Source organism: Physella acuta, unplaced genomic scaffold (assembly GCF_028476545.2).
Source record: "Physella acuta isolate Inbredline_101_S28 unplaced genomic scaffold, ASM2847654v3 ptg000890l, whole genome shotgun sequence".
NCBI lineage: Eukaryota > Metazoa > Mollusca > Gastropoda > Physidae > Physella > Physella acuta.
In genome coordinates this window covers 157,124-1,282,105 of record NW_026732407.1, presented here as the reverse complement: position 1 = coordinate 1,282,105, position 1,124,982 = coordinate 157,124, and the positions used below count along the sequence as shown (strand labels likewise).

Below are 1,124,982 nucleotides of genomic sequence, written 5' to 3'. Positions count from 1 at the left end.
GGAGAGGGGGGGGGGGACTTCATTCCTTGGGTACATCAGCTGTGTGGAGAGGGGGGGGACTTCATTCCTTGGGTACATCAGCTGTGTGGAGAGGGGGGGGGGGGAAGGGGGGACTTCATTCCTTGGGCACATCTGTGTGGAGAGGGGACGGGGGGACTTCATTCCTTGGGTACATCAGCTGTGTGGAGAGGGGGGGGGGGGAAGGGGGGGACTTCATTCCTTGGGTACATCAGCTGTGTAGAGAGGGGGGGGGGGGAAGGGGGGGACTTCATTCCTTGGGTACATCAGCTGTGTGGAGAGGGGGGGGGGGACTTCATTCCTTGGGTACATCAGCTGTGTGGAGAGGGGGGGGACTTCATTCCTTGGGTACATCAGCTGTGTGGAGAGGGGGGGGGGACTTCATTCCTTGGGTACATCAGCTGTGTGGAGAGGGGGGGGGACTTCATTCCTTGGGTACATCAGCTGTGTGGAGAGGGGGGGGGGGACTTCATTCCTTGGGTACATCAGCTGTGTGGAGAGGGGGGGGACTTCATTCCTTGGGTACATCAGCTGTGTGGAGAGGGGGGGGGGGGGACTTCATTCCTTGGGTACATCAGCTGTGTGGAGAGGGGGGGGGACTTCATTCCTTGGGTACATTAGCAGTGTGGAGAGGGGGGGGGACTTCATTCCTTGGGTACATCAGCTGTGTGGAGAGGGGGGGGGGACTTCATTCCTTGGGTACATCAGCTGTGTGGAGAGGGGGGGACTTCATTCCTTGGGTACATCAGCTGTGTGGAGAGGGGGGGGGACTTCATTCCTTGGGTACATCAGCTGTGTGGAGAGGGGGGGGGACTTCATTCCTTGGGTACATTAGCAGTGTGGAGAGGGGGGGGGACTTCATTCCTTGGGTACATCAGCTGTGTGGAGAGGGGGGGGGGGGGGGGAGACTTCATTCCTTGGGTACATCAGCTGTGTGGAGAGGGGCCTGGTACATGGGTGTTGGGGCTGTGAGACTTCTGACAACCAGCCACTTCCAGGATGCCATATTGGTCAGATGTCACACAGTCATTTGGTTGAGTGACGTCACCATACGGGTTTCTCCGAGACTTGTAGCAGACGAGGCTATCTTCCCTTACAACACATACACAGACCTTTGACTTCCCATTCAAACACCATGGACTAAACAACCTGGATGAACTTCCTCTCACTTCAAGCACCTAGATGAAACTAAGCCAACCTTTTTCTCCATAGCAACACCGAGACCTCACAATCTTACCACATACCGCGTCATGATTCAATTATACATTTGCACCACTATTTATTCACACTCAAACCCACCCATAACAATGGGCTATAGGCTATAACCTACATCTGGCTTACTTAACTTACTTGATTTACAAGACGCAATCACTCTAACATATATTAGACTATGGAGCCATTAGTTTTATTAGATTTATTGATTGGAAATAGAATCGAGTAGTAAGTACAGTGGCGGAACTAGAAAAAAGGGGCCACCCCGCAAAAAAAATTTTTTAGGCCCCCCATCCATATAAATATATAGGCCTATATATGTATATATATATATATATATAAATATATATATATATATATATATATATATATATATATATATATATATATATATATATATATATATATATATATATATAAATATAAATATATATATATATATATATATATATATATATATATATATATATATATATATATATATATATATACTCAAACACAAAATACGAACATAGGATACTTATTTCTGGCCTGTTCGTGTTTTGAGAAATACGTGGGTTTTTGTTAATTAAAACAAATTACAACATCATGTCATGTGTGTAAGTGCATTAGTCTGTTTTGTGAAAAGGAGTTATTTATTATGTCTGTCGTAAGTCCTTTATCAACATATCGGTCAAAAGAATATAAAACATGAAAGCTTTCTGTAAATAATGGTGTCTCGTGTCATGTTTATTTTTATGTTTTTTTGTATTTGTTTTATTAATTTTAAATACATTTTCTTTTTATACAGTGTCATTCTTTAGTAAGTAATTTATAAACAAATAATAACAAAGAGAAGTAATTGCTTTTTAATTTGTTTAGTACAAATCTATTAAAAAGAGGCTTATGAGTATCACTATTTGACTATTTAAAAAAGGGAAATAAGTCATGGAAGTTGTTTAAACGTTTGCTTATCTTTGAGAAGTTTGATTGTAGGAGAAAGAGGACTCGGCTTTCACAGTGGTTTAAAAACGAAGGAAAAATGAACGTGGGGTGGTGTATATAGAATAAAGATAATCCAACCGCAGCTACGGTAATCTTGTTTACAAAACAAACATTAAGTCAAAAATGCAAGAATTTTTTTTTAACTATAACAATTTTTTTTATGGTCAGCCGTGGGCCCCTAAATGGCGTGGGCCCCCCCCGCATTGCGGGGTCTGGCGGCACTGTAGTTCCGCCCCTGAGTAAGTAGTAGACTTGTTCATATTGAATGCAGTTCATTGTTTATGTTCACACTCAATGACCTGCTAAACCAGGCAAATATTCCATGTGTATCCACTCTACTTTATGGAGTCAGTTGCTCCATTTTTTAAAATTGTTTTAAACATATGAAGGATCACCCTCCTCTCATGTTTCACTACTTAAATATCACATGTGTATCCACTCTACTTAATGGAGTCAGTTGCTCCATTTTAAAAATTGTTTTAAACATATAAAGGATCACCCTCCTCCCATGTTTCACTACTTCATGTTTTTGTACCTCAGGGGGCATATGGCTGTAAACTTGACCATTTATTATACATTTGACTTTGAAAAATTCTGCTTTAACACTAGATTTTATCTGTCTGAACTTGTGCTAATAGTTCTGAGCAAAGTGTGACCTAACCTCTGTATGTGCCGAAAAAATAACACATCATGTGTCATATGTACTACACACCCTGTGTCACACACAAGCACAGCTACATGTGCCTAAAATAACACATCGTGTGTCATGTGTACTACACACCTTGTTTCACCCACAAGCACAGCCTGAGTACGACATTACACCATCAAATGGGAAAATATTTACTTAGCGCTCTTCTATTTTAGGAATTCGATACAGTTTAATACATATTTTCACGGGAACTGTCCACGGTTTATTTTGCGAATTACGGGGTGAATACTTGAAGTCTAGTTTAATATTTTGTTCTGCAAATGTCAGACTTTTTCAAGTAGCTCATCTGTGTGGGCAGTACTCAGAATCCGCGTGGGCCGCATTCAGGATTCCTGTGGGCCGCACTTAGTATCCGTGTGGGCCACGTTTAGATTCATCTAGAGCCGCGACCAGGGGCGTAGCGAGGGGGGGGGTGCGGACCGCACCGGGTGACACCATTTAGGGGGGTGACACCAATGCAAAAAATAGCAAAATATATAGAGAAAAATTTTCGGGGGGGGGGGGTGCAAATCGAAAGTTTGAGGGGGGGGGAACAAATCGAAAGTTTGAGGGGGGGGGGGGGTGCAAATCGAAAATTTGAAAGTTTGTCCCCGGCGGGAAGGGTCGCTACGCCTCTGGGGGGGGGGTGACACCATTAAGTGCCGCACCGGGTGACACCCGTCCTCGCTACGCCACTGGCCGCGACTACTTTTCAGGGCAGTTTCCCTGTGGACAGCATTTTGTTCGCTTGACAGCACTTTTTTTCTGGACAGCAATTTTCTGAATGTGTCTCGGTTCTAAACTTAGCAACCATTTTATTTTTTGTGTTTCTAGTGGACTCTGGCTGGTAAAACGTAAAACAAATGTGAGAAAAACCAGCAAGAAAAAAAGTTTCAGAAACTGTTTAATTAGCCTTTAGACGTTACATTGATACAACCAGTCAACATTCGTACTACAACGCGGCTCCTACACAGTGTGTAGCTTGTTGACTACTGCACCACTGAAAGCTGAAGAGTTCCTCAAACGTCTACAACGGTGCACCTCCAAAACGGCCCGGGACAAATCGGCCCCTTCAAAACGGCCCCGTTAATATGACCCCGTAAAATCGACCCCCGACAAAAAGATCCTGTCAAAATAGCCCCGTCAAAAGGGCCCCGACTTATATTAATGTTTAATTTACAACAGTAAAGATGTTGCTTAAAAGCTAGCACAGAAGTGTAAATGTATGATATTAATGATGTCTACAGGATAACGACATTTTGTTTTGATAACCTACAAGCATACTGCAGGTAGGGATGCATAGCGTGGACCCCTCTCCCCACACACTTGAGTTGGAACCGCCCTTCAATCAACTCATATATGGAAGTCATAGATAGATTGCCCTTAAATTAAAACATACTTTTTCTTATAATAGATAAACTATTATAAAAATAAGGCCTGCCGAACCAGAGATGCATACGTTGTATTACATAAGAGTGTTGGATATGCTAACTCTAAAGAATATTGATGAAGGGGTCCCAGTGGCAGGTGTCGTATTCAATGAGACTGTTTTGCCGGGAGACTTAGTCTCTACAGAAACCGTATTGTCAGTGGTCCTTTTGTTGGGAGTCAAATTGACAGGAGCCTATTTGTCGTGAGCCAAAATGACGGGAGCCTATTAGTCGTGAGTCGTAATAGCGGGGGCCGTTTTGTCGAAATGACGGGAGCCTATATGTCGGGAGCCTTATTGACTGGAGCTCTTTTATCGGGAGCCTATATGACGGGAGCCTATTTGTCGGCAGCCTATATGACGGGGTCCATATGTCGCTGGCCTATTGACGGGGTTGATTTGACGGGGCTCTTATGTCGGGGCCGATTTGTCGGGGTCGTATTGACGGAGCCGTTTTGTCATTGGCCGTTTTGACGCCGCACGGTTTACAACAGTGGAAATAATAATTAGACCACGTAGGTCTCTATAGTGGTACACATTTTCAATTCAAATCACAATTTTACATCTTAATGGTCTCACTGGAGCGTATCAAAGCATACTGTTAATATGTTAATAATTAACTGCATTCACTCATAATCTATGTCACTTCTAACATAATATATACACATACAAAGATATGAAATAAATGTACAAGGCATTTTAAAATGTTCAGCTTTAAAGTACAAAGTAAATAGCCCAACACTAGCAGGGTTGTATACGCTATCAGTGCTGGTTATATGTTTGTGATCGAACTGACAAAAATACTGTGTTACAAGCTACTGACAAAAATACTGTGTTACAAGCTATTGGCAAAAATACCGTGTTACAAACTATTGGCAAAAATACCGTGTTACAAACTATTGGCAAAAAATATTGTGTTACAAACTATTGACAAAAATATTGTGTTACACGCTATTGGCAAACATATTGTGTTACAAACTATTGACAAAAATATTGTGTTACAAACTATGGCAAAAATATAGTGGTACTAAGGTAACTAGGTTATATATTTTGATGATGTTATGATGAAAGTGCAATTTATTGGAACAAATATTTTAAATAGTCTTGTAAATATTTCTTAGCAGACACGGTAGTAGTAGTAGTATACAGATTCATTCTTTAATTGTATGTGTGTGTATGTGTGTGTGTGTGTGAGTGTGTGTGTGTGTGAGTGAGTGTGTGTGTGTGTGTGTGTGTGTGTGTGTGTGTAAAGGAGATGGGGGGATAGGGGCCGATGCCATGCACACCTGGTGAAGCCCATGGTATTTTATTTCAAGACACTTCTGTTTGTAGATCACGTGTAGCTACGACACTCTGAGTAGCACGTGAGCTCAATGTTAACTGTTGGCTAACTTGAGCTAGAGGAAAACTCCTCTATATATTACCGTTACATAGATATTGATGGGCAAGGTACTAAACTTCACTGTGCGCAAATATTTCGAAGGTTTATAAGGTTACTTGCTGGTTAGGCCTAGTGTTTGAATTCAAATGACACACAATGTACATCTTTGTCTACATAACAAGACACGCTGTCTACATATGCATCAGCACAGCATAACACACATTGCAAGATACGCCGTTTGGATCCCCAAAATAGTTTTGTTTTTAATCTAAATATTATTATGTATCTAGAGGAAATATATGTGTAGTTAGACTGAAGATGGAAGGGTTGTCTTGGGAGGCTGCAAAATTAACAGTCAGAGACAGGACAAAATGGAAGGTTATGGTTGAGGCCCTGTGGTCCCACAGGAGTAAAGAGGATAAAGTAAGTAAGTACATGTGTAGTATGTTTTGAACTAAAATCGTGAGGTGGGGAGAAATGAACCATTTGAAGCTAAGCCAACCAGTGAAGCCATGAGTGACTAGAAATAAAATATTACATATATACACCACATATTCTTATGGGGGCTGGCCACAGCTGACCAACTGAGTCTGGAGGTTATACCAGCGCCAGTAAAAATGTTCCAAAATTTTCAGCTCTCGAGAAATGTATTATTTTGTCTACAGCTCGCGAGAAATGTATGCTTTTGTCTACAGCTCCCAAGAAAAGTATGAATTTTTCAACATCTCACAAAATGTATGATTTTGTCTATAGCTCTCGGGAAAAGTATGATTTTGTCGACATCTCACGAAAGGTATGATTTTGTTGACAGCTCTCGAGAAAAGTATGATTTTGTCTACATCTCACGAAATGTATGATTGTGTCGACATCTCACGAAATGTATGATTTTGTCTACAGCCCAGGAAATATATGATTTTGTCGACATCTCTCAAAAGCCGTCCAATTGTCTACAGCTGTAAGAGCTGCCCATGACGAGGGCCGACGTTCACCGGTACCCTCCGATGTTGACTGTGTGCTCCATGGCCTTTCTCCTCAGCGCCGCGATGCTGGAGCCACGCCACGACTCCTCCACCTCCGACAGTCCACACTGCAGGCCTGATGACGTCAGGGTGGGGGACGGGGAGTTGCCGGACAGCCCGCCCCCGCCTCCCCCAGACCCGCAGGACGGGGGCACCATGGAGTAGCCCGTGCTGTAGGCAGACGGCGGACTCCCGTTGCCCATGCCCAGACTGTTGCCGAAGCTCATGGGGCTGGAATGGTTGCCGAGAGAGTTCATGGACATGCTCGTCTGGATGCTTTGTCTAGGCCCCAGGCTGGCAGCCGACAGGGCCAACGGGTTCATGTTGGTGTTCATCTGGGCCATGGACGGCCACCGGCCATCTGAAGATGGGAACCCACAAAACGCATCGCCCATGCTGCCGAAGGGGTTAAGGCCGGTGGAGGGGAGGAGGGCCCCGGGGCTACGGAACACGTTGGTGGCCTTCTTTCGCTTCTTCCATTTGGCCCGGCGGTTCTGGAACCAAACCTGAAATAGAAACAGACATTGTTTTGTTATTAGCTGCAAACACATAGAAACAGACATTGTTTTGTTATTAGCAGCAAACACATAGAAACAGACATTGTTTTGTTATTAGTTGCTAACACACTTTAAAAACTCAGGTTAAAAAACAACAAAAATAAATAGAAACAGACATTGTTTTGTTATTAATAATTGCAAACACAATTTTAAAACTCTGGTTAAAAAATAAAGAATAAATCGACAGACATTGTTTTGTAATTAGCTGCAAACACAATTAAAAAACTCAGCTTAAAAAAATAGACTCAACAAAGTCCTAGCATCAAAACATGCTGGGTGTATTCTAGGGCTATCAATGTTAGCTGCTTAGAAAAAAAAAACAAATCGAAACATTGTAAAAGTCGGAAAAAGTCTTTCCAAATGGAACTATGAATTCACTTTCGACGGTGTCTTTTCACCACTCTCCATCTTACTATTTATGTGACGTTTATTATCGTGTACTATCTTCCTGACTTTTCCTTGATTAATTAAATAACATAATGTATTCCATGCGTCATGCTATGTTGTTAGTCATCTGATCACGTGGGCGCTTGTCTATGATGTGGGTAGTCACGTGGCGATCACGTGGGTCACCTGATATCCTAATCTAAGAGCGTGACGGAAGTGACAGCCCATCCTCACGGTAAACAAGAGGAGTTATCCCCACTCTTGGTTTACTTTTTGAGCCCGTGTTGACCCGAGCAATCCTGCGGCTCGCATTACTAAACCATTAGTAGTAATTGACCCCTATCATTGACCCCTAGCTCTCCTCGCGGGATCCGAGGCATACATCATGATTTAATATCATCCTTGTTTCAACGACGTTTGATGGCGACACTTGAAGGCTGTTAACAAATCGTCAACAAATTGACCCTTGACAAAGGATTCGAACATGCCTCCTTCCCCACGTCACGTGCCGGGCGCGCGCTACCTATTCATCACTGCGTCACTATCACTCGAATTAGAGGCGATCGTCTGCATGCCTTCCCGAACCTTTTAACAGAGCGAGAAAACGTTTCCGGTTGTCCGCGGCTGTTGCGTGCGCACGACGTATACGTCATCGTGTAAACGAGACGCTGATAGGACGAACCCGCCCGCCAGACGTCGCTAGGGTAGAAATTAATAATTACTTTTCCGGGCCACGATGGAATCTTACCAGTCACATGACCGTAACTTGACCGTTATGGTCGTTAGGTAACGACTGTTTGTGGGGGAGGGGAAGGGAGGGAGCAACGTGTGTGTGTGAGGGGGGGGAGGTAGTCGATGACAGGTACGTGTGTACAAACGATTGACACTTTGGCTTCTATTGTCTGTCGTCTGCTGACACAACAATGGCTACTTTTCCATCAGTCGTACCGCCATTATAAAATCATTAATTCCACCGCTAACTACAGTTACCCGACCCAGCAGGGTACGCAGGGGGAGCGGATCTAAAGGGGCGCTTTTTCGAAACTTATTTCGCTAAAAATTTTAAACAGTCATATTTGTCAGTATTTTTTTTTTGGTCGGCACCTTACAAGAATTTTTTCATGCACCATGTAAGCATATACTACTAGACTAGAGCTAAACCATGACACCATTTACACTGCGCCTTCAAGTTTACAGCGGGAGTCGAACTTTTTCCCAACATTCGAGCGCTTGTCGCAAGTGTCCATTCGGAAAAACGACATGCGAGGAAACAGCATTCGGACAAGTGTCGTTCGAGACCCTTCTTCGACATGTATTCGCATTATAAAAATTAGCATTATAATGCATTTTGGTGATTAAAAAAACAACCCGACGGTTAGTAAGAGGGGTGTTAAGTTTAAGTCAACCGTATAGTCTCTTTGCTTACGTGTCTATTGAATAGGAAATATTATCAATATTGATACATATATCAATTTATTTATAAAGTTTGAATTGTGTTATTAAATTTTGCGAAGTACTCTACAGACACAACCACAAACAATATGGCACCTTTATTTCAACTTACTAATGGACGAACTGCATAGCGGCGGTCAACATGCGTTTGGCGATAGTAGCAACCATTAGTTGTAGTGCGGGTTGTCAGATAGTTAAACAGGTTGGCTAGTGCAGGTTGTCAGAAAGTTAAACAGGTTGGCTAGTGCAGGTTGTCAGAAAGTTAAACAGGTTGGGTAGTGTATGTTGTCAGAAAGTTAAACACACAGACATTAAAATAAAACAGACTCGTATAAAGTCTTGTGTTTGGTCCCCGGTTTATAGCACGTATCAAGTCCCCGTCAGCTCTGATGTTATGACTTTAGTTATGGTGAGTTATGGCATTGTACCGACACACTACCCTTTATTCCCCAAAATCACAAAAAAACTCTTCTTTCTCTGCTTTATTGGTCGTTAGAATACGCTGTGACAAAAAGGTTTAAAAACCACTGAAATTCTAGTAAACAAAATGAAAAGCCCCCGGTAGGCATAAAGGATAGATATGACACACTTTTGTGAATTGTACCTAACAGTTTGGACATTCCAATTAGTGTTTAAATATCTTCATACTTGTTTTTAATGTTATTAAAATTTATGTGATAAAAAACTTGATTATGTACTTTTTTAAAAAAAACAACACTTTTTCTACATTTTCTAGTATTTTGGATATTATAGTATTTTAAAATACTCAACAATATTTTAAAGAAAAGCCAAAACAATTGTCTTGCTTGTCGTCGCTACATCATTACGAAGATTTTAAAAATTGTGAATTACCAAAAATGCGCGCAAATGTGTCGATGTTAATGGGATTTTTAATTCTGGCACAGAAACGCATGAAACCGCTTTTAAAGATACGAATACAAAATTACCAAAAGATAATATTAAAAGATCTAGGTCTAGATCTGACACTACCAAATATTACCACCAAAGTCGGATAGTCAAAAGTAAACAGAAATATAATCTCGAAATAGACCTGTCATGTTAATATCTTCTGCATTTGCCCATTTTATCACATACATTCTTGAAATATTAAATTTCTAAATATATGTACGTTGTAATTTTAACACTTTTAATAAAGTTAATATAAATAACCTTCATAAACAGCTTTTAAAAGTATGGGAACTAAAAATAACAATCAAAGCAGCGAGGGACTTTACTACCTTCAACACCCACACCCCCCCCCCCCCCCCAAAAAAAAAAAAACAAGAAAAAAACAACAACAAAGAATTATATAAAGAAAAGAAAATTAATAAAACTGCCTGCCGACGCCCATCCTATAAGAAGGACGACGCCTACTACAACTTTTACAAGCTGACACGTCACAACCAACGAAAAATGTTCACACCTTTGAGCTGGCCACAATAGATGGGACACCACATGTTTCACTAGATAAAAGATGGTCACAGCGAGACATCCTCCTGCGGTACGACCCTGGTAAAAAACGAACATGTTCTACAAGACCGCTCTAGGTACCATCAGACACGGCCTAGACTAACCCCCCCCCCCCCACCCCACAAAGATAAAAATTTCACGGGGTGTTTTTGGGTGTAGACGTCTGCGACTTTGGTCTAGCTGTATGCACATCCAATGTACATCCAGCGCCCTCTACATAACACCTGGTTAGTTTAGTTTGGCTCATGCTACAGGTTAGCTTGTTACAAAATTCCGGGGGGTTGCGGACCGCACCGGGTGACACCATTTAGGGGGTGACACTAAGGCAAAAAAATTGCAAAATATATAGAGAAAAGTTTGAGGGTGGGGTGCAAATCGAAAATTTAAAAGTTTGTCCCTGTGAAGGGTCACTACGCCTCTGGGGGGGGTGACACCATTAAGTGCCGCACCGGGTGACACCCGACCTCGCTACGCCACTGATGAGTTGTAAAATTAAACTGACGTCAGGAAAAGATGTCTATTAAATAAACCATATATTTCTTAACGTACTATTGGCTATAGATTTATAGATTTACAAACAGAAGATTTTTTTATTTATAATCAACTTATTATAACACTTTAAAAGCATGAGACACCCGACATGTACCCCCACCGTATTCCATTCACCAACAAATCTGGCAGCTCCAAGTACAAACTTTGTTTGTTTAACTTGGACATATTGGCCAGATTTTTAAAAGTTTTTTTTTAAAAACTAGATCTATATCAATTAGATAAATGTTTCTGAAATCTTTTATTCAAAATATAAATATTAAGAATAAAAAAAAATACCAGTGCACCGATAAAATGATTAAAAATAGTTTGATACCCAAAGTCAGAAGCTGTCTCATATGTCTTAAACGTTGAATTGTCTCGAAAGTTTCAACTTTTGAAATGTCTCGGAAACCTCAACAATTGAAATATTTACCTAAAATTTATTGTCTGAACAATTTAAAATGATTTTTTAGTCACCACAAAGTTTTTGTAGCCAGGAAATTGTTGCATTGTGATGTCATTTCTTGAACCATTTTAAAATTTTGAACTTTGACCCAACTTTCACCCCAGGTGGAATAATGTCTAGATATTTCGACAAACTGAATAATTTCATGGATTTCTATTGGCAGATCAGCAGATCAATACCACACGCTAAGAGCTGATCATGAAACATATTGATCCAGCCAGCCCGACCAATCAGCTTCTCTCGCATTGACGTGGGGGCGTGGCTCTCGTTGATTGACATGCTAGATGAGGCTGATAAATAATATCCCAAGAATAAAAACTTTTCTATAGCGCTGCTTGCTAGACGGACCATTTTGTTGAGCTAATACAATAAGCTACAGAGCTAAACGGCGGTTATAATGAGAGCATGAATAACTACATTGTAAAGACAAGAATGGGTTCAATAGAGAGTTCACACGGAAAGAATTGGTTGTTTCAAGCTGTTGAATACAGCCCATTCTGTTTGTATAGTTTACCACTGTGATAAACCTAATGAGTAATACGCTGAATAGGCCGTGATTGGTAAAATAAACGGACAATAGATTTTGGTGGTCGTCCATAAAAGTCGCAACATTCTATAGAGGGGAGGGGTCGGATATTTGTGACAATGTGTGAGGAGGGGAAGGGATTTAGGAAGTGTGGGGGACACGCTATGGCAGTTAAAAAAAGTAATGTTAGAAGCTATATTTTAGCCGTTATTTCTCTTTTTCCAAAAGACTCATTTGTAAATTTATGAAAATTGATTCATGTAATCAAAGTTGACCAAGCTCAACACTGGACAATTTGCCGGCCACTGGACTAAGAGAATCAGCTGTTTGCCGGCCACTGGACTAAGAGAATCAGCTGTTTGCCGGCCACTGGACTAAGAGAATCAGCTGTTTGCCGGCCACTGGACTAAGAGAATCAGCTGTTTGCCGGCCACTGGACTAAGAGAAGCCGCGTTAGCTTACGAAAGAGACAACACTAGATGTTGACATCATGAGGAAGTGACGTTATGAAATGCTAATATCATGAGATGTTGATATCAAGAGATTTTGATATCAAGGGAAGTTGATATAATCCATTCTATTATCTATTCTCAAGTATCTATTCTATAAACATTCTATAATGCATTGTTTAATCCATTTAATAATCCATTACACAATCGCTCTATACATCAGCTCTAGTCTATGCAGAATATTGATACATCATCATCCTGTTGTCATATTCCGCGGGTTAGTTTGTCTAGTTTCAACATTTTTCAGTTTCTCATTACTGAACATTTTTTGTTCACATGAAGAAAGCCTGCGAAATTATGTTTGAAACTAAAAATAAATAAAAATATCGACCCCTCCCTCTCAATTTTGGTAAAACACTCTACTGTCCGAAATAACCACTGACCATCCTCCACATAACCACCCCACCAATAACTAACCAGTCTAGCAATAACCACTGACCATCCTCCACATAACCATCCCACCAATAACTAACCAGTCTAGCAATAACCACTGACCATTGTCCACATAACCACCCCACCAATAGCTAACCATTCTAGCAATAAGCGGTCCGCGAAAAACCGGAAGTCACAGATCAACCCTCCCGGTGCAGCCGATCAACCCTCGCGGTGCAGCAGATTAACCCTCGCGGTGCAGCCGATTAACCCTCGCGGTGCCGCAATCTCCCAGTTTGATTTCCTGGCCGAAGAATGGTTGATACAATTTATGTTCCCGCCTCGCTTGATTAAAATCTTTGATTAATACTCCTCCATTCATTACCATTTTGGTGGCGATTATTAAACTGAAACCACGACGGCGTTACGACTTATTTGGTTTATTTGATTGATTGATTAATTTACTCTATCCAATCAATGGCTCATCGATTCCCGATCTATCTAAGACTTGGTCAAGACTTTAGTTTCTCCCATGTGAGCTAGTTATTTGGTCTATTGTGAAAAGGTTTTGACTGAGTGTTATTTATGACTGTGTTAGAAGTTCATGTGTATATTGTGAAAAGGTTTTGACTGATGTTATTTATGACTGTGTGATAAGTTCCTGTTTATATTGTGAAAAGGTTTTGACTGAGTGCTATTTATGACTATGTGATAGGTTCCTGTGTATATTGTGAAAGGTTTTGACTGAGTGTTATTTATGACTGTGATGGAAAGTTCCTGTGTATATTGTGAAAAGGTTTTGACTGAGTGTTATTTATGACTATGTGATAGGTTCCTGTGTATATTGTGAAAAGGTTTTGACTGAGTGTTATTTATGACTATGTGATAGGTTCCTGTGTATATTGTGAAAGGTTTTGACTGAGTGTTATTTATGACTGTGAAGGAAAGTTCCTGTGTATATTGTGAAAAGGTTTTGACTGAGTGTTATTTATGACTGTGTTAGAAGCTCATGTTTATATTAATCCACGACTTCAAGACAACGTGAGGTTAAAGAGAGGAGCTTAAATTTATATTTCCTCTGGTCCTGGTTCCCTAGTTCAATAAATACTCACTACTTGGTGTTTGAGAATCTAGCCCTCCCCACCATCAAAATTCCGTCCATTTTCACAATGTAGGCCTATAGGCCTACACATTATTTTACAACAAAAAGCTACAATTCCCCATCTGCCTTAGAGTTCTTTTAAGTTTTTTTAATTAAATGTATAGAGTGAAGTTTTGTGAACTAAGAAGACTGAAATCCAGAGTTACGATAAAAAAAAACGATACTAAAAATTGTTTTAGATTATTTTAACATGAAACTGTGACGCTGTACAAAACTTTGTGAAGTATATCGGTACATTTAAGGCATAAATCAGACCTGAGGTAAAATAAAATAAAACGACACAGATATTCACATAAGTTAACTGTTCGTATGAAACATAAAAATGGACCGCATAAAATATTGGAAATCTGGTAATAATTTGTTTTAGATTTAAGTCAGTTGTTTTAGTCTTTCTTTTTATTCATCAAATAAAAATAACAAAATATAAAAAATGTTACTATATATCCTGTAGTAAAATTTTCGTAAAAGAATCTCCAACAACAACTGTTGGTCATTAATTGAAGACAGCAAATAATGGCCACGATTGTATGACTGAAAATGTGTATCGACACAAATCTAGGACACCAAATGTACATCAACATTGTCGTACGTCACAGCTTAAATAAAACTAACCACATGCATGTGCTGGTTGTTTGTGTACCTCGGTTACCATGGAAACACATGATCCCCTCTCCTCGCTAGACGAGTCTGGCCAGGTAAACGGCCAAGCCAGGAGAGGATAAACAGGTTGATGTCGTCTGGCACCACTGTCCCCAGCAGTTTTATGGTGCCAGCCTATTGTGCTGGTCAAGCACTGATGGACTGATGGTTCCAGCATTCAATGGGGACTGGCGGCCAGTAGACGATTTAAAGACATGCAGTAAAAAAGTGAGGGGGGAGGGGTGACTAGCAGAGTCGGGAGGGGGGTGTAGGTGAGCAGGAAAGGTCATGACCTTCTTAGTCGTGACACGTCGAAAATGGCGGATAGTTGACTAACTTCTAGAGGTCACAGGTGGTGACTGCGACAGGTAAGATACAGGTAGCAGGTGCTAGACTGGCAGGTAAGATACAGGTAGCAGGTGCTAGACTGGCAGGTAAGATACAGGTAGCAAGTATTTGTAAGAAACATTTGCAGGTGTTGTCGTCGTATAACTATGGGAGACCAATGGTCAAACGTACCCCCAAATCTTGTTAAAACAATCTACGACTTCAAACGTTTTCTGTTATATCCACATTTACGTTTGTTCACCACGAGAAAGATTCCTTGAATCTTGTTTACAAACATAAACTAACACTTTGTACGCCGATCCCAATAGATCATAGGACCGATGTTTATTTCACGGAACACACAAAACCTTTGGACCAAATCCGAGCTCAGCCCTCCGCAAAATCCGCGACGATTTCAAGTCAACATGGAGGGATATCAATCATGTTTGTGGTTCTCCTCAAATGTGTCAAATAATTGCCGCATGCGTGGGTTAAAGCACCCCCCCCCCCCACCCCACACACTCCATTCATCTTGGAGCCTGGGGTAGAACAACGAGGAAAAGAAAAGGGTTGTGAATGGGCGAGCAACCCGAGTCTCCAATATTGATGTTTCGCGACAAGAGATCACGCGAATCAGGGCTGCGGTAATCGCCCATCATGGAAGCTTTCACAGTCACGGGGGGTAACTCTAATGAAGATGTTTAAAAGGAAACCAGAGTCGCGTCCCCTGACAACTTGCTTTCAACTTTTCACCAACAAAGACGTCTTGAAATAAAGGCAAAGAAAATAAAAAAAGACACAGGGAGTTTGAAAAATATGTCTGAAGGTTTAAAGATCAAGTTACTAATATTTTTTTTTTTTGGATTCATGACAACACAATACGTGACCGACAAAGCTGACACGGTTTTTGAATGACCCACAGGTCAATGTCTTCGTCATCAGAACGTGGCAGATCTGACCGGTAAGTTTTACTCCAATCAATCAGGTGACCCACAGGTCAACGTTCTGTGTTGACGTCATCATGACGTAGCAGACCTAACAGTTCAGACCGCAACTGCGCGCATATTTGTAAACGTGAATTGTTTTTCAATAAATAAAAAACTCGTTTCAACCTACAAAAACGTTTTCAAATCATACGTTACAATGTTTAATATAATAACATATTCCCCTATGTGCCAGAGGAAGAGGTCTACGCCACTGTACCCACATTTAGAGCCGCCCCTGCACGCCTCTCGCTACTGGAGTGTATCTCCAACACTTCCAACACCCCAAATAATGACACAGGCGTGAGTCAAATACAATTTTGTTGTAAAACTGACTAAATGTGACTAACTGTGACTAAATGGCTTTGATCTAGTTGCAGCAAACACGATCCCTAGCTGGGAAGTTTAGACATTATTGTTGTCTACCTGCCCCACTTAATTAAGTAGACGTCAACTAATTAGGCCGCGTGCAATCGCCGGATCATTGAGCGCGAGCCTGTAATCAAGCGATTTGTCAAGAGCCCCGTACACCCACAGTAGGTCACGTGGCAGCCATTGTTGGTGAGCGCTTAATGAACTCGATAGCTTGTTGAGACCCACGGTCCGTGGTGCCGCCCCAGCCTGCACGTGCCGCCACGCCCCACCGCCCCGGCGCCCGGCATACGTCATCACAGGAAGAACCGGAAGTAATAAACTTCCTTATGAAACACACTCAACTGTGTCTTAAGCTCCACCCGTCTTTTATATTGTTCTAGAAATTAATCTCTAAACAATCGACTTATTATGGTCCTTGTATTTTGAGTACAGTATAATAACGCGGGGTGGGGTGGTTTAAAGGGAAAGAAGCAAGACGAGACTGAGCCAAGTTTTGGTTGCGTCCCCTGTGGTGTACATACGTCTAGCTGCACGCAACTCTAGTGCTGGTATTTGCATGCAGATGGGCCCGGGCTCGCTATGGGGAGGTCCCAGAAGTGGACAGTTACGCCTTTACATAATGAACGTATTAACTTCTGCGGGCCGCACGCTCTTTCTCTAATCCGCTAGAGATGGTCTCGGTCTCGTCAGGATGGGGATGAGGTGCCAGACTTTGCGTGAGGGAGGGGAGGATCGCTGCTTGTTGGCACCGTCGGTTGGCCCGGGGGTCCTCTGGGGTCTGTCACGTGATCGACCCCCTTCGTTTTGTCGGTCAGGTTCCGGCTAACCCGCGAAATTAGCATTGATTAATTCGGAAATTGCTTTGTTGACAAGCGAGTGGTTGGTGTGGGGGCTGGTGGGTGGATGGTGTGGTAGATGGTGTGTGTTGGGTATCTTTTACAGAACAAACAGCCAATCGAAAAGCGTATGTTTCGGTGCCCCAATTTACCGTCCGCCATATTGAACTTTGCGTTGAAAATGGGAAGCAACTCTTAAGCAGTTAAAAAGTAAATTTGAAAACGTTGAACAGTAAAACAAAAATATTCCAAGTTTAGTTTACAGACGGGTGATCCTGTTTCCTGTTTAAATATTAAGATGTCTAAAATGTGTCAAACTACAATACCTGCCTCTGAAAAAAAAAAAGGGGGGGGGGAAGGTACGGGGGGGGGGGGGGCGTGTGTGTTTTTTGTCTGATTTTATTGTTTGGTTAAAAAATACTAGCTAATCATTTAAACCTTATTTACTCATCCAGAATTACATCTGCTCCTACGGTTTAATATTTTCTACGTTAGTAATTAATTAGTTTCCATATTCAGGTGTGTTCACACTTGCTGCCAGCCATAATATGGATGCTGGCGAGTTCAGCCTCCGCTGTTTGTATTCAAATATCCGTCAACCTGAACACACCTACAACACCTGGCAAACTGAACACACCTACAACACCTGGCAAACTGAACACACCTACAACACCTGGCAAACTGAACACACCTACAACACCTGGCAAACTGAACACACCTACAACACCTGGCAAACTGAACACACCTACAACACCTGGCAAACTAAACACACATACAACACCTGGCAAACTAAACACACATACAACACCTGGCAAACTGAACACACCTACAACACCTGGTACACTAAACACACATACAACACCTGGCAAACTAAACACACATACAACACCTGGCAAACTGAACACACCTACAACACCTGGTACACTAAACACACCTACAAGAACCTGAACACATTTTGGGGTCGAACACACTATGATGAGTGTGTGTGTGTGTGACGTTTTGTGATTTTATGTGATAAGGCAAGGTTAGAAAATATGTGTGGCAATGTTATGTAAGCGACCATCTTGATTCTAATCTACCTAAACCAGGGGTCGGCAACCTTTTGAGACGAAAGAGCCAAAAGTTACAATTTACAACATTATCCGGTTTTTAAAGAGCCACTAACATTTTTATGTCAATAGTATCTGTGTTTAGAGTATATATATATATATATATATATATATATATATATATATATATATATATATATATATATATATATATATATATATATATATATATATATATATATATATATATATATATATATATATATATATATCAGGGGCGTAGCGAGGGGGGGGGGGGGCGGGGGGTGCGGACCGCACCGGGTGACACCATTTAGGGGGGGGGGGTGACACCAAGGCAAAAAATAGCAAAATATATAGAGAAAAACTTGAGGGGGGGTGCAAATCGAAAGTTTGAGGGGGGGGGGGGTGCAAATCGAAAACTTGACGGGGGGGGGGGGTGCAAATCGAAAGTTTGAGGGGGGGGGGGGGTGCAAATCGAAAACTTGAAAGTTTGTCCCCGGGAAGGGTCGCAACGCCTCTGGGGGGGGGGGGTGACACCATTAAGTGCCGCACCGGGTGACACCCACCTCGCTACGCCACTGTATATATAATCCTAAACAAATATCATACTATATATATATAATTTAAAATAAATAGCTTTGAATATATGAGATAATCTCATTTGAATTTGTGTTGAGAGGATCTACTTTGTAAGTCAGAGTACTTGCATTTGTTTTGAATAGCTCAAATTTCTCAGTGAAAACACCCTTCATTTTGTTTATAATAATACTGAAGTGCTTGTATAGTAGCATTGGTTTCCTAACTATATTTTTTTTCGGATTTTTCGTAATTAAGTTATTTACCGCTCACCATGTATTCAACAAAAAAAAAAGTATTTTTTTTTCCGAAACAAACCACTTCTTCAAGCAAGACATAGGCTAGATTTTCCTTTCAGTTTTTATACTTAGTTGGTTTAGTTTCTTTTTGGTATCCACTATGACGTTGAATGTTTCAATTCGGAATGGACAATGTAATAGGAAGTAAACTGAGATAAGGAGTAACTAAATATTCTAATAGAATAGTGAATGTTTTTGTTTATAAATATTGTTATATCGTTTATTACCGAGTGTCGCAGACTAATATTTGTATGAGTTTTGGAAATAAAATAAAATACTATTAATATTTTTGCATGGAGATGAAGAGCCGCAACTGGACACCAAAAGAGCCGCATGCGGCTCGCGAGCCGCAGGTTGCCGACCCCTGACCTAAACCCGTCAGTTGAATGGCTGGATGAGTGCGTCGACTGAACTGGTTGTTTCATGTTCCATCTCTATATAGTTACTATATAGGTGACCAACAGGTTTTAACTAATTATGTGTTTATGTGTTTATGTGTGTTTGGGGGGGGGGGGGGGGTTGGTCTAAAATAGTAAAAATATGATATGTGTTTGTAATATAATATTGGTGATCCGCTAAAATGGGATTTTTAAATCTAAGTTCAGCGGGACAGCGATATCACGGCAGTTGTGATGATCTAATGGGTACATTGAGTATGGGGGGTGGGGGGGGGGGGGTGGGGTGGGGTGTTGGGGTGGGTGTTGGGTGTGAGTGTGTGCGCTAACCTGAGGAGTGGTTTATCTCACGTTTACACAAGTTTTGAGAAAACTATAAGTTTAATACTCCCGTGTTGTTGGGTGTAGGTTGAGGTTGGGCTTGCCGGAACATTTCAATATGTGATAGAAAAAAAAATCCAGCTCTCACTCAATGTGTACACACATCGTGCTACACACATACTGCTACACAGATAATGATACACACAGAGCGTTACACGCATAGCGCTAAACATAGACTGGTTACACGTAGGCGGGCCACAGGTATGCGGGCCACAGGTATGCGGGCCACAAGCAGGCGGGCCACATTTAAGAGGGCCACGCGTATGTGTGCTGCACATAGGCAGGCTTCACGAGGCGTGTGACATTACATACACACACATTACATAGCTACACACGAGCTACACACGAGCTACACACGAGCTACAGACCTGAACTCGCGACTCCGTCAGACCAATGCGCAGGGCCAGCTCCTCCCTCATGAAGATGTCCGGGTAGTGCGTCTTGGTGAAGCTCCGCTCTAGCTCGTTCAGCTGCCCGGGGGTGAAGCGGGTCCGGTGCCGCTTCTGTTTGATCAGTTTGTCCGAGTCGCCGGAAGTCACAGGACTCTGTGACGTCAAACTTCCGGGCAGGAGACTGCTGAGGTCTTCCGCTTTCTTCAATCCTGAAATCAATGCAAAAAAAAAAAAAAATCAGCTATAAAAGAGAAGATGATGACCAACTTACGAACCCTATTACTTAACATACGCAAAGACAGATAATGCACACTTTCGCGTGGATTATGGGGTAAAATATTCGGTAAAACCTTAATTTAGCGTCGGAAATTATCGGGTAATGTTTGTTGAGTTTCGGTAACTAGAGTTACGGTAAACCATGGTTTATTTGACCAGAAATAAAAATAAATTGAAAGTCGATTGTAGTAAATTAATGTTTTAATTTTTTTAGTTTAATCGACAAAAGGTAACAAGAATAAATATAATAGTAGATTTAAATTAGTAGATCTAAAAATACAAAAAATAAAACATATATTAATATAAATATAGATCTAAATACTGAAGTCAAATGTAATCATTTTTGGGCCTAATAATGTTTTTGGCTTGCAGCGGATTTGCGACCATTAATTAATTAGATCTAGATCTAGCTAGATATCTAGCTGCTAGGCCAAGTAAAAAAATCTAGATTACAAAAATAGTAAAAATGATTACAAAATGTAAAAATGATTACAAAAATAAATCTATCCAAATTTTAAACATTCTGTATAAAAATAAAAGATGACGCCAAATAAAGTATGGTTTACAGTACTTCCGGTGAATTCCGGAAGTGTGTGACAGACTTTAGCATTGTTTTACTGTTTTTTTTTACTGCTGTACGATTCCGGAATAATAACCGACGCTAAACTAAGGTTTTACCAAATATTCGTTTAACTTTAAAAAGAATCGAACTCATACACGCAGTGTCACTCGATAATGTTGAGCAGAAAATGAAAGCAAAAATGTGTATATATTAAACGGGATTTTTAAAATTGAAAATAAGTTATTTTCGGCTGATTAGGTTTTTATTAATCTGAGTTGAGGCGGGGATGACCTTGAACTCCGATGGGGTGCAATAAATGGGGGAGGATGTCTGGTAAAATAAATTTTGTAATACTGCACTGTAAATTAGAACACAATAACGCACCTTGTTGTTGTTGTTTTGGGGTTTAAAGTCCGCTTTCAAACTTACGTTTATATCGCAGACTATTTTTGGTGGTTAGTTCGTGGTTTTTGTGTATATACAGTTTGGTTTCATTTGTTTTCCTTTCATTTTTGGGTGTAGTTTTTTTATTGTGCGGGATTTGTATTTTGTTATTGGGTGAATATTATTTTTTCTTTACAGCTTATTAGACTGATTCTTCGGTTTTGTGCACATATTTTTTTACCTGGCTAAGCAGAGTGGATGGGGCGTCCATAGTCAGTAATGTTTCTGTTGTTAGTAATGGGTTTTTGTTTGTCTGGAAGTAGTTGATGAGTTCTTTTCTTTGATTGTTGTATGCCTTACAGTGTATTAGGTAGTGGTCTATTGTGTTTATTTCATTGCAGGTGTGGCACCATTTCTTTGTGTGAATGAAGGAGGCTGAACCTAGACGCAGCCTTGTAATTTTTTTATTAATGGGTGGCCGTTGGTCTTCTGTAACTTGCAGTCTCCCGTCGGGTGGACGTAGTATGTTGTGGGCGTGCCTACCCTTGTCGCTTGCGTTCCATTTTTGAATCCATTCTTCTTTTATTTGTTTCTTTATAGTAGCCTTCATTTCGGAATAGCCTATTCCCGTTTTCACAATAGCTCTGGATTCCACTCCCTTTTTTGCAGCTTTGTCGGCGTTCTCGTTACCTTGTATGCCGATATGGGAGGGAATCCAGATCATTTGCACCGAGCGACCCCTTTGTTTCCACTCGGAACATTTGTGAAGGATTTCTTCTACAATGTCTTCCCTGCAGCATTCTCCCCCTTTTATGGCCTGTAATGCTGACAGGGAGTCAGATATGATGCTGATGCTGGTGTGTGGGGTTGTTGGGGTGTACTCGAGGGCCATAAGGATGGCCGTTAGTTCGGCAGTGAAAATGGAGGCGCCGTCTGTCAGCCTAAAGCTTTTGGAGTGGTTGAGGTGGGGGATGTGGAACCCTGCTCCCACTTTCTCGTTTATTTTTGATCCGTCTGTGTAGATGGTTAGGCTATTGGCTGTTATCCTTTCTATTTCATTTGAAGCCTCAATACGGGCCATTACTGGGTCCTCTTTTTTATTTATCTGATTGTGCAGGTCTGTGTGTAATGCTGGGGATGTCAGTTCCCAGGGGGGGACTATAGGTTTGTGGATGACTAAGTTTTGATCCGCGATTGAGGTTTGGTTGCAGGATTCCAGTTCCCCCGGTGTTTTCCAGCTGGCGGGGGGGCTGAATTTCCCAATGGGGATTCCCCATGCCCTGGGTAGCACTGGTAGGAAGGCCGCTGAGGTTGGGTGGTTTTGATGTTTTACTTTGGCCCAGTAGTTTAGCCTGAGTTCCTTCCTGCGCTTACAATTAGTTCCTATTATGTATATTAAACTATTGTTTCTAAACTATTGGGTTAAAAATAATTTAAAACATTATAAAATATTACAAAACAGTATATTTTTACAAAAATTGAGCATGTAGCGCACATAAATTATTTCCCAACTCTAGAGCTAATTAAAAATAAAACTTTCAGATGGAAAGTCTTCTTATTTTTATGGTTTTAAATTTTCTGCCTCGAAATAAAATAAAGCGGGAGTTAGCTCCCCTAATGCTTTTCAAATGTTCGTATGCAACAGATTGGGTTGGGATGGTGCTTACAGTGTAGTCGGGCAAATTGTGAGACGAAATCTTAATTTTTTTTTATAATCAAACACGTTAAGGCGAAAAATTCTCAGAATATTCTGTTTATGAGAGTATGATACACAACAATCAAATCCTTAAAATTTTTTGAGAATCTGGAAATCGAGTAAAGTGCCCCCAATGTTCAAGTTTACCAAGTCTGTTCAATGCTAATACAATTATTTTCGTGATTTTCTTTTCCTATTTCAAAGACATTCCTTGACACAAAATTAATAGAATATTTGCTAAGGTAGATTAACAAACCGAAAACCCCAATATACAAGCTATCAGCCAATCAAACTCGCGCTGTAAAATACCATAACTCAATCAATCAAAGCTTCACATAAAAAAATCCATTATCTGCTCGGGTCGTTAATGACATTCATTATTCTGGCTTTTTGTTGTCTTTAAAGCTATTAGGTTTTTTTTTTCACTTTAAACTTTCTGCCGAGCTCGAATCAAAATTAATTTAGTGGTGACCTCTGTGAACTCTCTAATGGGGAACAAACGGCTGTATGATGTTCAGATGTTGGGGAAATGTTGGAGAAACGTTGGGGAAATGTTGGAGAAATGTTGGAGGAATGTTGGAGAAATGTTGGGCCACCGCTATATGTTAGGTTTATTTAAAATGTTGGAGAAATGTTGGAGAAATGTTGGAGAAATGTTGGAGAAATGTTGGAGAAATGTTGGAGAGATGTTGGAGAAATGTTGGAGAAATGTTGGAGAAATGTTGGAGAGATGTTGGAGAAATGTTGGAGAAATGTTGGAGAAATGTTGGAGAGATGTTGGAGAAATGTTGGAGAAATGTTGGAGAAATGTTGGAGGAATGTTGGAGGAATGTTGGAGGAATGTTGGAGAAATGTTGGAGACATGTTGGAGAAATGTTGGAGACATGTTGGAAACATGTTGGAGACATGTTGGAGAAATGTTGAAGACATGTTGGAGGAATGTTGGAGAAATGTTGGAGAAATGTTGGAGAAATGTTGGAGGAATGTTGGAGGAATGTTGGAGAAATGTTGGAGACATGTTGGAGAAATGTTGGAGAAATGTTGGAAAAATGTTGGAGAAATGTTGGAGAAATGTTGGAGACATGTTGGAGACATGTTGGAGAAATGGTCGAGGAATGTTGGAGGAATGTTGGAGAAATGTTGGAGGAATGTTGGAGGAATGTTGGAGGAATGTTGGAGAAATGTTGGAGACATGTTGGAGAAATGTTGGAGACATGTTGGAGACATGTTGGAGACATGTTGGAGAAATGTTGGAGGAATGTTGGAGGAATGTTGGAGAAATGTTGGAGACATGTTGGAGAAATGTTGGAGACATGTTGGAGACATGTTGGAGGAATGTTGGAGGAATGTTGGAGGAATGTTGGAGAAATGTTGGAGAAATGTTGGAGAAATGTTGGAGAAATGTTGGAGAAATGTTGGAGAAATGTTGGAGAAATGTTGGAGAAATGTTGGAGAAATGTTGGAGAAATGTTGGAGAAATGTTGGAGAAATGTTGGAGAAATGTTGGAGAGATGTTGGAGAAATGTTGGAGACATGTTGGAGAAATGTTGGAGACATGTTGGAGACATGTTGGAGGAATGTTGGAGAAATGTTGGAGAAATGTTGGAGAAATGTTGGAGAAATGTTGGAGAAATGTTGGAGAAATGTTGGAGAAATGTTGGAGAAATGTTGGAGAAAGGTTGGAGAAATGTTGGAGAAATGTTGGAGAAATGTTGGAGAAATGTTGGAGAAATGTTGGAGAAATGTTGGAGACATGTTGGAGAAATGTTGGAGACATGTTGGCGACATGTTGGAGGAATGTTGGAGAAATGTTGGAGAAATGTTGGAGAAATGTTGGAGAAATGTTGGAGAAATGTTGGAGAAATGTTGGAGAAATGTTGGAAAAATGTTAGAGAAATGTTGCAGAAATGTTGGGCCACTACTGAATGTTAGGTTTATTTAAAATGTTGGAGGAATGTTGGAGAACTGTTGGAGAAATGTTGGAGAAATGTTGGAGAAATGTTGGAGAAATGTTGGAGAAATGTTGGAGACATGTTGGAGAAATGTTGGAGACATGTTGGAGACATGTTGGAGGAATGTTGGAGAAATGTTGGAGAAATGTTGGAGAAATGTTGGAGACATGTTGGAGAAATGTTGGAGACATGTTGGAGACATGTTGGAGGAATGTTGGAGAAATGTTGGAGAAATGTTGGAGAAATGTTGGAGAAATGTTGGAGAAATGTTGGAGAAATGTTGGAGAAATGTTGGAGAAATGTTGGAGAAATGTTGGAGAAATGTTGGAGAAATGTTGGAGAAATGTTGGAGAAATGTTGGAGAAATGTTGGAGACATGTTGGAGAAATGTTGGAGACATGTTGGAGACATGTTGGAGGAATGTTGGAGAAATGTTGGAGAAATGTTGGAGAAATGTTGGAGAAATGTTGGAGAAATGTTGGAGAAATGTTGGAGAAATGTTGGAGAAATGTTGGAGAAATGTTGGAGAAATGTTGGAGAAATGTTGGAGAAATGTTGGAGAAATGTTGGAGAAATGTTGGAGAAATGTTGGAGAAATGTTGGAGAAATGTTGGAGAAATGTTGGAGAAATGTTGGAGAAATGTTGGAGAAATGTTGGAGAAATGTTGGAGAAATGTTGGAGAAATGTTGGAGAAATGTTGGAGAAATGTTGGAGAAATGTTGGAGAAATGTTGGAGAAATGTTGGAGAAATGTTGGAGAGATGTTGGAGAGATGTTGGAGAAATGTTGGAGAAATGTTGGAGAAATGTTGGAGAAATGTTGGAGAAATGTTGGAGAAATGTTGGAGAAATGTTGGAGAAATGTTGGAGAAATGTTGGAGAAATGTTGGAGACATGTTGGAGACATGTTGGAGACATGTTGGAGACATGTTGGAGGAATGTTGGAGAAATGTTGGAGAAATGTTGGAGAAATGTTGGAGAAATGTTGGAGAAATGTTGGAGAAATGTTGGAGAAATGTTGGAGAAATGTTGGAGAAATGCTGGAGAAATGTTGGAGAAATGTTGGAGAAATGTTGGAGAAATGTTGGAGAAATGTTGGAGAAATGTTGGAGACATGTTGGAGAAATGTTGGAGAAATGTTGGAGAAATGTTGGAGAAATGTTGGAGAAATGTTGGAGAAATGTTGGAGAAATGTTGGAGAAATGTTGGAGAAATGTTGGAGAAATGTTGGAGAAATGTTGGAGAAATGTTGGAGAAATGTTGGAGAAATGTTGGAGAAATGTTGGAGAAATGTTGGAGAAATGTTGGAGAAATGTTGGAGAGATGTTGGAGAAATGTTGGAGAAATGTTGGAGAAATGTTGGAGAAATGTTGGAGAAATGTTGGAGAAATGTTGGAGAAATGTTGGAGAAATGTTGGAGAAATGTTGGAGAAATGTTGGAGAAATGTTGGAGAAATGTTGGAGAAATGTTGGAGAAATGTTGGAGAAATGTTGGAGAAATGTTGGAGAGATGTTGGGGAAATGTTGGAGAAATGTTGGAGAAATGTTGGAGAAATGTTGGAGAAATGTTGGAGAAATGTTGGAGAAATGTTGGAGAAATGTTGGAGAAATGTTGGAGAAATGTTGGAGAAATGTTGGAGAGATGTTGGGGAAATGTTGGAGAAATGTTGGGCCACTACTGAATGTTAGGTTAATTTTAAATGTTGGAGAAATGTTGAACAGCCCAGGACAATTTTTGACATCATATTTCCAGTGCGTGGATTTTCCTCTGTAGGTCTGTATGAAGTGTCCATGCCTGGCATTAATAGAGGAAGACAGACATGACCAGTGACCGCGTGAGCTGAACTTTTGTGGTAATAGAATTGTTGATGTCGTGCCAGATGTTTCTTAGTTTGCTGAGTGCTGTAGTGGTTGTAGCACTTCTTGTAGGTATTTCTTGTTTCGCGCTATGGTTATTTGGGCATATCTTGCAAGCATTTCTTGCTTCGTGCTGTGGTTGTTTGGGCATATCTTGCAAGCATTTCTTGCTTCGTTCCCTCTTTAGATAGTATAGCGCCATGGTACTAGAATGAATGAACTTCCTCCAATATTTGTCAAGTTACCCATATATCAACTACTGTACCAGTTGGGTTGTTGGTCATGATCATTTTCTCGTCACAATTGATTTCCATGCCGTATGTTGTTGATGTCTAATCGATCTATCAATTCTATCAACTCGCATTCACTGTCTGGTATGGGTTCTGCGTTGTCAGCGAAGCGTAGGTTGGTAATAATCGGTCCGCCTGATTGGTCTATCATCGCGTCAGTAATGTCCCTGTCTAGACAGCTATTGAAAAGGATGTTAGATAGCAAGCAGCCTTGCCGGGCGCCTATTGTTGTTCTAAACCATTCGCTAATAGTCGTGGTGAAAACTACTACGCCGGTTGCTCTCTCGTAATGTTTAAAAAATAATTCTGAGGTTTTCGCTGATGTTGTATTTGTGCATGATAACCCACAATGCATAATGCCATGCTCTGTCAAATGGCTTCTTAAAGTCTAGGAAAATGTGGTAAAGATGTTGCTGGTGTTGTAGATATTTTTTGCAAATTACCTTCGATTGAAGATCTGCTTAGTTGTACTGCATTCCTGTCTAAGTCTGCCTTTTCTTCAGCTAATATATTTTCAGCTTGCGGCTTTAGTCTGTTGAGAATTATCTTTTGCTGGATTTTGCTTGTGTGTATTACAATAGTTTTGGCAGTTTTTTAAGTTGTCATTCTTTGGGTTGATGATAAAACCAGACTGGGTCTACAAAATTTTACGTTTACTTAAAAAGTTGGAGAGGTGTTGAACACTACCGAATTTTACGTTTACTTAAAAAGTTGGAGCGATGTTGAACACTACCGAGTTTTACGTTTACTTAAAAAGTTGGAGAGGTGTTGAGCTCCACTGAATGTTTGGTTTATTTCATCTGTTGAGTTCTTGAACAAGTCTAAGTAGAAGTTCGACAAGAACATTTTAATTAAAGCCCTGAGCTTTTCTTTTGATCAAACATTTTGAAACACTTGGGTAGGACTAAAAAAGATAGGATTGAGGTTTCGTTAATTTTTTTTTTATTCGACAACATTCTTTCCGTATATTTTAAAGACTGAAATAATATTGGTACTTGACAAAGCATATAATTTACGATAGACTTACTTTGATGGTACGCGCCATCAGGTAACTGAAACATTACTTTGTTTTATTTTTATTACGGTTTCTTTTAAGATAACATATCAAAGAGGTAATAACGTGTCGCTACAGATGGAAGTCATTATTTTACTGAGTTCACGTAAAACGTTTTCCCGTGAAACTAAAGACATGCATTAAGAAGGAGCTTAATATGTATTTGATACATAAAAAAATATTTTCCTTGAATATTTTCTGTAGAGTGTTTTCAGAAACACTGAGAACAGGAGCTAGTTAAGACAAATCCAGGATTTGTGAGGTAGGAGGGTTAATCCAGGATTAAGACTAATCCGTATGTGAAAACAATTCAATGCCACCAGAGCCATTGTGTGATTTAATCAGGGAGGGGTGGAATCGGGATTTCTAGAAAACAATTATTTTATTTTTTTATGTTTTTTTGCGAATGCAGTTATAAATTGTAGATATCCATATCAAATTATTATGGAATAAGTGTTAACTTAATCTAATTATTTTAATAAAATTAAATTCTCACCCGTAATAGAAATATCAGGCACTTTAGCTCCCAGAAAGTAGGACAATTGCAAGGCTTTGAAGATAACTATAACTAACACTAGTCTGTCATGTACTCTACCACTAAAGATAGATAACTAGTCAGTTTCTATAGGTAGCACAAGGTAGCACCAGGTAGGTTAATATCTTATCACCTATATAGCAGCCACAGGTAGCCAAAGAACTAATCAATCTTTATACACGGCCTATGGTAGCCAAAGACATAATCAATCTTTAATGGTAGTCTAATAACAAATTAATGATAACAGGTATTCTTATTGCTTATCAGCCATTTCCGGGTAGGCCGATAGCCAATCAACCATTACTGTTAAACAAATAACGGATCAATTGTAGGTGTTACCATGTACCGTATCTTCGAATATCATCAGACATGTTATGTTAAATCTTTGAAATCAGACTTTTGAAAAGTAGAGCTTTGATAAAGAATTGTGAATATTTGAATTATGATAAGCTTTAGAAGTATTAGTAACTTCATTGTACATAGCTATCACAATTGTAATTGGATTGCAGCTTATATTTTGAAAATATCCTAACAGTGAACTACATGTATTCGTACAACAGAGACAAGGCAAAAAACTGGACAAGTTGAGCCTACAAAAGCACGTCATATTTTAGACCAAAGTGAAAGGTAAAGATCATTTTGCGACCATTTTTTTTCCAGAAATTCACGAACCGAAAATGTAATGATTTGTAGAGTATGACGCAGCTTACATAGTATAAAGCAGCATACAGAAATGCTGAAGCTTCAGGGTGACAATCAGCATACGGTCAACTTAACCACAGTCGGGCTATTCATCTTTACAGATCCATGTCAAAAAACAACTAAGTCCGAATGTTTCGGATACAGGCCGATGTTTTTAGAACAAAGGCCGATGTTTGTTTAAAAGAGCAAAGACTTGACACTTTTAAAGATAGGTCGTCACGTGAAGCCAATGAAGAGTGGCAGCGCTAATATTGGGAGCAGTTAACTCCTAATCAGGCCCAAAGGCAATCATGTCCTCCGCCGTTTAGGACAAATAAATTAAATAAGGCCAGGCTTCTAAAGCGCGTGCTAGCGATCGGTCTCTCCACAAGGCGGAAAATGAAAGGTTCGCCTTGTAAACGGGATCGCTGCTCGGTGGATAAGTATGTCTGAAAACAGCTAAGTCACTGAAGAAATATACAATATTATCTTACCACTGTCTTGCATTAAACTATGATGGTGATGGTGATGGTGATGGTCTCCCATCATTGCGTTAAGGACTTCCCGCTCGTCTCTGCTCATCTTGATTATCAACTGATTTGGAGTTAAACTGAGCCAGAAATTAAAGGAAAACTCATTTCAAACCAGATCGCTCAACAGTTAACGTTCGGCCAGATCCGGCTTCTCATTGGTCCGGACGGTTGCCGGCTAATTTGTTAGGACACGCCCCTTTGAACTTCGATCTCGAGCTTCAGAGGCTGCGGGGATAGATCGATAAACTGGCGGTTACTTCAGTCCCGGCCAGCGGAGCCCGACACTTGGTGGTCGTCTGCTGGTGACGTAGGGTCGTCTGTTGTGTCTTGTGTAAATATTGTTTAGCCGTACCATAGGCAGCCAATGCCCGCGATGTGCAAGGTAAACCTCGTAGACACCATGTTGTAAGGTGTTCGTTACACCATTCAGTGAGGTTTTCCAAACACCATTCTTTGAATTGTTCTAAAAACCATTGAGGTGATCTACGAATCATTCATTTGGGGTGTTTTATAAAACCGCTCAGTGAGGTGTTCTAACACTATTTCACGAGGTGTTCTAAACACCTTTCAATGAGGTGTTCTAAACACGTTTCAGTGAGGTGTTTTTAACACCATTCAGTGAGTTGTTCTAAACACCATATATTGAGGTGTCCAACACCATTCCGTGAGGTGTTCTAACACCATTCCGTGAGGTGTTCAACAAAACTAGCCGTGAGCTATTCAACTGCTACCTAAGTGCTGTTAACATTTCGCAGTTATACGTCCAACTGACCATTCCCTGACCATTCCCTGACCATTCCCTGACCATTCTCTGACCACTCCCTGACCATTCACTGACCACAGCCTGACAATCACTGACCACCCGTTCTTGTCAAACCACCGATGGCTACTCGACGGTCAACACACTCCATTGTACACTGACGTAGGTATGGTCAACACAACAGCTGTGATACGAAAACAAAAAACATCAATACAACCAGTCGCCGACCAATCAACGACCATCAACATGCGCCATCTTTGTTGAACGTTTTACTTGCTCAGTGTCTGTCACGCAGAAAGCGTCTAGGCGTAGGTTCAAATCCACCCCAAACACGGCTTAAAAATAAGAGCGAAACTTTTACAATTTGACTCATTCATTGCTTTCTTTTAACTTTAAAATTTTAAATATAGACAAGAGTGTTCAAATTTTTTAGTTACTAATTAAAAAGAAAACATAAGCAAGTAATTTCTGTTACTTTTAAAAGAATGTCAAGATTTTTCCATCAGCTAAACTAAAATGCATGTAATAGGTTAAGCTAAAAAAATAACGTAACAAGAAACACGATATATATATATATATATATGCCATTGTTTTGAATTCGCAATATAGCAATAAGGAAATGCAACAATTTAAAAACAGTTAATGTAAAGCTTGAAATCCCTCGACAAATTATTTTTTAAATTCGCTTTTCAAATAAATTTAAAGCGGGATTTGCATCCCCCCTCCCGCCAATAAAAACGTTATCAAGAAAAATCTATTTGCTGTTCAAATACATCAATCTTGTTCCTGTGTAGACGATAACATTGTCTTGAAGGTTTCTAAATGTTGATCGGCGCTTCTTGTTGTCTTTGACAATGTCGATGTGAGGGTAGGTGTTGAGGGTGGTGGTGGGTGTAGGGGCAGTAGAGTTGCTCTGAAATTTCTGAAAATAATGTAGATTTATAGAAAGGCAACAAATCTTGTGCCTATTTAAAATTTGTAAGATATATTTGATATTAGTTGACCAGCCCTCAATAATTTGTAAGTGTATTTTTATAAGTATGTACAGACATGAAGGCCACCCCTCCTTTCCCAAAAATATAATTAAATATCTGGTCGACAAAGTCATTATATTGCCTAGCCCTAAGAGTTTAAAAGTATAAAGTTAAAGGAGCCACTCCATCGGCAGTATGATGGGATTTATCATATTTTGAAAACATTCTATTTTTAGACCGTACACATCAAGTCCGGTTAAACGGAAATGACCATACGTCATGCGCAGTGAGACAACAAGAGACAAAGTAACGAGATCACGTGTTAAATGACCTCTAATTAAGTTGTGCGTCATCTGACCAGCACTGACCACACCCTTTGTTAGCGGCTACTTGTTAGCGAAGCCGCCAACCATCACACTGTTCATTAGACCTCTCGGCCGTGGTCACCATCTCTCAACCCGTGGTCACCATCTCTTGACCCGTGGTCACCATCTCTCAACCCGTGGTCACCATCTCTCGCCCCGTGGTCACCATCTCTTGACCCGTGGTCACCATCTCTTGACCCGTGGTCACCATCTCTCAACCCGTGGTCACCATCTCTCGCCCCGTGGTCACCATCTCTTCCCCCGTGGTCACCATCTCTCAACCCGTGGTCACCATCTCTCAACCCGTGGTCACCATCTCTCGTCCTGTGGTCACCATCTCTCACCCCGTGGTCACCATCTCTCGTCCTGTGGTCACCATCTCTTCCCCCGTGGTCACCATCTCTCACCCCGTGGTCACCATCTCTCGTCCTGTGGTCACCATCTCTCACCCCGTGGTCACCATCTCTCAACCCGTGGTCACCATCTCCCCACCTGTGGTCACCATCTCTCCACCCGTGGTCACCATCTCCCCACCTGTGGTCACCATCTCTCACCCCGTGGTCACCATCTCTCACCCCGTGGTCACCATCTCTCACCCCGTGGTCACCATCTCTCAACCCGTGGTCACCATCTCTCGCCCCGTGGTCACCATCTCTCAACCCGTGGTCACCATCTCTCGCCCCGTGGTCACCATCTCTCACCCCGTGGTCACCATCTCTCAACCCGTGGTCACCATCTCTCAACCCGTGGTCACCATCTCCCCACCTGTGGTCACCATCTCTCCACCCGTGGTCACCATCTCCCCACCTGTGGTCACCATCTCTCACCCCGTGGTCACCATCTCTCACCCCGTGGTCACCATCTCTCACCCCGTGGTCACCATCTCTCAACCCGTGGTCACCATCTCTCGCCCCGTGGTCACCATCTCTCACCCCGTGGTCACCATCTCTCACCCCGTGGTCACCATCTCTCAACCCGTGGTCACCATCTCTCACCCCGTGGTCACCATCTCTCAACCCGTGGTCACCATCTCCCCACCTGTGGTCACCATCTCTCCACCCGTGGTCACCATCTCCCCACCTGTGGTCACCATCTCTCACCCCGTGGTCACCATCTCTCACCCCGTGGTCACCATCTCTCACCCCGTGGTCACCATCTCTCAACCCGTGGTCACCATCTCTCGCCCCGTGGTCACCATCTCTCAACCCGTGGTCACCATCTCTCCACCCGTGGTCACCATCGACCGCAACCACTTGGCAGTTGTAAGCCACTGCTATTTATAGCTACATTACGTTATATGGCGAGTTGAAATTTAGAGGGTAAATATATGTATCAGATAGATCGTGGTTAAATAACACAGAATTGACGTTAATTATAATTAATTAATATTATTAGCTTAGATTGAAAATTGTAATGATGGAGACGTAAGACGTTTGTATTGTAAACAACAACAGTGACGATGGTTGGTTAAAACACAAAGGTGAACGTCAATACAGTTTCATGATGTACATTAGTACACAGTTTTATGGTGTACATGTACACATACAAAGACGTTAAACCATGTTATGTAAACATAATCATTTATATATATATTTTTTTAGTTTGGCTTTTTAGACATTTTTTTATGTATTCCTAAAGTGTCATGCATTTTAGCTGAGCATAATAGATGTAGTCACATACATGCAATACACATAACCAATCGGCGATAGGACATAACACAAATACATTACGTAGTACATAATATGACACAAGTACATAATGCAGCAGATGAACTGACATAAAACACCATGAAATGGTGACACCAAATAACATTACACCTTGTCTAGTGTCACCACGAAGGCTGCTTTGAATTTACACTGTGTCACCACGAAACAGAGTAATACAAGAATTACAAATTGGCAAAAAAATTCTATATCACAGCTAACATAAGGCATTTATGATCTATGCATTTCAGCGACTATTAAATATATCAACGTAGATTTGAAGACAAAGGTTATCTAATGTAAAAGTATTTAAAGGCTGAGTGTGTCATTTAACATCGCGAATGTGTATCTCATAGAATGTTCTCGTACACCTGGGATCTGCCTAAGGTACTTCTAGTGTAAAAGTACGCAGTTATTTTACATAATTTTTTTCATTAGGCCTGAAAGCAACTAATGAGTTGAATTAATCTTTGGTTTATGAGCACATGAATGCGCGCGCCGATGACACGACTGTTTTAGTTGGCGCGCAATGATCGCATTCATGACTCCGGTTATAATCGTCTGCTAGCGTCTTGAAACAGCAGACGTGAAATGAGAGCCGATAAAATAGTTGCGATAATTTGATTGCGGATCTGGTCCGTGGGTTCCAGACTTTGATTGGCTCGCGGGTTCTCTCATTTCCGACCCGGCGTCCTGCCCATGACGGAGCGGATTCATTAAGTTTTGAATACATTCGGTACGGAGACAAAATGTCGAGACGGTCGTAGGAAACTTTTGTCGTGTTTTCGTTTTGTCGTAGGCAGAGATGAGGGGGGTGGGGGTGGAATTGGCATTCTGGGGACCTAACGGATACATGGCCATTGGTCAGCAGTACCATGGACATTTGGCAGCAATTGGCGAGTATTCTTACGGCTATTGGCTAACAGTGACAATGCCATTGATCAACACTAACATTGACTTTGGCCAACATTAATGACACTGAAGGCCAAAAGTACCACAGCCATTGGCCAACAGTATCATGGCTTTTAGCTGGCAGCACCATTTATATTGACAAGTAAACATACGCCCATTTACTAAAAGAAACACGATCAATGGCAAAAAGCAACAGCGCCACTAGTCAACACCAACATGGCCATTGGCCAGCACTAACGACACTTAAGGCCAACAGTCCAACGGCCATTGGCCAGCACTAACGACACTGAAGGCCAACAGTCCAACGGCCATTGGCCAGCACTAACGACACTGAAGGCCAACAGTCCAACGGCCATTGGCCAGCACTAACTACACTTAAGGCCAACAGTACAACGGCCATTGGCCAGCACTAACGACACTTAAGGCCAACAGTACAACGGCCATTGGCTAGCACTAACGACACTGAAGGCCAACAGTCCAACGGCCATTGGCCAGCACTAACGACACTGAAGGCCAACAGTACAACGGCCATTGGCCAGCACTAACGACACTGAAGGCCAACAGTCCAACGGCCATTGGCCAGCACTAACGACACTGAAGGCCAACAGTCCAACGGCCATTGGCCAGCACTAACGACACTGAAGGCCAACAGTCCAACGGCCATTGGCCAGCACTAACGACACTGAAGGCCAACAGTCCAACGGCCATTGGCCAGCACTAACGACACTGAAGGCCAACAGTACAACGGCCATTGGCCAGCACTAACGACACTGAAGGCCAACAGTAATAACGCCAATCATAACCTCGAACTGGTCTCTACAACGACTTAGTTTAGATACGGGTGGGTGGGACTTCTAAACCACAGGTTCCCAAACTGTTTCTAGAGGCGACCCCCTTTTATACAAGCCAAGTGTCCAAACAGTTCAATATGCAATTTTAACAAGATAATTATTCACTGAGATTTTATTTTCTAGAATAACTTAATTTGTATATTATGTTCGATAATTAATTTAATGAGATGTGCGAAATTGCTTGCTATGTTCTAGCCTCAAAATTCGCCAACGACAAGTCATTCTCAACATTTAATTAATTAATTTCTTCTGTTATTAAACAAAGAAGTGTTGAAAATCCACTGTCACGGAAATATGTAGACTCAAACTGAAATGAACAAGTAAAACGCATTCGTCGTTATTTTTGGATATGAATGTTATGTAACACACCAAAATTGTGTGAGCAGGTTTTCATTAAACAAGGTCTAATTGATTCCACAAATCCAAGAATTCTTGTTGTAACTCACCATAGATGCTGGCACATCAATGGAAGCAGAGAACAAATTACGTGTCAATATAGTTTCTTCTTTCAGCTCACAGAAGTAACGCTCGAGTTTTCAAAGGATTCGAGATGCCCAGAAATCACCACTTTTAAATTTCTATTTATTTTACATTCGGATTCATCGTCTATGTACAGTTCTTTAGCCATACAGGCATTCAGAGCTCTAGATTTGATGTAACTTACTACTTTAAAACTTACCGAATCAAGTAACCAACGGAATGAATCAGAAGTCTAGCCAGCAAGAACAATCAAGCTAGGTGGTTCCTTTGATTAGGTAAACAAATCTTTTACCTTTTTCCGAAAGCCCGAGTTTGACACAAACATAGACGATGTACCATCCATACAAGCTTCACATACATACATTTTTCCATTTTAATCCTCATTAAAAAAGTTATTTCTTTTCTTCATTACATCTTCACTTTGTCTAGTTCACAACCAAATAGAAACTCATCTTTAATATCATCTGAATGAATTTATTTTATTCAAACAATCTACAGAAAATACGAGCCTAGGTCTGTTGATTCGTCATATATATTCATGTCTGATATACGTTGCTGAATAGTATTATTAAACTGTGATATGCTTTGCTTCTTTAATGCACTGGAGTCCCACGAATTGATTAATTACTTCACTCTAGTCACAGGAACAGTCTGACATGCATCCAACCCACCCTTCTGCAAAAATCTTATAGCCATACATGCGCGGACCCCTTATACCTACACGACAAGTACCCATCAGAACACTGATAGAGTAAACAATACCCCCCCCCTCCCCCAACCCTCAACAGATAGACCCCCGCATTAAAATGGTTATAAATGTGTTTTGATTGGACGTGGAAAGTACATTGTTAATGACACTTTTCTATACTCGGTTGACGTGTCCAAATAGAGCTACATTTATCATCAAAATATTTACATTTTGGAAACGTTCTTGTAATGTGTAGACTTGGATAAGTAAATCCGACTCACACAATCTATTTGAGTACCACCGACCTACGCAGCTTTCATGACCAAATAACGACGCCCCCCCCCCCCCCCCCCCCCCCCCATAGTTCTTACAGTTCTGGTCAGCTGTTCCGCCATGTTGGACTGCTCGATCACGTGACGACACCAGTCCATGACTTGATCCCACCCTGTCGTCATTAGCCCCCCCCCCCCCCGCCCCCACCCCCGCAATAAATTTGAGCAGGAATCAAATGAAATCGCTGCCTCGTGCTATTGCGGGCCATTAAGGCAGGGCGGGGAGCGGGGGCGGGTGGGGGGAGCAGGGTTTTCCGTTCATTACAGGCGATATAGAGTCAATCTTGCCGACAACCCGAAGACAAACAAATCCGGACCTTCGATATTTCCACCCGACCCATGATCTATCGGCCCCCCCCCTCATGATCTATCGGTCCCCCCCCCCCCCAAGCGGCTGTCGGACCCGCCGCAATCCTCCGGCTCCCCGAGCAAGCGGAAGTAGCCGGCCTAAATAAACCCTGGCCCGCCGCGGACTGCCCGGCGATGCATTTAAAATACTTTTATCCAATTAAAGTCCTGACATCTCCGCGCGGGCGACTAATGGTTCAAAGCCTGGCCTGATGGTGGTGACTAGGGGTGAATACGGCTGGGCCAATTAAAGGGGAGACAAGGAGAGAGAACTCCGGCACAAAACAAGATTAATTCCCCTGACTCGTGCGGCACAGTTATTGCAGTCCATCTTAGCCAGAGGAATAAGGGCGGCTGACAAACGAAAATAAAACTTCAATTTTCATCCCTGACGGGGGACAAAGTGCTTGCGGAGAATCGCTCAACACGTGCAGCATTGCCGGCCGTTGATGTAGGGGACAAAAGCATGGCCACGGGCGAACCTGCCGTCAACAGTCCGGTTACATCCCTTACATCTCCATGTCCAGGCCTGGATGATAAAAGCAACAATCGACCGTGTAAGTGTAAGCAGTCCCTGCTGGATAGATGGGCTGATGTTTTGATTTAAATCGTGTTTCTCTGATGGCAAATTGCGGGACGCTTTTGTCGCGTTTTGATGGAGTTAAGCTTTTACATTGTGACGTAGATGTTGTTTGGTTGTGTTGTGGATCAAACAGGACGGACATGCAACAATGACGGGTGATTGACGCAAGGGGGTATGCACCATAGATGGGTGATGGACATTTGGGGTAGGCCGAATAACATGAAGGGAAGTTGGAAACATGGAAGATACAACAATGATGGACGATAGACTTGAACGATTGATGCATGTTTTTCATTGACGCTCAACCGTAAATAACGGGTGAGCACAAAGTTCAAACGAGGAAGATAACGGCCAATTAATAATATAGCGTCCAACCATTATGGCGAGGGCAGATAACTCAGCTAATACAGCGATGGTAGATAACTCGACCAACCATTATAGCCAGGGTTGGTTGATACTCGTTCATACATTATTTTACAATATTTTCAGGTTAGTTTCAGAACTAACCATATATATATATATATATATATATATATATATATATATATATATATATATATATATATATATACATATATGTATATATATTGTCTAGATAACAACAATATTGACCCAGGTGACAAAAACAGATAAAATGACCCAGGCGACAAAAAAAAAATGACCCAGGATGTAGAGATAATGACCCAGGTAACATAAAAAAATGACCCAGGCGACAGAGAAAATGACCCAGGATGGAGAGACAACGACCCAGGTGACAAAGACAATGCTTGATGTGCGGACACTAAAGGTGACGTCATTAAATGATTGTCGCCGCTACCGATGACCTAATTACCACCTCAGATGACGACACTTATCGCCATCTAACGGTGCGAGGTCAATGAACCGTGCTAGATGCTCTAGGCCTGGACTGAGACCAAGCCTCATCTAACCCTTGATTACACGACCACTAAGTAGTTGAAACATCCAGTCCTGCTCGGGCGGCCGTTTTAAAACATCACTGGGGTAACGGTGGAGGTTATTTGACCGTGCACAGTGGGACCTGGGGTGAGGGGGGGGGGGTAGACAGGGTTGGCTCCACCCTGGTCTGGGACAGTCGTCACCCTGAGCAAGTGTCAACCCGCCACTGATTTAGCTATGACCAATCTGTACTGACCAATCAGGGCTATGACCAGTATAAAAGTGGCCAACCTGGACAGTGGCCCATGGTTTATGGCCAACCTGACAAATTACCAACATGGCGTATGGCCAAGCAGTACGATGACCAACCTAGACAATGACCAACCTGGCAAGTTGCCAACCTGGACAATGGCCAACCTGGAAAATGACCAACCTGGCAAATGGTCAACCTGGACAATGACCAACCTGGCAAATGAGCAACCTGGACACTTAACAGCGGGATGATCACGGTACTTACAAGCAACCACCGCTGTCGTCACTGAGCAATGACGTAGCACGACTGACGTCATAAACCTAACGTACCTGCTACCCACGAGAGAGACGGACCGTTAACCCCCAGAGACACCTAACCCTAACGACACGTTAAGTTTCCAACTGAAGCCCACACGTCATCATTAACTCACACTCTGCTATTTACGGCGGGCGAATTTCCCCCGAGACCTTTAAATGTAGCGGATCGGTCACAATTTTGTCAACTCATAAAAAATATCAAAATTTGCGGGCGAGTTTACGACGCGAATAAAATAATCTTAAATTAAATTTAATTAAACCATCAATCCAAAATAAAAATGTATTTTAAAATTTTAAATCAATAATTTCAATGTCAAACATTCTGTGTTTTGATTGGTCCTTTTATGTATGAAGACAACGCCCACAGACATTAGAAAAAAAAAGAAATCCTTATTTAAAGTATATCATGGGAGAGTACCCGTTTTTGTGCGTGGCTATTTGAATGTATTGTGTACCACCAGGTTAAGTTTATATCATCGTTTAGTCACGTGCTAATATTTTGTCACCTGACGGTACACCTTCAACTTTTGACGTCACTTCCCGTAAAAACTCTTTTTTTTAGAACATATAATTTGTTTATTTATGTCCCTTGACCTCTGACGTCCTTGTTAATTAAATCAATTCATTAAGTAAACAAAAGAGCGAATACAACGCTGCCATGCCAAGAATAAATCTTCTTTAGCAAACAGCGACCTCTAAGTCGGGATTTATAAAAAAAAAATGTGAAATGTGTTTATTTAGAAAAAAAAAGACTTTAGATTCGACTAAAACACGCAGACATATTCTTCATTTAATTTTCTTTTGTTCCCTATCGTTGATTTGTTTTTTTGTCGAGTGCCCCCCTCGCCCCTCCCTCCCCCTATGAATGGAGCTCTGTTATTTTTCGCCTTTCACCCGCGGATCAAGCGAGACACGGAAATGAGGCTCATAGCCAGGGGCCCCACAGACCCGGATGTCCGCCGGGCGAGTCCATTGTCCGCAAGCAAACAGCGGAACGGTAATACGGAGGGTGAGGAAAATTCATAACCCGGGCACTCACACCGTCACACGGACCACGTGACTTGATCGATCCCCCGCGCACGTGCAGTTATTATGAATCTGTTTAAAGATGGCGGCTGGGGGGAGTGAAGTAGTTTTGTCAGGGCGAGCAAACGAACATCTTTTGACTAGGGGGTGGGTAAGGGGGGATGGGGTTAAAAGGGCGTTTGGGTGGTCATGGTAGGGGGTGCCTGAAGTGATGGCTGTAGGTGCGGTTAATGGGTGATGGATGGCGTTTGTTTATTGGTGGAGTATCTGGGGATGGGAAATAGGGGCTGGGGAGAGGAGGGTATGATGGACTACTAGCACACCTGTAATATTGGAATATTGGGATGGGGATTTTATTTACGAGCCTCGATCTGAGCTTTGTTTACATCACACAAGACGTGAGCTTGCATACATTAACGTGACGCCCAGGTAAAGTCAATATCTTGGGAAAACAGCCGCACCGAAACGTCAGGCCAAGAAAAACACTGACAGTCCTAGCGGGCGCTACTGACGGCTGAATAGACCCATGTCGACGGCGTTTTTGTACGAAACAAGAAAGCGAAGCAACTCTTGTCGCTTTTGTGTCATTATCAGGCGACCATTTTTTAATTTGTTGGATGCACTTAATTGTAGAAACAGCGGAGATGCCCCCGGCATCTTTTGTCGTACGTCAACCTCTCCGTCAGGCGCGTGATGGCAGAAGTGGCCAGGGAATGGCGCCACGATACGGGCGATCGGGGCGGATAGGTGTTCTTTACTGGCAAGGTGGTCGGAGCTGTGGCACTTCTCACGGCTTCAGCAGGGAATTCCCGTTTAGAGATGTCTGTACCTAGTTAAGTTAGAGGGAGATTTTTATGGTTTTGTTGTAGTTTTTAAGATCAAAGTGGTGAACTTTTTTTTTTCATTAAAAAAGTTTAACGAATCATGTAATTACGTTGTTGTAAAAGTTAGGCCGACACATTAGGATAGTTTAAAAAGAAGAACAATAGGTTACTTGGTTCTACTAGGGACAATAGAATATCTGGCTCTAAACCCCCTCCACCGAACCCTAGTACTTGCTTTAAAGATAGATGGATGGGTGGATGGGCGGGTGGATGGGTGGGTGGGTGGATGGGTGGGTGGATGGATGGATGGATGGACGGACGGACGGACGGACGGACGGACGGACGGACGGACGGATGGACGGATGGACGGATGGATGGATGGATGGATGGACGGACGGACGGACGGACGGACGGACGGACGGACGGACGGACGGACGGACGGACGGACGGACGGACGGACGGACGGATGGACGGATGGACGGATGGACGGATGGATGGATGGATGGATGGATGGATGGATGGATGGATGGATGGATGGTTGGTTGGATGGATGGATGGATGGATGGATGGATGGATGGATGGATGGATGGATGGATGGATGGATGGATGGATGGATGGATGGATGGATGGATGGATGGATGGATGGATGGATGGATGGACGAAAAAACTGGATGATGGTCGGATAGTAAAGTTGGTTGGACGGATGTTTTTTATGTTTTCGACTGGTAAGTAGTCTTTCCTTCACATGTGAACAACAATCAGTGGTTAACTAACAATACCCAGTGAGATCATTTAGAAGAACTAGAAATGTTGATGAGGTCAACAACCGCCATCATTGTGGTAAACACCAACATTCAAGTGAAGCGGGAGGGGTGACGGCCGATGGGGTGGGGGGGGGGGGGGGAAGCTGATTATCAAACGATAAAAACACGGCCACAATAAACGAGACTTGATGAAGTCGGGGTTTGTTTTTTCCCCTCGACCATGGGGGTTCCTGCACGTGTGTGTCGTGTGGGCAGAGTTTCAACCGCTCACCAGTCGGGCTAATCTGTGAGTGAGTGAAGATAACATGCTTTAGACCCGTGTCGTCAGATAGTTAGCGGTTCAAGAAATCATTACTGCTATACGTGAGACTAACTAGTGGAGCGTACATCGTACTTGTAATTAAATGAAATAGTAATCAAACGAATTACAAATGTGGTATCGTTCACTCGGCTTATCATTGTAAGTCACATACAGTTAAAACGAGGTTATTAAAATTAATGGTGAAAACTAAACACGTTTTGTAAAACTTTAACTATATGGGAAAACAAAAAAGGCAGGCAAAAACAAAAGTAAGAAAAAATCCGCTCAGAGAATAGACGTTTGATACCGGTAGAGGCTGAATATATAAGAGGAAAGAGAGAAATGGAGAGAGGACAGAGAGAAATAGACAGAGGACAGAGAGAAATGGAGAGAGGACAGAGAGAAATGGAGAGAGGACAGAGAGAAATGGAGAGGACAGAGAGAAATGGACAGAAGACAGAGAGAAATGGAGAGAGGACAGAGAGAAATGGAGAGAGGACAGAGAGAAATGGAGAGGACAGAGAGAAATGGACAGAGGACAGAGAGAAATGGAGAGAGGACAGAGAGAAATGGAGGGAGGACAGAGAGAAATGGAGAGAGGACAGAGAGAAATGGAGAGGACAGAGAGAAATGGACAGAGGACAGAGAGAAATGGAGAGAGGACAGAGAGAAATGGAGAGAGGACAGAGAGAAATGGAGAGGACAGAGAGAAATGGACAGAGGACAGAGAGAAATGGAGAGAGGACAGAGAGAAATGGAGAGAGGACAGAGAGAAATGGAGAGGACAGAGAGAAATGGACAGAGGACAGAGAGAAATGGAGAGAGGACAGAGAGAAATGGAGAGAGGACAGAGAGAAACGGAGAGGACAGAGAGAAATGGAGAGAGGACAGAGAGAAATGGAGATAGGACAGAGAGAAATGGAGATAGATGATCAAGGAGATGTTTGGTACATGATCAGCCCAAGATAGACAGGTAGAAAACAGAGTGTATAAAGCTAGTCTCCTTTTAGCTTGAGTTAAATGTCTGTCTAAAGCTAGTCTTCTTTTAGCTTGAGTTAAGTGTCTGTCTAAAGCTAGTCTTCTTTTAGCTTGACTTTAATGTCTGTCTAAAGCTAGTCTTCTTTTAGCTTGAGTTAAGTGTCTGTCTAAAGCTAGTCTCCTTTTAGCTTGACTTTAATGTCTGTCTAAAGCTAGTCTTTTTTGAGCTAGTTAAATGTCTGTTTAAAGCTAGTCTTCTTTTAGCTTGAGTTAAATGCCTGTCTAAAGCTAGTCTTCTTTTAGCTTGAGTTAAATGTCTGTCTAAAGCTAGTCTCCTTTTAACTTGTTTTAAATGTCTGCATAAAGCTAGTCTCCTTTTAGCTTGTGTTAAATGTCTGCATAAAGCTAGTCTTCTTTTAGCTTGTATTAAACGTCTGTCTAAAGCTAGTCTAATTTTAGCTTGAGTTAAATGTCTGTCTTACGTTAAGAGATCTATATCTTTAACACAAAACAACTGCCGTGGAAAACAGTTTAACTGGACAAGTTGGTGGGGGGGGGCATATCTTCCACATCTGCCATAGATCATGTAACAATAACGCAACATCACACTTGAGAGATACTGTACACCAATGTCAGAGATTCACAATATCTGTAATAGCTTAGCTACCGGATATTTTGAAATTTAAGCGGCGTTTAAAAATAATCACCGTAATCAATTTTTAAATACGGCATGTTGTGTTTTAAAATTGTTTAGTAAAGCCTCTTTTGTTCGAATGGATTACACGTTTTCTTCTCTTTCTTAAGTTGGTCTGGATTATAAAAACGCTGAGCAAATGAAGTGTGTAACTCCATCTTGGTGACCTGACAGTGATGGTGACAGTGAAGGTGACAGTGATGGTGACAGTGATGGTGACAGTGATGGTGACAGTGATGGTGACAGTGATGGTGACAGTGATGGTGACAGTGATGGTGACAGTGATGGTGACAGGGATGGTGACAGTGATGGTGACAGTGATGGTGACAGTGATGGTGACAGTGATGGTGACAGGGATGGTGACAGTGATGGTGACAGTGATGGTGACAGTGATGGTGACAGGGATGGTGACAGTGATGGTGACAGTGATGGTGACAGTGATGGTGACAGTGATGGTGACAGTGATGGTGACAGTGATGGTGACAGTGATGGTGACAGTGATGGTGACAGGGATGGTGACAGGGATGGTGACAGTGATGGTGACAGTGTGACACCCATCACAGGTATCACACATCCAACAGCACGAACGGTAAAATGTGTTAGCCACGATGTAGAAAGACGCTTTAATTAACCAACGCTTTAGTAACGATGCCAATCAAAAGGTAGGCACATTCGAGAGGTGCACAAAATAGGCCACCCCCCCTTACCTCCCACTGGCTACGCCGCTGAAAGTCATTGAGAACATGTCTAGGAGAATCTTTGACCAATGATCTTGGACAGTCTTACAGTGAACGGAGAACCCTCATACAACACGGAGAGTGGAGAGTCCTCATACAACACGGAGAGTGGAGAGTCCTCATACAACACGGAGAGTTATCATACAACACGGAGAGTGGAGAGTCCTCATACAACACGGAGAGTGGAGAGTCCTCATACAACACGGAGAGTGGAGAGTCCTCATACAACACGGAGAGTTATCATACAACACGGAGAGTGGAGAGTACTCATACAACACGGAGAGTTATCATAGAACACGGAGAGTGGAGAGTCCTCATACAACACGGAGAGTTATCATACAACACGGAGAGTGGAGAGTCCTCATACAACACGGAGAGTTATCATACAACACGGAGAGTGGAGAGTCCTCATACAACACGGAGAGTGGAGAGTCCTCATACAACACGGAGAGTTATCATACAACACGGAGAGTGGAGAGTCCTCATACAACACGGAGAGTGGAGAGTCCTCATACAACACGGAGAGTTATCATACAACACGGAGAGTTATCATAGAACATGGATAATGCTGATAGAACAAGGAGAGTCCTCATACAACGTAAAATCATGTTTCGACGATCAAACTGGGACACCCTTATAAAGCCATCTTTAGAATGGCGTATCCGTATAAAGTCATCTTTAGACTGGATGATCCCTATGAAGTCGTCTTTTGACTGACAAATCTCTAAAAGTCACGATTAGTAGACCCGTAAAGCAGTGTTTCTTCCAGACTTTTTTCTCCGGGGGGGGGGGGGGGGGCACTTGATATTTTCGGGGGGGGGGGGGGGTCACCATTTTCTGGGGGGGGGGGGGGCGGACACTGGTAAAAGTATATATTATGTACTATATAAATTCCATTTCTTTCGGGGGGGGGGGGGGGAAGAAACTCTGCCGTAAAGTAATATTTACACTAGAAGACCATTATGATGAAGTCATGTTCGGCAGTACCCACTTAGTGGCTGGCAGGTAGCAGTAGTGCGAGGACCTGGTCACGTGATGTCGCTTCTTGCTGTGACGTGTGACCCCCCGGGAGACAGCGCCATGTCACGTGGTCAGCGGTTGATACCCAGGCGGGTCATGCTGGTAGCTTTTACCCTCTGGTTCTAGTGACGTTGGAATGTTGGTGTCTCATAGGGGTCTGGCTGGCATTTTTAGGGGTCACAGGGATCTCATATCGATAATGGTATTGAAGGGATCACACATAGGTCTTACTGGTATTTCACAGGACTGTGGTCTTACAGGGATAACAGAGATCTCATAGGGATCAGAGGGATATCAAAGGGATCTCATCGGGATGTCATAGGTTACAACAAGTTATTCGTCCAGTAAACACGCCCCCTCCCCCTTCCTGACCACTGTAATGGCAGGACAGTGGTCGCTCACTCATCTCTCCCCCATACTGTGGTGTCAGGATAGTGGTCACTTACCACCCCCCACTCCCCATACTATGATACCAAAACCTGTCCTTAGCCCTCGCCGAACGAGATTAAAAAAAAACGATTAATATAGAACATATTATTTGTATCCAGTATCCGCCCCCCCCCCCCCACCCCGGGAAATTAAGTCCGCCGCTTTTCATCAAGTGCCCCCTCGGAGAAAAAAAACGCTCTGATGGTCTATGTTACTGAGCACTGCTTTTTTTCATAAAAATATAATGCTGAGAGGATAATATTTCACATTGATCTCACAAATGGATCTGGCCAATTCTTTTTTATGGGTGACCCAGTCTTTCAGAATCATAAATTCACCGACATCTTGCATAGGTCATGGCAATTAAAAAAAATGCCTCTCAGTCTTTTTTCTTTAGCCCATTAGAGACAATTTTTCCCTTCTCAAATTTTTATCAAAAAGTCTGTATGCTAATTCCATGCAAGTATTTTTTTTTTTTTTTTTTTTTTACAAATGCAGTGCATGCTATTAGGCGTCAATGATTTGATGTCATTTTAAAACTTTTTTTTAAACTCAGACTGAGACGGTTAAAGTTATTGATTTTTGTTTTGATCAAATTTAAAAAAAAAATGTAATTTAATTCACAGAATCAACTGGAAACATCCCATGAGTCTGAGATGAATGGTGATCAAAGTGCAGTGATCAAAAGTAAGATGAACAATGTTGAAGGTGCCAGCACTAGTTTCATATCAAATAATTCAAACAATGAAAAACTTTGGCTGCTGCTTACAAAGACAAGGACAACATTAACACACATTGAGTCATTAGGTTAACACTGCTATTGATTTAAAATCGGATGTGTCCAAAACATCACGTTTTGTGAAACTAGAGTTTCTGTGTTAACAGATTAGAGGAAATAAACATCCCAAGCTAGGGATTCTGGTCAGTTTGGACATCAAATGTCTTGCCAAACTGAAGGAAGGGATTCTGGTCAGTTTGGACATCAAATGTCTTGCCAAACTGAAGGAAGGGATTCTGGTCAGTTTGTACCTCAAATGTCCTGCCAAACTGAAGGAAGGGATTCTGGTCAGTTTGGACATCAAATGTCTTGCCAAACTGAAGGAAGGGATTCTGGTCAGTTTGTACCTCAAATGTCCTGCCAAACTGAAGGAAGGAATTCTGGTCAGTTTGTACCTCAAATGTCCTGCCAAACTGAAGGAAGGAATTCTGGTCAGTTTGTACCTCAAATGTCTTGCCAAACTGAAGGAAGGGATTCTGGTCAGTTTGTACCTCAAATGTCCTGCCAAACTGAAGGAAGGGATTCTGGTCAGTTTGTACCTCAAATGTCTTGCCAAACTGAAGGAAGGGATTCTGGTCAGTTTGTACCTCAAATGTCTTGCCAAACTGAAGGAAGGGATTCTGGTCAGTTTGTACCTCAAATGTCCTGCCAAACTGAAGGGATTCTGGTCAGTTTGTACCTCAAATGTCTTGCCAAACTGAAGGAAGGGATTCTGGTCAGTTTGTACCTCAAATGTCCTGCCAAACTGAAGGGATTCTGGTCAGTTTGTACCTCAAATGTCTTGCCAAACTGAAGGAAGGAATTCTGGTCAGTTTGTACCTCAAATGTCTTGCCAAACTGAAGGAAGGGATTCTGGTCAGTTTGTACCTCAAATGTCTTGCCAAACTGAAGGAAGGGATTCTGGTCAGTTTGGACCTCTAATGTCCTGCCAAACTGAAGGGATTCTGGTCAGTTTGTACCTCAAATGTCTTGCCAAACTGAAGGAAGGGATTCTGGTCAGTTTGTACCTCAAATGTCCTGCCAAACTGAAGGAAGGGATTCTGGTCAGTTTGTACCTCAAATGTCCTGCCAAACTGAAGGAAGGGATTCTGGTCAGTTTGTACCTCAAATGTCCTGCCAAACTGAAGGAAGGGATTCTGGTCAGTTTGTACCTCAAATGTCCTGCCAAACTGAAGGAATTCTGGTCAGTTTGTACCTCAAATGTCTTGCCAAACTGAAGGAAGGGATTCTGGTCAGTTTGTACCTCAAATGTCCTGCCAAACTGAAGGGATTCTGGTCAGTTTGTACCTCAAATGTCCTGCCAAACTGAAGGAAGGGATTGTGGTCAGTTTGTACCTCAAATGTCCTGCCAAACTGAAGGAATTCTGGTCAGTTTGTACCTCAAATGTCTTGCCAAACTGAAGGAATTCTGGTCAGTTTGTACCTCAAATGTCCTGCCAAACTGAAGGAAGGAATTCTGGTCAGTTTGTACCTCAAATGTCCTGCCAAACTGAAGGAAGGGATTCTGGTCAGTTTGTACCTCAAATGTCCTGCCAAACTGAAGGGATTCTGGTCAGTTTGGACCTCAAATGTCTTGCCAAACTGAAGGAAGGGATTCTGGTCAGTTTGTACCTCAAATGTCCTGCCAAACTGAAGGAATTCTGGTCAGTTTGTACCTCAAATGTCTTGCCAAACTGAAGGAATTCTGGTCAGTTTGTACCTCAAATGTCTTGCCAAACTGAAGGAATTCTGGTCAGTTTGTACCTCAAATGTCCTGCCAAACTGAAGGAAGGAATTCTGGTCAGTTTGTACCTCAAATGTCCTGCCAAACTGAAGGAAGGAATTCTGGTCAGTTTGGACCTCAAATGTCTTGCCTTTCCGGTTCTGAGCCCAATAGTGGTGACGTCACTCCAATATGATTGTAATTTTTACTTTCTCGTATGCGAGTCTTTGTGTGTGTCTGTGTGTCTGTCTGTGAACAGAATAACTTGAGTATGTAAAAATTGATCAAAAAGCATGTCCCGAGTTGCCATCCCCCGTTGTGATATAAAATATTCGAGAAAGTTTACGGGAGATCACTTCCGCTTTAATAATCTTAAATACAAAAAATTAACGTTCTCATGATTTAAACTACTATAAAACAGTTATGTTGTAAATATTGTTGTTGTTCATTTAAATCTATAATATAAGCGACCTGGTAGTGTGCCATTCAGTCCGTCCGTCCGTCCGTAAGTTATCGCTATAGATTTTGGAACCATAAAAGTAAACATTACATGCCGTGATTTTACCTGCCTCGAGTGGTGTAGGATTTTTTAATATAACGACTTAGATTTTTTTGATACTCGGCAAAGTGTTACTCTATTGCATACGTCAACAAATGAACGTGAAAAAAATATTAAATACACGCACACTGATAAGACATGTTAAACGGATCAATGTCAAATACTATTTTCGCTTGTATGACTAGAAAAATAGATTCATTCTAATAACAGTAGGGTCGAATAAAACAAATAAATTAAAATGTTTAATAAAATAAAATTAAATTATGCTAGGGGAGGTAATTTAAAAAGAAATTAAGCTCACGCTAAATATAGTTATTTAAGTAAAAAATAAGTGAATGCATATTGCGAGGACGTCCATGAAGTAATAATTGTTGGAATAATAATTAGCATGGATTGATAAAGTGCAATGTGGTAGGTAAAACACGGATATTTTAAATTATGCCTTTTGATTTTTTTATACACTGATTACTAATTATTATTTTTAATCAATAACAGTTTAGAAGCCGCTCCTAAATGTCCTCTATGTTTACTTCTATCTTTCGGTTTGCAGACAAGCTGGAGGTATTATAGTCGTTCACTAAATTTAATTAGGCGCGTCCGCAGGCAACTCGGCAGGGTTAAATATTTCGCCCTGGGCTATCCTGTAAGCACTATGGCACCTACGTTCGTTTTAAACTGTACAATAGGCTATGGATAAGAAGGGTTACTAAAGTCTTTTACTAAAACGAATCCAGTGCATCCTGCGGCGCCTCAACAGAGTGCTGTTTGGCGCCAGGGTCTCCCCATGAGCGCTATGTGTTTGTATTTGTGTTTGTGTTTGTGTTTTTTTTCGTTTGCGTTTTGTTTGCGTTTGTTTTTGTGTTTGCATTGTGTTTGCGTTCTGTTCCCAAGTTGGTACATTTAAAAAGATTCACCTTGGCGGAAAACTGGTATGCAGCTAGTCTGCAATATAAGCCTCCACTGTCATTTCGCAATGCCGCATTTCTGTCATCGGATTATCCAGATCCACACCAATGCGACGCACACGTCAGCAGAGGCGTAGCGACCCTTCCCGGTGCCCGGGGACAAACTTTCATTTTAGCGCCCCCCATATATTTTTTATATTTATAATGCAAAACTGCAGCTAAAAAGAGCTTTTAATTTTTTTTTCCAAACCATTTTGGCGCCCCTAGTGTCGGCGCCTGGAGACACATGTACCCCCCCCCCCGTCGCCACGCCTCTGTCTATCAGAGCGTTGCCCTATTTCTACCACCGTAGCCAAGCACGGGTACAAGCTAGTTTCATATAAAGCGCACTCTTCCGAACAATGAACGGACAGTTGACAAGAATTGCTGTAACAAGCTGTACAAATAGTTCAAAAGTTGGGCGCATAAGAAAAGACCTAAAATCAACAAAATTCATTTGTTGTTTGAAATTCAGTACATTTTGTATTTAATATAGCCATTAGTAGTTGATAAGCATTAAAGTCAAGTGATATTTATTATATATATATATATATATATATAACTTGTAATCATAAACCATACAATCATTAAAACATCAAATATAAATATTTAAAAAGTAAATAAATGAAAAAACAGATTTTCTATTGTGTTTTCATTAATGACATTTAAATTTGAAACCACTTTTGAAACATATTCATCAGTTTTCTCCCTTGATTAATACCACTTTCAACAGTTATCATAGGCCAAATTTTTAGACCCCTAGATATATTTTTATAATTAACAATCGTAAAATGAATAAGTCGTAAAGTCTTTTCGGGTTAATGACCTCTAATTATGTTGACTTCTTCGCTTGCTTACTAAAGAGGTAGGCCTATTAATTTTATTAATGAGGGGGGGGGGGGGGTGTTCATAAATAACGTCACAAATTGATTAAGATACCAAAAGTCGACGGACATCAGAATAGATTTCAGACAAATCAATTGCAGTTATTTTAAGAAAAATTGCAACCGAGAGGGGTTGTAGACTGTGGGTGACGTCATTTGGCTTTTGTGAAGACGTGTGACGAAAGGGGGGGGGGCATGCCAAGAAATTCTGCTTGAAGGCAGTGTTTCTTTCAGACTTTTTTCTCCGAGGAGGGTGGGGATGGGGTGGGTGGGGGGAAGAGGGAGAGGGGTACTTGAAATTTTCTAGTGGTGCTAATACTGATAAAAGTATTTTTTCTAAATAAATTCCATTTGATTCGGGGAGGGGGGGGGGGGGGGGTGGTGGTTAAAGAGATGCCTGAAAGAAACTCGGTCTGAAGGTAATACGCTAAAGGGCGGCCCACCTAATCCCATGGAGCCAGTAGATCGGGTCTCTAGCACACGGGGCAGGGGTGCAGGCAGTGCCACAGTGTCCAGTGTCCTCCACCACCCACGCGGTCATGTGACCAGGAACGCTCAGGGCTCCCCATTAGCACGTAGAATTCCCCAGACCCTTTCATAAATATTACTTTGATGCTAAACCTTGTTACTGTATCTTTAGTTATCCATACTGTTAACCCAAACCTAACCGTTAACTTCCTAGGGCTTTTAAAAACTATAGTAAGGCAAGGGAAATGATCATGATTTCTTTTATAAGATATATCAGACTAAGTTCTTTCCCTTTGACTGTCAATGTCTTAAGGGAAAGAACAAGTCACATTTATTGATATGAAAGATTAACCTGATAATTTCCCTTGCATTACTTGAATGCGTTCTGCAGAAAATTAGCTTTTTACGTAGCAATTTTAAATTAGTTAAAAATATTAATGAAATATCTGTTAAAGTCATATTTTACGTCCCATAGCATTGTCATCGTATCTTAATCTATGTATCAAATTTGAAAGAAATCGTTCCGCTGGAAAAGGTCAAATTTTGGCAAGATTCGACCTAGAATACGCCAATAGCACAACAGAAAGGCGAAGCAAGTTAAATAAAAGTTTGTTTAAATTTTAAGAAAACGTGTTTTGATAAAAAAAAAGCTTTTAATATGCACTAAAATGTATAAATAGATATTTGTCTTTAAATTTATAAAAATACAACACTATTCAAATGACCATAAAGAATGGGTCTTTTATTACATTTCAGTGTGGGATTAAACACTGCGAACCCCACATTTCTTTTAAAGTTATTTTAATATTGGTGCATTGTCATATTTATTTTCTTCTTTTAAATGCTTTATTAAATAAAAGCTTATTATTATTAAAACGATTTTAATTTTCAAAATTGTTATCACAATTGATGTATGCAGGGGCGTAGCGAGGGGGGGGGGGCGTGGGGGTGCGGACCACACCGGGTGACACCATTTAGGGGGGGGGGTGACACCAAGGCAAAAAATAGCAAAATACATAGAGAAAAACTTGAGGGGGGGGGGTGCAAATCGAAAGTTTGAGGGGGGTTCAAATCGAAAATTTGAAAGTTTGTCCCCGGGAAGGGTCGCTAGGTACTGAGGGTTGACACCATTAAGTGCCGCACCGGGTGACACCCGACCTCGCTACGCCATGCAACTTTTCATATATTATGTGTAAAGGGAAGTAACAATAATTATCAGTTATATTTAGTAAAACAAGGATTACTTCTCTTTAGTAAGACGTGACTTCTGAGTTAGGAAAAAAGGGAGGGGGGGGGGGGAGTGAATTCAGCTTGAGAACGTTTAACTGTCACATAAACACTTGTATTACAAACATGGTGATTCAAACATTGTGTTGCAAATTCTGGTGATATAAATTCTGTTGATGCTAATTCTGGTGACACAAACATGGTGATACAAACATGGTGATATAAAGTCATCAACTAGGACTTCCCTCACCTGACTTAGATGACTTTTCTTGACTTCCCTCACCTGACTCAGAAAGATGACTTTTCTTGACTTCCCTCACCTGACTCAGAAAGATGAATTTTCTTGACTTCCCTTACCTGACTTAGAAAGATGGCTTTTCTTGACTTCCCTCACCTGACTTAGAAAGATGACTTTTCTTGACTTCCCTCACCTGACTTAGAAAGATGACTTTTCTTGACTTCCCTCACCTGACTTAGAAAGATGACTTTTCTTGACTTCCCTCACCTGACTTAGAAAGATGACTTTTCCCGACTTTCCACAACTGACTCAGATGACAATAGTGCGCCACCTGGCCTTGTTATGCTTGACTGACTCACCAGGTGACAATGCCAATCCTCACCCCCCCCCCCCCCCCCTCACACACACCGGGACAACTCCACACGTTCCCAGTCTCCTATCAAATTATTTTGTAGCTAGTAGCGATGGACAAGTACATATAATGCAGCTAGTAGCTAAAGACAACTGTATATATAATATAGCTAGTAGCTATAGACAAGTAGATCGAATGAAGCTAGTAGCTATAGACAAAAGTAGATCTAATGTAGCTAGTAGCTATAGACAAAAGTAGATGTAATGTAGCTAAATACAACAGCATATATAATGTAGCAGGTAGCTAATGACAACAGAAAATATTATTTGTATTAAGTAGCTAAAGACAACAGCATATATACTGTATCTAGCATCTATAATGTAGCTAGCAGCTATAGCCAACAGCAGCTATAATGTAGCTAGCAGCTATAGACAACAGCAGCTATAATGTACCTAGCAGCTATAGACAACAGCAGCTATAATGTAGCTAGCACATATAGACAACATCATATATAATGTAGCTAGCACATATAGACAACAGCAGCTATAATGTAGCTAGCAGCTATAGACAACAGCAGCTATAATGTAGCTAGCAGCTATAGACAACAGCAGCTATAATGTAGCTAGCAGCTATAGACAACAGCAGCTATAATGTAGCTAGCACATATAGACAACATCATATATAATGTAGCTAGCACATATAGACAACAGCAGCTATAATGTAGCTAGCAGCTATAGACAACAGCAGCTATAATGTAGCTAGCAGCTATAGACAACAGCAGCTATAATGTAGCTAGCAGCTATAGACAACAGCAGCTATAATGTAGCTAGCAGCTATAGACAACAGCAGCTATAATGTAGCTAGCAGCTATAGACAACAGCAGCTATAATGTAGCTAGCACATATAGACAACATCATATATAATGTAGCTAGCACATATAGACAACAGCAGCTATAATGTAGCTAGCAGCTATAGACAACAGCAGCTATAATGTAGCTAGCAGCTATAGACAACAGCAGCTATAATGTAGCTAGCAGCTATAGACAACAGCAGCTATAATGTAGCTAGCAGCTATAGACAACAGCAGCTATAATGTAGCTAGCAGCTATAGACAACAGCAGCTATAATGTAGCTAGCACATATAGACAACATCATATATAATGTAGCTAGCACATATAGACAACAGCAGCTATAATGTAGCTAGCAGCTATAGACAACAGCAGCTATAATGTAGCTAGCAGCTATAGACAACAGCAGCTATAATGTAGCTAGCACATATAGACAACAGCAGATATAATGTAGCTAGCATCTATAGACAACAGCAGCTATAATGTAGCTAGCAGCTATAGACAACAGCAGCTATAATGTAGCTAGCAGCTATAGACAACAGCAGCTATAATGTAGCTAGCAGCTATAGACAACAGCAGCTATAATGTAGCTAGCAGCTATAGACAACAGCAGCTATAATGTAGCTAGCACATATAGACAACATCATATATAATGTAGCTAGCACATATAGACAACAGCAGCTATAATGTAGCTAGCAGCTTTAGACAACAGCAGCTATAATGTAGCTAGCAGCTATAGACAACAGCAGCTATAATGTAGCTAGCACATATAGACAACAGCAGATATAATGTAGCTAGGAGGTCTCTCTGTCCGCAACATTTTTGAGGCTATGTGATCAGTATGTTCAGTGCTATATGGAGAACTTAAAGATATGGGCTTTTGTTGAAAATATTATGGTGGAGGTTTTAAATGTATAAACTAAATATTATTTAAGGAAGGAAAAATAAACCGGGAGTAATCTCCCCTAAACTTTCTCGAATATTCTTATATAACACTACGTGGGATGGCAACTCGGAATATAGACATGATTTTTAATTACTTAAACAGTACTCAATTTATCGTGTTTACAGACACACACACCGACACACAGAGAGACATACACACAGACATACGGACAAGATTGCTAAATTATATTTTCCCGTATCAGTGAGGTGTAAAACGTCGAGATTTCCAAAAATCTCGATTTTTTTTGCACGATTACAAGACTTTCCCTATACTTCGTTTATACGAGAAAGTAAAAAGGCATATTCGAATGTAGAAACACATTGTTACTTTCTGAAATATATGCAATTTTCTCGGCCAAAAGTAATACAAATTACTTTAAAAAACAACATAATACCATTGAACAGCCGGGTTTTTAATAGCATCATTTAAGTCTCTTAATCAGTGTGTGAATTTAATATTGTAATGTTTTGACTAATTTGGTTTTTCTAATAGTCATTGGTAGCATATTTTATTTTAAATGTGCCGGATTTTTAGCTATTAAGTTATTTTTTGCTTTGTCACTAATATCGTTCAACGTGTAGTAAAGCACATTGCATTTTGATCAATTTTTATCAAACAAGTATAACATTAAAATATAGGCCATAGAGGCCTATAATTCACGTGTAACGGGTACCGACGGCTATTTTAATAATAGACGGCCAATACCAACATTTTACGATGTTTAAATTTGGACGGTAACTAATGAATTATTAAGATATGCAAGATGGACGGCCAGTACCGACTTATAGAGCCACGCCAAGCGAGTGAGATAATCCCAGATAATCCTCCAGATAATCCTCCAGACACGGCTAATTATTTTCTACAACCTCCTGCTGCTCTCTGCTTGATATCTGCAGACGTTAAACACAACACAGTCCGTCCGCATTAACACAGTTTAAACACACACTGCTTGATATCTGCAGACGTTAAACACAACACAGTCCGTCCGCATTAACACAGTTTAAACACACACTGCTTGATATCTGCAGACGTTAAACACAACACAGTCCGTCCGCATTAACACAGTTTAAACACACACTGCTTGATATCTGCAGACGTTAAACACAACACAGTCCGTCCGCATTAACACAGTTTAAACACACACTGCTTGATATCTGCAGACGTTAAACACAACACAGTCCGTCCGCATTAACACAGTTTAAACACACACTGCTTGATATCTGCAGACGTTAAACACAACACAGTCCGTCCGCATAAGCTAAGGCTAAACACAGTTTAAACACACACTTCAATCCTGGAGGCTGTATTTAAATGAACACATTAAGGGGGAAGTATCACCGAGAGGGAGAGAAACTAAAAACGCGTAACAAAAAAAAAACTATCACACATATTTAAGTAAAACTTTTACCTTGGTCATACAATTCTACAAATATATTACAGCATTCAATTTGTTAAGCATGTATAACGTCTAAAATTGTTTAAAAACATACTTTATAGATTTTTGCAGGATTATAAACATTTTGTTAAAACTTTTACTCATATAATTAAAAATTGGTATAAATATTCCTAATAATTAGTTAGACATCTTAATTCTTGAACTCCTACTAAAATTTTAATTAAGAAAAAAAAAAAAGAAGAAAAAAAAAAAAAAAAAAAAAAAAAATAACATATTAGTGTTGATATCAGTAAAAAAAAATAAATCAAAATAACATTAGTAATGCATGTAGATCAAGTGACTGATTTAAAAAATCATCATAATGAAATTCTTGCAGTCCCGGCTTAAGATAATATTAATACTAAATTTAATTTTAATTTTAGACTTAATTTCAGAACAATCGGTCTCTATTTGGGGAAACTGTATCTCTGATAAAAAACATTTTCTGGGTCGTATTATTTAAACATTTTTTCCCCTTTATATAAAGGCTTTCATTTATATGCACTTTTATAGGTGTAAAATGGTAAAATGTATGTGTGTATGTAGTTTCTTTTGGGCGTATTATTTCGTCAATTTTTCGTGAAACTTCAAATCGTTAAACACAATTTAAACACATACCCATTTCATGGCGGCTCTTTCTAAATAAAAAAAAAAAGTTTAAATGTTTAATTTAGCTCTTTGAACGAATGTATACCTTACAACTCACAAAACACAAAAATTTAACCTAGCAACTAACAAAACACAGAAATTTAAAACTTACACCCAGAGGCGTAGCGACCCAGCCTGGCGCCCGCGGATAAACTTTCAATTTCGCGCTCCCCCCCCCACCCCAATATATATTTTATGTTTATAATTCAAAACTGCAGCTTACATGAGCTTTTAATTTTTTTTCCAACCCATTTTGGCGCCCCAAGGGTCGGCGCCCGTGGATATATGTGCCCCACCCCCTTCGCTACGCATCTGCTTAAACCTTACAACTCACAAAACAAAAATTTAAACCTTACAACTCACAAAACAAAAATTTAAACCTTACAATTCACAAAACAAAAATTTAAGCCTTACAACACACAAAACAAAAATTTAAACCTTACAACTCACAAAACACAAAAATTTAAACCTTACAACTTACAAAACAAAAATTTAAACCTCACAACTAACAAAACACAAAAATTTAAACCTTACAACTTACAAAACAAAAAATTAAACCTAACAACTCACAAAACAAAATTTTAAACCTTACAACTCACAAAACCAATATCTAAACCTACAACTCACAAAACAAAAATTTAAACCTTACAACTCACAAAACACAAAAAATTAAACCTACAACTCACAAAACAAAAAATTAAACCTTACAACTCACAAATTAAAAAAATTAAACATTACAACTTACAAAAATTTAAACCTTACAACTTACAAAACACAAAAATTTAAACCTTCAACTCACAACTCACAAAAATTTAAACTTACAACTCACAAAACAAAAAATTAAACCTTACAACTCACAAACAAAATTAAACCTTACAACTCACAGAACGCACGTGTACGCTCCCCGAAATACGCGTACAATTTTAACGACATAACTCTACCCCTAACGATTCTGACACGCTAATCGTTGCCACCCCAAGCCCCGACCCCGGGGCTAACGATTTCATAACTTCGATCAGGTTAGGGTTAAGTTTCACATTAACTAGGAATGTTGATGCGGGATTTTCACAGTTAAGTTTATGTAAATAATGTGATTTACACTGCAATGTTAGGGTAGGTAATGTGCTGATGTAATGAACACATTGACTGCGGCGTTGTCTTGAAATAACACGTCAACTATGCCAAGGATGTGCCAACACAGCCGCTGTTACAGCGTTTAGAGGAAGTGGGACGTTCTGATGTGTTCATTGTGGTAACTGTAGTAGTCGTTCGTGATTGTCGTTTGTATAAGGTCCAAGTTGGTTGTTAGCAACTGTTAGTTACTGTCAACTGTAACTGACACTGTCAACTGGTACTGTCACTGTCAACTGTCAACTGTAACTGTCACTGTCAACTGGTACTGTCACTGTCAACTGTAACTGACACTGTCAACTGTAACTGTCACTGTCGACAGTTAATGTCAGTCACTGACGATTTTCACTACGGCCAATCACTGAGATGAAAGTCAAATTTTTCGTATTAGAATATCTGCCGTCTGAGGTTAGTTGTTTGATGTTATCTATCTGAAATTATCTGACGCAGATTAGCTGTCTGAGGTTAGTTGTTTGATGCTATCTATCTGAGATTATCTGACGCAGATTAGCTGTCTGAGGTTAGTTGTTTGATGTTATCTATCTGAGATTATCTGACAGAGATTAGCTGTCTTTGGTTAGGTGTTGTGTGTCTGTTAACTGACCGAGATTATCTGTCCGAGATTAGCTGACCGAGATAATCTGTCTGAGATTAACTTGCTTAGATTAGCGCCGTGTAGCCAGACAAGCCGACAGCCACAGATATTGTAGACAGCCACAGATATTGTAGACAGCCACAGATATTGTAGACAGCCACAGATATTGTAGACAGCCACAGATATTGTAAGATAATTTTCAGCTTTTGCCAGCCCGCTTGAGTCAACACGAGCTAATGACCGGATGACCACGTGACCAGCGCACGTGAGGCTGGACGTGGTGAGCACAGTTGGCGCCTTATCTTACTCAAACAATGGCGGCTGTCTGCCGTCAGGAGATCATAGAGTGCGGAATGTGTGGAGGGGAAGTGTGGAGGGGAAGTGTGGAGGGGAAGTGTGGAGGGGATGTGGGGAGAAATGTGTGTGGGGAGGGAAGTGTGGAGGGGATGTGGGGAGGGAAGTGTGGAGAGGTTGTGGAGAGGGAAGTGTGGAGGGGATGTGGGGAGGGAAGCGTGGAGGGGATGTGGGGAGGGAAGTGTGGAGGGGTTGTAGGGAGGGAAGTGTGGAGGGGATGTGGGGAGGGAAGTGTGGAGGGGATGTGGGGAGGGAAGTGTGGAGGGGATGTGGGGAGGGAAGTGTGGAGAGGATGTGGGGACAATATATATCACCATACCCTTAAAATATAACACCACACACCCTAACAATATGACACCACACCCTCACAATATGACACCACACCATCTTAATATGACACCACACACCCTGACAATATGACACCACACACCCTGACAATATGACACCACACACCCTGACAATATGACACCACACACCTTGACAATATGACACCACACCATCTTAATATGACACCACACACCCTGACAATATGACACCACACACCCTGACAATATGACACCACACACCTTGACAATATGACACCACACCATCTTAATATGACACCACACACCCTGACAATATGACACCACACTCTGACAATATGACACCACACTCTGACAATATGACACCACACTCCCTGACAATATGACACCACCACACACCCTGACCCCCTGCCTCCAGCATGAAGCTCTCTTGATTTGAAACTACTGACGACTGAGCAACTTGTCGACGTAATGGACTTGAAGCACAACACAAACACAGCCCAACACGTGAGCTGTTTGGGCGTAATTCGATTGGCCTTATCACTCCATGCTCATCCCAGCTCGCGCAAGATGCGCGCAGGAAATTGCCTCCCCCCAAGAAGCCCCCGACGGCGGAAGAACTCTGGCGGTTATCCGGCCTAAGAACTTTGTGCGCGTGCGTGATTGTGAGCTCTTATCGTGGGAGATTAGGACAGACTACATTTTCATTATGATTCGTTTAGTATTTGTGGTGAGTGCTTAATGCGTTTTGTCTTTCAATCAGGCAATCGATAAAAGTGGCGCGTTATCAGGGGGTCCAGACGGGGAACTGTGGCAGTGTGGGGGGGGGGGGGTCGGGAAGGGGGGTGGGCTGGGGTAACGGGTAACTGTCTCACAGTCACATGACATGGCGCGTGGCGGTTTAATATTTTAATTAATTCAAGAGACAATTAAATTTTAGTCTTTAAAAAATGGCAACGAGGAATCATTTCATGAAGCTTAACAGAATAACGAGGTAGTTGTGTGGCGTCCGGTATGTAATGATGTAGCATCAGATCTGTGGTAAAATACCACTAAGTTGGTTCCGATCAAGGACAGAGTTAAGGTTCTTGAGACACAGCACACAAAGAGTATGGGACGGAGTGGTATAGTAGTAGAGCATAGATCATTACCCTTAAGACCAGAGATCAGTGCACTGTTAAGGGGCGTCCCTGAGTTCACCCAGCTGAAATGAGTACCTGACTCGGGGAGACGTGAGGTCAGCTGAGCACAGTGCTGACCACACCATCCCATCCTATATCGAGGTAAAAAACAGATCGACTCTACTTCACCTGTCTAATGGAACATCTGTTCTCTACTGCACTAGCGTGGGCGTTCACGTCTATACTGAGTGCTTTAACTATACACATTTTTATATGCTATCAACTCAGTCGAATTGATAACAATATTTCAAGAAACAAAAAATATTGTTTGAATTTTAAGTTTTCGTTTAAAAAAAATTAAGCCTAAATTTTACAAATAAAAATCAACAATTTTAATATATTTAGAATTACATATTTTCGAATTTAAAAACAAAATAGTCTCATAACAAATATTTTGGTCAAGGGGGTACACGGTACAACTAGTGTTTAATTTTATATTTCGTTTGAAAACGTGAGATCGGGGGATTAGTTAAAAAAATAAATGAGCAGCTCTAAAATTAGGATCTGGACGATGAACTAATTAACTGGAAAATGTTCCAGTGTTGAAGTCACCTCCAGCTGGAGTAAAAAAAAAAACTAATTTGGCTTTGTGTAGGTGCTGTGATGAATAGAATCGTGTTATCGGAGTGAAGATTCGATTGTCTCCCTTCCACGCCAGGGCCGGTGACTCTATTATCTCGGTTATTTGCCCCTGACAAAAGTCACGGGCTTGAGAGAGCCATTGGACATGGGCGGAGAGGTCAATTTTAGTTGTAGGTCAAGGTTAGTGGCAGTTGGTACTCACTGATTGGGTATGGAGTGGGTCATTTTCGAATGAATAATCCTAATTAAGGATATCGGTTGTTGCTCTGTGTGTGTTTGTGTGTGTGTGTATGTGTGTGTGTGTGTGTGTGTAGTGCTGGACAGACGGAAACAAATCGTTAAGTTAATGTGATTTAGCAGGCGTTTAGTTTGCACACAGACATACAGTATACTGATTGGTTTAGGTAGAGAAAGGCTAAAGGTCATTTTAACACAGACCTACAGTTGACCTCTGACAGACCTACGGATGACCTATAACAGACCTATGTAAGACATATGACAGACGTATGACAGACATGTGACAGACCTATGATAGACTTATGAAAGACCTATGACAGACCTATGAAAGACCTATGACAGACCTATGACAGACTTATGGAAGACCTATGAAAGATCTATAACAGACCTATGAAAGACCTATGAAAGACCTATGACAGACCTATGTAAGATCTATAACAGACCTATGAAAGACCTATGTAAGACCTATGACAGACCTATGACAGATATGTGACAGACCTATGCAACACGTATCAGATCTATCATCTATGACAAGCCTGATCACACGAACGACGTCACGAATTTTTTATCATTTAACCCCCCCCCCTCCTCCCGGTCATACATCGCTACATAAGTACTAGCCTTACTTCCCCTGGGAAGTAACGTAATTTAATAATGTAAAAGGTATTTAAATTTAAATAAGTTAGTAAAGTTTCCCTTTCAAACCTGACGGTCTATGGGGCAAGTGAAGTAGAGTTCACTTGTTTCTGTGACCTCGGCATATGAAGAGATAGTGTGGTCAGCACTATGCCCAGCCGCCTTTACTTTCCCTAACGTGAGTTAGGTACCCATCAGAGTTGGGTGGACTCAGGAACGGTCTACTGACTTGAACCCGGATTCGAACTCGAGACGTACGGGTTAGAAGTCCAGCTCTCTACCGCTAGACCACTCCGTCCCATTTTAATTAATTTTAATTAAGTGGCTAATTAAAAGGTATTTACATTTTAATTAAGTGGCTAATTAAAAGGTATTTACATTTTAATTAAGTGGCTAATTAAAAGTTATTTACATTTTAATTAAGTGGCTGATTAAACATAGACAGTTCTACACCTCAAAAATGATTTTAAACTTCTGTCAGCCAAGGTGAAGGTCATCCCTGACATTTGGTTCCGCTAATAATTTTTTTTTATTGGGGCCAATGCCATAAAGTGATCAAGGTTTGGGGCCAATCTTTCACAAAATGTAATCAAGCGAAAAATTAATTTCAATCGTTTTTAAACATCAAAATTATTGCTTTATGACGTCAGCCGCGGCTAATAAAATTACACAATTTTACTTCCGTTAAATGGAGTTATCCCCCATGTAATTGTAGCCAATAAGAAAACCAGAATTTGGAAGAATTCAATGGGCATTTAAAAAAAGGAATCAGGGAAAACAGAGGGTTGAAGCGAGGCGGTATTGAGAGGAGGTGGGTGGGGTGGGGGGGGGGGGGGGGAGAGGGAAAGTGATGAAATTGAAAAGAACGTTAGCCGCAAGCAGTAATGGATGACAATAGAGCCCGCTAATAGCCAGGCAGGCGAGCCGGACAGTTTATTAAACTGATTTAGCCGGCGGTGAGCGGGGAGAAAGGGCCCAAATGAATTGGAGATAATTTCTAGACCGTGAGTTAAGCGGTCCTGTTTCTTTAACTCTCGTCAGCGTCACAGCCACGACCAGAGTCAGCGTCACGGCGAGGCGAGCGTCAGCGTCACACACGAGCCTGGCGAGGCTTTGATGGGCGAGCGCGTGGTGGTGGCAGATCGCGTGGTCGGTCAGGAGGGGGGGGGGGTCTGAATAGTACTTGAGGGGTGGGGGTGGGGAGAGGGGGCTGAATAGTACTCGAGGGGTGGGGGGGGGGGGGGGGGGGAGAGCGGGAGCTGGGGAACAACTGCGTTAAATACGGGGTAGTGGGAGTGCTGAGGAGGTTGCGCTAGAGTCGGCGGGGAAGGGGGGAGTGGAAACTAATATTGTCTGATTATTGCTGGGAATTTTGTTTTGGAGAGGGGGGGGGGGGGAGGGTGGGGGGATGTTGCTATGGGACTGCGTGGTCAAGTTGTAGAGCGCACCACTGTTAGTCCGAAAGTCTGTGATGAGTACCCAACTCTAGTGAGTACCCAGCTCTGATGAATACCCAGCTCTGATGAGTACCCAGCTCTGATAAGTACCCAGCTCTTATGAGTACACAGCTCTGATGAGTACCCAGCTCTGATGAGTACCCAGCTCACATGAGTACCCAACTCTAGTGAGTACCCAGCTCTTTTGAGTACCCAGCTCTGATGAGTACCCAGCTCTGATGAGTACCCAGCTCTGATGAGTACCCAGCTCTAATGAATACCCAGCTCTGACCACCCTGTCGATTATGGGGGTAGGGATGGGTTTGAGTGTGGGGGTTTTTAGGTTCAGTGGAAGGTGATGGGGTTTAATGTTGAATACATGTTTAACACCGGATAAAGAGAGAGAGAGAGAGAGAGAGAGAGAGAGAGAGGGGGGGGGGGAATTCGGCTGGGTAAGAACAGGGTAAAGGGGAGGGGCAAAATGTATGCTAAGAGAACGGGTTTGTTATAAACTGATTAATAAATATCCGAGAACGTTAAATGTTGCTGATGTGCCGTACGTGATGCGGTGTGGTGGTGTGGCGGTGTGGCGGTGTGGTGGTGTGGCGGTGTGGTGGTATGGTGGTGTGGTGGTGTGGTGTTGCGGCCCTGTGGTGGTGTGGTGGTGTGGTGGTGTGGTGGTGTGGTGGTGTGGTGTTGCGGCCCTGTGGTGGTGTGGTGGTGAGGTTGTGTGGCCCTGTGGTGGTGTGGTGTTGCGGCCCTGTGGTGGTGTGGTGGTGTGGTGGTGTGGTGGTGTGGTGGTGTGGTGGTGTGGTGGTGTGGTGGTGTGGTGTTGCGGCCCTGTGGTGGTGTGGTGGTGTGGTGGTGAGGTTGTGTGGCCCTGTGGTGGTGTGATGGTGTGGTGTTGCGGCCCTGTGGTGGTGTGGTGGTGTGGTGGTGTGGTGGTGTGGTGTTGCGGCCCTGTGGTGGTGAGGTTGTGTGGCCCTGTGGTGGTGTGGTGGTGTGTTGCCCCCACATAAACAAAAAGAGCAAAACAACACAGGAAGAGCTAATCCAGAGAGCTAACCCACACATAAGGATCTAACTCCTAAAAACGGAGATTAACAAGGCCGAGCCTAACAACCACGCGTGACAGCGTGACTTTAATAAATCAATCATGCGAAACCTAATAGCACAAGTCACGTGATCATCACGGGTATCACGTGACACACACCAGATGTTTGTTGGCCGTCTCAAGCACTTGTTTGTCACATTAATCTTGGTGGCTCATAGTAGGTTGGCTCATTGTAGGGTGGCTCATTGTATGGTGGCTCGTTGTATGGTGGCTCATTGTAGGGTGGCTCATTGTAGGGTGGCTCATTGTAGGGTGGCTCATTGTAGGGTGGCTCATTGTAGGGTGGCTCATTGTAGGGTGGCTCATAGTAGGTTGGCTCATTGTATGGTGGCCCACAGTAGGTTGGCTCATTGTAGGGTGGCTCATTGTAGGGTGGCTCATTGTAGGGTGGCTCATAGTAGGTTGGCTCATTGTAGGGTGGCTCATTGTATGGTGGCCCACAGTAGGTTGGCTCATTGTATGGTGGCTCATTGTAGGGTGGCTCATTGTAGGGTGGCTCATTGTAGGGTGGCTCATTGTAGGGTGGCTCATAGTAGGTTGGCTCATTGTATGGTGGCCCACAGTAGGTTGGCTCATTGTAGGGTGGCTCATTGTATGGTGGCCCACAGTAGGTTGGCTCATTGTAGGGTGGCTCATAGTAGGTTGGCTCATTGTATGCACATCTAGTGGGTGGCTCATTGTATGGTGGCTCATAGTAGGTTGGCTCATTGTATGGTGGCTCCTAGTAGGTTGGCTCATTGTATGGTGGCTCATAGTAGGTTGGCTCATAGTATGGTGGCTCATAGTAGATTGGCTCATTGTATGGTGGCTCATAGTAGGTTGGCTCATAGTAGGTTGGCTCATAGTAGGTTGGCTCATTGTATGGTGGCTCATAGTAGGTTGGCTCATTGTATGGTGGCTCATTGTAAGTTGGCTCATTGTATGGTGGCTCATAGTAGGTTGGCTCATTGTATGGTGGCTCATAGTAGGTTGGCTCATTGTATGGTGGCTCATAGTAGGTTGGCTCATTGTATGGTGGCTCATAGTAGGTTGGCTCATTGTATGGTGGCTCATAGTAGGTTGGCTCATTGTATGGTGGCTCATAGTAGGTTGGCTCATTGTATGGTGGCTCATTGTAAGTTGGCTCATTGTATGGTGGCTCATAGTAGGTTGGCTCATTGTATGGTGGCTCATAGTAGGTTGGCTCATTGTATGGTGGCTCATAGTAGGTTGGCTCATTGTAGGTTGGCTCATTGTATGGTGGCTCATAGTAAGGTGGCTCATTGTAGGTTGGCTCATTGTATGGTGGCTCATAGTAGGTTGGCTCATTGTATGTTGGCTCATTGTAGGTTGGCTCATTGTATGGTGGCTCATAGTAGGTTGGCTCATTGTATGGTGGCTCATAGTAGGTTGGCTCATTGTATGGTGGCTCATAGTAGGTTGGCTCATTGTATGGTGGCTCATAGTAGGTTGGCTCATTGTATGGTGGCTCATAGTAGGTTGGCTCATTGTATGGTGGCTCATAGTAGGTTGGCTCATTGTATGGTGGCTCATAGTAGGTTGGCTCATTGTATGGTGGCTCATAGTAGGTTGGCTCATTGTATGGTGGCTCATTGTAGGGTGGCTCATTGTAGGGTGGCTCATTGTAGGGTGGCTCATTGTAGGGTGGCTCATTGTAGGGTGGCTCATTGTAGGGTGGCTCATAGTAGGTTGGCTCATTGTAGGGTGGCTCATTGTAGGGTGGCTCATTGTAGGGTGGCTCATAGTAGGTTGGCTCATTGTAGGGTGGCTCATTGTATGGTGGCCCACAGTAGGTTGGCTCATTGTATGGTGGCTCATTGTAGGGTGGCTCATTGTAGGGTGGCTCATTGTAGGGTGGCTCATTGTAGGGTGGCTCATAGTAGGTTGGCTCATTGTATGGTGGCCCACAGTAGGTTGGCTCATTGTAGGGTGGCTCATTGTATGGTGGCCCACAGTAGGTTGGCTCATTGTAGGGTGGCTCATAGTAGGTTGGCTCATTGTATGCACATCTAGTGGGTGGCTCATTGTATGGTGGCTCATAGTAGGTTGGCTCATTGTATGGTGGCTCATAGTAGGTTGGCTCATTGTAAGGTGGCTCATAGTAGATTGGCTCATTGTATGGTGGCTCATAGTAGGTTGGCTCATAGTATGGTGGCTCATAGTAGGTTGGCTCATTGTAGGGTGGCTCATTGTAGGGTGGCTCATAGTAGGTTGGCTCATAGTAGGTTGGCTCATTGTATGGTGGCTCATAGTAGGTTGGCTCATTGTATGGTGGCTCATTGTAAGTTGGCTCATTGTATGGTGGCTCATAGTAGGTTGGCTCATTGTATGGTGGCTCATTGTAAGTTGGCTCATTGTATGGTGGCTCATAGTAGGTTGGCTCATTGTATGGTGGCTCATAGTAGGTTGGCTCATTGTATGGTGGCTCATAGTAGGTTGGCTCATTGTATGGTGGCTCATAGTAGGTTGGCTCATTGTATGGTGGCTCATAGTAGGTTGGCTCATTGTATGGTGGCTCATAGTAGGTTGGCTCATTGTATGGTGGCTCATTGTAAGTTGGCTCATTGTATGGTGGCTCATAGTAGGTTGGCTCATTGTATGGTGGCTCATAGTAGGTTGGCTCATTGTATGGTGGCTCATAGTAGGTTGGCTCATTGTAGGTTGGCTCATTGTATGGTGGCTCATAGTAAGGTGGCTCATTGTAGGTTGGCTCATTGTATGGTGGCTCATAGTAGGTTGGCTCATTGTATGTTGGCTCATTGTAGGTTGGCTCATTGTATGGTGGCTCATAGTAGGTTGGCTCATTGTATGGTGGCTCATAGTAGGTTGGCTCATTGTATGGTGGCTCATAGTAGGTTGGCTCATTGTATGGTGGCTCATAGTAGGTTGGCTCATTGTATGGTGGCTCATAGTAGGTTGGCTCATTGTATGGTGGCTCATAGTAGGTTGGCTCATTGTATGTACATCTCGTAGGTTTAAAAAAGAATTAAAGTTAAATTTTATAAATATAAACATATGTGTGATATTTATCAAATTTGAATTGATTAAGAATGTTTAATTGGTAATACAAAGTTCTAGTTAATATTTACATTTTTCGGGCAAACGGCCTTCGAGCAAGTGGCTTTCGGGCATTTGTCGCAATCGGGCAAGTGTCCATTCGGGCATTTGTCCATTCGGGCATTTGTCGCATTCGGGCAAGTGTCCATTCGGGCATTTGTCCCATTCGGGCAAGTGTCCATTCGGGCATTTGTCCATTCGGGCATTTGTCGCATTCGGGCAAGTGTCCATTCGGGAAATCGGCCTTTGGGCAAACGGCATTCGGGTAAGTGTCTTTCGGGAATTTGTCGTAGACCCGGTTGGCTCATTGTATGCACATCTAGTGTGTTGGCTCATAATATGCACATCTTTTGGATAGGCTCATTGCACTTACATCTTTTGGGTTGGCTCATTGCACTTAAATCTAGTGGGTTGGTTCATTGCACTTACATCTAGTGGGTTGGTTCATTGTACTTAAATCTAGTGGGTTGGCTCATTGCACTTACATCTAGTGGGTTGGCTCATTGCACTTAAATCTAGTGGGTTGGCTCATTGCACTTACATATAGTGGGTTGGCTGATTGCACTTACATCTAGTGGGTTGGCTCATTGCACTTAAATCTAGTGGGTTGGCTCATTGCACTTACATATAGTGGGTTGGCTCATTGCACTTACATCTAGTGGGTTGGCTCATTGCACTTACATCTAGTGGGTTGGCTCATTGCACTTAAATCTAGTGGGTTGGCTCATTGCACTTAAATCTAGTGGGTTGGCTCATTGCACTTACATATAGTGGGTTGGCTCATTGCACTTACATCTAGTGGGTTGGCTCATTGCACTTACATCTAGTGGGTTGGCTCATTGCACTTACATCTATTGGGTTGGCTCATTGCACTTACATCTAGTGGATTGGCTCATTGCACTTACATCTATTGGGTTGGCTCATTGTACTTACATCTATTGGGTTGGCTCATTGCACTTACATCTAGTGGGTTGGCTCATTGCACTTACATCTATTGGGTTGGCTCATTACACTTACATCTAGTGGGTTGGTTCATTGCACTTACATCTAGTGGGTTGGCTGATTGCACTTACATCTAGTGGGTTGGCTCATTGTATGTACATCTAGTGTGTTGGCTCATTGCACTTTCATCTAGTAGGTTTGCTCATTGCTCTACCACATGACCCATCTTCCATCTCGACTGATGGCTCATTGCAAATCTCCCATCTCTAGTTAGTCTGTTCACCTGTCGATATCACGACACTCCAGAAAAATATTACTCACCCCGACTCATTTAAATTGTATTAATAAATGTTATCTGGCGAGCAAGTCTTACATTCCCATTTACATTCTCCCGATTGTTTTATTAGATTTTCAGTGAGCACGTCCCCCCCTCCCCCCAAGCCACGGTTTCACCGGATGGATTATCCCATTGTCTGGCTAATCCAGCGGTCTTTCATCTGAAATCAACACTGCATTAAGTCCGTCTCATTAGGCCCCGATCTCACACCTCACGCCGGCACAGGTTGGCTCGAGCATACGTTTCATCATTCATCCAAAATATTTGATTGTCTCATTTGATTTTCTACTTTAGGTGCGCGCGCGAGATTGTACCATCTGCCAGCTCCCCGCCCTCCCCTCCCCCCGCTGTTGATGGTGTGATAATAGAGGGATGATATTTGATTGGATACATTTTTAGCATACATTTGGTCCTCGTTCAATTTACATAAAATATTTGTTTCTGTAATTTTTGTATACATTACGGTAGAGATACATTTTCTAGTCACGCCAAACAGGATACGCTGTAAATTGTAAAGCACATTAATCAAGCAATACATGAGCATACAACGATGTATTAAAAAAAAACCGATCGCTGTAACTAGATCCTGTTTCAGTCTGATTAATATTTAATTAAAATGTAAAAAACCCTCATTAGTTTAACTTAATCTTTTATTTGGAAACAAACAACTGACTTAGATCGAGAAAACTCAGAAAATGAACAACTGACGCCAGAGATTGACTTTATATAATCGGAATCTCATATCTGAGAGAAATCAATATATGACTGGAGTCACAAAGTTAATCTGACTTTACGTGTACACATCTAATTAACAACAGGCTGCTAGGTTTATCAACAGGCTGCTAGGTTTATCAACAGGCTGCTAGGATTATCAACAGGCTGCTAGATTTATCAACAGGCTGCTAGGTTTATCAACCCACATGACGCACACAACCTCACCTCTAATACTCATCTGACGCCAACACCTACCTACATGACGCAGACAACCTCCCCTCTTATACTTATCTGACGCAAACACCTACCCACATGACGCAGACAACCTCCCCTCTTATACTCATCTGACGCAAACACCTACCCACATGACGCAGACAATCTCCCCTCTTATACTCATCTGACGCCAACACCTACCCACATGACGCAGACAACCTCTCCTCTTATACTCATCTGACGCAAACACCTACCCACATGACGCAGACAACCTCCCCTCTTATACTTATCTGACGCCAACACCTACCCACATGACGCAGACAACCTCCCCTCTTATACTCATCTGACGCAAACACCTACCCACATGACGCAGACAACCTCCCCTCTTATACTCATCTGACGCAAACACCTACCCACATGACGCAGACAACCTCCCCTCTTATACTCATCTGACGCCAACACCTACCCACATGACGCAGACAACCTCCCCTCTTATACTCATCTGACGCAAACACCTACCCACATGACGCAGACAACCTCCCCTCTTATACTCATCTGACGCAAACACCTACCCACATGACGCAGACAACCTCCCCTCTTATACTCATCTGACGCAAACACCTACCCACATGACGCAGACAACCTCCCCTCTTATACTCATCTGACGCCAACACCTACCCACGGGACTCTACGTCCTCCACCAGATAACTCAGCTCGTCCCCCCACCCCCTCCCCTCTGTATTGTTCAGTAACAGTTGACGACATTAGGATCTACATTGGGGTGGATCTACTTAACCATTGTTGGATCTAATTAACCATTGTTGGTGTGGATCTACTCAACCATTGTTGGTGTAGATCTACTTAACCATTGTTGGTGTAGATCTACTCAACCATTGTTGGTGTAGATCTACTTAACCATTGTTGGTGTGGATCTACTTAACCATTGTTGGATCTACTCAACCATTGTTGGTGTAGATCTACTCAACCATTGTTGGTGTAGATCTACTCAACCATTGTTGGTGTAGATCTACTTAACCATTGTTGGTGTGGATCTACTCAACCATTGTTGGTGTAGATCTACTCAACCATTGTTGGTGTGGATCTACTCAACCATTGTTGGTGTGGATCTACTCAACCATTGTTGGATCTACTCAACCATTGTTGGTGTGGATCTACTCAACCATTGTTGGTGTAGATCTACTCAACCATTGTTGGATCTACTCAACCATTGTTGGATCTACTCAACCATTGTTGGATCTACTCAACCATTGTTGGATCTACTCAACCATTGTTGGATCTACTCAACCATTGTTGGGGAGTGGGTCTACTTAACCATTGTTGGTGTGGATCTACTTAACCATTGTTGGATCTACTCAACCATTGTTGGTGTGGATCTACTCAACCATTGTTGGATCTACTCAACCATTGTTGGTGTGGATCTACTTAACCATTGTTGGATCTACTTAACCATTGTTGGATCTACTCAACCATTGTTGGTGTAGATCTACTCAACCATTGTTGGTGTAGATCTACTCAACCATTGTTGGTGTGGATCTACTTAACCATTGTTGGATCTACTCAACCATTGTTGGTGTGGATCTACTCAACCATTGTTGGTGTGGATCTACTTAACCATTGTTGGATCTACTCAACCATTGTTGGTGTGGATCTACTTAACCATTGTTGGTTTGGATCTAATTAACCATTGTTGGTGTAGATCTACTCAACCATTGTTGGTGTGGATCTACTTAACCATTGTTGGTGTAGATCTACGTAACCATTGTTGGTGTAGATCTACTTAACCATTGTTGGTGTAGATCTATTCAACCATTGTTGGTTTGGATCTAATTAACCATTGTTGGTTTGGATCTAATTAACCATTGTTGGTGTGGATCTACTCAACCATTGTTGGTTTGGATCTAATTAACCATTGTTGGTGTAGATCTACGTAACCATTGTTGGTGTAGATCTACTCAACCATTGTTGGTGTAGATCTACTCAACCATTGTTGGATCTACTCAACCATTGTTGGTGTAGATCTACTCAACCATTGTTGGATCTACTCAACCATTGTTGGTGTAGATCTACTCAACCATTGTTGGTGTAGATCTACTCAACCATTGTTGGATCTACTCAACCATTGTTGGATCTACTCAACCATTGTTGGATCTACTCAACCATTGTTGGATCTACTTAACCATTGTTGGATCTACTTAACCATTGTTGGTGTGGATCTACTTAACCATTGTTGGTGTAGATCTACTTAACCATTGTTGGTGTGGATCTACTTAACCATTGTTGGATCTACTCAACCATTGTTGGTGTGGGTCTACTTAACCATTGTTGGTTTGGATCTAATTAACCATTGTTGGTGTAGATCTACGTAACCATTGTTGGTGTAGATCTACTTAACCATTGTTGGTGTAGATCTACTCAACCATTGTTGGATCTACTCAACCATTGTTGGTGTAGATCTACGTAACCATTGTTGGTGTAGATCTACTTAACCATTGTTGGTGTAGATCTACTAAACCATTGTTGGATCTACTCAACCATTGTTGGATCTACTCAACCATTGTTGGTGTAGATCTACTCAACCATTGTTGGATCTACTCAACCATTGTTGGATCTACTCAACCATTGTTGGTGTAGATCTACTCAACCATTGTTGGATCTACTCAACCATTGTTGGTGTAGATCTACTCAACCATTGTTGGATCTACTCAACCATTGTTGGATCTACTCAACCATTGTTGGATCTACTCAACCATTGTTGGATCTACTCAACCATTGTTGGATCTACTCAACCATTGTTGGATCTACTCAACTATTGTTGGTTTGGATCTACTTAACCATTGTTGGTGTGGATCTACTCAACCATTGTTGGATCTACTCAACCATTGTTGGTGTGGATCTACTCAACCATTGTTGGATCTACTCAACCATTGTTGGATCTAATTAACCATTGTTGGTGTGGATCTACTTAACCATTGTTGGTGTAGATCTACTCAACCATTGTTGGATCTACTCACCCATTGTTGGATCTACTCAACCATTGTTGGTGTGGATCTACTCAACCATTGTTGGATCTACTCAACCATTGTTGGATCTACTCAACCATTGTTGGTGTGGATCTACTCAACCATTGTTGGATCTACTCAACCATTGTTGGTGTAGATCTACTTAACCATTGTTGGATCTACTCAACCATTGTTGGTGTGGATCTACTCAACCATTGTTGGTGTGGATCTACTTAACCATTGTTGGTTTGGATCTAATTAACCATTGTTGGTGTGGATCTACTTAACCATTGTTGGATCTACTCAACCATTGTTGGTTTGGATCTAATTAACCATTGTTGGTTTGGATCTAATTAACCATTGTTGGTGTAGATCTACTTAACCATTGTTGGTGTAGATCTACTCAACCATTGTTGGTGTAGATCTACTTAACCATTGTTGGTGTGGATCTACTCAACCATTGTTGGATCTACTCAACCATTGTTGGTTTGGATCTAATTAACCATTGTTGGTTTGGATCTAATTAACCATTGTTGGTGTGGATCTACTCAACCATTGTTGGATCTACTTAACCATTGTTGGTTTGGATCTAATTAACCATTGTTGGTTTGGATCTAATTAACCATTTTTGGTGTGGATCTACTCAACCATTGTTGGATCTAATTAACCATTGTTGGTGTGGATCTACTTAACCATTGTTGGTGTAGATCTACTCAACCTTTGTTGGATCTACTCAACCATTGTTGGATCTAATTAACCATTGTTGGTGTGGATCTACTTAACCATTGTTGGTGTAGATCTACTCAACCATTGTTGGTGTGGATCTACTCAACCATTGTTGGTGTGGATCTACTCAACCATTGTTGGTGTGGATCTAATTAACCATTGTTGGTGTGGATCTACTTAACCATTGTTGGTGTGGGTCTACTCAACCATTGTTGGTATAGATCTACTTAACAATTGTTGGTGTAGATCTACTTAACCATTGTTGGATCTACTTAACCATTGTTGGATCTACTCAACCATTGTTGGATCTATTTAACCATTGTTGGTGTAGATCTACTCAACCATTGTTGGTGTACATCTACTCAACCATTGTTGGATCTACTTAACCATTGTTGGGGTTAGGTTAGGTTTAGTTTGCCTGTCCCCCCTTCTGTATCATAGGCCGCTGACAAGAGCTTTCCAGACGTCTCTGTCCAGGGCTAGTCTCTCCAACTGTCCCCACGTGTATCCTGTCCTGGGCTAGTCTCTGCAACTGTCCCAGGTGTATCCAATCTTCTTGGTGTCTTCTTCCAGGTCACGTCTCCAGGTCTTTCTTGGTCTGCCTCTCCTTCTCCTGCCCTGTGGATTCCAGGTAAGGGCCTGTGTTGTTATGCTGGATACAGGCTTCCTTAGTGTGTGGCCAATCCATTTCCATTCTCTCTGGAGGATCTCTACTTTAGCTGGCAGTTGATTTCTCCTTTGCTATAGAACATCATTTCTCATGATTTTAGGCCAGCGAATTCGCAGGATCTTTCTGAGGTACGAGTTTATAAATGATTGAATTTTCTTCTTATTTATAGCATTTATCCTACCCGTCCCAGCTCCATAGAGTAAAACGGGTTTTACTATTGTGTTGAAGATCCGGATTTTTATTTCAAGGGTTAAATCTCCAGAACCAATGTTGGTGTGGATCTACTAAACCATGAGTAGATTTCACGTGAAAATTTTGTCTACTCTATCAAACACAAGATTGGTTTTAACAGTCACTCGGTAATTAAAGTCAGAATATAAAAAACAAATTTATAGACATGGTACAATGGGTAGAGTACCGTGATCCAACAACAAAAGTGTTGTAACACAACACAACACACGGTGGTACAACAAGTACTGTTCCACAACACAACACACGGTGGTACAACAAGTACTGTACCACAACACAACACACGGTGGTACAATAAGTACTGTACCACAACACAACACACGGTGGTACAACAAGTACTGTACCACAACACAACACACGGTGGTACAATAAGTACTGTACCACAACACAACACACGGTGGTACAACAAGTACTGTACCACAACACAACACACGGTGGTACAACAAGTACTGTACCACAACACAACACACGGCGGTACAACAAGTACTGTACCACAACACAACACACGGCGGTACAACAAGTTCTGTACCACAACACAACAAACCTTAGAGTAGTGCACCTAGTATGGAACAACAAGACAACATACACACCCACTTACCTCACATACCCACCCACTTATTCTACCTTGCCCAACCCACTTACCTCACATACCCACCCACTTATTCTAACTTGCCCCACCCACTTACCTCACATACCCCACCCACTTATTCAACCTTGCTCCACCCACGTATTCTACCGTGCCCCACTCACTTACCTCACATACCCCACCCACTTATTCTACCTTGCCCCACCCACTTATTCTACCTTGCCCCACCAGTGTTCCCTCTAAGCTGCGCGGTTGCGCGGCCGCGCAGTAGTTTTGAACCTGCCGCGCAGTCCTTTTGTAAAATACGTATATCTTTATTCAAGACTTTTAAAACACCACGCACACAAAATACACGTTGCACACTAGCCTTTTCCCCTTAGAGGGAATGTTGTGCCCCACCCATTTACTTCACACACCCCACCGACTTATTCTACCTTGCCCCACCCACTAATTCTACCGTGCCCCACCCACTTATTCTACCTTGCCCCACCCACTTACCTCACATACCCCACCCACTTATTCTAAATTGCCCCACCCACTTACCTCACATACCCCACCCACTTATTCTACCTTGCTCCACCCACCCACTTACCCCAACTGCCCCACCCACTACCTCACTAGCCCCACCCCACCCCTCCTCCTCCATTGATCTCACAGATCTCTCCAGGATGGAACCCATTATCTCACAGATCACATGACTTTCCTCATCTCAAAAATTGAACAACGCGATGAAAAAGTTTCCTAACATTCTATTTACGAAAAGTGTTTAAAATTCATCCCCTAGTTCAACACTTTATTGTGTTAATTAAAAATGTGCTAATTAGAAAGAGATAAATTGGTCTAAAGTTGGAGTAGCGACGAGTTATTAAAACTTGATTTGTTCTCCATTCTTGTGTTTGGTCCCCCCCCCCCCAGCACCGCGCATCCTAGTGGCCAGACAATATTGGCAATTAGCTTGCCGGTTTGGGCGTTGTGTAACCGCTGAGGGGTGCTGGGACAAAGCCAGATCGAGGCTAGTTCTGTGGTTGGCAGCCTCGACAATTAGACTCCCATTGTCGCGATATTAGAGGGGGGCTCGTCAAGAGAACCCCTAGGATGGCGCCAGTCTTTTGCAGCGACTCATGGTGAGCATGTGTGAGTGTGGATGTTGGTGTGGGGGTGTGTGTTTGAGAAGAGGGTGTTCATTTTTTAGTTTAATTATAAACTGCCACTCGGCTCAATTTTTAGGGGTTTGGTTGTTATTTCAAGTGGATTTGTTTGGTTACACTTTACGTAAATAAACGAGAACACAATCCATAAAACGACCATATGCATTTACCAATGACAAGATTCGTCAACGGCTGACCACCAAATGTTCTTTAATTAAGGTGACCATCTATCTTAGCATCATTGACGATCTCTATATCCATAATTTAGTCATCTCCAATCAAGCCAGACGTAAATCCCATAATGCTATGCTCCTCATAAAATGGTTGCCGGTGTTCCACTGAACAACATAATAAAAGCTTTCGTTTTGAGCAAGAAATAAGGCTTAACTTAACAATTCTGTGGGGAAAACACATCAAATGTCTTACACCAAACACAGTTACTACACTCAACAGTGGCTACCATCAACAGTGGCTACCATCAACAGTGGCTACACCAAACACAGTTGCAACACTCAATATAGTGGCTACCCTTATAACAGTGGCTACCTTTATAATAGTGGCTACACCAAACACAGTGACAACACTAAATATAGTGGTTACCCTTATAACAGACACTGAGAACGAAGTAAAAGCTTTCACTTATAGATTTCTAACTTAGAGACCTATTTTTTTAGCATGGGGCCTGGGACTTAAACCTCTATTATTGGGACCCCAAAAGTCCACCTCTAACATATTGACAGGATACTTCAAAAGTCCACAAACACACCTCAATACATCTCTCCCACTAACTGTTATAAATGGTTATACGTGTAATACATTGTCCCTGTAGTACTCTTACTTGTGTAGGCCTATGTTCATAATATGCTAATTCAATGCTCAGTCATCAGAATCGTAATCAATGCTCATGAACCAGGCAGACTGGAATAGGGTTCAGGGTCGAGCCATGTCACGTGGGGTTCAGCCAGGCTTCTTTTTTCTGCTCTCACTAAACCCCATTGTCCCCCTCCCACAATAGCACACTGCCTTTTGGTAAAGTACAAAAAAAGGCACTAAATAGTTGATGAAAATGTAATCAAAGGCCAAGAAAATATGACCTAATACATTCTGTATGCAGCCACGTTTCGTCTCTTTTAAGGCACCATTTTTAAATTCTCGTGTGTTTAGCAGTCAATTCCTCACATAGTTTAGTCAACCAGCTGTCCTGTTAGCTGTCCTAACTGTCCATGACAGCACAGTCTTGAGAGATATAAACAGGACAGCGTCTTGTCGTAGTTAACTCATGTTCTCTTTACTACTGGTATGGGACTGTTTCAGTACAAAAACACGTCAACTACCACTAGCCTTTACACAGAACCTGAGGCTAGAAACGTACCCGTAGAGGCCGACTAATCATACGTCACACAAGATGGCGGCTGAAGCGAGAGGCCTAACAATGATGAAGAAATGTACCCCGCCGTAGGTAGGGGGGGGGGTCTCATCTTTTTAATATCCAGCAGACGACGAGGCCGTGAGGCGAGCAGACGACACCTACTTTTATTACCATCTCATCCAGCTAGGGGCTGGATCGTACACCAGCTGTGAGGGGTGGGGGTCGGGGGGTGTCTAATATCTCACTTTACTCTAATTCTATCCCCCTCAATACAATTTGACGCTGATTAAATTTGATAGCGTACAACCCCGGGACCTGTTGTCCGACCACGCCCCCTACGCCAGTTTGAAACCCCTACACCGGAAGTCTAGAAGCTGATGCTAATCCCGCAGCCAACGGTGACTCGGCGTTATTATTGGGTAACTGAAGAGCTCCCAGCCGACCAATCAGCGCGCTCACGTGCAGGCAGTCAATGATGGCGGGCTTGTCCGTAGGACTTGATTGATTGCTGCGCTCTTGTCGACGGGGTGGGCTTGCTGTAATGACGTAATTAGCGCGGTAGTTTGTCGTCTGATGTCTGTCTTACGCTGATCATTTTGTCAGAGAATTGCAGGCGTATAAAAATGATACCGACTTGTCAACCGCTTGTCACAACAACGTCAAGTTTCCATGGGATTTGGAGTTTTTTCTGACAAAAGTTTGACGGTTAAGTTGGGTCATTTATAGGGTACAATCAAGTGATTACATGCAGACAGGATTCTTGATTCAGATGTGTTTCGTAATCTTCTCAACAGTTCTGTGAAAATTGGAAGCATTCATAATTGTGTGACATATTAAATTAATTAATTAATTAGCGTTGTATTAACGAGCGTGTATTAGCGCGGCAATGGAGACGAAAGCAACCTCACCACTGATGATTACACCGCCGACATCTGCCTCCCCGGCATCTGTGTCGTCTGCCTCCATGACACCGTCTCCAGAGCTGGCCAAGATGGTGCCAGAGATGGAGAAGATGTCCCCAGAAGTTCCCCGACCCCCGGTCAAGAGAGTCGTGTCCTACAGTATTGACAGTATCCTGGGGGTCAGCTCGTCGGATCAGGTGTCCCCTGGGTCGGGGGACGGCTCGAATTTCGACTCGGATCATTCAGGTAGTGTACAGTGTCTGTGTGTATGTGTGTGTTATGTGTGTGTGTTATGTGTGTGTTATGTTTGCGTGTGTGTGTTATGTGTGTGTATGTGTGTGTGTTATGTGTGTGTGTGCCTATCTCGTTTCTTTATCTGACTTTAAAGACTTATTTCCGTTTGAAGGGCCAAGACTAGATTTTTCTATTCGGCCAAAACTGGGCCAACATAGTTTTCCATATGGCCTAGACAAGATATCCATATGGCCAAGACAAGACATTTCCATAGAGCCAAACCTGAGCCTACATAGTTTCCTCTATGGCCATGACAAGACATTTCCATAAGACCAATACTAGAATGCTTACAGTAGCAGGGTGTAACCCTGACTCTCATAGCAGGTTTACAGCAACAAGCTAGAGTCACTACTGACAGAGTAAGTTTACAATGACAAGCTAGATCCCTTGACTGACAGATTAATTTTACAATGATAAACTAGAGCCCTGATTGACAGTGTCAGAACTGTTACATGTTGACACCTAGTGACACTGTGACAGTCATGCTGTGGCGACACATAAAACCAACCCACCACGAACTTGACTGCAGCTGCCATACAGCCCCAAGTTTGCCCAATAAACATTACATCCTTCACGTGAAAACCGTCCCATCCACCATAGCTAGTTAGACTACAACGACAGCTAATTTACATTTAATTGGTTGGTCGAACCATTAATACACAATAACACATAATTTAGTTTGTCTAAGTCCAGATTTAATGTGTTTAATTCCCATACACCTAAACTATGTCTACACTCTACATCTAGGGCGTGTGTTAAGCCAGATTCAATCATTGAACTTGATGAGAATTTCAGTTTTGTCGGCATCGTTTTGAGCGTTAGTGGTTGGTTTAGCATAGCATAAGGATACAGTTTGGTGATGTATCTGGTCGAATTCTATTTGGTTGTTCGCTCTTTTTTTGGATCTTATAAATCTCAAAACACAAAGCTACCTAAATATTTTCGCGGTCTGATAAGCGTTATCCTTTCCTTGTGCATGTCCTTAGTTCCAAAACTAGAACAAAATATATCAAACAAGAATACACTCGAAGGAAAATATTGCTAAATTATTTTTTCCAACACTAGTAAGAGTATACACAAATAAATGGATATTGGTTTACAAAGTTGAAAAAAGAATTGTAAAAAATGTGTTTAAAAATTAATACCAAATATGATCTATATCATCACAGACCTAAGTAATACCAAAAGTGATATATATCATCACAGACATATTAAAGACATTCAGTTAACGCATTAACAAACCGGCTTCAACGAGCCTGGTGATTATAAAATTGTTATATGTTTAGTACATTCGCTTTCTATAGGGGTAGTTAAAGGAGCTGACATTTAATATTTTTTTATTTGTAAACTGGAAACATTTGAACAAAACTAAAAACATAGGTCTAGTGTTATTTTATTTTTCGCAACTGTTTTAAGAAAAAAATCACCACATTCGTTAATAAAAGAAAACATGACAAGAATTTCTAAAAAAAAACAATACTATTGGTGTTTGGGTATAATTTGTCCAAAATCTAAACTTGATTTGACAGGTAAAATTGATCAATTAAGTTATTAATAACTGTTAAATATTATAATTTTTTTTTCGTTTAAACTACGTATTTGTCTTCGTTTATGTACTATTGGAATTATGTGTTTATAAATTTTCATGCACTATTAGGATTATGTGTTTCTAAATGTTTATGTCCTATTAAAATCGTGTGTTAACTTTTATGTAGGCCTACTAACGAACTGTATTGTTTTAATTAAGTGTGTAAAAATGCATATGTGTACAGCTAATGATGTTCACTCAACATTTTAAAGCTAATGTTGAATCGAATTGTTGAGACATGTTGAAACTAAGTTTGAAAAGACTGTTGATGGAAGTGTTGATACGAGTACTGTGGCTATCTATCAGTAAAACATTTTTTACCGGCTGTAATTATACTAATTACATATGTGATGTTAATTTTAAAAAAAGGAACAGATTATTCATCACAGATAAGAAGATATACCAAATCTAAGCCTTAATAATTTACTTATGTCCTGTTCTTTGACTGGAAATTGTTGAAACACTATCTCATTATGTGATAAATCAAAAGTTTCTTATGTGCTTAAAAAAATATTGTTTTGTTATTGGACATGGCTGTTATGTTATTTTGAGGACCTCATATTGGATGTTAACAAGCACCGCTAGAATTACGTGACTGTAATATTTTCTTATCCTGCTGTCAAATGTATGGCAAGGTGTGGTGGACTTCTAATTAAATAACTGGTTAAACGTTTTTAAAAGCACTAAAGTTTAATATTTTTAAAAGAACTAAAGTTAAATATTTTAAAAGAACCAAAGTTAAATATTTTTGAAAGAACTAAAGTTAAATATTTTTAAAAGAACTAAAGTTAATTATTTTTAAAAGAACTAAAGTTAAATATTTTTAAAAGAACTAAAGTTAAATATTTTTGAAAGAACTAAGGTTAAATGTTTTTAAAAGAACTAAGGTTAAATGTTTTTAATTGTTTTTAAAAGCACTAAAGTTAAATGATTTTAAAAGAACTAAGGTTAAATATTTTTAAAAGAACTAAAGTTAAATATTTTTAAAAGAACTAAAGTTAAATATTTTTAAAATGTTTTTAAAAGAACTAGGGTTAAATGTTTTTAAAAGAACTAAGGTTGAATGTTTTTAAAAGAACTAGGGTTTAATGTTTTTAAAAGAACTAAGGATAATTGTTTTTAAAAGAACTAAGGTTAAATTGTTTTTAAAAGAAATAAGGTTAATTTTTTTAAAAGAACTAAGGTTAAACAAATGTAAATGAACCAGGGTTAAATATTTTTAAAAGAACTAATGTTAAATGTTTTTAAAAGAATTAAGGTTAAACGTTTTTAAATGAACTAGGGTTACAATTTTTTAAAAGAACTAAGGTTTAACGTTTTTGAAAGAACTGCGGTTAAACTGTTTAGGATTATTATGATTATACGTTACATGATAACTAAAGATTACCAGCTTTAGGAAAACAAACATTAAATGGTTAAAGAGGACTACGTTTACCTACCAATGTTTTGTTCCAAAATGTATGTACACAGTTAATTAAAAACGAGTTATAATTAGTGTGTGTGTTTGTGTGTGTGTGTGTGTGTGTGAGTATGATCTTTAAGGCAATCATCACACGTTTAACTCGATTCTATGCGGGTAGACACTTGTCAATGTGATGTCAACAACTTCTACCGAGCTGATTTGTTTCAAACTTGACGCGTCGGTCAAGATCCTATGGCAATGTGATGTGATATGAACTTCGACATAATTAGATTTCTAATTAATTAAAAATTTTTTAATTGCAAATAAAATACTGATGGCACATTCAGTGCGTTTAGCACGCATTTTTTTAGTCATGAAATTTTTTAATATTAAAATCTGAAAAGCAAAAACAAATAGGGCCAATTCTGTTACAGACGCACTAAAAATAAGAAAATAAAATGATTTACTTGAAATAGAATAATTCACCACAATTTATATTACTATAAATAAAAGAGGGGTTCGCTCATAAAATTTTAGTATGGATATTTAGTTGCAAATAAAGAGTATTTGAATACCGTGTGCATTATTACATAAAAGCTTGTTATTAAAATGTTTTTTTTAATGTTTTTTTATTTATTTAACAGTGACTGTATTTCTCTGTACAATTTTGTGTAGGCCTATTGATATATAAAGATGAACCTATCAATTTATAAAAAAACGTATTCAATATAATAATATAATAGCGAACTACGGTCTATTATCCTTATAATCTATTGTTGAGTATAGATTTATTTTGATGTTATCTTTACAAATACAAACTTGAAAAAAAACATAGCCAAGTATAAAAACATGAACAGAAGCATCCAACCATAAAAATAAAACACACAAATCGCCTATACTGAACTAAATGAAAATATTATTATATTGGGGGGGGGGGGGGGTTTACATTAAATATCAAATTAATTTTATCAACACAGAAACCAAAAGACGTAGGCTTAGTTAGGTGTGTTTTTACTAGAATTTTCTATTCTACCGGTGTCTGTGTGAGTAAAATAAAATCAATTAATGACATCAAGGCTTATAATCAATCGCAAATACAGAGGACAGTAAACTTGTTTACAAACATTAGTGTCTTAGATGTCTAAAGTAAAATTGTAAACTTTTAAATTCAACTAAACAACGTAAAGGGGAAGTAGTTTTGCTTACAGGTACTTGAACGAGTTCACAACTTGTAACATTAAAGTATAACTGAGGTTCTGATGTGTGACTAAAATAAATGATTATAGCCTTTCAGTTTTAGACGACTCAACCTTGACCTTTTTCAAAAGTAACCTTTGAACCTTTCTGTATCCAGCAGTTTCCCCAACCACATCGTACCACCACACCAACCACACGAGCAACGTCCTGGCCAGCCACACCATCAACTACAACCACTACCATCAGCACCACTTCAGCCAGCACCACCAGGATATCAAGCACCATCGATACGGACCAGACGACACCTGCTCTCCACCCCATCACCATCTACCATCACTCTCACCATCACGCCAGACGCCAACATCACCCAAGCGGAACCACTCGGCCTCACCACCGCTGATGGTGCACTCGTCCCCCGCCCCGCACAGGATGGGGACACCATCCCCACCCCATCACCATTACTCATCCGACAGACCAGCTTCAAATGATGGTAGCCACTCGCGGCTAAACACCTCCGACTACAGGTGAGTTACATAGTTACAAACACATTTGTTACAAGTGAGTAATGTTGATGACGCTGACTCTTAATTTCTCTCTAGTTCACAGAATAAGTTTGATGACGCTGACTCCTATTTTCTCTCTAGTTCACAGAATAAGTTTGATGACGTTGACTCCTATTTTCTCTCTAGTTCACAGAATGAGTTTGTCAACTGTTGATGACACTGACTCCTATTTTCTCTCCAATGTTGATGACGCGGACTCCTATTTTCTCTCTAGCTCACAATGAGTTTGATGACGCTGACTCCTATTTTCTCTCTAGTTCACAGAATGTGTTTGATGATTCTGACTCCTATTTTCTCTCTAGTTCACAGAATGAGTTTGGCGACTCCGAAAACATGGACGACGACAGTTCGGGAAAACCCAGAAAAATTCGGAGAAGTCGAACAACGTTCACGACATTTCAGGTAGGTCTACACTCTCTTTACATGTGTGTCGTATTACTGTAGAGCAGGGGTTCCCAACCCTGTGCCCGCGGGCGTCATGGCGCCCGCTGAACGATTCTTATGTGCCCGCCTCTCACTATTCGACAGAGACAGAATTTTTTTCATAAACATTTTTTAAAAATATGATTTATTTTTATTCATTTGTTACAGTTTTAATTTTTAATACACTCCTAATTATGAAGCTCTGGCCAATGAAATGCAATACCAAAGATCACATTGACTTTATTATATTTTTTAATTAAATGTGTTCTTTGTATTTATGTGTTTTGTTTACTTTCTTTACGTTTAGCAAATACATTTCTCTGTGTGCAATTTGAAAAAAAAATGCCAAATAATTTTATTATTTTGAAAATTTTTTACATTTTTTTTATTAATACATTATGACTATAAGAAAATAAAAAAATAAGAAAATAAATTATGGGAAAATGACAAGTTATGGAAGGAGTTTGTTGATTTAAAATAGGTGTTGCCCGCCACCCTACCGATATTTTAGAATGTGCTCTAGAGTAAAAAAAAAGTTGGGAACCCCTGCTGTATAGTCTACACTCTTTCTTTACATGTCTTTCATTTCACTTTAGTATGGTCAACTATCTTCCTACATACGTGTCATACCACTTAGATTTTATGAAAAAAATGTCTTAAAGCTTTAGTAAACTTGAATGTCCCTATTCTGTTCTGTGAATGTCCCTATTTTGTGAATGTCCCTATTCTGTGAATGTCCCTATTCTGTGAATGTCCCTATTCTGTGAATGTCCCTATTCTGTGAATGTCCCTATTCTGTGAATGTCCCTATTCTGTGAATGTCCCTATTCTGTTCTGTGAATGTCCCTATTTTGTGAATGTCCCTATTTTGTGAATGTCCCTATTCTGTGAATGTCCCTATTCTGTGAATGTCCCTATTCTGTGAATGTCCCTATTTTGTCAATGTCCCTATTCTGTGAATGTCCCTATTCTGTGAATGTCCCTATTCTGTGAATGTCCCTATTCTGTGAATGTCCCTATTCTGTGAATATCCCTATTCTGTGAATGTCCCTATTCTGTGAATGTCCCTATTTTGTGAATGTCCCTATTCCGTGAATGTCCTTTTTTGTGAATGTCCCTATTTTGTGAATGTCCCTATTTTTTGAATGTCCCTATTTTGTGAATGTCCCTATTTTTTGAATGTCCCTATTTTGTGAATGTCCCTATTCTGTGAATGTCCCTATTCTGTGAATGTCCCTATTCTGTGAATGTCCCTATTTTTTGAATGTCCCTATTCTGTGAATGTCCCTATTCTGTGAATGTCCCTATTCTGTGAATATCCCTATTCTGTGAATGTCCCTATTCTGTGAATGTCCCTATTTTGTGAATGTCCCTATTCCGTGAATGTCCTTTTTTGTGAATGTCCCTATTTTGTGAATGTCCCTATTTTTTGAATGTCCCTATTTTGTGAATGTCCCTATTTTTTGAATGTCCCTATTTTGTGAATGTCCCTATTCTGTGAATGTCCCTATTCTGTGAATGTCCCTATTCTGTGAATGTCCCTATTTTGTGAATGTCCCTATTTTTTGAATGTCCCTATTCTGTGAATGTCCCTATTCTGTTTACCAGCTACACCGACTAGAAAGAGCTTTCGAGAAGACCCAGTACCCGGATGTTTTTACACGTGAGGAGCTGGCCATGACCTTGGACCTAAGTGAAGCCAGAGTGCAGGTGAAACAGAGTTAGATCAACTTTAACTGGACATTTTGTAATCTGGACATTTTGTTATCTGGACATTTTCTGAACTAGACATTTTGTGAAATAGATATTTGATGTATACCAGACATGTATTTGAACTAGATATTTATACAAACTGGACTTTTTCTAAAGTAGACAATTTTTGCAAATTATCGTTTTTTGAACTAGACCTTTTATACGAGCTAGATATGTTTGTAAACTCGACATTTTCTGAACTCGACATTTACTGAACTCGACATTTTCTGGACTTGACATTTTCTGAACTCGACATTTTCTGAACTCGACATTTTCTGGAATTGACATTTTTTGGAGTAGAATTTTTTTGTTAACTTGACATCGACACGAAGTAAATACAGTTGTGTGTGTGTGTGTGTAAGCCTACCATCTCACGCAAAAACACACACACATACATACACATTCATCACATCCACTGATACACATGTAGATACATAATTCCCACCTTTAGACCTCAAATAGATCACGGTACACACAATCCCCACCGTGAGATTATGCTGTGCTTGTGATCACAGTTCTTGATCAACAGTTTTTCTTCCAGACTTTTTTCTCCGGGGAAGAAGCACTTGAAAATGAAAATTTCGGGGGGGGGGGGGGGGGGGGCGAACTAAAATTTTCGGGGGTGGGGGGGCACTGTCAAAAAATATATAGACTTTCTTCTAAGGGGGGAAGGGATTTCCTGGAAGAAATTGTTGTTAAATTTTATTTGATTCTCTGAAAATTAAAGTAAAGTCGGACCTTCCCCACTCCATCCCCCTTATCTCTTCACACATCTTTTCTTCTCGAATATTCGAATATCTTCTTGCTTAAGCGGGTTATTTACACGAAGCTCCGTGGCAATAGCTCTCAAAGTTAAAATCTATACAAATTAAATTAAGGATCAACTTGAAGGGATCGACCCCCTATCTCTCGAGTAGGCGAAAAATAAAACAACAACTGAATACTCGCATCTAGAGGGGAAACAAACAAACAATGAACACAGCTCTCATACAGTGACGGTCTATGTCCCACGTACTTAACTAAAAGAAAAAAAAAATTACTAGCAATTTTACCCGGACGATGTACGGGCAGCTTAGTATAGCTGAAGTTGTTAATGGGAAATTGTACGAGATGAGAAGGAATGTACTCTGGAGCAAGCCCTGTCGGCTGGGGACAACATCCCCTCATGTCATTGTTGTCTTGGGACAACATTGTTGTCTCATCTTGTCAACTAGATCTCCGTTTTATTTCGATCCCGCTCTACAACAGTGACGCCACGGGGAGCCGTCTTACCTCACCACAGAGATGCCTCCCCCCGAGCACCCCCGCACACCTCCTTGCCTCACAGTTGGGGAGTCCTCCCCTCGAGCACCCCCCGCACACCGTCTTGCCTCACATTTGGGGAGTCCTCCCCTTGAGCACCCCGCACACCGTCTTGCCTCACATTTGAGGAGTCCTCCCCGCGAGCACCCCCCACCCCAAATTTCTGCTCTGTTGAACAGAACACAACAGCTCCAGTGGTAATCTCGTTGAGATTTTGAACCTGCACCTTGACCTAAAGAGCTAGACAAAGGTGTGGGGGATCCCGGCACCCTGGGAGGCTACTACAGATCTCAAAAACCCTAAAGCAGGAGACAGCCCCGGGGTCTGAGCCCGGGCCTAGCAGGGGGGCGGGCCGGGGAAGGAATTAAACGGGTTAATTGAAGGTATCGTTGTCGAGAGCGGCTGGATTTGGTCATGTGAATAGACGCAGCCTTCTGCTGCATGTGGCTGTAACCGTGGAGGCGTGGACACGACGGGCGTCACGTGACTAGAAGTGTGAAACACCTGAAGCGTTGGAAAGGTAGAAGGCTTTCAGAGATGATTTGATGATGAGAGTTTGAGGATGTCACGGATGATTTGATGGTGATGACGAGGAGGTGTCATATCGGGGACTCGACGGGTGAGTTAACTTCTCGGTCCACTCGCCAGAGATGACCGGGGTCAGCTGCAAATAATACCAGCTCGTTGGTCAGATTTACTTCCGGTGTTGAAAATCTTTCATTAGGAAGTCCAAAAGGTGCGGACGTATTCACAAATTCTAACAATAACCCATAATTATTATCCCCCTCCACTCGTGAATTGGCAGTAGTTATAGAAATAATGTGCGATGTAATTAATTTTACGATTAACTTGCTAGAATAAAATAAAATTAAAGATATCGAAGTAGGAAAATGTTATTGTAGGAGACTAACCCATGTTAAGACCAGATTTTTATTTCAATAAACATTGTGTTAGCTGACTGCGTGTTTTAAATAATGATTTTTTTTCCCATTGTCATAATTAGAATTGACCTCTGACCTTCCCCCAATCAACGATTAATCCGATTAAGTGAAACTTGTGTGAAGCTCACCACGTGGTACCTGCACGCGCCCACAGGGGAGTTAAGTTACCACGGAGACATGCGCAGTTCATCCCAGCGGTCGGGGAATTAAGGGAGATCAATCTAATCGTTCAGTCTATTTATAGCTAATCTAAGGGACACAACTAGGAATTAACTTCCAAATCGGACTAAAAAAAAAAAAAAAAAAAAAAAAGACCAGCGTAAAAAAACCACCATAATATTAATAAATCGAAGAAGAAACTAGATTTTATTTATAGTTTAAAACCGTTGCTATAGAAACGATTCAGCGGTACTAGAAACATTTATTTTTAATGCGTGATTAAACGCTGTTTTGTTAATAAAAGAGCCAAATAACCGGCCTTTTTGTCTGTAATAAAGAGACTAAAACGCCGGCGCCACTCGAAATTCGGAAGTTGTCAGTTTACAAGAAGAAGCTGCGTCGTCTCAAGTTTAATTTGAAACTCGGTATGGGGGGCGGGGATCAATGAAAGACTGGCTTAAGGGGAGATAAGAGGCCGAAAAATGTTAGGGGAGGAAATTAGGTTTTCGGCTTAGGTCACTGGGATTTTGTGTGTGGTTGTGTGGGACCAGAGTTGGGTGTGGTGTCGTGTGGGGGTGAGGTGTGGGGCTGAGGTGGGATGGTTGATGTAGAGAAAGTTTGGGAGGAGGGTTGTGTGAAGATGGTTATAAGAAGATGGCTGTGGGAGGATTGTTGTGGGGAGATGGTTGTCCAATTCTGAACGGAGCAAAATTGACCTATTGAGGTCTTAGAATGACGTGTTAGAGGTCTTAGAGTGACCTGTTTCTACCTCAGTAACCTCGAGATAAACCATTTTCTCCTATCTTCATTGCTCTCGAGTAACACAGCCATATTTTTCTATCTTATATAATACAGCCATATTTTTCTCTTATGTAACACAGCCATATTTTTCTATTTTATATAACACAGCCATATTTTTCTACCTTCTGTAACAACCTTATGTTTCTACCTTCTGTAACAGCCATATTTTTCTACCTTCAGTCAGCCATATTTTTCTACCTTATGTAATACAGCCATATTTTTCTATCTTATGTAATACAGCCATATTTTTCTGCCTTATGTAATACAGCCATATTTTTCTATCTTATGTAATACAGCCATATTTTTCTACCTATTGTAACACAGCTGCCATATGTTTCTACCTTCCAGGTGTGGTTCCAGAACAGACGAGCCAAATGGCGGAAGCGAGAGAAAGCCCTGGGCCGGGACAGCCCCACCTTCATGCAGGGCGAGCCCCCCTCCTCCCTCAGCGACATGATCAACCTCGCCCGACCCTTCGGGCTGCCCTCGTCCCTGGAGCCCTTCTGGGGGAGCCGTTTCCCCAACCTGACGGGCGTCCATCCCATGATGGCCCTGTCCCACCCCAGCATCAGCGCAGCTCAGGCTGCTGCGGCCGCCTACACCGCTAGGTACGTGCTCGTTAAAGACTACAACGGCTAGACACTTTCAACCACATGCTTTACGTGTTCATTACAAAATGGAATTATGAAAAACCCGATGTTATTAATAGATAAATGAAGAAAAAACCGGGAATTCCCTGAAGCTATAAAAACCTGTGAGCATAGACTAAACAATTACAAAATTAGCTGATGTAAATAATGGGCGCATTGCCGGGAACTGTGCGGTTTGTGTAGACTAGAATACCACGAGTATATAGAATAGTCATTGAAAAACGATTGGAATAAGTTGTAAAAAATATTCTACTGCTGTCGACTGACTGGCTCGTTCAATCCGCAGGTCTCAGTACGGCGGTCTCCTACATAGCTACATGCTAAACCCAGGCCACGGCCCTCACGCTCAACCCTCGCTGTCTGGCCTCGTCCCATCCACAGTTCCAGCATCTCTGGCACCGTCCGTCTCGCCCAGAGTCACCAGCTCATCTGTGTTTGATGACATGCGCAGTAAGGTGAACGGAAGTAGCTCGTTTGATGACATGCGCAGTAAGGTGACCGGAAGTAGCTCGTTTGATGACATGCACAGTAAGGTGACCGGAAGTAGCTCGTTTGATGACATGCGCAGTAAGGTGACCGGAAGTAGCTCGTTTGATGACATGCGCAGTAAGGTGACCGGAAGTAGCACGATCTCGAGTGCGTCCAGTGTCGAGTCACTAAGACAGAAGGCCAAGGAACATTATGCAGAGATCAGATACACTGACTCCTGTATGCTCAGTGTTTAACCTGACTCCTGTGTACTCAGTGTTTAACCTGACTCATGTGTACTCAGTGTTTAACCTGACTCCTGTGTACTCAGTGTTTAACCTGACTCCTGTGTACTCAGTGTTTAACCTGACTCCTGTGTATTCAGTGTTTAACGTGACTTCTGTTAGCTCAGTGTTTGACCTTAGTGTTAAACCTGACTCTAACGTTTAACGTGATGTAATATGTGCAGGCGACATATAAGGACCAAAGTGCCCTCAAGATACATGTACATCTAATATACAGTACTGTCAGTAAAGAACGACATTTACAAACTCTACAGGTACATCAACTATACAGTACTGACAGTAAAGAATGACTTAAAAACTCTAGAGGTACATCAGTACTGGAACAAACACAATATTCACTTGATATTCAACTCTCGGAGAGTTTTTTTTCCTGCAATAAACTGTGTATCTATTGTGGTGTGCAATGTAGACTGGTTTTTTTGTGTACAGTGACGTAATTACTTATTTTTTAATGTCCGCCCACATTTTTTGTGTGACGTCACTTGACTGTGTGACGTCATATGGTTAGGTGACGTCATATGGTTGGAGAAATCCCATGTCATCCTGACAACTTTTTGAGCATGAAACTTTTGGTTTGGTCGAAACTTTAGCCCATCACAGCTGGGGCAAAATATTTATTCATACTCAAATACATAGGCTACTCTACATACAGGGACACTTTCATATCACTACACACAAGCTAACCCACGATGACCCCCCCTCCACACACACACGCACAGGCACACCCAGGTTTCATCAAGTTCAACTGCCCAGTTCCGTTCCCCAACTACCCCCACACAAAACAGACATATTTACATACTGAACAGCCCATCATCCATTCTTTTCACTGTTCATTCATAGGCTGTTTAGTGATGATTACTTTGCCCGATCTATGTGTGATGATATTTGTTACTTGAATCAACAATCAATAAATTATGACAACATACCATTTGTCTTGATCGTTCTTTAGTATGCTTGTGTAAGCACGGCTTGGTGTTGTGTTTGTGTTGTGTTCAAAGCGTGTAGTAAGCTGCTCAGGGCGTGTTTGTTAGGTCAAGCACAGAAGACTAGATACAGTAGAACCCAACCCTCTGATAAACCACATGTTTTATAACATCTAAATTGTTTGTTAGAACTAGATACAGTGAAGTAAGTAGAACCCAACCCTCTGATAAACCACATGTTTTATAACATTTAAATTGTTTGTTATTGAAAGCATTGTAAGCGATACGAGCACACTGAGGTCAATATCTGTAACAACGATATTTTCGATAGAAAGTTATTTTCGGGGTTCATGGGCGGCGGTGTATGTGTGTGTGTGTGGGTAGGGCGGGGAGATTTCATACTCCCATAACTCCGCTTACCTATACGACTGAAAGAATTGTAGAAAATACAATTTGACGTTAAACAATTACACGCCACAAAGCTAAACAGTGACGTCACAATTACAGTAATTACAGAATCAAACAAAGCTCATTAGCCAGGCAGACTGGAATAGGATTAAGAATCTTTAATCCCGTGTTACCAGCCGCCAAACACGAGGTTTTCGACACGCTTGCTCCTGTCCCCTGGGTATATTATGGTTACCTGGTTTGGACGTGATGAGCAGTACGGGGTGGGGGGTGCGTGAGGGACTTACACATTGCAAAGCTATCCACACAATCTCGAAGTCAGAATGTTATTTGCAAAACAAGTAAACGTCACAAATTTGACAGAACGTAGTCACATCTACCAAACCATGTTGGCAAAGAAGTAAAAAAGCCAAAATGGGGTTGATTAGACCCAACCCGTGCAAACAACAAGTAACATCCCTGGACAGACATTACATTGTCTTCATCAAGGGAAAGGGGAAAGTAGGTAGGACAAATTGTTTTTTGGAAAAATCATTTGTCAGTGATGCAGAAGAAGAATGAATGTCGTGGGGCCAACTTGGAGGAATGTCGTGGGCCCAACTTGGAGGAATGTCGTGGGGCCAACTTGGAGGAATGTCGTGGGCCCAACTTGGAGGAATGTCGTGGGGCCAACTTGGAGAAATGTCGTGGGCCCAACTTGGAGGAATGTCGTGGGCCCAACTTGGAGGAATGTCGTGGGCCCAACGGAGGAATCGCCCACAGTCCAGTACGACGGAGAGGTGCATGGTTGCGACTCTATGCTCCACCTCACAGGAATGACTGTCACATCTTGTGGTGATGTATTGTGTATGAAAGATGAATACGTGGAACGGATCACTGCGTGTATGTATCATGTAGTGAGACGCGAGGCCGGGTGTGTTGACGTGTATGTTGTTGTACGGAGTGAACGAGGGTACAAGGGAAGCGACTGGTCGGGTGACAGTGGCTGTGTTGTGAGCGAGAGAAAGATGGCGTGTAGGAATGAATGCGGAGGACAGTTGAAAGTTGGAGTGAAAGCAAACAGGTTAATGTGGGACTATGGGCGCGTTTGAAGAGAAATAAAGGATACTGTGATACCTAGCCTCAATCGTGTTGGTTGTGCATTCTTTGATATTCTGACACCCTCACACATCTACTTTACACTACGTGTGACCATTTTACTTTCCCGTATACGGAATATAAAGGATCTACTGTAAACGTGCGAAAATCTAAATCGAGATTTAAAAAAAATACCTAGGTAAAAGATACTATTCCCTTGATTTTGTCAAATTTTAAGTGATTTCCGGTGACTGTAAGTCGTACTTTACGCTGTTTCCGATATCTCAAAAAATCATAAGAATGTGATGATTTTAAAAATCACTTTTGTGAGCAATTCTTTTTTTTCTTCCACACGACTCTATTCTATTTAGTGTGTATAATAGAGCGGAGAATTAGTCTTTAGGATGGCGTGTTTCGCCCCGTTTAGGATTTCTCAAAGACCTTCAGTTTGATAAATTTATATCATATTCTCATTATTACATTCTAAGAAATATGTTATGTTTTCTCAAATAACGACCGTTTTTTTCCACAAACTTGTATATTTCTATAGCCCAATTACACCGAAAGTGCCATCCCCCGTACGATTATAAAAGAATATACGAGCCTTATTAATTTATAAGTACTTTTTTACCTCTTTGTTACCTCTTTATAGTTTTCTTTTACCACTTTGTAATAACTAAATCAGTTTGTAACACTTTGCTGACAAATATAAAGCCAGAATAGCAGTAAAATGACAACACCGCATTGAAAAGTATAGATAGACGAATATTAGCGCATACATAAAAAAACATTTTCCCTATTTTTCAATTTTCTTTAACTCGGATGGGGTGGGGGGCAGGGTGGAGAGAGAGGCACGGCAACGTTTTTACGGCAACAGTAAAATATATGTTAGAGATTTATAGCGGCGCTAGCAAGAAAGACAATTCCATAGAAGCGATCAAGTTCTGGCCCCTGAGTGAAATGTTCGTGTACACAAGAGGCGGAGGGAGAAGATGAGAATTACGGGGACAGCACCCAGCCACGAAATCGAGTTAGAAAGCCATTTATCTCCAATAATGGACCAGTAATCAAGAAATTATCGCGTTATCTCGCCTAATGGCTGCCGTCATTATTCCCCTCAAATTTGCAAATCTCTGTATAAATATTGTGGAATTGGCAAACTACATTGGCTCAATTGAGCTAACGAGCCAATAACAAGAGGTGGTCCCCCTTGGTCTGCCAATGACGATAGGTGATGCTCTCCCCCTGGTCGGTCATTTTGTCTCTAGCGCCGACAGGCCGGACGGAAGTCGTGGCGCTTGAAACCTAGCCAGCGGCCAAACATGCCTATTAGCCCCGGCCACCCCCACCCCCACCCCCTCTCTCACTGCGACTACAGTTGACTCCCAGCCAGATTGAGTTTAGTTTTTCTTTCTCTGTCCAGATTTTTTTTTTGTACGGGAATTTGATGCAATTCTGGCCAATTTCAGCCTGATAGAAAAATGATTTCGAATGTGTTGGGGCTTTATTGCCGGTGAAAGGGGGAGTAATTTGTGCGGGGATTCCTCGTGAAGAGATCTTTGATACAGTTTGCTGGGATTGGACCAGTGCCACTTGTGGAAATGCCCTCGCCACACGTCTTTTTTTCTTTCATCTCACGAGTCATTCCATATTTTTACTCACGAGTCATTCCATATTTTCCTCTCAGAATCTCCGGACAAGTTTGGCTATTAATGTGATGTTTTTTTTTATATTAGCCGGATGCTGGCCATTTCTGATGTTATATGTTAGCCATGTATACAGTTACATGTTCCTGGTGTGGTTTCTACTGTTATGTCCCACTGACGACAGTGTGGCCATTTCTGCTTTCCTGTATTACTGGCGAAATGTTGGCCATTTACAGTGTTATATTATATAGGGATTAGGGGAGACGATGGGCGCGGGTTTTATGGAGTTTGTGCAGGAAAGGACGAGATATATAATCTTAACAAGCTGTATGGTTGGTCAGTTGGTCAACCAAATGTATCGTAGCTCAGCTGAAGGCCAGTTTTTTTGCTTATAGAGACGTTCTTTGGGATTTGAACCCACGTCCTAATGTGACAAGATCCCCCACCCAGCCACTGGGATATCTTTAGTTATCCTACGTTTTCAATCATTTGACTCCAGTACAGAGCACACTCATATTTCAAGATCTTTGGGTGTATGGTGCAGAGGAAGCAGAGTTGTCCTGAAGGACCATACTTTGCTGGTATGTACGGTTACACGTTTGGCTATATACGCAATGTAGTGTTATCTCCGTATATCTGCTTCTAGCAAAGTATTGCTCGGAGAAAATCATATTAAGTTAATATTAAGATTTTCATAAATGCCACGCATGTTGCAGAAGGATTAAACAATTTAATGGCTATTAAGATTTTCTTTTCGGCTTTCTTAATATTCTCGTTTAAAAACAAATCATCAACCAAATTTATGACGTCAAAGTTTTTAAAAAGTAATTTACAATCTGTCATGTTTTAATTATCTGCCCCTTCCACCCCAGTTTGACATTTGGCTAACCTCCCCTTTCATGACCTTTCCCTTGAATTGATCAATTTAATAAACATGTATGAATTTTAATTACACCCATCAATTTACCGGCCTCCACCAGTTTTGTCTTTAAAACGAGTTTGGGCCCATCATATCCGCAGGCGTCTCCAGGAATTTTAATTCCCGCCTAGCTGTGGGCACCATCGCCCAATAAGAAGCGGCCAACAATGCGTTAATAATGGATGGCGCCCTAGTTGTTTGCTTTAAATAAAGTCCCTTGTCCCCGTATTAGCCGACCGGGTTGGTGATTAGCAGGGGGGATAAGATCTCACTTTGTTTGGGGAGCTTACGACGCTCTAGGCACACAACATCGCCTTGATGAGTTGTTCGCCTTATTTATTGCTTCTAACGATGCGCTCCCTTTAAAGACCGTGCTAATACGATTTTATCTAACTATTAGGTCTAATTATAGAGGAAAGCTAGTCCAAGCGGGCCGTTCTTTGAACACACGGGCTACAGGGGCGTGGAAAATCAGGGGCGGAAAAATTGGCACTCTAACTAGACAGGAGAAAACAGACAATTGGACAGGTCAAAGGGAGAAAACAGACAATTGGACATCCCAGATAGAGAAAACAGACATTAGGACATCCCAGATAGAGAAAACAGACATTAGGACATCCCAGATAGAGAAAACAGACATTAGGACATCCCAGATAGAGAAAACAGACAATTGGACAGGTCAACGGGAGAAAACAGACATTTGGCCATGTCAAATAGAGAAAACAGATGGCCTACGTATATTACATGAGAGGTCAAAAGTTATGTACACTAAATATGCATTCTGCAATTTTTGTTCCCCTCAAACTCCTACACGCTACAATAATGTTCCCGACATTCTACTACATCACACAGACATGTTACCGACAATCTCCTACATCACACAGACATGTTCCCGACATTCTCCTACATCACACAGACATGTTCCCGACATTCTCCTACATCACACAGACATGTTCCCGACAGTCTACTACATCACACAGACATGTTTCCGACATTCTCCTACATCACATAGACATGTTCCCGACAGTCTACTACAAACACAAAACGGTTCCGACGTGTCCATGCAGCCAAAGGTCCCAACTAAAACAACTTTATGTTTTATTGTTCCCACTGAATGTCCCATTACAAAATTTTGAAAAAGATTTTAACTTAAACACTTTTTTAAAAATCAAGACTCAATACACTTAATAATCCAAAACATCCAAATTTGAAAGTTTCCCTTAAAGTTCCTCCCTACCTCCCCCCCCCCCCCCACCCCACTCCGCCGCGAGGAGGCTGAAAAATTTAATATCATCCTTCCAAATGAAATGAGTCCGGCAACCAAGGCCCACAACTCCGGGCCCTCCGCTGTATTGGACATGGAGTGGTTGCCCCTGGCGGAAGCTGTGAGCTCCTATTGCCAGCATTGCTCACATTTGATTAGAAGGTAACGTCTCGCTAAAATGTCAATATTTGCATCCAAATGACGGTAATCAATTTCTAAGTGCGTCGTTTTGTTGGGGCCAAGAATCAAGTTATCTTCTCAAATAGTCTGCCGACATGATCACATAGGGAGGGGAATTCTTCTCTCACAGACTTTATATGCAGACAATTCATGCAGACAATTCATGCAGACAGTTCATGCAGACAATTCATGCAGACAATTCATGCAGACAATTCATGCATGCAGACAATTTATACAGACAATTCATGCAGACAATTCATGCATGCAGACAATTTATACAGACAATTCATGCAGACAATTCATGCATGCAGACAATTTATACAGACAATTTATACAGACAATTCATGCAGACAATTCATGCAGACTATTCATACAGACAATTCATGCAGACAATTCATGCAGACAATTCATGCAGACAATTCATGCAGACAATTCATGCAGACAATTCATGCAGACAATTCATGCAGACAATTCATGCAGACAATTCATGCAGACAATTCATGCAGACAATTCATGCAGACAATTCATGCATGCAGACAATTTATACAGACAATTCATGCAGACAATTCATGCATGCAGACAATTTATACAGACAATTCATGCAGACAATTCATGCATGCAGACAATTTATACAGACAATTTATACAGACTATTCATGCAGACAATTCATGCAGACATTTCATGCAGACAATTCATACAGACAATTCATACAGACAATTCATGCAGACAATTCATGCAGACAATTCATACAGACAATTCATGCAGACAATTCATACAGACAATTCATGCAGACAATTCATGCAGACAATTCATGCAGACAATTCATACAGACAATTCATGCAGACAATTCATGCAGACAATTCATGCAGACAATTCATGCAGACAATTCATGCATGCAGACAATTTATACAGACAATTCATGCAGACAATTCATGCATGCAGACAATTTATACAGACAATTCATGCAGACAATTCATGCAGACAATTCATGCAGACTATTCATACAGACAATTCATGCAGACAATTCATGCAGACAATTCATGCAGACAATTCATGCAGACAATTCATGCATGCAGACAATTTATACAGACAATTCATGCAGACAATTCATGCATGCAGACAATTTATACAGACAATTCATGCAGACAATTCATGCATGCAGACAATTTATACAGACAATTCATGCAGACAATTCATGCAGACAATTCATGCAGACAATTCATACAGACAATTCATGCAGACAATTCATGCAGACAATTCATGCAGACAATTCATGCAGACAATTCATGCAGACAATTCATGCAGACAATTCATGCAGACAATTCATGCAGACAATTCATGCAGACAATTCATGCAGACAATTCATGCATGCAGACAATTTATACAGACAATTCATGCAGACAATTCATGCATGCAGACAATTTATACAGACAATTCATGCAGACAATTCATGCATGCAGACAATTTATACAGACAATTTATACAGACTATTCATGCAGACAATTCATGCAGACATTTCATGCAGACAATTCATGCAGACAATTTATGCAGACGGCACAACGCTATGATGAAACACACACACACACACACACACACACACACACACACACACACATACACACGCGCGCGCGCACACAGTTCTAATTATTTACGAGGCAACACTTTTGTTAACTAGTCCTTCCATCTGATTCATATACAGACCCGTAAGCTATGTAAATAAGATCATTTCTAGGGTACAAATACAGACCCATAAGCTATGTAAGCAAGGCTTTATATATTGTACATATACAGACCAATAAGCTATGTAAGCAAGGCTTTATATATTGTACATATACAGACCAATAAACTAAGTAGCCAAGGCGTTATATATTGTACATATACAGACCAATAAACTAAGTAACCAAGGCGTTATATATTGCACATAAACAGACCAATAAACTAAGTAACCAAGGCGTTATATATTGCACATAAACAGACCAATAAACTAAGTAACCAAGGCGTTATATATTGTACATAAACAGACCAATAAACTAAGTAACCAAGGCGTTATATATTGTACATAAACAGACCAATAAACTAAGTAACCAAGGCGTTATATATTGTACATAAACAGACCAATAAACTAAGTAACCAAGGCGTTATATATTGTACATAAACAGACCAATAAACTAAGTAACCAAGGCGTTATATATTGTACATAAACAGACCAATAAACTAAGTAACCAAGGCGTTATATATTGTACATAAACAGACCAATAAACTAAGTAACCAAGGCGTTATATATGGTACATAAACAGACCAATAAACTAAGTAACCAAGGCGTTATATATTGTACATAAACAGACCAATAAACTAAGTAACCAAGGCGTTATATATTGTACATAAACAGACCAATAAACTAAGTAACCAAGGCGTTATATATTGTACATAAACAGACCAATAAACTAAGTAACCAAGGCGTTATATATTGTACATAAACAGACCAATAAACTAAGTAACCAAGGCGTTATATATGGTACATAAACAGACCAATAAACTAAGTAACCAAGGCGTTATATATTGTACATAAACAGACCAATAAACTAAGTAACCAAGGCGTTATATATTGTACATAAACAGACCAATAAACTAAGTAACCAAGGCGTTATATATTGTACATAAACAGACCAATAAACTATATAAGAAGGGCTTTATATATTGTACATAAACAGATCAATAAACTAAGTAACCAAGGCGTTATATATTGTACATAAACAGACCAATAAACTATATATGAAGGGCTTTATATATTGTACATAAACAGACCAATAAACTATGAAAGCAAAACTAAGTGTGGATCTTATACAGACCAATCAACTATGTAAACAAGACTGTAGGTACTGATGGGTACAGTTTGACATGGTTACTAAGACACTGTATTTAACTACACAACAGGCCAAACTCAACACATTTTAAAACAACGATTTACTCAGCCTGTTGTTTTTAAAACAATATATATATATATATATATATATATATATATATATATGTAACTAGGGGAAGTTACCAGACATAAGAAAGCGGTACAGCGCTGTCAACTTTGACACGACTGATGTAATAACACAGGTGGTGGCTGATAACGATCAGAAAGCCAGGGCGTAGTATCTCGGGAAGCGATACGAAAGACGGTCTGTCAACTTTGATGTGACAGGATGCAGATGGCTTATTAAATCGGACTGTACAACAGAAGCGGCGTAATGCAACGATTACGATTACGAGTATGATAGGACCGAATATGATTACGATTATGAAGGGGATAAATAGGAAGGCGACGGCTGGTTCAGTCTCTCTCTCTCGCTCGCTTTCGATCAGTGAGTCAGTGTGGCAGTTGGTTATTGAACGGGTTAGCCGTATTGTGTTAAGAAGGACGTTAGACATGTGTATTCAGTTAGATGAAGCCTAGTGAGGACTGTTGGGGGTCCGTTGATTCAGACTATTATTGTGAAACATCTCTCTTGATTCATTATATTATTGTGAAGCATTCTTTGATTCATGTAATAAAAGGATCAATAATGAACCTGCATCTTCGAGTATCTATGCTGTGGTCAATGTTGTGTGGAATGAGTGGTTAGACTCGGGAAGGTCACATTTGGCGTTGTCGGCAGGGTAGCCAGAGACTCGTTACATTTGGCGTTGTCTGCAGGATAGACTCGGGGACTCGTTACATTTGGCGCTGCGATCAGGATGAATTCAACGAGACTTGCCGCTTTAGGCACCCATAGTCAACCTAGTTCATAACTGTGTTTAGTGTGTGTGTGAATTCGGACATTCAGGAACAGTGAAAACTGAGGAACGAGGAAAAAATTTTTCATACACACACGGTAAGAAAGAACTCTTTTTTTTTACTAAAGGAATAAAATGTCTACTCTGGACGAGAAGCAGACCCATACTGTGGTCCTGCCCAGAGAGTCCCACATTAACAAATTTTACGGGGACGGTGATCCAACTTTAACCAACAGGTTCAGTGAGGAGGTCAAAGCGGCCTGGGCCTCGAGAAACATGTCACCAGAGGAAAGATTAAGACTGCTGATGGGCAGTATAGGAGAGACGGTTAGGGCAGAGGTCAAATGCCACGATAAAACCGTCCAATCAGATCCAGATAAGGTGTTGGATCTAATTATGGAGACCTTTGGGGAGAGACGGTCGGGATCGCAACTGCTATCGGGGTTCGTAGGCTTAAAGCAGAGAATGGCGGAGAGTGTGATGGAGTATTCACACCGAATAAACAGGGCCTTTGATTCGGTAAAGGGCAAAACACCTGACATTGATGTACGCCTACTGAGGGACCAGTTCATCGAGGGGCTAGCAACCCCGATCTTAAGGAGAGAGTTGAAAGAGGAGGTCCACAAAGACCCGCAGTTGACCTTCCTTCAGGTCAGGAACTCAGCGATCCGCAGGTCCGAGGATGAGGACCAATCGAACTGTTCGGTGGACAAAGTCTCTGTGCCGGAACAGAAACAATCCCCACCCACGGGGACCGGCACGGTGGAAACCATGATGGCTCAACTGTTGGCCCACCTGGATAAGGTTGACCAAAGATTGGAGAGGTTAGAAAGCAGGTCAACAGCTGAGAATCAGGAAAAGAACGGGACAAAACAGAGACAGGTTCGACGGCCGCGACCCGCCGGTCCATCACTCCGGTGGACGGCTGACGGTCGACCAATTTGTTTGTCCTGTTCACAACCCGGACATATGGCACGGTACTGCCAGGGAAACGGTCGTCCTCTGTAAGGCAGGGCCAGGCTACAGAGGGGCGAGGTTATGGCCCAAGAAGCAAAATGATGGGAGTCTGTCCCGAAATGGTGATTACGATTGGGGACATCGCGGTGAAGGCAATTGTGGATACAGGCTCCCAGGTGACGACAATCACGGAAATTTTTTACACCAAATGGATGAAAGGAAAAGACCATAGGTTGAGGTCTGACACATGCATGCGCCTGACGGCAGCTAATGGACTAACCATTCCATACTGTGGTTATTTTCTGGCGGATGTCGTGGTGGCGGGACATAGGTTGAAGCAGGTTGGGGTGTTCGTTACGAAACACAACCTAGAGACAAATGTGTCAAATATACCCTGCCTGTTGGGCATGAATATTCTTGGCCAGTTGCCAGAATTTCTTACAAATATTGTCGGATCGACCACACCAGGTCGGGGATCCAAGTTGGCCAGGTTTGCCAAGACCAGAGGAAGGATATCAGTCCCGGCAAACACGGTCAAGGCAATCACATTACAAATTGGTGATAGAAGCGTGAATGGTGATGTGATGATAGAACCATGTGGCGCCGCACTGAGGGCAGGCGTCGTGTTACTGCGGACATACACATCAGCGGAGAAGGGACTAGTTCAAGGATTAGTGGCAAATGTTTTGGATGAGGAAATTTTTATACCGCCTAATACTCTGGTAGGAGTACCACAGAACGTCGAGGTACTAAGGTCGGCACAGTGCATCGAACTGAGCAATACCAGCAGTAATGAAGTAACAATTAGGTCGGTCAATGTGACGGCCGAGGTGAAGAAAGAGGATGGCCGATCATATACATTCCCGGAAACTGAGGACCCAAAACTAAATGAATTGTTGAATAAGTACAGGGATATATTTGCCTCGTACGAGGGTGATTTGGGTTACACGGAAGTAATAAAACACCAGATACCCTTACTACAGGACAGGCCTGTGGCGCAACCTTATCGAAGATTACCACCAAGTCACTACTCGGCGGTGAAAGCACACCTGAACGATCTACTAAAAAAGGGAATTATTACAACCAGCACTAGCCCGTATGCGGCACCGATAGTAGTGGTAAAAAAGAAGTCAGGGGAGATAAGACTGTGTTGTGATTACCGGAAATTGAACAATATCACAAGAAGGGATGCATTCCCCTTGCCTCGTATTGATGAATGTCTTGATGCGTTGGGGGGAGCAAGATTTTTTTCTACCTTGGATTTGGCTAGCGGCTACCACCAAGTGGCCATGCACCCCAACGATCAACATAAGACTGCATTTATTTCTCCACTGGGACTGTACGAGTGGACCCGTATGCCGTTTGGTCTAACTAATGCGCCTGCTACATTCCAGCGAGTAATGCAGAGTGCTATGAGTGACTTTCTATTTCAAATAATGTTGGTGTACTTGGATGATATACTAGTTTACTCAAAAACTTGGGAGGACCATCTAAAAAGATTAGAACAAGTGTTTCTCCGTCTTAGGGAGATAGGAGTAAAGCTGAACCCAGACAAATGCTGCTTCGGTCTGAAATCGGTACATTTTTTGGGTTATGTGATTTCGTCGGATGGCATCGCCACTGACCCAGATAAAATTGCAGCTGTTAAAGAATGGAAACAGCCAACAACTACAGTAGAGGTCAGATCATTCTTGGGCTTTGCTTCCTATTATAGAAAATTTGTGCCTGGTTTTGCAAAAATTGCCGCACCATTGCATGACTTGGTAAACAAAATGACAAAGAAACACAGTAAGGAGAAAAAGAAAGGTAAAACACAACTGATAGGTGAATTATGGACTGAGGAATGCCTGAACTCGTTTAAGCTATTGAAAAAGGCTTTGACAGAGGCGCCGATATTAGGATACGCAGACTTTGACAAACCATTTCGGCTAGAAATTGACGCCAGCTCTAAAGGTCTGGGAGCTGTGCTATCACAACAACAAAAGCAAGGTTTCAGGGTTATTGCTTATGCCAGTCGAGCTCTGAAGGAATCAGAGAAGAACATGACAAATTACAGCGCCATGAAACTAGAACTTTTGACATTAAAATGGGCTGTGACGGAAAAATTCAGGGACTATCTATTAGGTGCTAAATGTGTGGTATACACTGACAATAACCCCTTGAGTCACCTAAAGACAGCAAAGTTGGGATCCATCGAACAGCGATGGGCAGCAGAATTGGCACTCTTTGACCTAGAGATAAAATATCGCCCGGGGCGGTCCAACGGCAATGCGGACGCCTTATCAAGGAATCCTTACGAGAGACCGGGCGATGAGGAAGAAACGCTGACAGGAATATGTGAGGTCAGAGCGTCAACAGATATCCCTCACGGGGTGCAAGCGAGGCAGAACGGACAGACCGGGGTGGAGCACATTTCCACAGAGCCCGGACATATGGACATTGGTGATTTTAGTTGCCTTAATCACAAAGAAATAAGAAATGCCCAGAGAACGGATAGTGGCTTACAGCCGCTGTTGAAACACGTCCAGGAACAAAAATTCCCAGGAAGAAGGGAAAGAGAACAATTTGGTCGAGAAACAAAGAAAATACTGAGTCAGTGGGACCGTCTCAGTATACAGGATGGTGTTCTCATGCGGAGAATTCATGACCAAATTGATGGGACAATACACCAGGTGGTGGTGCCTGGACAATTACGAGAAGAAGTGCTAAGGTTGGCACATGACAGGGCAGGACACCAGGGTCAGGACAGGACGCACAAAATATTACGACGGAGGTGTTACTGGCCCAATATGGAAATGGAGGTCAAACGCCATTGTGAGGCTTGTGTGAGGTGTCAGCATGCGAAAATGCCAGTTGTCAAAATGAGACAGCCATCGGGACACCTATTAGCGACAAAACCACTAGAGATTGTGGCTATGGACTTTACGTCGTTGGAGCAATCATCGGATGGGACGGAACATGTGTTGGTAATGACTGATGTTTTCACCAAATGGACTGTGGCGGTGCCCACACGAGATCAGACTGCCAAAACAGTGGCAAAGGTCTTAATAGAACATTGGTTCATCAAATATGGCATACCAAGACAATTACACTCTGACCAAGGAAGGGCCTTTGAGTCAGAAGTAATTAACCAACTGTGCAGCCACTACGGGATCAACAAATCTAGAACAACCACATTTAATCCGAAAGGAAACGGACAGTGCGAGCGGTTCAACCGCAGCATGCATGATTTGCTGCGTACTCTAGAACCTGAACAGAAAAAACGTTGGCCTGATTTTCTCCCAGAGTTGGTATATCTATACAACTGCACACCCCATGCCACAACCGGCTTTTCGCCACACATGTTGCTGTTCGGACGGGAGGCTCGACTCCCCCTTGACTTGTTCCTAGGAAAAAAGGAGAGTATGACTGGCTCATACACTGCACTGGAATATGTGAATGAACATATGAGACGAATTAGAGAAATGTACAGGGTAGTACAGGAAAGACTAGAACATGAAGCACGGCGAAGGGAACCGCCGGTACAGACAAAGGACCCGCCACTCAAACTGAACGACAGGGTATTACTGCGTAGCCACCCGTTAGGCAGAAACAAAATCCACGACCTCTGGGGACAGGAGATATGGCAAGTCGTGGAGATGCCTAAAGTAGCAGGTGGCCCCTTTAAGATAAGACCCATCGATCACACCAAACCGGATCGGTGGGCGAATATTGCTCAATTAAAGAAATATTGTCATAGTCAAGAAGAGCAGTTACACACAAGGAAATCCAAGACAATTAGGGAACCGGAAACTATAACGGAAATTCACATACCCATCCCGGAACCATGTCACCATCAACAGCGCAACAGCGATACACAAGGGGAGGATACCGGCAACAAGGAGGATCCCGGTCCCTCCAAAAGCAGAGAGACAGTAGACCATCAGTTAAGTGGTCCGCGGAGAAGTTTGAGAAACAGAAAGAATACGAAATTTTTTGTCAGCAACCATCAATTCTTTCATGGTCGCGCTGGTATGAGAACAGACTGTTCAAAAAGTCATAAAAGTGAACTGGTGAAGGCACCAGACGAAAAAAGGTGGATGTGAATTCTAGAACTGTTTTGTGTCTGAGGAAGATGATGTAGACACATTTGATATGTGAAATAGGGATAACGGTCAATCTTATACGAATGTGACGACATTGACAGTGAGTGGAACAATAAATTTTTTTACGGTGGTGCGATTGACTTTGAAGGACTGCACCTGCCAAGCGTTGTTTGTGGTTGATAACACACAAAAAAAGGCAGGGGTGGATGTAACTAGGGGAAGTTACCAGACATAAGAAAGCGGTACAGCGCTGTCAACTTTGACACGACTGATGTAATAACACAGGTGGTGGCTGATAACGATCAGAAAGCCAGGGCGTAGTATCTCGGGAAGCGATACGAAAGACGGTCTGTCAACTTTGATGTGACAGGATGCAGATGGCTTATTAAATCGGACTGTACAACAGAAGCGGCGTAATGCAACGATTACGATTACGAGTATGATAGGACCGAATATGATTACGATTATGAAGGGGATAAATAGGAAGGCGACGGCTGGTTCAGTCTCTCTCTCTCGCTCGCTTTCGATCAGTGAGTCAGTGTGGCAGTTGGTTATTGAACGGGTTAGCCGTATTGTGTTAAGAAGGACGTTAGACATGTGTATTCAGTTAGATGAAGCCTAGTGAGGACTGTTGGGGGTCCGTTGATTCAGACTATTATTGTGAAACATCTCTCTTGATTCATTATATTATTGTGAAGCATTCTTTGATTCATGTAATAAAAGGATCAATAATGAACCTGCATCTTCGAGTATCTATGCTGTGGTCAATGTTGTGTGGAATGAGTGGTTAGACTCGGGAAGGTCACATTTGGCGTTGTCGGCAGGGTAGCCAGAGACTCGTTACATTTGGCGTTGTCTGCAGGATAGACTCGGGGACTCGTTACATATATATATATATATAATTAAAAAAATTAAAATAGTTTTAAATATGAAATAATATTTACTCATATAAAAATACACGTTTTCACAGAACATAATAAAGTATTTTAGCTACCTCTGCTAAAATAATGAAATTATTAATCAAATGTTTGGTTTTCAAATCCAGCAATTCCATTTGAAGCGGACTAGCATCAATTTCAAATGGCTCAATGTTGATCTCATTTGTTTTTGTGTTTAGAGGATTTACTATGAACGCCATAGTACTTGTGTGTGTTTTGAATTGCTTAAACCTCTCAGGAATCCATCCTTTATTTTGTTTATATTAATGCTGAAGTGATTAATGTTAACAGTTACATTGGTTTCATCACGATATTTTTAAAGATAAGAGTTCTTCGAAGTTAGGTAATTTACCGCTCTCCGTGTCTTTAACAAAGACAAGTATTTATTTTTTTCGAAAGAATCCACTTCATCCATCAAGGTATAGGCTGGGTTTTCCGTTCCTTGCAGTATTACATTTAGCTCGTTTAGTTTCTTATTGATATTCACCATTACGTTGAATTTGTCAATTTAAGAAGGAAACTTTAATATGAAGTAGATTGAAATAGGGAGTAACTAAATATTCTAATAGAGCCGCATCTTGACGTCAAAAGAGCCGCATACGGCTCGCGAGCCGCAGAGTGCCGGCCCTTGTGTTAGACCAAAATTAATTTGTTAAACGCAATGCGAGCATCAACATTAATTGTAAATGAAAGTTCGGCGTTAGCTTTAATGATTTATTTATTTGTAATTCCTATGGTGTCAGTTTTAAATGACCCCATAACCCATAGTTATATAAACGGATAATCTTGTATATTAAATTCTAGTAAAAGTATTCCAAAACAATATACATATATATATAAGATTATAGAACATAATTTGTTTAATGTATAATTTTAGTTAAATATAAGCATTGAGATATAAGCATAGTTTTAAGCAATTTCGTGACATATTTAGAAGTTAATTCCCTTGAATCTCAAATTATTGTAAATGGGAGGTAAACATGAAATTGTTTTTTTTTTAATTACCACGAGGAATTAATTAAATGAAGATATTTAAAATTTTGAAATTATAAATGTTCCGCTATAAGAGCACACGGTCGAGAGTATACTTGAGTCAATCCCCCCCCTTGCTACTCTACCTACAAAGGTCACCTCAATTGTCTCATACGTTTTCATGGTTCAACATAGAAACAAGCTTCAACGTAAAAACAAGAAATTTACGTCAAATCGGTGAAAGCAACGTGTGCGTGTCGTGAGAAAGACAGCTGTCCATAGCTGTCCATAGTGTGTTTCTGGACACCCCTTGCCAATGGCACAGAATATATATATATATATATATATATATATATATATATATATATATATATATATATATATATATATATATATATATATATATATATATATATATATATATATATATATATATATATATATATATATAACACAAACCTAACTTAAAACTCCAACAACAAACTCCCCCTCCCAACACCCAACTCACCTAACTTTAAACTCTAACAACCAACCCGACCCGACCCAACCCAACCTTGCGCCCAACCAATTCTAATTGCCGTTGACCGCCCAGTTAAGCACGGTGAGACGCCAAATTTGAACTTGATTGTTCTGATGTGTTGCCTCACTTCATAGTGCATTCAGTCGTTCAATGGGGGGTGAAATTTGCACAGTTTAAGCGCCTGTGCAATCATTCAATAAATCACAGAGTTTAATCAACCGCGGAATAAATGATTTAAGGATTATAATTTTTATTGGGCAATCATATTCCACATTGATGGTCAACCAAAGGTTATGGGCTGACAAAATATAACGAGGCGGATGTTGAAGACTCACATACTTAAACACCATTTATTAATTCCTCATTATGCAGCAGATCCAACTAGATTTAATTATCAACAAAACTAAAGCAAAAGTGATGTATGTGAGCAATAATTTTTTAATTCAAATGTTATACTGGCAAAATAGTAAGGGAGGTAACTGCGTATATTTAATTTTTTCAAAATGTTTACTCAAATAGCCTCCCATGTTGCTGATATACATTGTCAGCGCGCTTCAGATTCATTTTAGAAAATTTTAAATTACGTAACAAGGGAAATAATCAAGTATATTCTAGATGATCATACAAGGGTAAAGTTATCTACGCCTGACGTAGCGTTGTTTTACTGAAAATGTAATGTTTTGTCGGGAATTAAAATCAGCATGCGCTAAAGCACAGAGCTGTAAAGCATACACAATACTAAATATAAATACACTGAAGTGCACTGAAGTATATATTGATACATTGAAGTTAACAAAGTACTCTCAAATACGCTTTATTGCATTTAAGCACAATAAAGTAAACAGAAGTGCGAAGTACATATGAGTCAGTGTCTACCAGACTTTTTCCTCCCGGGGGGGGGGGGGGGGGGGGGGGGGGCACTTGATATTTGGGGGGGGGGGGCGGATAACATTTTTCGGGGGGCACACACGGGTAAAAGTATGTTTTCTATATAAATTCGTTCGGAGCCCCCCCCCCCCCCCGAAGAGATGCCTGTAAGCAGAGGCGTCGCGATGCAGGGGCGGGGGGCGCGGACCGCACCGGGTGACATCTTTTAACGGGCTAACACCAAGACAAACAATTGAAAATTTGAAATTTTGCCAGTTTAATTAATGATTAATTAGAAATAAAAAGTCTTATTAAGTGCAAATCAAAGATTCCGATACAGGGGAGGGGGTGACATCTAGACGTATACCTGCCAATTATAGAGAAAACAATTTTACATACAGCTGTTACAGCTGTATTAGCTACAGCTATATATATATATATATATATATATATATATATATATATATATATATATATATATATATATAAACTGATACTTGTTTGGGGGGGGGGGGGGTGACACCATTAGGTGCCGCACCGGGTGACACCCGACCTAGCAACGCCACTGCATGGAAGAAACTCTGAATGGAGTAGTCTACATAAAAGAACATACAAAACAGTCCATATAACTACATGCTAATACATGAAAAACATCAAATGCACCATCCCACAGTAAACAGTTACCTGTAGTTTCAAGGGTCTAGAGCAGATAATCAACAGTGATTCAACTGTGGATGTTTAGTTTTTTCTTATAAATCAGAAATTATGACAGGTGGGCACATAGATGGGCGTATTTACAGATGGGCAAATGTACATACAGATATATGGGCGTAAGAACAAATGGACACACGGACATATGGACACACGGACGTATGGACACACGGACATCAGGACACCATAACACACAGATACATGTACATACAGACATAAGGAAACGTGGGCATAAAAACAAATGGACACATTGACCTACGGATAATATAGACACACTGACATCAGGACAAATGGACACATGGACACACGCACTTAAGGAAATATGAACACATGAGCATACGGACACATGGACAAACGGACACACAGACACATGGACATGAACTAGAATGGTGTAGAATGATGCTCTTAATGACTAGCTAGGTAATTAAATTTAGTCTGCGAAAGATTCTTCATAATTACTCCTCATTAAAGATTTCTTAGCTAGGTTTTTAATATCACAACAGCTTGATTCAAAGCCACACCACAAACACCTCATTAAATAGCTGAGTCACCCCCCCCTCCCAATAGCCAATAGAAACACGCGAAAACAAATAAATAAGTCCCATCCTCTTAACATAATAATGTATTATTTTTAAACAATGTGTTAAGAAATACTAAATGTACGTAAAGTCATATTTCGTGCAGGGTCCCCATTCAAGGGATGGCGTGGCCTAACGGCAGAGAGCTGTCCTGCTAAGCCGAGAGCCTCGAGTTCAAATCCTGTTTCAAATCAGTGGAACGTCCTGAGTCCACCCAACTCTGAATGGTACCTAACATAAGTTAGGGAAACAAAGGCGGCTATCTGTTCATATGCCATGGTCTCTGAATCTGCCCCATGTGTGTCGGGCACTCCTCTTTAGTGACGCCCTATGTATGAGACAACTCAGACCGTTAAAAACACCAAATTATGATGTTTACAGTTTCCGATTCCAAGTTTTTTTTACTATTTTTAGTGTCCCACATCAGGCGTTAAGTCTTTTTCTCTGCTCGAAACTGCTGTCTGAGTGTCAGACTAAAACATGACATCAATAATTGTTTCGTTTCTTACCACTCTCTCAGCGTTTGATTTTTTAACTTTATGACGTCATTCATTACCTCACAATACTATTTCATTGAATTGTTTGGTTCATGTACTGTTGAAGTTCTGTTTAGTTATAGTTTACTTGTTATTGTATTGGAATTTATTACAACGATATAATTTTACCTATCTTTAATTATCTTATAACACGATATTATTTCAATGACGTTTTTTAAAATCCAAGAATGTAACAAATGACGCATTTTGAAATTATGCAGCTTTAATTATACTATTGTAATGAGTAATATTTGAAACTACAGTGAACTTAATGTTTTTATTGTATTGATGCTGTTGTATTAAATGAAAGAAACACATAAGAACCAGTCAATTCACATGTAAGTTTAATAATATGAAGACATGAATTCAAGTTGAATTGAACATGAAGTATAATGGACCCATGCTAACGTTTGAAGTCCCACAGAAAAAGAGCAAGTAACTATTCATGTGGTAAAAGTTAAATACAAATTGGTTACACAAAGACGTTTGGTGCCTGTTAAATTTGGAACAAGGGCGACAACTAAAGCATTCTTTTAAAAAAATTAGTCCGTAGTTTAGTCTTAGTTACGTTTTCTTATTATCATAACAAACGCCAAATTTATTATTAATTGTTTTTTTTTCGATTACAAATACATCGGTAAAAAAATCGTCCTAAGCTTTGCCCATTGAACATTGACTAAATGTCACTTATATGTCAATCATGAAAAAAACATCGCCCTTGGAACAACGACAATCATTTATTACACAACTGTCATCTTTTGTGAATCATCGCACATCAACATCATACATCGTCTGTAATATTACACGCATGCTGTAATGACGTGGGTTTTATGAATGATGTTCCCTGACATCAATGTCACACATCACTCGGGATGGGGCTGACATCAACCAGCATACATCACGCAACATCATTAGGCATGGTCACACACACATCACACATCTTACATCATGACCATACATCACACAAACATCATCATGGTATGCACATCAAACAGCTTGAACCGTGGTCATACATAATACAGACATCACCATGGAGAAAACACAGCACACATCTTTCATCAAGGCCATAAAATTTCACTTTATATTCACATCATTTTCATTAAACTACATCATTCCAGTTTCACTATATATTCACATTTCCATTATACTACATCACTAAAAGTTCACTATATATTCACATTTCCATTAAACTACATCACTAAAATTTCCCTTTATATTCACATTTTCATACTACTACATCAATTTCACTTTATATACATGTTTTCATTATACAACGTTACTACAGTTTTAAGTTATATTCGAATTTTCATTATATCACATCACTACACTTTCGTAATATAAAACAAACAAAAAACAAACAAATTCACCTCTACGCTCCAATTAAAAATCAACTCAATCCGCTTAGAGACCATTAACTATAACCACCAGACATCTAGCTACCATCACATATATCTACCATCGCACAAATCACTATCACATATAACTACCATCCTTTCACACAACACCATAATATAAAACCATCATAAATAACTATCACCACACATAGATATCATACATAAGTACATCTCATAGTACCATCACACTAACACCATCACACATATCTAGCATCACACATAACTACCATCACATATAATACCATCACACATCGCCACCATTACACAAAACACTTTAAAATATGACCATAATAAGTAGCTACCATACCACATATGATTATCATACATAAGATCTCATTGCACCATCAAACATAACTACCATCGTACAAAACTACCATCACACATATCCACCTTCACACACAACTACCATCACACATATCCACCATCACACGTAACTACTATCAAACAAACACTATCACACTAACACCATCACACAAACACCATAACACATATCTTCCATCACACATATCCACCATCACACATAACCACCATCACACATATCTACCATCACACACATCCACCATCACACACATTCACCATCACACATATCCACCATCACACATATCCACCATCACACATATCCACCATCACACATATCCACCATCACTCATATCCACCATCACACATATCCACCATCACACATATCCACCATCCATCTTTCGCTCCAGACTTTGCACGTGCTCTCGAGCACGCACGCGCAGTGAGGCTATGCTGGAACTTTTATCGGCTGAGTAGGCTCGCTCGTGCGTCCTGACGTGCTTGCCGTGTAGCGGGCTCAACATTTCCGACAAAGTGTGTAGCTGTGACGTCAGGTTGTTGCAGTGTGACGTCATACCCGACGAAATGTAATCCGAATACGACAGAGGCGATGTCGGACCGACAACCGATGACGTCAGAAGCGGCGTCGCTTGTCCCATGATGGACGGGGAAAATGACGTCATTGCCGAGGTAGCCAGATCGCCAGCTGTACTCATTATGGGCGGGGTCAACCAGGGGTCAAGCGGAAGTGACGTAGGCCCGAGTGAAACAGGCGTCATCATCATGGAGACAGAGGGTACGTTCAAAGTTTCTGGAAGTTTCCCGTATTCTATCTTCTCCTGTCGCCGCCATTTTGCTCGTCTGTTCTGGAACCAAACCTGGTGAACAAAATGTGAACAAAATGTGAACAAAATGTGAACAAGATGTGAATAAAATGTGAACAAAATGAGAAACAAAATGTGAACAAAATGTGAACAAAATGTGAACAAAATGTGAGCAAAATGTGAACAAAATGTAAACAAACAAAATGTGAACAAAACGTGAACAAAATGTAAACAAACAAAATGTAAACGTATGTCAACAAAACGTAAACAAAAAGTAAACATAACGTAAACAAATTATAAGATGTGTAAGTTGGGAAAGTGGCAATAATTTGAATAGAAGAATTTATCAGTTTTCTAGTAAGGTATCAAACAGTCCGGTTTTTATTAATTTCAACTTGAAGGAAATTTGACTAGTTGGATGCTTTTCTCTCGGTTTTTCTACTGTAAAAGAATAGTTTAATCGATGAGATAGTCCACTAACGCTTTCTATAAATAGGCGCATCTACTACAAATTAAACGTAACACGCCCAACACCCCACCCCCCATCATACCCCATAAAATGGTAATGGTGATGCCCATTGAAGCCAATTAATTACTGATTAATAAATGACGTTTATATTTCGCTCATACAAACAGTGCCGGGGTCATGTTATTTAGCGCCCTAGGCTAAACTTATTAAAACGCCTCATTTCACACGAATTAATTGATAAAACATTTTTTAAGAAAACTATTAATTTATTATAAATTGCATAAATGTTATATGTAGAGGTGGAAGCGTAATCACATTCTATTGAAATTGTTGATAAGTCCACGAGTCTACTTTATGACATAGCCCCCCCCCTCCCCGGGAGAAAAAAAGTCTTTATAAAAAACACTGAAAAAAACACTGCAGACATTCCAAGGTGAGTTCCAGAGTCCAGAACGGACCTTACCTGTTTTAAGCTTGACTGTCTTTAGTTATAATTGTAAAATGTCTATATTGTGTGATTATGAAATGATTTTTTGGTTTCGAAAAATAAAAGTTTACAATTGTTATAGATTACAGCATACTATTGTTATATATGAATTCTTTAGGAGAGGGTGAAAAATATGAAAAAAAAACAACACTTAATTAATTAGATGATTTATTTGCGACTAAGACGATTTTAGATATCTCATACTGTATGTCTACTAATATTAAGTATTGCAATCTATTTATTTTTCAAATTGATAATGCTAAAAAAACAACCCCAAACTGTTTTGTTTAGAAGTTATGCTCTATATAATTATTACAATAGCAAATAAAGTTGTATTCATAAGTAAGCGGTCAACAAAGGTAATTTGAAATGGTAGTTGAGTTAAGCAACGAATTATCTCCCATTTGGAAATCCAAATACCAAAATTTTATTCAAGGGAAATAACTTTTACAAGAATAACTAAATTAATCTAATGTAACTAAGACATTCTTGAAAAACACAATATTCCTCTTTAAATCTCATTACATAATCATTATACCTAATTTTTGTATACTAATTATGTAACCTTGTCAAAACAATATATTTTACCAACTGACTACTTAATTGTAGGTTGTTTGAAAGTTTAAACATAGTAGCTTTGTTATAACATAGGCCTACTTCTATTCAATATCAATGACATGCATTTTATTGATAAACCGGCAATATCCTATTTATCCATTTAATTTTGGATCCCAAAAATAATGGGACGCATTTCCAAAAATATCAAATACTGGTAACTGTTTAAGAAATTGCAATAATTATTGTTTAAATATTAAAATAAAATAATTTGGCAAAAACAAAGTTTATAGTTAGTTATGAATTCTAGCCTATATAATATTATATATTAATTCTTTAAGAGTGGTAATGTAGATTCCTAAAAAACTCATGATTTTTCAGCTAGAGAACGCCTACCTTTCTTTGTAATGTGTTCCGTACTGAATTGAAATCATCTTACTCACGATAATCTCAACTACTCGTTATACTCAAACTCTACTACATTCATTCACAACTCATATCAAACTTCGATACCCAAACATATTTAGACTCGATGCTCCAGAACTACGACACCACCTCGCTTAACTTCACCAAGCTCTACAAGCGATACTCCCAATCAACAAAGATTTAACTGGACCCTCTAATACATGATAACGGTCAACACACTGCTATACCTTAATCCCAGACTCCTGAGCAACAATATTTCATCACCTACATTTTCATTTCTCTACTACCAATCAGATTCCACTAGACCTACAACTACACGACAACAGCCAAATAAAAAATTCGATACTTTGAACATCCCGTCATTACAAAACTATACACCAGAACAGATTTCTAATTCAAAGTAAGAGAAAACGAGGCTTACAAGCCCGATTAAAAACCAAAATTGTACGTGTTTTGGAATGCCCCGTCATGCGCTGGAGCGATCACTAAATCAACCTTAAAATAAGATAACCGTTTGAAATGTTCAAAATTTAAATTACGGACTTATTTAAGCGTTTTCTACATCAATTATTTAACACCAAAATAAAAAGCATAGTGACTGGTAAAAAGCGCCACGACCTTTCCAAATTAGGGAGGTGGGGGGGGGGGGGGGGTGGGGGGGTGCATTTTCACCAATAAATGTAGGCCTATATAGACCTAATTTGGGGGGTGTGGGCGCAAAATTAATAGTTCGCCCTGGGCGCCGTAATAGATCATTACGCCTTTGTATAAAACCATCCATAGTTTACAAAAGATAGAGTTATTAATTATTACGAACTTTTTGATAATGACGATTTCACAATTTTGCGCCCCCCCCCCCCCCTAGGGATGGCGCCCTAAGCGACTGCCTAATTCGCCTTATAGGTAGACACATCATTTCAAGACAAGTGTTTTTGAGCTGTTCGTGGAGTTCAAAATACAAGAAAATAACTGGCGCAGAAAAAAAACACGTTTTTATTTGGGAAGAGATGAGGAAAGTAGAACACATGGAAGGATGTTGTAAATGGCTTCTGCTCTACCGGAACTTGAAAAATCAACAACCAATGGTGTGTTGATGCCACGCACTCCAACATACGGACACACTAACACGAACACACACGAACACACCTACACACCAACACACGGACACACCAAAATACGGACACAGCGACACACGGACACACGGACACACGGACACACCACCAAATTGACACATCAACATTGATACACCAAAACACTGACACACCAAAACACCAACACACGGACACAACGACATACGGGCACAACGACACACAGCCACATCACCATACAACCACACTACCACACAGCCCCACCACCACCATACAACCACACTACCACATAGCCACACCACCACCATACAACCACACTACCACATAGCCACACCATCACACAGCCCCACCACGACACAACCACACCACCACACAGCCACACCACCACACAGCCACACCACCACACAGCCACACCACCACACAGCCACACCACCACACAGCCACACCACCACACAGCCACACCACCACACAGCCACACCACCACACAGCCACACCACCACACAGCCACACCACCACACAGCCACACCACCACACAGCCACACCACCACACAGCCACACCACCACACAGCCACACCACCACACAGCCACACCACCACACAGCCCCACCACCATACAACAACACCACCACCACACAGCCACACCACCACACAGCCCCACCACCACGAAGCTGTAACACGACTAACAGATGTGAAGCTCGGGAAAAGACGGGGGCGGTACCGCGGGCCGACCCACAATTAAACTTCATAAATAGCAACAAAACGCAGGGGTCCGCCATTGTTGGGCGCGGCCAGGGAAGGCTATGAGGAAATGGACCGTGCGGACAAGAGCTAATTACCAGCTGACATAAATGGTCAGTGTCGGTCAAGCTTTGGTCAGCTTGACCATCCTCTGATCAATGGGCTGAAATTGGAGTTAAAGAGGTTTTGAAGCTGATATCAATAGCAGGGGAGCCGTGTGGGGAGCGAGGGCGCGGCGCCCTACACGCTAATTACACTGCAGCCTCTACCCACCAAGAGACCCTTATTTTGGTCCGGGATTTTCCAATTAGTTCTCTTTGCCTAGGGAGATCGACCTAATTCAGCTGGCCGTAGGCGCGTCCCGACACTTCATCTTTAACCGCTTTTCTTGCCTTCCGACCCAGCAGTTCACCGTCTAGTCAGGCAACGTGCCTTAATTTGATTGGACGGTGGCGGCCTCGTGGCTTCAGACCCCCAACTCTTTGTTACTGCACAAAATGGGGGTGGGGATGGACGGTGGGGAGTGGGTCCTGGGTGAAGTTAATAACGGCTTTACTCCCGAAAATCTGTAACGACATTAGCGACGTTTCACTTGATCCCAGAGCCGGGGAGGCCCGGGTTACCGCCCCTGCTTTCAGTCACTAAAGACCTCATAATGGAGGTAGCAACGAGTCGACAGTCCCTAACTAAGGCAAATGGGATTCATTTATCTCCCCTGGGACGGCCAAATCTTCTTTACTCAAAGGATTAAATAAAGGTGGCAGGATTTTACCACTCAACGTACGCGCTAGTGGACGGTAGAAAATATTTATCTTAATTTTATACAAAAAAAGGGTTTTAAAAAATGTCCCAAAAAAGTCACATTTATATTCCCCCCCCCCCATCCTCCATCCCCACTTTCCCACCCTACCGCCATTTACCCCCTCCCTCCCCCCACCCAACTTTCCCAGCCTACCGCCCACACCCCCACCATCCCCTAACCCCCGACCCCCCACCCTCTCTATATGCCAGGTGATCTTGTCAGCAGACGACCAGATTACGTCTTTTGTTGTCATGTTGAGGACATCAGTATTCAAATGCTCGCGTGTAGGACATTCACTGCTCACCATGTCCTCTTGTGTAGGACATTCACTGCTCACCCTGTCCTCTTGTGTAGGACATTCACTGCTCACCCTGTCCTCTTGTGTAGGACATTCACTGCTCACCCTGTCCTCTCAGGTAGGACATTCACTGCTCACCCTGTCCTCTTGTTTAGGACATTCACTTCTCACCCTGTCCTTTTGTTTAGGACATTCACTGCTAAATGTTTGTAGGACATTTACTGCTCATCCTGTCCTATTGTGTAGGACATTCACTGCTCACCCTGTCCTCTTGTGTAGGACATTCACTACTATATGTTTGTAGGACATTCACTGCTCGCCCTGTCCTCTCATGTAGGACATTCACTGCTCACACTTTCCTCTCATGTAGGACATTCACTGCTCACCCTGTCCTTGTGTAGGACATTCACTGCACACCCTGTCCTATTGTGTAGGACATTCACTGCTCACTCTGTCCTCTTGTGTAGGACATTCACTGCTCACCCTGTCCTCTCGTGTAGGACATTCACTGCTCACTCCTGGCGTGTAGGACATTCACTGCTCACCCTGTCCTCTTGTGTAGGACATTCACTGCTCACTCCTGGCGTGTAGGACATTCACTGCTCACCCTGTCCTCTCATGTAGGACATTCACTGCTCGCCCTGTCCTCTTGTGTAGGACATTCACTGCTCACACTGTCCTCTTGTGTAGGACATTCACTGCTCACACTGTCCTCTCATGTAGGGCATTCACTGCTTACCCTGTCCACTTGTGTAGGACATTCACTACTATATGTTTGTAGGACATTCACTGCTCACACCGTCCTCTCGTGTAGGACATTCACTACTATATGTTTGTAGGACATTCACTGCTCGCCCTGTCCTCTCAGGTAGGACATTCACTGCTCACCCTGTCCTCTTGTGTAGGACATTCACTGCTCACTCCTGGCGTGTAGGACATTCACTGCTCACCCTGTCCTCTCATGTAGGACATTCACTGCTCGCCCTGTCCTCTTGTGTAGGACATTCACTGCTCACACTGTCCTCTTGTGTAGGACATTCACTGCTCACTCCTGGCGTGTAGGACATTCACTGCTCACCCTGTCCTCTCATGTAGGACATTCACTGCTCGCCCTGTCCTCTCATGTAGGACATTCACTGCTTACCCTGTCCACTTGTGTAGGACATTCACTACTATATGTTTGTAGGACATTCACTGCTCACACTGTCCTCTCGTGTAGGACATTCACTACTCGCCCTGTCCTCTTGGATAGGACATTGACTGCTCACCATGTCCTCTTGTGTAGGACATTCACTGCTCACCCTGTCCCCTCCAACACAGAGGGTGTCATGTTCCACTTGGATTCATTTGTTCCGCCTGAGTTACCTCCAACGTAAGCATTACCACGCTGATTACCTCCCCAGTCTCAACAAGGTCAACAATTTTGTTAGAGTTACCCCCCCCCCTCCCTGATAATTGTTCTATGGTTGTCGTTGACGGAGTCGTCCACCCCCTCCCCCTCCTCCTGTTTCAGTTGGTCAATAGCTTAGTTTAATCCGGTGTACGGATGACAGCAAGTGGCCCTCACACTGACAGCAAGGATGGCCAATTTGTGGCCAACCCAGGTGCTGACAGTTGTGGCCTGTCTGACATCAATTTGTCCCCCGTCATCCAGCGCAGCATCCGTCATCCAACACACCGTACAACACCCCCCCCCCCCCCCCACCCCATTACACTAGACCAAACAAGAATTAAATCTATTCACACACAGGAGCTATTTACATTAATTATCTAATCACAAATTGATATTAAGTCAAAATAATTGCTTCTAGGCCAATCAGGAGAGTAAAATTGGAAGTGGGTGCACTTTAATAGAGACGAAGTGCTCACACTCAGAGAAATATCTGATTTGACACGGGCGATCTCTGTCATATTAGACAGCGTAATTCGGAGCAAACGATGACAAATATGACGTCGTAATTCGAAGCAGACGAACCACGCCGCGGGCGAAAAATTTAATAAAATTATGGTCATTAATTAATTATAGATCATCAAAGGAAACTATCGGTGTGATTTTTTAATGAGCAAAAAAGTATGACATGTTTCAGTGATTTTTGGATTGGTGGGATATTTTGTGATCGGTGAAGCGGAACGATGACGGGGAGATAATTGGTGAGTTGTTCGATATGGTATCAACACAAGTGGCATACAGATGTTCCACATGGATGATTCTAAAACACAATTAGCATACATGAAGGTACACATCAGTGGGACATAAGGAATACATGATAAACAAGGGCTGGTGAGAAGTAGAGAAGAATTTTAAAAATCAGGTTGTCTGATAAAATAAAGTTCAGTAAAGCAGAGGTCACTAGGGTGAGCAGTGATAAACAACAAAAGGTCGTTATAGGTCAATACAGAAAGGTCAGAGTGTATCACGACGCCAAAAGAACAATAAATTTTAGCAACAAGCATTTTTCTGAGGGTAAGCTCCCCTAATTAAGAACGATCACTCTTTAATGTTTAAATTAAACCCGTTTTTGTGTGTATTTATTCTCTAAATCTCCCTATCCAAGCCACATATTTTCGCATAAATATATCACAAGTGAAACAGTTGAGTGTTTAGGTACTTCCAGTGTGTATACATTATCTGTCATTTTCCGATCATTAACGTATTGACAATTATGTTCACAAACATGTTCATGACCTTGCTACTCTAATGACCTTACTACACAAATGACCTTTTTACACAAATGACCTTGCTACTCTAATGACCTAATTACTCAGATGCTCTCACTACGCAAATGACCTTGCTACACACATGACATTGCTACACACATGACCTCGCTACTCTAATGATCTAATTACTCAGATGACCTTACTACGCAAATGACCTTACCACTTGGCGTCACCGAGGACGTCTACAAATGACCTTGTTAATGTACGACAACGAAGACATGTACGTGTCTAAATGACCTTTGACCCACCTGAACCCTGACCTCCGGAAGCTTGATCTTGACGGCCAGCTCCTCCCTGCTATACACATCCGGGTAGTGCGACTTCTCGAAGGCCATCTCAAGCTCGTACAGCTGGAAGGTCGTGAAGGTCGTTCTGTTGCGCCGGTGCTTCTTCTTGCACTTGCCGCGGCCCTCGTCAAGGTCAAGGTCATCCTCCTCGTCCAGCTCGCCGGCCTCGTCCGTGTCGGTCAGCGAGTGGCCAGGGTGATTGTGGGGATTGTGGGGGTTGGTGTGGGGATTGTGGGGGTTGGTGTGGTGATTGGAGTGGTTATTGGAGTGGTGATTGTGGGATGTATTTGTCTGATTGTGAGAGCTGTTTGAGTGATTGTGTGAATGATTGTTTGACTTGCTATGATTGTGATGAGGATTGTTGGAATGATTGTGGGTGTTGCTGTGACGATTGTTGGAGATGTTGCTGTGTTCTAACGACCCGTGATGCTGATGGCTGCTATGGTGTGTAGCGTGTCCGTGTAGGGAACTGTTAAAGTGTGTAGTGTGTAGCGTGCTGCTGTGAGTACCGGACGAGAGCTGCGCGTGTGGTGATCTGCTCACACCGTCATCAGTTTTTCTCCTACCAGAATGTACGTGCGGGTCGCTCACTTTACCGTGGGTCACCGAATCTGCAAAATTAAAAAAAATCAAAAATTAAAATGCGACCTTTAAATGACCTTGTCATATATCTGTACCTTCTAAAAATACCGAAAATTATCCCAATTACGCTTTCACGTTGATTGTGTATACAAATATTTGCCGTAAAGTAGACTTTGAATACATAAAATGTATCCAACTGTTAATAGAAGCAGACACCACTAGACCAAGAGATATTTTATTTATCATTCATTAAAACCTCTACACAAACCGCGCGAGTTAGGGCGCCCAATGAAGAACCACTTATCTCTGATATTCTATAGCCTACACCCACTTCTCACTGGACCAGGAAACAAGCGGGACATTTCCCATCAGACACCAGGTACTCCAGCCCCCGACCACACGATTCACGCTTCACGGGCCCAACTCAATGCCTACGGACCCAGGAATTCCAGTATATGATTCTACAAGAAGTCATTGGCGCGTCGGATCTCAGATTTCAATTTGTCTTCAAGAAAACAAACCTTGCCATTGTGTACAGTACAAGTGCCATATTTATAGACTTATACGTCTCAAATCTTTCAATAGACTGATGGTTTTCTCGCAAAGAAAACATAGAAGTTTTGAAAATTGAGACAAATAGCCAGGGGATTTCTCCGGGGGACGGGGGAGGAAATTTGTTGCCATCGCCCGGGGCAAAATTTTGACAACTTTAGATTTAATGGATGGCGGTTGGAAGAGGGCGTTTGTTTTGGTTGTAGGTAAAGTAGCCGATTCTGGGAGGGAGATAATTATGTCATCGGTTGTTAAAGGACATTATAAGGAACTATGCTGAATAGAGGGAGGGGGGGGGTTATGATTTTAGTTTGGTGGATGGGGGTGTGTGAAGGTGGTGTTCGTGGGGTAAGTTGAAAGGAAGGGTTATGGGAACGAGAGCATATATATATATATATATATATATATATATATATATATATATATATATATATATATATATATATATATATATATATATATATAGTTTAAAGAAACTGGTCTAATGTACATGTCCCAAACAATTAATGTTATTTCAGACTGCTGCCCAGATTGAAAACCAATGGAGTAGATAATGAGACAGTAATCATTTGTATTCCAAGTATTTTTACACCCGCCCTACTCCTACCCCCCCCCCCCCTACACACAGAGTAACGCATTGATTGGCTGTAACGGCTACTTACAAGAACACACGGCGAAACCGGATCCGGGTGTCGGTTTCCGCTCTCCGCCGTGGCCGGCTGAAGAGCTCCCCTGCGGTAGCTGGCCCGGGGCTGATCACGCACCTTTGTGCGGCTCGGCTCCTACCGTCAGGCCTGGCTCCTACCGGCAGAGCCAGCTTTTCACGTGTTCTGGCGCATGAAATCACGTGGACGAATGATTTCTCCTTGAGCTAATTAAATTAGAGCTGACGAAAGATAATGCGAGGCGAGGAATAAACCAAGCTTTGTTCAGCGCGACCAACCAGCCCATTGGGGTTTTCAAAGCCTCCATTTTTTTTTTTACTTCTGTTAAATATTGTTATTGCCTCAACAAAAGATGGGGCTGCCTCCCGTTGTATTCCCACCCCCTCGCCCCAACTACCCACATTTTCCCCAACATAGAACGTATCTCCCCCCTCCCCCACCCGCACGAACATCTATGACAAAATGGCGGGGTTGGAATTAGCCCAACTTGCCACGGATTGTTCCCCTTAGTGCCGGCTGACAGTCGAACCGGCGTCCCGGCTAGCCGGCATAGTACGGCCTGGGGCCTGATGACAACGGCGACCATTGTAAACATATTATTTGCTGCAAATATACGCTCCTTGCCAATAGGAAACGGGAAAATTAGTGTAATTAGTTCTTTTTTATCGGTTTGACAAGTTTCACTGAGGGGCCCAATGAGGGGGCCCAGACCCCGCTGAGAGCACCATATTTTCAAGAAAGACTCCAGGAGGTGCCCCGCGTTTCTATGGAAGCCTCGGCCGCCGGTGAAAGCCTGCGCATGCGTAGTTGAGTTGAAATCAGAGACGGGCCGAGCGATTTCCCCCATCTATACAAACATCAACCCCGCCCCCTACCAGACAAGCAGCCTGAGGATTGTTCGCCGGGGTATATTCAGCGCCTGTCGGGCGATTGTTGGGTAACACATTGCGAATAGACAACTAGTTTTGTATTGAGTGCAAACTCTGGAAATAATCGAATAATTATAGGCATTCCATGTTTTTGTGTGCGCTAGATCGTCTCAAAGTTTTTTCAAAGTCTACACAATTTATGTGATCCGGTCCCACGCGTGGTACCATTTTGACCCTCGTACAAGCGAGTCCTTCAGCGACGGCAGACGACGAAATGCCGAATAGCAATTAACCGCGTGACGAGGTTTTCTCGAACATTCGTTGTTTTCTGTGGAGACTGGAGTGGGTATGAGGTGCCGACGGAGTCGGGGCGGAAATACAACGGCTGCTAATGAAGACAATTATTTATTGAATTAATAATTGCACGCGGAGCTACCCGGTAATTAGACGGAAAAATAAGTTTAATTACCGGTAGACGTGTGACAGTAATTATACGGGCATCCTCCGGTAGCAATCTGGCTACCTTGAGAAAACACACTTTTGGCTACCATCTGATACATTGTTGGCCACCATTTGATACCATTTTTGTTGCCTTCAGAAATCAAAGATTAGACTAATATCTAAACACAAAAATGTAGCTACCATTTGATACCACTTTTTTTAGTACCTTCAGAAATCAAAGATTAGACTAATATCTAGACACATAAATTTAGCTACCATCTGATACCACTTTTTTTTTGCTACCTTTAGAAATCAAACATTAGACTAATATCTAGACACAAACCATCTTAAACAAGCATTGCGAACTTTGGATGACACTTGTATTTAGTAGCATCCAATATGTTGAATCCAAATGTAGTGGCTACGACTTAACACATGCAGACAAAGGGCCGGCTATTTTTAACATGGGATGGTACCTTCAAGTAGACCAAGGTCTGGTACCAGGTTCGAGTGCACCTAGCTCTGACTCAGGTCCCGGAAAGGAAAGGGGACTAAACATACTGAGGTCAAAATAACCATTAGCTCTATGTGCCAATAGGGAAACCAAGCACTGACTACAGGTATTATAGCAAGATACTCTTCTGTTCAACTTAATCGTTAAGGAGCAAGAGAGAGGAGAGAGAGAGAGAGAGAGAGAGAGAGAGAGAGAGAGAGAGAGAGAAAGAAAGAGAGAGATGAAGAGGGAGAGAAACATATCGCCTCTCTACAAAACAGAAAGCGCAGCCAATAATAAATAAAAGAAACACAATCGGCTCTATCAATTCGTATACATCATTTGACTCAAAGCTAATTATCTTACACCCGTGGGTGTCCACCAGTGTTTCTTTCAGGCATTTTTCTCAGGGTGGGGGGGGGGGAAGCGGGGATCACTGCTTGAAACTTTTGAAGGGCGAAGCACTTAAATTTACGGGTGGGGTGTGATCACTGGGCGGACACTGGTCCAAATATATATTTTACATATTTATTCCGCTGGGAGGGGAGTGTGGAAGGGGCGTCGACGTGTTTCGGAAAGAGAGGGCGATCCCCCCCAGCCCATCCCCCCCCTCCGAGAAGAAGCCCGACAGAAACTCTGATGTCCACATTTCTCCCCCCCCCCCTCCCCACCCATTTTAGACCCGAGGGTTTTTAACATTTTTGTCTTCCTTCCCTAGAGCCCAGGTTCCAAACTTGATACTGACTGGTTAACAAGCGTTAACGGCTTGACCACACCATCCAGGGACACAGTTTTAAAACCAAACACGACTTGGTCGAAGTCACCGTTAGATGTAGTTAAATATATTTAATCAACAGTTGTTGAATGCAGTTATTGGACGTAGTCAAAACTTCTATTCAAATGTTTTTGTCAACAGTTGTATTAAAACAGTTTAGTCAAAATCTTCACCAAAAAATGTAGTCAAAGTTGTCGAAGCGATCTCATAATTTGTCATAAATTTCAAAACTTAATTTTAACTTCTAAATTTTATTTTAACAAAATGCTCTTATCTTTGCTATTTTTTTTTTTTTTTTTTTTTTTTTTTTTTAAAGTTCTGATGTTGTTTTACGTTTTCAAACACCTTTATGGAGTTTGAGTATCAAAGTCAACATTTTTCAATGATGCTATTTATCAGTTTATCATTAATTAAAAAATGATATTAATCCCAAGCATCCACATGTAATTAGAACGCTGTTGAAACAATTAAGGACATCCCAACCTTTCAAACAAAACGTGATATCGCAGTCGTTTCCTTAAACAATAATTTGCCCTTACAAATATTTATACATATAGCCTTAAAATAATGTATGCGATAAACTTTGTTAATACAATTATGTATTTAAGATTAGTTTAGAATTGATTAGAAAATTTCAAAAATTTTGATACACATTGTTTTTTAAAACTTAAATATGCACGCACTGTCGTTTACTTTTATGGTTGCTAGTTACTAAAAATAGAAACAGTTCTAGGATACACAACTCCATAGCTGGGGACAGCAACCCATCTAGGAGAGACAACTCGATAGATGGGGACAGCAACCCATCTAGGAGAGACAACTCAATAGATGGGGACAGCAACCCATCTAGGAGAGACAACTCGATAGCTGGGGGCAGCAACCCATCTAGGAGATACAACTCGATAGCTGGGGACAACAACCCATCTAGGAGAGACAACTCTAGTTAGCTGGGGACAGCAACCCATCTAGGAGAGACAACTCGATAGCTGGGGACAACAACCCATCTAGGAGATTCAACTCCAAATTTAAAAATTGCGGCCTTGTAGTTTTTTTTTAATGGTAGAAGGCTATAGAAGCAAATCCAATAAGAAAAGCAGACTGAAACATCTATTGGCAACTTTAGAACGTTTTCGTCGATGATTTTAGATTTGTGTTCAGTGTGATTAAAGCATCTTAGATTGTAAACATTAGATTCTTGTTTTTACATTTTTAACAACGTGACAGTTCATAGTTTAGATAGTTATATGATGTCTAACAGTTAAAAAGCAGAACTAGAAAAATCTATGTTGGCTTTACTTGTTTCAAGTATTGAATAATGAAAATAAGAATTAAAGTATTATTTTTTATAGTCAAGAACTTCTGTATCTATCGAAACAATGTGGTTATTATGTAACATATTCAACGTTTTATTTGTGAAATGTGTACCTTCAGATTGCCGTGGGTAAAGGTAAACAGCAGTTACACAACCCAGGTAGTGATTTAAATTTGTAAAGGAATCAATTGCTAAAATTTGGGCAACATAGAAATGTGGGTATGTTTAAAAATGTTTCTGCAATACCCGTCTTGTTAAAGTGGAAAAACTGCGAAGAACAAAACCCTCCATGTCACTATGATACTAAATCAATTAAAATGCATTTTGAAAACGTTAAAGATTGTATATTGAAACAAATATAAACAATACAGAGAAAGTACGGACTTTGTTGTTTTTGGTGACAGCAGAATTTGACACTTTAAAAATTGTACAGGTAAGTCAATACTTCAGTTTTGTCAATAAAACAATGTTAATATATCACAACTAGTCCATCCACCAAGATTGGTGAGTGGGACACGATTTTGAAGTAAAAAGAAAAGTTTTTTTTTTGTTCGTTCCCTCATTTGTATAGCCTTACAATTTATAAACAAAATTAAATGAAAGCAAGTTATTTATTTTTTTGGTTGTGTTTACATTTGAATATAAGACAGTAACCTAGACATGTTGTGGTCAAATCACCTTTGAAATACTTATTTTCACTGGCTATTTAATTGACCACCGTTACTTTTGTGTAAAGCCCTTCCGGTAAAGTTTTGCTTAACGGCTTTTGAAAGAGTTTTAAAAAAATATTTTTATATTTCCTACTTAAAAATCTATAATTATTATCTAACGCCGAATTCTCGGTAATTCATTACACACACACCTGTTTTTACTTTCTTAACTAACTGGCAACCACAAAAAAGGGTTGCGATTATTAAAAAATATTTCATATCAACCTGAAATAACAATAACAAAAATAGATCGACTTAGTTAAAAAGTGATAAATATATCTAATTAAGTTCTTATAACTTCCCTGGTTTAAATAACACCTCTACAATTTCACACACACACACACACATATATATATATATATATATATATATATATATATATATATATATATATATATATATATATATATATAGATGCATAGTTATGAATAGAACAAGTTATGCAGCAGTTTCCTTTTTAATTATCGAGAGTGATTGTTTTTAAAATCCATATTTTTTGAAGCCAATTGTAAACTGGACATTCCAATAGGATTGAACACGCACCAATTAGTTAGTTCAAATTTTCTTGTTTTACACCATTTTTAAACTTATATTAAAAGACTTTTTAAAACTACATCCAAAGCCACTTTTAGAATTATGCTTAAAACAAAAGCGCTGTTTAAAGCAATCTTAAAGTAATTTTTAAACCACTTTAGTCACTTTAATTATCAAACCTTTTTAACACAAATTCTAAAACCTTCTTTAAAATCAATTTAAAACCTCATGTAAAACCACATTTTAAAACAACTTTTAAAACCACATTTGCAAAAATATTTAAAAACCACACCGAAATAATTTTAAACACCACTCTTAAAACCACCCACAAACTTTTAAAAGCCATTTTTCATTCCACATTTTAACCACTTTTCATACCACATTTTAAACCACTTTTCATACCACATTTTAAAACCACTTTTATTACCACATTTCAAACCACTTTTCATACCACATTTTAAAACCACTTTTCATACCACATTTAAAACCACTTTTATTACCACATTTCAAACCACTTTTCAAAACCACTTTTATTACCACTATACGCTGGTGACGACTGGCGACCGGAAGTGGCCCCAGTAAGTGACGTTTGTCTGGAGTCCTGGACATCGTTCTGATAGTGAGCTTCTGATTGGCCAGACAGACCTAAGATGGCGTCAATGCTGTGGAACCTTGTCGTTGCCATGCCAACACTGGCCATCGTCCAGACCACCTGACCGGGAAATACAAATGTTAGGTAAAATACGTCATCACGCTTTGGGATGTAAGCTGTAAGGACGCTAGTGTAAGCTGTAAGGAGGGTAGTGTAAGCTGTAAGGACGCTAGTGTAAGCTGTAAGGATGGTATTGTAAGCTTTAAGGACGGTATTGTAAGCTGTAAGGACGCTAGTGTAAGCTGTAAGGACTGTAAGGACGGTAGTGTAAGCTGTAAAAACGGTAGTGTAAGCTGTAAGGACGCTAGTGTTAGCTGTAAGGACTGTAAGGACGGTAGTGTAAGCTGTAAAAACGGTAGTGTAAGCTGTAAGGACGCTAGTGTAAGCTGTAAATGGATTTTTTTGCCGACATCGCTACTATTATTGAGGTTAGGATTATAGTAAAGGATAAAGTAAAGGATACAGTTAACGATAGAATAGAGTGACAACTAACATATTCAAAGTGACAACTAACAAACGTGACAAATCACATATATAAAACGACAAATAACACATTCACTGTGAAAAATATACACTTTGACAACATATACACAATAATAAATAACACAAAGTGACAAATGACAGATAATGTAAGTTAACAAATGTAAGTAATGATAAAACGTTAACGGACACAACAAAGTTTGATAAGATGGCTCCCATCATTATTGTTGACATGGATAAAATCGTCTTTTTGTTTTTACAATTTTGTCTTCATAGGGGCAGTAAAAAAATAGTTTTAATCTTAAACTTGAAATTTTTTAGTATTGTAAGATTTTATAAGAATCAATGATATGAAAGTTGAAAATAAATGAAACTTGAATATTTGTATTTATTTTCACCAAGCTTAAATTTTAACCGAGTGATTTACATTTGTAAGACGAGCATTGATTGGCTGTACATAAACTCTGTGATGCAGTGTTTCTTCCAGACTTTTTTCTCCGAGGGGGGGGGGGGGGGGGGCGGTAGACTTTCTTTGGGGGGGGGGGGGGGGGGGCGGAAGAGATGCCTGGAAGAAACTCTGCTGTGATGGATCTCCTAAAAACAGTACATCCTAGAAATTTGTACTCAAAACTTTGCCAATAAAATTGGTTCATAAAACTATGTCGTTACTTTTTACATTTTAGTGATAAAATTTAAAAAAAAATCAATTGTTTTTGGCTTTTAAATTTTTTTTATTAGTTACCGAAAATACTAAAAACATCAAATACATGAAATCTTTCGTAAAGCAGGACAAAACCCTTTGTTTTTACTGACAGCGCACACGATTTTAAAAATATTTAATGAAACTTTCGAGACTTTCTGCGTTTTGGGTCCGTTTTGTTTCGTTTATTTGTAAAATACATTTTATTTTTTACGGAGATCGGTAAAGCGGCTGATGAAGTATGCATTGACTTGGGTCAGAAAACAGGAGTCACTAGGGGTCACTAGTTGACCTACAACCCACTCATCCCAAGTTAGTTACACTTGGTCCTCTCTACCCGAGAAAACCCACACACATTAATTTCCTGTTTAAAACGAATCGATGTACCGTTAGATACATTCATTATTTATTTCCTATTCCCTTTAGCCCTTTGTTTTATAGATTAGTATGTTTTTTTTTAAATCATACAATTTGGGGAATTTCAAAATGAAACAGTCGGTAAATACAGAAGTAATTAATAATATCTCATCACTAGAGCCGAAATTGTGTAATACCCTAATTAGGAGACTAGAATAGCTTAAAGAATGAATCAATTACTAAAGTGTAAATGGAAAATATGAATAATAAAGTAAATAAAGTTCTATTTGGAACCGGACGGTCAATGGGGCAAGTGAAGTAGAGTTGACCTGTTTCTGTTATTATGTAATCAGCACTAGACCCAACCGCCTTTAATTTTTCCAACTGTAGGAACCCACCAGAGCTGGGTGGACGTTCTACGGACATTACCGGATTCGAACTTGAGACTTCCGAATTACAGACATATGCTCTACAATTAGACCACACCGTCCTCAAACGCTGTATAGCGGATGTTTTATAGTAGAACAATTTTAGGTAATAACAAAACGTTTGCTCTAAGTAGTGCCTAAAAATGTGTGAGTTGTATTACTCCATCGAGAGCACAATGTGTTATAGATTCGACTAACAATAGACGTGTATTATGTGTTTAACCCTACGTATAAATAGCTAATATATATATATATATATATATATATATAACATTATATATATTCATATATATAGTGAAGAGGCAAGAAGGGAAACAAACAAAAAATGATCAGTTGTCAATCAAGAATAAACAGCCGGAATGTAGTGGACCTTACTTGGAGGAATCGCCCAAAACTGAGTGCGATAGAGTGGTTGTTTTCCTGTACTAAACAAGGAGTCTACATGAATGATAATGATTATGATGATGATGGTGATGTTGGTGATGATGACAATCATGGTGATGATGCATTTCTTATTTCTAATTAATAAATTTGTCAAAAAATTATATAACATTTTAGACCTGTATAGCATAAAAAGCATAATAAGTTTATACTTAAACGATTACAATAGGTAAACAGAGAAACACACTTTTTGGTGACGTATGGTATTCGTGTGTTGTACGTCAGGACCGCAGGATGAGACTGACTAGAGAAAGGTCAACTGCTGGTTCGGGGTCCAAACATTTAGAGAAATGGTACCGTCCTAGTTAAGATGGACTATCCTTAAACTTAAAACACAAGTTACAATTAAAATACATATACAATTTTACAAAATGTTTTAAGGATTTATTTTATAAAATTGACCATAGCAGAGATCTTGAATACATTTTGTACTTTGAGGCTAGACTTCTATTTATATCTAAAAACCCAATATGTTAGCTTGGCGTATCACTTTTGTAACTCAAACTTTGATTGGCTGTTATTTAATTAGCTCCACCATTAGTTTTGTCCTAAACTATTGTCACTAATTTGGTTCGTTGCATTATAGATAGTTTGTTTTTGCGCATAGCACTTTTTATACAACAGTATTGATTTTCTATTTTCAATACTTTGGTGTGCGTTTTCGATAAAACCCTATAATTTACACAGCTGAACGCAAACATGATTTTGTTTTTATTATCGTAATCGTGTTGCGTAGACAAAAAAAAAATCAAATTTCTTTGGCTTTAAAAAAAAACAAACTTGAAACCACACCGGATAACGGTCGAAGGCCAACGCTACATACAGAAGTCAAGAGGTCAAAGTCAGTAACTCACAGTAACAAATACACCGAATCTTTACTGAAGGAGTAGAAAATACAACGGGTGGCGGAGTGATCTAGCGGTAGAAAGCTGGACTGCTAACCCGTAAGTTTCGAGTTCGAATGCGGGTTCGAGTCAGTAGACCGTCCCTGACTCCAGTATTCCTGATGGGTATCTATCTCACATTAAGGAAAATTAAAGGCGGCTGGGCATAGTGCTGACCACACTATCTCTTCATATGCCGCGGTCACAGAAACAAGTGAACTCTACTTCATTTGCCATATATACTTTACTTACTTTAGAAAATACACAAGATAACGTTATTGTGGGCAAATGTTTTAATAACTCTAAAATTATTTAAAATATTTTATCACCTTTAAAAGTAAATTGGGACTATTCAGTTACCGTTTAGCATTGCATTGACAAATTCTATGATACTTTTTGCAACACTGTATTCACTCATTTGTAATGTATTATGTATTGATGCTTTTGCAAATTTTATGTGACCATTTGTAACACTGTATACAATAATTTTCTGATACTTTTTGTAACATTAGATTCATTCATTTTTAAATAATTTTTGCAGCATTTTATTCACAAGTTTCATCATACTTAAAAAAATATATTCCCTATATACTTTTTGATGAAATTAAAAATTATAAATAAATGAAAGCGTTTTAAGTACAACATCCATTATCAAATTACCCTTTGGTTATATGTAGTCACCAATTTAACTAAATAAGTTCATGACATTATAAATAGATGATTATAATAAAAATGTTTGAACAGTTTGGTGTGAAGTAGGCCTACATGACATGGTTACGTTATCGAAAGCCACGTAACATTAAAATACATTAAGAGTTTCATTAATTTAATTTAATGAAATTGAAAATGTGATTAACAAAATAAAATAAAGAAGAATTTTAGTGTATTTTTAAAGCATAAAAATAGAATAAATATAAATTATACAGATCACAAATATTGTCAAACTGATTTAATTTTGTAAAAATGAAAGAATATAAAAATATTTGAATTTTACTTGATTTTTAAAATAATATTTTATTGGTTTTTGAAAGCATCCTCATCTTTCAATACTCTTAGACATTTTTATTGCTCCCCTAAACAATATTTTTTTTATTGGGGGGGGGGGGGGGGGGGGCACGTGCTTTCCATGCTCATCTCTTTTGTGTCCATTTACATTGAAAGATATACACTGTGTACATATTTTGTTTTGTGTTCATTTACATCATTTACATTGAAAGATATACACAGTGTACATATTTTGTTTTGTGTGTTTACATCATTTACATTGAAAGATATACACAGTGTACATATTTTGTTTTGTGTTCATTTACATCATTTACATTGAAAGATATACACAGTGTACATATTTTGTTTTGTGTGTTTACATCATCTACATTGAAAGATATACACAGTGCACATATTTTTTTTTAAAAATATTACTTTCAAGTAACTTTATATTTGTCAATTGATGTCTTTAACACACTGAAAAAATCTCATTATTCATAGACTGATAAAATCTGATAATTCTTAGAATAATAAATCTTATATATCATACAAAGATAAAATCTCATAAATCATAGAAAAATACAATTTTATAAATCTTACAAATATTAAATCCAATAAATTACAATTTTCAAAGCGAGCATCGTAAAATTCTCGAATGTTTTCTAATGTTTTCTAATGCGCAATGCAAGAAATCTTGGTTAAACGAATTGACATACAACCTAACTTGTCGTAGAATAAATGATCTATACTAGAGTCAGAAAGGCTGGATTTTAGCTATTGATTACTAGCATATAGCTGTGTATGGCTGCAGCAATTACAAAAAGCAGCAGTGCAGCCAAGTGAAGCCATAACGTTGATTTTCTCAAGGCGAATCTCTACCACATCAGACCTTCAGTCTATCTAGATTTCTGTTCTTTGTCTTTCAAATGTCTTATTGTTTGAGGTGTATAATTTTCTTATGTCAGTGTTATGTCGCTGTCACTTATGTGCTAGTAGCTGCATGTTGAATTCAATTCTTGTCACAATAATTTTTGTTACATATGTCTTTTCACATTAATTTCGTGTAATCGTGTCACATTATTGTCTTGTCTCTTTGAATTCTTATCATAATATTTTCTTGTCAAATTAATTTTTTCATTCTTTAAATTTTTAAAGTGTTCTTTTCTTATTTACTTTTTTCATTGTCCCTTTTGTACATCATCATATAAATTTTCGTGACGTGATTTCTTTGTCACATTAAGTTTTGTGACATTAGTACTTTTAAATTAATTTTTGTGGCGTTAGTACTTTGTAATATTAATTTTCTTCTGTTAGTATTTTGTTACATTAATTTCCTGTCACATTAATTTTATTATTGTAAAATTTTCTTGTCACATTAATGTTTTGACATTAATTTTTAATTTTAAAAAAAAATTGTATTAATTTCTTAAATTTTGTCACATAGCTCTGGTCAAAACCGTTTTGTCACTTCACATTCTTGTCACATTATTTCTGTTGACTTTGGTATCTTGTCACATTAGTTGATAGAATGCCATTTTGTTCACAACATAAAATGTGATATTTTTTTAAAACTGAACCTGACACACTAATAAAATACATTATATCATATGTAATTGAAATTTTTAAAATTCGGTTACATAAAGCAACTAGATTTTAAAGTGGGCTAAATAAAATATAAAAAAAACCTACAAAAAATAATTGCTGCGAAATGTAAAAATATTCATATTTACTTTTTTTTTTAATAGCTAAAATTAGACGTAATTAGTCTATTGATTTACCCACCTATCTGTCTAACCACACATTCACTCATCCATCAACCCATCAAACTATTACATCTTCCAACCAATCTATTCACATATATTAGTAGCTTTATATATATATATATATATATATATATATATATATATATATATATATATATATATATATATATATATATATATATAAATAAATAAATATATATATATATATATATATATATATATATATATATATATATATATATATATATATATATATATACATATGTGTGTGTATATATAGATACATACATTTCTATGTTTATATTTATAAATGAATATGTATATATATATATATATATATATATATATATATATATATATATATATATATATATATATATATATATATATATATATATATATAATTTATGTATGTATGTATGTGTTTATCGTAAAATATTATAATGAGTAGGGATTTAAATTAGATTTGAAAATTTAAAACAAAATACGTAAACATTTTATACAAATTAGAACAATTAGAATAAAAATTTAAAAGCTTCCATTTTGTTTGTTTATATTTGTATTTATCCTATCAAAGTTTTTGTATCCGTTTGTTTTCGACAAAATATCCAACTAAAATTACTTAAGTTTAGTGACAACGCTACTGATTGATTTGTCGACTTTGATTAACAAGATATAAACATTAAAAAATTACATAGTTGTAACATCGCAGCTTACTTGAGTTGTCATTCATTTTGAAAAAGTTATCATTTACTTTTAAAAGCAGAAAAACGTACATTCAATGATAAAAGCAGAATTATAAATACAATGAAAGAAAGATTCAAAATATCTCAAAGAAAAGCCTTACAAAAACAATCTATTTTTTAAAATATCATTTTTGTACTCACTTTTTAGGGCCGTGTTGTGTTTTGTTGTCTTCTTATTAAGTGATGAGTTAATTACATCAAGGTTTTAGTCCACTAATTGAATATCTGTTCACCAATGTACCCACAGTTACTCGCGTTTTGAGACTTCAACAATATTTGTTATACATTTGTTGCTTTGTTTCGTAGGTTCAACCATACGATGTTTATCACCAGAGGCTAAGTTTTTAATTGGGCCGCACATCTGTGTGTCGTGTTAAATATGATCTCGAGGTATTCGCTGGATCAAGGAAGTGACGCGGCTAGGCAAATCTGCTAGGAAACTTTTACGTCGCCATTATTCGTCCTGTCACGTGTCACCCGCTCGCGCTTCTAATCTCGGACCCCCTAGTGCCGTCACTGGCGAGGGGAGGAGCCTGGGGCTCCCAAGGGTGGGTGCGCACCCGGGAAGAAGGGGCGGGGGAGGGGGGATTTAAAGAAAAACATAATGAATAATAGACGATAGTACGGGTGCAGGGATCCAATGCTATCGAGATTGCTACAAACACTCTACAAGTTCTCCAGTAAATTGTTCAACATTTTGTTCAATACAAGTTCTATACAAGTTCCATAGACTTGTCGTCCTAACGATTCAGCCGCCCGCATATCTTAATAACACTTGTTAGTTTAAGAGGCTGGAACGTCGAGTTTGGGATCAACAGAAGCGTTCATTCGTGCTAGACGGATGGCGACTGCCTGGCTACATGATAACTGGTCCTTCAGGCTAGATGATAACTAGCTACATGATAACTAGTCTTTTAGGCTACATACAAGAGATGTTTTGTTGGCTAAAACATATACACGACATTTTGGCTACATCAGATATACGACATTTTGACTACATTAGATATACGACATTTTGACTACATCAGATACATGACATTTTGGCTACATCAGACATACGACATTTTGGCTACATCAGATACACGACATTTTGGCTACATCAGATACATGACATATTGGCTACATCAGATACATGACATGTTGGCTACATCAGATACATGACATTTTGGCTACATCAGATACATGACATGTTGGCTACATCAGATACATGACATGTTGGCTACATCAGATACATGACATATTGGCTACATCAGATACATGACATTTTGGCTACATCAGACTTACGACATTTTGGCTACATCAGATACATGACATATTGGCTACATCAGATACATGACATGTTGGCTACATCAGATACATGACATTTTGGCTACATCAGATACATGACATGTTGGCTACATCAGATACATGACATGTTGGCTACATCAGATACATGACATATTGGCTACATCAGATACATGACATTTTGGCTACATCAGACTTACGACATTTTGGCTACATCAGATACATTTCTGTAGTCTGTATTCTGTCCGTAGTCTGTCCGTAGTCTGTCCGTAGTCTGTCTGTATTCTGTCCGTAGTCTGTGTTGAGTTCTCTCTATTTCAATAAAATATGAACAAGCCTGGAAAATGCCTGATCCAACTCCGCCCTAGTCCTAAAGTGACACGCTTCTACCGAGTCTTAAATAAACAACAGATATAACCATAAACAACCAATGTGCGTAGTTTAAAAAGCTCGGTTAGTGTGCAAGTACTACGGCAAATCACATACAACAAAACACGAACATTGTCCAAGTTGGTCTAAACTCTATTGACGCAAGCAGATGTGTTTAAAAAAGATACTCTTTCTGACCTGATAGTCCATAGTGCAGATGAAGTAGAGTTCACCTGTTTCCATGACCTCGGCATCTGAAGGGATAGTTGGTCAGTTCAATGCTCTGGCCGTCTTTACCTTACCATAGGGTAAGTGATGTATCCATTGTAGAGGGGAGACTCCAGTATGTTCTACAGGGGGGGGGCGGTATGGCGTGTGATAGGGCTACTTCTTCATTCACAAAGTCAACTCTTCATTCACAAAGTCAATTCTTCATTCACATAGTCAACTCTTCATTCACATAGTCAACTCTTCATTCACAAAGTCAACTCTTCATTCACAAAGTCAATTCTTCATTCACAACCCTTCATTCACAAAGTCAACTCTTCATTCACAAAGTCAACTCTTTATTCACAAAGTCAACTCTTCATTCACAAAGTCAACTCTTCATTTACAAAGTCAACTCTTTATTCACAAAGTCAACTCTTCATTCACAAAGTCAACTCTTCATTCACATAGTCAACTCTTCATTCACAAAGTCAACTCTTCATTCACATAGTCAACTCTTCATTCACAAAGTCAACTCTTCATTCACAAAGTCAATTCTTCATTCACAACCCTTCATTCACAAAGTCAACTCTTCATTCACAAAGTCAACTCTTCATTCACAAAGTCAACTCTTCATTCACAAAGTCAACTCTTCATTCACAAAGTCAACTCTTCATTCACAAAGTCAACTCTTCATTCACAAAGTCAACTCTTCATTTACAAAGTCAACTCTTCATTCACAAAGTCAACTCTTCATTCACAAAGTCAACTCTTCATTCACAAAGTCAACTCTTCATTCACATAGTCAACTCTTCATTCACAAAGTCAACTCTTCATTTACAAAGTCAACTCTTCATTCACAAAGTCAACTCTTCATTCACAAAGTCAACTCTTCATTCACAAAGTCAACTCTTCATTCACATAGTCAACTCTTCATTCACAAAGTCAACTCTTCATTCACAAAGTCAATTCTTCATTCACAACCCTTCATTCACAAAGTCAACTCTTCATTCACAAAGTCAACTCTTCATTCACAAAGTCAACTCTTCATTCACAAAGTCAACTCTTCATTCACAAAGTCAACTCTTCATTCACAAAGTCAACTCTTCATTCACAAAGTCAACTCTTCATTCACAAAGTCAACTCTTCATTCACAAAGTCAACTCTTCATTCACAAAGTCAACTCTTCATTCACAAAGTCAACTCTTCATTCACAAAGTCAACTCTTTATTCACAAAGTCAACTCTTCATTCACAAAGTCAACTCTTCATTTACAAAGTCAACTCTTTATTCACAAAGTCAACTCTTCATTCACAAAGTCAACTCTTCATTCACAAAGTCAACTCTTCATTTACAAAGTCAACTCTTCATTCACAAAGTCAACTCTTCATTCACAAAGTCAACTCTTCATTCACAAAGTCAACTCTTCATTCACATAGTCAACTCTTCATTCACAAAGTCAACTCTTCATTCACAAAGTCAATTCTTCATTCACAACCCTTCATTCACAAAGTCAACTCTTCATTCACAAAGTCAACTCTTCATTCACAAAGTCAACTCTTCATTCACAAAGTCAACTCTTCATTCACAAAGTCAACTCTTCATTCACAAAGTCAACTCTTCATTCACAAAGTCAACTCTTCATTCACAAAGTCAACTCTTCATTCACAAAGTCAACTCTTCATTCACAAAGTCAACTCTTTATTCACAAAGTCAACTCTTCATTCACAAAGTCAACTCTTCATTTACAAAGTCAACTCTTTATTCACAAAGTCAACTCTTCATTCACAAAGTCAACTCTTCATTCACAAAGTCAACTCTTCATTTACAAAGTCAACTCTTCATTCACAAAGTCAACTCTTCATTCACAAAGTCAACTCTTCATTCACAAAGTCAACTCTTCATTCACAAAGTCAACTCTTTATTCACAAAGTCAACTGGGCTAGGTGGATAGGCCACACGTTAAGGAAATTGACAACAACTATTACTAGACAAGGTATTTCCGCAGTCCACGCGTATACAATAAATTTCAAATTTCAAATTTATTCAAATTTATTCAAACAACGGTTACAATTGTAGGCACAAAGGCCTTTTTTCACATTGGCCGTTTAAACAAATAAAGCAATTCAATAACACATAGCAGTAACACATAGCACTGAAAACGTGGAATAAAGAAACAATGGTACATAGCTATCATACATAATGAGATAAAAAAGAGAATATAATAGATGAATGAGAAATGTTACAATGAGTCAGTTAGGTCATTAAATAATTTTAGTTTTAGTTTAGATTTGAATATATTTTCAGATCTAGATAGCTTTATTTTATTAGGAAGATTGTTCCACAAATTAGAACCAGAGTAGGCGAAGCTATGTTTTTGGAAAAAGGTTGAATAAGGGAATGGTAAATTAAGACGACGATTTAATTTTATGTTAAAAGAAAATAGATCTGATAAGTAAGAGGGGGCTGTTTCGTGGAATATTTTATATAAGAAAATTGATTTAGTATATATTATCTTTTTATTTAATGGAAGTATTTTAGTAGTAAGAAAAGAATCCAGACTACTAGACAAGCCAGTAACCAGTTTTATAGCCCTTTTTTGTAAAGAAAGAAGAGGACGCTGCTTAGATATAAAGCTGCCGCTCCACACTACAGAAGCATAATCCAACCTGGATTGAATAAAAGCCTCATAAAAAACCAGCCTGCACCTATAACGCGGAGACCCAAAGTCACACGGTGTAAGAAAATAAAAAAAATAAAAAAAATGAAAATTATTGGGAAAAGTGGAAAACAAAGATAACTAAAGACATAAAACATGGAGAAACGTTGTACATTGTGTATTTTCCATTGAGATATGAAGATGAAATCTTCGGTTTTACATTCAACAGGATCTCTTGCTAAATGTACGATAACTCTGGTATAAATTAGTGCTAAATCTACAGTCATCCAGTAAAATAAGGGTGGTTATATCTTTAATCACCACGATAATTAGCTTTCATTATACTTGAAAAATAACTAATTAACAAAAGGCTATAACTTTGTGAGCATTTGGATTTTGTGTTTTAAAACGACTTTATCTTCGAGTCAAATTATTTTAAAAATCATCTTTCTTTATATTTTAAATCAAAGGGCCATTTGATTTAAATGTACTGACAAAATGGTTGTTTCTTTAGTTTAATCATCCATAGTGACTCAACATGTCTTGTAATCATAGGGAATCTCAGCAAATATTTCTTGCAAACTTCCAAGTTATTTTATTTTACAATACAAAAATTACAAGGTGTGTAAACCTTCAAATATTTCTTTCTGGTGATGTTGTGGGCGGATGGGTTGGCGCAAGACTGCTAACCCGCAAGTCACGAGTTCAAATCCTTTTCTCCTCAGCTAGGGATAACCCAGGTAGGATGGAAACTCCTGAATCAAATAAGGAGGGATAGGATAGGCGATAGGATAGGCGATAGGATAGGCGATAGGATAGGCGATAGGATAGGCGATAGGACCCCAATTCTTGGGTTCCTTATTAATTCCTCAACAACCGACGTTGATACCAAACGTAGTGCTTAGCATTTCTATGGACTAAATGAGCAAACTCAAGAGATAATATGCTTATGTATGGATTTTACATTTGATGCCTAGGTGCTCGCCTAGAAGAAGGTGCAAAATGTGTCGGCTCACATCGTCTCGATGTCCAAAGGAAAGAAAAATATAGGCGATTTTTTATTTAATTAGTTAAAACCAGTAATAATTTACGACCATAAATTCAGTACAGATTTTAATAAGTAGGAACTTTATAGAAAAGGTATCTTGTACAACTCCTAAAATAGACTCTAGCTATCTCGTGCTAGCTTCGCAAATCTCTCAACTTTCAACCATAAAAGCGTCCCGAATCAGCCAGCATCCCATGCATTAAACAGTGTATTCACCCCAGAGGCCTAGCGATTCATTCCGGCGCCCGGGGCGAGATATCAAATTTGCGCCAAATGAGCGAAAAAGCGCCCCCACCCCCTATTTTAGTAGTCACTTTCCTTGATAGCTGTTATTATGATGTCACAAAAGTGAAAAAGGTTAAGTTAGGAAAGCAAAGCAGTAGTCTGTTTTTACTTTCTGGTATATACGAAGTATAGAGAAAGTCTTGTTTACGTGCAAAAAAAAAAAATCGAGATTTTTGCAAATCTCGACGTTTTACACCTCACTGATACGGAAAAACATAATTTTGCAATCTTGTCCATGTGTGTGTGTGTGTGTGTGTGTGTGTCTGTCTGTCTGGCTGTCTGTGTGTAAACACGATACCTTGAGTACCGTTACAGCTAGGTTGATGAAATTTCATATATAAGTATTTTATAAAACTCGTAGATCCGTATCAACTTTTGAGCAATTTCCGATAACCGAAAGTGGTACTTTTTCTTCTTTGAACTTTTCAAAAGACTATAACTTGAGTACTAATCCAGATAGATAAATGAAATTTCACATGTAAGTAAAAAATCTAATTCTCTACCTTCTGTCAAATTTTGAGTAATTTCCGTTGACCGGAAGTACTAATTTACGCTATTTCCTATTTCTCGAAAACGCATGTAAATTTATAAAGTACTAATAATATTGCGCACTAGTATGCACATTTTGTTTTGGCGTTCGCTTGGTGCGCAATTCTTTTTCCTACTAGATTCTATTCTATTTTTACAAGCTTTTATTTAACTCACTTCCTCTGTCGTCCCCAGTCTGTCTGTCGTCAGTCTAGATAGAAACGCAGGAGTCAAAATTCGGAAACTTCTACTTGACCGATACGATTCACATTTGACACATGGGTCAAGACATGAAGACAATGCAATCTGAAATTAAATTTGTCTTAATTGGATGCCTAATTAATTTTTTATGAATTAATTAAAATTTGGACCGAATTAGTAGGCATGTCTAGCCAACCACACCACACGCGTCATCACGTTTAATAGCTGCGCCATCACGGTACGTTCAATAGCTGCGCTATCACGTTCAGTAGGCGCGCAATGGTTTTTAGTCATGTAACTCTATTGTAAATAAAACATGTAAAGTACTGAAAAAAAATTCATAAAAAACGTTTTAATAACAAGCTTTTATGTAATAATGCACTAAAAAGTAGAAAATAAATTATAGACTACTATTTAAATAACTATAAAGAAAAGCGTGGGTCACTTTAGTATCTATTGGATACCTTTACTAATGTTAAGGAAGACACCCAAGCTTTTCTTTATAGTTATTTAAATAGTAGTCTATAATTTATTTTCTACTTTTTAGTGCATTATTACATAAAAGCTTCTTATTAAAACGTTTTTTATGAATTTTTTTAAAAGTTTAAGTAAACAAAAATCATGTCTATATTCCGAGTTGTCATCCCATTAAAAAATTCGAGAAAGTTTAGGGGAGATCACTCCCGGTTTATTTATTTTTAATTTAGACTGTTTATCATTCAGAAATACTGATAAGAACGAGATTTTAAATAACTTCTACACCGTTTCACGCCCCCATAGGGTCGGCGCCTAAGGCGGCCGCCCCATCCGTACTCCCCTGGCTACGCCTCTGCCCCCCCCCCCCCCTCAAACGACCGACACGGTATTGGACTATACACAAGTTAACAACAACTGGAACACATTTTGTCGCAAAGATTTTCGTCACATTTTTTAATTCTGGAATCTCGTTCTGCCTGAGTGATTTGTCGTCTGCGCTCGTTAGCATTCCTGTACGTCTGTCAATTATGTCTGCCTGATGTCTGTCTGCCACGTCTGGCTGCCAGTACCGCTATGTGCATAAAGAAACGTGTTAGGTAAACTATTCGATTAGCGCCATCTTTCACTGATCCGGCGAGATCGCAGGTAATTACAGGTAATTATTTCTTTTTGATTGCGGCTCAATGTTGACGGAGCATTCACTGCTTGTGACAGCGGAAACATGTAGGGCTACTATTGGCTACATGATTGTCATGGTAATCAGGTAGGCTACGTGTGACGGCAATCTTTGTGGCTACGTGTGACGGCAATCTTTGTGGCTACATGTGACGGCAATTATCGTGGCTACATGTGACGGCTATTACTATTGGCTACATGTGACGGCAAACTTTGAGGCTATATGTGACGGCAATTACCGTGGCTACATGTGACGGCAAATATTTAAGGCTACATGTGACGGCAAACTTTGAGGCTATATGTGACGGCAATTACCGTGGCTACATGTGACGGCAAATGTTTAAGGCTACATGTGACGGCAATCTTTGTGGCTACATGTGACGGCAATAACCGTGGCTACATATGACGGCAAATGTTTAAGGCTACATGTGACGGCAATCTTTGTGGCTACATGTGACGACAATTACCGTGACTACATTTGACGACAATCACCATGGCTACATGTGACGACGGCAATCACCATGGCTACATGTGACGACGACAACCACCATGGCTATATATGACGACAATCACCATGGCTATATATGACGGCAACCACCATGGCTACATGTAACGACGACAATCACCATGGCTACATGTGACGACGACAACCACCATTGCTACATATGACGGCAACCACCATGGCTATATATGACGACAATCACCATGGCTACATATGACGGCAACCACCATGGCTACATATGACGACGGCAACCACCATGGCTACATATGACGGCAACCACCATGGCTACATATGACGACGGCAACCACCATGGCTACATATGACGGCAACCACCATGGCTACATATGACGACGACAACCACCATTGCTACATATGACGGCAACCACCATGGCTATATATGACGACAATCACCATGGCTACATATGACGGCAACCACCATGGCTACATATGACGACGGCAACCACCATGGCTACATATGACGGCAACCACCATGGCTACATATGACGACGGCAACCACCATGGCTACATATGACGGCAACCACCATGGCTACATATGACGACGACAACCACCATGGCTACATATGACGACGACAACCACCATGGCTACATGTGACGACAATCACCATGGCTACCCCGATGTACCACGACAGACTCCGGCCGGTGTTGGCGTCTGATAATTTCTGCCTCTAGAATTAACCCCGCGGTGTGTCTGGATTTGGTGACGTCTGCTAGAGCCCGCTGAATGGCGAGGGCAGGAGAAAAAATGACAAGTCTCTTGCCACGGGGCTACTGCTCCCTGCGGAGTTTTGATTGACAAGAGTCGCCGACCGCTAATAAGGTGGGCGGGGCCAAGGAAATTAATTACGAATAAATAAGCGGCTCTAGAGTAAATGATGTCTGTGTCGTGGATTAGAGGGGGGGATGGGGTGGGGGGGGGGGGGGGGGATGAACGAGCTCTGCTTTATAAAGAAATATTTGGCTGTGGGGGCGTTTAGATGGGCTGGGGATTTGTTTGTGTATTTTCTTAATCGAGAAAAATTGCTAGACGTTTTTTCATTGGACGGATATACGCGCACTGGGAAGACTCAAAATTAGAGTTTTAAAAGGTGGGAGGGAGCGGGGTGGAAGGAGGGGTGTGAGGGGGGGGGGTGATTATGTGTTGGTGTAAAAAGTGGCGGGGGGGGGGGCGGCTGATGACCAGGTAACTGAGGTAAACTTTATTTATACTCACAAGCGAGACAGTAATTACATAATTAATGGCATGACGTCATTGGTGTATAGCAAGTTAATTAGATACAAAGTATTAGTGACTACTTTTGACTTAGTCCTCTTTGCTCCTTATTGAACATAGGACCGGTTTTTAGTACTTTATGGCGATTAGCCTCGCATTTGTTTTAATGAAGAACTTGAGCATCAATGTTTTACTGTATACGTTTAATTTAATTTTCCTGCAAATTTCTAATGGCGCCATCAGTTTAAAAATAGATCCCTGACCAAACTCTGATGTGCCAAGCTTGACTCTTTGATCCTTAGAGCCCCCTACCCTATTAGTCCCCCACCCCCTAACACCTCACTAATGGCCGTTAATCAATCCTCTCTCAACCCGCCCTAATCTATCCTCCTCTCGAAGTCTGCGAGACAAGGTTAAGGAAGTCACGCTAAGTTGGCCGCTAGACTGGAGAAATTTGTCTTGACTGCGCCACAGCACTGATGAAATTAGTGCCCGGGGACGGGCTAATCCCCGCGTCTCACCTTGCACTTTCGATCACCGTTCGGCTAATGAACACAGGGGACGCTACCGCCGCTGTACACATAAGTCACGGGATGATGGCCCTTGCTTTGTGCGACATGTCCTTAAATACGGCGACATTTGTCCAACAGTTTTATTGTGACTCGAAACTATGGGGCGGTGACAAAACAAAAATGAAGCCCCTACTATCTGGGTCATTATATATATATATATATATATATATATATATATATATATATATATATATATATATATATATATATATATATATATATATATATATATATATATATATATACCCACCCGGTTTCCACTTGGAAAAAGGGCTCTGCATGAACTATGACACCACCAAATTTCCTCCCCACAAAAACTTTCGGCACACGTGACACCCCTAGAGCCTCTACCACCCCGCCTCCCCAAACACGCCTGATAACCTTCCCCCCCCCCCCCCCCCCCCCCCACGCAAACTCTCGTCATAGCCCACGAAAGTTGTTGTAATATAAACAGTTTTATCGATACAATTACTAAAAATTAAAATGTTAATTTATTGACACTGTTAGAGCTGACAAAAATAGTGGCTATATAAAAACGTGTTGTTACATTACGCAACACCAATAAGCCCGTACCCCCCCCCCCCACCCCAAAAATAGTTTATCCCTCTTTTAATTCCCGCAACCCTTCAGTAAATCCCATGTGCTGCTTGTGGGATATTACGTGGAATGTAAATCGTAATTGTCATTAATTATATTATACAACTAACTGATGTTTTAGTAAAGAAGGGAGGTAAGCAAAATTTCATTCAGCGTCAAAATAAAGCTATACCCCCCCCCCCCACGGCAATATGGCCAGCCACAAGAATGGTCCCAGTCAGTTTGGTCCCACAAATGGCTATCGCTGATGACGCTCTACAAAAAGGTCCCCCATTTAGGCCCGCGACAATGTCCATGGTAGAGCTGTGAAATACAATTAGGAACCCGTGGAGCATCCAACCCTCGGGGTTCACTGCGTCCAAACCTCGGGGTTCACTGCATCAAACCCTCGGGGTTCACTGCATCAAACCCTGGTCACTCAGCTCCCAGCGTGAGTTGATCAACCGCCGGACATTTAGCTCAATCGGAATATTAAACGGGGCCGTGTGGAGTTTCGGTAGAGAGTTCAGCCGCTAACCCGCAAGTCTCCAGTTCGAATCCCGGACATGCATCTATTGGACGCCCCTGTATCTACACAGCCCTGATAAGAACATGCTAGGTTAATGTGAAAGACGCATGGGCATAACACTGACCACACTATCCATTCAGTTGCCGTGGTCCCAGAAACAGGGGAACTCCCCCAGGATAGCTTAGCTCGGCCAACCTATCTCTCCATTGTCTCTCCCAGGATAGCATAGCTCGACCAACCTATCTTTCCACTGTCTCCCCAGGATAGCTTAGCTCTGCCAACCTATCTTTCCACTGTCTCCCCCAGGATAGCTTAGCTCGACCAACCTATCTCTCCATTGTCTCCCCAGGATAGCTTAGCTCGACCAACCTATCTTTCCACTGTCTCCCCAGGATAGCTTAGCTCGACCAACCTATCTCTCCATTGTCTCCCCAGGATAGCTTAGCTCGACCAACCTATCTTTCCACTGTCTCCCCAGGATAGCTTAGCTCGACCAACCTATCTTTCCACTGTCTCCCCCAGGATAGCTTAGCTCGACCAACCTATCTTTCCACTGTCTCCCCCAGGATAGCTTAGCTCGACCAACCTATCTTTCCACTGTCTCCCCCAGGATAGCTTAGCTCGACCAACCTATCTTTCCACTGTCTCCCCAGGATAGCTTAGCTCGACCAACCTATCTCTCCATTGTCTCCCCAGGATAGCTTAGCTCGACCAACCTATCTTTCCACTGTCTCCCCAGGATAGCTTAGCTCGGCCAACCTATCTCTTAACTGTCTCCAGGATAGCTTAGCTCGGCCAACCTATCTCTCCATTGTCTCCCCAGGATAGCTTAGCTCGGCCAACCTATCTTTCCACTGTCTCCCCAGGATAGCTTAGCTCGACCAACCTATCTCTCCACTGTCTCTTCCAGGATAGCTTAGCTCTGCCAACCTATCTTTCCCTCTAGTACGCGATCCATACACCTTCCAAACGTGCTGCTATAGTATCTTGTATCTTGAACAGTGGCGGAACTAGAAAAAAAGGGCCACCCCGCAAATAAAGTTTTTGGGCCCCATATATATATATATATATATATATATATATATATATATATATATATATATATATATATATATATATATATATATATATATGCAAAATACGAAAATGCCAATATAGAGTACTCATTTCGGGCTTGTTCGAGTTTTTTTTTAAATTAAAAAAACTTACTTTTTAAAAATTTATAACAAGTTTCAACAACACGTCATTTGTGTGAGTGCTTATTAGACTATTTTGAAAATCTTTTTTTTTTTTTTTTTTTTTAAATACTTTTATTTGCAATTAAAACAAGTACATCAACATCAAATTTTTTAACATAATTTTGAACACCAAATGAAAACGAAAGGTTTTGCAAATGTACATAATCAGGGGTCGGCAACCTTTTGAAGCGGAAGAGCCAAAAGTTACAATTTTCAAAATTTCTCTGGTTTTAAAGAGCCACTAAAAATTTTTAAATTCAAATATTTTATTTTTTATTAACATTATTAGTATTTGTTCAAGGAGCTGGAGAGCCGCATCTTGATATCAAAAGAGCCGCATGCGGCTCGCGAGCCGCAGGTTGCCGACCCCTGTACATAATGAATATTTACATGATGTCATGTATTTGATTATAAAAAAATCTTTATTTTTATAAATTATTTTTGCTATATATTGCTGCCTTCAAGATAGTCGGTCAAAAGAATATGAAGCATGAAAGCTTTGTATGTATAATGGTTTCTCGCGTTATGTTTATTTTCATGTTTTTTCGTATGTATATTATTAGTTTTAAATACATTTCCTGTTTATGCTTTGTCATTCTTTATTATGTATTTTTGTTTAAAATAATAATTAAAAGAAGTAATTGCTTTTTAATTTGTTTAGTGCAAATCTATTAAAAGGTGCTTGAGAGCACACATATTTGACTATTTAAAAAAGGGAAATAAATCATGGAAGTGGTTTGAACGTTTGCGTATCTTTCACTCGATTCATTTATTTTCAAAAGAATTTTACCGACAACAACGTGTGTTTGATTGTAGGACCGGGCAGATGGGGCTCGTTAGCTGGGGACAGCAACCCATCTAGGAGAGACAACTCCAAAATTAAACAGCTACTGCCTTGTAGTTTGTTCTTGGGTGATCAAAGGCTATGGAAGCAAATCCAGAAAGAAAAGCAGGCTGAAGTCGGAGTCAACGGGCCATCCAGTATGGCGCATAACATGCTGGCACGCACTGCTTAATTTTATGATGAAGGAAAGAAATAGGACTAACAGAAGTGGCGTCCTGCCTGTGGAATCCCGCCGCGCAGGTAGGGGGCCGGGCTCTCCGCCTCGAAGGAGCCCACAAAAGCGAGCTGGTGGTTCCTCTATTCTTGCCTGGCCAGCCAGGGGCAAGGATCAGAAGGTAAATTCTACTGGCCAAAATAGTGAGGAAAACAACAAATTACTTGTTATCCTGCAGTGGAATGCAGAGGGAGTTCATAAAAAAAAGGAAGCCTTAAAAATATTCCTACATGAAAATAAAGTAGACGTTGCTTGTATTCAAGAAACTCACCTCAACAACAATCTTCGCTTCTCTATTAGAGGATACACCTGCATAAGGCAGGACAGGGAAAACAGACCTAAAGGAGGTATCCTCATTCTCATAAAAAATGACATTCCAACAACAGATATCGTTATACCAAACTCAACAGCATCTGAGATAATGGGCACCAAACTCATACTTGCAGAAGGTAACCTAAATATCTTCAATTGCTACTGTCCTCCTGATAAGGACCTAGAACTGGACCGCATCTCCCTGCCAAACAGCGAAGAGTGCCTGGTTGTGGGAGACATGAACAGCCACTCCCAGAGCTGGGGTTACCCTGACCTCAATGCTAAAGGAGAGGAAATTGAAGAATGGCAAGCAGAAAATAGGCTCATCCTTCTAAATAAACCTGATGACAAACCAACTTTTTACTCAAGGTCTTGGTTAACCACTACTACCCCCGACCTAGCTTTTGCTACTAATGGCATATCCAAAAAATGCAAAAGAGAAGTTGCAGATCAACTAGCCACTAGCGACCACCGACCAATCCTGATCCAGATAGAAACATCAAACAGGCCAATTGAAGCCTACCCCCGCCCTAGATGGAACTACAAAAAAGCTAATTGGGAGCTCTTCTCTTCCCTCACAGACTCCTACACAAGACCAATCAACTGTAAAACCAAACAGGTGAACAAGTCATACACAGCCTTCTCAAAAGCAGTTCTGTTAGCAGCCAAAAAATCTATTCCAAGGGGAGCAAGGAAAAATTATATCCCAAACTGGACTCCAGACCTCCAGATACTCCATGACGAGACAATTGATGCTAGAAACATTGTTGAAGAAAATCCCACTGTAGAAAATAACATAAAATTAAAATCAGCAAACGCAGTCTTTAGAAAAAAGTATCTAACTGCATTGAGGAAAAGCTGGCAAGAAAAAACAGAACACCTCAATGTAGATAGAGATGGTCATAAACTATGGAGTATTGCAAAAAGGCTAAACCAAGAAGAAAACAGAGCTACTCCCATAGTCATCGACATTGAAAACACGATCAAAACAGAAAAGGATGCAGCAAAAGAATTTATAACCCACTTCAGCAAAGTGGGACAAATAAATATCAGCCACCAAAGAGTAGAAGAGGTTAAAAATCAAACTGAAGTTAAAGAAAAACTACAGAAAGTCTCTCCCCCCTCCTCCACTGGAATGGTAGCTCGAATTAGCAAGAAGGAGCTCGGAGAAGCAATGAAGCTCCTCAAACTTAAGCAAGCTCCAGGCCCTGACAAAATCTCAAATGATATGCTCATGCACTTGGGCCCCAATGCTAAGAAAAAACTGCTCCAAATATTTAATGCAAGCTGGAAATCTGGGAAAATCCCAAATATTTGGAAAAAAGCAATCATGATACCTGTTCTAAAAATAGGAAAACCCAGGAACAAAGTCGATAGCTATCGCCCAATAAGTTTAACAAGCTGCGTTTGTAAACTGATGGAAAGAGTAGTAAACAACAGACTGACCTGGTTTCTAGAATCGAACAATCTACTAGCAGACGAACAGGCAGGCTTCAGGAAGTGCAGATCTACTGAAGACCAAATCACCTTCATTTCTCAGGAAATAGAAGATGGCTTTCAAGAAAAAAAACCAACCTCAATAGTGTGGGTCGACTTTGAAAAAGCCTTTGACAAGGTTTGGGAGCAAGGCTTAATTCTAAAGCTAATAAACCATCAAGTATCTCATAACATGCTAAACTGGATAAAAGGTTACCTAAGCAACCGAAAAGCATCAGTCTCCATGCAAGGAAAAAGAAGTCACACAGTAACTATAAAAAATGGAGTACCTCAAGGAGGAGTCTTGTCTCCTACTCTCTTCCTCATTTATATAAATGACTTAAATGAAAACATCCCAAGGAGAGTAAAAAGAAGCATGTTTGCAGACGACCTTTCACTAATCAGCACAGAGGAATATATTGGTACCTCAAAATTTCGTCTTCAAGAAACACTTGACAAGCTCGGCAAATGGACCAAAAACTGGGGCTTATCCATCAATACCAAGAAAACAACTTATTCAATCTTCACCTTATCAACTAAACATCAAAAAATGAAACTTACCCTAGAAAACCAAGAGCTAGAAAAAAATGACCACCCCAAATACCTAGGAGTCACTTTTGACACTCGACTTACCTGGAGAAAACAAATAGAAAACACACAAAGTAATGGGATCAAAAGACTTAATCTAATGAGGAAACTGGCAGGAACAGACTGGGGAGCAAATCACCACATCCTGAAAAAAACCTACACCAGCTATGTGAGACCTACGTTAGAATATGGTGCTTCGGCTTGGGGCTCAGCAGCAAAAACAAATATTAGCAAAATTGACAAAGTTCAGAACATTGGTTTGAGAATAATGACAGGAGCCATGAAAACAACACCCATAAATGCTATGGAGGAAATAGCCGCTCTTAGCTCAATAGAAGAAAGAAGAGAATCAAAAATCCTCACTCATTACACAAAGCTAGAGGCACTTGAAAACCATAACCTAAAACAAAAACTCCAGAAACCCAGTCCATCAACCAGACTACAAAGAACAAGTTTCATCAAAGAAGCAAAGAATCTGAAAAAGAAATATGAAATCGAAAATATTATTCCTGAAGCAATAAAAACTCAAAACCTCTCCCCGCCTTGGATCTCCCACTGTCACTTAACCATTATTGACTCAATAGACACCATAGGAAAAAAATCTGACTATGATCTAGAAGAACTTAAGAAAATAACAAATAAACACATTAAGGATCAGTACCCCAGCAATACCTGGATTAGAGTTTTCACAGATGGCTCAGCTGAAGATGCCACAAAAAACGGCGGGGCTGGCATCCTAATTGAATGGCCAAGCGGAAAAAGCCTGGAAAAGGCAATAGCCACAGGCAGCCTATCCGACAATTTTAGGGCAGAAAAAGAAGCTTTAGAACACGCAGCAAACCTCCTGTCAGAACACCCTGAATCACCGAATAGTCAGATTGTATTTCTTACAGATGCCAAATCAGTCCTGCAATCCCTACAAAATCCGGAGTCCTATATTCAAACACTCATGACAGCACTAGAGAGGCTAAAAAATACCTGCAGCAGAATTGTGTTGCAGTGGATCCCGGGCCACTGCCAGATCCAGGGTAACGAGATCGCAGACCAGCTGGCAAAAATTGGGGGAAAGAAACCACAACCGGAAATTTCGCTACACCCAAAAGAAATAAAAAGAATAATTAAACACAAACAAACGCAAATGTGGTCTGTCACACACCCTCACTACATTAAAGACGACGGCTATTACAATTTAACACGAAAACAACAATACATAATCTTTCGACTTAGAACAGGCCACAACAGACTAAATCAACACATGCACAAAAAACTGAAGGTTGGGTGTAGCGAAATGTGCCCTTGTGGCAAGGCCCCGGAAAACACGGAGCACGTACTCCAGGATTGTACTCTGTATAGCCAGGCAAGAGGCAGACACTGGCCCCAGCCCACCCCACTCAGGGAAAAATTATATGGGACACCTGACAAACTGGAAACCACAGTCCGGTTTGTCCATGAAGTTGGACTTGTTGTCTAATTCCTCCACCATAATCAAAAATTAAGAACGAAGAAGAAGAAGAAGAAGAAGATTGTAGGAGATGGCGTCTATAGAATAAAGATAATGAAACCACAGCTATATTCTTTTTATAAAACAACCTTCAAGTAAAAAATGCAAGAGTTTTTTTTTAACTGTAAAAAAATAATTGATTATTGTCGGCTGCGGGCCCCTAAAGGGCCCGCCCCCCCCCCCCCCCCGCATTGCGGGGTCTGGCGGCAGTGTAGTTCCGCCCATGATCTTGAACACTGTTTTATTGAATTTCATCTCTGGTTTCCAGACACAGGACCGCCTTCATACACATAACAACCTCTACATACCAAATGTGTTGCCGCTATTTTATAAGCTAGTTAACAACGTAGGCTACTATTAGATTTATAAGCAACGCACGAACTATGTACCTGTCGACCCAAAAAGATGCTAACATAACGATTCTGGTCAAGTCTTCACACTGAAAAAGTTACTTTATGTAGTTGTACACACTGCAAAAGTTACTTTATGTAGTTGTACACACTGCAAAAGTTACTTTATGTAGTTGTACACCCTCAGAAATATGGTGCTCGACCTTGTTGTCGGTATAAACATTTTCTTTTTTTTTTTGGTTCAATTTTACCTACCACTTATGGGGGGTAATTCCACTATTTTTATGCACACGGTAATAGTAGAGTTAATTCCCCTGGTCTAAATTCGTTTTTTTTTTTTGTTTACAAATGCAGTGAAATATTCAAGTTGTCATAAAATCACATTTAAGTATTGGGATATCGTAAGAAATAAGAGCTCGTGGATGTTCAAGTTTTTCATAACATCAATGACCAGATATCTTCTTTTCATCCCAGCAGTTCTGATAAAAGTTGACAACCAAACAGGACTGGTAAAATTTGCTTTGAGCCCAAATAGTTATTGCTGGGGACACCGAGTAAAGGGACACAAACACAGATATTCATCTTACTCCGATTTGGGTTATTCCTGGTAGTTGGTCCATGAACTTCGGCTAGCTTGTAATGTAATGGAGGCGACCGAGTTAGTGAGAATCCTTACATCATATTGTTGTCATTGATATGAAACGTGACTTTTTTTTTAGATTTAGCAATCATAGCGACCGTAAAATAGATTTTTTTAAAAGTATTTAAAAGCCTACTAATAATTCAGAAATTTAATATTTTTAGAATCAATGTTATAAAAGTTGCAAATCCAGAGAACTTAAAAATATTTTTTTTTAGTTTAAGGCTACATTTCTATTTATTTTCATCAAGCCTAAGTTATAACCCGAAGTTTCACTTTCGTAAGACAAATCTTGAGTGGCTGTACAGTACATGATCTTCGAGATAGATTCTCTTAAAACGCTACTTTATAAAATCACATAGCAATTTTTGTGTACTCAAAACTTTGCTGCTAGAATTTTTACATACAATTATTTTTTAAACCACATGATCTAGTTGAGCAATGTTTGTTGTTATTGTCAGTAATAAATGAACACAAATTGTTTTTGACTTTTAAAAACAAAACAAGTGTTTAGTTACCGTAAATATAAAAACATCAAATACATCCAATCCTAATATAGAAAAGCCCATGTGTGCACTTCTCTCTCTCTCTCTGTCCGCAAAATATTTTCGCATGATATCACATCAGAAACTTCAGCGATATTTGGAGATCTTAATACAGACTTCTGTTGAAAATAATATGGTAGATGTTTTAAGTGTATAACCACAATTTTATTTAAAGATGAAAAATAAAAAATAAAGGCATATTCGAATGTAGAAAAACAGTTTTAATTATGCAAGCGGAAAAGTGTTTATAATTGTGAAAAAGAACGCATAAAACAATGACGTCACACGCCAATTGTTTACAGTAAGGAAAGTACACAAATCTCATGGCGTCATCTTCCGATTTTAGAATATAAAGAAATGAGCTATTTCATTCAAATTTGATTTAGATTTACGTACGCTATGAAATGTATTCAATAAAATTTTCTCGGCCTGAACTTATAAAATTTACATGGAATCTAGATCTAGAGATTCTAGAACTAGACTAGATCTACGGCAAAACTAGACGTAAACTCTAAGATCTAGATTTAGACTATCTACTCTAGATTCTATTCCCATAATACATTTCTGTATTAAACTATTTCAGGCCTTAATTATTTTATGGAAATCTTTATTTAGCTATGAAATTGACTAATTTCGGATAAAATTTTGAAATAATAGGGCTATTCGCGTAAATTAAGTTTCTTAAATAGGTATTTTATTCTTTATGATTCATAAGGTGCCTACATAGCTGAGATGAGAGTGTAATTGGTACGGGTTCGAGACACACCAAGTCAATCTTTATTTGTTTTCAACTTTTTTTTATAGGTTGATAATGAAGTTGCTTATCGGGACTTGGCGGGACACGGGGCAGGTGAAGTAGAGTTAACCTATTTCTGTCTTTTTAGCATATGAAGGGATGGTGTGGTTAGACCCATGCTCAGCCGAAATAGGAGTTTTTAAAAGTCAAAAACAACATAACTACAATTGAACAGCCGGGTTTTTAAAGCAATCTTTTAAGTCTCTTAATCAGCGTGTGCATTTAATATGGTATGGTTACCGATGAAGAAATGAACTATTTTAATTAAATCTAAATATCTATACATAAAAACCTAATAAAAATAAATCACTTTAAAAACAAGAAGAATACCATTGAATACCATTGAATAGCCGAGTTTTTAAACTGAATCATTTAAGTCACTTAATCAGTGTGTGCCTGTGTTATGTTAAATGTGTCGGATTTTTAGCTAATGAGTTATTTCTTTGCTTTGTCACTAATATCGTTCAGAGTGTAGTAAAGCACTTTGCGTTTTGACCAATAACTATTTTATAAATTATTGTTCTCAAACAAGTACAACATTTTAAAATATATAGGCCTATAACTCACGTGAAAACGGTAACGATAGCTAGTATTAAGTAAAGTCCAACAAAATTCAGAATTTTATAACATATTTATTTTTGTAGCATCGTACATGATTTTAAAAATAATTAATGGGCCTTTCGGATAATTTCTAGGCTATTTGTTTGGGTCCATTATCTTCTCCTTTCTAGTCAACATCTTTTTTTCAGATGTAACAAAAAATTCACACACCATCACCAGCTTACCTGACGGATCGATTTATTCCTGATTTACTGCTGCTAATAAACAACGTTTTTTTCACTTTGTTATTGAATATCTAAATTGATTGTAATGACTAATCAATTATAAAATAAGATTTAAAGGGTTTGTTTTGGGTTGCCGTTGGAATTGAATTTATATTTAAAGTTTGAACAATAGATGTATTACAACCACCCAACCATCCAACCACCCGACCACCCAACCACCCGACCACCCAACCACCCAACCACATAACCACCCAACCACCCAACCACCCAACCACCCAACCACCCAACCACCCAACCACCCAACCACCCAACCACCCAACCACCCAACCACCCAACCACCCAACTGTGCCTGAGTGTTTCTGTTACAAGACTTATAATCCGTATGTTTGTGTATGTGTGTGTCAGTATGTCTGTGTTTGTCGTTGTGTGTGTCGTTAAGTCTGTGTGTGTGTCGTTGTGTGTCTGTTACAGTCTCTGTCTGAGTTTGTGTGTGTGTGTGTCTGTATATTTTTGTGTGTTGATATGTTGGTGTGTTTGTGTGTTAAGGCATACTAAACTCACCTGTAAACCAGACAATTTACCTGGCTGTCTATCGAACACGGTAAACGCTGTTGATGTTTGTGTTCACTGACCTGATAAACGTTGTGATCAGTGATGCGTGTAGATCTACCTGCTACATTGTTTCTCTTACCAACACTACATCTCAATGTAATCGTCTCTGCCTCTAGTCCCGCGGTGTAAGGATATCTGATGAGCTTGAACTTCACCAAATATAGCGAGAGAGTTCAATCTACATGTCATATGTCTTGTATGTCTCGTACGTCAATCTATGTGTCATACGTCTTGTATAGATCAAATAGTCAATCTACATGTCATATGTCTTGTATAGCTAGTACGTCAATCTACATGTCATATGTCTTGTATATCTCGTACGTCAATCTACATGTCATATGTCTTGTATATCTCGTACGTCAATCTACATGTCATATGTCTTGTATATCTCGTACGTCAATCTACATGTCATATGTCTTGTATATCTCGTACGTCAATCTACATGTCATATGTCTTGTATATCTCGTACGTCAATCTACATGTCATATGTCTTGTATAGCTAGTACGTGGAGTGTTATCCTTCGCTTATGAGCCTGATACTTTCTCCAGTGTAAAAACGTGACAACTCATCACTCTCTAAAATCTATTCAAATGTAATCAACTCTAAACTTCAACTGCCAACGGTTCGACCTTATCCACCTCCTACTAAAACCATCTACACGACTCCATTCAAAACTCTGGTTCAACTCACGTGATTTGGGCATCTCGCTTCTTATTGAAACTACCCATTGTTCTACTGGTACCTACCTAATGACCACTCGCTTCCTAGTTAAAACTAACCTCTCTGCTATACATGGCCTATCTTGTAGCCTCAACTAGCGTCATCACAATATCCCTCTACATTGTGTGCAGTAAGTTAGTTAGCCAACTTAGATGTATTGTGGCTACAACCAAACTTTAAATCAAATGATTATAATGGACACATACTGTGGCGTAACCAATACGATCCAAACGAAGACAACAAAAGCTGACTATATCTCCAATACACGTTTGTTATGTAAAACCTTCTTAAAGTGCATCTAAGGGACATCACCCACACAAATTACCGTCATTCCTATTATATCCCTTTCTTCCGGAGTTCCGGCCCTTTATTTTTCCCCTTCTCGGCGAGCCACACAGCCCGCACGTCTTGAGCCGCGGGCTGGCTCTGGCCCTTGAGCCACGAGAGCCAACAGTGAACAGTTGAGACCTGCTAAAGTGGCCGAATTAGCGGGCTGTTGACTACTGCTGGCCACCTAATTAGCAAATTAACGTCCCGGGCTAGGGTCTGCTACTCGCAGAGTTCTAGCCAGACCCGACCTTTACGTGCGGGGTGAGTACCAACGTGCCGGGCTAAATGGCAGCAGTGAGTTCTGGGGATAGGAATAGACTGGTGAGGTGACCAGGGGAGTGGACAAATGGTAAGGTAACATCTGGTCTGTAAATAGACTGGTGAGGTAACATCTGGTCTGTAAATAGACTGGTGAGGTGACCAAGGGAGTGGACAAATGGTGAGGTAACCTGGTCTGTAAATAGACTGGTGAGGTGACCAGGGGAGTGGACAAATGGTGAGGTAACATCTGATCTGTAAATAGACTGGTGAGGTAATATATGGTCTGTAAATAGACTGGTGAGGTAACATCTGGTCTGTAAATAGACTGGTGAGGTAACATCTGGTCTGTAAATAGACTGGTGAGGTAACATCTGTTCTGTAAATAGACTGGTGAGGTAACATCTGGTCTGTAAATAGACTGGTGAGGTAACATCTGGTCTGTAAATAGACTGGTGAGGTAACATCTGGTCTGTAAATAGACTGGTGAGGTAACATCTGGTCTGTAAATAGACTGGTGAGGTAACATCTGGTCTGTAAATAGACTGGTGAGGTAACATCTGGTCTGTAAATAGACTGGTGAGGTAACATCTGGTCTGTAAATAGACAGGTGAGGTAACATCTGGTCTGTAAATAGACTGGTAGAATAAAGGCAAACAGGCTGATAATCCATAAGTTGTATGTCTTATTGAATATCTAATAGCATTACCTTACAATCACTAATATGTGTGATGTGGACATTACCAAACATCGACAAACATCACCCAACATCACCAAACATCACCCAACATCACCCAACATCACCCAGCATCACCCAACATCACCAAACATCACCCAACATCACCAAACATCACCCAACATCACCCAACATCACCAAACATCACCCAACATCACCAAACATCACCCAACATCACCAAACATCACCCAACATCACCCAACATCACCAAACATCACCCAACATCACCAAACATCACCCAACATCACCCAACATCACCCAACATCACCAAACATCACCCAACATCACCCAACATCACCCAACATCACCCAACATCACCCAACATCACCAAACATCACCCAACATCACCCAACATCACCCAACATCACCAAACATCACCCAACATCACCAAACATCACCCAACATCACCCAACATCACCCAACATCACCCAACATCACCCAACATCACCAAACATCACCCAACATCACCCAACATCACCCAACATCACCCAACATCACATAACAACCCGCAACATGAATCTACCATAACAATATCGAATGCCCAATAGAACAGCCGAATGTAGACTTATTTAAAACTTGAAACATTTCCTGTCTGATGTTTTTGTCAACATGAGTGTCAAGGAACACTGTCAGATGACACTGTCAAGTGACACTGTCATATGACACTGTCGAGTGACACGTGTCGCCATCACTTGACGATTGCTTCAAGTCAGGAACTCACCAAATACCAGCCTCGTTCTTTGGCTTGACGTGGCGGTCAAGAGAACATTTTCTCTGACATTTTTCTCAATGTTGTTGACTGGACAGTGAGTGAGGGGGTGCCAGTCAATGGCATGGGGTGGGAGGGGGGGGGCTTCAGTCAATATAATGGGGGCGGGGGCGCCAGTCAAGATGTACTCAACCTTTTTTATCCATTGTTAAACGCGCAGGTCATTTGACCTTTAACGTCCAAGTTCCAATGTATCTCAAAAACTAGTACTCAGACGGCAGGATCTTTTATCGGAGTTAGTTAATTCCTATTGCAGGCGTCAGCAATGTGACCGAACAGCTTATACATCTTTTCTAAATAAATGTAGTATCACATTAAATAAAATATACATTACACAAATACAAATAACGAGAAACACAAACACACGAACACATAACGTGCTTAGTGTCAACGTATGTGTATGAATAAGACTACGTGCTCACTTTTATAACTCCTGTATGTGAAGTTTCAAATCACTTTGCTTTTAAACACACTTCCGTGCCAGATAAACACAACACCTCAACATTTAAACACTTGCCTGTGTTTATTTACTGCTTCGTGTGCTCTTCAGTTTTGCTTCATTTTCAGTTATAATTTTTAACTCATTAATTAAACTAATTAGCTTGCTCATTAAACACATGACCTGCTTTATTAAACGCATGACCTGGTTCATTTAACACACGACCCCCTTCATTAAATTTATACACGCATGAATTTGATCATGAATCGCACACACTCATTACCTGTGTGATTGAGCACAACACTTGATAATTTTTTAAACGCATGTGTTCATGAACGCATGATAGTTAAACACCCGACAGTGCTATTCCCTCGGCCAGAGCTATACAACACTTAATCAAGAACGGTAACCAGCGCTGATCTCTAGGACTGACGGGTAACTCTGGCAGGCAATACTGTGTGAGTTATCCCTCTTGTGAACTGACAAGTTGAGTTCACCGTTGAGGGATGAGGGGGGGGGGGGGGAATCTAAGCTGTCATTATTTGATTGAGTGGACATTTCTTTAACTGTGCTGACCAGCCGCTGTATGATAGGAACTTACATGTGTGACTTTTGTAAGAACATGGACATTTCACATTTGTGACTTTTGTAATGACATGGACATTTCACATTTGTGACTTTTGTAATGACATGGACATTTCACATTTGTCACTTTTGTAATGACATGGACATTTCACATTTGTGACTTTTGTAATGACATGGACATTTCACATTTGTGACTTTTGTAATGACATGGACATTTCACATTTGTGACTTTTGTAATGACATGGACATTTCACATTTGTGACTTTTGTAATGACATGGACATTTCACATTTGTGACTTTTGTAAGCATACGGACATTTCACATGTGTGACTTTTGTAATGACATGGACATTTCACGTTTGTGACTTTTGTAATGACATGGACATTTCACGTTTGTGACTTTTGTAATGACATGGACATTTCACATGTGTGACTTTTGTAAGGACATGGACATTTCACATTTGTCACTTTTGTAAGAACATGGACATTTCATATTTGTGACTTTTGTAAGGACATGGACATTTCACATTTGTGACTTTTGTAAGGACATGGACATTTCACATTTGTGACTTTTGAAAGAACATGGACATTTCACATTTGTGACTTTTGTAAGGACATGGACATTTCACATTTGTGACTTTTGTAAGGACATGGACATTTCACGTTTGTGACTTTTGTAAGAACATGGACATTTCACATTTGTGACTTTTGTAAGGACATGGACATTTCACATTTGTGACTTTTGTAAGGACATGGACATTTCTCGTTTGTGACTTTTGTAAGAATATGGACATTTCACTTTTGTGACTTTTGTAAGAATATGGACATTTCACTTTTGTGACTTTTGTAAGAATATGGACATTTCACTTTTGTGACTTTTGTAAGAATATGGACATTTCACGTTTGTGACTTTTGTAAGAATATGGACATTTCACGTTTGTGACTTTTGTAAGAATATGGACATTTCACGTTTGTGACTTTTGTAAGAATATGGACATTTCACGTTTGTGACTTTTGTAAGAATATGGACATTTCACTTTTGTGACTTTTGTAAAATCATGGACATTTCAAACCTGTGACTTTTGTAAAAACATGGGCATTTCACACTTGTGACTTTTCATAGAGTATTTACATTTAGCCCATGACATTTAAAGAACATTAGATTCGGTATAAAAGATCTTAAAATCTTTTCCTTCACTGCCTAACTGGAGTCTGCAAATATTGCAGTTGACGTCAAAACAGCCTAATTGAAATCTGCAACTATTGTAGTTGATTTCTCTGCCTAATTGGAGTCTGCAACTATTCACCCTCAAACTCCCACCTCTTCATAATTACCTCTTCACATTTTCGCCTTTATAGTTGAGGTCATCAAATGTGTATCCTCTGTTCTCGGGGGTACGCTGAGGTAAAACAATGAGGTATTGATGAGGTAGACATCGAGAGGCTGAGGTGAGGCTGCCAAGACGCAGGCGCGGATAACTCCAATTGTTGATCCGACCTTTTTATTTATGAATTGTCTCCCCCTAAATCTCCACTCTAGAGGGGTTGGCTCTGACAACAACAAGCGCGGGTACCCGGCCCAGGATTTCTTCCAGATTTTCTATCACAAGACACAGCAAGTGTGGAATGTGGGGCATCCCCCACCCCCCACGGGCTTACTGACGGTACTGGGGGGTGTGCTTTGACGATACCGCGAGAGTTAGAACACCACACCTTTAACTGACACCTTTAACTGACACCTCTATACCACACAGTGTGGCAGACACCATCTAATGACACACCTCTATATCACACAGTGTGACACCCACAGTCTAACGACACACCTGTATCAGGCACATACCGAAACAAAGTCGCACACCCTATGTTAGTAGATTCCACACTTGTCTAGTCTAAACTGACCATCAGATTCTGAACCAGCTGAGTTTTAGCCAGTTAAAATCTAGTTGAAAACTCTTTTTGTTACAAATGAATTGTAAACTTTATTTAACAAACTTGTGAAACTGATAGAAAAGATTCTTCTTCTTCGTTATAATGTGTATTATTGGGGGGGGGGGGGGGGGGATTTCTACAGAAGAATTAGAATGCTATTTTAAAAATCCTTTGTGAAGGGTTCTTTTTTTTGTATCCTCAAATAAAGTCGCATGCACATTTTTATTAAAAATGAAACTTTTAAAAATGCTGTTTTAAAAATTGTGTTGGTTGAAAAAATGTTTTGTCTTGTAAAAATAATGAAAGGAAAACTCCTTTGTTGTATTATTAGCACCTGAAACGACATCTGCTCTGTCCTTAAAGAATTAGACGCTAGTTTTAAATACGGAGTTAAGTCCCTGCAAACGTGTTTTAAGTTAGGTTTTAAAAAATCCATATCTTTAAAAAGAGTTTCAGGGAGAGTTTTAAAAAACCCGTTTTTAATAAACAGCAGATTGTAAAATGGAAAACAAATCAGCACATTTCAATTTGTCGGATAAAAAAGTATTTAAGAAGCGTAGTAATTCCTGCAGCGCTGAATTCATCAAACGGACAGTGAGTTAGTTTCACATTGTGATGCAAGAAAGTTTACAGTTAAAACTTGGTTTTCAATGCTGATTGCCGGTGAACGCAATAAAATCCTTCAATAGGAAGATTGGGAGAGCCGGGAGATGAAAAGAAATTAGGCCGTGTAATCGGATTGTTTGAATCAGCGGGAATATGATTTTATTTCCTGATTCATCTGCCGGACAATTATCACAGTTTGCGTGCTAGCACGCGCTGATGTGAGCAGTTGATGTGAGATTTTCCACTCTTGATGTGTGAGCCGGGGGTTCATGCATTCTGCGTGTGTCTTCAAGGTTGGTTCTACATCATGATGTCTTCAAGGTTGGTTCTACATCATGATGTCTTCAAGGTTGGTTCTACATCATGATATCTTCAAGGTTGGTTCTACATCATGATGTCTTCAAGGTTGGTTCTACATCATGATGTCTTCAAGGTTGGTTCTACATCATGATGTCTTCAAGGTTGGTTCTACATCATGATGTCTTCAAGGTTGGTTCTACATCATGATGTCTTCAAGGTTGGTTCTACATCATGATGTCTTCAAGGTTGGTTCTACATCATGATGTCTTCAAGGTTGGTTCTACATCATGATGTCTTCAAGGTTGGTTCTACATCATGATGTCTTCAAGGTTGGTTCTACATCATGATGTCTTCAAGGTTGGTTCTACATCATGATGTCTTCAAGGTTGGTTCTACATCATGATGTCTTCAAGGTTGGTTCTACATCATGATGTCTTCAAGGTTGGTTCTACATCATGATGTCTTCAAGGTTGGTTCTACATCATGATGTCTTCAAGGTTGGTTCTACATCACGATGTCTTCAAGGTTGGTTCTACATCATGATGTCTTTAAGGTTGGTTCTACATCATGATGTCTTCAAGGTTGGTTCTACATCACGATGTCTGACTACTGGAGCAGAGAAAGTGTGTTAGCCCTGGGCATTGGGTCTATCAGCGTTCTGCCCAGGGCATTGTCAACAAGCATTCTGTCCAAGTCATTAAGTCTACGAACATTCTGCCCTGGCATTTATTCTACAAACATTCTCCCCTAGACATAGCATACAAACATTCTACCTTAAGCATTAAGTACAAGCATTTTACCCTAGGCATTAAATCTATAAGCATTCTGGATTGGAATTAAGTTTACAAGCATTCTGCTCTAGGCATTCAGTCTACAAGTATTCTGCTCTAGGCATTGTCTATACACAATCTGCCCTAGGCTGTAGAAGATCAAACGATATACATTACGTAGATAGACTTGAGCAACGAGCAAAGCTTGAAAAAACGATATATGTAGACATTGTAAGGTAGACATTGTAAGGTAGACATTGTAAGGTAGACATTGTAAGGTAGACATTGTAAGGTACACATTGTAAGGTAGACATTGTAATGTAGATATAGTTATGTAGAAATTATGATGGAGACATTATGAGGGTGATTTTTTAAAAATTGGTACTCTGATTAACTCATCTGCTGAGGTTACAGTAATAGGTGAACTCTACTTCATCTGCCACATGAACCGCCAGGTTCTAAAGAGTTACTAACTTTTATTCTAATAAATCAGACCATTGCTGGACTAAAAATGTTTAGATCGAAAGAGGGAGAGGGGTGTGACGAGATTGGTGTGTAAAGGGGTGTGAGGGAGGGGTGAAGATGTTTTCTATCCTCAAACCTAACACCCCCAGCAACTCCCCTGCTCTCCCCACACCCCCACACCCCCACCCCACATCGGAACCAGGCTGTAATCGATCACGTGATTTATTATAATTGCCTTGTTGATTCAGCCTTGATATGATTTGAACAACTCGATGGGAACGTTCCTTGTGTATGTAGGGGAGAGGGGGGGGATTAATGGAAGATGTGTAGCTTAGGCATTTTTATGGGGCAGGTTTTATGTAGGGCATTTAGCTCATGGGTGGTGTCTGTATTTTGGTATATTTAGTTTTATGTAGGGCATTTTCTCATGGGTGGTGTCTGTATTTTGGTATATTTAGTTTTATGTAGGGCATTTTCTCATGGATGGTGTCTGCAGTGCCATAAACACTAGCCATCTCCAACATTCTCTATCAACACTCGCCATCTCCAACACTCGCCATCAACACTCGCCATCAACACTCGCCATCAACACTCGCCATCTCCAACACTCGCCATCTCCAACACTCGCCATCAACACTCGCCATCAACACTCGCCATCTCCAACACTCGCCATCAACACTCGCCATCTCCAACACTCGCCATCTCCAACACTCGCCATCTCCAACACTCGCCATCTCCAACACTCGCCATCAACACTCGCCATCAACACTCGCCATCAACACTCGCCATCTCCAACACTCGCCATCTCCAACACTCGCCATCTCCAACACTCGCCATCAACACTCGCCATCAACACTCGCCATCAACACTCGCCATCTCCAACACTCGCCATCTCCAACACTCGCCATCAACACTCGCCATCAACACTCGCCATCAACACTCGCCATCAACACTCGCCATCAACACTCGCCATCAACACTCGCCATCAACACTCGCCATCAACACTCGCCATCTCCAACACTCGCCATCTTCAACACTCGCCACCAACACTCGCCATCAACACTCGCCATCTCCAACACTCGCCATCAACACTCGCCACCAACACTCGCCATCAATACTCGCCATCAACACTCGCCATCTCCAACACTCGCCATTAACACTCGCCATCAACACTCGCCATCAACACTCGCCATCAACACTCGCCATCTCCAACACTCGCCATCAACACTCGCCATCAACACTCGCCATCAACACTCGCCATCAACACTCGCCATCAACACTCGCCATCTCCAACACTCGCCACCAACACTCGCCATCAACACTCGCCATCTCCAACACTCGCCATCAACACTCGCCATCAACACTCGCCATCAACACTCGCCATCTCCAACACTCGCCATCAACACTCGCCATCAACACTCGCATTCAACACTCGCCATCTCCAACACTCGCCATCAACACTCGCCATCAACACTCGCCATCAACACTCGCCATCTCCAACACTCGCCATCAACACTCGCCATCTCCAACACTCGCCATCAACACTCGCCATCAACACTCGCCATCAACACTCGCCATCAACACTCGCCATCAACACTCGCCACCAACACTCGCCATCTCCAACACTCGCCATCAACACTCGCCATCAACACTCGCCATCTCCAACACCCACCATCTCCAACACTCGCCATCAACACTCGCCATCAACACTCGCCATCAACACTCGCCATCTCCAACACTCGCCATCAACACTCGCCATCTCCAACACTCGCCATCTCCAACACCCACCATCTCCAACACTCGCCATCAACACTCGCCATCAACACTCGCCATCAACACTCGCCATCTCCAACACTCGCCATCAACACTCGCCATCTCCAACACTCGCCATGAACACTCGCCATGAATACTCGCCATCAACACTCGCCATCAACACTCGCCATCAACACTCGCCATCTCCAACACCCACCATCTCCAACACTCGCCATCAACACTCGCCATCAACACTCGCCATCTACACTCGCCATCAATACTCGCCATCAACACTCGCCATCAACACTCGCCATCTCCAACACTCGCCATCAACACTCGCCATCAACACTCGCCATCAACACTCGCCATCAACACTCGCCATCAACACTCGCCATCAACACTCGTCATCAACACTCGCCATCAACACTCGCCATCAACACTCGCCATCTCCAACACTCGCCATGAACACTCGCCATGAACACTCGCCATGAACACTCGCCATCAACACTCGCCACCAACACTCGCCATCAACACTCGCCATCTCCAACACTCGCCACCAACACTCGCCATCTCCAACACTCGCCATCTCCAACACTCGCCATCTCCAACACTCGCCATCAACACACGCCATCAACACTCGCCATCAACACTCGCCATCAACACTCGCCATCTCCAACACTCGCCATCAACACTCGCCATCAACACTCGCCATCTCCAACACTCGCCACCAACACTCGCCATCAACACTCGCCATCAACACTCGCCACCAACACTCGCCACCAACACTCGCCACCAACACTCGCCATCTCCAACACTCGCCATCTCCAACACTCGCCATCAACACTCGCCATCTCCAACACTCGCCATTAACACTCGCCATCAACACTCGCCATCAACACTCGCCATCAACACTCGCCATCTCCAACACTCGCCATCAACACTCGCCATCAACACTCGCCATCAACACTCGCCATCAACACTCGCCATCAACACTCGCCATCTCCAACACTCGCCACCAACACTCGCCATCAACACTCGCCATCTCCAACACTCGCCATCAACACTCGCCATCAACACTCGCCATCAACACTCGCCATCTCCAACACTCGCCATCAACACTCGCCATCAACACTCGCATTCAACACTCGCCATCTCCAACACTCGCCATCAACACTCGCCATCAACACTCGCCATCAACACTCGCCATCTCCAACACTCGCCATCAACACTCGCCATCTCCAACACTCGCCATCAACACTCGCCATCAACACTCGCCATCAACACTCGCCATCAACACTCGCCATCAACACTCGCCACCAACACTCGCCATCTCCAACACTCGCCATCAACACTCGCCATCAACACTCGCCATCTCCAACACCCACCATCTCCAACACTCGCCATCAACACTCGCCATCAACACTCGCCATCAACACTCGCCATCTCCAACACTCGCCATCAACACTCGCCATCTCCAACACTCGCCATCTCCAACACCCACCATCTCCAACACTCGCCATCAACACTCGCCATCAACACTCGCCATCAACACTCGCCATCTCCAACACTCGCCATCAACACTCGCCATCTCCAACACTCGCCATCAACACTCGCCATCAACACTCGCCACCAACACTCGCCATCTCCAACACTCGCCATCAACACTCGCCATCAACACTCGCCATCAACACTCGCCATCAACACTCGCCATCTCCAACACTCGCCATCAACACTCGCCATCTCCAACACTCGCCATCTCCAACACCCACCATCTCCAACACTCGCCATCAACACTCGCCATCAACACTCGCCATCAACACTCGCCATCTCCAACACTCGCCATCAACACTCGCCATCTCCAACACTCGCCATCAACACTCGCCATCAACACTCGCCACCAACACTCGCCATCTCCAACACTCGCCATCAACACTCGCCATCAACACTCGCCATCAACACTCGCCATCAACACTCGCCATCAACACTCGCCATCTCCAACACCCACCATCTCCAACACTCGCCATCAACACTCGCCATCAACACTCGCCATCTACACTCGCCATCAATACTCGCCATCAACACTCGCCATCAACACTCGCCATCTCCAACACTCGCCATCAACACTCGCCATCAACACTCGCCATCAACACTCGCCATCAACACTCGCCATCAACACTCGCCATCAACACTCGTCATCAACACTCGCCATCAACACTCGCCATCAACACTCGCCATCTCCAACACTCGCCATGAACACTCGCCATGAACACTCGCCATGAACACTCGCCATCAACACTCGCCACCAACACTCGCCATCAACACTCGCCATCTCCAACACTCGCCACCAACACTCGCCATCTCCAACACTCGCCATCTCCAACACTCGCCATCTCCAACACTCGCCATCAACACACGCCATCAACACTCGCCATCAACACTCGCCATCAACACTCGCCATCTCCAACACTCGCCATCAACACTCGCCATCAACACTCGCCATCTCCAACACTCGCCACCAACACTCGCCATCAACACTCGCCACCAACACTCGCCACCAACACTCGCCACCAACACTCGCCATCTCCAACACTCGCCATCTCCAACACTCGCCATCAACACTCGCCATCTCCAACACTCGCCATTAACACTCGCCATCAACACTCGCCATCAACACTCGCCATCAACACTCGCCATCTCCAACACTCGCCATCAACACTCGCCATCAACACTCGCCATCAACACTCGCCATCAACACTCGCCATCAACACTCGCCATCTCCAACACTCGCCACCAACACTCGCCATCAACACTCGCCATCTCCAACACTCGCCATCAACACTCGCCATCAACACTCGCCATCAACACTCGCCATCTCCAACACTCGCCATCAACACTCGCCATCAACACTCGCATTCAACACTCGCCATCTCCAACACTCGCCATCAACACTCGCCATCAACACTCGCCATCAACACTCGCCATCTCCAACACTCGCCATCAACACTCGCCATCTCCAACACTCGCCATCAACACTCGCCATCAACACTCGCCATCAACACTCGCCATCAACACTCGCCATCAACACTCGCCACCAACACTCGCCATCTCCAACACTCGCCATCAACACTCGCCATCAACACTCGCCATCTCCAACACCCACCATCTCCAACACTCGCCATCAACACTCGCCATCAACACTCGCCATCAACACTCGCCATCTCCAACACTCGCCATCAACACTCGCCATCTCCAACACTCGCCATCAACACTCGCCATCAACACTCGCCATCAACACTCGCCATCTCCAACACTCGCCATCAACACTCGCCATCTCCAACACTCGCCATCAACACTCGCCATCAACACTCGCCATCAACACTCGCCATCAACACTCGCCACCAACACTCGCCATCTCCAACACTCGCCATCAACACTCGCCATCAACACTCGCCATCAACACTCGCCATCAACACTCGCCATCAACACTCGCCATCTCCAACACCCACCATCTCCAACACTCGCCATCAACACTCGCCATCAACACTCGCCATCTACACTCGCCATCAATACTCGCCATCAACACTCGCCATCAACACTCGCCATCTCCAACACTCGCCATCAACACTCGCCATCAACACTCGCCATCAACACTCGCCATCAACACTCGCCATCAACACTCGCCATCAACACTCGTCATCAACACTCGCCATCAACACTCGCCATCAACACTCGCCATCTCCAACACTCGCCATGAACACTCGCCATGAACACTCGCCATGAACACTCGCCATCAACACTCGCCACCAACACTCGCCATCAACACTCGCCATCTCCAACACTCGCCACCAACACTCGCCATCTCCAACACTCGCCATCTCCAACACTCGCCATCTCCAACACTCGCCATCAACACACGCCATCAACACTCGCCATCAACACTCGCCATCAACACTCGCCATCTCCAACACTCGCCATCAACACTCGCCATCAACACTCGCCATCTCCAACACTCGCCACCAACACTCGCCATCAACACTCGCCATCAACACTCGCCACCAACACTCGCCACCAACACTCGCCACCAACACTCGCCATCTCCAACACTCGCCATCTCCAACACTCGCCATCAACACTCGCCATCTCCAACATTCGCCATCAACACTCGCCATCTCCAACACTCGCCATCAACACTCTGCATCAACACTCGCCATCAACACTCGCCATCAACACTCGCCATCTCCAACACTCGCCATCAACACTCGCCATCAACACTCGCCATCTCCAACACTCGCCACCAACACTCGCCATCAACACTCGCCACCAACACTCGCCATCAACACTCGCCATCAACACTCGCCATCAGCACTCGCCATCAACACTCGCCATCTCCAACACCCACCATCTCGAACACTCGCCACCAACACTCGCCATCAACACTCGCCATCAGCACTCGCCATCTCCAACACTCGCCATCAACACTCGCCATCAACACTCGCCATCAACACTCGCCATCTCCAACACTCGCCACCAACACTCGCCATCAACACTCGCCATCAACACTCGCCATCAACACTCGCCATCTCCAACACTCGCCACCAACACTCGCCACCAACACTCGCCATCAACACTCGCCATCAACACTCGCCATCAACACTCGCCATCAACACTCGCCATCAACACTCGCCATCAACACTCGCCATCAACACTCGCCATCTCCAACACTCGCCATCTCCAACACTCGCCATCAACACTCGCCATCAACACTCGCCATCAACACTCGCCATCAACACTCGCCACCAACACTCGCCATCAACACTCGCCATCAACACTCGCCATCTCCAACACTCGCCACCAACACTCGCCATCTCCAACACTCGCCATCTCCAACACTCGCCATCTCCAACACTCGCCATCAACACTCGCCATCAACACTCGCCATCAACACTCGCCATCAACACTCGCCATCAACACTCGCCATCAACACTCGCCATCAACACTCGCCATCTCCAACACTCGCCATCTCCAACACTCGCCATCTCCAACACTCGCCATCAACACTCGCCATCAACACTCGCCATCAACACTCGCCATCAACACTCGCCATCAACACTCGCCATCTCCAACACTCGCCATCTCCAACACTCGCCATCAACAATCGCCATCAACACTCGCCATCAACACTCGCCATCAACACTCGCCATCTCCAACACTCGCCATCTCCAACACTCGCCATCAACACTCGCCATCAACACTCGCCATCAACACTCGCCACCAACACTCGCCACCAACACTCGCCACCAACACTCGCCACCAACACTCGCCATCTCCAACACTCGCCATCTCCAACACTCGCCATCTCCAACACTCGCCATCTCCAACACTCGCCATCAACACTCGCCATCAACACTCGCCATCAACACTCGCCATCAACACTCGCCATCTCCAACACTCGCCATCAACACTCGCCATCTCCAACACTCGCCATCAACACTCGCCATCAACACTCGCCATCAACACTCGCCATCAACACTCGCCATCAACACTCGCCATCTCCAACACCCACCATCTCCAACAGTCGCCATCAACACTCGCCATCAACACTCGCCATCAACACTCGCCATCTCCAACACTCGCCATCTCCAACACTCGCCATCAACACTCGCCATCAACACTCGCCATCAACACTCGCCATCAACACTCGCCACCAACACTCGCCATCAACACTCGCCATCAACACTCGCCATCTCCAACACTCGCCACCAACACTCGCCATCTCCAACACTCGCCATCTCCAACACTCGCCATCTCCAACACTCGCCATCAACACTCGCCATCAACACTCGCCATCAACACTCGCCATCAACACTCGCCATCAACACTCGCCATCAACACTCGCCATCAACACTCGCCATCTCCAACACTCGCCATCTCCAACACTCGCCATCTCCAACACTCGCCATCAACACTCGCCATCAACACTCGCCATCAACACTCGCCATCAACACTCGCCATCAACACTCGCCATCTCCAACACTCGCCATCTCCAACACTCGCCATCAACAATCGCCATCAACACTCGCCATCAACACTCGCCATCAACACTCGCCATCTCCAACACTCGCCATCTCCAACACTCGCCATCAACACTCGCCATCAACACTCGCCATCAACACTCGCCACCAACACTCGCCACCAACACTCGCCACCAACACTCGCCACCAACACTCGCCATCTCCAACACTCGCCATCTCCAACACTCGCCATCTCCAACACTCGCCATCTCCAACACTCGCCATCAACACTCGCCATCAACACTCGCCATCAACACTCGCCATCTCCAACACTCGCCATCAACACTCGCCATCTCCAACACTCGCCATCAACACTCGCCATCAACACTCGCCATCAACACTCGCCATCAACACTCGCCATCAACACTCGCCATCTCCAACACCCACCATCTCCAACAGTCGCCATCAACACTCGCCATCAACACTCGCCATCTTCAAAACTCGCCATCTCCAACACTCGCCATCAACACTCGCCATCAACACTCGCCATCAACACTCTCCCCCCCCCCCCACCCCCAATCTCCCCTGAAGGTTCCAGAAATGTACCCGGCTACCCCGACATCACCCACGCTCACTGAGTCACGTGTCTCCCGTAAGGTCTGCTCTGGCAATAAACAAACCGAATCCGTAAAACAAAACTAGCAGGGCGATTGTATTTGTTATAAAAGATCAAAAGTTATCGCGAGATGATCTTCGGATCTTTGGATCTGATTTAAACCACCGATTTACCCTTGGACTCGTGATTCGCTGTTTGAGGGTGGTGGAGGGGGGGAGGGGGTGTTGAAATCTGAGACGTCTGTCTCCTAGATTTGTCTTGTTTCTGTCTCAGTCTTCCTGCCACATCAATGTCTGTCTACTGTACAAACTATTTAAGTTCTGCTATGTTAAACAACATTTCCTGTCTCAATGCGCATGCGCATTAATTTATTGTATCACATGATGGTAGGCTACGTAGCTTTTGTTGAAGACTGTAAGAAAGATTTGAGCTCTGGTTTACTGTCTGTTGTAGGGCTCCACAGGTTCAAGATGTCTTTAGGCCTTGGTTTCTTTTGCCCATTGTCACTTGTGGCCATTGTGACTTGTGGCCATTGTGACTTGTGGCCATTGTGACTTATGGCCATTGTCACTTGTGGACGTGGTGTTTTAGCTTCAATATCACTACCTCTGATGACTGGCTACTTCTTTTTCACTACCTGTCGACTCGCAACATGTTTTATCTCTACCTGTTGTCTCACTACCTGTTATCTCATTACTTCTAACTACCTGTTGTCTCACTACCTGTTGTCTCACTACCTGTTGTCTCACTACCTGTTGTCTCATTACCTGTTGTCTCATTACCTGTTGTCTCAGTACCTGTTGCCTCACTACCTCTTGTCTCACTACTTGTTGTCTCACTACCTGTTGTCTCACTACCTTTTCTCACTACCTGTTGTCTCACTACCTGTTGTTTCAGTACCAGTTGTTTCACTACCTGTTGTCTCACTACCTGTTGTCTCACTACCTGTTGTCTCACTACCTGTTGTCTCACTACATGTTGTCTCACTACCTCTTGTCTCACTACCTTTTCTCACTAGCTGTTGTCTCAACCTGTTGTCTCACTACCTGTCGTCTCACTACATGTTGTCTCACTACCTCTTGTCTCACTACCTTTTCTCACTACCTGTTGTCTCACTACCTGTTGTCTCTACCTGTTGTCTCACTACCTGTCGTCTCACTACCTGTTGTCTCACTACCTGTTGTCTCACTACCTCTTGTCTCACTACCTGTTGTCTAACTACCTGTTGTCTCACTACCTGTTGTCTCACTACCTGTTGTCTCACTACCTGTTGTCTCACTACCTGTTGTCTCACTACCTGTTGTCTCACTACCTCTTGTCTCACTACCTGTTGTCTCAATACCTGTTGTCTCACTTACTGTTATCTCACTACCTGTTGTCTCACTACCTGTTGTCTCACTACCTCTTGTCTCACTACCTTTTGTCTCACTACCAGATGTCTCACTACCTCATGTCTCACTACCTGTTGTCTCACTACCTGTTGTCTCAATACCTGTTGTCTCACTACCTGTTGTCTCAATACCTGTTGTCTCACTACCTGTTGTCTCACTGGAACTGTTTCAACCAGTTAAAAACGCCATAAATAAAACAAGAGAATCTAAAAATAAACTTTGAACAGATCTTCATTGTTGTCATTATCTGGCATTTACCTGGCTTAAGCCGGATTATCCCTAATCCCCCCCACACGTTAGTTCTCGCGGTTGCCCGTTTGTTTACCTGATCACAACATCACCACAATCTGACGACAACCTGACGACAACCTGACCACAACCTGACCACCCCCATCCCCCCTACCATCTCCCCCTCCTCCTATGTTATTACCTCCTTTTGTATTGCCAACCTGTTCTACCTATCAACCGTTTGTTGTACCGGAACTTTAGCCGGCAAATCACGGCATTTCCGGGTCCTAGTTAATCCTCCCTTCCACCGTGACACGTGCCGGTGTTGTTGGGATGACGTCACATGTGCCGGTTCCGATATGATACCTGATCTAGCTATTGTATCCCTGCAACCAGCCCCGCCCCCCGCCAACTTCCGGACACCGGAAAACTAGAAGAGACTGAGAAAATAAACCAATCTGTCCAGCAACACGCCACGAGGGGGATGCTGGTATTTAGCGCTGAATTTGTTGGTGCTAGCTAGATGACCTAATCCTTTAGTGCTAGGTAATAAAAAAAAAGAATGAACTAGCTAGAAGACCCTAGCTAGAAGAGCCAAACAGGTGCTATCTAGAAGCCCACCAGCAGGTGCTAGCTAGAAGCCCACCAGCAGGTGCTATCTAGAAGCCCACCAGCAGGTGCTATCTAGAAGCCCACCAGCAGGTGCTATCTAGAAGCCCACCAGCAGGTGCTAGCTAGAAGCCCACCAGCAGGTGCTAGCTAGAAGAGCCAAACAGGTGCTAGCTAGAAGCCCACCAGCAGGTGCTATCTAGAAGCCCACCAGCAGGTGCTATCTAGAAGCCCACCAGCAGGTGCTAGCTAGAAGCCCACCAGCAGGTGCTAGCTAGAAGCCTACCAGCAGGTGCTAGCTAGAAGAGCCCACTAGCACAGCCCCAGCTGTGAGCCCCAATGACCACGTGTAATGCACGCGATGTCTCGTGTTAGAATAATTCCTAAGCTGTAATCAATACATGAAAAGATCACCTAATTATTAGCCTCGTTATAAAAACAAGTACTAGATTTTTGTCAAATTATCAATCAATAGCCGTGTTATCTACCCCTTACAAAGCTTACAAATCAAATCCACATTATAGAGGGGAGGGGTGAGCAGGTTTCCATGTATAAACATTGGGGTCGTGTGCAAATGTTGTGTTGGCTTGTGGGACAGGTTGAACAGCAACATAAAGTTCAACCACCCCCCCCCCCCCTCCCCAACCCCTGGAGGTTAGGGCAGCAGAACAAAGAAAACCAAATTAGAAAAATAAATATTTATATCAACATCGGCCCACACACAACACCTCGCGTTTGTGACGTCATGCGGGAGGTAGCTCACTGGTGACGTCATCGTTCGTCAGACTGGCGTTTTGTGTCTTGGAGGTGTTATACAAGTGTCTCATATCGAGAGCATGGTGAATGGAACCTGCACTTGATTCATGGGACCTGCACTTGATTCATGGGACCTGCACTTGATTCATGGGACCTGCACTTGATCCATGGGACCTGCACTTGATTCATGGGACCTGCACTTTGAGACCTGCAATTTATGCCCAGGGCTAGAGACCTTCTCTGTTGCATGAGACTTGCACTAGGTAAAACGCAGAAACTTGAACAAATGTATATTCATGTGAACAAATTATACAAATATATATAGTGCTAAATGAATTATATACATGTATATATAGAAAATGTTCATGCTTTGCCCAATTATTTGCATATATTTGAATATATTTCTTCTGTGCCAGAGATCACTGCCAGTAACGTCGGTTGATTTGTGTGGTCAAGATTTTACAATCACCAGGTGTTTTTTATTTATTTATTTATTTTTTAAATTTTTTTTTTATAGTCTAGCTTTGTAGGTGCAGATTTTTCTAAATTAAATATTATTTTAAAAAATTAGCAACAGACGGTTTAATGAGCAGACGCTGTCTAACAACAATGGCAGCAGACGGGTGAAACCACGTGACATCATTGATGACGTAGAGCCACGTGACCTCCTTAATGACGCTGCAAGTCAAGAAAACAACCGCCATTTTCCCCCTGTAAAAAACAAAACATCAAGTTAAAGACTGTCAAAACAATCCTTCCCGAACTCGTCAGGCAAGGCGCTCAAGGAATTGTAAGAAAAGCTGGTCTATAATTAAAACATGGTTTGGAAAAGTGCTTCGAGTAAAGGGAATCTTTAAAAATAATAAATGCCTAAACGCCGTCCTTGTCTGTTCGGGTCTATGTTTGTTGACGTGTGGTGAGTGTTGGACATTTCGACTCGCGCGTCTTGGAGTGTTTGGGGTGCTAGAGTAGAGCAAACAGACTGACGTCAGCTTCAACAACAGGTACAGCCACTACCTGTTGTAGCCGACTACACGAACCCCGGCTTGGCGGGAATTCATCGGCTGCAAGGTTCGCTTAGGTAAAAATGTTGGTTGCCGTCTGCCAGGGGGAAATAAAAAGTAGGAAGGAACAAAACGAAACAAATCCAGTGACAACATATTTGTTCGCGGTTTCTTTCAACTTGGGTTTTTCTATCGGCAGGCGCAAAAATAAATAATAATTAATAACTGCACTAGTGATCTAACTAGCTGCGTTTCGCGTTAATGTTATGCCACTTGTGTCTTTGTTTATTAGCACGTGCCTAAACCAAAATGCGTTGAGTGGGTTTAGAGCTTTACTAATGGTAGGTGGGTGGGTTACAGGTAGGGGCGTGTCTACAGGTGGGTGGGTTACAGGCATGGGCGTGTTTACAGGTGGGTGGGTTACAGGCAGGGACATGTCTACAGGTGGGTGGGATATAGGCAGGGGCGTGTCTACAGTTGGGTGGGATATAGGCAGGGGCGTGTCTGCAGTTGGGTGGGATATAGGCAGGGGCGTGTCTACAGGTGGGTGTGATACAGGCACGGGGCGTGTCTACAGGTGGGTGTGTTACAGGTAGGGGGCGTGTCTGCAGGTGGGTGGGATATAGGCAGGGGGCGTGTCTACAGGTGGGTGGGTTAAAGACAGGGGCGTGTACATGGGGATTTGGATACAGGCAGGGTCGTGTCTACAGGTGGGTAAGATACATGCAGGGGCGTGTACAGATGCTTGGGTTACAGGCAGTGGCGTGTCTACAGGTGGGTGGATTACAGGCAGGGTCGTGTCTACAGGTGGGTGGGATACAGATGGAGACAGGTGATTTGAAGCAGATAATTGGTCGCTGGAGGAAATTGACCATCTAGATGAGGACATGCTGCACCAAGGAACCTTTGAACTCAAGCGTTTTCAATCTATGGTGTGCTGTCAATAAATTAAACTGTTCAGTGGGATGTGTCAGTGACATCTCAGTGGGTTGTGTCAGTGACATCTCAATGTGTTATGTCAGTAACATCTCAGTGGGTTGCGTCAGTGACATATCAGCGTGTTGTGTCAGTGATTCATAAAAGCATGCTGTGCATGTTGTAGTACTTCACCAAAGCTTTTTTTCTTCTCTTTAGCACTGCTATGTCGTATATGTGTCTGTCTGTATGTTAGCCCCTCCTATATGTGCCTGTTAGCCCCTCGTATATGTGTCTGTGTGTATTACTACCTCATATATTTGTCTGTGTCTGTTATCCCCTCGTATATTATTATGTAACCATTATGACGTATGTCCTCAATGTCCAAGAAAGAGTTGTCTTTAAACCGTAACATAAATAATCTACAAATTATTAAAATGACGTACATTAAATACATGTCTTTCAGTAACAAATTTCATCATTGCACGTCATTGATTCAAAGTTTATCATCAAAAGGTCAATTTAATTAAATGCCAGATTTATTTTAAACACACGCTAATGATGCTAGCATTAAATGTCAGTTAATGTAAAATTAAATGTCCCTATTAATAATTGAATCTCAAATTTGAATAAATAAAAGATGACATTCAACCGCTTTCTGCTTCCCCCCCCCCCCACCACCCCACAGCTTTCAGCATTATTGAAGGTCACCTCAAAACATAAAGTTATCTTCAAGATATTGAGTGGGTGTGTGGGTGTATTGAAATCTGTAAGTGGGTGTTGGTGGATGTAGGTATGTGTGGGTATATGTGGGTGGGTGTGTGTGGGTGTGTGGGTGTGTGTTGGAATCTGTAGGTGGGTGTTGGTGGCTGTGGGTATGTGTGGGTGTGTGGGCGTAGGTGTGTGGGAGTGTGTATGCGTGTGGTGGAACCTGTAGGTGGGTGTAGTTGTTGGTACATATGACTGGATCTGGTACACTAGCTGTGACCAGCTAAATTTAAGAACTCTTTAACTCCAGGATCAAACCTCACGTATTGGGAGTAGACCCCCCACTCCACCCTTCTCACATATGTAAACAAGATTTGACCGACCCCTCCCCCAAATATAAACACGATCAGACCCGCCCCTCCCCCACATATAAACAAGATTATCTTGGCTCAACTCTGAAGACCATCTTGTTTACATGTTGAAACAGAAAACGGATTTTCCCAAATACCCGATTCTGTTTCCGTTTCCTTTGTCTTAGTTTCTGTTTTTATTTACGTTGAGCCGACGCTGTCCTTTCTTCTCACCATTGGATGCCGGGCATAGTTGAATTGTTCTCTGTTGTCAAACAAATCAGCTCTGCTCAAGTGAGTTATTTATTTGACCGAGTTCTGCAAACTTTTTTCAACATTTTAGATTCGGGTCGGACGGTCACCGACAACAGTCACGGCCGACTCTTAACATTCATGATTAATGTCAACGGCGTCACGTTGTATTAGTTGTCGATAGACCAGTGGTCCCTATTTTGTTGGTGGTGTACCCAGAAACATAACCACAGATGGGGTGTGTGTAAAAAAAAATAGAACAAACTTTTAGTCATGCGTTTAGTTTTTGGTATTTTGGAAAGTTATTAATGCATTGTATTTTTGTAAATATGTTTGTTACAATGTATTATTTTGTCTAAGTCAGTGGTTCCCAACCTTTTTCGAGTGGCGACCCCCTTTTATAAAAATTAAGTGACCCGCGACCCCCATAGAATTAAAAAGCCGAAATTAGTATGGAAATTAATAAGCACTAAAATAAGATTTTCTAGTAGACTTTCAATATGAACTACTCTTGATAACTGTTTTAATAGCATGAGTAAAATTGCATACTATTCACTAAACCTTCGTGGTTAAGTTTTTAATTTTTAAAAAAATTTGTTAACGCCAACCTATGTCATTATAATAATCTTAATTTTGTTTTTAATCGAAGAATAGTAATGAAAATATATTCTCGAAAAGTCAATCAATTTTACGTTTGGGTATGAATGGTGAATACTACACCAAAATTGTGTCTGCAGTTTTTCATCTTACACGGAATCATTCTGCAAATCAAAGAATTCATCTTGTAATTCATCGGGAATGCTGGCAACATCAAGGGAAGAAGAGATTGGGTAATGCGTAAATGCAGATTCTTCTTTTTTCAGCTCAGAGAAATAGCGATACAGTTCGTTTTCAAGAGATTGAAGATGCCCAGAAATCGCTTCTTTCAAAATTTTAATTATCTCACAATCAGATTCATCTACCACACCGCAGAGTTTCTCAAATTTACAATATTTCCAAGATTTGTTTTCTTTACCGATTTTGCAGCTTTGATACAAATGCCCCGAGATTATCATGGAAAGTTATAATATTCGTTCATTTTCCCCGAAGCTTCAGATTAAGCTTATCTTGATGTTCGAACATATCTGCTAGGTTTGATTTTCTCTCCAACCAGTCTATGTCGTTTTAAGTATACCAAAAAGTCTTGTTTCCTTTGCACTCACAAGAACAATTTGATTTCAGATTTCAATTCAAAAACACAATTTACAACATTTCGTTTGACAGCCAGCGTACTGTAGTGTAGAAGAGCAGAACCTCGTGATCTATATTAATGTTTTTGCTCAGTTCTTTGAAGGCTCCAGATTTTATATAATTTACTACTTATACTAGCAATGGACTCTTGATGTCGATTGGTTAGGGCAGTGGTTAGGGAGCTAAATTTTTTCTGTTTTCTGAAAGCCCGATTTTGGCGCACCATCCTGTACAAACCCCCACAGCCGTTCTAACCCAATTTAATCATCCAGTTTCAAAAAAGGATATTTATTTTCTCCATGCTATCTTCACAAAAGAGCAAATCTTCTTTGCTATCATCCGCATGAATATAGACACAGACCAGCAACTGCGAACACGAACTCACGTCTGTCGAATTATCATCTTGAAAAGCAAACAATGGTGAAAGCTTAATTTCAATAAAAATGTGTTATTTAATATTTACGTACATGCAGCGTTTGATGAGATTTTCTCCTATTGTTTTTTTTTTTTTTTGCTTGGCATTGTCTATCGCGACTTCATTTGATGCTTGCACTAATGCTGGTGAAAACTTCCTGTTCGATCAAGTCTCTGGCGTTTGCAACTAGCTTCTTATCGACGAAAGAACTCCATATATTTTTTGGTGTGTTCCGAATGACTCGTCTCAAATGACGTTTTAGTTTTGAAGATTTCATAGATTCGTGACTGAGAACAACTTTGTACAGTGCGCTTTGTTTCTTCTCTATTACATTTCCAGTGATGTTAATGAAGCCGAATTTCAAAAATTCTTCTAAATATTTATGTTTTGTTTCAAATTACTAAGGTTTAGTATATCAGTTGGCGACCCCCGAGAAAGACCTTCGCGACCCCCAGGGGGGTCGCGACCCCCAGGTTGGGAACCCGTGGTCTAAGTAAACAAAAGTTCAGGATAAAAAGAAGGATGAATGAAGATTCTTCGACAGATTGTTTTCTTTAAAAAAACGCAGCTATGGATGAAAATACACTTTAAAATAAAATGTCAAATCAGAGATAAATTTAACAACATAAAAAAAAGAAACTTAAGTTTCGGCATAAAAAATTCATGTCAAGAAAATATTCAATGACAAGTTAATTCTCTCATCTAAAAATTGTTTTATTTTTGTGTAATGGAAGAAGCTTGTTAATTGGTTACTGTCATAGCTAGCAGGTTGTGATGTAAGGTAGCAAGGTATACTTACATCATTACACCTGCTAGCTTGTATACACTAAATTAAAGAAAGGTATGCTTACATTATTACACCTGCTAGATTAAAGACACTAAATTAGTGAAAGGTATGCTTACATTATTACACCTGCTAGAATAAAGACACTAAATTAAAGAAAGGTATACATACATCATTACACCTGCTAGCTTCTATACACTAAATTAGTGAAAGGTATGCTTAAATTATTATACCTGTTCGTCCCTATATACCACATTAATGAAAGGTATACATACATCATTAATGAAAGGTATTGAAACATCATTACACCACATTAATGAAAGGTTTTGAAACATCATTACACCACATTAATGAAAGGTATACATACATCATTACACCACATCAATGAAAGGTATAAACACATCATTACACCACATTAATGAAATGTATAGAAACATCATTACACTACATTAATAAAAGGTATAGAAACATCATTACACCACATTAATGAAAGGTATACACACATCATTACAACACATTAATGAAAGCTATACACACATCATTGCACCACATTAATGAAAGGTATAAACACATCATTACACAACATTAATGAAAGGTATACCCACATCATTACACCACATTAATGAAAGGTATACACACATCATTATTGGCAGACGTAGACAGTAAGTTGGACGAAGATAATGGTTATTAAAAAAAATCAAAATAAAACAACAGCTGGTCAGGTAAGAGATGTCCTATTGAGAGGACGAGCTGCCCTATTGAGAGGACGAGATGCCCTATTGAGAGGACGAGATGCCCTATTGAGAGGACGAGCTGCCCTATTGAGAGGACGAGATGGAGGACGAGCTGCCCTATTGAGAGGACGAGCTGCCCTATTGAGAGGACGAGCTGCCCTATTGAGAGGACGAGCTGCCCTATTGAGAGGACGAGATGCCCTATTGAGAGGACGAGATGGAGGACGAGCTGCCCTATTGAGAGGACGAGCTGCCCTATTGAGAGGACGAGCTGCCCTATTGAGAGGACGAGCTGCCCTATTGAGAGGACGAGCTGCCCTATTGAGAGGACGAGATGCCCTATTGAGAGGACGAGATGCCCTATTGAGAGGACGAGCTGGAGGACGAGCTGCCCTATTGAGAGGACGAGCTGCCCTATTGAGAGGACGAGCTGCCCTATTGAGAGGACGAGCTGCCCTATTGAGAGGACGAGATGCCCTATTGAGAGGACGAGATGCCCTATTGAGAGGACGAGATGCCCTATTGAGAGGACGAGCTGCCCTATTGAGAGGACGAGCTGCCCTATTGAGAGGACGAGCTGCCCTATTGAGAGGACGAGCTGCCCTATTGAGAGGACGAGCTGCCCTATTGAGAGGACGAGCTGCCCTATTGAGAGGACGAGCTGCCCTATTGAGAGGACGAGCTGCCCTATTGAGAGGACGAGCTGCCCTATTGAGAGGACGAGCTGCCCTATTGAGAGGACGAGCTGCCCTATTGAGAGGACGAGCTGCCCTATTGAGAGGACGAGCTGCCCTATTGAGAGGACGAGCTGCCCTATTGAGAGGACGAGCTGCCCTATTGAGAGGACGAGCTGCCCCATTGAGAGGAGAGCTGCTCTATTGAGAGGACGAGCTGCCCCAATGAGAGCCGCCCTAATAGTGTCAGCCACCCTTAAACCAATTCTCCACCCACAATTCTCAATTAGCGGGAGTCACGTGGTCCACACATGTCGAGACGGCACCAGCGACATGAAGCCAGTATTTGCTCCCTCTTCAATTATTACTGAACTAAATCTCTACCGTCACAATATCGATCTCTGATCACAAAAAACGCTGACGTCGGCACAGATTTGAGGGGATTAATTATAAATTAATCTCTGGTAATCGATAAACTTAGCCCTAAACGATCGTTATGGATCTCTTGCATTGTCCTGTTGCTATTCAGTAATGGAATTCTGCATCAGTTTACTTGGTAAAAAAATTGTCTTAATAGTGGGTTTTTTTGTTACACTGTGGGGGTGGGGTTGAGGGGGGGGGGGGGGTCTCATAGCATGCCAAACATGGAGGAAAGAAGGGAAAAATTTACAAGGGGTGGGGATTAGCATCACATCAAGTCTCAGTATAAAATCTGTATTTGGTGAGGTCATGACATTGACTTTCAATAGTCTAATGATTGTACTTTTCATATTTGGAAGCTTCTCATGTGAACGTACCTTTATCTTCCCTTCCTCAACATCATACTTCACTCACACTGTATGGTAAATACAGACGCCATCACCACATACAAAACAACAACCAGATGAAACAACACTACAACCACACCAGACAACACAACAACCACACCAGACTACAACCACATCAGACAACACTACAACCACACCAGACAACACAACCACACCAGTCAACTCTAGAACCACACCAGACAACACTACAACCACACCAGACAACACAACCACACCAGGCAACACAACCACACCAGGCAATACTAAAACCACACCAGACAACACAACCACACCAGACAACACAGCAACCACACCAGACAACACAACCACACCAGACAACACAGCAACCACACCAGACAACACAACCACACCAGACAACACTACAACCACACCAGACAACACAACCACACCAGACAACACTACAACCACACCAGACAACACTACAACCACACCAGACAACACAACAGCCACACCAGACTACAACCACACCAGACAACACCACAACCACACCAGACAACACAACAACCACACCAGACAACACAACCACACCAGACAACACTACAACCACACCAGACAACACTACAACCACACCAGAAAACACTACGACCACACCAGACAACAATACAACCACACCAGACAACACAACCACACCAGACAACACAACAACCACACCAGACAACACAACAACCACACCAGACAACACAACAACCACACCAGACAACACTACAACAACCAGTCAGGGAAATACAACTGCTGTTCCACCACTAAACACCCCAACCCCAACATTACCACGTCACGACTTACCTCCCTTTCTTCACCCTACTGTTAGTTCTCTCCCCTTTTACTAAAAACTCTGCCACTACAGCTAAAACTTGAGGAAGGAAAAAAAAATGGATACTTTCCCCTTCCACTTTGTGTCAGTCTACACGCCATTAACCACAGTGGTTACGTTTCAATTCGACTGTTTTTTCAGACACAGCAAACTTGAACATGACAAAATTTCCAACGTTTTAAAAGTTGAGCTCTAAAAAATTTCTGAGAGAGACTAAAATTGGTCGGGGTTTGCGTAACTAATGTGTTTAGTGTTGGTCTGCAATGGAGAAATCAATGGTGCAGGGGGCAGGGGGGGGGGGGGGGGGGCTTAAGGAAACATGAAAGGTCTGAGTTGTTCTGAAATAGAAGAATCTATACTAGTAGGAAGGGAAGGGGTAGGAGTTAAATTTAGAGAGGGTATAAGTGGGGGTAAAAAAAAAAGAATCAATGCTCATTAGGGTGAATGGGTGGCGGTGTGGAGGGGGGCGGGGGGGGGGGGGGTTCAAATAATTTTAGAAAGTTTTGATTCTATCGTATAATATCGTGCCTACATTACAGCTGTCTGTTTTTATTGGGATATAAGTATAACAACCGTCATATTGTGAGAACAGTATAACAGCCAGTTCATATATGACGTCAGTATAACAACCAAATCATATTGTGACTTTAGTATAACACTACAGATTAGTCATGTTGTGACATCGGTATAACAACCATATTGACATCAATATGATAGCAAAGTTGTATGTTCCTATATTAAATCTTACACTAACGCCACTATTAAACAACTGACTTCCATTCTTCTAGCTGTCTTTAAATAGCCGTCATACAATACTTGCACTTTTAGAAGGAAATGTAATGCTCTAATTTCATTGGCTGGTTGCGTATCATGTGACCACGTTATGAATGGGTTTAACTGAACAACAAATCGTGTTGATTCACAAAAGGCTGGACATTATTTGCTATACTTTACACGAATGACATATATTTTATGACTGAAGAAAAACAATGCTGATTTTATACACCTAATTCTCAAACACGAACTTATTAATTCGCACATGCAGGCAGGGTATACATATCTATTAGACACGACAGCACATATAATTAGCTTGATTGCGTGACAGGACATATGTTTTGCTTGTTAAAACCTTATACTATAACTTATTCAAAATACGGCGCAAATTCTACATTATTCGTAAAACTTAGAAAACTGAGTAATATCTACAATCTACGTAAAATCTAAAACCTGCATAAAAATCTAAAAACCTGCGTAAAATCTAAAACCTGCGTAAAATCTAAAACCTGTATACAAATCTAGAACCTGCGTAAATTCTAAAACCTGCTTAAAGCCGGCGTAAATTCTACGTAAAACCTAAAAAATCTAAAACCCGTGAAGTCTGAGAAAGAACCATATCTTTGATAAAAATAACACTATGACGCTACACAGCGATTGATCAAAGAATACACAATAAACTAGACTGATGAAACAACAAGACCGTTTTAAAACATACAACAATGAGACCTAATTGAAATACAACAATAGAACAAGATAAAAAAAAACATGTTTTCCTGAGTGTCTGAGTTTAATGTGATGTGGACGCAAAGTTCTCATCAATGGAGCCTCGCTTTGACGTCTTCAATTATCGACAATTGATTACTGGATGCACGCATGCGCGGTGGAAGCGAGTACAGTGATGAGCTGATATGAGCGGAGAATTGGGTTATAAGGACACTTGAAACAGGCTACATGACACATTAGTGGCATATGACAAGTAACATGACACATTATTGGCATATGACAAGTAACATGACACATTAGTGGCATATGACAAGTAACATGACACATTAGTGGCATATGACAAGTAACATGACACATCAGTGGCATATGACAAGTAACATGACACATTAGTGGCATATGACAAGTAACATGACACATTAGTGTTGTGTTGTTGATGATGTAGTATTGTGTAGTATTGTGTTATGGTGTTGATGGTGTTGTATTGTGTGGTGATGTTGATGATGTAGTATTGTGTGGTGTTGATGATGTAGTATTGTGTGGTGGTGGTGATGATGTAGTATTGTGTGGTGTTGATGATGTAGTATTGTGTGGTGGTGGTGATGATGTAGTATTGTGTGGTGGTGTTGATGTAGTATTGTGTGGGGGTGTTGATGATTGTAGTATTGTGTGGGGGTGTTGATGGTGTAGTATTGTGTGGTGTTGATGATGTAGTATTGTGTGGTGATGTTGATGATGTAGTATTGTGTGGTGATGTTGATGATGTAGTATTGTGTGGTGGTGTTGATGGTGTAGTATTGTGTGGTGGTGGTGATGATGTAGTATTGAGTGGTGGTGTTGATGGTGTAGTATTGTGTGGGGGTGTTGATGATGTAGTATTGTGTGGTGGTGTTTATGATGTAGTATTGTGTGGCGATGTTGATGGTGTAGTATTGTGTGGTGATGTTGATGGTGTAGTATTGTGTGGTGGTGGTGATGATGTAGTATTGAGTGGTGGTGTTGATGGTGTAGTATTGTGTGGTGATGTTGATGGTGTAGTATTGTGTGGTGTTGATGATGTAGTATTGTGTGGTGTTGATGATGTAGTATTGGGTGGTGGTGTTGATGGTGTAGTATTGTGTGGTGGTGTTGACGATGTAATATTGTGTGGGGGTGTTGATGATGTAATATTGTGTGGGGGTGTTGATGATGTAGTATTGTGTAGTGGTATTGATGGTGTAGTATTGTGTGGTGTTGATGATGTAGTATTGTGTGGTGATGTTGATGGTGTAGTATTGTGTGGTGGTGTTGATGATGTAATATTGTGTGGGGGTGTTGATGATGTAGTATTGTGTAGTGGTATTGATGGTGTAGTATTGTGTGATGTTGATGATGTAGTATTGTGTGGTGTTGATGATGTAGTATTGTGTGGTGATGTTGATGATGTAGTATTGTGTGGTGATGTTGATGGTGTAGTATTGTGTGGTGTTGATGATGTAGCATTGTGTGGTGATGTTGATGATGTAGTATTGTGAGGTGATGTTGATGATGTAGTTTTGTGTGGTGATGTTGATGATGTAGTATTGTGTGGGGGTGTTGATGTAGCATTGAGTGTAGCTGATGTGCTACTCTTCAACACACAAAAGTAGTACAATAGAGTCCTTGCAAACACGTGACCTAAATCACGTGATACCTACGCCCGCCGCCACAGTGGTGTACATCAGACGTAAACACAATCAGCTGTTCGCCAGCGCTGGACGTGTTCACCAGCGCTGGACGTGTTCACCGTATGTAAAGAATCGCGACGGCGGAAAAGGAAAAATATGTTAAAAAACTTGAACTCTTAGGATTTGAAGATCCTTATACAGTTATTGACAGTTTCGTGGATAATATAAATATGTGGCCGAAATTTCTAAATAAAAATACTGTTAGTAATACCGTTTGCGTTTAAGTAGACGAAGCTGAGCAAATGCTGTAATATATTAGAGGTTATCTACTGTAGCAAACGTGAGACCACTTAACTCCTACAAAACCCACACTACAACGGCTAATATAATCCATGGGTAATAACCAATCTGGGTAGCATGTTATACAATTTAAGACCCTTATAATCCAGCAGGCAAGTAATCAGACACATTAATACTGACGTTCAACCCTCATGATGGCTGCCCCCACCTGTATCTAGCCCACAATAAAACCAAAGAGGAGTCTGCCTTGCCCTCCCCTGAAAATGTCTCATCTCCGTGATACCCAGCCCCACAGAGATAGTATTTCTTATATAATTTTGACCCTCAGGGCCCAGCAGGGAGAACAAAGGGGAAAGTCCCACTGCTCTCCCCTCAACACTTCTCACCTCGGTGTCATGTTATGTCATTTATAGCACACACGGCTTATCAGGGGAAAGCATTAAGGCATTAAGAATCTTAACTCTGGACAGCTACACACTAGTATACTAGCTACACACTAGGTGCCTACTGTAAACTACTAGACTGTAGGCCCTATGTAGACCTGCAATTGTATCAATTGTAGACTGGGTCCATTGTTATTATTCTAAACCATCTCACTTATAATGTTTCTAGCTTGATTTGTTTCTTTTATAAACAGTGGATTTAAAAAAAAATTTAGCCTAATCATTAACCAAATAATAACAATGTGGTTATTTGTTGTTGGCTGGTATGATCTAGATTGTACTACTAGGCTACAAAAACTTAGTAGACCAATTACTAGATATGAATTTGAATTTAATTAAACTCAGTCCAGTATCAGATACATATTGCTGTAAAAAGACAACAAAGTAGGTAGGCCTTAGTAATTTATTAAAGCCTTCTACTACAATAATATCAACTACATGCTTGTATAAAGTTTATACAATTTAATTTAAGTAGCAGATTCTAGATCTAAGTCTAGTCATATAATCTATTTCAATTTCAGAAAATTTCGTTTGCTAAAAAAATGATTAGATAATAGAGCGAGATTTTAGATCTTAGAGACAATTAAATGCTTTATTAGGCCTATTATGACTACTTTTGATTTATTATGGGTGTATTTTGAATCGAATGTAGATCTAAAGTAATTAAATTTAAGTAAAGAAGTAGATTCTAGATTCTATGTCTACCCAGCGGAGCCAGGTATTAGGCCTACTATTAGATCTTATTATTCTTATTAGCCTATTACTTTTGACTTTGTCTTTTACTATTAGTATTTGTGAAGGTCGAGCATATTTGTTTTATTAATAGTTATCATTTATAATTAAAATGAAGTTTATTATTTTACTGTCCTTACATGAAACAAAGTATCGAGAACTGCATTTGATCAGATTCGGCTACTTTAACTCTAAACGCAAACAGTATTACTAACAGTATTTTTATTTAGAAATTTTGTCCACATATTTATTTATACGAAACTGTCAATAACAGTATAAGGATCTTCAATTCCTAAGAGTTCAAGTTTTTTAACGTATTTTTCCTTTTCCGCGGGTGCGGTTCTTTACATACAGTGAACGCGTCCAGCGCTGGTGAACACGTCCAGCGCTGGCGAACAGCTGATTGTGTTTACGTCTTGTGTACACCACTGTGGCGGCGGGCGTAGGTATCACGAACGGACGTGACGTCATATGAAAGGACTCTATTAAAATGTAGCCATTAAACAAGGAGCTTTGATTCCGCCACAGTAAGGTCAAGTCTGTTGACGGCAGGTCATCATGACCCTTAGGTGAAATATACCTGTCTATTAGCATTTTAAAATAATTTTTTCTTAAAGATTTAGCTTGAATTATTCATTGATTTATTTATGTAAAATTTTCTTTAACGAGATCTTTGTTTTACATTAGTGTTGGTTATCTTAACATTTCAACCATATGAATTCGTCTCAGCAATATAGTTATGACTGACATAATTCGGTGATTCTTGGTACAGCCGAGTCCATACAACAAAAACTGGTACAGACGACTTTGGTACAGTAGAGTTGGCACAGTAAACATGTTGTACACATACACTGGACAGTACACGCAGCACAGGGAGTTGGTACAGCACATGTTGGTGACCGCACGATATTTCTCGGTGATACCTAGGCAGTAGCGTAGCCAGGATCGTCTCATTGGGGGGGGGGGGGGTCAAATTTTTAACCGGGGACAAACTTTCTATTTGCACCCCCACCCCCTCAAACTTTCGATTTACACCCCCTCATACTTTAGATATATATACCGAGGGGTCAATGGGGGGAGGGGGGTTATGACCCCCCCCCCAACCCCCCTTGCCTACGCCACTGTACCTAGGATCTGATTCATATGAGTTATAGTATTTTATTCTTGTTTCATTGTTTCACTTAGTTTAACGAGTTTATTTTATCTGGACACCATGCTCGAGTTGAATTAAGTCGTATCGATGTGTGTACTTAAATATTTGTTTAAACAACCAGCAGTTTAGTTTTTCCTAGCGTGTTACCCCCCCCCCCCCTTCCCCCCTCCCCCACCCACCCGCTACTTAACCTTTAGAGTGGGGGCAGGGTGGGGACGGGACGACCCTTGACAGGCGACCTAATAGTATGGGGTACAGGCCACCGGAAATAGCGTCTAATGAGAGCTTCTCTTGATTGTGTTTGTTTAGCTGGACACATTACCTGATTGGGCAGCAAATTTGTGTAGACTCACTGCGAGTTTGGGCCGCGCAAACAGCCCCTGTCAGAACACTGGAGATAAGGGCACACAACCCTCTGCGTGCGAGTGAACTTACTGTAAGGGGCACAACTCCGCATCTAATTGGAACCCCGGGAGGAGACTGGCCATTAGATATCAAGTATTTATAGCGGTGGTCAGCAAACCTTGTTACGGTCATTAGGGGGTCTCCGTGGGTCTCAGTGGGTCTCCGTGGGTCTCTGTGGGCAGTGCTGAGGTCAGCATAAACACCATCAATCTTTTGTCAATCGTGCGAGTGGCCCGGGGAATACCCCGGGGGTGAGGGGGCAGAGAATAAATTTGGCTTTTAGCCGCTTCCAGTGTTGGTCAGCTTCATGACCATAAGTAAGTGTTGTCAGATGTCATCTTTATGGCTTTTACACTGGATCTCGTCAAATGGCTATCTATATGGTTTTTACGTTACATGCAAAATAGCTATCTATATGGTTTTTACATTAGATGTAGTCAAATGGCTATCTATATGGTTTTTACGTTACATGCAAAATAGCTATTAATATGGTTTTTACGTTAGATGTAGTCAAATGGCTATATATATGGTTTTTATGTTAAATGTAAAACGGCTATCTGAATGGTTTTAACGTTACATGTAAAATGGCTATCTGTATGGTTTTATGTTAGATGTCAAATATCTGTCTGTTTGGTTTTAGATGTCAAATAATCACCTTCATGGCTTTTACATTGGATGCCAATAATAGTTCTTACACCAGATGTCAAGTGGTCATCTATTGTCTCCTACAACAAACAACAGCAACAACACAACTCAACAAAATCTAGCTTCTGTGTATTAAAAAACCTACTAATTCCTTATTTATAGAAAGCTAGTAAAATCACAGTCAGTGTAAACGGTTTTCAAGTTATTCTATGTGTTGTACTGCCGCTAATAAAACATCTAGAGCTGTTACATACATTGATGAAATGCTTAAATACGCAGTTCATCATTTATTGTTGCCGGCGAGCTATTACAGCAGTTTATGTCAACTCATGTTTTATGTCAACTCATGTTTTATGACAACTCATGTTTTATGTCAACTCATGTTTTATGTCAGCTCATGTTTTATGTCAACTCATGTTTTATGTCAACTCATGTTTTATGTCAGCTCATGTTTTATGTCAACTCATGTTTTATGACAACTCATGTTTTATGTCAACTCATGTTTTATGTCAGCTCATGTTTTATGTCAACTCATGTTTTATGTCAACTCATGTTTTATGTCAGCTCATGTTTTATGTCAACTCATGTTTTATGTCAGCTCAAGTTTTATGTCAACTCATGTTTTATGTCAACTCATGTTTTATGACATCTCATGTTTTATGTCAGCTCATGTTTTATGTCAACTCATGTTTTATGTCAACTCATGTTTTATGTCAGCTCATGTTTTATGTCAACTCATGTTTTATGTCAGCTCATGTTTTATGTCAACTCATGTTTTATGACAACTCATGTTTTATGTCAACTCATGTTTTATGTCAACTCATGTTTTATGACAACTCATGTTTTATGTCAACTCATGTTTTATGTCAGCTCATGTTTTATGTCAGCTCATGTTTTATGTCAGCTCATGTTTTATGTCAACTCATGTTTTATGTCAACTCATGTTTTATGAACAACTCATGTTTTATGTCAACTCATGTTTTTTTGTGAGGTCATGTTTTATGTCAACTCATGTTTTATGACAACTCATGTTTTATGTCAACTCATGTTTTTTTGTCAGGTCATGTTTTATGTCAGCTCATGTTTTATGTCAACTCATGTTTTATGACAACTCATGTTTTATGTCAGCTCATGTTTTATGTCAGCTCATGTTTTATGTCAGCTAATGTTTTATGTCAACTCATGTTTTATGTCAACTCATGTTTTAAGACAACTCATGTTTTATGTCAACTCATGTATTATGACAACTCATGTAATAACCTACCCCCCCCCCCAACTTGATTCCGGACAACTGAAGAGACACCTAGCGGGCGATTATTTGCTGCTTCTCCACCCCCACCCCTGTCTACTAGGTCATCTCCACTTCACTGCTTCTCACCCCCCCCCCCCCCCCGGCTTCTTGGTTACCTCCCCTTCTAACCTCTGTCTACCTGGTTACCTCCCCTTATAACCTCTGTCTACCTGGTTACCTCCCCTTATAACCTCTGTCTACCTGGTTACCTACCCTTCTAACCTCTGTCTACCTGGTTACCTACCCTTCTAACCTCTGTCTACCTGGTTACCTCCCCTTCTAACCTCTGTCTACCTGGTTACCTCCCCTTATAACCTCTGTCTACCTGGTTACCTCCCCTTCTAACCTCTGTCTACCTGGTTACCTCCCCTTCACTGTTTCTCTCCTCTGTCTACCTGGTTACCTCCCCTTCTCTCCCCTGTCTACCTGGTTACCTCCCTTTCTAACCCCTGTCTACCTGGTTACCTCCCCTTCTCTCACCTGTCTACCTGGTTACCTCCCCTTCTAACCTCTGTCTACCTGGTTACCTCCCCTTCTCTCCTCTGTCTACCTGGTTACCTACCCTTCTAACCTCTGTCTACCTGGTTACCTCCCCTTCTCTCCCCTGTCAACCTGGTTACCTCCCCTTCTCTCCCCTGTCTACCTGGTTACCTCCCCTTCTCTCCCCTGTCTACCTGGTTACCTCCCCTTCTCTCCTCTGTCTACCTGGTTACCTACCCTTCTAACCTCTGTCTACCTGGTTACCTCCCCTTCTCTCCCCTGTCTACCTGGTTACCTCCCCTTCTCTCCCCTGTCTACCTGGTTACCTCCCCTTCTCTCCCCTGTCTACCTGGTTACCTCCCTTTCTAACCTCTGTCTACCTGGTTACCTCCCCTTCTCTCCTCTGTCTACCTGGTTACCTCCCCTTCTCTCCCCTGTCTACCTGGTTACCACCCCTTCTCTCCTCTGTCTACCTGGTTACCTACCCTTCTAACCTCTGTCTACCTGGTTACCTCCCCTTCTCTCCTCTATCTACCTGGTTACCTCCTCTTCTAACCTCTGACTACCTGGTTACCTACCCTTCTCTCCCCTGTCTACCTGGTTACCTCCCCTTCTCTCCTCTGTCTACCTGGTTACCTCCCCTTATCTCACCTGTCTACCTGGTTACCTCCCCTTCTCTCCCCTGTCTACCTGGTTACCTCCCCTTCTCTCCCCTGTCTACCTGGTTACCTCCCCTTCTCTCCTCTGTCTACCTGGTTACCTCCCCTTCTCTCCCCTGTCTACCTGGTTACCTCCCCTTCTCTCCTCTGTCTACCTGATTACCTCCCCTTCTCTCCTCTGTCTACCTGGTTACCTCCCCTTCTCTCCCCTGTCTACCTGGTTACCTCCCCTTCACTGTTTCTCTCCCCTGTCTACCTGGTTACCTACCCTTCTAACCTCTGTCTACCTGGTTACCTCCCCTTCTCTCCCCTGTCTACCTGGTTACCTCCCATTCTCTCCCCTGTCTACCTGGGTACCTCCCCTTCTCTCCCCTGTCTACCTGGGTACCTCCCCTTCTCTCCCCTGTCTACCTGGTTACCTCCCCTTCACTGTTTCTCTCCCCTGTCTACCTGGTTACCTCCCATTCTCTCCCCTGTCTACCTGGGTACCTCCCCTTCTCTCCCCTGTCTACCTGGTTACCTCCCCTTCTCTCCTCTGTCTACCTGGTTACCTCCCCTTCTCTCCTCTGTCTACCTGGTTACCTCCCATTCTCTCCCCTGTCTACCTGGGTACCTCCCCTTCTCTCCCCTGTCTACCTGGTTACCTCCCCTTCTCTCCCCTGTCTACCTGGTTACCTCCCATTCTCTCCCCTGTCTACCTGGGTACCTCCCCTTCTCTCCTCTGTCTACCTGGTTACCTCCCCTTCTCTCCCCTGTCTACCTGGTTACCACCCCTTCTCTCCTCTGTCTACCTGGTTACCTCCCCTTCACTGTTTCTCTCCCCTGTCTACCTGGGTACCTCCCCTTCTCTCCCCTGTCTACCTGGTTACCTCCCCTTCACTGTTTCTCTCCCCTGTCTACCTGGGTACCTCCCCTTCTCTCCCCTGTCTACCTGGTTACCTCCCCTTCTCTCCCCTGTCTACCTGGTTACCTCCCCTTTTCTCCCCTGTCTACCTGGGTACCTCCCTTTCTCTCCCCTGTCTACCTGGTTACCTCCCCTTCTCTCCCCTGTCTACCTGGTTACCTACCCTTCTCTCCCCTGTCTACCTGTTTACCTCCCCTTCTCTCCCCTGTCTACCTGGGTACCTCCCCTTCACTGTTTCTCTCCTCTGTCTACCTGGTTACCTCCCCTTCTCTCCCCTGTCTACCTGGTTACCTCCCCTTCTAACCTCTGTCTACCTGGTTACCTCCCCTTCTCTCCTCTGTCTACCTGGTTACCTCCCTTTCTAACCTCTGTCTACCTGGGTACCTCCCCTTCTCTCCCCTGTTTACCTGGTTACCTCCCCTTCTCTCCTCTGTCTACCTGGTTACCTACCCTTCTAACCTCTGTCTACCTGATTACCTCCCCTTCTCTCCCCTGTCTACCTGGTTACCTCCCCTTCTCTCACCTGTCTACCTGGTTACCTACCCTTCTAACCTCTGTCTACCTGGTTACCTCCCCTTCTCTCCTCTGTCTACCTGGTTACCTCCCTTTCTCTCCCCTGTCTACCTGGTTACCTCCCTTTCTAACCTCTGTCTACCTGGGTACCTCCCCTTCTCTCCCCTGTCTACCTGGTTACCTCCCTTTCTAACCTCTGTCTACCTGGTTACCTCCCCTTCTCTCCCCTGTTTACCTGGTTACCTACACTTCTAACCTCTGTCTACCTGGTTACCTCCCCTTCTCTCCTCTGTCTACCTGGTTACCTCCCCTTCTCTCCCCTGTCTACCTGGTTACCTACACTTCTAACCTCTGTCTACCTGGTTACCTCCCCTTCTCTCCTCTGTCTACCTGGTTACCTCCCCTTCTCTCCCCTGTCTACCTGGTTACCTACCCTTCTCTCCCCTGTCTACCTGGTTACCTCCCCTTCTCTCCCCTGTCTACCTGGTTACCTCCCCTTCTCTCCCCTGTCTACCTGGTTACCTCCCCTTCTCTCCCCTGTCTACCTGGTTACCTCCCTTTCTCTCCCCTGTCTACCTGGTTACCTCCCTTTCTCTCCTCTGTCTACCTGGTTACCTCCCCTTCTCTCCCCTGTCTACCTGGTTACCTCCCTTTCTAACCTCTGTCTACCTGGTTACCTCCCATTCACTGTTTCTCTCCTCTGTCTACCTGGTTACCTACCCTTCTAACCTCTGTCTACCTGGTTACCTACCCTTCTAACCTCTGTCTACCTGGTTACCTCCCCTTCTCTCCTCTGTCTACCTGGTTACCTCCCCTTCTCTCCCCTGTCTACCTGGTTACCTACACTTCTAACCTCTGTCTACCTGGTTACCTCCCCTTCTCTCCTCTGTCTACCTGGTTACCTCCCCTTCTCTCCCCTGTCTACCTGGTTACCTACACTTCTAACCTCTGTCTACCTGGTTACCTCCCCTTCTCTCCTCTGTCTACCTGGTTACCTCCCCTTCTCTCCCCTGTCTACCTGGTTACCTACCCTTCTCTCCCCTGTCTACCTGGTTACCTCCCCTTCTCTCCCCTGTCTACCTGGTTACCTCCCCTTCTCTCCTCTGTCTACCTGGTTACCTCCCCTTCTCTCCCCTGTCTACCTGGTTACCTACACTTCTAACCTCTGTCTACCTGGTTACCTCCCCTTCTCTCCTCTGTCTACCTGGTTACCTCCCCTTCTCTCCCCTGTCTACCTGGTTACCTACCCTTCTCTCCCCTGTCTACCTGGTTACCTCCCCTTCTCTCCCCTGTCTACCTGGTTACCTCCCCTTCTCTCCCCTGTCTACCTGGTTACCTCCCCTTCTCTCCCCTGTCTACCTGGTTACCTCCCTTTCTCTCCCCTGTCTACCTGGTTACCTCCCTTTCTCTCCTCTGTCTACCTGGTTACCTCCCCTTCTCTCCCCTGTCTACCTGGTTACCTCCCTTTCTAACCTCTGTCTACCTGGTTACCTCCCATTCACTGTTTCTCTCCTCTGTCTACCTGGTTACCTACCCTTCTAACCTCTGTCTACCTGGTTACCTACCCTTCTAACCTCTGTCTACCTGGTTACCTACCCTTCTAACCTCTGTCTACCTGGTTACCTACCCTTCTAACCTCTGTCTACCTGGTTACCTCCCCTTCTAACCTCTGTCTACCTGGGTACCTCCCCTTCTCTCCTCTGTCTACCTGGTTACCTCCCCTTCTCTCCCCTGTCTACCTGGTTACCTCCCTTTCTAACCTCTGTCTACCTGGTTACCTCCCCTTCTCTCCCCTGTCTACCTGGTTACCTCCCCTTCTCTCCTCTGTCTACCTGGTTACCTCCCCTTCTCTCCCCTGTCTACCTGGTTACCTACCCTTCTAACCTCTGTCTACCTGGTTACCTACCCTTCTATCCTCTGTCTACCTGGGTACCTCCTCTTCTCTCCCCTGTCTACCTGGTTACCTCCCCTTCTCTCCCCTGTCTACCTGGTTACCTCCCCTTCTCTCCTCTGTCTACCTGGTTACCTCCCCTTCTCTCCCCTGTCTACCTGGTTACCTACCCTTCTAACCTCTGTCTACCTGGTTACCTCCCCTTCTCTCCCCTGTCTACCTGGTTACCTCCCCTTCTCTCACCTGTCTACCTGGTTACCTACCCTTCTAACCTCTGTCTACCTGGGTACCTCCCCTTCTAACCTCTGTCTACCTGGTTACCTCCCCTTCTAACCTCTGTCTACCTGGTTACCTCCCCTTCTCTCCCCTGTCTACCTGGTTACCTCCCCTTCTCTCCCCTGTTTACCTGGTTACCTCCCCTTCTAACCTCTGTCTACCTGGTTACCTCCCCTTCTCTCCCCTGTCTACCTGGTTACCTACACTTCTAACCTCTGTCTACCTGGTTACCTACCCTTCTAACCTCTGTCTACCTGGTTACCTACCCTTCTATCCTCTGTCTACCTGGTTACCTCCCCTTCTCTCCTCTGTCTACCTGGTTACCTCCCCTTCTCTCCCCTGTCTACCTGGTTACCTCCCCTTCTCTCCTCTGTCTACCTGGTTACCTCCCCTTCTCTCCTCTGTCTACCTGGTTACCTCCCCTTCTCTCCTCTGTCTACCTGGTTACCTCCCCTTCTCTCCCCTGTCTACCTGGTTACCTCCCCTTCTCTCCTCTGTCTACCTGGTTACCTCCCCTTCTCTCCTCTGTCTACCTGGTTACCTCCCCTTATCTCACCTGTCTACCTGGTTACCTACCCTTCTCTCCCCTGTCTACCTGGTTACCTCCCCTTCTCTCCTCTGTCTACCTGGTTACCTCCCCTTCTCTCCCCTATCTACCTGGTTACCTCCCCTTCTCTCCTCTGTCTACCTGGTTACCTCCCCTTCTCTCCTCTGTCTACCTGGTTACCTCCCCTTCTCTCCTCTGTCTACCTGGTTACCTCCCCTTCTCTCCTCTGTCTACCTGGTTACCTCCCCTTCTCTCCTCTGTCTACCTGGTTACCTACCCTTCTCTCCCCTGTCTACCTGGTTACCTCCCCTTCTCTCCTCTGTCTACCTGGTTACCTCCCCTTCTCTCCTCTGTCTACCTGGTTACCTACCCTTCTCTCCCCTGTCTACCTGGTTACCTACACTTCTAACCTCTGTCTACCTGGTTACCTCCCCTTCTCTCCTCTGTCTACCTGGTTACCTCCCCTTCTCTCCCCTATCTACCTGGTTACCTCCCCTTCTCTCCCCTGTCTACCTGGTTACCTCCCCTTCTCTCCTCTGTCTACCTGGTTACCTCCCCTTCTCTCCTCTGTCTACCTGGTTACCTCCCCTTATCTCACCTGTCTACCTGGTTACCTACCCTTCTCTCCCCTGTCTACCTGGTTACCTCCCCTTCTCTCCTCTGTCTACCTGGTTACCTCCCCTTCTCTCCCCTGTCTACCTGGTTACCTCCCCTTCTCTCCTCTGTCTACCTGGTTACCTCCCCTTCTCTCCCCTGTCTACCTGGTTACCTACCCTTCTCTCGCCTGTCTACCTGGTTACCTCCCTTTCTAACCTCTGTCTACCTAGTTACCTCCCCTTCTCTCCTCTGTCTACCTGGTTACCTCCCCTTCTCTCACCTGTCTACATGGTTACCTCCCCTTCTCTCCTATGCCTACCTGCTTACTTCCCCTTTTTGGCACCAGACTAGAACAATCCTAATTGCTGCATAAGAAGATGTTCTTTGATAGACGAATTGTCTGCATACTCTCGCAGTCCAAGCAGGTTATCACAGGGGGGTGGGGGAGAAGGAGGTAAAAAATTTCCCGGGGAAAAAACTTCAATTAAGATTTTTTTAGATTTTGTTTTGTTTAGAAATTGATTTTTCAATTATTCCATTAACTGCACTATGCCTTAGAAAATGATGAATATCAGGATAAAGCAAATAATCCAAGAGATATAATGATTAGTGTAATGTAATGGAACGAATAATCTCTGCCCCATGATTAGTGCATGTAGTGGAACAAATAATCTCTGCCCCATGATTAGTGCAATGTAGTAGTACGAATAATCTCTGCCCTATGATTAAGGTAATTTGGTGGAGTGAATAATCTCTGCCCAATGATTAGTGCAATGTAGTGGGACGAATAATCTCTGCCCTATGATTAAGATAGTGCGATGATTTCTAATTGCAATGGAAATATTTGATTTCGTCACATGTAATCATGGTGAGACGTTAAATTTCATATATCCAAATATCGTACACATGTTGCATAACTTCTCCCACACATAGTCAAGTTTTCTCCCCAAACTTAGCCAGATTTCTCCCACAAACAGTCAAGTTTTCCCCCCAAACTTAGCCAGATTTCTCCCACAAATAGTCAAGTTTTCTCCCCAAACTTGGGCAGATTTCTCACACAAATAGTCAAGTGTTCCCCCCAAACTTAGCCAAATCTCTCCCACAAATAGTCAAGTGTTCCCCCCAAACTTAGCCAAATTTCTCCCACAAATAGTCAAGTTTTCTCCCCAAACTTGGGCAGATTTCTCACACAAATAGTCAAGTTTTCTCCCCAAACTTAGCCAAATCTCTCCCACAAATAGTCAAGTGTTCCCCCCAAACTTAGCCAAATTTCTCCCACAAATACTCAAGTTTTCTCCCCAAACTTGGGCAGATTTCTCACACAAATAGTCAAGTGTTCCCCCCAAACTTAGCCAAATTTCTCCCACAAATACTCAAGTTTTCTCCCCAAACTTGGCCAGATTTCTCCCACTCTCCAGCAGTCTGTAATGGCCACCTAATCCAGATATACACCGTGATATATCCAGATATACAGCGTGATATATCTGCCCCCTATTGTAGCCTCAGGCCGCGGGCAGGATTTGGTTCACTTATTCCAGCATCTGTGGCAGTTTATGACGTATAACTGTCATTTATGACACTTTATGACATCATAAAGATGGCTAAAGCTCATATCACTACCGTCAACATATGTGTGCTGATACCTTATGAGGACTTCTTAGGCGTCACGCTTCGATGACGTGGCTCAGTTGTGACGTCATGTCAGCTTGATGACGTAAAATCTGATGTTGGTTGACGTAACACTAGGTATTCAGTGAGATATGACATGATAAGGTACATAGTTGCTTGCTGACAATTACGGATACACAAGGAATGTTGATAGACAGTTACACAGTACATCTTTACACACTACATATTGACAGATAGGTAGACTCTACATATTGACAGATAGGTAGACACTACATATTGACAGATAGGTAGACACTACATATTGACAGATAGGTAGACTCTACATATTGACAGATAGGTAGACTCTACATATTGACAGATAGGTAGACACTACATATTGACAGATAGGTAGACACTACATATTGACAGATAGGTAGACACTACATATTGACAGATAGGTAAACACTACATATTGACAGATAGGTAGACACTACATATTGACAGATAGGTAGACACTACATATTGACAGATAGGTAGACACTACATATTGACAGATAGGTAGACACTACATATTGACAGATAGGTAGACACTGCATATTGACAGATAGGTAGACACTGCATATTGACAGATAGGTAGACACTACATATTGACAGATAGGTAGACACTACATATTGACAGATAGGTAGACACTACATATTGACAGATAGGTAGACACTACATATTGACAGATAGGTACACACTACATATTGACAGATAGGTAGACACTACATATTGACAGATAGGTATACACTACATATTGACAGATAGGTAGACACTACATATTGACGCAGACAGACATTACACATTACATATTAGCTGCCATATAGACACTATATTTTGCCGTCTAGAAGTTTCCAAGAACATTTTATCTTTACAACATACCCAGAAAAGTTAAACACCACTTTGTCTTAATGAGGAAACCGGAAGTGTTGATTCAACAATCTAGGTCACGAAAAGCATGTCGGGATAAAACCGTTATTTGTTTACATTTTTCCCCAACAAAAATAGAAATAATAAAAACATGTTTGGCTGTGGATTGAACAGCAAGGTTGGAAGATGTTGGTCGCCATATTTACACACGTTTTCTCATTGCTAGAAAATAATTTCCAGATAATCCGCGGAATATCCGGGGGGCGGAGATCTGTGGCGGGTTATCTTAGCTTGTCGTAATGTCGGTGGTTTTTGTAGAGACGACTTCTGTAAGCCTTGTATCAACACTTAGCTGGGTGGATTCGTGGGGACATCATTAAATGTGTGGGTGTGTGGGCCGGTGTGTGGGTCGGTGTGGGGAGAGGGGAGGGTGGAATGTAGCCAACTACAGATTCAACACTTAGCTGGGTGGATTCGTGGGGACATTAAATGTGTGGGTGGGTGGGTGGGTGTGTGTGAGAGAGGGGAGTAGAATGTAGCCAACTACGGATTCAACACTTAGCTGGGATGAATTAATGCGGCCATCATAAAACGTGTGTGGGTGTATTAAGTGTGTGGGTGTGTGGGTATTTTAAGTGTGTGGAGAGGTGGAAAGAATGTTGCAAGCTAAACTATCAACATTTAGCTAAAAATAACTTTCTGTCGCTATTCTTGTGATGGTGAGTGTCACGCTCATTAGCAAGAATAAATCTAGTTTTAATTATTCATGACTAGGGACAATAGCCACGTCTGGAGATAAAAGGTGCAAATGTTACTGCGGGTTTAGCTTAACGTTGTAGTAGGTTTAGCCCAACCTGTTTGCAGGTTTAGCCCAACCTGTTTGCAGGTTTAGCCAGACTAGCCGAGTGGTGTTGGTAGGCCTACCTCTGTATTTTTGGTGCTGTTTTGTAAGTAGCCTCAGTCTGACTCTGATTTTACTAGTAGCCTCGCATTGACTCTGTTGTATTAGTGAATATATCTCACGTAGCCTCGTTCTAGCGTTTACCTGCATCATGCGGCATCACGCTTGTATTGTGGGAGACCGGCGCCCGGGGGGTGGGGGGCGTACCTGTTGATTTAGCACCTGGGGCTGAGAAGTGGTCCGGTCACGTGATCTCTGTCAATAGCTGGGGTGCGGGGGGGAGGGGATGCGGGCTGGTGGATCTCCTTGTCTAAATCGCGAGACATCATCGGCGTGGACGGGCTACATGACGCCCCTGGCGGCGATTTATTTTGAAAACGACTCCGGCTTGTTTCATTTCTCCAACAAGGGATTATGGGGAATCGACCGGTGCCGGGGAATATGAGAGCCCGCAGCCTTATGCGAGGGGAGATAAGCGTCAAAGATAATTTGATTCGTCCAAGGGAGCTCACTCTCGCGTAGAAGAGAGTTACAGTTCGTGGAGAAGTGTTGGCATACTCGCCTATACAACAGTCGTTTAGATTACTCTGTCAGATTAAACATCAGAACATCGAGTAAAAATAATCTCTCTATCTGTTTGAAAACTGTTACGACTTTTTTTTTTGTTTTATTTCATACAAAGTGAAATCTTCAAACAAGAAAAATATACCCAGTGCTTCTTCCTTATAAAGCTTGCTATAGCTTTATATTTGTCAAATAAAAGAATATCAAGATGAAAGAGCTTTGATCATTTGTAGTAGCTCAGCCCCATAATGCACCTCATCACGGTCGAATGCGCTGAGCTGCGTTTCTCGCTGGATGCGCACATCACCTTTGATCGCGCGAGATCTTCAACAGAACTGCAATTTCCGCCCACAGCAAACTCTCGCAGCGGCCGCGATAAAACGAGATGACTTTAACGCTCTGTGACATCTTGTATTGAAATTGGCACAATCATGGATGTTGAGTTCGATCTTTAATGCGCCTCAATGCACCATTTGGTAATTAAAAGTCGAAAGGAATTTTTTTTAATCTTAAAATTTCGTCAAGGTACAAAAATGTACAAAATAAAGCGACCCAAGCTTTTCTTGACAGTTATTTAAATATAATACTGCAGCATCATATATTTAAAGAAAATCGTTAACTATCTACATTTTGGTACATAATCGTACTATAAAAGCTTGTTTTTTTAAATTAGTTTTTTTTTGCCAGAAATATCCTTTAGAACCCCCCCCCCCTCTTCCCCCCTCATGAAAACTAACTTCCCCTTTAAAAATACGGATCCACACCATCAGACCCCCACCTCCAGAACCGAACTCAGTGCATACAAGTTAGCTAGTCCACTTCCTACCAATCGACTGCATGCTCTCTTGAAATATGGTATTGGAGCATGTATATGACCCCTATATATTAAAGCATATATTTGGCCCCATCCCTTCATTAAATTTATATTAGAAATGATGTTTAAACATATATTTAACCCCATCCTTTCATTAGAAATAATATTGAAACCTATATTTGACCCCATCCCTACATGAGATTTGTGATTTGATATTGAAGCCTATAGTTCACCCCATCCCTACATGAGATTTGTGATTTGATATTGAAGCCTATAGTTCACCCCATCCCTACATGAGATTTGTGATTTGATATTGAAGCCTATAGTTCACCCCATCCCTACATGAGATTTGTGACTTGATATTGAAGCCTATATTTGACCCCATCCCTACATGAGATTTGTGATTTGATATTGAAGCCTATATTTGACCCCATCCCTACATGAGATTTGTGATTTGATATTGAAGCCTATATTTGACCCCATCCCTACATGAGATTTGTGATTTGATATTGAAGCCTATAGTTCACCCCATCCCTACATGAGATTTGTGATTTGATATTGAAGCCTATAGTTCACCCCATCCCTACATGAGATTTGTGACTTGATATTGAAGCCTATATTTGACCCCATCCCTACATGAGATTTGTGATTTGATATTGAAGCCTATATTTGACCCCATCCCTACATGAGATTTGTGATTTGATATTGAAGCATATTTTTCTTGCAATAGCGCCATAGAGCAGCACCCCAAAAAGAACATTCTGGACAAGATTCTAAGAGACCCCTGCTGAGGAACTCCACCAAAAAACCCCGGCCATCCAAACTCATAAATTACTGGATAATGAGATCGTGCATGAGAGAAAAATTTGTTCCAAATCTAGCATAAAAAAATCTTCAATAGCCGGAGAAATCTATAATTAGATTCGTCTGTAATTATTCGAGACGGGTGGGAGTGTGGAGTCTACTTGCCTCATTAGCCCATTATAAACTGCAGGGCGCCTAAAGTCGATTCTCTAGTGTCTTTAAAGTCGGATACATTTTCAATTTTTGCGTGATTGCGACAAAAAAATCAAACTTTAAAGTTGATAAAGTGCTTTTCATTTGATCAATTTGTAACGCTTCATTAATTATAATTGTCCCTGTATAATTATGTTAACCTTACACTAAATGATATGTAGATTACGTTGACTGGGAACTTAATTAGTGGGGGTGTGGGTGAAAAAATATCAAAGTTAATCAAACACATCAGCCTATATTCGCCAAAATCATGTGCCTATGTTTACCCAACACATATGCCTATCATATTTTCTACACGTCAGAAACCAGTGTTTCTTCCTGACTTTTTTCTCCGGGGGGGGGGGGGGGGCACTTGAAATTAATTTTCGGGGGGGGGGGGGTGGGGGGGGTGGGGGGACTCTGTTAAAAGTATATATTTTCTATATATCTTTTACTAGTATAGACACATGAAAAACACTTTTTTTAAATTCCGTTTCAGGTTGTTTTTTTAATAATCGCTTTCAAAATAAGTAGGTATATCGGGAATAGAGCGAAATTATTCATCAGTTTCGTCACTTCCGCCTGTCTGTGTCAAGGTAACTTAGGCCGCAGGATGCTAATTATAAGAGCCCTTTTTTGGAGCCATTCTGACACCTCCCGTGTGTAGGCTGGTTCATTATTCATGGCTCATCTTATCATCGAGGCTGGCCCATTAGATTACACAAAACTCGACAATCATCTCAGATATTGAACATGTGGATTAGATTATCCCAATAGGATGGTAAGGCTGGGTAACAATTATTTATTGACCCCCTCCCCCATACATGGTTCAGTATGTCACATCAGATCTGTGATATGATTGGTTGATAGAGACAGCTATTTCTGATATAAATGGCTGATAGAAACAGCTATCCTAATATATAAAAGCCCATATGCGCACTTCTCTCTCTCTCTCTCTCTCTCTCCCTCTCTCTCCCTCTCTCTCTGTCCGCAACAGAATCTTTCAGCGATATATGGAGATATTGAAACGGACTTTTGTTGAAAATAATATTGTAGATGTTTTAAATGTATAAACAAAATTTTATTTAAAGAAGAAAAATAAAAAATAAAGGCATATTCGAATGCAGAAAAACAGTTGAAACCGGAAACGTGTTTATAGTTAGGACAAGAACGCCAAAATCGATGACGTCACATGTCATATGTTTGAAGTACGGAAAGTACACAAAACCAATGGCATCATCTTCTAATTTTAGAATACGAAGAAATGACTATTTCATTAAAATTTGATTTAGATCTATAGATTTATTTATCGAGACGTAATTTATGAAATTTATACAATTTCCTCGGCCAAAACTAATAAAATTACTTTAAAAAACAACATAAATACCATTGAAAAGCCGGGTTTTTAAAGGAATCATTTAAGTTTTTTAATCAATGTATGCATTTAATATGGTGTTCTGTTGACTAATTATGTATATAATTTGGTTTTATTATTTCTAAAAGGTATTAGTGGCCTATGTTATTTTAAAGGTGTCGGACTTTTAGCTATTTAGTTATCCATTTGCTTTGTCACTAATATCCTTAAACCTTTAGTAAGGCACATTGCGTTTTGACTAATAACTATTTTATAAAATATTCTTCTAAAATGTATACCATTAAAAATATATAGACCGATAATTCACGTGTAACGGGTACCAACGGCTAGTCTGTGATCTAATTGGCTGATGTTTGGGGATCTGTTTTACATATTACAATTACACCTAGATACAGCTTCACCTAAGATGATCATCATAACTAGTTCCAACTATATCAAGTAAAGTTCTTTCAGATGGTACCATCATAACTAGCTCCAGCTATATCAAGTAGAATTCCTTCAGAGGGTGCACATCATAACTAGCGCCAACTATATCAAGTAGAATTCTTTCAGATGGTACCATCATAACTAGCTCCATCTATATCAAGTAGAATTCTTTCAGATGGTACCATCATAACTAGCTCCAGCTATATCAAGTAGAATTCTTTCAGATGGTACCATCATAACTAGCTCCAGCTATATCGAATAGAATTCTTTCAGATGGTTACCATAAAAAAATCAGTTTTTGCTAAAAAAAAAAAGAAACGAAACCCTTTCATACTTTGGTCACATTATATGCCATTCATTGGTGTGTGTGTGTGTGTGTGTATGTGTAAGTAGGTGCTTAAATCTTGCGACAAATGCATCGATTTTTGTTCACGCTTTCCAGATATATTCGGCTACAAGGGTTAAGCAAGAATATCTATATTAAAAAATATGAGGTAGATTACTGTTATTTAGAGGTATTCAGGAGACACTAACTGAAGAAACACACATAACTGTACTCAGACAGAATATTACACACGTAAATACACGCACAAAACGCACACACTGATATAACACGCACTCACGTTTGTGTTTAGAAAAATTTCATGTTTTACTTACATTCTTTTACCTGAACTCATCTCAACAAATTATGTTGTTTTTTTTGCCTTACTTGAACAAACTGATATTTTTAGCTGGCCTTACCTGAACAAAATGATATTTTTACCCGACGTTACTTGAATAAAATGATATTTTTACCTGAACAATATGATATTTTTACCTGAACAATATGATATTTTTACCTAGCCTTACCTGAACAATATGATATTTTTACCTAGCCTTACCTGAACAAAATAATACTTTTACCTTCCCCCACCTGAACAAAATAATACTTTTACCTTCCCCCACCTGAATAAAATAATACTTTTACCTTCCCCCACCTGAACAATAGGATATTTTTACCTAGCCTTACCTGAACAAAATAATACTTTTACCTTCCCCCACCTGAACAAAATAATACTTTTACCTTCCCCCACCTGAATAAAATAATACTTTTACCTTCCCCGACCTGAACAATATGATATTTTTACCTAGCGTTACCTGAACAAAATAATACTTTTACCTTCCCCCACCTGAACAAAATAATACTTTTACCTTCCCCCACCTGAATAAAATAATACTTTTACCTTCCCCCACCTGAACAAAATGATATTTTTACCTAGCCTTAACTGAACAAAATAATACTTTTACCTTCCCCCACCTGAACAAAATAATACTTTTACCTTCCCCCACCTGAACAAAATAATACCTTTACCTTCCCCCACGTGAACAAAATAATACCTTTACCTTCCCCCACCTGAACAAAATAATACTTTTACCTTCCCCCACCTGAACAAAATAATACTTTTACCTTCCCCCACCTGAACAAAATGATACTTTTACCTTCCCCCACCTGAACAAAATAATACTTTTACCTTCCCCCACCTGAACAAAATTATACTTTTACCTTCCCCCACCTGAACAAAATAATACTTTTACCTTCCCCCACCTGAACAAAATAATACTTTTACCTTCCCCCACCTGAACAAAATAATACTTTTACCTTCCCCCACCTGAACAAAATAATACTTTTACCTTCCCCCACCTGAACAAAATAATACTTTTACCTTCCCCCACCTGAACAAAATAATACTTTTACCTTCCCCCACCTGAACAAAATAATACTTTTACCTTCCCCCACCTGAACAAAGTAATACTTTTATCTTCCCCCACCTGAACAAAATGATACTTTTACCTTCCCCCACCTGAACAAAATAAAACTTTTACCTTCCCCCACCTGAACAAAATAATACTTTTACTTTCCCCCACCTGAACAAAATAATACTTTTACCTTCCCCCACCTGAACAAAATAATACTTTTACCTTCCCCCACCTGAACAAAATAATACTTTTACCTTCCCCCACCTGAACAAAATAATACTTTTACCTTCCCCCAACTGAACAAAATAATACTTTTACCTTCCCCCACCTGAACAAAATAATACTTTTACCTTCCCCCACCTGAACAAAATAATACTTTTACCTTCCCCCACCTGAACAAAATAATACTTTTACCTTTCCCTCACCTGAACAAAATAATACTTTTACCTTCCCCCACCTGAACAAAATAATACTTTTACCTTCCTCCACCTGAACAAAATAATACTTTTACCTTCCCCCACCTTAACAAAATAATACTTTTACCTTCCCCCACCTGAACAAAATAATACTTTTACCTTCCCCCACCTGAACAAAATAATACTTTTACCTTCCCCCACCTGAACAAAATAATACTTTTACCTTCCCCCACCTGAACAAAATAATACTTTTACCTTCCCCCACCTGAACAAAATAATACTTTTACCTTCCCCCACCTGAACAAAATAATACTTTTACCTTCCCCCACCTGAACAAAATGATATTTTTACCTAGCCTTAACTGAACAAAATAATACTTTTACCTTCCCCCACCTGAACAAAATGATACTTTTACCTTCCCCCACCTGAACAAAATGATACTTTTACCTTCCCCCACCTGAACAAAATAATATTTTTACCTTCCCCCACCTGAACAAAATAATACCTTTACCTTCCCCCACCTGAACAAAATAATACTTTTACCTTCCCCCACCTGAACAAAATAATACTTTTACCTTCCCCCACCTGAACAAAATAATACCTTTACCTTCCCCCACCTGAACAAAATAATACTTTTACCTTCCCCCACCTGAACAAAATGATACTTTTACCTTCCCCCACCTGAACAAAATGATACTTTTACCTTCCCCCACCTGAACAAAATAATATTTTTACCTTCCCCCACCTGAACAAAATAATAACTTTACCTTCCCCCACCTGAACAAAATAATACTTTTACCGTCCCCCACCTGAACAAAATAATACTTTTACCTTCCCCCACCTGAACAAAATAATACCTTTACCTTCCCCCACCTGAACAAAATAATACTTTTACCTTCCCCCACCTGAACAAAATAATACTTTTACCTTCCCCCACCTGAACAAAATGATATTTTTACCTAGCCTTAACTGAACAAAATAATACTTTTACCTTCCCCCACCTGAACAAAATGATACTTTTACCTTCCCCCACCTGAACAAAATGATACTTTTACCTTCCCCCACCTGAACAAAATAATACTTTTACCTTCCCCCACCTGAACAAAATAATACTTTTACCTTCCCCCACCTGAACAAAATAATACTTTTACCTTCCCCCACCTGAACAAAATAATACTTTTACCTTCCCCCACCTGAACAAAATAATACTTTTACCTTCCCCCACCTGAACAAAATAATACTTTTACTTTCCCCCACCTGAACAAAATAATACTTTTACCTTCCCCCACCTGAACAAAATAATACTTTTACCTTCCCCCACCTGAACAAAATAATACTTTTACCTTCCCCCACCTGAACAAAATAATACTTTTACCTTCCCCCAACTGAACAAAATAATACTTTTACCTTCCCCCACCTGAACAAAATAATACTTTTACCTTCCCCCACCTGAACAAAATAATACTTTTACCTTCCCCCACCTGAACAAAATAATACTTTTACCTTCCCCCACCTGAACAAAATAATACATTTACCTTCCCCTCACCTGAACAAAATAATACTTTTACCTTCCCCCACCTGAACAAAATAATACTTTTACCTTCCCCCACCTGAATAAAATAATACTTTTACCTTCCCCCACCTGAACAATATGATATTTTTACCTAGCGTTACCTGAACAAAATAATACTTTTACCTTCCCCCACCTGAACAAAATAATACTTTTACCTTCCCCCACCTGAATAAAATAATACTTTTACCTTCCCCCACCTGAACAAAATGATATTTTTACCTAGCCTTAACTGAACAAAATAATACTTTTACCTTCCCCCACCTGAACAAAATAATACTTTTACCTTCCCCCACCTGAACAAAATAATACCTTTACCTTCCCCCACCTGAACAAAATAATACTTTTACCTTCCCCCACCTGAACAAAATAATACTTTTACCTTCCCCCACCTGAACAAAATGATATTTTCACCTAGCCTTAACTGAACAAAATAATACTTTTACCTTCCCCCACCTGAACAAAATAATACTTTTACCTTCCCCCACCTGAACAAAATAATACTTTTACCTTCCCCCACCTGAACAAAATAATACTTTTACCTTCCCCTCACCTGAACAAAATAATACTTTTACCTTCCCCCACCTGAACAAAATAATACTTTTACCTTCCCCCACCTGAATAAAATAATACTTTTACCTTCCCCCACCTGAACAATATGATATTTTTACCTAGCGTTACCTGAATAAAATAATACTTTTACCTTCCCCCACCTAAACAAAATGATATTTTTACCTAGCCTTAACTGAACAAAATAATACTTTTACCTTCCCCCACCTGAACAAAATAATACTTTTACCTTCCCCCACCTGAACAAAATAATACTTTTACCTTCCCCCACCTGAACAAAATAATACTTTTACCTTCCCCCACCTGAACAAAATAATACTTTTACCTTCCCCCCACCTGAACAAAATAATACTTTTACCTTCCCCCACCTGAACAAAATAATACTTTTACCTTCCCCCACCTGAACAAAATAATACCTTTACCTTCCCCCACCTGAACAAAATAATACCTTTACTTTCCCCCACCTGAACAAAATAATACTTTTACCTTCCCCCACCTGAACAAAATAATACTTTTACCTTCCCCCACCTGAACAAAATGATATTTTCACCTAGCCTTAACTGAACAAAATAATACTTTTACCTTCCCCCACCTGAACAAAATAATACTTTTACCTTCCCCTCACCTGAACAAAATAATACTTTTACCTTCCCCCACCTGAACAAAATAATACTTTTACCTTCCCCCACCTGAATAAAATAATACTTTTACCTTCCCCCACCTGAACAAAATGATATTTTTACCAAGCCTTAACTGAACAAAATAATACTTTTACCTTCCCCCACCTGAACAAAATAATACTTTTACCTTCCCCCACCTGAACAAAATAATACCTTTACCTTCCCCCACCTGAACAAAATAATACCTTTACCTTCCCCCACCTGAACAAAATAATACTTTTACCTTCCCCCACCTGAACAAAATAATACTTTTACCTTCCCCCACCTGAACAAAATAATACTTTTACCTTCCCCCACCTGAACAAAATGATATTTTCACCTAGCCTTAACTGAACAAAATAATACTTTTACCTTCCCCCACCTGAACAAAATAATACTTTTACCTTCCCCTCACCTGAACAAAATAATACTTTTACCTTCCCCCACCTGAACAAAATAATACTTTTACCTTCCCCCACCTGAATAAAATAATACTTTTACCTTCCCCCACCTGAACAATATGATATTTTTACCTAGCGTTACCTGAACAAAATAATACTTTTACCTTCCCCCACCTGAACAAAATAATACTTTTACCTTCCCCCACCTGAATAAAATAATACTTTTACCTTCCCCCACCTGAACAAAATGATATTTTTACCTAGCCTTAACTGAACAAAATAATACTTTTACCTTCCCCCACCTGAATAAAATAATACTTTTACCTTCCCCCACCTGAACAAAATAATACCTTTACCTTCCCCCACCTGAACAAAATAATACCTTTACCTTCCCCCACCTGAACAAAATAATACTTTTACCTTCCCTCACCTGAACAAAATAATACTTTTACCTTCCCCCACCTGAACAAAATAATACTTTTACCTTCCCCCACCTGAACAAAATGATATTTTCACCTAACCTTAACTGAACAAAATAATACTTTTACCTTCCCCCACCTGAACAAAATAATACTTTTACCTTCCCCCACCTGAACAAAATAATACTTTTACCTTCCCCCACCTGAACAAAATAATACTTTTACCTTCCCCTCACCTGAACAAAATAATACTTTTACCTTCCCCCACCTGAACAAAATAATACTTTTACCTTCCCCCACCTGAATAAAATAATACTTTTACCTTCCCCCACCTGAACAATATGATATTTTTACCTTCCCCCACCTGAATAAAATAATACTTTTACCTTCCCCCACCTGAACAAAATGATGTTTTTACCTAGCCTTAACTGAACAAAATAATACTTTTACCTTCCCCCACCTGAACAAAATAATACTTTTACCTTCCCCCACCTGAACAAAATAATACTTTTACCTTCCCCCACCTGAATAAAATAATACTTTTACCTTCCCCCACCTGAACAAAATGATATTTTTACCTAGCCTTAACTGAACAAAATAATACTTTTACCTTCCCCCACCTGAACAAAATAATACTTTTACCTTCCCCCACCTGAACAAAATAATACCTTTACCTTCCCCCACCTGAACAAAATAATACCTTTACCTTCCCCCACCTGAACAAAATAATACTTTTACCTTCCCCCACCTGGACAAAATAATACTTTTACCTTCCCCCACCTGAACAAAATAATACTTTTACCTTCCCCCACCTGAACAAAATGATATTTTCACCTAGCCTTAACTGAACAAAATAATACTTTTACCTTCCCCCACCTGAACAAAATAATACTTTTACCTTCCCCCACCTGAACAAAATAATACTTTTACCTTCCCCCACCTGAACAAAATAATACTTTTACCTTCCCCTCACCTGAACAAAATAATACTTTTACCTTCCCCCACCTGAACAAAATAATACTTTTACCTTCCCCCACCTGAACAAAATGATATTTTCACCTAGCCTTAACTGAACAAAATAATACTTTTACCTTCCCCCACCTGAACAAAATGATATTTTCACCTAGCCTTAACTGAACAAAATAATACTTTTACCTTCCCCCACCTGAACAAAATAATACTTTTACCTTCCCCCACCTGAACAAAATAATACTTTTACCTTCCCCCACCTGAACAAAATAATACTTTTACCTTCCCCTCACCTGAACAAAATAATACTTTTACCTTCCCCCACCTGAACAAAATAATACTTTTACCTTCCCCCACCTAAACAAAATAATACTTTTACCTTCCCCCACCTAAACAAAATAATACTTTTACCTTTCCCTCACCTGAACAAAATAATACTTTTACCTTCCCCCACCTGAACAAAATAATACATTTACCTTCCCCCACCTGAATAAAATAATACTTTTACCTTCCCCCACCTGAACAATATGATATTTTTACCTAGCGTTACCTGAACAAAATAATACTTTTACCTTCCCCCACCTGAACAAAATAATACTTTTATCTTCCCCCACCTGAATAAAATAATACTTTTACCTTCCCCCACCTGAACAAAATGATATTTTTACCTAGCCTTAACTGAACAAAATAATACTTTTACCTTCCCCCACCTGAACAAAATAATACTTTTACCTTCCCCCACCTGAACAAAATAATACCTTTACCTTCCCCCACCTGAACAAAATAATACCTTTACCTTCCCCCACCTGAACAAAATAATACTTTTACCTTCCCCCACCTGAACAAAATAATACTTTTACCTTCCCCCACCTGAACAAAATAATACTTTTACCTTCCCCCACCTGAACAAAATGATATTTTCACCTAGCCTTAACTGAACAAAATAATACTTTTACCTTCCCCCACCTGAACAAAATAATACTTTTACCTTCCCCCACCTGAACAAAATAATACTTTTACCTTCCCCCACCTGAACAAAATAATACTTTTACCTTCCCCTCACCTGAACAAAATAATACTTTTACCTTCCCCCACCTGAACAAAATAATACTTTTACCTTCCGCCACCTGAATAAAATAATACTTTTACCTTCCCCCACCTGAACAATATGATATTTTTACCTTCCCCCACCTGAATAAAATAATACTTTTACCTTCCCCCACCTGAACAAAATAATACTTTTACCTTCCCCTCACCTGAACAAAATAATACCTTTACCTTCCCCCACCTGAACAAAATAATACCTTTACTTTCCCCCACCTGAACAAAATAATACTTTTACCTTCCCCCACCTGAACAAAATAATACTTTTACCTTCCCCCACCTGAACAAAATGATATTTTCACCTAGCCTTAACTGAACAAAATAATACTTTTACCTTCCCCCACCTGAACAAAATGATATTTTCACCTAGCCTTAACTGAACAAAATAATACTTTTACCTTCCCCCACCTGAACAAAATAATACTTTTACCTTCCCCCACCTGAACAAAATAATACTTTTACCTTCCCCCACCTGAACAAAATAATACTTTTACCTTCCCCTCACCTGAACAAAATAATACTTTTACCTTCCCCCACCTGAACAAAATAATACTTTTACCTTCCCCCACCTGAACAAAATGATATTTTCACCTAGCCTTAACTGAACAAAATAATACTTTTACCTTCCCCCACCTGAACAAAATGATATTTTCACCTAGCCTTAACTGAACAAAATAATACTTTTACCTTCCCCCACCTGAACAAAATAATACTTTTACCTTCCCCCACCTGAACAAAATAATACTTTTACCTTCCCCCACCTGAACAAAATAATACTTTTACCTTCCCCTCACCTGAACAAAATAATACTTTTACCTTCCCCCACCTGAACAAAATAATACTTTTACCTTCCCCCACCTGAATAAAATAATACTTTTACCTTCCCCCACCTGAACAATATGATATTTTTACCTTCCCCCACCTGAATAAAATAATACTTTTACCTTCCCCCACCTGAACAAAATGATATTTTTACCTAGCCTTAACTGAACAAAATAATACTTTTACCTTCCCCCACCTGAACAAAATAATACTTTTACCTTCCCCCACCTGAACAAAATAATACCTTTACCTTCCCCCACCTGAACAAAATAATACCTTTACTTTCCCCCACCTGAACAAAATAATACTTTTACCTTCCCCCACCTGAACAAAATAATACTTTTACCTTCCCCCACCTGAACAAAATGATATTTTCACCTAGCCTTAACTGAACAAAATAATACTTTTACCTTCCCCCACCTGAACAAAATAATACTTTTACCTTCCCCTCACCTGAACAAAATAATACTTTTACCTTCCCCCACCTGAACAAAATAATACTTTTACCTTCCCCCACCTGAATAAAATAATACTTTTACCTTCCCCCACCTGAACAATATGATATTTTTACCTAGCGTTACCTGAACAAAATAATACTTTTACCTTCCCCCACCTGAACAAAATAATACTTTTACCTTCCCCCACCTGAATAAAATAATACTTTTACCTTCCCCCACCTGAACAAAATGATATTTTTACCTAGCCTTAACTGAACAAAATAATACTTTTACCTTCCCCCACCTGAACAAAATAATACTTTTACCTTCCCCCACCTGAACAAAATAATACCTTTACCTTCCCCCACCTGAACAAAATAATACCTTTACTTTCCCCCACCTGAACAAAATAATACTTTTACCTTCCCCCACCTGAACAAAATAATACTTTTACCTTCCCCCACCTGAACAAAATGATATTTTCACCTAGCCTTAACTGAACAAAATAATACTTTTACCTTCCCCCACCTGAACAAAATAATACTTTTACCTTCCCCTCACCTGAACAAAATAATACTTTTACCTTCCCCCACCTGAACAAAATAATACTTTTACCTTCCCCCACCTGAATAAAATAATACTTTTACCTTCCCCCACCTGAACAATATGATATTTTTACCTAGCGTTACCTGAACAAAATAATACTTTTACCTTCCCCCACCTGAACAAAATAATACTTTTACCTTCCCCCACCTGAATAAAATAATACTTTTACCTTCCCCCACCTGAACAAAATGATATTTTTACCTAGCCTTAACTGAACAAAATAATACTTTTACCTTCCCCCACCTGAACAAAATAATACTTTTACCTTCCCCCACCTGAACAAAATAATACCTTTACCTTCCCCCACCTGAACAAAATAATACCTTTACCTTCCCCCACCTGAACAAAATAATACTTTTACCTTCCCCCACCTGGACAAAATAATACTTTTACCTTCCCCCACCTGAACAAAATAATACTTTTACCTTCCCCCACCTGAACAAAATGATATTTTCACCTAGCCTTAACTGAACAAAATAATACTTTTACCTTCCCCCACCTGAACAAAATAATACTTTTACCTTCCCCCACCTGAACAAAATAATACTTTTACCTTCCCCCACCTGAACAAAATAATACTTTTACCTTCCCCTCACCTGAACAAAATAATACTTTTACCTTCCCCCACCTGAACAAAATAATACTTTTACCTTCCCCCACCTGAATAAAATAATACTTTTACCTTCCCCCACCTGAACAATATGATATTTTTACCTTCCCCCACCTGAATAAAATAATACTTTTACCTTCCCCCACCTGAACAAAATGATATTTTTACCTAGCCTTAACTGAACAAAATAATACTTTTACCTTCCCCCACCTGAACAAAATAATACTTTTACCTTCCCCCACCTGAACAAAATAATACCTTTACCTTCCCCCACCTGAACAAAATAATACCTTTACTTTCCCCCACCTGAACAAAATAATACTTTTACCTTCCCCCACCTGAACAAAATAATACTTTTACCTTCCCCCACCTGAACAAAATGATATTTTCACCTAGCCTTAACTGAACAAAATAATACTTTTACCTTCCCCCACCTGAACAAAATGATATTTTCACCTAGCCTTAACTGAACAAAATAATACTTTTACCTTCCCCCACCTGAACAAAATAATACTTTTACCTTCCCCCACCTGAACAAAATAATACTTTTACCTTCCCCCACCTGAACAAAATAATACTTTTACCTTCCCCTCACCTGAACAAAATAATACTTTTACCTTCCCCCACCTGAACAAAATAATACTTTTACCTTCCCCCACCTGAACAAAATGATATTTTCACCTAGCCTTAACTGAACAAAATAATACTTTTACCTTCCCCCACCTGAACAAAATGATATTTTCACCTAGCCTTAACTGAACAAAATAATACTTTTACCTTCCCCCACCTGAACAAAATAATACTTTTACCTTCCCCCACCTGAACAAAATAATACTTTTACCTTCCCCCACCTGAACAAAATAATACTTTTACCTTCCCCTCACCTGAACAAAATAATACTTTTACCTTCCCCCACCTGAACAAAATAATACTTTTACCTTCCCCCACCTGAATAAAATAATACTTTTACCTTCCCCCACCTGAACAATATGATATTTTTACCTTCCCCCACCTGAATAAAATAATACTTTTACCTTCCCCCACCTGAACAAAATGATATTTTTACCTAGCCTTAACTGAACAAAATAATACTTTTACCTTCCCCCACCTGAACAAAATAATACTTTTACCTTCCCCCACCTGAACAAAATAATACCTTTACCTTCCCCCACCTGAACAAAATAATACCTTTACTTTCCCCCACCTGAACAAAATAATACTTTTACCTTCCCCCACCTGAACAAAATAATACTTTTACCTTCCCCCACCTGAACAAAATGATATTTTCACCTAGCCTTAACTGAACAAAATAATACTTTTACCTTCCCCCACCTGAACAAAATAATACTTTTACCTTCCCCTCACCTGAACAAAATAATACTTTTACCTTCCCCCACCTGAACAAAATAATACTTTTACCTTCCCCCACCTGAATAAAATAATACTTTTACCTTCCCCCACCTGAACAATATGATATTTTTACCTAGCGTTACCTGAACAAAATAATACTTTTACCTTCCCCCACCTGAACAAAATAATACTTTTACCTTCCCCCACCTGAATAAAATAATACTTTTACCTTCCCCCACCTGAACAAAATGATATTTTTACCTAGCCTTAACTGAACAAAATAATACTTTTACCTTCCCCCACCTGAACAAAATAATACTTTTACCTTCCCCCACCTGAACAAAATAATACCTTTACCTTCCCCCACCTGAACAAAATAATACCTTTACCTTCCCCCACCTGAACAAAATAATACTTTTACCTTCCCCCACCTGAACAAAATAATACTTTTACCTTCCCCCACCTGAACAAAATAATACTTTTACCTTCCCCCACCTGAACAAAATGATATTTTCACCTAGCCTTAACTGAACAAAATAATACTTTTACCTTCCCCCACCTGAACAAAATAATACTTTTACCTTCACCTACCTGAACAAAAGAGGCGAAACTTTTCTCACCCGAGACCCGGGCAGAGATCAATATTTTGACACCAATAACCGGCCCTGAATCAATACCTTTTACACCTGCATCCCCCACCTAATCGATACCCCTGTACCACGTGACCGACAACCTCAGGTACTTTGGCATTCATCCCAGCGGCAATAAGTCAAATATCCCTGCCCCCCCCCCCCCACCCCTAAACCTGAGACTTCACACTTGCTATTTTACAGCGTGTCCGAATCTTGGAGAGTTTACACCAGGATGGGATTGACACGGGCCACTGATGCTGATTGTTGGCCCCAGGGATGACCGGCTGTGTCCAGGAGACTTGGGACATTTTCAAAGAGACCCCAACTCTATACTGAAATTTTCAATTTGATCATTGTGCACATTTCCCCCATCAAATTGAATTGTACGCTTTGGTACGTATGAATGAAAACGATGAAATCAGGAAACTCCAACCAACTGTTTTTAACATTATCAAAATACTAATAGGACTATTATTACAGCATCCTCTGGGGAGCCTACCGGTATATTTTCCTGTGGGCCCACCGATAATTCCCGGTACACCAGCGGGCCAGCCCACCAATGTTGGCGACTGACGTAAAATATTTTACACGTTGGCAACTGTCACTTTAAGTAAATACATTGGCGACCGACACGTTTGTTGTTGTACTAAGCTTTGGAGAAGATACATTTGGTGAACTGGACATTTGAAATGTCTTAAAATATAGGAACTGTCACGTGGGTCCTGTGTATAGGACCTATCACGTGGTCTGTCACGTGGGTCGTGTATAGGAACTGTCAAGTAGGTCCTATATAGGACCTATCACGTGGGTCTGTTACGTGGGTGGTGTGTCGCTATTGGTTAATTTTCTCAGCCCTGATTGTTCCATTAGTTTGAGGTCTATAGTTTCACGTAGCCATAGCTGGCAGTAACAATAAGGTGTGACTCACTGGGTACAGGACACTAATACAGGTCGCTTGAATTGATTTCTTCTAGTAACTAGTCACTCGACTTTAAAGCCACAGTGATATTAGAATGTTTGAAATCATCAGCAGTCATTTTTTATACTTATCAGAAAAATATCTTTATTTTTTTGGAAACGATGCTTATTTTTCCCCGCTAATGCATGAACATTAGGTTGTCGTGTTAGGGTGTGTTTACATCATTTAGTTATCTCCCCTTCCATCTACAGCAAGTTGGGCCGTCAGACTGGCTCAAACCGTGTCATGCCGTTAGACAAGGGCTCGGTTATAATCAACCACTGACCTTATATATCAGACACTGACCTTCAAACAACCACTGACCTTCAAACATCCACTGACCTTCAATCAACCACCGTCTTGAAATCAATGCGAGTGACGTGTGTCAGGCTAAATAACTGGTGTCTGGAATAATGGTCGTCTGGTCAGCTCCGTGAGCCGTCTGCCCACCGGACAAGCACGTGATTAAAGTGTCCCCGGTCTCTCTCGCCTGGAGTGGACAATTCTTTAAGTCTCTGGACATTTTTCTCTTTAAGGTTAAGCTGACACACAGACGTCTGCCACTAGCGACCTGATGACGTCTGCCAATACTAACATGACGTGTACTAATAGCACCAACGTGACGTCTGCTAAAAGCGATCACGTGACGTCTGCCACTAGCGACATGTTGACGTCTGCCACTAACATGACGTGTACTAATAGCACCAACGTGACGTCTGCTAAAACCGACCACGTGACGTCTGCCACTAGCGTCATGTTGACGTCTGCCACTAACGACCTGATGACGTCTGCCACTAGCGACCACGTGACGACTCCGACAACCTGGTTACTATCAGGATCAAGTGGTTCCAACCAGGCGCCTGGTTATGAATACAGTCGCACCAAAAGGCGGGCAATGGGGCTCCAGGGACCGGCTGCCCATCCATAAACCAAAAGTCGACCCCCACCACCCCCCACTACCCACACAAACAGATTTCATTCCCAGACAGAAATAAGATATACACGACTTGTAGTACTCACATAAAAATGGCGCTACTAATCAGAAATGGATTTGAAAGAATTAAAAAGATAGTTTTATGAGCAGACAAAAAATAGACCATGCCGTCTAGTCTGGAAAAAAAAACTGAATCACGTCGATACATCTATCACAAAATGTCTGAAAAATTATAATGTGAACTAAGCATTAATTATAGCTTTCTATTTTTTCATGTAATTATTTCCCTTTTTAAGCCAATACTGTATTAATTCCCTTTCCTTGCCCGCGGCGAATGTGTTTGTCTATAAAATGACATCAATGAAAATCGCGTGGATGTTCGAGAGATGTAATGATACGACGTGACACGCTTTTAAGTGCAGCAACATTTTTGTAATCATCCATCAATCAAGGTGTTTAGTTTTTAATTCAGTTGCAGGAATCTGTAGCTTCTTTTCTTGATTCAGCTACATATCTGTAATATTTTATATCGATTCAGTTGAAAATATCGGTAATAGATCTATTTATTTGTCATTAGATTTATAACTACAACACATTTACAACACATTTACAACACAACTACATACACAACTACAAACACAACTACAAACACAACTACAAACACAACTACAAACACAACTACAAACACAACTACAAACACAACTACAAACACAACTACAAACACAACTGCAAACACAACTACAAACACAACTACAAACACAACTACAAACACAACTACAAACACAACTTGTAATCTAACGCTAACACACGATTGTAACAAATCCCTCAACAAATTGTAACAAACCTCTTGTGAATTAAAAAACCAAATCTCTCAACAAAGTGTAACGAATCTCTAAACAAAGTGTAACAAATCTCCCAACAAAGTGTAACAAATCTCCCAACAAAGTGTAACAAATCTCCCAACAAAGTGTAACAAATGCCTCAACAAAGTGTAACAAATCCCCCAACAAAGTTTAACAAATCTCCCAACAAAGTGTAACAAATCCCCCAACAAAGAGTAACAAATCCCTCAACAAAGTTTAACAAATCCCCCAACAAAGTGTAACAAATCTCTCAACAAAGTGTAACAAATCCCTCAACAAAGTGTAACAAATCCCTTTAACAAAGTATAACAAATCCCCAACAAAGTGTAACCAAACCGCAAGATTTGATGACGGTATTGACAAACCTGAGACAAGCTGGAGGAAAGAGCCGGTGCAAACACTTCATCTTTAACCGTCACACGGTCGGCAAACACGTGATAGGGCCTTACAGAACAGGCGGGGACCTTATGTAATGGTTCTTACATCACGACTAGGGACCTTATGTAACGGTCCTTACATAACCTGGGACCTTTGTGTAACGATTCTTACATCACGACGTTGGACATAATGTAATGGTCTTACTTAATGACTAGTGACCTTATGTAACGGTCCTTACATAGCCTGGGACCTTGTGTAACAGTCCTTACATAACGACTAGGGATCTTATGTAACGGTCCTTACATTACGAGCAGGGACCTTATGTAACGGCCCTTACATCACGACTAGGGACATAATGTAACGGTCTTTACATCACAACCAGAAAAAAATGGGCGTTGTCCCATATTTATACTATGACTTGCCCAATGTTAGACCACCACCCGCCCTTATAAAGCTATAGTTTCCTAGATAAACACATACGTGTTGTGTTTAAACATGACTAGTTAAACACGCAGTGTTGTGTTTAAACATGACCTTGTCATCACAATCAGCGATGAGTTTTGTTAAAGTAAAAAAAAAATCACTTATCTCCTCTAATTTAAACATAAGTTTAAAAAAATAATTTTTGCATGAAAACCTTGAACTACTATATTTTATAATATGATCCATGTGTTGGTCGCCTAGTTGGGGGGTTATGATCTGCTGTAAGGAATACAGAGACCTCAAGATACACTAGTATCTGTCTGATGGGGACAAACAGATGACATGAATCTCGGTGATAGGGGGTAGGATCTAATAGCTCAAGAGGTTAGATGACGGTTTATTTTGTGTGGTGATTGTTGATGTGGTGATGTTGATGTGTTTTTTGATGTTGTGGTCATTGATGTTGTGGTGGTGATGAGTGTAGAATTAGTTGTTGGGGTGGTGGATGTGTTGGTGGTTGATGTGGTGGTGGTGGTTGATGTGGTGGTGGTTTATGTGATGGTGGTTGATGTGGTGGTAGTTGATGTGTTGGTGGTTGATGTGGTGGTGGTTGTGGTGGTGGTTGATGTGGTTAAGATTGATGTAGTGGTGGTAGCTGTGGTGATGGTTGATGTGGTGGTGGTTAATGTGGTGGTGGTGGTTGATGTGGTGGTGATTGATGTGGTGGTGGTTAATGTGGTGATGTTTGATGTGGTGGTGTTTGATATGGTGGTGGTGGTTGATGTGATGGTGGTGGATGATGTGATGGTGGTTGATGTGGTGGTGGTGGTTGATGTGGTGGTTGATGTGTTGGTGGTTGATGTGGTGGTGGTTGATGTGGTGGTGGTTGCTGTGGTGATGGTTGATATGGTGGTGGTTGATGTGGTGGTGGTTAATGTGGTGGTGGTTGATGTGGTGGTGGTTGATGTGGTGGTGGTTGATGTGGTGATGGTTGATGTGGTGGTGGTTGATGTGGCGGTGGTTGATGTGGTGGTTGTGGTAGTGGTTGATGTGTTGGTGGTTGATGTGGTGATGGTTGATGTGGTGGTGGTTGATGTGGCGGTGGTTGATGTGGTGGTTGTGGTAGTGGTTGATGTGTTGGTGGTTGATGTGGTGGTGGTTGATGTGTTGGTTGTGGTGGTGGTTGATGTGGTTGTGATGGTTGATGTGGTGATGGTTGATGTGGTGGTGGTTGATGTGGCGGTTGTTGATGTGGTGGTTGTGGTGGTGGTTGATGTGGTGGTGGTTGATGTGGTGGTGGTTGATGTGGTGGTGGTTGATGTGGTGGTGGTTGATGTGGTGGTGGTTGATGTGTTGGTTGTGGTGGTGGTTGATGTGGTTGTGGTGGTTGATGTGGTGATGGTTGATGTGGTGGTGGTTGATGTGGCGGTGGTTGATGTGGTGGTTGTGGTGGTGGTTGATGTGGTGGTGGTTGATGTGGTGGTGGTTGATGTAATAGTGGTTGATGTGGTGGTGGTTGATGTGGTGGTGGTTGATGTGGTGATGGTAGATGTTGTGGTGATGGTTGATGTTGTAGTGGTGGTTGATGTGGTGATAGTCGATGTGGTGGTGGTTGCTATGGTGGTGGTTGGTGTGGTGGTGGTTGATGTGGTGGTGATGGTTGATGTGTTGATGGTTGATGTGTTGATGGTTGATGTGGTGGTGGTTGATGTGGTGGTGGTTGCTGTGGTCTTAGGTGGGTCGTTTGTCAATGGTTGATGTTGTAGTGGTATAATGTTTAGCATTTATTTTGTTCACTATTGTTTTTAAATCATCACTCTCTACAATATCTTTAAAAATTGTGGATAGCTGATAGGATAACATCCCCTTGTACATTTGTCCGATGGGTGGCAAGTTGCTAGAGAAACAACACAACAACAGTCTAGCGCTACCTTTAGAGAAGGTTTGACAGTTTCAATAGGTAGATACAGCATCAGGTCTGCAGTAGAGTGGTCGTTTATGCACCTACCACACAATCATACCCCCACACAACCACACCCTCACATGCCCCACACCACTCCACCCCAACACAGGTGTAGTCCAAGGTACGGCTAATCCAACACGCTAAAACCTCCCGCTGTTAATTGTCAGCTAAAATAATGTCAAACACAAACCTTATTCAGTCACCTCATGCCAAGTTTAGCATCACCAACTTTATAGTTTCAAACTTCACTTTAACTTTTTTAGAGATAAAATAGCAACAGTAACCCCCCTTTGTACTCTAGCAAGACTTTTCAAATCTTCTAGCAGTCTGTGAAAAGATATCATTGTTGCTAATTGTGCAGTGAAACTTTGACTGATACAGCTGAAGGTGGGGTGGGGTAGAGTTTATGTGCACGTGTCTGACGGAGACCAATCAAAACAAAGAGCTATTTGAGTTGCGAGTGAGCTCGACTACAATATGAGTTGTTGGGCTTTAGTGGCCGGGGCGTGTATTTATCCCAGGCGGTGTTTATTTAGGTGCCTATTGGTCGACACGTGTCTAGAGCTGAGCTCACGTTTAGCTTACGTTTAGCTCAGGTTTAGCTCAATGTCTAGCACATTTCACTTTCAAGACAGATGTTGGTTGGCATGGCCGAATGTTGAATGGGGTTATGGCCCTTGTATTAGTTGTATTAGTAAAATGTGTCGGTTTGATTGAGGCCCTTAATTCATCTATTTATTAACTACCTCACCCTACGTTTAGGCCCAGTTATTGAAATTTAACTGAGATCTTGAAGTTTAAATTAGATTTAGACCAGTCACCTCACCAATAGACCAGTCACCTCACCAATAGACCAGTCACCTCACCAATAGACCAGTCACCTCACCAATAGACCAATAGACCAGTCACCTCACCAATAGACCAGTCACCTCACCAATAGACCAGTCACCTCACCAATAGACCAGTCACCTCACCAATAGACTAGTCACCTCACCAATAGACCAATAGACCAATCACCTCACCAATATACCAGTCACCTCACCAATAGACCAGTCACCTCACCAATAGACCAGTCACCTCACCAATAGACCAGTCACCTCACCAATAGACCAATAGACCAGTCACCTCACCAATAGACCAGTCACCTCACCAATAGACCAGTCACCTCACCAATAGACCAGTCACCTCACCAATAGACCAGTCACCTCACCAATAGACCAGTCACCTCACCAATAGACCAGTCACCTCACCAATAGACCAGTCACCTCACCAATAGACCAGTCACCTCACCAATAGACCAGTCACCTCACCAATAGACCAGTCACCTCACCAATAGACCAATCACCTCACCAATAGACCAGTCACCTCACCAATAGACCAGTCACCTCACCAATAGACCAGTCACCTCACCAATAGACTAGTCACCTCACCAATAGACCAATAGACCAATCACCTCACCAATAGACCAATCACCTCACCAATAGACCAATAGACCAGTCACCTCACCAATAGACCAATAGACCAGTCACCTTACCAATAGACCAATAGACCAGTCACCTCACCAATAGACCAATAGACCAGTCACCTCACCAATAGACCAGTCACCTCACCAATAGACCAATAGACCAGTCACCTCACCAATAGACCAGTCACCTCACCAATAGACCAATAGACCAGTCACCTCACCAATAGTCCAGTCACCTCACCAATAGACCAGTCACCTCACCAATAGACCAATCACCTCAACAATAGACCAGTCACCTCACCAATAGACCAGTCACCTCACCAATAAACCAGTCACCTCACCAATAGACCAATAGACCAGTCACCTCACCAATAAACCAGTCACCTCACCAATAGACCAGTCACCTCACCAATAGTCCAATCAACTCCCTGAAAGATCAGACTAGTCATTAATAGACCGCCCACTCACAAGCAAAACACACCCTCTCCAGATGCCCCACCCCCAACAAAGCCTAAGTCTTCAACAAACTCCCCGAGAAATAAACAATTCTCCGTGCTCCCTAAATAGATGTTGCCCTCCGTGCTCCTTAAATAGACGATGCCCGTGGACAAGAAGTTTACGTAACACTTGACGCCGCCCCTAAATGAGTTGAATCTTCATTATCTCCTGCAGACGATGGTCGGAGGTTTTAAAAGACAGCACTGTGCGGTATCTATGTAGCGTCGGGTTTTTTTTTTATTTGCAGCCAAATCGGATTTGCTGTTTGGCAGATCATCGATAGTTGGCCAGAAAATTAAAGTATGGTGGCCACATTTGGCGTGACGACTCATCGACCGTTGCTGCGTATGTTCCTTGTGGTTCCTAGAGGAACAGGGCGTTGTTACAGAACAAATATAACAATGTCCTATAGGACTAATGTAACATGATTTACAACAGTGTCCTACAGGAATAATGTAACATGTTTTACAACAATGTCCTACAGGAATAATGTAACATGATTTACAACAATGTCCTACAGGGACTATTGTAACATGATTTACAACAATGTCCTACAGGACTAATGTAACATGATTTACAACAATGTCCTACAGGACTAATGTAACATGATTTACAACAATGTCCTACAGGACTAATGCAACATGATTTACAACAATGTCCTACAGGACTAATGTAACATGATTTACAACAATGTCCTACAGGACTAATGTAACATTATTTACAACAATGTCCCACAGGACTAAAGTAATATTTGATTTACAACAATGTCCTTCAGGACTAATGTTACATATTATTTACAACAATGTCCTACAGGGGCTAATGTAACATGATTTACAACAATGTCCTACAGGACTAATGTTACATATTATTTACAACAATGTCCCACAGGGGCTAATGTAACATGATTTACATTAATTTCCCACAAGACTAATGTAATATTTGATTTACAACAATGTCCTTCATGACTAATGTTACATATTATTTACAACAATGTCCTATGTCATAAAGGCTATATGTTACACATTAAAACCCTGTGCTATTTGGAGTACTACATATGCATTAAACCTAACAAGCTAGATATCTCCACTAGTCCTAACCTGCCTAATATCTTCACTAAAGCTAATCGACTCAATATTTGCACTAAACCCAAATGGTTTAATATCTGCATTAAACTTAAACCTTCCTAAAACTTCTCACGGCCTTGTCTAGAATTGAGTTACTAAAAATATGGCTGGCCTTGTCGAAGTATGAATATAGCTGGAGTACTCAGAATGTATAGATGTAGAACATATTCTACAAGATGTATTAGATTTGGCATCACACAGTTGTATACATTGTTTACCTTGTCAGATCATTTGTTTTCTAAACTAGCTGATAAAAAATGTGGATTTGCAAGTAAGAATCAATCGTTCAACAGCTTGGTTAAATGAACACAAATCTGAACAAATGTTCAAATATTTCCCCAGGGACGGCAACTCACAACATCTGGTGCGTGAAGCTTTAGGTTCAGACAATGTTCATGTCACGGTTGAGTGGGTTTATAGTTTAGTCACAGTTCTCTGAACAAGCTTACATAAGCGTGAAGTGTTTGCTATATGTTGAGTTTTTATGTACATATTGCACTGTATGACACATTAAACACACACATTGATAAGATTTTTTTCATATACCAATGACATATACAATTTTTTTAAAAATGCATACAGCATTAGTTTCAATAATTTGGATTCAATTTAAATACGTTTAGAAATTTGAAAATACTGAAGATATTCTAAAATAACTAATATAAAACTGAATATTTTATCCTGAAACATAATTTAAATTACTGAAAAATAACCTTAACTAGCCAATAAACTACTGAAAAAATATCTTAAAATATCCTATAATCTACTAAAAAAAACGTATTATAAATGTCCTATAAACTACTAAAAACTTATCCTAAAAAGTTCAATAAACTACTAAAATCTAACAGCAATACTTGACATAAATACTTTATAAACAGACATCTTGTAAACAAATTGTTTGCCAGATTTAGCAAGACACGTCCCAGAGCCATGAGACATGTAGACACGAACGGGGAATCCATTGAAGCCAAGTGTTGAAGTCCTACATTCAAACACTCTCAGCAACCCCCAGCGCATAAATACAAATGTGAATTTAATTCGTCTCGGCTTGGAACGCCAGAGTCCCCGTCTAGCTAATCGATCACCAATGGACCAGTAACTGCCCCGTCTACAGATTAGTCGTGACTGAGTGAAGACTCCGTGTCTTTGAATCCGTCGTCGCTTCTTTGTTCGCGTCCCTGCCTTTTTCCTCGCGGTGAAAACCTGGTTAGATTGTATTATATTTGTCTCCGACTAGTCTTGAAAACCTGGCTAGATTGTATTATATTTGTCTCCGACTAGTCTTGAAAACCTGGTTAGATTGTATTATATTTGTCTCCGACTAGTCTTGAAATCTGGCTAGATTGTATTATATTTGTCTCCGACTAGTCTTGAAATCTGGCTAGATTGTATTATATTTGTCTCCGACTAGTCTTGAAAACCTGGTTAGATTGTATTATATTTGTCTCCGACTAGTCTTGAAAACCTGGTTAGATTGTATTATATTTGTCTCCGACTAGTCGTGAAAACCTGGCTAGATTGTATTATATTTGTCTCCGACTAGTCTTGAAAACCTGGCTAGATTGTATTATATGTGTCTCCGACTAGTCTTGAAAACCTGGCTAGATTGTATTATAATTGTCTCCGACTAGTCTTGAAAACCTGGCTAGATTGTATTATAATTGTCTCCGACTAGTTTTGGCTTCAGCCATGCAACATTTTATACACTTGGACATGAAGATATTTCACTGTTAAAATAGTCGCATACACATTCAGGCTATTTGGACATCAAATTTTGTCACCATTAAAACTACTGATCACCATTATGATGGTATTTTATTTCTGTTTTTTTATCCTCTCGATTGTATTTCTTTCTAGTTTTGGATTTTGTCAAGTTTTGCTACTTATCAGCTATCTACTGGGACCTTACAGATTGCCTACTGTAACATTGAATTGTCACCTTTTAGTCAGCATGTCACGATTTTAACTGTTACTATTATATTTGTGTCACCATTACGTTTGTGTCACCATTACGTTAGTGTCACCATTACGGTGTGTCACTATTACGTATGTTTGCTTAATTAAGACCATACAGAGTATGTGACACAATGAAGACCATGTTACCATAACGTAGTGTGTCACCATTAAAACTATGTGTCACCATTAAAACTATGTGTCACCATTAAAACTATGTGTCACCATTAAAACTATGTGTCACCATTACTAAAGTCACACTTTTCCGGCTAAAAAACAAACTTCACTTTTCGGAAATCTCCAATAATATGAAACCATCCTATTGGGTTGTGTTTCTATGAATGGGTTGTGTTTCTGTGGATGGCCCAGTCTAGCCCAGCAGGGAGCCAAGTTTGTGGCCAGCACTTTATGATTTATGCCGGGCCATCAGTATAAACATGGCGACGTCTGCCCCCAAGGGCAGTAACTCTGCTTCAATAGGATTTAATGTAGAGAGAAAATAGAGTGCTGTTACCACCGAAATAGGAGTTGTGTACCCTGAATTCCATTCCACCAGTTCAAGCTGAATGTACGGACCAGATAATATATATATAGACAGCACCACGAGAATGGGAATCTCATGGTGAAAAAATATTGTGAACTCAAAAGAGCTTCAATGCGATCAAACGCTCGCTAGAAACTTGTTATTTAATTCTATGACCAGAATTTTTAAATATGATATGCCAAATATTTTTTATTGTTTTAAATTAACTAAAGGCAGTGGAGCAGGAAAATATACGCCACGATTTTAGTCGGCGACATAAGTGGTTTATGTTTCTAAAGAATTCCGTGAAATCGGAATCATACTAGTCAAATACATTTTTAAAATGCTAAAGGTTCCTGATTTTATTAAAGCCGGTAAGGTTACGACAGTCTGTAATGTCACGAGACAGAAGCAAGACAGAACTCGTCTTTGTCTTACCAGCTTACTTAGGTCACTTGACTTAGGTCACTTGACTTTGAAATGATGACTTCATGTATGAACATCCACATCTATTGCGTCATCGTATTACAATGGTAATTTGGGAGTTCGAGGAATGTCACACTATGTTTAAATTACTAATTAAAATGACAACTAATTAAGAACAGAACCCTCACAATACTAAACGTAAAAGGTCGGGAACAAATTATTAAAGCTAAACAAATCTAGAACACAATAACAACACTTAAATTAAATCAAGAACACTAATACAACTGAACAGACATCAACTTCACAATACCAAAGCTAAAAAATGAAAACTTTATAATAAAACGGATAAAAAATAAGACGACTAACAAACGAAAACTTCCAGGAAATGGTTTCCTAAAACAAAAGTAAAAAGTTTGTTTACTTTATGTCTTGTCTCAAATTTCCTTGCTTGAAGTTACCATCTAGTTGAAGCAGAAGATCTGGGACCACAGTAAACACCCACCAAAACTTTGTTTACATTTGATTTGTAAACAACAGTAACTTAATGCGGTATGGTGTAGATGAGCTGGTGGTTTTTTACTGCAGTTTCTGTACAGCTACACCTTGCAAACAACAGATTACTTCAATATTTCCTCGTAGTTTAGGGCGAGGGCAAATTAGCAGTATGGATCAAAACAAAGGATGAAGGAATTTATTTGAGCTACGAGGGCGCATGCGCGATAACTCCCATCATTCAAACATGGCGTCGGGTCCGGGGTTAGTCCGAGATTTGCATAGATCAACTCGGATATCAGACGAGACTTGTGCAAGTCGTAAAGGATCTTCTCACTTGACTGACACTCATCAGGGGTGACTTAAGTCAGGGCTGGAGCTCAACTCTTGACTCAACGAGATCTCGGCATCGAGATGAGATTAACTACGTCACCGTGTGAAGTTAATCCGACCGATAACCTACCCGACCCGTCACCCCGCCCCCTTCTCAGTTAATCGTGATCAAATCTGTAATTAAACCGTCGTCAGCACAAAGTTTAAATTTTACAACTCACACAAGTCGTATCCATAGCAACGACTTCCCTTATTTCTCTCTGTTGCTTTCTTTCTGTATTTCTTCCATTTTACTTCTGACCCACAGATAAACGTTTCTTACTGACTCCACATATTTTGGTTTATCAAGTAAAGAAGGTTTAAAGCCAACTATATTTGATGTATCAAGTAAAGAAGGTTTAAAGCCAACTACGTATTTCACATAATGTCGGCTTAGCTAATATTTTCATCCACTTTTTGTTCGCGTTTGTTTCATTCTATGCTGGTGAGTAAACCTAGAGGTTTAGAAATAAAATTATTGTTGAGTAAACCTAGAGGTTTGGAAATATATAGATGTCACTGTACGTTGGTAGATAAACCTATAGGTTAAGAAAAAAAATCGTTTGTGAGTAAACCTAGACTTTATAAATATTTTTTTTGTTCTTGAAGAAGTTTGAAGGAAAGTTCCATGGAAATATTGAGGTTTTTTTTTAACCTTGGGTTAAACACTATCAAATCTGCGGTAAAAACACAAGGTACTCGTGACGTCATCGTACTAGGCAACACGTCACGTCGCGTGGTACACAGTATGAACGTAAACAGAAGCCCCGTTGTGATTATCAAAAGCCTAACTCTGCAGTTCAAAACCAGATCACGTGATACACAAATCCAGCAGTATAAAAACAAAACGGTCCGACCAAACAAAGAACTGCCGCCTACCTGAACCCTTTCTTATCCCCCGCCCATAGCAAGAACGATAATCCAATTTCACGACTTAATCCAATCTGTAGCGGGCCTTCGGTTCACTAAGTTTTGGAGAGTTATTTCTATTCGGAATTCAGGACAATATTTTGTTGTTGAAAGTTCGGCGGCATACTTTTGTCATACTTTAGTCATACTTTTGTCACGCTTTTGTCATGCTGTCTGTTCCTCTCCGCGCCGGTTCCACTTTCTCCATGCTCCAGCGGATTATCAGCCACACTCCAGTTCCCCGCACCTCTTGAACTTCCAGACACAGTTCCCTGAAGACTCCCATGTCTCACCTGCCTGCCTTCGCTTTATTTTGTCTCGCGTCCATTCACATCCAGCTTTACCGCGGAGTTCTATAGGTTTATATATTCTACCAGACCGAGCGACACTTTCATAACACAACTTCAATATAGTTTAGATCTTTCTAATCCTTTCTCGCGTTTTTAAAATTCTCCGCATGACTGATTTTAGGTATGGATCTAAGAAGAAGATTTGAAATGTATTTACAATGTTATTATTTCAAGTGTACTTTGACTGGACGGTAGAGCGCTCGTCTGCTAACCTAAAGTCGCGAGTTCGAATCTTGGTTCACTTGCTACATGGAGCGTCAGGTTAGAAAAGGGAATTTTACTTTTGACTACACCTATTGTAGAGGTATTAAAACTTATGTTACGGCCGTCGAGAGAAAAAGTACAGACAGATGAAAATAGTAAAGCAGCAGCAATTTTAAACACATTTCTTTGACTATGATTTCATCAATGTGACTTAAGTTAGTATGATGTTAACTTGACATAGGAATGACATCGTAAATATGGCATTGCGGCATGGCACAAAAACGGACAGAATTAATGCTTGGCCAAAATTATAACTAAAACCCGGTTCATAACCAGGACACAAAACCCTTTAAGAAACCCTTAAACCCTGAAAAAACACACTTAAAACCCTGAAGTAACCCGCTGAAAAACCCGAAAAAATCCACTTAACAAAACAGAACAAACACTTAAATAAAAAACGCACCAAACTCCTAAAAACTCGCACCAAACCATGAAAAAAACATCGCGCTAAAAGTGTAAGCTAACCAGTCGTGTAAAAAATATCTATGTAATTTTCGTATCACTAATAGGGGACACATACATGGGGGGGGGGGGGGGGGTTGAGGGGGACAAATTGTTATGGCCCCTGTGCTTTATTTAACATTTCCCGCCCATTGTTTGAGTAAACTATCCGATTGTCTGCCCTTGCTCGGCACTTTTGTTTGTAAGCAAAGATGATTGGCTAACAAATGCACTTCCTGCGCGGGAAACAAATCGGGAAATTTTCCAGTTTTTGGGGGTAAACAGGGTGACACATTTCTGCGCAAATAGTTTTTGGAAACTGCATGTACAATTATTTAACTGGAATGGATAAACAGTTGTTGATTGAAAATCTACACTTGAATCAAAACTTACAAAAAAACCAAATGTCTGCCAAATATTTAACTGAACTAATTGGTCGTGATGAGAGTGTGTATGTGTGTGGCGCGTCGTGTGGGATCTTAGAGCAGACGTTGAACTGGATGCTGGACAACTGCTGGATATTGTGACGTAACGACTAGCTAGAGTTCTGCTAGAGGATGTGACGTAACAGAAAGGTCGGATGGTCGTGGTTTGAGACAAGCGTAATGACGTAATCGCTGGAATACAGTATCCCGGAAGCGACGTTAAAAACTTCTGGTACTTCCGGTCACATGGAGCAACTGAAGTCTGGCCAGTTCCAGAAACTTGCTCAGCTCACGTGAAAACCCTGCTAGGATACGGCGGCTGGCACTAAATGAGTACTGGTCCAGTTGTAAGCTTCTAGACTTAAGGCTGTGAACTTCGTCTATCAGGGGTTCAAAGTTCAACGATGATTGATATAGGTCTTTAGAAAAAGCCTGGAGGTGGGAGGGCATGGAATAAAGAAAAAAGGTGTGTGTGGGGGGGGGGGGGGTGGGGGGTGGTTTTACATGGATCCCAACTTGCTCACCCTAGCTTTACCGATACAAACATACATATTACATCGCCTACATTCTGACATATTTGCACACCAATCAACCCCACTTACATAGACAACCTTACCTCCAATAGTTGCTCACATTAAGATATCTGTAATCTCTCTCTCTCTCTCTCTGTCTCACTCAGTCAAATAGTTGCTCACATTAAGATATCTGTATACTTTCTGTCTATATCTCTCTGTCTCTCTCACTCAAATCGACCTATCGTCCATTACTCACTCACAAGTATATTCGTGGACTCTACACCCTCCCACACAACCCCTACACACAACCCTCACACACAACCCTCACACACAGCCCTCACACACAGCCCCCACACACTTATCTTTTACTACTCACCCAAGCAAAGCCGCACACAGGTATCCTAATTACTCCCACAAGACCCCCCCCCATTTACCCACAAGTACTCACACAACCCCACACGCTTACCCACAACTACTCCTCCAAACCCCCACACACTTACCCACAATTACTCACACACAAGTGCACAAATCTTTAAACAAACACTCACCCTATGTAAAAGCTGTCTGACAGTTAAGGTAAAAACGCAAATCATTTGAGGAAAAAAAAAACGCAATAATCTTGACAATTAGTGAGGCTATTGGTGAGGTGGAGTGTGGGGTAGGGGTGGGAAGCTGAGGTGGGGTAGGGGTGGAAGGTCATAAACAAAGGGAGAGAAGTGCCATAAACAAAACAGCTCGAGTTGTTACCCCTGCCGTCTGCCACATTGAATTACAAGGACGCCGGTGTGAAGGTTTTGGCCGGAGAGATTCAGTGTTTATCTACACAGGTTAATTAGAATATGCAATCAGCAGATCATGGTATGGGGTATGAAATCACAAAAACAATAATTACCAGCTATAAAGGGAAATAACTTCTTTGACGTCATCAAAATAGGGCAGTAGATCTCTTCTCATCACGTGACTAATAACTTTCTTCTGTCTGTCAATGTTTTTACAGTGCTTTAGTAAAGATAACATCCTGTTCGTTTTGTGAGGTTAAGCGAGTCGTTCGTTGATTTAGGGAGTTCGTTAAGCGAGTCGTTCGTTGATTTAGGGATTTCGTTAAGCGAATCGTTCGTTGATTTAACGAGTTCGTTAAGCGAATCGTTCGTTGATTTACGGAGTTCGTTAAGCGAGTCGATCGTTGATTTAGGGAGTTTGTTAAGCGAGTCGTTCTGTGATATGACTTGGTTCGTTTAGCAGGATGCATCTTTTAAGAGAAAAATTCGAATTCGGTTTTGAACGTCGATTCTTTTATTTGGTGTGGTAATTTACTATGTGTGGGTTGTCACAGTGTGTGGGTTTATACAGAGTGGGGCTCTATACAGTGTGTTGGTTTATACAGTGTGTTGGTTGGTAAAGTGTGTGGTGTGGGTCTATATATTCTCTAGTTTCTGTTAATAAATATATGGCCATTTTTAATTAAATTGTGTTGTTAATCTGCATAGTATATATATATATATATATATATATATATATATATATATATATATATATATATATATATATATGTATATATATATATATGTTGGGCTGAAATTGATAGCTGGCCCACACATATAGTTAGTTGAAACCTAAGATACCTAACATGTGTTTCCAATACAAGAGATTATCATGTTCCGGAGTACTGTCAACATTCTAACTGACCAAGTTCCACTTTTCAAAATTTGATTTTTATACTTTTTACAGCATTTTTTAAAAAGTTTGTTTACTTTCTAAAACCTTGATTAAAAACTGAAATAATTGTTTGAAATTAAAATAATTTTTGTGTGTACTTAAAGCAGCGCCATGTTTGTTCTGCCTGATTGATTAGTTGAGTAAACAGGCACGTGCATTCACCACTCGCAGCCAATCAAATGTCTTTTATTGTTCTTTCTCTGGCTACCCTCCAACTCTGGGGAACAAATGCTGCTCTAATTGTGTTAGAAAATATCTGCTGGCTCTTCTGGTGACCTTGTTCTGTCCACAGTTTACGCTCGTTTCGGTGCATCTATACATACATATATACATACATACATATACACCTATACATATATATATATATATATATATATATATATATATATATATATATATATATATATATATATATACATGTGTATATGTTTTTGTATTATAAATATGAGTGTATAAATTCGTATATACCATATATATATATATATATATATATATATATATATATATATATATATATATATATATATATATATATATATATATATATATATGGGATATACGAATTTATTTATTTATTTTCGCAAATGTATATTATTTACCTATTTGTTCATACGTAAGTATGTATATATATATATATATATATATATATATATATATATATATATATATATATATATATATATATATATATATATATATATATATATATATTCGCATATATAAATGCGTGTGTGTCAGAAAGAGAGTGGGTACGTGCATGCACGTGACATACATGACATACTCCATAAGATCGATGCTGCAACAAGATACAACCCGCAGATCTCCACTAGTCCAGGGAGGATAAAGTGGACACGGTCCACTGCTCACCCCACAAATTGTGCTCACACCGTGACGTCAGAGATGTTGTGATGTCACGTGATAAGCAGGAAGTGGTCACGTGTTAGCTGAAAGTTGGTCGTGCAAGAGTGAGAAGTACACCAAGATGGCGGCTGGACTAGCAGTAAACTTTGATGTGAAGAGCTCTCTAAGCCACGCCTTAGATATCACGTGACCTATCAAGGAGGATGCACCTCTCCACACGTGACTGATGCCACGTGACCGCCGTGATGTTGTAATCACCACATAGTGTGACATATGCAGGTTGCGATGTGTTTCACCTGCCGCATATTTTGTTATGAGGTGGTGTGGACTGGAGTTACGTTTACATCTTCAGTTCATAGAACGTCAATGAGTCAACTCAGCCATAATAGGTACCTGACGAGTTAAAGAGAGTTAAGACGTCTAGGCACACTGTGTTAAGAGAAACAGATGACCTTGATCTTGTCGGACCAAAGGATCATCTGGTCTGAAATAGAACGCCACTGCTTATGTTTACCTCATTAAAGCCATTCGTGCAGTAAAATAAAAAATTGAAAGTTCAGTTTTTAAGAAACAATATATTTTCAAACAATCTGCAAGCCAGCATTTTAAAACACGAGAAAAATTAAATTTTTATCCCGATTTAAATCTGCCAAGAGTCAAATTTCATCAACTTATTTCACTTTGAAAAAAAATCTGCATTGCCTCATTCCTATTAAACCACTCAGACTACTATCCTATTAATTCAGTCAGCTAGTATCCAATAAATCCACCCGGCTGTCTACACATCCCCCCTCCCCACATAAACTACCCCAAGAAACACTTGAAGCAACCCCCCCGCCACCCCCCCCCCCCCCCCCATCAAAGGTTTCTTGTCGCGTCGACTTGACGATCCATCGTTTGAAACTTAGCAGCAAAACGGATGCTGTTGTTGTCTTCTAAACGATACACTTTCCCTGATGGATTGCTTTCGTTAGCCAGACAATAGCGGGGTACTGTGGCTAAATATCTCTGTGGAACACATCTCAGCTAATGATGCTTTTATCCCGGGGAGATGGCCCAGGTTGTTTGGGTGGTGGTGATGTGATGAGGGGGGTTTAGGTGGTGAGGTGATATACGTCATGCGCAGGGTAGTGACACAGTAATCCTCAAGATGGTGAGCAAAGACATTTGCTCTACAGGATGGTGAGCAAAGACATTTGCTCTACAGGATGGTGAGCAAAGACATTTGCTCTACAGGATGGTGAGCAAAGACATTTGCTCTACAGGATGGTGAGACATTTGCTCTACAGGATGGTGAGCAAAGACAATAGGTCTACAGAATGGTGACACGGGACAGGTATTATATACGCGAAAAAGCAACGTGTATTTTGTGTGCGCAATGTTCTATAAGTCTCACACAAGGTACATTTAGTTCACAGTATGACGGAGCGGCAGGTCCAAAACTACTGCCCGGCCGCGCACCCGCGCAGCTTAGAGGGAACATAGATGGTGAAACGATACAGGTAGTAATCAGGATGGTGATACTGGGCACGTGATCCACAAGATGGTGACATGGGACAGGTAAGTAGTCTAGACATATAAAGTAATCGTACAGGTGGTATAAAATGGTGGTAATAGAATGTTATCTGCAAACTAATGTTGTTCGTGATGATTTTATAGATGTTAATGATGATTTTATAGATGTTCATGATGATTTTATAGATGTTCATGATGATTTTATAGATATGTCTACGCTGGTCACACACCCCCCCCCCCCCCCCCCCCCGGGTCTAATGTACACGCTAACCCGTATAAAAAATTCATGGCTTTTCGTGCGGCAATACCCAGCCCCGTTTAGATAGAGAGTTAAGTAGCTCGGGGCTCGGCAATAAAATAGTGCTGAGTTATGCCCCTGCTTGCTCTCTCTCTCTATTCGCTCCCCTGTGTACTCACCTCTCAGGAGAGCGATTCATACAGACAAGCATCAAACAAAATATTAATGAGCGATTTCATTCTTTATGTCTTTTTAATTACCCCCCTTTAAAATAAACACTTAAAATAACGAGCACACATATGGAAGCAATTACCGCAGTAGTAGGTCTTACCGCAGTTGAAAGGGTTTACCTGTAAAATTATAAAACTGCTAAAAGCATCTACATTTGATTTTTTTACTATCTAAGTTTGGAAGCCTCCCATCACAATCTAATAGGTTCTCGCTGGGGTAGGATTTACGTGAATGAGTTGTCTCCCATCCAGGTATTTATAACCTCACTCACAGGTCTTAGGACGTTGGCCACAACCAGGATGACCTTGTCGCCGATAGTATAAAGACATTTGTCATTCCTGAATTATAAACTGCCAAATTTGAAATAAAGACCTTCGTCATTCCTAAAATAAAGTTGACGCACCTGAAATAAAGACCTTTAGCCGCTGATGAAATAAAGACCTTTGTTTTTCCTGAATTAAAGTAATCGAATCTGAAATAAAGACCTTTGCCACTTCTGGAATAAAGACCTTTAAAGTCTGGAATAAAGATCTTTACCACTAGAAAAAATACTTTTGTCATTCCTGAAATAAAGTTACCACACCTGAAAAAAAAACTTTTGCCACCGCTGTAGAAAAGACCTTTTTCGCTGCTGAATTAAAGGACCTTCTCTAGGATTTAGCTTTATATATTTCTTACACGTGGGTATATTTTAAGCTTGAAGATGTGAACTATTCGTCTACCGACGTAAGGTTAGAGGAAAGAATGAGCTGAAACAAACCAGAGCGTGACCTGATTCAACAGGAGAAGAAATTGTTTCACTGCGACATTGACGGGAAGAGTACGGTAAACATTTCAGGTCATCGGAAATTTGACACGATAATGTGTTCAGGTCATCGGAAATTTGACACGATAATGTGTTCATCACAGCTCAGGGGGTGGGTAGTGTAGTGGGGCAACTTCGGGGAGGTGGGGTGGGGTTGGGGGGGGGAGGAATAATCTGATGGAGGGGGAGGCGATCTAATGGTGGAGGGAGGAGGAGGGAAGGTCATTTTGTGGGGGAGGGGGACAACTTCAGGGGGGGGGGGGGCGATGCGGAGGTAAGATTAGATGGTGGGGGCAACTTCAGGGAGGATGCGGAGGGAAGGTCTGATGGTCGGGGAGGGGGGGGGGGACAACTTCAGGGGGTTTTCTGAGGGGATATTTCGAAATGAAGGGACGTTGTAATTAAGGGAGGGGGGCAATTCAGGGAATGTCTAAAAGAACATCTTGAGGGGACTGTCCAAGGGGAATGGGGATGGGGGGGGGGGGGGGCAACACCAATGAGCTGTCTAATAACATCAGTCAGGACCACCTGTAGAGAAACAGAAGGACAACCAGTAGGACAATTATTGATGAAGGTACGGTGTAAGATGGCATACAACAATTAATTAAAATTTTACTACTACTCCTAGTCTATTTTTGGTTAAATCCGTCTACTGATTTCCTCAATGACAAAGGTACACACTTCCCTTCCCTCTGTTTTTGCACCTCAACCATCTCAGCACTTGCCTTCATCCATTCATCAAACGACCGCACCATGCGACGTTTGCGCACCGTCTTCAACTTCATCTACCCTTTTTGCGCTACCGTTCGGAAATTCCCGTTGTTTAAGTTTTCTCACAACAAGTATAGCCACTTTGTGTCAACGAATGTTCGTTAAAACTTCGTGTGCCGAATGTCAACTAACATAGTCTGGGCGTCCTCACAACACAAAGGTTGTCCTATGTCCTGAAGGACTTTGTCCTGTAGTCTACATAAGCAAAGATCCCGTACTACTTTACATGACTAAAGAAGATGTGGAGGTTTCAACTCGTCGTGTTCAGCTTCTCCGATTCAATATTTGTCTTCAGTAACGAGAAATTCTTTGATGTGACGTCGCTGTGTCGCCAGTGTCAAGGGTGTCAGCGCTACTTCAGCAGGAGTTGTCGTTACTGGTCCAAGAATTGTCGTTACTGGGCTAAAAGTTGTCGTTACTGGGCTAAAAGTTATCGTCACTGGACCATGAGTTGTCGTTACTGGTCCAAGAGTTGTCGTTACTGAATAAAAAAATTGTCGTTAGTGGTCATAAAGTTATCTTTAATGAGCTATAAGTCGTCCTTATTGAGCTGAAATGTGCTGTTACTAGTCAAATAGTTATCATCACTGAGAGATGTAACAGCGCCATGCCTGAATAACTTCACATGACTTAGTACGGTCACTGTGATAACATGACTTACTTTTCCCGTCATCTATCAAATAAAGTTCCCTTATCTGCCAGCAGGTGCGATAACTCCACCCACCTGTGCACCCAGGTATCACACGCCGTATCCAGCTACATCCACTTCACATTTTAGCACCAGGTTCACAACAAGAAAAAAATGTCGGGTTAGTGTCACTAGGTAAACTTGCCCCCTTTGATCTCTGAAGAGCTGTTGTGTGTAGTTTTTTTTAACCAGTCAATGTAGTAGATTAGCCGCTTGGAGGATTTTAATTCATCTTAGGAACATTAAAAAATGCTCATTTTTTAATGCGTGTAGCACATTTTTAACGTCAATATCATCGTCGATTCACCTTATTCAGCTACAGATCACAACACACTTTGATACGTGTTACATCAGCTAATTCAAAGTGTGCGTAGAAGTTATGGGGTTTTCACTGTCGTCTTTACTTTACCTCTAGATCACACATCTAAACCACACATAGATATTACACCTTTATAGCGCACATCTATAGCACACCTCTATAGCACACCTCTACACAACACCTCTACACAACACCTCCGCAACACCCCTCCACCCCTCCACACCAGACCTCTACACCACACTTCTACGCCACACTTCTATGTCATACTCTACGACACACCTATGCACCACACATCTTCACTATTTTACCTATACACCACACCTCCACACCACACCTCCACACCACACCTCCATACCTCACCTCTGCCACACCTCCACACCACACTGCAATATAATCACTCCACTGCACTTCACCATCAAACTAAAAAAAAAATCCCACACCATCATCATACCCTAACCGCAGCAGCTGCCTTCCATTAATACACCCACACTGTAACCCACACTTTAACCCACACTTTAACCCACACTTTAACCCACACTTTAACCCACACTTTAACCCACACTTTAACCCACACTGTAACCCACACTTTAACCCACACTTTAACCCACACTTTAACCCACACTGTAACCCACACTGTAACCCACACTGTAACCCACACTTTAACCCACACTTTAACCCACACTTTAACCCACACTTTAACCCACACTGTAACCCACACTGTAACCCACACTGTAACCCACACTTTAACCCACACTTTAACCCACACTTTAACCCACACTTTAACCCACACTTTAACCCACACTTTAACCCACACTGTAACCCACACTTTAACCCACACTTTAACCCACACTGTAACCCACACTGTAACCCACACTGTAACCCACACTTTAACCCACACTTTAACCCACACTTTAACCCACACTTTAACCCACACTTTAACCCACACTTTAACCCACACTTTAACCCACACTTTAACCCACACTTTAACCCACACTTTAACCCACACTTTAACCCACACTTTAACCCACACTTTAACCCACACTTTAACCCACACTTTAACCCACACTTTAACCCACACTTTAACCCACACTTTAACCCACACTTTAACCCACACTTTAACCCCACTGCATTACCTTTGCACCCTTCCTCACTCACTCCTTCTTAATATCTCCCCAAGTTTTTAGTTCAATCACTCCTGAAGATGGATATTTCCTAAATGAAAATTGGCTCGTGTTGTTGAATTCCACGTTTTTCCTGCCGTCAGACGGGAGACAAAGTTTTTTTTTTCTACAGGTGTGTGAGCATTGTGCCAGCGGAGAAAGCACTCCCTCCCTCCCCTACACACCCCACCCAACCCTCCTTCCCCGCAGTACGTGGATGTTTTCCCACCTTAAAACTAAGAAAATTCAAGATAAGCCGGGATACTCTGACTTATCCTTCCCACGAATCCCCTCCTCCCCCTCCCACCCTCTATCGAGTTCGTTGCGTTGATTACCTCTGGTTTTAGATAAATCTTTTCGTTTTCATTTTTTACCCCTCCAAGTTAAATATAGTCTTAAGTGCCGGCTCAAGAAATGGCGCACGCTATAAATAGATGGGGTGATGACTTCAAGCGGCCAGTGTAATAGTGGCCCTAATCACCGAACATAGATTTGTAATCAAATCTCAGTTTCAGCATTAAACACCGTTGGGGAATTCCCGAACGGTTTCGGAACACGGAGCCCGTTGATGAATCATTTCCCTGGCTTGAAATAAAACAAGGGCGACTACCACACAGGTATTTCACCAGGGGAGGGAACACGGGGTGAAATTTAAAACGGACTGGGTGCGCTAGTCACTGAGAGTTGTAGCAAAACTTTCTGATAAGATTTGGTTTTTTTTAACTTCGGCCACCGTGTCTGCCGTAGTCAAATCGTTCTATTTTTAGCATGCGAATGCTTTAATGCAAAAATCGAGACAATATTTGTGTTAATAATACAGGGTAATCACATAAAAACTTAACTAGTGCCCCATGCTGGTATGGCGTGGGTGTGTGCAGTGTACTACTGCAAGCAGTCTTGACCAACAGCGGCGTAGACAGAAGTGGCGGAGGGGAGGGGCTGGGGGGCTAGAAACCCAAACACCCCACCCCACCCCCTCCCCAAATTCAATAGTCCTGTCTACATCAGTGTTGACCAATGCAACATTTGTTGAACCTCTTTTGTCTGGCTGTTGTTTTTTTTAATTTTATTTTACTTCCTGGACCTAATAGTGCATGTTGGTAGAATACATTCACTTTGTGGGGGAATGTAAAGGTGGGGGATGGAGTTTTAGGGACTGGGTGAGGGAATGTTTAAGGGACTGTTTGAGAGAATGTGTAAGAAATGTCAAATGAATATATTATGGGAATGTGTGAGGGAATATGGGAGAGAAATGTAAGAAAAATGTGTGTGTCAATTCAATGAGTGAGGAGCTGTGTGAAGCCACGTGTGAGTATTCCCTATGTGTGAGTATTCCCTGTGTGAGTACTCCCTACGTGTAAGTTCATGGACATGCGCTTGTATGCATGTGCGGTGTGAGTGAAATCAATACCAGACCGTATCACCTGTGTATCTCACACCTGAATCAAGATCGTTCAACTTCATTTAAAACGGCATTAAAATCTCATTAAAACTGGCCAGGCACGTAATGGCTGGTCATAACACTATGCCAGATAGGCGTTCAACAAAGTATCTGTCTTGTCAGTGTTTACTAATGCTGCTAGCTGTGTTGTGATTTCTTAAAGCTGGTCGTCGTTATTGTGTGGACTATCTGTTTGTATTATGGGAGGTAGAGGAATGGTGGGCAAATGGGAGGTAGAGGAATGGTGGGCAAATGGGAGGTAGAGGAATGGTGGGCAAATGGGAGGGAACGGGATTGTGGGCCGAATCTTGCTATGATGGCAGAAGTTGTGTAGCAGATTTGTTGTAATTATGTAGTAAAATGTAGTATTCGTAAAACAGTGTAGTAGAAATGTAGGTGTTGAATTCACGCAGGTGTATGTTATTTAGATATTTGAAAACATAGTCAACACATTGAGTATACATTTTATAAGGTATACATTCATAAAGCATACATTTTATACGGTATACATTTCATTAAGTTTATTTTATAACGTATAATAAAATATTTAATAAAATATACTTTTCTTATAGTTTACTTACTACTTTGAACCAGATACGGACCTAGACTATTTTAACACTTAGTGCCATGAATACGTTTGGCACTATTTCCATTTTTAGGGAATTTTTTTATTTTAAATGAACCAGTTGAAAGACAAGCAGTTTTAGTCAAGAGCCAGTTCGGTTAGTTGTGCATAAGTTGAACATTTCGTTGGGTTTGTGTATATCGGTGAATGTTCAACATAACGATGTAGTTGTATGTGTATCGGTGAAAGTTTAAGTTTCACATAACGATGAAGTTTTTGTCATATCGATAAAAGTTGAACATACAGTGGAAGTTGTATGTATATCGGTGGAAGTTTAAGTTGAACATAACGATGAAGTTGTATGTATATTGGTGGAGGGGTAAGTTGAACATAAAGTTAAAGATGTATGTATATCGGTGTAATTTTAAGTTGGACATACACTGGAAGTTGTATGTATATCGAGAATCGTTTAAGTTGAACATAACGATGAAGTTGTAAGTATATCGGTGGAAGTTTAAGTTGAACCTACCGTGGAAGTTTGTACCAGAGCGACTGAGTATTGGTTTAACGTTTGTTGACTGTGGGTCACCTCAGTGGCGTAGCGAGGTCGGGTGTCACCTGGTGCGGCACTTAAGGGTATGACCCCCCAGAGGCGTAGCGACCCTTCCCGGGGACAAACTTTCAAATTTTCGATTTACACCCACCTCAAACTTTCGATTTACACCTCCCCCCCCCCCCCCCCCCACTCAAACTTTCGATTAGCACCCCCCCCCCCCTCAAGTTTTTCTCTATATATTTTGCTATTTTTTGCCTTGGTGTCAACCTCCTAAATGGTGTCACCCGGTGCGGTCCGCACCCCCCCCCCCCCCCCTCGCTACGCCTCTGGGTCACCTGTCCACTTCCAAAGTACATGCTAGAGAACAATCCAGAAGTTTAAAGATTGTGTAATGTAATGTCAGCTTCCATGACATGTGCTCTTATAGTGTGGGAACGGCTCGGTATATTCTAGAACTTTTATTCTTGTGACAGTCTATACAATTTGTTTTTCAACAAGTTTATCATACACGTGAAGATTGCATCAAGATGTGTGAGTAAAGTGTGGTATTTGATGAAAACTTGCAGATGTCAAAACGGACAAAAGATTTATTTAACTGAAGTAAGGGAAAGGGAAGCAACTGATCCCAATACCCACATAATTAAAAGTTTCCTTCTTTTGTGCATTGAAAATAAAGAAACTAAACTTTTTTTTAAATTACATGGTATTAACATATAAAATTAACCTTTTTATTTTACACACAATGAAATTTTATAATATTTAATGATATTACAATTTAGTTGTTAGAAAAAAAACATTTTCTTACACCCAAATTTTCCACTCCAGTTGTTTTGTATATTAAAGCTAAATTTCGCTGGTTTGATCAATAAAACATATGGAATTCTCTTGTTACAAAAATATATTTACCATTTTTTGAGGAAGCAATATGTCTGACAATAAAACAGAGAACTAGAACACAGACTAATAGCACTCACACAAATGACGCGTTGTAAAAATTAAAAAGAAAAAAAAAATTACCATTTTTTTTACTTTCTCGTATATACGAAGTATAGAGAAAGTCTTGTAATCGTGCAAAAAAAATCGAGATTTTTACAAATCTCGACGTTTTACACCTCACTGATACGGAAAACAATTTTGCAATCTTGTCCGTACGTCTGTGTGTCTGTGTGTGTGTGTGTAAACACGATAACTTGAGTACCGTTACAGCTAGATTGATGAAATTTCATATATAAGTATTTTATCAAAATCGAAGATCCTGATCAACTTTTGAGCGATTTCCGATAACCGGAAGTGGTACTTTTTCTACTTCGAATTTTTCAAAAGCCTATAACTTGATTACTATTTCAGATATATAAATGAAATTCCACAAGTAAGTAAAAGATCTAATTCTCTACCTTCTGTCAAATTTTGAGTAATTTCCGTTGAGCGGAAGTACTAATTTACGCTATTTCCGATTTCTCAAAAAACGCATATAAATTTATTACTAATAATATTGCGCACTATTATGCACATTTTGTTTTGGCGTTCGCTTGGTGCGCAATTCTTTTTTCTATGAGATTCTATTCTATTTTTTAAAAGTTTAAGTAATTAAAAATGATGTCTATATTTCAAGTTATATAAGAATATTCGAGAAAGTTTAGGGGAGATCACCCCGGTTTATTTAATATATTATTTTGTTGTAATACTTTTATTTTCAAATATACCATCAGCATAATCAGCATTTACACATAGTTCAAACATTTTAAAAAATTATCATTACATGGACATCTTTACCCATCTTTTTTTTTTAAAATGTACCATCTTTACTGTCAGACTGTGTCTCTGATGTAGATACATCATTACGATTTTAATACAGAGTTAAATTTTAAAACTTATTTAGGTTGGTTGGGTTAGGTTGGGTTGGGTAGGGTTGGGTTGGGTTGGGTGAGGGTATAGTAGTGAAGGTAGGGTAAAAAAATCGGAACTCGTATATTTAAATGGCAATGTCGGCGTGAAAATATGTAAAACTGCTATATACGGATGTGGCATCTGGCTATTTATGACTTAACCAGGACTGTGATACACACATTAACCAAAGTCGTCCTGGTTATGTGGAGCTGGGGGGACCGGTGGTAGGGTAGAGACAGTGACTGGGGTACCCGATGGTAGGGTGGGGACATTCTCTGGGGGTACCCGATGGTAGGGTAGAGACAGTGACTGGGGTACCCGATGGTAGGGTGGAGACATTCTCTGGGGGTACCCGATGGTAGGGTGGAGACATTCTCTGGGGGTAGAATGGTAGAACACAGTCACTGGAGGTACCCGATAGTACGGCAGAGACTTCACTGGGGTACCCGATGGATAAGTGTAGTACCCGATAGTTGGATGTCCATTGAACCAGCTGCAGTCTTGGCTGACCAGCTGCGATCCTAGCTGACCATCTGTAAGTTTTAAACTGTCAGCAGAGCGAGTTTGTCCGAAAGTCGGTCTGCGCGTTCTGTGACTGTTGTTGTTAGTCACACACCGCTGGTGATGTTGTCACGTGGTGATGTGACTGTTATTGTTACTCATACACCGCTAGTGATGTTGTCACGTGGTGATGTTACTGTTGTTGTTACTCATACACCGCTAGTGATGTTGTCACGTGGTGATGTTACTGTTGTTGTTACTCACACATCGCTGGTGATGTTGTCACGTGGTGGTGATGTGACTGCTGTTGTTACACACACACACCGCTGGTAATATTGTCACAGGCAATCATTAAAAATGTCATTTGTTGGGGGAGTGGTTACACTGTGTGACTTTGATTCAAGTTTTTGACGTTTCATTGCAGTCAGTTCATTAATATGCAGCAAGCTAACAGTACAATGGGGATTTTGATGCTTCGTGTGCTGTATCATGTCATATGTCATACATTGAGTGTCATGTCATATGTCATACATCACGTGTTGTGTCATCTGTGATTCATCAAGTGTTGCACCTCCCACTTCAGCATCAATCATCCCACCACTCCCAAACCACCTCCCCTCAAAATTATTAACATTATTATTGAATCCTTTTTTTATTTTCCGTCCCACACGGCCCAACTGTCCATTCTTCAGCCTCGATGTCTTCATTGAGGATTTCTATGACAAATTATTTATTTACCAACCCGGCAATATACATGACCACACTGACCCCGGAAATATATCTGGCCACCCCGGCAATATACCCGGCCATCCCGGCAATATACCTGGCCACACTGACCCCGGCAATATACCTGACCACACTGACCCCGGCAATATACCTGGCCACCCCGGCAATATACCTGACCACACTGACCCCGGCAATATACCTGACCACCCCGACAATATACCTGGCCACCCCGACAATATAACTGGCCACCCCGGCAATATACCTGACCACACTGACCCCGGCAATATACCTGGCCACACTGACCCCGGGAATATACCTGGCCACCCCGGGAATATACCTTACCACCCCGGCAATATACCTGGCCATCCCGGCAATATACCTGACCACACTGACCCCGGCAATATACCTGGCCACCCCGGCAATATACCTGGCCATCCCGGCAATATACCTGACCACACTGACCCCGGCAATATACCTGGCCACCCCGGCAATATACCTGGCTACACTGACCCCGGCAATATACCTGGCCATCTCGGCAATATACCTGACCACCCCGGCAATATACCTGACCACACTGACCCCGGCAATATACCTGGCCACCCCGGCAATATACCTGACCACACTGACCCCGGCAATATACCTGGCCACCCCGGCAATATACCTGGCCACACTGACCCCGGGAATATACCTGGCCACCCCGGGAATATTCCTTACCACCCCGGCAATATACCTGGCCATCCCGGCAATATACCTGACCACCCCGGCAATATACCTGACCACACTGACCCCGGCAATATACCTGGCCACCCCGGCAATATACCTGGCCACACTGACCCCGGCAATATACCTGGCCATCCCGGCAATATACCTGACCACCCCGGCAATATACCTGACCACACTGACCCCGGCAATATACCTGGCCACCCCGGCAATATACCTGACCACACTGACCCCGGCAATATACCTGGCCACCCCGGCAATATACCTGACCACACTGACCCCGGCAATATACCTGACCACACTGACCCCGGCAATATACCTGACCACACTGACCCCGGCAATATACCTGGCCACCCCGGCAATATACCTGACCACACTGACCCCGGCAATATACCTGGCCACCCCGGCAATATACCTGGCCATCCCGGCAATATACCTGACCACCCAGGCAATATACCTGACCACACTGACCCCGGCAATATACCTGGCCACCCCGGCAATATACCTGACCACACTGACCCCGGCAATATACCTGACCACACTGACCCCGACAATATACCTGGCCACCCCGGCAATATACCTGGCCACCCCGGCAATATACCTGACCACCCCGGCAATATACCTGACCACCCCGGCAATATACCTGACCACCCCGGCAATATACCTGACCACCCCGGCAATATACCTGGCCACCCCGGCAATATACCTGACCACCCCGGCAATATACCTGACCACCCCGACAATATACCTGGCCACCCCGGCAATATACCTGACCACCCCGGCAATATACCTGACCACCCCGGCAATATACCTGACCACCCCGGCAATATACCTGGCCACCCCGGCAATATACCTGGCCACCCCGGCAATATACCTGACCACCCCGACAATATACCTGGCCACCCCGGCAATATACCTGACCACCCCGACAATATACCTGACCACCCCGGCAATATACCTGGCCACCCCGGCAATATACCTGACCACACTGACCCCGGTAATTTACCTGACCACACTGACCCCGGCAATATACCTGACCACACTGACCCCGGCAATATACCTGGCCACCCCGGCAATATACCTGGCCACCCCGGCAATATACCTGACCACCCCGGCAATATACCTGGCTACACTGACCCTGACAATATACCTGGCCACCCCGGCAATATACCTGGCCACCCCGGCAATATACCTGACCACACTGACCCCGGCAATATACCTGGCCACACCTACCCAGGCAATATACCTGGCCACACCTACCCCGGCAATATACCTGGCCATCCTGGCAATATACCTGACCACCCCGTCAATATACCTGACCACACTGACCCCGGCAATATACCTGGCCACACCTACCCAGGCAATATACCTGGCCACACCTACCCCGGCAATATACCTGGCCATCCTGGCAATATACCTGACCACCCCGTCAATATACCTGACCACACCTACCCCGGCAATATACCTGACCACCCCGGCAATATACCTGGCCACACTGACCCCGGCAATATAACTGACCACCCCGGCAATATATCTGGCCACCTCGGCAATATACCTGACCACACTGACCACGGAAATATACCTGGCCACCCCGGCAATATACCTGGCCACAATTCTGGCAATTAAATCATTTCGACATGAATAAATCAGGCATCATTATGACGTAATGGCCAGCGGTCAAAACTAATTAGCTCAAGATATTTCCTGATGAGCTGATAAAAAACCTTAATGGAAATAGGATGGTTCGTTTAGGGCTGTTTATGGTGGATGTGTAAGGCATAACTGTGTGCTGTATAGGGCATGGCTGTGTGATGTATAGCTGTGTGATGTATAGGACATGGCTGTGTGATGTACAGCTGTGTGATGTATAGGACATGGCTGTGTGATGTATAGGGCATGGCTGTGTAATAATATAGGGCATGGCTGTGTGATGTATAGGACATGGCTGTGTGATGTATAGGGCATGGCTGTGTAATGTATAGGGCATGGCTGTGTAATGTATAGGGCATGGCTGTATAATTACTGTATCGTTATAGGATAGGGCTGCTTTCCTGTATATTGTAAATAGCTGGCAAAATAATTTCTATGACATCTGTTTTAATGCAGTGTTGCTTGCGAATAGATGGACAGAAAATCAGAATAAGGCTATGTTGTGACCTTTTTCATGTTCCCATACAAAGCAAGAGATTTTTGCGAATCTTTTATACAAAACTTGGCTGGGGTATTGTAAAAAACATTTTTTCTGTATCGTTAATGCATCAATTATATTTTATTGTAATATTTGTAAAAGCCAGAATTCGTGTGAATGTTTTCATGTAATTTATTAAGCGGGCGTAAAAGGTGAAGATTACACTAGGGAAAATTAAAGGCATTACGCAATAGCCACATTTTTCATTTGATAAACAATGGTGGAATTTATATTAATTTCACAATACGTAGCTCGCAGTAAATTCTCAAAGTATAGAACGCAATGTATTTAAAATTCCTAACATGTAATATATTCACAATTTGCAGTTTGAGGAAAAAATACCTTAGCTAACAAAGGCGACATTCTTTTCATTTTTCTATCAGTTTTTTCCTGAAACTATTTCAGCATTGAAGTTTGCGAATGTATAGGCCTACTAATGTCAAGTTCACTAATGTTGACACCCCCACCCCCTACCCCCATACACACACACACACACACCCATACACACACACACACCGAGACAATAGACGTGACATCTGTTCTACAAAGCGGCCTAAAAATTGTCTGTCTTGGCGTGTAGATAAAGATGAGTGCATCAGACAGACTTTACAGGTCAGACGGTGCATACCCCTGGCTATATTCAGACATAGTACAATTTAAAGTAGATGTGTGGGGAGCTACCAATTTAATGTATATGTGTGGGGAGCTACCAATTTAATGTACAAGTGTGGGGAGCTACCAATTTAATGTATATGTGTGGGGAGCTACCAATTTAATGTACAAGTGTGGGGAGCTCACAATTTAATGTAGATGTGTGGGAAGCTCACAATTTAATGTAGATGTGTGGGAGACCTCACAATTTAATGTAGATGTGTGGGGAAGCTCACAATTTAATGTAGATGTGTGGGGGAGCTCACAATTTAATGTAGATGTGTGGGAAGCTCACAATTTAATGTAGATGTGTGGGAGACCTCACAATTTAATGTAGATGTGTGGGGGAGCTCACAATTTAATGTACATGTGTGGGGAGCTCACAACTAATGTACATGTGTGGGAAGCTCACAATTTAATGTAGATGTGTGGGGAGCTACCAATTTAACGTAGATGTGTGGGAAGCTCACAATTTAATGTAGATGTGTGGGGAGCTACCAATTTAATGTAGATGTGTGGGGAGCTCACAATTTAATGTAGATGTGTGGGGAGCTCACAATTTAATGTAGATGTGTGGGGAAGCTCACAATTTAATGTAGATGTGTGGGAAGCTCACAATTTAATGTAGATGTGTGGGGAGCTCACAATTTAATGTAGATGTGTGGGGAGCTACCAATTTAATGTACATGTGTGGGGAGCTCACAATTTAATGTAGATGTGTGGGGAGCTCACAATTTAATGTAGATGTGTGGGGAGCTCACAACTAATGTACATGTGTGGGAAGCTCACAATTTAATGTAGATGTGTGGGGAGCTCACAATTTAATGTAGATGTGTGGGGAGCTCACAATTTAATGTAGATGTGTGGGAAGCTCACAATTTAATGTAGATGTGTGGGGAGCTCACAATTTAATGTACATGTGTGGGAAGCTTACAATTTAATGTAGATGTGTGGGGAGCTCACAACTAATGTACATGTGTGGGAAGCTCACAATTTAATGTAGATGTGTGGGGAGCTACCAATTTAATGTAGATGTGTGGGAAGCTCACAATTTAATGTAGATGTGTGGGGAGCTACCAATTTAATGTAGATGTGTGGGGAGCTCACAATTTAATGTAGATGTGTGGGAGACCTCACAATTTAATGTAGATGTGTGGGAAGCTCACAATTTAATGTAGATGTGTGGGAAGCTCACAATTTAATGTAGATGTGTGGGGAGCTACCAATTTAATTTAGATGTGTGGGAAGCTCACAATTTAATGTAGATGTGTGGGGAGCTACCAATTTAATGTAGATGTGTGGGGAGCTCACAATTTAATGTAGATGTGTGGGAGACCTCACAATTTAATGTAGATGTGTGGGAAGCTCACAATTTAATGTAGATGTGTGGGAAGCTCACAATTTAATGTAGATGTGTGGGGAGCTCACAATTTAATGTAGATGTGTGGGGAGCTACCAATTTAATGTAGATGTGTGGGGAGCTCACAATTTAATGTAGATGTGTGGGAAGCTCACAATTTAATGTAGATGTGTGTGGAGCTCACAATTTAATGTAGATGTGTGGGGAGCTCATAATTTAATGTACATGTGTGGGGAGCTCACAATTTAATGTAGATGTGTGGGGAGCTCACAATTTAATGTAGATGTGTGGGAGACCTCACAATTTAATGTAGATGTGTGGGGAGCTCACAATTTAATGTAGATGTGTGGGGAGCTCACAATTTAATGTAGATGTGTGGGGAGCTCACAATTTAATGTAGATGTGTGGGGAGCTCACAATTTAATGTAGATGTGTGGGGAGCTCACAATTTAATGTAGATGTGTGGGGAGCTCACAACTAATGTAGATGTGTGGGGAGCTCACAATTTAATGTAGATGTGTGGGGAGCTCACAATTTAATGTAGATGTGTGGGGAGCTCACAATTTAATGTAGATGTGTGGGGGACCTCACAATTTAATGTAGATGTGTGGGGAGCTCACAATTTAATGTAGATGTGTGGGGAGCTCACAATTTAATGTAGATGTGTGGGGGACCTCACAATTTAATGTAGATGTGTGGGGAGCTCACAATTTAATGTAGATGTGTGGGGAGCTCACAATTTATATACATGTGTGGGGGAGCTCACAATTTATATACATGTGTGGGGAGCTCACAATTTATATACATGTGTGGGGGAGCTCACAATTTAATGTAGATGTGTGGGGGACCTCACAATTTAATGTAGATGTGTGGGGAGCTCACAATTTATATACATGTGTGGGGAGCTCACAATTTAATGTAGATGTGTGGGAAGCTCATAATTTAATGTAGATGTGTGGGGAGCTCACAATTTAATGTAGATGTGTGGGAAGCTCACAATTTAATGTAGATGTGTGGGAAGCTCACAATTTAATGTAGATGTGTGGGGAGCTTACAATTTAATGTAGATGTGTGGGGAGCTCACAATTTAATGTACATGTGTGGGGAGCTCACAATTTATATACATGTGTGGGGAGCTCACAATTTAATGTAGATGTGTGGGAAGCTCACAATTTAATGTAGATGTGTGGGAAGCTCACAATTTATATACATTGGTGATTTGCATGTGTGGGACCTCACGTGTTTCGTATGGGCTACAACGCGGTACCCATTTTTTAATGTATGAGTGGGGTTATGTTATATACAGAGTTAATATAGGGGAGTCGAAGTAATATAGTGGAGCTAATGTAGTGTAGGGGAGCTAAATCAATATGGGGAAGCTAAAGTAATATGGGGGAACAAAAGTAATATAAGGGAAATAATAATATAGGGGAGATAATTTAGTGTTAGGTAGCTTAAGTAATATTGGTTAGCATAAAAAATGAAGAGCAGCTAAAGAAATATAAGAGAGGTAATGTTATATAGGGGAGTTAAAGTAATATAAAGGAGCTAAAGTAGTCCATGTGGCCATTATATCAATAACGTAATTAACATCCAATATTACATTAGCTCCTTTGTATTAAATTATCTCCCTTGTATTGTTTCATGGTTCCTATATTACATTACTACATTAGACGTAACTTTATAAAGCGAATTTATTATTTTAAATTTGTCCGGAGCTGATGTAATACAAGATAAATAATATGTAAAGAAGGGTCGATAACTCCAACTGTTATCCTCTAATCATACATATCTATCTAAAACATCAGGAATATCCTCGCGACAAAATGTCGTATTCAGACGACAAGTCTTCAAATTACAAAATCGTCAAGTTTTTTTTTAATCTTCAGCTGGTTTAAAGTGCCAAGTTCGTGGCCTTTAAAAATCTCCGTGAAATGAATTTATAAAAACTTGCCAAACTGAGTTTAATCCGTCTATTTGCGAGAGATGAGAGGATTAGGGGGGGGGGGGGGACTATTCCATGTGTACCCAGGGGATTAGTGCCGGGACTTGAGATCCCGCGGGCTACACGAGGGCTACACGAGGGCTACAGGAGGGCTACAAAGATGGCGATCCCAGCTGTACATTGTCGTGTTTGCTGATCGGAGACGGAACAATGGGCGCCGGTATTGGGGCAGATCGGGGAATTATCGGGGCAAAAGTGTTCTCGTTGGCCTGAGGAATTGTTCTGGTTGGCCTTCAATTGTTCTGGGTGGCCTCAAGAATTGTTCTAGGTGGCCTCAAGAATTGTTCTAGGTGGCCTCTACAATTGTTCTAGTTGGCCTCTACAATTGTTCTAGGTGGCCTGAAGAATTGTTCTAGGTGGCCTCTACAATTGTTCTAGTTGGCCTCAAGAATTGTTCTAGTTGGCCTCAAGAATTGTTCTAGTTGGCCTCAAGAATTGTTCTAGGTGGCCTCAAGAATTGTTCTAGGTGGCCTCGAGAATTGTTCTAGGTGGCCTGAGGAATTGTTCTAGTTGGCTCTACAATTGTTCTAGGTGGCCTCAAGAATTGTTCTAGGTGGCCTGAAGAATTGTTCTTGTTGGCCTCAAGAATTGTTCTAGGTGGCCTTCAATTGTTCTAGGTGGCCTCGAGAATTGCTCTAGTTGGCCTCTACAATTGTTCTAGGTGGCCTCTACAATTGTTCTAGGTGGCCTGAAGAATTGTTCTAGTTGGCCTCAAGAATTGTTCTAGTTGGCCTCAAGAATTGTTCTAGGTGGCCTCTACAATTGTTCTAGGTGGCCTCTACAATTGTTCTAGGTGGCCTGAAGAATTGTTCTAGGTGGCCTCTACAATTGTTCTAGGTGGCCTGAAGAATTGTTCTAGGTGGCCTCAAGAATTGTTCTAGTTGGCCTCAAGAATTGTTCTAGGTGGCCTCTACAATTGTTCTAGGTGGCCTCTACAATTGTTCTAGGTGGCCTCAAGAATTGTTCTAGGTGGCCTCAAGAATTGTTCTAGGTGGCCTCAAGAATTGTTCTTGTTCGCCTCTACAATTGTTCTAGTTGGCCTCAAGAATTGTTCTAGTTGGCCTCAAGAATTGTTCTTGTTGGCCTCAAGAATTGTTCTACGTGGCCTCAAGAATTGTTCTCGTTGGCCTCTACAACTGTTCTAGTTGGCCTACAATTGTTCTAGTTTGCCTCTACAATTGTTCTAGGTGGCCTCAAGAATTGTTCTAGGTGGCCTCTACAATTGTTCTAGGTGGCCTTAAGAATTGTTCTAGGTGGCCTCAAGAATTGTTCTAGTTGGCCTCAAGAATTGTTCTAGTTGGCCTCAAGAATTGTTCTAGTTGGCCTCAAGAATTGTTCTTGTTGGCCTCAAGAATTGTTCTAGTTGACCTCTACAATTGTTCTAGTTGGCCTCTACAATTGTTCTAGTTGGCCTCTACAATTGTTCTAGGTTGCTGTTGATGGTTAGTTTAGCGTTGTTGTAGCTGACTTTAAAGGATAATTCGTGCGTCAACCACTGAAGAAAAGTGCAGCCAAAATGAACGACTTGAGTGACCCATCGGAACAGACAGCTGACCAAAAGTACGTATGTAACGATGTCTCACCAACAGTACGTATGTAACGATGTCTCACCAACAGTACGTATGTAACGATGTCTAACCAAGAGTACGTATGTAACGATGTCTCACCAACAGTACGTATGTAACGATGTCTCACCAACAGTACGTATGTAACGATGTCTCACCAACAGTACATATGTATCTATCTCTGGCCCAGTTTTATTTGACAAAACTATCTCCAATTAATCCATTTCCTGGCACACGACTCTACAAAAAAATTCCACCAATCAAATTCCTGATGTTGAAGCTAACTAATGTCCAGGGCCTTATTCTACTAATTGGACCACAAGCAGATATAATATGCTAATTAGGGTTTCCATTTTGCTGACGTCACAGCGTGAGGGCACTACTTTTCCACGCGTCCTCATCTGTGTGAGTGCTGAGGCTTCCTGCATTACCGGCGATTAAAGCGCCGGGTGACGTGCTCTGGTCCGGCATGACCGTGGCCCAGGTGACGGTGGCCCAGTGTGCCGGTGGCCCAGTGTGACGGTGGCCCAGGTGACGGTGGCCCAGCGTGACGGTGGCCCAGCGTGCCAGTGGCCCAGCGTTCCAGGGACCCAGTGTGACAGTGGCCCAACGTGACGGTGGCCCAGCGTTCCAGGGACCCAGTGTGACGGTGGCCCAGCGTGACGGTGGCCCAACGTGACGGTGGCCCAGCTTGCTTGTCTCGTGATGTCAGCAGACGACCATCTATTATGCAGCAGATAATGGCCCACGTGTATCGAAAGGCGGGCCAATATCAGGATGGTGCTGGTTATACAGACATCGGCATAATTCCATTAAATTAACTTTAAACAATCGGACATAATAGCTGTAGTGTTGAGATATAGTTGCTCGGTCCTAATATAGATGTAGCGATTTGCAATTTGTGACTGAATGGGAAGTACTGCGAGATATTGGTTTTATGGTACTGAGGAAAACATCCCAGATTTAAGGATTATCCTACTTTTGTTTTGTAGCTTAGGTAAAGCTTGTAGTTAAGCCAAGATAGGTATGTGTTGTGGTTTTATCGAAATCAATTTGTTTATTTGTTATCCTTCTTGTTACCATGGCAACCAAGTTGTTATAAAATGGCATCATTACTTCAAGTTAAAATTTCACGGAATTCCAGATTCTATTTATTTTCTGACACAGCAGATAGTAAACCTAGCTAATCTACAACTATTTTTTTTTTGGGTGGGGGGGGGTGTCCTAACCAGCAATCAGTTTTTATGACAATTGTTTCATAAAATATGACACTATTTATGTATAAACTAACAGCCGCTACAACCTAGTCTAACTAGCAGCAATTCCAACCACAAGCTAATGATAAACACAAAGAGACTCCTTTTGTCCTTGCATCTCTCTGTTCCCACTAGCCCACAGACTGGAGATGAAACATCAAGAGACTACCATCACCCCATCAGATTAGTGACACACCATCCACAGATGAACCATCAAAACACTACCATCACCCCATTAGTGAGAAGAGCAACTGGACGCCTCACACTAACACCACAAGAACCCTGAGCCACTTTGTAAACGGTTCTCAAGTTATCACAAGAGTGTCCGGAGAGTCCAGGGTGTCCGGAATGTCCAGTGTCCAGAGTGCCCAGAGTGTCCAGAGTGTCCAGAGTGTCCAGAGTGTCAAGAGTGTCAAGAGTGTCCAGCGTCCGGAGTGTCCAGTGTCCAGAGTGTCCAAAGTGTCCAAAGTGTCCAGAGTGCCCAGAGTGTCCTGAGTGGTCTGAGTGTCCTGAGTGGTCTGAGTGTCCTGAGTGTCCAGAGTGTCCAGAGTGTCCGAAGTGTCCATAGTGTCTAGAGTGTCCGGAGTGTCTAGAGTGTCCTGAGTGTCCAGAGTGTCCTGAGTGTCCGAAGTGTCCAGAGTGTCCAGAGTGTCCGAAGTGTCCATAGTGTCTAGAGTGTCCGGGGTGTCCAGTGTCTAGAGTGTCCGGAGTGTCCAGAGTGTCCAGAGTGTCCAGAGTGTCCTGAGTGTCCAGAGTGTCCTGAGTGTCCGAAGTGTCCATAGTGTCTAGAGTGTCCGGGGTGTCCAGTGTCTAGAGTGTCCGGAGTGTCCAGAGTGTCCAGAGTGTCCAGAGTGTCCTGAGTGTCCTGAGTGTCCAGAGTGTCCAGAGTGTCCAGAGTGTCCAGAGTGTCCATAGTGTCTAGAGTGTCCGGAGTGTCTAGAGTGTCCGGAGTGTCCAGAGTGTCCTGAGTGTCCAGAGTGTCCTGAGTGTCCAGAGTGTCCAGAGTGTCCGGAGTGTCCAGAGTGTCCTGAGTGTCCAGAGTGTCCAGAGTGTCCAGAGTGTCCATAGTGTCCATAGTGTCTAGAGTGTCCGGAGTGTCCAGAGTGTCCAGAGTGTCTAGAGTGTCCGGAGTGTCTAGAGTGTCCGGAGTGTCCAGAGTGTCCAGAGTGTCCAGAGTGTCCAGAGTGTCCAGAGTGTCCAGAGTGTCCAGAGTGTCCAGAGCGTCCATAGTGTCTAGAGTGTCCGGAGTGTCTAGAGTGTCCGGAGTGTCTAGAGTGTCCTGAGTGTCCAGAGTGTCCAGAGTGTCCAGAGTGTCCAGAGTGTCCATAGTGTCTAGAGTGTCCGGAGTGTCTAGAGTGTCCGGAGTGTCTAGAGTGTCCGTAGTGTCCTTAGTGTCCGGTGTCCAGAGTGTCCGGAGTGTCCAGGGCTGTTACGCCAGTCCACTAACACAGGCCATTAGCAAACCAAACTATGGTCCAGGCCCAGCTATCAATAATTGCCACCCACCCATTTGCATCGGATTTCTCCCCAGAGTGGGGCCGCCGCTGGGAGAGAGTATTTTCCGCATGGAGGCATAGCTCTTCCGCTAGTTTCCTACGGGAGCCCTTTGAAAAACTGATCGAATGATCGAAGCTAATGATTAGATTTCCCTGTTCAGGTCGAGAGGCAAAAAGCCGTTTAGTTGTTTATTAAGATGGACGTCCATTGACTACACTTACACAGATGTGAGTATTACTCACGTACACTTACACACGTGTGAGTACTTTGCACTTTTACAAGTGTGAGTAAAACGCACTTTCATACGTGTGAGTATAGTTTACTTCCTAAGTGAGTGCGATTCACGTGCACTTTGATATGAACATAAGTTAATTTTAGAACGCATGATTGGAAGTAAAATAAAGCTTTAAATAGTAAATAACGTGTCATTTAGAAGGCTAATCTGTTTGACAGTCCTATCTATGATGCTACAATTCTACTACTGGTATTACAAAACCATCTCTGGTGCTAAATGTCCATATTTAGTGATACAAGAACACTTTTGGGGCCACAAAGGACGACGTTCGGTGCAATAAACCCACTTCTAGTGCTACAAGCTAACATTTGGGGCAATAAAACCACTTTTAGTGCTAAAAACCCACCTTGGTCCTACAAGCCCACCTCTAGTGTTGCAAACTACCCTGTGGTGTTTCAAACCCACCTCGGAAACAACAAGCCCACACGCTGAAACAAAAAACCCACCTCTGAAACTACAAACTCACCTCAGAAACTACCAACCCACCTCTGAAACTACAAGCCCACCCTCTGAAACTACAAACCCACCTCTGAAACTACAAACCCACCTCAGAAACTACAAGCCAACCTCTATTGCTACAAGCCCACCTCTAGTGCAACAAGCCCCTCCCCTTAGGTGCAACTTATTTCCCTCCCCCCCAATGTTTATAGCCCCCAGCTGAGTTTGAAGGTTAATCCAACGCTGATTGCTATAAAAAAAAACATTTTTTGTTTCTGTAATTTATAGCATTTCGTAATGTTCCTTTTCCTCTTCTTTTTTTTTCTGGAGTATATTTTTCTATTTTATTTATCTGATTTATCTCCCTGCTCGGCAGTTGGGCAACAATTGTCATATTTCTCCCACAAACAGAGAGAGCACACTTCAACGTTTTGAATTAGCATTATTGATGGTTTCAAACGAATCACTTTTCTTTGTCGGCTGTGTCATTATAATATTGTGTGAAAGAATAAAGAGATTTTTCCTTTCCGGCTAGTTCAGCTTGACCCGTGGGTTTAAAATATTTTCTTTATCATCAACTCTTTATCTGACATTCAGCAGTTAACATATATTAGAGCACATATTTTATACAATAAAAGTTGCATATTTTTACAGTGCTGTAAAGTTTTCAACACACTGGTGATGGTGCTGGCAAGCTTTGAAGGTCAAGTATACTGTCAGGTCGAATTGCCAGTATCGCTACACACCTGTTTTTCGCTCACAACATCCCCGCTGTCACTCGACCAGTCGCTTCCCTTGTTACCCTCGTTCACTCCGTACAACAAAATACACGTCAACGCGCTACTATACTATAATACACACCCGCAGTGATCCGTCCAACGTACACACTTTTCATACACATCACATCACCACAGGGGCGACACCCTGAGTTACAACATCGCGTGTTGCCGAACTAACGCCACCACTGTCCACGAGACTGGTCTACGAGATTAGCACCCCCCCTCCGATCTACCTATCTTGTCATTTGACTGGTCACACCGCTATGTGACTACTTACCTGGTAGTTCAGTACTCACCTGAGCCTTGAACCAAAACCTTTTAGCTCGCACACCACGGTGTAGATGTCTGAGCTGTTGTATGTCATCACTCCAAGCTCCTTCTGTGGTATGACATTGATGAATCCTGTCCTCCCACCCCGTAAGTTGATGTTTAAATAATCATCAAATTATCAACCTCCCACCCCGTAAGTTGATGTTTAAATAATTATCAAATTATCAACCTCCCACCCAGTTTAAATAATCATCAAATTATCAACCTCCCACCCCGTAAGTTGATGTTTAAATAATCATCAAATTATCAACCTCCCACCCCGTAAGTTGATGTTTAAATAATCATCAAATTATCAACCTCCCACCCAGCAACTTGATGTTTAAATAATTATCAAATTATCAAGTCTAAACAGCTTCAGGACCATCAACAACGGACACCTACTAATGTTTAAATAACTACCGCATCACTCCACTACTTGATGCTAATATACCCCCCACCCCCACCTCCACCCCCACCCCCTCCACAGATCCAGATCTAATTAACCGTCTTATCGTTGTCTCCCCTGACGTGTATTTACCTTGTTAGAACTAAAGCAGTAGCCGTAGGGTTATCGCCCCTCGCTCCCCCACCCCACCCCCCATCCACCACAATTAATGGTCTGTTTATGCCACACACGATAGGTCCCGCCCGCCCTTGACAGACGCTTCCATTCCAGAACATTCCAGACTTAACCTCGGTATACAACCACCCCTCCCCCCACCACCAGCAGTAAACCTTTTGATGTGGCAGAACATCCCAAATCCTACCCAACAGAACGCAATGCCCTGGAACGAATCCCAGCTCGCGTGTTGCAACAATGTAACAACATGCATCCTGGTATGCCGGTCTCATCTTCTCCCAGCATTCTCCGAGAGAAGGTCTCCTGACCTTTGTCGAGGATCTGACAGTCTGGTGCCATGCAGGTCCTGGGTGAGTGCTGTTTACCAACGTGCAGACGGAATGTGGACGTGTTCTCCATTTACCCAAAGCAAACACGACCCGCAACTCTGATCTCCCCTCCAATTTATTATGTCCCCTGATGTAGGTTTCCTTTTAGCGTTATTGTTAGAGGCGTGTGGCAGGTCCCAATATCCTACATTAATAACTTTTTAAATATATTGCCATGTACGCAGCGTGCAAGACATGGAAAAAAATCTGGCAAGCAATCTGCAATAAATTTGATTGGCTACGAACCTGTATGCCAGGTGGTCGACATGTTTAAAGCTGAAGATGGGGAGTGAGTGGATATTAAAAGAATGGATAATTTTTTTTAAGTGTGGCTATGATGTCGAAAGGGAGACAAGTTCTGATTAAGACAATTTGCGGAAACCTCCATGGAGGGAGCAGGCACCAGATTACTTGCCCCTGGCTTACACGGTGATGGGACAATGACGTCACAGTGGATGAGAGCATGTCCGATCAAAATAGAGGACAAACGCGACGATAATGACGAATAGAGGACAAACGCGACGATAATGACGAATAGAGGACAAACGCGACGATAATGACGAATAGAGGACAAAAGCGACGACAATGACGAATAGAGGACAAACGCGACGATAATGACGAATAGAGGACAAACGCGACGATAATGACGAATAGAGGACAAACGCGACGACAATGACGAATAGAGGACAAACGCGACGATAATGACGAATAGAGGACAAACGCGACGATAATGACGAATAGAGGACAAACGCGACGATAATGACGAATAGAGGAGAAACGCGACGATAATGACGAATAGAGGACAAACGCGACGATAAAGACGAATAGAGGACAAACGCGACGATAATGACGACATATAGCGCCTTAATTATTACTTGATTACAAAAATACAATTAAGCAAAGAAAAAACATAAGATAAATCTCTTATCACAAGTTTTTATCAAAACTAAAAAAAAAAAAAAGTTTCTGATGTAACAAACTTCAATCGCTTACAGATCTGATACCATAGCTTGAAATGTTTTTTTTAAATCGTTTTTTAACAAACACCGAATTCTAGGATAACTATAACAAAAATATAAACAAGTATCTGTTGTGTTGCAGACATTCTTCGTGGTCAGGAGTTTGAGTTAGAAATGTAAAAGCATAAACAACTTTACATGTATAGCAAAATTCTTTTTCTGTATAACAAAACTTTCACCTGTATAACAAAACTCACCTGAATAAAAAAACTTTCTCCTGTATAACAAAACTCAACTGAATAAAAAAACTTTCTCCTGTATAACAAAACTCTTAACCTTTATAACAAAACTCACCTGTATAGCAAAGCTTTCAAAAGTATAGCAAAACACATCTGCATAACAAAACTCACCTGTATAACAAATTTTCTCCTGTATAACAGCATTTTTCCTGTATAACTAAACTCACCTGTATAACAAAAACTCACCTGTATAACAAAAACTCACCTGTATAACAAAATTTCACCTGTATAACAAACCATCAACGAAATGATGTTCTCGCACATTTCACGTCGACCCATCCAGGTATAAGATCCCAGTGACAGAAGTTGATTGCATGTAGCCTTTTGATTTACAGCAGGTAGGTAATTAACAGTGACCACAGGTTTATCTGCAGACAGGCGGTACAACACAGGAGACGATGATTGGCTTTTTACCTGGCAAGGTTAGAGGTCCATGTTTTCAAACGTCTTCCCCGTGATAAATGTGATCATTAATTAAAATAAGTCTTTAAGCCTCTGACGTGAATACCATATCAAATCTACTTCAGTGAAATGTCATACATTAGCCCTAGGGGGATCAGATTACTTCAAGGTTTATTTTTAACCAAGTTGGATTGAAAAAAAAATTGTTTACATTATTTCATGGAAACTGGTGAACATTGTTCTAATAAGAGAATAAATATGCTCAAAAGGTTATTAAAAGTTTTATAATGAAAATAAAAGTATATGAAAAAAAATTGAATACATATTGCCATTAAGCATTTGGATTATTTTTGTTTTCGTTTTTAGTAGAACACAAGAAAGAATCGACTTTTGCAATGAGAATTTCGCTTAAAATTGCAACGTGTATAACGAGCAGCAACAGTTGGCATGTCTGTAACGGCTACCTGCGATTATAATCTTTCAATTTAAAATTTAGATTACGATTTAATATGTCGTATTTTACATTATAAAATTATGTCATTGTTTGTTTTAAAAGCATTGTTTATACTTGAAACAAAAGAAACAGACACTTCTGTTTTAATAAAAAAAAATTCATTAAAAACGTTTTAATAACAAGCTTTTATGTAATGATGCACTAAAAAGTAGAAAATAAATTATAGACTACTATTTAAATAACTATAAAGAAAAGCGTGGGTCACTTTAGTATCTATTGGATACCTTTACTAATGTTAAGGAAGACACCCACGCTTTTCTTTATAGTTATTTAAATAGTAGTCTATAATTTATTTTCTACTTTTTAGTGCATCATTACATAAAAGCTTGTTATTAAAACGTTTTTTATGAATTTTTTTTTCAGTACTTTACATGTTTTATTTACAATAGAGTTACATGACTAAAAACCATTGCGCGCCTACTGAATATCACGTTCAGTAGGCGCGCAATGGTTTTTGAACGCAGCCATTACGTGATGGCGCAGCTATTGAAGGTGATGACGCGTGTGGTGTGGTTGGCTAGACATGCCTACTAATTCGGTCCAAATTTTTATTAATTCATAAAAAATTAATTAGGCATCCAATTAAGTCAAATTTAGTTTCAGATTGCATTGTCTTCATGTCTTGACCCACGTGCCAACTGTGAATCGTATCGGTCAAGTAGAACTGTCCGAATTTTCACTCCTGCGTTTCCGTCTAGACAGACAGACCGACGAGGAAGTGAGTTAAATAAAAGCTTGTAATAAAATATAAGCAATTTCTAACTTTTCTTAAATGAAAGGTACATCTTGAAATACCAAGGTTATTAGTAACGAGAAAAATGGCCCGTTGAGGAAGGATACACCGGGCGCTAGGTTGATAGTGCTGTCTCTTTTCTCTAAACTAAAACCAACCCCCCCCCCCCCCACACACACACACCACCCCCCCCCACCCCCCACCCCACACCCACCCCACACACCAGCCCCCCCCCCACCCCACCCACCGCCACCCACCCCCACCCCCCAAAAAACATGTCTACCGTCCCATTCAACGAAATATAATTATATACTTTTTCCAGTGTCCGCCCCCTCCCCGAAAATTTTACCCCCGCCCCCGAAAATTTCAAGTACCCCCACCGCTCTCCGGGGAGGAAAAAGTCTGAAAGAAACACTGGTGTCGCGCTTAGCCACTACGCGAAGAATTGCATTAAAGAAATTGCGAGAAAACCACTTTTTAGATTAGACACATTAATTAGGCGGTAATTTTATTATAGAGTATCGATGAGGAAACCACCGCCCCACCCACCCCCCCCCCCCACTCACACCTCCCCCCCCCACCCCCCACCCCCCCCCCCCCACTCCCAAAAAAAACATGTCTACCGTCCCATTCAACGAAATATAATTATATACTTTTTCCAGTGTCCGCCCCCCCCCCCCCCTTCCCGAAAATTCTAACCCCGCCCTCGAAAATTTCAATTACCCCCACCCCTCTCCGGGGAGGAAAAAGTCTGAAAGAAACACTGGTGTCGCGCTTAGCCACTACCCGAAGAATTGCATTAAAGAAATTGCAAGAAAACCACTTTTTAGATTAGACACATTAATTAGGCGGTAATTTTATTATAGAGTATCGATGAAGAAATTTCTTTTGAGTTGGGGAGGGGGGGGGGGGGCTCAGACGTTCTTACGCGGGGGGTGGGGCTTCGCCCCTACCCGAAGAATTGTATGCAAGAAACTCTTCACGCAAACCATTAAGATTAGACAACATTTCCTTTTTATTCAATGTTAACGCGAAAATCAATGACGTCATATTACTGTGAGCACTCTCTGGGTTTGAGATTATTTTCTACTCTGTGCTAAATGTGTCGACGTCATACTTCGTTTTTCGAATTACTGTGCATGTTTTTAAATTGCTTGTCTTTTCTCTAGAGCGTTCTTGTCAGACAGATAGATAGATAGATAGAGAGACAGCGAAACTATTATTATAGACGAGAAAAATGGCCCGTTGAGGAAGGATACACCGGGCGCTAGCTTGATAGTGCTGTCTCTTTTCTCTAAACTAAAACCAACCCACCCCCCCCCCCCCACACACACACCACCCCCACCCCACCCCCACACACCACCCCCCACCCCCACCCCCCACCCCCCACACACACCGCCCCCTCCACACACCGCCCCCCCCCACACACACCACCCCCCCCCCCACCCCTCCACCCCCCCCCCCCAAAAAAAAACATGCCTACCGTCCCATTCAACGAAATATAATTATATACTTTTTCCAGTGTCCGCCCCTTCCCCGAAAATTCTACCCCCGCCCCCGAAAATTTCAAGTACCCCCACCCCTCTCTGGGGAGGAAAAAGTCTAAACTAAAACCACCCCACCCCCCACACACACCACCCCCCACCCCCCACACACACCACACCCCCCACCCCCCCCCACCCCCCCCCCCACCCCCCCCCCCCCAAAAAAAAACATGTCTACCGTCCCATTCAACGAAATATAATTATATACTTTTTCCAGTGTCCGCCCCTTCCCCGAAAATTCTACCCCCGCCCCCGAAAATTTCAAGTACCCCCACCCCTCTCTGGGGAGGAAAAAGTCTAAACTAAAACCACCCCACCCCCCACACACACCACACCCCCCCCCCCCCCCCACCCCCCCCCCCCCCCCCAAAAAAAAACATGTCTACCGTCCCATTCAACGAAATATAATTATATACTTTTTCCAGTGTCCGCCCCCTCCCCGAGGGGGGGGGGGTCTCAGACATTCTTACGCGGGGGGTGGGGCTTCGCCCCTACCCGAAGAATTGTATGCAAGAAACTCTTCACGCAAACCATTAAGATTAGACAACATTTCCTTTTTATTCAATGTTAACGCGAAAATCAATGACGTCATATAACTTTGAGCACTCTCTGGGTTTGAGATTATTTTCTACTCTGTGCGCTAAATGTGTCGACGTCATACTTCGTTTTTCGAATTACTGTGCATGTTTTTATTTTCCTTGTGTTTTCTCTAGAGCGTTCTTGTCAGATAGATAGATAGACAGACAGCGAAACTATTAGTATTAACGAGAAAAATGGCCCGTTGAGGAAGGGTACAACGGGCGCTAGGCTGATAGTGCTGTCTCTTTTCTCTAAACTAAAACCAACCCACCCCCCCACACACCACCCCCACCCCACCCCCCCACCCCCCACGTCCCCCACCCCCCACCCCCCACCACACACCACCCCCACCCCTCACCCCCACACACCACCCCCTTAACACACCGCCCCCCCCACCCCCCACACCCCCCACCCCAAAAAAAATGTCTACCGTCCCATTCAACGAAATATAATTATATACTTTTTCCAGTGTCCGCCCCCTCCCAGAAAATTCTACCCCCGCCCCCGAAAATTTCAAGTACCCCCACCCCTCTCCGGGGAGGAAAAAGTCTGAAAGAAACACTGAAACCAACCCACCCCCCACACACCACCCCCCACACACCACCCCCCCACCCCCCACACACACCACCCCCCCACCCCCCCACACACACCACCCCCCCCACCCCTCCACCACCCCCCACCCCCAAAAAAAAACATGTCTACCGTCCCATTCAACGAAATATAATTATATACTTTTTCCAGTGTCCGCCCCCTCCCAGAAAATTCTACCCCCGCCCCCGAAAATTTCAAGTACCCCCCACCCCTCTCCGGGGAGGAAAAAGTCTGAAAGAAACACTGAAACCAACCCACCCCCCCACACCCCCCCCCCCACACCCCCCCCCCCCACACCCCACCCCCCCCCCCCACACCCCACCCCTCCATCCCCCCCCCCCCCCCCCCCCCCCCCAAAAAAAAACATGTCTACCGTCCCATTGCAAGAAAACCACTTTTTAGATTAGACACATTAATTAGGCGGTAATTTTATTATAGAGTATCGATGAGGAAATTTCTTTTGAGTTGGGGAGGGGGGGGAGGGGCTCAGACGTTCTTACGCGAGGGGTGGGGCTTCGCCCCTACCCGAAGAATTGTATGCAAGAAACTCTTCACGCAAACCATTTAGATTAGACATTTCCTTTTTTTCAATGTTTACGCGAGAATCAATGACGTCATTACATTACTGTGTGCACTCTCTGGTTTGAGATTATGTTCTACTCTACGCTAAATGTGTCGACGTCATACTTCGTTTTTCGAATTACTATGCATGTTTTTAAATTCCTTGTGTTTTCTCTAGAGCGTTCTTGTCAGACAGATAGATAGATAGAGAGACAGCGAAACTATTATTATAGACGAGAAAAATGGCCCGTTGAGGAAGGATACACCGGGCGCTAGGTTGATAGTGCTGTCTCTTTTCTCTAAACAAAAACCACCCCCCCCCCACACACACCACCCCCCCCCCACACCCCCACCACCCCAACCCCCCACCCCCCCCCACACACCACCCCCCCCCCCCACACACCACCCCCCCACCCCCACCCCTACACACACCACCCCACACACACACCACCCCCCACCCCCCACCCCCCCCCCAAAAAACATGTCTACCGTCCCATTCAACGAAATATAATTATATACTTTTTCCAGTGTCCGCCCCCTCCCCGAAAATTCTACACCCGCCCCCGAAAATTTCAAGTACCCTCACCCCTCTCCGGGGAGGAAAAAGTCTAAATTAAAACCACCCCCCCACTCACCCCCCCCCCCCCCCACACACACACCACCACCCACCCACCCCCCACCCACCCCCCCCCCCAAAAAAAGCATGTCTACCGTCCCATTCAACAAAATATAATTATATACTTTTTCCAGTGTCCGCCCCCTCCCCGAAAATTCTACCCCCGCCCCCGAAAATTTCAAGTACCCCCACCCCTCTCCGGGGAGGAAAAAGTCTAAATTAAAACCACCCCCCCCCCCACTCACCCCCCATCCCCCCCCCCCCACACACCCCCCCCCCCCTCCCCCCACCCCCCACCCACAACCCCCCCCCCCCCCCCCCTAAAAAAACATGTCTACCGTCCCATTCAACGAAATATAATTATATACTTTTTCCAGTGTCCGCCCCTCCCCGAAAATTCTACCCCCGCCCCCGAAAATTTCAAGTACCCCCACCCCTCTCCGGGGAGGAAAAAGTCTAAATTAAAACCACCACCCCCCCCCCCCCACTCAACCCCCCCCCCCCCCCACCCCCACCCCCCTCAGACGTTCTTACGCGGGGGTGGGGCTTCGCCCCTACCCGAAGAATTGTATGCAAGAAACTCTTCACGCAAACCATTTAGATTAGACAACATTTCCTTTTTTTCAATGTTTCAATGACGTCATTACATTACTGTGTGCACTCTCTGGTTTGAGATTATGTTCTACTCTACGCTAAATGTGTCGACGTCATATTTCGTTTTTCGAATTACTGTGCAGGTTTTTAAATTCCTTGTGTTTTCTCTAGAGCGTTCTTGTCAGACAGATAGATAGATAGAGAGACAGCGAAACTATTATTATAGATTATGTGTACATTTATTATTGATGTAACAAATAAGTTTCAAATTATGCATTATAATTAATTAAAATTTATTAACTTAATATTTTTGAGCAAGCGCCTTTCGGTTGAGTGTCTTACGGCAAACAAAGGTCACCCAAGAACTAATTCTATGGGTGTTGTTGTGTTGTTGTGTTGTTGTGTTGTTGTGTTGTTGTGTTGTTGTTGTGTTGTTGTGTTGTTGTGTTGTTGTGTTGTGTTGTTGTTGTGTTGTTTTGTTGTTGGTTGTTGTGTTGTAGTGTTGTTGTGTTGTTGTGTTGTTGTGTTGTGTTGTTGTTGTGTTGTTTTGTTGTTGGTTGTTGTGTTGTGTTGTTGTTGTGTTGTTGTGTTGTTGTGTTGTGTTGTTGTTGTGTTGTTGTGTTGTTGTGTTGTTGTGTTGTTGTGTTGTGTTGTTGTTGTGTTGTTGTTGTGTTGTGTTGTTGTTGTGTTGTTGTGTTGTTGTGTTGTTGTTGTGTTGTTGTGTTGTTGTGTTGTTGTGTTGTTGTGTTGTTGTGTTTTTGTGTTGTTGTGTTGTTGTGTTGTTGTGTTGTTGTGTTGTTGTGATGTAGTGTTGTTGTGTTGTTCGTTGTTGTGTTGTTGTGTTGTTGTGTTGTGTTGTTGTTGTGTTGTTGTGTTGTTGGTTGTTGTGTTGTTGTTGTGTTGTTGTTGTGTTGTGTTGTTGTTGTGTTGTTGTGTTGTTGTGTTGTTGTGTTGTTGTTGTGTTGTTGTGTTGTTGTGTTGTTGTGTTGTTGTGTTGTTGTGTTGTTGTGTTTTTGTGTTGTTGTGTTGTTGTGTTGTTGTTGTGTTGTTGTGTTGTTGTGTTGTGTTGTTGTTGTGTTGTTTTGTTATTGGTTGTTGTGTTGTAGTGTTGTTGTGTTGTTGGGCGAAGACTGTAAGTTTCCTTTTAAAAAAATTATCAGTAGATTTTTCCCTAAACAAAGATAGATGCTAATGGTTAAAAAAAATTCATGTACACATTTTCACAAAGTTAGATGCGGATATTTTAAAAATTCATTAATAAATTTTCCCCAAATAAAGTTAGATGCTAGTGGTTAAACAAAATTCTATACCGGATTTTCCCCAAACAAAGTTAGATGCTAGTGGTTAAACAAAATTCTATACCGGATTCTCCCCAAACAAAGTTAGATGCTAGTGGTTAAACAAAATTCTATACCGGATTTTCCCCAAACAAAGTTAGATGCTATGGGTTAAACAAAATTCTATACCGGATTTTCCCCAAACAAAGTTAGATGCGGGTGGGTGACGTATGAAGATTTTCCCCAAACAAAGTTAGATGCGGGTGGGTGACGTATGAAGATTTTCCCCAAACAAAGTTAGATGCGGGTGGGTGACGTATGAAGATTTTCCCCAAACAAAGTTAGATGCGGGTGGGTGACGTATGAAGATTTTCCCCAAACAAAGTTAGATGCGGGTGGGTGACGTATGAAGATTTTCCCCAAACAAAGTTAGATGCGGGTGGGTGACGTATGAAGATTTTCCCCAAACAAAGTTAGATGCGGGTGGGTGACGTATGAAGATTTTCCCCAAACAAAGTTAGATGCGGGTGGGTGACGTATGAAGATTTTCCCCAAACAAAGTTAGATGCGGGTGGGTGACGTATGAAGATTTTCCCCAAACAAAGTTAGATGCGGGTGGGTGACGTATGAAGATTTTCCCCAAACAAAGTTAGATGCGGGTGGGTGACGTATGAAGATTTTCCCCAAACAAAGTTAGATGCGGGTGGGTGACGTATGAAGATTTTCCCCAAACAAAGTTAGATGCGGGTGGGTGACGTATGAAGATTTTCCCCAAACAAAGTTAGATGCGGGTGGGTGACGTATGAAGATTTTCCCCAAACAAAGTTAGATGCGGGTGGGTGACGTATGAAGATTTTCCCCAAACAAAGTTAGATGCGGGTGGGTGACGTATGAAGATTTTCCCCAAACAAAGTTAGATGCGGGTGGGTGACGTATGAAGATTGAGGAGATGGTCAGTAATATGACAGATCTAATTTCAGCTTGGCTGAAACTGACGTCACATCCTGTCAGCCAGTCGGACCCTAACAGGTTATATATTGGGTGTTTGTCAAATCTCGGGTCACGTGGGTGTCTTGTTTTCCCAAGGGCTAGGGTTGGGGGGGGGGGGCGAAAAGAATAGGATGGTGGGGGATATTGGAGGGGTGGGCACACAATAACCGGAAGTGACAGCAGGGACCGATGAGAATATTTGGACATCTCCGGGGACTGATCAGCTTTATCGATCTATTGGGGTCACTTTTCTTCAATAGTGGTCAGTTTTCTTTAATACTGGTCAGTTGTTTTCTTCAATAGTGGTCAGTTTTCTTTAATAGTGGTCAGTTGTTTTCTTCAATAGTGGTCAGTTGTCTTCAATAGTGGTTAGTTGTCTTTAATAGTGGTCAGTTGTTGTCAGTTGTTTTCTTCAATAGTGGTCAGTTGTTTTCTTCAATAGTGGTCAGTTTTCTTTAATAGTGGTCAGTTGTTTTCTTCAATAGTAGTAAGTTTTCTTTAATAGTGGTCAGTTATCTTTAATACTGGTCAGTTGTTTTTAATACTGGTCAGTTGTCTTTAATACTGGTCAGCTGTCTTTAATACTGGTCAGTTGTCTTTAAAAGTGGTCAGTTGTTGTCAGTTGTTTTCTTCAATATTGGTCAGTTTTTTTCTTCAATAGTGGTCAGTTTTTTTCTTCAATACTGGTCAGTTTTCTTCAATACTGGTCGGTTATCTTCAATACTGGTCGGTTATCTTCAATACTGGTCGGTTATCTTCAATAGTGGTCAGTTGTTTACTTCAATAGTGGTCAGTTGTTTACTTCAATAGTGGTCAGTTTTCTTCAATACTGGTCGGTTATCTTCAATACTGGTCGGTTATCTTCAATAGTGGTCAGTTGTTTACTTCAATAGTGGTCAGTTGTTTACTTCAATACTAGTCAGTTTTCTTTAATATAGGTCACTTTTCTTCAATACTGGTCAGTTTTCTTCAATGCTGGTCAGTTTTCTTAAATACCAGTCAGTTTTCTTCAACACTGGTCAGTTTTCTTCAATACATCAGTTTTCTTTAATACTGGGCAGACTTTTTTTAATGGTGGTTAACTTGTTTAAAAGTTAAACTTAGTACAATTATTGCATTTAAATTGAACTTACTAGCGATGTACTTGTCTCCTACTTCCCTCTCCTCCCCCCCCCCCCCCCCCCCCCCGACAACGTAAGAAAATATTTAACAAGCCAATAGCTTAGGTAAGTCTTATTATATGAAATATTTTACACTAAGGCATGGCGACAATGCACCTTCGTCACTGATCTTTACAAAAACATTATTTGTCTTATATATTTATTTAAAAACTTTTCTAGACTAAAATAGTTTTTTAAATATATTTTAAAACTTCTTCACACAAAAATAGTTTTTTAAAAAGAATTTTTAAGAACTTTAAAAAAAAATTTAAAAATGTTTCTAGACTTCCAAAAAGCGGTGTGAGACTTGCATAAAAAAATGTCTGGTCGCTTCTGGCAAACATCGAGAATTTCAAATGAGCTTTAAAAGTACAGTTGGGGAATTGTTGCAAGTGTCTCCACATACAAGTTCACACAAACTATATTATGTGGGTACTGTAGGAATAAAATAAACTTTAATTTCTAGTTCAAGTTAAATCCGATAGGGGGGGGGGGGGGGGGGGTAATTTCCCCGAGCGTCGATTTCCCAAATGGCAGTTTGTTGGATAGGATTTTACCAAAAAAGACAATATTATAATTTATTTTAAAGTGCGATAAGACTGACCTAAAGTTAGTAAAGGTCAAACTCAATTTTTTAGAAAAAAATCCCAATTCTTTTTTTTAATGGTTTGCTTGTGATAATTTAAAAAAATTAACATATAGTCTCAATAAATGATAAACAAAAAATGTACAATATATTCCAGTGTTTTTCTTAACATGAGACATCTCGCTAATTACATGTTAATTAAGTTATTATATCAAACTCAAAGACACAATAAACCGACCACACAATCACGTGGTCTAAAATTGATATTTATGAAGCGATTTCCACATGATAGCAACCCAAAAAAAAAAAAGATAAAAATATTTAATTAATTAATTAATTAACTTAACTTGGCCAGGAAATGCTGCAGTAAATGCTCATTATAAATTCTACGACTGACGGTCAAAAGGAAAAAAGCAAGTATGGTAATCGATAACGCTAATCGATGTATGATAAACTACCTTCCAGATATTGGTCAGTAATTTTAGTGTAAAAGTTTGTTTACTAATGCCATGTTTACATAATGTATTTTGTCAAGCATGTACTCTAGTAGATTTTGTCTTCTAGAGAAAATGGATGAAAGAAATTTTTGTTAAATATCAATTTTAATTTTTTAAATTTGTATATACTAAATGTTAAAACTAAATTTTGTAACAATGTTCTGAGGCGTCGGTAGCTACTGGAAAAAAAATATAATATTTACTTTTTTAACATATAGTATACATCATATCAATATAATATTTTCGGTCAAAATTATTTTTGTGTAATCGGCCATTTGTAAATCGTCTGTTACCGTTATTTAGACGGGACGCCATCACTATTATCATTTAAATCTGATGTAATGTATGTCATTTAGACCTGATGTCATTTCTGTCATTTAGACCTGATGTCATTATTTTCAATATCAGTATCCAACGTCATCTTTTTGTCATCAAAATCTGATGTCACCAGTTCTCTAATTCAGGCCCAATACCGCACCACCCACCATCCACCATCCACCATCCACCACCCACCACCCACCGTCCACCAACCACCATCCACCACCCACCAACCACCACCCACCACCCACCACCCACCACCCACCACCCATCACCCTCCACCAACCACCAACCACCCACCACCCACCACCAACCACTTCACGGTGAAAATCGATGTCCTCCAAATTTCTCAATGACATGTCGCAAACCAAAAACTATGTAGGCGGATCATGAAAATTTTTTTTTTCAAATTTCTCACCTAATGCTATAATTGGAGGATCATTAGTGTTTATGAACGTTTATATTTTTAATGTAAACAACTATAATAGGACAAGGTAAAAAAAATAATCCACTTAAAATGTGAAAGCTTGAAGTAAAATAGCACACAAAAAAATTTGAAATGTTCTCAATAAAAAAAATCTATTGAAGCATAAAAATGATGGGAAAAAAATTAGGAATTTAAACCGATATTTGCAGTATTAAAGCAGGCATTTGGTGTTGACTCAATATCCTCATTTCGTAATTATAGTATGTCGTATTATAGGATGTCGTAATGATAGAATGTCGTATATTTAAATGTTGTAATTTTAAAATGTCGTGTCTTCGGCAAAATAATAAACACCCACCCCAACTGAACATCAAACAATTGTTACTCAAATAACTAGTTATCAAACAATTATTACTCAAATAACCAGTTTTCAAACAATTGTTACTCATATAGCTAGGCATCAAACAATTGTTACTCAAATAACCAGTTTTGAAAAAAATAGTTACTGTTCCTGAATGCTGAGAGAGTGACCTCCCTTATAAAAGCTCACAATGCTAATCGCTGCTATAGAGTTGACGGAATCGCGAGGTAAAGATACTAGCTGGTGTTTGTTGGTTACATACATCATTACATCATTACATTACTGGGTCGTCCAGGTCGTGGTGTTGGTCAGTTATATATATATATATATATATATATATATATATATATATATATATATATATATATATATATATATATATATATATATATATATATATATATATATATATATATATATACGTGTCTGAAGCGCACAATCTTTGGCTGATTGAGACTAATGAGGTTAAACGATGTTTTCATTATCGGCAACAGGTGAATGACGTCACACCTGGATGACCAATCATCTTTAAAGTTGCATCGACCCAATCAAACAATCCAATACAAATGTTTGTTTTAACAAACTTAATCTGAAGATTCACATTTCGTGGGTTTGTAACTCAGTTTGTCCACATTTACAGAGAATTTATTTTTTCGTTTCTACATAAATTTCCGATGACGGTACACAAATATCTAGTTGTATCGAATCTGATAATAAATTCGTCATTTGTTTTAAAATTCATTTTTAAATCACTATAAACATTTACAGAATGGAAATAACCAGATAGGATTCAGTCTGCTAAGTTTGAATTTCATGAACATATTTTTGTAATTTATAAATCAGTTCAACATTATACTGACAGAGAATACTCTCAAGTTCATAAAATTTTATATTTGCCGATCGGGTTTAAAGCTAAAACTTTATTATGGGTATTTTAAACATATTTTAGAACGATTAAAAAACCTAAATACTGATTTATTATATTTTTTATTTAAAAAATATTAACATAAACAAAAATAAAACCTTTTGCACCCGAAGTAAATTCTATTAAATATATTTTAGCAAATAACGCTTCACCGTGATAGCCAAAGAACAATATTGTTTTTATTTTTATTGATTTAAAATTTTTTTGTTATTATCAATGGTTTTTTTTTCTGGTTTAATTCAATATTTATAATCCATTATTCTGATGAGGAGAAACCGTAATTAGTTTTTGTTAAGTTCTCCATTTTCATACTCAATTTTAGTTTTCAAAATAATAGAATGTCTTTTATAATACACTTTAATTTATACACGACATGCCGTTACAACCTATTCTAAACCTATGACTAATATCTCATAGAACCTCTCATTACAACCTATTCTAAACCTGTGACTAATATCTCATAAAGCATGCCATTACAACCTATTCTAAACCTGTGACTAATATCTCATAGAGCCTCTCATTACAACCTATTCTAAACCTATGACTAATGTCCATATAGCCTCTCATTACAACCTATTCTAAACCTATGACTAATATCTCATAAAGCATGCCATTACAACCTATTCTAAACCTGTGACTAATATCTCATAGAGCCTCTCATTACAACCTATTCTAAGCCTATGACTAATATCTCATAAAGCATGCCATTACAACCTATTCTAAACCTATGACTAATGTCCATATAGCCTCTCATTACAACCTATTCTAAACCTATGACTAATATCTCATAGAAAATCTCATTACAACCTATTCTAAACCTGTGACTAATATCTCATAGAGCCTCTCTTTACAACCTATTCTAAACCTATGACTAATGTCCATATAGCCTCTCATTACAACCTATTCTAAACCTATGACTAATATCTCATAAAGCATGCCATTACAACCTATTCTAAACCTGTGACTAATATCTCATAGAGCCTCTCATTACAACCTATTCTAAACCTGTGACTAATATCTCATAGAGCCTCTCTTTACAACCTATTCTAAGCCTATGACTAATGTCCATATAGCCTCTCATTACAACCTATTCTAAGCCTATGACTAATATCTCATAAAGCATGTCATTACAACCTATTCTAAACCTATGACTAATATCTCATAGAACCTCTCATTACAACCTGTTCTAAACCTATGACTAATGCCCTATGTGACTTGCCACAATGTAATTAAACATCACGTGACTGGTGACTGTGACTCTACATGACCGCCGTAATGAATTGACTTGATATCTGCCCATCAAACCGCGCTGCCCGCGAAAAACGAAATAAGATAGCTAACCGATCGATCGTCGATGATTAATGAAATTTGTGACCATTGAATGATTTCAAACAATATTCGCAAGAATCGAAGACTAGCGATAGTCAGGATAACAACGGTTGATCGATATACACACGGACAAGCCAGGTCATTAGCCAATAAAATCAGGGGGGGGGGGGGGGGTTGGAAGGGGTGGGTGGCAGAATTTTTCTCCATGTATGACATGCCCATGCTGAGCTACACGGGTGGATTCTATTTTTATCTCGGGACTCAGGAGACAAACAATGGCTTTTTTTATTAAGAGAAAATTGTTGAATCACTCCACATGGTTGTGTGTGGGTGTGTGTGGCGGTGTGTGTGGCGGTGTGTGGCGGTGTGTGGTTTGCTGTGGCTGACTAACTTCTTGTGATTAATCTCGAGCGCTCCGAGTTGGACATCAATAAGGATGAGCAAACTTTCTGCTGGCCCCGTGGGACGGGTCTCTGACCCCCACCGGGCAGGTGGATCTCTAAATATGAGATGGGGTGTGTGTGTGTAAAGTACAGGGGGCGGGGGGGGGGGCTTTTTTAATCATCATCTATCTGCCGGAGATGGCAGGAGAAAATCTTTTACCCCAGAACTCCGGGTCAGGAACTTTTTTTTTTCCCGTCGATTCCAAATTCTTTGACAGTTTTAAACCAATACTTTAGCTGGGAGTCTATTGAGTTGGTTGTATTTAAGGCTTGACGGTTGCTCTGTACACTTTCTTGAAGAGAGCGCGCTGTTTGTGTATATAAAGAATGCAAGGTGTCAACCTTAAATTTGTAGAAAAAGCTTCCCATTCTCGTGTATAAAAGCTGCCAGGATTCTAAAAGTGCTATATGGACTTTAAAAACTTCTTCCGCACTCGATAATTCAGGGTTGTAAAAAATGTCGAATGACAAAACAACATGAAAGAAATATGATTATATTGCTAGTTAATGCATATCGTTTAATAATTTAGCACGTAATTGTGTTAGAGGCGATAAGGCGGCAATTTATTATCTTGGTAAACATGGGCTATAATAAAATAAGATGGGGAATCTGTAGTTCTCGGTCACATCAGGGGCGGTTCTATATATATATATATATATATATATATATATATATATATATATATATATATATATATATATATATATATATATATTATAATTGTGACCATGAAATTAGGACCAATTCTGTCATACGAATTCATACGCAGTTGAAACTCATACACCTATACGACAATAGTTTAGAAAAGAAACACAAGTTAAAATACTGGTAAGATAAAAGTTTTAAATAAGCCTTGGTTAAATCAGGAGACTATAATTAAAAGAACCATTAATTTTCACAAGACCACGAGCTCGCTAGACCATAAGGCCACCGAAAATGACATACTGACAATTTCCGTCAAGTTTTGAGTTACCTCGGCAGAAGTACTCAGACAAAGAATAAACAACTGTATGTTCACACGTGCATCACTCAGCTGTAACACGGATCAATTATGTGCTGTCTAGTCTACAAGGATGAAATGTGAACTGTTCACACCTAGAGATATGCAATACTTTCACTTTATACCTCGAGCGGGAAAAATAGTTTCTCTACTTCAGTGTGTATATGTATCGCAAAAGATTCTATTATTTCCAATGATGACCGTTTTTAAAATAAAATTGAATTCAGAAGTTTTTTGTTTTTTTTTAAATTAAAATTCAATATTTTAATATCCAATCTTCAATTACGACTAGTGTAAGTGTAATTAGATTTCTAGCATTAGAACAAGAATGGCTATAACATGACGTCATGATGTGACCCATATTTCTGAGGGCAGTCAGACTTTGTGTCACTGTCGGTTCTTTGACAATTTGTGGTGCTAGTTTTTGTTTGACTTGACAATTTGTGGTGCTAGTTTTTGTTTGACTTGACAATTTGTGGTGCTAGTTTTTGTTTGACTTGACAATTTGTGGTGCTAGTTTCTGTTTGACTTGACAATTTGTGGTGCTAGTTTTTGTTTGACTTGACAATTTGTGGTGCTAGTTTTTGTTTGACTTGACAATTTGTGGTGCTAGTTTTTGTTTGACTTGACAATTTGTGGTGCTAGTTTCTGTTTGACTTGACAATTTGTGGTGCTAGTTTTTGTTTGACTTGACAATTTGTGGTGCTAGTTTTTGTTTGACTTGACAATTTGTGGTGCTAGTTTTTGTTTGACTTGACAATTTGTGGTGCTAGTTTTTGTTTGACTTAACAATTTGTGGTGCTAGTTTTTGTTTGACTTGACAATTTGTGGTGCTAGTTTTTGTTTGACTTGACAATTTGTGGTGCTAGTTTTTGTTTGACTTGACAATTTGTGGTGCTAGTTTTTGTTTGACTTGACAATTTGTGGTGCTAGTTTTTGTTTGACTTGACAATTTGTGGTGCTAGTTTTTGTTTGACTTGACAATTTGTGGTGCTAGTTTTTGTTTGACTTGACAATTTGTGGTGCTAGTTTCTGTTTGACTTGACAATTTGTGGTGCTAGTTTTTGTTTGACTTAACAATTTCTGATGCTAGTTTTTGTTTGACTTAAGATCGTGTAACTGAAAAAAAAATCAGATTTTTAACACTTGTATACAAATGTTGTTTTGTTTGACATTCACCAATAGCTACCTACCGTTCATAGCTGTCGATCGTCCACAACTAGCTACCATCCATAGCTAGCGACCAACCACATCTACCTACCATCCATAGCTAGCGACCATCCACACCTCCCTATTACCAGCAACTGTCTACCAACCATAGTAGACCATCCGTAGAGCCACCAGCAGCCAAACCTAACGAACGGAGAGCCCCATCTTGTGCCCATGAAGGTTTGTGTTTGAATCAAATTTGTCGGATTACTCCGGGCCTTGGACGAGTGTGGAAGATCCGAGCCCGTTGGGATACATTTATAACTGGGCTGGTGTCAGACAGAAGATGAGGGGGTTGTGTGTGTGTTGGTGTGGGGAGGTGGCTGTGGTTGTGTGGGTTTGTGTGTGTGTGATGATGTCAGCGGGTGGGTGGTTAGTAAATTGCTGGGTGCATGGCTTTAAACAAAGATTGTTGCACTGTCAGCAGAAACAGAATTGGTGTGTGAATAGCAAACAAAATTGGTGTGGGGATAGCGAAAAAGAAATGTGGGGTTAGCTCTCTGAAGCTCGTGCGGGAATGGCAACAATACAAATAAAGTGCGGGTTGTTTTAGAGATATTGTCATTATTTGGTCGGGTAGAAACAATCATTTTTGTGCGGGTAAATTGTGTATGTGTGAACAGTAAATACACATTTTCTATACGGGTAGCAAAAAGAAAGAAAAAAACGTTGCACTTCTTGATGTTTTATATCATCAAAAATGTCACCGAGTGAGAAACTGGATAAAACAAAGGCACATTTTTGTCTTGAAAACTTTTAAATTAGGAAAAAAAAATGTGGATTTAGTAGCTTTGCTTGAAGACAGTTCTAGGCTTACTATTTAAACTATCTCGATAAAAATCCAGCTACGTTTGTTTTAAAAAAAACGTTTACCACGAACGCTATACAATGATTCTACCTAAACAACTGCCCCATGAATTGTATATCAACTCGTTAATGTTCGCTCCTCCACCGATATAAAGCAAATGTGTGACGGAGATGGTAGCGAAACAATTGACGTCAATTAAAACTGAGACGTCCGTTAAATAATTGAGTTCAATCTTCGGCTGGGTCGGTTTCGATGCTGTTTTAGATAACAGTGTTATATTTAACAGGTTCAGTCGGTTGTGTAGGTTTAGTTTAGATAAGAAAAGCAGGCTTCACCTCAATATAACAGCTGTAGTGTAGTTGATAGATACGAATAGCAGGTTTTACATGAATATAACTCTTGCAGTGAGGATGCTGATAAGAATAGAAGTTTCACCTGAATATAACAGTTGCAGTGTAGCTGGTTGATAAGAATAGCAGGTTTCAAGTTTTAGTTCGCTCGTTTTTTACAGGCGGTTCTAAAAATAGCAACTAGACCACACCGTTTCAGCCAATCAAATCAGCAGTTGTCACTTGCAATTAAAGTAACATTAAACTTACTTATAGCGCGGAAATGGGTTCTTTGTGGATACTGCTTGTGAGAGGGTTGGCGGAGGGGGGGGATTAGTGGGTACTGCTTGTGAGTGAGTAGATGGGGAGGGGGGGTGGTTTAGGGAGTAGGTTGGCTGGTTCAGAGGCGGGTTGGCTGGATGGTTGGTGGGTTGATGTGTATTCGAAGATTTCAATGTCGCCAGTGTGGATATGTATAGCTTTAGACAGGTCAGGCTTGCAAAAAGTAAATGTGGGGCAGTGAGGTGAGCTTTCACTGTTCTCTGGCTGCTTGTGTGGTTCGTGTGGTTCGTGTGGTTGATTGGCTGTCCGTGTGGTTCCGTGTGGTTGTCTGGCTGTCCGTGTGGTTCCGTGTGGATGATTGGCTGTCCGTGTGGTTCCGTATGGTTGTCTGGCTGTCTGTGTGGTTCCGTGTGGTTGACTGAGCCGTAAATGCGTGTGTGTGTATGGGATGGGGGGGGGGGGGCAACCTGCAACTGACATGTCAACTTTCAAATCAAACCTAATAAAATACTGACATATGTCCTGTTAATTAAGCCAGGTGTGTTACTGCAGATTTTATAACATATATATATATATATATATATATATATATATATATATATATATATATATATATATATATATAAAATATAACTTAGATGGACACCATTTTATCTATGACGGTGTTCTAGTAAAACTTAAATGGCCACCATTTGAACTATCTGACGTGGTGTTCTAATATACCATCTTATCGCCACTCAGACCAGCCCACGTGATGCGCACTAGACGTGCAACTCTGCTGCAGGTAGCACCGTGTTTCTGGCACCCGACTGTGCTGATGTTCACATAAATCAGCCACGTAGACGTCCACTGCTAGTGCATACAAGATTGCTTCACAACTTCAAATCGCTCTAATCCAACCTCTCACACCAAGAAATTTATAACCACGCCTCTTTATTTGGGATTCTAAATATAACGACAAAATGATTCTTGCTTTACGATACCAAACTCATTTAGCGATACCAAATGATCCTTATTTAACGATACCAAATGACCCTTATTTAACGATACCAAATGACCCTTATTTAACGATACCAAATGACCCTCATTTAACGATACCAAATGACCCTCATTTAACGATACCAAATGACCCTCATTTAACGATACCAAATGACCCATATTATCAAATTTTGACCCTTTATTTGCAAACACGTCCTAAACTACGAAAACAAAATGAGCCAAATTATAGTCTGGGCGGTATTTGGAACATTTTTTATATTATTTTTATGTCCTACAAAACTCCCGTGGGACACCAAAAAATCGTATCTAATTTTTTTTTTACTTTCTGTCGGTATCGCTTTGTTTGGGTTTGGTTTAGATTTTAACTAAGGCTGTAACCAGCGCCACGATAAAGGTTATGGTCAGTGCAAGTGTTATGGCTATGATTAAGGGTAGTTTTTTTTTTCAGGGGTGTTGGTAACAATATTAGCTACATATAGTTTTAATTTCACCCTTCTATCGTTGTGTTGTACTAGATGAAAGGCTAGACTAGAGGTAGGAACACTCCCATGATGAACTTATGAAAGTCTAAACCAGAGGTAGGAACACTCCCCTGATGAACTTATGAAAGTCTAAACCAGAGGTAGGAACACTCCCCTGATGAACTTATGAAAGACTAGACGAGAGGTAGGAACACTCCCCTGATGAACTCTGACCCCTGCAATGACGCGAACATTTATTTTTTGTTCCATGGCGCAATGAACTGGATTAATCAGAGCTCGTTTGATCACCAGCCCACCATTAAACCAATCAATAATTAAGCCCGCCAACACCTGGACTAATTACTGAATTAACCAGCAAAGTACCCGGCTGTAGCACTCAAATGTCAGACCGCGAGGACGGACCTGCATTTTTCATGCTCACCCGAACCTGAACACATGGGTCTGTAGTCGACATGAACTGAGGTCCGTGTTCCAAGCTTTAATGGCGGTCCTACGGGCGTCATGTGACTCGTGTACTAAGGAGTATCACGTGATGGGGTAGGGTCTTGTGACGGTATATTCCACCCTGACCCGTGCATATAGGGCAGTTTTAAGTCTAGTGGCGTGTTGTGAGACGGGTGGGATTAAAACAAATGAAGCAATCATTTTGACGTCATCCTTAGGACTTATCTTTAATTGTTTCGTTAATTGATTTCATCTGAAGTGTTGAGTTCAGAAACTTCTACCATAGCTCCTTGTTTCTCTCTCAACAGAGTCGTATTTGGATTTTTTTTTTACCAGTCGGGATGCTAAAGTATTTCTTTTGTTTGGTTAACTTTTGGAAATTTTTGTACAGTTTTAGGTCCTGGTGTTGGGTATTGTGTATGGGTATTTCAGTGCAACACTGATCGCGACACGGCTGTGTGGTATTGTGTGGGGGTATTATACAAACAGTAGTGTGGTATGTCTAAGTGAGCTAGGTCCTGATACAGAACACGTGTGTCTGTGTGTGTGTCTAGATGTGTCTAGACACATGATCACGGTGCGTGTGTGTGTGTCTGTGGGTGTGTCTAGACTAGGGCTACATATGTGTCGTGACACAGAGACAGGGGTGTGTCTAGAACCAGAGATAGAATGTGTCCAGACACAGAATTATGGGATGTGTCTCAGCATCACTCGCGACGGGAAATACCAAGAGAAGATAACTTTATTTCCCAAGATTTCCCTACACGCAACCCAGCACTGCTTGTAAGGCAAGAAATTCTGAAATAATCTAGAACGTGTTCCAAGTGTGTTCCAGAAAAATTTTTGAGGTGTTCCGGAACATTACTTTGAGGAATACCAGAACAATTTTTGAAGAGTTCTAGAACAATCGTTCTAGCCCAGAGTTCCTGTAAATAAAAGCATCAAAGCCACCAGACTTCAGAGCCGTTCTAACCAATCAAATCTCAGATATCGATCAGCTGATTTCTTTCATTGGCAGGGGAAGTAATCATGTATTGACTCAATGTCTGCGACTTAAACCCAAGTCATGGCACCGTTTGAAGTGGCCCCGGCCACCCGACATGGCCAGCATTCAAAGATTTTGTTTTCCTTCAGGGCCGTAAAAAAGAAATGAATAAAAATAGTTTTTTCAACTCCAAAAACTATTTCCTCCGTTCGTCGGCGATTGGTCTCCTGCGAGATCTAAATCAAACAATGGAAGGTTCTGGCTCTTATGTCGTGGTCGTGTCTGTTTGCTAAGGTCACCATTAGCTTCCTTCAATCTTGGTCACCATTAGTTTACATGGTCACCATTAGTTTCTTTCAACCTTGGTCACCATTAGCTTCCTTCAACATTGGTCACCATTAGTTTATATTTATCTTGGTCACCATTAGTTTATATTTATCTTGGTCACCATTAGTTTATATTTATCTTGGTCACCATTAGTTTATATTTATCTTGGTCACCATTAGTTTCTTTCAACCTTGGTCACCATTAGTTTCTTTCAACCTTGGTCACCATTAGTTTCTTTCAACCTTGGTCAACATTAGTTTCTTTCAACCTTGGTCACCATTAGTTATATTTATCTTGGTCACCATTAGTTTCTTCCAACCTTGGTCACCATTAGTTAATATTTATGGTGGTCACCTTGAGTTTACGTCTGCTTGTCTTGGTAGCCAATAATCTCTTCCGTGATCACCACGAGATCACCATGAGATCACCATGAGATCACCATGAGATCACCATGAGATCACCATGAGATCACCATGAGCTTCTCCTTACGCCTATCATGGTGTCCAACAGATGCCCTTAAGTATTTCAAGTCCACTGAAAATAATAATCCTGCACATTTTAAAACTTATAGGCTTAGTAGGTCGTTTTTTTTTATTATCCATGCATTTTGAAATAAATAGCACCCCTCACAATGCTGGCTGTAAGAAAAAAAAGTAAACTTTCTTCAGTAGATTCAGTCATGTCGGCACCTGGACCATGGGGGCGCCCAGTCTCATCGGCGCCCTAAACCCAGACATATCGGCGCCCTAGACAAAGTCATATCGGCACCCAAGACCCAGTCATATCGGCGCCCTAGACCCAGTCATATCGGCGCCCTAAGCCTAGCCACGGAGGCGCCCTAGACTTAATCATATCGGCGCCCTAGACCCAGTGATATCGGCGCCCTAAGCCTAACCACGGAGGCGCCCTAGACTTAATCATATCGGCACCCTAGAACCAGACATATCGGCGCCCTAGACCCAGCCATGGAAGCGCCCTAGACTTAATCATATCGGCACCCTAGACCCATGCTTGTTGCCCCTACTTTCTCCCCCCCCCCCTCCTTAAATCTTGTCCTTCTTAACCTTTGACACGAGACGAGCTGTTCCTACCTGCACCAGACAACAGACTTGAATAAAGTCACGTGTCTGTCCTGCACGATTGACCACGGGTCATCAAAGTTCAAGTGATCAAAGAACGACCACTACACACGTTTTCCTAATTGAAACACGCGGGTGGCTATAAATAGCAAAGGTAATCCCCCTCTCGCGAGAGACGATCACGTGACCAGCGCCGTGTTTATTTACCTACAATCTCCGCGAGCTGTTGTCCTTCACCCACCACGGAACATACACAAACCGAATTTTTCGGATATTTCCGATTCCTATTTTTATATATCTGGCTGGATTTGTTTGTTCTTTATCATCTTTCACTGGGCGCGCGTGTGTGTGGGGGGGGGGGGGGGGACCTCTAGGGAGGGGCGCAGCTCTATATCCCCAGCCATTGCCTCTCGGTATGAAAGAAAACAAAGCATTTTTTTATCCCCTGGTTTGAAGGCGCCGACTTTGATCAATGTCAGGTTTTATGATTATTAATGTACGTAGCTTCTTGCTGTGATGAAAGGCTGAGGAATATGCTGGGGCCGCCTAACAAATGGAACTCTTTGAATTCATTAGTTATGAAGATTCATGAATCTTGCAACACACACGGTACCAGGGGGATTTCGGCCAATGAAAGTCGAGAGAATTAAACTGGAACGGAAAATGGAAAAAAATTGACAAGTTTCCAGACCGTGTTTTTTTAAAACAATTTGCCTCGATATAGAGAGCTGTGTTAACGAGATGATCTATAGCTGGTGCCAGCAGCTCCTAAAGTGGTGGTTCTACAGGGTGTTGTCCTGACGCTTTTAGTCCTAGTCTCTTAAGGCATCGGCCGATGGTCTCTCCTAGTCCTACAACCTCTAAGTCCTTGTTTAACAGCCTTTAAAGTCCTAGTTCTGTAGCCTCTAAAATACTAGTCATACAGTCTCTAAAGTTATCGTCTTAGAGACCCTAAAGTCCTAGTCCCACAACCTAGTCCTACAGCCTCTAAAGTCTTTGTTCAACAGCCATCTAAAGTCCTAGTCCTACAGCCACTAAAGTCCTAGTCCTACAGCCACTAAATTCCCAGTCCTACATCCCTAAAGTTCTAGCCTTATAGTCTCACAATCTAGTCCCACAGCCTCTAAAACCCAACAATTCAACTCATTAATCCAACTCATTAAACCATTAATCCCGAGATAATGAAAAACGTCAACCGAACCTTTTTCTTGCCATCCCACGTTCAGCGGGTTGTCGGGTTGTCGGGTTGTCGAACTATGACAAACGTCCAAGAAAAATGGTTAGAGGTTGCGGCACCCCCACTCATGCAGGGTGGGGATACCGTCCGTCTTTGCTGGTCTTGCAACCTCGAGTGGGTGGTGTGGGGGTGGGGGCGGGGCGGGGTGTGGGGGAGTGGTGTGGTGGGGGTAGATGATAAAAGGTTCAAGTTTTCAACATATCCACGCTTATATTGATGCAACACTTAGGTGGTGTGTGTGGGGGGGGGGGGGGGCGGTGTGTGGGGGCGGTGTGTGGGGGAGACGATAAAGGTTTAAGTTTTCAACATATCCACGCCGCTTATATTGATGCAACACTTATGTGGACTGAGTGTGGGTGTGGCAGTGGGGGCGGGGTGAGGGGAGACGATAAAGGTTTAAGTTTTCAACATATCCACGCCGCTTATATTGATGCAACACTTATGTGGACTGAGTGTGGGTGTGGCAGTGGGGGCGGGGTGAGGGGAGACGATAAAAGGTTTAAGTTTTCAACATATCAACGCTTATATTGATGCAACACTTGGGTCGCTTTTATAACTTGTTGACCTTTTTCAGAACCAATCATGCAAGTAATAAAATAAATGAATCGATATTGATCTGTGAATGTCGTCAAGTGTTCAGGAAACGATGGAAGTTTTCCTCCAGTTGAAAAGTTCCGCTGGGAAGTTAGGGGGGGTGGCTAGATGTGTGTGGGGGGTTTCTAGATGTGTGTGTGTGGGTTTGGGAGTAGGGATATATAAGAAATGTAAACTGTGAGGTGGGGCATCTCGGGAGGGCATTGTGACGGGGCATTTAGGCAGTGTTTCTTCCAGACTTTTTTCTCCGGGGTGGCACTTGAAACTTTCGGGGGGGCGGTAGACTTTCTTCGGGGGGGGGGGGGGCGGACACTGTTAAAAGTATATATTTTCTATATAAATTATATAAATTTAATTTCGTTCGGGGGGGGGGGGGCGGTAAAAAATTTTCGGGGGGGGGGGGGGGGCTTAGCCCCCCCGAAGAGATGCCTGGAAGAATCTCTGCATTTAGGTAGGGCATTGTGGCGGTGCATTTAGGTAGGGCATTGTGGTGGGGCATTTAGGTAGGGCATTGTGGCGGGGCATTTAGGTAGGAGATGTGGCGGGGCTTTTAAGGAGGGCATTGTGTTGGGGCTTTTAAGGAGGGCATTGTGTTGGGGCTTTTAAGGAGGGCATTGTGGTGGGGCGTTTAGGTAGGGCATTGTGGCGGGGCATTTAGGTAGGGCATTGTGGCGGGGCTTTTAAGGAGGGCATTGTGTTGGGGCTTTTAAGGAGGGCATTGTGGTGGGGCATTTAGGTAGGGCATTGTGGCGGGGCATTTACGTAGGGCATTGTGGTGGGGCATTTAGGTAGGGCATTGTGTTGCGCTTTTAAGGAGGGCATTGTGTTGGGGCTTTTAAGGAGGGCATTGTGGTGGGGCATTTAGGTAGGGCATTGTGGCGGGGCATTTAGGTAGGGCATTGTGGCGGGGCTTTTAATGAGGGCATTGTGGTGGGGCATTTAGGTAGGGCATTGTGGCGGGGCATTTAGGTAGGGCATTGTGGCGGGGCATTTAGGTAGGGCATTGTGGCGGGGCATTTAGGTAGGGCATTGTGGCGGGGCATTTAGGTAGGAGATGTGGCGGGGCTTTTAAGGAGGGCATTGTGGCGGGGCATTTAGGTAGGGCATTGAGGTGGGGCATTTAGGTAGGGCATTGTGGCGGGGCATTTAAATAGGGCATTGTGGCGGGGCATTTAGGTAGGGCATTGAGGTGGGGCATTTAGGTAGGGCATTGTGGCGGGGCATTTAGGTAGGGCATTGTGGCGGGGCTTTTAAGGAGGGCATTGTGTTGGGGCTTTTAAGGAGGGCATTGTGGTGGGGCATTTAGGTAGGGCATTGTGGCGGGGCATTTAGGTAGGGCATTGTGGCGGGGCTTTTAAGGAGGGCATTGTGTTGGGGCTTTTAAAGAGGGCATTGTGGTGGGGCATTTAGGTAGGGCATTGTGGCGGGGCATTTAGGTAGGGCATTGTGGCGGAGCATTTAGGTAGGGCATTGTGGTGGGGCATTTAGGTAGGGCATTGTGGCAGGGCATTTAGGTAGGGCATTGTGGCGGGGGTTTTAAGGAGGGCATTGTGGTGGGGCTTTTAAGGAGGGCATTGTGGTGGGGCATTTAGGTAGGGCATTGTGGTGGGGCATTTAGGTAGGGCATTGTGGCGGGGCTTTTAAGGAGGGCATTGTGTTGGGGCTTTTAAAGAGGGCATTGTGGTGGGGCATTTAGGTAGGGCATTGTGGTGGGGCATTTAGGTAGGGCATTGTGGCGGGGCATTTAGGTAGGGCATTGTGGCGGGGCTTTTAAGGAGGGCATTGTGGTGGGGCTTTTAAGGAGGGCATTGTGGTGGGGCATTTAGGTAGGGCATTGTGGCGGGGCATTTAGGTAGGGCATTGTGTTGGGGCTTTTAAGGAGGGCATTGTGTTGGGGTTTTAAGGAGGGCATTGTGGTGGGGCATTTAGGTAGGGCATTGTGGCGGGGCATTTAGGTAGGGTATTGTGGCGGGGCTTTTAAGGAGGGCATTGTGGTGGGGCTTTTAAGGAGGGCAAGGCATTTAGGTAGGGCATTGTGGCGGGGCATTTAGGTAGGGCATTGTGGCGGGGCTTTTAAGGAGGGCATTGTGGTGGGGCTTTTAAGGAGGGCATTGTGGTGGGGCATATAGGTAGGGCATTGTGGCGGGGCATTTAGGTAGGGCATTGTGGCGGGGCATTTAGGTAGGGCATTATGGCGGGGCTTTTAAGGAGGGCATTGTGTTGGGGCATTTAGGTAGGGCATTGTGGCGGGGCATTTAGGTAGGGCATTGTGGCGGGGCATTTAGGTAGGGCATTGTGGCGGGGCTTTTAAGGAGGGCATTGTGTTGGGGCTTTTAAGGAGGGCATTGTGGTGGGGCATTTAGGTAGGGCATTGTGGCGGGGCATTTAGGTAGGGCATAGTGGCGGGGCATTTAGGTAGGGCATTGTGGCGGGGCATTTAGGTAGGGCATTGTGGCGGGGCTTTTAAGGAGAGCATTGTGGTGGGGCATTTAGGTAGGGCATTGTGGCGGGGCATTTAGGTAGGGCATTGTGTTGGGGCTTTTAAGGAGGGCATTGTGGTGGGGCATTTAGGTAGGGCATTGTGGCGGGGCATTTAGGTAGGGCATTGTGTTGGGGCTTTTAAGGAGGGCATTGTGGTGGGGCATTTAGGTAGGGCATTGTGGCGGGGCATTTAGGTAGGGCATTGTGGCGGGGCATTTAGAGAGGTTATTGTGGCGGGGCATTTAGAGAGGGCATTGTGGCGGGGCATTTAGGTAGGGCATTGTGGCGGGGCTTTTAAGGAGGGCATTGTGGTGGGGCTTTTAAGGAGGGCAAGGCATTTAGGTAGGGCATTGTGGCGGGGCATTTAGGTAGGGCATTGTGGCGGGGCTTTTAAGGAGGGCATTGTGGTGGGGCATTTAGGTAGGGCATTGTGGCGGGGCATTTAGGTAGGGCATTGTGTTGGGGCTTTTAAGGAGGGCATTGTGGTGGGGCATTTAGGTAGGGCATTGTGGCGGGGCATTTAGGTAGGGCATTGTGTTGGGGCTTTTAAGGAGGGCATTGTGGTGGGGCATTTAGGTAGGGCATTGTGGCGGGGCATTTAGGTAGGGCATTGTGTTGGGGCTTTTAAGGAGGGCATTGTGGTGGGGCATTTAGGTAGGGCATTGTGGCGGGGCATTTAGGTAGGGCATTGTGGCGGGGCATTTAGGTAGGAGATGTGGCGGGGCTTTTAAGGAGGGCATTGTGTTGGGGCTTTTAAGGAGGGCATTGTGTTGGGGCTTTTAAGGAGGGCATTGTGGTGGGGCGTTTAGGTAGGGCATTGTGGCGGGGCATTTAGGTAGGGCATTGTGGCGGGGCTTTTAAGGAGGGCATTGTGTTGGGGCTTTTAAGGAGGGCATTGTGGTGGGGCATTTAGGTAGGGCATTGTGGCGGGGCATTTAGGTAGGGCATTGTGTTGGGGCTTTTAAGGAGGGCATTGTGGTGGGGCATTTAGGTAGGGCATTGTGGCGGGGCATTTAGAGAGGTTATTGTGGCGGGGCATTTAGAGAGGGCATTGTGGCGAGGCATTTAGGTAGGGCATTGTGGCGGGGCTTTTAAGGAGGGCATTGTGGTGGGGCATTTAGAGAGGGCATTGTGCGGGGCATTTAGGGAGGGCATTGTGACGGGGCATTTAGAGAGGGCATTGTGGCGGGGCATTTAGGTAGGGCATTGTGGCGGGGCATTTAGGGAGGGCACTGTGGTCGGGCAGTGAGAATGTCACCGACTTCAATTACGCTGACCTGTCAGACTGGAGGTAAAAATCTGTGTGGGGAGTGTGTGGGGGTGGGACGATAGTGGGGGAGTCAAGTATGAAAGAGATAGCATTTTTCGTGTTAGCTAGTTTGAAAGCTAGTCTATTAAGTGTGTGTGTTTCTTGACGTGTGTAGATGTATGTGTTTTTGCGTGTATGTGTATGTCTTTGTAAAATTAATCTATTTTGAGTTGGGTTTTTTTGTGTATGAGCTAATTATCTATGTGAAAGTTATTTTTCTTATAAGAAAGTGTGTTTCTTTGACAGTTTTTAGTTGTTTTTTTTTCCTCTATCCAAATTACATACTGGAGATATGCCTGGACAACAAGGAAAGATTTTCTTATCAGTGAGTTGTCTGTGGAAGACCAAGACGTTACAAGCCTCTAGTATTATTTATCTAGCACTAAAGTGGGGGGGAACCTGATATACGAGCTACAGAACCCGACACGTGAGCCAGCCCAAGTGACTGCTCACCTAGAGCTGACGGTGTTGCACTGGATGCTTGGTTTACTACTTCACGTGTGGCTGACTTCATATCAGGTAGGAGCAAGTATCGATACTTGTGGTATCGTAGGTGTAGTCGGTATCGCAGCTGTACTAAGTATCGCTGGTCCAATCACTTTCATTTTGAGATTCGGCTATAGACTAACAATAGGCAGATAATCTATATACTACTAAAAGTCAAGTTTGTTTACATGTTTGAATATTTATTTGTTTTTTTTGTTTGTTTGTTTGCCTGATCGACTATCTCGCATGGTTGCACTCATCGTGGAAAGCTGTAAAATAGTATGTAGGTAGAGAAACAATTTTGTTTTAAGACAGACTGTTAATCACAAATTTATTTAAAGACGTTAATTAATTTATTGATTTATTCATAGTTAAATTAACCGTATTTTTTTAAAAATGTTAATACTTTGAATAAACTTTGTGGGGATAGTGACGTCCCTTGATGTGTTTACATTTTTGGTACAATAAAAATGGCGGACCCCATCATAGACTTTGTGGCCCATTCAAAAGTTTCACGCGTTACAAAGCTAATTTTCTGCCGGCTATAACTTAAACAATACGGCCGTTTGCTGTATTTATTACGTTCCAACACTTATATCAATTTTAAACTGTCTTTTTTCATTTAGTTTTACAATAAATTTCTCTAGATCTAAAGATCAGCTGTCGAAGGAAAGTTATTTATAGATCTAGATCTAGATCTAGGTCAAATCAAATCTAATTTTCTGTCGGTCATAACTTTAACAATACGTCCGTTTGCTGTATTTATTACGTTCCAACACTTATATCAATTTTCAACTGTCTTTTTTCATTTAGTTTTACAATAAATTTCTCTAGATCTACAATCTGTCCAAGTAAGTTATTTATTTATAGATCTAGATCTAGAATCTAAATCTAGGTCAAATCAAAAATTTATTAGTTATAGATCTTAATACAAACCAAAAAAGAAACGAGACTTAAGCAAACCAGTCGTAGATCTAGAATATAGATAATTCTATCTAGATTTAGATAATAATGAGTTTCTATATACTAAAATATTTTGGCCGATTCTAGTCGGAATAAGATACGCATGTGATACGCATGCGCAATGGAGAGAAACTACGACTTAGCGGCGATGTTTTCGATGGTACTGCGCATGCGTGTGTTTACAACCGCAGAACCCTAATACCAACCAGAACCCTAATACCAACCCTAATCCTATCCTTAACCCTATCCCTAATCCTAACCCTAGCCCTAATCCTATCCCTAACCCTATCCCTAATCCTATCCCTAACCCTCATTCTAGCCCTAACCCTAGCCATAGGTCACTGCGCATGCGCAGAACTATCTTTTGCCGAAAAATCTTATTCCGAGTAGACACTTCGAAATATTTTAGACCTTTATTGTTTTGTATAAATCTTTGTTTTGACTAGGCCCCTATGCAAATTTTGAAGTGCTGGAGTCAGGACCTAGATCTATTTGCGTAGCTTAAGATTCATACGCGGCTTCTATACCACTAAGTGTGCAAAATTATAGACGTAAACTCTAGATATAGCTCAGTCGTATATCTAAAATATAGATAATTCTATCTAGATTTAGATAATAATGATTTTCTATATACTAAACTATCTTAGACCTTTATTATTTTATATAAATCTTTGTTTGGAATATGGTAATTTTGAAATGCTCGCTCCGGGCCTATCAGCGTAGCTAATGATTAGATCTAGATCTAGCAAGAAAAACTAAACTTAAGACCTAAGCAAGCGAGTCGTAGAATATAGATCTAGATAGAATTATCTAGATCTAGCTAATTTCAGAACTTCTTTATTTTATATAAATCTTTGTTTGTCTAATTTAAGATTAAATTTAATTTGAAAGTTACTACTACTAGCCTAATATCTAGATCTATGCGCGGAGACTCAAAAGTATAGTATAAAAATTCATTTGTGACGTCACGAGTAAATAGCTAAGTTGGTAGCGTAGCCCGCTCTCATTCGGGTGGCACAGGTTCTAGACCAATATGTCAATGATATTTTTTTTCAATTTTTTTTTTAGATGTGAATGATAAAGTTGCCTATCTGAACTTGCCAGGATACAGGGCAGGTGAAGTAGAGTTCATCTGTTTCTTTGTCCTAAGCATATGAAAGGATAGTGTGGTCAGAGACATGCTCGGCTGGAATCGTTTTTTAAACGATAGAAACATGTTGTCTGAGACTTGGCGGGACACTGGGCAGGTGAAGTAGAGTTGAGTAGGTCACATGTGACGTCAGTATATGAAGGGATAGTCCGAAATCGGTGTTTTCGGTGTTTTTAAAAGATAAGAAACATATTTTTGAATGTGGGGTCTGTTTTTTGTGACGATAAGTGACACTGCAGTAGCGTAGCGAGGAGGGGGGGGGGGGCGGGAGGGGAGGCGGGGGGGGGGGGGGGGAAGGGGAGGCGGGGGGAGGTGGAGGGGGGAAGGGGGGGGGGCGGGGGGACATATGTTGGGGCGCCAAAATGGTCTGGAAAAATAAATTGAAAGGTTGAGGGGGGTTCAAATCGAAAGTTTGAGTGGGGGGGGGTGCACATCAAAAGTTTGAGGGGGGGGGGGTTGAAAATCGAAATCTTGGGGGGGGGGGTTAAAATCGAAAAGTTTGTCCCCGGGCGCCGGGAAGGCTCGCTATGCCTCTGAGTGACAGACGTGATGTTTTTTGATGGATGACCCCCGAAACCCACAGTTATCCAACGGATGACGGGTATTCTAGTTGTTTTTAAGAACTTGCAAGCTACCTTTGAGTTTTAAAACACATTTTTTTAGTCTTACTTGGTGTAAACTCCATAAAGAATAAAAGTATTTTTCTTTAAACATCATTCCTTTTAACTAAGATATAGACTTATTATTTTACATTTAAAATTCATAATCACTAAAAGTAGAAAATAAAACAAATATCAACAAAATTTAATAATTAAAAAATATATAATGCACTGAAAAAATAAAATAATACAAACTTTCTCGTAAAATGGCTAACATATTTAAGCGACGATTGTTTTCAGTTGCCAATTCTTACTTAAATCAACATTTATAAATAAATCAGTTGGTGAAATCATTATCGTATGCTGTTGTTTTGTTTTCACACAGATCTGTTTATATTGTTGAACTCAAGTCTGCGAGCTAAACAAATCAACCTACGCGGGAGGCGGGACTTGGTATAGGTCAGTGTGGTACATTAGTAATTCAATATCTAATTTGTTTGGGTGATTTTTTTAAATATTATGAAACGTTTATAGTTACACGGTTTTTATTACGAACTTTTCAGCGTAAAGGTTGATTATTGTAGTGATACTACTTAAAGCAGCTGAATTTGCTTGTGAAATATCGGCTAGATATTGTTGTAGGTTTACTGTTAGACTTGATTATGGAGTGACATTTAGGTGTGATTGTAGGTTGTCTGTTATAAATGATTGTACGATGTCTATTAGGTATGATTGTGGAATGTCAATCGGATATGATTGTGGAGTGTCGTTGAGATATGATTGTAGGCTGTTTGTTTGAAGTGATTGTGGGTCGACAATCAAATATGATTGTCGTTGAGATATGATTGTGAAAACGTTACCATGGTGATACATGTAGACTGTTGTGTCCATCTCACACTAAGTGTTCGTATGGGTGAGGTAATCAGCTACACCATTGGTGATAGCCATGGTGAGATGGGGTGAGACATGGTGACTCAAGAGGAGACATGGTGAGACAAGGTGACTTTAGAGGAGATATGGTGAAACAGGTGACTAATGGTGAAACATAATCATAAACTGTCACATTTTTGCAGTACGTATACATTAAGTTGATGACCTTTCCATCGCCAGTAGACAAAAGTGATTCGTCCAGATTCTGACCTTTCCAGAATGTACAATATCTCGGTGCCAAGGAAACGTCTAGACTATCTGTGTTAATCACACAATAAAAATAATCGAATCCAATGTTTGTAAACCTAATGTAAATTTGGTACAAATACGATTACTCGGCGGCGCTATTTGTGGAGCTAAATATGCGTGTCATTTGATTGCAATATTGGACAAAGTAAAGAAAACACTATAGGCCTATGTGGCTATTTTCTATATGTAGCAATATTTGGGGGTATATAGAAAAAATGTGGGTATATAGCAGAATGTGGATACCCAAATGAATATATTTATCTGTGTACCAAACTGTCAATTGTGAAATGTGTATAGATTTACTGAAATGTGCACCAATGTACATAAATGTGTTTATATGGGCTGATATATGAGTGTATATACAGACATGTGATATACTGCAAAATACATGTATGTACATTAATATAACTTTATGTTTAGATGTACTCAAATATACTCGAATGTACATAAAAATGTGTATGTGTAGATGTACTATGCGTGTATGTACAGAAATACGTGTATGTAAACGACAGCTTAAATTTGTTCGATCAACCGAGGTTTGAACAAAACGTCTTACAAGCACGAGTGTCGAAGAAAGCGTCCTGTATTGATTGGTTGTATTGTGTTCTCAAGGTCACGTGGTCTATTGATCAAACCGAAATCTCACACTAACAAAGTATGATTTACGTTTTGTATACTTTTGCTTGAATCGGCTGCCTATACAGTTAAGCGAACAAATTTAAGCGATCGTATAAAAACAGGTCTTTCTCATAGTACTAGAATTCTGGAATTGTTGAATAACTGCAGGTTACATCACTTAAATGGGCACAAAACATTAGCATGTTAGTCGATTGTATTTGTTTGTAACATTAGGTAGTTTAATATATTAGTATGTAACATTAGGTTATTTAATGTATTAGTATGTAACAGTAAATAGTTTGATGAAAACTAAGAGGGTAATATCTTGTCTGTGGTCGAGCATAGTTCTTAAGAAAATAACCTGCAGTGTATAGAGAACAACGTCTATTAATATTTACAAAAGTAATTCAAGTAAAATGTCCAATTTAATACTTGATATCGAAATGGCTTAAAGGATTCATGAAGAAAATTCAATAAGTATTTAATGAAATGTATGTGATTGTACAAGTAAATGTCCAATAGAATGTCCAATAGAATGTCCAATAGAATGTCCAATAGAATGTCCAATAGAATGTCGAAGAGAATGTCGAAGAGAATGTCGAAGAGAATGTCGAAGAGAATGTCGAAGAGAATGTCGAAGAGAATGTCGAAGAGAATGTCGAAGAGAATGTCGAAGAGAATGTCGAAGAGAATGTCGAAGAGAATGTCGAAGAGAATGTCGAAGAGAATGTCCAATAGAATGTCCAATAGAATGTCCAATAGAATGTCCAATAGAATGTCGAAGAGAATGTCGAAGAGAATGTCGAAGAGAATGTCGAAGAGAATGTCGAAGAGAATGTCGAAGAGAATGTCGAAGAGAATGTCGAAGAGAATGTCGAAGAGAATGTCGAAGAGAATGTCGAAGAGAATGTCGAAGAGAATGTCGAAGAGAATGTCAAAGAGAATGTCCCTACAAATGTCCACCAGTCTGTCTAAGGTGTTCTAGTAAGTCAGCGATATTTCCCCTGGGTGGGGGAAGTGTTGGAGTGACACCAGCGATCACGTGACATTTTTAAACCAACGTCTCAACAGGGGCACTAACGCAGCTTGCTATGTTAGGACATACAGGGACAGAGTAGAGTAGATCTGGTATTCACTCAAATAGTTCAGTGATAAATTTCATGTAACTACCACAAATCTCATGTAACTACCAAATATTTCATGAAACTACCAGTCAAATATTTCATGTAACTACCAAAAATTTCATGAAACTACCAGTCAAATATTTCATGTAACTAACAGTCAAATGGTTCATGTAACTACCAAATATTTCATGCAACTACCAATTATTTCATGTAACAACCAAATATTTATGTAACTACCAAATATTTATGTAACTACCAAATATTTATGTAACTACCAAATATTTCATGTAACTACCAAATATGTTATGCTACTACCAAATATTTCATGTAACTACCAAATATTTCATGTAACTACCAGTCAAATATTTAACTCAGTTTGGCCCCAGCCACTACTTGTATCCCTCGAGACCTAAGAATCGATTCCCTTTTAGATCGTGCTGCTGTGCAATAGCCCAAAACGAATCGATACCAAACTCTCCTTCAGGAAAGACAATATTGGTGAGAACAAGATGGCTGCCCTCAATTCTCACGTGTTCTTTAAATCGTCTGCTTAACCTCATCAATTAGGAAATCAATTAACCATGGACGATGACGCAATTGTCGCTTAGCCACTAAAAGTCTGTGATTAGTGACGTGTATAAAATTAGTGTCAGGAAATCCCATTGAATTCTGACGTCATCTCTACACAGACCTTGCTAAAAATAGACCGCGGACAGACAGGCCGAAATGAAGGCACTAAAAATAAGATTATATATCAATAAAGGAAATGAAGACCCGCTTTTGATGGGTGCTTCATTTTTTGCCGTCGTCAATGGACTAGACGCCGCGTCAGACAAAATGGCGTCTTAATTTACAGACGAGGTCAGCGTCGTGTAATCCGTAAATAAAACAGCGGCCATCTTTTTTTTAATACAACATCAGCCATGTTTTTTTAATATAGCAGCGGCCATTATAGCAGCGGCCATGTTTTTTTAATATAGCAGCGGCCATGTTTTTTTAATATAGCAGCGGCCATGTTTTTTTAATACAACAGCGGCCATTTTTTTAATGCAATAACGGCCATGTTTTTATTTTACACGTTTTTCCTTACATTTTCTATATTCTTGTATTTGTATTAATCAACACTCTATGCCACCCCACCCCCCCAGTTACCCTCCCTGCCACCACACCTATCTACCCTCCCAACCCCTACCCTATTCCATCCTCCCAGCCACCCCCCTGCCACCATGCCCATCCCCCACCCCTTGCGACCAGCCTCCCACGCCCCCCACCCCGTCACTCCCAGCTATATTACTGCCAGCTATCTGCCCATTTGTTTTAATTAAGAAGACAACAAGCTTCGTAATTAATTTCCCGAAAAAAGTTAACAATCCTTTTTCGAGTTTTAAGATCATTATTTTAATTGTTTTACGGGACGCCTAATTACATTATTGCTTTAGCTTGGCGTGTCACAAAATATTTTTTTTAAATATTGTAGTGTCATGATAACCTGACAAGGTCATTTGTGTAGGTCATATATAGGTCATATAAATATTGATGCCTTAAGGCAGAGGCGTAGCGACCCTTCCCGGCGCCTGGGGACATACTTTCAATTTGGCGCCCCCCTCGGGAGCAAATTTTCGATTTGCACCCCCCCTCGAACTTTTCATTTGCACCCCCCCTCAAACTGTCAATTTGGCGCCCCCCCCTAAGGTCGGCGCCCGGGGACATATGTCCCCCCCGCCCCCCCTCGCTACGCCTCTGCCTTAAGGTCAATATTGTAGATGGTAATTACTGTCATTAGTCAACACCGTAGGTCTTCTAAGTATCGCGTGGTATTAGTCGGTCATAGTATTATTAGAAGGTCTTGACGATAGGTCAATGACCGAAGGTCATAACGGTAGGTGAATGATTGAAGGTCAATACGGAAGGTCAAAACTATTTTGGTAGGTACAGGAGTTCATATAATCCAACCAATAACGGCACACGATGCCCAGTCCCGGGGGTGTGAAGCACGTGTCAGCATACCTTATCGCCCCCCCCCCCCACCCTAATCAGGCAGCAATAAAACCCCACCGCCAGGGGGCACTATCTGACCACGATAACACGTGATGTGGCAGCCATATTGTATTGGAACTATGAACGTAGAATCTATCTCTGTATGAAAGTATCTCTCCCTTATCGGCAGCGGGAGGCCGGCCATGCCTGTCAGATGCCCGGGGGTGGGGTTATAGTGTACTCACCCGACCTGGATGGATGGACACGCGCTCTAGCGTCTCCTCCTCGGGCGTGCACGTGATGGGTACGGGCGTCACGCAATGGAAATAAATCTATTTATATCCAATACATTAGACTATGCCAACCTCTGCCAACCTATAAATTTATTTCATCCAATACATTCAACTATGCCAACCTATAAATTTATTTACTCCAATACATTCAACTATGCCAACCTCTGCCAACCTGATGTAGTTGACCAACCCTTTCAACGGCATGCCACACATAGACTTCACACTTCCACATTCACATCCCACACCCTCACCTCCACACATTCACATCCCACACACTCACACCCTAACGAAATTTAGTTTATATTATCGGTTAATCTCATCACTGAATATTAAGTCTAACATATCTGAGTGTGTAAGATCCCACACATGTATGTAAGGTCCCACACACATGTGTATGTAAGGTCCCAAACATGTGTGTAAGGTCCCTCACGTTTCTGTGAGGTCCCACACATTCATAGCTCAGCCTCTCTCTCTCTCTCTGACTGCCTTATCTCAAGAATCTATGCGGCGTAAATATTATCCCAATAGCACATTATCTTCCAATAAAATAACAATACGATCAAACTACTCCAGTAAATTGCTTGCTAATCTCATCTATTGTTAAAAAACTCTTTTCTAGGATTTTATTTTATACAACTTTTTAAAAAATCCTCACTTATTTAATTATTTATTTTTTGCCCACACCTCATCAAATTAGCGTTTGCCTAAACACCAACTGTTGTTGTTGTATACGCTGGGGTTATTCCGTCGTGTTGTTATTCCGTCGTGTCGTTATTCCGTCGTGTCGTTATTCCGTCGTGTCGTTATTTCCTTAGTTCGTTAAACCGTTAAGTCGTTATTCCTTATGTCCTTATTCCATTGCGTCGTTATTACATTGTGTTGTTAATTCATGGTGTCATTGATAAATTAATCCATTATATCGTTAATCCCTTGTGTCGTTATTCCATTATGTCGTTATTCTATTGTGTCGTTGTTGCCTAGCGTCGCCATTCAACTAAGCACCTTCCTGTTGCCGCTTCTACCCAGCGAATCACCAAGAAGACAGTAGGGTTCAGATCTGCTTACTCGATTTGTCTCGTGTCTCCCACAAGTTTAAGCTGCTACTGACTTGACCACACCTCCTCCAACTATCCACACATTTCGACTAACTTTTTTAAAAAGTGTTGTTTAATTTAGTTTAAATAAGACAGGGCATGTGGTCGTTTGGTAGAGCGTATTATCAAAACGCCGAAAGTCTCGAGTTCGAGTACTCTGATAGGGACTTAACAAAGGTTAGAATATGAAAACAAATCGGCTTGATATAGAACTTCTCATTCTTTATCTTCATTTAGCGAATAAGTTCATCTGCTCTAATGGTCGCTTGGTCTGAAAATTCCCTCCACTTTTGTATTAATGAAACATTGAACCTATCTAAATGAGAAACTGAGACCCATATTCTACAGACATGAAAGCTTACATCAGCCATCTTGGCCTAACATCGCCAATACAAATCGATAGACTTAACTGTTGTGGCATATACCCCACCATTTGCTTGCAATAAAATTGTTGTTTTTTCCAAGCTCCGCTCCCGCACAGGAAGTGCGAACCACTATATAGGTCAGCGTCTAGGTCAAGGTCAGCAAGATGGAGGTGTTCCATGGTGTAAATTGTAACAATGGCCTAATTTAGGGTAGATAAAAAAAATTAATGACAAATATTTTTATCTCAACAATTCAGCAGAGCAGAATAATTGAAAATATTTTTTTTACTGATGTTGATTGTCCCTATGGAAATCAACAAATATGCCCCCCTCTCCCAAAGCAGCTAACATATAACTCTAAAGCTAGCAAAATAAAATTGATATAAACATCTTGATCCGATAACATAGAACTTATATGACAATCTAAGAGATATAAACTCAAAAACAGATACATTAGAAGAATTATATACCTCTAAAACAGATAAAACCCAACACTTTTAATGCTTTTATAACATCTGCCATATGACACCATTAAACAGCTGACGCGCGCTCTAAAGCAATTAAATGACACTGAAATGTAAACAAAAACAGAGAAGAATGTTGTCACGTGACTAATTTTGTCATAAACTATAGTGAAAAGACAATTTTCAAACAGCCAGCATGGCAAGTCTACCATTAGCTGCACTGGAGAGACAAGCACAAATTGACATAATTCTTCAATGAAAACGAAGCATGTCATTTTTTGTGACATGTTGGCTACGAGCAGAAAAGCACCGCCGTAAAGAGCAAGCTAATTAGCCCATGCTCTTAGCATAAAGCCATTCAGTGGAGTAATTGTGACAGCCCTTGAAAGGATAATCAACACTACAAAATTAATCAAGAATATTGGGCAAACGTCCTTTCAACAGGACGCATTTTCGCGAGCTTTGTAAGTTGTTGTTGAGTATTCATGACGTAATACAAACTTGAAAGCACATAGCCAAATGCACCATACGTCGATGTTATATAAACAAACATTTGGGCGCTCAAAAGTGAGTTGAGCGTGGCTCGACAGACCGGATGTGACGTCAGCTGGCTTTTATTCCAACAAGAAAATGTTTAACCAATCGTAAAGAGGCTCCCATGTCAGGCAATATGATGGCGTCTGCTGATAAACCAGCGCATGTCGATGGCTACTTGTCCTTGAGGCCAAATGACCTTTTACATACGACCCCCACCATTTGCATTCTACCCCGTGTCATTTGCATTTGACCCTTGTCGATTTCCATACGACCTTGTCCATGTCTGTTTGACCCCTATGTGCTGCTCATTAGTAGGGTATACACATATAAGTTAATGATACATTCTACTTACGGTTGGTACTGCAACACACATATGCCTCTTGAAATTGTGCCATAGGTCAAAAATGTAACGTGTGGTCACCTTATTTGACCTGTACAGTGTGGCTATGTGGTCACCTTATTTGACCTGGACAGTGTGGCTATGTGGTCACCTTCTTATTTGACCTAGACAGTGTGGCTATGTGGTCACCTTATTTGACCTAGACAGTGTGGCTATGTGGTCACCTTATTTGACCTAGAAAGTGTGGCTATGTGGTCACCTTATTTGACCTGGACAGTGTGGCTATGTGGTCACCTTATTTGACATAGACAGTGTGGCTATGTGGACACCTTATTTGACCTTGACAGTGTGGCTATGTGGTCACCTTATTTGACCTAGACAGTGTGGCTATGTGGTCACCTTATTTGACATAGACAGTGTGGCTATGTGGACACCTTATTTGACCTTGACAGTGTGGCTATGTGGTCACCTTATTTGACCTAGACAGTGTGGCTATGTGGTCACCTTATTAGACCTGGACAGTGTGGCTATGTGGACACCTTATTTGACCTAGACAGTGTGGCTATGTGGTCACCTTATTTGACCTGGACAGTGTGGCTATGTGGACACCTTATTTGACCTGGACAGTGTGGCTATGTGGTCACCTTTATGTATTAATCCCAACAACATTGTTAGACAAAGTCAGACATCGTGTGTTTGTAAACAAGTTGTTTCTGCTGACATGGCATTGGTTTGTTGCTTATCTGACATGTGCTGACATCTAGCGTCGAATGACACACCACATGATCACATCAAATTTTGGCGTAATGATATCTAGAAACATTTCCCGCGTGATGAAAAGTTCCTGGTAAAAGTTGACCAAACCAGAGGCGTAGCGACCCTTCCCGGCGCCCGGGGACATACTTTCAATTTGGCGCCCCCCTCGGGAGCAAATTTTCGATTTGCACCCCCCCCCCTCGAACTTTTCATTTGAACCCCCCCCCCCCCCTCAAACTTTCAATTTGGCGCCCCCCCCCTAAGGTCGGCGCCCGGGGACATATGCCCCCCCCCCGCCCCCCCCCCTCCTCGCTACGCCTCTGGACCAAACGAGTCCATACTCACAGATAGCTCCGTGTTACGTCATTCTCTACCTCATATACAACCAGCTAGTTAACATATGGATGGAAAAATATATGCTAATTAACTGTTAATGATATGCTACAACAAACACCTATGACACACGTGTCAATCACTACCTACAACATCCATTTGCTAGGCAAACAAATTTCAGACTCAACTGCGAGTAAAGTTTAGCAAGTTATATAAGTCCTGTATATTTTGTCAGTTTAAAACCCCGACCCACGAAAATACGTTGCACCAAAGAAAGCTGATATTAGTCGTTGTGAAAGTTCGTGAATACTTCAATGCCGACCTTGTAATGACCCTGAAAAAAGACCCACTGACCCTAAAAGAAGACCCACCGACCCCGCAAAAAAGAAGACCCACCGACCTCGCAAGAAGACCCACCGACCCTGAAAGAAGACCCACCGACCCTGAAAGAAGACCCACCGAACCCGCAAGAAGACCCACCGACCCCGCAAAAAAGAAGACCCACCGACCTCGCAAGAAGACCCACCGACCCTGAAAGAAGACCCACCAACCCTGAAAGAAGACCCACCGAACCCGCAAGAAGACCCACCGACCCCGCAAGAAAGAAGACCCACCGACCCCGCAAGAAAGAAGACCCACCGACCCGCAAGAAAGAAGACCCACCGACCCTGAAAGAAGACCCACCGAACCCGCAAGAAGACCCACCAACCCTGAAAGAAGACCCACCGACCCTGAAAGAAGACCCACCGACCCTGAAAGAAGACCCACCGACCCTGAAAGAAGACCCACCGACCCTGAAAGAAGACCCACCGACCCTGAAAAAAGACCCACCGACCCCGCAAGAAAGAGGACCCATCCATCCTGCAAATCCGTAAAAGCTCTACATACACCAATCAAAAGATAAACACCCCCCCCCCCCTCGCCATCTTGACTCCCCCACAAACTCCCTAACGACAACCCCCCCCCCCCCACCCCTCCAACAACGTCTGTGCCAGATAGAAATAAACCAGCCCTATCAAAGCAAGATTTGCCTGGCCCTCATGAGAGATTTGCCTTACCCTCACGAGGCAGGGCCACATTTATATCCCCGCCATTACCACCCAACATTTGACGCAATGGAAACTTTCTGTTTGCCCCAGCCCCGGGGTCGATAACCACACCTTAATGGGGATACACACGGCTCCGCTCTGTCCACGTGACAATCGCTAGTCGAGCGTGCCGTGACAATGTCACATTTATCACCTGCTTATGTTTAAACAGCAAACAGGTTAACTGTCAGAGAAACTCGGCAGGGTGTAATGGGCAGGGTGCCAGGCGAAGGTGTGACTTGGAACCTGAGAAACAATTCTAAGACATCAAAGTCTTATCGTTGTATCATTTAACATGGGGTTTTAAGTTTTAGTGTATACACACACACACTATATATATGTATATATATATATATATATATATATATATATATATATATATATAAATATATATATATAGTGTATATATATATATATATATATATATATATATATATATATATATATATATATATATATATATATATTGTGTGTGTATGTCTGTGTGCTATTGAAAAGACTGTGAATCAGAAACCCTAGCTGCGCCACTCCTGTAGATGAATGATGACTTTGAATACGTTCCGAGACAGGTGGAGCTGTAAACACTTATATGCATGAGAGTCGCTAATTACATTCAATGCATGAAATGCTCCAACTGTGGTAAGCTCTGAAAATAGATCTTCTAGGAGATTCTTGCCGTTTGTTTACACCCAGCAAGTTTGTCGGCAACCACAGACACTCTAGCCTTGCCGACCAAAGAAAAACTGGAGTTGGCAAATCGAGGTTAAAAAAAATCTAAGGCTAATTAGTAACTTAAGTAGGGCTGGCGTAGCCTTCGTCTATCATGGGATGGGTTGTCAGGTTGTCGGGTTGTCAGGTTGGCTTGCTGCGGTCCATAGGGGATAGGCTAGATGTTGTTGTTTCAGATACATTAGAGGATTGCAGATGTAGCAGTCACTGTCAGATATTTGAGAAAATTATAGATGTAAAAGTGTCAGATATAGATGTAGCAGTCAGTGTCAGATATTTGAAAAAATTATAGATGTAGTAGTTACTGTCAGATAGCAGTCACCGTCAGATAATGACAGATACAAGAGGTAACGTCAACTGAAGATGTACGAGAAAAACATCTCAAGTACCGCTCTATTAAAAGATGATCGTATCTGCTGCTCCAACCTACAGGGTTGATCGATACACTCCAACCCCCAACAACCACTCCAACCCCCAACAACCACTCGAGGCTGTCTCACGACGATACACCACTCGCCTCAGCCTCGGGCGTACACTCCACCTCCACTCCACGCCCCGCTAGTATTTTGATATACTCCCATATCGAGTACTGTTGTGAGTCATAACTACAGACACTACTCATCTTATATAGACATGTCTGGATTCTCTGACAAGACAGGACATTTACTTGTAATTAGTGACTCACTTGATAGAGAACTGCCCCCCCCCCCGAGCATTACCCCACTAGAACACTACCCCCCCCCCCCCCCCACTTAACCTGAGCGCCATCAAAAACGCCCGGCCACTGAAATGCTCCGATACAGCGGTGTGCCATAAGGGACGCTGGAAACTTAGGTCGTGAAATTTATTCACTGGTAGAGTTGCGTGGTATAGACACCACGTGACGTATAGATATTTAAGCGCGTGTAGGACAGACATATGTAGGTCACGTGGTTGTTTTATGTTCTTGTGAATTTATGTTTTGTATTGAATAATCTGGGCTATTTGCTAATAACATTCATGGGGAAGTTGGTTTCCTTAGTAACTAACTGAAATCTTAGCTCACTAATTTATCATGTCAATATTTTAATTCTTTGTTTAAGACTTAAGTTACCACAGGCTTCGTAAGTCCAAGTGGATCACTGTATATCGAAAGTAAAAAAACTACGAATGTAAATTGCCGAATTTTGCCGACTTTAAAGTACCAAATGTTACATATGTAAAGTACTTAATGTTACTTATGTAAAGTACCAAATGTTACATATATAAAGCACCGCAAGCTACAAATATAAAGCAATAAATGCTACATATCAAAAGCACCAAATGTAAATCGCCAAATTCTACCAATGTAAAGCGCCAAGTTCTACCAATGTAAAGTACCAAATGCTACCTATGTAAAGTACCAAATGCTACCTATGTTTAATACCAAATGCTACCTTTGTAAAGTACCAAATGCTACCTATGTAAAGTACCAAATGCTACCTATGTAAAGTACCAAATTCTACCGAAACAGTGAATGCCACCGATGTAAATCAAGTGCAGACTTCAGTAACAAAAACAATCACAAAAACTGAAGCTAATCCTAACTCCGCTTTAGGGCAGGATCGATTCTCATTATTCTCACCCACTTAGCGGTATCGATATCGACTGAACTCTTGTATAAGCAGGTGTAACGATGTGCTTTACACAGATTTCGACAATTTATATTCGATTATTGACTCCTTCCTTCGAGTGTGGGTGGCCAGTATTAAAGTGTTTTCAATGGCAGAGAGTACGGGCCATAGGCCAGAACTGGTGTGGCTGTTGAAGGCCATAGGCCACACTTGGTATGGCCAAACTTGGCGTGGCTATTGACTTGGTGTGGCTGACTTGGTGTGGGCTGACTTGGTGTGGGCTGACTTGGTGTGGCTGTTGACTTGGTGTGGCCTCACTTGGTGTGGTTGTTGAGGACCATAGGCCACACTTGGTGTGGCTGTTGACTTTTTGTTGCTGTTGACTTGGTGTGGCTGTTGACTTGGTGTGGCTGTTGACTTGGTGTGGCTGTTGACTTGGTGTGGCTGTTGTCTTGGTGTGGCTGTTGACTTGGTGTGGCTGTTGTCTTGATGTGGCTGTTGTCTTGGTGTGGCTGTTGCCTTGGTGTGGCTGTTGACTTGGTGTGGCTGTTGACTTGGTGTGGCTGTTGACTTGGTGTGGCTGTTGACTTGGTGTGGCTGTTGACTTGGTGTGGCTGTTGACTTGGTGTGGGCTGACTTGGTGTGGCTGTTGACTTGGTGTGGCTGTTGACTTGGTGTGGCTGTTGACTTGGTGTGGCTGTTGACTTGGTGTGGCTGTTGACTTGGTGTGGCTGTTGTCTTGATGTGGCTGTTGACTTAGTGTGGCTGTTGTCTTGATGTGGCTGTTGACTTGGTGTGGCTGTTGACTTGGTGTGGCTGTTGACTTGGTGTGGCTGTTGACTTGGTGTGGCTGTTGACTTGGTGTGGCTGTTGTCTTGGTGTGGCTGTTGACTTGGTGTGGTTGTTGACTTGGTGTGGCTGTTGACTTGGTGTGGCTGTTGACTTGGTGTGGCTGTTGACTTGGTGTGGCTGTTGACTTGGTGTGGCTGTTGACTTGGTGTGGCTGTTGACTTGGTGTGGCTGTTGACTTGGTGTGGCTGTTGACTTGGTGTGGCTGTTGACTTGGTGTGGCTGTTGACTTGGTGTGGCTGTTGACTTGGTGTGGCTGTTGTCTTGGTGTGGCTGTTGACTTGCTGTGGCTGTTGACTTGGTGTGGGCTGACTTGGTGTGGCTGTTGACTTGGTGTGGCTGTTGACTTGGTGTGGCTGTTGTCTTGGTGTGGCTGTTGACTTGCTGTGGCTGTTGACTTGGTGTGGGCTGACTTGGTGTGGCTGTTGACTTGGTGTGGCTGTTGACTTGGTGTGGGCTGACTTGGTGTGGGCTGACTTGGTGTGGCTGTTGACTTGGTGTGGCTGTTGTCTTGATGTGGCTGTTGTCTTGATGTGGCTGGTGTCTTGATGTGGCTGTTGTCTTGGTGTGGCTGTTGACTTAGTGTGGCTGTTGTCTTGATGTGGCTGTTGACTTGGTGTGGCTGTTGACTTGGTGTGGCTGTTGACTTGGTGTGGCTGTTTACTTAGTGTGGCTGTTGACTTGGTGTGGCTGTTTACTTGGAGTGGCTGTTGACTTGGTGTGGCTGTTGACTTGGTGTGGCATCACTTGGTGTGGCCTCACTTGCTGTGTGCTGACTTGGTGCCGCTACCAGAGTTCTGCCACTTGTAATCTGCCCATTCAGTAGCTGTGACTCACGCACACTTCGAATGTTGTCACCCACCTCGACAAGGGAGAGGCTAAAAATAGATTTAATGGGAGCATTTAAAACACATGAGTACAAACAAAAAATGTGGAATCCGAGGTTCTCAATCTGTGGCAGCAGATGGCAGCCATGAGTGTCTGTATATACATACATATATATATATATATATATATATATATATATATATATATATATATATATATATATATATATATATATATACTGAGTATTTATACATGTATTTAAGTACTAATGAATAAAGGTAAGATGAAAAAGCAATTACATCTAAATTTAATAAAAACAAACAGCTTTTCCGAACAAAATTCCATCTTCATACCCCCCCCCCCCCACACACACACACACAAAAGGTAGAACCGCCTTGGGACATTCATTCAGATAGTTCTTGCATAAGAAAGTCAATAAAGTTTTTAAAAAAATTATTGAGCACTAAATAGCAGGCTTGTAGAAAGCTTATTTAAGTTCAGCCAGAGAAATTACTTTTTGTTTACATGTTATGCTGGAGAGGTTACATTTGTAAGCTTTGGGTAGTTCAATAATTTTACGGCGTTAGTTAGACATTGTCGAAGTAAATAACATTGTAATTGTTTGATTTTAGACGCGAGAAAGCAATTGGTTTTTTTTAATGGGAAGATTAGATTTCACATAGTTTATTTTTATAGTTGAATGAAAACTATGTAGCTATTGATGGATATAATCCAGGTAGCCATGTCTGGATATAATCCATGTAGCCACTGGTGGATATATTCATGTAGCCATTGATGGATATATTCATGTAGCCATTGATATAATCCAGGTAACTACTTGTGAATATAATCCATGTAGCTATTGGTGGATATAACCCATGTAAGCATATCTTGATATAACCCATGTAGCCATGTCTGGATATAACCCATGTAGCCATGATATAACCCACGTAGCCATGATATAACCCATGTAGCCATGTCTGGATATAACCCATGTAGCCATGATATAACCCATGTAGCAACGATATAACCCATGTAGCCATGTCTGGATATAACCCATGTAGCAACGATATAACCCATGTAGCCATGATATAACCCATGTAGCCATGTCTGGATATAACCCATGTAAGCATGTCTGGATATAACCCATGTAGCCATGTCTGGATATAACCCATGTAGCCATGTCTGGATATAACCCATGTAGCCAAGTCTGGATATAACCCATGTAGCCATGATATAACCCACGTAGCCATGATATAACCCATGTAGCCAAGTCTGGATATAACCCATGTAGCCATGATATAACCCACGTAGCCATGATATAACCCATGTAGCCATGTCTGGATCTAACCCATGTAGCCATGATATAAACCATGTAGCCATGTCTGGATATAACCCATGTAGCCATGTCTGGATATAACCCATGTAGCCATGATATAACCCATGTAGCCATGATATAACCCATGTAGCCATGATATAACCCATGTAGCCATGATATAACCCATGTAGCCATGATATAACCCATGTAGCCATGTCTGGATATAACCCATGTAGCCATGATATAACCCATGTAGCCATGATATAACCCATGTAGCCATGATATAAACCATGTAGCCATGATATAACCCATGTAGACATGATATAACCCATGTAGCCATGTCTGGATATAACCCATGTAGCCATGATATATGTAGCTAATGAGTTGCTATACGGTCGATATCAGCTAGAACGATCACGTGATTGTTCACGCATCAGCGCCCACGACCCGCGCCCGCTCCCTTACACTGCGCCCTATTGTTGACTCCATCATCTGTCACCCCATGCATGAATCACCACTCAACAGAGACACCATTTAAATTAGGCACCCCCCCCCCCTCCACTGTGATTCTAACAACATGTGTTCAGCTAACATTTAGATCAAATCCTTCCCAGCCTTACAATAACAACACCAAAAAGCAATTAAAAATCGTGTCCATCTGTCTGACCAAGCGATGACCTTAATTCGATTTTAAAACGATTCCGCTAGAACGCTTCAATCTTTCAGCCCTCAACCCTGGCCTCGATTTGCGCGCCGACAACAAATTGTTCTGGCAACCTGATATACTTGACACGCTATAGTGTGTAGTGATCGTTTTGATTGGATTTGTTCATCCTTTACCGTATATATTCTAATTAGATAGAATAAACACAATAAATTGGATCATTGTGCACGTCGGTCATTACATTACTGTTTAATATCGGAGAAATAATTCCAGTGCGCATGACCAGACTACACTGCAGCGCGTGGCAGGAGATGCCCCATGACCGATAGAGTGACCCCAAGAAGTAAAACATGTCTAGACCTTTCCATGACAGACTGTTGTTGTCATTTGTTTTGACTGAATTCGGTGGGTTGCTGTATATTATTAACTGAGTTGTTTTTGTATTGTCTAGACGGAATGTTGTGAGTTGTTTTTATTTTTGTATGAGTACTACTCAGTGTAAAATACCGATATCTTATACACTACTATTTAACCTAAGTCGTCTGATATGCGTCAAATAACGTATGCATTGAGATTATGTACAAAAATTGAACTAGATGTTTGAATATTTTATCATGAACGCTACTAGAAGATAATTGTTCATCACAAATAAAGACTTTTATTTGCATTGCAGTTGTGATAAAATATGTTGGATGTATATTTTTTTTTCTTCTGATCAGGAATAAGTTGTTAAGCCTTCAGATGAGAGAATATTTATTTATGTAAAGGGCCGTTCAGAGTCAACTAATGATCTAGTTCTGGCTCTTTTTGTGATCTATAATGTAGAGCAGAGACGTCAATATTTAATGGTGTAAATTGAGATATTTTAAATGAGCACTGTGTGTTAAGTGTGTGGGGGTGAGGGTTAGGGGTGGGGACTGTGGGGGTGAGGGTTAGGGGTGGGGATTAGTTGATTTGAATGCCATGCAGTAATGGTGTTGGACAAGAAAATGTCAAGATGTGTTTAAGGCTTGAGCAAAGAAAAAATGCATTTTAGTCTGACATTGATGTAATTTTAGCTAGCGCATGGAAAACAAAGCCTTGTCTAAAACTAAACCTGCGCCTCATCTAAACCTGTGTCTGATATAAACCTGTGCCTGATATAAACCTGGAGTGGACTAGCTTCTGTGTTACATGAGCTTATAACACAGGACCGTGGAAAAAACAGGACAATATAAAACAGGTTCCTACAAAATAGGACAATATCACAGGACAATATCAAACAGGACCCTACAAAACAGGACAATATCAAACAGGATCCTACAAAACAGGACAATAACAAACAGGACAATATCAAACAGGACAATATAAAACAGGATCCTACAAAATAGGACAATATCACAGGACAATATCAAACAGGACCCTACAAAACAGGACAATATCAAACAGGACCCTACAAAACAGGACAATATAAAACAGGATCCTACAAAACAGGACAATATCACAGGACAATATCAAACAGGACCCTACAAAACAGGACAATATCAAACAGGACCCTACAAAACAGGACAATATAAAACAGGATCCTACAAAACAGGACAATATCACAGGACAATATCAAACAGGACCCTACAAAACAGGACAATATAAAACAGGATCCTACAAAACAGGGCAATATCAAACAGGACAATATCAAACAGGACAATATAAAACAGGATCCTACAAAACAGGACAATGTTAAACAGGACAATATCAAACAGAATTATATCAAACATGCCCGTACAGGACTGTATCAAACAGGACAATTTCAAGAATAAATAAAGCATTCAAACACCTGGTGACAGTAAAATAAATTCTGATCTTAAATCTGTGACCTTCTTAAACTTCTTCAAATGATTTTTTGCACATCACAACGTACTCGTGAGCGACCTAAATATTCCGTCTAGCATCGTCCAACCTTTTTTATTTTAATTACCGACGTCTTTCACCGTCTTCCCTCATATTTTCTCCTGCAATCTTTGAGTCATTTCCTGTTCGATGATTGCAGTCATCGCTTCACCTTTAGAAAATTGTATACAATTATTGTCTAGAAAATACACACATTCCTTTATCCGGGTCTTGATTTGTAAGCAAATTCTAGTATTTAGTTGAAAATCTGCGCAGGGTGCAATTAAAACAAACAAAATGTCTTATTTTAAACAGACTAATTCCTTAGATTTAAAAGTATTTGCTTTTCTCTCAAAGACGGGATACTTTTTAAACATAAAAAACGTGTTTTTTTCCCCCCAAAGGTAGATTAAAATACTTTCCTGTCGTAAAATTAGTATCCGCCCACTTTTTGGTTTAAAAAAATAAGCCAGTAAACTTTACCAACCTATTTGCTTAAACCCGGCGCATACCTAGTCGATCTAAATTTACTTTTCGAAAGCTGGTAGTATCGTCCCACTCGCGACAAGGTAGGTTTCACCCCTCCGTGGTCGCCCAGCCAGCCTACCCGCCTTCACGCATGGCGGGCCGTCGCGCGGGGGCCGGCGGGATAGAGCAGACGGTCGCGGTGAGTTTTGTACTGCGCCGTACTACCGTGGTGTAATCCGGCAACATTTGAGCAAACTTTCTCTCACGATACACGTGGATTATATTTTTTCTCCTTGGATTTAAGTAATGTGCTTTCTTAATACTGGGATTTTCGGATACTGGTGAGTAATCGATTCGCTACAGCCGTCCAGTTGAATAGAATCCTTATAAAACGGTTTCTGTGTATTTCTAAATGGCCTGCGCCTAAACTGGCATTTAAATGTTCCCAACTGGCGAATGGATTATTTTTAAAAGGTTCGGAAAGTTAAAATTTTCTCGTTAGAGAAGTAGTTGGCACACAATATTGTGGGGGGGGGGGGGGGGGGGGTTAATACCAGGAGATTAAGGCTAGTGAAAGTTTAATGAAGGGTATTGGTTTGGGTTTACATTTACTTGTTCTCGGCTAATTGCTGTTTCTTATCGCTAAGTTATCACAATTTGTGCGGCAATCGTTCTTCAACATATAGATCTAGAGCCTAGTCAATATAGATCTAGATCTATGGGGTTTATGGGGTGTTTTAGTGTGTGGTTGAAGGATTAGGCTTAATCGGGTGGTAGATTAGTTAGATAGATTAGTGAGGTTAGTGCATCGTAGATAGTTCAGGTTAGTATAGTCGTTCTATAGATGCTTTTTCGCATCTAGATATAGTAGTTTAGGATTAGGGTTATGTGTACATGTAACCTCTAGAACAGTTGACAAGAGACATATGACATGCAGATCTAGAATCAGCTATAGACACAGGACATACAGATCCATAATCGGCTATAGAGTCTATAGACATATGACATACATATCTAGAATCAACAAGCGACACATGACATACAGATCTAGAATCAGCTATAGACATATGACATACAGATCTAGAATCAACAAGCGACATATGACATACATATCTAGAATCAACAAGCGACATATGACTTACAGATCTAGAATCAACAAGTGACATATGACATTCAGATCTAGAATCAGCTATAGACAAATGGCATACATATCTAGAATCAGCTATAGACAAATGGCATACATATCTAGAATCAGCTGTAGACACATAACATACAGATCTAGAATCAGAAAGAGACTTATGACATACAGATCTAGAATCAATAAACGACAACTATTTTATCTCTACGATACACATAATCTAAACAACACACATCAACATAGTTTATAAAAAACACATCATCATCTATCAACATTCATTATCATTTATACAACATCCATTATCCTGTATACAACATTCATTATCAGGAACACAACGTCAAGTCAATTTCTACTTCTGCTCCGTGTATCAAGCCAATCTCCATTCCTTGATTCATCCTACACAATGTTCTGCAGTCCTCGATACGATATATACACGTGTTTATCGCTGATAGTACGAATGGTGCAGAAATATCATGCTTTTCGCTTCTTTTGTCAAACAGTTTAAAATATTTTACTTTGTCAAAAATACTTTAAATAAGTTCTCAGAAATTGTCGGTGCCATTAATTTACAATTGAATTGATAGACCACACATAACATTGCAAACTTAGCTATAGATTTATTTATTAAAAGCAGTTATGTCTTTGGTTGCCGGTATCAATAGTTAAAATAAAGCAATCGCTGATAAAAGCAACAAAGATGTATTGTTGTTGTCCATGTATGACCTAATTTATTGATGTAGTTGAAGACCATTAGTCTATTTCTGTTTTCCTTCGCCCTAGTAGTTACAGAAGTAGAGATGGCTAGAAGATTGAACAGTAATTGTGTAATTAAAATCTGGCAAATCTAATCAACAAAGCTGCTGGTTCGGTAAGCTGCAAGCTTTTTCTAACAGTTGGTAGTCTGCAAGGTAACGGTTAGTGGTCTGTAGATTTACAGTCGATGGTATGTACGGTAACAGTTGGTAGTCTGTAAGGTAACAGTCGATGGTGTATAAGGTAACAGTCTAAATGGTAGCAGTTGATGGTCTCTAAGGTAGCACTTGGTCTATCAGCTAACACCTACTGTATGGAAACCTGGTCACATGTACGAAAGATATCCGTGTTATGTACTAGATCACAGTTGCCGGCCCTAGAAACCATTTTGTGTAAGATGTAATTAGCTTTTACTCTCTACCCACTAGACCTCATGAGGCTGAGCTATCCATTTCTTCCCCACAAGTCTATTTATAACCACAGCCAATGTATCGGTCCGTCTGGTCCATTTAGAGAGGGATCAATGCTAGAGTAGATGGGTGTGTGCTCGACATTTTACTTACTGGGGGGGGGGGGGGTGGACATTTTACTTACTGGGGGGGGGGGTGGACATTTTACTTACTGGGGGGGGGGGTGGACATTTTACTTACTGGGGGGGGGGGGTGGACATTTTACTTACTGGGGGGGGGGGGGTGGACATTTTACTTACTGGGGGGGGGGTGGACATTTTACTTACTGATGGGGGGGGTGGACATTTTACTTACTGATGGTCTGGGGGGGGGTGGACATTTTACTTACTGATGGGGGGGGTGGACATTTTACTTACTGATGGTCTGGGGGGGGTGGACATTTTACCTACTGGGTGTGTGTTTGGTGGGGGGGGGTTGAAGGGTGTGTGCTGGACATTTTACTTACTGGGGGGGGGGGGGGTATGGGGTGGACATTTTACTTACTGATGGTCTGGGGGGGGGGGTGTGGTGGACATTTTACTTACTGGGTGTAGGGGGGGGTGATGGATATGTGGTGGACATTTTACTTACTGATGGTCTGAGGGGGGGGGGGGGGTGATGGGTATAAGGTGGTATGTGTGTACACATAGATAAGTCCCTATAGAAAATATATGAATGTGCAAATAGGGATTGGGGAGATATACGTGCACATAAGTACAGAAATACATACATATAAATGTGTACATACTAATACATACATACACACACACATATATATATATATATATATATATATATATATATATATATATATATATATATATATATATATATATATACATATATATATATATATATATATATATATATATATATATATACATATATATATATATATATATATATATATATATATATATATGTGTGTGTGTGTGTGTATTTAAAGCCTACATATTCAAGTGTACGAGTATACCCCCACAGACACCCATCTCCCAACCCGCGCGATCCGTGTGTGTAGATCGCGGCCGTGAATGAAGCTGTCTATGTCACTAATCTCCAAGGTGTTGCCCAAGTTCCTGGCTGGACTTCCTTAATACCGGACCGGGGAGAAAAAAACTCTAACCTAATCTAAGATGCTCTCTCCCCGTGGAGAGGAAAAATTCTCGAGTTCTTTTCAATGTTTTAGGGGGTGGGGTTTAGGCTGGGGCGAGGGGACATAATCGAGTGATGATAAAGTTGCGACCCATGCAGATGCTCCACTTAATTGCAATTTTCTCCCGGCCTGACGCTGATGTTTGCACAATTTTCTCTTAGCCTGCACATTTTTAAAGACATTTCTCTGCTCATTATTTTGCCATTACTAAAGCATATTCGTTATTAAATCTAAACCTTAAATTGACCCTAATTTTTAAAATGATGATTGGTTTTTGTTACTGTTATCAACTACCGATTGTCTCATTAAATCTTAAACGTATCAGTGGTTCTTCTCTCTCTTCCACAAAAAAACAAAACAAAAACAAAAAACAAAACAAAAAAAATAATTTACTGTGTAGCTGTGCTACAGGTATTGGGTGATGTTGTCAAAATCTTGAGAGGTTTTATACTGGAATATTTATTGTGTTTAAGTTGATGAGACTCAGAGTGGACATTTTAGGCTAATGACTGGACAGTTTGAGCAACTTTAATACTCAACCGATGTGGTATTAATGTGTCAAAAATGTATCGTTAAAATAAAATTGTGAGGGAATTCTAGTTTTAGAGATCTTTGTTCTATGATGTAATTTGGTGTTAGCGTGGATCTTTGCTACTGACATGTTAGCGTGGATCTTTACTTCTGACAGATGTTAGCGTGGATCTCTACTACTAAATTTGACGTCTCCTAAAGCTATCCTAACCATCTGTTTACAACTCAAACAACGGTCACTGTGATTTGCCTACACACACTATAGGGCGCCTACGGCAACGATTGATACATTCCATTGTATAATAATGCCTAACTCATATTTTTGCCAGGATTGATACAATGCTGTATAACAATGCCTACCTCATATTTTGCCAATCGGCACAAATTTGGTTTTGGTGTAGTGTCAACATAAGCCCTAAACACAATAGCGTTGTCGATCTATTTTTAGCATTCTGCTTTATGTACTCAGCAATGTTTCGATGTGTGTACACCACGTGACCACAACGACCGCACGTAAAGCGTCACAATAATACCGTTGTTCTCCCGGGGGGGGGGGGGGGGCACTCGGACTGGGTATACTTTCATATACAGGCATTGGCCGTTCTAATGAATAAACAATACATGGGGGGGGGGGGGAATTATCGGCAGTTGTTGGCGAATAATTTGTTTCTCGAAGCGAACAAAACAAAATTTCAACACGCTAGTCTGTGTAGAATGGTGTAGGGGTAACAGCAGTAAAATTCTCATAATTTTTTTTAAAGATAGTTTTAGTGTGTGGGTTACGTTGTGTGTAAATCACGTTGTGTCAGTTGTGTGTGGGTAACGTTGTCACAGTTGTGTGTGTGGGTAACGTTGTCTCAGTTGTGTGTGTGGGTAACGTTGTCTCAGTTGTGTGTGTGGGTAACGTTGTCTCAGTTGTGTGTGGGTAACGTCTCAGTTGTGTGTGTGGGTAACGTTGTCTAAGTTGTGTGTGTGTGTGGGTAACGTTGTCTCAGTTGTGTGTGTGTGTGGGTAACGTTGTCTCAGTTGTGTGGGGATCACGTTACCAAATTTGTGTGTGGGTAGCGTCTCAGTTGTGTGTGTGGGTAACGTTGTCTCAGATGTGTGGGGATCACGTTACCAAATTTGTGTGTGGGTAACGCCACGTTGTAGGTCTCTTTACTACATGGTGTGGGGGGGGGGGGGGGCTGTCACGTTACTAGTGTTCTCTCTCACCTCAAATCAGGTACCCGTTGTTTAAAGCGGGTATCACGTGAGTCGAGTGACTAAAAATAGCATCACGTTTCCTTTTCTACCCTGGCTATCTTATAATGAAAGACTTTTACAGCTGAAATAAAGACTACTTGCTGTCGTTATAAAAAAAAAAAATTCTGTTACATGTACGACCCTAGGCTATGAACATATTCCGTGGGTTAAGAACAAGCTACAACACCAGAAAAATCCTGAGATACGAACATGATTCTGGCTGTGGGTGTTTAATGTTTCCTGTAAGAGAAGTGCGAATTGTTGACTAAAAGAACCCATTCGAGCGGAGGTAAGTTGATATCGTGTGCAGACAAAACGGTTGTATCTACCTCAGCGTCTACCTCAGCTCTACCTCAGCGTCTCACGTTACCCCACCATTAGGCGAGAGTGTTAGGTAAACTAACATGACATTCCTAGAAACGTCTGCTGTCTCCTGCGGTTACTCAACCCCGGCTTCACACCTACTGTTCTATTTATAGAACTAATTGGGTGCTGTTTTACCCGTGGTCTGTGTGTCGCAGACATGGATTAGTGTGGGTCATTAGTCCGGGGGTCTCAGGGGACGTCTTGAAGTGGACAGCAGCAGCAAATCCTTGACAGACTGGTGGCTGGTAGACTAGACAATTCAGTTTGCTTGAGTTATGTGCCGCTTAAGTTGAACTGATGTTGCTTGGTTTAACTTGGATCATTGTGTTTTGGCTAAAGTAAGACCATTGTGTCTTGGCCAAAATAAGACCATTGTGTCTTGGCCAAAATAAGACCAATGTGTCTTGGCCAAAGTAAGACCAATGTGTCTTGGCCAAAGTAAGACCAATGTGTCTTGGCTAAAGTAAGCCCAATTTGTCTTATCTAATATTGGACCAGTATGTCTTGGTTAAAGTTGGTCCAGTGTTCTGGCTAATGATAAACCGGTGTGTCTAAAGTTTGACCAGTGTGTCTAAAGTTTTACCTGTGTGTCTAAAGTTTGACCAGTGTGTCTAAAGTTTGACCAATGTGTTCAAAGTGTAACCAATGTGTCTAAAGTTTGACCAATGTGTCTAAAGTTTGACCAGTGTGTCTAAAGTTTGACCAGTGTGTCTAAAGTGTGACCAGTGTGTCTAAAGTTTGACCAGTGTGTCTAACGTTTGACCAGTGTGTGTAACTTTTGACCAGTGTGTCATGATTAAACTCGCCATCTAAACGACAATAGGATTGCCACTTGTATGACATGTAATTTGTTCAAGATTTAGCTGAACAACACAATTGGAGCTTCCAACAATGAGCTTAACTTTCTGCAACAATGAGCTCTAGGTTTTCAAAAACAATTAAGAAAATGTCAGCAACGAAGAATGAAGTATTATTATCAAAATAATTTTACGTTGCTTTGTCTTAATGGCATCGATTTTTACATTTGCAACAAAATAACGTTTGCTGTAGTTAAACATGTCTGCTTTTGAAACTGTATTGTGACTATGTGAGATGGCTAGCTGATGTGGTGTGGTCAGATGATGTGGTGTGTGGTCAGACGGTGTGGTTTGGCAGTTAAAAATGATGTTACGCTAAAAAGGAGAAAGTGTGTTCTGATTTTGTAACAATGAGATTGGACAGAAAGCTCGAAGTCGCACTTTTTCATATTGAATAGTAGATTTGAACCTTATATTTAGCAGGGATTTTGCATAATATAAAGATATGGGCGTGGGTATTGTTTGGATGAGTCTAGATCGGTGTTAGGGGGGGTAGGTTAGTGTATAGGTGGGGGTGGGGCTGGGCTAGTGTTTGGGTGGGGCTAGGTCAGTTTTTGGGTAGGGCTAGGTCAGTGTTGTAGACGGGGTGGGGCTATTATAACAGTAGTCATGTATAATGATATGGTTCGGGCGATCAGTACATCAGGAAAATAATCTTAAACAGACTACATCGTGACATCATTTTAGGGTTGTTCGTCTTCAGATCAATGGGTTTGTCTCAGCAGCATTAGAATCTATAGAACGGTCCAAGATCTATAAGACACCCTTAAACCTATTGGGCCAAAGGACTTCTATTCGTCTAGCAGAACTCTTCACACGAAAAATACAATTTAACTTCCGTGCACTCCGATTGATTAGGTTGGAGGAGGGACTAGGATAATAAGATTTTTTTTCTCGCCATTTTCTATGTGAGTGGAATATATAACCTTGTATGTAGGGAAGGGGTAGGGTAAAATCCTGTCACGTCATGGGGATCCCACGTGACCAAACAAGATATAATCACGTGAAACTTAATCTCGTTTTGATCTATAGGGGATTATACCTGAGATTATCTGCAGGTAAACATTAAAACATGATCCGCTGGTGAGAGTTTCTAGAGGGGCGGGCATGGATAAACTTCTAAGCCTGTGATCCCCGGGATCTTTAGCTGAGGGGTCGGTCTCAAGTTTTAGATCCCCGGGATCTTTAGCTGAGGGGTCGGTCTCAAGTTTTAGATCCCCGGGGTCTTTAGCTGAGGGGTCGGTCTCAAGTTTTAGATTCCCGGGATCTTTAGCTGAGGGGTCGGTCTCAAGTTTTAGACCCAGGTTTTATGTGTTACATATAGGGGACAGTAAATAGTTTTTAACACCCACATTTTGTGTGTGGCTACACTGAATGCTGTACGGCGTAGGTTGGATTTGTTCGTTGTGTTCGATGCTCTGATGTTGTGGTTGTAGTTTTGATGATGTTGTGGTTGTAGTCCTGATGATGTTGTGGTTGTAGTTTTGATGATGTTGTGGTTGTTGTCCTGATGATGTTGTGGTTGTAGTTCTGATGATGTTGTGGTTGTAGTTCTGATGATGTTGTGGTTGTAGTCCTGATGATGTTGTGGTTGTAGTTTTGATGATGTTGTGGTTGTAGTTTTGATGATGTTGTGGTTGTAGTTATGATGTGGTTGTGGTTGCAGTTATGATGACGTTGTGCTTGCAGTTCTGATCTTCTTCTTCTTCGTTCTTAATTTTGAATATGGTGGAGGATTCAGACAACAAGTCCAACTTCGTGGACAAACCGGACTGTGGTCTCCAGTTTGTCAGGTGCCCCATATAATTTTTCCCTGAGTGGGGTGGGCTGGGGCCAGTGTCTGACTCTTGCCTGGCTATACAGAGTACATTCCTGGCAGTTCTGATGATGTTGTGGTTGTTGTCTGATGTTGTGGTTGTAGTCCTGATGATGATGTGGTTGTAGTCCTGATGATGATGTGGTTGTAGTCCTGATGATGATGTGGTAGTAGTCTGATGATGCTGTGGATCGCAAACACACAATGACTTCACGTCTGTAGCAAGAATTTGTCTCACGTTACAACTAAAGTGGTCATGCGGTACACTAACACGGAGGTGCTTGGATCGAATACTGCCCACTCTTATGTAACTTTAACACGTTTGTAGAGATAACAGATGGTCGAGTGATTGCAGACCCCCCCCCCCTGCACACATCACCTGCCGTAGAGACCACCCTGACCGGGTTAGGGAAGTTTACATTTAGAAATATGTAACGGCCATGTAGAGTTACCTGCCCTCAGCGAATCAGTAACGTGAGGAATATGTCGGTTTTATTTGACATTCACGGGTCTAACGGGTTGCGTTTGTTTAATTACTTGCTCTGGTCTTTCCCACTGTACCTGATGCAATATGTAACGCATCCTTGTAATACAATCTTTATTGTTATCTCCCTTTCTGAATTAACGTTCCTGGAAGATTGTTCTAGAACAGTGGTTCTTAACCTTTCTTGGGGTACCGAATCTCACCAGTTTCAAATGCGATTTTACCGAACCCTTCTCGATTGTTCTACAGTCCGCACTAACAAACTCCGGTTGTGAATACTATGACTCGGGTGTGTCTTGGCCCCCACCGAACCCCTGAGACTGACTGATCGAACCCCTGGGGTTTTATCGAACCCAGCTTAAGAACCACTGTTCTAGAATAACTAACAAAGGCTACTATTACAGAATAGACCTCGTCAATAAATACGCATCGACATTAAATTATGTCATTATTGGTCTCATTAAATCGTTACCCATCAATATCCACGCCCACTGTCACTATTTCTAGACCGTAATTGATTGTCTTTTTTATACTGATTTTATGGCGTAAAAAATGGCGTCTGGCTAAGAACGAAGATATCACTATATGTATGGCCAGACTTGACCCTCCCGTGGCTGGTCACATTGTGATAGCATTACTCCATTGACCACAGTAATCTTCTCTTATAAGTGACCACTACTATACCGTTCTAATCACGCAAAATTCTGTCTATGAACTGACCACACATGTACAGCACTCCATTACAGACCACATTGGTACAGCACTCCATTACTGACCACATTGGTACAGCACTCCATTACTGACCACATTGGTACAGCACTCCATTACTGACCACATTGGTACAGCACTCCATTACTGACCACATTGGTACAGCACTCCATTACTGACCACATTGGTACAGCACTCCATTACTGACCACATTGGTACAGCACTCCATTACTGACCACATTGGTACAGCACTCCATTACTGACCACATTGGTACAGCACTCCATTACTGACCACATTGGTACAGCACTCCATTAGTGACCACATTGGTACAGCACGCCATTACTGACCACATTAGTACAGCACTCAATTACTGACCACATTGGTACAGCACAACATTACTGACCACATGGGTACAGCACTCCATTAGTGACCACTCTCCTATTATAAACCTCACTCTAACATCCTATTACTGACCACACTGAATTACCTCCCTCTGCTGACCACACTATCTTGTTTCACAATGCATTTTATCACCTCCCCACCTCCTCAATACCCCAACACCCCCCCTTCCACAGTAACTGATGTGTTCCACTGAAGTCAATACCACCCCCCCCTCCCCTAGTCCTCAGCCCGACTGGTCTAATTTGGGTCGTCTAGTCCTGCTGACGGAGTAAGTGACCACTGGACAATAAAGTCTACGCTTCCTTTCTGGCGTTGATTGCCTATTACGTCACCTCTCCTCTGGCCGCTGTGGACACCCAACTCGTAAATTTCCATTTGTTTTTTCAGCCTGGGACAATCAGTGGAGTTTGGGAATCGAATAAGGAAACAATTTTAGTCATAACGAAACATCGGCTGCTCCTGCCCGGATTTAATCACATTTTCAAACTAGATCTTACAGCGGGATTGGAAACTTCGGGTTTTCTCGGAGCTGGGGCAATGGCGGAGTGTCTTAGAGTAGGAGTGCTACGTTTTTGCCGTCAAACTACGGAGTGTTTGTCTAAAAAAAATGTAAAACGTTCACAGAACCTGAAAAAAAGTAAAATCTGAGAAACTTATTTTACTTTAAATTTGAAATCAGTGAGGCGGTCTTTACAGAAATAATGTAACAAGTTAAATGATTTATATCTATCACACAACAATCTCGTAACATTCTTTGAGAGGGCTGAGTATTCCAATAAATCAATCTCCACCACACATCGATTCTTGACCTACCAAAAATATTCCCATTTAAAGCATTCGCCCCGTAAGTCGTGTTGCCTAGTGTACCCATTGAACTCATCCTATGCTTGATAAATATTACTAAATAAAATATTTATACTAGACAACTTCCCTGTCTTTAATAAACTAGCATTGACCTGCTTGACCTAACAGCCGTTAGATAACTAATGAAACGGATTACCTGGATAAAACGAGACAGATCTACTTTTGATAAAGTGCGTTGATTCAGGACAGAGAAGTCAGCCAGTTTAGACAACAAACGGTATGCGAAGAGTTAATTTAGTTTGTCATTAATGTTTCATAACGTTTTTAAACTTGAAAGTAGATGGAAATGTGGCTTTATTTGTTCTGACAGAATTAAAAACTTTTGATTTGGTCTGTGCATTTTGTCAATTGTGTGTGAGATTTTTTGGCCGTTTGTGCTTGAATTGTGTGGGTTGTGTGTGGCTAGGATTATATGGGATGTGTGTGGCTAGTATTGTATAGGTTCTTTGTGGCTAGGATCGTGTGGGTTCTGTGTGGCTAGGATCGTGTGGGTTCTGTGTGGCTAGGATCGTGTGGGTTCTGTGTGGCTAGGATCGTGTGAGTTGTGTGTGGCTAGAATTGTGATGGATGATTGTGGCTATGATTCTCTATCTTGCTTGTGGCTAGGATCTTGTATGTAGCTTGTGATTAGTACTGTGTTGTCCACACAAGCAGGTTACTTGTCACTATCAGGTGAACAGCTCTATAATCGATTTATTAACTGTGCACAGACTTTACCAGGTGCATTACCTGCGACTGCACCTTGTATACGATACTGTTGTCTGTAGGTGTAACTGTACATATAGGCTGGTGAAATATGTTGCCCGGATAGTTTGGTGCATAGAATGCTGACGTAACATAGTTAAACAAGACCATCAATTGTTAGGATTTTTGTCCCGGTAAATTAGCCTTGTGTCACCACTATGTGATTTAGTCATGTCGCACCACCATGTCATTTAGCCCTGTTGTACCCCTGTTTAACATATATTATAAGCTACCACTTGATTTAAACCATTGGCGCTAACTAGTGTATCGACGTTGTCATGTGTTGTCTAACCTGACTTTATATTATGCAGGACATACCTCTGTAACATACCTGCTAGAATCCAAGTCCTGACTGTGTAACATACCTGCTAGAACCCCAATTATATCTTTGTAACATTTTTTCTAGAACCCCAGTCCAACATGTACAACATACCTACTAGATTCCAACTCCTACCTGTGTAACCTACCTGCTAGAACCCAACTCCTACCTGTGTAACCTACCTGCTAGAACCCAACTCCTACCTGTGTAACTTACCTGCTAGAACCCAAGTCCTACCTGTGTAACTTACCTGCTAGAACCCAAGTCCTACCTGTGTAACTTACCTGACATTGACCCTACTCCTACCTGTGTAACATACCTACTAGAACCCAACTCCTACCTGTGTAACCTACCTGCTAGAACCCTAGACCTACCTGTGTAACATACCTGCTAGACCCCCAATCCTACCTGTGTAACATACCTGCTAGAACCCAGTCATCAGATTCGATATAAATTACGGATTAAAACCAAAGATTAAACAAGCGGGCCTCAGATACATAAACTTTGATCGATGTGGGGAGAGATTATATTTTACTGCCGGTTAAACCAAATATTCCAAAATGTTTCTTCTTTGATACTGTTTCGTAATCATGTTGTTGTCAATATTTCTCTGAGGTTTGAACCATGGTCGTTGAGAATGTGCCAAGGTATGCTGGACATTGACCCTTTTTATTTCTTGGCTGGTTGTTGACATCAGGGATCAAAGTGTAACACAGTTAACGTATAATACATCACATCTGAAACACAGCTAACTGTAACACACGTATAACACAGCACGTATGTTACAACTCCCATAAAACACAACACACTCACATGTAACACATCATTCCGGTAGCTCACCTGTATGCAACACACCTGTAACATAGCACACATATACAAGTAACACAGTACACATCTAACTCAGCACAGCTACGTGTAACACAACAACCGTGAAACACAGCAACATAACGACAGCGCAACTGTAACAACACACCTTCATGTATTATGGATACCTGTAACATGCATACCTGTAACACGGCACTTTTCCATATCACACCTGACTATTTAAATCCCAGTAGCACTAACGAGTTTAGCGATACAGGTACACCCAAACGTTCAACGTGTCACAAGATTTCCACTATCTCCCTCTCGCTCTAAAATTCTTTCACTAAATCCGTCTAACACGTACTCCAGGTAATTAACTCTATTTCTGATGTGTATAGCAGACAATTTACCTGGTATAAATGCATGTCATGATTTCCTGTGTAATTTTTGTGTAATCGAGGTATACAACACGAGGCTAATAAATTGTGAAAAACCCGGAAGTGATGTATTGTGTTCGCGAGACACGCAATTTTTAAATTCATTTTGGATTCCAATGTGGAGAGCTAAATGCTAATGTTGCCGGCTATGATTTGTGGTGCAGAATAGCAGTCTGAGAATTTTAAATTTTTGATGGTTGGGGTTTGTGGTGTGGTGTTCAGCGGTAGAGTTTTTGTTGGGTTCAGTGGTTGGGGTTTGTGTTGTGTGTTCAGTTGTTGGGTTTTTGTTGGGTTCAGTGGTTGGGGTTTGTGTTGTGGGTTCAGTGGTTTGGCTTTTGTTGAATTCAGTGGTTGGGGTTTGTGTTGTGTGTTCAGTGGTTGGGTTTTTGTTGGGTTCAGTGGTTGGGGTTTGTGTTGACAGTTGTGGGTTCAGTAGTTGGGTTTTTGTTGGGTTCAGTGGTTGGGTTTGTTTTCACTGTTTAAGGTGTGTGTTGTGGGTTCAGTGGTTGGGGTTTGTGTTGTTGTTTTGTGTTAGGTTCAGTTGTTGGGGTTCGGGTTGTGGGTTCAGTGGTTGGGGTTTGTTGTGGGTTCAGTGGTTGGAGTTCGTGTTGTGGGTTTGTTTTGGGTTCAGTTGTTGGGGTTCGGGTTGGGGGTTCAGTAGTTGGGGTTTGTCTTGAGGGTTCAGTGGTTGGGATATGTGTTGTGTCTAGTGGTTGGGGTTTGTGATTAGTGGGTGGGTTTTTGTTGGGTTCAGTGTTGGGGTTTGTCTCGATGGTTTAGTGGTTGGGGTTCGTGTTTTGGGTTCAGTGGTTGGGGTTCGTGTTTTGGGTTCAGTGGTTGGGGTTCGTGTTTTGGGTTCAGTGGTTGGGGTTAATGTTGTGTAACTGCAGGTGTCGAGTTATCGTCGTGATTAATCAACAAATTGGAGCGACCATTCTGTATAGCAGGCCATTGGAGCAAAATGTGTAAAGAAACGTATCAATTAATTATTTCGCCGTTTTTACTGCACCGTTTTTAAATATTTCATTAGGGCCTGCACTAGTAAAACTATGATGAAACTTGGACACCTTTGTTGGCTGTACGCTCCGGCACTGTGGTGATTAATCCACGTGTACAAAACAATAACGCCACACACTCCCCCACACCCTCACCGCCCCGCACCCTAGTTGCACAAAGCCCGGGATTGGACAGTCACGCCTAGCAGATCAGTCACTGCAGTAAAGAATTTTTTAATGAACGCGGAAACCGCTAGCAGGAAAGGTTTGATAGTATCTGTTTGCACAGGAGGGTGGGGGTGGGGGGTGTGTTGGTGTCATGTGACTAGCCCATGTGACTCACTCTCTGCTTTGTTCATGTTTGTTTACAAATTAATAGCGAGCACCTGATTACAAACACATACACAAACACGCGTACACACATTTACTGCCATGTACGAACACACACACACACGTCAGCATGTGCACACTTCCCCATCGAGGTGCACACACACACAACACACCACACACAACACACCACACACAACACACCACACACAACACACCACACACAACACACCACACACAACACACCACACACAACACATCACACACAAAAATTGCATTAGACTCTTCCACCTTCTTAAAATCGCATCTCTCAAAAGCTGCTTTAACTGTCTGCTTTAAAAATAACTAGTTCAACCTGCGTTTGGCATACATTTCCCATTGTCGGTTGGGCGGGTGGGTGGGTGGGGGGGGGGGGCACAGGTTGTGTAGGTATCAGTCTCAGTTGAGCAGTTTAAAACCACGAATTTGAGCAGTTTAAAACCACGAATTCTAGCAGTTTAAAACCACCGCTATTTTTTAAACACTTGTGACGCGCGCTGTGTCTTCTTATAGCGCATTTGTGTGTTTCTAAGTGCTGTATTTGGTTTGGTAGTGTCACATATTTTCTAATGCGCATATCTTCCGGTGCGTTGTGTTTTATCAGACACGTGTTTTACACGTGTGCATTATTCGTGAGTGCTCTATGTTGACTCTGTCACCGGATGAAAGTTTTCCCGCTCTCAGGAATGTTTCCTGAATACATTTTTGACTCTCGTCCAGCGCGGTCAGGTGCGAGATTTGATTGAGTTGGGTCACGTGACTAGCTCTAATATCCCAGGCTGTGTGCAAACCAAATAGACACATTTTTACGGTCCATATCCTAGTACCAGCAAACAAAGTTCGTTACCGAAATTCCTGCGACCAACGACCAACGTCCCAACGACCACCGTCCGAGCGACCAACGTCCCAACGACAAGCGTCCCAGCGACCACCGTCCCAACGACCAACGTCCCAACGACCAACGTCACAACGACAAGCGTCCCAGCGACTAACGTCCCAGCGATAAGCGTCCCAACATCCCAACGACTAACGTCCCAGCGATAAGCGTCCCAACATCCCAACGACTAACGTCCCAGCGATAAGCGTCCCAACATCCCAACGACTAACGTCCCAGCGACCAGCGACCAACGTCCCAACGACTAGCATCCCAGCGACCAACGTCCCAACGACTAACGTCCCAGCGACCAACCGCTGGTTCCAGAAGATTCAGTCAAGCGTGACGATGACTGTGCGAGAACGTGAGTCATTTATTGCCGGCTCGCGTGATTAGCATGCGCAGCCTTTGTCGGCGCGCGACGTCCAGCGGCGGATATCCATCAGTGTCACGCGACGTTTGGGGTCAATGAACCGTGATGAAGGTTTGCGGTGGGGGCAACGTAAATGGGCCACAGCGGGTCGGATTGATGGACCGTTTACACATCCGAAGGTTAACCTAACCATTGCGAACCCTACCAATTAGTCATACACATTCGAAGGTTAACCTAACCATTGCGAACCCTACCCAATTAGTCATACACGAAGAGCCGCATACACTTTTTTAAGCCGACAATTTAGGCCTAGGCTTATCTCCTTGACAATATTAGTGTCTTATATATAGGTGATGAGTGTTTGGGATATGTATATGTTACGGCATACACTAAATAGTGAGACTACAGCTTCGTATATTTTTAAGCGGGTGACTGCGATTTTTTTCAATATTCCATTATAAATTCCATTGTAGTTATTGATTTTGTTCTAATCAAAGTTACCATCTAAAGGTTCATGTTAATTTTGTAAGATCTCCAGATTGTAATTCAACACCAAAGTACAGCTTGACAAAGTAGATTACATGGGAGGAAGGGGTGGATAGAGGCGTTTATAATTATGGAAAGTTAAATTTAAAAAGCTAAATTACTAATGCACAGAAGGTATAGGGCTGGTAAGTAGGTCACCAACCAGTTCTACGGCTCAATAAAACCTGCATGAGCCATAGAACTGGTTGGTGACCTACTTACCAGCCCTATAATAGCCGTCGGAAGTCAAATCTAATTGCTGGTCAACAACTAGCAGTAGCCAACAACGACAAAACCAGCTTTAGCAACTATTTCCTACAAAACATTTTTTTACCATTATCCAATATTGCTTGCTGACCATGTACAGGTAGCGATCTAAGTTAATTTTTGTTTTAAGATTTATTCAAACAAAAGCAGAATATTTGCAACCTCTCATGTGCCACTTTTTAATAACTAACACTTTACACACCTTATAACATTACCATTGCACATTTACCACAATAAAACATACGACTCTACACTTACTACCTTATAAAATTTGCAACTTCAACCACTACACACTTACCGTCATAAAGTATCCACCATTCTATACTTACCACCATAACACACCACCATAAAGTATCCACCATTCTATACTTACCACCATAACACACCACCATAAAGTATCCACCATTCTACACTTACCACCATAACACACCACCATAAAGTATCCACGATTCTAAACTTACCACCATAACACACCACCATAAAGTATCCACGATTCTAAACTTACCACCATAACACACCACCATAAAGTATCCACGATTCTAAACTTACCACCATTCTACACTTACCACCATTCTACACTTACCACCATTCTATACTTACCACCATAAAGTATCCACCATTCTATACTTACCACCATTCTACACTTACCACCATTCTACACTTACCACCATAAAGTATCCACCATTCTACACTTACCACCATTCTATACTTACCACCATAAAGTATCCACCATTCTATACTTACCACCATTCTACACTTACCACCATTCTACACTTACCACCATAAAGTATCCACCATTCTACACTTACCACCATTCTATACTTACCACCATAAAGTATCCACCATTCTATACTTACCACCATTCTACACTTACCACCATTCTACACTTACCACCATTCTATACTTACCACCATAAAGTATCCACCATTCTACACTTACCACCATTCTATACTTACCACCATAAAGTATCCACCATTCTATACTTACCACCATAAAGTATCCACCATTCTATACTTACCACCATTCTACACTTACTACCATAAAGTATCCACCATTCTACACTTACCACCATTCTACACTAACCACCATTCTACACTTACCACCATTCTACACTTACCACCATTCTACACTTACCACCATTCTACACTTACCACCATTCTACTTGTAACACCATAAAACGCCACCGTATAAGTTCTCCCACTCTCCCCCACCTCCCGGCAATCAATAAAAAGACATCGATATTTTATCGTCTCGTTTAAGAACGTCTCTGGACAAAACCAATTGGCTAATTGGGGGCACCTTCTCGCGGCTGAGATGCACCCCACTCTCTAGCCCCCAGCTCCCACTCCACTCCCTCACCCCACTCCCTCGCCCCCAGCCCTCACCCCACTCCCTCACACCCAGCCCTCACTCCCACCCCCGCAGCAGATTCCCTAGCCTTACCGTGTCAGCGAATCTGTGGGAAACGCCCATGTTCCCTTGACATGGCCCTGGGGCCTCCATGTCATGTTTCCTGTGATTTAGTTAGCAGCTAATTAGTGATGCGTTTAAATACCGTTCTAATCACGTGACAGAACGGCCGATGCATTTATCGGCCCACACGTTTGTTTAAATATGTAACAATTCTATTCGGTCACGTCCAGTGGGTCAGTAATCTATGGCTCGAAGTTTGGGGATGCTACAATGTATATGCTATCAAACAACGGCCTTAATTCGTGAATAATCTACGTGTATTATTTTTACAGAAAAGAAATAATGCATACATCACATAACCCCTAAAACACGTAGCTTATCCCCTGAAACACATCACAACCCCTAAAACACACCACATAACCCCTAAAACACATCATATAACCCATAAAACACATCACATCATCTCTAAAACACACATTACAAATCTTCCTACTACACGACAACCCATCCAAACAACAAGTCCCAGAACCCATAAACATATTTCACACAGCACCTGAACCCATAAACATATTTCACATAGCACCATACAAACCTTACATAACGTCTAGACAGAGACCCTACACTTGCGACATTTGCCATCCACTCATTCTTTAGACACGACATAAGTTATCCACACAAGCTTAAGACGTATGTCCTTGACTGTCCAGCCCCTAACATGCCCCTCCCATTACCAGCCATCCCCAACCCGATCTGACTGACCTTTGTCCAGCATCCTGGTGCTCTAACCCTGTGTTTCATCTCCTCAGATTCCAGACACAGCGACACCAAAAACACATCGCTCAAACACCGGCTAATGCTCGGATAGCGAAATCGGATCCTGCTGTACAAGTTGAAGTGTCTAGAATAGGATCGAATCCATCATACTCCACCTAATAGTTTTTCCCCACTACTGATACAAAAAAATTATGTGAGTAATCGATTACTGGAGATCGTCTATACAGAGCTGATGTCTGGCTCCCAGACTACATGTCATCTGATATCTCAATTCTGACATCTGATGTGTGGCATCTGATTTGTGGCATCTGATTTGTGGCATCATGCCGATATACCTTCAACGAGTTCGCCTTCTGCTCTTCTTTGTTTAAATCCAGTGTTTAATATTCATGTGGATCTAATTTGTGGATCTAATTGGTGGATTAGCTTGTGCCGTATCGTGTCGTACATCCAATCTATCAGGAATCGCGTGTACCATTAGCTATTTATAAGTCACATATCCAACTAACGTCTAAATATAGAACCAATACCGGTCATATAAAAGTGTTGCAATGGCATTTAAATATATCTCGTGCAATTTATTGTATAACGTTTAAAAGCCTAGAAAATAATGTGTGCTAGAGAGCGAATGTTGATTGTTGAAAATGTTAACCTAGCCGTAAAGTTGTCAAATAATTTTTCATAGCTCAATAGACTTTAAGAGATCTTTATCTATCGGGGGAACGGATCGTTTGAAAGACGTCGGGCCTATGTAATGAACAAGGCCGTCTCGAAAAGGCGCTAAATGCCTCTTTAGTGTGCCGATGTTCACAACTTTAATGAAGCGAGGAGAGCGTGGCCAAAATCGCATATCTTTGAATGTTTTTTTTATTGAACTAGTTTTTTTTTATATTAAAGTGTAGGGGGGATCAGTGGTGCTGTTGCGTTAGGTTTTAGTGTGTTTTTTTTCTGTTTAAAGGTTTTGACAAGGCGGACACGTGACTAGTGTGGTGGGGGTAATGTGAATTCTGGGATACATTCGCTGTAACAGCATGGTGATGGTCTTGTGTTTCGGTCACGTGATGAAGCTACCACGACAGATGTGGTGGTCAGCTTTCTGCAGGTGAGGCCCAGTCGATATGGAGTACACGAGCCCCGGTCATACGCCGCTGTGCTTTTTAGCCCTCGTGACGTCATTGGCTTACATTATGACCTTATCGGTGGCCTTGACCAGTGGTCAACAGCACGAAGCAAGGCATGGACGCCACAACTCGTACCGGAAATACAAAAGTAAGTCACCAACAGTGTTGTCTCGATGTAGTAAGAAATGTAATGTCACTTCTTTGTATGACAGAATTACAATCAGGCCTAACTTTATTTTATTTGTTTAAAGCTTTAACAATAACATTTCTCTAAAGTTTGAAGTTCCATCTTTAAAAAAAAATAGAAATACTTTTAATATTTTGGGGAAATATGGCTGTGCACTTAATTTATTGAAGTATCAAAACAATTTCCTATTCTTATTTTTAAAATGGTCAAATCGTATGCCCTGTGTCTATATAACGTGTCATTAAATGTGTCCGTTGGATTAATGTGTCTATACAGTGTGTCTGATCACAAAAAGCCCACAATAATTACAACACTTAAATGTACATGTAGATCTACTGATCATTCCTAATCGAATAACACACCGATACTTCAGTTGTAGGATAAAGTGTCTTTAATGATTATAATTTTAAACCCACGCCCCCTTCACTAACAGTATCAAATAAACAATTTGTAAATAGCTGGCATTTCTTCTACAGATTTCTAATGTTTATTCTTTGTTTTTTTAAAGGGTATGATTTTCATTTACAAGCTGACGATAAAATATTTGATTTAATTTAAAATTACCGTAAAAATGGCAAATGACGCACACAATAAAAAAACAAGGCAACTGGAAGCATCGAATAGCTTATTACGTATTTAAAACTCAGCCCATAGCGCGGAATCTGGAATGCTAATGAAACATAATTATTATATCAAAACCTCGGGCTGCATGAAATTAAAAGATCTTTAATTAGATTCACGTGGTCGTTGTTGTTGATGTTTTCGATGAATAATGTTGGAGGTAATGGAGGATAGAGTCAGGGTAACCTAGACAACGTTGGCCAAGTTTTGATGGCCCTGTCTGATTGGCCAAGTTTTGCTTCCCAAGTTTGTTGGCTAAAGTTTACTGACCAGGCTATGTCCCACTGATTACCTTGACCAACCCCCCCCCCCCCCCCTGCCCACACTTATGAAAATTGTGCTGACTAATGCATTTCTATTACTTTATTAACACATACACCACCAAGTTTTAATCAAGAAAAAAATCGAATACCAAGGGCGAGCATCGCGATAAAACTCAATTACCTCCCCATTTCCATCTACTTGTCTACGCTACCCTCGGTTAGCATACGATCAACTGCACTCGCTACCCTAATGTCTTCACCCAAGGCTGCAGTTTTTGTGCGAGTAAACAGCTTGAGTCACCTCCCCTGGGGACAGATGGGCTACTGGGTTACTCGGGTGATCCGGTCAAAAATTGACGGATGGCCTACTGGGTTACTCGGGTGATCCGGTCAAAAATTGTCCGGTTTTATCAGATCGAGTGAGTTAGGTGCTAATGTAAAATGTCCGAGTATGTTCGCTAGTCAAAGCATACGCCAGTGCCTGCTGTGTTCCGCAGCAAATAATTAGAACAGAAAATTTGATTAGGGAAAATAGGTAATTAGGGTTTAGTTTGATGTGGCTAAATTGGGGCAGTGCTGCTCTTTATATCTCCCAACCCCCCCCCCCCCTTTACTTTATTCCTCTTTTACGTTAAGCCTTTGCTCACTTATCACATTCTCCCCACCCTCATCAAGGCTCATAAACTCCCTCTCTGTCTCCTCATTAATCAGCCAACAGCCCTGACAGCCCTCTCGTCAATAGCTTGACGACTTACTCCCCTTAGAGTCGTCCTGATCCACTTCCAAACATTTCCAAACCAAACGGGAATCTCCGGTAGTTCAAAGAGTCTTTGAGTCCTAATCTTGTTTGGTGTGGACATAGTCGCCTCACCACCCCCTCCCTAGACGTGACAAATTTGATTTAACAACAAGTGAGCACATGGTTCCTACAGTAAGGCCGACTGGTATAGTAGGTCACTTACTGACCAGATGTCAACAAATGGACACATGTATTGGGTCACTTGCTGACCAGATGTCAACAAATGGACACATGTATTGGGTCACTTACTGACCAGATGTCAACAAATGGACACTTGTATTGGGTCACTTACTGGCCAGATGTCAACAAATGGACACATGTATTGGGTCACTTACTGGCCAGATGTCAACAAATGGACACATGTATTGGGTCACTTACTGACCAGATGACAATAAATGGACACATGTATTGGGTCACTTACTGACCCACTGACCAGATGTCAACAAATGGACACATGTATTGGGTCACTTACTGACCCACTGACCAGATGCCAACAAATGGACACATGTATTGGGTCACTCACTGACCAGATGTCAACAAATGGACACATATATTGGGTCACTCACTGACCAGATGTCAACAAATGGACACATGTATTGGGTCACTCACTGACCAGATGTCAACAAATGGACACATGTATTGGGTCACTCACTGACCAGATGACAACAAATGGACACATGTATTGGGTCACTTACTGACCAGATGTCAACAAATGGACACATGTATTGGGTCACTCACTGACCAGATATCAACAAATGGACACATGTATTGGGTCACTTACTGACCAGATGTCAACAAATGGGTGTCACTTACTGACCCACTGACCAGATATCAACAAATGGACACATGTATTGGGTCACCAGATGCCAATAAATGACGTGTTGAACAGCCTAGGTTCACAAAATGATGTAAGTATCACAAACCAGCATATCCCAAGAAAACTAGTCCCATGACACAGCCATTCCCTCCCTCTGCCTCTACTTACTTCTAATCCTCCGTTTAATCACGTGACCAACTGATCAAGCTGCCACACTGTACCCTACCCCGAACATAACCCCATCATCACGTCCATAGATATGTGGTAGCCTCACGTCCAGTTTTCGATGACCAGTACCTACATTTTGGACAGGTCAATAGCTTCATGGATTACTTCCCTATGAGATCACTCCCCTCACTCACACTGCTACCCCCCCCCCCTCCCATTACTCATTTCATTTCCTGTTCGATCCCACCCCCCCCCCCCCACCCCACACCCACACCTCCTACCTAACCTTCAGGCAACTATTTCCCCAATGTCCCTCTTCACACATCTCCCCTTCATCGCCCCGTCTCCCCTAATTTAATAATTACCTGCCAGTAGGTTGGTGAAAGCATGCATGAGTCAATGCGCCAATTAAGTCTAATTACAATTACCATTGTTAAGTTTGATCAGATATACCGCCGGCTAACGACTGGTTACTAGTCACGTGATGAAGGGATAGCCACTGTTATAGCCACTGTTTAGCCATTTTTACGTGGTTAACCACGGTTTAGCCATTTTCATGTGCTATCACACCGCTGACCTACAATCATATGACATCAGACAAGTAACCAACAGGCAGACGAAAAAAGTCAAATGGCATCACGCACATGACCAACAGTCAAATGACATCAGGCATACGACCAACAGCCAAATGACATCAGTCAGACGACCAACAGTCAAATGACATCAGAAAACTGACCAACAACCACATGACATCAGACAGACGACTAACAGTCAAATGACATCAAACACGTGACCAACAATCAGATGACATTATGCAGCTGACTTATACTCTGTTACGATCACCTAAGATCCAGCATTAAACCCTAGCAGACGTAGACAAACGTCCAATGGGATGGAGTTTGACGATAAAAACCAAATCTTGTTTGTGAGTATTTTTAGCCTCAAACGTAAACAATATTTTTTTTTTTGTTTCATGTCTTCTCGTGTTTTATTCAGCGAAAGCTAAAAATTATCCGACTTTTTTAAAACCCCGTGATGTCTTGGCTCAAAATATCTGTTGCGTAATTAATGCTGATTCAAGCATTTGTCCCAATGTCTCTATGGAGCGCTCTGAGTTATCGTTACTTGATCGAATTACTGTTACTTGATCCAGTTTTGACAAAGATCAAAATATAGCATCCTATATTCGAGGCATGGGCTCAAAGTCTACTCCATGATAAACTATATACATACATACATATTATACGTGTGTTAGTGTATCCATCCATCCTTATATACAATTATACAGATACATTATATCCTTGAATACATACATATACTTATTTTACATGTCATACTTATTCATATTCGAATACACGTCTTATACATTTATGTATAGATACACACATAAACATGACATATACTTACTTGTACTTATACACATTGACACGATATATATATATATATATATATATATATATATATATATATATATATATATATATATATATATGTTTTTGTGTGTGTGTGTGATTGCATATACGTGTTTGGAGTGTGAGTGTATGTGCCGATAGGTATCTATGTATAATTATTTGCGTACATATTCAGCAGAGATAGTAACTGTTGCCAATCGACCACTACCATTTTTTCTATCCTATTACCATGATAAAATTAATGGTAAACAGTGTTGTCTTGGCAAGATATAATCTCGGGACCATCTCTCACGGCTATTTTAAGCCCTCGCTATAAAAGTTCATACTTTCATGCGGTATTCACCCCCATCTCCCACGCCAACATCCCCCAACCTTACCACACTCCCACATCCCACCCACACATTACAAACCCACACACTCACACTATGAAATTATTTTATTATCGAACCGCTGCGTTCCTCTCACAGTCTCGCTTTGATTTCGGTCTTTTGTCAAATTCAATTATTGCTTGTTTACTGTCTTCTGTGGCCTCTGCAACACCGCTGCTGCTAGTTTTGGCAAGCCGCTATCTATATTTACCTCATCCTTTTCGTTTATCACATGCAATAAAGCAGGGTGAGGGGTGGCTGCTATTCAATATTGGGGTCTGGTTTTTCTCCAAATTTTGCTCTTTATTCTTCCCTCCACACCTGAGAAATTGTTATTTCACACTTTTAACCCCGAATTTCCCTCCCATCAAACTCGTGTTTCTCCCCACTTTAAAGCCCTCGTGTATTTTCCTGTCTGTGTGGCCGGACAAAAATGTCACGATGACATGGGATGTCACGTGATTGTAGATATTGACAACTGGGTGACAGGTTGTTATCATATCTCTACATTCTCCACATTTTTATTGGGAATTCCTTATCTCTTAAAATAATTCTCCAAAAATCTACACTCTCCCTAATATCGCTTCCACGTAAGCCTCGCCCCCCCCCCCCCCCCATTTTTCCCCTATAAACCAACCCACCGAACCCCCAAATCACCTCCTCATTAAACTACCCCTCCCCTCAAAACAAACACAACCCCCGCCTTCAAAAGCCCAACATCACACACACTTTTCTAAGCCTACCAATACAACCCCCATTTTAAGCCCATAACCATCCCCCAACCCATTATCCCTTTTAGCTGATCCCGTTCCCTCCCTCCATTTGATCTGATCCAGCCCCCCCTCCCCCACCCTTATGATCTGATCCAGACCCCCACCCCACCCCCTTCCCCCCACCCTTCTGATCCCTCCCTGTTTTACATTACAAACGTTTCTTCCCGATTTCTGCAACCGCCCCGCTCTCTCTGATCTATTGATTTGACAAACCTCTTTAAATATTTCAATCGCTCACTGATTGGTATTCGCTTGTCTTTTGTTCGGCCTTCATTTCCCATTCAGGAAATCATGGTGTCACTGCTATGAGCAAATACCCTCAGGGTGTCGTTGGCCGTTTGTCTGTGGGATTGGTGAAATCAGGAAGACACAGCTGTTTCATGTCGTGCAGGCTGTGATACTGTTTTAGCCAATACAGACAGGACGTGATGCTGTTTCATCTATGTAGATGCATTTTGTAACATCCAGTGTTTGGTGGTATAAAATCTACAATGTTGTATCAATACAAAGTCCACTTTACCATTCTCCGAAAAATGCCATTATGGCGGATACTATACCATTCTGCCGTTCATGTTCCCTCTATGCTGCGCAACCGCGCCGTAGTTGCGAACCTGCCGTGCAATCATTTTATAAAATAGAAATATCATTACATAACACTTGGAGAACACCGAGCACGCAAAATATACGTGGCAATTTTGCTTTTTCCCATTGGAACGTTGGCTACCACACGATCACTACCATTTTGGCCGCTACCACAACAATTACTCTACCAATAGACCAAGGTCTCAAGACCACCACAGTCTACCCATACATCTAATTCTACCATGGACCATAGGCTCGGCTCACGATAGTATCCAATAATTTCCAGTAATGGTAGAGAGCTCATCGGTATCTGAATAACTGATAATGTCGGTCTAATGTCTGTCTAACGTCTAGCTAATGTATAGCTAATGTCTAGCTAATGTCTGTCTTATGTCTAGCTAATGTCTATCTAGTATCTAGCTAATGTCTAGTTAATATCTGGCTAATGCGTATGTTCTCGGACTTTTTCTGTTAACCAACTTCAACAAGCCTGACTTACACGTCACCTATCACTTATGACAATGGTTTCAAAATTTCCCTGACAAGTTCATGGACATTTCCTGACAACTTTATGGGACCGTCATCGCATCAGATATTGTTTTCACAATTTCTCTGACAACTCTGGAAAATCTTCAGTTTCTTTGGCCAGTCTTCGTGTCTGTTCTGTCAATTTTTCAAAATTTACCCGGCATTTTAAAACACTAACAAACAACTAATTTTGACAGAGTTTCTTTAAAAGCTCGGATCAAACACTGACGCACGAGAGAAATCTATCTTCCTATTAAAACCCACCACAACCTTCAATATTATTGTTCTACAAGAACACTATAAAATGCTGCTGGCAGTTTTACCTGAAATCTCATACCTACTAACGAGCTGTATTTCAAAAGATCTGACGTCATCAACCACCGTCTACCATTCCACACAATCAATTAGTGATCCTGGTAATGAATAGTTTTCAGTACAATTAATTGGTGGATTTTTCTTTGACAAGTTTGAACAATTGATTCCCGATACCGCTGATGCAGCCATCTTTAACTCGTGTTTCTCGCGGCTCGCGAGTTTGTTTTGTTTTGGTGTAACGCGTGTCTGCTTCCGGTTATCTAAGCATCCAATCAAAGAGTCGATCGTCCACCGTCTGTTTGCAGGTGGCAGATGGTCAGTTTGATTGCCGAGTCTCTGGTGACGTCATCATCATTTGGGTCTACCTTCTGTTTCTGCAAATTGAAAATAAAATTCTGCAGACTGTTACATATATTTTACCTTCGATGTGTGTTATAAAGCTACATGTATTCATCATTGCTGTGTGTTATAAAGCTACATGTATTCACCATTGATGTGTGTTATAAAGCTACATGTATTCACCATTAATGTGTGTTACAAAGCTACATGTATTCACCATTGCTGTATGTTATAAAGCTACATGTATTCACCATTGCTGTGTGTTATAAAGCTACATGTATTCACCATTGCTGTGTGTTATAAAGCTACATGTATTCACCATTGCTGTGTGTTATAAAGCTACATGTATTCACCATTGGTGTGTGTGTTATAAAGCTACATGTATTCACCATTGATGTGTGTTATAAAGCTACATGTATTCACCATTGGTGTGTGTGTTATAAAGCTACATGTATTCACCATTGATGTATGTTATAAAGCTACATGTATTCACCATTGCTGTATGTTATAAAGCTACATGTATTAACCATTGATGTGTGTTATAAAGCTACATTGATGTGTAAAGCTACATACATCGATCATTGACGTTACAGCTATATGTATCGACCAACATTTATTGACGTTTGTAGAAGTCACACGATGGTGGTCTAGTGGCAACTTCGGTCATAATTTAGTTAATCGTTATAGGTTCAAACACCGCCTCTTCCATTAACTTTACATGAGTCAACTCAGCAATAATTGGTTTCTAACTCATAAACAAACCCTGAGAACAGAGATAAACCACAAATATTCCTCCTACCAAGTGTGTTAAAACAGATACACTCTACTTCAACTGCTCTATTTTCCCACCTGCTGGGACTGAGGGTGAAGGCTACTGTTTCCTCTTTGTTTTCCTCTAAAGAGTTTTTTTTTTTAAATCCCGACCGACAGTACGGGTTTAAAAATAACTCACCTACTGATTGGCTACCTGTAAACAAGGTTTCCAATCTGTGCTTCACACAAAGGCCCCTGTGTGTTTTAATTATAACAGGAGGGAGGGGGGTGAGGTGAGCGTGGCCCCACCCTGGATCTACCTATTTGTGGGTAATTTAACGGCGCTGTTTGCGTTGATTGGGATTTATAAAACAAAAAGAAATGCAGTCAGTTTTTTTAAGTTGGAATTGGCTGGTTTGTGATCTGGTGGCTAGTTGAGCTGACTGGATTAGAGATGGATGGTGGGGATGGATGCTGGTGACCTGAGTTGTCAGGTGACTTGGAGTGATGGTGACACGTGAACTGAGGTGTATGGTGGTGGTGGTGACTAGAAATGGTGATGACTGGTGGAGACTGTGACTTGTTTTAAAGTTGGCTGTTGATGGCAATAAATAACGCAAGTATATTTAGACCTTCTAGCCTCGAACACATTTCTTGCCCAATGCAAGTATCTTAGTTAGACCTGCCAAACTTGCACAAACCCCGTGCCCTAATGCAAGTAGACCTGCCAACAAACCCCGTGCCCTAATGCAAGTAGACCTGCCAACCTTGCACAAACCCCGTGCCCAAGTAGACCTGCCAAGCTTGCACAAACCCCGTGCCCTAATGCAAGTAGACCTGCCAACCTTGCACAAACCCCGTGCCCTAATGCAAGTAGACCTGCCAACCTTGCACAAACCCCGTGCCCTAATGCAAGTAGACCTGCCAACCTTGCACAAACCCCGTGCCCAAGTAGACCTGCCAACCTTGTACAAACCCCGTGCCCAAGTAGACCTGCCAACCTTGCACAAACCCCGTGCCCTAATGCAAGTATCGTCTGCTCCAGACCCCACCTGGTGCCATGAACGGCCCTGTGAGCTCTAAACACAACACGACCTACCCCGCACGTGCAACACCTCAAGGAACCAATCAGCAAACAGTTTACATCCATTACGGCCAATGAGATGCCGTTAATTAAGAGCTGACGGAACGGTTACCTGACAATGGCGGCCATGTTTGTAAACACTCCGTCTAGGTTTCAGGCATATGTTGACCCGATGCCTCGACTGACTGGTGGTAGCAAACACGGGTCAAAACACGGGTCATAAAACACGGGTCGTATATGGGGGTCGGGGGTGGGGTTCTAAAGCTGACCCGCTGTTTACTTCTTGTTTAATGAATATGTCGCACTTTACAACAACAAATGCAGTCTGGACACTGGCTCAAGAAAACTTCACTCCTAGGGGGGGGGGGGGGGGAGTATTTTTGTGCGATTCAAGCACTATGCAGATGGCCGCCGACAGAGATTGTCTTATTCCCTCTGATGTAACAACAGAAAGACAAGCTCCACAATAAATTATTGTTTTACTAGAACAAAAAACAAGAAGTGGCCAAGAAACTTGGTATTTGTTCCTTAAAAAACGTATTCTTAAAGAACTAGGGTTTTTTCCAAAGATCTGTTGGGCTCTTTCCACGTTTGGTGATGTTTACAGGTTATAATTTGTTGTTCTTTCCACATTTGGTGATGTTTACAAGTTATAATTTGTTGTTCTTTCCACATTTTGTGATGTTTACAAGTAATAATTTGTTGTAAATACAACTGAGTTCATCGAGGCTTGTTTATCGTCTGCAGTAGACCGTGTAATTTGTTTTACGTTTTTTTTAGCCATGTTTGATTTGGTACATTAATTGTAATTACGTGCAAATGTTACAGTAGCTACACGTTTTAGCTGCTACTGTAACATTTTTAATCACATGCAAATGTTACAGTAGCTATATGTTTTAGCTGTGTATTTGTTTTTAAACCAAAGAGATGTCTAGACCTCACATTAGCTGTAGCCAAACATGTAACAGTTTCTTAAGCCATAGTTGACATTGTCGTGTATTTCTTTAAGAATCAGCCAGGTTCAATCGATGAAGGACTCCACACAGCGTTATATAGGTCACATTTTTTCAGAATACTCGAGCCTGTTTCTTACCCATACTCAAACACCACATTAAACCTTCACACCACACACAACACACACACCACACACGTCTCCCACCGAACCCGTACTGATCTCATCAACTCTTCCATGTCGTTGGTCGGTAAATACGCCCCCTTCTTCTATAAGATTGTCTTCATTCCTTCTGTAAGGTTATCTCCCCTCCTTTTATAAGGTTGTCTACCCTCATTCAAGATAGTGTAAATTAACTACCGTCTTTTAGATCACTGAACTTAAACCCTAGAAAGTTTACAGGAATACTCCACCAAGGGCGGCCACACAAGCAACTCAAGCAACCAAACTTTCTTAAATAAACAAGCCGCCATTTTGTTTTTAGTCCTCCACACCGGAAACTGTTTCACAGCAGCCGACAAAAATGGCCGCACAAATCTGAGCAAATAAGAGGAACTATCGATATTAAATCCGTTTGTTCTGACGTCGAAGGCAGCGCGAACTAACCAATCAGAACTTGGCTCGTGCTTGGGACGCGATATTACAACCGGGGTATCGTAATACGATTTTATCGCTGCTTCGTTCGGTATCGAAAGTGTATTTATGGTATTTACCAAGCCATAAGCATGGCGTGGTATCGAAAACACTTAAGTTGATTATCTGCGGAAGAGGAAATGGACAAGTTATATATAGCCGCGTATGTACAAGCTGGCTCCTGGCACAAATAAAACGTGCTGAGCCAAATTTCAAAAATGGTGAGCCAAATTTTTAAAATGTTGAGCCAAATTTCAATGGTGAGCCAAATTTTAAAAATGGTGAGCCAAATTTTAAAAATGGTGAGCCAAATTTTAAAAATGGTGAGCCAAATTTTAAAAATGGTGCGCCAAATTTAAAAATGGTGAGCCGAATTTTTACCTAACATTCACCAGATTTGTTTTTATCCATTCCTGAAACAAATCTATCCATACAAAAAAATCTGTCCATACAAAACGTTTGAAAGAAATCAAGTATTATGGTATCGAAAACAAGCCATTTGTTATAAATCTATCAATTATCGAGTACTTTGGCGGAAGAAACGATTTCTTTACTTTCAGCAGACGACTGAAGTAGACCCCCTACAGTTGAAGCAGACGACAGCAAAACAAGACAGTAAAACTCTTGGTTGATGCTTTATTTCCGCCAACAATCACATAACGGAGACGCCTCTGGAATTGGTTATTTCGGCTCGCCAGAGCCTCAGTCCTAGCTCGTCCCAATTACTGTCTCGCCTTCATGGGTCCCACAGAGCTAGTTTCTCCCGTCCATAGTTCAGTCTTGTCGGACAGATTCAATAAACATTAAGTCTTTAATGTGGACTTAAAGCCAGTCCTGGGCTGGGACTTGATTCAATCAGACCGTGTGTACATGTGTACACAGAGACGTTTTTTTATGTACACACAGGGACATGTTTTATTATGTACACATAGGGACATGTTTTATTATGTAGACATAGGGCAGCTGTTGACATTGTGTACATACAGTTTGCAATAGTTGACATTGTGTACACACTGGGTCAGTTCGTTGATTATTTTATGTACACCTTGGTTCAGATCATTGGTTTATATTATGTACACTAACATGCGTACACATCTGTCGGTTCATTGGTTAAATAATGTGTACAGACAGCAAGTGACTACTGTTCAGGCAACTGGAGACAACTATTTAGGATGACCAACCACTTTAGAACCGATACAATGTTGAAAAAGAACATCTGAACGACAGCAAATCTTACACCATTACTTACAACATCACTTACACCATTACATCAGTCCGCCTGCTTACACCATTGCAGCTTACACCATTACACAAGTTCGCCCTCTAACACCATTACACCAGTCCGCCAGCTTACACCATTACATCAGTCCGCCCATGTTTGAGGTGCTACACGCCATGTCTGAACGTTAAGACACAAAGATTGAATGCTGCAGCTTCAGATTTCAAAAACCTTTTTCCCTTGTGGATGGGAGATCGGAGACTCGATATCCAATAGTGACGAGTTGTTCGATGTGAATCGATTACTCTTTATGCGATATCGATTTGTTTTATTTAAATAGTGACTTATTATAACTATTAACAGCATCGAATACCGTTTTGACGGTATTGGTATCGTGTTGACAAAATTCTACGTGTTTCGGCAATATTCTCATCCTTTAGTTGGGAATCGATTACATTTTGACAGTTTCGCACGGTACTAAGAATGTTATTGATTGTGGAGTGTGACCATGAATTAAGTGCATTAGAAATTGTATGGGTGGGTGATTTATGGTAACATCGCTTCAATGTGAGGCTTAGAGATGGGGGGGGGGGGCTTAGAGATGGCCGTCAATGGAGGTTTAGAGATGGCCGTCTAGTTTATGAAAGAGTTGTGTGATTTGTATTCTGGCTTAACACATCACCACCCTCGTGTGTGTGCACCAAACTACACGTGTTTGTGAGGCAATCCTCACACAACTAGAACAAAATATTACCAAGTGGCAATGTGTAGCAGCCAAGAATTCTGGCCACATTGATGCAATATGTGGGAGGGATGTGTGCCGCTTTAAAGTGTTCATTTGCTACATTTCTTTATGTTCCCAGAAAATCGACTTAGGATTCCTAAGAGAGGGAGGGGATCGTTTTATTTCTTTTCATGAATCAGACGTGATGTGTATCAATTTTATAGGTTAGTGAATAGCGAGTCTTGCCACAAGTGTTATGGTGGTGTGGATGGAGTCTTGACAGCAAGTGTTATAGTGGTGTGTGTGAAGTTTTGGCCACAAGTGGTATGGTGTCGTGGAGTTTTGGCCACAAGTAGTATAGTGACGTGGAGTTTTGGCCACAAGTAGTATAGTGACGTAGAGTTTTGGCCACAAGTAGTATAGTGACGTAGAGTTTTGGCCACAAGTGGTATAGTGACGTGGAGTTTTGGCCACAAGTGGTATAGTGACGTAGAGTTTTGGCCACAAGTGGTATAGTGACGTGGAGTTTTGGCCACAAGTAGTATAGTGACGTAGAGTTTTGGCCACAAGTGGTATAGTGACGTGGAGTTTTGGCCACAAGTAGTATAGTGACGAAGAGTTTTGGCCACAAGTGGTATAGTGACGTAGAGTTTTGGCCACAAGTAGTATAGTGACGTAGAGTTTTGGCCACAAGTGGTATAGTGACGTAGAGTTTTGGCCACAAGTGGTATAGTGACGTGGAGTTTTGGCCACAAGTAGTATAGTGACGTAGAGTTTTGGCCACAAGTGGTATAGTGACGTGGAGTTTTGGCCACAAGTAGTATAGTGACGAAGAGTTTTGGCCACAAGTGGTATAGTGACGTGGAGTTTTGGCCACAAGTGGTATAGTGACGTAGAGTTTTGGCCACAAGTGGTATAGTGACGTAGAGTTTTGGCCACAAGTGGTATAGTGACGTAGAGTTTTCGCCACAAGTGGTATAGTGACGTGGTGAAGACTTCATCTTGATTGGACTGTAGCTATGACAATGGTGAACGGAATAAAAGTCACAGAAAAAAAAACACAAAATGTCACCAAGGAAAAATATCGGAAAAAAGTCACAAAAATCTTCTAAGGCATCAATGAATTCACTGACACCACCCACTGTCACCACCTAAACATTGACACCATCTTACAGTGACACCACACGAACAAACAGTGACACCGCCTTACACCTTGTTGCATCAAACGAGACCATGAACAGAATGAATATGACCTAATTTTGTCTCTTTTTTTTTTGGACCAGTAGTTTTCATTCGTTATTTCCTTCTGACCTTTCTTTTAATTTCGCCAGTACCCCGTCCATACAGCCATCGGTATAAAAACTCACTCTTGTATTAGACTCTAGTTATTGATCTGTTATTTACATCCAACACGATCATTGGGCTTGGAAGTAGCGATATGGTAGCACAACTCAGTCGGTACGGTAGCACAACTCAGTCCGTACGGTAGCACAACTCAGTCGGTACGGTAGCACAACTCAGTCCGTACGGTAGCACAACTCAGTCGGTACGGTAGCACAACTCAGTCGGTACGGTAGCACAACTCAGTCGGTACGGTAGCACAACTCACTCCGTACGGTAGCACAACTCAGTCCGTACGGTAGCACAACTCAGTCGGTACTTGCTGGACGTTAAACATTGCGCACTTAGATGATGTGGGTAGACGGCCACTACAGAAAGAGTGTGGGTAGACGGCCACTACAGAAAGAGTGTGGGTAGACGGCCACTACAGAAAGAGTGTGGGAAGACGGCCACTACAGAAAGGGTGTGGGTAGACGGCCACTACAGAAAGGGTGTGGGTAGACGGCCACTACAGAAAGGGTGTGGGTAGACGGCCACTACAGAAAGGGTGTGGGAAGACGGCCACTACAGAAAGAGTGTAGGTAGACGGCCAGTTAAATAAAAGGTGCAGATAGACGGCCAGTTAAAATGAAGGCGTAGATAGAATATAGATGGTCACTGATAAAGATCGCCGCTAAATGGATATTTAAACAGAGGCCTTGGACAAAAGGTGTAATTAGACGGCCACCATAGACCAATGGTGTGTTTAGACGGCCACTTTAGACCAATGGTGTGGATAGACCACCACCATATACCAATGGTGTTGATAGACGGCCACCATAGGCCAATGGTGTTGATAGACGGCCACCATAAATCAATGGTGTTGATAGACGGCCACCATAGACCAATGGTGTGGATAGACGCCACCATAAACCAATGGTGTTGATAGACGGCCACAATAGACCAATGGTGTTGATAGACCGCTACCCCAAACAAAAGGTGTTGATGGACGGCTACCGTATACCAGTGTTGGTAGACGGCCACCAGAGATCGTGGGTGTGGCGAGACTCCCCAGAGGCACAGGTTCTGATGTTATAAACAAACTTATCCTGTAAGCAAACATATCTTATGGTTACTGCAGTCTAGAGACAAAAGATGATAAGTGAGGGGGTTAGAACAACAATCGAGGTTTGGTTTGGCTGGCCCCATTGTTAACCTCAAGCTTGAGGGGTTCAGAGGGGTTCACCTCTAGCTTGAGGGGTTCACCACTAGCTTGAGGGGTTCACCACTAGCTTGAGGGGTTCACCACTAGCTTGAGGGGTTCAGAGGGGTTCACCGCTAGCTTGAGGGGTTCACCACCAGCTTGAGGGGTTCACCACTAGCTTGAGAGTTCACCACTAGCTTGAGAGGTTCACCGCTAGCTTGAGGGGTTCACCACTAGCTTGAGGGTTCACCAATAGCTTGAGAGTTCACCACTAGCTTGAGGGTTCACCACTATCTTGAGGGGTTCAGAAGGGTTCACCACTATCTTGAGGGGTTCACCAGTAGCTTGAGGGGTTCACCAGTAGCTTGAGGGTTTCACCGCTTGCCTAATGGGTTCACCAATAGCTATAGGGGTTCATCACTAGCTAGAGTGTTTAGACCAACAACTGCGGTTTGGCTGGCCCCATTGTTCAGCACTAGCTCGACTTAGATACGGTAGCACTGCAGTGATGGTGGGCGGTAGCTATACGGAAAGTATAGATGTTTAAGATCATGTATTATGTACTGACCAGTGTCCAAAAAGTTGATGTACTGACCAGCTTCCAGAAAGTTGATGTATTAACCAGTGTCCAGAAAAATGATGTAGGCCTACTGACCAGCGTCCAGAAAGTTGATGTACTGACCAGTGTCCAGCGAATAGCCTGTATTACTCTGTGATTCTACTCTAATTAACTGACAATTTACTAAAACATGACCAGATGAAACTCCCCCAAACAAAACTGACCAGTGCACCCATCAAAATGTGTTTCCGTACCACACATCTCATTACTACTGACACAGTGGGGCACAACATGTCGCACTGTGTGTCGTCTTAGCCGAGGCACTGGGTGAGTAGGGGTTGGGGGCATTAAGTGCAGACACACGAGGGCTTGATGGCTTTGAGAAGGGCACGCAGGATGAGGCATAGCTGTAAGCGGGGAGAGGGTATTTTAAAATTCCAGAGTCTGAGTGTACTGAATTAGTTGGGACTGGCCTTGTAATTTTAATAGGTTAGTTTTGACCCAATTAGCACTAGAATTAGTCAACCCGTTTTCCTCAACATTTATAGTTTCTGATGATTGTTGTTTTTTTAGCACATTTTGTTAAAATAAAACGATCGAAGTTGGCAAAAAAAAATGATTTAGCTTAAGTAAAAATACTGCTTTTAATCATCAGTCTCAAATGTTAAAATTCTTCTCTTTAAAAAAATCAAACTGGAAATTTTCGACTTTTCCTTTTTAAAAAGACGCCCCGATTCGGAAAGTGTCAAGTGCCGTCTAAACGATGGCCCGAATCGAAATGTACCGAGTCGGATGTCGTTGGGTGATGAATCTTAGTTTGAAATGGGCACCGTTGTGGAGAGTACTGAATCTCGCAGCCACCCGCCGTGTCGTCTGCCTCAACCAGAGCTTCTTTCGGTACAGTTGGCCTAGACAAAAGTTGGCCCAGACAAAAGTTGGCCCGCACAAAAGTTGGCCCAGACAACAGTTGGCCCAGACAAAAGGGGAGACAGACTGAAGCCCACTTGGCCATGTCTGTCTCTACATTCAAGCCGACCCTCATTCACTCCCAGGCCGCGAGTTGGAGAAGATGAGGATTAATTGAACAATAACGAGTGCTACCCTCTGTCTGCTGCCTCTGTGTGATGCCCTCTGTCTGCACGCGCAAATCGACAACTTCCTTCTTTTATTCTTACGTCGGTTTTTTTATCCACCACACGTGAAAGTTGGCTCCAAAATTTAGAGTGAAACAGTTACTTATAAACAGAGTGAAATAGCTTACTTATAAACAGAGTGAAACAGTTTACTTATAAACAGAGAGTCAAACAGTTTACCATAAACAGAGTGAAACAGCTACTTATAAACAGGGTGAAACAGTTTACTATAACCAGCTGTTCAACTGCTGTGTAAGTTTTGATTTAAGGCGAGCAGGTTGAGTCAAATTCGTCCACTGATCAGTGATTCTTACAATGCGTCTCACCGTTGGTCAGTGAACATGACTAAGAGTCTGACCGTTGGTCAGTGATCCTGGCCAAATGGCGCCAGCTCAAGTTTCCGACCTGACAGATTTGTTTTGTTAAATGACGGTAGTGTCTCCTCAAGTGTCAGGACTAGAAAGATGGTCGGGATTGTGATATGTGGAGAAACGCCTGGTCTATATTAGTTGCATGAAGAGAGAAACACCATGCCTATATTAGACGTGTAAAGAAACACCACGAATATATCAGATGTGGGACGAAAGAAACACCATGTATATATAAGATGTGTGAAGAAACGCGAGTATATCAGATGTATGAAGAAAGAAACACAATGTTTATTAGAAAGAAACTTATCCTCATTGAACTCTCATCACTGCCCGGGTGTGGGGTCTGGGAATCAATGTCGTGGGGGGGGGGAGAGGTGGTCCCTGTAACTTGGGTCAATCAGAGTGGCTGTTTGGATGGAAGTAGGTCAAAGGAAAGTAGCTGTGTAACCCCTCTAAGTCCTTGAAAACTGGACTATAGGCTACCACTTAACTGAGATTCTATTGGCGTGATGATCGGGTGATTTGTTTACAAAATGAAATCGCGAGCTAGTGTACAGTGTGATGGGTTGATCAGCGGGTCACATCGCAGGCAAAATGAGAGCATTTCATGCTTAAACAATGGCAATGCTTTAATGCTGAAACTTTTGTAGGAACATACTCATTGATATAACGGAAATCATAACAGTTTTTAAACACTTCTTTCGTTTGGCATCAGGTCAGTGAGTTACCATATACATGTGTCCATTTGTTAACATCTGGTCAGTAAGTGACCCAATACACGTGTCCATTTGTTGACATCTGGTCAGTGAGTGACCCAATACATGTGTCCATTTGTTGACATCTGGTCAGTAAGTGACCCAATACATGTGTCCATTTGTTGACATCTGGTCAGTGAGTGACCCAATACATGTGTCCATTTGTTGACATCTGGTCAGTGAGTGACCCAATACATGTGTCCATTTGTTGACATCTGGTCAGTAAGTGACCCAATACATGTGTCCATTTGTTGACATCTGGTCAGTGAGTGACCCAATACATGTGTCCATTTGTTGACATCTGGTCAATGAGTAACCCAATACATGTGTCCATTTGTTGACACCTGTTCAGTGAGTGACCCACTATACCAGACGACCTTACTGTAGGAACCATGTGTTCACTTGTTGTTAAATCAAATTTGTCACGTTTATGTGGAAGAGGGAGGGGCGGCTATGTCCACACCTAACAAGATTAGGACTCAAAGACTCTTTGAACCGGCGGTGATTCCTAGGTTTATCAGCTGGGAACTGGCAGATTTCAACGGTCGTCAAACTATTCGTCGATTGCTTAATCCGATTTAAATCATCCAGCGGGATTTTCTTTTCTTTTAACATTGGGCAACATACAACTTTAAATTTTTGGACTATTTATGCCATGTTGTTTTTACAATTGTTTGTACCAATCTTTGTCCAATTGTGCCAATGTCCCGTTGTGCTGATGTCCCCATGTCCCGTTGCGCCGACCAAACTGTGCTGTACCCACTGTGCCGTACCCACCGTGCCGTACTCACTGTGCCGTACCCACCGTGCCGCACTCACCATGCCGTACCCACCGTGCCGCACTCACCGTGCCGTACCCACCGTGCCGCACTCACCGTGCCGTACCCACTGTGCCGTACCCACCGTGCCGCACTCACCGTGCCGTACCCACTGTGCCGTACCCACCGTGCCGCACTCATCATGCCGTACCCACCGTGCCGCACTCACCGTGCCGTACTCACCGTGCCGCACTCACCGTGCCGTACCCACTGTGCCGTACCCACCGTGCCGTACCCACTGTGCCGTACCCACCGTGCCGCACTCACCGTGCCGTACCCACCGTGCCGTACCCACCGTGCCACAACCACCGTGCCGTACCCACCGTGCCGTACCCACCGTGCTGTACCCACCGTGCTGTACCCACCGTGCCGCACTCACCGTGCCGTACCCACCGTGCCGTACCCACTGTGCCGTACCCACCGTGCCGTACCCACCGTGCCGCACTCACCGTGCCGTACCCACCGTGCCGCACTCACCGTGCCGTACCCACTGTGCCGTACCCACCGTGCCGCACCCACCGTGCCGTACCCACCGTGCCACAACCACCGTGCCGTACCCACCGTGCCGCACCCACCGGTTCCACCGGTTGACGTCTGCCAGAAACTCTCGCCGGCTTCCGTCAGGTGGAGCATGACAAGATAATATGACGAGTGTCACGGCTGCTGGCACTCCTGGACCCGGTGATTGGCAGACGACTAATACAGTTACAGCCATGCGTACACCCGTCAGGTGACGTCATCCTAACGGCTGTCTCGTCGTGACGAACGAAAGGGAGATTACCGTATCTTGTGTAAACACAAACGTCTCAACGCGAGCTGCAAATCTTCGATACACTTTAGTGGGTCGGACACACTACGTTCTATAGTGGGTCGGACACACTACGTTCTATAGTGGGTCGGACACACTACGTTCTATAGTGGGTCGGACTCGCTATTAATGCGATTACACTGTTCTGGACACACTACGGCCAACACTGAATGTGTATGGCACTGCTTTGTACAAAATTCAATCGGACAATCTTTACGGGTGTATTGTGAACTTACATCTCGCAAAATGCAATTGTAGGCAGTTGGTGGTTGAAGGGGAATGCTTGGCAATGGAAGATTGTGATATTACGTGGTGTATGATATGTGGTAGATTGGTTATGTTGAGTGTGTGCTTGTGTCTCTGCGTGTGTATGTGTGTGTGTAGGATTGGGCTTGAAACTAAGACCTGTGTGGTTTTTGTTGAAATATCTCAGCCCTCTCGTGTTATTTAACCTGGCATCGTATCATTGCAACTAATATTCATGGATTTTTTTTCCTAAATTATTTAATAACAAAAGTCTAATTGGAAGGCTAATTATGTCTTATAACCCACATAATCCACCTCGTATTAATATTTTAACATCATTCACAAAACACATAATTAAAATGGTGTGGCCGATGTAGAAGAAATTGCTAGGATTGGTGATAGCTCTGTACATCTACGTATCTAGATCAACAAAAACTTTGTAACGTAAGCTAAGGCTTGACCATCTAATTTAACTCGCCTTAACCGGTCTGTCCCTCATGTCTCCGACCCCCCCCCCCCCCCCCCCCAGAACCAGACCGTAAACAGCTGCTAAGATTAGATCGTACTGCGACATCGGAGAACGAAAATTGGAAAACACTTCCGACTTCCGACAACGTCAAATGGAACCAAAAACCGCCGTACTGGGAATTCCCCGCCCCTGCCCGTCTTGTCTGTGTGGGATCCTCTGCCCAAGTCTCCATCAATTTGCTCCCCGCCCCTGCCCGTCTTGTCTGTGTGGGATCCTCTGCCCAAGTCTCCATCAATTTGCTCCCCGCCCCTGCCCGTCTTGTCTGTGTGGGATCCTCTGCCCAAGTCTCCATCAATTTGCTCCCCGCCCCTGCCCGTCTTGTCTGTGTGGGATCCTCTGCCCAAGTCTCCATCAATTTGCTCCCCGCCCCTGCCCGTCTTGTCTGTGTGGGATCCTCTGCCCAAGTCTCCATCAATTTGCTCCCCGCCCCTGCCCGTCTTGTCTGTGTGGGATCCTCTGCCCAAGTCTCCATCAATTTGCTCCCCGCCCCTGCCCGTCTTGTCTGTGTGGGATCCTCTGCCCAAGTCTCCATCAATTTGCTCCCCGCCCCTGCCCGTCTTGTCTGTGTGGGATCCTCTGCCCAAGTCTCCATCAATTTGCTCCCCGCCCCTGCCCGTCTTGTCTGTGTGGGATCCTCTGCCCAAGTCTCCATCAATTTGCTCCCCGCCCCTGCCCGTCTTGTCTGTGTGGGATCCTCTGCCCAAGTCTCCATCAATTTGCTCCCCGCCCCTGCCCGTCTTGTCTGTGTGGGATCCTCTGCCCAAGTCTCCATCAATTTGCTCCCCGCCCCTGCCCGTCTTGTCTGTGTGGGATCCTCTGCCCAAGTCTCCATCAATTTGCTCCCCGCCCCAGGGGCATCTTGCACATTCTCACTAACCCAGTTAAATATATTGCCTATGCTCGGGGGAGCTGGACACTGGTCAGTTAGGGTACTTTAAGCTGGTCATATCGAGAGGAGCCAATACTGGGGAGGACTGCGGTAATACTAGCAGCAGTTCGTCTTTTGGTCTTCATGTATGTGTTCCTTTATGCACTCATTTTATGTGTACTCTTCTTTTATGTGTACTCTTCTTTTATGTGCCTCTCCTTGGACACGTGAACAACTTGTAAGTGTATACATCTCCATGTGTACACCGATACAAAGTACAGCTCAACTTCGTAAATGTACACACTTTGTATATCAAGCTCAGCCTATGGTAACATTCTAGTTTATTTGTTTCTTATTCCTATCCACTAACTCACACTTCAGATGTAAGCATTCACACACTCACGCGCATCAACTTACACTATAAATCCCATTACATTGACTCCCCCCCCCCCCTCACATACACACACTATACACACAAACGTAACCCGTTTTATTGTCTAGCCATAAACGATATCAAAACAAAGCGAGAAAAGTTTTACACTTTTGATAAGCCAAGTTTAAAAAAAAAGGTTTTATTTGTTTGATATGCCAGTTGAGCTGGGATAACAATTCTTAGATTAAAGCGAAAACGATAAATGTCTAATTATTCCATCCTTGTTTTGTCTTTAAACTTTGACTGTTTTAGCCGGATAACCATCCAGTGGTTCTCATAATATAGACAGCAGGGCAGGTGAATACAGTTTAAACTTAGGTCAGGCGTGTTTAGTGACAACTCCATATAGCTGGGGTGGAATCGTGATACAGGCCGTTTTTGATACATTAGGGGTTGGCTTAGTTGGGTTGGTGGGGTACAGGGTTGGTGGAGTGTTTGGTTGGTTAGGTGCTGGGTTGGAGGGGTGTTGGGTTGGAGGGGTGTTGGGTTGGTGGAGTATGGGGTTGGAGTATTGGGTTGGTGGGGTGTTGGGTTGGTGGGGTGTTGGGTTGGTTAGGTGCTGGGTTGGAGGGGTGTAGGTTTGGTGGAGTATACGGTTGGTGGAATGTTGGGTTGGTGGGGTGTTCGGTTGGTGGAGTATGGGGTTGGAGTATTGGTTTGGTGGGGTGTTGGGTTGGTGGGGTGTTGGATTGGTGGGGTGTTGGGTTGGTGGGGTGTTGGGTTGGTTGGGTTGGTGGGGTATAGGGTTGGTGGAGTATAGGGTTGATGGAGTATGGGGTTGGAGTATTGGTTTGGTGGGGTGTTGGGTTGGTGGGGTGTTGGGTTGGTGGGGTGTTGGGTTGGTGGGGTGTTGGGTTGGTGGGGTATAGGGTTGGTGGAGTATGGGGTTGGAGTATTGGTTTGGTGGGGTGTTGGGTTGGTGGAGTATAGGGTTGGTGGAGTATGGGGTTGGAGTATTGGTTTGGTGGGGTGTTGGGTTGCTGGAGTGTTGGCCTAGTTGGACACTACGACGGCTGATGAAAATATCAGAACTAGTGGCCGAGATCGTCAATAATGGCCGTGATGATACCTGGTGGCCAAGATGATCATTGGTGGCCATAAACCATCACTGGTGGCCGTCACATACCATCAGTAGTGACCATACGGAATCATCTGACCGTAAGAAATAAGTTTTAATCGAATTGATAGCCTCAGGAAATAATTCTAACCAACCCTTCACATACTTCTCTGAGATACAATGGAGGAGAGTGAGAGGCGGGGTGGGGGTGGGGGGGGGGGGGGGAGTTTCTCCGGATGATACAATAGGCGCGGGTAGGATGAGTAGCAGACGTTGTGACGTGAACCGTACACGGCTTATCGTACCCGGCGATACCATCATCGGGATTTTCCGATAGGGCGTGCTCCGGTGTGGCGTCTACATCACCCTCAACAGCTGCCCTCGTCTACATCTCTGACATCACTGGTGCACGCGCCGCTATTTTTACACATTCAAGTTACATTTTCTGACATTGTTGCACGCGCGAGAGTATCCCTACACATCTAGTCTACATTTCCCTACACATCTAATCTACATTTCCCTACACATCTAATCTACATTTCCCTACATATCTAGTCTACATTTCCCTACACATCTAATCTACATTTCCCTACACATCTAATCTACATTTCCCTACATATCTAGTCTACATTTCCATACACATCTAATCTACATTTCCCTACATATCTAGTCTACATTTCCCTACACATCTAATCTACATTTCCCTACACATCTAATCTACATTTCCCTACATATCTAGTCTACATTTCCATACACATCTAATCTACATTTCCCTACATATCTAGTCTACATTTCCCTAAACATCTTCAACGAAACTATTTTTACACATCACTTCTCCATATTAGACCGGCTTTATATTCGACTCATTGATACAAAAATCCAATTATCTAACAGTGCATGTTTTCTTGCTGAATGACCAGCCACTCCAGGCCTCTGTTGAAGGTCCGCTAAAGCCAAAAGCTTGTGAATGGCCGTGTAAGAAGCCTAACGTAATCAGCGACAATACGCGACGCTAATAGATCTGTGGGACGGAAATAAAGTGCCCCCCCCCTCCCATAATGTTTGTATGTAACCGTAGATATGTCTGCCTTACACATCGTAAACACTTCCTGCTGCTCACCATTGACGGCTCCGGGAGCCGCTGGAAATTAATTGGCACGGACAAAACTAGGAAATCCTCCGTGGCTAGCGGCGAGCGGTGGAGCGCTAGAAACGGAGAACCGTTATCGCCTGGTCCCATAAATACGACACGCATGCGGCCAGCGCTTGATGAAAATCCTGGCTAATTCCTGGGCTGATCGATGCGGGCCCATCTCATCATTGTAAACACGATAGCCCCGGGGTCTAGCCTTGCAAGACGGCTCCCCCCAATTCATGACTTGCCCGTTGCTGTTGTTTAAGACTCAATTTCCTACGCGCCCCTGGTCGTGGTAGCATGTTGATTGGTTCGTCATAATTAGCTGAAACAAAAGACGAGATTAACGGTTGGAATAATATCTGAGTACCCCCCAACCGTTTTATCTCCCGACCCGGTGATTGTCATATTTTCTTTTCATCAATGCGATGATCGGGCTGGGTGTTTGGTGTTTGCACAGACCCCAGCCTAGGATGACACCGAGGCTGAAATTTCTGCACGGACCGGCAACAGGGTCGTTTATCACTGGGACCAGGGGTGGAGGTGGAGAGTGGGGGGGGGGGTGATTTTTATGCGCCGTGTCAAACGCTGGTGTGATATCCCTTGTGCACTAAGGAATTTAAAAACTCGACAACGTTCAGAATTTGTATACACGAATAGGAATCTATCAACAAACGTTTCTGGATGAATACGAACCTTGAAGCGCCATGTTTATGTATTTGCCTAGACATGCACAAAAAGCCTATTGAGATGGTCTGTTGGCTAGACAGACCCAAACACCAGGTTTTGATGTGTCCAGTTTGAGCTGATGGACGTTCTTCCGCTGGACAAGCCGTTAATAAATGCCCGGTAGCTGTTCCACTGGCCGGCCAATTACCGACACTTAGCTATTCAGCGTTCTTTTTTAATGTCCGTTCCAGCAGCCATATTGATGGCGTCTAATGACAGGGGAGCTAATTGCGAGCCTGGCTGGTTTAATCACTAGTGCTGCCCTCTAGGGGTTAATTGGGAGTTATCGCTCACTTATCGGGTAGCGACTGGTTAAATAATCGTCATTATATCGTCAACATACCTTCCCCATACCGTCATCGTCATCATACCATCATCGTCAACATACTTTCATCGTCAACATGCTTTCTTCGTAATCATACCATCATCTTTATCATACCATCATCATACCATCATCGTCAACATGTTTTCAATATCAACATACCATCATTGTTATCACGCGTTCATCTTCTACCTGCCTTTATCATGCCACCTATATCAACATACCATTACCATACCACCATCATTAGCATCCAATGTCTATATATTAACAAGATATTTTTAATTATATAAGTCACACGTATGTATAGTTAAAATCGACGCTTATTGCAACACTTAATATCAAGTGAGTTATTAATATGTTGCAATTGATCACAACTTCAGATTCTTCATTTTATTTTAATGTCAAAAATAATTTGACGGTGTAATGGTAGACAACTGATTTCGTTACTGACCCAGACAGGTTGGTTATTTTTGTATCCAGAACATTCCATTTTTAAATACTCCACTCGAATTCTACAACATAATCTTCCTATTTATACCATACTCCTCACCAAAATCTTCCTAATTTAATCATATTCTACACCAGAATTTTTCTACACCCCCTCCCACAAATATTACCAGAATCTTTCACTTAAATTCCACACCAAAATCTTCCTGTTACCTTTAAAATCCACACCAGAACCTCCCCTACAAATTCCACAATCTTCCCACCAGAATATTCCAGTTCCCCTCCCCCCAAATGTCCACTGTTTAGCCAATGAAGTGGCGACTCACAAACCGGCTTATAAAATGTTGCTGACGATTAGCTCAATAAACCCTGGCAGAACCTGTTACCTACAAAAACGTTGGGATTCTCAGACTAATCGTCTTTGTTTCTTCTCGGATTGATGTAATCTTCTTGGTCTCAGCTCACAAATTGGATCAAAGCGTTGTTTGTTTTTACCACTAGTCAGAAACTAAAACAAAAGAATTAATCATTAGCACTGCATGTATTACATGTAACACAAATTACTTCAGGAGTTATTCTACTGCGTAATGTTCAGTATTTAATGGCATATGTAATGTCTTATCATCTAAAGGCGTCGCTGAAACATCAATTTGGGTGTTCTTGAGTATTTGCACAGAATCGCACCGTGCGTGCGTAAAATATCTGTCGCAACTTTCTTTAGCATCCTTTGGTGGGTCCAAGTTCAAAGATTGTTTGCGATGGGCATCAGAGGCTGAGCGTGGGGACGCGAGCTGGGAGGGTACAAAAGAAACGTGTGCTACCCCGTGTGACGCCTTGGATGTTTGGTGAGGGGTCCGTCAATACCGCCAGCATATCTCGATATCGTATTGGCTGACCACATGTAGTTCCACATTTTAAAATAAGTTTATATTTTCATTTATAAAACCAGAAATAGACCATTTTAGTATTGGGCAAAACTTTGGCAGAAATTAGTTTCATCAGCAGCAGCAGGCAAGATTTTTTACCCACAACGTGGAGTGGGGCGAGAATTTTTTTTTTTTTTAAATGTGTTAAAAAAAAACAAATAAATTTCCACGTAAAAACGTTAAGAAAGGTATTCGAACCCCAAGAACCTAAAGACAAAGTATTTATAAAAATATTTTCTTTCATTTCATGGCACCAAGAATAACTTTCAAAACATCATTTTCAGTTAATGGCTGGTTTAGTTTTTGTAGCGCCACCTGGGGAAACTACCCCCCAGCCCCACCCCCGGGGAGCTCGCACCTACCTCAATGTGAACCCCGACCTACGAGTTAAAGCCCTCGCCATTTTTATTTACATTGTTTTGTTTATGTTTTTTTATCGGGGCGTCCCGCGCATGCAGCATGCGCACCTGTCACGTGCGCCGCTAATCCGTGCTCATCACGTGCCGGGGAGTGCTCATTTCTTCCAGGCAGGTTAAACACATTCTGGAGGTTTTGACCTGGAGTAAACTATTTCACCTGCATCTCCTGACGTCTCGCTATACTTTCGGCCAGATTTCTATAAGCCCGTGTAATTTTGTTGATCCCCTGTTCCATTACACATAACCTAATTGCACTGGCTCCAGTATGTTAATTGATACATGCATCTATATTCATTGCGCGATGTGTATTGCCTTTCTTGCACTGCTGTGTCTATCTACCCGATGTCGTAGCTTCAAACTACCACACCACACTACCACACCTTTACACTACTACACCACACTACCACACCTTCACACTACCACACCACACTACCATACCTTTACATTACTACACCACACTACCACACCTTCAAACTACCACACCACACTACCACACCACACTACCACACCTTCACACTACCACATTACACTACCATACCACACTATCACACCACCATACCTTCAACTATAACACCACCACACCACACTACCACACCACACTACCACACCATACTACCATACCTTCACACTACCACACCCCACTACCACACCTTTACACTAATATTGCTGCACCATCAGCCTAACCTATAAGCCTACCACTACTCCTTGGATAACAAAGATCTAAACCCTATAGAAATGTTCTTGTTGTGAGCACATCTTCCATTTGTTTAATCAAGCAAGCACTTGTTCCCTATGCTCCACGAGCCAAACAATACATCAAGAACGAGCCGCTATATCCTCCGAGTGTCAGGTTACTTGCGTGGCGTGTAGAGGCTTGCGTGTACCGTGACGTGAGGTCAGCCACCCCATCATCTCATGGACAGTTTTAATTTAAACCGCCCGTGAAAAAATTATTGTAATCAACAACCTCCTTTGATGGTTTGATTAACGTTGTGGTATTGCCGGTGATTGAATTATAATGTTGTGGTTTTAAGCCATCTGAAACCTCTTGGGTCTCTGGAGTGTTATTTTGACTCGATTCGTTGCTTCATTTTGTTGCCCGCTCCGGCTAAAAGCTTCAAGCAAAAGGAGGCATCTTGAGTGTTTCTAGACCGGCACCATCCAAGCGTGGATTCCTAACCGTGATTGCCGGCACTTTTACACATCCAAATTGAGATTGCCGGCACTTTCACACATCCTAGCCGTGATAGGCGGCACTTGGAGACATTAACCCAACAAGGTTTACAACGAAAGAGCAATATTTTCAACTAAAACAGCACTTTAAACTTTAGAATGTAATGTATCTCTCTGTAGATCTATTTACCAATCAGCCTAAATGTTCTCTGTCTGTTACATCCAATCTTTTCACATCCGTCTGACTTTTACACTGGATAAAAAAAACGAAATGTAAAATTAATGAGAATTGGGAGGGTAGAGTGGCGCAATAGGGAGTGATCTAAGAGCGAGAGCGGCCGAGGCTTGTTTTTGCACCTTATCTAAATGTATTTTTCCCGATCTCTGCTTGGCTGGGCAGCCCTCTAGCACACGTCAGGCAGGACGGGCGTCTAACAGAAAGAGCAAACATGGGATGGGATGGGGTGGGGTGGGATGAGTCAAAGGTTCCGCTTGTCCCCAGCACTTTGTCTCCCCGGCCCTGACGGGTAATGGTGTTATGCCGGGGCCCCTGAAGCCCGGGTGTTTAATGGGGTTTTAATATGTCTGTCTCCTTCGATAGGGGGATGAAATGTTTTACAAGGATAATCACGTTTGGTGCTCACTCTAGGCGGCATTCGCGCTGGAAACGTCTTTAGCACATTAACTAGATGGCTAATTGCACTTAGCACATCACGTGTCAGACCAAATGTCTTAAGCACATCGAGAATAAGAGTAAATACTTAAGAACATCTACAACTAAATACAGTAGCCCATGTCTTGTAATTTGCTGTCTCTAGCAACACAGATACCAAACACAACAGCTTTAAAACCTGGCTATGAAGTAAAGTTCACCTATTTCTGTGGCCTCTGCGTATGAAGGGATAGTTTGATTAGCCGCCTTTAACTTAATGCAAATTAGGGTAAACATGGGCTCATGAACGTCCTTCTTACTCAAGTCTGGGATTCGAACTAGCGACTTTGGATTTAGCGGTCATGCGCTCTGCCGTCCGACCACGCTATCATCTCGCTTAAGTGGCAACAGTTCCACTTCCGGTGGTGGACTCCTGTATATATCACCCCGAAGTCCTTGCATTTTTAAAATATGTACTTCCTGCGTCTATTGTAACTCGTTCAGATTACGACCATGTAACATTTTTTACTTGTAACTCACCTGATGTAACATTTGTACTTGTAAATATATCAGATTACGACAATGTAACATTTGTACTTGTCACTCGGCAGATTACGACTATGAAGACTCGACAGCGTTTCGACAGCCGGAGTTTGTCAACAGCGAGTCCAACGTGACGGTGGTCGAGGGCAGCATGGCGACCCTACCCTGCACCATCCGCCATCTTGGTACCAGGGAGGTAAGTCACGTCTACCAGTTGTCTTGTTACGTCCCTTGCTACGTGTTGCTACATCACTTACTTAGGGAGGTAAGTCACGTCTACCAGTTGTCTTGTTACGTCCCTTGCTACGTGTTGCTACATCACTTACTTTACTCGTCACTGATACAGCATTATCTCACCTTATGTCAGCAGTGACACGCCTCTGTCACTATTGTGACATTAGTGATACGTCACTGTCACTATAGTGACATCAGTTACATAACGTTACATCTTGTTACAAGTATTTCCCTAGGCTTGTTCTAATACTACCAGCCACATGGGAATTTGACAATAAACCAACTCAAACTTCATTACCTTGAAATAAAATACCGATTTCAAATTACACCCCCCCCCCCCAACACCTATCACCTTCTCACATAATGTATCAATTCCACACCCTTACTTTCCATTCCCCCCCCCCCCTCCAGTCGCCAATAAAATTAGGCAGACGATATAGGAGCAGGAAAGGAACTTTGTGCCGCACTAGTACCTCTGCTAGAGTCTGGTGATTCCAATTTAATTTGCTTCAGTTCCTCTTTCTGTGCTCAAAGTCCCAATCTTTATTGGCAGCTAGTGTTGACTGTCGTTAAAGTCTCATCTCTAGTGATGACTGTCTTAAAAGTCTCATCTCTAGTGATGTCTGTCTTAAAAGTCTCATCCTTAGTGATGGTTGTCTTAAAAGTCTCATCTCTAGTGATGGCTGTCTTAAAAGTCCCAATCTCTATGTACATCTAGTGAGGGCTGTCTTAAAACCCTGGTCTGCGTGTAGAATAATACTGTGCGAAAATATGTTGTTATAATTGTTTATAGTTGAGACTACAGATTTAAGCTGTTTTACCAGAAGTAATACAAGTGTTAGCACTTCTTTGTTTCGACATCATGTCTTGATCAGTATGTGTCGAAAATGGCAGATTCGCAATTAATATAGACACATAAGGTTAACATTGTTGTAACCTATTTGTTGTATGTGCTTTAATCTATATGTTAAATAGATATGTTACCCCGTGCCGCATGTATATGATTGATAACAAACTGCATACACTCGGCATTATTATAGACATGGGTCTGTGACTGTGTCGGTAACTATTTCAATGGCAATGACTTTCAACCTGAGCGTTTTTAGTTGTTGGTTTTTTTTTCTCGCTGTTAATTAGACGAGTTTCTAGACGAGTTTTTAGTCCGTGCCAGTAGAGAGAGGGTAGGGAAGCGAGTTGTGGTTATTGAAAAATGTACCTTTAATTAACAATATAGTAGCGCCGTGCTTGAAACCTATCGGCTAATTGACGGCTAATTATCACAATTACTGCCTGGCGCCGACACTGGCCTGGGTAATGGAGGCTCATATATCATAAACTGTTGGCCAGATCTTTGGTTTACGTGACTGGCCAGTGCGTCATGTATCGCTAAATGTTGTCCGCGGTTTTTCACCCCTTTTATATATATATATATATATATATATATATATATATATATATATATATATATATATATATATATATATATATATATATATATATATATAGTTGTATAGTTACAGTACGGATGCGACAAACCTGAAAAACGAGTGTACCTGAAATACTGCCGAGTCCACAGAAAATGAACCGACTAGATTTACATTTTAAAATCGTGACAAATACTTGCAACTGAACACTCTCTCAATCAGTTGTCAGCTGATACTTGGCTCACATTTTTTCTGTCGTGTAGACAGTACACGTTTTCTTGGACTTGTTCGTCTTTAAAATGGCTGTTCTTATATTTCGGTCTAACTAAATGTATTCTCTGTTGGTATACAGTTCACTGTTGGGGGGGGGGTGGGGTGGGGGGGGGGGGTGGGGTGGGGGTGGGTTGTGAGGGACGGAGATGGTGTGTGGTGGGGGGGGGTGATTTTTGGCGTGTGTGAAGTAAAACAAATTCTCCCCCTGACGTGTAAATGATTGATTTTGTTTTCCCGTAAGAAAAAAACTGACAACTGTTTTAAACTAAACCACCAAACATAATTTATGCGGACACTACGTCATAGTTTCTTCGGAAATTCCCCGTCCATTTGTTTTCACACAAATAATGAGCTGATGTTTTGAACAGACACGCAGCTATTGGGCTTGTAAGTTGTTAAAGTAGCTTACCAAGTTCTCGCTCCGGTAGTTGCCAGCTGGCGTTTTTTTGTTTTTTCAAACCAAATGTGAATATTTTTTATTTATTTTTTTTAAGTTATGAAATCAACTTTCGTTTTTGGAATAAAAAAAACTCCGACAATAAGTTGTTTTAAGTAAATTAAGTTTAAAATAACACACACACACACAAATATATTATATTTTATATAGATATAGATAGATCTAGAATACAACCTGTATAATAATAATACATCTATAATCTATATAAAATATGATATTTATAGGCCTAAAAGATTTCAATCGTAAATCTGAAATCAAGCCTAATTTAATTAATAAATATATATAGCCTAGATCTAGATCTAGAGTCTAGATTTCTAGATCTAGAATTCTATATCTAGATCTATGACTTAAAAAAAACCCTCTTGAAAATTCCGACTTAGACAGTAACATACGACATACAGGATTTATTTTTAATTTATAGACTCAAGAGTAGTCTAGAGATCTAGATCTAGATTCTAGATCTAGTTTCTTTTATTTTACAGTGTAGTTGAGTGGAATTAATTACTAAATTACTAAATAGGCTATTTACTTTAAGACAGGTAGACTAGAATATGTTCAATATCAATTTATATATAGAATCTAGATTATTCTAGATCTAGCGAAGTTTAGTGTAGTCTTGTTGTAGAACTTAAAAACTAAATCTAGAGTGTAGGCAACTGTAGTAATTTAGATCTAGAATCTAGTACTGTGTGACGTCATTTTAGGGGGTGGGGGTCTGGCTTTTTGTGACGATGTGTAGGGGGAGGGGGGGGGTAAAAATCGTCAAAAAAATGCGTGACGTCATTTATAGATGACCCCCATGGAGAAGATCCACACAGAAACAGTTGAAGGAAAGGGGCCTAACATTCAAACAGGTAGAGGTACCAACATGATTTTAGAGATTATGTAGATATACATATATATAGGGGGAGGGGTAGAGAGAGAGAGGGTTCATCTGTAAATTGCATCACACATTTTATGATGATTTTTACCTCCCCCTCATAAAGGAGGGCAGTAAAAAGAAGAATGTATGATAGCTGGGTAATCCTAATTTATATAATCAGATTATTGTGGTAAATAAAAGTCAACATATCTAGCCTAACAAAATGCCATGAATTTAAAATATATATTATGACTTAGAGAAAGTTTGGTGAAATGGAAATATCTGCAAATTTGATTTATTGATGATGTGTAACTTGTTTATATTATTCCTTTGGAGCTGATATTAATAAAAAGTTAATGAAATTATAGAGTTTTATCCAATTGATGTTTCTAAAGCCTTGCATGAACTTAATTTAAATATATTTAGCTGCCCAGGCAAAGAACCCAATGAATTTTCCAGAATTGGCTTGTCGTTTGACCGATGGTAACAAAGAGAATCACCCAGGATCTTCGCTGATAAGAAAATCTGAAGACATACCTTATTCTTCTATATCTAAATGTGATTGGTCTAATGAAAATATTTATTCAGTGACAATTGCTAAAGATATTTTACCATTATTTCAAACATCATCTTCTGAAATGTTGTTTTCTATCTCTAAACCTTCCACAATTTCTTCAAGTTTCAAGAGATATTTTAACATCATTGCCTACTTCCTACAGTTCTTATGTTCAAAATTTGCAATTTTCTGAGAAACAAAGTAATAATAAATTTGTACCCAGTGTTTTAGTTTCAGCTCCATTAAAATTTAATAAACCAATCAATTTCAAAATTAAATGTTTCTTATCCCATATGAAAGTAGTCTGTTTAATTTAAGAAAAATCACCTTTAAAAAAATTTAATGTTTGAATGTCAATAAATTGTTGACATGGACTGGTTTGCGGGTAAGCTTTTATACTTAGTGTACAATAAAGATTCAGTTTTGATGTCAATATAGTTGCTTCTGAAAGAATTAAACTATAAACAATAGCATTTATATTAATATCTCAATGGCAGTTCAGTATACTTTCATCATTGTTTTCAAATAACAAAACAGAACTACAGTTTTAAAATTGAAAAAAAAAATGAAAATAATTTCATAAATGGATGGTTTTTTAATTACTTAAAACAGAAGATGCATCAATACAGCATTACAATGTATATGATTAATATTTCTTTTCATGGACAATCAACATTTAAATACTTCATTAAAAGTTAAATTCAGCTTCCTTGTGTCTAAAAATCCACATCCATGCTGTTCCATTTACCTAGAAATTAAATAAATAATATTTTTAACAACTTTCTGTAATATGAAAAAATTAATCATTGATTAAAACAGACAGCCAATATAGCAGATGAATTAAAATTCACCTGTTTCTGTGACATTTGCATGTAAAATTAGAGTGTTCAGAGGTATATACCCAGCCACCTTTAGTTTCCCTATCTTGAGCCAGGTACTCATGAGAGCTGGTACTCATGAGACTTAGGACATCATACCAGGACTAAAACCAGGGATCTGAACTCTTATCTTTTAGGATAGAAATGTGAAAGCTACTGTCTGACAGTCCCACTATCAAGCCATACATATTAATACTTACAGTATATAATCTTAGTAGCAACATATTCTTTAAGAATTAGAACACTGAATCGATTTCAAACTTGGGCTTAAGCTGAAAAATGGCTTATTATAAAAAAAAAAATTCAGCTCACCTTTAGTTCAAGATCAGCACCAATAGCCACAGTAAAGTGTGAGAAAATTGCTTGCCAAGTACCTAGGGAATTTAAATATAATAAATTATTAAGTTTATCCATATATTATATTAAAATAATTATTTAAATAATATGAGATATTAATATATATATATATATATATATATATATATATATATATATATATATATATATATATATATATATATATATATATTTATAAAAGGTTTAATTTATTGTAAAGGTTCAGTTTTCTATCTACTTAGCTTGTCTTAAAAACTAAAATATCTGGTTTACAGTTAACCATATCTATTATCTTAAGTATTACAAAACTATTAGTTTCATTTTCATTACTTGTAACTAAAAATTGTAGTCAATAGATCTAAAACTTAATTCTATTAACAGCTAACTGTAACCATACTGACTCTGACCAATTTATTAATTTTTGTATCCTGTAATTCATTAATAATTAGGCTTATACTAAAAGGCCGAAAGTTATCAATTGTAGATTTTATAGTCCCTGGTCTAGACTAACAAGACTAGCCTACAAGTCTAATAGTACTAATACACATGATCTAGTGTATAAGTTTACTACTAGGCAACTTGCTAGAAGACTAGATCTAGTACTTAACCAAACTTTAACTTGCTAAAAATAAAAGGGCCTAATACAATAATAGATGGCCTAGTAATACTTTTTTTTTACTGTGCTACTTACACTGCTTTTGGTACTATTACTATGACTAGCTAACTACTAACTAAACTCTATTGTAGCTTGATGAAGATCTATCATCTTGCTCTTCTAGTAGTCTACACTACTTACTACTTAGAAAAGTAGTAGCACTACTGTAACAATTTCAAACTAAATTTAATCTATATATTACTAGATCTACTCATTGCAACACTGTAGTCTGATACGTCTGTAAGCCCTAAATGTATCTAGACCTAGATTCTAGTCTAATTTAGTTTCAGTCTAGTTATTAGTACCTACACTCTACAATAGTCTACAGTACTCTACACTACACTCTACTACTACTCTAATCACTCTACTGGCTACTGATCTAGATCTAGTAAATAGCTAGAGTAGATCTAGTCTAGATTCTAGATATAAAAAAATTAATTTAAAATTAAAAACAGGTTAGCCTTACTAGCTCTTACTAAACTTAACTAGGGTAGGTTTTACCTAAACTAGATCTAATCTAGATCTAGAATCTAGATCTACTAGATTCTCTAGATCTAGATTTTAGATCTAGGGCCTACCATACTACCATCTGCAACTAGAATCTAGATCTAGATCTATTCTACTATCTCTATCTAGATCTAGATCTAGTAATACTATCTATCTAGCCATCTATCTACAAGCTACTTCTAATAACTAATAGATCTAGATCTAGGCCTGCTTCTAAAATATTAAACAGTAATCACTGAGTAATCAGTACTAGAGTCTAGTTCAGTAATCTAGCTAGATCTAGGTCTATACTATTAACATTAACATTGTTGTCTAAGTTCTAGATATCTAGATCTAATATCTAGATCTAGAATCTAGATCTAGATCTAGAGATCTAGATTCGATTAATAAGTAAGTCGTAGGCTGAGTGAGACTGGAAGTCATCCTCATTTTCCTGTTGTTTTAGTTTTTACCGTCATCCTTTTCTTAATATTTTTAATATTTTATCTAGATCTCTAGATCACTAAAATACTAGATCTAGATCTAATATATTCTAATTCATGAACTTATACTCTTAGAACTGGATTAAAGCAATGTAGATCTTAGTTGGTAGATTCTAGAATCTAGATCTAGACTAGATCTAGATCTAGATCTAGATCTAGAATCTAGGTCTGGGAATCTTAAGTCTCGTAGCAAAGACTGAGTTGAGTCAGAGTAATGTCCCCTAGCCTTGGACAAACTATCAACAAAAGAAATAAAATCAATATACTTACCGCCACAAAACTTCTATATTCAAAAATGCATACACATGTGTTTGTTCCCATCCATATGAACAAAACAGCGTTGAAAGTTTTTACAGTTGTTGCATTTCTGGAACGTTTGATGATTTTGAAATCTTGAAGCGGGACCTACTAACAAATAGCCGCCATGTTTTTTGTTATCAATGGGAAACCCCGTTCACAACAATTGATTTAGTTCGAAAACTTTTATCTCTCCCTGGCTAACCAGACACGAATTAACGCGAGAAAGAACGATAAACTTACAAGTTCTATACATCTTTTATTGTATTCACTAACTTTAGTGTAGGCTTTGGGTAAACATTTCTTTAAGTTAATTACTAGCTTAGGTCTCAAGCAGACATTTACTTTGTCTTTTGTGTTGGTAATTATTTCAACTTTGATTTAAACATTTTAATATAAATAATAGGTTGCTATTATACACGACATTGTATTAAAATCAAAAGTGTAAATAAATAGTGGTACATCTGAAAACGAAGGATACTTAAAATTAAATAAATTTTCTTAAGTTTAGAATGGGATTTTGCATTTCTCCGCCAGATTCGTGGAATTAAAACATTTAAAAAAATTTGTGGCAAGTATTTTCTGACGTCTGCCTTGTACTTGGCGCTTGGGTGATTCCCGCCATGACAGGACCTGAAATAGAACTGAACAGACGGCGTGTCTCATTCCCGGCATGCAACCACCATCCACAGACCGGAAGTCGAACCGTTAAAACAGACAACTGATATTATAATCAGCTCGTCAATACACTGGGTGACCTCCGCACTTTGACCTCTGCTGCCGTTACGTCATGCTGGGCGCCTAAAAAAACCGTTAACAGATAGAGACGGTGTCGACAGGTTCCAAGTGAGACGCTTCCATTCGCTTTGAAAATTAATTTGTTTAATTTTGATACGCGGGGAAACATGAGTGTAGGGTCGCGTGCCGGCAAACCGACAGAGCCGGCCGGAAATTAAAGGAGTTGGTAAATAATTAAAAGGGTTGCGGACGTCTCGATCAAGAATTGTATCGATTGGAGGAAATCGCCGGATCTCGCTGGCTTTTGATAGGTAAACAGGTGATTAGTGGTGGCACTTGGGGACGAGAGGCGGTTTAAGTGGTGATACGGTCACCTGTTGATAGGAGTGTAGCTGTAGGGACAGGTGGTGATACATGTAGCTGAAGGGGACAGGTGGTGATATATGTAGCTGATATAGGTGGTGACACGTGTATCTTTAGGGGACAATGATGATACATTTCGTGAAACAAGTGGTGATACATGTAGCTGTGGGGGACAGGTGGTGATACATCCAGCTGATATAGGTGATGATACGAGTAGTTGTAAGGGATAGGTGTTGATACATCTAGGTGCATGTTTAAAATGAACATCCTGATGTACTGAGTGAACATCCTGTTGTGTAGAACAACATCCTGATGTGTAAGACGAACATCCTGATGTGTAGAACGAACATCCGGATGTGTAGAACGAACATCCTGATGTGTAGAACGAACATCTTGATGTATAGAACGAACATCGTAAAGCCGCCTGCCGTTGCCACGTGTGATAAGACAACAGACTCATGTTGTCTGCTCGATGACATCACAGACAGACCAGACTTTGTTTGATCGTCTGCTAATATCTAATTAACATGTCTCTAACATCCACCATTCATTTCTAATTAACAAAAGACAACGCGGTTTTTGTGAAGGAGCAGGTTTTTAACGTCCATGTTACTCGCAAGATAACAGCCGGGTTATTTATAGCCGTGCAGGCCGGAGGAGGGAGGTACACGGAACAGCGGAAACGTGGCTTCCAATTAGTCTGACATACATAAATCAATGAAATGTTTTTTTGACAAACTATTGGAGTGTTTGGGGGGGGGGGGGGTGAAAAAAAGGGTTCCAACCAATGACCTTGACCTTTGAAATATACCAGGCGTAAATCCAACATGTCGGTAATCAGATCAGGCGATGCAACACGTACGTGACGGTAAACAATAGATAAAAGCCGCGCTAACAGCCATTGATCGGCCGTCGATGGTGAAGTAATCTACTTATCGCTAATTAAAATTAACTAATGAATTCGCGCGATCGTCTCGCTGCGGTGATAGGCTTGGTAGCTCACGGAGCATCAACAAATGTGTACTCATTAACCCCGTGTCTGCTTATTGGCCTCGGACTCAACTCGCTGACGAGTTTTCCGTCCCTCCCCTCCCCCAGTCTTGTCGGTTTTTTCTACTGACCTTGTGTGTATGTGGGTATGACCTTTAGATTAGATTTTCACGCATTTAAGCTTTTGTCACGGTTTATTTAAAACGCAACCACCGTAATGGTGGCTAAAGTATCGGTCCACGCCGTACCACAGGGCGGGTTGGTGTCGATGAACGCTACTACTCGGATAATTAGTACAGGTCAAAAGTCGTTTGTCGTGGCCAAAAGTCGTTTGTCGACCTTTAAATATCGCGGCTATCGATGACATATCAGTTATTATTTACTTCCCCCCCCCCCCCCCCACCCCGCATACGATCGGCGAGTGAGTAAGATTCGCCATCTCTAACGGCGCCAAATGTCTGCTCACAGAGCACGTTTGTCGGGAACAGAAACAGTTTGTTGGGCGTAGGGGTCGGCCAAGGTCGTTTAGGGTCCTGTTTTGTTAATGCCGAGTGTATCCTAGATAACTTGTCCATTGATATCTCTTCCCCCGCCCCCCGCTCGATCAATTTATATCTCCCTCGCTGTGTATGAGGCACCCCACCCTGATTCCTCTAATAATCCCCTGGGTCGATTGATGTCTTACCCTCCCCGCACTGGCCAATTGACGCCCCCCCCCAACCCCATTCAACCAGCATATTACTGTCCACCCCCATCCCTATTCCCTTTCTCCCAGTTGATTTCCCCCCCCCCCCCCCCGCGAGGGCTTTTATTCCCCTACACTCGCCGAAATGTTTTCTTGTAAACCCCAACCATTAATGACAGCTTTTGTCTCACACGTTTTATCGGCCAGTTTCTACCCGGATGGAGGGGGTGGGGTGGGGCTTCTAAAATCGCTCTCCAATTGTTGTGCAACTAATCAAAGAGTCTGATTAGGTACCCTATCCACCAGAGACCTGTTAAAAATTAAAGCGTTAATGACGTCACTATGCTTGAGTTGTTTGCATTCAGACTGTCTTGTAACAACACTGGAGGAGGGTGGGGGACTGGCGTGGGGTGGGGTGGTGTGAGAGGCTGGCGTGGGGTGGGGTGGTGTGAGAGGCTGGCGTGGGGTGGTGTGGGAGACTGGCGTGGGGTGGTGTGGGAGGCTGGCGTGGGGTGGGGTGGGAGGCTGGCTTGGGGTGGTGTGAGAGGCTGGTGTGGGGTGGGGTGGGAGGCTGGCGTTGGGTGGGGTGGGAGACTGGCGCGGGGTGGTGTGGGAGGCTGGCGTGGGGTGGGGTGGGAGGCTGGCTTGGGGTGGGGTGGGAGGCTGGCGTGGGGTGGTGTGAGAGGGTGGTGTGGGAGGCTCTCGTGGGGTGGGGTGGGAGGGTGTGGGAGGTTGGATTGGGGTAGTGTGGTAGAATGTGTCGAGAGGCTGGCGTGTTGAGAGTGGGCGGGGCTAGGTGTGTGTGTGCACGTGCATGACCCCAACATGGCGGTTGGCAAACAATAGAAAACTTTCTGCGTCAAACGGAACAAATTAATCAGTAATTCATCTTCTGTCAATGTCGGGGCTGACTTTTATAGTACCTACATCAGTATAGGACGTTTGTATTTCTCAAACTGTTAGTGCTGCATCAGTATGTCGACTAATTTCTAATTAGCCAAATGTTAGTTTCTGTGAGACTTACCAAACTTACTTTTCCTTTACATCTTCCTGATCTTCCCGATAATCGTCCCATACGTGGCTGTTACATTTTTTATAAAACTCGACCATTTCCTCGTCACGCTTCTTTCAAATATCGCGAGAGTTCCGTTAAAGAGATATCGCGAGAGTTCCGTAACAGAGATATCGCGAGAGTTCCGTTACAGAGTTATGAAACTGCGAGTTTTGATACAGTCGACAGCGAGCGGCGCGCCTGAGAGACCGGCATCAATTAGTGATTGCATTCGCTTAGTTTTTGTCATGGAGTAGAGCCATTCAATGGCATTCTTCTAGATTTCTGCCCTCGACAGGCCTCGGTACCGTCGGAGCGCTGCAATATTCATGATGACTCGTCAAAAGGGTAGCGCGTGACAAGGTGAGCGGAGTTCATTGGTGGATCACTGTCACGTGGTGTTGTTTGGTGGATCACTGTCCGTAGTGTTGTTTGGTGGATCACTGTCCGTAGTGTTGTTTGGTGGATCACTGTCCGTAGTGTTGTTTGGTGGATCACTGTCCGTAGTGTTGTTTGGTGGATCACTGTCCGTAGTGTTGTTTGGTGGATCACTGTCCGTAGTGTTGTTTGGTGGATCACTGTCCGTAGTGTTGTTTGTGGATCACTGGTGGATCACTGTCCGTGGTGTTGTTTGGTGGATCACTGTCCGTAGTGTTGTTTGGTGGATCACTGTCCGTAGTGTTGTTTGTGGATCACTGGTGGATCACTGTCCGTAGTGTTGTTTGTGGATCACTGGTGGATCACTGTCCGTGGTGTGGGTTGGGTTTAAGCTGGTGCAGATGTTTATTACAGGGTCAAGATGGCGCGGCTTCCGGCCACACCGGCGGGGAGACAACCACTGCATCTCGGCTACTTGAGACAGGTCTATTTATATCTGAGGTCACACGATATCGGTCAAGGTCTATGTGATAACCAGGGTCAAGGTCACGGATTTTATCATTCTCTACAAGAGAGCAGACCAGGCCTCGTGTACAGTGAGGTGTTGCAACGTTAAACTAGATCCAAATATTTAATCCCCTGTGAAAGCTAATCAGCTTGTCCTCCTAAATCCCCCCTTTTCTTCCAGTGGATAATGTCCCCTGGTTGGCTTACAAAGAGGCTGTATCCAGGGCTTTGCTTAAAATTACAAAGGCAAATAACAGTTTGGCGTAAAATGGCCCTTAATTAATGGGGAAATGTAGCCCCAATTAAGGAAAAGCAATACCTATAATATCAGTCTGGCTCCGTCCATCTTAAACGAAAGGGGGGTAATCAAGTTGTCAATGGGTTTTTTTTTCTTCTTTTCTCTCCCTTTTTTGTTGTTGTTTTGGAGTTAACCAGAGTAGCTTCCCATTTCATTTCTGTTTTATTTATGTGTTGACTTATGATCGAGATGACTTATGACTCAGATCCCAATCAAGTCAATTAGAGTGATTAATTATGCGACTGTGTTGTGTAGAGCATGCATAGCCTGATGCGCATGTGTAGTGGGGTGAGCAGATCAGCGTGCGAGTGAGTGGAATAATGCTCACTGTTGCTCAGTGCGTGAGTATTTACATGTAGGGTTAGAGTAGCTCAAGGCAATACTGGCTCAGGGCACGACTAACTCAGGGCATGACTTGCTCAGGGCACGACTAGCTCAGGGCATGACTAACTCAGGGCATGACTTGCTCAGGGCACGACTAGCTCAGGGCATGACTAATTCAGGGCATGACTTGCTCAGGGCACGACTAGCTCAGGGCATGACTAACTCAGGGCATGACTTGCTCAGGGCACGACTAGCTCAGGGCATGACTAATTCAGGGCATGACTTGCTCAGGGCACGACTAGCTCAGGGCATGACTAACTCAGGGCATGACTAACTCAGGGCATGACTAGCTCAGGGCATGACTAGCTCAGGGCATGACTAGCTCAGGGCATGACTAACTCAGGGCATGACTAGCTCAGGGCATGACTAGCTCAGGGCATGACTAACTCAGGGCATGACTAACTCAGGGCATGACTAACTCAGGGCATGACTAGCTCAGGGCATGACTAGCTCAGGGCATGACTAGCTCAGGGCATGACTAGCTCAGGGCATGACTAGCTCAGGGCATGACTAGCTCAGGGCATGACTATCTCAGGGCATGACTTGCTCAGGGCACGACTAACTCAGGGCATGACTAGCTCAGGGCATGACTAGTTCAGGGCATGACTAGCTCAGGGCATGACTAGCTCAGGGCATGACTAACTCAGGACACGACTAACTCATGACACAACTAACTCAGGACACAACTAACTCAGGACACAACTAACTCAGAGCACACTGGGAAAACGTGGACTAACTCTTGGTTTACAGACACATCAACCAGCAGTTAATTTTAATGACAGGCCCCTACAAATTTATTTTAAAGATAGACCCCCCTCCCCCCCCCCTAAAATTAAATATTAACGATAGGCGCCCTATACTACAACTCTCCAAACTACAACAGCCGATCAAACCTTAAAGCACGTCCGTATGGGATTATGGTCACTTCAAATATCGGTCATTTCAAATAACCGGACAATCTGCAAGTCTGTAGTCTTATTTCTGTAATGGCCATTAGGCAGATAAAGCATTAGCATTGTGATGTATTCTATTTGTGTTAATGTGGACACTGACCTTCGCCCAGTAGTTCCGCTTACACACGAGGACAATGTATTCTTACTCCCCCTGTCTCAGTCTTCATTTAGTTACATTGACACCTAAGTGTGACTGTATATTTGTAATAGATAATTATGTTATTATACAAGTTACAGTCGTACCACACTCTCAGATACTTAACTCCCACCCCCTCACCCCCGAAACTGGGCTCCGCCCCTGCCCCTTACCCTACTTTAAGATAAAGGCGGTGACGCACTTGTCTGTGGACATCCCAAAAAGTGTTCGTAACTCGAGACAATTACACGCCGGAGTGGGGTGCATTATTGATGAGGGACAAAAAGTTGCCAGGGTTTTTTGTTCGTTTGGGATTAAAGTCTCATTGAGACAAGGAGCTTTTCATCCTACTGTAGTTGTGTGTCGTGTGCACCAGTGTGTCTCGTCATACGAAAAATGACAATACATTTCATTGTATGAACTTTCCATCATATGAACTGTACTGTGTTCAATCATACGAACAGTACTTTTCTGTAGCATCATACGAACTGTACTGAGTCCCATCGTACGAACTATGGTAGTGCGTCCTGTGGTATGGCATGATTGTGCAATTAAAGCTGCGTCATTCAGCAAACAAAAGGGACAATTATTTTTCCAACTGGTCTTTAGTGAGTCTAGAATGGGTTGACCAAAACTTTTGTTAATTATCTCCAGATGTGTCCCTACTAATCAATGGCACTAACAATCAATAAAATAATTAATGATTGTCCCAGCTTGACCAGATATCAAGGAAGGTCAGATACGGCAATCACGTGATAACGTTCGCATGTTTTTAGCTACAGGCTCCAGGTTGAACTGGTGCAACTCAGGGCGAGCCAATTTCTCTTGCCTCGTCAAGTCTCGGTGCAGATCTATCGGTCACAGCTAGAGCTTCTAGCGTCACGCTAACTGCAGATCTAAAGGTTCTAGCGTCACACTAACTGCAGATCTAAAGGTTCTAGCGTCACGCTAATTACAGATCTAAAGGTTCTAGCGTCACGCTAACTGCAGATCTAAAGGTTCTAGCGTCACGCTAATTACAGATCTAAAGGTTCTAGCGTCACGCTAACTGCAGATCTAAAGGTTCTAGCGTCATGCTAAGTGCAGATCTAAAGGTTCTAGCGTCACGCTAACTGCAGATCTAAAGGTTCTGGCGTGACGCTAGCTGCAGATCTACTGGTCCAGTTAGTTCCTAGCGTCACGCTAAGTGCAGATCTATCGGCCCAGCTAAAGTTTCCTATGTTACGGTCAGAGGTTCTCACATTGACCAACAAAACTAGCAGCACCCTACCCCACCCTTGTTATCCAACCGTTTACAGTAAGTATAGATGTCCATATTTTTTCCTACCCCTCGCAGAAAGATATAAAACACCCGGATACTAAAAATAGATTGGAAAACCGCTGTTTTGAAATATTTCAAACAAATTTCATTGCGTCGTTTCTTTTGAAGCGACATCAAAACTCTCCTCTTAGGTGTGCGTGAATATTTTAACGACTGCTTGAAAAATTTGAAAGATTTAGTTTACCAAGCATAAGGTGGGGTACACCCACTCCCCCCTTCAAGACTAGCTTGGGTTTATCTTCACTTGTTGTCGTCTTGGATGAACCGAAACAAAGCCAGTAGCCGTCATTTCGTTTGTTTACAGAACTGGGTTCAAATTCCTGTGAAAATTCATCAAGTAATTTATCATCTAATTCGAAACCAACGCTTCCCAAGTAATTACGGTTTTTTTTTAAAAAGGGAGAGAAGTGGTGACTGCTGAAACCATCGGCAGACGTCATGATCCATGCGTGACCAAAGCAGTAATGCTTAATTAAATTCTGGCGCTGGGTGATAACGAAGGCGTTTAGCGAGCCTGGTGAAGAGGTAAGCAAAGGTAACCGGTATAAAACGACCTGATTTTTGAGGTCACGGGGCGGAAAGAAATTGTCTCTGTTTTGGTACATTAGCCGCTGTTTGAAGTGTAGGGGGAGCGGTGGCCTATCGCTTGAGACGTTTCAGTTATAAGCCATGTTTTAATGGACTTTAAAACAATTCTCTTTGTTACATTATTCATGAACCGGCGATGATTTCGGCTCAAACTTTTGAACCGGCTTAGGAAAAAAGTCGACATCGACGCCATAAAAGTGTTTAAAATTTTTTAGTTTTGGGAGCGGCGTTAGGTTTTCTTGCGAGAGTGGAGTTTATGGTTATTGTCTGAGTATCGATTTGAAATCATTTTTGTGTAACTACTTCAAAGAGAGAAGAACCATTTGAAACGTGGGGTTTTTAACTCTTTTACAAATGGTTAAATTAGTGTATTGGTTTCAAGTTGTAAACAGCGATGTTAGAAGCGTCGTTATTTACACCCCGCGTCTTGCCGTGTGGGGGAGTCAGCAATTGATCAATGTGAGGACCGCTGTGAGTTACAAGTCCATTAACATTCTTCCCCAACACAAAGCGCCGCATGTCTAAAAAACCGGATTACCCGTTACCTCCAGGTATATCATCTACCATCCCCAGCATACCCCCTTCATCCTCCATCAGTCAAGGGAGTGAAGCGAGAAAGTTGTAACGGTTCCAGAGTAGGGGGGGGTGCTCTGTCGCAATTTGAAACAACGGTATCAAATGTTGGAGTTTTGAAAATGTCAAGCAGACATTTTTAAACTTGAGACAAACGCCGACAGTTGCTGAACTCGAAGTTACCGTCGTCTTTCTATTTACAGAGATTTCAGACAATATACACAACAAAAATGTCCATCTTTCTATTTACAGAGATTTCAGACAATATACACGACAAAAATGTCCGTCTTTCTATCAACAGAGATTTCAGACAATATACACGACAAAAATGTCCATCTTTCTATTTACAGAGATTTCAGACAATATACACAACAAAAATGTCCATCTTTCTTGGAAAATGATCTTAAGAACGTATTTTGTTTTATTCTTACATTTTTTTTGTCACAAACTAAGTAAAATTAAGACTACCAGTATTCGATTTATTTTGTACAACTCGACTGACCAATGTCACATTGTCCAGAACATTAGCTGGACACGTTGTCAGTCTATAAATGTCAGTCTTCTACGTATGACTAGAACACTGGTAAACAAATATAGCTTTGTGCGAGAACCCAACACAATCAATACGTGTCTTTGTGTCACACATCTGATACCAATCGATGATTTTAAATATACATCAACTTTTTCAAAGACGAGAACCAGAAACTAATTGATCGGCATTTAACTAAAGAAATTCGAGACTTAAGCAATACAAGAAACCCCTAGCCTTCATCAGAGGTGTGTCTGATCAACACAATCCCCCCACCCCCAACTAACAAGAACCTCTCCACCAGAAGTTTGTCTGACCCCCATCTCCCACCCCCAACTCACAAGAACCTCTCCACCAGTTTGCCTAAGCAGCCCCGTCCCCATATTCATGTATTTACCTGTGGGCAACCCATGGCTTGTAGCTCATCTCACCTGCAAATATGTAGATATGTATTTCCAGATAGTCTCAATCTGGCCCACCCACCCACCCACCCACCCACCCCAGGCTAGTTGATGACCAGCACCTGTCCTCATCGTTTGAAGATATTATAGCCCACAGATACGCTATGATTTCACCGAGTTCAAGCCTACCGTTTTCAATTTATCTCGTAATGTTTTTTTAAATGGCCAACTTTAGGTTGTGTTAAACATTTAGCACTAATGGCGTCCATCATGCCGCAATCTAAACTAAACATTCAGCAGTAGAGGCATACAATCAAAACTAAACATTCAGCACTAGAGGCCTACATCATGCCGCAATCAAAACTAAACATTCAGCACTAGAGGCATACAATCAAAACTAAAAATTCAGTACTAGAGGCCTACAATCAAAACTAAACATTCAACACTAGAGGCCTACAATCAAAACTAAACATTCAGCACTAGAGGCCTACATCATGCCGCAATCAAAACAAACATGTATGGTGGGTAGAGAGCTGTGGATTTTATATGGCTTATGGTGAGATAATTTCTCGTACAATTGCTGAAGTGGCAGGACGAACGACCATCTGAAATAACATAACCAGTGCCCAGCTAAAAGCCAGGAAAAACCAAGTAGCTACCACAAGCCGAATTCACCGTCCTTACATCGAGGGCGAATAGGTTTAGCGATTTACCCTGTAGAGATTAGGTCCCAGGTGACCCAGGTCCTGGCTACGATGACGACATTAGGATGACATTATGCTGACGTTACGCCGACATAACTCACTCGACTGGTCAGTTCCCTAGAGCCGGCCTGTAAATGTTCTTGAAAATGTGACGAGTCGACTGATGCAACTGGACGATAGCCTAAGGGACATCACTCTCCCAAACCAGCACCCGCAAACAACATTATTGTCAACAGCGGCTGTAGTCCTGGTCCTACACGTCCTAAAATTTCTATCAGTGTCCTGGCAGTGACGTCTATGCTATGACGTCCTGAGACCAGACGTCCCCAGGGAGAGTCAGTAATCCTCGAAGTCCTGCAAGTAAATGGGATGATAGATCTACTCAGCAAAATGGAAGATCTGGTATCGTTGTGTTCCAGACAGTGGCTAATGGCTGCGTCCATCGAATACCCCCTGTGGTTCTAGAGGCCGCTCCACTCTAATCGGTTCAAACATATATCAAAATTAATCTTTTATTCTAATTAGTTGGTCCAAATTGAGAGAGCTAAAAATAACTATCAAGCGAGCACTCCTCGCTTAGAGTACGACATCAAACACTACACGTTGCACGTTTTTCCTAAAGAAGATTCTAGAACTGCTGTGGCTAATAGAAGGCTTCTTGGCCCAGGGGTTAGTGGCCCAAATATTGTTCTATTGGCCTAGGGTTCTCTGTCCAACTCAACCTTCTTGGCCCTGGGGTTTGTGGCCCAAATATTTTTCTATTGGCCCAGGGTTTTTTGGCCAACTCAACCTTCTTTGCCCAGGGGTTTGTGGCCAACTATAACAATCTTGGCCCAGGGTTCTGTGGCCAACTATAACAATCTTGGCCCAGGATTTTATGGCCAACTATAACAATCTTGGCCCAGGGGTTTGTGGCCAACTATAACAAACTTGGCCCAGGGTTCTGTGGCCAACTATAACAATCTTGGCCCAGGATTTTGTGGCCAACCATTGCCCGCCAAACGTTGTCCCAACACAGCTTTAGCACGTGCATATGGTCTGCTCTTGCCGTCTGTCTCATGTTTATTTAGACTCCTGATCCAGACCTTCACGTGATACAATACACTGGGTCTATCACGTGACTGGAGAGTTGATCTGGTCCAGCCAAAACTAAAGTGCTGTACTACACTGGGTCTATCACGTGACTGGAGAGTTGATCTGGTCCAGCCAAAACTAAAGTGCTGTACTACACTGGGTATATCACGTGACTGGAGAGTTGATCTGGTCCAGCCAAAACTAAAGTGCTGTACTACACTGGGTCTATCACGTGACTGGAGAGTTGATCTGGTCCAGCCAAAACTAAAGTGCTGTACTACACTGGGTCTATCACGTGACTGGCTGACCATCTCTGCATCTTTCAGTGTTTTTTAACTGGCTAGACATGAATTTTCCGACCAACTCTACTGTTGGATGGATTAGAGCGGGGCGAGGGGTGGAGGGGGGTTAAACGGTGAACCAGGCTAGACTACCTGCATAAGAAGCTCGAGCTTCTCTGACGTCATTGATCAATGTCTTTAGAATTCGATTGTTTTGTTTTACATTGTGATATGTTCATCTAATTGATCGATAGCAATTAATTAATATATAAGAAATGGTTGATTTGATTTGATTGATTTTATTTCAAATGCCAGACTTCCGTTCCCCACCCAGCCCTAGCAGAAAGGGAAAGACAGTAAAAAATACAAGCTTGATTTATGCTGTGTAAACTCTAAGGACGGCCCAGAAAACAACACAAATAACATTGTGCTATACCTGCTGATCTGAATCAAATGTCACAAGTTATCTCCGTTATGTAAAGGATATGATTTTGTTGTTTTAAAATTGAGAAAAAACGACCAGAAATTTGAGACGTTTTATTGACTCCTACCTAGAGAAAAAGTTGTTTCTGTGTTGTAATGGATCTTTTTCTCCGAGGCTAGAACTGAATATAGTAACGTGTCTTAAACCAGCGTATGGTACCCTACTAGACATATTATTACTGGGATTAAGAGGGGTGTATGAATCAATACTCTATAGGTCGGGTTTCTCTGGGAAATGTATTACAAACCAAAGTACGGGAAGGGGTGGGGTGGTGGATGAAAAGATTAAAAGCACCAAAGTTTCCTGGGCTCAACGTCTGTCCATACAGTTGTGATGGTCACCTAACTGGACTTAGAGAAACATGGGCGATTAGGCACATTGCTGACCACACAATCCCTTTAAATGCTGAAGTCACAGAAACAAAAGAGCTCTACTTTCCCTTCTCACATAGACATTCAGATATGGAATAGAACTTTATTTATCAAACGATCTTCAAAAAACCCACTTACAAGTTTGATGTCATCTAAAAACAGAGAACAAAATAAAGGCCAAAATTTAATTGCAGCATATTAAAACATCGTTTTCCCTAATGAAAATCTTTAAAACCGCTGTTTGTAAATTAAAATTTTAACTACATACCTAATAGCTTCAGTCCGTTTGGCGTGCATGCAGTGTGAGAGGCTAAACAGACGCGTATAATCGCCGTGTAGAAAAGACGAGCTTTGTGCCGAATACTACAGAAATACGAGGGCATCAAAGCAGTTCACAGCATCGGCGTATTGGCCGCACCGCTCGGCGAAAGTGGATTGTGCACTTCTGCATTGTTGCTAGAGGAAGTGACGTCACTGTATCGATCCGCCGAGATTAATTATCGTTAATTAGAGAAAGTAATCCTGGTGCAAAACTTATCGGTGGAATTGGGTTTGTATTTTATGCGTGGTAGTAGACACATTAGGATTGGTAGGGGCGAACCTCCGGCTGTTGTGAGAGCATTTTCCAAAATTGTTCGAGAGTGTGTGGACGGTTTCTTTGCTGACTTTTATACACCAGTAGGACTAGCCAAATACTGCCAACAGTGGATAGTAATAATGTTTATTTACAGCTTAATATCCGTACGAAAATCGTATGGGTGACCCACGCTGTTATTTATAGTTATACAAATAATTGTGTACTATTAATTTTTTTAAAGTCCATTTATTCTAGTGCACATATAGAAGATAGTTATTATAAAGGTGTTTATGTATGTATATGTTACGGTCAAAGCCCGAAGTCGGCCAATGCTAGGATTGGCCGGCCAATCCGCGCATTGGCCAATATCGCCTCCCATAGATCGGTCAAAGTCCGAAACTTTGCTTCATTTCGGCCTTTGGCCGGCCAATCCGCAGACTGGCCATTGTGGACCGGCCAAAGTCTGAAATAGCTCTTGATTTCGGCCTTTGGCCGGCCAGTCCCGGCCAGTCCGCGGACTGGCCATGGTGGACCGGCCAAAGTCTTAATTAGAAGATCATGAGCAGATTTTTGTTTTTTTTTTTATGCCGGTAGGATCATGAAATTAAGTCTTTATTGATTATTAATTAAAGTAAATGACAGAAACATTCAAATTTTTTATTGTACTATAGTCTCAATCAATCAATATTATCATTTGTTACAACGAGTTGAACTTTTATGGCATTTAGAATTACATAGCAGCTTGTTATTTTTACACTTGCAGCGATTTGTTGTGCACTTGGTTGTGCAATTGCAGCGAGTGTAGCCTTGGCCCCCAGTCAATGATTGTGAAGATGCGATGGTTCGTAGTGATTTTTCCTCAGTGCCAACTGACGACAATAAGAGCAGTTTTTCGTGAAGAATTGAAAACTCACTTCTAGCATACAGTTGTTTTAGAACACCATGTTCCGTTCCTAATTTGTAAAAACCGCCCTCGACGCTCATGACAACTGCAATCACGCTCCGGGGATCACCGCGACCTCTGTCAACATCTGGAACACGGATGCGTACATTGTCACCCACTTCACCATCTTTAAATTTTGTATTTGATGTTTTAAGCATCTTAGCACCTTGATTTTGCAAGCCAGTATGAGCTGCTGACCTGTGTTCCATGATGTCTTGTTTGTTGTGACACAATCTGCAGCCATTTGCTATGTCTGTCTCATGGTCTGGCGGCCCTTTTGATCCATGTCGCCTTGCATATAGAATGCTATACAAACAAGAGCTAAACAATACGTTACTCACAATGAAACCGCACCCAGAATAATTAAAACGCGATCACAACTTAGTCTAGATACAACATTGGCCAGGACATCCCGGCCAATGCGCGCATTGGCCGGCCAATGTACAAAATACGCTGTCAAGTTTAAGTACTTCGGACTTTGGCCAGTACGTCCCGGCCAGTGCGCGCATTGGCCGGCCAATGTACGAAATACGATCTTAGTTCTAAGTTCTTCGGGCTTTGGCCAAGAGAGCCGGCCAATCCGCGCATTGGCCGGCCAATCCGGGGTTTGGCCGCACTTCGGGCTTTGACCGTAACATATATACATTGCAAAAAGTCTTTCGAATAAGTCGTTCCTTCATATCTAAGATTACTAATGCTCATAACTTATTTTCTATGTTTCTCACAGGACGCAGGGTGCGGTGCGTAAGTTATCGGGAAAAAACAATTATCCATAACTTAACGGTTTCCTGGCCTACCATCCTATTAGGTAACTTATCGGGGGTAGGGGGGTCGGGGTGTGATTTAATCTAATCACGTGACACGGGTACAGCGGCCCGGTCAAGAAACGGTGTGAGTAGCCCTATAAATCATGACGGCTGGTCACCCTTTCCCTCCAAATTACAGCCAGGGGAGGGAACTCTGGACCAGGGGAGGGAACTGTGGGCCAGGGGAGGGAACTGGGGGCCAGGGGAGGGAACTGGGGGAGAGAGATGTTACGTACTGATTGGATGTAAGTAAATTGGCATTTTTTTTTTACTTCAATCAGAAATCAATTCGTGGCTGCATTTTCCTCGTTATATGGAAGTGTGAGTAAGTGTGATTGTGTGTTATTGTGTCGGTGTGATTGTGTGTTAGGGTGTCTGTATGATTGTGTGTTATTGTGTCGGTATGATTTTGTGTTAGGGTGTCTGTATGACTGTGTCTTAAGGTGTCTGTATTACTGTATTAGGGTGTCTGTATGAATGTGTTAGGGCAGTGGTTCCCAACCTTTTTTGAGTGGCGACCCCCTTTTATAAAAAATTAAGTGACCCGCGACCCCCATAGAATTAAAAAGCCGAAATTAGTATGGAAATTAATAAGCACTAAAATAAGATTTTCTAGTAGACTTTCAATATGAACTACTCTTGATAACTGTTTTAATAGCATGGGTAAAATTGCATACTATTCACTAAACCTTCGTGGTTAAGTTTTTAATTTTAAAAAAATGTGTCATTATAACTATCTTAATTTTGTTTTTAATCGAAGAATAGTGTTGAAAATATATTCTCGAAAAGTCAATCAATTTTACGTTTGGGTATGAATGGTGAATACTACACCAAAATTGTGTCTGCAGTTTTTCATCTTAAACGGAATCATTCTGCAAATCAAAGAATTCATCTTGCAATTCATCGGGAATGCTTGCAACATCAAGGGAAGAAGAGAATGGGTAATGCGTAAATGCAGATTCTTCTTTTTTCAGCTCAGAGAAATAGCGATACAGTTCGTTTTCAAGAGATTCAAGATGCCCAGAAATCGCTTATTTCAAAATTTTAATTATCTCACAATCAGATTCATCTACCACACCGCAGAGTTTCTCAAATTTACAATATTTCCAAGATTTGTTTTCTTTACCGATTTTGCAGCTTTGATAAAAATGCCCCGAGATTATCATGGTAAGTTATAATATTTGTTCATTTTCCCTGAAGCTTCAGGTTAAGCTTATCTTGATGTTCGAACATATCTGCTAGGTTTGATACTCTCTCCAACCACTCTATGTCGTTTTAAGTATACCAAAAAGTCTTGTTTCCTTTGCACTTCCAAGAACAATTTGATTTCAAATTTCAATTAAAAAACACGATTCACAACAATTCGTTTGACAGCCAGCGTACTGTAGTGTAGAAAAGCAGAACCTCGTGATCTATATTAATGTTTTTGCTCAGTTCTTTGAAGGCTCCAGATTTTTATATAATTTACGACTTATACTAGCAATGAACTCTTGATGTCAATTGGTTAGGGCAGTGGTTAGGGAGCTAAATCTTTTCTGTTTTCTGAAAGCCCGATTTTGAGCTAAACATAGATGGCGCACCATCCGTACAAACCCCCACAGCCGTTCTAACCCAATTTAATCATCCAGTTTAAAAAAAATATATATATTTTCTCCATGCTATCTTCACAAAAGAGCAACTCTTTTATCTTTGCTATCATCCGCATGAATATAGACACAGACCAGCAACTGCGAACACGAACTCACGTCTGTTGATTTATCATCTTGAAAAGCAAACAATGGTGAAAGCTTAATTTCAATAAAAATGTGTTATTTAACATTTACGTACATGCAGCGTTTAATGAGATTTTCTCCTATTGTTTTTTTTTTTTTTTTTTTGCTTGGCATTTTCTATCGCGACTTCATTTGATGCTTGCACTAATGCTGGTGAAAACTTCCTCTTCGATCAAGTCTCTGGCGTTTGCAACTAGCTTCTTATCGACGAAAGAACTCCATATATTTTTTGGTGTGTTCCGAATGACTCGTCTCAAATGGCGTTTTAGTTTTGAAGATTTCATAGATTCGTAACTGAGAACAACTTTGTACAGTGCGCTTTGTTTCTTCTCTATTACATTTCCAGTGATGTTAATGAAGCCGAATTTCAAAAATTCTTTTAAATATTTATGTTTTGTTTCAAATTACTAAGGTTTAGTACACCAGTTGGCGACCCCCGAGAAAGATCTTCGCGACCCCCCAGGGGGGTCGCGACCCCCAGGTTGGGAACCCGTGTGTTAGGGTGTCTGTATGATTATGTGAGGGTGCCTGTATGATTGTGTGTTAGGGTGTCTGTATGATTGTGTGTTAGGGTGTCTGTATGATTTTGTTAGGGTTTCTGTATGATTGTGTGTTATTGTGTCGGTATGATTTTGTGTTAGAGTGTCTGTATGACTACGTGTTAGGGTGTTTGTATGATTGTGTGTTAGTTGGAATGAGAGTTGGGTCCTCTGAATGTTACATGGTGAAATAGATCTATCGGCTGATGGCCAGGAGACGCTCATCTGTTAAAAGGACATAGTGATGGCCCCTTCAGGGTGGCCGTGGTAGACACATTTTTTCTAAGACGGTACAACATACCAAGATACAACTTACATAAAGTACAACATACCACAGTACAACATACCACAGTACAAAATACCACAGTACAACTTACTAAGATACAACTTACATACACCCACCCTCACCCACCGTTTAAGCTACAGCGGTCCAACATATCTATGTACGAAAATCCCACTAAAATAACCAATGATAAATATTTCTAAAGAATGGTCGCTACCACTATAATACGTGCCTTTCCATTTTACTTCCACCCCCCACCCCAACCAGACATAGCGCCCCCCCCCCCCCAGCCGTATCAGTCCCACACTGACCAAGCCCCCCCCCCCCCCCCCATTCTCCAACTGTCTAGGTCTAGCGGAAACCTCTTGTGTTAATGACAAATAATTGCCGGGCCTGATGGAAGAACTTGGTCCAAACTTTTTTGGTCCAAATTTTTTGGTCCACCGTTCGTCTGCTATCTTGTTATTAAATTGTTTTTTGTTTGACGGTTCCTTTTCTTTCCCCGAAAGTCAGAACGAGGCTGGTGCAGGAGAACGATTCTTTCCCTCACGTTTCGGCTACTTTCTCCTTCCCATTCCACTGGCGCATGCGCGCTAGCAATCATCTGGTGTTTACACGGGACGACAATGGCGTTTGACCAGGTCTAGTACACATCTACGTGTGTGTACACTCGGACCGTCATAATATTATCATGTGTACGTGAACACAAACGTTCTCGGTGTGTACACAGATCTACGTGACCACGTGGTAGAGCGTAAGATCAAACAAACTCTTGTTTTCATTTCTCGTAATCATGTGCGCCATACAGCTATCACTTTCACAATATCAAAGCTCCACCCATAATATCAAAACTCTACCCACAATATCAAAGCTCCACCCATAATATCAAAACTCCACACCACAATTTGAAAGCTCCATTCCACAATATCAAAGCTCCACCCACAATATCAAAGCTCCACCCATAATATCAAAATTCCACCCCACAATTTAAAAGCTCCATTCCACAATATCAAAGCTCCACCCACAATATCAAAGCTCCACCCATAATATCAAAACTCCACCCCACAATTTGAAAGCTCCATTCCACAATATCAAAGCTCCACCCAACAAAATCAGTTTTTCACTTAGTCAAAAGAACGCAATGGTCAGCTTTCGACCAATCAGACCGTCCGTCCGGCCGACAGATTAGACGTAAGACGTCAAACCTGAAACGCTTTGTTGTGTGTACGAGCCCAAGATGGGAGATAATTCTGGTCGACAGTCAGACCTATCTTGGTCAGTGACAGGTTTTATCTAGAACACCAACACACAATGGTCAGACAAATATCGGACAGTGACAGCTTTTATCTACAACACCAACACACAAAGACTTAACCAACTCCCCATCAATGGTTTACTTTGTAATTGTATCAGGAAAGGCTGGGAATTATTTGTAAAGTAGTTTGTAGTGTTCAAAACTAGTGGCACAAAGCCTTCCATTTCACTAAAACTTCTCCTACTGAGGGGGGGGGGGGGGGGGGGGCTCTTGTGTCGGGATAGCTCCTGTAGACAAATGTATTTTAAATTTGCCCCACAGACGTACAGATGAATGTCTGGGTCTGGTCTACAAATAGGTGTAGTCTTTGTATCAGCCATATAGTTGTAGTCTGACTTTTATTTGATTTTATCGTTCTGCTATGTATAATCCCAAATACACAACGTCAACACAGCCGTTAAGGAACCTTGTAGGCGCTTGTCTTGGACATACACATTTGTCCTGCACGACTATCTCGCGATCTTTTACAAAATTATTTATCTCGCGAAAACTACTTTTAAAACCGGAAGTTGTACTAGTCATCTTTAGCCTCTTAACCTTATTAATACACCAACTTAATACCATCTATATATATAATTCTCTTCTGGGAGCCGTTAGAAAACAAGCTGCAAGCGCGCCTTTGCAGTCCCCTCTCTTCCTCTCTATCGCTATTGGTACTGTCGAATTCACAAATTATGAATTACTGAAAAGTAGAAAAAAAAATGAACTAAATAGCGGCATATGATATGCCGCGGGTCGGCTCGTAAATATTATTAAGTTAACTCGTGTTTAGACATATTAATATCGTGGCCATTTTGTCAGGTGTATGAGGTATCAAAGTGGCAACTAAAAAGTACATAAAGAAACTAGTCCTGTACCGTGACGTACTTTACTGCTAGTATCCTGGTTTGACACCTTAATGGGAGAGTAAACTTGTTATTGCAAGTCAGGAGATGGTTGCCCGGATCTTGCTAACACGGCTGTCTGCGCATGCTCGCGAGGTATCAAAGCGGAGATGAACCAGCGGAGAATGTAGCCAAACTGATTTCGTTCTTTACGACGGGAGCAGTCAGTGCTGGGAGACCCGGCTCTTGAGATAATGCTCGCTTTCAACCCTCGATGTTGCCTCCATTTCTGCTCAGCGCGCCCCGAGTTTAACGATCATTGAAACATGGCGTATGAATATTTGATCGCTTCAACCAACCGTGACTGGGTTTTCTAAGACCGGTCTATCTAGCGTTAAAGTGCGGGCAGTGGTGTTTGATATTGGGATTGTTTGCTGGTGGTAGATGTGTTTGTTTGGTGGTTGTAGATGCATTGATGTTTGCATTGACAGCCGTGTATATAATAAATGTTATTTTGGATGTTGGTATTTGTATTTTGTATTTTATATTAACTAGAAATTGTATACTGGTACGGTGCTGTACTTACTTTTATCCTTTTACTTTTACTTATCTAGTAGTAGTAGTTTGTTATAATGTAGTGTCTTATAATGATGCTGTGTCTTACAATGGTACTGTGTCTTACAGTTGTTCTGTGTCTTCAGTGTGTCTTACAATGGTACTGTGTCCTAAAATGGCACTTCTTCTTCTTCTGCGTTCTTAATTTAGTTTATGTTGGAGGATTTAAACAACAAGCCCAACTTCGAGTCTGAACTGGACTGTGGTCTCCAGATCAGCGGGTGCCCCATATAGTTTTAAAATGACACTGTGTCTCACTACGACCCTGTCCCTTGCTAGAGAGTACTTTGCCACTGTCGACCATCCCGTGTACACTAAGCACCAATCGATAGCGCGCTGATCGAAGGTTTACACTCAGTTGATTGTGCACTTATTTGATCTCTCACGCTTCGTTACGCCCTATCGAACACACAGTGATTAGTGCGTTTTGTCTGCTCGCGTGTCCAGCACGAGCGTCTAACGAGGGCAGGGCGGCATCTGTCATCCAACAAGGGCGGTATCTGTCATCCGACGAGTTCGATGTTTGCCTTTAAACAAGAGTGATGTTCCATCTAACAAGGGAAGATGTCCATCCAACAAGTGCGATGTCTATCATCTAACAATGGCGGTATCTGTCATCTAACAAAGTGATGTGCCGTCCAACAACAACTATGCCTGATGTGTGTGTCAGATATCCGCCTGTGTTTGACATGAACCTCTCATGACGCGACACCTAATGCGTGCTGTGATGTGAGCTGACACCAGGTAGACAAGCGCGTATCACTTTCTGCTCACTGTCTTGGCAGGTCATAAGGTCAGGTCACTGTCCTGACAGGTCATAAGGTCAGGCCACTGTCCTGGCAGGTCGTAAGGTCAGGTCACTGTCCGACAGGTCATGAGAATCCCCCCCCCCCCCTCCATCAAACTCTGTAATGGGGGTTGGAGAACCACGCGGGTGATAACATCACAGACTATAACACACTAGGTGTGTGAGTACAATGTCACTAGATGGGGTCACTAGATGGTGTCACTAGATGGGGTCACAATCTGGCTTGGGGTGGAGATAGTTTCATCACACGGTAGAAGGGTTACGACCCCGACCCATATTTTCGACATGTCGTACGTGGTCATGGTGCCAACCAAGGGTTCAAATCTTTATTGGGAGTACTCACTCAACACGTGCCATCTTTTTGTTAATATTTTACCTGCTAGGAACTCTCACAGTTCATGAAATGATCTAACATATGTATTACGAAAACTTACTATATCAGGTTTTGATCTAGATTGTATGTTTTTTAGAAGAAATCTAGCAGTGAACATGTTCAGACTAGCTGGTGACCCACACGGACTTACGTGAAGTTTTAAGACAGTCGGGATAAGTTTGTTTACTTTAAACTATCTGAGTTTAACCGAATTTCTCATGAGGGATATCTCACGAAGTAAAGAACACGCTTTGTTCTTAGTTCACGATACAAGTTTTAAAAAACTTTAGCCGGCTGGGTTCAGTCCAAGAGTCTGGATGCCGTGAAATAAACAATGAGCATTTGACACAATAGGCAGACGGCTGCAGTCAGCTGACTTATGCAGGCCCAGCTTTCAGTCATCACAAGACAGGCTGTCTCGCCGTGCGGAGGTGAGCAAGACAGGTAGTGTGGTGAGGTAACTCGTACACCTGTCGTGACGCAGTGATCCGTCTTGTCACGTCAGGGGAGATAAGTTGTCACGTCAGATAAGTCTTGTCACGTCTAAATCTGAGGTTCCTGTCAGACATAGAAACTCATGTAACAATGTTAATGTTACACGCCACTTTACTCACACTTAGTTCTGGTGTTGTAATGTAGTTCACGGTGCCCTGTTGACTCAACCATTTTAATGTGATGTGCGGTGTAAAACCGGAGTTATTTAGTGCCGCCATTTTCTTCACAAAACTATGTTTCTATGTGATAATCCCAATCGCTAGCGTGCTACTTGTAAGATATGCCAGTAGTTGTTGACGGGTACATATTGCTGCTACCTGTGACTGCTACCTGTGGTTGTTACACAGCTAGTTGTGATTGCTACTTTGCAACCTGTGATTTTTACTTTGCTACCTGTGACTGCTACACTGCTACCTTTGATTTTTACTTTGCTACCTGTGATTGCTACACTGCTACCTGTGATTGTTAATTTGCTACATGTGACTGCTACACTGCTACCTGTGATTGTTACACAGCTACCTGTGACTCCTACCTTGCTACCACTGACTTTTACTTTGCTACCTGTGACTGTTACTTTGCTACCTGTGACTGTTACTTTGCTACATGTGACTGCTACCTGTGATTGTTACTTTGCTACCTGTGACTGCTACACTGCTACCTGTGACTGCTACCTTGCTACCTATGATTGTTACGCTGGTAGCCCCGAAGACTGCCACAAAAACTGAAGAATAGACTTCCTTATCTGACTTCCTTTTATCAGACGCCCATCTGCGGACTAAGATAGATGGCAAGTTAAAGACTCGCAGCCACCGCGCCAATGTTCCCCGCCCACTAAGAATAGCTTTCTGCGCTATTCTTTCATCTCAATTCATTCCCATCGTCATAAAATTGGCTATCTAGCCTAGATCTCTCTTACCTGAAGACTAGTCTATCTCACCTGTAGATTCCTGCAGGTATCTCCACAGTGAACAGCACGCGGCAGTGAAATCTTGCTCAAGTACTGCGACATTTTTTATGGGGGTAAACAGCTCGGGTGTTTTTATTTAAGGCTGTTGGTTGGGGTAGCCTAGCATCAGCGCTGAACATAGAGTGACAGACTAGGGATCAACATGTCCAAACTGGGGTCAACATGTCCAGCTGGGGTCAACATGTCCAGCTGGGGTCAACATCACCAAACTTGATGTCAACAACATCATCAAACTGGTGGCTACAATATCACTACAATATCTGGGATCAACAACGTCACAAAATCTGGTGGTGTTAGCAACATCACCAAACAGGGAAGCAACAACTTTTCAACCAATTTCATCAGTCTAGAAGGCAACATCACCAAACTATGAGACTACATCATCGTAAGGCTTGCATCCTCTATCAGCATCTCCACCTCACCCCCCCCCCCTCCCCCATCTGCAGCGTGTAAGCCAATAATCTCCACCCCATACACACAAGTTTTGTGTTTGCCGATCTTATAACAATATTGAGCCACCAATTTGTCGAGGGCCTCGATCAGACGATGTTTACCTGACGAAATGAGGCTGTTGTGTTCCACGCCGGCTGGTGGGGCCTGCCAGTAGAAGGTAAAAAAATGGTTGGTGTGGGTCGTTCTATCACCCTCGACACCACACCTCGTGTTTCAAGTACAGCCGAGTTAAAAACTTACACAAATTATCGACCTAATCACACACGCACATATTACAAATACCGAAGCTGAGGAGAAAAATAAAAGGTATTCGGTTTTGGTTTTTAAATTATTTCAATAGCATTAAAAACAAATGTTGAAATACAATTAACTCGAAAATGTTAAAATGAACAAAACAGAATGAATTACTCTGTCCCTTTTTTCTCGCCTAGCATATCACGGCAACTAAAACCCCTCATTTAACCCACCTCAACCCACTTCTCCCATTCAACAACCCCCCCCCCCCCCCATTACGTAGTAATAGCCCACAAACTCTAAATAAAGATCACCAACTCCCTACAAAGCCCACCAACTCCCTACAAAGCCCACCAGCCCACTACAACAAGCCCAAAGTTTCCCATGAAAGTCAAGTGTTGGGTAATTCATTGAATATTCCAGAAGTTGACTCAGTAAGCCAAGCACTTAATCTCGCCGACTCGAGGGAGTAGTGCCGGCCGGTCTGTCTTCTTAACCAAAGTGAAAAATCGAACTTTTTTAAATTCAATTTTTAGACATTTTTAACGCAACAACTTTTTTTTTGTTTAAAGTTTCTTGTATTTCGATAAAACTGTGCACTTAAAAATCGTCCACACTGGCAAGTCAAACCATTTTGTATAGCCATGCTGGCAAGTCAAACCATTTTGTGTAGCCACACTGGCAAGTCAAACCATTTTGTATTGGCACACTGGCAAGTCTAACCATTTTGTATAGCCATGCTGGCAAGTCAAACCATTTTGTGTAGCCACACTGGCAAGTCAAACCATTTTGTTTAGCCACACTGGCAAGTCAAACCATTTTGTATTGGCACACTGGCAAGTCAAACCATTTTGTATAGCCACATTGGCAAGTCAAACCATTTTGTATTGCCACACTGGCAAGTCAAACCATTTTGTGTAGCCACATTGGCAAGTCAAACCATTTTGTGTAGCCACACTGGCAAGTCCAATGCGTCTATTTGTAAAATCGCAAGAGAGTTTACAGCACAGTTCTGTTAGCGAATAAATACATATTCCAACTTTAAAGCAACTCATCAGCTGAGAAAATTCCTGCTGCTCTCCCCTGGTTAGTGGGATAATGAACTACAAATGATACACAGAGTTCTTGCTCTTTAATGACCTCACATCTTGATGTGATCGTCTGCAAGCGGTCGAGAGAAATGTGTTTAGCATCCAATCGGCTTATCCGCGCATTAGGTCCCGCCTACACCGTCATATACGTCTCGTTATCAACATGGCTTTTTTACATTGGTGGTTTTTACATTAGTGGCTTTTTAACTCTGGCGATTGTTAACGAAGGTGGCTATTTAACATTGGTTAATGTTGCTATTTTAATATTAGTGGATGTTTTAAGTGGCTTGGTTTTTAATTAATGTGGTTTTTAATCATGGAGTATTGTTGTTTCACCATGGAGGTGTTTAGACTTGTTTTACATTGACCCTTTCGTTGGAAATGTTTGTGTACAAACTCGAGGAACACTGAGCTACGTGTTTTAGACGGACCTAATTATGATGATGTTTTTATTGTCACAAACAATTCACAGCGGTCAATGTTCTTGTGAATCACAAACATTTCACAGCGGTCAATGTTCTTGTGAATCACAAACATTTCACAGCGGTCAATGTTCTTGTGAATCACAAACTATTCACAGCGGTCAATGTTCTTGTGAATCACAAACATTTCACAGCGGTCAATGTTCTTGTGAATCACGAACATTTCACAGCGGTCAATGTTCTTGTGAATCACAAACATTTCACAGCGGTCAATGTTCTTGTGAATCACAAACTATTCACAGCGGTCAATGTTCTTGTGAATCACAAACATTTCACAGCGGTCAATGTTCTTGTGAATCACGAACATTTCACAGCGGTCAATGTTCTTGTGAATCACGAACATTTCACAGCGGTCAATGTTCTTGTCAATCACGAACATTTCACAGTGGTCAATGTTCTTGTCAATCACAAACTTTTGATGCAGATGTAAGTCTTGTCTCGAATAGTGTGATGCGGCTGTGTTGATTGGTGAGTTACCGTTCTGTAAGTTGATCTTCTGCTGATACAATAGTCGTCTGCCCCAACAACGGTCATCTGCCCCTACCAAAGTCGTCTGCTTCAACAATGGTCATCTGCCCCGACCAAAGTCGTCTGCCCAACAACGGTCATCTGCCCCGACCAAAGTCGTCTGCCCAACAACGGTCATCTGCCCCTACCAAAGTCGTCTGCTTCAACAATGGTCATCTGCCCCGACCAAAGTCGTCTGCCCAACAACGGTCATCTGCCCCTACCAAAGTCGTCTGCTTCAACAATGGTCATCTGCCCCGACCAAAGTCGTCTGCCCAACAACGGTCATCTGCCCCTACCAAAGTCGTCTGCTTCAACAATGGTCATCTGCCCCGACCAAAGTCGTCTGCCCAACAACGGTCATCTGCCCCTACCAAAGTCGTCTGCTTCAACAACGGCCATATGCCCCTACCAAAGTCGTCTACGGTCGACTGTCCACACAAAAACTGATGACAAAATCAGCTCTTTGGTTTTGGGGTCGGCATCAAAATACGTCATCCATATCGTCCCCACCTCAACCTATCCACCCCCCCCCCCTCCTCCTCTAACTTTCCACGCCCCCACACAGTCGTTACCTCCCCGACTAAGAAATTACAGATAATTAGTTCCCAAGTAAAGAGAAAGATCGATTCCTAAACTCTCGATCTAAAATCAATTTTCCTTTACCGTAAGAGCACGCGACAACCTGACATATGTATAGATAGGTGTAAAGGTCAGGTATATCCATAGGTCGACTCAAGCACCTAGCTGTTTGCCAATAATTAACAGCTTACTTGAGCAAACAACCAATTGAATTTAATCACTCAAACAAGTGAGTGATTAAATTCAGGGATAGAAATAACACTGTGGCTGCTGTGGGACTACATTCAGGACACAACAGTGTTGATCTAGTGGCCAAAAATAAGTGTTGATCAAGTGGCCAAAAATAAGTGTTGATCTAGTGGCCAAAAATAAGTTTTGATCAAGTGGCCAAAAATAAGTGTTGATCTAGTGGCCAAAAATAAGTGTTGATCAAGTGGCCAAAAATAAGTGTTGATCAAGTGGCCAAAAATAAGTTTTGATCTAGTGGCCAAAAATAAGTTTTGATCTAGTGGCCAAAAAACTGTGTGGATCTAGTGGCCAAAAAACTGTGGATTTAGTGGCCAAATATCAGTGTGGATCTATTGGCCAAAAAACTGTGTGGATCTAGTGGCCAAAAAACTGTGGATTTAGTGGCCAAAAATCAGTGTGGATTTAGTGGCCAAAAGCTGTGTGGATTTAGTGGCCAAAAAAACTGTGGGTTTAGTGGCCAAAAAAACTGTGGATTTAGTGGCCAAAAAAACTGTGGATTTAGTGGCCAAAAAAACTGTGGATTTAGTGGCCAAAAAAACTGTGGATTTAGTGGCCAAAACACAGTATAGATCTATTCGCCCTAATACATTGTAGACTAGATGTTCTTAAGACCTCGTGGCCGTAAAAGACCTAATGTCCATAAAAGACCTAGTGTCCATAAAAGACCTCGCGGCCATAAACCATTGGACCTACTCTAGACAGTAGAGCCCAGCCCTCCCTCTTAATTTCACTCTATTGGTAATGTCAACACTCGTTGGCTCCAGCGCCCGAGCTAACCGCACCAAATGTTATTAGCATTGATCTTGGTGCCGCACCGTGCCGATGTTCTGCGGACTTTCCCGTTGCCCAACACCGCTGAGTACTTCCTTTAGGCGTGCAAGGCTGGCACGCGAAACTACTCTAACCTTGTTGAAACTGGTCGGACATAAAAGCTGGCAGAAAACTTCTTCTGCCAAATCTGCAGACCCCCTTCACGCGACGGTCCCTGTCCCCAGTTCTCTAGAAAATAAAAATCACAATTTCGTTAATGGTTGATTTTTTTTTTCAACCTGTCTTCTTAATTAAATTTTCATTGCGTTCGCGCTGACCACAATTAAACTAATGTGTCTGGTATATTGCGCTGTGTTATGTCTTGCTGGCTAGAGAAATTTTCTAATCTTCATTATTAGTTTAATGAAAGCAAAAATGTATCTATAACTTGCGGATACAATTAATTGCATTATTGGAGAATAACTTTTACATAAATGATTAGTTTTTATTTTTACTGAAAGATAACACAGGCTAAAAACTGGTTTCCAAAAAACTACAACATAATTAAAAACAGGAATATTTTAAATACCGTAACTCGACTCTTTTGGACAATGCCGTTAGACTTATCCTACTTGTATCCAGATACTTCCCTTATACCCTCCCACTTTCTACTGCTGAGATTGTAATTGAGCAAGTCAAGGCACGTAACCCTGTTTGGTAGCTAATCGTATTATCTTCTCTTGGCCGATTTTTCCTAAAGCCATTTAAAGTCACTGCTTGTGACTAGGCTATAGCAAGTTACCCTTTCACTTGAATCTATCTCTTCAATCATTGCTCATATCCTCTCTACTTTACAATCATTGCTATATCCTCTCTACTTTACACATTGCTCAAATCCTCTCTACTTTACAATCATTGCTCAAATCCTCTCTACTTTACAATCATTGCTCATATCCTCTATACTTTACAATCATTGCTCATATCCTCTCTACAATCATTGCTCATATCCTCTCTACTTTACAATCATTGCTCATATCCTCTCTACTTTACAATCATTGCTCATATCCTCTCTACTTTACAATCATTGCTCATATCCTCTCTACTTTACAATCATTGCTCATATCCTCTCTCTGGAATCTATCTCTTCAATCATTGGTCATAGCCTCTCTCTCTCTCTCTCTCTGTGTCTCTCTACTTTACAGTCATTGGGCATAGCCTCTCTTCTCAAATCTCAATCTACTTTTCAATCATTGGTCACTCCATTGAGCTCATATTTCCCTAACACCATGTCCACACCATGTCCACACCATACCCACACCATGCCCACACCATGCCCACACCATGCCCACACCATACCCACACCATGTCCACACCATGTCCACACCATACCCACACCATGTCCACACCATGCTCACACCATGTCCACACCATGTCCACACCATGCCCACACCATGCCCACACCATGCCCACACCATGTCCACACCATGCCCACACCATGCCCACACCATGCCCATACCATGTCCACACCATGCCCACACCATGCCCACACCATGCCCATACCATGTCCATACCATGCCCATACCATGTCCACACCATGTCCACACCATGCCCACACCATGCCCACACCATGCCCACACCCCACACCATGACCACACCATGCCCACACCATGTCCACACCATGCCCACACCATGCCCACACCATGCCCACACCATGTCCACACCATGTCCACACCATGCCCACACCATGCCCACACCATGCCCACACCATGCCCACACCATGCCCACACCCCACACCATGACCACACCATGCCCACACCATGCCCACACCATGCCCACACCATGTCCACACCATGCCCACACCATGTCCATACCATGTCCATACCATGCCCACACCATGCCCACACCATGTCCACACCATGCCCACACCATGTCCACACCATGTCCACACCATGCCCACACCATGCCCACACCATGCCCACACCATGCCCACACCATGCCCACACCATGCCCACACCATACCCACACCATGCCCACACCATGTCCACACCATACCTACACCATACCCACACCATGCCCACACCATACCCACACCATGTCCATACCATGTCCATACCATGCCCACACCATGCCCACACCATGCCCACACCATGCCCACACCATGTCCACACCATGCCCACACCATGCCCACACCATGTCCATACCATACCCACACCATGTCCATACCATGTCCATACCATGCCCACACCATGCCCACACCATGTCCACACCATGCCCACACCATGTCCACACCATGCCCACACCATGCCCACACCATACCCATACCATGCCCACACCATGACCACACCATGTCCACACCATACCTACACCATACCCACACCATGCCCACACCATGCCCACACCATGTCCATACCATGCCCACACCATGCCCACACCATGCCCACACCACCCCCACACCACCCCCACACCATGCCCACACCATGCCCACACCATGCCCACACCATGTCCACACCATGCCCACACCATGCCCACACCATGCCCACACCACCCCCACACCATGCCCACACCATGTCCACACCATACCCACACCATGTCCATACCATGTCCATACCATGCCCACACCATGCCCACACCATGCCCACACCATGCCCACACCATGTCCACACCATGCCCACACCATGCCCACACCATACCCACACCATGCCCACACCATGCCCACACCATGTCCACACCATACCTACACCATACCCACACCATGCCCACACCATGTCCATACCATGTCCATACCATGCCCACACCATGTCCACACCATGTCCACACCATGTCCACACCATGCCCACACCCCACACCATGCCCACACCATGCCCACACCATGCCCACACCATGCCCACACCCCACACCATACCCACACCATGTCCACACCATGTCCACACCATGCCCACACCATGCCCACACCATGCCCACACCATGCCCACACCATGCCCACACCACCCCCACACCACCCCCACACCATGCCCACACCATGCCCACACCATGCCCACACCATGCCCACACCATGCCCACACCACCCCCACACCATGTCCACACCATGCCCACACCATGTCCACACCATGCCCACGCCATGCCCACACCATTCCCACACCGCCTCATTCCCTCACCATTTTTGCACTCCACGCTACACAATACACCCTCTTCCGCCCCGCCACATTGCCTCACATCATCCATCCCCACCCCCACCCCGCCTCACATCACCCATTCCCCCACACCCTCCGATTCCTCTGTTGACAGCTATTTTCTCCATGTCAGCAGCTTCTTCATATTAACACACAAATATTTTGGGACGTCCAGAATAAATTTTGTCTTTTGGTCGAAGCTGTATGTCCACTTTAGGTCTTGTCCGATGGTCTAAGCTATATGTCCACTCTAGGTCTTGTCCAATAGTCTCAATTATTTGATGATGTCTAAAACTTGAATCTAGTCTAATGCAACCCTGTCTTTGTTGAGTTGGCACAAACCTGCTCTACGTGAAGTGTTCTGCTCGATTGTCCAATTCTTGACCCACAGGCTTGACGTGTGGTGGCGTGCTGTATACCAGCGCTTTACAAAAAGTCTCTCCCTCCACAGCTCATTAAAATCCTACAAGTCTTGCCGCCTACCTGTAGGGGCTTGCTGCCTACCTGTAGGGGCTTGCCGCCTACCTGTAGGGGCTTGCCGCCTACCTGTAGGGGCTTGCCGCCTACCTGTAGGGGCTTGCCGCCTACCTGTAGGGGCTTGCCGCCTACCTGTAGGGGCTTGCCGCCTACCTGTAGGGGCTTGCTGCCTACCTGTAGGGGGCTCGCTATATCCTACAAGTCTTGCCGCCTACCTGTAGGGGCTTACTGCCCGTTATTATTATATGTAGAGGCTTGCTCAATGGGTATGTTTGCGTGCTAGTGGGTGGGTGGGTGTGGGTTTTTTTTATTCTAGACATTCAAGGAGAAAGTAAACGATAAAAGAAGTGTAAGTGAAAGTTAAATAGCTAGGTAAACGATGCGACTTTCCTACTGAGACGGACAGAGGAGCTGCAGAAAGGATATGTCCTAGTCCGCTTTTCAACTGACATTAATCCTTTGGTCGTTACAGTGAGCACGCAATGTTGTTATATTACAACACATATGCGTTGGTTGTATTTTTTCCCGTAAGTTGGTAAAAAAAAGGTTGGCGTGGTCAAGTCGGTAAAGCTATTTGGGAGTATTGTCGAGGGTCGTGGTGTGTAAATCAATGATCTTAAGGTATTACCAAAGGTCTTGGTGCATTAATAAAGATCCTGAGGTATAACTAAAAGTGGTTTTTATCAAGAGAGTATCTAGAACCGTTTTATTTATAACAAGCACAAAAATTCTATTATTGGCTAGCCCAAAATCATCAGCTCTAGCACTAGTCCACTCCACTAGCGGGAGAGTAGTCTACCCTAGCTATAGTCTACATCACCTCAGGGTGGACTAAATGGGTAGGTGGGTAGTTGTGTAGGGTAGTGGTCAGTGGTGTAGGGGTAGGTGGGTAGTGGTCAGTGGTGTAGGGGTAGTGGTCAGTGGTGTAGGGGTAGGTGGGTAGTGGTCAGTGGTGTAGGGGTAGGTGGGTAGTGGTCAGTGGTGTAGGGGTAGGTGGGTAGTGGTCAGTGGTGTAGGGGTAGGTGAGTAGTAGTGTAGTGGTAGGTGGGTAGTGGTCAGTGGTGTAGGGGTAGGTGGGTAGTAGTGTAGGGGTAGGTGGGTAGTGGTCAGTGGTGTAGGGGTAGGTGAGTAGTGGTCAGTGGTGTAGGGGTAGGTGGGTAGTAGTGTAGGGGTAGATGGGTCAGTGGTATAGGGGTAGGTGGGTAGTGGTCAGTGGTGTAGGGGTAGGTGGGTAGTAGTGTAGGGGTAGGTGGGTAGTGGTCAGTGGTGTAGGGGTAGGTGGGTAGTAGTGTAGGGGTAGGTGGGTAGTGGTCAGTGGTGTAGGGGTAGGTGGGTAGTGGTCAGTGGTGTAGGGGTAGGTGGGTAGTAGTGTAGGGGTAGGTGGGTAGTGGTCAGTGGTGTAGGGGTAGGTGGGTAGTAGTGTAGGGGTAGGTGGGTAGTGGTCAGTGGTGTAGGGGTAGGTGAGTAGTGGTCAGTGGTGTAGGGGTAGGTGGGTAGTAGTGTAGGGGTAGATGGGTCAGTGGTATAGGGGTAGGTGGGTAGTGGTCAGTGGTGTAGGGGTAGGTGGGTAGTAGTGTAGGGGTAGGTGGGTCAGTGGTATAGGGGTAGGTGGGTAGTGGTCAGTGGTGTAGGGGTAGGTGGGTAGTGGTCAGTGTTGTAGGGGTAGGTGGGTAGTGGTCAGTTGTGTAGGGGTAGGTGGGTAGTGGTCAGTGGTGTAGGGGTAGGTGAGTAGTGGTCAGTGGTGTAGGGGTAGGTGGGTAGTAGTGTAGGGGTAGGTGGGTCAGTGGTATAGGGGTAGGTGGGTAGTGGTCAGTGGTGTAGGGGTAGGTGGGTAGTGGTCAGTGTTGTAGGGGTAGGTGGGTAGTGGTCAGTTGTGTAGGGGTAGGTGGGTAGTGGTCAGTGGTGTAGGGGTAGGTGAGTAGTGGTCAGTGGTGTAGGGGTAGGTGGGTAGTAGTGTAGGGGTTGGTGGGTCAGTGGTATAGGGGTAGGTGGGTAGTGGTCAGTGGTGTAGGGGTAGGTGGGTAGTGGTTAGTTGTGTAGGGGTAGGTGGGTAGTGGTCAGTGGTGTAGGGGTAGGTGGGTAGTGGTCAGTGGTGTAGGGGTAGGTGGGTAGTGGTTAATTGTGTAGGGGTAGGTGGGTAGTGGTTAATTGTGTAGGGGTAGGTGGGTAGTGGTCAGTGGTGTAGGGGTAGGTGGGTAGTGGTCAGTGGTGTAGGGGTAGGTGGGTAGTGGTCAGTTGTGTGTTTATTTTGTCCCTCCACTCTGCTGTTTATCTACTATTGAACAAGTCCCTCCATCATCACATGATTGCCACCCCCCTCCCCCTCCCCGGATATGAGCACGTGATGATGGTCGTAGTTTCGAGTCGTCTATCAGTGGATGGAGCACGCACGGTGGACATGGGTCATTCTGAGCCGTGCTCACATACTGACACAGGGTCAAGGGTCGTGCGGCTCTAAGAGCTTGTCCAGTTTTTCGTTGAGGTAAGGTCCTGAGCCAGATGGCTCTATGATTATGGCTCAGTGGTCGTTATGTACTGGGTATTGCTATTTGATGGTCGTTATGTACTGGGTATTGCTATTTGATGGTCGTTATGTACTGGGTATTGCTATTTGATGGTCGTTATGTACTGGGTATAGCTATTTGATGGTCGTTATGTACTGGGTATTGCTATTTGATGGTCGTTATGTAGTGGGTATTGCTATTTGATGGTCGTTATGTACTGGGTATTGCTATTTGATGGTCGTTATGTACTGGGTATAGCTATTTGATGGTCGTTATGTACTGGGTATTGCTATTTGATGGTCGTTATGTACTGGGTATTGCTATTTGATGGTCGTTATGTAGTGGGTATTGCTATTTGATGGTCGTTATGTACTGGGTATTGCTATTTGATGGTCTTTATGTAATGGGTATTGCTATTTGATGGTCGTTATGTAGTGGGTATTGCTATTTGATGGTCGTTATGTACTGGGTATTGCTATTTGATGGTCGCTTTGTACAGGACATAGATATTGGATAATCGTTTTGTACAGGGTATGATTAGTGGATAGTAGTTGTATTCAGTTTATGGCTTTTTGATTTGTATGTTGGAAACACACAAAAAAACACAATTGAAAAGCAAACAAAAAAGATTAATTATTCGTTCAAAATTGAATTTTGCGTTGTATATAAGACACAGTGTATCCATGTTTGTCTGTGGATACATTATGTCTACGTCTGTCTACACTGTTCTAAGTGTATATGGACAGAGTATATCTATGTGTGTCTGTGGACAGTATATCTATGTGTGTCTGTGGACAGTATATCTATGTGTGTCTGTGGACAGTATATCTATTATGTCTGTGTGTGAGTTCTAGCGTGCCAGTGATCGATATGTGAATATTGCCCGCTAGGTATGATGGGACCCATCAAATTTATCGCCACTCCCCGCACCAGCTTTTGTCCACCATCCAATCAAATTTCCTGAACCGCTCCGTTGATTGTCCAACCAAAACGTGCGTTTTATTTCAATTAGGGCCGGACTAGATCCAATCTCACCCTGTGTTTGCACGTACGGCCAGTTTTATTAGTATTTACGTGCCGGCGGTCAATTTTATCCCCTTGTGTGACGTCACAGATTGGCCATACTTGTCCACTACATTGAACTTGTGATGGCCAGAATCTCCCTCAGTGGACCGCTGGCTCATGGGTGGCCAAGTTATGGGTGGCCAAGTTATGGCCTCAGTTAACGAGCGATGTGGTAGGTCTTACTATATCATCTAGAGTTCTAGAGGGCAATATCTACTTGCCTACAGAATCTAGTGGGAAATATCTACACTTGCCTACAGAATCTAGTGGGAAATATCTACACTTGCCTACAGAATCTAGTGGGAAATATCTACACTTGCCTACAGAATCCAGTGGACAATATCTACTTGCCTACAGAATCCAGTGGGAAAATATCCACGATTTCCAGGAAATGATCGTGTTAAAATAATTGAAGGCTAGAAATCAAATATGTGAGGTTAGCCCACACTACAAGCACATAGGGTTGGACAAACGTGTGGGGTTGGCCGACATGTGGGGTTCTCTGACATGTAGGGTTGGCCGACATGTAGGGTTGGACAAACTTGTGGGGTTGGCCAACATCTAGGGTTGGACAAACATTTAGGGTTGGCCGACATGTAGGGTTGGCCGACATGTAGGGTTGGCCGACATGTAGGGTTGGCCGACATATAGGGTTGGCACTCACGTTTGGCTGACATACACGTCGGGTTGACACTCAGGTATGGTTGGCAAACACATGGGGTTGGCAATGATATAGGGTTGGCAGGCACGTTGGTTTGATCATTGAGAAACTTCCATTAAGCACGTGTCTGCTGTACATTAAAAATTCAATTATCTATCTTGATATTTCCTCATCCCACAGACGTACGTCTGTGTTATGAATAATGGCTGATGCGTCTATGATACATTTTTCCTTGTAATCTCTCTCTCTCTCTCTCACTATCTCTTTCTCTACCTCTCTCTCTTTATATATATATATATATATATATATATATATATATATATATATATATATATAGACAGACAGACAGAAGATACATACATAGATACATACATAGATACATACATAGATACATACATAGATACATTCATAGATACATACATAGATACATACATAGATACATAGATCAACTTATAGTTGTGTATATGTATATGTTGGTTATTCTGCCTGTACCTATGACACTGACATTTCCCGTGTACTCTGCTGACTTATGTCAGTTGATTGGAGAAATTAGTCGGGTATAATTTTCCCAACAAAGCCGTCCATGTATTTTTGTTTCTGGTACTGACACAGTGGGTTTTTCCTAGTGCTGACTCCCTAGAGGGCGCACAATATTTTAACAGTAATTAGCTCAGATGGTGAAGGCGGTTTTGTCTTTGTTGTCTGCAGTCGACATAGGCTCGCTTCTAACACTGGTGGTGCACCATTCACATCCATAGATGGGTGCAGACAGCCACATCCATGGATGAGTGTTGGCTATTAGGATGGGTCTAAGCCAGTACTACCATCTATGGATAGGTTTAGACTACCAACCTCCATCGATGAGTGCACTTTTAACCCTTTATGTACTGTACTTTTACACCAGCCCTGTATGAGTGTGTGTGTGGGGGGGGGGATGAATTGATTGACAGCCATGAGCTCGCATGAGACCTGAAGGCTTTGACACAAGTCCGCCTGCCAGTCATATTGGATCAACGGTTGCATTAATGCTGTTTACTTTTTCTACTCACTCGAGGCTGGGGGCGGGGGCTTGGTGGTGAGTTGGTGTTGGTGGTGAGTTGGTGTTGGTGGTGAGTTGGACGGTAACCCTTTCACGTGATCGCAGCTAGCGATTGAAAATAAATGTTTGCTATTCTCAATACCATCGACTTAAATCGCCTTCTCTAGACTGGGGAGATTGGGGGAGGGGGGGGGGGGGGTTGACTCCGCACGTAAAACTAGAAAAGTGTGAGCCGAGAAGACTAACCTAAGATTCCCTGTGTTTTTATGTACGCTAAAAATATTTAAATAACATCATAAGAGCTCTTGCCGTAATTGAGTTTAGTAAATAGATGGTCTCGCGCAAGGTCGGAATCTTCCCAAGTTAGTTCAGATGGCAACATTTTTAAGATGGGGTGCCGGGAAGATAAAACGTTCGACAGTTTGTTGTATGCTACATCAGTACTAAACAATGTTGGTTCCAACGTTGAAGTCTCGCGGGTCCCGAGAAAAAATGGGCCGCGAGATTTACTGCGGTAATTGATCCGGTGCTTCGTGAATAAATACCTAAAGTTACTGTAGGTTGGCGTTTGGGCATAAAATTTTATGTGAGAAAGGTATAATAGAGTATACCTTGTTACTTTCTGCTTTCTCCCTACACAATATATATATATGTGTATGTGTATATATACACATATATACACATATATGTATATATATATATATATATATATATATATATATATATATATATATATATATGTGTGTGTGTGTGTGTGTGTGTGTGTGTGTACACAAACACACACACACACACACACTGCCCTCGACTGACCCGAGATTTTTAATACCTTCACATGTTTTTTGTGCGAGGCTCAAGTTAAAGCGGCTTTGATTGTTTATGAAAGGGAAGTAATACTTCCCCAGGCTTATGATCTGCCCCTGACTAACCCAGGGCTGTTTAAGCAGAGCTTATTTCTTCACCATCTTCTCGGCAAGGGAACTCACTCGATTAAGATTTTATCAAATGATTCAAAGTTTCCAGGCAAAAATCGCTTCCCAGCGTTCATCGGTGATCGTTAATATCTCAGATCTAAGGCAGCTGATATGTTCTGTACTGCGTTTAATAATTTATGTCGCGTACGCATGCCTTATAATAGTCGAGGAAATGAGGCACTGGGTACATGGGCTTGGTGGTACATGGGCTTGGTGGTACATGGGCTTGGTGGTACAGAGGTTTTTGGGTACAGGGGCTTGTTGGTATAGGGGCTTCTGTGTAAAGAGGCTTTGTCGGTATAAGGGCTTTTGGGTAGAGACATTTTGGTACTGAGACATTTTAGTACAGGGGCTTGTTGATACAGAGGCTTTTTCGATCAAGGCTTATGGACACAGGGGCTTTCGAGCACAGAATCTTGTTACAAAGCCTTGTCAAGAATTTTTAACAACAAAAACACTTCTGTAGTTGGCTACTTCATAAAGTAACAGTATTTAGAATGCAGAACAATTTCTGTAACAGCTCCCAAACACACTGAACCATACACGTACTTAAGAACATTTCAACAGGCATTACTCTAGAATTTTTCAAAGAAAGATGGAATTAAAAATAAATGAACCAACTTTTGTTCTAACTTTGTAACCGGATCAAGTCGGCGAACGACCAAGAAAGACGTCCGCCACGCACGGCTGGTCAGCCAGTAGAACAATGACCACTCCTCACTTATTGATTAGTTATCAAAGTTCAATCAATTTTTTTAGAATAGAAATCTGCTCCCAACTCTACTGTTATTCGTCGTTTTCATTCATTAATCAACTAATTTATTACCCATAACGATAATTAAAAACTGATTTTAACGGCTTCATTAAACGACCGACGTCTGATCAAGTTTCAGACTTCCCTTTTTAAATCGGCCAAAAACATTTTTGTCAACGTATAAAAATTCAAAGCGGTAATAAAAGAATGTATGTATGTGTGCACGTATCGCTTAACTGGGAAATAAAAATGTATGTGTACAAGATATTGTACACTTCGTTCCACTTTCTGATACTTGTGTACATCAAATAAAGCTTAATGATTTGTGGCTTTTGGGCTTTTATAAGAACTCTTCCTCTGTTGGCCAGATACGTGTTGGCGTTTGTTGCCAATTCAATACATCAATCTTACTACAGAATACTATTTAACTTCAAGCTCTGGGTTATTTTCATCCTGAAATTTTCCAGATGCTTTTAGCTTTAGCTCCGAATGTTTGTAAGACCTGTTGGTTCGTTTCTATTATTGCCAGTCAGCAAAATATTGACTCTAGTGTTGGGTGTGGGCTGCCTTGTTGTGTATCCTGGTTCCTGTCTCAACGGCTTTGTTGGATGTAAATTTTTGTCCTAGGGTCCCATTTTGTTGTGCCGATTGTTGGATATTGGATCTGTTCTTTAGCTAAATGTTTTTTTTTATCTTTAAAACTTTTTCAGGTTGCCTGGAAACGCATGGGTGAGAAACATTTTCTGACGGTGGGGGCTTTCACCTGGGTCAAGGAGTACAACATTCAGGTGGAGCAGAGGAGGGAGGAGGGACAGGTGGGTTGCTGTCATTTTGTGTCGGTATGACGCTGTTGGATGTCGTGTTGGAGTGTTACGCTTTATATTGTCCTGGTGGTGTGTGTGTGTGGTTGGTTAAGGTCGTCTCGTGTTTGTGTGTCGCTGTCGTGTCGTGTCGCAGTGATGTTGTGTTTTTTTGTGTGTGGATATATGTGTGTTTCTGCAACCAAACTTTGATCAAATTTTAATGTTAAAATTGAAAGATTATCACTAGCTTCGATTTTAAAAAAAAAACGTTTTAAAACAATAAAATGAATGTGGCGAGATGAGTTTTCATAGTTTTTCACGTATGTGTGTGTGTGCATTTGTGTTAAAATTATTCCTTATATAATATACTCATACGTTGTGTTAAGACCCGTTTTACGTACCTCTTGTGCTAAGACGTTCTGTGTTACATACCTGTTGTGTTTACCACCATTCCTACCTCCTGCTCCCCCCTCCCCAGATGACGAGCATGAGTCTGATCATCAAGTCAGTGAAACAATCAGACGAGGGGACCTACGAGTGCCAGGTGACAGACAAGGTGCCCATCCGGTCCTACGTCTATCTGACGGTCAAACGTGAGTAGACTCAGTCTATATTGTGCGTGTGGGGGGGGGGGGGGGGGGACAAGGTGTGACAGACAAGGTGCCCATCCGCTCCTACGTCTATCTGACGGTCAAACGTGAGTAGACTCAGTCTATATTGTGCGTGTGGGGGGGGGGGGACAAGGTGTGACAGACAAGGTGCCCATCCGCTCCTACGTCTATCTGACGGTCAAACGTGAGTAGACTCAGTCTATATTGTGCGTGTGGGGGGGGGGGGACAAGGTGTGACAGACAAGGTGCCCGTCCGGTCCTACGTCTATCTGACGGTCAAACGTGAGTAGACTCAGTCTATATTGTGCGTGTGGGGGGGGGGACAAGGTGTGACAGACACGGTGCCCGTCCGGTCCTACGTCTATCTGACGGTCAAACGTGAGTAGACCGACTATATTGTGTGGGGTGGGGGTGTTAGTGTGTGTGTGCTGGGGGATGTTGACACGACTATCTGACGGTCAAACGTGAGTAGACTCAACTTAGCTTTTGTGTGTGTGTGAGCTGGGGGGGGGGGATGTTGACCCATCTGTCTGACAGCCAAACGTGAGTCACAACACTCAGCTCACACTAAGTCAACCTAGCTTGCTTGTGTTTGTGTGTGGGTGTTTATGTGTGGGTGTTTATGTGTGGGTGTTTATGTGTGCTGTTGTGTTTAACAAGCTTGGACTACCTAGCCAAGTCTATTCTTAGCGCTTCTATTCAATGTACAAACAGTGGTTTGCCGGCCTGCAGATTGGGGCGGCATTATTTAGTCTGTATGCAATGTCAGTCCCGATGTTTATAGCCAACTTCGATTTGATTGGTTGAAATAATGGAAGCAGTGGGGTTAAATGGTGGAACTCTCACAGCTGATGGTGCGGCTTTCAGCTGGTGCTAGATGAGGATGGTGCTGCAGGTTGTGCCCTGAGGGTGTACGATTTAGATGGCGCCGAGTTAGGGTCCTGCATTTAATCACTTCTCAACCACGTGTTTATGGAGGTGTAATGGGCTTCTAGAGATCATCCTTGGAGATATATATAAAGTTAAAACACGAACAGAACTAAACCCGGACCGCATTATTGCGCCGATGACGTGATGCCTCAAGTATTTCACAATGACTTTGTTTAGGAGTTGCGTTCAGAAACCTTCTCCAGAAATGTTTGACAAATGTGTTGAGAAGTGTTGCTTTTGTTCTGCGTGTCAACACACCTCTCACTTACAGCACACCTCTCACTTACAACACACACCTCACAACACACCCCTCACTTACAACACACCCCTCACTTACAACACACCCCTCACTTACAACACACCCCTCACTTACAGCACACCCCTCACTTACAGCACACCTCTCACTTACAGCACACCTCTCACAACACACCCCTCACTTACAACACACCTCTCACTTACATCACACCCCTCACTTACAACACACCCCTCACTTATATCACACCTCTCAATTACAACACACCCCTCACTTACAGTACACCTCTCATTTACATCACACCCCTCACTTACAACACACCCCTCACTTACATCACACCTCTCACTTACAACACACCTCTCACTTACAGCACACCTCTCACTTACAGCACACCTCTCACAACACACCACTCACTTACAACACACCCCTCACTTACAACACACCTCTCACTTACATCACACCCCTCACTTACAACACACCCCTCACTTACATCACAACCCTCACTTACATCACACCTCTCACTTACAACACACCCCTCACTTACAACACACCCCTCACTTACATCACACCTCTCACTTACAACACACCCCTAACTTACATCACACCTCTCACTTACAACACACCCCTCACCTACAACACACCCCTCACTTACAACACACCCCTCACCTACAACACACCCCTCACTTACAACACACCCCTCACCTACAACACACCCTTCACTTACAACACACCCCTCACCTACAACACACCCCTCACTTACAACACCCCCCTCACCCACGTGCCTCCCCCGCTTTCTGACAACAGCGTGACGTCAGCGCACGTTCATCCAACAATTTCCTGTCGATATGTGAAACAAAAGGAGACTGACAAATGTTAGACCGCCATGAAACACAAGCACAACGAGGGCTATTTATTCTCGGCTTGTACTTGACTGGAGATCGCCTACCATCACAAGACCAACTTAAGACAAGTGCCATTGTGCCTGGTCTAGTCTAGAACGTTCGTCTGGACTTGTGACGTCACACAAAGACCAACGGGTGTTTTATTTTTACTTTTTCCCCGCGTCGATAAAAGAGATTGAAAAACATGTGTTTAACGGTTAATATAGCTGCAAGCCAAACTAACTTCAATACATTCTTTGATGTTTAGTCTCACCTGAGTTTAAATTAAATTAGATTTACATTTTAATGTTGTTTTTATACGAGCACATATTTTATGTAGAACATATTTTTTTTTTAGAAAATCTTAAATTTTAAATAAAAATTTAAAAAATACAAATTATCAACTGAAAAGCAACTTAAAGCGATATAATTTTTTGAACTGAAAAAAACACTTGAAATAATAAGTTAGTTAAATGATGTGGCCCTTCAGATGAAGCTTGGGTTAAAGTTTAATACACACATGTTCTGGTGTGTGTGTTCTCCGTGGTGTTGTCGCTGTGTAATATACACTTCAGCGAGGATTTGTCGCGAGGCTATTGTCGCCTGTGATATCCTGGATTTGTCGCGAGGCTATTGTCGCCTGTGATATCCTGGATTTGTCGCGAGGCTATTGTCGCCTGTGATATCCTGCATTTGTCGCGAGGCTATTGTCGCCTGTGATATCCTGGATTTGTTTTAGCAGTAAAAATGTCGGCCTGAGATATACTTGTTCTGGTTACGGTAATCACGTGGTTTACTTGGTCAGCTCTACATATACTTGACAATGACATGCTTCACACGCAGAGTTTCTTCCAGGCATCTCTTCGGAGCCCCCCCCCCCCCCCCCGAAAAATTTTTACCGCCCCCCCCCCCCGAACGAAATGAAATTTATATAGAAAATATATACTTTTAACAGTGTCCGCCCCCCCCCCCCCCCCGAAGAAAGTCTACCGCCCCCCCCCCCCCGAAAATTTCTAGTGCCCCCCCCGGAGAAAAAAGTCTGGAAGAAACACTGTTCACACGCGCGCACCCCTTTTGTACCCCACTCATACAAGAAAACGTAATACCTGCAACAAATCTGAGAAAATATAAGCTCTTCAATTTACTAGATCAAAAGCAATCTATGTTTAAGTTGAATTCTGGCGAAGGAGAGTTTAGCCCTTCAGAGATATACTGGGTTATCAATGGCTCCTATGACAGGGGATATAACTCAGGAATATACTCTCATTTATATTCTAATACTTCTCTCCCCTGTGTAAAGCTTGCGAGACTTCCTTACACCTTTTCACCACCACCCCTCTCATTTACACCATACTTCAAAATAAATTCTTCCAGCTTATTCAGTCACAAAAATAGTTTCTTTTAAAAAAAAATAACTCGGGTTTTTTAATAGCAATCTTTATTCTTCCCGAGTGGAATAGATTTATGAGAGAGGAATAGTCTAGATTGAGCGGGTAATTTGATCAGAGGCTTACCACAGCTGCAAGTTGCTCATTTTAAATTACCAGTCTGAAATCTTTGCTCAAATTGAATCTCTATCTGATAGATTTAACCTGTCGTTAAACAATAAATATTTCAATTTTGTAGTCAGATAAATTGTATCTTGTGTTTTCTTGATATTTACATAACATTTGTTCTTGTATTATAGTGTGTTTATATTGTGTATTTATAGTGTGTAATGACAAAGGAAACGTGTGTTGTTGTTGTCACATTACGTCATAATGGCGGTGACCTGTTTGTTGGCACGTGATTCTTGTCGGCGTTAATAACTGAGACAAATGTGCACATGACGTTACGTGGTGTAATTTGAAAATAGGTGTAGTGGAAAATTGGATTCGCTTCATTGCTTTGTAAAGTATCATCCATTTACTAGCCGCCTTTAATTCTATTCACGTTACCTTGTAATATGGCTTTCGTCATCAACGACATCACAGGCTAGGAACGATAACTCCGATCATTACAATATAATTTTTTACACTTTTTTTTTAAATATATTCAAGTGCATAAATTATTTCTTTGTGAATTTTTTTTTTGTAATTTGAACACGATTTTTTATTTATTTTATTTTATTTATTTCTTGTTAAATCGTTAGTTTGTAAAATTAAATAAAAATAAATTGTGTGGGTAATGCTCACATAAGCGATCAAGGAAAAGAATGTGTTTTATACATTTAAAAGGGAGGTAAGCCCAGATACGCACTGGTAAGTTGATACTAAAAATAGCTGCACCGCTGTGTACTTTTTTGTTGAAAACACTGTGTAAATAGACAAGAGAATCTCCGCACGGAGTGTGAGCCTTCACACGTAATGGATGAGATTGCCGGCTGCTATTTGGTTTCTACACAATCCACCCCCACCACCCCTCACCTGGTATCTAGCGGCCTTAACCTTGAGCAAATATCAACAGCGACTCGCGTGGACCAGGTATTTTGACAGGACATGCACATGACATTTTTTACGCTAGTGAACTTGTTCCTGTCATGCGCAGAGATTGAGCAACATATTTGCTGTCTCTCATGCCTGCTGCACTCACCAACTGCAGACGTTTCCCCGGGGTCGCGTGGTGCATGTTACCCTCGGTCTGACAGCGAGAATGTCGGCACGGTGGGGACGTCCCCCCCCCCCCACCCCCACACATTTGATTTACAGACGTGTAGGGGAGGGTAGATCAATAGATGTGGGTGGTAGTGGATCAAAGGTTGTTGTTTCAATTGTTAGCCAAATATCAGTTATCTGGGAAATGTGTCTAAAAAGGGAGGGGGTTGGGGTGATATTTTTGTTTTATATACCTAGATGTTATAAAACTGGGGTGGGGACACAAGTGATTTCTCCTTCCCCACCCCCCCCCCCCCCCACCCCCCTTATAAATACGCTATGTAGGTAGAAATAGGGATAGCTGTGTAAGTAAAGTAGTTGTGGAAATAGCTGTGTATGAAGGCGAGTAGTTGTGAGAATAGCTGTGTATGTAATCAAGTAGTTGTGGAAATAACTGTGTATGTAGTCAAGAGTAGTTATTGAAATAGCTAAATATGTAGACAGGTAGATAGAACCACTTTGTACGAACGGACCAGAGCCGACACAAAAATATCCCAGACACTTTAAAGATAGAATTTCTCTCTTCCGTCAAAATAAATATATCAAGATATTCCATGTCGTTTACATTTTAAATTGCTCATCATTCATCAGGTAAAATAAAACTTTTTATTGTTTTTTTTTTTTTTCAGCGCGGGCAAATCCCAAGCCAGGTATGTTCAAGTTTTAGTCAGTCTCACTAGTCACAAAACAAATTTTAGTCGGTCTCAAATAGTCGCAAAACAAATTTTAGTCGGTCTCAAATAGTCACAAAACAAATTTTAGTCAGTCTCACTAGTCACAAAACAAATTTTAGTCGGTCTCACTAGTCACAAAACAAATTTTAGTCAGTCACTAGTCACAAAACTTATTTTAGTCAGTCTCAAATAGTCACAAAACAAATTTTAGTCAGTCTCACATAGTCACGAAACATTTTAGTCAGTCTCACATAGTCACGAAACATAGCGCCCCCTAACGACACATTTTCCCAGCTATAAAAACTTCAGATCAAACGTTTCTACCTGTAAATAGCCCTATAGCCCGAAATCTCCTCCTTAGGCGATAGAAGTTACAATTCAAAGTTTTATTACTCTAGTTAATCGATCACATAGAGTTAAGGTTGCAGTGATTAGCGCGGTTGGTCCACTCTACTTCTCCACAGCAATCATGATTGACGGGCAAGAGTTCGTGGACAGGAATGAACGTATCCGACTCACGTGCAATGCCACAGGTGGCGGGAATATTCCAGAAGATATCGACTGGTTCAAGGACGGGACAAAGCTCGATTCAAGGAACACCAAACACCCGAACGTCGTCATCACAAAGTACCGTTCCCTAGAGGTACCATATTGTTTTATCATCACAAAGTACCGTTCACTAGAGGTACCACATTGTTTTATCATCATGAAGTACCATTCACTATGGGTACTATATTGTTTGATTATGAATTACTGCTCCCTAAAGGTACCATATTGTTTTAAACGGGTCACTGAAAATACGTTTATTTAGCCCAAATAGTTTACCAAATATTGTCGAAACTAGACAGTTGGATACATTAGCCCCGAGCTTTAACCTGTAAGCTGACCATTCGGTCCAGCACTTGATGATGTTTGTTATCATATCGGCTTACTAACGAGCTCTGGTGCCCTCGTACAGGAGCAGGCGCTGATCAGTGAGCTGACCATCGAGCACACGGACACAGACGACACGGGGACCTACATCTGTCGGAGTTCTGACCGGGAGATCGCCAGTCGCAAGGTCACGGTCCTCGTAGGTGTGTACAATACATGTTGTGTACACGTGAAGCTCACACGTGTACATGTCCGTGTACATGTCCGGCTGATTGTTGAGTGAAGAAGTTTTACATGGCGTGTGTACATTGTGTACTAGTTAAGTGCAGGGACTACACTTTGTACATAAGACGTACAGAATCTTACACCACTAGACTTCAACCATGACATCTAGACTTTAACCATGACATCTAGACTTTAACCATGACATTTAGGCTTTAACCATGACATCTAGACTTTAACCATGACATCTAGACTTTAACCATGACATCTAGACTTTAACCATGACATTTAGGCTTTAAACATGACATCTAGGCTTTAACCATGACATCTAGGCTTTAACCATGACACCTAGGCTTTAACCATGACATTTAGGCTTTAACCATGACATTTAGGCTTTAACCATGACATCTAGGCTTTAACCATGACACCTAGGCTTTAACCATGACATTTAGGCTTTAACCATGACATTTAGGCTTTAACCATGACACCTAGGCTTTAACCATGACATCTAGACTTTAACCATGACATCTAGACTTTAACCATGACATCTAGACTTTAACCATGACATCTAGACTTTAACCATGACATTTAGGCTTTAACCATGACATCTAGGCTTTAACCATGACACCTAGGCTTTAACCATGACATTTAGGCTTTAACCATGACATTTAGGCTTTAACCATGACATCTAGGCTTTAACCATGACACCTAGGCTTTAACCATGACATTTAGGCTTTAACCATGACACCTAGGCTTTAACCATGACATCTAGACTTTAGCCATGACATCTAGACTTTAACCATGACATCTAGGCTTTAACCATGACACCTAGGCTTTAACCATGACATTTAGGCTTTAACAGGGACCTAGAATGTGTGTGCACCAGAATGTGTATGTGTGTGCATCAGGATGTGTATGTGTGTGCGTCAGGATGTGTATGTGTGTGCACCAGGATGTGTATGTGTGTGCACCAGGATGTGTATGTGTGTGCATGTGGCATTGGGCAGATAAAAAAACCATGTTATCAATTGTTGTTTTTTTTTAGTTTTAAACAAATATATCTGCTGTATACCTTGGCATCAAATGTTAAAATATGTTTTGTTTTATTTTTCATGTGACAAAAAGCAGCCGACACAACCAATGTTAAAAGAGGTAAGTTGTTTAAATAATGGTTAATGGGGTAGTTTAGATAATGGTTAATGGGGTAAGTTGTTTAGATAATGGTTAATGGGGTAGTTTAGATAATGGTTAATGGGGTAGATTGTTTAGATAATGGTTAATGGGGTGTTGTTTAGATAATGGTTAATGGGGTAAGTTGTTTAGATAATGGTTAATGAGGTAGATTGTTTAGATAATGGTTAATGGGGTGTTGTTTAGATAATGGTTAATGGGGTAAGTTGTTTAGATAATGGTTAATGGGGTAAGTTGTTTAGATAATGGTTAATGGGGTAAGTTGTTTAGATAATGGTTCATGGGGTAAGTTGTTTAGATAATGGTTTATTGGGTAAGTTGGTTAGATAATGGTTAATGGAGTAAGTTGTTTAGATAATGGTTAATGGGGTAAGTTGTTTAGATAATGGTTAATGGGGTAAGTTGTTTAGATAATGGTTCATGGGGTAAGTTGTTTAGATAATGGTTAATGAGGTGTTAAATCAGTCAGATACTGGTATGATGGGAACAAAACCACTTTGGTGAACAAAGCAGTAATTTATTACTAATTTGTTTAGTGCATTTAAACCGAGGCAATGTTGGTGACTATCATATATTGGCACATGTAACAACAGCCATAACAATATAATGCTACAATGGCACTCTTGCAGACACTGTTAGATTAATGGCACATATGGGGAGTCTAGTTGCTGGACTGGTCTGATCTCTATTTGGGAAATCAATAGATCAATCATTTCAGTTTTTTTTTCAATTATCAGTTTAACTGTTTGTTTTTTAGTTACTCTGTCATGTGAGAATAATGTCATTTTTTTAGAATGTTCTACATTTTAAGGCTATAGAAGATTTATTTGTTCTAGAATGTTCTGTGATGTACGTTGAAATAAGATTTTTCTAGAATATTTGTTTCTTCCAGTAGCCCCACACGACCCACAAGCAGACCCCTACAAAGACAAAGAGAATGGAAGCTCGCGCTGTCAGGTCCTCGTCCCACTGCTCCTGTGTTTACTCACCACTTCCTTCTTGTGACATCATCTGTTGACTGGAACTTAGTCTGTGATACGGTCCAGCTTTTACAAAATATTTGACAGCTCGAGTTCCCCTGCATCAACAAACTTAAAGTTCTTCTGATCACAACTAAGCCAAGAGATGGTCCATCAGTGAACCTTGTTCACATCCTGTAACTAGCAACACAGACATCTACTGCTACACATCCGTATGTTATTTTGTACAGTGAAGTACAATACAACACATCAGATTACTCTAGATCAACATCTCAATGTAATGCTACAGTAATTTATGGTTGTTGCATTTCTATTTTATTAAGTGGCTGCTAAAACAGTTGTAGCAGGGGCATTCACTCCAAACAATATGACAAGTTCCAGTACTCTCATAGACAAGTTCCTGTACTCTGGCTGTTGACAGAACTAGAGCACATTGAGAGATTCCTGGATTCTCTTGGAGTCATGGTGGTCTTAAGCATCCGCCATTAGAATGGGCCATGGATCTAGTACCGTGAAAATTTAGTTGTACCATATTGTCAATTGGTGAATTAGGTTTTCATCAAGAAAGTGTTGATGAGTTTTTTTACTTGTTGTATAACTCTGGTTGTTTCTCATGTCAAATATAGTTTCACTTGAATGTGCAATCTGTGTCAATTACAACGTTTAGCTAGCCGGGTCGAGGTATCAAGCCAATTTATGCTAGCTCATGGCTACAATATCTAACAGTCAGCTGCATGGTAAGCCTTCCAGAGCAATTGAGTGTGGGTGTAACACAGGGTGGAACAATCAGCCTCAAGGCTTATCAAGCCCACTCCAGCAGATTAGCATTTCCACTATACATCCAGATTATTTTAATGTAACCTAAGAACTAGTTAAACTTAAATAGAACGTTAACTGCTACATTGCTCTCAAAGAATTTAAAACACTAAAAAGGAATATATGTGACTTGACTGTAGGACACATGACTTGACTGTAAGACACACATGTGACTTGACTGTAGGACACACATGTGACTTGACTGTAGGACACATGACTTGACTGTAGGACACACATGACTTGACTGTAGGTCACACATGTGACTTGACTGTAGGACACACATGTGACTTGACTGTAGTACACATGTGACTTGACTGTAGGACACACATATGAGTTGACTGTAGGACACATGACTTGACTGTAGGACACACATATGACTTGACTGTAGGTCACACATGTGACTTGACTGTAGTACACATGTGACTTGACTGTAGGACACACATATGAGTTGACTGTAGGACACATGACTTGACTGTAGGACACACATATGACTTGACTGTAGGTCACACATGTGACTTGACTGTAGGACACACATGTGACTTGACTGTAGTACACATGTGACTTGACTGTAGGACACACATATGACTTGACTGTAGGTCACACATGTGACTTGACTGTAGGACACACATGTGACTTGACTGTAGTACACATGTGACTTGACTGTAGGACACACATATGACTTGACTGTAGGACACATGACTTGACTGTAGGACACACATATGACTTGACTGTAGGACACACATTGTGACTTGACTGTAGGACACTCAAGTGTGAGTAGCATTCTGTCCTAGAAATACTAGCCTACATATCGGGTGAAGCACAATGGTAGAACTATAATACACACCCACTCTATATTTGTTATAGTTGATTTGGTGTTAACAACATTAGCTTATGTACTCACTATCATTTACTTTTTATATGCATTCTTTAAACTTTTAGCTAGCTAATTAGGCTAAATTATTGCAATTATAAAAAAAAAAATAGGTAGATATCTAAATGATTGTAATGGTGAAAAGTTACTGTAAACAATTATCTTTTGAAGCCATTGATACAAGTTATTTAGAGACATAAGATTGACATGAAACTATTTTTTTTAAAATCATCATAAAGATTACCTCAAACAAATTAAAATGTTTTAATTTTGAAATTATTCATCTTAAATACTTATAAGATGCCACATGTCAAGTTTTTTAAATGCTTTAAGATCCCCAAGTTAACATTTGAGATCCCCAAGTTGATATTTGGGCATGAAAGAAATGGAAGCACCACAGTTATCCAGTCTCTGGTGTTTCTCAACAATGGAAAGCTGAAAACTTTTTGATGAATCTCCACTTTAAAAGTTAAAAAAAAAACTGTGTATATAACAAGTCCAATGTTCTGATAGAACAAAAGCATTTCACCCTGGATGAAATGTGAGTAGATGAGGATCTACATTTCTCTCAATGTTTCTTAATGATGCATACAGTCATTTCTGTTTTACTCTATTTCATTTCTGTAATCAATATTTTGACTTCCTGATTTTTTTTAATAAGTTATCATCTACAGTTTAAGAGTTGTCATATTTTTTCAAATACTAAATTGAAATGTTTTCTTTACATCTGTTCATCTTGTCAAATCTTGTTACTGATGTTATTCAATAATTTCATGTACAAAGATGTATATTTGATATCTGACTGTCAGGGGCACTCATATAGACAAAATATTTTATAACACTTGGTAGGAACTTTGGTGGGTAGGAATGAACATTGTGAGTAAGAATGAAGTTTGTGGCTTGAAATGGGTAGGATTGAACTTTGGTGGGTAGGAATTAACTTAGTATTACCCTCTGATATGCTTTTCTTATTGTTCTAGAAAAAATAGAACATTACTTTGATAAAAATACATGTTGCCACCAGACATGGGCAGCATTGAGAAAGTTTTTTAACAAATATCTTGGTCATTGATGGGGAAGATAAAGACTGTTTGCATATAACACATGTATATCTTTTATATATATACATATATATTTATATTATATATATACATATATATTTATATATATATGCATATATATTTATATATATATATATATATATATATATATATATATATATATAAATATATAAATATATTTATTTATATATATATATATATATATTTAAATATATAAATATATTTATTTATATATATATATATATATATATATATATATATATATATATATATATATATATATAAACTTTGCAGACATTTTTTGTAACTATTCCCTTGATAAATAACCTGGTCATCTTTGTGTGTCTAAAATTAAATTATTTCCACCCAATCACTGAAGAACATTTTAAAACGTAAAATGACATTTAAAAGGTGTTGAATAAATACATGTTTAATGAAGACTTTATGGATGAAGAATTTTATCATTAAGGTTTTGTTGTCCATTTAAACTTCTGGTGAAAGGTTGAGTGCTATTTGTGCTGAGTCATATTGTTATTTGAATCAGCTGACTCAATGCTAGAGCTCATCTAGTGTTATTATTGTCTAATCCCAACTCTGCCATATTAGTTAAATATCCAATGTTTAACACAGAAGGCCTATTGGAATTTTAAAAGGGAGATTATCTAATGGCATGTCTTTTAACTGTAGTAGTGACCCAGCATTGGTAGCACTCAGCCTGTCTGTTCTGTCTTTGGATGAGACAGCTTGTGTGTGTGTGTGTGTGTGTGATAACTTGTTGAATGCTTTTTTTCAAATTAGATTTTAGTTTTCAAATGTATGAGCTCATTATGAATGCCACTGCCATACTTGAGTTGGGTGTAATAGAACTGATTAGATTTGTCTTCATTTAGCCACTCATCAAATTCATTAGTAGACTTGTTTTTACATCTAGTTTTAAAGTATATCTACCTCAAGGCTGTTAAGCTTAGTTGTATTTATTGTCTACTGGGCCTAGCCATTATTCTACTCTCTCTGTGACCTACATAAACAAGTCAATTTTGGTTGCTATGGTATGGGATGGTGCAACTTTTCAATCACACCAAAATTTATTGTTTTGTTGTTTTGGTTTGTTTGAGTTTTTAATTGGGTTTAGTTTTTTTTAGGTAATTAGGCAGACTTGTTAGTTATGTGGGGCAGAGATTTTTAAAAATAAAAACAATGATTTTATAAAATAAACACACCATTCAAAATTTTTATTGGAAATTTTATATTGTTAAGATGCCAACATTTTTCTAGTTGCCATTTTTTAAATTTGTTTTATCATATAGGCCTAATTAAAATATATAAGTATACATATAATATATAAGTGTAAAATCAGTTAGTATAAAATGAATTTGTTGACTAATCGTCTAAAAATGTCAATCAAAACATAGTCATCCTTATTTGGGAAAAACGCAGCAGTTGTGAGCTGCTCTAGGCCTAAACATCAAGTCTTCTGTACTGATCACGTGGTCTGCACCACAGCAGATCTCAAACTGGTGTCCAACAGATGACACCATTAGACTAGCATCACTGCACACAGTGGTACATGGTTGGATAGCGGGTAGTTCGTTCATTCTCCATTCCATTCCCCTCGTTATTTCATTCATTCATTCTTTAGCCACGTGTGCAGCTCGTGACGTCATGGGTGGAAGATTGTGTTGTTGTTTTGTCAGTATATTTGAGGTGGGAGTCTGCTGTGTAAATCAATGAACCTTCTTCAAACTGTAAGTCAACATTTGGAATAAATATTCGTGTTTCAATCGTCTGCTTTGTTTTATCACCATGACTGCCTGCAGTGAGAGTTGTGTGTCGTACAACAGCCGCTTTTCTGTAACTTAATCCGCTAGTTCGTGATAAGCTGGTAGTGGTCTAAACACTTTACTACACGATGGTCTGTTGAAATGTACACCGACTGTTGTAACTTGTTTTATACATTGAAAGGTAAATAATGTTATGAGCCGCCCTAGACTGCTGTAGGACCCCTACCATTATTGTCAACAGCTTACACTGGTCTGATGTCGACTGAGTTGTGCAACAATTCCAGCAAAGTCCAATGGCTTGATCGGGTTTACCCGCTAGACACGACCCGTCAAAAGAATTCCATTCTCATTAAGTGTAAATATCTTCTGCTAGCCATCTCCATTACCATACGTGACAAGCCGTTTATCGGCTGCGTCAAGCAAGTCAACAAGATGGTGGGTAACATCACGTGTGTACAATAGGGGAAACAATTGCTGGACAGTTACTGCCCTTGTTATGGCCGCTGCTGTTGACTTTTTACTGGCGGAGTTTGGGGGAGTTGGTGACATGGTGAATACAAAACAAGACGTGGATTTATTGGCTCGATTGTTGACAAACATCTGTGTTACAGGTGTGTGATTATATGAGACAATGTGACATAAACGTGTGCTGACTGACAGATATACAGCAAATATGATCTCAGAACGTGTTATCCTCTATCCGCGGTATCCCCAGGTCTGTAAGACACATCTGAGACCTCCGAGCAGGTGTCGTTGTTCTTTTCACTTGTCCTGGGCATGTAGTCGCCAGCCCCACCGTCGCTGACGGTTTCGGTGTTGCCTTGAGTCGTAGGACCTGGCTCGTGCTGTCTTGCCGTCTTCGGTTTTGGCGGCAGGAACATTTCCAGCTTTTGCCAAAAGCAGGCTTCAGACGTGCGCAGATAGTCGTGTGTGTTCATGTAGGCACGCAGCTCGGGCGGCAGGTCGTCAACACAAACGTCGTTGGTGACGATGATAATCAGTTTATTGGACACAAGGAGCAACCTCTGGAATGAAGCTCGGACCTCCATAATGCTCCATTCTTTCTGCAAGAAGCCTTTATTCAGCACCAAGATAGAACATCTGCTCAGCCGGATGGCCCACGGGAGGTTATCTACAACTGACTCTCCGTAGGGAAAGTCACGGTAATGCAAACACAAGCGATATTTCTGTGGTAACTTTTCTATATGAGGGACCAGCGTATCTACAACATATCTGAAATTATCCTGACTATACGAGATGAAAGCGTCGTACGGGGTAAAACAGTCTCCATAGCTAAAGCTGTTTTTCAACCTTAGCCCGAGTTTGGAGAAAACCAAAACAGTTATTTCAGATCTGTAGCAAACAGCTATGCCGATGGAGGAGAAGATGGTTAACATGATCAGGGTGGCCATCAGGAACGTCTCCAAGAAGTAGTTCGAAGATTTGCAGTTCAAGTCCAAGGCGCTCAGATCCTCGACTGGCTTGCGGAGATAATCGCAGACAATGTTGCCTGGCATCCATAGAGCGGACTTGTGCTGGCTGATCCACTGGGGGAGCCACAGGCTATCACACGAACACGCCCATCTGTTGTCATGTAGGGTCACGTTGACCGCGTAATTCAACGTGATATTGCGGGTGCTTCTAGGTAGTTTCTGTAGCAAATTGTTGTGCAGGGTCAAGACCCGGATGTTCTCAAGTGCAGCAATGGCGGCAGGGGTGATGAAAGTAAGCAAGCAGTTGTGCATGTGGAGCTCAGATAAACGGTGTAGATACGATCTGTAGCTCAGCATCTGTAGGGGATTGTGATCTAGGTAGAGGTTGACGCGTTTGTTGGGGTAACTAGGCAACGTGTCCGGCATCTCAAGCAGCCGTCGTGAGGAGCAGTTGACCAGCAGAGTGTTGACGTGTTCTACAGTACACGAGCAGCTAAATGGACAGTTTTCCGAGATGATGCAGTGATTCGTGAAATACAACTCCCCAAGCGCCATCCCTTTTTGCCAGTACGGACTCGAGCACTTCATGTTTCGCATATCTTGATAAACTGTCTCAGCCGTTGTGCCATTCACTTTTAAACTGTCTAGCCAGTTCACACATTTTTCAAATTCAACCATTCCACAGTCGCAGATGTATGGGTTAAAACCGGAGCGAAGTGTAAAACTTATGTTGGCTGATTTGCGTTTGCTGCAGTCTTTGAAAGGGGGGTAAACCAATCTGTTGTACCTCAAATCCAAATGAATCTGATTTCTCCCCTCAGGAAATTGTTCTGATGTTAAACTGGTTAAAGCGTTACGGCTCAGGTCTATGTATTCCAGCCTGAAGTTCATAATGAAGGCGTGTAGCCCCATCATGTGCAGACGGTTGTGGCTGAGGTACAGCCGCTCAAGGTTTCGCAGATTGACGAAAGCGTCGTCTGGCAGCTCTTTGATAAAGTTGTGGCTGAGGTCCAAATGGGCGAGGCTCCCCATGTCTCTGATGGGCTCAATGCCTCGGATCTCGTTCTTGCTCAGGTTGATGATGCGAATATCAGGCACCAGGGTGGTGTCGATGGACTTAAAGATTGGGCTCAGGTCTGAGATTCTGTTGTCAGCCAACGACAGGTAGTTCAGATGCATAACTCTGGGGTCCAGCACGCAGTCCGGGAATCGAGTGAGTTTGTTACTCTCAAGGTTCAATGTATCTAGCCGATGCGTAAACTGTAGATAACACTCGAAACGTTCGATACTATTGTTGGGTAAACTGATCACTGCAGCTGATAGCATATATTTATCATGCCAATCCCGTGGAGTTGTAGTTGTGTTCGACCCCCTTATAGTAAGAGCCAATGTGTTCATTGTAAATTTAAGATCCATTTTTTCTAATATATCCAGGCCACCAGCTGATATGTCTATAATCCACAAGTTCATGGGCAAGACGATGTGTTTGCCATCGACCGACGGTACAATCGTGCAGTTGTCGCTAGTAAAGATGTTAAAAGATGTCGACCAGGAAGGGATATCCCATACAAGATTTTCACCATTCCGACATGTGACGTCTAATGCTGTATACGTGATGTCTTCCATACCGTTCAGCAGGGAGAGTATGGAGTGCGAGAGGCCGTCTGTCAGCTCACACGACACAGTCGCGATTCGATGCAGGATTGGCGCGAAAATACCCATAAAAACCATGTATTGTGAATTGGGGTCGAAACGTTTCAGTTCTGGTCGAAATTTTTCGCCCATTAACCCAAAATTGATCTCGTTATAATGCTTCATCGTGCTCTCCATGGGGTTATCATTGCATGTACACAAATGTGAACAGTTCGTATCAGGCTTGTACAGTGGGTTGTAGAGCAGGGTATGCCTGGGGAACACAATCAGCAGGACAGTGAGAGCTAACCCCACTGAACCAGTCCCCATGGGTACGTACTTACGTTGGGTCGTGTTCTGGCAAGGAGAACTGCATTGTCCAGGATATTTGGAAAAATATTCAGATATTTAAAAGGACTCCATGTTTTTTCTCCATATTTTCATAACAACGACGTGACGTCACTACATTTTTTTCGACGCACTGCGCAATAGTAAAAAAAAATATGGGTCAGAGAGTATTAATGGATTTATCAAAATGTTGGAAATATATTATCGAAACAAAACCTGAATTCATCAATGAGTCCCCTATTCACCATGTAGTTTTTAAAAAATCGGAACTCAATGATTAATGATAATGTCCCCAAATTTTAGTCCACAGGTTTCCAATCTATGGGTCGCGATCAGGGGGTCGCCAACTTGTAGACTAAACCTAACAAAAATATTCATTATGTTGCAAATCTTAAAGTTTTTAATGGTGTCTTAAAGTTTGAGGAACTTCATTTTTTTTTCTTAAATTTCGTGTAAACTTTTATGTTAATGCTGGTTAAATTCATTAAAAAACCCTGCATGTTGGAGATAATGTAATTAATTCCTGAAGATTCCAGTGCAGTAATAATGTAATGCATTTCTTTGTCTAATAATGCAATTCGTAGGCTATATCAGACAGTCATGTCCGTAGAATCGTAGATGTTAAAGTACAGTTTTTAAATGAAATCAAACTTTCAACATTGTTTTTAAGTTTGATGAATCATCCGCTCGTGTTTTCGTCTGCTTGTCTTCGTGAAATAAATTCATTCAGACGTGTCCCTATTTTTAGTGTGCTTGAAACTGCAAAAAGTGTAGATATGTTTCTTGAAGCAATTAAGATGGGAAAACGTGTGAGTTTGTACGGATGGTGCAGTCTCTGCTTGGATACGAAAAAAGTAAAAGAAATACTAAGGAAACATGCCTTTTTGGTATACTTTAAATACACAGCGTAGTTGGAAAGAGTAGTACCTAGCATGCTTGACTTCAGAAAAGGGAAATTAAATTACCGCATAATAAAATCTTTTTTTCCACTTGCAAAACGGGGAAGAAATTCAATCTTGGAATTTAAATGAGTAAAATTTGAAAGTGGCGATTTCTGGGCATCTCGAATCCCTTGAAAACTTGAGCGTTACTTCTGTGAGCTTTATGAAGAAATTATATTGTACGCAATTCGTTCTCTGCTTCCATTGATGTTGCCAGCATCCCCCGAATTTCAACAATAATTCTGCGGCACATACCTTGTTCCAGAGGCGTAGCGACCCTTCCCGGCGCCCGGGGACATACTTTCAATTTGGCGCCCCCCCTCGGGAGCAAATTTTCGATTTGCACCCCCCCCCCCCCTCGAACTTTTCATTTGCACCCCCCCCCCCCTCAAACTTTCGATTTGCACCCCCCCTCAAACTTTCAATTTGGCGCCCCCCTAAGGTCGGCGCCCGGGGACATATGTCCCCCCCCCCCGCCCCCCCCCCCTCGCTACGCCTCTGCCTTGTTCATAAAACCTACCACATAATTTTAGTGTGGTATATATTAAATGTGACGATGTTTGCTTTTCGATTTGTATTACCTTTTGTGTCTACATATCTCTGAGAGGGTGGATTTTCAACACGTCTTCGTTTAAAAACAAAGAAATAAATTCAACTTTGAGAATAACACGAGGAATGCGTAACCACGTGAATTGTGTGGCTAGTGAATAGAATGTTATTTCACCCATCGCATTAAATCAAATAGCGAACACTTTTAAAATGAAATAAGAGAATATTTTGGCACTTTTTAAGAACGTTGTTGAAATTGCCTTTTTTAATGGCTACTTGGATTTTATAAAGAGGCGTCGACACTCAAACTTGTTTGTGAACCTGTATTCAATGCTGAAACACACCCATTTCGAGTCGAGTCGGTAATGCTCATGGTTGCTAAACCGAAAAGTCTCGAGTTCGAACCCTCGGGCAGATGAGGCGCATAACCAGTTGACACGTATCCTTAATTGTGATGGAGGCGTGATACATTCGAAAAAAAGTCTCGAGTTCAACCCTCTGGCAGATAAGGCTCGATCCCTTCCAACACTAAAAATTATGAACGAAGAAGAAGAAAAAGACCCACTTCTTTTTCTGGTCCATGGGTCGAGTGAAGTAGAGTTAATCTCTGTGACTTCGGTATGTGAAGATAGTGTGGTCATCACTAGCCCCTACAGCCTCTACTTTCCCTAACCTGAGTTTGGTACCCATCTACTTAATTGAACCCGGATTCGAACTAGACTTCGTTTTAGCAGTTATTGGTACAAAATACTGCAACGATGCCAAATAAATTGTATTGGTTCAACATAATTTTTCTGATCAAGTGCTAATTTGCTAGTTTTAAATTCTAACAAGATAAATATGTTTTGAACCAAAAATGAATCAAATAGAAGTGCAGTTATGTAGTAATTTTTTTATTGCTCATTTTAAAAATCTATAACAAACGAATTGACATGTTGCCAAATAAAATTGTTTAACCTACAGCAGTAGAGAAAATGAAAAATGAACAATGCAAGTAGCATTGATGTTTAACCCAAGATTCACTGTTTAGATGATCACTAACAAGGCTTGACACATGAATGCTAACAAAATCCCCACCAAATATTAATGTAACCATAGAGAGATTATAACAAAAATTGGTCTTTTATGGAAACTAAAACCATTTGAAGCATTGACTGGCACCATACCACACCAAAAGGAGAAACAACAGCATAACAAGATGTACATAGTTATATTTAATCACAAATACCCAGTGAAGCAACACCAAACAATCAGAACCAATACAAGTGTACCATATTCTAGTCTTGATGCAAATAAAAATTAAAAAAAAAAAACCATTTCAAAATGAGATGAAAATTGGAAGATCAGATTCAAATACTAAACCAACCAACCATGATTCAATGATATGAGCCTATCTGATCATATAAGCTCTGCATGATGAATTGACAACATACACGTTTAGCTGCAGGCTGCCATACAACTATTTCACACAGTACAATTATACAATGGCAAATTGTGTAAGTTATTCAAACACAGCCATTTACATTTCACTCAAACTGTATGCAAACAACAATGTGGAATAAGATAGGACAGTAACATAAACAAACATTACAACTCTGTCTTCTTTTCCTTCTTCTTCTTCTTGCCATCTCTGTTGTATCCAACCAGACCATCAGTTGACTCCTTGGCCAAAAATTTGATAAACTCATCTACTTCACGGCCACCCTGTAGAATGCAAGAAAACAAGTGATGACATTTGCTAGGAAGGATGTTGTCTTAAAAAAAAAATGACATGAAAGGCTGCCGTGAAAAAATTACTTGAAAGGCTGCCAATTACTAAGGGATGCATACTTAAATTTGTCACATTCTACAAAACCAAATACTTTTTCAGCCTACATACACTGCAGTCATTTGTAAACTAAATACTTTTATTTTCTAAAAGGGTTGACAAGACAGATTTTTTTTTTTCCAAACTAAAAACTACACATGTATGAAACTCATTCAAGCTTAATTTGTAAAACGAGACATAACTTTACTTTGCAGCAGATTACTATACCATACAATAATGTACCATAAAAAATATACAATCCCAAAATAATAAATATTGATGTGTAGCACTTGATTCCATCACTATATAATAAATGCCTCTCTGAAACATGCTAGAAAGTTCTGTTTACACTCAACTGACACAAGGCACAATAACTGTCTTTTTAAAAAAAATAGATCACACTCCTTACCACGCATTTTATTTGGTACCAGTCTAAAAGAGATGCCATTCTGTAAAGTCTGAACTAGTCTATTAAATAGCAAATACTATGAAAAATGTTACCTCATATTTCTTGGGTGAACTTTTGTTGCCTTTTGGAGCATAATAAATAGTGGGGAATCTGAAATATAAAGAGAAACTATAAGCACACCAGGCAAATTATTCACTCTTTTTTAAAATAGAAAAATAATGGAAAAGATAAGCATAGAGTTAAGCATGTGTAGATAATTATAGCAAAGGTTTGGGTATTGTCCCTTTTGTTAAAATTTATTGAGGAGGAACTGTACACAAAACTGTCAGCAGCAATATAAGTAGTTATAGGTTAGGGTAGTAACGGCCCATTTGCTAGATTGTGATTACCATATGAGGTTTATGTCTCCAATATGTGAGGTTTATGTCTCCAATAAAGAATCAAGTTAGGTTTCTTGTTACCATATTAATTGTTACAAATCTAGAACAACATAACTCTTCCCAATAAGCAGAATCAGTTACTTCAGCTAAATCTCTACTACACCTTGTATCTTCAAATATTAGCTACTAACTTGTCAATACTAGTTTGGTGGTTCATCCGTAAGAACAATTCATTTTTCCTTAAGAATTTGTAAGAAATACAAACATACCCTCTAACATCATAAGGTGATGGAACATCATTTGCTGTAGCATCCATTTTAGCAATTACAAGATCCTTTTCATCCTTGAGCTGAAAAATTAAAAGTTGAATGAAATAACTAAAAAGTAAGCTATGTGTTAACAAGTTGCTTAATATAAAAATGTGTCTAAAATTAATAAGGAGCTAAATACAAATGAATACCTTTGTGGCAAGCTCCTCATATTTTGGTGCTAAACTCTTGCAGTGGCCACACCATGGAGCATAAAATTCAATCAGGACATCTTTTTCTTCATTGTTTACTATGTCATCAAAGTTTTTAGCAACTACAACCTTTAAAAAAGGGACAATTGTAATTATGTTGCAATTACAAAATATAAAGGACAGCCTATTTAAACATCTTAGAAACGGCTGCATCATTTATATTGCTTATTTTACTATGGCTGTTATATTTTAAAGATGAACCTATTTATTTATTCACCTGTATTCTAAACACCGCACATTGCATCGTAATAATCACAAAAAGCTGAACTTGAAACAAAATAGGAATACCTTTACAGGGTCATCATTGGGCTCAGGAACAGGCTCTGATTTAAGGAATGCTTCAATCTTGCCAGCCAAAAAGTCAACAACAAACTGCTCAAAAGACTCCACACTGAAACAGATGAGCATTTTGATGCATATAATGAAAATACAAGATCACCCTTCCCAGCCACACTACAAGTGATTGATTTGTACAAGGAAAGCAAAGATAACTAACCTGAATGCTTCAGTCATTTTGAATTTCTTGTTTTGGCTATCCCAAGCACAAACAACTGGCTTATCTCCACCTTTTTCTTCAATACCACATTCATCCAGCTCCCTGCTCATCTCTTCAGTATTACTGATAGCAAAATATACTTGTTCACCTTTATCACGCAGTTGTTTTCCAACTTTCATTATTCTGTAAAAAAAATATTTTTTATACTCATGTAATATACACATTACAAAAAGGCAGTGATTAAATGTACTTATACAGCATTAAAAGGTAGACAATGCTCGTATTAAAAAAAATTAAAACATATTAACAAATCTCAATATGAAAATCAGACATAATGAGAGAGAAAATAAAAAATATGTAGGCCTACCTGTTTCTCCAGTAATTGGTCCCTTTAGGGTTCTTAGTGTAATCAACATTAAAATAAGCCACCACCAGAGGCTTTGGAAAATTAGCAGCATTTCCTTGTGTACGTTCAGCACAAAGTCCAAGACTGTTAATAGAAAAAGGTATATATAAAAAAAGAATTGCTGACAAAATTATGAAGTAAATGCACACCAAACAAAAAATATTTTTTTTTACTCACGCTTCAGATCCCAAAAAGGTCTTTAGTTTGGCAGCACCAGACTCTGAAAATCTAACTTCTGCATCTTCAAATCGACTTTGCAAAACTTTAGGCCTGTATAACACAACACCCCTGAAAAAGCAAAGAAAATTATTGCACAAATTTACTTAATGTTTTATTTAAAGTTAAAAAGTAAAAATGCACCTTACATTATGATGCAAGACGTATCCTTAGCCTAGCGCTAAACAACTTTACTTAAAGAGAATAACGATTAATAATTTACACAAAAATTAAAATCAAGTAAATTATGTGCATCAGCCATATAGATTAGAAAAATATATGAAACAAATTTTAAAGAGACAATATAAACAAAAGAAACTTCCAAATATAAAAATTTGCATTTGCTTGTAATCAAAACAAAAAAGGGACATACTCAGATTCTTGTTTCATCTCAGCCTTAACTTTCTCATTAACAGTGTGTGCAAATCTTAAATCTGACAATTGGTCTGCAACTTTAAGGAAAGTCTTAGCCTCTGCACTATCTTCAGAATCAAAGTAACCTAGCAAATAAAATGAAATACAAATAAAATTATCACTAGTAAAGAAACATAGCAAATACATAAATCAATGCAAATGAAATTACTATCTTGTAACACAAAAATGAAATAATCTTATCTAGTTTTTCTTTAAAAAAAAGCAGCAAGGATAATATGGCTGTGCATCAAAATTTCTGCAAGTAGCACGTTAGTATAGAAGATACACATCAATTAAGTATCAATTTCTCTTACCAATAACACCAACTGAGTCTTTGTCAAGGAAGTTGCGTAGATCTTCCAAAGTTTCCAACTTCTTAGAAACAGGTCCAGCCTCTCTATTCATAGTTTTGACGATACCCTCTGAAATATAAATTAATGGCTGCAACTTCTCATAAAATTAAAAGCCTGCTTTTTACAAATGGAGTTACAGCATAAAACAAAGTTCCCTCTATAAGACCTAATATTTTAAATAAATATTTTTTTGTACCAGTTTCTCTTGGCCCTTCATATTCTTTTGAGAACTCTCCTCCTTTAAAGATCTTTAATGTTGGGTATCCACTAACACCATACTTGGAACATGTGCTAGTCTCAACTGTGCAATCTACCTATTAAAAAATATTTATAAGATAAGAAATTATTTATATGTATTGACACTTGCAAAAATGATTTTGGCCTTTTCAAGGTCAGTTTTACAAGGCACAATACATCATTTCTATGTGAAAATAATTATTAATTTATTTTCATTATTTTTAGTTATATTTGCCTATCAAAACAAATAGTAAAATTATTCCTGAACATTGTATCTAACAGAAGTAACTGCCCAATAGCCAAAAGCTATACAATAATTGTTTAAATGCCAACAATACATAGAAATTTACCTTCGCCAAAGGCACAGGTGGGTCAGATTTCTTAAGAATTGTGGCAGCCTTTTCATATTCTGGGGCCAATCTCTTGCAATGACCACACCTATTTAAAAGAAAAATAAAGCAATGATAAATAAATAAAGACAATTAAAGTCTAAGAATTACAATTTTAGATGAAGGATTGTTATTACAAAACTTGTGTAAAGCAATGATGTATAACCAGCACTAAAAAAAAGTACTAATAGCATATTCTATGGTGATTAAAATTACCTAATCTCATTAAGCCTTTTTAGGAAATTTTCAAAGAGAAATGTATGTGACAGTTTTTGTTTTTTTTGCAGTGATCTATGAAAGGGCGACTTTCTCAACAAAACAAGCAAGAGTATAATTGTATTTATCTTTAGTTCCTCTTGATTGCAAAGAGATAATTTTACCCACACACCATACACATTGTTGAAAAACTATTTGAGCATTGTCCTGAAAAATGCCCCCTAATTCGCCCCCCCCCCCCCCCCCAATTGCATGGGTTATTGTGGCAACATTAAATAAGTTATTAGACCTACTCACACTATGCTATGGTTTAAAATTTGAGAAATTAATAGCCTAGCCTAAATAGACTGTAATACCTAGGATTAGGAAATTTAATAGACCTAGTCTAGACTAGATTTATCTATATTAGACCAGATTCTAGATATAACCAGTAAATCTGGATGTACTTGATCTAGTGCTAGGCTAGTGAACAAGTGACTATCTCCTAGAATAGTAGATCTTGAGTTATTCTAAAAAAAGGATTATAGATAGGAACGGCTATATAATAAAGACTAGATCTATAGACACAGTAATTCTAGATCAAGAGTTCTACAAGTCTAGATCTAGATTTAGATCTAGACTCTACATCTCAAGACTAGACTCTCGACTCACTGTGACTGTAGTCATAGCATAGTGAACTTTACTGTAGTCTCACTTTAGAGACAGTAGAGTGTGTATTCTAAATCTAGATCTTGACTTAGTAGATCTAGATATAAAAGGCTTAAATAGATTATAAAAAGTAGAATCTAGATTATATGGGAATCTAGATCTAGATCTAGAATAGATTCTTTCATCTGAAGAAAAATATATTTTTTTAACCGTAAGTGGCGTAAGAGGAGTTAGGACCTCCATAAAAAACTTACCAGGGTGCATAAAATTCGACTAAAATTACATCGTATTTCGCTACTTCTGTGGCAAAGTTAGCATCAGTAAAAACAAGAACATCATCTGAAGCAAAAGTTGCTGTAAAAACAGCTGAAAAAAGGATAAAAAGATATGCCTGCATCTCGATCCGAGGGTTTCTTTTCTCTTAACTCAACAAGACTTTTGTCGCCGTGTAAATGAAAGATGATTGCCGGTGGCTCGCCAATCATGTGTTGGTAACTGTGTTGTCCGCATTTCATTGGTCCACGAAGTAAGTTTACAAGCTTCCGGAAGCAGAATTATTAAACTTTTTTTTAAAGAGTAGCTAACTTTCGTTTTTATTTTTCCGACACTAGATTTCCAGGTGTTCATTTAGACGTAGAATGCCGAGAGTATAAGATTAAATTAATTAATATGTTAAGTAATAAATGTATTTAAAATTGCACTTAGCTAGATCTACCACTTTAGTTTTAACTTTTTGTTTTTTAGCTTTGGCGTTTACTCAAGTTTACTGCCGTAGTTTAATGCGTTTATCGACCGCGGCTACCGCCCACTTTTCCTCACAATTAGTGGATCTAGAATACAGATTTATTATAGATCATAATACTAGATCTACTTTATATAGAAAAAAATGTTTTGAAATTCTAGATAAAATTGATAAATTAGTATTATTCTGCAAAGATCTACAAGTATAACCAAGGCTCAAAAAAGGGTAGAAACCACAGTGACAAGGCAAAGACAGCAGACATAATTAACGATTTTTTAACAAATACAACAGCCTCTTCTTCATTAACGATTACCCTCTTATGGTTTTACCTGTTCGTTACCCTCTCTGATAGCTACATATTACATAATGAAAGAGAAAATAAAAAACACCCTAAAGACCCCACAGATCCAATACCTGCTATACACCCTGCCCCACCTCTCCAGTCAAAATCCATCCACTTTCCAGCACAAACAACTCCCAGCAAGAAACATGTCAATACTGAACACAGTACCAAAATGATACAACATACAATAGACTACTCCTAAAAACTAAAAGATTCAAAACATAGCCTACTTATTTCTTGTATGTATTTTTTTTGTGCAAACAGAATATAATTTTTATATACCATGGCAAAAAATGTTCTCTAGCGCTATCACCATTTGATGTAGCAAAAAATGAACCCGATTAGTTCAGACATTAAATTTCTATAGCAGCCAAAGTTGGCCTCTGTCCGTCACAACTTATGCCTTTTATACATATAGATAGTGGGGAGTAGTGAGAAGCAGAACACCAATTTTACCCCTCCAAAAAAAAAATTTTCTTTTCTCTTTTATCCGTCTAGAATAATCCCAAACATTTCCAATCACTTATAGATCTATATGCAATTGTTTGACATTGTTATTAAGACATGATAGTAAATGTAGACATTTGTGACATATATACATATACACACACACATATATATATATATATATATATATATATATATATATATATATATATATATATATATATATAAATAAAACTCTATATATATGTATACATATATATATATATATATATATATATATATATATATATATATATATATATATATATATATATATATATGTGACCAATAGCTGCAGCAGCATGTGTGACGTTCTTTTTTAGGTCTTGTGCGACCCCCTCACGACACCCAATATTCCAACACTTTATTCCTTCTTGAATATTCACAGTTCAGATAATTAGGTGAATCTCAACTCAACAGACCCCCAATGTCACAGGTCCACACACTATAACACTCCGTATCTCAATCTATTAACACTTGTCTCTGCATTCAATCCATTCTATATCTCTCTTCATTCCAGCAACGGTTCTAAATGCACATCTTCTGTCTCTCACATCTTCTGTCTCTCTGCTCACATTTTCGATCTCGCTCTCTCTACCCAATAGCTTGTCCATTTGTTTTTAAGTTTACAAGTCAAATTCTATTTTAGTATCACCAGCTACATCACAACAGTTTCATTATAACTATAAATAACTCAGTTCAGTTATGGCCTTGACCTTGTGCTTATTGCCAACCAAATACGTTGTTTTTGTAACTACACTAGTTACATATATATATGTATGTATGTATGTATGTATATATATATATATATATATATATATATATATATATATATATATATATATATATATATTACATATATATATTAAATATATATAGAGAGAGAGAGGAGAGTTATATATATCCTAGGCTACATTACATTACCCCCTCCCCAGGACATTTCCCCCTCCCCCCTCCCGGTATTTACCCCCCCCCCCCCCGAGCAATTACTACCCCCCTGTCAATTAACCCCCTGGGGAATAACCCCCATCCACCAAAATAGAATCCTGATTCTAACTCCAACTCTATACCAATATATTACCTTAATCCTAACCTTAAGATCAAAATGAAAAACCTAAGAATTCACCTCACCCTAAGATAAAACCCAACTCTAGACATTGATTTAAGCCTAACCCTGATCCTAATCCTAGCCATAGCCCTAACCCTAGCGCTAACCCTAGCTGAACCTTAATTTTTTTAGTAATTTAATGTCAAATTTGTTGAGAGGGAGGGGTGTAACATCTATTTAATAACATGTTTTCTTTTATCTTTTTTATAACAGAAAATCCAGAATAACTTTTGGCTTGATGTATTCATAACTGAACTCGAACTTAAATCTTAAACACTAACCTACAATGTGATTATATAGCAAAACAATCTCTGCAAGGAAGTTCAACTATCACATGATGAATATAGGACATAAGTCAAGTGGTTCTCAAGATGGCGTCTACCAACAAAGAAATAAACAAAAAGTGAGTACAACCGTTTGATATATTGTAGCCTATACGCATCACTAACTGTGTATGACTTGAGCATATTGTGTGGTGAAAAGCTCATTTTGTTTAATCTGTCCCATTGTGTTCATTACACATTCCAGAATGGTTGCTACTAGCTTAGTCTGTCCCATTGTGTTCATTACACATTCCAGAATGGCTGTTACTAGCTTAGTCTGTCCCATTGTGTTCATTACACATTCCAGAATGGTTGTTACTAGCTTAGTCTGTCCCATTGTGTTCATTACACATTTCAGAATGGTTGTTACTAGCTTAGTCTTCAATAGGGACTCTACAGCTATGGATAATCCCTGAACCTAGACTTGGCCCTAATTCTAACTCTTACCCTAACTGCATTTGATTATAAGTAAATGTGCAACATTGTATGTTGTTTTGAGTTTTGTGTTTTTCGTGTATAACTTCTAACACCTACAGTTCCATTCCCACAGCATATGCTTCTCTCAACTTTCTTGGTTCAATGCTGAATCTAAAGGCTTCAGTCTTCCTTAAACATCCACTCATTCTTTTACTGTCTGGCAACTGAGAAATACCCAAGGGAAAGAACAGGCTTATAGCATCTATATTCATTCTTTCAACAATTATTTCACAGTAATCTGTCTTTTAAAAAATTATTTGTTGAATAGAATATACAATATAAAATATATTTCATGTTGTACAATGTAATGCAATACAATACAAATAAGTGTAATGTAGTAGAATTAATGTATAACAGAATATTATATAGAATAGAAGATAGAATATAGACTCTATATATATATAAATGAAAGTTTGTTTGTGTGTCTGTGGGTTTGTCTTTTCTGCATTACAACACCATTCATCCAATCGCCATGAAATTATGGGGAGTGATGAATATTTTTTGGGAAGGTTTCTGCAGAATAAAATATTTTTAATTTTGTAAGGGCAGCAACCGGCAGGGTGCAGTTTGGCTCCCTAAGCTTCCTTGCCAGAACTATGGGCCTACACTTGGTTTAAAGAGTGCTATACACTATCTATATGGTGGACTACTATAATCGTTCATGACATTGAATCAAGCACATCCGCCAGCGGTCATGCTACCTGCAACACCCTGGGCTCCCCCATGAGCACTATGATGCCTACATTTCTTTTAAAGACCACAATACAGTACAGACATGTTGGCACACGAAATCCAATGATTAAACTGAACCAGAGGCTGTACCCGTTGCCCCTGCGTGAGTGTACCTAGGGCTCCCAAGAGCACTCTGTGGCACCCTTGACACCTAGGTGATCACAGAGGGGTATCTATTATGGGGGGTGGGAGGGAGAGTCAAAACCATGGCATAACAAATAAGATCCAAGAAGTAGTGCTGGCATTGTTTATAAGGTCGTGCATCTAAATATTTATGATCGGTAACGCATTGTTCAAATCCTCTTAAAACATTGCATCAGCCTAGAGAAAATAGAGAAGAGAAAATAATCATTATAATATAATATATATAAATACATACAGAAATCTGTAATTAAAATTTATTGATGTTGGCCCAAATGTTTTCTTTTTACATTTATTTGAACTATACTTTATTTTTTTTTAAAGTTAAATGTATACCTACTGATACTTTCTATTTTAAACCACCATGGTCTTTCTCTTTTGTTTTCATTTCAGTACCTTGATATAACCAGCACTAGCCACTACCTTGATCATATGCTGAACTATTTGATTGCCTATTGCTGTTTTTTGTGGCATTTGGTTTGTTCAGCTCGTACATATTTGGCTTAGAGAGCTTGACTAACAAGTTTTGATGGCTTTTTAAAAAGACACCTTATTTTGTCAGAGGCGCAATTGCAGTTATTTTCCTATTATTTAGATATTTATTGCTTGTAACTTGGGATCATGATACATTCCCACCCTTCCTCACCCCAACATACATTCACACCCTTCCTGTTCCCATTATACTTGCCCACCCTTCTCCCACCAATTTACCCACCGTTGACAGTAAATTAACATGTTCCACCAATAGGATTTTTATAAAAGGAATAGTGAACTTGGTTGGAAACAAAAATTGTTGTGAGAGTTAGAGGGCTATTGTCCTCGGGCGTATTAACAAATGTGATTACAGTATGCACATTTACAAAAACCTGTACAGTATGCACATTTATTTCCCCATTAATGACCAGAATTGTCACTGACTATTGCAGCCTGTCATGCCTGAGGGTAAGAGATATCGAGGCCATTGATTACCCGCACCAGCTGGAGGATGCCATCAGAAACAACCAAGCCAGCGCGCTGTCAGAAATTCTGCTAAAGGTATGCCATCTCACACAGTGGCTGCTTCTCTGTTCTTCCTCCACCCATAGCAGCTGTCCAATGTCTTCTGTACTTGGTGAGTGACTTCCTAGTTGTTTGTAGGGGCAGGTGAGGTCTTTGTTTGTTGATTGGTCTACCTAGGGTGGCTGATAGTAATGCTAGAGGCTTAGAGATAGTGCACATAGGTACAGTTGGTGCTTTTAGATAGATCTAGTCATGGCTCTTGTCTACTTGATTTAGTCTACTGTTTGTGCACCTCATTTTTGTGCTCTAATGTTTTAAGGTTTTGAAAGTTTGATTGAGTAAACTGATGTTATATGCAGATAAAAAGAGAAAAAAAACAAGTTACAATATATCTAGGTTGAGAGAAAAAATGTAATGTCTTCCTACATGTACTGTAGTGTTGTCAAAAAAATAATTTATTGTCTAGTGTTTCAAAACTGATGTTGTTTTCCTGAGGTGTGTGTGATGTTTTTCTTGCCTGTGTCTATCAGGTAGATGTCAACATTAGTCTGAATGTGAAACATGACTCATGTCTATCAGGTAGATGTCAACATTAGTCTGAATGTGAAACATGACTCATGTCTATCAGGTAGATGTCAACATTAGTCTGAATGTGAAACATGACTCATGTCTCTCAGGTAGATGTCAACATTAGTCTGAATGTGAAACATGACTCATGTCTATCAGGTAGATGTCAACATTAGTCTGAATGTGAAACATGACTCATGTCTATCAGGTAGATGTCAACATTAGTCTGAATGTGAAACATGACTCATGTCTATCAGGTAGATGTCAACATTAGTCTGAATGTGAAACATGACTCATGTCTATCAGGTAGATGTCAACATTAGTCTGAATGTGAAACATGACTCATGTCTATCAGGTAGATGTCAACATTAGTCTGAATGTGAAACATGACTCATGTCTATCAGGTAGATGTCAACATTAGTCTGAATGTGAAACATGACTCGGCTCTAATCCTGGCAGTGCGGGCCAGCAATGAGTCTATGGTGAAAACTCTGCTGGCATCTCCTGGCTGTAACCTGGCCTATCAGAACATCAACCTTTACTCACCTCTAGACATAGCTCTGGTAGGTATCTCATGTCCCCATCAGAACATCAACCTTTACTCACCTCTAGACATATATATATATATATATTCAGACCCCTTTGAGTTTTAGTAGTATATAGCTGAGAAGGAAAATTGAAGTTGTCATTTGTGTAATTATTGATTAAACTATCCAGCTGGCTCTAATTGAGCAAAATTTTAATGCCCTTCAGGTTTTGGTTCACCACAGCCAATGTGAATCAAACTGGAACATTCTACATCTTCTCCTAGAGGCTGGTGCCGAGCCATCCTGTCCCTACGCCATTCTGTCTGTTATTCTAACCGCCCTGGAGAAGGATCAAACAGAATTTCTTGTGCGTCTGATCAGGACATTTGTAGATTTCTCAAGTTCTATTCAGCTGCATGGTGTGCTTATGGCCAAACTCCAACGCCATCAGCCCTACTATACAGGGAATATGTTTGATCCGCTGCTTGAATGTGCCTCAGACTTTACCATCAAATTAATCAAAAGCAAATGTGACAATGAAAGCCTAAAACTTATTGTTTCCACTTTGCCTGTTTACTTAGATTTTTATCTTGTCACATGTCAGTTTAAGCGCAACTTACTTATTAAATTTATTGTTTATCTTAGTGTTGTTGGTTGGCGCTGGACTGACCGGTTCCACTTGAATTTGATCACCAACTTAAGCTCTGGTTTAGCTCAGTGGTGTCAGAGCTTAAGACACACCCCCCACTCCTTGAAGCACATGTGTAGAGTAGCACTTTTGTCTTCCCCTACAGGTAGGCAATACATGGCTGTCTCGCACGTGCCTAGTTTAATCTGCAGGTACTTAAAATATGCAGATATTGATTCACTGGCTCCATTTAGTCCAAATTACAATTTTAACTCAATATTGTTGTAACATCTGAGCAAAGGAAGCTTGGACCCCATGTTAGTATGTTACATCTGGAACATGTATGAGAACAAATCCTGGAACAAGTTGTTTTATCTGGAGCTGTTTGTAAAACATTTATGTTCATACCCTGAGCAGTTTAGGAAGACTAGTACTGTGTAGTATACCATATGCACATTGTGCTTACAGTAATGTTTTCTGTGCAGCTGATGATTCGTACTTTGTTTCTCTTTACGGACATCACTGTCTCATGAGTTGTCTCCCATTAGCCAGGCAGGTCTCAACACGGCAGACTTTGAGTATCTGGCTTATGTCCGTTGTGATGATTTGTACTAAAAGGTAGAAAAAGTATGATGTGTTGAGTTCAGTAAATAGAGAGATAATGCAGTCAGCATTTTACCATTACATTTCAAAAAGGAAATACAAAAATAATAATAATAACAATAAATTTATCCACAATTTTACCTATAATGCATTTCCATTCTGAAAGTAAAAATGATATTTCATAAGATATTTTATCTTATGGATTCTAGTTTTCATGTGTTCATATGTGTTTTTAAACACAATAGCCATTTTGATACAGTAGACTTTTTCACCCAAAAAATGACACATCTATTTATGCCCAGACTATGAAAATGTTCCATATACCTGCAACTTGTGTAGTGTACATGTTCAAGCTTTTCATACTTGTTCTGTATGTGAGCCATCCTAGCATTGGGAGAGGTTGTATGTGTTAAACCCACTGCTTGAAGTTTTAAGCATTACTTAACCTGAAAACATGCTATTTCTGAATTGTGTAGTGTTTTTATAATACTAGTTTTACACAAGACTAACACAACCACAGCAAGTTTTTTTTATTTTAAAAAACCCGAAAAATGTAAACATTTTGACTTTATTTAGGCTGTAGTGTGATATTTAATTTGAATTTTGCTATTTCTTCCTTATTTTATATTTGAAATGGCAATTTGTGTTGTGAATAACTAATCTTGTTCAAGTTATTACTTTGTATTTTTATATTAAAAATGGCAAGTCTTGTGTGATGTAGTATAGTAATCATATCCTTGTGTAAGTAGTTTGGTTTTATTGTTTACATTTCAAATGGCAATTCTTGTGTCTTGTAGCAATATCCTTGCATGAGTGCTCTTTTACTGACATAGACCTTTGCTTAAGGTTGTCACTCACTGACATAGACCTTTGCTTAGGGTTGTCACTTACTGACATAGACCTTTGCTTAGGGTTGTCACTTACTGACATAGACCTTTGCTTAGGGTTGTCACTCACTGACATAGACCTTTGCTTAAGGTTGTCACTCATTGACATAGACCTTTGCTTAAGGTTGTCACTCACTGACATAGACCTTTGCTTAGGGTTGTCACTTACTGACATAGACCTTTGCTTAGGGTTGTCACTCACTGACATAGACCTTTGCTTAGGGTTGTCACTTACTGACATAGACCTTTGCTTAGGGTTGTCACTCACTGACATAGACCTTTGCTTAAGGTTGTCACTCATTGACATAGACCTTTGCTTAAGGTTGTCACTTACTGACATAGACCTTTGCTTAAGGTTGTCACTTACTGACATAGACCTTTGCTTAAGGTTGTCACTTACTGACATAGACCTTTGCTTAAGGTTGTCACTTACTGACATAGACCTTTGCTTAAGGTTGTCACTTACTGACATAGACCTTTGCTTAAGGTTGTCACTCACTGACATAGACCTTTGCTTAAGGTTGTCACTCACTGACATAGACCTTTGCTTAAGGTTGTCACTTACTGACATAGACCTTTGCTTAAGGTTGTCACTTACTGACATAGACCTTTGCTTAAGGTTGTCACTCACTGACTTTGACCTTTTCCTAGTGTGAAATGTAAACCATTCCTTAATTCTCTCACAAGCAAATTGCAACAAGTCCCCAGCAAAGGTCTATGTTAACACTGTTTCTAGTCACTCATTTGTACTATAGAAAATATTTTTTTACTGTTGTCTGTTCAAAAGTGCAATTAAAATTAAAATAGCCTGCAATATTTTTCAAAGAAGTAACCATTCTTCAACATTATAATGTTAAGTAAAATAAATCAAATATTGCGTACAAAATTTAGATGTAAAAATTTGAGATTTGTTCCAATGTTGTCCACCAAGCATTAAAGTTTGATTCTACACTGTGAGTGAGGGTGATACAAACATGTGCCTTCATGGGAACAGTGAAAAGCAACTATTGAATTTCTCATATTTTAAGCTCACCATGTGCTCCGCAGCTGTTCCACACGTTTGTGTTTGATCAGTTGGTGGATCAATAAAAGTAGGTCTGTATTATTCACAGATTGGTATCAGCTTAAAATTATGGCCACAAGTTAGATGCATTAACTGGGGCTGGGGGGTATCACTAGGTTCTAGACTCACTGATAAATAACTTTTTGTATTAAATATTCAAATGATTTCACTCTGCTGAGTAATAGCTTACTACCTGTTTGGTAAAATAAATAAATAGTTTGTATGAACATTATTTTCACCTGTACTAGTAAATTATCCAGATTTTTATACCTAGAATAATTGAAATGTAATTTTTTTTATATAACAAAATCAACTCAGCTGTATTAAATGATCAATTCTCTCACCGAACAAGTTCACTAACTCCGTGTGAAAATATATTTTTTGTACTTCCATTTTGAAGAATCCTTCACCTCACGGACCAGCAATACTTTTTTTTATTGAAATTCAACTGCTCACTTGTACATGATCTTTACTTGATGCTGCTTCACGTTTTACTGCAGACATTTATACTCCACATTTCCTGTTGTCTGTGTCCACACTGCTTCAGCTACTGCACAAACTTTTGGTGTCTAATACAGACTGGGTGGCAGGAACCTATTTCACATTGGCGCTGAGTCTAATCAGTAGAAGTTGTAACTATTTCACATTGCTGTATTTTTTAACTGATTGTTAAAATATATTGCTGTTTCCTGGTCAAAAGTTATGTTAGGTATCACTGTGATACTTACTGGTCAAAAGTTAGGTTAGGTATCACTGTGATACCTACTGGTCAAAAGTTAGGTTGGGTATCACTGTGATACTTACTGGTCAAAAGTTAGGTTAGGGCATCACCTACTGGTCAAGAGCTTTATTGGTGCTCCACCAAAACACATTTTTCTATTTACTTTATGATATACTCCCTCATGGCGCATTTCTGTTCAAATGTTTTTTTTTAACTTTTTAAAATTACTTTAAGCTCATTTTTTTCTGATTATTAACTTGAATACTCTTTTAAGTCTCATGTACTTAAATTCAGCAATTTTTATATATGTATTACCTTAATTACCTTAATTAATCATTTTAATAATTTTCTTGCTTTTAAAATACATTTAACCTACATAATAAGCATAATTTTCTCTTTTTCATTCTGCAATACTCATTATATAATTTTTATTTAATAATCCTCTGTACTTGCCTGTTATACATGTAATACAAGATTATGTATCAATATCTACTGTCTGTATGTGTAGTTTGTTGTTATGTGCTGTAATTGACCATTGTATGTGAAACAAGTTTTCTGTTTGACATACTGTGCAGTGTGTGTAAAACTCAGTCTAGCCTGTCAAAGATTGAATCTTATTTGACCTGAAATTATTTTGGGCAGTGAGTTTAGACTAGGAAATAAGGTTTTCAGTCATTGTATGTGTTTGTAACATTATAAAGTATACAGTTCCTAATCTCAGCTTTCATTGGTTGCTATGATAACAAATTAACTGGGGATATTTTTTTAACTGTCCCCCCATTACGCCTGTTTTAAAAGTTTTTACTTTATTTTATGATAATGCTACACTAACAGCGAGCAGAAGAAATTTTTTTGTAATCAGTTCGGCTAAAAAACTTATTGTCTCAGTTGTTTTTTATACGTGAGTTGAACTAACATTTTTCTGTAATCAGTTCGGCTAAAAAACTTACTGTCTCAGTTGTTTTTATACATGAATTGAACTATCACTTGATTTCAGCGTATTTTTGTTGATGTTTTTTTGTTTTTTTAAAAGGTGTCAGATGTAAATTTTGTTTTTGATAATTTTTCTGCCCCTGCCAAAGTCTTACCATTTCTAGTTTGATCAAGGTATTTGTTGCCTGATGAACTGGCTCTTGAACTCTTTTTTTGGGGCAATCTGGTGTTTTTTGCCACATTGCTGCTTTCTTATTAATCATTTGACGCCAATTATTTGCTGTAAAATTAGCATAATTTTTTTTAAGTTTCATTAAAACTTTTGAATTTGAAGAAGTTTTTTTTTTTCATTTTTTTGCAAGCAAGATTTGTACTAAAATTACGAGTGGAGGTAATTGAATTTGATTGTAAGGTTTGAGATTTATCAAGATCAATAGCAACTGGTAATCTGGTGGCTGGCTATTGATTGAAGTAACAGCTGTTGGACACAATCAATGTGGATCTGTGCATACACAATCTATGTGGGTCTGTGCTTACACAATCTATAGGTATATGTGCTTACACAATCAATATGGATCTGTGCTTACACAATTTGGATATCTGTGCTTACACAATTTGGATATCTGTGCTTACACAATCAATGTGGATCTATACTTACACAATGTGGATCTGCTTACACAATCAATAGGTATCTGTGCTTACACAATCAGTGTGGGTCTGTGCTTACACAATCAATATGGATCAGTCCTTAATACTTTTTTGCCTATACTGTGGTGTCAAGTGTTTAAGAAAAAATGAAAGATAAGGATTTTAAAAGTATTCTCAAACCATTCAATATTTTAGTTGAGATGCAGTAGCTGTGCTTATCTTACATAGCCACAGTCCTAACTTTTATCAGCTAGATTTTTAAAGAACTTTTTTATTATGAATTTACTTGAATTGGTATGTAACAAAATATTTAATTTTAATTGTTTTTAACAGTTTTCACAAACCATCTCTTCAATGAATATTTTACACTTTGTAGAGGCCTACTTAATTTCTAACTTAAAAAATTAGTAAAATATCCCTTTCAAATATCAGGTGATTCAGTGCTACTGTTTAAGATGCAAATAATCACCGATAAGGCAGCTTACTTGACAGCAACTAATCCCTCACTATGTAATTTATCATACATACTTAAACAAAACTAGAAAACATTATTACAATAAATATTTAATAAAACACCTTTTTATGCATGCTTAAATCATTTCTAGAAAGGTATTTGTAATAAAATATTTAATTTTATCTTTTTTTTTTACATTTACAATGTCCATATGACAAAGTGAAGCATGAATGACAATACTAATATCACATTTTAAACTATCACACAATGCATCAGTAACCGTGATAATGACAAAGTGGTTGTTAAATTAATTTTACAAAAAATGTTCTCACAAATTGTATGTAGTGATTTGTATTATTCACTGCAAATGTGATCATTAGTAAGTTTTGCTAGACTTAAAGTTTTTTAGCTTCCTTGGATGCCAAAAAATGTTCAGTGACTTAAAAATGTGTGATACTAAACCAGTGAAACAAAGTTGCAGCTATACATTTTAAGATAAATAATATGGTCGTATTACATTTACAACACTGATAAAGATTTATTTAAGGAAGCCAAAAATTGGCATTGAAGTGTGTAAAAGAAAGACTTGTAGAATACTGAGGCTTGTCCACATTAGGCTTGCCTATCTGAGGCTTGCCCACATGAAGTTTGCCTACATGAGGAAATTCTTATTAGCAAGCTTTGTTTTTAAAAGAAATAGGTAAATAAACCAACAGCTGCCCGGGCAGATGAGGCCCGATAGCTGGGGACAGCAACTCTTCTAGGAGAGATAACTCTAAAATCAAACAACTGCCCCTTGTAGTTTGTTCTTGGTTGGACAAAAGCTATGGAAGCAAATCCAAAAAAAAGCAGGCTGAAATCGGAGTCAGTGGCCAATATGGCACATAACAAGTTGACACATAAAGGAATCCCTTCCAACATTAAAAATTAAGAACAAAGAAGAAGAAACTCAGCTGGGAAATTCTTCTGGTGAATTCTAATCTCATTACAAAATTAGCTTGATTCTTTTCAAAGACCAGGTGATGCATCAAGTTGATGGAATTCACCTGTTTGCATGATTACACACAAATAAAGGAATTGTGTGGTAATTATGGGGCGCTAGCTAGTTGGCCTGGGCCATAGCCTAGTACACTATCAGCTGGCCATTAGACCTAGTTGGCCTGGGCCGTAGCCTAGTACACTATCAGCTGGCCATTAGACCTAGGTGGCCTGGATCATAGCCTATACAATATACTAATTTTGGGCAAGTTCAAAATGTGCTATTTTTTTAAATTAATCAGCATAAAATAATAAATTTAAAAAAAAAGTCAGCCTGTGCAAATTGAAACAGTTTAAAAGCATACGAACAAGAAAAATGCAGTTCATAAAAGGAAGTCTTGAGTCTGTTTTTAGCCATATTTACAAGCACCTATATTTTCTTTAAAAAACATCACAGTAAAAAAATCCTCCCCCTCCCATTAAATCACTCTTCACTTTCAGCCATCTTGTTTAAGTGTTCTGATCCTCTGTCATGGTGTCATTGTTTACGTCACACTGCCGTGGGATGTGGCGCTAGGCTTAGAGACAGAAACCCCTTGACTGTTGTAGTACTCAGAAATCTGATGCTGCAACTTTTCTATAGCGTTCATCTTCTGCTGCAGGATGTCACTTACACGTCTCAGGTAGTTATCAAATCCCTGGAACAAATAGAGCTATATCCTAATGCACAAAACTAGACTAGCAAAACCCTAGAACAAATAGAGCTATATCCTAATGCACAAAACTAGACTAGCAAAACCCTAGAACAAATAGACCTATATCCTAATGCACAAAACTAGACTAGCAAAACCCTGGAACAAATAGACCTATATCATAATGCACAAAACTAGACTAGCAAAACCCTGGAACAAATAGACCTATATCCTAATGCACAAAACTAGACTAGTAATCAGCAAAACCCTAGAACAAATAGAGCTATATCCTAATGCACAAAACTAGACTAGCAAAACCCTGGAACAAATAGACCTATATCCTAATGCACAAAACTAGACTAGCAAATCCCTGGAACAAATAGAGCTATATCCTAATGCACAAAACTAGACTAGCAAAACAAGGAACAAATAGATCTATATCCTAATGCACAAAACTAGACTAGCAAAACCCTGGAACAAATAGACCTATATCCTAATGCACAAAACTAGACAAGCAAAACCCTGGAACAAATAGACCTATATCCTAATGCACAAAACTAGACAAGCAATCAGCTAAACCCTGGAACAAATAGACCTATATCCTAATGCACAAAACTAGACTAGAAAATCCCTGGAACAAATAGACCTCCATAATAGTATTCAGCTGTGCAGATATACTACATTAAACTGTATTGAAATGAAGTGCAATATAATATCCCATGCATTAAAAAAATTGTGCTTACAATTTTTCCTGAAGCATTCTTGGTATTGAGCAACAATTTCATCTCAGTTTTGCAGAGGGAGGTAACTACAGCTAGCTGGTCTTCATGGGAGATAACAAGCTGTGTCCTGTAGATAACCATGCTCAGTATATCATAACATTCCCTCCCTTTTATAATTTAAACTTTTGTTATTAAAAATCATACCAAGCTGCTCTTAAACATCTGAATTTAGTTTGAAAATTTAGTTCGTTAAATAGCACTGTCACGTTGTGTAAGTGGGGATATTAAAAAATAATCTCCCTTGGATTTGGGAGAAACTTATTGTGTGTACACCAGAAAACTTTACCTGGCTTCTTGTAGTTCAGTGGGATGGAGCACAACTGAGCTAACTTGTAGTTCAGTGGGATGGCCTTCCATAGCTGAGACAGGGGTGGGCTGGAGCACAACTGAGCTAACTGTCGAGGCCTCTGCTTGAGATTTGCCACCTACACTTGTCACAGGCTGGGGGTGGATAGGGGAGAAAACTGCACCTGACGTCAGCTTTTCTGTCACAATGGCAGGACTGCAAAAATAAATGTGAAGAGTGAGGTGCCAGTTGGTCTGTTTTATCTGCCCTCATACTTCCAACTTATGATCCTAGCAATCTGTAAACCTGAGACTTTTAAATCTCTGCATTACTGGAAGATAATCCTATAAAAGTTATTATTTTTCTTCAGTGATAACTTAATTAAACATTGAAACATTTCTATTACAGATTATTTTATTAACATCTAACAGGGATTTATTATACATATCTGCATGATCAAAACATGTGCTTTGTTTACTTGTAACATTTATATTACAACATGCTGTATAACAGCTAAAATCAGTCTATTAGAAAACAATGCAAGAAAATTGTTGAATATTTACTTATGTTTGACAGGAGTATGCTGAGAAATGTGTCCAGTATTTAGCCCCTGTGAAACATGGTTCTTCTCTTCAACTCTAGTGGTTGGCACTTGTGGGAGTTGCTTCCCTTTAGACCTTGGCTTGTCTGACAGTTTAAAACCTAGCTGACTGCTAGGACTGTGATGCTGACTAGGGTTCACATTTTCTCCACTCAAGTTTTGCGACTTTGGATCACTTGAACCATCTGCTGCCAAATTTGGCTCAGACAATCCTGCTGATGGTGAGGACAAATCATTGCGCACAACTTTCGGTCCAGTATCTCTGTGAGCGCGACCGCCTTTTGGTGTGTTGCTTCTAGTCAGCATCCTGCTCGTAAAAAACAACTGGCGTCATGGTATGTAAAAGCCATATAAGAAAATAACAGTTTTAACAGGACTTTTGAAATACAAGCTGTTCACTGTGATAGATCAGCACTAATATTGAAAAAAAATTATGGAACTTGTTTTTTCTTACATCTATCCTTCTACAAAAACATTTTTTTTTTAGTGATTTGATTAATATTTTTTTTTCTTTTATAATAATTAAGTAAATAAACTTTACTTAAAATAAACCTTTTTTATCCTTTAATAACAAAATAACTTATTTAGAGAAGAATTAGAGAACAACTAACAGAAGAACTAGAGAACTTACTTAGAGAAGAACTAGAGAACTTACTTAGAGAAGAACTAGAGAACTTACTTGGAGAAGAACTAGATAACTTACTTAGAGAAGAACTAGAGAACTTACTTAGAGAAGAACTAGAGAACTTACTTAGAGAAGAACTAGAGAACTTACTTAGAGAAGAACTAGAGAACTTACTTAGAGAAGAACTAGAGAACTTACTTAGAGAAGAACTAGAGAACTTACTTAGAGAAGAACTAGAGAACTTACTTAGAGAAGAACTAGAGAACTTACTTAGAGAAGAACTGTGGGTCTGGCAAAGTTTGCTTCTTTCTCTGCATGTCCAGTGCCAGCATGGGGTCACTCCTCTCCTTCCTCATGCTGCCAGGGCCAGAATGTCTGGAGCCACCCTGACCCTGGTCTGAGAAGGATGCGCGGATGCTGTCTGTGGAATCATCACTAGCATCCCCAGTAGGGGACTGAGAGATCTTGGACAAGGAGAGGCAATCCGAGCTATCCGAGTGATGACGCACCTTCTTGTCTGACTTCAGATCTTCACTGCTGGCTCCTTGAGTTTTTGAAGAACTTCCTTCAAGATGAAACACAACTGGTTTGACTGAACTGTGGTCAATGACTGGAGACTTGTCCCTGGGCTTCTGAGTGACTTGTGTGTTTCCTGGCTGTGGGGACGGACTCTCTGAGTGCTTTGTAAAAGGAGAACGGACTCTTTCTGAGGACAACTTGCTTGGTTTAAACCCAGGTATCTGTGTTGAATTTTCTGGAATTGCAAAATTTGGTTGCTGTGCTGGGAGACTGGATGGGGATTTGCCAGATAAATCATTTGTTCCTACAGGCGGAGGTTCCAGTGATTTCACGGTCCGTTGAGTAAATTGGGTCAGGTCACTGCTTAGTGCAGGAACAGGGGTCATGACATTGATCAAAGTACTGGGTTTAGATGCTGGAGTTTTACCTGGGAATGTGTTCGATGGTTGTCTGTCATCAGGCTGTGGAGCTGCTGGTTCCTCTGCCATCAGATCATCATCATCAACACTCTCACCACTGCTTACAAGTTCCTCTAAAAATGACCGCTTGTATAATGGTGGATGCTGGGAAATTTTAGGAGATAAAATGTCTGGCTGTGGAGTTTTTGTGGTTGCAGTGGATGGAGATGAAGCTGATGTGGCATGGTGAGAGGCCTCGACTTCAGGATCTGTTGACTTGTACAGAACTGGCTTCACTTGCGGCGGCCTTTTGTTGGACGCTGGTGCAGCCGGTTTTTCATCTTCTGCTGCAGCTGCTGCATTGTCACCTGAATCACGGTAGGCGTGGCCTCGTGGTACAGTGGATGTTGGGGAACCTTTTTGTGGCAGACCCGAGCGATTAAGGTCATTTAAATCTTCAACAATGTTGAAGTCTGAAGTTGGAAAGTCAAACTCTGTGTCAGTTGATCTGGCAACAGGAAGTTGTCTGCCAGGTTTTTGATGTGTTGGGTGAGTCACATTACAGGAGTCTGTGTCAGTTTGGTCAGATTCGCTCGGAGAGGCATCAGGCGGAGGGGCTGATGATCCTTGGGATGCAGCAGTTGCATGAATTGTAAACCTTGTTGAAGTCCCAGGGGGTATATGAGGAGATGCTGAGCCAGCATTAGTCTCTGACCTTGACTTTGCTCCTTGGATAGGAGACTCTCTGTGTTTTTCCTTAGCGCGTGACTTTTTGGGCAAGTTATGGCCCCTGATTGGAGTCTCAGTTGGATCAAAGACAACATCACTGACTACATTTAACCTGTCTCTCCGAGAGTGAGACGCGGGTCTCTGTGGGGTGGAGCTAGAGAGGATGTTTGAAGGATGAAAGGCCGTGGGAGCTGGGGGTGGTATGTTCATCAGCAGGTTCATGGTGTGTCCCACAGAGCTACTCCTGGTGTTCTCTCTGCGGAGTTCTTTCACCCTAGGCAATAAAAACAACTCACTAGATATTCAATGAATACAATGTAACTATAGTGATAAATGGAAACTTATAAAACTGTGGAATAATGGACACATGAGATAGTAGACTATGTTGTATGTCACTATGGTGTTAATAATTGTATGTAATATTGATGACAGACAACATTTACCTGTCAGCATATCGTAATGTGTTGATTGTATTTTCACACGCGGACTGAGAAGGTGAGATGTTTGCAATCATGCATGTTCGAGAGTTGCCCACAAATGAATCCTTTAATATATGCGTAAGCTTGCTCTGACGAAAAGGTGTATGTCGACTTTCCTGGTCTATGGACCTGATGCATTCCTTCAACTGATGAAAATCATTGAACAATCATATACCAATCATTTATTTTTTTAAATTAGTTTTTGCCGACTAGTCCTACAGTGATGAGATGATTTTCTTTATGAACTGACTAGAGAAAATATTTTCAGATGAAAATATTTTCAGAAGTTTGGGTATAACAAAAACAATTTTTTACTGTTTTGTAAATTATAGCTAAATCATGAGTTTTTTGTATGGTTTTAGCCTGTGGAATAAATATATTTGTAATGGGCTTCATAATTTCATAAAATTTGAAATATAATAATAAGTTATCGCTACAGATTTGAAAAGAAATGCAAAAGATGAATTACTTGCCCTGTCATGTAATTTTTCAAGAACCTAAAAAATCAGTTTTAGTTTGTGTTTTTTTTTTTGTCATCATTTATTTTACTGCTGTGATGAAATATTAAAATTGAACACCTTTCAGCTAATTTCGGTATAACAATGATACTGGCTTGTAAGCCAAACAAAATATACAGTCAGTAGTTGATTTTGTTTAACAAACCAAAAGTACTTACGGCCAGTAGACTTTGGTTTATCTCTGCTCCCTCCATCCTTGTCTGCTTGTCTGTATCAGTAACATCTGAAGCTCTTTCACTGCCGGCCAAGTCAATGAATGAAATTCTGTAAGTAATAAAACTAAATTTTTTAAAGAGGTTAAATCAGAACTATAAAATTATTTATTCAATAGAAATTGTTTTATTATTTTAAATATGTATTTTTAGCACAAAAAAATATTCTTAAAATCTTCAAAATGTGCATTTATAGGATAACTGATCATTAATCAATAGTTAGCATATATATTGTGTTTAGCAGTAAGGGGTCATCCAGTTATGACATCCACAGGGGGGGGGGTGACTGGAAAAAAATTACTTTTGAGGACGCGTATGGACTTTTATAAGGGAAATAAGTGGATTTTTGTGGAAGGGGGTCCAAAATCAAAAGAATTTGTGGACGTCATAAATGGATGAACCCTAAGTCAGATGAGTTAAAAAAAAAAAGGCTCAGGGGACACAATCAAGTAATACATTTATACCTGAGTTATATCCCTTATTTGGTAGAGTTCTAATACAAAGGTTTATTAGAGGTTAACTATAGTGAGTTTTACCAATTTTGTGCAAAGAATATCATTTGGTAAAAAAAAAGGTTTCATCAAAATTTCTCCAACTAAAGTAGCTTAGTATTATGAAACCTCTAATCTCTAGGATTTACTTATAGGCTGACAAGAATATCTGTTGACAGAAAATCTGTTGATTAATTGGATGAACTATGTATATTGTGGGCTTCACTAGGGCTCCCATAAAACCTCCTCCCCCCACCCGCCTTACTTTCCCAGCTTGTTGTCTTGACTGTCTCGTATATCCAACTGTAAAATGGCATGAGACCTGGACGAGTCTGGGTTCACACCTGTGGCTCCTTTACTTCTGACTGAGTTGCCATACTCTAAAGTCTGTTGATTATTGAAAGATGATTGGTTAGTTTTATTTTCTCATAAATGGATACATTACATATAGTAGTGAAGATGGAATTATTTCAATGTTTGTTGTACTCATACAAGGTCCCCTGCAAAATTAAATTACGGAATGATGCTTAATTATTTAGAATAGTAACCCCACACAGCTAAAGTAAAGCAAGATAACTGACACTTTCCCAGCTAGTAAACTGAAACTTTCCAGCTAGAAAATGTATATGAGATGGTAAAAAAATGTTAAAGAGAACCTGAACAAGAGAATCAACACTCGTTGCCTCGGTCTCTGTCAGACCAGCAATACAAACTTGATGACTCCCATCTTCCCTTGCATGCAGCCTTCAGTAAAGAAAAGTAGGTTTTACATGCTAAGTTCATGATGTGTGAAATGTTTTTAATTAACACTAGATAATAGTTAATAATATCACAAAATATAAACTAACATCTAAATGGGGTTAATATCAAAACAAGAAAGTTAATCTGTTACCTGTTTCTACGGTTAAGTAAATCAAACAGCTGACCACAGTATATTTCAAAAAAGCTGACCCACACATGGAGGTTTCTTCCATACTTGCCAGATTGAATGATAGAAAATATATCTTGGCCTGCTAATAAATAAAGTCCTGGCACAGAAGTGCTTCCAAGCATAGTGTGTGTTTTCCCAGCACCTGTTTGCCCATAAGCAAAACATGTTGCAGTCCCTCTGAAAAACAAATTACAGACTTTAAATCTGAGAGTTGAGAATCTACTTTCTTATATGGTAATATCTTCAAACATAAAATAATAAACTTGTTCTTAAACAAAAGCAGAAATAAGAACAATCTATTAACAAGTTGTAAAACAAAATAAAAAAAGATCTCTACCCAACAAACATCAAGATTTTTAAAGTTTATTTTAATGACATAATGAGGTAATTAAAACCTCCAAACAACATGTCAGAAATATGCAAAATGGCAGACGACATTTTGCTGTTGAAATGTAAAATGCATTTTTCACAAAAGCAAAAGATTGCTAATTCATGATAGGTAGTACTTTATTTTTAAAAATCTGAAAATTAATCATACTAAATGGATTTATTTGCGATGTGCTTTATTTTTATACTTACCCATTAAAAACACAGCTAATTAAAGGTCTAGCAGCTCTGATATACACATCTTCATTAGAGCAATTTTCATCAAATACTTCATCAAATAAGAATTCATGCTGAAATTAAGGACAACAAAAGGCAAATATAAATACATGTTTATTAGTCGTAGCAAAATTTGCTAGGTAGGAATACCAATTTTAAAAAGTCATTGGATCAATGAGAGGAGGGACATAAAATGATTAGTTAGGCTGAATTTTGAAAATATACAAGAACTAAATGCATCTTAATTAAAGAAAATGCAGGCAACAAACAAAACAGGTATTAGATGACAAGAGACAAAAACAAAACATTTCCTGCAAACAACAGACAAATGAGTACCTGTAATGTAAAGGCTGTCAAATCTACTGCAAGCTTTGGTTCATTGATAACAAGCATATTTGTGCTTTCTACAGTAACAATATCTTCTTCCTTGCCTTTTTGTTCTTTTTTTGTCAGAGGCCTTTTCCTCACACAAACTTTAATTTTCTCTTCCCCAACAAATCTATTAGCTCCAAGTTTGGGTGTTTTACTTTTGGTCGGTGCGCTGACTTTATGTACACCATAATTATAACTTTTCATTTTAGAGTGTTTAATACGTTCAACTGCTGGGCCTTTAGAAATAGAGTTACGCACACCAGAAGGATTAGACAAAATTCTATTGATAGTCTGCTCATCCTCAACTTGATTGTCTGATTCTTCAGAACTGCTGCTCTCAGTACTGCAGCGTAGCATATCCATGTAGGATGAAACAGAGAAATTGGGAACTCTGTCCTGAACAATAACGTCTCTAGAAGGTTCTAAACGCTGGGGTGTCTGTGGGCTTTGGAAGGCTGTAGACCTAGTGGCTTGTCGACTTCTCATATTCCTAGTTTGACTAGTTTCATCTGAAGTATTAATATTAGACTGTTGTCTATGTCGAAATCCCATATTTCTCTGCTGAAATATTGGGCTACCAGAATTGTGAACAGATTTTATAATATTGACCAGCTCAACCAATCTTCTTTTGTCTTCACTAGCTGTGATGCCTAAAGCGAAAAATTCTGGCATTCCCAAATTAATAAGAGCCTCCGACTGAGTAATTCCATTCGCTCGAAATGCTGGATAGAACTGCTCCAGTCGTGCTTCCCTTAGAAAATCCAAAAGGGTGCTCATTTTACACAGCTAGAAATAAAAATGTTCTTCTTGAGATTTAAAAATAAATCATGGAAAAAAATGTGATGGTTGTTTATATATTATATACAAAATAACATAAGTTAGGTAATAAATATCAAAATGCTTTGAGAGATCATCATCTTTTCCCTCTTGTGCTCAAGACATATTTTAGTTATAGTGTTAACTTTCCCAAAACATTTTGAATAATATTGTCCACTGAATAGCATGTAATGAACTTAATGGACAGTTTAGTTTTAACTCACTTGACTCAAAGCAATCGTATGAATGCTGTCTACAAAATATCTTGACAATGAGCTGATTTTGAAATATTTGTCAGTTATTGAATGAAAAGTAGATCTAGTTTTTTTTAGATCTTTTGGTAATTGGTTAGCAACATTAAGATATTCTCATCATTTTTGCAATTTTAGGTTATCATTAAATTGAAGTGTACCATCACCGATCAATAATCTATTTTTTTTATAAACCAGGAAACAAAGACAAACTAAAAAAAAAAATTCTGGAGTATTAAATTAAAGTAAACTCTATCAGTAGTACCACAATACTCTAGAGCAGGGGTCTCCAAACTTTTCAGCCCGAGGGCCGCAGTAACTATCAAATTTCAGTCCGGGGGCCAGTTTCTTACAGGCATATCTTTGATTTTTCTGGGCAAAGTTCCTCAGCCATCACCAACAAACGTTTTTTCCGTGGATAAAAAGATCTCTGCGGGCCGGATGAAAGGACCTCGCGGGCCGCATCCGGCCCGCGGGCCGTAGTTTGGAGACCCCTGCTCTAGAGTAAAAGACTACGAGCTATAATTTAATAACACTATTATCAAATAGAATGCAAATAATATGAAGTGGTCTTTGTTAGACTTAGGGTAGTACTAACACAAAAGTTAACTGTAGAGTGGGGAAAATAGGTTAAAGTAATATAAAAGTAGAGTGGGGAAAATAGGTTAAAGTAATATAAAAGAACTCATCAACAATAGGAAAACAAAGAAGAAATTTCAGAAAATCTATCAAATGAGAATGAATATGGTCTGAAGACATTAAAATGATTAGGATGAGATTAGGTCTATAACTACAGCATGGTTCCTATTCAATATTCATTGATTCAAATCTAAATATTAAATAATGTGTACTCGTCTATAGTCTATTATTAGTCTATAAGTTTATTTTTTGTTAAACAATTCAACTTCTGACTCTATGTTTTTAGAATTTAACTATAGGACTTTAGGGCCTAACTAGACTTTTACTATACTTGACTAGACTATGACTAGACTTAATCACTAACTACTAGTAATAGTAACACACTATCACTAGGCAGAATACACACACAGTTTTTTTTTTTGCAGTTTATCTTCTACTAGAAGTTCTAGATTTAGAATCTAAATATATTTGTTGTGTCTAGTCCAAACGTATGTATGAGTAGGGACTACGATATCCGTCAAATTGCGGCCCGGAAACTGCGCGACCGCCGCCATACTAAACTTGATTCTGGTTTCCGTCCGCCAAAACATAGCTCACTATATAAAGCCAGATTCTCATTTCAAAATCCTTCAATTCATTCCATTCGTCATAAATTCTGATGAAGGAATAATTAAGTTTTCTATTGAGCAAGCTTTTTCTCGTCGCCATCGACGTATCTTTGAGTAATCTACAGTTCTTGGACAGGTATGTAGAAATATTTAATTTATTTAATAACTAAACTTGATAGTCGTTTTTTTTTTAAAGGTACACCTAGATTTATCATTTAAGTTTATTCTGAAGTCTTGTTTTTTAAATTTGAACCTTCGCTTGAATTAGATAATGCCTCGCGAAGTGCCGATGGTGTTAAAATTTCAGCCGACACTCGGCAATGTCGGTAGTTACCTATTATCGATAATGGCCGACTCAGCTATGAATAAGAGATACTTATGATGTACCTTTGAAATCTTAACCAATCTTAACATATTTAAAGCAACTGCATCTGATATTTATATTTTAAGATTATTTAATCATTATATTTTATTAAAAAGACATTATTTTATTTCTTACTTTGTCATTTTAGAAAATGTACTAAGTCTAAGCAATAGTAATAGATAATTGGGCTAGCACTGAAATAGAATATCGTTTTCTTAATTAAAACACTAGAGCCAAAGAAAATAATCTTGTTTGTAGATGTTGAAAATATTATATGAATTAAAGCTTTTTATTTTCTTTCACCAGTAATGCAAATGGAGAGGCCTTCCAAAACCCTTCATGATTTGGAACTTCTTGTTAATTCACACAAGAACAACAAGTTTACTAATGGATTTGTGTACCACATTTTTGTGAATAACAAAAAAAATGCAAAGAAGACAGCAACATATCTTCTGGAATTAGGTGGTCATCCAGATTGTAAAGCTTCATCTTTACAACTTGTTTTAAGTCGTTTGAATGCCAGAGTTACTTCACTGAAGACCAACATTACTAGGAACTGGGCAAATTTTGAATGCTTGTTGAATGCTGATTTCCTCTTCCCTGTCTCAGTTGTAAAGCAGCCACTTAGCACTGTACAGCCAAAGATGCCACCTCCCATATCACCTTTAAAAACGAAGACAAGTAAGGAATGTTTTGCTTGCGACAAAAAGCAGCAGTGCAACAGAGAATTGTTTAAGGAGAACCTGAAGTTAAAACTGTCCTATAGTGCTGAAAAGAAAGAGAAGTTCCAGATAAAAAAAACCTATCAAGTAAATCGGGTTAAGCAGCAGCTGGAAAGAAAAGGACTGCGAATTGGCAAATTTCAGTCAAAAGTAAAGACACTGCAGGACAAAATTGCTTCTTTGTCCAACTCTCTAAAAAGAGCACATCTTAAGTGCAGCATACTTTCAAAACAAAAGAAAAAGTGCCACAGCCAGCTGAATGCTCTACAGTTGAAAGTAACTGACCTGGAAAAGAAGTTAATTTCTAAAGATGCTGCCTTGCTACATGACATACCACATGTTGAAAATTATGATGCTCAAACTATTGTCACCAAAGTCAATAAAAAGCAGTTCAATTCTTCAATCAGAATGGTAATTTACCGCTGCCTTGAACTAAATGTGCCTGTTGAGGCGATATCAAAGGTAATTGCTTTCTGCACTGATCTCTGCAATGCACAAGTTGACCTGCCATCAGTGTCTACAATAGCACAGATGTGCCGTGAAATGGCAGTTTTGGCTGAGCTTCAAGTTTCGGAGGCCATCATTGATGCTGATGTTGTAACTATAGCGTTTGATGCAACAACTATATCCGGTAAACACATAAATGAAGTTCATTTTGGAACGCCTGAAAATGTTTTCACCGCAAACATTACGGAACTGGCTGGAGGCAGAGCTGAGGACTATGCTGGTCATGTACTTAACACCATTGAGGACTTGGCAACAACGTACTCTTCCTTTTGTGAAGTTGATAAGGAGGAGACAAAACTTCAAATGTGTGGAAAGGTTTCATCCACGTTGACAGATAGGGCCTCAGCCAACCACGCTGCAGTACTACTGCTGAATGAAAAACTTCAGACAAACTTACTTGAACTGAATTGTCACTTACACCCTCTTGATGGCATAGCTAATGAAGTAAGGAAGACTTTTCAAAAATTTAATTCCCTTATTCCCAGTGACACATTTGGTTCAGACTGTCGAGCTGCTAACTTGCTGTATGGAATATCTAAGCTGAGGTAAGTTGTTTTCCATCGCTGTTGTTGTTTGATTTTTATTTTGCATTGGTATGGCTTTTCAATAGCTCTTGTCTTTCCTATTAGGTACAAAGCAAAGGGAGATCCTACAGGATTCAAGGCTTTTCTCAGGCAGCATTCCTTGGCATGTGGTATTTTCCCTAGATATGTTGGTAATAGGTTGCACGTGATGTTCTGCCTGGCTGGTATTGTATACAGACACAGGCATCTTCTGGTGCTATATTTAGAAAAATATTGCAGCAACATATCATTAAGAGCTGCACTATTAAAGGACTTAAAAAATGACATTATTATTTCCCAGTTGCAGGCACTTGGACTTTGGGGGAAATACCTAACCGGGGCTTGGATGTCTGTCTTCTATGCCAAAGAATCAAAACGGAATCATTTTGACATGGTAATACTTTTGAGTTTTTAAAAATAAATACTGGTGACTTCTTGTAATGAGTTATACTTTGTTCAAATGTATATTTTTTCTTTCAGGTTGAATATCAAAAGGTGGCGATGAAATTCATTGCTAGAGTAATTGCTGAGCCAGAATACCTTTTGATAGGATGTGAGGATGCCTTTGGACGCCCCTTAATTGCGGATGAAACTTTGTCATCTCTGCTGATTGTAGATGACACCAACCTCAAGGCCTTTAGTACTGCCACTAAAGCCATGGCCACAGCCACCCAAACTGTCCTCAGCCGTCAGCTTTCCCGCTACCTGGAGGGTGATTTAGCTGCACCTACTGAGGCCATGTTAGCTGCAGCAGCCAGTGCCCCCGTACACAACATCTGGGCTGAGAGGGCCCTTGGTGTTGTTGACTCATTGTCGCGCAGGGCCCCGAATTCGGAGATAACTTTTTTAGATGCAAAAACTAAAGTAAAGCTGAACAAATCGTTGGACTGGCTGTCATCCAAGCCTGCAGCAGTTCAACAACAAATAATCCAATTTTGCATTAAGAGGGGTGCAGTTTGTAGAAAGTTAGGAAAGGATAGGAGGATAGAGAAAGAAAGGGAGCTGCAGCGACGGCTGATGGAAAAAAGCCAGAAAAGAGACATGGGAAACCGAAACAAAATTGCTAAAACTATTAAACAGCTATTAATCGAGAAGGAGCTTTTCACTGTTATTAATGACCCTGTATTTGCCAATGTTAGTAGTTTTCAAAGAAAAAAATTGTCAATTTTTTTGTCAGATAGGGTAGAGGGGGCGAGGATTGAGCATAAGTGGAATGTGAATGGGGAGGATGTTATTTTTAGTGGTAGGTTTATTTTAAAGTTAAAGAAAAAATCAGCTGTAGATTCATTTAGAGTAGCTTATTGGAAAGAAAATGAAACAGAGGATGATGCTGAAGATGTGTGCGTCTCGTTTGACAGTATTTTAGCTGATGTTGTTTTAGGTGACTTGTTATTTTGCTAGTGTTGTAATTATGTAATTATTATATTATTTATATTAAATTTAATTTTTATCAACAGTGTTGACCTGTCTGGTATTTTATTTACACCAATTCCATTTAACTGGTATTTTATTTGTGTAATCTGTATTTTTTTGTTATAAAAGAACCTTTGCTCTGGGGTAGGGGATTTAGATTAAGTTGTATATTAAGCTCCAAGGTGTGAGGTTCCATACTATTACAACTAGCAGATGTTAGAATTTGGACATGATAATAATATAATATTTAGAACCACGAAATACTTTAAAAAAAAAAAAAAATTTTTTTAGAATTAGGGGGGTGGTATCCCCTCTAGACACATATTTCATCACACCCTTTACATTTTTAAAAAATGTTAGGTTTAAGTACTTCAAAACACATTTATCTTGAAACTCTGAAAATTTGAATACAAAATTCCATGTAATAAAGATTTGGCATTGATTTATACACATTACACACAAAATTTGCCCGCGAAAATTACCATTAAATCCTATAGTAACTTTTTATTCAGTAAAAAAATCATAACTTTTGAATGGAATGTCCTATTTTGAAAAAGTAAACTGTTTTGTCTTAATTGTATGTAGTTCTATGTGATGATATGTTTTTTTACTTAAATAAATCATTTTGAAATTTATCTCAAAGTCCCTAGTATGAGTCTAGTCTAGTTGACTAGCTCTCTGGCTGAAAATGTAAACTACAGTTACAGAGTAGTACGTGTACACAACACTCAACTACACTGTTACCTGTACAGTATACAGTATACAGTACTGTACAGTGTCTGTACAGTCACAGTGTGTGTAAACAATCAAAGTAGTAATACGAGTAGGCCATAGATCTATATATTATAATGTAGTTTTATAATATAGAAGCTTAATTCTACAAAGTACAAACCGGTTAAATGGTGATAACCTATATAAATTAGGTCTTCATCGTGGTTAGATATGTTAGATTAAAAATCCAAAACAAGTTTGAACACGCAACACATCCATTTTAATTTTTATTGATTGGGTAAAATCCCAATAGATTGTCGTAAATTGTAATAATGAAATATTCTTCGTGGTATTTTCGATTGTAAATGCTATTGTGTACATAAAGAGTCTTCAAATCAAATAAAGAGCTTTGTTTTAAAAACGGGAATTAAAACATGTGAAATGAGAACCATTTTTTTTTGTTTACATTGAGCGCCATTTTGAACTTCCCGCTGCCATGGAAGCCAAAGATTACAAATGTACTAAAAAAGCTAAAATTGTTATTTGAGAACACGAGCGCACAACATCATAACCAGAAGACGATAAATTAACAAATGTTTCGAAAAATCAGTTGGAAATGTTTCCTAGAAAATTAAAAACATAAATGTAGATCTAGAGCCTAGATCTAGATCTAGATCTAGATATAGATCTAGATCTATGTTTGCAGTTTTGTATCTTTAAAAAAAAAAATTACCTAAAAGTTTTTTTTTCTTTTTTGATACAAAAATTTTTCGCTAAAAAGGCTTAAGGTCGAGCCGTCCATAAATTGTAAAGTATTACATCAATTTTTTGGACATCTTTTTCACTTTCCCCTTCACATCATCACACAATTGTAATTACGTTGGGTGAGGGGATCAAACTTTCGATTTGCACCTCTTAAAAGACTATTTAACACTCGAATTAATCACTTAATTAAGTGGAATTGTCATTTTTCTCAATATATTTTGCTATTTTTTGCCTTGGTGTCACCCCCTAAATGGTGTCACCCGGTGCGGTCCGCACCGCCCCCCCCCCCCCCCCCCCCCATTTCGCTTCGCCACTGACCCCTCTCAGTATACTCAATACACTCCCTAACAAAAATACTACAGTAAAATAAACCGGGAGTGATCTCCCCTAAACTTTCTCGAATATTCTTATATAAAATAACAGGGGATGGGAACTCCGGCTATAGACATGATTTTTAATCCATTTTAAATACTTAAAGTTTTAAAAATAGAATAAAATCTCGTAGACAAATTAATTGCACACCAAGTGAACGCCCAATAAAAAAGCGCATAATAGTGCGCAATATTATTAGTACTTTTAAAATTTACATTAGTTTTTTGAGAAATCGGAAGTAGCGTAAATTACTACTTCCAGTCAACGGAAATTACTCAAAATTTAACAGAAGGTAGAGGATTAGATCTTTTACTTACATGTGAAATTTCATTTATCTATCTGAAATAGTACTCAAGTTATATGCTTTTAAAAAATTCAAAGTAGGAAAAGTACCACTTCCGGTTATCGGAAATCGCTCAAAAGTTGATACGGATCTACGATTTTGATAAAATACTTATATATGAAATTTCATCAACCTAGCTGTAACGGTACTCAAGTTATCGTGTTTACACACGGACAGACACACACACAGACAGACACACACACACACAGACATACGGACAAGATTGCAAAATTATGTTTTTCCGTATCAGTGAGGTGTAAAACGTCGAGATCTGTAAAAATCTCGATTTTTTTTTTGCACGATTACAATACTTTCTCTATACTACGTATATACGAGAAAGTAAATAGAAAAATCAAAATTTTGTTTTCCAAAAAAAAAAAAAATACAAAATATGTGTTACGTCACAACTTCGCCAGGGAAGCTGTCGGGTTAATGATCTGCTTGTGAGAAGTTCGCGGGGGTGGGGGGGGGGGGGGGGGGGGGCAGCTTTGTAAAAAATAAAATCTACGTTAGAAACGACTATTACAGAAAACTTTAATTTGGTCTGGAAGAAGGATCTCCGTTATAAAGAAGGTTGCGCTTATTAGTAAAAAAAAAATGTATCGTTTCGCATTATTTGTGTTGTTTGTGTCCATCACATTTTTATTTAAAGCTTCTTTATTATCGTTTATCGCAAAAATGTTTGGCTAAAAAAGGAGCAATTCATTTTCTAAATGTACTGTATGCTATGCTAACCATCTTGCTATGTAGGCTACGACTAAATATAAATTTCTGATTATATTTTAATATGGAATACACTCACCTGATATCAACTGCAATAATAAAGATCCCATGGCGGCTGTTAAAGACCAATAAAAGAAGGCCTAAAACAGGGGTTCATTCAGAAATGGGAGGAGTAGTGGTACTGCCTCCTGCTTCAATTATATAGACGACATAAAGTCATAAACTATATATTTTTACTATTTGGGATGGGGGGGGGCGCTTGTTCAATGTCTCCACCCACCCCCACCCCACCCTCTCACGGAGAAGTTCAGGTTGTTAAATAAGAAAAAAATGATGGGCAAAACATAGCCATAGTAATCAGTATCCAACATCACATGACAGGTCATCACCCTCACAGCATCACTCGACAGGTCCTCACAGCATCACATGACAGGTCCTCACAGCATCACTCGACAGGTCCTCACAGCATCACTCGACAGGTCCTCACAGCATCACACGACAGGTCCTCACAGCATCACACGACAGGTCCTCACAGCATCACACGACAGGTCCTCACAGCATCACACGACAGGTGCTCACCCTCACGGCATCACACGACAGGTCCTCACCCTCACAGCATCACACGACAGGTCCTCACAGCATCACACGACAGGTCCTCACCCTCACAGCATCACACGACAGGTCCTCACCCTCACAGCATCACACGACAGGTCCTCACCCTCACAGCATCATGCGACAGGTCCTCACATCATCACGCGACAGGTCCTCAGGTCCTCACAGCATCACACGACAGGTCCTCACGGCATCACACGACAGGTCCTCACCCTCACAGCATCACGCGACAGGTCCTCACCATCACAGTATCACACGACAGGTCCTCACGGCATCACACGACAGGTCCTCACAGCATCACACGACAGGTCCTCACCCTCACAGCATCACACGACAGGTCCTCACCCTCACAGCATCACACGACAGGTCCTCACGGCATCACACGACAGGTCCTCACCCTCACAGCATCACACGACAGGTCCTCACAGCATCACACGACAGGTCCTCACCCTCACAGCATCACACGACAGGTCCTCACCCTCACAGCATCACACGACAGGTCCTCACGGCATCACACGACAGGTCCTCACCCTCACAGCATCACACGACAGGTCCTCACAGCATCACACGACAGGTCCTCACCCTCACAGCATCACACGACAGGTCCTCACCCTCACAGCATCACACGACAGGTCCTCACCCTCACAGCATCACACGACAGGTCCTCACCCTCACAGCATCACACGACAGGTCCTCACCCTCACAGCATCACACGACAGGTCCTCACCCTCACAGCATCACACGACAGGTCCTCACCCTCACAGCATCACACGACAGGTCCTCACCCTCACAGCAACACACGACAGGTCCTCACCCTCACAGCATCACACGACAGGTCCTCACCCTCACAGCATCACACGACAGGTCCTCACCCTCACAGCAACACACGACAGGTCCTCACCCTCACAGCAACACACGACAGGTCCTCACATCATCACATGACAGGTCCTCACACTCAAGGTTTTCATACAGCACGCCCATGGATAGCTGGGTTGTAGTGTAGGCTAACCGGCGCCCCGATAAATATTATCCAAGCACAGGCATTGTTTACAATAAAAATAACTCAGTTTTAGAAAACAAGGAAATCAATTGAAAAATTGAGTAACTAAATATTCTAACAGAGTAGCGCGTATTTATTGTTTATATTTATTATTATAGCGTTCAGAACGGAGTGTTGCAGACTAATACTTTTATGAGTTAAAAAAAATATTAGTATTTGTGCGTAGAGCTGAAGAGCCGCACCTCGACATCAAAAGAGCCGCAGGTTGCCGACCCCTGGTCTATTCGTATTTCTATTCGTATCATTTACTGCCCCATCACTACACTAGATATGTGGAGCGATCTACATTCGAAATAGTCTATTCGTATCTTATTGATATTGGGAGTTCTTTTTTGTTTTTAACTCTCATCATCTGTTTTCATCATTAAGCCAGGGGGAGGGGGAGGGAGAAAGAGAGGGAGAGAGAGAGGGAGATTTGGCCTATCTTGGATTATGAATGATGATATCGATCTGAGAGGAGGCTGATGTTATCTGCCAAATCGAAGTCCCCAAACTGCTTGGTGAGGGTCTTATGAATTCCAGCAGTTTTATTCGTGACCGTTCTTCTCATAATCTAATTGATAATTACCAAAAAGATAATTGGCAATAGCATTCAGGTCTACCCCCCCCCCCACACACACACCGAAGAGATGCCTGGAAGAAACTCTGATCCAATCCAGCGGGGTTCACAAAGGTCGAGAAAAATTGATCTTCCATCGCAACTTGGGTGCATTTGCCTGATCCATATTGGATTGAGATATTCAAGGCAGACATTCTGGTTTTTTGCTTTTGTCGTTTTAAAGACTGGTCAGCGCGCTGGCTTCAACGTTTCACAGAAGAAGGAAAATTTTTCTTAAGATCTTTTTGGATTAATTTGCTATTGTTTTCTTTGCGCGTTAGTCTAGTTGTTTGTAGGGCTATGACCTTCCGCCTGGTCGACTCATAATAATGTTTATCTAGGAAGCGTTAATTTATTTTACTGTGACTAAAGAAAACTGCTTCTTTTCTTATTTATATTTGTAGTGCCATTGATCAGAAGCGTAACGAGGGGGGGGGGGGGCGGGGGGGACATATGTCCCCGGGCGCCGACCTTAGGGGCGCGAAAATGGGTTGGAAAAATAAATTGAAAGGTTGAACTTGAAGGGGAAATCGAAAGTTTGAGGAGGGGGGGGGGTGCAAATCGAAATCTCGAGGGGGGGGGGGGGTTGCAAATCGAAAGTTTGAGGGGGGGGGTGCAAATCGAAATCTCGAGGGGGGGGGGGGTGCAAATCGAAAAGTTTGTCCCCGGGTCGCCTCTGCCATTGATTGCATTGAAAGCATATTGTGAAAGATAAATTCGTGTTCCACATAATGGCTACTCTCAAAAATTAAAACAGTGGAAAAATAGAACATTATTTTCATAACAATAATTAATAATGTTTTAAATGTAGTCGGTTTAATTTACACTGAGTCGGTAATGTTTGTTTTAAATTTAATTTCTTATATTAAAATGTGTTCATTATGAAGCCCACTCTGGCAATACGTGTAAGTCATAGCTTTGTGGAAAAAGCGCAATTCAAGCGCATTAGTTTTATGATAAGGAAACAGGGTGTAAACATTGACAAATATTAGATCTAATAAAAGATAAAAAGTGGATATTATAGATCTAGATCTATCTGATATCTGGATCTAGAGACTAGTGTGACTGACAAGATTTTAATAGAAAATGGCAACTTCTAATTTAGTGGCTGCTGGTCTGCTGATTTTTAGACGATTACATAATAAACTTGAATATCTTTTGCTTCAAACTTCATATGGAGAAAATCATTGGACACCCCCAAAAGGTAGACCTAGAAATCTAGTCTCGAAGCTCGTAACAAAAAGTTAGGTTGGCCAAATAATGCCAAATTTATATTAGGCCTACTACTACTATACTACTAATTATTAATTATTGTACTAATCTAGATCTAGTCTAAATGAAAGAAAAAATCAAAAGTGAATACCCAATCGGTCTACAAACAAACCTGAAAAAATAACAGATCCAAGTGAAAATCATATAAAAAATAAAAATAGCGACACTGACACATAATCATAATGGATAGGCCAATATGATGATGATCCAAATAATTGTACAATTTTTAAAAAATCAGTTGAGCCTTCACTACACCAGATCTTAATTATATAATTAACACCTAACTGAACTTCATCACCATTTTAAGTTTAGAAATAGAAAAATATATGCTATGTCACATTCCAAAAATTATTCAATAAAAATTGTGTGTATATAATTTAATATAATGTATATATAGGGCCTATATATATATATATATATATATATATATATATATATATATATATATATAGTTATCACTGCGTTTCTCTTAGTCTTATCTTATTATAGTTAGTATTAAGTATATACACTGCAATCAATATATTTTTAACCATTAATTTTAATGTATGATTTTATATTTTTATTTTAAGGACACGTAGACCCTGGAGAAACAGAGTTTGAAACAGCAATTCGTGAGACAGAGGAAGAATCTGGATTTAAAAAAGAACAATTAAAAATATTAACAGAATTTGAGAGAAATTTAGTTTATAATGTAAATGGTAAACCTAAGCGTGTAGTATACTGGCTATCAGAATTGTGCAATCCAAACGATCCAGTTAGATTATCGAGTGAACATCAAGACTTTAAATGGCTGCATTTGGATGAAGCTTGCACCCTTGTAAAGTATCCAGATATGGCTGCTTTGCTAAAGGAGGCAAATAAATTTCTTTTAGAACTATACAAATCTTAGCATTTTAGTTATGATTAACTTTATTCCATTCGTTTGTGTAATTTACAGTTTACAAATTTTATTACTAAATTTATAATTTTTTGTAAAAAAAAAATAATGATGATCTGGAGTAGTTTCCCTTGTCTTATACAAATATGATTTTAAAAATTAAATTTTGGCGTGTTTGAATGAATTATTGTCTTACATGGTTGATGTGACTAAACTATACTGTACTGGTTATTTGTGTGTGCTTATTTTTTAATAAATGTGGTATATTTATGTTTGCTTAAGTGTTAAAGCATAAAATATTGTAATAAATATCATATCTGATTATGAATACCATATGATATTTTAGCTTCTCTGTATCTTATTAGTTTTTGCATACACAAAAATATTATACTTATATTCAGAACAATAGCAATTCTTGATTATATCCTCGTGGTATTCTCTCAAAAGCTTAACTGCAAACTTCTGTCATGATATATTTTTCTTTTCTGTATTCATTTTCTTTTACTGCACATTAGTTTTTTATTTTAAAAATTAAAATATGATGATAATAATAATAATAATAAAATCAGATAAATCATTGAATGTGTGCAGTGTGGTAGTATTTATTATGATTGAATACCATTACAAATAAAAAATTTAAAACTTCAGAATGCATTGTGTAATCTAAACATAGCATGAATTTGACATTTAAACACGCTGTATGATACATGATCAGCGATAAGGTAATGAAAAACACCAGAATTATTTTTACGAAATAAATTATTACCAATACACTGTATATCATCAGATAATAATTATCTTTTAATAAGCATGTAATGGAAACACTAATTTATATATATGTTAATTATAATCTCTTCTAAACTTGTATCGATTGCTGGTTCTAAAGGTTGGAGTATGGTAGTTGTAAGATGTGATTTGACTGTGGCAGTGCTACAGCTTTCCAATGAAAAATTATCAACCTCATAAAAAACACGCGGGCATATCCTGTAGAGTTGCCCATGGAGGACAACTTACAAATAGTTTTCAGGTGCGATTCTGAGTCTGTAATGGGTGCCTGCTGTCACCACTCTTCTTTCATCTTACCATCAACTGGAGAATGAAGACAGAGAACATAGGAATGGAATCCAGTAGTTTTTGTGGAAACAACTTGACAAATAGAACTTTGCAAACAACCTTGCGCTCCTCAACCAACAGCAGATGGGTTTTTAAAAAGGTTCACACTTTTCATTGGAATGCCATAGTGGATCTTCCAGAGGGTGTCATGGTCCACATTGTTGAAAGCTTTTTCATAATCGATGAAATTAATGTATGAGTGTTGCCATCTGATTTGTACAGAATCTATTCTGTTGGAATCATGCTAGCTTGTCTCTTTGTTCTGGATCATTGACATTCCTCATCCTATTCAAGAGGACCCTATTAAAAACTTTCCAAGGTACTGACAGGAATGTGATTTCCCTGAAGTTGTTACAGTTACTCAGGTCACCTTTCTAGGGAAGCTCTATCAGATGGCCTTCCTTCCAGTCAGTTGGTATTTCCTCCTTCTCCCATATCCTCTCAAAGAGTGGGTTTAACAGTGTAACACTTGTACTAATGCTCCCTGGTCTGCTTTTAAGGTCTCTGCTGAGGAGGTTGTCAATTCCAGCTACCTTCCCACACTTTGTGAGGGAGATGGCCTTGATAATCTCCTCTGTAGTTGGCTTCTTGCAAGGGAGATTTACTTCAATATATATATATATATATATATATATATATATATATATATATATATATATATATATATATATATATATATATATATATATATATATATATATATATATATATATATATATACTAGGCATACTGCCTAGCTTCGCTTAGGTTTTCAAAAACATTTGATAATTGGAATACCAATTATTTGGTGATGGATGAGGTATGGAGTGCTTAAATTTAAACTGTAATGCTAAGTTAAGAGAAGATGTATGTTGTTTCACATCCGCTTGCAGTGAAAACATTAAAAGTACACAATTTATAAATAAAATGGAATTAGAAATACAGAGGTTCCATGAACAGTATATCTCATAATTTATATTACATTGACTTTTAAAATAATTTTTTTTATTTAATTAATATATATAGCTTAATTAACAACTTATCTTTTTCTAAAACAAATACTATACTTTGTCGTTTTCTGTTTTTGTTTTAAAAAGTGAACAATTATTTGAAAAATAATTATTTTAAAAAGTTACCTCCCTTGAAAATGGACCAAATGACGTATGACTTTGTTTACATTTTTTAGCGCAATTTCCATTCTGGAGAATTGCGTTTATTAACCCGTCATTTCTGGATGTATGAATGTATGAATGGATGGATGTGTGTCCGCAGGTTTAAGTCGTATCTCCTCCTCAACGAAGCAATATCGATGACTAGTTCCAAAAGCAATTATGTTAAGCAAGTTACGAGGATGAACATAGGCTATAAAAATTCCGGGTTTCTTTCATGGATTTCCCGGAAAAGCCAAAAAACCTCGAAAAAAAGCAGTTTTTAGCCCATATCTCGGCAACCAGACCACGTAGCGACTTGAAACATGTACCAATCGATTCCTGCCATAATTTAGAACAATATTGCCGATGAAAGTTTTCAAAAATATCCTTTCGTTCGGTCACAAAAATTTTTTTGAATTAATTAAAATTTGGACCGAATTAGTAGGCATTTTTTCCAACCACACCACACGCGTCATCACGTTCAATAGCTGCACCATCACGTTCTATGGCTTCGTCATCACGTTCAGTAGCTAGGCGCGCAATGTTTTTTAGTCATGTAACTCTATTGTAAATAAAACATGTATTTTAACCAATGGTTTTACTAACCCTGCTCTTGATTTACGCTACGACAGAGCTATTTTTAGATAACATAAGGAAATTGCGCTAAAATTGTCACTAGACTTTTTAATTAACTTGTTTTTTAAACAGTTACTATGCTTATATAAGAAAATATGATATATGAACATAGTTGACGACTACAATGGCTTTTTCCGACGGGAATAACGTTTTTTTGTTACCCTCCAGGGTCGGTCTACGACCTCAAATAATATTAATGATCGTTCGTCAATTTATTTATATATTATCTCATATAAGGAGAATTTCCCTCGCGGTCATCTTTTAGCCCTGGTCGAGGGCTTTGAGTCTGACCAACAGTTTTTCCATACGGCCTAGTCATCTATAGAAGTGTATGCAAAACATTAGCATGATGTACAGAGGTTAAGTAACCTAAAACTTATGTTGAAAATTCCCTGTTTTTCCCATAAAATACAAAGATTATATAGTGAAATACAACTGGTCAGTTTTGGCCCTTTTACAAAGTTTTCCCAGATATTCCGAGTTTTTTGTGACACCCCTAGGTGTTCTTCTACCACCTCACAAAATATCAAGGGGGGTCGTCGGAGGAAATTTTTTTTCGTAATAGAGCTCATATAAAGAGAATTTCACTCGCGGTCACTTTTTAGCCCTCGTCGAGGGCTTTGAGTCAAACCGACAGTTTTCCCTAAAGGTCAAGCCATTGACCTAGGAGCATGCAAAAAATTAGCCAGATGTAAAGAGGGTAAGTGCCCTAAAATCCGTTTTGAAATGACCCTCTGTTTTTCCCATAAAATACAAAGATTATATAGGGAAATACGACTGGTCTGTTTTGACCCATTTCCCGATTTTTCCCGGACATGGCGAGTTTTTTGTGACACCCCAAGGCGTTCTCCTACCACCTCACAAAATATCAAGAGGGGTCGTCGGAGGAATTTTTTTTTGTAATAGAGCTCATATAAAGAGAATTTCACTCGCGGTCACTTTTTAGCCCTCGTCGAGGGCTTTGAGTGTAACCGACAGTTTTCCCTAAAGGTCAAGCCATTGACCTAGGAGCATGCAAAAAATTAGCCAGATATACTGAGCTTAAGTATCCTAAAGTCTGCGTTGAAATGACCCTCTGTTTTTCCCATAAAATACAAAGATTATATAGGGAAATACAACTGGTCAGTTTTGACCCCTTTACGAAGTTTTCCCAGATATACCGAGTTTTTTGTGACACCCCAAGGTGTTCTCCTACCACCTCACAAAATTTCAAGGGGGGTTGTCGGAGGAAATTTTTTTTCGTAATAGAGCTCATATAAAGAGAATTTCACTCGCGGTCACTTTTTAGCCCTCGTCGAGGGCTTTGAGTGTAACCGACAGTTTTCCCTAAAGGTCAAGCCATTGACATAGGAGCATGCAAAAAAATAGCCAGATATACTGAGCTTAAGTATCCTAAAGTCTGCGTTGAAATGACCCTCTGTTTTTCCCATAAAATACAAAGATTATATAGGGAAATACAACTGGTCAGTTTTGACCCCTTTACGAAGTTTTCCCAGATATGCCGAGTTTTTTGTGACACCCCAAGGTGTTCTCCTACCACCTCAAAAAATTTCAAGGGGGGTCGTCGGAGGAAATTTTTTTTCGTAATAGAGCTCATATAAAGAGAATTTCACTCGCTGTCACTTTTTAGCCCTCGTCGAGGGCTTTGAGTGTAACCGACAGTTTTCCCTAAAGGTCAAGCCATTTACCTATAAGCATGCCAAAACTGAGCCAGATGTATAGAGGGTAAGTGCCAGAAAATCCGTTTTGAAATGACCCTCTGTTTTCCCCATAAAATACAAAGATTATATAGGGAAATACGACTGGTCAGTTTTGACCCATTTCCCGATTTTTCCCGGACATGGCGAGTTTTTTGTGACACCCCAAGGCGTTCTCCTACCACCTCACAAAATATCAAGGGGGGTCGTCGGAGGAAATTTTTTTTCGTAATAGAGCTCATATAAAGAGAATTTCACTCGCGGTCACTTTTTAGCCCTCGTCGAGGGCTTTGAGTGTAACCGACAATTTTCCCTAAAGGTCAAGCCATTGACCTAGGAGCATGCAAAAAATTAGCCAGATATACTGAGCTTAAGTATCCTAAAATCTGCGTTGAAATGACCCTCTGTTTTTCCCATAAAATACAAAGATTATATAGGGAAATACAACTGGTCAGTTTTGACCCCTTTACGAAGTTTTCCCAGATATGCCGAGTTTTTTGTGACACCCCAAGGTGTTCTCCTACCACCTCACAAAATTTCAAGGGGGGTCGTCGGAGGAATTTTTTTTTCGTAATATATCCCATATAGGGCGCCGGTCAGTCGAGGTCAGTTTTGACCCCCTCTCCGTAGACTTTTTGCCGAACCGTCACCGGCCCTCGTGTTCTATCGCCATAAGGCACCTTCGTGCCAAATTTGACGCGCCTGCGGCGCCGGGAAGTGCCCTATCGGGCACCCGACCACTTTGCTTTATATATATAGACTAGGCATACTGCCTAGCTTCGCTTAGGTTTTTAAAAAACATTTGAGAATTTGAATAGTTAATTATTTAGCGATGGATTGGGTGTGGAGTGCTTTAATAGGTTTAATTTAAACAGTAATGCTAATTTTAGAAAATAATGTTTTTGTTCGTCATTTACATTCCGTTCCAAGACAATATCTGGAAAGTACGCAATGTATAACTAAAATGGAATTAGAACTACACAGGTTTCATGAACAGTATATCTCATAGTTTATATTACACTGCCTTTTGAAATTAATTAATTTATTTAATTAGGTTACTTAACTTAATTAACAACTCAATTTTGTACTAAAACAAATGCTATACTTCGTCATTTTCTGTTTCTGTTTAAAATAGTATACAATTATTTGAAAAAAAAATAATTTCAAAAACGTTACCTCCCTTGAAAACTGAACGTATGACGTATGTCATTGTTTACTTATATTGTTTGCTTATATAAGAAATTACGTTATATGAACATATTTAACGACTATAATGGCTGTTTCCGACGGGAATAAAGTTTTTTGTTACCCTCCATGGTCGGTCTACGACGTCACATAATATTAAGGGGATCGTTCGTCAATTTATATATATATATATATATCTCATATAAGGAGAATTTCACTCAAGATCATCTTTTAGCCCTCGTCGAGGGCTTTGAGTCTGACCAACAGTTTTTCCATACGGCCTAGTCATCTATATTAGTGTATGCAAAAACTTAGCATGATGTACAGACATTAAGTAACCTAAAAATTGTGTTAAAATTTCCCTGTTTTTCCCATAAAATACATAGATTATATAGGGAAATACAACTGGTCAGTTTTGACCGCTTTACGAAGTTTTCCCAGATATGCCGAGTTTTTTGTGACACCCCTAGGTGTTCTTCTACCACCTCACAAAATATCAAGGGGGGTCGTCGGAGGAAATTTTTTTTCGTAATAGAGCTCATATAAAGAGAATTTCACTCGCGGTCACTTTTTAGCCCTCGTCGAGGGCTTTGAGTGTAACCGACAGTTTTCCCTAAAGGTCAAGCCATTGACCTAGGAGCATGCAAAAAATTAGCCAGATATACTGAGCTTAAGTACCCTAAAGTCTGCGTTGAAATGACCCTCTGTTTTTCCCATAAAATACAAAGATTATATAGGGAAATACAACTGGTCAGTTTTGACCGCTTTACGAAGTTTTCCCAGATATGCCGAGTTTTTTGTGACACCCCAAGGTGTTCTCCTACCACCTCAGAAAATTTCAAGGGGGGTCGTCGGAGGAATTTTTTTTTCGTAATAGAGCTCATATAAAGAGAATTTCACTCGCGGTCACTTTTTAGCCCTCGTCGAGGGCTTTGAGTGAAACCGACAGTTTTCCCTAAAGGTCAACCCGTTGACCTAGGAGCATGCAAAAAAATAGCCAGATATACTGAGCTTAAGTACCCTAAAGTCTGCGTTGAAATGACCCTCTGTTTTTCCCATAAAATACAAAGATTATATAGGGAAATACAACTGGTCAGTTTTGACCGCTTTACGAAGTTTTCCCAGATATGCCGAGTTTTTTGTGACACCCCTAGGTGTTCTTCTACCACCTCACAAAATATCAAGGGGGGTCGTCGGAGGAAATTTTTTTTCGTAATAGAGCTCATATAAAGAGAATTTCACTCGCGGTCACATTTTAGCCCTCGTCGAGGGCTTTGAGTGTAACCGACAGTTTTCCCTAAAGGTCAAGCCATTGACCTAGGAGCATGCAAAAAATTAGCCAGATATACTGAGCTTAAGTACCCTAAAGTCTGCGTTGAAATGACCCTCTGTTTTTCCCATAAAATACAAAGATTATATAGGGAAATACAACTGGTCAGTTTTGACCGCTTTACGAAGTTTTCCCAGATATGCCGAGTTTTTTGTGACACCCCAAGGTGTTCTCCTACCACCTCAGAAAATTTCAAGGGGGGTCGTCGGAGGAATTTTTTTTTCGTAATAGAGCTCATATAAAGAGAATTTCACTCGCGGTCACTTTTTAGCCCTCGTCGAGGGCTTTGAGTGTAACCGACAGTTTTCCCTAAAGGTCAACCCATTGACCTAGGAGCATGCAAAAAAATAGCCAGATATACTGAGCTTAAGTACCCTAAAGTCTGCGTTGAAATGACCCTCTGTTTTTCCCATAAAATACAAAGATTATATAGGGAAATACAACTGGTCAGTTTTGACCGCTTTACGAAGTTTTCCCAGATATGCCGAGTTTTTTGTGACACCCCTAGGTGTTCTTCTACCACCTCACAAAATATCAAGGGGGGTCGTCGGAGGAAATTTTTTTTCGTAATATAGCTCATATAAAGAGAATTTCACTCGCGGTCACTTTTTAGCCCTCGTCGAGTGCTTTGAGTGTAACCGACAGTTTTCCCTAAAGGTCAAGCCATTTACCTATAAGCATGCCAAAACTGAGCCACATGTAAAGAGAGTAAGTGCCATAAAATCCGTTTTGAAATGACCCTCTGTTTTCCCCATAAAATACAAAGATTATATAGGGAAATACGACTGGTCAGTTTTGACCCATTTCCCGATTTTTCCCGGACATGGCGAGTTTTTTGTGACACCCCAAGGCGTTCTCCTACCACCTCACAAAATATCAAGGGGGGTCGTCGGAGGAAATTTTTTTTCGTAATAGAGCTCATATAAAGAGAATTTCACTCGCGGTCACTTTTTAGCCCTCGTCGAAGGCTTTGAGTAAGACCGACAGGTCTGCCCTACGGTCAAGCCATTTACCTATAAACATGCCAAAAATTAGCCAGATGTAAACAGGGTAAGTGCCCTAAAATCCGTTTTGAAATGACCCTCTGTTTTTCCCATAAAATACAAAGATTATATAGGGAAATACGACAGGTCAGTTTTGACCCAATTCCCGATTTTTCCCGGACATGGCGAGTTTTTTGTGACACCCCAAGGTGTTCTCCTACCACCTCACAAAATTTCAAGGGGGGTCGTCGGAGGAAATTTTTTTTCGTAATATAGCCCATATAAGGCGCCGGTCAGTCGAGGTCAGTTTTGACCCCTTCTCCGTAGACTTTTCGGCCAACCGTCACCGGCCTTCGTGTTCTATCGCCCGAAGGCACCATCGTGCCAAATTTGACGCGCCTGCGGCGCCGGGAAGTGCCCTATCGGGCACTTGACCACTTTGCTTTATATATATAGACTAGGCATACTGCCTAGCTTCGCTTAGGTTTTTAAAAAACATTTGAGAATTTGAATACTTAATTATTTAGCGATGGATTGGGTGGAGAGTGCTTTAATTTAAACAGTAAAGCTAACTTTAGAAAAAAATGTTTTGTTTGTCATTTAAATCCCGTCCTTAGAGAAATAGTGGAAAGTACGCAATGTATAACTAAAATGGAATTAGAACTACACAGGTTTCATGAACAGTATATCTAATGGTTTATATTACATTGCCTTTTGAAATTTATTTGATTATCTAATTAGGATACGTAACTGAATTAACAACTTAATTTTGTACTACAACAAATGCTATACTTCGTCATTTTCTGTTTCTGTTTAAAATAGTATACAATTATTTGAAAAGTAATAATTTAAAAAACGTTACCTCCCTTGAAAACTGAACGTATGACGTATGTCTTTGCTATGCTTATATAAGAAATTACGGTATATGAACATATTTAACGACTATAATGGCTGTTTCCGACGGGAATACATTTTTTTGTTAGCCTCCAGGGTCGGTCTACGACGTCATATAATATTAAGGGGATCGTTCGTCAATTTATTTATATATATATCTCATATAAGGTGAACTTCACTCACGATCATCTTTTAGCCCTCGTCGAGGGCTTTGAGTCTGACCAACAGTTTTTCCATACGGCATAGTCATCTATAGTAGTGTATGCAAAAACTTAGCATGATGTACAGACGTTAAGTAACCTAAAAATTGTGTTAAATTTTCCCGGTTTTTGCCATAAAATACAAAGATTATATAGGGAAATACAACTGGTCAGTTTTGACCGCTTTACGAAGTTTTCCCAAATATGCCGAGTTTTTTGTGACACCCCTAGGTGTTCTTCTACCACCTCACAAAATATCAAGGGGGTCGTCGGAGGAAATTTTTTTTCGTAATAGAGCTCATATAAAGAGAATTTCACTCGCGGTCACTTTTTAGCCCTCGTCGAGGGCTTTGAGTGTAACCGACAGTTTTCCCTAAAGGTCAAGCCATTGTCCTAGGAGCATGCAAAAAGTTAGCCAGATATACTGAGCTTAAGTACCCTAAAGTCTGCGTTGAAATGACCCTCTGTTTTTCCCATAAAATACAAAGATTATATAGGGAAATACAACTGGTCAGTTTTGACCGCTTTACGAAGTTTTCCCAGATATGCCGAGTTTTTTGTGACACCCCTAGGTGTTCTTCTACCACCTCACAAAATATCAAGGGGGGTCGTCGGAGGAAATTTTTTTTCGTAATAGAGCTCATATAAAGAGAATTTCACTCGCGGTCACTTTTTAGCCCTCATCGAGGGCTTTGAGTGTAACCGACAGTTTTCCCTAAAGGTCAAGCCATTGACCAAGGAGCATGCAAAAAATTAGCCAGATATACTGAGATTAAGTACCCTAAAGTCTGCGTTGAAATGACCCTCTGTTTTTCCCATAAAATACAAAGATTATATAGGGAAATACAACTGGTCAGTTTTGACCGCTTTACGAAGTTTTCCCAAATATGCCGAGTTTTTTGTGACACCCCTAGGTGTTCTTCTACCACCTCACTAAATATCAAGGGGGGTCGTCGGAGGAAATTTTTTTTCGTAATAGAGCTCATATAAAGAGAATTTCACTCGCGGTCACTTTTTAGCCCTCGTCGAGGGCTTTGAGTGTAACCGACAGTTTTCCCTAAAGGTCAAGCCATTGTCCTAGGAGCATGCAAAAAGTTAGCCAGATATACTGAGCTTAAGTACCCTAAAGTCTGCGTTGAAATGACCCTCTGTTTTTCCCATAAAATACAAAGATTATATAGGGAAATACAACTGGTCAGTTTTGACCGCTTTACGAAGTTTTCCCAGATATGCCGAGTTTTTTGTGACACCCCTAGGTGTTCTTCTACCACCTCACAAAATATCAAGGGGGGTCGTCGGAGGAAATTTTTTTTCGTAATAGAGCTCATATAAAGAGAATTTCACTCGCGGTCACTTTTTAGCCCTCGTCGAGGGCTTTGAGTGTAACCGACAGTTTTCCCTAAAGGTCAAGCCATTGACCAAGGAGCATGCAAAAAATTAGCCAGATATACTGAGATTAAGTACCCTAAAGTATGGGTTGAAATGACCCTCTGTTTTTCCCATAAAATACAAAGATTATATAGGGAAATACAACTGGTCAGTTTTGACCGCTTTACGAAGTTTTCCCAGATATGCCGAGTTTTTTGTGACACCCCTAGGTGTTCTTCTACCACCTCACAAAATATCAAGGGGGGTCGTCGGAGGAAATTTTTTTTCGTAATAGAGCTCATATAAAGAGAATTTCACTCGCGGTCACTTTTTAGCCCTCGTCGAGGGCTTTGAGTGTAACCGACAGTTTTCCCTAAAGGTCAAGCCATTGACCAAGGAGCATGCAAAAAATTAGCCAGATATACTGAGATTAAGTACCCTAAAGTATGGGTTGAAATGACCCTCTGTTTTTCCCATAAAATACAAAGATTATATAGGGAAATACAACTGGTCAGTTTTGACCGCTTTACGAAGTTTTCCCAGATATGCCGAGTTTTTTGTGACACCCCTAGGTGTTCTTCTACCACCTCACAAAATATCAAGGGGGGTCGTCGGAGGAAATTTTTTTTCGTAATAGAGCTCATATAAAGAGAATTTCACTCGCGGTCACATTTTAGCCCTCGTCGAGGGCTTTGAGTGTAACCGACAGTTTTCCCTAAAGGTCAAGCCATTGACCAAGGAGCATGCAAAAAATTAGCCAGATATACTGAGATTAAGTACCCTAAAGTCTGCGTTGAAATGACCCTCTGTTTTTCCCATAAAATACAAAGATTATATAGGGAAATACAACTGGTCAGTTTTGACCGCTTTACGAAGTTTTCCCAGATATGCCGAGTTTTTTCTGACACCCCAAGGCCTTCTCCTACCACCTCACAAAATATCATGGGGGGTCGTCGGAGGAAAAATTTTTTCGTAATAGAGCTCATATAAAGAGAATTTCACTCGCGGTCACTTTTTAGCCCTCGTCAAGGGTTTTGAGTGAGACCGACAGGTCTGCCCTACGGTCAAGCCATTTACCTATAAACATGCCAAAAATTAGCCAGATGTAAAGAGGGTAAGTGCCCTAAAATCCGTTTTGAAATGACCCTCTGTTTTTCCCATAAAATACAAAGATTATATAGGGAAATACGACTGGTCAGTTTTGACCCATTTCCCGATTTATCCCGGACATGGCGAGTTTTTTGTGACACCCCAAGGCGTTCTCCTACTACCTCACAAAATTTCAAGGGGGGTCGTCGGAGGAAATTTTTTTTCGTAATATAGCCCATATAAGGCGCCGGTCAGTCGAGGTCAGTTTTGACCCCCTCTCTTTCGACTTTTCGGCCAACCGTCACCGGCCCTCGTGTTCTATCGCCCGAAGGCACCATCGTGCCAAATTTGACGCGCCTGCGGCGCCGGGAAGTGCCCTATCGGGCACTTGACCACTTTGCTTTATATATATTTATATATATATATATATATATATATATATGGGGTAATCCATAAACAGTGGCGTAGCCAGGATCGTCTCAAGGGGGGGGGGTTCCAATTTTTACCCGGGGACAAACTTTCGATTTGCACCCCCCCCCCTCAAACTTTCGATTTGCACCCCCCCCCCCCTCAAACTTTCGATTTGCACCCCCCCCCCCCCTCAAACTTTCGATTTGCACCCCCCCTCATACTTTTTATATATACCGAGGGGTCTATGGGGGGGGGTTATGACCCCCCCTAACCCCCCCCTGCCTACGCCACTGTCCATAAATATAAATAAAGTCACGCTTTTTTAAACATTTTTACCTCCCCTCTGTCACACAAAAAGCTCGACCCCCAGCCTTAAAATGATGTCACACCTCAGCCTACAGCCCCCCCACCCCCCCCCCCCCTCAAAATTGCAGTTGATTTTTTCTTAAAATACTATATTTATCCACAATCTTGTCTGAACTCTGTCAACATAGAGTGTTTTAATCAAATCCTATTACAATATATTAAAACAGTTTTCTAAAACTCGAAATAACGGCTAATTCGTTTTCTAACATTGCTTTTTTGAAATGCAAAAAAGTGACGTCACACAATCTGAACTGCCCCCTCCCCTCATCACACACCGTCACAAAATTACGGACCCCCCCTTCCCCTAGGAGTGTGACTCCTATATATATATATATATATATATATATATATATATATATATATATATATATATATATATATATATATATATATATATATATTGTGTTAAGTTATGGGGAATTTTATTTAACCATGCTGGTAAGGAAATTATACAGTGGTTGTGTTTCTTTCAGACATTTTCTCCCGTGGGGGGGGGGGGGGGAGGTTTGAAACTTTCATGGAGGTGCCATATTTAATCGGGGGGGGGGGGTGGGGGCAAATTTGTTAATATATATATATATATATATATATATATATATATATATATATATATATATATATATATATATATATATATATATATATATAGGTATATGTATATATATAAATATTATACATTTTTTTCTATTTTTAGAGATTTCAGAAAGAAACTGGTAGTAGATCTAGAATCTAGCTATAGGGCTGGTAAGTAGGTCACCAACCAGTTCTATGGCTCATGCAGGTTTTATTGAGCCGTAGAACTGGTTGGTGACCTACTTACCAGCCCTATTATTTAGGTTTACTTTTAAATTAACAGATAGGGCTAGATGCGACTTCTCTTGCATTCTTATTCTCATCAACTTCGAAAGAAAAAAAAAAGGTTTTTCTCGTTAGCATCTAGATCTAGTTTAGGCCTGCTATGAAAAAATGGTACAGAAATATCTATATATATAATTCTCCTCTTCGAGCCGTTAGAAAACAAGCTGCAAACGCTCTCCCTACCTCCCCACCCCTACATGGTTTTAGTGAGCTGTGTTCACTCTAAATGTTTACAAGCAGAGCCAACGATTTTAAACGTAGGGGGGGGGGAGGGGGGAAGGAAGGGGGGGGTGTTATGGTCCTTAACGAGCTACTTATAGTGTTTTAAAGAAATATTTTCAGTGTCAGCGTTGGTACTGTCGAATTCACAAATTATGAATTATTGAAAATTAGAAACAACTAAATAGCGGCGTATGTTATGCCGCGGGCCGGCTCGTACTTAATAATTAAAATACACCCTCATTAAAAATGTAGTTACCGAAATAACTAAGTTCCCCTGAAGCGAATTCGCCTCAGGGTATTCACTCCAACAAAATAAGTGGGTCATGACCCAAGTTGACCTAAAGTACAATGTCAACAATGTAGTGCATGTCGTACTTAATATAACTACGAAGAACACAGTTTCCCAAAACATTAATTGATTCTTCACAAATAAAATACAGCATAATGTCAGAAAGTTTTACAATCGAATATAATATTTCTTTTTAAGTTAAAAACGGCATTGTGTGGTGTATTAATACCAAATTATGTGACCTCTTTGGAAATTTTCATAAGAGCCTAACAAAAAACTTTCATGTCAATTCGATATATTATAGACAATATAGTTTTTGTCTTTTTAGCTAGTAAGATCAAAGAAACAAGTCTTTTGAAATAATATAACACAATACGTTTTCAGCACATTACTGAGGTTTAAGAAATCTGTTTGGCTAAACATTTCTTTGTAACTTTTTCTCTCGGAAAAAATCTGGTAAATTTGGCCCCGTCATTCATGTCTGTCCAATAGTATTATTGGGTAACCCATAGACTGGAATAGACTGTTTTAACATCAAGTCATCGACATGGTTCTCCAAATTACTAATGTATTGAATTCTGTAATCCGCTGATGTTGATTTTGATATATAACCTATTCATTTTAAAATTATTGTTACTTCATGTACGAAAGTTTTAGTGCTACTAGATTTAGATAGGGCTAGATCTAAATGAAAACAGTCTTGTCTTAGATTCTATTCTAGAGTCTAGATATTTCTGTTATTTCAGATCTAGAGAATAGGAATTAAAATATTTAGGTAGAATTTAGGCCCAGAAATTTAGTTTTAGTTAAGTTACCCCCCCCTACTAAATAAGTAAATTAGTAGATCTATTTATTTATTTTATTTTAGGCAAGGTCTAAGATTAGTCTTTAAAATGACATTTATCTTTGTCAGACTCCTATCTAGGCCTATCTATAGTAATCTAATTTATAGTTTTATAGACTACTGATTACTCAAGTAGGCCTACTAGATCTAGAATCTAGATGATCTAGCTAGTGGTAGAGAGCTGACTGCTGATCCGATCCGGGTTCAAAGTAGTAGAATGTCCTTGAGTCTACCCAGCTCTGATGGGTACCTAACCCATGTTAGGGAAAGTAAAGACAGCTGGGCATAATGCTGACCACACTATCCCTTCATATGCTGAGGTCACAGAAACAGGTGAACTCTATCACAGTATCACTATATATATTCTAGGACTAGATGCTGGACCTACACAAGATCCAATTTCTCCTCTACACTTTTTAAAAATTTTATCCAATGAGTGGTCAATTAAGGCTTCGCTCAGGACGGCTTAGGAAGATAAACTAAAAGGAATTTTTCAATCATTTGCTCCGGCTAGTAACAAAAAAAAAGACGTTCAAATTTCAATAATTCTTACTCCTGTTATGTGATTCTATAATCTATGTTCTACCCGCACACACAAACGTACGCGTACACACTTAACATAAGCATATAAGTAGAATAGATCCATTTTGTGGAATAGTTAAAGCATACAACTCAATTCACTTGTATTCAGGTCTCTGTTGTTGATACTTTTGTTTAGTTTATCCTAAGCAGTATTTTATGAGCCTATGATTTCTGTATGCAAAACAATTCTTGATGACTCAAAGAGTATGATGCTATGTATCCATAGCAATTAAGATGCCTATTCTCATTTTTCTAGACTTGAAATAAACATAACCCTGGCTGCTAAAAACTTGCAACTTTGAAAAGCTGCAACCTCTAATGGAGTGTCCACATCTGGAGGACAGTGCCAGAATAGCATTTGACTTGTCAAGCACAACCACTGATAGTTTAGGCAAACCTCCAGTTTTTAAATGTTCAGGTAGGTCTATTACTATATGCATTATTTATAGCTAAGTTATAGGCCCTATTATTTGGTTACTTATACAGTGTCCTAACTATCAATATAAGCTCCTTTGAGTTGAAATAGTTAGCATAGTTTATAATAGTTCAAACATTCTAGCATTTACATTCATTTTTTGCTTGTTATCATTGGTCTAATTTACTGGAAATGGAAATTATTACTTTTCTTCATACTGCATATTATGAGATTTAAGATTATATTTTTATTCTAGAATGTTTTGTCCTTAACCAACTCTGTATGGTTATGAATGATATAGGTTTGTTTAAATGTGTAAATGTTTATGAAAAATTAATGTATTTTAATGTTTATTAAGCTTGTCAAACAGAAGAGAGTCCCTGGATTTGTTTGACTTGTGGTGATATTAATTGTGGCAGGTAAATAACTTTTAACTAATTTTTTTCAAGACAAAGCAATCATTTATAACATAGTTTTTTTTTTTTTTACTTTGCTGAAAAAGGGCCCTTAAATAATGGCAAAAAAGTAGGCCTAATAAAAATTACTTCCCTTACATATTTTACAGTGGCCTAATTCATGTTTTAATTACACACTTGGTTAAAGAGTTTAAAAAAAATGACATACTTGTTTAAATGACTTTTTCTTCTTAGGTACATTAAAGGGCATGCAAAAGAACATCATGAGAATCATGAAAAACTTCATGCTGTGTGCATGGATTGTCATAGTTTGATGGCTTTCTGGTAAGATTAAATCCAATGTATCTTTTCTATTATACTTTTCCAGTCTGTTTTAAATATTTTCAGCTTTTTGTTGTCCTAGAAGTTATTTAATGTGTCTAGCAGTGCTTGTCATATGTTGATAATATCTACTTTATTTATTTATGTTTTTATTTTGGGACTGAAGTTCTTGATGTGACCCCAGGTTCTTGAATATATAAAGTCTTTGATAAATTAACTAAAATACAACTGATGCTTTGTTTGATTTAGGTACCTATAAATGTACTGACAAAGTAATATTTTTTAGAATAATATATTTGTTTACTTGTTAATGTAGCATCAAATGTACATTAGCTGTTTAAATGACATTTCAAAATAGCTTCCTTTTAGAATGCTGTTCTTTTTTTTGTGTTTTAATCAGTGAACTTTTTTACCTTTTTTTAGCTACAAATGTGATGATTTTGTTATAAATGATACTAATTTTGGACATCTGGAAAAATTACGTAAACAATATGAATCACTCACCAAAGTAACGGAAACTAAAAGTGAAGAAAGGTAGGTAATACATATATTAGTTATCTTTTTAATGATCAGCAAGATGAAAACATTGATCTGAACAAAATTGTATAAATATTGGTAAATTATTTGATGGAAATAATGCAGCTGGGCATGGGGGAAGGAAAAATAAAAGTTGAACTGTATGCAACTGGGCTCGATAGGAAGGAATTAGAAAAGTAAATGTCCAGGGCTGTGTAAGAAAGGTATCAACTCTACAGCCAAATATGTTTAAGTTGGCTCAAATTTTAATTGTACATAATTCATTATATAACAACCATATAACTTTTACTGGTATAGTTGCAGCAGCCAAGTCACATCACCAAAAAAAGTTCAGAGATGTGATTCATCAGATTCTCTAGAAAATGAAAGAAATCACAAAAAAAGAAAAAGGGTTTGTTTTTTGTTGTGTTAAAAAATTAATCAGAGGCCTAAATAATGTTAGATTGGTTTTTAAAAAATCTCTAGTATAGTAATAATTCAGTTTATATCTTTGAACCTTACATCAATAACTGACAATCGTCAGAATTATAAATTCATTATACTTGAATAAAGTTTATACTTATCCCTGTGTTCTCATCTATTAGTATTTACTAGCTTAATTATGCCCTCAAAAAGCATATTTTCTACAAACAGGATAACCATCATAAACAGAGGCGGCCAAGAACATCTGGCCTACGTAATTTAGGAAACACATGTTTTATGAATGCTGTTTTACAGTCTTTAAGGTGAATATTGAAGAAATAGTTTATTTAAAAAACATTGGTCATCACAACCCTTCAGCATTTAGTGTTGTTGTGTTGCTAGAATTATGCTTCTATTAGAGTTACATTAAACCCTAGATGTTATTTAAGATCTGGACTTACTTTCTAAACACTTCAATTATTTTTTTTAGTAATATACAGGAGTTTTGTGGCTACATTAAACAACTTCCATCTTTAGAGGACAAAATACATAAAGCAAAGAAAATACAAATTTCTCGTAAGACAAGGGATTCTGGGGAGGATGTGTAAGTTCTTTTTTCTTAACGTTTTTGTGAATATGCCTTATTTTATCCTTAAACTTATATTTATTTTTGTAACATGACTTTAGGCTTTCATTTTCAGTTATTTTTTCTGTAGTTAGTTACGGTCATGTATGTTGATTTTTTTTTCTTTCCCCAGATTATTAGTAGAAGAACTTAGGAAGACTCTTGTAGCACTGTGGCAAGGCACAAAAGGGGCCATATCACCTGAGTCTCTTTTTTCTGTTATTTGGAAAGTTGTTCCAAGGTTTAGGTAAATTTTAAATAACTTTGCCTTTTCATTTTTTTTAAACTGTTTATTTTATTATTACTTGGAACAAATCTTTCCAACATATTATGACTTGTTGATTTCAGGGGTTACCAACAGCAAGATGCTCATGAGTTTATGCGATACCTTTTAGATAGGCTACATATCGAGCTTCTCGAGCTGCTACCTTATCCTAATAACAATTCTCCGTATATCGGTCCAAAAGGAAAGAGTACTATAGTGACAGCTATATTTGGTGGTTTACTTCAAAGTGAAGTGAATTGCCTTATATGTGGGATGGAGTCCAAAAAGCATGATCCTTTCTTAGGTTAGTAATCTTGCTACCACTTTATTTCAGAAAATAAAGACCCATATGAAAAAAAACAATTAAGCCAACAATTTTATTAAGTCCACCACTTTCTTGTGTGATTTCTTAGTTCTAACTACTTCAGTGAAACTTTTTTGAAATCTGTCTATCAATATTTTCCAGATCTGTCTCTAGATATTCCAGCCCAGTTTTCTAGTAGACTTACTAAACCAAAAGATGGAGAACCTATTTGTACACTGACAGGTAATGCATTATTTAAATTTTTTTTATCATTCTGTAAGTGATCTGTGTTGGGACAGGCTGATAGATTTGTTTTGAAGTACTGTGTTATGACAAACTTATTATTGCTGACATGTTAGTGGTCTCTCTTTTTTTCAAACTACTATAAACTCTTATCTCTCTAAAATAATTTCATGCCTTTATATTTTCAGATTGTCTTTCTAGTTTCACAGATATAGAAGAACTTGAGGATTCAGAGCTCTATATGTGTAATAACTGCAAACAAAGACAACGCTCAACAAAGAAATTTTGGATTAGAAGACTACCTAATGTACTTAAAACTTATTTTTTCATATAATTAAAAAATTTGATCAGTCCTTATTTTTCTACAGAGATGTGCTTTATAAATGTTTTATAAATAATAATTAACTAGGTATCTCAGCAATTTATGAATACATTTTTTCAACTGATTTTATCAGATAATTTTCAAATCCTCGTGAGAACTGACATTTAACAATTATTATTCACTTCACTACTTCTTTCCAGTTTTTTTTTATCTTTGTACTGTTCTTTGTGATTCCTAGCCATTTTGCATGACAGATAAATACATTTTCTCTGCAGGTTCTTTGTTTACATCTAAAACGTTTTAGGTGGAGTATGTTTTGTCGTTTAAAAGTTGAAACGTTTGTTGAGTTTCCTATACAAGCTCTAGACATGAACACATATGTACTTAATAATTTGGTAAGTTGGAAAAAGTGTACTGTACATTTATTTAATGATCATACGATTTTTAAAACATTTGCTTTGCGTAAATTTTAATCCTTAATAATATAACAGTGTATAGACATGTCTTGCTTATTTATTAGCAAAGTTGTTTTCCATTTTGATATTTGACATCCTTTTAAATCAGATTTAAAAAAAAAATTCTAAATAATTCACCAGATGGTAAACAGTGTCTCAGCATAGTAATTCAGCCTGTAGCCAGATTAAGTTTTTCAGCAGTCTGGTTAGAGGGCTTTTGGTTTTGCTATTAACTAGACAATATAAAAATAATCAAAAGATTTTTTTCATTGTCGATTTCTATTGACAGCATGAAACGAGAGGAAGTTTTTCAGGAAGCAACTTGTATGATCTTGCTGCTGTAATTGTACATCATGGTTCCGGGTATGTTAAGTTTTTATTTCACTTTGTTATAGGAAACATTTACTTTACCCAAGTTTGACAGTGGTAAACACATTTTTTTATGATTGAGTACACTGCTTTGAATCTGGGTTCAAATTCAGTGGAACATCCCTAAGTCCACCCAGCTCTGGTGGGTACTAAAGTTAGGGAAACAAAGGCAGCTTGTTATAGTGCTGGCCACATATCCCTTCAGTCTGTCTTAGGCACAAAGGGGAAATGATGATGATAAGGCCTTTAAACATTTTACTTAATTAGATTATTTAAAACATTGATAGATACTTTAGGTCTCTACTATTTTTGTTCATTAAAAAGCCACAATTAAATTTTACTGGATGTTGATTTTCTATTGTTTGTAGGGCAGGATCAGGACACTATACGGCTTATGCCACTCATGAAGGTAATTAAGTCTCATTAACTTGAATATTACCATAATTTAATTAAAAATATTTAAATGTTAGGTGAGCTTAATATCAAGAGTCACACATACAAAATGTTTGTGTCTTAATATTTTTAGCAAAATACACTTCACTGCGTGATACTGACGAAATATGAACTGTTAAAAACTTCTTTTTGTACACTTATATCCATACAATTTCTTTCACTGATTTTTTAGAGGTCTTTTTTAAATTTACCTTTATTTTGTATCCTTTATATACGTATAAAGGGTTCCCTTTTTAAAAAAGTGCATGAAATTTTCAAGCAACATCAGGATTCTGTTCATGTCTGAACGTTTGTTTTCAATCAGGTCAATGGTACCACTTCAATGACAGTACAGTGACAGCTTGTGATGTGGACACAGTCATGCGCTGCAAGGCTTATATTCTTTTTTATGTTAGGAGAGAAATTCGTCTACCTGACAGTTTGTGTGCCCGTACACACAGTAGCTTAAATAGAAAACAGTTTAATTTTTCTGATGTTGATTCTGAAACTAAAGACAACCACAAAATGAATAAATTAATTTCAAATAAAACAAAATGAAATATTTAGAAGAAACTTTTGTGATTGTAATGAAATTCTTTTTACCTTATCAAGAACAGTTACACATGACAATGCTGAAGTTAAAAGCCTATAAATTTAGCTGAGACGCCTAGATTGTAAAACATAGGATCAATCAATTATTATATTCTATTTATTTTATCGCCACAGAACAAGTTTTTTGTATTTACACTGGACAACAAATCTTTTGTTTATAATTTTATATTAGCAAACTAACATCTAAAAGGCCACTTCTGTATTTACTAAGATTTATTTATACATGCAGTAGTTTTTAACCATTGTATACCAATGCAATCAAAATTTATTTAAATTTGTATTTTATTATAAAATCTCATTAAGATCTGCCTTTTATCAGTAGGCAATTTCAAACCTTGGTCACATACTTGACAATCTGACACTTATTGTTGTATTATGTACTGATAGTCTAAGAAAGCATTTATTTTCTAGATAATTCATAATTAAACTAGTAGGGGGTGGGGTGTTAGATAACATTCATACCTTCATTCCTACTCAATACCATTCCTTTTTCATTTAGAATAATTTTATCTATTGTTAGGTTGGGTTTTTTTTTTTGGAATGGCTTCATGCTTAATTTAATTATTTTGTTTAGTACTAACAAATCTTTGTTGAGATAGGATGTTCAAGTTCTTCTTGTAATTTTTGGTTCTTTTTGTTAAAGCAGAAAAAAGGTAATTCTTATATACCATGGAATGATCATGGTAACTATTCTGACAATCTCAGAAATTGTGATTTCTCTCAAGTCAGTGCATTTTATCCCTGAAGTTGTGATTACAAACGGGTCCTTATTGTTCCATCTGTAGATTCAAGACATTTATCATTAACGTTGGTACAAGCATGGATGGATGCATGTCACATTGATTCATGGCAAAAAAATCTTAGTTAAAAAATTTACAGCAGTTATATCTTTAGAAGCTAAAGGTATATATGAATGAAATTGTAGTTGGTGTATACTTTTTATGCTATTCTCACACTAAATTAGTACAGGATGTTGTGAATGTTTGCTATTATGTATTAAAATGAATGTTATGTGTTACCAGTAATGTTGCTGTAAATGTATTTCTAGTAAGATATCAAGCCATTGTCATGAAGCTTACTTGTGTACTAAAAGAATAAACTTGAATAAACCCATCTGAGGCTTTTTAAACTGCATCAAAAGACTTGATCAATAGCGTTTGATTTCAGTTTTGTAATTTAAAGTATTTAAAAAAAAATGTAATTTTTTACTGTTGGTTATGTGGACATTTACAGCTACTAATTGTGGTAATATGAAATAGGTGTGTAAGAATATCACCAGTTTGTGTTCAACACAATTGTTTGTATTTAATTTTTTAAATGTTGAATCATTTTGATTGTTTTTTTATTGTCATGCCACTGTTTTTTAAGTGATTTATTTTCCCATTTTTTTTTTCTGCAGTTGCAAGGCTTATGATATTATAAATGCAGTAGAAAAATAAATTAAAAAAAAACTGGCAAAATTTTTGTTTAATGCATTTTGGTTTTACCATATGGCCTTGATTTAAATTGTTGAGCATAAATTTAAGTCACAAAATATATATTAGTAACATTAGAGACTGCCAAGTAGTAAATAATTGTACATCATAACATCAAGAAATTCAACAAAATTCCCTTGAAAACCAAGTAAGCCTTTCTTTGTTGTGGGCTGGGTTCTGCTGACTGCATGATATCCGCAATGATGGTTAGTGATTTTATCCATCCCATCTACTGTGAGTTTATCACTCAGTTGCTCTAAGAGTGGTGTATGATGTTTTAAATCATCCCAAAAAATTATAACTTGTAACAGGCACATGGGATAAACTTAAGGTGCTATTACAGAACTTAGTGATTAATTTTAATAGGGCATGAATACACAGATTAAACTGCATAATAAATGCCTATTTTAAAAAAAAAAAATTAACTCTAGGTGGTTTGTGTTTTACATTTGATTTGGAGTTTTACATATTTTGTTTTCAAAATAAACTACCCTCCCGTAATTTTTTTTTTTATAGATTCAAGGTAGCGTATGCACTACCAATCTGGCAACTTTTCAAAAATAATTTTATCGACCTTTTTTGAATATTTTTATTGCCAAAAACATTTATATTGCCTAGTGATCCAAAGAATGCTATATATAATCTTTTAGCCTAATAATAAATCAACAACTAGTCAAGCGCTACAGGTCTAGTCGTGCGCTTTTATAAATTGTGCTGAAAGAGTGATAGATTTACTCTTAGCACAATTAAAGACCTGTCTAAAAAGTATTCTCTCAATGTGTGTGGATATGACATTTATTTGAATTCATTAAATTAAAAAAAAATAAACGAAACTTTTGGCTTGATGATTGTTTTAAAATAAAATAAATAACACCCACAAAATGTGTTTTAATTTTGTATTATAAATCCTTTTAAATCTTATTGCCTAACACGGTGATTATTGATATTGTCTCTTAGGGTAAACGCTTGTATTGCTAAAAACTAAAATAAAATAAAAACACCTTTAATGATGAACGAACATTATTCAATTTTCTAAATAATCATTTCACTTCCCACATTCACAAGGCCTAGAGGACTAAGTTAATGCTTTACACCTTTTGCAAATCGGAGAGCTTACGGAAGAATAATAATTTGGCGACATTATTGTCGTAGAGACTGGCTAAAAGTAACTTCCTACAATTAAAAAAAAGAATCAGCGAGATTACGGAAACAACTTCTAATCTACTATTCTAAAACCTTAGTGATCTATGACAATAATAATAATTTTAATAGTCTATTTTCTTAAAATACAGATCAGTTAAGGTAGGCCTATTTTATAATGAGAACATGTCATTAAACTAAATTCATAAAATTTAACTTGTTTATAATGTTTAAAGATAAAGTCTAGATCTAGTTTAAAAAAGTAGGCTAATTAAAGGCAGGGGAGGGGGGTCGGTAAAGTAATGTATTATTTATTTAATTTTCTAATTTTAAACTAATTTATTAAATTTAATACTACTCTTGGTAAAATCTTAGTTTAGCGTCGTAAATTCGGACAAAACTAGTAATGTAGGAGAGAGTGAATTAATGAATATGTCATTAAATATGATTATGAGTATATTTTCGTATATTTTGATAAAATATTATAGATAATTGAATAATAGATCACCATTTAAGGTTAAATTAATTTAAATATCCTGAAATTAATTTTTATCAACCCTGTTCGAGATAGTAAATTTGCTATTAAAAACAGCAGCCATCTTAAGAAAATGTTATTTAGAGTAGCTTCCCTTTCATTTCTATTCGTATGAAAATGTATTTAAATATGATTAATGATTGTCTTGTTGTATAGTCCGTATTAAAAAGCATTTTTTTTTATTCTGCTCTTTAAAAAACTGAATTTCCTAACAAAAAACTTTATTAATTCTAGAAGCATTGTGATATGCAACTTGTATCCATGTTTTAAATCACGTTTTTTTTTACTAATGTTTATTTGATCTTACTATTACTATATAGTTTGAGTTTTTTTCTTATTGTTTGAATGTTCACTATTTTCATTTCAGGTTTTTCTTTTCATCAATTAGTGATTCTATCGTAACTTATGACATTTTTTACTTCACTTTACCTTAATTAAACCCCAACCTCCGTCATATGTTGTCAATGTCACAACAAGTCATAAGGGGTCATCCATAAATGACGTCACAATCGTAGGGGGATGGGGGTCCGTAATTTTGTGACGATGTGTGATGAGGGGGAGGGGGGGGGGGTCAGATGTTTCGACGTCACATTTTTGCACTATTAAAAAAAGCAATGTTAGAAAACGAATTTTAGATGTTATTTCGCGTTTTAGATAACTGTTTTAATAAATTGTAATAGTTTAGACAAGATTCTGGAAAAATATCGATGTTTTAAAAAAATTCAACTGCAATTTTGAGGGGGGTTGTAGGTTGAGGTGTGACGTCATTTTAGTGGGGGTCTGGCTTTTTGTGACGACGTGTGACGGAGGGAATGGGGGGGGGGGGGAGGTAAAAATCGTCAAAAAAAAGCGTGACGTCATTTATGGATGACCGCTAATGTAAAAAATTACGCTTCGCTCTGCCTTATCTAAGATCTCTAGCCATAATTTTGACAACAATAAATGTTTGTCATCATTTATATATACAGAGAGACAAAATGTATTATCCACCAGCTTCCCTCGTAAAACATCATCTAAACTAATCAGCCACTCCACCCCTTAAGTGCGTGTTGTCATTATGGTCGATCGCAAGTCTCCACCTGCCAGACACATTTTGGTTATCCTTTGTTGTCAAAATGTCAATATCAAGTACCCAAGTGAGTGATATGGGATTGTCCATAAATGATGTCACATATGATTTGCTACGGGAGTCAGTGAAGATTTGTGACGTCAACTCAGGCGGCTCCGCAATTTATGACGTGTCGGTCTCATGAAAGGGGGGTGAACGGGGGAAAATACCTAGGTGGTTGATGGAGAACTTCTATAATGCTTTGTTCAATCAAAATAACGATAAATAAGCATTAGTATACGTATACCTTGCTTAAAACGAGTCATCACAAATGTTGCAAGCCTGCTAGTTTAAGACATTTGGCAAAACGGCCTTAACTTAACACATTATCCCCGTCAAAAAGGCTTGCCACCAAATGCCTGCCGACGAATAAGCCGCGTCTAATGCGGGGCATTAGGAATACGGCCATTAGCATGGGCCGCGTTAGAGCACCAGTAGGCTATCGCGCTTTGTAAGATGACGTAAATACTTAAATTCAATTTCGCTAAACTGCGCGAAAATTTAGTAATGTTCCATCGTTTGAGGAAATTGAATTTCTTGGACTTAAATTGAATATGTTGACTGTCTGGCTCTTAATTTCCGAATATCACTTTTAATGTATCAAGATTCAGAACTATAATTTACTTTAATATAAGTGTCATTTTATCGTTTATTGTGCTTTTTATAAAGCTCAGAGCAGCTTCAAAATCGGACGGCGATCCTGTTTTCACCAAGCTTCTTTTGGAGCTTAATATGGGTAGTCTAGTTCTATACGGTGAGAGCTTAATACCTTTTTAAAGGGCCGAATGTCTCAAGACAGCAAGCTTGCAGAAATAACTACGTACGTTTAAATGGACGAGTGATAGGTGTGTTAGGGGCTGTTTAATGAACACCAACTTATGTAATCAAATTAAACGTCGCATAAGCGTCAATAAGGCAGTGCTGGTTGTTTTTTTTATATAAAATTAGCCTAACGGTCGGCGGTACCGGTACATGACGTCACGTGCGAGCGTTAACTCGGCGAAGATGTACTAAGTGGGGGAAGAAAAAGGTGGGGTTCAAGAAATGCGACTCAGCAAGCTTTTTACATTTCTTGACCCTTCTTAATAGTTCTATCGTCCCCACTGAGAAAATGGATCACCAATGAATGACGCGTCATACTTCTACAGCTGGTCTTTCTCCCACAACCATCCCCTGTTTTCACGAAAAAAAACACCTGACCCGTCTCCAAAATCACATCGCTGAGTTCTACTCAACCTTTCCCCACCACAAATCACAATTTCTATCTGAAACAATATGTTCATATGTTTGTTCTGTAATAATGCACGCTGTCATTACTATCTTAAGAGCGACGTCATTTATGAGCGATCTCATATTGATTTGATTACTGCGAATAAAGTGTTCAAAAGTTCGACCTCCCAACAATTGTTATGGTCTTGGATGCACACTATTAAGTCTGAAAAGGTCTATTAGTCATTCATGTCAACTATATTGAAAAAAAAAGAATTACTATAGGGGTCATCCATAAATGACGTCACGCTTTTTTTGACGATTTTTACCTCCCCCCCCCTCACCTCCGTCACACGTTGTCACAAAAAGTCAGACCCCCCCCCTAAAATGTCGTCACACCTCAGCCTACAACCTCCCTCAAAATTGCAGTTGAATTTTTTTAAAACAGCTATATTTTTCCAAAATCTTGTCTGAACTCTGTCAAAATAGAGTATTTTAATCAATTGTTACTACAATGTATTAAAACAGTTTTCTAAAACGCAAAATAACTCTAAAATTCGTTTTCTAACATTGCTTTTTTATAATGCAAAAGTGTGACGTGGCACCATCTGAACCCCCCCCCCCCCCCTCCCCCTCATCACAAAATTACGGACCCCCTCCCCTACGAGTCTGACGTCATTTATGGACGACCCCCAGGCATATATTAAAACAATATAAAACAATCATATTAAACCACAAAATCAACACAAAAGACATGCGAATAGACAATTTTTCAAGGGGAACTACTCTATTATTGTTTTTGAAACATGGCCGCTGCTTGTATTTACTCTTTGTTGTCTCGAACGGAGTAGTTTAAAGTTTATTCCAGGATATTTATGACTGGTTTGGTCTTGGATTGTGATTTGTTATTCAATTATCTGTTAAATTATGTAAAATATGACATAAATATGGCCAAATGAAAGAAATATTCATTAGTTACCTTCATCGCTCATTACTAGCTACGTTGGAATTTACGACGCTAAACTAAGATTTTACCCTACTCTTTGTCTTAAGTCTTAACTATTAGTTAAGTATTAATGTTAACTTAATATACTAATATAGAATATAGATAGCTGAATAATAAACCATAATGATAATCAATGGCTAAATAAAAAATATAGGCCTAGGCCTATTAATTAAATTAATATGTACGAGAAAAATGGCCCGTTGAGGAAGGATACAACGGGCGCTAGGTTGATAGTGCTGTCTCTTTTCTCTAAACTAAAACCAACCCCCCCCCCCCCCCCCCACCCCACACACTCCAAAACATGTCTACCGTCCCATTCAACGAAATATAATTATATACTTTTTCCAGTGTCCGCCCCCTCCCCGAAAATTCTACCCCCGCCCCCGAAAATTTCAAGTACCCCCACCCCTCTCCGGGGAGGAAAAAGTCTGAAAGAAACACTGGTCGCATTTGTAGATCATACAAACTAAAGGAAGAACCTGGGCAGGGCTTCGCCCCTACCGGAAGAGATGCATGAAAAAAACAACTGCACGCTAAACACTTTTTTTTAGATTAGAAAAATCCCTCCCTCAGGGGAGGAAAAAGTCTGAAAGAAACACTGGGGTCGCGCTTAGCCACTACCCGAAGAATTGCATGAAACTCTGCACGCAAACCACTTTTTAGATTAGACTTTTTAGATTAGGTGGTAATTTTATTATAGAGTATCGATGAAGAAAAGAAATTTCTTTTGAGTTGGGGAGGGGGGAGGGGGCTTAGACGTTCTTACGCGGGGGTGGGGCTTCGCCCCTACCCGAAGAATTGTATGAAAGAAACTCTTCACGCAAACCACTTCGATTAGACAAAATTGGCTTTTTAAATTCAATGTATACTCGAGAATCAATGACATCATATTACTGTGTGCCGTCTCCGGCTTGATACTATTTTCTTCTATAGGCTAAATGTGACGTCATATTTCGTTTCCGTATTACTGTGCATGTTTTTATTTTGCTTGTGTTTTCTCTACAGCGTTCTTGTCAGACAGATAGATACATAGATAGACAGACAGCGAAACTATTATATAGAATTATGTAGGCCTAACTAAATATATAATTTTATATAGTATATAATATAGATCTAGGTATCGTTTTAGCATAATCAATTCAGCTGCAGTACTGCAGCAGTAGTAATGTGCGGGAGAGGTAACTGATGAATATATTTGTTTAAATAAGTATATTTAAGTCAAATTTTACTAAATATAACAGATAATTGATTTAAAATAACAATCAGTGACCAAAACAATTTAAAATATCATGAAACTAACTTTAAACAAGGTGTTTGAAATAAATATTAGTAGATAAAAACAGCGGCCATCTTTCCAAATAAAATTTAGAGTAGTTTCCCTTGATAAAAATGACTATTCGTATGTATATTGTGTGACTTTGTTGTTTAATATACATAGTACATGGGACGGAGTGGTCTAGCGCTAGAGAGCTGAACTGCTAACCCGTAAGTCTCGAGTTTAAATCCGGGTTCAAGTCAGTAGACCGTCCCTGAGTCCACCCAACTCTGATGGGTACCTAACTCACGTTAGGGAAAGTAAAGGCGGCTGGGCATAGGCCATAGTGCTGACCACACTATCTCTTCTTATGCAGAGGTCACAGAAACAGGTGAACTCTACTTTACTTGCCCCATAGACCGTCAGGTTTGAAAGGGAAACTTTACTTTTATACATATTACACAGCTGTCTTGTTTAATAAAAGTAGGACAGTGGGCTGTCTTCTTAATCTTATCTTTAATTTCAATTGAAGTGAAGGCTATGTATGTATGTACATCAAAGATCTCTAAAACAAACCTTTTATACTGATTAAATTATTAGGTCGACCATATTCCTCATGACCGGGGTAAAATATTTTTAAAAAGTGATGAAGAATAATTCGTTTTCGTTAGAAATTGTGATTAAGGGTTCGGGTATAGTAGAACTGCGATATGATATTTAAATCATCATCTTGCTTTTAGTGGGGGAGAGGGAATTCATCGGGAAAAGTATGACGTCATTTATGGGTGATCCATTTAAGCCTAGTTGTTATTTTGTCTGTAGACATTAGTCTTAGGCCTACACTTTTTCTGAATTAAGATTATTGTGTTTATGAAAATAGGTTTAAATTTTAATTAGTTACATTTGAATACCACATGGTTTTTTTTCTTTGCCTTCTGCTTTCATGAGCACATGTGACCTTATCAAATTCACCATCTTCACCAAAGTCTGCAACACAGCGGGCAAAGGTATTTGCAGCCAAAGCTACATTTTCCAATTGTTTTGAATTTTCTGGTAAAAGTTCCTCAGCCACCTCCAACAAACACTGATTTTTCCGTGGCCATAAAAAACTCAGCAGGCCGGATGAGAGGACATCGCAGGCCACATCCGGCCCGCTGGCCGTAGTTTGGAGACCCCTTATCTAAACCTATACATTACTAAACAATTAGGACGATATTTTGAGTCGTCCCTTTGAATCCCGGTTATAATGTTCCCCCATACCCTCACCACAGACGTAATAGAAAATATAGGCCCTATGACTTAAGTCTTAGGCCTAATTTATGTAGAAAGTATATTAATATATAGGCCTACTTTAATTACTATCCGCCTCCTCTGGAGAAAAATATCTAAAAGAAACACTGGTTGCTCCTATGATTGCTCATTCATGTTTTCTTGTGAGTAGGAGAGAAATGCCAATATGGTTGAGGGGTCACTGTAGAACAGATAATAAACTACATATGATATAGTAACACACTTAAAATGCTGTATTTTGGGCTATGTCGAACTAAGTGGTATTCAGAGTTGACACTATAAAAAAATTTTGGGTGTGGTAAAATTTGGAACCTTAAATTCACTGGACTTGATTTAAGTTTCCTGCAAGGGGTTACACTAGAAACTTTAAAGGTGTTTAAAAATTAAAGTATGTGCAATAGTTCATGTAAATTATCATCACATTCAAATCTGGTGTGGTAAAATTTGTTCAGATATCAATGCACTTTATTCCCACCAAGGCTACCAACCAGTAGGGGGATAAAATAATGAGACAAAAATTTCACATGACCAGCCATTTTTGCAACCTTTTCGCATTTTACTCCCTCACCATTTAGTGTCTCTCATTTTACCAAAACCCTGTTTAAAATTTTAACTTTAAAAACACTTTTAAACACAACTAGAATACCCGTCATCCGTTGGATAACTGTGGGTTTCGGGGGTCATCCATCAAAAAACATCACGTCTGTCACTCAGAGGCATAGCGACCCTTCCCGGCGCCCGGGGACAAACTTTTCGATTTTAACCCCCCCCCCCCAAGATTTCAATTTTCAACCCCCCCCCCCCTCAAACTTTTGATGTGCACCCCCCCCCCCACTCAAACTTTCGATTTGAACCCCCCTCAACATTTCAATTTATTTTTCCAAACCATTTTGGCGCCCAACATATGTCCCCCCGCCCCCCCTCCACCTCCCCCCGCCTCCCCTCCCCCCCCCCCCCCCCCCGCCTCCCCTCCTCGCTACGCTACTGCAGTGTCACTTATCGTCACAAAAACAGACCCCACATTCAAAAATATGTTTCTTATCTTTTAAAAACACCGAAAACACCGATTTCGGACTATCCCTTCATATACTGACGTCACATGTGACCTACTCAACTCTACTTCACCTGCCCAGTGTCCCGCCAAGTCTCAGACAACATGTTTTTATCGTTTAAAAAACGATTCCAGCCGAGCATGTCTCTGACCACACTATCCTTTCATATGCTTAGGACAAAGAAACAGATGAACTCTACTTCACCTGCCCTGTATCCTGCCAAGTTCAGATAGGCAACTTTATCATTCACATCTAAAAAAAAAAAAAAAATTGAAAAAAAATATCATTGACATATTGGTCTAGAACCTGTACCACCCGCATGAGAGCGGACTACGCTACAAACTTAGCTATTTACTCGTGACGTCACAAATGAATTTTTATACTATACTTTTGAGTCTCCGCGCATAGATCTAGATCTAAGTCTAGTAGTAGAATCTAGTAACTTTCAAATTAAATTTTATCTTAAATTAGCCAAACAAAGATTTATATAAAATAATTAAGGCCTGAAATAGATTCTAGATGTATTAAGGCCTGAAATAGATTCTAGATGTAGAATTTACATTGAGTCTAGTGACCTAGATCTAGGCTAGATCTAGATCTAAATCTAGGCTAGATTCATAACTTTCCTTCGACAGCTGATCTTTAGATCTAGAGAAATTTATTGTAAAACTAAATGAAAAAAGACAGTTTAAAATTGATATAAGTGTTGGAACGTAATAAATACAGCAAACGGACGTATTGTTAAAGTTATGACCGACAGAAAATTAGATTTAGAACGCGTTAAACTTTTGAATGGGAACACAATTTTCTTCGATAGACACCGCCATTTTATTGTACTAAAGAGTAAACAAAAAACTGTGACGTCACGGTCCTGCCGAGTGTAGTGGTCGTTCTAAACTTTTAAAAAAAAATGGGTTACTCTGCGTATGAATAAATCAATAAATTAATTAACGTCTTTAAATAAATGTGTGATTAACAGTCTGTCTTAAAACAAAAAATTTTCTCTACCTACATACTATTTTACAGCTTTCCACGATGAGTGCAACCATGCGAGATAGTCAATCAGGCAAACAAACAAACAAACAAATAAATATTCAAACATGTAAACAAACTTGACTTTTAGTAGTATTAAGATAGTCATACTCATATTTTTAAATTTTTATAATCATTAGTTAGTACTTAAGCCATAATTAATGACATTATCAATATCATTAAAAATTATAAACTGATATCTATATATATAATTCTCTTCTGGGAGCCGCTAGAAAACAAGCTGTAAACGCGCTCCCTACCTCCCCACCCCTACATCGTCTTAGTGAGCTGTGTTCACTCTAAATGTTTACAAGCAGAGCCAACGATTTTAAACGTAAGGGGGGGGGGGGTTATGGTCCTTATCGAGCTACTTATAGTGTTTTAAAGAAATATTTTCAGTGGCAGCGTTGGTACTGTCGAATTCACAAATTATGAATTACTGAAAAGTAGAACATAAAACAACTAAATAGCGGCGTATGTTATGCCGCGGGCCGGCTCGTATGAAATAATAGTGATTATGATTCTTTTATGAACTCATGTTCTACATACTTTGTATTACATAAATACTGCATAGTTTAGTTACAGCGATTCTAGAGAGTTGCCTGCATGTGCATCTATGCTTGACTATAAAGCTGTATCTATCTCTGAATTTAGTACCTGTCGTTCTTGACTGTGTCCCACAAACTGACTCTGGTTCATGGCTCTATATATAGTCAACACAAAAGTCTGAAAGAAATACTTGTCGCATTTGTAGATCTTACTGACTAAAAGTAGAGCCTACTTCTATAATATTGACCCATTTCCTACTTTTGGTCGATAAATCTCACTCACGCAGACATCACTCACGCAGACAGTGTTTCTTTCAGTATTTTTTCTCCGAGGCGGTGGGGCACTTGAAAATGTGCAGGGGCAAATAAATTTCTCTGGGGCAGAGAAACCTATTTTATTCCTAAGTATATCCATTGTAATATTACAAAACACACAAATTAAAACAACATGCTGTAGCAATTAAAAAAAACTGTTTATGTTGCATTTCGTATTCAGTCTTTCTGTGGTTTATCATAACATATATTATTATATCATAACACCAACAAAGATCTACCAATAGATTTATTTTATAGTTATGAACTATTAATAGCAGGTAGCATGTATTGTTTTTGTTTTGCAAAAACTACTCTATTTTATTAATTTAATTCAATGCTGCATATTGATAGGTATGTTTAACTTTAGATTTCCACAATTATTTATTAAAACATTTCTATGGTACTTATATTTCACCATCATATTTCAGGCTATTTTATTGCCTACATATATCTAATTCAAAACCAGCTTAGGCCACACACAACAAAATGTCAAGGCCTATATAGTGAACAAGAGACACACTTTAGTTAAAAATTTATGACTAACAACTCAAGAACCCAAATTTCTAGCTAAGACCAGTTGTAAAATATGTAACATTACCCCCTCTAATGTGAACCAAAACTGTCCCATACACTCTTTTAGTATTTTCTACAGCTGTGTCTGTGTGTCATCGGGTTGGCTTCAGTTTATGATCTCTATATTAGATGATCTTTTTAATGAACAATCAACATGAAGCATATAGATACAGTTAGCTGTAGTGATAGCATTGGTTGTTTGTCAAAACCAAAACTCAATGTTTTAGACATAGCTGTGCCTCAAGACCCAATGTAAAAAAATGTACCATTATAACAAAATGATCCATGTGTTGAGGTTTAGATTACTTTATAGCTTTGGGATAAATACTCTGGGAATCACTTATTAAAATTCTATCTTTATTCAGACACAAGAGAACTCATCATAGATGATTGTCTTTTCTAGAAGATTTACACTCATATAAATTAATTAATGGAAATATATTCAAGCCCCATATGTATGTGTGTGCCAATGGGTCATCCGTAAATGACGTCACTCTCGTAGGGGGGAGGGGGGTCCATAATTTTGTGACGGTATGTGATGAGAGGGGGGGGGGATCAGATTGTGTGACGTCACATTTTTTTTTGCATTATAAAAAAGTTTTAGCCGTTATTTCGCATTTTAGAAAACGGTTTTAATAAATTGTAATAGGAAATGAGCAAAATACTCTATGTTGACAGAGTTCTGACAAGATTTTGGAAAAATATCGATGTTTTAAGAAAAATTCAACAGCAATTTTGAGGGGGGTTGTAGGCTGAGGTGTGGCGTCATTTTAGGGGGGGGGGGACTGGCTTTTTGTGAGGAGGGGAGGGAGGAATGTAAAAATCGTCAAAAAAGCGTGACGTCATTCATGGATGACCCCATACCTTGAAATACAATTAGTTGAATTTAGTAGGTTGCCAATCCCAGATATTGACTTCAAAGACAGTCACCTTGTTCAGTGTGTACAGTCATGTCTGCTGTTCATTAAAGTTGATGGCATTGTTTTCTCAAGGCTTGGGTATGCACCTCAAATCTTTCCCTGTCCAACTTGTATTATGTTATCAAAATGTATCTGTCTGCTCTGTATCACAATATGCCTTGTTTCATTGTTTTCATTATGCCCATCTGCCCCACTTTGATTATTGTATCATGATCTGTTCATATGTCCCTTTTATATCATTTTTTTCACAATATGGCCATCTGCCCTGCTGTTATCATAGTATCACGATATGCCAGTTTGCCCTTTTTTGTATCATAGTATCACAGTATGCCGTTGCCCCATTTATATCATGTATCATGATATGCTCATCTGCCCCGCTGTTATCATTGTTTTCCGATATGCCTGTCTGCCCTGCTGTCATCATGGTATCACGATATGCCCGTCTTATATCTCCCGAGTTTTCTCCTGTGTTGTCTTCCTACATCCCCAGTGTGTGCTGCAGTAAAAAAAAATCCCGAAATATTTTAGATGTCCAACACTCCCACTCAAGTGCTGTATTAATTAACGGCGAAGTACTCAGCCACGACGTCGTGTTGTGTACCAGTTCGCCACCACTGCGTATGAATGAACCTACACATTTGCTACTTGACATTGTTAGTGGATCTGCTATTTAAACAGATGTGTTAAAATTTCATGGCTGTTGTCATTGTGTTGTCACCGTAATCTTTGTTTGGTCTTTCGTGGAAGCCCTAGGGGCAACACGGAAAACACGAAAAGAATCGCGTCTTTAACACAGCTGTAGTCAGCTGCATTGTTTATACACATGCCCCATTAGCTTGACGATTTACACACTCACGGTTGTCTGTGTGTTAGTTTGATGTATTAGCACGAAGCTTAATTAGTAGGAAACATCGTATTTTTGTATACCCCCTCTCCAGTAGCGTACGCAGGGGGGGAGCAGGGGGAGCGGCCGCTCCCCCTCTGGCCATTTTCAGCAAAGTGGCGCCTTTTTGGAAACTTTTTAAACTCAAAGTTTTAAACAATGATATTTGTTAAAAAAATATTTTTGGTCGGCACATCTATGTAAATCACAAGATTTTTTTTCATGCAGCAATTAAGCATTATTGTACTAGTCTAGTAGTGTCTACGTTTACAACACGTATTAACAGCTGCATCAGTTTGCCAATCTAAAAAATAACCATGTGTAGGGGGGGTGGAAGCAGGCGTTGTAACCCCCCTACACGTTTACACCCATTTAAAGGAAGCTACTATTTGTCTGTGCCATCGTCTCGGTATTTGTGTGTGTGTCGTTTGTATGGTCGAATAATGGTCCTTGTTGTGTTTATGAAAGCTAGCGGTCTGACCTTTCGGGTCAAGGGTCAAAGCCGTCCCGCGTCTACCTGCTCAAGCCAAGAGAGTGGTCTGCCACGAAAGCCTTTTTTTTGTAGGGCCTAGTGGTAGAAGCGGTAACATGTCTGACTTGATGCATGGAAGGCGATGGCGATAGGTGCCGTGTGGAATGGTAGGTTCGAAACCCGTTGGTGTCTGACTGCTTGTCTTTACTTGGACTATTTTCTGTACCTTTGTCTACCCTTGGCGTTGAAATATCTCTCTCTGTTAATATTGCTAAAAAATAACCATTACGATGCATTGCAATGTTTAAAAAACCTCTACGGGTAGTACCACTTGGCAAGAGGGGTGCTAAGTTTAAGGCAACTGTATAATGTATTTGCTTACGAATAATTGAATTAGAAAATGTTATACATAAAACTTCACACATATTTACTTTATATATACAGTTTGAATCGTGTGATTAATTTTTTTTTAAATTACAATACAGAAACAAATACAACTGATGTGGCAGCTCTATTTAAATTTACTGATGAGCAAACTGCGTAGTGGTGGGGAAATTTTTACAAGGTCAACAACGTCAACACTATGAAGTAGTAGTATTCTTACAGTTTGGGCGATAGTGATTACGATTACAAATTATATGAAACAGTTACACCCCCCCCCCTCCCCCATGGACCCCTCTGTAAAAAAAATATTGTCATAATACCACTGCTACTTATTAAAATCTATTTCTGTAATATATATTTGTGTAATATATATTTGTGTAATATATATGTATGTTTAGAACAGTCATCTAAAAACTGACTCTATGTTCACTCTGAGTTGGTTTATCTTCCCCTCCCCCACCCCCCCCCCCCCCCCCCCCCCACACACACACCTCACCGCCACAAGTGTGTAGAGCATAACATACGCCGCTATTTAGTTGTTTCTAATTTTCAATAATTCATAATTTGTGAATTCGACAGTACCAACGCTGACACTGAAAATATTTCTTTAAAACACTATAAGTAGCTCGTTAAGGACCATAACCCCACCCCTTCCTTCCCTCCCCCCCTCCTCCCCCCCCCCCTACGTTTAAAATCGTTGGCTCTGCTTGTAAACATTTAGAGTGAACACAGCTCACTAAAACCATGTAGGGGTGGGGAGGTAGGGAGAGCGTTTGCAGCTTGTTTTCTAACGGCTCGAAGAAGAGAATATATATATATATATATATATATATATATATATATATATATATATATATATATATATATATATATATATATATATATATATATATATATATATATATATATATATATATATATATATATGTAATACACGTATATGGAACGCGTTAAAAAATCGGCGCCTTTTTTTGCTCTTTTCGCTCCCCCTACAACGAAAACCTGGATACGCCTCTGCCCCTCTCCCCATATAGCCGCGTATAATCCATGTATCGACATGACGTGAATGTACACATCCCCTAGGCGCGAAAACCGCTGATTGTTTCTGGCCGTGCCAGTGACTAAAATAGTTTGTTTACCAAGTCTGGCGCGTCGAATAAAATATTGACGAGCTGTAATCTCGACCACGCGGAACTGGTGCAGTGAATTGTTTGCTGTCTGTTGTAGCGCAGTCAATAGCCGTGAGTAATTGCGAGGGTATAAAATTTGGCTGCCACTTGACGTACTTGAGAGCGTAGCCAGAACTGGCGGGGCGCGCGATGTGACACTGGCCAGGATTTGCATTGATTTCTGCTGTCAACAGGCTTAGAGATTACGGTACGCCATGGCCGTGTTTGTCTCGGCTATGTTATTACTTACTGTTCGGATTCAATGCACAGCTTGTTTCGTTTCGTTTTCGATAGAGGTAGGATTTTTTACTCCAATATCCTAGATAATTTCTAAGATAACAATATTGGTACGGAAAGGAATTTTGTTACAATTAATGTTGACTCCATTGTGTGCTTTTTCTTAAAGGGAGATAATACCGAAAATAAGTAGTGCATTCTTGCTTAATTATTTTTAAGCTTCTATTGTTATGTTTTCTAAACTTGTAAATAGTAGTCTTCTACTTGTTTGTAATAGTTGTTGTCTACTAAGACTTGCTGGTAGTGGCTATTGTCTGTCTACTTGCTGGTGGTGGCTGTTGTCTGTCTACTTGCTGGTAGTGGCTGTTGTCTGTCTACTTGCTGGTAGTGGCTATTGTCTGTCTACTTGCTGGTAGTGGCTGTTGTCTGTCTACTTGCTGGTAGTGGCTATTGTCTGTCTACTTGCTGGTAGTGGCTGTTGTCTATATGCTGGTAGTGGCTGTTGTCTGTCTACTTGCTGGTAGTGGCTGTTGTCTGTCTACTTGCTGGTAGTGGCTATTGTCTGTCTACTTGCTGGTAGTGGCTGTTGTCTATTTGCTGGTAGTGGCTGTTGTCTATTTGCTGGTAGTGGCTGTTGTCTATTTGCTGGTAGTGGCTGTTGTCTATTTGCTGGTAGTGGCTGTTGTCTGTCTATATGCTGGTTGTGGCTGTTGTCTGTCTATATGCTGGTTGTGGCTGTTGTCTGTCTATATGCTGGTAGTGGTTGTCTACTTGCTGTTAGTAGTTGCCATCTGATGACATCCATGGATGCTGACTTTCATACACACTCAGTCACCTTATTTGAATGAAATTTAGTCCAGCCATTGTCTTAGAACTTAGAACATAGTTCAGTGTGTCATGTGTTAATGTTACACAGTGGGAACAGAAAGTTGTTTTTAGCATCCCACTCTACCAGATCTGGCTGGAGATCTTTTGGTGTCAAGTGACTTGTGGAGAACGAGAGGAAATCTCAACATCTGACCTACTAAGGAATCTACAGCTCATTTGTTTGTAGGAGCATCCACAAATAATTATTCAGTCTTTCAGAAACTTTAAACAATATAACACTTATAATTCATAAACCATGTAACGGCCTTCTGTTACTATATCTATGCTACTGCCTCTTCCTACCTCTCCCCACCCCCTCTCTCCTTCCTCTTTCTCCCCCCCCCCCCCCATGGACCATCACTTTCCTCTATCAGTAGATCTGTTTTTTTGAAGTGAGTGGTTTTAGAGGGCATAGGCTCAAGTTCGTTTGACTTGATCTCTTTAAGTATGCTCAGCTGTTGCTTTCTCCCCACTCAGCAATTGATTACCTAGATATCTCCCCACATAAAACATGACAGTTGGGTTTTGTTGCTCATTTTATTTAGAGAGAAATTCAATACAAAGACCTCTACTGTGTGGAGAACTAATAAAGGAAATTGTGGATTAACAGAAGAAAATCTGTTTATAGTGAAACTTATTTCAAATGTGGATTATTTCCTCTTTGTGGAGAAGCCTCAGAAAAATAGTAAATCACTAGATTAGTGTGACTTGATGGTTGAGTGATGTTGGCATTGGTTGACGTTTGATTTGATGTCTTTCTCCAGGTACTATATATTACCATGCAATATAATTAAAAAATTTCTTACAGTTTTACAAACACTTTAATATTTTATAAATATATTTCGTTGACAAAATGCAAGTCAAATATAAATTTCTAAATAGTTAATGTAGTCTCTTTTGAACTCTCAAAACAGCATTTTGAGGTAAATTTTAAAAAAAAATCAATATAATGTATATTTAGATGAGGTAGGTGTTATGGTTACATGTACATTGAATGGCTTTAATCACACCTAATGAAGCCAATCCTACCTGGATAGTTGTCCTCATCTTACTTTTATAAGCCTCACATAAGGTAGCCTTGGGTCATACATGTAAACTAGGTTGATTGATGTTAGAAAATCAAAATGACAAGTTGATCCATCTGGCTGGTCTAACAATATATTGAACATTCTTTTAGTCAGTGTTTAATCTCACCGGGCAGGAGTGGGGGGCACGGGGTAGTTGTAATAGAAACATGGAAAGCTTCTGTAGGACTACTATGCTCATCAGCAATGCAAAAACTGCCATTAACAAAGCTGGAATTTTCTTTGAGATTATTAAAATTAGTAATTGGTCACATTGGATGTTTTAAAAAGAGCATATGCTGTTTATGTTTTTTATGTTTGATGTACTTTGAAAACAAATCTCTTTTTACTTTCTCTGAGAGTTATCTTACACAGACCTATATTTATCTTATTGACATAGAAACATACAAAGCATCTTAAGATTCTTACTATGCAGATCTTGTGCAGTTGCAGTTGTATTTTCAATCACTGACCATAGTTCAAGTGTAGCTGAGAGGAATTTTAAAAACATTTCCTGGAACACTTATTACTACTGCCACTTTAGTTTAATATTAAAAGTTAAATGGAGGGAGAGCAGAGAGTAGATATGTTGGGTGGGGTGTACTTTTGTGTAATATATAGACTTATTATATCATAGATAGCTCACTCTTTTATCTTCTCTTCTGCAGACAGACCTTTATCCAATGGATACCATATCTTTAGTACAGTAATAACAATCAACTTATGTCATTTTTATATTAGTTATATATTGATTCCTGAGGTTGTCAACTTTTGATTTTAAATGTCATTTTTAAAATGGTTTTTGCTTGAATTAGTTTCACCGATTAACAAACATTTATTCTTCTTGTTAGTTTCCTAACTTTCAAATGTTTTTAATCTGAACCAGTTCCATTACATAGCAATCTTATTTAGACTTTTCCTTTCACAGGTGGCTAGATGGTGCTAGTTCAAGTCCCACATTGATTCCGTACATGGTTTTGATTTGATGTCCACAGACTCAGGAATTAAACAAACGACACTTTAAGACTCAAAAGTAATTTTATTTTCTACATTTGTATTCTTATGCATTGCTCTTGGTGATACGGTATACGTAAAAAAAAATATTTCAACAGTAGTTTACTCATGTATTCATGACTTTGAGAAAATGTATAAAAATATTTCAACAGTAGTTTACTCATATATTCATGACTTTGAGAAAATGTATTTGTGTATTTTCTTATAGTGGCTGAACCAGGGGCTGGGTTTGACTCCAGAGGACTGGGGCTACGCGCACAGAAAAAACTTCTGGGGAAAATGTCAAGTAAAAAGATTGCCATGACATTTATTGATGAAACAACAGGGCGGGTGCTGGACAATGCCCACAAAGTGCTGAAGCAATATAAAGGACATAAAAAAGAGGCAGATAAAGTACTGAAGTACATCATCAAATCGGTTGTCAAGGTAGCCATGGTGTAGTTTTATGTTGGTGAATAAAAATTATTTTAAATGATAAACACTATTAAGCTGCCAGCAAGTCATAAATACAATTTTAAAAAAAGAAAGTTCCCTTTCAAACCTGTTGTTTTATAGGGCAAATGAAGTATAGTTCACCTGTTTCTGTAACCATGGCTTAAGTTATAGTGTGGTCAGCACTATTCTTAGCTGCTTTTACTTTCCCTGACTGGTTGGACTCCTCAGGCATGTTCTACTAACTTGAACCCTGAGCTTGAGATTTTGGAATTAGAAGTCTTTTGCTCACCTTTTAACTGTGCTGTCTCATTTTTTTTTTTAAATTACACACATGAAACTTACACACATGATTTCAGGTTGGGATACTTTACAAAAATGACCAGTTCAACAGAGAGGAATTGACCAATGTGGAGTTGTTCAAACAAAAGTTTCATTCACTTGCAATGACATTAGTTTCATTTCACCAGGTTAGTTTTGTTGTCTCCCCTTGTGTTAGTTATTCCTTTAACAGTGACCTTAGCTGACTCTACTGTCCATCTCCCCTTGTGTTAGCGCCTAGTTATTCCTTTAACAGTGACCTTAGCTGACTTTACTGTTCATCTATAGGTTGATTTCACATACGACAAAGCCTTTTTAAGGAAAAGCTTAGAAGAATGCAAGCAGCTTCTGCAGACAATAATAGCCCGGCATCTAACAGACAAATCAAAGACTCGCGTCGATATAGTATTTAACACATTTAGTGAGCCAGAGTTCCTTGATGCTGTCTTTACCAACCAATCCTTCAAGTCTATCATGGAGGCTATAGTGGCTGACCTAAATACTCTGATGGATGAAGGCAACTTGTGATACGCCAGCAGTCAAAGTTTTTGTTGAGTTTTTCTCTCACATTTAATCGATAGCTTCTGAAACATTGAATTGTAGCCTGCAAATCTAAGTTTCAATGTTTCCATCTACACAATGTGTTAACCTTCAAAAGTACTCAAATTATTTAACTTTCATAGCAAGCTACAGCTATTCTTTATTAAGATTACCTAGGAACTGCACACTGTGCATTTTGGAAGTGCTGATTTTTTTTTTAAAACGTAACTCTCATGGGAGTTTTTGAATATAAAAAAAATAACTTTCATCGATTTGAAGGAAACACTTGTAGATGGCGCACATATGCAATGTTACAACGTTCCATTTATACACACCCATGACTCTCTGAGATGTTTTCACAGGGTTTTTTACATGTGGTTTGCTCAATCTACTTAAATATTTGTCATTTTATTTTTGATGGTGGTTTAGTTTTTGAAGAATACTGTTACATAAAACAATATAAATAACTTAATGGTATCATAATACAACAGCTAGTTTTTAACCTTTGTACCAGCTTGGTTACTGCTTGCTAATTTTTTTTTATCCCTCTTAAGATATCCATTAATTTTTTTTTCACAGTTTTTAAACTGCTGATTTTATAAACACATATTTTTTTTAAAGTTTAGAATTTATACTAACTTGTCAGTCATACACTACATTAAGATGTGGTGTAATTATCCTCCATTGCAGCATGTGAACGCATGAAAAAATGTATCATTTGAACCTGTGTAAATTTACCTATATCTAAAAAGATATCTGTGATTTCTCAACTAAACCATACAAGTGGCAGATTAATTTCAGATGCATGGAAGCATTAATGCAATGTCCAAAATTGTACTTGTATCTTAGTTGGGTATCATTCTAGTCAGCTCTTATGTAGCTTTAATGAAAGCCTGAAGCTTAATTAAACCATCCATGAAGAGTATGTGGACTGGTATACACTCAACTTTGTATCATCTAATGTCAGTATTGTGTGTGAATGTACATAAAAACCACATCCTAATGCAGATATGCTAGTTGATCTTTGTTTATACATATGTTGTATGTTGTCAGCATTCCATAAGTGGGAACAATTCTTTGCATTAGCTAAGAAAAACTATGTTACCTATGATATCAGGGTTTGTGGCTAATGTAACCTATGATAACAGGGTTTGTGGCTAATTTTACCTTTGATAACAGGGTTTGTGGCTAATTTAGCCTATGGTTGTAGCTACGTGGGAAAATACACATTGCTTTAGTGTAAGCTAGTTTTTTTGTGTGTAGATTATACAAAGAAGGTTTCGATTGGATATTCAATTTTCTTTGTTATAAATGTGTAACATTATTTTAATTGTATTTATGACAGCATGTCTCATTGTATTTATATGCATGTCTACACCTTATTTGTAACAATAACTTCACCTTTATTTTTCTATTGTTATTTTGTGTTATTTACCTGTAAAACAATACAGGTTTATTCATTAAAATGCATCATGATCACCACTATGCAGGCTGCTCCATATTCCCTCTATGCTACATACATTGAACTCTTTCCATTAGTAAACATACACAACCGTAATAATTCTATTTTCTGCACCTAATAAGTGCCATGGTAAATCTATTTTCTATTTCAATTTTTGCTGTGTATGTATGACTTTATCTGAAAGTTAACATTATCTTAAATTGGATAATTCATCTGTCAGAACACTCAGGCTCTGGTGAGCCATGGCTTCACATATTGATGTCATTTAAATTCATATTCATGTATCTTGAGTATTTAATCAATTATAATGCTTTAGTATTTTTTTAAAATAATAAATGAAACCATTTTGGATCAGTTTTTTAAAAGTGATATAAATGCATTGTTAAACTGTTAAACATCATTTGTCCAAGACAGCATTCCACTAGTCCTATTGGACTTGACAACTTATATTTTGATGAAAAATCTTTTTCCACACAAACTGAAAACTGTTAAAAATCCATTCTTTAAAATTCCTTTTATTTTTTTTTATTCCGTTATACCTAAGCTATAATATATGCAATTATGAGCTGTTTTTAACCCCCCCCCCCCCCATTTATTTCATGTATGATAGTGTTTACTGTTAGTACAATAAATATTAAGAATAAATCAACTGTCCCTTAGCACATGTAATAAATCTGTGTGATCTACTTATATTACAGCTGTGCCTTGTTAGAGTTACTTACCCTTGTGGAAATAGTTATTTACCTAACCAATAACTTAACCAGTTTTTAAAATGTGATGAAATTATATATTCAGTATAAACAAATTTCTTGTAATAAAAATTGCCATTTGTCTTCCACTGCATGTGAATATTTTGTATTGTAGAGTGTTATAATCCATTCCGTGATTCAAAAAGTATTTGTTGTGCATCTGGTTTCCTCTAAAACATAATTATATTGGCTGTAAGTGGAGGATGCTGGGGTCTATTTAAATTAGTGATGTGTCACCGTGTGCCAAATGGACATTGTCTAGTGCTGAAGTACAAAACTGTCATCTGTGTCATGTTGTAAACCTTGTATTTTGTCAGACTTGCAGTTAGACAATCACATTACCTAGCTGTCAATAAAATATCATCCTATCAAACTGATGAGGTTGTCTTTCATTCAACTTTTTTGCAGCCTTTTCTATTGGTTAAATGTGATGTAGCATTAGCAAAAAGAAGAGATAAATCAAAATGAAAAAAGTTATTTTCTTGTTTAATGAACCTTAAAATAAAACAAATCATTATGCATATTACATAGTTAAGCACAGCAACACGTTAATACAATTCTGTATGAATGTTATTTTTCATTCGTGTCCAAGACACATGGGGCAAACAAAGTAGAGTTCATGTGTTTTGGCTTATGAAGGGATAGTGTGGTCAGCACTATACCCAGCCGCCTTTACTTTCCCATCAGATCTTGGTGGACTGAGTGATGTTCTACTGATTTGAACTTGAGGTATTCAGGTTAGAAGTCTAGCTCTCTACCGCTAGGCCATGCAGTGCCATATAATGTATTAATATAAAAGTCATAATTTTAAAATATCTTTTAGATAACAAAAATGTTTTATTAGAAAATGAGTTATTTACGTGCTAGACACAACCGTATAGCCTATCCAATTTGCCATAATATCAGATTTTATGATTTGTGTGGGTAGTGGTGTTATATAAATGTTTATGAGGTATAAAAAAACTGTAAGTAGTACAAAAACTGCATTCTCGCAATAAATGCCCAATATAAATACAAGCAATATATACATTTTTTTCTAACAGCCACAAGGCAAATTTAAAAAAAAATCTGTTATCACAAATACTATTGAGATCATTCAACAACTAAGCCCACAGAAATAATTGATGAGATCATCCAAAATCTACAGAAAAATTTATGAGATCATTTAGCAACTATAGAAGAGAAATATATCTTTAACCAACAAAACAGCTGCCACCAGAAGTAGCTCAAATATTGGTTGCAAAATATAAAAAAAAAAGAATGGTTAGTTTATAAATTCACAACAAGCTAGTTGACTATAGTCACAATAGATTCGTTTTGACAAAATGATGTCTAACATACTTAGTTTGATTAAAGTAGGTTAAAAGAATTTATTTGAAGCAGAAAATGTAATTACAGATATGGTAGAATACATAATTTTAAAAGGATATATAATTTTTTGTCTTGATTAAAAGAAAAGTTTTTATATTACATTATTTTTTTTATTACTGTCAACAGAGATTAATTATGCAAAACTAAAAAAATATAAAAAAATTAATTGTAGGCCTGAATTATTTACTTAAAACTTTTTATAAATGATGTTTAAAAAATGCTTCTGCTATTAAAATAAATCGTGGATGTGATCAACATAGGTTAATAATGCAAAACTAAAAAATCTAAATTAAAAAGTTATTAAAAGTAAAAAAAAAACCATTAATCCCTAATTCATCAAGTGTCAAAAAGTGTTTTGAGGGAAAATGCTTTTGATTGTCATTTGATTATCTTAATAAAATAAATTAACTTTATTTTAGTACAACCATTGATAAAATAATTGTACATAAATATTAACTTTTGTCAATAATGTTTTAAAGGAACGCTAATGTCATTAAAACAAAATATTAATGTGATCAGATCATTTAAAATATTATTTCTCTTTTACTTACATTCATTAAAAAATATTCAAACAACTGAGCATCACCTCAATGAATGAAATTTTTAAAAATCAAACGTATATAGTCTGCATAGTTTTTGATTAATCTCTATTATATTGTAAAATATAATTATTTTAAATACCTAAAGACAGTCAAAAATAGAGCACCAGCTGCCATCAGCAAAAGAAATCTGTACAATGAAATGCTCGGATTCTTAAAAACGTTATCCTGCAAAGCAAGTAGATAAATAATCCTTTAGTTCACTAAATAAACTGTAAATATCATGTATGTATAGTTTCTAATCCTAATCTACTTTATTTTTTCTGTATAAGCACCTGCATGAATGAAGTGAAGACCAACAGATAATTAAATATAAATAAATGTTATTTTAAATAATTTTGCCTTTAAAATGAAAATGGCTAGCCATTATAGCCTACTTAATTTTTTTATGTATGATGTTGAAATAGTTATTTGTCCCTTTTTTTTGGGGCAATATAGTTTCTTTAACCACCCAGTTAAAGTGTATTTTCAAATTTTTACAATAATTCAAATTTAGGAGGGAAATCTGGGCAGATGTCAGTGAGGCCATTGGCTAATTTTTTTTACTGTAGCTTAATTTTTGTGAATATACACATCAATACCAAAGTGCTACCGCTACCAGTGCACAGCGCGCTGAAGTAATATCCACACCAATGCGGGGACCGCCATGTGTGCGGGCTGAGGTTATGTTATTTTTATCATAACGAAGCACGGGCATAAGCTAGTTATATATAACAGTAAATTTAAATCAATATTTTTCAGCCATCAAATTGATGCAATAACTAGTTTTTATGAAACTTTTAGATCTTACCCATCCACCTTGATATTGAACCCATGGACAAATGTGTTTTATCATGAAAGTAAGTGACCAATTAATAAACTGTTTACAAAGATTGGTGCTCTTTGTGAGTGCCACAGTGGCCACATCAGAACAGAAGTAAAACAGCAGTAAGACTTGTTTGATATTGATCTGATAGCTTAACACGCCATGAAGAATGTCAAAATATGATTCTTGGTCAACACTCATATCTATCTGTAGAATCAAAGTTTTAAAAATATAGCAAATAGTGACAAGTTGTTCATATAGATTTGAAAATTCTCAAAACTTTAATTTTCAAAATGTCAAACATTTAATATTAATGTACTAAGTTGAATGTAATAACATTTCTTTCTAAAAAAAAACATCAATAAATGTAAATCAATTTATGTATGCTGATATTATTTAGTGAGATCTATAAAAATACCAATTGTGTGTTAGTATATTTTTAATACAAATTTTAGCATTACCTGACTTGCATAGTCTTTTAAGTTCTTTCTCTCTTTTGATGACTCCAATTCTCTAGTCATCTTGCTGAGATCAACCCTTGCTTTAGTACAAGATGTAATTTTCTTTTCAGGGAAGCTTAAAAGTGATGATAAATTTTATATCAGCATATTTTATTTGAATTTAAAAACAAAAATTCTTAATAAAAAAAACAAACATGTAAAGCACAAAGTGACTGTTAAAAACATATTTTAAGCTGTAACAAATGCCGAAAAGCGTTTCCTACACCATCACAAATAGTTAACACATGCACAAGCGCTTGCATGGATGCACATGCTTACACACACACACATATAAATAATACAGGAACCTACTTACAGCAATAGTAGTTCATCATATTGCAAATTTTCTTTCCTGAAATTTTCTAACACAAATTCTTGAAATAGTTCACAACATTCATTTACAGTCAAATTGTTGTCTCTGTTCTGTTCTGGTATATATCTTACTTCTTCAGAATTGTCATATGCTGGAATATGTAATCGGTTTAGTTGGTTTTTCAACAAACGCCGGTGTGTTAAGCTGGGTGTTCTAGTACTCATTGTTGGCTAGACATTGTAAGTGCTGAAACCTCTGATCAATGCTTGAACCTACATAAAGAAAACAACACCCTAATAAGTATTGTTGTTACAACATCACAGTAAGATAGATCCAGTACAAATCATAGGCTGCACATTTTTTTTTTCAAGTAAGAAAAAGACTACTATTATTTGAAAATTAAAGTACCCTTTTAGAGCTTTTTACTTTCCTGAAGTATCTACCCATCAAACTTATATGTTTTCAAGGCAACTGTACAGACTACAGTCTATGATCCTAAATCATGACTTGTGGGTTAGGGGGTCGTCCATAAATGACCTTACATTTGAGGGGTGGATGGGGGATCAATAATTTTGTGATTGTGTGTGATGAGAGGGGAGGGGTTCAAATAGTGTGACACCAAACTTTTGCATTTTAAAATTATAAAAATAGTAATGTTAGAAAACAAATTTTAGCCGTACTTTTGCATTTTAGAAAGCTGTTTTAATGAATTGTAATAGAAATTGATTAAAAAACTGTTTACAGAGTTCAGTCAAGATTTTAGAAAAAAATTGATGTTTTAAGAAAATTAAGTATACTATATTTATTATATATTTAATTATATTTTATATGAATCTAAATTATTAACTAATTATTTTATACAGTTTAGTAACTAGAATCTAGATCTATATTCTAAACTACTATTCTAAAATGTAGTTAGTAGTTAGATGTCTATTAATTGTCTATTATTGTATGTGTATTAATCTAGCTAGACTACATAATGTCGTAAATACAAATGTATTACTATAATAATTGACTTAAAAATAATTATTAATAATATTAATTAGTAATACTACTTGACACTTGAATATATAAATATAGATCTAGTAGGCCTATAAATCTAGAATCTAGAATAGGCGATTGATCTAGAGAATCTAGATCTAGACTAGTTAACAAAAATGTAACGACGTAGATCTAGTAACAGTAGGATAGATGAATGAATAGTGTACTGTCACCTTAGCTTAGCAAAGCTTAGTTGTACATTGTACATGATCTAGATCTAGAATCTAGATCTGGTAAACTTACATTTCCTAACATATCTGGCAACACGGTCGTTATGAGCAATAAAGATGCTGGGAATTTCCGTTTAGTATTTATAATCGTGACGCTGTATCAGCAGTGTAAGGACAGCTGTAGGCCCATTTAAACTGCAGCATACTAAAAATAGGCATCATCATATACTGACATATACTAAGGGCCTACTATGTTTTAAAATATATTTTAGAAGTGTGAGTCATGCACAGGAAAAGTTCAACGATAGTATTGACATATTAATAAAGTTTTTATTGTTAATTATCTGAGTGCCAACATTAAGTAGCGCACAAACCATTTTAAAACACGTGATATTTTGAATGTAGTTAAAATTATATCATAATCAAGAGATAGAACAATAAAAGCTATATCTAATGGTTGACAATTAAAACATAAAGAATCGCTATTCACACGCAATACAGACGATCTAGATCTACAGAGTTTCTTCCAGGCATCTCTTCTACCCCGAACGAAATGAAATTTATATAATTTATATAGAAAATATATACTTTTAACTTTTAACTATGTGAAAAGCTTGCTTTTCGATATACACATTCTTGTTTTTTTATTTTTGTTTTGTTTTTACATTTGTCCACACAAGATAATTTTAGCTACAGAAAATTGATATGGATCAATTTTTATTTCGATCCTTTTATAAAGATATATATTTTTTTTCCAAGCTGTTTAACTTATTAATATTAAGGGAATCAATTTATTAATCTGATAATTTTAAAATTTTAGCCTGCCTCGTTAATTTGTGTAAAATCTGGCATAGTTATTTTCCTTGTTGTGATTGCAATGTTTTTATATCCTGTGTGTGATAAGGTTTTAGTATACTTCTGTCAAGACTAGGATATGTCTACTATGAGGTATACCGAGAGTACCTTACAATATTTTATGTCACTTTAATATGGGTGGGTGCATTGGATCCCAGAGAGACAATGGCCCACCTTCTGGGGAATCTTCAGATGTCACTGGGATGGTGCAGCATGGTAAGTAAAAAAGGTAATCTATCGTTTTGGGTACGTAAAATCGCCCGCGATTTGTAATGTGAAAAACAGGTGACTCCTTAAATTTTAATAATTATTTCACATTTTGAGGAGGATTTATGTTTTTAAAAATTCAAAAATGTTTCCTTGATTCATTTATGTACTTGTTTTTAAACAATTGAATTAAAACTTTTCCGTAATAAATGAAGACTAACGATGTTTCCAACAGATGCAATCATGCTCATTTACTATGGCAGCCATCTTGTCTAAGTTTTATTTTTATAAGCTTTTAGCGCCAGATTCAGGGGGAAGTCACTCTATTTTACAAATGGCTGCTGTTTATATAGCAAATCTTGCTCTCAGACACTGCTGTTTAAAGTTAATTTCTGGCCTATATCGATATATTTAGCCATTGATTTAGGTTTATTATTCATTTATCTATAATATTTGACACAAAAGTATGACAATATACTTCTATTAAAGCCTTGACAATGAGGTAACGTTTTCGTACATAAAAAGCCGCGGGCGATTTTACGTACCCAAAACGATAGATTACCGTAAAAAATGTTCTCAGAATCTCAGTACTCTCAGCTTCTTACAGCTTCAGCTTTCAACTTCTTACTTCACTGATAAATTTAAAATTTAGGCCCTAAAGTCTTCATTTTTAATTTATTTTTTGGGTACTCTACTTAGTTGCTAGTCTAGAATCTAGATATAGTCAGGCAAACATTTTTTGCATGTCAACTAGCTTTTACTAGATCTAGATCTAGATCTATTATCTGGGCCTAACCTAATGAGTGAAATAAGCCAATTTATGGGGGAATTTTTATTGAAGTGACTACTCGGAAGAAGATTTTTCTCCTCAACGTCTCCACTTAGTCGACAAAAGATAGCTCTGCACATGCGCAGTGAGCTATGGCTAGGGTAAGGGCTAGAATGAGGGTTAGGGTTAGGGATAAGATTAGGGATAGGGTTAGGGTTCTGCGGTTGTAAACACACGCATGCGCAGTACCATAGAAAACATCTCCGCGAAGGCAAGTCGTAGTTTCTCTCCATTGCGCTTGCGTATTGCATGCATATCTTATTCCGGCTAGCATCGGCCAATTTTTATACCAGTATCCAATAACAGAATCTTTAAAAAAAAGTGATGTTGATGTTAGGTTAGGCCCTACTGGTAGTTAACTAAATACACACATGGCTGGCTAATATCAATGCTAATTCTGTCCCTAATCCCAACCCTAGTCCTACCATACGCCTAACCCTAATTTCTAATCATAAAATTGGTCGAGATTACAACACTATTAACAACCCAATACACCTATAACCCTATTTCATGGAATAATAGTCTATTATCATACATCAGTATTTAAAGTCATCCCAAATTATTTGTATTAAAAATGCAATGAAATAGCATTAGTAAATCAGTATTAAATAGCCTTAGTAATAGTTAGGTAGGTAGGCCTTCTTTATTAATTATAGAATCTAGGCCTATTAATATTACTAATTAGGGCCTACCAATATATTAATAATATTATTATTAGGCCTATATTATTCAATTTGACCCTGTTGACCCTCTTATAATTTTTATATTAATTAGTATTACTATTAGGGTCTTGGTGAAATATGAAGTGGCAAGGAGGTAAAATGCGAGAAGGATGCATATTGGCTTGTTACATGACATATATGACCATGTCTCACATTTTATCCCCCACATATTGGTGATTTATATAAACAAAAATCACTCATAATGACCATATCAGGATATTTCTCCAGCTGACAAGAAAACATGAGCTGGCAATCATAGGAGCAACGATGTTTATAGTTTTGATTGGGCATATTTCTTGGATATTTTATTAATTATAAAGGAAATCTAGATCAAGAAAATAAATAAATAGGGAGTGATCTCTCCTAAACTTTCTCAAATATTCTTATATATCACTACAGGGGATTGCAACTGGATATAGACATGATTTTTAATCCTTTTTTAATTACTTAAACTTTTTAAAATAGAATAGAATCTCATAGAAAAAAAGAATTGCGCACCAAGTGAATGGCAAACAATATGTGTATAATAGTGCACACTATTATTAGTACTTTATAAATTCATATGTAATTTTTAAAAAATCAGAAATAGCGTAAATTACTTGCTGTTACCCGTAATTCAGCAGGTATGTCTAACATTTTCTTGTAGCATTTTACCGCCTTACTGTTATCGTCTTGCATTTTCCAAAGACCCTTTTAATTAGGCTTTTAAATTAAATTAATCTAAATCTAAGCCCTTTTATTTACTTCTTGAGTGCTTGCTAAGAAGCCTCTAATCTAATATTTTGACTTAATAATGATATGTTAGACCTATTAACTACTATTAGTTTCATGATAATAGACCAGATATTTATAGATGTATGCCTAAAATCTAACTAACTAACAAAAAAAAACTAAATTCTTAATTGATGTGCCAAAAAAGATTATTAAATTTATGCAAGCCTGCTGTTGGAAAAAATCATTATTTTTAATAAGATGCAATATCAATATCTTTTAAATGCATTTTATAAGAACGGGTTATCTGTTTTTTGTGGGTACCTAATCACAGTCTGAAATGTTGATAGATTTACATTTTACAGGGAGTGTAATCTAAACAAAAACAATACATTGACTGCTTAGTTACACTTGTAGCAGAAGGGGGCTTATCACATCAGTTCCGCTCCTTTAAAAAAAAATCTTCACATTGAGTGACAAAGCCTTAGCAGATCTATAGACATGAGTGAAGAAGTGAGGGCTGTGTTGACAGTGTTGTATTATGTTGACAGCAATGGATTGAAATAATGGAAATATAGTACGAGACCTATTGTGAATACAGTAGAGATGCTTATCTTTGTCAAGTAGCTTCATTTTCAAAGTATTATGTATTTGGCTAAAGCCATAATAAGAATGGTTTACAAGTATATCATGTTATTCATACATTATACATGCCAAAGCAACACAGGTCTATAATTTAGCATTTTTATTTTTGCTTCTGAAAAGCTAAGCTAATTTCTTTGAAAAGCAATGGGCCCTGCACAACATTGCTTTCCACCCTATTCTCATACCCATTGTAACATATTAAATCAAAATGATAAACCAACCCCTTCACAGTTTACAATACAATATTGAATAGACACCTCAGTATAATCTCATACTTTCGACATCGTTGATAATCCCAAATGAGAATGACAACTAACTGGATGCATACTCCCAGTCAGCTGTGAATGTATGAATTTTGAGCATTGAATCTTTCCCATCTAGCTAACAGCCACACAGCATGAAAATAGTTAGCACTGTTATTTTTTTATTTTATTATCTGTATCACTATTCACAACTTTTGTTGCAGTTTCTGTTGGGAGAAATCAACCATTAAAACCTGAGAAACCCAAATGGAAAAGCGATGTACCTTTAACTGAGAGCCAGTTGCGGAGTAAAAGAGATGAATTTTGGGACACAGCTCCAGCCTTTGATGGTAGAAAAGAAATTTGGGATGCTCTGAAAGCTGCCTCCTATGCCTTAGAAACTGGTGATCATTCATTGGCTCAGGCCATTGTTGATGGGGCTAGCATATCTCTTCCACATGGTCAGAATATACTAGTTCATATTTCATCTTGTATTGTTGTTAACACTTTCTTAATTATACGGAATCTTAGAGTACCTTTATTCTTCCATGATTCTAAAATTTAATTCATTTTTCAAATTTAATAGAAAGTTTATAGTATATGTTATTTTAATTGTGATTAAAGTTAGCAAGTATATGAACTCTGGTTTAAACTGAACTTTTATGTATTGTATAAAAAAACATGTTTATCAAAATTCTTCATTAAACATTATGCTAAAATTTAAGCCAGTCTAGTTGTTAAAATTTGAAATAGCTATTTTTAAAATCTTTTTTCTAATGCACAAACCACCTGTAACTTGTAACTATTGAATTCCAGGCACGCTAATGGATTGTTATGATGAGCTAGGCAACAGATACCAACTACCACATTATGTTCTAAGTGCCCCAGCCAATCTAATAGAAGACACTAGTGAGAGTGAGACCCCGCCTGACACAGACGCCAACCCATCCCCCGGGGTAGAGCAGCCTATTCGCTTCCGCCTGTCCAACCTGAGTCACGACATCAAACTGGCTGTGTCGTCAACAGACACAGTTCTAAAGATAAAAAAACGAATAGCAGAGCTGGAGGTGGGGGTAGAACCACATAGACAGAGGTGGTTTTATGCTGGACGTTTGCTCAATGATAAGCTGCGTATAGAAGATACCAGAATTCCAAAAAATCACGTGGTTCAGGTGATAGTTGCAGCTGCCAAACAGGAAGCTGGTGAGGCTGAATAAATGTTGTGTGCGGATAATATCCAACTCCCCCTGCGTGGGGTGTTTCAAGTGTTCTTTCATCTTACTCTAGTGATATTATATGGTTTTCATGCTTTGCTTGCACGTTTCTTGACCTGTATTTGGATGTAATCAACTTGACTACCAACAGTGTGGTGTTTCTATCTGGATTTATTTTTTCTCAGGAGTTTGTTTCTTTAAAGACAAAAACATTTTAAAAATCATAAAAGTTTTTTTTTTGAGATAGTGTTGATGAAGATGAATGTTTAGAGAGTTATTTATAAATCTAAATTTTGTCACCAGTATTCAAAATAGTTTGTGGTTGGCTATTTTGAGCAAAAATTGATTTTAGAAAGTCATTTCTTTGCTTAGCCAAATCACATGGATTAAAAAGTGCAATTTTTTCTGGTTTGTAACAAGAGGTTTACAAGGCACATATATAAATTTATAACCATAAAACATTTTCTTGCAGATATTTACATTTTATTTTGCTATTCAATGCTGTACCATATTTTCTATTTCAACTGATTTTGTCCTTACCTAAGGTTATGTTTTCTCTGAATGAAGCATATGCTACCTTTTACTTGTTTAATTTATTATGATTTTATTTGTTGCTTGGCCTAAAAGAATCTATATTTTGTTAAGCTGTTTAACTGTGCTTGGTTTTATTTCTTTATACATGAGCAATTTTCTTTTTATAAAATATCACATATCATGCTCGATATGATTTTGTAAATAGGGTTTTAAAAATTTACAATCATGTAAGAAATTGTTTTATACATGACTTAATTGAACTCATCAGATACACTGGTTTACTCGCCTCTTTGTTGAATATATAAGATCAATGCTTCACTTTAAAATCAAATGTCCAAACCCGTTCATACATATTTTACTACGAGTTACATATTAATTTTTAAAAAAAACAGTGTTCATCAATTGTGGGTTTAGAGGATAAAGCTATGTAAGAAATGTCATTTTTTTGTGAAACCAGGAAGAATATTATCTTATATGGTAATGCTAGATTGTAAACAGCTTTCATAGTTAGTGTGAGAAATAAAAAAAAAAAGGATCTCTTTCTAAACTTGTAAGGTGGAAAATTGTTATGAAATGTCAAATAAATTGTTGTGTTTAATGAAAAAAAATGTGATGTCACAAGATGTCTTTGCTAATTTTTATTTTTATATGTAATGACTTTGTTTTGATGTGATGCACATTTCACTTGAATCATTGAAAGCTTTTGTCTTTAATTATGCATTTCTTCTAGATAAATCTGACTGTTATCAAATTGCATATTGCACACTGCAGCTTAAATATTATGAATGCAGTTGGCTCTTCGTGTAAAATTTTAAAGTGGGTGTGTAGTATTGTTTCTGTAAAACCAAGAAATCCTGTTACTTTATTTGTGAAATTGATGGATTGCCTGACTATTGTCATAGATTTCAGAATTGTTTAGTACATTACATAAAAATCTACTTTAAATATATGAATGTAAATTGGTCACGCTAAAGCTATTATAAACAACACAGCCAATCTGATGAGAGCTGTTGTTGCTGATTGTTTTATTGGAATGTGAAGAAACGCTTCACCTCTACAATGTGTTCTTATCAACCCTTTCAACTTTAGGGCTGAATTATAAGTAAGACGTCATTTCAATGGTGGCTAAAAGAAAACTTAACCATCTAATGTATCTAATAAAAATTCTGGAATGTCTGCCACACTTTTCTTGTACTTCCTTAGTACTTACTGTGCTGCAATTGTTTACTTCACAGCTTCCCCAGGAGTGATATACAAGTCTGTACATTATAACATTTTTTTTTCAAACAATTGGCGCAGAATTACGGATCAGGATGTGATAAAAGAAATTGTGTACTTGTAAAACAATCTATGTTAAAAGACATACATCATTATAATTGTGATTTTTGCTTTGCATCATAAAATGTTTCATTCAGTCAATGTGTCACGCAATCAAACATTCCTATTTTATTAACCTCACAAGTTCAAACATTTTTGAGTTTTTAAAATCAAACCAAACTTACTTGTAAAAAAAAAGAATTTTTTTTAGAAGCATTTCATTACAAAATGTAAAAACATTACTCAGCTAGCTAGTGGTTCTTACCAGTATATTTTTAAAAACTGCATCTTTTTAAAGTTGTAACAAAAAAATAAAAACATTGATGACTTGTTTTCTTTTTAGTAATTTTTGTGTCTGTTGATGGTAATGTTAAGTGTCCGAATTTAAAATTTATTTTAATATCTATTTTTTTGTGTGTGTTTGTTATTTACATAAAAGGCATAAGCTGTTTAGTGCTACAAAGTATCATCTGTTAATGTTATATAATAATTGCAACATCAGCACAGAAATTAAATATTAAATCTGGATGTTTTCTTTATTTGAACTGCTAATCAACAATTAATAATTATATGGGAGACTCCCTATTTTTAAACATGTGGAAACCAAAGTTATTTTTAAAAGAAGGGTAAGCTGGCTAAAACTGTACAATGTAGACACTGTTAGCCAACAAATTTGTTTATTTATGACGAAGCTGTCTATCCCATTTGAATTAAGTATCCTGTTTGATTGCTTAGTATGTCATCTGGTATCCATGAGTAGTATTTACTTCCTGTATAAAATACTTCCCTCTCCATCACCCACATTTTAGTTGGTGTTTTCTTTAAAACATCCACATAGCTGCTAACTTTAGTATGTCAAGTAGGCAACTTGTTCATTGTATTTGTTCTTTAGTGGTGTGTGACTTGTGGGCAACTTGTTCATTGTATTTGTTCTTTAGTGGTGTGTGACTGGTGGGCAACTTGTTTGTTGTATTTGTTCTTTAGTGGTGTGACTTGTGGGCAACTTGTTTGTTGTATTTGTACTTTTGTTGTGTGTGACTTGTGGGCAACTTTTTATAGTGTTTTTACATTCCAATGCTACAATTACTGTAATTATAGATGTGATGACATAATAATACATAACAAATAAAGGGTCATGTAGTAAATAGTAAAGCTGAACTACCACATAATACAGAACATGCCAAGAAGAGTTACGATGAGGATAGAAAAAAAAGTGATTTTTCAGATTTTTAAACAGATTGTCTGCATGTTGTCCTTTGACTTAGTTGTTTATAAAGTGTTTTTGATTAGTTCCAGACAGACAAATAAAACTGAACCAAACTAACTTGCTCCTGCCACTCTTAAGTCAAAATTTAGATCAGGAATATGCGCAACTGTTAAATTTTCATTCTTAAATGTAATGTTGGATGGCATTTCCTCCAACACAGATAAGCATTACGTGTCAACAAATTGTGTGCCATATAGGCCATTGATCCAATTTCAGCCTGCTTTTCTTTCTGGGTTTGCTTTCATAGTCTTTGCCCATCCTAGAACAAACTATAAGGCAGCAGTTGTTTGAATTTTGAGTTTTCTCGCCTCGATTTTTTGGTTTAGCAGCGACCCGACCACCCCTGGCCCTAATAGTGATCTAGAAGTTACTAGAACTAAATCAACAAAACTGTATAGTTATAAAATGTTAAAAATATCACAAGATTTGAATACAGATGTAGGTTAAAACAGAGAGACACTTTTAAAAATGTTTAATCACAGTTGTCCCATAAAAGTAATTGTGATTTTCAAAAAATATTAACAACAGCATGACAATTATGAACAGACCCCACTTATTCTTCGTTCTCAATTCTAGTGTTGAAAGACATTCACTCCAACACAAGTATACGTGTCAACTGGTTATGCACTATTTAGGCCGTTGACCCCGATTTCAGCCTGTATTTCTTTTTGGATTTACTTCCATAGCCTTTGTCCAACCAAAAACAAACAAGGCAGCAGTTGTTTGTTTTGTAGTTTTCTCTCCTAGATTGGTGGCTGTCCCTAGCTATCGAGCCTCATTTGCCCGGGGGTTCAAACTCTGGACTTATTGGTTCAGAAACTATGAGCTTCAACAACCCGCCCACTCCGACCTCTTACAGACCCCCACAAATGTTGGGGGTTTTGATGCAAGAAACATTTTTTTAAAATAAAAATAATTAAAAAAACATTCCACACATTTTTATAACCCTTTGGCTGTTGGTAAGTTTCTATGGAGAATTAAACACTATCACGTTAAAAACATGTACACTCAAACTTGAGATGGCTAAAGTTGTTATTTTGTTCAGGATTTAAAAAGAACTGCTTAGACAAAAACTTGTAAGACATTCAACTTTAGTCAGCATCTGATTTCAAATGGACTCCAGGACATTACCACTGATTTAATCAAATATTTCATCATTATAGTTGACATTGTTTTTCCTTAAATAAAGTCCAGCTTTATAATGCATGAAAGCTAATGGTGGTCTAAAGGACAAATGGTCTTTTCACTTGACAGATGTTAAGCAGCCATATACTAAGCAAATGTGTACTGATATAACTATCTTAAAATATCCTGGACAGTAAGTTCAAGGGGGTCAAGGTGTAAAAGTTAAAACAAATGTGTAGAATTAATAAGATGAATGTGTTAATAAGAAGGGTGGAAGGATTTTAAAAATGCCATTTATATAACCTGAAGGCTAACTGAAATGTACTACTTCATAGAAGAGTCTTGAAATAATTTATTTAGAACAGCAGTGTGTAGTAATAAATTGTTTCCTTTAAATCATATTTCTATAGTCTAGACAAGAAGCTTTAACTTTAAAGGATTTTTTAAAGTCAAATATTTACAGTATATACCTAAGTAAATTACCATACACAATAAATACTACTTTTATATTTTATTTCAGTTGTAAATAAAAATCATTAAAAAATAAGAATTTTACTTAAAAAAGATATTACATTTAAACAATTTAAGAATGTTAATGAGAAATCTAACAATCTATATATATAATTCTCTTCTGGGATCAGTTAGAAAACAAGCTGCAAGCGCCTCCTTGCAGTCCCCTCTCTTTCTCTCTATCACTATCACTACCACCCCCACATTGTCTGGTGAGCTGTGCTTACGCTGTTTACATTTTACAATCATAGAGACGGGTTTGGTAACGGCTATTAGGGGCAGATAATTTAGTTTGAAACGATTTTAAACTTAGAGGTAACCAAGAGGCGGCTGCTTTCACATGGGGGGGGGGGGTTAGTGTTTTTAAGCAAATATTTTCAGTGGCAGCATTGGTTCCGTCGAATTCACAAATTATAAATTACTGAAAAGTAGAAAAAAAAAAACAACTAAATAGCGGTGTATGATACGCAGCGGGTCGGCTCGTGTTTCATATTTTTACAAAAACAATAAATAAACAATTTTGAACATTACAATGGGTAAGAGTCAGATACATATTAAATAAACTTGGGTTTAGCAACACTAATACAGACATACTCAATTTCACAAAAGTGAACATTTCAAATATTAGTTTTAAAATGTCTTCAATTGTTCTAGTTTAAATGTGGTCATGATTAAATGTGTTTGGAATGACTAGAGCATAAACAAAATATAAGTTCATTAGCAATAAATAATCATTAGTTTTAAAACTAAAACAATTTGGTTGAACACTAGCTGATTTACTTTGAAAGTAGGGTTGATATTTTTATTTTGGCATCAGAAGAACCAGTCAGACAAACTCTAGTGTCCAGTGATGGCGACCAATCAACTGTGACCACTGGTGACTGATGAGACTTGAGCTCCATGACTGAGGTGGGACTAGCACCATCCGTTATCTGAAAATAGAAAACAAAATGGAGGACTTAGTTGAACAAATCTAAATCCAAAAAAAATATAAATCTAAAATTTTTGGATGAAAAACATTATTTAGTACACATGACCAGCATTAAAAAAAGAGTAGGTATATTCCATTAAATATGGATTAATGAAACATTTGACAAAAATACTACAATAATGGAGGTCTACGAAACTAAATCTAATTAATGAGTCTAATTACTGCGCTGTAAGAACAAAGTTTTATCACAGTCACATTACTGCTGTACTAACTTTAAATATGGAGCCTTTCTTTCCTGTGTACGTTAAGAGATAATGCTGGTCTAAATCAAGGGAAAACAGCCGCCCACGGCAACCACCAGAGTTGACCTTTCCAAGGTCCCTAGGTCCACAGTGGAGAGAACTGATCAGCTGACCTGGTTTGGGCAGGCTCCACTCACGCAACTGAAGAAAAAATTGTGAAAATATCAGTTGTGTCAAAATATTGATAAAGTCTGCCGTGCTGTTGTTGGGTTGCTAGGTGTCATCCATTGATGATGTTGACAGAAACAGCCACCACTACACAAAAACACACTCCACCACCACTACACACAGAAAACAAACCCCCCCCCCCACACACACACAAGGAGGTCAGTTTTTGAGACCCTCCCCCAACTGTAAATATCATAAATGGATGACCCCAGTATGTATGTGAGCACTATGTAGGTTGTGTGAGTGTAATCACTATGTAGGCTGTGTGAGCACCATGTACGCTGTGTGAGTGTAAGTACCATGTAGGCTGTGTGAGTGTGAGCACTATGTAAGTTGTGTGAGCACTATGTAGACTGTGAGCACCATGTAGGCTGTGTGAGTGTGAGCACTATGTAGGTTGTGTGAGTGTGAGCACCATGTAGGCTGCTGTCCCTAGAGTAACAAGTGTATTACCTCCCCATCAGCTGACATGGTGTAAACAGATTTCTCTCCATGGAACTGGACCGTGTGTACTGGGGCATCATGACCCTGCCACTTTAGAACTGGTTTTGTATTGCTGGCATCTAAAACAAAAACATACCTCTATCAGAACAGAATTTTTAAAAATTAACAATAAATCCCAATGGGACCATCTGCCTTTACCATAAATCCCAATGGAACCATCTGCCCTTACCATAAATCCTACAGGAACCATCTGCCCTTACCATAAATCCTAATGGAACCATCTTCCCATACCATAAATCCCAATGGCACCATCTGCCCCTTACCATAAATCCCAATGGCACCATCTGCCCCTTACCATAAATCCTAATTGAACCATCTGCCCCTCCAGTCAGCAATAAGTGACCACTCTGGCTGTAGGCTGAGCTTGTGATGACGTTACATACTGTGGACTCTACTTGCAGCATTCTCTGTGATAGAAAGAAAATATTACATATGGGGACACACAGAAAATATTGAAACACAACTTTATAATGAGGGTATTAAATATACACCTGAATCTGCAGTTTTCTTTGCCATGGTTCTTTCTAACTTTTGGAAATCATACATTTTAATTTCGTTTTTTATCAGACAAAAAAAAAGGTTAAAATTATAATTGAACCTGTGTGCCCTAAGAGGCTAGATAAAAGTTAATATGCAGGAATCATGTTGATTAAAATAATTGAGAAAAAATGAAAAGATTGTGATTTACCTCAACTTTTAAAGTTCTTAAATCCCACTGTAACAGTCTACCAGTGACTGTGCTAAGGTCAGAGGTAAAAGGGCAATGGTCAGATGTAGCAGAGACAAACTGGACACTTGATGGACTTGTTGATAAATCTAGAACATTCATACAGCTGAAAAAAAATGTAGAGAATTCACAGACCATCAAGATGTTTTTTGCCTAATATAAATTTAAAATTTCTGGGAAATAAACATAAAACTCCAGGACTATAAAAATATAATGATTGTATAAATAAGGCTGTGAAAACTTTAAATAAGTGTAGACAGGGCTAGAACTTCTAATTTAAACAAAAATTAAATTCTGTGTATTGCAATAATAAAGTCATGGGTTTGTATGGATAGGTTACCCCCCTTTAGAGTAAGTGAAGACCTACTTGGCTGGGTTATCTGGATGGACGTGTACCTCCCTGTAAGTCTTACTCTCCTTCACATCAAACAGACGAATTGTGCCAGTTTTGTTGCCCAATAATAACTGGAAAAAGTTATTTTCATCTTTACAAAGTCTGATCATAAAAAACTAAGGTCTGTAATAAGCTTCAGTATAAAGTAGTATAACAGTTTACAGGGAAACACAGACAATCTTGCAACATGTTGTTCAAATAAAATAATATTTTAAATAAATAGAATATTTAATTCTTTTCAATAATTATCATTAACATTTCAATATTGATAGACTTATTTAAACTTTATCTGCTTTAAGACATGAACGTGCTGCAAGATAGAATAACTTACCCAGCGATCAGATTTGCTGGCCCAGGCTAAGGAGAGGAAAGCTGACTTGGACATAACGGTTGCAGTAGTTGCTGGTTGGGGGCTCCACATCCACACCCTGCACACGTAGAAACAAATATATGACCTATTGACTGGGTGGGGGGGGGTCCACATCCACAACCTGCACACGTAGAGACAAATATATGATCTATGACTGAGCTAGGGGCCCCAAACTACACTTCACACGCAACAAATTAATATATGACTAAGGCATGGGGGCTCCACATCCTCAAACAAATACACGACTGATCTAGGGGGCCCATATCACACCCTGCTAACACAGAAACAAATACATGACTAGGCTAAAGGGCCCATATTCATACATTACACATACACAGAAACAAATGTATGTCATGGAAGTGATAAACATGGTAGCGTGCTGTGAATAAAGAAGGCAATCAGATAAGAGCCTACTATTTTTGCAGTCCAAATATCTAGTATAGACCACATTAAAAACTTACTTCACAATGCCATCAACATCAAGACTAGCCACGTACTGCCCTGTCAAGCTGAAGCGACAAAAGGTGGCAGCGGAGCTGTGTTCTGTATATTCATCCTGTTCAATCATTGAATAGTTTCAAATGTTTCAGAAATAGATGGCATGCTTTACAATTCACTGACTCACACATATTTTAATTATGAAAGTTTTCATTTAAACATTGAAAATGAATTTCTATGAATTCTAAAGGTAATAGCATATTTTACACTAACCTCTAATAACAAAAATGGGCTGTCAGCATCTGAAAACAAAATAAAGAGCAAAAATGTTAACAGATTAAATAGTTACTAATACCATGAGCAAATAATTAGTGGAGTTAAAATATTTAATCTGGAGATAGCAATAATAATTAATATTGCATGGAGAACTTCTGTAAAAATAATATGAAGTGGCTTTGTTTCCCTTATTCTTCTTTTTAGAAGTCACTTTCTCTTGTTTAAAGGACACCATTTCTATCCATGGCAATAACTCTACCAAGGAAAGTAATTCTAATATGGCCAGTGACTCTATCATGGACAGTAACTCTATCGAGGACAGTAACTATATCAAGGACAGTAACTCTATCAAGGACAGTAACTCTATCAAGGACATTAACTCTATCAAGGACAGTAACTCTAACAAGGGAAATACCCTAGCCTAAACAAGCCAAAACCCTCCACTCTGCTGCCAATGTTTACCTGCTGCTATCATTTGGCCATCAGACTCCACATCTGAGCCAGCAGAAGATGGAGCTGCACTGGCCAAGTTTGCTGATGTACCAGGGGTCTCTGATCTATGTTTACTTGTTACAGGTTTACTTCGTAAGGCTGTCACTTTGTCAGGGACAGACATGGACCTCTGCATGAACAAGAGAATATGAGTTGCTTTGACTGAAAGCATTATTTTTCTAACAAATTAATTAACAAACTCAGTATTAGGAATAGTATAAATTAAGCAAAGAAAATGTAATTATATCAGAGATATAATTCGTGTATCAGATTGGTTGCTATATTTATAGCAAGAAGGAAAATATCAATGTATTTGGATGGTATCAAGAATCTTGGTACATTTGGTACGTGAGCTCCCGATGTGCCTAGTCCATCACTAGAGGAAAATGTTGCATGTCTGGTTATGTGGACAGCTCCAGTAGTTGTGCTTTGCTTGCCAGTCATTACTTGTCTGTTGGCGTCTGCTGACTGTGTGGTCAGTGCTGGGGCCGAGGCTTTCCTCCCTTCTGTTGGGGGGAACACAGTCATCTCTGCTAGCCTGGACGTCTGGAGTAAAAAATGTGAACAACATCCAGTCATTAACAGAGCTAGAGTTAACAGGGGATTTTTGTTTTTGTTTTCTTTTTTAACATTATTTTTTACCTTCCCTAAAGACTCAGTAGTCAATTGGGCTATAAAAAATATTTTTGACATGGTATATCCGAGACCCATTTTGACAAAGAATTTATCTTACTCTATCACTATGAGCCTGTTGCTCTTCTGGGGTAAATATCTTTTCCATGCCCTGGCATTTTGCGTATGACTGATAATTATCTTTCCCTGGCATTATGTGTATGACAGATAATTATCTTTACCATGCCCTGACATTCTGTGTATGACTGATAATTATCTTTACCATGCCCTGACATTCTGTGTATGACAGATAATTATCTTTACCTTTCCCTCACATTCTGTGTATGACAGATAATTATCTTTACCTTTCCCTCACATTCTGCATATGACAGATAATTATCTTTACCTGGCATTTTGAGTATGACAGATAATTATCTTTACCATGCCCTAGCATTCTGTGTATGACAGATAATTATCTTTACCTTTCCCTCACATTCTGCATATGACTGATAATTATCTTTACCTGGCATTTCAAGTATGACAGATAATTATCTTTACCATGCCCTGACATTCTGTGTATGACAGATAATTATCTTTACCATGCCCTAGCATTCTGTGTATGACAGATAACTATCTTTACCTTTCCCTGGGATCCAGTGGTTGATGTGACAGTGGAAGCAGAGCTTGCTGCAGTAGTTGTGGTACTGGATGTGGTTGCTGTCACCTTTGGCTTGGCTGGCAGAGTTTTCTTTCTGCCAACTAAAGGAGATGTGAGGTTCAGGGGAAACCGTCTGGTGGACTTCTGCTTTTCTTCACTCTGAGTTTCACTGTCACTACAGAAAAACAAGTGGTTTTTTTTTTTACATTAATAATTGCTGATGATACATTTTACTAAAAATAAAATTGCTTGAAGAACTGGTTTTTTAAACAAAAGAAAATTTTAAAAAAAAAGCATGATTGAAGCCTATTTTCTTTGGGAAAAGATAATGAAAGAGAAGTTAAGTGACTGAGAAAATAATTTTTTTTACTAGAAATCTTAAATGTAAAAATTACCTGGCCAACCCAGAGAAATCATACACCATATCAGGTGGAGAAGATGGTGGAGGCAACTCTGTATGTAGGTTTCTTTTAATGCTAGATTTGGATTCTGGTCCTTGTTCTATCCCAGGATTCAACAGCTGAAAAATAAAATTTCCACTGGTTTAAATTGTGCTTAACATTTTGTATAAATTTTATTTGTAATTTGCCATCATAGAGTTTACTTTTAAAAACATGTAAGGCACCTGCTGTTTGAGAGTTATATTTTCTTCTTGTAATGTTTTCATTCTTCTAGCATCAAACTCAACATTTAGCAATGTTGGAACTGGTTAATAAAGTTAAGGTTATCAAACAGTTATTACAAAACTTTTGTGATTTTTTTTAATATACTAAAAAGGTATTAGTTATATGTTAACTTTCTTAATGAACTTGACTCCTAATTAGGAAGTAATAGAAAAGGATATGCATTGCTTGCAAAACCACTGACAAAAAATTGTGCAAAGACAGCTGTAAAGTATCTTGCCACTGTTTGCTGAAGTAGAGTAAAAACATCGGGTTCTCGGATGGATTTGCCACAAAAGGAAAAGCTAAAAGTAAATAGACAACAACGTTAATTTAAGAATGTTCTTATTGTTGCTTTTTAGATTCTTAATAATTATAATTCATGATCTACAGAAGTAGAAATTTCAAAATAATTTGAGCAACATAGTTACAGCTTGACGATAAAATAGGAAAAGGATGTGTAAAAGTTATAACTATATAAACAAATAACATAAAATAATCTCATTATAAAAAATGTAATATTGAGAGTTCATTTTAATATTATAATGGAGATTTATTCGAAAAAATTATCAAGAAACAGAAAAAAGATGCATTTGAAATTTGAGCCCAAATGATGTATTATTGATTACCAAACCAATCTTTGAAATCAGGGTGTGATTGTAGTTCTGCTCCCAGTTGTTCATAGAATGCCAGGACTTTATCTTGTCGTCCACTTTGGTGAGCATTAACTATATATAATTTTAGAAGGCTGCTTTCCAGCTTCCTGACACTGGAGCTGTAGCGCTGTTCCAGCCTTGAGAAGAGACGGTAGTTTAAGTACTTCCAGTAATCACGTAGTCCTTGAAGATCATATCCAGAAATTAAAGTCCATATTTGTTCCATCATTCTATCAACCTTTGAATAGTTTTAAAAATGTATTATATTTTTATTGATTTAAAAGATAGAAACATAAACTTCCAGATTATAATGTTAGTGGATTATATAATACTGAAATTCTTCATACCAAATTTTTTTAAATTCTATATTTAATCTAGCTATAAATCAAAAAGAAAATCTAAACATTAATTTTTTAATTTAATAATTATTTACTGACCCTTCAAACTATCATGTATATCTAGTATTTAAATCTATGTACAAAAAATTTGGGAGTTAAATTCAGTTAAAGAATTAATAATATGTTTCTAAATCATATATTCAAAACATAATAGTATAAGTTGAAATTTTAGATTCTGAAAATCTAAATCTTCATCTTTGCTAACTTTTAGATCATTTTAATTAACCTTTTTGGTTAATTAAACCCCACCAGCTTAATATGCCTCTTAACAGGAAAAATAAAATTTGATTTAAAAAACAAGTTAATAAAAAGTCTAGTGACAATTTAAGCGCAATTTCCTTATGTTCAAATAATAGTCTAAAAATAGATGGTGATCAAGTTTGTTTTTAAACTAGCTCCTCCTCCTTCGCTTGCGGCTCGCGGAGTTCGCTGCTAAGCCAGCCAGGTCACATGATTTACACTCGTCCTCCTTCGCCTTCCACTGCCGATTTTGCTATATAGTACTGTAATGTATTATGTATAATGTAATTTTAAAATTTTTTTTGTGACCGAACGAAAGGATATTTTTGAAAACTTTCTTTGGCAATATAGTTCTAAATTATGGCAGGAATCGATTGGTAAATGTTTCAAGTCGCTAAGTGGTCTGGTTGCCGAGATATGGGCCATAAACTGCATTTTTTCGAGGTTTTTTGGCTTTTCCGGGAAATCCAGGAAGGAATTCCGGGAATTTTTTTGGCCCACAATCATCCTCTGAACTTGCTTAACATATTTGCTTTTGGAACTAGTCCTCGATATTGCTTCGTTGAGGAGGAGATACAACTTAAAGCTGCGGACACACATCCATCCATCCATCCCTCCACGAGTTAATAAACGCAATTCTCCAGAATGGAAATTGCGCTAAAAATTCAAAACATAGTTATATAAATATATAAATATATATATATATATATATATATATATATATATATATATATATATATATATATATATATATATATATATATATATATATATAATTCTCTTCTTGAAGACGATAGAAAACACCAAGCTGTAAGCGCGCTCCCTACTACCACCCCCACCCCTACATGGTCTGGTGAGCTGTGGTTCACGCTAAATGTTTACAATCGTAGAGCCGGGTTTAGCGACGGCTATTAGAGGCAGATAATTTAGTTTGAAATGATCTTAAACTTAGGGGAGGTAACTAACAGGAGTTTACTTTCACGGGGGGGAGGGGGGGTTGTGTGTGTGGCGTAGGGGTTGGGGAAAGGAGGGCTGTTATCGTCCTTAACTGATAGATAGTGTTTTAAAGCAAATATTTTCAGTGGCAACGTTGGTACTGTCGAATTCACAAATAATGAATTACGGAAAAGTAGAAAATAAAACAACTAAATAGCGGCATATGAAACGCTGCGGGTCGGCTCGTATGTATATATTACTGGTGTACAAAATGAACCATGCATCAACATCGTGTTCAAATTCAAATAACCAAACAACCAAATAGGATTTCCATAAAAAAATAAAATAATGAATAAGCTAATTAAATTTCCTGCAAATTAGTGAGACTTCTTTAAGACACCAGTTCAGAAATGCGCTGCTTCAGCTTGAATTCAGCTAGCATAGTGTTCTTGTATTTTCCATCTCCATGCTGCTTAATGAAGTATTCTTTTAGTTTTGCCAGTGCTAGACTTGAAACGCTCAACTTGGCATTGCAAGAACACTGACATCCATCAAGTTCCGTTATAGACGTGAATCCATACTGTACATATTCATCCGACCACTTTCTTTTTTTTCTCGACTTAGTATAAAGGGATTAAAATATTAAGAATGTACCATTCTGACAGCCACAAGTTGATAATTGGGCCACGATACAGAAATAAAAAGTATTTTCATCCAAGGCACGTATATACACAGTCAACGCTCACCTGCCTGTATAAGTGGCATTGATACGATTTGTCATGTATACGTCCTGTGATGTCAAGGGTTTGAAGATATAGAAATATCATGATACCAACATGTGTTATTTTTATCTGGCACACTCTATTACTAATAGCTGTCTGTACCAGTTATATGTGGACTACATATAATAATTAATAATTAATATTAATTAAAAATGTGTTTCTACATTCCAATATTCAATGATATGCCTTTATTTTTATTTTCCTTCTTTAAATATATATAGGCAAAAAATATAGAGAAAAACTTAAGGGGGGGGGGTGCAAATCGAAAGTTTGAGGGAGGGGGGGGGGGTGCAAATCGAAAACTTGAGTGGGGGGGGGTGCAAATCGAAAACTTGAAAGTTTGTCCCCAGGAAGAGTCGCTACGCCTGAACATACTGATCACATAGCCTCAAAAATGTTGCGGACAGAGTAGAGAGAGAGGGGTGCACATATGGGTTTTTATATATTATTATATATTATAATATTAGGATACCGTGCTCTATAGTACTACTAGATTTATATCATGCTAGCGTTTTTATTAATTAATATAAATAATATTTGACTTGAACTGTCCCTCATTCATTATTTAATATTTATTCATATCAATATTCATTGGCCATGGGGATGTTCTGACTGGGATTCAAACTCAAAGGGACGACTCAAATATATTTTATATAGTAAAAGTTACCCTTAATCCTTTGTCTTTATCAATTTTAAGTTCCTGGTCAAGAGCTTTTAAAGTGGAGGAAAATCCACGAAAAAGTAAATAATCTTTGACAAGTTGATCCAATTTCTCGCAGCTTGCTGCCATTGTAGCAAGTAAAAAATATAAATAAAACAAAAACAATATCCTAAGGTGGAAATCTTCTTTGTAAAGGGTGATAATATTGCCCCACCCACTAAAGCAGTTCCTGATATAAATTTCGCAATTTAAACAGCATTTGTACAATAATGAATATATTTCATTATATTCTACAGAAAATAAAATCGACAAAAATTACAAATGCAAGACAGAAGAATGAGGATAGAAATAGCTGGTGGTGACAATAGTGTAGCATAAAAAGAAAAATAGTTTTTAAAAAACATTTTGAGCAATATTTAGTCCCTGTATGACGCGGCGTTTTAAATACAAGGTTAAGCGCGGTACATGTAAATGTATCAGACTCTCGATTGGTATGATTTGTTGATGGCCAATATGGTTATACTGTATCAATACAAACCTGGTCTTTTCACGTGCTTTTTGGGACAATGGTATTAAAAAAAACTGTCTGCATCATTAAAATCCTGCAATCTTACGTTAAATAAGGGGTCATCCATAAATGACGTCACACTCGTAGGGGGGAGGAGGGTCCGTAATTGTGTGACGATGTGTGATGAGGGGGGAGGGGGGGGGGGTTCAGATGTTGCAACGTCACACTTTTGCATTATAAAAAAGCAATGTTAGAAAACGAATTTTAAACGTTATTTCGCGTTTTAGATAACTGAGGGGGGGAGGTACAAATAGTAAAAAAAAGCGTGACGTCATTTATGGATGACCCCTAAGTTACCAATTTACTATAAGGGTCGCCCACAAATAATGATAGGGGTCGTCCATAAATGACGTCACACTTGTAGGGGGGAGGGTAGCACTGTCATCAACATTCCTTGTAAGGGGAATAGGCTTTTGTGCAACTTGTATTTTGTGTGCGCGGTGTTCTAAAAGTCTTATACAAAGATATTTGTATTTTACATGTATATATATATATATATATATATATATATATATATATATATATATATATATATATATATATATATATATATATATATATATATATCAGGCCCCGCGTGAAAGGTTGGTCCTTAACACCGGCTCTGAGGGGGTGGGTGGGGTGGGGTGGGGGGGGGGGGTCAGATGGTGCGACGTCACACTTTTGCATTATACAAAAGCAATGTTAGAAAACGAATTTAAGACGTTATTTCGCGTTTTAGAAAACTGTTTTAATAAATTGCAATAGGAATTGATTAAAAAAACTCTATTTTAGGCAGAGTTCAGACAAGATTTTGGAAAAACATCGATGTTTTAAGAAAAATTCAACTGCAATTTTGAGGGGGTTTTAGGCTGAGGTGTCCCGCCATTTAGGGGGGGTTCTGGCTTTTTGTGACGATGTGTGACGGAGGGGAGGGGGGAGGTAAAAATCGTGAAAAAAAAGCGCGACGTCATTTATGGATGACCCCTTATACTTTATTTAAGAAAATCTGAACAAACGACGTTAAAATCAAAGTCTATTAGATCTAGATCTTAGATCTAGAATTAGAATCTAGATCTATTTTATTTTTATATGTTGGGTTTTCCATCTCATTTTCTATTTTTTTCTTACTTTTTATAAGGCTTTTGTTGGGTTATCGAGGAACATAAAATATTAGGGCGTCTCTTGTTTTTTTCCCCTCTATTTTAAAAATCAACTTTAAAAACAAAATATATTTAGGCCTAAATTAGATTATTTAGGTTATTGGTCCATTAAAAACAAATTACTTATTATATCTAAATGTTTATCTAGACTGCATCTAGAATCTAGATCTAGATCTAGATCTAGCTCTCGGCCTAGCTCTTGATCCAAATTTATTATATTCATGTTTTTAATATTCTAAGAATTTTATGACGTTGCTTTGGATCGACGACATTTCCGGCGCTGTGCAGGTTCCAAAAATAGTCTAGAGTAAGATTGTTTGAGTGAGTGTTTACAAACAGGGACTAAAAAAATTCTAGAAATGTAAGTTTACCTTTGTTATTTTAAATATCTTTTGACAGACTAAGATTAGACATTATAAACACCGTGTATGTCTACGTATTTTAAAGCTTTATTGTGAGCATGAAAAATAAAATATTGAATAAAAATCGTTTGGTCTGAGGTTGAAAAGAATGAAAAAATGTCGAAGACGACGGGTGGGTGGAGGGGTCTGGGGTGTTGGACTGCGGCTCACAGAGTTGGGACTTTGAAAAAAATTAATCAAAATAGTGACAGATATTTTAGTTAGATGTAGGCTATTTTTTAGCCTAGAATCTAGCCTACTTGACTAGAATCTACTTGTTATTTTAAATTTTAGGTAATCTATCGTTTTAGGTAGGCCTACGGCCTACGTAAAATCGCCCGCGACTTGTAATGTGAAAAACAGGTGACTCCTTAAATTTTAATAATTAGGCCTATTTCACATTTTGAGGAGGATTTATGTTTTTTAAAATACAAAAATCTTTTTCTTTCCTTGTTTCATTTATGTACCTGTTTTTAAACAATCGAATTAAAACTTTTCCATAATAAATGAAAACTAGCGATGTTTCCAACAGATGCAACCATGCTCATTTACTATAGCAGCCATCTTAAGTTTTATTTTTATAAGCTTACAGCGCGAGATTCAGGGGGAAGCCACTCTATTTTACAAATGGCTGCTGTGTATATATAGCAAATCTTGCTCTCAGACACTGCTGTTTAAATTTAAATCCTGGCCTACATCGATATATTTAGCCATTAATTTAGGTTTATTATTCATTTATCTATAATATTTGACACAAACATATGACAACATACTTCTATTAAAGCCTTGACAATGAGGTAACATTTTCGTACATTAATAGCCGTGGGCGATTTTACGTACCCAAAACGATAGATTACCAAATTTTAAATTTACTAGGCCCACAAATCCAAATTTGAATACATAGTTTAATAGGCTCTACAGATCTAGATCTATATTTCTAGCTGCTAGAGTCTAGACTAGTTAGAATTTATTATAGTCACATAAGGGTCATCCATAGATGACGTCACACTTTGTTTGACGATTTTTACCCCCCCCCCCCCCCTCCCCTCCGTCACACATCATCACAAAAAGCCAGACCCCTCCCCTTTAAAATGACGTCACACCTCAGCCTACAACCCCCCTCAAAATTGCAGTTGAATGCTTTTTAAACATCGATATTTCTCCAAAATCTTGTCTGAACTCTGTCAAAAAAAGAGTATTTTAATCAATTCCTATTACAATTTATTAAAAAAGGTTTTTTAAAACGCGAAATAACGTCTAAAATTCGTTTTCTAACATTGCTTTTTTATAATGCAAAAGTGTGACGTCACACCATCTGAACCCCCCTCCCCCTCATCACACACCGTCACAAAATTACGGACCCCCCCTTACCCTTCGAGTGTGACGTCATTTATGGACAATCCCATAGCATAGATCTACTTGACTTTTCAGTTGTGACTGTGTTTGATTTAAAATTTAATGTTAAAAACACACATCAAAGCTTGGAGCTTTGTGGTCAAGTAGACATGTGTGTGGCTCTTGTACTGGATGTTGCTGGTTGGAACCCCTCAAATCATACTCAAAATCTTCATACCTTTGGCATTCATTGTATTCCCAGTCGGCTGAGAATAGCCCCAATACAGACAGGGGATAGCCTTGGTTGGTGACCTAGCCTAATTATAAAAGTGACTATAAATAATCTATATTGACAGTCAGCTGGGAATATTCCAACAAATATGCCTATTCACTGTTGACTGGAAATCTAATAGTGAGTGGAGAAAAAGTCACAGAGGCAAAAATTTTTGTCAGAAAAAGGTCACTGAAATGTAAGAAATATTTCAATTAAGGTCTGTCAAGCCACTTGTTGAGAATTATTAAATTTTGCTTGTTTATAAATAATATAAATGTGGGTAGTGTATTTTTAGTAAGATATTTATTAACTATAAAAATAATTCTTATCTCCTTAACCATTAATGTCCCATTCATTCTACCAAAACTCCACCCATGACGGCCCGATGTAAGGAGCATAACTCTGTATGATCAAGTGAATAGTTTCACAAAATATTTGTTTTTGTCTAAATGAAATTAAAAATTAAGATAAAAACTACTGCTTAATGTTGGGAATAAACCTGGCTTTCCAACAGTATTAAATAGAATATATTATATTCGGTACAAGTACAGAATAAAAATAAAAAATGTCGGAGAAAATTCAAAACAGGTCATTTTCGGTAGTCAACTTTATTTATTTTTGTCTAAACAACTATGCATCGAATTTAACAGTTAAATATCAATTTGGTTATGTTTAAGATATATAATTCATAAAATACATGCCTAGATACGTTTAGAGGCATTACTTTATTTTATTTTTAATATTAAATCTACTAAAAATAGGACAGATGAGTCTAAAATTTCGAGATAGAAAGAAACTATTATTTTTTATCTTTCAAAAGCGCCATTGAAATTAGAAGACCGGAAAAGGATGCTGAAACAATCCGACTTCCTGTTTAGTTAAAAATTAGGATTTGTAGGCCAAATTTTAATGAAACAAATTTAATTTTTCTATGCGTATTGTAAGCGGGCGGCAGCGGGCGTTACGGGACATTAACGGTGTCGGGCGGCAGCGGGCGTTACGGGACATTAATGGTTAATTAAGAATACTATAACATAATTTACACAGCAGCCTCAAATTTTGTTTTTTGAAAACCTAATAGAAAAATTAGTCATAAAAGAAATTATGCCCATTATCTTTTGTGTGGTTTTCATCACAGGCCTTTCCTCAGTTTGCCTTGTTCGTCCATATTGTGTAATGTTGACGATTGTGTCAATACAGGTTTTGTACTGTGTTGGCTTCTTTTTTTGATCCTCTGCTTTGTTATGTAATGGACTTGATAAATTTGGGAAGTAAAGGTAGTCGATGTACTATTTTGTTATGAGCTGAGGACAGCAAATCAAATTAACCATTGTCTTCTTCAAATTTCACAATGAAAACTTAGTAGATTGGAACTTACTATTGTATTCTAATTAATTCAAATATAAGTAAATAGACTGAAAATATTTTGCTTTAAAGCACTATCAGTAGCTCATGAAGGATGATTATCCTCACCCTCACTATCCACTTCTCCCCCCCCCCGTGAAAGCAGCCGTCTGTGACGACAGTTTACACACAACAATGAAAAATCAAGCAGAACTTATTTCCCTCCTTAGTTTCAAATAATTTAAAAACTAAATTGTCTGCCCCTAATGGCTATCACTAATTCACTTGGCGCTATAGTTGTAAACAGCTCACCAGACTGGTGGGGTGAAGGTGGTAGAAATATAGGGTTAAGCATGCTTGGAGAGCGAGGGAAATGGAGGTTCGGCATGGTCCCTCCATGAAGAGAATTATATATATATATACTAATGATTAATGGTATTTCAAATGACATTTCTTGATTTTTACTACAACATAGGCCTTTGGCCCAAAACCTGTTTACAGAGGTTGTATTGTACTGATGCAAAATTGTTTAGTTTGAAAGTTAAGATACCATGCACATATTTCATAAAACAAAAAGTTGAGATTTTATTTTACCTGCAAATACTCTTAAACCATTTTTATACATAAATTCACCCTGATATTCATACTTGGGTGCTACAAGACTGAATTTTTAGAACAAACATTTTAGAATTAGAAAATAATGAGACATTTTTAGAAAAATCAAAATAACTGTAAATCAAGTTCTTAAAATATTCATCCAGTCATTTAAAATGTAGTTAATATATGATTACAGAAAATCATGGACAGTGTTAAATACCATTACTTTATACCACCACCCACATCCCATCTATATATATAATTCTCTTCATGGGGACTATGCGAGACACCATGTAAACTCACGTAGTTATCCACCGGCTCTCTAGGCATATAGCTACCACCACCACCATTCTGGTGAACTAAGGTTCCCCCTGAATGTTTACAATCGGGTGAATCAGTAACGTCTATTAGGGGCAGGGGCAGATAATTCAGCTTTTAAACGATTTGAAACTAAGGAGAGTGAAGAAGTTCTGCTTGATCTTTTCATTGTCATCCGTAAACTGTCGTCACAAACGGTTGCTTTCACGGAGGGGGGGGGAATGGATGGGAGGGTAGTGTTGAATTCACTAACTATGAAGTACTGAAAAGTAGAAAATTAAAATGCCGCGGGTCAGCTTGTATAAATAAAATGTGTTAATTTTAAATGCACAAAATCTTAAACTACAATCCCACCTCTTTGTATTATACAAGAGCACACTGCTTGAAGCCACAGATGGACAGAGATGGTGTTAATAATTAAAGGCTCAACAAGAATAGGGAGAACTGAGATTTTAGTGTCCTATGTTTCACCTATCAGATCACTTAACCCTGCTGACCACTAAGAAGAAAGCATTAGTCAAACAGAACTCTAGAACCCAATAACCAAGTAGTCTATATTTGCTTGGTGTGCATTTGTAACTATGTGTAAGGAACTATGACTATTTTTCAAACCAGCTTATATTAAAGCAGTTTATGTTACCTTTTATATTATTATTTGTATGATAACATTTCCCCATGCATGATTGCTGTAGAAGTTATTTTCATTGTCAAGTGTTCATACTTTAACATAGGGCCTACTTGAATGTTTATCTATATATATAGTGCTTTCTATTTTTTTAATGGTAGATCAGGTTTATTACTGTATAAATATTAGAACTGCAGTGTTGAATAGGACTGAAATGTCAGGTGTTGTAAACTGCCGTCTTGAAAAGTTATTACAGGTGTTGTAAACTGCTGTGTTGAAAAAAGATTAATTTTAACTGTTGTAAACTGCAGTGTTAAAAAAAAATATTGTATTTTCAGATGTATTATTGTAAACTGCAGTGTTGAAAAATATTGTAATTTTCTGTGTTGTAAACTGCAGTGTTGAAAAAAAAATTTGTGATTTCAGGTGTTGTAAACTGCAGTGTTGAAAAATATTGTCATTTTAAGTATTGTAAACTGTAGTGTTGAAAGTACCAAAACCTGAGTTGTTGTAAATATGCTACAGTTTCACCTGTGGTTCTCTAGCAGAGCCTGCCACCAGTGGGATGTCTTGAGATAAAGCAGACAATCATTTGACACTGAGTTAAAACAACTTTCTCAGCATGGCGCAGAATTAGACCTCAGTTTCTTGTGCTGTGTTGTCTACTCCACCTGCAGTAATAGATGTTCTGTGGTCCCCACCCACCCTGCTCGTTTGGTGTGTAGCTGCCCCATGGCAACCTTTACGTGCTACATGTTGTGTTGGGGGCACCAGACCGAAGGCGTGCACCTGTGTGATGGCTGTCACCAGCTGATGGCCAGAGCTTTGTTTCTGTCTGCCACGGATAACTTGTGGGATCACCACATACACGTTGTGGCGTATACAGGTAGAGGTCGTTTAATAATGACTCACTCTGCAGCAGTACCGATTTATGCGCAATTTAAAATTGGGTAACCTGAATTTGTTTTGTCGTGTAGTTCTTCCACAACTCTTCAGACAAAAGACCTATAATACATCATAACTAACTAGTACCTCTCTTATGCGCTGTTTATTATATGCACATTAAAGTGCATTTTTGCGCGTGCACTAATGGAATCTAAAAATAGATGAGTTCGCCATACCGATAGCCGTGAGTCAGCGAGCTGGGATAGGGGGGCGAAGAACTAAATTTGGATCAGCAGGTTTCTTCCTTCATACCTAGACTCTCCTGAGTTGCCTCTCCGTGAATGAGTAGTCTCCCCGCTCTGTATTTCGCTACACGTCAGGAGCGCCAGTGGTGCAACTTTCATGTCCGTACGAGCCCATTTAGCGCACACTTAAGGTCATCCTTGGCACACCGGACCTAATTATGATTAGCATTGATTAGCGTGACATGCCATTTGATGTGCCCGAGTGTGCTGAATATCACCAGGATGTACCTATCATAAGTGAATACGTCAGAAACTAGTGAGTTGTTTTTCTATCAGTTTTTTGTTGGATACTCGCCATATGCAGGAACACGTAAACAACAACCCGTGCTAATACAGGGGTGATTTCATAGCACGTACTTGATGTGTCTCATGTTTGATTGACAGTCCATGTCAGCAGCCACAGCTTTGTGTCAGCTGGTAGATCCAGGTGGGTGGGGGTGGCTCTAGGTATTCACACTTCACCGTTTGCAGGATTTGTACATTGGTTCAAATATTTCATGAGTGACAATTAAAAAAAAAGATAAGACGATTTTTATTTGTGTTACACTCTATTTATTAAACTCAATTCCATCAGTACTCTGCCGGTCAATCTAATCTGGTCACGACTGACTCATTGTCTTTATTGGATGTTGCTTTTCTAATACTTCAGCGGCTAGTTTATAATGCTACATTAATTTGAAAACATTGTTTAAATAGCACTTGTTCCATGTATCTGAACGGCTACTTGGATTCTCGTATATTCACCGTGGACAATTTTGACATTTAGATCGTGTTAACTGTTTCATCTTTGATGGGATCATGCGTCCGTTTGTGTGTGTGTGTGGGGGGGGGGGGGGGGCAGAGGTGTATGTTTGAAAGAAAACTTACATTTTAAAAAGAAAAAAAAAACTGACAGCCCGAGGAAGGTCGGTGTAAAGTGGCGGCATTGAAAAGTTTTTAAAAATATTTTTTCCCCCTTATGCCGCAATATCTGTGTGTGGGTGGATCGGTTTGTCGTCAGGTAGTATCTTGACCGAATTCTTGTAGAGCGATTACTTTCAAATTTTACAGATAAATACTTTTTTCCGACGACAGTATCTAATTTTCGATTCAGTTATTAGACATTAAAAATTAATGTAAGGACTATTAAGATATATATTTAATAACATGGGAAGGCACCACGGATGTAATTATTAGCGATCACTCGATAAATAAGTCAAGTAATAAAGCTGTTCTTTTTAGGAATTTTTTTTTTAGTTTTGTTGGGTATCGACTTACTTAAAAGTAACCGGAATGGAAAGAATACTTTACAGTACTTTTAAAAAAGTAATATCAATTTATTCTTACAATTCTTTGTTACCAACATACAGAAAATAAAAGGTCTAAAAAAACTCTTTAATAATAAGCTTCTTTTAAATGCACTGAAAATGAGAACAATAATAGAAACCTTTTCTTTCTGTAGATTTGTTTGTAAAAGCGTTGGTTGCTTTTGTATCCAAAAAGGTGATACCCCCCTCCTTAAAATAGCGACCAACATTGAGTGAGGATACACGTAAAATGAGCCGTCGTATTGGCACGCTACCCACATGTAATCGGTGCCCTACCCACCGTTGAAGTGGTGGTGCCTTACCCTCGTTCAATCGGTGCCCTACCCACCGTTGAATTGGTGTTGCCCTACCCACCGTTGAATTGGTGCCCTACCCACCGTTCAATCGGTGCCCTACCCACCGTTCAATCGGTGCCCTACCCACCGTTCAATTGGTGCCCTACCCACCGTTCAATCGGTGCCCTACCCACCGTTGAATTGGTGCCCTACCCACCGTTGAATTGGTGGTGCCTTACCCTCGTTCAATCGGTGCCCTACCCACCGTTGAATTGGTGGTGCCTTACCCTCGTTCAATCGGTGCCCTACCCACCGATGAATTGGTGCCTTACCCTCGTTCAATCGGTGCCCTACCCACCGTTGAATTGGTGCCCTACCCACCGTTGAATTGGTGGTGCCTTACCCTCGTTCAATCGGTGCCCTACCCACCGTTGAATTGGATCTTGACCGAATCACGTGTGTGTAACTAGGTGTACCTCCCCATCTCCCAACACTATTGTAAGTGAGCCAGGTATCTAAGCACTGAGGTTGTTTGCGTGTTATTTTTAAATCAGTCGTTTGCTCACCTCCTCATCTTTCTTTACCACTTACCTACGATAATTACATAACCTGTTCAACGAATTAAGCGCAATGTTTTCAGTTTTCAGCAGCGTGGGCGGTGTCTAAAATTAGTTTGATCTCTGTTGTATACCCGTTAGCCAGGTAGAGGTGGCTGTTGTTGAGGTGTGAGCAGAGACCAACTGGTCCCAGCGAGATGGCGGTTCTCGTGCTTTGTTGATGGTGATGGTGGGGCACTGTTAAACCTGTGATGGGGGGGGGGACGACTGTAAAACCTGTGGTCGTGGGATACTGTGTAAAACCTGTGCTAGTGGGGACACTGTATAAAACCTGTGATTGTGTGTGTGTGGGGGGGGGGGGGATTGTGTACAATATGTGATGGTGAGGCACTGTGCTGTGATGGTGGGGCACTTTAAAATCTGTTGTGATGTTGGGGCACCATTTTTGTAACTTGTAGTGATGTTGAAATACGATGTGTAACATGTGATGATGTTGGAATACGATGTGTAACCTGTGGTGATGTTGGGATACCATTTGTGTAACTTGTAATGATGTTGGGGTACGATGTGTAACCTGTGGTGATGTTGGGGTACGATGTGTAACCTGTGGTGATGTTGGGGTACGATGTCTAACCTGTGGTGATGTTGGAATACGATGTGTAACCTGTGGTGATGTTGGAATACGATGTGTAACATGTGATGATGTTGGGATACGATGTGTAACCTGTGGTGATGTTGGGGTACGATGTGTAACCTGTGGTGATGTTGGGGTAAAATGTGTAACCTGTGGTGATGTTGGAATACGATGTGTAACCTGTGGTGATGTTGGGGTACGATGTGACGATGTGTAACCTGTGGTGATGTTGGGGTACGATGTGTAACCTGTGGTGATGTTGGAATACGATGTGTAACCTGTGGTGATGTTGGGGTACAATGTGTAACCTGTGGTGATGTTGGAATACGATGTGTAACCTGTGGTGATGTTGGGGTACAATGTGTAACCTGTGGTGATGTTGGGGTACGATGTGTAACCTGTGGTGATGTTGGGGTACGATGTGTAACCTGTGGTGATGTTGGGGTACGATGTGACGATGTGTAACCTGTGGTGATGTTGGGATACGATGTGTAACCTGTGGTGATGTTGGGGTACGATGTGACGATGTGTAACCTGTGGTGATGTTGGAATACGATGTGTAACATGTGATGATGTTGGGATACGATGTGTAACCTGTGGTGATGTTGGGGTACGATGTGTAACCTGTGGTGATGTTGGGGTAAAATGTGTAACCTGTGGTGATGTTGGGGTAAAATGTGTAACCTGTGGTGATGTTGGAATACGATGTGTAACCTGTGGTGATGTTGGGGTACGATGTGACGATGTGTAACCTGTGGTGATGTTGGGATACGATGTGTAACCTGTGGTGATGTTGGGGTACAATGTGTAACCTTTGGTGATGTTGGGGTACGATGTGTAACCTGTGGTGATGTTGGGGTAAAATGTGTAACCTGTGGTGATGTTGGAATACGATGTGTAACCTGTGGTGATGTTGGGGTACGATGTGACGATGTGTAACCTGTGGTGATGTTGGGATACGATGTGTAACCTGTGGTGATGTTGGGGTACAATGTGTAACCTGTGGTGATGTTGGGGTACGATGTGACGATGTGTAACCTGTGGTGATGTTAGGATACGATGTGTAACCTGTGGTGATGTTGGGATACGATGTGTAACCTGTGGTGATGTAAACTGTTCCACCTTTGCTTGTATCGATGAGTACGTAGTTAGTATTGCGTCGTGCTTTGTTTTTTCTGGAACTGGCTGGAACATTTCTCACGACACGCCCCCGCCCTGTTTTCTATGCTGCTGATATTGTGTAACTTGTTGCTGTTGTATCCTACACATGAGCTTGCAGCCAACTTGTTCTTATGAGATGAAACTTTATTATCGATCAGCATTACATGCATGCTCTTAATGTTGGTAGCTGATAATTTGGTTCAAGCCAGAGTTTTAGATTCAAGTGTCAGTGTACGGGTTAAATGGATTTATTGTTTATGTTTCCTGTGTTGCGTTACAGCCGTTTAATGTGCTCACGGCAGGTAGGTTATTCATAGCTGGCTTTGCTTGTGCTTTTTACCTGAGTGTCGTCAGCAGCATAAGCTTGTGTTAAGGCTACGGTGGACAGTCGTTTGGTGCTTGTGTTAAGGCTACGGTGGACGGTCGTTTGGTGCTTGTGTTAAGGCTACGGTGGACGGTCGTTTGGTGCTTGTGTTAAGGCTACGGTGGACGGTCGTTTGGTGCTTGTGTTAAGGCTACGGTGGACGGTCGTTACATGCTTGTGAACGAGGTGACGGTCATTACTTGCCTTTGTTAAGGCTACGGTTGACGGTCGTTAAGTCCAGTTTGTGTTAAGGCTACGTTGAACGGTCGTTAAGTCCAGTTTGTATTAAGGCTACGGTGGACGGTCGTTAAGTCCAGTTTGTATTAAGGCTACGGTGGACGGTCGTCTAGTCCAGTTTGTATTAAGGCTACGGTTGACGGTCGTCTAGTCCAGTTTGTATTAAGGCTACGGTGGACGGTCGTTAAGTCCAGTTTGTATTAAGGCTACGTTGAACGGTCGTTAAGTCCAGTTTGTATTAAGGCTACGGTTGACGGTCGTCTAGTCCAGTTTGTATTAAGGCTACGGTTGACGGTCGTTAAGTCCAGTTTGTATTAAGGCTACGTTGAACGGTCGTTAAGTCCAGTTTGTATTAAGGCTACGGTGGACGGTCGTCTAGTCCAGTTTGTATTAAGGCTACGGTGGACGGTCGTTAAGTCCAGTTTGTATTAAGGCTACGGTGGACGGTCGTTAAGTCCAGTTTGTATTAAGGCTACGGTGGACGGTCGTCTAGTCCAGTTTGTATTAAGGCTACGGTTGACTGTCGTTAAGTCCAGTTTGTGTTAAGGCTACGGTGGACGGTCGTTAAGTCCAGTTTGTATTAAGGCTACGGTGGACGGTCGTTAAGTCCAGTTTGTATTAAGGCTACGGTTGACTGTCGTCTAGTCCAGTTTGTATTAAGGCTACGGTGGACGGTCGTTAAGTCCAGTTTGTATTAAGGCTACGTTGACTGTCGTCTAGTCCAGTGTGTTCACCACAGCCAGTTGCCTGTTGCGTGTGAAAACATTTCACCGAGTGACAACCCAAACAAACGATCACGTGATGCTATCAGACAACCAATGCCCGCCAATCAGTAACACATCGGTTGTGGCAGGTTTGGTAGGGCTAGGCCTAATGAATGGAGTGTGCCGTGTATTTGTGAGCCGGGCTAGACAATGTCGCACGTCGTGTCCCAATAGCTGAGCTGTGCTGCCTTATCTGTGGCCCACCACGACTCTCGCTATCACGTGTACCAACAATCTGTCTTGTGAGCTGCCCTAAATCAGCTGGCGACCTCGGCAATACACTGGCATTGCTTTACTGTCACTGTAAGTCATTACAAGTGTAAGCTAATGAATGTACAAGTCATAACGCGTGTTTATTACACTTTTACTGCTATTACTCGCACTTGGCCAACACTAACACAGTACGTCTTTTATTTATCTCACAGTTCACCGTAGTTCCGCTTCATTTCATCTTCGATATCTCACCTGTCTGTATATACGACCCGAGTTTACTGCCAATTATTGATTTTCTTTACTTTTCTGGAATGCTCCTATTCTAGATTACAAGGTTAGACTAGTTTACCTTGTGACTGAATCTCGCAGTTTAAATTCACCTCCTGTTTATTAAAGCCCATAGGGGCTCTGTCCGACTAGTGGTCGCAGGTTTCAGTTTTTTTCACACAGTGGATCCATTTGTTGCTGGTATGTAGCAGATCAGTTGGTTTTTCTCTGGTTTAAAACTCGGCTAGTGTTAGGGTCTAGTCTTGTTTAAAAAAGTTTGGCGTTTGTGCTTCAAACTTTCGTATCGTGTCTGAGACCTAGATTTAGTTGTTCAGCTATCCTCATGTTCTAAATCCCTATCCAGCGTATTTTAAAAACCATATCTTAATGTGACACGAAACTTTGTAAGCCACCCTTCTACTTCACTGATCCTAGCTAGCCTTTCTAATCGTCCAATGTTTACCTAAGTTGTCCATCTATTTATAGAAGGCTTTGTTCAATCAAATAAAAGCAGCTTAAGTACTGTCAAACATACGCTCAGCTGTGTGGTGTTCTGTATCCTGGGGTTGCATGAAGTTCACTCAATAATGACAATGATTGATTGTTAAGTGTTTAGTTTGATCCGCTTTTCACCAGTTTGATCTAAAAATGTACTTGTTTTTGTCAATAGGTGGCAGGTTTCAAAACTCATTTTTTGTTTTCCTACCTGAGTTATTGTTTAATAAAAATTATTGTAATGAGCTGTTGGCGTGTATATCATTTTCTTTTTAAAATTTACTTCTATTCATTTCTCTCATGTAGAAAGAGTATATGCTATTAATTTCGTAACCCCTGGAACAAGCTATTTTTAGAAACAGGGAAATTAATCCAGTATGCAAAAAAGATGAACAAGTTTACCTAGGTTTTCTCCCATGAGCCAAAGTGTGGCATTTTACTTGTTGACCTGGCCATCAATCAGTGAATGGATTGTATCATCTGCCAGGATGAATTTAGTATGGAAATAGTTGCTGTGTTTTTATCTTATAAAATTGTTTTATCTCAATTCTATTTTAAACTTTTTAATAACAAAGAAAAACTAAAGAGTAAAACATTGAATGACTTGATTTAAATGTTACTGAACAATCACTTTGGTCACACATTTTATATAAAACCACTGTAAATTAATAACATTTTTATTTTAACTATTATGCTGGAATGAACTAGTAAAAATAAATCACAGTAAAGACCCTCATAAACAAGCAGCTCAAATCCAAGAGGTTAGGGTTGGGATAGAGCACATGACAACTAACCCAAAGTCTTGAGTTTTGTTCCTCAACTTGATTCCAGTTCCTTAGGATATCCCTGAGTCTATCCAACTCTGTTGTTACATTAGGGAAAGGGATAATATTTAGTATAGACAAAGTTTGACAAGAATCCTTGTTTTTACAAGCTTTTATTTAACTCACTTCCTCTGTCTGTCGTCAGTCTAGACGGAAACGCAGGAGTGAAAATTCGGACAGTTCTACTTGACCGACACGATTCACAGTTGGCACGTGGGTCAAGACATGAAGACAATGCAATCTGAAACTAAATTTGACTTAATTGGATGCCTAATTGATTTTTTATGAATTAATTAAAATTTGGACCGAATTAGTAGGCATGTCTAGCCAACCACACCACACGCGTCATCAATAGCTGCGCCATCACGACCACGTAATGGCTGCGTTCAAAAACCATTGCGCGCCTACTGAACGTGATATTCAGTAGGCGCGCAATGGTTTTTAGTCATGTAACTCTATTGTAGATAAAACATGTAAAGTACTGAAAAAAAATTCATAAAAAACGTTTTAATAACAAGCTTTTATGTAATGATGCACTAAAAAGTAGAAAATAAATTATAGACTACTATTTAAATAACTATAAAGAAAAGCGTGGGTGTCTTCCTTAACATTAGTAAAGGTATCCAATAGATACTAAAGTGACCCACGCTTTTCTTTATAGTTATTTAAATAGTAGTCTATAATTTATTTTCTACTTTTTAGTGCATCATTACATAAAAGCTTGTTATTAAAACGTTTTTTATGAATTTTTTACAAGCTTTTATTTAACTTGCTTCCTCTGTCGTCAGTCGTCAGTCTAGACGGAAACGCAGGAGTGAAAATTCGGAAACTTCTACTTGACCGATACGATTCACATTTGGCACGTGGGTCAAGACATGAAGACAATGCAATCTGAAACTAAATTTGACTTAATTGGATGCCTAATTAATTTTTTATGAATTAATTAAAATTTGGACCGAATTAGTAGGCATGTCTAGCCAACCACACCACACGCGTCATCACCTTCAATAGCTGCGCCATCACGTAATGGCTGCGTTCAAAAACCATTGCGCGCCTACTGAACGTGATGTTCAGTAGGCGCGCAATGGTTTTTAGTCATGTAACTCTATTGTAAATAAAACATGTAAAGTACTGAAAAAAAAATTCATAAAAAACGTTTTAATAACAAGCTTTTATGTAACGATGCACTAAAAAGTAGAAAATAAATTATAGACTACTATTTAAATAACTATAAAGAAAAGCGTGGGTGTCTTCCTTAACATTAGTAAAGGTATCCAATAGATACTAAAGTGACCCACGCTTTTCTTTATAGTTATTTAAATAGTAGTCTATAATTTATTTTCTACTTTTTAGTGCATCGTTACATAAAAGCTTGTTATTAAAACGTTTTTTATGAATTTTTTTTTACTACAGGATACTACCCAAAGTAAAGAAAAAAAACATTGCATTTTTTTGTAGGTAGCTTTTTTGGTTTTAAGTAGTAACATCCAGTGCTTTACAACAAATTGAAGAATCTGAGCTCAGTCATTGCTCTAGTTAAAAATAATGCAAAAAGATTATAAAAAGCTATTCTACCATTTGAGTTGTGTATTTTACTCCCATTTTTCCAAAGGTTTTGTTAGTTGATCACCCAGTGACCTTCTGATCCCACCCATGCCAGTGGCAATACTGCTACTCTATCTACTTAGGTGAAATGGCAAACATTTTAGTTTGGTTTTTATTGTAAACAGACAGGGCACATCCAAAAGAAATAAGTTTATAGACCTTTCTTAGAAACTGAAATAACAAATGTAACAGGTAAATACAATGTGCAAGTAAAAGGTACCCACTACTGTCTTCAATGCTTTCATGAGCTTTAACATTTTATAGACCTAACCATGATGTTTGGTTAGACCTAACCTACATGTTCGGTTAGATCTAACCATGTTTGATTAGACCTAACCTAGACAAGATCAGTGACAATATTATAAAAAATGAAATAAACATGAAAAGGGTCCTGCCCCTTTTTTTTTCAATTAATTTACACTTGTTAAAGCTAGTAAATTATTTGTTGAATAGAAGTTATGAACTGTGTAGTTGAGGCTTTTCATAATTTGATGTGCTCATTTTTATTGCTTATTTCTTTTACCTGTTAAAAACTAATTGAATAATGTCTAAACTCTGGACATCTGGTATACTTTTCTTATTTAAAAAACACACTGCATTGTTAATGTTATCTGTGCTGTGAAAAGCTTGTGAATTGCTTGTGTTATATTTTCATATATATATTTTCATGTCAATAAAGTTAAGTATTTTCCCTCTCAGAATTAAATTGTACTTGATAAAGAGGCGTGTGAGTGTCAATCAGTGGCGCAATGCCAGCCACAAGAAAAAGTGATAAGAGCTGTTACTATGAGGTGTTGGGCATTGAGAAAAGTGCTACAGAACAAGATATTAAAAAAGCGTAAGCAGTCTTTCTTAGTAGTCTAAATAATGTCAGCTGATTAAAATTGTTTTTGATGTACAACTGATTGATTTATGTCAGATTTATGACAAATTAACTCTGAATTAACTATAGCTGAATAAAGAGGATGTGATTATCTCCCTACTACAGGTATAGAAGATTAGCGCTGAAATGGCACCCTGACAAAAACCCAGAGAACAAAGATGAGGCCAAGAAAAAATTTCAAGAAATTTCAGAAGCATATGATATACTCTCAGACAGTAAGTACAAGTGTCTTCTGTAAGAAATAAACCAGAAGCATATGATATACTCTCAGACAGTAAGTACAAGTGTCTTCTGTAAGAAATAAACCAGAAGCATATGATATACTCTCAGACAGTAAGTACAAGTGTCTTCTGTAAGAAATAAACCAGAAGTATATGATATACTCTCAGACAGTAAGTACAAGTGTCTTCTGTAAGAAATAAACCAGAAGCATATGATATACTCTCAGACAGTAAGTACAAGTTTCTTCTGTAAGAAATAAACCAGAAGCATATGATATACTCTCAGACAGTAAGTACAAGTGTCTTCTGTAAGAAATAAACCAGAAGTATATGATATACTCTCAGACAGTAAGTACAAGTGTCTTCTGTAAGAAATAAACCAGAAGCATATGATATACTCTCAGACAGTAAGTACAAGTTTCTTCTGTAAGAAATAAACCAGAAGCAGACAGTAATTACCTGTTCCCTCTGTAAAACATTTAGCAAAAGATATTTTCTTTGCTGTTGTGTGACAAAACTTTGCTTTGTTTCAGAAAAAAAGCGCGAGGTGTATGACCTGTATGGGAGAGATGGCGTGCTAGGAGGACATCACCACAGAGGGGATGAAGATTTTAACTTTGACACTTCTGGCTTTGGAAACTTCCACTTCCACTTCAGGAGTCCTGAAGAAATTTTCAGAGACTTTTTTGGCACAGATGATCCATTTGCCAGCTTTTTTGGTGGTACGTTCAAACAGGAGATAGTTTTATTGGTATCATACACAGACACTTTGCTCAATGATTAGATACTTAACATTTTTAAGCAAGCTCAAGCTGAAGGTTTATTATAAAAAAAATCATGTTCACAGTCAACCATGTCACCTGACACATAAATCCTATTATCTCTCTTCTCTGTATACAAAAGTCTTCTGTTCATTACAGGGGGGCAGATGGTTCTGTTTTCTTGTTTATTTGCAGCTTTTTATTGCAGGTTGTAAATATAGATGTTTTGTTAAAACTGCTGGACTTTTGTTAGAGATAATTCATTTTTTGTTGTAGTTTTCTCCTTGAGGAGAGGTTTTATTTAGTTTGCACTTGAAGTTGCTTGATTTGGGGGAATTTATTTGAACACTAACCATTTATCTGCAGTTGCTCGGAGAAATGGCAACACATTCGAATCATCTTTTCCAGGGTTCCCTCAGGGGAACAGCTTTGCCTCGTCCTTCTTCTCACAAGATCCATTTGCCAGCTCAGGGTGAGTACCTCTCAATGTAAGCCTCTGAGTTGCCAGGAACAATTGTTTTGAATTTGTTCTGAGTTGCCAGGAACAGTTGCGTTAGAATTTGTTCTGAGTTACAGGATCACTGTTGCAGGGTTTTTTCCCTTGTTGGCTATGTGTACCACAAGCATGCATGGTTTTATTTGATCACTTTGTTGTTTTTGTTAACTCTTTAAGCTTGATCAATTTTTACTTACATTCACCAATTTGACTTTAAAATTTAGCTAAAATCTCCAGAATATATGAGGAAAAATTGCATGAATTTGGTTAGCTTCTATGTTTTAAAAGACATCTTAAAATTATTTGGTTTTGAGGATGATCCTTGTTTTTATATTGTTGCTTATTGTCTAAGAAGATTTCTATCAGTGAAACTAAACATAGAGGAAGCCCCCAAAACAGCAAGTATAAGATTTTCAGCTAACCAAAGCCAAATAAATTTGAAGTAGTTGTTAGAATCTAATTCCAGGGTAAAAATGTTATTGGTATTGTATTTTAAGACTGGTGGAAAAATGAGCGCAGGATTTAGGTAGTCCTAAACTAGGTAAATGATATGCTAAGTTCAGGTTTGCTTAACTGTTATATCTCCTTTGTAACTTTTATAACCTAATGGACTACTTTATCCTTTGACAAAACCTTTGAGTAGCAAAGAAAAGCAAAACTTTTAAAATGAATCACCAGCAGTAAATTTTGGTATCCAAAACCTTGGTCTGCCATGTGGTGTCTTTCCCCTAAACCTTGCATTAGTGGATAATGAGTTGATGGAATACATTTGTATGTCAAAATAATCATGTGCTTGGTGCAAAGGCGCATAAAATCTAAACAATTGTAATATACAATATGTCATTAAACATATTCATTTAAAGCCTTTATACATTTTCAGTAATATGCTACATCATTTTTATTTATTAAGGTATAGGCGGTAAAATTTTTCATTGTACCTATTTAGTTATGATCCAAAAAATTTGCCATTAAACTTATTCACTTATTAGCTACATTAAACAGCTCTAGCTGCATAAATTGTCATTTAACTTATTTAGTTATTGGCTGCATAATTTGTCATTTAACCCATTTAGGATAAAGGCTTATATTTTGTTTTTTAATCTAAAGTTATTATTAAGAGCTGATTGCTCCAGTTAGACTGTTTGTAACTCTAATAAAAGTCTACATTTGCCAACTAATCCTGTCTAACCTTAACAGTTTTTCATTAACTCTAAATTGACCACCACCAATGAATGGGTGAAGTTTATTTAACAACTGATGTTTATACCATTCTGTGTTAACTGTGTTCCCATCATTTCCTAAAGCGTGCTCCATGTTGTCAGCTGTGTTAAAATTTCTAAAGCGTGTCCAAAATTTTGATACGATGGTTATCAGAGACTCTTGGTCCTCACTTGAGCATTCTTACACATTTTGTGTGGTATATGAATTTGTGTGAATTACCTCTTTCTATTACATATTTTTGGATACATTTTATAGATAAGTGTAATGTTTAAATTGTTGATATAATACTAAAAAATCAAAGTTAGCTGTCATTGTTTAAATTGTTGATCTAGGCTAAACAAATGTCACCCTAAACCAAAGACAAGTACATTACCTTAAACCCAAGCTTTATGTATTTACATATAGCAAGCTAATGCATGTTACTTTGTCCGCTATAAATTGGTCATCTCCAGAAAAAAAAGTTCAATCATTGTATTCTGACCCAACCAGGCATTCACCAATGGCTAGTTTTATTTGCACGAATTTCTCATTTCTTGACACTATGTCACCTGGGATTAATTAAACTAAATCATTAATCAACTGTAATAAGTTAACTTAAAGAGAAACTCCTGTCCTGCATGTAAATGTTCACCCAGTTTAAACCAACTGAAGACCAGCCTTGACCCCTTCCATCCTAAGTTAATCTATCATATGTGCTTGACTGCTTCAGCTTTGGTGTGTAGAGAGGGGGGATAGTTGTATGTTATTTATGGCATGGTGTCTGCATGTTTGAGGGTAGTTATGTTCCACTGCAACTCACTGGCTTATGTTGAGGTCATGCGGAGGTCGCTGCAGCCAAGGTTGGACATCTCCAGGACTGGTTTCACTTTTCAGTTTTGGTCGACCTTTGAGGCGGAGGCGGGGTGAACACAGTAGAGGCCGACTGGGTGGCCTCCACGTGCACCACACCCATCATCCCTTTCTGGCCTTCTCCCCACGTGTGCACTTTGGCTTTCCCATGATGTCCATGATGGCTGATCCTTTCTTTGGATTTCCTGGAGTTGGCGCTGGGTAGGATCAACATTTAAGTCTTAGGATCCTTTTTGCCCTTATAATCAAGAGTGATCATTAAATCTGCTGTTGTGTAATCCAGAAGTTTGCCTTAAATCAACTGTTAAGATTGTTGATGGTTTTAATGATTTACTAATAATTTAACATTGTGTTTACTAATCTTGTATGACTTTACTCACAAGATAGCATGAATTGGTAGGTATGGCTAGACTGAGTAGAGGAAGCATTTACTGAGCTATTCCAAGGTTTTATTTTGCCACAAGCAATACCACTGACAATAACAAAATAGTGTAGGAATACTTGTATCTGTAGAGACTATATCAATAAAAGGTGAACATTTATTGTTTGCTTGTCTTAACATGGCACTTAAATCAAGAGCACAACACGGTTTCAGAGCCAGATATAACAATGCTAGCCAGATATTGTTTTTATACCACTCTTTTTAACAGAAAATATTATTCATATAATTTCCTTTCAACACTTGGATAAAAAAGTGATCTCAACTGTATACAATTATTATAGCAGTTGACCATCTGCTAAAGCTTAATTAACAAGATTTTTTTTGTAACACATGACATGTGCTGTGAACTTTTTGCCACCTAGGGCCATGTACCTGTCTCTAGTAGATTTTCATGAAACAACTCAATGGCATTTTGTTGTAAGGGCATGTTGGCAGGCAATTGTAGAGGATGGTGGTTACATTTTGTTAGATGATTTGGCTAGATAGATTAAGGTTGGTAGTATTTCAATTTAAATGATTTGGCAAGGTTTAAGGTTTGTAGTATTTCAGTTTAAATATAGGTTAGATTTAAGGTTGGTAGTAATTCAACTTCTTTTTCATTTTTATCACTGATTCATGTCAACCACCCCTCTCCCTCCCATACACCCTCCATATATGTATTGGTAACTGTTAGTGATGGGTTAGGGGTTATTAGCTATTTAAAATTGTATGCTTTCATCCAAGGTTCTATTTTAAATTGTCAAATTATCAAAATTTTAAAAAATATATTATTTAAATTAAAATATTTCAGCCTTAAATGAATTTTTAAAAATTAAAGTAGGATTTAATTAGAAATTAAAAAACCTACATGTGTATAAGTTTAGTCATAATTTTAGAAAATACCATGGAGTTTGTATTAAAATGGAACGTTGATGGATTTTTTCAGAACTGCCCATTTCTCCAGCACAAGTTTTGGTGGTCCAACAATAGGGGGCAACTTCCGCTCCACCTCCACATCAACCAAAATAGTCAATGGAAAGCGTATTGTTACTAAAAAGTAAATTTTTTTATACATTAAGTTTTTTTATCAACTTAAAATAAGAAAAAATGTATTTAAAAATGTATAGTATTGTTACCAAAAAATAAACACAGCTATCATGAAAATGAGGCAAACTGTAATAAGACTTATTGAAAGAATTTTATTTTCATTTGTAGGGTGGTTGAAAATGGCCAAGAAACTGTGATGGTGGAAGAGGATGGAATTCTGAAGTCTAAGAGCATCAACGGTGTCCCCCAAGCTCTTGATGGCCCAACATCTAAGCCCAGCATTCGAGCCTGAAAGTGCTACTTTTTGTTTGCTGTTGTCATTGTAGTTTTCACTATAATATATGACTTTTTTTCACCAGGAATGAAACATAGTTTAAGTTGATTGCTTTAGTTTCAGTGTTGATTCTAGCAACATTACATATAGAAAAACAATTTGAGCTTTTATACTTAAATCACATTTAGCCCAAATGTGAAAAAAAAAACATGAATTCAGTAAGTTAAAACCCTGCAATACTGTATATATTTTTTCATATTATTTAAAAAAGCTTGTCAACAAAAGTGATTATTCCTAATTGTAAATTTGGCATTTTACATACTTCTTAGTATTAAAAAGCTGTTGTCCTATTGTATTGACATATCAGAGGAATAACTGAACAAGCTAAAAATTAATTTGTATTGTGGACCTTTGAACAAACTGATGCTGGCTTGTGTGTCTTGAGATATGGGTGTACAAATATATCACATAAAATCTTGTTGGTAGCTGTATTCATCATGTTGGGTTGTTGTATGTCTGGTGTGAGTGTGTGCCTCTGTGATCATCTGCTGGTCCATGTCCCGCTGACATTTGAAGAACCAATCGCAGCTAAAGAAAGTATCAGAAATGTAATGTTGCCTCTGTGTTGTATATTGTAGTCATGTACATCTGATTTATTCTATATGGTGTAACCATGCAATGCTACTCAAACATACATGTACCTTGGATAACACCTCTGGAAGTTATCAATAAATAAAACTCATTTGTTCATTGCAAATTTGATTCTTCTTTGAATGAATTTATTTAGACATTGAAATGGTTTTTAACATTACACAATTATACATCAGATCAGTATGTGTGATTGTCAATACGTTCATCCCAAACACATGATACAGTTAATAAAATCATTACAATTTGAAACTAATATTTAAAACAACAAAATCCTTACATAATTGTTTTGAGCATTCAAAAACAAATTTTGAATTTAGCTTTACAAATCTATTGAGATTCTAGCTGTTTAACTACCCAAAAATTTAAAAACTAGAGATTAGTCATAAGTACTGGCTGAATGGTACCCCATGCCAGGCAAAACATCTTGCACACCTGAGGTATTTGAAAAATAAATTTGAAAATATATTCTAGTGAAAAAGACAATCAAATAAGCATAATATTGTACATCATACACATTGTCTGGATGGGATTGTGTGACAAATCCAGTTAACAGTTGTATATACTTATGTCCAGCATACTGACCTTTAACAGCTTTAGCTGAATGTCCTGTCAAGTATACACCACCCATTAGAGGAGGTACTTGAATTTCAACTATTACCAGTAGACCATTACCAGTGAATATACAATTATGTAAAAAATATTCTCATTGTATAGCATTATAAAATTGTTTTGGTTTTTAAAGCATTCACACAATGTCAATAATAAAACTGAATGTGACAATGTCAGAAATATAATTGATAATACTGACAAATGAAATTCATAACCCATAATTACTGAGCCTTACATTGCCATGCAAGCACAACAGTAAAGACATAAAAAAAAACAATCCAAAAGTGATGATATCTAATCAAGAAGGGATGAAACTGACTGGCAATATTTTGTGTGGCCAGATTTTCATACAGAAATAATGTAAGTTATTGTATTTAAAAATAATTCGCCTGTAAAACAAACATTCACTCAAATTACCCATCAGCACTAATAGACTTTCAATTCAGATGTAAATGAATTAAATTCTCAGTGCTAAATTTAAAAAAATAAATATATTGTAAAAATAAAAAGTAATTGAATTATGCAAAATAAATTTCACCAAGTAAAATTAACACTAATTAGATACAAACAATACACATGTTACAAGAAATTAAAATACACTAGTAAAGAGATTATCTACCACAGAATTATTGCTAGTTGTCTTAAGATGCCCACAGGCTACAAATATAATACAAGTAACTTAAGTAAAATTAAGACATGTTGATAGGTATTGTAAGTAAGAGACTATAGAAACATGAGCTGCAATAGTTAAAATACTACACACCTCATGACATCAGTTTACATAATTTGAATACACATTTTGTTATACTGATAGAACAGTGTAAAACAAAATCTTCCAATACTTTAAGTAGAGCATCAACTTTAAACCAACTAGAAAAATATTGTTTCATTTCAAATGAGGTCTGAAAGGGCCATAATGGAGTGAATTTGTTTCTTGACAATATTTATAAATAGTTGAATAGTCTTGGATAATACATTCATCACAGCAGGCAAAAATCATTCAACACATTCAATGCCAGACACTTCACTTCATGCTGAGGTGCTTCGCTTCATGCTGAGATGCACACTTCACACATGGTGAGACACCATAAGTGATGATACACAACACAAGGTGAGACACTACACACAAGGTGACACACTAGAGCTCACCCTACAATGTGTATAACTAGCACAACAACCCACATGACACAAGTCAGACAAGCATCAATGATGACTAGTACAATGGCCAAACCTCTGGTCTCTCCACTGCTATCAAAACATTGTATATTCAGGAATGGTTCAAATACACTTTTCTACTTCCTTTAATATCTACAAGACCTAGTTAAACACATCAGAGCAGTGCATTTCATAAATTACTTTCAATGTACAAATGTAAATATACAATCAACATGAAAAATATGGACGAATTAGGTAACAAATTCTATTATTGTAAGTGTGAGGGTGATTACAAATCTTTGTACATGTAAAGCTAAAAAGGAAAAAAAAAAAATTCCTGAAAAATTCTTTGGTCTAAACTAAAAGATATCTTGCAATGTTAAATACAATGATCACACAGCTTGAATTCATATTATGCCAATACAGAACTTGCTTTTCCTACAGCAAAGTCTAAAAATAAAACAAAAGGTAATATCACTATGTATTATGCAGCCTGCTATTGTTTCCTAAAGAAACAAAGATATATGAGACTCAATCCTCCTGTTATAGAATTTTTCATGTGAAAACATTTCACAAACAAAAACTTAAGTCTTGTTAAAGAACTAGAAAAAATAATGGGACAAATTAAAGCTGGTTTACCATAATCTAGAACTCACATGATCAGAATACTTAATTGGTTGTTCAATGATATAAGTAAACAAAGGTTTATCTCTGCTGTTACAGGGTAACAACACACTAATGGTGTCTTGTCTACACTGTGTCTACACAAATGGTGTCTTGTCTACACTGTAACAACACACCGATGGTGTCTTGTCTACATTGTGTAACAACCTACTAATGGTATCTCTACACTGTAACAACACACTAATGGTGTCCTGTCTACGATGTAATAACACACTAATGGTGTCTTGTCTACACTGTGTAACAACACACTAATGGTGTCTTGTCTACACTGTAACAATACACAAATGGTGTCTTGTCTACACTGTAACAACACACCAATGGTGTCCTGTCTACATCAGTTTGCTGTCTACTTGTTTAAAGCTTCCCTGCAGCTAGTATCACATATTACATTTGGTGTTCGTTAGTGCAGGAGAAATTCAGTGGTGAAACCTGCAGGATCCTGCAGGTGTACTTCACTGTTGTCACCAGCAGGCATGAGTAATCTTGTGGTGGGACCACCTGCTTGCAGGGTCCAAAGTTCTCTGAGGTTCCCTCAAAACCTCACTGACATTACTGTCGCTGACGTTGTCACAAGACCTCACTGACGTCACAAGAGATGCTGTTTATTACAGAGTACTGACAGCAACACCCAAAAACAAACAAGAACCCAGAAGTGACTTGATAAAGTTTGCGAGCTGTTGTCTGCTGAGTGAAAGTTTCTACTGTGTGCGTCTGACTGGTAGGTGGGGTCAAGGCCAGTCAGATGACTGACAGAGGACTTCTCTAGCGAGACGAGCAGGAAGGGAGACAGTGTCAGGTAGGACAAGATGGTCGGGCTCCCCATCTTAAACAGGTTGTGGATTCTTTCAGCCTCGCTCTGGCAAGCTTCCACCTGGGGATCAGGAAATAGGGTCAGACTTTATTCCTTCACAACATTGTTAAAATACAACTCTCAAGGCAAGCCCTATACCAATACTAAGATGGGAAACTTTATGGAGAGGTAACACAGGAAAGTTCTTTGATGCTGTGGTTTAAATCCATGCCTGTTGCATGTCATTTTTATGTTAAGGGGACCAGGACATTACCTGCAGAGCTGTAGGTAGCAGGACATTACTTGCAGGGATGTGAGACTAGGACATTACCTGCATAGCTGTGGGTAGCAGGACATTACCTGCATAGCTGTGGGTAGCAGGACATTACCTGCATAGCTGTGGGTAGCAGGACATTACCTGCAGAGCTGTGGGTAGCAGGACATTACTTGCAGGGATGTGAGACTAGGACATTACCTGCAGGGATGTGGGACTAGGACATTACTTGCAGGGATGTGAGACTAGGACATTACCTGCAGGGATGTGGGACTAGGACATTACCTGCAGGGATGTGGGACTAGGACATTACCTGCAGGGATGTGGGACCAGGACATTACCTGCAGGGATGTGGGACTAGGACATTACCTGCAGGGATGTGGGACCAGGACATTACCTGCAGAGCTGTGGGTAGCAGGACATTACCTGCAGAGCTGTGGGACTAGGACATTACCTGTAGCGCTGTGGGTAGCAGAACATTACCTGCAGGGATATGGGACTAGGACATTACCTGCAGGGATGTGGGTAGCAGGACATTACCTGCAGAGCTGTGGGTAGCAGGACATTACCTGCAGAGCTGTGGGTAGCAGGACATTACCTGTAGAGCTGTGGGTAGCAGGACATTACCTGCAGAGCTGTGGGTAGCAGGACATTACCTGTAGAGCTGTGGGTAGCAGGACATTACCTGTAGCGCTGTGGGTAGCAGGACATTACCTGCAGAGCTGTGGGTAGCAGGACATTACCTGTAGCGCTGTGGGTAGCAGGACATTACCTGCAGGGATGTGGGTAGCTGGACATAACCTGCAGAGATGTGGGACCAGGACATTACCTGTAGAGCTGTGGGTAGCAGGACATTACCTGCAGAGCTGTGGGTAGCAGGACATTACCTGTAGCGCTGTGGGTAGCAGGACATTACCTGCAGGGATGTGGGTAGCTGGACATTACCTGCAGAGATGTGGGACCAGGACATTACCTGTAGAGCTGTGGGTAGCAGGACATTACCTGCAGAGCTGTGGGTAGCAGGACAACCTGCAGGGATGTGGGACTAGGACATTACCTGCAGAGCTGTAGGTAGCAGGACATTAGGACCTATGATGACAATGAGCTCGCCATTGACACTCAAGTGACCAAAGACGTCACACTCCTGGACAGAGACGTGGTCAGACAGACTGGTCAAGACGTCCATGGTGGAGATGGTTCTGGTCTTCTTCAAGTTGGCAGCTTCAGACATCAGGCGCGGGTCCCAGAGAAGGGTCAGTTGGGTGGCTACAGACAGACATTTTTTATTAGGGCAGTGTGGAGGGTCAGTTGTGTGGGTGGTCAGTTGTGTGGAGGGTCAGTTGTGTGGGTGGTCAGTTGTGTGGCTACAGACAGACATTTTTTATTAGGGCAGTGTGGAGGGTCAGTTGTGTGGAGGATCAGTTGTGTGGGTGGTCAGTTGTGTGGGTAGTCAGTTGTGTGGAGGATCAGTTGTGTAATTAATATGTATAATGACTTGATGGAAACTATACAAGCACTGGTCCACAGCTCTATAAGATGAGGTGACCTACCACATATAGGACAACATGCTCCAGGGGGAATAACTCCCTCACAGCTGGCAGGGTGCAGGGGAGGACACTCAACCCTGCTGCAGGTCTTCCCAGAATCACCTGTCACACACACACACACAGGGATTATAAACATGGATATAAGTCTCATTAGTTTGGTGAAGGCCTACGGTAAATTAATTAGGTAATAAAGAAAGAGGTAAATAAAGTAACTGAGGTAAACTAATGAGGTAAGTTCCTGAGGTAAATGAATAAGGAAAATTACTGAGGTAAGTTACTGAGGTAAGCTAGTGAAGTAAGTTTCTGAGGTAAATAAAACAGTTTCTGAGGTAAATAAAACAGTTCATGAGGTAAAAAAAAAAGTTCCTGAGGTAAAAAAAAGTTCCTGAGGTAAATAAAAAAGTTCCTGAGGTAAATAAAAAAGTTCCTGAGGTAAATAAAAAAGTTCTTTAGGTAAATAAAAAAGTTCCTGAGGTAAATAAAAAAGTTCCTGAGGTAAATAAAAAAGTTCCTGAGGTAAACTACTGAGTTAAATGTACAGAAATAAATGTAAAACTAACCAAATGCGCCACACTTTCCACTGTAGTCAACAGTGACCCTGGCAGCCCATGCAGCACACTGACTGACGTAGGTCTCACCGTCATGTCCACAAACTGGGCCAGAGTTTGAACAGGAGGTCTGTGAGAAAGGGAACAAATTTGATCATCACATGTTCAAAACATGTGCAAAATTGATCATCACATGTTCAATACATGTGAAAAATTTGATCATCACATGTTCAATACTTCTAAAAAATTGATCATCACATGTTCAATACTTGTGCAAAATTGATTATCTCATGTTTAAACTTGTGAAAAATTGATTATCTCATGTTTAAACTTGTGAAAAATTGATTATCTCATGTTTAAACTTGTGAAAAATTGATCATCACATGTTCAATACTTGTGTTTAAAGTTTGACCATATCAGTTAGATAATACATAGTTTAATTCTCATATTTAAAATACAATTCACTTACTAGGAATTACATTTAGCCATATTTAACTGACAATCTAAATTACTCATGTTAAGTCATGTTGAGCATACAGTTTGACCAGATTTATCTGACATTGCAAACCAGAATAGTTTATTTGGCAATACAAATGAGTGAGCTTTACCTGGCAATGGCCTCTGTAGGCCAAAGATTTCCTGTGGGCCAACAGTAGACACATATTGGTAAACTCTTCCCCAGTTGTACTGCACACTGGGTCGTGGTGGTGGTAGTTGCATAGGAGGCCGCTCTCATTGACTGGAAACACATGATGGTAGATGTGGTGTCAGATGGTACATGGGATGGTAATTGGGATGGTGTGGGATGGTAGATGTGTGATGGTATGATATAAGGGAGAGTGTGATGGTAAATAGGATGGTGATAGTGTGAAATGTTAAGTTAGATGGTGATGGTTTGAGATGGTATGATATAGTAAGGGTATATGAGATTGTATGCTATGTGATGGTACTGGTGTGAGATGGTGATGATATATGATGGTAAGTGCAATAATATAAGGTTATATGATGTGAAAGTGATGGTATGAGATGGTGGTGGTTTGAGAATTGAGTGACATTTGACAAAATGGTTATACAGCACTGCTGGCATGATGGGTGCTGTGTGATGTATTTGAGTGACATGTCATGTTGATGTGTTGACATCATGATGTTCTAACATGACCAGATGTGGAACAGCTGATGACCTACCACACTCATACTGTGGACAGGGGACAACAGACACATCATTCAGACAGATCTGTGGACGTGGCACGCAGTGTGTTCCTGCTGGACACACATCCCTCTGTGAACACACGTCTCTGTCACTACACGCCTTCTTTGCTGTGAAGCTGTAAACTCCAGCACATTTGGCGTGGCACGCGTTTGGGTAAGTTTTTCCATTGGGGCCGCATACGGGGTCATATTCAGTGGGGCAGCTCCCTGGCATACCTGTGGGGGTGACACCAACAATTTTTATTTATTATGGACATATTCAAGTTATGTTTACATTTGAATTTTTTTCCAGTTGTTATCAAATGATAGGGTTAAATTGCAGCACATCAATCTTAACTGTTTTTTACAGGAAAATTAATCATGAAAAATATAAAAAAATCTGTTACAACCACTGACCAGTGTAGAGGGGGGAGTTGTCAGGGTGACAAGTCCTGCGAGAACAAATCACTTTCCCAGAGAAACAAACACATTTACTGCCGTCCACAGAAAACTGAGCACCGTGTTCTAGAATTTGAAAACAAATGTCTCATGCAACAACATCAAGTAGAAAGTTGAGTCACAAATGATGATGGTACCAACCAGAATAAAATTAACGCCTACCTCTGCTGTTCTCATGGCCCAGTTGGCAAGCGTCTCGCCTTAGACAAGGTAAAGACTTGCAGTTCTCTATCAAACCCTTGCTGCTGCAGTAGCAGGCCTGGTAACAATCTTCCTGGAGTGAGACGTCGGCATCGAGGTTGGCCAGTCGCACGTTGGTTCCCTTAGGCACCAGGAGTTTGGACTCTTGACCCAGACGGCAGGCTGGACAAGGCAAACAGGGAAACATATAGGGAAACATATAGGGAAACATATAGGGAAACATACAGGCAAACAAACAGGGAAACATAGAGGGAAAAATATAGGGAAACATACAGGCAAATATACAGGCAAACATACAGGGAAACATATAGGCAAACATACAGGGAAACATATAGGCAAACATACAGGCAAACAAACAGGGAAACATAGAGGGAAAAATATAGGGAAACATACAGGCAAATATACAGGCAAACATACAGGGAAACATATAGGCAAACATACAGGGAAACATATAGGGAAACATATAGGGAAACATATAGGGAAACATACAGGGAAACAAATAGGCAAACATATAGGGAAACATATAGGGAAACATATAGGGAAACATACAGGCAAACATACAGCTCATCATATAGGGAAACATACAGTTCATCATACAGGCAAACATACAGCTCATCACAGGCAAACATACAGCTCATCATATAGGGAAACATACAGCTCATCATATAGGGAAACATACAGCTCATCATATAGGGAAACATACAGCTCATCATATAGGGAAACATACAGCTCATCGTATAGGGAAACATACAGCTCATCATATAGGCAAACATACAGGCAAATATACAGCTCATCATATAGGGAAACATACAGTTCATCATATAGGGAAATATACAGTTCATTATATGAGGCAAAAAAAAAAAAAAGAAACGAGAAGACTATCAATTTCATTGGTGTGGTTTTAATTAATTAGAGTGCATCATTAGATTCTGACCTTTGTGACAGACGTACGGCAGACAGTCGTGTTTACAGACCCGTCTCCTGACCAGGCACACCTCATCCACCCCACAAGGGTTGGGGTTACACGGGTGCTTGACCTCCATAGTTCTGCTGGCATATGGGCTGGGATCTGGAACAAGCAGGCATGTTACTTTAACTTTAAGGAAATTAAGAAATCTTACATAGGTACTGGTCCTTTGTTAACTTCTATGTGTTATAACATAAAACAAACAACACTTATGCAGGTACTGGTCCATTGTTAACTTAAGTGTAACCATACAACAAACAACACTTACGTAGGTACTGGTCCATTGAGACACAAGTCCCATGTACATGTTTAGAGGGGAGAGCATTACAGAGTGCTGGGACAGTTTGCTCCCCTGACTTGCTGGTGTCTACACACATGTTGAGTACCAACAGACAGTCCTCTCTGTGGATAACATGACAGTTAGCGGATAATCACAGTAAACAAATCTCAGTGGATAACATGACTGTGGATAATCACAATAAACTCTCCTCTCTGTGGATTACATGACAGTTAGTCTCACTCAAACTGGCTCACCATGATGTAATGTGTATGTGGATACACCACTGATGTAATGTGTATGTGGATACACCACTGATGTAATGTGTATGTGGATACACCAATGATGTAATGTGAACATGGATAGACCACAGAAGTAATGTGTATATGGACACAACCAATGGTCACTTACTTGCATAGTGTAATCAAACTTTGTTGTGAGATGCAAGGCTTGATCTCCAATGCACAGGCTATGGCCTTCCACATAGCTGGTTTACACTGGTCAATGTCTGTATGTGGATAGAAATTTACTGTTTAGCTTGACCAGTGGTTCTTAACTTGGGTTCAACATAACTCTACAAGTTCAGTGAGTCAGTCTAGGGGTTGGGCATAAGTCAAGACACACCCAACCCATATGATTCACAATCTGATTTTGTCAGTGTGGATGATAGAACTATTAAAAAGGCTTGGGTGAATTCACAAATGAAATTGGTGGGGTTACATACCTCCATAAAGTTTAAGAACCACTGAACTAGAGGTAAACTTATCTATGTCTGAATAAGGACAGCAGCTAGCACTTCAACTAGACTAGAGCTTCAATTAAAGGTAATAATTTTGGCCCTTACACCTTATAAACTGACCAGACAATGTTAACTAGGGTGGTACAACAGATGGACAGACCTTTGACTGGAATGGTCAGCTGGTGAAGATGGATGACTCCGTTCTTCCAAAAGTTGTAAACTCTTTCAGCTGCAGCATCAGCTGCGGGTGTACAGCTACGGAACAATTCTGTTGGACGATGGTTGAAGTTGTGGCAGAAGGACAGGCCACTACAGCCCAGCTTACACGGCAGATCAACTGGAGGTGGCACAACAGCATTTCGTGAGATGGGCAACATGTTGAACATGGCAGTGGATGAGATGTGAACATACCATCATTAAAACATGAACCTACCATCATTTAGATATGAACCTACATCATTGAAACATGAGCCTACCAGCTTTTAAAAACAAGAACCTACCATCCTTAAAACACAAACCTACCATCATTGAGACAGTTGTGCATGCTAGACTCCACGGTAGAGACAGGCTGGATGTAGGAACAGCTGCTTTCAAACTCAGATTGGTAAGACAGGCGCTTCCTGTAGGTCTGCAAGTAGAAATGTTGGCATTGTCACAAGATTAAGTTGTGACTGGTGTGTCAGACAAGTAGAAAAGTTGACATTGTCACAAGGTTACCTTTGTGACTCAAGGGGCAGACAAGTAGAAATGTTGACATTGTCACAAGATTACCTTTGTGACTCAAGGGTAAGACAAGTAGAAATGTTGACATTGTCACAAGGTTACCTTTGTGACTCAAGGGGCAGACAAGTAGAAATGTTGACATTGTCACAAGATTACCTTTGTGACTCAAGGGTCAGACAAGTAGAAATGTTGACATTGTCACAAGATTACCTTTGTGACAATACAACAGTAGACAACACAGCAGATATGTGGCATCTAGCTACAGCTTTAGGCTGACCAGATTTAGCATGGGGAAAATGCACTAAGTGACCTCAAAGATTTATAGTCTGAGAGTAATAGGTTCTAGTAGCACACACCACAGCATTAAATGGCCATGGAAAACCTCAGTGTTAGGAATGTGGTAGGGGGCCTATCATAGTGTCATGGTACAATGCTTTTGTCCTGAGTGTAACTGACCACATCCAATGACCTAAAATTGTCCAGTGTGTGAACTGAACCCTACCAATGACCTATTATTGTCTAGAGTGTGACCTAACCACAAGGAATGACCTGCTATTGTCCAGTGTGAACTGACCCCAACCAATGACCTACTATTGTCCAGTGTTACCTAACCACAATGAATGACCTACTATTGTCCAGTGTGAACTGACCACAACCAATGACCTATTGTCCAGTGTTACCTAACCACAATGAATGACCTGCTATTGTCCAGTGTGAACTGACCCCAACCAATGACCTACTATTGTCCAGTGTTACCTAACCACAATGAATGACCTACTATTGTCCAGTGTGAACTGACCACAACCAATGACCTATTGTCCAGTGTTACCTAACCACAATGAATGACCTACTATTGTCCAGTGTGAACTGACCACAGCCAATGACCTACTATTGTCTAGAGTGTGACCTAACTACAAGGAATGACCTGCTATTGTCCAGTGAGAACTGACCCCAACCAATGACCTACTATTGTCCAGAGTGTGACCTGACCAAAAATGACCTACTCCTGTCTTGAGTGTGAACTGACCACACCACCTGACCCACCTGTGAACACAGCTCCCTACACCTGGCTGATGCTGCCTTCCCACAACACTGGAACTTGGCGTTGTCCACAGACAGCGGCGCTGATTCATTTTTCTTGGTCTGTGGGTTGTGGAGGAAACACTGCCACAGGGGGTCCTGGGGAGAGGGAATGGTAAGTCAGGGTTAAACATAACATATTGGGGGAGGGGGGAGAGGGGCAATGGTACGTCAGGGTTAAGCATAACTTATTGGGGGGGGGGGGCAGGCAATGATGACAGCCACAACAGGGAAGGGAGAATGGTATGTCATAGTAGGGGTGGGGGAAAAACAATTTTTAAGGAGCTGTGTGTAATAGATTTAAAGTACTGTAATTCAGTACTACAATTAGAACTTACAGTGGGCTGTGGATAAGCCCTGTGGCCTACAATTACAACTTACAGTGGGCTGTGGATAAGACAAGCCCTGTGGTCTACAATTACAACTTACAGTGGGCTGTAGATAAGACAAGCCCTGTGGTCTACAATTACAACTTACAGTGGGCTGTAGATAAGACAAGCCCTGTGGTCTACAATTACAACTTACAGTGGGCTGTGGATAACTGCAAGCCTTGATGACCTCTTCAATCTGATCTTCTTCAGACATGACGGTCTGCAGGACACTGCGACACTTGGACTTGCAACTGGCGGTCTGGGCTTTATCACAGCAGGGGAGATCTATGGACAAAGGGTATGGTTTTAGTACAACTTTTATGTTCAATGTTTTGGGTATGTGCGCAGAAACACAGACAGAACGACTGTGGCAAAAGGCCAGTGACCGATGTAGTGAATGGCTGTGTGCAGAGATATGGTTAAGATATAACTAACCAGACTAAATAAGACTGGCTACTTACAGTGCTGTGTACTGTTTGACTGTGGTTGCCTCTGCATCAGGACACAAGTCTCCACCATCTTGTCAGTGTCCCTGCAGTGTTGACCCAGGACCTTCCTGTTGGGTCGCAGGTTACTGCTGACACCGGCCAGATAAATTCCCTGACACACGATGCCACATGACGTCCCAATGGCCTTGCTGCAGCAGGGATGACCATCTGACCACAAAGAAAGGGAAGTGATGTAAACTACTTTCATTGTTTATAAATGCTGAAGACATTGTGAGAAACGTCTTACTATATATAGTCCTATGGTCTATTAAATAAATTAAAAACGTGACCCTTTGGTCTCATGATTAAAGTAAAAACGTGACCCTTTGGTCTCATGATTAAAGTAAAAACGTGACTCTTTGGTGTACTTGCCTTCCTGGTTGTTGATACATGCAACTAGTGAAGCTTCTGAGTTTTCTTTACACGACCTCTCCATTGTGTCTCTACTGTCAGCCTGTGAACAGGACAGAGCTCATTAGTAGGGTGTGGTCAGTTGTGTGAGGTAAGTTGTGTGTGGTCAATTGTGTGGGTAAATGAAAAGTGTGCTCATCCTAACTGTGGTCAAGAGGGTAAATTTATTTTACAGTGGTCATTTACATTGGACAAAGGTGGGTAGTCAGTTGTTGTATACTACAGGGATGTGGTCAGCCATGAAAGACCCATGGCTAAAGTATAGTCGGGTGTGATAGCCTTTCAGGACCCACAGCCAAAGTACATAACCATGTTTCAAAATCCTTTGTCTCTCACTAAAGTACACCCACCCAATTTGGAGACAAAAAAATAAAATCCATGCCACCATTCTCTGTTCTACCCTTTAATTTCCCAATTTGCAGCTTTCATCTCCCCATCTCTGACATCCAACTTTCTAGAACATAATACAGCCACCCAGGGAGTCAAATCATACTACTCCTCCACATCAATAACATCCATTGTGTGTCTTCACTTGACATTACTACATCAATTACATTTTTTACTGCTCAAAACTGGAAGAAACAACTGCAAGGGTTACAGAATTTAAACCTGAGAAAACAAATAAAGCCCAGATAGTGTGTGAACAAAGACTAACCCTCCACTAAGCATCAGCCCCCTCAGGGCACTGGCAGTCAGGTAATTTCTGTAGAAATCACCTCAGCCTGTTTACTCCAGCATCTAATGCCAGCCCCTGGCATGACTCAATAATACTGGTGTAGGGGAGATAATTATAAGGCAGAGCTTCAATCAATACCCGCAGTCAGACCAGATCAAACCATGAGTGGATGTCAACATCAAAGTGAGAGGAAGCCAAAACTTATCTATTTTATTGAGTGGATGTCAACATCAAAGTGAGAGGAAGACTAAACTTGTCTATTTTATTGACTGGATGTCAACATCAAAGTGAGAGGAAGCCAAAAGTTATCTATTTTATTGAGTGGATGTCAACATCAAAGTGAGAGGAAGACAAAACTTGTCTATTTTATTGAGTGGATGTCATGTCAACATCAAAGTGAGAGGAAGACAAAACTTGTCTATTTTATTGACTGGATGTCATGGCAACATCAAAGTGAGAGGAAGACAAAACTTGTCTATTTTGTTGCTGTTACTTGGCAAATGAGGGAAATTATTTTTGTTTAATGTGTCACTTGGAAAAGTTATTTTAACTTGTCTACTTGGGAGGTTTAAAAATTGTCCATTAGATTGGTACTACCAGTCAATGTGAGCTTATCTTTAACTGTTAAACACTGCAACAAATCCTTAATGTTGACAACATACAAATTGTAACATCTGTTTGACAGCCCTGTGAGGCATAGTTTCTCCATATGTAACACTACCATACGAAATCATCCCCTTGTGTATATGATAGGACAGCTAAGCATTACATGTTGTATGTGATGGGTAACACTACAGTATAGCATGGTACAATAAGCACCCAGCTTTTGTTAAAATCATACAGCAGCTCATAAGCACATCAGGTAAACATGATGCACTTAAGGAAAAAATACCATAGCCTGACAGAAAATTGATATTCAGACATCGTTAGTGTTTAACCAAGGTGTTTTTTACCCGCCTGACACCCGCCTCTAACGAGCAATGTTCATCAGCTCTAAGACAGGTGAGCTGCCTGCAGTAACTGCTCCATCTTTAGGTAAACAATCAGCTGCTGTCAAATCAACCGTGCCACCAGATGACATTCCTCTGGCCAGGTTTTTATGCCTGGCTGAACCAAAACGTGCTCAAATAACTTAGGCTTGCCAGGTTGAAATGTGTACATGTACAGTTACACTGGGGCGGTGTACTGGTATATGTACATGATATATAGTGCTGTGCACTCAATATATGGCGTAAATTTATGGTGTTAGTGATATGTACATGATTTACATCAGTTATTAATTTAGATCTACACAGAATGTACAATGTACTGTGTGCACCTACTCTACATTCAATAATCTTGCACAACTAATAACAGTTGTCTATACATATCCAGAATCAGGGAGGGATATATCCCCACTTTGTGTATTTATTTATAAATGTTTGTGTATATACATATAAAAAAATAGATGATTATACAGTACACACACATATATAATGCCAGATGTGTTTAGTGGAAGCCAACAGTGACAAGTCACTTCCCCCCTCCCTCCCCCCACCAGCACCCTGGTCGGAGTTAAAACAAATCTGGTGTTTGTTTATTTTTAGGATAAACCAGGCTGACATGGGCCATGGCATGTGCCAGATTAGCTGGGGGGGGGGGGGGTGCCAGATTGGCTGAGGGGGGTGCCAGATTAGCTGGGGGGGGGGGGAGGGGGTTGCTACATTGGCTGAGGGGGGGGGTGCCAGATTGGCTGAGGGGGGGGGGGGTGCCAGATTGGCTGAGGGGGGTGTGCCAGATTGACTGGGGGGTGTGCCAGATTGGCTGAGGGGGAGGGGGGTGTGCCAGACTGACTGAGGGGGGGGGGGTGCCAGATTGGCTGAGGGGGGGTGTGCCAGATTGACTGGGGGGTGTGCCAGATTGGCTGAAGGGGGGGGGGGGTGTGCCAGATTGGCTGAGGGGGGGGGTGTGCCAGATTGACTGTGGGGTGTGCCAGATTGACTGAGGGGGGGGGGGGTGTGCCAGATTGACTGGGGGGTGTGCCAGATTGACTGAGGGGGGGGGGTGTGCCAGATTGACTGGGGGGTGTGCCAGATTGGCTGAGGGGGCATGCCATTGGCTGGGAGGGGGGGGGTTGCTACATTGGCTGAGGGGGGGGGGTGAGCCAGATAGGCTGAGGGGGAAGGGGGATGTGTGCCAGATTGGCTGAGGGGGGGTGTATGTGCCAGATTGGCTGAGGGGGGGTGTGCCAGATTGGCTGAGGGGGGGGGGGGGTGAGCCAGATAGGCTGAGGGGGAAGGGGGATGTGTGCCAGATTGGCTGAGGGGGGGGGGGGTGTGCCAGATTGGCTGAGGGGGGGGGGGTGTGCCAGATTGGCTGAGGGGGGGTGTGCCAGATTGGCTGAGGGGGGGGGGTGAGCCAGATAGGCTGAGGGGGGGGGGGGTGTGCCAGATTGGCTGAGGGGGGGGGGGGGGTGTGCCAGATTGGCTGAGGGGGGGGGGGGGGTGAGCCAGATAGGCTGAGGGGGGGGGTGTGCCAGATTGGCTGAGGGGGGGGGGGGGTGTGCCAGATTGGCTGAGGGGGGGTGTGCCAGATTGGCTGAGGGGGGGGGGCCAGATTGGCTGAGGGGAGGGGGGTCTTCCAGATTGGCTGAGGGGGAAGAGGGATGTGTGCCAGATTGACTGAGGGGTGTGCCAGATTGACTGAGTGGGGGGGGGGGGTGTTCCAGATTGGCTGAGGGGGGGGGGGGGTGTGCCAGATTGGCTGAGGGGGGGGGGGAAGGCCAGATTGGCTGAGGGGAGGGGGGTCTTCCAGATTGGCTGAGGGGGGGGTATGTGTGTGCCAGATTGACTGAGGGGGGGGTGCCTGATTGGCTGAGGGGGGGGGGTGTTCCAGATTGGCTGAGGGGGGTGGGGGTATGCCAGATTGACTGAGGGGGGGTATGTGTGTGCCAGATTGACTGGGGGTGTGTGTTAGATTGACTGAGGGGGGGGGAGGTGTTCCAGATTGACTGAGGGGGGGGGGGGTGTGCCAGATTGGCTGAGGGGGGGGGGGGTGTGCCAGATTGGCTGAGGGGGGGGGGGTGTGCCAGATTGGCTGAGGGGGGGGGGGGTGTGCCAGATGCTGCCTTCAGCTTCAAGTCAAACAGTGAGCTATGGCAGCTGCTGTCCTACAGCTTCACACGCTAACAGCTGCTGTCCCATAGCTGCACATGCTAACAGCTGCTGTCCTACAGCTTTATGTGCTAACAGCTGCTGTCCCATAGCTGCACACGCTAACAGCTGCTGTCTCATAGCTGCACACGCTGTCTCATAGCTGTCCTACAGCTTCATGTACTAACAGCTGCTGACCTACAGCTTCACGTGCTAACAGAGACCCCTAGCAGCGACCTGGCATGCTCTAACACCAACGTTAATGAGTTGTCCAAAAAAACATGAGTGATAGCACAACAGTTTTGCTCTCCATGCTATCAGAGGACTGACAGACTCATTAGATATTTACCCCCCCCCTGATCTCACGACAACGTAATCACACCAGTCCATTGTTTTACAATCAACATTCCCCGCCAGCTACCGGAATGTACAGCTACAGGCATGTACAACTACAGGCACATACAGCTACAGGCATGTACAGCTACAGACATGTACAGCTACAGGCATGTACAGCTACAGGCACGTACAGCTACAGGCATGTACAGCTACAGGCACGTACAGCTACAGGCATGTACAGCTACAGGCATGTACAGCTACAGGCATGTACAGCTACATACAGATACAGGCATGTACAGCTACAGGCATGTACAGCTACAGGCATGTACAGCTACAGGCATGTACAGCTACATACAGATACAGGCATGTACAGCTACAGGCATGTACAGCTACAGGCATGTACAGCTACAGGCATGTACAGCTACAGGCATGTACAGCTACAGGCATGTACAGCTACAGGCACATACAGCTACAGGCATGTACAGCTACAGGCATGTACAGCTACAGGCACATACAGCTACAGGCATGTACAGCTACAGGCATGTACAGCTACAGGCATGTACAGCTACAGGCATGTACAGCTACATACAGATACAGGCATGTACAGCTACAGGCATGTACAGCTACAGGCACATACAGCTACAGGCATGTACAGCTACAGACATGTACATCTACAGGCATGTACAGCTACAGGCACGTACAGCTACAGGCATGTACAGCTACAGGCATGTACAGCTACAGGCATGTACAGCTACAGGTATGTACAGCTACAGGCATGTACAGCTACAGGCATGTACAGCTACAGGCATGTACAGCTACAGGCATGTACAGCTACAGGCATGTACAGCTACAGGCATGTACAGCTACATACAGATACAGGCATGTACAGCTACAGGCATGTACAGCTACAGGCATGTACAGCTACATACAGATACAGGCATGTACAGCTACAGGCATGTACAGCTACAGGCATGTACAGCTACAGGCATGTACAGCTACAGGCATGTACAGCTACAGGCATGTACAGCTACATACAGATACAGGCATGTACAGCTACAGGCATGTACAGCTACAGGCATGTACAGCTACAGGCATGTACAGCTACAGGCATGTACAGCTACAGGCATGTACAGCTACAGGCATGTACAGCTACAGGCATGTACAGCTACAGGCATGTACAGCTACAGGCATGTACAGCTACAGGCATGTACAGCTACAGGCATGTACAGCTACAGACATGTACAGCTACGTACAGATACAGGCATGTACAGCTACAGGCATGTACAGCTACAGGCATGTACAGCTACAGGCATGTACAGCTACAGGCATGTACAGCTACATACAGATACAGGCATGTACAGCTACAGGCATGTACAGCTACAGGCATGTACAGCTACAGGCATGTACAGCTACAGGCATGTACAGCTACAGGCATGTACAGCTACAGGCATGTACAGCTACATACAGATACAGGCATGTACAGCTACAGGTATGTACAGCTACAGGCATGTACAGCTACAGGCATAAACACCTACAGATACATACAGCTACAGGCTTGTATAGCTACAGACATCAACGACTTACCGAGTTGCACTTTTTGCGGCATTCTTTCCCCTTGGCCATATCGCAGCATGCCTTACCCGGCCACTGCTTCATCAGCCTGACCGCTGCAACAGATGGATGGGCATCATTAAAACATGGGGACATAATTAAAACATGGGGACATTATTAAAACATGGGGATTTCATTAAAACATGGGGACAAATTGGAGGTCAACACTGGGACAAGAAGATGGCCAACATCTGGTATAGGAGATGGTCAATATCGGGTCTAGGAGACGGTCAACATTGCGATAAACAAATATTGAAAGTTGGGACAGACATAAATTCACCATTTAGTCGTCTTGTTTAGGTCGTAAAAAAGTGATCCCACACGAAACTTGAGGACGTACGTGATAAATAAACGAATGAAACTTTAGAAAGAGCCGTTTGTTTTCTCACACAAGGCTATCAGATGTCGACCTTCTCGGCCTACACGCGTCTGTGGTCAATCGTGGGTTCACCCAATACAGCTTTAGCTTCACTTTAGTCAGCTGTTAGACTCCTTCACTTTAGTCAGCTGTTAGACTCCTTCACTTTAGTCAGCTGTTAGACTCCTTCACTTTAGTCAGCTGTTAGACTCCTTCACTTTAGTCAGCTGTTAGACTCCTTCACTTCAGTCAGCTGTTAGACTCCTTCACTTCAGTCAGCTGTTAGACTCCTACACTTCAGTCAGCTGTTAGACTCCTTCACTTTAGTCAGACTCCACTTCAGTCAGCTGTTAGACTCCTTCACTTTAGTCAGCTGTTAGACTCCTTCACTTTAGTCAGCTGTTAGACTCCTTCACTTTAGTCAGCTGTTAGACTCCTTCACTTTAGTCAGCTGTTAGACTCCTTCACTTCAGTCAGCTGTTAGACTCCTTCACTTTAGTCAGCTGTTAGACTCCTACACTTCAGTCAGCTGTTAGACTCCTTCACTTTAGTCAGACTCCACTTCAGTCAGCTGTTAGACTCCTTCACTTTAGTCAGCTGTTAGACTCCTTCACTTTAGTCAGCTGTTAGACTCCTTCACTTTAGTCAGCTGTTAGACTCCTTCACTTCAGTCAGCTGTTAGACTCCTACACTTCAGTCAGCTGTTAGACTCCTTCACTTTAGTCAGACTCCACTTCAGTCAGCTGTTAGACTCCTTCACTTTAGTCAGCTGTTAGACTCCTTCACTTTAGTCAGCTGTTAGACTCCTTCACTTCAGTCAGCTGTTAGACTCCTTCACTTCAGTCAGCTGTTAGACTCCTACACTTCAGTCAGCTGTTAGACTCCTTCACTTTAGTCAGACTCCACTTCAGTCAGCTGTTAGACTCCTTCACTTTAGTCAGCTGTTAGACTCCTTCACTTTAGTCAGCTGTTAGACTCCTTCACTTTAGTCAGCTGTTAGACTCCTTCACTTTAGTCAGCTGTTAGACTCCTTCACTTCAGTCAGCTGTTAGACTCCTTCACTTTAGTCAGCTGTTAGACTCCTACACTTCAGTCAGCTGTTAGACTCCTTCACTTTAGTCAGACTCCACTTCAGTCAGCTGTTAGACTCCTTCACTTTAGTCAGCTGTTAGACTCCTTCACTTTAGTCAGCTGTTAGACTCCTTCACTTTAGTCAGCTGTTAGACTCCTTCACTTCAGTCAGCTGTTAGACTCCTACACTTCAGTCAGCTGTTAGACTCCTTCACTTTAGTCAGACTCCACTTCAGTCAGCTGTTAGACTCCTTCACTTTAGTCAGCTGTTAGACTCCTTCACTTTAGTCAGCTGTTAGACTCCTTCACTTTAGTCAGCTGTTAGACTCCTTCACTTTAGTCAGCTGTTAGACTCCTTCACTTTAGTCAGCTGTTAGACTCCTTCACTTTAGTCAGACTCCACTTCAGTCAGCTGTTAGACTCCTTCACTTTAGTCAGCTGTTAGACTCCTTCACTTTAGTCAGCTGTTAGACTCCTTCACTTTAGTCAGCTGTTAGACTCCTTCACTTCAGTCAGCTGTTAGACTCCTTCACTTTAGTCAGCTGTTAGACTCCTTCACTTTAGTCAGCTGTTAGACTCCTTCACTTTAGTCAGCTGTTAGACTCCTTCACTTCAGTCAGCTGTTAGACTCCTTCACTTTAGTCAGCTGTTAGACTCCTTCACTTTAGTCAGCTGTTAGACTCCTTCACTTTAGTCAGCTGTTAGACTCCTTCACTTTAGTCAGCTGTTAGACTCCTTCACTTCAGTCAGCTGTTAGACTCCTTCACTTTAGTCAGCTGTTAGACTCCTTCACTTTAGTCAGCTGTTAGACTCCTTCACTTTAGTCAGCTGTTAGACTCCTTCACTTTAGTCAGCTGTTAGACTCCTTCACTTTAGTCAGCTGTTAGACTCCTTCACTTCAGTCAGCTGTTAGACTCCTTCACTTTAGTCAGCTGTTAGACTCCTTCACTTTAGTCAGCTGTTAGACTCCTTCACTTTAGTCAGCTGTTAGACTCCTTCACTTCAGTCAGCTGTTAGACTCCTTCACTTCAGTCAGCTGTTAGACTCCTTCACTTTAGTCAGACTCCACTTCAGTCAGCTGTTAGACTCCTTCACTTTAGTCAGCTGTTAGACTCCTTCACTTTAGTCAGCTGTTAGACTCCTTCACTTTAGTCAGCTGTTAGACTCCTTCACTTTAGTCAGACTCCACTTCAGTCAGCTGTTAGACTCCTTCACTTTAGTCAGCTGTTAGACTCCTTCACTTTAGTCAGCTGTTAGACTCCTTCACTTTAGTCAGACTCCACTTCATTCAGCTGTTAGACTCCTTCACTTTAGTCAGCTGTTAGACTCCTTCACTTTAGTCAGCTGTTAGACTCCTTCACTTTAGTCAGCTGTTAGACTCCTTCACTTTAGTCAGCTGTTAGACTCCTTCACTTCAGTCAGCTGTTAGACTCCTTCACTTTAGTCAGCTGTTAGACTCCTTCACTTTAGTCAGCTGTTAGACTCCTTCACTTTAGTCAGCTGTTAGACTCCTTCACTTCAGTCAGCTGTTAGACTCCTTCACTTTAGTCAGCTGTTAGACTCCTTCACTTTAGTCAGCTGTTAGACTCCTTCACTTTAGTCAGCTGTTAGACTCCTTCACTTTAGTCAGCTGTTAGACTCCTTCACTTCAGTCAGCTGTTAGACTCCTTCACTTTAGTCAGCTGTTAGACTCCTTCACTTTAGTCAGCTGTTAGACTCCTTCACTTTAGTCAGCTGTTAGACTCCTTCACTTTAGTCAGCTGTTAGACTCCTTCACTTTAGTCAGCTGTTAGACTCCTTCACTTTAGTCAGCTGTTAGACTCCTTCACTTCAGTCAGCTGTTAGACTCCTTCACTTTAGTCAGCTGTTAGACTCCTTCACTTTAGTCAGCTGTTAGACTCCTTCACTTTAGTCAGCTGTTAGACTCCTTCACTTCAGTCAGCTGTTAGACTCCTTCACTTCAGTCAGCTGTTAGACTCCTTCACTTTAGTCAGACTCCACTTCAGTCAGCTGTTAGACTCCTTCACTTTAGTCAGCTGTTAGACTCCTTCACTTTAGTCAGCTGTTAGACTCCTTCACTTTAGTCAGCTGTTAGACTCCTTCACTTTAGTCAGACTCCACTTCAGTCAGCTGTTAGACTCCTTCACTTTAGTCAGCTGTTAGACTCCTTCACTTTAGTCAGCTGTTAGACTCCTTCACTTTAGTCAGCTGTTAGACTCCTTCACTTTAGTCAGCTGTTAGCCTCCTTCACTTTAGTCAGCTGTTAGACTCCTTCACTTTAGTCAGACTCCACTTCAGTCAGCTGTTAGACTCCTTCACTTTAGTCAGCTGTTAGACTCCTTCACTTTAGTCAGCTGTTAGACTCCTTCACTTTAGTCAGCTGTTAGACTCCTTCACTTCAGTCAGCTGTTAGACTCCTTCACTTTAGTCAGCTGTTAGACTCCTTCACTTTAGTCAGCTGTTAGACTCCTTCACTTTAGTCAGCTGTTAGACTCCTTCACTTCAGTCAGCTGTTAGACTCCTTCACTTTAGTCAGCTGTTAGACTCCTTCACTTTAGTCAGCTGTTAGACTCCTTCACTTTAGTCAGCTGTTAGACTCCTTCACTTCAGTCAGCTGTTAGACTCCTTCACTTTAGTCAGCTGTTAGACTCCTTCACTTTAGTCAGCTGTTAGACTCCTTCACTTTAGTCAGCTGTTAGACTCCTTCACTTTAGTCAGCTGTTAGACTCCTTCACTTTAGTCAGCTGTTAGACTCCTTTACTTTAGTCAGCTGTTAGACTCCTTCACTTTAGTCAGCTGTTAGACTCCTTCACTTTAGTCAGCTGTTAGACTCCTTCACTTTAGTCAGCTGTTAGACTCCTTCACTTCAGTCAGCTGTTAGACTCCTTCACTTTAGTCAGACTCCACTTCAGTCAGCTGTTAGACTCCTTCACTTTAGTCAGCTGTTAGACTCCTTCACTTTAGTCAGCTGTTAGACTCCTTCACTTTAGTCAGCTGTTAGACTCCTTTACTTTAGTCAGCTGTTAGACTCCTTCATTGCCCATCTTGTGAGCGTTAGATTCGATCATTCCAAGTTCAATGCCTGGTCAGTTTGCTGTTTAACTCATATTCATAGGTCAAGCTCTAGGTCAGTCAGCTGTTTAACTCACATTCAATAGGTCAAACCCTAGCCTGTTCAGCTGTTTAAAGGTCCATTTGTTCATTCTTTCTCCGTTAACAAGTGCCAGTGCTAACACCGTGTAACATATCTCATGTCTTGTGTACCTCTATGTTCCCCGATAACTTATGTTCCCCTACATACGGAGATGTTCCCTTCATCAATAATTGTGCACATAAGCACCCAGTACACTTAAGTTTCCTGAACGCTCAAGTTCCCTGTACAGATACGTTCCCTGTACAGATACGTTCCCTGTACAAATACGTTCCCTGTACACACAAGTTCCCTGTATAGATATGTTCAGTGTACACTCAAGTTCCCGGTACAAATACGTTTCGTGTACACTCAAGTTCACGGTACAAATACGTTTCCTGTAAATATACGTTCCGTGTACACACAAGTTCCCTGTACTGAAACGTCCCCTGTACACTCAAGTTCCCTGTACACATACGTTCCTTGTACACTCAAGTTCCCTGAACAGATACGTTCCGTGTACACTCAAGTTCCCTGAACAGATACGTTCCGTGTACACTCAAGTTCCCTGAACAGATACGTTCCGTGTACACTCAAGTTCCCTGAACAGATACGTTCCGTGTACACTCAAGTTCCCTGAACAGATACGTTCCCTGTACATATACGTTCCGTGTACACATACGTACACTCAATGTTGACGAGTGTACAGATACGTTCCGTGTACACTCAAGTTCCCTGTACACATACGTTCCGTGTACACTCAATGTTGACGAGTGTGCAGACAAGCGGATCAACAGAGCTTGAATGTTGACGGCATTAAGCATGAAGGGGACTGAACTCTGGCCGTCATCTTGCTCCATCCCGTCTTACTCCCACTTATTACATCCATCAGTGAGTACAGGGGGAGGGGGTGTGTGGGGGGGGGGGGAGAGGCCGGCAGTCTTGTGGATGCCGCCATCACGTCTGCTTCATTGTACGGAGATGATTAGCATCAGATCGACATATCGCGAGGGGGTAGCGAGGGTGAAAACAGAAGGTAAGCAAGGCGGTTTGGGCCGGGCTAAAACAGCTGGCAAGTTTACGGTGCATGGAAGTTTAGACACGGTTAGACCTCCACACTTCGTGCTATGGTAAAGAAAACATTTGGACAAAACAGCACTAGAATGACAGGCCGATGTAACTAAAAGCACAGGACAATGCAACTGCAACTATAATTATAGGCCGATGTAGCTACTATTACAGGCCGATGTAACTAAAAAGATAGGCCGATGTAAATATAAGGACAGGTCGGTGTAACTACAATTATAGGCCGATGTAACTGCTAACACAGGCCGATATAACTACAAGCACTAGGCCGATGTATACGTAACTTTTCATCTTGTTTGTCGCTTGCCTTGATCTGTTTTTACATTATTTTTAGCCCAAGCAACACGATGATGTTCTTAGTTTAGAGGAAAATGGATAATGACAACCCCACCCTCTTTAAGAAGCGACCTGTCATCACCACCCACCCTCACCCCCGTTTCAGAGCATCTCTTTCAACACCCGCAACCCTTACTTCTATATCTACCTTTCAACACCCTCCCCGGCAGATAAGATGGTGAATGATTCTATTTTCACACAGAAAATACAAACACCAATTCCCCAATGTAAAAACAACACATCCGGACACACATGAGCACTAAAGTCGCAGATTGTTAAAAACTAACGGTCCTTGTTAGCAGCATGTTAACTGCATTCCACCCGTGGGGGAGGGGGTGGGGTACCCTAATGAAGGGATTACTAGGCCGCAGTCACACCACCTTAATCCTCAGGTAAAACACTAGTGGCCCGTAGCCACACCGCCTTAATCCTAACGTACTCACGGGGGATTAGAGGAAAACAAATAAGTAGCGGAGAGTGGGAGGGGATAGCGTCTCGTGTTTGGCTAGTAGAGCCTCGAGGGGTAGAGTTACCTCGGTGGCAGCCTCGTCTTCAGTGGGAACAAAAACTTGCCTGTCTCGCGTCGGCTATTGTTAGCTGCGACTTATGGGAAGTTTCGCACCTCGAGCGCCGGTCTATGGAAGGTCAGATCTATTGTCTCACCAGGCACATACACGACATAAGGCCATACAGATGATCCACCACAGTTACATGACCTAAGGCTGTACATGCGAGATAAGGCCATACAGTTTGTACATGATCTAAGGCCATACAGTTTGTACATGATCTAAGGCCATACAGTTTGTACATGAGGCCATACAGCTTGTACATGAGGCCATACAGTTTGTACATAATCTAAGGCCATACAGTTTGTACATGATCTAAGGCCATACAGTTTGTAAATGAGGCCATACAGCTTGTACATGATCTAAGGCCATACAGCTTGTACATGAGGCCATACAGTTTGTACATGAGGCCATACAGTTTGTACATGATCTAAGGCCATACAGCTTGTACATGAGGCCATACAGTTTGTACATGATCTAAGGCCATACAGCTTGTACATGATCTAAGGCCATACAGTTTGTACATGAGGCCATACAGTTTGTACATGAGGCCATACAGTTTGTACATGAGGCCATACAGTTTGTACATGAGGCCATACAGTTTGTACATGAGGCCATACAGTTTGTACATGATCTTAGGCCATACAGTTTGTACATGAGGCCATATAGTTTGTACATGAGGCCATACAGTTTGTACATGAGGCCATACAGTTTGTACATGAGGCCATACAGTTTGTACATGAGGCCATACAGTTTGTACATGATCTTAGGCCATACAGTTTGTACATGAGGCCATACAGTTTGTACATGAGGCCATACAGTTTGTACATGAGGCCATACAGTTTGTACATGAGGCCATACAGTTTGTACATGAGGCCATACAGTTTGTACATGAGGCCATACAGTTTGTACATGAGGCCATACAGTTTGTACATGAGGCCATACAGCTTGTACATGCGGCCATACAGTTTGTACATGAGGCCATACAGTTTGTACATGAGGCCATACAGTTTGTACATGAGGCCATACAGTTTGTACATGAGGCCATACAGTTTGTACATGAGGCCATACAGTTTGTACATGAGGCCATACAGTTTGTACATGAGGCCATACAGTTTGTACATGAGGCCATACAGCTTGTACATGCGGCCATACAGCTTGTACATGAGGCCATACAGTTAATCCCTACGGCCATACAACATGTACATGATTTGAGGCCATAAAGAATACACATAAAAACTTTGTAATCGGCCTTTACATGGCGTGTCTGAAGTCTGTTAAATGCCGGCTAGATCTAGTTGTTTGTGTGTTAACTAACTGCCTGCTGATGCACAAAACGATGCTGGTATGGTGTCAATTAACATATTGACACGCCGACAATTGGACACGCATTAAAAGCGTTATCATTAAGTAAAGGCTGTGTGACAAACAGACAGTGTGAGAAACAAGCAATGTGACAGACTGTGTGACAAACAGACAGTGTGACAAAAAGGTAGTGTGACAAACAGACAGTGTGACAAACAAGCAATGTGACAAACAGACTGTGTGACAAAGAGACAGTGTGACAGAGACTGTGACAAGCAGACAGTGTGACCAACAGACAGTGTGACAGAGACTGTGACAAACAGGCAGTGTGACAGAGTGTGACCAACAGACAGTGTGACAGACAGTTGACAAACAGTCTGTGTGACAGAGACTGTGACGAACAGACAGTGTGACAAACAGACAGTGTGACAGACAGACAATGTGACAGACAGACAGTGTGACAGACAGACAATGTGACAGACAGACAGTGTGACAAACAGACAGTGTGACAAACAGGCAGTGTGACAGACAGTTGACAAACAGTCTGTGTGACAGAGACTGTGACAAACAGACAGTGTGACAAACAGACACTGTGACAAACAGACAGTGTGACAGACAGTGTGAACGAGACTGTGACAGACAGGTAGTGTGACAAACAAGCAGTATTACAATAGGACAGTGTGACAAAAATAGAGTGTGAAAGAAGGAAAGACAGAATAAACCACCGGCTATCTGTTATAGAAGCCATGTATCGTACACAACTGCGTTTGACTAGACCAGTCTAAACAGACCCTGGGACAACATGCGTACAGCAGATTTTAGTGACTTAGATAGCCAGATTATTTATGTGTACATCCTTTTTGTAATCACAGTCAATTTGTGTGCGGAGGCCACCTTTTACGGAAAGTTCAAGGTCGATGACATTTGAGCCAAGCTGACCAGCTGCAGCGTCCGGGCTGTGTCACGTCTGTCATGCGTTGGGATGGGGGGAGCGGTCAAGGGTCAGCACTGCCCACCCAGTCACGGAGCGGGACACAGGAAGGGTCAGCAAAGTGTGTGTCGTTCACACACGGTCTGGTGTGTCAGTGTGTCAAAACGTTTTCATCTTCTCCATACAGGTCCCTCATATGTAGGTCCATATCGCCCACCCGTCACTATACACACACACACACACATATATATATATATATATATATATATATATATATATATATATATATATATATATATATATATATATATATATATATATATATACACACACACATCCATACACACACACGTAAAGCTCCATTGACAAAGGCCTCCTGTACTTTGTGGGCCTGTCTAAAATAAAACATGGGACGCCACTCTAGAACACGTCCCAGACGCCCAAGGCTTAGCTCCGTATCCTAGCGACGGCGACATCAAAGCCGCCTGATGTCAGCGATGCCATGATTGTCAGTGGCTGTGAATATTAGCGCGGTGATTTATGTCCTGGTTGTACAGCCGGGCTGTCCTCGTCTGACGGGGTGATGGACACCGGACATTTACGTGGGGGGAGGGGGGGGGGGGAACCTGGGCTTACAGCAGGTGTAAGGGCTGGGGGAGGTGGAGGTACCTGGGCTTACAGCAGGTGTAAGGGCTGGGGTAAGGAGAGCCAACAGGTGTAAGGGCTGGTGTAATGAGAGCCTACAGGTGTAAGGGCTGGTGTAATGAGAGCCTACAGGTGTAAGGGCTGGTGTAATGAGAGCCAACAGGTGTAAGGGCTGGTGTAATGAGAGCCAACAGGTGTAAGGAATGGGGTAATGAGAGCATACAGGTGTAAGGGCTGGTGTAATAAGAGCCAACAGATGTAAGGGCTGGTGTAATGAGAGCCAACAGGTGTAAGGAATGGGGTAATGAGAGCCGTCAGGTGTAAGATGTAATGGCTGGGGTAATGAGAGCCTACAGATGTAAGGGCTGGTGTAATGAGTGTCAACAGGTGTAAGGGCTGGGGTAACGAGGCCACACCCCAACACAGGTACTCAGCGTATCAAACCAGGGTACAGCCTTGTACTTAATTTAAAACAAAGCTGTTGAAATATACACTTAGATACAAAAGCCCTACCATTAATGATACTTTTTAGAGAAAAATAAAAACTTATAGAAATACTGCACTACCGAGAAATTTTTTTACTATATCAATGGCCGGCGCCGTGAAGATACGAAGTTGGCCGATGACACCGAGGTTCAAGGCCACTGGGCGCCACTAGGTGACACGGTGGACTCACGGTCATTGGCTCCCCATCATGACAGGCGCGTTGTTCAAATACAAGTTTGTCAAGACTAATGATGTAGCCTGTCTGTTACTGAGGATGGGGGCAGCCGTGATTAGAGGGGGGGGGGGTCATGCCTCTCTCGAGGGTCGTGGGGAATAACGAGAGGACCAATGATAACAGACTATGAGGGTCCTGTGAACGGAAGGATAGCAAACTACATGTCAGGATTAGGGTCCATCTCATGGCAGGAGACCATGTCAGGATTAGGGTCCATCTCATGGCAGGAGACCATGTCAGGTCCATCTCATGGCAGGGTATGTCAGGATTAAGGTCCATCTCATGACAAGACCCTAGACCATGTCAGGATTAGAGTCCATCTGACTGGCTAAGGACTGGCACACTAGCAACAAGTTTTTCCCCTATACAAGATGGATGCCAGATAAAACATTATCACGTACTACAACAGTGGCATGTTGAGTCCACAACATTTAGTATCAACCAAGAGGCGCAACTATCTGCAGTTCGCTGAGGTGTGGGGATGTACACCATTGTGACCATGTACAAAATGGTGTACAAAATAACACCTTACACCTTCTATGGGGTGTTCATATTGGGACCGGTCACTATAGAAAATGGGACCAGGCACTCTGTATGGTGTACAAAATGGGACCCGGCACTTCAACCGCAGAGTGTCCCGCGTAAAGTGCACCGGAAGAGACCGTACCGTATGCACCAGCACAAGTGCACAAAGACAGAACACTTTCTTTAGTGGCGCTGATCTCAAGTGGGCGGGGACGGGGTGGAGAGCTAGCGTAATCACAGGCCGCCATGTTGGCTGGACAAATGACTGCACCACGTGATACAGGCGAGAAATATTTGGAGAGGGTGCCAATAAAAGCCCTGGATCACGGGGCGCCCAATTATTGACAGGGCAGGTATCATATTGTTGACACGAATCTAAGAGTTGATAGCACAAGTCTACAATTAGTTCGGGATTTCGAGACCTTCACTCGTACTGTCTTCAAGGTATTTCAAGAGGGACAGAACTCAATGGCGGAGTTTCTTGCGCGGTATTCAAGCACTCGGCTGTATACACAAGTCCCGACAACTGAAGAGGGTTCTGAGATGAAGGGGCAAATCACTCGCATGGAACAGATTACCGCCCTTTGCTTTTGACGCAGCTGACAACAAAACGGTCATTGAAATTCTTGTCCGATTCTACAGGTGTCTTTGAAAGTAGGGCTTCGTGGGCTCACACAATATGGCAGGGGTCTGTGTGGGGGTCACACAAAATGGCAGGGGTTTGTGTGGGGGTCAAACAAAATGGCAGGGGTCTGTGTGGGGGTCACACAAAATGGCAGGGGTTTGTGTGGGGGTCAAACAAAATGGCAGGGGTCTGGGTGGGGGTCACACAAAATGGCAGGGGTCTGTGTGGGGGTCACACAAAGTGGCAGGGGTCTGTGTGGGGGTCACACAAAGTGGCAGGGGTCTGTGTGGGGGTCACACAATATGGCAGGGGTCCGTGAGAGCACACTATACCGCAGAGGTTGTGTGGGCAGACAATACGACCAACATTTAGGGCAGTCCATCCACCGCTGGCCCTGTGATGCAACAGTGGTCAAACTGTGACTGGACCACGACAATAGCCGCTGAGTGACGGCTGTATTGTTCGTTTGATGTGCAGCCGACATCCCCGACCACAAATAATTGCACCCCCTGGGGGCGCCCTCTGTTAAAAGACAAACGTGGACGGTGGGGAATAAAGGGATAGCGATTAAACTGTTCGTACACAGAGGTAACAGGCAACGGGTGTGTGTCCTACTCGACAAAGGACATGTCCTACTGAACACATGACATGTCCCACTGGACACCGGACATGTCCTACTGGACACAGGACATGTCCTACTGGACACCGGACATGTCCTACACTTTTGTTAGTATACCACAAGCAATGTTCCCTCTAAAGGGGAAAAGATATGTTTATTTTACAAAAACCGCGCAGCTTAGAGGGAACATTGACCACAAGAAGCTAATTGAATAGTGATAAGTAATAATAATAATACAAAACTTAGTCATCCGAACTTTAATCTATTAGAAACACTAATTGCATCATACAAACTTTGTGTTATCTTCAACTAAAGCTAGTATAACTGAAGGAGTGTTTAAAAAAAAAAAAAAAAAAAAACATCAGAAAGGGCAATAAATAAATAAATAAAGTTACATAAAATGATATAAGCAAATACTAATACAATGTTTAAAAATGAGCCCCACAAATATTCATGACACAAGTTTCCAAAAAAAAAAAACCTGACACATCAATTTAGTTGTATGATGTGCATAGCCTCTATCACTACAGCCGATATTCATATAAGGTTGGTATAGGAGATCCTTCATAACGTAACACCGATCTTATGATACGTAGCAAGGGGTACGTTTCAAATGTAAGAAGGTATCTTTAACTAGCATAGCCCCCGGCGTCCAGAAGCCCCAGTAAGACCCTAGCCAACGAACCAAAGGTATGTGGATTAATCCCGCTTTATTCCGCCACTCGGTGAAACGATACAGTGGTTATTGGATTTAACGGATATCACGCTTCACTGATCCGATGGATTCTTGTCTCCATGAGGAATATTTCAACAGCTACCCCTGTGTATTATTTGTATACGCATGAAATTGATGTTCAGATAACGTAATGCCTACGTCGAGCGCTAAAGCGCACGATCTGGAGTTTGGTTTCAGTGTGTAGAACGTCCCTGAGTCAACCCAGATCTGGTTAGTACCTGACTCGTGTTGGTGAAAGGAGCTGTCCACTATATCGCTTCAGAAGCTGTTGTGGTCAAACAAGAAGTCCACGAATCTCATTTTACGTGGTTAGATGAACTCTACTTCACCTGACACAAAGACCAAATTGTCACTGTACTTTTGTCTACAGCGGGAATTTTTGTTAAGACATTGATGAAGATTTCAAATGAGATCAATAAACTTAATAAAGCTACTAGCTGCAGCTACATCAGTATTTTGAGACGAGACCATGGCTGTAGCTACACACATTATTAGAGACAAGATAATTGCTGCAGCCATCACCGAGAACAGACGGAGCGAATAAGTCGTGGCTAAAGTTATCACAAAATAGAATGGCTAAAGTTATCACAAAGTAGAATGGCTAAAGTTATCCCAAAGTAGAATGGCTAAAGTTATCCCAAAGTAGAATGGCTAAAGTTATCACAAAATAGAATGGCTAAAGTTATCACAAAGTAGAATGGCTAAAGTTATCCCAAAGTAGAATGGCTAAAGTTATCACAAAATAGAATGGCTAAAGTTATCACAAAGTAGAATGGCTAAAGTTATCACAAAATAGAATGGCTAAAGTTATCCCAAAGTAGAATGGCTAAAATTATCCCAAAGTAGAATGGCTAAAGTTATCACAAAATAGAATGGCTAAAGTTATCCCAAAGTAGAATGGCTAAAGTTATCCCAAAGTAGAATGGCTAAAGTTATCACAAAGTAGAATGGCTAAAGTTATCCCAAAGTAGAATGGCTAAAGTTATCCCAAAGTAGAATGGCTAAAGTTATCCCAAAGTAGAATGGCTAAAGTTATCCCAAAGTAGAATGGCTAAAGTTATCCCAAAGTAGAATGGCTAAAGTTATCCCAAAGTAGAATGGCTAAAGTTATCCCAAAGTAGAATGGCTAAAGTTATCACAAAGTAGAATGGCTAAAGTTATCCCAAAGTAGAATGACTAAAGTTATCACAAAGTAGAAGGGCTAAAGTTATCACAAAATAGAGCATGACAATTGCATCAATTATCTCTGAACATACCTGGTAGTGTGGCGTTGATACATTGCCAGAAGTCAGTCTGAAACAGAAGCAATTTGTACAGGTGAAAACATACAGGTAAAAACATAGTTTAAAACATACAGGTGAAAACATACAGGTAAAAACATAAAGGTAAAAACATAAAGGTAAAAACATAAAGGTGAAAACTTACAGGTAAAAACATACAGGTGAAAACATACAGGTAAAAACATACATGTGAAAACATACAGGTTAAAACATACACGTGAAAACATAGTTTAAAACATACAGGTGAAAACATACAGGTTAAAATTTACAGATTAAAATATACAAATACCATTCAAACAAGTTGGTTAAAACATTAAACAGCTTAATATTTATAAACAGTACAAATAAAAGTATAAAAAGTACAATAAAATAAAATAAAACAGGCAAAAAAAAAAACGTACATACATACATATGAAAATCACTGTTTTAAAATTTGTGATATTAAAATCAAAACCAAACATAGCCAGCACACAACACAATGCATCAACATATAAGCACCACACAACAACAACAACACACAACGCAACAACATACCACACAACACAACACCATATGACCACTAAACCATAACAATGTACTCACGAATTCTGGCGTGCATTCTTCAGCTGACGTCAGCAACATCTGTATTTGTGGTATAGGTGAGTCTTGGTTGTGTACCTGGTCAGTTGGGGAGGAAACAGGTAAATACAAATAGACAAACAGGTAAATACAAATAGACAAACAGGTAAATACAAATAGACAAACAGGTAAATACAAATAGACAAACAGGTAAATACAAATTGACAAACAGGTAAATACAAATAGACAAACAGGTAAATACAAATAGACAAACAGGTAAATACAAATAGACAAACAGGTTAATAAAAATAGACAAACAGGTTAATAGAAATAGACAAACAGGTAAATAGAAATAGACAAACAGGTAAATACAAATAGACAAACAGGTAAATACAAATAGACAAACAGGTAAATACAAATAGACAAACAGGTAAATACAAATAGACAAACAGGTAAATACAAATTGACAAACAGGTAAATACAAATAGACAAACAGGTAAATACAAATAGACAAACAGGTAAATACAAATAGACAAACAGGTTAATAAAAATAGACAAACAGGTTAATAGAAATAGACAAACAGGTAAATAGAAATAGACAAACAGGTAAATACAAATAGACAAACAGGTAAATACAAATAGACAAACAGGTAAATACAAATAGACAAACAGGTTAATACAAATAGACAAACAGGTGGCGAGTACAGGGTTTAAGACATTTAGTTCGACTAGAACAGTCGTGGACATTTTGTTGGCTGTTAGATTCGTGGACATTTTGTTTGACTAGAATAGGCTAATGTTAGATTCGTGGACAGTGTGTATGCTAGATTTGTAGCCATATTTTTTACTTATATCAGAGACGAAAGAAATAAGTAAATGACAAGTAAAAATAGACTTCTAAGAGCATGAAACAAGTCATAAAGCTAACCAAGGCCGCAGTTTTGAAAAAAACAAGTTTGCTAATTTTTATCGTCTGATTAAAATATGCATAAATTAGTGAATACGTCAAGCTTCGTATGATTAATTGTTGGTCAGGCTTGACAAAGATGATAGCGATATTTAAGGTTGGGTCGTGACTGTGGGTTATGTACGGGGGTACACATGGGCGGGGCATAAATGTACGGGGGTACCCATGGGCGGGGCATAAATGGACTGTGGGATATGTACGGGGTATAAATGTACTGTGGGATATGGACGGGGGGTACCCATGGGCGGGGCATAAATGGACTGTGGGATATGTACGGGGTATAAATGTACTGTGGGATATGGACGGGGGGTACCCATGGGCGGGGCATAAATGGACTGTGGGATATGTACGGGGTATAAATGTACTGTGGGATATGGACGGGGGGTACCCATGGGCGGGGCATAAATGGAATGTGGGATATGGACGGGGATACATATGGGGGGGGGGGAGCATAAATGTACTGTGAGATATGGACGGAAGTACACATGGGCTGGGCATAAATGGACTGTGGGATATGTACGGGGGTACCCTTGGACAGGGAATAAATATACTGTGGGATATGTACGGGGTATAAATGGACTGTGGGATATGTACAGGGGTAACCATGGGCGGGTCATAAATGTACTGTGTGATATGTACGGGGGTACCCATGGACAGGGAATAAATGGACTATTGTGTGAATGAACCTAAGTAGCTACCAGCAAGGTTGTTTGCCAAAGATAAGCTGTCGCGTTATCTGGGATATGATGATGGATGGTTAACATACCTGGTGTACACGGAAGGCGTGGGTAGACGGGCTAGGTGGGGGAGGGGTACATGGAAGGGTGGGTCAACAGAGGAAGAGGGTCATTTAAGGAAAGGGGTCTTTCAGAACAATAACTCGTATAGAGAGGGTAGGACATAGGTTGGGCTATGCAGTGGAAAGTGGGTCTTATTATAAGGAGGAAGAAGAAGACACATAGTAACTTAAATCCTGGGGTTGGGGGGGGGGGGGGATCAGGTGAAATTACTTATATAGGAGGTGGGTCATAAACATGAGGATAAAACATACATAGTGCATGGCTCATGGACGGGGGACATACACGGGGTTTAGCCAAGCCCTAACGGACAGACACGGGGTTTAGCCAAGTCCTAACGGACAGACACGGGGTTTAGCCAAGTCCTAACGGTTAAACACGGGGTTTAGCCAAGTCCTAACGGACAGACATGGGGTTAAGTTTAGTCCTAACGGACATACACGGGGTTTAGCCAAGTCCTAACGGTTAAACACGGGGTTTAGCCAAGTCCTAACGGACAGACATGGGGTTAAGTTTAGTCCTAACGGACATACACGGGGTTTAGCCAAGTCCTAACGGTTAAACACGGGGTTTAGCCAAGTCCTAACGGACAGACATGGGGTTAAGTTTAGTCCTAACGGACATACACGGGGTTAAGCCAAGTCCTAACGGACAGACATGGGGTTACTCTGACGGACAACAGACGGGCTAACCCTCCGGCTAGTTTGCCGGTAAACGATAAAATCCGCTCTTGACTACGTACTGTAGACTTTCTATAAACAAATAATCCCTGGCCAACACCGGTACGGAGTTTCTTATCTAAGACCAACAGACACTGTCTGCTTGAAGACAGACGGTGTCTAAGTAAGACAGATGGTGTCTACTTTAAGACAAGCGGTGTCTGCTGTAGAACTGATGGCTGAAATTTAAGAGCTGATAGATGCAGTGGAATACATTCATTTCACTCACATTTAAATCACATGGTCAAACACTATCACGTGATTTTAAATCACATGGCCACACAATCACGATACGTTAAATATCGGCGACTTAAAATATTATTTAAATTTATTTGTATTATAAGTCTCCTAGAAACCTAGACGTTATATACAATAAGTAAACACAAACGTTAGATTGAAACAACTTTAACTCTAGACGTTAAAGACAAACGTTAGACTGAAACAACCCTTACTCTTAAAGACACCTTTTTGTGAACAACGTACAAGTTCAAACCAAAATGCTATTCTAGATATTGGTCAGTATCGATTCTAGAGCTCGATATGTACACTATTACTAGATCCCAATATGTTCACTATTACTAGACCCAAATATGTTCAATATTACTAGATCCCAATATGTTCACTATTACTAGACCCAAATATGTTCACCATTACTAGACCCAAATATGTTCACTATTACTAGATCCCAATATGTTCACTATTACTAGATCCCAATATGTTCACTATTGTCAATAAAGACACTCCTGATTGTTGTGTTTCCCACAGCGTATTTCTCCTTTCATCTTTCTGACATTTTATGACCGGGTATAAAGACTTGCCAATATCTTGGACTCTTCACCTTTAGCCTAAAATAGAACGTGTCAGACTTTACCATGGCTAGATAATTTATGCAATAGTTTGAGAAGTGTGAAACCAAGGTAGATATCCACACCTGATACGACAGGAATGGCGGAAAGTCCTTTTTTTCACACACTGCCTAGTATTCAGGATTGATGCTCTTTTCACACACTGCCTAAATATTTTAGTGCTGTTCTTTTCACACCTTGCCTTGTATTCAGGAGTGCTGTTCTTTTCACACATTGCCTAAATATTCTAGTGTGGTTCTTTTTTACACATTGCGTAAATATTCTAGAGCGTGTTTATTTTCACTTTGCCTAAATATTCTAGAACGGTTATTTTACACATTGCTTAAATATTCTAGAGTGCGGTTCTTTCCACACATTGCCTAAATATTCTAGTGCTGTTCTTTTCACTTTGCCTATATATTCTAGAGTGCAGTACATTCCACAAATCGCCGATAACATCAAGACTCTGTACACTACCAACTCTGTCCACAATTTTCTGGTACATTTTGTAACGCGGACCGAAAGTGACAGATGACTTTTTGAAAGCTGACACCTGACTTCTCAGGGCGACAGATCTGACCGTTGGATCGAGAGAGTGAACGGTCGCCGCCAGAGATTGCTGGGGGAATCGTTTATCAGACTTTGGTTGGACGCTACACACCTGTCTGCAGGTGTAATAACCTGTGAAGGGACCCAGCGATACTGGCTGTGGTTTGTCTAGGTGAGCAGCTTTTGTCTCCTGCGGCAAACGTTGTGGGGTGACTCGTGTGAGGGTGTGTGTGGGGCTGACTTATGTGGCGTTGACTTAAGTGGCGTGATGTGTGACTGACTCACGTGGCGTTGTGGGGGGGGGGGGGGGAACTACCAGTTGTTTGAGTGTGTCTTACTGCTCCCCTCAAAAATCATCACCGCCAGTGTTAAGCTGAATAAAAATGACGGAATGATACGTGTGTAGATACGGTACACCACATCAGAGGAAATTATCGGGACGACTAAAAATGTAAGTGAAAAAGTCCGACGAGCATAATGTTAAAATATGCTAATCAGGTGCGAGGGATTAATCTAATCTAAAGGTGAGTGAAACGTCAAAAAGTCAAACGGAGCACCTGAGGACTAGAGGCAGGTAAAAAGAGCGACATAGCAGGTGTAATTTATTAGTTTCACCAAGGTCCCGGACACGCTGGGAGATTGACCCGAGGGCTCGGGGTTTACCGTGTCACCCACGGGCAGCAGTCAATCTTGTAGACATGGAACTGTGGCATGACGCAGGTCAGGCACTCTTTCGGCAGTGGCGTGCTCAGGGTAGGGCTACCGGCCACAGGCGGCACTTTCTTGTCTAAATACATTTGTACAGGGTCGGGGCGTCTATTAAAAAATCCGCCCTGAATGTTTATAAAGGGAAGGATATATATATTATATAGAGAGCGCCCCGAGGCTGAAATGTAGAGCCAGGCGACGGGGTTCATATGCGAAAACTATATATAGATAGGGTTCACAGATGAAAACAATAAAAAGACGGGGTTCACATATGAAAACAATAAAAAAGACGGGGTTCACATATGAAAACAATAAAAAGACGGGGTTCACAGATGAAAACAATAAAAAGACGGGGTTCACAGATGAAAACAATAAAAAGACGGGGTTCACAGATGAAAACAATAAAAAGACGGGGTTCACATATAGAAACAATAAAGAGACGGGGTTCACATACAAAAACAATAAATCTGAGACAATACACATGTGGGGAGGGTTAGGAGCGGCTGATAAATGCACGTCAAAACTTATCACGGAGAAAGTCTGCACCTGTTTATCTTCAGGTGTGACCCGCACTACCTGAGAATTTAAGGATCGCAGGTAACGACCTGAGTGATGAGGTATTTGGTTATCATCTGCTGCTGGACGCCGGGTACACACAATGTCAAGTCACCTTTCGGACCAACGGTCAATAGGGCTGATGAAGTAGAGTTCACCTGCTCTTGGGACATTGGTATGTGAAACAATAGTGCAGCCTTTTTATGAACACGAGTCAGGTACACATCAGTGCTGTCAGGTACACATCAGGGCTGTCAGGTACACATCAGGGCTGAGTGGATTTAGGGAAGTTCTACGGAGTCGATACTAGGATCCGAACTCGGGATTTTCAGGTTAGCAGCCGTGCGCTTAGAAGACCGACGTTTTTTTTTATAACCACACGGCCAGCAGCCTAGACAAAACTTCAATTATTCTTAAATCAAAGCTCCATTAAAGGCGGTCGCCTTCAAAGAAATCAGGAGTTATCTTATTCTTAGGGTAACTCTAGTCAGAGTGAGTTATCTCTCTTAGCGAAGCTGATACACCTGAATCAAAGGCTTGATAAGTAACAACAAGGCATCAATCGGTTGCAGTAAGGTGTAGACGGTGGAGGGATGGTCAAATATATTCAGGGAGTGGTCAAACTCAGATTTGGTGTGGTCAATGATATGTTTAGTGTGGTCAAACATGGGTTTGGTGTGGCACTAAGTATTAAGGTATAACGTGTAGATGGTGAGCATGAATGTTTCACCTAGGCTAAAACCCACCTGCACACAAGACTGTCGACATTTTTCATTCACTATAGATGAGCAGCACAATGGAGCTGAAAATACACAAAGTTATTTCTGTGAGAATCTACATGACATCTGACATTTAGGGATGTATGGCATCTTAAACATCTGCTCACATGACATCTTGAAACATGAGACCACAGAGTTTGAAACAAAAGATTTAATATGACACCACACAGGACTGAAAGATTAGGCTCATTGCTTTGCTAAATAGAAGCGGATGAGAGTGAGAGGTAGTTTGATAAAAAATGTGAAATAGGCATGTGGAAACAAAGATGGACTAGACACCTGGACACAAAGATGGACTAGACACCTGGACACAAAGATGGACTAGATACCTAACCTGGACACAAAGATGGGCTAGACACCTGGACACAAAGATGGACTAGACACCTGGACATAAAGATGGACTAGACATCTGGACACAAAGATGGACTAGACACCTGGACACAAAGATAGACCAGACACCTGGACACAAAGATGGACTAGATACCTGGACACAAAGATAGACTAGACACCTTGACACAAAGATAGACCAGACACATGAACACAAAGATGGACTGAACACAAAGATGGACTAGACACCTGGACACAAAGATGGACTAGACACATGGACACAAAGATAGACCAGACACATGGACACAAAGATGGACTAGACACATGAACACAAAGATGGACTAGACACATGGACACAAAGATAGACCAGACACATGGACACAAAGATGGACTAGATACCTGGACACAAAGATTGACTAGATACCTGGACACAAAGATGGACTAGACACCTGGACACAAAGCTGGACTAGACACATGAACACAAAGATGGACTAGACACATGGACACAAAGATGGACTAGACACATGAACACAAAGATGGACTAGACACATGGACACAGATAGACCAGACACATGGACACAAAGATGGACTAGATACCTGGACACAAAGATGGACTAGATACCTGGACACAAAGATAGACTAGACACCTTGACACAAAGATGGACTAGACACATGAACACAAAGATGGACTAGACACCTGGACACAAAGATGGACTAGACACATGGACACAAAGATAGACCAGACACATGGACACAAAGATGGACTAGATACCTGGACACAAAGATAGACTAGACACCTGGACACAAAGATGGACTATGACACCTGGAATAAGCCAGACACCTGCAGTTGGTGTACAACAAACAAGATCCTGACATGCGTTTGACATACCTTATGGTAATCAGTAAAAACAGTAATAGCACTTAGATTAATGAGGTGAATTTATTTAAATTAATTTTAAAGTAGCAACCACTACAGGTAAATATGCACACCTGCATTCACCTGTACAAGTTAGTTTACCATCAGGGGGACTAGTGCCGCAGTGGGAGGGAATTAAAAATAAATGTCGTTGGTTGATTAAACCATACAGATGGTAGTTTTATTAAGTTTAATAGATGGGCAAGAGAAGTAGAGTTCAAATGTTTGTGTGACCTCTGCATATGAAGGGATAGTTAAGTATGGTCAGATATATGCCCAGCCACCTTTAGTTTACCTGGATGGATTCAAAGATGTTCTATTAACTTGAACCCGGATTTGAACTCGGATTAGCAGTCTAGCTCTCTACTGCTAGACCACACTGTCCCATACATAATAATTTGAGTATAATTTATTTAAATGTTTTAATTACAGTACAAAAATATGAATTATAGAAAACTGAAATGCACTACTCATTTTTAGCTTGTGAACTGACATTAAACAATTGACTCAATAACATGGATTATTTCTATCTGTACACTAGGTGTTACAAACAAACTAGTATGCTGTACAGTATTTAGTAGAAAAACAATAAGACAGTGTTATTGTTGTTCAACACTTGACATAACTAAAACAAAACCACTACACTTTAGACCTAGGTGACTAGAGAATTGAAGAGGTTAGTATCAACACTAAAATTATCATAATATCAATAACAATAGTTTTCATCCTTGAAAGCCTATAGCCAATACCCATTAACATTTTGTATAATCTCAATCCATCAAATATTACGCCACAATCAGTTTGGCGATCTGAATGTTTCTGAGTTTGGTTTGTTATGTGCATGCTGCAGTCTACATTTGATGAAATAACAACCAATGAGATCCAATCCAATCAGTGATTGAGTTTTAAAAAATTAAAATATATCAATATTTCATTATTAATATAAAATAAGTTTAACTATGTACACAGCTATATCAGTAAACAGTGTAGCCTAATCATTATAATTGTGGCAAAGAACTGGCTAACATCAAGTGGTTACAAGCTAATGTAATATATAATCTTATGTAAAGTTGGGAACCATTTTAGATGCTAGTGTAATATATAATCTTATGTAAAGTTGGGAACCATTTTAGATGCTAGTGTAGTACATAATCTTTCCTAAATGTAAAGTTGTGGACCAATTGTGACTGGATGGCCCATTAGGCAGAAGAACTATAGCTCTTATGTTGTTAATGGCCTTTGCTAGTGAATGGATGTTCAGCATGTCAAGGGCCATTTTGTGATGATGATAGTGGTGGCCATTAAATTACAATAACAGAATCCTACAGACCAATCCAGACTAACAATATTATTATCAAGGCACATTATCCATCATATTTAGGTAGCAGATTTAATTGTTTTAAACGTTATAGAATAGAATACTTTTTATTAACGCAACTCTGGAATTCTTAAAAAAAAAAGAGAGAATCTTTTTTATCTAAGTACCCCAAGCTCAGATTTACAGGATAATTGAAAAGTAAAATCCAGTTTTTAAGTCTTATAATTTTTAAATACTACATTATGTACTTTTATTTCAACCAGAAGCATAGCTCCAGAAAAAAAAAATTAAAACTGTTTTAGCCCATGAACTGATGGATAATTTTCAGTTTCCCATAATGAGGAACAAAGTTAGAAAGCATTTTTAATGAATAGTTAACAAAAATAAAAATTTGACACAGTGAGTACTACTGAAAATGTGTGACAACATCAACATTCCAAACATTAATTTACAGTACAGCCAGAGGTTTAGTTCAGTAGAGTTTAAGCTAGTGGTAATCTTACACCACAAAGACAGTAGGATTTATTCAATGACAAACCAGATGATACCATGAATGCTTTTAAAGTTTTAAGCAAAACAATTAAATTTTGTTGGTAGGCGGACTAAAATACTAAATTTACTAATTACATAATTAGATCTAGTAAACTCAAATTACAAAGTAGGCCCAATTAGAGTTGCTGCCAGCAGCTGGTTTATAAATCTAAAATTTCATAATTAATTATATCTAATTATAAAATCATGAAATAGACCTAAATTTAAAGTAGATTCTGAATTTTCTTTCTTTTTGAAAATTTTAAATAAAACTACTTTTTGCTTCAAATGTTTTCATTCAGCTATAAACAAGACCAAAATGAATATGCCATATTGGCTGCCATGATTATATAATTATTATAATATGCTAATATAGATATAGGCCTATAGTAGTATAGCATACATAGATTACATTTTTAGATTTATTATATAAGCATACTAATACTAACAAACATTAAGCATTTTAGCCATGTATAATAAAAAATGTGTATTAATGTATAACAATTGAATAATTAAAGTAGCATTCAGTCAGTTTTTACTTTACTAATCTATTAAATTAATAATCAGTTAATTAATCAGTAGGCCTATAGACTTTAGATAGGACAGATCTACAATGTTGGCCTTAACTAAAGAGTACACCAGGCAAATGTTTCTTAATGAAAAATGAAAGGTCTAGATCTAGATCTAGATCTAGATCTAGAAATCTAGAATCTCTGAGGGGGCACCGAGTGCTAAAAAGGCTAACGTTGTAACATGACATTCTAGATCTAGATCTAGATTCTGTCATTTTTCAATAGCATTTAATGAACATTGTGTCGGTACATATTTTTGTGGAACAACAAAGGAGTCTACATCTGCACACCCCGAACAAGACGTAGGGATCTACTCTAGGCCTAGTATTATAAACAAACCGCCATACCTTTTCACTTTTACTAGATCTAGTCTCGCTACCAGGGTAGTCCCCCGGGGATACCGATACGGATGCGATAACAGGCGAGTGAATTTTTTTCAAAGCCAACTCACCTTTAGAAGAAACAAAAGCGTTGATCATCAAACAAGCTATGGCCAGGAGAATCATGTTAGAGAATCTGCACATATCCAAACGACCATGATTGCTAAACCACAACTTGATCAGTTCGGGTCACAAGCGAGACGAGCCCCTTCATAACAATGAGCTGTTCCCTACCACCATAAACTAAACCTCTCTGGTCCCTGACGATAGGCTGCCACCCCTTCACAACAATGAGCTGTTCCTTACCACCATAAACCTCTCTACTCTCTGACGATTGGCTGCCATTGCGAAGCGCGAGGCAGGCAGGAGCGAGGGGAACGGCAGCGTTCTTTGAAACCCTTCTGACAATATTTTCATTATTGTAGATAAAGGAAAAAAAAAAGTAATTTTGCGCATAGTTACCGCAATGACGGAGGTCTATGTAATGAAAGTGTACGTTCGTTTTTTTTTTCGGCTAGTATTCCATCCACAACTCACTCTCTACAGGCGAAGCTTGGCTTTAAAAAAATGCTACCTGCAAGTTCACAAGACGCTGTTTGAAGGGGAAAGATTGGTTGCATGTTGACACATTGTAAAATGTTTATCGTCGAGAATATGCCTTAAACATGGTTTTGTTGATTTAAACATTTTAAGTATTGACTCACCGCCTGTTCAAAAGTTTCCTTTATTCCTTAAACTTACGCACTGAATTCAAATATTTGTATGCAGTATATTACTTACAATGTAAGTATGCACGTACTACAAAAAGATAAGTGATATCTTTATCTAGGGAGGTAGCTAGTGATATAGATAACTATGGGTCCTGCACATTATACATAACACACATATGATATTTTTACATTACCTTATGTAAAATACTATAGCCCGTTCTATTAGCGTCATACAGTAGGCCTATACCATGTCTAGCAGAGTTTCTTCCAGGCATCTCTTCGGGGGGGGGGGGGGGGGGGGGGGGGGGGGCCGAAGCCTCCCCGAAATTTTTTTACCGCCCCCCCCCCCCGAACGAAATGAAAATTATATAATTTATATAGAAAATATATAGGCCTACTTTTAACAGTGTCCGCCCCCCCCCCCTCCGAAGAAAGTCTACCGCCCCCCCCCCCCCCCCGAAAATTTCAAGTGCCCCCCCCCCCCCCCCGGAGAAAAAAGTCTGGAAGAAACACTGATGTCTAGCGACATACCCCATTCTCAAAATACTGAGAATTTAAAAATTGCTGGTTATATTTTCATTTGGAAACAAAAACCGTACAGTAAGTAAAAAGATGAAGATGCAATTGCTGCGAATTATCTAAACACTCTACTATTCAAACAACGTGACACTCGAGAAAAAAAAACTATAAAGAAGAACAAAAGCAATGCTGATATAACAACCGTAACCATTACAGGGAAACAAAAGGATGGATAATCTGTGTACCAGCCTTATCTTCTCTTTATTCTAATGATTTCAGACTGGAAGAAGGTGTGGACAGTGCTAGGAGAGGTGGGAACTAGTTCTAGGGGAGGTGTGGACAATGCTAGGGGAGGTGTGAACAGTGCTAAGGGAGGTGTGGACAGTGCTAGGGGGAGGTGTGGACAGTGCTAGAGGAGGTGGGAACTAGTTCTAGGGGAGGTGTGGACAATGCTAGAGGAGGTGTGGACAGTATTAGGGGAGGTGTGGACAGTGCTAGGGGGAGGTGTGGACAGTGCTAAGGGGAGGTGTGGACATTGCTAGGGGGAGGTGTGGACAGTGCTAGGGGGAGGTGTGGACAGTGCTAGGGGGAGGTGTGGACAGTGCTAGGGGAGGTGTGGACAGTGCTAGGGGGAGGTGTGGACAGTGCTAGGGGAGGTGGGAACTAGTTCTAGGGGAGGTGTGGACAGTACTAGAGAAGGTGTGGACAGTACTAGGGGAGGTGTGGACAGTGCTAGGGGAGGTGTGGACAGTGCTAGTGGGAGGTGTGGACAGTGCTAGGGGAGGTGTGGACAGTGCTAGGGGAGGTGTGGACAATGCTAGGGGTGGTGTGGACTAGTGCTAGGGGAGGTGTGGACAGTGCTAGAGGAGGTGGGAACTAGTTCTAGGGGAGGTGTGGACTAGTTCTAGGGGAGGTGTGGACAGTGCTAGGGGAGGTGTGGACAGTGCTAGGGGAGGTGTGGACAGTGCTAGAGGAGGTGTGGACTAGTGCTAGGGGAGGTGATTTCTAGTGCTAGTCTGCTCAATATAGGTAGGATAAAGAAAACTATGCAGATATAAGCTAAGCAGTTGCGTAACAGATCAGCCGGGTGCCCGTGGACATTACAAGGGTCTGACCCACGAAACCTACGCGGGTTTTTGCTGTAGCTGGACCAAAAGTAGGGGAAATGTGTGACACTCTTTATTACAGACTTTACAGTTCCCTATAATATTTAATTACGTCTATCCAATTATATTTTTGTTAAAGAATATATTTTATATTTGTTATCTAAAATTCAGTTTGCTATTTATTTTTAGTACGTTTATTGCTTATTATAAAAGTAAATATATTTTTGGATATATACTATAAATTTAAACTATAACTATAGTTAAGCTAGTCTTTCGCTGTTAGCGCCTCATGAAATGGTCATGCGGGAACTACCGGCAATTCTTGAAATCTAATATGTAAATATTGTTTATTCAGTATCACGTGATGTAAACTCAGTGTCATGTGGCCTTGTAGAGTCAGTACCACCGACGTGTATGTTCTGGAAGGCGCCGAACCTGCAACTGTGTAGAAGTGCCTTCAACAAAGAACAAAAGAAAGAAGACAAGTCGACAAGGAGAGGAAGCGAGCTGTTGTTAACTGCGCTGTTTTCTTCAAAGTGAGCGTATGTCAGTGATGGAGCGAGATGGCGGACTGTATTAGCTGATTCTATCGTCATTGGGAGCCAGAGTGGAAAGATCATTTTCTCGTTGGTGTGGGGATATAAGATGGTTGGGGAATTAATGATGTTTGTTTGATGGTCGGGGAATTAATGATGTTTGTTTGATGGTTGGGGAATTAATGATGTTTGTTTGATGGTTGGGGAATGAATGATGTTTGTTTGATGGTTGGGGAATTAATGATGTTTGTTTGATGGTTGGGGAATTAATGATGTTTGTTTGATGGTTGGGGAATAAATGATGTTTGTTTGATGGTTGGGGAATTAATGATGTTTGTTCAAAGGTTGGGAAATTAATGATGTTTGTTTAATTGATGAGAAATTACTGATGTTTGTTTGAAGGTTGGGGAATTAATGATGTTTGTTTGATGGTTGGGGAATAAATGATGTTTGTTTGATGGTTGGGGAATTAATGATGTTTGTTTGATGGTTGGGGAATAAATGATGTTTGTTTGATGGTTGGGGAATTAATGATGTTTGTTCAAAGGTTGGGAAATTAATGATGTTTGTTTAATTGATGAGAAATTACTGATGTTTGTTTGAAGGTTGGGGAATTAATGATGTTTGTTTTAATGGTTTGGGAATCAATGATGTTTGTTTGATGTTAATGGAATTAATGATCTTTGTTTTAATGTTTGGGGAATAAATGACGTTCATTTAATGGCCGGGAAATTGGTGACATTTGTATAATGGTAGGGGATATAAAGTCTTTAGGTAAACGTTTGTTTGATCTATCTGTATTTGAGTTGAAAAAAAAGCACTTAACAACATAGATCTACTGCGTGAGTGGATAAATAATAGAAGCGTGTTTTTATAGTGCTCACACAATACACACAGATGTGTTATTTCATGAAAACTATTGAAAGACAAATCCATCTGGCTTATATATTCTAATTTATCTACCCCGTCCAATATGTCCCAACCATCCCCTTCCATCTGGTGTTTTTGTTTTAATTAACCGCCATTTGAAAGAAATCGACCGAGTCAATCTCCTCTCAAGTACGGATATGAAGAATGTTTCGATTTGTTTGGAGTCTGAAGATGGATCCCCATCTGTACATCGGGGTCCTGTTCGACCCCCGACCCCGATAAAGTCAAGCCCCATCTGTTTTCACGCTGTGCAATATTGAGTTGTGCAGCGAGAAGTGCATCGATTTCTGACAGCGGGGTGTGTGTGTGGGGGGGGGGGGGGGGGGAGTTAAACAGTCACATGGCTCCGGGCGTAGTTCTTTAACTTTTGTTTTATTTTCTTTATTAATTTTTTAAAGCACATGCTAGAAGTTGTTGTCGCTGATCACATAAAAGCTGGATAAAAAATTGGTGAAAAAAAGTTATTACGGTTCCGATTTGAGTACCTTTTTCAACGTTCTTAAATAAATGGCGCGTGTTTTGTGTGAGCGCATGTCTGGTAATAGTAAATTCAAGATTACTGAATCAATAGAGTGAAGTCCCTTTGCTCACACCGTGGCGCTAGCTGATCCCCACGCGACGGACTGTTTTACTAAGCTGTTCGTTTTTTGAATGGAATCTAGGTCACGGTTAGAACTGTCAACGCCAGCGAACGTCAGGTCCCCCAGTGCGTGTTTAACGATCTGGGGGTAAAAGTTAATCAGAAACTTTGTCAATATCTTACCAAATAACCTTACGACCGCCCCGCCCCCCATTAACATTTGAGTCAAACTAATTGGTTTGCTGTTCAGCTCAGCGAAAGGCACTGTCAGTATTTGATCGATCTAAAGCAGAAAGCACTACAACTATTATCATGTGTTCTATGGGCTTGTTTTCATCATAAAAAATTCACTAATAACTATCGTTTGTGTATACAAGTTTCAAGACAAGCAAATTTCATTCTTAAATAGTCTCAAAACTTCATTATTGCTTGAACCACACCTCGTACATTAACCCCAATTAGCAGAATTTCTCATTATTTATTCAGATGTAGCTAAGGGAAGGTGGGTGGGGTGGCCGCCCCTGGGCGTCGATCACAAAGGAGCGCCAAATGGGGTATAAACAATATTTGTTTTTTAATTCTGAACTGCATTACTTTAAAAAATAAACTGTTACCTGGCTTTACAGAATGATTGGCGATTTCTACACATTAAAAACTGATTCAGGATAGTAGCAGATAAACAAAAGAGCACCGACCTTTCCTATTTCGTGGGGGGGGGGGGGGGGGGGGAGGAGGAAAAAAAGGGGGGGGGGGTGTTTACAAACTTGAAAAACAACATATAAATGGGGTGGTGCACAAACTTGATAGTTCTCCCCGCGTGCTAGAGGAGTTGATACGCCTATGTATTTATTAAGCTCATGCCACAGAAGCTCTCGCCATACAACTCATAAGCTCATTCAATACACTACATTCTTGTAAACATTGAGCTGACACCGTTCAAAAGCTCATATCTGGACTACTTATTTGTCTTATTAATGAGCCATTTTGTCGGGAACCAAATTATCGGAAGCCATCTTGTCGTGGGCCATTTTTGCAGGAGTCAGTTTTTGGGAGTCTTTTTGTCGCAAGTCGTTTTAACAGGTGCATTGTTGTGCGTCATGTTGTCCGGGGTTCTTTTAACGGGAGACAACATGCAGTGGGAAGTTCGCTGAAAGCTTAAATTTGATCATCCTCCTCTTTAAACTTTCATTTAGCGTCAAACATACCCTGCCCCCTCCCCCAAGTTTCAGACGTATATCAAAATACGGCACTAATCTAGCTATGATGTAAGATTGACCCCTCACCCACCCACCATATAGTATAAAACATTGCCTCACACACCCACCAATAAAATCCGTAACAAAATTAACAATTAATACCAAGATCAAATTGACGTGGGTTGAAGAGGATGCAACACACCACCCATACATTAACTTAACAGAAGGAAACGCAGATAAAAACATTTTTCATCTACCTACATGTTCGGATTTTGATGGAGCCAAGAAGTTTTTACAATTATCTTTATGCGCAGAGCGGAGTTAGCAGATTATTGATTGCATTGCACCATCTGGTAAAATTATAAAATTAGGTTAAGCCATGCAGCAATTATTGTTATTCCTTATCGGCAAACATTTTTAGTAATTATTTTGACAGTATCAGATGTATTGAATTAGAAAACAACTGTAACTATCGTTCATGTTTAAGTAGATGTATTTTGTAGCTACTATTTGTATATCGCATGTGGTTAGAAATGTAGCCCCCCCCCCTCCAACACACACTCACACACACACAAACACACACACAAACACACAAACACAAGTACACACACATATACACACACCTGGTGTGTCAAACTGAAGTACCTTTCCGAACCGGACGGTCGATATGAAGCAGCTGAAGTAGAGTTTACCTGTTTCAGTTACCCAAGCATATGAAATAATAGTGTTGACTAGCCACCTTTACTATCCCCGACGAACTTGTGACTTTCAGGTTAGTAGTCGTATGCTCAACCATCAGACCACGCCGCCCCCACACATACAAAGACCACATAAATAAATCATAATAATCGATGGTATTTAATCCACAGCCAACCAGAGTTTCTTCCAGGCATCTCTTCGGGGGGGGGGGGGCGAAGCCCCCCCGAAAATTTTTTACCCTCCCCCCCCCCCCCCCGAACGAAATGAAATTTATATAATTTATATAGAAAATATATACTTTTAACAGTGTCCGCCCCCCCCGAAGAAAGTTTACCGCCCCCCCCCCCCGAAGATTTCAAGTGCCCCCCCAGGAGAAAAAAGTCTGGAAGAAACACTGCAGCCAACATCAACAGTTAACCGCATGTAGACGAATATTTGGCCCCATGTGTTCTGAGTACTGAAAGAAAAAATTATTAGAGAAATATATTTTACTTACAGACAGCCATAGTATCTAACTTCAAGAGAACCGTAATTGACGGCCACAATATTTAACCACAGCATACGCAGCTGTTGAAAGTTAATTTTTGCAATTTAAGGTCGGCGAGTTTTTGTACAGGACGTTCCGTCAGAAGCGTATCAACCTATTTCGGTGCACGGCACGGGGCGAACTATCTGTTTTGCGCCCCCCCCCCCCATATTTATATATTTATTCACCTTTGCGAAAAAGGACTCCCCCTACTAGTCACTGTTAACATTTTTTCCGTATCACACAAACAATGTAGAAAACAGTCTATAGAGCCACGTAGCTTTCTATTTTCTTAATTTTAATTGAAATGCAGCTCAAAATATTATATTATTATATTTTTCTACCCAATTTGGCGCCCCCTAAGGTCGGCGCCCTGGGCGGCCGCCCCACCCGCGCTCCCCTAGCTACGCCACTGCGTCCTGTTTCCTCAACTAACCCCCTCCCCCCCCCCCCCCCCATAATAAAAAATAAAAAAATAACTTGATACTGTTTACATTTTTAGTTGTATCAATCTTTAAATGCGACGCCATTGTCTTGAAAATGGTCGTTGAGGTAGAATTATTTACCTCACCGTAGACCGGGATATCTAACCGTTAAAGGACAACCACCAAGTATTGTACTCCTTGTTAAACAACGCACCAATGACCGTCGAACAATCAGCTAAAATAACGACTGTCTCCGTAATTACTGTCTAGCCTGATGACGTCTGTCGATAATTTGTCAGTCTTTAATGACGTCATTAGATTAAAAGCACCCCCCCCCCCCATTTCCCTAGCCCTTGCTAAACGACCCAGACAGAACTATAATCAAGTTAAACGCTGAGGTCAACACAAGAGAAAATTGTCCCGATCGATTCTAGGATCGGCCTGTCCATTTTAGCACTGAGGTTAAAAAATTGCCCACAAAGCTAAAATAAATTAAATTTTGAACATATTTTGCCAATAGCATAATTTAATAATTAAAGTGACAAGTAGATAACTACATATTTTCTAACAAAATTAAAAATATTACCTATTGAAATGAATCAGGGGAGGCAAATCTTGAATTTGTTACAGGAATTTAGTATTACATGTATTACTTCCCTTGATTTTATTCAAAATGTTCGAGTTTCAAAAAAAAAAAGGAAATCTATTTATAGTGAGGTTCATTATAGTTCATATGTTTTCACATATAAAATTTCCTTATTAAAAATAAAAAAAAAACAACTGCACCATAAGTAAGGATTAACACCCGTCAAACATACATACGCACTACTTGCTCTACATGCTTTGAGTGTGAGATTTTATTTAGTTATCCCCTTTTCACATTTTAATCGTTTAAATCAAGTTGAAATAATGCGGCCTTTGTACATTGACACATTTCTATTTTGATAGGTCAGAGATCAGGTTGTTTAGAGTGCATTCGTCTGTGCTGATTAAAACATTCAGGGTAGTTAGGTAGATCTCTGGGGAAAGGTGTGTGTATGTGTATGGGAGGGGGGGGGGTGAAAGTTTGTGATTGAGATGAATAGGTAAAGGGGAGCTAGCGGATAAGGAATGGGTGGGGAGGATGGGGGTGGGTGGGTAGGAAAGTGCATTTAAGGGATAGAAGGAAACATTTTCTGTGTTTGTCTGGGTGGGGGTGGGGTTAGGGTGGAGGAGGGTGGAGCGTAGGTGAGTGGAGCGGTGGAGTGAGAATAGTGGAGGTAAGTGGGGCGGTGGAATTAGTTTGGTGGAGTGAGTTTGGGTGGAGGAAGTTTGGTGGAGTGTGTTTGGTGGAGTGTGTTTGGTGGAGTGAGTTTGGTGGAGGAAGTTTGATGGTTTGAGTTAGGTGGAGTTTTATTGAGGGAGTTTGGTGGATGATTTTGGTGGAGTGAGTTTGGAGGAGTGAGTTTGGTGGAGTGAGTTTGGTGGAGTGAGTTTGGTGGAGTGAGTTTGGTGGAGTGAGTTTGGTGGAGTGAGTTTGGTGAAGTGAGTTTGGTGGAGTGAGTTTGGTGGAGTGAGTTTGGTGGAGTGAGTTTGGTGGAGTGAGTTTGGTGGAGTGAGTTTGGTGGAGTGAGTTTGGTGGAGTGAGTTTGGTGGAGTGAGTTTGGTGGAGTGAGTTTGGTGGAGTGAGTTTGGTGGAGTGAGTTTGGTGGAGGGAGTTTGGTGGATGGAATTTAGGGGAGTGTCGTGGATGATTTTGGTGGAGTGAGGTCGGTGGAGTGAGTTTGGTGGAGGAAGTTGATAGCTAACTTGACATAATAACGTTGAATAACCCTTCGAGTGCAGACACTAATTGAGAAAGTAATTAGCCTAACTAGTCGTGTTTTGACAGATATTTACACCAAACCACGTGACAGGGGAATGTTTAAAACTTCAACCGGAAAAAAAAAACGTTTCAGTCTCTTAAGGGTTTAAAAAAAGAATCATTTCACGACTGGATATAGCGAACGACTTTAAACTGCTGAGCTACTTGACGGTTTTAAACTGCTAGAACTTGTTAGAAGCAGCAGGTTGCAACAATTTAATTAGAGCGAGGTTTTTGTGGGTGACAAGTGAAACAAATTGTTGGATTGGGAGTCATGGTAACAACAAGCATCAGACAACCCGTGTTGGACCAAACGTCTAGTTCAGCAAACGGAAAACAGATAAATTCTGTCCAGCAGACAAAAGAGGTTCATTCACCTTTAAGGCCTTTAGATATAGCATGTAGATCTAGTTGAGAACGCTGCATTTTCTAACAAATTATCACCTTATATTTAGGTTTAGTGGTTTTTTTTAAATGAATATTTATTTTAAGTAGGTCCCTATTGATATATCCTACATCTTATTGTTAAAAGCTAACCCGAAAACATATTCGTCAACCTCAAGTCATCCCAACACAACCCGACGTCCTGCCTGGCATACTTTAACCCTTAAACTCTTACTTAACCCTAATCAAATTCCTAATTCGACAGTTTCTTCGGCTAAACCCGTAACCTTTTACTTAACCCTAATCAAATTCCTAATTCAACAATTTCTTCGGCTAAACCCCTAACCTCTAACTTAACCCTAATCAAATTCCTAATTTAAAAAATTACTTCGGTTAAACCCCTAACCTTTTACTTAACCCTAATCAAATTCCTAATTCAACAATGAGTTCAGCTAAACCCCTAACCTCTCACTTAACGCTAACCCAGTTCCAACCACTAACCATGTATCAGCTAACCCCGTGTATATTTTATGTTTGATCTAAGCGCTCTTTACGTTTAGCCCAACCGCGTGTCCTGACCTTTTTGTTTTAACAAGGTCACCCCCCCTCCCCCCCCCCCCCGTGCTGCCACCCCACCCCCACACCTCACCAGAAGTGTATTAAACCCTCAGGTTCCGAGTGAGCAAAATTAACCTGAATCCCGCCACGCGAGTCATTGATCCACATCGTGCTACCTTCAAGCATCCCGCCTGCGTCTGCTCTCCCAGAACTCACGTCTGCTGCCAGTGTTCTAATGAGTTCTAGGGTCAGCTCTCTCAGACCATCCCGATTTATGAGTGACCAATCTAGAACCTGTTCCACCGCCGTCGTCGTGCCTGGAATTCTCTGATGGGATCTGGACGTTCTGTCTAACTGGTTTCACTGGACACTGTGACGTCACGTGGATATTTTTTTCTCGGCGTTCAAGTAAGTTTTGTTTGCTCGCTTAAAGACGCATCAACTATCATATAAGTGACAAATTTTGTAGTATTGTGTTCAAACTATATTAACAATCTGATAAATGGCAGATTTTGTAGTGTTAAGTAAAATATGGATCTACTATTACATCGGTGGAGAATTCTGTAACTTTATGTTAAAACTAGATTAACTACCATATTAGCGGCAAATTCTGTACTATTATGATAAAACCAGATCAACCGTCTAATTAACCACAGGCTGTAACTTTATGTAACGCATGCACAAGCATTATTGTTTACTAGATCGTATTTTGTAAAGCAGCCATGTTTCACTACCTGAGCTGAAAACTATACCATGTACTGTTGTGTGCTCATATCATTCTTGACTTTGTTTAAAATTTTACATTGGATTATGTGAAGAATTTGTTACAAAGTGAAGTTTTAAAATTTTACATTGGATTATGTGAAGAATTTGTTACAAAGTGAAGTTTTGTTATTAAAGTTGTCGTTGAGGCATCAGGGGCACCAAACATCAGGGGCACCAAACATCAGGGGCACCAAACATCAGGGGCACCAAACATCAGGGGCACCAAACATCAGGGGCACCAAACATCAGGGGCACCAAACATCAGGGGCACCAAACATCAGGGGCACCAAACATCAGGGACACCAAACATCAGGGGCACCAAACATCAGGGGCACCAAACATCAGGGGCACCAAACATCAGGGGCACCAAACATCAGGGGCACCAAACATCAGGGACACCAAACATCAGGGGCACCAAACATCAACTCGTGGTTTTGTGCTGCGATTAGAACAACTGTATGGTCATTACAACGACATTATAAAAGTTATCCTTTACACAAGAGATTACAAGAATATAGACATTACAATATGACAAGAATATAGACATTACAAGATGACAAGAATATAGACATTACAAGATGACAAGAATATAGACAATACAATATGACAAGAATATAGACATTACAATATGACAAGAATATAGACATTACAAGATGACAAGAATATAGACATTACAAGATGACAAGAATATAGACATTACAAGATGACAAGAATATAGACATTACAAGATGACAAGAATATAGACTTAAATATAGACATTACAATGTGATAAGAATATGGACATTACAAGATAACAAAAATATAGACATTACAACAAGATGATAATATAGGCACTAGAACAAAAAATATAAAAATAAATCTTATAAGCCTCTATAACGTCAGGCGTTAGCCCCCCCCCCCCCCCCCCCCCGTTAACTAGCAGCACTAGAGAGCGTCAATGTTATTGATGGGTTACCTCTCTTTTTGTAATAAGTTAATTACCACACCAATCACACTCCAGCAGGGAAATACGAAATGTCAGGACTAATTAGTTGGTGCATGAGCTGCTGGGGGGAGGGGGGGGGGGGGTGAACGACGGTTACTGGATTCATGAGTGCGTGTGTGTGAGGGGGGGTGTTACGTTACCCCTAATGGAACTGGTCTTTTAATTTGGCTCAAGTGTGAAACCACAGATTGGGCGGGGGTGTAAGGGGGGTGCAGCAGGGTTGCTTTCAGACATTTATCTCTGGGGGGGGGGGGGGGGGTGGCACTCATAACTTACGGGGAGGGGGTATTTCAAATTTTAACAGGGAGGGGGACGCTGGTAAAAGTATCTATGTTTCTATATGAGTTATATGTTTTTCATTTCGTCCAGTGAGGGAAAGCGGAGTGGCGGAACTGCCACCCCCCCCCCATGAAGAGATGCCAGAAAGAAACTCTGTGGTGCAGAGTGATTTAAAACTTCTCAGGTTCTGTAAGCTTTGATGACGTCAAGTAACGTCGTCTTTTATAGCCAGACATCTGTGATGTGAGACTTGAAGGTGAATGGTGGTCTCTGGGGGGGGGGGGGGGCACAACTTTGGAGTAACTACAGCTGGGGGACATTGCTGTTGGGAGGGGCATTTTCTTCGCCAGCGGCTAACAATTTGCTAATAGTCTACGGTAAACATGGTTTAACGTGGTTCAACGCGGTTCAACGCGGTTAACGTGATTGGGTAAAAATAAATTTAACAGGTGTCATTAGTGACCCATCACTTTTTAAAACGCCTATTATAAAAACGTGTTAAAATATACGTCACTGCAATTTGTCATTTGAACATGATTACATAATGAGAAAAACGTGATAACATAAGAAGTCATCCATAAATGACGTCACGCTTTTTTAGACGATTTTTACCTCCCCCTTCCCTCCGTCAAACATCGTCACAAAAAAGCTAGATCTCCCCCACCCCCCTAAAATGATGTCACACCTTAGCCTACAACCCCCCCCCCCTCAAAATTGCAGTTTAATTTTTTTAAAACATCGATATTTTTTCCGAAATCTTGTCAGAACTCTGTCAACATAGAGTATTTTAATCAATTCCTATTACAATTTATTAAAACAGTTTTCTAAAACGCGTCAAATAACGGCTGAAACACGTTTTCTAACTTTGCTTTTACGTTTTTCTAACTTTGCTTTTTTATAATGCAAAAGTGTGACCCCCCCCTCCCCCTCCTCCTCACACACCGTCACAATATTACGGACACCCCCTCCTCCCTACGAATGTGACGTCATTTATGGCCGACCCCTAATGAGAAAAACGTGATTACATACTTAGAAGAGCTTGATTACATAATGAGAAAACCAGATTACATAATGAGTCACTTTTTTAATTAATCGTGTAAGGATTATTTAACCGACCTGGACTGAACCAGTTAAACAATATTATATTTGCAAACTCCACAGCTAGTTCAATCAACCTAGCCCCGTTTCTTAAGCTGGCACAAGATTAACTTTGTTTTGAATTGAAAGGTCCCATCTTTAGCTGTACCTGTTCGACCCACAAGCTATTTAGAGATTAGTAATCAAGCATAGCATTACTGCTCACGCATTTAGTACACTTTTGTTAGGCAATATTTTTGTCCCCCCCCCCTTCTAAGTACACACCAGTGTGTTGAGGTGAGCGTGTACTTGCGTGTCGCCCCCCCCCCCTTCTAAGTACACACCAGTGTGTTGAGGTGAGCGTGTACTTGCGTGTCACCCCCCCCCCCCCCCCCATGTAATGTGTACCGGAAATGACCTGACGAAGTACGACACCGGTACCGAGACAAGAGGCCCAAATTACCTTGGGGCCTTTTCTCCCCGCGTTCGATTGAACATGACACATTCTCTCAGCCGGTAAGCCGGAAGCCGGCACACGGCATACGAAAACACTTCTCGTACATACCGTAAGCCCTGGCATTGTTACCACCAAGGTAAAAGTAAAAAAATATTTCAAAGATTAAAACAGAAAGTTCATAAAGACATGAAATAAAGATGTGCGACAACCTCGCGTCAAAATGTTGACTGAATGTCCTGTGTCTAAAAGTTGACCGCGTGTCCTGCAGGTATGGAAGTTGAATGAGGACAATTCGTACACGGCACCGGATCACAGGCTTCCGTATCGATTATTCATCAATATCGATTTGTGGAGTTAATCGATGAATTTTATGTAGGAAAACAATCGCTTGTTACAGGAATCATTTAGATGATCAAATACGAAGTCTGATGTAGGAAACTTGCAGACGACCAAACACCAATCACCTGCTACAGGCAGCCAGCAGACGACCAAACACCAATCGCCTGTTACAGGCACCCTGCAGACGACCAAACACCAATCGCCTGCTACAGGCAGCCAGCAGACGACCAAACACCAATCGCCTGTACAGGCACCCTGCAGACGACCAAACACCAATCGCCTGTTACAGGCACCCTGCAGACGACCAAACACCAATCGCCTGCTACAGGCAGCCAGCAGACGACCAAACACCAATCGCCTGTACAGGCACCCTGCAGACGACCAAACACCAATCACCTGCTACAGGCAGCCAGCAGACGACCAAACACCAGTCGCCTGTTACAGGCACCCTGCAGACGACCAAACACCAATCGCCTGTTAACCCTGCAGACGACCAAACACCCAATCGCCTGTACAGGCACCCTGCAGACGACCAAACACTAATCGTCTGAACAGGCAACCTGCAGACGACCAAACACCAATCACCTGTTACAGGCACCCTGCAGACGACCAAACACCAATCGCCTGTTAACCCTGCAGACGACCAAACACCAATCGCCTGCTACAGGCAGCCAGCAGACGACCAAACACCAATCGCCTGTACAGGCACCCTGCAGACGACCAAACACCAATCACCTGCTACAGGCAGCCAGCAGACGACCAAACACCAGTCGCCTGTTACAGGCACCCTGCAGACGACCAAACACCAATCGCCTGTTAACCCTGCAGACGACCAAACACCAATCGCCTGTACAGGCACCCTGCAGACGACCAAACACTAATCGTCTGAACAGGCAACCTGCAGACGACCAAACACCAATCACCTGTTACAGGCACCCTGCAGACGACCAAACACCAATCGCCTGTTAACCCTGCAGACGACCAAACACCAATCGCCTGTTAACCCTGCAGACGACCAAACACCAATCGCCTGTACAGGCACCCTGCAGACGACCAAACATCAGCTCGCGCGTTACTTCTGCTTTATCCTTCTCTTCCTTATCTTATGGCTGAGTTCTTAACCACACCAAGGTCAAGGCCGGCATCCAGCGAGATGCTAGTACAACACGATAGGTGAGGGGGATATCGTACGGTACTCGTGTGTGTAGGGGGTGGGGCGGGGGCCGGGGGGGGGTGAGTTTCCGTTCTCGTGTAAAAAGACTTTGGTGCTAGGCCGTGCCAAACGTAAGATGACTCACGTGCCCGTGTTTTCTCGTAATCTACTCACGCTTATAAACTGCGATATCACGTAATCGTGTGCTGTAACTGTTTATAAATAGATCTGGGGGTGCTCGCAGGAGTAGCGGAAAGAAAACAAAGTTGTTGGTAGGGGGTGGGGGCGGGGGGGGGGGGGGGTGGTGTGTGGTGTGTGTGTGTGTGGATAGGGGGGGGGGGGCTGGGGTAAGGTTGACAAGTTGAGCTCAACTAGATGAGGAGCTGGTGATGACAGGGGGTGGGGGCCCAGATAATAAGGGGTGGGGGTCTCAGATGACACAGGATCGGTATCCACATTACAGATTGTTAAAGGATATTCCACAAGTGTGTCATTGTAGATCACTTGATGATGCGTGTAGATAGTTGAAATACGAGAGAACGGGGGGGGGGGGGGGAAGGGGGGGATGACACAGACATCCAGCTAGCAGATACAGATAGAAGAAACAACACTGACACAGATAGCAGAGCTAGCCCCAACACTGACACAGATATCAGACCTAGCCCCACAGATATTAGACCTAGCCCCAACACTGACACAGATATCAGATCTAGCCCCAACATCCAGCAAACGATTTTTAAGCTTGCAGCGCTTTTAGGCTCGTCATTTATTTATAGACTGGCACAACAAATTTAATCCATTGATAGAAAACAGCGCACTCCAAAAAAAAAAAAAAAAAATCAATAGAAATTCAAGGTAAATACAGTTTTATCGAGTTGAAGCCGTAACTACAATCATGTTTCAGGCAGAGTTAGAGGGCATTAAAGCTAGTGGGAGAGTCGCTACTTCCGGTAAGGTCAGAATAGATCAGGTGTAGTTGGTCAATAAGAGATCAATTCAAGATGGTGGTAACATCAGAATAGATCAGGTGTAGTTTGTCAATAGGGGATCAATTCAAGATGGCGGTAACATCAGAATAGATCAGGTGTAGTTGGTCAATAGGACATCAATTCAAGATGGTGGTAACATCAGAATAGATCAGGCGCAGTTGGTCAATAGGAGATCAATTCAAGATGGTGGTAACATCAGAATAGATCAGGCATAGTTGGTCAATAGGAGATCAATTCAAGATGGTGGTAACATCAGAATAGATCAGGCATAGTTGGTCAATAGGAGATCAATTCAAGATGGGTGCAACATCTAGCTTAATACATCGGGTTAGAATAGGATCACAGCTAGCTGCACCATCACATCTAACACCACAGCTAGTTCTACCATCACAGCTAGATCTACCATCACAGCTAGTTCTACCATCACAGTTACCTCTACCATCCCAGCTACCTCTACCATCACAGCTAGATCTACCATCACAGCCAGCTCAACCATCACAGCTACCTCTACCATCACAACTAGATCTACCATCACAGCTAGCTCTACCATCACAGCTAGCTCTACCATCACAGCTACCTCTACCATCACAGCTAGCTCTACCATCACAGCTAACTCTACCATCACAGCTACCTCTACCTTTACAGCTAAATCACAGCTGCAATCACATCTAGCTCTATTATCACAGCTAACTTTACCACCACAACTAGCTCAACCATCATAGCTAGTATCGTTTCTTGTAAAACCCTATGCTCTAAACAATTTCCGCAGTCCACGAAATATTTGTCTAACACAAGGAAAACATATGTAAAAAAAAAAAAACCAACATACAATCATATGATGATTCTTCTAACAGCTTGTATGCCACTCACCCACATTGAGTTTTGACAGCCCATACACCTTCCTCTTCCCCTATGTAATCTTATCCAAGTCAACATTGTATGTTTACTACACATGCAGTATACATATACTCGATTTAACATCACATATACATACACATAAGTCTCTACCCCATAATCCATATAACCCAAACGTCCTTAATGTTTACCCTATATATATTATCACATACACCGGTCCAAATGCCGGTTTCCCCATATGCCTATACCCCCATATACGTAAACAGTCCATATGCTTATACCCCCCATATACGTAAACAGTCCATATGCTTATACCCCCCATATACGTAAACAGTCCATATGCTTATACCCCCCATATAACGTAAACGTCCATATGCCATTACCCATATAATCTCACACAACGGCCCAAATGCCTGCCTCCCATACGCACCCTTCCCAGCGATCTTATAACATCTCGGCCTGAGATCCAGGTACTAGCTCAGCCTCCCCTCCCCCTTCCCCTAACTTGTAAGCCTTATGTTTAGCCTAGCACTGCACTCACCACCTCTCCCCCCTCCAAAAGGCTCGAGGACGATGGTTTATCTTTTTACCTCCTGAAGAAGTTCTGCTCCAGTTTTCTGGTTCATTCTCGCTAGCCTAGGCCGTGAGAGTAGCCTACTCGAGCCAGCATCGGATGTAATCTGCTCTGTCATGTAATCAGTGCTGCACGTGTAATCTGTGCGTGAGTACTTATCAACGCAAGTGTTTTCAGTGATTGGAAGTCAGGCAAGTGTTTTCAGTGGAAGTCAGTGTTGTGGTCAGATAGATGATTTTCTCTTTACTCAATCTTTCTGGCAACATGTGCTTGGTAGCTCGCCTCTGTGTTAGTGTGGGGATACACTAGGGCTACACTAGTGCTACACTAGGGCTACACAACGGCTACACTAGGGCTACACTAGGCTATACTAGGGCTACACTATTGCTACACTAGGGCTACACAAGGGCTATACTAGGGCTACACTAGGGCTACACTATTGCTACACTAGGGCTACACAAGGGCTACACTAGGGCTACACTAGTGCTACACTAGGGTTAAACTACGGCTACCACTGGTAGCTTTATTTTACAACGGTTACTTGTTTAGAAACTAATTAGGTTCGTTGGCTACTTTTCGTTTAAGCGCTCGTAACAATGTTTATTTTAAAAACACAGGAACAAAGAATTGAAAACAAAACTGTTAAAAATTTTAAAAGAAATGTTGTATTTTAAAAGGAGACACGTATAGAAAGAAAAATTGGGCTGATATTATTGTACAAGGTGGTGAGACTTAATGTATTGACGCATTTTTCTTCTCTCTTTTGTTTTGAACGTTTTCCCTTTATCCCGTTTGATGAGATTGATTATTTTTCCATTTGCTGGCGCTAATTTCGTGAAGTGTCTTTAGGAAAAACATGTTTTTGCGATGGGTAATTGTAGATGACGATTTAGTTTGGCGCAGAGGCAGGAAAAGAAAGTAAAATCTAATTTAGAGGTAGCAAATTCATTTAGGCCTGCGTTCTTGTAATAAAACAAACCCCAAGTTTATATCAATTCGAAGAGATTTATTACGTGACTGTGGTACTGTAGTAGTGTAGTACATGACTGTGGTACTGTAGTAGTGTAGTTGTTTGTGTGTCAACTGTACTTAAATCCCCCGATACTTAGACTGTCCAGTAGATTTGTAGCTAAGTCTTGGACTGTCCAGTAGATTTGTAGCTAAGTCTGGACTGTCTAGTAGATTTGTAGCTAAGTCTTGGACAGTCCAGTAGATTTGTAACTGTCTTGGACTGTCCAGTAGATTTGTAGCTAAGTCTTGGACTGTCCAGTAGATTTGTAGCTGTCTTGTACTGTCCAGTAGATTTGTAGCTGTCTTGGACTGTCCATTAGATTTGTAGCTGTCTTGGACTGTCCAGTAGATTTGTAGCTAAGTCTTGGACTGTATAGTAGATTTGTAGCTGTCTTGGACTGTCCAGTAGATTTGTAGCTAAGTCTTGGACTGTATAGTAGATTTGTAGCTGTCTTGGACTGTCCAGTAGATTTGTAGCTAAGTCTGGACTGTCCAGTAGATTTGTAGCTAAGTCTGGACTGTCCAGTAGATTTGTAGCTAAGTCTGGACTGTCCAGTAGATTTGTAGCTAAGTCTGGACTGTCCAGTAGATTTGTAGCTAAGTCTTGGACTGTCCAGTAGATTTGTAGCTGTCTTGAACTGTCCAGTAGATTTGTAGCTAAGTCTTGGACTGTCCAGTAGATTTGTAGCTAAGTCTTGGACTGTCCAGTAGATTTGTAGCTAAGTCTTGGACTGTCCAGTAGATTTGTAGCTAAGTCTTGAACTGTCCAGTAGATTTGTAGCTAAGTCTTGGACTGTCCAGTAGATTTGTAGCTAAGTCTTGGACTGTCCAGTAGATTTGTTGTTAAGTCTTGGACTGTCCAGTAGATTTGTAGCTGTCTTGGACTGTCCAGTAGATTTGTAGCTAAGTCTTGGACTGTCCAGTAGATTTGTAGCTAAGTCTTGGACTGTCCAGTAGATTTGTAGCTAAGTCTTGGACTGTCCAGTAGATTTGTAGCTAAGTCTGGACTGTCCAGTAGATTTGTAGCTAAGTCTTGGACTGTCCAGTAGATTTGTAGCTGTCTTGAACTGTCCAGTAGATTTGTAGCTGTCTTGGACTGTCCAGTAGATTTGTAGCTAAGTCTTGGACTGTCCAGTAGATTTGTAGCTAAGTCTTGGACTGTCCAGTAGATTTGTAGCTAAGTCTTGGACTGTCCAGTAGACTTGTAGCTAAGTCTTGGACTGTCCAGTAGATTTGTAGCTAAGTCTTGGACTGTCCAGTAGATTTGTAGCTAAGTCTGGACTGTCCAGTAGATTTGTAGCTAAGTCTTGGACTGTCCAGTAGATTTGTAGCTGTCTTGAACTGTCCAGTAGATTTGTAGCTAAGTCTTGGACTGTCCAGTAGATTTGTAGCTGTCTTGGACTGTCCAGTAGATTTGTAGCTAAGTCTTGGACTGTCCAGTAGATTTGTAGCTAAGTCTTGGACTGTCCAGTAGATTTGTAGCTGTCTTGGACTGTCCAGTAGATTTGTAGCTAAGTCTTGGACTGTCCAGTAGATTTGTAGCTGTCTTGGACTGTCCAGTAGATTTGTAGTCAAGTCTTGGATTGTCCAGTAGATTTGTAGCTAAGTCTGGATTGTCCAGTAGATTTGTAGCTGTCTTGGACTGTGTAGTAGATTTGTAGCTAAGTCTTGGACTGTCCAGTAGATTTGTAGCTAAGTCTTGGACTGTCCAGTAGATTTGTAGCTGTCTTGGACTGTCCAGTAGATTTGTAGCTAAGTCTTGGACTGTCCAGTAGATTTGTAGCTAAGTCTTGGATTGTCCAGTAGATTTGTAGCTGTCTTGGACTGTCCAGTAGATTTGTAGCTAAGTCTTGGACTGTCCAGTAGATTTGTAGCTAAGTCAGTACTAGAGTAATGTTAGCTACTCCATTCCAAACATGTGGTAGCTCACAGAATAATTGGTGCATGATTGAAGTAAGGAAAGATGGTGCAAAATTAAAGTAAGGATAGATGGTGCAAGATTGAAGTAAGGAAAGATGGTGCAAGATTAACGTAAGGATAGATGGTGCAAGATTGAAGTAAGGAGAGATGGTGCAAGATTGAAGTAAGGAGAGATGTTGCAAGATTGAAGTAAGGAAAGATGGTGCAAGATTAAAGTAAGGATAGATGGTGCAAGATTGAAGTAAGGAAAGATGGTGCAAGATTGAATTTATGAAATGTGTTGCATTGGAGTAAGGAAAGATGGTGCAAGATTGAAGTAAGGAAAGATGGTGCAAGATTTAAGTAAGGAAAGATGGTGTAAGATTGAAGTAAGGAAAGATGGTGCAAGATTGAATTAAGGAGAGATTAAGTTATGAAAGATCTGCACGAGTAATGCTAGTACAGTGTTTTATCGTGTCGACTCCATTAATAGACTTACAACAAGGTATAACCTGTAACAGACTTACCGCATCACCTGTAATATATATACCACCGGGTATCACATGTAAAAAGCGTACCGCTGGGTATCACCAGTAATAGACCTACCAGTTGGTATCACCAGTAATAAATCTACCAGTTGGTATCACCAGTAATAGACCTACCAGTTGGTATCACCAGTAATAGGCCTACCAGTTGGTATCACCAGTAATAAACATACCTCTAGTTATCACAATATAAGTGGTTGTTTACATGCAAGTCAAGTTTCAGGCGATCACGTGTCTGGTCTGATGGTCGGTGTTGGGCCACTTAAAAATGATTTACGGCTTTCTATGCCCAGCACTTTGGTAGTTTTAATGAAATCCTTAAATTAACGTCACATTTAGGAGCGACTTCTTTGAACCAAACTCACCTTTACAATCAGTTATCTGTCAAATTGCATCATAATTTGTTTGGTGTAGTCAGTAGACGTTCTACTGACACTTAAGTACAGAGCGAAACAAATAGACCGTACCACCAGCCCGCTTTTTAGCTTGCAGCTATGTTGTGTGTTGGTGTATGTATATCTGTCACTCTGTATGTTGAACTTGTATTGACCTTGTGGTGAAAACGTGTTGACCTTGTGATGGCACTAAGCTGACCTTGAGGTGTCCGTGTGTTGACCTTGTATTGACCTTGAGTTGACTCTATGCTGGCCTTTATTGACCTTGTGTTGTATATAGTTTGTGTGGGTCACCGATTAGGTTTGGTGTTTTCTACCAAATTTTACCCCCCCCCCCCTGAATCTTTGATGTCGCACCTGGCACAGCACAGTCTACAGGCACCGGTGTGGTCTACCCCCCCCCCCCCCCCCACACACACACACAAGCCGACCTCCAAACTTTCCCATCCCGTTCATCAAGCTGTGCCCCTTAACATATTTCTTAATATTTATGTTCTTTTAAGTTCTCCTGTGAACATCAAAGATATTTCACCGTGGTGAATTAGATTTTGAATTAGCAGTAGAATTAAACGTTAAATTAGATGTTGGATTAGGTGTTGGATGAAATGTTGGATAAAATATTGGATTAGTTGTTGAATTATATGCTGGATTACTTGGATTAGATCTTGGATTAGATGTAGGATAAGTTGTGCTCACATATGATTTCGGGTAGGTGGTGGTGTAAGTAAGTGGATTCGATGTGCTTACATATGATTTCGGGTAGGTGGTGGTGTAAGTAAGTTGATTCGATGTGCTTACATATGATTTCGGGTAGGTGGTGGTGTAAGTAAGTGGATTCGATGTGCTTACATATGATTTCGGGTAGGTGGTGGTGTAAGTAAGTGGATTCGATGTGCTTACATATGATTTCGGGTAGGTGGTGGTGTAAGTAAGTTGATTCGATGTGCTTACATATGATTTCGGGTAGGTGGTGGTGTAAGTAAGTGGATTCGATGTGCTTACATATGATTTCGGGTAGGTGGTGGTGTAAGTAAGTTGATTCGATGTGCTTACATATGATTTCGGGTAGGTGGTGGTGTAAGTAAGTGGATTCGATGTGCTTACATATGATTTCGGGTAGGTGGTGGTGTAAGTAAGTGGATTCGATGTGCTTACATATGATTTCGGGTAGGTGGTGGTGTAAGTAAGTGGATTCGATGTGCTTACATATGATTTCGGGTAGGTGGTGGTGTAAGTAAGTGGATTCGATGTGTTGATTGAACAAGCAAATAAATTCCAAAGGGCATTGATTGTGTACATACAACAGTGTACAAAAGACATCTATTGTGTACATACAGATAACAGAAGACTACTATTGTGTGCATAACGTGTACTAAAGGCATTTATAGTGCTCATAAAGTGTACTAAAGATATCTACGATTGACATCGCTTGTTTTAAGTAACTTATTATGGACTTATAAATATGATGTTCTTCTTTGAGTCAACCCGACACAACCCAACAAAACCCGACACAACCCGACACAACTACACAACCCGACACAACCCGACACAACTACACAACCCGACACAACTACACAACCCGACACAACTACACAACCCGACACAACTACACAACCCGACACAACCCGACACAACCCGACACAACTACACAATCCGACACAACTACACAACCCGACACAACTACACAACCCGACACAACTACACAACCCGACACAACTATACAACCCGACACAACTACACAACCCGACACAACTACACAACCCGACACAACTACACAACCCGACACAACTACACAACCCGACACAACCCGACACAACCCGACACAACCCGACACAGCCCTACACACCACAGAAAGTGGTCTACCTTCTCCCCATATAAAACTCACGCCGCGACCTATACACGTGATTAACCGTGACCTTTGAGTCCATGTGAACTTTGAGCAGCAAGATCTGACAGTTGGACTAAGCCAACTTAAAGAAAAAAAAACTGAATGATTTGCTCGTCATTTTAGAAAACTGTGAATGATTTGCTCGTGATTTTAGAAAACTGTGAATGATTTGCGCGTGATTTTAGAAAACTGTGAATGATTTGCGCGTGATTTTAGAAAACTGTGAATGATTTGCTCGTGATTTTAGAAAACTGTGAATGATTTGCTCGTGATTTTAGAAAACTGTGAATGATTTGCTCGTGATTTTAGAAAACTGTGAATGATTTGCTCATTTAAAAAAATTAGTGCAAGACTGTGACGTTACCATATTTGAATTTATGCTTCTGTTTTACCATTAGTGGGTACTGCCTTCAATTAACGTAATTAATTAATACTGCATTAAGTCATCAATTACATCATGTCTGGAGTAACAAGTCGATATCGTCTTAGTTATTAATTAATTACTGACTTAAGCAAAGTATTGTATACTTATAACGAGATGATTTTACTTTTACATATAGCAACTTTATTTTTACATTAATTCATAGCAACTATATTTTTACCTTTATTTATTGAAACTTAAATTTTTCCTGTAGTTACAACATTATTTTGTCCTTTATATCAACTTTTTTTACTTTATTTATAGTTAATTTATAGCAACTTTATTTATTTATTTATTTATACCAACTTTTTTTGGCCTTTATTTAGTGCAACTTTATTTTTAATTTATTTATATCAACCTTATTTTTTTCCTTTATTTACTGCAACTTGTTTTTACTATTCCGACATCTCGTACAGTTAAATGAACCCAGTTAACGTTTACGTGTATTTTTTGTCGAGTCAAAGGTGGATAATTCTGTTCTTACGAGTGATTTCCCCTTGTGGGATTTACCGTGTTCGCCGTTATTTTTGTGTTTCCGTGTTTGTGGCATGTGTTATGTTTTTGTGTTACGTGGTGTTGTATTGTTGTGTTGGTCGTTGATGTGTTGAATATTGTTGTGTTGTTTGTTGTTTGGTTTTAGTAATAAGTGTTGTGTCAGGTGGTGTTGTGTTGTTGTGATGTGTTGGGTGTTGTTGAGTTGGGTGGTGTTGTGTTTCAGTATTAGGTGTTGTGTTAGGTGTTGTTGTGTTGTTGTGATGTGTTGGGTGTTGTTGAGTTGGGTGGTGTTGTTCTTTTGTGATAACTTGTGATGTGTTTTTGTGTTATGTGTTGTTGTGTTAGCTGGTGTTGTGTAGCGTGGTGTTGCTTTCTTGTGTTGGGTGTTGTGATGTTAGTTGTTGTTGTGTTTTTTTGTGATTTTGCTGTCGGCGTTTTGTTGTGTTCATTGTTGTTTACATGTTTGATGTTTTTGTGGTTCTTATACCTGTAGTATTCACCACTTTCCCACAACCTTTAACACACTGTCGCTACCACCAGCAGTTTGTGAGATCCTTGTATTCCAACACTCGACTCTTGCAGACTTAAAAAAATCGACAACCTGATGAACTGTTTAGAAAACAGTCGGGACGCCGCCATAAAGGATCGACAAATACATACAGTCGTTTTTTTTCAATGAACTCGCTCCCAGCCCCACCAGACTCCCCGTCCCCACCCCATCCCCAGCGCTGTCAATAAAATGACTGTCTGAGGAAGTTCAATGACGTCACATCCGGGCTGATTAAAAACTTTTTTGTCAATTTTCGTTTAAAAACATGAGCGTCTTATATCCGTCGTTGCTGCCAACAAGATACGTCACATATTTTAAGACCCTGTTCATCATAGGTTGGAGATTTTATTCAACTTAATTAAAATAAAAATTCTCTTTGGCATGTCACGTGACATTGAAGGATGATTCGATCAATCAGAGAGCTTCTGTAATTTGTCGATAATTAATTAAAATTGAAATGTATTGTAAAACAAGATGAGAGTTGGGAGCTGAAGAACATCTTTAAAACATCTCAAATTTACCTCGTCTTATGTACTCGCTACCTACCATCATACACAATCTATTTATATCTACCATCGCTCAAATTTGTATCTACCGTCAACAACTTTATCCAACCATCCGACCACTACTTACCATCCAACAACAGTTACATCTTTGATTGGCTTGGTCACCAGCCAACGACATATTTGTTTACTAGTGTAACCTTGGTTACCATCCAACAACATATTTGTTTACTACTGTAACCTTGGTCACCATCCAACGACATATTTGTTTACTACTGTAACCTTGGTCACCATCCAACGACATATTTGTTTACTACTGTAACCTTGGTTACCAGCCAACGACATATTTGTTTACTACTGTAACCTTGGTTACCAGCCAACGACATATTTGTTTACTACTGTAACCTTGGTTACCATCCAACGACATATTATTTTACTACTGTAACCTTTGGGTACCACTCATCTTACACTGCCACTTTTGTCAAACCATATCAACCCCAACCCCTGAATCCCCCCCCCCCCCCCCCTCCTCAAATGTCCTGACATTTCGCTGTACTCACCTGATGCTGTTTGTTGATGTTGTTTGTTGATGTTGTTTTTTAATGTTTTTTTGTTGATGCTGTTTGTTGATGTTGTTTGTTGATATTGTCCAGTCTATGTCCAATCATGTCCAGTCTATGCCCAATCATGTCCAGTCTATGTCCAATCATGTCCAGTCTATGTCCAATCATGTCCAGTCTAGGTCCAATCATGTCCAGTCTATGTCCAATCATGTCCAGTCTATGCCCAATCATGTCCAGTCTATGTCCAATCATGTCCAATCATAACTAGTCCACACCAAGAACTTAACCATCCACCTCTAACTTAGCGAATCGCAAGAAAACATAATTTCAGCATAACAGCACTTTTCACAGACAAAAAAAGACACAGATGATAATTTAATATTTTAAAACTGCCGTCAATCTGTAAACATTTAGCAGACGGCGATAGGATATCGTCTGCTCGGGATGAATAGCCGGCATCTATGATTGGCAGACAGCCTGTGACCCGGATATCAGCCTCTCTATGGCGGCTCTATACGAATTTAAACTTGCTGGGGTTTGATGGAGATGGTGGCTGGGGGGGGGGGGGTAGATAACTTAGGAGGGAGGTGGCTTTTTATGGGTATGTTTGGATTTAATGTTTTCCTTATGTAGAAGATGAGAAGTTTTCCTCTACTCGACATTCTAGAATTGGATCCACGTGTTGTCGTCGTTCTCCGAAAAGGGGGACAGTCTAGCCAAGTCGTCTGGGTTTTCCGTGCGATTGTTTTTTCTTCCTTCAACTCTAGAGATCTGTAGGCGTCCATAGCAACCAGTTAGGTGAAAGGTTATAAGAATGTAAACAAAAGAGTTATTTCGAGGGTGGAAATTGACTGTACCAACAACTAGTCCGGATACAAGCCTTTCTAGCGGGACAGTTCAAAATGGCCGCGACATTTATTTACTAATTTAATAAAGCTGCTATGTTTATACACATGGTAGCGAGAAAAAAAAGGAATGGGGGGGGGGGGGGGGGGTAGGGAGGGTTGCTTTAGAAACCTTGAAATAAAAGGTAATGAAATAGATTAGCTGGTTTTAAGATTTGTAATCGTCATAAATTGGGTAAGTGATTGTGCCATTCCTGCTATCCTCGATCCTCCAGGAAGTAAAAATGTCTGTCAGTTTTGGCGTTAAGTTTCCCTTTCAAACCTGACGGTCTATGGGGCAAGTTTCTGTGACCTCGGCATATGAAGAGATAGTGTGGTCAGCACTATGCCCAGCCGCCTTTACTTTCCCTAACGTGAGTTAGGTACCCATCAGAGTTGGGTGGACTCAGGGACGGTTTAGTGACTTGAACCCGGATTCGAACACGAGACTTACGGGTTAGCAGTCCAGCTCTCTACCGCTAGACCACTCCGTCCCAGTTTTGGCGTTATGTGACGTAAATGTGTGCACAGGCTGACACTGCATGTATCACTATGTCGACATACAGCTAAACTTTTGGTAGAGTAGACAAAAGGGGCTGTAGAAGGGTGGTCCAACTTTACGTGGTAAAGGTGTTAAACTTGTGTCTGTTAAACTTTGTGTCTGTTAAACTTGTGTCTGTTAAAGTTGTTTCTGTTAAGCTTGTGTTAGTTAAACTTGTGTCTGTTAAACTTGTGTCTGTTAATTTTTGTGTCTGTTAAACTTGTGTCTGTTTTAGTTGTGCTAATTAAACTTATTTCTGGTACACTTTTATCTATTAAACTTGCATTTTATATTTTAAACTAGTTTCAAACTCATAATCATTTCTGTGTAACCTGTGCATAAATGTAATAAATTACGTCTTTAATGACGTGTTAAACTTAGAGTTAAACCCTCAAATAGTTAAACCCTCACATCGCACATTAGACTTAGAGTTAAATCCTTACATCAGACTTAGAGTTAAACCCTCACATAAGTTAAACCCTCACATAAGACTTAAAGTTAAACCCTCACATAGTTAAACCTAGACATAACTTAGAGTTAAACCCTCACGTCGCATAGAGTTAAACCCTCACCTAGTTAAACCCTCACATCAGACCTAGCAGCGGAAGCATTGAGTCCAGACGCCGCAGACTTCTGGGTACTTTTGATGACGTCGATTACCGCGCCTCATGTTTATTCATATCCCGTGACGTTGACCCCTCGCGCCGCGATAATCTCGTTTCCTCCGATAACTCGCGAGGTTTCACGGAAGTCATGTACAGATACATACACAAGTCCAGAAAGTAAAGGAAAAAAAAAGCCACTGAATTAGGTTGAAGGGGATAAGAAAAGTTTCTAGACAAAAACTAACCTACATGTGTTGAAGGGGACAAGAAATATTTTCAGGCAAAAACTAACCTACATTTGTTGAAGGGAATAAGAAAAGTTTCAAGATAAAAATTAACTCAGGTTTGTAGAAATAATTCCACAAAAAAAAAAAAAAAAAAAAAAAAAAAAAAAATTAGCTGAGGTTCATAGAAATATTTCCCGACAAAACCGACGGAAGACGTCACGTGATACGATAAGCAAGGATATAAATAAACGTGCACTTGACGACCTACGAGTGAACTGACGCTTATGGTAGAACAGAAAAGTTGGAGCAGATAGACAAGGATTTAGACACGATCTGGGCAAACATTGACACCTTCTTGTGTTATATCAGGACCTCAATCGTGACTTTAGAACTACAGTATATCGCGATGTCCATCATGACTTCAGAACTACAGTATATCGCGATGTCGATCATGACTTTAGAATAACATTATATCGGGATGTCCATAATGACTAGAACTACTTTATATCGGGACCTTAACCGTGACATAAGACCTCTTGTCTACTTTATATACTTTTATCGAGACTCATCGAACAAATCTTATGAAACCTCTGACTCTATATCACCTACATCTTAAATTCTTGCGCCAAAAATGTGTTACATTAATCTATACAAGAAGCAGACGACAAGCAATGACTTATATCGAGCTTCTAACAGAACCAGACGACAGCAAACGCTGATGTCACACTATACCAGACGACACAAATGTGCTAACAAAACAAAACATGTTTGGCACAGGCAATAATTTGGTTTCGTTGCGTGACGCGTCACATAATTGGCGTCTGCTACATTTTACATTAGGATTGATCGTTAACATCGCGGCCTACAGCATGCAGGGGGAGGGTTGGTTGCAGCCTGACGTCATCAGCTCACCCTCCAGAACGCATGCGCAGTCGTAGATGCTGTCATGAAAGACTTTATCAAAAATCAAAGTGAATAGTCAAACTACAGGCTAAAGTCTGGCTAAAGTGGACTGAACTGTATTAGATCTTTCTCAAAGTGAAGAGTCACGCCATAAACCAATGTGAATGTTCCTTAAGTATTTTCCCCACGTAGCCAATCACCCCCACCCACTACCCACCCACCCACTATTTAAATACAATTTTTAAACCTCTGCCCGTTTGTGATCAATGATTCGCCATTTTGTTTAAGAGCGGCATTATCAAAGTTGTTTAGATATGTTTTTCCTTCTTGTAACCATGGTAACCAGGGCTAACAAAGATGGCGAAGGCGTGGGTGGTGACCACGGTAACAGTGGTAAACAAAGATGTAGTTGGGTGGGTGACAACATCAACCAAAGATGTAGTTGGCTTAGGGACAACATCAAAGATATAGTTGGATGGTTGACAACATCAAATATGTATTTGGGTGGGCAACATCAAAGATGTAGTTGGGTGGGGGACAACATCAATAAAAGATGTAGTTTGATGGACGACCAAACCAGATGAAGATTGAAACTAAAGCAAACAGACGTAGTATGGCGGTTGTCATGGTAACTATAGTAAACAACAACAACAACGGGAAAGTGGGATTATCTTTATGAAACATGAAATTAATTTTCTCAACCTCTTAGCTTATTACCTTCGATTTAACCTGCCTCCTTGATTTAGAATCCGATTATTTTCACTTTGGGTAGGCTGAGTCCGACCCCACACCACCCTCGTAACACCCAGTCCACACAATGCGGCCCCACCCCACCCAGATCAAAAGATGCGACCCCACCCTACCCCCTTAACCCACAGCCCACACAATGCGTCCCCACCCCACACAATGCGTCCCCACCCCACACAATGCGGCCCCACCCCACACGATGCGGCCCCACCCCACCCAGTCAACACGATGCGGCCCCACCCCACACAATGCGGCCCCACCCCACACGATGCGGCCCCACCCCACCCAGTCAACACGATGCGGCCCCACCCCACACAATGCGGCCCCACCCCACCCGTTTAACCCACAATCCAGACGATGCGGCCCCACCCCACCCCACACAATGCGGCCCCACCCCACACGATGCGGCCCCACCCCACCCGTTTAACCCACAATCCAGACGATGCGGCCCCACCCCACACGATGCGGCCCCACCCCACACCGTCTGGTTATTTTTGTCTCACCACAAGTGCTGGCGTCTGTATCATCCCCCACTCCCCCACCCTGTACACGATCCAGCTATTTTTATCAAACAGTTAGTTATGTCTGTCTCCACCCCCACCCCCACCCCCACCCCTCACATGATCTATCAAAGTTGTTCTGTCTGGCATCAGGTCGTCCCCCCCCCCCACCCCCAACTTTCACCAGACATGACATTTCTCGTCTTTTAATTGACACATTTTAAAAAAATGTCCCTGTTCTTTAAGATCTGTTGTTACATATCTACTGTGTATATTTTGTTATAAGCATTCTATTCGATTAAACAAATATTTCTTTTATAAAACACAAATAATTGTTTGAGTGTTGGCATATTTCACTAATTTGACCCAATAAACGAAAGTTCTGTTAAATGAATTGTTAAAAAACCTCTATAAACAAGCGTGCCAAGCCTATGAGAATTCGATTACCCCAGCTTAAATTTTTTAAAAAGAAATTATCCCCCACAATTTGAGTCGAAGGCCGTTTTTAACTATTATAATGTGTCCAAGAGAGGCTGTTATTGATTGGGTATTTAAAATTAGCACTGACCTATTTAAACACACCAATCAGCATTTCTCCTAGTGACCCAGATTTTTTAATCTATTTATACAAAACTGTGCGCAGAGATCGGATCAATACAAGTGATGGTCAGATGACTGCACTGTCGTCACCGTAGGCTGTTGACACCAACCCTGTAAATCGCAGGGCACAGTCAGCCCATAATCTACACACAGCCTTTAATGTTTACTTTTACTTCACGCTTTAGGTGGCAGACTTCACATTTTATAAAGGGTGGTGTTGACTTTTGGGGTTTTGGGAGTGAGTGGGAAAGAGGGCTTGATAGATGGTAGATTCTGTACCTAGAATGATAACAGATTTGGAAAAAACTATTTCTGTCCTGGCTAATTTGACAACCGATATGTTGAATGGGCATCTATTTAGTGGGTAATTTAGAAAATTCTGATTTTAAATAAGAAACGAAATATATCTTCTCGTGCAATAAAGTTCGTGTTTTGTCAAATTTTTTTTGTCATCAATGAAAAAAAAAAGTTTAATCTGGTTGAAGAGAAATATTGTCACGTGATTCAGGCGCCATCTTTTCTTTTATCTCAAGGATTAGGCATGAGGAAATTAAATTTGGCGCAAATTTTTTTGATCATGCATCATATTGATTCGCCGTTTGAACCTGGTCAAAATAAAACAAATAGCAACATAAAAAACAGGGAGAACGTGTCACCAATGTTTTGTCTCACCATTGTAATGTCTCACCCTGGCAATATTTCACCAAGCAACCGTCTCACCGTGATATTTCACCATTCTAATGCCCTACCATGATTTTGTCTCACCTTGATTTTATCTCATCATTCAAATGTCTCACCATTCCAATATCTAGCAATGCCTTTGTCTCACAATCCCCATATCACACCATGCCTTTGTATCCAGATGATTTTGCCTTACATAATAATATTATCGCACCCTCATTATCTTGTCTCACCATGAATTAGTCTCACTATGCTTTGTCTCACTATCATTTTGTCTCACCATGAATTTTACCTTACCGTCCTATTATCTCACAATGATAATGTCTCACCATGACTTTGTCTCACCATTCCATTGTCTCACCATCAGTATCTTGTCTCACCATGATTTTGTCTCACCATGACTTTGTCTCACCATTCCATTGTCTCACCATGACTTTGTCTCACCATTCCATTGTCTCACCATGACTTTGTCTCACCATTCCATTGTCTCACCATGACTTTGTCTCACCATTCCATTGTCTCACCATGACTTTGTCTCACCATTCCATTGTCTCACCATGACTTTGTCTCACCATTCCATTGTCTCACCATGACTTTGTCTCACCAATCCATTGTCTCACCATTCCATTGTCTCACCATTCCATTGTCTCACCAGGCCAATGGTTCCCGTGAAGACGCTGACTATCAAGTGACCAACCCTGACAATGAGACTGACCTGTGTCCAGCACTGCCTACTTCTGGCACTGATGACCTCTGTGACGTTCGCCAAAAAACCAAACAAGAGCAAGAAACAAGACTCCAGTAAGTGCCTCAGTCAACTGTATCAGATTAGCCGTTGGTTTAGCGGACTCAGTCAACCGTATTAGATTAGCCGTTGGTGTAGTGTGTCCAGTCAACCGTATCAGATTAGCCGTTGGTTTAATTTGCTCAGTCAACCGTATAAGATTAGCCGTTGGTTTAGCAGACTCAGTCAACTGTATCAGATGAGCCGTTGTGTCGGGTTGGTTTAATGTGCTCAGTCAACTGTATCAGATGAGCCGTTGGGTCGGGTTGGTTTAGTGTGCTCAACAAACAACAACAACCAAATAATGTTTATGAAGTGGTACGGCTAACCCAAACGTATCACTTACTCATGTATACATTCCTCGTGTTATAGGTTCAGACTAGGCTTAGATCTGGAATACCTAATGAAGTGACATCTTTTCTGCACGCAATAGCGTTAAGACTTAAGGCAAGGGAAAAGCAATAGCTTGGATGCTAAGTCCAGCGGATAAAATATTAAAATGTGTCGTTTCTGTAACAACTAAAGCTATGCAGTCAAACACCAACACATTTAGCACCGAAGTACAACTTACGCTTCAGCAACAAACACTACGACCTGCACCCCAATACCCACGCCAATGTGACAAACACCCACGCCCCAATACCCACGCCCCAACACACACGCCCCAGTACCCACGCCCCAACACCACTGCACCCACAGTCGTGTCCCAACACCCACACCCCAACCCCCACCCCCCAACACACACGCCCCAATACCCACGCCCCAACCACTACATCCACAGTCGTGTCCCAACACCCACACCCCAACCCCCACCCCCCAACACACACGCCCCAATACCCACGCCCCAACCACTACATCCACAGTCGTGTCCCAACACCCCAACCCCCACCCCCCAACACTCACGCCCCAATACCCACGCCAATGTGACAAACACCCACGCCCCAATACCACTGCACCCACAGTCATGCCCCAATACCCACGCCCCAAAACCACTGCACCCACAGTCATGCCCCAATACCCACGCCCCAAAACCACTGCACCCACAGTCATGCCCCAATACCCACGCCCCAAAACCACTGCACCCACAGTCACGCCCCAATACCCACGCCCCAACCACTACACCCACACTCACGCCCCAATACCCACGCCCCAAAACCACTGCACCCACAGTCGTGTCCCAACACCCACACCCCAACCCCCACCCCCCAACACTCACGCCCCAATACCCACGCCCCAAAACCACTGCACCCACAGTCATGTCCCAACACCCACACCCACACCCCACCACCTACGCCCCAACCACTACACCCACACTCACGCCCCAATACCCACGCCCCAAAACCACTGCACCCACACTCACGCCCCAATACCCACGCCCCAAAACCACTGCACCCACAGTCATGTCCCAACACCCACACCCCACCACCTACGCCCCAACCACTACACCCACACTCACGCCCCAATACCCACGCCCCAAAACCACTGCACCCACAGTCACGCCCCAATACCCACGCCCCAAAACCACTACACCCACACTCACGCCCCAATACCCACGCCCCAACCACTACACCCACCACCCACGCCCCAACACCACTGCACCCACATCCACGCCCCAACTCCCACGCCCAACACGCCCCCGCACCAACGTTCAGCAACCACCACTCTATCACCAACTCCCACGCTATCTGATGTAGCAGGTAAGAACACCAATCAATACCCACCTACGTCATAGAGTCGTAAATTGCCACCAATTACCAGAGTTAATTCATGTACACAACATAGACCACGTATGACAAGCTCCCGGCTATTTTTAGCATTATCGAGTTATCGACGCAACTTTAACGCGGAATCTCACAGTCATCAAAAATTGAAGTTTTTAATATTAAAAAAATAAATTTATACAGGAAGTGCTTCCGTTCAATTAGAAATTACGTATGTAGGCGACTGGTTGCTATAGTAACGGTAAAATGTGTAACAAATCCTAAAATGGGGTGTTTAAGATTTTGATTTTTAGCGTTCAGTTTTCTAGTTTCAGTTATTGTAAAGGTACCCCGGAAGTGTATATGTGTTGCTAGTTTGAAAATTGATACACGCAGTTTATCCAATCCTATTTTCTCGGGGTCATTGAACTATTGCGTGGTTACATTGTGTGGGTGATGTATGTTAAATACTAGATTGTGGCGTGTAGCCAGCTGTATGGCTAAAAAACCGCCACCCTAAAATGTCACGACACTGTTCAATATGAAATAAAACAGTGGTGGTAGCACTATTGTTTTGTAATACAAAATATACGTTTATAACCTGTAACACTGTATTATTGTTTTGTAATACAAAACATACATTTATAACCGGTAACACCGTATTGTTGTTTTGTAATACAAAATATACTTTTATAACCGGTAACACTAGTGCTTATAACAGAAAAGAAATAAAGTTAACTGTGTGTTCTCTGACCACAGTAAATATGAAATTGCTGGAACATTAGGTTCGCTGAGAAGGCAGAAAGAAGGGAATCGGTTAAATAACAAAGTTCACATTTATGTGTTATGGGTGTAAATGTTAGAATAAAGCTCAATGATGTATACTTAAGTTCGAAACATTCAATCCCCAAAGTGTGATTACAAGTAAGAATTCCAAATCATCCAAAATTAGCTTCATTAATTTTCGATTTATCACAATAAGGCCAAAAGGTGCATAATGAGTGAATCTTTATTTGGCGGTTCTGTTTGACGTATTTGAAACTGTCGTTGTTTAGTTGAATAACGAATAGATCTAGTCATGTTTTAGTTGAGTTGAATGAACTATGATTGTATGGTAGTTGAGTTAAGTGGCCTATGATTGTATGTAAGTTAAATTGAATGACCTATGATTGTATGTAAGTTAAATTGAAGGAATTATTATTGTATGTAAGTTAAGTTGAATGACCTATGATTGTATGTAAGTTAAGTTGAATGACCTATGATTGTATGTTAGTTAAGTTGAATGAACTATGACAGTTGAGTTGATTAATCGTGTTGCGGTGATAGCTACACACATATCAACTTAGTTCGAAAAGACATTTCTTTTTTATTTATTTTTCTAGATAAAAAGTGACAATAAATCATTCAATATTTTTTCCCTCTTGAACCTTTTTTTATAGCCAGTAAAAACGGCTTCATTAAGCAGATTTATTTTGGTATAAACGAGACGGCGGATTGTTTAGATTTACTTAATCAAGCAAACAAGTGTGTGTTGTTTTAAAAAAATATCAGGCTGTTATCAGCTATGTGCAGTTTGTACAGCATTTTTTGTCTGTTCAAAAAATCTAGTTGTGTGCTCATTTCATCTGGTTGTTTGTTCATATCGTCTGTTGTTTGTTCATATCGTCTGTTGTTTGTTCATATCGTCTGGTTATTTGTTCATATCGTCTGTTGTTTGTTCATATCGTCTGGTTGTTTGTTCATATCGTCTGTTGTTTGTTCATATCGTCTGGTTATTTGTTCATATCGTCTGGTTATTTGTTCATATCGTCTGGTTGTTTGTTCATATCGTCTGGTTGTTTGTTCATATCGTCTGGTTATTTGTTCATATCGTCTGTTGTTTGTTCATATCGTCTGGTTGTTTGTTCATATCGTCTACTTGAATGTTCATATCGTCTGGTTGTTTGTTCAAATCGTCTGTTGTTTGTTCATATCGTCTGGTTCATATCGTTAGGTATTACGGCCTGTCCTAAAGATATTGATTGTCAAAAGACTACCCGTGCAGATCAATTAGAAACGGTTGATTATTTTTATCGATTAGAGCTCAATAACACAAACTGTCGCACGCATCTCTTTCGTCTGTTCTCCACCCCATCTACCACTTCCTTTCTGCACTCCTTCACCCCTGCTTCACTCCCCTATCCATTACACCTCCTTGCTTCACTCCCCTATCCATTACACCTCCCTGCTTCACTTCCCTATCCATTACACCTCCTTGCTTCACTCCCCTATCCATTACACCTCCCTGCTTCACTCCCCTATCCTTACACCTCCTTGCTTCACGCCCCTATCCACTACACCTCCCTGCCCCACTCCCCTATCCATTACACCTCCCTGCCCCACTCCCCTATCCATTACACCTCCCTGCCCCACTCCCCTATCCATTACACCTCCCTGCCCCACTCCCCTATCCATTACACCTCCCTGCCCCACTCCCCTATCCATTACACCTCCCTGCCCCACTCCCCTATCCATTACACCTCCCTGCCACACTCCCCTATCCATTACACCTCCCTGCCACACTCCCCTATCCATTACACCTCCCTGCCACACTCCCCTATCCATTACACCTCCCTGCCACACTCCCCTATCCATTACACCTCCCTGCTTCACTCTCTTTCCATTACTCCTATTAGCTCCACTCTCTCTCCCCCCCCCAATAATTCTCGTTTTATCAAATTCTTCGGTGGGGGAGGGGAGGGAATGGTACTTAAACTAGCAGCCCCCCCCCCTTTTTCCCCCCAATTGAAATACCTGAAAGAAACCCTGTCAGCTCCCACTATTGTCTAAACAGTCCAGAGACCACACGAAAGGCGAGACTAAAGTCCACTGTTGGAGACCGATGACATTTGATGACAACATGACCTTAGCAACGACCGGCGGCTAGCGACAGGCTGACCTACACATGCCGTTGCTAGGGGCAGTGGTTTAGGGGAAACGTACTAAGGAGATGTTGAAACAATGGCCCAGGTCTAGCGAACGTTAAACTTTGAATATTTTGTTTTTTTCTTCCTGGAAAATGTTACTTACCTAGTATGTGTAAATTGTTTTAAATGTCTAGTTTTTGCATTTATAAAATAATACAATTGTATCTTGTTCACACAACCGAAATGTAGACATAAATAATAAATATTTCAATGCTATACGTAGACACAAATATAGTCCTAGAACCACCCTATGTCCTCCCCAGGATAAACCTACAAATGTCCTCCCCAGGATAAACCTACAAATGTCCTCCCCCAGGATAAACCTACAAATGTCCTCCCCTAGGATAAACCTACAAATGTCCTCCCTAGGATAAACCTACAAATGTCCTCCCTAGGATAAACCTACAAATGTCCTCCCTAGGATAAACCTACAAATGTCCTCCCTAGGATAAACCTACAAATGTCCTCCCCTAGGATAAACCTACAAATGTCCTCCCCAGGATAAACCTACAAATGTCCTCCCCTAGGATAAACCTACAAATGTCCTCCCTAGGATAAACCTACAAATGTTCTCCCTAGGATAAACCTACAAATGTCCTCCCCTAGGATAAACCTACAAATGTCCTCCCCAGGATAAACCTACAAATATCCTCCCCTAGGATAAACCTACAAATGTCCTCCCTAGGATAAACCTACAAATGTCCTCCCCAGGATAAACCTACAAATATCCTCCCCAGGATAAACCTACAAATGTCCTACCGTCCCCAGAAAAAGTCCCCCTCACCTGGAAAGAGGACTCCACGCCAGGCTCTAAGAAGACCCAGATAACAGTGGCTGAGGAGAAGCCCTTCACCTTGGACTGTCGGACTTCCGGTCACCCCAAGCCCAAGATCACGTGGTTCAGGAACAACCTCGAGCTGAAGAGCTCAGATATTGAGGTAGGCCTACATATTCTCGTGATTGCTTACATCCGTATAATAGCACTCTATACTTACATCTTACATCAGCATTGTGTTTACAGCTGTGTGTAATCACATAATCTTTTACCATAGCACGAGTCAATAAATGATCACATTTTATATTTAGATCAGATTGCTTCCAAACATGGCTGACATTTATATTTTATCTTACAATTCTCGGTGTTTGTCTCAATTGAAAAGTTTTCCAAGTTTTGTTTATGTAAAAAAATTCAAAATTTTGTCAACTATAATATTAGTCAAATATTTGCCTACTATAAAAATTAGTCCTAATTTGTTTAACTTTGAAACTATTCCTAATTTTATCGACTATAAAATTTGTTGAATAATTGTCTACTATAAAATTTTTCAAATAATTGTCTACTATAAAGTAGTCAAAATTGTGTTTACTATGAAATAAGTCCAAGTTTTGCGTACACTAAACTATGCCTGTAACGATATCTGAAAAGGTAACTGTTTTTCTCAAAACGATATCTTTACCTTACTTCTCTAATGGAAAAGGTTGTAAGATACATCAATATGACAGGGCGCCAACATCTGCCCTTATCTTGAGGAAACAGATAACTATTCTATCTGCAACCATTTCCTACATCAGGGGAAACGAATCATGTAATCACTAAAGAAGTATACGCGCTGTGGAATATTACAACAACGGCCAGACTTTGCTAACAAAAAGTATGATACATGAAAGAAATAAGACCCATTGCTTATTTAGGTGAAGAATTCTATTCTGACGGTAAAGGCCATGACCGTTGACCTTGGAGGTAACTACACGTGCAAGGCTGTTAACAAACATGGCGATATCAGTTGGACAGTCAAGGTCGATGTTCAAGGTCAGTTGCAGGGTTCATGTTTCATTAGAGGATGGTTTTTACGATTCGTACGTTTGTTACGTCCCAAGCATGAAAACCTTAGTTTGCTATAAGAATACATGTATTTTTGATCATTGACTCTCCTCAATAAATCTGATGTTTGGGTTTTCTTCCAGCGAGAAAGTGGCCTTTGATCATTGACTCTCCTCAATAAATCTGATCTTTTTGTTTTCTCCCAGCGAGAAAGTGGCCTTTGATCATTGACTCTCCTCAATAAATCTGATCTTTTTGTTTTCTCCCAGCGAGAAAGTGGCCTTTGATCATTGACTCTCCTCAATAAATCTGATCTTTTTGTTTTCTCCCAGCGAGAAAGTGGCCTTTGATCATTGACTCTCCTCAATAAATCTGATCTTTTTGTTTTCTCACAGCGAGAAAGTGGCCTTTGATCATTGACTCTCCTCAATAAATCTGATATTTTTGTTTTCTCCCAGCGAGAAAGTGGCCTTTGATCATTGACTCTCCACAATAAATCTGATATTTTTGTTTTCTCCCAGCGAGAAAGTGGCCTTTGATCATTGACTCTCCTCAATAAATCTGATCTTTTTGTTTTCTCCCAGCGAGAAAGTGGCCTTTGATCATTGACTCTCCTCAATAAATCTGATCTTTTTGTTTTCTCCCAGCAAGAAAGTGGCCTTTGATCATTGACTCTCCTCAATAAATCTGATCTTTTTGTTTTCTCCCAGCGAGAAAGTGGCCTTTGATCATTGACTCTCCTCAATAAATCTGATCTTTTTGTTTTCTCCCAGCGAGAAAGTGGCCTTTGATCATTGACTCTCCTCAATAAATCTGATATTTTTGTTTTCTCCCAGCGAGAAAGTGGCCTTTGATCATTGACTCTCCACAATAAATCTGATATTTTTGTTTTCTCCCAGCGAGAAAGTGGCCTTTGATCATTGACTCTCCTCAATAAATCTGATCTTTTTGTTTTCTCCCAGCGAGAAAGTGGCCTTTGATCATTGACTCTCCTCAATAAATCTGATCTTTTTGTTTTCTCCCAGCGAGAAAGTGGCCTTTGATCATTGACTCTCCTCAATAAATCTGATCTTTTTGTTTTCTCCCAGCGAGAAAGTGGCCTTTGATCATTGACTCTCCTCAATAAATCTGATCTTTTTGTTTTCTCCCAGCGAGAAAGTGGCCTTTGATCATTGACTCTCCTCAATAAATCTGATATTTTTGTTTTCTTCCAGCGAGAAAGTGGCCTTTGATCATTGACTCTCCTCAATAAATCTGATATTTTTGTTTTCTCCCAGCGAGAAAGTGGCCTTTGATCATTGACTCTCCACAATAAATCTGATATTTTTGTTTTCTCCCAGCGAGAAAGTGGCCTTTGATCATTGACTCTCCTCAATAAATCTGATCTTTTTGTTTTCTCCCAGCGAGAAAGTGGCCTTTGATCATTGACTCTCCTCAAAAAATCTGATATTTTTGTTTTCTCCCAGCGAGAAAGTGGCCTTTGATCATTGACTCTCCACAATAAATCTGATATTTTTGTTTTCTTCCAGCGAGAAAGTGGCCTTTGATCATTGACTCTCCTCAATAAATCTGATCTTTTTGTTTTCTCCCAGCGAGAAAGTGGCCTTTGATCATTGACTCTCCTCAATAAATCTGATAATTTTGTTTTCTTCCAGCGAGAAAGTGGCCTTTGATCATTGACACTCCTCAATAACTGACATTTCTGTTTTCTTCCAGCGAGAAAGTGGCCTTTGATCATTGACTCTCCTCAATAACTGACATTTCTGTTTTCTCCCAGCGAGAAAGTGGCCTTTGATCATTGACTCTCCTCAATAAACCTGACATTTGTGTTTTCTTCCAGCGAGAAAGTGGCCTTTGATCATTGACTCTCCTCAATAAATCTGATAATTTTGTTTTCTTCCAGCGAGAAAGTGGCCTTTGATCATTGACTCTCCTCAATCTATCTGATATTTTTGTTTTCTTCCAGCGAGAAAGTGGCCTTTGATCATTGACTCTCCTCAATAAATCTGATAATTTTGTTTTCTTCCAGCGAGAAAGTGGCCTTTGATCATCGACTCTCCTCAAAATGTGACCGCCTTTAACGGCTCCACCGCCAGCTTCAGCTGTAGTGCACTCAATGACCCCGATGCCACCATCAAGTGGAGCAGAAGGAAGGAGAAGCTCGGGGATGATGCGTCCGATAAGCAATGGGAGGTACGTGCACATCATCACCACTACATGTGTACACCATCACCACAACATATACATCATCACCACTACATGTGTACATCATCATTACTACATGTGTACGTCATCACCACTACATGTGTACACCATCAACACAACATGTACATCATCACCACTATACGTGCACATCATCACCACTACATGTGTACATCATCACCACAACATGTACATCATCACCACAACATGTGTACGTCATCACCACAACATGTACATCATCACCACTAGATGTGTACATCATCATCATTATATGTGTATATCATCATCACTATGTGTACATCTTCACCACTACACGTCTACATCATCATCACTACATGTGTACATCATCATCGCTATGTGTACATCTTCACCACTACATGTGTACATCATCAACACACTATACCACAACAATTATGCATAATTGCAACCTGAGTATACTCAATCAACACTACACATATGCATTAATTCAACATGTATTTATAATCACCACATACAAACAGCATCACTAAAGAAATATACAAATAACCACCAAAAGGATATACAACACCGTTCTGAGTAAATATAATCATGACAACAATGGTAAACCATCACCATACGTGTACAGCATAACCACCAAACATATACAGCATCATAATTATAAAACTCCACCACCACCACAAATATACACTGTCACCACAAGAACACAGCACCCAACATTAAACATTACCAGGTGTATACCACAATATAAACACTCTAAATACAACAGCCGAACGTGAGTACTTCATTATTCCAGACACTGAACGTTCAGGGCGATCCCAGGCTCCTGACCCTGACCAACGTGAGTAAAGCACACGAGGGGGAGTACCAGTGCACGGCAGGAAACGTGTGGGGCATCCGGCACAACTTCGCCTGGCTGACTGTCATAGAGCCCATCATCTCGTACGTCGGTAAGTCCACACGTCTCTTTTCAAACGTTTTCAAACCTTTTCTCTTCCAAGTGATTCATCGAGGTTTTCTGGGTTCGAGTCTCTTACACGTCCCTGAGTCCACTCAGCTCTAATGAGTACCTGGCTCAAATTCGGGAATTCAAAGGCGGCTGGGCATTGTGCTGACTAATATATCCTTTAGTATGCCGGTGTCATTGAAAGAGATATATTCTACTTCATCCGCCCCATATTACTTGGTTACCAAAATATGGCGAAAAATCAAGTCTTTTTGGACAGGTTTCATCAACATTGGAGAAACAAAATACGTACATTGGAGTCTGTCCCCTCACATATACACTTATGTTTATTTTTTGTGTAGAAGCTGGTGGTATAAATGGTAAAGTAAATTGTAAAGTAACGGGTAGTGTCAGTTTATGACGTATTCTTCAGTAGTTGGTTATTTACATGTACCGACGTGACATTAACAGTGTGAGTTAGCTAACACTACCTTTACACTGTGAACTACCTATCGACATTACCTACACAATGTAAACTGCCTACAACATCCTCCTCTAACCTACACAATGTAAACTGCCCACAACATCCTACTCTAACCTAAACAATGTAAACTGCCTACAACATCCTCCTCTAACCTACACAATGTAAACTGCCTACAACATCCTCCTCTAACATACACAATGTAAACTGCCTACAACATCCTCCTCTAACCTACACAATGTAAACTGCCTACAACATCCTCCTCTAACATACACAATGTAAACTGCCTACAACATCCTCCTCTAACCTACACAATGTAAACTGCCTACAACATCCTCCTCTAACCTACACAATGTAAACTGACCACAACATCCTCCTCTAACCTACACAATGTAAACTGCCCACAACATCCTCCTCTAACCTACACAATGTAAACTGACCACAACATCCTCCTCTAACCTACACAATGTAAACTGCCTACAACATCCTCCTCTAACCTACACAATGTAAACTGCCTACAACATCCTCCTCTAACCTACACAATGTAAACTGCCTAGAACATCCTCCTCTAACCTACACAATGTAAACTGCCTACAACATCCTCCTCTAACCTACACAATGTAAACTGCCTACAACATCCTCCTCTAACCTACACAATGTAAACTGCCTACAACATCCTCCTCTAACCTACACAATGTAAACTGCCTACAACATCCTCCTCTAACCTACACAATGTAAACTGCCTACAACATCCTCCTCTAACCTACACAATGTAAACTGCCTACAACATCCTCCTCTAACCTACACAATGTAAACTGCCTGCCTCCTCTAACCTACACAATGTAAACTGCCTTCAACATCCATCTCTAACTTACACAATGTAAACTGCCTACAACATCCTCCTCTAACCTACACAATGTAAACTGCCTACAACATCCTCCTCTAACCTACACAATGTAAACTGCCTACAACATCCTCCTCTAACCTACACAATGTAAACTGCCTAGAACATCCTCCTCTAACCTACACAATGTAAACTGCCTACAACATCCTCCTCTAACCTACACAATGTAAACTGCCTACATCCCCCTCTAACCTACACAATGTAAACTGCCTACAACATCCTCCTCTAACCTACACAATGTAAACTGCCTACAACATCCCCCTCTAACCTACACAATGTAAACTGCCTACAACATCCTACTCTAACCTACACAATGTAAACTGCCTACAACATCCTCCTCTAACCTACACAATGTAAACTGCCTACAACATCCTCCTCTAACCTACACAATGTAAACTGCCTACAACATCCTCCTCTAACCTACACAATGTAAACTGCCTACAACATCCTCCTCTAACCTACACAATGTAAACTGCCTACAACATCCATCTCTAACTTACACAATGTAAACTGACCACAACATCCTCCTCTAACCTACACAATGTAAACTGACCACAACATCCTCCTCTAACCTACACAATGTAAACTGACCACAACATCCTCCTCTAACCTACACAATGTAAACTGCCTACAACATCCTCCTCTAACCTACACAATGTAAACTGCCCACAACATCCTCCTCTAACCTACACAATGTAAACTGCCTACAACATCCTCCTCTAACCTACACAATGTAAACTGCCTACATCCTCCTCTAACCTACACAATGTAAACTGCCTACATCCTCCTCTAACCTACACAATGTAAACTGCCTACAACATCCTCTTCTAACCTACACAATGTAAACTGCCTACATCCTCCTCTAACCTACACAATGTAAACTGCCTACAACATCCTCCTCTAACCTACACAATATAAACTGCCCACAACATCCCCCTCTAACATACACAATGTAAACTGCCTGCCTCCTCTAACCTACACAATGTAAACTGCCTACAACATCCTCCTCTAACCTACACAATGTAAACTGCCTACAACATCCTCCTCTAACCTACACAATGTAAACTGACCACAACATCCCCCTCTAACCTACACAATGCAAGCTGCCTACAACATCCTCCTCTAACCTACACAATGTAAACTGACCACAACATCCTCCTCTAACCTACACAATGTAAACTGCCTACAACATCCTCCTCTAACCTACACAATGTAAACTGCCTACAACATCCTCCTCTAACCTACACAATGTAAACTGCCTGCCTCCTCTAACCTACACAATGTAAACTGCCTACAACATCCTCCTCTAACCTACACAATGTAAACTGCCTACAACATCCTCTAACCTACACAATGTAAACTGACCACAACATCCTCCTCTAACCTACACAATGTAAACTGCCTACAACATCCTCCTCTAACCTACACAATGTAAACTGCCTACAACATCCTCCTCTAACTCTAACCTACACAATGTAAACTGCCTACAACATCCTCCTCTAACCTACACAATGTAAACTGCCTACAACATCCTCCTCTAACTCTAACCTACACAATGTAAACTGCCTACAACATCCTCCTCTAACCTACACAATGTAAACTGCCTACAACATCCTCCTCTAACTCTAACCTACACAATGTAAACTGCCTACAACATCCTCCTCTAACCTACACAATGTAAACTGCCTACAACATCCTCCTCTAACTCTAACCTACACAATGTAAACTGCCTACAACATCCTCCTCTAACCTACACAATGTAAACTGCCTACAACATCCTCCTCTAACCTACACAATGTAAACTGCCTACAACATCCTCCTCTAACTCTAACCTACACAATGTAAACTGCCTACAACATCCTCCTCTAACCTACACAATGTAAACTGCCTACAACATCCTCCTCTAACTCTAACCTACACAATGTAAACTGCCTACAACATCCTCCTCTAACCTACACAATGTAAACTGCCTACAACATCCTCCTCTAACCTACACAATGTAAACTGCCTACAACATCCTCCTCTAACCTACACAATGTAAACTGCCTACAACATCCTCCTCTAACCTACACAATGTAAACTGCCTACAACATCCCCCTCTAACCTACACAATGTAAACTGCCCACAACATCCTCCTCTAACCTACACAATGTAAACTGCCTACAACATCCTCCTCTAACCTACACAATGTAAACTGCCTACAACATCCTCCTCTAACTCTAACCTACACAATGTAAACTGCCTACAACATCCTCCTCTAACCTACACAATGTAAACTGCCTACAACATCCTCCTCTAACCTACACAATGTAAACTGCCTACAACATCCTCCTCTAACCTACACAATGTAAACTGCCTGCCTCCTCTAACCTACACAATGTAAACTGCCTACAGCATCCTCCTCTAACCTACACAATGTAAACTGCCTACAGCATCCTCCTCTAACCTACACAATGTAAACTGCCTACAACATCCTCCTCTAACCTACACAATGTAAACTGCCTACAACATCCTCCTCTAACCTACACAATGTAAACTGCCTACAACATCCTCCTCTAACTCTAACCTACACAATGTAAACTGCCTAGAACATCCTCCTCTAACCTACACAATGTAAACTGCCTACAGCATCCTCCTCTAACCTACACAATGTAAACTGCCTACAACATCCTCCTCTAACCTACACAATGTAAACTGCCTACAACATCCTCCTCTAACCTACACAATGTAAACTGCCTACAACATCCTCCTCTAACCTACACAATGTAAACTGCCTGCCTCCTCTAACCTACACAATGTAAACTGCCTACAACATCCTCCTCTAACCTACACAATGTAAACTGCCTGCCTCCTCTAACCTACACAATGTAAACTGCCTACAACATCCTCCTCTAACCTACACAATGTAAACTGCCTACAACATCCTCCTCTAACCAACACAATGTAAACTGCCTACAACATCCTCCTCTAACCTACACAATGTAAACTGCCTACAACATCCTCCTCTAACCTACACAATGTAAACTGCCTACAACATCCTCCTCTAACCTACACAATGTAAACTGCCTACAACATCCTCCTCTAACCTACACAATGTAAACTGCCTACAACATCCTCCTCTAACCAACACAATGTAAACTGCCTACAACATCCTCCTCTAACCTACACAATGTAAACTGCCTACAACATCCTCCTCTAACCTACACAATGTAAACTGCCTACAACATCCTCCTCTAACCTACACAATGTAAACTGCCTACAACATCCTCCTCTAACCTACACAATGTAAACTGCCTAGAACATCCTCCTCTAACCTACACAATGTAAACTGCCTACAACATCCTTTTCTAACTCTAACCTACACAATGTAAACTGCCTAGAACATCCTCCTCTAACCTACACAATGTAAACTGCCTAGAACATCCTCCTCTAACCTACACAATGTAAACTGCCTACAACATCCTCCTCTAACTCTAACCTACACAATGTAAACTGCCTAGAACATCCTCCTCTAACCTACACAATGTAAACTGCCTACAACATCCCCCTCTAACTCTAACCTACACAATGTAAACTGCCTACAACATCCTCCTCTAACCTACACAATGTAAACTGCCTAGAACATCCTCCTCTAACCTACACAATGTAAACTGCCTACAACATCCTTTTCTAACTCTAACCTACACAATGTAAACTGCCTAGAACATCCTCCTCTAACCTACACAATGTAAACTGCCTACAACATCCTCCTCTAACTCTAACCTACACAATGTAAACTGCCTACAACATCCTCCTCTAACCTACACAATGTAAACTGCCTACAACATCCTCCTCTAACTCTCACCTACACAATGTAAACTGCCTAGAACATCCTCCTCTAACCTACACAATGTAAACTGCCTAGAACATCCTCCTCTAACCTACACAATGTAAACTGCCTAGAACATCCTCCTCTAACCTACACAATGTAAACTGCCTAGAACATCCTCCTCTAACCTACACAATGTAAACTGCCTACAACATCCTCCTCTAACCTACACAATGTAAACTGCCTACAACATCCTCCTCTAACCTACACAATGTAAACTGCCTACAACATCCTCCTCTAACCTACACAATGTAAACTGCCTACAACATCCTCCTCTAACCTACACAATGTAAACTGCCTACATCCTCCTCTAACCTACACAATGTAAACTGCCTACAACATCCTCCTCTAACCTACACAATGTAAACTGCCTACAGCATCCTCCTCTAACTCTAACCTACACAATGTAAACTGCCTACAACATCCTCCTCTAACCTACACAATGTAAACTGCCTAGAACATCCTCCTCTAACCTACATAATGTAAACTGCCTACAGCATCCTCCTCTAACCTACACAATGTAAACTGCCTACAGCATCCTCCTCTAACTCTAACCTACACAATGTAAACTGCCTACAACATCCTCCTCTAAACTACACAATGTAAACTGCCTACAACATCCTCATCTAACCTACACAATGTAAACTGCCTACAACATCCTCCTCTAACCTACACAATTTAAACTGCCTACAACATCCTCCTCTAACCTACACAATGTAAACTGCCTACAACATCCTCCTCTAACTCTAACCTACACAATGTAAACTGCCTACAACATCCTCCTCTAACTCTATCCTACACAATGTAAACTGCCTACAACATCCTCCTCTAACTCTAACCTACACAATGTAAACTGCCTACAACATCCTCCTCTAACCTACACAATGTAAACTGCCTTCAACATCCTCCTCTAACCTACACAATGTAAACTGCCTACAACATCCTCCTCTAACCTACACAATGTAAACTGCCTACAACATCCTCCTAACCTACACAATGTAAACTGCCTACAACATCCTCCTCTAACTCTAACCTACACAATGTAAACTGCCTACAACATCCTCCTCTAACTCTATCCTACACAATGTAAACTGCCTACAACATCCTCCTCTAACTCTAACCTACACAATGTAAACTGCCTACAACATCCTCCTCTAACTCTAACCTACACAATGTAAACTGCCTACAACATCCTCCTCTAACCTACACAATGTAAACTGCCTACAACATCCTCCTCTAACCTACACAATGTAAACTGCCCACAACATCCTCCTCTAAACTACACAATGTAAACTGCCTACAACATCCTCCTCTAACCTACACAATGTAAACTGCCTACAACATCCTCCTCTAACTCTAACCTACACAATGTAAACTGCCTACAACATCCTCCTCTAACCTACACAATGTAAACTGCCTACAACATCCTCCTCTAACTCTATCCTACACAATGTAAACTGCCTACAACATCCTCCTCTAACTCTAACCTACACAATGTAAACTGCCTACAACATCCTCCTCTAACCTACACAATGTAAACTGACCACAACATCCCCCTCTAACCTACACAATGCAAACTGCCTACAACATCCTCCTCTAACCTACACAATGTAAACTGACCACAACATCCTCCTCTAACCTACACAATGTAAACTGCCTACAACATCCTCCTCTAACCTACACAATGTAAACTGCCTACAACATCCTCCTCTAACCTACACAATGTAAACTGCCTGCCTCCTCTAACCTACACAATGTAAACTGCCTACAACATCCTCCTCTAACCTACACAATGTAAACTGCCTACAACATCCTCTAACCTACACAATGTAAACTGACCACAACATCCTCCTCTAACCTACACAATGTAAACTGCCTACAACATCCTCCTCTAACCTACACAATGTAAACTGCCTACAACATCCTCCTCTAACTCTAACCTACACAATGTAAACTGCCTACAACATCCTCCTCTAACCTACACAATGTAAACTGCCTACAACATCCTCCTCTAACTCTAACCTACACAATGTAAACTGCCTACAACATCCTCCTCTAACCTACACAATGTAAACTGCCTACAACATCCTCCTCTAACTCTAACCTACACAATGTAAACTGCCTACAACATCCTCCTCTAACCTACACAATGTAAACTGCCTACAACATCCTCCTCTAACTCTAACCTACACAATGTAAACTGCCTACAACATCCTCCTCTAACCTACACAATGTAAACTGCCTACAACATCCTCCTCTAACCTACACAATGTAAACTGCCTACAACATCCTCCTCTAACTCTAACCTACACAATGTAAACTGCCTACAACATCCTCCTCTAACCTACACAATGTAAACTGCCTACAACATCCTCCTCTAACTCTAACCTACACAATGTAAACTGCCTACAACATCCTCCTCTAACCTACACAATGTAAACTGCCTACAACATCCTCCTCTAACCTACACAATGTAAACTGCCTACAACATCCTCCTCTAACCTACACAATGTAAACTGCCTACAACATCCTCCTCTAACCTACACAATGTAAACTGCCTACAACATCCCCCTCTAACCTACACAATGTAAACTGCCCACAACATCCTCCTCTAACCTACACAATGTAAACTGCCTACAACATCCTCCTCTAACCTACACAATGTAAACTGCCTACAACATCCTCCTCTAACTCTAACCTACACAATGTAAACTGCCTACAACATCCTCCTCTAACCTACACAATGTAAACTGCCTACAACATCCTCCTCTAACCTACACAATGTAAACTGCCTACAACATCCTCCTCTAACCTACACAATGTAAACTGCCTGCCTCCTCTAACCTACACAATGTAAACTGCCTACAGCATCCTCCTCTAACCTACACAATGTAAACTGCCTACAGCATCCTCCTCTAACCTACACAATGTAAACTGCCTACAACATCCTCCTCTAACCTACACAATGTAAACTGCCTACAACATCCTCCTCTAACCTACACAATGTAAACTGCCTACAACATCCTCCTCTAACTCTAACCTACACAATGTAAACTGCCTAGAACATCCTCCTCTAACCTACACAATGTAAACTGCCTACAGCATCCTCCTCTAACCTACACAATGTAAACTGCCTACAACATCCTCCTCTAACCTACACAATGTAAACTGCCTACAACATCCTCCTCTAACCTACACAATGTAAACTGCCTACAACATCCTCCTCTAACCTACACAATGTAAACTGCCTGCCTCCTCTAACCTACACAATGTAAACTGCCTACAACATCCTCCTCTAACCTACACAATGTAAACTGCCTGCCTCCTCTAACCTACACAATGTAAACTGCCTACAACATCCTCCTCTAACCTACACAATGTAAACTGCCTACAACATCCTCCTCTAACCAACACAATGTAAACTGCCTACAACATCCTCCTCTAACCTACACAATGTAAACTGCCTACAACATCCTCCTCTAACCTACACAATGTAAACTGCCTACAACATCCTCCTCTAACCTACACAATGTAAACTGCCTACAACATCCTCCTCTAACCTACACAATGTAAACTGCCTACAACATCCTCCTCTAACCAACACAATGTAAACTGCCTACAACATCCTCCTCTAACCTACACAATGTAAACTGCCTACAACATCCTCCTCTAACCTACACAATGTAAACTGCCTACAACATCCTCCTCTAACCTACACAATGTAAACTGCCTACAACATCCTCCTCTAACCTACACAATGTAAACTGCCTAGAACATCCTCCTCTAACCTACACAATGTAAACTGCCTACAACATCCTTTTCTAACTCTAACCTACACAATGTAAACTGCCTAGAACATCCTCCTCTAACCTACACAATGTAAACTGCCTAGAACATCCTCCTCTAACCTACACAATGTAAACTGCCTACAACATCCTCCTCTAACTCTAACCTACACAATGTAAACTGCCTAGAACATCCTCCTCTAACCTACACAATGTAAACTGCCTACAACATCCCCCTCTAACTCTAACCTACACAATGTAAACTGCCTACAACATCCTCCTCTAACCTACACAATGTAAACTGCCTAGAACATCCTCCTCTAACCTACACAATGTAAACTGCCTACAACATCCTTTTCTAACTCTAACCTACACAATGTAAACTGCCTAGAACATCCTCCTCTAACCTACACAATGTAAACTGCCTACAACATCCTCCTCTAACTCTAACCTACACAATGTAAACTGCCTACAACATCCTCCTCTAACCTACACAATGTAAACTGCCTACAACATCCTCCTCTAACTCTCACCTACACAATGTAAACTGCCTAGAACATCCTCCTCTAACCTACACAATGTAAACTGCCTAGAACATCCTCCTCTAACCTACACAATGTAAACTGCCTAGAACATCCTCCTCTAACCTACACAATGTAAACTGCCTACAACATCCTCCTCTAACCTACACAATGTAAACTGCCTACAACATCCTCCTCTAACCTACACAATGTAAACTGCCTACAACATCCTCCTCTAACCTACACAATGTAAACTGCCTACAACATCCTCCTCTAACCTACACAATGTAAACTGCCTACATCCTCCTCTAACCTACACAATGTAAACTGCCTACAACATCCTCCTCTAACCTACACAATGTAAACTGCCTACAGCATCCTCCTCTAACTCTAACCTACACAATGTAAACTGCCTACAACATCCTCCTCTAACCTACACAATGTAAACTGCCTAGAACATCCTCCTCTAACCTACATAATGTAAACTGCCTACAGCATCCTCCTCTAACCTACACAATGTAAACTGCCTACAGCATCCTCCTCTAACTCTAACCTACACAATGTAAACTGCCTACAACATCCTCCTCTAAACTACACAATGTAAACTGCCTACAACATCCTCATCTAACCTACACAATGTAAACTGCCTACAACATCCTCCTCTAACCTACACAATTTAAACTGCCTACAACATCCTCCTCTAACCTACACAATGTAAACTGCCTACAACATCCTCCTCTAACTCTAACCTACACAATGTAAACTGCCTACAACATCCTCCTCTAACTCTATCCTACACAATGTAAACTGCCTACAACATCCTCCTCTAACTCTAACCTACACAATGTAAACTGCCTACAACATCCTCCTCTAACCTACACAATGTAAACTGCCTTCAACATCCTCCTCTAACCTACACAATGTAAACTGCCTACAACATCCTCCTCTAACCTACACAATGTAAACTGCCTACAACATCCTCCTAACCTACACAATGTAAACTGCCTACAACATCCTCCTCTAACTCTAACCTACACAATGTAAACTGCCTACAACATCCTCCTCTAACTCTATCCTACACAATGTAAACTGCCTACAACATCCTCCTCTAACTCTAACCTACACAATGTAAACTGCCTACAACATCCTCCTCTAACTCTAACCTACACAATGTAAACTGCCTACAACATCCTCCTCTAACCTACACAATGTAAACTGCCTACAACATCCTCCTCTAACCTACACAATGTAAACTGCCCACAACATCCTCCTCTAAACTACACAATGTAAACTGCCTACAACATCCTCCTCTAACCTACACAATGTAAACTGCCTACAACATCCTCCTCTAACTCTAACCTACACAATGTAAACTGCCTACAACATCCTCCTCTAACCTACACAATGTAAACTGCCTACAACATCCTCCTCTAACTCTAACCTACACAATGTAAACTGCCTACAACATCCTCCTCTAACCTACACAATGTAAACTGCCTACAACATCCTCCTCTAACTCTAACCTACACAATGTAAACTGCCTACAACATCCTCCTCTAACCTACACAATGTAAACTGCCTACAACATCCTCCTCTAACTCTAACCTACACAATGTAAACTGCCTACAACATCCTCCTCTAACCTACACAATGTAAACTGCCTACAACATCCTCCTCTAACCTACACAATGTAAACTGCCTACAACATCCTCCTCTAACCTACACAATGTAAACTGCCTACAACATCCTCCTCTAACTCTAACCTACACAATGTAAACTGCCCACAACATCCTCCTCTAACCTACACAATGTAAACTGCCTACAACATCCTCCTCTAACTCTAACCTACACAATGTAAACTGCCTACAACATCCTCCTCTAACTCTAACCTACACAATGTAAACTGCCTACAACATCCTCCTCTAACCTACACAATGTAAACTGCCTACAACATCCCCCTCTAACCTACACAATGTAAACTGCCCACAACATCCTCCTCTAACCTACACAATGTAAACTGCCTACAACATCCTCCTCTAACCTACACAATGTAAACTGCCTACAACATCCTCCTCTAACCTACACAATGTAAACTGCCTACAACATCCTCCTCTAACCTACACAATGTAAACTGCCTACAACATCCTCCTCTAACCTACACAATGTAAACTGCCTACAACATCCTCCTCTAACCTACACAATGTAAACTGCCTACAACATCCTCCTCTAACTCTAACCTACACAATGTAAACTGCCTACAGCATCCTCCTCTAACTCTAACCTACACAATGTAAACTGCCTACAGCATCCTCCTCTAACTCTAACCTACACAATGTAAACTGCCTACATCCTCCTCTAACCTACACAATGTAAACTGCCTACAACATCCCCCTCTAACCTACACAATGTAAACTGCCTACAACATCCTCCTCTAACCTACACAATGTAAACTGCCTACAACATCCTCCTCTAACTCTAACCTACACAATGTAAACTGCCTACAACATCCTCCTCTAACCTACACAATGTAAACTGCCTACAACATCCTCCTCTAACCTACACAATGTAAACTGCCTACAACATCCTCCTCTAACCTACACAATGTAAACTGCCTACAACATCCTCCTCTAACCTACACAATGTAAACTGCCTACAGCATCCTCCTCTAACCTACACAATGTAAACTGCCTACAACATCCCCCTCTAACCTACACAATGTAAACTGCCCACAACATCCTCCTCTAACCTACACAATGTAAACTGCCCACAACATCCTCCTCTAACCTACACAATGTAAACTGCCTACAACATCCTCCTCTAACTCTTACCTACACAATGTAAACTGCCTACAACATCCTCCTCTAACCTACACAATGTAAACTGCCTACAACATCCTCCTCTAACTCTAACCTACACAATGTAAACTGCCTACAACATCCTCCTCTAACCTACACAATGTAAACTGCCTACAACATCCTCCTCTAACCTACACAATGTAAACTGCCTACAACATCCTCCTCTAACTCTTACCTACACAATGTAAACTGCCTACAACATCCTCCTCTAACCTACACAATGTAAACTGCCTACAACATCCTCCTCTAACTCTAACCTACACAATGTAAACTGCCTACAACATCCTCCTCTAACCTACACAATGTAAACTGCCTACAGCATCCTCCTCTAACCTACACAATGTAAACTGCCTACAACATCCTCCTCTAACCTACACAATGTAAACTGCCTACATCCTCCTCTAACCTACACAATGTAAACTGCCTACAACATCCTCCTCTAACCTACACAATGTAAACTGCCTACAACATCCTCCTCTAACCTACACAATGTAACCTGCCTACAACATCCTCCTCTAACTCTAACCTACACAATGTAAACTGCCTACAACATCCTCCTCTAACCTACACAATGTAAACTGCCTACAACATCCTCCTCTAACTCTAACCTACACAATGTAAACTGCCTACATCCTCCTCTAACCTACACAATGTAAACTGCCTACAACATCCCCCTCTAACCTACACAATGTAAACTGCCTACAACATCCCCCTCTAACCTACACAATGTAAACTGCCTACAACATCCTCCTCTAACTCTAACCTACACAATGTAAACTGCCTACAACATCCTCCTCTAACCTACACAATGTAAACTGCCTACAACATCCTCCTCTAACCTACACAATGTAAACTGCCTACAACATCCTCCTCTAACCTACACAATGTAAACTGCCTAGAACATCCTCCTCTAACCTACACAATGTAAACTGCCTACAACATCCTTTTCTAACTCTAACCTACACAATGTAAACTGCCTAGAACATCCTCCTCTAACCTACACAATGTAAACTGCCTAGAACATCCTCCTCTAACCTACACAATGTAAACTGCCTACAACATCCCCCTCTAACCTACACAATGTAAACTGCCCACAACATCCTCCTCTAACCTACACAATGTAAACTGCCCACAACATCCTCCTCTAACCTACACAATGTAAACTGCCTACAACATCCTCCTCTAACCTACACAATGTAAACTGCCTACATCCTCCTCTAACCTACACAATGTAAACTGCCTACAACATCCCCTTCTAACCTACACAATGTAAACTGCCTACAACATCCTCCTCTAACCTACACAATGTAAACTGCCTACAACATCCTCCTCTAACTCTAACCTACACAATGTAAACTGCCTACAACATCCTCCTCTAACCTACACAATGTAAACTGCCTTCAACATCCTCCTCTAACCTACACAATGTAAACTGCCTGCCTCCTCTAACCTACACAATGTAAACTGCCTACAACATCCTCCTCTAACTCTAACCTACACAATGTAAACTGCCCACAACATCCTCCTCTAACCTACACAATATAAACTGCCTACAACATCCTCCTCTAACCTACACAATGTAAACTGCCCACAACATCCTCCTCTAACCTACACAATGTAAACTGCCTACAACATCCTCCTCTAACCTACACAATGTAAACTGCCTACAACATCCTCCTCTAACCTACACAATGTAAACTGCCAACACCCTCCTCTAACCTACACAATGTAAACTGCCTGCCTCCTCTAACCTACACAATGTAAACTGCCTACAACATCCTCCTCTAACCTACACAATGTAAACTGCCTACAACATCCTCCTCTAACCTACACAATGTAAACTGCCTACAACATCCTCCTCTAACCTACACAATGTAAACTGCCTACAGCATCCTCCTCTAACCTACACAATGTAAACTGCCTACAACATCCTCCTCTAACCTACACAATGTAAACTGCCTACAACATCCTCCTCTAACCTACACAATGTAAACTGCCTACAACATCCTCCTCTAACCTACACAATGTAAACTGCCTACAACATCCTCCTCTAACCTACACAATGTAAACTGCCTACAGCATCCTCCTCTAACTCTAACCTACACAATGTAAACTGCCTACAACATCCTCCTCTAACCTACACAATGTAAACTGCCTACAACATCCTCCTCTAACCTACACAATGTAAACTGCCTACAGCATCCTCCTCTAACCTACACAATGTAAACTGCCCACAACATCCTCCTCTAACCTACACAATGTAAACTGCCTACAACATCCTCCTCTAACTCTAACCTACACAATGTAAACTGCCTACAACATCCTCCTCTAACCTACACAATGTAAACTGCCTACAGCATCCTCCTCTAACTCTAACCTACACAATGTAAACTGCCTACAACATCCTCCTCTAACTCTAACCTACACAATGTAAACTGCCTACAACATCCTCCTCTAACCTAGCTGTGTTTTCTTACTTTCTCAGAACCGGAGCCTGGCAATCGTGGTAACCATGGCGACACATTCCCCTACGAGACCACAAAGCATCCCATGGAGAGCGAAGACTCCAATGACATCGTTGAAGGCTTCAACTATGAGGATCTTGACGTCACCACCCGGAAGTCCAGAAACCGAAACCAAGACCGGAACAAGAATAAAAATAAAAACAAAAACAAAGATAAAAAAGACAAGACTAAAAAGCCGACCCCCGTGGATAGAAATCTGTACCCCACTACATACATGCCGCCCAGAGAACCTGAGCTGGACCGCACGACAGGTGTGACTATCTGGAACTACGGCACGACGTATGGGGGTGGGGCCAGCGATGCCAGGTACCCGGGCTTAGAGACAACGTCGGAGCCGGTGACAGCCAGGAGCGGGCATGGGAGCGACACCCACAAGGGGGGCATCAGTGCCTGGACCATATACACGGTGGTGGGGGCGGTGGGTGGGGTCATCCTTCTCATAGGTCTGATCGCCATCACATTGACTTTATGCTGTAAGAAGGAGGACGACGGTGCTTACAAGTCGACTTCTGTTTGATTTCTCTTCATTTCACGCCGTCAAGATCACAGTTCATTTATTCATCTTTTGGTAAATATCACTCACTTCAATTTTAAATTTAAAAACAACAACGGACTTATGGCAGCCCTTAATAAACGATTCAAAACAACTAGTTGTGATCAGTTATTACAATTAAAACACAAGTAAACAGTTTAGCGTTCGGAAATTTAAAAAAATAAATAAAAAGAAAAATTGTGTTAGCGAAAAAACAGTTTCGATCAGCAGAAAAACTTTGCCATTGAGTTTTGTACAGAAGATTTTAAGCTGATGTATCATGATGTATCATGATGTATTATGATGTATTATGATGTACTTTGATGATGTATTAAGATGTTTTAAGATGTTTTATGATGCTTTTGTTTGTGCTGTGCTTCCACTTCAAATCATGGTGTCCTCGTTCAGTCATGACTTCAGTCACGTCTTGCTGTAACAAGATGACCGAACACAAGATGACTGAACACAAAATGACTGAACACAAGATGACTGAACAAAAACTTGACTGAACACAAAATTAACTGAACACAAAATTGACTAAACACAAAATTGACTGAACAAAAAGTTGACTGAACAAAAACTTGACTGAACACAAAATTGACTGAACAAAAAGTTGACTGAACAAAAAGATGACTGAACACAAATTTGACTGAACAAAAAATTGACTGAACGAAAACTTGACTGAACAAAAACTTGACTGAACAAAAACTTGACTGAACAAAAACTTGACTGAACAAAAAATTGACTGAACAAAAAATTGACTTAAAAAACAATTGGCTCCTGTTTATGGTAACCCCCACTATATTAGATTTCTGACGTCACTTTAGAACCTTCGATTAGCATCAGTCACTGTTGTATGTAGCTGTTGATAACGCATCGCCACTTAATGTTGACTGAACAAATGTTTTTGCTTATGTTTTCAATCTTTAGGCATCCATATTACCAACAAATTAACAAAAAAAGGAAAAATATGTGGGCTTACCATTTTCTCATTTTTAGTAATTATGGACCATAGTGATATTTATGCACTCAACAATTTCAGTTTCATCCTTGTCTAAATAGAAGATCTCAGCAATGTTTTATCAAAACCAGTCTTTTATTTGAAAACAAGGATTACTAAGCAAAAAAAAAAATCAGCAGAAATGTGACCTCATATTGTATGAGTGTGTGGACGTTCTATACAAAACATTATGATAATCAATATAATTAACTAACCATAATATACCGTTTCCTATGTACATTTGTAAACTTTTTTTTTCTATTTATAATTATTATTCTATTTTTTAGTGCCGTTTGTAAGAATGTGAAATGATTTTACCGCCTTAGATTCATGTATTCAACTTCATCAAAAAAAAATCACTACATAAAATTTACAGAGATGTTGTAAAGAGTAGTAGTGGCGTCACTAGGCGGGATGAAAGCCTGGGGTAGTCCACCCCCTTTCACCCCTCCTAGTGACGCCACTAAAACTGGGTATATATTTGTATGTACAGTTTTTATTTAGTTTACCTCAAGTGAAATCGCTCCACTCACGATTCCAATAGGCGGACCACACCATTTCTTCTAGTCAATCTTCATTACATGACGGTGGGGGGGGGGGGGGGGGGGGGGGGTCGGTGTAGTAGCTGAGACAGTCAAGTTGTGTAAAATGTGGGGCGTGTTTTTTGTCTAGTTTGGTTAAATGTATTTATAGACAATTTTATCATTTGACCAAGAGGTTTAGATTAAATTAGTGGCCAATGATAATTAATCAATGATTTTTCTCTACTGACCATCTTATTGGTGCTACAACGAAAGAGTTGGCCTATTTGCTTATGCGTAAAGACATAGGTCAACGTAAATATCAAATTGTAAAGACGTCAAGGCGAATATCAAAATTGTAAATTAGCTAACGTGAATATCAAAATTGTAAAGTAGCTAACGTGAATATCAAAATTGTAAAGTAGCTAACGTGAATATCACAATTGTAAAGTAGCTAACGTGAATATCAAAATTGTAAAGTAACTAACGTGAATATTAAAATTGTAAAGTAGCTAACGTGAATATCAAAATTGTAAAGTAACTAACGTGAATATCAAAATTGTAAAGTAGCTAACGTGAATATCAAATTTGTAGTGAGAGAATATTTTTCCATTGGCAGCTTGTATAAACAGGTTTTTGTTTTGTTTTCTTTTGTGAAAGTTTTAAAGTGCTAAATTCGGCACGATTGAATTTCTCGAAATGTGTTAGAGAATTTTTTTAAACCAAATATATATTTCAACATTATTTTTGTATTGGGATTATTTTTTATTTTTATTTTTTAAAAATCTGACAACGGGAACTTTGAATATCTTTAAAGCTAAAATATAATTCATTTATTAATTTTACCTCGTAAAACTAAGTATAATAATTTGGAAATATATAACTTAATGATACATTTTTCTACATCCTGTGTTTTATTGTCGATTTCAAAAGTTTTAAACACTTTTGCAAATTACATTGTGTATTTTAAATTAAACTGTCCAGTATGTGTGTGTAGTTTTATGGTTCAAACAATACAATCACATATATAATATTGTGTATGTTTACAAATTCCTTACTGGCAGTCTCTACCTTTGTTAGGCCAGATTTTTCAGCATTTTAAAACCAATGTATACCTGAAATAAAATTGTGGTACAGATTTTTGCTGGGAAGGAATGTTTTTGCTGTTTGCATTACACAATCATAAAATTCTGATTTGATATGCTTCCATCATTTTGCATATTTAATTTATTTGTCATGTTAATGTAATCATCAGCCTCCATCATTTACTGTAAGCATCCATGACGTCATCAGTTGAACGAATGGTTTGACAGGTTAAGTTATACATTTACATTTTGATATTAAAATAGTTTTATAAAATATCTCAAGGTTTTTTTTTTCAAATTTTTATGTACACAATTTAGTTAAAAGACAAAACATGTTCATTAAAATGAGCTTTAACTGAAGTAAAGGTATTGTTGAAATAACCAAAAAAAATGAATTAGGAAATTTCACATGACATTTCACGAAGCTAAATATTGTTTATTTTTGCAGTAAAGGGGAATTAATACAGTGTAAGCCGTTTAAAGCAATTATAGAGGTTTATTCCCCTTTCGTGTATTCCCACACCAGTGTTTAACTATTCCCACACTACAGACATGTTTAACTATTCCCACACCAGTGTTTAACTATTCCCACACTACATACATGTTTAACTATTCCCACACCAGTGTTTAACTATTCCCACACTATAGACATTTTTAACTATTCCCACACCAGTGTTTAACTATTCCCACACTACAGACATGTTTAACTATTCCCACACCAGTGTTTAACTATTCCCACACTACAGACATGTTTAACTATTCCCACACCAGTGTTTAACTATTCCCACACTACAGACATGTTTAACTATTCCCACACCAGTGTTTAACTATTCCCACACTACAGACATGTTTAACTATTCCCACACCAGTGTTTAACTATTCCCACACTACAGACATGTTTAACTATTCCCACACCAGTGTTTAACTATTTCCACACTACAGACACGTTTAACCACCCTAGACAGCAGACAGGTTGGTGTCTTGTGATATTTCCCCACCCAGATCTTGTAAGTTATATCTGGAAGCAGCCGATGTATCAGGGTACTGGGTCAGTCCATTGGTCACCAGCAGAGATTTTGTCAATTTGTTTTTCCTTAACCCTCTCAGCTGGGGGTTGTGGAACAGGGTGTAGGCCAGAAACCATCTGATCCTGGCTAGTCGTGGTTTTTTGTCTTCTTCAATGGAGACATTTGATATATCTATACAGACATGTTATATATATATATATATATATATATATATATATATATATATATATATATATATATATATATATATATATATATATATATATGTGTGTGTGTGTGTGTGTGTATGTATACGTGTGTGTTTGTATGTATACGTGTGTGTGTGTGTGTGTGTATTGATGATCTTCTATTGTCTGAAGATGGTAATAAGGTAAATAAAATGTAGTACCACAAATTGCCGCACCCCCGTGACAGACATCAGATTCTGATAATGAGGGTACCTGACTTTAGAAAGTCGGATGAAAAAAAACGAAAGACGTTAAGGTATTCTTTATTTACTACAAGCTTCTAGACCAGGGGTCTCCAAACTTTTCAGCCCAAGGGCCGCAATAACTATTAAATATCAGAGTTTCTTCAAGGCTCCTCTTCGGGATGGTTGAGCTCCCCCCCCCCCTGGGGAACGTCTACCGCCTTCCTCCCCAATGAAATATATATATATATATATATATATATATATATATATATATATATATATATATATATATATATATATATATATATATATATATATATATATATATATATATATATATATATATATATACAAATTTCAAGTATCCCCACGAAGAAAAAAATCTGAAAGAAACACTGTGGGGGGCCAACAACACACTCGAGGTCCAAGTTTGTTCTCAAATTGTTCTTCGCGTATTTCCTTCTTGAAAACTTTTGTTCTCACTGGTATATTAGTTTTAATATTAGGAACGTCTTCCTTGTGTAAAAACTTATAAAAACCCACCCGCCCTTCTGTGAACGTGCCTCTAATAACCTCCCGCTGCAGTTCATCTTTGCAACTGGCCACATTTGCGTCAAATGGGTTTTGAAACAGTCTTATTTATTCTGCCTTTATATCCAAGTCAGAAAACCGCTACTGAAACTGGAGCTGGAGGTCTTTGATGATCTCACAATCAAATGACGAGGGGGAACTCAGTGGTTGCTTAAGCCGTAAAGACCTTGCACTGCTGAAAGTGCGTCAAGATATTGGCTTGTACTTGTTCCAAAAACATGACAAGTTTGTATCTAAGGGCCTTTATGCGGGTGTATAGATCAGAAACTAGATTTCCTTCTCTTGTAGATTTAGGTTCAGAAAATTTAAATGACTAGTTATGTCTGCAGCAGAGGCTAATTTATATACCCACTCTTCATCTGACATTAACGGCTGTAGCTTACCTTTACTTTCCAAGAAGTCACCTACTTCCTTTCTGCTCAGAACTTTCTCGCAAATTAGCCATCTTACTGCTGTGAAATATGGTAAATCTTGCGAGTCTTTGTATCTTTCAACATGTCTCTGAACTATCTATGGATGAGCCTATGTGACCTTATTAAATTCACCATCTTCACCACAGGATTCAGTACATTGCTTGTGTCCATATATTTAGCACACAAAGCTTACTGGTCAATAATACAGTACAGGAACATCGGTTGTAAAATGTTTTCCTCCCTCGCTTGTCCAACCAAGCCTTTCCTTATGCCACTCATGTTCTTTCGTCCAGCTAAAGTCAGGTAACTGAGGTTAGTCAAGTCCAAGTTCTAATCAGTTCTAATCTCCAGTACAGTACCATACATGTTATGTGTTATATTCATGTCTTTATCCACACCTCTAATGAACATAAGCAGGTTAGAGGTGGAACAGCTGGCCAGCGAATCATCCACTGCAATTAAAAATGGCGTAATTTGCTTGCATTTTTCGCTATTTGAGTCACGATGTTTTCACCAATGTCTACAACACGGGGGACAATGGTATTTGCACCCAAAGCTAAATTTTCAAATTGTTTTGGATTTTCTGGACAAAGTCTCTCAGCCACCTCTAACAAACATTCATTCCGTGGACGAAAAGATCGCCGCGGGTCTGGTAAGAGAACCTCGCTGGCCGCATCTGGCCCGCGGGCCGTAGTTTGGATACCCCTGATCTAGACTAAACATGGGGTATATTTGTATGTGATGTGGGGGACAAAGGTAAAAACATGGGGTATATTTGTATGTGATGTAGAGGACAAAGGTAAAAACATGGGGTATATTTGTATGTGATGTAGAGGACAAAGGTAAAAACATGGGGTATATTTGTATGTGATGTAGAGGACAAAGGTAAAAACATGGGGTATATTTGTATGTGATGTAGAGGACAAAGGTAAAAACATGGGGTATATTTGTATGTGATGTAGAGGACAAAGGTAAAAACACAAGTACCTGGTACCAGAAGTGGGTGACTGTGATTTGGTGCTTGACCTTGACCTCCTGTTTACGTTGATGAGATGAATGAAGACACGCATGCTGGGATTGTTGTGGGCGTTGTCTACATACAACATAGAGACATACGCCAAGTATCCTGGAATAAACAGAGAACATACTAAATATTTTACGTATACTCTTTTCGTCTTCATTAGCTGGTATAAAAACATCTATCAACCGTAATAAGCTTGCTCTCGTCATACAGGTCAAATGAAATTATCAAATCTCTTAATTTTTAAATGAGCCAGTCTTTTATTCGGCTGTGATGTGCGACAGTTCAGTTCAGGAGTAAATGACAGAAGACTTTCTAAATAAGAGAGAACTGACCACTGTCGTAGCTGAGCATATCTCTGGGGAAGATGCTCCGGTCTAGACGCCCCATACACATGGCGCCCAGTGCTGCTGACCACAGAACTCTCTTCAAACAGCTGAACAGCCCGATGCCAAAGTTTGAAAACAGGCTGTAGTAGTGAAACAGCTCGTAAAATTTTCTGTGGTAAAAAAAAAAGTTTGAAATACATTATACATTCCTTGTATGAGCGTATGAAATAAATTATACATTACTTTTATGAATAAGCTGCCATATAGCTCCAAATTATTATATAAAATTTGAAATTGAAGTACAAGTAGATTTAATTAATTATCTCGCTTGGCGTCGAGTTACTTGTCTTAATACACATGTAGGTAAGGGTGGAGTTACCTGTTGCAATACACCTGTACCTGTAGGTAAGGGTAAAGTTACCTGTCGTAATACACCTGTACCTGTAGGTTAGGGTGGAGTTACCTGTCGTAATACACCTGTAGGTAAGGGTGGAGTTACCTGTAGTAATACACATGTAACTGTAGGTTAGGGTGGAGTTACCTGTAGTAATACACCTGTAACTGTAGGTTAGGGTGGAGTTACCTGTCGTAATACACCTGTAGGGTAGGGTGGAGTTACCTGTAGTAATACACCTGTAACTGTAGGTTAGGGTGGAGTTACCTGTCATAATACACCTGTAGGTTAGGGTGGAGTTACCTGTAGTAATACACCTGTAACTGTAGGTTAGGGTGGAGTTACCTGTAGTAATACACCTGTAACTGTAGGTTAGGGTGGAGTTACCTGTAGTAATACACCTGTAACTGTTAGGGTGGAGTTACCTGTAGTAATACACCTGTAGGGTAGGGTGGAGTTACCTGTAGTAATACACCCGTAGGTAAGGGTGGAGTTACCTGTAGTAATACACCTGTAACTGTTAGGGTGGAGTTACCTGTCGTAATACACCTGTAACTTTAGGTAAGGGTGGAGTTACCTGTCGTAATACACCTGTAACTTTAGGTTAGTGTGGAGTTACCTGTTGTTGACATTGAGAGGTGAATGTTTGTCTGTGGTACTGATTTTCCCCTGCAGTAAAAAACGTCGACAGAAAAAACGTTGGATCTTGTTCAACACTAACATTGTCAATGGGAAACTGTAGGAATCAGAAGGTAAAATAAACATCTAATAAGGTATTATTATATCACTTAATAATAATGAAACTAATCAGCTATTTTATAAACTCATTTACATTTAATTATATGCTTCTACATCAGAACTTAACACTCTACATGGTGTATGAAATTCAGTAGCGTAGCCAGGATCGTGTCATGGGGGGGGGGGTCAATTTTTCCCAGCATTATATACATATATATATATATATATATATATATATATATATATATATATATATATATATATATATATATATATATATATACAGAGGGGTCTATGGGGGGATGTCAGCATTTAAAAATCTCCTTACCACAAATAAATGAAAAATTCCTTTGCGAATTCGGCCCACAGGTTATTTATATTAATATAGTAGATAATTTCTGCTACGGTGAATGTGGTCAAGGTAAAGATGACAAACAATAGGATCATACCTGAAATTATGTTTTTACTCTTATTTTTACTTTTACTATAGTTTAATATTTTTAGTGTTACTTTACAAAAATAACGATTAATGAATTAATAACTCGTATTTTATATAATAAAATAGACTTCGAATATTCTTAAAGTAGACTTAGAATAGATTAGAAAAGTTTTAGAATAGATTTAGAATAGATTTATAATAGACTTAGACTACACTTAGAATAGACTTAGAATAGACTAAGAATAGACTGAGAATAACTTAGAATAGACTTTGAAAAGACTTTGAATAGACAAAGAATAGACTAAGAGTAGACTTAATATAGAGTTGGAATACACTAGAATAGACTTAGAATAGACTTAGAATAGACTTAAAATGGACTTAGAATAGACTTAGCATAGAATTAGAATAGACTAGAATAGACAAAATATACTGGAATAGACTAAGAATAGACTTGAATAATCAAAATATACTAGAATAGACTTGGAATAGACTAAAATAGACAAATATATTAGAATAGACTTAGAAAATACTTGAATAAACAAAATATACTAGAATAGACTTAGAATAGACTTGAATATACTAGAATAGGCTTACCCCAGAGCATGAACGCTAGCTGATTGCCAGCAAAACGCATGTTTTGATGCTGTAGACAAGTTTCATGTAGGTTTGTAGACAAGTTTCATATAGGTTTGAGAAAGTGTTGTAGACAAGTTTCATGTAGGTTTGTAGACAAGTTTCATATAGGTTTGAGAAAGTGTTGTAGACAAGTTTCATGTAGGTTTGAGAAAGTGTTGTAGACAGGTTTCATGTAGGTTTGAAAACGTGTTGTAGACAAGTTTCATGTAGGTTTGTAGACAAGTTTCATGTAGGTTTGAGAAAGTGTTGTAGATAAGTTTCATGTAGGTTTGAGAAAGTGTTGTACACAAGTTTCATGTAGGTTTGAGAATGTGGTGTAGACAAGTAGGTTTCAGAAAGTGTTAGAAATATTTGAAAAGTTTCAATTGTTTTTGGAAAACAAATTATTTAAAGTCAAAGTAATTAACCCAAAATTTAATTAAATACTCCTTTATGACGAGAAACCTACCAGAGCCTCAGTTGTGGAGTTATAGGGCTGCTGCAAGTTGTGGTATTCTCCTTGGTAAAGTTTTAGTGTGTGGTATCTGCAGAAACACAGTTTGGTAAAGTTTCAGACAATTATAAATACAGTTTGGTAAAGTTTCAGACAATTATAAATATAGTTTGGTAAAGTTTCAGACAATTATAAATACAGTTTGGTAAAGTTTCAGACAATTATAAATATAGTTTGGTAAAGTTTCAGACAATTATAAATACAGTTTGGTAAAGTTTCAGACAATTATAAATACAGTTTGGTAAAGTTCAAGACAATTATAAATACAGTTTGGTAAAGTTTCAGACAATTATAAATACAGTTTGGTAAAGTTTCAGATAATTATAAATACAGTTTGGTAAAGTTTCAGACAATTATAAATACAGTTTGGTAAAGTTTCAGACAATTATAAATACAGTTTGGTAAAGTTTTAGACAATTATAAATGTGAGCGGGTGAATGGATTTTTTTGTATTATTTTATTTGTTGCGAATCTGGGAGTGCATGGTGGTCCAATGGGGAACAGCACGGGGTCCCCCTTCCGCTCGAAGCGGTCAGTATAAAATGATCGCTCGGAGTGATTTTCTTCCTTTTTTTTGACCCGCGGCGAGATGTAGGTCGTGCAGGTTTCTGCGTGGCGCACCGCACGCGTGGAGGTATTTGTTTTTTTATACTTTATCTTTATGTGATTTGTATGAATGCGACTGACGATGTTTCTCGTTTTCTTTCATTTTCGTCTAAAACGAGATAGTGAGCATCGGCATGTCTGGTATGCACGTGGTGTGTTATTTTGTTATTTTGAATTAAAATGTATTTTCTAAACCCTTTGGCGTGTGTTTCGGACCACGTGGTTTAGGCCAGTGTGTTTAGGAGTGTTTCCTAAACTAGTGTGAATGCGTGTGTGCATTTACTTGATTGTTTTATGATGTGTTGTTATTGACTAGGATTGGCTTAGTCAATAGTCAGTTGGTTAGACAGTAATTAGATTAGTATATTTTAGTTGCCTCGAGTTAATAGGTTGTTTAAAATTAATGTGTGTGCTGTTTCGTGCAACGTCATGTTGAGTATCGCTTGCTTTGTGTCTGCCTTCATTGGGGCCTTAGCGGAGTGTGTTAACTTTAATGTTATCAATATGGATATTGTTTAGGTAGACCAATGGCTTCGGGCTTCCTTGTGTAGGAAAGATTGGTTCTACGATGAATTTGTTTACACGTTATTTTTAAGTTGCTAGTTCTTCTTTAGACAGTGGTTAGTTGTTTTTGAGAATTGCTTTTAGAATTGTATAGTAAGGATTAGTTTTACTCGAGGCTTTAGCTAGATAGTAGTAGTAGGTAGCATTTTGAACTTGTGTATATATTTATGTATATATCTGCCATTACCATGCATTTTTCTTATGTTTTCCTTTTCTTTTTCTCTTCCCCCCCCCCTTCCAGTGAGGTTGCTTGGGCAACTTGGCTGGGTGTTTTGTTATATATGAATTGTTTTGTTTGGTGTAAAAAGTTTGTTGTGTACGTATTGTTTTGTACGTAACGTATTGTACGAAGTGGTTTTACGTAGTGTTTTGTTTGGTGTGGACTTTTGGATGTCGAGAATGGATGAAGGGAGGTTTCTGTGTGTCAGGGCCTGGACCATCCTAGACATCATAAGTCGGAGCAACACCAGCAAATGGTCGAACGTAATGTTTTGTTGTATATAAACTGTTTTGTTTGGTTTTGTTTTGTCTGTTTTGTGTCAGCAGTTTTTATCTATTTATTTATTGGTTCCATATTTTGTTGAATAAATTTATATTAGTCATTCTTGATAAATAAATTTTATTAACTGTAAAAGTTTTTGTTTTATTTTAGTAGCTTATTATTTAGACTAAGGTTAGGGTTTAACCACTGTGGGTTCTACCACGGTTGCACTGACCGGACAGATTAGTTAGTTAAGCCTAGAAGGGTAGATTTTAAGGTATTCCCCCCTAGCAGGGCTTACATAAATACAGTTTGGTAAAGTTTCAGACAATTATAAATACAGTTTGGTTAAGTTTTACACAATTATAAATACAGTTTGGTAAAGTTTAAGACAACTAAACCAAAAACATCCTTTAGCACACGACCATCTAACGCCATAGAAATCTCAACAAAATTTGGACAAACTTAGCCGAAGATACAGCCTCCACAAGACAACTATGTTTCCAGACGTCTCAAACTAAAGATAGTCTCCAACCAACACCCGACCAAGTCTATAAAAGTATCAACAAAACTCAAGACACAAGCTTACCTGTAGTTTCTTAGTGCCATAAAGATGTGTAGTACCGTAGTAATGTCTGTTACTACTAAAGATACAGCCATTGATGCTAAAATAGATAAATATTTTGTTATAATATATAATTAGGTTATCAATTTTTCGCAGATATTGTTAAATTAAAATTATGTTCTAGTTCTTAACACTGGCGTAGCTAAGTAGCATAACCTCTTAATCACTGATTCAATATATATATATATATATATATATATATATATATATATATATATATATATATATATATATATAAGAAAAAACAGACGCAAACACAAAGGAACCTCCTGATTCAACTTAGTAAACGACTATGATACTCCAACTTATCCATAAAATAAACAAAAGGCAGTATTTAAAACAACCGTGTTTTACCTACCACAGTGCCTTTTATCAATCCATGCTAATTATAATATTCAAACAATAATGTCTTCTTGGACATTTAATATGTTTTCACGTTATGCGAAAGAGTAAAGACTGCGGCAATCAAAAAATAAATTTAAGTCGTTATATAAACAAGCCCTACTCAAGTACTTATAATAAGACAATGCGATGCAATATAAAACCACTGCATGGTTCGATGTTTACTTTTATGATTCCAAATCTATAGCGATGACGGAACGACTGACTGACTGAATGACTGACTGACACACTACCACCAGACTTATATATATATATATATATATATATATATATATATATATATATATATATATATATATATATATATATATATATATATATACACATTTTTATGGAGATGGGTGACATAGGGGTGTGGCAACGGTTGTACCTGACCTAGTGATGTCACTGAAGTAAACCGTTATACAAGTTATCATGTACCCCTGTACCCCTCCACATACAAGCAGACATAACTTCCTCCTATACTCCGTATACAGCATTGTAAAAAGATGGCGAAACAAACTACACTTTATTGTATATAAACCTGAAGCGGGATAGTATAGATCTAATCTATAATGGAATACAATTGTTTGTATTCTTACACTTCAGGATAATTTCTTGGTCTTTAAAAAGTTTCGTTTGGAAAAGTTCACTTAGAAAATCGAAAAATGAAGAATCCACACTCACAATCATAAAAATAAAAACGAAGGTGATCTGTGAAAATAGAAAATAATCAAGGATAAAAAAAATTAGCAATAAATGATATGTACAATTTAAGTTTTAATTGATTTATCAATAGCACGAAGTAATACGTAAACACAAGTTTAACAACAACAACAACTGTCGGATATAGGATTTTATGTTCATTCTTGCAAAACTGTAATAATTAAGCGCTACTTTTGCTTCCCCTACATGTTTCGGAGTATATCCATGAAGGTTACTTGACTAGAGAATATGTTTTGCAAAGTTTAAATGAAAAGTCGACTGTTAGATTTTATTTAATTACACGTGGGTAAAGAATGGATAGGCAGTGGCTTCCTCATCCGTGTCGAGTTCCATTCTTTTATTTTATCAAATTTATTGTTTTATTGATTTAGGACACCGAAAACTTTCATTTTCTCTGTGTTTGTGTCTTCTATAAACAACTTTAATGTTAAGACTACTTCCTATCTTATCATCTCCTCCAATATCCACAGGTTATCGGGCACGTAAACTTCAAATGGCATGCGTAAAAACAAGCACTTATACAACTATTACAAAATAAAATGATTTCAAATATTGTCGATATGACAATAAAACTAAATAAACAAAAACATGGGCTTATCTTTAAAGTGGGAAATCTTGTCATGATATTCGTAAATAAAGTTGGCCAATTCACATACAATATGCATAAAAATTACCTCGCTAAGATGACATATATAGGTGTGACGTACCAGATATATAACACATAACTGGAAGAAGGCCAGTGCGCACATCTTTGTGGGGTATTTAAAAAATGGTAGACTTGTGAATAGACGAAGTCGTTTACTTTTTCTCCTGCAATGAATGGAATTATAAATCATATACACAAGTGATACATTTTATATGAAAAGGTGTACCTTATATACTCATATATGTCCGTATGAGAATATACATACTCACTATATTGAAAAACTTTAAACCACTTACATATGTGATACGAACGCTTCTCATGGCCCATAACACAACACTACCTTGACAAGACTTACATGTGTGATACGAACGTTTCTCCTGGCCCATAACACAACACTAACTTGACAAGACTTACATGTGTGATACGAACGTTTCTCCTGGCCCATAACACAACACCGCCTTGTCTTTTGACTTACGTAACACCCACTGCACGTGCGCCATCTGGTGGGGTTTGGCGTCCCCCAGTTGTCTCTGGCGAGTAGAAATGGACAGATGACTTTCAAGGTCACAAGGTCGTCAGGTACAAAGATCTATGAACCCTCCTCCTCCATTAGTCGTAATATGATTATATAAAGCTAACATGTACATTAGAATGATGCCATAAAGGAAGTAGTTACCCACCTTTGTAAAGTAGTTTTTCGTGTGTACACATCTGTACACAATGTACAAGCAGTATACAATCAAAGCCACGTGACACAGTAACGGCGATACTTCGCCTACAATAAGGATAGTTGTATTGTTGTACTCAGCATCTGTCATCTAATACATCAAGGCATGTTTTTGAATAAAAAAAACATACTAATATTTAAATAGCAGCATCTACAATTAAGTTAAATTAAATAACATAGCATTCAATTTAAACTGTATACAATCTAATCTACTTACTTGGATTAAGGAATTTCCAATTAAAACATATGACCTGTGGTATATGAATAAACGAATGAATGCGTGAATGAATGAACGATTAAATGAACCAACGAAAAAATGAACAAATAAACGGATGAACGAATGAAACAATGAGTGAACAAATAAGCTAATGAACGAATGAACGAATGAGTGAACGAATGAACGAGTGAGTAAACAAATGAACGAATGAGTGAACGAATGAACGAATCAAACAAATGAACGATTGATTTAACGAACCATTGCATGAGTAAATGAGTTTTGCATTTTTGTACTTAGTTCGTTCAAATGGAGGCGTGTCGACTAGGGGGAGGGGATGGTTCTAATATACCGAATCTTTGTGGACGTCAAAAATAGATGAATACTTATCACCCTCCCACTTCCACCCAAATGGTCTCCAACCCCCCCCCCCCCCCCCCCCCCCGCACACACACACACACTTTTGGCAACCATTTGTAGTCTTGAGTAAATAGTATAATAGGGTTGTTTACAAACGAAAGCTTCTACTAGAATCAAAATAACGTTTTCTTATAGCTGAAACCTTCCTACTGACCAGATGATGGAGTAGACGACACACAAGACGGCACCAAGCGCCCTGTATGTGCTGGAGATGCAGGCAAAGAATGGAAAACACAGCAGACAGACTTCTAAGGCTTGGGCTTGAAGATACAGAGCTGGAAGAGATATGACAAGTTCTAGGTAGTCACGTGATAGCTTAGGTTTTATTTCATTGGTTAGACTTTGTCGTAGATTTAGTAATGATTGAGATATTTGGATATTTTATAGAAGACCTAAACTCGCCTTTCATGTAGTTTGGTATGTCGTTGTTCTCAAAGTTCAACAGTTCAGCAAACAATTCTAACACAATGCCAAATATAGCAGAATAATCAAAGCGGTTCTCATAGCTGTCTAGCCACGGGATAGCCCTGTAAAAATACAGTTTAGACATAAATGGCATTTTATTTTTAATTGTAGCAAATTTTAAGCTCATATTTTACTGTACTATGTACAGAGTACTACAGCTATACACGACACGAGACAAGTCATTTATTCCGATTCTGCTTACCGCATCATCGGTACTTAAGATCAATTTCTTCATACCTAATTCTTGTGCGTATAGCATTCACTCAATAATTGATTACATTATGAGCCCAGTTTACAAACTATTCTCTCAATAATTTCTTATACTAGATCTCTTGTCAACAAGCTATTCTCACAATAATTGCTTACACTATGAGCCCTGGTCTACAATTATTCACACAATAATTGCTTACACTATGAGCCCTGGTCTACAATTATTCACACAATAATTGCTTACACTATGAGCCCTGGTCTAGAAACTATTCACACAATAATTGCTTACACTATGAGCCCTGGTCTACAAACTATTCTCACAATAACTGCTTGCACTATGAGTCCTGGTCTAGAAACTATTCACACAATAATTGCTTACACTATGAGCCTTGGTCTACAATTATTCACACAATAATTGCTTACACTATGAGCCCTGGTCTACAATTATTCACACAATAATTGCTTACACTATGAGCCCTGGTCAACAAACTATTGACACAATAATTGCTTACACTATGAGCCCTGGTGTACAAACTATTCTCACAATAATTGCTTAAACTATGAGCCCTGGTCTACAAGCTATTCTCACAATAATTGCTTACATTATGAGACCTGGTGTACAAGCTATTCTCACAATAATTGCTTACACTATGAGCCCTGGTCTACCCCTACAGATGTCCACACGTCGCTGTCTCTTCTCAAGGAAGGCCAACACAGCTAGGATAAACAACTGGAATAAAAAAAACTACATGAGTTGATAATACATTGTCTATAGCGGGAGATGTATAACGCTTACATCAAAGGGCTGATCTCCTCAAAAGATTAACCTCCTCGCCCCCCCTCCCTTGCCCATCAATCTTAACCCTTCTCCCGATTTTAAGGTGTAGGCTCTATAAAGAAAACGGGACAAAATCTTCTTTATTAACAAGCATTTTTCGTTTATATGTTTATATCTAAGTTAGGGTACGTAAGGGAAAATAGTTGCATGTATCCAGGACTCTTCAAAGTTACCATGGAAACGGCGGACATCTTTTGTGGAGGTCTCAAGGTTAAAAGTTAAAAAGCTATCATATATATTGATCATGCAATTATTGATCCTTCTTTAGCTAACTCTAATAGAGTCAGCTAGCTAGGTTTTTTAACAGAAAGTACTCTTGAAATATTTTTTTCAAATTTTCAAATATTGGATTTTGAATGAAATTTCACTATTTCAAATTTTGAAATCCTTTACATACGTAACATAAATATAAACACAATACAACTTATTAATTAAGAAGTTTTTTTTTCACAGCCTACCCCGTTTTAAAACTAGACGACACTTGACAAAATTAAACATTTTGCTACGAGCTTTGTTTGACACATTTATTTCTGTTCACATTTCTGAAGGCATATATCACTATTAAAAAAATAGTTTAAATAAAGAAGAATATTAAAACATGTCTTACAGCTGGGATCAACATATAGTGATGATAATCTTGCATGGTACCTGCGGTGATTAAAAAAAAGTACTTCTTTTAACAATAGGCGAGATGAAATACTTCAGCTCCGGAAAAAATCCAGCTATAGCAGTCTATATTTAAAAAAAAATTCAAACCATGAAATGCGGGACTTGATACTTGATACCTACACGGTTCAGTGAATATCGTTTAACTAAATCTTGCAGGAAATATGGGGTTAAAATTGAAGGTCACTGGTTGTATGTAGGCTGCTGTTAAGCTTTTTTAAAACCAGAGCTGAACTTTGTTGGAGACCAGAGCTTAATGGAGATATAGAACCCCACTAGTTTCCAGTGTTTCTTCCAGACTTTTTTCTCCGGGGGGGGGGGGGGGCACTTGAAATTTTCGGGGGGGCAGTAGACTTTCTTCGGGGGGGGGGGGGGGGCGGACACTGTTAAAAGTATATATTTTCTATATAAATTATATAAATTTCATTTCGTTCGGGCGGGCGGTAAAAATTTTTCGGGGGGGGGGGGGGGGGGGGGGCAAAAAGCCCCCCCCCCCCGAAGAGATGCCTGGAAGAAACTCTGCTAGTTTCATATGCACATTTACCAAACTCTATTAAAGTTATCGTCTGCACTGACGAAATTCGATCGTACTCGATCGTAAATCAGTGGAGTCGGGTGTGTGTCTTGATCTCCGCCGAACCCTCGAGACTGACCCCCAAACCCCTGGGGGTTGTAGGTTCTATCTGGGTCTACTACAAAGTCCCGAAAGACATTTGCCGAATGTCGTTTGCCGAATGCCGTTTTCCGAATGCCGTTTGCCGAATGCCGTTTTCCGAATGCCGTTTGCCGAATGCCGTTTGCCCCAGAAGGCCGATTTCCCGAATGGTTACTTGCCCGAATGGGACAAATATCCGAATGGACACCTGCAGAAAGTCGTTTGCCCGAAAAATGTTAACAAATAATTATTTATAATCAATTTGAATTTTAAATGTTGATAAACAATGCATATCTAAACAAAAAGAAAAGTAAAAATATTATATATTACTACGCACACATTCTTAATTAATTGTATTTGCTATATAAAAAGTGTACAAACATATTTTCTTTCCCAGCTAAGAAACAAGAAAAAAAATACCATTTTAATTTATCTGGGGATTTTAAAATGATATATTTTTTCTTTTCTAGCTCTCTACCTCTAGACAACGCCTTCCCATAGGATTGATGGATCTCATTATAAAATAGCTTTAACTTACTGGATTTGTGTGGGATGTCCCTTATTGCTACCTGTCATCTGTCCTGGAACTTACCGCTACCTGTGTGTTCATTCGCCTGAATGTTCCAGAAGAATGATCTCAACGGTACACGGCTGTCTCACATCGGATGTATTATGTAACTTAGGTCAATCATGCGTGACCGCCGTGCACACTTTATTGTTGAGGCCCCCAACACCTCGATAAGGACACTAAAACCTTACACAAATCCCTGCCGTATCTCATTATGAACAAATTTCAAAAAAATTCTCAAAAACTTGCGTTATTTTGCATTATGTGTAAAAAATAAAAACTTCATTAAAAAAAAACGAATACTGCTAACAACCGAATCATGTTGTAAATTTATGGACACCATTATTTTCTCTCCCTATATGAATACTTTAGGCCACTTTCATATTGTTACCTTTTTACCATTCATTGGCAACATTTATACTTTGTTTAGAGTTAAAGTAATGGGGAATCATTTATTTTTACTGTTTGTATTATTATTACTTTCCGTATGTTGACATGTAAGATATTATAGGGTGTTTGTACTACCCAGTATTCTGTATCAATGTTTAGAGTACTAGCTTATAGAAACAGCAAGGCTGCAATACTAACAATCGTGGACAGATACTCCAGATATTTAGACTAGTAAGAGATAGTTACTTGCTAGAGAGGACATTATTATAGATTGGGCGTTATGGGACAGAGGGTAGGTATGCAGCGTACTACAGTCTTAATGGGGGACCAGTACTTAAAAATCGCATTTTTGTTATCTTTTTGCCAATGTATATTTATTAGTCTAATGCAACTCTAACATCCTATCAATGACTTGAACTAATCTATTGTACTCAAAAAATGTGTTGAAATACTTATTTTAGTGTTTATAGATGACTAGTTTTGATAACATTTTATTTTTTACAAAAATAGCCATTGACACTTTTTGGCCTACTCCAAATTTTCTAAAGAAGAAATCTCAAAAACTGTCTTACAGAATACAGTGAAACTTGCACAGTCTTTACAATATAGGTTGTTCTGCAAACTGATAGAAGCTTTTAATGATACCATTCTTTGTTTAATTTTTATGGTTGTTTAAAGTTCATGTCTCTCCACAAAGACTCTTTTTTTCTAAGTGACTTTGAAAAAAATTCATATTTTAAAAAGTTTGTGTTTAATCTAAACATCCTTCTATCAGTTTGTTCTGTAACCATTTCTAAATGTGGCTTTTACTTTTTGTATTATTATGTCTTATACGTACTGAGATTTTTAGCATACAAAATTGCATATAAAAATACATATAAACTCAACTTTTTGGGGTTCAACATTTGTTCTCAACATGTTTGAGATATGTTATCTTTAAAACATATCAATATCTTTGTTTTAGCTATGTAGACAATGTTCAATTGCTGATCTTTAATAAAATAAAAATTAAGTACCGGTCCCCCCTTAAGACTGACAAACTTCTAAAGATTGGCGTTTAGTAACACATAGGAACATGGTAAAGGATGAGGACAGATATTTGTTTTTAGAATAGTCTAAAACACGATTGTAGCTAATGTATGGCATGATATACGTTGTTGAAGCTTTAGAAGGCGACACACAATTATACAACTACTCACGATCACATTATTACAAAGTAGGCAAAACATGAACCATCGAACATCACAATGCGGCGTATCAAAAGTTTTATTTCAACCAAAATATGAAGCTGTATAAAATAGGAAAATTCACTTTTCGAACCTGACGGTCCATGGGGAAAGTGAAGTAGAGTTCACCTGTATCTGTGACATCGGCACTATTCCCCGCCGCATTTACTTTCCCCTGCGTGAGTTGGGTATCTATCAGTGCTGGGTGCGCTCATGGACGTGCTATTGACTTGAACCCTGATTCGAACTTGAGACACTAAAGTCTAGCGCTGCCCTTAGGCCACGCCTTCCACATAGCTTTATACAGTTGTAAAATAACATTATCATGGATTTCTAAAAAAAGTAAATTATGTCTATAAATTTAAAAATTAAAAACAAATTAAAATTGGAATAGTTTTGTAAAAAAAATTATGTAACAATTCTTATTTTAATTTTTTGCAAATGTTTATCCTCCAGCCAGTCATCGTCACAGTTTTGCTTTACATCCTAGACAGCAGACATGTTGTCTTGTGATATTTTCCCACCCAGATCTTGTAAGTTATATCTGGTAGCAGCCGATGTATCAGGGTACCGGGTCAGTCCATTGGTCACCAGCAGAGATTTTGTCAATTTGTTTTTCCTTAACCCTCTCAGCTGGGGGTTGTGGAACAGCGTGTAGGCCAGAAACCATCTGATCCTGGCTAGTCGTGTTTTTTTGTCTTCTTCAAGGGAGACACTTGATATGTCTATAGAGACATGTTATATATATATATATATATATATATATATATATATATATATATATATATATATATATATATATATATATATATATATATACATATATATATATATATATATATATATATATATATATATATATATATATATATTTACATATATATATATATATATGTGTATATATATATATGTATATATATATATATATATATATATATATATAAAAATATAATGTAATATATATAATAAAATAAATTAAAACGACATCTTAAAGCGGTATGGATTATTATATTATACTAGGTAATTAAAATTTAGTACCACAAACTGTTGCTCCATCCTGACTAACATCAGATTCTAGAACAGGGGGTAACTGACTTTAAATGTGGATAAAAAAGTAAAATAAAAGTGTGAAAAAACATTTTAAATAGTCTCTTAGAAACAAGAGTAATATTTGCATCTGATGTTGTATGTAGCACAGACAATGATCCCAGTACCTTATCTCAAAAGTTGGTGACCTTGACCTCCTGTTTACGTTGATGAGATGAATGAAGACACGCATGCTGGGATTGTTGTGGGCGTTGTCTACATACAACATAGAGACATACGCCAAGTATCCTGAAGAAAATTATGAAAATAGTCACCATTAACTTAACATCTTTCAATAAATGAGACTCAATACAGAAGACTTTCATGTCTAAATGACAAGACTTTCAGGTCTAAATGACAGAAGACTTTCTAAATGAAATAGAACTGACCACTGTCGTAGCTGAGCATATCTCTCGGGAAAATGCTCCGGTCTAGACGCCCCATAGACATGGCACCCAGTGCTGCTGACCACAGAACTCTTCTCAAACAGCTGAACAGCCCGATGCCAAAGTTTGAAAACAGGCTGTAGTAGTGGAACAGCTCGTAGCATTTTCTGTAAACAAAGGATTCAAGAGATTTAGTAGTCTTTCAAGGCATGACATTTAGGCGTTGACGCCAAATGTTAGAAAATCGTAAATTGTACTGTCAAGACACTGTCTTATCCTGTTGAAATAATAAAATAGTAAGGGAGAGGGCGACACCAAACAAAAAAAAAATAGAAAATTAGCAAACGGGTTCGGTGAAACTATAAGTTACCACACCGAGTAACACCCGATCTAGTGACGCCATTGAATAACATTTCAACTTTCCCTTATAGCTTCGCTGGTTGATGTGTATACTTGAACAGTTTATTTAACGCCAACTTAATTTTTTTAAATATTCAAAAATAGAGACTGATATGCACATTCACCTATTTATCTGAACTCGAGTTCCTTAAATTGTTCTGGGTAAAATGTTTATTAGTTTTAAAATTCAAACCTTTCAACTCTTATTTGTTCCCGAATTAAATCTGGAGCATTACCTGGACCGTCAGGTTCCGAACGATACCGAACTTTTCCCCGTAAAAAAAAACAGTGTTCCACACCTTTGGTCTAGGTTACAGTCGACTTACCTGTCGCAATACACCTGTACCTTTAGGTTAGGGTGGAGTTACCTGTAGTAATACACCTGTAAAAGGGTGGAGTTACCTGCAGTAATACACCTGTACATGTAGGTTAGGGTAAAGTTACCTGTAGTAATACACATGTACCTGTAGGTTAGGGTGGAATTACCTATCGCAATACACCTGTAAAAGGGTGGAGTTACCTGTAGCAATACACCTTTAACTTTAGGTTAGAGTGTAGTTACCTGTAGTAATACACCTGTAAGTGTAGGTTAGGGTGGAGTTACCTGTCGTAATACACCTGTAACTGTAGGTTAGGGTGGACTTACCTATCGTAATACACCTGTAAAAGGATGAAGTTACCTGTAGCAATACACCTGTACCTGTAGGTTAGGATGGAGTTACCTGTTGTTGACATTGAGAGGCGGATGTTTGTCTGTGGTACTGATTTTCTCTTGCAGTAAAAAACATCGACATATCAAAAGTTGGATGTAATTCAACACCAACATTGTCAATGGGAAGCTGTAAAACAAATATCTGTAACTAATGACACACACTTATAAAACATCGTCGTTTTTTTTTTGTTGTATTTTTAAATATTGAATATAATTAGATTTTAGCATACTTAGAATTCTTATTTAGAATTCTTACCACATAGCAATGAAAAAATCCTTTGCAGCCTCTGCCCATAGGTCATTCGTATTTATCAAGTAAATAATTTCCGCTATGGCAAATGTCCCCAATGAAAAGATGATAAACAATATAACCATTCCTGAGAAAATATTTATACTATCTTAAATTCTACTTTTAATATTTCTAAAACTTAATATTGTTTGAGCGTTACAATAAAGAAATAACAGTGTTAATTATTTCAACACTTGTTTAGGAATTTTTTGACTTGTTTGGTGTATTTGTAAAGAGAATTCAGTTGCTTTGTATGAGTTTTGGCAAAACTCGTATTATAATGGTAAGTTTTAAATTGGCGTTGTTTGAGTATCAAGTCTACACCTCAGACATTCAGCCCTTTATGAGCAGCTTACGATGTAAACAAATTGAATAATATTAAAAGGAATTTCATTAAAAGTTAAGTAAATTTTGAAACGGACACAGTGACCTTCAATGTGTGACACCTTCCTGTGAAATATGTATACGTAAACATTCATGTGTATAAAATGTGTGTGTGTGTATGTGTGTGTGTGTGTGCGTGCACATCTGTAAGTATCATAAAAAAACCATAAACAATAAGCAAACTAGTATTTTGTATAATAAATAGAATAGACTTAAAATAGACTAGATAAGACGTAGAATAGACATAGAATAAACTTAGAATAGACTAGAATAGACTTAATATTGACTTGGAATAGACTAAAATAGACTTAGAATAGACTTAGAAAAGACTAGAACAGACTTACCCCAGAGCATGAAGGCTAGCTGGTTGCCAGCAAAACGCATGTTTTGATGCTGTAGACAAGTTTCAAGTTGGTCTGAGAAAGTGTTGTAGACAAGTATCATGTATGTTTGAGAAAGTGTTGTAGACAAGTTTCATGTAGGGTTGAGAAAGTGTTGCAGACAAGTTTCATGTAGGTTTGAGAAAGTGTTGTAAACAAGTTTCATGTAGGGTTGAGAAAATGTTGCAGACAAGTTTCATGTAGGTTTGAGAAAGTGTTGTCGACAAGTTTCATGTAGGGTTGAAAAAGTGTTGTAGACACGTTCATGTAGGTTTGAGAAAGTGTTGTAGACAAGTTTCATATACGTTTGAGAAAGTGTTGTAGACACGTTTCATGTTGGTTTAAGAAAGTGTTGTAGACAAGTATCAAGTAGGGGTTTGAGAAAGAGTTGGAAATATTTGAAATGTTGAAATTTATTCGAAAACAAATGGCTCAAAGTAAAATGTATTTAACTCAAAGCTTATATTAAAATAAATAAACGAGAAACCTACCAGAGCTTTAGTTGTGGAGTTATAGGGTTGCTGCAAGTTGTGAAATTCTCCTTGGTAAAGTTTTAGTGTGTGGTATCTGCAGAAATACAGTTTGGTAAAGTTTCAGACAACTAGAAATACAGTTTGGTAAAGTTCTATAGTGTAGTATCTGCAAAAATACAGTTTGGTAAAGTTTCAGACAACTAGAAATACAGTTTGGTAAAGTTCTATAGTGTAGTATCTGCAAAAATACAGTTTGGTAAAGTTTCAGACAACTAGAAATACAGTTAGGTAAAGTTTCAGACAACTAGAAATACAGTTAGGTAAAGTTTTAGAGTGTGGTATCTGCAAAAATACAGATTGGTAAAGTTTCAGACAAATTTCAGACAACTAAGCCAAAAACATCCTTAAACACACGACCATTCAAAGCCATAGAAATCTCCAAAAATGTTTCCAGACGTCTCAAACTAAAGATAGTCTCCAACCAACACCCGACCAAGTCTATAAAAGTATCAACAAAACTCAAGACACAAGCTTACCTGTAGTTCCTAAGTGTCATAAAGATATGTAGTACCGTAATTATGTCTGTTACTACTAAAGATACAGCCATTGATGCTAACAATTTGAGAAAAAAAAACAAAAGAGATTTGTTTAAATATGAAAAAAAAGTATTGCAATATTTCCGGATAATTATATTTTTTATTGTTAGTTAGCTTAACTATACGATTTTTCAATAATTCCTGTCTAATGCAAATGGACTGCGATTTAATTATTTCGAATTTTTATTTTAAACCACCCATACACATATTGTTTTTATTAGCTTTTATTCAATTCACAATGTCGCTTGGTGGTAAGTCTCGTAACTCAATTTTGGCTCCGTTTTAAAGCAGTTATATCGTTTAAATTTCCATTTTCCAGATACGTTGCCTCCAATTACCACGCATGAGCATCTCATTTTAATCTATTAAACGAGTCAATAAAAATTAATTTAAAGTTTAAAATGTTCAATAACAAAAGGGTAGATCGCCAGATTAAGCACTAGCGGTGACCGATCGACCAAACATCAGTTAAGTGTTAATTTGTGCAGAAAATAACATTATTTATTTTAGAATTCAAATGCTTCCACTCTTACATTTAATAACGGTTTCCTGGTCTTTAAAGAACTCTATTTGGAACAGCAAATCTAGCAAAGGCATTTTATCCACATTCGCTATAATCCTAATTAAGTAAAGCGTAATCTGAAAGAGAAAACAATCAAAGATTGAAAAAATTAGCGGATGTTAAGTAAACAATGTGTACAGTGAAAAAATATGCAAAAAAAAATAAAACCCCCACCGAATGAATATATTTAAAGTAAATATATATATATATATATATATATATATATATATATATATATATATATATATATATATATATATATATATATATAGAGAGAGAGAGAGAGAGAGAGAGAGATGACGTACCAGATATATAACACATAACTGGAAAAATGCCATTGCGCAGATCTTTGTGGGGTATTTAAAAAATGGCAGGCTGGTAAATAGACGCAGTCGTTTACTTTTTCTCCTGCAAGAAGATAGAAATATAACTCGTGGTTTAACCAAGCTTCTTGTATCTAAAAATGTAGCTTCTATGATGTTTGAAAATTTTTTTGTGGATTTAGGTTGGATTGAATATACAGAAGTTTGAGTAGTCAAATTTTACTGTTCCTGTAAATGTCAAGGTCGCTCTCAACATACACATAATAAAAACATATTAGTTGTTCATCAAAAGATTCCTTGTCCAATATACTTTCAGAAAATGTATACATGTATGGGTCTCTGATTTCATTCAATACACAACTGTGACAATTTTATCAAGCAAACAAAAAACTCTAAAAATGGTCTGACGCCACAGAACAGTTACACTTGACAGTTCGGGGGATAACACTAACTTGACTAGACTTACAAATGTTATACGAACGTTTCTCCTGGCCCATAACATAACACTACCTTGACTAGACTTACATGTGTGATACGAACGTCTCTCCTGGCCCATAACATAACACTAACTTGACTAGACTTACATGTGTGATACGAACGTTTCTCCTGGCCCATAACACAACACCGCCTTGTCTTTTGACTTACGTAACACCCACTGCACGTGCGCCATCTGGTGGGGTTTGGCGTCCCCCAATTGTCTCTGGCGAGTAGAAAATGGACAGGTAAACTTCAAGGTCACAGGGTTGTCAGGTACAAAGATCTATGAACCCTCCTTCTCCATTAGTCGTATTATGATGATATAAAGCTAACATGTATATTAGAATGATGCCATAAAGGAAATAGTTACCCACCTTTGTGTAATAGGTTTTTGTGTGTACACATCTGTACACAATGTACAAGCAGTACACAATCAAAGCCACGTGACACAGTAACGGCGATACAACAACTACAATAAAGATAGCTGTTTCTCTGTTGTAGACAGCATCTTTCATCTAATACATCAAGGCATGTTTAGAAATACAAAACACACTAATATTTAAATAGCAGCATCTACAATTAATTTAAGTTAAATAGCATAGCATCCAATTTAAACTGTATACAATCTAATCGACTTACTTGGATTAAGGAATTTCCAATTAAAACACATGACCTGTGGTATATGAATAAACGAATGAATGCGTGAACGAATGAACGATCAAATGAACCAACGAATAAATGAAAAAATAAACGGATGAACGAATGAAACAATGAGTGAACAAATAGGCTAATGAAAGAATGAACGAATAAGTGAACGAATGAACGAATGAGTGAACGAATGAACGAATGAGTGAACGAATGAACGAATGAGTGAACGAATAAACGAATGAACGAATAAATGAACGAATAAACCAATGAACGAATGAACGAATGAGTGAACGAATGAACGAATTAACGAAAGAACGAATGAACGAATGAACGAATGAGTGAACGAATGAACAAATGAACGAATGAACGAATGAGTGAACGAATGAACGAATGAGTGAACGAATGAACGAATGATGAACGAATAAACGAATGAACGAATGAACGAATTAGTGAACGAATGAACGAATAAATGAACGAATAAACCAATGAACGAATGAACGAATGAACGAATGAGTGAACGAATGAACGAATGAACGAATGAGTGAACGAATAAACCAATGAACGAATGAACGAATGAGCGAATGAGCGAATGAGCGAATGAACGAATGAACGAATGAACGAATGAACAAATGAACAAATGAACGAATGAACGAATGAACGAATGAACGAATGAACGAATGAACGAATGAAAGAATGAACGAATGAACGAGTGAACGAATGAACGAATAAAACAAATGGACGATTGATTTAACGAACCATTGCATGAGTAAATGAGTTTTGCATTTTTGTGCTTAGTTCGTTCAAATGGAGGTGTTTCGACTAGGGGGAGGGGATGGTTCTAAAATACCGAATCATTGTGGACGTCAAAAATAGATGAATACTTATCACCCTCCCACTCCCATCCAAATGGTCCCCCCCAACCCCGCGCACACACGCACATTACTGTAATTAGCATAATAGGATTGTTTACAAACAAAAGCTTCTACTAGAATCATAACAACGTATTTCTATAGCTGAAACCTTCCTACTAACCAAATGATGGAGTAGGCGACACACAAGACGGCACCAAGCGCCCTGTAGGTGCTGGAGATGCAGGCAAAGAATGGAAAACACAGCAGACAGACTTCTAAGGCTTGGGCTTGAAGGTACAGAACTGGAAGAGATATGACAAGGTCTAGGTAGTCAGGTGATAGCTTAGGTTTTATTTCATTGGTTAGACTTTGTCGTAGATTTAGTTATGATTGAGATATTTGATATTTTATAGAAGACCTAAACTCGCCTTTCACGTAGTTTGGTATGTCGTTGTTCACAAAGTTCAACAGTTCAGTAAACAATTCTAACACAATACCAAAGATAACAGAATAAGCAAAGCGGTTCTCATAGCTGTCTAGCCACGGGATAGCCCTGTAAAAATACAGTTTAGACATAAGTGCATTTTATTTTATAATTGTAGCAAATTTTAAGCTCAAATTTTACTGTACTATGTGCAGAGTACTGCAGCTATACACGACACGAGACAAGACATTTATCCCGATTCTGCTAACCACATCATCGGTACATAAGATAAGTTTCTTTATACCTAATTCTTGTGCGTATAGCATTCTCTCAATAATTGATTACATTATGAGCAAAGTTTACCAACTATTCTCTCAATAATTTCTTATACTAGAGCTCTCGACAACAAGCTATTCTCACAATAATTGCTTACACTATGAGCGCTGGTCTACAAACTATTCTCACAATAATTGCTTACACTATGAGTCCTGGTCTACCGACTATTCTCACAATAATTGCTTACACTATGAGCCCTGGTCTACCCCTACAGATGTCCACACGTCGCTGTCTCTTCTCCAGGAAGGCCAACACGGCTAGGATAAACAACTGAAATAAGAAAATATATACATGAGTTGATAATACATTGTCTATAGCGGGAGATGTATAACGCTTACTTCAAAGGCCTGATCTCCTCAAGAGATTAACCTCCTCGTCCCCCCCCCCCCTCCCCTTGCCCATCCATCTTAACCCTTCTCCCGATTTTTAAGGGTGTAGGCTCTATAAAGAAAACGGGACAAAATCTTCTTAATTAACATTCATTTTTCGTTTATATGTTTATATCTAAGTTAGCTACGTAAGGGAAAATAGTTGCATGTATCCAAGACTCTTCAAAGTTACCATGGAAACGGCGGACATCTTTTGTGGAGGTCTCAAGGTTAAAAGTTAAAAAGCTATCATATATATTGATCATGTAATTATTGATCCTTCTTTAGCTAACTCTAATAGAGTCAGCTAACTAGGTTTTTTAACAGAAAGTACTCTTGAAATATTTTTTTCAAATTTTCAAATATTGGATTTTGAATGACATTTCACTATTTCAAATCCTTTACATACGTAACATAAATATAAACACAATACAACTTATTAATTAAGAAGTTTTTTTTCACAGCCTACCCCGTTTTAAAACTAGACGACACTTGACAAAATTAGACATTTTGCTACGAGCTTTGTTTGACACATTCATTTCTGTTCACATTTCTGAAGGCAGATACCACTATTACAAAAATAGTTTTACTGAAGAAGAATATTAAAACATGTCTTACACCTGGGATCAACATATAGTGGTGGTAATCTTGCATGGTACCTGCGGTGATAAAAAAATGTATTTTTTTAAAACAACAGGCGAGATAAAATACTTCAGCTCCGAAAAAAAACCCAGCTATAGCAGTCTAAAATTTAAAAAAAAATTCAAACCATGAAATGCGGGACTTGATACTTGATACCTACACGGTTCAGTGAATATCGTTTAACTAAATCTTGCAGGAAATATGGGGTTAAAATTGAAGGTCACTGGTTTTGTAGGTTGCTGTTAAGTTTTTTAAAAACCACAGTTGAACTTTGTTGGAGACCAGAGCTTAATGGAGATACAGAGCCCCACTAGTTTCATATGCACATTCACCAAACTCTATTAAATTTATCGTCTGCACTGACGAAATTCGATTGTACTCGATCGTAAATCAGTGGAGTCGGGTGGGTGTCTTGATCTCCGCCGAACCCTCGAGACTGACCCCCAAATCCCTGGGGTTGTAGGTTCTATCTGGGTGTACAACAAAGTCCCGAAAGACATTTGCCGAATGCCGTTTGCCGAATGCCGTTTGCCGAATGCCGTTTGCCGAATGCCGTTTTCCGAATGCCGTTTGCCGAATGCCGTTTGCCGAATGCCGTTTTCCGAATGCCGTTTGCCGAATACCGTTTGCCCCAGAAGGCCGATTTCCCGAATGGTTATTTGCCCGAATGTGACAAATGTCCGAATGGACACTTGCCCGTAAGTCGTTTGCCCGAAAAATGTTACAAAATAATTATTTATAATCAATTTGAATTTTAAATGTTGATAAACAATGCATATCTAAACAAAAAGAAAAATAAAAATATTATATATTACTACGCACACATTCTTAATTAATTGTATTTGCTATATAAAAAGTGTACGAACATACTTTCTTTCCCAGCTAAGAAACAAGAAAAAAATACCATTTTAATTTATCTGGGGATTTTAAAATATTTTTTTCTTTTCTAGTTCTCTACCTCTAGACAACGCCTTCCCATAGAATTGATGGATCTCATTATAAAATAGCTTTAACTTACTGGATTTGTGTCGGATGTCCCTTATTGCTAGCTGTCATCTGTCCTGGAACTTACCGCTACCTGTGTGTTCATTCACCTGAATGTTCCAGAAGAATGACGCCAACAGAACACGGCTGTCTCACATCACCTGTATTATGTAACTTAGGTCAATCATGCGTGACCGCCGTGCACACTTTATTGTTGAGGCCCCCAACACCTCGATAAGGACACTAAAACCTTACACAAATCCCTGCCATATCTCATTATTAACAAATTTCAAAAAAATTCTCAAAACTTGCGTTATTTTGCATTATGTGTAAAAAAATTAAAACTTTATTAAAGAAACCGAGTACTGCTAACAACCGAATCATGTTGTAAATTTATGGACAACATTTTTGTATCTCCCTATCTGAATACTTTAGGCCACTTTCATATTGTTACCTTTTTACCATTCATTGGCAACATTTATACTTTGTTTAGAGTTAAAGTAATGGGGAATCATTTATTTTTACTGTTTGTATTATTACTACTTTCCGTATGTTGACATAAACTGTCTGCTTCAACTATGTCATGTCATTCAACTAAATGACATGTAAGATATTATAGGGTGTTTGTATGCCCAGTATTCTGTATCTATGTTTAGAGTACTAGCATACAGAAACAGCAAGGCTGCAATACTAACAATCGTGGACAGATACTCCAGATATTTTGACTAGTAAGAGATAATAGTTTCTTGCTAGAGTGGACATTATTATAGATTGGGCGTTATGGGACAGAGGGTAGGTATGCAGCGTACTACAGTCCTAAGACTGGCAAACTTCTAAAGATTGGCACTTAGTAACATATAGGAACATGGTAAACGATAAGGACAGATATTTGTTTTTAGAATAGTCTAAAACACGATTGTAGCTAATGTATGGCATGATATACGTTGTTGAAGCTTTAGAAGGCGACACACAATTATACAACTACTCATGATCACATTATTACAAAGTATGCAAAAAATAAACCATCGAACATCACAATGCGGCGTATCAAAAGTTTTATTTCAACCTAAAATATGAAGCTGTATAAAATAGGAAAATTCACTTTTCGAACCTGACGGTCCATGAAGTAGAGTTCACCTGTATCTGTGATCTAGGCACTATTCCCTGCCGCATTTACTTTCCCCTGCGTGAGTTGGGTATCTATTAGTGCTGGGTGCGCTCAGGGACGTGCTATTGACTTGAACCCTGATTCGAACTCGAGACGCTAAAGTCTAGCGCTGCCCTTAGGCCACGCCTTCCCCATAGCTTTATATAGTTGTAAAATAACATAATCATGGGTTTCTAAAAAAAAGTAAATTATGTATATAAATTTAAAAAGTAAAAACAAATTAAAATTGGAATAGTTTTGTAAAAAAATTATGTAACAATTTTTAGTTTCATTTTTTGAAAATGTTTATCCTCCAGTCAGTCATTGTCACAGTTTTGTTTTATACACTAGACAGCAGACAAGTTGGTGTCTTGTGATATTTCCCCACCCAGATCTTGTAAGTTATATCTGGCAGCAGCCGATGTATCAGGGAACTGGGTCAGTCCATTGGTCACCAGCAGAGATTTTGTCAATTTGTTTTTCCTTAACCCTCTCAGCTGGGGGTTGTGGAACAGGGTGTAGGCCAGAAACCATCTGATCCTGGCTAGTCGTGTTTTTTTGTCTTCTTCAAGGGAGACACTTGATATTTCTATACAGACATGTTTTATATATATATATATATATATATATATATATATAATAAATTAAAAAGACATCTTAAAAAGGTATGGATTATTATAATAGGTAATTAAAATTTAGTACCACAAACTGTTGCTCCATCCTGACTAACATCAGATGCTAGAACAGGGGGTAACTGACTTTAAATGTGGATAAAAAAAGTAAAATAAAAGTGTTAAAAACATTTTAAAATAATCCCTTAGAAACAAGAGCAATATTTGCATCTGATGTTGTATGTAGCAAAGACAAAGAACCCAGTACCTTGTCTCAGAAGTTGGTGACCTTGACTTCCTGTTCACATTGATGAGATGAATGAAGACACGCATGCTGGGATTGTTGTGGGCGTTGTCTACATACAACATAGAGACATACGCCAAGTATCCTTAAGAAAATTATGAAAATAGTCACCATTAACTTAACATATTTCAATAAATGAGACTCAATACAGAAGACTTTCATGTCTAAATGACAAGACTTTCAGATCTAAATGACAGAAGACATTCTAAATGAGAGAGAACTGACCACTGTCGTAGCTGAGCATATCTCTGGGGAAGATGCTCCGGTCTAGACGCCCCATAGACATGGCACCCAGTGCTGCTGACCACAGAACTCTCCTCAAACAGCTGAACAGCCCGATACCAAAGTTTGAAAACAGGCTGTAGTAGTGAAACAGCTCGTAAAATTTTCTGTGGTTAAAAAAAATAAGCGTATGAAATACATTATACATTCTGTGATGAATTAGCTGTCATATATCTCCAAATTGATATTAAAAATGTGAAAAAGAGTGACGTACAAGTAGATTTAATTAATTAACTCGCTTGGCTTCGAGTTACCTGTCGCAATACACCTGTAACTGTTAGGGTGGACTTATCTGTCATTCTATACCTGTAACTGTTTTGGGTGGAGTTACCTATGGCAATACATGTGTACCTGTAGGTTAGGGTGGAGTTACCTGTCGTAATACACCTGTAACTTTAGGTTAGTGTGGAGTTACCTGTCGTAATACACCCGTAGGTAAGGGTGGAGTTACCTGTCGTAATACACCCGTAGGTAAGGGTGGAGTTACCTGTCGTAATACACCTGTAACTGTTTGTGTGGAGTTACCTGTCGTAATACACCTGTAACTGTTTTGGGTGGAGTTACCTGTCGTAATACACCTGTACCTGTTTGTGTGGAGTTACCTGTCGTAATACACCTGTAACTGTTTGTGTGGAGTTACCTGTCGTAATACACCTGTAACTGTTTTGGGTGGAGTTACCTATGGCAATACATGTGTACCTGTAGGTTAGGGTGGAGTTACCTGTCGTAATACACCTGTAACGTTAGGTTAGTGTGGAGTTACCTGTCGTAATACACCTGTAACTTTAGGTTAGTGTGGAGTTACCTGTCGTAATACACCTGTAGGTTAGGGTGGAGTTACCTGTCGTAATACACCTGTAAGTAAGGGTGGAGTTACCTGTCGTAATACACCTGTAACTGTTTGTGTGGAGTTACCTGTCGTAATACACCTGTAGGTAAGGGTGGAGTTACCTGTCGTAATACACCTGTACCTGTAGGTAAGTTTGGAGTTACCTGTCGTAATACACCTGTAACTGTAGGTAAGGTTGGAGTTACCTGTCGTAATACACCTGTAGGTAAGGGTGGAGTTACCTGTCGTAATACACCTGTAGGTAAGGTTGGAGTTACCTGTCGTAATACACCTGTAACTGTAGGTAAGGGTGGAGTTACCTGTCGTAATACACATGTAACTGTAGGTAAGGGTGGAGTTACCTGTCGTAATACACCTGTAACTGTAGGTAAGGGTGGAGTTACCTGTCGTAATACACCTGTAGCTGTAGGTTAGTTTGGAGTTACCTGTTGTTGACATTGAGAGGTGAATGTTTGTCTGTGGTACTGATTTTCCCCTGCAGTAAAAAACGTCGACAGACAAAACGTTGGATGTAGTTCAACACCAACATTGTCAATGGGAAACTGTATGAATTATAAGGTAAAATAAACATCTAATACGGTATTATAATATCTCTTAATGGTAATGAAATTAATCATCTATTTTATAAACTCAATTAAATTTAATTTCGCTTTTAATAAGTTATATGCTTGAATATCAGAACTTAATATTCTAGATGGTGTTCGAAATTATATTTCTTAATTTTAGATTTCAGCAATCAAAAATCCTCTTACCACAAAGCAATGAAAAATTGCTTTACTTTCTCGGCCCACAGGTCCTTTTTTTTAATATAGTAGATAATTTCTGCTACGGCCAATGTGGTCAAGGTAAAGATGACAAACAATAGGATCATACCTGAAATTATTTTTACTTTTACAATAGTTTAATATTTTTGATGTTACTATACAAAAAAAACTGTTAATAACTCCAGCAATTAATTAATTAAAAATTATGTATTGATCTGCTTGATTAATTTATGGAAAAAAGCCTGCATGCCTTTGCATCTATAGATACAAACAGCAGATTAAAACTAGTAATTTATATAATAAAATAAATTTAGAATAGACTTAGAATGGACTTAGATTAGACTAGACTTAGAATAGAATATACTTAGAATAGACTTAAAATAGATTTAAAATAGACTCAGAATACAACTAGAAAAGACTTACAAAAAATAGACTTAAATTAAAACTTAAAATAGAAAAAGGTTGGGGGAAAGGAGGGAGTGAGGGTTATCGACCTTAACGAGGTACTGATAGTGTTTTAAAGCAAATATTTTTATTGGCAGCATTGGTACTGTTGAATTCACAAATTATGAATTACTGAAAAGTAGAAAATAAAACAACTAAATAGCGGCGTATGACACGCCGCGGTTTGGCTCGTAGTCTTATAATAGACTTGAATAGACTTAGAATAGACTTGAATAGACTCACCCCAGAGCATGAAGGCGAGCTGGTTACCTGCAAAGCGCATGTTTTGATGCTGGAGACAAGTTTCATATAAGTTTGAGAAAGTGTTGTAGACAAGTGTGACGGAAAACCGTTTAGGCCTACCTCCATTTTGTTCTTCCACCGCCCTCAACATGCACTATTGTCTATTACCCCCCCCCCCCAAACAGCTACGTACATTTTTATATTTCGTCCCCCTCACCGGCTCTTCTCTATTTGGCTAGATTGCCCACGTGACACACCGCCAATTATGCATAAAAGGGGATACAACCCAAAAAACTCTCTCTTTTGACTCTCTTACTGGCTTCGCACGCGGAGTTTCAAGTAGATTTGAGAAAGACTTGCACTTATTTGAATTTTTTTCGGAAAACAAATGACCCAAAGTCAAATGTAATTAACCCAAAGCTTAATTGAATACATTTTTAACGAGAAACCTACCAGAGCCTCAGTTGTGGAGATATAGGGTTGCTGCAAGTTGTGGATTTCTCCTTGGTAAAGTTTTAGTGTGTGGTATCTGCAAAATACAGTTTGGTAAAGTTTCAGACAAATTTCAGAAAACTAAGCCAAATACATCCTTTAACACATGACCAATCAAAGCCCCCACCAATCTCAACAAAACACAAGACACAAGCTTACCTGTAGTTTCTAAGTGTCATAAAGATATGTAGTACCGTAATTATGTCTGTTACTACTAAAGATGCAGCCATTGATGCTAAAAATGAAGAAATATTTTGTTTTAATGCACAATTAGGTTATCAATTTTCTCAGATACTGTTAAATTAAAAAAATTTCTAGTTCATAACACTGGCGTAGCTAAGTAACATAACCTTTTAATGACTGATTTAGTGATTATATTTATATATATACATATATATATTTATATATATATATATATATATATATATATATATATATATATATATACATTTATATATACATACTTAACTGTTTGAGGCTTTTTGTAATTTCTTTCAATAAAACCAGATAACCGTTTTTATTCGCTTCAAGTCCATAGTAACATATTATCTATTCTGCTAATTTCATTGTGCTGTTTACTTTCCGCTTACATTATTGATTGAATACTTAATAAAATTTACTACCCGTGTTCCAAACTTATATTTAGCTAGTAGAATGAGCAATTTAGCAGGAATTTAAAATTGATTATCGCTAGTTTATCAAATTTGCGGGTCTCTAAAACTTGAGCTATTTCCGATTTCTCAAAAAACGCATGTGAATTAAAAAGTACAAATATTATTCTGCACTATTATACACATATTGTTTGGTGTGATTTTTTCCCAAACGAGATTCTATTGTATTTTAAAAAGTAAATTAAAAATGGATTAAAAATCATGTCTATATCCCGGGTTGCCTTCCCCCGTTGTTTTATATAAGAATATTCGAGAACGTTTAGGGGAGATCACTCACTGTTTATGTTTATTTTTCTAAACGTTATTTAAAATGTTATGTTTCAAAATTACATAACTTTTGTAATGTAATAATCCATTGTAAATTAATAAAGTAAAAAAAAAACACTAAGAGGTGACAGTGATTAGCAAGCGAGTGAAAGTAAAATACAACTTGTTGGCTTGCCACAGTGGCACAATTTTGAACATTTCGTTCGCAGTTAAATGAATTGCCAAATGATTTGAAACAATTAATTCATGCCATAAATCAGTTTTGTCCTAATTATATTTTTGCAGTGGAATAAAATAAATTGGAAATACTTTTATTGAAAATTTAGTATACCCGTAAAGGCAAGGAGACTATATAATTTCCTCCTATACTTCATAATAATATACAAGATTGTAAAAATATTGCGAAACAAATATACAAACTGCAATTTCTCGTGTATTTAACTGAAGTGGGATAGTATCGACCTAATCTAACAATGGAATACAATTGTTTGCATTCTTACACTTCAGGATGATTTCTTGGTCTTTAAAAAGTTTCGTTTGGAAAAGTTCACTTAGAAAATTCAAAAATGGTGAATTCACACTCACAATCAAAAAAATAAACACTAATGTGATCTGTGAAAATAGAAAATAATCAAAAATACAAAAAATTAGCATTACCATATATTCAATTCAAGTTGTAATTGATTTTTAAAAGGCACGAATTAATAAGTAAACACAAGTTTAACAATAAGAACTGTCGGAATAGAATTTTAGCGTTCATTCTTGCTTAAAACAGACGGTACTAATTATGAACTACATTTGCCTCCCCTTAATATTTTAGGGCGTTTAAATATTTATGTAGGTTACTTGACTAGAGAATGAGTTTTGAAAAGTTTAAATTAGAAGTCGACTTATAGATTTTATTTAAGAACATGTGAGTAAAGGTTGGCTGGGCGGTGGCTTTTTCGTCCTTGTCGAGTTCCATTCCTTTATTTTATCAATGTTTTTGTGTTATTGATTTAGGACACGGAGACTTTGATTTCCTCTGTGCTTGTGTCTCCTATAAACAACTTTAATGTGTAGGCTACTTCCTATCTTATCATCTGCTCCAATATTCACAGCTTATCAGACAAATAAACTTCAAAACGACATGCGTAAAAACAAGTACTTATATAATAATTACAAAATAAAATGATTTCAAATATTGTTGACGAGCCGACCCGCTGCGTATCATACGCCGCTATTTAGTTTTTTTTTTCTACTTTTCAGTAATTTATAATTTGTGAATTCGACATTACCAATGCTGCCACTGAAAATATTTGCTTAAAAACACTAAACCCCCCCCCCCCCACGTGAAAGCAGCCTCCTCTTGGTTACCTCCTCTAAGTTTAAAATCGTTTCAAACTAAATTATCTGCCCCTAATAGCCGTCACCAAACCCGTCTCTATGATTGTAAAATGTAAACAGCGTGACCACAGCTCACCAGACAATGTGGGGGTGGGGTGGGGGTGGTAGTGATAGTGATAGTGATAGAGAGAAAGAGAGGGGACTGCAAGGAGGCGCTTGCAGCTTGTTTTCTAACTGATCCCAGAAGAGAATTATATATATAGATAAATATGACAATACAACTAAATAAACGAAAACAAGGGCTTATCTTTAATATCGGACATCTTTTCATGATATTCGTAAATAAAGCTGGCCAATTCATATACAATCTGTATAATTTTTAGCGCAATTTCCATTCTGGAGAATTGCGTTTATTAACTCGTCATTTCTGGGAATGGATGGATGAATGAATGAATGTATGGATGTATGAATGTGTGTCCGGGCTTTAAGTCGTATCTTCTCCTCAACGAAGCAATATCGATGACTAGTTCCAAAAGCAATTATGTTAAGCAAGCTACGAGGATGAACATAGGCCATAAAAATTCCGGGTTTCTTTCATGGATTTCCCGGAAAAGCCAAAAAACCTCGAAGAAAATCAGTTTTTGGCCCATATCTCGGCAACCAGACCACTTAGCGACTTGAAACATGTACCAATCGATTCCTGCCATAATTTAGAACAATATTGCCGAAGAAAGTTTTCAAAAATATCCTCTCGTTCGGTCACAAATTTTAAAATTACATAAACACCTACAAACCGATCGTTCTTCTAGCTTGAACGCACCCCAGCATTATACGTCAGAGCTATTTTTAGATAACATGAGGAAATTGCGCATAAATGTCACTAGACTTTTTTAATTAACTTGTTTTTACATATATATATGGGTGTGACGTACCAGATATATAACACATAACTGGAAGAAGGCCAGTGCGCAGATCTTTGTGGGGTATTTAAAAAATGGCAGACTTGTGAATAGACGAAGTCGTTTACTCTTTCTCCTGCAATGAATGGAACAATAATATCACATACATCCGTTGATACATTTTATATGAAAAGGTGTACCTTATATTTTCGTATATATGTACTTGAACAAGTATACATACTCCGTACATTGTAAAACTTTAAACCACTTAATTGTGAGATACGTACTGCTCACCTGGCCCATAACATAACACTAACTTGACTAGACTTACATGTGTGATACGAATGTTTCTCCTGGCCCATAACATAACACTACCTTGACTTACATGTGTGATACGAACGTTTCTCCTGGCCCATAACATAACACTACCATGACTAGACTTACATGTGTGATACGAATGTTTCTCCTGGCCCATAACACAACACTACCTTGACTAGACTTACATGTGTGATACGAATGTTTCTCCTGGCCCATAACATAACACTAACATGACTAGACTTACATGTGTGATACGAACGTTTCTCCTGGCCCATAACACAACACTACCTTGACTAGACTTACATGTGTGATACGAATGTTTCTCCTGGCCCATAACATAACACTAACATGACTAGACTTACATGTGTGATACGAACGTTTCTCCTGGCCCATAACATAACACTACCTTGACTTACATGTGTGATACGAATGTTTCTCCTGGTCTATAACACAACACTACCTTGTCTAGACTTACATGTGTGATACGAACGTTTCTCCTGGTCTATAACACAACACTACCTTGACTAGACTTACATGTGTGATACGAACGTCTCCATAACACTACCTTGACTTACATGTGTGATACGAATGTTTCCCCTGGCCCATAACATAACACTACCTTGACTTACATGTGTGATACGAATGTTTCTCCTGGCCCATAACATAACACTACCATGACTAGACTTACATGTGTGATACGAATGTTTCTCCTGGCCCATAACATAACACTAACATGACTAGACTTACATGTGTGATACGAATGTTTCTCCTGGCCCATAACATAACACTACCATGACTAGACTTACATGTGTGATACGAATGTTTCTCCTGGCCCATAACATAACACTAACATGACTAGACTTACATGTGTGATACGAATGTTTCTCCTGGCCCATAACATAACACTAACATGACTAGACTTACATGTGTGATACGAACGTCTCCATAACACTACCTTGACTTACATGTGTGATACGAAAGTCTCCCCTGACCCATAACACAACACCGCCTTGTCTTTTGACTTACGTAACACCCACTGCACGTGCGCCATCTGGTGGGGTTTGGCGTCCCCCAATTGTCTCTGGCGAGTAGAAATGGACAGATGACTTTCAAGGTCACAAGGTCGTCAGGTACAGTAATCTTACACCCATCCTTCCCCCACAGGCCGTGAATCGTAAAATGATGATATAAAGTACATGTGACCCCTAAAGACACTTGAATCTAATATATGAAGTTAAAACGGGCTCTGTGTTTCTATATGTGGCGGGCGCAGAGGCGTAGCTAGGGGGGGGCGGGGGGGGGGGGGCGGCCGCCCCGGGCGCCGACCCTATGGGGGCGCCAAAAGGGGTGGGAAAAATTTTTTAAAGCTGATTTTATGCTGCAGTTTTGAATTATAAACTGTCTAAGTTAAGAAATATAATGGCTACACGCATTTACATACTGATTTAACTGTTTTCTATCTTGATTTCTTAATGTAAAACATATACTCTTAAGAAACAGTGACCGGCAAAACCGCTTTGAAGCTTTTCCTAGATGGGGGGGGGGGGGCGCTTTTTCGAGACTTAAAACGGAAGAATTTACACTAGATTGTTGAGTCGATAAACGTTACCACTATTAAAAGAAACCAATTGTATTAAAACGTATTGTACGATTGTTGAACTGTAAAATACGTTAGTGACTTTTATCAAGATGGTGCAGGGGGGCGCTTTTAGGCTAAATAAAATAGCAAAATTACACAGGATTCTGAGTAAACAACCTTTAGCTCTCAGAAAGAAACGAATTGTACTGTGCATTGTATAATTGTGTAACATTTTTTAAAAAAAAGTTAGTTACGTTAAAAACCGCTCTACAAACTTTGTCCAAGATGGTTGTGATGAGTGTGTGTGGGGGTGGGGGGGGGGGGGCGCTTTTTTCGCTAACAAAAATCGCAAGTATTTGTACTGGATTGGTGAGTAGATAACTCTCTTAACACTTAGTAAAGAAACCAAGTGTATTAACGCGTAATGTACAATTTCAATAGCCAGTTTTGTTAAAAAAAAAGACGCGACTAGTTCTTTGTAAGATTCTTACGATTCTCTCAACTTCAACGTGAGAGATCAGATACTTTTGATCAGTGTTTCTTCCAGACTTTTTTCTCCGGGGGGGCACTTGAAATCTTCGGGGGGAGGGGGGAGGCGGTAAACTTTCTTCGGGGGGGGGGCGGACACTGTTAAAAGTATATATTTTCTATATATAAATTATATAAATTTCATTTCGTTCGGGGGGGGCGTAAAAATTTTTCCGGGGGGCTTCGCCCCCCCGAAAAGATGCCTGGAAGAAACTGTGTGCGAGAAGGCAGGGCAAATCTGCGAAATCCAAGACTACGAGCTGTTAACATCCGTTGGATTCCAGTTTGTTTTCTCTAGCTTGTTTTGTCATACCATCAACCAATCAACGAAATACCCATGTCGTATTCCAATGTGAACAATAAATATTTCTGATAACTTCTTCTTGTATGTCACTTGTGTGTCCTTACTCTAACAAACTTCGAATCCAATATGTACCATATCACAACAGAGATCGTTCAAAACTAGAACATAAAAGGCTGGTCTAAACATATTAGCGTTAGCTACAAACTACCCTCTAACACAGATCAGGCTTATTTTTTTTTACTGACATTACTAATCTTTCGCAAAAAAAGTTAAACGCATCTTAATGGGAATTAAATTGTCGTAAAGTTTTAAGGAATGAAAATCATACAATGTAATTATTAAACCTTGTCCGGACTGTAGCATACACGCTTACACACACGCTTACACACACAAATACACTCTTACCCACACACAAGCTTATATATAAACACACTATCACACACACATAATTATACACACACACACACACACACACACATATATATATATAAGCGGGGGGGGGGGGCGCCAAATTGAAAGTTCGCCCCGGGCGCCGGGAAGGGTCGCTACGCCTCTGGGCGGGCGTCAGACATACATTGAGTAAAAGAAATCGAATTGATCGCCATTGTGTAATACTCTTGAAGCGTTTATTATGTAACTGTATGATTATGAAAATTAATTTCGATAGTTTTGTAAAACAGGTTTCATTTTCCAAACTTAACATTTTAATCAAAATCATTTAGAAAAAAAATAATTAAAGTAAATATATCACCATTAACAAAAAATTAAATTGCGCATGAAATTACTTCCTTTAGTTCCTTTATTGCAAATTACTTCCCTTGAAAGATCACGGTAAAACAATTACTTCCCTTTAAAAAAAAACATTACATCGGGGAAAAGTACTTTTTAATTAGTTTTTGTGAGAGAAAATAATTATATAAATTAGCATGTATTGATAAAGTGCACTGTGGTAGGTAAAACACGGATATTTTAAATACTACATTTTGTTTATTTATACACTGAACGTAATGTTTACGTCTATCTTTCGATTTGCGGACAAGATGGGGGTATTATAGTCGATTACTAAATTGAATCAGTCACGTCCGCCGGCGCCCCGTCAGGGTTCGATTTGGAACCCTGGGAAATCCTGTAAGCGCTATGGTGCATACGTTCGTTTTATACAGTGCGATAAACTATGGATAAGAAAGGTAACTAAAGTCCTTCACTAAATCAAATCCAGGGCGTCATCTGGCGCCCCTACAGAGTGCTATTTGGCGCGGCGGGCCTTCCCGTGAGTGCTATGGCTCCTACTTTCGTTTAAGTGAGTGCAAAAGACTATGGATAATTTGGGGTATTATAGTTTAATAAGTTGAATCAGGCGGTTCCGCCGGCGCCCGGCAAATGCGATTAGGCACCCCGGACTAGACTGTGAGCAATATGCGTTTATGTTTGCATTTAAGTTTGTGTTTATGTTCGCGTTTACTTTTGAATTATTTTGAGTAATTGTTTGTGTTTCTATTTATGTTGTGTTTGTGTTTACGTTTTTGTTTTCGTTTGGGTTTTCGATTGTGTTAGCTTTTTGTTTGTGTTTGTGTTTTCTTTGTGTTTGTGTTTGTGGTTGGGTTTGTGTTTTCGTTATGTTTCTGTTTCCTTTTGTGTTAGTCTTTGTGTTTGCATTTGTGTTTGTGTTTGCGTTTGCTTTTTTTGTTTGTGTTTTCTTTGTGTTTGCGTTTGTGTTTGTGTTTGTGTTTTCCTTTGTGTTTTCGTTTGTGTTATGTTTGCGTTTTTTGTGTGTTTTGGTTTTGGTTGGTTGTGGATAGGATTATTTCGAAAAGTAATATATTTCCTAAACCCGCTCAAAGCAAGGTATCTGCTGCTTTATAAATACACAAGTCATGGTCCCTTACTAATAGTTTTTCACATAGGCCAGTGTAGGGCCTTGCCAGGACGGCTAGTGATATTATAAAGCAAAATTTGATCCATAAAGACCATATAAAGCGAAGAGTGACCAACCTTTGTGTAATAGTTTTTTGTGTGTACACATCTGTACACAATGTACAAGCAGTACACAATCAAAGCCACGTGACACAGTAGCGGCGATACTTCAGTTACAATAACGAGAGCTGTTGTATTGTTGTACTCAGCATCTGTCATCTAATACACCGGCAATTTAAAAAAAAATTACAATAAAAAATAATTGCTCATTTTATGAATGTGTTTCTATATTAACATTGCATCCGAATCAACCTGTATGCAATCTAATCTACTTACCTGGATTAAAGGCTTCCCAATGAAAACAAATGACCTACAAAAAATAAAAATAAACTTTTGCTGTAAGTTTTCGAGTTGTCCAAAAAATGACGTCACGTAATTTGGTCCAATTCCTACGGCCTGTTTCCTTATTGTATTAAATCTTCATGAAATGTCAATCCTTCCCTTCCCACTCACAAAAACATAAATTTCTTATTAGAAAGGTAATATGCTACTAAACAGAGTTGTCATTGTATTACGTATTCAATGTTTCGAAGGGCTCTTATAAATTACAATTAAAAAGTATACATAAGTAAACATTGACGTACATAGGATCCTGTTATCGAAGTGAGGGGTTTAAAAATATTCAAACACGCAAACACACACACACAAATATACATTCACACTCACATGTATATATATATATATATATATATATATATATATATATATATATATATATATATATATATATATATACACATAATTATGACCATTTCTATCCCTGGGTGGGATACTCTGTGTGTAATAGTTTTCGCTAATGTTTGAAAGAAATCAGCCCGGTAGAAATTGTCAACATTTCGCTCACATGTTTCGGCCCATGCCGGACAGAGGAATCGAGTTAAATATATATTTTTTTGACAAATCAGCAATATTTAAAAAAATTAATTTAAAAAATTCCTGTAGCCTGTCTACACTAGAAGTGCTTTTTCCAATTATTTTACATATTGGCTTGGATGAAACGAAAATTCTTCAACTAACAGCATTATTTCTCTCGTATTTTTACTTCAACCCTTTCTCTACTATGGTATATCACATTTCTATTACTACGAACTTTAGACTGACCAGATAATTGAGTAGACGACACACAAGACGGCACCAAGCGCCCTGTAGGTGCTGGAGATGCAGGCAAAGAATGGAAAACACAGCAGACAGACTTCTAAGGCTTGGGCTTGAAGGTACAGAGCTGGAAGAGATATGGCAAGGTCTAGGTAGTCACGTGATAGCTTAGGTTTTATTTCATTGGACAGACTTTGACGTAATTAGTTTGTTTTCAAAGCAGGTCTAAACTTGCCTATGACATAGATAGGTATGTCTAAACTTACATATGACATAGATATGTATGTCTAAACCTTACGTATGGTATAGACAAGTATGTCTAAACTTACCTAGGACATAGGTAAGAGGAAGATCTAAACTTACCTATCACATAGATAGCTAAGAAGCAGATTTGAACTGACCTATGATTTAGACAAAGTATGATGCAGATCTACTCTTACCTATGAAATAGATATCAAGTAGACCTAAACTTACCTATGACATAAAATGGTATGTTCTTGGTTTCACTTAACAGCTGCAGGAGTAAAGCCAGCACAATACCAAAGATTACAGAGTATGGGAAACGGTTCTCATAGCTGTCTAGCCATGGGATGGCACTGTGAAGGACATTATCCGTTCATTATCTCCAACTTCAACCATCAAAACAATAACACGTATTATTTAAATAAAGTTATAAATATAAACGTTCGCTAATTCTATACACTTTAATATCCGTGTTTAAATACAGGTAGACCACAGAACAGGTGTACATGACCACAGAACAGGTGTACATGACCACAGAACAGGTATACATGACTACAGAACAGGTTACATGACCACAGTACAGGTGTACATGACCACAGAACAGGTGTACATGACCACAGAACAGGTGTACATGACCACAGAACAGGTGTACATGACCACAGAACAGGTGTACATGACCACAGAACAGGTGTACATGACCATAGAACAGGTGTACATGACCACAGAACAGGTGTACATGACTATAGAACAGGTGTACATGACTACAGAACAGGTGTACATGACTACAGAACAGGTGTACATGACCACAGAACAGGTGTACATGACCACAGAACAGGTGTACTTGACCACAGAACAGGTGTACATGACTAAAGAACAGGTGTACATGACCACAGAACAGGTGTACTTGACCACAGAACAGGTATACATGACCAGAGAACAGGTGTACATGACACAGAACAGGTGTACATGACCACAGAACAGGTGTACATGACCATAGAACAGGTGTACATGACCACAGAACAGGTGTACATGACTACAGAACAGGTGTACATGACTACAGAACAGGTGTACATGACTACAGAACAGGTGTACATGACCACAGAACAGGTGTACATGACCACAGAACAGGTGTACTTGACCACAGAACAGGTGTACATGACTAAAGAACAGGTGTACATGACCACAGAACAGGTGTACTTGACCACAGAACAGGTATACATGACCAGAGAACAGTTGTACATGACCACATAACAGGTGTACATGACCAGAGAACAGGTGTACATGACCACAGAACAGGTGTACATGACTACAGAACAGGTGTACATGACTACAGAACAGGTGTACATGACTACAGAACAGGTGTACATGACCACAGAACAGGTATACATGACTACAGAACATATTTCATGACCACAGTACAGGTGTACATGACCACAGAACAGGTGTACATGACCACAGAACAGGTGTACATGCCCACAGAACAGGTGTACATGCCCACAGAACAGGTGTACATGACCACAGAACAGGTGTACATGACCACAGAACAGGTGTACATGACCATAGAACAGGTGTACATGACCACAGAACAGGTGTACATGACTACAGAACAGGTGTACATGACTACAGAACAGGTGTACATGACTACAGAACAGGTGTACATGACCACAGAACAGGTGTACATGCCCACAGAACAGGTGTACATGACCAGAGAACAGGTGTACATGACCACAGAACAGGTGTACATGACTACAGATCAGGTGTACATGACTACAGAACAGGTGTACATGACCATAGAACAGGTGTACATGACCACAGAACAGGTGTACATGACTACAGAACAGGTGTACATGACTACAGAACAGGTGTACATGACTACAGAACAGGTGTACATGACCACAGAACAGGTGTACATGACCACAGAACAGGTGTACATGACTACAGAACAGGTGTACATGACTACAGAACAGGTGTACATGACCACAGAACAGGTGTACATGACTACAGTCCAGATACAGGATAGCAGAAAGCTGCTGTAGATGACCACAAATCACCTTAACAAGACAACACAATGTATACTTGCCCAAATCCTTCTTACTGAAACACAAATTCTACCAACTATTCTCACAACAATTGCTTACACTATGAGCCCGGGTCTACAAACTATTCTCACAATAATTGCTTACACTATGAGTCTGGGTCTACAAACTATTCTCACAATAATTTCTCACACTATGAGCCCGGGTCTACAAACTATTCTCTCAATAATTTCTTATACTAGAGCTCTTGTCAACAAGCTATTCTCACAATAATTGCTTACACTATGAGCCCTGGTATACAAGCTATTCTAACAATAATTGCTTACACTATGAGCCCGGGTCTACAAACTATTCTCACAATAATTGCTCACACTATGAGCCCGGGTCTACAAACTATTCTCTCAATAATTTCTTATACTAGAGCTCTTGTCAACAAGCTATTCTCACAATAATTGCTTACACTATGAGCCCTGGTCTACAAACTATTCACACAATAATTGCTTACACTATGAGCCGTGGTGTACAAACTATTCACACAATAATTGCTCACACTATGAGCCGTGGTGTACAAACTATTCACACAATAATTGCTTACACTATGAGCCCGGGTCTACAAACTATTCACACAATAATTGCTTACACTATGAGCCCTGGTATACAAGCTATTCTAACAATAATTGCTTACACTATGAGCCCTGGTCTACAAACTATTCTCACAATAATTGCTCACACTATGAGCCGTGGTGTACAAACTATTCACACAATAATTGCTTACACTATGAGCCCGGGTCTACAAACTATTCTCACAATAATTGCTTACACTATGAGCCCGGGTCTACAAACTATTCTCACAATAATTGCTTACACTATGAGCCCTGGTGTACAAACTATTCACACAATAATTGCTTACACTATGAGCCCTGGTCTACAAACTATTCTCACAATAATTGCTTACACTATGAGCCCTGGTGTACAAACTATTCACACAATAATTGCTTACACTATGAGCCCTGGTCTACAAACTATTCTCACAATAATTGCTTACACTATGAGCCCTGGTGTACAAACTATTCACACAATAATTGCTTACACTATGAGCCCTGGTCTACAAACTATTCACACAATAATTGCTTACACTATGAGCCCTGGTCTACAAACTATTCACACAATAATTGCTTACACTATGAGCCCTGGTCTACCCCTACAGATGTCCACACGTCGCTGTCTCTTCTCAAGGAAGGCCAACACAGCTAGGATAAACAACTGAAATAAAAAAAAAATACATGACACTTTATCGCCATGATGTGGACCTGGTCTAGAAGTAGAATCTGCGCTACTAACCCAAAAGAAATGAGTTCAATATACGTGCTTAAGTCTATAGCCCCCCCCCCCCCCTTCCCTTCCTACCCCATAACATTACCTATTTACTCTGGCGATAATCAAATCGGAAGCTAATCATCGAGAAGGAAAGGTCTATGGAAAATAAAACCACGTTAACAGAAAATGACTGGTACAAGACATGCTGGTGTACACATGATATGATGAGTGGTGTGTTCCTTACGAGGCGACAGATAATGTCTGGTACAAGACATGCTGGTGTACATATGCTGTGGTGAGTGGTGTGTTCCTAACGAGGCGACAGATAATGACCGGTACAAGACAGGCTGGTGTACACAACTGTGGTGAGTGGTGTGTTTCTAACGAGGCGACAGATAATGACTGGTACAAGACATGCTGGTGTACACATGCTGTGGTGAGTGGTGTGTTTCTAACGAGGCGACAGATGCCAGATAAGCTTTGAATTGTAATCCTAAAAGAAGAATGAAAATCATCTTGATCCTCAGGTGAGAAGTTAGGGCGGGTAACAGGTGAGAGGCTTATCACAATCACTGATAGTGAAATTTGAAGGACTTAAGCATGCCAATATGAGTATAAGGGACGTAAGCACGTCAATATAAGATGTCACAATTATAAATAGCAGTATATATTGGAGATACAGTAACGTTTATCTTGTTCTCCGACCTCCGCAAACGATTGGTTAGATTGTTTCTAAGGACTCACGTTCTGGATTTGAACTCTTAACTTTCGTGTTAGCAATCCTGCGCTCTAAAACTCGACCAGGCCATTACAGTTATAGCTACTCTGTCGAACATGACTTACAGCCGGGATCAACATGAAGTGGTGGGATTCGTCAAGAGCCATGGTATCTGCAGGAACAAAATACAACGAGTTATGGGCAGTGGCGGATTTATTGGACGGGCTGAGAGGGCTATAGCCGAGGCCCTAACGCCGATTTTTAGGGACCCCCAAATATTTTCTCTTCCAATCATAGCAAATTTCACATCAAAGCAAAATTGTCGGGTTTTATTTACAATAAAAAAATCAATGTTTTAATATTTGAATCACAAGCTTATTTCAATTGTTTTTATTTTTTTCAAAATATCAAACACTGGTACAAACTTTAGTATAAATACCAGCTTTCATCATCTCCTACCCAGACATTGTTTGCATAAAGCCGACACTTCCTAAAATAAATACTCTGCACAGCGTGCGCTTATGACTATAAAATTGGTTGATTTTAGAGTTAAAAAAACCCAAGCAGCCGAATTCTGACAAATGAGTTTATGATCGATGCCTCTTTTAAAATGCTCAGCAATTGAAAGTTATTTTGTCAGGTAGCGTCGGATTGCTTAGTGAGGTAATAACAAAAAATAAAATAAAAATAATACAAATGTTAGACATAGGGTTTACATTGTGAATTAGCTCTAGCTCTCAAGCTTTCAGACAAGCACATTATAGACTAACTCCAGCAATGAATTTAAAAAATGCCTGACCGTCTTTGCTTACCCGATACGCTACTAAGAAAGGTATGAAAGATGCTTTATATTTCTGTTATTAGAAGTGAGGTTTCGGAAAGTCATTCTTTTAGGTACAGGATATCTCGATCTAGTTATTTAAGATTAAATCTCCCTAGATGCATTTTTAAAATTACGCATTCGCGACTCAATCATATGGGATATTAGATAGAATTTACATGCTTAGTTATCTCAGCAAATGGGGAGACATTCTGACCAGTTCTAGATCTATGCCTATCTGCCTTTAGTTTTTAAAATATGAGATGGTTACCCATCTGAGTTGGGTTTTCTCGGATCTGAACCTGGGATTAGAGCTCAGGACTTTTAGGTTAACAGTCGTGTGTTCTACCACCTATTGTAAACTCTTAACATTTAAATTTTTTCAAAAATCCCAATATGCAACAATGAGTAATAAATTTGCTAAATTTCTATGGCGACTAAGATAAATTTACCTTGAGATTAAAACAAATCAACAATTTATGGAACTGGCACTTTTAATGACTGTGGACACTTGTGGACGGAATGTAGAGGGGTGGGGGGGGGGGGGGTCATAAAAATAATAATCTGTATTCTTTATAACAAAAGTAAACTGCATAAACATAGTAAAAACTAATACAGCAGTTCCCACGTTGTTTTCTATCACGGAAGACCTATTTAGACCCTATAATACGGTAATCAACAATTAGGCATAAATTAGGTAGGTACATGTTTCTGGTGCATCTGACTCATGTAGGAGTCAGGTAGGAACACGTTCCTTGTACACCTGACTCAGGTAGGAACACATTCCTTGTACACCTGACCCAGGTAGGAACACGTTCCTTGTACACCTGACCCAGGTAGGAACACGTTCCTTGTACACCTGACCCAGGTAGGAACACGTTCCTTGTACACCTGACCCAGGTAGGAACACGTTCCTTGTACACCTGACCCAGGTAGGAACACGTTCCTTGTGCACCTGACTCAGGTAGGAACACGTTCTTTGTACACCTGAAAGAAGTTTCCCGTACACCTGACTCAGCAACAAGGTACTTGGGAAATCTTGCGGACACGCTATTTATTTTCTCTCATTCTCAAAAGCATTTTAGTGTTGAAATTTCAAAGCACACATTCTTAAGATATGTATGTTTGCTTAATCTTGCGTTATCACTTTGTATAAAAGTTTATAACGGCGCCATTTTTTTCACTCGCCGCACCAGCTAACACGAAAATCTGGCTACCTTGTTATACGCAGTTAAATAATGACAATAATCGTTTAAGTCTCTTTAATTAGTGTATGTATTTAATATGGTGTTGTGTTGACTAAAATTGTATATAAGTTGGTCTTTCTATGGGTATTGGTAACCTATGTTATTTTAAATGTGTCGTATTTTTAGCTATTTAGTTATTTCTTTTCCTTTGTCACTAATATCGTTCAACGTGTAGTAAAGCACCTTACGTTTTGACTAATCACTATATTATAAATTATTTTTTTCCAAAATTAAAACTATATAGGCCTATAATTGACGTGAACAGGGTACCTATGGCTAGTAAATATCGAACGACTCGAGTATTAAAACTAAAGCATGAACACCGATAGAACATAAACAAATGTTTACTTACATATTTCTACCGACTTGCACAATACACATACACGGTTTGAAAATAAACTACACGTTGACTTTCGCTGCGGTGAATATCCAGAGTAGTATACTCCATCAGTGTAGTTATAAGTGACTAGGGCTGGTTTACAGTGATAACTACTTTTATAGCCCCATAAAGCTGTCATTTGGCAACTAAATGTGAAACCGAAAACTCGGCTAACTTCCGAGAATTGCAGGCCAAATGAGGAGCATACCTTGTGGATTTTACATTCTAAAAACAAGAAGTTCCTGGATCTTATGCTAACATGAAAAACAAACGAATCAAACAAAAGGGTTTTATTGAATGTAAACCACGAAATAGTTGTAATATTTAAATGATGCGCTTTGAGCAAAAATTGTGTGCTCTTGTATCCTGCCTGTAATAGGGCTTGTAAGTGTCGGTCCTTCTCGCTTATAATACGAAATCTCGTTAGCCAGGGAGGGATAAATTTAATATCCCTCAACAAAACAAAATAAAACATAGCGGCTATTTGTCTCAAGGCCTCGATTCAAAATTCTAAAATACCACTTGAACTCAAAATACAACTATTATAATTTTTTTGCTAATAATATAATCAAATTAAGTACCAGTAGGCATAGACTATTTATATTATACTAATATTTAACTACTTTTAAGACAACTTGTTACGCATTTAAATAAATAAATAAAATAGTACGTTTCGTTAAAAAAAAACAAAATCACAATTCAACATAGGCTATATTTGTCTTTAAGCCTGCTTACATCTTGTTGTCTATTAATTTCATTGTTTACGACATTAAATAACTAAACAATCGCGTTGGTAGCTTTTCTATTTTTTTTTTACCAATTTAAAAATAAAAATCCACATTTGGTTTGAAATATACTAGCTGGCAAGTAGGATACACGAGACGTCAGTGACCTACTTACAGGGCATACTGTAAGGTTGGCAAGCTGATAAGGGAGTCAGTTTTTCCGTTTCTCCCTCCATTTTTACCTATCTCGCTATCCACCAGCCCCTCCCTCCCTCTGCGTCTCTCACTCTTATTCTCCTAATTTTTCTATTTATATATATATATATATATATATATGTGTGTGTGTGTGTGTGTGTGTGTGTGTAATTAAATATGTAAATACACAACTGGAAAATATGTATTTAACGCCTCTCTTGAATTCTGATTTTGTAAATGCAAACATTTGGCAGGCGACCATTAAAGACCAATAATTCTGACTCGAACTTTACAAAGAATACAAGAACTACAGGTGACATTCTCTTATTAACTCCACAACCCCCCCCCCCCCAAAAAAAAGAATATTAAAAGTAAAATTATATTTTTAAAACGTCGCTTACTCCTTGAAGGACGGAGTGAACCCAGCTCTTCTATTACCTATAGGATCGATATGACTCTCTTCTGCCATCCGACATGGCACACGATAGATTCGTGGAAAGGTAAGCCATGTTCACGTTATACTGACTACCTTGTCCATTGAAATACCGTGATTATACACTTAGATGAACTCTACTTCATCTGCCACATGAACTGATGTGGCCTAGAAGGTTTTTATTTATCAATTATATTACGTTTCATGACAAGAAAGACTACTGTTACCATTCAATTTTCCCTCAAATGAATCCCGGTTCCCCCTGAAGAATAATGCAATAAAGAAATCTCGCACTCTTCCAGGACTGAGCTCAGCTGGTGGTGTCGCACGCGGCGTTGGGGCCGTCGGCCCGACCTCCACGTGTTTTGTGGGTTTGGTTTTACTTAATTATTTCTTACGTTTACTTTACCAATTTTCATATGCATAGTTGATTAGCATTGTAAAACTAGTTTCAATAAATATCATATATATTATCTTGCTGTTATGCATTATTGCTTACATACTGTTACTGTACACTGTTACCCTGTTCGTGGCTTAGTCCATGTGACAGTTGATAACTTACCTGATCTACGTAACTAAACTTTACACTGTCCGTGTCTTAGCACACAGGGCATTTAAATACTTATTTGATGTAAACTATTCCTGCCAGTGACGTAATGCCACGTGGCAGTTGAGTAGACATTTACCTACATTTTGTACTACTTTTATCCTGCGCGTGTGTCAGCCACGGAGCAGTAGATATTATATCATACACAGCTTCATTCTATTTTACTACAGGCCGTAAACTGCGGGCATTGAGTTGACCCGTAGTCATCGGACCTGCTATTTTATTCACCGGCCGTAAACCCTTGCCAGAGACAAGAGGTCATCGGACCTGGTAAAACCCATTATTATTCTAATAAGGCTGTAAACTTTGGGCATTGCATTGACCCTTAGTCATCAGACCTTAATGATATTACCTCTAGTAAAACTATACTAGAATCTATATTCCCGGTAAAGAAGCGGCACAGACCCTCTTACCGGTTGAATTCATCCATTTTACAGGTTATCAATAGTATACGGTACCAAATATTTATCTTTTACCGTTAACACTCAGTCTCTGTTTAATATTAAAGAAATAAATAAAGCAATCTCACTTAAAACTAGCTTTTAATACCAAAGAAAAATGACATATTATATTCATTATCAGTTTAACATGAAAAAAGGTATGCTATACTAATTATATTTTGATAAATTTGTTAGCAAGCAAATATGGTAACAAAAAGACTAACGTAATCATAATTTGTTAGCAAGCAATATGGTAAGAAAAAGACTAACTACATAATCATAATTTGTTAGCAAGCAGTATGGTAAGAAAAAGACTACGTAATCATAATTTGTTAGCAAGCAGTATGGTAAAACAAAGACTTAGTACTTAATCATAATTTGTTAGCAAGCAGTATGGTAAAACAAAGACTTAGTACTTAATCATAATTTGTTAGCAAGCAGTATGGTAAAACAAAGACTTAGTACTTAATCATAATATCAACCATTCATGAAGCTGTATCAAAACAAAAGGTAAACACAATTTAAAAAAAAAAACCTTAAATAAGCCGGCAGATACCATTCAAATGTCAAAACATAGACTTAGTACTTAATCATAATTTGTTAGCAAGCAGTATAGTAAAACAAACACTTAGTACTCAATTATAATTTGTTAGTAAGCAAAATGGTAAGACAAAGACTTGGTACTTAATCATAATTTCTTAGCAAGCAATATGGTAAGAAAACGACTTAGTTCTTAATTATAATATCAACCATTCATGAAGCTGTATCAAAAGGTAAAAACAAATAATAATTTAAAATAAACACTTTAAATAGAACGGCATATACCATTCCAATGTCAAAACAAAGAATTTGTACTTAATCATAATATCAACCATTCTTGAAGCTGTATCAAAAGGCAAAAACAAATAATAATTTAAAATAAACACTTTAAATAGAACGGCAGATACCATTCAAATGTCAAAACCTAATAGAGCTGCACTTAATCTTGTGATGATTATATTCAACACAACAAAGAGCATCAAGATCAGCCTCATTGGAGAGATAGTGGTAGCAAAGTTTTTTGGAGGGGCGTTTGGGGCGTTTGGGGCTTGAGCTGTTCCACACATAACTACCTCTTCTTGTGGGTCAGCATCCACTTCTTCTGTGGTCAAAATTTCGAAACGTTCAGGAGGGTCTAGCTCTGCTTCGGGGTCACTGTTTTCTGGACAACTAGCATCTTCACTCATGTCTGAAATCATACAAAGATTTTTTCGCAGGGAATGTATTTTCGCACACGTATGCTATTACACGCGACCAATTTTCATTCATTGTCGAAAGAACTGAAAAAATAGATTTTTCAGTACATTTTTACTTATTTGCTACTTAATCAGTATGACCCGGTGCTGTCAGCCCCCCCCCCCCCCTTTCACTGACCTTGTGATGATACTAATCTACCACAGCGACAATCTCAAATAGCACCTTACTCTCGTTAGCGAGTCCTTAAAATCAAGGACAGCGGACTGCTGTTTTATTAGCCCATCTTTCCCACTATAATCTGACATTGAACGTCTTCACCACCTTTCCCACTATAATCTGACATGAAGCGTCTTCACAAACTTTCCCCCAATAATCTGACATTGAACGTCTTCATAAACTTTTCCCTTATAATAAGTAATTGAGCGTCTTCACAGGATGATTCTAGCCGAAACCCCTTCCTAGACTCATAATTGAATAACCATATATTGACACATGAAATTCAAGAGCCAAATTATGCAATATCTGACATCATTGCTTATTAGTAGGATAGTTTTTAGTAAGTTCAAAGCATCATTTATCTCAAATACTAACACACTATTCTGAGAAAAAAGATCAGCACGTATTTACCTGAGAAAATATCTTTTTTAAGTAGAAACCAGCTAATTCCTCTCAGCTTAAAGTCTACCGGCAGTTTATTCATGTCCCATGAATCTTGGCATTCATATTCATCCACTCCAATGCTGAACAAAGAAAGACATTTGAAATAAAACAGATATAAAAACCTTTCATTCGCAAGCTTGTAAATGCACTGTAAATAAGAAAATAAATCAAACTTTTTAAAAGTAAAGCTCTGATCTCTAAAGTAAGTAAAAGATCTAACGACTTTGTTTAATGTTCTTATTTTTAGAGCATTTAAAAACTTGTTATTATAACGTTTTTATATATGTTTTATTTTCCACTTTTTATCACATCGTTCTAAGCTGACACTACATATGAGAACTAAGTAAACTCATTTGCATTAATAATTATCATTAAAAAAGTTTTTAAAAACCCACGTTTTCTGATTGAACTAAAAAGTAGAAAATAAATGCTATACATCACAATAATGCAAGCGATCACTCTACTATAAGCGATGTATTGAAAAGTAATGTATTGAAAGAAACATAAAATGCACCATAAAATTTTTGTTTTTCATTTTTGTATATTTTTCAACAACGTTTTGGAGAAACTTTTTTTTTCTCTTTTAAGTATATACCTACATGTATGAATCGAAATTGCATTGAAACAATCCATTTGTATCCATGATTAACTATCCATTTCTATCCATGATTAACTATCCATTTCTATCCATGATTAACTATCCATTTATATCCATGATTAACTATCCATTTCTATCCATGATTAACTATCCATTTATATCCATGATTAACTATCCATTTCTATCCATGATTAACTATCCATTTATATCCATGATTAACTATCCATTTCTATCCATGATTAACTATCCATTTCTATCCATGATTAACTATCCATTTCTCTAACACAATGCATTTCTAACACATTAAGAAATTGTGAAAAACCTATCTGTAAAGGACATGTGTGTTTAGTAATCAGCATATACCCTACATTGCACTTGATCGATCCCCGCTAATTATGTAATTATTTTTTACCAACACCAAAACAAAGTAATAAAAGGTAAATCCCCCCCACCCCCCGTTGAAATGTTTTTTAAAGGGGAGAAATTGTGTTTTCCTAATTCATCAAGAGAAGTAATGAGTGATAAATGACTAAATGTAAACAATTTTCAGACACAATTAGAATTTTTGTGAAAGGTGATACATTTTTTTTTAAATTTTGTTTGATGGACATGCCGACAATTAGCCCTATAAGTTTGAAAAATGAAAATTGTTTTACAACGTATTCAATATTTTTTTTAAATAGTTAATTTAGACACTTAGCACATTAGATGTATAACACTTTGACGATGAAGTCCATTTTTTTTTATTTCTTATATTTCTTTGGTATCCGTTGTCTGCGGTCACATAAATTCTGAATTAAACTTTATATATTATATACGAGAAAGTTTAGGGGAGATCACTCCCGCTTTATTCTAATAGGTATTGTTAGGGTATGTTATTGTAAATGTATCCGAATTTTCGGCTGTTTAGTTATTTCTTTGCTTTGTCACAAATATCGTTAAATGTGTAGAAAAGCACAATGCGTTTTGACCAATAACTGTTTTTTAAAGTATTTTTCTCAAACAAGTACAAGATTTTAAATTATAGTCCTATAATTTACGTATAGCGGGTACCGAGGTCTAGTATAGCTGTAGATTACTGTTAAAGTAAATTTTATTTAAAGTAACTAAACTAAACTAAACTAAACTAAATGACAAAAGATCTCAAGTCTCAAGTATTATAATATCATTTTTAACTAGAAAAACAAAATATAATTAATAACTTTTTTTCTAACAACACAATTAATCTTACTCTAACTTTATTTTTAAATAGTTGTCAATGTATAACAACATAATGATTCCCCTCTTACTTACCATAATGGATTTTCCGTGACTCCATTCTGGTACGAGTACAAGAGAACGTAGTAGTGCAAGGTCATATCTTTTGCGTGTTGAACTCTTGCATAATTCAGCAGTGACTTAAACGCATCAAATGAAGCATTGTCTGCATTGTAAGACAATATAAAATCATTACGTGCTTGTGATGTCTGGAAACAATAAATGGTAACGGGGATAGTTTTGGGATACATTGGTAGATTTGGGATACATTGGTAGATTTGGGATACATTGGTAGATTTGGGATACATTGGTAGATTTGGGATACATTGGTAGATTTGGGATACATTGGTAGTTTGAATGGGATCCTGCATTGCCAACCCTGCTCTGTTGGGTACCTGACTCTACACCACACAGCTCTGATGGGTACCTCACACTACCCAGCTCTGATACCTGACTCTACTCCACCCAGCTCTGATGGGTACCTCACACTACCCAGCTCTGATGCCTGACTCTACTCCACCCAGCTCTGATGGGTACCTCACACTACCCAGCTCTGATACCTGACTCTACTCCACCCAGCTGTGATGGGGATCTAGCTCTTGAGTCGAGTAGGGGAAACAAAAGTGACTGTATCGTGCTGACATCGCTGTCCACACGAGTCGAGTAGGGGAAACAAAAGTGACTGTATCGTGCCGACATCGCTGTCCACACTACCCCAGTAGGGAAACAAAAGTGACTGTATCGTGCCGACATCGCTGTCCACACTACCCCAGTAGGGGAAACAAAAGTGACTGTATCGTGCTGACATCGCTGTCCACACGAGTCGAGTAGGGGAAACAAAAGTGACTGTATCGTGCCGACATCGCTGTCCACACTACCCCAGTAGGGGAAACAAAAGTGACTGTATCGTGCCGACATCGCTGTCCACACGAGTCGAGTAGGGGAAACAAAAGTGACTGTATCGTGCCGACATCGCTGTCCACACTACCCCAGTAGGGGAAACAAAAGTGACTGTATCGTGCCGACATCGCTGTCCACACGAGTCGTGTAGGGGAAACAAAAGTGACTGTATCGTGCCGACATCGCTGTCCACACGAGTCGAGTAGGGGAAACAAAAGTGACTGTATCGTGCCGACATCGCTGTCCACACTACCCCAGTAGGGGAAACAAAAGTGACTGTATCGTGCCGACATCGCTGTCCACACGAGTCGAGTAGGGGAAACAAAAGTGACTGTATCGTGCCGACATCGCTGTCCACACTACCCCAGTAGGGGAAACAAAAGTGACTGTATCGTGCTGACATCGCTGTCCACACCATCCATTCTTATGCGGAGGTCAAGAACTCTACTTCTTCTGCCCTATTTTGGTATGAAAGGAGAGCTTTTGTTTTATATTGAACTGACCACAAAATCTCTTCAAATGCCGCGGTCAATGAAACAATAAAAACTGTAGATTATCATCTTGGGAATGGTCCAATACATTCAATTTAATACCAATGCTTGCATGCATCTGTTCTTCTGATACACAGTTGTATATATTTTAAAACAATAACAAATATTTACAGTGATATATAATTACCAATACTTACACGGTAGTTGTAAATTAGCATAAAATAAACACCCTTGAGGCTTATTACCATAATCATCGACATTAGTATGTCCATCAGGAGAAACCAATAGAATTGCGTATCGCACTGACCGGTCTGTTGGTATAAAAATATTTCAATTTATAGATTGAAGTACTGGCTGTGATGCATTTAAATGTTTAAATTAATATGATTTACCTACAGCGTATAGTTGGCCCACAAAGTAATTTATAGTTAATTCGGAAAACAATAAATTGTTTATTGTTATTGACGAACTGGTTTAATTTTATCAACTGTGATATAACAATACGTATTTTACATTAGTGCTAAAAATGTTGATCTTGTTATTTCTTGATAGTGCAGTTGAGACCGTGCAGTTTCTGCTTGTTAATTTTCATTTAAGTTTTTTTGTTTATAGAGTAGATCTAGCTATTATGCCAGAAAAGGCATTTATCCCAATTGTATAAATGCCCGAAAATAATATGCCCGCAAACCGTTAAACGGAATAAAAATAAGATAATGTATAATACCAGGTAGAAGTTCTTTATGAATTTGTATTTAATATTGTAATAACTAACACAATTCGAAGTTGATAAATTGCTATAGCCTATATAGTTATTTAAAAAAAAAACACGTATTTAATAAGTTTGATAATGAATCCGATACACTAAATGCATTTTCTCACTTGATACTTCTTTACTAAATTCTAAAAAATTCCATAAGGTGATGTTATGTTAACAAGATTGAATTTTCACATTCCAACCGTCTTTTGCTTAATGTTGCGAGCATTTTGTTAAGTTGATTACGCTACATCATCTACTACAGGTGTTGGGGTCAGACATTTTTCTCCTGCAAGGGGGGGGGGGGGAGGGGAGAGACACGCGAAGTTTTCAGGGGGTGGACCAGAACTTTAGGGAGGACATTGGTTGAAATATATACTTTCTATCTATCGTTTGTTTCTTGATAGTAAATAATTGACAATAAAATAGTTTCAATTTTATACCATTTTTTTTCAACAAATAGTATCCTTACTAACTGACATAAAAAAAAACAACTAGAAAAACTAACAACATATTTTTTGACAGGCAAATAATAGTCAAGGTAGACCTAATTTAATAAACACAATGGGCATAAATGCCACATAAAGCTACTAATACATAAAATCAGCTCATGAGCTTCGTATTCCGACTTTACACCGATCACCAATAACTAATTTGCAAACTGGCTGGCCAATGTCCAAATTTAAGAAGATTATTAGTAATCGGCCGATCAAAGGTGTTATGGTATTGGCCAATTAGCAATTTTTTGAAATTACCAATTTCGGGATAGGGCCGTAGTATATACTTACACAGACACGAATGTTTTGTGGTGAATCGTCATTATTGCCCTTAGGTCTTACCCACTTTCATGTTTGTAAAAAATGTTTTTACTATACCTGTCCATGTCTTTTCATCACCAGAAAACTCCACATCCAAGTTAAAAGCAAAACCATACAAATCATTTGTCACTTTATAGTTAGTGTCAACTTGATAATTGTCACCCGGTCGGGGACGAAATTCAAATATACTGTAAAAGAATTGAGTCAAGTTAATGTTTCGACTTAATTCGTTTGATTACTACGGGTCAAAACAATACGATTTACATGTTATTTCTTATAAGATTAGGTCATTTAATGAAATGCAATGTACTATATATACTGTCTGATGTACTTTACTGTTTGATGTACTGTACTGTCTGGTGTACTGTACTGTCTGGTGTACTGTACTGTCTGGTGTACTGTACTGTCTGGTGTACTGTACTGTCTGGAGTACTGTACTGTCTGGTGTACTGTACTGTCTGGTGTACTGTCTGGTGTACTGTCTGATTTACTGTACTGTCTGGTGTACTGTCTGGTGTACTGTCTGGTGTACTGTACTGTCTGGTGTACTGTCTGGTGTACTTTACTGTCTAGTGTACTGTACTGTCTGGTGTACTGTACTTTCTGGTGTACTGTACTGTCTGATGTACTTTACTGTTTGATGTACTGTACTGTCTGCTGTACTGTCTGGTGTACTGTACTGTCTGGAGTACTGTACTGTCTGGTGTACTGTACTGTCTGGTGTACTTTACTGTTTGATGTACTGTACTGTCTGCTGTACTGTCTGATGTACTGTACTGTCTGGTGTACTGTACTGTCTGGTGTACTGTCTGGTGTACTTTACTGTCTAGTGTACTGTACTGTCTGGTGTACTGTACTTTCTGGTGTACTGTACTGTCTGGTGTACTGTACTGTCTGGTGTACTGTCTGATGTACTGTACTGTCTGATGTACTGTATTGTCTAGTGTACTGTACTGTCTGGTGTACTGTACTGTCTGGTGTACTGTACTGTCTGGTGTACTGTACTGTCTAGTGTACTGTACTGTCTGGTGTACTTTACTGTTTGATGTACTGTACTGTCTGCTGTACTGTCTGGTGTACTGTACTGTCTGGAGTACTGTACTGTCTAGTGTACTGTACTGTCTGGTGTACTGTACTGTCTGGTGTACTGTACTGTCTGGTGTACTGTACTGTCTGGTGTACTGTCTGATGTACTGTATTGTCTGATGTACTGTACTGTCTGGTGTACTGTACTGTCTGGTGTACTGTACTGTCTGGTGTACTGTACTGTCTGGTGTACTGTCTGATGTACTGTATTGTCTGATGTACTGTACTGTCTGGTGTACTGTACTGTCTAGTGTACTGTACTGTCTAGTGTACTGTACTGTATATAGGTTTCCCAAAAGATATTTGTAGAAATGCAAGACAATCCCGAGAGTCCACAGTCCGACGGATTTTTTCCCGAAAAAACCGAGAGCCCCCTATCCAATTGATGTTTTTTTCCGAAAAGAATTCTAACCAATAGATTACGCAAAAAGGATGGAAGCAGCCTTTCTTTTTAAACTTATTTGTCTAAATAATTTAAATTATCAAATTTGACAGATATTTGTTTTAAAAAAATTATATAAAATTGCGTAAATTTATTTTTAAATTACAAAACAGACACAAACACATCTAATGTGACACTCTATTTAAATTTATCAACGGACGAACTCCATAGCGTCGGGGAATAGATCACAAGGTCAACATGCGGTCGACGATAGTGACTACAACTATAAATAAATTGAAACGATAGAAAATTTACATTACTCATTATTTTATTTTCTTCTAGATCAATACAAAGATTAAATCTGACTATTTCCCGAAAGACATATTTTACCCGAATGCCATTTGCCCGAAGGCCATTTTCCCCGAATGAACACATAGCCGAATGCGACAACTGCCCGAACGGACACTTGCCCGAATGGGACAAATACCCAAAAGGACACATACCCGAAGGTTGTTTTCCCCCAAAAAAAATTTTCATTTTTTTTATTACCAAGAATGCGATGTTGATAAATATGAATTTTAAATTCTTGATTATTAACACAATTACAAGCGTACAAAACACAAAGGTATTTTACCTAGCAGCGACGGAAAATTGGTACTTTAGATACCAATCTTTATTTATTTATTTTTAAAATGAATGTAATATATTATAATTAATTATGTCGATTTTATGTCACATTGCATTGTCATCGGGTCTCAACCTACATGTCAAGGTTGAAAGAAATAGGTCCTGAATTTTTTCAAATTTCGACCATTGAACGACGACCGACAAAAGCACAACATACAGAGGAATCAAGTGAAATTTTAGCTTGTGAATATAATGTGCTGTTTAGGCGGAGACTGTAAAAATTAAACTAGACGATCAGTTTCCCTTTGGTCAACAGTCCATTTAGTTTTGTTTCACTACTGTTTGAATAGGATTTTTAAAAGCATTTTCACCTATGTTAGATCGCTCAGTTGTAACACATGTGGCATCAATGCCACAATGCCCATAACTTATGTTGAATATTAGATAACCAACAGCAATGCATTCACAATAAAGATAATAAGCCTGGTAATTTGATGTTCTTTAAATGCATAACAATAAAATGCCCAGCTGCTTACGGTGCTACAATCCTAATTTGACTACACTGCCCAGGAGACACCATTTGGTTGTACATTGAATATGTTCGGATGTTGACATACATATCAATCGTTTCTGGGTCAAACTTGATAAATCGTATATTCTGTTTTTCTTGTCTGGCATCTGTTTTAAAAAAATATTGGACAAATTCAAAATATACTATTTTATAAAGCTTTTGCGTTTACGTTTGTGTTTGAGTTTGTTTGCGTTTGCGTTACGTTAGCTTTTGTGTTTTTGTTTTTAATTGTGGTTGGTTGTGGTTAGGGTTAGGTTTAGAGTTAGTGTTAAGTTGAAGGTTTTGTGTTATTTCCTAAAACGTCCATATTTGCATATTATATATATATATATATATATATATATATATATATATATATATATATATATATATATATATATATATATATATATATATATAATTGGAAAAATAATATATTTCCTAAACCCGGGCAATACTGCTTAATAAACACGCAAGTCACGGTCCTTTACAGATAGGTTTTTCACAGAGGTCAGTGCATGACCTGGCCTGGACGGCTAGTATATTTAAATACACGTCAAATATTTATTTTAAATAGCCTCAGACATGTTATTTACTGCTTAGTATTACAGTTTTCATCATCGTCTTGTGAGGACTAATACAAATTTACAACAGCAATACTTCTTTCTGACATGCACTTTCATTAATTGAGGATTATTTACTTATGCATAACGATAAACGTCTATTTTTTAAATTTATTTTTAATTCTGAAAATGTAAATGTTTAATAATCATGTATGTGTAGATGTAGGTGTAGATATAGGTAGGAAAGGGTCAGTAATGAGTAAAATGAAATAGAATAGGGAAAAAGACAGAGAAATGGTTATCATCAATAGGGACAATGAAAAGGGATTGGGACTCAATTAGGGAAACGAATGGGTTTAAGTCATGGATCAGGAGAGTGATAGAAATAACGACAAGGTTATGGATTTCGAAGGGGGACGGATAGGATAAGAATAAGGTTGTTCATATTTATGTTTAAGTTTACTTTTTTTTGTTTGTTTTTGTGTTTATGGTTGTGGCTATAGCTAGGGTTAGAATTAGAGTTATATATATATATATATATATATATATATATATATATATATATATATATATATATATATATATATATATATATATATATATTTCAAATGTCCATATTTGCAGACAATTTTTTTTCATTCACAAAATCTGGCCAGCACTTGGTATATGCTGTATAATGAACACACAAGCCACTGCCCTCACACAGAGTCTATAAGTTTTTCTCAAATGCCAGCCTCGAGCCGGGCCGGCTAGAATATATATATATATATATATATATATATATATATATATATATATATATATATATATATATATATATATATATATATATATATATATATATATATATATACAGGCCTATATATTTATTGCATGTAATTTCTTACATTATAACTTAATCCTATAGTTGCAACTTACATTCCTTGAATTTACTGATACATGATGTAGAGCAGATATATCCTTCAATGCATGCCCTGTACTGCTCATAAAGAGAAGAGCCGTCAGTATAGTAAGCCTGAAGTCCCACAATGTCTGCTCAGAAATCGGGAAATGATAAATGGTTCTCTGGCGTACTGGAAGATTGTTTAAGGTTAAGATTGTATGTTTGATAAACTAAAATGGAAGCCCCTGGACTAAAATTGCGAATAGTTGGAGTGTTTGAGCAGGCGAGGTCGAGTAGTTTTGAATCTGACTGCTTACCCGAAGGTCTCGAGTTCGGATCCTGGACTGGAGTCTCTATGACGTAATTGAGTTAATATTGCTCAAATAAGGACCACTTTTTCCGTCCGCCCCTCCCCCACGGAATTAAAAGTACCCCCCCCCCCCACCACACACACCACCACGGGAGTGAAACATCTGAAAGAAAGACTGCTTTTAATGTAAACTGCTCAAAAGCTACTCTTATATTGCAGTATTTTAAAATGTTGTTCATGCATGTCAATATTGTTCTTACTCTGCCCATTATCAAATTTTAAAATGTTGTTCGCTGCATGTCAATATTGTTCTTACGCTGCCCATTATCAAATTTTAAAATGTTGTTCGCTGCATGTCAATATTGTTCTTACTCTGCCCATTATCAAACAAAGCCATGACAGCAGTTCGACAGTGCTCTCCTCCTTTCTCTGATGCAACCCTATCCTTGCATTTAGAGTTGATGTTTGCAGCATTAGAATTGGCTACTTCTTTGACAACAACGATCAGGATTGGATTCACGACTTTTGATGGGTTGGCGGGTGGTGCGTATAAAATGTTTCTCTGTTGAAAGATATGTTTATTGACATTAAAGATAAGCCATAATATTTATAAAGAAAAGCGCGTTAAGAATTTTAATTTATCTATAAAGAAAACTTACTTTTATTATTTTAAAAAATACAGTTACCTACCCAAGTCTTTGTTAGAAACGCTAGCCAATTTAAAAAAAATTAAAATTAGAACTTTGAGCTTTTGCTAACGGGAAATGGTTAAGTAGATAACAGATACTACAAAAGGCCATTTTAACCATACAAACAAAGTTGTCTCAAATTCATCCAATTAATGCTATAACATACACACGCACCTGTTTTCGGTCATGCATATACACACGCACACACGCACGCACGCACGCGCACAGACACGAACGCACCATTTACAGTAATAAGCGCACACACAGCGTACTCGGAGCGCCTGTGGTAGTGTAACAGGTGGTTCCCGAGAGCTATCAGTGAGGCCTTTGTATGAACATCAATTTTAGTTAAATTAAGTGAATTCAGTTTCTAGTAATTCTTTTATTCCTAAAGAACGTACCTTTCCAATAATTTTGTTGTCGACTTTAGAAACATTGGACCAGTAGCCTCTGACTTTTAGGAGTCCGACATCCCAGATCAGCACAGAGTAACTTACACCTGCCTCAATGTGCCAACTCAAGCTGGGTCTGTTACGGTAGATTTCTGCGCCAAGCTTTACAAGATAGAAGCGTTAAGATAATTGTATCCAGCATGTGATTAGCAGGGTATGTTTTGACATGAATCTGAACTATTTGTCCTTTTCTAAAGTTTTGTTTAAGAACAGAGACAACTGCTCATGGTTCCGACAATATTTGTCTATTCAACAAAAGTCAATAGGCTGATCCTCTGGTGTCGCTGTGGGTTCAGCTGAGAGTAAAGTCGTGTTTTATTCAGGTATGAGACTCATTATGCTAATGACAACAGCCAGCCTTGCACGTGGTAAAATGTAATTGCAGAATATGCTAACCAAAATGAATGTGTAGGTCTCATATAGCAGATTCTTGGATATAGAATATAGCGTATATTTGGTACGCGGAGCTGTGATTGCAGGTGTTGGTCATAGTTGCTTTAGCTACTGCGGGGATATGACGACAGGTGTTTTGTCTACAGAGAGTCTTTGGCTACAGAAGGATATGACGACAGGTGTTTTGTCTACAGAGAGTCTTTAGCTACAGCGTGGATATGACGACAGGTGTTTTGTCTACAGAGAGTCTTTAGCTACAGCGTGGATATGACGACAGGTGTTTTGTCTACAGAGAGTCTTTGGCTACTGCGGGGATATGACGACAGGTGTTTTGTCTACAGAGAGTCTTTAGCTACAGCGTGGATATGACGACAGGTGTTTTGTCTACAGAGAGTCTTTGGCTACCAGGGGATATGACGACAGGTGTTTTGTCTACAGAGAGTCTTTGGCTACAGCGGGGATATGACGACAGGTGTTTTGTCTACAGAGAGTCTTTGGCTACAGCGGGGATATGACGACAGGTGTTTTGTCTACAGAGAGTCTTTGGCTACAGCGGGGATATGACGACAGGTGTTTTGTCTACAGAGAGTCTTTAGCTACAGCGTGGATATGACGACAGGTGTTTTGTCTACAGAGAGTCTTTAGCTACAGCGTGGATATGACGACAGGTGTTTTGTCTACAGAGAGTCTTTGGCTACTGCGGGGATATGACGACAGGTGTTTTGTCTACAGAGAGTCTTTAGCTACAGCGTGGATATGACGACAGGTGTTTTGTCTACAGAGAGTCTTTGGCTACCAGGGGATATGACGACAGGTGTTTTGTCTACAGAGAGTCTTTGGCTACAGCGGGGATATGACGACAGGTGTTTTGTCTACAGAGAGTCTTTGGCTACAGCGGGGATATGACGACAGGTGTTTTGTCTACAGAGAGTCTTTGGCTACAGCGGGGATATGACGACAGGTGTTTTGTCTACAGAGAGTCTTTGGATACCAGGGGGATATGACGACAGGTGTTTTGTCTACAGAGAGTCTTTGGATACCAGGGGGATATGACGACAGGTGTTTTGTCTACAGAGAGTCTTTGGCTACCAGGGGGATATGACGACAGGTGTTTTGTCTACAGAGAGTCTTTGGCTACAGCGAGGATATGACGACAGGTGTTTTGTCTACAGAGAGTCTTTGGCTACCAGGGGGATATGACGACAGGTGTTTTGTCTACAGAGAGTCTTTGGCTACAGCGAGGATATGACGACAGGTGTTTTCTCTACAGAGAGTCTTTGGCCACCGGTGTTTTGTCCACAGCTAAGGTTTGATCACAGGTGTCTGGCACATACATTTTAAAGATTTAATTAACATGGGATAAAAATGTGTGTAATTATATTTTAAGTTGCGACATGATGAAATATTATGATTATTTATCCTGTATATAAACACAAGTCGTCTCGACCTACAGATGTAATCCTACTGGTATATTTGCGTGCTATTGAACATTAATTTATCTAAACATAAAAAGTATTAGGGTAGAGATGTGCAATTCGTATAGTCGTGCTATTTGTACCACCCTTAATTCGCTTAAACAGACCGATAGAAAATTGGGGGGGGGGGGTGTCATGTTTGCATCATTCTGGAAGATGAAATCTTTCTGCTGACAGAAATTATAAAACACAAGCGGTAAGGGGGTCATCAATAAATGACGTCACGCTTTTTTGACGATTTTACCTCCCCCCTCCCCCCGTCACACGTCAGCAGAAAAAGCCAAACCCCAACCCCTAAATTGACGTCAAACCTCAGCCTACAACCCCCCTCAAAATTGCAGTTGAATTTGTTTTAAACAGCTATATTTTCCCTAAATCTTGTCTGAACTCTGTCAAAATAGAGTATTTTAATCAATTGTTATTACAATTATGGTTAACCCATCTATGATCAATACACCTATGATCAATACACCTATGGTCAATACACATATGGTCCATACAACTATGGTCAATACACATATGGTCAAAGCTCCGCTGCCATTCAGCGATCTTAAGCCTTATAGTTTTGTCTTTGCCAATTAGAATTATCTTTCTTCACTTTCCTATAATCAGTAAATTTAAATCAGCATAAAAATGTGATAATGTGAATCAGAATACCGACTACAATTTCTACGTTAAAGCGATTTCCAACTTGTTTAACCCCTTACATTGAGATATTGTTTTCCTATTTGACAACAATTGCTACACTATAGGTCTGTTACTTCCAAGTTACTTGTAACATTGTTACCTTCTAATCTTACCTTCAGACGTTTTGGTACTGCCCTACCATTTGCGTTAATTTGAAACTTATTAACTGCCGGCATCGGAGCAGCTTTTCCACACACATCGACGGATTCTAGAAAAGTTGATTGTTACACAATTTACACAGTTCTTCTGTATTAGATCAACTTGTTACAAAGTTGGTTCAATAGTTACAGAATTTGTTTCGAGTAAAAGAATCAGTTAATTCAAAGATTGATAAATCGTGAAAAGCTTTGATCTGTTAATAAAATATTTGTTAAAAGCTATCGATCAATAGTTAAACGTTTCTTTAAACAGCAAGCAAAGAATTTCTACTGAATTTTTTCTATGGACTATTGACGTTACCTTTTCGTAAAACTATATCCTAGGAATACCTTCACTATTTCTTAATTTAGACGATTGATGCTATGTTTTCAAAACATATTATTATTGTAAGACCAACAAGAATTGCATCTGTTAAATTATAAATGTGAAAGAAAGAAGAATAGCATACGCCGCTATTAAGTTGTTTTATTTTCTACTTTTCAGTAATTCATAATTCATAATTTGTGATTTCGACACTGCCAATGCTGCGACTGAAAATATTTTGCTTTAAAACACCCTCAGTAGCTCGTGAATGTACGCAGTGTTTCTTCCAGACCCTTTTCTCCGGGGGGGGGGGGGGGGGCACTTGATATTTCCAGGGGGGGGTCAACATTTACCGGGGGGGGGCGGACACTAGTAAAAGTATATTTTTACTATATAAATTCCATCTCGTTCGGGGGTGGGGGGGGGGCGGTCAACATTTACCGGGGGGGGGGGGCGAACACTAGTAAAAGTATATTTTTACTATATAAATTCCATCTCGTTCGGGGGTGGGGGGGGGGGGGCGGTCAACATTTACCGGGGGGGGGCGAACACTAGTAAAAGTATATTTTTACTATATAAATTCCATCTCGTTCGAGGGGGGGGGGGGTAGATGCCTGGAAGAAACTCTGAAGGCACGGAAGGAGGTTTTGCATGCGGTGGTGTCTGCGTAGAGAATTATATATATAGAAGATAAGGGATAGTTGTAAGTCAATGATACTGCTAGCTACAATTTAAAGATAAGTTGAAAACAATTAGAATTACTCTGAAGTAAATATTGTAGTCTACTTGAAGCAAATAATGTTTACTTGAAGTAAATAATGTAGTCTACTTGAAGTAAATAATGTAGTCTTCTTAAAGTAAATTATGTAGTCTACATGAAGTAAAAAAAAATTAGTCTGCTTGAAGTAAATAGTGTTGTCTACTTAAAGTAAATAGTGTAGTCTACTTGTAGTAAAAAAAATGTAGTCTAATTGAAGTAATATCATTTACCTTGGGGGCTTGCAAAAATAACACTAAGATCAGCTTTGGGGCTTACAGATGTCGGGATGCCAGCCCTCTCCAACACAGATTCCACTTTACCTGGTCTAGTCAATACAAAATTATTGTCTACTTTAATTATTATAACAAAGTAGCGTGTTTAATGTATTCAAATAGTTATTTATAGCACACATGTATAGGTGTAAACATCATATTAACATACTACAGAGTAGAATAAAAGAATTTTTATATTGTTACAGCAATCTGAGTAGGTCTTGCTACCACCTTTACCTGTATGTCTTGCTACCACCTTTACCTGTATGTCTTGCTACCACCTTTACCTGTATGTCTTGCTACCACCTTTACCAGAATGTCTTGCTACCACCTTTACCTGTATGTCTTGCTACCACCTTTACCTGTATGTCTTGCTACCACCTTTACCTGTATGTCTTGCTACCACCTTTACCCTATGTCTTGCTACCACCTTTACCTGTATGTCTTGCTACCACCTTTACCTGTATGTCTTGCTACCACCTTTACCTGTATGTCTTGCTACCACTTTTACCCTATGTCTTGCTACCACCTTTACCTGTATGTCTTGCTACCACCTTTACCCTATGTCTTGCTACCACTTTTACCTGTATGTCTTGCTACCACCTTTACCTGTATGTCTTGCTACCACCTTTACCTGTATGTCTTGCTACCACCTTTACCTGTATGTCTTGCTACCACCTTTACCTGTATGTCTTGCTACCACCTTTACCTGTATGTCTTGCTACCACCTTTACCTGTATGTCTTGCTACCACCTTTACCTGTATGTCTTGCTACCACTTTTACCCTATGTCTTGCTACCACCTTTACCTGTATGTCTTGCTACCACCTTTACCTGTATGTCTTGCTACCACCTTTACCTGTATGTCTTGCTACCACCTTTACCTGTATGTCTTGCTACCACCTTTACCTGAATGTCTTGCTACCACCTTTACCTGAATGTCTTGCTACCACCTTTACCTGTATGTCTTGCTACCACCTTTACCTGTATGTCTTGCTACCACCTTTACCTGTATGTCTTGCTACCACCTTTACCTGTATGTCTTGCTACCACCTTTACCTGTATGTCTTGCTACCACCTTTACCTGTATGTCTTGCTACCACCTTTACCTGAATGTCTTGCTACCACCTTTACCTGTATGTCTTGCTACCACATTTACCTGTATGTCTTGCTACCACCTTTACCTGTATGTCTTGCTACCACCTTTACCTGCATGTCTTGCTACCACCTTTACCTGAATGTCTTGCTACCACCTTTACCTGCATGTCTTGCTACCACATTTACCTGTATGTCTTGCTACCACATTTACCTGTATGTCTTGCTACCACCTTTACCTGCATGTCTTGCTACCACCTTTACCTGCATGTCTTGCTACCACCTTTACCTGCATGTCTTGCTACCACCTTTACCTGCATGTCTTGCTACCACCTTTACCTGTATGTCTTGCTACCACCTTTACCTGCATGTCTTGCTACCACCTTTACCTGTATGTCTTGCTACCACCTTTACCTGTATGTCTTGCTACCACCTTTACCTGCATGTCTTGCTACCACCTTTACCTGTATGTCTTGCTACCACCTTTACCTGTATGTCTTGCTACCACCTTTACCTGTATGTCTTGCTACCACCTTTACCTGAATGTCTTGCTACCACCTTTACCTGTATGTCTTGCTACCACCTTTACCTGTATGTCTTGCTACCACCTTTACCTGTATGTCTTGCTACCACTTTTACCCTATGTCTTGCTACCACCTTTACCTGTATGTCTTGCTACCACCTTTACCTGCATGTCTTGCTACCACCTTTACCTGTATGTCTTGCTACCACCTTTACCTGTATGTCTTGCTACCACCTTTACCTGTATGTCTTGCTACCACCTTTACCTGAATGTCTTGCTACCACCTTTACCTGTATGTCTTGCTACCACCTTTACCTGCATGTCTTGCTACCACCTTTACCTGCATGTCTTGCTACCACCTTTACCTGTATGTCTTGCTACCACCTTTACCTGTATGTCTTGCTACCACCTTTACCTGTATGTCTTGCTACCACCTTTACCTGTATGTCTTGCTACCACCTTTACCTGCATGTCTTGCTACCACCTTTACCTGTATGTCTTGCTACCACCTTTACCTGTATGTCTTGCTACCACCTTTACCTGTATGTCTTGCTACCACCTTTACCTGAATGTCTTGCTACCACCTTTACCTGTATGTCTTGCTACCACCTTTACCTGTATGTCTTGCTACCACCTTTACCTGTATGTCTTGCTACCACTTTTACCCTATGTCTTGCTACCACCTTTACCTGTATGTCTTGCTACCACCTTTACCTGCATGTCTTGCTACCACCTTTACCTGTATGTCTTGCTACCACCTTTACCTGTATGTCTTGCTACCACCTTTACCTGTATGTCTTGCTACCACCTTTACCTGAATGTCTTGCTACCACCTTTACCTGCATGTCTTGCTACCACCTTTACCTGTATGTCTTGCTACCACCTTTACCTGCATGTCTTGCTACCACCTTTACCTGTATGTCTTGCTACCACCTTTACCTGTATGTCTTGCTACCACCTTTACCTGTATGTCTTGCTACCACCTTTACCTGAATGTCTTGCTACCACCTTTACCTGTATGTCTTGCTACCACCTTTACCTGTATGTCTTGCTACCACCTTTACCTGTATGTCTTGCTACAACCTTTACCTGTATGTCTTGCTACCACCTTTACCTGTATGTCTTGCTACCACCTTTACCTGAATGTCTTGCTACCACCTTTACCTGTATGTCTTGCTACCACCTTTACCTGTATGTCTTGCTACCACCTTTACCTGTATGTCTTGCTACCACCTTTACCTGTATGTCTTGCTACCACCTTTACCTGTATGTCTTGCTACCACCTTTACCTGTATGTCTTGCTACCACCTTTACCTGTATGTCTTGCTACCACCTTTACCTGTATGTCTTGCTACCACCTTTACCTGTATGTCTTGCTACCACCTTTACCTGTATGTCTTGCTACCACCTTTACCTGTATGTCTTGCTACCACCTTTACCTGTATGTCTTGCTACCACCTTTACCTGTATGTCTTGCTACCACCTTTACCTGTATGTCTTGCTACCACCTTTACCTGTATGTCTTGCTACCACCTTTACCTGTATGTCTTGCTACCACCTTTACCTGTATGTCTTGCTACCACCTTTACCTGTATGTCTTGCTACCACCTTTACCTGAATGTCTTGCTACCACCTTTACCTGTATGTCTTGCTACCACCTTTACCTGTATGTCTTGCTACCACCTTTACCTGTATGTCTTGCTACCACCTTTACCTGTTTGTCTTGCTACCACCTTTACCTGTATGTCTTGCTACCACCTTTACCTGTATGTCTTGCTACCACCTTTACCTGTATGTCTTGCTACCACCTTTACCTGTTTGTCTTGCTACCACCTTTACCTGTATGTCTTGCTACCACCTTTACCTGTTTGTCTTGCTACCACCTTTACCTGTATGTCTTGCTACCACCTTTACCTGTTTGTCTTGCTACCACCTTTACCTGTATGTCTTGCTACCACCTTTACCTGTATGTCTTGCTACCACCTTTACCTGTATGTCTTGCTACCACCTTTACCTGTATGTCTTGCTACCACCTTTACCTGTATGTCTTGCTACCACCTTTACCTGTATGTCTTGCTACCACCTTTACCTGAATGTCTTGCTACCACCTTTACCTGTATGTCTTGCTACCACCTTTACCTGTATGTCTTGCTACCACCTTTACCTGTATGTCTTGCTACCACCTTTACCTGTATGTCTTGCTACCACCTTTACCTGTATGTCTTGCTACCACCTTTACCTGTATGTCTTGCTACCACCTTTACCTGTATGTCTTGCTACCACCTTTACCTGTATGTCTTGCTACCACCTTTACCTGTATGTCTTGCTACCACCTTTACCTGTATGTCTTGCTACCACCTTTACCTGTATGTCTTGCTACCACCTTTACCTGTATGTCTTGCTACCACCTTTACCTGAATGTCTTGCTACCACCTTTACCTGTATGTCTTGCTACCACCTTTACCTGTATGTCTTGCTACCACCTTTACCTGCATGTCTTGCTACCACCTTTACCTGTATGTCTTGCTACCACCTTTACCTGTATGTCTTGCTACCACCTTTACCTGTATGTCTTGCTACCACCTTTACCTGAATGTCTTGCTACCACCTTTACCTGTATGTCTTGCTACCACCTTTACCTGTATGTCTTGCTACCACCTTTACCTGAATGTCTTGCTACCACCTTTACCTGTATGTCTTGCTACCACCTTTACCTGTATGTCTTGCTACCACCTTTACCTGCATGTCTTGCTACCACCTTTACCTGTATGTCTTGCTACCACCTTTACCTGTATGTCTTGCTACCACCTTTACCTGTATGTCTTGCTACCACCTTTACCTGTATGTCTTGCTACCACCTTTACCTGTTTGTCTTGCTACCACCTTTACCTGTATGTCTTGCTACCACCTTTACCTGTTTGTCTTGCTACCACCTTTACCTGTTTGTCTTGCTACCACCTTTACCTGTATGTCTTGCTACCACCTTTACCTGTATGTCTTGCTACCACCTTTACCTGTATGTCTTGCTACCACCTTTACCTGTTTGTCTTGCTACCACCTTTACCTGTATGTCTTGCTACCACCTTTACCTGTTTGTCTTGCTACCACCTTTACCTGTTTGTCTTGCTACCACCTTTACCTGTATGTCTTGCTACCACCTTTACCCTATGTCTTGCTACCACCTTTACCCTATGTCTTGCTACCACCTTTACCTGTATGTCTTGCTACCACCTTTACCTGTATGTCTTGCTACCACCTTTACCTGTATGTCTTGCTACCACCTTTACCTGTATGTCTTGCTACCACCTTTACCTGTATGTCTTGCTACCACCTTTACCTATATGTCTTGCTACCACCTTTACCTGTATGTCTTGCTACCACCTTTACCTGTATGTCTTGCTACCACCTTTACCTGTATGTCTTGCTACCACCTTTACCTGTATGTCTTGCTACCACCTTTACCTGTATGTCTTGCTACCACCTTTACCTGTATGTCTTGCTACCACCTTTACCTGTATGTCTTGCTACCACCTTTACCTGTATGTCTTGCTACCACCTTTACCTGTATGTCTTGCTACCACCTTTACCTGTATGTCTTGCTACCACCTTTACCTGTATGTCTTGCTACCACCTTTACCTGTATGTCTTGCTACCACCTTTACCTGTTTGTCTTGCTACCACCTTTACCTGTATGTCTTGCTACCACATTTACCTGTATGTCTTGCTACCACCTTTACCTGTATGTCTTGCTACCACCTTTACCTGTATGTCTTGCTACCACCTTTACCTGTATGTCTTGCAACCACCTTTACCTGTATGTCTTGCTACCACCTTTACCTGTATGTCTTGCTACCACCTTTACCTGTATGTCTTGCTACCACCTTTACCTGTATGTCTTGCAACCACCTTTACCTGTATGTCTTGCTACCACCTTTACCTGTTTGTCTTGCTACCACCTTTACCTGTATGTCTTGCTACCACCTTTACCTGTTTGTCTTTCTACCACCTTTACCTGTATGTCTTGCTACCACCTTTACCTGCCTTGATTGACCTGCCCACATTTCACATCGTTACATTTCCCGCAAAGATCAGTAAGCGACCTTTTAAACATCATTACACTTACAATAGGGGTTAGTAAGCGACCTTTTAAACATCATTACACTTACAATAGGGGTTAGTAAGGGACCTTTTAAACATCATTACACTTACAATAGGGGTTAGTAAGGGACTTTTGAAACATCATTACACTTACAATAGGGGTTAGTAAGGGACCTTTTAAACATCATTACACTTACAATAGGGGTTAGTAAGGGACCTTTTAAACATCATTACACTTACAATAGGGGTTAGTAAGGGACCTTTTAAACATCATCACACTTACAATAGGGGTTAGTAAGGGACCTTTTAAACATCATTACACTTACAATAGGGGTTAGTAAGGGACCTTTTAAACATCATTACACTTACAATAGGGGTTAGTAAGGGACCTTTTAAACATCATTACACTTACTATAGGGGTTAGTAAGGGACTTTTCAAACATCATTACACTTACAATAGGGGTTAGTAAGGGACCTTTCAAACATTATTACACTTACAATAGGGGTTAGTAAGGGACCTTTTAAACATCATTACACTTACAATAGGGGTTAGTAAGGGACCTTTTAAACATCATTACACTTACAATAGGGGTTAGTAAAGGATCTTTTAAACATCATTACACTTACAATAGGGGTTAGTAAGGGACCTTTTAAACATCATTACACTTACAATAGGGGTTAGTAAGGGACCTTTTAAACATCATTACACTTACAATAGGGGTTAGTAAAGGATCTTTTAAACATCATTACACTTACAATAGGGGTTAGTAAGGGACCTTTTAAACATCATTACACTTACAATAGGGGTTAGTAAGGGACCTTTTAAACATCATTACACTTACAATAGGGGTTAGTAAGGGACCTTTTAAACTTCATTACACTTACAATAGGGGTTAGTAAGGGACCTTTTAAACATCATTACACTTACTATAGGGGTTAGTAAGGGACCTTTTAAACATCATTACACTTACAATAGGGGTTAGTAAGGGACCTTTTAAACATCATTACACTTACTATAGGGGTTAGTAAGGGACCTTTTAAACATCATTACACTTACTATAGGGGTTAGTAAGGGACTTTTGAAACATCATTACACTTACTATAGGGGTTAGTAAGGGACTTTTCAAATATCATTACACTTACTATAGGGGTTAGTGAGGGACTTTTCAAACATCATTACACTTACAATAGGGGTTAGTAAGGGACTTTTCAAACATCATTACACTTACTATAGGGGTTAGTAAGGGACTTTTCAAACATCATTACACTTACAATAGGGGTTAGTAAGGGACCTTTCAAACATTATTACACTTACAATAGGGGTTAGTAAGGGACCTTTTAAACATCATTACACTTACAATAGGGGTTAGTAAGGGACCTTTTAAACATCATTACACTTACAATAGGGGTTAGTAAAGGATCTTTTAAACATCATTACACTTACAATAGGGGTTAGTAAGGGACCTTTTAAACATCATTACACTTACAATAGGGTTTAGTAAGGGACCTTTTAAACATCATTACACTTACAATAGGGGTTATTAAAGGATCTTTTAAACATCATTACACTTACAATAGGGGTTAGTAAGGGACCTTTTAAACATCATTACACTTACAATAGGGGTTAGTAAGGGACCTTTTAAACTTCATTACACTTACAATAGGGGTTAGTAAGGGACCTTTTAAACATCATTACACTTACTATAGGGGTTAGTAAGGGACCTTTTAAACATCATTACACTTACAATAGGGGTTAGTAAGGGACCTTTTAAACACCATTACACTTACTATAGGGGTTAGTAAGGGACCTTTTAAACATCATTACACTTACTATAGGGGTTAGTAAGGGACTTTTGAAACATCATTACACTTACTATAGGGGTTAGTAAGGGACTTTTCAAACATCATTACACTTACTATAGGGGTTAGTGAGGGACTTTTCAAACATCATTACACTTACAATAGGGGTTAGTAAGGGACTTTTCAAACATCATTACACTTACTATAGGGGTTAGTAAGGGACTTTTCAAACATCATTACACTTACAATAGGGGTTAGTAAGGGACCTTTCAAACATTATTACACTTACAATAGGGGTTAGTAAGGGACCTTTTAAACATCATTACACTTACAATAGGGGTTAGTAAGGGACCTTTTAAACATCATTACACTTACAATAGGGGTTAGTAAAGGATCTTTTAAACATCATTACACTTACAATAGGGGTTAGTAAGGGACCTTTTAAACATCATTACACTTACAATAGGGGTTAGTAAGGGACCTTTTAAACATCATTACACTTACAATAGGGGTTAGTAAGGGACCTTTTAAACTTCATTACACTTACAATAGGGGTTAGTAAGGGACCTTTTAAACATCATTACACTTACTATAGGGGTTAGTAAGGGACTTTTCAAACATCATTACACTTACAATAGGGGTTAGTAAGGGACCTTTTAAACATCATTACACTTACTATAGGGGTTAGTAAGGGACCTTTTAAACATCATTACACTTACTATAGGGGTTAGTAAGGGACTTTTGAAACATCATTACACTTACTATAGGGGTTAGTAAGGGACTTTTCAAACATCATTACACTTACTATAGGGGTTAGTGAGGGACTTTTCAAACATCATTACACTTACAATAGGGGTTAGTAAGGGACTTTTCAAACATCATTACACTTACTATAGGGGTTAGTAAGGGATTTTTCAAACATCATTACACTTACTATAGGGGTTAGTAAGGGACCTTTTAAACATCATTACACTTACTATAGGGGTTAGTAAGGGACCTTTTAAACATCATTACACTTACAATAGGGGTTAGTAAGGGACCTTTTAAACATCATTACACTTACAATAGGGGTTAGTAAGGGACATTTCTAATGAGATATAGACCTGAAGGAAAGCAATTGAGACAGTAGTGACCTCTATGAAGAAACCTAAAAATCATTTAAGTCCCTTGATCAGTGTGCATTTTCTGATAGGTATTGGTGGTCTGTGTTATTTTAAATGTGCCGGATTTTTTAGCTATTTAGTTATTTTTTTGCTTTGTCACTTACATCGCTCAGCTTGTGATAAAGCACATTACGTTTTGACCAATAACTATTTTATAAAATACGAGCCGGCCCGCGGCATAACATACGCCGCTATTTAGTTGTTGTTTTTTCTACTTTTCAGTAATTCATAATTTGTGAATTCGACAGTACCAACGCTGACACTGAAAATATTTCTTTAAAACACTATAAGTAGCTCGTTAAGGACCATAACCCCCCCTTTCCCCCCCCCCCCCCCCCCCCAACGTTTAAAATCGTTTCAAACTAAATTATCTGCCCCTAATAGCCGTCACTACACCCGACTCCACGAAGGTAAACATAGCGTGAACCACAGCTCACTAAGACCATGTAGGGGTGGGGATGGTAGGGAGCGCGTTTACAGCTTGTTTTCTAGCGTCTCCCAGAAGAGAATTATATAGAGAAATTTTTCTCAAACATGTATAACCTTTAAATATACAGGCCTATAATTCACGTGTAACGGGTACCGACGGCTAGTAACTTAATACGCATGGAAAATAAAAGCGGCTAGGCATAAAACTGACCCCACGATTCTTTCAAAATATAATGTTTTGTGTCAGAAAGTGGTGAGCTGTACTCATATCCCATGGTGACCAAACATGTATGATAACATATACCGTGAAACTTTTAAACTAATGATAACATATGATGCATATTAAGTGAAACTTTTAAACTAATGATAACATAGTCATATAGGTTTTAAAATATTGATTACCACATATCTCTAAATGTTAGGGTAAAACTAAAATCACATCTCACCTTAAGTTAAAACATGGGGTGTAGGGTGTGGGTTGATCACCACATATCTCTAAATGTTAGGGTAAAACTAAAATCACATCTCACCTCAAGTTAAAACATGGGGTGTAGGGTGTGGCTTGATTACCACATATCTCTAAATGTTAGGGTAAAACTAAAATCACATCTCACCTCAAGTTAAAACATGGGGTGTAGGGTGTGGCTTGATTACCACATATCTCTAAATGTTAGGGTAAAACTAAAATCACATCTCACCTCAAGTTAAAACATGGGGTGTAGGGTGTGGCTTGATTACCACATATCTCTAAATGTTAGGGTAAAACTAAAATCACATCTCACCTCAAGTTAAAACATGGGGTGTAGGGTGTGGGTTAATTACCACATATCTCTAAATGTTAGGGTAAAACTAAAATCACATCTCACCTTAAGTTAAAACATGGGGTGTAGGGTGTGGGTTAATTACCACATATCTCTAAATGTTAGGGTAAAACTAAAATCACATCTCACCTTAAGTTAAAACATGGGGTGTAGGGTGTGGGTTAATTACCACATATCTCTAAATGTTAGGGTAAAACTAAAATCACATCTCACCTCAAGTTAAAACATGGGGTGTAGGGTGTGGGTTAATTACCACATATCTCTAAATGTTAGGGTAAAACTAAAATCACATCTCACCTTAAGTTAAAACACGGGGTGTAGGGTGTGGTTTGATTACCACATATCTCTAAATGTTAGGGTAAAACTAAAATCACATCTCACCTTAAGTTAAAACACGGGGTGTAGGGTGTGGGTTAATTACCACATATCTCTAAATGTTAGGGTAAAACTAAAATCACATCTCACCTTAAGTTAAAACATGGGGTGTAGGGTGTGGGTTGATTACCACATATCTTAAGGCAAGTTTCTCCAAACCATGGCCATGTTTTGCTTCTGAGATGATCGAGAAGCTTCGACTGATCTGAAACGTTGCATTGAGTTGTGTTCTGTGTTCTATGACATAGACTTAGTGTCTTATAAGATTATATGTGATGTGTTATGGCAGAATAGCATTTAAATTAGTAAGTCAAAATCTCAAGTCTAATATCAAAAACCGAACGACGATTTTTTTAGAAGATTCGATTATTATGGCATAATCGGATAGCAGTTTTGAAGACTCTAAATAATTACATGTAGATTGGATATAGAATATGTCTCTAAAGTCGATATCTATTATATCAATATATCTCATTAGATCTATATGTTCTTGAACTGGCTGGCCAATATCACCTCACATTGACAATGAAAGGTCCCGAATTTTTGTGAAATTTGACTGGCCAACCAGTATGCGAACTGGCTTAGGGCAACCGGCCAATGTCCGAATAAGAATATCATGATAAGATTTTAATTTTTAATTAAGGGACGTAACAGAACCAAAATTAGTAAATTATCCATGCCCATGATTACTTTTTACTGCAAGATGAACTGACATTTTGAAATAAGCGGCAGTTTATACATTTTTACGTCTCCAGTGTGTTAGTGTGTGTGTGTGTGGGGGGGGGGGGGGGGATTATAATATTAAAATGTTTTACCATGTTTGTCACGTCGAGGTGGGTTATATATTACATATTTTCGTGTTATATAATATATCAAGGATCATTAGTCTTAGTTTAATTTTCTAAGCAATGTAAGGTAAATTAAATTTCTTAAAACGGTAAAACCTAGTGCTAAATGCATCCTAAAATTAAAATCTTAGCATTGAAATTATATTGCAAAACGCTTAATTTCAGACAATATGTTCAACAAAATAACACTGTCTGTGCCGCCCAAAGCCTTTGATTTCGTTCTTTGTTAGTTTATTATAGATCTAGAGTCAGGCTACTCGTGAGGTGCCAGAACTTCAGGCTTTGGTCGTAAAATATATAAATAGAAGTAAATGTATAAGAAAGAAAAAAAATAGCGAACTACTAACTTACCTGCATTTATTGCTGGTACGGGAAAAGAAAATACAACTAGAACAGTAGTAATCAGCGCGTACATTTTACTTTAGTATGATGCTGCGGTCCATTGTTCTATGACTGTGTTCAACAGTGGTGCTCTGTGGCGAGCGAAATATCGATCTAGATCACTTACATCAAATTTTACTTAACTGAATACTTAATTAGTTTTTAAAGAATTATAATTCCCTATAAAAAGCACAATTTACCGCGTTATTATACGCACATTTTTCGTGTTAAGTTAGTGCGCAATTGTATTAAAAATTTAAGCGGGAGTGATCTTCTCTGAACTTTTTCGTATAGGGGTCATCCCTTTAAGTCGTCCACATGGGGGATGGGGGGGGGGGGTAATGGGGGTCCGAAAAATCGACTTTTGTGGTTTGTTATGGAAACACATATAGTGTAAAGTTGAGTAAATGTAATACAATGACGTCACGTTGATTAGCCGAATTTACCCTAAACCATATAATCGCTAATAGCTACACAGCTACAAATAACATTAAAATGTTCGTTCCAGAGCATCTTCACTTTAAAAAAAATTGTTAATAACATAAGGCAGAAAAATACTATAAAATACAACAGCAAATATTTCATATTTTTAAAATAAAGCAAGCGCTTATCATATGGCCTAATTTATACTATGTCGTTTAAAATATGCTTATTTTTTTTTCAACACTTTCTAAGCTCAACTCAGTGGCGGAACTAGAAAAAATGGGCCACCCCGCAAAAAAAAAATGTTGGGCCCCATATATATATATATATATATATATATATATATATATATATATATATATATATATATACATATATATATATATATATATATATATATATATATATATATATATATATATATATATATATATATATATATATATACAGGGGCGTAGCGAGGGGGGGGGGCGGGGGGTGCGGACCGCACCGGGTGACACCATTTAGGGGGGTGACACCAAGGCAAAAAATAGCAATATATATAGAGAAAAACGTGAGGGGGGGTGCAAATCGAAAGTTCGAGGGGGGGGGGTGCAAATAAAAAACTTGAGGGGGGGTGCAAATCAAATACTTCAGGGGGGGGTGCAAATCATAAACTTGACGGGGGGTGTAAATCGAAAGTTTGAGGGGGGGGGGTGCAAATTAAAAACTTAAGGGGGGGAGGTGCAAATCTAATGTTTGAAGGGGGGGGATGCAAATCGAAAACTTGAAAGTTTGTCCCCGGGAAGGGTCGCAGCGCCTCTGGGGGGGGGGGGGAGGGTGACACCATTAAGTGCCGCACCGGGTGACACCCGGCCTCGCTACGCCACTGTATATATATATATATATATATATATATATATATATATATATATATATATATATATATATATATATATATATATATATATATATATATAAACTAATTACGAAAATAGAATACTTAATACGGGCTTGTTCGAAATTTGAAAAAAATAAAATTCATAGTTTTTATTTTTAATCAAAACATATTACAACAACACATCATTTGTGTGAGTGCTATATTTTTTCCCGCCTCAGACATGTAATTTACAGCGTCAGTTGTGTGTTCGCTTTAGTATTACAGTTTCATCATCGGCTTGTGAGGACTGATACAGATTTACAATAGTAATATTTATTCATTTTCATTCATTTAAAATGGTTTACTTACACATAGATCTAATACTATACGTCTAAATTAAAAAAAATATATATATATATATATATATATATATATATATATATATATATATATATATATATTATATATATATATATATATATAAAAGCCTACCTGAAAATGCAAATGTGTAATTAAATGATGAGTGCTATAAAGCTGGTTTGAAATTTTGTTGTAATGTGACATGGTACATCGCAATTTTTAGGGCGGTCAAAAGAATATGAAGCATGAAAACTTTGTATGTGTAATGGTTTCTCGCCTTATGTTTATTTTTAAGTATTTTGTACTTATATTATTAGTTTTTTATACATTTCCTTTTATACTATGTCATTCTTTGTTATGTATTTTTTGTAAAATAATAATTAAGAGAAGTAATTGCTTTTTAAATTGCTTAGTGCAAAAAAGAAGTTTCTTAATTAAGAGCACACATATTTGGCTATTTAAAAAAGGGAAATAAGTCATGGAAGTGGTTTGAACGTTAAGAAGTTTCTTAATTAAGAGCACACATATTTGGCTATTTAAAAAAGGGAAATAAATATATAATATATATAAACTAATTACGAAAATAGAATACTTAATACGGGCTTGTTCGAAATTTGAAAAAAATAAAATTCATAGTTTTTATTTTTAATCAAAACATATTACAACAACACATCATTTGTGTGAGTGCTATATTTTTTCCCGCCTCAGACATGTAATTTACAGCGTCAGTTGTGTGTCGCTTTAGTATTACAGTTTCATCATCGGCTTGTGAGGACTGATACAGATTTACAATAGTAATATTTATTCATTTTCATTCATTTAAAATGGTTTACTTACACATAGATCTAATACTATACGTCTAAATTAAAAAATATATATATATATATATATATATATATATATATTATATATATAATATTTATATATATATATATATATAAAAGCCTACCTGAAAATGCAAATGTGTAATTAAATGATGAGTGCTATAAAGCTGGTTTGAAATTTTGTTGTAATGTGACATGGTGCATCGCAATTTTTAGGGCGGTCAAAAGAATATGAAGCATGAAAACTTTGTATGTGTAATGGTTCTCGCCTTATGTTTTATTTTTAAGTATTTTGTACTTATATTATTAGTTTTTTATACATTTCCTTTTATACTATGTCATTCTTTGTTATGTATTTTTTGTAAAATAATATTAAGAGAAGTAATTGCTTTTTAAATTGCTTAGTGCAAAAAAAAGTTTCTTAATTAAGAGCACACATATTTGGCTATTTAAAAAAGGGAAATAAGTCATGGAAGTGGTTTGAACGTTAGCCTATCTTTCACACTACACTCATGTAGCAATATATGTTTTTCCTTTATGAAAACAGCGTGTGCTAGCTACTGTAGAAACATCACTATTGTAGTAAGTCTGGTTTTTTTGTTTGTTTTTTGCTAAAAAATAATTTTTTTAACTATAAAAAAGTTGATTCTGGTCCGGCTTTGGGCCCTAAATGGCCTGGCCCCCCCCCCCCCCCCCGCATTGCGGGGTCTGGCGGCACTGTAGTTCCGCCCCTGGCTCAACTTTTAATATTATTATTTAGACCTAGTAATAAATGTAACCGAATATATTAAATCCTACATTCAGAGTTTCTTCCAGGCAAAGCCCCCCCCCCCCCCCCCCCCCCCCGAAATTTTTTTACCGCCCCCCCCCCCCCCCGAACGAAATGGAATTTATATCATTTATATAGAAAATATATACTTTTAACAGTGTCCGCCCCCCCCCCCCGAAGAAAGTCTACCGCCCTCCCCCCCCCCCGAAAATTTCAAGTGCACCCCCGGAGAAAAAAGTCTGGAAGAAACACTGCCTACGTTACATTAGCAATTACTAAAGTAGCAAGGTACACATTACATCTTAATGCATTAGTAGTTTTGCCGCATATTTTGAGAGATCTACTAAATTTGTGTAGACGTCCACGGTGTGCGCGTGTGGGGAGGGGGCAGAGTTTATTCCAGGCATCTCTTCGGGGGGCAAAGTCCCCCCGAAAAAATTCTACCCCCCCCCCCCGAACGAAATAAAATTTATATAATTTATATAGATAATATATAGTATTAACAGTGTCCGCCCCCCCCCCCCCCGAAGAAAGTCTACAGCCCCCCCCCCCCCCAAATGTCGAAAGTCGACGCGTGTGGAATGGGGAGAGGGGGGGGGGGGCTAAAATTCAAAAATTTTGTGGACGTCATAAATGGATGACCTGTTTTTACATTTTTAAAAATAGATTAGAATCGCGTAGAAAAACATAAAAATGTATAATAGAGCTGACAATTAGTACTTTACTATGGAAACATTGATTAAATTTGAAAAGTTAGTGAAACAACCTATTCAGTAGAATTTTTATGTCACAACGAATCGAAAACAAATCTAGAACTGATCTACGTGAAAAGTTTTGAAGAAATCGGTCAAGTAGAAGTCGTCCCTTTTCGAAAATCGGAAATAGCTTGAGGTGAGATGTGACTTTAGTTTTACCCTAACATTTGGGGATATGTGATCACCAACCCACACCCTACACTCTGTGTTTAACTTGAGCGAAAATCACTCATATATTGAAATTCTAAATTCTCCCGTTTAACTTCGATTTATTTGAATTCTAACGTCTAACCACGTGACAGCGTGACTTTCTAATTTAAAATAAAAAGCCCAAAACTAAAGGGAATTAACTAAACAAAACTTTATAGGTATCTCATGACTAGTAATCTGCTCATTATTTTCAATTCACTTCATTAGTTTTGTTTTCTTAAAATTTAAAGTTTATAAACAATTAATCTATTAGTAGCTTACTTGAATGTAAAGTATTGTTTTATCTGTTTAATATATACGCACAATTTGAATACTAAAAATAAATCAGTCTTAAATGTAATGTAAACAGGATTTTTTAAAAATTAAAATTAAACATTATAGATCGCTAAAGCAAAACAAAAATTGTCTATTTTCAATTTTAATTGTTTACATTGTTGTTGTGTCCAGAATATCTGCTTTGTCTTGGTGGCTCTTGAAGATTTCTTCCAAATTTCATCTGAATTATTGAACATTTCTACAAGAACTTCAATCTGATGTCACCAGCTAGATGAAACACTTGTTCATAAAGTGGAAGTTTCTCAAAGATACAACTAGATGTGTGGATGTGGGGAAGCGGATGTATTGTGTGTGGGGGTGGGGTAATAGACACTGAGGCAATAGCTCCGGGGGATAATTGCGGGGGATGTCCGGTGGTTAATTGACGAGGGAGCGGGTAATGTTCTAAACTCATTGGAGGTGGATGTAGATAAGTGTTGACTCAAACAGTTACAATGTGCTGGCTATTCATTGATTAAACCACAGGTAAGACAACTTTTATACCACTCGTAAGACAACTTTTAAACAATTCGTTATAAACCTTTTAAACCCTAACTTAAAGAAAACGATTACTTTAGTAATACCATGATGTTCCACAACAGTAGACCCATCAGAAGTGCCGACTTGTGTACTACTAAAGTATTGAGCACGGAGATCTTGATTGCTTAAATAGGTCACGACTCGATTCAATTTAGTACTTGGTAATATATTTCTAGTGTGTAGTCGGTCATACACAGTAACACGTGTGTCACTTCAAAAAGTGATTTTATACTTTCAACATACAATTGAAATGGTGAAATTTGTATCAACACAAAGTTGAAATGGTGATTTCATCAGTATCAACATATGGCTGAAATTTAAAATTGTGAATTGCACACTATTAACCACGTCACTCTTTGTGAACAACAAATGAGATAACATGGGTGAGATAAATAAATTGGTGAGATAAAATTAGCTTCTTGATCACCATCGACTAGCCCTAGAGCAGGTGTGTAGATGTGTAGCTGCCACACACCACGTGTGTAGATAGATGTGTAGCCGCTACACACGACGTGTGTAGATAGATGTGTAACCACCACACACCACGTGTGTAGATAGATGTGTAGCCGCTACACACCACGTGTGTAGATAGATGTGTAACCACCACACACCACGTGTGTAGATAGATGTGTAACCGCCACACACCATGTGTGTAGATAGATGTGTAGCCGCTACACACGACGTGTGTAGATAGATGTGTAACCACCACATACCACGTGTGTAGATAGATGTGTAACCGCCACACACCATGTGTGTAGATAGATGTGTAGCCGCCACACACGACGTGTGTAGATAGATGTGTAACCACCACATACCACGTGTGTAGATAGATGTGTAACCGCCATACACCACGTGTGTAGATAGGTGTGTCCATAAAACCCAGATAAACAAAAACAGCGTGTGTTTTCACTGTTATTCAATTGAGTAGGTTTAGCCTAACTGAAATTCTTAGTAGGTTTTGTGGGTTTGGTAGGTTTGGTAAGTTTTGTAGGTTTTGAAGTTTTTGTATAACTGCAATCCTCATTTCACGTGAGTAGATTTTATCCAACTTTAAATTTTTATCATTAATTTGCTAATGAAAGAAAGGCACAATGACATCATTGTCTAACTTTAATTCCCAGTAGCTTCCCCTTGATGGAGGGTTTCTCTCCCCTTACAACAGCGCCATCTTGTGTCAGACGTCAATCCATGATTCCACATTTCTTAGCAAACTTTTACCTCTCCCGCCTTTCCACCATCATGAAAAAAATCCCCCCCCCTCCCACCTAATTTTTGTATTTTTTGAAACAGTAGTTCCTTGCTGTGTTGAATAGTTTCCATTGTATTTAAATAACAACAAAACGTTTGCTAATTAAGTTTGACCCAAAAAAAAAAACGTTAATTACTATCTAATATTAACATTTTAGCTTTAGAAATCCAGTTATAAAAATAATAAAAAATACTCTTTAAAATGCAAAACTGTGATGACATATTTTAACCCCCCCCCCCTACCTTGGTTATAGCTTCATATAGGTTATATAATCGCCATCTAATTTTTACTGTCTCGTATATACGAAGTATAAAGAAAGTCTTGTAATCGAGCAAAAAAAAAATCGAGTTTTTTGAAAATCTCGACGTTTTACACCTCCCTTTCGAAACAAGTTAATTAAAAAGTCTAGTGACAATTTTAGCGCAATTTCCTTATATCGAACCTCAGGTTATTAATAGGGTACAAAAATAACGTTTGATTTAATAAGTAAATTAAATCGAGATAAATCATATATTGAGCAAATAAATAATGCAACACAATTAGTTTTAATAATTCAAAACAAAATAGAAAAAATATTTATTAACGAGATTTTTTAAAAAATCCTTTCGAACCTCCGCTAATTCGCTATGGTAAAATCCTTTCGAACCTCGGCTTATTAATAGGGTACAAAAATAACGCTTGAATTAATAAGTAAATTAAATCGAGATAAATCATATATTCAGCAAATAAATAATGCAACACAAGTAGTTTTAATAATTCAAAAAAAAAAAGAAACTAGCCTCCCGTATCAGTCGAAAAAAAAGGGGAGAGTAGCCTCCCGTATCAGTCGAAAAAAAAGGGGAAAATTTAAAAAAATCCTTTCGAACCTCCGCTCATTAAAATCCTTTCGATCCTCAGCTTTTGCGCTAAAAACCTACAAGATGCTCAGTTTAAAAATTCTTAATTAATTTTTTGTGACCGAACGAAAGGATATTTTTGAAAACTTTCTTCGGCAATATTGGTTTAAATTATGGCAGGAATCGATTGGTAAATGTTTCAAGTCGCTAAGTGGTCTGGTTGCCGAGATATGGAGCAAAAGCTGAATTTGTTCGAGGTTTTTTGGCTTTTCCGGGAAATCCATGAAAGAAACCCGGAATTTTTATGGCCTATGTTCATCCTCGTAAATTGCTTAACATAATTGCTTTTGGAACTAGTCATCGATATTGCTTCGTTGAGGAGGAGATACGACTTAAAGCTGCGGACACACATCCATCCATCCATCCATCCATTCATTCATACATCCAGAAATGACGGGTTAATAAACGCAATTCTCCAGAATGGAAATTGCGCTAAAAAAAACGTATGTCTGTGTGTGTATGTGTGTGTGTGTGTCTGTAAACACGATAACTTGAGTACCTTTACAGCTAGGTTGATGAAATTTCATATACAAGCATTATATCAAAATCCGTATCAACTTTTGAGCGATTTCCGATAACCAAAAGTGGAACTTTTTCTTTCAATTTTTCAAAAGCCTATAATTTGAATACTATTTCAGATAGATAAATGAAATTTCACATGTATGTAAAAGATCTAATTCTCTGCCTTCTGCGTAATTTCCGTTGACCGGAAGTAGTCATTTTCGCTATTTCCGATTTCTAAAAAAAAACGCATGTGAATTTATAAAGTACTATTAATATTCCGCACCATTATGCACATTTTATTATGCGTTCACTTGGTGTGCAATTCTTTTTTTCTACGAGATTTCATTCTGTTTTTAAAAGTATTTAAAATGGATTAAAAATCATGTCTAGATCTATAACCCGAGTTGCCATCCCCTATTGTTTTATAAAAGAATATTCGAGAAAGTTTAGGGGAGATCACTCCCGGTTTATATTTTTTATCGCATTAGATTTTAAAGTAACATAAACGTATAGACATATATTTACGACGTATTTTACAAATATAGTTCAAATTGTCGACAATGCTGGCTAATGTTTTAAGGTTACCCGTTTTCCATCAGACAACCGATTTTAGCTCGCAAAAAATGTAAACACACGAACACAGACAAACAAACAAATGGAACTGGAGGACTTCAACATCTACTACATCAATAACTGGATTTTGATCCCTGCTGTAAGTTGATAGAATTAGGAGAACTTTCCTACTGTAAATGTCTTTAACAGTATCAAATTAAGGTTATTAATCAAATTTCACCTAATTATATTGTGAGTGTAACTACGAACTTTAAGAAAGTAGGTCTACATCCCCAGTAGCTAAATGAAAAGGATTTACATCTTAAAATAAACCTACTTTTTTTACCTACTTTTTTGACCTACTTGTTTGACTTACTTTTCAGGCTTGCATCATTTTATTCCTGTCATTTCTAGAGCGTCGAAAATACCGGCCTGATGTTTGTGGGGGTCGGCCAGGTATAATAATGTAAGGCGTATATCACTTTGTTATTATTATTTTTATCAGACCCCCCTCCCCAGTTGTGTTTTTTTGGCACTGAATGTGTTGTGGATCGTACAATCTGTTAAATGACGTCTCTCTTTGTAAATCTGTGTTGTGCCACTTATCAAACTATTTCAGGTAAATCTGTGTTGTGCCAGTTATCAAACTATTTCAGGTAAATCTGTGTTGTGCCAGTTATCCAACTATCTCAAGTAAATCTGTGTTGTGCCAGTTATCAAACTATCTCAGGTAAATCTGTGTTGTGCCAGTTATCCAACTATCTCAGGTAAATCTGTGTTGTGCCAGTTATCCAACTATCTCAGGTAAATCTGTGTTGTGCCAGTTATCCAACTATCTCATGTAAATCTGTGTTGTGCCAGTTATCCAACTATCTCAAGTAAATCTGTGTTGTGTCAGTTATCCAACTATCTCAGGTAAATCTGTGTTGTGCCAGTTATCCAACTATCTCAGGTAAATCTGTGTTGTGCCAGTTATCCAACTATCTCAGGTAAATCTGTGTTGTGCCAGTTATCCAACTATCTCATGTAAATCTGTGTTGTGCCAGTTATCCAACTATCTCATGTAAATCTGTGTTGTGCCAGTTATCCAACTATCTCATGTAAATCTGTGTTGTGCCAGTTATCAAACTATCTCAGGTAAATGTGTATTGTGCCAGTTATCAAACTATCTCAGGTAAATCTGTGTTGTGCCAGTTATCCAACTATCTCATGTAAATCTGTGTTGTGCCAGTTATCCAACTATCTCAGGTAAATCTGTGTTGTGCCAGTTATCAAACTATCTCAGGTAAATCTGTGTTGTGCCAGTTATCAAACTATCTCAGGTAAATCTGTGTTGTGCCAGTTATCAAACTATTTCAGGTAAATCTGTGTTGTGCCAGTTATCCAACTATTTCAGGTAAATCTGTGTTGTGCCAGTTATCAAACTATTTAAGGTAAATCTGTGTTGTGCCAGTTATCCAACTATCTCAGGTAAATGTGTATTGTGCCAGTTATCAAACTATTTCAGGTAAATCTGTGTTGTGCCAGTTATCAAACTATTTCAGGTAAATCTGTGTTGTGCCAGTTATCCAACTATCTCAGGTAAATCTGTGTTGTGCCAGTTATCAAACTATTTCAGGTAAATCTGTGTTGTGCCAGTTATCCAACTATCTCAAGTAAATCTGTGTTGTGCCAGTTATCAAACTATTTCAGGTAAATCTGTGTTGTGCCAGTTATCCAACTATCTCAAGTAAATCTGTGTTGTGCCAGTTATCAAGCTATTTCAGGTAAATCTGTGTTGTGCCAGTTATCAAACTATTTCAGGTAAATCTGTGTTGTGCCAGTTATCAAACTATCTCAGGTAAATCTGTGTTGTGCCAGTTATCAAACTATTTCAGGTAAATCTGTGTTGTGCCAGTTATCAAACTATCTCAGGTAAATCTGTGTTGTGCCAGTTATCCAACTATCTCAGGTAAATCTGTGTTGTGCCAGTTATCCAACTATCTCAAGTAAATCTGTGTTGTGCCAGTTATCAAACTATTTCAGGTAAATCTGTGTTGTGCCAGTTATCAAACTATCTCAGGTAAATCTGTGTTGTGCCAGTTATCCAACTATCTCAGGTAAATCTGTGTTGTGCCAGTTATCCAACTATCTCAGGTAAATCTGTGTTGTGCCAGTTATCCAACTATCTCAGGTAAATCTGTGTTGTGCCAGTTATCAAACTATCTCAGGTAAATCTGTGTTGTGCCAGTTATCCAACTATCTAAGGTAAATCTGTGTTGTGCCAGTTATCAAACTATCTCAGGTAAATCTGTGTTGTGCCAGTTATCAAACTATCTCAGGTAAATCTGTGTTGTGCCAGTTATCCAACTATCTAAGGTAAATCTGTGTTGTGCCAGTTATCAAACTATCTCAGGTAAATCTGTGTTGTGCCAGTTATCCAACTATCTCAGGTAAATCTGTGTTGTGCCAGTTATCCAACTATCTCAGGTAAATCTGTGTTGTGCCAGTTATCCAACTATCTCAGGTAAATCTGTGTTGTGCCAGTTATCCAACTATCTCAGGTAAATCTGTGTTGTGCCAGTTATCCAACTATCTCAGGTAAATCTGTGTTGTGCCAGTTATCCAACTATCTCAGGTAAATCTGTGTTGTGCCAGTTATCAAACTATCTCAGGTAAATCTGTGTTGTGCCAGTTATCAAATTATCTCAGGTAAATCTGTGTTGTGCCAGTTATCCAACTATCTCAGGTAAATCTGTGTTGTGCCAGTTATCCAACTATCTCAGGTAAATCTGTGTTGTGCCAGTTATCAAACTATCTCAGGTAAATCTGTGTTGTGCCAGTTATCAAATTATCTCAGGTAAATCTGTGTTGTGCCAGTTATCCAACTATCTCAGGTAAATCTGTGTTGTGCCAGTTATCAAACTATCTCAGGTAAATCTGTGTTGTGCCAGTTATCCAACTATCTCAGGTAAATCTGTGTTGTGCCAGTTATCAAACTATCTTAGGTAAATCTGTGTTGTGCCAGTTATCCAACTATCTCAGGTAAATCTGTGTTGTGCCAGTTATCCAACTATCTCAGGTAAATCTGTGTTGTGCCAGTTATCCAACTATCTCACCTATCTCTGCCTTCAACCAATTAAACATCTCCATCCCTTAATGCACCACAACCTCACCATACCTCACCACGCCTCAATCCATACTGTGCCATCCCTCCACTTCTACTCCCCCGCCATTTTATTTGCTACTCCATCACCTCCCTATTGTACACTACCCAAGTTCCCCTCCCCTGTCCACTCCATTACACAATGAAACCATTACAATACAAGCCCCTCTTCTACATTACCCATCCCATCACACCATCCACCCCTTACATTACAGACCCATTCCCTACCCAGCCCATCACACCATCCACCCCTTACATTACAGACCCATTCCCTACCCAGCCCATCACACCATCCACCCCTTACATTACAGACCCATTCCCTACCTACCCCATCACACCATCCACCCCTTACATTACAGACCCACCCCCCCCCCCCCCCACCCCACATCACACCATCCACCACTTACATTACACACTCCCTCCCCTACCCACCCCATTACATCATCCATCCTTTACATTTTACATTACAGACCCCTCCCCTTCCTAGACGGCTATGAGAACCGCTCCGCCTACGCCGTGGCTTTTGGTGCCATCACCAACACATTCGTCTCCCTGGTGAAGTCACAGAACACGCTGGGCTTCAATACGCCGCTCTGGGGCAGGGGTAATCCACGTGACTGTCACGTGATTGTCACTTGTACACATACACAGTAGCTAAATATCAAAATGGAAACTACATATAACCATAATATAAAACAGACGTGATTGTTAACGTTTTAAAATTTGAAAGATTTCCAAGTGACTTGGGAACAGTGACATTGAGTAGACTCTTGACTGGAGTCACCTGACTTACTGATGACTCCACTGCCTTGTGTTTCAGCTCTGTATGTTTACTTGCAAGCGTTTATCGGCTGTCTGACCTGCTTCCCGCTGTTTGCTTGCCTGTCCACAAGATACAGGGCTGTTGGTGCTGTCATATGTGTCTTTTACTCCATTACTTGGTGGGTCATATGTATCTTTTACTCCATTACTTTTCAGTGGCGTGGCCAGAGTCGTCTCATGGGGGGTTCAAATTTCCCAGCATTATATATATATATATATATATATATATATATATATATATATACTAGCTGTATGTCATTGTTTCGCTATGATGTAAAATAAATTGAAAGTACTCTGAAGAAATAAGAAAAAAACACAATGTTGGCCGACAAAATAAAACAATTTATCAATCTAAATTTAAAAAAAAAAAAAAAAAAAAAAAGATATACACAATGAACGCAACACAATCTTTTTGTACTCCCTGTAAAAAAAAAACAATTTCGCATAATGATTCCTAGAAAATTGACACAAACGAACTAGGGGAAATAATCACTCTCTTAATATAAATATGTATATTTCTACAAATTTAATTGTAAATGTCAAAACACATCACTAATTACTTAAGTATGTAGTAAAAAAAAATATTTTTTTCGTATTTACAAAAATATATTGTTTATATTCAGAATTAAATATATTGTTATCATAAATGCTAAAATTTTAAAGCATAACGTAAGTTTTTAAAATCAGAGTTGGTATAAAAGCACGCTTTTCGGTTACATATTAAAACTAAACCAAATTAGTGGAAAATTTTAATTAACAGCCTACATGTAACTAAACCATTGGTCTTACAGTGCAGATCACACATTTTCTAATTAGCGTCTGTTTTTTTTTGTGTTCTTTAAGGATATTTTTTTAAAAATAATGATAAGGTATGGGTTGGATCACTGTATTGCACACACACCTTATTTACTGGTAATTGCGAAAATAATGTTTAAAGAGTTTTACCTGTTTTAAAAAGCTATTATTCTGGCGGCAAGGTACTTTGGTACGTCATTACGCGTTTCCCATAATGTACCAACAGATCCGGTCACTGTCCGGTCACTTTAGGTCAATTATCCTACCCAGCGTATACCTAGGTGTGTTCCGTTTTAGGTGGTGAAGTTGGGGGGGGGGGGGGCGGGGGTTGGGGAAAACCACTCACAGTGAACATAGCGTCAGTTTTTAGATGATGGTTCTAAACATATATATATATATATATATATATATATATATATATACATATATATATATATGTATATATATATATATATATATATACATATATATATATATATATATATATATATATATATATATATATATATATATATATATATATATATATATATATATATATATATATATATATATATATATATATATACTGATTCAGAAGTAGATTGAAATAAGTAACAGTGGTATCATGACAGTAAAACAATTTACAGAGGGGTCCATGGTGAGGGGGGGGGGGGGGTTGTAACCCCCCTAACCCCCATGCCTACGCCACTGTGTCTTTTACTCCATTACTTGGTGGAATATATGTGTCTTTTACTCCATTACTTGGTGGGTCATATGTGTCTTTTACTCCATTACTTGGTGGGTTATTCAAATTACTCCATTAGTTGGTGGGACATTCAAATTACTCCATTAGTTGGTGGGACATTCAAATTACTCCATCAACTGGTGGGTCCATCAAATTACTCCATAAGTTGGTGGGTCATTCAAATTACTCCATTAGTTGGTGGGACATTCAAATTACTCCATAAGTTGGTGGGACATTCAAATTACTCCATAAGTTGGTGGGACATTCAAATTACTCCATTAGCTGGTGGGTCATTCAAATTACTTTATTAGTTGGTGGGACATTCAAATTACTCCATAAGTTGGTGGGACATTCAAATTACTCCATTAGTTGGTGGGACATTCAAATTACTCCATTAGTTGGTGGGACATTCAAATTACTCCATAAGTTGGTGGATCATTCTAATTACTCCATTAGTTGGTGTGTCATTCAAATTACTCCATAAGTTGGTGGGACATTCAAATTACTCCATAAGTTGGTGGGACATTCAAATTACTCCATCAGTTGGTGGATCATTCTAATTACTCCATTAATTTGTGGGTCATTCAAAATACTCCATTAGTTTGTGGGTCATTCAAATTACTCCATCAGCTAATGGGGCATTCAAATTACTCCACTGAACTAGCAACTGCATTGGCGAAAATTAGCCGCATTGTGACCAAATCTTTACTACAGGGTTACCTTGAATGTTCTACTAGTTTAGTTTGAATGTTCTACTAGTTTAGTTTGAATGTTCTATACGTGTTTTAATGGTCTATTGCATTATATTCAATGTTCTACAGGTTTGTCCTGAATGTTCTACAGACTGTCAAAGTTGTTCAAGAAAGTGCCAACTCAACTCTCTGGGGTTTAACGGTTAGAGCTTTGTTATGTGTCCTGTGTTGTCATGGTAACTGTTGCAAGACATCATTGTCATGGTAACTATTCAATGTCATGTGTTGTCATGGTAACTGTTGCATTGCATGCGATGCCATGGTAACTGTTGCATGACATATGTTTGTTATGAGTTCAAGCATTCATGGAAAACAAAGCCACGAACGACTGAGTTCAATATACACACGACGTTATTTTGTGGACTGGCTTACGTTCGCTTGTTGTTCCTGTCTGCTGTTTTTTGTGTTTGTCGCAAGGTTGAAAAAATAGCGAGTGACACTCAGAAATCTCAAATGTGATCTTTCCAGCCGTTCGATTCCTTGACCTTGAACTTGTCCAAGGCCAATGCCATCCTGCAGGGTCTGCCCAGCCTGTTCTGCTACGTGGTGCTCATCGGCTACTGCTGCTTCATCTTCTACAGGTGTCTCAAGAGCAGGACCTTCTTTGACAGGGTAGGTCACAGGGATCTAAGACCTTTTTCTCATTGTAGGACACTGGGAGATATGATCTTTACACGTAGTAGGTCATTGGGATTAAGACCTTTGCACATAGTGTCACTGGGATCTTATATCTTTACACATAGTAGGCTATTCGGATCTAAGACCTTTGCACATAGATGACGGGGGGAATCGAACTTCTAATCTATAAAACTATGTTGCTAGACAATAACGATGTAGCTCAACATTAGAATGTAGGATGTTGATGATGTAGCTCAACATTAGAATGTAGGATGTTGATGATGTAGCTCAACATTAGAATGTAGGATGTTGATGATGTAGCTCAACATTAGAATGTAGGATGTTGATGATGTAGCTCAACATTAGAATGTAGGATGTTGATGATGTAGCTCAACATTAGAATGTAGGATGTTGATGATGTAGCTCAACATTAGAATGTAGGATGTTGATGATGTAGCTCAACATTAGAATGTAGGATGTTGATGATGTAGCTCAACATTAGAATGTAGGATGTTGATGATGTAGCTCAACATTAGAATGTAGGATGTTGATGATGTAGCTCAACATTAGAATGTAGGATGTTGATGATGTAGCTCAACATTAGAATGTAGGATGTTGATGATGTAGCTCAACATTAGAATGTAGGATGTTGATGATGTAGCTCAACATTAGAATGTAGGATGTTGATGATGTAGCTCAACATTAGAATGTAGGATGTTGATGATGTAGCTCAACATTAGAATGTAGGATGTTGATGATGTAGCTCAACATTAGAATGTAGGATGTTGATGATGTAGCTCACGATGTGTCTCTAGCACCGGCTGGGCATGGCTAAACCTCACCAAGAAGAGCACGTGCGATGGGTACTGCGCAAGTCCAAGGAGAAATCACACACGACCCAGAAAACTTTTACTGACCGCATGTAAGTCACGTGTCATGTTCACCATGTCTTGCATCATGGTAGGTCACAATGTGACATTTGTAGGTCACGGTGTGACATTTGTAGATCACAGTGTGATATATTTGTCTGTAACCTCTTAGTTACTTTTAAAATGGCATAGTCGTAATACTTCTTTAAACAGAAAAATAAATTCGTTGCTCTTCTTGAGAATATCTAATAACTTTACCTCACAGGATAAATGTTAACATAACTTTATCTCACCTAGGATAAACTTTCAGATAACTTTACGTCACCTCAGATATTTTCTCAGATAACTTTACCTCACCTAGGATAGAATCTCAGATGATTTTACCTCACCTTGGGTAAACTTTCACAAATAACTTTACCTCACCTTAGGTAAACTTTCACAAATAACTTTACCTCACCTTAGGTAAACTTTCACAAATAACTTTACCTAACCTTAGGTAAACTTTCACAAATAACTTTACCTCACCTTAGGTAAACTTTCACCAATAACTTTACCTCACCTTAGGTAAACTTTCACCAATAACTTTACCTCACCTAAGGTAAACTTTCACAAATAACTTTACCTCACCTTAGGTAAGCTTTCACAAATAACTTTACCTCACCTTAGGTAAACTTTCACAAATAACTTTACCTCACCTTAGGTAAACTTTCACAAATAACTTTACCTCACCTTAGGTAAACTTTCACCAATAACTTTACCTCACCTTAGGTAAACTTTCACCAATAACTTTACCTCACCTTAGGTAAACTTTCACCAATAACTTTACCTCACCTTAGGTAAACTTTCACAAATAACTTTACCTCACCTTAGGTAAACTTTCACCAATAACTTTACCTCACCTTAGGTAAACTTTCACAAATAACTTTACCTCACCTTAGGTAAACTTTCACCAATAACTTTACCTCACCTTAGATAAACTTTCACAAATAACTTTACCTCGCCTTAGGTAAACTTTCACCAATAACTTTACCTCACCTTAGGTAAACTTTCACAAATAACTTTACCTCACCTTAGGTAAACTTTCACCAATAACTTTACCTCACCTTAGGTAAACTTTCACAAATAACTTTACCTCACCTTAGGTAAACTTTCACAAATAACTTTACCTCACCTTAGGTAAACTTTCACCAATAACTTTACCTCACCCAGGACAAACTTTCACAAATAACTTTACCTCACCTTAGGTAAACTTTCACCAATAACTTTACCTCACCCAGGATAAACTTTCTCCAATAACTTTACCTCACCTTAGGTAAACTTTCACAAATAACTTTACCTCACCTTAGGTAAACTTTCACCAATAACTTTACCTCACCTTAGGTAAACTTTCACAAATAACTTTACCTCACCTTAGGTAAACTTTCACCAATAACTTTACCTCACCCAGGATAAACTTTCTCCAATAACTTTACCTCACCTTAGGTAAACTTTCACAAATAACTTTACCTCACCTTAGGTAAACTTTCACCAATAACTTTACCTCACCTTAGGTAAACTTTCACAAATAACTTTACCTCGCCTTAGGTAAACTTTCACCAATAACTTTACCTCACCTTAGGTAAACTTTCACAAATAACTTTACCTCACCTTAGGTAAACTTTCACCAATAACTTTACCTCACCTTAGTTAAACTTTCACAAATAACTTTACCTCACCTTAGGTAAACTTTCACAAATAACTTTACCTCACCTTAGGTAAACTTTCACCAATAACTTTACCTCACCCAGGACAAACTTTCACAAATAACTTTACCTCACCTTAGGTAAACTTTCACCAATAACTTTACCTCACCCAGGACAAACTTTCACAAATAACTTTACCTCACCTTAGGTAAACTTTCACAAATAACTTTACCTCACCTTAGGTAAACTTTCACAAATAACTTTACCTCACCTTAGGTAAACTTTCACCAATAACTTTACCTCACCTTAGGTAAACTTTCACCAATAACTTTACCTCACCCAGGATAAACTTTCACAAATAACTTTACCTCACCTTAGGTAAACTTTCACCAATAACTTTACCTCACCCAGGATAAACTTTCACAAATAACTTTACCTCACCTTAGGTAAACTTTCACAAATAATTTTACCTCACCTTGGGTAAACTTTCACAAATAACTTTACCTCACCTTAGGTAAACTTTCACAAATAACTTTACCTCACCTTAGGTAAACTTTCACCAATAACTTTACCTCACCTTAGGTAAACTTTCACAAATAACTTTACCTCACCCAGGATAAACTTTCACAAATAACTTTACCTCACCTTAGGTAAACTTTCACAAATAACTTTACCTCACCCAGGATAAACTTTCACAAATAACTTTACCTCACCTTAGGTAAACTTTCACAAATAACTTTACCTCACCTTAGGTAAACTTTCACAAATAACTTTACCTCACCTTAGGTAAACTTTCACAAATAACTTTACCTCACCCAGGATAAACTTTCACAAATAACTTTACCTCACCTTAGGTAAACTTTCACAAATAACTTTACCTCACCTTAGGTAAACTTTCACAAATAACTTTACCTCACCTTAGGTAAACTTTCACAAATAACTTTACCTCACCCAGGATAAACTTTCACAAATAACTTTACCTCACCTTAGGTAAACTTTCACCAATAACTTTACCTCACCCAGGACAAACTTTCACAAATAACTTTACCTCACCTTAGGTAAACTTTCACCAATAACTTTACCTCACCTTAGGTAAACTTTCACAAATAACTTTACCTCGCCTTAGGTAAACTTTCACCAATAACTTTACCTCACCTTAGGTAAACTTTCACAAATAACTTTACCTCACCTTAGGTAAACTTTCACCAATAACTTTACCTCACCTTAGTTAAACTTTCACAAATAACTTTACCTCACCTTAGGTAAACTTTCACAAATAACTTTACCTCACCTTAGGTAAACTTTCACCAATAACTTTACCTCACCCAGGACAAACTTTCACAAATAACTTTACCTCACCTTAGGTAAACTTTCACCAATAACTTTACCTCACCCAGGACAAACTTTCACAAATAACTTTACCTCACCTTAGGTAAACTTTCACAAATAACTTTACCTCACCTTAGGTAAACTTTCACAAATAACTTTACCTCACCTTAGGTAAACTTTCACCAATAACTTTACCTCACCTTAGGTAAACTTTCACCAATAACTTTACCTCACCCAGGATAAACTTTCACAAATAACTTTACCTCACCTTAGGTAAACTTTCACCAATAACTTTACCTCACCCAGGATAAACTTTCACAAATAACTTTACCTCACCTTAGGTAAACTTTCACAAATAATTTTACCTCACCTTGGGTAAACTTTCACAAATAACTTTACCTCACCTTAGGTAAACTTTCACAAATAACTTTACCTCACCTTAGGTAAACTTTCACCAATAACTTTACCTCACCTTAGGTAAACTTTCACAAATAACTTTACCTCACCCAGGATAAACTTTCACAAATAACTTTACCTCACCTTAGGTAAACTTTCACAAATAACTTTACCTCACCCAGGATAAACTTTCACAAATAACTTTACCTCACCTTAGGTAAACTTTCACAAATAACTTTACCTCACCTTAGGTAAACTTTCACAAATAACTTTACCTCACCTTAGGTAAACTTTCACAAATAACTTTACCTCACCCAGGATAAACTTTCACAAATAACTTTACCTCACCTTAGGTAAACTTTCACAAATAACTTTACCTCACCTTAGGTAAACTTTCACAAATAACTTTACCTCACCTTAGGTAAACTTTCACAAATAACTTTACCTCACCCAGGATAAACTTTCACAAATAACTTTACCTCACCTTAGGTAAACTTTCACCAATAACTTTACCTCACCCAGGACAAACTTTCACAAATAACTTTACCTCACCTTAGGTAAACTTTCACCAATAACTTTACCTCACCCAGGACAAACTTTCACAAATAACTTTACCTCACCTTAGGTAAACTTTCACAAATAACTTTACCTCACCTTAGGTAAACTTTCACCAATAACTTTACCTCACCTTAGGTAAACTTTCACCAATAACTTTACCTCACCCAGGATAAACTTTCACAAATAACTTTACCTCACCTTAGGTAAACTTTCACAAATAACTTTACCTCACCCAGGATATTTAGTCTGTATTTCTATACAGGCATGAGAACAAGCGACTTCGACTCTTCACCAACTTGCCGTTCTTCAAGTACCCCACCAAGATATTCGCCATAGCCTTCGTACAGATTAACATCATTTACTGGGTAAATCTTTAACTCTTCTTATTAGTTAATTGGTGCTGACCGATCTTCAACTCTTCTTATTAGTTAATTAGTGCTGACCGATGATTGAGAACAAAAATAAATTACAGAAGAGGTCGTCTGCTTAAAGATCACAAAAATATCATCTACATCAGGACAACAAATTTCAGATCCCCATTTAAAGTCTTTAAAATAAAGAATTGTACTTTTATGTAAAGAGTGATATGGCTTCACAATATCTTTCTTAAAAGCATAATTCTGTAAGATATTTGAAAAGCATATTATTTACATATCTCCTAATATTGTTTTATACCACGGATACTTGCCCATGAGATCTTTTAGACAAACTATCTCAGCCACTACCACACCAGAGATCATTTAATGAGTCCTAAGATCTTTAGACAAAATAATCTCTCCCACTACCACACCAAAGATCATTTAATCTAAGATCTTTAGACTAAATAATCTCTCCCACTACCACACCAAAGATCATTTAATCTAAGATCTTTAGACTAAAGATCCCGTGTCTCCTCAGATCGGGATGCTGCTAATCTCTGGCACCATACGCCTGGTCTACGAGGTCGTCACGGCCAATCAAAGCATCACATCTAATGAGAATACTCAGGTAGCCATCATCTCAGGTCAGTGTGCTGTTGTTAGGTCAGTGTGCTGTCTGGGCAGTGTGCTGTATGGTCAGTGTGCTGTATGGTCAGTGTGATGTATGGTCAGTGTGCTGTATGGTCAGTGTGATGTATGGTCAGTGTGCTGTATGGTCAGTGTGATGTATGGTCAGTGTGCTGTATGGTCAGTGTGATGTATGGTCAGTGTGATGTATGGGCAGTGTGCTGTATGGTCAGTGTGATGTATGGTCAGTGTGCTGTCTGGGCAGTGTGGTATTAAGTCAGTGTGTTGTCAGTAAGGTTGACAGACTGTCTGTCATGTTAGTGTGTTTGCCTATCTGGTCGGTATAATGTCTGCTAGCTCATGTCAATGCGCAGACTGTCAATTTACTTTACTGTTGACCAGGTTACTTTACTGTTGACCAGGTTACTTTACTGTTGACCATTTAACTTCATCCCTCTAGTTTGTGCTGCCGTCTCGGCTGTAGTCGCCATTGTAAGCTCCGTCGTCCACATTTTCATGGCCACTCGCAACTACAGGTAAACACACGTAACTACAGGTAAAGACATGTAACTACAGGTAAACACACGCAACTATAGGTAAACACACGCAACTAACTACAGGTAAACACACGCAACTACAGGTAAACACATGCAACTACAGGTAAACACACGCAACTACAGGTAAACACACGCAACTACAGGTAAACACACGCAACTACAGGTAAACACACGCAACTACAGGTAAACACACGCAACTACAGGTAAACACACGCAACTACAGGTAAACACACGTAACTACAGGTAAACACACGCAACTACAGGTAAACACACGTAACTACAGGTGGACACACCTTTCTACCCCAACTTACAACAGGTAAACACACCTTTCTACCCCCACCCCAGACCAAACATACCTTTTGCCTGGACTCCATACCGTGTAGACTTCAAGTAGCGAGTATTTCTTATAGACATTTTATAGTTAGTAGAGCTTTGCATGGGACAAATATTAACCACTGCTTACTTCACTGTGTAAAGATTTTAACATGGGACAAATATTAACCACTGCTTACTTCACTGTGTAAAGATTTTAACATGGGACAAATATTAACCACTGCTTACTTCACTGTGTAAAGATTTTAACATGGGACAAATATTAACCACTGCTTACTTCACTGTGTAAAGATTTTAACATGGGACAAATATTAACCACTGCTTACTTCACTGTGTAAAGATTTTAACATGGGACAAATATTAACCACTGCTTACTTCACTGTGTAAAGATTTTAACATGGGACAAATATTAACCACTGCTTACTTCACTGTGTAAAGATTTTAATATGGGAGAAAGATTGAGCATTGCATATTTTACCCTAAGGAGATGTTTCTTCCACTAGGTACCACATGCTTAAGCTTTACCAAGGCCAGAAAGATTTTGTGTTTCAAGCAAATCAATCATCTCAGTTGCTACTGGTAAGTTTTCCACTCTCCTGTCCCCTCCTACCCTCTCCTCCCTATCTCTGCCTCTTCTCCTCCAAACTCGCACTATTTTTATCCCTCAGCAGTGATACAATCAAATCAGTTATTCACTAAATCAATCTATTGTAATCGTTCAAAGAACTGTTTCAGTACGGTGTTGTTTGATGGCTCTTTCTCCTTGCAGACAAACAGTATGATCTACCCTGGGTACCAAGTAGGGTTCATGGTGTGGGGTGAGTGGTGTAGTTGTCGTGCTATGGTGTATGTGTGTGTGGGGTTCATGCAGGGGTGTGTGTGGGGACCATGGTTTGATGTGTGGAGTCCTAAATGTTGTGTGTGTTATGTGAGACCTTGATGTGATGTGGAGTCAGTAGGTCGGATGTTACTCGCTGCGGTAAGTGAAAGGTCATCCCACCTCCTTATCCCCCCCCCCCTCCCCACTCATATAACTATAACTTAGTTTTATAGGTTTGGTTTCACACCTTCTCCCAAGCATACTACTATTTAACTAGATAAAACATTGATTTAAAAGTAAAGTTTACGATTTTTCGAATTGGTGTCACCCCCACATCCACCCACCACTTTAAATGCATCACCTGTGGTTGATCACACCTACCCCCCCCTGCTTATGACGCTACCGTATATGTGATCAAATGTTCATAAAACTGTGTATGTGATGAGTGGAGTATGCTTTATTTGATGTGATGTGGGGGCCAAACATTGTGTATGTGAAGTTGAGTTTAAGACATGCTGTATGTTCCATACTATATGTTCAATATTTAGTTGTATGTGATACAAATCTTATCAACCAAGCCTGTCCCCCCCCCCCCGTCCCCCCAGGTTGTGTACTTAGTTTCATATTCGTGCTACTGGCCTCGCTAGCCATCACTGAGCCCATTGTACTGCTCAACCAGTTTGGAATGCTCGGGGACGTGGCCCTACAGATAGCCCAGCTCCTGAGGTGACCCCACGTTAGGGTTTTGTTTTGTTTGATTTCAACATCTGTTGCTTTAAGGTTTAAGCTCATATGAATTTTAAATTTAAAAAAAAAGTTTTTTGTCAAATATAGACGAATCATTTAAACAGTAATTTTAATTCCAGTTTTAGAATTTGATTTGAATGTATTTAAAATGTGTTCTAATGTTATCCGCCCCCTCCCTCCCCACCTGACACCTGCACTACATTAGCTTCCCGGCCACAATGCTGTTGTTGTTTTATCTGCAAGTTTTCATCAGCAAACGTGTATTGTTACAAGAGAAGGTCTGGCCAGGTGATCGAGATCCACCACTCAACGTTGACAACAGGTGAGGCGGTCGTTGTGTGAGGCAGTTGTTGTGTGGGGCGGTCGTTGTGTGAGGCAAGCGTTGTGTGAGGCGGTCGTTGTGTGAGGCATTTGTTGTGTGAGGCAGTCGTTGTGTGAGGCAGTCGTTGTGCGGGGCGGTCGTCGTGTGAGGCAGTTGTTGTGTGAGGCATTTGTTGTGTGAGGCGGTCGTTGTGTGAGGCGGTCGTTGTGTGAGGCAGTCGTTGTGTGAAGCAGTCGTTGTGTGAGGCAGTCGTTGTGTGAGGCAGTCGTTGTGTGAGTCAGTCGTTGTGTGAGTCAGTCGTTGTGTGAGTCAGTCGTTGTGTGAGGCGGTCGTTGTGTGAGGCATTTGTTGTGTGAGGCGGTCGTTGTGTGAGGCAGTCGTTGTGTGAGGCGGTCGTTGTGTGAGGCAGTCGTTGTGTGAGGCGGTCGTTGTGTGAGGCAGTCGTTGTGCGGGGCGGTCGTCGTGTGAGGCAGTTGTTGTGTGAGGCATTTGTTGTGTGAGGCGGTCGTTGTGTGAGGCAGTTGTGTGAGTCAGTCGTTGTGTGAGGCGGTCGTTGTGTGAGGCATTTGTTGTGTGAGGCGGTCGTTGTGTGAGGCAGTCGTTGTGTGAGGCAGTTGTGTGAGGCAGTTGTTATGTGTGGCAGTTGTTATGTGAGGCTGTTGTGTGAGGCAGTCGTTGTGTGGGGCAGTTGTGTGAGACGGTCGTTGTGTGAGGCAGTCGTTGTGTGAGGCAGTTGTTATGTGTGGCAGTTGTTATGTGAGGCTGTTGTGTGAGGCAGTCGTTGTGTGGGGCAGTTGTGTGAGGCAATTGTTGTGTGTGGCAGTTGTTGTGTGAGGCTGTTGTGTGAGGCAATCGTTGTGTGAGACGGTCGTTGTGTGAGGCAATCGTTGTGTGAGACGGTCGTTGTGTGAGGCAATCGTTGTGTGAGACGGTCGTTGTGTGAGGCAATCGTTGTGTGAGACGGTCGTTGTGTGAGGCAGTCGTTGTATGAGGCAGTTGTGTGAGGCAGTTGTTGTGTGAGGCGGTCGTTGTGTGAGGCAGTTGTTGTGTGAGGCGGTCGTTGTGTGAGGCAGTTGTTGTGTGAGGCAGTCGTTGTGTGAGGCGGTCGTTGTGTCATACTGACCATCAGTTGTCATACTTAACTGACATGTCATGTCATACTGACCCTCTCACTGTTACATTTATTAGATCCTTTAACTGTCAAACTATCACATTTAACTGACCATCCGACAACCATACGGAACTGACTATCTGATGTCATACTGACCATTTAATGTCATACTGACCATCTGATGTCATACGTATCTGACCATCTGACTAACAGAAAGCTGTACGAACTGATCAACTACTACTCGGTGTTCACCAACATGGCCGTCGGTTTGTTTACCTGCCTGATGAGGATCTTCTTGAGCGCGTTCTTCGGTGTGTTCTCCGTGGGTCGTCTGGACAAGAGTGTCTTCACACGAGACATGGAGTCGTTTGATAGAGGTAGGTGGGGATAGGGGTTGGAGTCTTGGGGGCTGGTATGTGAGGTATGTAGGGGTCGGTGGTGTAGGGGTCTGTTTAAATATACAGTACAAAGTGTCTGTTTTACATCGGGTCTTTAGTGCATTTTTGTCTCGGTTGTGTTCTATTGTGCACAGGGGACTGTAGAAAATAACATTGTCTTATGCGTATTGCGTCAAAATAGTATAAGAGGGGTATGTAGTTTATAGGGGTCTGTATTACATAGGGGTCAGTGGTATATAGGTGTATGTAATACATAGGGGTCAGTGGTATATAGGTGTATGTAATACATAGGGGTCAGTGGTATATAGGGGTCAGTAGTACATGGGAGTCTGAGTACATTAGAGTATAAGGTGCAGGGAGCAGTGTACTAGAGAACTGGTGCCAATAAACTATGTCTATAAAATAAGTCTGGTCTGTCTTGTGAGATAATTCTACCACAGTGAGCACTAAGTCTGTCTTGTGAGATAATTCTACCACAGTGAGCACTAAGTCTGTCTTGTGAGATAATCCTACCACCGTGAGCTCTATCTAGTCTTGTGAGATAATTCTACCACAGTGAGCACTAAATCTGGTCTGTCTTGTACCACAGTGAGCACTCAGTCTGGTCTGTCTTCTACCACAGTGAGCACTAAGTCTGGTCTGTCTTGTACCACAGTGAGCACTAAATCTGGTCTGTCTTCTACCACAGTGAGCACTAAGTCTGGTCTGTCTTGTACCACAGTGAGCACTATCTAGTCTTGTGAGATAATTCTACCACCGTGAGCTCTATCTAGTCTTGTGAGATAATTCTACCACAGTGAGCTCTATCTAGTCTAGTGAGATAATCCTACCACAGTGAGCACTAAGTCTGGTCTGTCTTGTACCACCGTGAGCACTAAGTCTGGTCTGTCTTGTACCACAGTGAGCACTAAGTCTGGTCTGTCTTGTACCACAGTGAGCACTAAGTCTGGTCTGTCTTGTACCACAGTGAGCACTAAGTCTGGTCTGTCTTGTACCACAGTGAGCACTAAATCTGGTCTGTCTTGTACCACAGTGAGCACTATCTAGTCTTGTGAGATAATTCTACCACCGTGAGCTCTATCTAGTCTTGTGAGATAATTCTACCACAGTGAGCACTAAGTCTGGTCTGTCTTGTACCACAGTGAGCACTAAGTCTGGTCTGTCTTGTACCACCGTGAGCACTAAGTCTGGTCTGTCTTGTACCACAGTGAGCACTAAGTCTGGTCTGTCTTGTACCACAGTGAGCACTCAGTCTGGTCTGTCTTGTACCACAGTGAGCACTCAGTCTGGTCTATCTTGTACCACATTGAGCACTAAGTCTGGTCTGTCTTGTACCACAGTGAGCACTAAATCTGGTCTGTCTTGTACCACAGTGAGCACTAAATCTGGTCTGTCTTGTACCACAGTGAACACTCAGTCTGGTCTATCTTGTACCACATTGAGCACTAAGTCTGGTCTGTCTTGTACCACAGTGAGCACTAAATCTGGTCTCTCACCGACAGGTTACAAAGCGTACCTGGCCATGCTGATGGTGGACAACGCCCACAACAACCCCACCATGAGGGTGTTCGCCCACCTGCTGTGGACCCGGGCCCTGGCCGCCAGGTTTAGCCTGGGTCGGCCGGGGGGCAGCTTCTGTGATTCGGCGCCCCTCACACCCAGGGTGTCCTCGGGGTAAGAAAAGTTTTTAGTCAGGGGGAGAAACATTTTAGACATGTCAGGGGGAGACACATTTAAGACATGTCAGGGGGTGACACATTTAAGACACGTTAGGGGGAGACACATTTAAGACATGTCAGGGGGAGACACATTTAAGACATGTCAGGGGGAGACACATTTAAGACACGTTAGGGGGAGACACATTTAAGACATGTCAGGGGGAGACACATTTAAGACATGTAAGGGGGAGACAAATTTAAGACACGTCAGGGGGAGACACATCTTATATACAAACACACACACACAAACACTCTTTGGTAAAACAGCTTTAAATGAAATACGACACCAAATAATTGATACAACTTTACCTCTGACCTCTAATGTCCTGCCCACTGGACCATCTCCTTTCACTCTCGTGACTATTCCAGACTGAAAGATCTCGAGGGCTCTGTCACTGAGGTCTGCGGCTCTCCCAGTTCCTCAGAGAACCCGTGGACATTCTGTGGGGAGTCAGGTAAGTCAATCCAGTGCCATAACTCCATAAACAAATTAAGTCAATCCAGTGCCATAACTCCACAAAATAATTATAATTAGGATTTAATAACTTTCAACTTTAACTTGTACTGTCTGTACGAACGTTAGTAAAGCCGCATGTGTCACCTTTCTCTGTGTCACCTCCTATCTCTAGTGTGTCTCATGTATCACCTCCTATCTCATGTGTCACCTTTCTCTGTGTCACCTCCTATCTCTAGTGTGTCTCATGTGTTATGTCACTCTATGTCTAATGTAACACCTCTCTCTCTCTAATGTGTCACCCCTCTCTAATGTATCACCTCCTATCCCCAGTGTCTCGCGGTGCCTCCAGTAAAGCTGTCCTCCGCTGGCAGATAGCCTACACCCTCACTCGGAACCCCCAGCTCCGCAAACTCCGGAAACATGCCCTCGGGGTCAGCTCGTCGGGGGAGGCCCAGCATTGTGAGGGTGGGGGCGAGAAACTGCCATGACACCCCAGAACTACGACAGATCACGTGACTCCCCGTACAGTTTGCTGTGGGTGACAGACCAACCAACTGCTGTGTTTGACTAGAGAACTATTTTGATCGAAGTACTTTAGTGCAGGACTATTGAGATACAACATACTACATCCCTTTATTTTTCAGTTTTAAAATAAGCCCAGTGTTACATTGATGCAACTTCCATCCTTTTTCTTTTACGTCTAACGCTGTCGTAAGGTAATCCTTGGCGACATAACGGGTTCTTTTTTTTATAACGTTTAAATCCGCCTTATTGCTGTATGTCAACACCTTATTGCTGAATGTCCACACATGTCACAACTTATTGCTGAATGTCACCACCTTATTGCTGAATGTCACCAAATGTCACCACCTAATTGCATAATGTCACCACCTTATTGCTGAATGTCACCACCTTATTGCTGAATGTCACCACCTTATTGCTGAATGTCACAACTTATTGCTGCATGTCACAACTTATTGCTGCATGTCACCAAATGTCACCAACTTATTGCTGAATGTCACCACCTTATTGCTGAATGTCACAAGTTATTGCTGCATGTCACAACTTATTGCTGCATGTCACAACTTATTGCTGCATGTCACCAAATGTCACCACCTTATTGCTGAATGTCAGCACGATACTGCTGAATGTCACATCTTATTGCTAAATGTCACCACCTTGCTGTTAAAGGACAACGTAAAACAGGGTCCTATGTTTGGGTTGGTGCTCATGTCCTGCTATAGGACCCAACTGCTGCAGAGGACAAATTTGGTCCTGTAACGCAGTAGTATGGAGCGTTGAAGATTGTGGACGTGTACATGAAAGTGGTCCGTTAGTAGAGCGTTGTATTCCCGTTGTCAACATCTTGACCGTCTACAGCTAGACAAGTTCCGAACATCTTGTGGGAAGTTGAGGACAGCATCTACTTGGTTCTCTCTTCAATTATTTGTGTTTTTTATTTTGTTAATTGTGTAAATAAAAATAAAATGTTACTGATTGAGTGCGGCTTCATAAAATATTTGACCGATTGGTAAACCAATGTTGTGTTGGCGTGGTCAGATTAAGCTCATGGTTGCTATACCTAAACGTCCCGAGTTCGAACCCCCGGGCAGATGAGGTTCAATAGCTAGGGACAGCAACCCATCTAGGAAAGACAACTCCAAATTCAAACAACTGTTGCTTTGTAAATAGTTCTTGGTTGGTTAAAGGCTATGGAAGCAAAGCTAGAAATAGAGCACAAATCAAGTTGATATGTGATAATTAATTGTGTTGGAGGAAATTCCTGCAAACTTACAATTAAGAAAGAAGGAGAAGGTTAAGACAGTCGTCACTTGACTTTTGTGTAACACTACAGGTAGATGGCAGGTACACTGACACTACAGGTAGATGGCAGGTACACTGACACTACAGGTAGATGGCAGGTACACTGACACTACAGGTAGATGGCAGGTACAGTGACACTACAGGTAGATGGCAAGTACACTGACACTACAGGTAGATGGCAGGTACCCTGACACTACAGGTAGATGGCAGGTACACTGACACTACAGGTAGATGGCAGGTACACTGACACTACAGGTAGATGTCAGGTACCCTGACACTACAGGTAGATGGCAGGTACAGTGACACTACAGGTAGATGGCAAGTACACTAGTACCTGTATACTGACACATCAGACTACCGTATTGAGACACATCTATGACTACTGTGTTACGACACATGTGTCTAGACATATCACCAAGATAAAGACTAGATAACAAAATACTAAAGACAACTTTTTGAACCGAATTTCTTGTTTTTTTTATCTGTGTAACAAAGTTATTGTCATTTATCTATCACTGAATATCCGCCTCGGCTTTTCACTACAAAATATAACAAAGTGATTTTGTTAATTACATTTAATTATACGGTATAAAAATATGGATTAAATTCTTCATAAGGGCGATAACTTCTGAGCACAAGAGTGATACAAAGGTCAAGTATTTAATTCTTGTGTGTTGTGGACGTGGACGTGCAAGTAAGTTTGATTGATAACGTGAGGCAGGTATCGCAAGGGCACGTTTTTTAAGTGTTGTGACGTAATAGCTCACGTAATGCCAACTAGGTCAACTCTTGATCACGTGGTTGTTAGTTTAGTGTTGGAAAGTAGGTGGCAGCACAAATATTTTGTGATCAGGGACTTTCGTGCATGTTAGTTGACCGAGATTCTAGAGCTAGGGGGCCGTCCACAAGTTGCCGGATCAGAAGTTGCCGGGCCGGAAAATGCCGGACGACAAGTTACCGGCCGACAAATTGCCGGCAAACAAGATGCCGGCAAACAAAATGCCGGTTGACAAAGGCTGGGCTTGGGTGATCCTGATTGGTAAGCGTTTGATTTGTTTTTCTGGTTTTTGGACGTCAAGAGGAGACAGTTGTCAGTGACAAGTGACAATATACGGTTGTCAGTTGACAGTAGTCAGTGCCAGTGATAAATTCCGGGTTTCCGTGACAAGGGACTTAATTAATGGTGTCTGTGACGTGTGACAGGCGGCCAGTGTCAGTGACAAGTGACTTAATTCAGTGTCAACTGCGTAGGTCTGTGATATGTGACATGTGGCAGATGTCAACTGACGTTGTTAGCAGCAAGGGACATGTGATAAGTGACATCTGATGACAATAAGCTGAGTGTCATCGACAAATTAGTGACAGATGACATGTATACATTTGACAGACTGTCATATTTTGACAGATGACATCTAAACCTTTGTCAGACTGTCGTATTTTGACAGATGACCTGTATACATTTACCTGTCTGTCATAACGATCTGTCATGTCATCACGCAGGCAGCTTTGGCGTCCACTTCCTGGTGGTTGGTTTCCTACGGTCGTTTGGGATGTTGTTCGTGTTGTACAGGGAGGAGTTTGGTGCCAGTGCTGGGGTCACGTCACTCATCAGTGGAGTCCAGGCCTGTAGCTATAGCGTGGCGAGTAGGTCATGTCATGTCATGTCGTGTCGTGTTGTGATATGTCCTGTCATGCCATGTCATGTCATGTTATGTCATGTCATGACATGTCATGTCGTGTCATGTCATGTCGTGTCCAGGCATATCATGTCATGACATGTCATGTCGTGTCGTGTCACGTCATGACGTGTCGTGTCATGTCATATCATGTCATTTCATGTCATATCATGCCATATCATGTCATATCATGTCAAATCATTTCGTGTCATGTCATGTTATGTCATGTCATTTTGTTTCATATCATGTGTCACGTTAAGCCAGTTGTTATGTCACGCCAGAGATCACGTCAGGTTCATGTTACCACTATGGCAGGTCACGTTAGGTTCATGTTACCACTATGGCAGGTCACGTTAGGTTCATTTTACCACTATGGCAGGTCACGTTAGGTTCATGTTACCACTATGGCCTTCTACTACTGTGTGGCTTGTTGGTATGTCAGTGTGTCAACAAGTTGCGACTGATGGCGATGTCAGTTATTTGACAGTGTCAAATGACGTACGATGTCAGATGCAGCTTCATTATGGAAGATTGTAATGTTATTGTCTTAATTGTGTATGCCACTTAAATCGTCAGTTAAGATGTCTGAAAAGTGTCAGTAGTGTTTAATGTTGATCTTATGCTAAATTATACGATGGTGGCACTGATGATGTCAGTGTCATATGGCCCTATCGATGTCATATGCCGCTTTTATTGATAGAGACGTTGATTATGCCTGTGAAATCGATGAAGCGATCTGTGCTTATGTTATGTAATTCTGTACCATATTCTGTATTCATCTGAAACGGTATCATTTGCAGCAGGGTAAACAATTCATGTTATTCTATTTTTTAATAGTAAATCTTAATTATTTCCCTTGATTATGTTTTTTTTTCATTCAATGTTTTATTATTGACATTATTTCACTACTCTAATCCAGCTCTAGTAGTGGTCAACCTTTTAATGAAGTTCTACCCTGCTCGAACTTTGTGTCTGATAGGCTCTGTCCTGCAGGCTCTAGGCATAGGCTTGACCATGTGCATTTATGACATCAACTACATGGTACTCACACAGGGCTTTCTGCATGGTGAGTAGACGGGGTGGGGGTGGGGTTGGTTGGTGGGATGGCAGGAGGTGAGATTGTGGTTTGTGGGGTGTGGTAGATGGTGTTGGGTGGAGGTGGGGTGGGTGGGTGGGGTAGATGGGTGGGCTGAGGGGGAAGGTGTTGATAGGGCTGGGTGGAGGTGTTGTTGCTGTAAATGTGTTTGGGGGAACTACGGTAGTGTGGGTTTGAAAGGGAGGTGGGGTAGTGTGGGGTTATCGGGATAGGGGTAGGTAGGATGGGGTGGGGAGGTAGGTGGGATAAAGGTTATAGGGATAGGTGGGTTGGGGGTACAGAAGGTAGGTTGTAGCCTTGACACGCGGCTCAGTCCTTTGGCTCCCCAGGTGTGGGTCAAGCTTTACTGTACCCACCTCTGTCCTTTAACTCCACAGGTGTGGGTCAAGCTTTACTGTACCCACCTCTGTCCTTTAACTCCACAGGTGTGGGTCAAGCTTTACTGTACCCACCTCTGTCCTTTAACTCCACAGGTGTGGGTCAAGCTTTACTGTACCCACCTCTGTCCTTTAACTCCACAGGTGTGGGTCAAGCTTTACTGTACCCACCTCAGTCCTTTAACTCCACAGGTGTGGCTCAAGCTTTACTGTACCCACCTCTGTCCTTTAACTCCACAGGTGTGGGTCAAGCTTTACTGTACCCACCTCTGTCATTTGGCTCCACAGGTGTGGGTCAAGCTTTACTGTACCCATCTCTGTCCTTTAACTCCACAGGTGTGGGTCAAGCTTTACTGTACTGTCCACAGGTGTGGGTCAAGCTTTACTGTACTGTCCACAGGTGTGGGTCAAGCTTTACTGTACCCACCTCTGTCCTTTAACTCCACAGGTGTGGGTCAAGCTTTACTGTACCCATCTCTGTCCTTTAACTCCACAGGTGTGGGTCAAGCTTTACTGTACTGTCCACAGGTGTGGGTCAAGCTTTACTGTACCCACCTCTGTCCTTTAACTCCACAGGTGTGGGTCAAGCTTTACTGTACCCACCTCTGTCCTTTAACTCCACAGGTGTGGGTCAAGCTTTACTGTACCCACCTCTGTCCTTTAACTCCACAGGTGTGGGTCAAGCTTTACTGTACCCACCTCTGTCCTTTAACTCCACAGGTGTGGGTCAAGCTTTACTGTACTGTCCAACCCTAGTCACGCTCAGCGCTCACTTTAATAAGAAACGGCCCATAGCAACCGCCATAGCAACGTGTGGCGTCAGCGTGGGTGGCATCATGTTTCCGGTCATGATACGCTACCTTGTGGAGAGTTACGGATTCAGGGGCGGACTACTCCTGCTCTCATCTCTCGTCCTACAATTGTGTGTCTGCTCGTCCCTGTTCTATCAGTTCAGCGACCCCAATGATGATCCCTATACCGACCCCATCAACAACCCCGATATCGACCGCACCCATACACACAACAACCCTTACGGTGATCCCTACACCGACCCCACTACTGACCCCCACATCGACCACCATCACCCCTACTGCGACCACATCAACAGCGACCAAACCCATGAAGAAGAATACACAACTGCTGTTCCACTGGAAATGAAAAAACTAAACAGGCTTGTAAAACGAAATAAGAACTGTGAGGAATATGTTACCACACATCCAACAATGCTTGAGTCTCACAACCAAAGGGACATAACTGGAGCACAGGAGCCAGACGAGAGTTATCGTTTGCTAAATGATGAGTCACCTCAGGCAGACGACAAACCCCAGCAAACGTCTGCTGGGCACCAAGAATGTGACTGGAACAAACGGCCAGGTGTTCGAAACGGGGCATCAATGTCTGGAACCAACTTCTGTGACAAGGGGGAGGTCACTTCAGGCAGTCATCTCACAGGGAAAAATTCAACTGAAGCCATAGATAGAAAGGGAGACAACTCATTCATTCAACCAAAAAATAGAATAAGGTTATCCCGATTTAATTAAAAAATAAACAGCTGATTAGATCAATTTTAATTCGAGTATGGACTGTTTTTGTCACTATGTTTAATATTGGTGATTTAATTTTTGTAAATTAAATTCTGTGTGTTAGGTCAGCCAAAGTATTGAGGGCTAGATGCAGGTGTAAAATACCAGCGAAGATGAAAACAGTCACATTCTGGGTTACTGCCCTTTACTTCTGGGCGGGTGGGATCGCGTCATCAATGCCGTCAGTCTTCCTGCCGCCACTGGCAGCAGAGAAGGGCATGACGCCGGATGACGCGGCGCACCTGCTCATGACGTCAGCTGTGACGGAGATCGTCGGACGTTTGACCCCAGGTATGTCCTGTTGTCAGGTATGTCCTGTACTCAGGTATGTCCTGTAGTCAGGTATGTCCTGTAGTCAGGTATGTCCTGTAGTCAGGTATGTCCTGTTGTCAGGTATGTCCTGTAGTCAGGTATGTCCTGTTGTCAGGTATGTCCTGTAGTCAGGTATGTCCTGTTGTCAGGTATGTCCTGTTGTCAGGTATGTCCTGTTGTCAAGTACCAGGTATATGCTATTGTCAGAACCATCCCCCTACCACCCCCCTACCATCCCCCTACCATCCCCCTACCATCCCCCTACCATCCCCCTACCACCCCCCTACCATCCCCCTACCATCCCCCTAGTATCCCACCACCCACCAGCACCATACACACCATCCACCACATCCCCTTGTCCACTACCACATTTTTCTTGTTCAGGCCTGATCCTCCATGTTGACCTGATGCGACCATCGACCGTTGTCATCGCTCCCCTCATCACCAGCGCCGTCGTCTACATGTTGACGAGTTTCTACAACACCTTCCTGGCCCTGCTAATGATGGCCATCGTATCGGGTTTCTGTACTGGAACATACTGGGCCATGCAGGTAAAAAGTTTTAGTAAAACTGTGTTAAACAGTGCTGTATAAATTGTGTTCGAATTTCCTTAGTTACCAATATAAACCTCTGATTTGTAACCATGGTAACCATTTGAAACTGCTAATCTACAACAGAGTCTGGTTGTGATAGAACTTTTTGGGTTCAGTGACCTTGGCCCAGTTCTTGGCTTCTACTCCATCACTGTGGGCGTTGGCACCGGCTTGTCGTACCCCCTGGCAGGTCAGTCTGTAGGCTACCTCAGATGTGTGTGTGTCTATAGGCTATTTACACAATGTTTGTGTGTCTTTAGGCTACTTACACAATGTTTGTGTGTCTTTAGGCTACTTACACAATGTTTGTGTGTCTTTAGGCTACTTACACCATGTTTGTGTGTCTTTAGGCTACTTACACAATGTTTGTGTGTCTTTAGGCTACTTACACAATTTTTGTGTGTCTTTAGGCTACTTGCACAATGTTTGTGTGTCTTTAAGCTACATACACAATCTGTGTGTGTCTTTAGGCTACTTACACAATGTTTGTGTGTCTTTAGGCTACTTACACAATTTTTGTGTGTCTTTAGGCTACTTGCACAATGTTTGTGTGTCTTTAAGCTACATACACAATCTGTGTGTGTCTTTAGGCTACTTACACAATGTTTGTGTGTCTTTAGGCTACTTACACAATGTTTGTGTGTCTTTAGGCTACTTACGCGATGTTTCTGGTACCTACATCAGCTGCTACAGCTACTTTGGCGGGATGTATGTGCTGGCTGCAGCCACAATGATTGTCGTACAGTTCAGCAGGACCCGAGTCCTAGAGGACAGTCAGGACATGGGCAGTCAGGACAGTCAGGACAGTCAGGACAGTCAGGACAGTCAGGACAGTGGCAAGGCTAAAGATTTAACTGACATGGACCTGTAAACTTTACGCGGAGCTGTAGCACGGAGCTGTAGCATGGAGCTGTAGAGCTAAACAGGGGCTGTAGCACAGAGCTGTAGCACGGAGCTGTAGAGCTAAACAGGAGCTGTAGCATGGAGCAGTAGCACGGAGCAGTAGCACGGAGCTGTAGCATGGAGCTGTAGCACGGAGCTGTAGCATGGAGCTATAGCATGGAACAGTAGCACGGAGCTGTAGCATGGAGCTATAGCATGGAGCAGTAGTGGAGCTGTAAAGCTAAACAGGAGCTGTAGCATGGAGCTGTAGCATGGAGCTGTAGCATGAAGCTGTAGCACGGAGCAGTAGCACGGAGCTGTAGAGCTAAACAGGAGCTGTAACACGGAGCTTTCGAGCTAAATAGGAGCTGTAGTACCAACACAGAAATATAGCGTGGAGCTGTAACAAGGATCTAAAATGCTGCCACGGATCTGTAGAACTAAAACGTAGCTGTAGAGCTAGTATTGACCGTTGTCAGTTTAACACTACTTTTGACCCGGTGTGTCATTGATATATTACATCGCTGATTGTCTTACACTGATTGTGTTTACACTGATTGTGTTTACACTGATTGTGTTTACACTTATTTTGTTTATACTGATTATTGCTTCATCCTTTTAAATATATTGCCATTACATAAAATAAAATTATCACAATTTTTACATGATTTTTTTTTGTGACGTATCATTTTTGTGACATGTGGACTAGATATAAATGCATATTTGTCATAGAACAGTTATTAAATAGAAATAAATGTCTTAGTTGGTGCATACAAAAAAATGTAAGTTCTATTTTTGAAAATAAAGGCATAAACTGTCTTAATAAATTTTAGTATTAATTTTACCTCTTAAAACCGAACAATATTTGTAAATATATGTACTCAATTCAAATACTTGTGAATCCTGCAAGATCTATTTATATTCTTAACTGTTTAACCTAGATCTATTTAGATTGTAATTTGTACACGGGAGGTAATCGCCCTTGGTCATGTCAAGAAACGAGTGTTTTGCGCCATTTTGCGAACATTCTTGAATAAAAAAGTTAAACATGGCGACACAAATTTATTTCATAATTTCGTAGCAATGACATTGGTAAGAACATGTTTATAAAAAGTTGTATTTGAATTGCTTTCTTTTATACAGTATCTTCAAAAAACCATTGGATAACTTAACAGCGTATACATCATGTTAATTTACATACAATATTTCTGACAAACGCTGCATTCATATGTGACACGTGACAGAGCAGACGAGAGGGTGTGAGATGCAATTTCTTTCAGGACCCGACAACCATCCCTTTAATCCCCCCTCCCCCCCCCCCCCTCCCCCCTCTGGACGAAATAGAAACAATGTAAAATGTGAATAGAAAATATCTGTGAAAGCAACCCTGGTAACTAGGCAAACATCTTGGATCATAAAGCTCACAACATCACCTGTCACAGGAGAACATCAGGCACCTGTCGCAGGCGAACATCAGGCACCTGTCACAGGCAAACATCAGGCACCTGTCACAAGCAAACATCAGGCACCTGTCACAGGCAAACATCAGGCACCTGTCACAGGCAAACATTAGGCACCTGTCACAGGCAAACATCAGGCACCTGTCACAGGCACACATCAGGCACCTGTCACAGGCAAACATCAGGCACCTGTCACAGGCAAACATCAGGCACCTGTCACAGGCAAACATCAGGCACCTGTCACAGGCAAACATCAGGCACCTGTCACAGGCAAACATCAGGCACCTGTAACAGGCAAACATCAGGCACCTGTCACAGGCAAACATCAGGCACCTGTCACAGGCAAACATCAGGAACCTGTCACAGGCAAACATCAGGCACCTGTCACAGGCAAACATCAGGCACCTGTCACAGGCAAACATCAGGCACCTGTCACAGGCGAACATCAGGCAAACATCAGGCACCTGTCGCAGGCAAACATCAGGTACCAGTCACAGGCAAACATCAGCCACCTGTCGCAGGCAAACATCAGCCACCTGTCGCAGGCGAACATCAGGCACCTGTCGCAGGCAAACATCAGGCACCTGTCGCAGGCAAACATCAGCCACCTGTCGCAGGCAAACATCAGCCACCTGTCGCAGGCGAACATCAGGCACCTGTCACAGGCGCACATCAGGCACCTGTCACAGGCAAACATCAGGCACCTGTCGCAGGCAAACATAAGGCACCTGTCACAGGCAAACGTCAGGCACCTGTTACAGGCAAACATCAGGCACCTGTCACAGGCAAACATCAGGCACCTGTCACACAACAGACAGAATCACAATCATAAAAAACCAAACATTGTTGTTGACAACATCTCCATGATGGAATGTTGGTAAAGTATGACGGATAACAGGAGGGTTGATTAGTCAGCTGTTTCCAACTTGCTTCACATTTTACAGGTGGAGTTTATATATCAGAGGAGTAGCAACAGTACTTCAAGGGTATGGCTAAACATGTTAGAGTCCTGGTTACACATTTCAGAGGCATGGCTGCATATTTCAAATGTGTGGCTCCGAATTTAGAATGCGTGAATACAGATTCAGGAGGCGTGGCCAAACATTTTGAATGTTGCATCAACCGCTTAATGAGAGGCAGCTGTTCCATCAACCGCGCAATGAGAGGCAGCTGTTCCATCATTTGTTCAATGAGAGGCAGCTGTTCCATCAACTGTTCAATGAGAGGCGGCTGTTCCATCAACTGTTCAATGAGAGGCGGCTGTTCCATCAACCGTTCAATGAGATGCAGCTATTCTATCAACCGTTCAATGAGATGCAGCTATTCCATCAACCGCTCAGTGAGAGGCGGCTGTTCCACCAACCGTTCAATGAGAGGCGGCTGTTCCATCAACCGTTCAATGAGAGGCGGCTGTTCCGTCAACCGTTCAATGAGATGCAGCTATTCTATCAATCGTTCAATGAGATGCAGCTATTCCATCAACCGTTCAATGAGATGCAGCTGTTCCATCAACCGTTCAATGAGATGCAGCTGTTCCATCAACCGTTCAATGAGAGGCGGCTGTTCCAGGGAGAAGATTCATGCTCAGTCCTCCATTCTTCCTTCCCAGAATTCTCTGCCACGTCGACCAGCGTTTGGTGAGTCATTGGGACACTCACACTCTGGTCCTTGTCTGAAACAAGCCACGAAAATATGACCTTTAACTTTACAACTACTGGATCAGTTCCTAAAGAATGAACTTTTACTTAAATATAATTTTAGATGACTGTGTGCCTGCTTACAGATAAATTTATACCTTTTTACTATTCTTACTGTACTATTGGAACATAATTAAATGACACATCGTGTATTGAGGACAAATGCAGTATGTCCATTTTTTTTTTGTAAAATCTACTTGAATTGTCAATAATATAAGCTACAAGAACACTCATGTACAATGGCAGAAAAGTAAAAAGCAAATATTTTATGAATGTTATAACATAATATTTTGCACTATTTTAATATTGGAATGAGATTTATAAACTCATTTTTCTCGAGCAGATTTACATATGACTTTACAGTTTCTCCCTATGACTTTACCTAGTAATGACTTATGACCACTTACCTGTAGGAGCCTGGGCCCACTTCTGAGTGCTTGTCTTGCCCATGACGACAAAAGCCAAACCACCCACAATGCTTTGCGCTGCTACAATATAAAACATTGTCTGCCATTGCGCCTGAGTTTTCTGTAAACAAGGTTATAATCTGATCAAATCACTACAAACACAAGTATGCTGGCGTGATTGAGTAGAACCTGAAACTAAATCGCAATGGAGCAACGTTTTGTAACGTGGATAACTGAACTGTGTGATTGTTGATTGTCAAGGTTCGAGTCCATGGTAGGTAGACATTGTATTCATAAACTCGTTTGTCTCTCGGCCGTCTCAGCTAGTAATGTCACGTGACTTTACTTTTAAGTGGGATATTATATAATATATTTAATTACCTGATAGATGACTGCTGACGTCACTAGAGGGGCTGTCATTGACGCAGCAACGGCCACTGTGTTGGATAACCCAATGATCAGGCTGGCATACCTGGGGGAGGGGGGGGGGGCGAACAAACATAATGATAAAATGGTCAAGATTGGCATACGAAAGGAGAAGGAGAACACACATATAAAGTAGGCATTTCTGACATAATGTTGGCGTACTTAGCTGGTCACAATCTGGGAAAATATTACGGCAAATTGTACGCACGCATGGCTAAAATAATAATCTACCTGCAACTTACCTGTGGGTGAAATCAGAGTTACCTACTGATGGCTACCTGCGACTTACCGTGGAGCGATGTCCAGAGCGTTGATCCTGAAGGCCACTGTCGTCATGTTTTGTGACGTCACTGCCAGCACGAGCAGAATGACAGCTGTTGTCCGAGATGTGTTGTCCAGAAAACCAACAGCCAAACAGCATGCTGCACAGCCGACAGAACCTGAGGGACGGGGGGGGGGAGCATAGCTGTAGTAAATGGTAATTTTGCATCGGGTGGAAGTTGATTGGACGAAGTCACATACGATTTTGTAAAGGTAAAGTCAAGTAGAATATTTCCGGGGGTCGGGTATTGGGGGAGGGTGGGGGCAGGGCATGGAGGGGGTAGGGTGGCAAGGAATTGAGGGTAGATTGGGCATTAAAGAGATGGTGATGGTAGAGTGTGCATGGCCATGTGCAATGGTGCGTGGGTGGAGGTCAGCTGGGTGGGGTGGGGTGAGGGTGGGGTGAGTTGGGAGGGTGTGGGTTGGCTGGGGTTGGCGATGATGGGTGGGGTGAGGTGGGGTGAGGGGTGGGGTGGGGTGGGGTGAGTTAGGTAAGATGAGTTGGGAGGGGGTGGGTTGGATGGGATGAGGGTGAGTTAGGTAAGATGAGTTGGGAGGGGGTGGGTTGGGTGGGATGAGGGTGAGTTAGGTAAGATGAGTTGGGAGGGGGTGGGTTGGGTAGAGGTAAGCTCACCAATGATTTGAAACAACTTCCTGTTGGTCGAGAGAGCGAGCCGGGTCCTGAGTAGTCTGTCGGCCAGGTACCCACAGGCCAGGCCAGAGAGGAACTTGCCAACAAAAGGTAGAGAGGACAGCAGGGCATTCTGGGAGTAGTGTAACGTCTATTATTAGCCATTCATTCATTACTTTCTCGTATATACGAAGTATAGAGAAAGTCTTGTAATCGTGCAAAAAAAAAATCGAGATTTTTACAAATCGCGACGTTTTACATCTCACTGATACGGAAAAACATAATTTTGCAATCTTGTCCGTATGTCTGTGTGTCTGTCTGTGTGTGTGTGTGTGTGTGTAAACACGATAACTTGAGTACCGTTACAGCTGGGTTGATGAAATTTCATATATAAGTATTTTATCAAAATCGTAGATCCGTATCAACTTTTGAGAGATTTCCGATAACCGGAACAGGTACTTTTCCTACTTTGAAATTTTCAAAAGCCTATAACTTGAGTACTATTTCAGATAGATAAACGAAATTTCACATGTAAGTAAAAGATCTAATCCTCTACCTTCTGTTAAATTTTGAGTCATTTCCGTTGAACGAAAGTAGTAATTTACGTTACTTCCGATTTCTCAAAAAACGAATGTAAATTTTTTAAGTACTAATAATATTGCGCACTATTGTGCACTTTTTTATTTAGCGTTCACTTGGCGTGCAATTCTTTTGTCTACGAGATTTTATTCTATTTTTAAAACTTTAAGTATTTAAAATGGATTAAAAATTATGTCTATAGCCCGAGTTCCCATCCCCTGTTATTTTATATTAAAATATTCGAGAAAGTTTAGGGGAGATCACTCCCGGTTTATTTTATGATGCTAACTCATTTAAACTTACAAAGACAATCATAAATATTAAACAGTGGTTTCAATATTTTGGTCAATGCACATCTTTCCACAGCCCGATTTATACACATACGCAACACGCGCAAGTACATGAACACTTACATGCAGAGGCGTAGCGACCCTTCCTGGCGCCCGGGGACTAACTTTCAATTTGGCGCCCCCCTCGGGAACAATTGCCAATTTGCACCCCCCCCCCCTAAAACAAACTTTCAAGTTGCACCCCCCCCCCCTCAAATTTTCAATTGCAATTTGTTTTTTCAGCCCATTTTGGCGCCCCCTAAGGTCGGCGCCCGGGGACATATGTATCCCCCGCCCCCCCCCCCCTCGCTACGCCTCTGCTTAGATGTACACGTACCTACCTGACTTATTTGGTACTGCAAGCCGTCCTGCATGTACATGGGCAGGTAACACAACACCCACGAGTACACCCACGTGAAGGATGACGTAGCTATAACCACCGCCCACACGGGGGTGGAGCTCAGGATCTGTCGCCATGGTGGGCGTGTCTTCTGTAGACAAAAGAAAGATGTATGAGCTCATTGTCTTCTTTAAAGTTTCTCAGTTTCTAACTGACGTGTTATAGTTTTTAAACCTTTTGTTATTCATTAAATATACAAAGCATATGGTTGTAGTTTAAAGCTAATGATGATTAGTGTAAAAGAAATTGGGATATGTTGGTTTCAGATATTCGTGAACATGATGTGGATTGTGAGATGTTATCAAATGTTCGTGAACATGATGTGGATTGTGAAATGTTATCAAATGTTCATGAATATGATGTGGATTTGAAATGTTATCAAATGTTCATGAATATGATGTGGATTTGAAATGTTATCAAATGTTCATGAATATGATGTGGATTGTGAAACGTTAGCATCAAATGTTCATGAATATGATGTGGATTGTGAAATGTTATCAAATGTTCATGAATATGATGTGGATTGTGAAATGTTATCAAATGTTCATGAATATGATGTGGATTTGAAATGTTATCAAATGTTCATGAATATGATGTGGATTTGAAATGTTATCAAATGTTCATGAATATGATGTGGATTTGAAATGTTATCAAATGTTCATGAATATGATGTGGATTGTGAAACGTTAGCATCAAATGTTCATGAACATGGTGTGGATTGTGAAACGTTAGCCTCAAATGTTCATGAACATGATGTTGTTTGTATTGCCCAACAACGTACAGATTTCTTCAGGTGAGTACTGTCCTGTGTGCCGGCTGTGATGAACTTGAGTTCTTCAGGTGAGATCTTGGGGTGGGCCTGTGGGTGGTCAGCGATGATGGTCAGCCATAGAACTACCCAGAGGGCACTCGTGGTTCCTGAGATGGTGAGATACAATGGTGAGATACAATGGTGAGATAAAATGGTGAGATACAATGGTGAGATACAATGGTGAGATACAATGGTGAGATACATTGGTGAGATACAATGGTGAGATACAATGGTGAGATACAACGGTGAGATACAATGGTGAGATACAATAGTGAGATACAATGGTGAGATACAATGGTGAGATGTGAAGGTGAGATACAATGGTGAGATACAATGGTGAGATACAATTGTGAGATACAATGGTGAGATACAATGGTGAGATACAATGATGAGATAAAATGGTGAGATACAATGGTTAGAACAATGGTGAGATACAATGGTGAGATACAATGATGAGATAAAATGGTGAGATACAATGGTGAGATACAAAGGTGAGATACAATGGTGAGATACAATGGTGGGATACAATGCTGAGATACAATGGTGAGATACAATGATGAGATACAATGGTGAGATACAATGGTGAGGTACACTGGTGAGATGTGAAGGTGAGATATGGTGAGCTACAATTTTGAGTTACAATGGTGAGATACAATGGTGAGATGCAATGGTGAGATACAATGGTGAGATACAATGGTGAGATACAATGGTGAGATACAATGATGAGATAAAATGGTGAGATACAATGGTTAGAACAATGGTGAGATACAATGGTGAGATACATTGATGAGGTAAAATGGTGAGATACAATGTTGAGATACAATGGTGAGATACAATGGTGAGATACAATGGTGAAATACAATGGTGAGATACAATAGTGAGATACAATGGTGAGATATGAAGGTGAGATAATATGTCAAATTAATGTGTGTAGTGCCATCGGCGTCGTCAGTCAATTTAATTTTTTTTAATTTATCAAAAGTCGTATACAGTATACACCCATTCATCTACTGACCAAATCACATAGCACGCTCACTGCTCACTGCACATCACTCACCGTATAAAGCACGCGCACATCCCTCACCGTATAAAGCACGCGCACATCACTCACCGTATAAAGCACGTTCACATCACTCACCGTATAAAGCACGCGCACATCACTCACCGTATAAAGCACGTGCACATCGCTCACCGTATAAAGCACATGCACATCACTCACCGTATAAAGCACGTGCACATCACTCACCGTATAAAGCACGTGCACATCACTCACCGTATAAAGCTCGTGCACATCACTCACCGTATAAAGCTCGTGCACATCACTCACCGTATAAAGCTCGTGCACATCACTCACCGTATAAAGCACGCGCACATCACTCACCGTATAAAGCACGTTCACATCACTCACCGTATAAAGAAAGTGCACATCACTCACCGTATAAAGCACGCGCACATCACTCACCGTATAAAGCACGTGCACATCACTCACCGTATAAAGAACGTGCACATCACTCACCGTATAAAGAAAGTGCACATCACTCACCGTATAAAGCACGTGCACATCACTCACCGTATAAAGCACGTTCACATCACTCACCGTATAAAGCACGTGCACATCACTCACCGTATAAAGCAAGAGCACATCACTCACCGTATAAAGAAAGTGCACATCACTCACCGTATAAAGCACGTTCACATCACTCACCGTATAAAGCACGTTCACATCACTCACCGTATAAAGCGAGAGCACATCACTCACCATATAAAGCACATGCACATCACTCACCGTATAAAGCAAGAGCACACCACTCACCGTATAAAGCTCGTGCACATCACTCACCGTATAAATCACGTGCACATCACTCACCGTATAAAGCAAGAGCACATCACTCACCGTATAAATCACGTGCACATCACTCACCGTATAAAGCACATGCACATCACTCACCGTATAAAGCAAGAGCACATCACTCACCGTATAAAGAAAGTGCACATCACTCACCGTATAAAGCTCGTGCACATCGCTCACCGTATAAAGCACATGCACATCACTCACCGTATAAAGCACGTGCACATCACTCACCGTATAAAGCACGTGCACATCACTCACCGTATAAAGCTCGTGCACATCACTCACCGTATAAAGCTCGTGCACATCACTCACCGTATAAAGCTCGTGCACATCACTCACCGTATAAAGCACGCGCACATCACTCACCGTATAAAGCACGTTCACATCACTCACCGTATAAAGAAAGTGCACATCACTCACCGTATAAAGCACGCGCACATCACTCACCGTATAAAGCACGTGCACATCACTCACCGTATAAAGAACGTGCACATCACTCACCGTATAAAGAAAGTGCACATCACTCACCGTATAAAGCACGTGCACATCACTCACCGTATAAAGCACGTTCACATCACTCACCGTATAAAGCACGTGCACATCACTCACCGTATAAAGCAAGAGCACATCACTCACCGTATAAAGAAAGTGCACATCACTCACCGTATAAAGCACGTTCACATCACTCACCGTATAAAGCACGTTCACATCACTCACCGTATAAAGCGAGAGCACATCACTCACCATATAAAGCACATGCACATCACTCACCGTATAAAGCAAGAGCACACCACTCACCGTATAAAGCTCGTGCACATCACTCACCGTATAAATCACGTGCACATCACTCACCGTATAAAGCAAGAGCACATCACTCACCGTATAAATCACGTGCACATCACTCACCGTATAAAGCACATGCACATCACTCACCGTATAAAGCAAGAGCACATCACTCACCGTATAAAGAAAGTGCACATCACTCACCGTATAAAGCTCGTGCACATCACTCACCGTATAAAGAAAGTGCACATCACTCACCGTATAAAGCACGCGCACATCACTCACCGTATAAAGCTCGCGCACATCACTCACCGTAAAAAGCACATGCACATCACTCACCGTATAATGCACGAGCACATCACTCACCGTATAAAGCACGCGCACATCACTCAACGTATAAAGCACGTTCACATCACTCACCGTAGAAAGCACGTTCACATCACTCACCGTATAAATCACATGCACATTACTCACCGTATAAAGCACGTGCACATCACTCAACGTATAAAGAAATTGTACATCACTGCACATCACTCACCGTATAAAGAAAGTGCACATCACTCACCGTATAAAGCACATGCACATCACTCACCGTATAAAGCAAGAGCACATCACTCACCGTATAAAGCAAGAGCACATCACTCACCGTATAAAGCACGTTCACATCACTCACCGTATAAAGCACGTTCACATCACTCACCGTTTATAAAGCACATTACTCACCGTAGAAGTAAAAGACCAGTGGCCAGCCACGGTCCACTGAGATCTGGCACAAGATTCCAGAGATCAGGAAGGTCAGGATCCCGCCCATGCTGACCCCTGGCCAAATTAAAATTTTAATTAATTAACTTTGTAGTTTTGATGTAAGAGAACATCAGAGTTCTTAACTTTGTCTTGTCAGATATGTTCTATTAGATATGTTCTATTAGATATGTTCTATTAGATATGTTCTATGAGATGTATGATGTCAAGTATGTTCTATCACGTGTCAAAATGTTCTATCATCTTCAGATTATACTGACCACTCGTGCCTTGGGATACGCGGGGTGGTAGAGGGTGGGGGGACGGTAGAGGGGAGGGGGGGCATTTACCTGCATATTCCACGGCGGTAGAGGGGGGGGGGGGGGGCATTTACCTGCATATTCCACGACGGTAGAGGGGGGGGGGCATTTACCTGCATATTCCACGGCGGTGAGTGAAGCGATTTCCGACCTGGGGGCCCAGGCAGCCCACAGCGACTGGACGGCTGGGTCAATCAAGCCCTGTGGGAGAGGGTTGTTGGAGTCACGTGACTAGGTTACTGTCATGTGACTGTTTCAGTCATGTGACCGTGTGTTTACAAGTCATGTGGCTTGTGAATGACTGCTTGTCAAATGGATACAGTGTTTGCTAAAATCAAGTGAAAATTCTATAAGTTCAAGTATTCAAAGCATCAAATCATAGATCAGTTGGCCGTTGTAACTAAAACCAATCATGGATCGAGGTAAGCTGTTCACAAATTGTCAGTGTGTTAGTGGGGTCTACCAGAGTGTCAAGCCTGATCAATACAGGGTAGGTTACTGTTATTGATGATTGATAATTGCTGTGGTTGATACAAAGTTAGATTGATGGTGTGGTTGTTTGGTTTCGGGGCATGATAATTAATCATTGGAAGTTGATTGGTATAGATTTTGATGTTAGGAGAGATTTATTGGAGTTACTAAAGTCTAGATGTCTGGTGATGTTGTTGTCTTAAGTCTAGATGTCTAGTGATGTTGTAGCTAAAGTTTAGATGTTTGGTGATGTTGTAGTTACTAAAGTCCAGATGTCTGGTGATGTTGTAGTTACTAAAGTCTAGATGTCAGGTGATGTTGTAGCTAAAGTCTAGACGTCTGGTGATGTTTTTCTGGTAAAAATGTGTGATGATGTTGTCTAGTCTAAATGTCTGGTGATGTTGTTGTGCAAAAGATATGTGGTGATGTTGTAGCTGTTGCCACTCTCCACTCACGTTGGTGGTGCCAGCAAGAACTCGCAGCAACACGAGCAGGTACCGGTGTAGTCGGGTCAGCTCGGGGGTCATCAGGTTGATTACCGCCCCTGCTCCAATGCAGGCAGCAATCAGGCGCTTGACGCCAACCACCCTCTCGACGTACATCGACAGCAGCGGCGTTACTAGGTAACCATAGTAATATGACGACAGCACGACGCCTTCAAACGTCACATCCCATGAGAACTCTCCTTCTGATGAAGATTCTAAAAGTATTTTTCATACTTTAAGTTTACCGTACAGGCTTAGTTAGATATAAATTTAAATTGAGAAGAATAAATTGGTTCTGTGATATATTTTTTACGTTACTACACGACACACAAAACGACACATCTACTAAACGACACACACAAAACGACACAGCTACTAAACGGCACACACTGACGACACATCCACTACATGACACACACTGATGACACATCTACTACACGACACACAGTGACGACACATCTACTACACGGCACACAAAACGACACATCTACTACACGACACACACTGACGACACATCTACTAAACGACACACACTGACGACACATCTACTACATGACACACACTGACGACACATCTACTACACGGCACACAAAACGACACATCTACTACACGACACACATTGACGACACACCTACTACACGACACACATTGACGACACATCTACTACACGACACACAGTGAAGACACAGCTGCTTCTCACCATGTGTCGTGCTGTTGGTCAGGTTCTGACAGCCGGCTGTCACAGACTGGGTTGTGGCATTCCCCAGACACAGGGAAGACACATTCCCGGGTAGGTGTCTCGACACACCGATGTCCGAACGCTGCAGCATACACACCAAGGTCATGCCGATGCTCTGTCTCAAGGCCGTCTGGCACATTCTCAGCAGAAACAACATGTAGGCCAGTGTCCAGCGGCAGGAGGTGTATCTGCTGCTGCAACAGCTGCCGGACATGCTGCAACAGCTCCCAGAGCCGGGCATGCTGCAACAGCTCCCAGAGCCGGGCATGCTGCAACAGCTCCCAGAGCCGGACTTTGGTTCAGTCATAGCCATGGTAACTTAGTCCAGGTAGTCATGCCTTTAGCCTCCTCTGTGTTTAGATCTAGCTCTACCCGACTAGGCTGTGTTACTAGACATGGCTGTGGAATAAGGTGGAGTTGGATAGTGAGGAGACTGCTGTATGTTGAGTAAACCTCTGATAAGTATTACTAGACAATGCACATCATGGTATCCAAAAGGACCATAAAAAATATACCCAAATTTCGCTGGCGCAAAGAATTGTAAAAAAGAAATGAATATTTTAGAAGGAGTTGGATAAAAATAGGGGAACGGGCAGATTTTATAAAAGAAATATCATAAAATAGGAATAATATAATAAATAATAATAATAAAATCATGTCATACAAGCTCGTTCAAAGCAAATGGTGTCCAGTTGATTTAAATCTACACTACGCTAAACTTATATTTGGCTTTAAACTGTTGAACATTTTCCCTATTTGTGTGTAGCGGGTGCCTTGATATTTTCTAGTCTGACGTTTAGTATTTCTAGTTTTGTGGTTGCATGGTTTCATTAACAAAATGCTAACATAGTCATCAACATACAGCAAGTTATTGTATGTGTATACGTGTGTACAAGTTTGTGTTGGGATTTTATCTACGTCCTTGTGTGTATTGCATCTACAGCTCACAGCTACATGTCACAGCTACAGGTCACAGCTACAGGTTACAGCTACAGGTCTACAGGTCACAGCTTCAGGTCACAGCTACAGGTTACAGCTATAGGTCACAGCTACAGGTTACAGATATAGGCTACAGGTCACAGCTACAGGTTACAGCTATAGGTCACAGCTACAGGTCACAGCTGCAGGTCTACAGGTCACAGCTACAGGTCACAGCTATAGGTCACAGCTACAGGTCACAGCTACAGGCCACAGCTACATGTCACAGCTACAGGTCACAGCTACAGGTCACAGCTACAGGTTACAGCTACAGGTCTACAGGTCACAGCTACAGGTCTACAGGTCACAGCTTCAGGTCTACAGGTCACAGCTACAGGTCTACAGGTCACAGCTACAGGTCACAGCTACAGGTCACAGCTACAAGTCACAGCTATAGGTCTACAGGTCACAGCTACAGGTCTACAGGTCACAGCTACAGGTCACAGCTACAGGTCACATCAAACTTTGCACTAGGATTATATGACATTCTAACCGCATACTGAGGAATTTATTTGTTGGCAAATCGTGCATGTGCAACAGGTGCGACCCAGATAGACATAGTTCGCTCGTCTGGTGTACAGACGACTATACAATCACTGACTAGAATAAACGCTCAGGCGATCTGAAACAATACAGAACCATGTAATTTCATGGTGAAATCCTATCAAAACATGTGTGACCTTTGACCTATCGATCAATGAAAGAGTAACGTTTATTTCTTACCTTAAAGGTGAGTCCTGCTAGACGTGCGGCACGTGTTCAGCACGCGCCCTACTTCATGTAAACACGCGGGCCAAGGTATCGATGTTTCATGCACACTCGTTGGTAAATATATTCACTCTCGTTTTTATAACTTTGTTTACACCTAGATTCACTGCTGTTGGGTGCTGTGTCGTAAACCCAACAGTTTTAAATCTTTCATTTATGTTTATAAATAAACGTAAAAATAATACTTTTTTTTCTAAACCACAATCTAGAAGCAATGACTTGTAATCTACTCCAAAATAAGATGCATTTCTTTTTCGCTTTTTTACACCAAAGATTGAGATATTTAGATATAACAGCGAATGCTAACAACCCGTTGCAGCGTAATCCCAGTCGTGTGTTTATCCGCTGGTCACACATTAGCCGTGCAGATAGACAATGCTCTAAATACGAGACTGCCGTTGGTCGCGTGCAAGCTAGTCATGCTACTTGTTCGTGTTGTTTTCTTTTTGTAGACCTCAGCAGTACACAAGGGCGTAGATTCTTGCATGGTGGGGTGGGCAGAAAAGCTGGGGGCCCCAAAATTTCGTGTGTAAATATTGTTTGATAATAAATATTAATGAAACAAATATTCATATAAATTAGCTTTATAAAATTTTTTATTCGCACTAAAAGTAAGATGAGTGTTATATGTTCTTTATGCACTTCCATGTGATATAAATTATATTACCAAGACGATAAAATGCAAAATTAAAAAATTAAAAAAAAAACCGTTTAAAAAAACAGAAAAAAAAAACAGAAAAAAGGTATGATTCGTCTTGATAAGCTAGACAGCGTATGTAGACAGTACTATATATATATAGCGTCTACCTGACTAAAGACCAGTGTTTCTTCCAGACTTTTTTCTCCGGGGGGGCACTTGAAATCTTCGGGGAGGGGGCGGTAAACTTTCTTCGGGGGGGCGGACACTGTTAAAAGTATATATTTTCTATATAAATTATATAAATTTCATTTCGTTCGGGGGGGCGGTAAAAATTTTTCGGGGGGGCTTCGCCCCCCCGAAGAGATGCCTGGAAGAAACTCTGCTAAAGACAGTCTACCTGACTTTAGAATCAGTCATCCTGACTACAGACAGTCGTCAGGATTACAGACAGTATATCTGACTGCAGTCTACCAGACTGTATACAGTATACCTGACTGTAGACAGTATAATTGACTGTAGACAGTCTACCAGATTGTAGACAGTCTGACTGCAGACAGTATACCTGGCTACAGACAGTCTACCTGACTACAGACAGTCTACCTGACTACAGACAGTATATCTGACTGTAGACAGTCTACCTGACTACAGACAGTCGTCAGGATTACAGACAGTATATCTGACTGCAGTCTACCAGACTGTATACAGTATACCTGACTGTAGACAGTATAATTGACTGTAGACAGTCTACCAGATTGTAGACAGTCTGACTGCAGACAGTATACCTGGCTACAGACAGTCTACCTGACTACAGACAGTCTACCTGACTACAGACAGTATATCTGACTGTAGACAGTCTACCTGACTACAGACAGTCTACTACACCAACCGTCTACCCGATCGTCCAGTGAGTTGACTCAACATTACTTTATACATGAAGTGCCCAGAGTTCAAGTCCTCCGCCCTTGACAGTGCACCACACAGCAACTGATGAGGGAATGTTTCACGATGTTGAATGTGGCCTAGATTTATTTACCCCCCCCCCCCTCCCCTGCGTCTGCCACCGAGTAACCTATATTCTGTACGTTGATAAAAGTGAATGTTAACAAAAGTAGGTGATGGATTTAACTAGGGCAAAGGTTACTGACGGCCTCACGCTGGCATCGTGCTTAAATTAACTTATCACAACAAGACTAATTAATTAACACGGATACTGGTTAGACTGTACCACCGTTTTCTTTGTCTATTGCTGCAACAGTTCATGGGGTGTAGTAGATCGATGTGGTCAGCTTTGTGATGTGGACAGCTCTATGATGTGGTCAGCTATGTGATGTGGTCAGCTCTGTGATGTGGTCAGCTCTATGATGTGGTCAGCTCTATAATGTGGTCAGTCATATGATGTGGTCAGCTTTATGATGTGGTCAGCTCTATGATGTGGTCAGCTCTATGATGTGGTCAGCTCTATGATGTGGTCAGCTCTATGATGTGGTCAGCTCTATGATGTGGTCAGCTCTGTGATGTGGTCAGTCCTGTGATGTGGTCAGCTCTATGATGTGGTCAGCTCTGTGATGTGGTCAGCTTTATGATGTGGTCAGCTCTATGATGTTGTCAGCTCTATGATGTGGTCAGCTCTATGATGTGGTCAGCTCTGTGATGTGGTCAGCTTTATGATGTGGTCAGCTCTATGATGTTGTCAGCTCTATGATGTGGTCAGCTCTATGATGTGGTCAGCTCTGTGATGTGGTCAGCTCTATGATGTGGTCAGCTCTGTGATGTGGTCAGCTTTATGATGTGGTCAGCTCTATGATGTTGTCAGCTCTATGATGTGGTCAGCTCTATGATGTGGTCAGCTCTGTGATGTGGTCAGCTTTATGATGTGGTCAGCTCTATGATGTTGTCAGCTCTATGATGTGGTCAGCTCTATGATGTGGTCAGCTCTGTGATGTGGTCAGTCCTGTGATCTGTGGTAACCTCTATGATGTGGTCAGCTCTATGATTTGGTCAGCTCTATGATTTGGTCAGCTCTATGATGTGTTCAGTCCTGTGATCTGGTCAGCTCTATCATGGGGTCAGCTCTATGATGTGGTCAGCTCTGTGATGTGGTCAGCTCTATGATGTACCCAGCATAAGCGACTCCTATGCACACGATTTGTCTAGCCTGTAAATGTCACACTCAGGCGTCGTTCGCTCACTATGATAATGACCAGTAGGGGCAGATTATTCTCAACCAGTCAATAGTTTTTAATTACAAGTATATGAATTCATTTATATTTATATATATATATATATATATATATATATATATATATATATATATATATATATATATATATATATTTATATATATAGGCCTATATATATATATATATATATTGTTACGACTGTGGGGACGTAGGATGCAGGTATGGGGGACGACGCACGTGTTAGAGTTAGATTGCTATTAAGGATGACAGCCATATTAACCTGTGACCGTTGGGGGAGACAGTATGGCGGGCAGACTGGACGTAAAACCTAGGAAGTTATCATTAGGGTCTGACCTTTTAATTAGGTACGATAGAACTATGGCGCCCTCCAAATTAGGTTAGGCTTGGTTGGGGGAAGGACAAAGAAGTTAGGACTAGGAGGGTTAAGGCAGTCAGGGTACGGCAGCTCACCAGTTAGGACGTGTAGTTGTAGATAGTATAGTTTAGAATAGGTGGTAGGATTTGTGTGTTGTATTTTGATGGCGGTTACTTTTCAATATATTGTATCTCTGTTGTGAAGATTAAACTTACGTTGTTATTAAAAAGGTGTTCGTTATATTTAACGTGTGTTCTTGTCTACCTCCCCTCCTAAATCGAAAGATCTAGGTAGGTCGGGTCGTAACAATATATATATATATATATATATATATATATATATATATATATATATATATATATATATATATACGTATATTGAATAGTTCGAGATGAATGAGTCTAGATTTAATCTATCTGTGTGGTCTGTGTGTGTGGTTTGTCTAGCGGGAGTCTATGTGTCACTAATGCTATTGAAATCTGCTATACCTGAATGTAACTATGACATACGGCACTGTATCTGCATGTAACTGTGACAAACGACACTGCAACTGCACGTAGCGATGACATACGGCACTGTGCCTGCATGTAGCTATGACACACAACACTGTATCTGCATGTAACTATGACATTCAACACTGTATCTGCATGTAACTATGACATTCAACACTGTATCTGCATGTAACTATGACATTCAACACTGTATCTGCATGTAACTATGACACATACCACTGTGTCTGTATGTAGCTATGACACACGACACTTCCTGCACGTAACTATGACACATGCCACTGTACCTGCATTTAACTATGACACAAGACACACCAATTCGGAAAGACGCAGTTAATTTTTCGTGTCAGAACAGGAAAACTACGAAACAACAAGTTGATTTTAATATAATAAATATATAATTACAACTAATTATGTATTATATAGTTTCATAAAATTAAATTAATTGAAGAATGTTTGTATTAAGTCTAACATAGAAAATATATTTTAGTTAATGCTTATAAAAATTATTGATTAGCAAGAGAAACGTGTCGTTGATTAAAGTATAGAAACTACTTGTAAATTAATTATTGCATTTGTACATATTTAAAGTATAACATGCAAACTAGGAGAATCGTATATTTAAAAACGAATCTCTAAACTAGCAATATTAGCCAGTTTACGTAATCGTATGATGTTTGTGTATCGTATATAGTGCAAAGAACATTACAGAATTTTTTAAACTAAAACAAAGTAATTTAAAAGGTCAATATGAGATGGCGTGGTTGTATGGCAGAGCTGCGACTGCTGACCTGAAGGTCTCGAGTTCGGATCCCGGACTTGACGGCATGACGTCACTAGATCGAGCCAGCTCTGATGTATACCTGACTCCCGTTGTGACCTGTATTTAGATAAAAAATACCTCTATATATAAAAATACCTCTAGCGTAAAAGAGTACATGACGTAAGGTACACATAACAGATCCCATATGTTTTTATTATGTGGCTACATACAGCAAAAGGTACAGATCTCTCGAAACATCTGCCTGTACTTAAAATTCATGTGGTAGTAGACAAATATGTTGACACAACAATTTATCCCGCCAAAGATAAAATTAATTGAACAAACGAAGAAAAATACATTCTCGTAATATCCGTTCACACTGACTCCTTCAACAAAAATAATAACAAAAGAAATAATAATCCCGGGTATTGTACAAACAATTAAAATGATAGAGATCATCAGAGCCAGTTTGATAGCCTTCTTGTCGCGAGTTAGTTTCGAATCTTTCGCTCCCCGTGTGTTTTTTTCCCGCCACACTGATTTGTTTTGAAGTTTCCAGATGATTAAAGCTGTGAATAATATGACAAGCAATAAAGATATGAAGCCTAAAAACGCGTTGATGAGAAACGAATACGAGAGTACCGTACCGTCATCGGTCACGTGAATGCCAATTTTGGTTTTGTTGCTTCGCGGATAGAAGTTCCAGTCGTAGTACATAGTCGCGTAACCAGGCAGGACCATGATAATGGAGCTGATGAAAATGATGATCATGATGATTGATGTTTTTCTTGGCGTAATGATTTGTTTAATTGTAAGAGGGTACGCTATGCAGATGTATCTTTCAGCTGTAATGAAAGCCATAATGAGACACGTTATCCTGGAGAAGCAGACGTTAGGCCAACCAGAAATGAGGTACTGAATCTCTCTTAAGTTGAACGGTGTATCGGAGTTCTCCACTAAAGGGTTCATCCAGATGGAGTATTCGAATAACAATACCATAGATAGTAAGTCAGATAAAGAAAATACAAACAAGCTGATGTTTGTTGTAGTTTTGAATCCTTGTTTGTAGAACACCACCATATTGATGGTGTTGGAGACCATCCCAAACAAAGACAAAACACCACCTAGAAAAACATAGTCTACAACTTCCATCACCAGCTGTTGGGACCGGCTAAAGAAAACGTCTCTTGGGTCGTTTTCTCGAAGCATTGTTATCAAGATAGGATATTTCTTTAATTTAATATATTTTGAGAGTAGTGTTAAGGATATTTATAATTTGGTATATTATTTAATATTTAAGTAGTGTTATATCTAAGTTGTCAAGACTTTTTCCAACTCTGTAACATAATAAAATAGAACTGGTAAGATATATATATATATATATATATATATATATATATATATATATATATATATATATATATATATATATATATATATCCATGTTTACTCTAGCTCGTAATTACCGCCGTTACACCACACTATCACCTAACTACCACACACACACACTACTGAAACACTACATTACAAAAAAAATATTGCTGGAAAAAGCTTTTGCTTTTTTTGAATCCTTTACCCCGTATTCACTCTTTTATCAGGGACGTGAAAGTTAAATGCTAATTGGCTAACTTTTTATATGTAAGATAAATATTGAACACAACTTATCAATTAAAGAGTTAATTCAGTTTACGTAATAATACAACGCTAACTTAAATGTATTTTTTTGCCAATTAGCATAATTATTAAATTAATTAAATTAATAACAGACACAACTAAAAATAATTTTCTTTCCAGCAAATTAAAGGGCAATTATTAAATCGATATGTTAATAATTTATAATATACAGTCAGAAAATTAAAGTAATTAAAGAACTGGTGGCTAAGAAAAAATGGATTTAAATTAATCCCTGATGCGTTTCGTCTTTGTTTAATTAAAATTTAATTATGATAAAAGACATACATTTCTCAAAGCAAGATCTAAATTTCAACTTTTGATGGCTGAGTTAATTAGTTCACTTTTAATTACAAATTTTAAAATGTATAGATCTATATTTTAAAATTTGAAGATGCAATGCTACATTAAGGTTCATTTTTTTAAAGAATGTTTTGATTATAAACTCCTCCTCAGTCTGACCTTCACCTTTAAGCTGACGTGCATGCTTTCATAAACACGCGCATATTCATTCATACACAAACAAACATACACACTCACACACACATCTGAAAACAGCAAAGAATACTTTGTTTTTTTTTATTTTTAGAACGGACGGAGTTAGGGAACAGCTTCTCGGGTTATGTTTTTTAACAACAAAAATCCGAATTTTAAGGAACGCAAAAGTTAACTATTTGTATGTTTACAACACGAATGCCGTTTTCAATGAATACAAACGTTGAACATCTTTAGTCTAACTATATTGACAGTCACATCTATTAAATGTATTAAATTTATCTAATTAATGAAGTATTGAATTAAAAACTTGGAGTAAGATTTGGCGGTTAAGTGTGGACCTGGGGCAAGTTTTGGAGGTTGAGTGTGGACATCAAGTAAGATTTGGTGGTTAAGTGTGGACATCAAGCAAGATTTGGTGGTGAAGTGTGGACATCAAGCGGATTTGGTAGTTAAGTGTGGACATCAAGCAAGATTTGGTGGTGAAGTGTGGACATCAAGCGGATTTGGTAGTTAAGTGTGGACCTGGGGCAAGTTTTGGTGGTTAAGTGTGGACATCAAGCAAGATTTGGTGGTTAAGTGTGGACATCAAGTAAGATTTGGTGGTTAAGTGTGAACATCTAGCAAGACTTGGTGGTTCTGTGTGGACATCAAGCAAGTTTTGGTGGTTAAGTGTGAACATCAAGCAAGAGTTGGTGGTTAAGTGTGAACATCAAGTAAGATTTGGTGGTTAAATGTGAACATCTAGCAAGATTTGGTGGTTCAGTGTGGACATCAAGCAAGTTTTGGTGGTTAAGTGTGAACATCAAGCAAGATTTGGTGGTTAAGTGTGGACCTGGGGCAAGTTTTGGAGGTTAAGTGTGAACATCAAGTAAGATTTGGTGGTTAAGTGTGGACAACTAACAAGATTTGGTGGTTAAGTGTGGACATCAATCAAAATTTGGTGGTTAAGTGTGGACATCAAGCAAGATGTGGAGGTTAAGTGTGGACATCAAGCAAGATTTTGTGGTTAAGTGTGGACAACTAGCAAGATTTGGTGGTTAAGTGTGGACATCTAGCAAGATTTAGTGGTTAAGTGTGGATATCAATCAAAATTTGGTGGTTAAGTGTGGACATCAAGCAAGATTTGGTGGTTAAGTGTGGACAACTAGCAAGATTCGGTGGTTAAGTGTGGACATCAAGCAAGATTTGGTGGTTAAGTCTAAACTTCGAGCACCGAATTTGTGTGGAAGTGTGTACTTGCAACGCAATATTTTAATAGTACCGCAGAGATAATCTCATCACAAATCTCCTGACAAATTGTATGTATAAAAACCATAAAAATATATAAAACTCGATCATTTAATAAATTTTTTTAAAAATAACTAAATGCCGCATTTTAGAAGATTAAGCATTTAGTTTGATAAAAAAATATCAGCTCTGGAAGTGTTCTTTGGTTATGTTAATTAATAAGGCTGATTATAATATTTCAAGCACAACCCCACTGTAATTTAGTAAAATCTGAATAATTCGGCAGTGTTTTAAAATGTTTACCGTTATCAACTTAATGAGGTTTTACATGCAAGAATTCACAACTACAACAAATGTCAATCTGTTTGTAATGTCTTTATCTGATTTGCTATCTGTGGTGGTTTTATTCGAGTATTCGATCTGGATGAAACTTTTAGTGGAGAACTCCGATACACCGTTCAACTTAAGAGAGATTCAGTACCTCATTTCTGGTTGGCCTAACGTCTGCTTCTCCAGGATAACGTGTCTCACTATGGCTTTCATTACAGCTGAAAGATACGTCTGCATAGCGTACCCTCTTACAATAAAACACATCATTACGTCAAGAAAAACATCAATCATTATTATCATCATCTTTATCAGCTCCATTATCATGGTCCTGCCTAGTTACGCGACTATGTACTACGACTGGAACTTCTATCCGCGAAGCAACAAAACCAAGATTGGCATTCACGTGACCGATACGGTACTCTCGTATTCATTTCTTATTCAAAACACTGGGGGAGCTAACCGTATGCTGACCTGCGACATCAAAGCTGGTACACTGATTCTTATGTTTTCTTTTATTGTAATTGTTTATGAAATCCCAGACGAACGTATAACTTTTGCAAATTTTTGTGTTGAACTATTAGAAACTATGGATTTTATCAATTTTTGTTTTCATTTGTTTTATAATGTTAGAATAATAGCTAAAGGCTATATGGAGTTTTTAAGCTCAGTTTAAACTGTAAAATCTGTATTTGATGAACAAACAAATCTACCTGAGATAGTGAGAGCAGATAATTAAATCTTCGATATGTAAGGAGTACAATCTTGTCAAACAAATTCTGTCGTTTAAATTAACAATATTTAAATTGTTTAGAACACAAAAAAAACCTGAAATATTAATAAGGACTCTAGCAAAGCAACTTTTAAAACATGCCATAACCTTTTTGTTAGGTTTATAAATTTAAACATTAAGTAGTATAGTATAATTACATGAGATTTTCCTTACAAATTTATCTCTAAAACCATTTCTCACAATGATTAGATAATCTATTTTTTTATCAATAATAATGTTGTTGTTTTTTACTTTCTCGTATATACGTAGTATAGAGAAAGTATTGTAATCGTGCAAAAAAAAATCGAGATTTTTACAAATCTCGACGTTTTACATCTCACTGATACGGAAAAACATAATTTTACAATATTGTCCGTATGTCTGTGTGTGTGTCTGTGTGTCTGTGTGTCCGTGTGTAAACACGATAACTTGAGTACCGTTACAGCCAGGTTGATGAAATTTCATATATAAGTATTATATCAAAATCGTAGATCCGTATCAACTTTTGAGCGATTTCCGACAACCGGAAGTGGTATTTTTTCTACTTTGAATTTTTCAAGATCTAATTCTCTACCTTCTGTTAAATTTTGAGTAATTTCCGTTGACCGGAAGTAGTAATTTACGCTACTTCCGATTTCTCAAAAAACTAATGTAAATTTTAAAAGTACTAATAATATTGCGCACTATTATGCGCTTTTTTATTTCGCGTTCACTTGGTGTGCAATTAATTTGTCTACGAGATTTTATTCTATTTTTAAAACTTTAAGTATTTAAAATGGATTAAAAATCATGTCTATAGCCCGAGTTCCCATCCCCTGTTATTTTATATAAAAATATTCGAGAAAGTTTAGGGGAGATCACTCCCAGTTTTTTTGTTTAATTATGACTTTTGATATAGATCTAGTTGGCAATAAAGATTGTTTCAACTTATACTAATAAACTTTTTTTTTCGACTTTTTAATAAATTTAATTTCCGGGGACAAAACAAAAAAAAATCTCAAATGTCTAGTGAACAAATGAAATGGTCTTTTAAAAGAAATATGTTAAAACACGGTTGTATCGTTAACAATCACATGGAAGGTGAAGTAGAGTTGGTGTGTTCCGTGGCCAAGTGGCGAATATAGCGCCATCTCTACGTAGGACCTTAAATTCCGTATGACTTTCTATCATTTAACATCTACGTTACCGCAGTATTAGTATTTTAAAAGTTCTGCGTCGCTAACTCACTTGAAAATGTTAAAATGAAAATGTATCAACATTTTTCACAAAACGCACATCTAAGAGTATTAGACATCGTACCGGTTACAACACAGTGGATAAATATAACTGTTTTTATTTTTTGCACAAACTGAAGTAGTAATTGTTAAATATAAAATAAACCGTAGTGACCTCCCCTAAACTTTCATGAATATTCATATATAAAACAACAGGGGATGGCAACTTGGGATATAGACATGATTTTTAATCCATTTTAAATACTTAAACGTTTTAAAAAATAATAGAATCTCGTAGCAAAGAGAATTGCACACCAAGTGAAAGCCAAAAAAAAAAGCTTGTTATTAAATCGTTATTTATGAATTTTTTTTAGTACTTTACATGTTTTATTTACACTAGAGTTTCATAACTAAAACCCATTGCGCACCTATTGAACGTGATGGCGCGTGTTGTGTGGTTGGATAGAAATGCCTACTAATTTGGTCAAAATTTCAATTAATTCATAAAAAATAATTGGGCATCCAGTTAAGTCAAATTTATTTTCAGATTGCATTGTCTTCATGTCTTGAGCCACGACCAATTACGAACCGTATCTGTCAAGTAGAAGTGTCAAGATTTTCGCTCCCGCGTTTCGATCTAGACAGACTGACGACAGAGGAAGTGAGTTAAATAAAAGCTTGTAAAAAGACGACGTTCTTCATGTTTAGTGGGACAGACAAAAACGAATTCCCCTCCGTTCGCAAAAAAAGACAGATTTAATAACATGCGGGAATTCCCGTTCACGAATAATGATGTCTTTTGTTACGTCAACTGTCTTTGATTAAAAATAATAATTAGTAAATGTTCAGTGTATAAAAATAAATAAAAGGCAGTATTTAAAATACCTTCCACATTTCACTTGATCAATACACGCTAACTATGCAATTATTTTTTCCCAACACCAAAACAAAGTAATAATAAACCGGGAGTGATCTCCCCTAAACTTTCTCGAATATTCTTATATAACTTGGAATATAGACATCTATATCTATCTATCTATATACTACTAAAACTCAACTTTGTTTACATGTTTGAATATTTATTTGTTTGTCTGATTTCGTACTGTAAGGAAACTGCTCTATATGGGGGGCTGTAAAATAGTATGTAGGTAGAGAACAATTTTTTATTGCAGACAGACTGTTAATCACACATTTATTTAAAGACGTTAATTAATTTATTGATTTATACATAGGTAGATTAACCACATTAATTTTAAAAGATTAGAAAAACCACTAGACTCGACGAAACAGTGACGTCACATTTTTTTCTTTACTTTTTAGCACAATAAAATGGCGGCGTCTATCGAACAAGATAGTGTTCCCATTCCAAAGTTTAACGCGTTCTAAAGCTAATTTTCTGTCGGCTATAACTTTAACAATACGCCCGTTTGCTGTATTTATTACGTTCCAACACTTAAAATTAACTTTCAACTGTCTTTTTCATTTAGTTTTACGATAAATTTCTCTAGATCTACAGATCAGCTGTCGAAGGAAGAACATGTTATCATTATGAAATCTAGATTTTAGATCTACATCTAGATCTAGGTCACTAGACTTTATGTAAATTCTAGATCTAGACTTAATGCAAATTCTACATCTAGAATCTATTTCAGGCCTTATTTTATATAAATCTTTGTTTAGCTTTAATGACCATCTAATTCGAGAATACATCGGATTTTTCTATCTAGGTTCTAGAGATAGATATAGTAGGATTTCTCGCTTTATTGGAGGCGTGGTCGGTTGCTAACAACAATGGCGTCCGGACCGGACGCATGACTTCCGCCTATTTTTAGGCTATGTTTACCACAGCAAAATGGCGGGTTTTCACGTTATATAAACATGCAAAACGAGTCGTAGAATCTAGATCTAGATAATTCTATCTAGATCTACATAATTTCAAACCTTCATTAATTTATATAAATCTTGTTTGGCTAATTTAAGATCAAATTTAATTTGAAAGTTACTACTACTAGACTTAGATCTAGATCTATGCGCGTAAATCAAGTTGCATAAGGAGACTCAAAGTATTAAACTAGAGTATAAAAAAACATCTATGATGTCACGAGTTGAATAGCTAAGTTGTTAGTGTAATCGGCTTGCATGCGGGTTGCACGGGTTCTAGACCAATACGACAATGATAATTTTTTTTTCATTTTATTTTTTAGGTGTGAATGATTAAGTTGCCTATCTGAACTTGATGGGGTACAGGTCAGGTGAAGTAGAGTTAATCTGTTTCTTTGTCCTAAGCATATGAAGGGATAGTGTGGTCAGAGATATGCTCGACTGGAATCGTTTTTTTAAACGATAAAAACATGTTGTCTGAGACTTGGCGGGACACTGGGCAGGTGAAGTAGAGTTGAGTAGGTCACCTGTGACGTCAGTATATGAAGGGATAGTCCGAAATCGTTGTTTTCGGTGTTTTTAAAAGTTAATACCATCTTTTTGAATGTGGGGTCTGGTTTTTTTGTGACGATAAGTGACAGACGTGATGTTTTTTATGGATGACCTCCGAAACCCACAGTTATCCAACGGATGACGGGTAGTCTAGTGATTTTTAATTACTTAAACTTTTAAAAATAGAATAGAGTCTCGTAGAAAAAATAATTGCGCACCAAGCGAACGCCAAAACAAAATATGCATAATAGTGCGTAATATTATTAGTACTTTATAAATTTACATGCGTTTTTTGAGAAATCGGAAATAGCGTAAATTAGTACTTCCGGTCAACGGAAATTACTCCAAAATTGGCAGAAGGTAGAGAATAACATCTTTTACTTACATGTGAAATTTCATTTATCTATCCTAAATAGTACTCAAGTTATAGGCTTTTGAAAAATTCAAAATAGAAAAAGTACCACTTCCGGTTATCGGAAATCGCTCAAAAGTTGATACGAATCTACGATTTTGATAAAATACTTTTATATAAAATCTCATCAACCTAGCTGTAACGGTACTCAAGTTATCGTGTTTACACACACACAGACAGACAGACAGACAGACAAACACACACATACACACACAGACACACAGACATACGGACAAGATTGCAAAATTATGTTTTTCCGCATCAGTGAGGTGTAAGACGTTTTTATTTTTGCACGATTACAAGACTTTCTCTATACTTCGTATATACGAGAAAGTAAAAAGAAATTTTGTTTCTCCCAATGTTGTTTTTGTATGAAGGGAATTAATTGTGTTTTCCTAATTTATCAAGTGACGTAATATGTGCTAAAGAACTAAATGTAAATAATTTTGAGATACAATTAGAATTTTTGTAAATGGTGATACATTTTTTAAAATTTTGTTTGATGGATGGATATGCCGACAATTATCATTATAAGTTTGCAAAATGAAAATTGTTATAATTTTTTTAAATAATTAAGTTAGAAGATGAGCACTTTAGATGAATAACACTATGACTATATTCATTTGGAATCCTTGGTCACATACATGTATAATCGAGCTTTATACATTAGATAGATATACACATTAAACTTAAAGAAATGGTGCCAAGACAAAATGGTCTTAAATTAACACCTGAAAGCGTTTCGTCTTAGCCCCTTAATTCGCCACTGATTGCTGGCTAGATAGTAATTCCTGCCGCCGTGTAGAAAATACAATTAAATGATGTTATTAATTTTTATTAGGACGGCAATAATACAAAGCATTCAAGACAACCAAGATCATGAGAGATCTGCGCGTTAGTAAACAAAATAACGCATTTCTCTACAATTTTTAAAAAATTCGATTTTTCCAATCGTGTTTCCTTTTGCGTCCGCATTTTGAGCCTTTATCTCCGTGAAATTCACGTTTTCCAACCACGCCAACGAAGCTCCAGCACATATCAATCTAGTATATAAAACTTCACAACCGAGGCCAAAAAAAGAAAAAAAAATTAAACAATAGAAAATATATTTAAAAAATTAAAATACAAAAAAAAAATTAAAAACATATTTATATAAAAAATTAAAATATAAAAAAAAATATTTAAAAAAAAATATTTAGATCTAGATCTATATAAGAAAGTAAAATATAAAAAAAAATTAAATTTAAATTAAAAAAAAAAATTATTTAGAGGCTTATATTATAGATAACGCGTGTCGTGATGTTAATTACAAATTGGTATACACGCCGAGCATCGTTGGAGTGTTTAAGGAGCGAGCGTACATTTCACCAAAATGTCTGTCTTGCTATGGGGCCAGATTGTATACCTGAAGCCTGCAGCTTTGAAAGTGGCTTGTCTAGTTAAGGATTTGAAAGTGGCTTGTCTAGTTAAGGATTTGAAAGTGGCTTGTCTAGTTAAGGATTTGAAAGTGGCTTGTCTAGTTAACGATTTGAAAATGGCTTGTCTAGTTAAGGATTTAAAAGTGGCTTGTCTAGATAAGGATTTGAAAGTGGCTTGTCTAGTTAACGATTTGAAAGTGGCTTGTCTAGTTAACGATTTGAAAATGGCTTGTCTAGTTAAGGATTTGAAAGTGGCTTGTCTAGATAAGGATTTGAAAGTGGCTTGTCTAGTTAACGATTTGAAAATGGCTTGTCTAGTTAAGGATTTGAAAGTGGCTTGTCTAGATAAGGATTTGAAAGTGGCTTGTCTAGTTAAGGATTTGAAAATGGCTTGTCTAGATAAGGATTTGAAAGTGGCTTGTCTAGTTAACGATTTGAAAATGGCTTGTCTAGTTAAGGATTTGAAAGTAGCTTGTCTAGTTAAGAATTTGAAAGTCGTCGTTAAACAGTGTGCGTATGGGCCTGAAAGAAAATACCCTCATGGTGGGGGGGGGGGGGGGGGCGCGTTCCATAAGTGCAGAGTCCTGAAGTCTGCTGTTAGGGTTGCTAGTGGAGGCCTTGACCTCGGCCCTCATGGTGTGAAAGTAAAGGCCAGAGAATAATAATCCCTATGGGCGGGGGGCGTCCAAAGCCGGAGTCCTGAAGTCTGTTGCTAGTGGCGCACCTAAGTGCTGTAGGGGTTAGCTGCAAGTCGTTCGCCACGGTAGGGAGAGTTGCTCAAGTTCCATTGAACTCTGGCCGATCTGTTTGAACAAAAGCACTGTCAAGCGTGAGATAACGCGCCCTATCAGGCAGAGTCCTAAAGTGTCTGTCCCGTAGGGTCTTCGGGTCGTCTGTCGCTTACGTGAGATAGTGAGCGCCCTATTAAGGCAGTTAGAGAACCGGAGTCTGCTGCTGGGGTTGCTGGTGGTGGTCTTTTAAGGCTGCCATAGTGTGCCTGTCTGTGTCCCCGATAAGCATTTCATATTGACGTTCAATAACTGCAGAGTCCTGAAGTCTGCTGTAGGGTTGGGTGGGGCGGTGGGGCGGTAGGGGATCCCCAGTATACCTGTCGCACATGTGTGAGAGAGAGAGAGTGCCCTTTTATTTATGTATTATTAGTTTGTTATTATATAGGTTTTCGGCGTTTTTGTGAGGATGTGTAGAAGTGGGGGAGGGGGGAGTTAAAAATCGTCTTTCATGGATGACCCTAATAACAAGCTTTTTTTACAATTATATCCTAAAAAGTAGGGGGGGAAATGCATTCAAAAAGTTTGAATAACAAGCTTTTATTTAATGATTTTCTTTAAATATATAAAGCGGGAGTGATTTCCCTTAAACTTTATCGACACTAAATCTAACCTCAGGAGAGCCGCAGTTGATGGCCACAACATCGAATCTCATGAGAGCCGTAGTTGACGGTTTGTGTGGACCTGGAACAAAATTTGGTGGTTAAGTCTAAACTTCGAGCACCGAATTTGTTGTCCAGTGTGTACTTTCTTCTTCTTCGTTTTTTAATTTTAGTGCTAGAAGGGATCCCCTCCAACACAATTAAGTATACGTGTCAACTTGTTATGCGCCTTTGAAGCCATTGACTCCGATTTCAGCCCGCTTTTTCTGTTTGGATTGGCTTACATAGCCTTTGTCCAACAAAAAAAAAAAAAAAAAAAAAAACTACAAGGCAGCAGTTGTTTGTATTTAGAGTTGTCTCTCCTTTCCGGTTTAGCAGCTTTACCGACTAGACCACGTCAAGCCCCAGTGTGTACTTTGAACACAAATTTTAATGGTACCGCTGAGATAATCTAATCACAAATCTCCTGACAAATTGTATGTATAACATCTAGAAACGAATATAAACACTCAATTATCAAAATATTTTTTTTTAAATACTAAGAGCCATTTTTTTTAAGATTTAGTTTAAAAAATCAAAATCAGCTCTGAAAGTGTCTTTTTATCATGTTCAATTAATAAGGCTAATTATAATATTTCAAGCTAAACTCCACTGTAATTTTGTCAAGTAAAACATTCTGCAGCGTTTATTAAATTTCTACCGTCAATAACTTAATGGTGTTTTACAAGCAAGAATTCACAACTACAACAAATGTCAATGTTTGTATATTCTTTATCTGATTTGCTATCTATGGTGATTTAATTCGAGTAATCGATCTGGATGAACCCGATACACCGTTCAACTTAAGAGAGATTCAGTACCTCATTTCTGGTTGGCCTAACGTCTGCTTCTCCAGGATAACGTGTCTCATTATGGCTTTTATTACAGCTGAAAGATACGTCTGCATAGCGTACCCTCTTACAATAAAACAAATCATTACGCCAAGAAAAACATTCATCATGATTATCATCTTCATCAGCTCCATTATCATGGTCCTGCCTAGTTACGCGACTATGTACTACGACTGGAACTTCTATCCGCGAAGCAACAAAACCAAAATTGGCATTTACGTGACCGATGACGGTACGGTACTCTCGTATTCATTTCTTATACAAAACACTGAGGGAGCTAACCGTATACTGACCTGCGACATCAAAGCTGTTACACTGATTCTTATGTTTTCTTTTATTGTAATTGTTTATGAAATCCCAGACGAACGTATAACTTTAGCAAATTTTTGTGTTGAACTATTAGAAACTATGGATTTTATCAATTTCTGTTTTCATTTGTTTTATAATATTAGAATAATATCTAAAGGCTATATGGAGTTTCTAAACTCAGTTTAAACTGTAAAATGTTCATTTGATGAACAAATAAATTTACCTGAGATAGTAAAATCATATAATTAGAACCTTCAAATGTAAACAAGTATAATCTTGTCAAACAAATTCTGCTGCTTAAATTAACAATGTTTAAATTGTTTAGGATCAAAAGACAAAACCTGAAATATTTATAAGGACTCTAGCAAAGCAACTTTTTAAACATGCTATAACCTTTTTGTTAGCGTTATAAATTTTAATATTAAAATACTGTAGTATAATTACTTGAGATTTCCATTACACGATTATTTCTAAAACCATTTCTCAAAATAATTAAGATAAGCTCATTTTGTTCTCAGTTGGTTTTTTTATGATATAGATTTAGTTAACAATAAGATTGTTTCAACGTAAAAGTAAACTTTTTCCGACTTTTAAATTAATTTCATCTTCGGTGACTTATATATGTATATCTATTTATGTATATCTATATATGTATATCTATGTATGTATATTTATTTATAAAATGTGTAAAATGAACCAATCAAATGTTCTGCTCTAATGTAAGGATAGCAACAGACTCTCCTATAAACACAGTCAACACCTAGCCTGTGTTTATCCTCCAAATCCATGGTTAGCCCACTGGGAAATAATTCCCTTACTAAAAGGTCAACAGACCAGACTGCTCTACATCAACAACTGGTATATGGATATTATTGCCACTCCCCGTCTTTTTCACACACGCACATGTATGCACGTGCTATATCACATACACACACACATAAACACAGGCACACATAGACAAACACACACACACACATACAGACACACGCGCGCGCACTTTAATAAAACACTTTAAACAAAAAAAAAAAAACTCGAATTCCTAGTGAACAAAAGAAATGGTCTTTTAAAAGAAATATGTTAAAACACGGTTTTATCGTCAACAGTCACATGGAAGGTGAAGTAGAGTTGGTGTGTTCCGTGGCCAAGTGGCGAATATAGCGCCCTCTCTACGTAGGACAGCAAATTTCCGTATGACTTTCAATCATTTAACATCAAAGTTACCGCAGTATTAGTATTTTAAAAGCTCTGTGTCGCTAACTCACTTGATAATGTTGAAATGAAAATGTATTAAACATTTCTATGAAAACACTTACTCAATAAAATAAGATTATGTAACAACGTGTTTGACATTTTTTTACAAAATACACATCTAATTGTGTTAGACATCGTACCGGTTATAACACAGTGGATTAATTATAATTGTTTATATTTTGTGTACAAACTGAAGTGGTAATTGTTAAATATAAAAAAAACATGACACTAATTTTAATGAACAAGACGGCTGGAATTGAAGTTTGATGACGTAGACAGGCTGGTCAAAATGCGAGGGAGTCTATGGGGTCGTGATGACGTAGACAGACTGGTCAAAATGCGAGGGAGTCTATGGGGTCGTGATGACGTAGACAGGCTGGTCAAAAGGCGAGGGAGTCTATGGGGTCGTGGCACGAGTCGTGGGTCCACCACTGGTGGATGTTGTGGTACTGGTGGGGCCGGTGGTCCGTGTGGAGCCTCTCACACAGCTGACACTGCCAGTCAGGGAAGTGGGGGATCATCCGGTACCTGGACAAGGGAAGTAACTCTGGTTAACAGTTTTCAGTGAGTTGTTTACCTCAGTGTGACGTCCTTAGTTTGTAGTGAGTTGTTTACTTTAGTGTGAGGTCATTAGTTTCTAGTGAGTTGTTTACTTTAGTGTGAGGTCATTAGTTTGTAGTGAGTTGTTTACCTTAGTGTGACGTCATTAGTTTGCAGTGAGTTTTTTACCTTAGTGTGGGGTCATCATTTAGTACTGGTGTGGACTGAAGCAATATTGATTTTATCGATGTGTGTATTACGTGATGCGTGTGGTGTTGGCTGATGTTTTAATCAGCCCAACAACAAGAGGGAAACAATCTGTGTACACATTATCGCATTACTTTGCGGACTACGTTTGATGTGTACTCGAATACTCAGCTTTTCAGTCTATTCATTGTAAAATTCTCCTCCCATAGCAACACTTTTGCTCTCCATAGCAACATTAGCTTCACCCGCTAATTCCTTTAACTAACTTCTCCCATCGCAACATTAACTCATCCCATAGCAACAGTAACACCTCACATAGCAACAGTAACACCTCACATAGCAACAGTAACACCTCACATAGCAACAGTAACACCTCACATAGCAACAGTAACACCTCACATAGCAACAGTAACACCTCACATAGCAACAGTAACACCTCACATAGCAACAGTAACACCTCACATAGCGACAGTAACACCTCCCATAGCAACAGTATGTCCTTCTATAGAAATACTTCTCCCATAACAACACTAACTCCTCTAACAGCAACACAAAATCCTCCCAGTCACTCCTCCCATAGAACCCCTAGTTCGTCCCACATGCAGGTTACCTGTCCTTGTTCCTGAGGTAGGTGATGTATCTGTCTCTGTCGTTGCCTAGATCATCCAGATAGTCGGCCAGAGCTTCAGGGGTGGAAAAATCTGAGGCGTCGACATACATGTCAGGTGGGAAGTAACGCTTGTAATCCGCCCCTGAAGTTGTCAACAACATACAATATATATTGACTCCTGGTGACCTGTTGTTTACTTCATTAACTAACAGCACACCACTACAGCAGAGACTTGTTTGACTACTGCTTACATCATCATCCAACCCCCACCCATACCACACAATTGTTTGACCACTATCTACAACACCGACACACTCACACCACACAATTGTTTGACCACTACCTACAACACCGACACACCCCCACACACACCACACAATTGTTTGACCAGTACCTACAACACCGACACACCCCCACCTAGACCACACAATTGTTTGACCAGTACCTACAACACCAACACACCATACACAACCACACAATTGTTTGACCAGTACCTACAACACCCACACACCCCCACACACACCACACAATTGTTTGACCACTACCTACAACACCGACACACCCACACCACACAATTGTTTGACCACTAACGTCAACACCGACACACCCCCACACACACCACACAATTGTTTGACCACTACCTACAACACCGATACACCCCCACCCACACCACACAATTGTTTGACCACTACCTACAACACCGACACACCCCCACCTAGACCACACAATTGTTTGACCACTACCTACAACACCGATACACCCCCACCCACACCACAGAATTGTTTGACCACTACCTACAACACCGACACACCCCCACCTACACCACACAATTGTTTGACCACTACCTACAACACCAACACACCCCCACACAAACCACACAAGTATTTGACTACTGTTTACATCATCACCCAAACCCCACCCCCACCACACAATTGTTTGACCACTACCTTCAACACCGACACACCGCCACCTAGACCACACAATTGTTTGACTACTGCTTACATCATCACCCAAACCACACCCACACCACACAACTGTTTAACCACTACCAACAACACCGACACACCCCCACCTAGACCACACAACTGTTTGACCACTACCTTCAACACCAACAACACACACCCCCACCACACAATTGTTTGACCACTAGCTTCAACACCACACCCCCACACCACACAATTTTTTACCAGTACCTTCAACACTGACACACCCCCACACACACCACACAATTGTTTGACCAGTACCTACAACACCGACACACCCCCACACACACCACACAATTGTGTGACCAGTACCTTCAACACCGACACACCCCCACACACACCACACAATTGTTTGACCAGTACCTACAACACCGACACACCCCCACACACACCACACAATTGTGTGACCACTACCTACAACACCGACACACCCCCACCTAGACCACACAATTGTTTGACCACTACCTACAATACCGATACACCCCCACCCACACCACAGAATTGTTTGACCACTACCTACAACACCGACACACCCCCACCTACACCACACAATCGTTTGACCAGTACCTTCAACACTGACACACCCCCACACACACCACACAATTGTTTGACCACTACCTACAACACCGATACACCCCCACCACCACCACACAATTGTTTGACCACTATCTACAACACCATCACACCCCCACCTACACCACACAATCGTTTGACCAGTACCTTCAACACTGACACACCCCCACACACACCACACAATTGTTTGACCACTACCTACAACACCGATACACCCCCACCACCACCACACAATTGTTTGACCACTATCTACAACACCATCACACCCCCACCTACACCACACAATCGTTTGACCAGTACCTTCAACACTGACACACCCCCACACACACCACACAATTGTGTGACCACTACCTACAACACCGACACACCCCCACCTAGACCACACAATTGTGTGACCACTACCTACAACACCGACACACCCACACCACACAATTGTTTGACCACTACCTACAACACCGACACACCCACACCACACAATTGTTTGACCACTACCTACAACACCGACACACCCACACCACACAATTGTTTGACCAGTACCTACAACACCGACACACCCCCACACACACCACACAGTTGTTTGACCACTACCTACAACACCATCACACCCCCACCACCACTAGTTTGTCCACTCACCACCCCTGACGACAGGAACGACATCGACGTTGTCAAAGATCTTGAAGAACTTCTCGCTGATGTACTCCTGGCACAGAGAGTTCTCGAAGGCCAGGTAAAACCTGCACAGGTACAAACGTCATCAGTGGCTGACTGACACGGTGTCAAACTAGGTCTGGGCTGACATGTCATACAGCCAGTCACACTTTTAGAAGTCTTGTTGACATGTCACAATCTTAGAAGTCTTGTTGACATGTCACAATCTTAGAAGTCTTGTTGACATGTCACATCCTTAGAAGTCTTGTTGACATGTCACAATCTTAGAAGTCTTGTTGACATGTCACATCCTTAGAAGTCTTGTTGACATATCACACCAGCTTACAGAACACAAAGACTCACTTGTACGTGCTGGTCAAGATGGGGAAACACATCTGCTTGTCCTCCTTCTTACGCATGCTCTGGACACCAGGAACTAGCTCAGCCGTTCCACATGAGTAGTTGCCACATTTGCCAAACACATCAATGTCCGTCCTGTTAACCAAAGCCGTGGACTAACGTAATATTGACAAAAGCTATGTGGACCAAAATTATGTGGACCAAAATTATGTGGACCAAAATTATGTGGACCAAAATTATGTGGACCAAAACTATATGGACCAGATTTTTGTGGTACTAAGGCATGTAGATTTAAAGAGTGTGGTCAACGTTAATATGTAGAATACATCTCATGATTATGTGTACAAAAAACTTCGCATATTATTCAGCTTTGTTTGAAAACAACATAAAAGAACTTAAAAACACAATCAATTTCATCCCTGTTGAATTTAAACTTTAGAGTCATTCTAATAACTTCGTATATTTCCGAAGACGTACAATTATAATATGAATGCCAACAGCCTAAACTTTTTTCTAAAATGCGTTTGTCTACATTAGTTTGTATCAAAAGCTACTCACCTGTTTTGCATTTTATGGACATAGATCAACCGGTCTGATCTGACTGGGCAGTGGCTCACAAACCAGGCAGCCGTTCGTGTTTTACCGTCAAAGATTTTTCCTACAACATTTGATCGAGTGAGTGGTTTGTAAAATATGTTTAGGATGTTAAGAAATTAGACATTTTTAAACGTCAGGGAGCTAGCGGAGTGAGGGAGGGGTGGAACAGCAGTCCATCATATGAACCTTGTAATTTATGACATAGTGTAATTTATGACTCTGCTACCCTACTCAGTGAGGTAAAAAGCAAAGTAAAGTACCTTTCGAACAATCAGGTTGATTGGGGCAGGTGAAGTGGAGTAAGTAAAGTACCTTTTCGAACATGGCGGTCCATGAACAGGTGAATTAGAGTTCATCTGTTTCAAAGGGGTAGTCAGCACTATGCCCAGCCGTCTTTCACTAACGTGAGTCAGGTACCCATAAGAGCTGGGTGAACTCGGAAAAGTTGTATGGGCACGACCCAGAGATACTGTAATCTTGAGGACAACAAATGGCGTGTTGAGGCTAACCGATTATGTCAGCTGAGACAAACAACGTTACATGGCCTGTTGCTTCCCTTACATCATTAACTCCCCTTAAATAATGTGTTCACTGGGAAGAGCAGCCATTTTCCTCTCTTACCGTAACCTACCTAAAATGATAGACTTTTTTTCTCTTACCGTAATCTATCTAAAACGATAGACATTTTTTTTCTTTTACCGTAATCCCTTTGCAAGAGGTCGTTGCGGATGAGCTTACCGTAATCCTTCTCCTGTATGAGGTCGTTGCGGATGAGCTTACCGTAATCCTTCTCCTGTATGAGGTCGTTGCGGGTCAGCTTACCGTAATCCTTCTCCTGTATGATGTCGTTGCGGATGAGCTTGCTGTAGACGATGGGGATGTCGCTGTCCAGCTTGTGGGTCAATGTCCAGTTGAACTGGTCCCGTAGTCCCGCTCTGTCCAGACTTTCAAACCAGGTGAACCGTGACGGTGCCTCGTCAGTCTTTAGGATCCAACTAAAATCACGTGACCATTTGTTTATACAATAAACAGACATGTTTTTATTTACTTATCCAACATTCACCTCATGTTTGCATGCTAAGATACGACTAGGCTGACTAGAAAAACAAAATACGAGGGCTAATTTTTTCAGATATTCGTTTTGATTTCCCGACAAACATTCGCAAACTTTCCCACAAATATTTTATTTGACCAGATTTAACACACATCTTAAATTCGCCCTTATTGTCCCATGACAGTAAATACATGTTGGCTGATTTCTATTTTATTTTTTACAAAACTCACATTTGGCTACATCATTTACACAACATGAAGAAATTTTGTTGTTTACAAAACTCACAGTTGGCCAGGTTTCCTGTAAAATGTTGGAACGGGAGCAGTTGTCAAACGGGCAACAAGAAACAAAACAGCGTCTGCAACTTCCACGTTGTGAACCATTTGACACTTGTCGTATTCACACTGTAGAATTTAGTCAGAAGAAAACATTTTTTTTTTTAAATTTAATTAAAAGTAAACCCTGACATTGCTAACTGAGCCTACAAAAAAGCAACTGATATGGCTACTACTTATGACGTGGACCACTGCAATGTGTAAACAACTCACGTGGTTGACCACTGCAATGTGTAAACAACTCACGTGGTTGACCACTACAATGTGTAAACAACTCACGTGGTTGACCACTACAATGTGTAAACAACTCACGTGGTTGACCAATGTGTAAACAACTCACGTGACTGAAGTTAGTTTTCAACAAGAAGTTGAGTTGCTTGAGTGGGTTGTAGAAACCAATCGTTTTTATTTCAACTGCTCCTTCTGGCTTGTGCTTAGTGTACCTGTGACATGGAACATTTTAATAAACTGTGTGATAACACATTATACAAGACTGTGCACCTAGGAAACAACACACTAGACTGTGTGTCAGCACATTTTACTAGATTGTGTATGATTGCACATTCAACTAGATTATGTCACTGCTATAAATGGATGCAAAAGATATGTGATATTGTAATAAGGAAGACACATATTCATGTAAGTGACGCGACTTATTTGCATGACAATCTTTAAACTTGTGTCAATGACAACACACAGTGCTAGATATGTCAGTGATATTTTTGATACTGTCATGTTAGTGAAATAGTTCACATTATGTCATGTCAATATATCTCATACTACCGTGTATGTTGCAACATAACAGCGACAACACTATCATGTCAGTAACAACACGTAATGTTATGTTGTCATGTCAGGACGTCACTCGCACTGTCATGCCAGTGACAGTGACAAGACTCACACGGTGCCTGTCATATCAGTTCCAGGTTTTTGTATATACGGAGATTTACTCTCGTCAAAAATCACCAGCGTCTGCTGGAAACTTCCTGCAAAAAAAAAAAATAAGTTGTCGTCTGCTTTGTTAGGTCAAAATTCTAGTTTAAATACACTCACCTGGTTATATTAAACAAAACTATCTTTATATAGCTTTACGCATATATCAGAGGCGTAGCGAGGGGGGCATAGGTCCCCGGCCGCCAACCTTAGGGGGCGCCAAAATGACAAAATGAGTTGGAAAAATAAATTAAAAGCTTGATGGGGGGGGGTGCAAATCGAAAGTTTGAGGGGGGGGGGTGGAAATCGAAATTTTGAGGGGGGTTGCAAATCGAAATCTTGAGGGGGGGTGCAAATCGAAAATATGTCCCCGGGCGCCGGGAAGAGTCGCTACGCCTCTGGCATATGTTATCAAATATGGGTGCCTAAATAAGGACAGGCCCCAACCTTCTTTTATGGGCAGCAGTTCGACGCCATCTTGTGAACGAAACACCCACGCAGATTGTTTCTTGTCCACGCCCCGCCCAGCGCGTGGGAGTAATACGACGTTCAACAGGCCAATGCCGGTAACCACGGCAACGAAAATAAAAACTTGAAAACATGGAGACAAGCGGGTAACCCTCATCTTGATGTGTAGCTTGAAAGACGTGGCACTCTGTGAGATACAGAAATCTGAATGTTATGTTCATACTTCTTAGTTACATTGTATGCAGGGCATTACAGGGGCTAGTTGTGTAACGTATGACTACCTGTGTTAAATCTACTTGTAGCCTATAATAGTTGACTACGTGTGTAAAATCTATCTACCTAAGACTAATGTTTGACAAGCTGTGTAACATCGCACTACCTTTATAAAATATATATTCCTGTGTAATGTCAAACTCCTATATACAATCTGAATACCTGTATAAAATCTACTGTATAACATCAGACTACCTGTCTTAAATCTGGATACCTGTGTAAAAGCTACTTCTGAAACATCTGACTAGGCCTACTAACAATCTAAACAAATGTACATATAAGTGTAAACTGATAAACTTAGTATCAACTGTTTGAATCAGCTCAAATTACCTATAAAACGTGTTAGTAAAGACAAATTACCTGTAAAACGTGTTGGTAAAGACAAATTACCTGTAAAACGTGTTAATAAAGACAAATTACCTGTAAAACGTGTTGGTAAAGACAAATTACCTGTAAAACGTATTAATAAAGACAAATTACCTGTAAAACGTGTTAGTAAAGACAAATTACCTGTAAAACGTATTGGTAAAGACATATTACCTGTGGCGAAATATCAGAAAACCATAAGAAGATTCACTGTGATCATATGGCTCAGTAGCTCAGAAAAACTCAATCATTGCAGCGAAAGGTAAACTGTTAACCTGGAGGGGAGGGGGGTATAAATTGATATAGTTCAAAACTTGCATCATCTAACGACATTTGTGAGGGCGGAGAGCTTGAATGGGCAGTAACTGTCGGGTGAGTATTGATGCGCAGGTGATGTTTTAACACGTTTTGTTTTCTACCTTAGGATGGCGACATGGGGACAACACACATCATTTAGGCTAACATGGGGACAACACACATCATTTAGGCTGGGGACATGGGGACAACACACATCATTTAGGCTCACGACATGGGGACAACACACATCATTTAGGCTCACGACATGGGGACAACACACATCATTTAGGCTCACGACATGGGGACAACACACATCATTTAGGCTCACGACATGGGGACAACACACATCATTTAGGCTCACGACACGGAAACAACACACATCATTTAGACTCACGACATGGGGACAACACACATCATTTAGGCTCACATGGGGACAACACACATCATTTAGGCTAACATGGGAACAACACACATCATTTAGGCTGGCTACATGGGAACGACACACATCATTTAGGCTCACGACATGGGGACAACACACATCATTTAGGCTCACGACATGGGGACAACACACATCATTTAGGCTCACGACATGGGGACAACACACATCATTTAGGCTCACGACACGGAAACAACACACATCATTTAGACTCACGACACGGGGACGACACACATCATTTAGGCTCACATGGGGACAACACACATCATTTAGGCTCACGACATGGGGTCAACACACATCATTTAGGCTCACGACATGGGGACAACACACATCATTTAGGCTCACGACACGGAAACAACACACATCATTTAGGCTCACGACACGGAAACAACACACATCATTTAGGCTGGGGACATGGGGACAACACACATCATTTAGGCTGGCATGGGGCCAACACACATCATTTAGGCTCACGACATGGGGACAACACACATCATTTAGGCTGGCATGGGGCCAACACACATCATTTTGGCTCACGACATGGGGACAACACATCATTTAGGCTCACGACATGGGGACAACACACATCATTTAGGCTGGCATGGGGCCAACACACATCATTTAGGCTGGCATGGGGCCAACACACATCATTTAGGCTCACGACATGGGGCCAACACATATCATTTAGGCTGGCATGGGGCCAACACACATCATTTAGGCTCACGACATGGGGCCAACACACATCATTTAGGCTGGCTACATGGGAATAACACACATCATTTAGGCTCACGACACGGAAACAACACACATCATTTAGGCTGGCGACATGGGGTCAACACATATCATTTAGGGCTTTTGTATAATGTCATAGGAACGATACCATCAAAGTAGGCTTTTGTATAATGGCATATGAAAAACACGGTCTTGTATATTATTTCTGCAATCTGTCACTATAATGGTATCGTGGGGCGCACAAAAAGACGAGAGTTGGATTCTAGGCTTGAGCATGCAGGCTATCCCTGAGTCCATCCAGTTCTAATTGGTGCCCAGCTCATATTGAGGAAAATAAATACATAAATACTGCTGGATGCAGTCTGTCCCTGAGTCCACCCAGCTCTGATGGGTACCCAACCCACATTGAGGAAAATAAATATGGCTGGATGCAATCTGTCCCTGAGTCCACCCAGCTCTGATAGGTACCCAACTAAAATTGGGGGAAATAAATATGGCTGGATGCAATCTGTCCCAGAGTCCACCCAGCTCTGATGGGTACCCAACTCATTTGGAGACAGTAACTGTGGCTGGACATACAACCACATTAGCCTATAATAAACCCAAGCCACAGTAACAGGTGGACTCTACTGCATCTATCTTTTAGACAGGTCCAAATTGGGAACTATCTGTAGTACTCCTTCATACCATGGCTTGTGCATTAAGTTATTATTAACCTTTCTTTGGTTTAAGTAAATAGATACTAATTCATGCCATAGCTTGTGCATTAAGTTATTATTAACCTTTCTTTGTTTAAAGTAAATAGACACACTGATTCATGCCATGGTGTGTGCATTAGGTTATTATTAACTTTTCCTAAAGTAAACAGACACGTTGGTTCAGGCATCAAAGTTGTTGCTGTGCTAAAACTAGTAGTTTGGTTTCATTAACACAATCATCTCCCAAAAATGGTGTGTCCATTAAACAAAAGATAAACAACATGAGAAAATAAGTCAAGTACTTTAATCCACAAGAAATTTTAAAAGATACATGGATGTACAATGGATGTACATGAACTATAAATTTAAAAAAAGCATATTAATTAATTAAAATTAATTGATGTCTACACCATACACCAGAAGGGGCTAAAATAAATGAGCACCACAGACTTCATTAAGACACCAGCCATCAAATTCTGATGACTCTTACACCAGAGTGTCATCTGTTCACTACATGGAAATGTTTGGTCATGTGATCATCAGACCAGGTGAGCAACCAATCTCACCTGTTCTACAGGTGCAAGATTTTATTCCTGTGTTATGTCCATCCAATTAAAACCATACAAATCAGAACTAAATTAATGGATGCTTTAAATTACCAAGTTTTAGAAACTACATAAAAAGTCCACTAGAAAAGAAACATGTACATGACATTATGGTGTTCTAACCCCACAAGACAAAACCAACAATAATTGACATAGAAGCTAACATAAAATTGCACTTTGAGCACCTTGGGTGCCGATATAGAAGATACAAGGGGCAGACAACTTGTGGTTCACAAGGAAAGCTAACCCACAGCCAGCTAGAGTAAATTATTACCAATCATGTGACTACCAGAAACACTGTCAAGTCTTCAGACATTTCAAAACTTGACTTTTTCACCTCATTGGTCAATTAACAAGGGTGGAAGCAAGATTTAAAACCTTAAGTATACCAATGTATAAAAACTAATTGTATCAACAGAAGGAAGTTTAATGAACACAAAGAATGTATCACAGCCAGACAATAGATTTTGTTCATACTAATTTTACCAAGCCCAGATGATTTGTTCAGAGACCTACAACACTATTAAAATCTAAATCGTTTCTTCTAGTATTTATAATTTTTGTATTACTGACTGTACACAAGACAAAACACTTTTTTTTAAAAGATTTAAGATGGAGACTATGAAGACCCAATGATTTACTCATACTCCTATGGAAGAATTCACTGACATGTAACTGAGGACTGCTGTGAAACCAATAAATAAAAAGCTACAGTGCAGGCGCCTCATTTCTTTAAGGCATCCAACCTCTTGCTGATGCTCTCAATGTTCTGCTGGACTATCTTGTTGTTTTCTGCCAGGCTGGAGCCAAGCTGTCAAATACACAAAGTCTGTTAGTTACCAGAAACATTCAGCACAACAACAGTAAGAAGAAAATATTTTCTATATAACAACCAACAGTTTAAACTTGGTACAAGATATGTGATCAAACAACAAAATAATAAACACTTTTTGTTGATGTAGGTTTGTGTTAAACACTTTTTATTGATGTAGATTTGTTACCCATGTTTAACTCAAGCATTTGATAACTAACCTAAAATCTTGTTTCTCAACAAACTAAATGTTTTTTTCCCAGCAACTAGAAATCTATTACTATTGCATGCCTCAACCAAGATCCAGGCTAAAAATGACTTAGTTCTACTTTGGTACTAGATCCAACAAGTATGAACAACTGTAGAGGTAATGTTACCTGTTTCTGCATGTCACTGTGAGCTGTAATGCTGGCCTTTAGCTCCTGTTGGGCTGTGTCTAGGAAGGAAAGGGCTTGACTAAACTGTAGAGCTGTTGGGATATAGTCACCAGGTTCATGATCAATTTTACTTTTGAAAATAGTAAGGAGGGGGGGGGAATCAAAGAATGAATAAAAGAAAGTAAAATGGTTTGAATGAATGTCTAACCCTGAGAAATCGAATGAGTGAAAAAATCAAAGAATGAATAAAAGAAAGTAAAATGGTAGGAATGAATGTCTGAGAAGACTGACCCTGCTCATGTAGATCTTTCAGTGAGACCAGTCTGTCTACCACCTGTGGCAATGTTTCAGCTGTGGCCTCCCATTTCTTCACTATATCATACAGTTCAGAAATCTGGCAACATAGGAAATGGTAAGATTTGCTAGCACCAATTTTTGACCAAACAAATTTAACCAACAGACAGATATTTATTTAAGATAATTATTAAAACAAACAACAGATAGACATTTATTTAACCAATTGATAGAATGTACAAAAATATTCTCCACCTTTTTTTGTTTATCAGGGTCTGCTTGGGGTTCCTTCTCTTTTTTCTCAGCAATTAGTTGCATTTTTTGTAGGACAGCATTGAGTCGGGCTTCCACAGTTTCTGTGTTGGTGGCATCTAACAATGAGAGCTTGGAGTTTAGTGTGGCCACAGCTCCCTGAATGGTGGTAAAACAGTTCAAACTTTATGTAAACACCACAAACTAATTGTATCAACAAAATATAATGGTATTAAATGTTTTAATTGAAAAGAAGTTAACAAGAAAAACAAACTTACAATTAAAGATTTGTTTTCACTATCAGCTGTCAACACATTCTGAGGAAACACAAAGGTATTTAACCAATGAAGGCATGACTGTAAGTTAAAATGAAAGAAAATATTAAATAATACTGGATGATCAGCATAAATTATAAGAGTGCTCATAATTGTTGGCCTGTGATGGTTGTGTGGAATAGACAATGGTATTGTTTGCATTTAAATAGACAAGAAGTGTTTTGTGCTAATAAAGAAAAAAAAAAAATAGCAATTTCTACCAACTCAAAAACATAGTTACCATTTTATCAAAACTCTTGCCTATAACACTTTCAAGCCGCTCTAGTCTTTCTTCTAAGGTTGCAAGCTGTAAAATGAAGGGGGAAAACATTTTTAACATGATGGAGTACATTTATCAAATGGGTTATATTTTATAAACAAGTAAATGGCTCCATAGTCAGACACATGATTGGGTGATTGCACCTTGGAAATCAAGAAGCAAAGCCTTGGCCTTAAGTTGAGTGGAGTCAGATATAATATTGCCCATGAATAAGACTCCCGCTTTCCTCAAAGAGAGGAATTACCTATACAGCTTGGCACCAGCAGCACTAAAGGAGCTGCCGAAAGGAAACCCGAGTTGGTATTCTATTGCCTAAGGGACTTCACTCAGGTCTGATAACAAATTTTTTTTCTCCCAGCTATCAAACCTCATCTGCTTAGGGATTTCAGGACTTTTTCATTTAGCAATCATGAACTTTATCGGCCTGACTATGCCAATCCATAAACAGGTAAAAAGAAGCTAAATTAATTGAAAAAGGTTGTTCAATACAGGCAAAAAGGAAGTAAAATGAATAAAAACAAGGTAAAACAATGTACTACCTTGGCGTTTTTACTGAACTGTGACTGCTCAGGTCTGTAGTAGAGCTCATACAATATATAGTCCTTGTCTTTACTCTCCCCGGCTCCCTTCTCCTTTCCTTTGCCCTGTGTTCCAGGCTGGAAACTTTCTAGCTGGGTCAGCAGGCGTCTAGGGTAAACAAAATTAGAGATCATTGTCTGGTTTAAATAGCTGTTTTATTTTAATAAGTAGCTATTTTCTTTAAACATCTATAACAGGGGTCTCCAAACTGTGGCCCGCGGGCCGGATGCGGCCCTCGAAGTCCTCTCATCCGGCCCGCGGAGATCTTTTCGTCCAAGGAAAAATCGTTTGTTGTTGAAGGCTGAGGAACTTTGCCCAGGAAAATCAAATACATGCCTGGAAGAAACTGGCCCCGAACTGAAATTTGATAGTTAATGCGGCCCTCGGACTGAAAAGTTTGGAGACCCCTGATCTATAACATTTAATTTTTTAATGTTTTGTAGAATAAAGTAAATTTTTGTACTGCTACCACTTTGAAGGTGTTTTATAGTGCATAAAACAAATGTCTATTTTATACATATAACAAGTAAGATTGTAGTTATTTAAGGTCTGATTAGAAGCAGGAAAATGCATGTTTCTAAGACATAGACAGCAGTACAAAATAAAATGATCACACACTGATCATACACAAAACTTTTTTTTTAAAAAGTAGTTACTTTTTTAAAGCCCCCTGTGGATCAGCTAGGTCAACATTAGCTTCAGGGCCAAGCAGCTTTTCCAGGTGAAGATCTGCCAGTTGATGCTGGAGATACTCCAGCTGTTTGCCTATAGCCACTGGTGACAGAGACTCCCCTGAACCAGTGTCCTTCACTGTCTCCTACAAAAGAACAAAGACACACACACTAATGTTTTTAAGTAATCAAACATTAAAAAATGCACCACTGTACACTTAAATATATCATCATTTGGATAAAGGACAGGCTAAACCTTGCAAGGAGCTTTTCAGTAGTTACTTTACCTTAACTTTGCTAGCTTCATCAGCTAGCTCTCTAATTTCATGTTGTAGGCGTTGAAACTTTTGCTGCAGTGTTTCTTGTTTACTTCCAGCTTCAGCCTAAAAACATTTATTGAGTTTGTTAAGAAAATTCTAGTCAATTGATGAACAATGTATCTACTGAATAATGGAAGAAGATATAAGTGCATTCAATGTATATGGTAAAAACTTACCAGCTCATATTCAGTTCTGTCAGTAAAATATCCTATTGTTCTTGACTTGCCAACACTATCTGAAAAATCTGAAAAGTGTATGTAACATTTTTAATATTTCAGGTATTGAAAATGCAAGCATACATAATATAGTGAAACGGCAGTAGTCTAAGAAGAGTGAAGTGAACAGTCAAATAAAAAATACCTGTTTTTCCTGTTGATATGGATTTCCCTTTGAAAACTTTAAAGGCATTATCAGTGTTGATATTTAATCTCTCAATATTTTCACTGTCTGTTTCTTCCTAGATAATACAAACATAAGAACCTTCATAAACCTAATAATGGCCAACTAAGAAAACCTTTAATGTTTTAAGTGAAATGTAAATTAGTAGTGTAATGAATACTGCAAAAGAATTAAATAAAAACAGGAGAATCTTTAAAATGACAACTCATCTTCTAAACCTAGCATTTTAAGGAGAGTATTTCTAAATCATTATCAATGTTTCAGATTTTTTCCTCGGGGGGGGGGGGGGGGGGGGGGAAGAGAAAGAGGAGGGGTGTGGTAGACTTTCTTCAAAGGGGTGCCTGGAAGAAACTCTGATCATTATGGTTAAAGCCACACTAATTAAATAAAGAACTCTACAGGTTATTAATAGATTGTAACATTTAAAATATGTTTTACTTTATTTTTAGCACATTATCATCACTCTAAAATGGCTTATCATGTGATTAACTTACAGGACCACTGACTAGATTCTGTTCAGCTTCTGGTAAATCACTAGATTCAAAAACATCTGGGGAATTCACATCCTGAAAAAATGAGATGTATCAATATTAGAGGAAAAAAAAGATGAGCCAACAAAAATGATAATTGAACAAAAACAAGTAAAAAAATATACTGTATAACATTTTAGCCACATCACTGAGGATTTGGTTAGTAATAATTTTTTTTATCAGTTAGTGTTGATATTCCAATCCTGCACTCTTAGTTATTCAAACCACATTACAGTAGTATTTGTCATAAGTTAAGTCATTAAATATAAGCCACTAAATAATAAATAAATTCAAAGATGTATTTGCTTGAACAGTCTTTTGTAACAGTTTATAAAGCCTGATCACTCAAACACTAACTATTAGGCCAACTAATTAGATCTAGATCTTGTGATCCAAAATACCTTTTTCATGTGCACTTGAAAAAGTTCGCCATTTTGATGAACACAAATTCTAGCCATAAAAATCAAAAAATTGAATGTAATCAATACAAACACTGAGTTGTATGGTAAACATTTCGAGAAGTTTCTGGGTATAGGGATACAAAGGGTCAACTCAAAATATTATAAAATGTTTTTGTAATTCAGAACTAATACTAATACCATAGGCCTAATTTTTTTAGTTTAGTAAATTTGGGACTAATAAATTTTTAGTACCCATTTCTATGTAAGACTGTGACTGTGATAATTAGAAGCATTTTTGTTTTACTAAAATGCCTAGATTAGTAGATAGAGGAGTACTAGTAGATCTACTTACTTAGATTCTAAAAATAGGCCAGAAATTAACTTTAAACAGCAGTGTTTGCGAGCAACATTTGCTATATAAACAGCAGCCATTAGTAAGTTAGGGGTCATCCATATCAGGCATATGTGACGCTTTTTTTGACGATTTTTACCTCCCCCCCTCCCCTCCATCACACGTCGTCACAAAAAGCCAGACCCCCCCCCCCCCTAAAATGACGTCACACCTCAACCTACAACCCCCCTCAAAATTGCAGTTGAATATTTTTAAAACATCGATATTTTTCCAAAATCTTGTCTAAACTATTACAATTTATTAAAACAGTTATTTAAAACACAAAATAACATCTAAAATTCCTTTTCTAACATTGCTTTTTTATAATGCAAAAATGTGACGTCGCAACATCTGAACCCCCCCTCCCCCTCATCACACATCGTCACAAAATTACGGACCCCCCCTCCCCCCTACGAGTGTGACATCATTTATGGATGACCCCTTAGAGTGGTTTTCCATTTTCCCTGAATCTCTAACTATAATTTTACCAAAAAGAAACAAACAAGATGGCTGCTAAAGTAAATGAGCTTGGTTGGGGTGTGGGGAAATTGCGAGACGCGAAACGCGAAATGGCGAGGCGGGAAAATACGAGAAGGGCGCGAAAACGGTCGGTCACGTGACTTTTTTGTCTCGCATTTTACCACAAGCCGATACTTACGCTGGGTGGTGTTGAAATGCGAAGATTTCTGCGAAAAATTTACCGCACCCGATTTTCAGTGGTATTTGGTCCAGACTTCAAAGACGTTTCGTTTACATTGTTAAAACTTCCGATTTTTCCGTCGCTAGACATACTGATGATTTGTCAACTCCCCCCATCTTTTGTGTCGACTTAGAATACCACCTTGTTCGAAACCGATTGAAATACCGCCGACGATAGATCAACTTCTGTCTTTTGTGTGGAATGCCGAGGCCGCCTTATTTACCGTCTTTGAAGATCGCCGTGCCCGGATCCGCTGCCGCCGCAAACATATTTTCTATTGTTGCATAGAAATTGTGTATTATAGCCGCCGCCTACGTTTTTTTTCTAGCTTTTTTTACCATATAAATCTAAGCACAAGGAAATGCCTACATCATTTGGATACAACAAAATAAAGTGACGTCACCGATATTATCAGTTGCTCGTGCTATATCGTAAGCTATGGGCCTACTTCAAATATTTTTAAAACCAAGTTGAACTTATCTGAATTTTTTGGTTTTGGTGGTGGTGTTATTTGGGGGTCTTCCATAAATGACGTCACACTTGTAGAGGGGGGGGGTCTGTAATTTTATGACGATGTGTGATGAGAAGGAGGAGGGGAAGGGGGGTAGATGTGAAGTCACACTATAAAAAAGCAATGTTAGAAAAAGAATTTTAGACGTTTTTTTGCGTTTTAGAAAACTGTTTTAATACATTGTAATAGGAATTGATTAAAATACTCTATTTTGACCGAAATTAGACAAGATTTTTTAAAAAAAAACTCAACTGCTGGTGACAACAATGAGCAAGACAAAAAACGGAAAACAGATGTTGAGCGTGCGGATGATGATGATGAGAACATGGGTGCCAGTGTTGTTTGTGGGATGAACGAGGAGGTCAACTGTGATGAGAATGTGAAATGTTGTGAATGTGGATTGGAAGAAGTAGCAAAAGAAAAATGTATAAATGGGAGTCTAATGAACTGGGTTGGGTGTACTATGTGTGAAAGATGGTGTCACGAGGTGTGTTTGAGGACTGTTTCAGAAAATTTTGTTTGTAAATTTTGTTTGTAATTAAAATTACTTAATAAAAAAATAAATTGCACTTTTTAGAATTGTTTATACTTTTACACTTTTTGCAAGTACAAAAATCCATAAACAGATGTTGCAAAATATCTCTCCTGCTGACAAGATTATACCAATTCACAATGACACAGCTCACGTTTGTATAAACATGAGCGGGCTAGATTTTTAAATTAATGCCGACTGAGACGGGATTTTCCTCTCGCTAACAAGAGCGGGCGATGACAGTAGCACAGCAATGATGTTAGGATTTTTAAATAGATAGATCTAGATATAGATCTATCTATCTTCTTAGTATCTAGATAAAAAATAACAACATACAACACTCGTGTTAAAGGCTATGGCTAAATGCTTGTTTATTTTAAAACAAAAAAAAATAATTTAAATAAATAAAGATGGAAAAAAAAAGGAAAAAACTTTTTTCGCAAAACGTGTCTCGCTATTTACCCTTAATTCCGCAGGTATGTCTCGCATTACCTTCTCGCATTTTCCCGCCTCGCCATTTCGCTTTTCGCGTTTCGCAATTTCCCCACACCCGCTTGGTTGCACCTGATGAAAACATCACGCCACTAGTCTTTATTTTTTTACTGAAGTTTTAATTCAATTGTTTAAAAATGACTATCTGATAGTCTAGAGTCTAGCTAGAGTTTCTAGAATCTCTAGACTAGACTATAGCTAGTCTCATAACGCGAGTTGAATTACCTCCCCTGACCCGCTTTTTTATGGCCACTTTCTAGTTCGTTTTTTTCGATCGCGTCTCGGCACTGTTGCTAAAAATAGCATTCGCGCAATACCATACGGGTAAATCTGTTTGGCGTCTGCTACACGTGATAGATCGTTGAATGGCCGACAAGCTGATATAAAAATTATTGCGACCGGATGCGATTTTCGTGGAAATTGAGCTAGATTTAGCAAAAGACAGCTATATTTGTGTAAAATATTATTATTTATACTTCTACTTACACAGATATTTTGATAACTGCAGTTCAGCCGTCCATTTTTCTTTTAAAATGTATCTTTAGAATTTCTGTACCTTTTGGCAATCGGTCAGGAGCATTTGCGCACTAAACCCACCCCCCTACGGCAGATCCGATTTTTTTCCCAGTGAACTCGTACTGACCTCCCACATAGCTAAGATAGTACATTGATACTGATGGGAAAGCCTCTAAATCTGTATTTCTACTAGAGTCTAGAGATCTAGAAATAAATCTAGATCGTGGAGTTTTTATAATGACTTTTAAATTGAACGTCTCCAGTTTAAGATATTTTTTTTTCAAAACATAGCTACTTTTAGTACTATATTTAAGTATTTCAAACCCTTTTGGTAGTTTTTTCTTAAACTTAGACCTAGATCTAGTGATTAGATATCTATATTTTGTACTTATAACTTGCAGGCCTATTAAAATAATAATAAAACAGTTTGCTTGATAACTTCATTAGGTCATTTCATAAACACAAATGTTATAAACATATAAAAATCACAAAACCATAGGTAATATCTGAATTCTGTAGCCTACCTTACATTTAGGCTAATACTGAATTAAAAAGAAATTACATTAAGGTTTGAAATTAATACAACTTGTAATTAAGAAAGAAAGCTTCAATTCTAAATACTACAAGATATAATAACAAACAATGAAACAAATTCAAAGCTTTTTTCAACCCATTTAGTCGAAAAGATTTTTATTTTTTCCGATATTGACCAAAATAAGTTTTTAAAGCTTAGGCCTAATGTTTTTACAAACATAACTCAATTTTATTAGGCCCCTGTAAACATTAATTAAGATTCCTCTGTAGACAAAGCAATCTATTTTACAGATGAAGTAGAGTTCATGTTTCTTGACCTCAGCATATGAAGTGATTGTCAGTGTGGTCAGCGATATTCACAGCTGCCTTTACTTTTTACCTTTAATTTCCCCAATGTATATCAGGTACCCATCAGAAATGGGTGGACTCTAATTGAATTTTATTAAACAAACATTTTGATATAGGCCTAGATCTATAATCTATAACATTCCAAACAACATCTGTTCTGTAGAATTTACCTTTCTGCTTCCAAATGCGGTATTTTCCAATTGAAAATTCATCACAAACCATACAATAAATTATATAAATGGCATTTTATAAATTTATATAAACTATTTACTTTCACCTTGGTGTAAAAAAATGTAGGTATAAGTAGGGTTGTCGGCATCCGCCGAGTTTGCGGTAAAAACATGACCCGAAATCGCCCATTACTTTCTGATACCGGACCCACGAGATTTGGTTTTGCATACTAATAAGTTTTTAATTTATGGTAATTAATTAAGTTTAAAAGGTCATTTCCTAAGGATAATTAAAAAGAAGAGTGGTTATCCCTTAGTTTTAATGGCTTTGCGACCTGATTGCATGCTGTCTCTGCTTTGGTCTTCCCTCTGTATCAAGGTTAGTTTCAAATACGTTGGAATCTCGATTTTTTAAAAGATTCCTCTAGATGAGAGTAGATTACTGATCAGACATATCTTAAGTAATTGGAAATGAAATTTGTTTTTGGATATTTTGACTCCGACATTAGTTATACCCCTCCGAACGTAGTCACTGTATGTAGGTCACGCTGCCACCATTGTTATATTTTTTCATCCCGATCTTCCTGCCTTTAAGTTTGATCAACTAATAACAGCATTCTTATGGCATGTGCAAACAAATCTAATTTTTTATTTCAAAATATATTTACATACCCATCTTTAATTTTTTCAGCTCTAGTTCTAGTTTTGCAGAATATGTTTTTCCTAAAAATCCAATTTTGTCAGACTAGACTCTAGACTGACAAGAGTCAGACCTAGATCTAGGTTACCTGTCTGTTGCTATACACTAGCATTGTGCTAACTGTAATTTTAAGTATTCAAGTTCTACTTACCCTTAGATATAGTTATATGCTGAAAATCAAAATCCATACACAATTCACACATAAAAACATTGATCTGATAACTTCATTTCACTTATTACAAAATGGCTTTTATGTGGACTCTACTTCACCTGCCCAAAATAACAAGGCAGTTATAGACACATTACAGTGTTCAAGTCATTTACTTTAGATTTCTGACTATGGAGTTCTTTCATTCACTGTATTTATATAAAATATTGCTTTAGAAACATTTTCATATTTGCGCAGCAGTTTTATAACAAAATGGCTTAAAGATGGACTCTACTTCACCTGCCCAAAATAATGAGGCAATTATATGCACATAACAGTGTTCAAGTCATTTACTTTAGATTTCTAACTTTGTAGTTCTTTCATTTGCTGTATTTATATAAAATATGGCTTTAGAAACATTTTCATATTTGCGCAGCACACAGTTTTTTGGGGTTATGGGAGGAAGCCAACACAAAAATATAAGTTCTGTATTATTTTTATTAATTTCAACAGCATTTACAAGTTCTATATATCATTCTAGTTAAACTCTGCAAATATGAACAAAATACAACTGCAAGTAAAATAACTATGCTCAATTTATTCAGGTATACCATGACTTGTCACAATTGGCCAATGCTAAAGCAAGGGGATTCCACCCCTCACAAAAAAATTCGCAAAAAAAAAACTATTTGAGCTAGACAAAAAATCTTTTTTGTTTTGTTTTCATTTTGTTGAGCTCTACAAGAATATGTAATTTTTATTTTTATATGATGATTAGTGTTTTTTTACCTAAATCCCTAGTATAAGCAAACTGATTTCAATAGTAAGAAAGAATCATGTATTTTCTTGCTTACTAGCTTTAAAACAAGTGAATTTGACTTTTTACCTGCGTTTTTGGTCGCGTTTCTATATATTTTATTTGCGACACTAAAAAAATTATATTTAATCAACCGATTATGCTAAATTAATAAAATTGGTACTGTTGGATTGCATTTTTAATGCTCTACAATTATAAGCTATTCTTTTTATAATTTGAAGAAAATTGAATTTATATGAGACTAACTATAGACTAGATCTAGAATCTAGTCACAGGGTGACCTAGCTAGACTAGAGTTCTAAACTAGTTAGAATCTAGAGTTAAATTAGATTTCACTAGAATTCTAGTTTCTAGATTTAATTAGCCTAAATAGTAAATAACCTAAATTGGTAAAATTACATGACTCAGTTCAAAAGTCAGTTGCTCACTCGGACTACACTACTCGTTCTCTGTTGTTACTGAACTACTGAACTGATTTTTAAACTTGAAAATTTCAATACCGAGTTAAAATGTTGTTCACCTTTAATTTTTCATGGGTATGCTACATAAGAATTAGCAATTGCAATGCTATTGTTTACATTTACATAAAGATCTTAATCAAAATACACTTACGATTCCGGGAAGATTAGCATATTTCGGATCCGCCATGATTGCTCGGAAGTAGATATCTATCCGACAATACTAAAGAGCTCCATCATTCGTTTGACCCTAGGCCTACACCTGTTGGCCTAATGTGTTTATTTGTAATAATTTTATACAAATTTGCGTATGATTTCTATATACAATATTTAGAAAACAAAAATAATAAATAGATAAAACATTAGTTTACTGTAGATATTAGTTATTGATCAGTAAAGTGTTCACACAGCCCAGTGTTTCTTCCAGACTTTTTTCTCCGGGGGGGGGGGGGGGGGGGGGGGGTACCTGAAATTTTCGGGGAGGCGGTAAACTTTCTTCGGGGGGGGGGGGGGGCGGACACTGTTAAAAGTATATATTTTCTATATAAATTATATAAATTTCATTTCGTTCGGGGGGCGGTGGGGGGTGGTGTGTGGGGGGGTGGGTTGGTTTCAGTGTTTCTTTCAGACTTTTTCCTCCCCGGAGAGGGGTGGGGGTACTTGAAATTTTCGGGGGCGGGGGTAGAATATTCTGGGAGGGGGAGGGGGCGGACACTGGAAAAAGTATATAATTATATTTCGTTGAATGGGACGGTAGACATGTTTTTTTTGGGGGGGTGGGGGGTGGGGGGGCGGTGTGTGGAGGGGGTGGTGTGTGGGGGTGAGGGGTTGGGGTGGGGGTGGTGTGTGGTGGGGGGTGGGGGTGGTGTGTGGGGGTGGGGGGTGGGGTGGGGGTGGTGTGTGGGGGGTGGGTTGGTTTTAGTTTAGAGAAAAGAGACAGCACTATCAGCCTAGCGCCCGTTGTACCCTTCCTCAACGGGCCATTTATCTAGTTTCATTAAGACTTTCGATATTTCATGGGAAGTCCACATAATCTTAAACCTTTAAAACCCTGCCTATGTGTTTATATCTTTGACAAAGTGTATTAAATCTCTTCACTAAGGGCAAAAAAGTACCTCATAGTTATAGATATGCTACAATCTATATATATAATTCTCTTCTGGGAGCCGTTAGAAAACAAGCTGCAAGCGCCTCCTTGCAGTCCCCTCTCTTTCTCTCTATCACTACCACCCCCACATTGTCTGGTGAGCTGTGGTCACGCTGTTTACATTTTACAATCATAGAGACGGGTTTGGTGACGGCTATTAGGGGCAGGTAATTTAGTTTGAAACGATTTTAAACTTAGAGGAGATAACTAAGAGGAGGCTGCTTTCACGTGGGGGGGGGGGGGGGGGGGGGTGTTTAGTGTTTTTAAGCAAATATTTTCAGTGGCAGCATTGGTACTGTCGAATTCACAAATTATAAATTACTGAAAAGTAGAAAAAAAAAACTAAATAGTGGCGTATGATACGCAGCGGGTCGGCTCGTTGTGTTTATTTGCCTACATTATAAAATGTAATGAACAACTATCAAAACGTGTAGCTTTTTAGCACCAATTTTTTTTTTCTTCATTGTCTTCCAATATGTGGAAGGTTCATACTTTGATGGGTATGTTGTGGAAGGTTCAAACTTTGATGGGTATGTGTGATGTGGGGGAGTGAATAAGGGAGGAGAAATATAAATAGAAAATATGTTTTCTATGGGCAGCTATTTGGCGGGCTTGCTTGCTGTCAGCAAATGCCCTCAATCAATATGTGTACTTTCAATGTAGGCTAGAAATGTGTTTGTTCTTTTATTTTACCACTAACTAAATCGAGAGGTATATTAACTTTGCTTTTATGAAAATGTAACAAAGAAAATTTCAACAAGACACAATATTTGACTTTTCTTTTTTTACAATACACACAGCCTACTATTCATTTGTTTAATATAGATTTCAAAATCTTTCCATGACTGTATAACTAGCAACCAGAATTTTCATTTACAATGGTTGGCAATATCTTCTGAGTACCTGATTATCATCTTGTAGATAATGGTGGCACATAATATTCAGCATTTTTTTACAGGGATAACAAATTTATTAAACAATGTGATCTTACAAGAACAGAGAGTGTAAGTGCTAGAAAAAAAACAATAATAAAGTAATAATAAATGTACAACTTAGTATTTAATATGTAGAATAAAATAGAAACAGTAATTACAAAAACAGCAATAATGACTACATTGTTATGAAAATCCTTCTTCATCTGCATTGTATTGTATAAGATCATGGTCAATAAGGAGATGATCAATGAGCTGAGTCATTGAGGGTTTGGGTTCAGGGTGAGCATCTAATAAATCTCCAAGTGCCTTCTGGGAAACCTCTCTCCATTTGTCTATCAAAGCTTGAAGATCTGTTAAATTGTTCTGTAATAAAGTTCAAAGAATTATAAATAGATCACATGTTTTAATTAGATAATTTATAAACAAGAAAATCGAAATTAGACAATATTTTATAAAGAAAAGCTATTTAAATTTTATAAATATTTTCAAATATATATATTTTCTTATAAATCCGTGATTGTTAACAACTATTCAAAGTTTAACACTCCAATTTCACAAACAATATGGAAGATATTGAAATAACATGTAGGTAATTAAGACTGAGAATTAAGTTTCAACAAATTTTTATAAGACTTAAATTGTCTAAAACAAAATATGTTCATACTTTAAAAGAAAAATTACTGTCAATATCACACATAAATAGTTTTCTTTTGTATATCTTAATTTAGAACACTCATTGCTAAAAGAAATTTTGAATTATTTACCTTTTCTCTGTACATTTTTACCATTTTCAACTTTCTTAACTGCTCATTTTTTTCTTTCAACACTGATTCTAAATTATCTTTTAGTTCTTTAAGTTGACTGGTGTTGCTGTTGTTGTAGGTTTGAGTTAAGGATTTTTCAGTAAATTCATTTTGTAGTGTTTTGCCTAGAATGGAAAAGAACAAAAATATTTGGACAGCACAAACTAACACGCTAATTTACTTTAAAAATTGAGACAAAAATGTTATTTTCAATATAAAAATATTAAAAAGACTGTTAATTAGAATAGAAAAAGTCTTAACATTTTACTTCTTACATTTTTACACAAAACAAGATGAAAAATCTTTATAAAAAATAAGGTAGTAGTGAGCTCCCATAACCTTTATCATATTCTTATATAACAGTGCAGTGGAACTACAGAAATCTAGACTTTTGAAAATAAAAACAACTGTTTATTTCTTGAGAAAATGCACACAGGCAAAAAGATCTCAGAATATGCTTTTAGAGAATTTGATACACAACTATCATTTTATGGGTTTTTGAGAAATCTGAATAAAATCAAAAGCTTAAGTACCCCAGAAATCTCTCAAAGGTTTTAGAAATCTATGTACGGGAACTAATACATGAGTATGAAATTGCATCCACTTATTCCCTTGGAAATAGAGTAAAGTTCCAGTTACTGGATATTGTATAAGAGTTGATAGAAGCCTACTCTTACAATCTTATGCATGTGAAATTTCATCCAACTAACTCAAAAAGGACTAAAGTTATCTGCTTTTTCAGCAACCAGAAACAGCTCAAAATTTTATACAAAGCTACACATCTGATATAATACTTATATAAGTAATTTTGTCAACCTAACTGAAATAGTACTGAAGTTATTGTGCTCACATTCACACAAACAGACATAGATAAGATTGCAAAACTACATTCTTCCAACTCAGGAATGTGTAGAACATCAAAATTAGTTAAAACCTTGATTTAGATTTCTTGCATGATTACAATGCACCCTTTATACTATACTCTGTGTATGAGTAAAGAAAGGAGGTGTAAAACTGCAAAAATTGTCGAAACCACGATTATTTTTTTTGTGTGCATGATTATACTTCCTCTCTACTCTGTATAAGAGAAAGTAACATTTTTAAACAGAAATTGATTATAATATTTTAAAATAAATCAACAAATCATTAAATTATTGTTTTCAGTTGGTATGAAAATAAAATAAAAACTCAAGGGTAATATAAAAATTCACCTTCAATATTTTGTAACACAAGTTGCGAAGGTGTACACAATGAATCCGATACGAATTTTTGCTCAAGAGAAGCACTGCAGGAAATATCTGCTAATTTTCTCTTTTTGATAAAATTTGTTTCACAAGATAAGGATTCAGATTTATTAGAAGCTTGTGACTCCCCTACAGACAGAGTTTGCGAGTGTGATTTAGGAGTTCCTAAATGATAGCGGCCACACCTTTTCAGTCTCTCCTGTAATGCTGGGCTTATCTACATTAAAAAAAAATATATTAAATTAATATATTAAATATATAAATATAAAACGTGTGTGTTTTATGTATCAGTATGTTTATATATAGATCTATTTGATTGTAGCTACCTTCAATATTTTATAGCATATCTTCCAATGCTTAAAGTCACTAAAGAAATAAGTAAGTATCAAGAAAACACTTTTTAAAAATAGTACGATGAACATGATTTTTAATAATATAACTCCTGCTTTAACCACAATTTAAAATTTAATTAATAATAATCAAATAACAATAATCGGTTTAGTTTAAAATATACACTAGATCTACCTCCTGATTACATTTCATTGATGGCAAATTATTGAGTGGACTGCTTTTATGACTATCTGGAAGTTGGCTTTCCATTATTTTATTTTAACCTTTGTGAATTTCTGTTATTACAATATTCCATCTGCAAAGATAAATAAAATATTATTAGTGCATTTGATCTTGACCTATAGGCCCTAGGCCTATATATAAATCTATTATCTTTTCTTTATATCGAGGTTGATCTATGTGTTTTATCAGTGTGTGTGCAATAATGCCAAAATAATGGAATTTCTTCTTTATTTTTATATTTTATACCCATACAAAAACAAGTACAAACACAATCTGATCACAAAGGTAACAGTGCAAAGAGTGAACACTAGCAAAGGGGGCAGGTTACTGCATACAAACTACATTCACCCATTCATCCCCCTGCCCCTTGTTCACTACAACAATACCAGACCTAGATTAGATCTAGAATCTAGATCTTAGAATACTTAGATATACAATCTAGATCTAGTAGTTACAAGTAGATCTAGAATCTAGATCTAGAATCCTGATTTAAATTTAATAAGTAGGGCCTAGCCCTAGATGCTCTCTAGTCAAATCAAAACTCACTTTCTTCACTCACACTACTCAGTCAGTCTGTTAGCGAGGTCAAGTAGATAAGGTCTGATAAAGTCTAGCTTACTTACTGGAGATCTAGACTATTTCACGCTTACGCTCAGTCACTTAGAGTAGATTTAAATCTAGAGATCTAGATTGAGAATGAAATAATATCACTAAGTCCTGGCTGTCGATACCGATCCGAATCACACAAGTTGGTTTGCTGCCACCCTCCAAATGAACAGTAAAAAAACCTTTACGATTATTTTTTAACTGCTTTAACTGTACTCTACATAACATTTTTCCTCACATTGGGGAAACATGAAATACATTGCAAAGCCTAGGACATTATAAATTGAATAAAATAATCGTTTTCCACCGTTTTCCACCTAAAGGCTTTAACTAGATCTAGACTCTTAAGTCTATTTATTTTAGTTAATTTAGTAAATCTAGTTTTTAAAATACATCTAGATCTTGTCAGAATCTAGAGATGCTTCGTTCTCTGACAACTAGACGCACTGTTAGCCTGCTCAAGGTAGACAGCCGTGACTTACTTAAAATTGTTTTTTTCATGATAATGACTTGTGAATGTGATGATGAAACTTCATGTAGAATCGTAGATCTACCACTTTTAGAATTAGATAATCCCAATCAATGCAGGCCTAAAGAAGTTGGAATATGTTGATTAATGATTGATTTTATATTATTTTAAGATGAAGAAACAAATTCATTCACTAAAAAAACATCTGTTGAAATTTAGTTGAAAAAATCTATCTAGGCCTATAGAATAGTATACTACTATACTAAGTATAGTATAGTCATAATAGTTAATAGTGACATAGTCTGTAATTATATTAGTCTAGTAATGTATAGGCCAATTAAGCATAAGCCATTGGCTAATAATAATTAGGGCCCTATGCCTCGTAATAATTATAATAGACCTAGATCTAGTTTATGATATGTAGGCCTATTTACTACCTATGATATATAATTATATGAGTTTTGCGTAGGCCTATTAAATTAGGCTCTAGGCCCTTAGGCATATATATAAATTTATTAAATGCCAGCGTAAATGGCGTAATGATGACATGATTAGTCATCCATTTAATTTTAATAACAATATTTCTTACTACACTGAATATCTCTCCTATTAAAAGACCACATTAGTGTGACATTAGGGAAAGTAAAGGCAGCTGGGCATAGTGCTGATTACACTATTTACACTATTATTAAAAGAAAAAGTGGCCTATAATTATTGATTGTTATATTTGAAATCACAAAGGAAATGCTGGTCCTTATTAGGCCCTATAAAAAAAGCCTAACTATTCTAAGCTATAGGCCTAAATTAAGTGCTACTATTCTACCTATGCTTTTTTTAGAATATAGGCCTTCATTTTAAAATTCTCAATAACGTACTCGTTGTCAACCTGTTTGACATCGTGGTATGAGACGTGTCCCTAAAGACATTACTATATCTATAATACTTACTTTGTCACTCTTGTTGAAATAACACTGTCAATCAGGGCCATTTTATTTACTATACCAGTTCCCACATACACACCAGACACCTGTCCTATCTTCTACTTCTATCCCAAGTACCATTATTATCTCAGTGTATGGTTAACCAAGAATGAACAACAGTTAATAGCAAAATTATCATAGTTAATTATCTTACTAGATCCAATACATAGAGGCATAAATGATTAGACATGCTAATAAAGAGATAGTGTAATCAGTACTATGCCCAGCTACCTTTACTTTCTGTGCTTCAGGTACCCTTCAGAGCTGGTTGACTGTTCTGAAATAAAACTATTTAGGGTTTAGATGCTAAAGGAAAGTCAGATACAGTTGTAAGGGTATGAAAACCTGGAGGAATGGGGTCCCAATCTGACAGCAGGTTTTTGAGCCTGATATGCTGGTTGACCAGGAAAAAGATGCTCACAAAAGTGTTCCTAGTAGCTAGGCCAATGCCGCTGCCGAGAAAATCGGACAAATCGGCTTTTCCCTACCCCTTGCATGTTCAACTCTGTTTTTTGCATGCTTTTATTGCGTTTATATTAACATGTTATACATCATTCTGTTCGTAATTGAATAACCTTTTTAACTGTATTAGTTTGATTTCTCTATTATTTCAGACGTTGAAGAAATCGCCGATTAAATCGCATTTTTTACCCTCCGCGTCGACGTGCCGATTAGGGGGGAGGCTTTTTCACCTTTTTAAAAGGGGGGTGTTACTTGGAGTCTATAGACTCTGTGAGTTTTCGTACTACAACTGTGAAACTTGGTAGAAGAATAGATTAAATGTACACGTATAACGCTCAGGGTTCTTGGTTAAAATATGTTAAATACTTTCGGATATATCAGACCGCAAAGTTAAACTAAGTTATTTGAGCTATTTATGGATCGATTTTTTATTTGAACCCTGAGCTGTATTCCTGAAATCTCGACGTTTATTAATATGTATGATATGTCATATTAGGCCCTATAATAAGGACGTCTATAGACTTTGAAGTGGACCGAACATATAAACACGACGCGCCGACCGCTGTCCGACTGAACCGCTCGGCTGTGCTTCGAATCGCCGTCTTTAACCTGATGACGCGTTACAAAATTTGTATACACGTATCGAGTTTACGTACTACAACAGTTAAATTTGGCAGACGAATACATTAAATGTAGACGTATAACGCTCAGGGTTCGTGGTCAAAATAAGTTAAATACTTGTGGAGATAACGGACCGCAAAGTTGAACCAAGTTTCCCGGACTATTATTGGACATATTTTACATTTGAACCCTGAGCTGTATTCCCGAAATCCCGCCGTTTATTGTAATGTATGACATGTATTATAGCACCTCGTAATAAAGCCGTCCATACATTTTAAAACCGAACGAAAATAAAAATTAGCGCGTCGGCCGCCGTCCGACTGAATCGCTCTGCTGTGGTGATCTACACATCGTGTGGCACAGCCGAGTGTGTGGTCACGTGACGCTAGGCGCTTGATCCGATTGGATGATACTATAAACAATGTCTAAAGATAGATACATGTGTTCCCGTGTTTGACTCGACGGCTATTGCTACTTTATATTTATAAGCACACAGACATGTTGCATAACTTTGTCTTAACCCATTGAAACGTCAAACAAAAGTTTTGTTAGTATTTACGGCTGAGGACCAATCGTAAAAACTAATCTTCTTTAGAAATTAATCCGAATAGCTTCGGCCCGATCAAACAATGCTGTGATGTGATTCGTGTAACGTTTCATTATTGTGTACATTACTTTTTCGTAAAAATGGCTTTAAAAATAAATTAAATTATATCCGGGGCTCTTTTCTACAAATTTTAATATCACTAACAACGTGGGGGTTACTAGCTTGCCAAATCGACCAAAATGTTGTGGGGTGGATGGGGGTAGCCACTGACCATCCTACACCGTATGTAACACCCATAGTCTCACCCCGCCCCCACTAGTCCGTGACGCGACAAGCCGACGAGCATCGCTTTTGATGTTTTATAACACCCGTACGGTACACGGTGGTTTCATACCCCACCTCCCTCCCCCTTCACTTTGTGGAGTTGATGTTACTAACCCTCGGGCATAGATCAGGAAATCTTGCCAGACTTTTGTCTCTGTGATTACATAATATAGCTAGTCTCATAACGCGAGTTGAATTACCTCCCCTGACCCGCTTTTTTATGGCCACTTTCTAGTTCGTTTTTTTTCGATCGTGTCTCGGCACTGTTGCTAAAAATAGCATTCGCGCAATACCATACGGGTAAATCTGTTTGGCGTCTGCTACACGTGATAGATCGTTGAATGGCCGACAAGCTGATATAAAAATTATTGCGACCGGATGCGATTTTCGTGGAAATTGAGCTAGATTTAGCAAAAGACAGCTATATTTGAGTAAAATATTATTATTTATACTTCTACTTACACAGATATTTTGATAACTGCAGTTCAGCCGTCCATTTTTCTTTTAAAATGTATCTTTAGAATTTCTGTACCTTTTGGCAATCGGTCAGGAGCATTTGCGCACTAAACCCACCCCCCTACGGCAGATCCGATTTTTTTCCCAGTGAACTCGTACTGACCTCCCACATAGCTAAGAATACTAAGATAGTACATTGATACTGATGGGAAAGCCTCTATATCTGTATTCCTACTAGAGATCTAATCTAGAAATAAATCTAGATCGTGGAGTTTTTATAATGACTTTTAAATTGAATGTCTCCAGTTTAAGATATTTTTTTTTCAAAACATAGCTACTTTTAGTACTATATTTAAGTATTTCAAACCCTTTTGGTAGTTTTTTCTTAAACTTAGACCTAGATCTAGTGATTAGATATCTATATTTTGTACTTATAACTTGCAGGCCTATTAAAATAATAATAAAACACTTTGCTTGATAACTTCATTAGGTCATTTCATAAACACAAATGTTATAAATAAACATATAAAAATCACAAAACCATAGGTAATATCTGAATTCTGTAGCCTACCTTACATTTAGGCTAATACTGAATTAAAAAGAAATTACATTAAGGTTTGAAATTAATACAACTTGTAATTAAGAAAGAAAGCTTCAATTCTAAATACTACAAGATATAATAACAAACAATGAAACAAATTCAAAGCTTTTTTCAACCCATTTAGTCGAAAAGATTTTTATTTTTTCCGATATTGACTAAAATAAGTTTTTAAAGCTTAGGCCTACTGTTTTTACAAACATAACTCAATTTTATTAGGCCCCTGTAAACATTAATTAAGATTCCTCTGTAGACAAAGCAATCTATTTGGCAGATGAAGTAGAGTTCATGTTTCTTGACCTCGGCATATGAAGTGATTGTCCGTGTGGTCAGCGATATTCACAGCCGCCTTTACTTTTTACCTTTAATTTCCCCAATGTATATCAGGTACCCATCAGAAATGGGTGGACTCTAATTGAATTTTACTAAACAAACATTTTGATGTAGGCCTAGATCTATAATCTATAACATTCCAAACAACATCTGTTCTGTAGAATTTACCTTTTTGCTTCCAAATGCGGTATTTTCCAATTGAAAATTCATCACAAAATATACAATAAATTATATAAATGGCATTTTATAAATTTATATAAACTATTTACTTTCACCTTGGTGTAAAAAAATGTAGGTATAAGCAAACTGATTTCAATAGTAAGAAAGAATCATGTCTTTTCTTGCTTACTAGCTTTAAAACAAGTGAATTTGACTTTTTACCTGCGTTTTTGGTCGCGTTTCTATATATTTTATTTGCGACACTAAAAAAATTATATTTAATCAACCGATTATGCTAAATTAATAAAATTGGTACTGTTGGATTGCATTTTTAAAGCTCTACAATTATATGCTATTTTTTTATAATTTGAAGAAAATTGAATTTATATGAGACTAACTACATAATATTCATCTGACACGTTCATCGGGTTGGCCGACTAGCCTACCCAGCGGTCGTGTTTACGTAATAGGGCAATAAAATTCGTTGGTCAGAAGACCTGGTTACCCACATGTCTGATAGAACTAAATCTTAATCTAGGCAAAAGCTGGTGGTGGTACACGTGTCTGTGTATAGCCAAACACGGTAATCTTACACAATTTCTAGAATCTACTAGATCTACACAGTCAAGCACTCAAACACGTGCTTTTTTCTTAAGAAAGTTGTTAATTGTAAAAGGCCTACTGGTAGGCTTACAAAATACATAAACCTACTTACTACTAGCATAAACATTGGGCATAAATATAAATTTATGTTATATATCTATAACTTAACTATACCTTGTGCAAGTTTTTTAAAAAAAATATTTTCCTCCAAAGTTTATGTTTATTTTATTGACATTGTAAAAATGATTAACTTTAATATGGGTAATAATATTACATAATTATCATAAAGCACACTCTGATTCTGATCAGACACATTTGTAACTAGACTAATTCTATAGCAAAAAGTTGTATGATATTTAAAATAACAAGAAATATAATTATAATGAAATAGGCCTACATTTTGGAATAGAGTAGGCCTATAGTATTGGACATAGATTACATAACATCTTTTAAGAAGTTACATAATCACAAATTTACTATAGCATTCTTCTCTTTGTATTGAAAAACTTGATTAGTTATATTTTCTTCTAGTAGGCTATTAACTTGAAGTTAACTGACAATGAGCAAAAGTGATTTTAAAACAAATTCATGGTATATTTTGAGCAAAGGGTGGGATTACATAACCTTAACATTTGATAGTTATGTAACAATGTTGGACCATTTTAAATCTACTATTAGCTTAAGCATATACAAATGTCATATTTTAGATTAAAACAGCGTTACATTTAAAGAATGACTTCTTATCACATTGATTATTAGATGTTTAAAAAAAAATTGAAAGGGGGGTATTACATAATCTATGAGATTAGTAGGTTGAGTAATCGAAGGACACTTTTTAAAATAGCATAATTGGATTCAGCATACAAAAATCTATAAAATGTCTTAAAATTACATCAATTGATAAAGTATTCTGGCTTTTATACCACTTTTAGTGAAAAACGCTTAAAAATTTGGTCCATACCCTCCCAGTATTTTTCCTCTTTCAGGGTCTACCCCGGTTGTCTGAAAAAACTGCTGTTTTTTAATGACTAAAAAATTCATAACTTTTTTGTTTATGGTCAGATTTTGAAAATTCAAACTGATCTGTAATCAGATTGACAGCCCCTATCCAAATATGTAACTATTATATTGTTTTACTGAAATTAAATTTTTGCATTGGCCTAGCTATTCCTAGTGCAGAAAGAATAGCTGTCAGCACATGCCTCATTATATTGGGCTTGAAGTTGGTAGGGTTCTTGATGCTCATCTCTTCAATTTTCTGCAAGTCAGCCATGATTGGGGCCCCATGCCCATGGTACCATTTGGCCTAAGTTGCATTGAGTGGTATGGAATGAATAGAAATTTTTAAACTTTGTTATGTACATTGTTACAGGTGGGCAAATATTTATCAGGTTGGTTTTAAGTAGGCAGTTTGCTATTGCTAAGGTTTGTATAATGTCCTTAACTTTCTCTGGCACCATATGGGGAAGTCAACAAAAGTGGACAACTATATGTTTATATTTATCTTATTATTTCCTTTAATTTCCAACAAGTTTTTTTTTGTTCTACCTTCCTAGGCCTCCATTGAGCATGTACACAATGCCACTAGATACAGATCAAGCCTTCCTTTCAATACTGTCATACTCTTTGTGCCACAGCAAGAAGCATGGGTTGTCGAACGATTTGGAAAATACAACGCAATTTTAGAACCGGTATACCTTATTATGTGCAGTTTTATTTTCTTCTTTGTCAATGTTATAGTAATTTATTTTTTTGGGACGAATAAGTATTTAAACATTAAGAAAAAAATTTAAGCTTGAAAATTTTAATTCTCAACAGTTAGGTTAATCAAGAATTCGAATCTAGTACCATTTACATTAATTGTAAAAACTGCTATTTACCATTGTTTAACTTTTTTTTATTACAGGGTTTGAATTTAATTTTTCCTATAATTGATACAATCAAATATGTGCAAAGTTTAAAAGAGATTGCCATTGATGTTCCACACCAAGCCGCTATCACCCTAGGTAAGCTTTAGGTATTTCAAAATTATTGCTCTACAATAGGTTCAGGACTCTCAAAAACACATTCATTTATTTTTCATTGTAATTGTTTTTTTTTTTTGTTTTTTTTTAAATTTTTTTATAGATAATGTGACACTAACAATGGATGCAGTATTATATCTTAAAGTAATTGATCCTTATAAAGTAAGTTGATAATTATTTTAATTATTACATTGAAAAAAAGTTGAATTATAAAAACCTGTTGTAAATAATGTTTATTCCATTCTTGTAAAAATAACAAATCTTTAAAATTGAAATGCTACTATATTTGGAATGCATTTAGCCAAGGCAATCCTATTGAAATAAAAAGTTTTTTTAGTGTAAAATAAATAAATAAAATAGCAAGCATTGTCTCTTGCCTAGGCTTCCTATGGTGTAGAAGATCCAGAGTATGCCATCACACAACTGGCCCAGACAACCATGAGATCAGAGATTGGAAAAATTGCTTTGGATACAGTTTTTAGAGAGAGAGAGTCACTCAACATTGCTATTGTTGGTCAGTAACAGTATGTCAGGGTAGCAAAACACCTGGTTGGCTGAGTCAGCATTAACTTCAGTGGTTAATTTGTTTATTTATTGCCTACATAAATCTCGGCTTTAATGAGTACCTGTTATTTGAGCATTTTTACATTATGCTGGTCATTTCCAAGCAAACTTACTCTTAAAAGTGACTGGTCAGTTAATTTTATTGTTGAATAGAACATTCCAGAAACAATACACCAGATAAACATATCATCTTTAGGCAGCTACAAGTTAAAAATAAACAAGTTTGTACAAGCATTACAATATGTTTTAGTTAAAAAGAATACTGAGTATTTAAGCAATCATTAGTGCTGATTGACTTGTACATGTTCTTGTTTTTCTTTACAGATGCAATCAATGTTGCTTCCAACGCATGGGGAATAAAGTGCATGAGATATGAAATTCGTAAGCATAGTTTGTCTTCTTTATTTTTACCTGCATATTTTGTAGAAAAATGGTTATTGAGCTTTGAACGTAGGAAATTTGTTTTCAGTGCAATTCAATTACCTTAAAATTAAAGTTTAATATAGTATATTAAATCGATTCAGTAAGGATACTAATAATTGTATGACAGAGATATTTTTGTGGTTTAAATTTTTTTTTAAACTTCCTTCATATATACAATAGGCTATAATATTACCTTTACAGTAAATAAAAAAAAGAAGTTTGCCAAACTATTGTGTCAAAAGGACCATTACGTAACTGATATAAAGCTTTCTACAAGGCACTATAAAGCTTTCTCTATGTCAGTGTGACACACAACTCTGTATGTCAGTTTGAAACAAAACTACCTAGAAACTATCTTATTTCTGGGTCAATGTGACAGAAAACTACCCACAAAAACTTATTTTTTATGTCTATGTGACATAAAATTAATTTCTGTATGTCAATATGACATAAAGCTTTGGACAAAACTAACTTATATCTACATATGAAGCTTCGCACAAAACTAACTTATATCTACATTTATTAAGGTGACATGAAACTACCTCAAAAAGTACAAGAAGCCATGCAGACCCAGGTGGAAGCAGAAAGAAAAAAAAGAGCTGCCATTTTAGAATCAGAAGGTAAACTTTGATATGGAAGTGTGGTTTTATTACTGTAGGACTTGCCATCACATCGCTGTTTACATGATCTATAAACAATATGATTGATCTATATAAGCCATATAAGGTTAAAATTGACTTAGTGTTCAAATTGTTCTGCAGGTATTAGAGAAGCAGAAATCAATGTTGCTGAGGGTAAAAAAAGGTCAAGAATTTTAAACTCTGAGGCTCACAAAGCTGAAAAAGTAAATCAAGCAATAGGTGGGTTCATTTTTAGTCACATTAAGTAAAGCAGAATGTTGGTTCATTTTAGTCTCATTTAATTAGGCGAAGGTGGTTTCATTTTAGTCACATAAAGTGAGTCATTATTGTCACATTTAGTCAGGCAGATGGTGGTTCACTGTTTTAGGCATGTTAAAGAAAGAATGTTAGGAGAGATAAGCTGGACAGTTTTTGCAAGTCTTGTAAATTGAAATAAAATAAAATCTAGAAGTAAATTTTTGAAGTTATTCCCTTTAGGTGAAGCTGAAGCTTTGTTAGCCAAAGCAAAAGCCAGAGCCGCATCATTAGAAGTTTTGTCTGAAGCCTTAGCTAAAGAGGTATTTATGTTGACTTGCATAACTATGTTATAATCGCTGAGAATAATCTTTTGAATGTAAATATAAATCACTGTGTATATTTAGACAAAATGATATGAAAGTCAGTATTAATTCCTGTAAATATTTTGGCAGAATGGTAAGAATATCAGTATTCCTGTAATATTTGGGCAGAATGACATGAATGTCAGTATTAATTCCTGTAAATACTTGTACAGAATGGTATGAATGCAGTATCTATGAACATAGCAGAGCAGTATGTAGAAGCCTTCAGCCACTTAGCCAAAGAGAGCAACACTGTGCTACTCCCAGCAAACACTGGAGATGTCTCATCCATGGTTACTCAGGTACAGCTTATTTAACAATGCTGGTGTCTTGCTTGCTTGTTTTCTCTTGGTTTACCTAGAAGTCATCTTATGGATTAAAATATACCATCTTGAATCTGTTTAAACAGATAATAAAGGGTAGTCACAAATATTACAATGCTCTTTATTTTTAACAAAAAAGGACAGAAATGATGTCCCGAGTATCATAGATTGTTTATAGATGGGCATTGAACTTTAACGTGATGGCGTGGCCTAGCAGTAGAGCGTAGACTGCTAAATGGACATTCCTGAGTTTGAATCCGGGTTCAAGTCAGTAGTGTGTCTCTGAGTCCACCCAGGTCAGATGTGTACTTAGCATAGTACTGACCACTCTATCCCTTTTTATGCCAAGGTCACAAAAATAGGTGAACTCTTCTTCACTTGCCACATGGGCCATCAAATTTGAAAAGGGAACTTTACTTTTATTGAACTTTAATTTAATGGGAGTTGTTTTGAACCACTTTTTGCTCATACACATTTTATTTTTTTGTCTAGGCCATGACTGTATACAATAGGTTATCTAAAGATATAAAGCAACAAACAGGAGTTAAGGAGACCAAAACTGATTCCTCAACACAATAACAGTCCAGCTCAGTGGTAACATGTCAAGTGGTCAGGAATACAATAGTTGGCAACTGTATTTTTTAAATATTTTTTCTTTCAGTAAAATATTTATATATACAATGTTTTTTTTTCCAGTCTTTTAAAATTTTATTTCAGAAGAAAAGATTTGAGTCAAATATTGAAATTTATCTTATAATGCAGTGTTAAAGATAATTTAAAATGTAAGGCTTATTTCCCATGCTAGATTAAAGTTGTTGCTGTTCTTTACACTTGTTAATGGCACAAAATTAGTGTTTTGTAAATCATAAGATGCGAGGATCATTTTTTGGTGGGCTGGGTTTCGATCAAAACATTTAAAATATTTTTTTCTGATTAATTTGTAAGACTTTTAAAGTATGTTATGATTAAAATAAGTGAGTACAAGCTGTGTTAAAATTGCTTTTTATTTAAACAAATCCCAAATATAACAAATGTAGTAGGTCTTCATTTCAACATTTTAAAAAAACATTTCAAACAACCACATCTTCATCTACAACCACATCTTCTATTTTTACAATTTGTAATTTATTTTTTAAAGCAACAATATTTATTTAAAATCTATTATACAATTGAAACAAATTCATTTAGTTGTAGGAAGAAGTAAATATCTGCATATTTTTATAGATCAATAAAGTCAGTATGGTAAAAAGATTCCTGAATGAATCCCCTAAGAATTATTTCAGGATTCCCAGCATATGAGCAATCACTCTTTAGTAAAAACAATATAATAGCTTTGGTGGAAGATTGACCAGAATGGAAGAACTCTTTAGATCATGCCTACATACAACCCCCAACCGAAAACTCGAGTTCGAACCCTCGGGCAGATGAGGCTCGTTAGCTGGGGACAGCCACTCTACTAGAAGAGACAACTCCGAAATCAAACAACTGCTGCCTTGGTTGGACAAAGGCTATGGAAGCAAATCCAAAAAGAAAAAGCAGGCTGAAATCGAAGTCAATGGCGCATAACCAGTTGACACGTATCCTTAATTGTGGTGGAGGCATGGTCTAGTCGGCAAAAAAAGCTCATGGTTGATAAATTCAAAAAGTCTCGAGTTTAAACCCTCTGGCAAATAAGGCTCGATCCCTTCAAACACTTAAAATTAAGAACTAAGAAGAAACCCCCCAACAAATAATAGATAGTTAAAAAAGAAATACCAAAATAAAATATACCAGATGAATGATTTACTACCAGTTTAAAAATAACTCAGTGTACCATTTATATAAAAAGTATAAAACATCTTTCTGATAAACATAGCATACAAATTAACTATAACAGTCAAAATAACACGTTTTCTGAATGTTGGTCAAAAAAATGTACATCAACATTACAAAAGATTGCACTTCTGTGATTACTGTGAACATTTTATAAATTTGACTTGGTCAACCAGAAAAATTCCTGAAAAATAAAAGAATTAAAAGATGACATTAATGCAAAACCTTCCTAGGTAGATACAAAAATGCATAAATTTAGATTTAGTTTTGATTACCTGTGTTTTTCTCTGAGCCATCGGATCTATCATGACATTTATAACAGAGGGCCTCTTGGTGTCCTGGACAGCAGCCTCCATGCTGTTCTTCAGCTCTTCCTTGGTGCGTACGAAGTACCCTTTGCCACCAAATGCTTCAATAATTTTCTCATACCTGGTGTTTGGCTGGAGGGATGTGGGTGGAATGCTGTGACATGTCAAATTTAAACAAGCTGGTTAATAGATGCTAATAACAAAAGAAATGGAAAGTGAAACAAAATGAGTACAGCTCTTCCGCTTTATAAGATGATAAACTTACTTCAATAAAAGGTCTCCAGATTTTTCAGCTGCATCCCACATTTCCTCTTTAATACCAAATGAAATACCATTGTTGTTGAAGATCACTATTATCACAGGTAGCTGGTACCTGAAAATATTAAGTTTTTGGTACCTACTTTAAGACATTTCCAGTAGGAACACAGTGGACCCCCACATTTTGTGACTAAACCAAACCAGGGATCGCACCAAGAAACCCTGCGGTAGTGTAACCTGTGGCTCCCAAGAATGCCTTGTGACAATTGGGTGGTCACCGAGGTGTGTTACAGAGGGTATTAACGTACTCTCAAGGCTTTCATACAGCATGCCCTGGGGCATCTGGGCAGTTGTGTGTGGACAAACTTTGGCCCGAACAAATAAGATCCAAGAAATATAATGCTGGCTTTGTTTACATTTAAATAACTCAATTTTAGAAAACAAGGTCACACCAGGTCTTTAAAAAAAAAACACGTTGATGAACCTCTTTTGTAATGTTTTTTTTAATATTTAAAAGTTTCTGATGTCTCTATTGCTACTATCTCTTTTTGTTCACTCACTCTTAAGTAACCAAAAGCAATGTCCCCCTCCATACATCCACACACACCTATGTTTTACCTGGCTATTGTCTCCACCTCCATGCTAGAGAAGCCAAAAGCACTGTCCCCCTCCACACACACACATGTGTTTTACCTGGCTATTGTCTCCACCTCCATGCTAGAGAAGCCAAAAGCACTGTCCCCCTCCACACACACACCTGTGTTTTACCTGGCAATTGTCTCCACCTCCATGCTAGAGAAGCCAAAAGCACTGTCCCCCTCCACACACACACCTGTGTTTTACCTGGCTATTGTCTCCACCTCCATGCTAGAGAAGCCAAAAGCACTGTCCCCCTCCACACACACACCTGTGTTTTACCTGGCTATTGTCTCCACCTCCATGCTAGAGAAGCCAAAAGCACTGTCCCCCTCCACACACACCACTCTCTTGTGTGGCTGGTGATCTCTGCAGTAGACAGCTGCTGCTAAGGCAAACCCAACTCCAACACCCATGGTACCAAACGTGCCTGCATCGAGCCTATGAAACAGATTTACAACCAAAACTGATCAGGAATTCATTTAACTTCAAACTCATAATTTCAAAATTTAATAAATTAACTTAAAAATTTGAAGTAATATGAATTTATCTGAAATATTATTAAGGAGATAAACAATACAGATACTTAAACCCTGTTGTAGATTCTTGTAAGCTATTTAAAAAGCTGACCTGTGTCTGGGATAAAGGTTGGGCAACATGGTCCTGCCAATGTCCATTGTGTTTGACCCTTCGTTCACTATAAGACTGTCTGCTGGGATGGCTCTCTGTACCTGTCAGGGCAAGGGGTGACATCATTCTGCTAACCAGAGCTTTCAGGGCAAGGGGTGACATCATTCTGCTAACCAGAGCTTATCAGTGGGATAGGTTATCCTGACAGGGCAAGGGGTGACATCATTATGCTAACCAGAGCTTTCAGGGCAAGGGGTGACATCATTATGCTAACCAGAGCTTTCAGGGCAAGGGGTGACATCATTATGCTAACCAGAGCTTTCAGGGCAAGGGGTGACATCATTATGCTAACCAGAGCTTTCAGGGCAAGGGGTGACATCATTATGCTAACCAGAGCTTTCAGGGCAAGGGGTGACATCATTATGCTAACCAGAGCTTTCAGGGCAAGGGGTGACATCATTATGCTAACCAGAGCTTTCAGGGCAAGGGGTGACATCATTATGCTAACCAGAGCTTGTTTATCAGTGGGATTGGTTATCCTGTCAGAGCAAGGGGTGACATCATTATGGTAGCCAGAACTTGTTTATCAGTGGGATAGGTTATTTAACTTATAGAATCTATTCATATTCTCTCATATAAAACTTTATCATATCTTATTTGGCAAATGTCTGTTCAATCGTCATGTGTGATGAAAATAATATGAAAAATTCTGAATAGCAGGGAATTTTTGGGAATGGCAGACGCCTCAAGTAAAAAAAAAACAACAAGGAAGCCATGGGAACTGGTGGGGAAGCAGCTGGCAGAGTCAGGACTATCATGGGGGACTGCCAGGAAAATTGCTGCAGACCAACAAAAGTGGAGGGAGCTTTCAGTGGCGTCCCCATGTGTCTTGAGCACTAGAGGCAAAAAAAATATACAAAACTTACCTCGGAAAAAGCTGCATAGTAATTTAGTGGCACACTGGAGTCCTTGGACATATCCTTTACATGTTTAAAAAACAATAAAAACTTATTAAAATGTATTTTAATGTAAGGTTTTGTTAATAACATGGTAGTTCAAGGAATGTTTGACCACTTGGTGGTCTAGTGAACACAAACAAGATCAACTGACCTGTACATTAATGAAGTTGTCCTGAATTTTTTGTCTGAGTGTTGTCCACCACGCAGACTTCTCAGCAAACTGGTAGTCCCTGTGGTGGTGCTGGAACTCCTCTAGCAACTGTTATTTAATTCATTGTTACTATCATTAAATTCATTGTTACTGTCATTTAATTCATTGTTACTGTCATTTAATTCATTGTTACTGGCATTTAATTCATTGTTACTGGCATTTAATTCATTGTTACTGGCAATTAATTCATTGTTACTGGCATTTAATTCATTGTTACTATCATTAAATTCATTGTTACTGTCATTTAATTAATGGTTGCTGTCATTTAATTCATTGTTACTGTCATTAAATTCATTGTTACTGTCATTTAATTCATTGTTACTGGCATTTAATTCATTGTTACTGGCATTTAATTAATTGTTACTGGCAATTAATTCATTGTTACTGGCATTTAATTCATTGTTTTTGTCATTTAATTCATCGTTACTGTCATTAAATTCATCGTTGATGTCATTTATTTCCTCGCTGCTATCATTTAATTCATTGTTACTATCATTAAATTCATTGTTACTGTCATTTAATTAATGGTTGCTGTCATTTAATTCATTGTTACTGTCATTAAATTCATTGTTACTGTCATTTAATTCATTGTTACTGGCATTTAATTTATTGTTACTGGCATTTTATTCATTGTTACTGGCATTTAATTTATTGTTACTCGCATTTAATTCATTGTTACTGGCATTTCATTCATTGTTACTATCATTAAATTCATTGTTACTGGCATTTAATTTATTGTTACTGGCATTTAATTCATTGTTACTCTCGTTTAATTCATTGCTACTGTCATTTAATTAATTGTTACTGGCATTTAATTTATTGTTACTGTCATTTAATTCATTGTTACTGGCATTTAATTCATTGTTTTTGTCATTTAATTCATCGTTACTGTCATTAAATTCATCGTTGATGTCATTTATTTCCTCGCTGCTATCATTTAATTCATCGTTACTGTCGTTAAATTCATCATTGATGTCATTTAATTCATTGTTACTGGCATTTAGTTCATTGTTACTGTCATTTAATTCATCTTTACTATCATTAAATTCATTGTTACTATCATTAAATTCATTGTTACTGTTATTTAATTCATTATTAGTGTTATTTAATTCATTGTTTCTAAAGTCATAACAAAGATCAATTTTACAAGATTTTAACAAATTCAAGTCACCTTGTTTTTCCAGTAATTTTTCTCAGCTCATGTAAATTATGATGAGAGCATTCCAAAGTGTAACTCTAAAAAACAACAACTTAAAATGCTGCCAAGTATAGACAAAGTTACCTGCTTTGTGACGGAGTTTATGTCTCCCATCAAAGCTACACCTTGCCTCACGTTATTGCCTAGCTCCTCCATGCAAATGTCAACCTGAAGTATGAAATATATTAATATAATTTCATAGGCAATCATTTTACTTCCTAAAAACATTATGAGTCAATCATTTAGTTTTCCATAAATATCTTGAGCCTATAATTATTTTTTTTTAAAATATCATCAGCTAATCATTTACTTTACTTACTACATATCTTTTCTTAAAATTTTAAGATCAAAATTATTTTCAAATTAGAAATTTTTTTAGTTTTCTCACAACTTGCTGACACACAAAAATAACTCAGTGTAATATATGAAAATCTGGGATTTGAACACTGCTTAGCATGTTTAGATAAAGACAGAATTAACTATCTAGTGACAGGAGTAAAAGAGAGATTATGTACCCAAATCACTTGCTTTTAGAAAACAATGAAAAAAAAAATTACAATAATTTACACAATATCCGATTTGAGAATAAAATAAGTAAAAATTTCCTTAAGACAAAACTAATAAAAAAAACTTTATAATATTAATAGTTTTAAAATGCCCACCTGAATTATTTTCACTTTAGAGTTAAAGCGAGGAGGTGCACCAAAGTGCAGCATCCAGTTCAAGCGTGCACCAAGCAATAGAATCACATCAGCTTCCTGGAGGGCTCTGAAACATCAACCTTACAATGTAGTTTAACTTAGACAGCAGTCATCAACTGGCCAGTACATCAACCTTACAATGTAGTTTAACTTAGGCAGCAGTCATCAACTGGCCAGTACATCAACCGTACAATGTAGTTTAACTTAGGCAGCAGTCATCAACTGGCCAGTACATCAACCTTACAATGTAGTTTAACTTAGGCAGCAGTCATCAACTGGCCAGTACATCAACCGTACAATGTAGTTTAACTTAGACAGCAGTCATCAACTGGCCAATACATCAACCTTACAATGTAGTTTAACTTAGGCAGTAAGTTATCAACTGGCCAATACATCAACCTTACAATGTAGTTTAACTTAGGCAGTAAGTCATCAACTGGCCAATACATCAACCTTACAATGTAGTTTAACTTAGGCAGTAAGTCATCAACTGGCCAATACATCAACCTTACAATGTAGTTTAACTTAGGCAGTAAGTCATCAACTGGCCAATACATCAACCTTACAATGTAGTTTAACTTAGGCAGTAGTAACACAACAACTGGCCAGTACATCAACCTTACAATGTAGTTTAACTTAGGCAGTAAGTCATCAACTGGCCAATACATCAACCTTACAATGTAGTTTAACTTAGACAGCAAGTCATCAACTGGCCAATACATCAACCTTACAATGTAGTTTAACTTAGGCAGTAAGTCATCAACTGGCCAATACATCAACCTTACAATGTAGTTTAACTTAGGCAGTAGTAACACAACAACTGGCCAGTACATCAACCTTACAATGTAGTTTAACTTAGGCAGTAAGTCATCAACTGGCCAATACATCAACCTTACAATGTAGTTTAACTTAGGCAGTAAGTCATCAACTGGCCAATACATCAACCTTACAATGTAGTTTAACTTAGGCAGTAAGTCATCAACTGGCCAATACATCAACCTTACAATGTAGTTTAACTTAGACAACAGTCATCAACTGGCCAATACATCAACCTTACAATGTAGTTTAACTTAGGCAGTAAGTCATCAACTGGCCAGTACATCAACCTTACAATGTAGTTTAACTTAGACAGCAGTCATCAACTGGCCAATACATCAACCTTACAATGTAGTTTAACTTAGGCAGTAAGTCATCAACTGGCCAATACATCAACCTTACAATGTAGTTTAACTTAGACAGTAAGTCATCAACTGGCCAGTACATCAACCTTACAATGTAGTTTAACTTAGGCAGTAAGTCATCAACTGGCCAATACATCAACCTTACAATGTAGTTTAACTTAGGCAGTAAGTCATCAACTGGCCAATACATCAACCTTACAATGTAGTTTAACTTAGGCAGTAAGTCATCAACTAACCAATACATCAACCTTACAATGTAGTTTAACTTAGGCAGTAAGTCATCAACTGGCCAGTACATCAACCTTACAATGTAGCATAGTAGCATTACTATTGTGTGCAGGAACACAAAATGTAACATTGCCTAGCCAGTAACACAAAAACTAGACAGAAGACAATTAAATTTTTTTAAAGTTTTTCTTTAAACAATACCTCTGTACTCATCTCTTTAAAATAAAAGCTTATTACCCTTAAAATAGTGTAACTGTAACTGACTCCTTAAACCATCTTCATTCCAAAATTTAAACAGCAGTAACTTTAGAAAAAACTGCTTCATACCCATCTTCATTTAATAATATTTCATGCATCTTTCAACCTTTAGCTCCCACCCCTTACTTTAAGCTTTAGCTCCCTACCCCTCACTTTAAACCTTAAGCTCCCTACCCCTTACCTTAAACCTTTAGCTCCCTCCTTACTTTCAACATTTAGCTCCCTACCCCTTACTTTAAACCTTTAGCTTCCCCTTATATTAATATTAAGCTCCCTACCCCTTACTTTAAGCCTTAAGCTCCCTACCCCTTACTTTAAACCATTACCTCTCTACTCCTTTAAACTATTATCTCCCCACCCCTTACTTTAAACCATTAACTCACCCCCCCCCCCCTTACTTTGAGCGAGCAGCGGAGACACACAGGTCACTGTTGTCAGGTAAAACACCTTTCCCCATTGGTGTAGGTAGGAAAGGTAGCCGTGTCATGTTGACCAGTTTAGAGATGTTCACCTCGGCTTGTGCATAGGCAGCACCTTGACAAAACAAATACACAAGTACAACTCAGGTATTCAGGGGGTATTAGAAGTTACAGGTAACAGAAGATATGACAGGTATTGTAAGAAGTTACAAGTAACATAAGATATGACAGGTATTATAAGAAGTTACAGACAACGTATGACAGGTATTGTAAGAAGTTACAGGTAACAAGATATGACAGGTATTGTAAGATGATTAGCGTAATATAAGATTTAACAGCTACTACAAGCTATTGCAAGAAACATTAGATATGGTAGGTATCAAGAGGCGTGTGAAAGAGGCTTTCATATTCAATGTTTCTGAAGATTTAAAACCCCTGCATTTTTTCCTTAGACAGCTTTTGAAGAACAGCCCAGTTTGTGTAAATTTGAACTCATAAAACACGTTAATTAAGAAAGTTTCTAGAAGATTAACAAAGGGTACCTTTCCCAACAACAACCAGTGGTTTGTCAGCTTGTGTGATCAGCTCTACTGCCTCTCTGATCTTCTTAGGGTCAGCGTACACAAGGGGTGGGGGTGGACAGGCAGGTAGGAACCTGCAGATAATACAACAGTTAGCAATCTGCTGTTGACTACTATTTTACTAATAAATTCTAGTTTTTAAAGTTGTGACCTTAAAAAAAAATATTTAAAAAAAACCATCACAGAATAGGGCTGTTTAAAAGATCGAAATAATGAATATAAAACTAAGAATATATTTCTTATTCTGTTTCGTCCACAAACAACGTCCATAACACGTTATGTTAGACTTACAAGTGTGCTAGGTAGGGAGGAAAGGGGGGGGGGGGTCAGTTTCACGATGTGCTATGAAGGGTGAAGGCAGTGTTTCTTCCAGAATTTTTTCTCCGGGGGGGGGGGGGGGGGCACTTGAAATTTTCGGGGGGGGGGGGGGCAGTGTTTCTTCCAGACTTTTTTCTCCGATGGGGGGGCACTTGAAATCTTCAGGGGGGGGGGCGGTAAAATTTCTTCGGGGGGGGGGGGGGGGGGCGGACACTGTTAAAAGTATATATTTTCTATATAAATTATATGAATTTCATTTCGTTCGGGGGGGGGGGGCGGTAAAAATTTTTCGCTTCGTCTGGAAGAAACTCTGGGTAGAGGAAGGAGGTTTCAGATTTACGTAAGGAGAATGGGGTGGGGGCAATAAATGTGTCCTGGCATATATTTCGCACTTTTAAAAAACAAATGTGAAATTCTTGCTGATTTTAGTTTAATTTTTTTAAAAGGAAGAAACGGCAATCGTTGGAACTTAGTGACGTAGAAGGGGTGTGGCTTTTTGTGACGTGTGTCGTCTGACTCCACGGAGGGGTTAAAGTCTAACAAAATTAAAGTTTATTTGGGAACTTAGATGTACCTGATGCTATTTTCTTCCGTCTTTCCGCCAATTAAATCGGCTGGGAGGTCAAGGTAACAGGCCCCGGGTCGTCCATATGTGCTCTCACGAACAGCCTGTTTGAAATAGGTCACGAACATGAACAGTCGAACATTATCAGAAAGCGAGATAGCTGGGATGTTGTGTTTTAATTCAATAGTTGCCCTCACATCATCAGAAAGCGAGATAGCTGGGATGTTGTGTTTTAATTCAATTGTTGCCCTCACATCATCAGAAAGCGAGATAGCTAGGATGTTGTGTTTTAATTCAATAGTTGCCCTCACATCATCAGAAAGCGAGATAGCTGGGATGTTGTGTTTTAATTCAATAGTTGCCCTCACATCATCAGAAAGCGAGATAGCTGGGATGTTGTGTTTTAATTCAATAGTTGCCCTCACATCATCAGAAAGCGAGATAGCTAGGATGTTGTGTTTTAATTCAATTGTTGCCCTCACATCATCAGAAAGCGAGATAGCTAGGATGTTGTGTTTTAATTCAATAGTTGCCCTCACATCATCAGAAAGCGAGATAGCTAGGATGTTGTGTTTTAATTCAATAGTTGCCCTCACATCATCAGAAAGCGAGATAGCTAGGATGTTGTGTTTTAATTCAATTGTTGCCCTCACATCATCAGAAAGCGAGATACTAAAGCTGGCATGATGTACTTTTATTCAGCTTTCATCCTGTAAGCCAAAGGTAGAGTATCGACTCGGTGTATGCGGTATGAAACTTGTGCCAACGCATAGACTTTGTATCGAGGCTCTGCTATTACTAGTTGACCATATATCTCTACTAAGGGAACAGGGCATTTCCCCCTGTCAATTACCCCCCGGATATTTCCCCCCTCCCGACATTACCCCCCCCCCAGAGTAATTACCCCCCTGTCAATTACCCCCCTGTCAATTACCCCCCGCCCAGTAGGACATTACCCCCCCCGGACAGGGTTAGAGTTAGGGCTAGGGCTAGGGTTAGGGTTGAGTAAGGGTTAGGGCTAGGGTTGAGTTAGGGTTAGGGTTAGAGCTAGTTTTAGGGTTAGGGTTGTGTCTAGCTTTGGTTTTGTGTGAAGTTTTAGGCTAAGGTGGATGCTTAGGTTTTGGTCTTTTTCTTAAGGTTTGGATTAAAGTAGTATATAGGGATAAAATTCTAGTTAGAGTTAGGATTTTAACTTGAGGGGGGGGGGGGGGGGGGGGTAATTGACAGGGGGTAATTGCCAGGGGGGTAATTGCTCCGGGGGGGGGGGGGGTAAATACGGGGGGGGGGAAATGTCGGGGGGGGGGGGGGAATATCCAGGGGGGTAATGTCCTGTAGCCCTCTACTAATGCCCTGACCTTAACCAAAACCATAGATTTGACCCTAATGCGAATGAATTACCAACTCATGTATTCTTTCTGCAGCTCCCGTGACACAGCTGACCCCCAAGGTAACGTTTCTCCCTATAGGTTCATTACATCAGCTGCTGACTGACACATCGGCCGAATATAAAGTTTTAAACATGAGCTTGATCCCATCCTAAAGACCATCTTCAACACGCTCCACGGAAAACTCCGGGAACTTCAAAAACTGGACGCGGTGCAAACTAGTGCAGTGAGGTAATTGAACACAACAAGTGAAGGTAAACTCTGAGCTCTACACACATCCACATTGGCTGCGTGTGGCCAACATTAGCACACTACCACTGCTGTTTACTGAGTGTCAGTCTATAGACTATGACAACTGCACAACCAGCTTAGTCGGTATGTTAAAAAAAAAGTTGTTACCCCGAGGCGGTCCTTATAGCAGTCTAAATATAGTTCATCTTGTCTTGACCACGGTATTTGAAGGAACGGTGTGGTCAGCACCATGCCCAGCCGCATAAGTCGGACATACACTAGAGCTGGATGAGCTCAGGACTCGTGATTGGGCTCGGACTCGAATCTAGGTCCGAACTCGAGACTTTCGGGTTAGCAGTCGAACGCTCAATTACTCAACCACGTCGACCTATAGTCGTGTATGTGGTCGACCTATAGTCGTGTATGTGGTCGACCTATAGTCGTGTATGTGGTCGACCTAGAGTCGTGTATGTGGTCGACCTATAGTCGTGTATGTGGTTCTCACAATTGTCTCATTGGGTGTGACATGCAGACAACATGCTCGAGTTACAAGACACACCAGACGTGACAGTTGGCCAAAATAATAATGGCCATCTTCATATTAGACGTGACAGTAGACCAACATGATGTTAATGGCCATGTTCACACCAAACGAGACAGTTGGCCAACATACCAATGGCCATGTTCACACCAAACGAGACAGTTGGCCAACATACCAATGGCCATCTTCACACAAAACGAGACAGTTGGCCAACATACCAATGGCCATGTTCACACCAAACGAGACAGTTGGCCAACATACCAATGGCCATGTTCACACCAAACGAGACAGTTGGCCAACATACCAATGGCCATGTTCACACCAAACGAGACAGTTGGCCAACATACCAATGGCCATGTTCACACCAAACGAGACAGTTGGCCAACATACCAATGGCCATGTTCACACCAAACGAGACAGTTGGCCAACATACCAATGGCCATGTTCACACCAAACGAGACAGTTGGCCAACATACCAATGGCCATGTTCACACCAAACGAGACAGTTGGCCAACATACCAATGGCCATCTTCACACTGTGCTATATCTGATGTTTTCATGTTGGTATATATCTGTACAGCATCACAAAGTTAATATTACTGTGAGTTTTATAAATGTTCAGCTAATATCATCCATTGCAGAGAAGTCTTTTTGGATTTAATCCATTACTGGAGTTGGCTGGAATTTATCCATTATAGAATTTTCCTGGATTTTATCCATTAGAGGTTTTCCTGGATTCAACCAATTCCTTATCCGTTTCTTCACGTTGAGCCGGAAGTCACACACAAACAATGGACGATCCGCCAAAGTTCAATAAGAATGAACGGAAATCTATGGATAAATTCTTGTTTTCAATGAAGGCAGCCAGCGGACCAGCCTCTGAAAGGAACTCTAATGATGCTACAACACGACGCTCTAATGATGCTACAACACGACGCTCTAATGATGCTACAGCACGACGCTCGACTGATGCTTCATCACGACGATCTTCCACGGAGAAGCTAACTGCGAAGAAGCTCATTGGCAGCTCAGGGACTAGTGTATCTTCTCTTGACACCAACGATGACTTCGCTCAAAACGCAAAACCCTCCACAAAAAAATCGGTCTCGTTGTTACGCTTGAGACAATCAATGCAGAGATTATCGGTGTCGTCACAAGATTCCAACAGTACACCCAAGTCCAGCAGCTCCTCTAAGAGTAAGAAGTCCAGCGCCAGCAGTAGATCAGCCAAACTGTCTTCAGCTGAAATGCTGAGTGAGAAAAAAGCCATCTTTATTCGCATCCATGGCATTGTGATGAATGTTTCTGGTGACTTTGAACTCTTAGCCCACGTTCCTGCAGAACCCAAAATAGAACTAATAAAAGAACCTGTCCTTGAAGAGGGTGCAACCAGCGGAGTGCACAAGATACGCAAACGGACTTCATTCGCGCAAGTGGTGGATCAGTATCTTGACCTCAACATTCACGATCCCAAAGAACTCAAACCCAAAACTTCGCTGGAAGAAGAGGTCGAGCTTATGGAAAAACATGATTTCGAAGAAGAAAAGAAACCACTCACATCAAGGAGGAAATCGAAATTTGGTCCGACAGAAAAGACAGAAAGTCACAAAAATTCGCATCTGTGGAGCGATGTCGGAATGCAACTGGTCAACAGCAAAAAGAAACCTTCTCTGTTTGAACTGCTGGTGAACGAGTCCCGTACTGTGTCTAGTGAACACCTAACTCTACATGAACGAAAAAAACCAATGTTCGCTACTCCATCGGCTTCAAGTGAAGACACCACAAAGAAAAAGGCGGGAAAAAACACGGACAAAGACAACACCTCGCGTAAGGTGACTGACAAGACCAGTGACACGGACAATGAATCTCAAATGCAACCCAAAAAATTGCCAGCTATTCCATCTTCTGATTACGACGGTTCAGCTCCAGGGAACAAGAGTACAGACGAAGAAGAGGAATTTTATGATTTGGTTGACAACGGGCAGGACTTTCCACAGAAGTATCAAGGGAGGACCTTCGGTTCTTCTGATGAGGAGTTTTTTGATGCTATTGATGGCTCAGTCGAGACTTCCACCATCAAGTCAGTTTTAGCGACATCAAAGCAGGACAAATCAACAAAAAATCAACAGAAAGGTTCTAAAGGAATTAAATGGGTTGATGACGAGTCATTCGTGTCCTTACAGGATGATGAAGAAGACGAATGGCACGACATCAACTGACAGACTGACTGCTGACAATGGTGACATTCCTCGGGTCAATGATGACCGCTTGCATGATAGAGACTGATGCTTGCGCCGCATGGCCACTTACTGTAAGCTGGTAGATCTAGCTATAGAAGAATAGCAAGCAAGCATACCAGTCCACCTGATCACCACCTAGCTACAAAAGACGAGCAAGAAGGCTATTCCACACCATCGAATGATGCTACAATATTACCCACATTTTATTTGACCACCAACGATACAATGTCAAAGCAGGTAGTCTGTGGTTGATGTGAGAAATCAAGTTAATCATTTCATTCAATAGTTAGACTAGTTTTAGTGTCCAATACATTACACAATATACAACAAATAATGTAAATGTTGGGGATGGGTCTCAGTGATGATAATCTAGCAATCAGTGATGTCACTGATGGTAATGTAGCAGTCAATGATGTTAACAGGCAGTGATGTCACTGATGGTAATGTAGCAGTCAATGATGTTAACAGGCAGTGATGTCACTGATGGTAATGTACCAATCAGTGATGTGACTGATGATTATCTAGCAATCAGTGATGTTTACAGGCAGTGATGTCACTGATGGTAATGTAGCAATTAATGATGTCACTGCTGGTAATTTAACAATCAGTGATGTTAACAGGCAGTGATGTCACTGATTGTAAGCAATCAATCACATGTTAACTGGACAGCTGACCATCCATCAACAAGAAGACATATAATAACAACTATAGAAATATATAAAAATGTAACACCCTTACAATTACCTAAAGGAAACATTTATTCCCTGTAGTTTATTCTTGAACTCAAGTAAGCAGCAATCGTATTGTCACTACCATCAAAATAATTGATTTACCAGTTGATTTGTAAATTTGTATTTAATATAAACATAAATTTATATATATATGAAATTCTACATGTTTATACTTTACAAATAAACGAAGTGGCGTAAACAAGGAAATCTATTTTTGTGTGCTTGTTTTCAAAACTGTAATTTTTCTAAATATAAATTTTGACAACAAAAGCTCACCCAATCAACTAACACTGCTAAAATTCTTGATTAAGCTTTACAATGACGTGACCAAAATATGACCTTACCTTTTCAACAAAATAAGGGATTTGATTGAGACTGCTTGGTCTAGCTGAGAATTTTGTAAAGTGACTAGCAGTCTGTACCTACATTGGACAAAGATTAAGAATAGAACAAAATAAAGGAATGTTTTGATTTGGTGAGTTTTTGGCTCTATCATTTGAAAGGTAATATATAAGTAATATATTAGTAATATAACTGATTAAAACCCTGGTAGGTCAATGCTAAGTTGGGTGTTTTTTTGTTGTTACTTTCTACAACATTATTAGCTATCCAGCCACAGTTACCTAAAGTTGTAGAAATTTGTAAAAGTTTTCTCCAGGTAACTAATAGGCTAGCACCAGTAAGAAGCATAAAACTAAACTCTAAGCCTAATTCAACTTATGTGAGAATCATGACTTTAAAGTCTTAGTATAACTCTTACTAACATGTCATGATTTGCTCTGATAATTTTTATTGTATCATATCAAGAAAGATAAAAAAAAAAGTTATTATCTTGAACCCTAGGTACACAGTTTTTTTAATTATGATGAGAAAATTGTTTTTAAGCATTTTTATTTCTCAATTGATACAACACTTTTACTTTTAAGTATACAATTATTTTTATCATGGGTAACGAAGACATAGGGACGGAGTGGCCTAACGGTAGAGAGCTGGACTGCTAACCCCTAAGTCTCGAGTTCGAATCCGGGTTCAAGTCAGTAGACCTTCCCTGAGTCCACCCAGCTCTGATGGGTACCTAACTCATGTTAGGGAAAGTAAAGGCGGCTGGGCATAGTGCTGACCACACTATTCCTCCATCTGCAGAGTTCACAAAAACAAGTGAACTCTACTTTACTTGCCCCAGTTGCCTTTGAAAATTGTAAGAATATTTAAAGTTAGATAGGTAAAATTACAATAACCTTACAGCAGCCCCTTCAACATCTGGGATACATGAATAGACACTGTTTATGCTAACCTGAGGGTATTCTTGAAATCCTCCCATTGATTCTTGGTAAGTGTCACATGAGCCTCCAACTACTATGAGAGGCCTGAAAACAACAAAACGGGAAGAATAAGATATATCTGTACATCTTTCCAGGAAGAAATTCTAACAGGTAGCTAAATTAGTTTGATCAGCAGTTTTTCAAAAAAAAATTTGCACAATTTTTACCAGCAGTTTTCCATTGCATTAGACATTCCAGCGAGAGCATGAACTAGTCCGGGCCCCGAAACTACTAGACAAACTGCAGGTTTTTTGGTTAGATATCCTATAGCAGATGCAGCATATGAAGCCTGTATAGTAAAAATTAAAAAACAATCATATTATCAGATACAAAAAATAGAATCTGTTGCTAAATTTTAAAAAAGTATCCACTTAAAAAAGATTTTACTATACCGCCTGTTCATTCCTCATTGCAACAAATTTGATTCCAACACTCTGGGCTGCTATACCTATTTCAATGACAGGTACCCCAACAATTCCAAACATGTACTCCACTCCCTAAAGATAAATAAAGGTTTACAACTAACACAAAGTAATAGTAATTTAATACATTATTAAAATTTACAAACAATAAAGCCTATAATTATAATAATATATTTACTGAAGTGTTATTTCCCAGTCGTCTGGGAATAACCAAATATGGTGTTCTCCCAGTCAGAACAGTTTTCAATTAAATGTTAAAAATGTCGTGATAGGCATGAAGCTATGTGGCAGCTGTCATACGAAATATTATGGGCTTGAATCCATAGATGATTAATTGCATTAATTAGGATTAGGCTAGGCCAGGCCTACTCTCAGTCCTGATAAATCATAATTTGTCAGGATATAGAACTAGATCTAGGCCCAATAATAACATAAAAATTACTGTAATGAATAAAAAATCTTAATCAGTGGATCAGAATTAAGACTAAACAAGTTAATTAAAAAAGTCTAGTGACATTTATGCGCAATTTCCTTATGTTATCTAAAAATAGCTCTGACGTATAATGCTGGGGTGCGTTCAAGCTAGAAGAACGATTGGTTTGTAGGTGTTTATGTAATTTTAAAATTTGTGCCCGAACGAGAGGATATTTTTGAAAACTTTCTTCGGCAATATTGTTCTAAATTATGACAGGAATCGATTGGTACATGTTTCAAGTCGCTAAGTGGTCTGGTTGCCGAAATATGGGCAAAAAACTGAATTTTTTCGAGGTTTTTTGGCTTTTCCGGGAAATACATGAAAGAAACTCGGAATTTTTATGGCCTATGCTCATCCTCGTAACTTGCTTAACTTAACATAATTGCTTTTGGAACGAATCATCGATATTGCTGCGTTGAGGAGGAGATACGACTTAAAGCTGCGGACACACATCCATCCATCCATCCATCCATTCATTCATACATCCAGAAATGACGGGTTAATAAACGCAATTCTCCAGAATGGAAATTGCGCTAAAAATACGACTCTAAGTATTAGTAAGAGACGAAAGAGTGACAATCTCATTCTCAGCCCTGCACTCTGACCTGTTGTTGCAGTGCTTTGACTAAAATTGTTGCTCCATTTATTTCATCTCCTGCAGATTGTTCTTTTCTCGATGATTTTTTCATTGTTGCTGTGAAGTCTTAGATCCCTAGATCTAGATAATATAAAGTTTTAATAATAAAATAAAACGTGTAGGCTATATTATTTTTTTTAAACTATATAAATAAACGCAAGACAAAAACAGAACCGTATCAAATAAAAACAGTATAGGTCGAAGGTCCAAAGAGGTCATAGGTTACAAAGGGACATAATGTTTTTTTACATTCTAAAATAATATAATAATTATATCGCAATTCTAAGATCGAAAACAATTATCACTATCAGTATCAGAGACGTTTGAATTTTAAAAACAACTAGATCTAGCTTGATTGCGTTAGGGGTCAACCATAAATGGCGTCACGCTTTTTTTGACGATTTTTACCTCCCTCTCCCCTCCATCAAACATCGGACATCGTCACAAAAAGCCAGACCCCCCCCCTAAAATAACGTCACACATCAGCCTATAAAATTGCAGTTGAATTTTTCTTAAAACATCGATATTTTTTCCAAAATGTTGTCTGAACTCTGTCAACATAGAGTATTTTTATCAATTCTTATTACAATTTATTTTCTAACGACTAAAATTAGTTTTCTAACATTTCTTTTTAATAATGAAAAAGTGTGACGTCAAATCATCTGAACCCCCCTCCTTCATCACACACTGTCACAAAATTACGGAACCCCCTCCCCTACGAGTGTGACGTCATTTATGGAGGACCCAGAGGCGTAGCGACCTTTCCCGGCGCCCGGGGACAAACTTACAATTTGGCGCCCCCCTCGGGAGCAACCTTTCAATTTTCGATTTGCACCCCCCTCAAACTTTCGATTTACACCCCCCCCCCTCAAACTTTCAATTTGCACCCCCTCCCCAAACTTTCGATTTGCACCCCCCACCCATATAACCCATATATTTTTTATATTTATGACGCAAAACTGCAGCTAAAATGAGATTTTAATTTGTTTTTCCAACCCATTTTGGCGCCTCCTTAGGTCGGCGCCCGGGGGGACATATGTGCCCCCCTTCGCTACGCCACTGGGAGGACCCCTTATCCGCATTAATAAAAAAACAGTTTTCTCTTGTTAATTATATAGATGTCGTATGTGTATAGCATATTATCCACCTAAAATGAATTTCTGTCTGCCTACACAAATAAAACGACGCCTTTGTTCACATGAACTAGAGATTCTATTGATTTTTCGCATGCCAACTCTTATTATTCCTTTCCTTTACATTGCTATTTTTTTTTCATAGGGACAGCTTGCAAACGATGAATAGAAAATTCACTACTGGTGGCAAGAGGGCGGGGAAGAATGTGTGGTATATGTCCGGGAAGGGTGGGGGAAATAACCTAATTATAAACAGAATAAAACTTGCAAACGATGAACTGCAATTTCATATATGGAGGGCGGTATGACAGTATGTGACGTTAAGAGTATTTGCTATCATTGATGAAACCCTTCTTCTCATCCCCAGCCTCCGCCCCCCCCCCCCCTCCCCGCCAAAAAAAATACCAACTTGTCGCGTCCCCTGAAAATTCGTGCGAAAATGTGTTGTGATAGTAAGAAAAGGTATATACTGGTGTTGAAATATTGCTTATGTTAGTATGTATCCAACACACAAATAAAATAAAATTAACAGGATTTTTTTCGTTTAATGATTTCTAGCTACCTTTTTAGATGCGTTCGATAAAAAAAATTAGTAGGGCCCTGGCATATAATTTGGTCTTGGGTCTCCTGGTTGCAGCTCAACCCTTGTCAAGCTTATTGTTAAAAGCCGTAGTTAGGTGTGGGGTGTGACTGTCTTGTTTAGTTACACCTTTAGAAAATGGATAGTGATATGTCCTAATCTTCAAACATTTTAAATTAATTCATGTCTTTTTACTAATTTAAACTTCGACACGACTGAAACCTTAAAACGTCATTTGTCAAGTTATACTTCTTTAGCCTACTCACTAGATCAAATGCTCATCCAAGCAAAACTACAAAGACCATCTTTATTTAAAGTCAGATGCAACAATGTTAAATTAATCGAAGCATTATATTTTTTGAAATATTATATTAGCAATAACTTAGCTTATAGTCTAGAATTTTAATTTGGAATCAGCCTCAAACAATTCAATATCAGTTTAACGCCTGTTTAACATTATCTTTTAATTTTTTTTAAATATTCAAAACAAGAAAGCAAAAAAAGAAAAAAATTCATACATTTGTTCTGTTGAATATTTTTATTTGAAACCTTTCATATTTTTCCTTACCGTGATTTTTAACGATGATTTTTAAAAAAATGTTTAGTATCTGCAATAGTTCGTTAAAATATTAGCATTTCTAAAGTGTCTTTTGCTCAATGTTCTAGAAAAAATGTTGCTAATTCTTAGGTTTGCAACGGCTATAAATTTGCAGAAAAATCTGTTAACAAATGGCACCAACACAGCTTGTTGAATGGCTTAAAGGTTTTTCCAATTAACTTTAATCCCCTAAAACAAGTTTACTGTATAATAATTCGACAATTAAAAAACAAATCCTTATAACATCTTTGTTATATACAGGCGTTTTTAAGCTTCGCCGAAAATGACAAGAAAAGCTGGGTGGCTTAACAAAATGTAATAGTTGTATTTTGTATAAATGTATTATTTTACAATCAATACTCTGGCATTTAAGAAAAAAAATATCAACACTATTTTAATCTGGCACTGAGCTTATATATAAGTCAATCCTTCACCTTGCAAACAATGCGATTTTTCAATAGCATGTTAAGTACCCTTTCTTTCTATACAAACTGTTACATCTGAAGTTTTGAATGCTGCGTCAGAGACTGCTGCTGGCCGTGGGAAATTGCTTGTAGTTGATGGGACATGGCCTGGGGTTGTTGATGGCCGTGGGACATGGCCTGTGGTTGTTGTTGGCCACTGGGCATGGCCTGTGGTTGTTGCTGGCTATGAGGTATTGCTTGCGGTTGTTGGCATATTGTCTGTGACTGTTGTTGCAGGTGGGAGAGTGCCGGAGCTTGCTGTTGGTTGTGTGGAAGTGTGTGCAGCTGTACCTGTGCAAGTGGATGCTGCATCTGCTGTCCAAGACTTTGATGCAGTTGCTGGGCGTGTGTTAGCTGCGACTGTTGGAGCTGTTGAACATCGTGATGTTGACAGTGAGACTGCTGGAGCTGCTGTAGTTGAACATCGTGATGCGGTTGACAAAAGGATTTATTAAACAGCTGGAAGATCGGTAGTCGCTGTTGATGCAGCTGCTGTAGGATAGTTTGCTGTTGCTGTTTTTGCTGTTGCTGTTTTTGCTGTTGCCCTGTTGTGGGCAATGAGTTGTTGCTTCGTGCTTGATTTTGCAGAAGTGTGGACTGCTGTTGAATTTTTTGATGCAGGGGCTGCTGTTGTTGTTGCTGCGGCGCTGGAATGTGAATGAGTTTGCTGTGCGCAAGCTGATTGGTTGCCTCACAGTGAGGACGGCTCACCGGAAGTGGGTATGTCGTCTGCTGATACTGCTGTCTCCAGTGTTGGGCAGGTGTAGGCTGCTGAACTTGACCTACCAAAAACAAACAGTGAGTGTTTGAAAATACTGAACTAAACATGAAATTAAACTGTTCTTATATTAAACAACCCACTTCTATGACTAAAAATAATCCAAGTGTTACATCGATTAATTTGCTACTAGGATAATCGCTCTTTCAGACTATCCAGAAAACCAAAACATAACGAAAAATGTTGCAGTCTCTCCGAAATAATGTTCCAAATGGCTTTTTACTTCGTGTTTCCGACTTTTGCTTACTATCTTATATACAGAATAGTTGATTGAGTGCCTCAAGTACTCACGTAATCTGTAGAACTGTTAATTAAAGCACTCACCTAATCTGTAAAACTATTGGTTGAAGCACTAATCTAATCTGTAGAACTGTGTGTTGAAGTACTCACCTAATCTGTAGAACTGTGTGTTGAAGTACTCACCTAATCTGTAGAACTGTGTGTTGAAATACTCACCTAATCTGTAAAACTGTGTGTTGAAGTACTCACCTAATCTGTAGAACTGTGTGTTGAAGTACTCACCTAATCTGTAGAACTGTGTGTTGAAGTACTCACCTAATCTGTAGAACTGTGTGCTGAAGTACTCACCTAATCTGTAAAACTGTGTGTTGAAGTACTCACCTAATCTGTAGAACTGTGTGTTGAAGTACTCACCTAATCTGTAGAACTGTGTGTTGAAGTACTCACCTAATCTGTAGAACTGTGTGTTGAAGTACTCACCTAATCTGTAGAACTGTGTGTTGAAGTACTCACCTAATCTGTAGAACTTTGTGTTGAAGTACTCACCTAATCTGTAGAACTGTGTGCTGAAGTACTCACCTAATCTGTAGAACTGTGTGTTGAAATACTCACCTAATCTGTAGAACTGTGTGTTGAAGTACTCACCTAATCTGTAGAACTGTGTGTTGAAGTACTTACCTAATCTGTAGAACTGTTGATTGAGTCGGGTCAGACGACCAACCAGCTCCCTGTTCTTCTTCTTCTCGTCCTCAAACTGTTTATCTATGGAGGCCCTCTCGGCCATCAGGCTGGACTTTTCTTTCTGTAGATTGGGCAGACTGAGCTGTAGTTTGGACAGGAACTCGTTCTTTCGACGCTCACACTGCTTCAACTCAAGGGCTGCAAGAGGTCAAGAGGTCAATACATTCTTTAAAACATCAGGTTGAATTGTTCATCACTAATCATTGTCTATTTTTTAAAATAAAATTTACCAACAGAAAAGTCTAGAAATATTTTTAACGTTCATTAAACTTCTGCTTGCCTTGAAAAATATAACTAAAACATAATAAAAAATAGAAATATTTACTATTTGTAATTAGAAGTAAAGATTTAATTAGATTAACGATGTTACCTTCTTTCTGGCAATGTCGCCGGATTGCCAGGAATTTTTTCTGCAAACGTTTCAGCGCCAGTTGGTGTTTCTGCTGGAGCTTCTCCGTCTGCTGATAAACTTTCTTGGCGTCGAGCTCGGCCTGCACGCTGGCGTTGGCCGTGACGACGTTGGCGGCTTCCGGCCAGATCTCCACTATCTGCACGGCGCCCTCTGCCCTGTCGTCCACGATGGTGTGCTCTGTTTGTGTCGCAGAGCTCTCGAAGCTGATGTGTTCCGTCATCGTCTGAGCTACACTAAAGAAAATACGATGGGATTCGTTGATTCTAAAACACATTGGGAGGTAAATTAATATGGGTGGGACAAACATGCCACGTACAAGTAAATATTGAGTGGGAGAGAGTTCGAAGGCTAGCAAGAATCAGTGGCGTAGCGAGGTCGGGTGTCACCCGGTGCGGCACTTAATGGTGTCATCCCCCCCCCCCCCCCCAAGAGGCGTAGCGACCCTTCCCGGGGAAAAACTTTCAAGTTTTAGATTTGCACCCCCCCCCCTCAAGTTTTCGATTTGCACCCCCCTCAAGTTTTCGATTTGCACCATCTCCTCAAGTTTTCTCTATATATTTTGCTATTTTTTACCTTGGTGTCACCCCCCTAAATGGTGTCACCCGGTGCGGTCCGCACCCCCGCCTCCCCCCCTCGCTACGCCCCTGGCAAGAATGTCTTGAGTGATGATCCGCAGGATATCCCTGAGTTCACCCAGCTTTAATGGGTACCTGGCTCACATTAGAGAAAATAAAGGTCGATGGTCTTAGTGCTGACCACACAACCTCTTCATGTGCAGATGTCAATAAACATAAAAACTCTACTTTATCTTTCCTAGTGATCGTAAAGTCTGAAAAATAAACGTTAAGCGCACACATGTCTGTGAATCTTGGGGTGACTAGCCTAGAATCGAAGCTCTAGCCAGCTCACACGCCTCGTTGTAATGTTTTCTAATGTTGATTGTTAAGCCTGGTAAAATAAAAAATTTACCTGCATTCGTGTGGGGCGAGACTAGCATCGCAGTCCTGGGTCATCTCAGTCATTGTTGCTATCTCCGCTCGAAAAGTGACTTTTGAACTTTGACATGGTACTATGTCATCAGAGACTAGCATACACTTCTGGTCACCGGCTTGTACTTCCTCAGAGTTAAACACGATCCTACTGGGTTCTGTTGTCTGGGAGTTAGATACGATCCTAGTGTCTTCTGATGTCAAGCTATCTTGTACCGAACTACGGCTTTCAGTTGATACTTCATTGACGGCATCACTTTCTGATGAAAACATGAACTCCCTGCAAACGTTTAAACTTCCAGATGTCGACACATGCACTGGAATCTCAAAAACTTCAGACGGATTCATTGCCTTTGGTGACGTAGACGTACGGTCAAGTTCTGGAACTTGTTTGACCTCCTCCAGCCCTGACTCTGGACTTTCAGCCACACCTTTCTGATCCTCTACATCTGGAGTGTCACGTGGTACCTCGGGCAGTTCTATGAGCTTGCAGGACGATTCTGGTACGATGCTGGACCCAGTTTTAGGCGAGTCCGGCAATTTCTCACTGTCAGCGTGAGTGTCTTCGGCAGATTTGACTTTGTATGGAGACGATATGGCGCTTTTAATAAACAGCTGTAATCTTGCTACGAAACTCTCAGTAAGGTTGTTGGCTGAATATATATATATATATATATATATATATATATATATATATATATATATATATATATATATATATATATATATATATATATATATATATACACACACATGTAACACTATCAGTTGCTACATTTATAATGACTTTCTTGAGAATCACTGTTAGCTTTTGAAATAATTTGTTATGTCTACATCTTCTCTAAAACAACAAGAAATGTGCTAAGGCCAGTGTTTCTTTCATGCATCTCCTCGAAGCAAGTCTACTCCCTCACCCTTCCCTCCCCAAAGGAAATAGCGATTATATAGAAAATATGTTTTCGCCAGTATCCGCCCCCGCTCACTCGAAAATTTAGCCCGCCCTCACCCATGAAAGCTGCAAGTGCCCCCCCCCCCCTCCACCCCGGAGATAAATGTCTAAGAGTAACACTGGTTGAAACCTACACAAAAAGAACTCCAGTACTCAGGTAACACTGGTTGAAACCTACACAAAAAGAACTCCAGTACTCACCTTCAAGGCAGACAAAGACGAGAAGCATGAGAAGAGCTACAAGAGTAGTGTGGAGCAACATGTCCTGAAACAGTCGAATGGTACAAGGTTACTATCATCTAGACGGGACCAGTGCAATGGTGCAAGGTTACTATGATCTAGACAGGACCAGTGCAATGGTACAAGGTAATGATCTAACCATGCATGTATTTTATTTAAAGTGACTCACCCAGACGAGCGAGAAAAACGAGTCACTGTTCCAGTAATGTATTTGATTTAAAGCGACTCACCCAGACGAGCGAGAAAAACGAGTCGCTGTTCCAGTAATGTATTTGATTTAAAGTGACTCACCCAGACGAGCGAGAAAAACGAGTCACTGTTCCAGTAATGGATGCTGATGATGCTCGTGACCAGGACGCAAACAGACGAGACTTTGAACCATCGGCGAGAGCGTGATGGGGAATCTGTTGACCTGGGAAAACAAAGACAATACTCACTCATTGCATGGAAGAACATGAGGTACTCATTGTGTAGCATCACCTGACCCACGGTTTAACTTACCTGACCCACAATTTAACCCACCTGACCCACGGTTTAACTAACATGACCCACAATTTAACCCACCTGACCCACAGTTTAACCCACCTGACCCAGGTTTAACCCACCTGGTGTCGCCACAACCTTCCCATAGTTTAACCCACCTGACCCACAGTTTAACCCACCTGACCCACAGTTTAACTCACTGACCCACAGTTTAACCCACCTGATCCACAGTTCAACCCACCTAACCCGTAGTTTAACCCACCTGACCCACAGTTTAACCCACCTGACCCACAGTTTAACCCACCTGACCCACAGTTTAACCCACCTGACCCACAGTTTAACCCACCTGACCCACAGTTTAACCCACCTGACCCACAGTTTAACCCACCTGACCCACAGTTTAACCCACCTGACCCACAGTTTAACCCACCTGACCCACAGTTTAACCCACCTGACCCACAGTTTAACCCACCTCACCCACAGTTTAACTCACCTCACCCACAGTTTAACCCACCTCACCCATAGTTTAACCCACCTCACCCACAGTTTAACCCACCTCACCCACAGTTTAACCCACCTGACCCACCTGCTTGGCGCCTCCCGGCAGCTCCCCACAGAGTTAATGTTCCTGTTTCCTTTTAACTCCCTCTCCTCCGTGGGGGTACTGGTCCTGGTACCACTAGCAGACGATTCCTCCTCCTGTGGTCTCAGCCACTCGGCCACATCGTGAGCGCCCTCAGGTGGATTGTGCTTGCAGGCGTCAAAGGTGTTGTCGGCGTCTGGGTTGGACTTGGTGTCCCCCGCTCCCCTCTCTTCTCGTGTGGCTATTTTGTAGACCGCGTTCAGGTTAAAGTCCAGTGGAATGGCCTGAAAATTTCACGCAGAAAATTCGTCAGCTAAAATGTGCAATTATATATACATTTTTTAAATGCCCATTGCATCCTAAGTGTTACAAAATAATTATCCTTGGAGGTTTCTTTCTGATAAAATTCTCCGCGTGAAGGGGGGGGGGAGTAAAAGTATTAGAAAAAACTCTGATTGTAATAAGTATCATACATTACTCTGTCCGTACATTGAAAACTGAATTCACGAAGATTGTACACCACATTATCCCATTGTACGAGTTAAAACAAAAGCTCTCAGTAAGTCAAGAAAATAAATTTGTCAATCAATTCGAAGAGCCATTAATGTTGAGTCCCTTACCGTTAATTAATCCTGTAGGACGAGACATTTAATTAACTTACCCTAGAGGACGAACCGTTTAACTTACCCTAGAGGACGAACCAATTGACTTACCCTAGAGGACGAACCAATTGACTTACCCTAGAGGACGAACCGTTTGACTTACCCTAGAGGACGAACCGTTTGACTTACCCTAGAGGACGAACCGTTTGACTTACCCTAGAGGACGAACCGTTTGACTTACCCTAGAGGACGAACCGTTTGACTTACCCTAGAGGACGAACCGTTTGACTTACCCTAGAGGACGAACCGTTTGACTTACCCTAGAGGACGAACCATTTGACTTACTCTAGACGACAAACCAATTGACTTACCCTAGAGGACGAACCGTTTGACTTACCCTAGAGGACGAACCGTTTGACTTACCCTAGAGGACGAACCGTTTGACTTACCCTAGAGGACGAACCAATGGACTTACCCTAGAGGACGAACCGTTTGACTTACCCTAGAGGACGAACCGTTTGACTTACCCTAGAGGACGAACCGTTTGACTTACCCTAGAGGACGAACCGTTCGACTTACCCTAGAGGACGAACCGTTCGACTTACCCTAGAGGACGAACCGTTCCTATTGACGGACCCAACCGCAGACGAGAAGACGAACATGGGCGCGTCAGCCGAGGACGCGCTGGAGGGCTGGGTCTTGTACGTGATTCTCGCCAGTCGGTCCTGGGGGGAGGGGTCCGACAGGGCGCTGAAGCTGCTTCTGGGGTGGGTGGCGTCTCCCTGGGTCCACCAGGCGGGGTGGAGACCCAGGTTAAAGTGGATTCCATCACCCCTAGCTCCATCGTCAGCGTGGAGGTACAGCTTTTTGTCTCCACTGAATGTGGTCAACGTGTAGGTGTCCTTCATAGTGTCTATACAGTTGTGTTCACACCTCATGCAAGACTCTCCTATCGGATCTATATCATTTATACACGCATCGAAGTCGTCATTCATTTCAGTAACATCGGGGAATCCCGTTTCTAAATCAGGGCTGTTACTACTTCTACCAGTACACATTGGCATCATTTCATCCAAAGATGAGTACAAGTTCTTGTTGATGACGTCAGGATAGATCGATGTGTTTTCTACGTCACAGTAGAGGTTGGGTGTGTCGTGGTGTACATCTGTGTCGCCTGATGCAGAGAACATGTGTGTGTTGTTGTCACACGAGTATAGGCAAGAATTCTCGAAGGGAGAGCTGTGGTTCATACACGGTGCCAGACATTGATCGTGACAGGAAATGTGTTTACATTTGTAATGATCACTCGGTGAAAGATGGCAGTTGATTAAATCGCTGTTGTCTATAAGATAATGATTCGCTTGAGTGCCGACACTCCAGGGGCTGGGGGCGTCTTCAGGGTCCAGCCTGTCTTCAAGGAGTTCCGGTTGGAATGACCAGTCGACGTGGGAATGTTGTGTGGAGAAGACGTCGTCAGAATACCAGGTGTCGTGGGCCCAGCTTCGGTTTTCTTCCTCGCAAGCCTCGCTGTAATCCTCTTCAAAACTGAACGACAATAAATCTTCATCGATGCAGCTGTCGTCTAACTTGTCCGTGATGTCGGAGCGCATGTCGTCGTACGGCGGTCCGGCAGACGATCTGTCGTTCAGGTTGTTGTCCAGCTTGTCTGATATCTCGTAGTTTCTGTTTCCCAGCGATGGGTCAGCAGACAACCTGTCAACCAGCAGCTGATCAGCAGACGACATATCCCCCAGCAGCCGGTCAGCAGACGTCATATCCCCCAGCACCTGATCAGCAGACATGTCCCCCAGCGTGACATCAACACAACTGACGTCCAGGGTCTTGTCAACACTCACCGAGTCGCTGCCCTGAGTGACGCTGCAGTTGTCAGTGGAGACACGTGACGTCGAGCTAGCCCCCGCCAGAGCCCGCGAGGTGATGACCCTAAAGAAATGGTCGATCAACTCGGCGTCCTTGAGAATGTTGACAATGTCCCTGACCCATGACCTACACAGGTTACCAGGCCTCAAGCCCAGCAGCGAGGCGTTCATGCATTCTTCTAGAAGGTTGTAGCCGCACCCTGGGGCATCGGCTTCAGCAAAGAAAGTAGTTACATTGTACTACATGTTTAGTAAAGATGGGTCAAAGTAGTTAGATCAAATTGTACTACAAGGTAAAGAAGGCCCTAAATAGTTAGATCAAATTGTACTACAAGTTGAGTAAAGAAGGGTATAAGTAACTAGCTATAATTTTCAAACAAATTTAGCAAAACATTGTTTCAAAGTAAATCACATTATTACAATATAGCCAACAGACTTAAATTTTTAAGAAAGAAATCCTTAAAGCTTAATTTAAATAAAAGAAACAATTTAGTATCATTAAAAAAGTGCATTGTTGACTAGTATAGAAGTTATTTTAACATGTGAGCTATATATGTAGACTTAAGAACACATCTTGTGAATAGTTATTACACATCAGTTGAGAGAAGTTTTATAGTCTCCCACAATTTTACTTTTTCTTTCTAATACTCAACACAAGAGACGTGGGTACTAACACAACTTTGTTATATGATTAACAAGTAAGAAGGTAACAGTGTGTTACAATAGCCAGACCCTTGTGGCCGTAGACTATATACATCAATAATATTTACACTTATTTCAGTCATTCAAACCCTAAAGTTCAAAGCGTAAGCTTTAAAATATAGGCTATAGATCAGGTATCCAGTAGTTTTTTTTTAGTGCTCGGCTAGTCGGGAAAATAAGAAAAATCCTATTTTGCACTCTTGCGAGGCCTAGAATCTAGATTATTCCAGATCTACATCTATATTCTTGGGATTGTTGGCACCAATAGTGTTGGTATCACCCTGACCCCTACCTTCTTGTCTACATTATCACACCAATAGTGTTGGTATCACCCTGACCCCTACCATCTTGTCTACATTATCACACCAATAGTGTTGGTATCACACTGACCCCTACCATCTACTTTATCACACCAATAGTATTGGTATCACACCAATAGTGTTAGTATCACCCTGACCCCTACCATCTACATTATCACACCAATAGTGTTGGTATCACACTGACCCATACCATCTTGTCTACATTATCACACCAATAGTGTTGGTATCACACTGACCCCTACCATCTTGTCTACATTATCACACCAATAGTGTTGGTATCACACTGACGCCTACCATCTACTTTATTACACCAATAGTATTGGTATCACACCAATAGTGTTGGTATCACCCTGACCCCTACCATCTACATTACCCCACCAATAGTGTTGGTATCACACTGACCCATACCATCTTGTCTACATTATCACACCAATAGTGTTGGTATCACACTGACCCCTACCATCACACCAATAGTGTTGGTATCACACTGACCCCTACTATCTACATTATCACACCAATAGTGTTGGTATCACACTGACCCCTACCATCACACCAATAGTGTTGGTATCACCCTGACCCATACCATCCTGTCTACAATATCACACCAATAGTGTTGGTATCACACTGACCCCTACCATCTTTTGGTATCACACTGACCCCTACCATCACACCAATAGTGTTGGTATCACCCTGACCCCTACCATCTTGTCTACATTATCACACCAATAGTGTTAGTATCACACTGACCCCGACCATCTACATTATCACACCAATAGTGTTGGTATCACCCTGACCCCTACCATCATGTCTACATTTTATCACACCAATAGTGTTGGTATCACCCTGACCCCTACCATCTTGTCTACATTATCGATAGTTTCGAGTTCGAATCCGGGTTCAATTTAGTGAGTCCACCCAACTTTGATGGGTACCTAAGTCACGTTAGGGAAAGTAAAGGCGGCTGGGCATAGTGCTGACCACATTATCCCTTTATATGCCGAGGTCAAGAAACATATGAACTACATCTGCCCAATGTTTCGTTATAGTTCTAAAGAGGAATGTTTACTACTTTTACTACACCGTCCCCTACCAGATAAATATATCACTTACCTGTGGATCGCCCCGCCTCATTTTTACACCTGGACGTGATTCTGTTGCGTAGCAACATGAGTGGACCAGAGAAGTGACCAATATGACCGCCGCAGTCTTCGGTCCGTCTCGCGGACATGCGCGCGCGTGTTTTGTCCTGAGCGAATCGTCTACTGATGGCCCACCCCCAGTACAGATAGGATCTAGTCAGCCTCCTCCTTGCTCTGCTGAAGTCGTCAAACATCTTGTCTTTCTTCTCTTTCAACTTTCTTTTTATTCCAGTGTTGATATTTACTTTTTTCACATGTACACATGTAAACAACAGTTGTTAATGAGAAATACGTCATCAAGATTCGCTTATTACGTCACACGCGATATTTAAACTAAAAGAGCGCCATTTTTTATTGAAAAATATTAATCGATAGTAAGAGAGGATATCGATACAACGTTAAACATTTAGAACAGAGCAGAAAAGAAAACTAATTTAAAATAAAAATAAACTGGACACAAAAGTGAAGTTTTGACCATAATACTTCGGGAGACTAATACTGTTTGAATGATCTCCCCTGAAAGATGTGTAAAGTTGTTTAAAAACTGTAATCATTACTGGCATGACTTACTTCGCTTATTTTTTTAAAGCCAGTGAAGTGCAAAGGGCTGCAACTCCCTCTCTCCACTGGTCTCTGTTTTGGTCAGCTCTCTTCAGCTGAGCCCACGTAATCCCAGCAGCCTTTGCTTCTCTTTCTACAGCCCTTCTGCCGGATTGCTTAGGCCGGACTACTCATCTTCTACTGCCGGATTGCTTAGGCCGGACTACTCATCTTCTACTGCCCTTCTGCCGGATTGCTTAGGCCGGACTACTCATCTTCTACTGCCGGATTGCTTAGGCCGGACTACTCATCTTCTACTGCCGGATTGCTTAGGCCGGACTACTCATCTTCTACTGCCGGATTGCTTAGGCCGGACTACTCATCTTCTACTGCCGGATTGCTTAGGCCGGACTACTCATCTTCTTCCCTGAGGTTCACGTCCACGCTTCCTTCATGGTGTTTAACCTCTTCCTTTCACAAGGTATTCCCGATCCATCCCCATTTGCAGGCTTTAATAATATTGTAATATTTCTGCTAATCGGCTGTTGCTTTGAAATTTGCTATAGGTCTTTGTCGTAGACACCTATTCGTGAACAACTGCATTCTGTTATTTCTATGATTCGGTAGTTACAGTTTTTACAGGTTTTTTTTTAACGAGTCAGGATTGGTCAACCCAGCAAACTACCATCTCTATTTCCAACCGAACTCTGGACCGACTAAATTTAGCGGCGTTGTTGCTATAACATCATAAGTCGTAGTTATTCTTTTTAAAAAAAAAACACATCTGTTAGAGAAAAGCTTTTCAGGCTCTTGATCACAAAATAAAGTGTTCAATGTTTATACTTATGCAATCAATAAAATCAAGCTGTAAAACTAATTAATTAACTAAATTATCGAGGGCGTTCTATAAACCTAATGAAACAAAAAAGTAAGAAAATTTTTGGTTATAAGATTTAGTTAAAAGTAATATCATAATAATGTCTTGAATTGTACAAACAAGTAAAGATCTACTGGGAAAGGGTGAGAAATTGTGTGTGTGTGGGGGGGGGGGGGTCTTGAAGGTTGTCATAATAGACACATTCTGTTGTTGTTTTTTAGCTTTTAAATTTGTAGCACACTGTCTTAACTTAATAAAGGCAAATGCAAATTTCATAAACACACAAATATAAAACACATGAATGAATTGGATAATTTCACAGTTTATTGTATAAATATGTATACATTTAAAAAAACAGAATATTCTGTAAGTAAGGAAAGAAAATTTGTATAAAAATAGAAAAAAATGTTTTTAAGAAAACACGATGGCTTTGTAAGCATAAATTAAATTTTAAAGTTAATTTGACGGGTTTTGATTGGTCGAGAGCAGCACGTGACAGGATTATCCTGGCATCTGCTGATGATGACGAGGTCAGCTACGGAAGTTCGATGTCCCCTTGAAAACCGAGTTTATCCACATAAATGTCCCCAGGGAAACCTTGTGTCTCCACATAATTATCAACTGGAAATTTCGAACTTTACACACACATGTACTCTGGGAAACCTGTTATCTTCTAATAAATGTCCCCTGAAAAACCTTGTCTCCTAATAAATGTCCCCTGAAAAACCTTGTCTCCTAACTAATGTCCCCTGAAAAACGTTGTCTCCTAACAAATGTCCCCTAAAAAACCTTGTCTCCTAACAAATCTCCCCTGAAAAACCTTGTCTCCTAATAAATGTCCCCTGAAAAACCTTGTCTCCTAACAAATGTCCCCTGAAAAACCTTATCTCCTAATAAATGTCCCCTGAAAAACGTTGTCTCCTAACAAATGTCCCCTAGGAAAACTTGTGTCTCCTAACAAATGTCCCCTGAAAAACGTTGTCTCCTAACAAATGTCCCCTAGGAAAACTTGTGTCTCCTAACAAATGTCCCCTAGGAAAACTTGTGTCTCTTAACAAATGTCCCCTAGAAAACTTGTGTCTCCTAACAAATGTCCCCTAGGAAAACTTGTGTCTCCTAACAAATGTCCCCTAGAAAACTTGTGTCTCCTAACAAATGTCCCCTAGAAAACTTGTGTCTCCTAACAAATGTCCCCTAGAAAACTTGTGTCTCCTAACAAATGTCCCCTAGAAAACTTGTGTCTCCTAACAAATGTCCCCTAGAAAACGTGTGTCTCCTAACTAACGTCAAATGGGAAACGTTGTGTCTCCTAAAAAGTCCCATGGGAAAACGTGTGTCTCCTAAAAAATGTCCCCTCATAAAACCCTGTGTCTCCTAAGAAAGGTCCCCTAAAAAACTCCTTGTGTCTCCTAACTAATGTCCAACCAAGAACGTTGTGTCTACTAAGAAATGTCCCCTCATAAAACCTTATGTCTCCTAACAAATGTCCCATGGGAAAACGTGTGTCTCCTAACAAATGTCCCCTCATAAAACCCTGTGTCTCCTAAGAAAGGTCCCCTATAAAAGACTCCTTGTGTCTCCTAACTAATGTCCAATACGAAACGTTGCGACTCCTAAAAAATGTCCACTGTAAAAACTTGTGTCCCCTAACAAATGTCCGATGGGAAAACGTGTGATCCTAAAAAAGGTCCACTGTAAAAACGTGTGATCCTAAAAAAGGTCCACTGTAAAAACTTGTGTCCCCTAACAAATGTCCTATTGGAAAACGTGTGATCCTAAAAAAGGTCCACTGTAAAAACTTGTGTCCCCCAACAAATGTCCCATGGGAAACCTTGTGTCCCCTAACAAATGTCCCCTGGGAAACCTTGTGTCTCACAGCAAATGTTCCAGGGAGAAACATATTTCCACACAAAAGAAACGTCCCAGAATTTTTTTTTTGATCCACACAAACGGCCCCTAGGAAAACACAAATGTCCCCTAGGAAAACACAAATGTCCCCTAGGAAAACACAACTGTCCCCGAGGAAACATAAATGTCCCCACACAAAAGCAATAACAGCAGTGTTCTCTTGACACTGGTCCAAAGGCAGGTACGTACCTCCCGCAGGTATGTCACCTGACATGGACGTATCAAACACCCATTAGTATGTCACATGACTTGACTAAGACCCACATTAATGCCCACATAAAATGTACATCTACATTTGTGCCCAAGTAAACTGTATAATGCTAGTAACTTTGAAATGTGTACATTTCACCGGAAACTTTGACAGAAACACACAATCACTGGCTAGCTGTAGTCTGTCACAATGCAGAAGTTCAGCAGACGACCTATCTGCAGGCCTGCTGAGCAGGGGTAGGGACAGCCACTGGGGATACATGGTGCTCACTTTTGCTCTCTATCACCTCCCTGAGGGCAGAGTTGAGCTTACACTGGGTCAGAAGTCTGTCCCTTGATGTCCTATGGGGAATACAGGATACGTTTACAAAACATCACTTTCAAATAGGCCAACATCTGTATAATTGCTATCACTGTTTTCAAATAAATCTTCACGGTACCTTATAGATTTAAAAAAATCATTAAGTTCATCTATTCTGTACAATTTTACATAAAAGCTAAATATAATACCCGAAGTATGCTTAAACAAAATATGATAGAGTCAATCTAAAAATTGTATCAATTTACATTTACCATGCGCAATTTAGACTAACCTCACAGCAGAGCAAATTTCCTTAACTTCATTCTCAGAGAGCGCTCTGTTGAGGGCGATGTAACCCAACATACGATCTTTCTTCTCTAGAGTTTCGAACAATCCTGACACTGAAGAGAAAATGTTCATTATAAAACGTATCTTGGTATTTTTATTTTATTGACAGTTACAAGCTTTAAAAATAACTACCCAACTATTAGCTACATTCATCCGGTGAGCTTTGATTGTGTGTACGTAACAAACTTACGCTTCTCCTTGTATCTGTCCATCACCGCCCTCCATTTCGTTACTTTGAGTTGTCGTTCTTGTTTGGTCTTGACCCTTGCCTCTTTGAGCAGACGTTGGGCGCGTCTCAGTTTTTTCATGAACGGACCGGAAGTCGTTGTCCCACAAGTCCTGAAGTACCAAAAGTTTAGCAACATCAACATCTTGCTGTCTTTTAGACAGACGACATCAAACTGGTTGATTTAATGGGGCGATGTTCAAACAGAATATACACACGAACAGTAGCGTAGCGAGGGGGGGGGCGCGGGGGGGGGACATATGTCCCCGGGCGCCGACCTTAGGGGGCGCCAAAATGGGTTGGAAAAATAAATTGAAAGGTTGAGGGGGTGCAAATCGAAAGTTTGAGGGGGGGGGGGGTGCAATTGGAAATCTCGAGGGGGGGGGGTGCAAATCGAAAGTTTGAGGGGGGGGGGTGCAAATGGAAATCTCGAGGGGGGTGCAAATCGAAAAGTTTGTCCCCGGGCGCCGGGAAGGGTCGCTACGCCTCTGCACACGAACTCAACAGAGCTTCAAGCAAGTAACACAAGCAAATACTCAGATTTGACAAACTTACTTGACAATTTTACTCAGACTTGACTGACTTACTTGACAATTTTACTCAGACTTGACAAACTTACTTGACAATTTTACTCAGACTTGACTGACTTACTTGACAATTTTACTCAGACTTGACTGACTTACATGACAATTTTACAGACTTGACAAACTTACTTGACAATTTTACTCAGACTTGACAAACTTACTTGAAAATTTTACAGACTTGACAAACTTACTTGACAATTTTACTCAGACTTGACTGACTTACTTGACAATTTTACTCAGACTTGACTAACTTACTTGAAAATTTTACAGACTTGACAAACTTACTTGACAATTTTACAGACTTGACCAACTTACGTCACAATTTTACAGACTTGACAAACTTACTTGACAATTTTACAGACTTGACCAACTTACTTGACAATTTTACAGACTTGACAAACTTACTTGACAATTTTACAGACTTGCCAAACTTACTTGACAATTTTACACAGTCTTTGGTGGGTGTTGACCGAGACGTCTGCCAGTAGTGGACTGGACGTCATCGTGCCCACAGTGGCTACCCGTGTCTTCACCACATCGTCTGTCTGGGTCCCTGTATCGACATGAACCACCTTGTCACGTGATAGCGTGGACCTGTCGTTGACTGTCGCCTCTGGTTCTAAAGGCATTTCATACATCGTTTTAAAAGAATGTTATCAAAGCATGTCAAATAAATAAAGGATTACATTTTTAACCCCCCTCCCCACTTTTCCCCATCGTCAAATAATCAGACACTCGCCTCCCCCTCCCCTAAAATAACGCCACACATCAGATTACTACCACCTCAACAATTTTTATTCTTTTAGACTGCGATTTCTTTCTGCATTTTATACTGAGAGCGGTGAAATTAGAGCATATTGATACATTTGTAGCAGTTTGTGAAAACATTTCAAAACGCAAAATAAAGACTAAAATTCAGTTTTTAACATTATATTTTATAGTACAAAAATGTTTCGTCACACTATCTAGCCCCCCCCCCCCCCTCGTCATCACACATCGTCATGCGCGCACATGCCCCCCCCCCCCCCCCCCCCCAGGAGTGTCGCCTTATGTGTACGACCCTGTTGATGTATTTATTTATTTACCTGCACTTTCTTGAACAACTTCCTTAATTTTCAGATCAGTTTTGGATGTCTTCTGTATTGCAAGCGTGGTCCTAGGTAGATGTCCTGTGAAGTCTGTCTGTGTGTGTTGGCGTGTCTGTAAGTCTGTCTGTATGTTTTCTGTTAGGGGAACATCGTTCACAATGGTTCGCGTCTTCTCAGCCATACAGTTCCCTTGGTTCCTGGACTTGTCTTCACCGTGTTCCAGAACATTCTCTCGACGTGTTGCCTCTTCTGCAGTATTGTCTGGGCATCGGGGCGTCAGCTGTTTGTGTGACTCGGGGGCTGGGGTGACGGTGGTGGGGGATCTCGACCAGCTCAAGACCGGAAGTTTGAACACCACGTGAAGTATCGATACCATGATGAATACGGTAATCGCTAGCACCTGAAACCAAACCGTACAGTTAGAAATAAAATACCGAAATTATGCGAGAATAGGCCAGAAGACAATATCTCGGGGGAGGGGGGTGGGGGGATTGTGTGTGTATTGCTGCCTCTAAAATGTCAGTAGAGTCTGAATTTAACAAGATTTAACAAGATTAAAAAGATGGCATACACAAAAAGTTGGTGGGTATGTGGCTTGCTAACTGAATTTAACAACATTAAAAAGATGGTGTACAGAAAAAGTACTTTACCGATGGTATGAGCAGCTGGGTATATGGCGAGAAAGATTTGCTAACCGAATTAAACTAAATTAAAAAGATGGTTTACAGAAAAAGTACTTTACCGATGGTATGAGCAGCTGGGTATGTGGCGAGAAAAACTTGCTAACTGTGACAATGAGAGAGTACAGTCCTAATGGGTCATAAGATCCAACTCCGCTGCAAGAAAAATACACAAAGTAAACGTCGATCCATGGATGTTACCACTTTTTGCCAATTTTGTGCTACAACAAAGTCTTGTGACGATATAAGCTATCCGTATGTGTGACACAGTATTAGAGACCTTTATTCAAGCCTGAACAACAGGACTGAAATGTGCTACACAAATAAAGTTGTTTAGCCTAGCAGTTTAGTTTCAATCTGTGCTTTACGGACCGATGCGGTGACAGATCGACAGGGCGATAAAAAGTCGATGCACTCTACAAGTCAACAGATCTATTGGGGCGGTTTAACAAGTCAACAGATCTATTGGGGCGGTATAACAAGACCATAGAGGCAACTCTACATGACAGAGCCAGGGCTACGAGCCGAGCGCCTAGTCTAGGAGATGACTTAGTTAGACAAAACATTCACACATTCACGCTACGAGTGCCTAGTCTAGGAGATGACTTAGTTAGACAAAACATTCACACATTCACGCTACGAGTGCCTAGTCTAGGAGATGACTTAGTTAGACAAAACATTCACACATTCACGCTACGAGTGCCTAGTCTAGGAGATGACTTAGACAAAACATTCACACATTCACGCTACGAGTGCCTAGTTTAGGAGATGACTTAGACAAAACCTTCACATATCCAGGCTAGAGCAACGAGTTAGTACAATGAAAACACTTGTAGCAGCCCAGATATATCAGTGAAGAATACATGTGTGGGATTAACCCAACACTAAGTTTTGTATTCATGTGTGATGATGTGTGTGTGTGTGTGTGTTTACAATCAAAGACGTGCATTGATACACATGTTAACCTGCTTGCAATAATGCCTGCTTTGTTAACATTTGTAAACAGAGCTACCCTCTGTTGTAACGAAACAAAAAACAAACAAACAAAGCGTTTATTCAGTATTTATTAAAGGGGTAATTATATGACAGAGATTTAAATCTAGATCTACATAGAATCACATAGGACAAGACCCACTAACAAAACGGGCGTATGAGATGCGTTTCGTGTTACATGGAGCATAGGTTGAAACACCTTTAGACATTTCTTTTGACACTAACATGTACATATCCCCACTTACAGTATCCCCCGCCATCCCAATCCAGCATCCTATCCTTATCCATATACTTAACCCGAACTTATCTCTATCTCTTAATGGCGGGCGGGAGATGAGGGGGTTCAACCAATGAAAAACAAAGTGGTGCTTAAAGTCTACAATTTATCAGTTTAAGTAAGATAATTATCTCAGTAAATTCAATGTGTGTTACGAAAATAATCCAAGTTTCTCGCTTCTATATAGCCCTACATTTAATGCACTATAATTTAGGTTCACCAACGACTGCCGAAAACCCAGCTTAGTTTTAAAATGCAGCCGATAATCCAGTTGATTGAATCAACCTTAGGTAATAATCTCAAACACCCATTCATCACTTAACGTAGCCGACACGTGAGGCGAGTTAGATCCATATCGACCCAGAATTAAATACGTGAAGAGTGACGCACTGTACACAGTTTGAAATAGCTATTTCTAGTTCAACTGATTCAAGCTAGTCAGCACATTTGTTAATATTACGATATTCTAGCCCATAACGTTGTTAGCCAAGCGTAACCACAGCTTGTCATCTTTTTTTAATATCATAGTCAATGCGATTAGGTCAGAACTATGTTAGGGGTGTGTGGGGTTTGTATTATTAATATATAGACGCTACTAAATTGTATTGAGGTGTTTTAAATGCCGGTGATGGTGTTATCGGAATAGTTAAGGGTAGTGTCAAGGTTAGGATCAAGTCTAGGATTAATGTTAGAGTTAGTGCTATTGTTGGGATTATGGCACTATAGTTTATTAGTAGCACTTTGTACGTCCAGCCGACGGTTTTATAAGTATTGAAGGCCAGGACCATTTGTTATAGGCAAGAGTCGACATTAGGAACAAAATGTCGGTACGACATGCCTCTTACGTCTTCTTTAACTCATCGATCGTGGTGAATTAAAATGTGAAAAATCTGCGAGGTGTTTGTAAGACGACCCAGCGGATTATCCTGCTTAAATTCACACCTTTCGGTTGTCTTGTTGGACGAAAACTCAACTCAGCCCGCACCTATGTCATGTGACATCTAGCCTTTTTTGTTTTCTAACAAAGTCTCTAGCTATTTCATGGACACGCCTATGTGCCACAATACACATCTTGGGAACCACTGGTCTAGAGTTAATTATGGCAAACAGAAATACATCACGTGACCACGTCTGTGAGGGAACCAGAATATCCTCAGTCGTGAGGGTTGTGGGGGTTGTATCACAATACAATTTGGGAACCATTGGTGTTAACAATTCAAAAATGTTTAAGCTACGTCAGATCTCTAATGAGGGTGCCATAACACACAGGTTAAGAACTACTGGCCATCATAGCTGCTTTACGGGTCTACATCTGTAAGGTATTAGCAACATAGATTACTGAAATTTTTGACCGCTGGCAGAAAAAATATTTCAGCGATATTTACAGCTACGTCAGATCCACCCCAGTGAGGGCGCCATAACACACATGTTAGGAACTACTGGCCATCATAGCTACGTACCGGGCTCACATATATAGATCTAAACTACTTACAATGTAACCACTGGTCGAAATAATATTTTTTAGATTTTTGCAGCTACGTCACAAAGCCAATCTAGCGTGGGTACCACAACACACGTTGAGAACCACTGGTTTACAAGTTATTTCTATACCGGGTTTAGCATACTATGGACCTACCAGAACACCATCACCATTACGAGCAGGGTCCCTCTATACGGGTTTAGCATACTAAGGACCTACCAGAACACCATCACTAGCAGGGTCCCCCTATACCGGGTGTAGCATACTATGGACCTACCAGAAGACTATCACCATCAGGGTCCCTCTATACCGGGTTTAGCATACTATGGACCTACCAGAAGACCATCACCATCACCATCAGGGTCCCAGCGATGAGCACCAGCCCTAGCTTTACTTTCCACGGCCGCCATGATGTTTCCCCCCGCGTCTTGCTGTCCGTGAACCAAGCGAGGCGAGATGCCATGACATCCCCGACCCTGACGGCCTAATCCCGTGGGGCAGACGCCCAGATCGCATTGTTTTCATTTTCAGGTGCAGTCTTGGCCAATTTGTCCGGAAAATGAAACATCTTCGTTGTCATCTTTAATCTTTGAACCAATGACGTCACTGTGAATGGAGGATAGAAGGTAAGTGTGCGACGTGCAATCTGGCCACTTCCTGCGGGGTTTCCCGTTTATTTGTCTAATTGAATAATTTAAAACAATGGATGATGCTTTTAGCCGGACACTCGTATTACACGATTAACAGAAAAATATATTTTATTTTCATAAAATATTATATTTTTATACGATGCTCTGTGTGTATGTATACAAAGGTTCGTTATTTTCACACCGCACTGCGCACCATAGAAATAAATAATAACTTGTATTTAGGCATATATTGTTTTCAATATCAGCGAATTTTCAGATGCATGAATCAAACGTGAAAATCAAAAATATTTTATTAGTTTTTATAACAAAGTTGTTTTCTTAAAATATCCTGAAAACTGGCACACATACACATACACACATACCATTTTAGTTTAATGAAGCCGAAGGATTAGACCTATTGAAAACATCTAAATGGAATATAAACACACGAGTGCCGTAACATACGAGACATTTGAGATACGAGCCGTCGAGTGAGCGATTTTTTTGCTTTGATATACGAGACGTCGATCATCGTGTCTGAGAAAATCAGTGACCAAAAAAATCGTACAGCAAAATTTACGTTCGATTAAGTTCAGTGGATTTCCCATAAAGTTTAAGGATTAAGTTTAGAATTAAAGTTGTAACGAGTAAGTGAATGAAGTGAAACTGCTCCACCCCACACCTCCGCCCAGCGACTTCAGACCCTTCTCGGCGCCCGGGTAGAACTATCAATTTTGTGTCACCCCCTCCAATTTATATTATTAATCGAAAAGGTTGGTGGCGCTTTTTACCAGTCACTAGTATTTGCTTTGGTGCCTCACCTCAACTAGTACGGCCGTACCACCCGCCCTACTATAGGGCTGGTAAGTAGGTCAATAAACAGTTATATGGCTCATGCAAGTTTTATTGAGCAGTAGAACTTGTTGGTGACCTACTTACCAGCCCTATAGTTACGTTTCTTCCTCCGCCAGCATCTTCCGTAGGTTAAATCGGCTGATTTCCAAGAGTAAAATGTAACCTACTTCATAAATCAAGTGTATTTCTTTACGTTATCTTTTTTATGTTTGTATACAATATTTGTCATTTATAAATAGGCCTACATGTTGCTTTTTAATAAACAAAACACGCAACAAAAATAACTGGGTCTGCATTTTCAGGGTTAGAACGGATTAATTGCATTTCAATTTATTCCAATGGGGACAATCACCTCGAAATACTAGCAATTCGACGGTTGGGCATGGTTATAGAACGAAATAAATCCGTATCTCGAGGTACCACTGTATAAACTTTAAAAGAATAAACATATTTTATTTGATAGTGGTACACACATGTGTTTCTTTCAGACAATTTTCTACGGTATGAGTGGCACTTGAAACGTTCTTGGACTTAAATTTCCAAGGGTTTATTGGATAATGGTTAAAGTATAGGCAATCTTTACTATTATATTACATTTTCTTCTTCTGTTTCGTCCTGGTGGGGGGGGGGGGGGGGGGAGGGGAGGGAAGAGGTGCCTGAAAACTAATGATGTACCCAAATGTCACATAGGTAACATGGACAACTAAGTGAAATCTTCAGTCCATGCTATACTATAACTTTTATTTGAAACCGATTTTATAATTTTATAGGCGATTGTTTGTTTTTTCGTGCACTGGACTTAATTAATTTCAAATTGCATTATATGGGCTACAAACAATCGCATAAGAACCGACTATAAGGGTCACCCACCCATAAACGACGCAAAGCTTTTTAAAACGATTTTTACCCACCTCCGTTCTTCCCATCGTTATATATGATTATGGTTGCTAAATGCCATACCCCCTCCCACGACCAAAATGCCGCCATAACTCAACACCCCCAATTTTAAAAAAAAAAAAACAGCCATTAATAATTAATGGCTGTTTTTTTTAAAGTATTAACTGAGCTCGGTCAAAAATTAACATCCTGATATTTTTTAAAGTATAATTTACAAAAAAAAATTATAAACTCAAAATAACGTTTAAGTACGGTTTTTAGCATTACTTTTTAAAATGCAAATGTGTGTCGACACATTTTTTAGGCCTATAGCCTAACGGTAAAAACGTAAAATTAACTTCGTTAGGCCCATAGTTAAATTGTAGGCCTAACTCTTTGTTTCTTGGGATGTCCTCAGGTTGCATCACTCTGTAAATCATACATTTTGATCTGGCCACTTTCTGTTTGTAAGCCGGCTTACTTAACATCTGCGAGCGAAATATTTAATATTAGGTTCGGATAAATCTTTTTTTAGTATTTATTATTATTTATATTTAGATTTCGTCACCTTAGTTATTTTTCTTTATTATGCATGCATATTTTAATTAATCCAAAAAATTAAGTTAAGTTTGTATAATTTTATTTTGCCATATTGCGGCCTATAATTTATCAGGCTTAGACAAGCTGCTAGCTAGACTCAGTACATAGATCTATTATTTTATGCAATACCGCAGTAACAATTATAAAACACGTGGGTTGTAGGTCTAGATCTAACTTGTCTTACAAATACAAAATCAATGTTGTACCGGATAGGGTTCGTCTATAAACAATTCCATACGCCTTTTATATCATTCCTACCTACCGCCCCCACCCCTCCGCCCAAATGACGTCACACCTTAGCCTACTACTGGCCACTACTATTTTAATGGTCTACCTTCCAAATATGCCTAGAATAGCTACTAACCAAATATTTTAGGTTAGGGTCTATATTTATTTATTAGGATCGACCTATTATTATTAGGCATTCAAATTAGTTCAGTAGCCCAAGTTAACAAATCTATAGGCCTAGTCTATTATATTAGTAAAATAAAAAGTAAAGTGATTTGGCAATAACTACATAAGATTAGCCACTAAATAGTGAGAGGGGTAAGGCTGGATAAAGATGTATTGCAAAAGCAAAGATTATGTTATGGCATATGGCACAATGATTAAATTTATCTGTAAAATCTGTTAATGCTAATTGTTAAATAAGGTCTAATAATAATAAGTGTTGATATCTGCTCTGATAAGAAAAAATTAAGCCCCTTGTAAGTTGTAACTTGTAGACATTATATATATATATATATATATATATATATATATATATATATATATATATATATATATATATATATATATATATATATATATATATATATATATATATAGATATATAGATATATATAGATATAGATATATATACACATATATATACACACACACATATTTATATATACACACACATATATATATATACACATATATATATACACACACATATATACACACACATATATACACACACATATATACACACATATATACACATATGTAGGCCTATATATATGTAGGGCCTATATAAATATGATATGTATATGGGAGTGCTTATATCTGCCAATAATAGAGGAAATACACAACATGCTCAGATCCTCTCACACCCTGTTACAAATGCTTTGATTAATAGGCATACATATTTTTTAAATTTTTGGGTTGTGCTTTTTTCGGCGACAATAGAGGAATTACACAACTTTCTTAGATCCCCTGACATCTGATTAAAGTTTAAAGATCTCCGACAGGATGTGAAAGGATATAAGCACTTGCGTACTTCTTTTGCAGTATGACAAGGAAACCAAAAACTATATATATATATATATATATATATATATATATATATAAATAGCATCATGATCTTTTTAAAATTATAATTTTGTAAATGTATTAGGTCATTTTATTTTTAGAATCATCCAAAATGTGTGGGATTTGGGCTGTGTTTGGTTCTGATGAAAATGTGTCTGTGCAGTGCAATGCTGTACACAAGATTGTCCACAGGGGACCTGACGCGTTTAGGATTGAAAATATCAACCATCTTCAGGTAAAGAGAAGAGCCTTTGATGGGACATTTGAAATCATTTTATATTATTGTAAAATGTGTTTTCAGTCCTAAAAGGTTTACAAAACTATGAAACAGAATTTGTTAATATCTTTTGCAGAACTGCTGTTTAGGGTTTCATCGTTTATCTATTGTTGACGACATCAGGGGGATGCAACCCATGCGTCTGTACACTCATCCTTACATCTGGTTAATTTACAACGGAGAAATTTACAATCATAACTCGGTGAGAAGCTGACACTGTTCAATGTTCTGATTATAAATAAAAAAGAAAAGATTAGTTTGGTCCTGATTCTGGAAGTATCTTTTTAAAACCTAAAACATTTATTGAAAATCACATTAACTTTGTAAAATTAAACATGAATGATATATTAAAAAGAAAGTCATCTTTAAAAAAGTGATGTTAAAAAACGTGATGTTTGAATTTTAAAAAAACCTTGATGTTTGAAAAACATAAAAGTACTTGATGTTTGAAAAATGGTTAAATATAATTTTATCATTTTTCTATTCAGCTGAGAAAGGAATTTGAACTTAAAGGCAGTACAGAAGTAGATGGTGAACCCATAATCCATTTGTACGAGAAGTTTGGACCTGAAGAGATGGCCAAGCATCTTGATGGGGTATTTGCGTTCTGTATATTGGACACCGCCAATAGGAAAGTAATTCTCGGAAGAGACACGTATGGTGTACGACCTTTGTTTAGGTTCCAGACTGAGCAAGGGTTTTTGGCTGTTTGTTCGGAAGCTAAAGGCAAGTTTTAATGTTTGTTGTAAAAATATTATTTGCTAAACTTATTTGTAGTTCATCTTGCTACAGTTTTGAGCAGCCATAGTTCTGTCTAAATTTTAGTCTGATCTGTTAAAAGTCTTACAGACTTGTGTACAAAATATTTTAAAAAACAGATAAGCTTCCCTAAACTTATAAAATAAAATAATACAATCTTTCTGTTTTATACATAAATTTTGAAAATATCAGATTGATATATATATTGATATAATAGATACTGTAATTGTTTTTGTTGGTTAGTCTAGTAAATTCAAGCCTATGTTGCTTTAGATAATAAATCTGTCAGTTGCATGTTTTTATATGTTAATTTTAAAAACATGGAAAAATTACATAATCTTTTGCAAAAAAAAAAACTCTTATTATAAAATGCAAATTGAAATATTATAGGTGATGCGCAAGTTGTAACTATTGATGTAATAATTTGCTGAAGTAAGATATTTCAGCTTTTTTTCTGCTTGGTGTATTTCATCCTACCTGGTAAAAATACCACTAGTAAATATTCAGGTCGTTGACCTCATTTAACGTCTAACTGCCTAGGGCTCATTTATTTTATTTCTTTACTAAAATTACCTGTAGGCTTTTTTATCTGTAAAATTCAAATGGATATTAACTGTTACTGTAAGGCTGTTAACTTCCATATTAAACATCCAAAGTATTTTATATTTACTAGTAGTTCAAAGTTTGATAAGCCCTAAAGCTATCAACAATTAGCTCTTCTGCTTACATTTGTAAGCATTGTAAAAATGATTAAATTAAACATGAAACGGAAATGTGGAGATGTTTTTTTGTTCTACAAGATCACAAAAATAAATTAAGAAGTATGTGCTATCTTAAAGCTTTCCAGGTTGATAATTTTTATTTTACTTGAGCTTGCATAAACAAAAATAAGGGAAAACATAATGTTTGAACTTTAACTTCTTGTATTATTAGTAACTACAAAAGTTATTTATGTTGAGTGTGGAATGAATATTGCATTAACAAAAGAAAATCTCCAGATCTTTAGGCTGTCCCAACAGCCTTTCTGATCAAATATTCTGCAGTGCTGTTTGGATAATCTCACAGCCTCTGATAAAATCTTTTCCATATCTGTTTGGGTTATCCCACAGCCTCTCTGATCAAATATTCTCCAGCTTTGGATTATCTCACAGCCTCTCTGATCCACTCTTCTCCAGGTCTGTTTGGGTTATCCCACAGCCTCTCTGATCAAATATTCTCCAGCTTTGGATTATCTCACAGCCTCTCTGATCAAATCTTCTCCAGGTCTGTTTGGGTTATCTCACAGCCTCTCTGATCAAATCTTCTCCAGGTCTGTTTGGGTTATCTCACAGCCTCTCTAATCAAATATTCTCCAGCTTTGGATTATCTCACAGCCTCTCTGATCCACTCTTCTCCAGGTCTGTTTGGGTTATCTCACAGCCTCTCTGATCAAATCTTCACCAGGTCTGTTTGGGTTATCTCACAGCCTCTCTGATCAAATCTTTTCCAGGTCTGTTTGGGTTATCTCACAGCCTCTCTGATCCACTCTTCTCCAGGTCTGTTTGGGTTATCTCACAGCCTCTCCGATGATGAAGTTCACATTGAACCCTTCCCACCTGGCCACATCGAGGTGTACAACCTGGATAAAGATGGCCGAGCATTTCTAGACAAGAGGGTACAATTTCACGAGCCTTGCCAGCAACCACTACATAAAAAAAACTCTGATCTACCAAAATGTAAGTGCTGATATCATATCCCAAACCTACTTTTATTTAACTAGCATCTAATAAAATGAGTCATCTAAAAGTTTTTAATATTACTAAGGTTTGTTAATTGTCTTCGATTCACATTTCACAACACCATGAACCACAACCCAAATAACCCCACACTACCCCGCTATACACCCCTCCATGAACCACTTACACCACTCTCCCCTCCCCCATCCCAGCTCTGCAGCCAACATGACACCCCACAAAATATACCACAAATTACAACCAATGTTCTACTACCCCACATTATCTGACCCCACTAACCCTACGATTCAGACCTAGTCACTGGTCTCACAACATTAATACTACTCCCTATCATTTCATTGCTTATCAGATATCTGAACGTTATTTAGTTTATTAACTTATAATTTTTTCCCAGCGAAAGAGATTGAAATAATTCAATCAACAATTAGACAGTTATTTGAGAGTGCTGTAGAGAAACGTCTTATGTCGGAGAGGAGAATCGGCTGTCTTTTATCTGGTGAGCTTTTTACTTTTATAAACTTTTTTATCAGTTCTTCACATGACTCTAATCCTAACCTACCATGTATCCTATCATGTATATTAACCTACCATGTATCCTATCATGTATACTAACCTACCATGTATCCTATCATGTATACTAACCTACCATGTATCCTATCATGTATACTAACCTACCATGTATAGAGTCCTTGCAAACACGTGACCTAAATCACGTGATACCTACGCCCGCCGCCACAGTGGTGTACATCAGACGTAAACACAATCAGCTGTTCACCAGCGCTGGACGTGTTCACCAGCGCTGGACGTGTTCACCGTATGTAAAGAATCGCGCCCGCGGAAAAGGAAAAATATGTTAAAAAACTTGAACTCTTAGGAATTGAAGATCCTTATACAGCTGAGTTATTGACAGTTTCGTGGATAATATAAATATGTGGCCGAAATTTCTAAATAAAAATACTGTTAGTAATACCGTTTGCGTTTAGAGTTTAAGTAGACGAAGCTGATCAAATGCAGTAATATATTATATGTTATCTACTGTAGCAAACGTGAGACCACTTAACTCCTACAAAACCCACACTACAACGGCTAATATAATCCATGGGTAATAACCAATCTGGGTAGCATGTTCTACAATTTAAGACCCTTATAATCCAGCAGGGAAGTAATCAGACACATTAATACTGACGTTCAACCCTCATGATGGCTGCCCCCACCTGTATCTAGCCCACAATAAAACCTAAGAGGAGTCTGCCCTGCCCTCCCCTGAAAATGTCTCACCTCCATGATACCCAGCCCCACAGAGATAGTATTTCTTATATAATTTTGACCCTCAGGGCCCAGCAGGGAGAACAAAGGGGAAAGTCCCACTGCTCTCCCCTCAACACTTCTCACCTCTGTGTCATGTTATGTCATTTATAGCACTCAGGGGAAAGCATTAAGAATCTTAACTCTGGACAGCTACACACTAGTATACTAGCTACACACTAGGTGCCTACTGTAAACTACTAGACTGTAGGCCCTATGTAGACCTGCAATTGTATCAATTGTAGACTGGGTCCATTGTTATTATTCTAAACCATCTCACTTATGTTTCTAGCTTGATTTGTTTCTTTTATAAACAGTGGATTTTAAAAAAAAATTAGCCTAATCATTAACCAAATAATAGTAGGCCTAATGTGGTTATTTGTTGTTGGCTGGTATGATCTAGATTGTACTACTAGGCTACAAAAACTTAGTAGACCAATTACCAGATATGAATTTGAATTTAATTAAACTCAGTCCAGTATCAGATACATATTGCTGTAAAAAGACAACAAAGTAGGTAGGCCTTAGTAATTTATTAAAGCCTTCTACTACAATAATATGAACTACATGCTTGTATAGGCCTAAAGTTTTTACAATTTTATTTAAGTAGCAGATTCTAGATCTAAGTCTAGTCATACAATCCATTTCAATTTCAGAAAATTTTGTTTGCTAAAAAAATGATTAGATAATAGAGCGAGATTTTAGATCTTAGAGACAATTAAATGCTTTATTAGGCCTATTATGACTACTTTTGATTTATTATGGGTGTATTTTGAATCGAATGTAGATCTAAAGTAATTAAATTTAAGTAAAGAAGTAGATTCTAGATTCTATGTCTACCCAGTGGAGCCAGGTATTAGGCCTACTATTAGATCTTATTATTCTTATTATTACTTTTGACTTTGTCTTTTACTATTAGTATTTGTGAAGGTCGAGCATATTTGTTTTATTAATAGTTATCTTTTATAATTAAAATGAAGTTTATTATTTTACTGTCCTTACCTGAAACAAAGTATCGAGAACTGCATTTGATCAGATTCGGCTACTTTAACTCTAAACGCAAACAGTATTACTAACAGTATTTTTATTTAGAAATTTTGTCCACATATTTATTTATACGAAACTGTCAATAACAGTATAAGGATCTTCAATTCCTAAGAGTTCAAGTTTTTTAACGTATTTTTCCTTTTCCGCGGGCGCGATTCTTTACATACAGTGAACACGTCCAGCGCTGGTGAACACGTCCAGCGCTGGCGAACAGCTGATTGTGTTTACGTCTGGTGTACACCACTGTGGCGGCGGGCGTAGGTATCACGAACGGACGTGACGTCATATGAAAGGACTCTATACTAACCTACCATGTATCCTATCATGTATACTGACCTACCATGTATCCTATCATGTATACTAACCTACCATGTATACTAACCTACCATGTATCCTATCATGTACACTAACCTACCATGTATACTATCATGTATACTAACCTAACATTTATCCTAACCTAACATGTTTCCTATCATGTATACTAACCTACCATGTATCCTATCATGTATACTAACCTACCATGTATACTAACCTACCATGTATCCTATCATGTACACTAACCTACCATGTATCCTATCATGTATACTAACCTACCATGTATACTATCATGTATACTAACCTAACATTTATCCTAACCTAACATGTATCCTATCATGTATACTAACCTAACATGTATCCTAACCTCACCAATTGTTAACCACAGGTGGTTTAGACTCAAGTCTAGTTGCGGCTCTCCTGGTGAAACTGGTAAAGAAAAAGAATGTCCCATACCCTATCCAGACATTTGCTATAGGCATGGAAGGTAGCCCAGATCTCTTGGCTGCACAGAAGGTGAGTTGTCTTGCCTTAAGTGTCATCCATAAATGTCCCAATGAGGTCATGCCAGAGGCGTAGCGACCCTTCCTGGCGCCCGGGGACGAACTTTTGATTTGCACCCCCCCTTTGAACTTTTCATTTGCACCACCCCCTCTCAAACTTTCTTTTTGTTTCTCCAACCCATTTTGGCCCCCCCCCCCCTAAGGTCAGCTCACGGTGTCCCCCCCCCCCCTCGCTACGCCACTGGGTCATGCTTTTTAAAACAATTTTAAAACAGCCATCTTGTATTTAAAATATTGACCGAGTTAGTACAACATTAAGCATATTGATGCAATGCTTATTACAGTTTATAAAGAGAATGTCTTTTACAATGATGAATATAAGCTAAAATTATTTTCTAACATTAATTTTAAAAATGCAAAAGTGTGTTGTCACACTTTCTTAACCCATCCCCCACTCCCCCATACCACACATTTTCACTAAAGTCTGTATTCCCCCCCCCCCCCCCCTTCAACCTAGACATGCAATGTCATATATGGACAACTCCTTACACAACCCAGTACTTTTTACAGCAGGTATCTTTATCAGTGAGGATAATTAGGTCCATCATGAGCTCTTCAATTAAAGTATTTATTCTAAAAACCAATTCAATTAATAAATTTTGTTAGAAAATTGAAAAAATGTAATAAGCTGCTATTTAGTTGTTTTATTTTCTACTTTTCAGTACTTCATAGTTAGTGAATTCAACACTACCCTCCCTTCCAAATCCCTTCCAATTCCCCCCCCCCCCCCCCCCCCCCCAATAAAAGCAGCCATCTGTGACAACAGTTTACGAATGATAATGAAAAGATCATGCAGAACTTCTTACCTCTCCTTAGTTTCAAATCATTAAAAGCTAAATTATCTTCCCCTAAAAGCCGCTACTTATTCGACCCCGCTCTAGGATTGTAAACATTCGGGGTTAAAACTTAGCTCACAGAATAGTGGAGGTGGGGGTGGTAGCTATATGCCTAGAGAGCGAGGGAGTAACAGCGCGTGTGTTAACGTGTGTTCTCACATGGCCCCCATGAAGAGAATTATATATATATAGATAAGAAATTACAGAAAAATAATCTTTATAATTGATTTTCCCCACAGATGTGTAATTTTTTTCCCAGTGTTAAGCTACTCATTATTTTCATTATTTAAAACAAATTTTCTTTCTTCATGAAATGAATTATTACTTAAAATAAATATTAGTATGTACAACATTCAATTTACAATTGCTTTTTATTAATAATTTGTGGGTTTTAAATAAAAAGGTAAAAAATACGAGCCATTTTGCAGTGTAGGTATTGAAAAAAAATTATTTCATGTAGAAGTGGAAAATAATTCTTGTCTAGAGAACCTTAGACTTTATGCAGTAAATTGCTTATAATTTTCAACTATTTTGTCAAGGGACATAACTCTATCAGAAATATTTGGTACATTTTAAAATTATTCTAGCTCTCTCTCTTTTCGGTTTCATCTGTTGATCCCTTTGGGGATGTTACTTTACATACAGTTGTCCCAACATTTCTTACCACCAACACAATCTATTTACCAATCAGCATTTTTTGTCACCCCTTGGGAGTAATACTACAATTCGTTTTTTTTTTCTTCTGGGAATTCAGATGTTTTCTAATTCCCATTTATTTTACATTTAGATTTGTCCAGTCTCAAGTCATCTTACCAAACTTTGTTTTCTGTTTTAAAATTCTTCTTTTCTTGAATGTTTATAAAAAGCTTTTTGTTATAAATGTTACTAGTCTCACCATGACCAAATTCATCCTTTAAGTAAGACTAACTTAATTACACCTTTAAATGAAGGTCAACCTAAATTAAATAAACTTGAATTCATTTAACAAAGTTTTAACATTTTAGAATTCTAGCATTTATATGTTTTCTTTTATTGTTTTATGTTTTACAAAATTATAAAAAAAGGACCATATTATTAATGTAGCCAACAGCCAACATATAACTGATAAAGTTAGATCAATGCCCAATAATTTAAAATATGTGTATGTCAGTACATTAGAGAAGTTGTTTTAAACAGGTGGCTAAGTTTTTGGGCACTGAGCACCACGAGGTACTGATGACACCTGAGGAGGGGCTAGAAGCTATAGACAAGGTGATTTATCACCTGGAGAGTTATGACATCACAACAGTGAGGGCTTCTGTAGGTGAGTTGTGTTAAGTTTACTAGTCATTAATTCTCAGGAGGGGAGAGGTGGTAGACATGGTTTGAAGAGACATCTGCAAGAAAAACTGCTAGATCTTCCAGGTTTAGAATAGCTAGGCTTGGGTTCCCTAGTTTTGTATGTATCCTTGTATGTTTTGTATTGTGACATGTCTGTCTATAATAAAAATACACTCCTTATTAAAGCTGTATCACCAACAGTTTCTGTGTAGTAAAAAAAATTAATGCATCATCCTGTTCAGCTTCAATTATTTAAAAAAAAGTTTTATGTGAAAGGGAAAGAAGGAGCTGAACATAATTTTAATTACATTTTAAAATGTACAAGACATAAGGCTTCAAAGATTCCACCTGAATAAACCAGTCTCTCTCTCTTTTGTTGAAATCTGTTAATGCTGAAATAAATCTTACCATTCAAGATTTAGTGTGCTCTTTTAAAATGATTGTAATCAAACACCATAGTGTGTGTAGTTAAAACATGCTCTATTAACTATATTGATGTAATAAACACACATTGTGACCGTATGTAGAGGGTGGTTAATGTTCGAGGCAGGGGCTAAAGTCTAGTCCTGAGCCAGATGTGGCAATGTTTACTTCTGCTTTCTTCTGTTTCATCTCTTGCCTCATACTAGTGTTTCAATAAGATCAGTTATAACAAGTCATTTGGAATACTTTTTTTAGTATGTACAACTGTGACTGGTTGTATTATGTTCTGATTCACCTCTGTAATGTACCCACTGGCTATTTGGTCTGTGTTCTGATTCACCTCTGTAATGTGCTCACTGGCTATTAGTCTGTGTTCTGATTCACCTCTGTAATGTACCCACTGGCTATTAGTCTGGTCTGTGTTCTGATTCACCTCTGTAATGTGCTCACTGGCTATTAGTCTGTGTTCTGATTCACCTCTGTAATGTGCCCACTGACTATTTGGTCTGTGTTCTGATTCACCACTGTAATGTGCCCACTGGCTATTAGTCTGGTTTGTGTTCTTATTCACCTCTGTAATAATGTCTTTAATGTAACCCTTTTAAAGTTGAAGACATTGATTTTTTTTCTGATTGAAAGAGAAATAAAAAATCAAAATTCTCTTTTGATCATCAACTATACCATGCTATGCAACTATAATACATCTTACACTGTAATGATTACACTCACAATGTATTGATGAAAACTATATTTAAAATTCTGTGGGTGTTTGTTTTTCAGAATTCACTGGCCTTTAATTATCTTTTACCTAAATGGATGTTAACACTATTTTAAAAATGTTAAATTTTTTTGAGGATTATAATGTTTTTAACTTGTTCAGAAATATAATATTTGTGTTTAAAGTTTCTTAGAAATAATTTAGATTTAGAAATCACTTAGGTCTCGTATGATTCAGACAACTCAGTATTCTCTGCTTGTCTCTCTTCCCCACTGTCCATAGACCCTCACATCTTTGTAATGGAGAGATGTGTGAGAAACTCTATGAGAGAAAATTCTGGGACCTCAAAGACACAAATTAAAGCCAGACCCTCCAGCCATTCTTGTAATCACCAGTATAACTATCATTATTTCTTCTGTAATTCACAGTCACCCTCATTATAGCCTTTGAACTCTGGCAATGAAAGATTGCTTCTGTATATAGTGTAATTACTACCTCATCACAGACAAGGCAGTTTCATCAGCTCTCTGGTGGAGTAGGCAGAGCTTTGGGCTAATTAAAAGGTGGAGCCTGGAGCTGTTGATGAGACATGGTTCTTGTGGGCTGGTTGCTCTAATTTCATGGGGGGGAGGGGGGGGGAATGGGGTGAACAACGTTTGTACTTCTGTACCATCTCACCTGTACAACTGGATGGGTGATTGTACCATCTCACCTGTACAACTGGATGGGTGATTGTACCATCTCACCTGTACAACTGGATGGGTGATTGTACCATCTCACCTGTACAACTGGATGGGTGATTGTACCATCTCACCTGTACAACTGGATGGGTGATTGTACCATCTCACCTGTACAACTGGATGGGTGATTGTACCATCCCATATGTACAACTGGATGGGTGATTGTACCATCTCACCTGTACAACTGGATGGGTGATTGTACCATCTCACCTGTACAACTGGATGGGTGATTGTACCATCCCATATGTACAACTGGATGGGTGATTGTACCATCTCACCTGTACAACTGGATGGGTGATTGTACCATCTCACCTGTACAACTGGATGGGTGATTGTACCATCCCATATGTACAACTGGATGGGTGATTGTACCATCTCACCTGTACAACTGGATGGGTGATTGTACCATCTCACCTGTACAACTGGATGGGTGATTGTACCATCTCATCTGTAGACTGGATGGGTGATTTTACCACCTCACCTGTACAACTGGATGGGTGATTGTACCATCTCACCTGTACAACAGGATGGGTGATTGTACCATCTCATCTGTACAATTGGATGGGTGATTGTACCATCTCACCTGTACAACTGGATGATTGTACCATCTCACCTGTTCAACAGGATGGGTGATTGTACCATCTCATCTGTACAATTGGATGGGTGATTGTACCATCTCACCTGTACAACTGGATGATTGTACCATCTCACCTGTACAACTGGATGGGTGATTGTACCATCCCATATGTACAACTGGATGGGTGATTGTACCATCTCACCTGTACAACTGGATGGGTGATTGTACCATCTCACCTGTACAACTGGATGGGTGATTGTACCATCCCATATGTACAACTGGATGGGTGATTGTACCATCTCACCTGTACAACTGGATGGGTGATTGTACCATCTCACCTGTACAACTGGATGGGTGATTGTACCATCTCATCTGTAGACTGGATGGGTGATTTTACCACCTCACCTGTACAACTGGATGGGTGATTGTACCATCTCACCTGTACAACAGGATGGGTGATTGTACCATCTCATCTGTACAATTGGATGGGTGATTGTACCATCTCACCTGTACAACTGGATGATTGTACCATCTCACCTGTTCAACTGGATGGGTGATTGTACCATCTCACTCATACAACTGGATGGGTGATTGTACCATCTCACCTGTACAATTGGATGGGTGATTGTACCATCTCACCTGTTCAACTGGATGGGTGATTGTACCATCTCACTCATACAACTGGATGATAGTACCATCTCACTTGTACAACTGGATGGGTGATTGTACCATCTCACCTGTACAATTGGATGGGTGATTGTACCATCTCACCTGTACAACTGGATGGGTGATTGTACCATCTCACCTGTACAACTGGATGGGTGATTGTACCATCTCACCTGTACATCTGGATGGGTGATTGTACCATCTCACCTGTACAATTGGATGGGTGATTGTACCATCTCACCTGTACAACAGGATGGGTGATTGTACCATCTCACCTGTACAACAGGATGGGTGATTGTACCATCTCACCTGTACAACTGGATGGGTGATTGTACCATCTCACTCATACAACTGGATGATAGTACCATCTCATCTGTACAATTGGATGGGTGATTGTACCATCTCACCTGTACAACTGGATGGGTGATTGTACCATCTCACCTGTACAACTGGATGGGTGATTGTACCATCTCACCTGTAGAACTGGATGGGTGATTGTACCATCTCACTTGTACAACTGGATGGGTGATTGTACCATCTGCATGTAGATACACATTTATTTTAAACACATTTAATGTGTTCATTTAGTTATTTTTCACACTAAAATTATCATTAGTATAGCACTAGAAATAGTCTACCTCTATCTAGCCTTGACACCCAACCAATGCTTACCCGTGTTCTGGACACCCCCGGCCAAGACTAGCGTTAAAATCCTGATGTTTTATATTTCACTTGGACACCCTATCCACTACTAACTTTAAAAATTTGATGTTCTTTTTCTGACATCGACACCCCAGCCAAGACTAGCTTTAAAAACTTGATTTTCTATTTCTGACATCGACACCCCCAGCCAAGACTAGCTTTAAAAACTTGATGTTCTATATCTTGCTTGGACATCCAGCTTAAAAAAAGTTTAAAGTGTCATTATAACCGTTCAGCTTCTTCATTTATCTTTCTCACTGTCATCGCGGGGAATTAATAGGGTAGTTAATGGTCAGCCAGCCCACCCCTGCTTCACAGCGAGTATAGGAAATGTGCTCTGAGAGTCCCTTTAATAACTCCCTAGTGGCCATGCCCATCGTGATCAAGTGGGGGGTGGCAGCATGCCCACACAAAAGAGTGTGGGGGGTGGCAGCATGCCCACACAAAAGAGTGTTGATGACATGATTAACCCTGGTGACAAGAAAAAAAAAACTCGGGACAAAACGTAAAAAATGTCGGCATTGCTGCAGTTTCTAATTATTTCCTGTCCTCTGCTACAAGATATGTCTGGTACGACACGTGACGATTGTTAACAAGCTCTGATTGGCGGAGACATCTACCGGCGATAATTTGACCCATTCATGCTCCTTTTCTTATAAAGTTGCGTACTCTTAGATGTCTTTGATAACAATTTTCTTATAATTATTTAGCACCTAACACTTGTGTAAACAATCCATTATTTACAAGAAAATCATGTATACGTGTATACTCTTATATGAATGTGTGTTTGGAATTTTAGTGTAGGAAATCTCAAGATAAGAATTCCTTGTGATCGCGTATTGAGTTTAACTTTTATAAGAAACTTCTATTTTTTTTCTTCCAAATTTGCGGCTACTTCTTTTCTCATTTCAAAATTATTTTTCAACCCATAAATTGAGATAAATATCCACAAAGTATTAATTTCCCTGACTATATTAACTATTGCGAGCTTCACTTAGTTGAAGTAACTGAATGCCAAAACGCATACAGCGATACCCAACAACACAGTAACAGTGCTCGATATAGATCTTACTTTCCCAACCAATTTTTGTGCGAAATGTTTGTTGCACTCCAGCCTTGTAAATGTTCCTATTAAGTTATTTTAAACTTTAATCTGCGAGTTTCTGACCCACCATTCCGTTGAACTTCAAACACGATGTAGAGGGAAAAAAAGGCAATACCTAGAGGAGAGTTTGAATGAGCTGATGGTTCCAATGTTTGAAAGCGATTCATCTTCAGGCCGTTAATACTTTGTTGGTAAGCTCGGGGCCTTATGGGTTTTAAACCAGTTTTCACGGCGATCGATGTAAACTGTGATCAGCAAGATCGAAGAGATTACCGACTGATCTAAGGGGGCTGTTTGGTCGGGTCACGTGATGGGGCACTTGTACCAAGTGGGGTCTTACGGTAGTTGCATTCACCGGGAATTTTTCAACGTTTGAGATTAGCCTGTGACGCTATTGGTTAGATGGGACACCAAATGAAGTCTTACTGTAGCGGAATTGACCTGGAATTTCCAATATTTGAGATTAGCCTGTATGTCCATTTGATGGGACACCAAATGTTGTCTTACGGTACTGGTAGTGGAATTGACCCGGAATTTCCATTTGAGGTCAACCCATCTGTTTATTTGATGGTACATCGAGTGGAGTCTTTCGGTACTGGAATTGACTGGGAATTTCCGTTTGAGGTTAGTCCATCTGTCCATTTGATGGTACATCGAGTGGGCTATTAAGGTACTGGAAGTGGAGTTGACCTGGAATTCCCGTTTGAGGTTAGTCCATTTGATGAGACACCAAGCGGGCTATTAAGGTACTGGAAGTGGAGTTGACCTGGAATTTCCAACATTTGAGGCCTGGAGTGACAGCATGAGACATATATAAAAACATTTTCTAAATGTTGTTTGATTAAAAAAAAATCAGTTTCCTTTATAAAATATGGCGATACAAAATCTCTACATTCAGTATATTTGCTATACGCAACATTCAATTCAGTAAATTTACTATACGCGATCCATGAATGCTATTTTGGTAACCTTTATCTCAACTGTTGAGTCTGACATGCTGCTGGTCAGTGTACGTTGGTAGGCTTTATAGTGTAGAGAAGGTTTGGTCTGCTGTGTACATAGTCCACTGGCTTTATAACGACTTTTGTAGCAGTGTGTGGGGGCGGGCAGGATATGGCGATACAGAGTGAGGCAAAAATACAGGGCTAGGACATACAATGTTATATATAGATTGATCTGCTGTATAAAGGAGTGGGAGGGTATAGCCATAACACGAGGGTTTGTGTGGTATAATAGCAGTAGGCCCTGGCAGAGTTTTTTTCATACATCCCCGGGATGAAATAGAAAAGTAATTTATGAGCTACCCGCCGCGTAGCATACGTCGCTATTTAGTTGTTTTATTTTCTATTTTTCAGTAATTCATAATTTGTGAATTTGACACCACCAATTCTGCGACTGAAAATATTTTGCTTTAAAACATTATCAGTAGCTTTTTAAGGACGATTACCCCCACCCTCCCTTCTCTTTCTTCTCCTCCCCCCCCCCCCCCCCCCCGTCCACGGAAAGGCAGTTTACAGGTGGCAATGACAAGATCAAGGCAGAACGTGTTACCTCCGCTTAGTTTCAAATAGTTCAAAACAAAATTATCTGCCCTTAAAAGCCGTCACTAATACGACCCGGCTCTAAGATTGTAAACATTCGGCGTAAACCACAGCTCACCTGACTGGTTGTGTTGGGGGGTGATAGCGATATGGTCTGTTGCGCATGCCTGGAGAGCGAGGGAGGGGACTGAAGGAGGGTTAGAGAATCGGCTTGCGTGCGTGGTGGTGTCCACGTAGAGAATTATATATAGATAGATAAAGAAAATTATACTTAAACTTCCGTCCCCCGGAAAGTTTTACGTGTGCCAGTTTGAAGTGAGGAAAAATGTCTGAAAGAAACCCTGACCAGGGGTGGCAGGTATTACAGCAGGGGGTGTCAGGGTTTTAAAGGTTGCGACATGCCCCATCGTGTTAAAGACCAGAGCGTGGGAGGAGAATAAAAGAGTGTCAACATTAGCAATCGTTAGACGGTGCCCATAAACTTGTACACGCCGGAAGTGAAAGACGCGGGCGTTTCGTCACGAGTCTATTTATAGAAATATTGCCGCCCTCCCCTCGTGTTGGAGCAGTTTCTATCCCACTTTTGTAGGTAGCTTTTGTTTGCTTGTCGCAGTTTCTATCCCACTTTTGTAGGTAGCTTTTGTTTGCTTGTCACGTGAAAATATTTCATCATCTTGGCATTTTAATGAGACTCATGTAAAATTACATGATAAAAAGTAATTTTTACCCTGTGAAAGGACTAGACTTTTTAAAACGGATTTATAAAAACAAAAAAAAGGCTTCACGAACTTATAAATCGTGGTTTTAATTACTTCCGGGTTTTAATGATAACTTTGTTGTGAGCCTGGTGATAGAGATTGGTAAGGTAGGGTGTGGGGGAGGGGGGGGATTATCCCAGTCTATATTTTCCCGTGGCCTGGCTAGTTTGAGATTGGTAAGGTAGGGTGTGTGTGGGGGGGGGGGGGAATTATCACAGTCTATATTTTCCCGTGGCCTGGCTAGTTTTGACGTGGCCGGCCAGAGCTGAACATGCTCAGAAATCTGGAAATTGTCGAGGGTGGGCAACATCCGCTAATCTCGCTTGATTACCCCGGCTTTCCGCACTCTTCATCTGCCAACAAAGGCCGGCCGGAAGTAAAAAGCTCTCGATAAGCTCGTCTTAGTTGGGCTAGGACATCCGGCAGGTTGTTGATGACGCGAGAAAAAAATGTACAATTGTTACAAATCCCTGTTCTGTCATTAGCTGTATACAACGGGACGCGGTGATCACGTGGTACAACATACATCACGTGGTATAACATACATCACGCTTGTCAGCCGGCCCATAGACATTGATTGCCCTCATCGAATTTACTTTAATACGGTAAGCCCTTTTAACATCAGGCTCGGGTATTTGAAAACAACTCGAGTTTCTGGAAAACATCGCAATAGCAGTGGCTACATCTGGCCATAATACAGATAGCAAAATGCTTGTACCGTTATATTTTTTTTCGACGGAAATTTCCGTTCTGTGGGAAAGTTTCTGAAAACAATTTTAATTAGTTAAAAAATGCAATGTACTTTTTATTATTTTTTACTTACAGTAATATTTCCTAAAAATGTATAATTTCTCCTGAGAAAACAAAACAAAAACGTTAGATTTCATGTCAGAAACATGGCCAGATATCTTTCCGACATGGAGAGTCATTTTTTGTTTGTTTATCAGTTTAATAATTTAATAATGTTAATTGTTTTGGTATGGTATTACTGCCATATTGTTTCGCGCGATGGTACTACTCTTAAAATGTATGAAAGCTAACCTTGTTTCGGTATATCATCAAGCAACGTGTTTGTCTATTTTTACCCTTACATCTCCACCGCCGTGAGACAGCGATCTGCCTTCTGTAAACACGTGAATGTGGGAGGCTGGCACTGACGCAGATAGTCTGTGACAAGGACGGTTGGTGCCTGCACTCTATAGGCACCAGCTCATCAGGAGACGTCAGCTTGAATCAGGGCAGCAAGGAGAAGCCTGACAACATACTGTAGATACCTGACAACATACCGTAGATACCTGACAACATTCCGTAGATACCTGACAACATACCGTAGATACCGTGCTCACTTCGTGTTAGCTTACTTAAGACATGCTCGCACATCTGGTACACTCACAACATCGGATCTCTAATGTACAAACATTGTGTTCTATATTTTAAACAGTGTTTTTAGCTATACTAAAATCTAAGTTAGTTTGTGGGGAGGGGGGGGGGCATGGACACTGAATGAAATAACTGCACAATAGATTACTCACACTGTATGTTACATGCAACACACATGTTGATTACGTCTATGTTGTTTGTCATGAAATATGTCTCTGTTTTGGTCGAGTTGCTCAACCCTACCCCATATTGGCGAGACTAACGGGGTTTGTTAAAATACATAACCAGACCTCCTGTCGCTTTACTTTCACTAACTTAAAGCATTCGACCAAGTCATGTTTAACATGGCATGTGACTCTACTATAATCTCCTTGAACTTTGAGTCGTCTGCTCCTGCAGGTATGTTCCTGCTGAGCAAGTACATCAAAGAGAAGACGGACACGACCGTCATCTTGTCTGGGGAGGGGTCTGACGAGCTGGCCCAGGGCTACATCTACTTCCATCGTGCCCCCACCCCTGAGGACGGCCACAACGAGAGTTTACGTCTGCTGAAGGATCTCTACATGTACGACGTGCTCAGGGGGGACAGGACAACTGCCGCCTGGGGGTAAGATACACAGGGACTGGGGGTAAGGTCCTGGGGGAGGGGGGGAGGGGGCAGTTAGGACAACAGCCGCCTGGGGGTAAGATACAGGAACTGGGGGTAAGGTCCTGGGGGAGGGGGGCAGTTAGGATAACACAGGCCAGGGGGTAAGATACAGGGACGAGAGGTAAGGTCATGGGGGGGGGGCAGTTAGGATAACAGAGGCCTTGGGGTAAGATACATAGGGACTGGGGGTAAGGTTCTGGGGGAGGGGGCAGTTAGGATAACAGGCCTTGGGGTAAGATACACAGGAACTGGGGGTAAGGTCCTGGGGGAGGGGGGGGGGGCAGTTAGGATAACACAGGCCAGGGGGTAAGATACAGGGACGAGGGGTAAGGTCATGGGGGGGGCAGTTAGGATAACAGAGGCCTTGGGGTAAGATACATAGGGACTGGGGGTAAGGTTCTGGGGGAGGGGGCAGTTAGGATAACAGAGGCCTTGGGGTAAGATACATAGGAACTGGGGGTAAGGTCCTGGGGGAGGGGGCAGTTAGGATAACAGAGGCCTGGGGGTAATACACAGGGACTGGGGGGTAAGGTCATGGGGGAGGGGCAGTTAGGATAACAGAGGCCTGACGGTAAGGTAACGTGAGTGGGGGGGGGGGGGGTAACAGTGGTCAGTGGGTTAGGTACCCATGGGGAACGGGACTACAGTGGACTGGGGTATGGTTCCATGGACGGGGGGGGGGGGGGGGTCGGGGATTGTGGGTAAGTTACCATGTCTGGAATGTGAGGCACAAGACCTCTGTAACCTGTGCAATACTTCCTTTTATATAGAAAGATATTGATATATATTTTAGCTGTTACAAAGCTGTGGCTTATTTCTGATAACTGGTAGTCAAATGTGAGAGTGTGATACCTATAAGTAAAAGTATGATGCCGGTGTTACAGGCTAGAGATCCGTGTGCCATTCCTGGACCATCTGTTTACACACTACTATCTCTCACTGGACCCAGAGCTCAAGCAGCCCAAGAATGGGATAGAGAAACATTTGCTCAGGTAGGACCTGATTCACAGTCTTAGCTCAGTGACTTGGTGGTTTAGCTCAGTGACTTGGTGGTTTAGCTCAGTGACTTGGTGCTTTAGCTCAGTGACTTGGTGGTACTTTTGCTCAGTGACTTGGTGCTTTAGCTCAGTGACTTGGTGGTGCTTCAGCTCAGTATCTTGGTGGTTTAGTTCAGTAACTTTGCTACTTTAGCTGAGTGACTTGGTGTTTAGCTCATCAAATTGATAATTTGGCTTTAATAATTTGATGATTTAGCTAAAAACTTTGTGTGTTTTAGCTTAGTAACTTACTGCTTTAGCTCCCCAACAAAATACTTTAGCTCAGTAATTTGATTCATTAGTTCAATAACTGGATGTAGGAACCAGGCCCACAGCATTCTAGTATGAGGCAAAAAATGTATCATTTGGTAAAAAAAAGCATCCAATTACTCTATAAACCAAGAGTAATGTTTAAAAAAAAATTCCAAAGTATTTATACAAACAACTAGTCCAGTGTTGAGATTAGTTAAGCCTTCTGTATTTACTGGATCACCTTGAATGTAAATATTTGGTTGTAGTTTATCAAGGGCTCGTTAAGTCCAGATTATAGATATTGATGTGTTGAATTAGTCCTCATGTAAAGGGTGGTAAGGGCAATCAAACAAATCAATATCAAATAGGTTAGATGGTAGGGATGATGTTGCATGTAAGATGGTAGGGATGATGTTGCATGTAAGATGGTAGGGATGATGTAAAATCAAGGGGATGATGTTGCATGTTAGATGGTAGGGATGATAAAAATCAAGGGGATGATGTTGCATGTAAGATGGTAGGGATGATGTTGTATGTTTGATGTTAGGGATGATGTTGCATGTTTGATGGTAAGGAGGATGTTGCATGTTTGATGGTAGGGATGATGTTGCATGTTTGATGGTAGGGATGATGTTGCATGTAAGATGGTAGGTAGGGATGATGTTGCATATTTGATGTTATGGATGATGTTGCATGTTTGATAGGGATGATATTGCATGTTTGATGTTAGGGATGATGTTGCATGTTTGATATTAGGGATGATGTTGCATGTTTGATGGTTGGGATGATGTTGCATGTTTGATGGTTGGTATAATGTGTGGTGTCTAATTAGGCTGTTGCATCCACTAGAATGTATTATTGTTTTCTGTGCTTTTATATTGTTATAATGTGACACTGCTAAAATGTCTACAGATCAGCTTTTGCTGATGAAGGCCTTTTGCCTGATGAGATTCTGTGGCGTCCTAAAGAAGCTTTCAGTGATGGGATCTCATGCATGACTAGGTCCTGGTATGAGATTATACAGGACCACTGTAAGGAGCAGGTTAGTTATTCTATTAGGTTCTGGTATGAGATTATACAAGACCACTGTAAGGAGCAGGTTAGTTATTCTATTAGGTTCTGGTATGAGATTATACAAGACCACTGTAAGGAGCAGGTTAGTTATTCTATTAGGTCCTGGTATGATATTATACAAGACCACTGTAAGGAGCAGGTTAGTTATTCTATTAGGTCCTGGTATGAGATTATACAAGACCACTGTAAGGAGCAGGTTAGTTATTCTATTAGGTTCTGGTATAAGATTATACAAGACCACTGTAAGGAGCAGGTTAGTTATTCTATTAGGTCCTGGTATAAGATTATACAAGACCACTGTAAGGAGCAGGTTAGTTATTCTATTGATTGCTGCGTCTGTTGCTAGTTGCCATCTTCCACCTTGTAGGTTGGTACATTTCTTCTGTAACTCTTATGGCGCTGAGGCTACAACTTGTTAACTGTACACATTTGTTATTTATTCATCATGACATGAATTTGTCGTCCCCTGACAGATCAACGAGACGGACCTGGCAAAAGCCGCCAGCCTGTACCCCCACAACCCTCCCAAAACGGAGGAGGCGCTGTACTACCGCAGGATCTTTGAGAAGTACTACCCTCACAAGGCCACCTGGATCCCTTACTTCTGGATGCCCAGATGGTCACAGTCCAGTGACCCGTCGGCCCGAACACTCAAACACTACAAGCAGTGAGTCAGGCTGACATTGGACCCATACAAACAACTTGTTAGGTTGGAATCTCCAGTGTACAACACACTAAATGCTCTAGATATTTTATTTTATTTTGAAAACTTGACTGACTTATTTTCAGTTGTTTTTGACCATTGTGCCATACACATCTAACAAATATTTACTATTTTCAAATTTTATTTGGTTTTAAAATAAAATACTCTATTCTTATTGACTTTGACTGTGTTATATCTGTCTGTATATATATATATATATATATATATATATATATATATATATATATATATATATATATATATATATATATATATATATATATATATATATACAAATAAATGCATCTTATGTGGCACGATGGCATTATTACCTAATGGCTCAAAGTACAGAGGCGAAGCGACCAATTCCAGCGCCCAGGGCAAACTATCATATGGCGAAAAAAGCCCAAACTCCACCCACTCACTTTCAGGAAACCGTTCTGTAAAGGCAAGATGCATTCTTAAAATATGACTGTGCAGAATGAGCTATTTTTTTTCTACCCAGTTTGGCGCCCTTATGGTCGGAGGCAGCACCACCCGCCCTCCCCTAGCGACGCCTGTCTAAATAATACATTTTTATTGTGATGTATACTCGCCAATACATTCCAAGGGAAAAAAGTCTTAATTTAATTGACGGAGTAATAAATTGTTTAAATAATACAAAATTATAATTTTAATAGCAATATCAATTACGTATGAATTACGTCGTTTAACATAGACGTGTGTCAAATCATTAAACAGATGTTTGACTTGACAGGTGGCTAGAGATAATGTCGCCGTGGTTGTCTGCTGATGAAGTCTGTCCTCAGAAAACTTCTCTAACTCTACTCCCTCAAGACCATTTCCGTTAGACCGCCCACTGTTTCCCGTACATCAATGTCGAAGAAATTGTCTGTTACTTTAAACCCAAACTGTAATGAGCAAACTTCCATTCATTAACTTGTATGTGACAATCAAAGACGGAACGTGGCATCACGTTTGTTTACAGGGGTGACAACAAACGATGGATTCTACATTTAATAAACTGGTTTTTTATTATTTTTGGGAATCCCAAGATCTTATACTTCAGGCCTAAGGCAATTCAGTATTAATTTATATTTGAGAGCTAGCCCAGTTAGAATAACATGAAGTAGTTGTCAGCATGTGAAATAAAGCAATATAAATGGCTTCAGCATCAAGTAGGGGGGGGGGGGCGTTAAGACAGCAGTCACGTGACTAATTACGTAACTGAATTATGGTTAGCTTCAGTTATAAACAGGTCCCAAACTCTAGTTAGTTGACTGAATTGTGGTTAGCTGCAGTTATTATAAACAGGTCCCAAACTCTAGTTAGTTGACCGAATTGTGGTTAGCTTCAGTTATAAACAGGTCCCAAACTCCCAAAACTGTTGTGGATTTAGTACACTCTAACATAGAAACGTTTGGCAACATTCAACATGGATTCACTTTAGTGTCGGCCTCAATATTTCGGCCACCAACGACAGTCGGCCACCCAAGATTCAGTCGGCCACCCAAGATTCAGTCGGCCACCCAAGATTCAGTCGGCCACAAAAGATTCAGTTGGCCACCCAAGATTCAGTCGGCCACAAAAGATTCAGTCGGCCACAAAAGATTCAGTCGGCCACAAAAGATTCAGTCGGCCACAAAAGATTCAGTCGGCCACAAAAGATTCAGTCGGCCACCCAAGATTCAGTCGGCCACAAAAGATTCAGTCGGCCACAAAAGATTCAGTCGGCCACAAAAGATTCAGTCGGCCACAAAAGATTCAGTTGGCCACCCAAGATTCAGTCGGCCACCAGCAACAGTTGGCCACCTAAGATTCAGTCGGCCACAAAAGATTCAGTTGGCCACCCAAGATTCAGTCGGCCACCCAAGATTCAGTCGGCCACCAGCAACAGTCGAGTACCTAAGATTCAGTCGGCCACAAAAGATTCAGTCGGCCACAAAAGATTCAGTCGGCCACCCAAGATTCAGTCGGCCACAAATGATTCAGTCGGCCACAAAAGATTCAGTCGGCCACCCAAGATTCAGTCGGCCACCCAAGATTCAGTCGGCCACCCAAGATTCAGTCGGCCACAAAAGATTCAGTCGGCCACCCAAGATTCAGTCGGCCACAAAAGATTCAGTCGGCCACCCATGATTCAGTCGGCCACCTAAGATTCAGTCGGCCACCAGCAACAGTCGGCCACCCAAGATTCAGTCGGCCACAAAAGATTCAGTCGGCCACAAAAGATTCAGTCGGCCACAAAAGATTCAGTCGGCCACCCAAGATTCAGTCGGCCACCCAAGATTCAGTTGGCCACAAAAGATTCAGTCGGCCACAAAAGATTCAGTCGGCCACAAAAGATTCAGTCGGCCACAAAAGATTCAGTCGGCCACAAAAGATTCAGTCGGCCACAAAAGATTCAGTCGGCCACAAAAGATTCAGTCGGCCACCCAAGATTCAGTCGGCCACAAAAGATTCAGTCGGCCACAAAAGATTCAGTCGGCCACAAAAGATTCAGTCGGCCACCCAAGATTCAGTCGGCCACAAAAGATTCAGTCGGCCACCCAAGATTCAGTCGGCCACAAAAGATTCAGTCGGCCACCCAAGATTCAGTCGGCCACAAAAGATTCAGTTGGTCACCCAAGATTCAGTCGGCCACAAAAGATTCAGTTGGCCAAACGATTCGCCTCTATTGGCCACCATACAACCAACATTTGTTTTACGTCACGGGATTATCCTTTCTGACCGACATAGAGCTTAATCCAGACAGCTAAGATAATCCGGCGGTCGATGAGTATCGCCGCCTGCCGTGTTTTTAATCAAGACAACAGTGTGGTCCCCCATCTTGTTTCTACTTTTATTAAATTTAAAAGAATTTAATTGAACCTTTAGCAATGAACTGGCAAGAGTTGAATCAAAATTTGGCAACAATGACTCACCATGAAGTGTTCGCGCGACCGCACTAAGCGCCACTGATTGAGGGGTCAGCAGGTGTTGGTTCAACACCGCGCGACCGTCTGTTGACTGAAGTACTTGGCTGTTAGTCATTGGTCGTATGGGTCCAGCTGGGGGCATTGGAGGGGGCGTTATTCTTTTCGTTATGGACGTTATTCTTTATGTTTTGTGAGTTATTTGTTTGGTTTAGGGTTTTATTATGTTTTCGGCGTTATTCGTTCAATTTTTAGCGTTATTGGTTAAGTTTAGAACGTAATCTGTCAAACTTTGGATAGTGTTCTAAGACTCCCATCTATTCAATTTATCCTTTTGTCGTTGTATAGACCATGTCAGATTTATGGCCATAGTGTCTTTCTAAATATCATTTTATGCTTGATATAATTTTGATTTATATCCATTGTGCGTAGAATTATTATTGAAATATGTTTAGGGATATAGATCTGCATTGATTGTAAAAAAAAAAAATAATAATTTAGAATTTAATAAAAGACGGTAATGAATTAAAAAGGTCTACAAAGTTAAACACCAGACAGAAATTGAGTTCAGTCTTGAAAGCACTGACCCTGTCTATCAAAGTGCGATAAGTTCTCGACATTCGTATATTAAAACCAATTATGACGCCATGCGGGAATTTCCAACCAAAATTCTGAAACAAATGAAGTCAATTATTAAAAATAAAACGGTAGCCAAAGGACGTTATTTATGTGTATGTGTGTGTGCACATGTGGAATGTGGTTTGTGTGTGGGAGTGGTGTCTGGGTTTTTGTGTTTTCCTGCAGATAATATTTAGTCAATGAATTAGAACATTTTTACATTATGGATGTTTGTACGGATCGTGTGCGCGGATAAGGGGGGGGGGGGGGAGGGGATGCTTGAGGGCGATAGCCTGTGTGTGGATGGGGATTGCTGCTGTTAAGTTGGTAGTTGATACGCGAATGTTTCGGTTGTAACCGCCATCCAACGGTTCAAACGTGTCGTCTAGTCTATATACTACTAAAAGTCAAGTTTGTTTACATGTTTGAATATTTATTTGTTTGCCTGATCGAAAATTGTGATATGTTCGACTCTATCTGGAAAGCTGTAAAATGGTATGCAGGTAGAGAATAATTTTTTAATGCAGACAGACTGTTGATCACAAATTTATTTAAAGACGTTAATTAATTAATTGATTTATTCATATGCAGATTAACCCATTTTTTTTAAAAATATTTGAAAAGCCACTAGACTCGGCGGGACCGTGACGTCACAGGTTTTTGTTTACTCTTTAGTACAATAAAATGGCGGCGTCTATCGAAGAAAATTGTGTTCCCATTCACAAGTTTAACGCGTTCTAAATCTAATTTTCTGTCGGTCATAACTTTAACAATACGTCCGTTTTCTGTATTTATTACGTTCCAACACTTATATCAATGTTCAACTGTCTTTTTCATTTAGTTTTACAATAAATTTCTCTAGATCTAAAGATCAGCTATCGAAGGAAATTTATGAATCTAGCCTAGATCTAGATCTAGCCTAGATGTAGGTCACTAGGTTTCTATGTAAATTCTAGATCTAGACTTAATGTAAATTCTACATCTAGAATCTATTTCAGGCCTTAATTATTTTATATAAATCTTTGTTTGGCTTATTTAAGATAAAATTTAATTTGAAAGTTAGTACTACTAGACTTATTTTTAGATCTAGATCTAGAATCTATACGCCGTAAATCAAGTTGCATAAGGAGATACATAGTATAGTATAAAAATTCACTTGTGACGTCACGAGTAAATAGCTAAAATGGTAGCGTAGTCATCTCTCATGCAGGAGGCACGGGTTCTAGACCAATATGTCAATGAAATTTTTTTTTTCAATTTTTTTTTTTTAGATGTGAATGATAACGTTGCCTATCTGAACTTGGCAAGATACAGGGCAGGTGAAGTAGAGTTCATCTGTTTCTTTGTCCTAAGCATATGAAAGGATAGTGTGGTCAGATACATGCTCGGCTGGAATTGTTTTTTAAACGATAAAAACATGTTGTCTGAGACTTGGCAGGACACTGGGCAGGTGAAGTAGAGTTGAGTAGGTCACCTGTGACGTCAGTTTATGAAGGGATAGTCCGAAATCGGTGTTTTCGGTGTTTTTAAAAGATAAAAAACATATATTTGAATGTGGGGTCTGTTTTTTGTGACGATAAGTGACACTGCAGTAGCGTACCGAGGAGGGGGGGGACGGTAGGGGAGGGGAGGCGGGGGGGGGGGAAGGGGAGGCGGGGGGTGGGGAGGTGGAGGGGGGAAGGGGGGGGGCGGGGGGGGGGACATATGTTGGGGCGCCAAAATGGTTTGGAAAAATAAATTGATAGGTTGAGGGGGGTTCAAATCGAAAGTTTGAGTGGGGGGGGGGGTGCACATCAAAAGTTTGAGGGGGGGGGGGGGTTCAAATAGAAAACTTTGTCCCCGGGCGCCGGGAAGGGTCGCTATGCCTCTGAGTGACAGACGTGATGTTTTTTGATGGATGACCCCCGAAACCCACAGTTATCCAACGGATGACGGGTATTCTAGTATATTACAAAACACATCAATTGGACTGAATATTCTGTAGACAATAAAACGAACCATTGTGCCTAACATTCTGTAGACTATAAAGCAAACCATTGTGCCGAAAATGCTATAGTGAATTCTCTACGAGATACATTTCCCCTGCAGCTTGTATTTTAAAACTGGTAGGATAAAAATTGATTAGCTGTACGGGAGCCAGACGTTCTCTGTCGTCTGGTGTCACGTGGTGTCACGTGATGGGGGGTAACGAAGCCACTTACAGCAGGGCCTGACACATATCACATCCATCTGAAGGCCAGCTCGTGCTGGGTACAAGACACGAGCTAGCCATTACCCCGTGCTGGGTACAAGACACGAGCTAGCCATTACCCCGTGCTGGGTACAAGACACGAGCCAGCCATTACCCCGTGCTGGGTACAAGACACGAGCCAGCCAGCTCGTGCTGGGTACAAGACGCGAGCCAGCCATTACCCCGTGCATACACATAGAAGTCATAACTTGATGCAGTCATACAACTAGCACTAAAGTCATAACTTGATGCGCTCATAAACCTAGCACTACCTAGAAGTCATAACTTGATGCGGTCACACATAGCACTACCTAGAAGTCATGATTTGATGCGTTCATACACATAGCACTACCTAGAAGTCATGATTTGATGCGTTCATACACATAGCACTACCTAGAAGTCATGATTTGATGCGTTCATACATATAGCACTACCTAGAAGTCATGACTTGATGCGTTCATACACCTAGCACTAAAGTCAGTCATGACTTGATGCGCTCATACACATAGCACTACCTAGAAGTCATGAATTGAAACGCTCATACACATAGCACTACCTAGAAGTCATGAATTGAAACGCTCATACACATAGCACTACCTAGAAGTCATAACTTGATGCGGTCATACACCTAGCACTAAAGTCAGTCATGACTTGATGCGTTCATACACCTAGCACTAAAGTCAGTCATGACTTGATGCGTTCATACACCTAGCACTAAAGTCAGTCATGACTTGATGCGTTCATACACCTAGCACTAAAGTCAGTCATGACTTGATGCACTCATACACATAGCACTAAAGTCAGTCATGACTTGACGCGGTCATACACCTAGTACTATGTACAAGTCATGACTTATATGTACAAGTCATGAACCAACCATTAACCCGTCCATACAAGATATGAACACGCCATTACCCCCTCCATACAAGTCATGAACCAGCCATTACCCCGTTCATACACAAAGCGTTACCTACATGTTAAAAACTTCAACATATTCTGCTTCTGTTTGTGTCAATCATTATCATAAGTCTAATTATGTATGTAAAACGTACGCGATACAGCCAGAATATGTTGGCCCATTGAAAAATATATTCAAACATTTCAATTCTAAACTACGAACTCCGAAATGTAGAGATCTGTTCTTTACTAGGCCATATTTATTGATTTATTGTCATCGATATGACGTCCTTAAAATATTTTTCTGTCCTTATGTATAGCCCGTTGTGGAATGTTTCGCAAAGTTCAGGACATTTTTTTAAAACCTCACATTTAACAGAAATTTCCGTAACCCAGATTTTATCGGTTTAACATTTTTTTACCTACTATTTAATATCTTTAACAAAATTCAAATCAGCTCCCATATCAAAAGATATCACAAGAAAATAATTATGTCGAGAAACAAAATAATTGCCAACTCCTTGATAATTAGGCTGCACTTTACTAAAGTTCCGAATCATAAGCCCCATACATTAAGAGAGGGAGGAGTGTGTGGGGGAGACAGGTGGGGAGAAGCAACACTTGACTGACATTTCTGTAAAGAGAGTTTCCACATACTGGCTATTTCGGCTAATCCAAGTTGGTGTCCTCAATGATTCCCATTTCGGCTAATCCAAGTTGGTGTCTTCATTGATTGCCATCTCCTCTGTTGCAAGTCTTGTTCGAGTCAGTGGCATAAAAATAATGGACACGTTTTATCCAGTGGTAGATCTAGATCTAGTACTTGCATAAAGTAGTAAAGATTTTAATATAAATTAAAATTCATAATACGAGAATTTTACTTCCGATATTGACGTGTATTTAATTTTAATAACATTTTATTAACGTCCAATTAGTTTAGGTAGCTAGTCTGTTGTAAGGTTTTATTTGGTTTTCTAAAACAACAAAATGTGATTTCTTGGACGACTAGAACAAGAAAAATGTGATTTCTTGGACGACTAGAACAAGAAAAATGTTGGTACTTTGTTTCTCTACGGCCCGGTGCCCCGTCTCCTCCAATTACATGGACATTACACGGTCATTAATTACATGGACATTACATGGTCATTAATTACAATGACATCACATGGTCATTTATTAGGTCCGTGGTCTGGTGTCTGGTTAAGCTACCTCGGTTACAAATGAAAGAATTCATTAAGTCAAAGTGTAGGCCCTAAGCCTCTCTGACCAAAGATGAACGAATTTTCATGAGATCTACTTTAAGATCAGACTTTTTTTTACTGAAGGTGAACCAATTTTCATGACATCAAGTTTAGCCACACTACTCTCTCGCTACATATTTATTCGGACTCATTTTTCGATTAGGACATCTTCAATTATATTTTTATCTTAATGTCTGACATTAAGGTGTGGCTAATAATGACATACGTCATTAGGCTAAACTGTAGCTTGTTGTCTAGTGTCCGGGGTAGGCGTGGTCGGGTCGGTAAAGCTCATGGTTGGTAGATGAGGCTCGATAGCTGGAGACAACAACCCATCGAGGAGATATAACACCAATTTTAAAATCAAACAACTGCTGCATTGTAGTTATTTTCTGGTTGGACAAAGGATATGGAAAAAAAAAACCAAAAAGAAAATCCAAAGAGTTAACGGACTTTATGGCGCTACATTTTGTAAGAAATACCCTTCAATAGTCCATTCAAGAACGAAGAAGAAGAAAGAAGAAGTCCGATACCTTTAGCCTAGCATTTACCTTGATGTCCGCCATTTTGAGCCCACTTGACATCCAATGACCTTCAACCTTAGCCACCCATTCACTGTGATGTTTACTCACACTATTGGATCTAAAAACAAACAGCACCACACATCAACATCTCTTGTTTTCGCGAGTGCACATCAAGCATTGCATTATCTACCAGCTGATCTGTTCCATCTGATAGTACACCACAACAACATACCGGTCTATAGAGCAATCACAGAACTGCCGTGTGGGCTGGTAAAAAATATGTTTGTGACTGTCGCTAATAGCGGAGCGACTCGTTAGGGAGAGCAATGAAATAGAGGTGATTTAGGTGAGGAAATAGTTGAAGCTTGCTCGGCTTTCTGTTGTTGCACTCATGTTATTGCTAACTGCAGCAATACAGCTTATAGCTTGTGCCATGCTAGGCAATAATGGGTAGATGTGACAAGATAAGTAGAACCAGGTATTGAGATATCTGGGCAGTATTGGGTTACTTTTTTATCGTGCTAGTACAACCTCAACATCTACCACACATAAGTCTCCCACATATACCACACACCTCTCTCACACAACTACCACACACCCCTCTACCACATCTACCACACACATCTATCCCACACCTACCACAACACCCCACTCCCACCACAACACCCACTCCCACACCTACCACAACACCCACTCCCACACCTACCACAACACCCCACTCCCACAACTACCACAACACCCCACTCCCACAACTACCACACACCCTCTCACACACCATGCTCAACGCACTTCCAACAGCTCTCCCACACCTACCATAACACCCCACTCCCACCCCCTACCACAACACCCACTCCCACACCTACCACAACACCCCACTCCCACACCTACCACAACACCCCACTCCCACACCTACCACAACACCCCACTCCCACACCTACCACAACACCCCACTCCCACAACTACCACAACACCCCACTCCCACACATACAATATCACCAACTCCCACACCTACCACAACACCCCACTCCCACACATACAATACCACCCTCTCCCACACCTACCATAACACCCCACTCCCACCCCCTACCACAACACCCACTCCCACACCTACCACAACACCCCACTCCCACACCTACCACAACACCCCACTCCCACACCTACCACAACACCCCACTCCCACACCTACCACAACACCCCACTCCCACACCTACCACAACACCCCACTCCCACACCTACCACAACACCCCACTCCCACACCTACCACAACACCCCACTCCCACACCTACCACAACACCCCACTCCCACACCTACCACAACACCCCACTCCCACACCTACCACAACACCCCACTCCCACACCTACCACAACACCCCACTCCCACACCTACCACAACACCCCACTCCCACATCTACCACAACACCCCACTCCCACACCTACCACAACACCCCACTCCCACATCTACCACAACACCCCACTCCCACACATACAATACCACCCTCTCCCACACCTACCAAAACACCCCACTCCCACAACTACCACAACACCCACTCCCACACCTACCACAACACCCCACTCCCACACATACATTACCACCCTCTCCCACACCTACCAAAACACCCCACTCCCACAACTACCACAACACCCCACTCCCACACATACAATATCACCAACTCCCACACCTACCACAACACCCCACTCCCACACATACAATACCACCCTCTCCCACACCTACCACAACACCCCTCTCCCACACATCTCTCCCACTCTTACATAAACAGGCCCAGCTTCTACCACTCACTACAAACTCTGTCACAAGTCTATCAACACTAACACGACATTAACTTACGCATCGACCACCAACTACCATCGTACATACTATCACAATTATCAACGACACCTACCACCACACTTCTCACCACAACAACTTTTCTAATTACAACTGCTAATAAAATAACACCTAGATTAAGTTTTACATCATATCTCCACCACTATAAAAAAACAACTCTTAACTTAAGCCTGAGAACTATTGCTGACTTTTATATCCAACCTAAGCATTTTATCAAGCAATTACGTATAAAAAATTAACAGTGTTATTACTTTTGCATTGTTTTCTTTTGCTAGAGTTAGACTAAGTGCTGGCTAAATAAGGAGCGTAAAGTCACGACAAAAAATCATCAATACATTCAAAATATTTAGTAGTCTACTTATTTCTTTGTTTCATTTCTCTTATCCTTGAACTTTTGTCCATGAAGGATTAATGTTTCTCGACCTGGCTTGCGAAATTCAAAACCGATATTTAAAAAGTTACCGTACAGGGAAGTAGCAAGATAGCAAATATAAAAAAAAAATATTTCAACATATGTCTACGATCTGATGAAAATATTTGCGATTACTAACTCAATCGTTTATTAAAACTGTTTATTTTTATTACGCGAAAACAATGTTGGCCATGGATTATTTTCGGATAAAAATAGACGTTTAAAGATCTTTTTAGACCTCAACAAGACAACATTAGCATAATTTAGTGATTTTTATACTTTAATAACAATTTTAAAAATAAAAAAAAATAAAAGTACACTTTTTGTCTAAAACTGCAATAATACTCAAGATGAAAAATTCTTTTCATTTCTTAAAAAAAAAATAATTAAATATTGTTTTCATACACCTATTTTTTTCCAGTTAATGCGTTATTTATGCATCCGAGTATTATTTTTCTCAGCACAATGTTTTATTGTGTCACTTAACGTTACCGTTTTCTTTATTTTTTTCTTTAATACGCATCGCGGATAATAACTGAAACTGGCGTGATAGAAGTATACAATGAGGAGTTGAAATATTGAAGACTTGTGGTAAATGGTGATGCTACTTCAGGTCTCTACCGTCAGCAGCAGTAACTTGTTGTATCACCATTGGCAAGGGCGTAAAGATGTAAAAGTGTAAGTATTTAACAATAAAATACTTAAAAAAACTTTTTTTAAAAACCACGTTTTTCTTGTGGACTAAAAAGTAGAAAATAACTATTTACATACATTTGATGACAAAAAACGTGGGTACGTTCACCATCAAATTTCCCGACCCATCTGCCCGACCCACGTTTTTTGTCATCAAAGGTATGTAAATAGTTATTTTCTACTTTTTAGTCCACAAGAAAAACGTGGTTTTTTAAAAAGTTTTTTTTAAGTATTTTATTTTCTCCTTTTTAGTCCGTTGCTACACATGAAAAACGTGGTTTTTAAAAAAAGTTTTTTATATAGTTTATTTTCTACTTTATCCAATGACTTGATTAAGTATGACTTGACTAAGTGTTTATAAATACACGGACTAAAAATCTTGAGCGACCAGGATTCGAACCTGGGTTGTCGCGGCCACAACGCGAAGTACTAACCACTATACGATCACGGCCAGCGCGCTCACATCGATTGGGGCCGAAGTAACTGTGTCAATAGGTCTTCAGTGTTGTCGGTATCTTTAGAAATCATGTCCTCAATTTTATGGTCCTTAGGGCGTAATTAAATTAAGCTAATTACGGTCTCTAATTGCTAGTTTTTATGATTGCATCTGAAATTGTTAGGCGAAAGTAACCTGCATGCCAAATTTCAGATCTATAGAACAATCAGAAGTGGGCTAATTTTCGATGTCAATTTTAACAACAAACAAACAAACAAACGCGAAGCTGAGTTAATAAAAAATTTTTTAACAACAAACAAACAAACAAACGCGAAGCTGAGTTAATAAAAACGTGTTAAAAAAAGACTGCGCGGCAGTTTCAAAATTACTACACGGCCGTGCAACCAGAGGCGTAGCGACCCTTCCCGGCGCCCGGGGACAAACTTTTCGATTTGCACCCCCCTCGAGATTTTGATTTGCACCCCCCCCCCCCCCTCAAACTTTCAATTTATTTTTCCAACCCATTTTGGCGCCCCCTAAGCTCGGCGCCCGGGGACATATGTCCCCCCCCCCCCCTCGCTACGCTACTGCGTGCAACCGCGTAGCTTAGAGGGGACATTGACCAAAACACATGGGATAAATACAATAGTTTCTATTACCTCAACATACAGGGGATGGTGTGGTCATTATTATGCCGAGCCGCATTTGCAGCCCATTTGTGAGTCAGATCTGGACGTCCTACATATTTGGGCCCGAGGTCTGAACTAAAAGCTTTCCCCTTTTACATGACAGTTGCTAATCTAAAATCTCAATACACTTTCAGACAGGATTCCCGTACTAAAGTTTTGTTAGGCGATTTCAAATAAAGGAATTTTTTGTCACTCTTTAGAAAAGTAAACTCTAGTCAGGCATCTGTTATAAAGGGATTACTATTATCAGACTAGTTTCATTTAATTACGAGATTTATCACTAGAGCCCGTACAGTAATGTCGAACTACGGGATTTTCTGCTAGTGAAAACAAAATTCTGTCTAGACAAGTTATGTTGTAACATTTTCTTCTCCCACTCGCCCCTTAATTTTAATGAACTGTCCAGAAAATAATGTACCTTGAAAATAATACCTGGTTCTTATTTCTTAATTAGTAAGTGTAATTAAGAAATAATTGGCACATTAGGTCAAGGTTAATTACGTTTTAACGAGCCTGATTTGCCGTGATAGATTATTTATTTTCACCAGACTGGTATATGATTCATTATATCAAGATAATTATTAACCAACTCGTTCATTAATCAAATCTGTCAGTGTGATTTGTTTGTCACAATTAGATAAATAAAAGCAAAAAATATTAGACGATGATTGACATTTAATGCCAGGGAGGGGATGCTTTGGGGGGTAGGGGGAAGCTAATTACGGGTGGGGAGGGGAAAATTGTACAGCGCGAGGGGGAGGGGGAAAGTTGTACAGGGTGTGGGGGAGGGGGAAAGTTTTACAGGGGGTGGGGGAGGGGGATAATTGTACAAGGGGTGGAGAGAATATATATGAGTAGGGGAAAAGCTATTGATAGGGTGCGGAAAAGTAATTAGATGAGTGAAAGGTATTCGGGGTGGGGGGGGGGGGGTTGAGGAAGGGATCAGTTAAACAGGAGTATGTGTAGTAATGGTATAACCCAAGGTAACTTTGTTATTTCTCGAGTTAAATTATTTATTGTGATATCAGTTTACGTGAGATCACTGTCTAGCATAAATCCCAAGAGCCTTTGTATTTTGTTGGTAAACAGTGCTTTCTTTGTTGTGTGTTTATTTTTTATGTTTTAGTTACCAATCAAACAAATAAACAAATTAAAAAAAAACATACTGGTTCATTGTCAATATTTTTAAAGTCAGAAAAATGTATTATTTTCTTTTTAAAGTCATGAGCTTTTACTTTATTGGAATCGGGTCAAAAGGTCAAATATAAAGCCGTTAAAAAGACATGCCATTTGATCAGCGGGAGATTTTCTTGGCCTAATTAATTGTTGGATGCGAGATGCAGTAATTTGTCGAATTTCTCGCAGCGCTGGCTAACGACTAGCTGTGGCCTCAGCCCCTGTTATTTCAACATGAAGGTTGATTAATTCTTAAAGCGTAAATAGATCATCTTTGGTAGGGCACGGAGTCCAGCCTGACGCCCAGGAACAGCAACTCAGTCAACAAAAAGGGGAGAGAACTTGTTTGCCAGTGACAAATTGGAGAGTTGTCTGTGTTTAGACACGAAGCACAACGTAAAGAAGAAAGGGAACTTGTCGCAAAGTTTAATTCCAGCGTTTGTCTTGTCTGTGTGTGATTGCTGGGGAAAAATTTGAAGTTGCGGGGAGTTAATCACAGGTTGGGAGCTTGGCGAATTGTCGCCCTTTAATCCAATCTGGTCAAACAGAGGGTGTATTGTTTGTGATACAATTTCTTGAAGAAAATGTCGTGATACAAATAAAATGTTGAAGGCTGATAGTATGGAGACTGTCAGGGGGTGGGGGCATTTGATAAAGATGGGAATAAGGGTGGGGAAATAGTGGTGGGGAAATAGAGGTGGGGAAATAGTGGTGGGGAAATTAAAGGGAGAAAAATGCTGGGAAAATAGAGGCGGAAAAACGAGTGGCAAAATATAGGTGGGAGAATAGAGGTTTGGAAAATGGAGGTGGGAAATCAGGTGGGTACTTAGGTGGTGGTAAAAAGCTTGAGAGAAGGTGTTGGGATATAGAGGTGAGGAAATAAAGGTGTAGATATAGAGGGGGAAAACAGAAAGAGAAATATAAACATGGGAAAACAGACGGGGAAGTAGAGGACTTATGCTTAGACCCTGAGACAGGATGTAGAGGCCTTAGGGTTGGACCCTGAGACAGGATGTAGAGGCCTTAGACTTAGACCCTGAGACAGGCTGTAGAGGCCTTAGGCTTAGACCCTGAGACAGGCAGTAGAGGCCTTAGGCTTAGACCCTGAGACAGGCTGTAGAGGCCTTAGGCTTAGACCCTGAGACAGGCAGTAGAGGCCTTAGGCTTAGACCCTGAGACAGGATGTAGAGGCCTTAGGCTTAGACCCTGAGACAGGATGTAGAGGCCTTAGGGTTAGACCCTGAGACAGGCTGTAGAGGCCTTAGGTTTAGACCCTGAGACAGGTTGTAGAGGCCTTGGACCTTGAGAGAGCCTGGATTAAAAGTCTCAAGAAACTAGACTTAACCTCCGTCCTACCGTCTGAAAACTGTCGTGCGATCAGCGCCAACAAACGAGACGATTTTATGAGCCGCAGTGTCTGAGACTCACGTAAAAGGTCAGGGCTTTCAATGTCAGTAAACAGGGGGTGGGGGAGGGGGGGGGGCGTGAGATGATTGCCACACGCTCTCGCTGGACGTAACACGAGCTCATTGTTACACAATACGAACCTTGACCTACTTACATCACTACCAGACGACTGGATCAGACCTACAAACTCTGACATTTAAGTTTGACAAATTGGACTGGATTATATTTTAAACTAACAGGGGGGGGGGGGGGGCTGTTGGTCAACAACACTATCAAAGAAACCAAGTGACCCAAGGGGATACAAGTTGACCGTGGATAATGACATTGGATGATACCAAGTGACACTGGCTGATACCAAGTATCAATGGATAACATTAACAAGTGACCCTCCACAATATCACGTGACTCTGGATGATGCCAAGCGATTCCTATGGCACACGATGTGACCCTGGATGATACAACGTGACTCTAAATGCCAGGCATTGGTTGACTAAGTGGCCCTAGAAGATACCCAATACAACAATAAAAAAAATCTAGGCACCGGTTATCATCTAGGCAAGGTTGTAGAACAGTTTTTCCATGTTCATAAATTTATTATCTATAAAAACTTATAGAACATTTTGTCCTCTTCATATAGTTACCATCTAGGCAAGAGTGTAGAACATTTTCCCCGTATTCCCTAAAGTTATTATCGATGCAAGCCTTATTAAAAAAAAAATACCGAACCGTGTGCCCTTTAGATGTCACAAACATGATTGTAGGAAAAAAAGTCACAGGAAAAAAAAACACAGGAAAAAAAAACACAGAAAAAAAGTCACAGGAAAAAAAGTCACAGGAAAAAAAGTCACAGGAAAAAAAGTCACAAATATATATTTGCTTGATATTTGGTAATACTTTTATGTATTAAATATTTAGAGAGTGCAAATTAACTTAGGATTAATTAAATTTAATGTAATGTGTGTAGGCTGTATACGCATAGTAATTTTTATAATTCATCTAAAAATATTTAGTAAGAAGTATGTAGATTGTAATTATTTTAAACTTAAGATTAGTAGCATTTAATAGAATGCTCCAATGTCCACGGTTTTCATCGTATTTTTTTTAAATACCAACATTAAATTACCGTGAAATGGTAAGTTCATCTGACTTGCTGTCCTCAACTCATGGCGACAATAGTTACGCTCAGTTCAACCACCTTTACTGCCCACATTTATCACGCTCATTACATAACAAAACTTAGGATCAAACAGAATGCCGACAAGATTCAAAGGCTGTCATTGACGCATAACGTCAACAACACAAAATATGTTCGGACAATGCCTACTGAGGTGAGGCCGACCAGAGAATAGCCTACGGCAAAATTTGCTTAAATTTCTTTTATAAACTTTTCTACCGCGTATTTAACTAAATACGTAGCAAAAGTTGAGATTGTTGGGTAAATTATCTTAGAGTATTTTTTACTTACAATTGTTATAAACCATAATGCTTTTAACGTCTATAAATAATTTATGCTATCAAAAATACAACCCACAACAATAAACATACAAAATTTTACAATTCCTAAAAAAATATATCAAAATATTTCTAAAAAGATTTTTGTAACTTTTTTTCTGTGACTTTATTTCTGTGACTTTTTTTCCGATAACATTTTTCCACTGTGACTTTTTTTCTGTGACTTTTTTTCCTAGCAAAAACTGTGACTTTTTTTCTGTGTTTTTTTTTCCTGTGACTTTTTTTCCGTTTACCACAAACATACCCGAGGAAGCTCGACTTGCCTGTGTCTCTCCCTGTTATTTCCCCCCCCCCCCCCCCTTGCCACTCACAATCTCGTGCATTTGGTAAAGTGGGGCAGGCGGTCAGCCGATCTGCAGCAGACGATTGCTTGATGTTTGACAGACGAGACAGGATCAACTGACGACCTGACGGCAGACGTCACTCAATACGTCGTCTGCTACAAGCAACCAATCGGCTTGCAGGATCAGCTGACCAAATCTTTTGTCTGTCTGACGGTGGAGTGTAGACTAAAGCTGGTCCATGTGTCAGGCTGGACCAGCACGAGGTCAAGGTCAGTTCCTAGCCTGGTCGGTGGGTTTATGACGTCATGAATCCAATCAGAGATTGGAATAAGGGTTTATAGTGGGGTTTACCATTGTAGCAGTCAGGGTTGTGTATGTCGATATGTTGTTTACGTCAAACACAGGGCAATGACCCTATAGTACTCACGATATTAGCAGACTAGGTTGTATAGCACTAGCTATAAGCACTGGTGTTGTGGGTGATACACAATAGACCACCTACGTGGGCAGACGTTATATGATGGTGGTGTAGGGGAGACCACTCACTAGCACTCATTATATAGTGACAGTATAGTCAGATATGGAAGGTTAGACAACCCAACTGTCTAGTTTGACGTTAGGGGAGGTAACCAGATAACTCTCGCTTGATGATAAGACAATGACATGGATATGATGTCAAAGTTGATAGGGCAGTTAGAACGGTCAGATTGTTTTAAGGCTAGTACATCTGTCTAGCTGGCATGGAACAGAAGATTTGTCTAACCGGCATGGAATAGAAGATTTGTCTAACCGGCATGGAATAGAAGATTTGTCTAGCCGGCATGGAATAGAAGATTTGTCTAGCCGGCATGGAATAGAAGATTTATCTAGCCGGCATGGAATACAAGATTTGTCTAGCCGGCATGGAATAGAAGATTTGTTTAACCGGCATGGAATAGAAGATTTGTCGGTGAACGGAAAAAAAGTCACAGGAAAAAAGTCACAAAAATATTTTTAGAAATATTTTGATCTATTTGTTAAGAATTATAAAACTGTGTATGTATATTGTTGTGGGTTGTATTTTTTATAGCATAAATTATTTATAGACGTTAAAAGCATTATGGTTTATAACAATTGTAAGTAAAAAATACTCTAAGATAATTTACACAACAATCTCAACTTTTGTTACGTATTTTAGTTAAATACGGGTAGGAAAGTTAATTACAAAAGACATTTTGGCACATCGTGTTTTGCATATGTTTTGCCGTAGGCTATTCTCTGGTCGGCCTCTCCTCAGTAGGCATTGTCCGAACATATTTGGTGTTGTTGACGTTTAGCGTAAATGACAGCCTTTGAACCTTGTCGGCTTTCTGTTTTGATCCTAAGTTTTGTTATGTAATGAGCGTGATAAATTTGGGCAGTAAAGGTGGTTGAACTAAGCATAACTATTGTTGCCATGAGTTGAGGGCAGCAAGTCAGGTGAACTTACCATTTCACGGTAATTTAATATTAGTATTTTTTCTGAAAAAAAACACGATGTAAACCGTGGACTTTGTAGCATTCTATACCATATACCGTTTACCATAATTACAATCACATAATTCATACTAAATATATTTAGATGAATTATAAAAATTACTATGCGTATACAACCAACACTCATTACATTACATTTAATTATTCCTAAGTTAATTTGCACTTTCTAAATATTTAATACATTACAATTATTAGCAAATTTTATGCAAATATATAGTTGTGACTTTTTTCCTGTGACTTTTTTTCCCTGTGACTTTTTTTCTGTGTTTTTTTTTCCTGTGTTTTTTTTTCCAGTGACTTTTTTTCCTACAATCGATTTGTCTAGCCGGCATGGAATAGAAGATTTGTCTAGCAGGTTTGTTTGGTAATAAAAATCTCTCTCTAAGGCTGGTTTAAACAATATCTATTGGCAGACCGGTTAAGAGAATGCCAATATAAAAGTCAGTGAACAGAAAGTCACTGTAAAAAATTCAAAACAAAAACATGAAATCTCTTCAATACATTTATTTTTCTTCCCAGCAAATAATTTTAGAACAGAAAATTTCTAGTCACAACCTTGACTCCTTCCGGTTGACTTTTTTTAGCATGACCTTTTGCCCTACGACAGCAATAGTCATTAAAAAAAAAACGACGTGACAAGCCGAAAAAAAACCCCGAAAAAAAGCCTAAAAAGAAACAACAAAAAAAAAACAACAACAACAACGAAAAACTGGTAAGTTGAAGTCAGTCAATCACTGAAGCGTAACACTGTACAAAGGTTATTGCTGGAAGCGAGAAAATCCGATTCTTGCATCAAACCGCTGGAAAACGTTGTCCACTTTACAGCCTACATCTAGCCTTGGTTTCTGACATTACATTCTAGAAGTTCTACTATTTTAAAAAACTCAACAAACGGGGCCCAGAGGCTGTTTTTTAATGGCAGTATTTTTCTAAAAACCGATGGTTGAAAATGTAAACTATTTATAGAACTTTGAGTTTTGTTGGATATGCAAATTATGTGTTAAGTTGAAGGCCGTGTTCTTAATAGATGGGTGAAGGTCATTCCCAGACAGAGGAGCGAAAGATATGACCGTTATAGATGGGTGAAGGTCAAATCCTCAACAGATGGGTGAATGTGATTGTTTTGGTACAGAAAAGCATCACACATCACATATATTTGGGTTGAAAGACATACATCACACATATTTGGGTTGAAAGACATACATCACACATATTTGGGTTGAAAGACATACATCACACATATTTGGGTTGAAAGACATACATCACACACATTTGGGTTGAAAGACATACATCACATATATTTGGGTTGAAAGACATACATCACACATATTTGGGTTGAAAGACATACATCACACATATTTGGGTTGAAAGACATACATCACACATATTTGGGTAGAACTAAATCACGGATCACCGATATATGGGTAAAATAACATACTACATCACCGATACTTAGTAGAATTACATCATCAGTAGTTGGATAGAAACACACCATCAGTAGTTGGATAGAAACACACCATCAGTAGATGGCTACAAACACACCATCAGTAGTTGGATAGAAACACACCAGTAGTTGGATAGAAACACACCATCAGTAGTTGGATAGAAACACACCATCAGTAGTTGGATAGAAACACACCATCAGTAGTTGGATAGAAACACACCATCAGTAGATGGCTACAAACACACCATCAGTAGTTGGATAGAAACACACCAGTAGTTGGATAGAAACACATCAGTAGTTGGATAGAAACACACCATCAGTAGTTGGATAGAAACACATCAGTAGTTGGATAGAAACACAACATCAGTAGTTGGATAGAAACACACCATCAGTAGTTGGATAGAAACACACCATCAGTAGTTGGATAGAAACACACCATCAGTAGATGGCTACAAACACACCATCAGTAGTTGGATAGAAACACACCATCAGTAGTTGGATAGAAACACACCATCAGTAGTTGGATAGAAACACACCATCAGTAGTTGGATAGAAACACACCATTAGTAGTTGGATGGAAACACATCAGTAGTTGGATAGAAACACATCGTCAGTAGTTGGACAAAAACAAGTCGAGCGTTCGATAGAAACACAACATCAGTAGTTGGATAGAAACACACCATCAGTAGATGGCTACAAACACACCATCAGTAGTTGGATAGAAACACACCATCAGTAGGTGGATAGAAACACATCATCAGTTGTTGGATAGAAACACAACATCAGTAGTTGGATAGAAACACATCATCAGTAGTTGGATAGAAACACATCAGTAGTTGGATAGAAACACAACATCGGTGGTTGGATAGAAACACATACCAGCGTTGGATAGAAACACAACATCGGTACGGTAGTTGGATAGAAACACAACATCAGTAGTTGGATAGAAACACATCTTCAGTAGTTGGATAGAAACACAACATCAGTAGTTGGATAGAAACACATCATCAATAGTTGGATAGAAACACATCATCAGTAGTTGGATAGAAACACAACATCAGTAGTTGGATAGAAACACATCATCAATAGTTGGATAGAAACACAACATCAATAGTTGGATAGAAACACGTCATCAGTAGTTGGATAGAAACACATCTTCAGTAGTTGGATAGAAACACAACATCAGTAGTTGGATAGAAACACATCATCAATAGTTGGATAGAAACACATCATCAGTAGTTGGATAGAAACACAACATCAGTAGTTGGATAGAAACACATCATCATTAGTTGGATAGAAACACATCAGTAGTTGGATAGAAACACAACATCAGTAGTTGGATAGAAACACATCAGTAGTTGGATAGAAACACAACATCAGTAGTTGGATAGAAACACATCATCAGTAGTTGGATAGAAACACATCATCAGTAGTTGGATAGAAACACATACCAGCGTTGGATACAGCTAACATGACAGCCTTCACCAAAGTTTCTAGGAAAGTTAGGTCCACACCGTTAATTGAACAGCCTCTAAGTGAATTTTCCAAATACACGTCACAAGTCTCGGTCCCCAGGTTCTGACGTCACACGATGACCTAAGCTACATGACCACAATACTCCATCACGCAATGTCAGGGTAATGAAAAAAATGTCATTGATTAGTCGCCCGTCCCGCGGAACAATAAAAAACTAAGACAACTCGAGAGTTCTCTACCAAACAAGAAAGAAGGAAAAAATCGCGAGATTTCTGCAGCTTTGCTGATCTCGAGAGTATCTATTTATTCCCTGATGTGTTGATGAAGATTAAACATCTCTAGTCCACCAAGTTGTAGATATATTGAGGGGTTGGTTTCAAGGTGACCAATTACTTATTCATTCCGTCAACGTCTAACGAATTATTTGGGTCAACTGGCTAATTTGATACACATTACTGGTTTCATTCACTGAAAAACATTGGTGATTTGTATGTTTCACTAGGTTCGTTACACATATGCATATGGTCAAACGTTGGTTACATAATGCTAAACTACGGTTAAACGTTGGTTAGATATGTTAAACTGTCAAACGTTAGTTACATATGTTAAACTACGGTCAAACGTTGATTACATAATTATGTTAAACTACAGTCAAGCGCTGATTACATATGTTAAACTACAGTCAAGCGCTGATTACATATGTTAAACTACGGTCATGCTAAACTATGGTTAAACTTTGGTTCCTTTTTGCTCTACTCTCGTTAAATTTTGTTACAGATTGCAAGACAATGGTAAAAAATTGTTACTTCTGCCTCTGGTCAGTCGAATGATTCGACCCTACTGCAAAATCACAGAAAATAACATTTGAAATAACACAGAAAATAATACTTGAAATAACACAGAAAATAACATTTGAAATAACAGAAAATAACAATTATTGAAATAACACAGAAAATAAGACTTTAAATAACACAGGAAATAACATTTGAAACAACACAGAAAATAACACTTGAAATAACACAGAAAATAACATTTGAAAAAAACACTTCAACCTGCCAAAATTTCTTCTTGTAAATTTTTTTTTAACATTGAGAAAAAAAAATGGTGAAACTACAAACTAATGACATGCAAAGATATCGGAAATCTTTAATCTAAGCACTAATCCATACTAGTTTGGCTTTATTTTCGGAATCAGCAGCAGGCATTCAACATTCTGGACTGAAAACTTTTTCAATCGATCAGAAGGTTTTTTGTTTGAAAATTTTAGCTAATGAGTAGTTTTTGTTTTGTTTTGTTTGCTTAAGGTTTTAGCAGTAAAGAGTAGCTTGTTTTTGTGAGAGTTATATGTCAGCATGTTTTAGCGAATAAGTAGTTTGGTTTTGTGAGAGTTATGTGTTAGCATGTTTTAGCGAATAAGTAGTTTGGTTTTGTGAGAGTTATATGTCAGCATGTTTTAGCGAATAAGTAGTTTGGTTTTGTGAGAGTTATATGTCAGCATGTTTTAGCGAATAAGTAGTTTGGTTTCGTGAGAGTTATGTGTTAGCATGTTTTAGCAAATAAGTACTTTGGTTTTGTGAGAGTTATATGTCAGCATGTTTTAGCGAATAAGTAGTTTGGTTTTTCAAAAGATCGTTTTTATGCAGTTAAAAGCTTTTGTAATTTAACGTTAATTAGTAGACTGCGTTAATTACTACAACTTGTTTTTAGTCTAATTCCGTATGTGACGATAAAGATTAAAGTGCAGTATCGAATGAGGTAATCAGTGGCGTGTGTTGTCTAAGATCTGAAAGTGTGAAGGCCACGACTAAACATTCAAGGCTATAGCTAGAGATGGTAGTTAAACGGCTGGAAGTGGAGTGCGGGGGGGGGGGGGGGGCACAGCTATGGCCCTGAGTTAAAATGTGAAACTATTGATAGCACCAGCTGTGGCTGTGGTGATATTTCAGCATTGTTCCCAGCTATAGCCGTAGATTAACGTAGCTGGTGATATTTCAGCATTGTTCCCAGCTATAGCCGTCGATTAACTCGGCTGTGGTGATATTTCAGCATTGTGCCCAGCTATAGCCGTAGATTAACGTGACTGTGGTGATATTTCAGCATTGTGTCCAGCTATAGCCGTAGATTAACGTGACTGGTGATATTTCAGCATTGTGCCCAGCTATAGCCGTAGTTTAACGTAGCTGTGGTGATATTTCAGCATTGTGCCAGCTATAGCCGTAGATTAACGTGACTGGTGATATTTCAGCATTGTGCCCAGCTGTAGCCGTAGATTAACGTGGTTGTTGTGATATTTTAGCATTGTTCCCAGCTGTAGCCGTAGATTAACGTGGTTGTTGTGATATTTTAGTTGTCCAGCTATAGCCGTAGATTGACGTGACTGATGATATTTTAGCATTGTGCTCAGCTATAGCCGTAGATTAACGTAGCTGTGGTGATATCTCAGCATTGTGCCCAGCTATGGCCAGGTCTATGAGAGCATAAATGAAACTGTGGAGGCGGTGAGCGCTTCCCGCCATAGCCGCGACACCGCCTGCGCGAGATCGATGCGCGAAGGACAATGTTGTTTCTTACAGTGTGACGTCAGCGGCTCGTATAAAACCGAAGGGGCGCATTACTTTCTGGAACGTACTGTTGCATGTCCCAAGGTTCGTGGCGCTCAAAACTAAAAACCTGCCAATTTTTAGTTAGTCATTTCGAAAAGAAAGTAAACAGTGATTTAGTTTTTCTCAAAGAACTGAGTAGGGCCGCATTTTAGAACGACTCACCAAAGTTGACCTTTGCAACATTACATTCACTGGTAAGAAATTTTCGTGCTCTTCTCATATATATATATATATATATATATATATATATATATATATATATATATATATATATATATATATATATATATACACTTTTCAAGGAAATCCTACTTATTTAAAATTTTTAGGATTGCCAAAACGTTTAAGTTAAAGAAATACTTCGCTGGGTTATATAGTTTATTTGTTGTACATGAGAGAGAATATCTTTCCGGAGAAAAATTTAGCCGAAGTTAAAGATCGCTAGAACTTCTTCCTTTTTGGTTTTTAATTGTAAAGTTGGTCAGCATTTCCTCCAACACAATTAAGTTACGTGTCAACAAATTATGCACCATGTGATCCGCTTACTCAGATTTCAGCCTGCTTTTCTTTTTGGATTAACTTCTATAGCCTTGTCTATCCAAGAAAAAACTTAAAGGCAGCATTTTTAAAAATTCTTCCCGGGCTTCGAACTCTGGACCTTTTGGTTTAGTAGCCAAGAGCTTTACCGCTCCTTAAACATAAACACTTACGCCGTCTATAAGCCGTCTGATGTTATTTGAACTTTGCCTATGTTCTTGCAGTATTAACCCTGATCACAACAATTACACCGTTATACGTCTTCTGATGTTACTTGAACTTTGATTCTGGTCTTACGGTATTCACCCTCATCAGAGCTTTTCTCAGGCGTCTCTCAGGGGTGACACTACCTCCCCTCCACCTGCCCCGGAGCACGTCCAACGCACCCCTACCCATGAATTCGAAAAAAATAAAAATTATAGAAAATATTTACTTCAATTAGTTTCCCCACCGCCGCCCTCCGTAAAATATGTCTGGGAAGAAACTGGCTCTAATTAAATCTACTTGTCCATGTTTAAAACAGACAAAAAAGTGTTGCATGTTAAACACATTTTCGACGAATTTATGACAGCAGACCAATTATTCAAGTTCAACGTATTACTGTCTCTCGGAGTTATAAAGTACAAATTGCTTATGTTAAAATTAAAATTGTACTTTTAGCAATGCAGTTTGCCCATTTGCATAAAAACCAAGCATTTAAAAAAACGCAAACGCCAAACACCGTAACAATAAAATCTTGCGTCATTTAAAATTCTAGCACTTTTATTCTTCTGAAACAATTGATTGACATTCATTCACTTGTCTGCCTGCTTGTTAACAAATGGTTTCGTTAGATTCTTTTGCTGTATATAAAAGTAGTGTAAGCAGTTTCTACAAAGGTTTTATTTGTTCTAATACACGTCAACTAATAAAAAGACACGAATAGACGATTGGTACAGGAATAAGTGTAGTCTAAGGGGTCATCCATAATTGACGTCTCGCTTTTTTTGACGATTTTTACCTCCCCCCCCCCTTCCCCTACGTCACACGTCGTCACAAAAAGCCAGACCCCCCCCCCCCCCTAAAATGACGTTACACCTCAGCCTACCCCCCCCCCCCCCCCTCAAAATTGCAGTTGAATTTTTTTTTAAACATCGATATTTTTCCAAAATCTTATCTGAAATATGTCAAAGTAGAGTATTTTAATCAATTCCTATTATAATTTATTAAAACTGTTTTCTAAAACGCGAAATAGCGTCTAAAATTCGTTTCCAAACATTTTTTTATCTATTAAGCAAAAGTGTGACGTCGCACCATTTGACCCCCCCCCCCTCCTACGAGTGTGACGTCATTTATGGACGACCCGTAATCGGTGTTAAACATGGTGATGTTGGTTAACTGGTGTTAAACATGGTGACGTATTGGAAGACAATGTCCTGTGTAGATATTGTCGGCTGAATGTCGTGTGCAGTTAAGTTTTAAAATATATATTTGGCGGTTATTTTCTGTTTGCAATGGATTGGTGTGTCTGGGATGTGTCTGCTTGTGTTTAAGATACCTCCTCATTTTTCTTGATTGCTGTCCCATTAAATTATCTAATCTAATCTTTAGGTAACTTTATCCCCAATTTTTAGTTAATTTAATCCGATCTTTAGGTAATCTTACCAAATCTTTAATCTTACACAATCTTAAGATAATCTTACCCAGCGTAAACACCATGATGTAGCCTCTTTTGAACTAGCGAACTAAGTGACATGTATTGACATTCTTTAGTCAATCTTTAGGTAATCTTACTCAATCTTTAGGTAGTCTTACGCAATCTTTAGGTAACCTTACTCAATCTTTAGGTAACCTTACTCAATCTTTAGGTAACCTTACTCAATCTTTAGGTAACCTTACTCAATCTTTAGGTAACCTTACTCAATCTTTAGGTAGTCTTACTCAATCTTTAGGTAACCTTACTCAATCTTTAGGTAACCGTACGCAATCTTTAGGTAACCTTACTCAATCTTTAGGTAACCTTACTCAATCTTTAGGTAACCTTACTCAATCTTTAGGTAACCTTACTCAATCTTTAGGTAACCTTACTCAATCTTTAGGTAACCTTACTCAATCTTTAGGTAACCTTACTCAATCTTTAGGTAACCTTACTCAATCTTTAGTTAATCTCACCCAGCGTAAACACCATGATGTAGCCTCATTTGAACTAGCGAACCAAGTGACATCTACTGACATTTGAACTAGCGAACCAAGTTACGTCTATTGACATTTGAACTAACTTATTAAAATTACTAGGTTACATTTTACTACCATAACAATTGATATATATCTGCCTTTTCAAGTTAAAAATTGTAAAAAAAAATAATCCAAGATGGCCGCCATCACCATGGCATGACATGTTCGGTATTTTAAAATTTTTTTAGACATAAATATTATAGCATTAAGTTTAGAAATAAGCATTTTGGTTAGTTTGGTTTTCATCATCCGCCCATGCCCTTAAAGCTAGCAATCTATGTGCCTCTCAATAGCATACCAATTAACATTTGAATTGGCGTACCAATTGTCATTTGATCTGGCGTATCAATTAAAACTTCAGCTCCCGTATCAATGGAGATTTGAGCAAGCGAACAAATTAACACTTGCACTACGTTACCATATGACATTTGTGTCACCTTTATCTCTCCACACCCCACATTCAACTCCCCACACACCACCTTTAACTCCCCACACACCAACCTTTAACTCTCCACACCCCATATTTAACCCCCACACCCCTAATCAACACCTTACACCCCACTTTTAACTCCCCACACCATGACCTTTAACTCTCCACACCCCCAAAATTTCACAATTTGAAATAAAACGATTCTTCATTAATTTTCCACACACTAGAGATGCTGAACCACTTACACAACCACAAAAAATTCTAAACGCTCTCAAGATCTTGACGTTTTTCTTGCCAGATTTTTCAGCCGTTTCCTTTCAGCTTGGCGGAAAACTTGGCTCGCATGAGATAATGTGAGGGTGAGCGTTAATCTGGGTTACGGTTGGCGTCAAGGTTACGGTAAACTTCCAACAGATTTGTGCCAAAGTTATGGTCAACTTTTAGCACATTTTTTAAAGTTTACAGTAAACTATGATTACAGTTTTTAAATGCTTACGGTAAACTATGAACACATTTTGTAATATTTACGGTAAACTATGATCAATATTTTTAATGTTTATGGTAAACTATGATCACATTTTGTAATGCTTACGGTTCACATTTTGTAGTATTTACTAAAAATATTTACCCCAGTTTGTAACTTTTCCCGCATATTTATTTATATAGTCAGGTTTGCCACATAAACCCAACAAGCGTTGCAACATCCGACCAAGGTCGCTGTGACATTATGCATACCCCAACGAATTTCGCGACATATAATTGTAGAAACTCTCAAAAACAAGTCAATTTGTTTAGCAGGTATCAGGTTGTAAAAAGTGCAAATAAACTTTAAGATCGCATGGCCAGCCTGTTGAGTGTCCCAGTGGACATTAACGAGAAAATTATTCTCATGCACAATCTCTACATATCATTCAAGTTTTTATTTAATAGACAGAGAATTACATTATCTCGTCTTTACTTGGTAAAACAGCAATAATGGATAGATTCACTGCGCTGTTGAAATGTCATTTGTTTTCAATGCATGCTTGTCTGCAAGCTATTAAATAAAATGTGCGTCTATATTTCTTAGTTTTTAGATTAATTATTTACAATGCCTATTTCTCTCGCTCAACGATTTGTTTCTGTATTATAGCCCTAATAAGGCATCCATTACACAATTGGAATTGCCTTCAACATTTTTTATAGTGGGGATGGTATTTTGATTATTATCGAAAGTGTGTTGAAGTGTGTAGGATTTATTATTATATTTTTATCAAAGGTCAAGTTTAATTTATTCTAGAGCTTAAAGAACTGTGTTATCTCACCTGAAGTCGTCTGCTCGAGGTGAAATAATTTGGTTACCTGACCTGACGTCATGTTTGTCTGGGATATTGTGTTTGTGAGTCTGTGTGACATTACTCTGGGTTAATCACCATTCAATGGGATGGGGGCAGGTGAAGTAGAGGCCCTCTATTTTAGTGACTACGAGCAGTGGCGTAGCGAGGTCGGGTGTTACCCGGTGCGGCACTTAATGGTGTCACCCCCCCCCCCCGGAGGCGTAGCGACCCTACCCGCGGACAAATTTTCAATTTGAACACCCCCCCCCCTCTCAAACTTTCGATTTGCACCCCCCTCTCAAACTTTCGATTTGCACCCCCCCTCAAACTTTCGATTTGCACCCCCCCCCCCTCAAACTTTCGACTTGCACCCCCCCCCCCCTCAAACTTTCGATTTGCACCCCCCACTCAAACTTTCTTTTTGCAACCCCCATCAAGCTTTCGATTAGCACCCCCACCCCCCTCAAGTTTTTCTCTATATATTTTGCAATTTTTTCCTTGGTGTCACCCCCGTAAATGGTGTCACCCGGTGCGGTCCTCACCCCCCGCCATCCCCCCCCCTCGCTACGCCTCTGACTACGAGATAGTGTTGTCATCACTATGCCCAGTAGTCTTTACTTTCCGAAACGTAAGTCAGGTACCCATTAGAGCTGGTTAGACTTAGGGGTTAGCAATCGAGCATTCTACCACTCAGTCCCACATTATTCTGTAAACTCTAACAATAATTGAGTGTGATTCAAACAGAGAACATCGTATCTAATCATCGATGTACAAAAATAGTGAAATAACTCTAGTGACCACAACTTTAATGGGCTAGAAGCGACCCGCAGACCGCTAGTTGTACCTACATCTGTACGACTCAAACATACCCTCAGCCCAGTTTGACAGATAGTTAGCCGTTATGAAAGCCCCACTTCAAGACGCGCTCATCCATCTTGAGATGTTCTCCTGACTCAAGTGAGAGCCAGTTTGTTAAAGTGCTCCAGTAAGACTGGACTAGAGAGAGTAAACACATTATTTTCACACGTTGTTTTTCTCCAGGAATATATTCGTGAAATGGCCCCACGAAATACTTAAAGCAACTATTTAAAAAAAAAACATGTATAATAACATAACGAAAAATAAATTAAAAATAAATTCCATCTCGTTTGGGGGGGGGGGTTAGACTTTTTTCGGGGGGGGGGGGGCTCTGCTACCCCCCCCCCCCCCCCCAAGAGATGCCTGGAAGAAACTCTGGTGAGAACAAGCTACTACAATTGGTATGGTTAGGGTCCTATAAGTCTCCAGAAGAGCAACAAAAGTTGATTATGAAGTGAACGTTAATGATAAAAAGAAAATTGTCCATATCTGCATACTGAGTCATTTCATATTTTAATTTTAGTTTTATAATTTCAGACCTTGGTATTATAAATATTTATATATTTTTTTTTATATTTTATTTTTACAAAACGAGAAATAAAATCTAAAATAATAATTCCATATTTTTTTAAAACAATTAGTACCATTTTTTCCCTACTATTAAGTTTGTTCTTATTTTAGTCAAACCTTTATACTACGAATACAAAAATACATGCTTTAAAATTCAACCAGTAGGTTACGATTATAATTTTAAACGACAGTTACTGCCCCTTACTCTGCTATCATGTGTGAAAACATTCGTGAACATCAACTCACTTCAGACACCCGATTGATGATTGACAACTACTGGTTAATCCTGTTATCAGCAATTTTTAAAAATTATCTTTCAATTAATTTTTAATAACTCATGTTATGCTATTTAAAAAAAAATATAGTAATCTTTAAATTAATTTTTAATAAATTATTTAATATGTTGTAAAATCGTATTCTTGTGTTGTCATCGGAAATAACTTTATATAGAAACCAAATATCTGCTTTAGATGTGGATTAAATAGTGTAAAAAATATTGGAATACAAACCCAAGACAGACGGACTGACAGATTGATATCCATACAAGCTTAAAATAATAATTGTTATAAATTTAGCGATTGCATGTACTTTAATGGGGTGGGGGGGAAAGGGGGGTGGGGAGCTATTTACATTTCTTACTCAAGTCTATCGACATCTCGCAAGATATTCTATTTCAGGTACAATGGCACACAATGTAGGCTTTTAGTACAAAGATCAGACAATATGCTTGTAGTACCAGGTCAAACATTTCACTTGTAGTACTAAGTCAGACATTCTACTAAGTCAGACATTCTACTAAGTCAGACATTCTACTAAGTCAGACATTCTACTAAGTCAGACATTCTACTAAGTCAGACATTCTACTAAGTCAGACATTCTACTAAGTCAGACATTCTACTAAGTCAGACATTCTACTAAGTCAGACATTCTACTAAGTCAGACATTCTACTAAGTCAGACATTCTACTAAGTCAGACATTCTACTAAGTCAGACATTCTACTTGTAGTACAATGACAGACAAAAGAGGGTTTCACCAGTGAACTCGTGAGTCTTACAAAATGTTTAATGAGCTCATTAGAAATCAATCTTCACAGCACGACACCACATATCCAACTTTCGACCAAAGGTTGTTGACGTAAATCAAGGGGACGCAAATCTCCGGGGAAGAATCAATGAAACAAACTAAACTTTGACAATTTTATTTCTTACCAAGAGTTGCCTAAGGCTCCTAACAAAAAATCAACAAACAGGAAATGTACTTTTTATATCCACTCACGAAAATGGCTTCAATCAATGGACATTCAATGGACATTCAAGATTGGTCACAATGTCTAATGTAGTCTGGGGCCTCTGCATCTATTTTAAAACCATACAGGTAATTTACCTGTTAGTTTTTCATAAGTATCATATAAAATTATATATAAAAATTTCGTCAATATAACTGAATCGGCACTCTAGTTATCGTGTTCACAGACAAAAAGGCACACACATATCCAATTTGTATTTTTCTTGTTGGATTGATTTCATAAACTGTTGATTTCTGGAGTCACATATGGTAGATTTGATGAGGAGTCACGAGTTGTTTGTGAAATGTGGAGTCACATACAAGCTGTGGAATCCCTTATGTTTGTTAGCAATGAAGATATCTTCTTCTCTTTTTAATTTGTTTCATTGACCCCGGCATATGAAGGGATAGTGTGGTCAGCACTATGCCCAGTTTCACCTAATTTAATTTAGGTACCCAAGTTAGGTACCCGAGTTGAACCCGGATTCGAACTCGTGACTTTCGGGTTAGCAGTCTAGCCCTCTACCGCTAGACCACGCCGTCCTCATGATGAAGCCATTCTCGTGGTATAAATAGTTATTGTAGCTATTTGGGTGTCAAAGAGTAGTCACATGTAAGATTAAATGTTCGGGATTCCCAGAACTGTAGCCACAGACACACCCTAGGGCCACTCACTCACAAGGACGGACACACCCTAGGGCCACTCACTCACAAGGACGGACACACCCTAGGGCCACTTACTCACAAGGACGGACACACCCTAGGGCCACTCACTCACAAGGACGGACACACCCTAGGGCCACTCACTCACAAGGACGGACACACCCTAGGGCCACTCACTCACAAGGTGACCCACTAATGAGATTAGGTGAGCCAAACAAATCGTGGGAGATGAGCTGAATTATCAGCAAGGATGAACAACTCGCGATTTTTACATAGGTTTTGTTGGACTCAGCTTCATTACATCTGTTGTAGATTTAAATCGTATTCAAGTATCCTTCTTTAAGTTGATACGAGAATGTTGGGTGGAAAGGTTTGGTTTGCAGAGAAACTCACTTCCGTGTACAGCGGTTTTACAAAAGCTGCATCCGCCATTGATTTCTGTTGTTGTTGTAGGCGATGTATGAAATGTGACGTCTTGCCAGCTCTTCAATCAGACAAGTCACGTGATGTTTTTGTCCAAGACCACGTGATGTATTGTCCTAGTCCGCGTGACGTAACATCTTGTCTTGACTTGACCATCTAACAGCCCCGCGGGATGAAAAATTTCTCAAACACTTGACATCGGCATCCTGACAAGTATTTTTGTCATTCACATCTTTCGGCGGGGTCTTCCTTTCTCTGCGGCGGAAATGACGAAAACAATGGCGGCATCAAGTGATGACACGCCCACTACAAAAACACAGTCCAATCGCTGAGTGATGTGTTAGAATGAAACTTTGACATTTTTCTCACCAAGTTTTTAAAAACACGAGCGGAGCAAATAGCGATCCTTATTTCCTTCTAAACCGTGGAGTAGCAAAAACTACACGATTTTCTATTCGATACGTTCATTTACATTTAAAAGCAGTTTTTTTTAGTTTTTGGCTTCACACGATTTTTCAAAGGCCTTAAGGGAAATAGAATTGTTTTCTAACCAAAAATTGATTCCAGAATTTGAGGTTAATGATATTTGTAAAACGGACATGATGTTCTAGAAAAAAATGGGTCATTGAGGGGTGTGCGCTACAGCCCGGGGGTGGTCGAGGGGTGTGGGGAGAATACAGGGGAGGGTTTTAGAGAGATTAAGGTCAAGGTTGTCGGTCAAGATGTCCATAGTTGTGGCTGGTTCTGAGAGTAGCAACAATTTATAGGTTGTGTGGGTAGCAATGTGTGGGTAGCAATGTGTGGGTAGCTCTGGTGTGTGGGTAGCTCTGGTGTGTGGGTAGCTCTGGTGTGTGGGTAGCTCTGGTGTGTGGGTAGTTCTGATGTGTGGGTAGCTCTGATGTGTGGGTAGCAATGTGTGGGTAACACTGGTGTGTGGGTAGCTCTGGTGTGTGGGTAGCTCTGATGTGTGGCTAGCTCTGGTGTGTGGGTAGCTCTGGTGTGTGGGTAGCTCTGGTGTGTGGGTAGCTCTGGTGTGTGGGTAGTTCTGTGTGGGTAGTTCTGATGTGTGGGTAGCTCTGGTGTGTGGGTAGCTCTGGTGTGTGGGTAGCTCTGATGTGTGGCTAGCTCTGGTGTGTGGGTAGGTTTGCTGTGTGGGTAGCTCTGATGTGTGGGTAGCTCTGGTGTGTGGGTAGCTCTGGTGTGTGGGTAGCTCTGATGTGTGGCTAGCTCTGGTGTGTGGGTAGGTTTGCTGTGTGGGTAGCTCTGATGTGTGGGTAGCTCTGATGTGTGGGTAGCTCTGATGTGTGGCTAGCTCTGGTGTGTGGGTAGGTTTGCTGTGTGGGTAGCTCTGATGTGTGGGTAACACTGGTGTGTGGGTAGCTCTGATGTGTGGGTAGCTCTGGTGTGTGGGTAGTTCTGTGTGGGTAGCTCTGATGTGTGGGTAGCTCTGATGTGTGGGTAGCTCTGGTGTGTGGGTAGCTCTGGTGTGTGGGTAGCTCTGGTGTGTGGGTAGCTCTGGTGTGTGGGTAGCTCTGATGTGTGGGTAGCTCTGGTGTGTGGGTAGTTCTGTGTGGGTAGCTCTGGTGTGTGGGTAGCTCTCATGTGTGGGTAGTTCTGGTGTGTGGGTAGCTCTGGTGTGTGGGTAGCTCTGGTGTGTGGGTAGCTCTGGTGTGTGGGTAGCTCTGGTGTGTGGGTAGCTCTGGTGTGTGGGTAGTTCTGTGTGGGTAGTTCTGATGTGTGGGTAGCTCTGGTGTGTGGGTAGCTCTGGTGTGTGGGTAGCTCTGATGTGTGGGTAGTTCTGGTGTGTGGGTAGCTCTGATGTGTGGGTAGTTCTGATGTGTGGGAAGATCTTTCCTTTGGGTACTTAAGGTGTGGGTAAATCAAATATGACGGTTAGATCTTTTTGTGGGTAGCACTCTGCGGGTAACTTTGATGTTATCATTTTAGTCAAGAGTAAAAGAACTTTAAGAAATTTCTTCACTTCACAGTGGGATGAAGGGTTATTCTAGTGGGTTGTTGACCTGAGTGATAGGGTCACACAGGTCATTCACACAAGTCTGGCGTTGTTGACCTGAGTGATAGGGTGACACAGGTCAGTCACACAAGCCTGGGGTTGTTGACCTGAGTGATAGGGTGACACAGGTCAGTCTCACAAGCCTGGGGTTGTTGACCTATAGGGTGACACAGGTCAGTCACACAAGCCTGGGGTTGTTGACCTATAGGGTGACACAGGTCAGTCACACAAGTCTGGGGTTGTTGACCTATAGGGTGACACAGGTCAGTCACACAAGCCTGGGGTTGTTGACCTGAGTGATAGGGTGACACAGCTCAGTCACACAAGCCTGGGGTTGTTGACCTATAGGGTGACACAGGTCAGTCACACAAGCCTGGGGTTGTTGACCTGAGTGATAGGGTGACACAGGTCAGTCACACAAGCCTGGGGTTGTTGACCTATAGGGTGACACAGGTCAGTCACACAAGCCTGGGGTTGTTGACCTGAGTGATAGGGTGACACAGGTCAGTCACACAAGCCTGGGGTTGTTGACCTATAGGGTGACACAGGTCAGTCACACAAGCCTGGGGTTGTTGACCTGAGTGATAGGGTGACACAGGTCAGTCACACAAGTCTGGGGTTGTTGACCTATAGGGTGACACAGGTCAGTCACACAAGCCGTGGGGTTGTTGACCTGAGTGATAGGGTGACACAGGTCAGTCACACAAGCCTGGGGTTGTTGACCTATAGGGTGACACAGCTCAGTCACACAAGCCTGGGGTTGTTGACCTATAGGGTGACACAGGTCAGTCACACAAGCCTGGGGTTGTTGACCTATAGGGTGACACAGGTCAGTCACACAAGCCTGGGGTTGTTGACCTATAGGGTCACACAGGTCATTCACACAAGTCTGGCGTTGTTGACCTGAGTGATAGGGTGACACAGGTCAGTCTCACAAGCCTGGGGTTGTTGACCTATAGGGTGACACAGGTCAGTCACACAAGCCTGGGGTTGTTGACCTATAGGGTGACACAGGTCAGTCACACAAGCCTGGGGTTGTTGACCTATAGGGTGACACAGGTCAGTCACACAAGCCTGGGGTTGTTGACCTGAGTGATAGGGTGACACAGGTCAGTCTCACAAGCCTGGGGTTGTTGACCTATAGGGTGACACAGGTCAGTCACACAAGCCTGGGGTTGTTGACCTGAGTGATAGGGTGACACAGGTCAGTCACACAAGTCTGGGGTTGTTGACCTGAGTGATAGGGTGACACAGGTCAGTCACACAAGCCTGGGGTTGTTGACCTATAGGGTGACACAGGTCAGTCTCACAAGCCTGGGGTTGTTGACCTGAGTGATAGGGTGACACAGGTCAGTCTCACAAGCCTGGGGTTGTTGACCTATAGGGTGACACAGGTCAGTCACACAAGCCTGGGGTTGTTGACCTATAGGGTGACACAGGTCAGTCACACAAGCCTGGGGTTGTTGACCTATAGGGTGACACAGGTCAGTCACACAAGCCTGGGGTTGTTGACCTGAGTGATAGGGTGACACAGGTCAGTCTCACAAGCCTGGGGTTGTTGACCTATAGGGTGACACAGGTCAGTCACACAAGCCTGGGGTTGTTGACCTGAGTGATAGGGTGACACAGGTCAGTCACACAAGCCTGGGGTTGTTGACCTATAGGGTGACACAGGTCAGTCACACAAGTCTGGGGTTGTTGACCTATAGGGTGACACAGGTCAGTCACATAAGTCTGGGGTTGTTGACCTATAGGGTGACACAGGTCAGTCACACAAGTCTGGGGTTGTTGACCTATAGGGTGACACAGGTCAGTCACATAAGTCTGGGGTTGTTGACCTATAGGGTGACACAGGTCAGTCACACAAGTCTGGGGTTGTTGACCTATAGGGTGACACAGGTCAGTCACACAAGCCGTGGGGTTGTTGACCTGAGTGATAGGGTGACACAGCTCAGTCACACAAGCCTGGGGTTGTTGACCTATAGGGTGACACAGGTCAGTCACACAAGTCTGGGGTTGTTGACCTATAGGGTGACACAGGTCAGTCACATAAGTCTGGGGTTGTTGACCTATAGGGTGACACAGGTCAGTCACACAAGCCTGGGGTTGTTGACCTGAGTGATAGGGTGACACAGGTCAGTCACACAAGCCTGGGGTTGTTGACCTATAGGGTGACACAGGTCAGTCACACAAGCCTGGGGTTGTTGACCTGAGTGATAGGGTGACACAGGTCAGTCACACAAGCCTGGGGTTGTTGACCTATAGGGTGACACAGGTCAGTCACACAAGCCTGGGGTTGTTGACCTGAGTGATAGGGTGACACAGGTCAGTCACACAAGCCTGGGGTTGTTGACCTGAGTGATAGGGTGACACAGGTCAGTCACATAAGTCTGGGGTTGTTGACCTATAGGGTGACACAGGTCAGTCACACAAGCCGTGGGGTTGTTGACCTATAGGGTGACACAGCTCAGTCACACAAGCCTGGGGTTGTTGACCTATAGGGTGACACAGGTCAGTCACACAAGCCTGGGGTTGTTGACCTGAGTGATAGGGTGACACAGGTCAGTCACACAAGTCTGGGGTTGTTGACCTATAGGGTGACACAGGTCAGTCACACAAGCCTGGGGTTGTTGACCTGAGTGATAGTTTGACACAGGTCAGTCACACAAGCCTGGCGTTGTTGACCTATAGGGTGACACAGGTCATTCACACAAGGCTGGGGTTGTTGACCTATAGGGTGTCACAGGTCAGTCACACAAGCCTGAGGTTGTTGACCTGAGTGATAGGGTGACACAGGTCAGTCACACAAGCCTGGGGTTGTTGACCTATAGGGTGACACAGGTCAGTCACACAAGTCTGGCGTTGTTGACCTGAGTGATAGGGTGACACAGGTCAGTCTCACAAGCCTGGGGTTGTTGACCTATAGGGTGACACAGGTCAGTCACACAAGCCGTGGGGTTGTTGACCTGAGTGATAGGGTGACACAGGTCAGTCACACAAGTCTGGGGTTGTTGACCTATAGGGTGACACAGGTCAGTCACACAAGTCTGGGGTTGTTGACCTATAGGGTGACACAGGTCAGTCACACAAGCCTGGCGTTGTTGACCTATAGGGTGACACAGGTCATTCACACAAGCCTGGGGTTGTTGACCTATAGGGTGACACAGGTCAGTCACACAAGCCTGGGGTTGTTGACCTATAGGGTCACACAGGTCAGTCACACAAGCCTGGGGTTGTTGACCTGAGTGATAGGGTGACACAGGTCAGTCACACAAGCCTGGGGTTGTTGACCTGAGTGATAGGGTGACACAGGTCAGTCACACAAGCCTGGGGTTGTTGACCTATAGGGTGACACAGGTCAGTCACACAAGCCTGGGGTTGTTGACCTGAGACATAGGGTGACACAGGTCAGTCACACAAGCCTGGGGTTGTTGACCTATAGGGTGACACAGGTCAGTCACACAAGTCTGGGGTTGTTGACCTGAGTGATAGGGTGACACAGGTCAGTCACACAAGCCTGGGGTTGTTGACCTATGGGGTGACACAGGTCAGTCACACAAGCCTGGGGTTGTTGACCTGAGTGATAGGGTGACACAGGTCAGTCTCACAAGCCTGGGGTTGTTGACCTATAGGGTGACACAGGTCAGTCACACAAGCCTGGGGTTGTTGACCTATAGGGTGACACAGGTCAGTCACACAAGTCGTGGGGTTGTTGACCTATAGGGTGACACAGGTCAGTCACACAAGTCTGGGGTTGTTGACCTGAGTGATAGGGTGACACAGGTCAGTCACACAAGCCTGGGGTTGTTGACCTTTGACCTGAATGATAGGGTGACACGGGGGTTCGATGATGTTCATGTCTGGACGTGTTTAATTAATGAGGCTCTTAAAACAGCAACACAATTTTTTTGTTATTTTCAGAAGATGAATGTGATGTTGCGACATTAACAAAAACTATGCGAACTTTAATATTTTTGAAACAAAAAAACTGTGCGAATCTAAAAATGTTTGATAGTAAAAACCCATTTTTTTCAATCCAGAACAAGAAAAACTGACCATACAATTTTAATGCGTGTCTATGAACTGTGTCAAAAATCATTAGTTTGCTGACTATGTACTGAGTTAATTACTGGGTCGTTAGGTTGTGTCAATTATCTTTAATTACGGACAGTCTTTACTTGGAAGATAAGAGAAACCGTCATTGGTTTAGTTTATTGAGTTGGATAACTGACAACACACGCCAAACCAACCTATCTACTAAAACCAAATGACCACACACTCCCAACCTGTCTACTACCACCAAATGACCACACACTCCCAACCTATCTACTACCACCAAATGACCACACACTCCCAACCAACCTATCTACTACCACCAAATGACCACACACTACCAACCTATCTACTACCACCAAATGACCACACACTCCCAACCTATCTACTACCACCAAATGACCACACACTCCCAACCTATCTACTACCACCAAATGACCACACACTCCCAACCTATCTACTACCACCAAATGACCACACACTCCCAACCTATCTACTACCACCAAATGACCACACACTCCCAACCTATCTACTAGCACCAAATGACAACACACTCCCAACCTATCTACTACCACCAAATGACCACACATTCCCAACCTATCTACTACCACCAAATGACCACACACTCCCAACCTATCTACTACCACCAAATGACCACACACTCCCAACCAACCTATCTACTACCACCAAATGACGACACACTCCCAACCTATCTACTACCACCAAATGACCACACACTTCCAACCTATCTACTACCACCAAATGACCACATACTCCCAACCTATCTACTACCACCAAATGACCACACACTCCAAACCAACCTATCTACTACCACCAAATGACCACACACTTCCAACCTATCAACTACCACCAAATGACCACACATTCCCAACCTATCTACTACCACTAAATGACCACACACTCCCAACCTATCTACTACCACCAAATGACCACACACTCCAAACCAACCTATCTACTACCACCAAATGACCACACACTCCCAACCTATCTACTACCACCAAATGACCACACACTCCCAACCTATCTACTACCACCAAATGACCACACACTCCCAACCTATCTACTACCACCAAATGACCACACACTACCAACCTATCTACTACCACTAAATGACCACACACTCCCAACCTATCTACTACCACCAAATCACCACCCACTCCCAACCTATCTACTACCACCAAATGACCACACACTCCCAACCTATCTACTACCACCAAATGACCACATACTCCCACTAAACCTACCTTGTACCACTCAGTGCCCATGTCTCCCCATACTTGTATCGTCTTTAAAAACACCCCACCAGTAGAAAAAAAGCCGAGCGGTAAATTGATATGACGCTCTACTGTAGGCAGTACTGAGAAAATTAGACTAAAGTTTTGCTGGAACACTTCGCTAAATCGCCATCAGACCTTCAATGGATTTTAAGGTAGCGTAGATTCAATAAAAAGAGATTTCTTTTTCTCACGTCTAAAATGTTTTAGGTTTTAAAATTTGGTTTTTGGATAAGAGGTCGTGAAATATGGAATGTTAGAATTTTGTTTAGTGGAAATAAATGTATGTATTGGTTTTGTATTTTTGAATTACTGATTGCTGGGTTGGAGGCTACTGCTAATGTTCTTTATTTCCTCAAAGGAATGATCGGGATGTATTTTTATTTTTATCGTGGAAAAAATCGAAATCAAGATTTTGACAAATTTCAAAGTGCTACATCTTCCTAAGTCAGAATGAACACATTTTTGGAATATTGTCTGTATTTTTCTGTGTGTATTCGTGTGTTTGTGTGTGTGAATGTGTATGTGGTGTGAATATGTGGCAACGGAGTTGGCCTATAGATGAAGATTTGTAATCTTGTAAAAATCAAAAACGAGATTTTGACAAATCGGGACGTACTCTAAGAACTTTTCGTCTCATCGTGTTTTCTAGCGAAAAGAACATTTTTTTGTCACAGACTTCTATATTTCTACAGCCGAATCCCACCGGAAATGGCTTATCAACCCTTACTGTTATAAAAGAATATACGAGAAAAGGAAGCTTACTCTCGCCTTTATATCATATTTTCATAAATCAAGATTCTAAGAACCTTTAAAATACATGTTTTCTCGAAAAAAAAACGTTTTTGTGGTACTTTTTGTAATTTGATCATTTAATTTAAAAATATAATGTTTTAAGAACCATCATGTTTCCCCCTAATTAGATGAGAGTTGGGGGAGGGAATGTAAGGTTGGGTGTTAGAATTGTAAATGATTGGACATTTATGGTAAACAAACCAAGTGTAAGCTGATGTGTTGGACATTACAGGCTGTGTTAAGTGGCGGTCATCTTGTCAGCTAGTTGACCATTAGCCTTCGACTCTACCAGCCAGAGAACTATAATGAGGACGAGAGTCTAGCTCATTGTCTCCCCACCACAAGAGGACACCCCCTTGACCGCTGGTCACGTGGTTAATTCAGTTTAGTTCAGCAGATTAGTGGCAATGATTTTCTGAAAGCATTGCGAGACGGCGGGGAAACATTTCAATACCGAACACACTTAGCCAGGGTACACAACTCGGCTGACGAGCTTTACAGGGAGAGAACTCTCCTATTTTCGGTCCCTGGCCACATATCCTTGCCTATACCGGGATCTTACAAAAATCTGGCTACAAAAGGCCGGCAAAAATACCTTACTTCTTCCTGCATGGTTCCATAACATTAAAAAATATTTTATTTAAAAACTAGTTTTTCAAGATAAAATAAAAGCTTTTCGACAGCTTCTTAACAGTAAAGAAAGAACGACAGAAATATTTTTAATGACAAAAGGTATTTAATTTCCCGTCAATAGATTTTTGTAACAAGAAAATAAAAAAAAAACTAAATCTGACATCAATCCCTAGCTATTCTTTCTTTTCTTTATTTTTTTTTTTTTTTTTTTTTTTTGTACTTTCAAAACTTTAAAATTGAGTTCAAGATTTGAATGAAATATTTTGTTTTTCTCAATTATCGAACTTAAAAATGGGATTTGGCTATCAAGTATAATTGGTATTTTTTGACCCTGTTTTCAAGTCTAAATAAACCTGAAATTGCTCTCTGTTAATATTGAATTCATTTTTTTCTACTTTTAATCAAAATTCTTTATTTTATAAATAACATTCTTTGTAGAACCAGACCAGCTTCCTCCATTGTCTGGAAGAACTCGTATGTTAGAGCAACCATTTCTAAATAAAATTCACGTGGAGATAAATTAAGAAACAGCTCCAACCGGAAGTGTATTTTAGACCGGAACTCGACGAAATCCTCCAGGATTTCTAAGGAATTCTGGGACCAAATTTTAGCATCAGTTACCGAAAACAACCGTAGGTCATTAATCTTAGCGAGAAGATCTCTCGCGACTTTATTTAGAACTTCCTGATCCTTTGAACAACTTATTTTAGTATCGCAATATGTATAGTGAGGTGTAGACTACGTTGACTGGTGATCTTTTGTCTGACCTCTAATCTTCGGGTTGGGCTTTTATATTCTAATTTGGAATAGTTCGGACCTTTGGGTTAAAAGTTCAACTTTAATATTTAAATTTTGTAATCGTCCCGACAAGTAGGTCAAACATAAGTATTCACGTGTAGGCATCGTCTAGATCTTTAGGTAAACTGTCGTCTGCTGTAGTTCTCCATCCCTGTGGAGGGTGGGGTGTGGGTAGCTGAGGGTAAACTTCAGTGACAGGAGATCCGTCTTAGAAGATCCCAGGAAAGACAACTCAACCATCCGTTGTAGTCCTCTCACTTTTACAGGCCATCATGGGACTTAACTCTCTGGGGCTTGACTAGATCCCTTTCAATAGGTTTCAATGTTTCACCAATCAACATTAAGCTTGAGTGTGAGTAGCTTCTACTTTTGAACCAAGAAACAATTAAAACGAGTAAAAAACAGGTCAGGAACTGTACTCAGATCCTTATTGTTTACATTTATGGCATGGGTTGTGTTGACGTCAAAAAACTAGGAGCACATTCAGTAAACAGCAGGTCAAAGATCTTTTGGCTGTCACGGCTGGGTTAAAAGGTAAATCAGTTGCAATACAGGTAACCGTGTACATACTTTCAAAGGTATTTAGTCTGCCACATGCTGAATGGTGTTTACAGTCAAACAAATATTAATACTAGTCAATGGTCCGTCCCACGTCCGTGGGTAGATTGTTAGTTACGTTAAATCTTTGTCAATAAAAGCATGAATGTATTTTTCTGATTGAGATGTAAGCATCCTATTGTCCAATGTTGTCGATACCACCTTTACCATCACCATCTAAGTTACCAGCCTTATGGCAGCCTACCATCCAGCACTCTTGCACCATCTAGTCCCACAAATCTCTATTTTCCTCTATACTTTTAGTTGACATCGCTGTCTGTTTAGCATATCGTGATATATCTGGTCAACAAATTTCTTCGACTAGGATTTCATTCCCAAAACACCATAAGAAAGCTTTTAAAAATTAACTCCCCTGCCCCTGGAATTAACTCCCTTGCTGGTCGCTTCCTCTGCGGTTTTAAAGCGGATTAAATTAGATCAAATTTTATTTTCACACAAGTGTCTTGTGGAAAAAAAAACGTGGATTGGCCAGATAAATGTAAGCCATATTGGGCCATGTTTTTATGCCTGGCAAGTACCACACGCAATGTTCGCCAGATTTTTTATACAATTTATTTTGGCCATCTCGTGAATCGCAGACTTCTTATCAAAAAGATTACACATTAACTAAAAGCTCGGCGTAAACAAGGTTTTCATCATCAATAAGGCATAAGTGTGGGTTCGTTGTTAACATTCAGCAATATGAATCATTAATATTCGCCCATAATTAGAGTTCTTGCGGACATGCATCTTGCCTTTTAAAATTGACAAGTTTTGCGTTAATAAAATGTGTATCTTGTAAACAAATTAGAGAACTAAGAGCACATTAATGAAATATGTATATTGGAAGGTGAATGGATGAGGCGTAAAATAAAATATATCTTGGAGAGTGTAGATCATTAAATTAATGGGAAAACCATTTATAATTAATCTTTTTGCCGATGGCGTGAACTTGTAGTCTATGCAGGCTTGGATGTTTGTTTATGTTTGCTGTTAGCTTGAGTGCTAACATGCTTGTGGACTGCCCACTGTCATGTCAATGTGCTGACCACTGTCATGTCAGTGAGCTGACCACTGTCATGTCTGTAAGCTGACCAATTCCATGTCAGTGCGTTGACCACTAATCTGCGGGAGACTTTATTCGGGGGGGGGGGGGGGGCGGACACTTAAAAGTATATATTTTCTATATAAATTTCATTTAGTTCGACGGGGGGGGGGGGGGGCGGTAGAGTTTTTTCGGGGGGGGGGGGGGCGGAAGATGCCTGGAAGAAACTCTGAGCAACACATAACTTAACGCAATTAATTGTTTCAGCCACGTTTAATGCCTGTCTTCTATAACATCAACATGTAGTTTGATTCAGCAACGAGCTAGATAAAATAAATGTCTGATGACGACAAAAAAAAACTCAGATTTTTCGAGAGTTTTTTAAGTTCATCTCAAATAACAAATGGCTAGAATATTGGATAAAATGTTTATGTTTCATTATGTCCATTAACTCAATCCTCATTAGGAGAAAGTAATTTTTTATATTCTATCTTAATGCTCGTTTAATAATTATAATTTTAATTACCAGTAATTACACTAATTACACAAACGTCGTGACGTTCAAATGTTCTTCTACTTTCAGACACCATTACTGTAGTGTCACCACCTCCTCACACTTTTGTGTAACCACCTTCTCACATTTTTGTGTCACCACCATCTCAGACTTTTGTGTCACCACCACCTCACACTTTTGTGTCACCACCTTCTCACACTTTTGTGTCACAAAATTCTCACACTTTTGTGTCACCACCTTCTCACACTTTTGTGTCACCACCTTCTCACACATTTGTGTGACCACCTTCTCACTCTTTTGTGTCACCACCTTCTCACATTTTGTGTCAGCACCTACTTACACTTTTGTGTCACCACCTTCTCACACTTTTGTGTCACCACCTTCTCACACTTTTGTGTCACCACCTTCTCACACTTTTGTGTCACCACCTTCTTACACTTTTGTGTCACTACCTTCTCACCCTTTTGAGTCACCACTGGCAGAGTTTCTTCCAGGCATCTCTTCGGGGGGGCGAAGCCCCCCCGAAAATTTTTTACAGCCCCCCCGAACGAAATGACATTTATATATTTTATATAGAAAATATATACTTTTAACAGTGTCCGCCCCCCCGAAGAAAGTTTACCGCCCCCCCGAAGATTTCAAGTGCCCCCCCGGAGAAAAAAGTCTGGAAGAAACACTGACCACTGGTATCACTACTACCTCATGTAAATTGTACTTGTTTATACCCTACAGTTGTTCCAGTTCTTAACATCACCTTGTGTCACCTCCAGTGTCACCATTAAACCACGTATCACCTTAATATTTATACCACGTGGGTATATATTTGCAAGAACATCGCTCATCTAAACGTGAAATGTACAAGAGATCCAACTACCTATTAAGTGCAATCTACATGTTCCACTTGGTCTCTTGATTTGATCCAATCACTATGCGTTCTACGAACACCATCAGCGCATGCGCGCACAGAGGTGTTGATATAATAACCTTTAAATTGGGTTAAACGACTGACCGCTGGTCACTTGATTGATTGCTGGCCCGTGAACCAGCCGCTAATGAAGGCAACGAAATCTACGTCTTGGAGATGACCCGGAAGTAAAGGATACAATTTACACTGACTTCTGGGCGCGTAATTACGTTTAATTGTGTTACTGTTGTGGGTCAGGGTCGGGGAGGGAGGTAGGATGGGGGTGCTGTATTTTGTTTGGTCTATTATATACACTAGCAGAGAGAAAGTATGTGGTGTCAGGTGTCATCAGTAGTGCATTGGTGTATGGTGTCTGTGGCACATACGATGACGTCACCCTCAGTGATGTCTGAGTTATCTCTCCCACAGTACGTGCGTCCTTCCCCTCCCCCAATCCCGGGAAGAAAATATAAAAGATATAATTTATTTAAAAATATAAAGATATATCTTCCTAAACCAGGTATTACAAGCTCTCCCCCTCACCCCCCCCCCCCTCCCGTGAGAAAAATATCTGAAAGAAACCTTGAGTGATGTACGAACTGATCATAAAGCAAAATTTGTTTTTAGGCGTAATATGTTATTCAAATTGACCGTTACGTTAAGTATATATTTAGCCAAACCACAACAGTAATGTTTGATTGGTCTCTCAATGTCACGTGGTATTTTATAGAGCTATAAATAACTTGGAGGAGAAGATCCGGGGGCGGAGAAAGTGTCTTCATATGCAAATTGTCTCTTTCACGTTTTGTACTCTGTCGGTTCGCAAGTAGAGGACGGATGTGACGTAGCTGGTTAATCAAATTTGTGCGTTAGTTCGGTCTGGTGCTAAATAACAGGACGCTGGAGCAGCTAAATTTAATCTGGACGGTGGGGTCAGGCCAGACATGTGGGAGGGGGCACGTGTTATACTGTCAGGGTCGGAGACTGGTCAGCTTTATAGAGGAGGGGAGTTGATATATTATGCTGTCAATGTTGTATGAAGTAAGTGTTAGTGAGGTGGACCAGTGGACCACACAAATTATGTGTCTGGTCTTTAAGTTACACATATAGGCAACGGGTGGGACGGCGTGGTCGGATGGTAGAGCACACGAAGATGAGTCGAATATTTTGAGTTCGGATCTCGGGCTCGAGTTCGTAGAACCTGACTGAGTCCACCAAGCTCGGGTACCTGACTCACGTTAGGGAAAGTAGTAGCAGTTAGACATAGTGATATATATATATATATATATACATATATATATATATATATATATATATATATATATATATATATATATATATATATATATATATATATATATATATATATATATATATATATATATATATATATATATATATATATATATATATATACGGTGGTTTGATCGACTCCCCATGATAAAATGCTGCCTTCGCCACTGTATGCTATAATTTATAGTGTGGTTTGGCGCGGAGAAATTTGTTACTGATATACCATATATTTCGGCATATAAGACGACTACCCTCCCCCACCCACCCACCCACCCACCCACAAACACCCACATACGACAAGCACCTGTTAAAAGAAGACCCACACTCTCCTCCCCCCCCCCGCCATCCATTCACAAACCGATAATAATTACATAATTATCTGCTACAGAATTCGGGATGTAGGTTCATGAGATATGGTCTGACTGACAACAATGGCTGTATGTTGAATTACGTGGTAGACATACGGTGACCGGTGGTGACCTAGGGTTACTTTGACCGATGGTGACCTAGGGTTACTTTCACCGGTGGTGACCTAGGGTTACTTTCACTGGTGTTGACCTTTGATGACGTATATACTACCTTTCGAATATCCATACCACTACCATGAAAAAAAAAAGATATTTCTGGTTTTAAAATCTGTAAAGTTGTCTTAAACTTATTTTATTTTAATATTTTTTTCTCTACAAGTTGAAAGTTGCAGAGATAAACCGGAAGCGATGGCACGTCGAACTTGTCAGCGTAAAAATTTAATTTCGTATTTTTCAAAAGCTGTGATTTTATTTTCTCTCACTTTTCCTGGAGTTAAGCTTGTGTCTGCTAGAGACAACTCACGACTGGTGATATTAGCGCTACATGCGTGTTCACCATTGGCTTCACTATACATCACGCGACAGAAATTGTGGAGAGATCAATGGAGATGTTATAGTGTTCTCGTGTCTTGTACATTAAATCAATTCGTAATTAATTTTTGTAGGCGTAGGATTTATATTTAAATATCTTAATCTAAAACAATAATTTAGTTTATAGTTTTTTTCCCCGCAAAAATTCATTGACGTATTAGTTATTTCCCTTTAATCGAAACGAGAGTTACGGTCACTGTTTGCATGATCTTAGATGTGGGTGATTTCCCCTGCGGTCGCCAGCCATGTTTTAGACTAAGATTCCGGGAACATTATTGTCAACGGGTTTCGTGACCGCGCGATCCCTTAAAAAATTACAACTGATTGGGAACTCGTGACCCCTAAGTGGAGACTAACGGGTTAAAGTTGACCCCCTGTGTTAGGGGTCATGGCCTGACCCCAGCTGTGTCTCCTAATCTCACGGCATCACTGGGTATGAAGAGTTCATCTCCGGCCCGCGGGAGTTAAAAAAAAACAAACACCTCTGACATTTAAGTTGTTCTAGTTTGGGAGGAGTGTGTTTGGTTCATTCAAGTCATCACTCCTACCTGCCCCTCCCCCCAACACACACACCACTCAACAAAAAGTTTTATAATACACATTTACACTTTCCTACATACCCCCACACAGTTTTCCACCCACACTTTCTAATACCACCCCCACCACCACCCACCACCACACACCACTCAACAAAATATTTGGGGTCGGCGTGGTCGAGTCGGTAAAGCTCATGGTTGCTAAACCGAAAAAGTCTCGAGTTCGAACCCTCGGGCAGATGAGGCTCGTTAGCTGGGAACAGCCACTCTTCTAGGAGAGACAACTCCAAACTTAAACAACTGCTGCCTTGCAGTTTGTTCTTGGTTGGACAAAGGCTATGGAAGCAAATCCAAAAAGAAAAGCAGGCTGAAATCGGAGTCAATGGCCTCAATGGCGCATAACCAGTTGGCACGTAACGCTTAATTGTGTTGGAGGCGTGGTCGAGTCGGCAAAAAGCTCATGTTTGATAAATTCGAACAAAGTCTCGAGTTCAAACCCACTGGCTGATAAATCTCGATCCCCTTCAACACTAATAATTAAGAACGAAGAAGAAGAAGAAGAACAAAATATTTTATAATACAAATTTACATTCTCCTACATACCCCCCTCCACAATAATTTTCCACCCACACTTTGCAATACCACCCCACCACCACCCACCCCCTCTCAGACGTTCAGCTCCAATACATCCCCACCCTCCCACATCAAACTCCCCGTTTTTTTTCTTGTCATAACCACAACCTTTAAAATTCCCTCCTCCCCCACCCCTACATACATTGTAACCCGAGTTTCCTACCCCCCCCCCCTTTTCCACAAATGCAACTCTAACCCCCCCCCCCCCCCATCCCATACACCTCTTCCCACACACACCTTAGCTCCCCCACCCCTGTAAACCCCACCCCCACAAGTAAGTTCAAAATCTAAAAATGTCATCGATCGAGGGTGGGGGTGGGGGTGGGGGTGGGAGAGCAGAGCAAGCACGAAGAAGCGCCCTAATAGGGGGAGGTAATCGAATTATAATTGAGAAAGACACCTCCGGCTTCATTTTCCACATCCGGGTTCTAGTTTCTATCTGGCGAAACGCGACGTCGTCCCCGGAAATAAGACGATTGTTTTAGCCTTTGGGCATGCGCAGCAGGAAAAGAAAGAATGGAGATTGTCAAACCTATCGTACGCTTATGGTAGCAAAATATCACGTCAGATTGCTAATAACAAAACGAAACTGTTTTAATTGAGCAGAAAAATTGTTGATTTGTCGTGCCAAATTTTTTTAAATACATCGAAATCTCAATTATTAATTCATGAATTCTCCATAAATCTGTTACAGGACTTTAAAATCCCAAGGACAATTAAGCTTTAGAAAATAAGTTGGTTTATCGTTTCCGCGCCCTACTGAGTTTGATTTCCGGTTTCTAAAAATAGTTGCTGTAGTACAACTCAGGAGAATAGACGAGGGTTTTGGCTGTTTAATGTTTCAGTCCCCGCTGGGTTAGGGTTTGGCTTTCAACATTAAAATCTCCGGGGTATTCGCTCAAACAAATTAACTCACTAGTTCCATTGTGTGAGGGTTTAATATTTTGGCGAGCATAACTGGCAAGTAGCTAGAAGTAGATTGATGAGAAAATGACAAACTGGCAAGTAGCTAGAAGTAGATTGATTAGAAAACGACACTGGCAAAAGTAGATTGACTAGAAAAGGACAAACTGGCAAGTAAATACAAGTAGATTGATTAGAAAATGACAAACTGGCAAGTAAATGCAAGTAGATTGACTAGAAAATGACAAACTGGCAAAGCAGATTGACTAGAAAATGACAGACTGGCAAGTAAATACAAGTAGATTGACTAGAAAATGACAAGCTGGCAAGTAGCTACACGTAGATTGATGAGAAAATGACAAACTGGCAAGTAGCTAGAAGTAGATTGATTAGAAAACGACACTGGCAAAAGTAGATTGACTAGAAAAGGACAAACTGGCAAGTAAATACAAGTAGATTGATTAGAAAATGACAAACTGGCAAGTAAATGCAAGTAGATTGACTAGAAAATGACAAACTGGCAAAGCAGATTGACTAGAAAATGACAGACTGGCAAGTAAATACAAGTAGATTGACTAGAAAATGACAAGCTGGCAAGTAGCTACACGTAGATTGATTAGAAAATGACAAACTGGCAAGTAGGTACAAGTAGATTGACTAGAAGATGACATTCTCAGTTTTAAAATCTCCCCATTCCTAGCAAAAGCAGTCCTGGTCTTTAAATATCTCTGATTTTCTAGATTTACCGTATCATGCGCCATGAAAAGCTAAGATTAAAACGTCTTACATTGCATTATTAGCGATAATTAGCAAATTATTTTCCGGACTTCCATTTGTCGTCAAACAAATCTAGCCACCACCCACGTGTTGTCTGTATTGTCACGTGACTACACTCGCAGACACGTGACTTAGAGGTTAATTAACCTTCTGGGAGAATTGATTCATTTAGCCACCTGTCTCCACGCACGTCGATAAGTTTTAAGATTATTTTTGAAGACATGTTTCTCGCTTTGTCTTTCAACGGGGACCATACATTGCCTTTGTTGATGGGTTTCTAAAACCAAACGAACGAAAAGTAATTTATATAGAAAACGTATACTTTTACCAGTGTCCGCCCCCCCCCCCCCCTGGAAAATGTTAATCGCCCCGCCGAAAATACTATTCCCCCCCCCCCCCCCGGAGAAAAAAGTCTGGAAGAAGTCTGAATTTTTCAAAATTAATTATATTAAATTTTATGTACAGCCCATTCGTTTATTATAGTGTTAGACCAATCAGCACTACTTCTAAAATTAATGTCCCGTTGACCTATTGACCCCTGTCCGTTTGACCTATTTATCCGTGGAATAAGTACTGCTGACCTAAAGCCAATATTGTCTGGCGTCAACCACATCACGTGACCCAAACGTCTCTAATGTTAGACTAGACTTGGACTGGACTTGGCATTTTACTTCTTTTCAGATTATTCAATGAGACATTCAAAATAACCAGATTATTAGACATTAGAATCAGTGGCGTAGCGAGGTCGGGTGTCACCCGGTGCGGCACTTAATGGTGTCACCCCCCCCCCAGAGGAGTAGCGACCCTTCCCGGGGACAAACTTTCAATTTTCGATTTGTACCCCCCCCCCTCAAACTTTCGATTTGCACCTCTTAAAAGACTCGAATTAATCACTTAATTAAGTGGAATTATCATTTTTCTCTATATACTTTGCTATTATTTGCCTTGGTGTCACCCCCTAAATGGTGTCACCCGGTGCGGCCCCCCCCCCCTCTCCCCTCGCTACGCCACTGATTAGAATAAAACACAAATTTCACACACAAGTTTATGCTATTTTTAAGAATAGAAACCTCTTCCAGAGTAACTGTCCCCGCACCCCGATTATCTGCGCCCTCCCCCCCCCCCCCCAATCACTGCCCCACCACTGAGTCACTGTCTCCCAACGAATCACTGCCAGAGTCCCTGCCTCGATTTACTGCCCCAGAGTCAGTGCCCACCGAGACGATGTTTCTAAGAATGAACACCACGTGAATCTCACATATCTTGTACTCTACTGGAATCTCCCTTCATCCTATTAGAACCAAATCTAATATTCCAAGAACGCGTGTGCGTGTTTAATTATTCCTGTTTTAAAGATTGAAACAATGGCCGGTATTTTAGCTGATCAATGATAGCACTGTATGCCCTGTTGTCTGTAAGAGTTCTATAATTAAACACGCTATTATGTCCGGTAAAAAAGGTGACGTATACAAAGGCACGTGCGTTTGTGTGAGTCGTAAATAGGTCAAGCAAAACACGGCATGCAGAAATTCAGGGCAAATGTGAGTTCACGTGTCAGTAACGTTCAGGGTGAAGGTCATTGAGCTAAACATTTTTTTTCTGTTTTTATTGGAGTTTTACAAGTTAGAATTATTTTGTTTGATTTTTGTTTGTATTGGAATTTTTAAACTCAAAATTGAACCGTTACTGATAAAGTGATTTTTTTCCAAACCACGCACATAGTGTTTTTTTTAATGACAAGACATTGATATTTTAGTCTAAATCTAATTAGCTTTTAAATAACATCAAAAATTAATAAAGCTGTATATTAACAAAAGGGGAAATAACTATTGTGGTAAGGATTCGTCGAGTGAAACGGTGTTCTTGAACTATGTGATCTTTTACACCAAGAAATAATACGTGTTATAACTTTTCTTGGAGACTTTATCGGTTTTGTTTTCGATTTTAAGCCATTGTTTAAGAACTAGTTTTTTTTAAAAAAAATACATGAGTTCTATTCATGCAAGCAAGTTGTACTTCATCTACTCGCGAAATGACGAGTTTGGATTCAATATTTATGTTAGGGTGCTTGCGGACTTAATTAAGATCGGCCGCTTTAGCAATAATGAATATTGCATTAATTGTTATTAAAAAATACAGCTACAATGTTACAATGTTACACTTTTTTTTCCTTTGATTGACCTACAGGCCTAGAGTAACAAAAGCATATTTGCTTTTGAATTCATTTCAATAAATATAACGATCATAGTAAGGTTTCATCCTCTACCTTTTAAAACCCATGAAACATTTTTTTTTCTTTATTTCCCATTTTGGTGCATTTAGAAGCTAAAAGTTTAAATTTAAGTCCATCAGCTATTTTTTCAATATATTAATTAAAGAAAAGTTAGTCTATGCGATGATTGTCGTTTTATTTTCCGCTAAGTCAACTTGTAAACGAAGTCATCTTTTGCTAAGTCGACTTTTAAACAAAGTCAACTGTCGCTAAGTCGACTTTTAAGCGAGGTCATCTTTCGCTAAGTCATCTTTCCCTAAGTCATCTTTCAAACAGTCATCTTGTGACGTCGGAGCATGTCCTATGAAAAAAGTGTACCGCGATATTCGAACGGCTGAGACCAAAGTAGACAAAAACCTTTTATTTATTGATCGTTTGCCCATTCAAAACATACAAAAAAACCTCAAATACACGTAGCACCTACTTCGCCTGACACCGGAGTGAAGAATTAGATCAAAAAATCATTAGTCGACAAAAATTCTTTGACCACACTAGAATAAACCTAACGATTCTATTAATTCAAATTTATATTGATTCAATATTGAAATTGTAAAATCTATTTTATAATAGTTTTTTTTAAATCCATTCTAACTAGTGACACTTTACAAATGTGTAGAAATGGGGCTGGGTTAAGTAAACATTTGTTTAGTGTTAAGATCTGCCAAAGCAATTGTTTCGGTCACGTGGTGAGGTGGGCCACCTTCTGTCTGTACAAGTTGTGTACACAGACCTGACAGGTACGCTGGTGCCGGGCCAGTGGTCCGATACATGTGGCCCGTGTGGCCCGATCCCACAATCCCCTGCGTGACACGGAAGCTGGCAACAAGAGCTGCTGGGAGAAGTCCTTATTGTTTGATCACGTGATCCGGTCATCTCCCCCAACTAAAAATGAACGCTAATTATATTGTTTAATTTGCCTATAATGAATCGATTGGTGGAATTATGGATTAATTGAATAACATGAAGTGCATTTCCACAGCTTTGTGATGGATATCTCGAGAGAAAAATTCCCACTATTTATTTTTAATTTAATGTCTTTACATAACATTATAATTATATTGTGTTTAAAATTCGATAAAGAAAATATTTTAATTTAATGTAAAACAGTAAACAGCGTTATATAAAAGTTAGATCTACAATTTAATGTAATCTATTGTTACATTTTAAATTGGCCTATTCAATTTCAATTTTCTGTTAATTTTTGTAAAGCAGAAAAAAAAATTTCTTCTTCTAATTTTAAGATTTTTTTTTTCTTTTCAGATAAAAAACAAAATGGCGGTTTCGCAGAATTTGTTACTACTGCTCGTTGCGGCTGTCGGCTGCTGCTCGTCTGCCAGCATCGCCGGTCAAGGTCAGGAAAAGCAGTTGACAAACCAAGGGTTATCTGCCCACAACTTGCAGAGCTGGGACGACTGGGTCAAGAAACGAAACGGGGCTCCCTGGGTCACTTCCGGCCTCTCTCGGGACAAGCTTCAGCAGTGGAAGGACTGGGCGTACAAGCGAGGCTTCGGTGACGTGGTGCCAGACGAGCAGTTCGGGACGCTGGACAAGACCCGCTTCCAGGGATGGAAGGACTGGGTGGCCAAGCGAGGGGACGGGAAAGGCTTCAGCGAGGCCAACAACGACGAGCTGCTACGGTGGAACAACATGAACAGCCTCCAGAGCTGGGAGGACATGATCAAACGACACTTTCCTTACGACTCGACGGGCCTCAACGGTTTAAACACGGGGGATCTCCAATCTTGGCAGGATTGGAACAAACGCTTCCAGACCTTCGGTGCACATTCTCTCGACAGCAATGGCGACCTCATGAGTTGGGGCGACGCTGAGAAGAGGTCTGCCGACAAGAGATTCAAAACATTGGGTGCTTTTGGTACTCATTCGATGGATGGGAACGACGATTTGATGAGTTGGGGGGAAAAGAAGTCTGCCGACAAGAGATTCAAAACATTGGGTGCTTTTGGTACTCATTCCGTAGATGGGAACAACGACGACTTAATGAGTTGGGGAGAAAAGAAATCTGCCGACAAGAGATTCAAAACATTGGGTGCTTTTGGTACTCATTCCATGGATGGGAACAACGACGATTTAATGAGTTGGGGGGAAAAGAAGTCTGCCGACAAGAGATTCAAAACATTGGGTGCTTTTGGTACTCATTCCGTGGATGGGAACAACGACGACTTAATGAGTTGGGGAGAAAAGAAGTCTGCCGACAAGAGATTCAAAACATTGGGTGCTTTTGGTACTCATTCCGTAGATGGGAACAACGACGACTTAATGAGTTGGGGGGAAAAGAAGTCTGCCGACAAGAGATTCAAAGCAGCAAGTGCTTTTGGTACTCATTCCGTAGATGGGAACAACGACGACTTAATGAGTTGGGGGGAAAAGAAGTCTGCCGACAAGAGATTCAAAACATTGGGTGCCTTTGGTACTCATTCCATGGATGGGAACGATGATTTGATGAGTTGGGGAGAAAAGAAATCTGCAGACAAACGATTCCAGAATTTAGGCGGTTTCGGAATGCATTCCCTGGACAACTCCGGTCACCTGACGAGCTGGGAGGACGGCGCCAAACGAACAGACGACAAACGACGACTGGTGCGTCTACCGCAAGCCTTCGGCAACCACAACAAGCTGTTTACCAGCGACCTCCAGGACTGGACGTCTTTCGACAGTTCCAAACGTAGCAAGGCTGACGCAGCAGTCAGGCAGTAGATTGTTTGCCAGCACAACTGTGTCCCCACCCCCCAGGGTTCACGTCCATCCACCCTGCGGGCTGCAGACGTTTTAAATTAAAACGCAAATAATTTATTTGTGTGTGTCAATGCGTCAGTGTTACCAGCAACTAAATAGACTCAGTTTATATTTCGTTACAATCCCTCTAATTTAGCACATTTTACTCGCACAAGAAATTTTTATGAAACTTTGAAACTCAAATAGCTCTGTCGTATTTTTAATTTCATACACAGTTTCGTGATACAAGCAGAAACTATTTCATCGAGATGACCCCAGAAAACTAATTACACTGTTTAACACTGTTTAACCTCAAACTTTGGTAATATCATGGGTTAAATTTATTTCCAAAATGTGTGTAATCTTTCCTCAGTTGTATTCATGCTTTGCCAGTTCCTGCGGTTTGCTTGGCTTTGTTGTTTATATAGCAACTAGATACACACTGTAACTATCCTGGTGTTCAGTGCATCCAAATAATACAAGCCTAAGTGCACCCAAATAATACAAGCCTAAGTCTAACCTTTGAGTTGATCCACTAAAACCCTAACCTCAGTTTAAACACTGTATACTCTGTAGCTATATTTTTGAAAATGAAACAACGTTTATTAAATAAAATGTGATTACCGCCTCTTGCCTTGTTGTTGATTTCACTGGCCAGATGCATTGTGGGTTGTATGTTTGTACTTAGGTGATTGGGATTGTGGGGTGTCAGCTTGTACTTAGGTGATTGGGATTGTGGGGTGTCAGCTTGCTCTGATGTGATTGGGATTGTGGAAGTCAATTTGCCCTCGGTGATTGGGATTGTGGGGTGTCAGCTTGCTCTGATGTGATTGGGATTGTGGGGTGTCAGCTTGCTCTGATGTGATTGGGATTGTGGGGTGTCAGCTTGCTCTGGTGTGGTTGGGATTGTGGGGTGTCAGCTTGCTCTGGTGTGGTTGGGATTGTGGGGTGTCAGCTTGCTCTGGTGTGATTGGGAATGTGGAAGTCAATTTGCCCTCGGTGATTGGGATTGTGGGGTGTCAGCTTGCTCTGGTGTGATTGGGATTGTGGAAGTCAATTTGCCCTCGGTGATTGGGATTGTGGGGTGTCCGCTTGCTCTGATGTGATTGGGATTGTGGGGTGTCCGCTTGCTCTGATGTGATTGGGATTGTGGGGTGCTCTAACGTGATTAAGGGTAGGGTTTTGGGTTGTCAACGTGTACTGCGGTAGTCGGATATAAGAGTATACATACTTAAAGTTTCCATACCTCTGTCGGATGATAGATACTACAACACACGCAAGACTCCTTCATTGTGTATTCTCTTCCCCCGCCCCCTCCCCCCCCCCCCCCCCCCACACACACACACTCACTATCGGAGAGATGCTCGAAAGAACAGACATTTTGAATTTTGCATTATATCTAAACTGTCGAGCACTTATGAAGCCTGCATTCTTCTAGCTTTTTAAAACAAGAAACAGCTTAAAATACCTCTAGGGACAAACAATGAACATTAATTAATTAATCATTTGAAAACAGAGTTTGGCATTCATGTTAATTTTATTATTGAGTAGTCATGTAATTTTAGCAGTCATGTAATATTAGCAATCATGTAATTTTAGCAGTCATGCAATATTAGAAGTCATGGCATTTTAGCAGTCATGTAATTTTAGCAATATGTAATTTTAACAGTCATGTAATTCAGCAGTCATGTAATTCAGCAGTCATGTAATTCAGCAGTCATGTAATTTTAGCTCACGACAAATGGGCTCCCGACAAATGGGCTCTCGGCAAATGGGCTCTAGACATATTGGCTCCTGACCAATGAATCGTATGACCGCTATTGGCATAAAGTAACCATTTTGTTCTACCTCCACTACCACTGTTACCTTTTTTAAATGCCTGAATGAAATTGTTTTTCGTGAACCAACAGCAATAAACAAACAGATCGAGCCCTTAATAGCTAAATTCAACCAATTCTAAAATTTTGATAATTTTTTACTTACAACGGTAAAGATCAGTTGCTTAAAAGCGAGCACAGAAGTGTAAATGTATGATATATATGATATTTACAGGGTAACTGCATTTTCTTTTGATAACCTACAAGCATACTGCATGTAGGAAGGTACAGTGTGGATTCCTCTCCCCACACACTGAGTTGGAACAGCCTATAACCGACTCATTTATGGAAGTCATAGATAGATGACCATTAAATTTATAACATACTATTTCTTATACTAAATAAAATCATTTTTTTAAATAAGGCCTGCCGCACAAGAGATGCATAGGTTGTATTACTTAAGAGTCTTGGCTACGTTAACTCTAAAGAATATTGATGAAGGGGTGTCACTGACAGGCGTCATATTCAATGAAGACGTTTCGCTGGGATAGTCCTACGGAAACCGTATCGATGGGGCCCTTTTGTCGGGAGCCTAAATGACTGGAGCCCATTTGTCGGGAGTCTAAATGATAGGGTCCAAATGTCGCTGGCCCTTTTGACAAGGCTTTTATGCCGGGGCGGATTTGACGGGGCCGTATTGACACCGAGCGCTGACATGTAAATATTAAACATCACCATAGATGCGAACAGAACTTTTATTCCACCATAGTATCATAAAAACTTGTCGATAAAACATTATCAAACACACAGTAAACAAGTTTTTACTGGTGTAAACGTGATACGTTACAATGAAAAAAAAATTCCGTTGCTCGAAAAAATAAAAATAGAATAAATAAAACCGCAAATTAAAATAATTAAAACAAATCAATAACATATCATAATGAAATGTTGAAAATTTTCAGTTGTGCCCCTTCACTTTCAGTTTGACACCAAGATTCTCAAGTTACCTCCCTTGAGTAATTTTTTTTTAATGTGGAAGACAAGTCAGTCTGAGAAGTGGCTTAAAGAAGCGAGACAACTCACTGTGCTTTGTGAGCAAAGGGAATGAACACACTTGAGAGAGACGACAAGACTGGTGAGCCCAGGGCATTATGGGAGCGTTGTGGTGGATGTGGTGAGCATCTTATTAGTTCCATGACAGATGGTGACCACAAAAAGTATTACAGATGGTGACCACAAAAAAGTATTACAGATGGTGACCACAAAAAGTATTACAGATGGTGACAACAAAAAGTATTACAGATGGTGACAACAAAAAGTATTACATATGGTGATCAGAGAAGGTTGTATTACAGATGGTGACAACAAAAAGTATTACATATGGTGATCACAAAAAGTATTACAGATGGTGATCAGAGAAGGTTGTATTACAGATGGTGATCACACAATTATGTAATTAAGTTCAAATGGTGAGACGAAAGGTTTACTGGGATTACAGATGGTGACCAAAAAACCGATGTAATTGTCTTACAAACGGATGACACCAAAGGTGACCACTGTTTGCTGCGATAGTCTGACTAATGATGACATGAGACAAAATACTCAGGTGTCAGAACTTAGTCTTGTCTTATGACTATCGACGATGACGGAACAAATTCTAGTTGTTTCTATGCGGTATTTTTGTTAAGGCCCTTTTCTGCATCAGAAGACACCATATGAACCTACAGAAGTGAATCCCACCAGACTCTATTTTAAGTGTATGGTAAATCTGTATGGATTTTCCTAAAAATATGTCTGTATTTTTCTAATATGTCTATTGGGTCACCTATCATATTGGTAATTGCTCTATTAGGCGATGTCCTTGCTAATCCTAGTGTGAGTGGTCAGATAAACTCAGGTCATACGGCACCTAGAGCGAATAAACTCAGGTCATACGGCACCTAGAGCGGATAAACTCAGGTCATACGGCACCTAGAGCGGATAAACTCTGGTCATACGGGACCTAGAGCGAATAAACTCAGGTCATACGGCACCTAGAGCGGATAAACTCAGGTCATACGGCACCTAGAACGGATAAACTCTGGTCATACGGGACCTAGAGCGGATAAACTCAGGTCATACGGCACCTAGAGCGAATAAACTCAGGTCATACGGCACCTAGAGCGGATAAACTCAGGTCATACGGCACCTAGAGCGAATAAATTCAGGTCATACGGCACCTAGAGCGGATAAACTCTGGTCATACGGGACCTAGAGCGGATAAACTCAGGTCATACGGCACCTAGAGCGGATAAACTCAGGTCATACGGCACCTAGAGCGAATAAACTCAGGTCATACGGGACCTAGAGCGGATAAACTCAGGTCATACGGCACCTAGAGCGGATAAACTCAGGTCATACGGCACCTAGAGCGGTCGGACGCCACAAGAATGGAGTCAGCAATGTAATGACCTGTTCGGGGGTGGAAGGTCCTCCCGGCTCAAATCCCATGTTTCTATCACCCCCACATCCCATGTTTCTATCCACCCCCCCCCCCCCCCCCCACATCCCATACAGACGATAACTTGATTTCCGGCCCAGCCATGCCGGCAGCAGAGTTTTGATCGAGCCGGAAAACCGTCTTTGACCCGGCTAATTTAGTCAGCACTAGGGTAATAGTTTTTTCCTGAGTCCAGCATCTTACTACACGGAGGGGTGGGGGCGGAGGGGTGGGGGCGGGATGTAAGGAGGGGTGGGGGCGGGATGTAAGGAGGGGTGGGGGCGGGATGTAAGGAGGGGTGGGGGCGGGATGTAAGGAGGGGTGGGGGCGGGATGTAAGGAGGGGTGGGGCGGGATGTAAGGAGGGGTGGGGGCGGGATGTAAGGAGGGGTGGGGCGGGATGTAAGGAGGGGTGGGGTGGGATGTAAGGAGGGGTGGGGGGCGGAGGGGTGAGGGCGGGATGTAAGGAGGGGTGGGGGCGGGATGTAAGGAGGGGTGGGGGCGTGATGTATATCATAAAACTTACTATGAGTGGTGTGGCGTTTTGTGGGTGTGGTTTTAAAAACCACACCTCAGACTAAGATTGTCAGTCATTTATTTCATAAAAATTTTGATTACTGACTGCCTTGAGGCAAAACTCCATTAAAGTATTTTAATGGAACTCTCTCGACGTTTAAATGTCATTAAATTTCATTTTAATTTAATTCAAACGTCGCGGCTAATATAAAATAATTTTCTTCAGCCTCCAGGGTCATGGGGTCTGGCCTGTGAAGTACAGATATATGTTTCAGACTTTTCTGGTGGGGTTGACAAGTCTAGTATGTGTACAGATAGATGTCTCAGACTTTTCTGGTGGGGTTGTCAAGTCTGGTCTGTGTACAGATAGATGTCTCAGACTTTATCTGCTGGGGTTGTCAAGTCTGGTCTGTGTACAGATAGATGTCTCAGACTTTTCTGGTGGGGTTGTCAAGTCTGGTCTGTGTACAGATAGATGTCTCAGACTTTATCTGCTGGGGTTGTCAAGTCTGGTCTGTGTACAGATAGTTGTCTCAGACTTTATCTGCTGGGGTTGTCAAGTCTGGTCTGTGTACAGATAGTTGTCTCAGACTTTTCTGGTGGGGTTGTCAAGTCTGGTCTGTGTACAGATAGATGTCTCAGACTTTTCTGGTGGGGTTGTCAAGTCTGGTCTGTGTACAGATAGATGTCTCAGACTTTTCTGGTGGGGTTGTCTGGTCTGTGTACTGATGGATGTCTCAGACTTTTCTGGTGGGATTGTCTGGTCTGTGTACTGATGGATGTCTCAGACTTTTCTGGTGGGGTTGTCAAGTCTGGTCTGTGTACAGATAGATGTCTCAGACTTTTCTGGTGGGGTTGTCAAGTCTGGTCTGTGTACAGATACATGTCTCAGACTTTTCTGGTGGGGTTGTCAAGTCTGGACTGTGTACAGATAGATGTCTCAGACTTTTTTGCTGGGGTTGTCAAGTCTGGTCTGTGTACAGATAGTTGTCTCAGACTTTTCTGGTGGGGTTGTCAAGTCTGGTCTGTGTACAGATAGATGTTTCAGACTTTTCTGGTGAGGTTGTCAAGTCTGGTCTGTGTACAGATAGATGTTTCAGACTTTTCTGGTGGGGTTGTCAAGTCTGGTCTGTGTACAGATAGATGTCTCAGACTTTTCTGCTGGGGTTGTCAAGTCTGGACTGTGAGGTACAGATAGATATAGGATCGAGAGGTGGATTAGGGGTTTGGTGGATTAGGGGTTTGGTGGATTAGATTAAAGGATACGGTGCATATGAGGATAACACAGAGGCGTAGCGACACTTCCCGGCGCCCGGAGACAAACTTTCAATGTGGCGCCCCCCTCGGGAGAAACATTACAATTTTCAATGTGCACCCCCCCCCCTCAAACTTTCGATTTGCACCCCCCTCAGACTTTTGATTGGCAACTCTCCCCCCTCAAATTTTCAACTTGCACCCCCCCCCCCCATATATTTTTTATATTTATAATGCAAAAATGCAGCTAAAATGAGATATGTTTTTACAAGCCATTTTGGACATATGTCCCCCCCCCCCCCCCCGCTACGCCTCTGGGATAACCTCAGCAAATTTTGAGACCAAAAAAATAAAATCTCGTGAAATGCTAGATCGATTGAACATATGGCAATAGTTTTAAAACATGTCTGATGACAGTAACACACACACATGCACACTGAAAGATTGTTGTGACCCAATCACCACAAAACCATAACACAAATCCAAAATACCGGAAAGATCAAAGGTAATTGCCCTTAAATGGTGCCGTTACTGACTTCTATTTTTAAATATACATTCCATTCGCCTCATTTCAATTACCACAATGAGAAATGGGCTGGTTTGTCGTGATGTGATCGATGGACATATGATCTTCAGGGTGGATTGGTGAATGTGGTGTATGAATTTATATGTTCGATTAGTGAACATCTTTGATGTGTGGGCGAAACGAATTACACCGAGACAAACACAAGTGAACAGCTCATATGAAGCAGTACTGATGCCATTGACCTTAGCCTGAGTTCAGGTCAGACAACTTGTTTTGTTTTGACCATCAAACCGCCGGTTGGTGACCGGCATTTCGAGTTAGATTTGGCCTAAAATTACACACCGCTCGGCCGAACAACGATGTTTATCCGGGATGTTGAGTGATTCGAAGGCAGCTCATCCGAGGGCATCCATCAACCCAGTTTGAAATAAATGGGGATCCAGGGGACAGTTGATGAACTGGAGGGTGAGTGGTCGATGGGTGGGGCTGAAGAGGTGCAGTCAACGGATATCGATATCAGGTTCTATTTGGAAAAAAAACCCAGTCACTGCGTCATTGGTTGCGTCACTTATAATGCGTCACTAGTTAAGCAGAAAAATTACAATTTCCGTGTATAACGACACTAGACTAGAAGCAATTTCTGAATGGGTGTTATCGACACTAGACGAGAGTTAGAAGGAAATTTCGGATCTGAATGGGTGTTATCGAGCGTAGATGGTTAGCGTGAGCTAACGGTTTTAAGAAATTAACTATCCGTTACCATAGTGACTGCAGGCGTCACATCTGGCTGCGGGTTGAGATTAACAACCAACAGACAGACAGATTACCGGACAGACATGCGCATATGGAGGGGGGGGGGTGGTAATTCACGTGACGATTGGAGTCACGTGTTTTATGAGAGGTGCATCAGATAAGGGTCAAAGTTCAAATAACTGTTACTTTAGGCCCCGGAGCATTAGGGTTGAACCAATTTGTTCAAAACACGGCGCACTCACTCATTCAAAGCACACACACACACACACACACACACACACACACACATACATACATACATACATGTATATATAAATATATATATATATATATATATATATATATATATATATATATATATATATATATATATATATATATAATTATTATGGGATATTATATTGATCCCATTCTCAGGGACGCTATGAGATCACCATGACAAATGCAGGCAGCACTGTTGTAGTGCCATATCATACTCGACCAGGTGATTACATTACACTACACAACGTTAGACAGGTCTTGGAGATTACGGCTCATTACATCCACGTTTTAATTACGTTCGGCCAGTAGTTATTCAATTAACTTAAATTTTAACTGGTAAATGTTCCTCGTGGGATTGATTAAGCCCCGCCACCAACCCCTCCCCACAATCCCAACCCTTTACCCCAAACGGATCCTGCAGCCCTCACCTCTCCATGTCAAGAGTTTCTTTCAGACATCTCTTCGGGGGGGGGGGGGGCTCTACGCACCTTAAAGAACTTATACCGCCCACACCCTCCCAAAGGAAATAGAATATGGATAGAAAATATGTACTTTTACCAATGCCCCCCCCCCCCCCCCCCGGGAGAAAAAAGTCTGAAAAAAAAAACACTGTCTATGTTCTAAAATGGATAAGCTTTGAAGTTTACCAGACTATTACTAGATGTCTATGAATCTATATGAATTAGTATCTGTTAATTAATATTATATGTTAATTAATATTCTAAGTTATCCGATTTAAAAAATCTACATGTATTTTTATTTGTTACTTTTCAACGCTCTTAAAAGATGTTTTGCCTATGGTACTTAGCATCATTCTAATTGAACCCCTTTAAAGGTTATGTCGGGCAACCTAAGAACAAGCATACTCTTTGAATGTTGTGATTTGACATCAGTTTGAACGAATCCACAACGAGGCTTGGACGTGACATAATGAATAGTCCGGTGTCAAGTCAAGATTTGATGACATTTAAATTTTATGTCCTTGAAGTTTTTTACTGAAAGCCCAAGGTTTTCTAAACAGTTTTACTATATGAGGATTGCTCAAGACTTTTACTGAATGATATATAAATCACAACTTAGCTTTTTTGAAAATCAAGCGTCATTCATCATCATAAGAACAAATCCAGGACAAAATCAGTTGTCACTTTTATTTTAATGTATAAGTCCGTGTTTTTATCCCATGTAGTTACTTTTCACATCCTAATTTTTAAACTACTTTTTAAATAATTTTCTTCAGATTTTAATTTTAGAAAGTATCGGAAACAGCTGACATGCTTATTATGTAATTTCCGGGTAGGATTTTCTATGAGCACGTCAGGCCAATAGATTAAACGAATTAAAGTCACTTAAAATACCACTTTAAAAATTGAAAAAAAACTATTTTTTTTTAATATGCAGTGACTTACTTATTCCCAAACTCGACTATCACAGACGTCACATTCAGAGTTTCTTCCAGGTATCTCTTCGGGGGGGGGGGGGGGGGGGGGAGAATAGCGCCCCCCCCCCCCCCGAAGAAAGTCTACCCCCCCCCCCAAACGAAATGTAATTTATATAGAAAATATATACTTTTGACAGTGTCCGTCCCCCACCCCCGAAAATTGTTGGTGTCCCCCCCCCCGTCCGAATATTTATTTCAAGTGCACCCCGGAGAAAAAAGTCTGGAAGAAACACTGGTCACATTTCAAATCACAAAACGTTACTAAAGGCCTTACTAAATTGCAGCTGTACCTTAAGAAGTATCTTGCAGTAGTCGCTTGCAGCATTATCTGGCAGCAGTTTCTTTAAGCAGAATTTTCTTTAATGTACGCCAAGGCAGTGTGTGTGTGTGTGTGCTCGTGCGTGCGTGTGTGTGTGTGTGCGCGAGTGCGTGTATTATATAAATAAATGCATTGCCATTACTGTAGGCGTAGGCCTTGTGCATGATGTGTGCTGACGATAGTTTTCTCTTAGCGTGTACTGACGATAGTTTTCCTCTAGCATGTAGGCCTACTGACGATAGTTTTCCTTTAGCATGTACTGACGATAGTTTTTCTTTATCATGTACTGACAGTAGTTTTCCACTAGCATGTACTGACGATAGTTTTCCACTAGCATGTACTGACGATAGTTTTCTTCTAGCATGTACTGACGATAGTTTTGTACTGACGATAGTTTTCCTTTAGCATGTACTGGCGATAGTTTTCCTTTATCATGTACTGACGATAGTTTTCCTTTAGCTTGTACTGGCGATAGTTTTCCTTTATCATGTACTGACGATAGTTTTCCTTTAGCTTGTACTGGCGATAGTTTTCCTTTATCATGTACTGACGATAGTTTTCCTTTAGCTTGTACTGACGATAGTTTTCTCCTAGCATGTACTGACGATAGTTTTCCTTTAGCATGTACTGACGATAGTTTTCTCCTATCATATGGTGCCCGCACGAAGTCGATTGTTTTGAACAAAAGGTTCGAATGGATTAAGATAGAATCGATTCCAATTAAACCAAATGCCCCGCGTGTAATCGGTTTAATTAAAGTGATGTGATTGAGGAGGGGAGGCAATTAGCATGGGCAGGTTTTAATATTTCCCAGGCTAGTCATAATGACATCCATGCACGATTATTTTTATCACTGAAATCTGACTCTGATAATTGCGCATGCTCAAGGAGGTTAGCCGAGAAATCGCTTTGCCCCGATACGGGCCACAATTTAAGAATTCTTTTATCTCCGCACTTCCTGCCATGGTTTTTAAGAATCTAATTTTACACAAAAAAATTTTTACGCTTTTCAGAATGTTATCCTTTTACATTTAACTTGATATTTCGAATTTCATTCTTTTACAATTACCTTGATATTTTCTTCAAAGATGCGCGCGAAGTCCCTAAGGCAACATAAAACGGAAAGTTCAATCTTTAGCTTATGTTTACAACTTTGAAAAGTGCAATGTTTAGCTTATATAAACAACTGTAAATATTGTTATGTTTAGCCTGTTTACATTTTGGAAAGTGCAACATTTAGCCTTTGTTTTGTGAATATTGATATTAATGTTTAGTTTATGTTTACCTATGTTTGCAACGTTCAAATGTGCAATGTTTAGCCCATGTTTACAACGTTCAAATATGCAATGTTCAGCCCATGTTTACAACGTTCAAATATGCAATGTTTAGCCCATGTTTACAACCGCCAAATGTGCAATGTTTAGCCCATTTTCTAACCGCCAAATGTGCAATGTTTAGCCCAGGTTTACAACCGCCAAATGTGCAATGTTTAGCCCATGTTTACAACGTTCAAATGTGCAATGTTTAGCCCATGTTTACAACGTTCAAGTGTGCACTGTTTAGCCCATGTTTACAACGTTCAAATGTGCAATGCAAGTTTAAAGCTTTGTAAAAAATTATATTATGTTGTCTGTGGCGAAACTAAACTTTGGGAGACTTGACTGATAAACTCATTCGCAGACTAAAATGAAGGGAGCCGTTTAGTCGGGAGCCATAATAACGGGGCTGTTTTGTTCGGTGTCGTTAAGTTATGAGATTACATAACATGAGCCTTATTATCTGTGATATTTAAATGGGATACCCTATAGACCATTGCAAACACGTGATACTGATATACACCGCCATGTTGACGCCCTAGCCTAGCACCGATCTTCGCTATGTATTTTATTGTGCTAGTCTTAAGTTTATTTTAAAAACCTGTCACCCGATGCGAGGAACCTTTTGTCGCAAGAAATTTTCGACAAGGTCGACTTGAAGAATCCGTTGTATCTCGAGCCTGATTATAAGAAGATAACCTCGAGGGCAGTAAATTATGTAACAGTGGGGCAGAATTTGTAAAAGTAACTAATTTAAGAGGAAAAAAAAAAACATGAAAAATCGAAGGTGTTTGTTTCACTGCCCTTCTGCCAATTTCCGCTGGCCGGATTTTTAGTCCGCTCCAACACCTCTCTGATCACAGCCCCTTTAGCCCTCACTCACTTCTCCAACTTTACTAGTGTTTCTCTCTCACACTCCTTCTCTACACGGGGTGGGGTGGGGTTGGGAGGCTGCCATCTTGTATTATGTTCAGCTGGTTTTTTTTTTTTTTTAAATCTTACTAAGTTTTTCATTATTGTTGGTTTTGAAGCGTCTTTTCGCTTGACGCTCAGTATAGAATCATTGCACGACTGTTAATGGAAATAGCTTATACCTGTTATTATGTGCAAATTGTACATAATTTACACCTGATATAATGTGTAACTAGACATACATCATAGATAATAGCTTGACAGTTTACACCCACTCGTGTGTAACAGTAAAGTTTCCCTTTCAAACCTGACGGTCTATGGGGCAAGTGAAGTAAAGTTCACTTGTTTCTTCTGACCTCGGCATATGAAGAGATAGTGTGGTCAGCACTATGCCCAGCCACCTTTACTCTGTGTAACTGGACATATTTACATCTGATTCAAACAGTTTTGAGCATTCAGGCTTAAATTGTAAACAAACAAAAAATGAAAACAAACCAACAAATATTGATATAATTTATTATTGTATATTATTCTGTAATATGTGATAAATAAAGAGTGAACAGAATGTGTAAGTAAAGCTGGTTATGACATTGACCAAATTATCTGGTTACCATAGTGACTAATGTTAATAATCAACAAAGGAATTAACTGTCCCACTGTGGCATACATCTCATCAAAAACGAACATTTCACTTCCTTAAATTTATCTAGATCTAAATTAACATTTCTTTTTTCAAAATATCACATTTTTCCTGCTGATTTAATCTTTGAATAAATTAAGTCACTTATATTTTGGAGATAATTCAAGGGAGAGAAGAAACAATGAACCCAATTTGGTAGACAGATTAATGTGTAACTATGGAGACGTGCACACAAATCTTTAAATCCCATACCTGTACACTTTATTATTAACATGTTTTAAGGATATCCAATGAATTATTTGTAAAATGAAAGATAACATTTTTGTCAGAAGAAATCTTCCTTGATTAGAAATGTTCACAACATTAGATTAACAGAGTACATGAGTAGGTTCTTAAGGAATTTGTTACATGAAGGGCAGTCACATGCAGGATTATATTCTGTTGGGTAGAAATTGTATGTACAGGGTTACACAGTAATAATAAATCCTTGAGTTTATTTGGGGGGGGGGGGTACATACAGTTCTAGCTTGTTGAATAAATGGGAGGCTTTAAATGTTATCCAAAGGCTAAATTAATGAGGCAAGTATAAAGTTTAGCCTAAGGCTAAATTAATGGGGATATATAAAGTTTTAGCCTAAGGCTGAATTAATGTGGGGATGTATAAAGTTTGAGCCTAAGGCTGAATTAATGGGGATATATAAAGTTTGAGCCTAAGGCTGAATTAATGTGGGGATGAATTTGAAGAAATCACTGGCCATCTTGATACAAGACAAAGATAAATGAACATCAGCTTTTTTTGTTCACAAGCTGTAGGTTCAGGTTACATGAAAGACGAGCAAATATAGGAGGGGGGGGGGATATACAGGGAACATGACAGGTTTGGTGAATGTTTTACTAATCAGGAGCTGTGGCTAGCAGAGAATGCCAGACAGGGGTCAATGTTCTGTCATTTACAAAATATTCTCTCATTTTAACAGAATTTTAACAATTTAATTTAATGTTCTGTCATTAACAAAATATTCTCTCATTTTAACAGAGTTTAGACAATTTCATTTAATGTTCTGTCATTTACAAAATATTCTCTCATTTTAACAGAGTTTAGACAATTTCATTTAATGTTCTGTCATTTACAAAATATTCTCTCATTTTAACAGAGTTTAGACAATTTAATTTAATGTTTTGTCATTTACAAAATATTCTCTCATTTTAACAGAATTTTAACAATTTAATCTCAAACAACTTTTTAACCATGTAGAAAAATTGAATATTTGAAAAACATACAAAAATGTTAACATATTTAAATTTACAGAAGTAATAATAAGAAACAGTAATTAAAATGGCATTGTTAAGTTTTTACAAAGAAATTATATTTAGCAACATGCAGTTTATATCATCAGCAGAAATCTTAATCAGACATTGTGAAACTAATTGGTGTAAATCAAATCAGCTGACAATAGGTGTCTCTCATCTGATTCACACAAACCAGGTTTCACAGAATAAAAATAAATTAACTTTACCTTGTGATACGTCAATCGCATCAACGGCCAACACTCAACACTTTGTTTGAAACATAAATGTACATAATATGGTTATACGGGCTACATATCTGATGTACGAAGGGTAGCAGGCTGGACATGACATCAATCTACTGAACACATTTAACCTGAACTTTGACCTCTGCAGTGCAATCATGTGTGTACATGTGTAGTTAAACTCTGACCTACAGGTCATTAGGTCACACACCTGGTGATTACATAGTTGTACAGGTGTGTCAAACCTTGTAACACATTTGGGTTAGAACTGGTTAACCAGTTAACCACTCAACATAACACATGATGACATCACGAGTGTTGGATGGGTACACACATCACAGATGTTTTGATATTTGTCCCCTCAGTTCAAATCATCTTGAGACAAATTGTTGCTTTTATAAATACCACTATGTGTGTAAAGAAATCTATATGGAATTTTAAAAATTAAACCCAAACACACCACAGTTTGCAACATATTAACATAAACAGATATTTAAATATGAGTATTTAGATATTTCTTTATATTTAAAATTTACAGAATAGTCTCATGCATTATGGTCCCTAATTGATTGGTACATAGGTAAAACATTGCATAAATTTCTTGCATATATTTGCTTTCATTCAATTATTTACATACAGTTAAGCAAAATGAAAGTCTGTAATACACTTTAAGAATGATACCAATTTACAGTGATATATGTTTTTCTGAGTAAGTTTTAAATAAGTTATTTCAAAATAATTTAATATTTTAACAATACTGAAGGTACTTCATTTTCAACTCTCTGAACTTTCTTTTGTGAACTGATTCTAATTATTTGGGGTTAAGAGGGTCATCCATAAATGTCCTCACACTTCTGTGTGGGATGTGTGGGGGAGGGTGACAAAGAGAGGTATGTTAAAGTGTGATTTCACACTTCTGCGTTTTATAACCAGTAATTTTGTTTGAAAAGATAATTAAGAGTTATTTTGCATTTTTAACAGGGTTTATGTAAAATGCAATAAAAAAAATCAATAACAATCTAAAAACTTTATATAATAAATCCTTTTTCAAGAAACAATTTGGAAAATATGTGGGTGGAGCTAAAATTTGTGACCATTTATTATGAAGAGGGAGGGAGGGGAATAATAAAAATAAGTGTGATGTCATTTAAGGACAAATCCTAAACATTAAAATAAAACATTTTGATTTTTTAGCCATTTTGAAATGTAATAATTTTCTTGTTTTAAAAATAATTTACAGATATAACTATTCACACATTTCCCTTATATTTAATGTAGTTAGGTTATTTATAAAAAGCAATGTGCAAAGAGCTTTGTGTAGAAAAACAAAGTTCAAAATACTGGTATAGTAATGTGTTGCTTTCCAACTTTCATTTCTTTAATAACAAATAGTAATCTTCCTCATCACTTTAAGCAGCTGCAAGAGTTAATTCCCTTTTCAGCCTTAGCCACAAGATTTATCTGCACTTGTCAACTTTGAAAGTTCATTTTTCTTGGAATTTTACAACAGCTCTAAGATTATGTTGCTGTTAAAGGACACAGGTGAGAGATGTGTTCTCAGATTTTTTTGTGTGAAATCATTCATCACACTGATAGCTTGAAATAGCTTCAGAGTCAGCCAAAATTAGCTCAAGAGTCAGCAATATATAGCTCAAGAGTCAGCTGTGAATAGCTCAAAAGTGAGCTTCAAATAGCACAAGAGTCAGCTTCAAATAGCACAAGTCAGCCAAAACTGATGCAGATTTCTGTTAACTATAAATTTTCAACAGTGCTGGAAGGTATGTTTTGTTCCTCTTCTGTCTCAAACCCATTTTGTGTTTTTAACAGGAACCTAAGAGAAAAAAACAATATTTAAAAAATTTGACTGATGCAGCAGCAAAACAAGCTTTTTTTTAAAAAAATAAAATGTTTTTTGAAAATTTAGAAAGCTTTTATAAAAATTCTCAGTAGAAATTTTATTTAATAGGGAAGTGTAAAATAGTGATAAATTTGTTCTCAGTTGTTTTATAACTATGAAGCTATTAAAAAAGAATGTATAAAAGTTCATTATATTGGTTAAAAACAGTTCAAACATGACAAAATTTAACTTTTTATATTCTATTATTTCTATAATTGATGTACTAAAAATATTTATTTCAAATTTATTTAGAATATGATGAGAGTAATTTAAAAAGAAATGAAATAAATTTTAAAGGTCTTACAGTTCTCAATCCTTCCCTCCCCTTGAAACTTCTGATGGAAATCATCAATTGTTCTCTAGGGTCAACCTCAGGCTCATACTTTGGTCTTTGTTTGACTGAACTACTCTTTGATTTCACTTTCACTGGAGCAGGGGGTGGTGGGGGAGAGGCTAATGAATTCAACTCCCTTAAAAAAGAAACTTTTTATTAGCCAGTACAAGATATAGGCCTACCGAATACAATAATATAATATCATTAGAACAAACTAAAGTACAGCTCCAATATGGAAAACAAGTTATTTTTAAAACAAATCTTTTACAAGTACACATTAGAATGTAGTTACATAAACTTGCACTTAAGTTTCATAAATAACTTTTTTTTTTATTTAGTAAAATAACAGAGTAGCTTCCCTTGAATAAAAAATAACGTAGTTAATAATTTCTTTAATTACAGCTTAAAATATAGGTTAGGTTGAAAATTGATTATTATATTCATAAATAAAAATGTTGACAGAACTAAAGTGAATACACAATTTTCTATCCTTGCTTAACCTACAGACAGACTGCTTATTAAGTTAATGGACAAGTGACATCTGTGGATTTAGAGGTCTAAAATGGGAACTTTTCTAATGTTTGCATCATGTAATCAGTGAAAATATTGACAGCATTCATTAAGTAGTCAAGAATTTAAAATAAATAAATAAATTACAAATGGACAAAAAAAAAGGGTGGTTACCCCTTGTTGACTGGGAGAGAGGTTGGCTGGACATTGTCCACTATCTGTGTGGTCAGTAGGTTTTGGTTGAGTGCCAACTGCTGTTTCCACTGAAGTGATTGGGCTTGTAGGGCCAGGTACTGGGCCTTCAATGTGTCATGTGACTTGAGTGTGTCACCACTAGAAAAATAAAACCAAACATAGAACTAGGTAATAGAGTGGTCTAATTTTGTAAATTATCTTGTGGTTGTTCTGAGATGTCAATAGAAAAGGAAAACAAAAACATTTTGCACTGGAGTAGATTTTTTAAATCAAAATTGTATTTTTAGGCCCACTTTGTTTGGTCATGTGGGAATACTCTGTCTGAAAGTGTATAAACATTTGTTTTTGCTATTGGTGTTGGAGTAATGTCCAAATACTGGTTTCATTTTTTAAAAATAAGTTTGTTTAATGTCAGCTAATGCTTTAGTCTTAATGTACCAAGGGATACTTTTAAATAGTCAGTAATACGATGGTAATAAGGGGATTTAAAATAAAGTAAACTACAGGGTTTTAAAAATCAGCATGGGGTGGGAAAGAGTGGAGGAATGTTTGAAAATATACCATGAAAATTAAATATTAATTTGATTAAAAATGAGTTACAAGCTGAATTAATAAAGAAATAAATAGAAATAGCAAAAAGAAAGCATTTTAAATTTTAGAGTAATTTTAGGTAATATTTATTTTAATTAAGTTATAATTACCTGTCTGATGAGGCAGCGCTGTCCACAACATCAATGTCCACAGGTGTGGTCATTAGCTGACTGGACCTAAACTGACTGTGATTTGATGGCTGTGAATTCATGAGTAACCTAGGGGTTGATCTGGTAGCAAGCGGGTCTGAGCTTGACGGGTCATTATCCACCGGCCTTGTGTCTGACCGTGAGGTGGAATAGCCAGTGGAGTTGGTGGATAAGTTGGTGGAACTGTTGGCAGTGTCTGACCAAGCTGAGTACACAGCTGTGGAGCTGCTGCTCAGTGGGTAGGTCTTGACTTTAAGAGAAGATTTGATTTGACTGACCGGTCTGCTAGCAGGAAGGTCACTAGCTCCTGCTTTAAGCACTGAGGATTCTTTTTTGTTTTGGTCTATGGTTAAAGATGTTGATGAAACATGGACTGTGGATTGAGTATCAGGTTGGGGCTTGGCTTTAAGAAGCTTTGGTGGTAGGAAACAAACGCTGGACAGGTCTTCACTGGTCAGTACAAATTCTTCTTTAGGAGCAGGGGTAGTTGGGGTGGGCTGGTTCAGTTGGGCATCAATGGCTGATGTCAAACCATAAGAAAATGGTGCAATAGAAAGTGGTACTGCCCTGAACACGCCAGTTACAGCCTCTTTAGTGGAGGGCTCAGGAGGTTTTTCTTTAGAGGTTTCATCCACTTTAACTGCAGCGGAAAAGTCATAACCATTTGGCCCAAGGGGGATAATCAGCTCTTCGACAGTCTCAGAATAATATTCCTCTTCATCTTCTTCATTTACATTCTCTCTCTCATTGCTGTATTTTCCTACACTAGTGTCCACAAAATTGTCACTAGGGTAAGATGTGACATTTCTGTCGGTAGTTAAGTCATCTACAACATCACTGGAACTATCACTTTCACTGTCACTATCTTTCTCATTCCTGTCAAAATTTCTGTTGACAGTGTCACTATTTATATTGACACTGTCAATAACTTTCTCAATGATGCCATCATCATCGAACTCTGGGGGTGGTGGCACTGTCTCAGGTAGGACTGTCATTTCCTCGCACACAGCAATCTCTTGGGAACCACCTCCATAACTGTGGGACAGGCCGCCATTGAATGGCACCTCCTCACACACAGGACTCTCAACTTCCTTGGCATGAACTTTCTTCCCCAGTTTCCTACTCAGAGAGCCACTTTCAGACTCTGACCTAGAGTCCTTAGAGTCAGTCCGGTTGTGCTGGATGACTGATCCCGTTTCAGAGTTGGTATCGGAGCCATGGACAGACAGGCTGATGCTGTCCTCAGGGGAAGTAACCTCTGACAGGTGTGGGTTCTCCAGCGCTAACTTGCTCATTCTCTCAACAAACTGTGCCATCTCATTCTTGTACCCAGAATTCCCTGAAAATAAATATAACTATTAATGCAATGCTGTTTAAAATAAAACAATGATCATTATATACTACACATGTAGTGATTTAATCTTGCTGTCTTTGTTACTTTCATATTTTTAAAACTAATCTCTGTATTCAATTAAGTAATTATACAATTGTAAAATTATGTGACCGATTCTTAAAATAATAGACTATATTTGCTTAAAAATACTTGTCGTTTACATTTTTCCAAAACAAGTTATATAATTGGTAAGAATTATAAATTGAATTGTAAATTTGCTATTTATTTTTAAAATTTTATATTATTTAAGATTTTAAAAAACTTTAATGCTAAAAATATTCATTTTAAAGAAGCATACTTTTAAAACTATAAAAAACAAAAAAATGCAAAGTAAATTAAAAACTAAGAAATTCTACAAGTTCAGCAAAAGAATTTGTGAAATAAAGCTGAAAATGGTGAGATAACATGGGTCGCCACAACCCGTGGGTCATGGCCCAAAAGTCAGACCCAGATCTACTTGTGCATCTGTGCATTGAATAAAACATTATATTAAAACAGCAAGAAACTAAATTAACACGGAAATGAAAATCTATTTAGATATAAAATTAACAGCAAGAAAAAATTAGAACAAAAAGATACTCAGAGAAGCAAAAAAAAAAAAACCTTCAGTGTCAGCAGCTTGCTTGAATAAAGTTAATTCTAGAATAAGTTTTTTAAGTTAAATAACAACATACAAGTTAGTTTTATTAGGCAGCTGAAGTAATGTTGGTCTGTATGATCTTTTAAACAGCATTAAGTGAACTATGTTTTGTAAGCATTTAAAGTATTTTCATTTCAAAATTAAAAAATGAGTTGTTTTTTTTCAATTATTAAATCAGTTATTTATAAGAAAATTGTAAATTATAAAACATAATAAATAAGCAGAAACAAATTTGTTAGAAATGTATTATTAATACAAAAATTTCAGTATCGTTGCTTCATTAAATGAATGCTTTAAAATAGAAATCTATTACAACAATGACATCAATACTTATCCAAACTTTTTATAATTGTCACTTAAAATATTAGACAAATTTTATAAGGGCATGCTAAAAAATTTTTAAAGATATTTAATCAGTATTATTTTAAATAAAAGTGTTAAGAAGAACAAAAAAGAAAATTAAACAACCAACATCTAAAGAAGCATTCAAAAAATAAACTAGATTAGATGTGTACACCTAGCAGATAATTGTGTTTTTAATAGATCTGAGCCTGGAATACCTTCCTCAACGTAAGAAGAAGTTAAAATTGTTTCTTCTGCAAATTGTATAGTCTGCTCAAAATCTAAGCTGATGTCCTCGATAGTGTCAACTGATCCCAGACTGGTGATGCTGAACTTACGAGCTGTGTGTTGTAGGGATATGTTAAGTAATGCAGAAAAAACTAAGCATGAATGTTTCCATTTCTAACAATTGTTCAAAACTAAAAAATTTAAATTTTGAAGATCAATTTTTAAGAAAATCAGCCAAATGTGTTATATTTGCATCAACTAATTTTTGAATTTTTTTGTAAATCATTTGTGAGTTAAGAACATAAATTTCTAGTATATTAAAATAAAATTATATTAAAACCAATCTGTAGACAAAGATATATCTCATAATCAAAACTAAACAAACGAAAACCAAAAAAAAAATCTTTTCAAACCAAAAATAATAAACAAATTGAAGATTAACATTACAAGTTAGATTTTTTTAGTTTCTATCACCTTAGTATCTGTTTATAATTGTTTTTATAACATGCAAATAATTGTACTTACTGATAGTTTTACAAATATTTTTAACACTGTGATAACATTTATGACATGTAGGCCCTATACTAGACATATCAAAGAAAAAAAACTGCAACAGTTAATAATATATGTTCTCTGAGGAAAATGTTTCCATTCCCATATATAATTAACTTGTTACAGGGTTATTTCCTTAGACATGTATAGTATACATGTGGTAAGTGTAAATGTGGTTTTAGATTATCCAACTCAACCAACAAGGCAAGTGATTTTAAAATTAGTAGAGTTGTGTCCCATTACCTTTATGTAACATGCCTAATAAATTTCCTTTTAACTCTAACAATAGCCAGTTTCTTGTGGCATTGATACAAATAAATCAAAAGAATATTTTTTCTACATGATAATCAAATATTCATTTGATTTTAACAAGGCAGACGCATTTTTCATATTTAATAAAAATTAATTGTATACTTGACATTATAATGTAATCAAGCATTCTAATTAAAATATCAAAATGTACACAATAATAAAGTTTTTGAATTCCCTCTTTACTGTCTGCAAAAATGGGTAGTAACTAGAAATAAAAACATTTACTACACATGCAGTAAACTGGAAGTAATTACTACACAGGTAGTAAACTCAACACATTTACTACACAGGTAGTAAACTCAACACATTTACTACACAGGTAGTAAACTAAACACATTTACTACACAGGTAGTAAACTAAAAGTAAAAACATTGACTACACAGGTAGTAAACAAGAAGCTTACCATGTCCTGGTGAACTTTTGGCACTGGAAGTGGCCAGAGAAGTGTTGTCCTCGTTCACTTCTGTTTCCTTGTCAATCAATATTGGCTCATAGGATGTTTCAATTAATCTTTCATCCACCTCGAAATTGTCAGGAGGGGGCTCTGTGGGAGGGGGTGGGGGGATAAATGCACAAGGACGCTCATTGTAGGGCTGCACCTGGTGCAAATGAGTTGAAAAGTTTATGTTAAGACGCACACTAGTTTTAAACAAAAAGTATATAATATCAAAATAAGAACATTTTCATCTGTAAAAGAGATGATTTTTTAAAACTACATGTATACAAAATAACAAAAATGGGGCATCTACTTGCTTTAATATTGAAATTTTAAAACTTGTCAATAAAAGTATACAGTAGAATAAAAACTTTATAATTTAGATCATTTACTAGACGCATAGGAAAGTAAATTGACAATCCTATGTGATAAAAAGAGCATGATGGTAAATAATGAGGTTTTAGGATTCCTGCACAAACCTGTTCTATTTTCTCATCATCATCATTCTCATCATACTTGTTATTGACTTTTATCAATGTTGGTTTCTCTTCTTCAAACTGAATTCCGTTTAAGATGTCGTCAAATGTCGCCTGAGCTGATGTCACAGAACTGGACAGGCTGGAACTGTCCGCTTGGTCCTCAGTGGCTGGTCAGAAGAAATTTTTATTACAGATGTGTAACAGATAATTAAATGTGATATACAACTATGTGACTGTCTAAGGTTTGGATAGGGAATTTATTTATTACCACTATAATTATCTAGTTATGGTTAAGAAAGAGAAGTTTCTAAGTCATGACTGTTTAGTTAGGCTTAGGATACATAAAGGTAGATGAAGCTAGGCTTCAAAAGAAAATGTCTGACTTTGGCTAGAATGGAATGCATTGTTTTTTGACCGAGCCTAGTAAAATATATGATGTCTAGGGATAGATAGCATATGTTGTTGTCTATCAGAGCTGAAATATGGCTCATCTTAGTTTACAACAGATTAACTCAGTTATTTTTCAACAATACTAATACTTTACAAAAGTAATTCTGACTAGTAAACAAATTTCAATGGTCACAATATTTTTTCATCTTTGATTACTGAAGTTTTAAAAATGCATAGGCATATATTAAAACAATTAGAATATTATTTTCCAATATTTTGTTTTAATCTGTTAGTTTTTTAGTTTAAGTGAAAAAGTGATTGTTAATAAAGTATATAAATCTTTCCTCACTAGCAGAATTAAATGCTTGTTCCTCTTGATGATGCAGACTTGAAACAATTTCTTCTTCAATTTCTACACTCTCTGTAGGAAATTAAATATCAGCATACTTCTTATTACACAATATTTTTATAAAGATCTGTCAGCTTTTAAACACAAGCAAAATTTTAACAATACATAATAAGAGTAAAGCTAATCTTTTTTAAACGTTTGATGGGATATGAATTCTTGGCTCTTTAAGCAAAAGCTAATGTAGAATTATCAGAGGTTTTATAAATAGTGTAGAGTTACTGAATTATCAGAGGTTTTATAAAATAGTGTAGTGTTACTGAATTATCAGAGGTTTTATAAAATAGTGTAGTGTTACTGAATTATCAGAGGTTTTATATAATAGTGTAGTGTTACTGAATTATCAGAGGTTTTATAAAATAGTGTAGTGTTACTGAATTATCAGAGGTTTTATATAATAGTGTAGTGTTACTGAATTATCAGAGGTTTTATAAATAGTGTAGTGTTACTGAATTATCAGAGGTTTTATATAATAGTGTAGTGTTACTAAATTATAAGAGGTTTTACAAAATAGTGTAGTGTTACTGAATTATCAGAGGTTTTGTAAAATAGTGTAGTGTTACTGAATTATCAGAGGTTTTATAAAATAGTGTAGTGTTACTGAATTATAAGAGGTTTTATAAAATAGTGTAGTGTTACTGAATTATCAGAGGTTTTGTAAAAATAGTGTAGTGTTACTGAATTATCAGAGGTTTTGTAAAAATATTGTAGTGTTACTGAATTATCAGAGGTTTTGTAAAATAGTGTAGTTTTACTCACCTTGATGTGTGATAGGATTATCAGCTACATCCACAACCATGTTGGCTTCTTGTGATAAGCTTTCATCAGTTCTGGTGTCTTCAGGAGAGCTAGGGGCTGGAGGAGGTAGTGTGGTTTGTGGGTTGGTGGGTGTGGTCTGTGATACTGTGGCTGTGACTTGTGAATTTGTTTGTGATACTGTGACTTGTGGAAGTGTGGTTTGTGGTTCTGTTGGTGTGGTTTGTGGTTCTGTGGGTGTGGTTTTTGGTTCTGTGGGTGTGGTTTGGGGTTCTGTGGGTGTGACTTTTGGAACTGATGGTGCAGGAACAGGTGGTGCAGGAGGAGCAGGTGCTTTTCTTTTCTTCATAGACGGAAGAGTTCCAGTGTTCAAGGGAGGCGAAGTACTTGTAATGCTAGTTGCCTCAGACTTTTCATGCAGTTCTACAATGGTTGATATTTTAGAAGGTGATTCGTGAGCGGCCACATCATTACTGGCCATTTCTGTGCTCTCTATGGACGTTGTGTCGATGCTTGTTTTAAACTTGGTTCCATTGAGGTGAGCAGCTTCTGGTGACTCACACCCACTCAAGGTGAGCTCATGATAACCACTGGAGTCTGAACTGTTGCGCGAGTGAAGGCGGTTGAGAGCATCAGAGCGTGACGAATGTTGAACAGGTAGACCTGAGTTCTGCACTTGTGGCGTGCTATTATGCTGGCTTTGAGGAACTGGAGCACTGGCATTGTCTGCAGGTATCTCCTGCACCTTTATTTGCACCTGTGCAGGAACAGGTGGGGCAGGGGCTCGTCGTTTCTTACGAGCAGGTGCCACTAATGTGTGAGCGTTTTCTGAATTATTATTTCCTATATCCTCATCCACTGGTTTAGTTGAAGGAATGAACATGGACTTGGGTCTGTTGTCTGGCTCAGGGTTGCGCCGGGTTGGGGGAGGTGTCCTGGGTTTTTGTGCTGGAGCTGAGTTAGATTTTTGACTGCCAGAAGAACTGGTCTCCATGTTTGTCTCAGACTGGAATCAGAGTTTTGGAACAATTCTTACAAATGTTACCTACATTTTAAACAACTGAAAATATGTGCTAATATCTAATTCAGTTTAAATAAATAAGTCAAAACTCTCCATTGCAAATAGCTTTGGCTTGTTTATGTCTAAATTGTTATACATTTCACTGTAAAAACATATTGGCAGAATTTCAATTTTTGTGAAAACATTATACTTGTCCCAGGTGTATTAAATTAGCAGTATCCCATTGTATTTTCATGGAATTAGTAAAGTCAGAAATAGTTAGCCTGAACAAGGACACACTAGGTGCAAACATCCTGTTTGAGTTAGGCTAAGGTGTAAATCTCACCTCACATAAATACTACCAGAGGTAGACTGGCTGTAGGTATGGTTTATTTAATTAAAAACATGTTACTTTATATTCAAGTAGCAGGTTTATTTCATTAAAAACATACTGCTTTATATTTATGTGGCAGGTTTTTCATTGAAACTTACTGCTTTATATGTATGTGCTAAGTTATTTCATTCAAAACTTACTGCTTTATATTTTTTATCCTTTTTAGAGAGGAATGAAAGAAAACTCCTCTTTTTCTTTGGCTCTGCTGTTTTAGTTGGAGAAGGTGTGGAAAATGAAACCTTGTCATCTTTGGGTACTGGCTTAGACAGGTCAGGTAACGAAACTGCATTGTTTTGTAAACCTATAAAAGTAAAAAACAAATGTAAACAAACATCAATGTTGGAAGTAATAAATGGCAGCAATATTTGGATCATTTTTACACTTAATGTTTAAAAATATACCATTTTTATTTTTTTTAGAGCATTTTTCTTTTTTTTTGGTAAAGTTATTTTATTTAAAATAAAGAATATCTTGGTTGAGACTATTTGACTAAAGCTTACATTAAAATATCAAGACAAAAGCACAACTTTTCATATTTAGTTGCTTCTTTTCAAAACCACTCAATATTAGATAGAAAAAGATTTGCTACTTTCAAATGAGGCATATGAAAACAATCTCTACTCTGGAATTTATCTGGCCAACCCACTCTTCAACAGATAAAGTTATCTTCAACCTTGATGATTGTCACTTATAGATAATCCCAGCGTTTGATAGGCTAACAAACCAACAACTAACTTGTTCATTGCATTTTAGCATACATTTTTTTAAATTTGTTTTATAAATTAATTTAATGTGGGTGAAGTTTTTTTGTGATCAAATGGACATTGGCTAGTTTGACTGGTGGTAGAGGCTCGCATATGTTCTAAATGGTAGCAGGTGGCACACTTCTAAATGTTTTATATGCCCAATATTTTGATAAACTGACATTTGGTCATTCTAAAATACTGTCCCAAAATCAGGTCCATGAAAACCAATTTAGTTGTGACAATGGACAGGGCAGTTATAGACCATGTTGCGAGGGGCTACTTTACTTTCAAACTTTGTCGTACAAATGACCACGACCATGTTGTGATGGACAAATTATCCGTACCAATGCTATGCAGCCAGTACTCAACTACCCACTTACTAACAGTGATCTGGTTCACGTCATGAATGTAGCCAGTACTCAACTACCAACTCACCAACAGTGATATGGTCCACATCATGAATGTATGTAGCCAGTACTCAACTACCAACTTACCAACAGTGATGAGGTTCATCTCGTGAATGCCCATCTGTTGAATGCTGGCATTTAAATCCACAACTTCCCCAGGTTTTCCGGGTATCTGTAAAACATGTCTTCTGGGGTCAAGGCCTTTGTCCTCACACACCAAGTTCATGAGTTCACCCAATGCCATTTGAGGACTGATGCGCAGGACAGTTTTCTGACCTCTAGGGAGGTTTACAGTAAATCTCTGGGTCATCTGGCAATTCGTGAAATGTTAATTAGTTGATATAAATAATTAGCTAAGTAATTTGAAAAATAAGATTTCTAATTGAACTGGTACGTTTACAAAGGTTTTGACGTTTTGAAAACCAAATTAAATTTACTTATTATCAAGCATTGTTTGGATAAAATTGTTTTCTGAGTTTCTTCCAGGCATACTTTTTTATCGCCTTCCCCCCCCCCCCCCTGAACGAAATGAAATTTATATAATTTATATAGAAAATATATACTTTTAACAGTGTCCGCCCCCCCCCCCCCCGAAAATTTCAAGTGCCCCCCCCCCCCCTCCGGAGAAAAAAGTCTGGAAGAAACACTGATTGTATTTGGCCATATAAATGTTGGCATGAAAATAAAACCAAACAATAACCTCCGTGTTAACGGCTTGAAATAAAGACTGATTGAAAACAGAGCTGACTGATTATACAAATGACTGCTGTTCACGCATGGAATACGCTACAAGACTGGTCCACTGGAACTAATGTGTGTGACACGCTATAATATTCTTGACTTTATAGTTACTACATAGGGCAGGTCTATCAGGCCTACTCTGTAGCCTATGATGTTCTGTTAGGCTAATTCAAAACCTAAATATTGTATCGTGGGACAGACGCTGTACATTGTTATCGTTGACAGCAGCAGACTGTGAACTCTGGCTACAGGTCAGTGAGTGAAGACACCGACAGCAGATCTGATTTGAGTGGTTAGCGGGGTGTGACGCCCGTCCGAGCGGTTCATGGCGTGTTTGAGCGTCAGGTCACAAGCATGAAACCAGTTCCAGGTCAGAGGTCACGTACAAAGGAAATCTTTGACGACGGCTGAAATAACCAGGGCGGGATGGAATTCACGTCTTCTCCGCGCGCCCTGAGTATCGTCTCCACCAACTCAGATCAGTGGGAGACTAGGTCTTTTGGTTGCTTAGCAACCACAAAATCATAGTGTAAGCTACTTGCTCCCTATTTGTTCTACTGTTTGTTCTCGAAAAACCAGAAGATCGTAATTTAATTTATCATGTTTGTTCCCTAAAGAACAAAAAAAAACCTAAACAAATGTTCCGCATTTTGTGTATTACCTCAAAAGGTTTGTCTTGTTTCGAGGGTTTATTTTTAGACTTGGCCGCGAGATCGTCTTTGCTGACAATACGAACCACTCGGCCGCCCAGCGAGCCGATGGTCTGGTTGGCCTTGTAGGCCAGGGGCTTGCCCGTGTCCTCGGCCACCAGCTGAAGGGCCAACCCAGACGGGTTAAGTCGGCTCTTGGCGGCCAGACAGACCAGTAGGTCCAGCATAGGGGTGCTGAAACGTCACAAGCCTCGTTTGTAAGCTAAATATTAACGGTCGTAATGGGGGGAGGGGGGGGGGGCGTTAGAAGTTTGGGAAGACAGTCTAGGTGTCTGGTGTGACCTCGGAAGTTTGAGCACATCTTCAAGGTTTCCATAGTGACACTACCGCTAGAATATGTTCAATAATTTTAAAATCACTATTTCAATACTTAAAGATAGGCCAACAGAAGAATTTTTTAAAGTAGGGCCTAAAATAATTTAAGCGTTAAAAAATCGTATTCTAAAATTTAAACTCTCCGCTAAGCGGTAAAGTCATGCGCAGAAACCTTGAAGATGGCCGACCAATCTGTGGACGAAAGAAAGCTGTTAATCTGTGTTGACTGACAATAAACACACAAGAAAGAAATTGTCGAGAAATATCTAGGCTTGAAATTTTGGTAGGGGCGCCAGCTGTGTCTAATTAATTAAGTGTAAATAAAATGTATCTAGTCTAGGTCTAAGTTGGTCTTTTTCCCCCATTCGCACACCGAATCAAACACACCACCACCCACCCCTTGCGCAGATACTTGTTTAGACAGCCCCCGCCCCCCCCCCTATACGACTTGTTTAGACAGGTTAAAAACATGACTTCCGGAAGTGACGTAGCAAGCTGGCTCCAGTGAGTAAATCGGGCATGTTTACCTTAAGTCGTCGATGACAACATTACAGCCGCCCCCTCCTCCTCCTCGGTTTTACATATAGGCTGAACATCTTTAAATGTTCAGTACAATTAAATTATTGCTAATAGAATTATGAGAGGATCGGATATTAATTAACTAATTATTCTGTAATGAGGGAAAAGAGAAAAAATCACAGAATTAAAATGAAAGTAACGACCAACTAATCGTGATCTAGTAAGCAAATATTTTTTTCTGCTAAAGTGGGACAATCCGTGACGGTTTTACAGTAACGACCGACGCTTTCAGAATGCGCATGTTAAATAGGCACAACTTTATCCCTAAGATAAAGGTAGACCAATTAGAAGTCTTGATACAAATGTGCACCAATTAAAACTGGCCACAAATGTGCACCAATTAAAAGACTTGAGGGGGGGGGGGGGAGGGGACGGTGTAGTCCGGCGGAACCGTTAATGGTTGCTAAATTCCTGGTTCGAACCCCCGGGCAGACTAGGCTCGTTAGCAAGGGACAGCAGGCCATCTAGGAGAGACAACTCCAAAATCAGACACAGATTGTTCTTGGTTGGACAAAGGAAGCTAATCCAGAAGAAAAGCTGGCTAAAGTCGGAGTCATATGGCGCATAGTTTGACACGTAATACTTATTGTATTTGGGAGAATCTACAAATTATAATAAATACAAAGAGTTACTTTTTAACAGTTGAATTTCTTTTTTTATTTTTAACTATAGGCAATAAAACTAAAAGTTGTTTCCCCTGGTTACTTGGAATGCATAGATGGGAAGTAACTTACATGTATTCATATACAACTAATTATTAACAGCGCATGTATTAACGGATTCAATATTAATAATATTGTGATTATTAATTATAATTACATACAAGGCTTTTGTAATATAGACTAAATATGGCATTACGCAGATAGAACGAATTGCTACGAAAGAAAGAAGGGGAGTGTATAACATACAAGGAAAGAGGTTTTGATTTTTCTAAAAGTACACATTAATACGTGACAATTTTTGGAAGGATTTGTATTTTACCGAAGGAGGCGGGGACAGGTTTGAGTTTTATGGCGTCGATTTCGGGAAGTCAAGTTTTTTGTTACATCATAGAGCGACAGAAGGTGGGGATTAAAAAAATATGCTAAGCTAGCGTGACGTCATTTCTGGACTTTTCTAAGAGAATTTACGATACGGATTTTATTTTTAAGCATCAAAATTATTTATTGATTTCTTATTGATCTCACTTGTATATTGAAAAGTGGTGTTCGTAAAGTTATTAATTGATAGAAATTGGAATTACCCTCATCATCAGAAAAATTGACTGTTACATGTATTAGAATGTTTCTTGAACCATTTGAAACTCGTTGAATCTTAGGTTCCCTTCACCCCACACTGGGTACGTAAACCCCCAAGAGACATCAACGAATCAGCATGGCTACTTTGTCAGGCTTAAAAAATGGATTCTAATATTTTAAGAACGGTCACAAAATGTTTGGTGCATAATGTCTAAGATTTGTTTTTAAGCTTACAATATTTACATCAAAACTTATGGAAATTTAAAAACGCATCACTAGATATTCTGATTGAGCAAAACTGTTTTATTTAGAAAGAAGTTGGCGGCACAATTCAATACAAATGTATTCTCCAGATTTTTCTTGAAAGTTTAGAGAGGGTTTTATTTAGACCTGTGTCTAATTCATGCGGCCAACATGTTGCACGGAGATGCATGAATTACATTTACTTTTCAAACCTTAGAAAAGCGTTTTTAATCCAATCCATAAAAATGCAGTAAAAGTGGTTTTAAAGGAAATTTATGGAGTAGGCGTATAGAAAATATTTCAGCTTGATTACAATCTGATTTTTTAATTGCAGAATTTCATGACGGTCATAACTAGGCGGCTTCTAAAATAGACGGTTTCCTAAATAGACGGCTGCAGGAGAAAGTTCACAAAATAGGCTGAATATGAAGTTATTTATATAATGGCAATAAATGCAAAGGTAGCAGGACAACAAGTTGACTGAAAAAGTAGAAGGACAACTACTTGACTGGACAAAAAGGTAGTAGGACAACAAGTTGACTGAAAAAGTAGAAGGACAACTACTTGACTAGGGGTCATCCATAAATGACGTCACACTCGTAGGGGGGAGGGGGGGTCCGTAATTTTGTGACGATGTGTGATGAGGGGGAGGGGGGGGTCAGATGTTGCGACGTCACATTTTTGCATTATAAAAAAGCAATGTTAGAAAACGAATTTTAGACGTTATTTCGCGTTTTAGATAACTTTTAATAAATTGTAATAGTTTAGACAAGATTTTGGAAAAATATCGATGTTTTTAAAAAATTCAACTGCAATTTTGAGGGGGGTTGTAGGTTGAGGTGTGACGTCATTTTAGGGGTGGGGTCTGGCTTTTTGTGACGACGTGTGACGGAGGGGAGGGGGGGAGGTAAAAATCGTCAAAAAAAGCGTGACGTCATTTATGGATGACCCCCTGGACAAAAAGGTAGTAGGACAACAAGTTGACTGAAAAAGTAGAAGGACAACTACTTGACTGGACAAAAAGGTAGTAGGACAACAAGTTGACTGAAAGGTAGCAGGACAACAAGTTGACTGAAAGGTAGGAAGACAACAAGTTGACTGGACAAAAAGGTAGCAGGACAACAAGTTGACTGGACAAAAAGGTTGCAGGACACCTTGTCTAAGCGAAAGGCTATCTGCCTGATCTCGACTTCTAAAGTCAATGTTGTCTATTAAGTAGACCTAGATGATCTATTCCAGAGCTCTGGAATACGTGACTTTTTTCTCAGACCAGCGAATAAAACACAATGGGCGCGGCAAGAGGATACATATTTAAGACATTACAATACGTGGGCATAGTGCTGACCACACTATCACTGTAACTATCACTTCATATGCCGATGTCACAGAAACAGGTGGACTCTACTTCAGTAGCCCCGTGGACCGTCAAGATAGAAATGGGAAAGTTACATTAAAATGCATAGACCTCAGAGCTGGATATAGAGAAAAAAAGATATAGCGCTGGACTAAAACAAAAAAGAAAATCAAACTACGACAAGATCCATCAATCAGCATCAGCACACGACATGCCCTGAACCCATACACCGACAACCTTAGTTTACACCCTATGTAATCACGTAAACCCACTACCGTATAACAACGGATCTCTATTTAGTCAGTGTAAACATTCACCAGATTAACTAGTTTAACAAAAATGTTTTAAGCACTATCTCTCCGTAGATAGTGTGTAGTGTGTAGCATTGTGTCAGATAGTGTTAGAAATAGTTCGACAAACAAGCTTTTTTTTTTTTTCGATTAAAGCTATACAAACATTTTTAATAATTAGTTGTAATCAAGTAGGTCTGCATTACAATTGGCGTGTTTTTATAGTTAGATAACCAGCTACAGTGAGATTTAAAAAAATAATTAGGGCCTAATCAGCAGTGTTAGAACTAATTAACTGGCGGGTTGTTTTTATAAAAAACGTGACAACAATTTTCTGATGTGGGACATAGTTTCTTTCTGTGTGTTTACGACTGTCTACCAATATGTATGTCACTTACCTGTGGCTAGTTTCTTTCTGTGTGTTTACGAAAGTCTACCAATATGTATGTCACTTACCTGTGGCTCAGGTCTGACCTCCGCGGGTTCAGGCTTGAACACCTGTTTGTTTTTCTTGGTGAAACGAAACATTTTAGTAGTCCTACACCGCGCGATAACTAGATCTAGCTACAACATCCATGCGGCGACTGGAGATGATACCGTCTTACACACTAGCGGACCAGCCGGCCGTGGGATGGGGGCAACTGAATACTGTGTCCGTCTCCACGCGTTGCTGTGTTAACACACACTCAACACACTTAACTGTTGCCACTGCGTGTTTTCATATAACAATGACCTACATAAACAAACCTGGTATCAGGTACGACAGGCCCCCGTTTCGTCCCCACCCCTACTCGCTTCTAATTATAGCCAGTGGTTACGAGTCGGTGTCACTAGGGTGACGTCACGCACCTACAGGTAGGGCGCTAAATCTACGGACGACAACATTCCGACCTTGTTCGGGAATTCCCTCATGCCTCATTGATCTAGCCATTGATTGATTCTTAAGAAGGTTACCATCTAACGGTCGTTTTTCTATAGGCGGCCGCTTACAGGGGAGGGGGGGGAGCATGTTAGCTTGTACTGTACACAGAGGTGGAGCTATTTTTGGACCGGTCCATTCATTATACACAATATACTTCACCCTACATACACATATTTCACGCTACATTACATCACCATTTACCTATATACAATACTTACACATAGCATCATACAACATAAGATGCAGTCGATGCATATAAACAGCAGACATCAGACAATGTAAACAATGTAAAGGATGGGGCACACAGATACGGAATGATATAGCAAGCGTCGTCTCTTTACACCGGCACTTCACTGCTGTAAAGTGACTGTCGGTCATTTAGTGAGCTTGGCAGCTAGTTTGTCAGTTTGTTTGTTTGTCAGTTTACCTAATTCACCTAAATAGTTAATTTTCACACCAAGTATCTCTAATTAAGAAGCCTAAATATTTGTTCAGGTTATTTGCATTCGGTACTACAGTTTAAAGGATGGGAGGGGGAGAGGAAGGGGGGTGGGACCAGCTGGATCGTTGACTTAGTCATTAGTGAATTTCTCACAGGTAAGTAGCCCCGCCCCTTCGCCATGTTGATAGCGAAGACTTGTCAGAACCTGGTGTCACTAAGTAGCCAGACCCGGTCACTAATCCTCACGGTCAGCTAAAGTCACGGATTAGCAGGGATTTGACACATGTACCTGGTCAATCATCTGGCGCCACCACTCGGGGCGGTGGAGAGACCACTTGACTCGTGGTGACGTCACTAACACGATGTTTACTAATGTGGTTACAGGGACCGGCACGCGGGATGATTAATGCTAGGTGGACCAGTGGACAGAGTGGCCAGAGTGATATGTGGCCAGAGTGATATGTGGCCAGAGTGATATGTGGCCAGAGTGATATGTGGCCAGAGTGATATGTGGCCAGAGTGATATGTGGCCAGAGTGATATGTGGCCAGAGTGATATGTGGCCAGAGTGATATGTGGCCAAAGTAATATGTGGCCAAAGTGATATGTGGCCAAAGTGATATGTGGCCAGAGTGATATGTGGCCAAAGTGATATGTGGCCAGAGTGATATGTGGCCAGGCGACAGGATGGCTAAAGTGACAGGACGGCCAGAGTAGCATATTTGGCCGTCTTGGAAGGATAGCTAGAATGACATCATGGCCAGAGTGACTGGGTGTTCAGGGTAACAGGGTGACAAAATGACCAGAGTGATAGCATGGTCACAATTGATAGGGTGGCCACGAATGAGGTAGCGTGACCGGTGAATGACATAATGGCCAGAGTGATAGCATGGTCAAAATTAAGATGGGCAGAATAATAGGGTGGCCACGAATGAAGTAGTGTGACCGTTGAATGACATAATGGTCAGAATGATAGCTTGGCCACAATTGATAGGGTGGCCACTGGCTAGAATGATAGAGTGGCCACGAATAAGGTTGTGTGACCGGTGAGTGACTTAATCAGCGCATGTGTAACACAGTGCACGGAAATAGCTCATGCGTGCTAGTCTGTTGTTTTAAACATGGCCGTCTATTCCAACACTTGAGAAAGTTAACCTGAGCCAGTCTTACGAAATTATTTCTTATAAAACATAGTGAAATAGGGACATTTCTTGGAATGGTGTAGTTATACAGGGTCTGCATGGCAACATAAAGTGTAGCAATTTTTGTACGAATAATCTGACCATCATTAGCTAGTTCATTGTGTTCAGTTTTGCATTCATTGATTAGGTCTCACAAATATTTAAAAAAAAATAACCGTTTATAATTGTATTTCGTTATTCATAATCATCGGGGTCAAGGTCATATTATGAGCGGTTACGAAAACAACAATGATGGACGGCTTCTGCGCGAGTGATTGCCCCTGATGCTGACATTTATATTATTACTTCCCCTTTCCCTCATGTAGTTATTGATTATCTGATTGATCACGGTATGTTTGAATAAATCAATCAATGAGTAACGTTGTCGTTAGCTTCAGCCAGTGATCAGTATAATCAACTTAAAATAGGTGTTGTTAGCCATATATAATTGCACGCACTAACACAATACATAAATATAATAAAACTTGTAGACATATTGATTTGAATACTCCAGAAACCCGAATTATAGTCTATGTTTGGCTACATCAAAAAATATACACAATATATGATAAAGTTGTTTGAAAAAAAGTACTGATGTTTCAGACTGCAGCGGAATCTGAAAACTTGAAAGAATCAAATTAATGGGGTAGGGAAATGAAGTTGTTATTAATACACATACATATAAATACATGCAAATATCAAAAACAAAAATGCAAATACTGGATAAAAAGATACATAAATCAATGGTAAAAGTGGTACTTGTTGGGGGTTTTTAAACACAAAAATAGAAAGAAAATATAATATACTAGTGTACAAGGGGTGTACCCCATCCACCCCACACCCCCACACAGATATGTAGCCTACACCTTTACCCTAACCTTACCCTAACACACCTACAACGACGACCCCAACGAAAACGACAACTACTCCAACACACCTAAAACTATGACCCCTACAACAGCAACCCCTAATGTAACACACCTTCAACGACGACTCCTACAGCGAAGACCTCTACAACAACGATCCCTACTCTAACACACAACGATGTCCCCTACAATGACGACCCCTACAGTAATACCACTACATTGACGACCCCTACAACAACGACCTCTACTCTAACACAACGATGACCCCTAGAACGATGACCCCGACAAGGAAGACCCCCCCTACCCCAACACCACTACAACATTGACCCCCACCCCTCCGGACTTCTAACTTGTTACAAATGTGTGAGAAAACTAGTCAGACATCTAACCCTATACCCCCTGACGTCACACCCCCTGACAACCCATCACAACCCACTCACGTGTATTCGACTTGTATATCCTTCCGCTGACCATCAGGTAAAGTCACGTCCAGCTTGACCAGTCCATCCTCCGGTGCCACGTCATCTTGACCCAACCCCACAATTGCAGGCTTGCCATTCTGGGTTCCAGGCTTCTGAGTACCGTTTCTAGCAAGCGCCATCTCCTCTGGAGTTTCGGTCTCAGAGACGGCCAAGTTGTTTAAATTACTGGAAAAAATAATTAACCCGGCGGTTAATTAAACAAGTAAAGTATACAGACGACACAGAACACATGCAGTGGTGTGATACAGCGAGGCTACCCGGACTGATGTGTTTTGTCATTATCTCACCGGGACAAAGACCAAGGATGTTAAAATGTTGACTATCTCAGCATTATCTCAGCGAGTAGACGACCTCAGCGCCACCCGCCCTTCTTCAGTGATATCAGCAACCGTTTGATTAGAACTTGGGAATTTGTGAAGTATGACTTAACACACGGTAGAAAGATTACTATACCTGTATGCTAAAGTGGTATACTTTTATGTCAAATACTTTTATGTTACGTACTGATATAGATATTATGCGATACCCCCCCCCCCCCAATACATTACACTTTTGACACTAATTAGCATCCTTTGAATTGACACTAAACTGTTTGTTTTTGGGAAATAATTGTATATATATTTTCTAATTACACTAATTAGTATCCAAGTGCAGCTAATGAGCTAAACAATGACAGAGATCGGCAGGTTGGTAGCTAGTGATATACAACATCAAGAATAGGATGTTAGCTACTGGTATACAACATCAACAGTAAGATATTAGCTAGTGACAACATCAACAGTAAGATGTTAGCTAGTGACAACATCAACAGTAAGATGTTAGCTAGTGACAACATCAACAATAGGATGTTAGCTAGTGGCAACATCAACAATAGGATGTTAGCTAGTGGCAACATTTCACCCCCAAATCAACACACCACCAAATCAACACGCCCCACTTTACAGTTGTGGGCCCTATGTAGTGGTCCCCACTCACCACCAAATCAACACACCACCAAATCAACACACCACCAAATCAACACACCACCAAATCAACACACCCCACTTTACAGTTGTGGGCCCTATGTAGTGGTCCCCAATCACCACCAAATCAACACACCCCACTTTACAGTTGTGGGCCCTATGTAGTGGTCCCCACTCACCACTTAATCAACACACCCCACTTTACAGTTGTGAGCCCTATGTAGTGGTGCCCACTCACCACTTAATCAACACAGCCCAGATTAGCAGGTGTGTGCCCTATGTAAAACTGAGAACCACACCCACACGACCTTATTTATCAAGACTATCGTGTGTGGCTGTCGTATAAGATGACAGAGCCAGGTTAAGCAAAAAACCAAACCAAAAACAAATGTTTTATCAATGATCCTATTATGGTTTAGCGTTGTCTGGCAGAATGGTTTAGCATTGTATTTGATAGAAGTTTTAGTGTGCATTTAATGCGATCATGGTTTATCGTTTACCTACTGTGACGATGGTTTAGTGTTAATTCTGACAACTGGTTTATCCTCATATGTGACAGTGACAAAGTGTTGGGTGTGACAGCATATGTAATAGCTTGTAGATCTAATTACGCATACCAAAGTTTTTGATTAGCATGCATACAACACTGTAGAAAATAGAACAAAAGCACGTCTTTGTGGTGGTATGTAATTTCAGATTTTCTAGTGTGGGTTAGATCTCTGTATTCAGTTCTTCGGCCACGTCCCTTCCCCCCTCCCCACGGAGGAAATCAAAAGAAAATATAATTTATATAGAAAATATACAGGCATACCATACCACCATATCCAGAGTCCCCCCCCCTCCCCCTTTCTTGAATATTTTAAATTCGCCCCCCCCCTCCCTTTAACACTCGGAGAAAAAAAGTGAAAGAAACCCTTATTCAGCTTATCGATAAACAGCTCTGTTACGTTTAACTAAGCTGTGGCTAGTATAGTACATGATCTGGGCATAGCTTCAAAACACATCATGAAAACAATGTCTTAGAAATTAAGAGGGGGGAGGGAGGGGGGGTCACGCTCAACGGTCTAGAGTTAGTAGCCGATGGTCAGTGAGTGACCGCTGGTCAGTGGGTGGACCTTTTATGTTTAAGATACTTAGACTTGACACTTTCAGACACGTGTCAAAGTAACAGAACTAAGCACGCGGAGTGAATTAACGTTGCACGAACTTCCATTAGCGTAAGTTGGTGTTTTAAAGTTGGACGGGTTGTCTAAGGCGGATGTAACCTATAATTCGAGAGAGAAAATAAAAACTGTTCAACATTTTATACACGCAACAGAGAAGAGGAAAAAAATACGTTTTTAAACACGACCGGTTAAAATTTCTGCATATTTTTCCAGTTAATTAAACCAAGTTATGCATACACGTCGCGCGGTTAATTAACAACCAGGTCAGGACAGCAGCCTGGTTGCAATAATGAAGGGGAGTAACCAGGTTATTTCACACTTGATTACATCACCGGGCTAGTTACCTCCCCTGTTGGATGTTCGCTAAATGTAAAAGTTATCGGGTTAAAGCATATAGAAATGAATTGAATGGAAATGGAAGTAGGCTACAAATCAATAAAGCAGTATATACACTTGTGTTAAGTACCACTGACTGTAAAAGAAACATGACTGTGTCATGTACAGCTGACTATCTGGTACACTTGACTCATGTACAAAATGCTGTCATATACTTGACTTTGTGAGGTACACTTGAACGAGGTAAACTTGACGGTGTATTGAAGCGTACGAAGCACACAAAGTGATATACTAATCGTGCAACAGATATTTAGTAAGCACGGTGAACTGTCCACATACCATGACTAAACTAGCCTATTATGGGAAGATTTTACGCCCATCATTTGACCTAGGTCCAGCGTGTATCCAGTATCGTAGGCAGGGGTGGAATGTTGGGTAGGGAACAGTGGTGTAGAGAGGTCGGGTGTCACCCGGTGCGGCACTTAATGGTGTCACCCCCCCCCCCCCCAGAGGCGTAGTGACCCTTCCCGGGGACAAACTTTCAAACTTTCGATTTGCACCACCCCCCCCCTCTCAAACTTTCGATTTGCACCCCCCCCCCCTCAAATTTTTTTCTATATATTTTGCTATTTTTCTCTATATATTTTGCTATTTTTGCCTTGGTGTCGTCCCCCTAAATGGTGTCACCCGGTGCGGTCCGCACCCCCGCCCCCCCCCCCCCCCCTCGCTACGCCTCTGGTAGGGAAAGTACAGCCCACCCCACTGCCCCCATAAATGACACGCCTCCCATTACGCTACAGCATTTGGTGACGTTGCTCTCTTGTCAGTGCTTTTAGTTTCATCGTGGTGAATATGTTGTACAAGAAAAGTCGACCCCCCAGTCACAAAGTCCTGCCTACGCCACTGAGAGATTGACCTGTTGGTCCACCTGCCTCCAGCCAAGGGCAGGTCGTGTCCACTGTCTGTGTCAGCCTCGTCTTGAGACCGAGTCAACTTTGGAACCAGACTGGTCAATACCAGATCACGTGATGTCCCATTTAATTCAACATTCGCTAACATCCTGCTGATGGTGTAACGACAAGTTGACTTTAGGGTGACGGTAAAAGTTAGGCAAACGTTGAAACGTCAAGTTTAACATTTTAAAGAAACAAAATTACATCTATAAACAAATTATAAACAAATATATTGTCACTAATTAAACCATTCAACGTGTCAGAAAACATGACAACTCTTAAAAATATCTTGAAAACAAAAAAGTGTGAAATTGAATCGTATTTACATAAAAAAAAATAACAATAAAGCTTCCATTTTTTTCACATACCCGACTGTGTTACAAACCAAGAGACACAGCCGTAACTTGATACGTTTGTTTAATAGTTTATGTGTTTACAGTCTAAAGTTTGTCGACAGTCTATCTAAATAAAACAGTAGCTTAAAAATCTGCGTACAGTCTGTCTACAACATGCGGGGACCCCCTCCCACCCCCCTCTCTTTCACTCTCTTCAACGAGATACAGATTTTATATAGAAAATATATACTTTTACTAGTGTCCGCCTCCCGGAAAATTGAGTCCCCCCCCTCCAACCCTCGAGAAAAAAGTCTGAAAGAAACACTGGTCAATCTACAAAATAGGTTTACAGACTATCTATATTATGCCTGCAGTCTGTGTACGATCAGTCTCAAGTCGGTCTACAGTCAGTCTAAGATATAATTACAGACTATCTAAAGTATGTCTATAATTTGTCTGCAACCTGTCTACAGTAAGTCTACAGTCTGTGAAGAAGTTAAAAAAAACTTCAGAGACAAGATAATGTTGAGATGATCTGACGCGATGTGATTGGGCTAATCAATGAATAGACGGTCTGGGCTTTCTCGTTAAAAATAAATGGATCCCATCGATCACAGGATATTTTGGAGTCAGATCAAATGGTCAAGTGCTAGTGAGTCATGCGGCGTCACGAGTCGATGGAGGTAAGACGACAAACACTGAGAAGAGAATCACACACTACCCATGGTGGGGGAGGGGTGGGCAACATGTAACAACATACGTTTTGAGGTCAACATATGACGAGCTAAATTTTGGTGGTCAACAAAAAAGATATAACAAATGTGGGTTAACAAACCATAGAAAAATACTGTGGTTAAGCCATCCATTTTACTACTTAACCATATGAATAGTATAAAAGCAACATACCACATCGTAACCCCCTAAAGACCAACCAAAGAAAGAAAACCTTGTTAGGCAACATTCCGAACATTTCAAATTGATGATGTTAAAGAAAAAAACGCAGACAATCTTATTAATCCATCAAAATGTATGGATGTACGAATAGAATGTGCGATACTTAAAAAGACATTCTTGCAACACAAAAATAAATGTAAACTTGTAAGTAGGTGTGTATGTGTGTGTGTGTGCGTGTGTATGTGTGTGTGTGCGTGTGTATGTGTGAGTGTGTGCAGATGTTTTTGTCTGTTGTTACAGTTTTGTTTGCCACCGTGTTATTATGTATGAATATGATAACAGCCTAATAAATTATGATTTACAGGAGTAAGCCGTCTGTTAGACGTAAGGAGCATGAGATGTGAGGTGGGGTCGGGGATGGGGTGTTTAGTGGGGTAGGGGTAAGGTGAGACGTGGGGTGGGATGAGAGGTGGGGTCAGGGGTGGGGTCAGGGATGGGATGAGCGGTGGGGTTGGGTGTGAGATGAGGTCGGATAGAACCTAACGACCCCTGTTTCTCCATCTTTTCTACAGCTCTACACTCATAGACGAAAATAGTTCCCGCTCTTTCCCCGCCCATCTGTCCCAATTTTTTAATGAGCGCTTTAATTAAACTTATAATAGAAAATATTTTTTTAAACCCAGGATAAAACGACAAAACACGGCAAAGACTTCACTGATCAGCAGCAGCTAATCGATAACTTGAAATGTAAACATGTTTGTTGAGACACAGGCTGGTGGGTGTGTAATGACCTTCACGTGATGTTCTATTTGATGTGTTGGTGTGTAGTCACCTTCACGTGGTGTTGTATTTGATGTGGTTGGTGTGTAGTGACCTACATGTGATGTTATATTTGATGTGGTTGGTGTGTAGTGACCTACACGTGATGTTGTATTTGATGTGGTTGGTGTGTAGTCACCTTCACGTGATGTTATATTTGATGTGGTTGGTGTGTAGTCACCTACACGTGATGTGGTTTTTGATGTGGTTGGTGTGTAGTCACCTACACGTGATGTGGTTTTTGATGTGGTTGGTGTGTAGTGACCTACATGTGATGTTATATTTGATGTGGTTGGTGTGTAGTGACCTTCACGTGATGTTGTATGTGATGTGTTGGTGTGTAGTGACTTATACGTGATGCTGTATTTGATGTGGTTTTTGCCGGAACTGTCTAAATGGCACTGATGTAACCAGATGTCAACAAGCTTTCAATGACAGTCACCAACTTTGATAAAACAGCTACTGCTGTCTTGTGGCACAATGTTGCGGACTAGTTCCTCGTTCATTTTGTCCCCAAATATTTCATCACAAACTTAACAATAGTTCATAACTTACCAGTGTGTTACAATACGTGTACCCCGACCAGAAAACCAGTTTATCTCCCCTGATTTACAAAACTGTAATCTCCCCTGATTAATTGTGTAGTCTCCCTTTATTAAGTTAACAACCCCGGATCTATGTAAATAAAGAAAATGGAATTTTCCATTAGCGATAAAATCCCTGTGTTTATTAACCTGAACAACCGAATTTAAACAACCCAGCTCATTTGTTGGTCCACCAAAACATTGCACGTATGACTAACCTGTGTCTAATCTGTCTAATTAATCCAGGCTTAACAAATAGCTTTAGCAAAATGGTAGGTTAGGTTTAGGTTTCTATGGTTCCTGGTACCTGTTTAACCTAAGTATGTTTAACAAGTCTGGCTAACCCAGACCTAACCATTCACATTAACTCCGGCTAATTGGTCAGACATAACCCAGGCTTAGACTGAAATGTGACTAACCCAATCCTAACCCTAAGCTCATGAAAACGGTGGAGTTGGAACTAATGTACCGTACTAATCCAGACATAACCTGTCTAATTATCTAGCTTAATGAACCAATCTGACAAACTTAAGCCTAACCAGTCTATGTGACTAAGAACTAACCAGTCTGACTAACTTAGGCCTAACCAGTCTGACTAACTTAGGCCTAACCAGTCTGACTAACTTAGGCCTAACCAGTCTATGTGACTAAGAACTAACCAGTCTGACTAACTTAGGCCTCACCAGTCTATGTGACTAAGAACTAACCAGTCTGACTAACTTAGGCCTAACCAGTCTGACTAACTTAGGCCTCACCAGTCTATGTGACTAAGAACTAACCAGTCTGACTAACTTAGGCCTAACCAGTCTATGTGACTAAGAACTAACCAGTCTGACTAACTTAGGCCTAACCAGTCTGACTAACTTAGGCCTAACCAGTCTATGTGACTATGAACTAACCAGTCTGAATAACTTAGGCCTAACCAGTCTATGTGACTAAGAATTAACCAGTCTGACTAACTTAGGCCTAACCAGTCTGACTAACTTAGGCCTAACCAGTCTATGTGGCCAAGATCTAACCAGTCTGACTAACTTAGGCCTAACCAGTCTATGTGACTAAGAACTAACCAGTCTGACTAACTTAGGCCTAACCAGTCTGACTAACTTAGGCCTAACCAGTCTGACTAACTTAGGCCTAACTAGTCTATGTGAATATGAACTAACCAGTCTGAATAACTTAGGCCTAACCAGTCTATGTGACTAAGAACTAACCAGTCTGAATAACTTAGGCCTAACCAGTCTATGTGACTAAGAACTAACCAGTCTGACTAACTTAGGCCTAACCAGTCTATGTGACTAAGAACTAACCAGTCTGAATAACTTAGGCCTAACCAGTCTATGTGACTAAGAACTAACCAGTCTGAATAACTTAGGCCTAACCAGTCTATGTGACTAAGAACTAACCAGTCTGACTAACTTAGGCCTAACCAGTCTGACTAACTTAGGCCTAACCAGTCTATGTGACTAAGAACTAACCAGTCTGAATAACTTAGTCCTAACCAGTCTATGTGACTAAGAACTAACCAGTCTGAATAACTTAGGCCTAACCAGTCTATGTGACTAAGAACTAACCAGTCTGACTAACTTAGGCCTCACCAGTCTGACTAACTTAGGCCTAACCAGTCTATGTGACTAAGAACTAACCAGTCTGACTAACTTAGGCCTAACCAGTCTATGTGACTAAGAACTAACCAGTCTGACTAACTTAGGCCTCACCAGTCTATGTGACTAAGAACTAACCAGTCTGACTAACTTAGGCCTAACCAGTCTGACTAACTTAGGCCTCACCAGTCTATGTGACTAAGAACTAACCAGTCTGACTAACTTAGGCCTAACCAGTGTATGTGACTAAGAACTAACCAGTCTGACTAACTTAGGCCTAACCAGTCTGACTAACTTAGGCCTAACCAGTCTATGTGACTATGAACTAACCAGTCTGAATAACTTAGGCCTAACCAGTCTATGTGACTAAGAATTAACCAGTCTGACTAACTTAGGCCTAACCAGTCTGACTAACTTAGGCCTAACCAGTCTATGTGACTAAGAACTAACCAGTCTGACTAACTTAGGCCTAACCAGTCTATGTGGCCAAGATCTAACCAGTCTGACTAACTTAGGCCTAACCAGTCTATGTGACTAAGAACTAACCAGTCTGACTAACTTAGGCCTAACCAGTCTGACTAACTTAGGCCTAACCAGTCTGACTAACTTAGGCCTAACTAGTCTATGTGAATATGAACTAACCAGTCTGAATAACTTAGGCCTAACCAGTCTGACTAACTTAGGCCTAACCAGTCTATGTGACTAAGAACTAACCAGTCTGAATAACTTAGGCCTAACCAGTCTATGTGACTAAGAACTAACCAGTCTGACTAACTTAGGCCTAACCAGTCTATGTGACTAAGAACTAACCAGTCTGAATAACTTAGGCCTAACCAGTCTATGTGACTAAGAACTAACCAGTCTGAATAACTTAGGCCTAACCAGTCTATGTGACTAAGAACTAACCAGTCTGACTAACTTAGGCCTAACCAGTCTGACTAACTTAGGCCTAACCAGTCTATGTGACTAAGAACTAACCAGTCTGAATAACTTAGTCCTAACCAGTCTATGTGACTAAGAACTAACCAGTCTGAATAACTTAGGCCTAACCAGTCTATGTGACTAAGAACTAACCAGTCTGACTAACTTAGGCCTCACCAGTCTGACTAACTTAGGCCTAACCAGTCTATGTGACTAAGAACTAACCAGTCTGACTAACTTAGGCCTAACCAGTCTATGTGACTAAGAACTAACCAGTCTGACTAACTTAGGCCTAACCAGTCTATGTGATTAAGAACTAACCAGTCTGACTTAGGCCTAACCAGTCTGACTGACCTAGGCCTAACCAGTCTGACTAACTTAGGCCTAATCAGTCTATGTGGTAAACATCTAACCCATAGCTCCAACAAACTGTGTTGATGTTGTTAGTGAGGCCAATAGAGCGGGTAAAGGCGTGGCGACCCCCACTGTGACTGACAAAAGATTTTATCAGCCCAAAGTTGCAGGTTGTGTTTTGTACAGGAAACATGTATACGATTCATTCAGAGAAAAAAAAAACTGGTTTAAAAACCTGAATCAATTTTTTTTTTTTTTTTTTTTTTTTTTTGTGGGGCGGAGATCAGCACACAAAGATCTAGTTGTGTGGGGATAGCTGTCAGGTTCACATCATTCCTCGAATTTTATTGGCCGTCCAATAACACGGATCGTCTTAAGACACAACTGGCCGTCCAATACAACATGACCGGACCAGTAGGCCTATAGATGGGCCTTCGAATACAGAGCGGCTGTATACACGGACCGTACATTTTTTTTTACATTTGGTACATGAACAAATGACCATGAAATTATTGGAAATTTGTTTGTGTATAAATATATATATATATATATATATATATATATATTATATATATATATATATATATATATATATATATATATATATATATATATAGGCCTATATATATATATATATATATATATATATATATATATATATATATATATATATATATATATCTAATATATAAAGCTCAATTCTGTAACGCATATGTTTGTCGTTGGCATTTCTACGGATTTAAGTGTTAGATCAATTATCGTGCGCGTTTGTCTAAATTTATGAGTTAAAAAATTACTATTAAAAGTGTTGGGAAATCATTTTCATTTTTCAAATTATAGTAATAATTGCCGGCATGTTCATTAAACACAAGTTTTAAAAAAAATATCATCTTTTACAAAAATTCTAATTATGTTTTTATTTAGTCCTATAGCGCTTACTTCCCTTTGATAAATTAGGCAAAACACAATTACTTCCCTTTATGAAACCCATTGCATTAGTTGAAAAGCATTTACTTTTTAATTACTTTGTTTTGGTGTTGGGAAAAAAATAATTACATAATTAGCGGGGATTGATCAAGTGCAAATGTTTTAGGTATTTTACGGATAAGCTTGGAGTATTATAATTGTTCATTAAATTGAAGCAGGCGCGTTCGTTTAAGTGAGTGCAAAAACTATGAATAAGTTGGGGTACTATAGTCGTTTATTAAGCTAAAACAGGCGATTCTGCCCCGGGCGTTTATGTTCGCGTTAGTGTTTTCTTTGTGTTTAGGTGGGTTTGCGTTAGTGGTTGCGTTTTGATTTGGTTCGTTTTTGTTCTTTCTTTTTTCGTTTTTGTTTTTTTTTGTTTGGGTTTGTATTTGTGTTTTTGGTTGGTTTTGCGTTTGGATTTGGTTTGTTTTCGTTCTTTCTTTTTTCGTTTTTGTTTGTGTTTTTTTGTTTGGGTTTGTATTTGTGTTTTTGGTTGGTTTTGCGTTTGGATTTGGTTTGTTTTCGTTTGCTTTTTCGTTTTTTTTTTTTTTGTTGGTATTGGTGTTTGTGGTTGGGTTTGTTGTTAGGTTTTTGTTTTCGTTTGCTTTTTTGTTTGTTTTTTCTTTGTGTTTGTATTGGTGTTTGTGGTTGTGGTTGGGTTTGTTGCTAGGTTTTTGTTTTCGTTTGTATTTGTAATTGTGTTAGCGTTATGTTTGCGTTTTGTTGTTTTGGTTTTGGTTGGTCGTGGTTTGGGTGAGCAATGCCGGGTTTATGATGATTACTAAACACACAGGTAATGGTCTTTAACAGAAAGGTTTTTCACAGAAGCCAGAGCAGGGCCTGGCCGGGACGGCTAGTATATATCTATATCTAATATATAAAGCTCAATTCTGTAACGCATAGGTTTGTCGTTGGCATTTCTACGGATTTAAGTGTTAGATCAATTATCGTGCGCGTTTGTCTAAATTTATGAGTTAAAAAATTACTATTAAAAGTGTTGGGAAATCATTTTCATTTTTCAAATTATAGTAATAATTGTCGGCATGTTCATTAAACACAAGTTTTAAAAAAATATCATCTTTTACAAAAATTCTAATTATGTTTTTATTTAGTCCTATAGCGCTTACTTCCCTTTGATAAATTAGGCAAAACACAATTACTTCCCTTTATGAAATCATTGCATTAGTTGAAAAGCATTTACTTTTTAATTACTTTGTTTTGGTGTTGGGAAAAAAATAATTACATAATTAGCGGGGATTGATCAAGTGCAAATGTTTTAGGTATTTTACGGATAAGCTTGGAGTATTATAATTGTTCATTAAATTGAAACAGGCACGTTCGTTTAAGTGAGTGCAAAAACTATGAATAAGTTGGGGTACTATAGTCGTTTATTAAGCTAAAACAGGCGATTCTGCCCCGGGCGTTTATGTTCGCGTTAGTGTTTTCTTTGTGTTTAGGTGGGTTTGCGTTAGTGGTTGCGTTTTGATTTGGTTCGTTTTTGTTCTTTCTTTTTTCGTTTTTGTTTTTTTTGTTTGGGTTTGTATTTGTGTTTTTGGTTGGTTTTGCGTTTGGATTTGGTTTGTTTTCGTTTGCTTTTTCGTTGTTTTTTTTTTGGTATTGGTGTTTGTGGTTGGGTTTGTTGTTAGGTTTTTGTTTTCGTTTGTTTTTTCTTTGTGTTTGTATTGGTGTTTGTGGTTGTGGTTGGGTTTGTTGTTAGGTTTTTGTTTTCGTTTGTATTTCTAATTGTGTTAGCGTTATGTTTGCGTTTTGTTGTTTTGGTTGGTTGTGGTTTGGGTGGGCAATGCCGGGTTTATGATGATTACTAAACACACAGGTAATGGTCTTTAACGGAAAGGTTTTTCACAGAAGCCAGAGCAGGGCCTGGCCGGGACGGCTAGTATATATATATATATGCGCCTTAGACATGTAATATTGGTAGCGTATATTATCCTTGTCCCGAAGTCTTCCACTAGTGCATTACTATGCTGATCATTCGACATAATAATATGATGACTATTGTATATTTACATTGATAGCTATATATTCCAGCCTCAACGGGATTTTTGTAAGGTATGGGATTCATTTCTGAAAATATAGATAAAATGAATACCCGGGTCGGGGCGGGGGGGGGGGTGGAGAGAGAGAGATAAATCAGTGGGCAATCTTAATGAACAAAATGGTGTTAGTTTGATCAAAATGGTGAGGATACAATTTTTCCGAATACCGGAAGGGTGTGCATGACATGAAGAGTGACTGCTCAACTAAGAGTTTCATTCTGTTGATTGGGAATTACAGAATTTACGAAAATTTTAATGAATTTAACATCATCCTACTCGATCGAGTAGGGTTTAAGTGCGTTTTAACAGAAAAATCGATTATGGTGTTTATTTAATTTTTGAACATACAAACAACAGGGTTTTTAAAAATAGATTTCAACTACTATGCTTTATTTATTAAGTATTTTTATTTTATACATCAGAGATAATTATACACATCGTTTTTATAATAATTTAGTGGGTTGCTGTTGATTAGTGTATAAATCATGAAATAAGAGACAGCGATCAAAGTTGTCCCCCTTGTCTAGATCACAGCTGGCCAGATAAATCGCCAATCCTGATCCAATTATCTTTTGTTTAAATATGACAGCCGTTCGATTTCCGATACGATGATTACTAAACACAAAAACAAGTTGCGGAAAAATAGTTTGTAAAGAGAAGCGTGCAAGCTACGCGGGGAGGGTGGGAGGAGGGGCGGGGAGGGTGGGGGGAGGGGGGGAGTGTGATATTTGGAAATTAGAATTTACCAAAGTAAAATTAAGTCTCGTCTGTGGCTAGATCTATATCTTATCGCAACGAAGTGACACAATGTAGACAATCAGGGGCGGAACTACAGTGCCGCCAGACCCCGCAATGCGGGGGGGCCCAGACCGAATGGGGCCCCAAAAATCCCGGCTAAATTATTTAAAAAAAAAAAATTTAAAATAAAAAATTTAAAAAAAAAAAAAAAAAAAAAAAAAGGTGGAGGTCGAGTTATCTTTCTTCTACAGTTACAAAAAAAAAACACGATAGTCGGCAAACGTCTTTGAAAAAAATGTACAGACTATAGCTCGAGAGACCGCCAGACATATAGACAACTTCAAAGACGCAGGGGCGGAACTACAGTGCCGCCAGACACCGCAATGCGGGGGGAGGGGGGCAGACCGATTGGGGGCCCAAAAATCCTGGCTAAATTATTTTTTAAAAAAAATGTTAAAAAAAAAAATTAAAACAAAAAAAAAAAAATTTTTTTTTTTTAAATTAGGTGGAGGTCGAGTTATCTTTCTTCTACAGTTACAAAAAAACACGATAGTCGGCAAACGTCTTTGAAAAAAATGTACAGAATATAGCTCGAGAGACCGCCAGACATATAGACAACTTCAAAGACGCAGGGGCGGAACTACAGTGCCGCCAGACACCGCAATGCGGGGGAGGGGGGCAGACCGATTGGGGGCCCAAAAATCCTGGCTAAATTATTTTTTAAAAAAAATGTAAAAAAAAAAAATTAAAACAAAAAAAAATTAATTTTTTTTTTTTAAAATTAGGTGGAGGTCGAGTTATCTTTCTTCTACAGTTACAAAAAAACACGATAGTCGGCAAACGTCTTTGAGAAAAATGCACAGACTATAGCTCGAGAGACCGCCAGACATATAGACAACTTCAAAGACGTAGCCTACCTTTTTACTTTTAGTGGCGTCGATTAGGAGAACAAAAAAGGATTGTTATATTGTTTACATTATTAAATATATATATATATATATATATATATATATATATATATATATATATATATATATATATATATATATATATATATATATATATATGATTGTGTGTTTAAACTACTGGCCTGGACTCTACAAAAAATATAATTATTTATTTCGATGTCATACATTTATAATTGCGTTCATTTTTACTTTCTCGTATATACGAAGTATAGAGAAAGTCTTGTAATCGTGCAAAAAAAAAAAATCGAGATTTTTACAAATCTCGACGTTTTACACCTCACTGATACGGAAAAACATAATTTTGCAATCTTGTCCGTATGTCTGTGTGTCTGTCTGTGTGTCTGTGTGTCTGTGTGTCTGTCTGTCCGTGTGTAAACACGATAACTTGAGTACCGTTACAGCTACGTTGATGAAATTTCATATATAAGTATTTTATCAAAATCGTAGATCCGTATCAACTTTTGAGCGATTTCCGATAACCGGAAGTGGTACTTTTCCTACTTTGAATTTTTCAAAAGCCTATAACTTGAGTACTATTTCAGATAGATAAATGAAATTTCAAATGTAAGTAAAAGATCTAATTCTCTACCTTCTGTTAAATTTTGAGTAATTTCCGTTGACTGGAAGTAGTAATTTACGCTACTTCCGATTTCTCAAAAAACTAATGTAAATTTTAAAAGTACTAATAATATTGCGCACCATTATGCGCTTTTTTATTTGGCGTTCACTTGGTGTGCAATTAATTTGTCTACGAGATTTTATTCTATTTTTAAAACTTTAAGTATTTAAAATGGATTAAAAATCATGTCTATAGCCCGAGTTCCCATCCCCTGTTATTTTATATACGAATATTCGAGAAAGTTTAGGGGAGATCACTCCCGGTTTATTACTTTAACAACACTGTATCAATAAACTTGTGAAAGTTTAAGTTATCTCCCTTTAGCGAAGCATCTGAAGTTTTTGCCGGCACGCTTTGAAATCGGGCTGGGGAAATGTTGCGGCGACTATTCTGGTCTTCTAGACGACCGGAAAAAGTCGGCACTATTGATGTAGATGTTTATCGGCACTTTCTTGTCCCCTTCCCTTGAACCTTCCCAACTCTCACCCCTCCCCCCTCACCCCCCTCTCACCCCTGCCCCTCACCTCTACCCCTCACCACACCCTTACTCTTACAATAAGATGTAATGCATAGATTAACGAACCGTCTATGAACTACTGAACTGTAAACTGACCACTTCTGCACATTTTGTTAAAGACACTAGTCAGTGTAGTTGTTCATTTACCTGATGAAGTATTTTGTTGACGAGTCTAATTCACACAACAAGGAAGGTAAGGCTCGTCTTTATATTATTAATTGTTTTATAATTAGTACACGTATTAATTGAACATTAGTTATTAACACTAAATACATTAAAGTTAATCAAATTTAGGATACAATGATCTAGCTTTTAAGGCTAAAAACAACCAAAAGATCTATATCACCTTTGAATGTATTAATGTTTAATTTCATGTTTAGCCCGTAACGGGGAGGGGTTATATTCGGTTATAATATGGGTGGGTCTTTGGCAGTGTTTCTTCCAGACGTTTCTCTTCGGGGGGGGGGGGGGGGGGGGGGCGCTTGAAATTTTCGGAGGGGGGGGAGGCGGGCACTGTTAAAAGTATATATTTTCTATATAAATTATATAAAATTAATTTCTTTCTGGGGGGGGGGGGGGTGACACCATTAAGTGCCGCACCGGGTGACACCCGACCTCGCTACGCCACTGCACCCGATATATATATATATATATATATATATATATATATATATATATATATATATATATATATATATATATATATATATATATATATATATATATATATATACATAGATATATACATATATATATATATATATATATATATATATATATATATATATATATATATATATATATAGATATAGATATATATATATATAGGGGCCTAAAAAAAATTTTTGCGGGGGGGCCATTTTTTTCTAGTTCCGCCACTGTAGACAATACGCATATAGCTTGTGGACCCTAAAACAGTCAGTCAACCCCAAAATAGCCAGACGACCCCAAAACAGCCAGACACACCTAATACTGACAGACGACCCCAAAACAGCCAGGCAACCCTTAAATAGTTACACAACCCCAAAATATCCAGACGAGCCACCAGCCGACCCCACAAGGCTGATGTAAAGCCACACATGAGATGATCGATTGTCTCAAGTTTTCAGTTCCTCGATGTCTTTTTTTTATTGTCTCTCCACCTACTGCAAGATTAAACATTGGCACGCATTGTCATGGCAACACGGGGCGTCTTCACTCGCTCACAACACGATCTTCACAATGGAACACACTAGACGGTGAGGGGTGGGGGTGGGAGGAGACGCAATCAAATATTATAGTCATTACAATACACATACAATACACTTACACGCATATATATATATATATATATATATATATATATATATATATATATATATATATATATATATATATATATATATATATATATATATAATATGTGTGTGTGTTTATACCAATTACATGTAGCTTATATATTTATATTTGAACTTAATATATAACAACTATGTAAATCTTAGTTACAGTTGAGCTCACAAGATAGTATAAACAAGGGAGGGCGTCAATTTTGGCTTCATGGCAGATTTAGGTTTTCGTCCCCACCTCCATCCCTCTCTCTCTCGTGTATTATGCTAACACGACCTAACACATTAAAAGTCGCTAACATAACTCACCACTCCGTGGGCCCCCCCCCCCCCCCACCACCACCAATAAGAGTACTGGACTGATTGTTACTTTTGTGTCAGCTATAAAGAGAAACGCGACGCCTGTTGGTTTTATGGGTAAATTAATCCTGGTGTAATTAGAGATAATCACGTAAATTAATCCGCGTGTAGTTCGAGTTAATCACAACCGTATCAAGTAACCAGACAAGCAAGGCGACTTTTTGTCCAAAAACATTTTGTCAAGTTCAACAGTACAAGCTAGAAATAGTCGACTAAAAAAGCTAGACTACCAATTAAAATATAAGTTTAGTAACCCTATTTATTTTAGACAGATGTTAAAAGTTTGTTTTTTTAAAAAACCAAAAAAAACAGTAATGAAACAAATTAGTAAATAAGCACCGTTGTTTGGTGAAAAGATGAGAGGGTGGGGGGGGGGGGGGGTTGTCGTGAGGAAATATAGCTGTTTATTAAACCAGTTCATGAAACTACTATTCATAATAATGAACTTTTTTAATGTTCACTGCAGGCCATAAAAAATGAGAAATGAAATCTGAAATTTGTGAGCACTAACATTACCTTAAGCCTGTCTAAGCCGTGTCAATCCGATGGAACACATTGAATGACGCTCGATTGGGCAAATCAACAGTCAGACGGCTGTTGCCTGTGTGTTTTGTCACTTGCTGCGTGACACGCCCCTGTCATACACGGTGATGGTCCGTTATCAGTCAGATGTGTGTATGTGTGCTGGTCGTGTGTCGCACTATCCCAGCATGTGTCGTACTATCCCAGCATGTGTCGCACACAATGTGTCGTACTATCCCAGTATGTGTCGTACTATCCCAGTATGTGTCGTACTATCCCAGTATGTGTCGTACTATCCCAGCATGTGTCGTACTATCCCAGTATGTGTCGTACTATCCCAGTATGTGTCGTACTATCCCAGTATGTGTCGTACTATCCCAGCATATGTCGCACACAGTGTGTCGTACTATCCCAGCGAGTATCCAACACAGTGTTTCGTTCTATCTCAGTATGTGTCGTATTATCCCAGAATATCTCACTCAAGGTGCATTTATTATCCCATTTTGTATTCTACACAGTCATGTTATCCCAGAAATTATCCTATATGAAATGGATTATCCTTTCATGAAGATTTATCCTACAACTATGAAGTATTTCCGAGACGTACCTTGTGTGTCATACTATCCGAAGGTGTCGATGTATCCTAGGAATTCTCCAATTATCCTTGTATGTAGAGGATCGTAGGCCTATCATACACAGTGCATTGTATTTATAGCATGTATCCAGCACGATATTTCCCTATATAGTATAGGCCTAGATTATATCCTGTCTGTCATGTGTCTAACATGAATTATCCCAGCATGAATTATCCCAGCATGAATTATCCCAACATGTGTTATCCCAGCGTGTACACTCGGCGTGCTGCGGACACAAGCACGGAGCTGTAACACGTCTATCGAGACAGACCGGTGTTGACGCTTGGTGTTGATTTCACACAGCGATGCACAGGTGTTCCGTTTAGTAAACAACCGCCCCTCTCCCCCTGGCGCGTGGTGGAAGCTTCGCTGGTTACCTAACTCGCCACTGTTGGACCGTTCACTTCTGCTGACAGCCCGGGGGGAAGTGTCCAAAGTTAATGACCTCCCTTACGGTTAGTGAACATATTTAATTGTGCCACTGGTATGGCCGAGTTCACTGGCCCCAGCGGTTTATGTAACAAGGGAGTTAACAAGCGGTGGGACAAACGACAAAGGGAAATAACTAAACTTTTAGTCATAAAATAATTGGTGTGTAAGTCTATGTTTTAAAAATAAGTAACAGAAGCTGCATATTATTATATACAACTTGTACAATTACTACAGTATTTTAAAAAATATAACAAATAATTGATTATTTATTATACAATTTTAAATCATTAATATTCATAATCATTCTACCTACATCGCTAATACGTACTTGCACAACTAAATCGAACATTGGAACCATATACGTGATTCTCTGAGTGTGAACAGAATGATTTGTTTTGATGAAATTTTTGTAATAGCAAAAGCGGTGAGACCGTCGCAACAATCACCGTCGGGAAGAAGAATGCGGTGTTCCACCAAGCGAAAATGTGTGCTGTAATTTATGGACGGTCCCAGTGTCTCGCGAAAGTAGCAACGCCCTTCCAGAGTTACCGTCCTTGCCCCTAACATTTTTTGTGTCACACATGATGCGAGTTGCGTGAATTTGTTAGGGTTTAATTTCACTGGTAAGGTCACGGTTTTATGGTGGGTATGATTTATCATCTTTAGGGTTGGAGGCATAAGTAAGTCTGACATTATATCTATGTAGGCGCCAGATAAAAGCGGCGCATACTTGATTTTAGGTTAGAGGTAGTCCATAAATGACGTCACACTATTCAGGGAGGCGAGAGATGGGGGGGGGGGGGGAGGGGGTAGAGAAACCGGGATGTAGAATACATTTTGTGATTTAGTAAAGAACCAAAATGATGTAAACATGATACATTTCGTTTGTTTTATGTAATGTGGTAGGGGGAGGAAAGAACCTTGTGGTCCCACTTTATGTTTGTATGGCTTTTTTGTTACGTGTTGGCAGGGGGGAGGGGGGCAGGTATACGTCGGCTTGACGAGTGTGACTTCATTTAACTGATATATATATATAGGCCTATATATATATATATATATATATATATATATATATATATATATATATATATATATATATAATACAGCAGTGAAATATGACAATTACAATTTACAATTAAGACAATAATTAGTAGAACTATTTTTTTACTATTTAATTGATAGAAGTTAACATATGTGTTGTTAAGTTGAGGGTAAATTAGGGACACAAGAGTCTGTAGGTTACAGTTGTATAGTATAGATAAAGACACAAAACATGCATATACCATTTGGTTCAAATAGTTTTACAAAACTGAACTTTTTAAAAAAAATACCAGTTCCTCTTTCATTAAAAACATTTTTAAAATGTTCTTTTTAAAATATTCAACAGCCATCTTGGGTTTCATACATAGAATAGAAGAATGTCAGAAACCTCACTGAAAGGATTAAAATAGGGAGGTAACTGGGGTGTAAGTTTACAGGGAGATAACCTTCATTTGACAGTCGAGGGTGAGGAATGAGCATATGAAACCAAACAATAGAGTATTCTGTGTCAAAGAATGGAATTCTTGTCACGCGAGAGAAGAAAAAACTGTTAGGGTCAGAGAGTAAACAAAGTAGTAGAGGGTATGTTTACATGCCGTGACGTCATCTAGTGGGTCACATGATACGTCACGTGTAGGTCAAACAGCCAGAATTTAGACAGACATGTTAGTGGTGTCTGATGTGTTTGATTTAGCGTGGTAGAATTGGGATAGATTGTACGGAGTTTTACACACAGTTGTGGACATGGTTTTAATGGTCGTAGAGGTAGGTGTAGTATAGAGAATGGTCGTAGAGGTAGGTGTAGTATAGATAATGGTCGTAGAGGTAGGTGTAGTATAGAGAATGGTCGTAGAGGTAGGTGTGCTATAGAGAATGGTCGTAGAGGTAGGTGTAGTATAGAGAATGGTCGTAGAGGTAGGTGTAGTATAGAGAATGGTCGTAGAGGTAGGTGTAGTATAGAGAATGGTCGTAGAGGTAGGTGTAGTATAGAGAATGGTCGTAGAGGTAGGTGTAGAATAGAGAATGGTCGTAGAGGTAGGTGTAGTATAGATAATGGTCGTAGAGGTAGGTGTAGAATAGAGAATGGTCGTAGAGGTAGGTGTAGTATAGAGAATGGTCGTAGAGGTAGGTGTAGTATAGAGAATGGTCGTAGAGGTAGGTGTAGTATAGAGAATGGTCGTAGAGGTAGGTGTAGAATAGAGAATGGTCGTAGAGGTAGGTGTAGTATAGATAATGGTCGTAGAGGTAGGTGTAGAATAGAGAATGGTCGTAGAGGTAGGTGTAGTATAGAGAATGGTCGTAGAGGTAGGTGTAGTATAGAGAATGGTCGTAGAGGTAGGTGTGGTATAGAGAATGGTCGTAGAGGTAGGTGTAGTATAGAGAATGGTCGTAGAGGTAGGTGTAGAATAGATAATGGTCGTAGAGGTAGGTGTAGTATAGAGAATGGTCGTAGAGGTAGGTGTAGTATATAGGAATGATCAGAGATTGGTCGTTATTTTTTTTTATAGAAGTTGTAGAGAGTGCATATAGATAGCGCACATACAGGGGTCCTACAGATAGGGGACGCGTATATGGATCTAGGGGTCGTACAAGGAATGGTCGCACATAAAAAGGTCGCACTGATAAGCGTCACACATGTAGGAATCGCTCAAATATGGTTTCTATAGACTGGGGTCCTGCTGATAAGGGTCACACATTTAGGAATCGCTACCATATGGGTTGCACATGTAAGGGTCACGCAAATATTGGTGCGCACGAATAACACGCACAGTATTAGCAATACGGGAGAAAACACCGTCACATAAAAACTGGTGTCTGTTACACGGTTTGGGGTTAATCCATTTATGACGTCCATACGGGGGGGGGGGGGGGGAGGGGGTCCGAAAAAAGTTGACTTTTGCGGACTTGTGGATTTGTGTGGACAGGGAGGGGGGGGGGGCAAAATCCAAAAAAAATTGTGGACGTCATAAGTGGATGACCCTTTACCTACTGCCATGTAGTAATACATGAAACAATTGCCCAACACACTACACACCTTTCTACACCAGTTGTAGGTTCATAGATAAACTGCTGTTACTCCCACCCTTTAAAAACTACGGCACTTTGTTCATTGATATCTGCTCACAAAGGCAAGTGCTCCCTAACAGCACTCTGGGAACAGCACCCACAAGACTGAGACTAATCAGGTGGCCAAGATCCATTAGGTGGCCGTAACACGTCAGGAGGCCAAGACCTATCAGTTGGACACGATACATCAAATGGCCGCAACCTGTATGATGGCCGCAAACCGTCAAATGGCCACAAACCGATCATATGGCCGAGATCCACCAACTCTTGTATCATTCTCACCCTTTGAACCACCACGTGATAGGTGTAAGATTCTCGTCTGCGACACCATGGTGCAGACGACAACCTTGAAAGGAAGTTATCGGCAGATCTGGCGTGACTCACCTCAATGACTTGCTGTCATTCAGAATGGTATGAAGGAGGGGGGGGATACGGTTGGTACAAAAGTGTACATCAGCAACACTGCTGCTAATATGAGATGCCGGCATGAAAGGGTTAATAGAATGTTACGATCTATTAAAATATAGGACTAAAAAATGTTAAAAATAGGGCTAGAAAATATTAAAATATAGGGCTAGAAAATGTTAAAAATAGGGCTAGAAAATATTAAAATATAGGGCTAGAAAATGTTAAAAATAGGGCTAGAAAATATTAAAATATAGGGCTAGACTAGAAAATGTTAAAAATAGGGCTAGAAAATATTAAAATATAGGGCTAGAAAATATTAAAATATAGGGCTAGAAAATATTAAAATATAGGGCTAGAAAATATTAAAATATAGGGCTAGAAAGGTTGAAATATGTGGCTACAAAAGGTTAAAATAAAATAGCTACTATTTTACGGCTGGTTAAAAAAAACTGTTTATAAGTTGGGCTACATGCATGCACACTTTTTAAAAGTATGACCTCTCTAGCTTGAATGTTTAGAATGTATAATACATTGTATTTCTCGCTAGTCAATGTTTACCAAATATGGAAAAACTTTGGCCTGGCGAAAGGATCTGCATTTATCAACGGTTTAGGATCTTGTGAATGCTGAGCCGAGCCATTTATCAGGGCTTGGCTGGGATATTGGGTGGGGGAAATTCTTCACACACGGGCGGGGGTAGGTGGGAGGAATGATTTCAGGTGCGGTCTACAACTTCAGATGTAAATAGATGTAACTTGAACTAAACAATAATGGGCCCCTTCACGGAATACGATTTACTCATACAATAACCGACCCCTTCACGGAATACGATTTACTCATACAAAATGTATGTTAAAATAAATTAAAAAACAGCGGGTTGGTGGAGAATGTCCTCAGCATCACAAACACCGACCAACATTTTTTACTTGTAACCTACACAAATAACTTAAAATTATGGATTGATATACATATGCAATGAAGGGGGGCAAGTAAATATGTATAAGGGAGGGGCACGTAAATATGTGACCCATACAAAGTGAAACAAGGAAGTTGTGGAGATACGTGACGTCTTAAATGATTATGTCGGTGTGGCTAATTAACACTAGTCCTGTCAGCAGTGTGCTTGTGTGTTACTACAGGGTCAGGACATTTACATCAAGAGATGGCTGGAAGAGGGGGGGGTCGGATGAGGTTCTGAATTATGTGGTGAGATGAGGGGGGGGGGGGTCTGAATTATCTGGCTGGATTAGGGGGGGGTCTGAATTATGTGGTGAGATGAAGGGGGGTCTGAATTATCTGGCTGGATGAGGGGGGGGGTCTGAATTATGTGGTGAGATGAAGGGGGGTCTGGGTTATATGGTGGGAGGAGGGGGCAGAATTTTAGGGTAGGAAGTGGGGGGGGCAGGATTTTGGGGTGGGAAGAGGTGGTGGGTCTAAATTCTATGGTGAGATGAGGGGGTAGAGTTTTAGGGTGCGAAGATATGGTCAAACATTGGGCAGTCAAGGTTTCAACTGAACAAACGTGATCTAACACTACAGATTTAACGTGATCTAACACTACAGATTTAACGTGGTCTAACACTGCAGAACTAGCGTGATCTAACACTACAGATTTGACGTGATCTAACACTACAGATTTAACGTGGTCTAACACTGCAGAACTAGCGTGATCTAACACTACAGAACTAACGTGATCTAACACTACAGATTTAACGTGATCTAACACTACAGAACTAACGTGATCTAACACTACAGATTTAACGTGGTCTAACACTGCAGAACTAGCGTGATCTAACACTACAGAACTAGCGTGATCTAACACTACAGATTTGACGTGATCTAACACTACAGATTTAACGTGATCTAACACTACAGATTTAACGTGATCTAACACTACAGGTTTAACGTGATATAACACCACAGAACTAAAGTGGTCTAGCAGTAGAGAGCTACGTGCCTTAACACTGGCCCAGCAATTTGTGACGCTAAAGTAACGTTAGCAACACGTTGTAGTCCAATTTATCTTGTCTAATAGGGCCGTCACTTTCGTCCCGGTGGTTTCATAAATAACCAAATGTCCCTACACTGTAGCGTTGCGTCTAGCGCGTACATATAAATATATATAAATTTAAACAAAAAATATATGTATGTGTGTGTGAGAGTGTACGTGCATGTGCATGTGTGTGTGTGTGCAGTATGTACATAATTACACCTCCAACCCTATAACCTAATACTGTATGTACAACTAAACGAACACCGTCAATCAGCACTGAAGATCTCCCACCATCTCCTGCAGGCCTACAGCTCTATCGTTCAACCATTCAATACCACAGCTACACAGGTCTAGAGTTCTATCGTTCAACCATTCAATCCCACAGCTACACAGGCCTAGAGTTCTATCATTTAACCATTCAATCCCACAGCTACACAGGCCTAGAGTTCTACCATTCAACCATTCAATCCCACAGCTACACAGGCCTAGAGTTCTACCATTCAACCATTCAATCCCACAGCTACACAGGTCTAGAGTTCTATCATTCAACCATTCAATCCCACAGCTACACAGGTCTAGAGTTCTATCATTCAACCATTCAATCCCACAGCTACACAGAACAGGCCTAGAGTTCTATCATTCAACCATTCAATCCCACAGCTACACAGGTCTAGAGTTCTATCATTCAACCATTCAATCCCACAGCTACACAGAACAGGCCTAGAGTTCTATCATTCAACCATTCAATCCCACAGCTACACAGGTCTAGAGTTCTATCATTCAACCATTCAATCCCACAGCTACACAGGTCTAGAGTTCTATCATTCAACCATTTAATCCCACAGCTACACAGGTCTAGAGTTCTATCATTCAACAATTCAATCCCACAGCTACACAGAACAGGCCTAGAGTTCTATCATTCAACCATTCAATCCCACAGCTACACAGGCCTAGAGTTCTATCATTCAACCATTCAATCCCACAGCTACACAGAACAGGCCTAGAGTTCTATCATTCAACCATTCAATCCCACAGCTACACAGGTCTAGAGTTCTATCATTCAACCATTCAATCCCACAGCTACACAGAACAGGCCTAGAGTGCTACCATTCAATACCACAGCTACACAGGTCTAGAGTTCTATCGTTTAACCATTCAATCCCACAGCTACACAGGTCTAGAGTTCTATCGTTCAACCATTCAATCCCACAACTACACAGAACAGGCCTAGAGTTCTATCATTCAACCATTCAATCCCACAGCTACACAGAACAGGCCTAGAGTTCTATCATTCAACCATTCAATCCCACAGCTACACAGGTCTAGAGTTCTATCATTCAACCATTCAATCCCACAGCTACACAGGTCTAGAGTTCTATCATTCAACCATTCAATCCCACAGCTACACAGAACAGGCCTAGAGTTCTATCATTCAACCATTCAATCCCACAGCTACACAGGTCTAGAGTTCTATCGTTCAACCATTCAATCCCACAGCTACACAGAACAGGCCTAGAGTTCTATCATTCAACCATTCAATCCCACAGCTACACAGAACAGGCCTAGAGTTCTATCATTCAACCATTCAATCCCACAGCTACACAGGTCTAGAGTTCTATCATTCAACCATTCAATCCCACAGCTACACAGGTCTAGAGTTCTATCATTCAACCATTCAATCCCACAGCTACACAGAACACAATCCCGGCTTTTGTATCGTCAGGAAACATCACGGCCAGAGTTTCTTCCAGGCATCTCTTCGGGGGGGCTTTGCCCCCCCCCCCCCCCCGAAAAATTTTTACGCCCCCCCCCCCCGAACGAAATGAAATTTATATAATTTATACAGAAAATATATACTTTTAACAGTGTCCGCCCCCCCGAAGAAAGTCTACCGCCCCCCCGAAAATTTCAAGTGCCCCCCCGGAGAAAAAAGTCTGGAAGAAACACTGATCACGGCTGCGCAGCGCACACTTTATTATGTACAAGTTTCGGCTAATGTGTACCCTCCTCTTTTCGTTGAAAAGATTTTTTTAAGTACTATCATTCAAGCGGAACCAGGGCACATAGTTAATAAACTAAATAGTTAGTAAACAGATAAATAAATTCTTACTTTTCTGATTTTCTTGTCCATTTCAGCATGCTGGTGGGGAAGTCTTTGATTAGCGTCCACACACCAAGAGTAACTTCTTCATTAGATAACTGTTAGATGATATCCCATAAATCCAGGATAATGTCTCACCATCCTTAAAATGGTAGCCACATTACAACTATCAATGCGTCACGCTTACCAGAAATTTATGACACTATAGTCAGGGTTTCAAGACTTGCCAAATTGGCTTCAGCTAAAAAAAAATCAACAAAGCAATAAATAGTGATTGATCCTTGAACAAACATCAGGGCTAGGAATATGATTTACCATGTAGGCCTACTTTAGCACCGCGCGACTACATGCTATATCAGTCCTCCAACGCTTCATGCTTCACTGGTTTTACTTACAAAAATAAAAGTTGTGCACACTCTACCGACCTGAACGCCAACCCCACAACTCTACACACACACACACATTGGAAAGCCTTACAAACTTGCTACACCCACACAACAACTTGTCTACACTACCCCACAAGCTTGCCTGGTCCTCCCCCCCCCCCCCTTACAAAACTGCCAACCCTACCCAGAATCTTGCCAAACTTACCCCACACCCCTGCCAACATTCCCCACAAACATGTTAGCTTACCCCACAAACTTGCCAGGTCCACCCACACACACCCACAAACCTGCCCCCCCCCCCACACACACACACAAACCTGCCCCCCACACACACAAACCTGACCCCCCCCCCCACACACACACAAACCTGCCCTATCTTTACGACCCGACGCATGTCTTGTTGTAAAACCAAATTCCCACAAACTTATCGCTAGACATCAAACGTTTGTGACACCATCAAAGCATAAATATGAAACTTTATCAAATTATGGACTCAATAAAGGCGCACCAAGAACGTTAACTCAAGTTTGCAGTGAGTTACTTCTATCTGACCATTTTGTCTGGAAGTGTCCACTAGCTATCATCTATTATGTTGCCCTGGGCCAATGAACTTATTAAATTTGTCAACACTGAACCCACGTGACACTGTCTTATATTCTCAGGTTTTTTTTTCAGTTGTTGGTGCCCATTATAACGGTCTCTGCCCTAAAAAACATCCACACAACGGTGTCTGCCCTAAACACATCCACACAACTGTGTCTGCCCTAAACACATCCACACAACGGTGTCTAAAAACATCCACACAACGGTGTCTGCCCTAACGCATCCACACAACGGTGTCTGCCTTAAACACATCCACACAACGGTGTCTAAACACATCCACACAACGGTGTCTGTCCTAAACACATCCACACAACGGTGTCTGTCCTAAACACATCCACACAACGGTGTCTGTCCTAAACACATCCACACAACAACGGTGTCTGTCCTAAACACATCCACACAACGGTGTCTGCCCTAAACACATCCACACAACGGTGTTTGCCCTAACACATCAACACAACTGTGTCTGCCCTAAACACATCCACACAACGGTGTCTGCCCTAAACACATCCACACAACAACGGTGTCTGCCCTAAACACACCCACACAACGGTGTCTGTCCTAAACACACCCACACAACGGTGTCTGTCCTAAACACACCCACACAACGGTGTCTGTCCTAAACACATCCACACAACAACGATGTCTGTCCTAAACACATCCACACAACGGTGTCTGCCCTAAGGATATCCACTCCACACAACGGTGTCTAAACACATCCACACAACGGTATGTCCTAAACATATCCACACAACGGTGTCTGCCCTAAACATATCCACTCCACACAACGGTGTCTAAACACATCCACACAACGGTGTCTGCCCTAAACACATCCACACAACGGTGTCTAAACACATCCACACAACGGTGTCTCCCCTAAACACATCCACACAACGGTGTCTAAACACATCCACACAACGGTATGTCCTAAACATATCCACACAACGGTGTCTGCCCTAAACACATCCACACAACGGTGTCTAAACACATCCACACAACGGTGTCTGCCCTAAACACATCCACACAACGGTACCCATCACAACAGCATGTTGGTTAATGTCGTACGAATTGCAAACACAGGGACGGTTGATTTATTTCCCGAACAGATACACCAGCACACAATCATCAATCTGATGACAAGAGTTCGTGCACATACGATGTAACATAAAGTAGGATTTTTTTACCCGCATTCTACCCCATATAACGTTATATACGTTTTCCGCAAGCGCTTTTATTTTATAACATTTCTATAAACCACCCCATCCACAACAAACCACGAAGTACATTGGATACTTGTTGCAATAGCAATGTCGTAATAATCCTTTGGTGAATAGCTGCCACTGTTAACTAATTGTTGTAATGTATCCCATTTTGCAATGTGTTGGTAATTTTACATTACATCACTTCTGGTTGAGGTTGCATTTCCAAGCTAGATTTTAACTTTTGAGTTGTTGTATCACATACGATTTGAATAAATACCCCAGAAAAGATCGTTAAAAAATGTGCATTGTAAGTCGACAAACAATGTTGCCTGACTTCGAATGTAGCACATATAGGCTTTAATAACGACTTCAGCTAAAACCCATTTATAGTTTATGTTAAAAATATTCTGGTTCTTTATTTAGGCCTGTTATGTGCATGCATGTACGTTATAAACAATTTTAAAACCCCATAAATGTTCTAAGAATTGTAACCATTCGAAGGCAGCTTTGATATAATGTTGCTCTCATCCACCCCTGCCCCATATAACACATTATAACGTAATATAAAACACCCCTTCGTGTTATAGCACATGTGCACGAGACAGCAACAATCGCACGAGCCCACCAACCACCTACACATTAACCTTTAACCGGTGTTACAACTGAAAAAAATGCTTTTGAACCACTGCAGTTGTACACATTGAGTACAAACCCGTTGTACCAGAACACTGTTAGTACACAATAGCCACTGAAAACGTACACAATAACCACTGAAAATATACACAATAACCACTGAATATATAAACAATAACCACTGAAAAGATACACAATAACTGCCAATAACCACTAAAAATGCACCCATTAAGCATTGATCTAGTGCTATATAGGTATTTTAACCATGTGCACTACAGTACCTCCGCGCTTAAAGCACCTAAAATACATGCAGTTTACTACATATTACGCAACCACAAAGCAGGCACTAAGAATGTTATATCAGCATCAACATTAGCTCCTGCACATTATCTACCTAGCCACATCACATCCTGACCTACATAACAAAAAATATGTAAACACTAACACGTGTCACACTTTTTTTTAAACGATGACTCAACGAATGTATTCTTATCGCTCATTCGACAACTAACAGGCCCGCCATTATCGATGCAAACACGCCATTAAAACACATGATGGGAGACTACTCATGTAAATACACTAATAAAACTAAACCGCACAAAATTCGTTCTAAACTTGCCCGTGTCGCACGTTTATCTATTTATAGCCTGGTTATTTTTAAAGCTACCTTATCAACAGATGCAACTCTGAAAAAAAATACGAACTTGGTACAGAAACTAACAACTAGAACATAGCCAACGACGTATTTAATCAGACGAACACGAAACGAATTCTAACTTTAAATACGGTTTAGCGCGTGGCTGGGAGGCTACATGCTACCCAGGCAACCAGGTAGCCAAAGTACGGACTGCGTTAAACCCTAACGCCACAGGGAATTAGCGATGGACTGCCGAGATAGACAAAGCCGCAGAAAGACAATGTGGCAAGTCGACTTGTGCTCGTGTTTTTCATGTCCTTTAATGTCTATGATCTATGTCAAGTTGGCTCCGCCCACCAACACAGCGCATGCAGCCTCCGAGTGCAACAATAGACTAACATCCCCTCCCTCCCCTACCTGTTAGTGTAAGGCCCTAAACTTTAAGCGAGCACTGGCTGACTGCACATCACAAGTCAAAACACGTGTAAGCCCTACAGATGTTCTTTCTAGTCTTTTCTCGAAAAAGTTTCCTTCTGTATTAGAGGTAGCACCTTTTTTTACTTACCAGGCGTAAAGGGCCTTTATGAAAGAGCCAGAGGGGGTGTACAAATACCTACCAACCGAGGAGCCTTTTGAAGTCAGCTTCACGCTGGCTAATGTAGGATGATTGGACTTATCTGTTACGATTTTATATTTGGCTCTAAGTCCAAGATTTTTATCTCGATGAATTATTCTAGTCTAGTGAGCAGGGCTGTTGTTATAGTGACATTTTTTTGGATCGACAACATTTACGTAATGTAATATACTTGAGTGTTATATAATGTCGTCAATTTTTTGTTTAAAAAAAAACGTGGTTATGCCTGGCTGGTGAACCATCACTTGTTCTTGTGGCACCCACTTAATGTTACGTGTTAGTGGTCAGCTAGTTTACAATTCTTGCATTTAACACACACATATTCAAATATTTTTAGTCCGTGTTTATTTCAGGCCTTGTCGGTGGGGTGGGGTGGGGGGGGGGGGGGGACAGTACCGCTCTAGCCTTAGGACTAAATAGAGAAACTATATAATTTATATAGCAAATATATACGTTAACCAGAGTCCGTCCCCCCTACCACCGCCCTGGAAATTTCCAGATTATCCTATGGCTAGAAATATCTAAGACTTACTTCTAAGGTCTTACTTGTGATTATGTTGTCCCACCCTGTTTATAGAAGGACTATACTATCTACACATAATACACCACACACATCTTATTATCAAATTACTTTTATTTCGATTTCGTAACAATGGCAAACCTATAAGTAAATATTTACAAGATGTGAAGGTTTGTTAGCATCAGTCACCGCATGTGACACATCACAATCAACACTGACATAGCTTATGTTAAGGTATGGTGAATGTTCTTTTCGTTCCTCGGGTTCTTTTGTTACTTGTAGTTCAAATCCAACTTTTTAAAAAAACACTTGTTAGGAGGTGATGAAAATTATACTTTGATTTTTCTCCTCCCTCCCCCCCCCCCCCCTCCCATTTGTAGCTTCTATGCTTCATCTCTCTGTAAGCTTTACAATCAAATATTTCCCTACTTTTTTGGTTGCATAGTTTCAAAAGGTGTTTAGTTATAGTATAAAGTAAAGAAAACCGGTCTATGCAGTGAATTCACACACCATCACAAAGTTTTCTTTACCAGAATATTCTTAACACATCAAAGACTAGACAAGGAATGCGGTAGATCTTGTTTTTAAAAAAGTAGTTGGGGGGGGGGGGGAGGGGAGTAACCTCAATTGTCAGAAATACCGTGTGGACTACTTGCAACATATTTATGTAAAAATTGTTACATACTTTGACGCTGGGACTACTACTACTAAAAATATTTACATAAAGCTTGTTACATACATTAGCTCTTGGTCTAGACTCTAGACCATAAACTACTTTACTTATTCTATGAACTCTACTACTACACCAAGTACTGTTGTGGTGAAAATAGCTGATATGATCTGCAGCAATGGACTTCACTTTTTAATTGTGTTTGCTGTCTAACTCCTGTACCGCTGTACAATAAGACACGACAGGTTTTAGTGTGGCTTGGTACCACTTCTACAGAGTCATAAAATAATTTGTCTGTCATTTACAGATTTAAGGGTAAGTTTTGGTCCTGGATCCAGCAAGTCATTACCCTAAAGCAGTGTTTCTTTTAGACATTTTTCTCCATGGGGGGTGGGGGTGGGGCACACTTAAGACTATCGGGGGAGGCGGGGCATACATTTCCACGGACACTGGTTTTAAAATATATTTTGTAGCCTACATAAATTTTCTAAAAGGTGTAGGAGGGGGCTCAGTAGACATGCTTCAGAAGAGGGCAGTCGTCCCCCCCCCCCTCCCACCAAGAGAAGCGCTTACAGAAACTCTACCCTAAAGACAGTTTGATCCTAGTAGTGAAGTGTTGGTACTTGACAATGGTCAGAGACTTCATATATGATTTGGCAGTGGTTGGAATGCTTTAAGGTTGTCTGTAAGTATATGAGAAGCAAAGCAACACCTTTTCACCCCCCTCCCCGGGAACACACTAGAACTACCACTCTTGAATATAGGTGTTAAATATTTGCCTACCAAACTATCATATACCAATGTAGGTGTTACATATAACACTGAATCTATCTCTCATGTGTAATAGCCACGGGCGTAGGCAGCCACCCCAGCGGCCGGGTCGAAATTTGTGCCCCCCCCCCCCCCCCCGCGATATTTAGGTATATATAAATAAATAACCGGAATATTAATAATTAGAGGTAAACTATTGAATATCAAGGATTCTTTTACATGCATGAATGAATCAGGCAAAGTATGAAATATCTTGAATATCATTTTTATTACACGCTTATCCTAGGCATTCTTTAGTATGACAAGCACTAAGTATGAAAAATCACTCCTCTAGACCAAAAGTAAAATGTCGAAATAAGAATGAAGTTTAATAAATAAAATCTTTGAATGAGCCAAACTGAACAAGGATGTACAATATGAAATATGAACAATATCTTAAACTTGATTGTCGGGGAGGTTTTTTTTTTTTTTTTTTTTTTTTTTTTTTTTTTTTTTGGGGGGGGGGGGGGAATGTAAACTGGAAAAAATTTGAATAGACCCTAACTTTAAACCTAATCATGAGTCAATGATAGGGTTATTAGATTTGGGGCTAAGTTTATAGTTAGGTTTAGATTTTAAGTTTACTTTGTCGACCTGTGTTAGTTTCTATGTTGAGGTGTGGGGTGTGACCGAAATTGTCGCGTGTAAGTGCATTACTCATTTGTTTCCTCGAGCACTTTAAAGGGTGTTTCTAGGTTTTACAATTGTTTGAATTCTTGTTAGTATGTGTACGTGCTAGCAAAGGGTCAAGCGCCACTCTATACTTTCGGTAATTTGTGTTCTGTTAGAATATTAAAATTAAATAACACTATGTCTCATATTGCGACATTATTTTTATGAACATTGCCAGGTCCCCAGTTTAGAAATCCATTCAAACAATTCCTTGGCAAATAGCATAATTTATATAGCCTAACTATTTCATAATTTGCCGACCCATTGTCAGCATTCCACTGAACGCCTAGACTTTTATACATTACGTAATCGATGCTAATGTTATTTCTTTAAAGCTGCGTTAGCCTTTAAAATATTGTTGACCAAATCATTACCTCGCATCAGAAAATATTCTTTATCAAAAGGGTAGACTCGGGCAGATGAGGCTCGTTAGCTGGGGACAGCCACTCTTCTAGGAGAGACAACTCCAAAATTAAACAACTGCTGCCTTGTAGTTTGTTCTTGGTTGGACAAAGGCTATGGAAGCAAATCCAAAAAGAAAAGCAGGCTGAAATCGGAGTCAATGGCCTTAATGGCGCATAACCAGTTGACACGTACCGCTTAATTGTGTTGGAGGTGTGGTCGAGTCGGCAAAAATCTCATGGTTAATAAATTCGAACAAAATCTCTAGTTCAAACCCACTGGCAGATAAATCTCGATCCCCTTCAACACTAATAATTAAGAACGAAGAAGAAAAAAGAAGAAAAAGGGTAGAGGTTTCTTCTTGTCAATTACAAATAGTTTAGGTCCAGATTTTTTCAAGACGTGTCTTGCATATTGTTTATTATAAAGTAGGAGAGTAAGATTTGTCTGAACAAAGTCACAAAACAGTAGCAGTCTTCGGCTTGTACCGTGGCCAGAAGTTATAGATTGTTTAGTAGTTGCTTTAACTATACAGTAGCATTGGCAACATTGGGGACAATAATGCCTATCATGTCTGTGTTCCGCGGTGTTTTTTAGAACTACAACATACAGATACAATAGCTGTTACAACAAAAACTGCTATTGTAAATTAGAACTGTCACTATCGAGATTTTTTTGGCACTAGTTAGCTCCTTTTAGTCACTAGTAACGGATATGAAAACGTGTATACTTTTATTAAAGTGGTAAAATATGTGTTGATTTTGTAAAATGAATAGTCTAATTATCATAAGTTAATTAAAGTTTATAAATGGAATTTTTTTTTAAAATGTTTTGTTCTTAAAATTTCGTCACTCCCTCTGGACATAAAACCACTTATTCAGATCACTTGGTTTTTATTTTTGCGTAATATACCTATAGCAATCAAGCAAATTGCTTTGATCAGAAACGTTTTTAAATTGAGAGGAACATAACTTTTAAACAAAGAATTAGTCGCGTCATTTATTAACAATGTAACAGATGGTGGTAAAGCACCCTCCCCCTCCCCATATCAGGAAAACGGGGGTGGGGGTTCGCTCTTAAGCGGTCACTGGGCGTTAACGGAATATAACGCAGGGGCGTAGCGAGGGGGGGGGCGGGGGGGTGCGGACCGCACCGGGTGACACCATTTAGGGGGGTGACACCAAGGCAAAAAATGTCAAAATATATAGAGAAAAACTTGTGGGGGGTGCAAATCAAAAGTTTGAGGGGGGGTGCAAATCGAAAGTTTGAGGGGGGGGGGGGTGCAAATCGAAAGTTTGAGGGGGGGTGCAATCGAAAAAGTTTGTCCCCGGGAAGGGTCGCTACGCCTCTGGGGGGTGACACCATTAAGTGCCGCACCGGGTGACACCCGACCTCGCGACGCCACTGATATAACGGAATGTATTTTTCTGCTACACCACCGTGTGTATAATTTACTATAATTCACTCATTCTCAAAATATGCTTTTTAAATATTTTTCATACCCTTTTGCCCCTCCCCCTTTTCACTCGCAAACTATAGTCCGCGCCCAGGGAGGCCGCCCCACACGCAGTCCTCTAGCTAGGTGATATCTACGTAACACATTTATTAAAATTTAGCTATCATAGAGTATAGGGCTAGATTTAAATTTAAATATACAAAATATTCTACTTGATAATTTAGAATTCATCTTCTTGCTTATGTTTTCATTTTTTCAAAAAATCTGGCATTATGCTCTTTTTTATGCTCTTCTATTAAAAAGAGTTACAAAATATTTGCCTTGTTTACATTTAGAAAAATATGATGAATTTCATACACCATAAATATCTACTATTATCTACCTAGATCTAGGATCTAGTCTAGATCTAGAAATCTAGATCTGGACATTATTTAACTAACTTTTGTTTGCGTTTTTAAATTATACAGAGCTAGATCTATTTTTTAAATATGAATAGAGCAAGGGAAATAGATGATTTCCTCGGGAGTGATGATGACGACCTGACGTCAACAAACAGCTTCAACAGAGAGTGGTTGAAGGCAGATAATGCCATGAAAAATGTATGTTGTGCTATTTTTGTTTTTATATCTCTACATGTAGAATGTAGATCTATAATCTATATATTGGCATGGTTTTGTCTTTTATGTTTTATATGCATAATATGGTTATTGTTAGATTTCTACATTGCCCTATTGCCCCAGTTTTTGGCCTAATAAAAAATACTAAAATAGCCTAATAACTAATAATATTAGGCTATTATTAGGCCTATAATTAGGCCTATATAATATTATATTTTAATTATTATATTATAATTAATTGTTACAGTTCAGTAACGAGTAAGTATATATATGCCATATGCCTGCCCACTCTAACCATAAAATCAGATTATATCTACTCTAGAATACTCTAGATATATTCAAATAGGCCCTAAAAACAGTTTTCCTTTTCCTAAATTCAAAACTTAAACTAGAAAACAAATGATTGGTGTTGCTGATGTCCAATATTAAATACACAGACTGAAAACAGGTGTTTAAATTTGTGGGTGAATTTTTACACCAGTGTCCAATAATAGAATCTTCTTTAAAAAGGAGGTGTTAGCGTTAAGTTACTGGTTGTTAACTAAATACACACATCGCTGGCTAATGTCAATGCTAACCCTGTCCCTAATCCTAACCTCAACCCTGGTCCAACCATATGCCTAACCCTAATGTCTAACCATAAAATTAGTCAAGATTACAATACTACTAAAAACCCAACACACAAGCATATTTTTTTTGTGGCCCTTTGATACAATAAGGGATAAATCTCATCTGTCTACTTGAATGAACTGTCAAACTGTACCAAGGGCGTCCACTAGCATCCATGCTGCTGTGTGACTCAGAGCACTATAGCACATATTACATTTAAAGAACTCACTCCTCTAACTACACTAAGGATATGATGGGCTGCTAAAACCAATGACTAAACCAAAATAGGCATGCTGTTAGTTTAAACAACAGCTACCATGAATGCCCCTCTAACGTAGGTCTCCACCATTTACTAGTTCTTAGCAGAGATTCTTTCAGGTATCTGTTTGGGGAAATAAGGCTGGAAACTTAAGTACTCAGTCTCACCCAGAGCCGGCGTTAGGAATACGCGGGGCCTAGGGCCAACCATCCGCGCGGGGCCTTTCCATTATATATATATATATATATATATATATATATATATATATATATATATATATATATATATATATATATATATATATATATGTATGTATAAAGGCCTATATAATGTGATGTACACATAATAACACAAATGTTTTGGAGTTTATAAGCTAATGTCAAACTTTCCACTATAATAACAGATTTTTATCTCTCCCATGTATTAACCCAATGTTCGTAGTTTTTTTCCTTTGCTAAGATATTAAATCACTTTTGACAGTTATGTAATTCATACCAAATCACTTAAGAAAATTTAATCACGTGCCGAATAATTAGGAAAATAAAGTTTACAATACAGCGAACTCGGCCTGATGTATCAAATTCAAACAATATTTTAAAACCAAAAACATTATTGTCTTAATTATTGAACGGGTGAATCCTTAAGGTGACACAACATAACAACAGTTTTAACTTTCTTCCAAAAAATAATAATAAATCACTCTGTTTGATGCCGCCGATATAGATCCTAAGCCCCCCCCCCCCTTCGTCGCCCTCCTCCCACCCCCTGCACGCAACTGAATGTTAATTATAATTTTGCTATACCATACTACACATAGAGTTTCTTCCAGGCATTTCTTCGGAGGGGGGGGGGGGAGGGGGGGGGGGGGAAGCAAGCCCCCCCCCCCCCCCCCCGAAAACGCAATGAAATTTATATAATTTATATAGAAAATATATACTTTAAACAGTGTTTCCCCCCCCCCCCCCCCCCGAAAATTTCAAGTGCCCCCCCCCCCCCCCCCGGAGAAAAAAGTCTGGAAAAAACACTGTACATATACAACATTATACGACATCTACAACAAGAAAGTCAGGTCTAGAGTTCATCAGGTCACTAACTGTCTACTACAGACATCCCGTCTGTTCACTAAAAAGTCTTCATGGGTCCGCATACAATAGGGTATCTCTTTACGTCGTGGGCTAATTCTCGACCGCTATCTCCAGTCAGCTCAGGTCAAATGCGAGGCGACCGTACCCTACACAAAGGGGAGGTGTGACACTATTTTTGTATCGAATTACGGCCTGTCCCAGTTCAGGTGGGACTCACCAACATCAACCGTGGCCTCAGTTATAACAATCATCAACATCGGCATTCGACCATTTAGTTTTTTCCCAATTGAATTCAGCAACATTTTTTTTAAGTTTACAAACTAATTCAGGTAACAATGACAGTGCTGAAGCGCGGGGCCCCTTCAAGTGCGGGGCCTATGGCGACCGCCCCGTTCGCCACCCCCTAACGCCGGCTCTGGTCTCACCTTAAATCACTTGTTGTTAACAAGCAGTAGAAATATGAATTTTCAATGCTTGATTTTAATTAATTTTATAGGATGGCTATAGAACAGGTCTGGAAAAGGGACAAGAAGAATGTCTTCAAAAAGGATTCGACTCAGCCTTTAAAGAAGCTCTAAAAATGTCTTTAGCTGCTGGAAAGCTGCAGGGAGCTATAAGGTAAAATATTTTTCAATCTTTTCACATAAAATCTTTCACATTTTTATTTTTAGATGATAGAAGCGCCATGATTAAAAAAAGATACTGGTTGTATAACTTATAAAAAAAGCAAGGTTACAAGCTGTTATCAAATAAATATAAATTAATTAAATACCCACTAATTGGTTAGTATTCTCTTGTTTATTAAAACTGATTTTTCCTTTTTTCCATAAACAATTTCCTTTTTACTAAAAAAAAACAATGACTTTTAAGAATTTGTGTTTTATTATTCCAGTGCACAGTTAAGTTACCATCCAACAAGATGTACAGCACCATCTACAGGATGTACCTCACAGGAACCAGGAACTACAGTCTCTGCTCTTACATTACAAGACATACTCTCATCCACCTCGGATCTGATGTCATCCATCCCATCCCTGATAAAAGCAGATCAGTTTAAAACATACAGCTCTTCACACACGGTGGACACAAAAACACAGTCAGATCAGGCACCAGCAAACAAGACTGTTGTAGAAGGTAATGCCAGCTGTGCTCTTGTAAGTCACATGGAGGGAAATGGCAAAGAATCCACTGGCACAGAGCGGAAGGATATTTCTTGTGAGGCTCTGTGTAGCAACAAATCTCATTTCTGGAGCCAGCTGGAGAACTTTAAACAGCAAGCTCAGCTGGCAGGTCTTACAGCTTTTAATGATTGAGTGTTTCCATAGCAACTAAATATTCAAGAGCAGTGACTAACATTTCTTCTACTCCTGCGAGGCAAATGTCAGGAATTCTTTTTTAAAAATGCCCCCCCCTTAACCTAAATCAGTAAAATATAAAATAGACTTATTTTTAGGTTGTTTCCTAATGTCATTTAGTTTATAACAGAAGACAAAACATTTGGGTGTAAGGTAAGAGTCTCATGTATTAAATACTAATACATTATAATACTAATGTAATAAAAGGTGTGTCTGATCTAAATTGTTGCGTACACATTGATAATCAAGGCTCCAGAGTTTGACAAGATTTATTTATGCTGGATGTTGTATTTTAAAGACAAAAATACATAAGATATAACAAAAATAGAAAACTACAAAATTGTATTTTAACATTGTTATTGTTAAAACTGTAAATTACATGTACACCTGTTTTACTTAATGTCAGATCTGTTTCAAATGTTTTGTTGTACAGGTAATTGTAATCTTTGTTGATTGTAACTCTACCAATTGGAAATAAATTATTGTATTTAGGCATAAAACTCAAGAATAAAAAATATTGAACCCTAGAATTTAATAATGCTTAGAACTGATTTTGTTCATTGAGTGGCTGTCCTGTGTGTTGATGTTATAACTAGAACAACATTATTAACGTGTGTTGATAGTACCAGTACATTATATTGTAAATGTTTGCTTTTGTGATAATTCATATTCTTATTGCTTATTGGCTTTTTTTTTTTGTTCCCATTTTTAGGAGTTTGAATTCATTGAATCTGACAAAAAACTACTGGTTGTGCAAACCTAAGACTATATTATACAGATTACATTCTTTTATGTTTGCAATGATAACATTAAAAGATGTGTTTTATACATAAATGATGAATTATTGTAAAAATATACAAAACCTGAGCAATTTGAGGTAACCAATTAACAAAAACAAATAACCTTAAAAAAATTGTTACAACGCATTAGCCGTAACAACCTGAGTAAATAGAGACAGTTCATTAGAAAGAAAAAAAAATTTTTTACTGTTTAAGTAGTGTATGAGAAACAAAAGTTTTCCTTTCTAGAAATGTGTCTATCTTTTAATTTGTTTTAACAAGCAAGTACTAAAAAAATTTATTTCCTGTATCCCAAATGTTAACGTGTCAAATTATCATTAACATATCCTATTTTAAGTTGTTGCATTAATAGTTTTACTATTTTTTAACGATATGTCACTTTCCAAAAAAGTTTCGGTTTCCTTTAATGGTTTATCTGTAACTGTTTCTGAAAGTTTACTATCTCCAACTTTTCCATAAACTTTGTTAAGATAACATCTGTTAAACAACAGGAGAAATAGGAAAATACAACACAGCAACAAAGTTTGGCTCAACAAAACATAACAGAACCACATGTTGGAAACTTCTTCCATCAGATAACCAATGATAAGTGGGTTGATCATCATACCGATACAGCTAACGATGAGGACAAAAGTCATAAACCAGCTGGTGACTTTAAGCAGCTCTGACTCTACCCATGAGATTCCTGCTGGGTAGAGGGCAGACATAGAGATCCCAGCCATACCAGTAAAAACTGTCACCGCATCAATCTGTGCAAATGAAGCGCTTACCGTAAAACTTAAAAAAGAGATCACCATAAGAGTTGTATATAAACTAATTAATTTGACAGATGAGATGTATTTGGATACAAAAATTGTAAGAAATCTGCCTAGAGCAAATAATGCCCAGAAGATGGTTGTTATGTAGGCACCTTTGGACTTAGAAACTTCTACAAAGTCAGATACAACAAAAGTCATGAGGAATGATGAAAATGACTGTTCTATACAGACATAAATTTGAAAGAAAACACATAAAGCTAAGATAACAAATATGTTTAAATGTCTTGGAAGTTTTCTGCTGTGTTTTTGAGTGTAGTTCTCTTCAGATTTGTGTTCTCTGGACTTGCCTATAAAACCTAGAACTATAAAGGGAAATGCAGTTACAATGGCAATGATGCCAGCTATAAGAAATGCATAATGAACATTTGTAGTTCTTGCTTTTACCAACATGGTACCATTGGTAGCTAACCATGTCATGTTGGATGTATTTTCTTGTTTCCACTGACTTGTTGAGTTCATAAAAATTGTAGGTTCACCATCTGTTCTACTGGTACTGTTTCCTGTTTCTTTCTCTGCTAGGAAGGGCTCTGTAAACAATGGTGCGAGAACTGCTCCTAGTGCAAATGTGAAATGTATGGTTTGTAGAAGGGGTTGATTATCACTGCCCCATATATGCATATGCTCAGCATTTACAACTGAAATCATCAAACATATAATTGTATTATATTATAGTAGCCACGATACATACATGTGGAGTAAAACAAATTTATTGGGTGAAATGGTTTAAGAATCATCTGTTCGTAATGTATGTGTTATGCAATTTAAAATGTATTTATTTATTTATTTTAAATCATTCTTCTGTTTACAGTAATTTTTATTTCAAAATAAATAAAAATCATCCTACATCGTTATCCATTTAGATAGCTGATACATTGGCAGAAATAAAAAGGTCTGTATATTGCATATATATATTAAGAATGTCTGCTCTCTTAGAGGAAAAAATAGTCTACCAGCCTCTTTTTGCAGTAGGTAAAAAAAAAGGGGGGGGGTAGGGGTGAACTTAACCACCCTCCATATTGCAGTCGTCACGAACTCATAGGACCCCAAACTAATAGCAAGAGAATAGGGTATCTGCTGCTGTATGAAATAAAATACGGAATATGTAGCCCAAAAGATAGGCAGCCACAAGTTTCATGACCCAGGCCTAATCCATCTTTGTATCAGCGAAAAGGGATGCTTTCATTATAAATAAATTGACCGATTAAAAATGAAAGAATTTAACCAAACTTCAATAAATGTGTAGCCTACTTATATGGTAGATTACTGGGCTAAATGTGATTAATAATCAATGTAGCGGAGATTTACCATTCCACCTGCAAAAACACGCTATGATCGGCAACCTCCTGGGAAACAATACAAAACAACCTCCGTTTCTTTTGTATCACCGATTATAGGGGCCCTAGATCCTTTCTAAAATAATTGTATAACCAGAGCTTCTTCCAGGTATCTCTTCGGGGGAGGGGAGTGCGCCCCCCCCCCGAAGAAAGTCTACCGCCCCCCCCCCCAGCCCCCGAACGAAATGGAATTTATATAGAAAATATATACTTTTGGCAGTGTCCCCCCCCCCCCCGGAAATTGTTGTCCGCACCACCGAAAATTTCAAGTGCACCCCCGGAGAAAAAAGTCTGGAAGAAACACTGTGTATAACTGAATACAAAAATAAACGCTGTTTGCTTAGAAGTAGAAGTTAACTAACTAAACAATGTCTGAGCAGAAAAATATGGCAGATGATGTTATAACAAACATTGTGCGTTTTGATATCCGACTAAAGAAAGGGGGGCGGAGGGCGGTAAAATGTTTGAATGGGACACAACTCATATTTATGTGATTAGCGTAAGCTAATTTAAAAACATATGGAACATACTTTTTTTACTTATAACTAGTTTAAAAAAAAACAAGAACTGTTGCAAAATGAAAATGACTATCGTCTATGAATTAAAAGTTGTGTGCATCGGAAAATCAGAGTGGGTGGGTGTATTGAGGCTTGACCTCTATTACCTTTTATGGATGACATAAAATCAACTGGTCTTAAATTTCTTCGCACCGCTGTTGTCGCATAATACCAAACAAGCCACTAAACTAAGTCTAAAGCACTGCCTCAAAGATATGAAACGCTAGGTTAGTGGTTGGCCTTCACCCTAACTAAACTACTTCTCAAGTCTTCATAATATTCATGAATGATAAACGACAACTTGCGGACCTATCGGCTTACTTTGCTATCTGTACTTTTATTATTGAAAGTAGTTATCTTCAACCTACTTTTTATTATAAAATAATTTATTATCTAAATAGGTCGAAATACCAACTCTGAAACAAATTTTATTTAAATTAAAGAAAATATAAAGTGTAAATATAATATACTATATGAGCATACTAGGCTAGTAAAGGAATAATTAATGTTTGTTAGAAGGGCAAGAAAAAACAAGATTACTTTTGCTAGAATTTGATGAGAATTTAAGGTTTCTGCAGAACTGTTATTGTTGGTTAGTGTTATATGCGAATACCAGAGGCGTAGCGATGGGGGGGGGGGGGGGGGGCAGGGGGTACATATGTCCCCGGGCGCCGACCTTAAGGGCGGCAAAATGGGTTGTAAAAAACAAAAAAGTGTCATTTTAGCTGCAGTTTTGCATTTCAAATAGTTTAAGGGGGGGGGGGGGGGGTGTGCAAATCGTATGATTGAGGGGGGTGGGGGTGCAAATCAAAAGTTTGAGGGGGGTGCAAATCGAAAGTTTGAGGGGGGGGGTTGCAAATTGAAAGTTTGTCCCCGGCGCCGGGAAGGGTCGCTACGCCTCTGGCGAATACTGATGATTTACTCACTGTTGGCCAGGCTTCCAGTGAACACGCGGGCTAAAAACCTGATACCGAGCATGAGAGCAAAGGGTGAGCAGTATGGTGTGACGATAGACATAACTCCTGCACCTAACAGCAGGATAACCATGAGCACGTTGTTGTTTACCTGTTCAAAAGACAGATTTTAGATAGAAAACATACATAATATAAACGATATATTAACCACAAAGCTGTACAACTTAGCCTATATATATATTTATAGATTAGTAAATAAAACATCACGTATACAAATTAAATTGACCCATGTTTCCACACCCCTCTTCCCCCCCCCCACCCCATTGGGTATTTTATTTGATTACTTTGTTAGATGCTGTAGATTACATACAGTGTTAAATGGACGTTACCTTCCCGTGCACAAAGCCGCTGATAATGGAACCAACCATGTGTCCAAACGAGGCGGCAGTAAAAAACGAAGAAGCTTTTTCAACATCCGTCTCTGTGATAATCTGCAGGTCCAGAAATGTTGTCCCTTGTTGACTAGCAACAACCCCCTAAAATTGAAAAGGCCAAAATACTCAGACACGCCCTTTCTACGACGTTGAGATTTTTACATTTATCATTATCGTAAACAACTTAAAGAATTGTTTATATGAATCTCTAACAACAAGCCTATTCAATTTGGAAATACTAAATTAAATTTAGTTCTAGCTAGTATTTAAAAGTTTTCATTGATAAGCTCAAACATTAGTTTTTTTTTGTAGTTTATAACTTTGCTAAACGGTTACAACATAGAAGGTGGAGGCTAATGAAACCAGTCTATTGATTTTCAATTATGTTTTTAATTTAAAGTCCAAATTTGTTATAATTATGATGTAATCAAAATTTCAATTGGTACAAAATTAGTAGTTTAAAGTACAGTTTCCACAATAATTTTCATTAACTTATATACATAAGCTTACTTTGTTTTATAATTCTTTATTATAAAACTTGCACCCTAATTTTAAATTGTTTAATTCTTACATAATGTAATGTAATTGGCGCTTTGTTCACATTCTTTTGTTAAGTTAGTGCGAAAGACAGATTTAAAAAATTAAAAATGTCTGTTAAAAATATGAATATAATCGGCATCTGGTCATACTCATTGGATAAATGTGTGTCTTATCATTTCAATTTTTTGATATTGCTTTTTAAACTTAGTTTTAAAATTTTTACTAGCATATTTTCTTGGAAGGTGGGAAAAAAATCAAAATAAATATTATAGTACTGAAAAGTAAATCTACAATAAATTTGAAAAGAATTATAGGCCGGTGGCAGTAATTTTCAATGCTATTGCCATACTTTTCAATGGAAACCTCGATAGAAAAACAATGAATCGCTTATGAAATATTTAACAAATAGAGCAGAATTATGGAGGTGATTTCACTGTTATTGCAACATATTAAAACGTTACTTGCATATCATTGTGAGAATATTTGTAAACCAGTGATTTTTTTAGCATGTTTTAAGTAGTATACGCTGATCTTGCTCTGTTCATCAGAATGAAAGAATATATTTGAAGAAACTATATTGTGGTTATGCACGGTTTAAAAAAATAATTTAATTGAGTGAAATTAGAGTTGCCCCCAATTCAGCTAAACAGATCGTATTACATAATTGTAATTGTTTAAGTAAAAAAAAAAACAATGGAAAATGTATTTTCAAATAATTACATTTTTAAAAAGATGAAGTATAGACATTTAACTAAACAATGCAGATTGTGTGAAAAATCTATTAGCTACAAAATTATCATTTGACAAGAAACGTACCAAAGTGAAACTTGTCAATGAAAACAAAAAAGATTGCATAACTCTCCATCTGTAGGCTTTGTCGTTTTTCATGCGTGATACAAAACCAAGTTGTATCACAAAATCTGGAGCAGGTTGTGTCCCCTGAACATTTAATTTTTCTTTATTCTTTAAATTCGCGTCCATTGTTTGATCGAATCACATTTATCTTTCGGCTTGTGGTGCACGGAATGTTTTACTATTGCAGTGTGTGTGATTAATATAGTAGATGATACGTTTTTCTTCATGGCCAGTAATGCGGTCAGTTGTTGACTTTGGACATCAGCGATTGGTTGATTGTTGACACAACCCCCCCCTACACCCCCCGTGTTCCCAATAATAAACCAACTTGTTGACCTAATATTTGAAGGCCAAAGTTATTCGCTTATCTACGAATTAAAATGTTTTAAAACATTGTTTGGTGCTAAACTTCAGAAAAAAAAAGTGAATGGTAGATACAGATATTTCACATTTAAATAAACGTTGCACCGTTACTTGGCCAAACAACTAGAGGAATGCCCGTGGCTGTGTGTTAGCTTCAGTATAACTCAATTGTCCATAATATGCTTATTGATTGTTGATCAATGTCATTCGTGCGATAAGTATTTATTTTGTTGTCCCTTCCATATGTACATGATGCTCATTTACCTTTACATATATCTTATAAAGAAAGAAAAGAGTATGAGTAGTGGTGACGGAACTGATGAAAACCAGTTACACCAAGGCCAGTATCTTTCTCTGTTGGGGGGGGGGGGGGTAAAGAGCAGAGTTTCTTACCGCCCCCCCCCCCCCCCCCGATCGAAATGAAATTTATATAATTTATATTGAAAATATATACTTTTAACAGTGTCCGCCCCCCCCCCCCCCCCCGAAAATTCAAGTGCCCCCCCCCCCCCCCCCCCCGGAGAAAAAAGTCTGGAAGAAACACTGGTAAAGAGTTGTCAGTTAACGACTTTAAAAGCTAATAGAAACTGGGAGTGGTTAGAGAGATCAGGCATGTGAACATGATGATAGTCTTTATGTATAAATATATTGTAGTTTTAAGTGACATAGTTTTTGTTCTTATTATTAGAAATTGCTGTTATTTTAGTGAGGATAAGGGTGGCGTCAATTTAGATTATATCCGTCTTGTGACAATGATGTGTAACTATGTAGGGTGGATCACACACACACACAAACACACAATAAACATAAAGAATTAATCGAATACACCTCTCCTAATGGCTTTATGTTTTGCGAAGTGTTGGAAAATGTACAAAAAATAATTGAAAAAAGAGGGTTTCAATGTGTCAAATAATCGAAACAAGTTACCAAATCGGTCACATGCATTTACAGATAAGAACATGTGACACAAAAAGTAACAAATAAAACTTAAAGAGGACATCGGTGCTTTCTTAGAGAATCAACGTGTGTAGGATATAACAAATGAAATATTGTGTAGTTTTGTGTACCAAGTTTTGTGTACCAAGTTTTGTGCACCAAGCTTTGTTTAAATCTTAAGGCCTGGATTTGAAGTGAATTAGTTTGCAGACACCGGCTATCATACGAAGTGGAGAACTGTGTCAAAACACAAAGGCCAATGATCTAATTAGATATTTTTGTGCGAATAAAAGCAAAAGATTCAATTCAATTGTCTCATACATACAAAAACCAGAAATCCATTTAGATTACTAAAAGCCCACTAATTCTATTTTTATTGTGTACTGAGCGCTTTTTCCTTCTTCCCAAAGCAATTTACTTTTTACTCAAAAAATTGTTATCCCCTTTATTTGTGTTGTGATTTCTCCAGTGCACAGTTACTATCCAACTAGTCGCACTGCATTGTGTAAAAAGAAAAAAACAGCAAAGAATCCACAGATGCAGAGCGGAGAGATATTTCTTGTGAGGCTCTGTGTAGCAACAAATCACATTTCTGGAGCCAGCTGGAGAACTTTAAACAGCAAGCTCAGCTGGCAGGTCTTACGGCTTTTAATGAGTGAGTGTTTCCATGGCAACTACGTGTTAAAAATTTAAGAAGTAGCTAAACGTATTCAAGAGCAGTAACTGTTGATGTCAGCATAAATGCTGACTGTAACATATCTTCTGCTCCTGGCAGGCAGATGTGATAAACTCTTTTTTTTTTAAATTGATTGTGTCCCCTGACTAATCAGAGGACGAAAAGTGATCAGTAAAATAAAATAAAATTACTTTTAAGTTTTTTTTTTAATATCATTTAGTTTGTACAAAAGACAAAACCATTTGGGTTTAAGTTAGAGTTTCGCGTGTTAAATACTAAGTCTGTCAGCTCTAAATTGTTGGAACACATTGATAATCAAGGCACCAGAGTTGGCAAAGATTATTTAAATTTATGCTGGATGTTGTTGTATTTTAAAGACAAAATCACATGATGTAACAAAAATAGAAAACATTTCAAGTAGCCTTCAAAAACATAAAATGAAACAAAATTAAATGTTAACATTGCTATTGTTAAAAATGTAAATTATATGTACACCTGTTTTACTTAATGTCAGATCTATTTTAAATGTTTTGCTGTACAGGTAATTGTAATCTTTGTTGATTGTAACTCTACCATTGAATGGTCAATTGGAAATAAATTATTGTATTTATTCATAAAACTCAAGAATAAAAAAAATAGCATCCTATATTTTAATTGGTTTTGTTCAGCGCACTGCCATAATGTTGGTGATATTTGTTGATGTTGCAACTAGATCACGATATTGTAAATATTTGTTTTGTGATAATTCTGGACTTATTATTTTTGCCCGATTAAAATAAGTTCCCTTTACTTAGTATATGATGAAGTACTGAGGTGTAAAACTGTCAAAATTTCATGTGATTTTTGTGCACGATTACAATACTTCCTCTAATGTCTAATAAAAATTTAATGTACAGTGTGGACCTCTCTCCACTCACACTGAGTTAGAACAGTCCACAACCGACTTATTTAATTCCAGTCATAGCTAGATGACCCTTAAATTAAAAATATGCTAAAAGCTAACTCTTGACGTGAGTTTTTTATCGTGAGCTTCAAAGATTTGAAACGCTAGTCAGTTGCCCGGTCGGCCGTACCCCACCCATCACTAAGTCACTTTTCAAATCTCCACAGCATTCGTGAAAGATTTAAAAAACAAAATAAAACTGTTGGGCTAATCAGTACTTTTATTATCTTAAACTGTTATCTTCAACCTACTTTTTTAAAATTATAATTACAATTTCCAACCTACTTTTTAAAATTGTTATCTAATTTGTTATCAAAATAGGTCGAAATAGATTGAACATTACATTTTTAACATCAGATTGTCTCTTATATATATTTAAAAAAAAATAATAACTATATTTTTTAATGTTAATTTTTTTATCATGTATAATTTATAAAAAGGACAAATATTAAGACTTTTCAGTGTACACATTTATATTTCGTCCGATAAATATTGCCTAAAAATAAAATATTGTACAAAAAAGAACATTAAAATGTTAATTTAAAACAGAAATGTGAGAACTATTTTCGTCCTATTAAATACACTTTAAATTTGATATTCTTCTGAAGCTAAAAGGAAAAACATTTTCCAGCGCTCAAAGGGAAATTACATAGCATCTCTTTTCAATTTCCCAAGTTACCTCTCTTTGAATTTCAATGTTACAAGAAAAAAAGAAGAAAAAACGTACGGTCAAAGGGGAACAAACATGAAAAAGGTTCACCTCGTAGTTTAGCTATGGTTACCTCGCTTCCATACAGTTTTCAAAAATAATAATTATATTTATTAATGTTTATGTTTATTAACATTTATAAATAGTAAAAATAGACAAATATTAAGACTTTTCATTGTACAAATTTATATTTCGTACGATAAATATTGCCTAAAAATAAAATATTTTACACACAAAAAATGTGTTAATTCAAAATAGAAATGTGAGAACTATTTTAATTAATCCTATTGAATGTCACTTTAAACTTTAAACTATTGGTGGTTGTAATGAAGATAAAGGGAAAACATTTACCAGCGCCAAGAGGGAAATTATATATTATCTCTTTTCAATTTTCCAAGTTATCTTTGAATTTCCATGTTACAAGAAAAAAAATACGGTCAAAGGAGAACAAACATGAAAAAGGTTCACCTCGTAGTTAAGTTATGGTTACCTCGCTTTAACATAATATTTTTTGAAAATAACTATAGGCCCTCTTTATTAATATTAATATTTGTTAACATTTTTTAGTATTAAAATGGATAGATATTAAATACACGTTTTTAAACTGTTCTTTGCTTTAATGAAGATAAAAGTGAAAACATGTTCAGCGCTGAAAGGGAAATTATATAGCATTTCTTTTTAATTTCCCAAGTTAGCTCTCTTTGAATTTTAATGTTATAAGAAAAAATGTAAAAAATTTATTGTCAAAGGGGAACAAACATGAAAAAGATTCACATAATAGTTTAGACATGCTTATCTCGCTTGAATATATTTAAAAAAATAATACATTTATCAATATTTATTTTTATTAACTTTATTGGTATTAAAAGCAGTTTAAAAAAAAAATTAAATACTATTAATCTTTACTGATACTATTTATATAAATCTCCCCTAAACATTCTCGAATATCTATAATTAAATAAGCCGCCAGTGTTGTTTCGAACTTTTACGCACTTCCGTCAGTTATCGCTATTGATTCTAGAACCATAAAAAATAAACATCAACATATTACACACATTTTACTTACGGGGGCGCATTGACTTATTGTGTACGTTAGAGTAGGGTTTATTTATTTTGCATAACGTAGAGAAAATATTAAATATTATATATATATATATATATATATATATATATATATATATATATATATATATATATATATATATATATACAGAGAGAGAGAGAGAGAGAGAGAGAGAGAGAGAGAGAGAGAGAGAGATCGTTATTGTTGACATTGATTTTTTTTTAAACTTACTTTTTAGATTTTGCAATCAATGCACCAAAAATAACTAATTAAAAAACAATAACTTAACTCTGAAAATAATTCTGAAATTTAATATTTTTAGAATCAATGTTATAGAAGTTGCAAAGCCACTTTAAACAGAACTTTCAAATATTTTTTTTTTAGTTTAAGGCTACATTTCTATTTATCTTTAACAAACGTGAGCTGACTTTTTAATTTCGTAAGACAAATATTAGATTGGAAATTGGTGATCGATATTCTGAAAACCTTACTTTAAAAAATATTTGTATTCGATATTTTGCCGAAACAATTTTTAAAGATTAGCCATTTTGTTTTCAATTTCTGTGATAAATCTAACAATTAAATTGTTTTCAGGGGTTTTTTTATATTTTGGTTTTTTACCGAAAATACTAAAAACACCAATAGCATCCAATCGTTAGTAAAGTCCAACAAAAATCAAACAGATTTTTAATAGCATATTTATTTTAATAACATCGTACATGAATTTTTAAAAAGTTAATAATTTGATAATTTCGAGACTATTCTTGGTTATGTCCTTTAAGATAAAAAAGAAATGAATATCCCATAAACTTTCTCGTATATCCGTATTTTGAGTAGGGATTGCTCTTTCAGTAAAATCGCCCTCTAAAAATGGTTGGTATTTTTGTGAAAAAGCCACTAGGATGCCTAGAAAACACATAGCGACAAAATGTATTCAGAGTATGTTTATTTACTACCTTGAAATATATATATATATATATATATATATATATATATATATATATATATATATATATATATATATATATATATATATATATGATACTTCGACCATCTGACTGTAACGGTCACAAGTAGACATGTAAAAAGTGATGTGACCCCCCCCCCCTCCCCCCCCCCCAAAAAAAATGGGATATTAAGCTACAGTGTAACATGTACTCAGCTATCCCCATTTCATTGCCCACCACTCCTTAATCCCACAACGAAATTAGCTGTTGTTTAGTTCATATTTTGGGTGAAAATTCTTTTTCACGTGTGTCAAGAAACTTGTCAGTTTCTTGAAGCGGTGCCTCCATAACTGTCTCAAACATTTTACTATCTCCAACTTTTCCATAAACTTTGTTGAGATAACATCTGTTAAATAACAGGAGGAATAGGAAAATACAACACAGCAACAAAGTTTGGCTCAACAAAACATAACAGAACCACATGTTGGAAACTTCTTCCATGAGATAACCAATGATAAGTGGGTTGATCATCATACCGATAGCACTAGCGATAAGGGTGAAAGAAGAAACCCATGCAGTCACTTTAAGCAGTTCTGACTCAGCCCACGTAAGGCCAGCAGGGTATAGGGCTGACATTGAGATACCAGCAACACAAGAAAATACTGTGATGGCATCAATCTGGGCGACAAAGGCACTTATTGTAAATCCCGAAAAACCAACGACCATTAAAAATATGTATAAACTAATCAACTTTACAGCAATAACATATTTAGACACAAAAATGCCAAGAAATCTGCCCACAGCAAATGAAGCCCAAAAGAAAGTTGTTATATAGGCACCTTTTGACTTAGAAACTTCATCGTATTCACTAACAACAAAAGTCATGAGGAATGATGCAAAAGTTTGCTCTACACAGACATAGATCTGAAAGAAAAAACATAAAAGAAAAATAACAAAGATGTATAAAAGTCTAGGAAGTTTTCTTCTGTGAACTTTTTGAGTATATTTCTCTTCAAAAGTGTGCGCTGTCGTCGTTTCTACAATACTTAGAGATATAAATGGAAGAGAAGTTAGTATAGCAATAATGCCAGCTATAAGAAATGCATAATGCACATTTGTAGTTCTTGCTTTTACCAACATGGTACCATTGGTAGCTAACCATGTTATGTTGGATGTATTTTCTTGCTTCCACTGACTTGTTGAGTTCATAAAAATTGTAGGTTCACCCTCTGTTCTACTGGTACTGTTCCCTGTTTCTTTCTCTGCTAGGAAGGGCTCTGTAAATAATGGTGTGAGAACCCCTCCTAGTGCAAATGTGAAATGTACGGCTTGTAGAAGAGGTTGATTATCACTGCCCCATATATGCATATGCTCAGCATTCACGACTGGAAAATGATATCAAACATTAGAATAAATAAATATTAAATATTAGTGTCTGTATATATAGGTATTAATAACGGTTTAATTAACTTTTATCAATTAAAATCTTCATTGTTGAAACAATGGTAAGATAATATGTTCACTCATGTTTTTAAGGCTTAAGTTTTCTTGACTCGCCATCCTTGCTACTCTGAGCCAGAAGTGTCGTGCTATTTTCTAATGGCCAAAAGTATCATACAACTTTTTGATGGTCTTTCTTCCCGTGAACACACAATAAAATACTCTTTTAAACAGACACCATTTCTTATGTTACTTTCTTTTTGCTATCGGGGCTTTTTCAGACGTTTAGCTAAACATGGAGCGGGAGGTGGGCTAGGCAGTTTAAACTTACGAGGGGATATGGGGCGAGTATTGTGACTCTGTATAGTGTTTTAATTATTTTTTACAAATTTCCTCCCGGGAGGGGGAGGCAATTATAAGTATAGTTAAAGTATGTAGCCTATATTTTGATATCATTTATTTTTAAAAACGGTGTTCAAAAGACGGAGGTGGTAATCTGCTCCCTATTTAATTGCATAAAAACATAATGTCCTTGAATTAAGAGCATACAAGAACTTTGACTGTCTACTTACTATTGGCCAGACTTCCTGAGAACACGCGGGCGAAAAACATAATGACAAGCATGAGTGCGAAATGTGAGCAGTATGGCGTGGTGAGCGTCATGACCCCCACACCGATGAGGAGAAAGGTCATGAGGACGTTGTTGTTGACCTGTTTAATGACAGAACACATGGGTTATTTCATTTCACAAAGTTAATTTAAAAAACTGATTTTAGATTACATAAAACGTCATTTTTTCACGTTAGTGTAATATGAGAGAATTAATATTCTTTTTTTTTCATCGATATTGACATTTAAAGTGGATACAGTTGAGTCAGTGATCTGTGGAGAAATGATAAGTTTATGCCATGTAGAGGGGGGGGGGGGGTTACAACTTTCTTTAATGTGAACGATGCTTAAGCGACCAATGAAAATTTTATATTGTGTGGGGGTGGTTTTCCTATGATTGTGACCTACAATATGTGCACTATACCTAAGAGACATCAAACATTGTTTACAAAGATGGAGGATGTATGGGTATGTAGCGGGTATGGAGACAGAGTCAATTGTTTGACACTACAATGTTTGTTTGTGTTCGTTGTTGTTTTTTGTTTGGGGGGGGGGGGGGGGGTTAGGCCATTGACTGCACATTACTCGGCTGGGTTTAAGGCTGATGATCAAAATTACAGCGGACAAATCCTGATTATAATCTACACTGTCTTCAAGTGTGGAGGCACTTATTTTAACCTATCATAAAATAGTAGAACGTGCTGTATCCCTACCTTGCCGTGCACAAAGCCACTGATCAAGGATCCAACCATGTGACCAAACGCTGCTACAGTAAAGAAATATGAGGCCGTCTCCACATCAGTCCCTGTGATAATCTGCAGGTCCAAAAATGTTGGTCCTTGTTGAGCGACAACGATGCCCTGAGATCGTACAGGAAAACATTTTACTCACACACGGTGTTCAAGACTGTGTTCAAGGTTTGAATAAATCTTTATTCACTCATTGCTTGTAGTTAGCATTATGTCATCAACACAAAGTTAATAATTTATCCGGTGTTCAATTTTTTCATAAGAAAAGGCATTTAAAAGGTAAATATTTAACCACTGTGTCGGGTCTATTTTAAAAACTTTCTTGTTTTGTTAATATATTTACTTCAATACAGGTTTTACCAGTTTTCTCAATGGCCATATAAATGTATACATATTATTAACTTTTAAATATTTTAAATTATATACATAAAATTAGGCATTTTTTCCAGCCGGTAACATGAATTAATGAGAAGATTTGATACAATATAGACCAATCATAAATAAACAAATCTTTTCTATTATTTAATATTTTATTTGCATTGCTCTTTTTAATGCATTTGTAGAAAGATATGCGTCGGTCAAGAAGGCGTAGATCTAAATAAAATATAAGCAGATACGAACAATCAAGGCATTATCATTTTAGGCTTTCCTGAAATCTTTAAATTAGTAGGTCAAAGTAAGGCAAATATGCAATCAAAAAGAACCTACCATTGTGAAACTTGTTAATGCAAACAGGCAAGATTGTATAACCCGCCATCTGTAGGCTGTGTCGTTCTGTAGACGAGACACAATACTTTGGGCAGGTTGTGTTGGATGGCTAATTGGTGGGCTATGAGTTTCTTCCATTTGCTTATCCCAATCACTTTTATCTTGCTGCTAAGATTACTCTGTGTAAAGTCTACACACTTAAGGATCCAAGCCTTTGTGAATTAATATTATAGATAGTCAGTGGCGAATCGCCAGTCTTAAAATGTTGAACAAGAATTCTGTCTTTCTACTCTTCAGATAGTCTATTTGTTTCTATTTCCACACAATAATCAAAAAGATAACTGAAATATTCGAATCCTTTGGAAGCCAATTGTATTGGTATATCACGCGGTTCTTGTGCTGAAATACCTCCCAGTTGCTATACTGCATTATACTTTATCACAACACATACTGTTCGTCTCAGATGTTCCTTTGTATGTTTGTAGGGTCTGTATTTTATCGGCAGAGTGTCTTAGGCAGGTGGGGTACTTAATGCTCGGTGTTGGCGTTTTTAACGGCTCTGGGAAATGCTTTACATATTACATTTTTTTGCCCTATTTCTTAAATTACCACCCCCTTCATCCTTTATCTATCTTCGAGCCTACATCTTGTACTAATTGTTTTACTACAATAATGGACAAACATTCTACATGGCAACAAAGTAGTTTCACTGGTTTGTGACAGAAGAGACTCACGTCTAATATTAGATCATTGTTAGCACAGAAATCGACAAGCTTTTCTCCATTTTCATAAATCCCTCGGCGTTCTATAAACTTTACATAACCTCTGTTGCCACTGTAAATGTAAACATCGACCTGCCCCCTCACCCCCTCCCCCTCCACTTCAAAATGTTCCTCCTAAGTTTGTGTGTGTGTGGTGGTCAGGTATCTATTGTTGGTGTTTTTATAACTAGTGTTTTTTATTTCTAAAATTGTCATTGGTTGGAGCATAGACATCTTACATTGTATTTTAAAGCCGACAGTAGCCACCTCTAGGCCATTTGCCTCTAAACAATTAGAGTGTCGTGTGTTATATGCTTCATCTGGTTTGATCTCAACATACGCTCTGAATTTCTGAGCAAAAGATTTTGTCTGGATCCGCCACTGAGTGCCATGCAGAACTATGGGACAGTTTAGTTGGGTCAAGCTTGTACTGAAATGCTACATTACAGCCTGCTGTGGCCACATCGTACTTTTGTTTGTGCTGACTTGGTAAGGTGAATACAGAAATTACCCAGCACCCATTGTTGAGTTCAAACCAACTGCAAGCTGATGAAGAGATCCTAGATACAATGAAGATGGGCCGGCTACACAGTCGGGATTCCTGTATACAAGGCAAGCCCTCGCCTGGAATCCACAAAGGAAAGGGAAAAGAGGCCGAGCAAGAAACATATGAAGACTTGACCGTGTAGCAAGCACTTAGAAGATTGGATACACCTGGGATCAGTTGGAGAGACTAGCCCAGGATACAGATGCCTTGACAGCTCATGTCAAAAGCCTATGCCCAATAGAGGTGACGAGCTAACCTAAAAAATTTTTGCTTTCATTTGATTTGTCGTGACCGTCAAGTGAAGGAGAACATGGTTATCACAAACAATGACCACATTCTATTCATCATTCAGGACGAATATTTAGACTAGACAATATTGACTAACCATACTATGGATATATAACATAACGCACTCATATCGTATATAGACATGAAGCGTAAACCGATAGGTCGTGTAGATACAGATTGTGGCGCTTGTGTATCATACATTACTTACATTATGTCTCTTGTGTATTTCTGGTTTTATAAGGAAAAAAAGTTGATTCTTTTCAATTTTAAGACCAATATAATAATCAGATTAGACATCCGTCAAAAAAAAAAAAAAAAAAAAAAAAATATATATATATATATATATATATATATATATATATATATATATATATATATATATATATATATATATATATATATATATATATATATATATATATATTCAGGTCGACGTTGTTTTGTTTTTTTAACGTGTCTTTCAAGTTTAATGAGGTCAACTTTTTTTAAGGGGCATGTGTCTTAACTTAAACACAATCAATAGTTAGTTACTCGTGTTGTCATGACCTGGATTTGTTGTGAACAATACCTTAAAGCAGGGGTCTCCAAACTACGGCCCGAGGGCCGGATGCGGCCCACGAGGTCATTTCATCCGGCCCGCAGCGATCTTTTTGTCCTCTGAATAAATGTTGTAAAAGGTGACTGAGGAACTTTGCACAGAAAATTCAAAACAATTTGAAAATGTAGCTTTTTGTGCAAATACCATTGCCCGCCGTGTTGCAGACATTGGTAAAAACATCGTGACTCAAATAGCGAAATATGCAAGCAAGCTTCGCCATTTTTCAATTGCAATGGATGAGTCGCTGGACAGTTGTTCCACCTCATTTTTTTGTGTTCATTAGAGTGGGTATAGAAATTGGCCTCTGCTGCAGACATAATTAGTCATTTAAATTTTTTTCTGAACCTAAAACGGCAAGAGAGGGAAATCTAGTATCTTATCTATACATCCACCTAAAGGCCTTCAGATTCAAACTTGTCATGTATCTGGAACAAGTACAGGCCAACAACTTGATGCACTTTCAGCAGTGCAAGTTCTTTACGGCTGAAGCAACCAATGAATTTCCCACGTCATTTACATATGATCATCAAAGACTTCCAGCTGCAGTTTCAGTAGGTTCTCTGACTTGGCTTAGAAGGCAGAAGAAGTGAGACTTGAAATTTGCAAATATTTCTATATAAATTATATTTCGTGGGGGGGGGGGGGGCGGTAGACGTTCCTTGGGAGTGGAGGGGGCCCCCCCTCGCCGAAGAGATGCCTTAAAGAAACTCTGGCCCCCGAACTGATATTTCATAGTTAATGCGGCCCTCGGACTGAAAAGTTTGTAGACCCCTGCCTTAAAGTATAATTAATGAATGAGATTAACAGCCTAAATATTATTTACCATAAGAAATAGACACTATATATATGTGTGTGTGTGTGTGTGTGTGTGTGTGTGTGTGTGTGTGTGTGTGTGTGTGTGTGTGTGTGTGTGTATGTGTGTGTGTAATCAAAAAAAGATGTGTAAAATGATCATATTTACTATTTGAGTATAAAGTTTACTTTTTATATTATTTATATCATTCGTTTATATCAACACGACTTAAATTATAATGCTGTTTTAAAACAAATAATAAAATGTGCATAATAAATCACATAATAAAGACTTAAACGAATAATCTATTTTGAATTTAATGTAGTATTATGAAGAAGTTTCAAAAGAAATAGTAACCAAGTTCGAGAATCAAGCCTTACATGATATTCTAGGCAAAAGTACTGTCAAACCAACGATTCATAATGGTAAATTTCTTACAACTGGATTTACCATGGTTAATTCCAAGGTTAGCAGCATTTGCATTGAGAAAATATAATCTTACATTAACTGAGAACATATCTTACAAATGTAACCTGCAGGAAAGTCAATTGCTATGAAATGCTGAATAGGCCTACTAAAGCAAAATAAAATAAATAAAATTCTTTGAAAGATGCACAATTATCATTTACGAGGGAGTTAAAATAAGTTTCTTATCCTAAACATTATGTTACAGACTTTTGGTGCAGAAAGTGGAGGAGTTGACCTGTTTGTGCTTTAGACAGCTTGTATACGTTCACATCCAGATTAAGTTCATTTTAAAAAGAAATGGAGAACCAGAATGCTTGCTATGGTGTCTTTGCATGCTAAATGTAAAATTTCAAGGAAGGAAAAGGACAATGTTGGATTACAGTTTAAAGTAATACAAAATAAAAAGCAATAAATATTTAACGTATCTAAATTAATAATAATTTTAATTTTAAAAGTTTAAACAAAAATTACATTCAATCCCTTATGCTGGATAAAATATGTATGAATGGAAAAATAAAAGAAAAGCGCGTCTTTTTTAAATTATAGCTTTTTATAAACGTACCGTAAAAAATATAAAATTACAGATTATTTTTACAGAATGTGACATGAAAAATTTAATTTAAAATAGTTTATCGACTCTAATATTGTACATGTTTAAAGGAGTTTTTCTTTTTTAAAGCTTGACAGATACTTTGCTGGTATTTTTCTTTTTATGGTATTATAGCGTTCGGTAAAATAACACACATTTTATCACATACGTAATGATTGAACCATTGTCAATGTTACGTTTAATTTCTCTAATGATTGGTTTAATATTAAATTTGTTCATCCCTCTGTTCCAGATGAATAAATTTACGATAGCAACCATTACAAAATTAAAAATTAATCCCACAACGAAATTAGATGTTGTTTAGTTCATATTTTGGGTGAAAATTCTTTTTCACGTATGTCAAGGAACTTGTCAGTTTCTTGAAGCGGTGCCTCCATAACTATCTCTACATTTTTACTATCTCCAACTTTTCCATAAACTTTGTTGAGATAACATCTGTTAAACAACAGGAGAAATAGGAAAATACAACACAGCAACAAAGTTTGACTTAACAAAACATAACAGAACCACATGTTGGAAACTTCTTCCATGAGATAACCAATGATAAGTGGGTTGATCATCGTGCCGATAGAACTAGCAATCAGAATAAAAGATGTAATCCAACCAGTCACTTTTAGCAGTTCTGATTCTGCCCAAGATAGAGCTGAAGGGAAAACAGCCGACATTGAAATACCAGCCATGCCAGCAAAGACTGTGATTGCATCAATTTGTGAATATAAAGCACTTACTGTAAACCCTGAAAAAACTAGAATCATTAGGATTGTGTGTACACTAATTACTTTTACAGCAATGAAATATTTGGAGATGAAAATAGTAAGAAATCTAGCAGAAGCATACGAAGCCCAGTAAATTGTAGTTATATAGGCAGCTTTAGACTTGTTAACGTCATATTCACTGACCAGAAACGTCATTAGAAAAGAAGGAAACGAATCGTCTACACAGCAATATACTAAGCAGAATAAACATATCACAGTAACAACGAATATATTTAAATGTCTAGGAAGTTTTCTACTATGACTTTTTTGAGTGAATCTCTCAACAGATTTGTTTTCTTTTGACTGTTCTACACATCTCAGAACTATAAAAGGAAAAGAAGTTAGAATAGCAATGATGCCAGCTATAAGAAATGCATAATGAACATCTGTAGTTCTTTCTTTTTCAGACATGGTACCATTGGTAGCTAACCATGTCATGTTTGATGCACTTTCTTGCTTCCACTGACTTGATGAGTTTCCAGAAGAGACTGGGTCTCTATATTTGATACTGGTACTACTCTCCTTCTTTACTAGGAATGGCTCTGTGAACAGAGGCGCGAAGACCGCTCCAAGTGCATATGTGAAATGTATGGCTTGTAAAAGAGATTGATTATCACTGCCCCAAATATGCATATGTTCGGCATTCACAACTGGGAAAGGATATTTAAATATTAGAAAAAAATTGTTTTTATTGATCTATCTTTTTTTTTTATTCAAGCAACTACAATGTCGTTACAAAAAAACTATTTGCAATTGAACCTGTCGTTAAAGTGCTACTTACTGATTGCCAGACTTCCAGCGAAGACTCGAACAAAAAACTTGATCATAAGCATGAGAACAAATGATTGGCAGTATGGTGTGATGGTAGTCAAGACTCCTGCCACTATAAGAGCTATGGCCGTCAGCACATTGCTGTTTATCTGTTTAATGGATATGCCACTCTTATTTTCATTTTTTTTTCAAAATTGTTCTAAGAAAAAAACATTTTAAACATTATTAGTTTTATTTTTCAAGATTACCTACAATTTTTATTTGCCCGCTAGTCTATTGTATTTTCATGTCCTTAGCGTGGAGTCAACAATGTGCATCTTTGGTGGGTAAAGGAGGGAGGGCTGATAAGACAGCATCCCTAGGCCCCAGACTTTTAGGGACTCCTAAAATAGGCGCGCAAGGTGTTTTAGTCATGTAACTCTATTGTAAATAAAAACATGTAAAGTACTAAAAAAATTTCATATAAAAAGTTTTTATAAAAAGCTTTTATGTAATAAGGCACTTAAAAGTAGAAAATAAATTATACATTACTATTTAAATTACTATAAAGAAAAAATACAAAATTATTTTCTACACACAAAAACCTACCAAAGAAAAACTTGATAACGCAAACAGGCAAGATTGTATAACCCGCCATCTGTAGGCTTTGTCGTTCTGTAGACACAATACTTTGGGCAGGTTGTGTTGGATGGCTATTTGGAGGGTTACATTTCTCTTCCATTTTTGAAACCACTTTTATCTTTCTGCAAAAATTGCAATCTGTAATTCTTTACACATTTGCCGAAATGCGCGCCTGCTTCACTTTTAAGATTATGTTATGCTTTTATGCAAAGACAAAACTTTAGCTCTGTTATCAGTGGCGGTGCAAAGGTTGTTGACCGGAGCTTGGAATTGTGGGGCTGGTCATTTTTTTGCTTTAGTTGAGTCAGACAATTAAAAAAAAAAAATTCATTGAAAGATTCTTCTTTCTTAAATTATAAGCATTTATCCATAATGTCATATATTGGCGATTTAAGAATAATATCTCCATAATATATATCCTGGCGATTAATTTTGTAACCACGTATAACGATATCTATTTTACTAGGTTAATATATTCATCTATAGACTAGGTCTATTTAACCATCTTTTTATATTTCAATGACTACGTTTTATGGAGTTTTTCATTCGTATGTCGCTACTATTTAGGGCCTACATTACATAATTGTAGCCTACGTTATTTAAACATTGTTGCAATTACGCAGGCACATTTTATTTAATTAACATTAAACTTAAAATAAACAACTGAGGTCAAATTTGCCTAGTGAAATGTGTTGTTAATTATAACTTTACATAAAAAATGAAGAAGAAAGCTATGGATTTTAAATATTTAAAAACAAATAAATGCTGAGAAATATGTATGGACTAATCAATAACAGCCAACGCTTTAACTAAGATTTACTTATAAACCATGTTATTCTTACTTAATATATATTTAAAATATTAGCCCGGAACATTGAGTTGATCTGAAGAGATGTTTTTTTTTTTAAAAAATATTTTTCTCAGGGACTCATTCAAAAACGTGTGAGCTCCTATTCTCTGTGTGTTTTACTTATACCAAATCTGTTTAAAATATAACAACAAAAGACCTTACCCAGCAGTTCTAGTGACAACAGAATGTCACCCCTTCCCCCCACCTCCCACCCCCACCCCCCACACACACACACGTCTGGGTCAGACACTGAAAGCAACTCAGTACAAGTGGACGATTTACTGTGGTCGCATAAGAATGACATTTTATGCCATTTTACAAACTGCAGTCTCAAAATACGGTCGGCTGTGGTCAAATAAAAAACTGCATTGCTACGGTAACATCTGCCTGGGTCACGACACTCACGTGAGCTTCTAGAACGTAATACATTTAATAGTCTATCATTATAGTATATCATTATTCTTTACTTCATACATTATTTACACTTAATAGATACGTAGTTTAATGTATTGAATTACAGAAAATGCTGAATATTATGAAATGTACTGTTGTAGTAGATTCAAATCAACAGAAAGATGTTATATCACACGTTTACAACGAGGGAGACGTGCTATTTGTGGAGAGGGTTTAGCGACAGCTTTAACACACTCACTTTGTAATGAAGTTTTTTTTTTAAATAGTGTATGTTTTGTATGTATTATTTACGTTTGTCTTTTGAATTCTAACTTGTATCTCATGTTGCGCTAAAATAACTCGATTCTCTGTGTGTTTATTGAATAAATAACTGTTTGAGTTTTACATTAAAAGACCCTACCCAGTTACAATATAAAAATACAGTCACTCCCCAACGATTTATAGTCTGGACACTGAATGCAGTTGAGTACCATAGGATGATTTACTGGTGTCACATTACTACGATTAAGTTTATCAAGAACCACATCATAACCTGTAGTACTACAGTAAACTTAGCTGAGATCGAATCACAACCTGCAGTATTACAACAACATCAGCTGGTGTTGTCGCCATGTGTTGAAGAGTTCTAAAAGGTAACTCGGAACACTTTTAATGGTGCAGCGGAAAAGACAAGTGCTAAAAGTACTTGAGTTAAATATTTTGTTGACATCAATTAAACAAAGAAATGCTCGTCCCTCTTCTAGGTTGACTTAATCTTGTCCAAATATTAATGCTGAAGTATTTCTATAATCGTGTCCTTCAAATAAGCAAATAAAATAAAACGCTACGTTTTATAGAAAATTTGAATTTTTAAACTTGTGTGTCTCAAAAGTTAATATGTGTTATATTACTGTAAGAAAATGATAATAGTGCATAGAAACAAAGATGCATATGTTGGATACGTGCTCTTATGGGTAACCAGTAATTCGAGGAATTATCGAACATGTCAGGAAATAAAGATCCCCTGCAAATAAAGTATTTACCGTAACACCTGTATAGGCTATCAATATAATAAATACTTATAAGAAACGAATGTAATCAGCCCTTTTCCTTCATGTCCTGCAAATTTTATTTCATTATTTGATGCTGTTTTTTTTTTAATTATTATTTTTATTTTTGAAGATAACCTTATTTTAGAGAGCTGCTAAAATTACAAAACTTCGTGTTTAAAGGTCATTGACTTAACGTTTCGAGTTTTTTAATAAATCGTCTGACGAAACAAGCAAGTTTACCACTGTATCGCAACAAGGCGGCTCTGACGTTTTTCTGATATTGGAGGTTCGCTAAAATCAGAGAAACATGTTTTGAGGATCCGTACAAACATTCAAAAATATCAACAACAAAAAAATACCGTAATGGAATGTTCAAATAAACAAAAAGATTTTTGTATACATTTCTGACACCACATGACATACGTCATTTGAGTACTTATTTTGTGAAGATACAGTGTTAAAGCATCGCCCATGTGTGGCTTGTATCTTACCTATAACAAAACCTCTTTATCAATGTGTTGCTGTCTGGCCATGGTCTCACTGAATTATTTGTGTTTTAAACTTCAATTTAAATATTACTCACCTATATCAACAAACACGACTCGAAATAAAATACATAATAATATTATTTGAACATTATTTATTTTATTCCCAAGACATAAAAATGTATTGAATTCATTGTTCACCAATACAAATTATTTTATTATAAACATTTTTACGACTGCAGACCAATAATAAAACTACAATTTTTTATCACACAGCAAAGTACCTATAAATTTGGTGTTTTACTACTTCATTAATTACTAGACATACAGCCTGGATTTGTCTCGAAAAAAAGGGCCCCTTGTATTCCCTTACTATATGCCACAGCTGAATGTATTTCAATCGTGTTCTGTTGAAGTAGTCTAGATGAGTTGAAAATTATAGTTATAATATGTCCACAAATGAATGAAAGAACATACTAAAGATTGAAGATCGACATTAATTTATCAAACAAGCAGACCTAGCATACTATTTAACTACAAACATTAGAAGTAAGTAAGCGCTAATATTCAGAAGTTACGAGAATAATTTTTTAATACTGTTCAATTTCTTTTATTCCCTCGACTCTTTATATTATTTAGGTTTTAATTATCGTGTACACACATCCTGTGTGGTTGGATTATTAAAGGGGAAAACATTTCTTTTATGATGAATTACTTAAGCAGATTCTTTTTTAATTGCGGTAGGTTTTAACAGAATTTTAAAATTATGTTTTCGGTTATACAAGAGATGAAGGAAGATTTTACTTCCTATGCATGCAGATTCCTCAGTTTTTTAATTTACAAGATTCATATTTTCATTTCACTTTCTAAAACATTTTCAATTTTTTGAAGCGGTGTTTTCAAAATCAGCTCTGAGCTTTTACAATCTTTAATTTTTCCGTAACGTTTGTTGAGGTAACACCTAGTAAATAACAACAGGAACATGAAAATACCAGACAGCAACAAAGTTTGACTTAACAAAACATAACAGAACCACATGTTGGAAACTTCTTCCGTGAGATAACCTATGATAAGTGGGTTGAGCATCGTGCAGATGAGTTGACAATAAGGACGATAGTGGTCAACAAACTAGTAACTTTAAGCAGCTCTGACTCGGGTGCCAGGGTTGTAGAGTGGAGCTGTCGGGAGCCCCCGGTTACACTACCGCAGGGGCGTCGCGTGTTGCCCAGGCTCGGATGCTACCGACAGCTCCACTCTACAACCCTGGCACCTGGGCGGTTTCCGAAGCGTATTATACGAGTGAGCCCGGGGTTTGACCCCCTGACGGGGCGTAAGAAGACAGCCTGATTCGATATAGTCAACGATTATTGTTGCCCACCATGTCTTTAGTATTTAGCCTTTTTTTAAACGAACGTAGGCGCCATCGTGCTAAAAGCCCGGGACGCTTTGAAGAGCCGCTTAGTATTTCTTGTAAACTACCTTCCCGTGCACGAAGCCGATGATGAGAGATCCAACCATGTGACCAAACGATGCAGCTTTAAAGAAATATGAGGCTGTCTCAACATCAGTCCCTGTGATAATCTGCAGGTCTAAAAAAGTTGGTCCTTGTTGACCTATAAGAACTTCCTGAGAAAGCAGATAAAAAGATTACTCGTAAAGGTTTTAGCTATTAACATTGTAATTTACAGGATCAACACTATTCAAACATTTTTGGTTACATATAATTGTTTATTAAAGAAGCCCTTTTAATTTTAAATATTTCAATAGTAAATGTACACATCCTCAGGTAAGTTTCCCATTTTTAGTTGCAATTGTGTTTCAAATGCTGTTGTTGTTTTTTTGTTTTTTTTTTGTTGCTGCTTTTTTTTTTTTTTTTACAAAATGTCAAACGGGCTAAACTGCAAGTACGTAGCTAGTTGTTATCTCAATGTATCTTTTAATTTTCACATTTGAAAAACAATATATGTTGGCATTACCAGAATATACCTTGATTTGAAGAAAAAAAATTCCGTTGCTCCCATCAACGTGAGCTTTTAATAAAGCTGCGACTTTTATGATGGAATGGCGAGATCTTCCCAACGTTTAATATCCATGATCACGCCAGCATTTTTTTTTTAACAAAGGATGAGTCCAAAACCATAATCACAGGAGAAGAATGAATCCCCAATCGTGTATTGATAACGTGGTTAATATTATTTCACTCATTCTTTCAAACTTTTAATTTCAACAGCAATTAACTTTAAAGGACGACACTGAAGGATTTAAAATTTATGTATACATACAAAAACCTGCCATAGAAAAACTGGATAATGCAAACAGGCAAGATTGTATAACCCGCCATCTGTAGGCTTTGTCGTTCTGTAGACGAGACACACTATTCGGAGCAGGTTGTGTTGGGTGGCTATGTGGAGGGTAACATTTTTCTGCCATTTTTTAAATTAAATCATTTAGTTGCTTTTTCTGCAAAGATAACCAATATGTAACTTTCCCGCGCTTCTGATTTAGTATTATAAATCTTTTTTTTGTGCCAAACTGGTGCTTCAATCAGTGGCGGCTCGCGTAATGTTGAGATTGTGCTTAGATCAGTGGATTACGACCATTTTATTTATTTTTTATTGCAATATCTCCATCGAGCATGAGGTTAATTTTCTCAAATTGCGATACCCCTAACAAATTATTTCCATTTAGCTGCCATATTAAAATTTAATAGCATACAATTAACAGTTACACATATAAATAGTAACAAATCTTGAAATTCGATAACACTGACTCACAATATAATACACTTTTTGCATTACCTCTCGTGTTCAGTGTTTCTTCCAGACTTTTTTCTCCGGGAGGGGGGGGGGACTTGAAATTTTCGGGGGGGGGGGGCGGTAGACTTTCTTCGGGGGGACGGACACTGTTAAAAGTATATATTTTCTATATAAATTATATAAATTTCATTTCGTTCGGGGGGCGAGATGCCTGGAAGAAACTCTGCTCGTGTTTACTACGATTTATTTTCCCTGTTACTGGAATCGTATCATTGGAGCTATCTTCATTAATTAAGATCAGAGCTATCTAAATAGAGTTATAATAACTGATTAATTTATACTTAAGCAGAAGTCTAGTTTCTCTAATTAGGAAATAGCCGCTCTACGTGATCGATTCACAGCAAAGGGGAATGAAATGGTGGGTGCACCCAGATGATTATTTCTGTCTAGCGAAACAGGCTTTTGACTAGATCTATAACAAAATTTCAATATAGTTATAAATAAAAAAAAATTAATAAATGAATCTGTGATGAGTCAACAATAATTACCTGGTTAATGTATCCATGGCCTATAGAGAAAGTGCAGTCAAAAATTGTCTGTGGAACACTGAGTCGAGTAGGGGAAACAATTTTTCGTCTGGATTGGAGCTGTGACTGAGCTTAACCAAGTATTTGTCTTCTCCAATTCACTGAGTGTTTTGCTTCTTTACAAACTGTTATAATGTTTACCTGTTTACCGAAATTAAGACACAACCCAGAGATCTTTATAAATATAATATCACCCCTCCCCCAAAAATGTATAGTCTGGATTCGACACTGAATGCAGTTGAGTACCATGGGATGATTTACTGGGGTCACATCAGTAGGATTACATTGAGATCAACAACGATTACATCACAACATGCAGTATTACAGTAAAGTTAACTGAGGTCAAATCACAACCTGCATTATTACTGTAAAGTTAGCTGAGGTCAAATCACAACATGCAGTATTACAGTTAACTTAACTGAGGTCAAATCACAACCTGCAGTATTACAATAAGATCTTGTCTCTGTTTTTAACATTACTAGTTATTTAATACAATGGGGATAAAATACCACATGAACTGCAGCTATAAAGACACGCAGTGGCTACATCAAGAACTGTAAAATTGCAGTAAGTTCACCTGTGGTCTCACCACGCTAAAATTATAGTATTACAGTAAACCCTGCATGAATTGCATCATTTTTGGAAGGGTTCTAAAATTGTCGTCATGGAATTAGAGTATATCATTCTTCAATATATATTTATCAACTTCAGAAACGAAAATGTGTTTCATGTAATTTATTAAAGTAAATAATTTCCAAAAATGTGTTATAAAAAATATTAAAAAGTATTGCAACAAAGAGTTCATAGCTTATATTAATTTTGTTCTGCCTTAAGTGTACGTTTTCCTTATTAAAAAACAAGTATAAATTATGCAAGTTAAAAAATACTTGCTGATTTACACGCTCTTCGGAGGTTCTTTCAGGCAGTGATGCGGTAGAGAAATATCTGGAGAACCCCTGGTTCTCTTACACGTTTCTCAATTTGTAGACCGTTAAACTGATATTTTCAAAATGCTACGTTTTCATATCAGTTTCTAAAAATGTATCTGTGTCATGTAGTATTGTTTCCACGATTGTCTCTAAATTTCTGCTATCTCCAACTTTTCCATAAACTTTGTTAAGATAAAATCTGTTAAATAACAGGAGAAATAGGAAAATACAACACAGCAACAAAGTTTGGCTCAACAAAACATAACAGAACCACATGTTGGAAACTTCTTCCATGAGGTAGCCAATAATGAGTGGATTGATCATCAAGCCCATAGAATCTGCTATAAGAATGAAAGACGAAACCCAACCAGTAACTTTAAGCAGTTCAGATTCTGCCCATGAAAACCCAGCAGCAAAAACAGCAGACATGGAAACACCAGCCATGCCAGAAAAAACTGTGATCGCGTCAATTTGTGCAAAAAACGCACTTATTGTGAAACCTAAAAACGCTATCATTAAGAAAAATGAAGATAAACCAACTAATTTAACAGCTGTGATATATTTGGACATAAAAAAGCTGACAAATCTGCCTACTGCCAATGAAGCCCAGAAGAAAGTTGTTATATAAGTCCCTTTCGACTTGGAGACTTCAACATATTCAGAAACAACAAAAGTCATAAGGAATGTTGGGAATGAAACTTCGATACAGCAATAGACTAGAAAGAAGAAACATGTCATAAGAATAACAAAGATATTCAAATGTTTAGGTAGCTTTCTAATTTGACCCCTTTGAGTGTATTTCTCTTCAGATTTGTTTTCTGTGGATTTTTCTACAATGCTTAGATATATAAAAGGAAAAGAAGTTAGTATAGCAATTATGCCAGCTATAAGAAATGCATAATGAACATTTGTAGTTCTTGCTTTTACCAACATGGTACCATTGGTAGCTAACCATGTCATGTTGGATGTATTTTCTTGCTTCCACTGACTTGTTGAGTTCATAAAAATTGTAAGTTCACCATCTGTTCTATTGGTACTGTTCCCTGTTTCTTTCTCTGCTAGGAAGGGCTCTGTAAACAACGTTGCCACTACGCCTCCGAGAGATATTGTAAAAAGTGTAGCTTGCAGTAGAGGCTGAGCTTCACTTCCCCAAATACGTATCTGCTCAGCATTCACAACTGAAATAGTAATCCATAAATAATGTTGTTTTTTATGTATCGGGGTTATTATTTACATAAATTATCTTACGGTTCTTTGTGCCTACTTTTAACTCATTTGGTTTCGTAACATATAAATAGTAGCTACATATCTTAACCAGCTTAGCTGTTCTCCCATATAAAATTTACATTACAAGCTTGATTATTTTTGCTAATACAGTTCGTTAGCCCAAGACCCATCAATCTCCCTCATGTACCACACAATCACGTTTTCGAAAAATACAAAATGTTACAACGTTGATTCTATTTTCAATTGTTACTGTTTTTTCCCGAATTGGGCATCTCCATTTCTAAATTGTTACACATCTTCATAAAAAAATGAGAACCCCCCCCCCCCCCACTATTTAAATAACTATAAAGAAAAGCGTGTGTCTCTTCCTAAATATTAGTAAAGGTATCCAATAGATACTAAAGTGGCTTACGCTTTTCTTTATAATTATTTAAATAGTAGTCTATAATTTATTTTCTCCTTTTTAGTGCAATATTACATAAAAGCTTGTTATTGAAACGTTTTTTTATGAAAACAAATATTTAAATTACAAATTCTAAATCCGAATGCTATCTGAAGCTGTAAAATGTGACCTTAAAAGGTTACTTACGTGAATCTATAGCTCCCAGACACGTGTTGGTAAACAACCTTATCATTAGCATCAGGACAAAAGGTGAACAGTACGGCGTGATGATAGACAATATGCCGGCACCTGCGCTGGCACTGGCCATGGTCAGATTGCTTTTTACCTGATGATAAGAAGATCTAAAAAGTTTTAACCACGAAAAAAATCTCATTGTTTTTTATCTGATTATAAGGAGACCTGAACATGTTTTTATCACAAAAAAGCTCATTCTAATTCCAAAAAAAAAAAAAAAAAATTGGAACATTTAGGTAAGAAGCCTACTAGGTCATTAAAGATAAGGTGAGTTGAGGTGAGGTAAAGTGAGGTGAGGTGCTCACTTTAATAAACCGGGAGGGATCTCCCCTAAACTTTCTCGAATATTCTTATATGAAACAACAGGGAATGGCAACTCGGGATATAGACATCACTTTTAATCCATTTTAAATACTCTAACTTACAGCTAGGTTGATGGAATTTCATATATAAATATTTTATCAAAATCGTAGGTCTGATCAACTTTTGAGCGATTTCCGATAACCGGAAGTGGTCCTTTTTTACTTTGAATTTTTCAAAAGCCTATAACTTGAGTACTATTTCAGATAGATAAATGAAATTTCACACGTAAGTAAAAGATCTAATTCTCTACCTTGTGTCAAATTTTGAGTAATTTCCGTTAAACGGAAGTACTAATTTGCGCTATTTCCGATTTCTCAAAAAACGCATGTAAATTTATAAAGTACTAATAATATTGCGCACTATTATGCACCTTTTGTTTTGAGGTTCGCTTGATGCGCAATTCTTTTTTCTGTGAGATTCTATTTTTAAAAGTTTAAGTAATTAAAAATCATGCCTATATTCCAAGTTATATAAGAATATTCGAGAAAGTGAAGGGGAGATCACTCCCGGTTTATTACTTTCTTGTATACAGAGTATTGAGGAAGTATTGTAATCTTGCACAAAAATCACATGGAATTTTGACAGTTTTTACTGTGTGATACCTCAGTACTTCTTCATGTACGGAGTATAGGGGAACTGGAATAAATAAATTTTTAAAAGGGTCTATAATGTACGGTGGGTGGGGGGGGGGGGGTTAAAATAATATTTTAGATAAGCAAGAACACTAATTACATTTTTACCTTAAAGATATGGCGCACACAAAAAAAATTATAACATGACTTTAAAAAATCGTTAGCAAATCCGCTTTATACTCATATTTCTCACAAATATTAATCAAGGGAGGTAAGACGACGTATGGGGCGAGCAAATACCTTTCCATGGAAAAAGCCACTGATGAAAGATCCAACCATGTAACCAAATGCAGACGAGGTGAAGAAATAAGAGGCCATTTCCACATCAGTCCCTGTGATAATCTGCAGGTCCAAAAATGTTGGCCCCTGTTGACCAATTATAATACCCTGAAACACCGAGAAAACAATCATGATTAATGGGACGTTTCGAGGCTTTTGTTTTGAAGTTTAACAACTCTAAATGCTAATTTATTTTAGGTTTTCTTTTATAAAATAAACCTTCTCTAATTATAGTCATTAAAAAAAATTTGAAACTGACGAAAAAAAAAATAATAATCCCTGACAAGAAATTCAAATAATTTAACTTTAAAAAATACTTAGATAAACTTACCAAAGTGAAACTTGTCAAGGAAAGCAGACAAGATTGCATAACCCTCCATCTGTAGGTTTTATCGCTCTTTAGCCGTGCCACAATACTGGGTCTTTTTAACTGAATATCAGAGAGCTCCGTATTTAATATTTCTTCCATTGTGTTATCAAATCACTTTTATCTTTCAGCTGATTACATGGTGTACCTTCACACTTGCAGTAGAGATATGTGTATACTAACACTTGTAGATAACTAATTTAGAATTACTAAATTATCATTACTCAGTGCGTATTAAGAAGTAACGCTTTGTGCATCTTGCGGTTATTATATTAAACTAGACGACCGGCTTTTCCGTCTGAAAATAGTCTATCTGCTACACCACCACATAGAGATCTAATTCAGTTTTCCAAATATTAACATGTTAAAGTAAAACTAAACGACAAATATAATTAAAACTGTCTGCCTATTGCACCACAGACATCCCACCAAATAAAATAAATGTGATAATTACGGCTGACCAAAGACTCCGGAAGAATTACGATGTATTTTAAATGCAGCACTACTGGACGTTAAAAGGATTACTGAACTCACTGGCCTAGTCTCGATCAACGCTGGGTTAGAAACCGTCAAGTGTCTTAGGTTCATCAACATTGTCGTGTTTTCCCCACCTAGACCAAAAACGTCTAGATATAACTTCACACACTCAAGCACAAACATATACCTTCAATAGTTAATTATCATTTATCTCAGCTAATGAACATTCGCAGAGTGACCCGGAAGTGGAAAGAAGTTAAATAGAAGAATGTCTTGGCAATAGCTGTAGAAACTGGCTTGTCCTGCCACTACAGTTTAGACTATGACAAAATCTCACTAGCAGCTCGATACTGAGCTAAATTCTGCCCCCTCCCATCCTGGTGGTAAATAATCTTTATTGTACTCGTTTCTCCATGAGCTAATTCACCTTTCTTGTTACATTCGCCAAACAATGTCGCTTGAGAATTTTGGGCTTTGTGTTCTAATAACAATGGTAATCAACAAGATTGTCACATGTGTCTTTTTTCTATCTTATCTTTTTTTATGGATTTCATCTCCAGTGGTTGTTTATTTCCTTCGCTCTCATAGTTCTCTGATGTTGAAAAATAGACTGGGTACAGTGTTTCTTCCAGACTTTTTTCTCCGGGGGTGCACTTGAAATTTTCGGGGGGGGGGGGGGCGGACACTGTTAAAAGTATATATTTTCTATATCAATTATATAAATTTCATTTCGTTCGGGGGGGGGGGGTCAAAGCCCCCCCCCCCCCCGAAGAGATGCCTGGAAGAAACTCTGACCGGGTAATGTAAAATAAAAAATGTGTATGTCACGTTCTGCTGGCCAACAACAGCTCAAGTAATGTTGGGTGAATGTACATGTCTACCGCCCCCCCCCCCCCGAACGAAATGGAATTTATATAGGAAATATATACTTTTGGCAGTGTCCGCCCCCCTTCCCCGGAAATTGTTGTCCGCACCCCCCCCCCCCCCGAAAATTTCAAGTGCACCCACGGAGAAAAATGTCTGGAGGAAACACTGGCTGTTCCCTGTTTCTATCTCTGTTAGGAAGGGCTCAGTGATCAATAGTGTGAGGACTACTCCCACAGCATAGGTAAAATGTATAAACTGTAGGGGAGGTTGACCATCACTTCCACAAATGTGTATGCGGTCAGTGTAAACAACTGAAACAATAATAACACCTTAATAGTAATGGTTGTACATTTTCAGAAATATGTTCATTAAATAAATTTTAAAAATTATAAGTAACATAATACTTTTGAAGTTTTTTTTTTGTTTTTGTTTTTATCAATGCACTAATGTTTCAACATCCTATAGACATAACTTTTTTTTTAATAAGTTTCACATTTTTTCTTCCGTTTATACTTAATTTTTTATTAATTTGATTTCGTCGTTTTCTATTGTTTGGTGTATATTGAGTGGATAATGGATGATGATTAAATTGTGATCTGGTCGTTAATGAATGTTTAGTTAGGTTTTGGAATCGTCCATTTGACGTCACTTAATTTCGCCGACTCCCTTCCACCCCTATCGTCACAACCCGTCACAAAATGTCAGATACCCCGTTCACCCTCTACACACACACACACACACACACACACACACACACGCACACACACGCACACACACGCGCACACACACACACACACACATTAAAACATCACATTTTTGAGTCGTTACCCCCTTGACTTCGATTTATAAACATTAATTGAGTTGCTTCCCATCCATTAGAGAGATGTAACCATACTTTGCGGATTTTGTAGACAAAAAAAATCGAGGTGTCTCCCTTTACAGCAAAAATGAAATAAAATTGTTACTGTTTGCTAGTTAGAAAGCTTTAGAAATACAGCGGAAGTGTTCTCCCCTAAACTTTCTCGAATATTCTTATATTACACTACGGGGTTTGGCAACTCTAGATATAGACATGCTTTTTACAAGCTTTTATTTAACTTGCTTTCTCTGTCTTTCGACAGTGTGTATAGTTATTTAAATAGTAGCGTATAGTTATATATTTAAAGGAAATCATTTATTTTCTTCATTTTAGTGCATTATTACATACAAGCTTGTTATTAAAACGTTTTTTTTTTTATGAATTTTTTTTAATTGATTTTTTAATATTTAAACTTTTAAAACAAAACAGAATCTCGTAGAAAAAAAAAAGAATTGCGCGCCAATTTAAAAGTATAATGGTGCGGAATAAATACTGCCTTTTATTTATTTTATACACTGAACGTACTGTTTACTAAATATTATTTGTAATCAATAACAGCCTAAAGCCTAGAAGCCTAAATGCCCTCTATTTTTACTTCTATCTTTCCGTTTGCGGATAAGCTAGGGGTATTATAGTCGTTCACTCAATGGAATCAGGCGCGTCAATCGGCGCCCCGGCAGGGTTCGATTTGGCGCCATGGGCTATCCTGTGAGCGATATGGTGCATAATTTTGAGTTAAACAGTGCGATAGACTATGGATAAGAAATGTTTCTATAGTCTTTAACTGAATCGAATCTGGGTGTCCTCCGGCGCCCCAACTGGGTGCTATTTGGCGCCCCGGGCCTTCCCGTGTTCTCTATGGCGCCTTTGTTCGTTTAAGTTAGTGCAAAAGACTATGAATAAGTTGGGGTACTATAGTCTCTTACTAAGATGAATCAGCGGGTTCCGCCGGTGCCCCGGCATGGTGCTATTCGGCGCCCCGGGCTAAACTGTGAGTACTTTGCGTTATGTTTGCATTTAAGTTTGTGTTTATGTTGGCGTTTATTTGCATTTTTTTAGTTATTGTTTGAGTTTGTATTTCTATTTGTAATTGCGTTTGTTTTGCTTTTTTGTTTGCGTTTGTGTTTTCTTTGTGTCTGGGTTTGGGTTTGCGTTTGTGTTATGTTTGCATTTCTTTTGTGTTTTTGCTTTTGGTTGGTTGTGGTTAGGGTTAATTCGAAAAGTAAAATGTTTCCTAAACCCGGGCAATGCCGGGTATATGCTGATTACTAAACACACAAGTCATGGTCCTTTACAAATAGGTTTTTCACAGAGGCCACTCAGGGCCTGGCCGGGAAGGCTAGTACTTCATAAATTCATATGCGTTTTTCGAGAAATTGGAAATAAAGTACTAATTCTGGTCACCGGAAATCACTCAAAATTTTACAGAAAAAAAAGAAAATTAGACCTTTTACTTATATATGAAATTTCCTCTATCAGAAACAGTACTCAAGTTATAGGCATTTGAAAAACCAAAAGTAGAGTAAATTCCACTTCCGGTAATCGGAAATTGAAAGGTTGGTACAGATTTACAAATTTGATGTTATACTTAGGCCTGCTAATGGGATTTGAAAAGAATCATTTTAGAATCACTTTAAAAAATATCGAAAACATTTATGATGAGTTTTGTGTAAGCAACTAAGCAGTTGTAAAAGCTTCTTTTACTGGTCGATACAGGCCTAGGTCTACTACAAGCATATAACAAAAGCTTGTTTTGGTTACCTCATTAAGTTCCTTTACAAATTGTACGTCAACACGCTACCCGCCTCATGGATCTAGTGTGTAACGTGAGCTAATCAATTGAGGTTAATGACTCGGTTAACGTTAAAGCTGTTAAAGAATTGAGTAGGTAACAGTTGATATTTTATGTATGCGCTGTTAAGCTTAAAAATATTTCGAGAACCTGTTTGAAATATAATAACTTTTTAAGATGGAATAGCTATTCATATATTTATTGCCGAACAGTCTCAAACATTTTTCTCCTGGGGGAGGGGCAGCAGGAGCGGATTAAGCTTGAGCGGGGACCCCGGCTGAAATTTTTGAAGGCTGGTAATCATTTCCACACACACACACACACACAATGTTCATTAAAAAACGAATTACAAGGGAATTGCTTATTTCCGCCTCCACAAGCCACTTCTTAATTCTGCCATCGTTTCCTTGTCTTCTAGGTCATACACCTACTGTTTTCAACGTCATTCTCGCACTAAATCTCTTTATCAAAACTAAAGTCACATCACACATAGATCTACTTTCTAACCCACTGTCCTCTGTAAGTAAGCTAACTCTTCGGGCGTCTTTTATCTTTGTCATTATCTGTCTAGGTCATTATCTCTCTAATGTAGGCTTAAGTTGGTCCCGTCGCCTGTATAAGTCCTAACATGTACGTAGCGCAGAAACATGGCTCGTCATCAAGCACAAGTATGCTATGAGTGCACCAAAATACTAGCCCTGATTAAAAAATAATTTTTTATTAAGTTACTTGAATCATTGTGAATTATTTTTGGCCCATTTGTAAAAAATTCATTTTAATTTTTTTAATGTGTTGCATAAATAAATGGCTTTTTTTTCAAGAGCACTTTGATATATTTATCATTACCTGGTAGTGACAACAAAACCACATCTACTTCCCTAATTTCATAAAATATAGCCTAAAATGCTTTATTCATAGATACCATCTCAATTTATTCATTTTAAAGAGTGAAAATAAGAATGAGTAAAAATTAAGATCAAATCTACAAATATCAAACTTTCTTGTGTTGATACCACTACAAATAAAATAAAAACGTACTTAGGAAAGCACAATACACTAACATTATCATTTTTTATCATCACATAAGTAATCAATTTAACAAACAAGATTTTGAGGTAACTTATTAAAACCGAAGTCAATTGTTTTTTTAATTCAGTATCACAAAATTGTGTCTACCCAGCATAATGTATGTAGATGCTCATCATAATATTAAAAAATACAGATATCACTAAACTCTAGCATCCATATTATTCATCAAATAAGTAATCAATTTAACAATGTCTTTGTGGTAACTTATTAAAACATAAGTCTATTTTTTTTAAATACACTATCCAAAATTGTGGTTTCCAATTCAATATAAAATATCACATTATTCTGCCTTGTGCATACACTTCATTCAGATAACAAAATATTAGAATGAAATTTAAACTATTATTTTACAACAAAGTAACAACATAATTTATTTTCATGAACTTGAATCAATATTTTGAAGAATTTCTGATGTTTTTAAGTCATTCTCTAGAAATTTTTCTGTTTCTTCAAGTGGTGTCTCCACGACTTTCTCTACATTTTTACTATCTCCAACTTTTCCATAAACTTTGTTGAGATAACATCTGTTAAATAACAGGAGAAATAGAAAAATACAACACAGCAACAAAGTTTGGCTTAACAAAACATAACAGAACCACATGTTGGAAACTTCTTCCATAAGATAACCAATGATAAGTGGGTTGATCATCATGCCGATTGAACTAGCAATAAGGATGAAAGAAGAAACCCAACCAGTGACTTTAAGCAGTTCTGATTCTGTCCAACTAAAACCAGCAGGGAAAACAGCAGACATGGAAATACCAGCCATGCCAGCAAAAACTGTGATTGCATCAATTTGAGAAAATAAAGCACTTATTGTGAACCCTGAATAAGCTATGACCATTAAAATTGTATATAAACTAATTAATTTCACAGCTATAACATATTTAGACACAAAAATGCTAAGAAATCTGCCAACTGCAAATGAAGCCCAATAGAAAGTAGTTATGTAAGCACCTTTTGACTTAGAAACTTCATCATACTCAGTAACAACAAAAGTCATGAGGAATGATGCAAATGTATCCTCGACACAGCAATAGACTAAATAGAAGAAACATAATACTAAGATAACAAATATATTTAAATGTCGAGGTAGTTTTCTACTGTGAACTTTTTGTGTGTATTTCTCTTCAGATTTATGCTCTGTTTGTTTTTCTACAATACTTAGATATATAAAAGGAAAAGAAGTTAGTATAGCAATAATGCCAGCTATAAGAAATGCATAATAAACATTTGTAGTTCTTGCTTTTACCAACATGGTACCATTGGTAGCTAACCATGTCATGTTGGATGTATTTTCTTGCTTCCACTGACTTGTTGAGTTCATAAAAATTGTAGGTTCACCATCTGTTCTACTGGTACTGTTCCCTGTTTCTTTCTCTGCTAGGAAGGGCTCTGTAAACAATGGTGTGAGAACCCCTCCTAAAGCAAAGGTAAAATGTATAAATTGTAGAAGTGGTTGACCATCACTTCCCCAAATACGTATATGCTCAGCATTCACAACTGAAAAATTAATTTACATGTACAGATTATTTTAATTTTTTTTATTTTTATTTTAAGTATAATAATTTATAAACTAAAGTTAAACTATACTATTGCAACATAATATTTTTAACCAATTTTAATCAGTCTTACAAATAAAACTCTCTGTTAAGATATCATTTATTTTAAACATATTTTATTATTGTTTTAAAAGTTTTAACTAATTAAAAACTAAATATGTTTTCCCTAAATTTTACTTTGATACAAAGCTTATTTTTTAACAAATAGCAGTGAACTAGAAATGCTTTTTTTTGTAAGTCACACATATTGTTATTAAAAGGCTGCAGCATTAAAAGGCAAAGAATTTTTTTGTCTGTGATTGTTTTACTCCACTATTTGTGCAATATGTGGATCTAATATCTTTAGAACTCACCTCGATATCACTAACCCTGATCCCTAACACTATTGCCTAAATCTTAACACTAGCACCTAATCTCAATGTCTAACCCAAAACCTAATCTCTAAACCTAATGCCTTACCCTAACCTTAATGCCTAACCCCAAAAAATTATTTTAAAAAAAAACCAGCTTTTAATAGTAAAATAGAAAAAAAAAGCAAAATAAAAACTCTGATACAAAAAGAATAGAACCCATGCCACAAAAAAATAAATATGTACGCATGCACAGGACTATAAATTTTTAAAATAATATGAATGTCTCCTAAAAAAAATTTCGAACTATGAAGGTATCTAATTATTTAGGCCTACATTGCAACACTTGTTGTTATTTCTGTTTTCGACATAGCGAGAAGCTTCAAGCAGGTGATACGTTGGCAATCTTGTTTTCTGCTCCATGCTATAGAATTATCTAAGACTTAACATTGAACTATTACCTACGCTCAATATATCAGCTGCCATAAAGACAAATAAGACAAATAAAATTAAAAACTGCTAGGGTTAAAACATACACTATGCTACTCTGGTTAAAACAACAGTTGTATGAGTGAAGAAATAGTAATGCATCTATTAGTGTATTGTGAAATTATCACCAAAGTAAATAAATGAAAATGAGGCTTGACTGATTTCACTAGACATCTTTGCTTTTGTAACCATAAAAAATAGGAGGTAAAATGACACAACTTAACAGTTTAATATCTTTCTTTTATCTTAAATACAACTGAATAAAAAAATAATTCATTCCAGTCACTTTATACGTTAAAAATGGAAAAATCATTATGTAGCAAGTGAGAAACATTATAGTTATAATATTGACCTGTTTGTACATGTGAAAAAAAACAAAGTACTTACAGGTATCTATACCTCCACAGAACATGTTAGTAGAAAATCTGCTCATTAGCATGAGAACAAAAGGTGAACAATGAGGGGTAATGATAGCCATGATTCCAGCTCCTGCATTGACAATGACCATGACGACATTGTTTCTAACCTGATAATGAGTTCACAGAAGAAAATTTAGTTTAAAAATGCATAGCCTATAAATAAAGAATTAAATAGAAACTATGAATTGTTAATGAAATCAAGACCTACCTTGCCATGTACAAAGCCACTGATGAAAGATCCAACCATGTAACCAAATGATGCAGCAGTAAAAAATGAAGAGGCAGTCTCAACATCAGTCCCTGTGATAATCTGCAGGTCTAAAAATGATGGCCCTTGCTGACCAATTATGATGCCCTAAATACAGAATTGAATAGGATAACAGAGCTTTTGCTTGTATATGGTGATGCTGTACAAATACTTGTTTGTTGTATAAAACCAATAGTTTATACAGCAGTGAATTTTATTTTTTTAAATGTAAATTCCTTAAGTTACTAGCTGTCTTGTGTAAAACAACTACTTGTTGAAAATATTGGTGCATTGCTCTGATAGAAGTCAACTGAGGCTAATTTTGAGGTTCAATGAGGAACCACCATAATTGTTTCCAGGATTTTCCAACGAACTTTACACTTACAATACATATTATTTTACTATGCTGATGAAATCAAGTACCTGTACATATAATGAGATGATTAATACACTTCAAAGACCATTACATCAAGGATATTTTTTTTTTCACATCTGGGTGCCAGTTATGTGTCCAAATTTATTTAGTTACATTAAAGGTAAACTGTTACCATTATAATCATTACATCACATTATTATAAGCTCTAACATTCTGTATATTACCACTGCCAAGTATCTAGGGTCTACACCTTTCATTTCTATTGATAAGTGTGGTCTATCATTATTTTTTTTTAATTTTTATAAACAATTTCTTTTGTAGGCATACATACAAAATAACAAGTATGTTAAGAATAAGGTCGACCTATTTAAAACGGGGGGGGGGGGGGGGGGGGGAGGGGAGAGGTTGTTAATGTGTGTTACTCATTTCCACTTTGAAAAAAAAAATCAAATTGCTTGTTGTTTTAATTGAATTTTTCATGCTTGTTCATAATAAAACTTAAATTTGAGATTGAGCCAATCAATAAACATATCAACCATGTTATGACCTCTTGTGGTGAAAATATGTTATTTACGAAACTGAATAGGTAAGTCAACACATTTAGATATAAATACGGGGTCATCCATAAACGACGTCAAGCTTTTTTGTAGATTTTACTGTTGGGAGAGGGGGGGGGGCTTTAACCCCCCCCCCCCCCCTTAAATTGCAGTTTTTTATTATTTTATACATCGATTTATTTCAAAAATATTATTGAGCTAGGTCAACATACATATTATAATAGATCTAACTAATTTTCAATTAGACCCTTCGCTTTTTAAAAAGTTAATTAAAACGTGAAATAAGCTGCTAAAACTTTTTTAAATGAAAATTTTCAAAGTGTCTACGCTTTTTTAAAAAAAGTAGTGCTAAGCAACGTAGCATTGTGAAAAACCTACCAACGTGAAACTGGATAAGGAGAACAGGAAAGATTGTGTAACCCTCCATCTGTAGGCTTTGTCGTTTTGTAGTCGCGATAGAACACCGGGAGCAAGCTGTGTGCTACAAGATTTACTACTAGGTGATCCTTCACTGTGTATATTTTCTTCCATCCTTATTATATTAGTCAGTCGGTTGGCATATTCTTTAAATTATAGGCTACACTATTTTATTTTACTATTCATTCATCTAAACTCTAAGCCTAGTTCAATTCATCGTAGTTAATTTAATTTATAAGACCACATCCTTAAAATTTGAACAAACATTTATTTCAATGAAAATTACAATAGCATAAACTATTAAACTTGGAACTAGGGTGTATGTAAGTCTACAGTGTGCAGGCCTAGCCTACCTAATTGGATATAGAAGTAAGCCTAAAGTGTGCAAAAGCATGAGTGTGTACCAAAGTTTGTTGTACCATGGTTTATTGTAACAGTTTTTTGTACCATGGTACTTTTGGTTTTGGGTCATGTTACCATTCACACAAAAATTAAATGAATTGCTACTCTTAGTACTCTAGCCAAACAACGAATTTAAAATACTTGAAATTAAAAAAAAAAAAATGGACTCGCCTAGATTTTGATCTGTATGGAATTGGAATTATTAATATAATTTTAACATAGCCTACAATGAATGCTTACCATATACAAATGCTTTAGTTATTCGTAGATAAGCAAAAATATGATAATTTAAACTTTAAAAGTTTAAGTTTAAAGTTAGAATATGCGCTCTTACATGTTAGCCAATTTTCTTAAATCATTTGGTTATTTAGTATGTACTATTTTATTTTAACCCTATTTTACCACACTATGACTATACTATATACTATACTTAACTCTAGGCCTACTATTTTGTATTCATTAAATTAATAACAAAATACTTTTGGGATAGGAAAATAGACTATAGACAAAGTTCTACTTAAAGAGGAGATAATTTTATCTATGACAGTAAGTAGGGCCAAGAATGACAAAGATCAATTAGATTTAGATCTATGATGGTCTTAACTCTTAACAGACCCGACTGCCAAATAGATTATTTTTTAAACAGAACTAACAACTTACACCAACTTACGAAAGTTTACGAAAACATTTTTCCGCGAGAAACGTGAAAAAAAAAACCTTCGCTATTTTTACAAGCTTTTTTTAAAACTTGCTTCCTCTGTCTATCGGTCTTTCTTAATCCTTGATCGAAACAGAAGAGCAAAATTTCGGGCACTTCTAACCGATAAATTTCTTTAAAATTTGGCACTATTTTGCAATATAATATTAAATTTGACTGAATTGTATGACTAATTAATTTTTAATGAATTGATTAAAGTTTTCTGAAATTAGTACACTGTTATATATTCAAAGGAAATCATTAATTTTCTCCTTTTTAGTGGAATATTACATAATAGTTTGTTATTAAAAGGTTTTTATGCATGTTTTTTAAATTTAATTGCTTCCTAGTAGTAATTGGGAGGGTGTGGAAAGCTCTACAAGTGTTTACACGACTGACTTGATGCAGGCGATGCAAATTAGTGCCGCGAGGAATGGTAGGTTAGGATCCCGCTTGGTTAAAACTGCTCTGTCTTTACTAGGGCTATATTCTGTATCTGTGTCTACCCTTAGCATTGAAATATCCCTTTCTGTTTATAGTTTATATTGCTATTGATAGTAGTAGTAGGCCTAAACATGCAGTCTTGGTAAAATACGAATTAGTGCACCGACAGTTTTGTCTCGCGTTTTACTCCAACCCGATTCATACGCAGACGCTGATATCTGCGAACATTTTACCACACCCGAATTCCAACACGCTGATGATTTACATGAACTTTGATGCAGAATTTTTAAACTTTTTTTTTTAGTTTGAATTTTTATTTGTAGCCGCGCTGCCTCAAACGTATTTCAAGTCCAGTGAATCTGATGTTCAAATTTTTATAACACCCAAAATTCTTCGATGATTGAATAACTATTTTTATTGTTCAATGATTAGATAAATAAATTAATTTTTAGGCCTAATGTTCGATTATGTTCTTTATATGTCCGATATTTTTCGGTTAGGCCTTCATATTTGAATTAAATTTTCATGCAAATAAAAGTTAAATGTTGCCATTCTATAAAGTATAAAGAAATGTAGACTACTCTTGACCTTGGTTTCTGTAACGCTAATTTTGCAAGTGCCTACACGCTTAATCTAAACCATATGAAACTAACACTGACTTACAGTGACCCCTATGCCCTATACCGTGTTCGGATTTTTCTCCCACGGACACGAAAAAATGATCCGGCGATCGTAGAAGCTACGCTGTTTAGAATTGGCATATTAAAAAATGTTTCTTCTCGCATTTTACGAAGACGCTGTTGCTTTTGTCGTGTTTATGGGTTAAAACTGACGAGCGAGACTTCGATCACTTCTAATGGACCTATTTCTTTGACACTTGGCACGTTGGTCAAGACCCAATGACTATTTAAAAAAGTAGTTTTTTCCGCGTTAATAGTATACACTTCTTGTGTCATTTGGCGCGCAAGTTACTTAGTCATGCAATTGTGCTGTATTAAAATGAATAAGTATTGAAAAGAAAACATTTAAAAAACGACAAATTACCTTTTTACTTATTAAATATTACTAAAATCATAACTGACTAAATCCTTTGATAATGAAGAGGAAAGGGTTGCAGATGTACCTTTCCACACTGTGTTTTAGGCATGTTGAGCAAATGTTTCATAACTACACCTGCTCAATTTATTCTAATTGAAGTGAACTAATCATCTTAAAATTTTAAAAATTAGCACACTGGTCTAGGGTTTAATGGCCTTGGTATGTGTAAAAAAAGGAGAATTTAAGCAGTTTTGTTATATTGGTACTATTTAAAACAAAACAGAAAAAAGCACTATAACTATAACCTCTAGCATAATCCTTCATCACATACATAATCAACTTGACAAAAAATTTGGTCATGTTTTATTTAAACATAATTCATTTTAAAAATACATTACCACAAATTAGGGTTCCTTATAAATACTTTAAGTTGAATTTACAATATCACATTATCCTGCATTGTGCATACACTTCATTAATATAACAAAACATTCTTCTTAAATATAGATACCACATATGACATTAAATCCTTGTTGCTTTGATTATTCTGCCTTATTTATAATAGAATAAAACCTGTATTTAGAAATGTTTCTAATAATAAGCATTATGAGTACGTTTATATATTTTTATTTTCATTCGGTTAATTTTAATTAAGCCAACATCCACATTAGTTTTAAACAACAATGACCTGCCCCTGCTAAGTCTATGTTTGGTTCTCATATATGAAAACATCAATGAATACATCACGTCTAAATGATCAGATATTGCTACTAATGTATCAGTTTGCCTCCCCATTTATACTTTTTGCTAATTTATACATGAATTTGAAATGACTAATTAAATATAAAATTAGAATGAAAATTAGATGTTTTTGCATTGTAATGGTATACAAATTAATATGGAAAGTAGTAAAAATGCATATACTGCATTAGAACCGGGTCAAAATTGAGTAACAAGTTTTGTCACAAAAAGACATTGTGACTGAAGAAAAACCTTACAATAATGTACAATGTCAACAGCCATGAAGGAAAGGGGAAATATTTATGAGAAAACATATAGAAAAAACTGAACAGCAGGCTTAAACTTTTCTAAGAGAAAGACCAGCTTGGCAACAGGAACATTAAGGTGATGCATGAAATGGGTATGGCAACATGAGTAACGTGAGGAATATTATTAACTATTAAATTATTTGAAAGGAGAATGAAATCAAAGCAAAGGATTTAAAAGTATGAAAAGAAATAGCGACTCCTGTACTGAAGATGACAACAAAGACAAAGAAAAATTATTAAATTGTTTTTAAAAATCAAACTAAAAACATAATTTTCTTTTCATGTTGTTAAACTGATACTGGAAAATTGTTCTAATGTTTTCAAATCACTCTCTAGAAACGTATCTGTTTCTTGAAGTGGAGTCTCCACGATTATCTCTAAATTTCTACTATCTCCAACTTTTCCATAAACTTTGTTGAGATAACATCTGTTAAATAACAGGAGAAATAAGAAGATACTGCAAACTACAAATGTTTGTAACAACAAAACATAACAGAACCACATGTTAGAAACTTCTTCCATAAGATAACCAATGATAAGTGGGTTGATCATCATACCTGTAGAACTCCCAATAAGAATGAAAGACGAAACCCAACCAGTAACTTTAAGAAGTTCTGATTCTGTCCATGAAAACCCAGCAGCAAAAACAGCAGACATGGAAATACCAGCCATGCCAGCAAAAACTGTGATTGCATCAATCTGTGCAAAGAAAGCACTTATTGTAAAACATGAAAAAGCTATTACCATTAGGAATGTGTATAAACTAATTAATTTCACAGCTATGACATATTTTGACACAAAAATGCTGAGAAATCTGCCCACAGCCAAGGAGGCCCAGTAAAAAGTAGTTATGTAAGCACCTTTTGACTTAGAAACTTCATCATATTCAGTAACAACAAAAGTCATGAGGAATGATGCAAATGTATCCTCCACAGAGCAATAAACTAAATAGAAGAAAGATATAGCAAAGATTAACAGGACTGTAAGATGTTTAGGAAGTTTTCTACTGTGAACCTTTTGAGTGTATTTCTCTACAGAGTTTTGTTCAGTAGACTTTTCTATAAAACTTAGATATATAAAAGGAAAAGAAGTTAGTATAGCAATGAAGCCAGATATAATAAATGCATAATGAACATTTGTAGTTCTTGCTTTTACCAACATGGTACCATTGGTAGCTAACCATGTTATGTTGGATGTATTTTCTTGCTTCCACTGACTTGTTGAGTTCATAAAAATTGTAGGTTCACCATATGTTCTACTGGTACTGTTCCCTGTTTCTTTCTCTGCTAGGAAGGGCTCTGTAAACAATGGTGTGAGAACCCCTCCTAAAGCATATGTAAAATGTATAAATTGTAGAAGTGGTTGACCATCACTTCCCCATATACGTATATGCTCAGCATTCACAACTGAAAAAGATAGTTGCACATAAAAAATTTCAAAATTTTTTTAAATAATGTTAAAGTAAAGAGCTGAAATGACATGATTTTTGTTTACTAGTTTCTTCTTCTTCTTTGTTCTTAATTTTTAGTGTTGGAAGGGACCGAGCCATATCTGCCAGAGGGTTTGAACTCGAGACTTTTTCGAATTAAACAACCATGAGCTTTTGCCGACTTGACCATGCCTCCAACACAAGTATATGTGTCAACTGGCTATGTGCCACTTAGGCCATTGACTCCGATTTCAGCCTGCTTTTATTTTGGATTTGTTTCCTCCATAGCCTTTGTCCAAGCAAGAACAAACTACAAGGCAGCAGTTGTTTAATTTTGGAGTTGTCTCTCCTATACATGGTGTTTTGAAGTATGAAGGCCTATAATTCATGTAAAATGGTTACTCAGTTTATTACTAAATGGTCACCATGCTAAACTTCTGTTCCTCTGTAACACTATGCTCACTGTTTTTCCCTGTGTTTTTATACACAAGTTGAACCATAGCTCACTATAGTGGCAGGTGAGAAAGGAGTGGCTAGTTAACAGAAACATGTAGTAAAATTCTATCTAGGAAGCTTCTTTCCATCTCAAGCTTTAACTTTGGTAAATGTGGCCCAAAAACTACTTACTGGTATCTATACCTCCACAGAACATGTTAGTAGAAAATCTGATTATCAGCATGAGAACAAAAGGTGAACAGTGAGGTGTGATGATAGCCATAACTCCAGCCCCTACATTGATAATGACCATTATCACATTGTTTTTAACCTGGCAATGAAATCACAGATTTTAACTCTCATGAAAATGTGCATTATTTAAGTATTAAATAGAAAACAATGAGCTGTTAATGGCAAACTAGTCCTACCTTGCCATGTACAAAGCCACTGATGAAAGATCCCACCATGTAACCAAATGATGCAGCAGTAAAAAATGAAGAGGCAGTCTCAACATCAGTCCCTGTGATAATCTGCAGGTCTAAAAATGATGGCCCTTGTTGACCTAAAATAATACCCTAAGAAAGGAAAGAAAATGTGAACTGCTTATATAATTTTGCTCATTATAATATAAATATTATTAAAAAACACACTCAACACATTAGGCCTATTGTACAGATAGCAGTCATACCAATAAGTTAAGACGCATAAATTTAAATCTTTATGTGTGTGTGTGTGTATATATATATATATATATATATATATATATATATATGTATATATATATATATATATATATATATATATATATATATATATATATATATATAGTATATATATATATATATAATATACACACACACACATAGATATATAAAGGACAATATTTAAATTATTTATCTTATTTGGCTCCATACAGTTCTGTTCTAAATTAAAGTAAAGTAAGAATATTAGCCTATATTACAATCAATATCATAAAATTTAAAAAAAAAAAACATACCAAAGTGAAATAAGATAATGATAACAGGAAAGTTTGTGTAACCCTCCATCTGTAGGCTTTATCATTTTGTAGTTGTGATAGAACACCAGGAGCAGGCTGTGTTCTACTAGATTTACTACTAGGTGATCCTTTGCATTGTAAATTATCCTCCATCTTTATGTTATGTAGAATAATAAAATTTATAGATGGAGTTGCACACTGCTTTAAGCCTTCATAATTTACAAATCTAATAGGCCCCTACTGAATTTTATCAATAAATGTTTGTTTAAACTTAGGATAGTATAGACTCAGTGAATATTGAAATATTGGCTAAAATGGCATGACTAATAATGCGCTAACACTGAGTAATAATAAAAATAACATTAAAACTAGGCCTAAGGCAAGGTGTGCTCAAGCATCCACGTGGACCATAGTTTTTTGTACCACAGTTTGATATACCCTGATTTAGACATGATTTTCTTAGGGTCATGTTACACTTCGACTCGCTTGAGAAGCATTTGTTTTTATGCGAGCGGATCAGAGTCAATAACCTTTTTAAAAAATTAGAGTCTAGATCTAGATTGTTTTAACAGGTCAATAGATTCTCTAGGCCTAATGACTAATGTTATGTAAAAACAAATCCACTTTAGTCTAGGCCTTGATGAATAAAATTATTAAAAGTAAATATAAAATTAAATGTCCAACGAAATCCCCCCGGCACGGCCTCTCCTGTGGGCTTAAAAACAATACAATTTCATTTGAATATGTGAGGTAACATACCACGCTACCCACAGTGTTGGGCCTTTAAAAAAGAACGTCTCCCTACTCATTTATTATCATTAGACCTAAATTCTTGTGTAAAAAATTAGCTTATAGTTTAGAGCCTACACATTTTGCAATCAAAATAAACAGCGAATAGCGGCCATTTCAAAAGCCTACGGCTACATATTCATTTGAGTGGTTTCCCTTTTGATTCTATTCGCATGGAAAACTTATTTTGCTGACGAAAAAATAATCACCGATTTTCCTTTTTTTTTAAATTATGTACAAAGCATGCTATTTACTTTACTAAGTTCATTTGTCTTTTAATTTAAAAAAAAAAAAGAAAAGGTTGGGGGTTCAATTTCAAAACCTGCTTTTTTTATTTTTAAAGTAATTAAATTATCAAACATGAAAAAAAAAGGGGGGGGGGGAGATTGTCCATAAATGACATCACACATTAGAGTAGGGGTGGACTTTTTCAGTGATGAGGGAGAGTTTACAAAAGCATAAACACACTTTCCAGCACCTGTATTGAACTACACATTTTGCCAAAATCTACCATATATTAAATAATTATATATATATATATATATATATATATATATATATATATATATATATATATATATATATATCAGGAATTGGCCTCTAAATACTGAGGACAGTTTTCAACTCCTGTTGGTCCTGGCCTTGGTTAATTCTATTCTACTAATTTCTATTTTAGTCTACGTTGCCATATCACTCTTTGTAAACCTTGCAGTATTTAGAGGCCTATAGATACCATCTATTCCTGACAAACCACCCGCATCAGAACTGCTACTAGTGACTACTGTCTAAAGTTAAAGGCATTAAGAACATTATGAAAGGTCAGCTGGACCTGCAACAAATATAATTCACTCCTACAGAAGATCTGGTATCAAAAACAAGTCCATACAAATTGGAACTTGGGATATCTCATGCTCAAAAAGTGTCCACATGAATGTTGATGACTAGCAACCTAATACCCCATTATCAAGAAGATTCAATAATTATAACATCAGAAGTTGTATTATTTGTATACAAAGTCTAAATATCAGAAAAAGCTTGTTTTTCTAAAAGCTAAAACAGATTCAAACTGTTTAAAATAATTAAAGTTTCTGCCTCTGATGTATAATAATGTGAAAAATAAATTCAAACATTTCAACATTTGGGTCTAAAAACTGTCACATTTTGATTTTTCCACAAATTAAAGTTCATTTTTTAATTTCATATTTTCAATCGTTCATACATTTAATGTTGATGCACACAAAAAAAAACAATCTAATTAGGCAAAAATAAAAACACTTTTGGACTCACATGTTTGGATGCACCAAAAGGAATCTAACCAAAGCTGTATTTTTTTTTTTTTGTTATGTATAGTACTATTCCTACATCGTTTAAACTTTAATACATACATTTTTATTTAAGATTAGTTTGAAAGCTAACTTGGAGAATTTTGCATTTGTCAATTACAGGCCTACATGCAATGAAGGAAGTAAAGAAAATTCTTTTTAAACTTCTATTATTTACCAATTTTAATTCAAAAATTAGGGTCAGCATGTTTCTTGTAGATTGATTATGCCGCATTAGGCCTATTTATTGATAACTGATATAAAATCATAAACAAAATACTTTAAAATTTTAGCATCAAGCAACTTAGTGATAATGTAGCAAAAAAACTGTGAATAAATTACCGCATGTTCTTTTTCACTATCTTGATCAGATTGTTAGTAAATATAATACTAATAGTATTACAATTTTTATAAATTACCACTATGGAAAGATTCAGTGAGAAAAGATAGCAAAAATATTTTGCTTATGTCCATCTAAAGCAGCTTTCCATATCTAAATTCAATTTTAAATTTAAAGAAGAAAAATATTTCAAGAATCTCAAACTCAGTAAATATAAATTATAATCTTGTTCTAAGGTCAGAATAAACATAACAAACAACACAAATAAAAAATATTTTTATTTCTTCAAAAAAGAAGAACATATTTTATGTCATCAGATTCTCCATCACTTTGGTAAACAATTCAATAAATATTTGTTTGTGGTAATTTTAACATGATAAAAGTATTGTTGGTTATACCACAAAGCTGTGGTTCCTAATTTATTATTTTGTTTAAATATCTCAACACCAGGATAAAGGATTATATAACAGATATTTTAATTCACAGCTTGGTACTTAAAAAGTTTAAAAAAATTGTAGGAAAAGAACAATGACTTCATTTTTATCATATTGCAGTACTGAATCTCTTGTTCTTATAGTAATTCTAGTTGGAATAAACAGTTCTATAACTTAACCTTTCTTGAAAATATAAATCTATAAAATATTTGATATTTCTTCACTTACAGAGCAAAACTCCATTATTAAAATTTGCTACTATTAGAGCAAAAACCTAATTACTATTATTTGTTTGCCTGTTTACTAGAATTTTTAAAAAAAGTAATTTTATAGAATTGTTCCTTTTTTTTTTAACTTTAAGTGGTGTTTAATGATCATAATAAACACTTTGATATATTTATAATTACTTAGTATTCAAATAACAAAGCAATGTCTGCTTTAATTAGTTTATTCATTTTAATGAACTACCCCAAAATAAATAAAATTAGCATATTGCTCAAGGAATTAATGTCTTTGGCATGAGCAAATTTTTAAAAAAGGAGAACAAAAACTTCATATATAAAACTTTCATAATAAAAACTTACAGAAGAAAGCACCAACTCTAGCATCAGCATTCTTCATCATTACTACAAAGGTAATCTATTTCACAAACATGTTTGTGGTAACTTATTAAAACATAAGTCTATTTTTTTTAAAATACAGTATCACAAAATTGTGGTAACCTATTGAATTTAAAATGGCACATTATTCTGCATTGTGTATACACTTTATTAAGACAAAATATTTGCTTAATCTAAAAAAAATACCACAGATGTCTTACATTAAATCCTTCTTTATACTTGATGCATTCTGCATCACATTCTGATCTATAACTTAGAATCTATAACCAAAAAAATTGCAGGTGGAAAATGGAATAGTATTTTTTATTTTGTAAAAAATTAATATTATTATAATTACAATAAAATGTAAATTATTATTTTACAACAAAGTGAAAACATAATATATTTTCATAAAGTTAAATTGATATTTGGAACATTTTCTGATGTTTTTAAGTCATTCTCTAGAAATTTTTCTGTTTCTTGAAGTGGAGTCTCCACAACTATCTCTAAATTTTTACTATCTCCAACTTTTCCATAAACTTTGTTGAGATAACATCTGTTAAATAACAGGAGAAATAAGAAGGTACTGCAAACTACAAATGTTTGTAACAACAAAACATAACAGAACCACATGTTAGAAACTTCTTCCATGAGATAAGCAATGATTAGTGGGTTGATCATCAAGCCAAGAGAATTAGCAGTCAGAATGAAAGAAGAAACCCAACCAGTTACTTTAAGAAGTTCTGATTCTGTCCAACCAAAACCAGCAGCAAAAACAGCAGACATGGAAATACCAGCCATGCCAGCAAAAACTGTGATTGCATCAATCTGTGCAAAGAAAGCACTTATTGTAAAACATGAAAAAGCTATTACCATTAGGAATGTGTATAAACTAATTAATTTCACAGCTATGACATATTTTGACACAAAAATGTTGAGAAATCTGCCCACTGCAAACGAGGCCCAATAGAAAGTGGTTATGTAAGCACCTTTTGATTTAGAAACTTCATCATATTCAGTAACAACAAAAGTCATGAGGAATGATGCAAATGTATCCTCTACACAGCAATAAACTAGAAAGAAGAAACATAAAACTAAGATAACAAATATATTTAAATGTCTAGGAAGTTTTCTACTATGAACCTTTTGAGTGTATTTCTCTTCAGATTTGTGTTCTGTGGACTTTTCTACAATACTTAGATATATAAATGGAAAAGAAGTTAGTATAGCAATGATGCCAGATATAAGAAATGCATAATGAACATTTGTAGTTCTTGCTTTTACTAACATGGTACCATTGGTAGCTAACCATGTCATGTTGGATGTATTTTCTTGCTTCCACTGACTTGTTGAGTTCATAAAAATTGTAGGTTCACCATCTGTTCTAATGGTACTGTTTCCTGTTTCTTTCTCTGCTAGGAAGGGCTCTGTAAACAGTGGTGTGAGAACCCCTCCTAGTGCAAATGTAAAATGTATAAATTGAAGTAAAGGCTGATTATCACTGCCCCATATACGTATATGCTCAGCATTCACAACTGAAAGAGAAATGTATAAATAATTTTCTTTGACATTAAGGTGTTGTTTATATGAAAACCAAAAATATAATAAATAAAAGACTTACTGGTATCTATACCTCCACAGAATATGCTTGTTGAAAATTTGATCACTAGCATGAGAGCAAAAGGTGAACAGTAAGGTGTGATGATAGCCATGATTCCAGCCCCTGCATTGACAATGGCCATGAATACACTGTTTTTGACCTGATATTGAGATCAGATGTTTACTTTCATGAAAATTTAGTTAAAATGAAGTATTAAATAGAAAACAATGAGCTGTTAATGGCAAACTAGTCCTACCTTGCCATGTACAAAGCCACTGATGAAAGATCCAACCATGTAACCAAATGACCCCGCAGTAAAAAATGAAGAGGCAGTCTCAACATCAGTCCCTGTGATAATCTGCAGGTCTAAAAATGTAGGCCCTTGTTGACCAATAATAATACCCTAAAAAGAAAAACAATATATATAAAATTATATATAGATATGATTTAAGACTAGAATCTGCATTCCAGCCAAAAAATTAACTAAAATAAGCAGAAAACAAACATACCAAAGTGAAACTGGATAATGAAAGCAGAAAAGATTGTGTAACCCTCCATCTGTAGGCTTTGTCCTTCTGTAAAAGTGACAGAAAACCTGGAGCTGATTGGGTGCCCAATTTACCCAGTGAAGCTTTATTCCTAACGTGTAGATCTTTATTTGTTTCTTCCATAGCTTGTTTGACACATAAGATCTGCTCTAGATCTAGATCCTATAGACAGTTAAAGGCTGCAGGCCATATGCTATCATTATGATTAACCACCTAATTTTTTTCTAATTTAATTAGTAATTAGGCCTAGATCTAGATTATATATCCAATATCCAGCCCTAAGACTTTAGATATCCAGGAAAATTAAATTTCTATTAATAAATTATGGCCAAATGCCTATTTTATAATAGATTATATATGCCAATTATTATTATACTTATAGGCCTATCTTAAATTATAGTAATAGATCTAGTATCATTTAATATTAATTAAACAATACTGGATTCTCTAGATCTATTTTATTAGAATATATTGAATATAGATATATCTAGATCTAGTACTATAGGCATAGGATACTTACTTACTTATAGATCTAGAGTATTCTAGAGTCTAGATTATTCTAGATCTAATAATTCTAATCTTAGATCTATCTAGTTCTAGATCTAGATCTAGATCAAGATTAAATTCTAATCTAGCTGCCATTAAAAAATCGTGACTAAACTTAAACTAGACTTTACTAGACGCTTTCAGATCAATTTATTTATTATTTAATTTATAGGCCCCCTATAGAAAATCTATTCTAGATCTAGATCCAGATTTGATTTACGAACTTTTATTTAATTTAGGTCTAGATTAGACGTTTAGATATAGACTAGATCTAGACTAGATATCTACTTCGAACTATAGGCCCTACTCTACTGCCTAGTAGTCTAGATCTAGTAGTAGTACTACTACTAGTAGTACTAGATCTACTATTTATTACTAGATCTAGCTCTATGTCTAGATCTACTACTGTACCTAACTAAAGTATCTAAATCTAGATCCTATATTAAACTATATTTTATTATTTAAAAATACAGATCTAGAATCTATAATAGAATCTAGATCTAGATCTCGAGTACTGAACGACAAAGTATAGTCTGCTAGCTCTATACTAAAGTCATACTGACAGTGGGTGTAACCGTGTGTAGGACACGCCTACATCTAGATCTAGAGATATATTTATGATATAGATCTAGATCTATACAATTGTCTAAACAAATAACAATAGGGCCTAGATTCTACATGCTTCTCAAACTAAGCCCTATAGCGGTTTGTTTACTGCAGCTGTGTGACCCGATGCGGTTTGCTCGGTTCACTAGAAATATTTGCTTTTTTAGGCCTACGTCATTTTTTTTTTATGCGGGCTTCGAAGATGCTTGAAGAACCTGACCTACTTATTTGGATACAGGGATCTTTTCTTTTCCAGACAAGCCCCGCCAAAAAAAAAGTTAACCCCGCCACCCAAATAGATGATTTAAAAAGAGGATATAAAACTTCTACTTTTAGTTTTTATTGAAAAGGGTGAAATTGAAACATCAATAATTTCCACAAAAAGGTATCTAGGTAACTCAAACCCTAATCCTCAAGGTTGTGGTGGAACTAGCAAAAAGTGGAGGCAGTGTTTCTTCCAGACAAATTTTCGGGGGGGGGGGGGGGGGGGGGGGCGGTAGACTTTCTTCGGGGGGGGGGGGGGGCGGACACTGTTAAAAGTATATATTTTCTATATAAATTATATAAATTTCGTTCGGGGGGGGGGGGGTCGGAGCCCCCCCCCCCCCCCCCCCCCCATTGAAGAGATGCCTGGAAGAAACTCTGAGTGGAGGGGCTTAACTTTTCCGATACGTCACATGTTGTTTCAATTCCATAAGGGGATATCTAGATCTAGATGCAAGAGTAGTTTTGTAAGGAAGTGCTCAAATCGCTATTTTTTTTTAGCAAATCTAAGACCGCCCCACCCACCTTCCTTGCATGATCATGTAGTCCTTTAAGTATGAACCCTTAACAATGGATTGGAATTCTTTATACTATACTTCGAATAACGTTAAATGAGTTCACTGCTTTAAAAATTCAAATAACAAGTTTATAATATAGATTATGTTACTATATATACTATAGTAACGGAAATATCTTTATTTGAATCCCCTCTATTTACTATGCAGAGATTGTTTTAAATTTGAACAAAACAGGAGCCTGACTATTCACAACATATACAATGTTTATTAGTTTTAGTATTACTTTAATTTTATTGTTGGCCTAGCCTACTATTTTCTACACTATATTATCAAGGTTTTGGAAGCAGAAATAGAAATATTTGACTGTTTTGATAGTGATACAGTCCGGCTTTACTTTTCCGTTTTACATCTTATTTTAAAATGTTGTAGGCCTATTTTTAAAAACTTTATTGTGGTCTTAAAAAAATTCTTTGTATTTTACCATTCCTTTGTGCAAATGCATAAAACTCGGGCTTTGACTTTGATGAAGGGAAAAAAGCACAGTGAAAATTTTTAATTAGGGGTCAGGGGCCCCACAGTGCACCACAGACAGCTGGAATAAGATATATAATGCGCCTAGATCTATACACTTATCATTAATTAACTATTATTTTTAAGTTAGATTTTAACAAAAAATCAGTGCTTATAGTTTAATTATTTTTAATTATGAATTTTAACATTATGTTTACTAGAAAAAAATAGAACAATAAAACTTTTTCTACCAACATTTCATTTACACACAGACATCAGTCTGTTATAAAACACTTTCTACCAACATTTCAAATACACACAGACATCAGTCTGTTATAAAACATTTTCTATCAACATTTCAAATACATACAGACATCAGACTGTTATTGTTATAAAACTTTTTCTACCAACATTTCAAATACACACAGACATCAGTCTGTTATAAAACATTTTCTACCAACATTTCAAATACACACAGGCATCAGTCTGTTATAAAACATTTTCTATCAACATTTCAAATACATACAGACATCAGACTGTTATTGTTATAAAACTTTTTCTACCAACATTTCATTTACACACAGACATCAAACTTTGTTTACACAAAGATAGCTAATTGTCAAACCAGCCAGTTTAAAAAAAATCATTCCAGTTTCCGATTCAAATTAAAATCCAAAAAAAAAATTGAACACAAAGTTTTATCCGTCAACAAGGTTGGTAAAAGCTATAAATCGCTGCAGCTCTTAACTGTTTTTCATAACATCATATATAATACATAAATGCTATCCTTTTAAGGAATTTTTCAGACATAGTAATAAAATGATACTTTATGACATTACTTACAAATTCAATATATATACATTTAATTTAGCTGAAATATTGTTGACTTGACCCTTAAATAGAATTAAAAACAAATTTGACAATTTCACCTCAGTAAAAAAAATTATGCTTGCTTAAAATAAGAAATATTTAAAACATGTAGAAAATGTGTGCATATTGCAAGAGTTTATCAAATCATTTTAAATAAATTTGTTTACATTATTAATTGTAATTACATTTAAGTACATATATTTTATGTTTTAGGATAAAAAAATGTTTATATATACAACCCCTTTAAATGTACAGCTGATATCATTAAGAGTTAGTGTTATTATTAACAACAAGAGCAGCTCTCCTCCTGATAAAATTTTTAAGGTTCCATTCTTTATGTTCCATTAATTGTGGTCCATTATATACACACAAAACCCTGACATTTTTGTCATATTCAAGATCTGGAAGTAACTGAAAGCAAAACAATGAATATTTTGTTAAATCAGCTTATTTGCCTCCTATGGGTACTACAGTTTTGTCCTTTTAGTGCAACTGGTGAATTTGATCAGAAATCAAAATGTAACAAATAAAATAAAATGCTCAACAACCTTTTAACATTGATTCTTCCAACACATCTAGTAAGTACCAAACAAACATCAAACAATTCAAGAAGAAGAGTAAATGCTCCTGCTTTTAAATTTACCGACCTAAATCAAGCAAAGAAGGATGTCATTACCTTAGGAGTCAGTAAAAAATACTGTGATGCATTAGCTTTACAAACAGTCTGGACAACCAGCTCAAAGACTTTTCTTTCATTCTTTGGATCCATACCCTGAAAGGTAAATTAAAGTGTTGAGTGAATTTTCTCAGATACACTATTCATTCTGTTTATTAGTGTCTATGATGATTGTCAATAGCTTTCCAGGCTTGTGACTCAGTACGGTCCATCCATGTCAGAGTAAACCAAGTGAAATAGTCTCAGCATCACTACATCAGGTTAAAACTCTGCTCACTGTATTAATAAATATGCATCACACTTATATATTTAGTTTTTTTTCACTGAAGTATAAATCTCATAAGGAATATCATATAGACCACTTATAAATTAAAGTATAAGAAAAAAATAAAATTTCAGTAGAATTGTGCTTGCTATTTTTTAAATTTCTCCAATAACAACCCATAGTTTAAAGCAGATTTAGGGTAAGCATAAATGTTCTGAGTAAAAATGGTTATTCTTTTATTATGTGTGTAAGTAGTGTGTCGAATAATTGTCTCTCTTATTACAGTGCACAACACCGACTTACCTGATTAATTTCATCAACACATCTGAAGGGACATTTTGTAAGCTCTTGAAGTGCAATCATGAACAAAACAGTTGAAACACTGCGCTCCCCACCACTCTGATGATGGGCATTCAGTTCTCTTAAAATTTCATCATCTCGAAACTTTACTTTGATGCACACTCCATACTTTTCATAATCATCCTGATGACATAAATTTTATAATCATGTGCATATAACAAAATTAAATCTCCCTGTTTCAGTGAATTTATCTATTTAATAAATATTAGGTCTGTTTAAAATGTATATGAACAAAAATGGCATTTAAAATAAAGATCTGGTAATTAGAATAGACAAAAACTGAATGAACAAAAACATGAACTGTTAAAATAAGATCCCAAATAATGTTACAATCCCAATAACACTTGGTTGAGTACAAGTTAAAACAGGAAACAATGTCCATTTTACCAAAACTTGTGTTAGTATATTTTTTTTTTAATGTTATGAGTAATTTTTCTGAAACAATTACAAGAAATGAACAGCTAGAATAATGAACTTACTGTATTTTCTGGAATACTGAGACTCACTTCCCCACAACATTTTAAACATGAAAAAAAGTAACAATATTTTATGTTAATTTTATGTATCAATTCATTGAGAGGCTCCAGCCATCTTCTCTTCACTTCCGCTATATCACTTTGATGGCTTTGGTGTCTCCTCTCTGTTTCATGAAGTAACTTTTCTAATTTTGCTATTTCCTTTTCCCTTTTACGAAAATCTTGCACCACCTATGAAAATAGATTGAAATTCTTTTAATAAATATGATAATTTAAAGTCAACTTTTTAGAAAATTTACTAAACAGGTTGATAAAATGTATTGTTAAGGAAATGACCTTTTCATCAACTTGAAACATGGCCTCAGCTCTTGCCTGTACGCTGTGAATCTCGTTGTCCAGTTCGTCCAGTCTGGAGGGAGCATTTTTGAAGTCCTCCCACAAACCACGCTGAAAATGTATTTCTACAATTCTTCTTAATCTAGTCATAATTTCCTTAGAAGGTTAAGAACAAATATGCATAAAATACACCAAGGGATTAATGTTCTATTTGCAAAATGTCATAAAAATGATGTGCCATACCTCAGTAAGCTTCTCTTCTAAGTTATCCTGCATGCCAATGTCTGCTTTTCTCTTGGCATCAACCAGTTTCTCCCTGGCCTGGTGTTTTAAGTCTGCAACATGGTCTTGTAGCTCTACCACCTCTTTCTGCTCACACAAAAATTTTACAAGAGGGAAAAATTTATGAAAGAGATTGTGGATTGAATATATCATAAGATTTTTTAACCTCTTCACAATATTAGTCAATAATGTTATACTACAGCCTAAGTTAGTCAAGAACTAGACATATATCCCATTGAGGGGAAATACAACTGGCACTAGGCTGAGAGTGTTTCTTCTTTCTTACCTAAACCAAAATCTAAAACTGTATCTTAAATTAACCCGGGAACAGAAATTTAACTGCAAACAAAAATGTATGTGAAATTTGAACTTCGGAACTGGGAACTAAACTTGAAATGGAACGACACTAAATCTAAACCAAACCGAAAAGAAACAGCTATTAGAACCAAAGCTTTAACAAGAACCAGAACTACAAAAGGAACTGGAACTTTAAAGGGAACCATAGCTTTTACCGGAATCACAACTTTATTCTGAAACTGAAATTTTACCAGAAACAAAACCTTAATTGGAACCAAAATTTTAACCAGATCAGTAAAAAAAAACCCGGAAAAAATAACTTTAATCAAAACTGAAACCTCAACTTTTAACTGAATAAGAACATGAACTTTAACCTCAACCTACAATTACCAAAGTCGGAATCCTACCCTAATCTTGGGCTTAGGTCTGACTACACCCATCTCTGATGGAAACCTGATTCTAGTTAGGGAAACTAATGCAGCTGGGCATTGTGCTGACCACACTATCCCCCTGTATGTCAGGGTCATCTAAACAGATGACCATTACTTTATCTGCCCCATGTTTATTAGACACAAACAAGAAAAAAGGATGATTAATCCTAACAGTAAAACAAACCTTAGCCATAACGTGCACCCCAATTCTAACCCTAATCCTATGGCTATTTATTTAGTTTCTTCTTCTTCTTCGTTCTTAATTTTAAGTGTTGGAAGGGATCGAGCCTTATCTGCCAGATGGTTTGAACTCGAGACTTTTTCGAATTTAACAACCATGAGCTTTTTGCCGACTCGACCACGCCTCCAACACAATTAAGTATACGTGTCAACTGGCTATGCGCCATTGAGGCCATTGACTCCGACTTCAGCCTGCTTTTCTTTTTGGATTTGCTTCCATAGCCTTTGTCCAACCAAGAACAAACTACAAGGTAGTAGTTGTTTGATTTTGGAGTTGTCTCTCCTAGAAGAGTGACTGTCCCCAGCTAAAGAGCCTCATCTGCCCGAGGGTTCGAATTCGAGACTTTTCGGTTTAGCAGTCATGAGCTTTACCGACTCGACCACGCCGACCCCTTATTTAGTTTGATTTTGAGTTTTTAAATTATTCATATTACCTTTTTTTTAAGTTCAAATATAAACTTTTAATAGTGTTGTATTATTACATTACTGACTTATGATATTTTGCTAACTTTTTGTTACTTATCTCTAGAGCTTTCTTAACAGATACATACACAGACAGAATAGTGCAACTATTACTTGGATGACATATTAGAGCCTATATTAAATATCATAAATCAATAATGTAATATTACAGCCAAATTAAATATCTGTTGGTCAATATTTAAAAAGTAATTTATCAGTCTAAGATAAAAATCACAGCAATATTTAAAAAGTAGCCTTTCACTAGTATCAGACAGGACAGTCAGAAGGGCTGATGAAGCTAATTTGTCAGCATTATCTCATGATTTTAAAATTAAAATTAGAGAATTTAAAATTAAAATTAGAGAATTTAAAATTAAAATTAGAGAATGTAAAATTAAAATTAGAGAATGCAAAAATTAAAATTAGAGAATTTAAAATTAAAATTAGAGAATTTAAAATTAAAATTAGAGAATTTAAAATAAAATCTATGAAACAAAATTCATGCTCACTTCAAGCCCTTCAAATTTCTGCTTGGCATTTTGAAATTCTGTTTCAACAATAGAGAAATCACGAACATGCTCAGCAAGTTGTAGGCTTTTTATAATTCTATCTTTGGCTATTTTAATGCAATCCTGTTGAAAATTGAGTCATTTATTTTTATTAAAAAAAAATGTATGAGCACAAGATGAATAACAAAGTAAGAAAATGTAACACAATCAATTTGTAAAATATGCATAGCAGAAAAAAACATTTATTGCTCAATTTTATTGTATGCTCAACGTTATTTGATTACAAGTATGTCAGCTAGTTAGCTTAAAATTTTTAATTTTCTGAATGTCACTTACTAAAGAAATATTTTTCATCAATTCTAAACATTTGAACTTGTCGTGTACAATGGCCTTAAGCTGGGTCTGTAGCTTCTGTTCTTCAGCCTGCATGTTGACCTCTTCTCTCATCACCTGCTGTATCCTACAGACATTAAGAACGGAATCTTTCACCTGTTTACACTCACACGCCTTCTGCTGTCACCAACCCTTCCCAGCCCCAGCCCCCCCCCCGTTACAATGAGGTAGCACACTGACAGATATCTAACTCATATTTTACCTTTGTTTTTTTGTGATTATCTGATTCTCTACATTTTTCCTTTGATCTTTCTGTTTCAGCTGGTTTCTCTGTTTACAAAAACATTTTCAAATATAAAAAAAATTAAAAAATAAAACAATTTCTTCTAATAAACATTTTTGCTTCAGTTATTTTATAACACTGTAACTATAAGCATTGTATCAACAAGGCCAGATGTGGCTTTAACTCACTATGCCCTATATGGAACTGCACAGCCTAGACATTCAAGAGCAAGATAAGAATCTTCAATACAAATATTAAGGCAGTGTTGCTGTATGGTCTGGAGACCTGGAGGGCTACCAAGACAAATATTGACAGGCTACAGACGTCTATAAACAGGTGTTTATGACAAATCCTTAACATAAGACGGCCTGACAACATGTCGAATGAAGACCTGTATTGACAGGGATATTAAAGCCCCAAATATGATGGCATGAGGGAGGAATAGAACATCGCGAGGCAAGCATTAGACTGGAACCCACAGGAGAAAAGTAGGTGGATCATCAATCCTGGAGGACAATAGAGGGAGAAGCAAGGGCTGCTGAGCTTGTATGGTCTCAAATAAAGAGAGTTGCCTGCTTCTCAGGAGCATCAAAGGAATAATTAAGTATTTTAACAGATTAAAATCAATATTTTGAAGAAATGAACACGGACTAACTAAAACAATGAACAAACCTTTTGCTCCCTGAGGTCATTGATCTGGATCTCCAGCACTTCAGATTTCTTCTGTAAAATTTTGTACTGCTCTTCTTTGGTTTTCTGTTCCTTCATCAGATCCTGAATATTTATAAAATCATGACATCTATAAATTATTGCAGCAGCATTTATTACAACAATCCAATAGCCCATGAAACTGTTTTAAACATTTGATAGTCTCATTTTTATCAATTTATAGTTAACGTTATTTTTTGGTATTGTTTGATATTTGGGAATATTATTTTAAAGTAACGATGTATTTTTGTTTTATTTTATCAATAAATTACCTTTACACGGTTAAGTAGTTCCTGTTCTCTTTCCGTGTTAATGGAGTCAGCTAATGCTTTGGGTCGCCTGCAATAGTCAATTTAAAATCTTTACAAGCAAATCATCCCCACACACATGCATTAAAACTATAATATCCTGTGAAGCTAATGTGTATGCATTAATTAACTAAAGGGGTTTGTGGCTGTACAAAGACTCTACCATAGTAACTTAAATCTGATTAAAATTCAGTAGTCTACTATTTCACTAAGACATTTTGGCACTTAAATTATCTATTACACCTCTAAATACTATAAGTTGAGTTATTTTTCAATAGTTTTTCAGGTTAGATGAAAATTATTTTTAAAAATTGCAGATAACTAAATGTCTGTAGATTTAATAAAGTTCATTTTGATGAAAAATGCTAATTCAATATATTTTCATTGCTATGAATGTGTTTTTATTCTAATAATGGCTATTAACAAACTAGTAATGCAGTCACTTGTCATTGTTATCTAAGCCTACAAACCCTTCTTTAACACTTCTACATTTTAGCCTCACTGCAGTACCATTCAAATTTATCATACAAAAAAAAAACACTCCTAGCAATTTTACCTTATAGTGAGCAACAACAAACATTTCCTAATGTAAAAATAAAGCATCAATGCTTCAAAACTTAAACACTAGTTTGTGGTTTAACACCACTACAACATAAATAAATGTAATGATTCTTCCCTATATCAGGGTGGATGAGTTCATGTACTCAAGCCTATAGGACATGAGTCTAGAAGAAACGGCTGACCTCACTATAACAAGTCAGAGAAAAAGTAAACTATTTCATATGCCAACCAACAGGTACAAATGAATGTTCAACATTAAAAATAAAAAGCTTCAAAACTGTAGAAACTTCTGTAGTAATATTAACTAAACATGTTTCATTCTATTTTAAGGGCTATTTTTGCAAAAATCTAACAAACTTTGATTAATTCATAGATGTTTTTTTAGAGCCAGACTCACTTAAGTGCTGTAATAAATCAACTGATAGCAACATTTGCTAGGTGTGACAATAGATGTTTTTAGAGCCAGACTTACCTAAGTGCTGTATTCCTTGATGATACATCACCTGTGTACCTAGACTTTTTAATGGAGTACTGAAAAAAACAAGTAAAGGGGGAACAAATTATTTTAACAGTGATAAGTTAAATTAAGATAATTTCTAACAATTTATTTAAATAGTATAATCAATAATCATCATTTTAAATAGGATCATTTATATCTACTTATTTTTACAGAATTAAGTTATAAGAAAACAATGAATAGTTTCTTCTTTGCGTTCTTAATTTCAGTGTTGGAAGATATTCCCTCCAACACAAGTATCCTTGTCAACTCGTTTTGTGCCATACAGGCCATTGACTCTGATTTCAGCATGCTTTTCTTTTTGGATTTGCTTCCATAGCCTTTGTCCAACCAAGAACAAACTACACGGCAGAAGTTTATTTGATTTTTTTGTCTCTCCTAGAAGAGTTGCTGTCCCCAGCTGTAGAGCCTCATCTGCCCAAGGGTTCGAAATCGAGACTTCTGTTTAGCAACCATGAGCTTTACCCATCGACCACACACGACCCCCAATTAATAGTGATAAGTTTGAATAAATTATTTCAATTATTTAGAATTAATTACTGTAATAATGATTTACAATGTTTTAAAAACTGATGATTTAGATTAATTGTTTAAATAGTATGAACTGGAACACATTTGTTTTTATACTGATCAACAAAAAATTATTTACCTACTAATTTAAAAGAGCCTATTAAACAACTGTGGTTCAAAATACAGCAAGAGTAGACAACTGTGGAGTGAACCCAAAGAAACTTACCTGAACATCTGATGTGTAAAATATGCTCAGCTCTTGGCACTCTGCTAAAATGCGATCAATGTTGTCTTTTATTGCATTAGAGCCTATAGGTATGGCGTGGACCCTGTACATCATACAGAGGTACCTCATCACAGGGTCAGGGCAGGTAAACAAGCTCTGCATATACCTTTCAAACCCATACTGTCTGGTAAAGAGAAAACACTTCTTGTAAAAAGAATCAAGAGTATTAACTGAAATCTGGACAACCTATAGTTGTGGCTTATCTAGTTGTTTAAAACATAAGCTTTGTATATAATTATATATCTGTGTATTATTCAATTAAAATGCTGTACATATTACATAGTTGAAAACGATGTGTGGTGTAAAAAAAAAATGTACCTGTAACGTCCAATAGGATGAGGGGGCTTAAAAGACTCAACAGGCTGTGAAGGGGCTTTGACAGCATTGACACGCAGCTTAAGTTTATTTTTGACCTCTCGCATGAAGAGATCAAGGTCATCTGGATCCTCACAGACAAAAGATCTGAGGTCATTGAAGGAGATGTGAGATTCAACAAGTTTGGCATCCTCTGGTCTGGTCACATTCAGCTGATTCAAGATAAAATTTTAAACTGCTTTCAACTGTGTGTTATCAGTAAATAGAAATTATATTTTACTTGATAATACTATAAACCTATGGCTACTGTAAACAAAATGACATAGTAATTTATTCTACCCTTAATAGATAATAATTTTAAGAACTATATTTTTCTTACACTTAAAATCATTGGCTCATTAATAGTCGACTTGAAAAGTGATTTGTTTTCCCTGAGCCACTTAACAGCTTCATAAGTATTTGAATGTAAGGTACGTAGTATCTCCAGTCTTCTATTGTTTACATCTTGTATGTGATGGACTTGATTTTCTGTATCTGCAATTTTTTAAAATATTTTTCATCTAACCTGAAAAACTATTGAAAAATATCTCAAAAACTATAAAAATTAATTGTCATTGGTCAAGCGTGCTGAGATAGACCATGTTGACATGAACCAAAAATCATGTTTTCTTATGAAAAGTCTAGAATTTAAAAACAAAAATTAAATATTTTAAGAAATAATGTTACTAGATTAGTTCTAATTGTTCCTCTCTTTTCCAATAAACATTTATTTTTGTCTATGCAACAGGACTTAGTTACAGCTATTTTCACTTTGTGAGCTTTCTGGGCCACGCCATTGGACATTGCAGTGATTAAGCAACCATAAGTAGGAACAGTCCTACATAAAAAAGAGGAATTTATAGCCAAAAAGAGGAACATACCCATGTATGCTACTTAAAACTTTGCTAAACCAAAAATAAATAATTAAAATAAGTCTTATATATGACCTTGTACACAGTAGATATAAGCATAGGTATAGGGTTTAGTAGGCCTATAGTTATATCAAGCTAGCCACAAAGCTACATCTAAATAGTGCTTAATGTCAGCCTACAATTTAAAAAAAAAATGCGGGCTAACCAGTAACCTGAGAACTTCTATCCATTTCTATGCTTTTTTTTTCAATTTGATGTATACGTTTTTCATTTTGACTCAATTTTTTTTTATTTATAAAAGTGGTCCAAACTTTGGCAAAAGCGGAATGGCGGAACGAGACACAATTTTTTGTTAGAAAGCGGAACAAGATCGCTTTTGACAGGACAGTACTCATGTCTGTAATGAACACATTGGCAATTACTTGCCTAAGTATATCATAATAATAGGTAAACATGTAATAAATGCAAACACTTTGAGATTTAAAAATTTAATATAGTTCATTTAGATAATAAAATTAATTTTTAAAAAACCCACAACAATTGTAAAATCTCACCCCGAATATCAGCCTTAAGACGAGATATCTCTCTATGTAATTCTTCCCCCTCAGTGTGCACTGATGTTATTTCCACATTGACATTCCTCATTTGCTCTGAGATGTTTTCTAAAGCTTTCTGGAAAATAATGCCATAGTTTGAAAACATGGAGGCAAACATTTAACTTTCAAACATAAAAAAATAAGAGAAACTCCTTACAGCTATCAACTGAGCATCTGTTCCATTCATGTTAGCTAGGCCAAGTTCTAGGGCTTTAAGCTGCTCTTGAAGGTCACTGAGTCTTAAAACAAAACATTAGTCAACCATAAGTAAATGGAAGGGGTGTGTACCTGTATTTATATAAAACCATCTATTAAATAGTATGATGTGGAAAAACGTTTTGAATACTGATGTAGAATATACTATTTAAATACTGATGATTTAAAAGAGCCTATTAAAATTCTGAGGATCATAATACATCAAGAGTAGATTTATTTTGGTGGTATGGACAATGGGAAAGTACCACAAAATAATGTACATAATTATATAAATATGTGATGTATAGGTTTATTCACTTACTTCTTCTTTCTAGCATCTTCTTCTTTAAGTTTTGCTTCAAAGTCATTTTTAACCTCGGCTATCTGGAACATCATTGTTGAAATTTTCTTAGTGGAAAGTGATTAACTAATTGTCGGGTGGACCTCAGATTAAGAAAAAATTAAGTATCTTCTGAGGGCTCTGGTTGAAGTATCTCAGTGCTTGTTATCAAACTGTGTATTTATTTAAATAAAGCTTAAAATGTTATTTGTATATTTAACTACTTATCTAACCTTTTCTGTTTTAGTATTCATTGCCTGACTCTGTGCTTCTAGCTCTTTTGCCTTAGATCTTATGGTTGTTGACTTAAAAGAAAAGATAAGCCAGTGTTTACTTAATAATTATGTATTCTACAAACATGAAGGAAAACATTAGAAAATGTTATCAGACAATCCACAACACATAAAGCGTGAAAGGGGTAACACCTTATTGTAATTTCTATACCCTTTAAACATCTGCAGTTGTAAAAAGATAAATTTTTTGTTACAAATATAACACAATTTTTTCTTACCAACTCTCTTGTGACTCTTTCTAAAATTTCTTTTTGTTTTTTTAAATTCACACATTTATTTTCTAAAGGCTGGATAATTTTTCTTTCCTGCTTGAGCTCATCATGTTTTTTATCTTTTTCAGTTTTAGCTCGCTCATACTGATCTTTCAGCAACTGGTATTCCTATTTTGAAAAATAAATATTAAAAAAGTTATAAGCATTTGAATCTATCTATAAAAAAAACATTTATTTCTTCATTATGAGAAATTACAATCACTATTATATACTAATTAAAATATGAAACGAGAAGTTCTTATGATTTACCTTAGTATCAAATAATCTCAGTTTTTATCATCCAGAACTATTTCTCGTTAAATTCTTAGCTTGTGACTTACCAGCAACCTAGTCATAAGTCCTACCAACAACATTTTAGCAACTTTGTCATGTTAAGAACTTTGGGACTTACCAACCAAGGTTTCTTCATTTTGAGAACTTCAGCCTTCTTCAAAAATGTGTGCCTATCATGATAAGATTTGACATCTTCTTCTAATCTTGCATTTTTCTGCTTCTCCTGATTCAGTTCTGTCTCCAACTTCTCAACCTCTTGCTCCAGGACCCTGGCCTCTTGCCTGGCACCTTTCAACTTCTGGTGGTTTTCATACAGATTGTCAACACCAACCTGGATTAATAAAACACAGGCTGTCATTATTTTTCCAAAATAGTTAAATGACAGATATGTAAGTGCCATAATATTAGCAAATTAGATTTACTGACTCAAAACTTAAGGTTTTATCTCAGTAGTCTTTAAATTTTATTTCCCCAGCCCAATCAGCATATCACAATCAGTTGTATGGCTTATAATTATAGCTTAATTAATAAGGATTGGATTAAAGTATCACTGTCAGCAACCTAATTAGGGATTATGGAAAAAAATCAGTTAAGTTTGGTTTATGATGGTTCTGAAATTAAATTACCCTTGAAACGGGATGGTTAAAAACAGGGTAGATAAGAATTACATGAGCTTATATAACTGAAATCTAAGTTAAGTTTCTTTCTCTATTTTATGTTGTGTAAAATGTAATTACTAACAGCCTTCTCCATGTTTTCAAGCAACTCTTGCTGTGTCATTCGAGCAAAGTCTGCAACCTTTTCTTGAGGTAAAAACTGACAAAGATTTCCAACTTGGACTTTGAGACTGGCTACACATTCTTCAACCTGCAAAAAGGGATAAGATTAAGAGCCTCAGTTAGCAAAGACTAGAATATTCTCCATGTGATAGTAAACATAAAAGTAAATAAAAGTTGCGCCTACAGCTTTTTGTGTAGTTGTCCTCCCATTGATCCACCAGTGAGATGGTTTGTTGCTGTAGATTTCTCTAGAAATTACATAATTGCTGTCGTCATAGGGATTAAACCTGGAGTAAATGTGTTCATTAAATTACATCGACACCCTATCAATACTTAAATTATTATATTAATGAATATTAGGTTTATTTTAAATTCAGTTTATTAGAGAGCATCAATAAAAAAAAGAATCAATAAAAAAAGTTAATTTTTTTTTAAACTAATAGTCCTGATATTTCGGGGTCGAAATTACCATAATAGGATCTGTAAAACATCAATTTGAACAAAAAACATATATTTATATATAAAAAAATAAATAAGCAGAGGGAATAATTTTTATACAAAACAAAAACTAAGCCCTACTTCCAATAAAAGAAGACTTAACTTAAAATAATCAGAATCCTATCATTAAGGGTTTACGAATATACTATCTTTTTAAATACTTACAATTCAATAACTATTTTAGCCTTCTCAGATCCATATTTGATAAAATCTTTGGCATCACTGGCTCGACCCAACCATGTAGTTTTTCCTGCCAGGCCCAGACAGATAGCACACACAATAGCAGACTTCCCTGTACCGTTGGGTCCAATTATTATATTCAAATAGGGCCCAGTTTTAAATTCAACTGAGTCATACGTCCTGTGAAACAAATTAAGCAGAGTTATTATGCTATGTAATTATAAGTAGTACTCTTCGTTTATGGAAATGAGTTGCTTATTTTAATAAGCAAACATGTTAATAAGTAAATAGTGTTATAAGCCAAAGAACAGGGATATAGATGTACAATTTTACACTTAAATTAAATAGCACTTGGCATTGCTAATTAATATTGTGTGATAAATTTGACTAGTAAATTAAAAGTTTTATTAGCAAATGAAACTCAAAATTGTTCATTTCTTTAAATCTTAATAGTCTATACAGTCGACAATAAGTAATGCTAAATCAATCATTCATTTTACCTACAGTTTGTGCTTTTGCGCCAAGTAATTAGGCCCCATAAATAAAATCTATTTTTTTAAAATAAAATTTAATAGGGCCTATTCATCGGGCAATAATCTAATGCCACTGATTTACAGGTCATAAAAAAAAAAACTTTTTGTCTAGCAACAAAACCTGAGTCACACTGAGTGTAGAATGATAATTGTGATTTATTAAACTACATACAACAAGTCTAGAGAAACGTTACGGAGTGCTGACATATCAACACTGCCATTTTCAGCTGTAGGCACTGTAGCTATAATTTTCTATGAATGTTTTTATTTTCATAGAAAACACAGCTTTTGGCACTTCATATGTGAACTATTCTGTGTGAAGTGTGAAGTCCTTTGGATTCTGTTTTCAAGAAATTTAATTATGATTTTTTTTAAGTTGCATGGAACACAATTGTCTCCTTTTCTACCCAGAATGAAGTTACCAAGATTTAAATTAGGGGCAAAACTTGAACCAATCAATAATTAGTTAAAAGTTTACGCTAAATAGCCTTTATATAAATAAAAAAATACCCATGGAGAGAAACTACCGCCTTCATTCGCAACGGTGTTTTCGATGGAACGGCGCAAGCGTGTGTTTACAAAGCGCAGAACCCTAACCCTAATGCAGCTATTAAAGTCATGGCGCATGCGCAGAACTATTGAGTTTCATATTTTCTGCCGATATATAAATAAATATATATATATATATATATATATATATATATATATATATAGGCCTATATATATATATATATATAGGCATATTTATATGTATATATATATGTATATATAGAGAGAGAGACAGATAGATAAAGGTGTCCACAAACAGCACTTAAATTAACTTTATGTGCATTTTAATGCTGTGTGATAATTTGAAGCAATTTTACTAATATGAATATGACTTCAAAAAGCTAGGCTAGCTTTAAGGTCTAGAGGATAAGAAAATTAAAATTTACTTACAAGAATTTATGTAATTTTATGGACACGATAGAACCTTCAACAAATCCACTATCTTGCTTTGAATGAATTACTTTTTTACTTTTGTTTTGAGAATGAGATTGCAGATCAGATGGCGATTCTCTGTTTTCATGCTGGTTATCAATTCGTTGACGTTTTTTGGAATATGACATTCTTCCATTAAGTTAAGAATTGAATTTTCTATTTAGACTAGACTATTTACTAACTATTTAGAATTTAGAGTTTTTAGTTTTTAGACACCAAGTCCGCTAAAATCTAAATCTAGACCTAGAGTCTAGATAGATCGATTTTATAATTTAATAATTTGTGTTTGTAGTTGTGTGTACGACTGTAACTGTAGTTGGAGGGTTCAGAGATATTATTAGTATTACTAGAGTCTAGATGAGATCTATTTCACTTGTGTATTTTGGTTTCTGTTTCGAGTTTTCCCGAAAAAAAAAGGCGAAAGGAAAATCTACTAATCTACCAACCACCAGACTGATTCTGCTTGACACTGACTAAAAATAAAATTGACGTAACTAACTCATGTAGTTTAAATACTATTGAATTTCGGCATTCTTAAAATGAATAACAAGTAGTTTGCTCTTTAATATTTGTTTAGAATATGCTTTCTTTTATTTTGCAATGGAACAGAATCACTTCACTTTATCATTTTATGCCAACAATCGAACAAAACCATAACATTTACTCTTATACAATGAAAACAAAAATAGTCTAGTTCTCTAGCTTGATTTTACCTCAAAATGCCTAATTCCCGCCAATAAATTATAATTACGAAACAAATAGGCCTACGTATACGTACTTTAAAATATATAATTTAGAGAATTCAGTTCTAGAATTTAAATCTAGATTCTACCATCTGGGTTTCTCTCTGATAATTTGCTCTGGTGGAGTGGGAATTGAAATAGCTTATATTTATATATTTTCCTATTTCGCCCTGGTGACACCCCCCCCCCCCCCCAAAGTAGATAGATGCCTGAAAGAATAACTATAGGCATTTAAAAGTAAAATAGATCTAGCCAGAGGCGTTACGACGGGGGGGGGGGGGTTACATATGTCCCCGGGCGCCAACTTTATGGGCGCCAAAATTAGCTCATTTTAGCTGCTATTTTGAAATATAAATATTAAAAATATATGGGGGGGGGGCGCCAAATTGAAAGTTTGTCCGCGGGCGCCGGGAGGGGTCGCTACGCCTCTGGATTTAGCAGGCAGATATATATATATATATATATATATATATATATATATATATATATATATATATATATATATATATATATATATACTTTTACTAGTATCGTCGCCCCCCCCCCACGAAAATTTCAAATGCTCCACCCGCCCCAGAGAAAAAAGGCTGAAAGAAACACTGCTAAATCATTCCCCCCCCCCCCCCGGCCAGTGTCAGAAGCTTACTTCTGTATTAGCGACTTTTAGTGGGGCTTTTCGTTAAAATTTAGCTTAGGCCTAGAGTTGCTCGTAGTATGAGCAGACAAAATATCAAAAGGCTATCGGCTATAGGGTTCGTCCATAAAACATTTCCACACTCCAGACCTATGGCGAGTGGAGGGTTCGTAGTATCGTAATGCGGTGGGGCTAAAAGAAATGTGTGACCACACACTATTTGACTTTTTATTTAATGTTACAATTTAAATCTTAGCTGTTATTTCGCGTCTTTAATTTAAAGGATCATTTTTAAATTGTAAAAAAAAAGGTTTATGAATATAAGCCTACTCAATGTTGACGGAGCTCAGCAAATAGGTTAGTTAAAACAGAAATCGCTGTTTTTACAGAGGCAAGGATGGGTTGGTCAAGATAGTAGGTTTGAAATCCACTGACATAGCACGTTATTCATCAAATAACTCCACCTACTTTTTATCTTGAGCTGTAGCTTGTGGTCCTATTACTTGTAGATTGTGGTTCAATGGATGAAATTTTCAGGGTCGCGCCAGTAGCCATGTTAGATTAATATATAATTACAGGGTAAGTCACAGAGTGGTGGGGAGGGGGGGGGTTAAGCAGTTTACGGGCTAGGTCATTGTCCCATCATGGGGGGGGGGGGGGGTAGAATACGGATAAATACAGGCCAGGCCAACATTCCTCCTTCTCACTAACTAGATCTAGCAGTTAGCCTCAATCTCTCTCTCTCACACACACACCTACAAGAGTATCCTATATTCTTAGACTAGATGTAATCATTAGGTTTAACCTCTCCCTGAATGTGTAACTGTAGTAAAAACAAGTGTTAGACCAAAGCAGGTTTTTTTTGTATCATCTGCCACATCTTACTGTGGCTGGATCAAGTACCCTACCACACTGATAAATGTATATATATAATATAGACCTGTATATATAAATATATATAGGCCTATATATGTATATAGTCTATATTGATGTAGAATAAACAAGTTTAAATAAATAACATGCATCAATTGTTGTTTGTTTAGTTGTTGTTTTTTTTTTCAGGGGGGGGGGGGGGGAAACAGGTGCTTATCATATAGGCCTATTTATACCATATAACCTTTAATATTCTTGTACTCAAAATATTTGTAATATTTAATATTTTGGAAAAGAACAAACCAGTGTGCAAATATTTTGCACTAAAGCTACAAAGTTTTTAGAGAACTATTACTTTCTTGTGTTGATTGGGAGGACGGGGGGGGGGGGGGGGGGGGGGGGGGAAGAGGGAGGGAAGGAAGGTTTGTCCTAATTGGGAGGTGGATGGGTCTGAAATTCGATCTTTTTTGGAGGTCATAAATGGATGATCCCGTACATAGAGAACACATCAATTTGTACACACATATATTTCCATAATAAAACATAATACAACTCTATGCAAACATATACAAATTTAAAACATCAATATTACTAACATATTTAATCTGTATTGAAAACCTTGTATTAAATTTTTATATCTCAAGTAAATATTTGACAAATGGTACCAAGACAATATACTTCTAAAACATGGTAATAACATATTTTTCAAGCACACTAATTCAGGGATATTTTACATTATGTATAACTTACAATCTTTTGTACATAAAAATTAAGAACAGAATTGGGCAATATGTCCAAAGTTAAGGGAGGAGTGCAGATGATTTCATATTTATTTTATGCTTTGTCCTTTTCTATGTGCTGCTAATACTTAAATAAAGTCAAAGGTCATGTGTTATATTAATGTGAGTTAGTAACATATATTTTTTATTAGCTTCTACAGACCAGAATTTTAAAATTCTCTATTTCTATTTCAGACTAAACAGAATGTTGGATGAGTTTTACCTAAACTTAGCTGGAAATGTTGCATGAAATGACTTACTGGAAATGAAGAAAAAGTTTACACATTTGTTATTACCAAAATCAAGCAACCAGGTAGTATAAAAATTAAAAACAATATATGTTACTTCACTGATTTTGCCAGACTAGTTTTACATTTTTAAAAGAAATATTCCACAGCTGCCAATATGTTGAGGATAATGATGAATCAAATACAGCAAATTTCATTTTTGGTCCTATTCTGAGGTCCTTTGTACACAACATTAGTTAATTGTTACAATGTTTATATCTTATATTCTTTAATATAGTTCAAGCTAGAATTAGAATCCAAGTCAGGCTACCTTATCAATTAGTCAAAATACTCTGTGCATTATTTTATGCATAAGGCATACAGAAAAGATATTACTGAAAAAAGCTAAGGACGAAATGTAGCCTGTTTTTTTAAAACTCTATTCACAAAATAAGAAGAATGATTTACAAAAAACATGGCAATTGAAGAAAGCATTAAAAAACAAAGATGTTATTTTAAATTTTTACTTTTAACTAAAATAAATACCGGAACAACGTAAAAATCATTTGAAATAAACAAAAGCATCAGGCAAGCAATAGAAACATTCAAAAAGATACCTATGAGAATATCTTCTTTTGTTATAGTTATGTCAGACCACACAGCATTAATCTGGGTACTGTTTGCAGTAGGCAGATGGCATAATTTCCATCTCAACTAAAGGCATAATTAATTTCTGATAATTAGTTCCATGTTGCACAGTTTGATATCACAAGTGAACAAAATTATCTCAGACCAACATAGCTAATCTGCACATATGTCAATATGGCTCACAAGTTCTGCACTTTCAAATTCTTTACCACACTTTGGGCAAGTGAGGTATTCTCCACTAGTTTTTGGCACAGTGCCTTTTTTTGAAGCTTGCTGTGGCATGGAGATATTCTCAGAAAACTGTCCCACACTACTTTGGGAACTTTCAGCTGTTGAGCCGCGGGGGCTGCGTGGTAAGCTCAAAAAGTCAGATTCAGAACGGCTCATTGGGGATCTCTGAGTTGGGCCTCGAGGTGGGTAGGCCAGAGAACTTTCATGAGGGTTTTGAAGGAGGTAAGATGAGGATGCATTGGATGCTGATGAAAATGACATGGGCACTGGTGATGTTACAGGGGAGATGGATTGTGATGGTGATGTTCCAGTGGAGGAATAAGTGGAAAATAAATGCTGTGGAAGTCTTGTGGCTGGTATCGCAGAGCCTCGAACTTTAAAAGTTGGTGGTGGGTAAACATTAGAGCGCAATCCTAGGGTGTCTCGTTTATCATAGGGTGTCTGCAAAATGGAAATAGAATTTTTTTTTTTTATTCACAAAGCTAAGTAGGTCAAGTCTTATAATATTTCATTAATTAATATATAGTTGATAAATCAAAATGTTGCTTCTCTTTACCTCCAGGGGATTTTTCAATGATTTCAGCATCTCTAGATCCTTCTTTAGATTTTCATTCTAAAAGAAAAGAGAATCCAGAAGTAATGAACATCATCAGTATAAAAACGTCAGGGATCACTTCAGTTTTAACATTACCTTTTCAGCATTTAACTCATTGAGTAATGAGATTATCTTATTTTTTCACACATGCATCTCATAATTTAAATTGACTCCCTTTTATATTATTCATTGTAATGTTGAAATAATGCCACTTTTAGTTTCCTAAATACATGAGAGATTACCTTGTCTTATTATCTATTTATCACAAATGAGCTAGCCCTAATTTTTAAACCAATGATCATCAGCAAGCTTACCTCATTTATCAACCTATTGACCTCATCACTGAGCTGTTTAGCCCTGTTCACAGCCTGTTCCCTGTCTTTCCTCTCAGTGTTGAAGTCCTCGGTGCACACCTGGATCTGCTGCTTCAAGATCTCCACCATGCTGGCATCATATTGAGGCTGCGATCTCCTCTGATGCAGCTCTCTTGTTAAATTCTCCACATCACGTTTTAACCTCTGATTCTCCTGTTTCAAAGCCTCCAACTCAGTTCTCAACATTTCAGAATCCTTTTCCATAAATAAAATAGCATTAAAACCTTAAACAAAACAACTTACACCAAAATTGAAAATAAAAGCCACTGAGAATTAACTATTTAAAAAGTGTTTTCTAAAATCAGTTCAGAATTAACAGTTGCATCAAACCTACCCTAGAAGCTGTCATACAGCTCAGTGTAGTTAACAGCTTTAACAGCAATTCAAGCACCTAATACAAACCATTTAATCTAACTGCTTAACTCAGGAATTCACGCAACTAAATCAAGCCTTACCTGAGTTAACTGTTCTAACTCCGCTATCCTAGCACCAAGAAGGTGAACTTGCTGTTCCTGATTATCACTGTGAGCCTGCCATCGCTGATTCATAAGGACGACCTTAAAAAAATATATATGTTACCGCAAAGTATGAAAACCAGGCATTCTATAGAATGCCTAGGCAATGTATACAATTACTGGCGTTTTCAGGCAAAGTATGAAATGTCGGCATTGTTATATGCTTTTCCTAGGCATTTTATAGAATTCCTACGGATTATATTATAGAATGACAAGAACTGCTTAGACAAAGTGTGAAGTGCCCAGAGTGTTCTTTAGTGACAGAAAGTCAAAAAGTAAAAGAAAAAAATAATAAACAAACAACAGCAAATCTTTATTTCATAAAATACTTAAGAATAATTGCAAAAGTCTTTAGTAACAAAGAGTCATATGGAGAGATTGAAAAAACTGCTGCAGTTGCATTTATTACTTGTATGTATCCATGTATGTTGGAGAAAAATGAATCAATCAAAAGAAAATCATGCATAATTAAATAAGAAAGCAGCTGTCACAATTTAAATGTCTGGATTGCAACTGAGGAATATTACAGCAACAAGCTTCATTGCACCTAGTAATGAATGATTAGGTACTACAATGCTTGGGGTCTAACGATAATTCCTGAATTCTGATTATTTGGACAACAGTCTGGCTTGTAATAAAGCCATGTAAAAAGCATAAGATGTATTTCCACATGAATGTTTTCTATTCTATTATGCATTTACGGGCAAGTGACACTTGAGCAATAATTGATTGATGAGATTTGGTGACGGAAGGTTTATTTTTTTCAAGCACTGTTTGAACAAACTGAAACTTAATTGTTGGTTATCTTTATGTATGTGTGTGCGAGTACATTTGCGTGTCCATGTATAATTGTGTGAACATGTGTGTCTGCGATTGCATGTACGTGTATGTACAATCTTCAAAGTGGGCCAGTATAACTATAATGAACTTGTATTCCTCGTCAGGACTGGATCGAAAGTCAATTACATTATGTCCACTTTGCAGAGCAAATTGAAATCACAAAATACTATAGTCTTCACTACAATGCCTTTCTTTACACCTTTTTGTTTCTTCTTGCATGGCTCACAAACCTTAATCCATAATCTGTGTTGTATATTTTGTATGAAACGTCAATAATTGTACACTTCTGTAGCATAGTGACTACTTGGAGAGATGTGACATATATTGTAGGACTTAAAGATTAACTAGTATAAGACAGGGAAAAGTTAGAATAGTTAGTTGTGTTAATCATCGATCCTATGGTTGTTGTTTAGTTTGGTCACTGTTCAAGTTATGTTTAGTTATCGTCAAGTATGGTCATCGTCAAGATCATGTATTCTTAAGTGCAATAAATGAACAAAGCGTATTCTACACTTTGCTTGTTTGTTATTGGGTATTCATACTTTGCCTTCCCATTTCAGGCATTGTATACAGTGCCGAGGCATTCTATAGAACGGCAGTTTTCATACACTGCCGATAACATATAATTTAAATGCACACAAAAAACTGGTTAAACGTAACAAAAATGTGTTACATCATAAAGTAAGCTGACAAAGAGTGTTGAATAAAATTTATATTTAAAAAAATAATAGAACAGCTTTAGCTATAAAATGTACAGTATCTAAAAAATAGCATTCTGAGTTTTATTTTTTTGTTTTTGAGACAATAAATCTGACAGCTCTTTGTAACTTGTGTAAATATATAATCAATATAAACACACCTGATTTAGCCGACTTTCTAATTCCAAATAAGTGTTTTCATCTATACCAGGACTCTGATATGAAATGCAAGAAAAACATTGTTACAAAGCAAGAAAAACATTGTTACAAAGCAAGAAAAACATTGTTACAAAGCAAGAAAAACATTGTTACAAAGCAAGAAAAACATTGTTACAAAGCAATACACCTTTTAAATTTCTTTTTTTACAAGATCATTAGAATTATTTAATTTACTCTTCTTTTTATATAAAAAGATAAATTCACTAAAAGATCTCAAGAATAAAAATTACCTTCTCTTTACAAGGTGTACTATCAACAGAGAGGCTATAGGAATAAATACTCTCCAGATCTGAGTCCAGAACTAGACACTGCTGTGAGATTGTCTTCAAAGCTTTTCTTAGTTCTTCGATTTTACTTTGGTTCATATCTGATGTTTGACATCCTATACTAATCTTTATTTCTTCGTTTTTATTTTTATTGGAAATAAATTTATATTCATTTAGTTTCTCCTCCAAATCTTGTTTTTCTCTTAGTAGTTTTTCTAACTCTTCCATCTTTGCTTTCAGCTGAATATTTTCGTCTTCTAATAATTCATTGGCTTGCTTTGAAGAATGAAAATCCTGCACATTACAAAAATATATTTATGTAATGTTATCTAAAGTAACTTCAATTCAAGTAGTTAATTTTATTTTTATAAAAAGTTTGATGTTTAAGATGACTTACATCTGTTAGTTTTTTCCCAGCCTGAACTTCAGTATTTTTAAGAAGGTTTCGCAATCTAGCATTTTCCCTAGCAAGATTGTCTAATGTTTGTTTTGATGCACCGGGTACAAACATTTCATTCTCTTCAATGTTTACACTGTAATGAACAATAAACATGGTTTTTAAATAGGTGTTTTTAAATTCGGTTTCTTATCAACATATACCATACAGTTCATAACAATTTGAATCTCTTATAAACGTATTGCCATTTTGTTGATGCAAAAGAAGTTTTTTTAATTCTCAACTTCCTTAGCCAGCAATTTCAGACATAACAGGTGCCAGAAATTTTAAATAATTTTATCTTTGCCAAACATAATTAATACTGTGAAAATGTGTTATTTTTAAAAATGTGCATCATAAAAAATTTAGTTTTAAATATAATATGCCTACCTATTTAAGTCAAACAATTAAGATCATCTTTAGAAAAATCTTTCAATGATAAATTTTCACTGAAAGATTTTTCTAAAGATGATCTTAAGTGTTTAACTTAAATAGGTATATTTAAAACTAAATTTTTTATGATGAACATTTTAAAAATAACTTGTAGACTACCTGCTAGATAAGCCATTAGCTGCAAGCCTATTCTGGAGATTAGCTACAGCTGTATCAAGAGCTTTACATTGCCGAGTCAGTTTGACAACTTCCTGTTTGGATTCCTTCAACATAAGTGCCACAGTATCTACCCCTGAACATCGATTCTTATAAATAGCTATTTGATTTTGAAGTTCCTTCAAAACTAGCTTCATACTCTGAAAACGTTGCCTGTATTGACATTGATGTTGAAAATATTACAATGCATCACAAATGTAGTAATCACTGGCGTTGTCAAATTAAACTAAAAATACATTTAAATGTTTTTAGTCTTATTAAGATTTTCTTTATAATTTTATAATGTTACACTAATTACAGTAAAATATCTCATTTTTAAATAAATTTAATGCAACAAGAAGCATAAAAATAAAAAAGTTATTTTTTAATACATTACTATCAATGTTGATCTAGTTAAAAATGTAACTAAAAACATCAATATTTTTCTATACTATGGTTAGAATCTAGTTCTGTGCTATAGCTTGAAACCAAAATTAACTTTTTAAAATTTTTTTTAATTTAGTTCTTACCTATAGTGAAATATTTCATTTTCAGGTGCCAGGGTACTATCTGTTCTAGGTTCAAAAGACAGGTCACTCTCTGTGATAAGTGATGTCATGTTCAAGTTTTTCAGTTATATTTTCCAGTACCAGTTATTCTATGAGATAAAGCAAATGCATTATTAGTTATAAATAAGTATATGGTACTAATGGCTAATAAATAAATATTAAATAACACATTAGAAAATTTAAGCGTACATTGGATAATTTATTCAAGCATGATTTTATTTTTAAATTATGTTAACTTTATTAACCTTAATTAATTTGGCCTAAGTATTTAATTTTACTAAACTTTAGTTAGAAACCTTGTTTTGTTAATTTTGATGATTTTGCTCAATAGTTCTTCAATAACAATGGTCACAATAGCATTGCCGTTATATTACATTTTATAATACTAGTCTATATAAATTATAAAATGTTGTGTGCCAACATGTCAATGTTGTAAGGGCTAGTTAAAACTAACGTAGGCACCATTGAGCCAAAAAGCACCCTGCCTGGGCATAGGAGGTCATGCAACTATAGCAACCCATTGTACCCAGAGCCTATTGCAATTGCACTCTTTAAAACAAACATAGGTGCCATAGTGCTCACGGTAGAGCCCAGGGCACCTGATTTGATAAACGATTATTGTTGTCAGTTGTTTCTTTAGTGTATAGCCTTTTTAAAAAAAAGAATGTAGGCGCCATAGTGCTCACTGGGGCGCCGGCTGCAGTTTTACCGCTAAATATAGTATAACCTCTTACCCATTAGGCAGGACACCCAATTAACAGATACCAATTGCTAAGACAGTGTTCTATAACTCTGGGCGTGAAACCGTGTATTAACAAAAATCAATCCTTCCTGGGCGCCACACATAAGAAATTTTACATCGACTCCACAAAGTTTCAAGGGACTCTGATGAACTGAGTTAAACATCATCAGACTTCTATCTTTTTATATGCCGTATGTAGAGAGAAATCGCACCCTACCTGGGCGCCGCCTTTGCAAAATTAAATTTTTTTCCACAGAAACCTCCCCAGGAGTGAGTATTTTCAACAGCTTCCCAAAGTTCATGGCAGTCAAATGAAAGGTGCGATAATGCATAAAAGACAAACACACATACATTGCTTTATAATTATATATAGGAGATAAATAGATAGTAAGTAAGTAAAGTAAGTATAGTAAAAGTAGACTTTAGAGTTACTATAGATTCTAAAATGAATAAAATCATTGTGCTAGGTGTAGAATGTAGATAGATAGATCTACAACTACTTGAACTAGAAAACAGTCAATGACTGAGTATGAGAGTAGGGTGTTGGGAAATTGAGAGGCAGAAACCGTGAGAAGAAAATGCGAGACATACCTACAGAATCACGGGTAAACAGCGAGACACAGTTTGCGAAAAGAAATGTATTTGATGTTTTTTCTTTTAGTTATAAACTAAAGAAGCTGATATATCACAAACGTTGTGTATTGTTTTTTTTTTTTTTAAAATCAAGCTTGGATTTTTAATTTATAGGCCCTATGTAGAACTCTATTTAAAAAATCTTAACATCATATGACCACCCACTCTCATTTTCTTGTCAGCTAATGTGAGTTCATTAAGAGAATATAATATTAGACTATATTTTTAAAATCTATATCTTGATATTCAAAATTCTGAACATTGTCGTCCGCTTCTCGCTCGCTAACGCTTTGTAATCTGTCCGAGAAAAAAAAAATCCACCTTTTGAGGGGTCACAGTCAGTGCATATAAAAACTTTAACATAGGTCAGTATACATTTCGAGACGTCCCACTTTTACTCATTAAGTCTACATCGTGACAAGACACTGCGCAACCTTAATATCATACTACCTTGATTTTTCAAGGGGAAAAAGTATACCCGAATGCCGCAACGTCATTTAAGGTCAATCCCACGGTGAATTATTTTTCGCTCGGTTTCAATAAGTATGCAGCCCAACCCCTCTTCTCCGCTGCATTTTTAAAAAAAATTACTAACTTGGTTGGGGTCAAAAGTGTAATGTTTAATTCAAGAAAGGGAGAGGGTGGTATTGAAATAACGCAGCTGTTTCTTTAATAGTAAAAATAAATTATACAGGAAATGTGTGATCTCATTACTTAATTAATTAGTTAATTAAATTATTGCTAAAGAAGACAAAGGGAGATAGTGTATTTAGTTTATTAGTTTTAATTTATTAAAGCATGACACACATAACTACGCGTGTGGTATGTGGCCCGACCCATTAAATATAGGCCCCTATAATCGTTTTGAGATTTATATTTAACTCAATGCAACGAACCCGGCGGTTGGTTGAGGCCACACCGGGGTTCGTTCTGCTACGTAATTAAACAAAATTACTTTGCAACAATAAAAAGCGTGACGTCATTTATGGATGACCACTAAACCAATGTGAACTCACAGTAACCCTGGCTAGACGGTGACGGTATTTTAGTCGCACTGACGAGAAAACGTGAGCGGGCGATCAATGGAGCAACGATGTTTATAATTGGCGTGTTTAAAAATAAAACCTAGGGCCTAAATCTAGAAAAAATATATAAATCTATTAGAAAAAACAATTTAAAAAAATAACGCCCATGCAATCAGCTACGATAATAATTTATATTGAATGATTTTGTATAAACAGCAAAATATAGGGTATTTTTTTTGAAATAGCAACACAAGAACTAACGATAGCAAATCTGAATTACTAATTACAATAAAACACAACAAAATACTAGCAAATCCACAAGAAAAATCAAATAAAAGTAAAGGTATAATTTTAATAGGCCTACTGTTTGTATGATTGTGGATCTAACTTAATGCCGGGTCCAAATAGTGGCCATGGCTATAGGGACCCGGGTCCTAATAGTGGCCGGGGCTATTACTTGGCTATTGGCTAATTTGGACCCCGGGAATAGAATCTAGACTAGAATCTAGACAAGATGCTAGGGCTAGATACTAGATAGTATTATTATAATACTAATAGTAGTAGATAGAAGTAGAACAGACTTTTGTCTTTAGAGTAGAAGATGAAGATGATTTTTTTGATATATTAATATTTAATTAATATTTTAATATTAGGATTATTAGGCATAGTATAAGTATAGAAATCTAGAATAGATTGAGATTCTAAAAAAAAAGATCTAGATCTAATCTAGGTCTAGATCTAGCTAGAGTAGATCTAGATCTAGAAAATAAAAAAAATAAGTCTAGAAAATTGTAGAAAAGTAAATTCTAGAATTTCAGAAATACTGAAATAGTAGGGTAAGGACTAAGGAGTAAGCCTGAGTAAGGCGAGTAAGGCAAGGAGGGGCCTTCCTCAGCCTTCTTTAACTTCTTACTGAAAGTGAAATAACAAACTAAATTAGTAAATTGTAGATCTATTAGTTTTACCTGTAAAGTTACCAAGTTTTGTATTTGTTTTTAAATACAAAATATTCATAATAAATATTAAGATTCAAATGATAAAAAAACTAATGAAATAAACTAGAAGTAGATCAGATCTAAGCTAGATCTAGATCTATACACAAACAAGTTGTACGCGTACAATCGCCATTAGCCGGAAATAAATTACGGAATTTCATTTTTCTAAAAATAGCCAAATTTTTTCAAGCAATACATTGGCTGTCGTACTTCCTGCATCGTCTATTAATAACCAAAATTATATACGCATTTTGAATGAGGCATTCCCCCAAAACACCAGTTACTGTTACTTTTTTAGTAGGTACTAAGGATGTTTCGATAAACGATGTCACTCGCTGTGGGAAGGGTGGTGTCTGGATGTGGAAAAGTACAGTCGGTGGTCAGTGAGGGGTGGGTGAGATACTTGTGACAATAGTGCAGTGGTTCTTTATAACACTTGATATCCGCTGATTGGGCCAGTGGCGGA

The 1,124,982-nt window shown here is 39.3% G+C and overlaps 51 protein-coding genes and 1 long non-coding RNA gene across 103 annotated transcripts; 20 read left to right on the top strand and 32 right to left on the bottom strand.

The window, feature by feature from the left end:
* Positions 1-6,669: 6,669 nt before the first annotated feature.
* LOC131952811 (homeobox protein orthopedia) lies at positions 6,670-30,284 on the bottom strand. Its single transcript, XM_059315669.1, has 3 exons — positions 30,217-30,284; positions 20,413-20,645; positions 6,670-7,237 (listed from the first exon to the last, which is right to left on the bottom strand). The coding sequence occupies exons 1-3, from the start codon at positions 30,269-30,271 to the stop codon at positions 6,698-6,700; spliced, it is 828 nt and encodes a 275-aa protein (XP_059171652.1). The 5' UTR covers positions 30,272-30,284; the 3' UTR covers positions 6,670-6,697.
* A 2,129-nt stretch (positions 30,285-32,413) lies between these two features.
* On the bottom strand, positions 32,414-35,077 carry LOC131952773 (protein qua-1-like). The gene is made up of 2 exons (XM_059315597.1): positions 35,053-35,077; positions 32,414-33,606 (listed from the first exon to the last, which is right to left on the bottom strand). Exons 1-2 carry the CDS (start codon positions 35,075-35,077, stop codon positions 32,414-32,416), a joined length of 1,218 nt encoding a protein of 405 aa, XP_059171580.1.
* Positions 35,078-65,221: 30,144 nt separating this feature from the next.
* LOC131952772 (uncharacterized) lies at positions 65,222-69,468 on the bottom strand. The gene is made up of 3 exons (XM_059315596.1): positions 69,461-69,468; positions 65,838-68,054; positions 65,222-65,750 (listed from the first exon to the last, which is right to left on the bottom strand). Exons 1-3 carry the CDS (start codon positions 69,466-69,468, stop codon positions 65,222-65,224), a joined length of 2,754 nt encoding a protein of 917 aa, XP_059171579.1.
* Positions 69,469-79,005: 9,537 nt separating this feature from the next.
* Positions 79,006-90,713, top strand: LOC131952771 (retinal homeobox protein Rx3). Its single transcript, XM_059315595.1, has 5 exons — positions 79,006-79,267; positions 83,660-84,026; positions 84,368-84,467; positions 86,097-86,198; positions 89,792-90,713. Exons 1-5 carry the CDS (start codon positions 79,006-79,008, stop codon positions 90,080-90,082), a joined length of 1,122 nt encoding a protein of 373 aa, XP_059171578.1. The 3' UTR covers positions 90,083-90,713.
* Positions 90,714-112,719: 22,006 nt separating this feature from the next.
* Positions 112,720-136,316, bottom strand: LOC131952804 (retinal homeobox protein Rx-B). The gene is made up of 4 exons (XM_059315658.1): positions 136,101-136,316; positions 129,062-129,236; positions 121,553-122,202; positions 112,720-113,778 (listed from the first exon to the last, which is right to left on the bottom strand). Exons 2-4 carry the CDS (start codon positions 129,222-129,224, stop codon positions 113,278-113,280), a joined length of 1,314 nt encoding a protein of 437 aa, XP_059171641.1. The 5' UTR covers positions 129,225-129,236; positions 136,101-136,316; the 3' UTR covers positions 112,720-113,277.
* Positions 136,317-238,248: 101,932 nt separating this feature from the next.
* Positions 238,249-250,454, top strand: LOC131952770 (collagen alpha-5(IV) chain-like). Its single transcript, XM_059315594.1, has 3 exons — positions 238,249-238,265; positions 248,075-249,111; positions 249,277-250,454. Exons 1-3 carry the CDS (start codon positions 238,249-238,251, stop codon positions 250,452-250,454), a joined length of 2,232 nt encoding a protein of 743 aa, XP_059171577.1.
* Positions 250,455-295,497: 45,043 nt separating this feature from the next.
* LOC131952769 (serine/arginine repetitive matrix protein 1-like) lies at positions 295,498-304,543 on the top strand. The gene is made up of 3 exons (XM_059315592.1): positions 295,498-295,537; positions 296,908-297,350; positions 304,031-304,543. Exons 1-3 carry the CDS (start codon positions 295,498-295,500, stop codon positions 304,541-304,543), a joined length of 996 nt encoding a protein of 331 aa, XP_059171575.1.
* Positions 304,544-313,278: 8,735 nt separating this feature from the next.
* On the top strand, positions 313,279-419,737 carry LOC131952800 (kin of IRRE-like protein 1). Of its 4 annotated transcripts, none has more exons than XM_059315653.1 (11): positions 313,279-313,411; positions 331,761-331,921; positions 332,687-332,997; positions 361,902-362,029; positions 407,620-407,724; positions 408,191-408,305; positions 413,650-413,670; positions 414,159-414,337; positions 414,653-414,770; positions 415,918-415,941; positions 416,876-419,737. In XM_059315653.1, the coding sequence occupies exons 3-11, from the start codon at positions 332,847-332,849 to the stop codon at positions 416,983-416,985; spliced, it is 951 nt and encodes a 316-aa protein (XP_059171636.1). In that variant the 5' UTR covers positions 313,279-313,411; positions 331,761-331,921; positions 332,687-332,846; the 3' UTR covers positions 416,986-419,737. The 4 variants fall into 4 exon arrangements, with proteins under 4 accessions (XP_059171636.1, XP_059171633.1, XP_059171635.1 ...); XM_059315650.1 differs by having other exon boundaries at positions 416,873-419,737; XM_059315652.1 differs by having other exon boundaries at positions 415,915-415,941.
* A 1,147-nt stretch (positions 419,738-420,884) lies between these two features.
* On the bottom strand, positions 420,885-425,033 carry LOC131952745 (protein toll). Its single transcript, XM_059315562.1, has one exon. It carries the CDS (start codon positions 424,882-424,884, stop codon positions 422,179-422,181), a length of 2,706 nt encoding a protein of 901 aa, XP_059171545.1. The 5' UTR covers positions 424,885-425,033; the 3' UTR covers positions 420,885-422,178.
* A 2,231-nt stretch (positions 425,034-427,264) lies between these two features.
* Positions 427,265-433,388, bottom strand: LOC131952730 (protein disulfide-isomerase A3). The gene is made up of 13 exons (XM_059315540.1): positions 433,138-433,388; positions 431,981-432,068; positions 431,590-431,707; positions 431,355-431,462; positions 431,000-431,126; positions 430,588-430,698; positions 430,372-430,494; positions 430,005-430,187; positions 429,797-429,899; positions 429,449-429,577; positions 429,258-429,337; positions 428,701-428,758; positions 427,265-428,096 (listed from the first exon to the last, which is right to left on the bottom strand). Exons 1-13 carry the CDS (start codon positions 433,278-433,280, stop codon positions 427,980-427,982), a joined length of 1,488 nt encoding a protein of 495 aa, XP_059171523.1. The 5' UTR covers positions 433,281-433,388; the 3' UTR covers positions 427,265-427,979.
* Positions 433,389-433,448: 60 nt separating this feature from the next.
* LOC131952732 (uncharacterized) lies at positions 433,449-444,450 on the top strand. 3 transcript variants are annotated; one of them, XM_059315541.1, is made up of 5 exons: positions 433,449-433,502; positions 435,776-435,965; positions 438,162-438,270; positions 439,206-439,364; positions 439,555-444,450. In XM_059315541.1, exons 2-5 carry the CDS (start codon positions 435,934-435,936, stop codon positions 440,242-440,244), a joined length of 990 nt encoding a protein of 329 aa, XP_059171524.1. In that variant the 5' UTR covers positions 433,449-433,502; positions 435,776-435,933; the 3' UTR covers positions 440,245-444,450. The 3 variants fall into 3 exon arrangements, with proteins under 3 accessions (XP_059171524.1, XP_059171525.1, XP_059171526.1); XM_059315542.1 differs by having other exon boundaries at positions 433,490-433,530; XM_059315543.1 differs by lacking the exon at positions 433,449-433,502 and adding an exon at positions 433,679-433,850.
* A 924-nt stretch (positions 444,451-445,374) lies between these two features.
* Positions 445,375-461,563, bottom strand: LOC131952751 (mucin-5AC). 2 transcript variants are annotated; one of them, XM_059315573.1, is made up of 13 exons: positions 461,542-461,563; positions 454,446-455,267; positions 454,086-454,183; positions 453,468-453,683; positions 453,232-453,319; positions 452,841-452,962; positions 452,031-452,136; positions 451,319-451,500; positions 449,500-451,149; positions 448,567-448,911; positions 448,004-448,219; positions 447,679-447,784; positions 445,375-446,941 (listed from the first exon to the last, which is right to left on the bottom strand). In XM_059315573.1, exons 1-13 carry the CDS (start codon positions 461,551-461,553, stop codon positions 446,789-446,791), a joined length of 4,116 nt encoding a protein of 1,371 aa, XP_059171556.1. In that variant the 5' UTR covers positions 461,554-461,563; the 3' UTR covers positions 445,375-446,788. The 2 variants fall into 2 exon arrangements, with proteins under 2 accessions (XP_059171556.1, XP_059171557.1); XM_059315574.1 differs by having other exon boundaries at positions 461,257-461,542.
* Positions 461,564-463,704: 2,141 nt separating this feature from the next.
* On the top strand, positions 463,705-464,832 carry LOC131952768 (mucin-12-like). The gene has a single exon (XM_059315591.1). The coding sequence runs from the start codon at positions 463,705-463,707 to the stop codon at positions 464,830-464,832; it is 1,128 nt and encodes a 375-aa protein (XP_059171574.1).
* Positions 464,833-466,534: 1,702 nt separating this feature from the next.
* Positions 466,535-468,347, top strand: LOC131952752 (bis(5'-nucleosyl)-tetraphosphatase [asymmetrical]). Its single transcript, XM_059315575.1, has 2 exons — positions 466,535-466,752; positions 467,390-468,347. Exons 1-2 carry the CDS (start codon positions 466,635-466,637, stop codon positions 467,707-467,709), a joined length of 438 nt encoding a protein of 145 aa, XP_059171558.1. The 5' UTR covers positions 466,535-466,634; the 3' UTR covers positions 467,710-468,347.
* A 13,589-nt stretch (positions 468,348-481,936) lies between these two features.
* Positions 481,937-490,835, top strand: LOC131952827 (ubiquitin carboxyl-terminal hydrolase 3). 3 transcript variants are annotated; one of them, XM_059315710.1, is made up of 16 exons: positions 481,937-482,036; positions 483,151-483,312; positions 483,668-483,728; positions 483,960-484,049; positions 484,470-484,580; positions 484,881-484,974; positions 485,217-485,308; positions 485,476-485,589; positions 485,744-485,857; positions 485,959-486,179; positions 486,342-486,422; positions 486,611-486,729; positions 487,020-487,139; positions 487,489-487,562; positions 487,937-487,977; positions 488,326-490,835. In XM_059315710.1, the coding sequence occupies exons 2-16, from the start codon at positions 483,213-483,215 to the stop codon at positions 488,556-488,558; spliced, it is 1,665 nt and encodes a 554-aa protein (XP_059171693.1). In that variant the 5' UTR covers positions 481,937-482,036; positions 483,151-483,212; the 3' UTR covers positions 488,559-490,835. The 3 variants fall into 3 exon arrangements, with proteins under 3 accessions (XP_059171693.1, XP_059171694.1, XP_059171692.1); XM_059315711.1 differs by having other exon boundaries at positions 481,959-482,048; XM_059315709.1 differs by having other exon boundaries at positions 481,959-482,110.
* A 437-nt stretch (positions 490,836-491,272) lies between these two features.
* LOC131952826 (tumor necrosis factor alpha-induced protein 8) lies at positions 491,273-512,031 on the top strand. Of its 6 annotated transcripts, none has more exons than XM_059315704.1 (5): positions 491,273-491,389; positions 508,075-508,179; positions 508,369-508,586; positions 508,952-509,062; positions 509,202-512,031. In XM_059315704.1, coding segments are annotated over exons 2-5 (570 nt in total). In that variant the 5' UTR covers positions 491,273-491,389; positions 508,075-508,178; the 3' UTR covers positions 509,442-512,031. The 6 variants fall into 6 exon arrangements, with proteins under 6 accessions (XP_059171687.1, XP_059171686.1, XP_059171690.1 ...); XM_059315703.1 differs by lacking the exon at positions 491,273-491,389 and adding an exon at positions 504,954-505,274; XM_059315707.1 differs by lacking the exon at positions 491,273-491,389 and adding an exon at positions 505,307-505,325.
* Positions 512,032-512,150: 119 nt separating this feature from the next.
* LOC131952825 (apoptosis regulator BAX) lies at positions 512,151-516,600 on the bottom strand. 3 transcript variants are annotated; one of them, XM_059315701.1, is made up of 5 exons: positions 516,537-516,600; positions 515,256-515,524; positions 514,901-515,015; positions 514,425-514,646; positions 512,151-513,802 (listed from the first exon to the last, which is right to left on the bottom strand). In XM_059315701.1, exons 2-5 carry the CDS (start codon positions 515,474-515,476, stop codon positions 513,704-513,706), a joined length of 657 nt encoding a protein of 218 aa, XP_059171684.1. In that variant the 5' UTR covers positions 515,477-515,524; positions 516,537-516,600; the 3' UTR covers positions 512,151-513,703. The 3 variants fall into 3 exon arrangements, with proteins under 3 accessions (XP_059171684.1, XP_059171683.1, XP_059171685.1); XM_059315700.1 differs by having other exon boundaries at positions 516,467-516,544; XM_059315702.1 differs by lacking the exon at positions 516,537-516,600 and adding an exon at positions 516,305-516,376.
* Positions 516,601-517,321: 721 nt separating this feature from the next.
* LOC131952801 (ubiquitin domain-containing protein 2) lies at positions 517,322-524,263 on the top strand. Of its 2 annotated transcripts, XR_009388572.1 has the most exons (4): positions 517,322-517,534; positions 520,899-521,135; positions 521,491-523,242; positions 523,658-524,263. XR_009388572.1 is itself a non-coding variant. In XM_059315654.1 (3 exons), exons 1-3 carry the CDS (start codon positions 517,453-517,455, stop codon positions 521,889-521,891), a joined length of 720 nt encoding a protein of 239 aa, XP_059171637.1. In that variant the 5' UTR covers positions 517,322-517,452; the 3' UTR covers positions 521,892-524,263. The 2 variants fall into 2 exon arrangements, 1 of the variants encoding a protein (XP_059171637.1); XM_059315654.1 differs by having other exon boundaries at positions 521,491-524,263.
* Positions 524,264-525,469: 1,206 nt separating this feature from the next.
* On the bottom strand, positions 525,470-537,002 carry LOC131952809 (WD repeat-containing protein 91). Its single transcript, XM_059315663.1, has 17 exons — positions 536,855-537,002; positions 533,805-534,069; positions 533,359-533,480; positions 533,139-533,222; positions 532,909-533,033; positions 532,496-532,688; positions 531,583-531,789; positions 531,214-531,373; positions 530,749-530,777; positions 530,499-530,593; positions 529,999-530,095; positions 529,641-529,738; positions 529,235-529,379; positions 528,842-528,953; positions 528,496-528,605; positions 527,845-528,015; positions 525,470-527,573 (listed from the first exon to the last, which is right to left on the bottom strand). Exons 1-17 carry the CDS (start codon positions 536,975-536,977, stop codon positions 527,418-527,420), a joined length of 2,292 nt encoding a protein of 763 aa, XP_059171646.1. The 5' UTR covers positions 536,978-537,002; the 3' UTR covers positions 525,470-527,417.
* Positions 537,003-538,787: 1,785 nt separating this feature from the next.
* On the top strand, positions 538,788-560,278 carry LOC131952819 (dnaJ homolog subfamily B member 6-A). Of its 8 annotated transcripts, none has more exons than XM_059315684.1 (8): positions 538,788-538,919; positions 554,045-554,183; positions 554,334-554,443; positions 554,983-555,171; positions 555,619-555,682; positions 557,801-557,977; positions 559,144-559,254; positions 559,413-560,278. In XM_059315684.1, exons 2-8 carry the CDS (start codon positions 554,095-554,097, stop codon positions 559,534-559,536), a joined length of 864 nt encoding a protein of 287 aa, XP_059171667.1. In that variant the 5' UTR covers positions 538,788-538,919; positions 554,045-554,094; the 3' UTR covers positions 559,537-560,278. The 8 variants fall into 8 exon arrangements, with proteins under 8 accessions (XP_059171667.1, XP_059171662.1, XP_059171670.1 ...); XM_059315679.1 differs by having other exon boundaries at positions 555,577-555,682; XM_059315680.1 differs by lacking the exon at positions 538,788-538,919 and adding an exon at positions 544,669-544,898 and having other exon boundaries at positions 555,577-555,682.
* A 6-nt stretch (positions 560,279-560,284) lies between these two features.
* Positions 560,285-603,148, bottom strand: LOC131952818 (reversion-inducing cysteine-rich protein with Kazal motifs). The gene is made up of 22 exons (XM_059315678.1): positions 602,961-603,148; positions 598,813-598,868; positions 592,951-593,025; positions 592,345-592,381; positions 578,408-578,490; positions 572,642-572,723; positions 572,243-572,437; positions 571,936-572,066; positions 571,375-571,509; positions 570,130-570,235; positions 569,768-569,944; positions 569,280-569,376; positions 568,860-568,993; positions 568,559-568,693; positions 567,586-567,786; positions 567,382-567,489; positions 566,962-567,201; positions 566,385-566,515; positions 565,789-565,906; positions 565,232-565,330; positions 564,739-564,947; positions 560,285-563,488 (listed from the first exon to the last, which is right to left on the bottom strand). The coding sequence occupies exons 1-22, from the start codon at positions 603,031-603,033 to the stop codon at positions 563,204-563,206; spliced, it is 2,907 nt and encodes a 968-aa protein (XP_059171661.1). The 5' UTR covers positions 603,034-603,148; the 3' UTR covers positions 560,285-563,203.
* Positions 603,149-613,056: 9,908 nt separating this feature from the next.
* Positions 613,057-661,781, top strand: LOC131952817 (roundabout homolog 1). Of its 2 annotated transcripts, none has more exons than XM_059315677.1 (7): positions 613,057-613,309; positions 634,988-635,133; positions 640,551-640,720; positions 641,475-641,592; positions 643,634-643,797; positions 644,579-644,732; positions 659,628-661,781. In XM_059315677.1, exons 2-7 carry the CDS (start codon positions 635,037-635,039, stop codon positions 660,182-660,184), a joined length of 1,260 nt encoding a protein of 419 aa, XP_059171660.1. In that variant the 5' UTR covers positions 613,057-613,309; positions 634,988-635,036; the 3' UTR covers positions 660,185-661,781. The 2 variants fall into 2 exon arrangements, with proteins under 2 accessions (XP_059171660.1, XP_059171659.1); XM_059315676.1 differs by lacking the exon at positions 613,057-613,309 and adding an exon at positions 620,404-620,565.
* On the top strand, positions 615,068-617,684 carry LOC131952767 (uncharacterized). The gene is made up of 3 exons (XM_059315590.1): positions 615,068-615,119; positions 616,910-617,314; positions 617,398-617,684. Exons 1-3 carry the CDS (start codon positions 615,068-615,070, stop codon positions 617,682-617,684), a joined length of 744 nt encoding a protein of 247 aa, XP_059171573.1.
* Positions 661,782-663,496: 1,715 nt separating the features above from the next.
* LOC131952761 (stimulated by retinoic acid gene 6 protein-like) lies at positions 663,497-687,477 on the bottom strand. The gene is made up of 15 exons (XM_059315586.1): positions 687,455-687,477; positions 686,414-686,447; positions 686,149-686,289; positions 685,882-685,997; positions 685,280-685,382; positions 684,946-685,051; positions 684,353-684,428; positions 683,835-683,910; positions 683,308-683,356; positions 682,547-682,667; positions 682,301-682,417; positions 666,606-666,769; positions 666,237-666,375; positions 664,222-664,277; positions 663,497-664,004 (listed from the first exon to the last, which is right to left on the bottom strand). The coding sequence occupies exons 3-15, from the start codon at positions 686,287-686,289 to the stop codon at positions 663,763-663,765; spliced, it is 1,506 nt and encodes a 501-aa protein (XP_059171569.1). The 5' UTR covers positions 686,414-686,447; positions 687,455-687,477; the 3' UTR covers positions 663,497-663,762.
* Positions 687,478-687,733: 256 nt separating this feature from the next.
* On the bottom strand, positions 687,734-689,074 carry LOC131952762 (uncharacterized). The gene is made up of 3 exons (XR_009388567.1): positions 689,020-689,074; positions 688,221-688,303; positions 687,734-687,826 (listed from the first exon to the last, which is right to left on the bottom strand). It is a non-coding gene; the product is annotated as an uncharacterized LOC131952762 (long non-coding RNA).
* A 2,007-nt stretch (positions 689,075-691,081) lies between these two features.
* On the bottom strand, positions 691,082-711,014 carry LOC131952760 (stimulated by retinoic acid gene 6 protein-like). Its single transcript, XM_059315585.1, has 19 exons — positions 710,859-711,014; positions 708,565-708,611; positions 707,585-707,667; positions 704,600-704,721; positions 704,132-704,252; positions 703,307-703,340; positions 703,049-703,189; positions 699,611-699,726; positions 698,361-698,463; positions 696,603-696,714; positions 695,324-695,399; positions 695,126-695,201; positions 694,673-694,721; positions 693,974-694,094; positions 693,647-693,763; positions 692,315-692,478; positions 692,054-692,174; positions 691,877-691,932; positions 691,082-691,763 (listed from the first exon to the last, which is right to left on the bottom strand). Exons 2-19 carry the CDS (start codon positions 708,604-708,606, stop codon positions 691,522-691,524), a joined length of 1,896 nt encoding a protein of 631 aa, XP_059171568.1. The 5' UTR covers positions 708,607-708,611; positions 710,859-711,014; the 3' UTR covers positions 691,082-691,521.
* Positions 711,015-713,468: 2,454 nt separating this feature from the next.
* Positions 713,469-741,179, bottom strand: LOC131952759 (uncharacterized). The gene is made up of 13 exons (XM_059315584.1): positions 741,093-741,179; positions 739,984-740,098; positions 729,549-729,643; positions 728,210-728,304; positions 725,491-725,643; positions 724,773-724,962; positions 724,126-724,239; positions 722,631-722,772; positions 720,057-720,187; positions 718,625-718,738; positions 717,073-717,202; positions 715,149-715,261; positions 713,469-714,513 (listed from the first exon to the last, which is right to left on the bottom strand). The coding sequence occupies exons 1-13, from the start codon at positions 741,154-741,156 to the stop codon at positions 714,236-714,238; spliced, it is 1,734 nt and encodes a 577-aa protein (XP_059171567.1). The 5' UTR covers positions 741,157-741,179; the 3' UTR covers positions 713,469-714,235.
* Positions 741,180-746,087: 4,908 nt separating this feature from the next.
* On the top strand, positions 746,088-770,018 carry LOC131952721 (stimulated by retinoic acid gene 6 protein-like). 4 transcript variants are annotated; one of them, XM_059315520.1, is made up of 19 exons: positions 746,088-746,123; positions 749,426-749,538; positions 749,762-749,844; positions 752,994-753,127; positions 753,344-753,464; positions 755,689-755,761; positions 756,088-756,231; positions 757,053-757,159; positions 761,334-761,436; positions 761,969-762,074; positions 762,518-762,593; positions 763,451-763,526; positions 763,717-763,765; positions 764,373-764,493; positions 764,720-764,836; positions 766,161-766,324; positions 767,848-768,019; positions 768,433-768,518; positions 768,851-770,018. In XM_059315520.1, the coding sequence occupies exons 2-19, from the start codon at positions 749,482-749,484 to the stop codon at positions 769,006-769,008; spliced, it is 1,947 nt and encodes a 648-aa protein (XP_059171503.1). In that variant the 5' UTR covers positions 746,088-746,123; positions 749,426-749,481; the 3' UTR covers positions 769,009-770,018. The 4 variants fall into 4 exon arrangements, with proteins under 4 accessions (XP_059171503.1, XP_059171501.1, XP_059171502.1 ...); XM_059315518.1 differs by lacking the exon at positions 746,088-746,123 and adding an exon at positions 746,604-746,625; XM_059315519.1 differs by lacking the exon at positions 746,088-746,123 and adding an exon at positions 747,045-747,101.
* An 855-nt stretch (positions 770,019-770,873) lies between these two features.
* LOC131952717 (monocarboxylate transporter 13-like) lies at positions 770,874-777,561 on the top strand. The gene is made up of 8 exons (XM_059315514.1): positions 770,874-771,383; positions 771,845-771,988; positions 772,940-773,086; positions 774,214-775,015; positions 775,141-775,367; positions 775,773-775,939; positions 776,066-776,171; positions 776,632-777,561. The coding sequence occupies exons 1-8, from the start codon at positions 771,284-771,286 to the stop codon at positions 776,850-776,852; spliced, it is 1,914 nt and encodes a 637-aa protein (XP_059171497.1). The 5' UTR covers positions 770,874-771,283; the 3' UTR covers positions 776,853-777,561.
* Positions 777,562-779,180: 1,619 nt separating this feature from the next.
* LOC131952814 (sialin-like) lies at positions 779,181-791,141 on the bottom strand. Its single transcript, XM_059315673.1, has 12 exons — positions 791,017-791,141; positions 789,277-789,714; positions 788,547-788,791; positions 787,734-787,821; positions 787,283-787,378; positions 783,895-784,031; positions 783,055-783,204; positions 781,809-781,938; positions 781,143-781,293; positions 780,809-780,899; positions 780,428-780,548; positions 779,181-779,995 (listed from the first exon to the last, which is right to left on the bottom strand). The coding sequence occupies exons 2-12, from the start codon at positions 789,626-789,628 to the stop codon at positions 779,862-779,864; spliced, it is 1,695 nt and encodes a 564-aa protein (XP_059171656.1). The 5' UTR covers positions 789,629-789,714; positions 791,017-791,141; the 3' UTR covers positions 779,181-779,861.
* Positions 791,142-809,142: 18,001 nt separating this feature from the next.
* Positions 809,143-817,592, bottom strand: LOC131952716 (alpha-(1,3)-fucosyltransferase C). Its single transcript, XM_059315513.1, has 11 exons — positions 817,463-817,592; positions 816,629-816,836; positions 816,150-816,234; positions 815,589-815,691; positions 815,199-815,317; positions 814,682-814,854; positions 813,821-813,920; positions 813,266-813,397; positions 812,888-812,988; positions 810,699-810,840; positions 809,143-809,869 (listed from the first exon to the last, which is right to left on the bottom strand). Exons 2-11 carry the CDS (start codon positions 816,804-816,806, stop codon positions 809,722-809,724), a joined length of 1,281 nt encoding a protein of 426 aa, XP_059171496.1. The 5' UTR covers positions 816,807-816,836; positions 817,463-817,592; the 3' UTR covers positions 809,143-809,721.
* A 2,148-nt stretch (positions 817,593-819,740) lies between these two features.
* Positions 819,741-831,866, bottom strand: LOC131952754 (dynactin subunit 2). The gene is made up of 13 exons (XM_059315578.1): positions 831,756-831,866; positions 824,848-824,919; positions 824,315-824,411; positions 824,131-824,198; positions 823,922-824,017; positions 823,620-823,780; positions 822,924-823,071; positions 822,346-822,411; positions 822,069-822,107; positions 821,794-821,949; positions 821,536-821,638; positions 821,245-821,336; positions 819,741-820,867 (listed from the first exon to the last, which is right to left on the bottom strand). The coding sequence occupies exons 1-13, from the start codon at positions 831,789-831,791 to the stop codon at positions 820,781-820,783; spliced, it is 1,221 nt and encodes a 406-aa protein (XP_059171561.1). The 5' UTR covers positions 831,792-831,866; the 3' UTR covers positions 819,741-820,780.
* Positions 831,867-833,794: 1,928 nt separating this feature from the next.
* LOC131952794 (swi5-dependent recombination DNA repair protein 1 homolog) lies at positions 833,795-837,492 on the bottom strand. Of its 4 annotated transcripts, none has more exons than XM_059315636.1 (5): positions 837,392-837,492; positions 836,256-836,376; positions 835,698-835,947; positions 834,448-834,611; positions 833,795-834,046 (listed from the first exon to the last, which is right to left on the bottom strand). In XM_059315636.1, exons 2-5 carry the CDS (start codon positions 836,328-836,330, stop codon positions 833,867-833,869), a joined length of 669 nt encoding a protein of 222 aa, XP_059171619.1. In that variant the 5' UTR covers positions 836,331-836,376; positions 837,392-837,492; the 3' UTR covers positions 833,795-833,866. The 4 variants fall into 4 exon arrangements, with proteins under 4 accessions (XP_059171619.1, XP_059171618.1, XP_059171616.1 ...); XM_059315635.1 differs by lacking the exon at positions 837,392-837,492 and adding an exon at positions 836,923-837,074; XM_059315633.1 differs by lacking the exon at positions 837,392-837,492 and adding an exon at positions 836,927-837,074.
* Positions 837,130-848,023, top strand: LOC131952792 (stomatin-like protein 2, mitochondrial). The gene is made up of 11 exons (XM_059315632.1): positions 837,130-837,372; positions 844,018-844,152; positions 844,368-844,467; positions 844,589-844,647; positions 844,867-844,999; positions 845,374-845,430; positions 846,000-846,092; positions 846,234-846,332; positions 846,591-846,670; positions 846,886-847,014; positions 847,528-848,023. The coding sequence occupies exons 1-11, from the start codon at positions 837,328-837,330 to the stop codon at positions 847,612-847,614; spliced, it is 1,017 nt and encodes a 338-aa protein (XP_059171615.1). The 5' UTR covers positions 837,130-837,327; the 3' UTR covers positions 847,615-848,023.
* On the bottom strand, positions 848,022-917,087 carry LOC131952788 (2-hydroxyacyl-CoA lyase 1). Of its 2 annotated transcripts, none has more exons than XM_059315624.1 (18): positions 916,318-917,087; positions 865,251-865,363; positions 864,141-864,245; positions 863,916-864,037; positions 863,721-863,793; positions 862,771-862,848; positions 857,308-857,402; positions 856,377-856,489; positions 855,814-855,949; positions 853,710-853,815; positions 853,132-853,215; positions 851,790-851,897; positions 851,606-851,659; positions 850,680-850,780; positions 850,332-850,490; positions 849,421-849,528; positions 849,123-849,309; positions 848,022-849,031 (listed from the first exon to the last, which is right to left on the bottom strand). In XM_059315624.1, exons 2-18 carry the CDS (start codon positions 865,332-865,334, stop codon positions 848,999-849,001), a joined length of 1,746 nt encoding a protein of 581 aa, XP_059171607.1. In that variant the 5' UTR covers positions 865,335-865,363; positions 916,318-917,087; the 3' UTR covers positions 848,022-848,998. The 2 variants fall into 2 exon arrangements, with proteins under 2 accessions (XP_059171607.1, XP_059171608.1); XM_059315625.1 differs by lacking the exon at positions 916,318-917,087 and adding an exon at positions 865,457-865,489.
* LOC131952790 (uncharacterized) lies at positions 858,930-862,627 on the top strand. The gene is made up of 2 exons (XM_059315630.1): positions 858,930-859,058; positions 860,097-862,627. The coding sequence occupies exon 2, from the start codon at positions 860,247-860,249 to the stop codon at positions 861,672-861,674; it is 1,428 nt and encodes a 475-aa protein (XP_059171613.1). The 5' UTR covers positions 858,930-859,058; positions 860,097-860,246; the 3' UTR covers positions 861,675-862,627.
* On the bottom strand, positions 867,524-878,384 carry LOC131952787 (uncharacterized). Its single transcript, XM_059315623.1, has 9 exons — positions 878,087-878,384; positions 874,680-876,166; positions 873,476-873,756; positions 872,698-872,818; positions 872,368-872,431; positions 871,198-871,870; positions 870,187-870,461; positions 869,754-869,954; positions 867,524-868,839 (listed from the first exon to the last, which is right to left on the bottom strand). Exons 1-9 carry the CDS (start codon positions 878,307-878,309, stop codon positions 868,088-868,090), a joined length of 4,077 nt encoding a protein of 1,358 aa, XP_059171606.1. The 5' UTR covers positions 878,310-878,384; the 3' UTR covers positions 867,524-868,087.
* LOC131952791 (uncharacterized) lies at positions 879,860-888,235 on the bottom strand. Of its 5 annotated transcripts, none has more exons than XR_009388569.1 (8): positions 887,963-888,235; positions 884,940-885,033; positions 884,195-884,597; positions 883,545-883,728; positions 882,490-882,638; positions 882,244-882,352; positions 881,364-881,992; positions 879,860-881,330 (listed from the first exon to the last, which is right to left on the bottom strand). XR_009388569.1 is itself a non-coding variant. In XM_059315631.1 (7 exons), exons 1-7 carry the CDS (start codon positions 888,088-888,090, stop codon positions 881,863-881,865), a joined length of 1,197 nt encoding a protein of 398 aa, XP_059171614.1. In that variant the 5' UTR covers positions 888,091-888,235; the 3' UTR covers positions 879,860-881,862. The 5 variants fall into 5 exon arrangements, 1 of the variants encoding a protein (XP_059171614.1); XR_009388568.1 differs by having other exon boundaries at positions 879,860-881,265; XR_009388570.1 differs by having other exon boundaries at positions 879,860-881,363; positions 881,397-881,992.
* Positions 890,425-912,543, top strand: LOC131952789 (asparagine synthetase [glutamine-hydrolyzing]). Of its 3 annotated transcripts, none has more exons than XM_059315628.1 (13): positions 890,425-890,500; positions 891,985-892,118; positions 892,237-892,362; positions 892,649-892,886; positions 894,455-894,634; positions 895,047-895,148; positions 897,708-897,835; positions 899,895-900,021; positions 909,048-909,255; positions 910,182-910,289; positions 911,499-911,588; positions 911,817-911,856; positions 912,134-912,543. In XM_059315628.1, exons 2-13 carry the CDS (start codon positions 891,996-891,998, stop codon positions 912,329-912,331), a joined length of 1,668 nt encoding a protein of 555 aa, XP_059171611.1. In that variant the 5' UTR covers positions 890,425-890,500; positions 891,985-891,995; the 3' UTR covers positions 912,332-912,543. The 3 variants fall into 3 exon arrangements, with proteins under 3 accessions (XP_059171611.1, XP_059171610.1, XP_059171612.1); XM_059315629.1 differs by lacking the exon at positions 890,425-890,500 and adding an exon at positions 890,897-890,963; XM_059315627.1 differs by lacking the exon at positions 911,817-911,856 and having other exon boundaries at positions 911,499-911,628.
* A 19,175-nt stretch (positions 917,088-936,262) lies between the features above and the next one.
* LOC131952808 (uncharacterized) lies at positions 936,263-967,898 on the top strand. Its single transcript, XM_059315662.1, has 2 exons — positions 936,263-936,474; positions 965,798-967,898. Exon 2 carries the CDS (start codon positions 965,810-965,812, stop codon positions 967,250-967,252), a length of 1,443 nt encoding a protein of 480 aa, XP_059171645.1. The 5' UTR covers positions 936,263-936,474; positions 965,798-965,809; the 3' UTR covers positions 967,253-967,898.
* Positions 967,899-979,359: 11,461 nt separating this feature from the next.
* On the bottom strand, positions 979,360-1,031,923 carry LOC131952724 (mucin-2). 8 transcript variants are annotated; one of them, XM_059315526.1, is made up of 15 exons: positions 1,031,830-1,031,923; positions 1,028,238-1,028,469; positions 1,002,510-1,002,716; positions 994,592-994,814; positions 993,277-993,499; positions 992,177-992,337; positions 990,646-991,648; positions 989,830-989,901; positions 989,091-989,257; positions 988,579-988,774; positions 987,302-987,424; positions 984,670-986,047; positions 983,948-984,106; positions 983,234-983,399; positions 979,360-982,863 (listed from the first exon to the last, which is right to left on the bottom strand). In XM_059315526.1, the coding sequence occupies exons 2-15, from the start codon at positions 1,028,264-1,028,266 to the stop codon at positions 982,834-982,836; spliced, it is 4,137 nt and encodes a 1,378-aa protein (XP_059171509.1). In that variant the 5' UTR covers positions 1,028,267-1,028,469; positions 1,031,830-1,031,923; the 3' UTR covers positions 979,360-982,833. The 8 variants fall into 8 exon arrangements, with proteins under 8 accessions (XP_059171509.1, XP_059171511.1, XP_059171510.1 ...); XM_059315528.1 differs by lacking the exon at positions 1,031,830-1,031,923 and adding an exon at positions 1,031,720-1,031,738; XM_059315527.1 differs by lacking the exon at positions 1,031,830-1,031,923 and adding an exon at positions 1,031,334-1,031,378.
* A 5,328-nt stretch (positions 1,031,924-1,037,251) lies between these two features.
* On the top strand, positions 1,037,252-1,041,673 carry LOC131952718 (uncharacterized). Its single transcript, XM_059315515.1, has 3 exons — positions 1,037,252-1,037,452; positions 1,039,920-1,040,041; positions 1,040,316-1,041,673. The coding sequence occupies exons 1-3, from the start codon at positions 1,037,342-1,037,344 to the stop codon at positions 1,040,734-1,040,736; spliced, it is 654 nt and encodes a 217-aa protein (XP_059171498.1). The 5' UTR covers positions 1,037,252-1,037,341; the 3' UTR covers positions 1,040,737-1,041,673.
* A 152-nt stretch (positions 1,041,674-1,041,825) lies between these two features.
* LOC131952815 (sodium-dependent glucose transporter 1-like) lies at positions 1,041,826-1,043,025 on the bottom strand. Its single transcript, XM_059315674.1, has one exon. It carries the CDS (start codon positions 1,043,012-1,043,014, stop codon positions 1,041,911-1,041,913), a length of 1,104 nt encoding a protein of 367 aa, XP_059171657.1. The 5' UTR covers positions 1,043,015-1,043,025; the 3' UTR covers positions 1,041,826-1,041,910.
* A 9,918-nt stretch (positions 1,043,026-1,052,943) lies between these two features.
* On the bottom strand, positions 1,052,944-1,055,567 carry LOC131952765 (sodium-dependent glucose transporter 1). Its single transcript, XM_059315589.1, has 3 exons — positions 1,055,430-1,055,567; positions 1,054,680-1,054,818; positions 1,052,944-1,053,591 (listed from the first exon to the last, which is right to left on the bottom strand). Exon 3 carries the CDS (start codon positions 1,053,550-1,053,552, stop codon positions 1,052,944-1,052,946), a length of 609 nt encoding a protein of 202 aa, XP_059171572.1. The 5' UTR covers positions 1,053,553-1,053,591; positions 1,054,680-1,054,818; positions 1,055,430-1,055,567.
* Positions 1,053,576-1,056,311, bottom strand: LOC131952764 (sodium-dependent glucose transporter 1-like). The gene is made up of 5 exons (XM_059315588.1): positions 1,056,174-1,056,311; positions 1,055,430-1,055,576; positions 1,054,680-1,054,818; positions 1,053,806-1,054,052; positions 1,053,576-1,053,591 (listed from the first exon to the last, which is right to left on the bottom strand). The coding sequence occupies exons 1-5, from the start codon at positions 1,056,309-1,056,311 to the stop codon at positions 1,053,576-1,053,578; spliced, it is 687 nt and encodes a 228-aa protein (XP_059171571.1).
* Positions 1,056,312-1,060,543: 4,232 nt separating this feature from the next.
* On the bottom strand, positions 1,060,544-1,067,595 carry LOC131952763 (sodium-dependent glucose transporter 1-like). Its single transcript, XM_059315587.1, has 5 exons — positions 1,067,500-1,067,595; positions 1,066,645-1,066,791; positions 1,061,775-1,061,913; positions 1,061,257-1,061,643; positions 1,060,544-1,060,929 (listed from the first exon to the last, which is right to left on the bottom strand). The coding sequence occupies exons 1-5, from the start codon at positions 1,067,593-1,067,595 to the stop codon at positions 1,060,544-1,060,546; spliced, it is 1,155 nt and encodes a 384-aa protein (XP_059171570.1).
* Positions 1,067,596-1,069,258: 1,663 nt separating this feature from the next.
* Positions 1,069,259-1,073,121, bottom strand: LOC131952758 (sodium-dependent glucose transporter 1). The gene is made up of 4 exons (XM_059315582.1): positions 1,072,907-1,073,121; positions 1,072,537-1,072,683; positions 1,071,254-1,071,392; positions 1,069,259-1,070,615 (listed from the first exon to the last, which is right to left on the bottom strand). Exons 1-4 carry the CDS (start codon positions 1,073,042-1,073,044, stop codon positions 1,069,522-1,069,524), a joined length of 1,518 nt encoding a protein of 505 aa, XP_059171565.1. The 5' UTR covers positions 1,073,045-1,073,121; the 3' UTR covers positions 1,069,259-1,069,521.
* Positions 1,073,122-1,077,953: 4,832 nt separating this feature from the next.
* LOC131952797 (sodium-dependent glucose transporter 1B) lies at positions 1,077,954-1,083,182 on the bottom strand. 2 transcript variants are annotated; one of them, XM_059315647.1, is made up of 4 exons: positions 1,083,086-1,083,182; positions 1,081,055-1,081,201; positions 1,080,815-1,080,953; positions 1,077,954-1,079,529 (listed from the first exon to the last, which is right to left on the bottom strand). In XM_059315647.1, the coding sequence occupies exons 1-4, from the start codon at positions 1,083,086-1,083,088 to the stop codon at positions 1,078,403-1,078,405; spliced, it is 1,416 nt and encodes a 471-aa protein (XP_059171630.1). In that variant the 5' UTR covers positions 1,083,089-1,083,182; the 3' UTR covers positions 1,077,954-1,078,402. The 2 variants fall into 2 exon arrangements, with proteins under 2 accessions (XP_059171630.1, XP_059171629.1); XM_059315646.1 differs by lacking the exon at positions 1,083,086-1,083,182 and adding an exon at positions 1,082,405-1,082,865.
* Positions 1,083,183-1,085,258: 2,076 nt separating this feature from the next.
* Positions 1,085,259-1,089,213, bottom strand: LOC131952796 (sodium-dependent glucose transporter 1A). Of its 2 annotated transcripts, XM_059315645.1 has the most exons (5): positions 1,088,935-1,089,213; positions 1,088,366-1,088,512; positions 1,088,130-1,088,268; positions 1,086,631-1,087,479; positions 1,086,341-1,086,500 (listed from the first exon to the last, which is right to left on the bottom strand). In XM_059315645.1, the coding sequence occupies exons 1-5, from the start codon at positions 1,089,085-1,089,087 to the stop codon at positions 1,086,451-1,086,453; spliced, it is 1,338 nt and encodes a 445-aa protein (XP_059171628.1). In that variant the 5' UTR covers positions 1,089,088-1,089,213; the 3' UTR covers positions 1,086,341-1,086,450. The 2 variants fall into 2 exon arrangements, with proteins under 2 accessions (XP_059171627.1, XP_059171628.1); XM_059315644.1 differs by having other exon boundaries at positions 1,085,259-1,087,479.
* A 2,867-nt stretch (positions 1,089,214-1,092,080) lies between these two features.
* On the bottom strand, positions 1,092,081-1,095,690 carry LOC131952795 (sodium-dependent glucose transporter 1). 6 transcript variants are annotated; one of them, XM_059315641.1, is made up of 5 exons: positions 1,095,676-1,095,690; positions 1,094,528-1,094,728; positions 1,094,275-1,094,421; positions 1,094,040-1,094,178; positions 1,092,081-1,093,953 (listed from the first exon to the last, which is right to left on the bottom strand). In XM_059315641.1, exons 2-5 carry the CDS (start codon positions 1,094,687-1,094,689, stop codon positions 1,092,827-1,092,829), a joined length of 1,575 nt encoding a protein of 524 aa, XP_059171624.1. In that variant the 5' UTR covers positions 1,094,690-1,094,728; positions 1,095,676-1,095,690; the 3' UTR covers positions 1,092,081-1,092,826. The 6 variants fall into 6 exon arrangements, with proteins under 6 accessions (XP_059171624.1, XP_059171625.1, XP_059171621.1 ...); XM_059315642.1 differs by lacking the exon at positions 1,095,676-1,095,690 and adding an exon at positions 1,095,087-1,095,168 and having other exon boundaries at positions 1,094,528-1,094,593; XM_059315638.1 differs by lacking the exon at positions 1,095,676-1,095,690 and adding an exon at positions 1,095,087-1,095,160.
* Positions 1,095,691-1,097,182: 1,492 nt separating this feature from the next.
* Positions 1,097,183-1,112,057, bottom strand: LOC131952756 (structural maintenance of chromosomes protein 5). The gene is made up of 25 exons (XM_059315580.1): positions 1,111,845-1,112,057; positions 1,110,358-1,110,552; positions 1,109,879-1,109,981; positions 1,109,657-1,109,782; positions 1,109,034-1,109,246; positions 1,108,589-1,108,750; positions 1,108,311-1,108,382; positions 1,108,060-1,108,121; positions 1,107,700-1,107,781; positions 1,107,501-1,107,618; positions 1,106,415-1,106,569; positions 1,106,039-1,106,247; positions 1,105,661-1,105,844; positions 1,104,880-1,104,938; positions 1,103,811-1,103,877; positions 1,103,503-1,103,604; positions 1,102,810-1,102,877; positions 1,102,551-1,102,674; positions 1,102,215-1,102,337; positions 1,100,237-1,100,362; positions 1,099,994-1,100,104; positions 1,099,661-1,099,888; positions 1,099,125-1,099,304; positions 1,098,557-1,098,652; positions 1,097,183-1,098,291 (listed from the first exon to the last, which is right to left on the bottom strand). The coding sequence occupies exons 1-25, from the start codon at positions 1,112,012-1,112,014 to the stop codon at positions 1,098,145-1,098,147; spliced, it is 3,282 nt and encodes a 1,093-aa protein (XP_059171563.1). The 5' UTR covers positions 1,112,015-1,112,057; the 3' UTR covers positions 1,097,183-1,098,144.
* Positions 1,112,058-1,115,614: 3,557 nt separating this feature from the next.
* Positions 1,115,615-1,124,641, bottom strand: LOC131952757 (putative uncharacterized protein MYH16). The gene is made up of 10 exons (XM_059315581.1): positions 1,124,487-1,124,641; positions 1,121,083-1,121,210; positions 1,120,517-1,120,726; positions 1,119,926-1,120,061; positions 1,119,493-1,119,822; positions 1,119,205-1,119,258; positions 1,117,446-1,117,547; positions 1,116,931-1,117,185; positions 1,116,578-1,116,634; positions 1,115,615-1,116,462 (listed from the first exon to the last, which is right to left on the bottom strand). The coding sequence occupies exons 2-10, from the start codon at positions 1,121,169-1,121,171 to the stop codon at positions 1,115,944-1,115,946; spliced, it is 1,752 nt and encodes a 583-aa protein (XP_059171564.1). The 5' UTR covers positions 1,121,172-1,121,210; positions 1,124,487-1,124,641; the 3' UTR covers positions 1,115,615-1,115,943.
* Between the last annotated feature and the right edge of the window lie 341 nt (positions 1,124,642-1,124,982).

Bases quoted from the DNA above. Each gene is read 5' to 3' on its own strand.
- LOC131952811 (XM_059315669.1), bottom strand. From the start codon at position 30,271: ATGATGGGAGACCATCACCATCACCATCACCATCATAGTTTAATGCAA. The intron at 20,646-30,216 runs GTAAGATAATAT...CATTGATTTCAG, and splicing joins TAGTTTAATGCAAGACAGTG to GATTGAAGAAAGCGGAAGAC. The intron at 7,238-20,412 runs GTCTGTAGCTCG...TTTCTATTTCAG, and splicing joins TGACGGAGTCGCGAGTTCAG to GTTTGGTTCCAGAACCGCCG.
- LOC131952773 (XM_059315597.1), bottom strand. From the start codon at position 35,077: ATGATACTGTTGGCCAATGGCTGTG. The intron at 33,607-35,052 runs GTACTTTTGGCC...ACAACTGCCAAG, and splicing joins ACTGTTGGCCAATGGCTGTG to TGGTTGCGGTCGATGGTGAC.
- LOC131952772 (XM_059315596.1), bottom strand. The intron at 65,751-65,837 runs GCCACCATACAA...GCCACCCACTAG, and splicing joins TATGAGCCAACCTACTATGA to ATGTGCATACAATGAGCCAA.
- LOC131952771 (XM_059315595.1), top strand. From the start codon at position 79,006: ATGGAGACGAAAGCAACCTCACCACTGATGATTACACCGCCGACATCT. The intron at 79,268-83,659 runs GTAGTGTACAGT...TTCTGTATCCAG, and splicing joins TTTCGACTCGGATCATTCAG to CAGTTTCCCCAACCACATCG. The intron at 84,468-86,096 runs GTAGGTCTACAC...TCTGTTTACCAG, and splicing joins CAACGTTCACGACATTTCAG to CTACACCGACTAGAAAGAGC.
- LOC131952804 (XM_059315658.1), bottom strand. From the start codon at position 129,224: ATGGCCAGTGTTGGCATGGCAACGACAAGGTTCCACAGCATTGACGCC. The intron at 122,203-129,061 runs GTAATAAAAGTG...TTAATTTTGCAG, and splicing joins GTCGTCACCAGCGTATAGTG to ATTCGGTGACCCACGGTAAA. The intron at 113,779-121,552 runs GTGGGTCAAAGG...TTTGTTCACCAG, and splicing joins TTCCGGAGGTCAGGGTTCAG to GTTTGGTTCCAGAACAGACG.
- LOC131952770 (XM_059315594.1), top strand. The intron at 249,112-249,276 runs GCAATATACCTG...CTGACCACCCAG, and splicing joins ACCTGACCACACTGACCCCG to GCAATATACCTGACCACACT.
- LOC131952769 (XM_059315592.1), top strand. From the start codon at position 295,498: ATGGGTGAGGTAATCAGCTACACCATTGGTGATAGCCATG. The intron at 295,538-296,907 runs GTGAGATGGGGT...AATGTCCAATAG, and splicing joins CACCATTGGTGATAGCCATG to AATGTCCAATAGAATGTCCA. The intron at 297,351-304,030 runs GTCTGTCTAAGG...TGACCCTAAAAG, and splicing joins GTCCCTACAAATGTCCACCA to AAGACCCACCGACCCCGCAA.
- LOC131952800 (XM_059315649.1), top strand. From the start codon at position 332,847: ATGGAGTACACGAGCCCCGGTCATACGCCGCTGTGCTTTTTAGCCCTC. The intron at 362,030-407,619 runs GTAAGTCACGTC...AAACTTTTTCAG, and splicing joins GCCATCTTGGTACCAGGGAG to GTTGCCTGGAAACGCATGGG. The intron at 414,771-415,914 runs GTGTGTACAATA...TGTGACAAAAAG, and splicing joins CAAGGTCACGGTCCTCGTAG to CAGCCGACACAACCAATGTT.
- LOC131952745 (XM_059315562.1), bottom strand. From the start codon at position 424,884: ATGGGGACTGGTTCAGTGGGGTTAGCTCTCACTGTCCTGCTGATTGTG.
- LOC131952730 (XM_059315540.1), bottom strand. From the start codon at position 433,280: ATGCAGGCATATCTTTTTATCCTTTTTTCAGCTGTTTTTACAGCAACT. The intron at 432,069-433,137 runs GTAAGTTTTTTA...TCTTTTAAATAG, and splicing joins GTCGAATTTTATGCACCCTG to GTGTGGTCATTGCAAGAGAT. The intron at 429,338-429,448 runs GTATTCATTTGT...TTAATTTTTCAG, and splicing joins ATGAGGAGCTTGCCACAAAG to CTCAAGGATGAAAAGGATCT.
- LOC131952732 (XM_059315541.1), top strand. From the start codon at position 435,934: ATGGCGTCTACCAACAAAGAAATAAACAAAAA. The intron at 438,271-439,205 runs GTATGCCATCTC...CATGTCTATCAG, and splicing joins TGTCAGAAATTCTGCTAAAG to GTAGATGTCAACATTAGTCT. The intron at 439,365-439,554 runs GTAGGTATCTCA...AATGCCCTTCAG, and splicing joins CACCTCTAGACATAGCTCTG to GTTTTGGTTCACCACAGCCA.
- LOC131952751 (XM_059315573.1), bottom strand. The intron at 454,184-454,445 runs GTACTCATTTGT...CCTTAATTTCAG, and splicing joins TGACAGCCTTTACATTACAG to CATGAATTCTTATTTGATGA. The intron at 453,684-454,085 runs GTAAGTATAAAA...TTTGTTTTTCAG, and splicing joins ATTAGCTGTGTTTTTAATGG to AGGGACTGCAACATGTTTTG.
- LOC131952768 (XM_059315591.1), top strand. From the start codon at position 463,705: ATGACAGGTCCTCACAGCATCACTCGACAGGTCCTCACAGCATCACTC.
- LOC131952752 (XM_059315575.1), top strand. From the start codon at position 466,635: ATGGCAACTTCTAATTTAGTGGCTGCTGGTCTGCTGATTTTTAGACGA. The intron at 466,753-467,389 runs GTAGACCTAGAA...TTTTATTTTAAG, and splicing joins TCATTGGACACCCCCAAAAG to GACACGTAGACCCTGGAGAA.
- LOC131952827 (XM_059315710.1), top strand. From the start codon at position 483,213: ATGGAGTGTCCACATCTGGAGGACAGTGCCAGAATAGCATTTGACTTG. The intron at 484,581-484,880 runs GTAGGTAATACA...TTACTGGTATAG, and splicing joins GAAACTAAAAGTGAAGAAAG to TTGCAGCAGCCAAGTCACAT. The intron at 485,590-485,743 runs GTAAGTTCTTTT...TTCTTTCCCCAG, and splicing joins AGGGATTCTGGGGAGGATGT to ATTATTAGTAGAAGAACTTA.
- LOC131952826 (XM_059315704.1), top strand. The intron at 508,587-508,951 runs GTAGCCATGGTG...ACATGATTTCAG, and splicing joins TCATCAAATCGGTTGTCAAG to GTTGGGATACTTTACAAAAA. The intron at 509,063-509,201 runs GTTAGTTTTGTT...GTTCATCTATAG, and splicing joins CATTAGTTTCATTTCACCAG to GTTGATTTCACATACGACAA.
- LOC131952825 (XM_059315701.1), bottom strand. From the start codon at position 515,476: ATGAGTACTAGAACACCCAGCTTAACACACCGGCGTTTGTTGAAAAAC. The intron at 515,016-515,255 runs GTAAGTAGGTTC...ATCACTTTTAAG, and splicing joins TATGATGAACTACTATTGCT to CTTCCCTGAAAAGAAAATTA. The intron at 514,647-514,900 runs GTAATGCTAAAA...TTGATTCTACAG, and splicing joins TAAAAGACTATGCAAGTCAG to ATAGATATGAGTGTTGACCA.
- LOC131952801 (XM_059315654.1), top strand. From the start codon at position 517,453: ATGGGTGGGTGCATTGGATCCCAGAGAGACAATGGCCCACCTTCTGGG. The intron at 517,535-520,898 runs GTAAGTAAAAAA...CTTTTGTTGCAG, and splicing joins CACTGGGATGGTGCAGCATG to TTTCTGTTGGGAGAAATCAA. The intron at 521,136-521,490 runs GTCAGAATATAC...ATTGAATTCCAG, and splicing joins TAGCATATCTCTTCCACATG to GCACGCTAATGGATTGTTAT.
- LOC131952809 (XM_059315663.1), bottom strand. From the start codon at position 536,977: ATGGCAGCAAGCTGCGAGAAATTGGATCAACTTGTCAAAGATTATTTA. The intron at 533,223-533,358 runs CATATCCTTTTC...TAACTTTATTAA, and splicing joins CAGTGGTTTTGCAAGCAATG to CCAGTTCCAACATTGCTAAA. The intron at 530,594-530,748 runs GTTAGTGTAAAA...ATGATTGAACAG, and splicing joins GCCCATTTTTGTTATTAGAG to GATGAATATACAGAACACAG.
- LOC131952819 (XM_059315679.1), top strand. From the start codon at position 554,095: ATGCCAGCCACAAGAAAAAGTGATAAGAGCTGTTACTATGAGGTGTTG. The intron at 554,444-554,982 runs GTAAGTACAAGT...GCTTTGTTTCAG, and splicing joins ATATGATATACTCTCAGACA to AAAAAAAGCGCGAGGTGTAT. The intron at 557,978-559,143 runs GTAGGATCAACA...GGATTTTTTCAG, and splicing joins TTTCCTGGAGTTGGCGCTGG to AACTGCCCATTTCTCCAGCA.
- LOC131952818 (XM_059315678.1), bottom strand. From the start codon at position 603,033: ATGTGCAGATTCTCTAACATGATTCTCCTGGCCATAGCTTGTTTGATG. The intron at 567,202-567,381 runs GTCAGTGGTTGT...TCACCCCCACAG, and splicing joins CAACTCCCCCCTCTACACTG to GTATGCCAGGGAGCTGCCCC. The intron at 564,948-565,231 runs GTAGGTCACCTC...GTCTGTCTGTAG, and splicing joins AGCATGTTGTCCTATATGTG to CCACCCAACTGACCCTTCTC.
- LOC131952767 (XM_059315590.1), top strand. From the start codon at position 615,068: ATGCCAGAAAGAAACTCTGTGGTGCAGAGTGATTTAAAACTTCTCAGG. The intron at 615,120-616,909 runs GTAAGCTTTGAT...GGAAACTTGCAG, and splicing joins TTTAAAACTTCTCAGGTTCT to ACGACCAAACACCAATCACC. The intron at 617,315-617,397 runs GTACAGGCACCC...CACCTGTTACAG, and splicing joins GACCAAACACCCAATCGCCT to GCACCCTGCAGACGACCAAA.
- LOC131952817 (XM_059315677.1), top strand. From the start codon at position 635,037: ATGAGACTGACCTGTGTCCAGCACTGCCTACTTCTGGCACTGATGACC. The intron at 635,134-640,550 runs GTAAGTGCCTCA...TACCGTCCCCAG, and splicing joins GAGCAAGAAACAAGACTCCA to AAAAAGTCCCCCTCACCTGG. The intron at 643,798-644,578 runs GTACGTGCACAT...TCATTATTCCAG, and splicing joins CGTCCGATAAGCAATGGGAG to ACACTGAACGTTCAGGGCGA.
- LOC131952761 (XM_059315586.1), bottom strand. From the start codon at position 686,289: ATGAAAGATGCTGTCTACAACAGAGAAACAGCTATCTTTATTGTAGTT. The intron at 666,770-682,300 runs GTAACTCCATCC...TTTTTACCACAG, and splicing joins CCTCTCAATGTCAACAACAG to AAAATTTTACGAGCTGTTTC. The intron at 666,376-666,605 runs GTCAGTTCTCTC...TGTTTATTCCAG, and splicing joins TATGCTCAGCTACGACAGTG to GATACTTGGCGTATGTCTCT.
- LOC131952760 (XM_059315585.1), bottom strand. From the start codon at position 708,606: ATGGCTCTTGACGAATCCCACCACTTCATGTTGATCCCGGCT. The intron at 692,175-692,314 runs GTCAGTTCTCTC...AATTTTCTTAAG, and splicing joins TATGCTCAGCTACGACAGTG to GATACTTGGCGTATGTCTCT. The intron at 691,933-692,053 runs GTACTGGGTTCT...CCACATTTAAAG, and splicing joins TCACCAACTTCTGAGACAAG to TCAGTTACCCCCTGTTCTAG.
- LOC131952759 (XM_059315584.1), bottom strand. From the start codon at position 741,156: ATGTACGCGCTGATTACTACTGTTCTAGTTGTATTTTCTTTTCCCGTA. The intron at 728,305-729,548 runs GTAAATGATATT...CAACTTTTCTAG, and splicing joins TATTTTTGCAAGCCCCCAAG to AATCCGTCGATGTGTGTGGA. The intron at 724,963-725,490 runs GTACGTTCTTTA...ATCTTTCAACAG, and splicing joins ACAACAAAATTATTGGAAAG to AGAAACATTTTATACGCACC.
- LOC131952721 (XM_059315520.1), top strand. From the start codon at position 749,482: ATGGAACTGGAGGACTTCAACATCTACTACATCAATAACTGGATTTTG. The intron at 757,160-761,333 runs GTAAGTCACGTG...ATTTCTATACAG, and splicing joins AAAACTTTTACTGACCGCAT to GCATGAGAACAAGCGACTTC. The intron at 766,325-767,847 runs GTAGGTGGGGAT...TCTCACCGACAG, and splicing joins CATGGAGTCGTTTGATAGAG to GTTACAAAGCGTACCTGGCC.
- LOC131952717 (XM_059315514.1), top strand. From the start codon at position 771,284: ATGCCGGACGACAAGTTACCGGCCGACAAATTGCCGGCAAACAAGATG. The intron at 773,087-774,213 runs GTGAGTAGACGG...TTAACTCCACAG, and splicing joins CACACAGGGCTTTCTGCATG to GTGTGGGTCAAGCTTTACTG. The intron at 776,172-776,631 runs GTCAGTCTGTAG...GTGTGTCTTTAG, and splicing joins CTTGTCGTACCCCCTGGCAG to GCTACTTACGCGATGTTTCT.
- LOC131952814 (XM_059315673.1), bottom strand. From the start codon at position 789,628: ATGGCTATGACTGAACCAAAGTCCGGCTCTGGGAGCTGTTGCAGCATG. The intron at 788,792-789,276 runs GTGAGAAGCAGC...AAATACTTTTAG, and splicing joins GACCAACAGCACGACACATG to AATCTTCATCAGAAGGAGAG. The intron at 787,822-788,546 runs GTGAGTGGAGAG...CCTCTCCCACAG, and splicing joins TTCTTGCTGGCACCACCAAC to GGCTTGATTGACCCAGCCGT.
- LOC131952716 (XM_059315513.1), bottom strand. From the start codon at position 816,806: ATGAGGGTTACCCGCTTGTCTCCATGTTTTCAAGTTTTTATTTTCGTT. The intron at 815,692-816,149 runs GTGAGTCTTGTC...TCCATGTCACAG, and splicing joins ACTGATATGACAGGCACCGT to GTACACTAAGCACAAGCCAG. The intron at 815,318-815,588 runs GTGAGTTGTTTA...TAAATTCTACAG, and splicing joins TGAAAACTAACTTCAGTCAC to TGTGAATACGACAAGTGTCA.
- LOC131952754 (XM_059315578.1), bottom strand. From the start codon at position 831,791: ATGGCGGATCCGAAATATGCTAATCTTCCCGGAATC. The intron at 821,639-821,793 runs GTGGAGAATATT...CTATGTTGCCAG, and splicing joins ACCCTGATAAACAAAAAAAG to ATTTCTGAACTGTATGATAT. The intron at 820,868-821,244 runs GTAACATTACCT...TGTATTTGACAG, and splicing joins ACAGTGACATGCAGAAACAG to CTTGGCTCCAGCCTGGCAGA.
- LOC131952794 (XM_059315636.1), bottom strand. From the start codon at position 836,330: ATGGAAAGCCAACTTCCAGATAGTCATAAAAGCAGTCCACTCAATAAT. The intron at 835,948-836,255 runs GTAGATCTAGTG...TTTTTAATGTAG, and splicing joins CAATGAAATGTAATCAGGAG to ATAAGCCCAGCATTACAGGA. The intron at 834,612-835,697 runs GTGAATTTTTAT...TTTCCATTCTAG, and splicing joins TGTGTTACAAAATATTGAAG to GCAAAACACTACAAAATGAA.
- LOC131952792 (XM_059315632.1), top strand. From the start codon at position 837,328: ATGCTTCGTTCTCTGACAACTAGACGCACTGTTAGCCTGCTCAAG. The intron at 844,153-844,367 runs GTATACCTTATT...TTTTTATTACAG, and splicing joins ACAACGCAATTTTAGAACCG to GGTTTGAATTTAATTTTTCC. The intron at 844,648-844,866 runs GTAAGTTGATAA...TCTCTTGCCTAG, and splicing joins AAGTAATTGATCCTTATAAA to GCTTCCTATGGTGTAGAAGA.
- LOC131952790 (XM_059315630.1), top strand. From the start codon at position 860,247: ATGGACGATCCGCCAAAGTTCAATAAGAATGAACGGAAATCTATGGAT.
- LOC131952788 (XM_059315624.1), bottom strand. From the start codon at position 865,334: ATGAAAAAATCATCGAGAAAAGAACAATCTGCAGGAGATGAAATAAAT. The intron at 855,950-856,376 runs GTACCCTTTGTT...TGTTTTGTCAAG, and splicing joins ACTGGTTGTTGTTGGGAAAG to GTGCTGCCTATGCACAAGCC. The intron at 851,898-853,131 runs GTAACTTTGTCT...ATTAAATAACAG, and splicing joins TAAACTCCGTCACAAAGCAG to TTGCTAGAGGAGTTCCAGCA.
- LOC131952787 (XM_059315623.1), bottom strand. From the start codon at position 878,309: ATGTTTGACGACTTCAGCAGAGCAAGGAGGAGGCTGACTAGATCCTAT. The intron at 872,819-873,475 runs GTGGGTCAGGTG...TTGTTTTCCCAG, and splicing joins TGCCGGGAGGCGCCAAGCAG to GTCAACAGATTCCCCATCAC. The intron at 868,840-869,753 runs GTAAGTACTTCA...TGTTTTTGGTAG, and splicing joins TCAACAGTTCTACAGATTAG to GTCAAGTTCAGCAGCCTACA.
- LOC131952791 (XM_059315631.1), bottom strand. From the start codon at position 888,090: ATGGCATCTCGCCTCGCTTGGTTCACGGACAGCAAGACGCGGGGGGAA. The intron at 882,353-882,489 runs GTAAGTTTGTTA...TTTTCTCTTCAG, and splicing joins GGACAGATACAAGGAGAAGC to TGTCAGGATTGTTCGAAACT. The intron at 881,993-882,243 runs GTTAGTCTAAAT...TATTCCCCATAG, and splicing joins GAAATTTGCTCTGCTGTGAG to GACATCAAGGGACAGACTTC.
- LOC131952789 (XM_059315628.1), top strand. From the start codon at position 891,996: ATGTGTGGGATTTGGGCTGTGTTTGGTTCTGATGAAAATGTGTCTGTG. The intron at 897,836-899,894 runs GTGAGTTGTCTT...TGTTTTAAACAG, and splicing joins ATCTCTTGGCTGCACAGAAG to GTGGCTAAGTTTTTGGGCAC. The intron at 911,857-912,133 runs GTTAGTTATTCT...GTCCCCTGACAG, and splicing joins AAGACCACTGTAAGGAGCAG to ATCAACGAGACGGACCTGGC.
- LOC131952808 (XM_059315662.1), top strand. From the start codon at position 965,810: ATGGCGGTTTCGCAGAATTTGTTACTACTGCTCGTTGCGGCTGTCGGC.
- LOC131952724 (XM_059315526.1), bottom strand. From the start codon at position 1,028,266: ATGCTGAAATGGACAAGAAAATCAGAAAA. The intron at 994,815-1,002,509 runs GTGAGTGGGTTG...GTGACGTTTCAG, and splicing joins GATATACAAGTCGAATACAC to CACCCCTATGCTGGACCTAC. The intron at 986,048-987,301 runs GTATTCCAGGCT...ATTTATTTTCAG, and splicing joins TTCTTCTTACGTTGAGGAAG to GGAATTCTGGGTACAAGAAT.
- LOC131952718 (XM_059315515.1), top strand. From the start codon at position 1,037,342: ATGAATAGAGCAAGGGAAATAGATGATTTCCTCGGGAGTGATGATGAC. The intron at 1,037,453-1,039,919 runs GTATGTTGTGCT...TTAATTTTATAG, and splicing joins CAGATAATGCCATGAAAAAT to GATGGCTATAGAACAGGTCT. The intron at 1,040,042-1,040,315 runs GTAAAATATTTT...TTATTATTCCAG, and splicing joins AAGCTGCAGGGAGCTATAAG to TGCACAGTTAAGTTACCATC.
- LOC131952815 (XM_059315674.1), bottom strand. From the start codon at position 1,043,014: ATGCATATATGGGGCAGTGATAATCAACCCCTTCTACAAACCATACAT.
- LOC131952765 (XM_059315589.1), bottom strand. From the start codon at position 1,053,552: ATGACTTTTGTTGTTAGTGAATACGATGAAGTTTCTAAGTCAAAAGGT.
- LOC131952764 (XM_059315588.1), bottom strand. From the start codon at position 1,056,311: ATGGAAGAAACTCATAGCCCACCAATTAGCCATCCAACACAACCTGCC. The intron at 1,054,819-1,055,429 runs GTAGGGATACAG...GTCATTAAACAG, and splicing joins GTGGCTTTGTGCACGGCAAG to GTCAACAACAACGTCCTCAT. The intron at 1,054,053-1,054,679 runs GTAAGTAGACAG...ATCATTTTCCAG, and splicing joins CTCAGGAAGTCTGGCCAATA to TCGTGAATGCTGAGCATATG.
- LOC131952763 (XM_059315587.1), bottom strand. From the start codon at position 1,067,595: ATGGCAGAAAAATGTTACCCTCCACATAGCCACCCAACACAACCTGCT. The intron at 1,066,792-1,067,499 runs GTTATACAATCT...CTGCTTTCTCAG, and splicing joins ACAAAGCCTACAGATGGCGG to GAAGTTCTTATAGGTCAACA. The intron at 1,060,930-1,061,256 runs GTCATAGTAGAA...ATGCAATCACAG, and splicing joins TGAGAGATTCACTCAAAAAA to TCTTTGCTGGCATGGCTGGT.
- LOC131952758 (XM_059315582.1), bottom strand. From the start codon at position 1,073,044: ATGGAAGAAATATTAAATACGGAGCTCTCTGATATTCAGTTAAAAAGA. The intron at 1,071,393-1,072,536 runs GTATTTGCTCGC...TCTTATCATCAG, and splicing joins GTGGCTTTTTCCATGGAAAG to GTAAAAAGCAATCTGACCAT. The intron at 1,070,616-1,071,253 runs GTAAGTAACCTT...TTACTATTTCAG, and splicing joins TCTGGGAGCTATAGATTCAC to TTGTGAATGCTGAGCAGATA.
- LOC131952797 (XM_059315646.1), bottom strand. From the start codon at position 1,082,557: ATGGAAGAAAATATACACAGTGAAGGATCACCTAGTAGTAAATCTTGT. The intron at 1,081,202-1,082,404 runs GTAGGTTTTTCA...TTCTGTATTTAG, and splicing joins CCTTATCCAGTTTCACGTTG to GGCATCATAATTGGTCAGCA. The intron at 1,079,530-1,080,814 runs GTAAGTACTTTG...TTAATTTTTCAG, and splicing joins CTGTGGAGGTATAGATACCT to TTGTGAATGCTGAGCATATA.
- LOC131952796 (XM_059315644.1), bottom strand. From the start codon at position 1,089,087: ATGGAGGATAATTTACAATGCAAAGGATCACCTAGTAGTAAATCTAGT. The intron at 1,088,513-1,088,934 runs GTATGTTTTTTT...TTCCTTTCTTAG, and splicing joins CATTATCTTATTTCACTTTG to GGTATTATTTTAGGTCAACA. The intron at 1,088,269-1,088,365 runs GTAGGACTAGTT...TTTCATTGCCAG, and splicing joins GTGGCTTTGTACATGGCAAG to GTTAAAAACAATGTGATAAT.
- LOC131952795 (XM_059315641.1), bottom strand. From the start codon at position 1,094,689: ATGGAAGAAACAAATAAAGATCTACACGTTAGGAATAAAGCTTCACTG. The intron at 1,094,422-1,094,527 runs GTATGTTTGTTT...TTTTCTTTTTAG, and splicing joins CATTATCCAGTTTCACTTTG to GGTATTATTATTGGTCAACA. The intron at 1,093,954-1,094,039 runs GTAAGTCTTTTA...TTTCTCTTTCAG, and splicing joins CTGTGGAGGTATAGATACCA to TTGTGAATGCTGAGCATATA.
- LOC131952756 (XM_059315580.1), bottom strand. From the start codon at position 1,112,014: ATGTCATATTCCAAAAAACGTCAACGAATTGATAACCAGCATGAAAAC. The intron at 1,109,982-1,110,357 runs GTAAGTATTTAA...CATTTACTCCAG, and splicing joins GCTAAAATAGTTATTGAATT to GTTTAATCCCTATGACGACA. The intron at 1,108,751-1,109,033 runs GTAAGTCCCAAA...TTTTCAAAATAG, and splicing joins AAATGAAGAAACCTTGGTTG to GAATACCAGTTGCTGAAAGA.
- LOC131952757 (XM_059315581.1), bottom strand. From the start codon at position 1,121,171: ATGACATCACTTATCACAGAGAGTGACCTGTCTTTTGAACCTAGAACA. The intron at 1,120,062-1,120,516 runs GTAGTCTACAAG...TGTTCATTACAG, and splicing joins GCTAATGGCTTATCTAGCAG to TGTAAACATTGAAGAGAATG. The intron at 1,116,463-1,116,577 runs GTAAAGAGAAGC...TCCATTTTGCAG, and splicing joins CATTGAAAAATCCCCTGGAG to ACACCCTATGATAAACGAGA.